Source organism: Lemur catta, chromosome 16 (assembly GCF_020740605.2).
Source record: "Lemur catta isolate mLemCat1 chromosome 16, mLemCat1.pri, whole genome shotgun sequence".
NCBI classification, from domain to species: Eukaryota; Metazoa; Chordata; class Mammalia; order Primates; family Lemuridae; genus Lemur; species Lemur catta.
The window spans coordinates 12,477,893-13,631,325 of NC_059143.1; the positions used below are offsets into that span (position 1 = coordinate 12,477,893).

Sequence of the window (1,153,433 nt, forward strand, 5' to 3'; positions counted from 1 at the left end):
GTTCATTTGTTTTTTGTTTTTTTGAGACAGAGTCTCACTCTGCTGCCTTGGCTAGAGTGCAGTGACATGATCATAGCTCACTGCAACCTCACGCTCCTGGGCTCAAGTGATCCTCCTGCCTTAGCCTCCCGAGTAGCTGGGACTACAGGAACCACCACTGGAATAACTTTCTATTTTCAGTAGAGACGGGGTCTCATTCTTGCCAAAGATGGTCTTGAACTCCTGATCCCAAGTGATCCTCCTGCCTCAGCCTTCTCCCAGCATTCTAGGATTACAGGCACAAGCCACCACAATATTAAGGCCCTTAAATATTTTGACTGATGAGTCCTCTAATTCTTATTTCCCATGCCTGTTTAGTTCTGACAAAGACTGCCTAGAGCTCAAATGGGAACTTGGTTTTTCTTGATTGTGAAAGGTACCTTATTGCATAAATTATGGTCTCCAAAGTTCATACCATAGATTGCATTGGTTCTTTTGCTTAGAGTTCAAAGAAAAGCAAGTTTCAGATGGTTTACAAGTTGGTCCAAAATATTGGCAGCATTTCCTGTCTATAAATTTGATATGAAATGTGAATAAGTAAAGCATAATAACAAACATATGCATATATATGATTTCTAATTAGAATAATTTTAATGTAAATGTTTCCATTCTATAGGCCCTTGCTAATAGTCAGTTTACCAGTAACTAAACAAAAGCCTTGGCTTCTTGGCTTTTTTTGGGAATAGGACAGGAAGCTATCGAAGGATTTTTGAGTAGAGAAGTGACATAATCTGACTTAAATTTTAAAAGGGTCACTCAAGGCTATCGTGTTGAGTGCAGAAGAGAGATGGATGGTGGTAGTTGTGAAGGGATCAGGGAGACCAGTTAGGAACCTCTTGTAATGATCTAGGAAAGAGAGGATGATGGCTTAAACCAAAGTGACAGTAGTAGAGAAGATGAGAAGTGGTTGGATTCTGGATATAATTTGAAAGTAGAGTAGACTGGATTTGCTGATGGATCAGATGCAGGGTGTAAGATAAAGAGAGGAATCCAGAAGGACTCCAGGAAATTTGATCTAAGCAACTAAAAGTGCAAAATTGCTATTTATTGAGGTGGGGAAACCTTTGGGGAGAGCAAATTTGGAGGGAAAAATCAATAACTCATTCTTGGAGATGCTAAGTTTGAGATGTCTATTAGATATCCAAGTGAAGACAGTTCAAGGAAGAGGTCTAGGCTGGAGATGTACCTTTTGGAATCATTAGAGCATAGATGGTAGTTAAAGCCACGAGACTAGGTAAGATTGCTATCTTAGTCTGTTTTGTGCTGCTATAACAGAATACCACAGACTGGGTAATTTATAATGAACAGGAATTTGTTGGCTCACATTTCTGGGAGGTGAGAGGTCCAAGATCCAAGGGTTGCCATATGCTGAGGGCTTTCTTACTGCATCATCCCACAGAAGAAGGGCAAAGAGAGGGTGAGAGCAAGTGAACAAGAGGGGACTGAACTTGTCCTTTTAAGGATCCCACTCCTGTGATAATCTACTCATGCCTCCCAACACCTCTGCATTGGGGATTAAGTTTCCAACACATGAACTTTGGGGGACACATTCAAACCTAGGGAGTGAGGGTGAGGAGAAACAAAAAGAAGTCCAAAGACTTAGGCCTGAGACACTCCTAAATTTGCAGGACAGGGAGATGGGGAAGAACCAGCATCTGAGTGAGGAGGGGCCTGAAAGATGGAGGAAATGCAAGAACGAAATGAAGAAAATATTTCAAGGATCAGGGGTGTCAAATCCTGGCAGGACAAGGAAAACAAGGACTGAGAAGTAACCACTGGCTTCAACCAACTGCCATTGGATTTATTCCCATTAAAGTAAGTTTATTAGTCTACCTTGCTTGGCCATAGTAAGCAGGAAAAATGTTGATACAGCAGAGAGAACACAGTCTGGTTAGAAAGATGAAAAGCTGCAGCAATATATATTCCTTACCAGAGTTTTGTAGAAAAAATTGGAATGAGGCAAACATTTTATGAACAATCGGCTCATCAAGATTGAGACTTTGATTAAATGCACTGGTAGGAGCCAGGATTTAGCTATGATCAAGCAGGAGGTCATTCACCAGTGCACACTGGGTGACTGAGACAGCTGGAACACAGCACACCTAGTCTGGACCTCATTTAAAGAATCATAATCAGCAAGGGTGTGAGAACTTAGAGACCTGTGCTAGAATCCCAGCTCTCCTGCGTTTTCAGCTGTGTGACACTGGGAAAGTTGATTACTTTTCATGACCTTCACTTTTCTCATCTGTGAAATTGGTATACTAGTGTTGTCAAGGAATTAAATGGGAAAATGCCTGCCTTAAAGTAAGTGCTCAATAAATGATATCATTATCATTAGGAGTATTTAAAATATGAAGGAAAGTTCATTATTCATACTACAATTTAATATTTTGAACTATTTAACATTTGGTTAATTTGATTGCTGAGAAAGACTGTTTTACTTTCCCTTTTTATTCATCAAACCAATGTGTCAAAAATATCAAAAATAAAATATAGCTCACGGATGTTTCCTAGTAGCTAGCCAGCGAATAAGCGGGCACTTACTTGAATGTGCTAAACCACATTCCACAGTTAAAATAGGAGCAAAAACAATAGAAGACCTAATCCTTCCTTTAACATGTTATGATTGGGGTGAAGCAATGATCTGCAAATATTTACTAAGATATAAATGATAGGACTTGAATTAATCTATAATTAATCTGTATCTCTCAAAATATCTGGGATGATATTTAATATTTCCCAAAGGATTTGGTGGCTAAGCCAATCGAGAAATGCTGAGTTGAGTGTGTTAACATTGTGGATCTGCAAAGGGCTACATGATGAAGCATTTAAGAAAGTTTTAAACCTCAGAATACATCCCCTCTCCTGGCCTTTTCTGGAAAATCTACAGCAGCAGCCCCAGGGACACCGTGTGGGAAATGCTGATTACCTGATTACCAAAACGCTTCCTGTTCCAGTCCTGAGTCTAAGAACAGAACTATGAAAAGTGGATGGGTTGCAGAAGAAAGAAGTGATAGAATAATGGAGAAGAACTAATTATGCAAGACTTCCTAGAGTAATTAAAATGTTAAACTATGAGTTTAAATAGAAATGGGAAAGATGGAGCATGGAAGAAAATAATCTAAAATTTGTTTAGTGCCTTTCTGTGTCCTAGATGCTTTATACGTATTTCAAAGGACCCGATAGACATTTAATTGGGAAAGAAAATGGAGAAAGCATTCCAGAGAGTGGACAGTGTATATAGGATGCAGAAAATAATGTAATAGGATTTTGGCAGGTTCTTTGAAGCATGGCTTCAGGTTTTTTGGACATAGATATTAAATAAACCACTAAAATATTTATATTTTTTATTCTTTTCTATATACATAATTTTGAATATTAATTTAATCCAACTGTAGTAGGTGCTAGTGCCTAATTTTATTCTTTCCTTTTATATACCAATGAAATTTATGAATCTAATGAAATAGATGAAATTGATGAAGCCTATGAAATCTGCAATAAGTGAATACATGTGTTAGGCTACCCAGAAAGCTCTATGTGGCCCAAGATACATCTCATAGATTTTCTGGAAACAAGGATGAGGAGGTAGATCAGTTGAGAAAGTTTTAGGGGTCTGATTTCCAGTAATGGGGATTAAGGATCTACATAAACATAGGTGGGGCTCTTTATGTGAGTGGGGTGTGCTCAAAGATGCACTTCTGTTGGGGCAGTGAGTATATGTCTGATCTCACTCTTCTAGAAACAAGACCCCACATGAAGGGTTCATCTTGCTAAGCTGATTTCTCACTTAGTGTCTGAGGGAAGGACATGGACAGCGTGTCTCTTGGAAAGGGAAAAGGAAAGCAAGGAAAAAAATTATTTAAAAATTTTATTTGCTCTGTTGAATTTTTAGGTATATCTCAGTATATACATATTTTTTAGTGATTACTCTAAGAATTGCCAAATGTGTCTTTAACTTATCACAATCTACTTTGGATTAATATAAAAGCATTTTACAAATAACACAAGAAATTTACAAAGGTATGCCCTACTTAGCTTACTCTCATCTTTTGTTCTATTATTGTCATACATTTTCTTCTATGTTTGGTATAAATAGCACAATACGTAGTTGGTGTTTTTCTCTTTAAATAACCAATTTTCTATAAAGACGTTAAACACAGTCTTTTATACTTATCCACATAGTGATCACTTCTGCAATTGTCGGTTTCCATCTGGGATCATTTTTATCAGCTTGAAGAACTTTCTTTAGTAATTTTTGAGGTGTGGGGCCATTGGTAATGAATTTTCTGTTTTGGTTTGTCTGAAAAAAGAAAAACATCATTATGTCTTCTTAATTTCTGAAGGATATAGGATTCTAGACTGACTTTTTCCCCCAGTACTTTGAAAATGTCATGCTGGCTTCCATTGTTTCTGATGAGAAGTTTCTGTTACTCTCAAATTACTGTTGAGTCTCTCAGTATGTGTTTTTTTTTCATCTGGCTGCTTTTAAGATTATGTTCACTTTATATTTTATCTCTAGTAGCTTAATTACAAAGTCCTTGGTATGATGTTCTTTATACTTATTCTGACTGATATTTGCTAACATCATGAATCTTTGGGTTGATGATTTTCATAAATTTTGAAATTTTTTCTTGGCTGTAATCGTTTCACATTTCTTCTCTCACATTCTGTCTTCTTCCAATTTCATACCTTACTGTCTCACAAGTCTTTGGTGTTATTGCTTGGTATTACTGGTTTCTAATTATTTTATCTCCCTGTTTTTCAGATTGGGTAATTCTTTTGACCTGCTACAAGTTCACTGATCCTTTATTTTACTATAAGAGTCTATTTTTAAGCCCATCCAATTAATTCTTTATTTTAACTTTTCAATTTTTAATTTCTAGCATTTTCAGTTTGTTTTCTTTAAAGCTTCCATGTCTTTGCTGAAATCACTATCTGATTACCCATTTTGTCCATATTTTTAACTATTTTTTAAAAATATTCATAATAGTTATTTAAAAGTCCAAGTTGGCTGATTCTAACATTTTGACCAACTGTGGATCTGCTTCTATTGCCTTTTCCCCCCTTGATTATGGGGTCATATTTTCAAGCTCCAGTCTGTGTCTCATAATTTTTGATTATATACTGGATATTGTATGTAAAAGTCAGTAAAGCTTGAGCTTTACTGACTAATTTTTTTGCCATAGAGGACATGCCTTTTCCTTTGTCGGGAAGCTAGGGTGAAGGGTTGGTATTTTTGCTTTTGTTAGAATTGAGCTGGCTCTATAGCACAAGAATGGGCTCAGTTAAAGAAAAAAAAAAAAGAATTGAGCTGGGCTAGTGTTAGATTGAAGCTCATATTAATTTCAGATTACCTCTATTTTTAAATATCTTATGGGTGAGTTTAGTTCCACCTGCAAACAGGACTTCATGGCTCAAAAACTAGAAGCACATGGTATCTTTCTCTGCTTTTGAGCCCTGCCCTCAGCTGCTACTTACTCAGCAAGACTGGGAAAGAATCATAGGAGCAGGGAGAGCAGTATTACAAATGGGACTCTTCCAGATTTTATACCATTCCTCGGTCCATGCAGTCATAAAATTTTATTCGGTTTTTCTCCTCGTCCTAGCAAAGACCTGCACATGGCAGATCAGCTTTTCTGCCTGTTTGTATCTCCAGATGAGCTCCCCCAGGTATGAAATCAGCCACCAATCTTTACTCACCTTGAAAAGGATCACTTCCCTCTGGAATAATGCCTTTGATGGCATTAAAGAAAAGCATTCTTTTTAGTTTTTCTCATGTTTTCTTCTTATGGTGGAACAAAGTTATTTTATGACTTTCTATATTCTCAGTGGAATTGTAGAATTTAATTCGATACATTTAATAATAAAAGAGGTGGATAAAAGTCCTCCATTAAAGGCACTTTGACAATACTTTCATCCAGGGTAATGTTCAGAATATTTAAGGCTCTCTGTAGTAGAGGACCAATTAAAACACACATTGGCCAGTACAGCCACTAGCAAGAGGTTTGGCATATTTAAAAATAACACTGTTATGACAAAGAACATGTGTATAAAAAGAGATTGATTACAAAAGTGTCATGAACTACTACCGAATGAGATAGCATTTTAAATTTTGCATTTCAAATAAAAGTTTAACCAATACAGCCCCATTCTGAATGGTATTAGTGGTATCTTCAAAGTAACAGATAATTTTTTTTCTGCATCTATTATTTGTCTAGTATTTGAGAGAAGTCATGCCATAAACCTGTATTTCCTATATTTCTTATCTTTAGATGAGTTACACTCTAATCCAGTTTGAGGGACTTTCATTGTTTTGCCCACTGAAGTTCTGCTCTTGCAAATTCTATAAGTTTTCACTGAGTACAATGAATTCCCTGGTGGAAAAACAGAGGCTTATCCTCCTTTATAGATCTTGTTCTCCACGGGAGGCAGGGGCTGTGAGGCCTGTCCTGCTGGCAGCTCAGTGATATAAATCAGGCTCTTTCACTTCAGTCAGCTTCACCCATGGTGAGTGAAACCTGAGTCTTTAAATAACATATGGCTGGGCTGTGGTTTCATTGCTCTGACAGGCGTGATCTAAGTTGTCCGTTTCTAATCTGAGGAAAGACAGAGAAAATGAGGAGGAAATGACAATAAAGCATTTTGTTCCTTTTGGGAAGAAGGTGGCATATAAAGCCCCAGTAAATAAATGAATAAATAAAATAACTATATTTGGGGCTGATTTTACAGTCCTTGCCAATCTGGCTGTACCTGGAATCCTTGTGGCCCATTGGATTTTCATGTCTTCATCCTAAACTTCCAAATATTCACCAAGGGAATGGAGTACCTTTTTTTTTTTTTTTAAAAAATAAATTTTATGTTTGTGACAATACAGTATATTTCTGAGTCCATGCCTTGAAAAATTATATCTTCAAAAGAAAGACAAACGAGTAACAACTACCGACTACCATTACTACCAACATTAATTGTGCACTTACTAAGTGCCATGCTCTATATTAAACATTTAAGTAGTTCAAGAAAATTCTGGAAATCTAACCCATCTGGACATATTGTGATAAATGGACATAAAAGACAAGAACAAAATTTGTACTATTGGCAAGCAGTAGCAATTAATAGAAAAATCTATACTTTTCAGACTGAAACAGTACCTTTTGTGGAAATGTCTAAGCACTTAGATAAAAGGATCTAAGGATCCAATTCCACAGATAGGCAGATTTTAAATTTCCAAAGGAGATCAAAAAAAGACACTTTTGAGCCAAAGATTCTGATGTGTGTGTGTATGTGTGTGTGTGTGTGTGTGTGTGTGTGTGTGTGTGTGTAAGACATAAATCATAAAACTATCCCTAAATTCTAAAGAATTCTAAAGAATTTTTCTGGCATAATTCCCTAAATGTTCACTTACTATTTTGCTGGGTGTTTCACTTGGTTTGCACTTTTCCTGTCCTTGCTTCCCCCATGTTCTTTCAGATTTCCTGCTGATATGCCAGAGGGACATGGGGTTTATTGATAGCTGTATACTCAGAAATTTAAATGCAAACTCAGGAAGAATTTTTCCTTTGCAAGAGAGAGGTGACGAAAAACATTTTAGACACTGGCAAATGCACTCAGGTAGTCTTTCCTACACAGAGGAACTCAAATGAGTGACTCTGAGCTGGTATCTTCTGTTTTCCTTTCCAGGTCTGCTTTCTCTCTCTCTCCACCCTATTCCCTGCCCTGGGAGGCTGCCTTTGTGGACTACATCACCCAGTTCTCATTGCCTTTGTCTTCAGATGGGCTGGCCAGCGGGGGGCCCTGGTAAAAGACCGGAGGGAGGGAGGAGAGTGCTGACTGGGAAGTCATGTGCCTGGGTTCCTCCCTGTGGTGTTGACTCAGCACCTCTTTACAGAAATGTCTGGTCCTCTCCAGGGCTCTTTCTCTACGTGACTTTCTCTCTCCAGATTCCAGTAACCACAGCCTCCCTCATTCATTCTGACGTAGGGATGGTGACAGGCTACTGCCAGCCCTGGGTGATTCTTCTACACACTGTGGCTCCCCCATAGCAATACCTTTATCCTGAATCGTTTCCTAAATGAACTCTTCTTATATCAGCCTATTGTGAGTGTGCCATCTCTTTCTTGTTGGGACTGTGACTGGTAAGAACTATATCCATCTACAAGAAAGCAAAAGTTATTAAGGATCTGTATGTTCCTGTACATACAGTATTGTTGGATTCACACTGGACCAGTGTTTGTTGCTTAACCTCACACAGAAAAAGAATGGTATCATTTTCTATTACCTAGAAAAATATTCAGTCAAGACTGTCAGCATTTCAAGGACCATGTGATTATCATGCTTTTGTGAACTCATTCTGAAGGAAAATAAAGTTTCGTGTATGCAGTCAACAGCTTGATACTCGAGTACAGTCGTCACCCCTTATCCATGCGGGATATGTTCTAAGACCCCCAGGGGATGCCTGAAACCTTGGGTAATACTGAACCCTATATATACTGTTTTTTCCTACATATACATACATACCTATGTTAAAGTTTAATTTATAAATTAGGCCCAGTAAGAGATCAAAACAATAACTAATAATAAAATAGAACAATTATAACAGTATACTGTAATAAAAGTTACATGACTGTGGCCTCTCTCCCTCTCTCTCTCTCTTCAAATATCTTATTGGAGACTGTTCTTGGAGAGAGGAGGTAAGGTGGCTGACTAGAAGCATCGGTCACCAGATCATCTCAGAATCAAGGATTCAAGGCTGTACTGTACTGTTCCCTCATAGAAAATTTAAACTGATGTGCCACAGTAGATTGAGCAGGTAGTTTGGAAGGTCCTGGAGAATCTTAAATCCACAGAAAATGCTTAGGATTTTCATTTTGCAGTATTTTTTTTGCCATCATTTTGGAGCTTTCTTTTACTATTTGAGATGTATTTATCAAACACTGAGAACCTACTATGTGTGTGCGTGTGTAAGTTAAGAGGGGGAGAATGAAATGTTCCTGCTTTCTCAGAGTGGTGGTGGGTGGTTAGGTCTCAGCAGTAAGATGATGTAAGAAATTGCAAAAGATAGCAGGCAATGGAGAGGAGGAATGGGGAAGACATCACACTGGATGGATAACTCATATGGCGAGTGTGACTTGACAGTGAGTTTGGCCTTTTGTGTATTCCATGGCCACAGTATGCCAAGTGAAGTCTCCAGCCAATGTTGCAGATGCCAGATTTCTCAAGATTATTTCTTAAGATAGTGCTTATAAAAAATGATGTTTAGATGTTGGTATTCGAGAGACATTATTCCAGAAGCTGTTTATAGAGTGAATTATAACTGGAGATGCAAGGCAGTGGTTCCACGAAGGATCTGCTGTTATTTTAGTTGGAAGAATAAGGCTGGGATTGGATATAAAACAAAACAAAAGTTCAAGAGAAGCTGCAGAAATTGGTATGGTGATCAATTAAAAGATGCTGGTTTGTTGTAGAAGAAATGAGGGGAATATAACAATTAATTTGGAGACTGAAATATTTCACATATCATCAGTATTTTCAAATTGAGATGTCCAGAAAGCATTTGGACACAGGGAGAAGACCATCTGGAGATTCGGTTGTCAGTAGCTTGACTGTAGCATCTTTTGCTCGAGAATCATTACCTGGCCTCAAACAGAGGACTACTGTTATGCAGTGGGCATGAGTCAGGAATTCTCTGCATCCTGAAATGCTGCAATGCTTGAGCATGTGTATCTTGAAATTCATCTCATCTCATTAGAAATTATTATTTCTCCTCTATAGTAGTTAGGATATTATATTGATTTTTTAGAAAAGATTATGTACATATAGGTGAGTTATATATTATCTATGGACTTCATTTCAGGATAAGAAGGGGACTTTACAAAATATTTCTTATAAAATTTTACATTCTAATTTTGTTCATCACTGAAGGAAACTAAGAAAGAAATAACAAGTATCAGTTCAAAAGAATATATTGAGATGTGGAGAGACATTTTAAATGTAGGTAAGTCTAAATTTAAACACAATTATTTTTAAGCCTTGAGTTCATCTTATTATCACTAACAGGAATGAATACAGAGCTGGGTGGCAGCCTGAACTAAATTTGAGTTCAGAACACAAGAGCTGTCACCCTGGGTCGGGCCTGGGCCACACAACCTGGAACCCTGTCTCAGAGAGGGGCACAGAGGGGCAGGTTGGAAACAGGCTAAGTGACAAGTCTGACATCCGCCTCGGACATTAGGGTTGTACCACCCCGAGTTTCCCTTAGTAAGCTATGATACATCTGCCACTCATACACTGATTCAGAGTTATTTCTGAATCTATTTATATTTTTGTTCTATACTGCATTTTGGGTGAGTGAATTCTAGAAGTTTACTACCAACTGTCCTAAATGGTATTTCTCAAACCATGAGACAATCTCCCTACAACAAATTTTCCAAAATTTGGTGAGCAGAAATTCACAAGGACCCTGCAAAGCATCCATGGTACAATATGTTATCCAGTGACTCAGTAAAATGGGCTCTGGGGTGAACTGTCCCGGGAATACACTTCCTGCAGGGCCCTTTTCTAGGAGAATCACGGTGCACAGTAGCACATTGAAGATGTGCTGGCAAGTGTGATCTCAAAAGCGCTCTGTGGGTAACCTCACGCCGAGGCAGTGTTTCCCACGCAGCACCGTTCTAGCAGTTTAGGAACAAACCGTTGGAGCATTTTATATTCACATGCTGACCAAGGAGAAGTTGTCAGATGGCGACAAGTATCCCGCATTCTCTTAATCCATTTCTAATATAGATGGTTGACCGAGTGGTGGGACAGGGGCTGTCCATCTCCTGATTCTCCCACCAACATCACAGCAGCCCACAAATGAGGACAGGCCACTCATGGAAAGAACGTGGGGTCTGGATTACAGAACATGAGTCGGGGTCCCTGCTCAATTATTCCTTGAGGCTGTGTGATCCTGGGAGTATCACCTGGTTCTCTGAGTTTCCCCGTGTACACAATGGGGATAATGTAATGGCTACTTATTAACAGAATGATTTTGTGACATATACTTGTAAATGTTTGTGAAAACTTAGCAAAATGTATTTTTTTTAAAAAAATGTTTTAAGTATTTAACAAATTCTAAACGAGAATGAGTCCTTGTGTTCTAATTAGTGAATAGAACTATTAAACATGTAGTAGGTGACTCTTTAGGTTTAACGCTACAATAATCTTAAACGTACCAAGGGAAGAGAAATCCCACCCTTCCCCTGCCAGACGCCCCCGCCCAGCCCACTGAGGTTAATAACCGCCGCAGGTGCGACATCAGCCCATTAGACCAGTAGCTCAGCTGGCCCAATTTAGTGCTCAGCTCTGCCCTGCTGGAACTCCCGGCACAAAGAGTAGCTTCTGGAAAACTGGTTTTAATACCTTGCTGAGATGATATTCCTAAGAATTTAGGTCCACAGATAAACTTCATTTTCATCTTTTCCTTTGACAGCAAATATGATTTCAGTCAGGCTTTTGTTAAAATACCTTCCTACTTTTTGAAAGAAACAAAAAATGGTTATGAACAGAACTCTCTCATTTTTCTCCCCAATTGCAAAAAGGAGACAGAATCTTAGTGCCCTTTCTAGTACTTAAGAGCCAGCTAGAAATAGATGAAGAAATATGTTAGTTTCTTGATACAGATAATTTAAGAACACATTTTCATGTGCTAAATGTATAAAGGACTCGCAATTAAGAACAAGTTCATAGGGCAACATTTCTCAGCAGAAGCTTTGACATTTCAAAACAAAAATGATTTGAATTCACTCTGAGAACATACGTATGTGTATGCGAGGATGCTGCTCAGAGTTGAGAGGTGTGACAACATCAAACAGCTGATGAGTGATGCCGCTCTTGAGGGTGGGCACCTCCTGTTATGAACCATAATCAGGGTATTGTCCTGTAGTTTTAGGCAAAAAACCAAATTTGCCCCTAACATGTGGAAGTTGGATTTGAATTAAATTTGGAGAGTTAAAACTTGGAGAAGACCTTAGGCATTGTGAGTGACTCCCGTAGGGGAAAAGTATCAAGGATAAAAAGAAAGAACAATCCTATTTTGTTTTATTTTCCCTGATGGCAGTGTTGGTGGTGTTTGTGTTGGTGTGTGTGGTGTGTCTGGGTATGTATGAATATGCAAGAAATAGGATAGAAATGTGCTATACCTAAAGCCGTGTCAAGCCTCTTAAAGATTGAAGGAAGAAGTATAGTAGAGCAAGTGTTAACAACTCAAATGTACTTGATACAGCTGGTAAATTAAATAATGAAGAATAAGAATGAGGCTATAACGACCGGTGTGGTATGTAATAAACCCATGTACCACCTGAAAGCATTCAAAGTACATATATATGTAAAAACAGATAGTGTATGCATGTGTGTGTGTGTGTATATAAATAAAATACACCATGCAGACCAAACCAAACAGTTGTATGGGCTTATATCCGTCTCCTGGATCAGTGGCCAATTTGCAATTTCTGGGCAAAAGTTTAAAGAGTGGGGGCTTTGGAGTCAAACTGTCTAGGTTCAGTACCTCTTACACCTGATAAGCTTGGCAAGTTTTTTCACATCTGAAAGCCTCATTTTCCTCACCTCTAAAATGTACATACTAATGGTACTTACCTCTCGGGATTTTTATGAGGACATTTCAAATAATGTACATACACAACATATTTAACAGAATGGCACCTAGTAAGCATTTAATAAATATTAGCTGTGTGTACACACATGCATACACATACATAAGTGAAAGTATATATACAAATGACCATTTTCTCCTTCCAATATCCATCTGGGGAAGCTACATACTTTCATAATGGTGTCTTTGACAATAAATACCCATAATTGTTCATTTGTGTATCTCTCAGTGTGGAAGGGCCAGCAGAGCCTCTGGCGTGTTCTCTTAAATGCAATCCATGGCAACAAATATTTTCTTTCAGAGGGTGGGAGGGGATTTGGGTTTTGGCAAATAGCATAAGGCCTTTGCAGTAAAGACTGACAAATAAGATAAATAATCAAATTGGCTAATACAATTCTGAACAAAAATAAGCTAATAAAAGGGAACAAGAATTTAGGCACATAGGGACGTGCAGAGTGCAGATAGGGAATCGTTCAGAGAGAATGGATCATTTTTTGTTGGGTTTCTAACTACCTGATATTCTTCTTCGTCTTTTTTTTTAAGCACATCTTCTGATGTTTAAATGTTGGAGAACCCTGGGGCTCAGTAATTGAGCTTCTTCTCCATTTATCCTCACTTCCCCAGGTGATCTGATGCATTTTCATGGCTTTAAATACCTTTTATTAGCTTAACTCCTAAATTTATATCTTCAGGTAGAATTTGCCCTCTGGATCTAAACTTACACGTCCACCCACCCAGCTGACATTTCTGCATAGATGTCTAATGAGCTCCTCAAACGTATGTCCAAGTGAAGCTCCTTACTACCCACTTTCCAAATCAGCTTCTCCTGTATTCTTCCTGTCTCAGCTAACGGCCACTCTGTCCCTCCAGTTGTTCAAGGCAAAGACTTCGGTATCATGCTTGATACCTCTCTCTGTCTCATGTCTTGCATCTGGTTCCCCTGCAAATTCCGTCCACTCTACCACTTATCACCCCCGTTCTACCACCCTAGGCCAAACCACCATCCTCTCCCCGCTGGATTATTACGACAGTGCTTCCTGCTTCTATTCTTGTTCTCTTCCTCACCCCAGCGATCCCGTTAGAGTGAAAATCTGGGCATGCTACTCCTCCCAGGCTTCCATCTGACTCAGCTGCCGTCCTTCCCATGACCTGCAAAGCCGGTCTGTAAACTTGTCTCCTGTTCAACCTCTCTGACTTCATCGACTCATCATTCACTCACACCCGCCACCCCGGCTTCCTTGCTGTTCCCTGAACACAGCAGGAGCTGCTCCTCAGAATCTTCACCCCTGCTGTTCCCTCTGTCTATTAGCATAGCTAATTTTCTCACTTCCTGTGAGACGTCTTTACATAAAAGTCACCTTCCCTGGCTACCCTATTTAGAAATTTTTATTTCCTTTCCCTGTACTTTCTTTCTCTGCTTAATTTATTTATTTTTCCTTAGCAAGTTGTTTTTCTGTCTCTTTCTTTAGAAAGTAAGCTCTATGAAGGCAGGAAATTTGTATGTTTTCTTTAACTGTTGTATCCCTTGAATATGCCTGGCCCATAGTAAATGCTCAATAAATATTTGCTGAGTGTATGAATAAATGAATTCATTGCCCTTTCTGTTACCTATTTCAAAATGATGCAGGAACCATGGGTGACAGGCAATGAGTACAGTGGAGAAAGCACTGGACCGGGAATCCAGGCACTTAGATTCTACTTCCAGTGGTTCCACTAAGTAGTATGTAGTTTTGAGCCTGTTGCTTTGTTTCCGCAAGCCTTGATGTCCTCATCTGCAAATGAGGCAGTTAGATGAGATATATAGGCGGTTGCTAGAATCTCATCCATCTCTGGGGTCATATGACTCTAACATAGCAAGGAAGAGTCTTATAACAACAAAGACCTATGCTCTATTTCAGACCAACTTAGAACTTTTTGTGATAGCCAGAAGGGGTATGTTCATGTGTCTCTGTTTTTTAAGGTTAGTTCTAATAGTTTTTGTCTTTGAGGTAGGACCAAAGCCGACAGTGGGAAGGAGAAGAGGTAACTCTCCAGCATGGGTCTTCACCCTCTCACTTATCCTACCGGCTTAACACATTTCCTTCCCAAGTTGGCAACTTATTTTGTATTATTGCAGTCATGCTGTTGCTATAACATCAAGCCAAGTGTCTTCTAAAGTATTTCTACCTGTGTCGATTGGCATCTCAACATCGCAAGTCAAAGCCAGATCCCATAAGAAGTGTTCTCTTTCAGTGATATAGCTCTACCATTAAGATGCGAAAGTCTGCCAGGTGCGGTGGCTCACGCCTGTAATCCTAGCACTCTGGGAGGCTGAGGCGGGTGGATGGCTTGAGGTCAGGAGTTTGAGACCAGCCTGAGCAAGAGTGAGACCCCCGTCTCTACTAAAAATAGAAAGCAATGATTTGGACAGCTAAACATCTATATAGAAAAAATTAGCCGGGCATGGTGGCACATGCCTGTAGTCCCAGCTACTCGGGAGGCTGAGGCAGTAGGATCGCTTGAGCCCAGGAGTTTGAGGTTGCTGTAAACTAGGTTGACGCCACGGCACTCACTCTAGCCAGGGCAACAAAGTGACACTCTGTCTCAAAAAAAAAAAAAAATACTAAAGATGTGAAAGTCAGAACTGGTAGTGTTCTTGCCAAACTATCCAAGTCTGGAGTGGTGGTTATTTAGAAACTCTTATATCGATGTTTCTGCAACTCATGGAGTGCCAGAAATGTCACGAAATTTTATTGGAGGCTTGAAGATTTTCAATGACATAAGGAGTTGAGAGAACAGAGCTTCTTGACTTTGGGCTTTGCAGGAGAAGTACCCTTTTTTGTCTCCACTCAAATCATGTGAAGATAATGGTCCTTCCTGGGCATTTTACCAGAGCAGCAATAGAATTCTGTCTTCTGAATTTTTGGTGAAAAATGGCAAATATGTAGAGCAAAATGTGCTTAATTATTAAGTAACCCAATCTGTTCCTCAACTGAGAGCAGAAACAAGCAATGACAGATGTAAGTATATAGATAATTATAAAGCAATGCAGAATTTTAAAGACAAGAATCCAGAAATCAACTTTGGCTAACTAGGAAGTTTATCACAGCATAGAAAGCATAAATCAAATGCAATGACTTTGATATCCAAGCTCAATATTTACAATATGATTGAGTTCACGGTCAGTTACCTTACTGAGATCAATTGGAATGAAGCCCATCCTGGGTAGATGTGGCTTCTGGTAAGATGGAGCTTAGAGACTGAGGCATACTGCACAGTGTTCCAGGATTCAGTGTGTAAAACTACAGGGCTGAACCCCGTCTCTTTTCCTGGAAAATGATGTCTTTAAAATACTGTAATCTTTGATACAAAGGCTGAATATGTTACATTGAAGAGAAAATTGAGAAAAATGGGGAAGTAGTAGTAGGTATAGTGTACACAGTATCATCTCTCAGTTTTCACCCCGGAGACAGAATGTTTAAGGCAGGAAGTGCCAGGGGCATAGGCATTGTAAGTCTGTTTATTGCTAGACCTCTAATACCATGGAGACTCCTCCTGGCCAGAGAACACAGTAAACCTTCCTCTTGGCCCCAGGACCCCACAGACAATACAGATGTCAGAGCAGAGACTTCTGCTTCTGAAATTCACATCGGAGCTGCCTAGACCAGCAGGCAGATAAAAGCTATTCTGAGAGTTAAGGAGTAAAGCAGGCTACACACATTTTGTAAAGCATATTTGAATGAAACAAAGCTTCAATGTGTATCAACAGGTAAAGAATAACTTTGAATAATTCCATATATGAACACTGATGGTACTGAAAGATAATAGCATTAGTCCTAAGGCAGCATAGCACACAGAGAGTTAGCAGATCTGGAGCTGCCCGGGAAGATGGTCCCAGATGAAGCCTAGGCTGTCCTGTTAGTCACACTAGCTATGTGTGCTTGCCAGTGTACTCAAGAGGACTTGCAAGTCAATTTCAGAAACTCATTGCTTATTACTTATATTTGTACATTTTTTTTTGTCTATGAGTGTGGGTTGAATCATTCCCAGTGATTCTGGCCTACTCATGGTCCTCAAATAAAAGAACCCCTCTAGGGAATGTTATATTTAGATACCTGGACAATGTGGACTCTGGATGTTATTGATACTTGTGGAGATTCTGACATTTAATGAAGGACATATTATCTGGATCAATTTCTGTTTCAGTAGCAATTTATAACTCATCATTCTCTCAGGGATACCGGTTAGAGTCCTTTTTTGTACACATTACTTCTGGAATGGCATGCTTCCAGAATTATAACTTTAAGTTGCATTGTAATCTTTGCTGTACAACAAACAAAATTATATGCGAACATTATTATAAACCTTAATGATGGGCCGGGCGCGGTGGCTCACGCCTGTAATCCTAGCACTCTGGGAGGCTGAGGCAGGCGGATCGTTTGAGCTCAGGAGTTCGAGACCAGCCTGAGCAAGAGCAAGACCCCGTCTCTACTAAAAATAGAAAGAAATTATACGGACAGCTAAAAAATAGATATATAGAAAAATTAGCTGGGCATGGTGGCATATGCCTGTAGTCCCAGCTACTCGGGAGGCTGAGGCAGAAGGATCGCCTGAGCCCAGGAGTTTGAGGTTGCTGTGAGCTAGGCTGATGCCACAGCACTCTAGCCCGGACGACAGAGTGAGACTCTGTCTCAAAAAAAAAAAAAACCAAAAAAAACCTTAATGATGGTTTTCCAAAAGCTATAAGGTATAGATGAATCTATCTCTCCAGCACACACATACACACACGCATGCACACACGCACACACATGCGTGCACACAGGAAAGAAAATAAACTCTTTTTGAAAGGACACCATGGTGACAACCAACCTCATGTGCCAGAGAGCCTATCCACAAATCTCCTTTCTTCCTTATCAAGACCTAACTAGTATTAGGTTTCAGAGTTCTTCTACCCAGCTTCTTATTGCCCAGGCTGTAACACAAATCTAACTATGTTTCTCATCTGCACAAAACCTTCAGTAACTCCTCATCACTGATGGGATCAAACTCAAAGTCCATCATGAACTGTGTAAGACTTCATCTTGTGCCTACCCTGCCTTGCACGTTGTGGCTCTTTGCGCACACCACTCTGGCTATTGCCTCCTTTCCTCGGTTTATGCTCTTTCCTCTGGAATACCTTTTGTCCTCATTTTCTCCCCACTGCTGATGCTAAAGCTTAGTTCAAGTGCCACTTCTTCTTCCTGACTTCCCTCAGGCCTTTTGCTCTTCACTGGTTGGGTGAGGCACCAGTTTTAGCTCTCACTGGACTCAAAGCAAATCACTGCAAAGCACATTTTATTTATTTGTCTGTCTTTTCCAACAGACTCTAAGTTCATTGAAGGTGGGGGCTGTGGATTTCTTACTAATCTTTGTACTTCACATTGTGTAGCTCAGTGATTGGTATATAGAATCTGAAATAAATAGTAACTATTTATTTAATTGAAATAATATTATTATTCAAAAATTGCAAACAATCTTATGAAGCCCAACAGAATTTGTTATAAAAGAATGCAAATTCTAATCCAATTTTGTAGTAGGAATGATAACTTGGATCTGGTTTAATTTCCATTTATGTGGGTTTACTACTAAATTGGCAAACAAGCTGTGCAAAGAAAGCAAAAATAAGGAGTCAGGTGAATGAATGGTAACAAGTCCTCAATATCTCCTTAGCTCTTCAAGGAACTTTGCTCAAAGTTCAGTGGTCAGGCTGGAGAGCAGGGAGCCGGGGGGCTCTGTGCCTTTGATGGCAGGAGGCTGAGAGAGAGGCCACATCAGCACACGAGGGTCTATCTACTACTCCAAATGGCAATTCTTGCTTTGCCATGGACACACATGTTGGGGTTCTATTTGTTAGTGTGTCATCAGGCCAACGGCCTGGCCAAGGTCCAATGATCAATATACATCTTTTCAAGTGCTGGCAGAATGTGGCTTTAGTGTGTCATCACATTCCAGACTAAATAACATCTGAAAAGCAGTAATTATGTCCAAAGTCTTCTGTGGCTGTGAGTCTGCCACAAACCACACATACACATTACTGGAGATTTTCCAGAGCTTTTATCCATGAGACTTACCATGTATGTGCAATTTGCCAGGCTCATGTTCAAGTTGCAAAAAATCTAGAATTAAAATCACCTAGAGTCTAGCAACTAAGAGAACATCATACACAAAAATAAAAATTCCAAGAAAATAATAAAAGTTCAGGTTTGAGATTACAGAGAATTTATTTGTATGCATTGTTAATAGAATCTGTAGAAATATAAAGAAAGATTGATAGATGGAATTTTCCACATGCAACAAGAGAGGGAACATTTTACATCTTAGGAAATGGTATTGTGCACTTGTGTTTTATTTTTTTCAAAAGGTGTGTGCGTGTGTGTGTGTGTGTGTGTGTATGTCTGTGTGTGTGTGTGTGTGTGTATGTGTTGGGAAAGAAAAATGGAATCCTCCAGGTAAAATATGTACTTTTCTTAACATATAAATAATTATTCTTGTGTATTCTTGGAATACACAGGAGTGCACATTCAGATGACGCAGTGTGATCCGTGCTGTCTCATTGGAATTATATAGGTTTTTCCTGTTTTCAGGCATGTACTTGAGGTCTAGCCATTCACTATTCCATTAGTATTTCAAGTTTGAACTTCTAGAAGGTTAGCAAGATTGAACAAAGTTACATGGAGAATTAGGGTACAGGATTTAATGTGTATTTAGAAATCTGTGTCATGGTGTGCTGGATTTTCAAATCTTTCCCCTCTTCCATCCTACCAGTTTTATTTCCTTGCTTGTCCCTAACCAGCATCCTCACATCTGGGCTCCTTCTTATGGTTTTCCCCATTGTCCTGAGACCTCGCTGCACTGATTTCTATCCAGCTTCCTTTGCTCGTGCTCTTTCTCTGTAACTGGGCTGCACTTTCCCTTTCTGCTTTACACATTGAAGGGCTGGGCGTTCTTCAGGCTGCAGCTCAGTTGACCACCTCCTCCGTCAATCTTCTTTAGTTTCTCAGATATGTTCATTTCTTTCTTCCCAAACTGTTATAACACTTGTTTTGTTTATCTTTACCTTATAGAATTATATTATTAACTGTTTCAGGGCTATGTGTTCGCCTTAACAAATCTCCATAGTAACTTCTATCCTTGACCTTCTGACTCTAGATTTTCTCCTTAACCAAATGGTGAGCTCTATAAAGGATGAGATTCATTTTTTGAACCATCTATAATGTTTAGAGTAGTGCAAAGCACATAGGGGCCAAATAACTAAAGTATGAATTGCTGAAAAGAATTGAAATCGAGATTTAAAAAACATAATAAGGCATCTATTTTCCAAGGTGAAGACATAGACAGGTGTTCAGAAGGTGTACAAACCATTTGTGCTGAATTAATAAAATTAACATTGCTATTTAAACTTTCTGCTAATCTATTTACACTTAATGCACATAGAATGAGAAAATGACTTAATGGATTCACAAACTGAATTCTCATCAGCAGCCTATATGGGACACCTAAATTTTAAAAGCTACAGTTTACATTAAACCATAGAACCATGAGACCAAAAATCCTAGTTAGACTAGTTATTGCCCTATCTTTGACTTTGCTTATCTCTTCTTCCGAGGGAATTTATCCAGGAAAGAACAGAAAAGCCACAAGGGCACAAGGGCAAGCTGCAATAAAGAGAGAGCACTACCTGTCATAGAAAATGACACAGGCCCACTATTCATTTCTCCCACTGGAAAGTGACTCTGACATTGCTGACATGTTTGGGGGCAGCAGTCAATGGGCACGTTGGTTCCTCCTCTGAACCACGTCCTTTATTAACCCCACTGCCCCCAGGTAAGCTGCGACTTTTTATTAGAGAAATATAGTCAACTCATTAGCACAGGCTTAGGGCTTAGCTCAGACAATGTGGATCATTCCAAGAATAGTCAGGCCACATGTTAGTTTTTATTATGTATACATGATATGCACATAATCTTTCAATGAGAAACATAATTTCGCCAGTTTGCTTTTTCAGTCCAAGGTCAACTGTCCTCGTGGTTCCCTGTCTGGGTTTTCCTAACATCTTTACTTTCTTTATTACTTCCTGTTTGTGTCTGCCTCCTCCTGCACTGGTAAGTCTCTGGCTCCTCCGTGGGTAAGCTCTGCTTCAGCCACCAGCCGCATCTGCCTCCCCGGGGCTGCCCAACGCTTGGTGGCGCCAGTGACGGGCAGGGGAATTCACCCTCCACAGCGTCAGTGTTCACCAGGGGGAAGCAGGAGGCAGGAGGAAGCCAGCGAGGAAAATGTCCCCTTTTTCCTGCCCATGGGCTTCTTTCTCTAAGCAGAGTGTCTCTGTGCAGAGTGTGTCTGGAGACATCTGAACAGCAGAGCAAATGCTTTGCCAGTGGTGGGCTGTGTCCCTACAGGGTTCCTTGTGAAGCGTCACTTTGTGTTGCTCCCCAGCCCTCCAGCCTGGCTTACAGTTTTCCCTACTCCTGCTCCCCTGGGGCTGTGTGCCCCAGATAAATCTTCGGAGCTCCATCCTGCCTCAGGCTGTTTGTCCAGGGAATCTCAGCAAGACGCTGTAATTAATAATGACTTGTTTATATGCTTGTGCCTTCTGGGAGACTGTAAACCCCTTGAAAGCAGAAATCATGTCATACTTTTTGCTTTACCAACCCTAGTCCCTATCATAAAGTAGGCCAAAGGTCCACGTTCATATGACAGACTTCTACATGACAATACAGGAAACCATACAAAAAACATGCTCTTTGTAATATGGGTACCTTCAAATATAATTATTATACAAGTCTTTAATCTTATTGGCTAATATTTAAAAATCATCTTCTGTGTATTATATGTAATGCACTATGTGAATCATGGAGAAAGTAAGAAAAAGAGAATTTTACTAAGCAGATAGTTAAAAGCCCCAGCGGTATTTTTGCCATTTTGTTATCCCCACCAGTAAAATAATTTTTATTAAGAACGAACCTGGAAAATTCAAAATCTGTGCAATATATTTAAACATTGTAGGAGTTGGCTGTCTCTGAAAGGCAAAGGATAAATAAATATCAAGTAATAAACATCTAAGAACTTTGACAGGAAATAAAGGTAGAGAGCCCATTACTTTCATAAAAACACAAGCCTAAATAAATCCAGATTGGGAATAGAGCAAATCTCAGCACCTTCTGTTGAATTTGCAATAAACCACAGATGCCAAACATTCATCTCATTTAACTCTTAGTTTGGTGCTTAGTTTGAATAGAGTGCTTTAAACATTTCCTAAATTGGACTAATGATGGTGAAAGACATTCTGCAATTACAGATAAGAGGCTGGAGGGAAAATGTAAACCCAGAGTAATTTATGGCTGAGAATATATCTCGATCATGAATGTTTCATGTCTGGGGCTGTAGGATCTATTGTGAGCCCTATGTAACTGCATCAAGTTTGGGCCTGGATTAAATAATGTGCATGTTTTAGGAATTTACACCTCGATTCAAACATTAAATCTACCCTTTTACCTTTTCCACTTTTGTTTCCAAGTATTTGTTTATGTGTGCTTGAAGGAGGGTTCCAGACCAATAGCTAACAGCAATTTTGCACTTAAAGAAAAAATAGCACTTATAGAATGTGTATGGAAAGTGGTCTCAATTTCAGAGTCCTAAGTTTAAACATTTCAGGAAATCTGACCTTTTAAATGAAAATGGAGGTAAGAGAGGTCCAGATGGGAATTAGCAAGAAAGAAAGATATCAATTTTATTGAGCCAGAAGCTGTGTATGTATTATCTCACTTAATTTTGATAACAATGTCTTCTGGAGCAGGTATGATTATTTCCATGCACAGTTTGGGGAAACTGAGGCTCATGCAGTTTCACTGAAGCCAGAACCACTGTCGTATTGGCTGTGTCATGATGGCTGGTAATCACTAACAGTTGGCAGAGTGTAAGGGTCTTTGTTGTTTCATATTAGATGGCCTTGACTTTGCCAGCCTTTTACTTTCTACCATTGGACCTTAGGTTTAGTGTAAACAGGAATGACTCAGAGTATTGGCAAAAAAGAGTGGGACATAGGAATTGGGTGTTATATTAGTCAGGGTTCTCCAGAGAAACAGAACAAAATGAATCATCACAGATACTGTAATCTCTGCCATCACTGGAGGTTGGTTAGTGGACCATCGATGTCTTCAGTACGATCCTGAGTTTAGTAATAAAGCCACTTCCAGCCAGAGAGGAGGATGGTGCTTGAAGGCATGTCTCCCAGTGCTGCCTCTTGTTTTTGCCTTGGTTCTAGATTTGGTACAAATATTCATGTAATTTTTATTTTGATATGGTGTAATGAAAAAGCCCCAGAGATATGTTGCCTGGAAAATCTATTCAATTTTTCTACTTTCTGAATGCTTGTCTTGTAAATGTATTGTTACTGAAATATTCTCCACCAATGGAATGTCCATTCACTGCTTATAAGTAGAATGCTTTGTTTTCTAGGGTGGGAGATGGCTCATATATTGGAAATGGTCTATATCTTGTAATAGTTCACAAGCAAACAAACACTGAGATGCTATTATTAAAAATGTGCGTGTGTGTGTGTGTGTGTATGTGTATAAATGTCTATGACATGGCATCTAAAATCAAAGAATCTTTTGTCCTTTTTATTTTAACATATATTTTCACTCTTTTCATTTCTTTCTGTAGTAACGGCAAATATCATCGTGCAGAAATTTCACTTCTTCAGTTTCCCGAGCTCATAGGTCACATTGCTTTTTCCCTGGAATCTCTACCTGCCTCAGTAACCAAGGCAACAAATCCCTGGTTAATGACTCACAAGAAATTCACTGTGGAGGTGGCTTATTAGTTTTTTTCCTCAAGAACAGGGATAAAAAGCTTGCTCATGATTTTTTTCATCTATTTCTCCTTCCTTTCTTACTTGTGATCCAGACAATCTAAAGTAAATTTAATTAAAATCAATAGACAAAAATATCCAGCACTTTAAAGTACTATTTTGGGACTCACAGTGTATGCATATAAAAATATGAAATATTAATAAGCGTAAGACTATTTTATAACTTTACTTCTTTCAGTCTGCGTGTGGATGAAAAACAAAAATAATTTTAAAATGGTGATTTTAGGCTTAAGCAGTATCCTTGTCCTTTGAAGAATTATTTGGAGAAGGGACCAAGCATGCCTTAAGGGAAAGAAGAGAGGTCAAGTAAAAATCTGACAGAAATCTGAAAGGGAAAAAAGTCAACTTTATGAAAAGGAGTAAATGTGGAAAGAAATTGACAAAAGGCAAATAAACAAAAACAAAAAAATCTTTGGCATTGCTTAAAAATATTCCATAGTGTGCCAAAGTACAGTTTTAAAGATGACACAACCCAGTTATATTTCTGGGAAAAAAATCTTTTTTTCTACTAAAATATTTAAAGGGAAGTAAGAGGGAGAAGAAATGATAGAATGACATTTGACATATTTCTCAAATGTTTACAAGGGAGAAAAAGGCAGTAACACTGGCGAGCATGGTTACCTGGCTTGAAAGTGCTAAAAGGAATGGACCTCTTAAGAAAGGTGTCTAGGAGCAGGGGAGACATTAACCACAGACTTGTGACACGTTCCGCCTGCCATGGGAGCTTCTAGTATCGTGTTAAAAAGGGTAAAAATATCTAAAATTATGAGTCAAGAACTCTTTTTTTTTTTTTTTTTTTGAGACAGAGTCTCGCTCTGTTGCCTGGGCCTAGCTCACAGCAACCTCAAACTCCTGGGCTTAAGCGATCCTACTGCCTCAGCCTCCCGAGTAGCTGGGACTACAGGCATGCGCCACCATGCCCGGCTAATTTTTTCTATATATATTTTAGTTGGCCAGCCAATTTATTTCTATTTTTAGTAGAGACAGGATCTTGCTCTTGCTCAGGCTGGTCTCAAACTCCTGACCTCGAGCGATCCACCCGCCTCGGGCTCCCAGAGTGCTAGGATTACAGGCGTGAGCCACCGTGCCCAGCCAAGAACTCTTAACTCAAGGAAGTAGAGTCCCTATTAAGAATTGGAGACAATTAATAAAAAATATTAGTCTTTATAAATTAATAGGTATTTATCTATGGCATTATAGTTATTCATAATGTCAAAAACAGATAATGAAAAACATTGCATGATATTTTATCTTGAGAGCTTGAGAGGTGCAGACTAAAGGACAGGGGAAGTCTAGCTGCACTATTAGTACATCTGTAATTTTTATGTTACACAAATTTGAAAATTGTTTCTGGAAGAACAAATAAGGATTTTGTTCGATAGTCCTGTAGAATGTATTTGCCACTAGGGAACATCATGAAAGCATATTACAGAAATCTCAGAAGATGACTACTCTTCTGACCAAATTACCATTAGGAGAAATAAGAACAAAACACCTCAAAGTCAAAAGTGGATGCAATAAGTGGCTACGGATTGGTTTTGCCCCTCCTTGTCCGTGTTCCTCTGATCACTACTTTACCTGCAGGCCACTCTGTCTTCCTTCTTAGCCCACAAGCTTTGAGTTGGAGCTATCTCTACCCTGAAATCCAGAGCTGGAGCCTTTGCCCAAGCTCAGCAATCGGTACCTGCCAGCCAGGCCGGTTTCAACCAAGAAGATTCAGCCAAAGACTTGTGTTTGAGTGTTTGTTGGACTCTCCCTCTGGCACTGGACTGTGTGGTAGATACGGGAACCCCACGTTACAGGATCCACTGCAGGGAGCCTGGGACTGGAGTCGACTCCAAGGAAGTAAAGGAAAGAGGGGATATCATCTGAGTCCTGAATAAAGCCATCCCTGAAGTCATGACATCTCGTGTGGACTTTCCATTTCAATAAGTAGTAAATACTTTTTTGTTTAAGCCAGTTTGAGATTTCTTTTTTCCACTTGCAACTAAAAGATTTCTAACAGAGATAGTGCTATTTAACCCATCCACAGGTGCAGAACTTCCAGAGTAGAGCCAGCAGGGGTTGAGTAATTCTGTAACGAAGGCAAAGGTAGTTTGTGGAGGGGATCTGTTTTTGGTTAATAACAGGAATATCAGAAAATAATTTAAAAGCATGCACTATGTCTTCAAGAAACCTGTGTCTTAGTTAAGGAAAAAATAACAGCAACAAAACCAAAGAACGATTAGGTGCTTTGCTCTGCTGTTCTGATTTAGTAAATGCACAAAGGAGGGAGGAAGGCGTGATTCGTCACAAGGGGCTTTGAGAAGGAGACGGCAACATATTAATAATGAATAAGTAGAATAATTGGGTTAAATGTGTACACTATGCATGGGCCAAAATTTAAGGGCTTATTAGAGCAGGCAGTTTGGAAATTTTAAAATTTCCTATAGTTTATTCCACTGAGATTGGCTATATTGGTTAATGTTTTAGTAGAGAATAAATCATGAGGTCATTTATTGATGGCACGTAAACACGTACCAAAAAGAATTGTTTCAGTGCTTGGAACATGATTTGGGAAACAGGGTATTCAACTGAGAAAACTATTTTAAATGCCTCTGTAGCAGCTGTGAACAATATTGTTCATTAACAATGTGATTCTCCTTAAAAGAACAAACATTCTGGCTTTGGCCACTTGAGAATGGCTCTGTGCTTTGCAGACTTTTTCTTCGCCCTGTGAGAGCCTACAGCAGGTCTGCTCACTTGTAAGAAATATTTATTTTCCAAGCACTTTGTTCCTATTGCTGAAAGGTAACATTGGAATAAACTTGAAGGTCACTTAGAAATGACAAATTCTGGTATTTTCATGCATGAAGACAGGTCAAATACTTCCTTGTTTTAAACTGAAAAAGTGAGGCATGGGGAATGTGGTGGGTGACAAAAGGCAGTCAGCAAGTTAATTGGGAATGAATAGGGTCTTCTTATGGAAATACTGAAAGCATAAAGGATCTTGACATTGTTAAGACCTCCAGTGAAAAAGGAGTGGATGGATATTTTTAGGGATGATAAAAAATAAGTGAAACATATACTGAGAGACTATTGGAGGCTTAGTAGAAGAAGTATGATTACAGTTTAAGTGTGAATGCTTGAATCTGGCATGAAAAGGGTTGCAACGAATTTGTAGATTAAACAAATAGAGAAGAGGTAAGGAAAATATATAATGAGGAGCGTAGCATTTTTATCAGAAATGTTAATTTATTGTGAGTTTGTTTTATTCATTTCTCTTGTAAAAAAGAATTCAGAATATGTTGGGTGTTTTAGTTCTTCAGAATACAGCAGACAACTCTGCAAATCAAGTCTGTGTTTGAACTTGCTCTTAAATGGAAATATGACAGGGTAGGAAGGTTCATTGGGCAGGATAGTAAAGTCTGTTTTTTCACAGCTGTCAAAAAAATTGCCCAAATAGTGAAATATTTTCTCTTTCCCCATGAAATAGTCGATCTCAGAAAATAAAAAAGAAATTGATATCATCTCATAGGTTTGTGTTATAAAGCATAAAGCAGTGGTTCTTATAGGTATGTCACAGATAAAGACAAAGCTAACACTGTCAAATTAACTCAATTGCAGAATTATACAACTCTAAAAGCTTTACCAGAAAGATCTTCCTTAAGCCCCAAAGTGGAAACAAATAAGCCATCAAAGCTCTAGAAAGCAGCATAGTAAATTCCAATCTAAGGTAACAAGACTGGAGTAGACTAGAGGCCAGACTGGCCTTTATGATTATTCATGTTATTATATTACACATTTCTGATGATTGAACCTATATGGTTAAACACCCACTGGGTAAGAAATGTTGCTATAAGAATAACAAGAGAATCTCTTCATGGCTTAGGAGTTACATACGTTTCAAAGATACTGCATTTTATGGCAACTTGAAAATCCTGACTGTGAAATAGTTTTAATCAGGGGTAATAAAAATACTGCGCACTGTATTTATTACTCATTTCTTTGCATACTTGCAATCTATTTTTATCTTTGACTGACCTACTACATGGAGTCCTTGCATCTTCGCTTCTAATTCACTTTCCATGTGGCAGCCTGGGTGATCCTTACAAAATGAAGGTGTGCTGTGTCCATTTTCCCTCCCAATACCGGCCTCCAATACCGCTGCTCGAAGGCCCCTCCCAGAGCCCCACCACCCATGCGGGGCGCAATCAATTTAGGCCCCCCCCCTCCGCGGTGCCCTAATATCCATCACTGCTTTGTCACTGAGGCCGAGCTCCCCACGAGGTGCTCCCCACGAAGGGCAGTGTGTGACAGTCGACACTAGGGCAGGCCCTGCCCAGGGGACACGGGGCTCCTCTGATGGGCCGCCTTGGCTCCAGGACTCCCTGGTGGCCTTGCCAAGCCTTCCTGGGACTGCGCCATTGTCTATGCGCTTCCACCCAGCGTGACCAACCATCCGGGTGTGCCTGGGGCTGGCCCAGTGTTAGTCTCAGTGTCAAGAAACCCCTCACTCCCAGGCAAACCCTGCTTCCACCCAACCTTCCTTTCCTCTCTCCTTCGCCAGGGATCGCACTTACCATGGTCAGCCCCCCTGCTGGCCTCCCTCCACCCCGCTTCCTCTCACCCGGGTTCCCCTGATAAACCCCCTGCGTGTTTGATCCCAGCAAAGTGTCTGTTCTCAGAGCACCAGGACTACCACAAAGACCCTCCAAAGCCTTTCTGTCTGTATGAGTTCTCGGAGGCAAAACCAGAAATCTTGATCATCGTGCATAAGGCCCCCAGCCTCTGTGGTCAGAATCTCACTTGACTTCCCCACTCTCTTCACTGAGTGGGTTTTACTGTCCCGCACACACTTAGCACCAAGACCTTTGCCTCACAGCACGTACCGCAGTTGATATGTTATCCTCACTGAATGAATATTTTATTCAATAATATCACTTGGTCTGGACAGTAAGTACTGTAAGGATAGAAAAATTTTTCTTTTCTCTGTATCCCCAGCTTTTAACACAGTGCCTATCACATATAAATAATAGTGAATGCATATTGAAAAATATCTGCTGAATGAGTGAATTCAAACATGTATTGTTCTCAAAAACCTAAAAGGACATCCATTAATCTGAAACATCTTCCTATTGCCAATGTTCATCCTACATGTTAAATGCTAATATTCTCCTCTAAACTTCTGCCTCTTACATTTTTGTTATTCTGAAAGCATCAGGTTAAAGAAGAGCTTTCCAGAGATTGTATTAAGGTGGAATTGGTTCAAAGCATTGGAAAAGATTATTCTTTGCACTATATTCTTTTTTATTTTTTAGTATCAAAGTTAACAGGCATATAGTTGTCAGATAGTTATACAGGGATTATAATGAAGAATAACATTCCCCTACAATTTTGCTCTTTTGTCTTGTTTCCTAGATTTCAATGCTTTTTAGCCTTTTCTTTTTTCATTTTTCTTCATATCTCTAAGTACTCTAAATAACATGATTATACTGCAACTTCTAGGTTTTTCACTTTCAGGCATTATCTATGGACTTCTCACTATAAAAGATTAGGCTTTATATCTCTTTAATCCTTTGATGCTTGTTCTTATTCTGAGCACTGCACTGCACGTTTTCCATGTCCCTCATCCTCCTGATAATTTCACATATTATCATTTTTATATTAATATTTATTATGTACATTACCATGGTTGTATAAATGCTATTTTTGGCTGAGCCCAGTACTACTCTTGGACACTTGCGCAGAGACCCGGTCTTGCCAGCCACACTTTAGAAGGCTTTGTTCTGGCCCTTTCTCATGGGGAGAAGAATTCACAGGGCCAAGGAGGCTCCTTTCCAAGTCTCATGCTGGGTTCAGAGACCCAGAAATTCCCACCCAAATGACTCTGAAACGGCTTCCAAGGCCCATGCAGGTCTCATGTCCTACAGATCCCTGTACCTATGTGGGTACACAAGAGGCAGGTATTTGTGAGGGAGTGGTCAGAGCGTGGACATGTGGGTATGTGTCCATGGGGCTCTTCAGCGTGTGGGACAGACCTTGAGGCTGGAAGGAAAAGGAATGGGCTCTTAGTCTGAGGCCAGTGGCTGTCTCTCCTTCCACTGCCAAGTTCTAGTGGGGAACTTTGAGGAGTCCGAGAATTTTAAATTCTATCCTGGCCTTCCAGGTAGGAGGCTAGAATATATTTTATTTAATACTTAGCTAGTTTGATTTATATTTTAAAAACATGTAGTCATATAATATGTGGGCCTTCATTTATCTTACCCCCACACTACAAATGTTAGAAGTGGGCCTAGGTTAGCCTGAAATTATGATATGATTCTTTTCCTTACTTGCATAGCTTTTAAAATTTCTTTTGTTATAGTTAATAGTCTTGTTTTACATTTGCTTTGTTTTCTATGTATTTATCTCTTAGCCCTAATTTATCTCTCAAAAATGTAAATCTGATTAATCAATAACATCAAGTAATGTTATCTATTTCATCTTTTTTGGAGGTATCTTTACTGGAGCTTATTTTTTTGTTATTTTATTGTGGCAAAATATACATAACATAAAATTTACCATTTTAGCAATGTTTAAGCATTCAGTGGTATTAAGTACATTCGTGTGTAACTATCCCTCTCTAGAACTCTTCCTCTTTCAAAACTGAAACTTTATACCCGTTAAACAACTTCCCATTTCCCTCTTCCCCAGCCCCTGGTAACCACCATTCTTCTTTTTGTCTCTGTGATTTTGACTACTTTAAATATAATACCTTATTTACATTGAATCATACAATATTTGTTTTTTTGTGATTGGCTTATTTCATTTAAATTTCTTTTTATTTAGTGGTCTGTATTTCCTTCAAGTTCTCTTTTTTCTTTTTTTGTTTTACCTCTCCCCTAAAACTTAAATCTTCCAATGTTTATTGGTCCTTTTCTGTGAATTCATATTCAAGTGTCATGCGGTGCGCTAAAGAGCTAATTGCATGTGTGGGGCTTGTTGACTATGGGTTTCACAATATGCTAAGCTGATTAGGCCATTTTATTAGGGATATACTCAAATATCAATGTCTTTAAATTTTTTTGCTTGGGTTAGGGAGATTCTGTCTATTTGCTCTATTAATTATTTCTTTGGCTATGCAGAAGGTTTTTAATTTAATAGAGTCTCATTTATTTATTTTTGTTGTTGCTGTGATTACCATTGGGGTCTTCTTCATAAATTCTTTGCCTAGGCTGATATCTAAAAGAGTTTTCCCAATATTTTCTTCTAGAATTCTTATGGTTACATACCTTGTATCTAAGTCTTTTATCCATCTTTAATGGATGGTTTTATATCTGGGTTCTCTGTTCTGGGTGCTCTCCCAGATTGTCATGTCTAGGACCCCCCAACAGCATTCTCCCATCAGTTCTGTCCACAGGGCTCCCTCGCCACTCAGTTCCAGCTCTCAAACCTCCCCTCCAGGCTGCGTGTCTGGCTCATTAGCGTGTGTCTTGCCGAAACACCGGCAGGCAGGTTGCTCCCAGTTTGGACACCCCTTGTCCATTATCACTCCTCCAGAGAAGAGACATGGGTTCCACTGTGAAGACTTCAACATGGAGCACGCACCCACCAGAACGAAGTAGCTGCTTGCCCAATTCTCAATTCAAACTGCTTTCCTGGTTGTAGTGAGTCGGGGGAGGGGCCACAACTCCCGGTCAGCCTGGGCACGTGAGTGCACAGTGTTTGCTTGCTACGGGTACTGGGGCTGAACTCTCCCCCTCTGGATGACATACCCTAATCCAATATGGCAGTTCTCCTGGGGGGATAGGTGCCCTCCCAGAATACTGCCTTTCAGAACCCCACAGCACTTTCCCTTCTGTTCTATGTGGGCTTTCTCGCTGCCCAAGTCCAGCTCCAAGACCACCCTTGTGTGTCCCCCAGCAACCTGTTCGAGTCCAGGGTGCACTGGGTCCGGCCTGCTAGTCTGACCTGCTGGCGTGCGACTCTGCAAAATGCCAGTGGGCAGAGAGCTCCCAAATCGGCCCTCTGTGACCACTGCAGGTCCCCAACAGGAAACGTGTGGGTCTTACACTCTGTGGGAACCTCAGTCTGTAGCATGTGCCCATTGGGGGAAGGTAGCTGCTCACCAAAATTTGGCTCCATTGGAGTAGATAGGGGAGGGGTGGGGTGGGAGAGGAAACATCTGAATGGGAGAAAACCAGTTCTCTCTGGTCTCTTGTGTCACTATGCTAGGAAGGGAGACCCCCACGGGCTGTCCAGGCTCCTGGAACACACAAGTTCTTCCCACTATTCCATGTTTGCCACTGTACCTGGGCTTGTCGGGGGTGGAAAAGCCTCCAGGAAACTTGGGGCTGCTAGTCACTGAAGGCACAAAGGGGGAAGAACGACCACCCCCCCCTTACCCTTTTTTGCAGGGCTCCCAGCCTCTCTGGGTTTGATCCTCACTGATATCTTCACTTCTTAATCTTCTTCCTTCTCTGCTTCACAACTCTCTTCTGTGAGATTCCTGGCAGTCTCCATCACCTGTCTGTGATCCACCCTTGATCTGTGTCTCTCCTCTCCTCTCCTTTATCTGATATCCTAGTCTCATGCTGGGATGGCCCCGCAAGAGATGTCTCTAGTTGGCCATCTTTCCCTTGACCATAGATTTTATTTCTTAGAGCAGTTTAGGTTCACAGCAAAATTGAATGGAAGGTACAGAGATTTTCCATATATCCCTGCCCCCACATGTGCTTAGTTTCCCCCATTATCCACATCCCCCCACGGAGGCATGTATTTGTTACAATTGATTAACCTACATTGACACATTATTATCACCCAAAGTCCACAGTTTGCATTAGGGTTCGTTCACTCTTGATATTGAACATTCTTTGGGTTTGGACAAACATATAATGACGTGTTTCCATCATTATAATATCATATTGAGTAGTGACACTGCCCTAAAAAGTCCTCTGTGTTCTGTCCATTCATCTCTCCCTCCTCCATAACTTCTGCCATCGTTTTTATCCAAGTCTCTTTGTCCTTGTAAGTTTATGTTTTCTTTAAAAAAAAATCCCCTTCATCATTCTGTCAGTGGGGTTAACAATCTGCCATATAACCAGCTTGAAAAAATATATTTTTTAAAAAAAGCCGTATGCATTTTATTTTGTCTCATAAGTATTATAGTCTAAAAATAACAAATCAATCTATCAAAGTTAAAAGTCAGATTTCAGGACATTTTTACTTTTGTTTGGATTAGACAGTGATACACTTAAGCATTTTCCATTGTCATAAAGAGAAAGTATTAAAAGCTGGACATTATGCCTTCATGCAAAATCAATATAGTTGATGGAACATTTCACCTTTTTTCCCTCAAAAGCACCATTAAAACCTCAACACTTATAAATTATGGAACTTCAAAGTGATCATCTTGTCCAAGTCTTTAATTTACAGGAAATTGAGGCCTGGGGACGAGGTGGCATCTTGAAGCTCTACCTTCTGTTCATGGAAGAACTGGGACCAGAGCCCAGGTCTCTTGAGGAAGAAAGTGGACCACCGTGACAGAAAAGGAAAGGAGGGGGCTTATGGGTTCAAAGAAAAAAATCAGTAAAATGCTGGTCTGAGAGAAAACTGTCTGTTAACTGTGGTATGACCAGTCTGGGTATCTTTCCTGCTCCTTTAAACTCTCTCTTCATCAACAATCTAGTGCTTCCCACTTGCTCATGAGTCGAAAGGCAGCTCCTATAAATCACACACACTTTAATTACATGTACTACTTCTCCTAGAAATATTTACATTTTCAAAGAGGAAAGAGGGATCCTTAGGTTACTCTAATGATGACATTTGAGATGTCCAGATTATTTTATGTAATTATTTTGCAACAATAGTTCTTTACAGATGTTCTTCAATTAATCTTTAATTCTGACTACTTTATGACCCTATCATGGGCACGCCTAAAAGGGGAAATTTCTGAAAATCTTTCTCCTGATTAAATGTTTATCTCTTGTTTGAACCTCATTCTATCTGTTATATCCTTCGGGTTATAATTTTTTTTTTAGCTAACAATGTCTGGAAATCCCTTACAAAACTGACATAATTTCATTTTCCCTCTCAACACAACGGTAAAATCAGGATTAAAAAAAATGAATCAGAAATAATACTAGTAGAAATGATATAGCTACTATAATGTTTTACATACAAACTATTTGAATAGTTATAAAGCCTAAGAGCACAAATTAAATGATTATAATTAATTAGATTTTAGGAAAGGCTGGATATCAATAAATACATAAAAATAAAGACTTATACACTAACAAAAATTAGTTATAAAAATATATTAATACAATAATTTTCTTCATAATAAAAATATAAATAGCCTTAGCAAAAAATGTGTGAAGTATATGAAGAAAATAGATATAATATTTGTTATATTCGACTGAGGCCAAATCAAATCTACATATGAATTTGGGAAGACTTGATATATATAGAAAGAATGAGCATTGTAAAGATATTATTATAGTTTTTCCCAATTTCATATATAGATTTAATTCAATTCCAATTAAATACACTAAGATTTATTTTTGAGTGGAACATTATTTTTCTGACTTTTATATGGAAGAATAAACTGGCAAGATATGCAGGAAAGTTTTAAAAGGAAGACTTGTGTGTAGTACTTACCGTATGTGCCACATATTAGGATATATTATTAAATGATAGTACTTACAAGCATGTTTTTGATGCAAAAAGAGGCAGAAAAACCAATGGAAAAGGTTAGGCCAGAAGCATAATACATATCCAAATTTTGTGCATAATTAAGCATTATCAATAGATACACAATTTATAATTTTTAATAACTCATTAATAAAAATTGGCCAGAAAACTTTATAAATTTAGTTTAGGTTCTTACAATTTTCAAAAGATTTTTAGATCTTTTGAAAATCTTTTTAGTCCTGAAGAGTTAAATTAGAACTATCAAACTATAAAAAGTTAGAAGAATATGTACAGGAATAGCTGTTATCTGTATGTTTAAGAACTTTCTAGGCTTAAAATTGATACACAAAATTACATAGAAAATTTAATAGGTTTTACCTCAAGGAGAAGACCATTTATGTAATAAAAATTAGAGCCCCAAAATAAATGGCAAATAAAAAACTAATAGAATAATGAGCATATATAAACATGTATGTATGATTAAAAGCTAATATCATTATTATATAAAAAGCAATAGAAATCAAATAAGGAAAACTACAAATCTGTTAAAATCAATTGGCAAAGAAAACAGACAATTTAAAAAATACTGAAAGAGGCTGGGCGCGGTGGCTCACGCCTGTAATCCTAGCACTCTGGGAGGCCGAGGCGGGTGGATTGCTCAAGGTCAGGAGTTCGAGACCAGCCTGAGCAAGAGCGAGACCCTGTCTCTACTAAAAATAGAAACAAATTATATGGACAGCTAAAAATATCTATAGAAAAAATTAGCTGGGCATGGTGGCGCATGCCTGTAGCCCCAGCTACTGGGAAGGCTGAGGCAGGAGGATTGCTTGAGCCCAGGAGTTTGAGGTTGCTGTGAGCTAGGCTGATGCCACGGCACTCACTTTAGCCCGGGCAACAGAGCGAGACTCTGTCTCAAAAAAAAAAAAAAAAAAACTGCTGAAAGAAACTGGATAAAAAAATATAACTGGAGAGAAAACATATATACTCTCTAATAGGGGAGTATCAAATGAAATGAGAATGAAAAGCTATTATTTTCTTATTACATTTTCAGAAAATTAAAAAAAATGATAATAATTGGTACTAGAGTAAGGATTTGCCATTGTTTCTGGCAGCATATATATTAGAAACTCGTGCAACTTAGCAATGTTTAACAAGAACTTTAACAATGAAGGCTTTTGATGCAATAAATATTATATAACAATTAAAAGCATTTGCATAGCATTTCTACTAATGTGGAAAATCATCCATGTTATACTGTTAAGGGATTAAAGCAGAATTCAAATTGTGAATGTGATACTTTGACAACTTTATCAGTGCATTTAAAATACAGAAGGAAATGCATTAGAATATTCACCATGTTTGGCTTTTAATTGTGGGATTATGGGCATTATTTTTCTTCTCTTTACAAGTGATGCATTTTTTAAATTTTTTACAAGGGGCATATGGTATTGTAATTGGGAAAAAATAAACCATAAAAACAGTCATAACCCTCTTTTCATGTAAAATTTAACTTGCTTATATTTTATTAATAGTTTCTCTTTGACTTTGTCTCCTTTTTAATAAAAGTTATTTTTCACATAGTTTTACTTTCTCATTACTTCATCAACTGCAGTTTTCTTTCTCCTTCTCAGTCACTTACCTACGTTTTGGATCTGTTTTGTTATTCTTTGTGTCTTTTCATCTTCTCTGTTATGTTCTATCTGGTCCTTTGTTTCCTTTATTATCTCAGGAACATCTCTTCTGGAAGATTCCCATTTTATTGCTTGAAAACTGACTGTCCCATTAGAAGGCCTTTTCTGTAGCTCACATCTGTAAAAAACAAAACCCAAGACCTAATGCAGTGATAAATGCTTGTCTGCAATCTATCTTCTAGAAACATCTCTTTAAAATTCACAATCACATTTCCATCTATTTTCCATCATAATTGGGTATGGCTATAATTTAAACAATATATTATGGGCAGTGGCAAGAGTGATTCTTTCCTCAAATGTTACAGACAATAGCATCAACTTTGTAGAGGGTGCAAACCAAACATTAAATATTAACCAACAAGGGGTTAGGGTATATATTCTCTTTCTGGATTAGTCATTCTTAAAGGACATTTATAGATTTATCTAGAGAGGTGATAGATACATCTTTCTTTTAGACTTAGCCTCCTTCTTTCCTTTGCGTTTTTTTTTTTTTTTAATTTTGTCTCCACAAGGAACTATCCAGTGACCAGAGTTAACTCCCACCAGGCAGTCAGAGCTGGGGAAGAGAGGTTTTATGCCTGTAGGTGGGAGCACTGGGGCAGACAAATAAATGCTGTCTCTGCAGCCCGTGGAGCCCTAGGGTGTTGCCTAGAGTGGAGCCTTCCAAGGACACTGGACCCACTTCACCCACTTCAGCCCGAAGGTGGAAACTCACTCTCACAAGTGGAAACTCACTCTCACATTCGCCTTTTGAAGGTCCTTCAGGGCAGGTCCCTGGGACAGTGCAGGGTTAAATGTTGGTGAAATTAATTTTTTTTTCTCTGTTAACTGGAGGCTGATGAAACAATAGGACATTTTCCAGCTTGATTTTACTGATACAAAGGCTATTTTCCTTATAAGGGTATATAGGTTAGGGAAAAAATAACAACTGAATTTATTTTGCTTCTCATCTGCCAGTTTATAGTTACTGCTGTAAGAGAAGCCTTCGGTAGACAATAGCCAGGAAAAATTCCTATACCTTCAGGCCGAGCTTCCAGCTGGTCTCTTGGGGAGAGCTATTAAGTTCTTAGATGGAGGTGGGGAAGAGAGGATACGTCCCTGTCACATAAAATATTAATTTAAAGGTTGATCAAAGCAGTTCAGTTGAAAACCTGCTCCTTGTCTCTTGAAATGTATGCCTTGGCTGTGGATTTTTTTTTTTTTTTTCAGTTACAGGGAACTACCATGGATATTGAAAGAAACCCTTTTTGTTTATACTCAGCAGGATTTCAGAATTTTAAAGATCTGATCCTTATGTCATCTATACACACCCTCTCAGATACACATCACTACAACATTAAATTAGAAAAGAAAAGGAGCTGACCACTAAAATAACCTGCGATCGCGCAGCCTTTGCAGGGATATGAAAGCTGCCTGGAAATGAGGATTACAACAGTTCTGGAGCTTTCTTCATTCTCAGATCACTTGTGGAGGTGACATGGGCTGGCTGTGAATGTCTGTTTTTCCATCCTTCCTGCCTCAAAAGCTCCCTGATCCCATGGGAGAGTTCAGCTCTAAAAGAAGGAAAATGGTCTTTTTTTTTGTTATCCATCTTTTTCCTTCTCTTTCTTATTTCTGCTTTTTTGCCCTCTTACATGTCTCTCTTCTACACAGAAACACACACCCATGCATAAACAGATTTGGATTTTGGCTGTATGTTAACGACTTTTACGGATGATTTGCATGTTGTTGTGGCATTAATGCAGTAACATTGCTCGGCAATATTTGGTATCATCTGAGAACCCCTACAGGTACACGTCATGCTCCATTTCTTCCAGACCTCTCTAATGCAAACTGCCATTCTCCACTAGCTATTGTAATTAATCATGAAGCAGAACTAAAAAGGGACAGGCACGTGGAAATATGGAAAGATTGAGAGACAACGGCCTGAGTACATAGAGACTCCTTATTTTGTTATGGCTAACGTCCAATATTTACAGTTCTAATTAGTATTTTACTAGTTGTTTCATTATAAAAAACCCATTATAAAAAATGTGTACTGAACTCCATTGCAAAATGGAAGGTATGTGGAATATAAGATCACCTGTGATAGTCAAACTGAGCATTAACTCATCATCACAAATAACATTAATAAAAGAGAACATGAGAAATAAATGTGTTGTTTGCAGTTTATAATAGGAGGTGGTTGAAAAAAAAACTTCCCCTAATAATAACATAAATTATAGATTCCTAAACTATAGGAAAAGGGTATAATGTAATGTCAAAATAAGATAGGTCTAAATATTAATTTCAGAGAAGAAAAACAGTATGTGAAATCCAATGTAAATTTTAGAAGAGCAAGAACTTACTTGGGATCATTGTTGATTTATGTAAATAAACACAACTTTGTAAGTCATCATTTCCTTTTAATTGAATGATAATGGAATGAAGAATAGTTTCCAATTGGAATTAGAAAGATTTTCCCAGATTCTATGAAGAAATAGGTAGTAATGCGTTAACATAATACAAAATTCTCAAAAAAATGTAGTGAATTCTCTTTAAGAAAGAATTGGGTATTTCATACTTATTGAGTTTTTATAGCTTATAAATGTAAAGTTTTCTAAACTTAAAAACATATTACAGGAAGTCTTTTACATTTTCTTTCTGTCTAAAATGCTGTAATACTAGGGTTTAATTTTTATTCTTGGATTGTGCAAAGAAGCTGTTGACCTTGGTTACCAACCCACAGAAATTTTATATAATTTGCAAAATAGAATGATTGTCATTCAAATCACAGTGTTGAGATTATTCTATTTAATCACAGTATTTTCAGAGAAAAAGAAATATTTAGCTATTGGAGATTCAACATTCTAAATGTGACCTTCAATGAGAAGGAGTTCATTCAGCTTCAGTGCATGGAGTCTTTCACTTGCTAGGTTTAGGTAGATTTGAAAAAAATAAAAAGAGAATTATGAAATAACTGAGAATAGATTTTTTCATTATTAATACACAAAACTCTAAAAATCATAAAATTGCAGAAGCCATGAAGAAATGCCTATTCCATATTGAACAGGTTTATCTATACAAGCACAAATGAGAAAATAATTCTTTGTGGTACTCTTTAATTTAATTAACTATGACTGTCTCTGACTCCAAGTCTAGTATTTTGGATTTCTATTGATTCTGTGCTAAATTGTGCAAACCATGTGCACGAATAACGAATACTTTTTGTTATATGATATTGAAAGCAGCCCTTTGCAAAACCCACAAAATGTACTCTTATTTCTCTGGGAGTTCTCTTTCAATTAAGATTTTTAAAAAAGAAAAGATAAAAACTTTCTGCAAAGGCTTTCACTGATTGAAGAGATGTTTGAGGATTGAGGATGAAGATAGTTGGCAAAGCAACTGGCGTAGATATAGGCCACTCATTGAGAAATTAGGAGAGTTCTATCAAATCTCAGTTCTACATTGTGGTCTTAACCTTTCACTGTCTGAGTTGGGGATTATAATGCTGATGTTGGAATGAAGGTGATTTAGCTGTGACATTTACTACTCCACTGATCACCAGAGTTTATTCAGAAGATATGACTGATATGGCAGCTGTTCCCATTTTACTCTGTGTAGGTCTCTCAGGATAGGTTTGCTAGCAAAAAGAATATATAAACCCAAACAGCCAAATCAATCTTAAGCAAAAGGAATAAATCAGGAGGTAGCACATTACCAGACTTCAAACTATACTACAAGGCTATAGTAACCATAACAGCTGGTATTGGCACAAAAATAGAGACATAGACCAATGGAACAGAACAGAAACTCAGATATAAAACCATCCACATACATCCAACTGATCTTTGACAAAGCAGTCAACAATATACACTGGGGAAAAGAATCCCTATTTAATAAATAGTGCTGGGAAAATTGGATAGCCACATTCAGAAGATTGAAACAGGATCCATATCTCTCACCACTCATTAAAATTAATTCAAGATGGATAAAGGACTTAAATGTAAGGCATGAAACCATAAGAATTCTAGAAGAAAATGTTTGAAAAATTCTTCTAGATATCGGCCAAGGCAAAGAATTTATGAAGAAGACACCAATGACAATCACAGCAACAACAAAAATAAATAAATGGAACTTGATCAAATTAAAAAGCTTATGCACAGCAAAGGAAATAATCAACAGAGTAAATAGACAATACACAGAATGAGAGAAAGTATTCGCAAGCTAAACATCCAATAAAGGGCCAATGTCCAGAATCTACAAAGAAGCAAATCAGCAAGAAAAAAAAATCAAACAACCCTGTAAAAAAGTAGTCAAAGACATGAATAGAAGCTTTTCAAAAGAAGATAGACAAATGGCCAATAAACATATGAAAATATGATCAACATCACTAATCATCAGGGAAATGCAAATTAAAACCACAATGAAATTTCATCTTACACCTGTTAGAATGACTTGTATTAAAAAGTCCAAAAACGATACATGCTGGTGTGGATGCAGAGAGAAAGAAACACTTATACACTGTTGATGGGACTGCAAATTAGTATAACCTCTATGGAAAACAACAGCATGGAGATTCCTCTAAGAACTAAACATAGACCTACCATGTGATCCAGCAATCCCACTACTGGGTGTCTACCCAAAGTAAAATAAGTCTTTTTATCAAAAAGATCAAAAAGACACCTACTCTTGAATGTTTATTGCAGCACAATTCACAATTGCAAAGATGTGGAATCAACCTAAGTACCCATCATTTCATGAGTGGGTTAACAAAATGTGGTGTATGTATACCATGGAGTACTACTCAGCCACAAAAAGGAATGAATTAATGTCTTTTGCAGAAATTTGGATGGAACTGGAGACCATTATCCTACGTGAAGTATCTAAAGAATGGAAAAACAGACACCATATGTATTCTCTAATAAGTTGGAACTAACCAATGGGCACACATACATGCAGAGGAAAGTAAAAGTCATTGGAAATCGAGCAGGGGGTACGGGGGAGGAGGTGAGGGGCACAGACCTACCTAGTGGGTACAATGAACACTATCTGGGTGATGGACACAATAATGGCCCTGACTCAAGCATTGTAAAAGCTAACCATGTAACAAAAACATTTGTACCCTTTTAATATTTTAAAATTTAAAAAAGTAAAAAAAAATACTATTTTTTTCTGAACCTAAACATTACTTACTACCTCATATTGTTATATGTCTAATTTTTAAGTAAGAAATGTATCAGCTTTAATGATCAAGGCAATGAAATTTTGCTTTTAGAAAAACATCTAATTTTCAAATGGATTGATGGCAGAAGACTTTTATTATTTTCCAATATTTATGTTAGAAACATTGTCTTGTCAGGAACTTGCTGCTCAACTCTCTTTAGGTTTGGGATAACCTTTTTTATATGGTCTTATCAATTCAACTGATGGATCCCTTCATCAATATTCTCTGTTCATTGGAATGTGTTCAACTATACTTGTTGAATAATTAATGAGTGTATTTTCTTGGAAAAAAGTATATGAAATTGCCAATATTTGACCATTTTTGACCTACAAAAGTTTGTAGAGTTCAGCCTAGAACATGTTAATGATGAGCAAACACCAATCCTATCTGCATCTCTGAGCTTTTCCCTCAGCCTCAATCAAAGGCTACAGTGTCCTTCAGTACCCTGGTTAGCTTTTTACTTTCCTTTTTCCCTCAAACGCCTATGTTTAATGTGTACCTTACCTTAAACCTGCTACCAATACCATTTGTTTCCCTAGGCATACACAGCTATAAATGGAATAATTCATTTACAATCTCACAGTAGAAAAAAGTCAAACCTTTACTTGAAAAATAATATGAATATTTTAAAATTAATGTCCCATGTGCATTTGTAAAGCATCTTGTTTACTGAATTTCTTTTATATGTGTATTTTAACCAATGCTATCTGTCTTAGATTTTACATTCCCTGGGGAAAGATTTTCTTTTATTAACTCAATCTGCATAGTGACTACTACAATTAGCCAAGATCTTTACATGCCTACTGAATACCCAAGAATATCTCAGGGCAGCGTATGCAGAATTGACAGAGAATATGAGTTTCTACGAATCTATTGAAAAGAAGAGAGAGTATTTCTTATATGAAAAACTGGGTCATATTTCAAGGAGAAGGAAGCTCCTGTTGTCCGGTAAACTCACTGGCCACCATCTGGTTCTGTTCATTAAAAAAGTGATCCGAACAGGGAGACCTGCTGGTTGTAGCAAAGGTTGGCACCAGTGGTCTCAGGTGCTTAGCAGGAGGTAAGCAGTCACAGCCCATGTTCCCAGGCACTTGAGGTCAAAGAGGGAGATGTTCTGTCGATATGCTCTAGCAGATGCCCGCAGCCATGGGGGCAGACTAATGCCCTTGGAAGTTGTTGGTTTTCTTATAGAGAATCAAAATTTAAAAGAAGTCTGTGAAGAAACAGCCTTCACTGTGACAGGCAGAAGGTCAATATGAAGCTTGATCTGATGTGAAGAATTTATGGTGTTCTCATTTTTACTACTGTAAAAAGTTTGTAAGAGGGAATTTTACTCGGTTTCTTGCTAGGAGAAATAATATATATAATAACATATAAAAATGTGTGTGGTATATTGGAAACGAAATTTTGTGTTGGATGATGAGCTTGAATTCTAGTTTCATTTCTTAGTAACTCTGCACTTTAGGTGTCAATAAATGTCTCTGAACTTTAGCTTTCTTACACCTTTGAAAGGTTGTATTTACTTCACACAGTTAAGTGAAATCAAAGGAGATATTTATGTGAAAGGATTGCATGGGCAATGAAAGATACAAGTGTTAGTCATTTTCATACAATCTAGGGAATCTTACTAGGGCTTCGTCGAAAGTAGAATCAATTATCTGTTATTGCGCTAAAAAGGAGATGGCAATATTTTTCAGTTATATTGTTATAATTCTTGGTGGTGTGAGAATGAAAATTTAGTTATTGTGGATCTGCTTAACTGGTTCATACTTTGACACTTTGCACTTTCCCTAACAACACCGACTGGAAAATTGTAGTGATAGGGTAAGATATTTTTTATTAGTAATCAGAGCAGCACATGACATTAGTTTGGTTCAAATCAACATTTTTTTTTTTTTTTTTTTAGTTTCTAGTATAGTGTCACAAGTTACATCCTGTGTGAGTTACTGTTTTGAATTGAGACATTGCATATACGAGAGTTTATTATTAAAATTCAAATAATGCAACTTTAGGAGGAATAACAAAATAATCTGTGATCCATAGACAATTAACAATTTACAGAAAAGAAATAAGATTCAGGATGATGTCATCCTTGTAACTTAGAAGCATGTTTACCATCCTATCTAGCGTTTATTAATCTAAACCCTAATATTGAGTTTTGGACTCATTAAAATAGAATGATAATTTGATATTATTCTATTATAATATGATCACTTTGATTGCCAAAAAATGACACAAAATAGCTTAATATAATTTTATCTTAAGAAGTACCAGAGAAAAATGGATCAATAACAGCAACATCTTAGAAGAGATTTTACTAATTATAAAGAAAAAAAGTTTCATTAAAGTTTCTTCAATCCAAAGGTCTAATTCATAAACATTCTGTTGTACTTTTCTCATATATTCTCTTACAGTAATACAATTTTATAAGATCAGAAAGCCTCAGAGCAATGATAATTAAGAATCTGAGGGTGTTAGGAAAACAACCCAAATTAAATTTGGTATGATATTGAGTGAATACGATAAACCAAATTTTTATCAAACACAATAGAATATCATAAGAGAAGTTCCACTTAAAACTTCCTTGTCTGCAAATCTTCTGTTAGCCCTACCTCCATTCTCTCTCTCTCTCTCTCTCTGTCAAAAATACTTAAAAAATTACCCACACTTATTTCTGTCTTCCTCTTCCCTTTTCTCTTCAACCCATTGTAGTTTGGTTACTGGTCCAATTACACTTACATTTATTGAGTCATTCATATTTGCTGGGCACTGTGCTAAGCAGCTTATGTATATTATCATTCATGCCTTAGAGCAATCTATGGATAGATGTTAGGAATTCCATTTTCCTTATACTGAAATTGCTCCAAAAAAGGTCACTTTATTAGTCAGGACTGTTTGGTTATTAATGAGGGAAATGAACTCAAACTGCCTCAAGCAAAGAGAATGTATTAGGTCATACAACTGAAAAGTGCAGGATTTATGGTGGTTTCAGGCAGGTCAGGAACTTCCCTCTCTCTCTCTCTCCTGAGGATGCTCTTTGTGTGCTGTTTTCATTTTCAAACAAGAATTCTCCACTCAGTAGCAAAGATGATATTAAATATAAACTTACATTCTACCAATTTACCAACCTCAATGGAAATAGAGTGCCTAGATTCCAGAAGAGTCCAGACCTGACTTTTATTGGTCAGATTTGGATTATATGCCTATGTGACAGTGGGCTAAGCAATATTTCTTAAATAAGACACCAAAAATGTGATCCACAGGAGAAAAAGACTGACAAATTGGAACTTTTGTTCTTCATTCTACCTTCCATCCATGCAGCATTTAACAGTGATGACAATTGCTACTTTGTTGCGACTTTCTCCTTTTAGCTTACCATTTCAGTTTAAGAACAGTTTTTTTTGGGGGTGCCAGACACTATACTAGATGCTGGATAGACACTAAGTAGCAGAATTATGTCCCACACCCACCAACACTTGGTATAGTCAGTTTTTAAATTTTAGCCATTCTGATAGGTGTGCAGTGGTGTTTCATTGTGGTCCTAGTTTTCCTTTTTCTAATACTAATGATATTAAGCATCTTTTCATGTGCTTACTTGACATTCATATGTGTTCTTTGATAAAGTGTCTATTCCAATTTTTGGCCCATTAAAAAAATTGCATTTTTTTTCCTATTGTATTTTGAGAGTTCTTTATATATTCTAGATACAACTCTTTTGTCAGGTATGTTATTTTCAGATATATTCTTCCAGTTTTTTTTTGTCTTTTTATTTTATTAACAGTGCCTTTGTAAGTTCTATAGTTTTAGGTATTTCATGTAGATCTATAAGCCATTTTGAGTTAATTTTTTTTGTATATATTGCAATGGATGGATTGAAGTTCTTTTTTCCACCCTTTGGCTGTGGATATTCAATTGTTCCAGCACCATTTGTTGAAAAGACCATCCTTTCTCCACTGACCACCATTAAAACTTTGTAAAAAATGTTAATCATTGTTATGGACAGAATTGTGTTCCTCCAAAATTCATATGTTGAAGCCCTAACTCCCAACATGGCTGTATTTGGAGATAGGGTGTTTGAGGAGGTAATTAATGCTAAAAGAGGTCATAAGGTCAGGACTTAGCTAGTAGGACCAATGACCCCATAAGAAGAAGAGAGTGCAGAAAATTCTCTCTCCACTTGAGCACTGAGGAAAAGGCCATGTGAAGACATAGTGAGAAGGCAGCTGTCTGCAGGCCAGGAAGAAAGACCTCACCAGAATCCAACACAGCTGACATCTTGAGCTTGGACTTCTAGCCTTCCAAACTATGGGAAAATAAATGTCTTTTGTTTAAGTCACTCAGCCTGTGGTATCTTGTTATGGTAGCTCAAACTAACTAATGCAATCAGACATGTGTGGGTCTATTTTTGCAGTCTATTCAGTTCTATTGATCTATTTGTCTGTTTTGACACCAATACCACAGTGTCTTGATGACCACAGCTTTATAGCAAGTCTTTAATTTGGGAAGTGTAAGTCTTCCAACTTTGCTATTCTTTTATTTTTTTAATTTTTATTTTTTAGACAGAGTCTTGCTCTGTTGCCCGGGCTAGAGTGCCTTGGCATCAGCCTAGCTCACAGCAACCTCAAACTCTTGGGCTCAAACCATCCTCCTACCTCAGCCTCCCAAGTAGCTGGGACTACAGGTGCTTTGCCACCACGCCTGGCTAATTTTTTGTTTCCATTTTTAGTTGCCTGGCTAATTTTTCTATTTTTAGTGGATTCAGTGTCTCGTTCTTGCTCAGCCTGGTCTCAAACTCCTGAGCTCAAGCAATCTTCCTGCCTCAGCCTCTCAGAGTGCTAGGATTACAGGCGTGAGCCACCGAGCCTGGCCTTTGCTATTCTTTTAAAATATTGTTTCACTATTTTAGTTTCTTTGCATTTCTATATAAATTTGTAACATATGCCTATTTTTATTTATTTATTTATTTATTTTTTTGAGACAGAGTCTCACTCTGTTGCCTGGGCTAGAGTGCCATGGCGTCAGCCTAGCTCACAGCAACCTCAAACTCCTGGGCTTAAGCGAGCCTACTGCCTCAGCCTCCCAAGTAGCTGAGACTACAGGCATGCGCCACCACGCTAGGCTAATTTTTTCTATATATATATTTTAGCTGTCCAAATCATTTCTTTCTATTTTTAGTAGAGACAGAGTCTCGCTCTTGCTCAGGCTGGCCTCGAACTCTTGACCTCGAGCTATCCACCCGCCTCGGCCTCCCAGAGTGCTAGGATTACGGACGTGAGCCACCGCACCCGGCCAACATCTGCCTATTTTTAAAAGAGTGTTTAAATGTAGAAAATTGTTAAGAGGTAATATCTAAATAGTAAGAAACAAAACCAATTTTTAAAAGGAATTTAAAAAACTTAAAATTTCAAGGTAAATTCTTGAAAAATCCAATTTTGATACTATCTTTGTGCTCTTTAAGATAATTCCCAGGCTATTCCATCAATTGAATCAATTCCTTAAAAGTTTATCATTAAGGAAAACTGTTACAGACCTCTGAAATTTCAGCAGTAAAATTTTGACATGTCAATTGCTCTTATTCCTGAGATATTATTTGCTGTCTCTGGTTTTGTGTATAGTTTAGATTGCAAAGTGCATTGTCTTATTAACAGTTTTTGCATTTAATTATGAGCATGTTGCCAAACATGGGTTTGACTACCTACCACCTAGAAAGAGCCATAGGATGGATATTTTAGAGAATTTCAGTAAATATTGTGTTAGAAAAGTAGAAGTGTAACAAGGAGAAATGATGTGTGTGTATTTAGATGAGTGTCTCTCCCTATTGGTAGCCATAAAAGTCATAGTTTCCTTGTCCCTGAATCTCTTTGAGAAGTGAATATTGAGTCAATGGCTTTTGATAATAGATATTTGCTTTCATGAAGGCAAAGCCTAGATTCACAAAGTATCTTGAGTTGTCTTCTGGCTCAATTTCTAAGTGTTAAATGTAGCAAAAAGTGTTAAAAGTCTGTATAAATAAAAGAAAAGAACAGGTGAGTGATTAAGGGCTGGTTCTAGGAAAGAAAAAAATTGGAAACTCAACCTTCATAGAACTGTCTATACTTTCAAGTCTGTGTTTCAGAATTTATTTTGTATTATTACAAAGTTCCAGTAGGGCTTGATGTAAGTTCAGCCCAAGGTTCCTGCATCTATATTTTATTTTTGTAGTTAGGAAATGAAAAGAGTGATAATGACAAGTGAATGAGGTCCAATAGAAGAGTCAGTGACATTTTGGTAGGGCGTGAATGAAATAGAAATGAGGAAAACTATTCTTCTATTAATAATATGAAATACCTTTGTCTGTTTTGTTTGTTTTTTTTTTTTTTGTATCCCAAACACTCAGTGTTCAGAACAGAAGAGATGTGTGTGAACCTGAATAATTCTCTGATTTTTATCCTTCATACAAATCTGACCTTGGAATATGATATTAGAGAATACTTTCTGGTAAAATAAATGTCAAATCTTTCAGTTATAATACCTCCCTCACAAAAGCTATTATTCTCTTTTGTTCTGTTGTTGTATTTTTGCTCTTCCTCTCTTATTAAAGTGGATATTTGGAAGCTCCTTTTGCAATTCATAATAACTATAAATTAATTTAGAATTCCCATTGAGTGCATACTGGTTGGGATATGGATCTTAGGCAACTTCCTGACTCTTGATGCTGAGTTTTTTTTTTTTTTTCTTTTTTGAGACAGGATCTCATTCTGTCAACCAGGCTGCAGTGAAGAGGTGTGATCATAGCTCACTGTAACCTTGAACTCTTGGGCCCAAATGATCCTCCTGCTTTAGCCTCCCGAGTAGCTGGAACTACAGACGTGAGCCACTGTGCCCAGTCTTGACTTTTGATTCTTCATTACACAGAGAAAGCGAGTCTCAGCCTAAAATTCAAGTGAATCTCTGAAATTTTTTTCTATTAAGATGTGGGTGGAGAGAGCAGTTGTGTTCCTGCTACTCTCACTCAGAATTATCACCTAGAACTTTCCATAGCCTCACTGGACCATGAGGAGGATTTTAGGAGGGAAACAGCCCCTTTCCTCCACCGTCCTTCTCCATCTCTGTCAAGTCAGTGGCAAGGAAGATAAAGTTCCTTTAGATGGTGTCCACCAATGGCTATACTCTTTCACTGGTTACTTAAAAATTGTTTTTGTATGTACATTATACTCTTATCTTTCTTAAAGGAAGCAGAAGTTTACGTCCATATATTTCACAATTGCCTTTATTATGTTATCCCTGGAGATATTGCAGGTTTGGTTTCAGACCACCACAATAAAGCGAATATCACAATAAAGTGAGTCATATAAATTTTTTTGGTTTCTCAGTGCATACAAAAGTTATTTTTATACTATAGCCTAAGTGTGCAATAGCATTAGGTCTAAAAAAGTACATACATTAATAAAAATACTTTATTGCTAAAAATGCTAATGATCATCTGAGCCTTCATCAGATGATCTTTTTGTTGGAGGAGGGTTGTGCCTTGATGTTGATGGCTGCTGACTGATGAGGGTGGTGGCTGCTGAAGGTTGGGGTGGTTGTGGCAATTTCTTATAAGACAACAATGAAGTTTGCCACATCAACTGATTCTTCCCTTCAAGACAGATTTCTTTGTGCCATGCCATGCTGTTTTACCCACAGATAACATTTTACCCATAGAACTTCTTTCCAATTGGAATCAATCCTCTCAAACCCTGCCATTGCTTTATCAATTAGGTTTATGTAATAGTCCAAATCCTTTGTTGTCATTTCAATAATGTTCACAGCATCTTCACCAGGAGTAGCTTCCATCTCAAGAAATCACTTTCCTTGCTCATCCATAAGAAAAAACTCCTCTTCTGTTAAAATTTTATCTCAAGATTGCACCAATTCAGTCACATCTTCAGGCTCCACTTCTAATTCCAGTCTTTTGCTGTTTCCACCATCTCTGTAGTTACTTCCTCCACTGAAGTCTTGCACGCCTCAAAGTCATCCACGAAGACTGGAATCAACTTCTTCCAAACTCCTGTTAATGTTGGTATTTTGACCTCCTCCAATGAATTACACATGTTCCTAGTGGCATCTGAAATGATGAATCCTTTCCAGAAAGTTTTCAACTGACTTTGCCCACATTCATCAGAGAAATCACTATCAGTGGCAGCTAGAGCCTTATGAGATGTATTTCTTAAATAATAAGATTTGAAAGTTGAAATTACTCATTGACTCACGGGATGCAAAATGGATGTTGTGTCAGCAGGCATGAAAACAATATTAATCTCCTTGTACATCTCCACCATAGCTCTTAGGTGACTTTGTACACTGTCAATGAGCAGTTATATTTTGAAATGAATTTTTTTTTTTGTCTGAGCAGTAGATCTCAATAGTGGGTTGAAATATTCAGTAAATCATCCTGTAAACAGATGGCCTATCATCCAGGCTTTATTGTTCTATTTCTAGAGCCCAGGCACAGTAAATTTAGCATAATTCTCAAGGACCCTAGGATTTTCAGAATGGTATATGAACATTGGCTTCAACTTAAAGTCACTAGCTACATTAGCCCCTAACAAAAGAGTCAGCCTGTCTGTGAAGCTTTGAAGCTGGGCATTGACTTCTCTTCTCTAGCTATGAAAGTCCTAAATGACATCTTCTTCTAATAGAAGAGTGTTTTATCTACATTGAAAATCTGTAGTTTGGTGTAGCCACCTTCACCTATGATCTTACTTAGATGTTCTGGATAACTTGCTGCAGTTTCTACATCAGCACTTGCTGCTTCATCTTTTATGCTATGGAGATAGCTTCTTTTCTTAAGCCTCAGGAACCAACCTCTTTTAGCTTCAAACTTTTCTTCTGCAGTTTTCTCACCTCTCTTAGACTTCACAGAATTGAAGAGAATTAGGGCCTTGTTCTGGATTAGGGTTTAGTTTAAGGGAACATTGTGGCTGGTTTGATCTTCTACCCAAACCACTCAAACTTTCTCCATATCAGCAATAAGGCTATTTTGCTTTCTTATCATTTATGTGTTCACTGGAGTAGGTAGCACTTTTAATTTCCATCAAGAACTTTTCCTTTGCATTTACAATTGGGTAACTGTTCGGCACAAGAGGCAAGCTTTTGGCCTCTCTCAGCTTTTGACATGCCTTCCTTGCTAAGCTTAATCATTTTTAGCTTTTGATTTTAAATGAGAGACATGCAACTCTTCATTTTCCTTGAACACTTAGAGGCCATTGTAGAGTTATTAATCAGCCTAATTTCAAAACTGGCGTGTCTCAGGGAGTAGGGAGGCCTGAGGAGAGAGAGAAATATGGGAAAAGCCAGGGAGTGAAGCAGCCAGAACACACACAACATTTATTGTGTGTTGTCTTACATGGGCACAGTTCATGGCATCCTAAACAATTACTATAGTAACATCAAAGATCACTGATCATGGACCATAACAGATATAATTATACTGAAAAAGTTGGAAATACTGTGAGAATTACCAAAATGTCACATAGAGACATGAAGTGAACATACGCTGTTGGAAAAAGGGAGCTGATAGACTTTCTTGGCACAGGGTTGCCACAAATCGTCAATTTGTAAAAATGCAGTATCTGTGAATTGCAATAAAGTGAAGCATAATAAAACAAAGTATGCCTGTACATTAAATCTCTTTTGATTTCTGAATTATAAACTGTATGTGATTTAAGTTGGTCACTTAAGTTGTTACCATTAATATAAATTATATTCCTTTTTTAAGATACTTCTAACATGTTGACATTATATACCTTCTAATTTGGGGTAGAGACTATACCTTTTTAAAAGTGAACTCTCTCTCTCTCTCAAGTATAAAGAAGGCTATATCAGAAATGCCCATCCTTGGACATGTGTTATATGTAGAAGGAAGTAGACAGTAACCACAAGGAAATGATCTAGAAGGCTCAGAGCTTGAGAAAATATGTAGTTGGTTAGCCTGGAAGTGTCCTCCTGGAGAGTCATTCTGTTAGGTAATAGCAACTGAGCTAGCTCCTCTGGTGGGCACAGTTTTGTACTAAGGGTTATGGATCTCTATGGAAAATTTAGATCAGAGCTACTCAATGTCTATGAACTCTGTTACAGAAATAAAGAGTAAGCACTTAGAAAATTTTGTAGCAATTTGACATTGCCATGACGTTCAAGCTTGGGGGGGGGCAGCGACCTTGTCTGATCAATTTGTATAGACCAGTTTGTGTGCTGTCAAACTTGCATGTGTGAATTGTGTACCAGATATGCATAGTGGAACTACATGTAGGTCTGTGACAGATTAGAAATAGTCATTAAATAAAACCCAGTTTTCCCCCACAAGTAGCTGGAGAGTAGTGATGTAGATGACATTGTCTCTGCTTTGCAGGACAAACCAAAGCCTTGCAAACATGTGGGAACCCACAGATGAAGTAAGTGGCTTGCAGAATACCTTCAAAGAAACACATCCACAAGTGTTGTTGGTAAACCAGTATGCAGATAGAGTGCTTAGAGGAAATGAGGAAATCTGATTCTCTGCTAAAAAAAAATGACAATAAATCTGGAAGGGAAGGATCATAAAATCTATGCCCCAATTATGAAATTTTATAAATGGTATTTAGTTACTATTTAATATTATAAAATACTTTGAAATTAACACAGGAAGTGCTATACATGATTAATTTCAAGGTCTTTTAGCTAAGAGTATTAACATGGCTCTCTCTAGCACTGGTTAGCAGACAGTATAAGGTAATTAGCTGAGGCCAATTCTTATGGTAGAGTTTCTTGTTTTCTAAGCTGCTTAGCATTTTCCTACCTAGTAAAAGGCACACTGTGGAGATCTTATGAACTGACTGAAGAAATTGTTTACAGTAGTCACCTAGTTTGGTGACCTTGAAACTGAGCATATTTCTCTGACAGAAATGACATAATTGAAACATATCACATTGAAAAATAGTTGAAACAAAGTTTTGACATTCTTAGTAACTAAATTGGAACAATGCAGTAATTGCTTCTCAAGCAAACCCAGAGAAAAGTTTGTGCTTCTCCAGGGCTTGCTTAATCACTTCCTACCATATTAACATACACTGATTGCAGATCTCAAAGTTTTCTATGTTTCTACACACTTTCTGTGTGGAAAACATATTTCTATGTTTTCCTCCTAATATTTCTCTTGCTCAGCACTAGAATATAAACTCATGAACAAATGTTGTATATTTTGCTTCTTGGACTTCATACTTTAAAAAAAAATCACGCTACTAATTATTTACTAGGCACTTAATAAGGGTTTCTTGTGTGGATGGTGTTATCAATGCATCATTAATACAGCATAAAGAGCCCTGGGGTGTAGCTTAGGTTTCCAGGTTCAAGGCTGCCAGTTGCTGGTAATATAATTCTGGACTGTACTTAACCTCCGCTGAACTTTGGTTTTCTCATTATAAAAAGGTATAACAATTCCTGCTTAACAAGGGATTACTTGAATAGCCAAGTTACTTCACATTAAAGTGGTTTTTAAATTTTAAAATATAAAATATAAGGGAATAAAAGTACGGGCAGAAGCTTTTTCAAAATTTCATAATGCCTCACCTAAAATTCTAAATGAACGAGAGCTAAAATTTGAATGTAATTGATAAAAGCAAATATGAACCAAAACAGTCCTGATTAACCTAACCTTTGCTAAACTTCTTTATTCAGAGCTGAATTACTTCAAGAGGTTTTGTTTGTTTGTCTTTTGGTTTTTCTTTTTGAGATAATCCTATAGTAGGCTGCTTGATATTCTGATTTGTTGAAGTATATATTATAAAACCTTCCAGCATGAAAGTAATGAGAAGAAAGCTTATCTTGGATCTTGGTGGGATTAGAACCAACGAGCCCTCTTTGATAGAGAAGCACTGAAATAGAAAGGAATAATATCTTTTTAAACAGACTGGAATAAAATTCTTCCTAGTGTAAATATAGCCTGTATCTCAAGAGGGAGTAGGGAGATTAAAAGATAAACACTGTTTATGAACTAGTCTGGGTTCTTTAGGAAGAGACACTTTATTTAGCAAGTCTACAGTGATAATATACAACTTTTTATAGAGTCATTTTGGCTAAAAATTTGAACTTTGGTATAGCTTACATAAGAAACCAGGAGAAATTATCAAAGTGATAGTTTTAAAATGCCTCTTTTCATTTCTAATCTTGTAAAACTCTAGCACTTCAAGGTAAGACAGAGATTTACATGTGGTTAAAATAAGTATGATGCTATCAAATATAAAAGCAGACTTTTACATTTCTTTAAGGAAGGCATTCAGAAATACCGCCTTCGAAATGTAACTTTATACTTTGCTGTCTAAAGATAAGGAAATGTGCCTTCTGTGGAAATCAGATGATTTGTATATATTAAGAAAAGCCCACACAAAGCAGCATAATAAAAATTGTGTGACAGACAATAAGATCATTATAGGAAGTGGGAATATTTTTACTCCTATCACTATCTGTAACACTAAATGAGCTCATTTTGAAGAAGTTCTTAATTTAGCATCTGCAATAATGGAAAATGATAGAGTCTTTTTTACAACAAAAGCTCTAGCTATTAAAAAATTTATGTGAAAAGAAAGCTCCCACTTCAAGTGTTGAACACAGGAACTTGTTATTCCTTGCTGTGGTCCTCAACCAGTCCGTGGCCTGTTAGGGACCAGGCAGCAGAACCCCCACCCCCTGCCACCCTCCCCCGCCATCCCCTGTCCCCATCCTCCCCTTCCCCCATGCATGGAAAAATTGTCTTTCATGAAACCAGTCCCTGGTGCCAAAGAGATTTGGGACCACTGATTCCTTGGATTTGGGAATAGGGTGTTCTTATTAGTGATTGTTTTTGGTTAAGTAAATTTGAAAATTTGGGCAAACACGGAAGATTAGTCATGCATTTTTGAGAGGCTAAAAGAAAGAGGGAGGGATATGGAAAAGAGAGATTCAGAAAGACTTAACACTTTGCATGAGGTTAGACTTTCAAAGGCTTCTTTTTGACACTCTGGCTTATCCTTGAACAGACCCAGGTTCCATGTCGTATTACAAAGTCACTGCTTCTGGGTTTGTCCTCATCCTGTTGCTTCAGTAGGCCTTGATTCTCCTTTATTCTGCGACTGTTTTATAAAGAATAGGGTATATGGAAAAATTTGGATCGGGTGAGAAATGTGGAATAGGACTGTGAACATACACCATACAGTGCCATATAGAACCTCGAGGAAAATTTATTAATGGGTTTATTTAAACATGGCATAAAGTTTTAATTTTCAGTTCTATTTTTAGGCATAACAGGACACATCATTAAACAAAATGGCACCCAACACACACTAAATTTCTGCAACAAAGATGAGGCAAGTAGGTAAAAATTTGAACTCAAATGAGGTAGATCAGTCATTAGGTCATGAAAATGAAAAACATTTCAAAGGTCTAAAATAAATCTTTAAAACAAACAAACAAATGAACAAAAACCAAATTAAAATTAAACTGTTCTATCTTTCAGAGTCCATGGACAATGAAAATAATTATTGATAAAAACTTTTAAGCTTAATGAAAGTAAAAGAACTCTGTATAAGCAAATGAGGAAACAGTGGGGCAGGATTAGAGGTATTTCAGAATAATCTCTTGAGGTCTCATTAGTGTTGAAAGAGGCTACAATTTTTAGTCTACAGAAATATGTTATGGAGTTTGAAACAGCATAAATGAGTCTAAATAGGTACTATTAAAGCTTTGATAGGATTGTTTTCACTTTCATAGAAAAGTATTAAAAATGTTATATGTGTTTACCTGGACCCAAAGGAGCACTTGCTACCTAATTGGCGTTATCTGTTAAAAGAATGACCCAAAGAAAGAGCTTTATGTTTCATGATTTAGAAATAATCTCACATGTAACGAATTATCTTCTGCATAGTACATAGCATTACCTGGTAGTGGTAAAGGGATCACTACAGCATATGCAAGTGTTTTGAGAAAGACTGCTAAGAATTCATCTGTGGAATGGAGGTGGGAGTCACTTGGTGCCTAGGGTTAGAAATCTCAGGTTGTAAGGAAATAGAGTGTCAACAGAAAAGAGCCCAAACTCTGTAAAATAATTTAAAGAGGTTTTTTGTGATCACACCAAATATGTGTGATCATGGCCTGCAGGGTTATGCCCAAGAAGCCTTGAGCAAGTGATCCCACCATGGTTGGGTCACAGTTTGGTTTTATACATTTTAGGGAGACAGGAATTACACATAAAGTCATCAGTCAATACATGGAAGGTGTACATTGGTTTGGCCCGAAAAGGCAGAACATCTAGAGGCAGGGATTACAGGCGAGTTTAAAGATTCTTTGATTTGTAATTGGTTTAAGAAATGAAGCTTTGTCTAAAGGCTTGGAATGTTTTAAGTTAAGATAAGGAAGTGTGCTATCATAGACAAGTCATGGAACATACACGGGTCAAGACTCGAGTGATCTGTTAAGTAAATTGGTGACCTGCAAGTGTGGTTTAACCTTTGTCTTACATGACTTTATGTTGTTAATGACTTTGTATCTTATTGTTATAAAGAATAACTCCAAGAGGGACAAGGCATAACTAGGTGTGTCTGACCTTCCTTCTCATGGCCGGAAACTCAGCTTTAAGGTTTTTTTTCGAAGGGTGGGGGGTGTCCTCTTGGCCAAGAGGGGGTACATTCAGCTGTCTGGGGGCCTTACGATTTTATTTTAGTTCACGATTGGCTCATCTTGTAGAAGCAGAAGTCCTTCTTGAATGGGAGAGATGATATTTTGAATTTTAGCAGATGCATATCTGTAAACAGCACACATGTACACACTCTTTTTTTTGGGCTAACGCTTTCCTACTATTTCTTTTAAAATTGTGTTGGACCATAGAATCTTTGTTGCTTTCTGGGAGAGAGAGAAAATTCTTTTCTCAAGTATATGATTTTTTGTGTGAGCCAAGACTATTTCCAGACCTTCCGGCAGTCAGGATACAAAGATAAAAACTAGGCTCTCCTGACAATTTTGAAAAGGCTAGGCAGGCTATTAAGTAGCAGGTCTGGGTCCTTGAAAATAATTTCTATTTAAAGTATTGTATAAGAGGAATGCATATTTTTTTCTTCCTTAGTGTTTCTGTATTATATAAAATTACCATCAAAATCAAGCAAAATTAATTTATGGTGCTGTATTAAAATAGCATGCCTTTGTTAAAAAAACCCCTTATTTTAACTTTATAAAATTGTAGGGTCAAGAGAAACAACAGAGAAATTAAATTCTTGAGCAAGTCTGTTTAATTTTTAGGTTTGGTTGTAATACATACACTAAAATTTTTCAATTTTTATTAGTCCTTGCCTCAAGGCTTCTGCTGCATCTAGTTTATCTTGGCTTAGATTCATACATAGAAAATAGGAATGTTTGCTTCCTTTGTTTTTTTTTTTTTCTTTTTAGAGGCAGAAAAATAGTCCATATATAATGTAAATACATTGAAATCCATTACACATTTGTTCAATATAGTCATAAATCTGCCATAAAGTGTTTGATGATTCAAATGCTTAATATTCTGTATAGTCAATAAGTGAATTATATAGGTGCTGTCTACTGTTTTTTTTGCTTTTTAATTTGATCTTGGTCTTTTTTCACTTTGGATTCAATTTCCTTTAGCGTTTTGTAGACTTTTGTAGGAAACTGCTTTAAATATTTCTGTATGGGACTACAATATCTTTACAATGACGTTTATGCTCCAGTTTAAAAGTAATACGTTTCCATCACTTTGAAAAAAATAGAAAACTTTAAAGAAGAAAATTATAATCAGACTTCTTCCACTATCTAGAGATAATCCTTGTTAGCATTTTGCCTTCTGTTTTTTTATTCATGTGTAAAAATATAAACTATGTTTAATATATTTCTCTATTAATAGAAAATATAAAAATATGTATGAATATAATATATCAGAGTTGAGTTTATATTGATATATATACACATATATATGTAAAATCCTTTTTTGTTCACTTAATGTTATATTACTGTGATAGAGTAGAATGGCCACAGTCCTCCCATTGAGAGATGCAATCTCTTTTTCCTTCCCTTGAAATGGGCTGGCCCCGGGACTTGTTTTGACCAATAAAACACAGCAGCAGTAGTGATGCTGCGTAACTTCTGAGACTAGGCCTTACATGATCTGTAACTTCCGTCTTTGCTGCTTAGAACATTTCTTCTTGGATTCCATTCCCTGTTCTCTGAGGAAGTCTAAGGAACCATTTGCAGAGACTCATGCAGGAGAACCCAGGGCCAGACACACGAGAGGGAACATTCTGGACCTTACAGCTGTCCCAGAATGGCAGCCAAAAACATGTGAATCAGGAGAACCATACAGTTTACCCATAGAACTGGGAGAAATAATCAACTGTTATTATTTAAAGGCATTAGGTTTTGGGGTGGTTTGTTATATAGTAACTTGACTGAAACAATCGTAAATGTTTCATGTTATTATCATATCATATAATAATATAACATATATAATTATTATAATTATATATTATATATACAATTAGATGCAATATATTACCCTATTATTTTTATATAACTATGATGGCTCCAAAATATTGCATTAGATATACACACTATACTATTTCCCTGTTGTTAATATTTAAGGAATTCTTATTCTTCTCTGTTATAAATAATGCTATAAAATTATAATTTATGAATAAATTAGAGGATGAAATTAGGAGTATTTCCTTGAACTGGATCTCTGGAAATGGAATTATTGCTTCAAATAATGTCAACATTTATAAGACCATTGGTGCTTTCTAAATTGCTTTCCATAAAGGCTGGGCAAATTAACACTGACTTAACAATCTGCTAGAGTATGTTTTTCACTATACCCTATCAGCACTGAAAACAAGCATTTAAGAAACAAAATCATAGATTTAAAGCAATAACAAAACCAAAATATTTTATTTATTTAATAGGCAAACTGGTATTTTGTTTTAAATTACAATTCTTTCTTAGTGAGGTTAAAAATATTTAATAGTCCTTTCCTATTTCATCATTATTAAATTGTATATTAATATCATTTACCATTAATGTTGTACTATTAGTATTTTTCTCATTAATTTGTAAGAGCATTTTGTTTTTAAGGATATTAATCTTTTATGTTTCTGGAAAATATTTTTTAAGAGTTTTAATTTTGTTTGTTGTGTTTTTTGCTTATGTCAGTTTAAAATTTTTATTTACTTATATTTATTGACTTGATTTTATGGTTCTTTCATTTCCTTTAAATTTAAATGTTTCTCTACCACACATTTTTAATCATTTAGGAAAATATAATTTACAATCCAAGTGGCTGGATGTTTTAAAGCTTCTGCTATTTCTCTCTTTCCTTTTTCTTTCTTTTTTGTTTTTGTATTTTCTACAGGAACTTGTTCTATCCAATTTGTGCTTTGTGCAGTAAGTTGAAGCTTTCTTTGTGGGCTAGTCATGATCCATTTTTGTAAATGTTTGATTTATAGAAGTATTTTCTATTTCTGGGTTACAAAGTTCAGTAGATATTAATGTAACCTTGTTATATAGTTCAAATCTTCTATGCCCTTATTTATTTTTTATTGAATTGATTTGTCATAGATTGATAGTGGTGTGTTAAAATATCTCATGATTGCATAACTGTCATTTCTACTTTCATTTATAACAGTTTTTATTTTATATATTTTGATGTCATGTTATTTAGTGCAAAAGATTCATGTCTTTGTCTCATTCTTTCATTCACCATTTATCAAATGCTAGGGATAAAAGGATAAAAAGCCATGTCACTTCTCTCCAAGAACTCACAGAGTTGTGGGGAAATGCACCAGGGGAGATGATGGCAATACAGTTAGAGAGGGTTGCAAGACAGATGAGGGGTTTGGGGAGGAAGCTAACCCAGGCTGGATGAAAGAGGATAGCAGAGTCTCCTAGAGGAAGTATCACCCGGCGGAGACGTTGCCTTCTTATGAATCGCATCATTTAGTCAAACAAAGTGATTCTCTGGCTTGTTTAACGTTTTCATCTTGAATTCTACTTCATTTCACCATTTTGCCACCACCACATTTCCATTCTTTTGTAAGATGCACACAACTGGATTTTCTAATAAAATTCAATCCTAGATAATGACTTTTAGTAAAACAAATACTAAATTCATTTAACATATGTTGAGTTCCTACTATGTGCCAGGCACTAGGCAAAGCCTGGGGATAAAATGGCAAAGACAGTCCGTGTTCAATGATCTTGTGGCAAATAAATAAACTGACAGAGCACAATGGAACCCAAAGCAGGCGTTCCCAGCCTAGCTGTAGTCTTGAGCCCTGAAAAATAAGTAGGAGTTATCTATTAGATGAGGGAGGCAGGGATGGGTATGTCAGACAGGGCACAGCCAAGAGCTTAGAGAGAGCATGATCCATTCTGGGAACCGTAAATACAGTAGTCCCTCCTTATCCACAAGGAATACATTCTAAGACCTCCATTCAGTGGGTGCCTGAAACCACAGATAGTACTGGACCCTATATATACTATGTATTTTTTATATATACATACCTATGATAAAGTTTATACTATGTATTTTTATATATACATACCTGCGATAAAGTTTAATTTATAAATTAGGCATAGTTAAAGATTAATAATAATGAAATAGAACAATTATAACAATATGCCAGCATTGCTACTCATGTGCTTTGGGGCCAACATTAAGTCAAATAAGCACTGCAATGCCACGACAGTCCATCTGATTGTCCTCTCTAGAGCAGAGCTTCTTTTTGATATCATTAGGATGTCTCACATGGCACTAGACATTCTCGTGCATTTATGGCCTATGACATTCTGGCTCTGTTTCAAATCCTTTGTAAAATCTGTTACTGGCAGCTCACCCTTGTGTTCATGACCCCTTAAGGGACATAGGAGAGAGAGCATTAGAGCATGTGGAATCTCAGGGGATTTTACTGAGAGCTTTTTGAAGGTTAGTGATGATATGGAAACAGACTGTACCCAAACTTAAGCCCAACTAAGGAAACTTATGAAAAATTTATGTTACCTTATCTATGTCAGTAATATCTTATCTCACGTTCTTACAGTTTATCCCCTCTGCCAACTGCATGAGGACTCACATTCCATAGTGAACAGCCACAGGCATTGACAAAAGGGATGGAATGGGAGGACTCTGATGTTTGCCATTTCAGAGGTCTTATGTAGTTATTTTTTCTTCCATCATTACATAAACATTATTTCACCAAATTAGGCAGTTAAATCCATAATGTCACCAACCATTCCAGAATACCCAGGACCTACCATAATGCATTACTCCCTACTGTATATATTGAAGAGCTCAAATTGCCTAAATTTTACATATCAAAAAGGGTCAAATTAAGTCAAGAGGGCCTCAAACCACTGCAGAGGAAAAATGTAAAATTTAGTAAAGAGTGTTATTAGGACACTTATCTGGAAAAATAAAATAAAGTCATTAGGGAAATTAAAGAAAACAACAACAAAAGAAAGACATCCAGTGTTCATGAATTGGAAGCCTTAATATTAAGATATCAACACTACCTGAAGCAAACTAGTTTCAATGTAAACTCTTAAAATTCCATTGATGATTTTGCAAAAATGGAAAAATCCATCCTAAAGTTCATATGGAATCTTAAGGTACTCCAAGTAACCAAAACAATCTTGAAAAAGAAGAGCAAAGTTGGAGGTCTCACATTTCCTGATTTCAAAACTTACTATTAATGCCATGAGATCCAGCAATCAAATCAGCGTGGTACTGGCATAAAGCCAGACTGTGCTGTACTGTGGGGAGCAAGGCTCTTGGCTCCATAAAGCTTTGCTGAAAAATCACTGACATGAGGCAGATTGATTAATAGGAGAAAAGGCATACAAATTTATTTAACATACATATTCAGGAGCGTTCAGAATGAAGACTCAAACTCCCAATGAGGTGTAGAAGTTTATAAAGAATGCGGGCTTGGATTGTGGCAAAAGAAGTTTTGATGGCAAGACAGGTTGTGGGAGGGAGGAAGGAAGAGGCATGGCTTGGCTAGCAAAGGTGGGTGTGCTGTGTAAATGAAACATTACAGGTAGCAGCCCTCAGAGGGAAATACAGGGTAAATGCTTCTTTTCAGACCTTTAAAGGTGCCAGACTCTCAGTTAATCTTTCCTAGATCAGATAAGGAAAGACCAGCTGCATTAATGGAGATTCTCTACAGAGGCAAATTCCACCCCCTCCTCCCCCAAAATCAGTTTTGCAGCATTAGTTCTGTCTGCTAGACCTGTGGCAGTCATCTCAAACTACGTCAAAGAAATATATTTTGGGGTAAAATATTCCAATTTCCTTCAATACCAATGGAATAAAATAGTCTCAAAATAAGCTCTCACATATATAGTAAATGATTTTCAACAAGGGTGTCAAGACCATTCAGTAGGGGAAAAGACAGTCTTTTTAACAAATGATATATGATCCAGCACTTCCATTTCTAGATTTGTACTCAAAAGAATTGAAAGCAAGGACTTGAAGAGTTATTTGTATACCCATGATCATAGCAGCATTATTCACAATAGCCAAAAGATGGAAACAACTCAAGTGACCATCAATAACTGAATGGATAAACAAAATGTGGTATATACACAAAACGGACTATTATTCAGTCTTTAAAGAGGAAGGAAATTCTGACATTTGCTACAACATGGATGAACTTTGAGGGCATCATGCCAAATAAAATACGACAGTCACAAAAGGACAAATACAGCAATGATTCCACCTTATATGAAGTACCTGGAATAATCAAGTTCATAGAGACAGAAAGTAAAATGGTGGCTGCTAGGGCTGAGAGGAGGGGGAAGAGGTAGTTATTGTTTAATGAGTACAGAGTTTTGATTTTGCCAGATGAGAAGAGCTCTGTGGCTGAATGAGGGTGATGGCTGTATAACAATGGGAATGCTACTGAAAAGTACACTTGAAAATGGTTAAGATGGTAAATTTTAAGTTAGTTATATGTTAATACAGTTCTAAAAGAGAAGGTTATTAGACCAAACTCAAGGTCTCTTAGGTTTGGGAAGAATGTTACACCCATGGTTATGACACAGAGAACAAAAGAAAGTGGAAAATTAAATTTTTTGTCATTCTACATAGTTTACACTAAAAATCCACAAAATACAGAACTTTTCTATGATTAACATTAGCCCTTTGCAAAAAAACAACAGACCACATTATGATCAACTAATGGGCAAGTCTGATGTTCAGCCAACGGCTATTCCTCATGGGGTCTTGGGTAAGATCTATCACTTTAGAAAGGGGGATTGTGTATATTAGGCACCAAGACAGGTGTGCTATGGACAGTAAGATCTTTTGGGGGAGATAAAGATGGAAGTTTAAAAGATGTATTTTAGAACAAAACATGTTCAATATGGGTATAATGAAAATATAGGTAAGTGAGCATAGTAATAAGAAAAATTCGCCTTCATTCTCTTCCAGTCACAGAAAGCCTCGATATATACATCCTTTTAGGATACTCTTCTATCCTAAAAGGATATTTTCATTGTTCATCTTTATTTAATAAAAATGTCTTAGTGTACACTTTTAACTTTTAAAAAATGTAGTAATATATTTTGAATATCTTTCCATGTTGGAAAAGAATAATTCTTTAACATCACCATAATTGGTTTGTAGCATTCTACGTGATAGGGATGTAAAATTTATTTAATAAATTTTCCATTATTGTCCTTCTAAGTTGCCTAATCTTTCACTGGTAGAATGATCTGCTTTGCATCTTAGAAAAATCATGCCAGTGGCTTGTAGTCAGTTTAACTCTGCCACTTCCTAGCTAAGCTAACCTTGGTCAAATCACTTATCTTCTCTCAGTCTCATTTTTCTTATTATAAAATAATAATAATTTTAAAGCTATATTTATTGAAAGCTTATTATGCAGTAGGTACAGTGTCTTTTGAACTTTAAACACAGGAAGTAGGTACTACTATTACCATGTTAGAGATGCGGACCCTCAGTTAGTTATCTTACCCAAGGTCATACATCCAGTAAATAGTAGATTGAGGATAATATGTGCTTCAGAGTTTCTGTGAAGACCAAATGGGAAAATGTATGCAAATGTACTTTTAAAAGTAATTATTCTGTCTAAACACTGGGATGACTCCTGAAATTCTCACCGAGGAAATAAAACAGTGGCCTGAGGTTTAGATAGTTTTATTGTTTAAGAACAAAAACTAAATTCTTAAGCACAGTTCACATCACTGCTTTTCTTAAATACTGGGCAATAGTTTCTTGTGGTTGATGGGATTAAATACAACCACCTCACTGGGAATTTATAGATCACCACTGAATCGCTCTGATGATTCAACTCACTCCCTACCCATTCTGCATGCCCCAGCTAACGTGGATTCCCTATACATTTTTTTTTTTTTTTTTGTGCCAGAAACCCAGGACCCTAAACTTCTCTGAATGTACCAATCTTTCCTTCCTCGTTGTCTTGGCACACCTTTTCCCCTGTGTCTGGAGTATTCTCCCCTAGACTCTAACTATTGATATTCTTGAAAATGATCTCAAGGGCCACTGTAGCATGGGAGTGTTTCTGATATTTGCAAATGAATTTAAACTTTCACATTTGTTGTTCTGAATTGACACACTCACTTTACTGTGTCTTTTATTGTGAATATTTGTGTCCTAGTGTGTAGGCTCCTTATGCTCAGGTTTAATGTACCACCTTCTTTTCCATCTTTTTCAGAGCCTGAAATTTAAAGAATTGGATGAAGGTCAATGTGTACATGTGGGAGTGCTGAGGGAGGGATGGATCATTTAGTTAATTTCTTTCAATCAGTACTGAAACAAATTATTAGGCAATCTGTCTTCTGAATTTTGGCTTAGGAATATCATTTTTTTCCACTAGAGAAATTGAAACCAGAAAATACCAAGTCAAACAGGGATGAGAAAGGTTACTGTCACTTAGGTGTAATTAAAATCTAGCACCCCCCAAAAAAAAATCTAGCCCAGTCCAGCATGTCCAACCCAACACAGCCTAGCCAAGCAATCTGACTTGATTTTCACTGATTATCTTTCAATTGGTAACAAATAGGGGTCCTGTAAGGAGAGAAAACTCTTTCAAGTTTATGTCTCTATCCTATTTTGAATGAATGGGCACAGGGTGGACTCATTAAATTAGCACCACATATGGTAGCAAGCTTCTTAATCACTTACAGAGAATGCACAATGCTCCCTTCCTCTTTGGCTTCTAATTTTGCTCAGGAAAATACAGACACATACACTCACACACACACATACTGACCTTTCTTTCTTTTACCTACTTGTCTCAGAAAGCCCTTCTTCAGGGAAATATTTTTCCTGAATTTTGATAATGTGATATATTTTTTTCAGGCCTGAGGATCATTGTAAAAAAGTTTTGTAGCTCTGAGATGGGAAAAGATAAAATCAGATAAAGAAAAAAAGAGATATCAAGCTATAGTAACAAAAACAGCATAGCACTGACATAAAAATAGACATCCCAGATCAATGGAACAAAATAAATAGCCCAGCAATAAAGCCGCATATTGACAGTCAACTGATTTTTGACAAAGCTGACAATAACATGCATTGCAGAAAGGAACCCTCTTTAATAAATGGAACTGGGAAAATTGGGTAGCCATATGCAGAAGAATAAAACCGGACTCCTATCTCACCCTATATACAAAAATCAACTCGAGATGGATTAAAGACTTAAATGTAAGACCTGAAACCATAAAAACACTAAAAGAAAACCTAGAGAAAACTCTTCTGTACATTAGTCTAGGCACAGAATTTATGATTAAGACCTCAAAAACATGGGCAACAACAAAAAAATAAACAAATGAGACTTAAAAAGCTTCTGCACAGCAAAAGAAATAATCAACAGAGTGAACAATTTACTGAATGGGAGAATATATTCTCAAACTATTCATCTGATGGGACTACTATCCAGAATCTATGAGGAACTCAAACAACTCAACAACAACAACACAAACCCCCCAAATAATCCATTAAAAAGTGGGCAAAGGACACAGATATTTTTCAAAAGAAGACATACAAATAACCAATAGGTAAAGGAAAAAAAAAATGCTCAACATCATTAATCATCAGAGAAAGGCAAATCAAGATCACAGTGAGATATCATCATACCCCAGTCAGAATGGTTATTATTAAATATACAAAAAACAACAGATGCTGGGGAGGACACAGAGAAAAGGGAACTCTTATACACTGCTGGTGGGAATGTAAATTAATATAACCTCTATGGAAAGCAGTATGGAGATTTCTCAACAAACTAAAAATAGAATTACCATTAGATCCAGCAATGCCACTACTTGGTATCTACCCAAAGGAAGAGAAATCATTACATCTAAAAAGTGTCTGCACTCATATGTTTATTGCAGTATTATTCTCAATAGTAAAGATATGGAATCAACCTAAGCATTCATTGATGGAAGAATGGATAAAGAAAATGCAATATATACATACGATAGAACACTAGCCATAAAAAAGAATGAAATCATATCTTTTGCAGCAACATGGGTGGAACTGGAGGTCATTATTTTAAGTGAAACAAGCCAGGCACAGAAAGACAAATATCACGTGTTCTCTCTCACAAGTGAGTGGTAAAAAATGTGTTTACATAGACATAAAGTGTGGAATGATAGATAATGGAGACTGGGAAGAGTGAGGACTTGTGGGCGGGGAGGTTGATGAGAAATGATTTAATGAGCACAGTGTTCATTATTTGGGTATGGATACCCTAAAAGCCCTGATTTGACTACTATGCAACTATCTATGTAACAAAATTGCACATGTACCCCATAAATTTGTACAAAAAAAGATGTCAGTCAAAAATTTCTAAAAGTGCACAGAATCAATGTAAGAAATAATAACATTAAATGAAATTGTTTAGTCTTGTCTGCCTCTTTCCCATGTGGATTTTTTAAATATATATTTGGCATACTCTTATACTGAAAATTATTTATTGTTTATCTTAAATTCAACTTTAACTGGGCATTCTGTATTTTATTTGGTGACCTGAGTGTCCTCACAACAGGGCAGTTGGCTTCCCCCAGAGCAGTGATCTGAGAGAGGAAGACAGTGCACCCAAGACAGAAACTATAGTCTTTTTATAACCTAATTTTGGAAGTGCTATGATATGACTCTGTAATATTCTATTCATTAGAAATGAGTCACTAAGTCCAGCCCACACACAGGAGAGAGGAATTAGGTTCTTTCTCTGGAGAGAAGGCATATAAAAGAATCTGTGGATATGCATGTAAAATCACAGCAATGGGAGAGAACATAGAAGGGAATGTAAACACAGTGTCCCACTGCACGAAACACAGTGACTGAGCCAGTAGTGAGCACATGACCTAATTTCCACCACATCAAAGTACTTTTCTGGTATTAATCTTTAAGCATTGAAAAGGAGATATTCTCTTTCCATTGGTTTGGTTAACTTGGGTGGTAGATGTCTAAGCTGTTTTTGGCAAGTTTTCGCATCTATAGTTGAGAGAGAATATCTCCAAAACACAAAGGCAAACACGGTGTCGAGGTGGAACAAAACAACAAGATCTTTGTCAATATTGTTTGATCCCTGGATTTAGTTGTCCCTAGGTTTTGGAGTTACATGTGTTGATAAAGTCCCTTTTGGCAAAAGTCAGTTTGAGTAAGTTTCTGTCAAAAAAGTTGGCTAGTATAGATGTGATCTCTGCCAAAGAAGTTTATAAATCCAATGAGAGTGTAGACATACAATGATGGTCTGACAAGCTCTCTACAGTAAGTGCTATAAAGAAATATACAATGCTGTTAGATATTATCTTATAAGTAGTGGCATCTTATCTTAGTCCATTTTCTCTTGCTTATAACAGAATACCTGAAACCAGGTAATTTATAAAGAAAAGGAATTTATTCCTTTCAGTCATGGAGGCTGAGAAGTCAAAGGTAGAGGGGCTATATCTGGTGAGGGCCTTTTTGCTGGTGGGGACCCTCTGAAGGGTCCTGAGGCAGCACAGGGCATCCCGTGGTGAGAGGGCTGAGTGTGCTAGCTTAGCTGATCTTCCATTTCTTTTAAAGCCACCAGTCCCATTCCTGTGATGGTCCATTAATCCATTAACCCATTAATCCATGAGTGGATTAACCCATTCATGAGGACAGGGCCCTCATGACCCAATCACCTCTTAAAGGCCCCACCTCTCAATACTGCCACATTGAGGATTAAGTTTCAACGTGAGATTTGTAGGGAACAAACATTCAAACCATAGCGCATCTTTCAAAGTTTTAAGGAGGAATGTGAGATGATTAGAAATACGTTTGAGAAAACAAAATCTGGTGGCTATGAGGATGGTTTAAAGGGGAAAGGAATGGAGGCTGTGAGACCCGATGGGCAGCTACTGTCATGGTCTAAGTAAAGAATGCACAAGGCTTAGGCTGCTGCAGTCATGGTGGGGAGAAGTGGACAGATACAGACAGATATACTCTCCACCTCTATTCTCCTCTGTGATCTTAGTTTAGGCCCCCATTTGCTTCTCATCTAGGTTATTGCAGTAGCTTTCTATTAATAATTAGTCTCTTTGATCTTGATACCTTCCCTTTCCTATATTCAAACCAACCTACACATTGCTACCAGAGGGATATTTCTAAGATTCAAGCCTGAATATGACACTCCCCTTTTGAAGTGGTAAAATGACATCCCACCATTTTCGAGATAATGTTTGTGCTCAGTTTAGAATGCAAGTTTCTTTATTACCTGGCCCCTAGTTCTCTAGTTCTGGCCCTTGCCTCATCTTTAGATACATTGAACTTCTAGTAGTGCTGAGATAGAGTCATGCTCTGTCATGCCTTTATGACTTCCCACATGTTCTTCCCTCCATTCAGAATGACTTCCCACCACCTGTTTTCCTAATTAATGTGTTCTCTACCATCAAATCCCTGCTCAATATCACCTCCCTTGAAAGGAATCCTGAGGCCTCCGATCTGATTTACATACCCCTTGCTACCCGAGCAAGGACTAAAATAATTACCTTACCCATCTGCCTATCCCAATAGACTGTGAGATTCTTGAAGTCAGAGACTAGCTTGTTCCAACTTTGTATTGAATGAATTCTTAAGGTTCAATCACCAATGGCTAGGTACTTGATGCTGAACAACTAAAATATCTTAAATACAATTTTAAAATTTTATTATTTGAAAATGGAATTTGTAGGAATAAAAAATAAATAACTAAAAATTTTATTACTCAAGATTAATTGCTTACATGCATTCAAATAAACAAGCCTTTTATTTTTTCAAATGTAGGGCTTTGTTGTTTATGGTTATTTTTAAAGCATTAATTGCCGCCTTTCTTGGTGATCCCTGGTTGCTCAATCCATGTTGTAGATATTGTTCCTTTGGTGATTGAGACATTCTAGCTGTCTGTTGGGAGAAATATGGGGCATCCTGGAAACGGGAACCAATGCTATAAAAACACAGGTTAAATGACCACACTGAGAAATCACCATATTTGCCTCATATGCTGTTGTAAAATTAGTAGCAACTGGGGAACCAAAGTATTGCTTAGTGAATCTTAACCTCCTTGAACAAAAGGTAATTTAGTATAGACTTTTCTTTTACACTGTGACAACAGAGTTTCTATTGTCATTGAGGATCATAGTAATTATAGATATTTCTAATATTATTTATATATTGTATGTTTTTTAATCAAGTAATCTACAACAATTTGGAAAAAAATTTAAATAGTCCTATTAGATTCTTAGGATTATTAGTAGGGTTGTGAGAAGTTAATTTCTGAGTTACAACTTGTTTTTGGTTAGGTGAGAAAAGTGAAATCTCTACTTATAGTCATTTTAACCAGAGTTGCAATAAATGGCATGTAAATGATATATTTATAAATCTTTGGTGGAAAAGCTAAGGAATTAAAAAGGGGAGGACAATTGGGACAATATAAACTGAAAATAGAGAATTTTTGATATGGTAGAATCCCCCCTGCCATTTTGCCAGATGTGTATACTTACCAAATTTCCATGTGAAATAAATGAGAAATATTTTAAATTAATTTCTTCTGTTTAAGTTAAGAAATAACTCACATATCATTGGCAAAAGTGTTCGTATATATCTTTTCCCCATTAAAAAATGAAAAAACATACAGATACCATTTTTAAAAGGTCCTACTGAGAAAAAAAGAGAAATAACATAACATTAATAATATTTATATTTCCAAAAAAAGAATGGAATAAGATAATTTTTGAAAAGAATGAGTATGGTTCTGCTAGGGAAAATAAGAAATTACTGATGTCTTGCTTAACCAGTGGAACTTGAATAACATTAATACTGCTTTATCCTAGGGGTCAATGTATCAGATATCAACCAGTTTATAATCCTAGATGAACCACATTTGGCCAAGTATTGGTAAATGTCTGAAATATTAAAACTAAGACTAAATAATCACTTTTTTAAACACAAAATCCCAACTATATTTTTCCAGTTTTGCACCTTGATTTGATTAGCGAAAAATGATTTGGTCAGCTTTCAAATTAAAGCTTTTAAATATATGTATTTATTTATAGAAGATTAAAAAATATAAAATAGGCACAGTTTATATTACTAGCTAATTGTGATCTGTAAAATGAATCCCAAATAAAGTCTCACCCTAGGAACTGCAGGAAAAAATGGAGAAATCTGATGTTTTAAGATGAGACATAAAATGACATTTTGAATTTGGACAATGAGCATTCATATCCACTGAGATTTTTATTCAGCACTTCTAATAACCTTTGTACTAATTTTTTGCTCACTTGGATAATTAAATCCAGTTGAAAATATTAGTTAAATACTGCATGTATTATAAAAATAATATTCAAGATGCTCTGAGTCATTTACAAGACGTTTGTACCCTGTAAAATCAATAATTAATAAGTTAAAATAAAGAAAATGCTCATAATTTACCATCAATAATGTGATATTAAGTTAGAAATGCAGAGCATGATAAATCAGATCATATTTTATTTAAAAGATTGAGTGATCTTTACATGTAAATAGTTTAGAGATGGAAAATAGCCTACATGCTCTTTTCAAAACTTCTCTCACCTACGGTTGTTGACTTCACAAATTGATTCATAGCAGTCTTCTTACTGGACCTGTACTGAGCCTCATATTTCTTCCAAGAACTCAGGAAATCATTTCCAATCAACTGGATCTGGCACTTGAGATGAAACTTCTTTACCATCCCTGAGATAGACAATCTTTTTTTTAGAAACAGGGATTGAAAGTCAGAGAGATTATGTGATTTAGCTCAAATCACATCACAGCTCTGTGGCTACATCCCAGGTTAGTACCTGTCAGCCTACTGAGTCCTTTGTTCCCTAGTTTATGTTCTTTTACAGGATTTTATTCTTAAGGGGGTTTAGTGTAGAATTCTACATATAGTATTCACTCAACAAATATTTTTGAATGACAGATTCAATACTGAGCACAAAGTAATTTTTATTAGAAACTAAATGAAGCATAATAACTATTGTAGAAATCATTAGATATATCTCTCATACAATTTTGGCTGAGTGCAGATTCTGAGATGCTGATACTTAAGGAAGAAAGGAACACTTTAGTGATGGAGAGAGTACTTACCTTTTACTTTTAGAGAGAGTGAAGTTAATGCAAATCTAGAAAGGGTTTCTGTGAAAGCAAGAATGCACAAAATGGAGAGCCAAGACAGTAAAATTTTAATTCATTTATTCAACTAAAGGTTTATGAAAAAAAGTCATAGCTTCTGTCAAATAGAAATATAATGGAAGGAAAAGCACAACTTGGGAAAAAAAAGTGTTTTTTTCCAATATTTGTTGAGTGGATAAAGTATTGATAAGGGAATTCAATGTAGATTAGTGATCAAGCTGGGATGGGGTTAATTTGGGAAATTTGTGCTTTGGAGTAGAATTTTAGTCTAAGTAATTGTCTTCTTAGGGAACCAACAAGTTATATTCAATGTTCATGGATATGGTTTATTACATTAATTTTCAGATGTTAAACCAGCCTTGCATCTTTGGAATAAATCCCACTTGGTCATGGTGTATACTTCTTTTGATATGTTGCTGGATTTTGTTTGCCAGTATTTTATTGTGGTTTTGTCATCCATATTCATAGATTTTTTTTGTGTGTGGTGTCTTAATCTGGTTTTGGTATGAGAGCAATGCTGGTTTCATAAAATGAATTGAAAAGTGTTTTCTCCTCTTCTATTTTTTGGAAAAGTTCTTGAAGAATGGTATTAATTCTTCTTGAAATGTTTGATAGAATATGGCAGTGAGGCCATCTGGGCCTAGGCTTTTCTTTGTGGGTAGTTTTTTTTTGTTGTTGTTGTTATTGATTCAATCTATTTACTTGTTATGGAACTATTCAGATTGTCTACTTGAGTCAGTTTTGTTAGTTTGTGTCTTCCTATGGATTTGTTAATTTTATCTAAGATATCTAATTTGTTAGTGTACAATTTTTCATAGTATTCTTTTGTATTTTTTAAAAAATTTCTGTAACATCAGTAGTAGTGCCCTCTCTTTTATCTTTTAGTAAGTTGATCCTTTTCTTTTATTTCTTGGTCAATCTAGTTAATGGTTTGTCAATTTTGCTGATCTTTTCAAAGAACCAGCTTTTGGTTTCACTGACTTTTCTTTATTATTTTTCTATTCCCTATTTCATTACTTTAACTCTAATCATTATTATTTTCTTTATTTTGCTTGCTTTGAGTTTAGTTTACTCTTCTTTTTCCAGTGTCTTAAAGTGAGAGGTTATAATATAGAAATTTATGGCTACATATTTTCCTCTAAGCATTGCTTTAGTTGCATCTTGTAAATTTTGATATGTTGTGTCTTCATTTTTATTCATATCAAAGTATTTTTGATCTCCCATTTTATTTCTTTTTCAATCCATTGATTATTTAGGCATTTATTATTTAATTTTCACATACTTGTGAGTTTCCCCAAAGTTTTCCTTTTATTGATTTTTTTCCCTCTGGAATTATTTTATTAAATCATAAATGTACAGCAACTTCTTAACTATACACAAGTGCTTAAATTTTTAAAAGGAAAAATGTTATGTTTTATTACACCATGGTCCTGGCTAATAGCTTTTCAAACCTTTAAGAAAAATCTTAAGAAAGATTTCACATGTCACCTGAAACTTACACGTTTAACGTTATCAAAGAAGGAATGCTTCTACACTTTTACAAAGACCACTTGAAAGAAATAACAATTAAAAAGCTAAGAAACTGTCTCAAAGGCATTTTTTTTACAATCCTTTCTCTACAGTGAGGTAATGTTATCAAATAATACAATCTGTTCACAAAATGGCTCTCTACATCTGCTCTGATGTCTTCTATCACTGCGTATTTATGTATGACTGAGGTAAGAGTTCCGTTAACATTGTTATTCCAGTAACCTGTAGTTGTTCTGTTACCTCTGAGCTCTCATCCTCTCCTATTTATACAGGGAAGCTCACAGCAAATAGAAAGGAGCTCAATATTGGCTCCTCCCATCATAACCCCCACTTGCTTTACTATCTCCTGGACCATAATTTCTTTCACCCTGTGGTCTGCCCATGTTCCTGCTACTACCAAAATTTCCGTTCTTCATTGGACGCTGATATAAGATTGCTACCTATAATTTCCAAAATCACTGCAATTTTCACTTCCAGAGCTGTCATAACCATCTCTCTAGCCCCCACCCTGGTTGCCATATCCAGGTCCTCCACCACCATATCCTACTCCTCCTCCTTGATGATCAGGGCTACCTCCAAAATTGCCACTTAAAAGTCCTCCTCCATACCCATTATAGAGTCAATCACCACCATATAGAGCCATTATAGTGCCATACTCATACTCATATAGAGCTTTTATAGCCATCCCCAAATCCACATCCACCAGATTCTCTTCTAATGTTACTTCTCAGTCCTGGTCCAAAATTTCTACTACTGTGTGAATCCCCCAAACCAAAATTGCCCCCTCTTCCATGCCTACAACTTTGAACTTCCTGCATTTGCCTAGACAAAACATTTCTTACTTCTACGTTATTACTATCGATGGTGTGGCATTTCTGGAATACATTTTTAGCCACAGGATTATGGTCATCAAAAGTAAAAAAGCCAAAGCCTTTTATCTTTCCAAACTACCTATCAGTAATTATTTCAATGGTATCAATTTTTTCCATATTCCTCAAAGTAATTTCTAAGGTGATATTCCTCAGTATCTTCTTTAATTCCACCAAGAAATAATTTCTTCACAGTTACATGAGCCCCTGTTATTCCAGACTTTTCTCTTGCTACAGCTCATTTTGGCTCAAACACTCTCCCATCAATTGAATGACATCTTGCAGCCATGGCAGCATCAACCTCAACCATGGACCGAATGTTCCAAAACCCAATCCTCTTGATGTTTTGCTTGCAGGATCCCTCATTACCACACAGTCTGTAAGTTTTCTCCATTACTCATAGTAGTTTCTCAAACTTTCTTCTGTGGTTTCAAAGCTTAAGCCACTAATAAAGAATTTATGGAACTGTTTCTTTTCTCTCTCCATCATGGACTCAGTTTCTTCAGCACAATTTCCCACAGCACCCAAGTGAGATGACAGAGATCTCTGCACAGACAAATACAAACCAGATTCATACTGGTGCTGTAGTGAGAACTACTGCTGCTCAAGAAACATTTATTTGTTTGTTTGTCTATTTATTTATTTATTTATTTTCTTTCCCTGATTTCTAGTAATGCTAAGAATCTTTTTTGACCAATTGAGTTTATTGACCATTCAGGTTTCTTCAGTGAATTTTCCTATTTGTATTCTTTGCCTATTCTTCTATGGGGTTCTCTATTTCTAATTGATTTATATGTTCTGAATATTAATGCTTTGTGAATTACACAGTTATCTCCATCTCTTTCTTGCCTTTTCCGTATGTTTATGGCATATTTTGCTTTTTGAAATCTTCTGCTGTAATGTAGTTATGTTTCTAAATCTTTCCCTTATGGTTTGTGTTTTTCATTGTTTTGTTAAAGAAATTCCTTCTTATTCCAGTATCAGAAAGATATTCTTGAATATTTTCTCCTAAAAGTTTTATTAAAGTTTCCTTTTTTATATTTGACTTTACGTGGAATTCATTTTGCACATGGTGTCTAATTATATATTTTTTTCCAATATGCATGTCCAATTTCCTCATAAACACGTGAACAGCCTATTTTTAATAGAGTTTATTTTTTATTTATTTATTTTTTTGAGACAGAGTCTCACTCTGTTGCCTGGGCTAGAGTGCCATGGCATCAGTCTAGGCCACAGCAACCTCAAACTCCTGGGGTCAAGCAATCCTTCTGCCTCAGCCTCCTGAGTAGCTGGGACTACAGGCATGTGCCACCATGCCTGGCTAATTTTTTCTGTATATATTTTTAGTTGTCCATATAATTTCTTTCTATTTTTAGTAGAGATGGGGTCTTGCTCTTGCTCAGGCTGGTCTTGAACTCCTGAGCTCAAATGAAGAGTTTATTTTTTAGAGCAGTTTTAGGTTCACAGCAAAATTAAGAGGAAGGTACAGAGATTTGCCATCTACTCCTTGTCCCAACACATACACAGCCTCCCCAAGTAACAATATTCTCTGCCAGAGAGGTACATTTGTTACAATTGATGAACCTACATTGATGCACTATTATCACCCAAAGCCCATAGTTTATATTAGGGTTTACTCTTGTTGTTGGGCATTCTATGAGTTTGGAAAAATGTATAATGACATGTATTCACCATAGTAGTATGATACAGAATAGTCTCATTGCCCTACACATCCTCTGTGCTCTTCCTATTCATCCCTCCTTTGTCCCTAACCCCTGTAACCACTGATCTTTTTACTGTCTCCATAGTTTCGCCTTTTCCACAATGTCATATAATTGAAATCATACAGTCTGTGGCCTTTTCAGATTGGCTTTTTTCACTTAGTATTATTCATGTAAGGTTCCTCCATGATTTTTAATGGCTTGATAGCTCGTTTCTTTCTAGTGCTGAATAATATTCTATTGTTTGGATGTCCCTCAGTTTATTTATCCAGCCACCACGGATACCGAAGGACATCTTGGTTGCTTCCGAGGTTTGAGAATTTTGAATAAAGTTGCTATAAATGTCCGTGTACAGGTTTTTGTGTAAACATAAGTTTTCAAATTATTTGGGTAAATCTCAAGGAGTGTGATTGCTGGATTATATTTCCAAAGTAGCTGGACCATTTTGCATTTCTACCAGCAACGAATGAGAGTTCTTGCTGCTCCACATTCTCCTCAGTTGTCGGTGTTTTGGATTTTGGCTGTTTTAATGAGTGTGTGGTGGTATCTCGTTGTTTAATTTGCATTTCCCTGATGACATATGTTACTGAGCATCTTTTCATACACTTTTTTGCCATTTGTATTTGTTCTTTGGTGAGGCATCTCCTTAGATATTTTGCCCATTTTTTAGTCAAGTTGTTCTTTTTCTTATTGTTGAATTTTAAGAATTCTTTGTATATTTTGGGTAATAGGCCTTTCTCACATGTCTTGTTGAAATATTATCTCCCAGTCTGTGGTTTGTCTTCTTATTGCCTTAACAGTGTCTTTCCAAGAACACAAATAGCGTAATTGGAGTTTTACTTTAAGGCAGCCATAAAATAGAATGAGTTTTCTCACTCTATTTTGCCTCCCAAAGATTGGCATCCTATGTAAGGGAATAAGAAGTACCTGGCAGGTCTTCTCTGAGGAAAAGCTAAGGGAAGAGAAAAGAGTAAGTGATTTGGACTTTTGCCTTTATTTTTTGCCAGTGACTTATATATCTACTATATGGTGAACCCTCAGGTGTTCAGGATTGAGAAAATAGAGTGCAAAGGTCAACAGAATAAGGCACCACCAGGCACTTAGTTCAGTTAGTCCAAACCCAGTACTTATTGTGTGACCTTGAGTAAGTTCATTAATTTTTTTTTTTTTGACACAGAGTCTCACTCTGTTACCTATGTTAGAGTACAGTGGTATCATTATAACTCACTGCAACCTTGAACTCATCAGCTCAAGTGATCCTCCTGCCTCAGCCTCCTGAGTAGCTGGGACTATAGGCACGTGCCACTATGCCTGGCTAATTTTTAAACTTTATTTATTTTTTGTAGACATGAGGTCTCACTATTGCCCAGGCTGGTCTCGAACTTCTGGCCTCAAGTAATCCTCCCTCCTTGGCCTCCCAAAGTGCTGGGATTATAAGAATGGGCCACCATGCCCAGCCTCTTTGAGCCACAACTTCTTTATCTCACCATAGATGCGGCATTACCTGCTTTGCCTGGCTGCTGTGAGGATTAAGTGTCATGCAATGGTGCCTGGCACCATGCGAGACTTGTGATACGTTCTCTCCACATTAGTTGCTGCTCACCTTTCTTCCTTCCTGTAATGCTTCCCTTTGTGGAGGGATTCGAGGTTAAAGAATGAATACATGTTCAAAAAGTTTTGTGAGTGGGGCAATATCAGTTTTAAACATATACAGCAACTCTCAGTATCCATGTGTATTGCGCACTTGTGTGTCTTTACAAGAGAAAAATTCTACCATATGTCACTTCTATTAAATAGAATGTAGGCCAAAAGGCCCATTTGAAGAAAACCAGTGAGGATGCAGCGCCTAGTTTAAATAAAACAAGATTCCAGATGACTAGAAGGCAAAAACCAAACTAATACTTCCAAAGGTCATAATAAATGAAGTAGGAAAGCAATCAAAATGGCTTAGCAAAGCAATGCTGTCATTCTTCACCTTAATGAATCTCTTAAAAAGTAAATAAAAGGAGAAAGATGAAAGTAATTATTGACTGTGTACCTAGTTATTGGAGCTGCTGGTATCTCCAAGGAACACAGTTCATAAAGCCGGGGCTGTAGGTGAATACACATATATATCACGTAGCTGCCTCAGACCCGGGGAACTATACGTCATGTTTACATAGTGGGCGAATAAATACTTAGTTTAATGAAGATGTTATGTAGAACTCTATCCCTCTGTCTGGCCCTGCTGAATTTATAGATGAGTTTCTTGGGTGTTAGGAGGGCTAGAGAGCATATGGCAATAAGTGTCAGAGGCTTGAGTCAACTCTCATTTCTATCATTCCTTACTAGATAGAGCAAACATTAAATTTCCCTGCTTGCCATCAAACAGCAAAAGAGAGGAAACAAATGAAGGAAAAACATACCTTTGGAAAGTGTTCATGAAAAAAGGAGGAATGATCCACAATATTATATTATTGCTCTGAATAATGTAATAAGCATCTTTTCCGTGACTATTGCATTAGAGGTGGTTTTGCTGGTGGGGATTTTCTTTGTGTCAACCCAATAGGACACTATCAGAGCTGGGGAATTCTTGTTTATTTTAATGATGAATAAAGAATAGGCAAATTACCTTGTCATTTTCACTGACATAGCAATTAAGTCATCTTGTTTGGGAAGTTGTAACTCTGATTATATAATAATCATATCATTTTACATGGCGCATGGGGATCAAAGTGGGGAGAGACCATACAACACTTAGGGGCAGGTTGCAGTAAAGTTCTAGATGAAAGGTGGTGTGCCCAGGATGAAGCAAGGCACGAGCCGGCAGCTGAAAGCTACAGAATAGGGAGAAGGGTCTGTCTGGGGCAGTTACCTGGACCCAGCCAAACAGAATTCCAGTTCCAGCCCATGTTACAGGGTGGATACACCCAGGTGGGTTGAGGCTATTGGGGAGCTGGCGGTAGCTTCTCTGGGAGCTCAAAGTGTAGACACTTGACTGATTTCTCTCCTCACTTCCTGGAGAAGGTGAGGTGCTAAATATCATTACAGATTTGGTTAGAATTGACACAAAGACTGAACGTACCTACTTTTTCCAGCGGAAGTTCCTCGGGGCTTGATGCTGAGGAGGGCTAGGGCTCAGGGAGGCTGAGACTGAGATACTCTCTGTGTAAGTGCGATAGAAATGACAGATGTGTGGCCCAACTGCCTTTGGGTTTGCAGATACAAGTGATATTTACAGAGCCTCTTGCTGTCTGCCATTTAGGTTATGTCTAGACAGAAAAGTCAATCCAAAACTGCAGACATTTTGAAAGCACAATTGAATCAACTGCAATCAAATGGATATATGATGTCTCATGCAATCTTAAGATGACCTTCCCCTAAAACAAGATAATCATTCTGAAAAAGGCCAATTCTGTTGCATTGTGTATGGTCAAGGGCTGAAATATTTGCCTCTTAACAATCTTTGCTCCGAAAGAATAATTTTATAGTGATGATAACTAAGAAAATCTGCCTCTTCCTGTTGCTTCCACAAGTGTCAGAACCATTATATTAATACTATGGTAACATGCAGCCCAGGACAGCAAAAGGTTGCCCCATGATTTCTAGGAAACTTTCTAAGCCACGTCCTCTTTAGCCCTCCAGCCCATGGTGAAAGCTACATCCAGTTCATTGATCACTGGGAAAACCATGTCTTTTCCTTAGAATTACCAAAGGCATGGCAATGGAAAAAGCATGAACAATGTTTAATTTTGTTTTCTGATATTTAATAAGCAGGTTAGTCAATATTTATGATCTTTTAATAGCTTTTGTAAAGTGTTCAGAAAATTTGAACAGTTACTACTGCCTTACTAAGGGTGATATATGAAAAACTTTTGTTTCTTTTCCCAAAATGAAAGTTATGGTAGCATAGTAAAGGGAAATATACTACCCATTGGGGGTGCCTGAACTCCAGGAAGTGCAATTTTGGCCAAGATTGTTGGATTTATACTTCTACTTACTTTGCTACTATATTCTGTTTCAGTGTTAAAATCTTTAAGACAAGGGGCAGAAAGAGCAGAAAGAGAATGTGATTATAGTCCATACGCTGTAACAATACATTTGTCATTGTTAAGTAAATTAAATCAGATAGTTAAAAATCATTAGAATTGGGTGATGTAAAACATTCACATGTAGAGTTTCACATTTTTATATCTCAAATCAGTATTGTCAAATTCATATTCTGCAATTTGAAATTGTTTGAAATTATTTAACTTTAAGATACACATAATGAAATTCTGACCATTTTCAGTGGACCCTATAAATTTTCATGTACCTTGATTAGGTATTGCTTTCTGTCTGGTAAGAGCAAGTTTTGGTTTAGTGGAAAGAGTGCTGATCTTGCAGTTGGACTATCTAGGTTTGAATCCAATTGACTCTGTCTATTACATCTGTGAACATGCGTGGGTTAAGTTATTTAATCTTTTCAGGTCTCAGTTTTCTCATCTGTAAAATGGCAACAATAAGAGTTACCTCATCAGGTAATAATGGGACTAGAATTTGAAAGCAGCTGGACTAGTGTGAATACATGGTAGTTACTCTGTGCATATTTCTTTCTTCTTTTGGTTTCTAGAAAGCATAGATAGGATGACCACACAGCAGGGGTGTGGTGGATGGATGGTAACCTCAAAAGTCATACTCACCCTTAGTTTCTCTGACCAATGGGTCATGAATGGTCCTTTGTCACCACACTGCTTTTCATTCAACTCACATTTTACTGGGCATTTATTATGTATCAGTTACCTGCTGTGTCCTTGATGGGTACATGAGGGGGATGTGAGCATATGGGAAGGAAAGCGTTTGCCTCTTTTCTGCCTTGCTTCCTTGCCCCCACAGTGTACTGTCACCTTCTGTCTCATCCAGAGCTGTTTCTTATCTTTGTCTCTGTTGTTCGTGTCCAGCATGTGATGCCTCTTCCTCATTAGGACTCACTCCCCACCTGCTGAAGGAGTACCTAGCTTGGGGGGTGCTGGGAGGTAAATGCATTAAATACATTCAAGCACTTAGATCAGTTTCCTGGCATCCAGTGAGTACTAAATTTTAGTTATTGTTATCTGTCCATCTCCCCTGAGCTGTGCTTTATTCTACTAGGTCAGTCACCTTCTGTTCAGGTTCTTCCTGGGCAGGAAGTTCCCTTACTGCTGTGAGGAACAAGAGAGATCAGAGCGAGGGTAAGAGTCCTGGTATTTAGGTTAAAAACAGCATTGGAAATGACGCTTGTTAGATAAGAAACAACAAAATATTAACAAATATGATATTTACAATTTATCATAGGTTGCATTTTGTCATGTTTTTTACATTTCAAATTTTGCAATCAATTTGTATGCACACATATAAGATATCAAAAACTGAAAACAACTACTGAGAACAAGCCTCCATGCACAGTCACATAACTGATCCACATTCTCTGAACCACTCACTTTACTGCTAACAAGAACATCAGAAAGTTTCTTCCCAAGAAAGACTGACCTTTAAAAGGAAAGACCTGACAACCAGATAAACTACACACCATTTACAGAGGGATTCAGTGGAATTTACTTCATCTATTTTCCTGGCCTCTAGAGGAAATTATTCATTCTAGAAGGGCACAGCTGATTGAGGCAGGAAGACTCTAGGATTGAAAGAGACAATGCTGTGAACTGTGTTTATGGGAAAGAGTCGAGACCTCTGGATTCTCATCTATAGAGGGGACGGTTGGACCAGATTACCTTAAAGGAGCCTTCCTGGTCGAACAGGTCGAGCTCTGCTGTGCTAAGCTACACGTGTCTGTGCCATTTAGGTAGAAATAATAACACAACCACCAGACTGCAAGCACCTAAGCAGATGAGTGCAGGAACTTCAGCTCGCTAGTTCTTGGATCCACAGTGCATAGCCCAGTACCTGGCCAGGCTTCTCTGCTCTATTATACCTGCAGAAAGATTCCTCGGAGGAGGTGTTTTACCTTGCAGGGTATGGAGAGGGTAAGAAAGGTAATGTATTTAGAATACTTAGAGAACTGCAAAGGAGGCTTTTTCTTTTAAATGTAAAATAGAGTTATAAAATAAAGGAATGAAGGAAAGACTGAGGATATTTCATTGATTTTGAGAGTTTTAGAGTTGGAAGAAAATGTAATGATTGCTTAGTGCAACCTACTCATTTATGAGGAAGGGAGCAGGCTGTAGAGACAAAGTGACTACCCGATAAGGTGACTACCCAGTACGGTGACTACCCAGTAAGGTGGCTGACAGATGATACAAAGCAGATGTCATGATTCTGGATTCATGAACCTGCAGCTTTTGATTAGTTAACATTAAAATTTATAAAAGAAGATAAAGCAACATAAAGGAAATGAGGTTACCTGCACTCATAGAACACCCAAGGCCATTGTGATATTTGCCCTTCAACTAAATAAGTAATCGTCATTTAATACAAGGAATCTACAAATCCAACTGTCTTCATAAAACTAAATAAGAGCCTAAATATGGGGATAGTTTTACTCTTATCTTTTAGATGGTGACTTTTGCTTTATCACAGGAGCTTTGGGCAGAAATTGCATTTATTTGCCCTCGTTGAGTTAGTTTGTGTATATATAGCACATGACTTGGTAGTAATGAACTAGGTCTTGATTTGGCAGTAATGAGCTGGGCCCTCCATTTGTCCCATTTTTAATGACTGTGTCTAGCTATTTGCACACCAATGTACCAATGTATATTTTCAGCCCAGTCATTGAGAAGTTTAAGCACATTTACTTTTTATAGATGTGGCTCTTCAGTGAAATGCTTGACAATGTGTCATTCATAGGGCCCAGAAGGGATTCTATGAGTTCAGGAAGATGCAAAAAAGCTGCTCATGTTGTCTGTGGATATGTCTTTAGGATGACTTGGATTTTCCGAATTTACTCACAGGTGATTAGTGTTGCTGTTTGTTGCATCCAAGGAGCCCTTGCAGTGGGGGTGGGGAGTGGGGATGGCAATGTGGCAATTAACAGGTGAGCACTCAGAGGAACCAGACAGAGAAAAATATGAATGGTTAAGCACACTTTTCGCATATATTTTTTAAAAATCATAGTCTATTGTTATACATGTTCACTTAGAGAATTTGGAAGATACCGATAATCACAAAGAAAAATGGGAAAAAATTCCTGCAATCCTACTATTTAGAGATAATACCTATTATCAATTTAGTGTGTAGCACCCTCAGGCTGTATCTAAATTATATGTATAAACAAAAATGAAATCTAATTGTTTTGTAATTAGTCTTTTCTACCTATATACCAAGAATATATTTTCATGTAATTAAATGCAGTACATTCCTTAAATCACATACTGATTTCTTAGGATCATTGGAACCAAATACCACTTATAAAAACTTGATGTGTAAAATACCTTAAACTCTTTAATTCCTATCATGCTCCTACCTTGCGCTGTGCCAGGAACATGAGAGATTTTACAGTGATGATTTCATTGCAATGTGTTGCTAGGAGATAAATTTTTGAGGATAATGGTTGGATTTTTGCTTAGGACTTGTGACTTTAAACTAATAGCACTGGTTCTCAGATATACTTACACTTATAATCTAGAAGGAGCAACCTTCCTCCCAGAAGCATTCCCTTTATTATTTTTCCTTCATAAGCCAAGGATAACTAGGGATTTCAAAACTCCTGGACAATGTATTATATAAGACAGTTTAATAAAGTTAGCTGGATTATGATACATAGGGCATATTGATTAGGGTGTCTAACCTAGCAACTCCTTTGAAATATCTCTTTATTGCTTCAAAGAACTATTACTGAGCTGAACCTGCACCATTAAACACCCTAAAACTCTCCCATATTCAGAATATTGTGATTGAGATAAATCATCATATTTTTATTGAAGGAATTAAATATACAAAAGAAATAAGAGAAACAATATGGCTTTAATTACAATGCACGACACAGAACTAGTTACATTTTTCTCTGAACTGGGAAAAATTTATGAGAATTCTTGTTAAAATAGTGAAAGGAAACAATCATGTAAAAATTCACAATAACTTTTAACATAGTTGGCTCATTCATGCACATGTTCGTTAATTCAAAAATATTTACTTAATGCCTAGTATATATCAGGCTTGGTTCAGTCCTTGAGTATACATATTTTGTAGGGAAATGACCTTTCTGTTACTGCAGGCTTATAACTCTTGTTAGACTCTTGTGTTTACTGTACTATGCTGGAGTACTGTGGCGATTGGGGTGGTAGAGGCAGACAGTCTCATCAGAGGAGTGAAATCTTGCCTGGTGTCAGCTACTGGGGAAAGAGGTTAGTCTCTCAGTTTGGTTATCTGAGCTGACGTGTTCAGCTATCCGGAAGCTCCCAACTTTTCTATGGGTAAAGCCCTGGGTTTCTTCCACTATCCCACACATACTGAGTTTGAATCAATATGAAACCCATTGAGGTAATTCTGGAGAAAATGTCTATTAATTTCTAGTGACTAAGTGGAACTTTGATCAGGAAGGACTTGGGCTAGACCCAGAGAAAGCTATACAGCCTGCCTTGGAGTTGGACGCCTGTGGGTTCCCTGACTGAGCTGGGATACACCGAGAAGCGGTGATCACAGTCCGGCTGAATAAGAGAAAGGGGAACAACAAACTTCTGTTGTTGCTTTTGTGCATTTGGTTTACCTCTCCTAACTGCACCACCCACCACAAACATTTTGGGGTTGAAACAACTGTGACAATTGTTTTTAAATTAGATTGCAAGCTCCTAGAAAAGTAGGGATCATGCTTCTGACCTTTGCAAACTCAAGTGCTGAATTAATGCTTGCTATTTTATGTACAAAGGAATGCCTGAGGAATGCTGTTTTCAGCTCCCAGTAACAATAAACCCCTGAACAGTGTCCAAATAACATAAGGCTGCAAGGTCTCTGGGTGCAAGGCATGTTGAACATGGCCAGGAAGAGCCAAAGCTGAGACAATTGGTGTAACTGATGAATCACTGTCTAGCAGAAAGACATCCTCTCATTCATTTGCAAAGGTTACTTGCATCATGTCTCACTGGAGCCAAAGCCAGAAACCAGGCAAGAAGAGGTGGAGGAGGCAGGGAAGTGTTTATGGAAACAGAGCAAGGGCAGCCTACACTTTTGGAGACCCTTGACTCTGCTGTATATTATTTAATTTAATCCTTGCAATAACTCATTGAAGTAGGCATGGTGTCTATTTTTTTCATTCAAAGACAATGATATTGAGAAATGGTGAGGTTCACTAATTTGCCCAAGGTCATCCTCACATGATTATGGTAGAGTTGAGAGTCCCATCTTCCCTGGTTTGGCTCTTTTGGAGTGGAACTTCCTTTCCCATTGTTAATTGATTCATAAATGAGAACACCATTGGTATTGTGTTCCTGGCCTCTCTATACCTCTGACTTTTCTAGAAGTTATTCATTAATTAGGGAGCAGGACTCCAGCTTTCTCCTTTCTTTCTTTTTTGTGAACTAGTTGTGAAGCAGACTTTCTGGTCTGCCCCTCTCTGACATACCTCCTATAAGGCCAGCACCTAGAACACAGCCTTGTATTGGTGGGTGAATTTGTCATGCTGTGGGGTTCAGTTTTGAGAATCCTATGGCTGGTAGAACCTAAATCATATTCATGAATATCAGTGACATTGGTATTGAAAGTGATATTAATCTATGATTATTCATTTATCTATACTATTTTTCTGATCAGTTTGGTTCAGAAGTAAGTTGGAGACAAAAGGAATTTATGTTTTCATTCCAAACAGTGTTCCTTTTCCTATGTAAAAGCTAAGAAGAAAATTAAACATAAAACAGACAAAAAATAAAAAGAAGACAATAAACAGCAGGCATGAAGTTGAAAAAGAAAAAAAAGCAACAGTTCAGCTGCTGTGAAAAGTTCAGCGGAGGAATAATCACGACCATATATCACAATCCCAGAGTGGGCAGCACAGCACAATAATTAATGTTCATGATGACATTCCTTGATCCATCAAGAAAAATTACATTACGTTCAGCAGACTTTCTTTTCTTTATCTAAGCCAGGGAAGAATGTAGGAAGATTTATTCTTTTGATAAAGGAAACATTGTTTTACTTATATTTGCTGGACTCTCTAAGGAATACCATTGTGAAAATACTTAAAAATAGAAAAGCAAAAGGGATTGCTGAGGACGACTTCTTAAGTTTATGGTATACTTAAAATTAAAGATTCCGCCACAGCATCTGTATTTCCCTGTTCTACTTCAATTTGCCTAATCAGGATTAATTTTTAAAGTTTTACATTAATTGATGAAACCAGCTCTAAGAGCCAGTTTCTAACATGATGAATCAGTTGTATCTTGTTTTTATGCAAAAGATACAAACATCCATTTGGATTTGAATTGAACTGAATCTCAAGGTTTTGCGGGGAGTTAGCTACGCTCCCCGCAAAGGGGTGTTTTTTATCTCTTTCTTTGGATCAGGTCTCTAAGTTGACCACGCTAGTTTGCAGGGAGTTAGCTACGCTCCCAGCAAAGAGGTTTCTTCCGATCAGGTCTCCCAGGCAGGGGTCATCACAAAGGATGAAAAAATAGTAGGAAACAGAAATAATAATAATAATACACAGAGCCAAAGATATAGTTTATAAAGTAAAGGTTTATGAAAATAAATAAAAGCAGGGTATCCGGATGGGGATATTTCCTCCCGCTAGAAAAATCTCCAAAACTGAATATCCACACAGGTATTATATAGGGTAGGTACAGGCTCCCGTTGCCAAGGGCAACGGGATTCACATACTAACAGGCAGTTTGGTTTAGGGTCAAAGTCTTCTAAAGGCTACTACAGATCCTTTACCTAACTCTAACTAAGGGAACAATGAGTTGTAAAATCTTCTTGGGGCAAACTTCTAAGTTTTCTGATAAGGCTATTACTTTAGCAAAAAACAGAGACATCTTGGCTCCGGTGATTGTGTTCTTAGAGACAGAGATGATTTCATAAGTCAACATGAGCTGTGCTTTGTGTTAATTACTTTAACCGCATGGCTCCTTCTGGGCCCGGCTTGGGCATTAGCATATCTCTCTGATCAGCTCTCATCTCCGGGGGTCCTTGCCAGCTCTGGCAACCCATGGCTCTAGGAAGAGGCCTGCCTTGTCTTTCAAAACAGGTGAGAACCATAGACCCAGTTTACAGCTGTCTCTTTGAAGTGCAGCTATTATTGACCAAGGAGACGCCCTCCTGAGACGAGGCAGCTTTTGAACCAACACATTTCTTTTTTCTTTAAGGCAAAGCCTTATGTGACTTCTGAAATCAAATCTTGTCTCCAGAAATACAGGGGGCATTTCTATGACTCAGTATTCTTAGGCCCAACAAGGTTTAAGCTCATCAGATTTGAGTCATAATTAAATAAACCACAATAATGGTTAACAATGCTCGATTCATTCTGGAACACAAATATTTTGGTTGGCATTGTACGTAGGAAAGTGGAAGTTTGTCATCTGGGTGTCTTCAGGAGAAGGTGTGACGTTCTCACTATGAGACCGGTGTGGTAGCATTATCAACTTCAGGTTTTGAAGTTGAGCAGATTGAGAGAGGCTGGCTTTATGCTAATCACTTCCACAAGAGATTAAATATACAAACAGACTGCCAATTTACGAATTCACAATGGAGTAGGGGAAGATGAGGAAGAATATTCATAACTTCATCCAGGGCACCTCTTTGTAGTATCAGCATACTTGGGAGACCAAACTAATAATTTGAACATTGTTTGGTAAGCAAGGAACTAAAATTCAGGGAGGCAGGTAACCTTGAAGACAGCACCCAGCCCACACTAAGGCCTATTGAATTATCCCTGAGCCATAGCAGAGTTAGAATCATGTAGGAAAATATTTACTAATCACTACCCAGGCACATTACAAATGTTTTACTTCTATTAATTCATAAATCCAGCAACCCCACGATGCAGCCTCCTATGAGGTGGCCTCTCCTCTCAGATGAGGAGAAAATGGAGCAACCAGAGTGTAAATCACTCTCCTAAGGTTACAGGGTTGGCGGATTTCAGGGGTGGACTTCAAACCCATGCAGTCAGAGTTCAAAGCTGACAATTCTAACAGCTGCACTGATTTGTCTCTCTAGGGGTAGTTTGTTTTCCCTGGATTTAATGTGTTTTCTCTCAGGACAGTGCTGGATAAACACCACCAAGTTCTCATTTCTTCTGCTTTCCATGTCTAGGTTCCAAACTGTCCAATTTGATTTTGTTCTCAGAGTCTTCCTACACATAAATTATGACCACATGGATTCTTTCTGTTTTATTAACTTACACACACGTTCTAGTTCATTCACTGTGGTGTTTCACCCAGTCCGTTTGGATTGCAAGTGAGGTGTTGGCAAATCCTCTGGTTATCCCATTATCCAATGACTGGATTACGCTCAGAGGGGCTCTCTTGAAACTCCTTCCCATCCATTTTTGTGTGTATTTTACTAGCTTTGCTGCAACCTAATTTGTTACTTTTAAGTTCTTGGGGCATACTTCTAATTATTGTCTTCATGTACCACCGAAAATTAATTGATAAAATATTAATGGAAAATAGTTTCAGAATGGACTACAAAACTATATAACTTTTCAAAAGTGGACACATCCTTAAGAATTCCAAATTACTAGCTAAATCCCAATCTTTTACAATTGTCTTTCTAACTTTGTTGGTCATTTTTAAGAACTAGGACTGGCAAAAAAAAAAAAAAAAGTCTTGCTTGTTGTCTCAATTTGCTTTTAAAAAATTTGCTCTTCTTAGAGATTGTCTAAGAATAGCATGGCAGTGAATTTTATATTTATGGTTTCTAGTATGATCAATTTGCATCATTAATAATGTGAATCATGGCTGTGAAATGAGCTTAACATTTCCACCAATGTATTTTATGTCCTGCAAGTGAAGAGGTAACACTTGACTTGAATACTAATGTTAGGACATATTTCAGATCCTCTGAGCAGTTCCCTGAGATCTTTGGAAGAAAGGTGCTTTATACAGCCTTGCACAAAGAATTTGAGACAGCCACTTGTGAATTACTATGTGGTGACAACTTTATCTGACTGTACCAAAAGACATGGAGTGCATTATGAACCAGCTTGTGGAGACAGCTCAATTTTATGGACTGTCAATCACTTTAAAGACAGGTGAGGTCATATGATAAATACCCTTGCTCCTCCAAAAATCCTGCGTGGATGCTCAGACCTTTTGAAAGCTTCGACTGGATTTTCCTCGCTTGGCAGTAAACTGTCAAATAATCAGCAAAGTCAGCGTGCCACTTGGCAGAGCGGTAGGGCTGGCTGCTGCACTCATACCCACCCGAGGAGCAGAAGGGGATGGGATTTTCTAACCCGCTGTACAGATGTGCATCGTGGATTACCCCTGGTGCTCCATTCAGTCTTTGCAGATGCTTCAATTCATAAATTATCCATGTTGTGTATTGCTGTGCAGGTCATGAGAGAACAGCAGATGATAATTCCAAGATTGTTATTAGAGGAAAGCAATCCTTTGGGAGAAGGGGAGGTGGGATGAGAGACAAAGAGAGGGAATTAGAAATGCATTTAGTCACGAGAAATTGAAGTAATGCTATGATGACAATTATAGTTCGAAAATGTCAGCAGCAGATGGGATCTGCCATCACTTGCCAATTGTAGACTCTTCTGGGTCCCCATAACAAATGCATGTTTCCTGTGGAGCAAAGGGTGATTTCACAAAGCAATAGCAGAAATGTCTAAGGAGTTGGAAACTGCGGAACATCCATTTAGCTATAAACATATCCTATTGGGAGAGATGTGTGAGTGAGCAAGATGCAACAGGGAGAATACGCAGGGGAGCCAGCTAAACTTTAACTGTGTGAGTCTTGCTTAAAACGTCATTTAGCCATGGCCATAAAAAATTATTCTTTTAAGACTTTCTTGGGTTGCCTAACTTGGCATGAAACAATCTGCCTTTTGTATCTGGAAAATCTGTTTTAAAGTAATAGGCTGTAAACTGTTTTCAAAATCAAATGTCAAAAAATAAAATCTTAGTAAAAATAATGTTTTTCCAAATTCAAAATATGTTTTTGAAATATATATTTTTTCATATCACATGATGTACCACCTTTTTATCAGGATAATTTGATGCAAATGCAACCATTCCCTGCTTAATGCTTTCATTTGGTTATCTGGCAGTAAAGGAGTGGTGAGCACAGGCACAATGTAGAAAGGCAACCAGAGAGAAGGCAAAAACACGGCTTGGATCAAAAACATTCTCAGGAAATGCATTATATCTTTTGTACTCCAGTAAATTGCGCTAGGAAAGTGCATTCTCTCTCACTAAATTAAGTGTAAAGAAAAACCAGGCTTTATTTATTGTTTTTTCACTATCTGCCCCTTTCTACACGAGGCCTGAGCTGCGTGGTGCACAGAGTTAAGCTTTTGTTTCTTTTTGTTATTCATAAAAATATTTGTTAATTGGAAAATGGGCATGAATTAGTAATTCACTATTGATATATTCTGACTACTTTGTTAAATAGGACTGATTACCCACATCATATTAAGCAATACCACTACATTTTGTAATCTGATTAGTTTCTAAGGGTATGCATTCTTCTCTTGGACCTAAGTTTGCTTGTAGACCTTTAGTTTATAATCATGTTTCCAATGTTGGGGAAAATACCCTTAAGGCCAAAAAAACCTCTTCATTTTTGGTCAAGATTTAGTGTTTCTTATAAAAGGATGATACCCTGAAGCTCAATTAGAGCTAGTTGAAATTAATAGATTTATATATTTGTATTAATTACTTTTAATATCAGGGAAATGATAAATAATGCGACTTATTTCAGCATTACTGAGAGCCAGAGTGGAGAGGTTCTGGGGACAGGCCCAATATTGACTTTTCCAGATACGTTGTAGAAATTGATGAAGACACTAGCGGAGACTCATATAGCAGGTGTCTGAGGAACATAATGATCTTCTGCCAGGGAGCAGACCAGACGAAACCACGAACTGTGTACTCATTTGTTCTTAGATACGTTGAAGGGATCAAGACAAATTCTGCAGGAGGTCGATAGTGACCTAGCAGGAGAGAAGAGCTCCTCGACGTGTGGCAGAACTTCATGCAGAGGAGTGTGGGATGGGTCCCCAGTGAGGCAGGCAGTTGGTAAAAAGGAGATCTTTCCTTGCAGAAACAAAATACTTAGCTTCTTAGCTGAGGTTCTGGGGCAGAATTGCACAGTCTGGGAGGAATGCTAGTGATTGTCAAGGTCCCATGTCACACAGAGGTAGGAGCCAGAGGGCTGGACACATTCAGGGGAAGGCAGCTCTGAAGAGCCCCATTTTTGTTTGGAGAAGTCCCATTCTCAGCCCATGTGGTTTGGGTGGGCTGATCCCACATTTAGTTGCAGGAATGGGCCCTTATTGGCCTAAGTCCATTAGCACACGTTATTCCTCTGGTCACAACGTTTAGTTTAGGAATGAAAATAGGAATCAAACAATGAGACTTTTTTGAGGTTCTAGGAAGAGAGCTACATTCTTCTGCTAGACTCAAACCAGAGTATGTGAAGAGCTACAGCTGTCTTGCCACCACATAGATTCTGAGCATGAAATCAACACTGAGGACTTTCACACCAAGAGGTGGGAAGAGAGGAATCAGATCCTGCTCACGTTGTTTGAGCTCCAACATCAAGCTTACTGGATGGGTTTTCTAGGACACAGATGTGGAGACATGTAGAAGTACAGAGGTTTGTTGAGGAGTCACACTAGGGAAAGAAAAGAGAAGAAGCAGGTTGGGCTATGAGAACTTTAGGACCGCAATGCAGACCTAACAAAGTCTCTGCAAGCCCACGGGGAGCTCTAGAGAAGAAACCGTCCACTAGAGGAGTCCTCTGCTGCACAGAAACAGTGGGAGCCTTGTACCAATGACTTGTTCAGTCATCGACTGTGGGCTGACTCAGGAAGAGCACCTCTGCTGCAAATGCCTTGCTCAGTCACTGGCCGGGGGCTGCATGGAGAAGAACATGATGGTGGCTCAGAGGCTGATCTTGACCATGCAGGAGCTAACAGCTGGAGCATGTTACCTAACCATCCTCCTCACGGCTGGGCAGGCAGCCCTTTCTCAAAGACTAATCTGAGAGGGGCATCACTGTGTGTGCCACACAAGCTACTCAAAAAGCCAGCCATGTCATTTATGTGGTCCTATATATTCCCTTTAGGCTTGAGATTCTAAAATGCAATAGATAAACTTCTGACTTAGGGAGGGAAACTGGGGTTTCATTCTTGGGTAGCAGATGAGAGCCTGCCTGTGGGGCTGAAGTCCAGGAGCTTGCAGAGCCCGATGCTCAGTGCTGGGCGATGAGGCCAGACCATCGGAGGGAGGAGCTTGGAGGGTCTGTACCCCCTGGACAAGGAACTGGAGAAACAAGCTCATGTATTTCCCATTCCAATCAGGCTAATTTGGTCACCTGTTCACAGTATCCTTTTCTATGCCTACATCTGCGGTGGGTGACTTCAATATTCAAGTGGATGAGCTTTCTGAATCCTAACCTCACATCTTTGTCCTCATCTACCTTCGTGAATTTCCTTCAAATCCACTTTAACAACTTCCCCATTAGCTGTTGCTCTGGACTTCGTCATCAATTAGAAGAACTGCTTTACCTCCCAACCTTAGACTTTAAGAACTCATTTTACAATCGTAACCTCTAATTTCTTCCATCTTTCTCACTCTTTCTATAATCACTGTGACATTCAAACAAATAGAAATATCTAGATTTCCAAATCATTCCTTTTTTTTTATTTCCTTCTCGTTCTAAGTTTTAGGCCACTTTGGCTTCATTTCATTTCCAACGCAGCATGAACCCCACGGTCAGTTACTTAGCTCTGCTTTGCTCCCTCCACTCAGCTTTACACGAGATGTCATCCAGAATTCCACTCTCATTCTGTTTAGTCTTCTTGAGTAATATTATAAGTCCCATGATTTCCATTCCATTTACTCATAGAAGACACTCTTTAGAGCCGGCCCATTATGTCTAGACTAGTATTTCCAATTATCCAACACCAAATTAATGTGCATAGTTTACTGTCTTTGCAAACTCTGTGGGCCCCAGGCAGTTAATTTTCTCTTCATGCTCATCAACCTGTTATTTATTTAGGCTGGGCATGGTGGCTCATGCTTATAATCTTAGCACTTTGGGAGGCTGAGGTGGGAGGATTGCTTGAGGCTAGGAGTTTGAGACCAGCCTGGGTAACAAAGCAAGAACTCATCTCTAACAAAAATAGATAAATTAGTTGAGTGTGGTGTCACATGCCTGTAGTCCCAGCTACTTGGGAGAATGAGGCAGGAGGATTGCTTGAGCTTAGGAGTTTGAGGTTGCAGTGAGCTGTTATCATGCTACTGTACTCTAGCCTGGGTGACCCTGTATATTTTAAATTATGCGATACCAAGTCTATGTCCTATAAGAATTATGGAAAAATCAATGTTGGCTTGAATCACTAACAAATGCCTTCTAGAGGAAATAGGGCTTGAATGATGAGTTATATTTGGATACATAGCAGGGAGGGAAAAAGAGAGGACATTTTGAGCTTGAAAATAAAGACAAAGCCACAGAGGTACATGGGCATTGTTGTAAATATCAGCATAGACTTAAACAAAGGGTACAGGTCATACGTACAAAACCCAAAAGCATAGCTTAATTTATTTCTCGGTTCTTTGAAATGAGTTGATACAGGCTATAGATAAATATATAAATAGTTATATTTTTAAAAAGAAAGCACTTGGCTTCTTTTATTTTGTTTTGCAGTTTCTAACATCATTGTGATGTAAATAGGTCATTTTTTTTTAGCTTCATAAACCCTTTATATTAGCATATCAATTAGGCTATCATTACAAAGTAAGGAAGCTATTGAAAATGTAGGCTAGACATGGGTAAGGGAAGGTCTATGTCAGCATACTTCATGCACTTGGTGGAGGCACGCTATTCTCTTTGACACCTATGGGGGGGATAGCCTTGGAGGAGGTGCCAGGTCACATGGATGGTGATTTCATAATCCCTCTGCAGGAAGGCAGGCCACACGGTCTCTGTCCCAGTTACTTTACTGTTGTAGCAAGAAAGTAGCCGTAGACAATACATAAACATTGAGTACAACTGTGTTGTAATAAATTTATTTCCAAAAGCAGATGGTGGCTAGATTTGTCCCATGGCCATTGTTTGCCACACCCTACTTTAGGCCAAACTCTAAATTGGGCAAGGCTCATCTCTGGTGTCTCTTCTTCTCTTCTTTGCTGGCCTCTTGGCCTGTGCTGGCATCCCCACTACCCAGCACCACTCTAGTGTCCTGTTTCCTCAGAATGATGCTCCTAGGTAGCTGACCTTGTTGGCAAGTCATGAGACAAAGTGTTCTGTGAATCTCAAGAGGTTTATCCTATCAAGGACATGTTTGCCTGTAAGAGGGAATTCTGAAATAAACATAAAAGTCTGGCCTATGAAAAATACAGCTAATTGTATTTCATCTGGTCATAGAAATGATGCATATTGATCACTGAAAACTTGGAAAAGAAAGAAGAACAAAATATCACAAGTTCTACTACAGTCAAAGTTTTGGAGCACTAATAAATTAATTTCCTGTTGGAGTATTTCAGGCTCTCGGGGATGCAGGTGGCATCAATACCTTTCAGACTAGGCTTGCCTTAAGCCTGCCATCATGGCAGCTGTGCCCATTTTTCTAATTTGTGAGGGAAGCTCTATTTCCATATCCTCTAGCCTTTGCTTTCATATTTCTCCTGAGAGACAAATTCTTTGGCAGAAGTATTGAATTATCATATCAACTGAAGAAGGCAGAACTGAGAAAAAAATAACATATGACTTGAGGCAAGTCGCTTATTGTTTGTGGGTCTTGGTTTCCTCTCTTGGCAGAGGAGGGGGTGGACCTAGATGGCGGCCCTCACATTCTGGTATTTTGTGAAAATGATTTTGACTTAATGATTCCAATTTCAAGTTTGTTTTAGAAGGATACAATAAAAGATGAAAGACTAAATGAAACTAGTGTGGAATCGAAAGCAGAACCAATTAAAAGATTTCTGGGGCCCAAGAATATTATAGAAATTACTTGTAAGAGGAAGCCGGAATCAGAGTGAGTGGAAAAAATGAGAAATGAACTGATAATTTATTTGGAGAGAATCAGGTGTTGCAATAGAAGAACTGAAGAAGAATAATTAATTCATTTATTCCAACAGATATATATTGGGAATCCTCTATATATCATGCAGTAGACTTTAGGGATACAAAGTTCTAAGAGTCATCATATTGGTTATTTGAGGAACCAATAATAATTCAGTGGTGGACACACATTAACAAATAGTTACCATTTAGTCTAACATGTGCTTCATTGGAATAGAGGTCACAAATGCTTGGTTCTCACTAGGTCAAGATGATCTTACATTATAAAGTAACTAATTTGTAGAGAAGTTTATATGAAAGCATTCTATTCCAACTCTGCAACTAAGCTTACTCCTTAGTTTCTCTGAGAAGTTATTCACACCCCAAATTTATAAAACATACAAAAATAGAATTTCCATGATTGAATTTATTTACTAATTTAACAATGTATATGCAATGCCAAATTTCCATGTTAGGACCAAACCTCATTTTATTTTTCGAAAAGAGATGGGGGGGATCGAGAATAAGACCCTTAAAAATTAAATCTAGTAATTGCTGGAACGGTCTTCACCAAGCCCAGCCAATAGCTTGTTATACTCTAAATATAACTTGTCATCTTGTGACAAAATCCAATTTTGAGAATAAGTGAAAATCCATTTCAATTTTCGATTGTTTAACGTACTTGAAAACCAAAAATTTACGGCTGGATTTTTCATATTTATTTTGTGTCAGGTGATAGGAAATTATATCCCCCATGTCCCTAGAAGATGTTAAGATTGATGAGTTGTTTATATAGGCAATCAGAATTCAGTTCAAACACTATTAAACAATTTAGAGTCTCAACTCACTTTAGCTTAACATGGTTTCACCCCTTAGTCATTTCTGAATGACACCCACAAAGAAATTTAATTAGTTGATCTTATTCAATTATATATGGTAGTTATGTAGCAGTTAATATACATTTCGTGGCTGGTAATTATTCTTACTGACTTACAGAAATTCTCATGATAATTTATATTTTAGAGGTTAAAATGCAATATTTAATTTGCAATATAAGAAATGAGCAACGTTTAAAGCCTGAGGTGGAGGACAAAAGCATTATGAGGAGAAAAATTAAAAGAACAAAAAGAGGCCGTAACAATGTGGTAACTTTGTTCCAGAAACACTCTCTTATCAACCAATGCTTAGCCACGGATAGCCAAGCAAGATTAAATTACCTCATTGTAGCCAAGTTGATGTGATCAAATTTTCAATTACAAAAATGTAGGTGAATTTAATTTATCCTTGCCAGTTGCCAATTCTTACTAATTATGCCTCCTTTTTTAGATCACAGAAGAAAATGTTTTGAAAAATTCGTCTTTCTTTGACCCTAAATAAATAATTCTGTTTTTCACCAAATAAAACTATTAGTCATATTTGATGATGAGAAGTAAGAATATCTGCTTTTGTAGGATGTGCTTCTGTCTTGAGTTAATAAGGATAATCATATTTGAAAGGCAGGAACAGATAAAATAAATCAGTTCTCAAAATTTTGTCTTTCCTCTTTTATTTTTGCATTAAAAAAATTGAGGTAATTTATATCAAGTACAATGCTCAAATCTCAAGTGTAACCACCAACCAGATCAAGGTGAGATACAGTGCATTTCTCATTGCCCCAGAAGTTCCTTTTTGCTCTTTCTAATCAATAAGACTCTCTCCCAAGAGGCAACATTTTTCTGACTTCTGTCCTGATAAATTAACTTTGTTCTTGAACTTCATATCAATGGATAGTTAAGTTCTCTCATTATCAATTTTTACATCATGTCCACATCATCAATACAAATTTGTTTGGGTGTCATGGTGTACTGGGCTGAACGTTTTAAAGTCGTCATGTTCTCTCTCCAATATTGGATTTCATGTCCGTATCATAATTAAAAGTGGATCACTTGTGCTTCGGTTAAATGATTCAGAATTCAAAAGGAATGAGTATGAAACAGTTAATTTTGGTAGAACAGAGCACCCTGGTGGATGCCAGAGTGCAGAACTAGTCAACAGGTGGGCTGAGGGACTTTCTGCACTTGAGGGACTGTCCCGGGCACAGTTCTGAATCTGGGCCACTGGAACATTAGGGATCTGTTTCCAGAAATGGGGTACATCGTGAAGCCTGCATTGTGGGAATGGGATAAGTGCCCATATTAGGATCAGGGATCCACAGCAAGAATGTGATATGCCTAGAATTAGAGCCTCTAGACCTGTCTGCGTCCATTTCTTCTCCTAACATCAAGGTTAGTCCTTCTGCCTGTGCTGGTTGGTGGCAGCCTGCAGATGGTTTCACTTGGCTCTGGTTCTGGGAGGTGACATAAAGGCACTAGGAAAAAGCAGGGCCCCCTTCCCACAGAACCTGCAAGATCAATGCTGGCTCCCAGACAGGGCAGATTTGCCCCTCATTACCTGCCCTGTACCTTGGCTGCAGGTGCCAGAACTCTACCAGGTGCACCCTGACTCTCAGGTGATTAGAACTCTGTACAAACTGCATCAGCTGCCCGCATGGCCCTTCCTTCTCCTGAATAAATAGCCGCATGGAGACAGTGAGAACGCAAGCTTGAGTGACTGACTTGTCTGGGCTCCCGTCTGAGCTCTGTCTCTTACCAGCCTTGCGGCTCTGGACAACTTGCTTACCGAGTCTCAGTTTCTCAGTTTGTCCAAGAGGAACTTAACAGTCCTTACTTCACGGGGTTAAACGGGATAATCTCTGGAAGTGGTTGGTAACCCTGTTAGTCACCTTTATCACTGGATGGAGAAGGAAAAAAGAGTCTGTTTAAACTATTGGCTTTCAAAACCCAGCTAAAACGTTCTCTATTCAGAGACCCCCCCTGATCTCGCCAGCCTGTTCATGGTGCTTCCCTACCTTTCTTTTTTTTTTTTTTTAAATAAAAAGCAATTTCCTTTCTAACCCCTCCTCTAGGCACTATACTACCTGGGGTAGTGATTGTGTCTTTCGTGTTTACTGTTCTAATACTGCTGTGGTGTCCGCCCATAGAGGGCACCCAGGAAATATTTGTCACATGCATGAATAATGTCTGCTTTCTAGCAATTACATGTTCCACATCATTTGTTTTTGGTAGTTTTCCTTTGGTACAGCATTCACGTTCAAGATTATTTTGTAGGGAGAAGTATGAGTTTCAGCAAATCCTCCAAATTTACCTGTTGTGTTTGCTTAGCTATCTTAAATTGGCTTCACAATCAACACCAACACAAAATTAGTATTTATGAAATGATTCTTTGTTGGAAGGCTCTGCAGTGACACTGTGAAAATAGCTGTAATTTAGCAATCGAGTAGCACTTGCCTCAGTGAAGGAGTTAGTAGGAATAATAACCTTTAGCTCCAACTGGCACTGCAGAAGCCGTGTTTAGACCTCTGGGATGAAGATTTACATAGAAGCCTGGCCATTAATTTCACATTATGCTTTGACAATTTTCATAATATATAAAAGTTAAGGATCTGATTAGAAGCCCTAACACTTGAGAAATGAAACTAGCAAGACAGGAAACACTCCTACCTGCCTGACATGTAACTATGAGATTCCGTTGATATTATTAGATTATTAATATTGTGATCAAAAAAGTTAAAAAGCCTCTGTGTTTGCCTCCCATCAGCCAGGCAAGCAAGCTGAACACCACAGGCAGTTCCTATAATGTTACTAAAAGTCTCCACTGTTCTTCCCGGACTTTCTTAACGTTCCTTCTAACTAAGAAACATACAATGTCTTCTATGTACACCAACAGCCTAAATTCCAAAAGGAACTATAAGGGAAGAAAGGTAATTTTTCTCAACCTTCAAAAATTCTTAGCTGGAATGGCCCCCTGTAACAAAAGACAGATGAAAAACAAGAAGATGTTTATTAACGTTATTCCCTGGGAGACACCCAGGGAATGGGTAGTTCTCAGAGAGGTGGCTTTGAGTTCCAGCTCGTAGGGCATCTTCAACAAAGAAGAGTAAATTTTTAGAGAAGTGACAAGACAAGGAAGAGGACTTCGCATCTCTAGGGGCAGCAACCTGGGGGAAGGTGAGTAACTAGAAGATGAAGACTCATTAGTAAAGTTTATGTAGATTTCTCTGGGGCCATCTGCAGGCCCCAAAGGGTCTAATGTTGGTTAATCTTTATTCTCCCTGGTGTGGGGTGGTGAGATGTCTTTTGTCTTTGTAAATTTATGTCCTGCTTTTAGGCAAATATAGGGAGAGCAGAGAGCTTTCCTGAATTTGCTTCTTAAATACCATCAGCTCAAGGATCTCTGTGCCAAAGAGGCATATTTTGGGGTGGCATATTGTGGTTGCCCACAAAACAAAACAACTCATCCCTAAACCCATAAAACCCCAAGCCAGTGTTAAAGCAGGAAGCCAGTTCTTGAACCTCATGGTGACTACAGCATTATAGAGTTGATATCCTAACCATCTTTGTTCCAAAGTTGTGTTTCCTTCTCTACTTTATTCATGATAAAAACACACTTCAGAATATGCATAATCATCCATGCTTCAGGGGAAATTGGGGGAATCATGATTTAAATAATCATTTCACACTTTTTTTTTGGAGGAAATTTGTTTTTTATTTCATTATCCTAATATTTGGGAGTCAGAAAGCCAAAGTTTATGTTCTAAGAACAAACACAGCTTAAATCTGAGTGGCTTCTTTAATAGACTGTGAGTATCTTAGCAAGCAGTTAGAAGCCTAGAACAAAAGATGACATTAAACCAATAGGCATTTAACTAAATCACAAATTGTAAAAAATAGTGTAATTATTTTTTAAAAATAATTGTATCCTTTTTTTATTTCAAAATATTAAGTGGGTAAAAATGTTTTTGTTACATGGATAACTTTTATAATGCTGAAGTCAGGGCCACCAGTGTGCCCATCACCTGGATAGTGTTCACTGTACCTGTTAGGTAGGTTTTTATCTCTCCCCTCCCCCTTCCAGATTTCCAATAATTTTTACTTCTCTCTGTGCCCATGTTCCAAATTATTAGAGAGTACATGTGGTTTTTGCTTTTCCATTCCTGAGATACTTCACTTAGGACAATGGTCTACAGTTCCATCCAAGTTACTGCAAAAGACATTAATTCATTCCTTTTTATGGCTGAGTAGTACTCTCTGGTATACATATACCAAATTTTGTTAATCCACACACGGATTGATGGGCACTCAGGTTGATTTCATGTCCCTGTGATTGTCATAGTTCAAGCCAGTGCTGGATGATCTTCGTGTGGGGTGGTGGGTTGTTCCTCAGATCATTATTGGAAGTTTGAGTTGGGGCTTGGTGAGACTCTCTGCATGGCGCCTGGCATTGTAGGGGATTGCTCTGCCCGGGGCCTCCCTGCAGAGGTGACAGTGGCAGCTGGGTGAGGCTTTCTAGGCAGCGGTCATGGGTGACAGGGCTGTGGGTGTTTGCTCAAACCAGGTCCAGGTGTAATGGCAGCTCAAAGCTGGGGGGGTCCCTGGCAGGGCACTGGAGCTCAGGACAGTTCCAGGGGCCCAGCAGCAGTGGTGGAGACTCAAGGGTGGAGTCTTGGGGTCCAGGTGCCATGCTGGAATCTTGGGCGTGGTGTTGCAGGCCTGGTGGGAGCCTCGGGCCTGGGCGCAGAGAGAAGCTAAGAGCCGGAAGTAGGGACCGCAGAGCCGCTCAGGCAGGGGGCTGTTGCAGTGGTGGGAGGAGGGCTATGGATGCCGAGCTATTGGGCAGGGGTTGTTCCAGTGGCCCGGGGACCACGGAGGTGGGCTGGGGCCGCTGGACAGCCGGGGTTCTCCCCCAGCCTCGGTCCCACTGAGGCAGTTGCCCAAGCTTCCCAGGTGTCGCCTGTGGCGTCTGAGGCACGGCCTCTGCTCAGATCCTGTGCTGGCGGGGAGGGGTGCTTGGCTCCCAGCCGCAGGGAATGGGGTGGGGGAGCTTCCGCTGTGCCCGCTCCCGCCACGGCCAAGTGCGGGCGATTGGAAGGTGGCGGCCGCAAAGCCGAGTTCCACACAGACCCGGTGCCCTGTACCTGAGTGGCCAGGATGGCGTCAGCTGCAGAAACCCGGGCCTGGCAGCCACCAGATCCCCCCTAACCCCTGCTCTTCAGCGCAGTGTCTCCACACGGGCTCTGCGCAGCGCGCCGGTCAGCCTGCAGGGCTGCGGTGGTAGACGGAGCCCCCGCAGGGCTCAGGCCGCATGGAGCCCCAGTGCTCTGTCCTCCCGACCTTCCCCACGTGCCGACACCCCCGCACAGAGCCCTTCCACCCGCCGAATGAATCGCCCTGTCGCCTCCTCCTTCACGCTGAATGTCCCCCATTGCTTCTCCGGAGTTTTACAATGTTTTTTCCAAGAAAAGCCATCTGTAGGTAGGCATCCACCTGCAGCTTTCAGTCCTCTCCTTGAGAGCGGTCTGCGGGCCGCTTCTAGTCCACCATCTTCCCCTCTCCTTTTTTTTTTTCCCTTTGAGAGACAGGGTCTCACTCTGTTGCCCAGGCTAGAGTGCAGTGGCATGATCACAACAATCTCAAACTCCTGGGCTCAAGTTGCTGAGACTATAGGCCACACCACCATGTCTGGCTAATTTTTATAATTTTTTGTAGAGATGGGGTCTCACTATTGCCTAGGCTGGTCTTGAACTCCTGGCCTCAAGCCATCCTCCCACCTCAGCCTCCCAACCTGCTAGGATTACGGGCCACCTCTCTGGCTTAGTTCACACATTTTTGAGATGACAGTCATCATAGCTCACAATTGTTACCCTGGGGACACAAGATTGGATGGAAAAGAAGAAAGGAACCTATTTAAACTATCTTTAGTTTTTAGGGAGGATATATGAAATTTAGGAGAGATTTTAAAAATTTAATCTTGGTACCAGGATAAAAGCTTTTCTAGAAAAAGATACAGAAATTGAGAAGAGCTTGTGGAATTAAGCAGGCAGTTTCTTTTCTGCCATGCTATGATAAACCATTAAGACTGGTCTATTTTGACTGTAATTATTGAGATTTCCTGGTTGCAGCCAGTCTCTATATTTAAGAACTTCTTAGAATGTCTGCTAATTACCTTTGTTTTTGAAATGACTAGAGATTATGTTTATTAAAGTTTTCTATAGATACATTTTAAAAAGTGCATTCCTTTCCTCATGCGTAATCTTTGCAGTGTTCTGGCAGCTGCTGCACCGGCAGTGGTAATGCTGGCTATAATATTTTGAGCACCTACTGTTAACCAGAAAATTTACATACATTATATTTAGTCTGTTCTTAAAAAGGCTTACAAGAGGGACCTTTCATCCTCACTTTCCAGTTTAGGAACAAGGTGTTCTAAGAAGTTGAGTAACTTGCCTGATGTTAACCATCACTTGGAATTCAGCCCCAGGCTGGCCTGCTCCCCAGGCCTCTGCTTTTCCTGGGAAGAAGAAGGTAGAAAGTCTACCATTTTCTGCTGTGTGGTGGTCTATTAAGGTTGGTGAAAAAGTAATTGTGGTTTTGGACTGTGAATTTTAAACCATTATTACTAGGCTCAAACATATCTTTATTAGTCAAAGTAGGAACCATTACAATCAACACATTTTTGCCAATGAGAAATAAGTTTGTTTATTCCTCTAGCATAAAAATCTGTGCTTCGGAATTCAATGAACTCTTAGAAAGCATTTTCTGCATCCTGCTCATCGTGGAAACATTTTCCCTGCAAAAAGTTGTCGAGATGCTTAAAGAAGTGGTAGTTGGTTGGTGAGAGGTCAGTTGAATATGGCGGATGAGACAAAACTTTGTAGCCCAATTCGTTCAACTTTTGAAGTGTTGGTTGTGCAGCATGTGGTGAAGAATTGGGCCCTTTCTGTTGACCAATACCAGCTGCTGGCGTTGCAGTTTTCAGTGCATCTCATGGATTTGCTGAACAGACTTCTCAGACGTAATGGTTTCGCTGGGATTCAGAAAGCTGTAGTGGATCAGACCGGCAGCAGACCACCAAACAGTGACCATGGCCTTTTTTTTGGTGCAAGTTTGGCTTTGGGAAGTGTTCTGGAGCTTCTTCTCCATCCAACCACTGAGCCGGTCATTGCAGTTGTCATATAATACCCACCTTTCATCGTATGTCACAATCTGATCGAGAAATGGTTCGTTGTTGTTATGTACCATAAGAGAAGATGACACTTCAAAATGATGATTTTTTTAAATTTTTGGTTGGCTCATGAGGCATCTGCTTATCGAGCTTTTTCACCTTTCCAAGTTGCTTCAAATGCCGAATGGCCGTAGAATGGTCGACCCTGACTTCTTTGGCAACTTCTCATGTTGTTGTAAGAGGATCAGCTTCGATGATGGCTCTCAATTGGTCCTTGTCAACTTCCAAAGGCCAGCAGCCACTGTGCCCCTGATCTTCAAGACTCATCTCCTTTGCAAAACATCTTGAACCACCACTGCACTGTATGTGCGTTAGCAGTTCCTGGGCCAAATGCATAGTTGATGTTTCAAGTTGTCTCCGCTGCTTTACAACCCATTTTGAACTCAAATAAGAAAATCGTTTGAATTTGCTTTTTGCCTAATATCATTTCCATAGTCTAAAATAAATATAAAATAAACAGCAAGTAATAAGTCATTAGCAAAGGAACATAAAGCAAGAAATGCACGTTAAAATGATGTATAACATAACCACATTCATTTAAGAATATATTCCAATACCAAATGGCAAATTTCAACAATGCTAAAACTGCAATTACTTTTGTACCAACCTATTATTTGGAAAGAACACACATTATTGAAACACATTGGTCGTGGAGAGGCTTGTTTTACATATTTCTTCTGAAATCCTATTGAATATAGTTATCAGACTAAAGTGCTGCTTCAGTAATGCTTTGAATGTGATGATATTGTTTGGGTCATTCCTCTGCACCTTTTTCTTACCAACTTATTAAAGATTTGGGTTACTTTAGATTGCTTAGCAATCACAACATTGCCATAGGATATTTAAATTCAGTCACTATCCTGCTATAGGTTTCTCAGGAAAAAAAAAAAAGATTTTCTGTAAAAGATCAATTATCTGAAGGCAAGAAACTTGACACATGTCCAAATAAGAGATTCTGAAGGTTGGAAATAAGTGATTACCATTTAACTCTTCCAGGTTTGCATTAAAAGTGATGGGATTTGTTACAGATTCACGTGCTATGTAAACAGTGAGGGAGAAGAATTACATCACACTCCCAAACTGGAGTCTTTTCTATACCTATTTAATTTCTCAAAGAATCAAATGCATCCTGTAATCTTCACATCTCTTGACTTTTCCCTGTACTCTGATTAACTGGGATCAGCAGTACATGTTAATTACATAAGCATGTTAAGCGGACTGTATACCTGATGGCTAAGAATCATTGTGGGTTCCCAGCCTGGCACTACCATTTACCACTGTGTGACTTTAGCAAGATCCTTAATCCCTCTGTGCCTCACTTTCTCCACCTGAAAAGTGGAGCTGGAAAACCACAGCACACATTTCAAAGCTGAGCGGCAAGGTCTAAATGCAGTGAATCAAAAATTGGAACACAGACAAAAATGAATGAATATTAGTAATTATATCTTAGGAGAATCTGCTACAAGTAAAAATGTTTCCATCACTTTATGTAGGGAGAAAAATACATATTTGAATTCTTCTGAGGCACCGAATAAGCTTAAAAAAGACAGTAGGCTATGATAGAAATAAAATCAAATATTTCCAAAATGTGAAAACACTTTAATGAATTTCAGCCCAGAAAGTACTGAATCAATATATTTGATCCATAAACATTTATCATCTATCCAGGTGTATGGGGGGAAACAAATCAAGCCTTTGCTCAGGCAATTACAGTCTGGCTGGGGAAGGCTGACACGTTCCGAGAAAAGATAAATAGACAATTAAGCACCAAAATGAGAGAAAACTTGCAACAGGCGTCTGTAAAGGACGAGAGCAGGTGAGCTGGAGTGAAACAGCCTCAGGAGAAGACAGCTCTGGGCCGGGAGGGTTTGGCTAGTGAAGAAAGGGTGCTTTGGATGAGGGGGCGTCCTTGGACAAATAAGTCAGTGCTTTGCAAACCTCAGTGAACATATGAGTCACCTGGCGGGCTTGTTAAAATGCAGAAGCTGATACCACAGCGTGGAGCAGAGCCTGATTCCGCATTCTTTTTTGAAGAGTATGTATTTGATATTTAACAGTACTGTCTCTGTGGAACTGATGAGTGAATAAAATAATTCCAGTGAATCAAGGAGTTACTTTTTCCCCCTGTCTTAAGAAACTATTATATATCAGATTAACCATAGCTTTCAATCATATCCACATCTGCTCTTGCTGGAAAAACCATCTCAGAAATGTGCACATTTTAGGATGCATATTTCTTTCAGAGCATGCTTATGAATATGAACTATAGTAAATTAGGCAGATTGTCACTTATGACTGAGTGACATTTTTGTGATCTTGGCTACCTTGATCATCCTCAGTAGGAAGACTACAAACAGTAAAGAGCCAAAAGAAAAAACACATTTAGTTCTTTGTAACCAAAAATATAAGTTGGGACATTATATATATACATGTTACAGAAAATTTTGGAATAAAGCCTGGATAACTGATATATGAAACTTCTTTTGCCTTTGACCTGGAAACAAGAATACTCTCTAGTGCATTTTAGTTGGGGTCATCTGAATTGGTTGGTTTATTTCCTTCCCTTTCCATAAGAGGTTGTAACTCTGCTCAAAAAAAAAAAAAAAAAAAAGGATAATTCCATTGTAAATTTAGAATTAAGCAATGATATGAACCTTCAGTCTCTGCTGACATAGCTTATATTCGGGAGGCAGGGAGCAGAGGGTACGGTGGTGAGAATGGTGAGGAGGCGATTTCAGTAGTCTAAGCACAGTGATAGGGCCCCCATTCAGAGAGTGATAGCAGTAACAGAAAGAAAGGCGTAAGAAACTATTCCAAAAAGGAGTGGAAAATACATAACCCTTGGCTAAATGCATAGGGCAAAGGGAGAGGGGCATCAGTGATAATCTTTGGGAGATGAATGATATCATTGGCACAAGTAGGGGAGGTTAAGAAGAGAACTGATTGGGGGCAAAGGGGAGCGATCGGCTTGGTTTTGGGGATGTTGAATTTGATTCAAGGCTGCAGCATTCAAGAGTAATATCCATAGTCCAGGGCTGGAAATGAATGTTTAGAATGGATAGAAGAGACAGCTGAAGATATAAAGAATTCTGGTGTTCTCTACAGGTCAGTGAGGAGTGACAGGAGCAGAATCGAGGACTGCACAGTTGGGGACGTCCCCACCTGGTGAAAAAGAAGAGAGAGATGAACGAGAAGGGGAGGACCTGGGATTACAGAGTCCCCAGAGCTAAAGGAAAGTGCCCTGGAGATTCCTGTTGCTTCATGAAACAAAACATAGCGCAGAAGTTCATCCAGTAAAACCATCCATAACCTTCGGTTTGAGGTTTTTCCATTGAAAAAGCATTATATATTCATAGGAGAAAATTCTGAAATTTAGAAAATACATACACACACACAAATCATACATAATTTTATCACCCAGAGAAACCTTTCTGTCTCTTTTTGTTTAAATGTGTATGTGCACACTCTTTTATGACATACATACATTTTCACAAATTGGAATCATGCTGGCTATATTGTTTTGTATTTGCCTTTAAGATGTGATATATGTTGAACACTTGCCTCTGACATGAGACATTCTAATATATCTTTTCGTGATATTCAGTTTGCCTGGAAAAGTTAGGAAAAGCACCTGAAAAGGCTTTAGGGTTAAGCAAAGATTGTGTTCCATTTAGAATAAGTTTTTGGGCTGAGGGAAAAGAACCCATGGAGTGACTGAAGAGAAATAGTTGTTGAATGAACGAAGGCGAAGGTGGGGACCAGGCAGAGAGAGGAGGGTGATAGGACACCCAGGGCAGCACTGGGAGGCAGCAGGTGTATTTTCAGATGCAAACAGATGTATTTGGAGCTAAAGAATTGCGTTGATGAAGAAAGGAATGCTGGGTAGCCTTGATATCTGCAATAAACTAATGGTTCAAGTCATCTTTTAAGAAATGAGACAAGGGGAAGTTCATTTTAAACAAAGATTCAGATATTGGCATTGTGCCTGAGAGCATAGGCCTAGAGAATTCAAAAGAGACGAGGCCACCATAAAAAAGTGCGTATTGTATTACTGTTGTGTGAACTTAGAGCACTCGGAAATACAAACGATCCCATAGACATTGCTGAGAATTAGTGGGTAGGTAGATTTTATTCAAATGAATTATTCAACTCCGCTTGGTCCTCCTGTTCTCATGCTGTAGGTTCTTAAAATCTTCTGAAAATATACCTGAAGAAGAAATTCTTGATTGACTTGGTATGGTTGTGAGGAAGAAGAGATTAATATGTCTTATTCCTGTGTAATGTTTTATTCGTATTTTTTCCATAGATACGTGACACTGTGGCCTCCTCTCTAGGTGGAGTAATAGGGCTCAGACTTTTCAGACAAATTCTTTCTGTTAGTCAATTCAAGAGTCCTCATTTCTGATTCAGAGATACATAGCAACAGACTTAAATACCAGCTGTTTGGTCTGGTTTTTTTTGGGGGGTTTAGTTGGTGTATAGGAATTATTAATGAACGTTTCTGTATTTCTAGAATAAAAATGTGGGCTGACAAGAAATAAATGATGCATATTTCTATTCTTGTTTCTCTGTGATTTAAAAATTTATTTGTGTGTGTGCTTGTTTTTACTGTAGACTCAGGCTGATGCTATAGTCATGGTAGCAGAATGTTTCCAGAACAATTTATTCTGTAAGTGTCAGTCAAAGCCATCAATTGTGGCCTATCTAGTGCTGATCTGAGACATAGGAGACTCCTGCTGTATTCTGGATTCTGCAACCAAATAGCCCTGTGATTTTGAGAAACTTATTTGTCTTCACTTGCTGCTTTGCCAAATGAAATGGTTTGACTTGATTATTTTTATGGTACCAATCAAGATCCTGATTTCATGTCTGTGTTTAAATCTGCATAGAAATATGTTGGAATATTTAATAATTGTGGTTGTAGACCACCCACCTTGACATTACTGTGTAGAGATTATATAATATCAATGGGTGCAATGGAAAATGACCACTGGAATGAACCTTGAAGTGGCTTCAGGAATAACATTGCTACTGGGGGTGTTGGTGTCTTAGAAAGCCAACCAGTGGTTTTTAAAGGTCACCTAATGCAAAGTTATTCATAGTATAAATACGCTTCTTTCTCTACCAGCTAATCCTCATATGACGCTACTGAAAAAGATCACACAGTACCCAATAATCCTAGGAAATGGTCACGCTGTACTAAAGGAAATTAAGGCAACAAGAGCAATTATTAGAATCACAGCAGTGAGGTGGAGGAGAAAGTTGAAATGACATTTTCAATTTAGAAATTCTATTTATAGTCACTAGAACTTTCCAAGACTGTTCAGCTTTGAACTAACATGTTTTGGATATATTCTCAGCTTCAAAGTAAATTTATCTGAAAAGCCTTACGTAATTCTATTCATTCATTTGAGTTTATGCAGTATGTTAGGGAAAACAAGCTGACATATTTGGGGAAAAACCCAAAGGTATCTTCCTAACATATTAAAGAATAACTAGATGTATAACTTACATATAGTGATTTACAGATAATGTGATTTTGTTTCAAACAGAGATCTTAATGAGGCAACTCTAATTAAGTAATTCTAGAATATGATCTATATTTGAATATATATCTATTTAGAATTTCTCTGGAACAAATGCTATTTCTGCTGTCAGTATGAAAACAGCCATCACTTTTATTCTAGAATGACAGTTTTTCTGAGAAAAAGCACCAGGTGATTAGAATCCTGTTTTCTAATATACCACTGTAACAAGGAAATTCATATAATCAATCAGGGAGATATATTGGCAACTCTAACATCTATTAAGGAGCAGGGGACCAGCTGCATAGTCTCCCAGATTACTTTATAAATACTTAATAACACATTCTATCATCTGGCTATTTGGTTTACAACTAGTTGGTCTGAATCTGAATTGCAATTGTGCCAGGATACCTAAATCACATCTGTCAAAGCAAAGTGCCATTGTCCCATAAAAAAAATAAAAGGTGGCAAGGAATCCACCAGAAATGGACGTTTTACTGTTTTATGATTTTAGGATAATAGGGAACACACTCCTCTGTGAAATTCTTTAGAGGAAATGGAAATGAGATGTAGAGAATAATTTGCTTATCAAGTTATTATTGTATTTGCTTGCTGGAATTCCCATGGCGAATTGTGTAAATAAATGAAAGCAACTAATTTTTTTTTCATTTTGTCAGTATAGCTGCCCTCCCCAGAGGGATGCCCTGAAACTATTCAGCCATCAAGAAATACAAATGGAGCAGAGACAGACAGACCTACAGACCTACTATCCATTTCTACCTACGAGGGATGTGGGCTTTCTTCTTCTTATCAATATTTGATATCTGCAAACTGTGGAAATGCCTGAGCTTTTAAAACCTTACTAAATGAAGCACCAGAAAAACTCACAAAGTCACTATCGTTTGTCTTACAAAATTCTCATTTGATTCTTTGGGTTACAAAGCCCAGTGGAAGCAAAAGTTTCAGAACCTTCTACCCTTCCTGGGATTTAAATAATTTAGCAATCTACAAATTAAATTATTAAACAGTTATATAGGCAGGGTTCCCAGAGTAAATGCTGCATCTTTGTCACTCATTTAGTCTGTCTCATCCAGTTACATTCAACCAATCAGAAAATCCAGACTAAAACAATAAATAATAAAACAGCTGGACTTGAGAGGCGCATCATAAAAACACGTCTCATATATTTTCCTGTGTGGGTCTAACTGCTTGGTGGGCCCTCTCCAACTTTACAAGGAATGTCAAGAGAGAATCTAATTAGTGATCTGTTCCCTAAAGTACCTAGAGAGTCGTTTTGCCAGGAGCAAAAAAGTTCTGCTGCTCATGGGCCGTGTTTGAGGAGCAGTGAGCCAGTGCGCTGCCGAGTGGAATGATCTCCACGTTCTTCCCGAATAGTCACAGGCTGGGGAGCAGAGCATGTGAGGATACGTGGTACATACACACAGTGGAAGTCCAGTAAATCAGGAGTGTTAATATCTAGAGTTTAGTACTTTAAAAAGTTTTTCACTTTTAAGTTCTGCCCCCCTGCTTCTCTCCAATGGTTCTAGTTGGAAATTAAATCCAATTCTTCCTTTTTAATAGAAAGTAAGACTGGTGGTGGAGGGGCTTGTGGCTTGGAATCTTGCACTCCTTCAGCAACAGATCCAAGGTGAAGACTGAAAGACGAAATTTTCCACATTAAGGTGATGAAGAAGGCTGCAGCTTACCATACCTCTAAGTAGCCATGGACTGTACTTGATAATATTTGTTCGTGCAGAAAAGATGGGATGAATGAGGAAATAGTCAGAACCAAGAGTAGAATACACAGGAATGTAGAAATTTCTGATTGTATATCTATTTATGAAAAAAAAATGAACCATCAAAATTGATATCTGAAAAAATTGATTCCTGTCTTATCTGTTCTTACCTTTTCACTTATCTGCTTATTTGTGATATTACATAGTCACTTAAGTTTTTAAAAACATTAATGTTAACATAATCTATCATTTTCCATCCTTTCACTTTTATCCTATTTATGTTTATACATTTAAATGTGATTTTTTTTTTTTTAGAGATGGGGTCTTGCTTTGTTGCCCAGGCTGGTCTACAATTCCTGTTGCCTAAACTGGTCTCAAGCTCCTGGCCTTGAGCAACCATCCCATCTAGGCCCCCAAAAGTGCTGGGATTACAGACATGAGCCACCTGTAATGTGTTTCTTATAGGCAGCAAGTACTTGTGCCTTGCTTTTTAAAATCTAATCTGACAAATTCTGCCTTTTAATTGGCATGTTTAGACCATTTATATTTAATGTGATTATTTATATGATTGGGCTTAAGTCTATCTTGCTACTTGTTTTCTATTCATTCCAGCTGTTTTTTGTTCTCCTTTTCTTCTTTCTCTGCTTTCTTTTGGATTATTTTTTATAATCCAATTTTTTTCCTTCTTTATTGACTTACTAGCTATAATTCTGTAATGATGTTTTATTATTTCAGTGGTTGGTTTAGGTAAATTATTTCAGTGGTTGGTTATAGTAAACGTTTAATTTATCATAGTCTACCTTCAAGTGATATTGTCCCATTTGATGTATATTATATAAAATTTACTATATTATATTTCCCTTTCTCCTTTCCTGACCTTTATGTAATAATATTTGTTGTCATGCAATTTATTATACTTTTAACATGTTATAAACTGCATACTATATTGTCATTATTTCTGTCGTAAAAAGATTTAAATTATAAGAAAAAAACATATATTTACCCAAATAGACATTTTTCATGTCTTACTTCCTTTGTTTAGATTCATATTTTCATTTGGTATTACTTTTACATGAAGAACTTTCTTTACCATATTTTATAGAGTGAGTCTGCGGGTGATGAATTATTTCTGTTACTTGTTTTTGTTTTTGACAGACACATTCCATGCATATCAAATGATAGAGTGACAGGTTTTCTTTGGTACTTTAAAGATGTTGCTCTGTTGTCTTCTTGCCCGTATTGTTTCTGATGGGAAATCTTCTGTCTTCCCTATCTTTGTTCCTCTCTATGTAATGTGTCACTTTTCTCTCGATGCTTTGAAGATTTTCTCTTTATTAATAGTTTTGACTGATCTGATTCTCTTTATAAGTGATTTTGACTGGATGTTGTTTTATTACTGTTTTAATGTTTTTACCTTTTTCATAATGTCATATAGTTGGAATCACACAGCATAGCATGTACCCTTTTCAGATTGACTTTCTTCACTTAGCAATACGCATTTAAGGTTTTTCTTTGTCTTTTCTTGACTTGATGGTGCATTTATTTTTCATGTCAAATAATATTCTAATTGTCTGGATGCACCACAGTTTATGTATCCGTCCAGCCACTGGAGGATGTCTTGTTTGCTTCCAAGCTTTGGCAATTGTGAATAAAGTTGCTATAAACATTCATGTGCAAGTTTTTGTGTGGACATGTGTTCAACTCCTTTGGGTAAATACTGAAGAGTGCAGTTGCTGGATTGTAAGGTAAGAGTTTGTCAAGGTTTGTGAGAAACTGCCAAACTGTCTTTCCAAGTGGCTGTACCATTTTTCATTTCCACCAGCAGTGAATGAGAGCTCCTGTTGCTCCACATTCTCATCAGCATTTAGTGTCAGTGTTTTGGATTTTGGACATTCTAATAGAGGTGTAGTGGTATCTCATTGTTGTTTTAATTTGCATTTGCCTAATGATATATGTTATGGAACATCTTTTAATATGCTTGCCATCTGTATATCTTCTCTAGTGAGGTGTCTGTTAAGGTCTTTGGTCCATTTTTTAATCAGGTTGTTTGTTTTCTTATTGTTGTTTTAATAGTTCAATGTGTATTTGGACAAAAGTCCTTTATCAGATATGTCTTTTTTGACTATTATCTCCTAGTCTCTGGCTTTTCTCTTTAACACAGTAAAAAATTTAAATTTTGATGAAGTCCAACATCAATTATTTCTTTCAATTATTGTAGATTACACTTTTGGTGTTGTATATACTAATAAAAACTCATTGCCAAATCAAAGGTCATCTATATTTTATCCTATGTTATCTTCCAGGAGTTTTAAAGTTTTGCATTTTACATTTAGGTCTGTGATCCATTTTGAGTTAATATTTATGAAAGGTGTAAGGTCTGTGTCTAGATTCATTATTTTGAATAGAGATGAGCACTTGTTCCAGCACCATTTGTTGAAAAGATCATCTTCTCTTCACTGTTATTGCCTTTGCTTCTTTGTCAAAAACAAGTTGACTGTGTTTACGTGGGACTACTTCTGGGTTCTCTATTCTGTTCCATTCATCTATTTGTCTATTTTTTTTTTTTTTACCACTATTACACTGTCTTGATTACTGTAGCTGTATAGTAAATCTTGAAATTAGGTAGTGTCAATCCTCCAACTCTGTTCTTCTCCTTCAATGTTGTGTTGGCTATTCTGGGCCTTTTGTGTAGGACTTTTTTTGTTGATTCTTTTTTTTGTGTTTTCTATGTAGACAATCATGTCATCTGCAAACAAGACAGTTTTATTTCTTCCTTCTCAATAAGCATACTTTTTATTTTTTTATTTTTATTTTAAAAAGTTTAATTTATTTTAATTTTATTGACATAAAATAATTGTACATGTTTATGGAGTACATAGTGATGTTTCAGTACATATAATGTATAGTGGTCAGATTAGGGTAATTAGCATATCCATCATCTCAAGTGTTTATCGTTTCTTTGTGTTGGAAAAATTCAATATTATCTTTTTAGCTATTCAAAACTGTATATTATTGTTAACTTTAGTCACTCTACAGTGGTATAGAACAGCAGTCCCCAATCTTTTTGGCACCAGGGACCGGTTTCAGGGAAGATAATTTTTTCATAGACTGATGGTGGGGTCAGATGGTTTTGGGATGATTCAAGTGCATTACATTTATTGTACACTTTATTTCTATTATTATTACATTGTTACTTGCCAATCACTGATAGGGTTTTTTTTTTTTTTTGAGACAGGGTCTCACTTTGTTGCCCGGGCTAGAGTGAGTGCCGTGGCATCAGCCTAGCTCAGAGCAACCTCAAACTCCTGGGCTTAAGCAATCCTACTGCCTCAGCCTCCCGAGTAGCTGGGACTACAGGCATGCGCCACCATGCCCAGCTAATTTTTTCTATATATATTTTTAGTCATCCAGATAATTTTTATTTCTATTTTTAGTAGAGACAGGGTCTCGTTCAGGCTGGTCTCGAACTCCTGACCTCGAGCAATCCACCCGCCTCGGCCTCCCAGAGGGCTAGGATTACAGGCATGAGCCACCGCACCCGGCCACTGATAGGGTTTTGATATGAGTCTGCAAGCAATTGATTTATTATGGTCTTTGTGCAGTCAAACCTCTCTGCTAATGGTAATCTGCATTTGCAGCCGCTCCCAGGGCTAGGAGGTGGAGCTCAGGCAATGATGCGAGTGACAGGGGCAGCTGTAAATACAGATGAAGCTTCGCTCACTGGCCGCCTGTTCACCTCCCACTGTGCAGCCCAGTTCCTAACGGACCGTGGACTGGCACCGGTCTGCAGCCCAGGGATTGGGGACTGTAGGTATAGAACATAGAATTTATACCTCCTATTTAGCCAGAAGAAAATAATATTTGTTTGCTTTTGTAATAAAGAGATGTAAACCTGAGCAAGAGGGGCTCTGCTCTGGCCCCTGTGCTTTTGAGGGCTCTCCCTCTCACCTTTCTGGTCACATTTCTCTTCAAGGGGAAGGAGTCTATGGGGCAAGATAGCCTGCAAACCGCACCACCCTTGTGTCCTAGGTCCCTAGGGCCTCGGGATCCCCTATTCAAATGGCACTGAGATTGCTTCCTACCTCCACTGACCTCCCAGGGGTACACCCTGAGAAGAGTCCAAGAGCCTGTGGATGGAGCTTGAACTTGAGGCCTGAGGTGACCCTATACATGCAATGGGATGCTCACGGTACTGGTCCTATCACAGGTGGGAAAAGTCAGAGAGCAGGCAAGGCTCTGCTCTTCGCAAAGCACCATGCGAATCTGAGAATTCAAAATTCAAACCTGGCCTGCCCTGTAGTTATAAAAGTATATTTGCATAGATAGGGTGATGAGAGCTATACTGTTGGAAGTTTTGTTTGTGATAATTATAAGATATTTAGACATACTGAAATGAGCCTCCATTTGTATCCTTGCCTTTGGCTCCATAAACATTAGGTACGGCCCTGCTCAGAATAACAAGTGATTTTTCCAGAGCCCCTATCAATAAAGACTTGCAGAGAAGAAGATGGATGGAGCCTCTAGCGCTCTTCTCCTACTGGCCATTAATGAGGGATAAATGTAATTGGCTGGACCTATAGCCCTGAATCCTGATCAGTCACGGTTAGTGATTGAGTAGGTTTTCCTTAGTATTGAGCTTTTCTTTGAGAAGATTTTGTAAAATAAGATTTTAACGTGCTCTGAAAATTGGTCCAATCAATAGATGTCTGATAAATTTTCACTGGAAATGTGAAGGAAGAAGGGGTCTAAGACGAGCAGTGCTGCAGCCAATGAATAACACTATTGGACTATAATAATGCACTTGAGGAGGTTTGATGTGACTTTTTAATGTGTTTGGCCATTTTGGAAAAGACAGCTCTTTTGTTCTGTAACATGATTATGGTAGTTTTTAGCTGTTCTGCATTAAAGTTAGCTTAAAAATTTAGAGCACCTAATAATCTAATGCACAGAAAGATCTGTTAAAATCTACATAAATGTATATGTATAGTTTTTCCCCATTCCAGTGACTTACTGCTTATCATTCTTAGCGCAACATATACCTCCTTACCAAACAACAGGGTCTCATTGCATTTTACCCGCTATCAGAAACTTCAGATGTCTCACCAAATTTTTTCAATTGAAAACTAACAAGCACTATACTCTACAGGCCTAAAAGAATTGGTGATATGAAATCTGATTCATTTCTGAGATTTTGCTCCCAGTTAGCTTCATGTTTCATTGTAATGTAAAAACAAAGCATGATTAATAGTCAGGTTTTGATAACCTTTAAGTACTTAAATAAAAGCATTGTAAAAAATTTTTTTACTGTGGAATTATCGGGGCCTTTCAGGTCAAAGGAACAAGTTTAAAATGGCCATATGGGATTTGGCACTGAAGGACTCAGACCAGGGTCCAGACTTTGCCATTTAGCTTCTCTCTGACCTCAGTTCCTCTCTCTGAGGATGATAAATGCAACCTATCTTGTAGAATTGACTAAAAGATGAAATAAGACAATTGTTTAAAAAGCCTTTGTAAATTCTAAAACTTACATCATATTATACAAGTGTTAAATCCTTAATAATGCCACTCCTTTGGGTGAGGAAAAGAGAAGGAAAGAACTTAAGCACCATCTGTGTGACTATCCTGTGCTTGGCCTATGCCACAACAATCTCAAGAGACAGGGATTGTTTTCCTTATTTTACAGTTGAAGAGATTGAGGGATGAAGCAATCTGCTCAGGATCACAGATTTTGTAAATCTGTCTGACTCCGAAGTCCGTGTGCTCTTCCTCAAAACCACTGGGTAATTTACATTTTCATGTGTTACCTTTGCATGGAACCCATTCAAGAGAAACATTCTTCCTTCTTCCCTTCCTTCCTTCCAATATATGCAGAGTCACAAAAAACCGTTTCAAAGCAGACTGAGTCTTAAAGGATGAATACATTACCAAGCAGACAGAAAGTGAGAGCGAATTTCAATGGGAAGGAAGATCATTTGCAAATTCAGAGACTCAGGGCATGTTGTACTCAAGGGATTGCCAGCAATTTAGTATGATTAGTGCTCACCTTCTGTGCATGTGTGAGGAAGGGGCTGGGAAGCAGAAGAGAGAGTTATAGGAGACGAAGCTTTGAGAGGCAAGTGGGAGCTAGAAAAAGAACAAGAAAGGACTTGTACCCCACATTAAGAATGTAGGAATGATTTCTGGTGGGGATGGGCAGCCCTCGTGCATTCCCCCAATTCTTAGGAAAATATGTAATTACACAACCATGCATTTAAACAAGTATTATTGGGGTGGTGTTAATCACATTTCCACTATTCTCAGAAAATGAATTTACTAAGCTTACTATATCTGACCTAGAAAAAGTGTAGAAAAGGCAATTTACTCTAAATATCTCCATGGTAATGTCCAATGTCCAATGTTAAGATTTCCAGCCTAGTACCCACTGTCTAGTCGCTATTAGACCCTCCCAGCCTCTCTTAGCATTCAGTTGGAACTTTCTGCTGGGAGTTAACCTCAAATTCATTTCCTGACGCCATAGTTCCCTTTTGCAGGCAACTCTCATTTACGTCAGCATTTCTTTGTCTTGTTCATTTCATTGAATTCACACTGGCAAAGACGGATCATTTTGGCATCAAAAAAAAAGTTAGAAATCATCATTGTCTGAGTGGAAATGTATTCTGATCCTTGGAAATACAGGTGGACAGCCTACGAGTCCAGTTGAGCAGGAGATCTGTAGCAGGCCCGAAGGCTCGAGAATATACAGACACACGATAGCCAGACCACATATTAAAATACAACTCTGACCCTCGACCTGCAGCAGCCACCCTGGGGAGCTAAATCACAACCTGCAGCAACGAGTCCAGGAAGCAAAACTGCAACCTCTGTAGCTACTAGCCCCAAACGGCATAGGCATAGACTTGGCCAATAACTGATAGTTTTCTTAATGTTTGTATGCACTTCCAATGTAAGACTATCCAGAGAAAGCCAGGTATGTTCCTTTAACCAATCGTGTAGGACACCCCACTTCTAGTGACCCTGCTCTCAGCTTCCCCATGACAACAGAGTCTACCCAGAATGTATCTGAAGCCTTTCCTTTTTCCAGGATGAAGCTTTTCAATTCCTCTGCCTGCTTTTGAGTCTTTGTCAAATGCAAGTCACAGTGGCTGATTCCCTTGCTACAGCAAGCTCTGAATAAATAGCTTTGCCTATTTTCATTTGGGCAGCCTTCATTTATTTCCGCAAGTTCTTTCAGTAAATGGATATTTGCTGCCCAGGTGGGTGGTTCTCGGCACAGAAATTATCACTGCAATCTCCCTGGTTATTTTGCGCTGGTATCCAAAGGGATTCTTTAAACTTAGGTTTTATAATGGTAGCAAAAAAAGATGAAATGCAAATGAATTTACACTTCGATGTGAACTATGTATGTTAATCAAACAGGTAACAAAAATACATACATATGTATACAAAACTAACTACAGTGAAGACATTCATATACATATGGTATTAACTCCAGTTCTCCTGTACTAGGGAATTAGGGGAATTGATAGATCACTGTCCTATTCTGTCTTGATTCTCTTCCTTCTGTAGCCTGGTCTCTGTTTTTGGCTGAATAACCTTGCTGGATCTTCTCAGATGCTCTCTGGCAAAGTGCTGCTCTGCTGACTTTTACTCAAAAAAGGCTTCTTTGCTTAAGGATAGCAATGGTGATGGGGCTACAGAGACGGAAAAAATCAAATGACAAAAACCTCATTGTTTGCTTTACCTAAAAAAATATCCTCCCCACCGTACAGAAGTCATTGATAGTATCTCTTCTCTGGTCGTATTAACGGGTCATAGAATTCTGGGATTTCTTTTAGCCCTTTTTAAACAAAATGGGTTATAATATGGGCTTCTCTAATTCTAAGGGATCCATATCTTCCTTACACTATTTTGCCTTTTTATGCCCCCCTTTTCCCCATTCTCTCTAGTTCCTCTTTCCACGAGTCTTTTCCTCGTCTTTCCTATAACTACAACATAAGCAGACATGCATATCAGACATTTATACTCTCACCTATGGTGAAGAAGGGTCAGTGTCTGCAATAAGCTGTTATACCTGACCTAAGGCTCACAATTCTGGGACAATTAAAAACTGAAGAAGGCGTTGCCAGAAGTTTAAAATGCTTTCTTATCCTGTACTCTTTTTTTTTTTTTTGAGACAGAGTCTCACTTTGTTGCCCGGGCTAGAGTGAGTGCCGTGGCGTCAGCCTAGCTCACAGCAACCTCAAACTCCTGGACTTCAGCGATCCTCCTGCCTCAGCCTCCCGAGTAGCTGGGACTACAGGCATGTGCCACCATGCCCGGCTGATTTTTTGCTATATATATTTTTAGTTGGCCAGATAATTTCTTTCTATTTTTAGTAGAGACGGGGTCTCACTCAGGCGGGTCTCAAACTCCTGACCTCGAGCGATCCACCCACCTCGGCCTCCCAGAGGGCTAGGATTACAGGCATGAGCCACTGAGCCCAGCCTATCCTGTACTCTTGATAATGAAAATATGGTTGGCACTGTTGGCTATTGAAGAGTTTTTTGGTTTTTAATTTTTTTAAAGGTATTTTCTCTCCTTTTTATGATTAAAGATCCATGAAGGCAAGGATTATGGCCTATAAAATTAAATGTATAGCAGAGGTGCTAGGAATATAGTGGATACATGCTTTGCCTTCTCAACATGTCTTCCTTAGACAAATCATCTTTACCCAGGGTATAGACTCCTTTTGAGATTTTAAAACCAACAACTATCACACTTCCCCTCCCCCACCATAAGGAAAGACACATGACCAGTTTCGACCAATCAGAGTACCCCCGCCCCTCTCAGTAGGGATTGGTCTGGGGCCAACCTGAAGGACAGGTGGAATTGGCGGGCTGCCCGGCCGCTCCCAAGGGCAGGGCCATGCCATGCATTCGCATGTGTGTACACGGTACTTAGCACCGTGCTTGGCCCGGAGTCAGCACCCCAGGAATGTTTAGGGAAGGAGTCTTGGAGATGATCCAGCGCTTGAGGGCATTGAAAGTCTCCCCCCCCATCACGTATTTCTTTCCTTCCTCTTACCCTCCACGTCTTCCTACGATGGCATTTACATCACTCCTTGGAGTTGGCATTTTTTGCTAGAAAGTCTCAGTTTAGAGACAAACACATTGCTTAAGAAAAGATCCACTTTTACATTCTCCTCGCTCTGTTCCTGACCGACTGAAGGGGCCTCCACGGCTGGACTCGGAGCTCTGACTGCCCCTGCGAGCCGGAGCCTCTGCTGTCCGCCCGGCGGTCGGCCGGGGCCCGCGCGTGCTCGCGGGGCAGTCCCGCACCTCCCTCCCGCCCCGCCGGCTGTCAGCGCAGCCCGCGACCCCCAGCCACAGAGCCGGCTAGTGTCCGGGTTCTGCTTCCCCAGTCGCTAATCAAAGCGGAGACAGAATCCACCCGTGGCTACTTTTACTCACATCACAGGTAAAATTTCTTTGAAAATTTAAGAAAAGAACAATTAAAGAGAGAATATTCTTTTAAGATACAAATGTACTTTTGATAAGTTCTTATTAAGTTCCTACTGAGCCCAACTGCAAAACGACCTATTTGAATTTTAACTTGTCTCTCGTGCATTCTGATAGTGATTGCAAGACTGAAAAACAGTCTAGACGCGTGGAGGGCTGAGGAGAGGCGTGTGTGTGCGTGTATGTTATTGGAGAGAAGAATTAATATTGGGGGTCAGAGACTGTTGCCACCCTTCATTTTCACACTAGTGCCTTCCGTAGTGCATAGCATACAGCTGAAGTTCAGTAAGTAAGCTGAATAAATGAGCAAACCTTCTATTGACCAGCTTCTATGCTTTTTCTTTTTAAAAAAAACAGTGCATAATACTGTATTTTTAACTATAGGCATTATGTTGTACAGCAGCATTTATTTGTTTTGTACAACTGTAACTTTATACCCATTGAACGTGTGTGTATATATATATATATATATACACACACATGTATATATATACACACATATGTGTGTGTATATATATATGAATATTAATCAGCCTTAAAAAAGCAGGAAACATTGCCATTTGTGACAACATGTATAGACCTGGAAGACTTTTTGCTAGGTGATATTAGCCAGTCACAGAAGAACAAATGTTGCATGGGTATAAAGGTACAGTTATACAAGCTGGATAAATTCTAGAGATCTGCCAGGCACTTTTTCTTATGTCATCTCTTTTAATTCTCACAACATCTCTTCAAAGGTTTTGTTATTATCCACATTTTGTAGCTGAAGACATCAGAGGTTTGGAGAGGTTAAAACAGGTGCTGTGGAAAGGCTTTGAATTCAGAAAGGCCTGTGTTAGTATCTGAATTCTCTCCTATTCTAGAACTGTAACCTTGAACGAGTGACTTAACCACTTGATTGTTATTTTCCTATTTATAAAATGGGGAAATTACTAGATATTTTGCAGGATTATTGCGAGCATTAGAAATAATAAATGCAAAAGTCCAGCATATGTTAGATAATAACTGGAACTTTTGAGGCCACCCAACCACTAAGTAAAAGTTCTGGAATTCAAACCAGGTTTATCGAGCTCCAAAGCTAAAATAAGGGCATGGACTTTATGGATGCCATAACCTAGTTCATACAGCATTTAAATTTACTTTATAGGGTTCTAGTAGATGAAAATTCTTTGCAGAAATCATAATATTTGTATTTATGCACTTTTTATCTTAGAGGATACTACAGGTAGAGGCAACTCTGTGTTATGTTGGTCTTATAAATCTTTAGATTTCTTATTTAAAACATTTAAGTGTATTTTCTGTACATAGTAGTAAACTAATTAAAAATTAATTGTTTTTAATATAAGCATTAGGGAAGTTAACTTCCTGTTGGCTGTCTATATTCTGTGTCTGAGGTCAGTGTTTCCTTGGCCTTTGCATAGAGAAACTAGGGTCAAGTGGATAGAAAACCAGCTGAATATCTTGCAGATTTGAGAAGAAATAATGACTTTTGCCTTGATAAATATGTACCCATACTCATTGAGATACAAAAAAAGATCTTCTAAGTTGTGCCAGCTACTAATGTAATTGTTTTTCTAAGCAAATTTAATAGATATCTAAAATTGATATCCTTGTTGACTCTGAAAATCTTGCTTGGTGACTTGCGAGGCAGGTCTTTAAAACTGCACAAAACAGTAAAGTTTCCAGTGTTCAGACAAGAAGCTTGTCAGATAACTGCATCATCATACAAAGCAATCATCGTACAGAAATAAACATAAGACAATTTTTAATTATAAAATTAATAATCAGGGAATGGGTTTATTTGTACAAAGCAGAGACTCAGTTTTCACAAATTTTAACCCTCGGTAAATTCCCTTGCTTTGGAAAATATATTCATCCTTTTAAGTTTTTGCTAATTGTGTTCCACAAAATGAGCTTACCTATGTAGTGTGAGTATTGGAGCTTGAAATATACTGCTATTGCTTTTATCTTTATCTCTTGTCCTTTAACCCACAGAAGTTACCTTAGTGGCCAGAAAATTCTGCAGGAATAGGAAAGATTACCTAAGTGGATAAAAAATTGTATATTGCAGCACACCATTTGTTTGACATAAGTTGACGAAATTTTCAGATAAAAATCATGCAACCTTGCCTTCTGGGGCTTGCATCTACCTTCCTCCTCGCTCCCAGGCCTGTCCTTGTTGCCGGGACTCTTTCCTAAGTCTTCATCCTCCCTTGGATACCGCCATCGCCTTCTATTAATAGGTGCACCCTGGCCTCCACTCTTGCTCTCCTTCAGATCTTTCCTCCTCTTCCTTTCTGCCTTCACTGCTGCAAGGACAGTCTTTCAACATGCAAACCTATTTGGAATCTCTTTTGGTGGATTCCCACTGCACGAAGGATCAACGCCAAAATTATGTAAATGACTTTTACGGTGCTTTAGGATCTGCCCCGTCCACTTACCCAGACTCTCTAACTAATCTGGTTATCATTCAACCCCTAAGACTGCCCTACTCTCCCCCAACTCTGGACTATCCACTCACGGTGCTGTTGGTCTCCACTTCCTTCTACCATGTCCTCCCCTGGCTGACTCAGACCAGTCTTCCAAGTCACAGCAGAAACTTGACTTCTGCAGGCAAGTTTTCTGTTCAAGGTTACATCCTTTCTAATTACATGTTCCCATTGTCATTTATAATTTTCATTTCATAGCACTCTATACACTTAATATTATATTCTAAAAAAATTTTTAGGATATATTTTTAGATTTGGGATTTGCCTGGTTTAATAGTTTGAATATTATATAGACCCTTGTCAATGCCAACCAAAGGGTGACAATTATACTCCTGTCAGAAATCCCATATTCTTAGGAGGGTTTTATAAAACTTACATTTGGGCTTGAGATTTTCTTAGATACTCTCTCTTGATTTATATTGAAATCACTTCTTGAATTTGAATGTATATGAGAAGATTGAATATAATATATAGAATTTTATAATATGTTTTCAGAAATTCAGTTTGCAGTTTTTTTCTGTGAAGTAAGCTATGGCTGCCAATATAGTAAGTAGAAATGAAGCATCGATTTTTAACATACATCATGTCAGTTAAAAATCTTTAAAGTTATTTTTCACAGACATAATTTGTCGGTCCTAATCATTGTAAAAATAGAATTTTATAACTTCTTTTTCTATAACTTTTTCATGTTGCTACTCTACTTCCATAAATATAATCATGAAAGACTTCTTCATGTAACATAAGTGGAAATATCATAATGTACTGCCCTATTGCTGAATGTTTAGATTGCTTCTATTTTTTGCTATAGATATTGAAAATTTTGTGTTCTTGATTTCCTAAAAGTGAGATTGCCAGTTCAAAGTGCATGGGTATTTTTATTCCTTTTGATTTATTTTGTCTTCCTAGAAGAGAGCGGGACAGTATCATTGTGGCCAAAAGCCTAGACCATGGAACCAATCGACTTAGATTTAAATCTTGATCCATTAGGCACCAGTAGTGTATGAGAATATAAACTTTTTTGAATTTGTACTAAATTGTGTTTTATTTGAAAAAATTATAAATGAAAAATAATACTCTTTTGCTTTATACTTTTTTAAATTTTTTTTTTTCCTATTAAGAATGTTTTTTAAACCCCACTTAGGGAAAATAAAAATGATTTGGTCCCAAGCATTTGTAATGCTTGTGCTTTGCACCTAAATAAAGGAAGATCTCTGCATTCCCGTGATGAAACCCTTTGTGAGCTGCATGAAAATCAGTTTCCCAGCAGGGAGTATAACGTGCAAAGGAATTTCTACACCCTATTTACAAGTAAGTTGAAAGCAAATCATGTCTTTCTAACCAAGTATTTATAGAATAATGTCTAGGGGAAATTTTGGTAGCTTGGACTTTAATAAATCTCTTAGATCAAAGAGAAGACTTGGAAAGAATGTGAGAAAATGAACAAATGAATGTTGTTTTATTTTGATTTTCATATATGCCCTTAACTTCTCTCATGAATTTGTGCTTTTACCATATTATATTTGTAAGCATTTAAACGGTGAATTAGAAATCAAAGATTCCATTGGGGAGTAGTAGAATCACAGCATGTGGTAGTGGAATTTGTTAGTTGCTGAGGAATAGTCTGGTCTAATGGGCTACCATGAGACAGGGTCGGGGGAAGAATGAATGGGGTCAGAGGTCAGTGGGGGTGGGTGGGGAGATTATGGGGAAATTTTTGCTACAAAATCTCCTCCAATTCTTAGTAAATAGGTAAAAGACATGTTATGTCTTAGTCCATTTGTGCTGCTATAACAAAATACCTGAGACTGGGCAATTTATAGACAATAGAAATTTATTTTCTCACAGTTCTAGAGGCTAGAAGCCTAACGTCAAGGTGCCAACAGGTTTGCTGCCTGGTAGGGGCCCAGTCTCTACTTCTAAGATGGCACCTGTTGCTGTGACCTCCAGGAGGGACAAATGCTGTGTTCTCAAAAGGCAGAGGGGCGGAAGGGCAAACAGGGCCTAGCTGGTTCCCTCCAGCCCTTTATAAGGAACAAATCCCATCCATGAAAGTGAAGATCTCATGGCCTAGTCACCTCCCAAAGGCCCCACCTCTTAATCCTATTGCATTGGGATCATGTTTTAATTTGAATTTTGGAGGTACACAAACATTCACACCACAGCATGTTACCAATTAAAAGTAAATGTTTAGAAGGCAAAAACAGTCTCGTTGTCATAGAAACTTAATGAAAGACCAAAAAAAAAAAAAAAAAAAAAAGCCAGTCACCCTTCATATCATACATCCAAGAAAAGGTGGAGAGAGAATGGATAGAGGGTATCACAGACTTGTAGAATGGTGCTGTCATGAGGCAGTTTCAAATTGTTATCCAACATCTTGTGGAAATTTTGTTTGAAATGCTCTGATCTGTACATTATGGCTGTGGCCCCCAGCCCCAGGGCCACAGACTGATACCAGGCTGTAGCCTGTTAGGAATTGGGCTGCACAGCAGGAGTTGAGCAGCAGGGAGTGAAGGAAGCTTCTGCATTTACAGCTGCTCCCCATCACTGGCATCACCGCTAAGCTCCTCCTCCTATCAGATCAGTGTGGGCACTGGATTCTCATAGGAGCACCAGCCCTACTGTAAACTGCGCATGTGAGGGATCTAGGTTGTGGCTCCTTATGAGAATCTAATGCCTGATGATCTGAGGTGGAGCTGAGGCGGTGATGCTAGTGCTGGGGAGCAGCTGCAAATACAGACTGTCATTAGCAGAGAGGTTTGACTGCACAATAAATGTAATGCGCTTGAATCATCCTGAAACCATCTGCCATCCCCCCACTCCCACCACATCCCCAGTGCCAAAAAGATTGGGGACCGCTACCTTATGGTACATATTATCAATCTGGAAAAAACTCTTACTGAGACAGTTTGTGAGTTTTCTGCTGCTAAGTATTCATTAAGGCAATTTAGGTAAATTTTATGTCCTATGGCATAAAAGCAACTTTAGATATCTGAAGGAGGGATGTTTCAAGGTTTCCTGAGATTAAAATGGAAAACTAGCTCTGTTATTTAAACCCTAAAGAAGCTTTGACTGCTGGGACTAAGATGTTTGCAGAGCTGTTCTTTGTTTTTACTCTGCTGTCACATTGAAGAGAGAGCGTGAGTTGCTAGGAGCTGGGTACCAGTGTCTTTCCAGGCCTGGCAGTGGTGGCAGTGGACGCTGAGCCAGAGAGACAAGGTTAACATGGGAGCGAAAGTTGAGGGGCAAGTTAGGAGTCAGAGCAGGAAAGACACCTATTTGGGAAAAGGCACGGCAACAAGCAATGAAAGAGATTACAAGTGTCGTCCATCAGAGCAGACAACAGATCACAAATTCAGGGCAGATAAGAGAGTCACAGCAAGGGATCAATGGTTCAGTTGTCACAGAACATTTTGATCCCGGGTCTAGGTTCTGATCCAGCTGGAGGCTCCTACACACTTTCTGCCGATTCTAGGGAGAGCTCAAGTGCAGACAGACCTTTCCTCAGGGTATAATTTGAACATTATGTGATGGTCACTGAAAATAGAGGAGCCATTTCCTAAACTCTGCACCATGACAGGTGACCCAGAGGGGCACTCTGAAAAGGAGGAATGGTAGGAAGGGTGCACGTCCTGAAGTTAGAGAGCTGGGACTGCCATGCACCAGCTCTGTGACTTGGAGAGATTAACTATTTACAAAATTGAGATAACAATACATTATACACACATAATATTTTTGAAGGTTGTGTAGGCTGCAATGTTTTATACTAATGTGCTCTAAATGGTAGTTTACAATGCTCAAATTCTGGACTTTGGTGAATAGAAGCTTAATGTATTCAATATAATTTTTGTTCATGTTATTTATAACAGTTACTTAATCAGGTTTAAATGAAGGAGAACATGTATAATTAAGGTAGATTGCCAAACGTAAGGGCAACATCCAGTGATTTAAGGTCAAAGATCAGGGGTCAAGATCTGACTGTCACTTACTAGATTAAGAGGTGTGGCCATAAGCTGATATCTTAATCTTTGAGATTTAACTTTCTTCATCTGAAAATAAAGATAATTATAAATGCTTTATATACTGTAAAGAATTGATGATGGCTTTATATCAAGGATTGATTTACCAATGAGTTATTATGGTAAAGACGGCTCATCCATTCCCAGAAGAATCTAAATTTCCATAAACACAGGTGGGTGATAAATTTCCAGAGTGGATTAACTAATTGGAAAGTGCATAGAACTTCAGCAGCACCAAACATAACAATAACATGTTTAGGTACAAATGGCAGGTGGTAGACTTGATTCTTGTTTGGAAGTTGTAGTAGGGGAGCGCAGCTACTCACATACCCTTGACCAAAGAATGGTCCTCCTCTATTGGGGAAAGTTGTCCTCTTTGACCGAGTGTGCAGCTTTGGGAGGGACGCACATGGAGTGGTGAGGGAAGAGGGGACACCCACTTAGCCAGGCAGATCAGCCGAATCAACCCTGGCGATCAATGGGGTGACATGTCACAGCCAGATCACCCTCATATCCTAGACTTGACTCTTTCTTGGCTGAGAGTGTGCTCCACTCTGTTCTATGCTCTGGGGTATTATTCTGTTTCAGGAAAACCCACAAGTCCTAAACTAAAGTGTGCTTTTGGATAAACTCTTAATTTTTACTTTATTAAAAATCTAACCTCTATATACTGAGTCATGCCTCTTAACTTCTCATGAAGTGGGATTTCTGAAGGTTGTGTATTTTCTAGGGTCATCCCAGGATATGCACTGCTCTTGTTTTAAATAAATGAGAAGTAGAGCCAACATGAGAACTGACAGGAGTGGAGTTTTTCCTTCTGCAGGGTTTAGAGTCTCCAATTCCAATCTATTTGTTCATTCATTATTAGCTTTTCTTGTTTATTATTTGGTTTCCTGGTGGGATTCATAGGGTAGTTCTAGCTCGTTCCCTGTAGGTTTACATTCTCTCTTTAGGAGCATCTCTTTTGTTTTATATAACCTCAAATGATATTTCCAACTCTTCTGATCTGTATTTCTAAAGGAAAGAAATAATGTGCTAACACTAAAGAGACTTTGAAGCAGCAGAGCATTTATAATTTATGCCAAGGAGGGGTTGACAAGACCTTCTCTGGGATCAATAGATTTTAATGTGTTTGAAAAGCTCAGATTTTCATGAGGCAATTGCATAAATGTTATCTTAGATTTGTAAGCTTGATCAGTTTGCTTAGATATTTTTAGATAGGGAAACTTTATAAATATCTTTCATTTCAAACATCAAAACAAACTGGAAAGTGGGAGCATGTTGCTTTGACTTTCCTCTGTTAGTGGAGATCAGAGAGGCAGCTGCAGCGTGCACAGGACTGGTTCCACCCCCTGGCAGGGTCTGTACCAAATCCCACCTCTACCCCTGCATGCTTCGGTCTCTCAGCATAGAGAGCAAAAACAGCCAAGGTTATTTTCACATTCCTGGACCTGTAGCTGTGGGAGAAATGACTGAGAGCAGCGCTGGATTATTTAGGAACTTCTACTTGTATAGAAATTGAGCTGGGAATGAGTGTGAGTATGAGTGAGTGCATGTGTGTGTATGTGTGTGTGTGTGTGTGTGTGTGTGTGTGTGTGTGAAGTGGGTGGGGAGCTAAGCATTTGCTCTCAGATGTCATTTGCACTGAAGATGAAAGAAGTGAGATGGAGGAAGGAACAAACAATTAAAGCGTACCTATTAAGAGGAGGGCACCATGCTTTACATGCACAATTTCACTTGATTCTCATCTGGGAGATGATATTTTTATGTCAAGGGAGCTAAAGTCCAGAGTGGTCGAGTAACTTGCTCATGGTCACACAGCTAGTAAATGGCAGCCCTGGATTCTGGCTCCTGAGTCCCGATCTTTCTGGTATGTTATACCAGGGAGACTCAGAAGCTGCTCTTCTCTCACCCTGTGATTCTTTGTCAAGTTCAAAGACAGGAACTGAATCTCTCAGGCAGAAGAACGGGTCTTCCTCTTCTAGATGTTGCCAAGGTATTGACACCAAACACGCAGCCTCTCGGATGACAGAGCAGGAACCTTGGGTGGATCCAAATTGCCACGACTTGATTGCTACAAACGAACTTGTCCTTCCTTCTTCTGTCCTTTTGGTCTTCTTTGTCACTGGACATCCTGGCATTCCTTTACAATTATTTGCTTATTTTCCCGCCTCCAGTGCTAGCTCCTTGGAGGAGGAATAAAGTCCTTGTCACTGTTGTAGTCCCAGAAACTAAGACAATGCCTGGCACACAGCAGGATCTCACCACCAGTGGGGGAGGTGGATTGAGAACCCACTGTGATCCCAAGCACCCTGAATAATCACAAGATCTAAGTAGAAACAGTGTCCTCCCTATGTGAGCACAGCTTCAAGACAAGTCTCCGAGCTTTTCTTCCTACCAGATGGCCACCCTCAACTCCATGCCTGTGAAATGACACTGTAGTGTCACTCGATAACTACTTGGATGTCCAGAGAGACAGAAGTATGGACTTCACTAATGACAATGCCTGTATTTCTTCCCTCCCCTTTCTTTCTCTTCTCTTTTCTTCTCTCACTTTTTTTAAAAGAGAAAAAGCCAAAAAGAGACAGCAAAGAATTATTGCCTAAGGCTTGTGATTTATGAATTCTAACTTGGAGATTATTTTTTAAAGATTTGAAGACAATAGCAAAAAACAATATTAATTCTAATATCCTAAAATGAATTAAAATACATTTTTATTTGATATAAATGACAGCTTCACTTGAACAGGGATGATAATTATTATCGACAACCGTACCCTCCCCCTGGGCATTGAAAAACACTAATGCTAACAAAATAATTATTAGGAATTTAATTAATTGTGTATTAGAGCAAGAGTCTGTGCTCTGGTTCTAAGTTATTCTAGTTAAGATTCTGGGCACAATTAGGATTCTTGGTCTTGTTAGATGTTATGGCCTTGTCTTCTGGGTACAAATAATAATTCACATAAAAAACATCTTTTTCAATAAAGAAATTGATGAACTCTTAATGTCTGTGCAGCCGAATCCCCCTCACCACCCTAGATTAATTGGTTTTCCTTCCATATATCTTTGATGTTATCTTTCTGTCTTCAACTTTAAACTTGTGAGAAGGTCCTTGTTGTTTCCTTGCTCAGAAAAAGGTGATTTACTTTCTGATAGTAACAAAAATGTAGGAATTAGTGCAAGTAAGGAATAAAAGGAATAGGACATAGAAACATAATCTTTAGACATTGAGATGCTAGAATCTTTGCATAAGAATTGAATAGCTGGAAAAGTCAAAGCCTTAACAGAATGGATGGCTGCAAATGGTTTTTATTACATTGCAGACGCAGTTGACCCTTGAACAAAGTGAGGATGAGGGGTGCTGACTCCTTGTGTAGTTGAAAATCCTCATGTAACTTTTGGCTCCCCCAAAACTTAACTACTTCAGAGCCTACTGTTGATGGGAAGCCTTACCAATTACATAAACAGTTGATTAACACATTTTGTTTGTTAAATGTATTATATAATGTGTTCTTACGATAAAGTAAACCAGAGAAAGAAAATGTTTTTAAGGAAACAATAAGGAAGAGAAAATGTTTTTACTATTCATTAGGTGGAAGTGGGTCATCATAAAGGTCTTCATCCTCATCGTCTTCATGGAGAGTAGGATGGGAGGAGGAGGAAGAGGAGGGGTTGGTCTTGCTGTCTTAGGGGTGGCAGAGGTGGAAGGAAATCCACGTGTAAGTGGAGCCACACAGTTCAAACCTGTGTTGTTCAAGGGTCAACTGTCCTTCCAATCACAGTTTTTATTTTATTTTATTTTATTTTTTCACATTTGTATATATATATTTTTAATATTTTTTATTTCAGCTTATTATGGGGGTACAAAAGTTCAGGTTATATATATTGCCCATGCACCACCTCCATGCCTCCCGAGTCAGAGCTTCAAGGGCCAATCACAGCTTTTATAGCACAGCTTTAGGGCCCTTTAAAAATTATTCTCTGAAATAATCTATAAAAGTATATCTATAATACATACCTAGACAAATAACGTAATATATAAAATTAATATAACATAGCAACACACAAACTTATAAAAATAAATTTTGCATTAAAGAGAATCCCATGAGTAGAGGAACCACAAAAACTCTCTTGTACTATATACTCACCATGAGGAAAGAAAGCTGGGGAAGAGGTCTCTACCTCCAGGACTGCTGGAGGGTCTGAAGAGTCTCTGAGCCATGGTTTCACTTGCTATGGTTTCCTTTTCCACCGCTGCCAGTATTCCTGTCAGACCTATCTGTGGGGATACCAATATCCAAAGGATTAATGTTCAGTAGGCTATGGAGACTGGTGCCATCTGTGTAGGTCTGGGTGTCTCAGTTGGGGCTGCTGTAACAAGGTATCATTTATTGGGTGGTTTATAAACAACAGAAATTTATTTCTCATAGTTCTGGAGGTGGGAAGTCTGAGATTAGTGTGTTGCCTTGGTAGGTTCTGGTGAGGGACTTCTGTGTTGCAGACTGCGTCTTCTCAGTGTACCCTCGCATGGTGGAGAGCACAGAGAGAAAGTGAACTCTCATATCTCTTCTTCTAAGGGCACTGATTCTATGAATGAGAACTCTATCCTCATGACTTAATCACCTCCCCAAAGCTCTACATCTTAATACTATCACACTGGGGGTTAGGATTTCAACATATGAATTTTGTTTATATGAACAATGTTCACATGAAAAGTTTGAACATATGAACAAACATTCAGTTATTGCACTGGGAAAACAGACTTAACCCTTAACCCCAGACATGAAATCATAAGAATTCTAGAAAAAAATATTGGAAAAACTCTTATAGACATTGGCCTAGGCAAATAATTTATGAAGAAGACCTCAAAGCAATCACAACAACAAAAAAAATAAATAAATGGGACCTGATCAAATTAAATAGCTTATGCACATCCAAGGAAACTATCACTAGAGTTAATAGACAACCTACAGAATGGTAGAAAATATTTGCATGCTATACATCCAATAAAGGGCTGATAACTAGAATCTATACAGAACTCAGGAAAATCAGCAAGGAAAAACCCAAACAACCCCATTAAACAGTGGGCAAAGGACATGAACAGAAACTTTTCAGAAGAAGATAGACTTATGGCCAACAAACATAGGAAAAAATGCTCAACATCTCTAACCATCAGGGAAATTCAAATCAAAACCACAATTAGATATCACGTAACTCCAATGAGAACAGCTTTTATGAAAAAGTCCCTAAACAACAAATGTTGGTGTGCATGCAGAGAGATGGGAACACTCTTACACTGCTGGTGGGACTGCAAACTAGTACAACTTCTATGGAAATTAATATGGAGATAAGAACCCCTCAAAGAACTAAAAGTAGAACTACCATTTGATCCAGCAGCCCCACTACTGGCTATCGACCTGAAGGAAAAAAAGACATTCTGTAATAAAGACATCTACATTAGAATGTTTATAGCAGCACAGTTCACAGTTGCAAAGATGTGGAAACAATCCAAGTGCCCATCAATCCATGAGTGGATCAATAAAATGTGGTATATGTATACCATGGAGTACTACTCAGTCATAAAAAATGGTGAACTAACTATTGTATTATCCTGGGTGGAGCTGGAGCCCATTCTTCTAAGTGAAGTATCACAAGAATGGAAAACAAACACCACATGCACTCACCATTAAATTGGTACTAATTGGGCAACACTAATGTGCACATATGGGAAATAACATAGTGTGTCAGGCATGTGGGAGAAGGGAGGAGGGGATGGGTAAATTTACACCTAAAGGATGTGGTGCAAGCTGTCTAGGGGATGGGCATACTTGTAGCTCTGACTCGGGCACTGCAAAGGCAATCAATATTATGAAAATAACTCAAAGATTCCCTCACCGAATTGCTGGAATGAGGGTTTGGGGAGAATTCTTGCTCTTCTGATGGCACCTCCAATAGAGGGGGAAACAGTAGGCAGGTGAATTTGACCAGTGACACTGGTGTTGGGGAGTGAGAGCAGCACTGATGGGCAGTTGCCCCTGGGGGACCAGGAAGGGGCCTTTCTTTTTTAATAGGGAAACACTCTTTATTTAACATCAATTAGAAACAAGCTGTGCATGCAGTTGAATGCAAATTTTATAATATAAGAAACTGCATTCAAATATATATTCATAGAAAAAATTTTGGAAGGAAATACAACAAAATGATAATAATGACTATCTCTATATCATAGAGATATTGGTAATTTATCTTTTTTTACTTTGTCAGTATTTTACTTAAAATACTGACAAAGACCATGAATTGTTTTTATAATTAGTAAGAAAAAACAATATATAATTACAAATTATGAAATAAAGTGAAGCTGCCAGAATATTCTAAGCTTTTAGATCCTAAAATTCCAATTCTGTTTTTGAGTGCACAACTGTTCATTAGTTCTTGGGTACTTGTGCCTATGAGAGAGGCAGACACACACACCTACACATTGTGCAAGACACAATGATACAACATGACACTATACATATTTATGGGCACCTAAATGAAGAAAATAAGCCTAATTATTTTGCATAAATATGCATATCTCAACTTCTGTTTACTGACTTTGTCTAACAGCCTAAATACAGGGCTTGGTTACTGTGGCCCATGGGCTGAATCTGGCCGATGACTTCTTTATACATTGCCTATAATTGCTATTGTACTACAACAGCAGAGTTGAACAGTCACGACAAAAACATCCAGCCCACAAAGCCTAAATATTTACTACATTACCCTTTAGAGAAAATGTTTGCTAACTCCTGGTCTAATAGTCCAACAGATTCATACCTATTTGTAAGTAAACTTAATACTAAATTAGGAAAAAAAACATATTTTCATATGATTTATATTGTATGTACATTAAAATAAAGTTACCAAATACAACAACATGAGAAATATTTGTAGGGTAAGATTATGTTTTTTTATTTTTTAAATTTTTTTGATTTCAAAATATTAAGAGGGTACAAATGTTTTTGGTTACATGGATCACTTTGGCAGTGCTAGGTAATGTAATGGGCTATGAGTGTGCCCATCCTGTGGGGGAGGGGCGCTCCACACGTGCTCTGCGGCTGGGACCCCCACTGCACTCTCTTTTCAGTTCTGCCGGAGCGGACTCCCTTGCCTCCGAAGATTAGTTCACAAATCTCCCATCCGTGCCCCCAAGCAACACGATTGAGTCCTGGGGGTGTGGGATATGGCCTGCGGGCCTGTCCCTGGGTCCCCAGAGATCAATCCATGACTGTGCTAGGGAGAAGCGTGCTGGTCCTGAGTTACCTATGGGGTGCTCAAGCAGGTTTGATGTCCCTCCACTTTGGGGTGTGCCCTGCTCTGATGGAACAGCCAGGTGAGCAGTACCAGGGAGGGCCTGTGAGCACCCCGTAGTCTGCTGCAGGTCTTTAAGAGGAAAGTTTTGAGCTCCGCTCACTATGGTAGCTTCGTTGTACTGGGAGTATCAAGAGAGGGGAAGCAGCCATTCCTAAAAGCCCCAGCTTAACTGCGTCTCTTGGCAGCTGCAGGTGGCGGAGGGGCAGGGGAGGAAAAGTGTCTGAATGTAGGACAGCTGGCACTCTGGTCCTCTCTGTCCCTCTCTCTGGAAGGCAGCCACCCGGAATGTCCAGGCTCTGGGGTCATGCAGATCCCCCGGGATCCACTGGCTCCTGTGGCTCCTGGGCCAAGGTTGGGAAATGTTTGTGTGGGAACGAGTGAGACGAAACCTGAGGGGCCGGAACTCCCTGGGGAGGACAAAGGTGCACAGTGGGTGGAGAAGCAATATGGTGCCTGCCATCTCGGCTGGGGTCTGTGGTGATGGGAAGCAATCCCAAGGGGACTAATAACCTGGTGCTTTGTCCTGAAGAAGCTCCCGGTTCACTGGCAGCAGCAGTTTTTGGGCTCATGAGGATAAAAAGGCTCTCTTGCTGCTCAGGAGCCTGCTGACCGCCAGAGACGTGAGGGAGGGAGAAACAACCCTCTCCACCTGCCATTTTCACCTGGCTCCAAGTCTCCTGGGAATTGATCTCTGCTGGTGTCTTGCTCCTTCTTGTTCTGCCCTACGACTTCTTCCCGTGGAACCTCTGGTAGGTTCTGGCATTTTCCCCTCAGAATTACACCCGATCCATGTTTTTTTCTTTTTTCTTTTTCTTTTCATCTAAAACTTTCCCTTCTTTCTGAGATGATCTGGCAGCTGATGTCTCTGGTCAGCCATCCTGTCTCCCAGGTCCAGGGAGGGGGTCTTAATGAACCACAAAACCATGGATTTTGCATTTGTAAACTTAAAAATGGGTTTTTCCTGCCTTAGATTCAGAACAGAAAAATGACAATGTTAATGGTCAGTTACGAAACTAACACTAACCATATCTTTAGAGATGTGGAGAAATGACATGAAGTTTTGCATGCCATGCAGAAACTCTTAAGATTTGAGTGTCTCAAGACTTCCCCTTAGTACACTACCAATCTTTCAAAACATAGTTTCCTTTCATTGATTTTTGTCAACATATTGGTTTAAATTTTGTCCAGTAAAAGCTTTGGAACTGCAGAACAGGGCCTTTGTTCCTTTTACAACATGTAGCTTTTCATTTTCTGTTATAACATTATCTCTAAATGGTGTGCCTTAAGAGTCGTTCAGAATGCCTGCGCTGATGGATGGCATTCTCCCAGTGTGACTTGGCCTGACACGGCAGGACATCCTATAAAAACTTAGAAGTCAATGCTTTCCTGATTCTCTGCTCAAAATGGGATCATCTGTTGGGGAGTCTGGCTGCTAATTAGAAGCTATGGTGTGGGGTCGGGGTTAGGGATTGACATATACACACGGGTATGACATCCCTGCTCCGTGTTTCTTCTGCCATCTGCCAGGATGGGCTATGTGCTGGGCTCTGGGACAAGTCAGCTGAGCCTATGTTTCCCTGTGGTGATAAATTTTAGTGGCTCACAACATCCAAGGTTTATTTCTTTCTTTCATTTCATGTTCCTTGAGGGTTAGCTGTAGCTTTGCTGTAAGAGTCCCCATTCTAGGACGCCAGCTGATAGCCCCTAACTGGGCCATGCTGGGGTCATGGTGGAGGGAAAGAGGCTGGGGAAACTCATGATGGATTTTAAAGAATCTGCTCAGAAGGGGCCCATGTCACTTCCACTCATATTTCAAAGGCTGAAAGATACTTTGTCAATGTGGGAAGTATAATTCTCCCAGAGAGAAGGGCCTATGGGCCAGCAAAGATTTGCACAATGAAACAAACTACCACAGGCTTTCTGCAGCCTTGGCTCCCATCCCCCTTTCATATACCAGAAATCCTAGTCACTGGCACTTTGTGAGTGCACTGAGTGCCAGTGCCTTTCCCTGCCCAGAATGTCCCCTCTCCCTTGTCATCTGGTGACCACCTCCTCCTTCAAGTGTCACCTCTCCTGGGAGGTCTCTTCTAACCCTTCCAGGAAGTGCGAGGTAATCTTTTCCCTGTCTACCACGGCTCCTGGTCACATTTCTGTGCTACTGTTTTGTGCGTTGGGTACTCAGCATTTTACTGAATGTTAAATAAATGCAATAATGCCAAAACAGATGGAGAAAGCTAGTTTATATCCCAGTCTTTGTTCAGACTAGTGCTTCTCAAACTATCTGTGATGAAGGACTGTGTTTAAAATCTCCAATTTGTTGGAAACCAATACTTTTGTAAAACACAATAAAAATAATGTACTGGAGAAAAGATCAAATGTGTCAAATTGTTACCAAAGTTTCTGAATGCCTACTCTTGATTTCTATATGTATCTCATTGAAGAGCAGGAATAAACACTTTATGGTCGGTTTTGGATAGTGCTATGTTTGATGTATTTATTCATTCGAAGACATTTACTGGGTTCCCTTGTGTTCTGGGCAGGGTTCGAGGGGCAGGGGATTCAGCTGCGAACAAGGCAGACAAATTCCCTGCTCTCCCAGGGCCCACTTGCTAGTGGGACAGGTAGAAAATAAACGACAGACAAATCAATAAATAATGTGACTTTGAATAATGATTAGTGCTATGAGGGAAGGAAAAGAAGGTAATGAGATAGAGAGTGATCGGACAGAGAGGTTATTTATGAGAGAGGTCAGGGAAGCTCTGAGGTGACATTTTAGCAGAAACCTGAACATTCTAAGCAGAAAGCAGAAAATGTTGAAGTGTTGAAAGAGGGACAAGTTTGGAGGAAGTAAAGAACAGAGAGAAGGCCGGGGTGACAGGTGTTTAATAAACAAAGAGGATCATGGAGTCTGAGAGCCAGACCAAGGGCAGATCATACAGGACTGTGTAGGCAATAGTCAGATGTTTTGATTTTATTAAAAGTGATATGGAAGCCAATGAAAGATTATGGCTGGAGATTCATCAGGGTCTGGTTTACATCTAAAGCAAATTACTCTGGCATCAATGTGGTGAATGGATTGTATGGCGAAAAACATCAGTTAGGAGGTTATTTCAGAAGTTCACAAGAGAGATAGGGAAGGCTTAACTCAGCAGGAGGTGCGCAGATGAATAGGAGTTAACAGATTCAGGATGCATTTTGGAGAGAGAGCTGCTGAGACCACTGGTGAGTTAGATATTAGATGTGAAAGAAAAAGAGAAATCAGGATGACTGGCTAGAGTTTCAGCTTGAGTAACCGAATAAATACAGTTGTTAAACTGAGATATGGAAGATGGGAAAAATGCAGTTTAGATAATACTAGGCACTATGCCTGAAAATAAAAGGAATTCATGTAACATTTGCTCATTAAATATGAGAGGACTTCAAAAAGTTTGTGGAAAAATGGAACTAAAAGATAAAAATACAAAAATGCAAACTTTATTTCTCAACTTAAGTACCATCAAGTTCAAGATACTTTTGTAAGCAACGATACCAGCCATTTAGTCCATCATTAAAGAACAGAGAGTCCTGGGTTTTTACATTATTAACTGAAGAAAAGGGGTACCCTTTAAAGAAGATAAGCAAATGGTCAACAAACATATGAAAAAATGTTCAACATTACTAATCACAAGCAAATGCAAGTTTAAACCACAATGAGATACTGCCTTACCCCTATCAGAATGACCATTAATTAAAAAATAAAAAAACAATAGATGTTGGCATGAATGCAATAAAAAAGGAACACTTATACACTGTTGGTGGGACTGCAAATTAGTACAGCCTCTGTGGAAAGCAGTATGGAGATTCCTCAATGAACTAAAAGTAGACCTACCATTTGATCCAGCAATCCTGCTACCCGAAGGAAAAGACACTTGTACCTGAATGTTTATTACAGCAAAATTATACACACAGCCCGCCCCATGGAGTACTAATCAGCCACAGAAAGGAATGAAATGTTGTCATTTACAGCAAGTTAGATGGAACTGGAGAACATTATCCTAAGAGAAGTATCTCAGGAAAAACAAATACCACAAGTTCTCACTAATAAGTGGGAGCTAAACAATGGTACACATGGTCACAAGTGATGTGAAGGACATTGGAAACTAAGAAGTGGGGAGGGTGGGAGAGGGGTGAGGGATAAAGGCTTACCTATTGGGTGCAATGTACACTGTTCTGGTGATGGGCACACTGAAAGCCCTGACTTCAGCATTATACAATTCATCCATATAACAAAAACACTTGTACCCCCTTAATATTTTGAAATTAAAAAAAATTACCAGAATTAATGTTGCTCTGATAGAGGCTCTTATCAAACTGATGTATTATCCCTCTCAGTGTCTCACACTAAATCCTATTGAGACATGTTATAACAAGTTAATACAAATTTATTTTGGTACAAAAAATTTTTAAAATGCATGCATAGTTTTATCATGATATACATTTTCCATTAACTTTTGAAGACCCCTTGTATGTTTGCAGTAGGTTTTTATAATATGACCTTTAACAAATTAAAAAAACTTCTTTCATTTTATTTTTCTGAGTGATTTTAAAAACCATAGATGCTTACTTATGAATTATTATTCTTATTATTAAGTGTTTCTTATGAACTTCCTAAACAAATTATTTTGTTTCTTTTCTTTAGTTCAGAAAAATTTTGTGTTCCCTTGAATGATTTTCTCATGTTGAACCAAAATTGTATTCCATGATAAATCCTATTGGTTATGATATATAATGGCATGCTGTACAAATAATCAGAGGGTATACATTTATGTAAATATACACAGAACTTATTTATGAAAATTGATCTTGTTATAGGTCATAATTTTAAAGCATTACTGTTATACATTTTATGATGACAATGCAATTTGAATTAGAAATAAATGAAAGGATAAGAAAATTCTACTTATGTTTAAAATTAAGAAATGCTTACCAATAATTTAAATGGTTATTAGAATATACTTAGAACAGAAATGAAAGTACTACATATCAACATTTGTGTGATGTGGTTAGATCGACACTTTGAGGAATATTTATAGCCTTAAAGACTCTTATTACAGGTATTAGTTAGCTTGTGGATTTTAGGCCAACTAAACATCAAAGATTCAGGCCTAAAGCACACAGAGGTTATATTGTTTGCCATGGATTTTAGGGAAGCTTTCATTTTATTTATTTGTTTGTTTATTTAACACTCCATGGAGAGTCAGGTCTACATAGAGAATTTTCCTTGCTGTCTGACTCTGGGCTTTATTTCATCTTATTATTTTCCTATTTCACCTTGTCTTTGAGGGAGTGGTCCATTTGAATCCCAGCTTTTTCTGGCATGGTCTCTAACCAGGAGTTTGACCTTTTTAGTCCAAAGGGCCTGATTTGACCACACCAGATAAAGATGGGGTTCAGAAGGACAACTCCCCTTCTACTGAAACTCTAGGTCATAGGGGACATATATATTAATACACGTATACTTCTAAGATAGCCAACAGTTTCAGTGTTTATTTACTTATCTGGACTGATGTTCTGGCTTTGTACCTGGACTCATATTTTTTTCTTTCCTTTCTTGCAAGCTCATCCATTTATTTAAAAAGTTATTTTATTTTCATTATTTTTTTCCAAACATTTAAAAGTGTTACATAACAGCAAGGTTTCAATATTTCTCATTAATCAGACACTTCAATCTATCCCACTATTTTTGATATATACTGCCTTTCAGTTCTAAATATTTTATTTTTCCATTATGACTCCGTCTTTATATTTCATAGTGTGACTGCATTTGTAGCATGTGAGAACTTTTCTCTCTTTTTATTGCATTCTATTTTTATTACATTGTGGAAACACAATTTAGTTTGTATCCAGTAGTCTTTTTGGTATTCATGGAAACTTGGTTTAAGGTGAGTATGCTGTCAATTTTTATAAACATGTAATTATTCACTTAAAAATATCTATTCTCCAATTTTTAAGTATAGGATTATATCCATGTAAAGGTTGTTAATGATGTGCCCAAATTTTTATATCTGTACTAAGTTTTGTGTTTTTAATCTATCAGCTGCACAAAGAGGTGTGTATCAATAATTTCCCTTCATGATTGTGGATGTGTCAATTTCTTCTTGTTAATTCTGCCATGTTTTCATTCACATATTTGAAGCTCTATTTTTAGGTATCCTATTGAAATTTTTTGATAATTTTACTCCAAGGCAGCTGCATCATGAACTCACTTGCTTACTTCTGTCATTCTTTATTTCTTTGAGCTTCAGTTCATACATCTAAAATTATTTTTGCACATTCTGTCTAGTATTTCTAAAAGTTTGAAATGGTAGGGTTTTCAGATTGCCAGGGCCTGAAGTTTACAGATTTCATTTAACCTGTGGGACTGGATGAGATCACATAGGCAGAGAGTGTAAAATGAAGAGAAGTGCAGGGTGGACTGATCCACAGGGAATGCCAATATTTAGAGGGTGAATGAAAATGACCTAAACCCTAATATGGCCTCCTTTTATTCTAGAATCTCTGCAACTCTCTTCCCCTTAGAGAGTTCATAAATGCTCAAGTATAGCAAAAAACAAATGAAACATAAGCAATAAAACAAAGATCGGCCTTCCACAAACATTCATTAATATCTTAACCAAATATAAAGTGTGATAATAAGAACATTGGAAAATATAATGTCTTCAGTGCATGAAGGAAGCTTGTTTTTCTTGTATACAGAGGTGTCAAAATCATTCTTCCTTTTATTGAGTGTTAAGAATAAGGAAAACTTCTATTGCTGTCATATTATAACAGTAATGCGATGTCTACTTTTATTTGTTTTATATTAAACCCTCTGGCAAAAGCCAGTGTAGTCATTGTTTCATGTCAGTCTTCAGATGGGCAGGGGAAAAAGCAGAAGGATTTTGAACTGTTGTTATCTGGGAAAAAACCCTAATAGATAAAAATGGCAAAGACAGATAAAAGATGAGCAGACTTACACTCTCAATAATACGCTAGAGATGAGAAAACATGAAAAGACCCATAGTACAGTGAGATTAGGATAAATCCTGAAAGTTCTGAAAGATTTTAGAAATCTATAAAACTTCCTGAACCAAAAAAAAAAAAAAATTGACCAGAAATGTTATGAAACATTTTCTCTCACATCTCAAATGCTTTTGCAATTCCCAAGATTAATCATCACATTATGCAGACATAGTAGTAAAAACAAAATATTACCTAAGGATATAGAATGAATGTGTTCATTAATAAGTATTTGAACTTTGGAAAGGAATACAGGGGCTATAATGCTGGGATTGATACTTTTTCTAATAGGAAAATACCAAGTTGCTTCAAAAAATGAAGAAACTTCTTTGCCATGGCTGAATTTTCCTATGTGCAAATCAGTTCTCCAACATTCTTAAATACATTAAACCCAATTTGCATATGGTTGTATTAAATAAAATTACTGAATAATACTTAAAACATTTAATTTGGAATTTATGCAAAAAGCAATCAAGGCTAGAAACCAAATAAAAATTCAAAAGTGTATAATTTTACTAGATTATTACAGACAGCCTCTGTAACAGAAAAGTAGTATTTTTTTCAAATTTACTTTTTGAAATTGACATATAACATTTAGTTAATTAACAAATGCATTACCTCACAGAGTTATTTTTGTAGTGAGAACATATCTACTCTCAGCATTTTTCAGAAATACATCATTGTTAACTATAGTCACCATGCTGTATAATAGATCTCTTAGACCTATTTTCCCCATATTGCTGTAAATATGTATTCTTTGACCAACATCTCCCTGACAACCACTCCCACACCTTCGCCCCATCCTCTGGTAACCACTATTCTACTCTCTCCTGTGAGATCAACTTTGTTAGATTCCACATATGAGGGCAATCATGTGGTATTTGTCTTTTTGTGCCTGGCTTATTTTGCTTAACATAATGTTCTCCAGGTTTATCTGTGTTGTCACAAATAACAGGATTGTCTTCTTTTTTATGGCGGTATAGTATTCCATTGTGTATATGTACCACATTCTCTTTATCTATTCATCCATTGATGGCCACTTAGGTTGATTCCATCTCTTGGCTATTGTGAATAGTGATGCAATAAACATGGAAGTGTAGATATCTCTTTGACATACTGATTTCTTTTCCTTTGGATATATACCCTGTAGTGCTACTGTCCCCAACTCCCAGGCTACCACCCTGTACTGGTCTGTGGCCTGTTAGGAAATGGGCTGTGTATCACTGCCTGAGCTCTGCACTCCTTCCTCCCCACACATGATACCCCTGCTTCTTGGTCCATGCAAATATTGTCTTCCATGAAACCAGTTCCTGGTGCCAAAAAGCCTGGGGACTGCTGCTATAGTGGGATTTCTGGATACAGTTCAACAAATTCACAGGGGAATTAGCCTCAAGGACTTCTTGCAGCTTGGGAGTGGGGACTTCTGCTAACAGCTGATATTTTCCCCGTTACTCCCTCTCTGAGGGTTAAACACTCCTCCCCCCTGAATCTGAACTCCACCCACTTGAGCAACACTGTTGCTCCTACTCCCTGAATATTGTGATATCTGGTCGCAAGAGAGGACCTTCTACTGTTTCCTGCTGTTGGGCCCACCTTCCCGTTCCTTGTCCCAATCCTGTGGATGTATATCTTTCTAGGTTGCAGGCTATTTCATTCTGCTTCTTCCTACTGTCAGGTCATGTTTTTTAGATGCAAAGCCTTTGCACATTCTGATCCCTCTGCTAGAATGCTTTTCCAGCCACCTCTCCCACTCAACCAATTATTCCTTTGGATCTAAGCTCAAAGTTATCTTTCCTAGATACTTCACTTGCAGACTAGGTTTGGTTCTTTCTTATTCTATAACAGCAGCCTATATCTTTCCTTCATAGATCTTATCCCCATTTTTATTATACATTCCTTGAATTATCTGATGAATGCTTCTCTTCATCAGTAGATTGCGAGCTCCATAAAGCAAGTGTCTAATACCATTATATCTGTAATGGCTAGCAGCAAAGTTGGCACCTAGTAGGTAAAAACATTAATTGAACAAATTAAATGAAATATGACACTTAGTTTTGGCCATTTGCTTTGGCTCATGTAGGTTTATAATTCTAATCTCTTATTTCCTCTCTGAGACCCCTAGCTCATCTTCTTCCCCCTTTTTTGGTCATTTATCACCCCATTCCAGGATGTCTCCCTAGGTCAGCCACTGCACTATATCCTGACTGAAATATTTCAAAAGTTTGTGTTCATAAGATGGCCTGTAATTTTCTACTGCGAGCTTCTACATAGGCTGTTCCATTCATTTACTCTTCCAAGGCTCTGGAGTGCTTTTTCCCCATAGAATGGATTCATGAAGACATTTTATTAGATTTGATTTTACAAGGGAAAACAGTTCTGTTTGGTTTGCAAGGAAGCCAGTAAGCTCAGGTTGATTAAAAACCTCTTTTACAATATGCAGCAGCAAGAATAGAAAATGTAATAAAGCTGAAAACAGAGACATAACTTTATCCTTACTTTTTAGTATCACTATAATTTCCCTCTTGGAGGCTGCTTCATTGAAGTATAGTTTAATCTACTTTGTATAACGACTGATTCAGGCCAAGATGGCTGCTGCATGCTCACAAGGACTCAGCAGAGACGGAGTGAATTATTGGTGGAAATGAGACCGTTCAGCCTCACTGTGTGGCATGGGCTCGATGACGGACTGGGCTGAGCACCACGTTGACACCAAGGCCTGCAGCCACTACTGAAACAATTAGCTTGTTGGATGACCATAGCCTCTGACAAAGTTTTCATTTGTTCTGTTTGTACATGGAAGAATACCTTAGCTACAGAAGCAGTCAGGAGTACCTATGGCAGCAGAATAGTGGGCTCCCAAAGACACCCATATTCGAATCCCTGTAACCTGTGAATACTACTGACATGGCAAAGAGATTTTGTAGATGTGATTAAGTTAATGGATTTGATATGAAGAGATTATCCTGGATCATTCAAGTGAGGCCATTGTGATCACAAAGGTCCTTAAATATGGAACAGGGAAAACTGGGAGGCAGAAGGATCAGCATCACCATCATGTGATGCGAGAAAGACACAACTGGCCATTGCTGTTTTTTTTGTGCCAAGGAATGCTAGCAGTTGCTGGAAGCTGGAAAAGGCAACAGATTCTTCCCTAAACCTCTGGGAAGGAGCACAGCCCTGCCAGCACCTTGATTTTAGCCAAGGGAGACCCATTTTGGACTTCTGACTTTCAGAACTGTGACATGACACATTTATGTTGTGTGTTAAGCCCCTAAATTTGTGACAGCAGCAATAGGAAACAAATGTGGTGCCCAAGCCTCAGAATGAAAACAATCTGCCATGAAGTCTTTCTGATTGCCCTGCGTTAAATGAAGATTCTCACCCCCGACCCTCTGTGCCTTCTTAGAGGCTCCATCCAAGACTTCATGCTGGCTCAACCTTGACTTCCTAAAATCTGAAGATATAAACACACTAAAGACATTTGAAAAGGAAGAGAACTAAAATCCTTTGATCCCTCTGAGGTCATGTCTGCTGGGGCTTATTGTTTCTAGACAAGGTTGTTGATTAAGGCCAACCTCTGACAACATTACATTATGTTGAGGGTGGAATAAATTCTTATAATTCTTTCACTGATTTGTTCTGGGGTGAAGTTTGTTCTAAAACATTTTAAAGCAGGAAGTTTATTCATACCTTTCTTCTCTAGAGGAGAATAATAAGGTAAAAGTATCTGGACTTATAGATAAAACACATATGTAGTGGCAACTTAGAAATAGTGTTCTGGTGACCTGAAAGCTAATATCATTGTTTATAAAGTAGTTATTTATTAAAGAGTAATATTTATTAAATGATAATGTCCTAAGAAAGTTAATATACGTTCGCATATGCTTGGAGAGCTACCAGGCAGCATCTGGGATCATTTGAATTCAGTACTGAACAAAACTTGTTCAAACAAATATGTAACCCTTCATAAACATGAGTGGATTTCTGCCTTAGTTCCAACCATGCAGTATAAACCTCTTGCATTCTTTTGAAAAGATTTATGTTTCACTAAATTCCTGATTTTTTTGTACCAAAGCCAGTCCTAATGGCAAACTATTATATTATTTTATAACTATGTATCTGTTGGTGTCTTTCCCAACATAGTTAAACTATCCTGGGAGGGCATTCTGATTTTACTAGATTGCTTGATTCTAGTTGCTGCAAGTGGAGAAACATTTATTTTTCCGTGACTGAGCTAGGCCAGACTGCCTTCCTTTGACTCACCTTCCCTCATCCTCTTTCCAGACGGGGACACCAAATTCAGACACCATTTTTGAGGTCACTGGCACGGTAAGAAGTATGCTATTTTCTTTCCTTATGGACAATGTATAGATTTGTGGCCCAGAATTTCTGTGGTCTTAAGGTATTCAGTCTCAGGCAGCTAGATGTTCTCTGATTCCAAATCCCTGTTCTTGTCAAGGACTCCTTAGGTGGCGAGGGAGGAGCAGGGAATTGGATCCAGGGCATGGAAGTGCACAGGAAGCTTTGATTTAGGACTATGAAAACAAAAGGGGCACATTAGTTGGAAAACCTGGTCTAAGATGTTCATCTTTTCACGTACACAGGTATGTGCATGTGGTGGGATTCTCTTCCAGGCAGTTTTGCTTGATGACCAGGCTGGATCGAACGGCTTCTTTTGTGTATCTGGTGCATGTTTCAATGAGCAGTTTACATTTCACAGGCCTGTACCCGCCTCGAGACTCTGCACTCCCTGGGGGCAGAGGCTGTGTTCTCTTCATCTCTGTCTGACCAGTCCCTGGCCCAGTGATGGCTTCCCTGATCTTTGGTTGAGCTGAGCTGTTTAAATGGGTACACGGCACCAGGAAAGACTCTGGTTATCCATACCAATTATGGAAACTAGACAACTAACAAGCAAGTGAAGTGCTGTGAAAAACTGGCTCAATAATGTTTTCTCATTTGTGCTTAATTTTTATTTAGCAGTTCGGAAGAGTGAAATATTAGAAATAGCTCAATGTTAAATATGCTCTAGTGCATCCACTCAATGGAATTTGATGCAGGGATTTTTACCATATCTACCATGCTTAATATGTACAAGGAGCAAAAAAGAAAAATATCATAATATCAATTTATCTGGATGCTGTGACTACATAAAAACATAATGTTGAGGCCTTGAGAAATCTTAGAACTACTTTTCCAAATTATCTAAATGCCTCACTACTATTTTGTGATTAAGAAAAGACAGATTCGGAAAATCATTTTTATGCAGCACAATCATGATTATTGATTTCAAATGTTAATTGTATTGTAAGTTTTATTTCATTATGACACTAATCTGTGTATTTATTCTCAGTCCTCAGTATTATTCACGGAGGATGGTTATCTGCTCATAATTAAAAAGCATCAAAGTTAGTAGTTAATATAAAAGATTATATTTATTTACTTTGGATATGCTGTAGGGGATTGGCTCCTGAGGTCAATCTCAACGGACTTGAGCATCACTGTGGTTTGTGCAGGGCCCCTCTTTGTGACACAGTGACATTGCATAGTGAGGGCTTAGGCTCTGGAATTACACAGGCCCCCAGGCGTATATCCTATATTGTCACTTACAAGTTACACGACCATGGGACACTTCACTTCTCTAAGCCTATTTTTTTAAATTTATAAAATGGGATTAATAATAGTGACTGTCTTATGGTTTTATTGGAGGATTAAATGAAACAATGCATTTAAAGGACTTAGCACAGAGAGAAAAGTACATGTCATCTATGATGATGGGTGAAGATGATTGCATAGGTAATGCTCAGTTATCCAAAATAATTTGAGAAGCATGTGGCAGGAAGGGCTACATGTCTTCCAATATCCATGTCTCCCTTTTAGGCAAATGAGCTCTGGTTTTTAGCTGGCACATTGATGTTAAACACCTCCCAATCTCCTTTGCACAAAAGTATACAGTCTCCTTAAACAAGGGGAGGGAGAAGACGGCCTTTTATTTCCTTTCTGGTGCTGACTTGAAACACATGTGTGATGGCTGGAGTCCCCTCCTCCCCAATATTGGGACATTAGGGCAAGGGCCACACTTGGAGATAGTGGCATAGAGATATGGGAGCAATGTGGACCTTCGACAGCCACAGTGAACTTCCACACCAACCCAGTATCATCTACTCCAGCCTTAGAGTGTTAAATAAACTTCTGGATTATTTATGCCACTATTAGTTTGAGTTTTGTTTTTTTTTTCCTTTAAGTGCATCTGACCTGAGTCACAGAACATTATTACTCTCTAAATAAAAAAGCAGAATTTATTGCTCCAAGACTTTTATCAAAGCTACAGAAACATCTTTGTTATAGAGACAGAAATCAGCTATAGGGGAGGGTTGAAATCAGGGTGGGAATGATATTGAACTAACTGGAAGCAGTACATTTTTTCAGGAAGGCAAATTCAGTTCTAATGACGTGTTTGTGGGGTCCCTCTGCAACTAACACTGGGGAGAGGAGAGGCAAAAGAAGAACGGAGGGGAAAACCTCAAAGGAGCCTGGAGCATGAGGAGGTAGCCACAGACCAGATGCATTTTGTCAGGAACACTCTGTAGAGCACATATCTAGTTAGGGCATATGTCCAGTTAGTGTGGCTTCATGCATTCCTTTTCTTCCTACCATAGCGTGTTTGCCTTTATTTCTGGGGCTTAAGCAAAAGACTAGTATATATGTATTATTAGACTTTGATAAAATAGAATGCCTCCTGTTTATTTTTCCTTCTGTTTATACATTTGTAGCAGCAGCAGCAGCAGCAGCTTATGGTATTGACAAAGGGCGTATTTCTGTTTTTTTTTCAAGTATCTTTAAAGGATCAGGGTGGATGAGCTGCGGGCAACATAATGCAGGCAATGCCACTAACCAGGAACTGGCTGTCAACTCCAGTCTGGTTATTATGGAAATCAATTCCACTGAAAGATCAGAACAACTGTAAAACAGAGACAATGGGAAGATTACTGCTCTAAAATACTGGGTTCTATTTGGTTGGAAGTGGAGTACAGGGAATGAGCGATGTGGAAAGTAGACCAGCTATCGTTTCTATTCTTTTCTGTTTTGTTTATTTTTTTTAAATAATTAGGCCCATAATTTAAACAAAACGAGGAAAAACTGTTGCAATACTGTGGTTCTCTGTCCTTTCTTCCCCATAGGCAAGTCTGTCTCCCTCAGCTGCAATGGCTGAGTCACAGTTTGGGTTTCCTTTGTAGCTACTTTGTAGATGAATAATCAGAGTAATTTCCAGCTTCCAGGAAACAATATATACAGTAAAAATAGAACAATGTGTATTTCCTTCTTTTCCCCATCCCTCTACTGTACTCCTCCCCAAAACCCGATACATGTAGAAATGACATCTCTTCCCACTATGATAACATAGACTGCAGGTCACTCTATTGGCACTTTCTTTCAGAAGTGACTCTTCAGGGGAGCTACAGTCCATACCTGTGCACGTACACTTGAGCAATATTGATGGAGAAATTTAAGCCAGAACACAAGAGGATGTGGTTTTACAAGCTCTCAATGACTGTATATCTTATTCATTTTTTTTTAAAATACAAGGAGTCTGCTTCTTTTTCTTTTAAATTTCCTTACTTTTTGAGTTTCCCCAAGATAATTCCTTTTGTGGTTCCAAGCTTCTTGTTTTCTATTCACTCTACCAAGTTTTTACATGGTGAGTCTCAAGTTCTGGAGTGCTCTGTTAGCATGAACACAGCTTAGAATCTCTGATTTTCTTTCCTTTCTTACAAATAAAACTTTTATGTGGGAATTAAAAAAAATCTCCATATACAGATGTTCCACATCTGGTTCTTTCAGTGCTTTCAGGAGCTGTTCTTCGGGAAGTGGACCCAAGATGCATCGTCTGTTTGGGGAAGTTCCATTTAGAAGCAAGAGTTAATGAGAAGAGGACCAACCAGCTTTGAGGGAAGTCATCCCAGTTGTTACTGTGTGTGAGGATTATTGCAGTGCTTTTATCATCTGTGCTTTTCAAGGTTTAGAACAATCAATATTTTAAAGCATCTTTACAGAAAATGAAACCATGGAACTCCTCACACTGCATCTGAGAGCTGACATGGCATTTTCTAAATAGGCATATGATGTCTAAATTACTTGTAATATAAACTGAAAGCACCTTCAACTTTTATGATGGTTGCACATGATCCAGAATTATAATCATGAATAATGCATTGGCTTTTGTTGTTCTCTCTGATTGCTTACTTTGTTATGCAAGGAGGGATTTCCACGACAATGTCCCAGATTTGAATTGTACAGTTTCTTTTTGTAGCAGCTGCCCCAGAATTATGTGAGCTCACTGGGGATATTTGTAGAAAATAGAAATCCATGCTTCCTATGTTTCATGGAGATGCAGTCTCAGAAGTTTCTCCAAGGATTGGTTCATCAAGTATAATTTCACATGGATTATGATCTGGATCCCCTGGTTTGGATGCACAGAGCATGTCAGAAGACAAATCCTTGTATCCTTGATACTATTGAACATGAAAGAAATATTTTAGTCATCATCTGGAGATGAATAATATTGAATTTTCATAAAAATAAGATAACACATAAAAAAGGCCTGGGTGAATTATATGTGTCACTCAAATATGAGGAGTACAGTGTTTTAGCTTTTCATGTCCTGCAAGAAGCCTGTGTCTCCTGCAGTTTCAACTAGGTTCAGGGCAAGGGTTTGTTTCGAGGACCATGTAAGAAGAGTCTAGACTTTGGAGCCATGATGCTAGGTCAGGTGGTGAGCAACAGTGAGCATAGCTTATGGCATGGCATGGTGCTTTATGTTTCCCCTTTGTTGTGACTGATTTGGTTATAGAATCTGGACCAGGGCCAGCCTGTAGGTAGAATTAGACATGCTCTGTAGGCTGAAGAAACACCAGGCAGGAAGGCAGGCTGGCAGTGGGGTGGTGGTGGCAGTGGTGAATAAATGGCTTTCCCTCCACTTTCAGACCAAGTTTGGACTGATTGGGAGATAGATGCAGGAATCAGGTAGACATAGATCAAAGCATCTACTTTATTACCAGAAACATCTGGGTTGGAAAAACTGGCTTGTATTTGCAGATGAATCAGATTGTTAATGCTCCCTCTCATTAAATTTGGTGTGGGCTGGACATAGAAAGTGAAGGAGAAGGAGGAAGCAAGGATAATTCCTAGGTTTTTGGCTTGGGCAAATGGATAGATACTGGTGGTGTATTAAGATGGAGAAGGAGTGGATTTTGGAGGGTTTGGAGGAATCAGGAATTGTTTGGGCTATGTTAATTTTGAGGTGCCCATAAGACTTCTATGTGGAAATGTCAAGCCAGAAAGTTAGTCTTTGACTTGGCAACATGTGCTGGTTCTTTATGGCTTAGGGAATTTACAAGGTTCAGAGAATAACTGAATTTTGGAACTTGAAAAAATATTAGAAGGCTTAGAGTTCATGTTGTCTAGATTCAGACTGGTGCAGGCATCATTGAGCACAGCCAGTATTGTTAAGATTAAAAACTAGGTTGTCTGACATCTAGATCTGGTGAAGGATTCGATATTTTTCCAGTTGTGAATTTTTAGTAGACACATTTTCTTCCCATCTACCAAATTATTTCCTAATAAGCCATTCCAGTCCCTACTAGAAAGCACAGCAAATAGTGATGTAGGTGTTAGGAGATGGTGTCATAAGACAGCAGGAAGGAGTGTTCCTTTTTAACTCTTATTTCTAAGGTAGTTCCTTCCACCTTCAAGGGACCGTTCCTGAAATTGGAAATAAGGATAAAGAAAATAAGAATATGTGACATTTCTCTTGCTTTTACCTACATGTTCATAGTCACCGTGTGTTCAGTCTATCTCATGAAACCTTTATATTTGAACTATTCCTTTCTATGCAATTAATTAGTCAAATGTTTGCTTGATATTTACTATTTGCAAGATATTGGATTAAATGTATTATTCTTAAAAGCATTCAGATTTTAGTCAGTTGCCTAAGTAAAATTTGAAGAGAGAGAACCATTATGAATCAGCCATAAATGGGGTGTTCTTGCTTGCACCCAGCTGCAGCTGGGAAGACCTTTGCCCCCAGTGAGCTGGATGTTCCCTAAACCCCCTCCCCATCTTGGGCAGCCTTTTTATAGGCAAAAGTTCAGGACAGGCTAGTTGAATAGCAAAAATATTTCTTTCGCAGTAAAGGGAAAATTCTGAGACATTTTAGTGTCAGAATGATGACTGAATTAGAGAAGGATGAGCAATTCAAATGCTCTCCCTCATAAATCTCACTCAGAAGGGAAATACAAGACAGATAGTATCACTTAGAGACAAGACTACACCAATCTTAAGAGACAGGACATATTGATACCAAAGTGACAAATGCAATTTTAGCTGCAAGAATGCTCTGTCATCTGCCAACCGAGCCAATGACTTGGCTAAAATGTGGGAAAGAATAAAGAATTGAAATGAAAGCACTAGCAGAATAAAGGTCTGCAGAACAAAATCTGAAGTCAGCTCAAGCAACAACGTCTTGTACTAGCAGTTTCTCCCTTAATTGCTTCTAACTTCAGTATGGCATCTTGCATTTTATACTGACTTGTTGTCAAATAACTATTTTCATGATAGAATAAGAAATTAAAAAACAGATGGAAAATATAGGAGCGTGTTGTAAAGTTATATTGCTTGCTTCTGCACAGGAATAAAATACATGACATTTAATCTCAACACTAGATCAAGGTCACTGTAGGTCATTTATATCTGTTTTTATCAATAGTACCTGTCTAAGGTTGAAAACTACGTGTCAGAGATTTTGCCTTCTGCCAAATGTGAAACAGTTTTTTCCTCCCATTTCTTCTTTGCCTTCTTTTGGGTGTCAGGTACCTCATTTATTCATTCACTCATAAAACTTTTATGGATTGTGTGTTATGTGCAAGGCACTGTGTTGATGGTTAAGGGAGATGTAATTTGAGTGAGGTAAATGTATGGTAGGTGCATACAGCAAGCGCAGGAAAGCATGAAGGAGAAATAAACCAACCTGCCCATGGTTCTCACAAATTTGGTTTTCCTTTGCACTTTGGTGTAATTCCATTCACTTCTCCCAACAGGTGACAGAAAAACAGTCTCACAAAATGAAGTACAATATAAATTGTTGGAAATGCTGCCAATTGTCTTTCTGATTGTATGTTTTTATGAGAATTCCCAGAAGATATTCTCATCTGCTCTTAATACAAGCAACAGTTGTACTTCTCCTGAATAATTGGTAAGATTTGATCTTATGCATTACTATAACTGACAATGTCTCCTTTTCTATTCAGCAAAAACCAAGTACAGGATATAAGTAATTTTTATATTTGTCTGCCATCTATCTATTTATCCTATCATCCATCTATATCTGTCTCAGTTTTGGCTCACTCAAAACCTACACGTTTGTCTTTTATTTTCACTTAAAGTATAACACATGTAGAAGAGTGCACAAATGGTAAGAATGAAGCTCAATGCATTTTCACAAAGTGATTTTCACAACTGTGTAACCACTTTCAGCTCAGGAAATAGAACCTTACTACACTCAGAGATCTCCCTTATTCTACCTCAGGGTCATTATTGGGCCCCTCCCTGAAGACAACGATGGTTCTGATCAGTATCATTTATCTTTTTAATTTTAGTTATTCTGATGGCTATAGATCAGTATCTAATTGTGCTAATTTGCCTGACAACAAATGATGTTAAGCACATCATACTGTCCACTATATACATGGAAAATAGCTTCTCTTACCCTGTGGATTTGCCTTTTCACTCTTTTAAGGATGACTTTTGATGATCAGGATCTTATAAATTTTATTTATTCTTTTCAACGTGTCAAATTTTTACTTTGATATTGTTCTCTGCTTTATAATTGCTTCCTATTTTATTATTTTATGCTCTTATCTTGTTTATTTTCTTCCTTCTATTTTGTTTGGGTATAAATTTGCTGCTATTTTGAAAATTTTCTTGAGATAGATATTAGATTATTAATTCTTCAGTCTTATTCCTTATGTATTTATTTAAGGTTTACAAATTTACTTTTAAATAAGTTTTAGCAAAATTTTTCAAATTTTGATAGTGTTTTTGATATCATTAATTTAAAAAAGTTTTCTAATTTCCATTGAAATTTTTTCTTCCATACATTTGTTTTTCAGAAATGCTTCATTTCCAAATATTTGGAAATTTTCTGATTAATTTTTGTTGATGATTTTTGGTTTAAATTTATTGTAGTGAGAGAAAATATTTTATATGATTTCAAATTGCTGAAATTTGTTGAGGTTACTTTAAGAATAGTATGTAGTACATTTTGGCAAATAGTATTTTTTTTTTTATTCTTATTTCAGCATATTGTGGGGGTACAAAAGTTTAGGTTACGTATATTGCCCTTGCCCCCCCCAAATCAGAGCTTCAAGTGTGTCCATCCCCCAGATGGTGAGCATCGCACTCATTATGTATGTATGCACCCATCCCCTCCCCACTCCACATCTGCCTGACACCCAGTTAATGTTATTCCTAAATATGCTCTTAGGTGATGATCAGTGAAACCAATTTGATGGTGAGTACATGTGGTGCTTATTTTTCCATTCTTGGGATACTTCACTTAGTAGAATGGGTTCCAACTCTACCCAGGAGAACATAAGAGATTCTATATCACCATTGTTTCTTATAGCTGTTTCTTATACTACTCCATGGTATACGTATACCACATTTTATTAATCCACTCATGTACTTATGGGCACTTGGGTTGTTTCCACATCTTTGCAATTGTGAATTGTGCTGCTATAAATATTCGGGTGCAGATGTCTTTGTAATAGAATGTATTTCATTCTTTTGGTAGATGCCCAATAATGGGATTGCTGGATCAAATGGTAAGTCTACTTGTATCTGTTTAAGGTATCTTCATATTGCTTTCCACAGGGGTTGCACTAGTTTGCAGTCCCACCAGCAGTGTATGAGTGTTGCTATCTCTCCACATCCACGCCAACATTTATTGTTTTGGGACTTTTTGATAAAGGCCATTCTCACTGGAGATAAGTGATATCTCACCGTGGTTTCAATTTGAATTTCCCTAATGATTAGAGATGTTGAGCATTTCTTCATATGTTTGTTAGTCATTCTTCTGTCTTCTTTTGAGAAGTTTCTATTCATGTCCTTTGCCCACTTTTTGATAGGGTTGTTTGATTTTTTCTTGCTGATTTCCCTGAGTTCTAAATAGATTCTTTTATCGGATGCGTAGCTTGTGAAAATTTTTTCCCATTCTGTAAGTTATCTGCTCTTGTGACAGTTTCTCTGGCTGTGCAGAAGCTTTTTAATTTAACCAGGTCCCATTTATTTATTTTTGTTGTTGGTATGATCGCCTTTGGGGTCTTCTTCATAAATTCTTTGCCTAGGCCAAAGTCTGTAAGAGTCTTTCCCACATTTTCTTCTAGAATTCTAATAGTTTCACACTTTAGGTTTAAGTCTGTTATCCACCGTGATTTGATTTTTGTGAGAGGTGAAAGGTGTGGGTCTTGTTTCAGTCTTCTACATATGGCTATCCAGTTTTCCCAGCAATTTAGGTTAATTTTTAATCATTTTATTAAGTCTTCTGTATCCCTGCTAAATCTTTGTCTGCTTTTTCTATTGGATACTGATAGTGGTGTGTTAAAATGTCCCACAATAATTGAGAATTTGTTTGCCCTTTTAATTCTATCAGTTTTGATTTAATAAAATTGTGGATACATTAAGTGCATATAATTTATAATTTTACCAATGGATTGAAACTTTTGTCTTTAGGAAATGATATTCTTAAAATTATTTTTTTTAATGAGAAAAAAACAACTAGTCCAGTTAGGCTATTTGTATAGAGTTCATATAAATGGAATGTAGGAGAAAATACTTGGAAGAATAAAAAAGTTATTGAATATTTTGGTGAGAGGAGCCTTATGAGCAGATGTGAGCTTTAAGAATATTAATATGGGTCAGGCGTGGTAGCTCACATCTGTAATGCTAGCACTCTGGGAGGCTGAGGCAGGAGGATCACTTGAGGTCAGGAGTTCGAGACCAGCCTGAGCAAGAGTGAGACCCCCATCTCTGCAAAAATTAGAAAAATTAGCTGGGCAACTAAAAAAGTTAGAAAGAAATTAGCTGGGTGTGGTGTGTGTGTGTGGTGGTGTGTCCTAGCTACTCAAGAGGCTGAGGCAGGAGGACCACTTGAACCCATGAGTGTGAGGTTGCTGTGAGCTAGGCTGACTCCACAGCACCCTAGTCCAGGCTACAGCGGGAGACCTTGTGTCAAAAAAAAAAAAAAAAAAAAGAAAGAAAAAAAAATCTTAATGTGGCTGGTTGTATCATGTAGAGTGGATTTCATAGGCAACGAATGGAAGCAGAGCAAGTATATTAGAGCCTGTTGTAGTTCAAGGCAGTGTTTCTCAACTGTGGCTAATAAACCACTAGGAGACTTATTGTAAAGGGGGTATTGTAGACTATTTTCATGTATCAATGAAAAACCTATTTGGATTTTTTTCTTTTTTGTGGTCAGTTTGAAAGCCTCCTAGTTTCTATCAACACGTGAGGAAATTAGTGGGGATTAGATGAACATGGTAATGACTCAATTACTCAGAAGATTTATCATTCAGTTTTTAAATTTGTTTTTATTTTTTTAAGTGACAGAGTCTCACTCTGTCACTCAGGCTGGTGTGCAGTGGCACAAGCGTAGCTCACTGTAACCTCGAACTCCTGGGCTCCTGCCTCAGCCTCCTGAGTAGCTGGGACTATAGGCATGTGCCACCATGGCTGGCTAATTTTTAAAATTCTTTGTATAGACAAGGTCTCGCTATGTTGCCCAGGCTTGTCTCGAACTCCTGGCCTTAAGCAATTCTTCTACCTTGGCCTCCCAAAGTGCTGGGATTATAGGCTTGAGCCACCGTGCCTGGTCCTTATTCAGTTTTATTCTTAATCATATACTGTTTAATTCATACCCCAAACTGACCATTGATTAAAATCAGGAAACAAAAAATGTTGACATTGAAATATAACAGTTTAATGAAAGGCACGCAATTATGATATGCAAATTCACTAAAAGATGATTTTCACAAACTGCAATTTGGCAGGCATCTGATCAAAGTTCTTACATAGAATATTAAAATATTTAATTAACAATGTTAGAAGAGAAAATATAGTGATTATTTTATTTCATTTGTTATGTCATTGATTGGGAATAATGATATTTCACTACCTTAACATCTTATTTGCAAGTCCTTGCAAACAGGATGCTGAAACTTTATCTTTCAGTTTGCTATATAGAAACAAAATACAAAAATAAAAATGAACCAGTTGATTATTTTAAATACAAGATTTACAAAAGTGACGTCAGGAAGTGTCTAAAAATCTATTAGTAATATTGTACCACATGGTAAATATCAATGCTCATTTTAGTATAGAATTCATTTTCAAACAAAATATGATCTATGAAGGATTGACTCTAGACTGAGTCAAAGGCCTTTTTGCCAATTATGTCTCTGAACTCAGTTCAATGGCACAAGAACAAAGATCTGGGAATTACGCTGCACGTAAATGTTCTTGGACCAGGATTTGCTGGCCTAGGGAGGGCTGTATTTTGTGTTGGAGTCTATTTTATTCATTAGGGCTTGGAAATTGTGTACAATAGATTGATAATACAGAGGGTGACAAGATGCCCGTGACCAGATCAATGGTCCCTGACACATATCCAGTCAGCTTACAGGCATAATTGTTCTTTTTAAAGCCTTATTTTCCCTAGAGGGGTTAGTTAATCTTTCAAAAGTCTACTGTAACCTTCCCTTCACTCAAATGTGATCATCTACAACCACGTGCTTCCTGGGAAGAATTCTGTTTTAAGGTATGGTGCTGATCCCTCAGCTATAGTATGGAAACGTCTTAGTTTGCCTTTATTTTTTACAGTCTATAATTATAGGTGTATATATATGCTGCCAAGTTATACTGTTTCAGTATTTGAAAGATATTCTTTCATTGTGTACTCACTTCCGTCATTTCTCTTCATCTTTAGTAGTCAGATGTCAACCATATTTTTGCTCTCTTTTTTTTTTTAATGTTTTAGAGATGGAGTCTCACTATGTTGCCTAGGTTGGAGTGCAATGACTGTTCACAGGTGCTATCATCGTGCACTATAGCCTTGCACTTCTGGGCTCAAGCAATCCTCCTGCCTCAGCCTTCTGAGTAGCTGGGACTGCATTACAGTGCCCAGCTGTTCTTTTGAAAGTAATATGCATTTATCATTCCGACTATCTATCAGATTATTTTCAGATTATTTTGTCATTGGATTTTAGCAGTTTTACTCCCAAACTAGGAGTGTTTATCTTATTATTTATCCTGATTGTGGATTACCACACTTGTCTGATGTTTCATCATTTGGGAAAATCTGAGTGTGTTATTTCCTCACATATTGCCTCAGTCACATTATTTATCACAGTTCCCCTCTGAGACCCCTTCACATGTATGCTAGAATTTCTCACAGTGTCCTTTATATATATATTACCCTCTTTTCTGTATTTTGTGTCCTTTTTTTCCTGTACCTCAGTGAGGATATTTTATACTGATGTATCTTTCAGTTTTTTAGTCCTATATTTTACTGGGTCCAATCTGTTGTACAGTCTTCTATTTGGTCTAATACTTAATTTTTCATTTCTATAATTTCAACTGGGTATTCTCATACATTCTTTATCATACGTTTCTTTGAAGATATAAGAATAGTTATTTATTTTTTAATTTTCTTTTAAGTATAAAACACTTTATTGAGGCAGGATTGACCTACAAAAAGCTGTACATATTTCATGTATACAACTTGATGAGTTTGGAGAATTTTACTCCTCCCCACACTTTATATTATTGATATCAGAATATACTTCTTTTTGTATTGTGTATTCACAAAAACATTATTGTGGTTATGGTTCTTCTTAATACTTTTGTCTTTCAACTTTTATACTAGGGTTAACAGTGATGTACGTATTTAACATTATTCTATATTTTTCTCTATATTTAACTTTAGCAGTGAGATTTATACTTTCATATGCTTTTGTGTTGCTTTGTAGTATCCTTTCATTTCAACTTGAAGAACTCCCTTTAGCACTCCTTTTAAGGCAGGTTTAGTGGTGATGAACTCCCTTTTTTATTTATATGGGAAAGTCTTTGTCTCTCCTTCATTGTTGAAGGGCAGTTTTTTTAAGGTATGGTGTTCTTGGTTGTCAGGTTTTTTTCTTTTAACGCTTTGACTATATCATCCGCCTTGCTCCTGGCCTACAAGATTTCTGCTGAGAAATCTGCTGATAGTGTTATGGAGGTACCCTGTATATAATAAGCTGCTTTTCTCTTACTTCTTTCAAAATTGTCTTTGTCTTTGACTTTTGACAATTGGATTATAATGTGTCTCATGTAGACCTCTTTAGGTTCTACCTATCTGAGATCTTTTGAGCTTCATGAATCTAGATGTCCATTTCCTTTCCCAGATTCAGGAAGTTTTGCAATTATTATTTCTTTAAATAAGCTTTTGCTCCTTTCCGTTTTCGTAAACAATTCCATAGCGTGTATACTGGTTCACTTGATGGTGTCCCATAAGTTCTGTAGGCTTTCTTCACTCATTTTCATTCTCTTTTTTTTCTGCTTCTCTGACTGAATAATTTCAGATGACACATCTTTGAGTTCACTGTAGGCTTTCTTCTGATTGATCAAGCATGTTGTTGAAGCTCTCTATTTAATTTTTCAGTTCAGTCATTGTATTCTTCAGCTCTAGGAGTTCTGTTTGATTATTTTTATGGGTTTTATGTCTTTGTTGAACTTCTCATTTTGTTCATGTATCTTTTTTTTTATTCCATTTAGTTGTCCATGTTCTCTTGTAGCTCACTGAACTTCTTTAAGATGATGGTTTTGAATTCTTTTATAGGTAATTCTAGATCTCCATTACTTTATGGTCTATTACTAGAGCTTCATTTTATTGCTCTAGTGGTGCCATGCTTCCCTGATTCTTCATGATTTTTGTAGCCTTGCATTGATATCTGCTCATTTGAGGAAGCAGTCACCTCTTTGAGTCTTTACAGTCTAGTTTTGCCAGGGAAATCCCTTCAAAAGTCAGCCTGGTCAGAGATTCTGAGTGGTCTAGTTGGTGGGGCCTGCATGTGGGCCAGTGGGTGGGATCTGTGGGTAGACCTGGTACCAGAGTCTGTGGGTTGGTAGGTCTGATGCCATGGTCTGTGGGTGGGCGGGCCTGGTGCCAGGGAGTGTAAGCTGTGTGTTGAGATCTGTGCACTGATTTTTGAGAGCTTCCACTCCCTTTCTTTGTTCTTAGCTAACTTCACGTAATCTATTAATGCTGATTCCCTCAATGTGCTGGGTGAGGCACAACAGGAGCAAACCTCTCAGGTAGCACCCCAGAGCTTGGAGAACTTGGATGCTAACTTCACTCTCTCTTTCCCCCTTGGAAACCTTTCAGGTCGAGGGGATCTCTCTTGGCGCTGTGTTGTGCTGGCTTACAGGAGGGGTGACACAGGTAAAGCAACACTGTTCTTCCTACCCTTTTCAATGTGTCTTTTCCCATTTCTACCTATTTTTCAAAATAATCTTGAAGAAGAACAAAGCCAAATGATTTAGACATACCAGATATGATTTATAGTACTATAGCAAATAATGCAGTAGAATATTATTATAGCAGGAGGATAGGCAAATAGCACAATGGAACAGCATAGGATACAGAAACACAATGATGTGTAGATAGTTACTTGATTTTTAACAAAGATCTCTTTAAAAAATGGGAGTACATTTGGGGAAAAGATAATGTTCTCCATAAAAGGTGCTGCATTAATTTGATGAAATGAAAAAACAAAAACAATGTTGATAGTTATGTCATACCATAAACAAAAGTCAATATCAGATAGAGTGATGTAATTTTTACAGGTATAACTATAAAAGTTGTTAAATAAATTGTGTAAAAATTTCTTCATGACTTTGGAATAAGCAATGATTTATTAAGCAGGGCACCAAAAGTGTTAATGGTAAAGGAAAAAACATAATACAATAAATTACATTAAAATAAGGTACCTCTTATATACATCAGAAAATACCAAAAAGGAGATGATATTTGTAATTGATACAGATGGATATTTGTAATGGCAAAACTTATATCTTGAATATAAAGAAATCTTTCAAATCAGTAAGAAAAAGAAGAAATTCAATGAATAAATGGACTTGAATGGGTACTTCAAAAAAAGGACATCCAAATTGCCAACGAACATCTAAAAAGTGCTCTACCTCACTACTCATCTTCAAAATCCACATTAAAATTATGATAACATATCACTGTTCACCCAAGAGGATAAATGAAAAAGAATAAGATAGAAAACATTAAGTGTTAACAAAGATATGAACCCACTAGAATTCTTGAACGCTTCTAGTTGGGGTATAACTGATATAATCACTTGACAAAACTGGTAGTATCTGCTGAAGGTGAATTTTCACATACCTTATAACCAGCAGTTTTGCTTCTAAGTATGTGATGAACAGAAATATGAACATATGTACATCAAAATACTTGCATTAAACTGTTCATAGCAGTGCTATTTCTAATAGCTACAAAGTGGAAACTGTCCAAACGTCCATCAGTAATAGAATAAATAAACTATGATGCATTTATAAAATTATATACCATGCAGAATTGAGAATTCATAAACTCTTGCTATATACCATGATATTGATATATAAAAGTGTTGAATGAAAAAGCCAGATACACACACACAAAAAAACCTACCATATGATTCTATTTAAATAAAATTCAAAAACAGACAATACTAACCTATTGTGTTAGACATCAGAGTAGTGGTTACTTTTGGGATGGTAGTGATTTTGAGGGGACATAAGTAGGGCTTTTGGCTGATAACAGTAGTTCAAATCTTGATTTGGGTGCTAGCTACATGAGCGTCTTCATTTTGTGAGAATTCATTGGGTGATTATGTACTGTTCTTATATATGTTATATTCAAGAAAAGTCTATTTAAACGTAGTTTAGAAAATAAGTGCCATTTAATGGAGAGAAAAAGTATAAATAAAGATTTGACATTTGAGTTGCAATTCGAAGAATGGCTTTGCCTCCTCCAAGCAGATCATTCCAGGCAAGAGAAAATATTGTGGTAGTGCTGCCATACTGTGTTGTTCTTCTTTCTCTTCCCCTTTCTGGATTCCTTCCTGCCATTAAAACTTACCTATTATAGAGTTAATATCTTATTCTAAAAAGTAATCGACCATGGAATCTCTAGGCAGGCAAGTGGGAGATATTTTTTACAAGAACTTCTTTAAAATCACAACATATAGGGCATGGCCAGTTTAGTTCATGTCAAGGATGAATTCCTACAGGGCTTGGCACGTTGCCATACATAAACAGGCACTTTCAAATACTAAAATAGCATTTGCCGTCATTAGTCTTCTCTCCCAAAGGATCTCGACATATTCCTAATGAGTAAATTTTACCTTCAGCATCATCACAATGCTTACTTCACTTGCAATGACTTATTCATAAAATCCAGATTTTCCAAAGATAGTTTAAGGAAATAAAATAATAAAGCATATATATATAGCTCTTGTTTAAAAATAGCAGAGGAGCATTGGCATTAATACAATAAATTCTATTATGGAACCTACTGATGATTCCGAATTTACTTAATTAATGATTTCATTAAGAATTAAGTAATTGAATGGTGAGAAGACAGAAAGGATAGTTTTTCTCTCAGATTACTTTACTAAGTTGGAAATGAGGATATAAGGCAACCAGGTTCATGGTATCAGAATTAAGGAGTCAATACTGATAATGGAGTATTGAAATAACAATCTCTTTAATGAGTGATTCCTTTAAAATAAGCTTCTTTAGGGCCAAGTTTCATTAAATGGAAATTACCTTAAAGTGGGATCCAGAGGTTTGCAATGTGTCTGCTTTTCCGTGCCTATGTACTTGCCACGTTCAGTGTATTTTTCTTCTTGCAAAGAATCTGATTTTGCAGGGTAACTTAACCTGACGGGGGCAGTGTGTGCCCATCAGTCCCAGATGGAGTCTCAGTTCTTACAACGGAGGAAGGTCAGTTGAAGTGAAAAATGCCCTACACTGCTCAGAGAGAGGCTACAGTAGGCCACTGATGACATTACTTGTCCTGAAATGGCAGCTTGCATATGAACAAAATAAAAAAGTTTCAAAGTGAAAACTCAGAGTTTTGGCAAGTTTTCCTCAGTCCAGTCGAAGTGCAGCTTGTCGAAAAGATTATTTTGTAAAGCTCTCTAATAGGCTTTCCAAAGCTGCCGTCGTAATGCAATCAAAACAGAGTAATGAATCTCTGCTTTGAGCACAGCTAATGGATTTTTTAGGCATTCCCCATAGTCATGGTTTACTTAATATAAATATACAGTTTTTTGCACAAGTGCTTATCTTTATCTTACTTCTTTGATTAGAATGTGAGCAGAGAACTAACTCTCTTTTGCATGAACCTGGACACTTTTGCTTTTCTGAGGAGTATCCCCGTCCAGCCGTGGTTATTCTGAGTGTGTGTGTGTGTGTGTGTGTGTGTGTGTGTGTGTGAGAAGCTCTAATGATCGGTCTGGAAAGCTTGTTTTTTTTCCTCTAAGACAAATCTATTTTCTTTCAGCCTCTCAGACACGAGGCATAAAAAAAAATGGACCTTCTTAGGCAGCACCTTCAGATCCCTTTGTGTCCTCACATCCCCTTCCTCCGAAGCCTGCGATGGCTCACATTGGCCAGAACTGCCCGTTTGCAGTCCACTAATTTTATTCTCTGAAACAAAGAGGAGAAGCCATTTACAGGAATGAAATGCTGTCTCCTACTCCAATTCCTGTACACTTTCTGAAGCACTTCCAAATTCAAATGATTAACATGATCAAGACTCATTTGTTTATATTTTGAGTATTTTTTAAAGCATTTTTTGTTGTTGTGAAATAGAACAAATGTGCAGATAAATGCACAATTAAAAGGTATACAGTATAATGGTTAATGGTTTATCACAAAGCAAACAACCAGGTTAAATTAAACAAATGGACATTGTCTGTATCCTGAGAGTCTCCCTCATGCTTCTTCCAAATCACTAACCTGTCCTCCTTCCCTGGGTGTAACCAACACCCTGACTATCATAGCAACCATTTCCTTGCTGTTATTCTAGCTTTACTTCCTAGATTAGTCAGGGTTTTCTAGAGAAACAGAACCAATAGAATATATATAAAATATATATATTTATATGTGTGTGTATATATATAAAAAATAAAAATTAGCTCATGCGATTATGAAGGCTGAGAAGTCCCACCATCTGCCGTCTGCACTGGAGAACCAGGAAAGCCAGTGGTGTATTTCAGTCTGAGTTCAAAGGCCTGAGAAGAAGGGGAGCTGATGGTGTAAGTCCTGGAGGCTGAAAGAACCAGGCGTGTCAATGTCCAAGGACAAGACGAGATAGATGTCTTAGCTCAAAAAGGGAGACTGAATTCTCCCTTCCTTTGCCTTTTTGTTCTATCTGGGCCCTCAGTGGATTGAATAATGCCCACCCGCACTGGTGAGGGCAATGTTTACTTGGTTTATTGAGCCAAATGCTAATCTCTTCTGGAAACACTGTCATAGACACATCCAGAAATTATGTAATACTAGCTACCCGGGCATCCCTCAGCTCAGCAAAGTTGACACATAGATTTACCATAACACTTCCTAAGTGTACTCTCCCAGGGATCCTTGTCCTGTAATTCTTCACAATCTTCTTGCTGTCCAATGCCTCCAAGCAGATATATGTATTTTTTAAAGTCTCCAAGTTTTGTAGCTGTCCTTAATAGAAGGATCAGTTTATATGACAACCAGCCACCATTTGTGGAAGTGAAACCTCATTTATTTTTTAATTCAACAAGTATTTATTGAGTGCCTACCAGCCAGGTACTATGCTAAGAGTTTGGGACACAATGGTGAATAAGACAGGTGCATTACTGTTCTTGGAGAAGATTCTATCCAGCTGAGGGATTCAGACATGTAAACATTGCAATGCTTGTCTTTAAAACTCCTGCATAGCTACAAAGTAACATTAAATAAATGTTGTCATAAAAATAAACATCAGGTAACTCATTAAAATAGTCAGTAAACACTGGTTTTACAAAAATGCTTCCCTTTATAATAAGATTCATAATAGAATTTCTTTACGAGCAAACTGTTTTAGAATTTTAAAATATCCTTCCTACCCACCTGAACACATACCTTTCAGGACTATTCAGAAATACCATTTGCAGGAATTCTAGTTTTATAACCAGGATGGGCTTGGGCTGGAAGGCTCTAGATGCTATGCTTGATGAAAAAATATGGTCAGCTGATTGTAGCTTTCTCTCTTTTAGCCTTGCCATCTCGCTTCCTTCTTTTTGCTTTTTAATTTCAAGCTCCTCAGACTTCCCTGTGTGTCGTTCATTCATTCCTTTCCATCCTTTGCAAATCTGGAAGTAAAGTCTGCATAGGTCTTCAGGCAGCTCTCCTTGCTGTCAATTTCTCTATTTTCATGGTTACCTGGGTCCGGCTTTTGGTGGTTACAAAGAGGTGAAACTTGTCTAATCTCCATGGCAATTGCTTTCTTTCTTACTAAGAGCATTCTTCTTGAGATTATACTCAAATGTTTTCTTTCTTCCACTATATCAATATTTCTTAATTTGGAATGGGTTTAGCATTATGAGAACCCCTTAAAATTGTAAGCAAAATATGATTTCTACTTAAATTGTATTAATTTTCTGGAAAGAATACATATTTTAAAGATTTTTTTTATTGTGGGAGTTTTTTCAAAAAACACCAAAGTACAAACAACATAATAAATTTCCATAGAACCATTATGAACATTTTGCAACTCTTATTTTACCTATCCTTTCACCATTTTTTTTTCTGGAGTATTTTAAAGCAAATCCCTGATATCATGTCATTTCTTCTGTAAAATCATTAATTTACATCTCCAACTGTTAGTTTTTTTTCCTATGTGACCACCATGCCTTATTACATGTAGGAAAAGAGACAATGATTTCCTAACTTAATCCAATTCTCAGTTCATAGTCAAATCTCCCCAGTAGTCCCATATGTGTCATTTTATACTTGGTCTATTAGATTTTATCATTCAATTATTCTAATTAGGGTTTAAACAAAGTTCACTTTTTGGTTAATAAACATATAAAGTTTCTTTTATTGTAACGATCACCTTTCCTTTTTTATGCTATTAAGTTGTTGGAGAAAGTGGATTATTTGTTCCATAAAATATTTCATTATCTGGATTTGGATGACAGCTATCTGATATTGTCACTTAATTACTAATTCTTCTGTCTCTGTATTTCCTGCAAACTACTTGTAAACTGGTGGGTTGTCTCTAGGCTTGATTAGATTCCTGTTTTATGTAGTTGTTACTTTTTAAAAAGAATTTCAAGTTTTTAAAAATCAAATTTGAGAAGTCAAAATTTTGACCCCCAAAAGTTTAAAAAGCACTGTAATAGATGCAACTACTCAAGGGCCAATGTATTTGATGCTCATCATTAAATTCATTCTGTAGTAAGCACAATGTTAACCACATAGTCATGTCTAAGTGAATATGTGAATGAAAGAATAAGATTTTTTGAGTAAGCTAATGAAAAAATAATTGGATTTACAGGTCTTTCCCTTGCCACACTGAATTTATCAATAAAAGTTAAATGTTTTTAGAGTCTAATCAGATTTAGAAATGACAATATAAAGATAAATAAAGTAAATAAGTGCTTGCCCAATTGACCAAATTGAATACTAATTCATTACAGTGTATTTTTCATGTAGTATATTACATTTTGTTCAACAGTTTTGTGGTACTAGGAAGAGGGTGAAGATGTTTACTTATTTATAAAACTGAAATTCATAGGATCATAGAAGTCATGGAGAAGTATGGATATTATGGCTGAAAATCCTGTGGAAGTTTTGATCTGTATTTTCTACAAATGTACAAATCTCTACATTCTCATTGACCTCTGAATATTAAAACTCTAACTGAACACACAAGTGATAGGAAACTCACCACCTTTGCAACATGGTCCATTCTACTTCAGGATGACATTAATTGAATAATCAGCTCTGATTTTGCTCTCTGGAGGGATGGCATCTTAATGTTTACTGAGTGCCTATTAGTGGCTAGGCACTCTTCACAGCTTGCAGTTAATTGTTTTCAAATTATTAATTTACTTATTTAAAGTCTGTCTCCATCAGATGACTATAATCTTCAAGAGGGAATATATCATGTGCGAATTAATCAATGTGTATCCTCGGCAATCAGTTCATATATTTGTTGAGTGAATGAATGAAGAATCAGATAGAAAGAAATTAAGTAATTTGTTATGATAACACAGCAGAGCTGTGAACTCCGGTTTCCAACCCCAAAGCTCTTTAGAGCTGTAAATATACCTATACGTAGACTTAGTATAATTCCACTTTTACATGGAAGCTTTTATTTTCTTTTTTAAGTGTAGTGTAACGAGTCTTGAGCCTTTTCTTTTCAAGATTAGACCTTTAGTTTTCTCACCTGTTACTTACAAGATAGAGTGACTAGAAATTGTCTTATAAATATTACATCCTTAGCATGTCCTTCTTAAGAGTTTGTTGTCAGAAATGAACAAATGGCCTGACATTACACGATGACTATTACTCCTATTTTGATACTATCATTTTATTAATGCAGTTTAAGATGGTATTTTTTTGGTTTCCTAGCAATGTCTTATTATTGACTCATAATTTGCTTGACATCAGCCAAAATCCTCAGTTCTGTCCATATGTTACAGCTGTAGTTTTTGATGACTTTTTGCTGCTCATTTCTTTCTTCCATATTATGCTAGTAGATTATATTGTTTTTAACACAACTGTGGGACATTGGGCTCAATAATGGGTTTTACATCTTTATTAAATGGCATCTTAATTGAATATTGTTGAATATAAATCTTTGCATCCAATTCCAGAAACAAAACAAAAATTAAAACCAAAAACAAAAAATAAAAAAACTATACAAATAAAGGATGGAGGTGATATTATTTAGTAGCGACATGTCGGGAAATGACTTAAGGATGTTAGTAGGCACCCTAAGAGCTAGCATATCAAATGATTGCCAAACATTTATGTCATCTTGGGATGTATTAATATCTACCACGGGGATGACAATTTTATTTCCTCATTAGTGCCAACTGTGATTAGGTGGTAGTAGTGATGGCCTAGAAGTTGCGTTGAGAGGATTTGAAGATGACTCTCATCTCTGCGCCAGGAGTTATTGAGGATATTTGCTGTGGGTGGTAAGAGAGGAGAATATCTGCATGGGGTGTCTGGATCTTTGATTATGAGTTCAAGGGGTGGCAGAACCAGTCTACATTGGGACTGTCCAAATGACTAGATACTAGACTTAAAATGTTTTCATAAGGCAGTGCCCATCATGGTTCCTACCATGATGCTGTCTCTTGTGGAAAGCTTGCAAGAATTGGAACTGTATAGCCCAGGGAAGGAAAGGTTGAATGGCTATCAAGTGAAGAAGGGTTTGGATCTGTTGTTACAGATGAACTTATGGCAAGAGCTGGGTTCTGATGACCTTCATGGATGGAAGCAAAAAGTTGTACATAGATTTCAGCTTCATATAAGTAGGACTTTTCTGTAAGTGGAACTGTTCTAAGATGAGATACAGTAATTGAATGTGATGAGTAACTGCCTTTGGAGGTTTAATAAAAAAGCTCAGCGACTACATGTTGGGGGTTGAGTGTGACCTGGGTGATTTTTATGTCCCTTTAATTTCAGAGATACGGTTCATCCATTCATTTGAAAATACGTACTGAGTGCCTACTCAATGCCAGGCATTGTTCTGGGAAACGGGATACCGGGGTGAATAATAGCTAAAGTCCTTGTTCTCATAGTCTCTTAAGGTCTCATAGGAATGGGGGAGCCAGATAAGTAAAGGAGCAAATTAGCAAGGTAATTTTAGATAAATGCTATAGAGAAAATTAAACAGCTCAAATGGTGGGAGAATGTTGCAGGTGGGAAGGAGGGACACTTTAGGTTGGATGGCCCACAGAAGCTCTTTTGGAGAAGTAGCATTTGGATTGAGAATTAAATTATTAGAAGTAGGCATTTATGCAGAATTCTGAGGGAAACATTTTACACCATTTTATACTAACTAATGAAGTTAGATTTTTGCAATCTTCTCTGAGTAACTCATGCTTGCTCCTTATGGCTATAACTTTCCTTTTCAACTGCATATGCATCTCTGGTTTAATAGAAATTCTAGAATTTTCTTGGAAATTAGTTACTATCTCACGACATTGTACCTCCACAATTTATTTTTTCCCTTGTTTTGAAAATGGCAGCAATCTTTAGCAGTGTTCTTTCCTCTCTCATCTTCCATGACGTGCAGTCAAATCTGCACATGCTTTTAGTATGTGGAATATATGGTACTGTATTTCATTTGGGCTAGAGGCAGAAGCTCCTTTAAAGTAGTTAAATTCTCTTACTCAATTCATTGCTTACGTTGGCTTTAATTCCCTCAGAATTTTTTTTTATATTTCTCAGTTTAAATGAGAGGAATAGAATTTAAGAATTTTAGAGAAAAAGAAAAATGGAGTATTTTGCCTTGTCTCTGCATCTGTTAACATTTGACCATCTGGCCCAAGTACTGGTTCAATTCCTTCCTTGTTTTTCTTCAGTTCTGAACGTAGTGAAACTGCATTTCTTCCTCCTATTGTTTTTAGCAGTTTTTGCAATTTTCTTCTCATTCTGGATTCCTTCTTGAGCATTTTCAAAGATTTTTACTCTTCCCTCATATTTTCCTTGGTAATATTACATTTTCTCCATCGGTTAATTAGAAACTTTCCTCACAAACAACTTGACTGCATTACTTGCCTTTGCCCTTTTCTTCCTCTTCAGGATCATTTGTGACTGTATTGTTAGATTTATAGTTATTGGAACTTCTCGATCCATTTGCATCTTTCTTTTTTTTTAATTTCAGCATATTACGGGGGTACAAATGTTTAGGTTATGCATATTGCCTTTGCCCCACTCAAGTCAGAGGTTCAGGTGTGTCCATCCCCCAGATGGTGCACACCACACTCATTAGGTGTGAATATATCCATCCCCTTTTCCCCCTCTCACCTGCCCCACACCAGATGAATGCTACTACTGTATGTGCACATAAGTGTTGATCAGTTAATACCAATTTGATGGTGAGTACATGTGGTGTTTGTTTTTCCATTCTTGTGATGTTAAATTCCTGTCTTTTTGTACTCTGTGCTCATGGGCGCTTGTTAATCTTTCTGTTGTTATTGATATCTGCACAGCTAATGCATAGAGGGCATGTCTGGTTCTACCATTATTACCTCCTTGGTTTTTCTCAACTCAAAGAAGTCATGGTGACTTTCCTTAAAGGTTCCTACACTACAGAACTGATGTAGAAAATGTAAAATCAGAGCGGTGCTGAGATCTTGAGCCACACCTAAAGGGTCTCCTCTATTTTCTGTGGTGGCTCCTAAAGCCTGTGTGTGGAAACCTGGAGCTCCTTATGCCCACTTCAAAAAACATGGCTTTAGTACCAAGAATTGGCTGAAAAGATCATGAGCCATTTAAAAAACTTCCTTCCCACTGTGTTTGAGACCAAGCATTCTAAGTTCTGCAGTGGGGATGGGGGAGAAGTTATTCAGTACTATGGTTTGAATGTGTTTCCTAGAATTTGTGTGTTGAAAACTTAATCCTCAATGTGACAGTGTTAGGAGGTGGTACCTAATGGGAGGTGTCTAAGTCAAGAAGCCTCTGCCTTCCTGAGTAGATTAATGCCATTATAAGAAGGGCTGGAGGAAGTGGGTTTGCTCTCTGGCTCTCTTGCCCTCCGCCTTCTGCCATGTGAAGACACAACAAGAAGGTCCTCACCAGACCAGACACTGGCTCCTTAATCTTGGCCTCACCAGCCTCCAGAACAGTGAACCAATAAATTTCCATTCATTATAAATTACCCAGTCTTAGGTATTCTGTTATTGTAGCCCCAAATGGACTAAGACATACAATATTTTTTCTAAAGAAAAGGAATGTAAATGGGATATATTTCTAGTGGTGACACTGTCTGGGAAAAAGTGCATTTACTTGGTACCTCACCCCCCCACACACTTTTTTGCCATGCTAACTCTCATCATCGCTTCTAAGTTATTTCTTTTCCACAGGATATTAGATTTCATTTTATTCCAAGCACAAAAGATGTAGCATGTCTTTTTTATTTGCCTTTGATTAAATTCTCAGCAGTTTGGAAGATCTGCAGATAATTATTCAAAGAGTCACAGGTCAGTTCAGAATACTGAAGAAGTACATTCGGACAATACATATGGTATTTCAATTAACTTTCATATGAATTTCTATCAGTTCTTTTTGTGTGTGTGCTATTGTATCTTTGGATAGTTTAACAACTGTATATCATACCCAATTATAGTTGGCTTCTGAGCGGGTAAGGTCACGTGGAAAAGGCCATCTCAAGGGGTCAGACTTGTACTGTGATAGACTCATCTGTTAAAATCAAGCATACTCCTGAATGAGGAATATCATGTTATTTCTGACTTATTTTCAAGTTAAAACGCTATATAGACTTGAGATGCAGTGTGTTATCACAGAAAAGGCCTTGAGAATTCTTATTCAGGCAAAACTCTATGCTGGAGTTTCTGAAGGCCTGGTCCTAGGCTTCCCTGGTCCTAGGATCACCCTAAACCCCCATTTCTTCCCTTTTCTTGCCACCCTGTCCTGTTCCTTTCTTTTCCTTTCTGATCTGCTTCCTGAATGATCCTGTATGTTCCTATAGGCCCCTTTCTTCTCCCAAGATACATATTCCTGATACTTGATTTTATTCATGTATTTGTTTATTCATTTTTACTTTGAAAAATTTGATTTTATTTTCTCAATAAAAAAGAAGCATATTCATGTTAAATTTAGAATGTTTAGCTTTCCAATGATCTCTCAAAATACATTCCAGATATTAATAGTGCTCAGAACTGTTTAAAAGTTAACATCCGATAATATGTTTTAAAGAAAAAAGTTTAAATGTAGGACCTATTTCTAACAAATCATTCTCAAAAGTTGAGGCATTGGAAATTCTACCTTAAAAATAAAAGAATTTTAATTAGTGGAAATTTAAGTAACAATGGTTTCAAGAGCTAAAAACCAGATTTCTTTTAAAACAGAAATGTTTTTAATTTCTGAGGGATTCATTCCTGAAAACAACTCCAATTAAACACAATACTCCACCCAACTCCCAAATTATTAAGTGCATTATTTTACCTTGGAATAGGAAAATTATAAAATGGAGTTTCTAAATTGTAATATATATTAATATACCATTTTAACTGTCATATTTGCTAGCAGAATTATGAAATAAAAAACGAATTCTACACTCAAGGGACAAATGATAAATGCTCTTTCACTGTTTTATGAAGGAGTCCATCCAATTCTTTGTTGTTTTCTACATATTTTAAAATCATGACCAAAGGCCAAGAGTCAATCTCTTTCCCCAAACCAAACAGCCAGTAGGTACTAGTCCCACATGTGTGTCCTTTAATAAGCCCAGTACTCAAAAGGCTGGGGGTATTTATAAGAACATGATTTAGGAACACTTTAGAATAGATTTTATTCTACGTTTTGCCAGTTGGAATAGGGCAACTATGAGCAGGTGGCTTAGCAAATAAGCTACTGGTGTCTGGGTTGGAATTGGGGGTCAGTCAAAGAGACAGGGAGAGTGGAGAGTTTATCTGAGCATGAACAAGCAGAACCCCAGTCCATACTCCAGGGGCAGCCAGGCCTGTGGGGCCAGTGGCCATGGCCAGTGTCCAGGGCCAGCCATGGTGGCTGCCATGACCACACCGGAGGGTTTCACAGGCATGATTTTCACCGTGTTTTTGGCTCTCCAGCATTCTGTGGTTTCTGCTTATTTTCTGAGTCTGTTTCTCTGAACATCTTGGAAGTTCTGTGTGCTGTCCAACATCCATCCAATAAATTTCTTTTCTGCTGAAGTTAGCCAGAGTTAGTTTCTGTTGCTTGTTGATTTCCATAATGCCCAGATTCATGACTTTAGCCCAGACCTCTTTTCTGAGCTTCAAAATCCAAATGCCGACTTACACTTTTTACTTGGATGTCTCACAGTCATCTTGACTTCATGTGTCAGACACTGAACTTATATTCTTCTCCCAGGCCTGATACTTCCTCAGTCTTCCCTGTTCTGTATTCTTGACTCATTCTGCATCTGGAATCATGTCGCGTGGTGGTTGTTGATGTCTCTCAGGCTGCAGGAGGCCAGCAGACCAGCGCATAGCCAGAACAGCTGAGGGGGAGAATAAAGACCCTCTGAGAAGGGCTCAAGGTTAATTTCTCAAAAGAGCTACTTCACTTGTGTCTGAGGGTACATCTGTGGCCATCAGTGTCACCTTGTGACATCCCCACTTTTCCAGCCTGGCCTCATGTCCCCCCATCCTGCCTGACGGTGCTGCAGACACATTGGTCATCTTTTAGTTCCTAGAACATGCCGAGCTCCCTCGCTTATCAGGCTTTTTGCACAGGCACCAACTCCTTCCCATCCTTTAGCTTTAACTAAGTCCCCATCCAGTGAGAAAGTTCTTTTTGAGTGGTAGGAATTGACAATCTGGTAGGTCTTGTGTAGAGTAATCTAGGCCTCTTGCTCCTTTTGCCTTATATGGATACATACAGATACTACTAAGGAGTGCCAGCCTCCCAGGCCCTGGCAGTACTTGGGACTTACCCACAGTGGTACCAAGTTGCCATCTTTCTTACCACCTCTGCTGCTCTTCCCAGGTGCACGTCTAATGTTGCAGGCAGAGCCTCAGTTAAATCAGCTGTGGGTTCCCTCTGCAGCCACCACCTGCCCACCACTTTCATAGCAGACCTTCCTTTTCAGGTTGCAGGACGTTCATTCTTCACCGTAGTAAATGCTTCTGCTGATGTGGATCTTTCCAGAGATGGTAAGGACACCTTACTTATTAGAAGAGGAAAAAATGCTTGTCCATGGTATATACACACCTGGATCTTACCAGCTGAATCTCTTTCTCAGCTCCATAATGGACTTAGAATAAAAACCACCTGTGTCATGGTCATCCTATTTTCTGCTATGGGCTTTTACCTTGACCTCCTGACTCAATTCAGAAGAGCTACCTGTCTGTCTGCAGAGAAACACAGAGTATGGAGTCCCCTTGATTTCTTGGCTCCTGAGCCTTCTCTAAGGGCAGAGACATCATTCCAAATCGTCTCTGGGTGACTGCTCTACAGGAAGCCAAAGTATAAAGCTATTTTTCCCTTTTCCCTTACAGTCTGACCATTCAGAAAGAGGGAAATACTCTTATCTTCTATATTTATTTATTATTTTAAAAATTATTATGGGTACCTGACAGTTGTGTATATTTATGGAGTATATATGATGTTTTGATGCGAGCATTCAATGTGTAACAATCAAATCAAGGTGACTGAGGTATCCATCACCTCAAGAATTTATCATTTCTTTCTAAGGAACATTCCAATTTCACTCTTTTTTAAAGATATACAATAAATTATTGTTAGTTATAGTCACCCTATTCTGCTGCAGAATACTAGATCTTATTCATTCTATCTAACTGTATTTTTGCACCAATTATTATGAATAATGCTGCAATAAACGTGGGAGTGGAGACAATACTGATTTCTCTTCTTTTGGATATATACCCAACACTGGGATTGCTGGGCACATGGTAGTTCTATTTGTAGTTTTTTGGGGAACCTCCATACTGTTCTTCATAGAAGTTGCACTAATTTACATTCCCACTAACAATATACAGGTTTCACCTTTTTCCGCATCTTCGCAAGCATTTGTTATTGCCTGTCTTTTTGATAAAAGCCATTTTAACTGGGCTGAGATGATATCTTATTGTAGTTTTAATTTGCATTTCTCTGTTGATTAGTGATGTTGAGCATTTTTTCATATACCTGTTGCCATTTGCATGTCTTCTTCTGAGAAATGTGTGTTCAGATCTCTTGCTCATTTTTCAATTTTGCAAACTCCCAGAGGCTCTGCCTTGGTGGGCTTAGGTAAGACCAGGGAGAATTCCCTGGATTATTAGGGGAAGTCTCTCTGTCTTCCCTTTCTTTCCCCCAATCAGAAGGACTACCTCTCCATGCTGGGCTGCCCGGAATTTGGAGAGGGTTGATGCAAGCACTCCTGTGGCCACCACAGCTGGCACTATCCTGAGCCACACCTGAAGTCAGCACAGTCCCAGGTCTCACTTAAGGCCTGTGGCGTCTACTGCCTGGCTACTACTGATGTCTATTTAAGGTCTAAGATTCTGTAGTCAGATGGTGATGAATGCTGCCGGGACTGAGTCCATCCCAACAAGGCAGCAGATGCCATTCTGGCTCAGGTTAGGTCTAGAAACACCAGCCAGGAGCTAAGACCTGGAATCAGGGGCTTCAGGTATCTGCTTAGTATTTTATTTTACTGTGGCTGAGATCATACCCAAGTTGTAAGACAGAGTCCTCTGTACGCTTGCCTCTCCTTTTCCCAGGCAGAAGGAATCTCTCTCTGACCTGCACTGCCTGGCGTTGGGGGAGCGGTGATGCAGGCACTCAGCTGGTGTCTCACTGGGTCATGCGTACCCCAAGTCCACTGTTTCTTAGCCGAGCATAGCACCAGGGCTTGCCCAATGACTGCAGTCCTTTTGACCTGATGGGCTTTCAATTTTATTCCAAGCCCCAGGCCACTATAGTCAGCCAGTGGTGGAGCCAGCTGGAACTTGAGTTCCTCCTACTGGGGCTAAGAATCCCCCTCTGGCCAGGGCTGGTCTCAATGCTCCCTCTGTGGGAGCTGGCAGAATCCTGCCCTGTGTGTGCCAGTGAGACAGGGCAGCACTGAGTTCCAATGCAAAGTCCCATAATCACTTCCTCTTCCTCCCCCAGGCCTACTGATTCTCTTTCTGCATTGAACTCCTGGGGGATAAGGAAGGGGCTGTGTAGGCAATGCAAGACTCTCTTTCCTACCTTCCTCCATGACTCTTTGCTTGATACTATGTTAAAACCAGGTACTGTGATCATTCACCTGATTTTGGGGTTCTTATGAAGGTGCTGTTTTGCATGGATAGTTGTTCCATTTGGTGTTCCTGCAGGGGGGATGATTATTGGAGGGTTCTATTGGGACATTTAGCTCCACCTCCTCCCTCTCTTCTATATTCAGCCCTATTTTATGCTCTCAGATTCTCAGGAAAACATGCCAGCTCCCAGAGCCCTTTGTATCATTGCTTCCTCAATCCCCGAACAGTTTTGGAGCATGACTTACCAGTGTGGACAGAGCATTTAATTTCTTAGTTTCTTGGAAGCATCAGTCCTTTGATAACGTAACCCAATAACAGTTCTGTCATTTTTTTTAATATGAGGAAATGAATTTTCTTGTTAATAAATAAATAACTTGTTAGGAACCATTTGAAACTCTGGTAAAGGGTTAGGCTGAAGAGATACATTCTTCTGATTTATTAAGTTTGAAGATTGCTGAAGCAGAGTTTGCTCTGATGATGACACAGCTGTTGGAGTCTTAATCATGCCTCCTTCTTAAAAATCATAGTGCTATACTGTACAATTTAATACTGAAAATGATTTAAATAATTGCCTTGAACAGAGAGCACTTCTGAAGTATGGCTGATTATGAATTCCAAGTCTCGATGCTCTTAGAACTCAAAATATAATTCTAACACATTTTATTCTAACTAATCAATATTTTTATAGGTAGTGTCATTTTTCACTCATTTGGAAGTGTGGTTAAGTCCATAAAATCAGCACTGGTGGGGATGGATAGTAACATGAATTATTTAAAAATCAATGAGATGCTTTCTATCTTGTGATGTAGCAGATCTAACCTATCTATTTATATTCTGCTTGGGCTAACATTAATGTCAATTTATAATCCTTGAACAGATACTGAGTGGTAAGGTAAATGGTGTGTACGTGTCTCGTGCTCTTCTTAACTCTCTCTTCCTGCAGTCTAGCCTCCTACCATTTCCTTGCCCTTCCCAGAAAACTTTGACCTATCAACCATCGTCTCATTGTTATTGCATCTTCAGAGTTCTACTCTCCATTGCCTTTTTCTTCTAAACCTATGGACATAGCCTAATGTCCACAAATCGAAAAAATAGCAGACACACACACACATTCTTCTTTTGAACTTGATTTCTCTTCAAGCTGCCTCAACTCTGTGTTCCTTTGCTACCAAAGAAGATGATGGTATATACAGTAAGCCCTCATTTACTGTTGTCAATAGCGTCTTGAAAACAGCAACTTTAAGTGAAACAACATATAACAAAGTAAGTTTTTCCATCAGTGTTGTAACAAAATGACATTGAATAAAATGACATTATTTGAGGACCTGCTGTACATCATTTTGATTACATCTGCAGTTTCTAAGAACCTGTCAATGATGTTAAATGAGGACTTACTATACTGTCTACCTTTACTTCTTCATATTTTGCTCACTTTCCAAACATGGAAAATTTGTTTTCACCTTCCCTTCTGAATTTGTTTCCTAAGGCCACTGTAAGAAATCACCACAGAGTTGGTGGCTTAAAACAACACAAATTTATTCTCTTACAGTTCTTGGGACCTAGGCTAGGGGCCCCACCTAGAACCCCAAGGTTGTTGATTTTATAATATTTAATAGAGAGTCACATCACACCTTCTGAAAGATCACTTTCCAGGAAGAAGGCTGGAGGCCTTCTGTAGGTAGGTTACCCGAGTGTGCCAGGCCCAGCTCACCTGGCCCAGGGTCACTCCGTCCCTCTCACAGTTATCAACATACCACGTATGACTACAGAGTCCAGGACATACACTGCACTCAGGCGTAAATCTAGTCTACTCTGGCCTGGTCCAGGCACATTTCTGAACCCAATTCAGAGGAACAAAATCAAGAGTAAATTCCTATTCATCTCTAGAAGTCTTGCAGCATCCAGGTTGAGTTCATATATTAGAATGCACATTGAAATTCAACCATCTGTTCCAATATTAAAAACGGATTTTAAAATTGCTTTCATTATTTGAAATTCTTGCCTTTATAAAATGCAACTGGACTATTTTTACCACTTTTGAGTTTTGATTGTAAATAACAAGTGAAAGAGTGACACAATGGGGCTGGAAATAGGCATCATTCCTGATCAATGAAATCATAAAAGCAATATGGGCGAGGGGCCAAGACGGTGGACTAGAAGCAGCCTGCACAACACTGCTGTTGCAAAGACATTGAACGTAGAGAATAGATCACCTTTGGATCAATTGTCTCAGAGAGAGCACAGGGAAACAACTGAGAGGGGTGGGGGTGAAGTGAGGAAGAGAGAAGTGGGACGACCTGCTCAGCAGAACTAGAAGTACTTTGGGAAGGTGCCTACACATAGGGAGGGGACAGAGGAGAGAACCCCGGGCCACCACGCTGCCCCCGAGGATATTGCAGCCCTCCACTGCAGCAGGCCTCCAACCTGATACAGAGACCTGACATGAGGGTGCACAGCTGCATCGCTCTGGAGAGAAGGCACAGATGGCTTGTGAGTCTTGGGTGCTGTGGCTTGTGCCATAGTGACATCCCAGGCCCAGAGTGCTACTTATACCCAGGGGTCAGATCTGTCACTGCAACCTTCCCCTTCCCCCTGCCAGGTGGGGAGGGAGTGGGGAGTCCCAGTGCTTGCGCACGTCTTGTGGGTGGGTAATGTGCATCCTCACCAATACTACTGGGGGACCTGGGCAGAGCCGGAGACCATGGATCTGGCACCTGCTCCTGTGGCCTAGGTGATCCTGCTGTATCACAGCTCCCATGGGACCTGGATGGAGCATGTGTCTGTAGTGCTCAGCACCCACCACCCACTGTCGGGGTGGCAGGACCACCACTGCCACCACCTGAGAGGTCCTAAGTGGGGCCAAAGACAGTGCAACAGTTGCTTTTAGACCTGGGAAAAACACCTGCCATGGACCCATGCTGTCCCACGCAGGCTTTCAGTGTGCTGCACCCATGTGCACCCCACCCCATCTGTGTTCCTGGCACCAGAGCCACCCTGATACACACATGTGCACACTGTACTCCACAGGCCTGCTCCATCCAGCTCATACCTCCTGTCCCACGAGCCAGCCCTGCCTCATGGGTATACCTTGCACCATGAGCCTTCCTGCCACAGTGTCACCTGTGACAGCCACAAGGGACAAGGGAGATACAGCAGAGCAGCAATGCTAAAGGGTCACAGTGCATCTGTCCCTCTCCTGCCTGGTCAAGCTTCTGGAGTAGGTCTTAAGCATGCCATCCAGGGACCCATTTCTATCTTCACTGAGCAACAGAGGTTCCAGCAGAGAAGAACAGATGTACTGTATTTGCTATCTGTTTTGACCTGAGAGAAGAGAACTCAGATGAGAAGGAACCAGCATAAAAACTCTGGCAATATGAAAAAACAGGCTGTCTCAACACCCCCAGAGGACCATAATGGCTCTCCAGTAAAGAACTCCAAACAAAAGGAAATTGTTGAAATGATAGATATGAAATTCAGATTATAGATGGCAAGTAAGATGAATGGGATTGAGGAGATTGTAGAAGGCCATCACAAAGAAACCAAAAAAATAATTCAGAACATGAACAAAAAAAAAAAATCACTAAAGAGATAGATAACATAAGAAAAGAGTAAACCCAGCAGAAGAAAGAATTTCAGAGCTTGAAGACAAGGCTTTTGAGGGGACCCAGTTGGTAAAAATGGAAAGAAAAAAAAGAATAAAGAAAAAGAATAAAGAAGTTTAATCACTGCAAGAAATATAGGATTATTCCAAGGGAGGTACAAGCTAATATAAGAACCATAGGTATCCATGGGGGAGAAGAAGAAAAAGCAAAAAGCATGGAAAACCTACTTGAGAGAATAATTGAGAAACACTTCCCTGGTATCAGTGGAGATTTAGACATCCAGAGACAAGATGTTCATCAAACACCTGGAAGACTCATAACAAATAGGACATCACCAAGACATACAGTCATTATCCTTGCCAAAGTCAAAATGAAGGAGAAAATCCGACAAGCTGTGAGACAAAAGCAACAAATTACTTACAAAGTCAAACCCATCAGACTAATAGCTGACCTCTCAACAGAGAATTTACAAGCCAGAAAGGATTAGGATCTCATTCTTAGTCTTCTTAAACAGAATAATTATCAGCCAAGAATTTTGTATCATGCAAAACTAAGTTTCATAAATGAAGGAGAAACAAAATCTTTCCCAGACAAGCAAACACTGAGGGAATTTGTCAGCACTAGACCTGCCCTAAGGAAATGCATAAAAGTTTTCTATACATGGAATAGAACAATTGATACATATCAGTGTAAAAACACCCAAAAGTTAAAGCTCACAACTCTTAAAAACAGTAACACAAGGGAGTAAACAAAGCCACTAGGTATCATTGAACATGATGGACAGAATAGTATGTCATGTATCAATACTAACATTGAAGGTAAATGTTCCTAATGCTCCACTTAAAGATGTAGACTGGCTGAATGGATGAAAAACACAACGTAAATATGTACTGTCTCCAAGAAACCCACCTAACTCTCAAGGATTCTCATAGACACAAGGTAAATGGATGGAAAAAAATATTCCATGTGAATGGAAACCAAAAGTGAGCAGGAATAGATATTCTCATATCAGATAAAATAGACTTTAAATCAATGATGGTTAAAAAAGACAAAGACGGTCACTATATAATGATAAAGGTGGCAATTCAGCAAGAAGATATAGCAATCTTAAATATATATGCATCTAACACAGTAGCTCTCAGATTCACAAAACAAATTCTACTAGATCTAAGCAAAGAAATAAGCGACAACATCATAATTGCTGGGGACTTCAACACTTCACTGACAGAACTGGACAGATCATCTAAAGCAGACCAACAAAGAAATACTGGACTTAAATGGGACTCTAGAGCAAATGGACCTAACAGATTTACAGAACATTCCACCTTAATACCTGCAGAATATACAGTCTTCTCACCAGCACATCGGATATTTTCAAAGATAGATCACATGTTAGCCCACAAAACAAGTCTCAGCAAATTCAGAAAAATAGAAATCATTCCATGTATCTTCTCAGATCACAGTGGAAGAAAACTAGAAATCAATTCCAAGAGGAACTCTCAAATCTACAGAAAGTCATGGTAATTAACAACCCGCTGCTGAATGATTCTTGGGTCACTGACAAGAAAAAGACAACAATCAAAAGATTTTTTGAACTTAATGATAAACATGACTCAAGCATTTAAAATGTATGAGATATAGCAAAAACAGTGTTAAGAGGGAAGTTCATAGCCTTAATTGCTTCTATCGAAACACAAAAATCAGCAATTAACAACCTAATGTCATGCCTCAATGAACTAGAGAAAGAAGAACAAACCAAACCAAAAACTAGCAGAAGAAAAGAAAGAACAAAGCTCAGAGCAGGACTAAATGAAATAGAAATTAAAAAATCCTCAAAGGATCAACAAATCAAAAAGTTGTTTCTTTGAAAAGATAAACAAAATCAGTAGACCACTAGCTAGATTAACCAGAAATAAAAGAGAAACTACTCAAATAAGCTCAATCAGAAATGAAAAATGAGACATTACAACTGATATTATAGAAATACAAAATATCATCTGTGACTAATATGAAAACCTCTACACACACAAACTAGAAAATCTTGAGGAAACAGACAAATTTTTGGAAATATATAAATTCCTAAGCTTGAAATCAGGAAGATATAGAAATCCTGAACAGACCCATACTGAGTAGCAAGATTGAAACAGTAATAAAAATTTTTCCAGGAAAAAAGAAAAAAAAAAAAAAAAGCTCTGGACCAGATGGATTCATTGTTGAATTCTACCAGGCCTACAAAGAACAATTGGCATCCATTCTACTGAAAAGTGTTCCCTAACATTAAGAACGAGGGAATCCTCCCTAACTCATTCTATGCAGCCAGTATTACCTTGATACCAAAGTCAGGAAAGGACACAACAAAAAAAGAAAACTACAGACTAATATCCTTTATGAAAATAGATGCAAAAATCCTCAACAAAATATTTGCAAACCAAATTTAATAGTAAATTAAGAAGATAATCCATTGTGATCAAATGGGTTTTATCCCAGGGATGCAAGGGTAGTTTAATATATACAAATCAATAAAGGTGATTCACCACATAAACAGAAGTAAAAACAAAGACCATATGATAATCTCAATCCATGCAGAAAAAGCATTTGATAAAAACCAGGACTCCTTCATGATAAAAACTCTCAATAAACTAGGCATAGAAAGAACATACCTCAAAATAATAAAATCTATATATGACAAACCCACAGCCAACATCGTACTGAATGGGAAAAAGTTGAAAGTATTTACTCTAAGAACTGGAACAAGGCAAGGGTGTCCACAGTCACCACTTATTTTAACCATAGTACTGGAAATCTTAGCCAGAGCAATTAGGCAAGAAAAAGAAATAAAGGGCATCCAAATTCTGGAAAGAGGAGGTCAAACTATCCCTGTTTACTGATTATATGATCTCGTGAATGAAATACCCTAAAGACTCCACCAAAAGACTTCTAGAATTGATAAATAAATTCAGCAAAGTCTTAGGCTGCAAAATCAATGTACACAAATCAGTAGCATTTCTATAATACTAATATTAATACTAATAGCAGTCAAGCTGAGAGTCAAATCAAGAACTCAATACTATTTACAGTAGCTACAAAGAAAATAACATACCCAGGAATATACTTAATCAAAGAGATGAAAGATCTCTACAAGAAGAACTACTAAACACTGGTCAAAGAAATCATACATGACACAAACAAAGGGAAAAACATCTCATGATCATGGATTGGAAGAATAAACGTTAAAATGTCCGTACTGCCCAAAATGATTCACAGATTATTTTTATGGCAATTTTTATGTGTTGGTAAGATCTTGCTGCATTATATAAGAATTTTTATTAGATGCTTACCAAATTACAGATTTGTGACAAATTCTTTTGAACTAAATTTGAAGATTTATTAAAATTTCAAGCTCTTCATTATACACTTAAATACTGACATCAACATTTCAAATGCTCTGTGACTGTACCCAATGGGTCCATTATGCATATGAATTACACAACATATGATTAGTTATAAACCAATTTAAAACTGAGTGATAAATTCCTATCCAATCTATTATTTCTACACATATATACTAGACAAACACTAGGAGGCTTTCAAACTGATGCACTTTAAAAGAGAAATACTCAAATAATTAATTAGGTTATTCACTGGGATATGAAAACATACTTCATTACCACCTTCTGGATGAGCTCCTGGTTGTTCTCTGAGCAGCGGTGGTAAATACTGTCCCAGACTGTCCCAACAGACTCCCAGCATATTGATTCTGTGTCCAGCCTCTTCTCCATGCAGTCACATGACATACCCAGCCAACAGCTCCATACACATCAGTTGTCACTCTCCTTTCCAAAAAACCTTCAATAGTTCCCCCTTCATTCTCCCAAACTCCCCCTCCCCCTAATCCTCTCATGTAGAGATTGTGCCCCACTGTAGCTGGTCTACTGGCTTTTTCTCACAGAAATAGTTGAAAATGCACAATCTTTTATTCTTGATTACTTTGTATGAATGCTGTCCTAAACATTGTTTACCTGACCCTCTTCTGTGCATTTGCTTTGCTGGATTCTGTAGTTGAAGTATCTTTTTTCTGGTTATTTTTGCCTTTTTAACACCATGTGCTAAGGCATGAAAGCAAGAAACAAGAGGTACATTTGCAGGACTACAAGTAGGTCAATGTGTAGGGAGAATAGGTGCTTGTGAAGAGGGTACAGTGATGCCAGAATTGCAGACAGGGGTCACAATGGGAAGAGCCTTCACACCATTTGAAGAACTTGTACCAAAAGCTGAGAGCCACCACAGGTTTTTAAACAGAGAAGTGATATGATCTGATATGTACTTTAGAAAAGTCATTTTGGTTGCCTTTGGCAAATAAAACCAGAGTTAAGGAGACCACTTGGGGGGGTCACTTACAGTAGAACAGGAAATGGATAGTAAATATCTGAACCAAGGAGTGGTAGCATGGATGAAGAGAAGGATGGAGTCTAGAAATATCTAGGAGTTGGAATCCTGACACTCAGGAGCAGAGTTCTGACTTGTGAGACTAGAAATGAGGAAGAAGAGCAGGTTAAGGTGGGAAGGCACATTTACATTTGGATGTATCAAACAGACTATATGTATAAATACAGGAATGTGTGGGCTGGACAGTAAAACAGGACGAATCAAGGAAGATGGAGGGAAATATAAAATAAAATATAAAATAAAATAAATCACATGATGTGCAGACTGATGATGTCAATGATGATAATTGAGGAGCATAATTGACACTTAAGTCTCTGAATTCTGGGACTAAAAGGGAAAGAAAAATTAAATTAAATGAAAAGAACAGGCTATTTTGCAGCTGTTCGGTAAACAATGAACAAGCCAGATGCTCCTGAGGAAGTAAGAATTGTTCCTATGGAGCAAATTGGAAATGCTTTGGAAAAACAAAATATATCAACCTTTCTCTCAAAGCTATTTTTGGGATTCCAGTTATCATTATAGAGACATTTACACTTCAGCATATTCATTAAAATTACTATGATGCCCCCTTAGTTGCCACTTTTAGCCCTAACATTGCTTTATAGCTTTAGGTATACATTTAGAGGACATAGTTTCTATATTTAACAACCTGTACATTCCCAACTAGGAGCTAAATGTATATTTGAGATGAGTTTTTCTCTCCAAAATAATCTCTGTGTAATATGTGGATAAGGTCTTTTGAGAATGCTCCATTTCCCTTTATTATTCATTGATTGTTTCCTCCAAGAAGACTTTTTGAACCCCTGGAGTCTGTCAGGATCTCCTGATACACTTCAGTAGAGTTTAGCACCTCTTCTTCTTAGCACTTGAAACAACCACCTTTTATTTTATTGTACAGTCATGTGCCGCATAACAATGTCTCAATCAACAATGGACTGCATATAGGACAGTGGTCCCCTAAGGTTATCATACTGTATTTTTACTGTACCTTTTCTATGTTTAGATGTGTTTAGATACGTAAACACTTACCGTTGTGTTCCAGTTGCCTACAGTATTCAGTACAGTAACATGCTATAAAAGCTTGCAGCCTAGAAGCAATAGGCTATGCCACATAGCCTAGCTGTGCAGGAGGCTCTGTCATCTAAGTTTGTGTAAGTTAGTCCTTCAGTGAAAATGAGCTAACAAAAATTTTAAAAATTAAAAAATAGGTTTGCGTAAGTACACTGTATGATATTCACATAATGACCAAATCTTCTGAGGATTTATTTCTTAGAATGTATCACCATCATTAAGTGATGCGCTACTGTATTTGATTAATACTGTTTCCCCACTAATCTGTAAGCTCCAGAAGGGCAGGAACCATGTCGGTTTTGTTTTTTATTTAATCCTTCAGTGCATAGAACAGTGTCAAGCATGTAGTAGGTATGCAATAAAGAACTGTGAAAACAATGTATAAGACAAAAAAAGAGTGAACAAAAGAAATGCACTATTTAATCTAGGCCTTTGGCTAAGTGGTGCTTTCCTTTTGCTAATAAACAATTGAGTAAGGACCTCCAATTTTCATAGGAGCATTACTTCCTGAGGCCTAACGGAGAATACTAGCTCTCTGCATTGGCAAAGAAGGACGAAATTAAAGAATTATTTGAATTTAAAATATGTTTAAATGCCATATCTTTGCATATTATATTTTGCTGGGAGGTCTGCATTGTGGGATTTTCATAAAGATGAAGGAGGAGTCAGATATAATAGAATAAGCAGTGGCACAGATACAGGACCTCTTCACATTTGGTGAGTGGCAGTAGGAGCCTAGGTAAGTACGGAGGTGAGGGATAAATCTATAAGTTGCATGTGAAATCAAGGTGGAGAGAACCATGAAGACCTCAAGTCTGGTTTTTAATGAGAACATGTTGGTGGAAAAAGGTAGGAAGGGGCACTGAGGATTTTTAATACAAAACTTGCACACATTATAGCTAGACTTTGGAAACCTGATTCTGAAAGCAAAGAATGGCTAAGAATTACAGGGACTAAATCTGTTAGGAGATTATTGATATATTTTGTACCAGAGGCAATTAAGGCCTGAGATAAGGTAGTGGCCAAGACAAAGAAAGAGAAAGACGTTTTGTTATTTTTTTGGAATGCTGCAGTCATTAACTGCAATGCTGATTATGGAGGGAGAAGAGGTTTAGCAGGCTGGGTAATGGATCTGGTCTCCTTGCTAAACCTCAGGGATGTCTGCATCAAAGTTCAGCAAATAGCTAGAAAAGAGAGCTGGAGTCCTAAAGGGGATCTGACCAAGAAATGAAGATCGGGAAGTCATGGATGTGGATGAGATTGCCAAGCAAGGAAGTACAGAAAGCAAGAATAATAAGGTTAAGGAGAGATCATTAAAGAGAGGCTACACGTAGGAGTAAGAGGGAGAAGACAGTGTGATCATGAGAGAAATGGGAGTAATTGCACAGAAGCCAGACGTGAGGGGCGTGTTCAAGAAGGCCAGGCCACTGTTCCATGCTACACAAAGGCTGCACAGAAAAATGATTAGAAATGGCCATTGGGTTTGTGATTAGGAATCTGAAGAACTGATTTCTTGGAAGTTGTGGTAAGCTGAATAATGGCCTCCAAAGATTCCAGGGCTGATTTTGAGATCAGAAGGTCATCTGGGTTATTTGTGTGGGTCCTAAATGCAATCAGAGGTATATTATAGGAAAGAGACAGAGGGAGATTTGACAGGGCACGGAGAAGAGAATGTGATGACCTCAGTAGAGAGCGAGATTTGAAGATGCCACGTGGTGGGCTTTGAAGACAGAGGAAGGGGCCGGGAGCCAAAGAAGACAGGTGATAACTAGGAGCTGAAGAAGGCAAAGAATTCTAGAGGCTGGAAAAACTGAGGAAATACATTCTTCCTTAGAGTCCCCAGAGGGAACGTCGTCCTGCTGACATCTTGGTTTCAGCCCAGCCAACGTGGTTTTGGGATGCCAGTTAGTATCGTGACTGTCCTGACTTCCTTCAGTCTTCTTCCATACAGAAAGCCTGTTTGATTTACCCCTGTGATAGCTGGATCTAAACTTTGTATCAATCTTAGTCTACTGTTGACAGGGCCAATACGGTGGTGGAACATTATGATGTCATTTAAAAACATGTGTACTGAATCATGCTCTCTCTCAAATAATTAATTTACAGAAGTTTGGTAGTGTGTGTTATTAGTTCAATGGTAGGAAATCAAGATTTGCCTTCATATCAAAATTACTTAATGCATTAAAATTGATGTATTCAGTTAAAATTAAAATGCACATTTTTACTTAAAGTAACATATATGCCAAACAAAAATGACGAAAGTAGCTATGGGGGTGGACAGAAATTATTTAGATATGTAAAAGTGTTCATAATTTAAAATGCTGGGACATACTGGCTCAGAGGAAAGGCAGTGCTATTTTGGGGAGGGAAAGGGATACACAGGGGTGAGAGACCTTTTCAACAGTATTAAATCTCAGAAACATTGAAAGAAACATCCAAGGGAAGAGTTCACACTGGTAATTAGTGAGATGAGGCTTCACAATTCTCCTATACATTTTTCATATGGAAACAATGCTAATTGCAAAATTGTCACAGTGTACTCAGCTGGATGCAAACACAAAGATATGCTGTTCTTACAAATTCAATGTGCCTTCTGTCCTAAGTGTGACTTCAATTTCAGGCAATTTGACAGAAAAAACTAGCATTGGTATAATATTCTTGATGTCCATTTAATAAATTATTTGTACTGAGGCTAAATGCACATCTAACCTCCATGCTTTTATCTGCTTTAAAAGAGCATATGAAAATTTGGAAGTTATTTTAAAATAAGAATGAAATGAAGATATCTGTTAACAAAGGAACATCTTGCAAAGCTAAACTTTATTTTTTAGGGCCCCATACATTGGCCATGCATGACAGAAAGATCAGAAAGAGGTAGTTCCACTTCTGTGAGGACTTGAGAGTCTAATCAATAAATGTAACATTTTTGCACTTTTGCTTCACTTAGAACTAGAGATTGTATTTAAAATGCTTTTAGGAAAAGTCTACCCTTCGTGCAGGAAATAATACCTAGCTTGTAGAAAACACTGCAGCTAATGTTCAGTTTTTGAAAGTAAAAACTTTTCACTAAGGACAGTGAAATGAGATGTCTCATAGCTCTTGATAAGCAAAAAGCAAATTTTTAAGTTTAAGACTGGGGAATAGGCAATAGTTCCTGGAAATAGTGGAAAGACGACAGTGGCTAATGACTAAATATTCTGATCACAAAATGTACCTGTCAGAGCTGGGCTGAGAAGTGATAAACCGTATAAAATCCATTAGCCACTCAAAATCAATATCCTTACAAATCTGTGCAAGGGAATAGAAGAGGGGAAAAAAAGCCTAATTTCATCTTTCCAAATAGGATATCAAGTTTTGTAGGGGATTGCGAAGTCACAATCCATCTGGGAACCAACCATGGCTTGTAGTTTCAGGAAAAATGAATAATAAAGAACGTGGAATGTCTGTAATCCCTTCTGAAATTCAGTGGAATGAAATCCATCTTGGCTGGAGAAATACTACATATTGCTTCAAATTATTATTTCATGTTTCTTACTTTTCTTTCTTCCATTCAAAAAGGATGTCTGACCTATTGGTAATGTTCCTATCAGATTTCATAATCCTTTAGCATTTAGAGTAATTTAGACCATTTTATACATTAGATTGCTATAGGACTAATTGGACTTTTGATCAGTATAGCAGATGATCTCACTTGATTCTGACTGCCTACACTAAACACATAAAAATAATGGGTAAAATATTTTAAAACATACATTAAATCAAAGAATATATTGAAAAAAACATAGTGAAGTTTAAAAGCAAGATCGACAGGTGTCTTAAATGAAGCAGGCATTTCACCATCACTAGTGGTGAAAGGAAGTTGAATCTGCATGGTACATGTCACAGATGCTGGAGTAGAATTTTTAAAGGGAATTGGAAATCTTTGCTCACTAGCTTAGCATTATGACTGAATGTCCCCTCCAGGGCAGTAGTGTCAAAAACAAAACAAAACAAAACAAAACAAAAAGAAATCACTTAAACACTAAGGTTTTCATATGTGGAAAAGAGAGCCACATTTGTGAATGTTCTGTCATGGCCCTGCTTTAGGTACTCCAAGTAGATTTGATCTTGCAATCCCAGGGTCAGCTCCATGACATCTTCTAGAAAATTTCATGTTCCCTTTATTCCCTTCTGACTGCTCTAAACTTTTTTTGAAATCGTGCATGTCTATCCCTGTAAAGATCTTTTCTTGGACAACCTGTGGCCATTATCACTTAAAATATTGTTTCTACCCTGTTTTTTTCCCTTTCTGTGCCTCCAGTTATATGTATGTTGGATCTTTTCATCATTTCCCATTTGTCATTTACATGCTTTTTCTGCGTTTTCCATTGCTTTTGCTCTGTTTCTGCTTTTATATTTTTGACTAACCTATATTACAGTTTTAATAATTCTTTCATGTGTCTGATTTACTAGTAGTTATATCCACTGAGTTCTTAAGTTTAGTTGTTAATTTTTTATAAGTTTAGAATTCTTGTTTGATTCTTTTCCCAGTTATTGTGAAAAATTATCCATCTTTTCATTATCTGGAATTAGTAATCACAGATTTATAAAATTCCATCTCTGATAATTCCAACAAATATGTCATCTGTGGCTCTGTTTTTATTGTTTATTTTTTTCTTTGAATTTTGTTTCTCAGTGTGTCTGGTGCTTTTTATTTCTTTTTTATTTTATTTTTTATTTCGCAGTACTAAGGGGGTACAAATGCTTTTGTTACATGGATACTTTTTATAATACTTTAGTCAGGGCTACAAGTGTGCCATCACCAGGATAGTGTTCATTGTACCTGTTAGGTAGGTTTTTACCCTACTCTTCCTTCTCTCTCCTCCCTTCTTGATTTCCAAAAATTTTTACATTTTTGCACCATATGTGTCCATCAATTAGCTCCAAATTATTAGAGAGTACCTTTTATTGAATGTGACGCATTGTAGAGGCTCCAGATAACGTCATCTTCCTCCAGTGAAGATTCTCTTTAAATGGTGGCCAATTATCGTAATATCATCTTAATCTAATCAAGGACTAAGCTAACTACAGACTGGGTTGGAGGGTTTTTTTTTGTTGTTGTTGTTGTTATTGTTTTAAAGTTTTGTCTATGTCTGATTTGTCCTCACTCCTAGAGTTTATCCCACCAGACTCAAATCCTGGTGTATTTGTTAAACACCTTTGAAATCATATTGAATTCTACAGAAAGATCAAAGATCCAATGGAATTTACCCCTGGCAGGAATTTTCTTGTTAGAAGCTACATCTCTCCTCTTTCCATATACTTGTCCCCTTATTCGGGTGTTCCCAATGACCTGTTCTAAGCTTTGACTGCATATTTGAATCAAATGGGCAGCTTTTAAAATTACTCAGGCCCAGGTTACATCTAAGACCAACTAAATCAGAATCTCTTGCAGTAGAATTCAAGCATCAGCATATTTGAAAAGTTCTCCAGGTAACTCCAGAGTGCCACCAAGCTTGGATGTCACCGCTCTGATCTTCCAGAGTAAACATGGTGGAATTGGCTTCTCCTGTGTCATGTGGAACAGAACAACATAGTCACCTACCAAAATTTTTTGTTATGTGTCCTTGAAACTCTTCTATTTGTTTTGTTTTATTCTTTAGGTCTTGCCAATCTTTACTCAGCACTCATTCATGCCAGTACTATGCTACAGGGAATATATATTAAACAAGGTCATTTTTCCTTCAAGTAGCTTACTGTCTGGTGGGTGGAGGTGGACTCACAAGTAGTGAGTTCTCAGTATGAGAAGTGCTGTGACAGGTATAAGCACAGTTCAAGGTGTTTGATTTATAGTCTTAGAAGATGATAGGCTAGAGGAAATCCGATGAAGAAGATGGAACAATTCAGGCAAGAGGCAAGGTGGGAAGGGGGGCAATGGTACAGATAAAGGGAACATACAGGCAAATCCTTGAGGCAAAAAATACAAAAAAAGTAGGGAACAGCAACATCCCATAGTCACTATATATGTTCTTCCCTTTCAGTCATATACCATGTGATTTCTGATTTTGTTGGCTTTTTGTGTCTCATTTGGTCTATGCTGTTTGTGTTTCCCTAGATTTTTATCATCTATCTGGATTCTAAATGAGCCAGTTTCAGCTTTTATTATTATTATTATTATTATTATTATTATTGCATATGTTATTCTGATTTGCCATTTTGATCCACATTTTTATTTCAACCTGTGGTGCCATCTTAGAAGCCTTATCTTGTTCACATGTGGCTGTTTGAAATCATTCCTAATTCATTTGTACAAAAGAAATTGAACAAATGAATCCACTGCTATGCTATGGATGTACTTCTAGGTATGGTGATACAGTAGGGACAAAGTAGTAAACCAAACAGACAAGAATCCCCACTGTCACAAAACTTATACTGATTGAAGATTGAGCTTAACAACTTCTAATCACTGACTATAAGGCATGTTTCTGAATCATTCCATGACGTTATATTCCTACCCTGGTTCAGCATCTCTCATCTTGGCTTTGCATTGCACATGTGTGATCTGTTGCTATATGTGTTCTTGATGAGAAAATCTTTCATATGTTCTAAGTCAGCACTGGCAACATCCAGAACATTATAGGATCAACAAACTACAGCCCACGCAGTTTTTATAGATCAAGTGTTATTGGAACACATCCACGCTCATTTGTTTAGGCATCACCTATGACGGCTTTCAGGCTACACCAGCAGAGTTGAGTAGTTGCAGCAGAGACCATATGACCCACAAGCATAAAATACGCACTATCTCGCCCTTTAGAAAAGTTTTCCAACCCCAATCTACTCTAGATCATTGACTGTTGTCTTTTAACACAGTTCTTTGGAGCTGTCATTATGTGATGCCTCATCTCCCTATTGGTTGTTCTACATATTAGAGGGGAACAGTTATTCCCTGACTCTGCTCTTTCATGAGTGTCAAAGAACCCATAGAGTTGAGAAGCCTGACTCTCCATCTCCTCTCTGCTCCTTCCCCAGGGAATGACTTACCTGAATGGAAGAAGGACCTAGACATATGTGGCCTATCCCCTTTTCTTTCCTTCTTTTGGATCTGCCTGGTGGGGAGAGGGCATTCTTGACTGCTCTTTCACACCATGGGAAGCTTAATGGAGAAGACCCTATAGCATGGGTACGTAAAGTTTGGGGAGTGAGTTTAATTAAACTGGCACATATGCACACACCAAAGGGCATTATGACTATAAAGGAGACATTTTATTCTTATCTTTTTGATATCTTCATGTATCTTTCAATTGGTTCTAAACTTTGGGGGAAAATAAAATTTCATTTATTACATCCTTAAAAACTCAAATTCTGCTGTATCAGCTAATAGCCTTGAGAAATGGATAAGGACTAGAATTTGAGTAACAAAATAAACACACATGGGTCAGTCTCCTGGAGTGGTTCTGAGGGTGGCTTTAAAGACAGGACATGTAGGATTTTAACCGTGCTGGGTTCCAGCCACTTATGGAGGCTTTGTCTGGAACGCAGCTGTTTCTTAACTGTATACATTTTAGTAAACTCTTGTTACAGCCTGTCCCCCAGCAAATTCTGGCCATTAGAAATTTTAGTAAGCATGCAAAATGGAAGCAAAGTTTTAACTAAAGAGCAAATAAGTCTTTCTGTAAAAATAGGCTTTTTGAGTATCAAGATGCTGAACAAATTTTTCTGTTTTTACTCAGTTTTTCGGCAAGGTCTACAGGCCATGCCGTTAAACTGGAAAGCATGACCTGCAGATTATGCTACATCACCTTCCAAATTTGCAGCTGTGACCTTCCTTTGAGGACTGTCTTTGGGTTTCTTGGGCTACTTACCTGGAGGGAGAACTGCCAGTGCCTGGGAGTTGTAGAAGCCCAGCTGCCCGGTTCTCTTGCCTGGAAACCAGATAAACACTAAGGTCCAATTTTTATTTCTAAACTCCCTGAGGGCTCGGGCAGAAGCTGGAACTTTATCTGAAATTGTTATCTTTTCTTGGCTTTTTCCCTATCCTGCTTTCCTATCCCCTCTCTCCTGGGAGTACTTGATTCATAAATGACTTGCATTCAAATACTTTATTCAAATTTTTTTTCCCTGGGAGAGCCTAACCTAAGACAATATGTTATAAAAACAAATTCCTGAGCAAGAAAGAAAAGAGGAGGTAAAAGAAAGAAGGCTCTTGGATCTGTGAGCAATTCTAGCCCACATGTAGTAGAAGGAAGGGGTCATCTAAACAGGAGGTGAAATTGAATCTACCTAGAAGAAGCTGCAGAATAAAGAAGAAAATAAAATACTGTGGTATATCCCATCACTGCAGAAAAACATATCGTAAAGAGAAATACTACATTCATAGTCCAGAACATTCAAGTCCGAGGGAGGCACCGTCTTGAGGATCACATTGCAGAGTTGTGGATCCCCACTGGGCCCCTAGAAGGACTAGATTCAGAAACATCAATAGAAGTTTCAGTTCAGGAATCTCCTGAATGAGATTCTCCAATTGAAGCAAATGTGGGAACAAAGGGGAAACCTCTCCGAAGAGGCATGATGTGTAATCCTAAACATTTCCATAATGAGATGCCAGGGAAGCAGCCAGAGTTGTGCAGAACTGAAAATACCTTTTCAAAAGAGGGAGTGAAGGCTGTGTCACTTGGCAGAACCCATCCCAAATACAGCACCAGAATCGAAGGGGAAATGAGTATTAAGAGGTTTTGAAAGCGACAGATGGAAAGAAATGCATCGCAAATATGACCTGGTGAGCTGGCCTGCTAATATCACAGACGGTTTGCCAAAGGGCAGGGATGTCTCAGAGCAATGGCCTGAGAGAGAAGATGGCGAGCGAAGGCGTGTGTTTCTCCCACGTAAGGAAAGCACAGCACCAACGTAACCTCCTGCTGGCACTTTCTCTGAAGTGAGTTTGTTCTCACTCATGGATTCTAGAAAAGCCCAGCATCCTGGCTAGGCTGAAATGAGAAAATGTTCTCAATCTACTTTCCTACCCTCAGGTACTGGAAGTGTCTGCATTGGATTTTGCAACATCAAAGGTTGGGTTCTGAGCATAGAGTTCTGTCTCAGTTAACTTCACAAGCAGTCAGAAATTGCTTGTATTTTCTAAATGTGGGAGAACAAATAATCTTGTATGTCTACTAACTTTTTGGACTTTGTAAAAAGTGAGGCACCTGAAAAGGTAATTTTAATTCCGAGATCCTGAAGGAGCCACGCATATTCTCATGAAAAATTGTAAGGTTGGCAGTGGCTGCTGAAGAAACATAAATATGTCCGAGTTCAGAATGAGACACCTCTGTCTGATCCTGAGAAGAATAAAAACGTTTGAAATAATGATTACCGGATTTTATTTGAGAACTTTGGACTTTGGTTTCTTTGGGCTTTTATTTACAAGGATGAGAAAATTTTATTTTGTAGTATAATGACTTTGGACATTTAACTATACAAGCAAGGGAATTTGATTTTGTATGAAATTAATTTGGACTTTAAATCCTGTGGATCTGAATTGGATTTCAATTTTGGGACAATAGTGACTCTCTAAAAAATTTACAATGGGAGGTAATTTTTATTCAAATTTATGGTTTCTATATGTGTTGACTTTTTAATGGTGTATCTTAATGTTGTTATTCAATCTCTTTGCAGAACTTCTGATGAGCTAAGCTGGATATGATCAGATAGTTTGAATGAGAAATTTAGACAAAATATGGCCTTAGAGTTAATGCAATTGGTGACTGTTCTGACCCATTTTCAGAACCTTCTGGGAACAAAGTCAATGCTAATATTTACCAGTATTATCACAAAGATCCACAAAACGACCATAGTTAGCATTGGAGGAGAGGACTCATGAAGGTGGTACCCTGATAGATTTCTGATCTTGTGTTAGAAATGAATAGCTATTCTCCTGGGTGACCATTGGACTGTGTGTCACACCCAATGGAGTAACCGAAGAAACAGCTATGCAAGACTGGGGGAAATACTTCTCAACTTTTTAGGTTTCCATCTGGAGCGCACTTTTTAGAGCAACTCTTCTGCCCTTGGGGTGGAGGGAGGTTCCTGGCGAGTGATCCACAATCATCGATTCACATTTCCTGGTTGGGCAGAGCTAATCTGTTATGGGGATTCTGTTCTCTCTTCTTTTCCTTCTACCCCAGACTAGTGGAAAGCAGCCTTCAAGGTCTGCATACCCAAAATTTTCCTTCACTGGTTTTCTCAAGTTCTAGATTCAGGGGCAGAGAGTGTTGGCAAACTGTTTTTGTTCTCAGCCCTAAGACACATTTTCCAAATATTTTTGTCCATAATAAAAGTGACATTTTGATTTGCATTCTGTTGACCTCTCAGTGGGTTCAGAATTGTGCAAGAAAGAAAGGGGTGTTACATATTTGACACACTGAGACCCCCAACCCTGGACTGTGATGGCTGAGCCTTTGTCTTCCAGTTTGATTTCCTAATTTGATCTACTGCCTACAGCTTGATCATTTTTTCTATAGTATATCATGTATTCATAACCTCTGCCAATTGCCCTTGTCAAAAATATAGACATGGTCATAGTCCTTTTATTTGAAATGAAATTTACTAAAAATGGCTTAGGAAATATTAACAGTAAGGTGGCACAATGTATTTGGCTCATGTAAATGGATAAATAAATTTCAATAGGATGGTTCTGAAACCATTAGATATTGTATAGATAAAGCATTCACCTGTTCGGTTTAATTTTTTACCTTTTATCCAAAAGTTTGGAATCATATAAATGTAGGAAAAGAACACTGGATTAAATTCCAACAACTGTGTGGTTGTAAATTCTCATCTCTCTGATTTAAACTGGTCCTAGGAATCTGCCCACATGCTGAGGTGATTGCCTTTTAGTTTGTTCTTGATCAGCTTGTATTACTTAAAAAAAAGTCTGTATCCAAACTTTATAGATTTAGTTCTCATAAAATATATATGGATATAGTTCTTAATGCTGTTTTATAACATCTTGTTTCCTTTCAACCTAGAAAGCAAGTCATTTTTTTTTCATATTGAAGAAAAATCACACCATTAGGTTTTCGTGTTCAAGAGATATTTTAAAGTTGCTAAAAGGCACTTCTGATTCTCTCCCACTCGCTACATACTGGTTTGGGATACTCAGTCTAAGATTTTATCTTTCTTTGAGTATACTTTTTAAGCATCACAATTCAATATGTTTTTACAGTTATATGTTTTCATGATCCCTTATTTGTAATCTATTGCAATTAAAGGAAGGTACAGGAATGATCTTGTATTAATAAACAAAAAACCCATAAATTAATTTGATCCAGGTGGCAGTAATATAAAATAAACTTATATAAAAACTGGTGATCAAATTATAAGTGAGTGTTTTTTGTCTTTTTCCGATTGCTGTTATGGAAACCAGGTACCCCAGTACAGAAATATTTGATTTTCTTTTTATTCTTCACATTTTCAGCAGTGCTTTTTAAAATTTTTTAAATTTTTTAATTTAATGATTTTTATTTCAAAATATTAAAGGGATACAAGTGTTTTTGTTACATGGATGAATTGTATAATGCCACAGTCAGGGCTAGCAGTATTTCTTAAGACAAGGTACAAGTAGTTTTGAAGAGAATTATGCTTTATTAGTCAGCTAACCATAGATCTTTTCCTCTGTTCTTAAAAGAGTGGCAGATAGAGTTGACATCTTTTGAGGTATCTATGCAGGATTTACCTTTAAAGATGGAAGAAATATTTCAAAGGCAAATACCACACAAGAATTGATAAATCTAGTTTTCTACTCAGGGGACTCTAAAAGCTGGATAAATCCTTTGTTAGCTACTAGTTATCAACTGAAAATAAGAAAACAAACACAGATGAAAGCACTGTGGTTTCATGTAAGTCGTGACCAAAGTAATGGTTTATTTGGGGAGCACACTGTCCTTTGTTTAGGGCATGAGCCTTTGTACTGCGTATTTGTCTTTGTGAACACAGTATCAGTGCATCTAAGAAATGATTTTGCATCCACAGTCTCAGATGAACATCACCCTCTTGATTTTCTTCATTTTAATGGGTTTTGAGGTAATCATTGAAAAGTAGATCACAGCTGTAACTTCCAAAATATAATTTGGTCAAAGAAGCTGTATAGCTTTCATTCTACTATAATCAGAGCTGACAATCCAAGAAAAAAAAAAGTTTCCTGTCTGCTGAATGGGTCCTAATAAAAACCACCAACAGAGTTCAAACATCCATTTACTGCATGAGTCCATCTGGAGAACTACTCAAGACCAACTTACCAGGTGGTAGGTTAATGTGGAAGCTTAGGTATACACCCCATCCACACTCACACATTTAAGTGTCTTTCCTACATTTTTTTCCTTTTGAAAAAGTGACAATATTGCACCACTCTTTTGCCTTGCTTTTGGAAACATTTGAAAAGAAAATTGTCTTAGTGTATACACTGAACTCTAAAGTATGATTTAGATAAATCAGTTGAACATGCCAGTTTTCAGCCCTGCATCAGTGTTGGGAGAGACAAGTGTTTAGTTTTAGTAAGCTCTTTCATTTAAATACAGCTCAGTAACAGAAGCGGGGGAAGTCATGGATGACATTTTGAATGGGAGCTGCTGAGACACAGAGTGATATGCCTCTGAAATCAAGCAATCTTATATATATATATATATATATATATATATATATATATATATATATATATATTTAAATAAATACCTTAAGAAATTTAATTGAGTATGGGGTAAATAATGATGGCAAGTATAACACAGAGTTGGCAAGTTGATGCTCTGGTGCCAAACAGATCCGAGTTCAAATCTAGGCTCAAATAGTAGCTGTGTGATCCCTGAATAAGTTACTTAGATTCCTAAACTTTCTTTGTTCATCTATAAAACAAGAATAGAAAACATTTTTCCCCCATTGTGAGGCAAGAATGGAGACACTGTATGTAAACTTTTTAACACTGTACTTGGCATGTAGCAAGAATTCAATGTTAGCTAGAAATGATATCAACGAGACTACCAAAAATGCTGGTAATGGTAAGGGACATGAAAAGGTTGGGAGGAGGACTCTGGTTTTAGGGGGCAGCATGATTTATAGTATTCTGAGATATTAAGATAAGATGCATATAAGTGATTCAGGAGGGTGAAATCTAGCATGGGGAATTTGGGATTGGTTATCTTGGGATCTGGATCTTCACCCTTCATTATCATCCCTAGTGAGGGTGTATCTGATATGGTGACCCGCTTCTGAGAAATTGAAATAGTGGCAGGGATGGGACATAGGGAAGAGTTATGGGGACTTACGTCCTTAACTGACAAGGGAAAAGTGCTTATTCATTTATATCATTTGTTTGTTTATTTATTTATAGATTTAGGGGGTATAAGTGTAGTTTTGTTATGTGGATATAGTGCATAGTGGGTGGAGTCTGGGCGTTTAGTGTAACTATCACCCAAATAGTGTACCTTGTCCCCATCATGTAATTTTTTGTCCCTTCTCTCCTACCCTCTCACCCTCTCACCCTGCCCACTCTCCAGAGCCTAGTACTCCACCCTCTATGTGCATGTGTACACATTATTTTGCTCCCACTTATAAGAGGTTATTTGTTTTTTACCCTTAAACGTCTCAAAGTGATATTTCAAAGAAGAGAATTTAAAAAAATAAATGACAGTCTAGGAAAAAAAGAAATAAAACTGGATTTAAATTTTAGGTTATATGTCAAGTGCATTTATATTATATAAAACATGATAATTTAAAATGTTATACGTGATATTTTAAAAAATTTGGAATATAACCAATAATTGCCTCAGAATTTCCACTAACTGTGGGGGAACTCAGGAATGTGGAGTTTTAAGGGGCACCACAACGATTCTCACTCAGGTGTCCTTCAAGCCACACTCTCAGAAACACCGTCCAAACTTTGCTACTCAACACGTGGTCTGTGGACCCACAACCTCAGCCTCCCCTGAGAGCTTGTTAACAACGCAGAATCGCAGGCCCCATCTCAGACTTGTTGAACCACAGTGTGCATTTTAACAAGAGCCCAGGGGTTTATACACACTGTAAAGTTTGGGGAGCTCTGTTCTAGATGCTTCTCAGTTCCATAGTGACAGTCTGCTGACAGAGGAGCCCCAGTCCTCCAGTGGCAGAGCGTCTGATGGCACCTGTGCAGGGGCAGTGAGCAGTGGGCTCATTTCTTTTTGGAAAGATGAAGGGTTTGATCAATGACCTGAGCCCTTCCAGCTCTGAAAATTCTCAAATTTTTAGAATTGTTCCAACATCAATTTCACCTAATATTGTTTCCTTTCTATTTCTCCTACTTCTCCATTTTCCCTAGCCCTGTTCACTTCTCTGGTCTCATTTTACTTTCAGAACACAACCATTAATAACTTACTTGATACCTTTCACTGAACACTGTAAGAATAAATTCCTTCCTATTTACTCACCCCTCTTGCAGGTCAGAGCTCATTTTGCCTTTGTTTTTCTCTCCCTTCTTCAAATGTTTTCTGTCTTGTTTGCTATTTTATTCCTGTTTTCAAAAACAACAATGTTCATAAATATTTAAAAAACACCAAACAAACAACTCCTAACCATGACTAAACAAACATCTAACAGAGTTTTTCATAATAAAATATAAGAAGAAGGCTAACAGAAGACCCGTGCAACCTCAGCCGTCCCTGTGTGCACGGCACTGAGGCTGGGGATGTCCAGGTACGAGAACACACTCTGCTGACAATCTAGTGGGGATTTCAGATACAGAAACTGTAAAGTTCTTTTGTTATATGAATAATATATAAAAGTAGAAATGCAAATCCTGAAAAGTCAAAGTTCTAAGAAAATCTAACACAATATTCCACCAAGATAATCTTTTTTCATTTTTTTTCTGTTTTTTCTTCTCCTTTCCTTTTCTTTTCTTCCTTTCCTTTCCTCTTTTTTATCTCCACTTTCTTTATTTCTCTGTCTCTTTTTCCTTCTTTGGTTTTCATTTTATCATATTCACTTCTTTCCTTACCAAGTAACAGCAATAGAAGGCAATAGCACAGATGCGATATAAAGCAATTTAGGAATACTTGTATTGTTTTTTTGATATTTTTATCATTCAGCATACTTAAAATCTGAATTGGGTGAAATCAATCCTCTGGGTGTTCCCAACAGAATGAATTTTGCATTTTGTTCTTTTAAGTTCTGTGTATGATACTTCTGAGGATTAAGGGAAATCTCCAAGAGACAACCCATATTTCTGAATTATAGCTGGTTTATCATACTCAAGATTTATATAATATCTGTACTCTTACTAATTTGGCAGCCATTTAAAAAGCTTATCTCAAAGATATTTAAAGAAGTCAAAATATTTATGACACGTGTATGTACTTTATTGTTTTTACAAACCATCCTTTTTGTTCAAAGAACACGTGATTTTTGTAAAGGAATTGAGAATAATTGAAAATATGGCAAACAAACAAAAAAAAAGAGGGCCAATTTCTTCAGGGAAAAGCTGTACGGAATATAAGCAATAGTGGTTCCATCGAAACAGATGTAGCTAAATCTTTGTGTTTTGCAGCCACTGGAAAAACAAATAGAATTCCTGCCTCTCAGCAGGTCAGGTAGTGGACAGATTCCAATCTGGTACATAGGGAAAGTTATCATGTTTCGTTTATTCTAAGACACATTTTTCTCCCACATTTTATCATCTCTAAATTTGGATGCTTCTTAAAACAGAGATCTGATATTGTGTAATTGGCAGTATTTCTCTTCTTTCCTCATGACACATAAGTAATGGTGTGGTTTACAAATGATGGTTACTGAGATTCAGTGAAGTACCGATGTAGTGATTCCTTGTGCACGTTGTAGCCTCCATCCAAAGTATTCTGGGATTGCTGCTGCTTAAGCTGCTGCTGCTGCCTAAAATTTCACTAATAAAACTTATTTGCTTTGTAGACTTTAACCCAGAGTGGGTGCACATTAAATTGTATTGTTCACCTACTTGTTTGAATGGGTTTGGTGGGACTTTCAGTCATAGTGTTCTTTGCTGTTCTCCTTGCTAGCAGCAGTTATTGACATGTGCTAGTTAGTGCATTGATAGTCCTTTATGTTCACCACTGTTTCTCATCATTAATCCTTCAACTTTTGGGAACAGAACTGCGTTTAGCTTTAAGATGCAAGATTCATCTTAGTTAAAAACAAAGCCATTATTTGAAGAATGGAACAATGCCCTATCAACAAACTTTTGCACTTGTCAGAATCAAAAGGTTCTACACCTACACCTACTTCTCTGGCCACAGATTTTACAATTTGTTCTGATCATAAGACTCTTGAGGAGTGCTTATCTACCACACCTGTGACAGTAAGTAGAGAGTTTTGCTTGTCTGTACATCTTAAAGAGCCATGTTGAATGTTGGTGGACCGAATTGTTGCTTTTGTAGATCCTTAATCTCCGTGGCCCCTATGCTGAAAAGTTTATGTCGGAAGGATTCTCTTTTATAGCTTTTCAAACATTCAGGAACTGTGTTGTAGTTTCAACTGGGATGTAGAGGGTATATACTTAGGAGAGAAATTGCTGCATCACTGGTTATGTGTCCATTCCACTTTAGTAGGTATTGCCAAGTTGTTTTCCACTGGAACTGTGATTTTAGCAGCAGTATATGAGAAATTCATTTGTTCCATATCCTGCCTCCATCCTTGCAATTGCCTGTGCTTTTTATTTTAGCTATTTTTAGGGTTGTGGTGGTATCAATTTGCATTTGGGTGATGACTTATGTACCCATTTATATGCTAATTGTTCACTTGGAGATATGTGTGTGTATATATATGTATTTTTTTTCTCCCATTCAAGTCTTTTGCTCACTTTTCATTTTTCTTCTTGGTTACTGTTCTTATTGATTTATAGAAGCTATTTGTAGGAGTTCTTTTTCTGTCTTATATGTTGTTGCAAACATTTTCCCCCACCCTGTGGTTTACCCTTTTACTCTCTTTGTCCAATTTGTCAGTTTCCCCCATTATGTTTAGTACTTTTTGGGTCCTGTTTAGAAAGCTTTTCCCAACATTGGATTCATGAAGATATTCTCTCACATTATCTTGGGAGAGCTTTATAATTTTATATCTTACATTTAGATGATCATTCTACCTTGTTGTGAAAGTTGACCTGTGCCTCCTGGATCTCACCCCATGAGGCCTCCTCCCAGCTGTTAGGAGTCTTGGTGACCCGATAGCTCTCAGCCGAGGCCTTCTTTGGGTTTTCCTTGCCCTCACCCTCACCCTTGCAAGAGAATCACCTTGCTCAAATTTCTGCCACTTCCCAAGAGCAGCCTTCATCCAGTGACTGCTCAATGGATGGTATAAAGGCGTGGCTTTGTTGCCTAAATTCTAGGTAATTTTGAAGGTTCAACCCAGCTACAGAGAAGCTCATATACTTGGCAGAGGCTTTTGTTGAATATGCATTGCAATTCAATCCTCCCTTTGACTAGTCCTTGTTTTTACTCTGTCACAGGTGTTGATCTTGAGAACATGCTCAAATAAATCTCTTGCATACAAATTTCTATTTCTTAAGGGATATGGGTTAAGTCATACCTTGACCTAGTATTTGTGAAAGATGTCAACTAGAATTGTTTCATTTTTTTCTATAGATATCCAGTTGACCTAGTACCACTCATTGAGAAGTTGGTTCTTGCCCACTATATGCAAAAGGATCATAAATGAAGTGGCCATATTTGTCTGAACTCTAAATTCTCTTCCATTGACATGTTTGTCTATTCTTGGGTCAATACTATACTTATTAATTGCTTTAAAATTATGAAGTGTTGAATTAAGCAAACCAAACCCAAAGCCAGCAGAAGAAAAGAAATAACTAAGGTCAGAGCAGAACTAAACAAAATGGAAAACAAACAAACAAAAAATAATATAAAGGATCAATGAAACAAAAATTTGGTTCTTTGAAAAGATAAACAAAATCAATAGATCTCTTGCTAGGTTAATGAGGAACAAAAGATAAAGGACCCAAATAAGCTCAATCAGAAATGAAAAAGGAGATATTACAATTGATACCACAGAAATACAAAATATCATCTGTGAATACTAGGAAAATGTCTATGCACATAAACTCGACAACATAGAGGAAATGGGTGAATTCCTAGAAACACACAACCTTCCAAGATTCAATCAGGAAGAAATAGAACTCCTGAACAGACCAATAATGATCAATGAGATTGAAACAGTAATAGAAAATCCTCCAACAACAACAATAAAAAACCCCTGGACCAGATGTATTTACAGCCAAATTTTACCAGACCTACAAAGAAGAGCTGGTACCCATACTGCAGAAATTATTCCATAACGTCAAGGAGGGAATCCTCCCCAACTCGTTCTAGAAGTTGGTATCACCTTCCTACCAAAACCAGGAAAGGATACAAAAAAGAAAACCACAGACCAATATCCCTTATGAATGTAAATTCAAAAATCCTGAACAAAATACTTGCAAACTGAATTCAACAGCATATCAAAAAAGTAATGCACCATGACCAAGTGGCCTTCATCCCAGGGATACAAGGATAGTTCAACATATGTAAATGAATAAATGTGATTCACCACATTAACAGAAGCAAAAACAAAGACCATGTGATCATCTCAATAGATGCAGAAAAAGCATTTGACAAAATTCAGCATCCATTCATGATAAAAACCCTCAACAAACTAGGCATAGAAGGAACGTATTTCAAGATTATAAAAGCCATATATATACAACAACCCCCTAGCTAACATCATCCTAAATGGGAAAAAGTTGAAAGCATTCTGCCTTAGAGCTTGAACAAGGCAAGGGGGCCCATTGTCACCACTTTATTCAACATGGTGCTGGAAGTCCTAGCCAGAGTAATCAGGCAAGGGAAAGAAATGAAGGGTATCCAAATGGGGAAAGAGGAAGTCAAACTATTGCTTTTTGCTGACCATATAATCTTCTATCTAGAAAACCCCAAATACTTCACCAAGAGACTCCTGGAATTGATAAATAAATTCAGCAAAGTCTCATGTTACAAAATCAGTGTACATAAATAAGTAGTATTTATATACACCAACAACAGTCAAGCTGAGAGTCAAATCAAAGACTCAATACCATTCACAATAGTGATAAAGAAAATAAAATACCTAGGAATATACTTAACCAAGGAGGTGAAAGATCTCTACAAAGAGAACTATGAAACACTGAGGACAGAAATAGCAGATGACACAAATAGGAAAACATACCTTGCTCATGGATCGGTAGAATCAACATTGTTAACATGTCCATCCTACCCAAGGTGACTCACAATTTCAATGCAATCACCACCAAAACACCAATGTCATATTTCACTGATCTAGAAAAATAATCCTACCCTTTGTTTGGTATCAGAAAACAGCCCAAATGACCAAAGCATTCTTAAACAAAAAGAACAAATCTGGAGGGATTACATTACCAGACTTCAAACTATACTACAAGGCTATAGTAACCCAAACAGCATGGTATTGACACAAAAATAGAGACACAGACCAAGGGAATAGAGTAGAGAACCCAGACATAAAACCATCTACCTATAACCAATTGATCTTTGACAAAGGAGATAAGAACCTACACTGGGGCAAAAAGCCCTGATCAATAAATGGTGCTGGGAAAATTGGATGGCCACATGCAGAAGAATGAAACAAGACTCCCACCTCTCACCATTCACAAAAATTAATTCATGATAGATAAGACTTAAATGCAAGACACAAAACCATAAGAATTCTGGAAGAAAATGTAGGGAAAACTCTTCTAGATGTTTGCCTAGGCAAAGAGTTTATGAAGAAGACCTCAATGGCAATCACAGCAACAACAAAAATAAATAAATGGGACTTGATTAAATTAAAAAGCTTCTTCACAGCTAAGAAAATAATCAACAAAGAAAATAGACAACCTACAGAATGGGAGAAAATATTCACAAACTATACATCTGATAAAGGGTTAAAACCAGAATATACAAAGAACTCCAGAAAATTAGCAAGAAAAAAACCAAACAACCCCATTAAAAAGTGGGCAAAAGACATGAACAGAAGCTTCTCAAAAGAAGACAGACTAATGGCCAATAAACATATGAAAAAATGCTCAATGTCACTAATAATCAGGGAAATGCAAATGAAAACCACAATGTGATATTGCTTTACCCTGGTTAGAATGGCTTTTATTAAAAAGTTCAAAAACAATAGATGCTGGCATGGATGTGGAGAGAAAGGAATGCTTATACACTGTTAGTGGGACTGAAAATTAGTACAACCTCTGTGGAAAACAGTATGGAGATTCCCTAAAGAACTACAAGTAGACCTACCATGTGATCCAGCAATCCCACTACTGGGTATTTACTTAAAGGAAAAGAAGTAATTTTATCAAAAAGATGTCTGTACTTGAATGTTTATTGCAGCTCAATTCACAATTGCAAAGATATGGAATAAACCCAAGTGCCCATCAATTCATGAGTGGATCAACAAAATGTGGTATATGTATACTATGGAATATTAATCATGAAGAAGGATGAATTAAGGCCTTTTGAAACAATTTGGATGGAAACGGAGACCACTATCCTAAGTGAAGTTATCTAAAGAATGGAAAAACAAATACCACATGTAGTTGCTATAAAACTGGAACTAAGCAATGAGCACACATGTGCACAGAGGGAGGTAAAACTCAGAGAAAATCAAGCAGAGGGGAGCAGGAAGGGAGGGATGGGCGAAAACCTCCCTAATAGGTACAATGCACACTGTCTGGGTGATAGGCACCCAGTATTGGGTCTTTTAACCTTGCTTGGGTCTTTCAATCTAGACACTTTTCCATTTATTTTAGTCTCCTTAAATTTCTGTCACTAAGATTTTATAATTATCTGCACATCTCCTAGCAGATTTATTCTTAAATATTTCATATTTTAATGTTATTATAAATGTTATATATTTTAAAATTAATTTTATTTTTGTTTGTTGCTGGTACAGTTGATTATCTGTATGTTGCCCTGACATTAATAGATATGCTAAACTCACTCAATAATTTATTATAGATTATTTTGTGGTTTTGATGTACACAATAATTTCACTGTGAATAGTGATGGTTTTATTTCTGATTTTTCCATCATTGTTTTGCTTTGTCTTTGTTCATATCGCTATAATTTAATAGAAGTCATGGTAGCAGTCATCCTTGTCTTGTTCTTGGTCTCAAAAGGAAAGTTTTAACTTCTCACCATTAAGTCTGATGTCTTCTGAGATTTTATTTTTATAGATATCTGTGCTGGATATTTTTTGTTTTGTCCGTTGGTACTTATTCTCCACCCTTCTCTGCTTGCCCCTGTGCCTGAGAGGCTCATTTGTGTGGACGTTATCAACCAGGCCCCTGGATTCCAACCAGATCCAGCCATAGCATGTTGGTATGTTTATTTCTGGGGACCACGCTGCTGGGGACAAATGTCTCCCTCCCTGTTCCAGAGTACAGAGAGACGAGTGTGCTGTGTCCAGGTGACAGGGGTGAAGAGGTCCACCGAAGATGACTTGGTAAGGATGTAACTTTCTGAAATTTATGTTTAAGCTTCTAAAAATCAGTGTGTTGATTTTTTCCTTTTGTATTTACGACATAGTCTGAATATCATAAAGGAGGCAATGGGTCTCTTACCTCTCCAGAAATGAATGAAAACTCTTCTAATAGTATAACTTTAAAAATATTAATTTCTTGCTGGTTAATAGATAAGAAGCTTTGTTTCCTTTTTTTTCTCTATAGCATCTAACTTTTATTTGTTTATGAGACTTTGTTTTATGTATTATAGTTTTTACATACTATTTTTAAAATCTTCCTGGTACCCATCAGCTTCCTGAGGGAGAGTCTTATGTTTTATTTTTCTTTGCATAAGTAGGTATTCAATAAAATATATTATGTTCTTTCCTGAAAGTTACTTTTTGATTGCACAAATAAAATTATAACAATAATAGAAATAACATTCTCTTTACAATTCCATTACACTTAGGAATAAAGTATTTTAATCTTCCATATTTCCTTCAAATCCATATTTATAGGAACACAAATCATAGCATAAACAATTATAAATTCTACTTTTTTAAACTAATCGCTATAGTATCAGTATTTTGCATCATATTCAGTTGATAGACCAATTTTTACTTAGCCATTTCTCTAATATCGAATATTTTGGTATTTTTTTGTATTTTACTTTGGTAAGTCACATTGCAATAAATGAAAATTTTCATGAAGATAAGCTTTTCTTTTTTTTAGGATTATTTCTTAAAAATTAATTCCAGGGTATGTGATTTACATACAATGTATATGAGTATTATTAGAGCTATTGAAATGTTCAATAGTAGCTTCTTTAAATAATGTCTGGCAAAATGATTCTCTTATAATAGATACACAGCAATATTTTATTGCAAGAATGAATGAAACAAATCCCCTCTGTTAGACTTAATTGCTAAAGTTTTTTTTGTTTTTTTTTTTTTTTGAGACAGAGTCTCACTCTGCTGCCTGGGCTAGAGTGGCGTCAGCCTAGCTCACAGCAACCTCAAACTCCTGGGCTTAAGCTGATCCTACTGCCTCAGCCTCCCGAGTAGCTGGGACTACAGGCATGTGCCACCATGCCCGGCTAATTTTTTCTATATATATATTTTTAGTTGGCCAGATAATTTCTTTCTATTTTTAGTAGAGATGGGGGTCTCACTTCTTGCTCAGGCTGGTCTCGAACTCCTGACCTTGAGCAATCCACCCGCCTCGGCCTCCCAGTGCTAGGATTACAGGCGTGAGCCACCGCGCCCGGCCCTAAAGTTTTACTAATAGTCAGTCTCTGAGGTTATCTGACTTCTCTATCACTCCAGGCTTCCTGTGTGTAAAATACAACTACAAGAAAAATTTAAACCTTCATTATAAGTTAGTGTAGAAACATCATAGGAAGAGACAAAATAGAGCCACAGAACTGAAAATAAAAAGTAAACAATGGTTCAAGAAGTGGAAAAAACAAAGTTTGTTGCAGTTATGTTTCCTGAAGCAGACCCTTGAGTTGTTTTCTTTCTTTTTGATATCTGCAAACTGTATCCCTCCAGTGGAGAAGAACTCTCCTGATCCTAAGGGCTGCTTAAGAAGCTATCGTGCTTCCATAAAAATCAGTTCTGATGTAGTATCACTCAAAGGACAGGGAAAATCAGTGAATGAATTTACCACCAAAAGAGTGACAGAGCCTGAGCAACCTACTGAGACCCTGTCTCTATAAAATATAGAAAAATCAACCAGGTATGGTGGTGCATGCCTATGGTCCCTGCTACTCTGGAGGGTGAAGCAGGAGGATCGCTTGAGCCCAGGAGTTTGAGGTTGCTGTGAGCTAGGTTGAACCCACTGCACTCCAGCCTGGCAACAGAGTGAGACTCTGTCTCAAAAAAAAAACCAAAAAAACAAAAAAGAGTGATGGTGAGTTGGAACCCAGTTCCCAGATCCCTGAGGACGGGGTTTCTCGCCAAGTGGGGAATTGCTGTTTCCTTTGTCCCTGCACATGTGGTGGCTTCTTCTGTGCCTCTTTCCTGTAACCACATGCAGTGACTTGCTAAAGAGGAATTATGGAAAGAATGAATGTGGTAACCAGTGTGATGGTGAAATCTCAGAGGCATGTCTTATTTGCTTCAGTGCTTTTGTCTTTAGTATTGTAAGAGTAACAGTCAATGCATTTTGGCTGTTGTCATCACTGCACCACCACTGCCACTGCCACACCGTCATTGTCACTGTTTTATTGTAGAGATGTGAGAGGATTCTATGTGTGCTGTTGTCGATTTACACTTATATGTTGAGCTTGGGAAATGATGCTGGTTATTTTTCCAAATTGCTTCTGTAGGGAGGAGCTAAGGTATCTGACTAAGAATCTGAAGAGGGAAAAATTAACAACCTTGGGCCATACATGATTTGATCATCATTTGCATTCAGGAATGCCAATCAACACTATTCCAGAAAGAGCTGTGAAGCAGGCCCCTCTGTCGTCCTTTAACAGGAAATTTATTAAAGTAACTTATAGTTGGGAAACTGTGTTTGAACCAGGGACGAGGAAGCTGGTGTTGGACACTGGAAAGAACAAAATGTGCAGTGAGGTGGCTCCTGGGCGATTTCCATGAGTGGAGTCTGGAACCTGAACACGAAGGAATGAAACTAAGTTGCCTTTAAGTTGTTCCCCAGTGGTGGAGGAGTCTATGTCCGATTTGGAAAATCTGGGCTTGGTAAGTCTCTCTGCTGTTGTACCAAGATTTTAGGTTTGGGTATTTGGACTCTGTGATGTTGTCTTGTTCATGCTGTTTGTGTTTTCCTTGCTTATTTCTCCTTTGGTTTCTCTTCACTTTTAGCAAAGAGCCGTTAGGAAATATCAACTTGTTCTGGGATGAGGAGAAAGAAAAGGAAAGGGTCTCTGCCTGTACTTGGGAGAGAGAAAAGTAAACCAACAGCTTATTCTGAGGACGAGGTTTGGGCCCAGTGTGAGAACAGGAATCAAAGTCAGAAAATTCCAGTGTGTGTGTGTGGGGGAATCAGTTACTTGGAAAAATGAAAGGGGGCATGTTCTAAAATCGAAAGGACCCTTTGCTGATGGTGTAGGAGGACAGCTTGGGCAACTAGGAGCTGTGATTTGATAGCGGCCCTGGAAGAGTCCCTTCATCACAGGGATTTATTTTGATGGCACCTCTGAAGCACTGGTGTCTGTGCTAGTGCTATCCAGGCACTTAGTCCCACATGGATAGAGTGTGAAAAGAATTGTTTTTGGGAATTACTCTACACAGACGACCTCCTGTGGAATTCACCTCTAGTAAGCCACTTGAAGTGAATCATAACACAGATACATTTTGTGGCACTCAGCTATTCTCCGGAAGAGATTACAAGTGTCTAAAAAGGAATCTTGGTCCCTTTCATAGTACTGCCCATTCCATGAGCTGTGTAGACTCAACTCGCAATTCCCTTTCATAGTGTGAGAATAAAATAAAAGGATCTATTGATGTTTTTCACAAACTTGGCCACGTGGGAGCCATTTTTAAAATTTAGCAGATATTGAGAGACTGTCTATTACGTGCCAGGAGCATTGTTTAGCAGTGGGAAGAGAGGGATGTCTAAGACACAATCTCTTTCCTCAGGAGTTCACGGTCTAGTTTTACCTCTAGGCAACTGTAAGAAAAAATAAGACACTAGGAGCATATAAGGAGCACTTAGTGAAGAGGGGGCATCCTGACATGCAAAGGGCCTGTTAAGGAAAACGTTCGTAAGATGTACGTCATTTCAAGGGACCCTAGAAAGAGTCTGCATCTTTGCCGGATGCTGCCTAGTCTTCTTATGATGCTAACAATCATTTTGTTTGATATTGCATCTATCCCTAGGTGGATTATGCTAATTTCCTGTATACCCAGACCGTGTAATCGGGCTTTATAAATCTCTGTCAAATCAAGTTCCTTTGTATTCTGAGCTACCCATTTCCAATGTAGGGTCTGTATATGTTTTTGATTCTTTTTCAGAGCTGTTTCAGGATCAATGTGTATCTACCTTTAAGCAACAAGCAGTTCTTTTCAAATATCCACAGTTAAAATATGAGAGATGTCTTTAACATTGCTTATAAGGGGTTATTGGGACCATCTGTGTATATTTCAGAGCTTGAAGTCTGCCGATGGACTTTGGCCTTGTTCCTTCCTTAAACATATTTACTTATTGGTACAGTTTTCTCAGAGACACTTCTGCGGCAGCTCTATTAGCCATGGCACTCCTGGCACAGGCTTATGTCTTTGAACTTCAGAGATCTGAAAGCAAGAAAGTTTGTGTGATGCTCAACCAAGAGCTCAGGAATTCTCTTCTGTACGTGCCCAAAAACACATGATACTTTTTTTTTTAATAGCCAGCCTCCTCAAATGTCGGGCAACATGACTGTTTTTCTTGATGCTTTGCACTTCACAATATATTTTTTTTAAAAATGGCTTAAGATGTGAGTTCTTAGATACTTGATGTATTATTCAGAATAAATTCGTTTGAAGGTGCATCAAGACCTGACTATCAGAGCCACTATTTCATGTTTCCTTTGTTTTAGTTCACTCAATGTCTGGATCTTAGAGTCTAGAATTCTTAGTGATGTGCTCACCTTGGTGGGGAAAAACATCTTTTGAAACATCATTCAAAAAAGCAGAAACCTTGCTCTCCGTCCTTTGCAGCCTTCATTTACAGAATGTAGTTAATTGAGCCTGCTCAGAACTCTGTCTTGTGGCCCGAAAACCATGTCTAGACCATTTCACTACTCCCCATACACTTGCGTCATTAAACCATCGCCATAAGCAAGGGAGGCAACAAGCTCTTCAGGATCACAAAATTTTGTCCTTACGCTGAGTAGTGGCGTAAATATCCCAAAAGGGTTAAAGTATTTTATGGGGCTTTTTGTACCAGGAAGTTATTTTCTAATTTGGAAAAACTATACTCAGTAGCAATCTAGAATTTGGAATCCTCTTTGTTTCTCTGTTTTGCAAATTTGGCTAGCAACTGATATGAAATGAAATGAAATGGAGTCAGCATTTGTAAAAGTTCCTGAAAAAGCTGCATTTGACAAAGTGGAAGAATGTAGACTATGCTTCATGCATATCAGAATTGAAGTGTTGTGAAGTCAGACACAAACGACCTTCAAAACGTGTTTTGTTATGGCCCAGCTTGGAGGCAATGCTTTTGACCTTGGCTGTTAGTTTGCAAAATGATACATGCAGAACAGTATGGTAATCAAGAGGAAAAAGCCTCCTTATTGGCTCCTTGCCTGAGAGCACAACCTCAGAGTTATGCTGGCAAATTGAAGCAGCCAGCATGACGTCAGGAACCATGCAAGAGGTGATTGTGAATGGCAATTGTCACCAAGATGGTGACATTAGGTGAAGCCATTATAAGATGACTTCCTGTATGATAAAGAAAAACTGATGTAAACTGGTTCTTTTGCCTTCAATGATGTGCCTGCCACCCACTCAGATCTCTGCTTCCTTATAGTAACACGCATTCAAGATGAGACGTATAAGTTGACTCTGCACCTCATTAAGCTCATCCTCTTGTCTTCTAAGCAGAAGCTTATAAAAACTGGGTAACTGCCTGAAATTATGTCACAGTCCACTGAATAAGTAAATTCACTTTAAAAAATCTTCCTAACAGTACTGGATGAGAAGTTTTATAGGTGAGTTTTGACTTTATTCATAAGGTTTCACTGGTACAACCTGGAAGTAGCAGAGGTCAATTCTTCCCACATTTCTTGTGTGTGTGTGAAAGAGAGAGAGGGAGTGAGGGAGAAGAGTGAGAGAAGTGAGAGAGAGAGTGTGTTAGGATCCCGATATGCCTGGGTGTCATGGAAACATAGCATAATTTGGCTTGTCAATGTTTTCCATTATAGTAGAATTTTAATGAAGGATGCAGTAAAATATTATAGAAAGACTTCTAGGCTGGGCATGGCAGCTCATACCTGTAATCCCAACACTTTGGGAGGCCAAAGTGGGAGGAATGCTTGAGGCCAGGAGTTCAAGACCAACCTGGGCAACATAGTGAGACCCCATCTCTACAAAACAAACAACAAAAAGACTTAGCCAGGTATGGTGGGATGTGCCTGTAGTCCCAGCTACTGGGGAGGCTAAGGAAGCAGGATCACCTGAACCTAGGAGTTTTAGGCTGCAGTGAGCTATGATGATGCTACTGCACTCTAGCCCAGTTGACAGAGCAAGAATTTTTTTTTTTTTAAGAGTTCTAAAGAATTCTAACCTTGGTTTTATCCTTTAACTATTTCGTGAACTTGGATAAGTTACCTGGGTATTCTGATCTGGAATTCAGTTTTCTCATCCATAAAAAGCAGGCTTGGATTAGAGGAAATCTCATTTTCCTGTTAATCCAAAACTCCATCATACTGTGACTTTCCTGTTAAACTGAAGAGGCACAGCCTTGTGGAACAAACATGTGCTTGGGAGTCAGACTCCCCTGGGTTTTAATACCTGTTCTTTTCCTTATTTGCTCTGTAACACTGGCAAACCTTCACTTTTCTGATTTCCTGTATCCTCATTTTTAAAGTTGGAATTCTAGCATTCCTTCAGGATGATTGAGAGGTCTAAAAATAGTATGGCAGGGATGCAGTATGGTCCCTGGCACAGAGTACATATTCAATGTTGATAGTTATAATATTGGTATGATGAGAAAGATTACTGTTTTTTCAGTGTGACGATGAGAATCAGGTGGAAATGAGCTTGCAGCAAGTGGCTGAGGAAGGAGGTCGTGGTTCAATAGGCCAAATGATCCTGGTAACTTTGGTTCATGATGGGGCCGATATTTGCAGAGAATTTGGGATTGGAGACCCTGTGTGTTTTATTTTGTTCTCGATTTACACACCGTCTGGGGGATGGGCATGCTTGAAGCTCTGACTCAGGAGGGGCAAAGGCAATATATGTAACCAAAACATTTGTACCCCCCATAATATGCTGAAATAAAAAAATTTAAATAAGAAAAAGAAGATGTTTCAAACAAAGCCCTTCTGTCTGTCTGCTCTGCTGTTCCCCAGCTGTCACAAAAATAAACTCAGGATTGTAGAGGGGCCAATCAGTCCCCAAAGCCATATAAATTCTACTTATTTACCTCTGTAAGTAGCTCCACTTCTCACAACACCTAAGTCGCAAATTTTGGACAATTATTATTGTTGTATGATTTTACTATTAATAAATGTTTTTCATTTGTTGAGCTGTAACTGCACCAGATTTAGTGCTTTTGCCCAACATAAACAGACTTCTACTTCCGTCCTCACAGTGCCTTTGGGTCCTGCCGTTACTCCTTTTTCCAGCTGCAGAGACTAAGGCTGAGAAATGTTGGGTAGCTACTTACCAAATATTATTTAGCCCAAAAGTAGGAAGAAACTCATGACTGTTTCTGAAATTTGAATTATTCTCACTAATATTTACATCACATAACATCAACCATACAAAATTTTTCTATGTTTTTATGCTTACATTACAAATTAAATTGAAGCAAAGACAGTTTTTCCCAATATTTTGAGAATTTTTAAACTCTGTTACCTCTGCAATATGTAAAGACATCCTGAATAGGATGTCTCCAAAATAGGTTTTACATTTCTGACTGAAATGTTTTGCCAAATCAACTCATTTTTGAGATGAAAGAGTGATATTTTAAGTATCATTCAGGAAAGTAGAGGCTGAATAAGGCACCAATTTTGGACTGTGAGTTTCCCATCTGCTCCTTAATCCCCAAGCTACCTGAGTTCTAAATTTATGTGGAATCTGAACCTATATTTGGTCTTGGAATAAAAATAAGAAAGGAAAAAAAGAGCAGTTTAAATGATGTCAGGGATTAGGACCTTAAATTTTTTTTTAACCTAAAAATGCTTTGAGTCAATTTTATGCCTTCTTTGCCTGAAAATGTAGGTATTTTTCAGCATTCAATTCATGTCTCTACATCATGTATTTTCAATGCTAATCAAATTCTTTATGGTTCTTCACAAATCTTAATAAACCTGACTTGAAAAGTAAATATAAAATGCAGCTATAGTTTATGGGTATCGTTTGAGCTGAGCATTCACATAAAAAGGCTATAATCATGATTATAATTAAATGTATTCAGGAAGAAAGAGATGGCAGATTAGGAACTTAATCATTTCAATTAATAAAAGAAAATGATCAACACCAACCCTGGTAAGTAGCAATGACAATAACCAATCCAAAACATCATAAAATCCCAGTGATTTGTAAAATAGGACCACTCCTTTTTGTAAGAACTACCCTTCTTTATACATATGTCACTGGGCAAAGCACAATGTTCTATAAATCAGAGATTTAGAAAACATACAGCAAGCATGGTGAATGAATTAGGTTCCCACGGCAATAATGCAGCATAAGAAACAACCCCCAAATCTCACTGGCTTAAAATAATAATGATTTATTTCCTTCATTGTGCTGCAGGTCAGCTAGTGGGGTTCTGTCTTAGGCTGTGGGTTGAGCTCTGGTCTGCTTCACAGGTCTTTGGTTCTGAGATCAGTGGCTACCTGTGGCTTGTTCTTCTCACAGAGCGTGGCATAAATTCAGAGGCAAACAGACACATGTGATGCTTATACCTGGGAATCGACACTCTTTCACTTCTACCCACATTCTGTTGTGGAAGGCAAGTCACATAGCTCCAGTCCAACAGCACCGGGGCACAGGAGTATTTGCTATGGCTCACCCCACAGTGAACCATGACAAAAGTATGCAGGGATGAAAACATGGGCAATCTGTCATAAATAATACTGCCTAGCATATGTAGGGACTACGTGTTAAGCTTTCTGAAGACACAAAGAACGTGGAGCCATTAAGTTCATAGCTCCTGAGCTGTACTTAGATCAGTGCTGATTCCTGCCACTCTGGGACTTGGCTGTTGTTTGCTTAGTTCTCTGGATTTCCCCTGGAAAAGGGGAGTAGGGAGGAAGAAGGAGGAGAGGGGACATGCACTGATAAAATTCTAACTGGTAAAGAGACTTACATTTGTGGCAGCAGAGATGCTTTATCGAGGTGTGCTATGGAATCAGGGCAGCCTTGGCATTTCTGGGGCTGTCCCTGACTCTGATGTGACATTTTGCATTAGCATACGCATTTCTCGAGTGCCTCCCAAGTTCATGGCACTGACCTAGGTGTCTTGGAGAACAAGGGAAGTAGTGGGGAAAATTAGGAGAGGATTGAGTGAATCCAGACTGGGGAAGAAAGAGGGCTTCATGAAGAGAAGGTGATGAAGGGAATGGGTGGAGTAGAGAGGACTGGTATTCAGCTGCTGATGTTCCTCAGGAAAAAGGGCAGCGAGAGAATGTCTGTGATGAGAGTGGGAAGACAGTGGTGCAGGATTCAGGAATTCATGTGTTTTGCAAATATTTATGAGCATCTCCCGTGTTCCAAATCAGGAGCTGCATTATGGGTCGAGGACACAAAGGATACGAAGACACAGTCTCTACCCTCAAGTCTCTGAGAGACGGATGGGGGAGTCATACAAGTGAATAGATAATCATTAAAGAGCCTTTTAAGTGCAAAGATAATGGTGAACATAAAGTCCTTCAAGAGTCCAAGGAAGAGTATGTAATTCAGACCTGCGAAGTTAGTAAAGGCTTCTAGGACACTCTGACATTAAGCCAGAAAGACTTGAGGTGAGGATATAGGCTTCAAGATAAGAAACATGTAAGTAATGGCGGAGGAGCAAGGTCTAGAAGTAGCAATGGTGAGCAAGGTGTCTACAGCATTCTGATCCTGATTGGTGAGGGTGGAAGAAGAGACAGTTTCCGTAGAAAAGGGCAGTAATACAGTTAAGGCTTGTGCAACCAAGTCCAGGCTGTACCACTCGCTGCACGACCACCAAAAGTTCCAAAAGGTCGAGAAGCAAGGCACTGGGACAAGAGAAGTGACTTTTATTTCAACAGGCAGCAAACTGAGAAGACGACAGACTAATGCCCTAAAGAACTATCTTAAATTAGCATGAACATTAGACTCCTTTTTATGTTAAGGGAAGGGGGAAGAGGAGTGTTGCAAGAGGTGACCGAGGACCGCAGACATCTGGACATCGGCAAGGGTCTGAGGAAAGAGTAAAATTTCTTTGCTTTTGGTCGGTTAACTTTGGGTGAGTAGGTCAGGTCTTAATGTTCCTGTAAATCTTTAACACAGCTTCACTACTTGTGTACATACTTTCCTTATCTCCCCGGGAATTAGTTTTGGGAAAGGGGTGGTTATCATCTTTCTTCTAGAGTTGAACTATAAAACAAACTAAATTCTTCCTATACTAGCTGGCCCATGTGCAGAGCTAAGCAGAAGCTTTGAATTTTCAGGATATGACTGCAGGGGGTGAGAAGCAAAATGGAGCAAGTCATGTTAAGCCTCCCTTCCACTGTTACCCTTGGAAGTGACAAAATGCTCAGCCAAGAATTTTTTCCAGTATGTCAGTAACTTCAAGGGATGGTGGAACAAACTAATAGGAGATTCAAAGGAAGGGAAAGGTGGGGCTTTGTCAGGTCCTGTGAGTATGGGCTGCTTGTCCTGATGTTCAATCCATTCTTAGACAGCAACAGTAGAAGACTAGAAGTACAGGCCTTGCATGTGCTTATGAGACTTCAGCTGCAGTCTTGTCTGTAGTTCTGGGAGTGTATTAGTCAGGGTCTCCAGAGAAAGAGAACCAGTAGACTGTGCATGTGTTTTGGGCACACATGCACGCATACCCTAGGAGAGCCAGTGGTATATTTCAGTCTGAGTCTGAAGGCCTAAGAACCAGGGGAGTTCATGGTGTAAATCCCAGTGTGAGGCCAGAGAGATGAGATGAGATAGCCCAGCTCAAGCAGGCAGGAAGGGAGCAAAAGTGGTGACTCTCTCCTTCCTCCACCTCTGTTCACGCCCTCAGTAGGTAGGATGATGCCACTTTGGGGAGGGCAATCTACTTTACTGAGTCCACCTGTGCTAACACCCAGAAATAATGTTTAATTTGGACACCCCCAAGTTGACACATAATGTTAGCCATCATAGGAAGCAGTCTTTTAACAATTATGTAGGTGAACTAACTGGAGGAGTTCAGAGGTTAGACTCCTCTTGCCTGGGGCTGGGCATTGGTGGGGGCGGGGAGGGGGTTGTTAGGCTTTGAAAAGTGAGTAGTTCATTTGGACAGAAATACGGAAATAGGAATTCAGTTTTCCTTATCTCCAAATCTTTGCTTATACTGTATTATTCTTCACCAGGGATATTTTTTCTTTGTCCCACTGCTTTGTCCAACTCATCCGACAGAAGTCAGTTGAATGTTATCTCCTCTGTGGAATGTTTTCTGATTGTTCCAGAACATATTCACCATTATTTTCTCAGAGAGGCCACTTGGGTTCTGCCACATTCCTTTTCAGTTTTATTATGTGCTACTTCTTAATTAAGTTGCTGTTTCATGAAGGTGCGCCCTGCCTCTTCAAATACTTCGTCTATTCTTGAAAGACAAGACAGCATGTCACGTATTGCTTTTACCATTGGGTTTGGAACATGGGAATTTAAAGGATATTTAGTGAATAGGAAAAGAAGAGGGTGACAAAAAATTTAGTGAAGATATAATGCATGAAATTAGGGTCTGGTGGAAGTAACCTGTCTTAATATGGCCTTTGATATGACTTTCCTACCAAGACAGAAAAAAATTTCTTCAGTGAATTTCCAGACCTACAATTTAAAGCCTCCATCGTATTAATATTTAACCACTTTCCTTCATGTTTGGGTTGCTTTTACTTCCCTCTGAGTGGGGACTGTTATGACTTCAAGTTTGAAATATTATAAATATTGTGGTTTTAGTGCTTTTAAGTTCTGTAGATATAAGTGTTTTCAGAGTGCTTTTTCATTATGGGATACATTTGTTGGGAATCTTCTAAATGCTTAATCATAGCTCAGGCAACTTAGCTTGGATTTTGAAAAAGAAAAAGAAAAAAGCATAGAATTAAGGATTTTAGGGACCAAAAACAATGAAGGGGGACATTTAATCTCAAATTATTTTGGACAAATTCTAGAATCTTTTCTATACTCAAGCAACAGATATTTTTAATAATAGCATTGTGAACCAGTGCAATTCGACAACATGGCCCTAGAACTTTAGAATGTCTTGTGCCACTGTCTTATTTTAAAATTAGGATACGTAAGAGCAAAGTCACAGAACATATAGTGTCAGGGCTCCAAATTCTTAATCAAATGCTTCTTTTTTTTTTTGGTATACAAATAATGTTATTTGTTCTAGCATAAGCAATTAGGTGAGAGTCATTTGACCTGAGAAATAAATACTCATATTCATCACATATTTTTGTGGGAGCTTTTTGGCAAGTTGCTTCTTGTATGCATGCCTCAATGTCCTTGTCTGTAAAAATTAACATAATATTTGCCTTCTAAAGTCTCTAAAAAGCATTATAAAGATTATTGAGAAAATGCCTCAAAAAATATTGAATTTCTCATCTATAAAATTGGAAGGTTGGTTGAAACAGACGATAGACTACATCATTTCCAGCTCCAAAAGAGACTGACAACTGCTGTATAAGACGAAAACTCTTCTCCCTCACTTTTCCGTGTGGACGTGAGGTGGTCCTTTCAAATTCAGTCCAGTGGAATTGATTTCCTCTCGTCACTCCTGGTTGGGGGCAGGCACAGCTGCTCTGTGCTCCCCAATTACCTATGTATACTGCTAGTGTTTTCCTTACTACACGTGTTAGTCTTGCTCCATTTGAATGAGTTCTTTGCTGTTGGATACTACATTTAATTTCTCTTTGTAACCCAGATGTCTAGCTTACCATCTGGATGGGAGTAGGACCAAAATAAATATTTATCAAATCCATGAAAAATCTAAGATTCTTTTAGCTTCTGAGGATGCTGTAATGATTTGTTACCACTTAGACATAAATGATTAGTGTGTGTGAGGTTCTAGATTAATACGGTAAATTAATATGGTAATTGTGACCTCTCTAATCTTAGAATTATTGCCATCTCATCTCTGGCAAAAAAAGTTTGTGTTTAAATTCACTCACCACACTAATCAATTGTTTATACCTGGAGGTAAATGGAGAATCGTAAAGAGAGGGGACACATGATCAAAGATAACAGAGGAGAAAAGGAGGGTGAGCCCAAGGTAACACTGTTTATAGAAACTAAATTGGCAATCATTACTGCAGTGAATTTCAGGGTAATTATTTGCCATTGGAATGACACTCACATTTCATTTAAATGTTATTGAAATATTCTTTTTTTATGAGTGCAATGAAAACCTATTTATTTTTGAAAATGTATTAATGAAGATCTGAGTAGTACCTATTTTAATCAGTTCACAAATAAGGAAATAAAATACATGCTTACTTGACTTAATTGCATTTCAAAACATTATGTTAAAGATACTTAAAAAAAATAACCCTTAATTAATACCTAATGGATAAAGGAGTTGATGGAATTCCAAGTGGAAATTATGAAGTTTTAAAAATACTGTTTTCTATGGTTCAAATAAAAGAAAGGTGATACTAGCCAATGCACAGCTGAAGATTCAATGTAAATTGTAGATTTGGCTTTTCACCAAATAATTTATTTTCACTGTAAAATAATTTATTAGATTATAGATCAGACTGTACCATGTAGGAAGGAGATTTCAAGGCATCAGGTGGTAGGTACGCGGAATGACCTTTATTTAACCTAGAGATTTTTTAAATGGATGAAAACCCAATAATGAGGAGTGTGCTAATGATACACCATGGTGCCCTCTATTTTCAAGATGGATACTTTAAATGTCAAGATATTGTTTGTTTTCAATTCCTCTAACTTTAATCATAAAAAAAAGTCCATATTACCATTCCTCATTCAAGCTGCTAATGATAGACTCTGAGCTTTTTCCGGGGGTTGGGGAAGGTGGGAAGGCTGAGCCTTTTCGAATTCTTGTTAGGAAGAAGCAATGCAAATAGAAAGAGATTACAAGTCCCCAAAGGCTGCTAAATGACTCCCTCCAACTCTACTGGCTAGTCTCTAGAGGGTAATTAAATTTCCGATGGGGAATATATCTGTGATTTATTTTTAGTAGACTAGGTTGGAGAAAATAAAATATACCTGACCTTTAAGTTTTTAGGTTTGCAGGAGAATTATTAGTAAAGTTGGTTATGACTTTATATTTTCAGTGTGTGATAAGAAATTTCAATCAGTTACAGCCCTGTTTGCTCTAATGGAGTCTTCTTGGCAAATGATAGACATGCAGTAAGAAACAACAGAGCTGAAATTGCAAGAAAAATGTACTATAATAAACACAGATATTTATGACGAAGTGTCCAGAAAATTTGTTGTTGTATGTGCATGTTGGCAAATGGCAAGAGAAAACTGATCAGGATAGAAGAAGACTTTCTAAACTGGGCAAATGGGCAGAGGGGAGTAATCTTTATGGGAACTAGTTTCTACTGTCTTTTTTTAAGTAATTTTACTAAACTTATATTAATGTAATGTTAGTGCATACTTCAGTTGCTCTTTCACAAGAGTTTAAAATGTTTAATATATGTACTTGACATTTTGGCATTTTTTTTTGTCTCCTTTTTAGAATGTAGAAGGGGAAATATTTGGTTAACATACTGGTGTTAGCTCATCTGGTATGAAATCTTTATTACTTTTTCCTTAGGTGTGTGGGAAGATATAATGTAAATTTGGAAGCAAGTTTTTATTTTACTAAATCCGTTAAACTTTTTCTTTATAGGTTGCCTAGGGGATATGAGGAGGGGAGTTAAGAAAACAGGTGTTTACAACAAAGGACACATCTTATAGATAGCAGCTTGTAGAATTTTTAAGTGTGGGTGATGACTTTGTAAGCTTCAGGCTACCAACTCAAATAGTGGGGTTGGGAAAAGGAATTGTAATCTTCTTTTCAGAAAATTCTAAAACTGTTTAGATATATTTGCTATGAGATAGATTAAAAAACTGAGCATTGTTCATTTTGAGTTCAAGAATAACAGAACTCTGCCTGTGAAATTCCATTGGTGAGGAACCTGAGTCCCTTAGATAATTATTGTGGAATGTGAACGATAGAAGGAAGTTAGAGAAAATACCAGTCTCTTAGGTTTTTGTTTTTTGTTTTGTTTTGTGTTTCTTGTAAATAGATAATGGGAATAAGTAAAAATTAACGTTTAATATTTAATGATAGTTGGCCCCAACTCCAGCCCAGCTTAAAAGACTTGCACATTTCTGACCTGAGGTTAACATGTGGAGGGAAGGATACATTTTGAAGATGGTGATCCTGTGGTCCTCCTAATTTAATAGCCAAGTGTTCCTGATGAGGGAAAATTGAAATTGTCAGAAATGTGGTAGAAATGTCAATAGTATACAAAATAAGCTGTGTAAATTGTGAAACATAAGGCGCAGCTCAATTTATTCGGTGGTAGGGTAAAAATTACAAACTTTCCATCCAGCTAATAGGGAGATCTACCTCTATCTCATGAAATTATCAATACCATTTCCTTCCCTGGCAATTATTTTTTTCGAGCTACCTCTGTGTTCCCCTAAGTATGAATGTTGGAATTAAGCCACTGCTGTTGCTATTCCTGCTCTTGCTGCTCTGGCTCCGACAAGGTATCTTGCACTTTCTATGTAAAATGTATGAATTAAAATCTTTACGTGAATTCACTTCTTTGATTCTCACAAAAATCCTATGAAGTTGGTAGTTTCATTAACCTTCGTTCATAAATGAGGAAACTGAGGCTTAGAGGGTTTTGAACCAGGCAGTTTAACTGCTTAACCCACATCTTCACTGCTAGTCCGTAATGTCTCCTAGTAGTTAGGATCCATTTATCTTTAGAGTTTTAGAACTTTAAAAACCCTTCTCTCACCACCATTGTCAAATTATTATTCATTAATTAAACAACTATTTGCATGTTTACTATTGCGTGATAATTTTGGGGCTCCCCAAAATGGATAACACCCATAGAAAGGGTAACCTGCCATGGAGAGGGGGAGGTGGAAGGGACATGAACGTATGTCGGTAACAAAGGTTACCGCTATTGTCCATCTTCCCTTCAAGGACTTTGTTGGCATGATATTTAGACTGTATTTGGCAAGTGTTCTGCTTTAAGCTGTGTATGCTTTCCTGGCTTAACTTTTTTGCTTCCATATATGGCTCTAGCTTGGAATTGTAATCCATTTATTTATTAAATATATGATAACTATATAGGAGTTTTAGGAGACTAATAAATAATACTTATTTTTTTCTCCACTTGTTTTTGGAACCAATTGATATGGAAATTGGGGGTCTGATAGCTGGAAATAAAATATTGTTTTATAATAACTATAAAGTTATTTGGATATTGTGGCTGGGGTCCATCAAGTGAGTTTGTTAATACACCCCCTTCCCCAATGAACTGGCAGCCCTAGAAAACCACAGACCATGGGGCAAGTACCCTGCTACTGCACAGTAAAGACCATATGCACTCTCTCATCTCATTTGCAGATCACGAACAAAAGAGAGTAAGATAGGAGAGCTGGGCATGATTGGTTAATTCTAATTCACCTGCCAGTCAGGACGAGGAGGGTAAGGAGGGGGAGAGAGAGGCTGGAAGTGTCACTCTAACAGAGGTGTCCCCACATGACAATGAAGAGAAAGGCACAAAGCTTCCCTCTGCTGGGGCTCAGAAAACAGTACCCCAAAATGAAGGCCTCAGAAGCAAAAGTTCTTCTCTGACCTTCCCTTGTCCTCTTGCCTCTCAGTCCCATTCTTCCCTGAGGCTAGCCATAGAAACTGGAAACTGGAATCCCTTTTCCCCAAGGCAGGTCATAAAAGCCAGAACCCCCTTCTCCCCCACCCCCCAAAGCTACCTATAAAACCTAAAATTATTCTATGTAAAAGCTAGCCATAAAATAATTATGTGACCTACCTTGTTTGACTGTAAGACCCAGAGAAGGCCCTGCCCCACACCCAGAAAGAAGGAATGCATGCTCAGGAGAGGCCAAGAAGAATCTAGACAGAACTTGCTGAGTTTTCCCACTCAGCCTGTTAACATCGGATCATACTCTTTTTGTCCAATCATATTTGATGATTGGACAACATCATACTTTTGTTTTACATACTGTGTTGAACCTAAGCATAAAAATGGACAATTTCCCCTGTGTCTTTGAATCTTCATTCTGAGTGTTCCCATGTATACACATTAAATATATTTGCAATCCTTTTCTCTTATTAATCAATCTGCTTCATGTCAGTGATTTTTCAGCAAACTTTAAGAGGGCAAGAGCCTTGCTCCCTGCACCTCCAACACATTAAATTAGGTTAAAAGACATGATTAAAAAATCTCATTCAAATGCAAAGCCACATGCAGAAGCAAACAATTCTAATATAGGGAAGTTAGTTTTATAATACAGGTCTGAGTGTATCAGAGATAGAGTCCCAGGGGAGGTGACAATAGCTGACTCTTGAAAGAAGAGTAGGAATTTCTCAGGTAGAATGGGGGCCCTATGAGCATGTTCTAGCAGAGAAATATCACATACATGAGTTCTGAGTCTTGATGTGTTTGGAGAACTACAATTGTTTCGATATTATCAGTTGTAAACTGTCAAAGGTGATATAATATGTCAGAATATGAGGCTAGATGGTAGAGACAGTGGTTGACTTCCTGTCACCTGTTTCTGAGAGTGGCTGTATTTGGGGGCTTTAAATTTGCTTCCCTGAAGCTCTGACGATTGGCCAACCATTGCACTAGCTGGTGAAGAGAATCTCATGGCATCTTTGCTTTATGTGTAGGCAGACTTTCTTCATTTATTTCAGACTCATGGGCCTTGAGATTTTGAGATTTGAGATTTCTTGTACTTCCAGAAAAGTCAGATGTAATTCTAGAAAAGATTGAAAATAGGAAGCAATTCCTAATGTTTTAGGAATATTAGTCTTTGCTAATTTAGGCTCAATTTTTATATTTAAATAGTAGGTTAGAAAATTGCCATTGTTTTGACAATTAACAGTGATCACAGACCCTGGGTCCAGATATGGCTGGCTGTTTACTGCCAATGGACATGAATAAGTTTGCAAGTCAGGTGGATGCTAATATCACAGCTTTTGAGATTCCAAGCCAGGCTACCTCTGAGAATAGAGTGATAGCTTACCTCATCCCCTGAGCATGCTTGCAAACCGTTATCCTGCTCTTGGAGGGGTTCATCCATCACCAAGCCTGTCTGACGGCTTGGCGTGCTTAGCATTTCAAATTCATACAAACTGAAAGCCTTGAAAGACTTGGAGAGCAAGTCCACATTTCTTAGTTTTGTTTGGAACATTAAAATCCTATGCCAGAGCAGCTGAAAGTTATGTTTACCACCTTGATTCATTATGCAGACTTTTTTAAGGAATTAGTTTTCTTGGTAGTCACTTGTATTTATATAGTGTGTAATAGTTTACAAAATATTGTAATGTCTAGACTACAAAAAATATATACAAAAAATTATAAAACGTCTAAATATTAGCTCGTTTATCTTGACAACAAATCAATAAGACAGGGCAATAGTTATTTTCTCCATTTTACGAAAGTGGCAACTGAGGCTTAGAGAAGTTAAATTGCATCTCTTAGACTAGTGCTGTCTGATAGATATATAATGTGAACCACATATGTAATATAAAATTTTATAGTTGGCACATAAAACAAAGTAAAAAGAAATAGGTGAAATTAATTTTAATAATCTATGCTATTTAACCCAATATGTCCAAACGTTATAATGTCTGCATGTTATCAACTTAAAAATTATTGGGACATTCCATATTCTATTTTTCTTACCAAGTCTTCAAATTCCAGGTTTATATCTTAGAAATGAAGGGGCACACTCCATAATCTCAATTTAGGGTGCAAATTCTTTTGCATATGAAAGTTTTATAAATGAAATGAAGATTTTACATCTAATTCTTTTCTAGTATCTTTATTTGCTTTGGTTCTACTATTTTCAGTCTGGATAGGCCACAATTTCATTTTTATTGATTGTTTCATGTGGGTAGAATAGGTAGGTGGACATTTTTATTGACTAAATAAAAGATATGCTTTCATGAGATTCATTTTCTGTTTTCCTGAAATAGCAACTCTACATTTTCCAGGTAGCTAAAACGAAAAATCTCAGCCTCTGTAGACAGTTGCTGCAGAATATTATTTCCGTAGTGGTTCAAAAGTTTGAAAATCTTCCCTCTGTAGGAGCACAGAGCACGTACAGTGTATGCTTGATCCTAGGAGGCGCCAATTTTTCCCGTCAAAAACCAAAACCCAAACCAAACAAACAAAACCCCAAATACTTTTTGTAGAAAAAAACCTCCAGGGAGAGAGTATTTGGAACTTCCAGATAAAATAAGAGTCTTCTATGTTCCTGTCCTTCCAGACTCAGCTCTAAGCTCTGCGATCTCTGAGCATGTTTACACAAGCTGTTCTTTTGTGCTGTCGTCTGCCATCTTTAGTTGCCTGATGAAACTGATTCGTCAAGTGCAAGTCTGTGGTCTTTCACGAAACCTTCTCTAATTTTAATTAACAGTTTCTTCTTCTGGGTTCTCATAATGATTTGTAATTCTATTATAAAAATAATTATATTGTCTTCTATCATATATTAGGTTGAACCAAATGCTTTCTTTTTGGGTAGATAAAAAAGTTGGCTTTCATATGCTTCAAATCTACCATAATTAACTTGTAGAATTCTGAATACACACACACTCTTACATCTGTGAGGTTGAACCTGCTTCTGGTTAACTTCTGAATCTCCTATAGCACCTTGGCCATAGTGACCATTCAGTAATGGTTTGTTGAATTGAACTGAATGAAATAAAAATGGAATTTATGTTGGGGAAGTAGAATCATATAAGTCAACTCTCTTCCCCAGACACGTCACAGATTGCATGTGCCTTGTGCAATAAAGGACTCTGGACAGGAGGTTTTGAATTTTAGCGAAATTGAGAGAATGTCAGCCTGGTGCTCTGATATCTTAATTTAAGTGTCAAGGAAATTTGAGTAATCAAATGTCAGGTTTTAGATATGCTAGTTAAAAGCAAGGAAGCTATGGTATTACCAATGGGCAGTGTGTGTATGTGTATGTGTGTGCTATTTTTGTTTTTTTTAACAGAATAAAATTGAATTAATTCCACCAATTCGGGGTGAAATCTTTAATAATTTGAAAGTAAGACAAAGTCTCTTTGGTTCCAGGACAATTGGTCTGGTTGACTTGGCAGACTGAACTGACAATGGACAATGTTTTGTTTGTTTTTTGGGATTAAGACACAATAGGGAAATCATATAGTATCTTCATGTGCTTTTATATTTTACATTGAAATTTAATAAAATCATGGTGAAAAAGCCAGGCACTTCAAAATCAATAAACTATTCTTTGAATTTGTTAATTTTTCTATTTAGACCTGTTTGGCTGATGCAACTAGATTATGCCTTTAGTATTTTTGTTACACATCTGCCCCAAAGACAATTGCATTAGGAATTCAGAAAGAAGGAGCATTTATGAATTCTATGTATCTGACATGAATTTTGGATATGAAGCTACCTAGTCAGTGTGAAACTCAAAGTCTTTGAATTCTCACTTTAGACCTTGATCTCAAACTGTGGCTAGAAGAGTATGATTCAAATTGTATAAGATAAAGTTCATATTATACTTTGTCTTGGGGCAGCTATGAATCATCCCACGAGGCCATGGAAAGAATATTACATTAAATGTCAAGCGTGGGCTCTGGGATATGCTGCCTCGATTTTCCTTTAGGAAGGAAGGACTTATTCCCCAGCTGCTGCAAGTGGCATGAGCAGTCACAGCTCAGCTCATAGCTCTCTGCAAAGTGCCTTGGCTGAGAAGACCCTTCCTGGCTCAAGATCACGCCCCTTCCTGGAGAAGCCTGCATCCTGCCAATGTCAAGGCAGAAATACAAAGCCTACCCTTCGCTGCCCTACTTTGGACAAGAAGCGTCATCCCACCTTCAGAGTTCCCCAGGGGGTTAGCTGACATGTTTGTTGAAATCAGTTTCTGCCTCTGCCCAATTTTGCTTTGTTCCCTTCCCTTTCCTTGCACAGGTGTTGATCCTAAGACATTTTTCAATAAATTTCTTGTATGCCCATCTCTGTCACGGAGACTATTTTCATGGAGTCCAATATCAAACTAGGAGAGATGTTTTGAACTTGACCAAGATTTAAGACTAAAGAAAATTTGCAAATTATCAAGTCCTTTCATACAATGGATGAAGAGGCCCAGATGATGTAAGTCAGTTGTCCAGAGCTGCCGAATACCACAGCAGGGACTTGAATACATAGGGCCTTATTGTTTTGGTTGCAGAGTGGATTAGAGGTTCTGTCTGTACTTTGTGCTCTTGTTACCTGGCTCCAGTGTGACGTTACCTAAATATCTGACCTATAATTGCTTCAGCAAATCAGTTCAGTTGAGTGATTTCCCAGATGCAGAAAATTCTCCATTGGCCATGTACAAATTTTAGCTTGAATATGTCCTGAAATAATCTGAGTTGGATTGGGGTGGTTGTAGTTTTCTTTGGCTTTTGAAATTTATTGCAAAAGACTTGAAATCCCAGAGTCCTTTCAGAGTGTTCTTGAGAGGATATCTGACTAGGATCAGAATGATATTTGGATCATTTCATGCAGGCTGAGTCCTCTGGGTCCATCTCCAAAGAGATACAATTCCTTGGGCTTGTTTTTGTGGTTTGCTTCAAGATAGTGTAAAATGACTAGACTATTGAAGGGTTTTCATGTCCTGTGCCCTTGAATGACCTCCACATGACATGGAACAAGTGATTCAAAGCTAGTTTTATTCTCAATGCCACAACTCTGTGTGAAAATTCACCTACAAGACCCAAGCTCCCATTTTGAGCTCCTTGTTTTTTTCTTTTTTCTGTGTTTTATTTTGAGTCTTTTATAATTATCTTGGAAGACTCTTAGTTGTTGTTTTGAAAATTAACCCAACTATTTTGAATAGGACTCTGTTCTAGATAATGGGTTCTATCTGATTAACGTGTTCAAGGACAATCGAGGTGTCTACTTATTTGAGATATTTTGCCTTGGATAGAGGACTGGATGGGACAGACTGCTATGGGGGTACTTCCCAGTGCCCACATGTCCTGGTATGTGTAATCCTCTTTCTTTTTGATGCTGAGCTCAGCCATGGGGCTTGCTCTGGCCAATGGTCCCTTAGCAAGCATGACACAGTGGAGGCTTGCTGAGTGCTTGCACACTGAGCTTGCTTCTGAGAACACTCCCTCTTAGAAGCAGGTGGCGTGCTGTAAAGAAGTTTGGGCTGACTGACTACTCAGTGATAGGAGGCCACAGGAGGGAGACAAAGGTCCCAGCTGAATGCAGCCATATGAGTGATTTCAGCCTCACCACAGAAAACAGAAATACAACCCGACTGAGCTCAGAATCATGATAAATAATAAGTTATTATTGTAAGCCACCAAGTTTTGGGGTGGTTTATTATGCAGCAGTACATAATGGACATACTGAATTACATCATCTGTGGGATCCTCCCCAACTCTTTTGCTTTCCAACTAAATTGTAAACAGCAAAACAACTTGAATAAATGGAAAAGCATATGGTTATAAGCCACCCTCTGAGATACTGTGGTTCATTCTTTCGCCTTGGGGAAACGCACATTTAAATTATCTTTACTTAGTGACAATCACAACACGTACATAAATATCTCCCACAAAAGGAACACCTCACCCATCTTCCCTGCCTGACTCATCCTGATTGTCTGGCAAATAGTGCAGATATGGGGGTGATATCCTGGCTCTGAGATGAGAGTGAAGATTTCAAAATCTCCTCCAAACCTTCGTGTTTATGAATCTTTGGCAGATGTTAAACACAATTTAATTAACATTGATTTCTTAACTATTCAATAAGGTTTCCACAGATGTTTAGTGAGAGAAAAGGGAAAATTAGAAAGAATGTAAACCATTGTATACATTTTAAAATAAATTTAATCAGATTTTGTATTTGTCTTACAACTAAAAAAATAGCTATTGTCTATTCTTCTTTCTCAAGAAATGCTTGAGGCTCTGACTCAGGGCGATGGGCGGGACATGGACAATGTATATAACCTGAGCTTTTGTACCCCCATGAAGAGCTGAAATAAAAAAAAAAAAAAAGAAATTCTTGATAATCAAAGTTTATTTTTTGTCTTTTCCACTAGAGTTTCTAACCAGGATTATAAAGAGAAGGCACAGATATTCTTGGATGTGTTTGATTTATTTTGAATGTTGACAAATTCATAGCTCAGGGCAGTAGTTTGATTTCAGCTTAGCCTTTAGGAAATTTTTTATGATGCTGGTATATAAAACCATCATAAGGGTAAAATCAACACACTGCAGTTTCCCTGTATCATTCATCTTCCCTTATTTATTTTTTGGGCTGTAGTGAGAAAATATATTTATTTTTGCTGTGAATTGTTTGCTTAAGGTTGGGTGATTAATGCTTTTCCTAGCTCAGTCCATATTTTGGGGTTTCTTAAAAGTTTTGCCACAAGCTGGCCTTACAAATATGGATGTGAGGAGTGTCTGTGTTTAGGTAACTCATGGCTGATCTGGCCAAGGTCCCGAGGTCAGCGCCATGGACAAGCCAGTGTACACTGTGTCCTGACTTTCAGCTGGGCCCACAGCCCCAACCATCTAGTGCATGAGTGGAATTAGCTCTCTTCCTAAAGGAAACAAAATGAGGAACCAAAGCTATCTCAGGGCATGGTCATCACTCCTTCGGGAAAAGTACCTCAAAACGGAGACCCTGGATCAAAGTTGAAGGGCTCTTCATTAGATAAACTGGAAAAGCACATTACAGCATATCTCATGAAGGGGCTGTGTGGGGACACTTGGGGAAATGGTGACAGGAGGGAGCTGGCTCCTTTTCTCACATGCTAGTGAAGGACAGTGGTGACATTGTCCTGTGCAGCTGACGTTGGCAACAAGAGACTCCCAGGGCTCTTTCACAGAGTAGGGGGCTGTCAGCTGAAGATGCTCAGGACTAATCTGAAACAGGGGCAGGTGGGAAGGAAGCAGCCTCGGCTGAGGTCTCAATCTGCTCTGGGAGGGAAGGGACCAGTGCCACCCTCCCAGGCCCCCTGGTGCTTGGACTCTACTTTACAGCAGCTGTTGCCTTGTCCATACATTCTCACAGAGTTATTTATTCAGGACCGTGAAGAACTGTGTTTCCTATAGTGCCTTTTTTTTTTTTTTTTTTGTAAATAAGCTCACTTCCTCCAACCAAAGTGAGAACCTCATCATCTGTAACAAAGCACCATGGCTCTCATTTTTTTCCCTCCAACCTCTTTCCAGTTGACCAAAAACTTCACCTTGTTTGCCAACTCATTCCTTGTTTAGAGAGTGATAAAGGCAGGGCTTTGTGGTGTCTGTTTAGGGGGTGGGGAACATGAGAGGCAGGAGCCACTATTAGTCGTTATAACGCTGGTCAAAGTTTGGTCAAAGAGATACCAGATGCCGTATTCTTTGCTATCACGTATTATTAAACTCCAGTCGATCTACGTCTGAGGGGAAATGTGCTATTTTAAATGCAGTGCCTGATAAGAAGGAATACTAAAGGAATATTAGGAATGGCTTGAAAAGAATAAAATAGCTAGTATTTATTACCTTCTAGACACTTTACTTTTATCAACTAATTTATTCTTCTAGCAAACATATAAGGTAGATCCTGTTGTCATCCATATTAATAGCTGTGGAATGGAGATGTAGAGAAGTCAGGGGGCTTGTCCAAGGACACTGCGGCAGATTAAAGATGTCCCCAAATCCGTTGACACTCTCTTACTGGGAGGAGTTTCCTCCTCTTGAACCTGGTAGCTCTGGGTCTCTTTGCACTAATAAAATATGGCAGAATTGACACTTTACCAGTTTAGGGGTCCGGACCTTAAGGGCTTGGCAATTTCCACTTCCTGACTCCTGGGACACTCACTCTTGGAGCCCTGAGACCCTCGTGTAGAAGCCAGAGGTCGTCAGGTTGGGAGGAAGCCCAAGGCACCTAGTAGAGGGGCCGGATGCAGAAAGACTGATGCCCTGAGAGCCCCGGTTGTCATAGCTACAGCTTTCAGGTGTTCCAGTCACTCAGCCGAAGCCCCAGACCTCACAGCGCACAGATGAGCATTTTCTGTTTTTCCCTGTCAGAATTCCTATCTCACAGATTCAGAATAGAAGAAATGTTTTAAGGTACAGAGTGTTAGGTAATTTGTTATGCAGCAGTACATAAGCAGAACAGTCACACAGCGACTATCTGAACACGAAAAATTCAACCCAAGTATTCAGGCTCCAGAGTGCATGTGTGTAACAGGTATTCTAGAGAATGCTGTGCCATCTTAGTGCAAATAGCGACTCTCCCACCTCTGCAGCGTGCTCCATGTGGACTTTTCCCTTACCTGCGCTGTGTTCCGCCGAAGCCCCTGTTGCCCTCTGGCATGCTGTAGACCATGTTCACGCTTGTTTGCTGACCCCTTCCCACCCTCCCCTCTTGAATGGACACTACACAAGGGCGGAGCTGTTCACTGCTATGTTCCCAGCGTCTAGAACAGGGTCCAGCATGAGGTCCACCATCTAAAGATTTTTGAGTAAGACAAGAGATGGTAGACATTTTTCATTTTATAGTGAGTAAAACAGAAAGGCCTTTTGCTTCAGTTACTTGAGACATTCCTTGTGGTTATTCTGGTTTACTCTTCAGGGAGAAGAAAAAAATCAGAGAAAGAGAGGGCACTGCAAATAAAATAGATGATATATTAATCTCATAAGACAATTACCTGAGTTTAACCCAGGCCAGCAAAAGCCAGAGAGGCAAATGGTAGAAAAGCAATTGGGATAAGCCACATGTTATTGAAGACAATATTTTTTTTCTGGCCACAAATCTGATAGTGACATCTGCGGTGAGGATGCACAGGGGAGCATGATCCCATAGAAGTGAGCTACTGCCTGGGGAGGGGCCTGGAATGTGGCACAATACCACTTGGGAGAATTTGAGTGATGACTGCATGGACTTCAAGAGTTACGTTGGCTGAAATAACTAAATAGGCCAAAACAAATCACAGAAGAAAAATTATTTTGCAAAGAAGGGCTTCTTCGGATTCTGGTGAAGTATTAAGTAAAATAAATCTATATGATAGTGAGATATAGTATATATTTAGTAAGTTGAACGTATCACATAAAATGAGGTCCAGTTATTATAGCATAATACCCAAAGAGATTTTAAAGGTAAAAAATAGAAATAAACTGTTCGAGAGAGAGATGGTGACAAGTCAGAAAATGCCTCCAAATACAGCCTCTCTTAGTTGAATGTTTGCTGCCTGCTTCATGTGTTATGAGTGCATCCGGCTTCCAGAGGAAAGAGCTAAGCCTGAATGGCGTGACAGATTTCAGTGCTTTAATGAATGACAAAAAGAATAAAAAGTGATGTCTCTGAGAAGTTATCAGCTTCTAAATCAATTGAGGAGGCTGAAGTTAGAGCAAAACAAAATATATTCAGGTAGGTGTACCACAGCAGGAACTGGGAAACTGTCCTCCATGTGGCGTGGGTGAGTGCTCAGCTCCCTCAGGAAATTGAAACAATTCTCTGTGGGTGCATAACTCACGTTTTGTAATGTGCTTTAGAATTGTTTCCCAAAATTGGCAGATAAAATCAAAACTGTAGAGTTAATCCAAAATAAAGGGAAGAGTAACTTCTTCTAAGCACAAATATCCAGTTCAACATTTCCGAGAGAAGAGAAATTGGATCTCATTCATTTGGATGACTGAAAGGCAGAGGGTAATGGCTACTTTTACTTCATGAATTAATTTTTTTTCCTAATCACATATGTTGTGCCAGATATCATGATGTCAATTACGAAGCACCCCTGATAAATAAGAAGCGCCATATGTTTTCTTCATTGTGTGGTGTGGATAAGCTTTGGTAAAATGCGAATGTCAGTGAATTGGATAAAGAATTGGGAATTGATCTAGCAGACAGCCACTTTAGCAATATTTGTTTATTTATTGCCATCAGGGTAGCTTAACAACCCTGATTCTTCTCCATTCATTTCATTTGTTTTATTTAAAGTCCAAAAGACAAAGTCCAATGCAAATAGTTTTTAAATGAAGATAGTGAAATTCTAACATAATTGTAGTGCATATATTTCCATGAATCTTTTAAAGTATTGGTGACTTGTGGTGCTTTCTATTTTGTACCAGGAGAAAAACTGGCATGTAATTGAAGTGACTTTTTCATAATCTTATATTCTATATATTTTACTGATTTGTAGTTGCTACTGCCCAGAAAATAAAACAAAAAAATACACAAAAGCTTTATTTGAAAAGATATCTGTTGCATTTGTATTTCTAGTATGAACAATTATAGCTTAATTCATTGCAGATAATCACTTATTAATCCATTGAATTCTATAGTTTTGGTGGCTGAGTGATGATACTGGTAGCCAACACTGACTGTGTTGGCAATGTTCTGCAGCTTTGCTTGTATTGACTTGTTTGACCCTTGACTTGTTTCACCCCATTTCATAGATGAGAAAACAGAGGTACCTTGGCTGAAGTTAGGAGCTGGTAAGTGGCAGAGCTGGGATTTGAATATAAGCAATCTGACTCCCCAGGCTGTGCTTATAACCAAGTAGGTCATACTGCTTCTCAAACTGCCTGCCATGCAATAATTTTGCATTTTGCTTCCTGGTCCTTTTCAATGATTTAATAGTTCAGAGTTGAAATAGTCCTAGTTTATCTATTAAAAAAGTAAGGTCATTTTCCTTGTGTCAGGCTCTTGAGGCAAAGAACAACAGAATTAAGATGTTATGGCTGAAAAGTTTCTGTTCATGTCCTTTGCCCACTTTTTAATGGGGTTGATTTTTTTTCTTGTTGCTTTCGCTGAGTTCTACATAGATTCTAGTTATCAGCCCTTTATGGGATGTGTAGCACACAAATATTTTCTCCCATTCTGTAGGCTGTCTATTTGCTCTAACGATAGTTTCCTTGGCTGTGCAGAAGTCTTTTAATTTGATCAGGTCTAATTTGTTTATTTTTGTTATTGCTGTGATTGCTTTTGGAATCTTCTTCATAAATTCTTTGCCTAGGCCAATGTTTATGAGTTTTCCCAACATTTTCTTCTAGATTTCTTAAGGTCTCATGCCTTAGGTTTAAGTCTGTTATCTATTGTGAGTTGGTTTTTCTGAGAGGTGAGAGGTAAAGATTCTGGTTCAGTCTTCTACATGTGGCTATCAAATTTTCCCAGTACCATTTATTGAATAGGGATTCTTTTCCCCAGTCTGTATTTTTGTCTGATTTGTCAAAGATCAGATGGCTGTATGAGGATTATTTTATATCTGGCTTCTCAGTTCTGTTCCATTGGTCTATGTCTCTGTTCTTGTGCCAGTACCATACTGTTTTAGTTTCTATAGCCTTGTAGTATAGCTTGAAGTCTGGTAGATTGATGCCTCCCAATTTTTTATTTTTGCTTAAGGTTTCTTTGACTATACGAGGTCTTCTGTGGTTCCATATGAAATGTAGAATTACTTTTTCTAGATCTGTGAAAAATGATGTTGGTATTTTAATAGGGATTGCATTAAATCTGTAGATCACTTTGGGTAGTATAGACACTTTAACAATGTTGATTCTGCCAGTCCATGAGAATGATATGGTTTCTCATCTGTTTAAAAGAAGACAGACTAATGACCAACAAACATGAAAAATTGGGCAACATCTATAATCATCAGGGAAATGCAAATCAAAATAGCAATGAGATAGCACTGAACTCCAGTGAGAATGGCTTTTATCAGAAAGTCCCGAAACAACAAATGTTGGTGTGGATGTGGAGAGATAGGAACACTCATACACTGCTGGTGGGACTGCAAACTAGGACAACCTCTATGGAAAGTAATATGGAGATACCTCAAAGAACCAAAGGTAGAACTACCATTTGATCCAGCAATCCCACTACTGGGCATTTACTCAAAGGAAAAAAAGACATCCTATAATAAAGACATCTTCACTTGAATGTTTATAGCAGCACAATTCACAATTGCAAAGATGTGGAAACAACCCAAGTGCCCATAAACACATGAATAGATTCATAAAATGTGTATATGTATACTATAGAGTACTAGTCAGTCATAAAAAACGGTGAACTAATACCTCTTTTGTTATCCTGGATGGAGCTGGAGCCCATTCTTTGAAGTGAAGTATCACAAGAATGGAAAAACAAGCACCACATGTACTCACCATTAAATTGGTACTAATTGATCAACACTTAAGTGCACATATAGTAATAACATTCATTAGGTGTTGGGCAGGTGGGAGGAGGGAGTAGGGGATGGGTAAAGCCACACCTAACGGGTGTGATGCACACTGTCTGGGAGATGGTCATGCTTGTAGCTCTGACTCGAGTGGTGCAAAGGCAATTTATGTAACCAAAGTGTTTGTCTCCCCAATAATATTCTGAAATTAAAGAAAAAGAAATTAGGAGAAAAGGGAAAATAGATACACAGCAAATAGAAGAAAAACTAATGATAAACATAAATAAATAAGAGAAATAAGAAATGAACAATGAAGAAAAAAATTCAATCAGCTGCTCTTATGTTGAGGAATATTATTTTTTGGATCCTCATCTGATGACTTTCGTCTCATTGTTTTAAAAAAAATGTTAGGGCTGGCTTGGAAGGTGACTTGTAAGAAATGGATTTCTTTAGGTTAATATGAAGTAGAGCTGAGCAGTGGGGTGCGGTGGGCGAGATGGCTTAACCACAGTGGCTTGTGATGGAGAAAATGATTCAATGTGATATTTTAGAGCGTCAAAGTGTAGTTCTTTGTGCTTCTGCTACCTGTAATGAGTGTTAAGGAAGGAGAAATAAGTGGGCCTATTCTGGAGTCCAGGCTATTTTATGAAGCTCTAAGGAGTATGGATAAAATAAAACATTACTGGTATTTCACAGATGGGGAAATTGAGAAGCAGAATTGGCTTCAAAGTGTTAAGAGAAATGAGAGGCTGATGCAGACTGAGAAACAAAAATTTAGAATTATATAAAATTAGCACTGGAGAGATTAGGAGGTTATATAGTGCCCATCCATCTCATTGTACAGATGAGAAAATAAGGATCTGTGTTTTTTACAGGTTTTCTTTCTTTCTTTTGTATGTACGTATGTATTTGTATAGCTATATATGCCTTGCCTTGGTCTCCCAAACCCACAAAAACAAGTACAGTGCAGGAGGACTTTTATAAGTGAAGAATTATGGTGAAGAGAAAATAAAGGTTGGAATAATAAAGTAATAACAGGTAAAGTTAGAATGCAAAATGCATTTTATGAGGAACCCAAATACTGTTAGGAAACTCTAAACTTGGCTCTCAGATTTCTAGCAAGCCAATGCTAAGAAAGAAACATGAGCTGTACTGTCCATGAGATAAAATCACCGATTTTTCAGAATATGCACAATTATTCCTGGTTCTGAGGCCTGAGAAAATTTATCCTCATTGAGGCCTCATGGTCACAAGGACCTCATAGAGAGGGACTTGTTGATAAAATGAACAATATCTTGGACAAATAAATATCACGAGCTTCATAGGACTGTTTTTTTTTACTGTTACTCCATGTAGGCTGTTGGCAGAATAAATCAGCACAGTTTAGCAGAAAAATTATGTGAGGGGGCCAAAACAATGCAGTCCAGATATGAGAGTATCTCATGGTGCTTGTAACTTAAGGATACATCGTCAAATTTTAGAGGGTGAATAGACAACACAGAATTCAGGTAATTGTGTATAATGTATATTTTTGTCTCAACAAAGCTCGTAGTTAGTATTGAGTAATAGTGCATGACATTATCCTCTCCAACTGCTGGGGTTGCAGATGTCTGTGTTTTCTGCTAAAGGCAGAACCATATATCCATAAGCACTGATAGTTCTCTGAGCTCTCGTATTCTTTGCACATACTTGCCCTAGCCTAATATTTATGCTTTGTCTTTTCGATAATGCATTTTTCCATGTAGAATTATGAATTTGCACATGTCAGAGTAGGAGGCCACTCCAACTTCACAGAGGGATGGGCTGAGCAAGTACGGAAGAGTAAGCCACGATTTTCTCTAAAAATAATTTTGAGTTTATTCCAGCATATGAACAGATGGGTGACCAAGGCCCCCAAAGCATGGCCACGAGAATTTTAGTTTGGAACAGTTTCAAAGTGGGTGTTAACAAATGCCCACAATGGCCATAAAAATAAACCTCAGGAAGGGAAGCATAGAACATCTAAACTTTGAGCAATGTAACTTCCTGCAGAACGCTCCAGAACAGAATGATTACAAAATATATATCCTTAATGCCTGAATGAATTGTAACTCTATACAGCCCCGTATGAATCCATACTGGACATACCTATAGCGACCGTATGTCCTGGTTGCACGGAGAGTCCTGGATACTGCCTGTTGTCCTGGCACGATTGTTAATACTACCTCCTTTATTGTCAAAAGTGTTCTGGCTCCTTTAATGCCTTTTGGTAACATGTGTAATTATAGGAGATGTTTACCAAAGATGTTATGTTAATGTGAAGTATTTTTCCAGGAATTTTGCTTCCATGCTAATTGTTCTGCCTCCTATATTTTTGGAGCAACAAGAGTGATCACTAAAATATTCTAAAAGTAACTCAAATTTTAATTTTAACTGGATGTTGAGCATCTTTAATTTGTATGTGTGTATGTGCATGCATGTGTATATATGTGTTGTACACATTTTAAACTTTAGAGGCATTGTCTGTGTTGTAAAGATCCATTGCCTTTTAAAGATCCTGAAATTGTTCATTTTTTTCTGCAGAGGGAATTTAACCAAATAAAGCACTTCTATTGGAAGGCTTATATTGACCTTATAACTATGTGTCAATCCTCTAAATGTTAAATAAATGTATAACTCTGGCATACGCACAAGAAGTGTCCTTGAATGATAAATTAAATGATCACACTACTCTTATTTGATTCTTGTTTTTGGAGTCAATGCCAAGAAGTCAGTTCAAGCTGTATGGATTATTTTTAACAATGTCCATTGGTAAAAAAATGATGCACTACATCTTGTGCAGAATACTGCCCTGAGAAACCAAGGCTCACAACTTATTGATGAAAGCTTGCCACACATTTGAAATGTGTCATTAATTAATGGACAGAAGGTGTGGCTTGTTAAAACAATAAGTAGAGTATTTTCTGGGTACTACTAGATCATGTGAAAATATGGGGAAGAATTTAAGCCCTTCACTTGGAGAGTTCCTTGACTGATTCTGAAGGAAAGAAATCCTGCCCCAAGAGCTTTATATAGATTGTACTTTTAAAAAATAATGAGCTGTATAGTGTGAGGAAGTTGTATCCTGATAGAATCATAGGGCTGGGATTTGCAAAGGCCAGAGCACTTGACCTTGGTTTGCCCATCTGGGACAAGTAAGCAGCTTAAGGATCAACTTGAACCTGACTTCATGACCTTTTCTACCAAATGTTTACCTCCAGTGACTCATTTCACATTAAGCCCTACTGTTGTATTTAGGAGCCCGAGTCAGGCCCTTCCACAAGAATTTATTTACCCAAGTTCTTGCAAGGCAAAGAGCTTTAAAATCACAGAGACTGATCTGATTTCAAGTATTATGGATCAATTTTCTCGTCCAGATGCTAATAGAACTGTTATTGTGGAGGTGCTAAAATGTGAGCCAACGCATGTGAGTTAAACTGTTCTCATCGGTGGAGAAATCACTTGTAATCACGTTTCTAAAGACTCTTAGGACTCCTCCATCCTTAGGTAGAATTGATTAACTTTTCTTTGTGTGTTCACTGCATCTTCTACGTATATCTATTATTTATTTCTGCCACTATCACACATTAAGGCTTTTATTTATGTATACATCTCCCTTCAAGGACTTTGAATTCTCTCATGGGAAGGACTGTGTTTTATTTGCTTTTGCTTTTCTGGTGCCTAGCACACAGTCTGTGATGAATAAATGCAAGAATGTGTTTTATCCACTTATCTGACAATTTTTAAGTAGAAACATTTTTCCAAGAACTGAAGTCCAAAACATTAAGACAGACATCCACCACTCATATTAGCTAAATGTTTTTTCATATTTGCTACAGAGAATTTTATTTTTAAAGAAATAAAACTTAATAGCTTTAGCTAAGGCTCTCCTCTCCATCCCATTACCCTTACTCACTTCCCAGAGAGAAGTATATCCTGCAGTTGGTTGTGCCATTCTTAATGCATTTTCACTACTTAATGCGTATTTCTGTGTATATTTGTAAAAATAGTATTGTTCAAAGTGTTTTCAGATTTTGCATGAGTAATATCCTATAAATCCCCTCTTCTGAAGCTCCTTTAGATCATTCCACTATCCTTTGGATATTAATTTAATATTTTGTTTTTAATATGTCTGTGGATCTATAGACCTGCAGATATCGTTTGTGCATACTATTAATAACTACTCTATACTATCATGTGATTCTACCATGGCTTATTTATCCATTCCATTATTTTTAGACATATGAAGGTTGTTTTCAAATTTTCTCAGCTATGAACAATGAAGCAATAAACATCCTGGTATATATTTTGTTGAGAACTTATGTAAGTTTTTCTAGAAATATAAAAGGCATTTCTGGATGTTAGGCCTATCAATATCTTTAACTCTCCAATGTGGGCTACCTACTTACATCATCACCAGCAGTGTATAACCATTCCTGTTCCGCTATCTCACCAATACTCTGTGTTACCAGGCTAAATTTTTGTCAGTATGACAGGTGTGAAATATCTCATTGTTGTTTTAGTTTGCATTTCCCTGACAACTAGTGAGACTGAAAATCGTTTCATTTGTTTATTGTACATCATGTTTCCTCTTCTGTGAATTGCCTGTTCATGACATTTGCCCATTTGTCTATGGGGTTATTTGTCTTTTATTATTGGGTTTTAAGTATGTTTTTAAAATATATTCTTGATCTGAATCCACTGTCAGTTACAAGAGTTGGAAATATCTTTCCCAGACTGCAGTTTTTATTTTAACTTTAAAAACATCTTTTGTCAGGCAGAGTTTTTAACGTAGCTAAATTTGTCTTCCCCTTTATTTTAAGGTTTTTGTGACTTTATTAAGATATCCTTCACCATTTCAAAGCAGAGAAACACTGAATATTGTCTTTCAGAACTTTAAAAATTTTGCTTTTTCATATTTATACCTTCAATAAACCTGTAACTAACTTTTAGTTTGGTTGGAAGTAAAGACCTAGTTCCCTTTTTTTCATATAGATAGAATTTTTTATGCAGCGCCATAATCCCTCTACAGATTTGAAAGCCACATGTCATTTGCTAAGTTTTTATATAAATGTAGATCTGATTTTTGGTTTATTTGAATATCCTTGCCACAAAGCCTTTCTATTTTTAGTAATTTTAACATTTTAATATGTTATGTTATCTGGTAAGGTAAATTTCCCTCCCTCCTATTCTTAAAATTATCTTGACTGTTCTTGGCCTCTTATTTTTTAATGTGTACTTCAGGATTATCTTTTCAAAATAAATAAAAATCTCCATGGCTTGGATAGGTATCGCATTAACTTTATAACCTAATTTTGGAAGAATTATTACATCAAATCTTCATGTCTATGATCATGGTTTATTTATCCATTTATTTATTTAGTTTTTTTAACTTTAATAAAATATAATTTTATTAAATATATATTTAAATATATATTTATATAATTTATATAAATATATATATAGTTTATATAAATATGTATATTTATATAATTCCATAAAGTTCTGGAATATCTTTTGTGGGATTAATTTGTAACTGCCTTACAATATTTGTTAGTATTGTGAGTGTGAATCCTTAAAAATTATATTTTCTCATTGGTTGTTTCTGATACATAAGAATTCCATTTATTTTGGTATATTGATTTTTTTAAATTGAAATGGAAGTCACATTACATAAAATTAGCCATTGTAAAGTGTAAAATTCAGTTGCATTTTGTACATTCACAACATTGTGCAACTACCATATTTATAAAGTTCTAAAACATTTTCATTGCCCCGAAAGAAAACCCCATTCCATTAAGCAGTCACACTTCCTGTCCCCTAACCTCGGCCCCTGGCAATCACTTTCTGCTTTCTGTCTCTGCATATTCCGGATATTTCATATACATGGAATCATTCAATGTTGTGATCTTTGTGCCTGGCTTTTTTGACTTAGCATGTTCTCCAGATTCATCCACATTGGAGCGTCCGTCAGGACAGCATTTCTTTTTATGGCTGAATAAGATTTCATTGTATGTATTTACCACATTTTGTCTATTCATTTATCCCTCAATGGATATTTGGATTTGGTTCTTGTGACTAATGCTGCTATGTACATTTGACTACAAGTATTCATTTAAGTGCCTGTGTTCAATCCTTTTGGGTATATAACCGGGAGTGAGATTGCCAGGTTATATCGTAATTCTATGTTTGACTTTTTGAGGAACTACCAAACTATTTTCCATGGCAACTTGTAGCATTTTACATTTCCATCAGTGATGTATAAGGATTCCAGTTTTTCTATATCCTCACCAACACTTTTTTTTTTCATTTTTTTGCTTATGGCCATTTTAGGGGGTGTAAAATGGTATTGCAGTATAGTTTTGATTTGCATTTTCCTAATGAGTAATGCTATTGAGCATCTTTTTATGTGCTTGTTGATCATTTCTAGATCATAGTATCAAGTCCTTTGCCTGTTTTAAATTTGGTTGTTTGTCTTTATATATTCTGGATAGTAGACCTTTATCAGATATATGATTTGCAGATTTTTCTCCCATTCTGTGGATTGTCTTTTCACTTTCTCAACTGTGCTCTTTGATGATGCACTAAAGTTTTTAATTTTGATAAAGTCTAGTTTATCTACTATTTTTCTTTTGTCACTTCCACTTTTGGTGTTATATCTGAGAATCCATCACCAAATACAAGATTACCCCTATGTTTTCTTCTAAGAGTTTTATAGTGTTAGCTCTTACACATAGGTCTCTCTCTTTAGGTGTAGATTTCTAAAATTTATTCTACAAATGATTTGATGTGCTTTATCAATGTGATTCTTTTTTAAGTAGTATCTGCTATTTAACATTTATAGTTTTAATTTTAATGACAATGTTCCTTTCTAAAGTTTTTGCATATTTTTTTATACTACATACTTCTTTAGTTATATTTTCTATCCCATCTCTAATACACTTATTTTGCTTTAAATGTATTTTCTAGTGTTTTTCAGATTAGTATATTAAGTCAACTTCTTGCTTTTGCTAATCCTCTTGTTTGTTGTGTCTCTTATAGTAAACCATTTTCTTGAGTACTTTGTAATTTTTGCATTGTGAATTTTTCCAACTGGGATTATTATTTTTCATCAGATCCTGAGGGTTCTTGGTTGTGAAAGTGTTTCTCTTGCTTTAGGTGCGTATACAAGACCCTCACCAGTCCAGGACCATTTTAAAACCACCCATTTCTTGGTTTGAGGACTCTCATACCACTTATTATACCCTCTATGGTGTCATTTCAGATTTGACATCATATGATTTTTTTTTCCTTCTTAGAATGTTGGACAGAGATTCACTTCCATGGGCAATGGGTTTTCTAGTCTCCTCTGAGGCACAAGCCTTTCCAGGATACTGGCTTTTGGTAAAGGATACCAGTCCCAGCTTATTTCATAGCTTTGAGGCAATTGTCTTCTTTTTCTGTGTGGTGTTAAAAACAGCAACTTCTTGCCCTTAGGGCCTAGCCCTATATCATAGTCTGATATCCCTCCCAAGCTATCAGAGTTCCCTCTTACTGTTCTATAATTCTGACTTTAAGTTCATTTCTGGTACTTGGGGTATTATACACTTATTTAATAAATTCTTATAGAATACCTACAATATATCAGGTCCTGTTATAGTACTTGGGTTATATCTATGAATAAATAGACATAGATTTCCATGTTTATGGAGTTTAGATTCCAGCAGACAGATACAAATCAATGTATATAATTAAAACAGTAAATTATGTAAAAATCTTAAAAGATGATAAATGATTTGGGGGTAGGGGGTGGAAGAGCCTGATAAAAGGAGTACGAATGGTGGAGGAGGGGAAACAAGTTGGAGTATAAAGTCATGTTTTCAGGATGAGCTTCATGGAAACGGGAAATTTGAGCAAAGGCTTAAAGGAAATGAAGGTGTGAGCTTCTAGCGAAGGGCTGTTTCAGACATGAAATAGCAGAGTCCGGGCCTGCACGTGTGAGCGTACTTCGTGCTCTGTGCTTTCTTGGAGCAGCACAGAGGCCAGGGTGGCTGGAGCTGTGTGAAATCAAGGAGAGTCCGAGGAGATGAGGCCAAAGAGATGAAGGGAGAGGTCAGATCATGTAGGATTTGAAAGCCATTGTAAGGACTTGGCTTGTAATCTGTGCTTTGAAGAAAGCAATGACATTATCTGACACGTTCTTAAAGCACTGCTTTGGCTACATGCTGATACTAGATCGCAGGCAACAGGGTAGACGTAGACAGGTATGTTGGGAGGACGCTGCAGGAGTCTAGAAGCTGGATGGTGGAACCTAAGAAGCGTGGTAGCCATAGAGGCAGCCAGAAGGCACAGCCAGCATGGTCTCCTGATGGGTTGGCTTTGGCAGAAATAGAAGAGTTAAAGACAACTCTTTTCCTTCTTCCTTTCAGCTGGCTATGCATGTATAATATTTATTATTATTTTCTCAATTCTAGCATTTCTGTCTGATCTTAGGGAGAGGGTCATGTTGCTTTAGCTAACCATATTCTAGGACTGGAAGCTGATGAAACATTTTTAAATGTCATCTTCTGCTTAAATACATCTTTTAAAAAATTTTATCATGGTATGTGCTTAGGAGTTTTAGAAGGTTCAAATTCTTTAAGGCAAGTCGGAGAGCTGAGCAGTTCGAGCTTGCTGAGGAGCTGCTAAGGTTCATTCACTGGGAATGGCTCGGAAACAGCAGCAGGTAGCTGGGTGGTGACGGGGGGTTCTCAGCATCCGGTAGACACCTTCTGGCAAAGAAATAACTGTCTGGAAAAATAGGCAGGCAGGTTTTATTTCAACAATTGACATAATGTGGGATATAGAGCTTTTTCTTTTTCTTTTGTTTTTTTCCAACAAAACAAAAAAGTTCAGAGCACTTAAAAAGGCCTTTCTTTCCACGTGAGAAAAGCAGCAAAGTGTTCCAATGTGATGAGAACTTTTCATATTTATTGTGGTGTAATCTCTTGGTAAACAGTGTCTGAGGAAACCAAGTGGTTTGGATCAAAAGGATCATAACTAAGGCACTACTCAATATGGACCAAAAAAAAAAAATTAAAATCTTTTGTCATATTTGTCTTGAAAAATTCAAGAATATTCATACTCACAACATAAGATCCATAGTATATAACAAGATGATTACTTATTACTTCCACAATATCCACTTCCTTTCTGTTTGAGAGAGCCATTTCTATTGTTGACCAAAAAAAGTTAGCAGAGTAAAATTGCGAGCATGGCGGCAGATAGACACCCTTTATTCATGAGCACGAATGTATAGTGACACCCTTTTCTGTGGCCATTCGGTAAACATTGATTTTGTTACCCACCACTCCCAGGCTTGTCCTCCAGCACCTGACTTCTGCTTCCCTATTGCCCTGGAAAAGGGATCTTCTTTGCCTAAGTGTTGCTTATTGCAAAGGGTTAGCAAATAATACAACACTTACCAAAAATATTCACTCTTCTCAAATGCCTGAGATTCACTAAAACCTATTGGTTGTTTAAAGAAATATTTTGATGCCTATTGCATCTATAAATGTCCTGTTAATACCCTTTTATTTTCTCTTAAGGACAATGGTTCCCAAACTTCATCCTGGGATACCCGCCCACCACCACCGAGTTCCAATTCAGTAGGTTTGGGGTGGGCTCCAGATTTGCATCTCTAACAAGTTCCCAAGTCTTATCTTGGAACCACTCTTTGAGTATCTCAAGGTGATGGTTTTCAAGCTTGACTGCACCTTTAATTACTTGCAGAGCTTTCAGAAATTCCAACCAACTGATGCACCCCAGACCAATTAAATCAGAATTTTAAGGCTGGGACTTGGCATCTGAATTTTTAAAGCTTGCCAGGTGATTCCAACATGTGGCCAGGTTTGAGAGTCTTTACACTTAGGTCTTCTGACTGGCAGTGAGACATACTTGGAAGAATTACTGCCAATAAGCTGCGTGTGCTGGTTTTCACTAAATCTCCATGAACTCTCTGGAAGCAAAGCCTTATTATGTGAAATGAGAAATAAAACACTATGCAAATATAGAACTCTTATCAAACATTTCAGCAGACATCTTGATGCCTACGGGTTTAACAAAGAGTAGAAATTTCTCCATGTGTCACTTAGTGCAAACCTAAACGTTAATTATTGGAGCTGAATTTTGTACACCGGCATAATGAAGAGGGGAAAAATACTCTTATTTTCAAAATTGTCTTTTTGGGTTATGAAACATTATGATATGATTCAGAGCCCCAAAATTCAATTTTTATGAATACGTACACTATTTTGTGGAGAACCTAGTTAGTATGGGCAAACTGATGACTTTATTTAAGCATCAGCTTTATGTTTTTCTCTTTGTCATCTTCGAAGTGACCGGAAGCCTTGTTATCAAAAATACACTTTTGACATTGGCAGACAATTGTTGTTTATAAAATTATAAAAAAATATAGTTAGATGAAACAATAGACCATTCTGGGCATAAATTTGGCAAGGGCTTATACAGGTTTTGATGACACAGGACTTGGGCTTTGAAGGCCTGAGTTTGCCCACCTGCTCTGTGACCGTGGGTGACTCACTTAAACTTTCTAATGTTGTGTTTTTTGATCTCCAAATCAGGGTTAATGACATCTACTTATGGGGATGACTGTGAGGATGCAATGAGGTAATTACAGGAAAATGCTTGCTAAGTTGCAAAGTCCTATAAAATATACAAGTATTTAATGTTCAGGATAAACCACACAAGTAGGATGATTGTTTATTTTTCAGTAATGTTAATCAATTGCACTGCCTATTCACTAGGCTGCAAGACTATTAAGGGTAGGGGTTGTGTTTCATTTATATTTATATCCTCACTGCATTGTGCAGAGCTTGGAACACAAAAGTTCAATCAATGATTGCTGAATAAGTTACCATCTAGACATTTTAGCATTGTCCCCTTTATGACTGCTGTCACAGCTTTATGCGAAAACCGGGTATTTAGCTGGGGAGCAGAGCTTTGCATGTGTGTGAATATAACTGGTCTCTGGAAATTGAAGTTCTACCTTTCCCTAATTAGCACCAGAGTCTAACCTTCTCAGTTAATGGGCTCAGATACAAACCTACATATTCGTAAAGCTACATCTTTCCCTTTTATGCTAGAAACACCCCTAATTTAAAAGTCAAATAGCCAGTAGAGAAAAATAACAGTTTCCTATTATTCGAGGGATTGGCAACTGATAGGTCTCATTATTTCCCATGGCCTTTTGTAATAAATTAGGTCATTGGGTAGTGAATTACTAATCTTTTTGGCTACATGACTGAGAAAATGCAGAGAATGAACATCCAATAATCGACGAGTGATTGATTCTTTGCAAAGCTCTCATTTTCTATAGCACCTGATAAATATTCAGGAACTAGAGAAGCCCCAGGTCGTTATCACCTTGGGTGTTTATCTTTGCTTTGGTGTTGAAAACTAAAGTGTGTGTGGATGGGGGTGGGAGCAGGAGAGCAAGCTGATTCAGATATATCTGGCCAGATATGGGGTAGGGCTGGGTGAATTTATCAAATGAGGAATAAGGAGTCTTGTTCCTAATTTATGGAAGGTCTATTTACCAAATTAGGAACATGGAACCTTAAGAGGAAATAAGCCATGCCAAAAGAAAAGAAAGTGAAGGAGTGTAAAAACTGGATCTAACAATAGTTTATTGGTTATTTGAGGGAATGGGAAAATTCATGTATGATCCATTATATGGTTTTCCTAGTCCAGGCCTGCTATGGACTAAATTGTGCAACCCCTACCCCCACCCCTATTCATATGTTGAAGCCGTAACCCCCAGTGTGACTGTATTTGGAGACAGGGCCTTTAAGGAACTAATTAAGATTAAATGAGGTTAGAAGGGTGAGATCCTCATCCAAAAAAGACTGGTGTCTTTATAAGAAGGAAAAGAGACACCACAGTGCACACTCTCTCTCTCTCTGCTCACGTACATGTAAAGCCCCGTGAGAATACAGCCAGGAGGTGCTATCTGCAAGCTAAAGAGAGGTGCCTTATCAAAAACCAAACCTGTGATCTCTTGATCTTGGATTTACTGAAAATAAATTTGTATTTTTTAAGCCACCCATTGTGTGATACGTTGTTACGCAGCTCTAGCAGACTAATACAAGGCCATATAAGTTTATGATTGGACCCTAGAGAAAAAGGTGTTTTTTTTTTTTTTTTTTTTGTAGAAGAGAAGAAGTGTATTTACAAAAGTCTCTAATAGATGCTAACAGTGAGTAGCACAAAGGTGAGAATGTGAAGAATTGCTCACTTTCTAGTCAGAGCAGCTTCGGACCCAAAATTGACCCTAATGGCATTACAGGGAGAGAGGACTAGGGTCTGCACCAGGGAGCAGGACGGGATCGCATTTCAGCGTGTAAGAATCACCTCGGCGCAGTTGAGCTTTGCACAGTGCATCTTCCATCAGTGCTAGCTGGTGATCAACAAGTTCCAGTGGGGTGACTGCCACGGGGAAGACTTGGTTGTCACTATCAGAGATAGGAACCCAAATCTCATGAATAATTGAGAATTAATTATTCTCCCTGAATACATATAAGACACCTCCTGAAAACTCCCTAAAATAACTAGAAGGTGAAGAAACTTTGAAATGATTCAGAATCCCTGTAATAGTAGGTGTGAGATTATTTCATCAGCTTAATGGAACTATCTCATGGCATGTACAAGATGGGAATATTAACATCAGTGATGCAGAAATAGGCGTCAGACAGAAACTAACCTCTGTAGGGCTCCTGTTAAGTGCTAGGCACCGGGCTATTGTCTGAATTATAGCTCATTTTCTGCAGAATAACTTTGTAAGCTAGTACTATTGCTCCTACTTTTCAAAAGAGGAAATTGGACTGCAGAGAGGTTATGGAATTTGCCTAGGGTCACCTAGCTAGTGCCTTTGGAAACGAATACAAAGTAGATATATTAACTCCAAAATGGACATTTAACACTCTGCTCTTCATAGCTTGATAACAGTTTTGAGCTTTTTGCATGTGTGTATGGAGGAGGAAATACTGAGGATTTTTTTCAAGGCAGTATAAAGATAACTCAATTCCCATGCCCCATTTCTCCTAAACTGTGGAAGGAAGCAGTTTGGCCACTTGTAGCACCGCCATACAGGTATATGAACATTATTATTATTCCTTCTTTCTTGGCATTATTGAGTATGTGTTCCAAGCACTGAAGACACAGTGATAAACAAAATAGACCTAGTCTTTCCCTTATAGAGCTTAGAAATATTAAGTCAATTATGACATCAATAAAATAATTAAGCATGGTGATGATCGCTCTAAAAAAGGTCAGTGAAGCATGAAAGAATAAGAGAGACGAGATTTAGATGGGCTTCTATGCAATATTGACATCTGAGCAAAGCCCTGATGCGTGGATGGGGGTGAATTAGGCAAAGCCGGGGGAACAGCATGCTCCAGGCAGACGGAAGGAGAGCACACGACAAAGCACAAGCAGGGCACAGGCTGCACTTGCTTTGGGACCAGCACAAAGGTCAGGTGCTTGGAGTGTAGAGAGCATGGATAAAAGCTGGGGTCCAGACAGACGCAGGGGTGTGTTATTTGGGGCTGTAGAAGCCCATGTTAAGGATTTCATGCTTTTTTTTTTCCTAAATGAAATAGAAGACATCGGAGGCTTGTGAGCCTGGGAGGTCGATGGAGGCTGTGACCCCTCTGGCTCTTACCTGGAGATGCATTGAAGGGGGTGAAAGAAGAATTGGGCAGCAAATGAGAGAAGTTGTCAAAGGAGACTGAGAAGGAGCTACCTGAAAGGGAAGAAGTAAACACAAGCTAAAGAAGTCAGCTCCTGAAATAGCAGCAGTGGTCTGTGGCTAAAAGGAAGTCATGAAAGGCAAGAAGGCGAAAGAGACTGAAGTGATCTGTGCCGTCCAAGCTGGATGAACAGAAGAACAGAGACTTGGGGGGACTGAGAAGAGAAAGCGAAGGGTTCTTTCCAAGTAGTTGAGGCTGCTGGAGAAGATGCTCTTGAGCAAAAGAGACAGGAAAAAGGAGGCTATGATCACACTGTTGATTTCAGAAGGCCTTTGGTTGTGCTGTGTTCACACTGTGATTTTGGAAGTGGGTTTCTGGGGTGAAGCAGAAGAAAATATATTTGGAAATAAAAAGGTCAAAGAATTGAGGTAAGGACTTTACCAATGTTATCTATGTGGACACTGAGTTGTCTGGGATGATGGAAGGAGGTAAAGTCTTCAGCGAATGAGGGAGCAGTGCCAGGAGCTCAAAACACTGCTTTGAAAACAAAAAAGAGGTGATGTTGCCAAACCATGAGCTCAAAGGAGCAGGGATTTTTGCAGGGTGATGGTCTGGAAGAGGCAATGGTGAGTGAAGGAGACACTGAATCTCCTCCTGACCATGACCATGGTAAGACATAACAGAGAAAACAGCCTTCGTTTCGGAGGATCTAGGGTAGGCAGTGTACTCAGGGGACAACTAAGATTTGATTAAGCCAAGACAATGGTGAAGGAGAGGTGGAAGGTGTAGAGGGGACTGTTGATCGCATGCTAGAGATCAGAAAGGGAGAAAGTCTTGGCTAGAGGAATAGAGATGATGTGAGGAATTGAGGTGACTGTAAAATTGGCTGGTGGTAAGAACCATGCAAGAAGGGGGTTCTGGTGAGTGGGCATGCGAACTGCTCAGAGCTCTGTGCTGGGTTGTCGCACCCAGAGCTTGAGCGAGTGCACCTGTGGGCTCTAACAATAACCCAGTTGTCTCCAGCAGGGCTTTCATGTGTTTGGGAGCTTGAGCAGTCCGGGCGAACTGCTTTCAGTAGCCTCCTGTTTCGAAAAATAATCTAAATCCCTCCTCTGGGACTCAATAGGAAAACTACATTCTATCAAGTTTTCAACATAAAAGGAGCAGAAGATCAATGCAAAAATAACACTATTTTATTCAGAGTGCTTATGGCAAAAAGGAAATCAACTTTTTAAATGGTGAGATAACGCACTAGAGCACTGAGCACATAGAGACGTGGTGAGCCCTCAGTTGCAGTTCTCAAGTTCATTCTGCCAGTTCCTCTGTGTATAATCGTAGAACATTTTGTTTCAGTGTGGGAGACAGCTATTACTGTCATCCCAACAGTATAAAAATGTATATTCCATAAATTGTCTTATATATACACACTTCATTTAATTCAAAAGGAATGTTATAGTTTAAGAAATAATTTTCAGGAATGATTAGAAAATAGTTCCAGGGATACATAAAAACATGTCTAAATAAACTTCAGAGTAATTCAATTAGCATTGTGCTGTTGTGAACATTTTCTCATGAGCTGTTCTTTTATTGCCTAAAATAAAGAAGTTACATGGAAAAATGGAATTGTAATTTTTAAGGCAGAAGAAAATTTACCCCATCTATCACCATACTGCCTTGTAGAGGGATGAGAATTCTAGATGCTTTAGAATAATGGGACAGAGGTAGGAGAATGCATGGTATGTCCAAAGGACTAGAAGTCATTTGTAGGATGACAGCACAAGTTCAAGTTGAGAGGAGGAGGTGGGTGAGAGATTAGGTTGTGTAAGTAGGTGGGTATAGATGATGAAGACAAGGAGATATTTCTTGCTGAGAAGTGTAGATTTATTACCAGGACAATGAGTTACGAATGGTGTCTGCTAGGCAGAGAAGTAGCATGACCAAAAATATGTCATTTAAAAAAAATATTTGGAGACAGATTCTGACTCTGTCACCCAGGCTGGAGTGCAGTGGCACAATGATAGCTCACCGTAACCTTGAACTCCTGGGTTCAAGGGATCCTCCTGCCTCAGCCTCTCAAAGTGCTGGGATTACAGGCATGAACCACTGCACCCAGCCAGAAATAGATGTTAAAAAGATCTGTTGAGTAGCTGAATGGAAGGTAGAGACAGAGACTTGAAGGAAGACCAATGAAGATGCAGTAATTGAGGGGAGAGGTGCTGAGGGCTTAAACAAATCAAGGGAGGCAGGGGATGGACAGGAATTTGAGGGAGATTTAGTCATCAAAGCAAGTGAGTTAGAGAGTCCAGCATGACTTTGAGGAATGTCCCAGCACTTGTCTAAGGGACTCAGGTCAAATGCAGAAGAGGTTTTATCCCTGAGTTTTTCTCTGCTTTCTAGACTCCCCTCTTCTTGTACAGAACCCTGAATATTATATCCTGGTGTTTTTTTGTATTTTTCTAGAAAATTTTTCTTTTACTTGCCCTGGAACACCTATAAATACTATGGCTATTCCCACTGATTTAAAAGAACACTGACGTTAGGCAGGTCAATCGTTGCCTGAAGTTGGGGTGAGATGTTTCTAACTTTGTTGAAACTTTAGGTAATATCCCTGGGAAAGTCTATTAATAAAAATGCTTAATCTATACCTCTCTACTAAGCTCGAAAAAATGTAGGGAAGGATGATAATAACAAGCACTTTACTTTTTTCAGGCTTTAACTATACTGACTCACTTGGTTTTGAGTTGTCACAACAGTCCTATGAAAGAAGTGTTGTGACAAACCTCATTGTACAAATGAGGACACTGAGTCACCGAGAGGTCATGTAAATTATGTAAGGTGACACAGGGGGTAAGTGGCAACTTGTCTAAGGTGAGCTCACAGGCAGCAGAGCCAGGATTTGACTGCAGGCTGTGCGGCTGCAGGGCTGAGGCTTTTAGCTGCTGCATTATGCCACCTCTCCACACTTGCAGCCGACTGTAGCCGCTAGGGAGGCCGCTGGAGAAATTCCCATGGTGTTAATCCACTAGTCAGAGATGAAAACTGTATTTCCACTTCAGGATCTCTGGAGATTGGTAATGTCCTCATTGCCATTATGGGGCGGGGGTGATGAGATAAGTACTATTTTCTATGGTTGCCTTTGTTCCCCTGCTGGAAATCCTCTAAGGTTTCCATCTGGGGCACCTATGTCAGATAAAGTCCCCAATATTGTTGATGGTGATAAACAACCATGATGATCCAATGGTCTCAAGCTGTACAAGAAGGAGATGGCTAATAAGGGGCGGGGTGGGAGAGAGAGTATCTATCTATAGTCTATCCATCCATCCATTTTCTATCTATCTATCATCTATCTATCCATTCATCATCTCCCCATCTGTTATCTATCTATATTTTAAGCATCCATCCATTCCTATGTATTTCCTGGCTTCTGTGAATCATATACTGCATTTGACCCTTTCACATAATTAGATCATTTAATTCTTGAAGGCTGTAATACCTCTATTCTACAGATGAGGAAACTGAATCTAAGGAACAGTATATCTTTTTCAAACTTGAGGTCAAGGTTTGTAGTCGAATTACTCTGACCCCAAAGTATGTACTCTTTCCCTTTACCACATGGCTCTCATGCTGGGTTTTTTACCTTTTGGCTACATGTTTTTGTTAGCCTAGATTATCGCTGTTTTAAAACCTTTACAGATTATTTCTGTAATTATCTCAACAGAATATTTGCAAGTTAATTTTTGTCTTTCCCAATACTGGTTTTGGGAAATATAATACACTAAGAAGAAAATCTATTCAGTATAGGCAAGTATAGGTGCAAAACTTAAGGAAGATGCCAAAGATAAATTTTACTTTTGTTTCAGATGTACTGTATAGTCGAATGCCATTTCTCTAATTCTGTGAGAGTTTTGAGAAAAGCAGTACAGGTAAGACTGGCACAGCAATGCCTATTTTTCCACATGCAACATATGTAGCATATAAAATAATTTTAATGATAATACACTTACTCTACAATCTATTAAAGCTCCATTGCAAAGACTCATCCTATCTTGCCGCTGCCCAGCTTTGTTATGTAGAAAGGCATGAGCTAGGTAAGGCAGCTCACCTTTTTGCCTTATATATTTCCTCTTTACCTGATGTATCTCTCAGAGTGTCTTGTTACTGTGACAACAGAAAATATCAAGATTTCACTTAGGTAAATCGATGCAGAGAAATTATTTATTTGGATATACATAGTTTTTTTCCTTTGAGATCCGTTTTCTGCTCAAGCTGATGATTAAACTAATTTTACCCATAAAACCCAAGATTGGTTGTGTTCTTTATTAATGGTGCCCATGAGTGTAAGTTACTTTGCCAAAACTAAGTAATAATATAAAAGTGAATGAACTCAATAACAATAGGCACCGTACACAAAAGGACCCAACGAACTGAACTGTTTGTTCATTCCTTGCCACATTGATTCCACAGATCCTAGTTGGCGGACTCCAGGTTCTGGATGAGAATGCTCTTTAAAGAACTCTTTTCACATTTTATTGGCTAAAAAAAACAAGGTTCATATAAATAATGCTTTTCTTCCTTTCTTTCTTTTTTTCTGGACGGGGGAGGGGAGAACAAATTTCCCATAAGTTCCATTCAGAACTTATCATGCACTTAGTCTTTAGTAATAGAGGAACTTGATGTCATTAATAGCTATGACCTGTAAATTTTGTTCTAGGCTACGACATTTACTGAAATTAAATTGTTAGTTCCAAATGTGTAAACACATCTCAGCTAGGGCTTTTATATAACTGTTCTCTTGCTCTGCTTGCTTACTGGTATTTATGTTTGCTCACTCCTGCTAATTGGTTAATGTTTGTAAAGTGCTTTTGAGATGAAAAGCTAATGATCCCTGCGGGGAGGAGGGTGTGGGTGGCTGCTGTGACAGCTTGCCAAGGGTGTCTGCTGGGGGGTTTGAGTGCGAGGGCTTGCTTGTGGGCTCAGGGATAATGAGGAATCCCTTAAGACTTCGATGTCTCTGCTTCTCAAAGTTTTTTCCATTCCATTCTCCTGGCTTTGCTAAGTCACTCCTTGGACAAAATAAAAATCATCATTCCTGCAAAGCTGTAAGACTTGTTTACCCACTTACCACTAGGGTTTGCTCTAAGGCAGTTGGACAGTACTTGTATGCCTTTGCAAAAGAAATAATGATGACAGAAATACATAAAGAAGTACAAAAAAGACATTGCTCTTAAAATTTACAGGTATAGTATTATTATATCTTTTTTCTGTACAATAAACTTAATTTTAATTTGTTTATTTTCATGTTTTGTAAGATAGGACGTATCTTTGTTAAAAAGTTGGCTAAGAAAAATGTAACTGTGAACTGGTAAAAATTTTCCACCCATTTCTACAACAAATGCATTAAAAGGGAGAAGAGGCTTTAAAAAGTTATGTAATTTCCCTCCTTTCTTCTTTCTTGCTTTTTCTTTTTTGCTAAAGCTTCTGAATTTTTTGTCACTGTACAGGAATGATACGTAGGGTTTCCATGCATGACATGATTCTCATGCCGTGGCTAGTTTTGTTTTTAAACAATAAGTATTAAATAATATTAAATGATATTACTGATTTTTTGCAGGCCTACATGCCTACTTTCTACAAGATGTCATTTCTTGTATTTCCTGTGTCTATATGTTAGCACTGCTCAGTCACCTGCCTGGGACATAGCCTCTCTGGAGACTCCCCCATGGGGTTTGTACAATCTGTGCTGCAGAGGAAAGTGGTGTCCAGAGGGACCATACCACTGCCTGGATTCCCCAATGGAGACAAAAGATTTTCCAGCTATTTATTTTTCATCAGCTGGTAATCACTGGACTACTTAGAGTTTCAGAAGCATACTCAGAAATACAGAAAAGCTCAGTACAAAGACATTCCTTATATCAATTTTCATAATCAGGAAAAATTAGAAAAACCAAATGCCCCCAAATATGGGCTGACTGGATAAATGATGGCACAATCATTTAGTGGGATGGCATGCCATTGTTAGGACAACACTGGAGAATGCGTATGCCATTATAGTGAGTAAACAAAAGACAGAATAAAAAAGTGATAATAAAATGTTAAAAGAAAAACTTTAGACAAATTAAATGTAACAGTTTAATTGAACAAAGAACAACTGGCAAATTGGGCAGCTGCCCATCCCTCAACCAGTACAGGTTCAGAGCGACTCTGCCCTGCTGCATAGTTGAGAGGATTTATGGACAGAAGAAAGAAAGTGATGCAGCAAATGGAAGTGAGGTACGAAAACAGCCAGACTGGTTACGGCGTGGTGTTTGCCTCATTTGAACTCTGAACAGTTAGGTGGTCACCTTTGATTGCCTGCAACTTGGTAATTGGTACAAGAGTAGGATATAGTCTGTTTACACATCCAGTGAGGTTCTAGTTCACTCTGTGCAGAGAAACCTTCTGGCAGAACTTAAAATATGTTAAGGAGGCAGCCTTAAGCTAAACTTAAATTCACAAAAGTATGTTCATAAAATATGCACAGGAACTGCCTGTAAGGAAATATAATAAAACTTTAAGATTGATCATTTTCTTCTTAATGATTATTTTACATGTTTTGAACTTTTATAATGAGCAAGGGTTTTTCTTTTTCACTCATTTTCTTCTTAAAATAATTACTTAAAACATACAAACAGTACAGAGAATAATAGAAAATAACAGATCTCTGTATCTATATGAGATCTTTGCATGCTAACTTTTGGTCTTATTTGCTTACATATTTTCAGTTTTTTTTTTATTTCAGCATATTACGGGGGTACAAAAGTTTAGGTTACGTATATTGCCCTCCCCTCACCCTGAATCAGAGCTTCAAGCATGTCCATCCCCTAGACGGTGCGCATGGTACTCATTATGTATGTATACAGCCATCCCCTCGATGATTTCTCCGTCTCTTTTCCTGGAGGTAATCACTATTCTGAGGTTTATGCATTTTATATTTTTGCTACATGTGTAATCATCCATAGATGATGTATAGTATCTTATGTATATTTAAGGTTATGCGTAACAATGCTTGTTATACATACCATTCTACAGTTTACTTTGTTCAGTGAACATCTGTTTTTAAGATCTGTTCATGATGCCTTATGTAGAGCCAGCTTATTTTCAAATGCTACCTATAGAATCCCGTTGCGTTAATATACAGTAAGTTATCTGTTCATTTTCCCAGTAATTCTCCAAGCAGGATATCCTTCAAAGTTGTTTTAGATTTTTTGCTCTTGTAAAATTTTGCAATTAATATTCTTACAAGTCTTCTTGTACATATATTTGAGTTTCTTTAGGATATACCTAGAGTAGCATGACTGGGTTGAAAATACTCCCAACAGCAGAACACATGAATTACTATTTCTCATCATTCTTGTGAACACTTAAAATTAAACTTTTAAATATTTGTCAAATGGATAGATATAAAAGAATATCTTTTATGAGTTCCTATGTGCTTTTCCCTGTTTATCAGCTTTTAGGCTTCACTTTGATATAAATCGCCTATTTCTTTGCCCATTATTCTATTAGGTCATTTTTTCCTCTTCCTTTTGGTTTTTAAGCATTTATGATAAAATTGGGACACTAATTCTTTGTCAGTTATATGCATTGCAAATATCTTCTTCCAGTCTGTAGATTGTCTTTGTATTTTAAGAGTTTCTTTTGATGAATAGAAGTTGTAACTTTAATTTTTAAAGTTTTTTTTAAATTCCAGCATATTATGGTGGTACAAATGTTTAGGTTACATATATTGCCTTTGCCCCACTTAAGTCAGAGCTTCAAGTGTGTCCATCCCCCAGATAGTGCTCACCACACCCATTAGGTGTGAACAGGGCACCCGATGAATGTTATTACTGTATGTGCACTTAAGTGTTGATCAGTTAAAACCAATTTGATGGTGAGTACATGTGGTGCTTGTTTTTCTATTCTTTGGATATTTCAATTAGTAGAATGGGTTCCAGTTCTATCCAGGATGATACAAGAGGTGCTAGATCACCATTGTTTTTTGTGGCTGAGTGGTACTCCATGGTATACATATACCACATTTTATTAATCCACTCATGGGTTGATGGGCACTTGGGTTGTTTCCACATCTTTGCAATTGTGAATTGTGCTGTTATAAACATTCTAGTGCAAAAGTTTTAAATTTCAATGTAGTAAAATTTATTAACATTTTCTTTATGTTTCTGTCTTTTCTGTCTTAAGATATGTTTCACCATTCTGAGGTCACAAATACATTCAATATTTTCTTCTAAAATAATTTACTTGTGCATGTTGTGAGGTAGAAGTCTAAGTTTATTTCTTCCTGTTTAGCTAGCTATCCATTATCCTGACACCATTTATTAAATTATCCTTTGCTTTCACACTGACTTAAAATGTTGTCTTCATCTTATGTCAACTTTTCAAATATAAGTGAGGGTTTGTTTCTGGATTCTTTGCTTTATTTTGTTAATTTGGTCATTCTTATTCTACTACAGCACCATCATAATTACTACAGCTTTATAATAGGTTCATATTTGTTAGAGCATGTCTGTCTACCTTATTACATTTTTTTTTTCTTTTTTGAGACAGGGTCTCACTTCTGTTGCCCAGGCCAGAGTGCAGTGGTGTCATCACAGCTCACTGCAACCTCAAACTTCTGGGCTCAAGTGATTTTCCTGCCTCATCCTCCTAAAGAGCTGGGACTATAGGAGTATGCCACTACACCTGGCTAATTTTTCTTTTTTTTTATCTGTAGAGATTGAGTCTTGCTATGTTGCTCAGGCTGGTCTCAAACTCCTGGCCTCAAGGGATCCTCCCACCTTGGCCTTCAAAGTGCTAGGATTACAGGTGTGAGCCACTGCACCCAGCCTATTTTTTTTTTTAATTACTGTCTTGCTGGTACTGGGCATTTTGTTTTTCCATATAGTTTATCATCATCTTTTAAAATTCTTTAAACAATTCTTTTGGAATTTTGATTGGACTTTTATGAAATTTATAAATTAATTTGGGGAGGATTGGCATATTTACTATATTGAGTTTGCCTATATAGGATTGGTTTGTTTCATTACTTAATTAGGTCTTGTGTATATTTAACATTAAAAAAATTTTTTTATTTGAAAATATTAACGGGGTACAAATATTTTTGTTACATGGATAGCTTTATAATGGTTTAGTCAGGGCTATAAGTTTGTCCATCATCTGAATATTGTTCATTGTACAGTTAAGTAGATTTTTACTCCTCCCTTCCCTCCCCTGCTCCCTTTCTTGATTTTCAACAATTTTTACTTCTTTCTGTGCCCATGTGACCGTAAATTAGTTCCACATTATTCGGGAGTACATGTGGTGTTTGTTTTTCCATTCTTGAGACACTTCGCTTAGGATAACAGTCTCCAGTTCCATTCAAATTGCTGCAAAAGATGTTAGCTCATTCCTTTTTATGGCTTAGTAGTACTCCAATCTTTAACATTTTCTAATTCTTTATACATCTTTTATTATATTTCTCTCATATTACTATGTTTGTATATGTGCATAATACTGTTATGAAACTACATTTCCTAAATGAAAGTGTCTGGTCTGTAGGAAAACTATCAATTTTTTCTGTACTAATGCTGTTTTTCATCAACTTTGTTGATCTCTTTTGTTAGTTAAAAGTTTATAATCTTGGGTTTCCTATATAGAAAATCATGTATTTTACAATAACAAATGTATTTCTTCTTTTCCACTTATACTTCTGATGCTTTTTTTTCTTGTTTAGTGGGCTAGCAGAGACTGGTATATACACAATGCATTCATCTCTTCTTTCTTAAAAATGGAGATAGAATATGCCCACTTAAAAAACTACATTTTGTAGCCTCTCTTTCATATAGAGATGGCCTTTGAGATGTATATAGAAGTAGGCGGATTGAACTTTCAAGAAAGTTCTTTAAGGGGAGTGATAACTCCAATTATAAGTGCCTCCTACTGTGTTTGCTCTGTTTTCTTTTTTGATGCTTGCAACATAGATGTGATGTTTGGAGCTCTAGCTTCTATTTTGAGATCATGCAGTACACAGAGAATGGAAGGGAATGTTGAGAATGGTGGAACAGACATAAATAAGAAACCTGGGAACTGATGAATTTACGAAGCTGCAATTTTAGTTCAGCATTGACTCTATCAGGATATTTTTTTTTTTTTTTGAGACACAGTCTCGCTCTGTTGCCCGGGCTAGAGTGAGTGCTGTGACGTCAGCCTAGCTCACAGCAACCTCAAACTCTTGGGCTTAAGCGATCCTCCTGCCTCAGCCTCCCAAGTAGCTGGGACTACAGGCATGCGCCACCATGCCCGGCTAATTTTTTCTATATATGTATATTTTTAGTTGGCCAGATAATTTCTTTCTATTTTTAGTAGAGACGGGGTCTCACTCTTGCTCAGGCTGGTCTCGAACTCCTGACCTTGAGCGATCCACCCGCCTCGGCCTCCCAGAGTGCTAGGATTACGGGCATGAGCCACCACGCCCGGCCAGGATTTCTTTTAGACTAGAAAGTTAACTGACTAACTCCTACCTTGCTCCTACTTTTCTATATTTTTAACTTTTCATATTTGTGAGCATAAAGTTATTCCTTATAGCATTTAATGATGCTTTATTTCTGTTTTCATCTGTCCTCATTTTTATTGCTAGTATTATTTATTTATGTGTGACTCTTTTATGCTGGAAGACATTCTAGAGATTTGTCTATTTTTCTTACTCTTTTTTACAAAACATTTTTTTATTCCATGTCTTTTTTTTTGTTTGCTATTTCATTAAGTTCTGCTAATTTTCTTCTAGTTTTTTAGGGTTTATTTTGTTGTTGTTGTCTGCCTTCTTGAGTTAACTGCTTATTCATTGTTTTTCTAAAATATGCATGTAAGCGATACATCTTATTCTACATACTGCCTTGGCTATGCTCCACAAGTTTGATATACAGTGTTTTCATTCTGATTTAATCCTGAATATATTTCAATTTACATTATGATTTTTCTTTCATCTGGATGTGCTTTTCATTTTGAAGGAATTTTTTGACTTTCAGTATCAATCCATTCTTTGATGTTATTGTTTAATGAATTTTTTATAATGTTAATTTTCTAAATATTTTAAACATTCTTTCTGATTGCTCTATGTATCACATTGTTGATGCTAATCCTTCTCTTTCTTTTTTTTGATGTCTGTTGATACACTCTTGATTGTTCATTTTTCTGTCTCTTTTATACTTTTTTAAAAAAGATTGCAAATGCCTCTTTAGTGTTATTGCTTGTTTAACTGTGGGGGTTTAGTGCATCCTGGCTTATGAAACTGCTTCTTCACAGTATTATTGGCATTGCTTCTGCTAAAATTCCAAGGAATTCTCATTACACTCATGGTAATATTCACGTTACTATCTCAACTTGGGAATCTTATACTACCTAGATAGCTAAATGTATTCCAGTATTCATCTAAGTTGCAGATTTGGAGTTTTGTTTCTGATAATAGAATTGATTTTTCATCAGAGCCCTGAATAGAAGTAGTTTTTCATGTTTACCTGGAGGAAAATTGGTAAAGGGTTTCTAGACCCATGTTTATAGAGGAGTCCCCCATTCTTGGGTCCTGGCTCCCTGTGGGGCTCTCAGTGCCAGCTTCCTGCCTTTCAATACCCCATGGTCAAGCATTCATGCATTTGCCCCCAGGAGTCAGAGACTATTTTAGGACTAATACTTCCAGGGAGTCACAGCACATGTTTATTGCTCTGTCTTTGAATTCCTGTTTTATTTCTGGCACGTAGAGATTTCCTTTTCTTTCTTCTATGTTTGCCTATATATTAAACTTATGTGGTTACATTTTAGTCAGCATTTCTATGTGGTTTAGCTGGAGAGGGTGGAGAGGGAGGAAATAATTCAGGACTATAGAGTTGCTAGACAAGGACCAATGACAGATTGCTCCAGAAAGTCAGTAAACATCTGGCATCTTCTAGGGACCCCTGAGGGCCTGCCTGTCCTATTTGCCCTTTGGTCATGGCACACTAAGAACAGGGCCCCGGGCTGGTGGCCTGATAGGAATGGGCATTTGTTGAGGAGGCTTCTGGAGGTTCCTCAGTTCTATTGTTGAACTCAGTGCCACTTAAGTAGTACCGGATTCTAACAGAAAAGGAATTCATGGTGGGGCTGTTTTGTATGTACTGACACTGAATAGAAGTGAAGTTTTATATATTCTAAAATGCATTGGAAAATGATTAAAATCACAGATAGCCTTCTCTGAATGTGACTGTAGTTTAATATAATTCACATTCACTAAGTGCCTACTAAGAAAGAGAGAGGTATTTGGGACTCTGCAGCTGTCAGCTTAGCAGAGGAGGTGGGTGCACACAGCCAAGTCCCAAACAATGTAAAGCTTATTTTAAAAGTGGTATGAACAGATGCTGTCTGAGCAAAGGCAAAAAAGGAATAAATTGGTTGATTCAAATGAGGGGGAGTGAAATAGCAGGGAAGCCTTCCTAGAGGCAATTTCTGAGCTTTGCCACCACTGGAGGGATTAACAGGATGTTACCTGTGGAGTAAGGGAATGTAACGTGGGTAGAAGAGCACAGACCTCCCTCTGAAGGGTTTCAAACTACTGTTTAGTAATCCACCGGAGCTGGAGAGGAGGATATATTCAGAGTTGATAAGGCTGGGCCCAGATAATAAAAGATCTTGACTGTAATATTTGCCTTCATTTGTTTGCGAGATGTTTTTCCCCTTAAGTTAGAGAAAAATGAAATTTTGCATCAATTCAATAGATGCCTACATTTGGATTATATTTTGATTCCCTTAAAGTCCTTTCCATATACCTAATTTTCCTTTAATAGTTGACTTAGCTAGCAAAATAAGAATTAACTTAATTGGTTTACTCTAATGTAATATTGTTGGGAGAAGTAAGGGGTTTTGAAAGTGTGTTACACAAAAATTACTCAGTAATATTATTGTAGTTATTATCATAAAAATATAATACTAGGAACTTTATTGCTGAATGAAAATAGACTAAGGAAGGGTATATAGTTTTACTATGACAATTTCACATCACATGCTATTTACGTTACTTGTGATTTTCTGAGATACCAGTAAGACTTGCAAATTAACGTGCTTGGCATTTTACACAAAAATAATGATTGTGTTTCTCACCTTTATTTATAATCACTGCAAAGTTAGAAAAAGGAGCAAGGTAGGGAGCATTCATTAAATTGGTGAAGCTTATTAGAGTACTTTCTAGACTAGCATGATGACAGAGTCAAGATACTGGGAAACACGGGCCCAAAGTCTTTTAATATTCATTTGTAATTATGTATATGTTAGACCCCAACATTCACAGAACATTTATTATTTTGATCTTAGTTTTAATTAAAAATCAGAAGAAATATGACCTTCTATTGCTATGCTAGTCAGTTTTACTTAGCCTTTTGTTCCTTTGTTTAATAGATCTATCTTGCTACCTGTCTATTAATATTTATCTAGGTATTTTAGGATCGGCACTTAGTCCTAGTGCTCATTGAACCAAAGTACAATGAAGCACAATACCTGGTTTCTTTGATCAGTGCTTTGCTGTTCTCTCCTTTTGTTTGCCTGGATTTTAGTGCCTATGTCCTCTTTAAGATGGATCATCCCTGGTTTGAATTTGTGAATTGCAAGTGCACTTGGGTAGTCTGATTGTGTGGGGGTATTTCTACAAATGGGAATAAATGGGGATTAACTTCATGCCACCTGGTGCAATAATATCCCTCATAGATTAAAGCTAAATTGCAGAAGTGGATGGGTGATATATGAATATAGCACAATGCTTTTCTCATATCTCTTTGTTTTCAATACTTAGAAACTTGAGTATTTGAGAAAAATGGAAATTGTGAAAAATATTAATAGTTTTTCTCAGACTATTTTTGGTAAACTCGTAAGTTTAAATGGACATTTGTTGAGGTGGCTTCTGGGAGGTTCCTCAGTCCTATTGTTGGACTAAGTACTACTTATTTCAACAAACTCACAGGGTTTAAACCTATGAGTTTACCAAAACTTCAATTGTAAAAACAAATTACAATTAGGAGGAAGAAATCGCAGTTGTTTTGCTGAAGTTGTTAAAGCTTTACAAAAGATCACATATACTAACTAGATGGAATTCAAAGAATTGAAATGTAATTGTTTAATTAAAATGGAAAATCCAAAGAGAGTATTGTGTGGTGGTGCTAAGCTCTGAAAAATGAGCAAAAAGACTCCTTGTCTCACATAAAGTTATTTCATTAAATAGGCCTTTACATTTTAACCAATTTTTGGAAGTAGAACCAGAAAGACATTTTTCAAAAAGTAGGGGAAGAACGATGACTCAGAGGAAGAACAAGGAAAAAAAAATTAGAAGTTATTACCTGAAGGCATTACACATAACAAACTTAGCTGGCATTTGTCACAGTAGTTTCAATGCTGGGTACAAAAGAAAACATATTTAGCTACTGGTTTCAAAACAGAGCAGAATCACCAAATCTAAAAGTAGTAATTCTTAAAATGTTTTCATTCACTCAACCAACACTTATTGATGTGACTATTCATCAGGCACTAAGTAAAGCAATCCTGTTTTAAGAAGCTCATAGAAGTGCTGGGTAGGTGTTAGCAGTCGGGCAGAGCAGTGAATTCGCTCGGGGCGTAGGGTGTCGCAGGTGGGCAGCACAGCTGTCAGAGTTGCTGGTGATGGTGGTAAGAGCTGTATTCACTTGGCTGGTTTCCACTAGTTTGGCCTTTCCAGATCATTTACATTTATTGTTGCCTGCCCATGGCAGGCCGTCGGATTTGGAATGAGGTTTCTTTCAGAGCTAGGTCCAGAGCCGCTGCAGTGCACCTACCTCTGCGAGCACTTGGGAGGGGACAGAGAGCTTGTGCAGGTGCGGTGGGATCGACGCCCGCCTCTGTGCACCGCAGGGCTCCCCTCCGCTATAGGGGAGCAGGCTCTTCCCCGTGGCTCCGGGAGTCTCGCCATTCGCTCCTCCCAGCGCTGGCGATATGCAGATTAGCTAAACCTAAGGGGCTGGTGATTGGCTACGAGAGGGAGGCTGGGCTCTGCTTTCCCGCCGCGTCCACCGCCCCTTCTACGGAGATGCAGATCAGAAAGCTCTGTCTGGTGATACGATCCCCACACTGGGGTTGTCCAACGTCCCGCACTAAATCCTCCGTGGCTCCCACGGAAGAAACATCCCTTGTGACCTGAGCCTTGAAGGACGAGAAGGAGTCAGCCTGGCAGGTCTGGGCCAGGGCAGGAGGGGTAGATAAACTCCAGCAAGCACCAAGGAGCAGCGCATGTTACAGTCTCTTGTAAAGAATTAAAAGAAGCTCAGCACTGACGTCCAGAAAGTGAGAGGGCAGAAGGGGAACGAGGCTGAAGAGGAAAGCAGCTCACGATCATTCAGTATCTTGCATGGAAGCAAGGGTTTGGGGCTCTATTTTGAAAGTGATGGAGAGGCATAGTAGGTTATTAAGTATGAAATGTCCAATATCCCCGAGTGCTAAGTTTGACAGTTGATACCTATGACATTTCACTTTGGTACTTCTTGTTTTATGTTTATTATGAAGGGACATCCTCATTCTTCCAAACGCACGGTTTAGCTTGTGATTATCTGTCAAAAATTTTTTACAGCAATTTTTGGTAAAACCATGGATAAGTCAAAAATTCGTGTTATTTTTGAATTTGAGTTCCATCGTGGAACCAGTGCAGTGCAGACAGCCTGAAATATCAATGAAGTGTTTGGGAAGGATGTGGCTAATAATGCACAGGACACGGATGGTTTGAGAAGTTCTGTTCTGGTGATTTCAATGTTGAAAATGAGCTGCCTGGGAGACCTGAGACCAAGTGGATAATGATGAGCTGAAAGCTGTAGTGGAAGCGAATCTATCTCAACCTACGCATGAATTAGCAGCAAGGTTTGACATGACTATTTCAACAATATTGGACCATTTCAAACAAATCGGCGAGATAAAGAAACTGGGTAGATGGGTTCTGCGTGAATTAAACCAGCGTCAGAAGAGAAATCATCTGGAAGTTTGTCTTTCTTTGCTGTCATGTTATAAAGGCAAACCATTTCTACACCATATTGTTATATGTGATGAAAAATGGATTCTTTTTGGTAATTGCAAGCATTTGGAACAATGGTTGGATAAAGATGAAATGCTGAAACACAGTCCAAAACTGAATATTCATTAAAAAAAAAAAACCCAATGATGTCTGTTTGGTGGTCCAGTGCTGGAATTATCCACTATAGCTTCATGAAACCTGATTAGTTGATTCCAGTGGATGTCTACTGCAACCAATTGGATGAAATGGTGAGGATGCTTATGATTAAGCAGCAGAGATTGGTCAACAGAGACAGGCCAATCCTCTTGCAAGACAATGCTCGACCACATGTCACACAAACAACACTGCTCAAACTACAGAGCCTGGACTTGGAAACTCTCTGTCATCCACTGTATTCCCCAGACCTTGCACCAGCTGACTACCACTTCTTCCAGGCTTTGGACCACTTCTTGCAAGGAAAAATATTCAATTCTCAACAAGCTGTGGAAAACACCTTTCATGATTTCATCTCCACTTGCTCTCCAGGCTTCTTTGCTCCTGGCACAAACAAGCTACTGTTAAGGTGGTAAAACTGTGTCCATAGTTTAGGCACACACTTTGGTTAATTGTACTACTTCTTGTTTGAGATGTAATAAACTAAACTTTTGATTCTAAATCGGACATTTCATATTTAATGACCTAATAGAAGGGTTTTAAGGAAGGAAGTGAGAAAATTGGCTTTGTGTTTTAGAAAGACTGATCTGGAAGAATATGAAGATTAGAGAGAAGTGATTGGGAAGTTACCACAGCCCACAAATGGCAAAGGATGAGAGCAGGGGTGAGGCAGCTGTGTGGGATGGATAGGAAGCGCTAGATGAGGCACATGCTTAGGTGGAGCAACCACAGGACACGATAAGCAAGTAAAAGAGGTCCCTGAAGGAGAGGGGGCTAGCGCCTGTGGGGCTTCTGGCTGGGTGGCTCAATGGGTGGTGGTAGCCTTACTGCAGGAAGAGGATCAGGAATAAGTTTGAGTCCCAATAAGAAAATGAGGTCATTTTTGGCTGTGTCAGGCATGTACTACTGGGGACATCACTGTGCACAGAAGCTTACTGTCATCCTGGAGTCTTAGCTTGAGGCTCGTGTGGATGTGGTCAGCAAAGGATCCTGCAGGGTGGGCATCTCGGGGAGCTGGAGAGACAGACCCAGGATATCAATACTTAGCAGACACTTGGAATAAACAGCCATGAAACACATTTCTACTAAATGAATTCTTTTTTCTTCTTCTTTACATTGCAGTATGGCCTGTTTGAGAGAATCTCGAGCTGAACTCCTTGGGCGTGAGTTGGGATCCATTCCTGGCGGGGTGATTGGGGAAGGCAGCTTCTCTCACCTTCAACGTCTCTTGCAAAAGAAGGAATTAGACTGATTAATATCAAACTTTAGAATTTTATAATTATAGGACTTCTCATGAGGCTGTTGGAGGCAAAGAAACAAGGGAGCCGTGTGTTTCCTTCTTTGTTTTCTGTCATTTTCTACCTCTTGGTTTTCAGAGGTTTTATGCTCATTGACAGTAAATAATAGAAGGAAAGTCACTTAAGGGGCCCAGGAAACTTTCCTCACATCAGGAATAATCTCAAATGTGGAAGAGTATAAAAGTATATTTGTGTGCTTGAACTCAAATCATTTCCTTCCTGTGTTTATATTTGGACTTAATGTGCCTACTCTTTGATACAGGGAAGTGCTTTAAAGTACATTTTCTCTGTGCTCTTAGTATTATTATTTTTTTACATTTTTCTTCTTGGTCTCACTCCCCACCCCTTTTAAATAGACTTTTAAAGAGCAGTTTTAGTTTCACAGAAAACTGAGCAGAAAGTACAAAAATGTCCCAAATACTTCCTGTCCCTGCTCATGCACAGCCTCCCCCACTGTTGCTGTCCCACCCCCGGGTGGTCCATTTGTTATAATCAATGAACCTACATTGACACATCATTATCACCCAAAGATAATAGCTCCCACTGGGGTTCACATTTTGTGTTGTACATTCTATGGGTTTGGACAAATGTGTAATGAGCACATAGTCACCATTAAGGTATCATCCAGGGGAGTAGCTTCCCTGCCCTAAAAATCTTCCCTTCCCCACATAGCATCCCTCCCTCCCCACTATGCTCTTATGTTTTAATTTAAGTCATATCATGTCTGCATGGTTAAAAATATCATGTATGTTACAAATTGGAAAGTGCATTAAAATGTGCAGAGAACATATTAAAAAGCTAAACACATTATATATATTTACCCAGGTTAAAAGTTTTATGATGTAGATTATTATTGTTCATATTATAGTGCTATTTTTAGTAACAAGTTATAGTAGTTGGAGCTTCATTGCTATTGAAAGTTTTCCAGTTTATTTAGGTTAGTCCCTCAAATTTCTTCTGGAGTCTTCAGAAGTAGAGGATCTAAATAAATCCTACTTAATCATTTGTACCCCCATAATATGCTGAAATAAAAAAAAATTAAAAATAATTCTACTTAATCAGGTAAACAGACAAACCTGTATCAGTTTATAGGACAGAATATTTCTGTTTTAGCACAATGATCTCTCTTATTATTTGTCACAATGAGTACTTACCTGGTATCTAGGGCCAAACATCTTTAACTTGAAAGTCACCTCAAGTTGAAATATTTTGTATTGAAATATTTTGGGAGCTCTATGTGTGTGTGCATGTGAGTGTGGATATGTAGGTGTGTATATGTGCATATGCATATATGTGTGTGTATGTGTGAGTGTGTACATGTGTGCCTGTGTATGTGTGCACATGTGCGTATGTGTGAGTGTATGGGTGGGTGTGTGTGCATGTGTGTGTATGAGTGAGCCTGTTTCTCTGTGTATGTGTGCATATGCATAGACATGGATGTTCAGTATATTTCAGCATCTGAGATGGAAATAAGAAAGAAGCAAACCAGCTGGGGAGTGGGCAGGGGAGGACTGCAATGAATTTATGTTTTAATGATAGAAAAAAAAAAGAAGCAGTAGAGAGATGACAGAGACGAATCTGGGAGAGGGAAAATAAGTTAGGTCAAGCAGCAGGTGTAGGAGGAATCAGGTCTTTGTGGAGGAATGTGCAGAAGAGTGGCTAATGGCTAACACAACTTCTTTTCAGTCTAATGAGGACCCGAAGAGCGCAGGGCAGCAGTGGATATTTATGTTGCTGTGACTCGCTGACTTTTCTCCCTAGCCGAGAAATAGAGGGTTCTCTACTCATTACTTTGTTTGGATTTTAAACAAGGCCAGGAATGTGTTACTTGATATAGGTGGTTGAATTTTTCTTAGCTTCGTCTAACCTGATTATAAGGGCCACATTGTTTTCAGCTTAAGTAAATCAGCCCAGGGTTCTTGATTTAGTTATCTTGCTAGGAAAACCTTTGTGAACATTTCCCAGGTGGCAGAGCAGTTTGATGGGTTCAATGTCAGACTGCAGTTTATCCATAGTTTATGGGATAAACTTGTTTTCCACAGTAAACATTCTCTGGGGCCCAAACAAAGTGCATAAGTTATAAGAAACCAACTAGAAGCAAAGCATTAACATTGAACTACAAACCTACTCCATCTTCACATAACGTGTTTTAAAGAATACTCCTATTTCTCATAATAATCAAATTGAATGTTATGAGTCCATTTGCAAAATTATATCACCCACCTTCCTGCTTTACCTGGTTTAGGAAAAAACCTGTTCCAGCAAAGAAGATAATCAGATAATTAGGAGCTATTGCTCTGGTGCTAGCAGCATGATCTCTTTTGAGAGATGAAGGGTGAAAAGATTTCTTAACAATGTATGTGACTGTTCACTTGATATTATTCTTCACCAGACTGTTAGCAACAGGGCTGCTGCCTTGCTTTTTAAAATATTTGATACCTAGGGAAGTGCCTGACACATAGTAGACACGAATATCCTTTCCTGGATGAAAGAGTGACAGGAGCAGAAAAATCTTTGCATCAAAACAGAGAAGGAAATTATAGCAATAATAATGGTAGCGATAAAGATAATAGCTAACGGTATTGAAAGCATGCTATGGGCCTGGCCCTATTCGAGTTATTTTATATGTGTTGACTCATTTAATCCTGGCAATAATTAGGCACTATCATAACACCAACTTTATAGATGAGGAACCAAGACAGTGCTACTAAGCGATCTACACAAGATCTCGCAGCTAAAAAGTGCTGAAACCAGGATGGGTGTCCTACGTGTCCCGCTCAGGAGGTCTCGCTCCTTCACTACCAAGCTAAGCAATCAGCTCAGCACCCCCTCCCCATTTGTTTTAGCTGGTTGTGATACAAGCAAACACTGCTCTTACGGGGAGCCATGGTCAAGTTTGCAGTGGACCTTATGCTGTAAAGATGACATGAACATTGACACATGTAACGTGGTATAGAAAGAACCTCAATCTCGTGGGGCAAGGGAGTCCCTGATGGTGAGGCCAAGCTCCTAGGCCTGTGTGCCTCTCACCTGGCTGATTGTCCCCTGTCATCTGGCTTCACTGGCTGAGAGCCTCTGTGAAGACCTAAGGAGTCAAGAGGGCCATATGAATTCTAATACCCTTAACCCCATATAGTCTTTGCACAATGTCTTTGCTAGTTTGAAAGCAAACTGAAGTAAAAGTCACTTGCAACTGAACTTGAATTATCATTCTCCCCAGTCTTCCAGCTTGTGCCTGTCCTTCATTTCCTCCATTTGTAAAATAGAGATGATAATAATCCCTGCCTTGCAGGACTGTAAAAATTAAACGACTTACTGCATGTGAGCTTTTTAGAAAAGTGCTTTGCGCATAGTAAATGCTCAGAAAATGATTAGCTCTTATGAAACTTTTTATTCATGAAACTTCAATTTAACTGAGTTTCTAGCATTTGGATAATTCCAGTTCAACTAAAGTAAAGGGGGAAACATTGATCTGGAAAGTCACATTATCAGTTTACCCCGACCTGAGCTAGAAAAAGGTAAAGGATTTAAAAAGTGAAGCACTTTATTTTAGAGAGAGAAAAACTGAGGCAGAGTAAGATCGATGGATTTGTTTAGCATCATGCAAATAATCAATGCATGAATACTGATCAAGGCAAACAATGGATCCTTAGGTAGTTACTCTAATTGGGATGAGCTGGTAGTGTGTGCACATCCCATTAGCACTAATGGCAATTAGCCCGGTGAATTCCAGGAGGGTGGACCCTCTGAGAAGGCCATGACCTATTTCAGGGTCCCAAATGGCCAACAGCCCAAATTCTGTCTTTTATCTTTTTCTCTCTTTATGTAGCTAGATGATCAGTACCAACAACAGCCAAATTCTTGTCCAGATTTCACATACAGTTTGTAGCAAAAATCAAGCCCTATTTTCCTTGTGGAATTCACTGGCTAATTGATCACTAACACAATCCTTTCCTATCTGAGGCACAGGAGGAAATGATTTGTGTGACCTGCCCAATTTCTGTCTCTGGAGTGGGTATTTTTATCAACTGAGCTTCTTTTAGAGAAGAAGGAAAAGCTATTTTACCAGAGTTTTGTCTAGGAAAGTACAAGTTTTAAGTGAGAATATCTGCTGCTGGTTCCCATGCAGTGAAAGGATAAGGGCCAGGGAGTCTCTTGGATTCCATGAGGTCTTAGGGGCCACCTGGTTCAAGTGTCACCCTGGACTGTTAAAGGGGCTGGGAGAAGTTGAGGAACTTGTGCAAAGTCACACAGCTGGTGGGCAGAGAGAGGCTGCAACCCCAGCCGCATTTGACTCCAGCTTCCATTGCCCGAACATTTTATGCTGGTGTCTGATAATATTTCCCTATGAGACTGATTGGCAAATTATCCAAATGACATGGCAGTGGTATCTGAGGAGCATCCTGACAGCTATGTGAGATTGAGGACTCTTCATTTCTCATTCCTTACCTTGGAATTTAATACCATTCATTGGCCAAATATTTATATTATTTGACTTTGGAAATTATGAATAATTTTTTTTTAAAAAAACTTCCCCTAAACAGGTAGTTTGAATAGTGGTTGTAGTTTCTAAGGGAGATAATTATATTTTGGACCTTTTAAAATAAGATAAAAAAAGAGCAGCATTAGAACTTCTGTTTCTTATTTGTATATGGTTCAGAAGCGGCAGGCTTCGGCATCTGTGCCACGCATGACACCCAATAATGTTTGAGTAGTTCACCCCTGCAAGGTCTAAGTAAAAACAAATAAACAAACTCCCCCCCCCCAAAGGAAACAAACAAACAAAAAACCAAAAAATACTTGAGTGGAAGGCTAGAGTCCTGGGAGTGTGAATTGGCTTAGGCTTCTTGGGCAATGATAAGGATTTTAGAGTGTTGATTAGGCTTTGGAGACGATGAATAACATGATGTTTGAATGAGGAGAAGGCAAAGCCGCCTTTAGGAAGAATGTTTTAGATTAGTTGGGAATTTAACCCCCGAGATAGGAAAGAGTTGACTCCTCCATGTTGAAACATCGGTTGAAAGTTTGACTGAAATTCTGAGAATACTTTTAGTATCTCATTGGCGTGTGAGATCTGACCGGAAGAGTCAGGCTGGCACGCGGGAGCAGCCAGGGGCAGGATGGCCCAGGGCACCCAGGTTAGACCGGGCAGGGCAGGGCAGAGCACTGGTGGGGTGAATGAAGCAGCGTCCTCTGGGGGGCACCAAAAATGACACCACGGACTCTAGATGAGGGGAAAAAATTTCCCCAAAGCAAGCATGTGGGCCACCTAAGATATGCTCAGTAAAAGGGACATGACTTGGAGCCTTAATGTCTTTACTGGACAGGGCAAAAATATAAAAGTCCATAACTCTTCCCAAAGCTGGTGTGGCCTGGCAAGGCTGGCGTTATCCATGGATGACTCAGTGGGGCAGGAATGGGACGCACCTTGGCCCTGGTGGACACAATACCTCCTTCTAGCTCCGTCCTACTCTCCCTCTTGAAGGGTTGTATGTGAATCCCTTTTTTGGAGCTTGCTCGTCAGAATTTAACATGTCACCCTACCGATAAACTTCAAATTTAAAAAGTGGACTTTTAAATATGTAACAAGTCCCTAACTAAGTGAACAGAGATCGTAGGACATGAAATAGGGTTGACTTATTAGGTCAGATTGCCACCTTTATAAGGTTGCTCTTCAGCTCTTTTCTTTCTTGGTTGAACTCTGAAGTCATTCAGTCATTTATTTTGGGGATTGAACCTTTCCTCGCCCTGACAGGTCTTCCTGTCCCTATCTTATTTCCTTCAAAGTCTCCAGTCTTTCACCCTCTTCATTAGGCTTGTAGATACCTGATAAATACTGAGCATGGAATGAGAACAGTTTCCATCATGGATCCTTTGGGAATTCCTGGCATTTAATTATGTTTTAACTAATATGTGTTTATGAGATTTCTTTTCCTCTTCAAAATTAGAAATAATTGCCCAGTAGTCTTAATATTGTGATTTATATTCATGCAAATTATAGAATTTTAGGGCCAGAGAGAACATAAATACTTGTTATGTTTAAACTTTATCTTAAAATGTTGCTATTTATTGCTATAGTTAATAACTTTTAATAATAGTAAATAATTCATGATTATCTCATTAGAATACATTTTGAAAACCTAATAAACTCTATAATACCAAAAACACTTTGCTGAGCAGAATTCATAAAGAAGGATACTGCAATAAATTCTCAAAATAATGGTATTTTAAAATATGACTTGTCATTGTTAAATTGTGCTTAAAACTACCAGTTATTTGAAAGTCACCACCTTTAAAATCCTTTCTTCTTTAAAAAACTAAGTTAAAATAGAAAGGTTTCCAAAGGTTTAAGAATATTTCTTTTTCATCCAGAGTTCCAGTTTGTTCTCTTCCACCTCTTGTATTCTGAGATCGGACACCTTTGGTCTTACCTCCTGCACACTATAGTCGACTCCTTTCTAGATACCTGACTTGCTCTCTGTGCTCTGCCTGGCTCCAGTATATCCTCATGGATTAGTTCTAGATAAAGTGTTTTTATGTGCAAGTTACAATCATCTCATTCTCGCATTCAATCTTTGAACCTAGATTTGAATCTACTTATTTGTATTGGCCCAGCTTGGCTTCCTTTAGGCAGTATACCAAAGGCATCTCCTAGAAATTATGAACTCAGGTCTACCAGAACACACCATTTCTTTCAGATTTATACCCATAAATCTTTAGTCATGTCAATTTCAAAGTCCTTAGATTCCTACAGATCTGAGTCAAGTTCTGGGTCTGCCTCTTACCAGCTGTGTGACCTGGGGCAAGTTCCTAACACTCTCTGGGCCTCAATTCTATCTTCTTTAATTGTTTTATTTGTGATAGGATTATTTTGAAGATTTAGCAAGATATTTATGTAAAGTGCTCTGTATAGTGTCTCGTACACAAGTCACACAGTAAGTACTCAATAAATGTTAGTAATTATTACTATTTTGTTGCTCTTCTTGTACATAAATGATGTTATGATGATATGACATTGGAGACTAATGATATAAATATTATAACTAGCGAGGTATTGTAGATATTAGCACTATCCACTAATAATTGTTTTTCCTCTTATTCTGGATGTACTGGAGGATTAAAATTCCCTTCCCCCTGGAAGTTAAGCATGATGCTGTGACTTACTTTTGGTTAATGAAACATTTAAGAATTGGTGTATGACTCTTGATTATTCTCACATCTCTTGCTCTCCCTCCCATGGTTCCTGCAGAATCAATTGTTGGTAAGGCTGAGCCAACACATGGAAGACTCTTGTCCTGGAAGGTTTAAGCCATGCGGATTTTGGGATTGTTTATTACCAAAGCATAATTTTCTTACTTTGACCGATTCAAAGTCAATGAAGGGAAGATTGGTTATCATAAGTGACTGTTTCTTAGATGAGCTCGCCTGTGAGAAAAGTTAGAATCTTAGCAGTGGTTAAGAGGAGCTAACTCTAGGGATGGGCAGAGAATGGTTTAAATGTAATATGCTAAGGGCTGTGATGACTTCCTGTTTTGGCTGAGCCGGCTCTGACAGCAGAGAGTAGAGAGGAAAGTAGATAGCAGGAAGTAGAGATAGAGAGGTCCGTTAGGCAGAGCCACCATCACAGTTTTGGGGATATCATTATCCAGTCACTGTGGGTATAAAGAGGTTCACCTTCCAGGAAGGACAAAGTGGCAAGAGGCAACCACCTATAGAAAGGGGTTCAGTGAAGAACTCCAGCCCCAGAGGAGAACCAGAACACATATCAGAAAAATGAGACAGAAACCCAGTTATTGAACCTGGTAAATATGATATAGTTGGAGCAGAGAGCTACAGCTGGATAGAACGGAAATGCTGAATTGTACTACCCTTTAGAATAAGATACTAAAAGTGTTGCATTGTGTTTTAAAAACTCTAGGCTGAAACTGTTAGACAAATGAAACCCAAATTGCCTGAGGAAGTAGTCATAAAATTAGCTTAATTTAGTATGCATTTCACTCCTGAAATTTCATTAGGTCTTGATAAAATTTTAGTAATTTAAAAACACTGTAAGGTTGTAATTAGACATGAAATAGTATAGCTTGAAAGGGAGAAATTTAACCCTGCCAAGAAATAATCATATCACAGAAATTATTAGTCTTATATTACAGCTATGCAGAAAGTTTGAAAAAAAAAGAATCCCTAAGGATTTTCAGTCATCTGTCAGGAAGAATAAATTGATGGAGTGAACCATGCCATTTAAAGATTAAGCTGTAGCAAGAATATTATTAGTAAAGAATGACTATCTGCTATGTGGGAATGCCAGCCTCATTCAAATTTTTCAGAAATTGCTCCAAATACTCGATACCATATATATATGTATGTATGTATGTATGTATGTATTTTCCTTTCTGTGATTCTCTTTGGCCAAATCTGAAAATTATTGTTATAAAGTTTGCTAAAAATTTTACTGCTGCTGCTGCCCATTAATATAATGGCTGAGGTTGTTAGAGATCGATGTTATAGGGCAACTGTAAAGGGTGCATAGAAGAGAAAAATCCCCAAATAACATAGCTTCAACAAGACAGATGTTTATTTCTCTCCCTCCAAAAAGCAATCCAGGGCTGGTACAGTGGCTTCGTGGCCAATAGGGCCCCAGGTTTCCTCAGGCGCTAAGCTCTGTCCTTATAGTCGTTTCCCATCTTCAAGGTCATCTCCTTTGTTGCAGGCCACCAGCTGGAGGAAATGAAGAAGGGAAAAAATATGCTCTTCCCATCCCATCAACTTCCATTAGCGATTTCCCTGGAGCTCCATGCAGCATATCTACGCACCTTTTGTTGCATTAGCTTTAGCCACATGGCCATGCCCAGCTGCAAGGGAAGCTGCGAAATGCAGAACTTAATTACACACAGCATGTAGGATTATCTACTATTAATTCTTTGCTCCTAACGAAGACAGAGAATAGGTATCAGAAAGCAATTAGCTACTTTTGTCATAACCATCAAAGCCACTGGCGCAAGTGCTACCAAAGATTGGATTTCAATGTTCATTGAGGTTTTTTCTAAATCAAAAGAACTTCTTTTATCAAAAATATATGTATTTATTATATATCACAGGTAACATAAAAAGTAATATAAAAAGAACATTAAACTTTTTTGTATAAACTTTTGCACCATCTAGAAGTAACCATTACTGACATTTTGATATACATCTTTTCAGTATTTCATATATATTTATGTATTTATACACTTGCATGTCTAGCTACATAAACTAATAAATATCTACATATGTACAAATGCACATATAAAATATGTATTTAATTTGGAGCATACTGTAATATTTATATATACTTGTTACTAATTAACATTTTTCCATACATTACTTTTTTTGGAAATTATATTTAAATTTTTTATTGTTATGTAGTATTCCATCATATCAAAGGTTTCTATATATATACATGTCTCCAAATAGCCTATAAATATACCTGAGTTCTTAATTTTATACCTTATGTGATGAGGAACATTGTGCCTTTATATGTTTGGGTACATTTGGATTAATTCTTTAGTATAAATTATTAGAAACTATTTTATCAAAGATTCTGTATTTTGAAAACTCAATATTATGTTTATATTCAGATAATTTTACAATTGACAGTGGTTAGTATAACTAAATCTAAATTAAAATTTGTATTAGGCAACACCTTGTGAAACTGAAAGTGTTTATTCAGGCAATTTTTCTTTAATTTTTTATTTTAGAGTATTATAAGGGTAAAAATGCTTTGGTTACATAAATTGCCTTTGCACTGCCCCCAAGTCAGAGCTACAAGCATGCCCATCCCCAAGACAGTGTGCACCACATCCTTTAGGTGTGAATTTACCCATCACCTCCTCCCCCCTTCCCCCTGCCCAACACCTTATGGATGTTACTTCCCATATATGCACATAAGTGTTGCTCAATTGGTACCAATTTAATGGTGAGTACATGTGATGTTTGTTTTTTCCATTCTTATTATACTTTACTTAGAAGAATGGACTTTAGTTCCATCCAAGATAATACAATAGTTAGTTCACCATTTTTTTATGGTTGAGTAGTACTCCATGGTATACATATATCACATTTTATTAATCCACTCATGGATTGATGGGCACTTGGGTTGTTTTCACATCTTTACAATTGTGAATTGTGCTGCCATAAACATTAGACTGCAAATGGCTTTATTGTAGAATGTCTTTTTTTCCTTTTGTAGATGTCCCGTAGTGGGATTGCTGGATCAAATGGCAGTTCTACTTTTAGTTCTTTGAGGTATCTCCATACTACTTTCCACAGGGGTTGTACTAATTTGCAGTCCCACCAGCAGTGTAAGAGTGTTCCTATCTCTCTGCATCCATGCCAACATTTGTTGTTTTGGGACTTTTTGATAAAAGCCATTCTCACTGGAGTTAAGTGATATCTCATTGTAATTTTTTTTTTTTTTTTTTTTTTTAGACAGAGTGTCACTTTGTTGCCCTGGCTAGAGTGAGTACCATGGCATCAACCTAGCTCACAGCAACCTCAAACTCCTGGGCTTAAGCAATCCTACTGCCTCAGCCTCCCGAGTAGCTGGGACTACAGGCATGCGCCACCATGTCTGGCTAATTTTTTCTATATATATTTTAGTTGGTCAGCTAATTTCTTTCTATTTTTAGTGGAGACGGGGGTCTCGCTCTTGCTCAGGCTGGTCTTGAACTCCTGACCTCGAGTGATCCACCCGCCTAGGCCTCCCAGAGTGCTAGGATTACAGGTATGAGCCACCACGGTGGCCCTCATTGTGATTTTAATGTGCATTCCCCTGATGATTAGAGATGTTGAGCATTTTTTTACATTTTTGGCCACAAGTCTGTCTTCTTTTGAAAACTCTCTGTTATGTCCTTCACCCACTTTTTAATGGGTTGTTTGATTTTTTTTTCTTGCTGATTTTCCTGAGTTCTATATAGATTCTAGTTATCAGACCTTTGTCAGATGTGTAGCATGCAAATATTTTCTCCCATTCTGTAGGTTGTTTATTCACTCTAATGATATTAATAGTTTCCTTGGTTGTGCAGAAGCTTTTTAATTTGATCAGGTCCCATTTATTTATTATTATGGTTGCTGTGATTGCTTTTGGGGTCTTCTTCATAAATTATTTGCCTAGGCTGATATCTTTAAGAGTTTTTCCAACATTTTCTTCTAGATTTTTTATGGTTTCTTGCCTTAGGTTTAAGTCTGTTATCCATCGTGAGTTAATTTTTTGTGAGAGGTGAGAGGTGCAGATCCTGTTTCGGTCTTCTACATGTGGCTATCCAGTTTTCCCAGCACCATTTATTGGATATGGGTTCTTTTCCCCAGTGTATGTTTTTGTCCGCTTTGTCAAAGATCAGATGGCTATATGAGGATGGTTTTATATCTGGGTTCCTAGTCCTGTTCTATTGGTCTGTATCTCTGTTCTTGTGCCAATACCATGCTGTTTTAGTTACTATTGCCTTGTGGCATAGCTTGAAGTCTGGTAAATTGGTGCCTCCTAATTTGTTCTTTTTGCTTAAGGTTGCTTTGACTATACAGGGTCTTCTCTTGTTCCATAGGAAGCATAGAATTATTTTGTCTAGATCTCAGGCAATTTTTTTAAAGGCTACCTTACACAGTATTGGGCATTTATAAGTTTGTCTTAACAACGGCACCACACATACACATGCACACTGTGAAAAAAAGATGACATGCTGCAGACACTTAAAATGAATACCATTCATAAAATGTCAGTGAGGTATGAATGCTGTCTTCTTCATGTTTCTTTTTAATGTTAGTCTTGACTGGAACATTTTTTTCTCTTGCACATATAAAGAAAATATTGAGTGAGTTTATGTATGTAGGGCAGGTATAGGGAGGGCTTATTGGAGGAAGACTTGAATATGTCCATGAGTCTTTGATCCCATTGACCTTACAGGAATGGTCACTGACCAGTAATTTAACAGAGATCATGGGATGCAGGTGTACAACTGCTTAGGGAAACAAAGACTCATTTGATAGGCATTGTTCTTAGCGTGTGAGAAGACATCATTTTTCTTTCTTGAATTCAGGCCTATCAGTGTCATTAGCCTCATGCTGATTGAGTGGGGAATGCCAGAGACCAGAATGCTTCATTTATAACAGACTAATTCATGAGACACGTTAGAGCAAGACCAAATTTAGAAAAATCAAGTATTTCAAAGTAGGCTTCTTATAACGATCTTTGGTTTACCTTAAAAATCTTTTTAATTAATGACTTGGAGAATGTTAACCAGCCAGGGGCCCTCAGAATAGCTTAACTGTTCATCGAAAAACAGAAATTCTTTTCAGTATAGTAAAGTTTTCCTACAAAAAGGAATGCTCAACATTTATATTGGACTAACAAAGGCTCAAAAGGTTTTTAAAGATGTGGTTGTTAATATGGACAAGAGAAGAAAAGAATTTGCTCAATAAGTATAATTAGATAGCTGTATTTAGGAAGAAATATTAAAAATTTGCTTTGTAGTCCCTTTGCTTTATCTCATCCCAAATGATCAATTTAATAGATCTCATTCTTGAGAAATTAAACTCATTTTCATGACTTGGAGTACAGAAACTTGACTCCAAGAATAATCTCTTGATGGTTTTCAAACTTTGAATGAATTGGTTTATGGTAAAATTTCTAGTTGGGACATTTGCATTTAAAGACACAGGTTTCTTCTTTTTCTTAAGATGCACTGAGATAGAACAAATGCTATCCATTGAATGCTTATTCTGGATCAAATTCTTCATGTATGTTGCTTCTAATTCTCAGAACAAATTTGTAAGGGACAAATTATTATTAATTCTTTATAAATGAGAACACTGAGTTTCAATTTATTTCAGGTTTGATAGCTACTGAGTGTCAGAGCTAGGACTAGACCCTAGGCCATACGGGGCCAAAGTCATCAGGACAGTTCCCTAATGAAGGCATTGGTTCCAGTATGGAGCAGAAAAAAAAAAAAAAAAAAAGATGCAGCTCATTGAATGAGTCTGTGAAAAGTAGATATGAAGATAAAAAAGCAATACTTCAAAGTATTATCTCTAAGTTTATTTGTTTTTTAAATAAAAATCTGGTAAAAATGGGAAGTTTCAGAATCAAATATTAGTCATTACAAACTATCATGACTTAAAAGAATATTTAACATCTTGCATTTCTGGAAATTTTATATTCTTGGGCATTTATCCTGATTTGATCCATCTGTAAAATAGAGGGAATGATGTTTCGAGTTAACTAATGAAATAAGTGGTTAGTTTTCTTCTGAGGGCCTCATTATCCTTCAAGGTTTAAAGCAGTGTCAGCAGTAGTAGCATCAATTTAACACTTATTTAAGGCTCCAAATGTATTGAATGATAAGTAGATGAAGAACTTAGACAATTTAGGAAGAAATACTTTGAGCAAGATGGGAGCATAAATAGCATCACCTTTTTATGTAGGGCTTTTTATTCATTTGCAATATTCAAATGCTCATTGTATAACTGTTGGGTAAGATAATGTTTCAGGAGCCTGATAAATTTAACTCTTGGGAGGCAATGTAGCTTGGTACTTATGGTCTCCTGAGCAAGATTTCCTGGATGCAAATCCCGAATCAGCAACATACCAGCTATATGTTCTTTATGAATAGTTCAACTCCCCTCGGTCTCAGTTTCCCCATCTTCAAAACGAAGATAATAACAGTACCTTTTTCATAGGGCTGTTCTGAGAACTACATGAGTTAAGCGCCAGTTGTAAAGTATTTAGCATGCTTTCTAATGTATGGTAAGTACTATGTGAGGGTTTGATGCTTGTTTTAGGAAACAACTTACAAAGATGGATACTTGGGTAAACAATAATTCTACCCATAATGTGGAATTTTGAAAGTGCAGTTTAGCAATTTCTTCAATTTTTCTAGTGCCAAGGAGGTGTCAGGACATGTTTCTGTGGTGGTACACTGTGTTAAACAGAAGTTAACTCACTCTGACACGATTTTGGAGAGATTAGCAGTCCGTAAGTTTGTTTGAAGTGGATTTTTCATCTCAGCCTATAGTCCTTAAGTCAGGAAGGATGTTGGATAGAGCAAATATCGGAGAAAAAGAACAAGAGTTGGAACTGCATCTGACTTCTCAACATGTAGATCTTGCACTAGAAGACAGTGAGGCCCTAGTTTCAAAAGCCTGAAGGAAAACAATTTTAACCTAGAATTATATGTCCAACCAATCTTTTAATCAAATGTACATAGGAAAGCAACATTCCCAGATAGTCAAAGGCTCAGGACGTTTACCGATAATACTTCCCAAGGCCTAAGTCTTATGTAGGAAGTTATCTGAAGATGGACTAGAGCAAAATGAAGAGCAAACAACACCAGAATGACATGTGGCAACAAGGAAACAGGTGATCCCACTCAGGAGAGTAATGAAGCACGTTTCCACGGTGACAGCTGGGCAGTTGGGCCTGAGAGCCATTGGTTCAGGCTTGAGCAAGTACATGGAAGATCAGAAAGGAGGAAACTAAGAAAAAAAATTTAAAGAAATTTGGTAATGTTCTTGAGAAACTGGATGAGTTAAGGCAAACTATATAAGGAAAAGGAATGGCAGTTAGTAAAAACTCAAAAAACACATTCAATCCTCAATCAGGCCAAGGGCAACACTGGGTCTTTTTTGTTTCTGTCACTTCTCTCTTGATTATGTTATCAACTGCTATGTGGTACATTCACTGAAATAAACTTCTCTAGCTCCTCCCTTCTGTGCACTGGGAGTGAAGTGAATTATTCATGTTCTCGCTCAGCAAGCCTAGAATAGTTGCATTGACTCTCACGCAAACTGAGATGGGCTATGGTCAGTGGAGCGGCTGCAGCAGCCACTCTGGAAGTGATGCTGTGTCTTGTGTGACCAGCACACACACCCATTTCACGCTGTGATCTTGTTAGCAGTGTGCATTATTTTACAATTGTAGTTTGGTTCAATTTTCTTTATGCTCAGAAATTTGGACCATGTGTGTCAGTATATTTGGGCTGTAAACAGTGATGAAGTATTTCTTCATAAATAAAAAGTAAATCATTATGTTCAAGAACATATTCAGTATAGGGAGCCAAAAGTAGCACTCTCCACACTGGAACTTCTTGGGTTCCAATGATGACTCATCCATTTATTATCAGATAAACAGTAGTATATGATCTATTTGCAATCAGGAAGGTTCAGGGAAGATGGCCAAATCTACATAATCTGGGAATTTTAATTAATGTTTTCTTTGTTGTCCCATAAGTTATTTTATCAAGTGATAATAATTTCTCTCAGAAACTGGATTGAAATCTTTATTTTAAACTTCTAAAGAAAAACGATGTAATAATTCTTATGGATTGTATCAACTCTGACCTTGAGAAGGCCATTTTAAACATGAAAGACAAGCTTCAGCTGACTGGTTCATAAAGAATCTATTGGTTTATCCATTTTCTCTCTTTCAGGGATTTTCATTACTTCTACTTGCTACAGCCTAATAATGCATTTGGAATTATCTTTAAAGAGTTGAGAAGAGATAAATGTTTCAAATCTAAGTTAAAATGAGTAAGAGTTATTTTTCTCTGAGAGAAAAAACTGTTATATTACCTGATAGCCTCATTACTAGAGAAACTTGATCATTAACATAAGCAATGATAATCTTATTTACTAAAGGATTTTTTATTAACAAAAACAGCCCCAATAAAACAAAGAGAAATAAATGCCACACATAAATTGAAAGCTCATAAGAATAGACAAGCTATTAAACTTATCCAACAGAAAATCAATAGCAGTGATTTTTTTTTTTAGGTCAGTGGTCTATCAGTTATAAAGGGATAGGGGATCATAGTTGGTCACCATTTAGCCAAGAATAGAAAGAGCAAATTGGACCATATTGTTCTATATTTATTTTTAAGAACTTGATTTTTCGATGAGAGAAGAGTTTTCTGATTTAAATGACAATTCTGCCTGTGCATAACATGTGGTGTTTTTGTGCCTTCTTAAAATAAATGCAATTAATGTGACAGAGTCCCAATTAGAGGCAAGTGAAGTGAAGTGGAGGCCAAACCTACAGGACCTAGGATACATGGTTGATGAGCATAGAAGAGGTTTGGAAGGATGACATTGACTTTTATAAACATCAATTTAGAGTTTTCTCACTTAAAGAGAGAAACATAGACATATGATAAACTGCAAGCTTCCTTTGGGACTGAGATCACCAACATTTACCTAATCTACTACTAATCTTTGTCCATACTCTTGCTTCAATAGTAGCTCCATTAAATAACATTTTAAGAATCAGATGGTCACTGTTTTCTGCTATTAGTGTAAGTAAGTAATTTATAGTCTGAAACCTATCAGATTACCATCAATTGAAGCTTGGTTTTTCATTTACCCGGCATCAGTGGTGTAATGTTTAAAATATTACACCAACCAGTTTTGGTCCTCCTAAAATGGTTACCATTAAATACAAAAATATATCAAAATATAGCAGTGATATTTTATGGTGTTTTATAGCAATTCATATGATTTTATCAAAATATATCTAAGTTAAAATGTTAGTGCTAGAAGTTCTTTAAAAAATTCTACTTGATCTTCTAATTATTTCATATTTCATGAACCTAGAACTTACATAATAAAATGGATGGCTTTTTAATTTTTGCATTTTATGTTTTCTCCTTTAACTCATTGCACGCTTTTTTTTTTTTGCTTTAAACAGAGCTTTTTATTCATCATTGCATCAGATACTATTGGCAGCATACCCAGCATCCAATTCCTTCTTGACAACCAAATCCTGATTGTCCTAGTCACCAGCTTTTCAGGGAGGAATCTTATCTCTAGATCAAGGTGACCTTTATTAGCCTACTGAAGGTCATCCTATCTCCTTGCCATTGGTTGGTGCAGGGGTGAGGATAGGATCTAGTTTTGGCCAATGAAATATGAAGGGATGTCTTACTGGAGCCTTTTAGGAAAGATTTCCTTGTGGATTCGGGAAATACACCTAGGCAGTAAAAAAGCAATGATGATAGCTGTGCAGTAGGCCCATAAAGCAATTGATTTAAATATGAGTAAGGAGACGGAGGTCCATAGGGGAGGAAACTAAGAAAAAGGGGTTGAAGGAATTTGGTAATACCCTTGAGAGACTGGTTGTGTGAAGGCAAATAACAGAAGAGAGAAAGGCAATTAGAAAGTATGTGCAAAATGTATTCTGTGTTTGATACACTCAAGGGCATCACTGGACATCATTTTTGCATCACACTCCTCTTGATTATATTGTCAAATTCTGTGTGACCCATTCACTGCAATAAAGCTGTCTAGCTCCTCACCATTTCTGACTCATTCATATTCTGAAATAGTGGAAGGGCTGATCTGTTTTTCTCTCCTGCTGTGAGACCAGGAATAGCTGTGACCACCTTGGTAGCCTCTTGAAGCCCCAGCCAATGTGGGGCAGAGCTGGGGCACGAGAACCACAAGGAGGCAGAGGTGAGCGCTGCGGCTCCGCCTGGGACTGCCTTTCTGTTAGGTTCATCGCCGTGTGGGATGAACAGTCACCTCCCCATTTATCCCAGCTTGAGTCTGGGCTTTCTGCTACTTCAGCTAAAGAACGTATTTATAAAATCAAACCCTCATTGAATTTTACAGACCATGTTAATATGATATCTGGACAGGAGAGTTAAAGATATAATGGCCACCATTTAAACATGTGTTGGTCCCATCTCCTCCCTGTTTCTTGAAGTCTTTGGGTTAGTTGGAAATGGGAATCCTCTGTCTGTTTCAACAGCGTTTTCTGAGCTCTCTCCTCAAAATAAATATACTTGTTCCGCAGTACATCCTCTCAGGGCCCAGTCCTTAGATCTCTTATTTTTATAAACTACCTCTACTCTTCAAATAATTTCATCAAATTTTATGATTTTAAATACCAACTACACACTGACAACTTCTAAATTTACAGCTCCAGTCTTTCCATGTATTTGTTTCATAAATGCTTTATAGTTTTTAGTACATAGATCTTTCACTTCCTTGGTTAAATTTGCCCCAAAGTATTTTATTATTTTGATACTATTGTAAATGCGATTGTTTTCTTAATTTCTTTTCAGACAGCTTGTTGGTAGTGTATAGAAACACCACTGATTTTTATAAGTTGACTTTTGTATCCAACAACTTAGTTGAATTCGTTTATCAGGTCTACCAGTTTTTTGTGGAGTCTTTAGGATGTTCTGTATATATCGTCATGTCATTTGCAAACACAGACAGTTTCACTTCATCCTTTCCTATCTGGAGACCTTTTATTTCTTTCTCTTGCCTAATTGCTCTGGCTAACATTTCCAGTATTATGTTGAACAGAAGTGGTGAGAATGGGCTTCCTTGTCTTGTTCCTGATTTTAAAGAAAAAGCTTTCAACTATTGAGTATGATGTTAGATGTGTGCTTGTCATATATGGCCCTTATTGTATTCAAGAACATTCCTTCTAGACTAATTTGTTGAGAGGTTTTGTCATGAAAGGATGCTGAATTTTATCAAATGCTTTTTATGCATCTATTGAGATGATCATATGGTTTTTATACTTCATTCTGTTAATATGGTAAATAGCATGGCAAATAGCATTTATTGACTTGTGTATGCCAAACCAACCTTGTATCCTCATGATAAATCCCACTTGATTGTGCTGAATGATCCTTTTAATGTACTGTTAAATAGTTTGCTAGTGCTCATTTAGCATCATTTGCTTATATCTGTACATAAATTTGACAAGGTATTTTCTTCTTGGTTTCACACAGCTAGCCCTAGAAAATTGGTCTGTGGGGAAAGAATTCTTCCTGATTACATTGTCTATGGCTAAACTTTTGACAAGACTATTACAACACCAGGCCTTCAGGTCATCAGAAGTAATTGCCAGGCATGCAGACTAAAAAGGCAGAAGACTCTCTGGGGCTCTGTCTGAAAGAAGGATTTACACACCTCATGGATCCTATCTTCAGCTTATTTGTGAGCTAGCTTCTGCCATGATATCTAGATTTCTTTACAAAGAATCAAGCCTTTACATAAAGGAAGCATAGGTTAGCTATCTTCAGTCCACTAGCAGATTATCAATGCTTTATGGGATTACTCTGTAAAATCTGAGAATGAAGCTGGTGCCTTTCCCTCACCTTTTTTCCTTTTTTAAAAAATGGAGCTCTCTGAAATATTAGATAGATGAGGGCTAACTAACAGAGATTCTGCCATTCAACAAATGTAAATGAAGAGTAGCTTACAGTCAAAAACTCATACTTGAGATGAGCCCAGTCAAATTAAACCCTCTGACTTGCTGTCTGAGAAGAGAGACAGAAAGACCTTCACTCTAAACAGAATAATCCTAAAATCATGTCTTTGCATTTAAAGGGACACTATTTTGAAAATAGGCTGAGAAAATAGATTTCATTTGCCTAAGAACCACCTATGTGTCTTCTGAGAATTACCATAGAGAAGTTTCAGAAGGTTCATGAACAAGTAATTGTTAAATTGTCTTTGAAGAAAACCCTCTTCCATATCTTGTGGTAGGGACTGTTTATATGGGCTATTCAGTAGGCATTCAGCAATATTTTGTTGAAAGAAGTGACTGAATTAGATATTATGAATAGCATAATGAATGGCATGTTGTATGAAAAGATAGCATCATTCTATTAATTCAAATAAGTTGATGCAAGAAGTCAACTTCCTTTCATTTTTCCAGAGAACTTTGGCCTGTGGCACCACCGGTTTATTTAAGTACCAGGAATTTATCTTTTGAGTAAGTGAAGGATCTTTGTAGGAATAAATAGAGAGAAAATCTTTGCCTGATTAGGCCATACTTTATTTTTATAAGGGATCACAAAACACTACATGTTCTGCTTCATGAAGGTAAATACACACACAAAGATATATATGTGTATATATATATAGAAAGATATATATATATAAACATATAATAGAAGGATAAATTTATAGCCAATAATATTTTATCATTTGCAAATTCTTAAGTCTGAGTCTGCTGACCTTTTTCAATTTTTTGCTATGGCTAGAACTTTTTTGATACCCATTAATTGCAATGAGATGATATTTTACAATATTTAGAGACAAATACAATTAAAAGAGTCTTATATATTTTATAGTCCCTATCAAATTCTAATCCCCCCACCTCCATTTGTAGCTATTACCCATGATGCTTCTAGCCTTCCTTATGCCCAATATGGGACCTAGAGCTGGCATTGCTCTGATATTTTCCAGAAAGTGATGGAAGTGCTTACCAGAAATGCCAGTCGGCAGTCTTCTCTAAAGGAAAGAACTTCCTTGAGAAGGCCTCTAAAACATACATTTTAATACCTTTGAGCTGAAGAGAACAAAGCAAGACCTTCGGCTCCCTGCTTTTGTTTTAAGCTCTGACTACTCTAAATTGATGCAGGATATGGGTCCACAGTGAAACATCTACAAACCCCCTGCTATTTAAGTAACGCATTGAACTCTACAATGTAGAACAGAGTAGAGCTGAGTGATTGTGACTGAGTGTGGTTGGAGGGTTCCACTTACCCCTTGCCACGGCAAAAGTAGCCCTCAGGATACTTCTCCAGTCTTCCCAGTGCTTCATTGACCAAAACTGGAATACCATTGGATTATATGATCCTTTCTAGTCTTAAGATGGGGGACAGCTGATTCATGGACACCTCGTTGGATTTCTGTTTGCCTTGATGTTCTTATTTTTAGCATAACTGATATTTTAGAAAGCAATATAAAATTTAGAAATCCAAGTAGTTGACTTACTCTATGAACATAGGAATCAACCTATTGGAACTTTTTTTTTTGGTGATGGATTAAATTAAAAGCTTTTTCAGAGCAAGTGACTGAGCTGTAGGAAAACTCTTTATTCTACCCAGTTGCTTAATAAGAAGAAGCTTCAGTTGGTAAACTCAACCTAGCAGCCCAGATATATATTGAATTCAATAGTTTATGAGAGCTTGGGCTCTAAGTCAGGAAAGATTATTTCAGTAATATTTTCTCTCTTCCTAATAAAACGTCAGAAAAGTTAATAATGAATTCTTACATACCATGGCAAATCATATGATGTGAAACAAGGTGAAAATTGGAGGCCAATATAGCTGGAATAGATACTGACATTGAAGATGCTGGCAATGGGGTAGACATGTGGCATCATGAAGCTCCCCAACTGCTAATTATTTCGCATATTTTACTATTCTGTTTTGTGTATATTTTATATAGATTTGCATGTGAAGTTACTGTGCCATGAATACTACATTGGAAAGCACTTTATTCATTCATGATATATGGTGGAAAATAATCATTACCACTAGTGATAAACTTATGCCAAGGTCTTCTTTTTTTTTTTGAGACAGAGTCTCACTTTGTTGCCCGGGCTAGAGTGAGTGCCGTGGCGTCAGCCTAGCTCACAGCAACCTCAAACTCCTGGGCTCAAGCGATCCTACTGCCTCAGCCTCCCGAGTAGCTGGGACTACAGGCATGCGCCACCATGCCCGGCTAATTTTTTCTATATATATTTTTAGTTGGCCAGATAATTTCTTTCTATTTTTTTAGTAGAGACGGGGTCTCGCTCTTGCTCAGGCTGGTCTCGAACTCCTGACCTCGAGCGATCCACCCGCCTCGGACTCCCAGAGTGCTAGGATTACAGGCGTGAGCCACCGCGCCCGGCCATGCCAAGGTCTTCATTAAAAATAATATAATAAATGAAAGATCTCACAAATGAGTTTTTCTTTCTTATTCCAAAGCGTTAGCTACTCCAAGGCTTCCATGGAGCTTTCAGGAAAAAGTAATTCTAGTAATAGTTGACTTTGAATTTTCATGAGATTGGCAAGTAACAGTAAAGAATGCTACACAGGTTAAAAGTTCCTTGAATGTTTTTTTTTAAACATGTCAAAGTAATAGTAGCTACATGGAAAAATACAGATCATCCTGAATAATTAATGGTGCAGGAGTAATGGCATCGGATGTATAGATATTACAAAGGGAAAGAGAGCTTGTTGTTGAAACATTTCCACTGACATAAACAACACAGTGTCTGCAAAGATGTGCTAAGTATAAGCATGAGACAACGCACTACTGTCTTTTTTGAAGCAAAATTTGTTTTTGGCAAGTCACAATTTCAATCCAGTTTTCAATTTGCATAATAAAATTTCTTGAATTCTGCAGACCTTTTACCTTTTCTGCACAGGGTCTATGAATATCCCTTAAGTTTGTTGAGGTCTTTATAACCTGAAAAGCACACAAAAAAAGGTTGTTTGTTTTAACACCGCCAGGATAAAGAATGATCTCCACTGTTCCAAATGGTTCCCTTCTGTTTACAAGAAGACGTGCCTCATGCCTTCTAGGGAATGTGGACTTTCCTCTTTGGACATCAAGAGTAGAAAGATACACTGGCAAAAAGATATCTCTGCCTTTTTCTTTACCCATACTCTCTTGAATAAAAAGTGTGTTTTTAAAAGATAATCAATCATGAGAAACTCTTCTTGCAGGCTAGGAGCTTTTTGCTAATTGAGTTGCCATGGGAGTAGCATTGTGAAAATCTAGCAATTTGACATTGGGTAGACTGACCAGTAAATTAATCTAAAATTAGCATTGGCATCTTGACTTTCCTTCTGGGCTGCCTATCCAGAAGTACTCAGAGCTTTATCTATAAATTTTAAATAGTAGATCTAAATAAGCACATTAAAAGAGAATCAAGATCCAGGTAACAATGATGCTGTGGCTCTAAATAGGCTGGCAGAAAACTGAGACAGATGTTCTTGGGGTGGAAGAGGGGGCTGCTAATTACTATTCATAAGCAGATGGGATATGATCAGTTTGTAGAATACTTTTCTAATATTGCATGTGACATCATAAATCCAGATTCCAGAACAAGAATGGGGAATAGGAAAATGGATAGGTGTTTATGTGATGAAGGCTTTCAAGGAGAACATTTTAAAATACAAGAAAAGTGTAAATTCTGCATGTATTTGAATAGAGGCACACGTTCCATTTTCATGAATACATTAGAATGATAACTTACATCTGGAATGAATGTAAAAGTGGAAAAGAAGATACATCTCCCCAGGTGTCCTTGCTTTTATCATTTGGTACTTCCGGAGGTGCAATGCAAATTCTCCAGGCCTTTTGAATTGACACTGGGATCTACAGAAGTAGAAAGGCCAGATATTTAAGGACATTGTAGCAACAATGGAACCTTAGAAGACAGACAGTTTCTTACGTGGACTAGAAAATAGCCAGTTTGCCACATGGAATAGGGCTATACTAGTTTGGGCACCTGCCGAGGGCAGATGCATGCAGGACACAAGCAGCTGCAATCTGGTGAGCTGGAATGGAATGGCCCAGAAGGCAGAGGGGAAACATGTATGGACACAGGGTAACATCATTCCAGACGAAGTTACACAGGGAAATGAAAGCTTCTAACAAAAAAACAAGGCGTGCACCCCTGACACAAGCCAGGTGGCTTCTGGGGACCTTAGCTTCACCCAGAATAAGAAACTACATTCTTTATAACCTCATTGTGAAAACAAGCTGTTGATAAATTAGCACATAAGAGGCCCATAGCAGGAGAAATTATGAAACTGGGTGATTTTATCCAGTGTCCATTCTGACAATTTCAGAGAAGTTCAGTTCTGTAGTCTTTGAGGAGATTCATGTCTGCAGATACAAAAAGTAAACTAGTAGCAGGATGTGCTTATTGAACTAGCATAGACAGCATGAACTAGAGCATCAGACTAGAAGTCACAAACGGGGGTTCGAGTTTTATTTCTTCCATTACCTTGCAGGTAGGCTTGGAGTGAACTGTATCATCTTTATTATCACCGTCATCGTCATCACTTCCATGAATTGCAAATTAGTTTTTCAGTCTCTCTGTTAACACTTGAAACGTTATCCCATTTAATTCTTGAAAATGACATATGTGGTAGTTTTTTAAATTATGATCTCAGTTATGTAAGTGAAAGAATTAAGACTCAGAGAGATTAAATAACTTGCCTGACTTCACTTAGCCAGTAAGTAGCAGAGCTAGCATTTGACTGATTCCAAAAGTCCACAGTCTTAATTACTATACAATACTGTCACACTCCCCCTGTCTGAGCTTCAGTTTATTCACCTGTTAAACTAGAAAGTTGGGCTACACAATCTCTAAACAGCTCCTTTTCAACTCCTAATTCTGACTCTTAAGTTTCTTCGACCTTCCCTACCACCACCCTACAACAGCCCATAGGATATCTCAAATCCTGGAAGTGACCACTGTCCTCCAGTCCACTCTTCCACCCCTGATTCTTTTTATACCAGACATTTTTATTTCCTTGATATATTTTTTAGTGCCCGCTTAGGACTCATTGAAATTCATGTGGCCACCTTCCTACCTCCAAGGAGGTCACAATGAGATTAGGAGATTTAGATAGTGTTAGGGCAGATCCTGGGAGCAAATGGGATTTCTTGGAGGCTGTGAAAGCTAATGTGTTAACCCAGTAAGTAAAAAAAAAAAAAAAAAAAAGGGCCAGTTGGGGCCTGGGAGGGCCAGGGCTGGGGAGATGCTCTGATTTGCAGGCAGGAGGAGCTGATGAGTGGTTCATGATGATTTTGTAATGAAATAAAGACTTTAAAAGAGTAGGTAATGCAAGTACAATGAGCTGAAGTCAAGGAAAGCATTATATGTTAAAGTAATAAATTTAGATATCATATAATTTATCTAAAAATCTTGACTAAGCAATCATTTTTACAATTTTATCATTTTATATTTGTACCTTCATAGCACAAACTTCCTCAATGACACTGAAATGTCATTTTGCTCTATAGACTTTACTTGGGGGTCTGGACAATGTTACTTACATAGTTTATATGTGATTATGCTAAGAAATGGTGGCTTGGAAAATCTCTTATGTGTGTTTCAAATTACCAGCTGTCTTTAAAACATATGGTACTATGTAACTTTCTGATGTTAAAACTGAAAAATAGAGATGTTATAACCTATAAAATTTGCCTGGGAATAATGAACACAAATAATTGTAAATTAAGATTTATTATTAAAAATTATCACACTAGACACTAAATTGAAGATTGATTTCACCAGTGACTTTATAATGGTCTTTACTAATCAGATAAGATTAGCTGACAAGTGGTACCAGACACTTCAGTTTATCTTCTACAATGCCATCCAACAGAAAGTGCTGTGATGACATAAATGGTCCATATCCACCAGCCATACGAGGCTCTCCAGCACTTGATAATGTCACTAAGGAAATGAATTTTAAAATTTACTTAATGATTATTCATTTAAATTAAATAACCACATTTAAATAGCCTATTGGATAGTGTATTGAACAGTGCAGAGCTAGAAAGATGTTCATCTTACATCTATTTCTGAACTGTGGTTTGGCTTCAAGTTGAGAGAGCAATTTATTATTTTATAGGAGAGACAATTTCATAGAAAATATAAATAACAATCTTTAAAACAAACAAAGAAGCAAACAAAGAGGTTTTATGTCTTTCCACAGGTAATTATTTGTTTTTATCTCTTTGCTGTTGTCTTATTTTGATTATTTTCTGCCATATTTTTTGGTTCTCTGATCAAGCATATGTTAGACCTTCTCACTCCACCCTAATCTCTTTTATATTTCCCATATAGTTGCATCTTTGGGCTTCTTTTATGGTACTTTCTTTGTATCTATCTACTAGTTCAATAAATTTTTCTTGAGCTGTATCTAAATTTCTCTTTAATCTGTTAACTTGTAATCTGTTTACATTTCAACTATATTATTTTTCATTTCTAAGTATTATATTTTCCTTCCTTCAAATTTCATTGTTTAATTTCTATATTCTCTTGTCCCTTAATCACAATTTCAATAATTATTTTATTATTTAAACATATGAAAAATACTAATTTATATTTTCTTTCTGATAAATTCCAATATGTAAAATCTTTGCTGGCATTTTTTTTTTGCTGGTTTTCACTAATTTCACCTTAATTGCTCACATAGTTCATGATTTTCTACTCTGACTTCATGTTCTTAGAACTTCAGCTGTGATAATTCTTTGAGTCTTGGATATGATTGTATTTCCCTGGAGAGCATTTTTGTTGGCTTCTGCTAATCACCTTATGGTGTTTCCAATTAGTTACCACTTAAAAAGTCTTTGTTACCACAGAGGTAGATGGAATCCAGGTTGAAAATATAGATTATAAGAGCAAAATTGTGCTTATTAATCAGAGAGCCTTAGAGAGAAGCTTCCTTACTCATCCTTCTATTTAATTCTTATTAACCCTTCAAGATTTTCATGAATGTCATGTAGAGATCTCTTATGAGACCTTCATTTTGGGTAGTCCTTGATTTCATTTCCCATTTCTTATGTTCTGCACTGTCATCAATACAGAAGCTGAAAATTATCATGGTTGAACAGAGGCTTCCCAGGGAAATGTTGGATTCTGGCCTTTTTTCCCTTCCAGGTGTCTTCTTTCTCTCTTGTTCTTAGCTTCTGTGCATTCTTTGCTTTCTTACCCTCAAGAAATTATTTAAAAAGATGTTTTTCAATGCATTATTAAGCATTTTTTGTTTTTATTTTTTCAGGCTATCTGAGCTATTTAGCACTGGAATTAAAATTCCTTCCGAGAATTCTGGGAGAGGTATTCTTCTATGACCAATTGCCTTAGCACTCTGTTGGACTATGAGATGATGAAGACAAAAGACTAACTTATTGACAGATATTCTTGAAAATCAGTTGGGTGGTGTTATAGATTTTTATTTCATTAGAGCAAAAGTACCCTTAAGGAGGACGTTATATGATTGCAAGAATGAGATGTAAATATTTAAATGAGATGACAGCCCCAGTACAAGTTGCTCAATCTAGTTTGTGGGAGAGCACATTTGGCTGGTGTTAATTTTATTTTCATATGAAAAATTATGACAAAATATTCTTTGAATATATGTTTATTTATGGCTTGTTGGAACAAAGATTTAACATGTAGTTTTCAGCTGTGACTGTGCTTATGTAATATTGACAGATTCCCTGGACAATCTTTCCTCTTTATGTAATACTATGGCCCAGGAGAATTTAAGATTTCACTCAGAAAATTCCCAAACTCAAAGCTATACTGCTGTTTTGATACTGTGGTTATTGCTGTGGCGATTTCTGGGTTGTTTTCCAAAAAAACAAAAAGAAAAAAAGAAAAAACCCAGTAAATTTGGAATGGGAAATAGAAATAAGCAGCAGGTGTTTTATGAACTGCAAATATAAAAGATTCTCTTTCAATAGCATTAGACTGTCACTGCTCCCTCATTACCATGGGTCAAATGTTAATGTTTGTGTTTACCAAGGGAAATCTCTTTTGTCCTTGTTCACTCCCTTAGGTTAATTATTTGCATACAGAGAATCTTCAATAGATTTTTTCTGGAGGCTCTGGGGGCCAGACCCAGCTGTGGAAAGAAACACTCCCAGAAAATTGGAAAGCACCTTGGGAGGTGTAGTAGCTTTTTCATAACAGCAGAGTAATGATTAGAGCATTTTCTACATTGAAAACATTGTTTTTTCTATTGTCATAGTCATAGAAATATTCATTAACCTTCCAATTTACATGTGGCATTGTTTGGGATTTTATTATATACTCACCATTGTTATTGTATTATTAATACGTGTAGTGCTCAGATATGCTTTGAAAATGGCAGGATAAAATGTTAAGTAAATATGGATGATTACTATGGAAATGCAATTTCTATTTTATAATAATGTTAAATAATGAAATCTTCTATTTAACTGGAAATATTAATTCCATTAATTGCATGGCATAATTCCAAGACTACTACTTTCTGTGGGTAAATGGGAAACCTGAGACTTGAGAAAATGGGTGAGCAGTATAGAAATACCACTGCAGTAAGAGACAGAACATCTGGGTTCTCATTCTAGCACTGCAATATTTTAATGTTGTGATCCTGAATAAGATCTTGAATTAATCCCTCCACGCTTAGGTTTTTCATCCATAAAAATGGGGATAGTGCTGGTCATGTGGTTATTACAAGCATAAATTTGGGGAAGCTCGACGACATCAGTTTGAGTACTAAATCTGCTACCAATGAACTGTGTAAATGTGAACAAGTTACTTAGCTTTTCTAGGACTCAGTGTTCTCGTCTATAAAATGAAAATAATAGGGTGTCTGGATTATCATTTGAAATAATAATTGATGTATTTCTTTTTTCTTGTGCAAATCCTTTTTTTCACCTCATCATTTTACCTCTTAGGTGTCAGGCTTCCAGTGCCTCTGAGGAGGGTTGTTGCAGCAAAACATCAAAGAAAGAGAGAAAATAATTAATAAAGGTAGTGGTCCTTGCACTTAAATAAATTTGAAAGAAAATTTTCAGAGCCAATATGCTCTACTCTTGTCCCAGAATAGCTACCCATTTCCTGACCCGGGGAAAGCAGGGGCAAGTGGAGAGATGGACCCTGAAGTGACACACTGGTCAGCGTCCCAGAGAGGACCGGGCTCCCACCTGGAGTGGAGTGGAGACCAGGGGAGAACCCAAGGAACAGTTTATTGGGCTGAGATCACACCAGAGTCTTGTGTCACATTCTGAGTGACAGCTTGCAAAAGCAGGTCCCTTCACACAAATAAGCAACTGGGTCAGCGGTGAAGTACTATACATGCATATTATACATGGGTTTGAGCCAAGAGGAAGTCCATTGTTTTTCCTCACATTATATCTTAATTCCTTGAATTTCCCTCAGATTCAACTGATAAGCTGATTCCTGAAGTTATCCCACCAACACATCGGACGGAATGGTCTGATACAAGACCCTTTATATCTCCAATGTTGAGAATTCAGTCTCTGAAGAGTCTGCAGAGGGTCAGACAATGAGGAGATCAGGACTGGGCCCGGGTTGGGACAATACAGGCAGGTGCTGGGGTCTTTCCTGTCGTGGAGCAGCCGGCATGGAGGAGCGAAACTAGCCTGGGGCCAAGCTTGTCTAAACGGCCCTCGTTTTGCTTTAGGCAGGCTTCCTAAAACAGGTTGGTTTAGAAACTACCTATAAGCTGTTGACAAAGAGTATTCACATCTCCAGTGATGTTTCCTGCTTCTACCCTGTGGCCTTCCTACAGGATCGACTTCATGAAGCAGCCAGGGATTCTTTTTAAAAAACATGAAAGATCATGTCATTCCTTTCCTCACAACCCTCTGTTGGCTTCCCATGATTAAGCAAGACTATGTCTTGCTTATTCACTCTGTAAATAATTATGGAGTGTCCACTTTTCTATCATTGGGATACAGCAATGAAGAAATCAGCCCCAGTTTCTGCTCAAATGGGATCTATGCCCAAGGGTTCTTCATATTTATGCCCTATTTCCAGCAGCTTCCATGTTGCTGGCTCACAGAACATACGTATAGGATGTATTTTGAATGAATGGTAAATGAATGAATTTTTCTTAAACCCAAATGGAGTTGGTAAGTCAGGAGATCTGCTCTTCTAAGCTAAGAAAAAGAGGAATGAACTTTATTTACATGAAGGTTAATCTAAGTCATAGCATGAAAAGTGTGAGATGAAATTAACAAGTTCTATTTGCTCCTCCACTTCTTTCTAAATTGAGGATCTACTCCTCATTGGCATAGTCTATGAATAGATAGTCTGTTTGGCGTTTTATGAATGACCAATCCTTACACCACAGGAGACTTATGACTATAAATAAAGATTAACTTCAAAATTACATCAGCAATTCAAGCATCTTATGGTGTACTAAAAAATAGATTAAAGTAATTATCATCGACTTGCCGTTTTAAGCTGTAAGAAAAATGGTCACACTGTCATTTTGATAAATAATGCTGGTAGGAGAGAATGTGCATGTTTTAATTTTATCCTTAGTAGTTGCAAACCCACATCCATTTAAAAGCAGTTTGGAATGATACAGTAGGCTTGTTGTTTGCCAGGGGAAAAATCATTATCATCTCTTTTAATAAAAGTGCTGATGGCCACTGCTCAGTAATCCTTCTTCTTAAGTAACAGATCTGTGGCTTCAACACAGGGTTATAATTGATTATCAGCACTTAACAGTCTTATTAGTCAGAAAGCTGAAAATAGAACCGAGATGTAGGTTTAAGATACATGGGAGACAATGCTTGTCCCCAGTAAAGAGTCCTCATACCAGGAAATACCCCAGGCAAATTTCTTGAAGGCCTTAATGCATCTTTGATCAACACTAAAATAGCTTCTATTTCAAATCATGCATCACTTTTAATATTGACATGAGTTTTTGTCTGAAAAGAACTTTAAGACCTCATTTAGCCTGCTCCCTTATTTCTATAGAGGATAGTGCTCACCACTTTGGTACCAGGAAATTAATTTTGTTTTCAAAGCTTCCAAGAAAAAAAAGATTTCACAGCTTTCTGGATCTATACATTACTGGACTAGGTAAAACAAGATCACCCCGTCTTATACCTGATCCTTGAGAGTTTGGCAGGGTGGGGCCTTTCCCCTTGGCCGGCTCTCCTGCCCCCAGGACAGGGAGGCCACGCTGCCGCTCCCCAGGCCTCTTCCTGCTCTTTGCATCTTCCCCATAGATCACGCTGCTCTTGGCATATTGGATGAGCATAATTGTTCTTGAAAAATAAATAAAATTCACTTCATAGCTCTCCTTCTTGGAACCATGGTTGTCATTCAATAATGTTGTAGCTTAGATTCTTTGAGAAATACCCTCTGAGGCACTGAGATTTGCACGCAGGAAGATCAGTAGGGAGTTTCTTAATCAGGCTTAGTCCCTGTGAGGAGTCAGGAAGGCATGATCTGGCAGAAGGAGAATGTGAACCGCAATGCAGTTGGAAAAGGCATCTTAACTGACTCTATAGGCTGTTTTGGAGTTGGGATGAACCTACAAAGTTGTCCTGAATGCAGACAAGGGGGATGAAACTTTGTACCTATTCATGTACCAATTATCGGATGCTGACTGGTCTTGGAAAGGGAGCAGGTATCAGGAAAGGCAGCTTCCCTCTGCAGAGTTCAATTTCTAGATAGGTCACAACTCTGAGTCATCAGCCGCCAACATTTCTTGAGTCTGAGGGAACGAGTGTGTAGATCCTAAAGGGAGATGAGGTGACATACTACCGCATCTGCTGCAAATAAACACTTGGACCACAGCATCTACTGCAAATAAACATTTGTTGAATGAATTAACTGTTAACAGCTTTTCAAGGTAGGTGCTTCCAATATGATGTGGGAGGCAGTGGGGAAGAAATGATTAAATACTGAAAAAAAGATTGTGGTTGGAAAAGAAGGGTGGAGATAAAGAAGCAGTTTATATGCTACAGAGAGGAGTTTGAATTTTGTGATATCTGTACAATTGACAGCAGAGTAAGAAGCAAGGACTACAGCAAAAAGGGGCAGATAGGAGAAACTTAGAAAACCTCTGTAATATTCCAGACTGACCATGCTGTTGTTCATTTACAAGTTGCAATGATGTGCTTTTGTCTTTCCATCCCCATCTTGGTGCACAACCCGCTTTCTGCCGTCTGTGGTTCTGTATATATACAACATGCACCTTAGCTTCTCCATTTTTGCTCCTGTTACTTCTTTTGTCTACAATGTCTTTCCTATCCCTACAAACTGTCAAACATTTGTTTATCATTAAATCAAGGTTTAGATCAAGGATCTACCCTTTCTTAAACTTTTCCTGCTTATTCTCCTCCTAGTGATGAGTAGAATTTACAGCTTCCTTCTTTATGTGGTCTCCCTAGTGAATATTCTGCAATCATTTCTTCGCTTAATGCTTAACTCTCCTGCTCAGACTATAAACACTTTGAGAGCAGAAAGTCCTATATCTTGATGAGTAACTACCAACTGATATTGTGTCTGGCAAGGATGGTTACCCTGAAACTGTCTTTGGGTTGAGTTAGTAAGTCGCATAATACTTGGGTAGGATTCCAGTGGTTACAGAGGACTCAGACGATACTGTGATTTAGCAGAACATAATACTCAAGGGCAAAGAAAAAGGGATATGTAAAGTAATAAAAAGCAAGACTTTTCTAGCTGGGGCAGAGGCCCATGTAGGCCAAAGGTAAGGTGGACAGGTGTCCAATGGGAGAGGACCTTGAACACCTGGATAAGAACTTCACACTTAGGTATTAATATTTTAATTACTGGTTTTCCAATATGGTCATGTCCCCAAAGTCTCATTTAAAGGTTAATAAGGTGACTCATAGGGTATACAGAAGGGCTGAGTGATCAGTGAGGCAGGCCAGTTAGGTAGTTGTGGCAATTACCTGGTATAAGGCAGAAGGGAACTCATCTCGAACGAGCAGTGTAACAGGTAGTACAACAGACAGGTAACGTAGGCGCTCACTGCTTGTCCAGACAGGACAAACCCTGAGCAGGTCAGCAATGGAGCATGGCAGGATGCAGCAGCCAACAAAAGAAAGTAGCAACTAGTAACAGGAAGAAGGCCGTGTCATCTCCTGGTGAGACACCAACAGGTGATCCCACGCTCCATCATCTGGGAAGCCTGCTTTCAGGTGGGTGGAACAAGACTTCAGAGAACTTGGCAGCAGGTAATAGGTAGAGTCCAGCAAACCAGCTGGCAGTAGAACAATCTGGCAGAAGTAATGAAAAGATAGTGAGATGCCAACCATGATGTCAGGATTTAAGAGAGCGAATCCAGTCTTTGGAAATACTAGAGAGACTAATACAGGGGTCTGTTACTCTAGGACTCTAGTACCAGGTGACGCACCAAGACAGAGAGTCAATTACTGAAATCAGCGTACAAGGTGTGCTGTGGTCACAGTACTAGACAGCGTTAGATGTGTAAGCTCTGTTCTTAGCTGTTGCAAGGAAGGATACTCAGGAACTTCTAGCGATGGGAGTCTTCTTTTAGGGATACACAGACAGTAAAGAAAACAGGAATAAGTACACAGCCCCCAAGAGCTGAGAATGTCACCTGGGAGACAGCTGCAGTTCTACTAGCCTGACAGCAGTGCTGGGCACCCCATGAGGACTCTCACAGTCGTTGCCTCAAGAATGGTTATCACTCATCACAGGAACTTTGTTGGCTGTTCTTTGCCTCTGTTTCTTTTCCTCCCGCTTTTACGGAAGACCACCACTGTATACTTCCGTGCCTTGCTTTTACTTGTGGTTTCTGCTGACTGCCTTTTGTCCGTGTGTCTCTCAGCTTCTGTCTCCCAGGTCGGATTATTAGCTGCTTCTGAGTGTTTCATATTCAAATTTCCCAAGAGGGGCTCCGGTTGGCAGAGCTAGTCAGTATTATTGCAATTTGGCAGAACTGTCTCATAAATACACTTAATGGGCGGCTGACCAGCCTATAACCTGCTACCCTTAGGTCAGATGTCATCTTTGGGCTTGCCAGCTGTGGTCTTGGTGTTTGGATTACGTGGTCAGCTCCCTCTTGCCAAGGGCAGTAAAAGTAGCAGGACTTTAGAACATAATGGAATCCTTTACTCCACTAAAACAGGAGTTGAAGCTCCAGACAGTAGCAACAGGAAGGCCAATGGAATGTTGACTTCGGGTTCCAAAAATCCAAACCCTATGATACATGTGAGAGAAGCACTATGAAGACTTGGCAGGGATTGGCTGATAAGTAATTTGACTGAGTTTTCTCATGTTTTCCCTTCTTCCAGAAAAAAAAATCTGTTAACAAAACCTTTTAAAAAGATTTTTCACATTCTAGAAATGAAAACTAAAAGGAAAATTCTGAGAATTGAGGCATATATACTATCTCTTATTTTCTGTATTACATGAAGGCCACAACCAACAAGAGTTCATAACAAAATAATGATTCCTTGACAGGTTAAGATGGTGACAAATTTGGGGGAAAAACCCAGAAAACATCCACAATCAGTAATATTCCAAACAAAATTCAATATAAGCCAAAAATTAATATAAGCTTTATCCACATAAACCAAGAAAATTTTGAAATGCAAACATTCCACTTTAGAGTGAGCCAAGACAGAAGAGAGCTGTATGTACTTTTTGTACATGAGGGAACTGAGGTAGAGTGAAGTGACTTGCCCAAGGTCATATGGATACTAAGTGGTTAAACCAGAATTTGAATGCAGGACTTCTTTAATTTGATTTACTGGTTTTTCCCCTATACATCCTTTTTGTTCTCAGGAACAGCTAGATGAAAGGAGAAATAAATGATAATATAGCAGACAAGGTTGTTTTTACTTCATTAATGTGTATCAAATTTAATAGTATTCAGGAATTCTCCATAAAGTGAAATTGCATTTCCTTTCACTCCTTGTGCTACACAGCAACTACCTGGTTTCCTGGGACCCTTTCTCAAGAGTACCAGGAATTCCAGCAATGTCATCCAGATTCTAGACTCAGATTATACTCATACAGCAATACTCACACTTTCTTAAAATATTATGTGTATTAATAATTTACAGATTTTTATACACACACCCTTTAAACACAGGCAAGTCCCTTCTTTACCCACACTCTCCTCCTAAATGGCAGCTCTGTTCATGCAAGTGTAAACAAATAGGACAACGCTATGTATACATTCTTAAATGCATTTTAAAGCTTTTCATGGTTACATATTTCATTCAGAGTCAACCTCAGTACTTTCTCTTTGAAATTTTCATATAAAACATACGCACTCAAACTATATTGAGCTTTCAAAAGCGTAAGTTAGAATCATTCTGAATGATGATGATGAGAATGATTCAACATTTACTATGCAGTTACTGAGTGGCTCCCCTATGCTAGCCGCTGTGTGAGGCACCGGGGATGTGCAACAATGAACAAGATGGATATGGCTCTGTCTTCATGGAGCTTACATTCTGCTGGGGAAGTTAGACATCATATGAATAAGTAAAGAAAGAAAGAAAATAGGTTCAGTGCTGTGAATAAAATAAACACATTTGTATAACAGAAAATGAGGAGTTTAACAATAGGTGGTCAGAGGACTTTTCTTTAAGTAGGTATCAGTTGCGCTGGGGTCTGAGAAAAGAAATGTCAAAAATTCTGGGAAAGGAGATTCCAGGCAGAGAGAACAACTAGTACAAGAGCTGGGGAAGGGCCTGGCATGGGGGAACCAAGAGAAACTAGCATGTCAGGCACTTAGTGGGAGTGACCTAGAAGGGGGTCGAGAGACACTCAGAATCTTGTGAGCTGGGATGAAGCATCAGAGTTTTAAGTGGTCTTAGAATCCACTAGAGAATCTGTAGAACAGCAAGCATCATAGCATTCATTCCATCATGAGATGAGCTTCCAAAGGCCCGGGGAATTTCAGAAATGGGTACCGGGCCCTGGACAAAGCACTCCATGGATTCTGTGCAGCCTTCTGACCTTTCAGACTCTTTAGCTAGGTTGCCTGACAGAGACAGGTGTCCAGTCCACAGCCACAACAGGACACCTCTGTGAACCCAAATCCAATGTCCCCTGCTACTCTGGCTGGGCAGTGAGATCAGGACTTGAAGGTCCTTCATTTCTGTGCCAGTGAGGGGACACAGGACAAAAGTCTGGTGCAGAGGCAAATTCAAAATAATAAACACTTTAAAAAATAACTTCCACGCAGAATTTCTCCTTCAAAAAGAAAGAATTTTTGGTGTCACTATAAGCAAAGCAATATTTATATGAGCTTTGTGCAGAGGCAGGGAGTCACCCCTTCCAAATGGAATTAAAAATTATTCCGGTGTTTGTTGAAAGTATTTTTCCTGTGTTAATTTCTAAATTGCCACACATTTCCATTGATATTTTTAATGAGATTTTACTGAGCTATTAAAGGTGGCTTGAGGATGATGGCTGCAGTCAGGACATGCTAACCTTGAAGAAAGACTTTTTTTTCCAGGTACCCATTATGAAGATCCAGAATGGCTCACGATGTATAAACCACGCCGCAAGGACTCCCTTGTGCATCAGTTTATTCTGCACAGCTGAAGTAAAGATTGGTAACTATGGAAACCAAAGTGCAAAAATAATTAGTGTGCTTTTAAAAAAAGTAAGTCAGGCATTAATCATATTGTCTTCAGGTGATTTATACACACAGTCTAACTGGCCAGGAGAAGGGATGGCTTGTTATGGTCTCTGATGAAGGGTTAACTGAACAGAATGACTGTGAATTTTTGTTAATGACCAGGTAGATCCAGAGGTATTGAATACATGTCCAGCTCTTAATAAGGTCTGTCGATAGAGAAATGGAATGACATAGATAAATGAAATAAAAGAAGACTCTATTTTCACTAATAGTTCAAGTTCCGTTACCTCTTGTTAGCTCTTACCATCCTTAAGGCAAAGAACATGAACAAAAAAACCCAAACCTTTTGCCACTCCATAAACCAATTCTAGACTGGCTGATTCAAGTTTTCTTTCCAAGTTGTTTACAAGTGTTTCTCGTAAAGGCTTCACCAGGCAATAATTCATTTAGAAAGAAAAGTAAACAAAGATGAGGGAGGGGGCCAGAGAGGGTGTTACAGTCTCCAAGCGGGCTGTGCTGGCCAGTTTCTGGCATGGTTCCCAGAGATCCCTGCCTCCTGGGAGTCACATCGTTGTGTAAGCCCCTCCCCTTGAGTACAGTCTGGACCTAGTGCCTTGCTTGTAAAAAATAGAACTGGGAAAAAGTAATGAGATGTCACCTGCATGGATGGATCATAAAAAGTGATGACTTCTGTCTACTAGCATTCTTTCTCAATGGACTCCCCCTTGCTCTCTCACTTGTTCCCTTGGATGATGCAGCTGCCATGTTGTGAGATGCTCTCTGGAGAGACCTATGTGGCCAGGAACCAAGGGAGGTCTCTAGCTAATGGTTCCTGAGTAACTGAGCCCTCAATCAAACAATGCACAAAGAACTGATTCCTGCCAACAGTCACTGAAGTGACCTTGGAATCAGATCTTCCCCAATCAAGCCTCTGGGTGAGACTGCAGCCCTGGCTGAAACCTTAACTGTAGCCTTGTAAGAAACTCTGAAGCCGAGAACTCAGCTAAGCTGTGCCCAGATTCACAACCCACAGAAATGATAGTATAACAAATGCATGTTTTTTTTAAGTAGCTAAGTTTGGAAGTAACGTGCTACACAGTAATATATAACTACCATAGGAACTTTTTTAATTACTCTCATAAATGTGCTCACTCCTCACCCTTTATCCTAGTGCTGACAAAAAAAAAAAAAAAAAAAAAAAAAAAAAAAAAATCAAGAGGTTTATAAATTTAGAGAGGAGACCTTATTTCTTATTTCTTATAAAGGGTTACAACCTGCAGGCTCTGGCCGAAACTGGAGGCAGGCACTTCAGAAGAGGAAGAATGAGAAACAGGAATTTAATTCCTGAATGGATTGGCCGAGTATATACATATTCAACAGGGTATAGGAGGAGCTATGAATACTCATGAAGGGGGCCCTAAAGCATGGGCATTGAAGAAACATGCATGTTACATGCAGCCCATGCTCACTTTGGGGTGGAGACTTAACATTTTAGTGTGTTAAAATTAGGTCCCATATGTCAAAAGGTGAAGCAGGGACTTCAGGGAAGATGCTCAGTGTGCAGTCTCTGTAAACCAGCCAGAATCAGCCCATTATCGAGGGTCTCTTATCACCAGGAGAAAGTTACTGAAACTAGTTTCTTATCCAATCAAAGCTGCAGTTATGGCTTGTGGAATGGATGGTCAATTAGTCAGCATCTTGCAGTGGATGAGCTGCAATTGTTTATTATTATTTATCTCACTACCAGAGGTTGTTTAGATGCTGGAGAAAAAGAAAAACCTTGTGGAAGTTAAAAAATAATTTCTTCTTTAAGTGTAGGGGTGCTTGACTTATCCCTCCTCTGGTGTGGCTTTAGATCTTGTTTATAATTTGGTATATTATTGCCACAAAGAGTTCATTCTGTCAATCTCTATTTTAACGTTACTAACTTGGCACAGTACCACAAATTTTGAAACATTTGACTGTATTCCCTAGGAATTCTTGATATAATCACCTCTCCCATCCCTATCCTCTATCCGCTTGAAAGCCAGTGCCTCCTCTTTATACTCAAAAAATAAGTACTTAAATTGACAATTTATAGGGCAGGGAGGGCTCCATGTTTGTGATTTGAATTTTGTGGTTTTAAATGTTCTAGGTATGTGGCATACATGTGTACTCTCTCACAAATATAATAGGAGAACAATAACTTCATAATGGTGGTAGTAGGAGAGGTGCTGAGACAGACCAGTAGGAAGTGGGGAAATAGGGAGAAAAAACTGGCAAAAATAATAAAAAGTGGAAATTTTGGAGTTAGACAACTCAGTGTTTTAGCATAAATTATGCTATGTGTAAGCTTTATTATTTAGGAGGAAATTATTCAACTTTCAAGGCCCTCAATTTTCCTCATTTATATAAATGGAGAAGTAAAATGAATGAGCCCAGGGCTAGGGGGACACACAGTAGGTAACAGATTGTGTCCTTTCTTCCTTGCAGAGGTATAACACAGACACAGGAGTGGGAGAAACTGTCTCTGTGTGTGTTGATGTCCTTTGCTTTAATGATCTCATACCATGCTTTGGTTTTATGTGGAGCCTGAAGCTCAATTCTGGTTTTCACATCTCAGGTTGACATGATCTAGTTAGTAGTCAATGGATTTTGCATTCATTGGGAAGTCTAAATTTAAGCTCTAATGGATGGAAAATATAAACCACATTTGAGAAAGAGGACTCTTTCTTTCCCTTTGCATATCAGATTTATGAGTCTCTATCAAGTTCTTGTCTATATTTTTTATCCCTCCCCCACCATCTCAGGGAAGAGGTGGGATTGTCCAGGTGAAGGAGATCTGGGAAGCTGAACATAAACCCCTCTGAACAAATGTACAGCAAACCAGACACTAAGGGGAAGGCTTGTGTCAGAATTGGAGGAAAGGTTGGAGGAAAGGCAGACATATGGAGGGAGCTAACATAGCCTGGTCTGTTTCAGCTATGCTGGATACTAAAGCCACATGTCTGGAATAAAGCCAAGATTAAGAGCAAGCAAACCTACATGTATTGAGGTGCAAATAGGATTTAGTTTGGATAAAAGAACTTTCTCCCAGTTATGTCTCAATAATTGCGAGCACCAAGTCTAATGAGTAGATTTGAAAATTGTGTGCTCTTCCACGTAATATATTGCCCAAGGCATCTTCTAGCAACATTCAGCATAGGACAGGATGTTATTTTGAAGCTTTTGCAAGGCCTCTCATTTCTATCAGTGAGTAAATCCTCTCACAGAACAGTAAATAGTACAACCAGGATTCTCAGTCAGTTGTTTCACGTTAATTTGGAGAATTTATTTGATGTTGAGATCTTGAGCTTATCCAAAGATCCTTGCATGTTAAGATGACCTACTGTTGAATCATAGGTTCATTAGTCTTCCTTGAGAGACTTTTTTGTCCCAGGACTTGTTCCAGGATCTCCCAAAACTATTACAGTTCTTTTGGGCCAGTATTTTGGTACAACGCTTTCCTTTAGCGTCTGTTTTGCTGTACTTTTGTTCAGAGGGCTGTGTTCAGGTTCCCAGATCTCCTTCACCTGGACGATCCCACCTCTTTCCTGAACACAGGACATCCTGCCTACTCCTAGGCGTGGCAGAGCTGGTCGAAAAGGGAGATAAAACCTTTCCATTCACCAGTTGGCCAACTCAACCAATTCAGCAGGGGAAGAGTTCTTATTGCACATTATTAGACCAAATGATTGTCTGTTTGGCTTTTAAAATGATAATTTATATTTTTAACCTTCCCATCTGGTCTGTAAACTTCTTCGGATCACATCAAATTCATGTTTGTATCTCCCAGAGTGCCCACCAGAGTGTTTAAGTTGTGTAGAGTTTAATATATTTATTTCTTGAGCACCCTCTGGGGAATGGTCATGCTTGAAGGTGCTGACTTGGGGAGGTGGAGGGGGGGAGGGGATGGAGGTATGACTACATGGTGAGTGCCAGGCGCACTGTCTGGAGAATGGACACGCTTGAGGCTCTGACTCAGGGGGATGGGCGGGACATGGACAATGTATATAACCTGAACTTATGTACCCCCATGATGAGCTGAAATAAAAAAAAAAAAAAAAAAGAGTAAGAGAAAGAAAAGGAATCAGCACTTACAGGATTCTGTGGGTTAGTATTTTACATATACTATTTATTCAGTACCAACAAAGACCCTTTTCTCCTGCTTTACGGAGAAAGAAAATTTATCCAAGGCCAGACAGCTAATATGTAACAGAGCAGACATCAGAACCCAAGGCTATCTGATACAAAGCCTGCTTAATTTCTTTTATAGCTCACCATTGTGACTTCACTGCTGCAATCTTGTGACATTTTTCTGGGGCAATTTTTATCATTGAACCCTGTATGGACCTTTCTGATTTTGAGACAATGGAAGTCTGAAGAAAATTGCTGAAAGAATAAAGAGTAGATTTTTAAAAATTGAATTGGTAGAAACAAGTGGGTTGCATTTTGCAAAATACAACTCATTTTGCATCCTTTTAGTCCATGATCCCTTGTTCTCATTGATAAAAAATTCTTTGTCAAGTTTTGGAAATAGCCCTGACAATATACTGGTGTAAATAGGATGAAAAATGTAGTGTTGACTCTGATTATGAGTGTTAATGATCTATACATAATGTCATCATTTATTTTATATTATTTTGTTCTTATGTAAAATAGTAGTATTTAAAGTCTTATTACCGTTTTAGGAAAATCCATTGAAAATAGACATTTTTCCCAATACAAGTGTTAGGTTATATTTTTTTAATGAGGAATGTTGCTTAAATATAAATGAAACATACTAAAAAATGGTAAAAACATTGCTAAATAGTTAAAATTGTCATCACTGGATGAAATGACTTTTAAATGAAAATGTAAAGTAGAAAGTTAAAAAAAAACATTTACATGTTTTATAAATGATAAAAGCACTCCAGGGCACAGAAAAGTTACTAATACATTAACCAGTAGTTGAAAACATTAACTAAAATCTGAAGAGAAAAATATAAAATTCATGAAAACATAGTAAAATGAGCAGAGCATGCATAATTGGTGGAAAATGAATTATAAATTTAAAAACATCTAAAAAGTAAACAAAAAATGTTCAAAGATTCAAAAAACACAGCAAAAAAAAAAAACTTCTGAAAAAATTATAACAGTTGAAAACAAGCTTAGAACTGTAAACAAAATTCAAAGAACACTCTAAGGTACACAAAATTTACCAGACATGAAAAATCCCTGAGGAAAAACAGCCATTTAAAATGCATTGGTTGTTTCGAACACCTGTGGTGGAGAGTTTTGTTCTTTCCATGGACACAAATGCACCTTCCTCTCTTCTCTCTAACCCATGGGTTTTAGTAGAGTGCTTGTGTGTAACTCATCTGAACCTTCATCTTTCAGGTAGACTCATCAGAGTTTCAGGGATCCCGTATTTCAAGTCAGGTTGGAATTACCCCTCCCACTTTTGTTCCCACTAGTCTACTATTTTTTTCACTTTAAGTACTTAAACTCCATTTCAAGGTTGTTTTGATAATATTATCGTGTCCTTCTAATCTTCTAACTAGCTGACGGTTTTGTGCATGCGGATGAAATGCATAGACCTAGAATTAGAACCTTATCTCTATTCTCAGACATATTTCCATGTGACTAGTTAATTTCAATCCTGAAAGTCTTCTTTGTGTTTGACTAACTCCGTACTTTTTGCCCCAGTCTATTTTCTCCTTAAGGAATCTCATAAGCTTTCTCATATCTTTTTGAATAATACCTTATTTGTAGAGCAAGAATCATACAGAGGAAGTCATGGTGACTTCTATCTGATAACTGACCACATCCATTTGCAAACCATGATTTGTCTTAGTACCCCCCAACAGCATGTGACTTTTGTCACTCACAAGGATAAAACTGTTTTTTGAAAAACTGTGGCTGTGTTTTCTGTATTTACTATGATATCCGAATATTATAATATGGATATTTTAAAAAGAAAACTTTTTAAAGTTACTGATTTAAGGTATATGGATTAAAATAAAGGAAATCGAGAGATTTGATAATGATAAACTTCTGGCTAAAACAATTTAGAGATGTAAAATTTAGTGAATAATGTCCCCCAAAACCTCTATTTTGATTCCCATTGTCTCTCATGATGATAATGGAGCCAGGAATTTATTAAAGAACTCACAAGATTTCTTATTGTTAATATTTTTGTGTAAATCTTATTGGAATAGGTACTGAGGAACATTATTAGAGGATGTGTAGGGGAGAGAAAGAATAATTAATCATCCTTACTTAAGAAGAATAATTCATATATAGAGCCTAATCTGCCTGGGAGGGAAAATGGAACTTATTGATGGTGAACGACAATTACATTCCATCCTTTGGTTTAAGTAGTTCATGAGTCAACATCATTCTGCTAATCAGGTTATTAAAATAAGTAACAAAGGAATGAAAAATAGGTCTTTGATTTGTCAAACATAATGCCAACCTGGTTATTATGAGCCTTCAAATAGACGTTGCCTTTCTAGCAATCATTGCAGATATTACATAAATTGGGTTATAACAATTCTTGGGCACTAATTTTTCAGGATTTTTGAAAAAGTATTTAAATAAATATTAATAAGTAGCCATGGGCGGTTAGGTTAAATGTTCCACCCAACCCTTTTTAACATAATCAAATCCCTTACAAAGCAAGTAAGATTAAATAGTGATTTATTAAATAAGCACAATGTAAATTCAATTAGGTAACTCCTCTTTGTTTAATAGAGTATTATTTCTAGAACCTGGAAAATAGTATAGAGAACATGTTGATGTCTGCTGTTTTTAATGGTATCTACCTTGTTCCTGCCTTCTTCCAGTGATAACCACAGTTCTAAGTACATTTTTTGATTGAATACATAACAGCAAAGATTGTTTAATAACTTTCAAGTATAATATACTTAGGTGTCTAACATACAAGTTCAATTTTACCTGGCAAGGAGGGAATGTATTTATTACTTGAAAACTATAATTAATTGAATATATTTTAAATGTATAATATCACATAACTATTTCCTTACAGACTTAAAATGATCTTGGTTGGCACAACTTTATTATTAATAAAATGAAAATTCAAACAATTCATGGTTTATTTTCACTATAGATATCACAAAAGGAAAAAGCTATATATTAATATTTAAATAAAAGAGCTAAATGAAATATATACTGTAGGTGATTCTTAAGAAAAGTTTCAATCAGCAATTAGAGGGTTATCTTGGAAGAGTTACAGAATTTTTCTGGAGATTTATCATGGAGTAAATACTAGTTTGGGTACAAATTTTTCACTTCCCTGATGCCAATACACAAAAGGTATTATTATGTCATAAAATTCAGAGCATTTAGTTTTGTCAGCCTGCACAGGTTAGGTTATGTTGCAGTAAGAAATAACACATACATTCCAGTGGTTTCAGATAACAAGGTTTATTTCTCATGAGTGTTACATGTCTATTGCAGGTTCGGTGAGTATTCTGTTGCCCTTCATTTGCGACATGGGCCAGAACATTGCTGGTCTCTTTGGCAGAGGGACAGAGAACATGGTGACCTGAGCACTGGTTCTTCTTTATATCTTCTATTTATTTCCTGAGATTTTCTATTTTAAAATTTGTTTCAAAAATGTTCATGATTTTGCATTCAAGCACTTTAATAAAAAACTCACCTTAAAGTCTTTGTCAGGTAATTCCAACATCAGTGTCATCTTGGCCTTGACATCTGCTATTATCTTTTTCTGTACGAGTTTTTGAGGATCTCTGCATGCTGAATAATTTTGGATTACATGCTGGACATTTTGAATATTACATTGTAAAACTTGGGCCTTTTTTAAATCCAACAGAGAATGTTAACACTTTTTAATGTTGTAAAAATTACTCGGTTCAGGCCATAAGCTCCAATTTGCCTTCTGTAGGCTGTGGTTCCAATGTCAGTTCAGTTTTCAAAGCCTTCTTACTGCTGTTCAGGTATCTCCAGGCTGTGCCCCACCCCATGGGCAGTCTGTGACCTGGTGGTAATTTATTAGTTCAGTTCCCAAAGTCTTTGGTATGCTAATTAGTATCAGGTCCATCCATGTGTGGGAAGCTCTGAAATGAGCTCTGGAATTTTTAAAAAGCTTTATTTCATTGCTTTCATGAACTCCTCCCTCTCTACTATCTCCCAGCACTTTCTGGCACCCTGGGTCTCCCATTTCAGGATTCTACCCCAAATCATGGGGCTCCAGTTGCCTCCGTTTGCTGAATACTTCTGTATTTGGGCTACTCTGGGCCCAAACCAGAGAAGGAGAAAAAAAAAGCAATGAAGTGGCCCACGTGTTCTGGGTCTCAGCTCCTCCACTTGGAGAGGAAGGGCCCCTCTCTCAGAGATTTCACTCCCGGTAGCTGCCATCTCTGGCCACTGCCACCACCTCAGTGGGATTGCCTGGGTGGGGTTTGGTGGGCGTGGGCAGGGAGTATAAAAGAATGGACAAAAAAAAGAGCCAGGAATAAAGGGAGAGATGTCTATGTTCTTTCTGACTGTTTAAAGTTCCCCTTTTTACTTCTCAGGCCAGAACTAGAGGGCTGCTCCATACTTTATTGACCAGAGGAAGTCAAATGGCCATGCTATTCTCCAAGGAGGAAGGGACATGCAATACCATTAATACTACCTGCCCTGCAGGAGGGTCAGAAATATTTGGTAAAAAGCACCCATGACTACTAGTACAATAGAGTTTGGGGCTCAAGAATGTGGTTTCACCATGCACCAAGCCCAAGCATCAGTTGATTATACCTGAGCTAGAGGAATTACAGTTATCTTGAAGGTGTAAGTTTGGATTTCTGTGCCATTAAAATCTGCAAGTATCTTTGTGGGATTTTCTATATTCAAATCTACTTAAAAGAAGAAACAGTGGTGATATACTCCACTCATATAATCTTGAACCTATACATAGCTACAAGGTAAGATACAAGAATACATTTTCAAAAATTTCAAAGATGGTATCCGTAAGGAAAAAATCTATATGATTGAATATTAATTAGTCAGAAATATAACTGACACAACAAAACAGAATTTAGTAGAAAAAGCATTGAATATGGAATCATATAGATTTATTGACACTCAAAGATTTTACATATATACATATATATACACTGTATGTTAGTATAAGTTGCTAGTATGAGACTATTATGTCCTTTCATCTCTTCTTATCTCTCTTTGAGAAGAAAAATCTGTGGTGTGGAAAGAAGTAAATGTTAAATTTTTTAAAGTGAAAAACCATATGACATTACACCTTTGATCCTGTAGGTAGGTCTATGTTCTTCCAGTTTCCTGTTTATACCTCAGAATATGGTAAACATCATTACAATCAGCTTCTATACTTTTTAAAAAAAAAATTTTGTAATATTTTGGGTCATTTAAATTTGAAACCATAAGAATGATCAGTGCCAAAACATTAACAGCAAGTTATCTGTTCCCTCTCCAGAGTGAATATGGACAAATAAACTCCCAGGAAAGGAGGATGGAAAGGGAAAGAGAAAGGAAGAGGAGGGGGCATGGTGATTGTTACATATGAGTTGTTTTTCCTCTTGGATTATTTCCTTCCTACCCAGTTGTCCTGGGTATCCATGAGGGGATTGTTTCCAGGACATCCCATGGATACCAAAATCCACAGATGCTACAGTCCCTTACATAAAATGGCATAGTGATCACATATAACCACACACATCTGCTCATATACTTTAAATCATCTCTAGATTAATTATAGTACCTAATGCAATATAAATGCTGTATAAATCGTTGTAATACTGTACTGTTTAGGGAATAATGACAAGAACGAAAGTCTTTACATGTTCAGTACAGATGCAATTTTTTCCCTGAATATTTTTGTGCTGTGGTTGGTTGAATCCACAGATGTGGAACACACAGATTCAAAGGGCCAACTGTACTCTGTACTTTGTTGATAATATTTAGCCACTGGAGGTATAAGTAATGTCATCACTACAAATGGTCTGGCTAAGACTTAGGGGGCACAAAAATGAATATGATGGTTCTTGTTCTCAAGAGACTTATGACCTAGTGAAGGATGTTAACCTATAAAGAGAGAATTTAGCATAACATAAAACATGCTAAAATAAAGGCTTGTAGAGGATAATATACAATGCTATAACAGCTAGGGCCTAGCACACTGTCATATAGGAAGAGTTTTATGTACTTTAACTCAATGAATAAGAAAGAAAATACTTTCATATCTACTTTAAAGATGAGGATACTGAAGATCAGAAGAATAAATGACTGATTCACAGATTTAGCGTAGGTCTTCCAACTTAAAATTCTCTTATTTTTCTATGGCACTATGCTAATTTAATGTATATAACCATGTACAATCCATCAACCCTTGACATTTAGTCACATTGATCAATGTTAGAATCTCATTAAAATTGAGTCCAAAACTTTCAAATGAGTCTTGGGGGACAGCTTATCCATGATGGTTCACATCTATCCCACTAAGATTTATTAACTTTCCCTATTTTTCCTCTAAAATACATTTTTTCTCATAAAAGCAGAAATTTCATTTTATTTGACTTTGCACATAGCATTCAGTTTCAAAGTTCCACACCACTAGAAAAACATTTAGAAAAAGCAAGTTGTTATATAATCTCTCAACAGCCCAGAGAAGGTGCAGGGCAAGGACTCAGGCAGACTCAGATCTAGTTTCCAAGTAATACAAAAGGAAACATGGAATTCAGCAAGAAATTCTCAGTGAACTTATAGTAACATGACTCACAACAAGAAAATTGTTCTATCAAATATGCTGAATGGGAAGTGATTCAGTGAAAATATTATTCAGAACATGCAATTACTGAGTGAAGGTATTACCAACAGCAGACAATTACTCAGTGAAAATATTACAGGGAGCTGGCAAATATTCAATCAACCATTTGACAAGGAGAGCAATTATTCAATAAACAATCATATAATTGTACCCAGCGGAGCATGCTTGCCATACGGCATACAAATCATTTACAGACACTCAGGATGAGGTTCTGAATGTTGAAAATGCAGATAATTTATGGTTCTCATTTGTCATTGTTGAGATAATTTCATTTTAGTTTTACTTTCAAGTAAACAGCATTAAAATGTGTACAACCATTCTAAAAATCAATTTTTCAAATAATCCCAGTTCAGTTTTCTTCCCTCCCCTCTCATATTATTTTTTCTCCTTTTTTTCCTTATTTCCTCCTTCTCTGACTGCTTCTCCATCTGTCTCACTATTTACTTCTTTTCCATAAATTGTTTTAAAGGGTAAGACTGAATATTAAAAAGCCCATGTTTATTATTAAATCTTCTCTCCGTAAATTACTCATGAATATGTTTTCTAAGAAGAAGACATCACCAGGTATAATGTGCGATGCTCCACCCAGTCAGAATGTAATGACACCTTCATGGTGACAATCAATGAATCAATAAATGTATACTTCGACCAGCAACTCTTAATCACTGTGTACCAGCTGTCAGTCGGTGCACTGTGAGATACATATGACAATTATTGTTCTTAAGCAATGTGTGGACTAGCAGTAGAGACTGACCCACAAACAAAACATGTTGGCATAGTTTGGTATTTGCTAGGAGAGGTGTGCATAAGCCTTAGATAAACAAAGATGAGTTCAAGAGAAGCCACCTTGAGGTGTGGAGCCTGAGCTAAGTGTGGAAGAAACACAGACATTTAGCCGGGTAAAGAAAGGTGGGAAAGGAGTCACAGGTGATGCGACAGCGTGAGAATAGATTTGGAGGCATGAACCACGTGATAAGTGTGAGGGCTACAAACAGTTCTGTGCCGCAGCATGTGACGTGATCTGGGGACAGTGGCAGGATAGGAGGCTGGCAAAACAGGCACGTACAGGAAGGTCCATAGACTGCAAGTTAATGCTCTTCCTTTTTTTGCATATTTAAAAGGCTCTTGATATATGTAGTTTGGTTTTTCTTTGTTTTCCAATATTAGAAAGACAGTTAAATATAATCAATGCTCCTGGTCCACCCTTAGTCACAGAGGGGATTGAAAAGTGGTGAGTATTCAGGAAAGCAAGTGCTTGCTTCAACATACGAAGAAAAGGAGTTCAAGAGTGGTGAATCACACCCGGTAGGCGTGGAAAGGATATGAAAACATAAGTCTGTAAGAGCAGCGGTGATATGAAAACCGACTGTAGGATACTCCTCCTAGTGAATATGGGCTGCAGGTGCCTCCAGGAATCCCATAACAGTCTAGGAACTGCCATATTTTCTTAGGACCAATGAAGATGCTATTATCAAATTTGCTTGATTATACAAAAAGAGGGTTCTAGCAGGCATTGGCTGTTTTGGCATCTAGTCTTGGTGATTGCATCTCCAGCTCCCTACTGGTATCCACTCTCCCTCAGGGTCATCTGGGTGGTTTGGGTGCACTGACTCGCGTCCCCAGGTCTGGGGCTTAGACAATCAAGTTTTCCACTCTTTCATGGTCTCGATGATTTCTGCCTCCCTTGGGAAGCACACAATCCAATTGGAGGCCACGGGGGCTATTTTCTGAGGCTCTGAGGAAAAAAGGCTTTTGTTCATCTTCCAGGTTGGGTGGGTAATGAAGTGGGACTGGAAATGCTGAGTGTCCTCCCACAAGGGGGTGACTGGGCTGACAAGGAAGCCGACACCGTGTTTCCACACCAAGTCCAAGCATGTGGGTGTGTGGTATAGTTTAATGCCCTAATGGAGCCACTAGGAATCCATCTCTCTGTCCCCTGAGCTTTCTAGACTATACCAGACACTAAGTTTCTTTTTTTCTGCCTAAGCCTCCGTTGGATTTTGTGTTTTTTGATATTTTGATACCAGAAGAATTCTTGTCACAAAGGCCAAAAATTTCAAATAGTTTGTCATGTGGCTGCTACATGTTTGTTTAATTATGTAATAACTAAACTAAATAAATGAATAAAGTAAACTGTCTTTCAATAATGGTAGCTCCTTATCTGTGGATGGCTCTTTATAGTTACAAAGCCTGTCTGGCTTAATATCCATAATAAATATTGAAGTAGATACTATTAACACCTTATATGTTTAAATAATTAAATATTATCAGGGTTATACCAAGCATAAATGTTGTGGGCACAAACTCAACCTTGCTGACTCCAACTTGAAGACTATTCCTAAGACCCTTTTACTTCTTTAACTAGTACCATGTACACTTCAAAAACTCACATTATGTTTTACATTTTTACATTTTTGTAAGTTGTTTTTTCTTTTTGAGACAGAGTCTTCCTCTGTTGCCTGGGCTAGAGTGCCGTAGTGTCAGCCTAGCTCACAGCAACCTCAAACTCCTGGGCTCAAGCGATCCTCCTGCCTCAGCCTCCTGAGTAGCTGGGACTACAGGCATGTAGTGCATGCCACGTCTAATTTTTTCTGTTTTTAGTCATCTGGCTAATTTTTTCTATTTTTTTTAGTAGAAATGTAGTCTTGCTCTTGCTGAGGCTGGTCTCGAACTCTTAACCTCAAGTGATCATCCTGCTTTGGCCTTCCAGAGTGCTAGGCATTTTTGTAGGTTTGTAGAGATGACTAAAGGTGGGTGATAGGAGGGTGTACTTTTAGGCTTCTTATTTATAACTGTGAAATTTAGAAATTGATAGAATAGAATGATTGGTAAGAGGCAATTGCTTTAAAATGCACCTCCCCCACCTATTTTTTTGAGACAGGGTCTTGCTCTCTTGCCTGAGCTAGACTGCAGTGGCATCATCATAGCTCGCTGCAACCTCAAACTCCTGGGGTCAAGCAATCCTCCCGCCTCAGCCTCCTAAGCAGCTGGGACTGCAAGCACACACCACCATTCCCAACTAATTTTTCTATTTTTTGTAGAGACGGGACCTTGCTCTTGCTCAGGCTGATCTCAAATTCCTGGCCTCAAGAGATCCTCCCACCTCCCAAAGTGCTAGGATTACAGACATGACCCACTGTGCCTGATGCCCATGTTTTCTTTAAAGCAAAAATCTCAAAAATTGTCATTTTAAAAGTGACTCTGGCCAATCTTAAAACATAACCTACCTTAAATAGGAATTTCCATTAGTAAATTTCAGATTTATTCTTTCTTTTCACATCTTCAAATGTATCATAACCCTTCATGCTGTCATGGTCAGGATACTTTTTTCCATTGCAGTATTTGACTTTTAATTCCCCAGATATTCTTGATATGGTTCAGTTCCTCAGGGAATCATCACCCTCGTGAGTCCCCTCCTGCCATTCACAGATTCAGCCTCTCCCAGGAAGCTCTGGTGTCTTGGCAGAGCTAGAGGAGTCTGGCCAGGGAACCTCCTCCCCAGACTCTAGGTCTGTTTCTGTTTAATTCGAAACCCTGGAGCAATGGTGCATGAGACTTTCCAGTTAAAAACTAAATATTTCCCTTTTGAATAAAAGTGCAGTTGCTACACATTACTCTATCTTATTTAATCATACCCTTAGGGAGTAGAGAGAGGTTCCTTGAAGGGTCGCTCCTGTCTTATGTCAAGAAATTAATGAGAGAATAAAATACCCTGCAGAAATGAAATAAGAACGACCTCTTTTCTCATTTGAACTTGATCTAAATGTATAAAATTCCAATATAAAATAGTTAACTTGAACATTAATAGTACCCACTATGAAATTTTTGATAATATTTACTCACACTTTGCAATGCCACTTAATTACCCATTTTATGTGTCCTCTCTCCTTCAAATAAATTATGACCTTGTCAAAAGCATAGGTAATGCTTTTAAAAATCTTATTATTTTATGCCTCCCTCCTAGATACATAGGATATTCCACTATATTTTTAGATGTTCAGTATATGTCTGTGACTACCATGGAAGTAGATCTGCACCATGTTGGTCCAGTGCATTTGCAGTTTGTTTTAAAGAGAGGAAATATGAATCCAATTTTAGTGAGATAATGGTGAAACAGGTAAACTCATATATAGCTAATGAAAATTTGACATGATATGAGCCTGTTGGAGAACAATGTATCTGTATCTTTCAGAGCCCATAAAAATATTTAAGCTTTTGGCCATACCATTATTTAAATAAAAATTTTATTCTAAGGAAATAATTCTTCAACCCTGCCAATACCTTGATTTTGGCTCAGTGATACTGATTTTGGACCTCTTGTCTCAAGAGCCATAAAAAGTAAAATTTCTGTTTTTCTAAGCTACCAAGTTCATGGAATTTGTTACAGCAGCCAAAGGAAACTGGTACAAGAAACTATGTCTGTTATCCAGGAAAGAGATGATGGTAGTCTAGACTACAATGATAAAAATGAAGATGGTAAGAAGAATTGCATTTTAAATGGGTCTTAAGTATAGGACAAGTAGGATTTTAAGTCAGATCAGAAATGAGACATAAAATAAAGAGTCTGGCTGTCTCCAAAATTTTTGCCTAAATAACTGAAATGATTTTGCATCAGCTGAGGTTAAAAAAAAAAGTTGCATGTGAAGGTTTTTCAAGGGACATCCAGGAGTTCTGTTTGGGTCATTCTGGGTGTGAGATTTTTTTTTCCAGGTATCTAAATGGAGATTTGATTAGGTAGTTGAATATAAACCTGTGAAGTTTGGGAGACGGATCTTTGGCTGGTGATCCAAATTTGGGAGTTTTTAGCACATATGTGGCATTAAAAGCCATGAGATGAGATGAGATCATGAAGGGAGTAAATATAAATAGAGAAGAGAAGGAAACTAAAGACTGACCCTTTGGAAATCCCACATAATATGTTTTGAGAGAAGCTTTGTGTGTGAACATAACCATTGCAACAATATTTATAAAAATTTGTGGGTAATATTAATATCCAACAATAGGGAACTTCTTATGTCAGTGGAGATGTTCGTTCATTGAAAACAATGATTATAATGACAGTGAATGAATTATGATAAATTACTAAGTAAATGAAATTGGAAGTTGAGATAATACATATCATAATGTAAGGACGAACATGGAAAAGTATTATGTAAATTAAAATAATTATGTTAATTTTCGGTTTCTTACACTAAGCAGTTTTCAACTTATTATTCTATAATGTACGAAATTCCCAATGAGATAACATTGAATCATATCATGGTTGGTTGTTTAGAAATAACACAATGGAAAACACATTGACAATAAGTGAGTTACTTTAATATCATATTTCTTTTAAATCATAGTCATTTTAAAAACATTTTAAAACATGATAAATATAACACAGTTATTTATTTTCAATACCCACGATTTTTATAGATGAAGCAATAGAGAGGATGGCACTTGACCCTGACAAGCACCTCCTCCTTCTTCAGGTTCTCACCAGAATAAAAATGGACAGGAAAACTTCAGTCATTGAGGTCATGATGGAAAGGAAAATCTTTGGTGTTCTGCTTTTAGTTGATGACTCATTCTCAGTTACCTTGAAGTATGAAAATACCTTACCTTTACTAATCAATTTTTAAAATGATTAGTAACAATAAAGAAACTAAGATCCTTTTAAAAAGTTTTCAGTACCAAGTCAATCTCTACTTGAACCCTATTTTCTTCCTTATTGTTTTTAGAGTTTGTACTCTTCCTACACTCAGAACATTTATAAAATTTATAGTTTTTCAATATGAAAACACAAAATTATGTTACAGACATTGGAAAATTTTGTTAACAGAGAAAATGGAATTATTTTTATTAAGATTTAGTTAAAATGCTGAAAGCCTGCCTCAGAAGGATCAGAGTTCAACTTTCTTGACATTTATGTCAGTTTTATACAGATTATTTTTAAAAAGTTGGAGTGCTTTTGTTAAAAAATTCTCTAAACTGGTTCTTTTTTGTTTCTATACTCTTCAGGCAGAGACTCTTATAACGTAATAAAAGCCATTGTATTTGTAGAAAGAGGAAAAGGAAAGAAAAATATAAATGTGACCATTAAATAAAAAATGCAAAGCTATTAGATGTGTGTTTATTAATGAAGATTTTCAAGAGCGATAATCAGATTTTCAAGAAAGATGATCCACTTAGAACTTCTGATTTCTAACCAATATGAATTTAGGCTGTGATAGCTATGAATCAGCTCCTGTTATATGAGCCACATGGTAGAAATTTGATACTATATGGGGACATTTTTGGTGTTTTGAATTTTTACAGTATTAGAATACCCATAAAAGAGAGAAAAAAGGAGTTCCTCAACTGCCTATATATTGTAATGCAAAACTCTCACTTTGCTGATTTTTCACTGATATAATTTCATTAAAAACATTTTAAAAATATCATTGTTTGAATTTTACTTTCCCCACAGCTATTTGTAATATGTGGACATAATCTTGAATTATCCTGAAAAAGTATTTGGAACAAAAATGTTTAGCATCCAAAAAGAAGAAAATTATGTTAAGTTTAGGAAAAACATATTCATGATTCATGACCTCTTTTACTATTATAAAGCATCATCTAGAAACTCAGGAACTTCTGTAAGTTTGAAAGGCAATGATGGGACAATTCTACAATTTGAAAAGCATTTATTTAGTATTTCCATTACTGGCTCTGATGGAGTTGTTTGTGGAAGTCCTGCTGAGATCAACTGGAAAAGCCCAATAAAGTACAAACAATAAAATTTCTTTGAAGGCATCATACAGCTTTTACAATAAGACTTTAAGGAACAAAATCTTTGGGAAGGGTAGGATCTATAAGAAGAAGTGAGTTGATACTCTCTGGCCATTTTTCTTTTAGGGTGTTGCTGATTTTAGGTACAGGCCAGGAGGCTCAGAGTTTAATGAAAGGGCCTGTGCATAGGATTGCTGGTGAAAGACAGAGAAACAATTGGAGATTCTGTCAGGCATATGAAAAAAAGAAAAATCAGAGTCGTGAGATTCTAGGATCTCAAAGAGAAGAGATGGGTAAAGAACTGACACCACTGATTTCTCCCTCAAGATATCTGTGTGATTCTAGAACTGCATGGGGTAGGAGGCTGAGCAGAGCAGGAAGAGAAGCAGAAGGCCCTTGAAACACAGGGAAGAGTTAACAGCAGTCTTGGTGCTGAGAATTTAGGACATTCCATGGGGAGGAGCTCCGGTGACTATCCCACGCTGCCAGTGGGAGATGCTGGAGGGCCACCTCCTCTGAGTAGGAAGTGAAATCAAGATAGTGGCACCAAGACAGCTAAGTCCCCAATAGGATTAATGTGATCCCTCCCACACTATTACCTACCAAAGGAAAAGTTAAACCTTGTCCAGAGGAAGATAACTTTGTCCAAGACATCTATAATTTTATCATATTCTGCATTTAAATTAAAAAGTATCAAGTATCCAAAGTGACACGATCAAATGACTAGAAACAACAAGATATAATAGAAACATGCCCACAGGTGATCCAGATATTGGATAAGGAACTTTACAATTCTTTTTTCTAATATGAAACACTTCATGAATTTGTATGTCATCTTTGCAGAGAAGACATGCTAATCTTCTCTGTATCATTCCAATTTCAGTATATGTGCTGCCAAAGTGAGTGCCGGGAGTTTGCGACATTCCCAACAAAACGGGGCCCAGGCAGGATCATCGCAGATGATTTGGAAATAAAATAGACAGAGACAAAGTGTAGTTTAAAGTGATGGGGAAGTCAGGGGTCCTCCAGTATTCCTGTGAGCCAGGAGGCACTGAGTGAAGTCTCACATCAGTATTTATTGGTACACCAAGTAGTTTTCCTTGGTCATAGATTTATGTATACAGATTATTGGTTTAGATTTCAAGGCCCCTCAAAGGTTTCAAGAGATCCCCTACCTAATTCTATCTATGAGAGTAAATGGTTACAAAATTTTTCCAGGATAAACATTTTAAGCCCTAAGTGTAGAATAGACTTAGCTGAGCATACAAATTAAAGATAAAATTCTTAATTAAGAAATAACGCATAAAACAGGAACAGATAACCTACATACTTTTCTAATCTATTTCTCTATATACTGAGACATGTGGTCAGGAGTGAAACAGGAATAGCCTTGAGGTTTATGATAGTTCCAGCTGCAGGTTGTCTGCTGAGCTGACACCCTTTGATCAGTCTCTTAGCCTTGGACCCCATGCCAAGCTCTACCTTGCACAAGCTCCAGGCGCTGGCTTGCAGGCCTTGAGATTGGCGTGGGCTTGCAGTCGCCCCTGATGGTGGAATGCCCCCCCTTAATGTTAAGCAGCTTCTGGTTTGTGAACTAACATGCCCACAGATTCCTTCAAGGCAAAGCCCTGCAAAACCCCTGAAACTTTCCAGGCCTCTTAACCCTATTTCCCAACAAATGAGCACTTTAAAATTCTTATAAACAATATGTGGAGAGGTAAAGATGAAGAATGCACCGGAGAATTAGTATCTATCTTTTAAAAGAAAGAATCAGTTTGAAATTATAGAAATGGGCACAGACATTATTCCTTGCAATTTATGCAGGTTGCCTTAGGGGAGAATGTTACCTGGCACAGTTCTATTAGAGGATGTATGGTTCGGCATTAAACAGAATACTGATTCTCCCTGCACCAGTGTATGTAGTTCGGGAACTAAACAACTATAGATAATCCCAGGTGATTCTCCAACACAGGCAGACAGAACCTGATTACTGGAAACAGAGGCCTAACACATTCACAGGCCTAGGAGGTCAGGGGGTCTGCAACAGAGATGACATTTAGCACATATTGGCCCTCAGCAAGTGGGTGGGGGCTTGGATAGATGTAATTGTTGCACAGAGCTCAGGTTAACATTTGTGCCTTAATTTCTCTTTCTGAACTTACTTTTCACAAAGTATCAAAACATGCAAAAGATGTACCTAAAAAATAATCCTTAGAATAAACAATGAATGATCTACCTAGAATAATTCTTTTAATATTATTAATAAATGTAAAGTTTCCAGTTTCACACGAAATGTTTTAACCAAAAACCTGCATTGATGTTTCAGATAAATTCTTTCAAATTGTTTATATTTAAGGTGTACAGCATGATGTTTTGGTATACAAATACATAATGAAATGATTTCTTCAGTCAACCAAATTAACATGTCCATCATCTCGCTTAGTTACCTTTTGTGTATGTGTGTATGTCCGGTAAGAGCACCTAAAATCTACTCTCTTAGCAAATTTCTAGTATATAATATAATATAATATTATCAACTATAGTCTTCATATTCAGATAAACTTTATTTTAAAAACACTTGACAACATTTAATTTCATCTTTATAACTACTCTATCTGGTAGGTTCTATTATCCCAGATTTACAGATGGAAAACTTGAGGCCTAAGGAGATTAACTATTTGCTCAAGTTTGAAAGGAATAACTTTCTGACTCACACATTTCAGCCTAAGACTGCTTTCTTCATTTTGAGGGAGTTTTCAAATTAGGCTATAAATCCTCCTGTCTCTTTGTGCTAATAAGCCAAAACACTTGAGTTTTTAAGCTAATTTTAAAAATGTGTGATTGTGCACATATCTTTCATGGTGCATGTGCCTTTTGGCCATCTTCGCCTTCAGGGAGTTCTGCCGGCTGAGAGTTGGCTGGCGTGAGTGAAGTTCTCCAGGTTCATGTCTTCAGGAAGATGATTATACCATTTGACAAATGTGCTATCTGAACTTAGCACCCAGCAGAAACAAGCTTTCACAATGGTAGGACAATTTGAATATTATACAGGTGTTCTTGTGGGTTGCAAGCACTTCATTACCAGCACCAAAATACTAACTTACATAGATGCTGTGTCCTGGCATAAAGTGTACAGAGAAGGTTGAAAAATGGAAGCTTCTTCCATTGCTAACAAATCAAATGTAATGAGGAAAAATTGAGAAAATGAAAAGGGAAATGACTTCCCCTGCAGTGAGCTAAGAAAGTTTCTTTCTCCCTTATTTCTTTCTCAAACTTAATTTTATGGCAGTTTTTCTCTGCATGAACAAAATACTTTTTTCACTTTAAATGCAATTTTTTCCATTGAAACTGCTATTAGAACCCAGAATACTTTCCTTTATAAACATGGTGCAAAGAGACACTAAAAAAAAAAAAAAAATTAGATCACACATCTTTAACATCATTATTTTATTATATTTGTCATTTTTATATGCCTCACTGTATCAGGCAAGAATCATTCAGTTTCAAATGAGAGAAAAGTAAATACAAACTAGTTTAAATTATATGGAAATGTTTTGGCTCACTCCATTGCTGAGACAGGCTTCAGGTATGGTTTGATAAGGGCATTGGTTCCATTTGTCTGCTGCAATTTATTAAGTAGTGTTTTCTATGGTGGCTTTACCCTCAGGCTGGCTTCTTCTCTCTTAGTAGTAAAATGTCCTTACCTTATAGAAACCTTTACTATTCTGTAAAAAGCGAGAGAAATGTATTTTCTGCGTCCAAACATAGGACAAAAGTTTCTGTGTTTCTCTCTGATTAACCTAGGATAATGCATTGTGTTAATTAACCTAGGCCTGAGTATGTTCCTGTTACCGTAACAGGAGGATACATTTACACCTGGGCAGGGTGCATAGCCCCTCCATCCGCACAGCTGCTGTATATATAGGGAGGATGGCTTCCTAAAGCAATTGTCTGCTGTTTGCTGAGACGGAAGAAGAGGAAACAGGTGATGTTTACACAATGACTACATGTCCACTACACCCAATTGACAACACTTTCTAGGGTCAAGACATTGTCTTTCCACTTGGATAAAATACTTTCATGAAAGAGTTCACACAGTGGGTTCGTTTCCAGAATAAAAGGTAAATATTTGGTTTCATAAAGTATTCCTTTGAGCAGAGGATAATCAGGACCTCTGTGCCTCACGTTGCATCAAGTGTAAGCCATGGGCACAGTTGTAAAGAACAGAGCCAGGCAAGGAGAAAGGCCCATTCCTGGACATTGCAGTATTCCACAGCTTCTAATGTCAATCTCCTTCCTGAATCACACTTCTCAAAATGTCTCTAGTTGTTTCTCTTCAACTCACCCACTCCCCAAGTACAGTAACAGCTCTTGTGACCTTTGTTGGATTCTGTTTCCTGGTGCAAGATTGTATCTTCTTTGGCTCCTGAATATTCTAGCACTGACTCTTCATGTCCTTTGACTTGTTTCCCACCTCTATCTCACCTTTATTGAACGCAACAATAGTGTACAAGATGTTGAATATATATGTTCTTGTACAATATAGAATATTTTACGCAGTTATCCCTGGAACTTATAAATTTGATAAGCTATCACTTCTTTGATTCAGTTATATTATATGGTTGATCTTAAGATAAGGAGATTTTCTAGGTGGGCCTGATCTAATCCTTGAAAGCAGAGGGCTTTCTCTGGTGGCAACGAAGAAGGCAGAAGGGAAGTCAGAGGGATTTGAAGCATGATAAGGATTTGACCTACTGTTGTTGGCTTGAAGATGGAGGGCAGAACACATGCAAAGACCAGGGAAAGGGTCTAGAAACTGTGAATAACTCCCGACCAACATCCAGTGAGGAAACAGGGACCTTAGTCCTACCACTGCAAAGAACCTGATTCTGCCAACAAGCTGAATGAGTCTGGAAGTAAATTCCTCCCTAAGTCTCCAGGTAAGAACTCAGCCCGTCTAACACCTTGACATAGGTTTTGTGATACTTTAAGCATAGAACCTAGCCAAGTCCATCCAGACTTCTACCTTCAGACTTGCGAGCTAATAAATGAATGTTGTTTTAAGCCTCCAAGTTTGTGGAAATTTATTATAAATTGTGTGGTTAGACTGAAAACTTCATGTGAATGAAAGCTACGAGTTGCCTCATGATTGTGTATAAGTGAATGGAGTTTTGCTTAAGTTGGCTTGTTTGGTGCCCATATGTGTAGTGACAAAGGACAGAGGGGGTGGTCAAATAACAAAAGCAGATGATGCAAATGACAAATCTGCTTTAGTCACTGAGAATGGTCAGTTTCTTGAGCAGTTAGACACACAGCATCTCTGGGCTTTGATTTCAGAATATTCATTTTATTTACTACTTCCAAGCCAAAGGCATTGTCGTTTACCATCATATATTTTTCCTGATTTGAATGGTCTTCTGAATATGAAGGGCCTGTTGTCTTCCTTTCCAGTGTTTTCCCTGAAGAGTTCCTGGCCCGTAATGCAGGAGCGGTGTTGACCCACTGGGTTTCACACCCAGGTGACTACGACCCCAGCAAATCATTCCAACAGCCTCTTTTTAAGGTTGAATCTAACACTTTTCATGACATACATTATTTTTATTCCATTTCACCTTCTATTAGAGCAGTCCAATTAGCTGCAGCAACGTAATCCCTCAGGAATATTATTTTAATGCCAGCTCTCAGAAACTCCTGACATCTGTAGTTTTAATTCATTTGTAAGTTAACCATCTTGATTACTTTACTCTAAACTCATGAAAACATTTCTTACTAGGAAATTGGAGGAGGTGGTATTTAAAAGTGAAACCTTTCATGTAAAAATTAGACATGAAGAGGAAATTTGAATGAGAATCAGTTAGTACTAAATAGACCAGCATTCATCATGATGCTGAAGCTGTCACAGTAAAAAAAAATACAGAAAAGGTACTTTGCTTTTCCTTCTTATAGCTCTGAGTTTAATGTGCCCTTGCATTTCAACTAGCTGGTGGGAGGACATGTTTCGCTTTTGTATATTCTTGCTTTTGTACTCGTGAGCTTTAAACTCATCTCCCACAAGGGAAGTAGAATTATTTTTTCTAACTTCTTATTTTATATTTGCACTCTTGTCTCCATCCTTGGAGCTCAAGGCATTAGGATGGTAACATAGGATCTGTTATAAGAATAGGAATAGTCACAGGTGAGCACCTTTCAGGAGTTCTTTCTGCATGCAGGAGCAATTTACATTACAATGAGGGGAGAAATTAAATACAGTGGGCAGAAATTTCCTACTGGACCAGTCCTGTGGAGACTGGTACCAGCCTTCACAGCGCCATGTTAGAAGAAGATAAGGAGTATAAATAAGGTCAATGCTTGACAGACAGAAAGGCCAAAATAAAATGAAAACTAAAACCACAAACCAGAGTTCAAACCCTTATTTCAGTCAGGTAGAAGCCTAATTGCTCCTGCATAAAATTAAATTAATGATGTAGAGATCAAGTTGACAGTCTCTCCTAGAATTTACACTGCTACAATGAAATCAGTTTTCGCAATTGAACACCATACTTTCAAGCATTTATTCTAGTATATATGATTCATAAGAAATAAAATCAAAGTCCCCTTTTTCTTATCAGTTCTTAAGATGATTGAGACAACTTAATTTATTCTGACAACTTTAAATCTTTTGGGAATGCAAGTGTTTCCAAGTTGTTTTGTAGAACATCTATGTTTCCATATTATAGTTCATTTGAAAAGAAACGTTAGGACAGTTTACTGATGCTGGGAAACTTCAATCCTAAGCGGAGTGAAATAAAGCCATAAACTTTGCTGAACAATATGAAACCAGTTGTTCCACTTCCAGTTTCACCTCCAACATATAAAACTCTTGGAGTCCATCACTATTGTCTTTACAACAAGAGAAAGCTGGACAAACTAGTAATCAATGACTTTTCCCAGACTCATTAGAGAACTGAGGTTTCAGGGCAAACAATTGCCCCAAATTCTGGAGGGACAGGTGCTTCCAGTGAGACCCAGCTGAGATCTGCTTCTCTTGAGCAGAAGCTGCTCACCCTTGCCTAAGTGGTAGCTCCACTAGTTATCTGGAAAATTGCTGGCAGCTGCGTGTGGACTACTGGGACCAGGGGCGGTGGGGGCAGGGGGTGCCCACTGAAGACCATGTTAGGGAGACCTCACGCTTTCATGCACTCTGCCAACATGATCCCTACCAAGTTCTCAGGATGAGGAGCCAAGAAAAATTCCCTTATGGATCTGGTATAAGGAAAGGAAAAGTAGCCCTGTTGTATAGCCTCACCTAATTTTTCTCTATAACAAAGGCCTATTCAACAGGGAAAATTTCTTCACCAGAGGACAATAGTGAAACCTTACCCCGGCTGGATATGTTTGCAGCCTTCTTGCTTCACCTAAGGAAAACAAACAAACAAACAAACAAAAACCCATAGTCAACAAGAAACAAGGCCTCAAGGTAAGAGATTGGGAATATTGTGGCCAGGGAATGAAGCAATGTGTCAGCTATATTGTAAGAGAAGGGCTAGAAACACTTGAGAAATCCAAATCCTAAAATACAGGCCCACTAAAACACTGAGACTTGATTGGATTATAGAAAACTTCCCTTCCTTCACGCCCTGTCACCGCACAAACAAGCCTCCAGTATAATAACAGTGGATTGTAGCTGAAAGAGCTGCGAGACAGACTCTCTCAGAGGAGCAGAACAAAGCGAAGCCCCACAGCCAATGGAGAAGACAAATAAAATGTCAGCAGAAAATTTCTATTGCCTGTAGTCATAACAAACATCAAATACAACCCAACTCCTGGCTAGATTAACATAAATCCTCAATAAAAGCCCTATTTAACCTCAGTACATATTAAAGATACATGTCTGGCTTTCAATAAAAAATTACAAAATAGTATGAAGAGATAAAATAGCTTCAGATAAGACATAGATGTTGGAATTATCAGGCAAGGAACTTAAAAAATAACTATGATTAATGTGTAAAGAATTCTAATGGGAAAATAGACAAGTTGAGAAACCAAATGGGTAATGATCCACAGAGTGATGGAAATTATAAGAAAGGCTGGGCATGGTGGCTCACGCCTGTAATCCTAGCACTCTGGGAGGCCGAGGCGGGTGGATTGCTTGAGGTCAGGAGTTCGAGACCAGCCTGAGAGAGACCCCCTTCTCTACTAAAAATAGAAGTAGATTGTCTGGACAACTAAAAATATATATAGAAAAAATTAGCTGGGCATGGTGGTGCATGCCTGTAGTCCCAGCTACTCAGGAGGCTGAGGCAGTAGGATTGCTTAAGCCCAGGAGTTTGAGGTTGCTGTGAGCTAGGCTGACACCACGGCACTCACTCTAGCCTGGGCAACAAAGCGAGACTCTGTCTCAAAAAAACAAAAAAACAAAACAACAACAACAACAACAAAAGAAATTATAAGAAAAAAAATAAAAAGAAAACACTAGGTATCAAAACACTGTAACAGAAATGATAAATGCCTTCAATGAGCTCAGCAGTTGACTCAGAAAAGAATAGTGAACTTGAAAATAGGTTAATAGAAACTTCTTAAACTGAAATGCAGAAAAAAAGAGAGAGAGAGGAAGACAGATTGTAGAACATTTAAGAATGGTAGGATAATAACAAAAGTTGTAACAATTCTGGTATCATTGCAATACCAGAAGGAAATGAAAGAGAAAGTGGGCAGAAGAAATATTTGAGGTAATAATGACTGAGACCTTGACAAAATTAATGACACCTACAAGTCCGTAAGCTCAGAGAACAATAAGCAAGATAAGTACCATTAAAAATACCCACAAAATGAACCAAACCCCAAATTCCACAACCAGGCATATCATGTTCAAACTGCAGAGAACCAGATATAAAGAGAAAGCTTTGAAGGAGGCCAGAGGGGAAAAGACACCTTCATCTATAGAGAATGAGAATAATAATTACAGCAGACTTTGCATGAGAAACCATGAAGGTGAGAAGAGAGTACAGTGAACTCTTCAAAATGTCAAAAGAAAAAAAAAAAACCCCAAAACCAAGCTGTCAACCTAGAATTCTATATTCAGTGAAATTATTTTTCAAAAACAGAGGAGAAATACAGTTTCTCAAGCAAACAAATTCATGACCAATAGACCTACCCCATGAGACATGTGTTCTTCAGACAGGAAATGAATGATACAGGTTTGAAATTTGGCTCTATATAAAAAGAAAAAGAGCATTAATGAAGAAATAAATAAAGGTAAAAAATTATTTTATTATTTTAAATTGATCTAAAAGATAACAGTTTTTTAAAAGTGATAGTAATGTGCTGGTGATTATAGCATATGGATAAGTGAAGCAAACAACAGCAATGCCACAAGAGACAGGAGGGAAGAATTGGAAATACTGTGTTTTAAGGTAACTGTGCCACACATGAAGCTATAGAGTGTTCTTTGAAAGTAGACTTAGATTATTTAACTATATATATATATATCATACTATATACTACATAGTAATACTATATGCTACATAGTAATGTAGTAAATTTTATGGCAACCACTAAAAGAATTAAACAAAGAAGTATAAATGATATTCCAAGAGAGCAAATTAAGTGGAATCACAAAATGTGAAACCTGCCCCAACGTTAGAAGAGAGGGCACCAGGAAAACATGGACTAGATGTATTATTAATTTTAAATACTATCACCCATGTGTGTTTTCTATCTAATAAGATAAAGCAATAAAACTAGAAGGAACTAATCATACTCATAGAACAATTGAACATCTTCCACACTACTATAACCACCAAATAGAGAATAAGGAGAAAAGATGAAAACAACGAGAGAAGATAATGGTTAAGGAGGATAAGAAATAGAAGCCCAGGAATGAGTAAATCATATATCCCTGAGAGACAGCTCACAACAATTGGAATAGTTGCAATGTTCAAAGATATAGCATGGTTCTTTGAATCTAAGATGTATATGTAACATTTTAATGTTTCTGATATTTGATTGCATCTTATATTCAATATCCACAGAAATTTGCTAGTCAAGAAAGAGGAATGGGTTCCAATCTAATTGTCATTGCCTTCACAGGTGCCACTTTAACTGTGCAAAGTCCTGATTAAATGACAGTTGGATTATCTGCAATGATAGATCACATATGGTTGAATTTTTAATCAAATTTTATCTTTAATTTTTAAAAAGTCTTTAAAATTATACCAATGAGACTACATTAAAATGAAAAAGCAATACATTGCTAGAAATTTTCTGTCAGATGCTACCCAAATCAATTAAAGTTCATGGATACTACAAAAGCTCTCATAGAATCTTCAAAGGTAGAAGTTGACATGTCCTATTCATACCATATAAGGATTATTAGACAGGTTCACAATATTTATCTGTAAAAATGTCAAAGTACCTTTTAGGAGGTGGTGTTCTCTCTCTCGAAATTAAGAGGAAATAAACAAGAGCAACAACAAAACTGAGTTTCACCAAATGGCAAATGCATGTGAAACTCTAGTAATTTGTAATACTCTTAAATATGTTGCTGTTAGTTCTAAATGTGATGAAGAGGTCATGATATACACATTGAGTTATAAAAACTTTTGTATTCATGCTGCTATGGATAATTATGTTCTACTAAATGATTCAGAAGGTCTGCAGACTGAATACCAAAAAGTCTTAGATTCAAAATCTGACGGAGTTACATCGAGCTGCTAAACATAGTTGGCTCTCTGCCCTCTCGAGCCATGTGAGGAAGCACCTTTGCTCTATAGACAGCATGGTCCAGGGGCTGTGTCATATTTTGGTATTTCTCCAGTTTTGACATCTTTTCTTGCATCAGGGGCCAACTCTTCCAAATTAGGGACATATCCTTTCCTACTATGGGCAAATCACATGGAGTCTGATTTATTTCTTTTATTTTGAGTCAGCTAAAGTCTTTGTAGAAAATCAAGTGAGAGAGAAACCTTTGGGTCTACATATTGGTACTATTGTCATTTATTTTTCTCTCCTTGTACAGCTGATTAGATAGATTGCTTATGCTCCGTGTAGCCAAAATTTTAAAATGATGTTTTAAAATTAATGTATTTGCTGAGTGAGACATCTTTTAAAATTTATTAATAGAGATTGCAGAATTTTATTTAATATTACACATATGTATCACATCCAGGTATGACAGGTGAAAAGTTTTTCTCTAAAAGCATTAAACTGTGCATTCTCAACAGGAACAATATAGTCCCCAATGTGGCAAAAATGTGTTCTTGGGGAAAGACAAAAAATCTTAATCTTTTTATGTATAAAACATAGATATATATGTCATATATAAATGATATACACCATGTTATTTAAAATTTCATGGAGGAGTTTATGATTGGGGGATAGGCCTAAAAATGCTTCATTTTTAGGGGGCTAAAATTGAAAGAAAGATTGGCAAAAAGTGCCTTAAACTTATGCTTTGTCTTTTTCTCCCCCAACCCCATATACGTTATACTTTTTGAATATACAGTAAGCAAAAAGAACCGAAAGTTAATTTAGTTTTATCTGTAATGTAATCTGAATTTACATGTGAACACACTCACATATTTTAAAAAGTGATAAATTTAGCTAATCATCCAGATATTTTAAATTAAAGCAAGAGAATGAGAAGACAAAAAACACAGGCTGGGGAAAAATAGTTGTAAAAGACATATCTGATAATGACTATTATCCAAAATATACCAGGAACTCTTAAAACTGAACAACGGTAAAAGGAAACAATCAAATTAAAAAATGGGTAAAAGACCTGAAGAGACCAAAACAAAAGCATACTCAAAGATGCAAATTAAAACAACAATGAGGTACCACCACACACCTATTTGAGTGATCAGAATCCAAAATACTGACAACACCAAATGTTGGTGACTATGTGAAGCAAGAAGCTAAAATGCAAAATAGTACAGCCACTTTCTGGAAGACAGTTTGGCAGTGTCTTACAAAACTGAACATTCTTACCATACAATTCAGCAGTCATGCTCCTCAGTATTTACCCAGATAAGCTGAAAACATATCTACACAACACCTGCGCACAGATGTTTATAGCAGCATTATTCATAGTCATCTTGGAAGCAACCAAGAAGTCAGTCCTTCAGTAGGTGAATAAATAAGTAGACTGTGGTACATCCGGACAATGGGATGTTATTCAGCACTAAAATGAAATGCGCTATTAAGCCATGGAAAAGCATGGAGGAAATGCAAGTGTATACTAATAAGTAAAAGAAACCATTTGAGAAGGCTACATCATTCCTAACTATATGATTTCAAATATATGACATTCTAGAAAAAGCAAAACTATGGAGGCAGTAAAAAGATCAGTGGTTGCCAGAGGATAAGGGGAACGAGGGCTAAGTAAGCAGAACATAGAGGATTTTTAAGCAGTGAAAATACTCTGTATAATACCGTAATGGTAGATATATGTCATCATACATTTGTGAAAACCCAAAGAATGTACAATATCAAAAGTGAACCCTAATGTAAACTATGGACTTTGGGGGATAATGATGTGTCAATGTAGATTCATCGACCACAACAAATGTAGCACTCTGGTTGGGGAGGCTGTGGGAGAAGGCAGAGGGGTGTATGGGAATTCTGTACTTCAGGTTCAGTTTTCCTGTGAATCTAAAAGTGCTCTTAAAAAATAAAATTTTTAGAAACAAAACAACTATCAGATAGCCAGATATTTGAGTACATTGGATAAAATAGTTTCATGCCTGCCAGAAATTTTATTCTGGGCATTATAATGGTGTGCATTGGAATTCTGTTCCCATAACCTCACAGCTTGACTTGTTTTCCTTTGTGAGTATTTGAGTTCATTGACTCTGCCCCCATGATTCCTGTTGGATGTATTCAATACATCACTTTATAGTTTAAAAGCTTTATGTACACACATCGTGGTTTTCTACTTGGAGAAAGAAGGTTATAAACATGCTTAGAATTTATATCTATCACTATCCTGTCTACTTGCAATTAAGAATTATTCCCAAAGCAAGCTATTTTATTTTTCTGAGACACATTTACTTATTGATTATGGAAAGACTCAGAAAAACAAATGAATACTAATGAACTTTGATTTTTTTTTCTTTTAGCACTTAAAGTTTGCATTTCATGTTTTCAACAATGATTTGAATAACATATCTCAAAAGACAGTGTGAAACACTGCAGAGAATCAGAACTAAAGAACACGACTGCTGAAGCCCAAGCCTGGCAGCTCATCTTATACAGGTTGTGTGCTTTTGGTCAAATCATTGTAACCTTTATAACATAAAAGACATTTCACTCATCTTTCAAAATTATTATCATTTAAAAGATGAGTGAAATATCATGTACTTTTTATTTCTCTCTCTCTCTGCCTCAATACTTGTGTGCCCAAAAAGATGGAGAATATTATATTTTCTACCAAGTGGTATAAGAATTCCTCACAGAAAGAAAATCACCTTGTCGGGAAGATGACTTAAGTTCACTTGGAAGGGTGTGGCTGTGCACGAGGCCAGAGTGCTTGAGGAGGCCTTAAACAAACTGTCGAGATGGTGGGACCTGTGTGGTATGTGGTGGGCTCCTACTCTGGTGCCTATTCACAATCGTGTGTGTGGATAAATGCTAAAATTACCAAACTGAAAATGCTTTATTTACAGGTGTTTATTTTTTATGTAGAAATCAATGAAGACTTGAAGTCTGAAGTGAGCTATGATCGTACCACTGCATTCCAGTCGGGGTGGCAGAGTGAGACCGAATCTCTAAAAACTAAAAAACAAAAAACATAAATAAAATCTAAAAATAGTTCAGATGCAAATATGACAAAATATTAAAAATTGGCTCTGTTTAATGGTGGACATACACATGCATGTTATTTACTATATTCTATTGTAGCATGAAATATGTACTAATATTCATTACATTTAAAAAGAAATTCCTTTTAAAAATAAATTTAATTGTTTATATTTTAGGTTTACAACATGATGTTATAGGATACATACAGATAATGAAATGGTTACTTTATTATGCTTTGCAGATACTGCCTTTTTTGCAAAATGGTTTGTGACAACGCTGAGTTGAGCTAGTTTAGTGGAACCATTTTTCCAAGAGTATGTGCTCACTTTGTGTCTCTATGTCACATTTTGGTAATTCTTGCAATATTTCAAAAGTTTTCACTATTGTTATATCTGTTATAGTGATCTGGGATCAGTGATCATTGATGTTACTATTTTAACTGTTTAGGTTTGCCTCAAAATGGGCCCATGTAAATGGCTAACATGATAACTATTGTGAGGGTTCTGATTGCTCTACTAGTCTGCCATTCTCTGGTCTCTCTCTTTTTCCTCAGGCCTCCCTATTTCTTGAAATTTGGCCAATTAATAACCCAACAATGGCCTCTAAGTGTTTAAGTGAAAGTAAGAATCACACATCTCTCACTTTAAATCAAAAGCTAAAAATGATTAAACTTAGTGAGATAGGCATGTTGGAACTCGAGATAGGCTGAAAACTAGACCTTTTGTGCCAAATACTTAGCTGAGCTGTGAATGCAAAGGAAATGTTCTTGAAAGAAATCAAAAGTGCTATTCCAGTGTACACACAAATGATAAAAAAAAAAAAGCAGCCTTATTGCTGATATGGAGAAAGTTTGAGTGTTCTGGATTGAAGATTAAATGAGCCACAGCATTCCCTTAAGACCAAAGCTAATCCACAGCAAGGTTCTAACTCTCTTCAATTCCATCAAGGCTGAGAGACGTAAGGAAACTGCAGAAAAAATGTTTGACGTTAGCAGAGATTGGTTCATGAAGTTTAAGGAAAGAAGCCATCTCTATAACATAGAAGTGCAAGGTGAAGCAGCAGGTGCTGATGGAGATGTTATCCAAATGGTCTAGCTAAGGTCATTGATGAAAATGACCTCACTGAACAACAGATTTTCAACGTAGATAACACAGCCTTATATTGGAAGAAGATGTCATCTAGAACCTTCATAGCTAGAGAGGAAAATCAATGCCTGACTTCAAAGCTTCAAAGGACAAGATTACTGTCTTATTGGAGGCTAATGCAGCTCATGACTTTAAGTTGGAGCCAATGCTCATTTATCATTCCAAAAATCCTAGGACCCTTAAAAATTATGCTAAATCTACTCCAACTGTGCTCTATAAATGGAACAACGAAGCCTGGATGACAGCACATCTGTTTACAGCATGGTTTACTGAGTATTTTAAGCTCGCTGTTGAGACCCATTGCTCCAAAAAAATATTCCTTTCTAAATATTACTGCTCATTGACAGTGCACCTGGTCACCCAAGAGCTCTGATGGAGATGTGCAAGGAGATTAATGTTGTTTTCATGCCTGCTAACACAACATCTATTCTGAAGCCCATGAATCAAGGAGCAATTTTGACTTTCAAGTCTTATTGTTTAAGAAATACATTTCATAAGCCCATAGCTGCCATAGACAGTGATTCCTCTGATGGATCTGGGCAAAGTCAGTTGAACATCTCTGGAAAGGACTCACCATGTCAGATGCCCTTAAGAACATTTGTGAGTCATGGGAGGAGGTCAAATACCAACAATAACAGGAGTTTGGAAGAAGTTGATTCCATCCCTCATGGATGACTTTGATGGGTTTAAGACATCCATGGATTAAGTAACTGCAGATGTGATAGAAATAGCAGGAGAACTAACATTAGAAGTGGACCTTGAAGATGTGACTGAATTGCAGCAATCTCATGGTAACTTTAACAAATAAGGAGTTGCTTATTATGAGTGAGCAAAGACAGTGGTTTCTTTCTTTTTTTTTTTTTTTTGAGACATAGTCTCACTCTGTTGCCCGGGCTAGAGTGAGTGCCGTGGCGTCAGCCTAGCTCACAGCAACCTCAAATTCCTGGGCTTAAGCGATCCTACTGCCTCAGCCTCCTGAGTAGCTGGGACTACAGGCATGTGCCACCATGCCCGGTTAATTTTTTTCTATATATATTTTTAGTTGTCCAGATAATTTATTTCTGTTTTTAGTAGAGACAGGGTCTCGTTCAGGCTCGTCTCGAACTCCTGACCTCGAGCGATCCACCCGCCTCGGCCTCCCAAAGGGCTAGGATTACAGGCGTGAGCCACCGCACCTGGCTGAAAGTGGTTTCTGTAGATGTACTCTACTCCTGATGAAGATGCTGTGAACATTGTTGAAATGACAACAAGGGATTTAGAATATTACATAAACTTAGTCGATAAATCAATGGTGGCAGGGTTTGAGAGGACTGACCCCAATTTTGAAAGAAGTTCTACTGTGGGTAAAGTATTATCAAACAACATCACATGCTGCAGAGAAATTGGTGATGAAATGAAGAGGCAAGCTTCATTGTTGTCTTATTTTAAGAAATTTCCACAGCCACCCTAACCTTCAGCAACCACCAACCTGATCCGTCAGCAGCCACCAACATCAAGGCAAGACCCTCCACCAGCAAAAGGAACACAACTTGTTGAGGGATCAGATGATCGACAGCAGTTTTTAACAATAAAGTATTTTAACTTAAGGTATGTACTTTTTTTAGACATAATGCTATTGCACACTTAACAAACTACAGTATAGGGTAAATAGGATTTTTATATGCTCTGGGAAACCCAAAAATTCATGTGACCCACTTTATTTTGATATTCGCTTTATATCAGTGGTTTGAAACCAAACCTGCGATATCTGAGTTATGCTTACATAGTGAAGCAAATTACCATATTTATCTTCTCACATGCTACTTTTTTGTGACAAGAACAGTTAAAATGTGCTTCTTTAACAAAACTCTGAAATACAATACAATTTTCTTAACCACAGTGTGCATGTTGTATAATACATTGCATCTCTAGACTTATTCTTTCTACATGTCTGTTAGTTGGTATTTTTTGACTTACATCTCCCCGTTTCCTTACCTCACCCTGTCCCTGGTAACCATTGTTTTATTCTCTGTCTTTTGATATTTGACTTTTCTTTTTAGATTCCATATATAAGTGAGATCATACACTATTTTTCTATCTATGTCTAGCTTATTTCACTTAGCATAATGTCCTCCAGGTTCATCATGTTGTGGCAAATGGCAGGATCTCCTTTTTTTTAAGGCTGAATTATATTCCATTGTACATATATGCCCCATTTTTCTTGTCCTTTTATCCATTGGTGAGCATTTAGTTGTTTTCCATATCTTGGCTATTGTAAATGCTGCTGCAATGAACATGAAAGTGCAGATATCTTTAGGAGGTGATAATTTCAATTCCTTTGTGTATATATCCAGAAAAAGGATTGCTTGGTCATGTGGTAGTTCTATTTTTAATTTCTTTAGGAACCTCTTTATGTTTTCCATAATGGCTGTACCAACCTACATTCCCACCAACAATAAGGGTTCCCTTTTCTTCACACCCTTGCCAACATTTGTTATCTCTTGTCAGTTTGATAACAGCAATCCTAATGGTGTTAGGTGATATCTCATAGTGGTTTTAACTCACATCTCCCTGATAATTTGTGATGTTAAGCACATTTTCATATACCCGCTGGCCATTTTTATGTCTTTGGAGAAATGTCTGTTGAGGTCCTTTGTCCTTTGCCCATTTTTTAATCAGGTTATTTGGTTTTTTGCTATTGAATGGTAAGAGTTCTTTATAGATTTTAGATAATAATCCTTAATCAGATATGTGGTTTGCAAATATTTTTTCCTAGTTCATATGCTGCCTTTTCATTTTGTTTATTGTTTTGTTTGCTGTGCAGATGTGTTTGATATAGTTCCACTTATTTATTTTTGCTTTTGTAGTCTGAGCTTTTTGGTGTGATATCCAGAAAATCACTACCAAGGTCAATGTCGAGGATCTTTTCTCCTATGTTCTCTTTTAGGAGTTTTATGACTTTGGGTCTTAAATTTAGGTCTTTTATCCATCTTGAATTGACAAAAAATAGATTCTTTATCTTATTTTTATCCTTTTTGATTTCCTAGAGTGCTCTTCAACTATCTGAATTTTTCCATGACTCATCTAATATTAAAGTGATAGATTATAGGGACATATCTGCATTCCTGTTCTCTCTTTTTCCTTAACTCTTATAGCTGTCTCTCTCTCTGTATCTCTGACTCTCCATATATATATTATCCTATATATTTTTATGGATATATATCTATCCTATATATTTGTATATATCCTATGTATTTATAATATATAATATATATCCTGTATATTAAATATATGATATATTACAATATATACCATACAATTCATTTGTATATAGTAATATAATATACTATATACATGTAGCAATATGCACTATACTACTATAGCATATTTCCCTCTTATAGAAGATAGTGATTTCCTATTCCAGTAATTTTAAAAACATTTTAATTGTGAAAAATAACATACATAGAGACGTTATATAAAGAACAAATAATCAGCAACAGGGTTGAGCCATTGAGCATCTGTAATATCTCAGAAGCTTCCTGAATGGCCTTTCATAATTACAATCCCTTCCTTAGTTACAAAGGTAACTATTATCCTGACTTTTATGGTATTAATCCCTTCATATTTATTTATATTTTAGCATCTGGTTATGCATAAATTTACATAAATTAACCATAAGCACCATAGTTTTACCTGCTTTTTAACTTTATATAAATAGAAACATACATTTTTGCTCTTTTGAGTATGGCTGTTTTTATTGGAAGTTTCATTTATGCTATTCTACATAGCTATAGTTCATGTATTTTTGTTTAGCAATTTAATTATACTACATAAGTATGCCAAAATTTATTTGAAAATTCTATTGATAGTCATTGCATTTAATGTAGCCCAATATCCCTGCAAATATTTGGCATCTCAGACTTTTACATTTAGTCATTTTGTGATTGTATGAGGTATCTTATTGTGTTGTATATATGTATGTATTTATATTTGAGGTTAAACTTACAATGCACCTTGGTGAACTTTTACATATGTATAAGATCCTGTAAGTACTACCCAGATCAATGTATGTAGAATATATCCAGCACCCCCATAGTACGTTCACAATCCCCACCACATATTGAATTGCCACAATAGATCGTTTTGCTGTGTTTGAACTTCATATTCATATGAATTGAACCATACAGTACACATTTTTTTGTAACTGGCTTCTTTTGTTCAGCATTTTGTCTGTGATAGTAAGCCATGTTTTTGCATGAAGCACTTATTAATTTTCTGTAATTTCTAATGCATGATTTGCTTATCCATTTTACTGTTGATGGGCATTTGAGTTACTTCCAGTTTTTGTCTCATGTACATGACGCTGCTGTGTATTCATTTGGTGAACATCATCACTCATTTATTTCAGTATATTCCCAGGAGTGGAAAGGCTAGGTCATAGGGTGTATATATGTTTAGCTTTAGCAAACACTGATAAATAGTTTTCCAAAGAGGTTTCATCAATTTACACCCTCACCAGCAATATATGAGAGTTCCACTTGCTTCACATCCTTGGAAACACTTGAAATTGTCAGTCTTTATCATTTTAGTCATTCTGGTGGGTGCATGGGGATATCTCTTGCATTCTTAATTTGCATTTCCCTTTTAATATGCTCATTGGCCACTTGTCCATTCTCCTTTGTGCTTCTATAAGAGCCTTTTCAAGTCTTTTGCCCTTTTAAAACATTAGGTGAACAATTAATTTCTTGTATACTAATAGGAGTACTTTGTGTATTTGAAAGTATGAATCCTTTGTCAAAGCAGGAGACTGTAAATACAGTCTGTGGCTTGTGTTTTATTTGTCTAATTTTGTCTTCTGATAAATAAATGTTCTTAATCCTAATAGAGGCCAATTTATTAAATTTTTCCTTTGGTGCTTTTCATTTCTTTGCAGAATATTTGCCTATCCCAAGATCATGAAAGTATTTTCCTGTTTTTTCCTAAAGCTTTACATTTTAGTGTCCACATTTAGACATAGGCAGTTCTATGTATGGTGTAAGGGTTAAGATACATTTTTTCCCCATGTAGATATCCATTTGACCCAGCACCACTTATTGAAAGTCTATCTGTTCCCCAGTAAATTTAAGTGTCACATTTGTGAGAAATCACTGTTACTGACTTAATTACTGTAGCTTTTAATCAATTTTGATATCTTGCAGCATGAGTCCTCCTGTATTGACTTTCTTCTTCAAGATTCCATTGCCTATTTTTGGCCTTTTATTTTTCCATATATCTTTGAATATCAGTCTGCCAATTTCCACAAATATTTTCTGAGATTTAAGTCAAATTTTCCCAAACTATAGATAAATCTGCAGACATTTGCAACTTTACAATATTGTATTTATTAATGCACAAGGATGGCACAATTCTTTATTTCTCTAAGTCTTATTATATTCCTTAATAACATGTTGTAGTTTTCTGTTTAAGATATATTTTTATTAGATTTCTTCCTAAGTGTTTGATATTTTTAATGCTAATATAAAATATTTTATTTTCTCATTGCTATTGCTGGTATAAAGATATAAAATTAACAACTCTATTAATCTTGTATCGAGAGATCTGCCTAAATTATCTTACTAATTCTAATAGTTTGCCTATAGATTCTTTGGGATAACCTATGTACCCAATTGGGACATCTGTAAATAATGATTATTATATGTCTTCTCTTTCAAACCTTATATATGTATTTTTTCTTTTGCCTTGTTTGTTGCAATGGCTAAGACCTTTAGTGCCATATTCAATCAAACTGGTGAGTGTACAAATTTTTCTTATTCCAGATCTCAGGGGTAAAGTATTTACTATTTCAACTATAAGTATAATGTTTGCTACAGGTTTTTTGTAGATACTTTTTATCTATAATATCTACAAATAAGTTATTGCTTTTTTAGCAAGTTTTTAAAATTGTAACTAGGCATTGGATTTGTTATATTTATATTTTCCTACTTCTATGGAGATATTCATATTTTCTCTCTTTTTTCTGTTGCTATGGAAAGTTACATTGATTTTGAATGGTAAAGCTATCTTGCTTTCCTGGAATAAATCCAATTTTATCGTGATGCAGTTTCTTTTTTTATAGATCACTAACTGGATTTGATTTGAAATATTATGTTTAGGATTGTTGCAATTATGTTCCTGAGAGAGATTGGTTGGCCCATAATTTGCCTTTCTTGTGATGTCTTTGTCAGGTTTTGCTATTAAGGTTATAATTGTTTCATAAAATAAGTTTAATTTCTTTTATATAAATTTATTAGAATTACATGGGCTTAGATATTTTTATGAGAAGATCTATATGCATCTAATTTCTTTCAAAGATATTTCAGTGTTTTGAGATTAAACTTTAAGGTCTTAGATCATTAGTTTTAGCCTCTCCTTTTTCTCATATAAGCATTTGTAAATTGTACATTATATTTATAAGTCTTTTGAGCACAGCTTTAACTGTATTCCACAGATTTTGGCATATACATCTCATCACCATTTAGTTTAAAATATTTTCTAATTTTCAACATTATTTTCTTTGATCTATGGGCATTTACAAGGACAGCATTTAATTTCTCAATATTTGGGCATTTTTGATTATATTTTCTTATTGATCCTTACTTTAATATCACTTAATTTTATGCTGTCAGAGCACTTGCATAATTTGAACATTTTGAAATGGTTTTAGACTTTATGATACAGCAGAAGGTCAAGTCAGGTTAAATATTCTGTGAGCAGTTGTAAAGACTTAATTTAAGGTTCATCTAAAAATCAGATTCACAAGACTCAAATAAGCCACATCTGCTTTTCAGAGGAACAGAGCTGGGAAGTTGAGATGAAATTCTCTTGCAAAAGGAAAAGGGATTTGTCAACCTATTTATTTTTCAAGTAGATAAAGTAAGACCTTAGAACACTTTCACTCCATTTACATTCCCATATTTTTCCTACTTTTCTTGTTTTTTAATTGCCTCTTTCTCTTTTTGCATACACACACATTTTAAAATTTTTGATATAATTTCAAACTTACAGAGAAGTATGAGAACTTGCCATACACTACCTTACACAAAATCACCGATTATTTATATTTTTGCTCTGTTCTGTATCGTTTTGTCTCTCTCTCTCTGTCTGTTGCAAGGCTCAATCTACCTATGGCTCTTCTCTGGTGCAGTTCTCCAGGGTTCCCAGCTGAGACCTGTGGGGTTCCTGAAGCCTCCTCCTTGCCGGTTCTGAAGCCACTTGCTGTCTCCCCAGAGCTGTGAAGCTGCTTTCCTACACTTGCTGCTTAGCTTCTTCCAGTCCTGCCCCGGGCAGCTGAATTGGGATATGCCTGTACTGGAAAACAAGTTCCAAGAGTAGATCTGGTTTCGCCTCCCTTTTCTAAAGGATCTTAGCCCCTCAGTCTTTATTTGCCTTAGGAACCCCAGTGGCACTCAAATCTCTGCTGGTTTCTCTACATTTCAGCTGCTACCCTCACTCTGGCCTCTGTATCCCCTTGCTTTGCATTACAAGTGGGTAAATGACCCAAGCAGAAAAGCTGATGCAGGAAACAGAGCTGAGAAAATTTCCTTCTCTCCAGGGTCTGACCCCTCAGGTCTTGGCTGCCTTGGCAGCATTGTGATGCCATTGAACCAATATTTTTGTGTTTTATATAGTTTAAAATTTTTTTTTTCAGTAGCAGTATTGTTCTGGTACATGGCTGGGATCCAAATACCTTATCTTCATATGTTTAACTAACATGCTTAAGGCTGTCACTTATTTTTTAAAAATCATAAATGTAGTCTATTGTTTTCCTATTATGTAAAGGGAAGTTTTATCTTTTACACTTTCCCAACGCAAAAATGTACACACTCTCCCACTCCCAATACTGTCAAAAATGTACGGAACAGTTTTTTTGTTAAATTAAAATTAAATTTTATTATAAATATGTAAATATTTTCTTTTGACCCATATAATGTACTTTGATTACATTTCTTTTTATATACTACCATTTATTTTTCCTGGAATTAATAATTACTTCTACTTACTTTTATTTTCTTTGGTTACTGTTTTAGTCCCCTATGACTACGGTAACGAATCATCACAAATGTGGTGGCTTAAAACAGCATAAATTTATTCTTTTATAGTTCTGGAGTCCAGATGTATATGTAAAGAAAAATAAATCTCAGGACTCTCTCCCGCCAACTCCTTGTGCAAAAGGAAAGGTCAAGCCTGGAGGCTGAGTCATACAACACCAGCTTCCAAATGAATAGCTGTTACTAACATTATTCGCTAGCCAGATCCCCATGGAAAGGTAAAAGGCCTCAGGCATCTACAAGGACTGCCTCCACAGATCATTCAAAGGAAGATTCCATGCTGGCCTGCCATAAGCAAGGACATGAAATTTGTAACTTTGGGTCTGCAGGCTAAGTCTAGCTCCTAAAACTAATGTCTGTCCAATTCCACACTAATAGTGTTGATTACAAGTTTATCTCCCCAGGTGCAGAGCAGAGACAGGACAAGATCAATCATTCTTCCACCTACCCAGGAACATCTACATAATCGATGCTTCCTTTATGCCCTTTTTCTCTTCAAACATGCACCTTATCTCATGTTAAATGTAGATTTCCTGATTCTCACAAGAACCATTTGCCTCACTGCCCACCCCTCTCCTTTTTCTTTCTGTATGCCCTCTCCCCTTTAGATGCTGAAGTTCCCAAATCCCCCTTTGGAAAAACAGTCACAGGTGCATATGTGGTTTGTATTTTTCCCGGACACATCCTCAAACTTTGGCTTAATAAACCTTCATTGTTTGAGATCTTTGCCCTGGCCACTTATTTTGGGTTGTCATATGAAATCAGTTTACCTGGGCCAAAGTCAGGGTGTTGGCAGGGCTGGTTCCTTCTGGAGAATCTGGGAGATAATCCATTTCCCTGATTTTCCAGCTTCTGGAGAACACCCGCATTCCTTGGCTCATGACTCTTTCCTTGTGTCACGCCTGCTTCTTTTGGTGTTACATCTCCTACTTTCTCCTTTGACCTTCTTACCTCCTTCTTGTTAGGACCTTTGTGATTATATTTAGGACTCACCCCAATGATCCAGGATAATCTCCCCATCTCAGGATCCTGAATAAGTAGCATCCACACGTCTCTTTTGCCTTGTGAACTCAAATAAAATCTTAAGCCCCAGCCAACTGAATGGACCCCTTCTTGGCCAAGAGGACCCCAGAAATGCCCTATAGCTGAGTTGCTGGTGATGTGTCACTTCTAGTGCAGAGCATTTAAGAGCCAGTGAAGTCTGCTGACTTCCTTTCATCCACTGTCACAGCTACCCTGGACACCATGGATTAAGATGGTGGAGCCACAGGACTAAACAGTCCATCCTTGAGTCAGTGACTCACTGCTCCTAACGAAGCTGCTCTGGAGAGCTGCCCAACTTGCAGTAGATTTTGCATGATTGAAAAGTAAACCTATGTATTTGACCTCTGAGATTTGGGGGTTGTTTGTTACCACAGAATACTCTAGTCCTAGCCTATCCTAAGTAATATAGGTTGGTATTGAATTTTTGATTGAAAATAATTTTCCTGGAGAATTTTGAAGATATTTCTCCATTGTTTTCTACCTTCCAATGTGCTACTGAGGAGGCCAAAATCATTCAGATTTCTGATTTTTTTTAATAGATATGTTTTTTTTTCTCTTCAAAATCGTTAAGATCTCTTTATCCTCAATGTTCGTAAATGTCATAAGTTGTTGTGAGTCTTTTCATTCAGCTTGTGGGTTTATGGGCTCTTTCATCCCAGAAAATCATTTTTCACTTCTAACAAATTTTATTATATTTGAAGAATATCCTCCCTTCTACTTCCTTTGTTTTCTCTTTCTGGAACTTCATATACTTGGATATTATACCTCCTGAATTAAGCCTTTAATTTTTTTATCAGTACTATCCAATTTCCCATCTCTTAGTGTGTTGTTCTGGGATATTTTATCAACTTGATGTTTCAAATATATCTTTCTGTTTTTAAATTTACCTTTCTGTAGTTTAATTTCCAAGAGCTTTCTTCTTGCTTTCTGAGTATATCTTTTTTATAGCAACCTCTTTTTATTTTGTGGATGCTATGTGTTATTGTATCTTTTTGTAAGTATATTATATAATTTTATAATATTCTGATCTATTCCCTTATACAGTCTCCATTCTCTAATAATTTTTTGTTTATGTCTTGTTTCTTAAAAGTTATTTGCCTTTATATTAAAGCTGCTTGTCAAATATTGGCTGCCCACTTAGATTTATGAGTAAGGCACTGAAGCTAGTAAGAAGTTATTGTGTTTAGGCAGAACCTACCCAGTGGCTGGATTCACCAGAAGTGAAGAAGCAAGGATCTAGACATTTTAAAAGATCCCCAGAAGTCTGTACCTTTGGTATTTTTTTCCTTGGCTGAAAAGTTGGTTTATCCAAAAATAAATTCTATAATTCCCTGCTTTAGTGCTACCAACTGGCTATCAGTTTTCTGAGACCAAAGTATAGGAAGACTCTGGGGCTATTAAATTACTTAATCTTTTTTAGTAAGACATTCAGTGTGTCAAGTATTGCCAAGTCCCTCTAGTTCACCTCTCAGAATGAAAACACAAAGGTTTTTCCTGGTAAGAGGGAAGGAGTAGTTTGCTTGTCCCAGGGAAGAAAGGTTATCTGAGGATTTAACTTCTTAAGCTGACTTTTAACCAATCCTCTTGTTTTGAATCTTATTTGTACTCTTTGGAGATGGCTGAGGCCTCCAATTTCTGAGCATGTTGGGGCTCTGTTGTGAGAGTAAGTTTGCATCTCTTGGCCTCTCCACACTCGGTACTTTGCATTCCTGACATCAAGGTTTGAGAATTCCACTTGGTCCACATCCTCACCAGCATGAATTGTTGTCAGTTTTCTTAATTTTAGCCATAAGTAGGTATGTAGTGCTATATCATTGTGGTTTCATTTGTGTTTCTCTAGTGGCTGGAATTGAATATCTCGTCATGTATTTATTTGCCATCTTTTCTTTGGCAAAGGGTCTGCCAAAATCTTTTGCCCATTTTTTCTTTGAATTGGGTTTTTAAAAATTGTCTTCTTATTCTATAGTTTTTGGGTAACATGTTCTGTAAATGTCTGTTAGGCCCATTTGTTTTAGAGTCCTATTAAGCTCAGTGTTTCTTTGTTGATGTTCTGCCTTGATGATCTGTCTAGTTCTGTCAGTGGAGTGTTAAATTCCCCGGCTACTTTGATGCTGTCATTTATTTCTTTTCTTAGGTCTAGTAGAATTTGCTTTATGAATCTGGGAGGTCCTCTGTGAGGTGCACATCCATTTAGGATTGTTATATCTTCCTGCTGAATTTCTTCCTTTGTCATAATATGATGACCATCCCTGTCTTTTTTAACCATCATTGATTTAATGTCTATTTAATCTTATATGAGCATAGCTATTCCTGTTTGCTTTTGGTTTCCATTTGTGTGAAATATTTTTACCATCCCTTTACCTTGAGTTTCTGAAGGTCCTTGTGAGTTAGATGGGTTTCTTGGACACAGCATATGATTGGGTTGTGTTGTTTCATGCACTCAGCCAATCAATATCTTTTACATGGAGCATTAAGACTGTTTACATTCAATGTTAGTATTGATATGTAGAATATTGTTTTGTTCATCATGTTGAATGAACTTTGTTGTTTTTTTCCCCCTTGTACTACTGTTTTACAATAGCTATGAACTTTAATTTTTAGTTGTTTTTACACTGGTGAGTATTGATTGTTCTGTTCCAAGTACAGAGCACTTTTTAGCATTTCCTGTAGGACAGGTCTAGTGATGACCAATTCCTTCAGTGTTTGCTTGTTTGGAATCTTGGCTGGCAGTATTCTGTTTCAGATGACTAAAAATGGGATCCCAATCCCTTCTGGCTTGTAAGGTCTTTGCTGAGAAGTCTGCAGTTAGTATAATGGGTTTTCCTTTGTAAGTTGTAACTTTAGTCTTGCAGCTTGTGAGATTTTTCTCCTTCACTTTGATTTTCGTCAAACTGATGACTATGTATCTTGGTGATGTCCTATTTGCTATTAATCTTCTAGGTGTTCAATGGCCATTTTGTATCTGGATATCTAAATCTCTGGCAATATCAGGGAGGTTTTCCATGCTTTTTGCCTTTTCTTCTTTTGCCTCAGGTATACCTACGATTATTTAATTGGCTAGTTTTACATAGTCCCATTTTTCTCTGAGTGATTGTTCATTTTTCTTTATTCTTTTTTTGTACATATTTGGCTGATTGGTTTAACTTGAAAGCCTTGTCTTCAATCTGTGAATTATTTTTTTGCTTGGTCTAGTCTGTTGTTAAAGCTTTCTGCTGTATTTTGCAATTCTGTAAATGACTCATTCACTTCTTTAAGTTCAGTTATAACTTTTCTTATCTATCTATTTTGAGAATTTTTCATTCATGTCCTGAATTATATTTTTGGTTCTTTGGTGTTGGTTTTCAACATTATCATCAATCCCATTCATCTTATTTGCCATCCATATTCTGAATTCCATATCTGATGTTTCACCAGTTTCCTTTAGGTTGGAGTCTATTTTTGGAGACCCATTTTGATCCTTTAGGAGTTTTGAAACAGCTTGTGCCTTCATGTTGCCAGTGTTCTTATGTTGGCTCCTTCTCATCTGAAACCTCTTCTCTCAGCTCCAGACAGATAAGTTTGTCATGTGTCTGTCTGTTCTCTTCTGCTGGGCAGTCTCCTACTTAATGCAAAGGAGAGGTCCCTGGATGGCACACTTGTGTTCTTGGAATATCGACCTGGCAGGAGAGGGGCAGATGTACTGAGAGCCTATAATGCATCTTTTCTCCTGCACTGTCCCATTCCCCTATGGTTCTTATAGTCTAAGCTGGTGTTGGGGGATATTCCAGAGTGATGGGTTGGTCCCAGGCTGCTGTTGGAAGCTGGGCATGTCCCTCTTCAAGGAGGTGAGTGGCATGGGAGTTTGCTCAGCCTAGGTCTCCCCAAAGCAGTGGCAATGGTGGCTCAGCAAACCTATTTAGATGATGGCCATGGCTACAAGGGCTATGGACATTCACTTCAACAACACTCATGCTGCAGTAGCAGCGTGCAGCAGGGAGCGGTGTGAGGTGAGTGGCGCCATGGTGGCAGGTGAGGCTGTGGAAGTTCACAGTACAATAGCACTCAAGGAGTGGGACTGTGATGGTACCCAGGGGACAGAGTGGCCAAGGCACATGTTGTGTGGAGGGAAGGGCCATAGGGTCATTCAGCAGGTAGGGCCACTAAAGCATGTGTGCAGGGCTATAGCAGTTTGTCGGAGGCAGGGCTGTGGTGGCTAGGTGGCTTGCAGCTGGAAGGGCCATGGAGAAATGGGTCATGCTGCCAGTGAATTGTAGTAGCTGAGGCTTTCTCTCTGACTAGAACTGGTGGTGGTAGCTACTGCAGTGCTATTCCGGTGCCAGTGGTGGTTGTGCTATCTAGTTGGCAGTGGCAGATGCTAGGGGTCTGGGCACCTGCTCTGCTCAAATATACCTGTAGATGGGGGCTACATGGTGCTTCCATCCCTGCTCCCTCCTTGGCCTGGTAGGGGTGATGGGGAGGTGACTGCAGTGGAGCAAATTCCTGAGTAGACAGGGCACTCCTAGGCTGAGAGCTTAGAATGTCATCAGGTGCAGCAACCTGGGATTGGAAGCCAGTGAGCCCCCTCTTTGCCTGCTCTCCAGTGCGAAAGCAGCTCCCCAGTCAGTCCAAAGGCCTGTCATGGGAGCCCTCTCACATCTCAGGTTGCACTGTCTGCTGGAGAAGTTTGGAGTCCTGGAGTTCTCTCCCATGAACCTTCTGCATGTGCGGGCCTCTTCCCCACGTATCTTCTGATCCTGCCAAGTGGTTCACCCCACTTTCCTCTCCTTCACTTTGGGTGTCTCCAGTTGCTTCTCTAATGATTCACAATGCTCTCTCTAGGACTACATCCGTAGGTGAACATCGACTTGCAACTTTCAATCCTTTCTTTGGAAGCAGCATGTGCAGGCTGTTTTCAGTCTGCCATCTTGGCCCCCTATTTTCAAATAAAAAGTAAGACATCGTTGATAGATTAGAACCCATTCTATAACTCTTTTACCCTATTCCTATTTCTTCTTTTCTAGAGTTAATCATTATCCTGAAGTTGAATACACTTTTGATATTATATATATGTAATCTGTAAATAATATGTAACATTGTTTTTAATATTTTTGAAATTTACATAAATGCTATAATCTGTATGTATTATTTAGGCACTTACTTTCTTTTCTTGACTTTATATTTTTAAGATTTATCCATATTTATATGTGTGGCCCTGGCTCATTCATATTTATTGCTGTAAAGACATTCATTATGTGATTCCATCACAATTTATTCATTTCTTGAATGATAAGAAATTTATCGTATTTATATTTTTTGCTATGATAACCAAGACTTAATAGATATCCCTAGCATGCCCTCTTCTATAATTGTCCAAAAGTTTCTCTAGAGTATGTTTCTAGAAACAGAACTGCTGTATCATTTGTTATGTGCATCACCAACTTTGTTCTATCCACTATTATATGGCTCTTCATTATTATTATATTATATGGCCATTATAGCCATATAGCCATTATCTTTTCCAAAGCGTTTGTATGAGCTTATTCTCCCTAGAGTAGTATAAGCAATGTCTTAGTTCTGCATTTTGTGTCAACACTGGTATGGTCAAGCTTTTAATCTATCAAGCCAACTTGATAGATTTGGTTTTTTCCTTGTTGATTCATAAGACATATCTTTATTGTGGATAATAACCTTTTGATGGTTACATGGTTTTAAAATATCTTTTTTCATTCACTATCTTATAATTGAGCTTTGTTTATTAATATTTAGTCATTAAATTCCATTTAATTAGGGAAAAATCATTTTTGTGCATTATTGTGCATTTTCCATCTTTTTAAATGAGGTTCTTTTTTTTTTACCCTGAGATTCCAAGTTTTAAAGTTTTGCTTTTTCTATTTAAATTATTAATCTCTCTAGAATTTATACTTCTTTATACTAGGTTATGATTCCTATTTTTTTTCATATGGGTGGGCCATTGTTCTAGGCAATTTGGAACAGTTTGTACTTTCTTTTGCTGCTTTGTAATGGTGCTTATAAAATTCTGATAGATGCATAGAGCTTTGTCTGGTCTTTTTTCTGCTCTCATCTCTATGCACCAATACCACATTGATTTTTTTCTGAAATTGCTACATCTTAATAACAACTTTATACTTTTTACTTTTCTTATTCAAAATATTTGTGGCTACTCTTGGCCTTCAGTCTTCTATAAAAATTTCAGAATCAGTTTTCAAGTTTCATGAGCAATCTTTTTGGCATATTGATTAGAATTACATTAATGTCTGGAGAGCCAATAAATATCTTTATGATATTAAATGTTCTATTCATTTTTATTTATTTTAGATAGTGGTCTTTAAGAGTACTATAGTTTTCTCCTTTGTACTTATTCTTTTATACCATAATGAATTGATTTCTCTTTCTTTCTTTCCTTCCTTTTGTCCTTTCTTCTTTCTCTCTCTCTTTCCCTTCCTTCCTTTCTTTATTTCTTTGTAGAATGCTCTTTTATCCCACTTTATAAATTCTAACTGGTTATCATTGGTTTAAAGGAATACTATTGATTTTTACATTCTGACCTTGAATCTAGCAACCCTGCTCAATTGTCTTACTAGTTCTAATAATGCGTCTATATATTTTCTTGAGTTACCTATGTAGATAATAAATAATGACAAATTTCCTTTTTATCACTAATTAAATTTTTTATGGATACATAATAGTTTTACATATTTATGGGGTATGTGTGATACTTTGATATAAGCATACAATGTGTAATGATCAAAATATTCCTTTACTTTCCTTTCCACCTCCTTCAGTGCATGGTAAACTGCTTTTTTTTTTTTTTTTTGAGACAGTCTCATTCTGTCACCTTGTTTAGAGTACAGTGGAGTCATCATAGCTCACCTCAACCTCAAACTCCTGGGCTCAAGCAATCCATCTGCCTCAGCCTCCCAAGTAGCTGGGACTACAGGTGCATGCCATCACACCCGGCTAATGTTTCCATATTTTTGTAAAGACAGGGTCTCATTCTTGCCCTGGCTGGTCTCAAACTGCTGAGCTCAAGCAATCCTCCCACCTTGGCCTCCCAGAGTGCTAGGATAACAGGTGTGAGCCACCATGCCCGGCCTGACTTTTGTAATTTCAAAGTAGTGCAAGTGAAAATGACATTTTGAGATATATGCAACAATTATTATTAGACATTAAAATAGCTGTATTTCCTATTGTTGAAAAAACTCACTGTACTCTAGTTTGTAAACTGTGGAAAGATTGTTACATTTCATTGGAGGTAAATTTTCTTTTACCCATTCAAGTTTGTGGACATCCCTGAATTTTACCCACGGACAACCCAGCATTAAGAGTCCCTGTTTGAACAGCCTGTTTCCCTATAATCGGTTTCCTCTGTTGCCTTGCATCTCCTCTCTGGGATTGAGGAGGAGATAGCACAGAGCTAAGTCACAGGTCTTTAATCAGAAAATCCAGTAGGCTATTTTCAAGCTGGGATTGATACTTCTTCCAGAATTCAAAAGAAAATGATAAAGACATGAAATTATAAATAAAAGGACAAAATTAAAGAACAAAAAACTAAAATACATTTACAAGTAATATTTTTATGTATATGCATTAAAATTGTATACATATTAAAAAGAACAAGAGACCTAAAATAGATATAAATGATATAAAGAAAAGGTGATACAAATAAGCAATGGCCCAATAAATTACGAAGGAAAATTCTAAGCAACTCAAATTTTTACATTGAAAAGACTCCCTAAATAGAGAGCTAAAATAATTAAAACATATTCACAGATTGGCATTTTTACCATCCATTTATCCCCCAGGTTTTAAAAAAGTTTAGAAGAATACAAATGGAAATAAATAGGATCATAAAAATATAAAAACTGAGGCATCATTCCTGTTATAAATATATATACATACATAAATATAGATGTATATTTCCAGATGAAGATGATGTAATGCCTTTTAGAGAAAAAAGATTGTAGCAAAAAATTTCTTGCTACAAAATCAGTGCGTAAGAAAAGATACAGATATCTTTCCTTTTGGAATTTCTGGAAAAAGGCATGCTGGCATCAGTGAACTTTCTAGCAGCTAAAAGCTTCTCGCAGGTGAACAAAAAGTTCTAGTGGGTAAAAGCTTCAGGGTTAGTGAGTAGATCCAGATTTTTGAATTAGGATTTCTTGCTATCTTGTGGGCCTCTACCTTTATTCTTAAAGTATATGTTCACAGGTCTCCTAAGTACATTTTTTTGCCTGAATTTATCAACCAATTCAAGTGGTTGTTTGATTTATCTCACTGTACTACATCCATACACTGTCTAAACATTGTGAATTTCAGCCTAAATTTTCTGTGGAAAACTTATGGTGGCTTGAATTGGCACTGCAGGTAGACTCTTTTGAAATTATGTTCTTAAAGAAAGATTTATGGCTGTGTAGTATATCTCTTCATCTTTTCCACAAATGTTGACAACAATTGCCACACACAGAGACTCTATGCCATTTGTACGAGTTTGGGTGACCTCTGGAGAAAACAATTTGAATCAAGTATTAATATTTACTGGAGAGGTAACTAAAGACTGGTGTAGGGACCAGAAGAAGTAAGGCCAAGGAAGCCAAGGCAGCCAATAAAGGAGACAGTATCATCCTAGCCCCACGGTTGGTAACTGGAGCTTAATGCTGTTGGAGAACTCTGGGAGTCAGTGCACAACACGTGCCTCAGGTTGTGTCCCCATCCTGGAGGCAGGGAGGTAGGATGTTCGTACACCTACCCTTTATCAAGTATGGCTGAAGTTTGTTCCTGGATGTTAGGGGAGGCTTATATTTTCTGGCACTCTTGGCCTACTGTGCCACGGGGGAGAGACCGCGCTACTTTGAGCACAAGTACTCAGGCAGTTGAAAGGACTTTGTGTGAGGCTCAAGGGGCTATAGGCAGGGCCTCAACTGCATTTATTACAATATACTCTTGGTGATTGGTACATGGATATATTAATTAAGTATATTAGTTAGGTACATCCAGCAAAATATGAATGTGAGTGTAAATTTAATGTTTCTATTTAACAGGGGAGAATATTTAAGATACCAAAGACTGTGAGAGGGAAAAAAAAAGATAAAACTATATAGCTACAGCCATGGCATACAAGGCCAAAGCCAGATAACATTTTATTACTCTGGTGGATAAGGCTATCAAAAAGATAATGTTAATTAATAATCAGATAATAATAATAAAATAATTAATAATTAGTTAATAGTCAAAAAGCCACCTGAGCTGAAAACTTTATTTTAGAGGCTTAGGAAAGGGGAGATCAATGTTTTAAAATGAGTCACTTTAATTATCAGGTATATAGAGGAAAAAGAACTTGTAATAGCAAGCGAGCACATAAGGTAAAGTGTGGACAAAATTCTGTCTACTGAAGTTATCATCTCATTCACCAACGGTCAAATGTGGGTAAATGGTGAGAACTACTTGGGAAGTGACAATGTCAAGATGAAACTGTCAGGAATGTCAGCTGAATTGCAATCCTTATAACTTCTTTCATTAAGTTTACAGCTTACTCATTGCAGACTGGAAAAATACCTGACTTCTAATGGATCACTGACAGCTAGTGAAAAAGGTTGGATAATTCCAACAGTGCATCAAAAACTGTGCCTGCCAACTTAATTCAAAGAACTGATGCTGCTATCAGTGCTTTATGAGGGCCACATTTATTAATATGGGGGCCCTAATTAATAGCACCCACTTTATTACTGGTTAAAGAAAGACGTATACCCAAATACAACTCCTTAGAATTTGGGTCACAGATGATTAGAGCCAAGAACATTAATCTTGGACCCGATGAGTGGTGGCGAACATGCATTCACCTTGATTTTGGATAATTTTATTCTGAAGAAAGCAAAATTAAATACTCACATCAGGTAATAAGTAAAACAATAAATTAAGAATGAAGAATCTATAGAGTTAGATATTAAACAAACTCAACCCCAAGCCAAAAATATTACTAATATATACACTAGTAACCAGTGGAAGTATAACTTGTGAATGGTGTTCTCTGAGCTGTTGGAGTAAATGTACCCATGTTTGAAAACTTGGACCTGTGTCGTTTTCAAGCGGAATGTCATTATTTTACTGGATTTACAATTTTGCCAAACAAGATGGACACCCGTGTTGATCTAATGCGGGAATTTAATGTGACACTTCAAGACTATTGATAAGAAGTGGATTCCATTGATAAGAAAAACAAGTGTGAGATGTATCAGGAAGTCCTTGGTGACCCTGCCTCAGTTGGCCAAGACTCTTGACTATGGGCCAGGTGACCTTAATCTAGGAAAATATAGATTTGGTAAATAGTCTCTAATAGAGGTATGCAATTCCACTCAAGGCTTGGGTCATTCCGATTCTTTCTTTCTTTATTTTTATTTTATTTTTGAGACAGAGTCTCTCTGTTGCACAGGCTAGAGTGCTGTGGCACTAAGCTCACAGCAACTCCTGGGTTCAAGTGGTCCTCCTGCCTCAGCCTCGGAAGTAGCTGGGAATACAGGTATGCACCACCACGCCTGGTTAATTTTTTTCTATTTTTAGTTGCCCAGCTAATTTCTTTCTATTTTTAGTACAGATGGGGTCTCACTTTTGCTGAGACTGTCTCAAACTCCTGACCTCAAGTGATCTTCCCACCTCAGCTCTACAGAGTGCTAGGATTACAGGTGTGAGCCACCATGCCCGGCCTCAGTTCTAAGATATAATTTATGTAAAGCAAAGGAATGAAAATATGAAATAGCCTTTAGTCTTTTTATCCACTACTATACAGTGAGAATTTTTGTATACTTGCTACTTTACATTTTAAAAAATTCTGGTGGAGAACTGATATAGTCTTTCAGTACCCCAAATTAGAAAGGAAAATTTGTGACTGGGTGTCATCACTTTGAATTATGAAAGATATAAAAATGGAGAGAGGTAATTTTGAAGAAAGACACAGTGTCCTGAGTGTGGTCCCGAAGGCTGACTGCAGATAGACCTCTTCTGCCCACCCTCTGAAGACACGGTTGTGCTTGCTGGTGTGTGCTGAGGTCTGTAGTTCTGCTCATTTGTGGAACAATTCAGAAAATGAAACCACATAAGCAGAGAACTGAGAAGACAGCATGAATAATATCTGATTTTTAATTAATATTATCTTAAAGAGGACTGTATCAAAACCTTGGTGACTTATGTTTGTCTCTTGGAGTTTTGAGGCTTTTACTCATTCACTGCTTTTCAAAATTAACTAATTAATAAGTATAGGGCTGGAAAGGAGAAGAGCAATCTCCTTCCCTGATTTTTGGCCAAGAATTTTCTCTAAATGATGTGCAATAATAAAACTGTAGTTGTTTCCATGATGTATGCTTATACTTTCATTTTCTCTATTCTCCAATTTGCTGAGAACCTACTTAGAAAATCTTTCACATGAATTATCTTATGCATGTTGTAAAAGCCATTTGAAATAATTTACATAAAATATGGTGATGTACATGAGAAAAACTGAATGATGACATTTTTTAAGATCCCACATTGTTTTTGGGAAAAGCAATCAATCTGTCGATATTTTGAAAATCATGACAAATTGTGAAAGAAAGAGGAGTGTATTTTAAAATAGCAAATCATGCAAATGATCTAACAATTTTACTTGAACCCAGCTATAGACAGAGTACAACAATGAGATGAAATGGATTGCAAATAAGGAAACTATGAAAAAGTAAAGACTAAATTCTAAAATAGTACTTTTTTTCTTAAAAATAAAGGTTGTCTGGGAAATCATTCTGAGCGAAAGTTGAAAAACACTGTATATTTATAGAGAAAAAAGTTACTTTGGGAATCTGATATCATATCCTAAACTGAGAAAAGAAATGCTCAATTCAAAGGCATCCACTAAAGCATGTCTATTGTGGCATTTCCAGATGGAAGCCTAAGGAAGCAGAGTTACACTATGGTGCCACTCATCAGGTGGAATGACCAAAAAGACATTAGAAGATGAAGGGGGACATGTCCCAGATCAGACAGGTTTATTTTACCTGGGCTGATTACCCTGAATGACAATTTGGTAATTGTCCTGATTGTATGACCTGATTGTCATAACTCAGAGGCTGCACTATCATCTGGAGCAGAAGCCGGTACGAAATTCAATGCTCCTATAGGACTCGGTTTCATAGGAATTTGAAAGGGACTTGACCTTTCACCTGGTCAAAGGGACATTCCAATAATGTGGTGACTGGAGGGGACTTAATCAGGTGGGCACTTGATTCTCCCCCTACAGAGGGAAGAACACTCAGTCCATAGGCCCCACACGCCGATACTTCTTACTTTTGCCTTTGCTATGGTTGGCTTTTGCCTGCATGGAGTTATTATTGGTTTCTAAATTCAGTTCAGATCTCCAAGTCTCAGACTTATTCTTTGTCCTCCTTGCAAACTAACACAGGAAACCTGAGGTGACATGGGCAACCTCAGAGGCTGTACGACCTCAGCATGCCTGCTGGCAGGGTCAAAATGCTTGGGAGTGCCAGAAAGCAAGAATTGTCCACACTACTCAAAGTGATCTACAGATTCACCACAATCCCTGCTAAAGTCCAAATGGCATTTTTCACAGAAATAGAAAAAACAATCCTAAAATTTGTATGGAACCACAAAAGACCCCAAATAGCAAAAACAATCTTGAGAAAGAAGAAAGCTGGAGGTATCATACTCCCCAATTTCAAATTATATTACAAAGTTGTTGTAATCAAAATAGCATGGCACTGGCATAAAAACAGACTCATAGCCAACGGAACAGAATAAAGAGCCCAGAAATAAACCCAAACATACATGGCCAACTAGTTTTTGATAAGGGTGTTAAGAGTATACAATGGGGAAGTGATAATTTCTTCAATAAATGATGTTGGGAAAATTGTATATCTGCATGCAAAAGGATAAAATTGGACCCTCATCTTACATCATATACAAAAATTAACTCAGAATGGGTTAAAGACCTAAATGCAAGATCTGAAAACATAAAACTCCTAGGAAAAAAAACAGAGAAGAAAATCTCTTTGACATTGCTCTTGGCAATAATTCTTTGGATACGACACCAAAAGCATAGGCAACAAAAGGAAAGATAAACAAAAGAGACTGTATCAAACTAAACAGTTCCTGCACAGCACAAGAAACAATCAACAAACAAAGACAACCTACGGAATGTGAGAAAATATTGGCAAACCATGGATCTGCTAAGGAGTTAAAATACAAAATATATAAGGAACTCACAAACTCAAAAAAGCCCAAATAACCCGATTAAAAATGATCAAAGGACCTGATTAGACACTTTTCAAAAGAAGACATACAAAAGGCCTATAGATACATGAAAAAGGTGTTCAACATCACTAATCATCAGGGAAATGCAAATTAAAACCACAATGAGATACCACCTCATACCTATAAGAGTGGCTACTGTCAAATAAACAAAAGATAGCAAATGTTGGCCAGGATATGGAGAAAAGGAGATACTTGCACATTCTTGGAAAAGTAGTACAGCCATTATGGAAAGCAGTACAGAGATTCTTCAAAAAATTAAAAATAGAACTACCATATGACTCAGCAATTCTACATCTGAGTATATATTCAAAGAAAATGAAATCAGTATCTCAAAGAGACAGTGTATCTCCATGTTCATTGCAGCATTATTCACAACTGCCAAGCTATGAAATCAACCTAAGTGTCCCTCAATGGATGATTCAGTGAAGAAAATACACTGTGTGTGTGTATATATATATATATATGTATATATATACACATATATGTGTATATATATATATACACACACAGTGAAATATTAATCAGCCATAAAAAAGGAAATCCTGCCATTCGAGACAACATGGGTGAACCTGGAGGACATTATACTAAATAACATAGCCAAGTACAGAAGGACAAGTATTGCGTGATCTAACGTATATGTGGAATCTTACAAAGTCGAACTCGGAAGCAGAGAGTAGAATGGTTGTTGTCGGGGCTGGGGCAGGGGTCGCAGTGTGTGTGAAGGGGGGAGACGCAGAGATCTTAAAGGATAAAAACTTTCAGTTATAAGATGACTAAGTTTGGGGAATCTCATGTACAACACGATGACTATAGTTAATAACGCTGCGTTTCCTTGAAATTTGATAAGAGAGAAGATTTTAAGTGTCCTTATCCCTCTCTCCGCAACGGTAAGTAAGAGTAGTAGTGGAAGTGTTAATTAATTTGATTGTGGTAATCAGTACCCAATATGTATACACATATAGGTATACATAAAATAATCGTGTTCTATACATTGAATATATACAATTATTATTTGTCAGTTTAATATTTTTTTTGAATAAAGGGAAATGAATCCCCCTCTCAAATTCTCTAAAACTCAAAGCCTCTCAAAGATTACTTAGAAGTCTTTCTTTTATTTTGGTCTCCAGTTACAGAAATTCAACACAACCATGCTTAGGGGAAAAAAAAAAAAAGGAGATTTTTTAGAGTGGGAACTGGGAGAGTTTCTGTAATCCAAGCTCCAGGATCCATGTCGGGCGCACACTGGAGAGGAGCTGGAGCGATGTGTGGACCCAGGAGTGGCTGCTGCTTTCCACATCTTGTGTCTCCATCTCTCCCAGTATAGCAGCACATCAGCTCTATTTCACATGTGTACAGTTGACCCTTGAGCAACGTGAGGGTTGGGGCACTGACTCCCCATGCAGACAGAAATGCACGTGTAACTTTTAACTCCCCCGAAACTTAATAACTAATAGCCTTCTGTTGACCAGAAGCCTTACAATAACATAAACAATCGATGAACATATTTTGTATGTTATATGTTTTATATATTGTATTCTTACAATAAAGTAAGCTGGAGAAAAGAAAATGTTTCTAAGAAAATCATAAGGAAGAGAAAACATATTTACTGTTCATTAAGTGAAAGTGGATCTTCATAAAGGTCTTCTTTGTTGTCTTCATGTTGAGCAGGCTCAGGAGGAGGAGAAAGAGGAGGGGCTGCTGTCGCTGTCTCAGAGGCAGAAGAGGGGAGGAGGGGAGGGGAAGTAGGCACACTTGGTGTAACTTTCACTAAAAAAAAATTTACATGTAAGTGAACGGCACAGTTCAAACCCGTGCTGTTCAAGGGTCAATTGTGTAAGTGTGTGCTTTTCATTCATTTTATATCTAATGGATAAAACTGATATGCTGATATATATGTTTAATAAACTTGTCAAACATAAAGAAAATATAGAAAATATTATATCAGACAACTGTATACCCATTGCTACAATTTAGATTATATTAACATTTTGTGGTATTGGTCTAAAGCCCACTCCCATCTTTTTTTACTCTGCATCTCTATGTTAAAATAATCACTATTCTGAAGTTTTTGATATTATTGTAACACACATATCTGTATTTTCCTACATCAACCATTATGGATACTAAATCACATTTGGGAACCTGAAATTTTACATAGACGATATCACAGAGTTCACGTTCTTTTCAATCTTCTTCTTTCTCCCGACTTCTCTTTGCTTTGAGTTTTGCTTATGCAGATAGGCACAGCTATAGTTTATTCATTTTAAATAATATATGTACCTATTTCAGGGATGAACTTTAGCCCATGTTTGGTTGTTTTACTATTTTTTTTGTGTGTTTACAAACATTGTTACTGTATACACCTTTGTGCACCTGTGTGAAGGCATTTTCTAGGGAACATCCTAGAACTGAAACCACAGACTCAGGGTTTGTGCCTCTCATCTTTAGCTCTACTAGGTACTTCTAAATTGTTTTCTAAAATGGTCACATCAATTTACCTTTCCATCAGCAATATTTGAGTTTCTCCATTTTCACATCCCCACGCATACTATATTTTTAGAGGAAATTAGATGGCATCTAGTATTTAATATTCTCCTGCCTGATTTCTAGTGAAGTTGAACATCTTTATACATTCATGAAATAATTTATGGGTTAAATAATGCACCCCACTGGAAACCGGAAAACATCAGAACTATCAACAATGAAACATTACATATTAAAATATGTGGAATTAGTGCTAAAGTACCACAGAAAATTGTCTTTTTTTTTTTGCTTTGGCTCTGGGTGAACAAAGTTCTCCTTTGAGACTTCGATCTGCAGGTGCCTTGTTTGCATTTGGGTTTCAAATGTGTATTTTTCACACGGCCCAGGAACACTGCGGTGGACTAAATGGGGGAGGGAGCGTCATTTGGGGGAGTTTGGGATCTGAACCGATACATCATAAATCTGACTACCCTTATCTTGTGCAAGAGTCAAACACAGATACCCAGCTACCCCCAGAGAGAAAGCTCCAGGGTTTGCAGCTGTGCTGCAAAGCCCCTGTAATCCCATGCCTGCATGTCTCTTGTTGGTGGGGTGAGAAACAGGCAGTTCCCAGAAGAGGAGGAGCTCTGGACACACACAGGAAAAGGTGACCACTGATTATCTGAGTTCAGATTTATTACTTGGGCAGCTACATTTGGTCTTGGATTTAAGAAAAATGGAATGCAAGGGCCAGAAGGGAATTTTATGTATGTAGTCAGAAGAAATTCCTATCATTCTCTTTTTCTGTGCCAGGAAGACTAATAACTTCAAAAAGCAGCATCTCCCTCTTTGTCCACAGATGTCTCCTACCTGTAATGGTTGGTGGTATCTGGGTTAGCACAGAGGAACCCCAAGGCCTATAGACAATATAAAAGGAGCAATGTGCTCCTGTGATATCGTTCTCACTAACAGAAATTCCCTAGGCCCCGGACCCCAAGTTTCTGTAAGTTTTGGTTTGTTCTCTAGCTTCTGAAAACAGCTTGCCCACCTTCTCCCTGACCTGATACACTGTTGCTGCTGAGGTTTTTTTCTCCCTACCTCAGGCTCATTTTAAATCAGAACAAAACTCTTAGAACACTGGTTACAGCCTGCTGTGTCCCTCCAGCTAGTATACAACAACGTTGGCTTTTCAAAGATTGTAACGTTAGCTAAAAAGGCAAGAAAACATACTTGTGTTAAACAAAAAGGAGGAGGTGTAGAATTTTGAACAGTTCCAAGAATGAGAAAGAATAGAATAGATGCACAAGTTTCAGCTTCAATGCCAGAGCAGGGCAATCGATAGTGACTCCTGTCGGGGTGAAAAGAGCACAGTAACTGATTACACGGATCAACACTTGATTGTTGGAGATGACAATGACAATAATCTTAGTGCCATCTATTATGGGCCAGGGATGGCACTTTTTTAATACACCATTTCATTCAATCTTCACCACAATCCTATGATGTAGACACTATTACAAGATGAGGAAACAGAAGTCTACCAAGGTTAAGTAACTTGCTCAACTTCATATGGCAACTTTGCCCTGGATATTAGAGGGAGGGGTGGTAGCACAGATGTCACACATTTGAGCTGATCTTAGGGTTTTAAATTCATTATAAAAGAAGCCATATCATATTGCAGGGGTTGGCAAACTGCAGCCAGTGGGCCAAATATGGCCTGTTACCTCTTTTTGTAAATAAAGTTTTATTGGTACACAGCCACACTCATTAATTTATACATTATCTATAGTTGCTTTCACACTATCAAGGTAGAGACGAGTGGTTGTTAAAAGACCATGTTGTCTGCAAAGCCTAAAATATTTACTATCTAGCTCTTACTGAAAGAGTTTGCCCAGCCCCGCCTAGTTGTACACTACCCTTAGGGCCTTTTGGAGAAATCGTATTTTTATTTTTTCCTCTTTATTCCTTCATGTTGGATTCTAATATCCAGTCTGTAGTTGGAGGTTGAGTATTCTTTCTAGATAATTCTCCAGCCAGTTTTAGAATCTCAGTTCTGCACAAATGATTCGAGTTTGGCAGCTGCTGTCTTTCAATCTGCGTGGTTAAGCTCCTGATACAGCCCAATACTTTCCCCTAAGGCTTCAAGCAGAAGTGTATGTTTTCTCTGTGCTTTCTAACATAGGGTTCTTGTGTGATCCTAGGGCCTCTGAAAGACAAAGGTTTTTTTTAAAAGAATCTGGGTGTCCATGTTATTTTGGGCTTCACTCACGTCATTCTATAGCTCGTCCTCACTTGTTCATTGTGGGGGTTATAGGCAACAGCAACCGGTTCATGAAATCCTGTTTTTATCACCATTTTAAATCTGCCATGTTCAAGTTCATTTTTGTGTCCCCTGACCTTCTGTTTTAACAGATTTAGACAATTTCCCAACCAGAAAAAATGTGAGGAGAATATTCCTCCCAAAGAAGGGTTCACACTATCTCTATGGAGCTTGACTTACAGCTCCATGAGGTCAAGTATTTCAGCCATCTTAGCAGTTAGCAGCCTGGCTCACTAACTGTTGAATGAATGAATGACTATAAAGGAAAAACTCAAGTAATGAGATGATTGAGTTGATTCTTTTTCTATGGTTTCACTAATTTCCATCTCACTGGATTCTAGGACCAATTGACTATCTAGGCAGAAGATATATACAAAGCCCTGGTTCTCTAGTTCTGTAGCTTGGCACTCTCTCAGTTTTGGTTTTACTTTAAAATTTCTAGACCTTTCCCTTGTAACCAGCCACCCCCTGAACCCTCTCACACCACGTTTATAAGAACTGTTATATTTCTATTTGTGTTAGTTTCTCATTGCTGCTGTAGCAAATTACCACAAACTTGGTGGCTTAAAACAATACAACTCATTGTCTTGTAGTTTTAGAGATCAGAAACCCAAAGGGGGCCTCCCTGAGCTAAAATCAATGTGTCAGCAGGGCTGTGTTCCTTCTGCAGGCTCTAGGAGAGACTCTGTTTCCTCGCCTTTTCTAGTCCCTAGAGGCCACTTGTGTTCCTTGGCTCCTGGTCCCCTCCTAGCCAGCAGCCTAGCATGTCTGATCTCCCCTTCTCTGACCTCTGCTTTCTTTGTCACATCTTCTCTGACTCCAAGCCTTTTCTTCCTCTGAAACGGACTCTTGTGGTTACACTGGGCTCACCAGTATAATTGCCTCTTCATCACATCTGCACAGTCCCTTTTGTTCTGGAAGGTCACATATTGACAGGCTCTGGGGGTTGGAAGGGGACATCTGTGAGGAGGTGCTTTTGAGCCTATCACATTATCTCTTCCTCTTCACCTGCATCAGCTTGTATTTCCCTTCCTTTGTCCAAAGTGTCCCAGAGAACAGAGTGCCACAAAAGGAGCCTTTTTAGCTCACTGCAACTTCTCCTGAGGCCTTCATCCATGTTCCTGACCCTGCCTTTTGTCCCTGGCTGAATCTCCTTGTCTCTCTCCCTGGAGTTTTACAAGTTGCTTCTGCTGAGATCTACCCCAGGTACAGGGTGCAGTGTACCATTTTATGTTTAGTCTCTGCACCAGACACTCTCCATCCTTGACCTTGGCAGAGATAGTCAGGGAGCAAGGATTCAGGGACACAGTTGCTACAGAAGCACTTGAGTCAGTCAAATGAGTTCGGAATGAGGATAGCAGAAAACTGTCAAAACTCTCTCTCTCTATCTGATGCAGTCCATGCCTCAACCTCCCCCCTGCCCCCCGTGGTTTTCTCATTGGTGATATGGATAACCTGACTGCCTCCAGCTTTGCTTTACCTCTGCACTTTGGGTTTCTAATTTTTTCCCTCCACCCACGATGTAGTCTCCTAGATCCCAGCTAGAGCACAATTCCCGGAGGTATTCAACCATTACCAACTGGGCTCGGCCACAGTTCCCCTTGCCTCTTTATTCACCCACCTCACTCCAACCCAACCTGGGTTCTAAGAAGAACTGGGGTGATTGTGACAAGGCTTCTGGGGGCCTGAAGTAACTGTATTAGTTACAATTCTCTTCTCTGTGAAATGTTAAAGATAGAAACCAAAAGTAAACAAAAACCTGAAACCAAACTAAAATCTTGAGTACATTTCATTTTAAAGAAAATTATCAGAGAAATCCTTGACAGGAAGATTAACAAGTGAGAATGCTCATTTTAGTCACTAGGAGATAAACAGAGCTTTTTACATCTTGAAAACAAAGACTTGAAAACAAGAACTTATCATGTGTTTGGGTGATTCCTTAGCCAAATGATGCAAAGCTTGACCCATCATTAATTATTTTCTTACTACCTGTTTTTTTTTATTTCAAAGTATGATGGGGGTACAAACATTTTGGTTACATATAATGCCTTTGCCTCGCCCAAGCCAGAGCTACAAGTGTGCCCTTCCTCATACAGTGCATTCCGCATCCATTAGTTGTGAGTTTACACACCCCTACCACCCCTCCCACCTGATTGGCACCCAGTGAATATTATTGCCATGTGAGCACCTTAGTGTTGATCAGTTAGTACCAATTTTATGGCGAGTACATGTGGTGCTTGTTTTTTCATTCTTGTGATACCTCACTTGGAAGGATGGGTTCAAGCTCTATCCAGGATAATATAAGAGATGCTAGTTCACCATTGTTTTTTGTAGTTGAGTGGTATTCCATGGTATGCATATATCACATTTTATTAATCCACTCATGTGTTGATGGGCACTTGGGTTGTTTCCACATCTTTGCAATTGTGAATTTTGCTGCCATAAACATTTGAGTGCAGATGTCTTTATTATAGAATGTCTTTTTTTTTCTTTTGGGTAGATGCCCAGTAGTGGGATTGCTGGATCTAGCTGTTGTTTTTTGACTTTATGTCACTATTTAAAAATATTTCAAAATCCTTGAAACTAATTAAAACGAAGAGGGTTTTGTTGAGGCAACTGAAGCTAATGACCTGAAAGCATGCACCAGGCTTCCTGGAAGAGTGTTTATTAAGGGAAACTCATGGGAAAGGAGTGGATACTCTGCCACTGTTCATTACATTCTAGGAGGTATATGGGGGTCTAGCAGGGCCAGACGTCAGACTTTGAGAGAGGGACCAGGCCAGGGCCTGTAGAGGTTTTAAGCTGCATGATTGGAGAAGCACCAGCCCCAACCTGGTATACTCAGAGGCTGGGTCCAGGCCTGGAGGTCATAAGCCCAGACCACATGCCTTCAACACTTGACTGTAGCAGGTCTGTCTGGATCTCTGCAGGAGGCCAGCTCTGAGATGTCAACATCCAGGAAATCAGAGACTCTATCAGAACATTCCCTGTCAGTGCACTCCCCTGACCTCAAGGAGCACACGGTTCAGGCTGGAAAGTGTCATATTTGGTCATGGGGTTGGCCAGGCAGGGAGCAGCAAAAGAGTGACACTGGTTTGAACCAGGCTGGCATCCACAGCTTCAGCATGAGGCCAAGAAAACACTGAACATGACAGAATTACACAAGACAGGGTCAAGACAAAAACTCTCTCTGTTTTAACTAATTTCAAGGATTTTGAAATATTTTTAGATAGTGACATAAAGTAAAAAAGTGCCTAATAAGAGAATATTAATTAATAAATGAGTCAAACTTTGAATTTTTGGCTCTGATTATCTGGACCACCAAGTGCTAGCCAACAGAGAGCAGCACCTGCAGGGTGGAGTTGCTCTCACTATTTGATGGGTATGTGTTAAGATTATCCAACTGCCTGAGAAAATCTTAGTAGAGGAAATAAAAAGAAGTGTGGAAGAAACCTCTAGGGTGGAGGACATGTCATCAGTTGATTGGATGATATCTGGGCATCCCAGTAGTAAATTTCATGTTCACTCTAATGATCGGGTCATGGACAGGGTGGTAGGACTGGGCAAAGCAGGGGCTACTGTTTTTCAGGCTAGACTATCCGCCCTCTGGGAACTAATCCTTGTGCTCACTGACCACTTTGCTATCTTAATATCATAGGAAGGATGATATACACATCCTTTTGCAACTGGGCTCCTTCTCATCCCGATCTTCTGGGTAGCCTCTAGCTTATGCACTCTGAGGTTTGTGCCATTGTTTCTGTCTCCCCGGTGGTCATGGAGACCACCTCCCATTCCTCTCATTGTAATTTCTTAGCAAAACTGGGGTGGGACATCATCCACCTCACCGCATCTGATTTCTTGTTTGAAAACCTGTGACCATACAGCCTACAAGAGAAGCTTCATCAAGAAGGTGCACAAGATGGTCCTCTGAGGTCCACTTATGCCCCTTTGCTGTTATTTTCTTCCCTTTTCCAGGGCACGTAGGTTGTCACACTGAAAATGTCTCGGTCTTCCCACTCCCTGCTGCATGTGACTGGGGATGCAGTGGCTCTGTGTCATCTTGAACTCGCCATTCGGTCTCCAGAGGAGAGTCAGGAAAATGACCTTGCTTAAATAAGATAATCAAATATTTCTCCTATAAGGAAGTGGTTGGTATGAGTTACTTTTCTATCCTCCTGGGTGACAGTTTATCTTTTCCCTTAGTGAAATCTGCCCCTTCCCTGGCAACTTCCTCCAAGCTTTTCAAGTACCAGGTATATTTTCCCAGATGACAATCTCTTGCCCCACATCCTCCTTCCGCGTCTCCTTTTCATGGTGGATCCCTGAATAGGAGATCCTCCTCAGGAATTTCCTCAAGAGTTGTCTTTTTCTTTCTCTCAGAGGAGCCCTGCTCATCCTGGGTGACTCTCTGTAAAGCCACTGATAACAGCCATGGCATGTAAGTGATCAACAAGAGCAAACGTAGAACTTCGTTGTTACTGGGTCAGGCACCTGCCCACTTGGCCACAGAAGTGATGTTCTGTTTGGGAAATCTGGGGAATAAAGTGTAAAGCTCCTTGGAACATTCACTCTTCACTGTTCTTCCATCTCAAATCCATTTTTAGTGAAGGATATTCAGAAATAACTCTGGTTCTTTGGAGGAGTGTTCTAGGGAATTGGAAGGCAAGTTAATTTGCTTTATTTAATTGTTCTTCAAAGAAATAATTTTTAGTTTATTAATAGTTTTCTTTCTTTATTTCTTTCCTTTTTTTTTTTTTTTTGACTGAAATGAAGTGTCTAGGGAGATAAAATGACTTCCCCAGATCACATACCTCATTAGAAATACAGCTGATGCTAGAATCCAAATCTCACCTTGGACTTACTCTGATTGGAAGGTGACCAGCATGGTGACTGCAGAATTCTACCCCTGATTTGTTATAGAGTGGAAAGAGGACTGAAGTGGAAATTAGAATGCCCTTTTCTCATACTAGCGCTGTAGATAGGAGCCATGCAAGTTTGGCAAGTCACTTAACCATTTGAGATTTCAATTTTTCACTAGCATTTTATATATAAATATTTATATGTATATAAAAAGTTATTTATATATAAAATATTTTACAAATAAAGTATAAAAATATTTGTGGAGTAGTCCATATTTAAAATGTAAGTTGTTATTTGGTGGGGTAATTGGGATCCAAAAGATACTTCCCTTGTCATAATTGCAGTTTCAGCTTTGAATTTATTTGAAAATATAAATTTAAGAAGATCTCAGGAACTTTATCCAAGGGCTGTATAGCTAAGATTCATCATTGTCTTTTCCAAGATTTCTGTTTCTCTTATCTATGAATTTTCTAATAAGCGCTCTCAAAAATGCAAATGAGTCTCTAATGATTTGCCTTGGGCTATATCTTTGTGTATCTCAGGGAAGATGGCAGGTCATTAACAACCTGGATTAGCTAATTTCTTCACGCTAATAAAGCCATAACACATGGGTTTACACACTTGTATGCAAAAGAAGAAAACAGCTGATAGAAACTCAGAGCTCCTATGATCTTCTTGGGTCCCTAAGTACAAAAGAAGCTCTTTTGTGAATATTGAAAAACACATGTATGGTCATCTCACCATAAACATTATGAACTGTGCAGATGAAATTCCTGAAAGAAAGTCTATGGAAAGTTCAGTGTTGACTTCCCCTAACTAAAAAGGGTAAGTTTCTGCTCAACAACTGGTATGTTAACCAGCTCTGCACAGTTTTTCTCCAGTGCCTGAAGACTTGGCCCAGAACCTCTGATCAGTGGCTGAGAGTCAGCTTTGCTCAGTCCCTTGAGATCTTAGCTGCCCTTGAGCTTGAAGGAAACTGAAATATTTCTCCCCAAAATATTGAGGATTGTTAAGTTAAACACACTGAGAACGCAGGGCAACACTCCTCCTCAGCCTCTACATGCCTGACGGCAGGACATAAATCCTTCCTCTTTGGAGACTGAGAAGGCACCAGCACGCACCAGAGGAACCTGGGAACAGGTTTTACTATCTTCACACATTTTCCCACCGTTTAAAAGATTGAAACAGCTCTCTCCTTTGACCTGTCACTACATGGGATTTATGGCTCTTTGTCAAAACGGCATTTAAGCAAGGCCTCTGTGCCACTGCCTTGAGAGGGAAGTTCTTTTGAACGGAGGCTTCTCCTGTGTGATGACAGCTTTCATTCATAAACTTCTGCTTATTTTTCTTTTGTTAATCTGAATTTTGTTTTCAGAAGACTGTCTCCAATAAGAACCTAAAGGAGAAAGAGAAGAAATTTTGTTTTCTCCTGTACAAGTTACTGGTCATAGAAAGAGAGCCCCTTCCTCTCTGGAGGGTGATTTTATTTACACTATAATCATATGCTTTCTTGAGCCAAACATTTTTTTTTTTTGGAAAAAAAAAAAAAAACCTCAGCACATCAATATAAAATGGAAAGCAAAAGAAAAATGAAGTGGCTACAGTTATGAAGACTAAAGTTCAAACATAAGGGAGTCAGATTGAGTATCCGGAAAAATTCAACACGAAAAAGGAGTGAAGTGAACCTGTGTGGTTTGTGGCCTGGGACACAGGCACCATCTGATTTTCTGTCCCTGGGTTGCCCAGCACTGCAGGAAGAACTGCAGTAGGCTTGTGGCTGCGTCCACTCAAATTCATGCAACCTCACTTCACCGTGCTGTTCTCTGTTTCATTTTATTCATCTCACATCCTTTTTGTTTCCTCACAAGTTGTTCCTCATGTTTACCATTAACCTCAAGCCAAGAATTCTACCCCTGTGTCTTCTTAACCTTAGCAGAAGATGTAAAAGCCAGTTTCGTTGAAAAGAGTAAGGCTGACTGACATTGAGTCACTGAACTTCTTTTCTCTCAGCTTCAAAATTTGTGTTCTTACCCACCTTCCCCACTAAGAACATTTTGGTAATTTTCTTTATTTTTAAATCCTTTTTGTTTTTCAAGTCTAGTTCTTCTACCTGTGCTAGATGGTACTCTTTTTTCTATTAAGCTCCTCTGAATTTTGTTTCATAAATTAATTTCCTCTCTTGTTTGCATATATAATAGTTTCCTTTCAACTAGATCTTTCCTCTTTTTAAATGGGCAGTTTTGACTGCCCTAAACAAACATAAAATGAAATAAAACCATCCTAAAATATGTTGCCTTAAAAAAATTCCTTGGCCATTGAAAATCATTTACCTTTTTCCCTCCTTTACTCTTATACATCACAAATTTGTAATCTATATGTACTACTTACGCTCTCTCACTCCGTATCCTACCTAGACTGACTTTCAGCATCTAGACTTTTCTACCGTTTAATCGAACACATCAGCTGTGGGCCTGACAGTGTAAGACCGAACTCACACCCAGAATGAAAGCACCCAACCACATGCTAAAGGAACACTGTAGCTGGAATCTGAATTTTGCAAAATTGACCTCTTCTCCAAAAACACCTCCCTTGATCTCTGCTAGACATTTACCCCTAGTCTCTGTGGCCCATTTTCCATGTTGTTACCTGCACTTAGCTGCATTTTAGGCTCTGAAATCTTCTCTTCTCTTCAGTGTATTTCCCTTCCTCTCCCAGGACCTTGTCCATATCACTTTGGCAGTCTCAGAACCCACGCTGGCTTGGCACGTGTTGCCTGGAGTCCTAGGTTCCCCTCCTCCCAAAGCACAGTCCAGACAAAACTCTTTACTCAACAGTTACCAGTAATCTTCTATTCCTGACCTCCAATGGCTTAGTTTTTCTTTATTTGTCCTTCTTGTCTTCTCTACATCGTGAGCTTTTATTGACTTCTGGCTTCTTGACTTTTGCCTTCTCTGGATTCCATGACAAAGATGTTTCTGTTTTTCTGGCTTCGTCATCATTAAGTTGATCTCAGCCTTCCCACCTCCCTCAAAGTCTTCCCTCAGTTCCCTTCTTTCATCTTCCCTCAGGTTTTCTCTAGGAATTGTCATTTATCTGATGAGCTCTTGCATCACTCCAAAAAAAGAGAAGTTTCTTATTGGGAAAATAGGCTAAGAGACATGAAAGGTTTCAGGAGTTTTGCAGGGCCTTGCCTTGAAGGAATCTGTGGGCATGTTAGTTCACAGACTAGAAGCTGCTCCCAACAGAGGAGGCATTGTCAGAGAATGTCTGCACAGCAGCATTTCTTCGATGCTGCCGGCCATCGCCTTGGGCTTTTATGCAGAGCAAAAGGTCGGTTTGGGCCCTTGGCAGAGGAGCTGATTAAAATGCTTTCTCAGCAGATAACATGCAGCTGGAACTATCTTAAACTTCAAGGCTATTCTCGCTTCACTCCTGACCACATGTCTCTGTATTTAGAGAAACAGATTAGATCAGTACACAGACTCAGTGTTCTTAGTTTATATATTTTTATCTTTAATTTGTATGCTCAGCTAGGTCTGTTTCTGACTTAGGGCTTAACATGTTTATCTTAGAAAAATTTTGTAACCATCTATTCTTGTAGACAGAATTAGGTAAGGGTCCCTTGAAGTTTTGGGGGAGCCTAGAAACCTCTACAAATGAACTATACACATAATTCTTTAACCAAGGACAACTATTTGCTGTAACAATACATACTGACGTGGGATTTTACTTGGGGCCTCACAGCTCACAGGAATGCTGGAGGACCCCTGACTTTCCTGTCACTTTAAACTACACTTTGTCTCTGTCTCTGTTATTTCTTTGTCTCTATTATTTCCAAATCTCTTGTGATGATCCTGCCTGGGGCCTGTTTTGCTGGGAGAGTAGCTAACTCCTGGCAGTTTCTCTTCTCACATTTTCTCATTTTCAGTGTGCAATCTATTTAGCAAGTCCTCTTCAGGCATTTCTTATACCTCATATTCCCCCATCCGTTCTTGTTACTCAGTTTTAGTTAAGAGTCTTCTTAACTCCTCTTTCTAGTGTTTCAATAGCTTCCTAAGGAGTCACATTACTTCTAAGTGTTCTCCTCTTCAATTCATCATGACCCTGCTGCCAAATTAACTTCCCTGGATCAACATTTTGATTCCAGACTCCTTTCCTTAAAAAACAAAATGACTCACTGTTTAACATCAAACTTTCTAAACTTCTATTCAAAACTCCTCATACTCTAACAACTGTCCACTCTACCATACATTGTCTCATAAATCTTCAGCCAGTGGCCCTGTCCACTCCTATTTCTTTGCACTGTGCAGTTTCTTGTAGTGTAAACTAAACTAAACAGTTTCGCCTTGTTTTTGCTGTTGAAGTCCTATCTATTGCCTAAGGCCCAGGCCCAAGGCTTTCTCTTTCATAATACCTTTCATAAGGTATTTTAACTAAAAACAACTCTCCTTTTGAACTCCTATAGTTTTTTGAATTATTAAAGGGTCAGTTATCATACTGAATCTTGAATTACAGCTTTTATGCACATATAAAGTCTCTCTATCAAACTAACTTGGAAATTGTAAGAAATAATAAATGTGTCTTAAATGACTAGTAAGTTCTTATTTTGAAGTGGTTGGGGTCATTCCTTCTCCAGCAGTCAGATGCGGAGGGAGAAACTTAAAACCTTTATTATCATTTTAAAAAGTCATCACTCTTTTAAATTAGCTTTAATTTATACTGGTTACTACACATGCTTTGTATTTGATTGCAATCTAGGATGACAATTAAAACTTGAAATGCCTACATGTCTCTGATACTGCTTACTTTTCCCCTGGCATCCATTTAAACACTTGGTTCCACTTGGGGTCCTTCTTCCCTCCCTTCCTTCCTATCTAGATGCTTTGGGTTGGTGAGGAACTTTCCCCCTTGATACATGCTTAAATTGTATTCTGAAAAATATCCAGGATATGCTTTGGCTTCACTTTGTTTATGAACTCAGAACTTTGCTATCTGCTCACACACTGTGACCTTTGGTTCTGGTAATGAATGGTGTTGGTGTTACAATGTCCTAAAAAGAGCACCCGAAACATTTGCTAATTAAGTCAGTGTTTGGGGAGTTTTTATTATTGTCATATTGTTACAATATAAGCTTAAGAAGCAAAATATTGTAAACCTAAGCTCTCTTGCTCTAAAGTTCAAGTGTTACAAATTCAACAGTAGCTATGTTGGGAACATGCTGAGCTATGTAAGAGTTTCTGTTGATTTCCTTTTTGAACTTTAGTTGACTAATTGTGGCTGTTCTACGATATGCTGCTATGCACAGAATTCAGAACCAGTTCTAGGGAACTAGCATTTACAGCGATAGAAATTATTTTTGGGTAATCACTTTTATAATTCTCATAGAATCTCTCACACAAGCAAGACTCCAGTGTGACTTCTAGTTACAAAAAGTCCCTTGCTGTTTGTATTGCTGTAATTATACTTGTATATGTACACGATAGCAGTTAACTCATAATATGTTGTTAAAAAGTTATTTCATGCCCATGGCTACAAACAGATATCTGGGAGGGAATAAAACAATGTATTTGGCTGTGGGGCAATGATGTCTTAGTGTCTTTATTAGCTTCTCCTCCTTTTTCCTCTTTCTCCCCTCTCCTCCTTCTCCTCTCGTTCTTCCTCCTCCTCCTTCTTCTCCTCTCGTTCTTCCTCCTCCTCCTCTTCCTCTTTTTCTTCTTTTTTCTGTTTGTCTTCTTCCTTCCTCTCTCTTCGTTTCTTCTTCCTCTTCTTCTTCCTCTTCCTCCTCTTCTTTAAAACAAAACACTCTTATTTCCAGCTTTTCTTCAAAAGTTTGTTTCTTTTGCACTGAGAATTTTCAGGACTAAACCATTCTTCTCATCACACAGGCAGATTACTAATGAAACATGTGAGATAAAAAAGTATGTGGGAATCCTGCCCTGTTTTTGTAAATCATATATTTAATGATTATTTTCTATGATTAAAAAATCCTGCTCATTAGAGGAAGTTTTAAAAAAGTATAGATAATGATAAATGAAATAGCAAAATTGCTCATCATTTGCAATCTCAATGCCCATAATTGTCCATATTAATCACTGTTAGTATTTTGTTTATATTACACATATCTATTCCCCAAATTCTCCATGTCCTCCTTAGCCAAGAGATACAAATACGATCATGTTATTAGCTATGCTCTGTGTCTGTGGCATCTCTGTCACCCATACAGCAGCAGGGACCAAGCCCTCTGTCCAGCTGGTCTTCCCTGTCTGGCATTCTGGGGAGTTCCCAGAGCAGGTTCCCTGTGCTCACACAGCAAGAGTGTTACTGCCTTCACTGCTCTTTGTCACTAGTGGGATGTTTGGGGCAATGTTGTCATGGGGCATGGCCTGGAAAGAAAAAAAAAGTGGCAAGGATGTTTTTCGACTCTTTGAAGCTTCCCTCGCTCTTTTTGAGAACTGAAGCCTGCATCCCTGCCTCCAGCCAGTGGTCAGGAGGAGCAGGGAGAATGCCTTTTGTTCTCATCCCAGGTGGCTGCCACCAGCCCCCCAAGTGGGCGGCTGGCTGAGTTCACAGGCTCCTTGTGCCCAACAGCTTCAGCAATTGAAGGTGCCACCCTTCTGGAGGATCTCACAGCTGGGTTCTTTGGGTTGCAATATGATACAAAAGTGAGTTAACCTGCTTTACCTGGGGAGGGGAAAGATCTGATAAATGGCATTTTTTTTTCTAGGGCAATGAGACCAGCAGGTTGCTCCATTGGGAAGAGAATCAATTAACGCCCCTCTCTGAAATCTCTTCAGTCTGGTCTTCAGCTTTCTTATCTAAATCTGATTTTTATGGATTTCCTTTGAAAACTACCTGATATTCTATCCTAGTGATCATAACCTTTATGTTCTGACATTAGTTGCTTGGCTGTGCCTGTGTTTCCACAGGCTAGATGCTAGGTGTTTTGATTATCCATTATGAATTCCTACATAAAGGAGCTCCTAGTGTGAAGGAAGTATGAGAAAGTGGCAACAAGCAAAGGCATAAGGCAATGCTTTCTAAATGTCAAAATTAACAAAATTGTATGTATGCAGCAACTGAGTAAAGCTTTCTGTACTTAGCTTAATTACCACAAACCTTTATGAAGGAGATAGAGACATGTGGCTTGGATGATATTATGTGAGTAGGGGATCGGATTGATTGCATGACTAGGATGCAATGCACGGCCAATTTAGAGGGAAAAGTGTGTTGTACTGAAGGACTCCATCACCTGCTGCATCCTGATTTTGTTCTCATCGAAAATAAAGACACTCAGAAACACTGGTCAAATCTGTGTATGCTGTGAAGCTTTTTTTTTTTTTTTTTCTTTTTTTTTTTTTTTCTTTTAAATCTCATCCATTTTTTTTTTTTTTTTTTTTTTTTTTTATGGGGGTACATAAGTTCAGATCATATACATTGTCCCTGTCCCGCCCATCCCCCTGAGTCAGAGTCCCAAGCGCGTCCGCTCCCACTCTCCAGACAGTGCGCCTGGCACTCGCCATGTATTCATACCTCGATCCCCTCCCCCCCCACCTCCCCGGGTCTGCACCCTCAGGCATGACCATTCCCCAGAGGGTGCGCAATGCACTCGTCATGTAGGCATACACCCATCCCCTCCCCCCACCCCCCCATCCCAGTCTGATATCCAATTGGTATCCTTCCCTGATGTACATTTAGGTGATGATCAGGGAAACCAGTTTTCTGGTGAGTACATGTGATGCTTGTTTTTCCATTCTTTGGATACTTCACTTAGTATAATGGGTTCCAGCTCTCTCCAGGAGAACCAAAGAGATGTCGTATCATCGATGTGGAAACAACCCAAGTGCCCATTGATCCACGAATGGATTAGTAAACTGTGGTATATGTATACCATGGAGTACTACTCAGCTATAAGAAATAACGCTGTGAAGCTTTAATGAGTGGTTTATCCATACCTAAAAGGATGCTGACAAGCATAAATAACTTTCAAAGTCTATTAGGACATCAAATAGGAATAAAGTTTTAAGCCTATACTCTAAAGGGCAGTTTCACAGGCCTGGGTCAGAGAGACATTGTTTGCCAACAAGTTTATTTGTAGAGAAAGCCTGGAGTATTGATTGGCTCAAATGTCTGTAGGGAGTAAAGCGTTTCACCACTTGTCATAAAAATCTCAGGTGCCATCAATGAAAGTGTTTTCAGCTCAAAGGAGATTACAGTCAACTTCGTGCTGGACAGATCAGACCTAGAATATTTTGTTCTGATCTGGGTGCTACGTTTCAGGTAGGACGATGAAAGGTTAAAGTAACCAGGATGACAAACTAGCTCAAAGCCTACAAATATTAGGAAAAAAAAAAAGTGGATGGCGCTGAACCTGAAATAAAAAAAAATAATGAAGACATTATAGCTGTCTTCAAGAATCAATACATGCTGTCTCTACTCTGCATCATTCCTGAGAGAACAGGGACAGAGAGAAATAACATGTACTTACTACCTACCAGGTGCCCAGCCTGAGTTAGGCTTATTTCATGTATACAGATATAATTTGATTATAATTTCATAACAACTTTATGAGGTAGGGGTTATCTTACCTATTTTATAATTGAGAATCCTAATACACAAAGAACTTTAGAAACTTCTTCAAGGTAACATGTGTTAGTTAGGAAATAGAGAGAGTTGTAGAATTTAGATTCTATGGCAAACACCTGTGATTCTCTGGGGACATGACTCCTCTCTCTCTCTCTCTCTCTCTCTCTCTCTCTCTCTCTCTCTCTCTCTCTCTCTCGTCTCTCTCTCTCTCCAGTCCATGTGGTTTGGAGGCTCTGGACTCCCTTCCCAAATGCAAGGATGGGTGAGCATGCTGTCCAGTCCTGCTCAATCAAAACATGGGGTTTCTGGGCCACCATGACTCAATTAATGCATTTGGGATCCATTCTAGGACCCTTGATGGAGACATTAGGGAAGAGTCATTCTTATTTTTCAATGAGATTCTGACAGGCTAAGATGTACGCCTTGAGCTACTGGCAGACATTTTGTCACCATGAGGCAAGAAAAGGTGCTTGACAATGATGCTGAACCAAAGGGAAGGAGAACGTATTGTGCTGAGCAGCTGAAATATACTATTAGATTTAATCTATGCCATGTATATAAGGACGATTTCATTATTATTTTAATTTTGCATGGGATAAAACAGGGTTAGTGACAATGTCAAGTTCACAATGTTATTCCTAGCAGAGCCATAACTCATACTCAGGTTTTTTTTATATTTTTGTGGGTTTTTTTTTTTCCTTTTTTAATTTTGAAATGGGGGCTTGCTATGTTGCCCAGGCTAGAGTAGAGTGGTGCGATCATAGCTCACTGCAACTGCAAACTCCTGAGCCTGGCAATCCTCCTGACTCAGCCTCCCAAGTAGCTGGGACTACAGACATGCACCACCACACCTCAACTACATACCCAGTTTTGTCACATTCCTAAGGTACTCAATGAATACTGTCTCTGTTTTTACTTGAATCTTAAAAATCAAAGTAAAACTGAGTCCATGATTATTTGAAAACTATTTACCTCATCAAATCAGACTCTAATTATAGAATTTCATATTTGGGGGGTAGGTTAATATACTCCCAAATTCAGGTAAGGATGCAAAGTTAAGTATCTCTTCAGAGAAGATTTCTATTAGAGTTCAAAGAGGCCATTTAGATCAACATTTTACTTTTGTTACTTTGGTGTTTCTCCTTGTCTCTGCTGCTGAGAAAGCCAAAGAAAATCCATTTACTACCTGTTTTCACTGACTCTTGCAATGGGATGCATAATGATTGACTTTTTGATTATGATTCATTAGCAATCATATGAACACCTAACAGTTCACAACAGGTGTTGAACCGTTGCAGATTGCTTGGGAGTGGTGAGAACGGGTGCTGATTGCTCATAGATTAAATGACTTTTGAGCTTCTTTTCTAAATCATGGAACTGTAGCTAACACATTACATATTGGAAAGAAAAGTTAAACATCCAGCGACACAGAGCACAGGTCTCTATGCTTTGTACAAAAAAACCATGGTTTTTTAAAGATCAAGCTGCAACTCCTACTTAATGATTATGAGCCTTTAGCTGCTGGCAAAAGGTAAAAATAATGGAGGGCTTTATATAACAAACGAGAAGCATTGTTGACTTTTTTTTTCCATATAGCACTGGAATATAAATATTATTACTTTAGTAGCTTGTGATTTGTCACATTTTACCAAGTCTAGACTCTTTCATTTAAAAAAAAATCAATATATTTTAATACTATGTAGTAGTGAGTGTCCTTTCTGACACTCCTTATATCCATAAGCCATTATCTTTTCTGGCTTATTCAATAGAGCAGTTGAAGTTGAATTCATTTTAAAACATCAATAATGATAGGATGTGAACCTTAAAGATAGCTGGTTTTAAATGTGTTACTTTATTATTCATAAAGCTCTAGGAAAAATATTAATAGAAACACTTTATGCACAGATAGTGGATTTAGAATTGAAATATGGTATAGCTAACCTAGCTTTCATAAGCATTACCTGTAAGTTTCCTTCTCTCCTGCCCTTGCCAAATCCACTGCATCAGGAAGAGGTGTAAATTTCCCAATCGTATTTGAAGTATATTCCTACTTTTTCTAAACCTTTGTTGCCAACACCCAGCAGCGCTAGGCTAGGCTGCTACCACAGTCTTCAAACTAGTCTTTCTCCTTCTCCAGTGGTCATCCTACATTTCAGTCTTCATTTAGCGGTCAGAGTAATGTTTTTTTAAAAATAAATCAGGTTATATCACAATTTTGTTTAAAATCCTCCCTGGTTCTCTATGGCACTTGAGATCCTAAGCCTCTTTCCCCTGCCACTAAGGTCCTATGTGGTCTTTGCTCTTCCTGCCTTTCCAGCCACAAGGCGCACGTTCCTTCCCCTCAGTGTGTTCCAGCTGTTACTGGCTGTTGAACTCCTCGGTTCTTGTCTTCTCACGATGGAAGAACGAAAGCAAGAGACAATTTGAAAGCAGCAAGCAACAAAGTTTACTAAAGCAAAGTTCACTCTTAAAGGGGTTAAGAGTGAGCACGTGTCCAAGCAGACTGTGACCCTGGGGTGTCTTTGGGTTTCCAATCAGCAAGTGGGAGCACACTCCCAAAGGGTCAGGAGTGGGCACACGTGCCAGTGACAGTGCCACTGGGGTCTCTGTGTTATTCCTTTTTCTCTTATCTGGTCTCTCCTCCTTCGTGAGGTTGTCTCTTCTCCTTTTTGTCTTGACCAATGGGGATGTTGTCTCCTTCCTGCCATCGGGCGAGTTTTTCCCCTTATATGACGAGGCCCAGATGTGTTGTGGTGTCCAAAGCCCACTGGGGGCCCGGCGGGGGCAGGGAGACTGAATGGTTAGTGTGCCCTGTGTCATTTCTGTCATGTTTCTTGTGATAGTTGTAGCTACCCTTATGTTGTTATGGTTACAGTATGTTCTCTTACTCAGTATCCCATTTGTTTACGTTGCTCATTTTCATATTTTCTCTGCTCATGTCTAACTTTTCTTATGCTAACATTCTGTGACACTACGGCTTCCCCTGTCTGGTAATGTGTTTTCTTACTTAGTGTCCCGTTTGCTTACACGGCCCATTCCATACTTCTGCTCATGTCTCGCTAACACAGCCATAACCGCCTTCTTTCTGCTTCTCAAACAGACCCAGGTCATTAATGCCTTGGGCATTTCCATCTGCCTCATCTGCCTGGGATGCTCTTTTCTTAGCTCTGTGTCATGTAGGTCACAACGTGGATAGCATCTCATGAGCCACAGCCTTCCTGACTGCCCAACCAAAGCAGCCAGTTCCCGTCCCAGTGTCCTGTTTAATCACAGCAATCATCACTTTGTATGTGTTCTCATTTGTTTATTTGCTTATTGTCTATCTTCTATCACTAGAATGTAGGTTTCCCAACAACTTAGATGAGTGGCTGATCTATGAGCTGTCAACACATGTTTGGAAAGTGGAAGAGTTTAACTACATATTTCAGTTAGGAGAAAAAAAATATTTGGAAATACTACAAATAAAATACTACAAATAAAAGAATAATATAAATATTGTTTATTAGCTCAACTATGTATAGGTATAATGAAAATTGGACTTCATCAAAATTAAAAGCATCTGCTCTTTGAAAGATTAACTGGAAGAAAATATTTACAAAACATATATCTGATAAAGAGCTTGTATCCTGAATTATAAATAGCTCTCCAAACATAATAATAAGAAAATGAATAACCAAATATTGAGCAAAAAGTTTGAACAGTCATTCTCCAAAGATAATATATGAATGGGAAATTAGCATAAAAACACATCATTAGCCTTTACAGAAATGAAAACTAAAACCACACTGAAATACCACTATATTGTAATACTTATTAAATTTAAAATTTAATTATTAAAATGGCTAAAATTTAAAAGATTGATTATGCCAAGTGTCAGTAAGAATGTGGAGCAATTGGAACTCTCATACACTGCTCACAGGAATGTAAAATGGTACAGCCACTTTGGAAAAGAGTTTAGCAGTTTCTTAAAATTTTAGACATAAGCCTGCCATATAATTCAGTCATTATAATCCTGTATATTTACCCCAAAATATCATATCATGTACAATAATGTTCATAGTAGCTTTATTTGTAATAGCTAAAGACTAGACACAACCCAACTGCCTACCAGCAGGTGATTGGCAAACCAAATTGTGATATATCTGCACAATGGAATATTACTCAATAATAAAAAGAAATGAATTATTGATACTGGCAACAACATGGGTGGATCTCAGAATAATTCTCATGAATGAAAGAAGACAGATGAAAAGAATACATAATAATAATACTGATGCCATTTATATAAAACTCTTAAAATTACAAACTAATAGTGATGGAAAGCACATCAGTGGTTGCCTGGTTCTGAGAAGAGGGTAAAGGAGGGTAGGAGGTATCACGAAGGACCAAGAAGAAACTTTTGATGGTGATGGATGTGCTCATTACCTTGATTGTGGTGATGAGTTTACTTGTGTATTCATATGCTACACCCTAGCAAGTTGTGCACTTTAATAAGTACAGTGCATTATATGTAAACTGCACCTTAATAAAACTGTTTAGAAACTAAAAAGAGAAAGAAAGAAAGAAAGGAAGAGAGAGAGAGAAAGGAAGGAAGGAAGGAAGATACTGATGTAATTCTTACCCCTTAATTCAAATTCTAAATACTGTTAATATTTAAAAGTTTCAAAAGTATTTTAATCTTCTTACTTAAAACTCCTACATGAAAACAATCTTTCTAAAAATGGGAACTCAATCTAATGTGAAGGAATCTTCACGATTTTGTGATTGTTTTGTAGAGGCTCCTATCGATACTTTTTGGATGCCTGGGATAGAAATTCAGTCAGGAATCAATTTCTTAGCTTGCTTTGGCTAAAATATCCCAAGACAAATATCATAGCTTCTGGGATTTCCTTCCCAATTGCACTGCTAGATGTCTGCTTTTGCCTTTTTTCCCTGCAATAATATAATCAAATTACTCTCCTTCAAAATATAATATTAATAACATTAGGTATAAGTCATTATACATCATTTTATTTTAACATAATCACAACCATTCAAGACTATGCTTGTCTTGAATATAATTTTATAGTTTTCTATCCTAAAACTTAATATATTTTTATAGAAACAGCCATACACTTTAGAGTATCAATACATCATAGCTAGCATGCATGATGCAGGATATATTATAGCCAGCCTACATCATGTACAGTCTTGCTCACTGTGTTCTCAGACTGTGTCTTGTTCAGTATTTTCTAGCGCGGCTATTAGATGTACAGTATACAATGAGATTTTGGTTAAATCCCTCATTCTTTAGCCAGTTTCTTCTGCTCTTTATTATGTTACAGTGCTAACAAAACAGACCCTCTTTCTGTTTCTTTTTTCTTCTTTTTTCTCCTTCCTTTTCTTGATAGAATGAATGATATACAGAAACATGCACAATTTTACACCATATTTTGTATTTAAAAATGACTTTCATATGATAAAAAGGTAGATGGCTAAACTTTACCACCCAGTGTGTAGGCTTTGAAGCTAATTAAAATCTGGTGGCTTCTGAATTAACTTGTGGGTCCCTACAGTGATGGAAATTGCTTCTTCCCAGTATTATTGACTGACAGATCAGGTGATAACTTGTTTGCGTCCTTTGATCAAGGTTATTAGCTTCCTACGATGGCTGTTTCAGGTAAATACTCCAATATTTAATTAGCAGACTCTCTTTGGTGAGCCTATAAACAATTATAGGACCTTTTCTTTTACGTTTGTGTTAAGGACTCAAATGATTTTCATGGCCAGTCTGACTGATCTTCAGTCAATAGTTGAGAGCCTGACAGCTGCCATTAATAACTAGTAAAGCAACTGCCTAGATATTTTTTCATGATCTAAAAATAAGATCCTGCCAATCATAAAGATTAACCATCTGGGAAGCAAAAATTTTAGGCCTCTTAATCAAAGTCTCCCCGTTAAGACCAATTAGTCTAAATATTCTGTCATTGCCTAATAAATTGAAGCAACATATGAGTGCTGAAAATTCCTATGCCAAGCTCATACAAGTGGAACATTGATGATAACCTGGTACAAATGGACATTCAATGTCAACATATATTGAGTACCTGCCATAAGCTTGTCTCTAAGGATGTGAGCGATACAGTCTTCTGCGTTAAAATAATTTCTAATATAGCAGGAAAAATAAATATTCAACCATATTACATTTTTTAAACTTAATTTTTCCACCCTTATCCAGAGCACAGTTTTTCTGTGGGGAGGGGTGGGCGCTCCCCCAAATGGCCACTCCTTGGAGCCCCACACATTCGATAAAATTGAATTAGTAAATGCTGTAAAGGGTGTGTGAATTGACCTCCTTGTCGGTAGGTGGTGCTTGCCAGAAGGAACAAGCTGCAATGTTGTTTTTGCGTCCTGTGACCAGCTCTAGTCCCTCAGGAAAAGCACTTGATTGCCCCAGGGGTGGGTGGGGCCCTGGAACTTTAGGTGAGTCCTTATTCTTTGCCACAGCAGAGGTGGGTGGGGGAGTGCAGCTGGGTGGGGCTGGGTTGGGTGAGCTTGCCTTCAGGGTCTACAAAAGCTTGCAAGGTAGGTATTTTGGCAGGGGTCAAAGGTTTGCTGCAGGCTTCTGGGCAAAACCACCAGGCAGGGGCTGAAGTGGCCCCATCTGCTTGTGGAGGCAGGGCCTGTCCGAGATCCACAATCTGGGAGTCTGGAGTGGGCCTCACTCCTCTCCCTGCTCCTGTACTCCACAGTGTACACCCAGTGTCTGCTGGTAGGCAGGAGCCCAAGCCAGCTGAGCTCCCCTATGACTGTGCTGCAGCCTGGGAGGTTCCCTGCCCGGGATCCTGACCTGAGCTGAGAGTGCAGCCCTCCTGTGGAGCAAGGGGTGCCCCGTGAGCATGCTGCAGCTAGGACCCACACTGCACTCTGCCCCCAGATCTGCCCACACTGCTCTCTCACCTCCCGAGACCAAGGAGATCCATCCCTAGCCATTCCAGGGAGAAGCACACCGGTCCCAAGTCGCCCATGGGGTGCCTGAGCAGGATTGATGTCCCTCTGCCTCCTCGGGACGTGCCCTGCTCTGATGGAGCTGCTGGGCAATCAAGCTCCAAGGAGGGCCAGCAAGCAGGGAGCTCACAGATTGAGCACCCCTCAGTCCACGCAGGACCCCAGGAGGAAAGACTTGAATCCCACTCTCTGTGGAAGCCTTGGTGTGGTGGCTCAATTGTCTCTCTCAGCAGGTGGGGAAGGGGAAGGGGGGAAAAGAGCCTGCATGGAGCAATGCTAGCACTCTGGTCGTCTCTGACCCTCTCTCCAGGAGGCAGTCTACCCAGACTGTCCAGGCTCTGGAGTCACATAGATCACCGGGGACCCACTGGAGCCCTGTGGCTCCTGCAGTCTGGGCCGGAGTTGGGAAATATCTGTGTGGGAATGAGCAGGATGAAACAAGCCCCTGGGGAGGACAAAGGCGCATGGTGGGTAGAGAAGCAATGTGGTGCCTGCTGTCCTGGCTCAGGTGTGTGGGGTCTGTGTAGACAGAACCCCAGGGGGTCTGGGAGCCTGAAGCCCTGTTGACAAGAAGCTTCCAGCTCACTGGCAGCAGCAGCCTCTGGGCTCGTGTGGGCAGAAGGTCTGCCAGGCAGCTCAGCAACCCACTGAGTGTCAGAGATGCGAGGGGGGGGACAAACAAACTGCTCCACCTACCCTTCTTGCTGGACTCCAAGTCTTTAGGGGTTGATCTTTGCCAATACTTTGCTCCTTCTCGTTCTTCTCTGCAACTTCTTGCCATGGAGTCTCCTGAAGGTTCTGACACTCTTCCTTCAGACCCACATTCAATCTGTTTGTCTCTTTGTTCATTGTTTTCCTCTTTCATCTAAAACTTCTCCTTCTTACTGAGATGTTCTGGCAGCTGGTGTCTCTGGTCAGACATCTTGCCCCTCTCCAAGAAACTTCTTTATGAAGTTGTAGACTGAAATGTGTTTTTTTTTTAACCAATAATCTTAGACCCAAAATTTCCTAGGAAATTATGTCTCTCTCAGACAGAGAAAAGGTCAGTGGTCTTATTGGGAGTTTTATTTGCTCAATCAGCAGCACCTGAATCCCCAGGGACTTGTCAAGTTCTGGGAGATCCTAAAGGCAGCAGGACTGGAAATTATTGGTATGGGTTGTTTGCTACTGGAGCAAAACAAGACTCTGCCAGAGGGCTTTAAAGCAGTCGTCTCCAACTGAATGCCAACATTGGTTAAAACAAATGTATGCAGCAGGCAGGTGCTTTAAGACATAAAACTGTAAAGCACAGGGCCTGCCCCTTAAATAGTTCAGCGACTACTTGGGTTTTGTGGATTATTGCTGCCATACTGAAGCTAGAGCCTAATTTTTGCAATATATTCTAAATTTTAGCTGAAATTAGAAGACATTTTAAATATCTTCTCTCCAGAAGGTGGACTTCTCTCCACCTTTTCTCCAGACTTATGATATAGACAGGGAGGAGCTGTATTGAAATTGAGTCTTGATAATAATGAGCTTGCTCCCATGGCAACTGCAGATAGCTCAATTGCAAAGTTTATTAGAAGAAGCTTTACTCTATATTTCAAGAATGCCATTATTTTAGCATGCTGTGGATAAATCATTATTAGAACCAGCAAAGAATATCTGCGGGTCACATCTTGCAGACAATTAGTACATACAGTCAATCATCGTTATTCACGGATTCCATATTTGCAAATTCATCTAGTTGCTTGATTTTATAACTGCAAAATCAATACTGTGGCACTTTCACTGCTATTTGTGGACATGCAGAGTGGCCAAAAATTTTAGTTGCCTGAAGCATGTCTTCCCAGCTCAGGTTGAACAAGTCAACAGTTTGCTTTCTTGTTTCAATTCTCATGCTATAAATAAGTGTCCTTTTCATGGTCTATTTAGTGCCATGTTTTTCACATTTTTGTGCTTTTTTTTTTTCACAATTTTGCTGTTAAACTGGCTCCCAAGCACAGTGTTTAAATGCTGTTTAGTATTGCTAAGTGCAAGAAGACTGTGATGTGCCTTATGGAGAACATATTTGTGCTTGAGGAGTTTCATTCAGGCAAGACATGAGTTATAGTGCTGTTGTGAGTTCAATGTTGATGAATTAATAATATACATTCAATATGATGTCTTTAAACAGAAACACATATGTTTATATATTGATTGATTTACAAAAATTTTGTGACCAGAAGCTTGCAGAACCCTAACCCTGTACTTTCCCTAGGACCAATGGTATAGTATTTGCTAATTCAGCACTTGTGGGGACTTTTTAGAACACAAATACTCAATTGTAATCTCTTGCTATAGTCATGATTTACTAAACAAAGCTAAAATTCATCAAAAAGTCAGTCACTGTTGGCAAAGCTGGTAGGACTGAGGAATAATGGATCAACAAGTGGAGCTCTGATTCAAGATACCTGGGTGGAAGCGGGGAGCTCTGGGTGACCCAAGTGTCTCGCACAATGGGTCCATGAACAAAGTGGCCATGGTGGCAGCAATGAGGTCTATACACGAATCTACAATATGACTTACTTTTGCTTTGTCTGATTTGGGTGCTGCTACTGCTGAGAGTCTAATCTGCCAACAGTAAATACTAATATTGAGCCACTAAGATGGCACCGTTCCCCACAGGACCAGCCAGCCTCCTGTGGGTGGTTGATTATGTTGACCTTTTCCATTACGGAGGAGGCAGACTTATCCCAACTGGGGCAGACACGAACTCTGCATTGGCACTTGCCTTCCCTGCTCGCACCACCACCCATACATTCACAGAGTACCCCAGCCATTATCATGGTATTCCATATGGTGCCGCTACGCATCAGAGAATTTGTATCATGGCAAAGAAAGTGACTTGGTCATAGTTCTGTTTATAAGGACCACAGAAACAACAGAACTATTATTTGTAGTAGTATTTAATGTATAGAGTGGACAAAAGGTGTATGTAATATGATATCAGCCTGTTTTTAAAGCTCTGCTCTTTTAGGCAGGTAACATCCTTTGTAAATGGTTCATAAAATAATAATCTGAAGATCATGGTATATTCTATGAACCTGATGAAAAAATTTATTTATGGATTTGGAGTGATTTATGTTTTATTAATTAAAAACCTGCCTTCTTATAATCTCTTATAAATTGACTTTTTTTCTGAGATCTGGGTATATTGACTCAGAGTAAATGTGCAAACTAAGGCCCAGAAAGGTTAAGTAATCAGCCTTAATGTCACCCAGCTGGATGGCGGCAGAGGCAGGTTTAGGACTGATTAAGACTCATACAACGAACAAATGTCTTATTACGTCAAATTTCCTGGGCAAACAAAAATAAGGAAAGACATTAAATTTCAGAGTTAGAAAGAATTCTTTTTTTGTCACTTACTTTCTTTATCCTTAAGCAGTTCATTTAACCATTCTGGACTTAATCTCAATTTCCTTATATTCAAAATTAAGCAAACAGTGTCTAGCTACACTATAAATAAAATGTGCCTGGCACTTAAATGGGTACACAGTAGTTGCTGGCTGAGTAAAGAATGTAGAATTTTCAAGGCTTCCATTTGTGATATTATTATCAATTATAGCAGAGAGTATTTCCTATGGAATCAATGAGTTCCTGACTGTCAAGGTCATCTGGCTTGCTGTCCAGCCCTAGGAAATGCCTCATCTGAATCATGACTTTCATATTGTTTTAAGTGTGCTGTTCAGTTCAGAGACAGAGAAAACAACATTAGTTCCAAATATTTGCTTCTCTGATTGGCATATTTTTTTGTGCTGGAAATAATTTTGCCTATAATTGGTGCTGGATTATACTTTGCAACTAAAAGAATAATTCTACTACTACTTGGGAAGCCAACTTCAAGTATCCTCTGTTAGATGTTTCTTTGGAGCTAGATGTAAATGTTTCAATAGATGGTGATACAAAAAGTAGAGTACCAATTTTCTAGATATTTTCTTTATTAAAAGTATACAACCAGCTGGATTACTCAGATGTAGACCTCTGGAAGCCTGAATGGTCTATACTGGTGGTCATTTTATATTGATCAAGTATGTTTTGCCTCCTGCCATCTCCTTGGGTGATGCAGAGACATATTTTGTGCCTTTTAATAGTTATAGATGAAAATGAAAATACAAAAACTATCAATACACAAATTCTGTTCATAGGGACCATAGGGACAAAAGAACTATTATTTGGTAGTAGTATTTAATATATAGAATGGACAAAAGGTATATGTAATATGATATTAGCCTGTTTTTAGAGCTCTGATCTTTTAGGCAGGTAACATCTTTAATTTCTGTGTCTTAGGTTAAATACTTTTATGATTATTGATACAAATGTAAGCACATTTGAGTTTCACTACTTTTCTACTCCTCATCTAAATGTGTGACATAATCTTTAAATATGTGTACTTTTATGCCATTTTGGGGAGACATAAAACATAGTAAGTATAAATATATATAATTAAGTTAAAATCTGTAGAGTATAAACTAAAATCATCTTAGTGAATTGATAAATATAAAATATGATAATTAGCAAAATAAAATTCTATTGAAAAATCAAAATTCTATAATAATATGAATTTTGTTCATGTTTATTTAAAATTACATTTTATATAAAATAAGAAAATCGTTTTCAGGAGATACCTTTCCTACTTGTCAAAGATATTTTAAGGTTTAATGATCTACCATAGTGTGTCTCTGATTTTTTCGCCAACAGAAAAAAGCTTTAGATGTGAAGTTGGAAATTTATTTCTAATTCTGGGGTTATAAAGACACTTGGACAAATAATCTGCTTCAGCCGCATTTTCCTTATTTAAAAGATGAAAGAGCAAGACTTAATATGTTTTAAGGACCCGTTTGGCTCTAAAAACTAAAATGCCTTAATAAAAAATGGATTTAATAGCTATTTACATCAATCTAGGAAAAGTTATTCTTGGGAAACTATTACTTGTTTGCATATCTGTATCCCTCATTGGCTTGTAAATTTCATCAGTGCCAGATTGTGACATATTTATCCTGGTACAGCAGTGACATATGATGTTTAGTATGTATTTGGTGCTCAATAAGTGTGGAATAAATAATTAATATCATCGCAGAAAAATTAAAACCAGAAAATAGTATTCTATTGTGCCTTTTTAAAAGAAAAATCTAGGGAAAACCTGCACACACACACACACACACACACACATTTGAACCTTGTTAAGAAGACTTATAGTATAATGTGAAAAGTTTCAGATGACAATTGTTAAGTTAAATCTTAAACACTGTGACATTATAAGTGGTACAAACATTCAATTAAAACTATAAAACTCAAAATTATAAGATCATGTGTAATTTATTTTAAAAAGCAGTGTCTTCTAGCTTGATGCAGACTCTTCTGAAATTACTAATGAGCTAGACCTTTAAAACCACTTGGCAAGATAGTTTCATTCCTTGCTAATCAGGCTCCACATTTTAAAGCATACACACTCTTATATAAAATAGAAAAACTCAATAACTTTTCAGGTATTTGAAAAACAAAGCTCAGCATTTGCTCAGTTAGTTGATTCTCTTCTTATCCTTCTTATTTCAAGATAGTTTTCCTGCATTTAACATATGTAGCTAACACTGAAAATAAACATTAATCTAATTTTTTCTCAGAGAAATACTTAAATTTGGGCCTTTTATCATTAGTTTATTTAGTCACTTTTCTTAATACTGCAATGCTACTGAACATACACACTTATACTTCCTGTTCTATGGAAAATTGAAACATCAAACTTTATTTATTGGGACCAGTTCAGAATTTGGTATTGTTGTCTTTCAGGGCCCAGCTCCTGTATCATTGCAGGCTGTGGTTTTGCTTGGGATGGGGATGCCAGGTGGGCCTGTCCTTAGGCCCAAGTGGTGGCAGCAATGGGCCTAGCGTGCCTGTTGTTGGGCAGCATACACTGGCACCAGTGTTAGTGGGTGGGTGTCTAGGTGCCTTGTTCAGGTGCTGTTAGTGGCAGTAGTAGGTTGGGCAGGTTGGCAGGTTCTTAGGCCCCTGGGCAAAAGGCATGGTATGGGTGATGGCAGTAGCAATGGTGGGACTAACCACCACCAGGCGGGGCTCCCAAGTGGTCCATGAATGGTGTTTGTGGTGGCTCTGATGGGCTGGGTGGGCCAGTTCCCAGGCCTGCAGGTGGCATGCGTGGGTCGGTGCCAGCTGTAGGCATAGCAGCAGGTTGGGTGGACCTGACTTCAGGCATCCAGGAGGAATACATTGATGGCAACAATGATGCACTGGGCTGAGAGGTCCCCAAGCCCCTGGACAGCATGCTCAGGCACTGTGGGTCCGCCTGGGCTGGGCAGAACTGTTCTCAGTTGCGTGCATGTGCTGGCTGTGGTAGGCAGGGGTGGGATGTTCTCTAGTCCTGAGGTGAAATGCTAGGGAAAGAATGAGAAAGAAGAGGGTGGCAGCAAATGGGCTTGGGTGGCCCTGTCAAGACCAGGGCCAGGCCAGGCAAAGATGGCGCCCTTGAGCCTGGCCTTGCTGGGGGAGGGGAGGAGGGGACAGGCTGGGGACTGGTGATGTCAGAGGTGACCCGGAGTCTACAAAACACCAGGGTGCCAGTTTTAGAAGTACTGACTTAGACTCTTGGAGACAGCTGGTGGAGGCAATAGATAAGTATCAGATATTACCAAGACATCTATAGAAAGAGGCCCAAGCTCAACATAATAATTCTGAATTCACAGACAAGCGAAAGAAAACCATAGGCAAAATTGCAACATGCTTGAAATTACAAAAAAAAAAAAAAAATGCAGTTTTATACTATAGAGTCCCAAGAAGAACTTAAACTGGAGGACCTAAAGAAGCTAGATCCAATTCTAAAGAATATTCTTATATATGATAAAGAATTTCTATTTGACGTTTGGCCTCTCCTGTTAAGAAAAATTTTAGCACCTGGTGAAGCAGAGCATTTGAAATTTGAAGAACATGAAAGACAGGGTGGCGCTAGAGCAGGGTCTCCTGATTCCTTTACCGCCACAGTTCCCCGTACCTTACCCAGGTTGCCATCAGAACCAGGAATGACGTTACTCACTATCAGAATTGAGAAAAACTGGTCTGAAAGACGCTAGACAGTGTATTGATCTCCATATTACAGTTTGTGTAAAGGATCTGAATGACATAGATTTCACTCCTGTCCAAGATACTCCTGTGGCTTCAAGAAAAGAAAATACAATACATGTATTCTTTTTAATGTGAACATTGAGCTCCAGAAGTATGTTGAAAAATTAACCAAAGATGCAGATGTCTTCTCTAAATTCAAACACTGCAAGCCTAAAAAAATATTTACCAGAACCAAGTGTTGAGTGTTATGCTTTCATGACGATGAAGACAAATGAAGTTAAACCTGGGCCAGTTTTAATAGAACTATACAAGAAACCTACTGACTTTAAAAGAAAGAAATAGAAGAGGAAAGAAGGAAGGAACGGAGGGAGGGAGGACAAGAAAACAAGCCCAAACCAAAGATTTTGAAAACATTCCATGACAGAGTCAGAAAGGTGGACAGTGGGAGTTTGGGGTCATGAGCAGGAGAGGCCAGGCGGCACCACCAGGTGAGAGAAACAGAACTGGGGTGAGGGACAAACTTCATTGACAGCACATTCTGCCTGAGCAGCTTTCACAGACAGCTTGGAGTCAAAAACTCAGGGAAAGTAAAATTTTAAGAAGTGGTTCATATTTTCTTGACTTAATACCAACCCAGGAATTTCAACAAATTACTTGTTCTTGCTTTTGTAGAATCCAATTGACATAAAACTATCACTGATGACAGGCAGATGTAGCCAGCAGTTTCCTTGGGTTTAGCTCAAGGATTGCTTTTTGGTTCAGAAGTTCTGGAAATGGACGTAGAGGAACTATCAGACCACAGGTACAATTAGAAAATAAAAGCAACATCTATTAAGGGCAAAAAGTAAAATAAATTGAAAAATGTTACCCCTGCTAGACCCTTTAAATTTGTAAGCTACAAATAAAATCCTAAGCCCCCCAACCACTGAATCGACCCTCTCTTGGGCAAAGGGACCTTAGAGAAACCTTAAAAACTAAGTTCCCGGCCATGATGGGATGGGAGGTCGGACACATCTCATTATACCCTCTTCCTTTTGTGGTTTAGACACAACAACTGATGAACATTAATGTTAAAATAGAGATCATAAGATTGATAGAACAGTCTCTTTGTGGTAATAAGATACCAAATTATAAATAAGACTAAAAGTCATGCCAGGCAAGAGTTAAGTCATGCACCCCTACACTTAAAGAATAGACTATATTCTAACTGCCACAAGGTTTTCCTTTTTCTCTGTTAGCTAACCAAGCACTGGCCTTGAAGTAAGCAATGTCGAAGCAAATGCAGCTCACCACTAGATGCTGACTAACTAAATACCCTGCTCCACAAGCCATAACTACACCTTTGATTAGACAAGAGACTGATTTCAATAACTTTCTCTTAATCAGACCACCAACAATGGACTGATTCCGGCCAGGTTACAGAAGCTGCTCACTTAAGTGCCTTTGCATACCTGCTTCCCCTTTTGACATCTGGGCCTGCTTGTAACATGTAAATGCTAAGTCTCCACCCCAAAGTAAACATCGATTATATGTAACATGCATGGTTATTCAGTATGCATGTGTTAGGACCATCTTCATGAATATTCATAGCTCCCTCTGTAACCTGTTGAATATGTATGCTTGGCCACCCATTCAGCATAAATTCCTGTCTTACCCCTCCCTCCCTCCAAGAGCCTGTTTCCGGGCTCTGCCTGAGTCTATGCTTCCCAGTCCGACAGGATGGTCACCTTGAAGGATATAACCCTTTATAAAAAAATAAATAAATCGTCTCCAAATTTACACACTGTGTGATTTTTAAGTTAACAAAGTGAGCTACTTGAGTTTATCTTGGTCTCTGAGGTAAAAGCTACTTAGGCATGATCTTTTATAGAAATGAATAGCAGACATTTTTTACAGATGCCATTGTGATTTACACATATTCATTTTTACCTTAGAAAAATATTGAGAGAAAGAAATTATGTATGACTAGGGACATTTCAATTTCCAGTAGAGGTTTCTATAAAGCAGGCTCTATAATGTGTAAAGGAATAGGTTTTGTTATAATTTACTGGAGCAAAGATCAATTTTGCCATTTCTATCATGACTAAATAAAGACAGTTGGATTTTCCACCTCAGAGAGACACCATAAAGTCTAATGTGCAGGAGATTTGTGATAACGACCTGGGAAATGAAATGATAACTGTGGGGCTACTGACATTTTTCTTAGATCTACCATTCTACCTCTGACATATCTCCTTAATTGGAAGAGATGAAGAGATTTGCTTTAAAAAATTCCTATGCAATAACTTAGCTATTTCATTGAACTCTTGGGGGTGACCAATTTTTTAAAAAATCTATTATAGTATAATTATTTTTGTTGTGCTTCTATTTCAGCATGCAAAATTTCTAACTTAGTAAGTCATACACATTCTCATCCACAATGTTTTTTATTCTAACTCTGTATTAAAAAACATGAAAAAAAAATAAAGAGAAAGAAAGAAAAAAAAAAAAACAAAGAAAAATCTGCTAAGACAGAATTAGGAAGGAGAAACGTTGGTCAAAGTCAAATTGTGGCCTCTGACCACTCCTTTTGGAAGGAAATTTTGAAGTGATCTTATGTAATTAATTCCTCATTTGTCATTTGCTGTTTAGTTTTGGCTTTTATCAGTTTGAGTACAGTGTGTCTCAGCATGGTCTTCTACATCTTTATCTTGTTTGGTGTTCCTTGAGATCTTAAATTAGTAAATATATGTATCAAAATTGGGAAATTTTTGGCCATTATTTTTTCAAATGTATGTTTTTGGTCCATTTCATCTTTTCTCTTATTATGGAACTCCAATTAATTGTATGTTAGATGCTTTAATATTATCTATAATGGGTCCCCCAGGCTCTGTTCATTTTTCTCTCTGTTGTTTATATCAGATGATTTCTGTTAATCTATCTTAAGATTCACCCACTCTTTCCTCTGTCATCTGTAATTGCTGTTAAGTGGATCCAGTGAAAATTTTATTTAAAAATTGTATTTTAGTTTCCAAAGTTTCATTTCTGAAGTCTTTTAAAAATCACTTATCTTTCACAGAAGATATTGCCTATCTTTTGATTCACCAACAGCCAATTTTTTACATGTCTGAGAATGGTTACAATAGTTTCTTCAAAATTCTGTCTTGCTGATTCTAACATATGGTTCATTTCAGAGTTGGTCTCAGGTTTATTTGCATTTTCTCTTAAGAGTGTATATCATTTTATTGATTTATCAGCTGTCTCATAATTTTCAATTGTATATTGAACACGTTGACAAGTAAGTTGTGAAGGCTCTGGATTCTTTTATTTTTCTGTGACATATGTTATTTCTTTTCTTTTATCAGGTAATTTTATTGATTAGATTTTAACTGCGAACTCTGCTTTTTGAGCAATGGCTCTGATGTGAGTTCTATTCTGTCATTAGCTGGGCAGCTTTGAGTTTCTTCTAGACATTGTTGTTCTGGGATCAGCCATAGATATAGGTAGAATGAATTTGTGACCCCCTTCTGGCCCTATTGAGATTATTCTTTTCTTCAGTGCCCGTGTTTTTCTGTATATATTTTTCTGGAACCCCAAGGAAGTATGACTGTGTTTTTCCACCAGTGCCTGTGTGCTATGCTGATTGTTTTTAGCCTCAGACTAAAAAATAAAACAAAACATAATTGTGAATGGACAACATGGAACTCTCCTATATTTGTGGACATTTCTCCAGAATCTTTAGTGCTGTGTCATCAGGTAGGTTTTTGTTTTATATATAATGTCCAGAATTTATAGCTGTTATATGGAGGAAGATCTTTCCAGGAGAATCTTATCTACTATCAGAAGTAGAACTCCTACAGGTTTTAATATGACTTTTTTTAAAGCAGTATTGTTAAATTACCATGTAATTTCTATTTTGATTTTCTATTTTACCCAATTTTTTGATAATAAAGTTTAATCCCTTCTAAAGTAATTAAATTTTTAAATTCTTTATCCTTTTACTCCCTTTTGTTAATTTCTAATTTATTGTTCTGTTGTCAGAGAACATGTCATGTACTATTCTAAATTTATAATTTATAGAGCTTGTCTGTGTATTCTTTGTGAATAAAATATCAGGTCAATTTCTTGAATTTTTCAAAATACCTGGAAAAAAGTTAATTTTTCTTATCAGTACATATAGGTTGATAATACACAATAATTTCTAATTTTTCTTTCACAATTTTTATATTTTGGTTACTCATACTCTTTTCTGACAGAGATAAGTTAATATTTGTCTTTGTCATAATATTTCTGTGGATTTATCTTGCATTTAGCATAGTTTTTTATTTGAATATTCCATTAATATATCATCTATTGTATACATTAAGAGATTTCAAATCTTTATTTTAATATAAATATTTTTGTTTTAAAATGCCCTTCATTGTCTCACTTATGTATTGATCCTTAATTCAACAATTTCATATGTTAAAATTATTATTTGAAGTATCTTTTAGCTACATTTTCTTAGTATAATTTTTTTTCCATCTTTTTGGGGTTAGGTTGTTTTGTATATTTTTTATACACGCACAGCTTGGAATTTTTTTTTCTTTGCTCAACCTGAGAGTTACAATATATTCTTTAAGTAGTTGAGTTTTTCCATTTATGCTTTTTTTCAATATGTTTTATTTTATATTGCTTTTTATTTTTTATTAATTTCCTCTATATTAGATTGTGTTAGTTTAGCTTCTTCTGGTGATTTAAAGCACTTACGTTTCCTTTTTAATTGTGACAGAGACAAGTGGTTGCCAACCCACATCTGTACTCCCTGATTTTATTCACAAGGGTAATACACACATTTAAGAGACTGCTTTTCCAGTTTACTTTGCAAATAAATATGATTGTATAATTAAATGTGGCTGGGGAAGTGTAATTAGAAGAGAAGTATGGGATTTATAGAAAATTTCTAAAAAAAAAGAGGGCATTTACTTCCTTGGTCATTTCTTCTTTCTGTCACCTAGAATGTCAATAAAATGGCTGGAGCTTGGGAAGTCCTTTTGGACCAAGAGGCAATATATAAAGAAAGCAGAACAACAAAGTGGAAGGAACATATTTCTTGACATCAAGCAATTCCAATTCAACCTCTGAACAATCTGAATTTTATTTACATTGAAGAGAAATAAAATATCATTTTCTTTATGCCTCTGTTATTTTAGATTTATCTACTTTATGTAGTGGAACAAAATCATAACCAATGCATACTATTTTCCCCTTATATATTTGTTTTGGTTTTTTTTATTTTCAGCATATTATAGGGGTGAAAATGTTTAGGTTACTTATATTGCCTTTGACCCGCCAGAGTCAGAGCTTCAAGGGTGTCCATCCTCCAGATGGTACAGACCGCATCAATGAGGTGTATATATACCCATTTTCTCCTCCCCTCTACCTGCCTGACACCAGATTGAAAATTACTACTAAATGTGCACGTAAGTGTTCATCAGTTAATACCAATTTCATGGTGAATACATGTGGTGCTTGTTTTTCCATTCTTGGGATACTTCACTTAGTAGAATGGGCTCCAGCTCTATCCAGAATAATGCAAGAGGTGCTAGATTACCATTGTTTTTTGTGGCTGAGTAGAGCTCCATGGTATACATATACCACATTTTACTAATCCACTTCCCTTATAAAATGTATACTTGACCCTCTATTCTTTTTTTTTCTTTTCCTTTTTACAGAGACAGGGTCTCTCTCTTGCTCAGGCTGGTCTCAAACTCCTAAGCTCAAGTGATCCTCCTGCCTCGGCCTTCCAGGGTGCTAGGATTACAGACATGAGCCAACACACCCAGCCTTCACCCTCTATTCTTTATCAAATTAGAAATAATATATGTTGACTCCAGAAAATGAAAGTTGAAGAAATTATCTCACTTACAAGTTAGTTTTTTCTCATAACCTAGAATTAGTTGACACTGGATATCTTTGTTTATTTCATTAATTGATAAAATTATTTCTTACATTGTGCAGGTTTTCCTTCAAGATTTATCACATTTTTATTATATTCTACAACTTAAATCATTGATATCCCTCCCAAGAAGAGGCTGCTGGTTGCCTAACATTTATTCTCTTATTCTGTATTATTAATAGAATTAAGATTTTTAAAGGAGTGGAGGTAATAACAATGTACCCAACTAACTACAATATTTGCCTGCCTCCTTTGTATTAAGGGATGGCCATGTGATTCAGGTATGTCCAATTAGACATAATTGGAAATCTCCCAATGAGGTCTAGGAAAGTTTTTAATTTTTTATATACAGGCCCTGCCCTTTCCTGGAATGAGGACACGATGGCTGGAGTTGCAGCAGAGTGCCTCATGGAATTATGAGGGAAAGGTCAAAGGAATCACAGAAATATTGGACTTCGCATCTTTTTTCAGCTGAACTAAAGCCAGCAATCACTAACTCTGGATTTACTGTTTCATGAGAAAAAATAAATCTCTATTTTACCTTTCATTAAATGCAATCAGATAACTGGTATGTTCTCACAATAATATAATTTTAAACAAATTAAATACATTTCTTCTAGGCTATTCAGTTTGTTGAGGTACAATTATTCATAGTAGTCTTTTATCATCTTTTTTATATTTGTGGCATCAGTTATAATTAATGTCTCCTTTTTCAATTTCTTATTTTGTTTATGTGATTCTTCTTTCTTTTTTTCTTAGTCTAGCTGTAGGTTTGTCAATTTTGCTTATCTTTTCAAAAACTAAACTTGGTTTTATTGATTTTTTCCTATTATTTTTCTATTCTCTATTTCATTTATTTCTGCTCTAATCTTTATTATTTCCTTTCTTCTGATAACTTTAGCATTAGTTTCTACTTTTTCTAGTAAAGTTCTGTTGTTTGAGATTTTGAGAACTGTAAAACATTGATAAAAGACATTGAAAATAACATAAATAAATGGAAAGATCTCCTGTGTTCATGAATGAGAAGAATTAATATTGTTAAAATGTCCATACTACTCAAAGAGAATTTAATGTAATTCCTATCAAAAATCTAGTGGCAATTTCACAGAAATAGAAAAAACAATCCTAAAATTCATATGAAACCACAGAAGACCACAAATGTCCAAAGGAATCTTGAAAAAAAAAAAAAACCAAAGTTGGTGGCATCACACTTCCTGATTTTAAATTACAGAGCTATAGTTATCAAAACACTATGGTAATGGCATAAAAACAGATATATAGAGCAATGGAACAGAAGAGAAACAGAATAGAATGAAACAGACATATATCCATACATATATGGTCAACTAATCTTTGATAAATGGGGAAAGGATAGTCTCCTCAATCAATGGTGCTTGGAAAACTGTATATCCACATGCAAAAGGATGAAACTGGATGCTTATTTTATACCATAAACAAAATTCAAGTCAAATGGATTAAATAATTTTATAGATGATCTAAAACCATTAAACTCCTGGGAGAAAATATAGTAGAAAAACTCTTTGATATTGGCCTTGAGAATGACTTTTTATATGACATCAAAAATTCACTCTGGGAGGCCGAGGCAGGAGGATCATTTGAGCTTAGGAGTTTGAGACCATCCTGAGCAAGAGCGAGACCCCGTCTGTACTAAAAATAGAAAGAAATTAGCTGGACAACTAAAAATATATATAAAAAATTAGCCAGGCATGGTGGCACATGCCTGTAGTCCTAGCTACTCGGGAGGCTAAGGCAGAAGGATTGCTTGAGCTCAGGAGTTTGAGGTTGCTGTGAGTTAGGCTGACACCATGGCACTCTAGCCCAGGCAACAGAGTGAGACTCTGTCTCAAAGAAATTAAAAAAAAATATTCAAGCAACAATAAATATGTGGGACAACATCAAGCTAAAAAGCTTCAGTACAGCAAAGGAAACAGTCAACAAAATAGAAAAGCAATGTATGAAATGGGAAAAAATATTTTCAAACCATGTATCTGATAAGGGGTTAATATCCAAAATATATATAGAACTCACACAACTCATGAGAAAAAAAAACAAAAAACAAAAAACCAACAAAAAACAAAACCCAAATAACCTCATTAAAAAATGAGCAAAGGACCTGAACAGACATTTCTCTAAAGGAGATACAGAAATGGCCAACTAGTATTTGAAAATGTGCTCCACATCACTAATCATCAGGGAAACGCAAACTGAAACCATAATGAAATATCACCTCACACTTGCTAGGATGGCTGCTATTAAAAAGAAAAGAGATAACAAATATTAGAAAGAGTGTGGAGAAAAGGGAATCCTTATACACTGTGGGAATGTAAATTAGTACAACCATCATGAAAAACAATATGGGCACTCTATGAAAAATTGAAAATAATACTATCATATGACCCAGCAATCTCTTTACTGGGTATATACCCAAAGGAAATGAAATCAGCACCTTGTTGAAGTATCTGAGCTTCCATTTTTCATTGCCATATTTGCAATAGCCAAGATATGGAGACAACCTAAGTGCTCATTAATGGATGAATGGATAAAGAAAATGTGTTATATATACACAATGGGATACTATTCAGGTTTTACAAAGAAGAAAATCTTGTCATTTGTGACAATATGGATAAACCCAGAAGATGTTATGTTAAATGAAATAAGTCAGGCATAGAAACAAAAATACCACATGATCTCACTTATATGTAGAATGTAAAAAAGTCAAAGACATAGAAATGGAGAATAAAATGGTGATTGCCAGGAGAGGGATGGAGAGGATATGAGGCAGATTAGGTCAAAGCATACAAACTCAGTTATGTAGGATGAATGTCTAGATTATTTCATGTACAATATGAAGTCTATAGTTAAAGATACTGTATTGTATATGGAGAGAGTAGATTTTAGGTGCTCTTACCAGATATACAAAAAAATAACTATTTCAGGTGATGTAAATGTTAAGTTGTTTGACAATAGTAAACATTTCAATACACATATGTGTATCAGAACATCATATTGTACACCTAAAATATATACATGGAAATAAACAAATAAATAATAAATACAGAAATTATTAATAGGACAGGATTTACCATTTTGTTAATTTTCTGTTTATTTTATATCTCTTTTGTCTGTCTTTTTTTCTCTGGCTATCTTCCTCTGTATTTTGTGTATTTTTTTTCTTCAATATGCTTGGATTCTTTTTTCTTTTGTGTCGCTTCTATAGGTTTTTCTGGTGGTTATCCTGTGGCTTATATAACATACGTTATAGTTTTAACAGTGTATTTTAAATTGATAACAACCTAACTTCGATTGCATACGATAACTCTATGCTGAAGTTAAAACTTTCCCTCTTGACACTTTATGTTACTGTTGTGACAATTTACATCAATTCATATTGTGTATCTTTTACTATATTTTCAATTGTTGTTTTTAATGATTTTTTATTTTATACTTTTATTTTATACCTTTTATATTAGAATTAAAAGTTATTTACCCACTATCATCACAGTAATACAATTCTGTATTTGTCTATATATACTTACCTTTGCCAATGAATTTCATACTTTCTTATGCTATCATGTTGCTATTTAGCATCTTTTCATTTCAACTTGAAGAATTTGTTTAGTATTTTTTGTAAGCCAGGTCTAATGGTGATGAATTCCATCAGCTTTTATTTGACTGGGAAAATCTTTACCTCTCTTTCATTTCTGAAGAAGCAGTTTTCAAGCTGTAGTATTCTTGGCTGATAGTTTTTTCTTCAAGTGCATTGAATATGTGATCCCATTGTCTTTGGGCTTTCAAGATTTATGCTGAAAATCTACTGATAGTCTCATGGAATTTCCTTTATACTCTTGCTGCTTTCAAAATTATCTCTCATTCTCAGAAATAAACCTATGGATGTATGTTTAACTAATCTTTGATAAGGGTGGTAAGAATACAGAATGGGGAAAGAATAGTCTCTTCAACAAATAGTTCTTGGAAAACTGGATATCCACATACAAAAGGATAAAATTAGACCCCTATCTTCCACCATAACAAAAATCAACTAAAAATGGATTAAGGACTTAAACATAAGACCCAAAATTGTAAAACTCCTGGAAGCAAACATAGGCTAAAAGCTTCTTGATAATGATTTCATGATATAATACCAAAAGCACAGGCAACAAAAACAAAATTACACAAATAGGACTACATCAAATTAAAAAGCCTCTACATAGCAAAAGAAACAATCAACAGAGTGAAAACCTACATAATGGGAGAAAATATTTGTCAACAATATATCTGAGAAGGGGTTAATATCCAAAATATATAAAGAACTCTTATAACTCAATATTTTTTTAAAAAATAACCTGATTAAAATATGAGCTAAGGACTTGAATAGATATTTCTCAAAGAGGACTTACAAATGACCAGTAGGCATATGATAAAACACTCAATATCACTAATCATCAGGGAAATGAAAACCAAAACCACAATGAAATATCACCTCATACCTGTTGGGACGGCTATTATCAACAAAACAAAGGACAACAAGGATATGGAGAAATTGTAATTCTTGCACATTATTTTTGGGGATGTAAAATGGTATAGCAAATATAGAAAACAATGTTTTTCAAAACATTAGAAATAGAACTACCATGTGATCCAGCCATCCCAGTTCTGGGCATTTATGCAAAAGAACTGAAATCAGCATCTCAAAGAGATAGCTATACTCCCATTTTTACAGTAGCATTATTCATAAAAGCCAAAGCATAGGAATAGCCTACATGTCCATATATACATGGATAGATAATGAAAATATGTTATATACATACAATAGAATATTATTCAGCCTTGAAAAAAAGAAAATTTTGCAATGTACAGCAACATGAATGAGCCTTGAGAGCATTATGCTAAATAAAATGAGCCGGTTAGAGAATGATAAATACTGCATTATCCAATTATATAAGGTATCTAAAATAGTCAAATTTATAGAATCAGTGAGTAGAATGGTGGTTACTGGAGATTGGTAAAAAAGGGAAATAGAGAGTTACTAATCAATGGGCATAAAATTCAGCTGATGAATAAGTTCTAGAGATCTGCTGTACAACATTGTTGCATAGTCAACAATGCCAACAATATTGTATTGTGTGCTTAAAATTTTTTTGAGGATAGATTTCATATTAAGTGTTCTTACCACAATAAAATAAAATTAATAAAGTAAAAAGCACAATTGATTACCAGATTAATTTTTTCATCTTTCATGGAACAAATGGTACCTTTGCTATTTAAAAGTTTCAAGAGCACAATTATGCTAATTCTAAACCTAGCATTCTGAATCAGCAATAGAAAAAAGTAATTCCCAAGTGGCTTTATGTAGATTTTCAAAACAAAGGAATTTAGAGTTTAGTAGGAAAGGCAGAAATCGGAAATTAAACAAATAAATACATAGCTACAAATTACAATGAATGCTGTGAAGGAAAAGTTCAACCCATTATCACTCTTGTCCTGGACAATTGTGACACATTCCAAAGACATAACACTCTTGGGCTCTCGCTTGTCACACTTTTGACAAATGCAGATCTGATTTTGCCACTTCTTTGCCTAAAATTCCTCACTGGTTTCTCACTACTGTGATGATAAAAACCTATATTTTTAAATGAATCTTGAAATGGACTTTAAAGGCCTGTATGATCCTGGCCCCTTCCTTATTTCTTCAGCATCACCTTGCCCCTCCCTGTAATCAGCCCCATAAGCAAATTTCAATGACCTCTATGTGGTTTTTATAATCCTCTCCTATAACTAACTACTTGACCTTTTGAGTTGTTTCCCAGAAATAGTGGTGGATTTTCTGCAAGGCAAAGGAGCTGGGATTCTGAAGGCTTCCGGGCAGACTTCCTGATGCCAAGATTCACCATCCCCCACTACCTGCCCCCAAAACAGGTAGCCTCTTGTTAGTTATGCCACTACCTGCCCCAAAGCACATGGCCCCTTCTTTAAAAGCTTGTTATCTCTGTTAGTTGGAGAGATGGATTTGAGGAGGCTTTCCCATTCATTTCTTCCTTGGCAATCCTCATCTCAATAATTGGATCTTTGTGTGAAGAGTAACTGGACCTAAGCCAAAACCCACTTGTGGTTTTGACAACATCCCTAACTCTTCCCTGTGTACCTCAGCCTCCTGGACTCCCTCAGTCCTCCAGCTTCCATGATGTTTAACACAGCTTCCTTATTCCTGGAACATTCTCCATGTCTAGCCTCACCCCCACCCCTCCTGCCCCTTTGCCTGTTCAGCCTACAGATCTCAGCTGTGAGACAGCTCAGATCTCACAGTTTCAGGGAAGCCCTTCTTGATCTAGGCTACTCGATCAGGTTCAATGTTTTACAGCCTCATATCTTCCTGCACTTTTTCTTCAAAGCATCTATTGTAGTTTCATACTATTAATATATATTTTAATGATTATTTGATTAATGTTATCTCTTGCCCTCAATTGAAAACTCCATTAAGACAGGGACAATGCCAATTTTTTTTTTTTCATAACCCTTGAATTCCCAGGACTAGTACAACAGCAGAAACGCAGATAGTGGTAAATATGTCCTTGTAAACACATTCTGGGTTCTCTTCTTTAGGTTGGAGCAGAGGGGTATGTGGGTACTCCTGTTCTGATACCCTCCCTTATACATCCCACTGTGAGTTTAAACAAAGTAACAGCTGTGAAAGAAGGAACTCTGCAAGAAGCCTACTTGGGTCTTAAAGGGTGAATAGAATTCAGAAAGGTAGAAACACAAGGAGTAGAGACTTGCAGTGCAGTGGAAAGTCTAATAAATGAATGAAAACATTGAATCCACCACTCCCTTATGACCAGAGAATGCTCATTGTTTTCTAAGAATAAGGTTCTGTTTATACAGGACAATTTCTTTAAGAGATTGTCTGTAAGAACCTGTATAGACTCTCATTAAGAATTCTCATAAATATACCTCATTTTAATTATAATAGCTATCATTTTTATTCAGCCCTATTTAATACCAGATATTCAGTGCATTTAAAATGTAGTATTGCATTTAACCTCAAGCCCTAGCTGCTACTGTTATTTCCATTTTTATTAAAAAGGATGCTCAATTTGAGACTCCAATTTGATTTCCTAACAGTGGCTCCACTGTTAAGTAGCATCACTCTTAAGCAAGCATTGATGGCCCTACCCTTCAGAACCCCAGTGCTTTCTTGTGTCTTCCTTGAAATTATCTGAAGATCTTATCTGGTGCCTGGGACCTGCTGAGCCAGCAGTGCTGTTTAGGAGGGGACACCTGAGCCTGGTCCAGGACCCACAGAAGGTGGCAGGGGCAGGGGCTGTACCATTTTCACCCATTGTGGCTCGCTTAGGTTCCATCCCAGGGATGGATTAAACCAGATACCTGGAGGGGCTCTAAGCTTTACAGCTGTGGAGTCATTGCCTAATCTAGTGCTAGGAGGTAAATCTCTTGCCCACTGGGCAGGACAGTATCTATTTCCCAGAATTGTGTGATATTGGGCCACAAGCAGGTGCTGGCTCATTTTGGGTGACTCAAACTATTTCTATAGAAAAAGGTCCCAAAACAGAAATTGGCAGGGTATGAGGTGGAGAGTATGAGGTAGGAGTGTGGGGGACACATAATAACCTAGAGGCGACCCAGTTCTTAAGCACCTCGATCAACTGCTTCCTTTAGGTCAATTGTATTGCATTGAATGTGAAGTATACACAAAATAGAAAGAGAAGGAAGAAGGAAAACTTTGACAGTAAAACTTGCAATAGAAATTTCTTTTCTTCTAAAGAATTTAGTAATAAATTAAATTCTTGTTTTGGCTTTTTTTCCCCTCCACATAGCAGAATGATGACTCACATGCTAAATGTCATGAGGCAAAAGTATTCTCTTAAATGGATATAAACGCTGATAACAAAGTCATGTCAATTTATCCAGAAAGATCCTCTTAGAAGATATAAATCACAACATCAAATTCTTCATGAAAAAGTATAATACTTCTTTGGGTTTATATTCTTTATATATAACCTTGTTTATACAATTTTTCCTCACAGAGGTTCCCACATGGATAAAGTGTGAAGGATGACGGGCATTGTCAGAATGCACTGCACTTTTCTCCTAGTTACTTTATATCCCTTAAGAGGATATGCATTCCAATTCTGGATCATCAAATGGAATTTCTGGATCCAATTACCATAAATGTCTAAGATTTCAAAAAGTATCACAAATATTCACAAAAAGGGGAAAACTAAGATACTAAAGTAGCTCTACAGAAAGGGTCGGACAAGCTTCCCTGCTCAGGAAGGCCAGAGATGTTTCCAGGTGCAGAGTGTTTTCTGGTGGTTTTGCCAGAGGTTGAAGCTCCTTTTACCTTCCAGGAACTTGGATCATCCCCGCCCCACCACTGCCACCCCCTACCCCTTCCCTCCCGCACACAAAAATAGAATAATTCTCCAGTTCTTTTGTTTGGTGGAATATTCTTAAATTCTTCTGAACTCAACTGGAATTTCAGAAAGAGAGAGAGAAAGCAATTTCCAGAAAAACCTTGTGGGAAACATAGTTTCATTTCAGTGTAGAAATTGCAAAAATCACCAGCCTGCATTTGTTGGAAATATTTTCCTCCATATACTTAACCATCATGGAAGAATATTTCAATGAGAGTTCTATATTTGCATTCTAGGGTCTATTTGTTTTATATCATCATGTCAATTGCCATAATCTAAAATTAGTGGTTTCACAAGATAAATGAAGAACCTAAAAATGGTTTTATGTAGCAAAAGTTTAATAATCTTGCAACAGCTGCTGAGTAACGAACAAGAGAGTTTCTACACTCCATATCCTGCCTCCCTTTATCCTCAGTCTGCTTGATATGGTCTGATAAGCACTTTTGCACCGTGGATTAACCACACAGCCATGGGATCCCAGCAGTGCACACAAGGAATATTCTGCTCTTTAATGCCTTTATCTTCCCTCATGGGGACATTCAGATGTCAAGGTCTCTATTTTTCGTTTTGTTTTCATTCCTCACAATTTAGTTCTGCCTCAGGCAATCATCTCATGCAAAAACATCCTCTTCCACTCCTTTCCTCATTTCCATTCCCACAAACTTCACTCAAGAGAATATGCACAGACTCCACTCTGTCTCTCTAGCATCTGCGGGGCCTGATCTGGAGACACAGAGGGCCCCACGGGGACCATCTGCATTCTCTAGGCCAGTGCTGTCCCGTAGATCGTTCTGCAGTGATGAACATATTCTTTAATATGTGGCTATTGCTCACTCTGAATAGATTGAAATTTAATTTTTATTAAATTTTATTTAATTTTAATTAATGTAAAGGTAAATTTTAAATTCAGTTTAAATAGCCATATGAGGCCTAACGTCTACTCTGTTGGACAGTGCAGTTTAGGCCATGGTCTATGGTCCTGGAGGGTAGCAGCAGCTGGTCATCAATCCTCTGTCTTCTGTCTTCTCATTCTCTCTTCTAATTTACTGAAGGTCAGTATTGTCTCATTCTTCATACTGATAATTCTGGGAATTGGTAAAGTTAATGTAACAGAGTAGTCATCCCTCCTCCCATAGATATGGAAGAGTATTGAGAGTGGGGAATATGAAACAGAGAGAATGGCCTAGAAAACTTCCCACCCTTTTGGGATCTGCAGCCTGGCTTGCATCCCTGAGGCAGGGTAAGTCTTTTGTTAAAACTCCCAGATGGTTCCAGCCCCCTAGGTGGGCAGCTGGCCGAGCTCACAGGCTTTGTCTTTGGCAGAGATGGGAGGATTAGAATAGTTAACCATGGTAATTGCCTGAAGCCAAGAACCTTCCCTTTCAAAGCTCTGTATTTCTGCCTATGTTCGGGAAATTTGGGATTTTGAGACGAGAAGGTCTACCATATCTCCGCCTTTGCTGGCCAAATAGACTCTCTTTCCTTCCTCCTCAAACCGCTTGTCCTTGTTCTTCTGATTTGGCCTCGTGGACAAGTGGCTGAGCTTTCGGTAACGGTAACATCAGGGTATCACCCAGGTCACTGCCTTTCCTTTTGTCCTCTGAATTTCATCCCCCAAATATTATTAGTATGACATCCACCCAGTTTCAAAACTGAGTTAACTCTCTTTGGAAATTTATATTGGTTTATGTACATATTTATCTCTTCTAAATCATTTTAATCAGCTTAGTATTAAGGAAAACATTCAGACACTCTGATCTTTAGGCTTACAATTTTGGTGGGTTTTTTTTTTTCTGTTGTAGTGAAATGTCTACTTGTCACCCCATCTTCTCCTCTGTTGGAGGGCCTGAGGGCCTTCTGATTGTCATGACTTCTTTTTGTGTTCTCTGAGGCGGTGGCCTGGGTACAACTGGGAATAGCATCAGCATCAGCTGGGTGGTGAGATGTCCCAGATGCAGATGGGTGGTTTTGCTACACAATGCATGACCCGAACTCTCGTCTCCAATTTATAACCTACCAACTGCTGTCAGTGAGACCATTCCTAAAGGGTAAGATTACTAATTTTTATGGGACACTAATAAGTGCAAATATGTGTTTAGTCTCCAAAGTAACCAGTCAGAACATGGTAAAAAGATATTAAATAATATGCAAATAGAGGAGGAAAGCGAGATAACATAAAATGCATGATTAATAATATAACAGGTAAGCAAATAGAGAAAATAGAACAGGTAACACAAACAGAAAAGAAATAGTAGATGGTAAATTTAAACTCCAATATATCAGAAAATATATTAAATTTAAGTAGGCTATTTCTCATTTTTTTTCAAACACCCTATCTGTGTGCTTTAAAAAAATCCAGAAGACTCTACAGATAAACTATTGGAATAAGTGAAATCACTAAGGTCAATATGAAACATCAATTGTATCTTTATATACTGGCCAGAAACATTAACTGAATTTTAAAAAGACCATTTACCATGCTCACAAAGAACTACAAATACTTAGGAATAATAAAATAACTGTAAGATTTTGCCAATGAAAGGTGAAGTTTATGTCTCCTTCCCGTGAATCTGGGCTGGTCTTTGTTACTTGCTTGCCATGGAAGAAAGGCAGTAGAAGTTATGCTCATTGCAAGACTTCTGAGGCTGGGTCAGAAGACCCCTTAGCTTCCACCTGGTTCATTTGGAATCTCTGATTTACAGATGATCCGTAATAGGATGTTTCAGCGAGGGAACCAGCTACCATGCTGTGAGAAGCCCAAGCCACAAGAAAGGCAGTGGTATGTGCCCCAGTCAACAGCCCCAGCTGTGCCCCAATTTTGAGCCTTCCCAGGCCAGGTGGCAGACATGCAATTGAAGGAGCTGTGGATGATTCTAGAGTCTTTCCAGCCGATGTCTCAGATGTACAGGAGCAGAGACAAGCTATCCCCTCTGTGTCCTTTCTGAATTCCTGACCCACAGAATCTATGAGCATAAAAGCATGATTGTTTTATGTCACTAAGTTATGAAGTGGTTTGTTAAGTAGCAGTAGATAACCAGAATAGGTTTCTGAATCAAAATTTATATAATATTATTAGGAGAAGTTAAGACAATGTTGATGGCTTGAAATATAGTAAACGTCATTTCTCCCTATATAGATTAATATAATGAACCAGATTCCTGTAAAAATTCCGAAAATATTTTTATGGAATTTGACAAAATGATTTTAACATTTATATGACATGCAAGGTCCAAGAATAACCAATATCATATTGAGGAAGAAAAAGAAAAAAAAGTAGTTTCCACACTACCATGAATTAAGACCCACTATAAAGACACAGTAAGTAAACAGTGCGGTTTTAGCCATAAAGATAGACAGTCGATGGAATAGATTTAAAGTGTCCACAAAGAGATAATACATATGTAGTCACTTCATTTCTGATAAAGACATGAAGCAGAGCCGCAGAGATAGATGATCATTCAATAGATGGTGTTCATTAGATATCCACATGTGGAAAAAGGGTCTTGATCCTTAACTAATACCAAGCACAACAATCAATTTCAGGTGGATTGTAGATCTAATTATGAAAGGGTTATAGACCGACCAGTACTGTCCCTTGGAACTTTCTACAATGATGAGAATTCTATATGTGTGGCATCTACCATAGCCACTAGCCACATGGAACTACTGGGAACTTGAAATTTGGCTAACAACATTTAAAATTTTATTTCTTTTTCATTAATATAAATTTAAATAGCCATATGTGACTATTGGCTACTGTACTGGACATCACAGTTTAAGAAGATAACATATTAGTATATCTTTATGACCATAGGATAAAGAAAGATTTCTTAAGCAGGACATAAAAGTACTCTAATCATAAAGAAAAAAATTGGTAAAATTTACCAACTGAAATTAAGAATTTGTCATGACAAGATACTGTTAAATTGTTAAGATGTAAGCTTATAGGACAAAATCCTTTGCAAAATACAGAGTACAAAAGACTAATATCCAGAATGTACAAAGTATCCCAACAAATCATTTAGGAAAACACTACCCAATGGGAAAATGTATAAAAGTCTTAAAAAGGTGCTTTATAAAGAAGATATCCAAATAGTCAATGAACGTGTAAAAAGGTATTTTTAGAAGTAGAGAATTACAAAGTAGAACCACAATGTGATAACACTAACTTTACCCACCAGAACAGCTGAAATAGAAAAGACCAGAAATACAGAAACCCTGGGAATCCATTTTGGATGTGTACATGGAATTACTGTTGCACAGGATTTCCTGAAACAAATCCTAATCAAAAATGGCTTTAATACACTTCAAAAATGATGGTGGAAAAAAGCATGTTCTGACTAAAAAAAGTGAGCCTACAGATTTATACTGAAAGAACTTCACAGATTGTTAGTTCAGAGAGAAAAATATAAATAAGGCAAGAAGCATTAAGGAAAACATGTCTATTACAAATGAAAAATAGAAAAATTCAAGAGGAATTTATGCTAATTCACAACTAGTACATGGCAAATAAAATTGATGCAAAATATGTAAAACTGAAGTTGACGCAATTTGAGAGCAAATCAACACCCCCAAAACCATAGTGGGAAATTTTAGGATATGTTTTTCAGTCATTGATAATGAGTCAGACAAATAATTACTAAGGGTATCTGTAACTTGGATAACGCAATTAAGCTTGATATACTGGCAAAATGTAGAGTTGAATGAACTCTAATTAGAGAATCTACATTCCTCTCAAACACACATTAATTAGTTGCCAAAATTAATAACATAGTAAACCACAGGATACATTTCAACATATTTCAATAAATCATATATTATGCACACCATGTTATCTCAACACAATGTAATTAATCAGAGATCAATAATGCAAAGATAACAAAAAAGTCTGCATGAGTTTAGAAATTTACAGACAGGCATAAAAAATAACTGATCAAAGAAGAACTCATCCCGGGAATTAGTAATTTATTTTTTTCATTGTTAATCCTAAATCTATTTGTTTTTTTGTCACATTTCTTAAACGCTTCTGAGGGTTTGCTTTTAAGCTTTGTGAGGACATTTCAGGAGTGGCCTCACCCAGTGCGAGAAGAGAAAATATTAAGATATCCCCGTGAAGATTTCTAGAGCTTTCTCTGTGCAGCTGCCTAATCTCTGGTATGTTTTCCTGTAAATCTAGCTGCTTCAGCCACCCCAAACAGGGACTGAGCTTTCTCTCCCCAGCTCTGCTTGGGGTCTCTGTGCCTGTGTCCCTGCTGGAAAATGTCTCAAGGCTAAAAGCTGGGCTGTCTTTGGTGCAGCTTGCTTCTTTCTCATTGCTGAGAGAACACAACCCCGTGTTGCCTGCGGTATGATGTCTAAAAATAATTGGTTTAAATATTTATATTTATTATCTGTGCATTACATATTTATTTTTTCACATAAAATTATATATATGTTATCCTGTTTTCTAGTAGTTTGTAGTGAGAGTGCTAGTCTGTATGCAGTTACATCCCCGTTTAGGACATTTCACCTCTTCCTTGGTGCTGCTTCGAATCTAGGGGACTCGTTCCCCTTGCTCCCTTCTTGCCCTCACATGCCCTCTTCCCTCTTTCCTCCTGTCATGGGCAAGCTAACATGATCTCTTCAGTGTGCTTAGCCTTTAACAGAAGAGAGAAAGAGCCAAAAGTTATTTCAAACTACTGCTATCAACAAAATTGCTGAGCGAAGATCTCCAAGTGCTTGTGTGTCTGTTTGCACATGTGTACGTGTGGTGGCAGAGGGCTGCTGCAGGGATTTTAAAGGCCATACTGGGAGCCACATAAACTGAGATTTTTAACATATTAAATTGTTTAAGCCACCCAGTTTGTGTGCTTTGTTAGGGGAGCTTTAGGAAACTAATGTCAAAAACACAATGGGGTTTTAGTCTAGGTATGGTTGCTTGTGCCACAAAGATTCAATTATTGAGACAAGGAGGATTGACAAGGAATTTTTTAATAAGACAGATGTCTTGCCAGGAGGACAGGAGAAGCTGTCTCAAATCCATATCCCTGATCAGAGAAATCATATGCTTTTAAAGGAGGGGCAACACGCTTTGGGGGCAGGTCAAGTTGTATCTCAAAAGGGGGCTGCAAGCATTGGGGGCAGGATATTGGGGATGGTGAATTTTGGCTTCAGGAAGTCTGCCTGAGCCTTCAGAATCTTAGCTTCTTTGTCTTGCAGAAATTCCACCGTTTCTGGGAAACAATTCAAAGGTCAAGTAGTTAGTTAAGGGAGAGGAACTGAAATTTGTTCAATGACAAGAGCAGTGTTACACTAACTCAACCAGAATTCAGCAAACCTTGATTTTTGACCTGGCATTTACAACAACTCTGTGATTTGGAAAATGTTGATCAACATCTCTGTGTTTTAGTTTCCTCAGCTTAAAAACAATAAAGGAATGTATGAAATTAGCATTTCTCACAGATAGAGATATACACATGCTTACACACACACACACACACACACACACACACACTTTTACAATCTTAAGAAATACTGAGAAACCCAAAAGCTTCTATTTATGTGGTTTATAGACATCTACTATATATTTGCTGTAATAAAAATTAAACTGAGCTTTAAAAAAATTATTCAATTATTTTTAACTTAAGAGTAGGAGACTCAGTACATGTTAAAAGAAACAACATATTTACAATGTATACTTATGAAGACTATATTTTGCTAAACAAGAAAAAAATGACAACAAAACTTGAGTGGTATTGTTTTACATTTTTGCATATCTCTTCAATGTCTAGCTTGTTATAGCTGGGTTCTAGAATATAGCTGGATTCTTATATCTACTTCTGCATTCAGTCATTAGCAATATGTTATTTTTATTTAAGTATGTAAAGAAAATCCAGACTCACCCACATTTATAGTTGAGGAAGTATTTTAATTGTTTTCCTGTGGAGATATGGATATTTTAAAATTTTTACACCAAAATTCTATGGAGTTTATTATTTTATTTCTTAAAGGTAAGGTGGCCTATAAAATCTGAAATCTTATCGATAAGCTTTTTATTCTTCGTTAATTACAGTCTCCTGGCCTTCTTGTATGTTGAATGGCTTTTTTACCCATGCATAATTTTTTTGTCATAATGTGCTGATCATTTGAAAAATATTGGGTCACTGAGTTATGGAGATTTTTAAATGTTGATACATTTTACTATTTAACATAGAAAATCACATTTGCAAATAAGCTGTTAAGCTCCTAGTTGCAAATACAAGTTTTCCTAAACTCTAATTTTTGTTTGAAAGCTCAAATTTTGTTAATATCAAAAAAAAAAAAAAATTATTCTGAAAGTGACAAGTTCACCTTGTTCATTTTTGAGAAAATGATTGCTAAATTCACAATTCTGAATGACCATACCTTGCCCTTTCAAACTTATCTTCAACAATAAAACTGCTATAAATAAAAATAAAAAAGACTAATTCAGTTCTGACTTAAACAATGGTCCAAGTCACTTTCTTGACAGCCATTGTATTTTAACATGCTCCAGAAGTGCTTTGTGTATATCTCCCATTTTTTCACACAGAATATGAAAAATACATGTGTTCCAGTGTAGACATTTAATAAAATTAATAACTTTCACTGTTTCATCAGGGCATTCTTAAGTGAAACTGACTTTTTTATCTCTGTGAGCAGGTGATAGACCAAAAAAAAAAAAGAATATTAGCACAGTTTGGTGTTTTGATGTATGCCAATTGCCAGTAGTTTTACCCACCATTATTTTTTACATTATCAGCATAAATTTTGATCCAGTGAAAAAGGGCAAATAAAATCCTAATATTAATATAATAATAAAAATAGTTTTTATCTCATGAGCCTCCTGAAAAGATCTTGGGGCTCCTTTAGAAGTCTGCAGACTACACTATTTGAACTGCTGGGCTACATGTTTTGAGGGTCCTTAACATGCATTTCTTTTATGTTTTCCTGTAAAATTTTCCTATGAATCACTTTGTAATATGTAAAACACATTGCACTCACTTGTAATTTATTTATCCAGTAATGGAAATACTTTGTGGACAAGAAGAAAAGCCACTCTCTAACTCCCAGAGGTACTGTGTAGTCCTGGAAGACTCAGGAAGATCTCCGCAATAGTCAATTGGCAGCATATGCGAGTTATATGACTGTTCCCAGCTATTACATAGATCTGCGGTCCCCAACCCCAGGCTGGTGACCCCTACAGTCTAGTCTGCAGCCTGCTGGGAACCATGCTGCACAGCAGGAGGTGAGCTGTGGGTGAGTGAGAAGCCTCATCTATATTTACAGCTGCTCCCCATCACACGCATCACCGCATAAGCTCTGCCTCCTGTCAGATGGGCAGAGCATTAGATTCTCTACTGTAAACTGTGCGTGGGAGGGATGTAGGTTGCATGCTATTAGGAGAGTCTAACGGCTGATGATCTGAGGTGAAGCGAGGCAGTGATGCTAGCACTGGAAGAGTGGCTGCAAATGCAGATTTTCATTAGCAGAGATGTTTGACTGCACAATAAATGCAATGCCCTTGACTCATCCTGACACCATCCCCCCCTGCCCCTGCACCATCTCTTGTGGTCCATGAAAAATTGTCTTCCATGAAACCAGTCCCTGGTGCCAAAAAGGTTGGGGACCGCTGACATACATGGTCAGATGAAATGTTTTACTTTCTCTTGGCAGGAAGGAACCTGAATTGTAGGGGCTAGAGATGATGAAAAAGACAGTTTCAACTCTATGCAAATTTTCTCAGCATAGAGGTCTTCTGTAATTTATGAACCTGAGCCAACATATGTTTTGAATTATATTCTCAACACAAACAGCAAATTTCTTTTGAGAAAACTAATTCCATCTGAATGTTACAAACCTTTTAAAAAATTTTTATATAGTTATTTTTCATAGCTGAATGATCAGTGGTGGTCACAATTTTTCAGCATTAACATTTAACTCAAAGGGGCAAATTACAATTACTGGGAAAACATTTAATGAATATTTTAATAAAAACATTTATACTCCAAGGTGGATGAGAATGGTTTTCAGTCTGACTCATACATTGAGATTTACTAGGCCTGTGCCCTAAAGGACGTAATTGTAAAATTCAATTACCTTGTATCTCTCTATATCCATTGCATCTAGAATCAAAAGACATTTACTGTTGGTAATAAAATAGTTTAATGATGTATATAGAAATTTGTAATGGATGTTTGCTTAGAGAAATAAATTACTATCAAATTCAATAAAATTCAGTTTGGTTTTTGTAGGTAGTATGAATGCTTAGTAGCTTTTGTTCTGAAGTCAAAACTGAAGATAAATAATGAGAAAAACAGAATTGATCCTAAGGAGAACTTGTTTCATAATATTTTGCTTCAGTTTTATTGGTCATTCCGTTGTGCACATTTGACAGAGCACTATGCATTATTGGTGGAACTATTTTTCCAGATTAATGTCTTAAAGGATTGGTAAATAAATATATCATACAGAAGGCACTGCCAAGAAAGACATTGTTAATTTCCCTCACTTGGTCCTCTTCAAAATGAAAAAACTTAATGATATGAAACAGAGGCTTGGATTACTAAGAACATACTATTTTAGAAAGGAATAAAGGAAGAAAATAGAAAAGGGGCAGGGAAGAAGGTATGATTTTAAGAGTAATTGTTTCATATTTCTTCATATCTTTCACAATGTCTAGCGTAGTGCTTTGCACATAGTAGGCATCAGAATGTTCTGGCATCTCTCAGTGGTTCAAAGAAGGTAACAACATATTATGATCCAGCCCATTGGCTACATCTGCAGTTTATTTAAAAGATGTGATCATTATTTATATTTATAATACATCTGCACCACTGACATATAGCTTAGAATCAGAAGACTGATTAGGAATATAGTCAGTGATGGTTATGGAGATAAAAAGTAACTCTCAGAAAGAAAATTAATCAACACAGCAAAGATCGTGAGGGCCAGAGAAACATTCAGCCTCCTTATGCTTTGAGAAAACACAGTGCTCTGCAGGCATCCTGGCATTTAAACAAAAATCTTCAAGCAACTTTGGTATGCTTGGCTTGCAGATTGCAAGAGGCCACAGAGAGCAAGGCAAATAACAGCTCACCTGCTCAGCTTGTTGTACCAACAAGGGACTGAGTGTAAGTGCAATCCTCTATTTACCAGGTGAGGAAGTAACATTAACAACTGAAAATGTGGTGGTGAAGGAACCAACAAAAGGAAAATTGTCAGCTTCCTATACCAACCACGGAGCTAAAGTTTGCTTTTTTTTGTTTCTTTCCTTGTTAATCAAACTTGCCAATATAGACTGTGTGTCCGTAATGATAAACAAGATAAGCATGTCAGTATGTTGAGTCAGATCACCACTTGAGTAAGTGGAATGATTATTATAAGGTAAGAAATATAATAAACAAAATGAGAGATTAAGAAATTCTTAATTGGTATGTTCTGGCCTAGGAAAAAGAAATGCTAAGATTATCTTAGATTGTGTTTAGATAACCATTTTGCATTTCAAAATGCTATCAGAATCATCTCAATTTAGCCTAGATCTAGAATCTAGGTCTAGATCACATTGTAGCCTATAATCTAGAAGGTTTTCATATATATTTTTTCCTATTTTGGGATACTAACAAATATTCTTTGCTTGACCAAACTTTATCCAGGCTCTAGAACCTTCTCCTAGGTCTATCTGTGCACTTCCTTAAAAAATTCAGTTTCAGCAAGAACCCTGTTAAATCAGTTTAACAAGAACTCTCTACTCTTAACAACCTGATTACTTTAATATCTGATTGGGTTTCTCATCCTTCACCATTTCACAAATGATGTCTTGTCACCCTGGCCTGCCTTCAGTAAGGATCATGTTAGGTCAGTTTAGCCAAAATCTCCCTTACTCCTGATGTTTCCTCTTAGCAATTTTCCATTCACTGACTCCTCTATCCTACTCTGTGGCTGTAAGTTCCCACTTGCTCAGGCCTTATTCAGATTTGAGCCCAAGGTCTCTCCCCCACTGCAAAATCCCACCGAAATGGTCCCTCTACCTAACGTGGTGGTCCTAAATAAAGTCTTTCTTATGGTGCTTTAACATGTATCATTGAACAATTTTTTTCTTTAATAATACCAGTGGTTTCTAAGTAATTTTGAACAAGTAACAGTAGGTTGCCTTGAGCGGTGATTTTCAAGGATGGGAGAAGGGTAGCATGTTCCCTTTGGGGGAAGCTTTAGCTTGGATATCCCTAATACTTTTGGACCTATTATACAATAGTACGAATGGAGGCTCACATTTTCTTTGTTTAAAGTATTTTAAAATTATCAAAACATTAACTGTTAAGTAAAATATGCTTTGTTCTCATACACTGACAAATACACTTTCATGATGTATTATAAAAATATTTGTGAAAACCCATGGTTTTAATATAATCAAAAGTCAGGAAAACATCAAAAACCACTGAATGTATTTATTATTGCTTATGCCTGAGGATTCTTTCCATAGAATGGTGATTTGGGAAAAGTAATAAAATAAGGGCACACACAACTCATAAATCATTATAAATGTATTTCCTGAAGTGTTTTCCCTTGACTACATAGCAGCAAAACCATGGCTTATAGAGTTAGAATAAAAATTCTTACATAATTTGTAGTTTATTGATGGAAATGGCACACTATGCAACATTTCTTAAGTTATTGTGGTTCTTAGCTAATTTGTATTAATTTCAATTTGAAGAAACTTTGATCTACTAAGACAGTAGCAACTGGAATTGTCAATATGAAGCCTAAAGCAACACTTTGATTTGGAAATAAATAATGACTTTATTAATATATTCTATGCTCAAAACAGTGACAGAGTCAAATGTTACATATCATCATACCCAAAGAAACAAATACAAATTATTTTAATTTTATCATACACATTTCTATTACATGTATCATGATTTTTGCTATTTGCTACAGCAATAGATAGATCCATAAAATATTCATTAAGTTTGTATTCTTTAAAAAATTTCAATTCTGAGAGATTTTTTTAAAAACAACAAAATACCAATAGACTAAAAAATATTAATAGTAAGGAACATAACTCTGGATAGCATAAACTTATCTAATTTCATTTTTCAGCAAAGACCACACAATATTTTAAAAATTGAGAGCATTTTAATGTTCTGCAAAACTATTCTAATACATCTCACATCTTGTCTAAATAGAATCTAATTGGTTTAATAGCATTTAGTCGAGAAAAATTGTAAGGTTGATTTGATATGTGTTCTGTTAAAGTGTTCTTATTTTCAAAATTGTATTGGCTATTCTTGATCCTTTTAATTAAATATAAATATTTGAATCAGATTGTAAATTTCCATCAAAAAACCATTCAGGAATGTTGATTTTGACTGCATTAAAGCTACTGAACAATTTTGGGAGAATTAATATTTTTATAATCCATAAACAAAGTGTATTTCTCCATTACATTAGGTTTTCCTTGATTTATCTCAATAACTTTATGTAGTTTCCTTGGTAAAAATAATGCACTTCCTTTGTTAGATTTATTCTTAGGTATTTGACTTTTTAAATGCAATTGTAAACAAGATAATTTTAACATTTCTTTTTCTGTTCACTTGTTGCTTGTAAATAAGAATTTAATTTATTTTCATATACTGAACTATTAATAATATCAAACATTCTTCTTAAATTGATCATTAATTCAAATAGTTTGAATAGAAGTCATGGTAGCAAACATCCTTCTGTTCTCTCTGATCACAGGAGAGTGTTTTCAATCTTTCATCAATAGATATATTTTCCATAGATTTTTGGAAGATATTTATTATCAGATTAGGGTTGTGTTATTCTCAATTTATAAATAATTTTAAAAAGTCATCAATGAGTATTGAATTTTAGCATGTTTTCTATATGTATATTAAAATAACCATAAAATTTTTTATCATTTATTTTGTTAATGGCATGAATCACATTGATTTTATGAATGTTAGGGTAACTTTTCAGCCCTGGCCAAGAAAACAAACAAAAAACAAAAACAAACTTGGTCATGATGTATTATCAATTTTGTTTTTCCTATATTCAGTTTGCTAATATTTTAAAGATTTTTTTATTCCGTAGTAATAAAAGTGTCTGGAATGCAATTTCTTTTTCCTTGTAATGTCCTTGTCAGATTTTGGCATCAAGGTGATGCTCTGGCCACATAACCTGAGTTGAGAGGTATTTCTTTTTTTTGAACCATCTAGGAGAGCTTGTATTAGATTGCATGTTTTTTTTTTTCCTTAAATGTTTGGGAGAATTCACCTGTAAAGCCATCTGGGCCTGAAGTTTTCTTTGTGTAAAGTCTAATTATGAATTTAATATCTTTATTGAATACAAAGCTATAAGATAAGACTTTTCGTTTTTTCTAAAGTCACTTAAAATACGTTTTACTAGTTTTTTTGCATTTCATGTAAATTTCCAAATTTATTGATATAATATTTATGAATTCATATATGTGTACAAATACATTATTTAAAAAAATCTATCCAGCATATAGTGATATTGTTCCCTTTTAAAATTTTTGATGTTATTTGTGCCTTCTCTTTTTTTTCCTTGATCAGTCTTGTGGGGGGGGGTTAATAAGCCAATTATTGACTCTGTCAATTTCCATTTTGTTGGTTTCTTTTCTTTCATTTTTCTTTCTTGAATTTCTTTGTATATAATTTTCTATTCTCTTTCTAGATTCTTAAATCCTCAGATAATTGAATTTTAATTTTTCTTCTTTAATGGTATAACATTTTCTCTGTAGACTTGCTGTATTCCATACATGACTTGCTAAATATTAATTATACTTCAGTTCAAATAGTTTTAAATTTCCATTCGATTTCTTCTGTGACCCATGCGCTATTTTGACTAAATGACATAGTTTCCATACATTTGTGGGTTTTTTATTTCCCCTTCTATTAATTTCTAGCTTAATTCCACTGACATCAGATATATTTGTTTTATTTCACTCCCTTGAAATATATTGATACTTGCTTTTAGGTTTGGTATATGAAACATTTTGGTAAATGTGCCATGTGTGCTTGACAGAATTTTAATATATTAAATATATTGTGCAGTTGTTAGCTGCTGTGTTGTGTATGTAAGTTATTTAATATTTAAATATTCTACATCTTCTTGATATTTTTGCCTATTTGTAATATTAGTTACTGAGAGAGATGTGCCAAAATTCTCTTCTATGCTGTGGGTTTATCTTTATTTCCTTTTAACTTTTTGCTCTATGTAGTTTGAGGCTGTGTGTTTAGGGGTGTATAGATGTGTATTTTCCTACTGAATAGACCTGTTTACAAATTTTCTTATCTGTCAAGGTCACACTGGTAGCTGTATCAATCATTAAGTATTTATTAAGCACTGTCTGTGGATGACCTAAACAGATTCAAACCTCCACCAGAAAATGTTTTAGCCTTAAGGAACATCAGTTCAAAATTGAGGGGGCGTCATTTTTGAGAGGAATTTTTCCTACTCCTTATATCAAAGGAAAAAGACAGCCAAGGTTAACTAATCTTAAATAGTAACCATTTAGAGGAGATGAGTTGGAAAAACTGTAATTTAAAAGGTGTGACTTATCAACTTACTGAATGAACCACTTAATGATTATGTTTGCTCTTACTGTAGAAAATTCAGAGTAATCATAAGAAAAGACAGATCTTTGAATAAACAGCTGGACAATATGGATGAACTGTAAATATAGGTTTGCACATTAAATTATGGATAACTGTTTTCCCTATCATAAATTCTTTTACTTATGAAAAGGGTCATTATATATTTAATCCTTTGATATTTGCATAGTGTTTTGTAATGAAGCTTTTAACTACTCATTGAAAATGTATTCAGCACCTACCATGTGTGAAACACTCATTATGGATTTATCCTATGAACCCATTCTTTCCAGGCATAAACAATCCAATTAACCTTATGTTTATTTTAAGGAAACGGAAAGATTTCGGGCTGAATCTTACTGCCACAAAAGATAAAAAGAAAACACCCAGATATTACAAAATTCACTTGGCAAAATCTTCCTTTCCTCAGAGATAAAAATAGTCAAATTCTCATCCCTGATGGAAAAAAAAATGTAAAAAAAAATATACAGAAGGAGAAAAAATAAGTGGCTCCCAATTACATTTAGACTCTTAGCTGCATATAAGAACAGAGCAAAAAATAGATCCAGCAAAGCTAGTTAAAACAGTCGCACTATTAGAAATAGAAGATTTGCTTTTTTAGGAAGTGGCAGAAATATTTAGAAATATGCAAGAATTGCCTACCCAAATGTCTATATTTATTAAAAAATTAGAATCTCTACATCAGCTGACATGACAGCAAATACTGAGTGGAAGTAACACAGGATGGCAATTATTAATCTACAGATGGCCTTATCTCTAGTTGACTGAAACCGCCATGACTTGGGAACAGGAGTGTAATTCCAAATGCCAGACGCCATCCCAGATGGCACAGCAAATCTACAAGAGAATACATTTCAACAATCATTTATATGCAAGAGTAACACTTAAGAATTTGAAATTCACTTTCATTCTCATGCACAGGCATCATTTTCTCATGGGGCATTTACAGGCATATCTAAGAGCTGGGATCTAGGAAAACAAATTCCACTAGATTCTCTCCTTGAAACTAGATATCCAAGCATGAAGGCTTGAAAAGTCATCTATTTAAGACCTGAACTTAAATAAAATGGACAAATATATGCAAAGCACATGTCTAGGCATCTCAAGAGATAAACACGGTTAAAATGCATGGTGCATATTACTATACTCTTGGAGCCAACCATTACTAGAGAAAATCCACATGATGGTACAGATTTATATTTGATTTACATGTGTATAAATTTATGGTTTCCAACCACAATCTGGTACAATATAGCAATCTTTTATAGATTCCTGTTTTGCTTGCTCTTATTCTTTTTTCCCCATGTGGGCAACTTCTGACGCTTAATGATCTTTCAAATGGTTCCAAAACTATTCCTACTCTTCTTATTCTCAGGAAGTGATTTTGCATTCTACTTCATGGAGAAAATAGAGGGTTGCTTCCACATCCCCTAATTAATATATTGTTTATTTTTACAGCATTTCCTTCCTTCTCAGTAGAAACATTTATCTTTCTTCCTATTAAGCTATTCTCTCCACGTGTGTCTTCATTCCTCTAATCTCCTATCCAACTTCAAATTATCTTCTCTTCCCTAAACATTAACCTCTTCTGCACTGTCTCCTTCTCATTTTGCTGTTTTAAAAGTACTCTCCCTTTAGCTGCACTCTTTTCATAGCTGTGCTTACGAAGGGCATCACTGATGTCTACTTCCTCCAGTCCCTCCAACCCACTGACTCCTTCAGCCAACACGTTCCATCTTCTTCCCACGTTATTCTACCAATGCCATCCCTCCCAGTGCTCATTTTCTCTGTCCTCTTTCTCAGGTTTGGACCTGTTGTGCCATCCTTTGTTCTTCAACCTTTCTACTCCCTTGGACTTACCGAGTTTTCTTTCCAATTCCTATTCCTACCCCTTTGTTTCATTCTCCTGTGCAGATTCCTGTTCTTGCCTGTGCCTTTGAGTGATAGCGTTTCTCCAGTGCCAACCTTAACCTTCTTCTCTTAATCGTTACTGGATTACCTCCTCTACATTGGTGGTTTTGAGAGCCAAAGATATATAACTCTGCCCCTTCTTGAGCCCAAATGTATCCAGCCTTCTGGGGAGTTCCAGTGAGTATTCTGTAGACATTTCAAATTCAGTGCTTGAATTCATTATCCCTTATCTGAGCCTCAAAACTCACCCTCCTTCTTTATAATAATATAATAATATCAATTGCTAGAATTTCTTGAGCATTATCCTAAATGCTTTATCACTACCATCTTCATTTCCAGGTATGCAAAATGAGGCAGGAGAACATCAAGTAGTTCACCCAAGATTACGAGGCTAATAAGTGATGATATGGCTCCAGGGCCCCAAGCTCTCTATGATGACATCCATGATACACCAAGGTTCACAGGTCCCTCTCTGCCAATTTTATAGACCAGCTTTGCATTATTTCTTACCTGATCTAGTATAAAACCCTGCAAAATGGCCCTCTTAACGCTAACGTCCCCTTCTTCCATTCTATTTTCTACATAGCTGCAAAGGTTGTCTTTCTAAAAGATAAATATGATCTCATTAAAGTCTTTCAGTGACTTCTTATGATCCATGACAAAGTACTAGGTATTTAACATGGATTACAAGATCCTTCAAAATATGCCACTGACTATTACATCTCGTCTTCAGCTGATGGTCCACTGACTTCTGTTCTACTATTTTGTTCAAGTTGTTCCTATGAGTTGCCCTTCCCCTCGTGTATCCACAGGGAGTGCATTTCCTCATTTTCAAAGACTTTGCTTAAATGTCAACTTCAAGGCCCCTTCCCAGATTATGCATTTCTCTTCATGTGCTCCCATAACACTGTGTACATATTTGTGTTATGGTCTATGTCAAATTGCTAGATTTGTTTACGTGTTTCACTTACTCGAAGCTGTAAAACCCTGATTTGTTTGTGCATATGTTTTCTCAGCACCAAGCATATTGCTTAGCATACAGTAGGCATTTAATGTACTTTTTACGTACATATGCTAAGAAAGAGGGAAGGGAGGAAAGGAGGAAGGAATAAAGGGATGAAGAAACTGAATTCTGGAAATATAAATTGACTTTAATATTGAATCTGACAGAATTTTAAAGCAGGTTATTAAATATATGTTTATAAATAGTTAAAAGCATAAATAATAATTGGAGTACAACATGAATTTATTAACTGCATAAATAAATTAAATAAACATATTAAGATAAATCAGATAACATATGCTGACATTTACTTTTTTGAATGGGTTAACAGTTTCTAGAGCTATGGAATGAGTATAGAGTGAATTGAAATTTCTGTAAGGCATTTGGCCAAGACTATTGTTATATCCTTGCAAGCAAGATAGACAAAGTTGGGTGGAATAATAATGCTGTTAGGTAGATTCATAGCTGATTCAGTTCTCCATAGAAGCCAAATGTGTCAAATTTTTGGAGTGACAAATATTGCAAAGAACTAAGATTTTGGAATCAGATACACCTAGGTTTAAATCTCACTGTGACACGTATTTGCTTTGTATCTTTAGGATCCTTAATCTGAGTGACTCTAGATTTCCCTATCTGGAAAAAGGGAAACAGGGAAACAATATCTAACTCACGGGGATGTTGTGGGCATTCATGAGGTAAGACTTGTAATGCCTGAGAAATTACAGACTCATTAAAATATATCTCTTAATTATTATTAAGGATTATGATTTTAAAGACTCAGAATCTTTAAAAGATGCTCAGTATTGAAACTGATGATATATAATCTATACAGAATAATTGTTAATTTTTATGTTATAGTTTAAATATTACCTGTCCTGCAGTGCTCTAATTTATTAGTTATTTATATAAGATCAGGGCTTTTGAGTCCAAGCTCATTATGAATCACCAATGTGGCATGATTGACATGAAGAAAAATAACAAATTTAATTTTAGCCTATATAAACAGAAATATAGCATATAGAACAATCTGTGGGGAATTTTCTCCTCCCCACCCCATTATATTAGTCAGTTTACAGCTGGCACATTATTCCCTATTCTGGGTGCCAGAGGAGTGTGACTGGAAACCATGTCATGGGGAAACCATTTGAAGATGCTGCTTTAATCCTAGCCAAAGGCTCACTTTAGAAAAAGTATTATAGTTTTCTTGTCATTGTTAAAGGATTGAAATAGGAGCTAAGTACTAATTTTATTTGGTGGGATCTGAGAGTAGAAAAGATAGGCACTTAAGAAAAGAGCACTTTTGTTCCATGTAAATAAAAACTTTCTTATACTTAGGGATTTTCAAGCACTGAATGGGTTATTTTATAACCCAGTGTGATTCCCTGTCACTGTGCCCCCAGGAGTGCTGAGAGATTGGGCAATCACCAGTTAGGCCGCTGTGGAAGAGTTTATTGCATCAAGTTGGAAGTGAAATAGATGAGCTCTAAGGTCTAACATGCTTTGAGAGCCTGCAAATTTTTGAAGCCCTACAGAGCCTGCATATTTTTTTCTTTAACTTGTTTTGTACACTAAAAAAATGCATTAGTATATACATTGCATATCTTTAAGCAATAGTTTTAGGTCAGTAGAGATATTGCCCTGGGTTTATAAGGCTTTGCTTTGATGCCCAGCTCTGTCCCTTGCTAGTTTGTGACCTTGGTCAATTTATTAATTTCTCTGAATCTAGTTTCTCATTTGAAAATAGGAAAAACTTGTGGGATATCTGGCAAGATTAAATATTAATACAATAGAGTATTTCAGTAATATTTTTGGCATACATTATCTCTTAATGAAGATATTTGTTTTGTTTTACTCTAGATAGTGTGGCTGTGAACATTCAATTATGATATTGGAGAAAATTCACTGACAAATGATTCATTGACAGGTGGCAAATCGTTAAGAGTCTGTCACATACATTTTAATAGCAGGTGAGCTTCTGGAGACAGCTCTGTTTTCATGGCTAACACTGTTGATTTGGGCAAAGAATCTGAACTCACAACTTCTTTGGGGACTGGGATACGACTGACATGGCCTGCATACGTTGTGGTCAAAGGCCACATTTTCACGTATCATCCCAGCCTGGAGGGTGAAAACTATAAGTTGGCAGAGTAAGTCAAGGCAAAAGCACTGGAGTGATTTTACAGTGTTGTCGCTCTAATTCAAAGGCAGGTGTTGCTTAGGTAACTGCTCTACCGCTGACATGTGCTATGACAGAGTCCGTGGCAGGAGTAACAACATTTGCAATCTAGGATCTCTGACAGCCTTGAAATGAAGGCATTTGTTTTCCTTTGGAAAGTGCAAGACAATGTGGCTAATAGAGAGACACTATTGAAACCAAGGCTTATGCATTCTTGAGCTCACTCAAAATTATGTGTGATTATAGGGAATTATTTTATTCCCTTCCCACTATTTTTTTCTACTTGTAGAAAAGTGAGTTTGAGCAAGATTGACTTTGGGCAATTGTTGACCCTTCATTTTTTCTGTGTGTAGGTGTCATGAAGTGTATCATCTTCAAAGGTTGAACAGGGGTTGAAAAACTAAAGAATCTTGTGTCATTTTCTTAATAATCAAAAATTAATGATATATTTTTAACGCTCCTAGGGTTCTGCTTAATTTCTGCTAGAGCTTAAGGAGCCTGTTAATTTGTCTGAGTCCTCCTCTTCTTATCTGTGAAATGGAGCTTACGTGGTCTACATCTTAGAGTTGTTATTGTGATTATGAAATAAATTATGAATGCATGAGCACTGCCAGGCTCATATGATTCCTGGCAATCCCTGATCTCAGAAAGGAATACTGTTCCCTGGGGACCTCAAATGATGCTTATTTCTTTTATATTTTCAGTGCATTGAACAGATCCCATATTGTTATTTTCCTGTTTCATTCATTGTCAAGTGTTTTCAAAGAGATAAACCATATGAATTACCTGAGGCCCATTTCCTGTTCAATTGGTTTGTGTTCTATTTTTCTTTCCATATTGAGAGCTGATCTAGGAGGTGACATATACAGCTAATGCAGATCTGTGGAACTATCTCCTACTTCTACTTCATCTCCTTTTGAAATTTTGAACACATACAAATATGGAAAAAATAACAAGCCCATAATATATCGCTGACAGAGCTCTTATGCTCCACTTTTCCCCCTACCTCCTCTGAGAATGCTTTCCCTAAAGGGCTGTGGTTCCCACAATCTAATGTGTTACTACCACTGCCACTTCCTCTACTGCCACCTCTGCCACCGTCTCCTAAACCATCACTGCCAAATCCAGTACTAACCATGACTTGCTTTCTGAAGTCCTAATCTCTGGGAAGATGAATAATTAGAGGAACCAGTGGGGCATGGAAAAGAAAAGAACCAGCATCTCATTTCCTTTGTGCTAATCCAAGGACAGACAGTGGGAATGGATTAAAGACCTATTTAGTGAGCTGTCTCAGCCCAATAACATAAATAGCCCAAAGTTAGGCGTTTTAAATGTTACAATTTCTGTACAGGTAATTGCTGCCTTTTTTAGGGGGTGGGGAACAGTGTCAAAATGTGGATTCTTGATCTTAGTTTATCTTATTTAATTTTTCATCTTTGGATGAGGATTTGGGTAATTGCATTAAGAGCAACTAGTGCCATTCTATTTTAACCAGAAGACTGCTTTTCCCATAATTTCTAATTTAAAAATGACTCAGTTGTAATATTAATGATTTATGTATGGCTTATTCTGTAGAATATAAAAAAAATCACCATTGAAAGTTTCTGAAGTTTTCTTCAAATAATATTAAACACCTATTTAATGGATTTTACTTTGGGATAGTTCTTTAACTTTTTTTTATTTCTTCAATTCTCTCTCATCTCCAGACATAAAATAATGATTTAAAATGTTTCTCCTATTCTCTTTTCACTTATATGCATGTGTATAAATATATATTTGTGTATCTATACATTATATATTAATTTTTAAATTCTTAATTCATAGCAATTCCTAATTTTCTCTACTTTTATAGTCTTAATATTTCATCTCATAAATTATAATCTTTAATTTTAATGTCTCATTTATGTTTTGGATCTTTTATCTCATTGGGATTTAACTTTTACTCTTAAAAAAACCTTTATTGTGGAATAATTTTAGATTCATGGAAAATTTGCAAAGACAGCACAGTTTCCATATTACTTTCATCTAGCTTCCCCTAATGGAAGATATTCCTTAATGATGAAATCTCACATAACCATGGTACATTTGTCTAAACTAAGATCTTAACATTAGTCAGTAATCTTGACTAAACTATGAACTTTATTTGTATTATACCAGGTTTCCCAGTAATGTCTTTCTTTTTGTTGATTTCAGGACCTAATCCAGGATGTCACATTGTATTTAGTTTTCAAGTCTCTTTAGTCTCTTCCAATCTGTGACAGGTTTTCATTCTCTTATTGTTTCTTAAGACATTGACAGTTTTGAAGATTACTGGCCAGATATTTTGTAGAACATCCCTCAGTTTGGTTTTGGCTGATGTTTTCTCATGATACCCTGGACTTATGGATTTCTACAGAAAAGACACAGAGATGAAGCGCCCCCTTACCTCGTTATGTCATGGGCTCCATGACATCCACACGACATCACTGATGCTTAACTCGGTCTCTTAGTTGAGTTGGTGTCTGCTAAGTTTCTCCACCGTAAAATTAAACTCTTTTTCCCTTTCTATACTTTATTCTTAGGAAGTGAGTCACTTAGCCCAACTCCCATTTAAGAAGACATTTAAGCTCCACCTCCTGAAAGGGGTTGTGTCTATATAATATAATATAAAATTATTTTTATGAGGATGATTGCCTGTCTGTCATGTTTTTATTTATTCAATTATTAATATCAGTATGAGCTCATGTATATTTATATTGTAATTTGGATAAGATCTAATATACATTTAAAAAAATGTTCTTGCTCAAATTTTTCTAGTTTTGGCTGTTGGGAGCTCTTTCAGATTGGCTTCTATTTCCTATTGATAACCCTCACCCTTTGTTTCTGGGATACCTAAGAATGTATTTTGAATATGTTGCCTATAAACTTTAGTTTCATATCATAACTTCCATGGGAAACATTTTATCAACTAGGGTGCAGTATACCCACAGTTTCTTTTGGCTTTAGTCTCATGGACTCAATTTCAAAGTTACTTAGGTTAGCATCTTCCTTGGTAATCTTTCAGTTAGATTATTTCATACCTTCATAAAATAGCTAAATATTTTGTCAGTTCTACGTTTTATTCTGGAATCCCTAAACTACTAAATTAAAAATTATTATTTTTTAAATCTGCATGCTTTAGGTTCATTCTATGTGGTGTTTTCATACCACATAGTTCTCTGGGTTTTGACAAATGCAGTGTCATGTATTCATAATTATAGTATCATGCAAAATAGTTTCATAGTTCTAAAAAAGCCACTGTGCTTTTTACATGTAACCCTCTCACTCCACCCTTGAGCCCCTGAAAATCTAAGTTTATCCCTAGAAGTTTTATCATTTTTGCATTTCATATTTAATTCTATCATCTATCTTGGGTTATTTTTTGTGAAAGATATGAGGTCTCTGTCTAGATTATTTTTTTGCATATGGAGGTCCAATTGCTCAGCATCATTTGCTAAGAAGATATTACTTTGTCCATTGAATGGCCTTTATTCTTTTGTCAAAGGTCAATTGATTATAATTGTGTGGGTCTATTTCTGGGCTTTGTATTCTGTTCTATTGACCTACAAGTCTATTCTTTAACCAGTGCCACACTGGCTTGATTATTGTTGCTTTATATTATATTAAGTCTTGAAATCAGGTGGTGTGATTTATTCTTTTTGTTCCAGTATTTTGATAGCTATTCTATGTCTTTTGCCTTTCCATATAAACTTTAGAACAAATTTGTTGATATCTACAAAGATGGTTTCTCGTATTTCGTTTGGAATTGTCTTGAATTTATAGATCAACTTGAAAAGAACTGGTATCTTAAATTTCACTGGACATAGAATTCTAGTTGGCAGCTAGTTATTTGCTTTTTTCTTTCAACACTAAATATTTCACTGTTTACTCTTCTTCCTTGCATAAGTCATTATCAGAAGTCCTCTAATTCTTACCCTTGTTTCTCTGTGCTTTTATCCCCTCTCTGGCTTTTTCAAGATTTCCTCTGTCATTGTTTTTATTTTTATGGTTTGAATAAGATTTTCCCAGATGTAGATTGTTGTGTTATATGTTCCAGCTTGGTACTCTTGGAGTTTAAAGTTGGTGCCATTCAATGAATATAGAGAAAAGCTAAAAGTTTAATTTAAGGCCATTGCAACCCTGTATATAGACAGGACCACCAACATCTGTATCTCCTAAGAATTAAATTTTGTACCACTTTATCAGAAGACCACCAGGAAGCTAAAATGTACTTTGAAGGACAAGGGAATGTGGAGGAGGAAACCTGTTTTAGCTATAGTATCATGACCAGTTGCAGAAATATGAACTCTAGCTTTTCCGTATATTACTTTTCATGGTGAATATTTTTAGAAATATTTTAACTGCTTTAAAATTTTTTTCATCTTCCCATTCCCCATTATTTTGTAAAGAAGGTATTGGTGAGAGATTAGTTTGCAATTTAATTAATCAATTATTAGATACAGATATGTTGCTACAATAAACCTAGGGAAAGAATAGGCACCACCAGGGCACAATCACCAGAGCTGAATGGAGTAACTGACAAAAATTTGTTTTCCCTTGAGATGAAGGTGCAGGGAGTTTTTTGTTGCATGGCCATTTTAACATTACGTTAGGAGAAAGTATTTTTTAAATGTAAGTTGGGGAAAAGGACACCTATACATTTGGGCAGAAAAATAAGTGGACTATGACCCAATATTTGCCTTTTTTGCCTACCCAACTTTCAAATAGTATTCTTATATTTGAAAGTACCAAGGTAGTTGCGGTGATAAAGAGGAGATAGATTTTTCCTCTCCAAATTTCCTCTCAGGTAGCACTTGGGTTTTTAACTGAGACCACTCACATGCTATCACCTATAATCTTACTTTCTAGAGAAAGTAATAAAAAGATGAACAGTTCAAAATTTTGTCTGTGGTGGTAGCAGTAGCATCTGTGATTGGAGGCAGGAGTGCCCGTGGTGGCGCATGATGTACAGTAACAGCAGTGTCGTCAATGACAGTGGCACGGGAACTCTACAGAGGTGGTGGTGGTGGTACAACCCAGTGTCTCATACACACACTGGTGGCAGTCCCACAGCAGTGGTGGCAGCGATTCTAGTGGTAGTGGCAGTGGAATTTTCTCTAGATCTATCCAATGGCATGATTTCAACTGAAGTTTTAGTTACTTGGCTTCCATTATTTTTTGTCCATTTTCAGATTTGTTTCTCAGTCTTCCTAGTGAGTCTGTGAGATTTCTGAGAGTCTTTAGTTACCAAAACAATTTAAGCAGAACTCTGACTGGAACAGATGGAAACAGAATTTCAAAATAAAATCTCACCCAGTAAAATTTTTAGAGCCAACAGGGAGAAAAATGTTTGCAGGTATGTCGGGGTCATTCTTCTAATTGAGTTACCCTATGTTGAGTTTTTAAAGAACTCCTCCGGTGTTAAAGAACACCCCCATACTCTTTATGAAGCTCCAGTAACAGAACATTAAAACTTTCCAATTATCTCTCTAGCCCTGGCCAGGAGCTATGGTGCTCATTCAGCTTCTACAAGCCTGTGTTTGTAGGCTTTTGGATGGACGACATTTAGTATAATATATCTATGAAAAAAATAAAAAAGCAAGATGTCCAGTAAGGTTCCAAGTATAAGTGGAACTTAATAAATATTCACTGTCAAAATCTGTGAGCTAAGAAGAAATAATCAAAACTTTAGAATACCTAGGGCATTTAATGGTGGGAAATTATTTTAGTATAATCTAAATATCCAAAAGGTACTGTTTTATTTTTTTATTATGTCTTCCACTCCTTAAGGTTTATTTCAAACTTCCCTTCAACTTTCTCCAGTGAGTATAATGGTGTGCTTGTTGTCAACCACGTCTTAGTCCTTGTCATTACAGGTTTGGTAGCTGCAAGGGAGAAATGTTTTGACAAATATTGAACGTCATCCATTTTATACTGTGGGTCAGCATGGATGTTTTTTAGCTTTTTCAGCTGGCTCTGCAATGCAGTTATATTTGGAAATTTCCCAGTATGGTGCAAAAGCCTCATAGAGAGAGGAAGTTTATAAACTGCAGTTCTACAAGAAGAAGAGAGGCCAGCTGCTCATCCTGCATGATTCCTCCCTGAGCCTTTGTATTTCCCAGCCAGACCTTTCAAGCTTCCTATTTATAAATTTATCTTGAGTGTACTGGGTGGTGACAAAGATTCGAAATCGGCCAGCATATTTTCACTGTGTAGAGAAAAGCCATTTAAAGACTGAGATAACATTGAAAGGAAACAATAAAACCTGACAATAGGGGAAGACATGAGGAAAGAAGCATCCTTGAATGTGGTTCCGACACCCACAATGTTTTAATCTATTTACTTCTCTGAAAAGGTGTTCTCATGTGTCTGTTTGGCTTGTTAAAAATGTATGGGTTAAAAGATCTGTTGAAAATTTTCCATATCAGTAAAATTATCTGAAAAATTCCTTGGAAAATTACAGTTTTATTCCTCCTGCAGGAAATTAAAAATAAATTATGAAGATCTTTTAAAAAAATCTTTATTCAATTACTTCCAGTGTTATTTTATGACCCAGTTGTACGGCAATAAAATAAAAAGGAAACTTGTATAATTGTTAAAAGTTGTTCATTATTCATATAGAGCAGTCAGCTTTGGGAGGCTACGAATTTAATGGAAAAAGATACTTCAGGTTATTTCTTTAAGTGTAATATTGTAGAGTTTTCTCTTACATTGACAGTTGTAGTGACATTTGCAAACCCTAAGGTTGAATTGTGCCAGTACTGCCTACATATTCGGAATGATCCAAGACAGTGATAGCTCAAGGGTAGTAAATTCTCTTCCCAGGACTGTATGGAATATCATCAGGTGTCATCTCCTATTGAATTTGTTCTCCTAGTCAAAGAGTACATTCATTGTCTAACTTGAAACTAGCTATTTGTGGAATTGAGATATTTTTATAACTTATTTGTTAGGATGGTGAATAGCACTTAACCATTTGCCAGGCATTTCACATATATAACTATATAAACAAAGCATAATATGTCACATATATAATATAACTATATGTGAGTTACATTTATTTAATTCATTTGCTTCTCACAACCAACCCAGGAAATAGGTTCTGTAATTATTCTCACATTACAGATGCAGGTATTGAGAAAAAGAAATGAAGTAACTTGGACAATTTACATGGTAAGTAGCTGAGAGAGGATATGAACCTAGTCTATAACTAAAATCTGTGCTTTTAATCACTAACCCTAAACCTAAACCTAACTCCTAATCCTAGCCATAACCACTAACCCTAGCCCTAGCTCTAATCCTAACCCTAACACTAGGCCCTGACCCTGACCCTAAACCTAACCCTAATGCTTAACCCTAAACCTGGCCCAGGCCCTGATCCCTACCCTGGCCCACCCTAAACGTATCCTTAAACCATACAACTTAACCCTCAACCCTAAGCCCTAACCCTAACCTCCTAATCCCCTACCCTAACCCTAGCCCTAACCTTATCCATACCCCTACCCCTACCCCTAACCCCTTAACACTAATCTCTAACAATAACCCTACCACTCCCTCTAACATCTAAACTTAACTCCAACCTCTAACTACTAACCCTGACCCTAACTCTTATTCTAACCCCTAACCCTAAACCATAACCCTAACCTCTAACCCCTAAACCTAACCCCTAACCTTAACCCTACCCTGACACATACCCCTACCACTAATCCCAATGCCAACCCTAACCCTCTAGCCCTAACCCTGACCTCAACCCCAACTCAAACCCTAAGCCCTAACCCTGACCCTAACACCTGACCCTGACCCTAAACCCTGACCCTGACACTGACAATAAACCTAAACACTACCACAACCCCTAACCTTAACCCTAACTCCTAACTCTAAAGCCTACCCTCTAAAACTAACCCCTAACCCTAAACCTAACTCAAAACCCAACACCAAACCCAACATCAACCCAAACCCTAACCCTAACCCTTACCCTATGCCCTAACCCTCAATCTAAACCTCACACTAACCCTTAGCCTAACCCTAGCCCTATCCTTAACTCCTAATCCCTAACCCTAAACTCTAACTACCTAACCCCAACGTCCTAACAATAAACTCTAACCCTAACCCTTAAACTGAACAAAAAGCCCTAATCCCTAACACTAACCCCAACCCCCAACCCTAACTCCCTAAACCTGATCCTAGCCATGACCCTTACCCTAGCCCTAGCCCTAACTCCAACCTTAATCCTTAAGACATAACCCTAAACCATAACCCCAAACCAATCCTAACTCCAATACCAAAACCAACCCCTAATCCCCCCTTACCCCTAACCTAAACACAGTCTTAGTCCTATCCCTAAACCCTAACCTGACCCTGACAATGACACTGCCCCTAACCTCTGATGCTAAACCTGACCCTAGACCCTAACCTTAATCCCAACCATAACTCTAACCCTAACCCCTAGCCCTAGGCCTAACCCCCTAACACTAACCCTAACTGCCCTCCACTCGTTTTGCTCCCAAGTCCAATATACAAACAGGGCTTGGGAAAATGACATCTCTGATGCCCCACCCTCCAGGAGACACTGAGGATGGCAGCAAAAACACTACTTTCTTAAGCTTCCAGGAAATTGTGGGTACTGCATCCAGTTTCACCTCACTGCCACTGTACCCATGTCAGGAGAGGAGGGTGACATCAAAACACTTCCCTCTACTGCCTATGTGACTCCCGCTTCTATGAAAATGTGGGTATTGCTGTCAGCAGTACCCCTATATCACCAGCTCCCTATCACCAATTCCCTCTTTTCAGGGGACTGCAAGGAACCTGATTGGGCCACACCCACTGCCCCACCATCACTCCAATGAAGGCAGGCACCCTTGACAGACTGCCCTCCCTCCTGGGGATGGTGTGAAACCCTGCAACCACACTTCGCCCCACTGCTCTACAATGGCAGGATGTGATGGGGACACACCCCGTCCACTTTCAGAAGATAGAGGGGACCCCAGCAAACCAAGGGACAATGCTGTCAGCCCACTTGCTGTCAATATGATTCCTAAGAGATAGAGTTGTTGGGTTTTTTTTTTTAATTTTTATTTCAGGAAATTATGGGGGTACAAACATTTTGGTGACATGTTATAACTTTGCCACATCACAACCATAATTTTAGACATCCCCTTTCCCCCTCTACAATGCTCACTATGTCCTTGTCTTTAATAATCCTGAGTGTCTTGCACGAGGCAGTTATTGAGCAAGAAGAAATGTGCTGCTGCCCAGTCACTTTCCAGGTGATCATGGTTAACTTAACCCATATCAAACCCAATCCTAATCCTAACACTAACCATGAACACTACCCTAACCTCAACCTTTAAACCTAAATCTAACCTTGGATGATGAGTAATCTGGACCCAACCTCAAACTTAATCCTAACTCTAATGCCTGCCTCGATGCAACACCTATAACTAATCCCTAACATTAACCCTAAAGTTCATCCTAATTCTCACCCCAATCTAAACCCCAAGTCTAACTCAACTCTAACCCTAAAACTAACCCTAACTCTAACCTTAACCCTCATCCACCTGCCCTGGCTCTAACTGCCTAAATTCCACAAAGTAGGAGGGATACGTCATTCCATCCAAGCTTGGACTCCACAGGCCAACTGCATCTGTCCCAGGTGAAGACCCACTCAACAGCTATTTCCTAATGCATCTGGGGTACTTTTCAGCCTAACCTATGGGGCCTCCTCATACTTCTGCCCCAAGGGAGGCTCCAAGGTGAAAGTTGGTGCCAGGAGAACTGGGTCAGGGACATGAGGCAGAGGTTGCTGATTCTGCGCCAGGCAGGCTAAGGAGCACCAGGGGTCCCAGCTTAGCACGGAGGCTAATTTAGTTCACAGACAACTCGGTTTGTGAGAGGCCAGTGAGCCCAGGCCCTGAAGACCTCTATCCTGGGACTGCTGAGCCTGTATTGTACGAACAGCATGTGGTTTAGGGGTACTTTTTCTTGTTCAAGAGGAACAAATGATGCCAAGTCCATGAAAAACAGACGAACCTAGAGTTGGCAAATTTATTAGAAGTAATGAAGAAAGTACACAAAATCTTTTAAGCTTTTGAGGAAAAACTTAAAAATTGTAAAAGTAGCTAACCCCTAAGAAGGTGATTGTCTTAGGGTTCCCTGTTCTCCTTTGCCTGCAGGTGAGGTGGCAGTGAGGACACGATCCAGGCTGGAAAATGACTTTGTTGTCCCGTCTTTCCTTTGTGAAAAGCTTCTGAGCTACTTCTAAGGGGCCTGGAGACTCCATCTTTGTCATCCACCCCAGAAATAAGGTTGGTCAAAGTAAAAGCCTTATTTGGCAAAGTTAGAAAGGGAAAGAGAGTTCAGTGAGTCCTTTTTCAGTTAAATATTTTCACGGATTCAAGGACAAGGTCTTCCCCTGACCTTGTCCTCATGTGAAAACTTTTAACATGGGCTTCCAGCATCTCTCACGTGCTGGCGCCAGGGAAGCAACCCTCCTGAGAGGTATTCAGGCAGCGGTTCCCACCCACCAATGATGCCACATTTCCATGTTTAATTTGGCTGTTGAGATTTCTCAGGAAGAGGCACTGTGTGATTGATAGAATGCCATGAATTATGCACAGTCCCAGAAATCTGATCCTCCTGAAATTTCTTGCCCAGTTGTACTTTTAGGGCATTCTTTGGCCTCCACATGACCCTGCAGGCTCCTGCCTTAGGGCATTCTTGAGTTGTTTCTGAACTAGGTTCACATTTGAGGTCCTTGAATCATTCCCTGACAGACTTGTCATGTGACTGTCTAGGTCTTTCACAGAGTTAGACCCCAGACCCTTATCTGAAGACCTCTCAGGGTCACTCAAGAGATGATTTTTTGGGCCATTCTCAAGGCTATGTCCCTGATCCTTCCTCACATCCTTCTTTAGCAGAAGCATTTCTGAGCATCTCTCATGGAAGCTTCTGTATTAACTCAACCCAAAATTCCCTGGATCATTACTGTTCTGAGCTCTAAAGAGAGAGATCCTTGAGAGTCCATAATGGCACTTTGACTTGGGTGTCTCAGGAATATCTGTCAGAGGATTCAGTAGTGACACAGACTCATGGGCCCTACGGGACAGGTCCCACCGGTGCTGGATGAGCCTCTTTTGAAAGTGGTGCTCTAGTTTCTTCTGAAGCTCACTGATGCTGAGAGGAAAATCTCCAGGAAGGATAAAGATGAGAACATAAGGCTTAGAGGACTGGCTGACCAGTATAAGCTTGAGAGCTGAAGGACAAAAGTCTTGCTGAGATTTCTTGACCACAGAGTGTAAACCCCACACGATTTCCTGTTCTTTCTTCAATGCATTCTATTCCAGGTGTTGAATTTCAGATGGCAGAAGACACTGGGTCTCATTCTGGGGTTTATGAAGACACACTCCACAGAGCCTAATCTGGGATGGAGGATCAGGTGATAGGATTGGGAGTGGGTATTGAAATTGGACCTGGGACTGAGCTACCTCAAAGGACTTAGGATGATGCACCTGCAGCAACTCTGCTTTGTCTTTGCTGGTCCAAAAAGGAAGGGAAACTGCCAAGTCACGCTTATCATCAATTGACACTGACATTTTTGCTGAAGAATTTAGTTGGTAGTCTGACTTCAGTTGCCTTGGAAGAGATCCCATTTTCTTTTCTTTTTCCATCCACAAGAGAAAAATCCCTCCTCTTTTTAACTTGTCTCTCCAAGAGTTCCAGAACTTCAGTCTTAAATAAAAAGAGGTCACCGGGCTCTACAAGGTTGGCTGCAGAGACTCCCTCAAAAGAAGCCTTGGAAGGGTGGGGGGCAAGAGGCTCTGGCTTGAAATCATATTGTGACAAGCTAGAGGGGAACAAGTCCCTGGCATGCCACAGGGAGAATTCTTCATGATGACGAGCCTGGGAATCAATGGGACCCATCACCTGGGATACATCTGGTGAAGGGTCAGTATCTTGGAGAAGTATGGGATCAAATGCAAAGATGGTCTTTATAGAAAAGTGGGCTCTGGTTGGAGAACAGGCCAGTCCACTGAGGCTTACGTTCCCATCTCTATCCTTCCTGGAGATTTTCCTCTCAGCAGTGAGCTTCAGAAGAAACTAGAGCACCACCTTCAAAAGAGGCTCATCCAGCACCAGTGGGGCCTGCCCCACAGGGCCCGTGAGTCTGTGTCACTGCTGAATCCTCTGACAGATATTCCTGAGACACCCAAGTCAAAGTGCCATTATGGACTCTCATAGATCTCTCTCTTTAGAGCTCAGAACAGTAATGATCCAGAGAATTTTGGATTGAGTCAATCTGGAAGCTTCCGTGAGAGATGCTCAGGAATGCTTTCACTAAAGAAGGATGTGAGGAAGGATCAGGGACATAGCCTGGAGAATGGCCCAAAAGATCATCTCTTGAGTGACCCAGAGAGATCTTCAGATAAGGGTCTGGGGTCTAACTGTGTGATGAGGTGGGAAAGGGGGAAAAGCAAGTGGCTGAGGTGAGGCATCGTCCACTGGTAATTTGAAATCTAAGTGAGAAACAGGCTCTGGCGGCAGAGGGTCATCCAGTAGTGCAGGTGAAAGTAAGTCAGGTAAGGGAGGCATCAGGTCAGGTGAGAGAATGGAGGCAGGAGGCGGAGAAGGCTCAGGCAGGGGAGCTGATATCACTTCTCCTGGAGGGCTTCCTAAGAGGGTGAAAGGCAAAGTGGATGATGAATCTGCCTCAGAAACTGGAGAAGCTAACAGTGACACAGTGGGTGCAGCATCCTCCAGGGACTTCTGGAATAGCACTTTCATGAACTCAGCAGCTGTGCTGTTGCACACATCACAGAGGGGTCTGGACAAAACAGCTCACGAAAGCTTATGGTATCATGATCCTCATCCCAGGTGCTGCAGGAAATGAGATTCAAAGCTTCAGCCACGACCAGAACAAGGAAAGGGGGGCCTGCTAGCCTAGCTGGGGTGGAGCCACCTGAAGCTTGTTACCCGCCCCCCCACCATACCTCCCACCCATGACTTCACAATACACTCTCCAGCCTCTGGCCAAGGCCTACTCACTCACATACCCATTCCCATGGCTACCCTCTTCCATGACTGTGCCAGGGAGCACCGAATCCCTGAAATGAAAGGGGCCAGGAAAGAAGGGGGAAATTAATCACTTTGTCAGTACAGAAATCAGCTTCCTTTCCTCCTCTGTTTTCCTCTGACAAATTCTCCTACCTAGGAAACCAGGAAAGTGAGTTATATGTAAGGAAGGTAAAAGAGTAAGGATTATACAGGAGTACCTGTATGGGAGACCCTTGGGATATCAGACTCTGATAGCCTCAAAAATAAGCAGACAAGGTCAAATGGTCAACAATAATATTAACAAGGTTCACATGTGTATGTGGCTTCATTTATAAAGTACTTTTACAGACATTATCCCACATGATGCTGAAAACCACTACATGAAGCACAGACATCAGTGGTCACCTCAAAGAGGAATCTGAGCACCCAGGAAGTCAATGTATTTATGTAAAGTCAGGAGACAGAAGTCCTGATGCCAAACCAATGGGTAATCTTTCCTCAGCATCTCACATGGCCACCTATTGCCCAGGTCCATCACTCTACTCCTTCATGCCCAATGATGGGCAGAGTAGGGACCCTAGAAGTGTTTCAGGTCCCATTGCCTTTCCATGAGTGCTCCTCTGAGGCCTCTGTTTTCTCAGGGAGACCGTATCTAGCAACTGACATCCCCAGGTATCATGGACCCAGGACCTCATAGAAGGAACAGAAAAGCTCACCCTTGGAAAGCTTGGGTCACACAGACAGAATCTTACCTTTCAATGTTCTACCTCTCCTCCTCTTGCTTCTGCCCAGATGCTGAGAACAAAAAGACAAGAGTAAGAGGCTGGGACTCATTTCTCTCACTCCTTTTCTCTAGGAAGCTCAGACATTCATTATCCATGGATAATATGACTCATTTTAATTAATAGAAATTTTTTCCTTTTATCAATTTTTAAAAATGATAAAATATTTCCAATTTTTCCTTCTTTGAAAAACTCAGAGGAGGATTTTGTCTGTAAAATCCCTACTTGATGTTCTCAGAAGTCCTGTGTTCAAGGAAGACACGGAATCAGAAGCCAACAGTCACATCTCCTCCCTCAGAGGACCCTGTATCCTGGGGCAGAGATTGGAGGCTCTCGACATTGGTCTCCTGATCAGCCCAACACCAAGAAAGGCTTGGGTGAGTGACACCTGACATTCGAATGTGACTCAACATCAAGTGTCAGGAGAGACTGTTCTTCTTCAGAGAACCCAGACTTTCTAAATATGCCAATTCAGGACCATGAAATCACTGTGTTTAGGGTTTTATCTGGGAACTCTCCATCACACCCAGATAGGTAGCCTGAGGTGGAAAACTTCATCCTCCTGAGCCCCAGTCCTGCCCAACCTCTTCCCTTAGAAAAGTGATGTTCTATCAACCTCTAAGCCAACCAAACTCACTTAGAAATGTGCAAATAGAAATGGAAGACGACAATAAAAAATCTCTCTTGGGTGTTCCTTACCTTTTGGACTTATTTTCCCAGGCCGTTGACAAAAGAGATTTCATCACCAAGTACCACAGGTACAGAAAGAGTAACCCCAATCAACACAGAAATAAGAACTGGGGGCCCACATCCAAAACAGTCAAGCTGAAGTGTAGCTGTTCAGAAAATGCATAGTCTCCATGATCTGAAGAGCAGGGCTGCCTAAGGCAACTGAGCGCTGAGGGTGCCCAGGCTTGGCTATAGTCCCAGGCCTGCATCACAGGGCACAGGAGAGTCACAGAGGGTTTTGAGGGCAGGGGGAGGGGACAACAGAAGGAAGGTGTGGCACAGCCCCTCCCCCACCCCCAGTCCAGCAGATCCCTCCACCCCTCTTAGGCTATTGGGGTCCCTCTGCCCTCCCCTGCCATCCCATTTTCCAACTCTACCCTTTCTTCAATCATATATTTGCCTCAGTGAAATTTTCTGTTTGTTTCATCCGTAATCCATATATTACCTGAGTCCCCTGTTACTGTGAGGAGCCCTTGACTTAGACCTTGAAAGTCTGAAATACTACCTGGAATTTCTGCTTGTACCCAGACATTTATACTCTCAGGGTCACGCATATCCTCAAAGACATGTTATCTACAGAATGCTTTTGCCTTCCACTAAGCCAGATATAGAACCTCAAGTTCTTCTACAGTTATTTAGTTTCATGAATGCTGAATAGTAAGTTTTTTGTTTTAAAGTCAGCCTTTACTGTTTTCAATCAGAGGGGCTGACTCACATAATTAAGCCTAATAACTCATTATTCAACATCCACAAAACAAAAGTAAGTATAAAATAATGTATATAATTAAAACTTCTAGTGATCTTGGGGGTAAATTTATAGCACTTATTTTTCTGAAATTAGTGAAGCTTAAATTGTACAAAGACCTTTGGAACATGCTCCATGCACAAACCTATCCTTTGACAAATCAATCCAGTATTTTCAAATCCAGGAATCAATCATTTCCTCATTTCAATTGTTCATTCATTATATTCTCCACACTTTGTCTAACTCTACCTGAAATACAGAGAGTCCCAGACCTCTACATCAATTTTGTAACAGGTATGTGACTCCCCAAGCCATGCATAGGTCACAGTGTGCTAAGCTATTGACTTCCTCAGGCCTTCAGGGCAGGGTAGGACCTAGGATGTCAAAGCCTTAAGGCAGAATCTAGTCTTGAGTGGCCTCACCTGGTTATCCTATGGGTCATGTAAGTGTGATCTTTTCCTAAGAATGCCTTGGCACCAAAAAAAAAAAAAAAAAAAAGAAAGAAAGAAAAGAAAAGAAAAGAAGGAAAGAAAACTTAAAAAGATCTGCTCTATATAATCTCACCTGCAAATGTCCAAATATCAACCACTTGTCACATTTTATTCAGGCTCTTTTGTCAGGTTTAAATAACCCCAATATCCAACCCCCCCACCCCTTTTCCTACACCTTCTTTTCTAAACTCTTTTTCATCATGGCAGCTGTCCTCTGAACTGTCTGCTAACTTCTCATGTCTTTCCTAAACTGTGCAGCCCTTTATTTGACACCCATGGGCCAACGCTGTGACTCAATCTCTTTTGAAGGGGTAAGCAGCCTTCAAGCCTGGCTTGGTTCTTCTTTCAGTGATGCAGGAGCAGGTAACTGGCCTGGAGAATTAAATCTGCCAAGAGGTGCCACTTCCTCCTCTCTGTGATATGCACCCTCAGTCAAGTTTTCATTTAATAAATATTTCCTTCTGGAAACCGGGAGACACAAACATTTACAAGTTGGGGCCTCTGCCCTTGACCTCACAATGCAGTTTTAGCATTAAGTCCTACAGAGTTCATAGTCAAACAAATACAGAACAGAGGCTTCCCTACCCCCAACATGTGCAATCGCCAAGGGGTCTCTGGAACAAATCAGATGCTGTGGATCAGAACTGCTCAGACACATCATGCTCCCTACCAAAGCATCCCTGAATGTCCTCCGTCCCCAGTTCTCTGATATTAATTAATGAATCTTTGATAAGATTGTCAAACAACAGCTCTTCTCTTTTCACATGGCATTCCTTGGCTAGATATCCTGACAAGCAGATAATTGTCCCAACATTCCCAACTAAAGTCCCAACATGCAGGTATATGGGACCAGCTTAGGTCCTAAGAACACCCCTGAAATAATCACTAGTAACCAGAGAATGTGGTTGACCTGTCTAAGTCAGCCCACTCAAAGTGTGATCTGTGGACCAGCACCTGTCCACACATTTTTGTTACTGTCCGTGACAAGGTAAGTATAGAAAGTGCGAATGTAAGAAATGTGTTGTGATGTAACAGGGTAATTGAATCTCATGTAAATAATAAAAAATGGAGGCTAATATTTTGTATGTCTTTGTTTTGTGTGTCAGTGTTTCAGTGACTCATTTTTATTGTATGTTACACAAGTATCAGTACACAGTGGGTGGGGGTGAGGCTTCTGCACCACAGATAGTTTGAGAAACTGTGGTCTAATGTACGTGCTCCATTGTGAAGGCTGGTGTGCTGGTTAATTATATGTGTTAACTTGACTGGATCACGGGGTGCCCACACACAAACACACACACAAACACACACATATTTTTTATATATCTTATTGGTTCTGTTTCTCTGGAGACCCATGATTAACACAGTCGGGGTGAGTCAGCACCCTAGAAGCATAAGCAAGTGGAAACAGATCTGAGATGATAGAGACAGAAAGTTCAGGAAGAAACTGAGTGTTACAGGTGCCTTTTAGAGGATGGTATCTCAACCCTAGTAATGTAGCTCAGTGATTATATCAAGATCCACTCGGTAAAATCAGCTACTATAAACCTGAGGATGTGCAACTATGTGGAGCAGCATAGAGGCTAGACATGTTTTCTCTAACACTGCTTCAAGAGGTCCACAAAAGATCCCCCCCACCCCTGCCGTGGATTGAAGCTAAAACATGAGAAGGGACTCACTCTCCCTCACTCCAAGAATCTATAATTTAGCTTCAAAAGATTATATTCCATGAAATACGTAGCATAGCCACCACACAGTTTTACTGTTCACCATGCAGACATATTGAAAATTTTTGTCTGTTCCTTGTGCTGAAACAATACAACAAGTCATGAATGATGCAGGGTTCAGAGTGATGTTGTCCCATGACTTTCGTGTAGCTTCAAGTTCACTGGCCTTTAATTTCTGCTGCCATGGAAACTGTCCTGAATAGCACAGACTCTCAATGATTTCCTGTAGGCAGAGTGACAACATATCTAAGAAGAGTGATGCTGTCTCTGTTACCATCAATCAATATTTATTGGACTCTGGCAGCCTGTCATGAGGCACGCTGGGAGCTCTGCGCTGAGGTTGGCCCCCAGCCTGTGCTGGTCACCCTGATACCCAAGAGGTCAGATAGGGGAAGGGAAGCAGCTCCAAAGTACGGCCAAGAATTAAGGCTGCAAACCATGTAGAATTAGGGCTTTAGTGATTGAAGCACTAGAGTCTTGGTGAAAATTTAAAAACACTCTAATTGTCCAAGGTATGAACCAAAGGAATTTAGTTTCCATCAGAAAGAATAACACTGGAATTATGTACTTTTAGAGTACTATGTTTGGCAGATTCATTTTTCTTAATGTTCCTTACAGTCTTTTCTACTGTTTGACATTTTAGATTCTTATTCTATGAATAACCTTTTGTATTTTCGGAGCCTTTGTTATTTACCAAGTGTTTTTCAGAACCACTCAGCTTGAAACATCTACGTGTCAGGGTAAAGTTTCTGGATCAACACCTTCTGTTGGGATTCATGTCTTAATTATGAATTACATCTTGATTATGACTCTGTCATAAGTCCTTTCCCCACTTCTTCACCCTCTGTTCCTGTACATGGCCAATTTCCTGGGACAAAGCATCCCCTGGCAGACTCAGATGTGGCCTTTAGTCGTTCCGTAAGGTTTTCCTTTTCTGAACTTATATGTCAGCCCTTGCAGTTCACATCTCTTGGTTCTCTTGCTTTTTCTGCTTCTTTTCCTATGAAAAAATAACAATTAAATGAAAACAACATCAAAACTTAACATCCTATCCTTCCTATACACTGCTCGTCTTGTCTAGAATTTTCTTTGTTTACTAACTTAATCTTCTTGGTCCTGACTTTTCTGATTCTATAAGAAGAGTTAGTTAAATTGCCTCCTCCTCCTTGAAGCTTTACCCCAATTCTTGATATCTAGTTACTTATTCCCTCTTTGTTTCCACTACAGTTTAAAAAAATTGATTGCAGCATTTAATCCATTATATTATACATACTAGTTTAAATGTCTGTCTCTGTATTTCTCTGAGAGTTCCTTCATTGAAGTGGCTACATTCCATTTACCCTGACATCTGCTTTAAGCTCAGTGATTTCTATCATGCATATATATTTACTGAAATGAATGAAACAATAAAATATAAGATTTAACAAAGAAAACAAACCTATTCTCTCTAACCTTACCATTTTCTTCCTTTAGAGTAATGTATACTTTGCATCTGTAATCTTTTAGAGAGGACAGAACTGGAGTTAAAATATCACTGTTGTCAACCCTATATGTTAGTATATAATATATACCCAAGCAATATTAGTTTATATTAGGTCATATTAAGTTAGTTTATAATGTTGAATTAAAATTGTTAACACTCACAAAGTAATTCCTGGATCCACCAAACGGTCCAATGACTCCAATTCTTGGCAGCAAATAGTGACGTTTGCAAAAGCTGTGAAATACCGCTGTTGCATCCAGAAAGCTTGATTACAAATATCACATTGCTGCATTTTAGGTTTTGTGGAGATATGGCAGTTTTGGCAGTGGAGTAGAAGAGTTAATGTTTTGGGGCATTCTGCTAGCGTCTGAATGGCTACAACCTTAGTTACTTTTCATAATAAGTGAGTTTTTAAATCTAGTTCTCTTTTCCACTTTTCAAATGGGGAAATTGAAAAAAAATGGGGCTGTTCATGTATGTGTTCATCTGTGGAAACTGTGTCGATAACATTTTAATGACATTATCACATTCTCTGCTACAATTATTTTGCCAGCATCATCGTCATTTTATTCTGACTATAACAGGAAAGGTGGACAGTTTGAAGATTTTTTTCTCGATGTGAAAATAATATTTTCTTTTAGATTGGGATTGTTTGAACGAGAGAGTCAGAGACAACAGAAGAAAACACCTTCTTCCAAGTAGGTTAACACTTAGCTAGGTGGCGCTGTTTCAAGGGTGGTTTGGGCAGTGTAGTAGAATTTGTTTTTCAGAATATTTTAAATGTCTTGTATGTGGTTTCATCATGTATTGTGAGGTTTTGTAATACTCTAACATAGAACTCATTCAAATGTGAAATCTACAAAATTTCAAAGTTAATATAATGGGAAGTTATTTGCTATTTTGGCTTATTTACACCATTTTTACCCTTCACCTGGGTAAGTTAACATATTAAATAGCTTACTGACAAGAAACAGAGCTCGAACCCCGGGGGCGGGGGGGGGGGGGGAATCAGAACTGATATTAAACCCTGCTTCTAATCCGTTGCTTAGTTACTGAGCCATGCTGTTTCCCTTGTATATTTATGTCCCAATCATTAGCTTTGGCATTTGCATTTGTAGGCTTACCTTTGCTTTGTTCATTTTTCATAATAGTGCTAAAATATGCAGACCATTGCATTATAGTTAAATGGTATCAAAGTAAAAAATTTCATCCTTTGCTTAAAAAAAATCCTAGTCATTCCAAAAAGTATTTTAGCAAAATTTACAAGTAGAGAAATAATATTCCCCATGTTGCATTTCTTAAATCCTATCTGAAACGTAGCATTTAAAATATAGCTATTATTGTTACTTAAAAATGTGTAGTCTTTCAGATCATTATATCCTCCTGTTAAATATCTTCAGGCACTTTGAAACATATGTTTCCTGAATGACCGTATTTTTGAACATATTGAAAGCACTTGTCACCATATTTTAACAATAGGTTCCACTATGTTTTCTTGCCATGAGGACCCAGCTGTTTCTTTCTACAAAACCTGCCAGAACATTCATTATGGAGCCCTTTCTTTTAATGTCCTCACTCCTTTTCTTTCAATCATATAATTCTTTAACATATCATACTTTTGTTGACCCCAGCTGGTGTTAAGAATTTGATGATTTGAACAAAAGATTGTTTTCTCCTCTCCACCCCTCTGCTTTCCATAATGATTGTTGAACAAGAATATTTACTTTGTAGGAAGGAAGAATTCATGAAAAATTAACCACAGAAGCTAAAGGGGAAAATATGACAGCTGCACACAAAAGATACTTAAAGTCCGTTGTCATCTTGCTGTGACTGGTAAGCAGTCAATGTGATTAACAAAAGGGAAGAGGACATATAAAGTAGAAGTTTTCCCATGGTCAGTTTTCAACTATAAAGATAGAAAAAAATAATAAAATCCTATGTAGAACACCTATAGAATCTCAATAAATTGTCATGAATTTTAATATCATAAAAATAATTGCAGCCACAGAAGTTTAAATACATTAATAATCATTCAATCACCAAATTCTCAGAAGGCCTATGTGTCAAGAATTGTCTTAGACATTGAGTATAGAGTGCTGAGTGAATGCACCAAGTCCTTGACCTCATAAGGCTTCCTTAGCGCATAGCTATCTTTGACATATATTGACTTTGGTGCCTCTGTCAGAATTTAGGTTTTCACAGTTGTCGCCATTTCTGAAGACACCTGGAGTCTACGGTGTGGAGGGAACATTGACTTACTTTCAATTTACTTGTCTTTGATTTTTTAAGAATCTCTTGTAATCCCTCTTCCATGACAAGTGAAGTTTTCCTGCATCCTCTTAAGCAGAGTATTTCTTTTGGATTTAAGAAACGATAAAAAAAGAAATTGGGGAAGAAAGAGAAATAAGAAAAGACTAGTCATATTTATATTGAATGATGAGTGTGTTTTCACTGGAATCTGCTTTTAACTCCTGCTGTCACTACCTTTCTGAGACTGAGAAAAAAGGCTTTCTTTCCATGCATTTTTTTGTACCATTCTCCTGCTGCTGTGCAAATTAAGAGATTTATAGCCAAATAAGCTATTATCATAAAAAGAAATGATAATAATACCACACATAAGTATCTGTTAGTCTCCTGATGTTTACTCCTATTATTCAGTAGAATGTTAAAAGAAATGCCTGCCCTAACTGAAGACTGTGCTATGTATGCTATAAAGATAGGGGACTTTCCCCTCCAAGCTGTTCTGTGTCAGTAGAGAAGACAATTAGTGCCAATTACCTTGGGTTACTGTGGTCAGGAAATACCTTATTGAAATGTAACCTGAACCTTAAGGGCTGGATAAAAATTAGTCTGGTGGATCTTTGAGGACAATAAAATTAGGTTAGAAATGGGCATATAAGAATCCACAATGTTTGTCCAAGAGTAGTACAGTTGTCCCTTCTTATTTATGGTTTTGCTTTCTGTGGGTAGGTTCATTTACCAGGAGTCAACTATGGTACAAAAATAGTAAATGTAAAATTCCAGAAATAATTAATAAGTTTTCAATTATGGATGAGTATCAGGATGAAGTCTTCTGCCTTCCCATTGGACATCTCTTGGTCCAGTGTATCCATCCATGCTGTCTACACTGCCTGGCCATTAGTCACTTAGTAGCTGTCTGGTTTATCAGATTGACTGCCATGGTATCACAGTGCTTGTGTTCAGTTCACCTTTATTTAACTTAATAATGGCCCCAAAATGCAAGAGTAGTGATGCTGGCATATTGTGATAATTGTTCTATTTTATTATTAGTTAATGCTGTTAATCTCCTAGTGTGCCTAATTTATAATTTAAACTTTATCATAGGTAAGTACATATAGGAAAAAAGAAAAAACATAGTGTATACAGAGTTCAGTATGATCCATGGTTTCAAGCATCCACTGGGGGTTCTTGGAATGTGTCCCTAGTGATTAAGGGAATAACTACTATAAAAAATGATCTAGTATATGACAGGGTGGTAGGGATTGGAGTGTAAGTGTAGAACTCAATTTATAGGTGCTATTGAACTTAAATTTATAGATAACAGAGAACTGGTGAAAGTTGAGAAGGGAATGATGAATCAAAGTGACTTTAGCTCTATGAGATAAATTAGCATAGAGCTAAAAGGCTAGGGACAAGATAGGAAAATATGACAATAATTGGGTTGGAGTTACTAAATCTAGATGAGGAGTAGGAGGAGGAGAAATAACATATGGGTTTGGGAAACATTAGGAAGAAAACAAAATGACTGGACTTGATGACTCATTTGGTAAAAGATGAGGTTTGAGATGGGTTAGCTGAGAAAATTCAGGGATTTACTCAGTCAACTAGAGGGAAATAGGAAAACTATAACGAACCACTACTTCCTTTTAACAAGTTGCTTTTTTTTACTGGAATAATAGAAATAACATCATGGGATAAGAATTACGTTAATTAACATCTGTTTATTCCCTTTCCTGTTTTCTTTACGTGTTAGTTTCTTTACCACTTGCTTCTTAACACAATAAATAGGAGTTGGTGAGCTCGACCAAGATTAACATCATCATTCTGACCTTAAACTGAACATTGTATTAGAAATGTCTGTTCCAGCCAGTACAATGAGGCAGCCAGACAAACAAATGATCTTTATGTTATTTTTGAAATGGCATACACTCTGGTTTTAAAGAATCATTAATTATCCGTTCTGGAGACAGTCTTGACATTGTCCTCAAAGAAACCACTTGTGTTCTAATTAATATGCACAATGGTTTCTGACATTTGGTAAAAGCTCTATTTAAGTGGACTGTAGTCAGCTGCAACTCAGCCAGGTTGAGACCTACAGGGTTTTATTTGGTCACATTTTAAATCAGACATAAGTTATGAAGATTCAAATGGGGTCTTAAATGGCTGTCATTTTATATCAATCCAAAAATTCATTTTAAAACTCATCATATACTATCAATTAACTTGCTGGGTTATGAGTGGAGGATTCATTTTCTAAAATTCAAATCTAAGTCTTATGGAGGATTTATGCAAGTGTATAGAAAACAGTGCTTGTGTATATAGAATTGCAAAATAAGTAATGTTAATTTTTAAAAAGTTGAGCAACATTTGGTGTGATAGACTTTTACACTGTGAAAGCTTCATTTGTTTAGAAAGAAAATGTCACTGTTTTACTGATAATTAAAACAATGAAATACTTCATTTGCAGAAATGTTGGAAAGCAATTTTCAATGATTGTTAATGAAATTTTCTTCATCATTGCTCTTTCTTATTAAACTTTGATATATGGAAAATATCTATACCTTACCAATATTCAGCTGTGCATCCTGGGGGAGCTTGTCACACATTGGGATTCCATAAATATATGTTAAAAATTAAAATTTTATAATTCTGCATACTATTTTTTTATCATTGGCACTTTCTTTATGAGTAATTATTCTCCTAAACCATGATTTTTGCTGGTTACATAATAGTCAATGGTATGGATGTACAGTTCTCCTAATCTTGGTCATTAGATTTGATTTTGATTTCACAGTTTCTAGTTATATGAATGACATTCATATAATATTTTATAATTTAAGTGCATTTTGTGTATATATATCTATATATATAAAATAGTATATCTCTGTGTGTGTGTGTATATATATGTGTGTGTGTGTGTTAATTAAATCTTAATATAATCCTACCAAGTACAGACTGTTATCTTTTCCCTGTGAAAAAACTGTGTATCCCAAACTTGTGGAATTCTCTCAGCTTGGATAGTAGAGGTGGTGGTTGAACCTATGGGCTCTTATTTGAAAAACTGTGCATATTTCACTAACTATAATACATGCCTCCCCTTATGTGAATGAACAAAAAGCACATCATTATAAATGTAAGGAAGGAATACTGAATGCCTTCAAGGACAGACAGATGATTTGTATAAAGCTATATTCAATTCAGTTGAATACACACACACACACATACTCCCATATAATCCTGCAGTAAAACCTCAGTGGGATGACCTTGTCTTAAGGCACATGCTTGACATACACACATATGTCTCCTGGTTTATTTTGGTCTACTAAAGTAACATAATATAATGAAATTAATATGTTAATTAAATCACTTTTCTCCAACTTTATAACTGGTATAGTTTAAGACTAGAATTTTGTAAAGATACATTGAAAATGTGTTCACAGCATTTTATGAATTACTTTGTACTAAACATTTTTATAATTAGGTCTCAGAAAATTTGTTTGGCAAATCATGTTGTATGTTCTTTATTGTAAAAAAAAACCCCAGTTATATAGCAAAAGTTAGTCTTTTGATCTTCACTCTTAGGAAAATTAGCCCAGTTCAAGATGCAATTGCAGTAATCATTTTAGCTCAACGTCTAGTGGAATCTCCTCCCTCTAATTCTTATACATAATTTATGTTCTTCTCATAAAAATGCTTATGGCCAAATCTTTGTTTTTTAAATAAATAAATACAACACATATTTTAAGCACTGAAAATAAAATTTGATTCATACGATTTTTAAAATTTTTTGATATATAACATTTTATTGTTTTAAGGCCTGCATGTGCTCTAACTTAGTGAATATTTTATTCAAAAAGAATGTGTACTCTGAAAGTGGTGGATTTAGCACATTATACATGACAATCAGGTGAAGTTGGTTGATGTGTTGTTCCACTCTTTTATATATTTACTGATCTTTTGTTTACCTCTTTTATCAATTACTGAGACTTGAGAAAGCCCCTATTAATACTATTGATTTTTGTGTATCTCTTTTTAGTCCTATAAATTTTTGCTATGTATTTTGAAGCTCTGTTATTAATGTATAAAAATGTAAGATTATTACATCTTCCTGATGACTTGATCCCCATACTATTATGAAATGTCCCTATTAATTTCTGACAATTCTGTGAATGTCTCCTTCATCTGTGCTTTTAAGATCCACTATTTTTTATTTTTAGCAATTTGACTGTGGTCTTAAGAGTTGTTTTCCTTATATGCATCTTGTTTGGAAATCCTTGAGCTTATTGTTTCTGTGGGTTGATGTCTTTTATCAATCTGTAAAATTCTTGAACATTAGCTCTTCAAATGTTTCTTCTTTCACACTCTCTTTCTCCTCTCCTCGGGTATTTCAAGTAAATAATATTAGAACATTTGACATTGACCTGCAGATCTTGGACTTTCTGTTTTTATTGTTTCCTTTGTTGGTGCTCTTTTTTGTTCATCTGGATAATTTCGATTGACCTTTCTTCAAGTTCATGGATTATTTCCTCTGCTGTGTCCCATCTGCTATTAATTAATCAATTTACTTTTTTAATTTCTGATATAATTTTTTTCATTTAAAATTTTATTTTGCAGCTGAAATTCTTCATCTATTCACACATGCTGTCCATCTTTTCTAATAGGTGGATTAATAAATTTATCATAGATATCTTAAAGTCCCTATGTCATAATTATAAAATCTGGGGAATCTCTGCCTCTGTTACTGCTGACTCTTTCTTCTATTGACTATTTTCCTGAATCTTTGTGTGTCTCATCATTGTTTAATGTATTACAGACATTGTAAAAAGAAAGAAAAAACCAGTAGAGTATCAAATAAATAATATTTATCCTCAAAAAAATGCACCCTGTTTGTCAACCCACAAGTGTGGTGGGATGTGTCAATTTACTTTATAGTTAAGCTCTGTCTGGGCTTAGCAGACTTAATTGTATTAATTTCACCTCTAGCTTCATATATTTTGAACGTGTGATCAGTACTTCCCTGAGCAGGGATTAGGATCTGAGCATCATTAAACCTCCAGAGATCCCTTAATGTTTTATAGGTCACATGCTACTTTCTGAACCACAAATCATTTATCTTTGCTTTGTAATTGGATGTTATCTTTTTAGATTTCTGGCCCATTCCCTTTGCTCTGCAGTTCTGTTCCTTGCTTTCTATACCTTGGGAACATTCTACCTATTCTGCTGCCCTCTCCCGACATTTAATGTGGCACTAGCAGCTCAACCTAAAGGCTCAGAGTCTCTGAGTGGGGAACTTCTCTGGCCCCTTCTTCCTGACCTTGGCCCCTTAGCAGCCACTGCCTTCCTCCACTTGAATGGTGGGAGCCCCTCCGAGGGATTCCTCTGGGCTATTTTATGCTGTGCCCACATAGGGTAGGCCCATAGGTGAGAGTTGGAGGGTGTGTACAGATTCATTTCATGGCTGGGGCTCCTTAGACTTTAATCCATTATGCCAGCTCACATGGAGCCATCAGAAGTGCTTTTAAAATTTGGCCGGTTTCTCCTCACCCTTGTTGTAGGGGGATGACTACTGATGAAAGGAGCTATAGGTCTCTTTTTCTAGGGATACACTCATCACCGTCTGAACTTAGTTTATTTTGCCTTGTTTGCATCCTAACTTCTAATTAAAGTTTATTTTTATTCTTAATGATAATTCTGTAGCTTATGTAGCTGGACCTCATTGTTATTGTGTGAATGAAAGTCTCTTGGAATTTCTACATCTTATCCAGTAGGAAAACTCTGTCTGGTTATTTTTGATTGCATGTCAGACATAAAGAAAGAAAATTTGTAGTTTGAGATTTTATGTATTTAATATGACCTTATAAATTAATTTGCAAACTCTCTAGCTTCTCCAGCTCATAGCATAATTGTGTATTTCTTTTGGGTTCAATGATTTTCTTTTGCAAATAAACAGTGTTTTCTTCCTTTCCTGCTAAAATCCTATATACTTACTGTAATACACCATGCAGTTTACAGCAAACCAAACAATAGTCCCAAAGCTGCTCTGTTATAATAATACTACAGGTAAAAATTGTAGGAAAACACTATGTGCTATGCTCCCTCTTTGTAGAGTTTCAGTATACCTTAGCATAGAAGTCTCTGAGAAGTCCTATATAAACTAAATTGGTTTACATTTTTTCCAATTTTAACCATATTAGCCATGGTGACATTTTCTCCCCAAATATCTGTTTCATAGTTCTATAGGACTTAAAATACACTGAAAAAAAATACAGATGATTTCAAATTTTATAGTGTAATTCTTATCAAAACTTATAATTGAATTTTTTTAATGTCTGAAGAGACTTTGAGGATTATCCCACTTCTTGAGAGTTTTTACATCTATGTATCACATTTTTATTTGTTTCTACTTTCCTGTTTTATGCTGTTTCTTAAAAAACATGAAGCAAGTTTTTTTTCTATTTTAGCCTTAGGTAATACTAGATTAATCTTTGTAAAAGAAGCTCACAACTTCTTAAGCTTATGAGTTTCACTGTATAATATATTTCTAAATATATTTTATATTCTCCCTGTTTTAGAAGTATGAAGCAATATGAATGGGAAACCATGGAGGCATGTATTATGTTTTCCAGAGGTACTACTATATTAATTTTACTATTCCTACCAGCTATCCCTAAGTTTGAAGAAGAAATAGAAAAAAAATTACTTCTCAGTCTTGGAAAACTTCCCCTAAATCTTGGGCAGATCGTTAGGATTATCAGAAAACTAAAGAACCTTGGACAATATGGCTAAACTACTCAAAGGACATAAAATGCTTCAGTGTGTTAAAAATAAAATCCATTTCAATGTAGATCATCTACTCTGCCAGAGAGAGCCAAGGATCTCGCAAGACAGTAATTGTCAACCTTGGTCGTATTTTATAGTCACCTCTGTGGGTGGGACATTGGCTTTGGCATTTTTAAAAGCTCCTTTGCTGTTTCCATTGTGTGTCCAGGATCAACAACCACAGGTGCGTGTAAGGGCACTGTCTTTGCCCTCTGAATTTCCAGCAGCCTTTGGTAAATTGTTCTCATAACACTTTTCTAAACTTTTATGCTTCACAATCTTTCATAGTAAAATATTATTAATGATGGAGGGAAATGGTTTTAAGCAATAGGCAGCCACTTACTTTACAGTAACTTAGTAAATTTATTACCCCCTGGCCTCTTTGCTTTTCCTCTCCTTGCCTTCTACAAATCCTGCAAACTCTATCTGTGGGTCTGTCTTCAGGTTGGAGCAGCAATCCTAATCAGAGAAAGAAGTGCATCAGGAGATTCAGCAACCCTCTTTGATGAGCAGTGGAAGTAAGCATTGCTGAAAATAGGTCAGGTGTGACAAAGACATGTTCAAGGTGTTTGAGCAGACTTTGAATTTCAAAATTCTCTCAAGTTCAAATACTCAAACTGACAGGTTTGAATAAGCCACGCTTTCGCTAGCCAAGTGAGAACTCTCTTTAATTCCCTACTTAGGAATAGAGCCTTGACGTGAACTCTAACTTTCATGAGAACCCATCCTTCTACCAAGAACTTGACTACCCACTGAGGAAATAAGCCCCAAATCTGCTCCTTTTGACTCTTTCCACCCTGAATCTCTACCCCCAAATCCCAAGCCCACCAGCCCCCAGGGTGCAGGCATACTATTGTCCTTGAATGAAGTGCCTGTGGAATCAGAATGGCTGCTCAACTTCTAGAATTATTGCTGCCTTTTGGATTTCTTTTCTGGCTGGACTCAGCCTGCTGAATCTCATCTCTCTGCAAGGCAACACTTTCTTAAAACACGTCTGTCTGATCTTGCGCTGTTCTTTGAATACTGTGAGTTAATCGGTGCATCTCAGCCTTCAATGTGCATACAAACCACATGATAATTACGTTTGCTAGAACGTGGATTATGATTCCACAAGACCTGGGATGGGGGTGGGGGAGCTGAGATGTTGCATATCTAACGTGCTCAGTTAATAACTGCTGCCTGTCCATGGTCCAGACTAGGAATAGCAACACATTAATTGCCCGACTGCCCATTCCAGCTGAATATCTAGCAACAATCTTAGAAGCCTCCACATTCTCAACCCCTTGGAAATATGGAGCTGAGGACCTGGCCTTGTGGCGATGACAGAATGCACTGCTTTGCCTCATTGTTCCAAGATGCCCACCACGTCTAGCAGGAAGTAGCATTGCTATTGTTATTTTCATTAGGCTGAGAAGAAATTTCTGCAAGATAGGAATCATAACAGTAACCTTATTTATCCTTTTCTTCCTGGCAATGGCCACTCCCAAACTGCCAGATTTTCAAAGGAGCAAGCTGTCACCTGTCGTAGGGTTGGTGGCAGGAACTGGAAGTTCCCTCTTCATGTCTTCCTGCTCCTTCTTTGTGAAAATTATAGCAAGTCATTTGTGTGTCTAAGCACCTGACACTACCCGCACTCAGGGAAAGCAATTGTCACTTTCGCATGAGAGAAGCCCAATCCTCTCCCCGTGGTTGCTAAAGTCTGATATTGGATAGATCGACAGCTTTGTGTGGCTACAGATCAAGGAATGTTCGAGCCCTTCTAGACTGTCAGGGTTCCCAAAACCTACAGATGAGGAACACAGTGCTTACTGGCTTCCCAGCCACTGGTGACTTCAAAATCACAAAAACTGTAAAAAGAAAGTTAGAGAACTTGTGGGTACCCTCCTTCCCACTGGCTTTTATTTCTTTTTCTATTGAAAAGAAATGCACCAGAAAACGAAATTTCTAGCGGATTAAGAAAACACTGGAGGGCAGCAAGCCATGCGACGGCCTCAGTGGATTTTCTTTGTGTGTGTGCACATTCTCTCTTCTCCGCAGCGGTAAGAAAACCACACCGTCTGAAGTAGAGGCTTAGCTGCAGGAGAAAATGCCATCTGAAAACGGAGAATGAGCGTCCCCATTTGAGAGAGATCCTGAGGCCACTGGGAATTAGCCCAGTTAACAGCTCTGAATTTGCAACAGAGTATGAAGATATCAATAGAAACTAAAACTACTTTTTAGCTTTAGAAAAAATACTGCACGGAAAAATTATAATTCTACTTTTTCTAATATTTGGCTTAAAAAAAGTAAAAAATTCCACTGACCATTTTTCTCCATGCTAACCTTAACCTTTCTGCTAACAATCTTGTTGTTCAGCAAAGTATAAATGATGCTTGATATGAAATCTTGTTCTAATTGCCTTTTGCAAACATATATATTCATGTATAACTATTCTTCTATGTCCTCTCCTATTAAAGCTATTCTAAAACTTCAAATTCTTCTTAAGTATTCTTGAATATATTAATATAGCACTGACTAATGACGTTTCTCTTTTACCCTACAGCCGTCTTTCCTCTCTGGGCGTTTATTTGGGCAGCAGAAGTCGGACAGAGCCTATCTTCAGTTTAGATTAACAAATCTCAACCACTTGGTTCATGCAAATCAGCTAATTATTCCTTGAGCATTTATTGTATGCCCTTTACGTTCAGCATTGTGCTAGGGATGAGTGAAGGTAAAGAGAGGAGCACAAAGTAAAAAGTAAATTATTTGACTCCTGACTCTCATGAGCTCACAATCTAGAATGAACAGGCAAGTAACAGCATCGTATAAAGTTTGAGTCTTTGGCATTTCTTGACTATTCTTTTTTATTTCATCAACATCTATTTTCTTCATAGTTTATGTCACCGTTTTATTTCACCACAGTTTGAACACCCTGGACACAATCATCTAGCATTAAAAGTTTTTCTTAACTGTTGGCGAGATCATCTCATGCCCCGCTATCTGTTGCAGTTTAATTCATGACACATACATGCATACTTGTCTTTCAATATAAGAAGCTACTATCATTACGTGATATCATGTGTAATTAGATTTATGCAAACGCTATATCTTATTTCTACTAGAAATTTAACATTAACTTGTATCTGGCATAAATTGTCAACTTTTAATTTAATTAGGTTTGTTATATATAGTTACAGCAACTGCTATAGTGAAGAAAGTAGTGTGTGGGAGGGGCAGGTAGCTTGTTTTCTTAAGAAATCAGGAGTACATATGTGTTTTAAATGAAAGACATAGTGTGAATTAGTATATTCATGTAATGGCTTTTTAATTGAAAATTACTTCATTTTCAAGGTAAGAAAACACCAAAGAGTCTTTGCTTCTAGCTGTATTAGTACCAACAGCGTTGTTTAGAAGTTTTGCAGCGCAAGGAAAGCGTCTACTGTGGAGTTGTATCAATCTTGGCTCATACTGAACCTCTCTGGAGGCCCTGTTTCTTTGCCCATTAAATGTGGACTATAGTGTTTACCTTGCCAAAGTTCTTGTAAAGATTAAGGTGTTGAGGTCTACTAAGGGCTTCTTAGAATGTTGAAAGGTGGTAAGCAGTTGAGATCCTGTAAAATGGGTGGAATGGGCTTATAGTAAGTGATGAGGTGACTGCGGTGCTGTGGTCCTCAGGGTGCTTGCCGGGGGGTGGGTAGAGATTCACATGCACCCTGTGAACTAGAGCCTGGACTCTCAGTCCCATCTGTCCAACCGTCACCCACCATGGGGCTTCTGCTGCCGTTCCATCTCTGAGGGGTGTCCCCACCCAGCCTCTCTGCACTGTGCACCTTTGCGTTTTCATCACAATTTTTACTTAGTATTGCTGATCATTTCCCCCCAATTTATTTCAGTCTCCAATTTCACCTAAGATGTTTTGTTAAACCGTAGTTCATTAACTGATACATCTGCTTTCTAATTCATAATTATCATACTCATGAATCCATACTTAAAAACAGTATATCCATCACACTTGTCAAATGGAAAAGAACTCATTGCAAATTGATGGGGAAAAAATGTGCATTGGTAGAAAAGAAGACATTTGTCATGATGGGAATTTTCTCCTCAGTGACGCCTCCGGGAATGGCTGCTGCAATTGCTTTCTGTAGAACGGCCACCCAGATTCCCACATTCTCTGAGGGCCTTAGATCTATGGCGGCCACAAGGTAACCAGGGAAACCGACCTAGAGTTACCATCTTTTCATAGCCTTCCTGCACCTGCTAAATTGCAGAACTTTCCTCTTCCTCTGGTTTGGGACTAGCTCAACATGAAACGAGCACAGGAAAGGTTTACTATGGCTCCACAGGTTATACTCTCCTTTTTTTTAGGCTACTTCTCACTCCCTGCCTCCTTCCTCACCTTCTTCATTCCTTCCTCTGAAATTGTTATTAAAAATGCCACAATGAAAGTGATATTAGGTCCTTTTCTATCATAAGAAACTATAAAGTGGAAAACAAGCTATTTAAAGAATTGTACAAGCCATGGCTTTACAGAAAAAATAAAATAAAATTCTGTGTTGCCCCTGCATAGAAAAATTAATTACATCAATGTGAAGACATGATGCTTTTGCTTTCTCTCTCCAATCTTCCACAACACCTCTCCCTCCCTCAGACATTTAGAAAGAAAAATATTGGGGGAGATTGATGAGCCAGGCAGTTAGCACAATGTGAGAATTTTTAGAGGTATTGCGATAGGACTCTGACATCACCGGATTCTCATGAAGGAAACCACTGATGAGACTTTTCTCTGACAAGGTGTGGGGGTGGAGCTCAGCTTATTCTAGGCCTCCGGTGTCCTTACGTGGCCCTGTCTGCTCATAAATGGATGGCACCTCAAAGGCAGAGAGGAGAAACCGTCATGTAATACTGGCATCAAGACGTATGACATTTTTAGTAACTAAATAATATTATCTGAGAAATGTGATTTTCAAAACAAGACTATTAAAATTGAAAACAAAATTCTAACTTGAGGTCTGTAAGTAAGTATTAAGGCTAAGTGGTAGGAGCACTTAAATTACGCGTTTGTGGTGTATTCTTAATCTACACAAGAGACCTGGCGAAAAAGCTCATGTCAGAAATTGAATCTACATTAATATTTTAAGAGTCAAACGCAATCATGCATATCTGAAATTAACAAAGCAAAATTTGGGGTCAGATGAGGTAGATTTTAATATAAAGGGAAAACACTTAAAAATCCTGAAAAAATTTAGATATATCTTTTTAAACAAAGAAACCAAAACAAACCTTAAATATTGAACCTCTTTTCATATTGATATAAAGCTTATGTTTATTTATTTGCTTAAGGAAGAGGGAGAGTATTTTTTTAAACCCAGATGAAAGAAATCTTGAAGCCTAGAGGGTTTATAACAATGCAATGCACTTGTAGTACCTGTTGCCATGGATACACATCGTCCTTGATAGGAACTGTAAAAATGGCCCAGTCATGCTGAAAGACTACAGACTGTTACTGACCAGTACTTATACACTGTTTGTAAGTTACATTATTTTCATATACATAATTTGGTTTTAAATAAAAATCCCTTAAATAGTTAGGGGTTTCTACCACTCATGGATTAAAATTGGCTTTTGTAGTATAGAGTCAAAAAATTCCACCAAAAAGAACCTTCAAAGCATATAATTTTTGCTGAACTATTCTTCATTGTGGTCTACCTTTGCTCATAGAATGATGGTTTTAATGTATTTGTTTTCTAAATGACATTTTTACAAGTGAAATGACATCATCCTAAGGTTTGAAATGCTAAGTGTATGATTTAATCTGATACCTTTACAAATCAATAGCATGCCTCGATATAGTGTTGTCTGTACAGTCTTAGCCAAGTTACTAAGCCTTTGAGTCTCCTTTGTACAATAAATAAGGCAGCAATAATAACATTACCTACCTCTTAAATCTTTTGTGAATGTTAAAGGAGATAACCCACGTAAGTGCTTAACACAATCCCTGGCCCACGGTAAAATTCGATAACTGTTAGCTATTGGTGTTTGGGAAGAATCATTGGCAATCAACTTTGTAGTCTTTTAAGGCAAACCGAATAGCAAGCCAAGGAAATTTATCAGTGATTATGCATATGAAATACTGAGTCAGCCTTGGAGGTAGCCAGAGGTGCCTGTGTTTATAGACTTTAATATTTTCCCCACCACAAATCAGTTCATTTTGACTAATTAACCACTCAGTCTCACAAAAATATTTGAAGCAACTGTGAGCAGCACAATTTGAATATACAGACTTCACTTCCTTTTCTTGTGATGTCTGTGACCCAGACTATAGTCACCATGTCTGAAGATTAGAGGGACCAAAAGTTATAGCATGAATTCCTCTGCTGCTAGAGAAGACACAGTGAAAAATGGACCAGGGTCTGCATCCTGGCTCTGCTCGTTCATCTCTGGGTGACCTCAGCCTGGAGACACATCCTTCCTAATTTTCAGTTCACTTTTCTGTACAGTGAAAATAATACATCCTTTCTAGTTGTTGACAAGAAGACATAATGGATACAAAGCTTCTGGTATACAGCAGATAGTTTGTTGAGAAAGCTGGACTTAGTGTTTTCTTTATTTCTCTCTATTGCCTCACATTTTACCCTGATAATATTTGTAACTCACCTTTGCTATTCTTTAACTGTAATTCCTTTATGTAAGAAGGCCTACAGAATCTGATCTCAACCTTTCTGTGGCTGTTGAATGGCCATACATAGTTTTGATTCACTTGTCACTTTTTTTCTTCCCCATAATTTTAAAGGCTCATTTACTTATTTTTCTTTTTTTTAATTGTTTTTCTTAATTTCAGCATATTACGGCGATACAAATGTTTAGGTTACATACATTGCCTTTGCCCCTCCCGAGTCAGAGCTTCAAGTGTGTCCATCCCCCAGATGGTGTGCACCACAGGGATCATTTATTTCTTCCCCAACCACTGTGGATATCTGTACTTTCACTCATATCAATTTTCTAATAGTTCTTAGGGACTACTTCCTCCCCAGAGAAGGGGAAAACATATCGGGATAAGGATTGGATTTGGTGAGTAATGTGTAGATTAGCAAATACTGAGATGTCTTCCCTTGAAGAAGACTATCTCAGATCCTCCCTCCATCTACCTTGGCCACTGAGAATCATTTCTCTTACACAGAAAGAAGTTTAACGAACTTAGACTCATGCTACTGGGAAACTGAAAGGGAGTAAAGTACTGTATTGAGTCTGCTCCCATAGCCGCACAGCACCGAGACTTGAAAATCTCCTATGTCCTGAGCACTGTGCATTCCAGAATCAGGCAGGTAGTGTCTGACACAGGAAGTACTACAGAGAAGGGAAGTTCTTGGGTTAGAGACAAGTGGGAAGTGGTGTGTGACCCTGAAGAAACAGATCCTCATAAGGGAATCAGAGTACTGCTAGAGAACAGAATGATTTGGTAGAAAATTTGTGAAATACTAAGCAACAGTGAAACCTTTAAGGGGGAAAAAGAGAATATGAGACTCTTTACCTTGTAAAATGCACAATCTATTAAACAGGCTGTAGTAAACTGTGAGTAGATAGCCTAGTGAAAAAGCATATGACATGCTTGATATTCATCCACTCATTCATTTATTATTACTATTGTTATTTTATTTATTATTTTGATTCCAGAAGATATGAAGGAAGAAGACATTTTTTACCCTGGAGAAGCTATATAGTTGAAAAGAAATACACAATTAACTTTAGGTTGTGCTATATTTTTTAAGTTAAACGCAGAAAGCAACTTCACAAAGAAGATAATATTTTAATTTGGCTTTGATTTTCATGTTGATTTGATTTGATTTTTTTCAAGTGAACACAGTGAGAAATGTTTTTAGGCCAAGAGAACACCATAATCAAAGATACAAAGGTATTAAATTCCACAGCTCAGGAAACCACAACATTCAAGTGTGGCTGAGGAATAGAATTTATTGGAAAAGATGATGAGAGCTGAGTCTGGACACAAAGGTTGGAGCCAGGTGGTGATAGGAGTTCATATGACAAACAAGGAGTTCAGATTTTGTCTTGTATAATAAGGGAGGCCTTGGAAATTTTATTTATTTTTGTTTTGTTTTGATCCAAATAAAAATATTTTTCTAACATAAGAGTAATAATATATCCATTATGTCCCACAAAGCCACTGTCGATATTGGTTTATATTTCCCAGGGTTATATTAATTTATATATAGACATAGGTAGCTAATAGTAGATCCCAGGTTCTCCTCTCTGAGAAGTGTAGCCTTGTTAGGAATACATGTCCCACAGCTTCCTATTTGCAGTGGAGTAAATGGGGGTAAACTCTTGATCCATGCTAGACCACTCAGATCCTCTCTCCTCATTCTGTAAAAGTTGAGCTCAGGGAATTTAGATATTCTATTCAGTGAACTGAGAAGTAAGATAAATCTAGGGCTAGGTCAGCCAAGCCCTATCATTGATGCACCAAAAACAAACGAACCCTCAACTTTAAAAACGGACTCAACACTTTTACTTCTGGGAAATTACCCTACAGAATTATTTTCAGACTACACAAAGTTATAAAGATGTTCAATGCATCACTGTTTAAAGCAGTAGGAAACTATTAAAACAAACAACCTAAATGTTCATTAGTAGATGATGAATTAAGTAAATTATAACTCATTCATCAAATGAACTACTAGAAAATCTTTACAAACATGAACATAGGCATAGAAAGTTGTTTTTTGATATGTGATTATAATATTATATGTAATTATAATATGATGATCTACATTTAAATGTAGATAATAACTACATAAAATACGTAATATATACATTATTCAATGATTTAGACTTATGCAAAGAATGAAAAAATTACAATTTTAAATTACATGCTACTCATTCTTTGCAAATTACAAAAAATCATATAACATGTACAGGGATATATAAGGTACAACTGTAATGTTGAATGAGAGAGATGCTGGTTCAAGTTAGAGGGGTCAGGGTGAGCTTTGTGGAAAAGGTAGCATAAAAGTATGGACTGATTCATAGATGTACAAATAATTTGTGTAGGACTCTTGCCAATATAAGTTTATTTGCTTCAGTTTCAGTATATGGGCTGATGAAGTGAAGCCTTTGTATGGAATGAATGGTCATGTTTATCCTCTGTAACTGATGTTCTAAAATTTCAGTAAGAAGTATCAAATTGTGCCTATGGGAAACGACTTATGACTTACTCCTTATAATTCACACTTACGCACCAACTAGTACATTCTCACCATTTATGGATGAGGGGTTAGAAATTACTCATTGTTACATGACTCAGTGGCAGGACTAAGCTTAGAATACAGAATTCATTCAAGTATGCCATCCTACCCATTTAGTGACCCCATTAAGGGATTGTAAATCCCATTAAGTACTTAGTAAAAAGGATCCAAATATTTTTAAAGTATAATTTTTCAGGAAGTTAAAAAAACATGATTTTCATATAAATATAACATGCACACATGTCAAAGATTGTATTGAACTCATTAATTTAATGAACCAGTACAATGGTAAAACCAGCCTAAAGAGCATTTCAGAAACTAAGTATTTATAAGTAGACTAATAAAGGAATGTTAAAATAACTGAATTTGATACAAAACTATTCAAAACTGGTTACAACAACTATAATTTTGAAGTTTATCTGTTTCACCACACTGGAAATTATTTGCATCTCTACCAGACACAAATCTGCAAATTAACCTCTGTTCCAAGGCATTTGTAAAATACCTGTCATTATAAAGTTAATCAAAGGTATAAGCCTGGCACTGAGAGAATAATTAGTAATCTCCAATTTTCAAGTTCCAGATAATTTTTCTCACAGTGATTTATAAAGCCCCATAACTTTGATCTCACTTATCATTTCTGAAGATTATATGAATATGTTGATTTCTCTCTAGTAGAGCAAATTTCAAATATAAATAGCCATCATTCTGGAAACAAATAATATTGAAAGGCCACAGGCTTGAGTTTCATTTTCTTGGATCTTAATGCTGTTATAAGAATCACAGCTCTAGCAAAATATGTTTGGGAACTTGTTAAAATAAATTACTTATTCTGAATTTATATTTAGTCATAAAGCTGAAAACAGAATCTCTAACAAACAATATAAGGAATAAAGATGGAAGTGGCTGAGTTTTCTTTAAAAAAAATTATTTTACTGTTTCCCAATGAGCCAAGGAAATGGATGTGAGTTTTTTGCATTGAAAAATGAGTTGTGAAACTCATGTTCCCCTGTATGTTGTTCATTCATTATTAGATTTATCTATTAAACATTTGTAGGAAACTGCTATGTACAAAGCTACTTGCTGTAGAAGTTGTTAAAGGGAGATTTTATCATTCCTTAATGAGAATGTTTCAAAATGGTGGCGAATGGTGTTCACTATGTATTTGACATTGCCAGTGGCATACTTGGTGGCATTTCTGTATTTCAGACTTCCAAACTTTCCTCTGAAGAAGATGAAGCTGTATTCTCCTGCCAGATAACAAGCCACATCAAAATGACTAATGAAATACTTAGAGGTAAGTGTCTGTTTTTGAACTGAAGTGTTGTTCCTTGGTAACTGAGGTTCTAAAATTTAAGCATGAAATTAAGTCTCAAATTCTACCTAAGGAAAGCTACTTATGACTTACACTTTAGAATTTACCATTATACAGCAATGAATGCAATGTCACTACAGTATTCCATTTTGTGTCGCTATAAAGAAATAACCTTTATCAGACCTGCAAAGAAGAACTGGTACCCATACTACAGAAATTATTTCAAAACATCAAGAAGGAAAGAATCCTCCCTAACTCGTTCTACAAAGCCAGTATCACCTTGATACAAAACCCAGAAAGGGATACAAACAAAGAAAACTATGGACGAATATCACTTATGAATATAGATGCAAAAATTCTCAATAAAATTCTAGCAAACCAAATTCAGCAGCACATCAAAAAATAATCCACCATGACCAAGTAGGCTTTATCCCAGGGATGCAAGATGGTTCAACATATGGAAATCAATAAATGCAATCTACCACATAAACAGAAGCAAAAACAAACACCACATGATTATATTGATAGATACAGAAAAAACATTTGACAAAATTCAACACCCATTTATGATAAGAACTGTTAACAAAAATGGGCATAGATGGAACATATCTCAAAATTATAAAAGCCATATATGCTATACAAGGAGCCGACATCATACTGAATGGGGAAGAGTTGAAAACATTCCCACTAAGAAATGGAACTAAACAAGGTTGCCTACTGTCACCATTTTTATTCAACATAGTGCTGGAAGTCCTAGCCAGAGCAATCAGGCAAGAGAAAGAAATTAAGGGTACCAAATGGAGAAAGAAGAGATCAAACTATCTCTCTTTGCTGATGATATGATCATATATCTAGGAAACCCCAGAGATTCTGCCAAGAGACTCCTGGAATTGATAAATAGATTCAGCAAAGTCTCAGTTTACAAAATCAATGAACACAGATCAGTACCATTTCTATACACCAACAACAGTCAAGCTGAGAAACAAATCACAGACTCAATACTTTTCACAATAGCTACAAAGAGTATAAAATATCTATGAATATATTCAACCAAGGAGGTGAAAGACCTCTACAAGAAGAAGTATGAATCACTGAGGAAGGAAATCACAGAGGACAAAAACAAATGGAAAAACATAGCATGTTCATGGATCAGCAGAATTGACATTGTTAAAATGTCTATACTACCTAAAGTTATTTACAGATTAAATGACACTAAAATACCAATGTCATATTTCACAGAACTAGAAAAAATAATTCTATGCTTTATATGGAACCAGAAAAAATCCTTAATAGCCAAAGCAACCTTAAGCAAAAAGAACAAATTGGGAGGCATCACTTTACCAGACTTCAAGCTATACTACAAATCTGTAGTAACCAAAACAGCATGGCACTGGCACAAAAACAGAGACATAGACCAATGGATGAGAACAGAGAACCTAGCTATAAAACCATCCTCATAGTGCCCTCTGATTTTTTGACAAAGCAGAGAACAATATATACTGGGAAAAAGAAACCCTATTCAATAAATGGTGCTGGGAAAATGGGATAGTGTCATGCAGAATGAAACAGGATCCTTGCTTCTCACTACTCACTAAAATTAATTCAAGATGGATAAAAAACTTAAATGTGAGACATAAAACTATAAGAATTCTAGAGGAAAATGTTGGAAAAACTCTTTTATATATCAGCCTAGGCAAAGAATTTATGAGGAAGACCCCAAAGACAATCCCAGCAACAACAAAAATTAATAAATAGGACTTGATCAAATTAAAAAGCTTCTGCACAGCCAAGGAAACAATCAACAGAGTGAATAGACAACATACAGAAAGGGAGAAAATATTTGCATGCTATATATCTGACAAAGGGCTAATAACCAGAATCTATAAAGAACTCAAGCAAATCAGTAAGAAAAACTCAAATAACCCCATTAAAAAGTTGGCAAAAGACATGAATAGAAGCTTCTCAAAAGAAGATAGACTAATAGCCAATAAACATATAAAAAAATGCTCTTTGTCACTGATTATCAGGGAAATGGAAATCAAAACCACAGTGAGATACCATCTAACTCTAGTGAGAATGCCTTTTATCAAAAAGTCCCCAAACAAAAGATGCTGGTGTAAATGCAAAGAGAAAGCAACACTTATACACTATTGGTCAGACTAGAAATTAGTATAACCTCTATGGAAAATAGTATGGATATTTCCTAAAAGAATTAAAAGTAGACCTACCATTTGATCCAGCAATCCCATTACTGGGTATTTACCCAAAGGAAAAAAAAAGACATTTTATAAAAAAGACACTTGCACTTGAGTGTTTCTTACAGCACAACTCACAGTTGCAAATATGTGGAATAAAACCAAGTTCCTATTAGTACATAAGTGGATTAATAAAATGTGGTATATGTGTACCATGGAGTACTACTCAGCCATAAAAATGATGAATTAATACCTTTTGTAACAACCTACCTGGATGGAACTGGAGACCATTCTCCTAAGTGAAGTATTACAAGAATGGAAAAACAAACACCACATGTACTCACTATTGAATTGGAACAAATCAATCAGCACTCATGTGCACACATGGAAGTAAACTCAATGGTATTCAAGCAGGTGGGGGCGGGGGGGGGAGCAAGGGATGGGTGAAATCACACCTAACGTGTATAATGGACACTATCTGGGTGATGGGCACACTTAAAACTTTGACTTATACTGTACAAACGCAATTCATGTAACCAAAACCTTTGTACCCTCATAATATTCTGAAATTAAACAACAGAAATAACCAAAACTAGGTAATTTATATTGAGAAAGAAGTTTATTTGGCTCACAGTTCTGCAGACTGTACAAGAAGTATGGCGCTAGCATCTGCTTCTGGTGAGGGCTTCAGGGAGCTTCCAATCAAGGCAGAAGGTGAAGGAGGAGCAGCTTGTCACATGGTGGGAGAGGAAGCAAGAGAGAGAAGGAGGGGTGCCAGCCTCCTTTAAACAACCAGTTCTCACATGAACCAATAGAGTGAGAACTCACTCATTTCCTTTGGATGACACCAACCCATTCATGAGGGATCTGCCCCATGACCTAAACACCTTCTACTAGGCCCCACCTCTAACACTGGATGAAATTTCAACATGAGATTTGGAGGCTCCAAGCATCCAAACCATATCACTCACTTTTTATAGATAAGGAATTGTAAGTTACTCAGGGTTACATAGGGTATCACAGAACATACTTTGAAAGGGCATTGTTCAAAGAAAGGTATTTAATATAAATCACTAGAATATAAGCCCTACAAGCACATAGATTTGTGTCTGTTTAGGTTCCTGCAGTATCCTTAACACCTGAACACTTAGGCAAGAATTATTTTAACATTTCTCAAATGCCTGGCACAGAGTAAACACACTAAAGATATTTATAAATATAACACATTATATCAAGACCCAGATTCATTCAACATGTGAGATTCAAAATGAAAATAAAGTGGGTCAATATGCAGCCATCCAAAACATAGAATGGTAAATATCCATATAGGCTAGGTCAAAATGGAATATGGATCAGAGAAGCACAGAAGTTTTTTTTTTTTTTTTGTGGGGAGACAACCAAAGGGTGGCTATCCTAATAATTCTAGCAGGAAAGCTTGAATGTAGCAGTGACAAAGGAGAAAGGGGCATAGATTTAACATGTAGTTAGGAGGTTCAGGTAATTAATTTTTGATGATTAGCTGGATATTTAAGATGAGAAAGTAGTTGATGTCATGGATGACTCATTAGCATTAAACTTAGCAACAAGCTTGGTTATGTTCCGTTTACCAAGACAAATATTAACAAAGAGACATATTTTGGGAAGATCATAAAAATCTTTTGTGCATACTTTCAGTTTGATTTGCCTGGAAAAACATCCAAGTGAAGACAGAGCCAACTACATATTTTCTGGAGTCAAGTGCAAAATGAGAATGTGGGGAGCCTTGCTCAAAATCCATTGAGAATTTCAAGACAGTGAACACAAAACACCCAAGTCAGTTTGGGGTCTGATAACTGGTCCTGTCTAAGCCTCATTCACTTGAGGCCAGCAAGGATTGCAGAAGGTTAATGAGAGGCCTGAGCTTGAATACAGATTTGGGATTCCTTGGCAGAATGGAATTATATGAACTTCTACAGGAAAGAATATCATTGAGAAGGAAAGATGGCCTTGGGTTAAGCCTTCAGGAATCTTCGTCCCAAACTTACTACTATATATAGTATTTATGTATCTCTCTGGTATACTATAAATCTATATAGTATACACACACACATAGAGTATATATCCTATGAGTTACTCAGTATCATGTAAGAGATCACAGAACATATTTTGAAAGCACATTGCTCAAGAAAAATTATAAATCACTGGCATATAAGCTCCATGAAGGCATAGATTTGTGTCTATTTGTGTTTTAACACTTAAACACTTAGTCAAGAATTAATTTACTATTTCTCAAATGCCTGGCACATAGTAAACACACTAAAGATGCATATTTTGCATTTCTATATATCTATAGTATATATATATGAGAGAGAGAGAGAGAGAGAGGCAGAAACAGCAAGATAGGAGTGGACTAGGTAGAGACAAATCTCCTTTACAACATAAGAGAAAGAGGTGAAAATGTATGCATTTTTGTGCAGATAATAGTGTGATATGGAGATATTGAGGAACCTACTGAGAGCTTTTTTTTCACTTGTCAAGTTATAGGTAAGAGATTAAAAGAGAAGTGGTAAAAAATATGCAGTTTTGCATGAATGAATGTCAGATAATTCTATAAATATTTGAATACAGGTAGTAAGCAATAAGAATAAATTTTCAGAGACTATCTTTGTATGTGCTTTTAGGAAAAGGAAAGAATATTAAACATAATCTTTTAATTTTAGAATATTTTTAGATTTATAGAAAAATTAGAGAGATAGTACAGAAAGTTCCTACATACTGGACAGCCAATTTCTGCTCTTATTAATATCTTACATTAGTAAGCACATTTGTCACAATTACTGAACCAATATCGATGCACTAATCTTAATTAAAGTCCCTAGTTTATTCAGATTTCTTTTGTTTTTCCCTAATGTCCTTTTTATATTTCAGGACCCCATCCAGGGTATTACATTTAGTCATCATGCCTCCTTAGGCTTCTCTTGGCTATGACAGTTTCTCCTATTTTCCTTGTCCTTGACGTCGTTGGCTGTTTTGAGGGAAAGAAAGTAATTTTTTTAAATGAGCAAGAAGAGTAACAAGAACAAGAAAGAAAATGAATGTGTACATATTTGGCTAGAATAAACAAAATAAAACAAAAAAGCAAACAAGCAACAAAAAACCAATCACCCTTCCCTTGAGTATTCCTTATTTTTGTACCGAGGAGTGGTATACGGATAGTCTAAAAAACTCCCTTGTGTTGCCTTCTATCATAATGCTGGGAATTTTTCCCTTTGTTGTTATTTTCTTTTCTTCATTGTCAGTACTTATAACAAATACAGAGAAATATCAGCCTGGTCTTTGAACTAATATCCAAAAGCCATCCAGTTATTATATGTAAAACATAACTAGATTTCTACACAGAAATGCCCCCCTCTATTGTCAGCTATTGTTGCAATTAAAAATAAAATCAAGTATCGTAGCATTTTTATATTTGCATATATTTTAAAAAACTCATTTACTTTAAAGTGATATCTATGCAATGACCTGTGGAAGATAATGAAAATTCATGTTTGGCTTACTGAGGTAAACAAACATTTCTCAGGCTAAGTCACTAAAACTTTACATTTTGGCCAAACTGTATGGCATGGTTATCTTTTGCTTAAGACCTTGAAGAGTAGCAGAATTTGCCACAACAAAATATACAACTTTGGTATAAGGATTCTTTTGAGCTGAAGGCAATTGAGAAAAAGCAGATACAAAAAAAGCTCTCTACCATCCCACATTTACCTAACAGCAGGGCACAAAGTTACAAAAGTGTCCCTCTTCCCTACCAGGAAGGACAAAAGTTAATCACTGGAGACAGTCTTTAGACACTTAGACACTTAGTCTGGGTGCAGTACCAGAGGAATGCACTAACAAACTTCATTAACTAGTTACCTATGTATTTGCCTTTCTGAAATTTGTAGCCCCTAGAGACACAAGGTCCTTTACCTCAGTCTTATCACTTCTCTAAAACTCATTGTTCTTTGTTGAAGATGCTGTATAAACCAGAGTTCTAAGCCACCACTTTGAGAGTTACTAGTTCCCTGAGTTATCTCCCACTTATACAAAAATATACATGTCAATAAACTGTTTGGTTTTCTATTGCTAATCTGTCTTTTGCTACAGGGGTCCAAAATGGGAACTCAGATGGGTAATGGGAGACTTATTTTTTTTTCCTTCTTTACAGTCTACTGTATATAAAATAACAATGATATAAACATTATTGAGGCTTTTTTCACACTAAAAATCACTTTAGAATTATTTGCCAATTTCCATTCCAGTGTATCAATGCTCCCGTTTCCTTGCAACGTTAACTATTTCATTAATCAATTAACAACAACAAAAAACTTTGCTAATTTGATAAATAAAAATGGACTATTATGAATATTAGTTTTGGGTAAGACGGAGCAAGCAACTTACTCTGTTTTCCACTGACAACAACTGCACAACCTGGGAAAATTGTGTTGATCAACTATATGTAGAGTCTGAAAAGTCAGTATCAGTAGGCAGATCAGGAAGAATGCCAGAATATCATCATTATCAAACCAGTGATAATTGATCATTTTATTTTCCTCCAGCAATCTCTGGTTTGAACACAGCCTTAAATCCAGAAGTAAGGACTGTGGTATAAACCAGAGGGATCCAGGAGAAGCCCTCTAACTCTGGCTTGAGGAACTGAAAAAGAAACTCCTTACAAGCAAAATATGGAAATCTCCAATTTTGTCCCTCCCTCTTTTTTTTCTCCATTGTCTCATGCCATGATCCCTAAGAAATCTTGGAATTGTGCAGTGGAGTGTGGTTACTGCAGCCCCACGTTTCTGGCTAGAGGATGGATAAATGGTATCCCACAGAACAAGAAAATAACAGGGAGGTCACAGAGACGGAGATGCTCAGGAAAGTGACTCTACAAGTTATTTAGAGATTTTAGACCTCAACCTGGAGCCATGCATGCATGGGTCTGCTCCTAATTAGCACAAAAAATTATTAAGAACTAAAATCATGGAGAGACCACTACTTGGTTGCCAGCTGAGCACTAGGCTGCACCAAGGGGACGTATCGAAGGAACTCTAGAAAGGCTTTGAAACTCAATTGACATTGGAATCAGGGCGCACAGAAGAGGGAATGGAACTTGCAGCCTGAACCTAAGTCAGTTGCCTATGGAATCAAAATATCAACATTTTCCATAGTTATTAAATTAGACACAGAATTTCATAACATCATATTAAAACTGTCCAGAATATAATTCAGAATTACCCAGACTACAGAGATCCATGAAGATTTCAATGTGCATGGGAAAATACAATCAACGGACACACAATCCCGGGACTGCCACTTACTACTATGACCCCCAAGGAAGCACCATAACCCATCATTTCCAGTTTGCCTATCAGTAAAATGGAAATAATAGGAAACATTCCAAGGTTGTTTTGACAGTTGAATGAGATAAAACAAGAAAAATATCACAGTTTGTCAAATTGTGTACCTTAAATATGTGGAGTTTATTGTACTCCATTATATCCCAATAAAGTTATAAAACAGTGGAATATCACTATCATTTAACTTTATATTTTTCAAATTTTTAATTATTCATATTTTTATATTAGTGGCAGATAACATAATTCTATAAAAGTTGGAACTCAATCCAGTAAAAAACTGGAGAATGAGTAGATATACATATTTCTCTGAAATAGGTGATGTCATTGTTTGCTCTTAATTCAAATAAGAGATGATCTATTTCCCTTGTTTATTTAAAAACCATTTTAGAAATATTTATCAAGGCATAATTGACAACTGCACGTGTTTGAAATGTACAATTTGCAAAGCTATGACATATGTATACACATGTGAAACCAACACCACAATCAAGATAATGAATATATTTATTGCTCCCAAAATTTTCCTAATACTACTTTTTAATCTCTCTCATCTCTCCACTTCCTATATCCCCTCTCCATCTCTAGGCAACCACAGCTTTCTTATCTGTGTTCTTTCATTGTACTTTGATTGGCATTTCCTAGAATCTTATATAAATAGAATCACACAGTTTGTGCTCTTTTTATCTGACATCTTTCACTCAACATGATTAGGATTCTTCCATGTTGTGTATATCAATGTTTCGTTTCTCTCTCTGAAGCTGGAAGCATCATTCTAACTGACTTCAAAATATTTAATATATTACAAGGATACAATAAACAAAAGAACACGGTATTGGTATAAAGATAGACACGTAGATGAATGGTACACACTAGAGTATCCAGGAATAAATCCACATATGTACAGCCAACTGATTTTGGACAAAGGCACCAAGAACATGCACTAAGGAAAAGACAGCCTCTTCAATAAATGGTGCTGGGAAAATTGGATATTGACATGCAGAAGTGGAAGTTTATTTTTAAGCAAGCAGGACAATTAAATAATATAAGAAAAAAAGATGGGTTAAACACCCTGAGGCAAAGTAGACTTTACCCTAGCATTCCATTGTAAACAATAAATGTCATCCAGGAATGGCATCTTTAAGGGTTGGAAGGTTCGCTGCTCATACACTGAATAGAGTGCTGCTGAATAGACTATGAGTAAGTGAGAGTTACTTAGCATCAATGGGTAAACCTCTATAAACAAAGCTAATGAATCAGGCTAAATGGCCACTGAGTACTTTCCAATGTTTATATCAATAAACTGTATTCTTTATGGTGAGTCTGTTTTGCCCAATCTTTTTAGTATTATCTAATGTCATAAAATGTTTATACTAAAATGTTAGAGGATCTACTGGCTATCTAGTCCCTCATTGAACTTTACCATCTTATATTAAACTACATTGATATTTACCAGTGACTACTCAATAATCTCAGACCTCTATGTCTATGTCTTGGACACATACAATACTTAAAATTGAAATCAGACCATTTCAAATACAGAGTTCTACAAACATGAAATATCTGTAGGCTGGCAGAAAAATAACAAAGGCAAAAACCCCACCTAGAGCCAAACTGACCTTTCCTGTTAGTGATTTAACAAAATATTTCAAAGAAATTCAAAACTGACCTTTTTGCATCACATTCCGTGGCTATGTTTCTGCCCATAGAGCTAATCAGCACAATTCTCACTGTTCCTGGAAGCTGGAAGAGGAAGAGAAGGAAGAAAGTTTTCTTTAGCAAAGAATGAGCAACAACACAGAATAAGAAAAAGCCAGTTTCAGGAGAATAGCTATTGGAAAACAGATATTCTTATTAGAATCATCTTAACATCTAGCTTACCCAAAGTTTCAGATCCTTTTTTTCTCCTTTCAAAGTGATGGAGAGGTTATTTTGGTAAGCTTTTGAAGTCAGAAGAAGATGAATTTATCAAATTTGACAAAGAGGAAGTTTCAGTAAAGTGATTTAGTTAAAAAGTGAATATTAAATAATGTATTTTTGGAAGTGGGAACATTAAACCATTTTAACTCTTTTCATCTGGCTCTCTCTTTTCATTCCCTTCTAATGATTGACAGTAGTAAACAAATAGAATAATTCATTATTCATCATAAATAATGAATATGATCATTCTTTATTTTCCCTTGGCCCTTGTGGTACACCAGAACATGGTGACCACATTTCATCCATCATCTGAATTAATTTAAAGAGGATTAGTTACCTAATAATTCTCACAAACCGTCAAACTTCTGGGACCATCAAAATCCCCTTGTTTTCTTACTTAGCTTCTCTTTGCATCACTGGTAACTACTTTCCTTTTGATTTTACAATTATATTTACTTACATTGATGTATATGCATAATTTTATCACTCCATTTATGTTTCCTGATTATAAATATTAAATGGTTGGATACCTGATGAATAGAAAAATGGTTACTTATGCAATCAAATTGGACCCTGAACATAATTTCATCTGAAAAATTCATAAGCACCCATATAACTACTTCCTTTTTTCAGAGCACAGCGATCTTCTCATTTCAACCTCTTATTACCTTTACTTAACCCTTGTAGAGATTTGGAAACCTATAAGTATATTCTAGCCTGGCACTTTGGTGGTCCACGGGTCAAAGTGATTAATCAATTAATGAAATCATTAAACATACCTATGTGTCAGACATTGTCCCATGTGCTAAGATATATGAAAACAGCAACATATAATTCTTGTCCTTTAGGAAATGTTGGTCTGATATTCAACACTTGAGTTGAGTCTTAATTGTTGAGTCGTTTTTGCCTACCCATGACAGGACAGAGAGATTGGGAGGAGAGGGACAATGTACTCCAAGCAGTATAAGCAACACTAAAAAAGGTATAAATGCCTGCAAGCATTTGGCACTCAGGAACTCAAGTTAAATGTGGCTTATTCTCCAGCCTGGCTGGAGAGTTAGGCAGGAGCCACACAAGAAAGAACCTTTCATAGCATACTAAAGAATTTGGATTCTTATTATTAATAGATAATGAAAAAGGGACATGAATAGAAGGAAATCAATCAGAGTATAATTTAGAAATATTAATACAACATCTTGGGTAAGTGGATATGGGGTGCAGGAAAAGAAAGAGGTGTGAGATACCTCCTAGGTATATGAATCAAAACAATGATGATGTCATTTATGGAATTAGGAATTATAGGAAGAAAAGTTCATTTTCAGGGAAAATTTTGACCTCGGTTTTGAACATATTCAACTTGAGTTTCCTATAAACCTACAAGGGAAACTGCTACACAGATATTTGACACAAAAAATTGATACCCCTGAGTGAAATGCAGCAACTCTTAGATTCAGAGACAGATTAGCAGAATTCTAACTTCTCTATTTCCTAATAGTTGAATAAGTCAGTATTTCTCCCTGGGCTTTGGTTTCTTTTCCTACAGAATAGGGTACAAAATGACCTTTATGTTTCTTCTTCTACTGTTCTATAATTATATAATTAGTCATTGGAAATGATTATATAAAGCTTTTCTTTATACCTTCTTTACGGTGTAAAGTTATATTTATATTATAATATATATTATAGTAAGTTACATTAATCCCATTGTCAAGCTATAAAAACATTAGGCTGATGTTTGTAGTAAGAGACAATGATCGAGGTCACAGATCTACTCTAAGAATAAAAACATGCAAGAACCATGTCATGATCAGGGTTTCAAGACAAAATAACCATTGGTGATCCCAGCTTCTTTGTCTAGAAATGCATTTAATTTGCCAATATCCACTCAATGATTATAATAGAAGCAGGACTTAAAATTAGGTTTTTAGGCTATTGAGATGGCATGACAGGGTATCAACAGTCCCCATGCTCATGGAACAGCACACCATAAGGGTGGCTCTGCCCCTGAAATCTGCTGAGCCAGCTCAGAAGCTCTCATTGTGCCTGGGTCTGAGGCTCTGCCCCTGTAGCTCCAGGGCCCCCATCAGGCCTGAGACTCCATCCCTGAGACTCCTGAATTGTGTATGGTCCTCAAGACTCTACTACTGAGTTGCCACAACTGCTACTGGGTCAGGAGAGCCTCCCCAACATCCAACAATTTACTGAAGATCCCCCAGCCCTGAGCAGCCATCAGTCCTGGACTTGGTCTGAGAGAGCCCCGGGCAAAGGAGAGGAGGTGCCCTGCAATCCTATTAACAGAGAACTGAGAGAAGAGGAGCCAGATGAGAAGAAACCAGCAAAAGAACCTTGGCAACATGAAGAAAAAAAATAGTTTGACACCCCCAAGGGAACACAATGGAGCTACAGTAGTGGATAACAACCACAAGGAAATTGCTAAAATGTCAGAAATGGAATTCAGAATATGGATGGCAAATAAGATGAATGGAATTGAAGAGAAAGTTGAAAATGAACAAAAAGGAGCAAAAAAAAAATATTTCAGGAAATCAATGAAAAAAATGAAAAAGTCACTGGAGAGCTAGACAACATAAGAAAGGATATAACAGCACTTAAAGAAATGAAAGAGTCATTTAGGGAATTTCAAAACACAGCATAAAACTTCAATAACAGGCTAAACCAAGGAGAAGAAAGAATCTCACAGCTTGAATACAAGGCTCTTGAGATAACTAGTCATTCAAAGAGGCAGAGAAGAGTATCAAAAAGTCAGACCAATCACTGGGAGAAATTTGGGACCCTGTAAAGTGAATTAACATTCAAATTATAGGTATCTCTAAGGGAGAAGAGAGACCTAAAACAGTGTAAAACCTATTTGAGGAAATTATGGAGGAAAACTTCCCTGGTATCGCCAGAAAGTCAGACATATAGATACAAGATAGACATCGAACACAGGGAGGATTCACAGCCAATAGCTCATGTCCAAGGCACATAGTGATCAACCTGTCCAAAGTCAAAATGAAGGAGAAAATTCTGCAAGCAGCAATATGAAAGCATCAAGTAACCTGCAAAGGACAACCCAAAAGGCTAACTGCAGACTTCTCAGTGAAAACCTAACAAGACAGAAAGGACTGGGGCCCCATCTTAAATTGACTTAAACCGAACAATTCCCAGCCTAGAATTTTGTATCCTGAAAAACTAAGTTTCACAGCCAACAGAGAAACTAAGATTTTTCCAGACAAGCAAACACTAAAGAAATTTGCCACGGCCAGAACTGCCCTGCACGAAATACTTAGAACAGCACTATAAGCCCGCACCCCAAACAAAACTCACAAGTCCTACAAAACAATAGAACAAGAGGTAAAACAAAGCAACAAGGGCCCACCCAACAGGATGAACAAACCAACATCACATGTATCAATCCTATCTATCAATGTTAATGGGCTGAATGCACCTCTCAAAAGGCATAGGCTGGCTGAACTGATGAAAAAACGCAACCCAAGTACCTGCTATCTCTAAGAAACACACCTATTAATATGTCCTGTTTGTTTTGCATATGGGGAATAAATTTTTGAATTTCTCATTTTTTACATTTTGACTATTGCATCATTCATTGAAAAGAAATACTTCATTTTTATTATTTTTACTCTTAATCATTTCTGCCTTATGGCTTCTATTTTGAGTTTTATTTAAGTCTCCTATGTCCAAAGATATTCTTCTATTTAAGACAATTAGGTCTTTAATCTATATGGAGTCCACTTTTCTATGTGGATGCAGTTTTATTTTTTTTTGTGGGGGGGAGCCTATATTCCCAGTAACTTATACTCGAGATTATTTATTTCCCTATTCATTCAGATATTATTCTTTTCACGTATTGGATTCATATATATTTTTGGAACCTATACTATTCCATGGGAATATTTGTTTTTCCCCAAAATATCAGACAGTTTTATATTACTGTAGCTTTGTAATATGAAGTGATATCTGCCAAGCTCAGTCCTTGACCTTTGACCTTCTTTTTTAGAGTTTGATTAATTGTCCATGGATATTTTTTCTTCCACATTAATGTTAGCATGAGTTTAATAAATTGCTGAAGAAGATCCCGATGTATTTCTCTTTGGAATTACATTTAGCTTTAGCCTGACTTGGGATGACCCAACATTTTATTTTCTTAGGAATCAGATGTAGCCATTCAATATATGGATATAGATCTCCTTTTATTTCTGGAAATGTTTCTTAGCTTTATAATTTTGGATATTAGTTCTATTCTTTTGTTTTGTTTTCCTTCTTCTGGAACAGCAATTATAGGAAAGTTACTGCTTCTTTGCCTGTCTTCAACTTCACCACATTTCTCTGACTATTTTGATTTCTATTTTTATTTCATTATTGTTCTCTTGCTTATTTCCCTACCTTTCTTTAATGTCCTACATTAAATTCAAATTTGAATATATTCTACCTTGGGCAACTCATAATTTAGTCTTCATTATCGAGGTAATATTGTTTTTTTCTTCTCCTTTTTTCCTAGTTCAATGTTATTTCTTCTTATTTCTTCCCAATCTTAGTTTTTGAATTTTCAATTCAAAGTGATTTTGCTGGGAGCAGCAGCATCTGTAATCCCAGCTACTAGGGAAGGTGATGTGGAAGGATGACTGGAACCCAGGAATTTGAGACCAGCTTGGGCTACATAGTGAGACCGTGTCTCAAAACAAACAAACAAACAAACAAACAAAGAAAAACCAAAATGATTTTCCAAAATGCTGAGTGTTTGTTTGAATGTATTTAATTGTCTGTGGTGTCATGTTACATTTTTCTTCAATTTTCTTTATATGTATGTTATTGTGTGGAGAGGGTTAGCTAATCTTATATGTTCTTATGATGTTTTATAAATCTGAAATGTAAATTTTGCACTATTCCATGAAGTGACTGTACATAAAATATTCAATGTTTTGATATATTAATTATTCAAAGGAAAAATATACCTTTATAATCATGAGGAAATGCAAATATGGAGTATTCAGTTCTTCATTTCCAATATGAACTTTTTACATGGGTACACAGAATGAATCTTAAGAAGAATCAGGCAAAATTTGACATTCATTTTATTGCTTTAGGCTTTTAAAATATTATTTATTTGCATTTTAAACTTCTAATTATCAAAATATCCTCATTCTAACATCAAAGTATATACAGTGAGTCATTACTAAGTGACAAGCACTGGAATTTATTAAAAGAATGGGTTCCTTGGGGACCTTCAAGCTGTGTGAAAATAGTAAGTGGTATAAGATCACAGAATACGAACCAAAACATCATTTATTAATATTTTTATGAATTCAAATATATTTATTCTAAGTTTTCCTAACAAATAGCCTCCCCAAATATGTAATGAAATTCACACAGTGAAGTTCCTGTCTCACCACCTAAATCCAAAGCATATATTCCTGGGAGTTGAGTAGCTCTTCCTTCGGGGTAAATTGTAGATGTGGCAGACGTAGCAATAAGCCACCAAAGCAGGGGCTGGGGGTGAAGTTCTTGGGTACGTAGTATCTGAACCCAAAGCCACATCCTCACTGAAATCATATTCTAAGAAGGGGGGAAACAGATTTTGGTGGACAGCTAGACATTTCTCTCTCATCAGATGCTCTATTCTTTTAAAGGTTTTGGATTTTTTTGTTTTTAATTACTTTTGATGGTAGAGACACCTCAGATTCTTCACAAAACCCTTCATTAACAGCTCTCTCTCTCCTTCACACACGCGTGTGCACACACACACACACACACACACACACACTTATAATAGCTGCTAACTTCTTAAGCAAAGTAATAAAATGATGGAACATTTTCCTTTGGAATTGAAAAATGTAATGGTGTTCCTGGTTATCTAAGGCTGTACAAAAAATTACCTCCCCCTAACTAGTAGTATACCATAATCATTTGTTGTGATCATGGGTTCAGTGGGTCAGGAATTCATAAAAGGCACAACGGAAATTTGTTATTTATGGATATCTCAAGCAATTGCAGTTGGAATGGTAGGTGGAGCTTCATCATCTGAAGGTTTCGTAGTGTTTGGAGGATTCACTTCTGAGGTGCCTCACTCTTATGGCTGGTAAGTTGGTATTGGCTATTAGCTGAGGACATCAACTTTTCTCCATCTTGGCCTCCCCATGGGACTGTGTGTGTGTTCTAATGGCCAAGTGGAAGGCTGCTCCCAGCATGACAGATCTAAGAGCCTGAAGTAGAAGCTGCAATGCAATGCCTTTTATAGCTTATCTTGAGAAACTACACATCTTCACTTATTCTATTGGTCGCACAGAGATGACACCAAAACAACATGGCATTTTCAATAGGGGACATTCTGAAACTTGCTACCAGTTGTTGGATGCAACAACTCTCAGAAGTACGGGAACCAATGCGTTTATGACCTTCATTAGTGATGAGGACTCCAGACGTTAACAGAGAGCTTGTTCATAACAAATACTCTTGGCACACCACATGTTGAGAAATATTCTGAGAATCTTGAGAAATGTTACTAAGGCCAACACTGAAATGTCTTTGATATCAACGATATTTTCTTTCTGTAGATAATAAAACTAGATAGTCTCTTGGATGGCTAAGGGGTTATGAATAGTAAGTTCTACTGGCTTGTGCTTATCAAGATTCATGTGGGCATATATTGAAAATTTTTATGACCTTACATATAATATTGGTAATTATGTTAAAATTAGAATAGGTTCACTATCAGATTTTTTCATAAATGTTTAAAATTGATGCTGGTGATGACAAAGATGGTGGTGATGATGGTGATTGTGTGACAGTATGATAGAAATAGTGATGATATCACCTAAGAGCACATTCAGGAATAACATTGGTCGGGTGTCAGGCAGATGTGGGTGGGGAAGGGGATGGGTGTATACATACATAATGAGTGCGATGTGCACTGTCTAGGGGATGGACACGTTTGAAGCTCTGACACCGGGCGGGGTGGGGGGGGGCAAGGGCAATATACATGGCCTAAATTTTTGTACCCCCACAATAGGCTGCAATAATAAAAAGAAAAAGAAAAAAGAAATAAATGCTTATAAAAGCAAAAAAAAAAAGAAAAGAAAAGAAATAGTGATGATAATGGCTTTGATACACCTGCGCAGTATTTTTAGAACAAAAAGTGCTTCTTACTGGTATTGTCTCTTCCCCACATTTTTGTGAGATAGATATTCATCCCCATTTTACATGTGAAAAAGCTGTAGTTCAGAAAGATTAATTCACCCAACATCAAATATTTCTTTTAACTTAAAAAATTAGTTTCTAGCTTTGCAATATACTTATAATGTTTTCCTACTCCCAACATTAAAAGCAGATAAAATAGTACTCCTTCTGTCACTTTACATTTTTTTTTTTTGCTATTGAATTTTTAAAGTCTTTACATTTACAATCTCATTTTGATTGTCAAATAGGAAAAGAGAAATTGGTGTTGTCATCATCTCAGTAGTATAGATGAAGAAACTGAGGCAGAGAATTAAGTCATTGCTTAATGCCACTGAATCTAATAGCACACAAGTATAATTTGGTGTTCTATGAGTTAGTAGCAGCAATAATAATGATAAACAGTTTCACATGCTTGTTCACTGTAAGAATTCAGTCATATTGATATATAACTCAGTGGTTCAATTCCCACAGAGTTCTGCCTCAGATGCTCGCCTACACAAATTTACTACACTGCAATAATTTAGTTTGTGTAACTGAAGAGATTGTTTAATAGCAATTTCCTTACTAATCACTTTCTAATGAAAAATTACTTTAATAAAATAGATTATAATAATCCACTCTCTACCTTAAGCAATGAATAAATTAGTATTTGCATATCCCTTTTGAGTTTGTACTCTTACTTTTTGGTTCAATAAAATTTTGTGTGCCTTGACTTTTGGGAGCATTGTATAATAAAAAATATTCCCAAATGATTTTATCATTTATTGTTCAAAAAAATAGACATTTTACAGCATCAACTTCTTTTCTAGTTGTCAGCATTTTAAATATTCATTGCATCAAGGGATTAGAGAATCAACAACTGTAGGTTGTTAAAATCATAAATCCAAGTGACACATTTTGATTGAGAAGAATAACAGAGACTCTAATGCATGCATTGGCCAAATCCCCCAGTTTTGTAACTAAGGCATTTATTTCTTCAGCTGCAAGTTTGGTTGCTGACAACTCTCAGATTAGCTTCTCTCTTGGAATTGCCCTCTGCCAAGGAAGCTTCCTTGCCCAAGCCTATGCCTTTTCCCAGGACACTCTGCATCCAGTGACTGTTCACCTTGACAGTAAAAAAACCCCAGACACAATCCCAATTTGAGATGTCTCTGAAGGGCCATCCTTGCTTTAGAGTTTGCCATGGAAATTCTGAGGGCCCTGCTGCAACTGCATCACAATTTGACCTCTTCTCTTCTCAAGACCACATCTTAATGAATCTGCACAAAGGACTGATGCATGGATGTATCTTTTCCAGCTGGAGGAATGGTACTGCAGCTCAGCTCCTGCAGGTGTTCTTCCATGTCAGGGAATAATCTGTGAACTCCAAGGCCCCTAGTTGTCTCAAAATCCACATAGATAGATAGAGATTATGTATATATTATATATATATATAATCTCCTAGTGCTTCTGTTTTTTCCAGTAGAACCCTGGCTGATACAGACATTGGGAGTTGTCTGAATTGGTTCTGTATTTTATGGAATTGATTCACTAATCTGATTCAATTTAAAGGCACTAATGATTCTATTTCCAGTGGTAGAGGGCACTGACAGTCCGTGGCATGGTGTGAAATAAATATATACACATCGGACACCTCTAATCACATACTTATACAAGGCAGGTGTATGGGTGACCACGTATTTGACACCGTAGAATATTTCGCCTAATGAGCGTACTGAGATTAGCTGGTTGCTCGCCACTGTTCTGGAGAAAGTGGTGAAATAAAAGGATGCACTCAGGACACCAAATTCCTAGCTCAAGCACTGCATAAATGACCTGCATATTTCTGTGTCTCCTCTGAAAAAAAATCCTTATTTCCTGTTGCCACAGACCTGGGATTTTTGAAGACCAAATTGCAGTCATCCTGTGAGTAGTTGAATTACAATGCAAGTTATATTTCCAATCTTGTGGGAAGTCTTACCTTAAAGTGAAGTCGTTGACTGGGAAGGAATGACATCTGCAAAATTGGAATGGGATATACAATGGAAGAAACTGGGGGTATGAGATCCCTAAATTTTGCTGAGCTTTCCTTTTGGGTATGAGCAGCTGTCGCGCCCCTGTCAGAGGAGGCCAACCCTGCTTTCCTTGAAGAACCTGTAATGGCCTCCGTGAGGGATTTGCCTTGCAAGACACTGCTGATTCTCCTCCGGATCTTCCCTGTCACCTGTCTTTGCTTTGGGCCTTTAACTAGACTTGAGTCCCACAGGCTCCCAAATATGAGGTACAAATTGAAATACCCCTGTGAGGAGATGTGCTACACACCAAAAATCTACACGATTTTCTGAACAAGGGGACCACGTGTGGCACATAAAGCTGAATCAGGCAGAATTTATTGATAGTGTTCCACTATATAGTGATGCAATGCTGTAGGATAAGGGGTTAGAAAGGGCTCTAACAGTTTGATCGGTTGGCTGAAACATGCACAAAAGGGAGACTCACTAAGTGAATTTGAAATGCCCGAACTGCCTTAGCATACTTTAGAGGGAGGTATCCAACCAAAGACTTAAGGACACTGGGATGTTAGGATGGATTTATCATGTTAGATCTGCTCATCCACCCCACAAGAGACCAGAGTACACGCCTTTTACCATGACTCTGAGAAATAAATGTGTGAGGGGAGCCCCTGAAGACCTCTGCGGCCACCCTTCTCTGTAGGTCAGAAATGACAGTGGGAACTGCTGTCACAAAATTAGGATCTCTAAATGCAATGGGGATAACTGGATCTTGGGGTGGCAGGAGACAAGTGGGAGCACCTGGTCATCAAGAACAAGGTGGGCACAGTTACTGTAATGAACAGTGGAGACACAGTAGTTATCAGAATAGTCTGACTCACAGAGACCTGTGGTGTGGGCTGGTTGAACCTGGTGTTTGCAGAAAAGAAATAGATGGCCTGCTAAATTCTTACCTGATCTGTATAAGAGGAGGGTTCTAGGTACAGTGAATATAAGTCTCACTGGAATCGTCAAAACAGAGAGTCACAGCCTCTCAATCAATTCCCAGACGTGAGCTAGTTTATTGATCTGGAATCCTTTAAATAAAAGGGAGTCCAGGTCCCCTGGAGAAAGGACCTTGTTACACCACCAGAATTTTATACTGTTAATTTTTCTCCCAGTCCTCTCAGCAGGGGCCATTTATCAGGGTGATTGTGCATTGGGGAAATAATGATGTTTTGGAGACTACTGGACACTGGCTCTGAAGTGATACTAATTTCAGGAGACACAAAATGATGGCCCAACAGACAGAGCAGGGGCTCATGAAGGAAAGGTAATCCATGTAGTCTTAATTCAGGTTCATTTTACAGTGGTTACAGTGGTTCTTTGAAGCCATCATGTGGTTACTTTTCCATTTCTGGATGCATAGTTAGAATAGACATACTCAGAAACTGGCAGAATTTCCACATAGGTCCCCTGACCTGCAGAGGACAGGCTATTAAGGCAGGAAAGGCCAAATGGAAGCCATTAACTTCTCCTACCTAGGAAAATAGTAAATCAAAAGCAATGTCACATTTCTAGAGGAGTGCAGAGATTAGTTCTGCCATGAAGGAATTGAAAGACTCGGGGGTGGTGATTGCCATCAAGCTCCATTCCACTTGCCTATGTGGCCTGCCCAAAAAACAAATGGATCTTGGAGAATGACAGTGGATTACTGTAAACTTAACTAAGTGTGACTCCGATTGCAGCTGCTATTACAGATGGGGTTTCACTTTTAAATAAATTAGCACTTCCCCTGTACCTGGTTAGCAGCTATCGGTCTAGCAAAAGCATTTTCCTTGGTACTTGTCAGTAAATGCCACCGAACAGTGTGCTTTCACCTGGCAAGGCCAGCAATTCACATTCATTGTCCTATCTCACAGCTATGTGGACTCTCCAGCCCTGTGCCATAATTTAGCTCTCAGGGATCTTGATCATCATTCTCTTCCGTGAGATATCACATTGGCCCATTCCATTGATGACATTATGCGGATTGGAACTAGTAAACAAAAAGAAGCGACTACTCTATATTTGTTGGTAAGACATTATGTGTCAGAGTCTGGGGAATAAAATAAACCAAAAAATCAGGGAACATTCACTTCAGTAAAATTTCTAGGGGTCCATTGGTACAGGCCAGATATCCCTTCCAAAGCAAAGGATAAGTTATTGCATCTGGCCCTTCCTACAACTAAAGCAGATGAACCATGTCTGGTGGCAGGCTTCTTTGAATTTTGGAGGCAACTTATTCCTCATTGGGTGTCCTGCTCTGGCTCATTATCAAGTGGAGCAAAAAGCTACTACTTTTTAAAATTTTTTCAATAGATTTAGGAGGTACAAGTGTTTTTTGGTACATGGATGAATTGCAAAAGCTACTGCTTTTGGGTTGGGTCCCAAACAGGAGAAGGTTGCCACTTGCACCACGTGATCCAGCATGTTGGGTGGTGCTTGAAGCATCAGTGTCAGATGGAGACGCTGTCTGGAGACTTTAGCAGGCCCTTAAGACTGTGGGGCAAATCCCTGCCACTCTCTGAGAACTACACTCCTTTTGAGAGGAAGTTTTTGGCTTGATTCTGGGCCTCAGTAGAGACTGGATGCTTAACAATCAGCCACCACGTTGCCATGCAACCCGGTCTGGGATAACCTCACTCCTGATTTCTTTGCTTTACAATCTGGTTCTTCATGTCTATACTCTGATTTTCCACTATACAGAGCCTGATTGGTTCAATTTTTACAAATATTTTGCTTCTATTCTTTGGGGCTGGGAGAGTCACAATTACCTGGTATCCTAGAATGTGGAGGGGGATCTGAATGTCTCAGCCTTTTACATATGAATTTTGAACCAATTCTATCATTTTTTTAGTCCCTTTCCTGACTTCTTTTTTCATGGGTTCTGAGAAATTTATTCTCATAGAAATTCTTTAGCAAATACTTGGACTTTAACTTTCTCTGCTATGTGATTTTGAAAAAGAACTATTCTACCCATTTTCTTTCTTTTAAAAATTGTTTGTAATTTTCCTATGCTCTTACCTCGTATATCATTGTCTTTGTTCTGGGCATTTGATTTTTCTTTTATTCTTTTATACCATTTTAGTGGGTCTGAGAAAGAAGAGACAATAAATTCATGTAGTCAGCTTCCCTTATTTAACCATGTCTCTGCATTGGTTTTTAAAGTGAGATTCTAGCGCCATTTCTAAAGTTTTCAAAACTTTTAATAATAAGTCAATAAAAGAAGAAATACATTCAGAAGCTATTAGATTTATGTCGTAAGTATAGGCACCAATGATAGCAGTTAAATAGGGAAAGAAAGGAATTTTCAATTTTACCAATGATTTGGAATGAGCAATATAAAAACGAAACAGTCTGAGTATTTTTCTTTGTGCTTTGTAATATTTGGACAACATTTTCTCTTGGAGTTAGGTCTGTTTTGCTTCTTTTGCAGAATGAAAGCCTGATGTTTGCCTTCACCATCAATTCCCCTTCCTTTCAATTTGGAGCTGATAAATCTTTACTGCAAGTGGCAAATGAGATCAAAAGGTGTCCCGGGAGACATGGCTTCAGTCCTACCAGAGGCAATTTGACCCTCAGGAACTCCGTGAGATGGTCATGAAGGAGACAGTGAGGGTATGGTAACTACTTGCTAAAAGTTGTTTGGCTGTTTGGTTTAAGATATTGGTGATTTATCAGGTCCTTGCCAGTTGTGAATCTCCCAGAGTCTAAAAGAATAACCATCTAGAAAGAAGCCCAAATTCAGAGGCTACTTCTAGCCTGGAGGGGAGTTTCTGTTCTACTAAAATATCTGTTTCTGAGATCTTTCCAGTCCTCTATTTTTATGAATAACTAAGGTAAACGTATAGGAGACATGTTCAGGTAACATGGAACTGGAAGCAAAGATTCAATATATTGCAGGAGGAAATCAAAATCCACAGTATCTCAATAAGCTGAATGATGCAAATAATCGAAAAATAACAGACATATGTGCTGTCCTTTAAATTTTCAACATTCAAGTTAATAATAATACTATCTACCATTTATTGACAGTAAAATATTTCCAAAATATCGTGCTAGGCACACACAGAAAGCATGTCTTTTAATCATAGAAATCCATTCAACAATTATTTTTTGAGCACTTACTCTGGGCCCAGCACTGTACTAGGTGCTTCAGATATATCAGTGAACAAAACAGATGAATATCTTGGCCCTTGCACAGGCCAAGAGCTGTGTATTGACACTATTATTCCCACTTTTTGGATGGAGAGACAAGGCAAGAGATATTCTGTAAATCGAAGTTCTAACAGCAAGTGTGCTGACACTAAATGGATTCAATCCATGTTTCTCAGAATCATGGGAGTTAAACAAAACAGTGACATAAAGAAAAGAGGCAACGTAAACAGGTGTGAGATAGACCAATACAATCGACAGCAAATTTCAACATGTGTCAATGCTTTAATGAGACTGCCAAGGAACTAAAAAGGCAGCAATAAAGTAATGATTAAAAGTGTAGGCTTTGAGGTTACACAAACTTGGTTTTACATCTTGTTGTCCTCATTAACTGAGTGACCTTGAGCAAATATTTTGCTTCTCTGGTTTCAGTTTCATTAACTATGAAATAAATCCATATTTTCCACCTCACAAAATCAGTATAAGAATTAAATGAGATAATATGTAACATACTTAGCACAGTTCCAAGCACATTTTAAGTGCATGATAAATGATAGCTATTAATCCTATGTCATATGACATGTATATTATTAAGGAAAGCATGGCTTTAAAACCTCTCTTTTCTATATACTGCTTAAGTGGATCAGAGGTTTTTAATTTAGTTCTGAAATCCACAATTGAAAAGGTCTTAAGATAAATATGAGAAGCCTAAGGAAAAGCCTTATGGTATTGAAGGAATTCAAATCCAGTTATCAATTAGTTATGCAATAATAATAGAATATATTACAAGCACTGTACTCAAGACTGTCACCTGAGAAATACTGCTGAAGTAGCAAAGGATGATAAGACTTGAAGCCCCCTGTGAGTGGATATAATCAATGCCTTCAAACAACTTTTCTAGCTGTCGTGTGAAAGATTTATCCCTTATGATTCTAGGAGCAATAATTAGGTATAAGGCATTGAAACCGCAGGTAAGCAGACAATAGAAGTCTGAATTTCATATCAGTTAAATTGTCTAAGAATGAAAAGTGGTATTACAGGAGCACATCCTATGTGACTTCTTGGAGGGGCAAGGGAATTCAAGCACTAGACATATGGTAGGTATAGACAGATCATGGGGCCTCCTCTGGGTCTGAGATGCTATGATTCTGTGAAACAATAGAAATTTATATAATACATGTGACAGTCTTGCAGTTCAGTACTTCCTGCTCTCACAGCAAGTTATACTTACCCATAACCCTAGTGTTGTTCAATTCTTCTGAGAAGCAGATGCTGACATGGAGTCAGGAGTACAAGAGTTTTATCAGAGAGTGAAGCCTGTGAAAACAATCAAGGCAGAGGAATCAGGATTGAGCAAATAAAACTGGTAGCCAGTAATGCAAATCTGCAAACTATGAAAATAAAAGAAAGGAAAAAAAAATGGTCAGAGAGAGTCTCAGACAGTGAAAATCTGACAAAGACTCAGCCAACCCAAAGGAGAGTTCTAGAGCAAACATTAGAGGAATCTCGTGTTGGGCAGAAAGAGCCAGACCTACTATTCATGAACACCCTAAACCCAGACCCACATGTAGTTGTTGGCTGGGGATTGCTGCAAAGGGTGTGGTGGCTTCAGATTGAGCGAAGGCAGACCCCACAGCCCTTGTAGCTGGAGGATGCAAGGCGTCTGCATTCCTTACTGATGAACAGCACACCTATTCTTGAAGGGGGATACAGATGGCTGACATCTATGTCATCCACATCCCTATTACACCAAATTGGAAATATTCTTTTAACTTTCTATTTTCCTAGATGGGCTATAGGATGGTTGACTGCGCAGACTGTGTTTGAATCTCATTGTCTCTAGCACATATTGCAGTGTTTGAGATGCTCAATAGTGATTGAACTAGTGCATGAATATAGACCATGGTCTTTGGAGAGGTATGAAAGGATTAGAAAACTTGTCATACTAAAAAATAAGAACAAATGAACCTGTTAACCTTAGGAACTTTCTGGTAATGTATACTTTTAACCAAAATTGAGTAAAGTTTTAATAGCCAGGATTTGCTTATACATTTAACAAAGTAATATCTTTTTTCACTCCTAATCTGGAAGAAAGCAGTACCTTAAAGGAAAAAGAAAAGGGGAGGTAAGTGACAATGGAGTCAGGGAATTGATAAAAGATTGGCACTGTGACTGTCAGAGATGATCAGAGGGTAGAATACTCCTGAGCATTGAGGGAGGGTGCAGGATCATAGAATACAGAAAAGATTTGGGCCAGATGTCTTTTTTTTTTTTCCTTTTTATTTCAGCTCATCATGGGGGTACATAAGTTTAGGTTATATACATTTTCCATGTCCCACCCATCCCCCCAAGTCAGAGTCCCAAGCGCGTCTGTTCTCATTCTCCAGACAGTGCGCCTGGCACTCATCATGCAGTCATACCTCCATCCCCTCCCCCCCCACCTCCCCGGGTCTGCACCTTCAAGCATGACCATTCCCCAGAGGTTGTGCAACGCACTCATCATGTAGGCATACACTCACCTCCTCCCCCCACCCCCCATCCCAGTCTGATATCCAATTGGTATCCTTCCCTGATGTACATTTAGGTGATGATCAGGGAAACCAGTTTTCTGGTGAGTACATGTGATGCTTGTTTTTCCATTCTTTGGATACTTCACTTAGTATAATGGGTTCCAGCTCTCTCCAGGAGAACCAAAGAGATGTCGTATCATCGTTATTTCTTATAGCTGAGTAGTATTCCATGGTATACATATACCACAGTTTACTAATCCATTCGTGGATCGATGGGCACTTGGGTTGTTTCCACATCTTTGCGATTGTAAATTGTGCTGCTATGAACATTCGGGTACAGGTGTCTTTGTTAAAGAATGACTTTTGTTCTTCTGGGTATATGCCCAATAATGGGATTGCTGGATCAAATGGTAGGTCTACTTGAATCTGTTGAAGGTATCTCCATATTGCTTTCCATAGGGGTTGCACTAGTTTGCATTCCCACCAGCAGTGTATGAGTGTTCCTGTCTCTCCGCATCCACGCCAACATGTGTTGTTTTGGGATTTTTTGATAAAGGCCATTCTCACCGGAGTTAAGTGGTATCTCATTGTGGTTTTGATTTGCATTTCCCTGATGATTAGGGATGTTGAGCATTTTTTGATACGTTTTTTGGCCATTCTTATGTCTTCTTTTGAAAAATTTCTATTCATGTCCTTTGCCCATTTTTTGATAGGATTGTTTGATTTTTTCTTGCTGATTTTCCTGAGTTCTAAATAGATTCTTGTTATCAGTCTTTTATCTGATGTGTAGTATGCGAAAATTTTTTCCCATTCTGTAGGCTGTCTGTTTATTTTCATGACTGTTTCTTTGGCTGTGCAGAAGCTTTTTAATTTAATCAGGGATTGGAAGAATTAACATCGTTAAAATGTCTATACTGCCCAAAGTAATCTATAGATTCAATGCAATTCCCATTAAAATACCAACATCATTTTTCACAGATTTAGAAAAAATAATTATACACTTTGTATGGAATCAGAGAAGACCCCGGATAGCAAAAGCAATCTTAAGCAATAAAAGCAAAATGGGAGGTATTGATTTGCCAGACTTCAAACTATACTACAAAGCTGTGGTTCTAAAAACTGCTTGGTATTGGCACAAGGGCAGGGACACAGACCAGTGGAACAGAACAGAAAACCCAAATATAAAACCATCCTCATATAACCATCTAATCTTTGACAAAATAGACAAAAACATACTCTGGGGACAAGAGTCCCTATTCAATAAATGGTGCTGGGAAAACTGGATAGCCACATGTAGAAGACTGAAACAGGACCCACAGATTTCACCTCTCACAAAAATCAAATCACGGTGGATAACAGATTTAAACCTTAAATGGGAAACAATTAGAATTCTAGAAGAAAATGTAGGAAAGACTCTTACAGACATTGGTCTAGGCAAAGAATTTATGAAGAAAACCCCTAAGACAATCGCAGCAACAACAAAATAAACGACAGATGTCTTTTTTTTAATCCTTCCAGATCATTCCTCCACTCTGCTCTCTGCCGCAGGAGGATGAGCTGTTTGAATTACAGCCATGAGCTCCTGTGTCCTCTGACGTTGAGTCGGGGAGTGTAAGGGTTATTTTTATGAGTCAACTTGGCAGTGCTGAGGGATACCCATAAAACTGGTAAAACATTAGTTCTGAGTGTGTATATCAGGGTGTTTAGGATAGGAATTAGTATTTGAATCAGTAAAAAAGATCTGCCCTCACCAATGTGGATGGACATCCATCTAATCCCTTGAGGGCCTGAATTGAACAAAGAGATGGAGGAAGGGTGAAAGTACTGTCTTTGCTTGTGCTGAGACATCTGTCTTCTTCTGCTCTCACACGTCAGTGCCCCCAGTTCTCTGGTTTTCAGACTCAGACTGGGACTTACGCTATCGGCCCCTGGTTCTCAGGCCTTCCGCTGCGGACTGAATTCCCCCACAGGCTTTCCTGGTTTTCCAGCTTGCAGATGCCAGATGGTGGGACTTCTTGGCCTCCATAACCACGTGAGCAAATTCCTACAATAAATCTCTTCTTTTAAACATCTACATATTTCCTCTTGGTTGTGTTTCCCTGGAGAACCCTAATACACAGAATCTGGCAGAAAACTAGAGGGAGGGAAGAGAGTTAGGTCGTAGATTCTATTTTCTGTTTCTATCCTTGTGAAACTGCCTTTCTCTCAAGTTGGCCCCCTCTACTTTATTCTTTCTCTTTCTGGGTTCTGATGACTATTTCCTTTCATGTCCATTGAGGCCTTCATTTTAACAACTCTGGTGATGCTAACCCTGGGTTCCAGTCTGGTTCTCCTTCATAAACCCATACCTTCATATTTACTATTATACAATTCTATGACCTGCACTGATACATAGAGTGTGTTGTAGGCTTTTGCCCACACACTGAACCTTCATGCATTTCAATGAGGACTAAAGCAGCTCCAAGGCCTATTGTCTATTCCACCTCTTTGTTCTTGACCTGGGAGATCTTACAGGCCCATCCCTGGGTCACAGGAATTTCTTCCAAATGAGTGAACCTGGTGATCTGTAAGTCAAGAGCTGATTGGTATTAGAGTATAATTGCAGTCTGGAAAAGGTTAGATGGATAAAAGGACTGAGGCCAAGGCTGCACCTCTCCTACATGCTAGATGAGTTCCCAAGGCTCACAATGCAATTACCTTCCCATGACCAAGCTTTCCAGAGTTCAGCATTCATTTTTTGCAGCAATACCCATGATAGAATTTAGTGATAGCTTCTTTTTACAATGTAATTACACATTCCTCCCATTTACATGCATAAAAAGAGAGGTCTAATTTTAGGGGTTAATCTGGAGTTCCACACTCTGACACGTGGTCTTTAAACCCAGTATATTTCCTTTTTTTTACACTAAAACAAGAACACTTTAATTTCCTTACTAGTCATTAAATTTTCAGCATGGCTCAAACTCTTTAAAATCATCTGTGGTCCCTTGTTAATTCAGATGACAGCTCAGCTTAAACTGCTACATAAACGAACAAACAAAAAGACACATGAAGATTACAGTGGATGTACTTTTATTTCCCTGCATCTAGCTTTCTTTTTTGTTATTTCAGATCATACTTATTGCTATGGGGGTCAATACCTTCTGACTTTATCTTTTATGCTTGGGTATATCCTTGCTACCTCCCTAGACTAATTTATAGAGACCATCTGTTAAATTCTGACTGATACTTAAAAGTTAACGATTGAAAAATAAAGCCAACAATTTCAAGTCTCACAGCAATGTGAAATTTCCAATGCTCTCCTAGACTGAATATCAGTAGCAGTGACAGAAATCGTACATTAATGGCCACCCAGTGTCTTCCTGCCCTGAGTGATGCTACAGGCATGTATGATCACCTGAAAAACAATAGAATTCAATAGACAAGTCATCTCAAAACTAAAGCCTCTTTGGTCTGTCAGACTGTTATGTACCTATTATGTTAGAAAACATATTCTTTAACACTCCTTTTCTATTGATCAAATGTCATTGAAAGGATTTCTATAAATTATTCACCAGGGAAGAAAGAACATCTTATTTTTTTTATAAATCATATTTAAAAAGAAATCCTGTAGGAAAGGAAAGAAAATGAAGAGGAAAAAATATTCGTTCTACACAGATACAACCTCTGCTATAATATTTCTGAACAAAGGGCAGTTTAATAGGAAATAATAAAATATTTATTTTCCATCTACTAATCTAGATGTATCATAATATTTCCCAAACTAATTTCCAGACCACAGTGGTCCCAATGTTAGTACTGTGCTCCATCAACTATCTTCAAAGTTTAAAAACCTTAAAGGAACATGGAAAATTGAAAGACATCTGGCTAAAAAGATTTCCAGGCAGAATGTTTAAAGTGTCAAATTCTTCCTCTAGCTGTCTAGGATGAAATATGTGGAAATAAAGATATCCTAAAGAATGAACTATTCAGATTTTAAGCAAAATTTACAGGATATGCAAATGAACTGGGTTGAAAATAAAATAGTTTCTTATCCTTAGACACTTCTGGGACAGAATCTCAAATTTAGAAATGGCCCAGGACACTATCAGTAAAGCATGGCCTCAGAATAAAGATTTCAAGGCTATAGGTAAAAGACTATTTATTGAGACCTCTTGACAATTCAGATCATGCCTATTTGAGCTTCTAAGAATATTAAGTGTGAGCTTCCTACATGCACTATAATAGAGAAGAAGGTGACTATATTTGTATACATTTAAATATATATGTAATGTATATACACATATACATATATACAATATGTAAATACTGCATATACACACATGCATACTATTAATATATATATGCACACATATCCACATATTGAAAACTATTCTTGCTGATATTGCTTTCAGAGGATATATCCGCATAAACTATACTACAAAGCTGTGATTATTAAAACTGCTTGGTATTGGCACAAGTGCAGGGACACAGACCAATGGAACAGAACAGAAAATCCAAATATAAAACCATCCTCATATAGCCATCTAATCTTTGACAAAATAGACAAAAACATACTCTGGGGAAAAGATTCCTTATTTAATAAATGGTGCTGGGAAAACTGGATAGCCACATGTAGAAGACTAAAATAGGACCCACAGCTTTCACCTCTCACAAAAATCAAATCACGGTGGATAACAGACTTAAATCTTAGGGGGGAATCTATTAGAATTCTAGAAGAAAATGTAGGAAAGACTCTTACAGACATTGGTCTAGGCAAAGAATTTATGAAGAAAACCCCTAAGACAATCACAGCAACAACAAAAATAAACAAATGGGACCTGATTAAGTTAAAAATCTTCTGCACAGCCAAAGAAACAGTCATGAAAATAAACAGACAGCCTACAGAATGGGAAAAAATTTTTGCATACTACACATCAGATAAAGGACTGATAGCAAGAATCTATTTAGAACTCAGGAAAATCAGCAAGAAAAAATCAAACAATCCTATCAAAAAGTGGGCAAACGACATGAATAGAAATTTTTCAAAAGAAGATATAAGAATGGCTAACAAACATATGAAAAAATTCTCAACATCCCTAATCATCAGGGAAATGCAAATCAAAACCACAATGAGATATCACTTAACTCCAGTGAGAATGGCCTGTATCAAAAAGTCCCAAAACACATGTTGGCGTGGATGGGGAGAGGCAGGAACGTTCATACACTGCTGGTGGGACTGCAAACTAATGCAACCCCTGTGGAAAGCATTATGGAGATACCTTAAACAGATTCAGGTAGACCTACCATTCGATCCAGCAATCACATTGGGCATCTACCCAGAAGAACAAAAGTCATTCTATAACAAAGACACCTGTACCCGAATGTTTATAGCAGCACAATTCACAATCGCAAAGATGTGGAAACAACCCAAATGCCCATCAATCCACGAATGGATTAGTAAACTGTGGTGTATATATACCATGGAGTATTACTCAGCTATAAGAAATAACGGTGATACGACATCTCTTTGGTTCTCCTGGAGAGAATTGGAACCCATTATATTAAGTGATGTATCCAAAGAATGGAAAACAAGCATCACATGTACTCACCAGAAAATTGGTTTCCCTGATCATCACCTAAATGCACATCGGGGAAGGATACCAATTAGATATCAGATTTAGGCGTGGGGTGGGGGGAGGGGATGGGTGTATGCCTACATGATGAGTGCGTTGTGCACCGTCTGGGGAATGGTCATGCTTGAAGGTGCTGACTCGGGGAGGTGGGAGGTGGGGGGAGGGGATGGAGGTATGACTACATGGTGAGTGCCAGGCACACTGTCTGGAGAATGGACACACTTGAGGCTCTGACTCAGGGGGATGGGCAGGACATGGACAATGTATATAACCTGAACTTATGTACCCTCATGATGAGCTGAAATAAAAAAAAAGAAGAAGAAATTCTTGTAACAACAATTTAGGAAGTGTTCAGAAGGCACACTAATCAAAGATTTCCAGAACTTTTGCTTTGGAAAGTTTTAGGGAACCATCAATCTAAGCACTCTGAGTTCCAGATAAAGGAACTGAGTCCTGATGAGGAAGCAGTTAGCTGAATATCATACAACTCATGGCAACAGAGGATGTACATCAGTGCTGGCACCAATTTGTCTGGGTTTCCAGTTCAGTGTCTTTTTTACCACATCAGTGACCTTTGGTGATACATACAGATAGTCAAGGTAGATTTTTTTTTTTTAGCAGTTACTTAGTATTATCCAAGTGCTTCAATGTGTCTTTAAGAAAAAGAAGGCTTTTCTGGGTAGAGATCCTTTAATACAGTATTTGATGGACCTTCGCATATCGAGTTGGCAATACACTGCATTAACCCTTATTGAATTCTTTGATGTTATTATGTTTCTTCAGCCATTTTTTTCGAAGTTGGTTCTGAATTGCAAATTGAGCCAATGCACCACTGTATGTAGAAAAAGGAAGATATCTTTACTAAATTATTGCAGATATAAATCAAGACTCTAAAGTGATTACGATATTTAGATAACTATTTCCATATCTAAGTGTTCAAGTCTGCAGCGACCCCTTCTAAGCCGTCCCCTCCAGAGACTACATCTTTTCTCTATTCATGTCATTATAGTTAAAGTAAGATTTGGTATTCCTCTTGACCTTTTGGAGCCTGTAGCATATTTTCCTGAATATTCCTGGTGGTGACAAACTTCAATCCTGAGAATAGATAAATCATTTTGCTTTTCTTTCGTAACTGGTCACTCCCAAATTTAGTGGTTAAAAACAATAGCCATCTATTTAATTATGATTCTGTGGGTCAGAAACTTGGGGTGGGCTCAGCTGGCTAGTTATTCTGATCTTGGTTTGGTCTACTTCTACGTCTATAGCAGTGCCTGTGTTGACTGGGATTGTAAAAAGGGGTGTGTGTGTGTGTATGTGTGTGTGTTTTAATGCTGTCTTGACCCAGTTTTGAGGATATTGCTAGAGGCTGCTCAGTTCCATTTCTTGAGCAGCTAATTAAGTCTACACCCCAACAATTTCATCAGGATTCTCATACTTCAGGCCACTATACACCAGGCCTAATTGCCTGAGGGCTGAGTACCAGAAAACTAGGGACAGCCCCTATGTCCTGGAGCCTGTGACATTATTTAAATTAGCCAATCCACCGGGAGCCTGGAAAACCTAGCTAACCTCACTCCATTCACCCTGCATGCACTGGCCCCTACAGCTTCAGTTTGCTCCTAATCTGTCCTTGGGTCCAACCCTCTGGTGGCCCTGCTGGGCAGCCTTCTCTCATGTAGAACATAAGTAAGAAAACAATTCTGCCTTTCATCTGTCTGAATGTCATTGTATCCTGCCTTCAATATCACCTTTAACTCTTACAAAGCAGAGATCTGGCTGGCCCGGAATGGCCACGACCGAGATGGCTTGTCTCTGTTCCATGCAGTCTTACATTTCCAGCAAGCCAACAAGCTTGTGCACATTGTGGTGGCAGGATTCTGAGAGAAAAGGCAATGCTATTGAAACCTAGACTCGAAGCTGGCACACTGCTACTTCCACTACTTTCTGTTGGCTCAAGAAGTCAAAAGACCACCCTAGTATCCAGAGTTTAGGCAGCAGATTCCACTTCTTTGTGGAAGAAGCAGGAAATTCATATTTCAAAGCCCATGAATACCAGAAGAATTGGAGAATTGGGGCATTTTTGTAATCAATCTATAACAGAGGATCTGATTTAGGGAATTATCAAAATGTCATTTAGAGGCACTTGTGATGAATACATTTATCAATTTGGATAGTAGCTTTGTATTAATAAATTAAAAACAAGCAAACCGCCTGTAATTATGGCATATATATTCACCCTCTATTGCCCATAGTGAGACAATTCCAAAATCCAAATCTCAAATGTTTTGAGGCCTAGTTATTTTGGTTTAATGAATAGACTTTCAAGAATCTATTCTACTTATTACTCATGTTTTTCAGGAAATTTTTACAGAAATGAAATGTCATGAGGATATATCTCATTTAAAATTTTAAATTGTATCCAGCAGTCAAATAACAATTGTTAATATATTGATAACCTGCTCTCTGGACTGCATTGGAAGGGAGTTATAGACACTTCAATAATAGATCAACAAATTTTACTAAATGCTTGCTCTTTTAGTGCATTTTACATGCCTTGATAACATTTAACACTTTGTGTAACTAATAGTTTTTTTTTTTGATATGCAGAAGTGGGACTAAGGTGCTTATAATTGAGTGAATCATTATCTTTTCAGGTCACACAGATGTTGCACTCATCTGGGTATTATTTTATTATTTTTCATCCCTTCCTGTAATATAAAAGTAAGAGAGAGAGAGAGAGAGAGAGAGAGTGTGTGTGTGTGTGTAGATAGATGATAGATATTCCTAATGCTTTTCTGACTATATGTTTTAAAATTTATGTAAATGATATCGTAGTGTAAATCCTTTTTTTCCTTTTCATTTTATTTTTTGAGATCTATTCATATTTCTATAGGTAAATTTAACTCAGAATTCTGATAGTTTACCCCCACTGTACATGTACATGTGATGTACAGTCACATGTCTTCTAATAGACTAAAGCAAAACTTTAACATACTTGAGTACACAGGGCCATGATTGATGGATAGTGTGATATATGTGGGGTAACCGTACATCCTGATTTGAGTGGGAGGGTCATGTTCACTTCTACTTTTCATTATTGTCTCTGTCTGCTCAGGCTGCCGTAACAAAATATGGCTTAATCAATAGAAGTTTATATTCTCGCAGGTCTGGGGGTTGGGAAGTCCAAGGTCAAGGAGCCATCAGTGTTGGTGCCCAGTGAGGACACCCCCTTGGGTTGCAGAAGGCCACCTTCTCACTGTGTGCTCGCATGACCTCTTCTTTTGTGCATGAATGGAGAGAGCACACTCTCTTGTGTCCCTTCTTACAAGGACACCAATCCCACTGATTCATGACCCCCCTCATCTGACCTCATTTAACCTTAATTACTTCTTTAGAAGCCTCGTGTTCAAATAAAATCACACTGGGGATTAGGGCTTCAACATATAAATTTTGGGGAGACACAGTCCATAACAACTATTATTATTTTTTTATTATACTTACTTTTCCCTCTATAAAAGTGTTTCTGTTTTGACCATAAGTTATATGGTCATTTTAGATATATGTGTACTTAAATTCTCTAAGTCTTGTTAGACTGCTCTCTAAGCAGACTGTTGGACCACACACTCCTACCTGAGGTGCATGAGGCTCCTTGTTCCTCCACATTTTATAAGGCCTTTTTATTATCTGATTTTCCATTTTTGCCATTCTTATGGGTTATAATAGGCATATTTAGAACTAAATCTTATGTCCATTAATTTATAGCATAGTTCTTTGTGACAATTTCTATTTAGGATAATGTCTATTTAGGACTGAAGAGTAGGGATTATAGTAGTACTAAGAGTTTGTCTTCTCTGATATGAATACAAACCTCACCTGTATTAAGTTGTTAATATACTACACCAACTTAACATTTGATAAATGAAACCCATTATTGTTGTGTAAAACAGAGGAAAGCTGTGTTTCAGTGGAACCAAACTCTTTCAACTATACGATTTTGAGCAAAATTCTTACTCTCTCAAAGCCTGCGATTTTGTACCCATAATGAGGGATATTAACATGTGCCTGGTAGCGAGTGTTAAATGGAGTCATATAGCGCGGGGCCAGTGAGCTGTAGGAAAGGTTGTCCATAACTGTGATTCTCCTCCCTCTGTCTAGAAGGTCTTCTATTGTCTTCTATTGACTTCTCACACGTTGCCTCTGGCTATTGTCTGATTTTCATTTCTAGATTGCCTTTTCTTCCTTGCTAAGAAATTTTATTTTAGTTTTCTGTCTTTGAAAGACATACTTTGATTTTTGTTTATTTTCTTCAATCCCAAGGCAACTTGAGGGGTTTAAGTCACTTACAGTTGGGAGCCGAGAATGTTACAAGAAAACAGCTGCACTGAGGCCCAGGGAGCTGAGTTTCTCCTGGGGGCGAACTCTCTCGGCAGACTCAGAGTTAAACGTTCGTTTGCTGTTTGGGTGATCAGCTAGATCGAGCCTTCTTTTACACTCACTGTCAAACAGACGTGGCTTTCTGGGGAATCACATACAGTTAGTAAAGAAAGGCATTGTGTCCCAGAAGTAATGGACAGCAGGGAAGGACAAGGGGAGCTGGAAGGGACTCAGGGTGTGGAGACGTGGCCGCTGGGAAGGGTTTGCTCAGGTGCTGTCTGTCACATGCACAGAGGCTGTGTGTGGGTCTCTGCAAAGTGCCTGACATCGAGGGTCTGGCAAGATGATCGATGACATCTTACTGTCTCTGCCAAGTGCTTTTCAAGGACCCTGGCACAATTTTCTCCCGTCAATGTTCATCCAAGTAAAGGGCATTTGGAAAGAAAAGGCACGGCTGAAAATTAACAAATGTTGATTTAGATAAATGATCATTTGTAGGAAAAAAAGATTGTTTCCTTATAGATTTGTGCAAGAAACCAAATTTAATAATATGGGCACTAATGGAGATTGGTTTGAAACTGAGGCTTTGCTTGCCTCAGTTTACTCAGTTCGTGTTTAGGACCTGCCACATTGACCACACCAGTGATCAAACCTTGTGACATAAATCCTTTGTCAGCTTCTGAAAATCCAGCGATATAGAAAAATTATAGTTATTTGCGGCAACATGTACATTTGAAGATTTTTTTTTTGTTGTTGTTGTTATTCTGCCAGAATGGAACACACATATAATGTGTGGAATTTAGGCAATGGTTTAATGTATACCAAAAATGTCTTTGTCCATGTTAGATATTTTATAACAATGAATTCATAAAGGGTCACTTAAGTAGTCAAACTGGCATAACAAGGTGGATTGACACTAATTATTTTGGGGACTGATTATAAGGTTACAGTAAGAAGTATATATCTCTTTATGTATTATTACAATATGGGGGTTCTCTGTTTAATTCTGCACACATTTGTTTTAACTGCAAATGAAAGACAGTAATTGGCTTTTAATAATTATAGACACAGAGCTAGACATCATTACCTCGAAAGAAACATTTAATTCAGCTGTCTTATCTTTTCCTCTTTTCCTCTCTATATAGTCCTGGGTTTTGAAAACACTGAATGAATCAGCAGAGGAGAAGTTAAAAATTTGCCATGGCTTTAATTGCTTTCCTCTTTTTTCTTTAACCTGATTCACTGTTTGTTGGAACTGATTGATTTGAATTGATGAGTTTTATTGACTTTTGTCATGCCTGATTTAATTCAATCAAATTGCCTTGTTTCAAGTTGTGCAAATGAGTTTATTTTGTAACACAATTAGGAAAAGATTATACAATGTTGTTCACGTAAGAACTGGGGAATAACAACTAATTGGTTTGCTACTAACTGAAGCAAGAAATATATATATATATATATGTGTGTATATATATATATATATAATCCTCATGGTATAATGCTAAATGACACAAATACCTGTGCCTTAAAGCCTCAGAGTTAATGCTATCTTTAGGGAATGGTGAATCATAACAATGACCAGCCATTAGGGATTTACTCTATTGTGTGGGCTACACATCCGGGTAGTGACTCACGATATGAATCAGCAAGTCTGAGACTCATAGCCATAGCGTCAACCCTAACACTCTCAGTGCTTCCAAAGACACGTCTTGGAGGAAGAGTCTTCCCCACTCCCCCTGTCCTGAACTCTGTACAAATCCCACAAGTCTATTTTACCCTAATTTCACCTATAGAACATGTCAGCTATTACAGTGCTGGTGGGAAACCACTTTATGATAAAATCTATTTCTATATCCCATGTATGTGGCTTTGTCTGGAGATTACAAAAGAGCCTGTCTTTGGTTGATGTCAAATGTTTCAGAATATATGTTTCACATATTTTGGCAGATCCTTGTTGCTGGGTAAAATAGTGACTTCACCATCAAACTTGTCCTGATTCATATGCCATTTTTAGTTAAACCCATACACAAGTATGTTTGATAAAGATAATTTTACAGGGTGTGAAGGCACGTTCGGATAGTAGATCTGTGTAGTTCATGGAAACATACTGGATATAAATATTATTTTATTTAAATGAACGGATCTTTATTATTGTATAATAGCTTTCTCTTCCATTTAATTCTCAATATGAGAGTCCTTAGAAAGAGTTTTAATATCTACTATAGTTGTAGATGTTAAATATATATCTATATAACTTTGATTATAAGCATCTCTTAAAAACTTTTTGAACATTTTTAATCCACTGGAAAATTCCAGGTGATTAAATTGTATATTTTACTAGTAACTGCAGTGATTTCTGCTTAGATCCTAAAATTCTCAGAATTATAGCTAACATTAATTTAAGGTAGAAAATAAAATGATATGAAAGAATAATGGACTGGGTGCAGTGGCTCACGCCTGTAATCCTAGCACTCTGGGAGGCCGAGGTGAGAGGATCGCTCAAGGTCAGGAGTTCAAGACCAGCCTGAGCAAGAGCCAGACCCCATCTCTACTAAAAATAGAAAGAAATTATCTGGACAACTAAAAATACATAGAAAAAATTAGCTGGGCATGGTGGCGCATGCCTGTAGTCCCAGCTACTCGGGAGGGTAAGGCAGAAGGATTGCTTGAGCCCAGGAGTTTGAGGTTGCTGTGAGCGAGGCTGATGCCATGGCACTCTAGCCAGGGCAAAAGAGCAAGACTCTGTCTCAAAAAAGAAGAAAGAAAAAGAAAGAAAGAAAGAAAGAAAGAAAGAAAGAAAGAAAGAAAGAAAGAAAGAAAGAAAGAAAGAAAGAAAGAAAGAAAGAAAGAAAGAAAGAAAGAGAAAGAAAGAATAACCTATTCTTAATAATTTTGTAAATAAAGTGTGTGATATTGTATTATTTTCACATAACTGCCTATATTGCATGACACCAAAAATTGAATCAAACTATATTGCAGTTAAAATACCTAAGTCAAATTTCCAGATTGTCGCACAGCTCTACACTATTAAATTGAAAAATATTATGTAGAGATATTTCTTTCTTTCTCTAAATATCAATGTATCAATAAATTTCTCTGAAATCATTTTCTTAATTGAATCAGAACTACTATATATATATTTTGGTGCACACAAACTATCCAACATAGCTCTGCTCATGTTGGCACCATTCTTTCCCTTTCAGTATATTTCCTCTTGACCAGCTTCTAACTTTCTGCTTATTTCTGAGATGAATTTGTCATTGTCTTTGTTTGATATTCTGAGTTCAATTACTTTTTTCTCTGTTATTTATTTTTCATAATTATAGTAGTTTAATGTTCATACTTCTTCAATTTTTGTCAATAATTAAAACTTTCTTTTAATTAAAACAAATTTCAATAGATTTAGAGGTACAAGTGTTTTTTCATTACACAGATGAATTGTATAGGGTGAAGTCTGGGCTTTTCGTGTACCTGTCACCTGAATAGTGTACATTGTACCCCATAGGTAATTTTTCTTCCCTCACTCCCTCCCACCTTCCCTTCTTCTGAGTCTGCAGTATCCATTATGTCACTCTGTATGACTCTGAATACCCAGAGCTCAGCTCCCACTTTTAAGTGAGAAGGTGTGGTATTTGGTTTTCCATTCCTGACTTACTTCATTTAGGATAATGGCCTCAGGTTCCATCCAAGTTCCTACGAAATACGTTATTACATTCCTTGCTGAGTAGTACTCCACGGGGTGTGCTACCTACACACATAAACACACACATAGATACATACACACATATGTATACACATATATGTATGTATATATGAAATTTTTCTTTTTTTGTTTTTTTATGTTTGTTTTGGGTTTTTTGTATTTATTTATTTTTATAAATATTATTTAAGTATTACAGGGGTACAAACGCTTCGGTTACATAAATTGCCTTTGCACCTCCCAAGTCAGAGCTACAAGTGTGCCCATTCCCCAGACAGTGCACACTGCATGTGTTAGGTGTGAATTTATTCAACTCCTCCTCCCCCCTCCCACCTGCCCGACACCCGGTGAATGTTACTTCCCATATGTTCACATTAGTGTTGATCGATTAGTACCAATTTTTTTTTGCATTGAAAATCTATTTTATTTTATTTATTTCAGCACATTATGAGGGTACAAATGTTTAGGTTACATATATTGCCTTTGGCCCACCCGAGTCAGAGCTTCAGCTCTATCCAGGATAATACAAGGGGTTCTAGATCACCATTATTTTTTGTGGCTGAGTAGAACTCCATGGTATACATATACCACATTTTATCAATCCACTCATGTACTGATGGGCACTTGGGCTGTTTCCTCAAGGAAGATTTTCAAAGGATACCGGAAAATACAAAACATATGGAAAAGAAAGTTTTTTGCATTAAAATTTAAAATTTCTGTACATTATAAGAAGTATTGTGAGTGAAAAGAATCACCTGCACATTGGGAGAAGCTATCTGTACTATAAGATTCCATACATAGACCGCTATTTGTTATGTGTCAGTCATGTTTGGAGTTACGAGGATGCAGCAGTTAATGTAAGAGTCAAAAATTCTTGCCCAGGTGACTTCACTTCCTGGTCTTATGGCTGGTGTGTGGTAAAATCAGAATTTGAATCTATTTATGCTCACTCTAAAGCTCATATTTATACATCATTTTACAAATTGTGATCTTGGTTAATAGGGGTTCATCTTTGACAAATCGATCCACTCTCAGTTTAGTTAGAATCTGAATGTACAAAGATTTCATGCTGTGGTGTATTTTCTAAAATAAAAGTAATCTTGGGAGCACTCAGCCTTGACAGAAGACATTCAATCTCATAATATATAATGATATAAATGCATCAGGATCTCCCGCAAATCAATAAGAAAACAAATTTTAAAAAGCCAATGGGAAAATGTGCAAACTATAGGAACGGGCAATTGATTCATAAAAGAGGAAACAAATAATCTTTAAAAATGTAAAACATGTTTTATCTCATTAGCATTCAGGGAACTTGACAATCAATGCAAAATGAGACACTATTTCATATTTATCCAATTGGCAAAATGTAAAGTCAGCCAATATAAGTTTTGGAGTAGATGTGAACCACTGTGAACTCTTGTACACTGCTGGTGAGAGTACAAATCATACACTGCTCTTGGAAGAGAACAGATTGCTAATATTTAATAAAGCTGAAGCCACCCATACCTTATGATGGAGACATGTACAAAAATGCTTACTGCAACAATATTTCTAATAAAAATATTGATAAAACCCAACTAATTATCCATTAACAGAAAGATGGATATACATATTATAATTTATCCATCTAGTGAATAGTAACAGTGATAATGATGGCCTAGAACTCTATCAACAAAGATGAAGCTCACAAATGTAATTTGGAACAAAATATAAATTTCAAAAGGATGCATATAGGGTCCCTTTTAAAAACATGAAGTCCATACATAATATCGATTCATGTATATGTAGTAAACATATTAAAAAGTATGAGAAAGATAAACTCTAAATTAAAAGTTACTTCTTTGAATGAGGAAGGCAAATTCAATTAAAGAATTGGATTAAAGAAATCTCACATGAAATATGTCACTTCCCAGATTACTACAATAATCATATACTGGAGTATTATTGACATAAAAGTCAATGAGTCAAGTAAGCAAAAAATACAAACTTGTCAATTTTTCTATTTAAAGATGCAAAGCCAATATTATATTTTTGTAATGTGCTGAAATTTTTAACTACAAGAGAAGTTTTAAAGGAAGGTACTGCTGACTATAAAGTCACGAATGTAGAAAAACTCACAAGCTACCTATTCTTACAGTGAAGCTAATATAGGTGGGTATTAATGTTGCCCTTTAAAAATACAAGGTTATCTAATCTAATATTCACTGCCCCCTTTCAGATAAAAACTATTTATCAGAAGGTGAATAGTAGTGATATAGGCTCTGAAAAAATAATTTCATATACATGTTTTTAATTGTAGGTACAAAATCGAATATATGGGAAGCTGTTTCAAAATACTCTTGCCTAAGGCAAAATCCAGATATAAATCCTAATGATGACTATGTCAAAAGACATAGTCTCCAGGCATTTCTAATGTGAACTCCCAATTGTGAACAACTCATTAATGCTATCAATACCCAATTAAGCAAAATTAGATGATCTAATTTTAAATTTAAAATTAACTTTGTGTGTACTTCAGGAGAGATTTTTTGCTAGACTCAACACCATGACTTTGTAAAGGAGCATATCTAGAAAGATGAGGAACCTGTAGAAATTCAACACATTTATACTTTTGTTCTTCTCCCTGCATTCCAGCCCCCTGTGCTTTTACACACCAAATATGTGTAGAACATACTTCTGAGACTATTTCGTGCTAAGAACAAGCATACTTTAGAATTAATTGAAGAGTTCTTTGGCAATTAATATCTCATTATGATAATACAACTATTGATTTATTCAGCTTTTCTTTGTCATTTTTAGTAGTGATTGATGACCTTGTTTTTTAATTTTACAGATTTTAATTTCAGAGTCACTAATAAAGCACTGGTACATAATTTATGGAGAAATAAAGAAATGAGTAACTCCTTTACAAGATGAATACACTTAAGCCTCAAAATATATAGTTCACATTCCCAATTAAGAGAGAAATTAAAGAATAAAAAATATGTTTTACCTTCTGATTAATCATTTAGAATCACCAGAGGGAAGAATACCCCAGCCTTGGGGCCACATGTGGCCTTCTGGATCCTTGACTGCGGCCTTTGGACTGAATCCAAATTTTACAGAACAAATCCCTTTATAATAAAGGGAGAAGTTTGGATTCAGTCAAGGGGCCACACTTGGGATCTGGAGGGCCACATGTGGCCTTGAGGCTGCAGGTTCCCCACCCCTGTGTGAACAGCTACTTAATCAAATTCAGTCCAGACGCAGTTTTCATCCTGAAGGTAAAGATCTAAGGTGATGGAATATTATACCTTATTACACCTCAGCTGAAAAAAAATAGAGTCGTTCCCCACTTTACCCCTATTAAATGTTTTGTGTATCAAATGGCAAAAAAGCTACTTTTTGAAAGTCTCTCTCATCAGTTAATTGTCATTACTGAATGCTTATCTGTTTGAACTGTTTCATTGCATAGTATAATGTAAATAAGACTTTGGAGTGTTGGATGAAAAATGATACAAATGATTGTAACCAATATAGATTAAGGTCTATGTGTCATTTATTCCTCCTAACAACCTTCTACTATAGTTTTTAACGTATTAGCTTTCTGAGGGAGAGATAAGAAAAAAAAAAGTATGCCCAAAACAATACTATCCTTTGAAAGACACAATGTAGGGGAAGGAAGAGAAAGAGTTTTCTGTAAAAACAAAACAAAAACAAAAAGTAGATAAATTGTTAGCAGCAATGAAAGAGAGCTAGGAAAAAGTAAAGACCTAGAAGTCAGAGGACGAAGATCAAGCAAACACGCATTGGGGCTGAGGATGAAATAGCATCTCCCACATGGCTACTGTGTGTCAGGTGCTCTACTGGTATTCCATCAATTAATCATTCTGTTATCTAACTGGCCTGTTGTCTAAGTGGAAGGTAACTTTTTTTCTCAATTTATAGAGGATAAAATTTTAAATGAGGATCTCAAAATCTGTTTAAATAAATAAAATGTGTCATTTCATGTCTTCTCTCCATGCATTTGAGAAAAAAAGGAAAAAACAATCATTAACTTCTGGATTTCCAAAGAAAATTATTTATACCTTGAGAAAAAAAAAGAATATTTATACCTTTGACAAAACAGAGATGTTCACTTAAATATCATTCAGGGTATTATGTTATTAAGTAAAGCAATCAATTGAAATTACACATCTCAGAGTTTAAGGGTTAATTTAATAAGACACAACAATATCAGAAGTCTGTTTTTTTTTTTTACAAAGTTTCATTATTAGATTTAACCTTTTTAAGACTAATTCCTTGATACAGATTAATTTTTTTGCTTTTCTTTAAGAGGTAATATTTTTTCTTACCTTCTATAGCTTCTTTTTTCTTTTGTTTGTTAACCATCAATTAGAAACGCTTACAGTTTCAAAGCTAAGAACTGGAATTTCATTGGTGAGCCAGAGGGAAAAAAGAGGGATGTCTAGGAAACTCAGCTCTTAGGCTGTGGAAGGGAAAAGGTCAGAAATGATAACTAAGAAATGGCAGTTAGAGTATAATGGTTTAGACCTGCATTGCTTTGTATCTGCATTAGTAATTTAAAGTCCAACATCTATAAATATTAGAACTGCTTGGGGACCTATGTCTGCCTGAAGCCAAAACTTAAGCTGGCTCAGTTATTCCTTGGCTTTCACTTCCAAGGAGGTAATCAGTAAGTATATAAAATTTAAGATGAATGAAAAAAAATTAGAAAGGGTCACAAATTTGACACCAGAAAACAATAATAAGGAAAGTATTTAGATTCATAACAAAGAGAAAATAGGAAAAGAGTAAAAACTGTACTTTTACCAGAATGGCAGAATATAATAATTTGAAAATCTATCCACAATCTAAAAAATGCTGGATATCATATAAATATTGATGCATAGCCAAGTTTATAAGAAAGAAAGAAAAACACACAGATGACAGAAATTAATAAGAAATGAAAACAAGAATAGAAAATAAAATGAAATGGTACTGTAATAAATGTGGATTTTATCCAACTTGGGAAACTAAGGGCATGAATATAAACAGCCTTCAGGAACAGATCTTGAGCCCACATGAGATCTGAATCTGGAACTTCCTTCAATACAGGCAGGGCTTTGACAAGCTTTACATGGTAAAAGTATTGACTAGAAGTACATACATACTCTTCAACACAGGGTGACAATAAGACACTTGTCTGTCTCTAGAGGGCTATTGGTGAGAAATATAAGTGTCCCAAGAAATTACAAACTCCAAGTCTATGTCTCATATGAGTTTCAAATCAAATTTCTAATAAGTCAGTAGAGTGGAAACCTCCACATCAAGAGATTAATTTAAAAATTATTCTTGAGTTGCTGACACACACAAAGCCACACTGAAGGAAAATACCCATAACCAAGACTACAAGGAAGTCACAGAGGGAAAAAAAAGTCCACTGAAAATGAACTCTAAAAAAGTGAAAAACCAGTCTATATATGAACATTAGCAGACATCAGGCAAAATAGAATCCAAGAACTTGAAGCACTAAGGGAGCAATGTGAGAAAAGAAAAATTTGTGTTAAAAAACTTCTAAAGAATTGAAATCCTCAGGGATAGGTTATACAAGAAGTAGGAAACCAGCTGAGGAGATATTGATGAACTGGAAAATTCACAAAATGCAGAACAATAAATCAAAAATATTTTTTAAAAAATATATTCAAAAGATTAAAACCCTGGATGGTAGGTATCATATTACAAATAATAGTTTTATAAAGAACAAACTAGAGCCTATGACAGAAAGAGCAAGAGTGAGGGAGAAACATTTGATAAGGAAAAGGCTTTTTTTCCAGAATTGATGAAAGTAAAAAACCTTATATTCAAAGAATATCAATATCAAATAAGATAAAAGTAATGGAAGTGAGGAAAACCAAAGGCAAGAGAAAATTCTTCAAAAGAACCAAATTAAAAGAATAATTTTTCCATAAAGAAAAAATAATTTCATTGCAGACAAAATTCACAGTAGCAAAACAAGGAGAGAAGACAACAGTGCTAAGTGGAAATTGTCTAACAAAACTCGAATATACAGCTAAATCATCATCCAGGAATAAGGGTACATAGACAAATATAGACTGAGATAATTTACCATTTTTGACTCTCACTGAAAGAATAATTGATGGGCAGATTTCATGAAGATGGCATTTGAATAAACGAGAGAAATGCCACAATGGTGAACAAAGAGAATGATTAAAATGTAGGTAGATCTAAGTAAGTATTAACTGTGTGGAAAATAATACTTATTAAAGGATTCATTGTATAATATTACTCTTCTATAACTGAAAATACATTGAGAAATATTCTTAGGATCTAGACAGAGAGAGATCAAAATATCAGTTTTTATTAGCCAATATATTTCTGTATATTGGCATATATGATTTAAGTGTGGAACTGCACTGGTTTAAAAATCTACTTTGCAATAAATTTACTCCCCAAATGGTAGCCACTCTGCAATTTTTAACTGACCAAGACTTACACTTTGCAAGCAGCCTGATGCCAAAGAGAAGAGCAAGGAGCTTACAAATCCATGTTCGGCTTCTCCCAAATTCACTAATTAGATGACTTACCACTTCTCCTTGTAGAAGGTGTATCAGCGAGATTATATAAATTACTGTATTTATATATAACTAATCCAAAAATCTTCATGGCTTACCACAGCAAAGCTTTATTTCTTGCTCTCATAAAGATCACTATTGTTCATCTATGGACTCTGCTGAATGACTTCATTCCTACTCTCATTGCTGGCTGAGGAGAGGTCTCTCTTAGGGGCATGATGGTCTCATGGCTAAGAAGGCAAAACTTGGCAAATAATAGACCCTACTAAAGGACAAATGAATGAGGGAGTAACGCACAAGACACCCCTCTAGTGTCCCTGTCTGTAAAGAAAAAAGGAGCCAGAGAAAGGATCTGCCCCAACTTAATAATGATTAATTTTGTGTGCATATGGGTGTATGCAGAGGCAGGTGTCTATAAAACAAGCTAAGATTAATATTCTAGAAAATAGCATGGGATATGGGAGGAGTGATAAAAATACATAATAGTTTTCAAAGCAAAGTGCTAATTTCAGACATTGGTAAGTTTCATATGCATTTTAAAATTTTAAGTATTGTAGAAGTTCATAGAAATTAAATACAGGAAAATAAAAGGGGGAAGAACTTAAATTTGAGCAAATAAATAGACTCCTGAATGGAGTAGATGGAAGCAGCAAAGGAAAAGCAGGTTAATTCAAAGCACAACATGAGATGGTAGAATTAAATGCAAATGTATTACTAAGCATAAAAATGTAAGTTAAGCAAACTCAGCAGTTAAAATACAGAGATATCCAGACTGGACAAACAAAAAATTCATCTGTAAGTTTTTTTCCTGGAATATACAAGAACATTGAAAGTTTGGAAGTAAAAAAAAAAAAAAATAGAAAAAAAATAATGCCAGGTAAGTGCTTACCCAGGTGACTATAGGAAGCTATGCTAATATTAGACAAAATAGACTTTAAAGACTAAAACTATTATTATGGATAAAGAGCAATACTGACTAGAATCATACATATGTACATAAGTGCTGCACTCTCTCCATAGGACTTGCTGCTTCACCTTGTACTTTTACATTATGGAGCTGGCCTCTTTCCTTAAACCTCATTAGCCAACCTCTGCTAGCTTCAAGCCTGTCTTCTGCAGCTTCCTCACCTCTCTCAGCCTTCACAGAATTGAAGAGAGTTAGAGGCTTGCTCTGGGTTAGGCTTTATCTTAAGGGAATGTTGTGGCTGGTTTGATCTATTCAGACCACTGAAACTTTCTTCATATCAGCAATAAGACTGTTTTGCTTTCTTATCATTCATGTGTTCATTGGGGTAGCACTTTTAATTTCCTTCAAGAACTTTTCCTTTGCATTCACAACTAACTGGCCCAAGAGGTCTAACTTTTGTTCTATCTCAGCTTTTGACATGCCTTCCTCACCAACCTTAATAATTTCTGGTTTTTGATTTTATGTGATTCTTCCTTTCACTTGAACATCTAGAGGCCCAATTGTAGGGCTATTAAGTGGTCCGATTTCAACATCGTTGTGTCTCAGGGAATAGGAAGGCCTGAGCAGAGAGAGCGGGGGCAGTGGCTGGTTGATGGAGCAGTCAGGACACACACATTTATGAAGTTCACTGTGTAATACAGGCACAGTTTGTGATGCCCCAAAACAATTACAGCAGTAACATCAAAGATCACTGTGTTAGTTCATTTTGCATTGCTGTAACGGAAATATATGAAATCGGGAAATTTATAAAGAGGAGGTTTATTTGGGTCATAGTTCTGCAGGCTGTACAAACACAGTGACAACATCTGCTTCTGATGAGGGCTTTAAGGAGCTTCCCATCAAGGCAGAAAGCAAAGTGGGGGCAGGCATGCCACATGGTGAGAGAAGGAGCAGAAGGAGGGAGGAGGTGGTGCCAGGCTCTTTTAAACAACCAACTCTCATGTGAACTAATGAAGTGAGAACGCCCTCATTACCTTGGGGAGGGCACCAAGCCATTCATGAGGGATCTGCCCCAGTGACCCAAACATCTCCCATGGCCCCACCTCCAGCATTGGGGATCAAATTTCAACATGAGATCTGGAAGAGCCAAACATTCAAACATATCAATCACTGATCACAGATCACCATAACAAATATAATAATCATGAAAAATTTGAACTATGGGGAGAATTATCAAAATGTGACACAAAGACATGAATGGAGCATATGCTGTTGAAAAATGGCGCCAATATACTTCATTCTGGCAGGGTTGCCACAAAATTCCAATTTGTAAAAAACACAATATCTGCCACATACAATAAAGTGAAGTGAATATGCCTATATTTTACTTGGAGTCACCATAAAACCAGTTAATAACAAGCCATGTTATTACACAATTCTGCCTCTCTGATTCTAAAGAAGCTGCTCAGTAAGATTAGCAACTTATGTACCTAATCTCATGATCCAACTGAAGAAGCTACTCTTGCATACTCAACATTGTCTGTGTTTAAAAAAACCCTTCAGCATCATGTCTTAGTAGGATACATTCAGAGCTCTGAGTTTCTTATGGAAATTATTCTTTTTATATTTCTTTGAATAGCAATAGGAAAATCAATTGTTATCCTTTCTCAAGGAGCTAAAGGAGGAATACACTTGCAGGTGAAATAAATTGTTTGCTTTCTGTTGAAATGAAACTGTAATCTATGTCCTCAGCAGCATATGTAAATAGCAGATTGAAAGTGGTCACAGAGAATTTTCTGTTCCTGACAATATCTGTTATTCTTGAGAGGTGCTGCCGTACCCACATTACATCAAGTAAAGTGAGACTGCATAGAAAGTAGAAACTCCCGGTGTTTTAGCTTCCTTTCTGAACAAAAACACTATTAACTCAAACACTAGATTCTGGTCTGAATAAACTGCATATAATGTTTATTCCCTTATGGATTAGAGGCTTGTGTGATTTCAATGATTAAAATATCACATTCTTCACTCACTGCTTCCTGACAGACAGGTGGTCTGGTTTACTTAGTCTTACATTTGAGTTCATAACATTTCAAACTGCTTTTCTTTTTTTGTGACTATCAGAAGAGAGAAACAGAATTATAAAAAGTGTGAAATGTTTAATCCCAATCATAAGGACAACATCATAATGCTAATAAATGTGTATGCAAAAACATGAACACCAAATGATTCAAAAGGAAATGCAAATGAAAAGCACATTAGACATTGTTTAATTTTTCTGGTATTGAAATGAATGCAAATTAAAACAAAATCGAGGTATTAATGTAACTTACAAGGCATGCAATTTAGAATGTCATATGTGACCAAATACTAGCGTTAGTTCATTAAATGCATACATACAAATAATGTATACTTATTATATTGAATCTATACCCAAGAATGTTCAAATTCTTGTCTTTATAGAGGGACAATAAAGATAATGATATTTAAGAAATTACCAGAAATAAATTTTAAAAATTCATATAACTTTAATATTTTCTCTATTTCATTTATATATGTCCAACAACAGAAAATTTGATTAATCAATAGAAAGTGAGAATGAAGTAAAAAAGACACAGTAAGAAAATATAATAAATGAAAAATATGAACTAAAATAGCAAGACATTCTAAAATAACAATTTAAATAAATATAAATGGGTTAAACATCAATTTTAAAAAATGCTTCTTTGGTTTGACTTTAAAAACTACCCAAGATGCAATAATACTGATAGGACACATTTAGATCAAAAAAGCATAGTCATGGTAGAAAATTAAATGTTGGAAAATTACACCAGGTAAATATAAACAAAAGACAGCTGGGTTATCAATCTTATATGACAAAGTAAAATATAAAACAAAATATAAGGTTCAAAGAATATTTATATATATATATATACACATACATGTATGATAAGAATAAAATTAGAAATAAATATCATAAAGATATATACTCAAAATAATACAACCTCAAAACATATCAAGCAGCAACTGATATAACTGTAAGGAGAAGTACATGGCATATCAGTAATTGCATCTGAAATTTTAATGTACTCTAGTCTCATAAACTGAAAGTTTAAGAAGATAAAACCTAAGCAGCAATACCAAGCTTCTAAATAACATAATTAATAAGGTTAAACAATATATAATCCCAGTCAAGATTTTAGTTGAATATGATGAGAAACTTGATAAACTTTTTCTAAATTAAAAATAAACATTTATAAGAGGAAACACAGTAAAGCCTTCAGAATTTGGACCATGAGACAGGAATGAAAGACAGAAAATACAAAGAAAAATATATACTTTGTTCCAGCAATTCAACTAATTTAAGTAGGTAACCTACAAGAAAATATATATGGTTTATTTAATTAATTCAGAAGAAAATACATGTATGCAAATGTGTTTATTACAGTGTTATCTATAGTGAGCTTTGGTTTATCCTACCTATATATTAATGTTATTGAATTCAATTCAATAGGAAGTTGTGGAGAACCTAGTGAAAAAAGTAGGTGATTAATTAAAGAAATAAGATTGTTTTCCTGATGAAACTAATAACCTATTACTTACTGAGCACTTAGTATGTGTCGTGTCCTATAAAAATATATTATACATAACATGTTATACTTAAATTATGAAAAAATGAGCACATAGGAGCATGACATATACAGTGAAGAAGAATGGGAATTTATGCATGCCTTTCACACAGCACGCATGGTATTATGTGTTGTTGTGTAAATAACACAAGGAAGTTGAGAACTTGAGTAATGTATTGGCTAATACTGCATCACTGGCTTTTTGCAGTGGTCCTCAACTGGTTGCCATAGAACACTGGTGGACCAAGACCCCTCAGGAGCTGGCTTGTATATTGTTATCAATGTATGTGATTTGTTTTCCTGCAACTGATCATACATACTGTCATTGCAACCAGTCAGATAGATGTTGATTTGAGAAGATTATATGACTTGGTACAGAATAGATCATGGACTTAAAAGAGTATGTGTGAGAGAACTTTGCTTCTTGAAGGAATAAAACTGCATGTGGGCAGTTCTTGTAAAACAGCAAAAACAGGGCTAAAGAGTAATGAAGAAAATTGTTTCTCTAGACACTTGGAAACATTGCTATACTGTAATAATAGTAGAGTGATAATTATTGTTGACCTGCTTAGGTGGTTTTTCCACCCTATTTGTCCCAAAGGGTGCTAGTAGCCTAAGAAGGAGAACAACTGGATTAATGAATACCCTAAATTCATTTTCCTTATAATATAGAACTCTTTGCTGGCTGAAAAAGAGCTAACAACCCAAAATAAAGCCAACAAAAACCACACCAAAAAAATTAATTACTTTTATGAGCTGCAAAGTCTCCTTAATTTTATAATTTACTAAGCCCTAGCCCTATTTTCCCATATTGCTAGAAAAACCATCTGTGTCCTGCCATTCAAGACTTCACAGTAGCTTTCCATGTCTCTAGAAATGTCACTTCACACATATGAACACATGCACACACAGAGCTAGACTGATTAGATAGGCATTTCAAGAAGACCTAGTTAGTAACAGCACAGTTCAAAGCATCTGCAAACCCAGAGGCAGCTCTAGAATTAGTATTAAGTCAGAGCTTCAAGTGAGTAGCTGGATTGGAAAGTTTGGGTAGTTGGATTGCTTTGTAGCTGGTTGGAGTGCCAAAGTACACTTAAATTGTCTGATTATTTCAAGTGGTTTGGGGATGTCTAATGAAGATTGTATAAGGGGCAAAAACTCACTGGTAAAACTGCTGGTTAAAATCTCTTCTGGTGAGTCAGTTGGATGTTAGATGACACTTTCAAGACTTGAGCTCTTAGAAATCATTTTGATTTCATAATAGTTCATATGTCTATTAATTAAAAGTAATAGTAATTTTAAAATATATATTTTTAAGAATATTTTAGTATTAGGAGAGTAGATTTTGGAAGAGATGCTGAAACCTGGAAAATGATACATCCTTGAAAAAGAAAAAGAAAATACAAGAAAGACTCATCTCTGCTACTAAGAGAAATAAAGCCCAAAGTCCCAAAAGACTATTAAAACTTATTACAAAAGCCACAAGATGGGATGTATGCCTAGACATATTCTGAGAAATATAAACATATAGGTCATTCTATTGCCAAGAAATATTTAGATTATCCAGAGCAGAGATCCCAGTGATAATCTAATCACCAGTATAAAGTCATTAAATAATGAATATCACACCTTGTTAATTACATAATAATTATAATTACTGTTTTAACATGAAGGATAAACCACAATTTGACTTTGAGAAATAATTGAACATCTCTGGAAAGTTTCCACGTCTGTTGTAAAAAGTGACTTGATTATATTCTGTTTTAAAATGTCTCTTTTAACAATGTTTATTAAGTATCTTCTTTCTGTCTGGCACTGTGCTAGGTATGAGGGATTCAACAGTGAACAAGATGTAGCCCTTAGGAGAAACTGAGAAGGGAAAAATTATTTATAATTTATAATTATAATGTAGAATAATGAGTGGAAAAGCACAGAACATTAAGAGAATTATAAGGACAAATAATCCAGGCTTAGAGAATATGAAAACAATTTTAAGAGAAAGGAACATCTATCTATATGCCGACAATTAAATGTATGACTCCATCGTTATTAACAACCATTTAAGTCAGGTAATGTGGTCCTTAATTTATAGATAAAATTTAGGTTTAAATAATATACCCCTTATAATATAACATATATGTATATAGAGAGATTTATTTTATAAGAATAGAAAATAAATCATATATTCATATATAATCATACATATATATTAGTTAAAATAACATATGCATGAACAGATGGCTGGAATGGTATTCTCCAAACCTTTATAATGATTCTTTATCTTAGTGGTGTGATTTTAAATGAATTTTAATTTCATCTATTACCTTTCTGCATTTAAAAATTTTGAACATGTATTTTCAAGTGAAGATATTTCAAAACAACATTTTTCTATTCATATAAAAATATATATACACACACATATATGTGATATGTGAATGTTATGTGCTATAAATATGTGTAAGAAATGACATAACATATGGTCATGATATATGTGCATATATGTAACATACCTTTGCAACTGTTTTATTGAAGTATCATTTATATGCACAAATCTCACATTTATGTTTAAGTGAGATTTTACCAATTTATATACCAAAGTAATTATAACCCCAATCAAGGTATGGATGTTTTCAACACCCTAGAAAATTCCTCTTGATCCTTTGAAGTCAGCAGTCCACACTCCTATACCATACAGCTGGGGAAAGAGAAAGGATTTCAAAGACCTCCATCCTCCCTCATCAAAGAGAGACTGGGAATCTGCCCCCTCACATAGCTCACCACTCCTACAGCCTACAAACAACTAGCAACCAAATACACCAACACACTAAGGATATCTATAACCAAGGAATCCATCCAGAACATAGATGGCCATCAAAACACCCAGAAGAAAAGCCAAAAGTTCTTACACAACATATGCTACAAACACACCCATACAAGTGAAGAGAGGGGAAAAAACCCTATCTAAACAAAAGAAAATCCCAAAATAAGAAGTAGCACCTGCTCCAGATGAGACAGAATTAGAAAAATAATTCCAGAAGTATGAAAATCAGAGCAAAAGGACACCCCCCAAATGGAATATCATCTCTCTAGCCATGGATACCAACCAATATGAAAATATTGAAATGACAGAAAAAGAATTTCAGATATGGATTATAAGGAAGCTCAATGAAATCTAAGAGAAAATAGAAAGCCAACTCAAAGAAAGAAGAAAAACAATACAGGAAATGAATGAAAATTCACTAAAGAAATCAACATATTAAAAAAAACAATATAGAACTACTGGAAATGAAAAATTCACTTAAGAAAATACAAAACAGAGTGGAAAGTTTTAAGAGTAGACTAGACCAGGCAGAAGAAAGAATCTCAGAGTTTGAAGACAATGCTTTTGAATCAACTCAGTCAGTCAAAAATGAAGTACAGAGAACTGAGAGGAACAAACAAAGGCTACAAGAAATATGGGATTATGTAAAATGGCCAAATATAAGAATCATAGACATCACTGAGGGTGAAGAAGAAATTGCACAAGGGCTGGTAAACTTATTTGAAGGAATAATTGAGAACAACTTCCCTGGTCTTGCTAGAGATGTAGATATCTAGGTACAAGAAGCTAAATGAGCACATGGGGAGATTCATCATAAAGAGGCAATCACCAAAGCACATAGTTATCAGACTGGCCAAAGTTGAAGAAGGAACTCCTGCAAGCCATAAGGTGACAACATCAAGTAAATTACAAAGGAAAACCCATCAGGCTAACTACAGACTTCTCAACAGAGACCTTACAAGTCAGAAGGGAGTGGGGACCCATCTTTAGTCTTCTTAAACAAAACAACTCCCAGCCTAGAATTTTGTATCCTGAAAAACTAAGTTTCACATATGAAGGAGAAATAAAGAGTTTTCCAGGCAACCAATCACTGAGAGAATTTGTCAAGACCAGACATGCCCTGCAAGACATACTCCACATTGCATTACACGTGGATCAGCACAATAGTCACCATCCAGGGTAAAGCCACCAAAAAGCTAAAGCTCAGAGCTCACATAAAATAAGAGTTCAACAGGTAAAACCAAGAAATAAGGTACTACCCAACAAGATGAACGGGGTAGCATCCCACAAATCAATCCTATCAGTCAATGTGAATGGTTTGAATTGCCCACTCAAGAGACATAGGAATAGCTGAATGGAAAAAAAATACAAGCCAAGTATCTCATGTCCCCAGGAAACACATCCAACCCACAAGGACTCATACAGACTCAAGGGGAAGGGATGGAAAAAAATATTCCATGCACGTGGAAACCACAAGAAAGCAGGTGTAGCTATTCTAATATCAGATAAAATTGACTTTAAATCAACAATAGTAAAGAAAGACAAAGATGGTCTGCCTGCAGGGCAAGTGTGGAGCCCTAGGGATCTCTCCTGACCTTCCCCATATGTGGATGCCTCTGCCAGGTACCTTCCAATCTTACAGAATGGATCTCCCCATCACCTCCTTCACTCTGAGTATCCACTGTCACTCTCTTGGGTTTTACAATGTTCTTTCCGAGAAGAGCCACCTGTAGGTAGGCATCCGCCTACCACTTCAGATCCTCTCCTTGAGAGTAGCACAACTGGGCTGCTTTTAGTCCCCCAATTCTTTTATATATTCACTAACAACTGATATTCTCAGTCATTTTATTATTAGCAATTCCAGTTGTGCTGTTTCTTCTTATCCATATATTTTTAAAATTAATCTTCTAACAGAACTCACTCACATTTCATCATCCAGAACTAGGTTACTATCATCCCTAAATTGAAACTGATGAGGAGAACGGCATATATCATGAGAGGGGTTACTTAAACAAAACCAGGGCTCCTTCAACAAAGAAGAGGTTGCTGTTGGTTAGGCCACTAACTGCATTTTCTACCAAAGATAATTTTAAAGGCTAATAATTATAGAAGACCATAGATTTAGAAGTAAATTTATTCAATACATTTTTAAGGTAGATTGCCACCAGAAACTAACAAAGATAACACACATGTACACACACACACATAGATGCACACTTGTATAGCCCAAACTTCTTGGGTATGTAGGTACAAATTTTAAATAAAATACTATAATTAAATCCGTGTTCCAGTAATCCTTGGTTTGTACCAATTATGGCTATATAAGGAACTATAAAAGTATTTCATTAAAAACATGCTGTAAAATTATCCAGTATAAAACAACATCCTTTACTGATAATGATAATGTTAAAAATAATGGCATGTCTTCTTCAAAGAATAGTATTAATAGGATACTTACATAATATGGTAAGCAATACATATGTGAGCAAATATTTCTAATATTTGATTTTAAAAAAGAGGTCTCCTTATAAAAATCATGAAAAATACAGAGCTCTTTATAATTAAATTTGATTTGGCATGTTTTATCAAACGCAGAAGTAAGGAAAAATAAAACATCATCATATTTAGGCAAATGATTTTGCCTATGCCTAGGTGGTAGACTAATATTCTAAATTATTCATCTTTTTGTGTGTGTCTGTGTATGTGAGTCAGTGTCTATGTGTGTTTCCCCCAAATTACCTTTAAACTCATCAAATCTTCCTCATTCATGTCCCCTAGACACAAATCTGCAATTGACTCTGGGGAGGTTGTCAGATTGGAGCCCAAAACAAAAATGTTACATTTTTCAGTTTTAAACATTTCAAAAGATTTGGTCCACGTAAAAGACAAAAAATATTTGAACCTAGTTTTTTTTTTTTTTCTCTCTCTCCACCATATTAGACAATGACCTTTCAAAGCTGGAGAAGAGAGTGAGGGGTTAACCAGGATATTGAGACGGTGGTGGTGTGGAGATCTGAAAAAGAGCCCTGTTACTTTTATACCCTAAATCTCCTGATAAACACAAGAAGGCAAGTGACAGAATTCACAAATCAGTTTGAGACTCTGAGATTAGAAAGAGCTTTTACTCTGTCATAGAACCTAGAAAAGAGAGAAATATCTTGGAATTACCCCTCTATCTTAACACCAGACAGAATAGTCCTATGGTAGCAAAAGTGATATGGCATGTCTAAGCAAAGATCTGAAGATTTCCCCAGGCAACTTCTGAATGGTGTGGGAAAGAACACTTGGGTGTTTCCAACGGCCCCACTAAGATGGACCCAGGGCTATCCACTGAGAGATCTTTGTGTACATGGATGGGATTTGAGGATTATAATTACTGATGCAGATTCAGGATGAGCAATGGAACTTATGTCCAGAGATCAAGTGGAAACATGTATATCTAAATGGATGCCAGTATGAAGGAATGACCACAGTTTGGGATCAGATTGGGTCATACTTTCCATCAGAGTCAGCATAGAGCAGATGACTAGCCTAAAGACCACATTAGATAACATTCACCTTAGAAGATGCCAGTGTGGACGGATGCCTCATCTCAGTATCATGATACGAAAATTAGAAAATGGGTTAAATGCCACTCTTGGACTAATAAAAGATTTTAGTAGAGTGACCAAATATAACATATTTATATACATATTAAGTTTTTCCATAAAATAACAGTAGCCATCTTCCCATATAACATGAACAATCAGTTAACAACAGAGATAAGGAAAGAAAAAACTCATAAAATACTAAGGAATATTTTAAATTAAAGTCTACATCTTCTCTAAAGAAACCTATAACATTTCACTGACAGCTACAAAAGATGAATACATGATTGTTGAGAAGACTGATAGGACAAAATGCAAATTCCTGACAAATTAAATCATAGATTTAACACATTCTAAATTAACATCATAATGAATAATTTATACCACAATTCTTAAAGTTATGTGGAAAATAAATGAATATAATAAAACAATTATATAAACAAGAGCTGTAATTAGCCCCAACTTTTTAGTTTTAATAATTCAATAAAAATGCATTTAAGTCTATATGGATGAAAAAATGTAACTAAATTGTATCTTAGGAAAAGATGCTTTTATCTAAGAAATTAATTTATGATAAAGGCAGTTAACAGCATGGGTTGCTGGACTAGGGATAAAATATTGAATAAATCCCTTACTATAATGACTTAGTATACTAGAATCCTTTCAGTTTTCAAGTGTCAAAAACTGAATTCAGATTGGTATAAAAAAATCGGAACTTACTAACATATAAATATTAATAGAAAGTGAGAGCTCACTGTAGGCATGACTGAATCCAAGAGTTCAAATTAGGCTCTCAGGACACAGGCACATCTCATTCTCTTTGACTCTCCTTTTCTTTGTTATGATTTTTTTCTCAGTTTGTTTCCCCCATATGATCACAAACATGACCACGAGCAGCTTTGGGCATATGTGTCTGACAAGTAGAGCAACCCCAGAGGAAAGGATAATCTGTTTCCCATTGGTCTGCACAGAAGTATCTGGTTGACTTTCACTGGACTGCCCAAAGGATGGTGCCCATTCATGAATAAACCCAGCGACTCTGTCTGAGTCTGCATACATTGAAAGACTTCTACGCTACTAGCCAAGGAAAAGTGACTCCCCACAAGAAAATCAGGATGCTATTAGCAGAGGAAGAGGGGATTGATTTGGAACAGGGACGAAACAACAGATTTCTGTAAGAGTTAGTCATTTAAAAACAAACATAAGCCAATGAATAATTAAGTTTACTGATGCATTGAAGGGCTAATTAAGAAAAAAAACAAATCATAAGAAATATGAAATAAGATATTTGTTAAATTCACAAAGAAAACAGAATTGTTCTGAGCTCAAAATTGATGGAGAAATCCATGAAGAAAAGACGAATACATAGAGATACAAGTTTATTTTTCCATATTCAAAATGCATGCATCCACGTTTTGTAAAATTTGTTGATGTGGGTTTTTTTCTGATTTTGATATTTCTGTTATATAAAATTTATTGTTTTTATTTAATCAAACAAATAGATTTTTTTGGCTTTCCCCACCGATTTTATACTTATAAAGTCTATCTCAATTCATAATCCAGATTAAATATTTATAACAAATTTTTATAATAAAATATGAAACAATATAAACAGAAAAATTGAGGATGGACTAAAAATATATGATAGATAAGCATGTTATTAGTTATCTATGGAAGATTCATATATTCTTTAGAAATTATTTATTGCATGTCTACTATGTGCTATACACTATTCTAGGCACTGGGTAAAATATATCAGGGCTTAAAATTAATTAAAAAATCCTACTCATGAAGCCAACATCCTAGAGCAAGACACATAATAAAGACATAAACAGAAATAAATATGTAAAGTAAATAATATATTGGATAGTGATAAAATATAGGTATAAAAATAAATGAGGGAATGTGACATCAAGAAAGTGAAATTTGAATAAAAGTCTAAATTAAGTGAAAGGCTGATAACTAGAATCTATATAGAACTCAGAAAAATCTGCAAGAAAAAATTAAACAACCTTGTCAAAAAGTGGGCAAAGGACATGAACAGAAACTTTTCAAAAGTAGATAGACTAATGGCCAAAAAACATGTGAAAAAATGCTTAACATCTCTAATCATCAGGAAAATGCAAATCAAAACCACAATGAGATATCACTTAACTCCAGTGAGAATGGCCTTTATCAAAAAGTCCCCAAACAATAAATGCTGGCGTGGATGTGGAGAGACAGGAACACTCGTACACTACTGGTGGGACTGAAAACTAATACAGCCTCTGTGGAAAGCAATACGGAGATACCTCAAAGAGCTACAAGTAGAACTACCATTTTATCCAGCAATCCCATTACTGAGCATCTACCCAAAAAACAAAAGACATTCTATAAAAAACACATCTGCACTTGAATGTTTATAGCAGCACAATTCACAGTTGCAAAGATGTAGAAACAACCCAAGTGCCCATCAATACCTGAGTGCATTAATAAAATGTGGTATATGTATACCATGGAGTTCTACTCAGCCACAAAACAATGGTAATCTAGCACCTCTTGTATTATCCTGGATAGAGCTGGAGCCCATTCTACTAAGTGAAGTATCACAAGAATGAAAAAGCAAGCACCACATGTACTCACCATCAAATTGGTATTAATTGATCAACACTTAAATGCACACATAGTAATAACATTCATTGAGTGTTGAGCGGTGGGGGGGGGGAGGAATGGGTATATACATACCTAATGGGTGTGGTGTGCACCATCTGGGGGATGGCCCTTGAAGCTCTGACTTGGGTGGAGCAAAGGCAATATATGTAACCTAAACATTTGTACCCCGATAATACACTGAAATAAAAAAATAAAAATAAAAAAACAAATTAATTAGTTAAGTGAAGGAGCAAAGCATAGGACTAGCTAGAGGAAGAGCATTGCAGGCAGAAGAAATTGCAAATGAGTTGTTTGCATGCCTGATACATTTGAAGACAGCAAGCAGAAAAAGTGTATAATAATAAAGCAAAGTGAGAAATCAGTTTTAAAAATTTAGTAAAAAGAGCAGTGTATGTATTTGTACATAGTATACTTTTAATCCTCTTAAATATTATAGGAAATGGCTAGTTAGAAAAACAGAAAATGATTAAAAGTAGAATTAAGGATGATTTTTGTTCAATTTTCACTCTTCTGTAATTTCAATTTTCTTTATCAACCATATTTTCCTTTTACACTAGAATTTGTTTTCTTTTTTTTAACTCATTGAACAGGAGTGGATTGAGCAAGTGGAAGAACTGTCCGATTATGAAATGCTGAATAAAACCACATACCTGCTATTAAATACCAAATTTTCTACATAAAAGCATGCGAAGTTCTCAGTCTTACACAAAAACTGATGAAAAGAGATCGCCATCAGTAAAATATTTTTCATCTTCTTCCCAGAAGAGTTGCTCTGCCACCAAATACCCAGACACACAACTTACTGTCTTATGGTGAGAACATCAGCCTCACGCTTAATTTAATTTATGACTTCATAGCAACTCACCAATTTTGAGATAATATGTGCTCATTCTGTATTAGTTTAGTGAAATATGTATAAAGGCACAGTTGAACCCTTAGCAGATGGCAAGCCTCAGTCTCTGAAATGGAATTATAGCTCCTTCTTGGCCAGGGAGTTGACAGATGGGTGTCATTCACATACCTCCAGGGCAGAGAATGCATGCACAGTGATTACATAGGGACAAATGTGTTTAAAGAGCACATTCTGGTTCTGCCAGCTAAATCAATAAGTGACAACTGAGAGTTGGAATTATCAAGTCACGGTGGGTCTGGAAATTGCTTTTAACCTTTGCCTTCATTTGTTACTGCCAGCTCCTTAGAGGAACATTCAAAATATGAGTGATCAAGTAGCACAGTGGCATTCTGATTAGGCTACTATGTATGTAGATGGGTTACCAGCATTGCTGGACCTAAGCTGAGTCTCTTTCTCTTCACATTGTATCTCCAGCACATTCCGGAGGCCATAAAATGTGTGGTCAGTGTAGTTTTTCTCACATGCTGGATGCCTTCAGGTAGCCACAGACACATCCACAGAGAGAACAGCATACGCTGAGCATTCTAGAAGGTCAGCAGAATGTAAGCGTTCAATTTGCTTTTAGTTTGTGCTGAGCTAGGATTAAACTGAGCTGGTGCCTTTGTCCTCAAGTGAACTCAACCTGGAAGCAGAGGTTCCTGTGATTCAGCTAAACGTTTATTTGCATAAAAATAGCCAATAAATAGCCAATAATTTCTTCTTCCAGTTCTGCTTATTCCTTATTATCATTGGTGATGTGCTCAATATTTTTTTCTTCTTGGTTTGTGTATCAGGGTAACATCAGCTGCCATAACCACCTGTGATTGGTACTAAAAATGTTTATATTGATATTTAGTTCAAGTTTACAGTGCAATATGGTTACACCTAGCCAGTAGCTGGATTTCTTCCACATCATCATTTAAGGATTCAGGCTTCTTTTAAATGGTGGATCCATCATCTGCTAGAGCCCCCAGAGTCCTCTGCATCCAACCTATGAGAGGAAAATAGCAGAATGAAAACGTCCCATCCGATTTTTACAAACTCTAAGTTGAAACTTATTCTTTCTAGTCCCATTTCACAGGTAAAAGCTAGTAATGTGTTCATATGGCACAGGATTCATATGGGACTGGGACATTAGCAGGTGGCTACTTAGCACCTTCTGGAATGTGGAGCATGATTTTTAAAAAATTTTTTTATTTATTCTTTTGTTAGTCATCTATGCCAGAGTGACTCTGATTGGGTTCTTGTTAGTATTTGGCAATCTTTGGAAAATGGCGTGTCAAAGTTCCAGTCCCTTCCCTTCTAGGGTCAGAACTTTGTTGGAGTAAAGAGTTTGGAGGGAGAAGAATGGCTGAAGACTTTCTTCCAACCATCTCAAGTCCCAGAGCATGTGGGTAGTGGACTTGTCACTTATCTACCCACACAACTAGGGAAGGACCTATTGTTGGCTCCCTTGGGCAACATCTACTCAGAGCCAATAAACTCTTGACTGTTGGTAGCCTCCCCCACCATTTTCCTTGATAGATATTTCTTACTAGTAATATTCTTAAATTCTTGAACTGAGGCAGCGTCACACACTAGAAAGAGCGTGGGCTTTGAGCTTAAGCAGGGACAGTAATAGCAACCTGTTTCATTGTTTACCAGTATATGACCTTCAGTGATTAATTGAAACTGAGCCTTGAATTCTTCACCTTCCAACTGATAGCACATCTGATTTGTCATTGATCCTGACACATACTCGTCCCTAAGTGAACAGTGTGTATTCTCTCACCTAGATAGTAGTTACAACAAGTTATTCAGAAGCAGAGCATTAGAGAAGTAAGCTTTGAAGATACTTTTTTTAGTAATGAATATACCTAAAGCCAGTAAGCTTTATAAGGTTCATCATAATCCCAGGAGAAATATTAAGTCTTTGGTTCTTTTTTAAATGGGGAAAAATTCTTTTAAGGTCCATTTTAGCCTGCTTTAAAGTTTTTCTAGGAAATTAATTGAGGGCTAAAAGGATGGATGAATCAAAGGTAAGGATGAGAATAAATATTCCCCAATTATCCTTCCAAGAATAACAGTGATTCTGGAATCTTTTTTCTTCATGGCTGGCAAGATCTCCCCCTTTGGCAGGGTAACTGCTATCAGTTGCACTTTTCCGAGGGCACTGTCCAATTGTTCCAGCTACTATTTCTGTCTCCCAGTCCAGAGGCATGAAGGGCGTTATTTCCAGGCAATCAACTCCCATTCCTCCTTTTAAAGCAGAAGAAGGCAGTAGTATTGAGGCACTTATTATTTCATTCCATCCTAAGCACTGTGTGCTATTGCATGCCAGGTGTTGTGCTTGGTTCTAGGAAGAGCAACTGGAAAAAAGATGTTTCTGTTTTTTTGAACTGTTTATTGCACAACTCTATTTGGATATCCCTCGCATTCAATAGGTCCAAAAGTTAACTCCACACCAAATGGTAGATTGAATTAATAAAGCTCAAGCATTAGCTTCATAAGCACAGGTAACTTCCAACGCCATGGAGTGATGCAGTAACATGTTCACATGGTCTTATGGTTAAAAGGGGGCCTACAAATTTCATAAGCTTCAAGCTCCACAAATCCAAGCTTTATCTTGCTCCTGCCAAGCCTGATCCTCTCTCAGTATCATCTATCTCAGAATATGTCAGTTATTAATACTATGCATTCAGTTGCTTTAGCCAGAAACCTTGACATTTTTCTTCACTACTCTTTCTTTCTCATTCCTTCCAGATAAATCAACAATTTAATTTGCTCTTAATCAACAATACCACTCTTAGCTCCTAAATTCAGTGCAAACTATTCTGTAGTCTCAATAAAACCATCCTATTAGAATCTCCATTTCCTCTTGCCTAGGTTAACACAATATGCATTTTATAACATAATATGCTCCACTCCAGTCCTAATGAATTAGAAACTAGGGTTGGAAGTTAAAGAACATATATCTTTTTAACAAGCAAACTTCATGAGTCAATGCATACTCAAATAGAAAACTACTGGCTACCAAGTGTCTGGCATCCAATAAGCAAACAACAATTTATTAAATTAATGAAAAAATAAATAATATCCTTCATCAGCAATAGTTTTTTAAGATTCCCATACTTTCTTGGAATAAACAGAAGCATGGAAATGTGTGTGTATTTGGAGCTTGCCCCCTGCAATATTTGTAACAAGGATTATAGAAATTTTGTCTGTATTTCTGCACATTACATTGAGTGAGGTCATTGGAAAAACAGAGGACTAATAAATGTAAAAGAAAGTGATAACACCTATAGCCATATGTTTAATGGCCTTTTAAAAATGAGAAAAAAGTTATTCCAATGGAAACAGGCAAAGGCATGAATTGAAATACATAAAAATAAGTAGACATAAATGGTCAAAGAAATGCAAAAGGCTCAATTTCACTGGTATTTCAAGAAATACAAAACAGACTAATAACTAGACATTATTTTCAACTTTCTAAAGGGTACTATTTTTACAAATTTTCTTTATTTTGGTCAATAGTGCATGGAAGTGGGCACTTTCATACATTGCTGCTAGGAGAGTAATTAATTCTTCCAGTTTTTTTAGAGGAAACTTTAAAAATATTCATAAAAATTTTAATAATGTGAAAAATATTTGATCCAATAATTTAATTTTTAGGAATTTAAGAAATAATGAGAAAAATACTCCTGATTTCAGATATAAGGATGCTCATTACCAAGTTATTTGTAAAAAAGAAATTTTAAGGTACCCTAGAAGTCCCCAATGGGATATTGGTTAAATATAAATGGTACTACATCCAGACAGCATACAAAACACTATGGTAGCAAGAGTCACTTCTGGAAAAAGACAAATCATAGTACAAATACCGGGTGCTTACTATATAGCCTTGCACAACTTACTTTCATTTTCTAAATTTCAGTGAGAGTAATAAACTCACCTGGTAGGCTGATATGTGGGAAGTACTATTAAAGCACTCAGTACAATCTCAAGCAGATAAAAATATTCTTCAAGAATATTAGCAATTATGAATACACTGCAACAACTGGAAATTTATTTGATAGCATGAACAGATGTTCACAGACATAGTAAATAAAAAATCAAGTTTCTAAAGAATGTATATAGGATTGCCCTCATTTCCTATTAAAAACTATTACCTCTCTGTCTCTGTCTTTCTCTTTCTCTCTCTATTTGCCAAAATTTTATCAGTGTTTATTTTTGATTACAGGCTTATGAATGATATTTTTCTTCTGTGTTACTTGCTATTTTCTGTAAACAGTGCATATTGCTTTTGTAAGTAGAAGAGAAAAAGAAAGCAAATAGATAGTCCAGAATGTTTACAGTGAGGCCTGGTTTAGGAAACAATATATTACCATCTAGTATAAATGCAAAAGACCTTGGCTACTCAGAAACGACAGTCCCAGATGTGGCCAGATGTGGGCAGTGAGAACATTGATAGCAAGAGCACAATTCTAAAAGAAGTCTTACACTTTGGAAGATACAACATAGCAATTGATAGTGAGAGAGAGAGGGACTCTCAGAACTCCCCATAGGCTCTCATAGAGAGAATTCTCATAGAATCCTCATAGAGATTCACAGGGCCAGCATACTGCAGGCTTCTTGCCCCTCTTTGAGAAATTTTTGTCACTCATGTCAGATGGGCCTGCTTTTAATCTGGCAAGTAACACTTATAGCTCATTAATTTCTCTGCACCTTCTATAACTCATCTGTAAAATGGAGGTCATAAAAGTAGCTATCACATAAGATGGTTTTGAATATAGTACCTGCTATGTAGTATGCACACCTCAAATGTTATTAGTTATTAATGTGCTTTTCCTTTCTATTATAAGAAGGAAATATTTACTTGCTCCTCTCACCTTTCCGAATTAAACAGAGGAAAACATGAGATTATATTGCCTTGGTATATATTGACACTAAATGGGGAAATTGGATATAATATCATTTATTTAAGAAATAAACAATGTGTGACTAGTAATTACTTTCCAATAAAATCTATTCTACTGGGTAAGGGAATATTCACTTTCTGCACACAATGAGTCAATGACCTATAGTATTGATGTCATACCATAAATTTACATTTATTTGATTGAATTTGACAGATTTTCTAGAGTTCACTAAAGATTTAAGCCCTAATTTTAACATATTCATTTTTTCAACAAGCATTTATTATATACCTGATACTATTCTAGATTCCAGTAATACAAAAATAAATAATATGGCTCCTTCTTAAAAAAGAAACCCTTGTCTAGTAGAGATAAAATGTATAAAGAAATTATTTTAATGCAATGGCACATATAATATTTCAGTGGTCCAGGATACAGAAATAGTATAAGAATGATGATTAATTAATTACTTGGTGGTAGTACAATTTAAGGATAGTTTTCTTGGAAGCAATGACACCTGAGCTCAATTTTAAAGAATGAAGAGATATTTGCAGGTGATCAAGAATAAAGTGGAGAACATTCCATGAAGACAGAGTAACAGGGAAAGTGTCATGGAAGTATGAAATTACATGGAGCATTTGGTAAAGTATAAAGTCTGGAATAAATGGAGCATTAGAGTAGGGGGATATTGGAAAATGGGATTATATATGCTGGTGGGACCAAATCAATTTAAGTCTTGAGTGTCATGCTAAAGATTTAAAATTAACCACAGTAGTGAAATGTAGTTACTAATAAAAGTTTCTAAGTCTGGGAATGACATGGTCATATTTGAAGTTTAGCTAAATTATTACTCAAATATGGAGGATGAGTTTGAAGTTCACCTTGAGTAAATGTTTCATTTAGATGATCTACACTTAAGTGGAAGGCATTGTTACTTATTCAGTGGGTGACCTCAGTTTAACCTGCCTGTGCTTTAGTGCCCTTGGCTGTAAATGAAGATATTAAGTCCTGTCTCAGAGAGTCATAGTAAAACTTAAATGGGTTAGTATGCGTAAAATGCCTAGAGTTGTGCCTGGCATGTAGCAAGGGCTCAATAAATAAAAGCTAATAAAAATTAAGTCTAAATGAGTTTATTTCATAATGATCCACAGTTTGAAAAAAAATTAAGATGAAAATAAAGAAAAAAACCCTGAGGCTACTGAAGAACCATTTTCCTAACTAGGATATAAATATATTCATTTAAAAAGTCTATAGTGAATAGTATTATACATTCTATGGCTTTATTTCGTAGTCAGCTGCGTAGACTTTGTGTTTGGCAAGAGGACACAAAAAAGTTCTGCAAACTCTTGCATAGAAAACATAGACAGCTTTTAATCAGAGTGTGACATTCACATTTACTCATTTGCAAGCCAGAGTGCAGTTTCACCTTTACAGAAACACCAGATTACTGTTTGCTCAACAGCTTAGAAGTCACCAGGTAGATGATCAAAGAGTACGTTTTAGACTCAGAGAAACAACGAAAAGGGTAAATGAACTTTGGTTAAATCCTCCGACTCTCATGACACATGACACTTTCTCTGGCCTCCTCCCCAGGATTACTGCCCCAGCAAAAAAAAACCAAACAAACTCTCATACCTCATATACATTGGAATTAATGATGTGCTAAAAGAAAGAAAATTGTTTTAAATAGGGTGAATGATGCAACTATGAAATGTTTTCAAAGTTACACAATTCCAGTAAAGCCTTGATGGATAAACTAATTTTTATGGACTTTCAAAAAAGTAATATTGTATGAATTTGCCATATTTTAAATTCTATGTGTATATATACACAAGCAACTGACAATAAATACATTTAATGTAAATATGAACGTGATTAAATTTCACTATTTTAAAATTAATTTTATTTAAAAGAACACATAATTTAATACTTGGGAAATATGTGGAAAATGACACAGTGATCACTATTTTTAAATATTTTGCAAAGATCTGAAAGACAGTTTTAACTTTTTAACTACAGATGTGTCAAATATTGTGTAAATATGTAAAATGTTAGTTTTTATATGGTGGAATACTTTTACATTTCTCTATTTCACAAAGGAAAACATGATTTGCATTTTAAGAGATCTAATCATAATTTTAAAAATGGAAATGTAATACAAAGAATTATTTAGGGAGAATCTTTTTCTTTAAATCCACAGACTTAAGCCAACTATTACAGGAATTGATTTAAATTCCAGTGAACAAAAGAGATGTCTAAAATTATAAAGAATGACTTCTCTCCCATTTCAATAAGTCAAAAATTTCTAGTAATTGCTTTTTACAGGAATGAAAATTTTCAAAAAAGGAGCATCATGCTGAGAAACTGTGTGAGGAATATCAAATTCTGTTTTCGGAAAATATAACTACATGATGAGTGCGATGAACACTGTCTGGGGAATGGACACGCTTGAAGCTCTGACTCAGGAGATGGGCGGTACATGGGCAATATATATGAACTTTTGTACCCCCATAATAAGCTGAAATTAAAAAAAATCCCTATTTCCATACAATTATTAAAATATGAACAAGCAACAGTTTTTACTTTGTATGTTGTTCTAATTTCTATTTCTGTGTAAAATCACCCCCAAAACTTAATAGCTTAAAATGGCCATTTTATTATGTTTATGGATTTGGGAGGAGTCAGGCATTTAGCAAATTATAACAAGGAGTGTCTCTACTTTGTTTTACAGTCTGCAGCCTTAGCTGGGATGACTGGGAGGATGAATGTATAATAACTGAATGCTTTGTAAATCTGGGCAAAACATTAGAATATAAGTTTCTAATCTGTAAAACTAAGAAAATAATACATACTATTTCTCATGGTTGTGCATAACATGTCTATGTATGGAATGTGTGTACATAAATTCAGATATATGTGTACATACAAATATCTATCTCTTGTCTTTACCTCAACCCACATTTCCTAAAATAAATTGGTCACCTCAATTTATTTGGCAGGAAAATTCTATTTGCTTATTAACATGAATTCACCTACCTCCCAAAACATAAGCAGGTTGTGTTGTCTCCAACATTAATAAATATCGAGAAGCAGTAATATATGTATGTATGTATATATGTATTTACTTTAATATAGCATCCATTTAATTATTTTTGACATTTTGAATAATTGCCATGTGCCAGGGATAGTACGATTTAGTGAGTCAGTGGATGTCAAATTAGCCTAGTCTTTGATGGGATTCTGTTGGTAATTTGCACTCTTATAACTTCTGACCCTTACCAGATAAATTAGTTGAGGTAAGAACAGTAATATGTGCAAAGGGACCATTTCATTTTTAACACTGTGTGAAGCAAGTTAAGATAATGATTCAAAGTATAAGCTCTGTAGCAGAATACTTGGGTTCAAAAGTTGACTCCACAAATTAATGGCTGAAAGTCTGGACAAGTTACTTAACCTGTCTGCACTTCTGCCCTTTAGTTCTTACTCTATAAAATGGACATAATAATAGTACTTAAATTAGAGGTGTGAGAAATAAATGAATTAGTACATGTAGAGTCTTAGAACAGTAAAAGACATATGATAGGCACTCAGTAAATATTAGGTATTATTGATATTATCATTATTAATACAATATTAATAACATACCTTATTAATACAATATAATTTAAGGAGGTAAAAGAAAATTTTACAAGCTGAAATTTTATTTCATAGATGTATTACGCTGTTTAAAATAAAATGTATACGATTATAATGGTAATCCTTGGTTACACGTTTATTTCTCTACACTGTTGAACAATGCTTACAGTGGTTTTCATGGATTTCTTGATAGTCTCCCTGACATAAAGTTGGGGTGGGGAAGGATTGGGATTTCAGATGTTTCTCTTTTCTATGTGTAGATGTCTTTTTGCCTTAATTCTTATACAAATATTTATTGATTACAGGCAATGTTCGAAACACAGTGATAAACCTGGGAGATGTTATGATAAAAACAGTCTATTCGTTCAGTGTAGTCTCAGTTTTGTTGGAGAGTCAGGCATGTGAAAAGATAACAATTCCATGTGGTTATGTCCCATGACTAAGGGATGAGCACAATGCCCCAGGAACAGGAAGCAGGAAGGGATTAGCTGGCTCATTCTCCTCTTCAGTCATGCCTGACTTCTTGCACTTCCTGGCCACACGTTTCTATTTCTTGGCCCTACATAAAGTCATTGTTATTTGCAATGTTTGCTCCTCAGCCTGTTGGAGCAACTCTTATCCCTTCTTTAACGCTTGGCTCATTTATCAACTCTCTTTGTAGAACTCCGACATTCACAAGCAGAGTTAAAGTTTCTTATATTCTTAAGACAAAACTTTTTATATGAGAATGGAGATGAAACTACAAGTATTTATCATCAAATTTAAAGAAAGATTAATGTACAAAACTTACTGAAACATAAAAAGATATCATAATATCTTTTTGCCTCTGTCACAATAAATCTGTAAAGAGTTTTAAAAGGCATGGCAGAGCCACGTGCAGTGACATGTGCCTCTAGTCCCAGAGACTCGGGAGGATCACTTGAGCCCCAGAGTGTTAGGCTGTGGTACTTGGTGATTATACCTGTGAATGGCCACTGCACTCCAGCCTGGACAACACCGCAAGACCCCATCTCTAAAATAAACAAATGAATAAATGGGATGGCAAGAATATCGAGTGTATCATTTTTGAGTGTACCAAGTTTTCAGCCAATGTCAACTGGCTTTCAGATAAAACATTATCATCCCAACAAGGAATATGTTAATATTTTGAAATATAAAAACCAAGTACAGTATTTCTGGCTTACATTTTGGAATTTGTGACCTGATCCTAATTAGTAGCAATTCCTATAGCTATGGCATAGAAACACATGCCTATGTCTTTACCTAACAAATATGCTTGAGTTCTAAATATAATGTTGTCTTCCAAGGAATTTAAATCTTACATTGTAAAATCAATTCATAAACTTGTACCAGTCATGTAGTTCTATTCACAAGCTATGTTAATATGTAAAAACAGTGATCACAGGGCTTATGTATTGAAAGATTTCAGATATATGTGGCTCAATTAATATCATTTGTTTCACATAAAAGCACATATATTTCATGATAATTTATTCTACTTTGCTTCTTTAAAACTTCAATGTAATGACAAGTTTCATAATTTAATCCTCATTTTATTTCTGGGAATTACATAGTAGACTTGAAGGAAAATATTCTGTTTGCATGTATGTATTTATATGCATTTTGTGTGCAAGTCCACAAACACATTCATATGTATACATATACAGAAATCAGAATTGCAATATAAATTATGTAAATTTTGTAGTCCTGTAATTTTTATGCAAATTTCAAGCTTGATGTAATTTCTTGTGTGAATACAGTAAACCTCAGCACAGTTCCAATCACTTCCCTATTCTGATAAATTTTATCTGACACATATCCACAGAGAATGTCTTAAATACTTCATACATCTGAAGTATTCGTGTCTCCCGAAAAGAATTTTCCATAATTTTAGAAACTGAAATACCTATGAATGTTTTAGGAATCCTTTCGTAGAGTGTCTGTTGTAATAGGTGCTGTAAAATAAAGCTCTGTGCGTGTGTGTGTGTGTGTGTGTGTGTGTGTTTTATGGGTACACAGTCTTAGATTGGAATGACAAAAAAGCTCTGGAGATGGATGGTGGTAATGTTTGTATGACAATGTGAATGCATTGAATAGTACTGAATGGTACATTTAAAAATGGTTAAAATGGCCAGTTTTATGTTGCGAATATTTTACTGCAATAAAATTTATAAAAAGTATGTTTTAGCCCTCAATAAGATTTAAAAAATAGAAAACTATAGCACATCTGTGTATATTTCCATAAATTTGTATATATTTTTCATCAATTTTTTTTCAGTCAAAGGCAAACATTCTTTCCTTGTACCTTGAATGATCATTAGTGCTTTATCACAAACTCTAGTGGAGGAGGCATTGTGAAGGGTACAGATAAAGCAATTAGACCTACTGCTAAGGAAACAAGCATAAACATATTAAAATACAGGACAGGGTAAAGTAATTGTTATGATTTATGTATAAAAATAATTTGGGGAGTCAGTAGAGGGAAATATTAATTGTGATTTGTGGAGACTAGGCCAGGTCATATTGCAGAAGTGGTAGTTGAGCATGGATGTAAATAATTGATAGGATTTATAGGCTAACGGCTTTGGAATGGTATTTTAGAGGGAAGGAGCAGAGCTAACAAAGTCACAGAGTCAGGAAAGTGAAACATGAGCTAAGGAGAGCGCATGCTGTGTGCAGTAATGTGTTGAGAAGTCGGAGACAGCCAAATCGTTGAAAGGACTAGATAATTTATAGGATTTTTCTGCTAGTGATAATGTTGCCTGGAAGGATGAGATGAGCCATTATACCTGAGAATTGGTCTGATCACTTACGTTGAACTGATTTTTGTGTTATTAATATATGAACATAGTTAAAAGGAAACTGAAACTTAAAACATTTATCTTGTTATTCACAAGGAGACACGAAGAGCAAGTTGAACATCTATCATGTGCCAGGCACTGTGTTAGGCACTGTAAATATTATGTCATACATGTTAAGATAATTCTAGATTTCAGTTTGGCTGGGCTATTTGTTTAGCAGTCCAATCTCCATGTTATAGTAAGATACATTACAGGAAAAATAAACATTTAGACAGAATTTCCACAGGTTTCAGTTATGGATACCCACTCTCTTATTTTGAAAATAACTATTCAGGTTAACCCACAGGCCTTTAGAAAATATTTAACCTTTTATTCAAAGTTATTCAATCCTAAGAATATAAATCTATAAATCTTATTTTAGAAAGCCCTATTCTTGTGATCATAAATGCTGTAAACGTTGAGTATTGTATTTTATATATATGTATATACACATCTATAACTTCTTCTTCCCTCACTATCACATATTCCAGAATTAAAATTTTCTGATAAAATGACTGCATGTTATATATATTAACATCAAACCCATTTCTGCAATGGATTTATATTATAAATTGGAGACATGTTTCTCTTAAAATACTTAGAAATAAACTTAGACACCAAAGGTCAAAATTATTTCTGTTGAAATGTTTGGTGAATTTAGAGGATAAAATGCCACAAAGAATATCTCTTTTTTTTCCTGCTTTAATGGTGTTTAGATACTTGAGGGTTTCCAGTAAATGCTGAAATAATGCATGCTTTATAATGTCACTGTAAGGGTTTTTCTGCAGAGAGTGACCCTCTTGTCAGGAAAGGGTGCCAGCATTAAAACTACTTTATTGCTAGTTAAAATGCAATTTTCCAGTAGAGGTTTCCTAAAACCAAATAACATTTCTATAATCTCTCTGGCTAAAATGTGAATTTGTTGCTTGATCCATATGACTGTCATGCTGAAAGTACTTCTATTTTCAAACCTGCCGTTCTTCACACTGAACACCTGACATGCGAGAGCTTGGCCAGCAGAGTGGCTAGAAGCCTTGAGAGGGAAAAATAGTTTACCCTCTGCTTTAGAGCAAAATAGGAAACGTCCTGCTGTGAGGCCTCGCTGAGTGTCGTAAACAACACTGGAAGTGCAGTAAGTGACACAGCTGGCCGCACCCCCGCAACATCTCTTTCCACACGATGCCAAACCAGCGATGTGCGACTAGGGCAGTTACATTTGCTAAATTGGCAGGGAGGGCCAGGAATGCCTCCCTTTTGTGCACAGGTGTGAAGGTGCTCATGGTCTGTGTCAGAGTTTCAACAGTGGCTTTACCAAACTCTGAATTGGATCCGTTTTCTCATAATATCCAAGACAAGATGAGGAGAACCATCTGTTGGATTACCAAGGTAGAAATCACATGATAACACGAAAAAACAACCATAAGTTCTGAGTCAGTTGGACCATCGCTGCAGATCTGTCACACAGCAGAAAATAAACTCTGACAAATGTGCACCATCCTCAGGATAGCAGTCGATCTACCTCGGCCCAAATATGTTCACTTCAAGCATATGGACTTAATAAAATTGCTAAGTTCTTTTTATGGCGATGTCTGAAATTATGCAGTGTGAAATTGTCCAGCGTTGGAGCAAGAGTTGCTGTTCATTGTAACTAAGGTACAATGATGTCACCGTGTACTTGATACACCATGAAAATAGAGCCGTAGGTCATCTTAGTCCTGCTTTGGGGGAAAATATGTGCAATGGTCCTGCATCCTAGGTGAGCTTAGATCTACAAACTGATGTCTAAATTAAATAAAGTATGAGTATAGCAAGTAAAAAAGACATAATTTTATGGTACAACATAAGTAAACATAGTATGGATTCCAATGAGTTCTGAAAGAGTGCCATGAATACAGACAGGAAAGATGGACCAAGCCCCATCTCTTTCTTTTCTCCCGGACATATCTCTGCTCCAGCTCCTTGTGCTCGTGGAACTTGCTGAAACATCTACTGTTCTTTTCTGTGCCATTCAAGTCCTGACTATTCGTCTAGGCTTGCCTCACCAACTACAAATGAAGCCTTTGCTGACTGTCTCAGCTGTACTCATTTCTGGCATTCCCAACTTCACCAAATAGAGTTGTCCCTCATTGTCCATGGGGAATTGGGTCCAGGACCCCATGGATACCAAATCCACAGATGCTCAAGTCCCCTGTGTGAAATGGTTCAGTATTTGCATATAACCTACTCATATCCTCCCATATACTTTAAATCAACTCTAGATTACTTATAATACCTAATACAATGTAAATATTATCTAAGTAGTTCTTATACTGTATTGTTTAGGGAATCATGAAAGGAAAAATGTCTGCACATATTCAATACGAACACAACCATCCATTTTTTTTTCTTCCAAATATTTTCAGTCTACAGATGGTTGAATTTACAGGTGCAAAACCAAGAGATATGGAGGACCAACCATATATCATTTCTATATCACAGAAAGTAGCTGTAAATAGTGACCTTTTAAGACATACATTTCTGCATTTGATTATCATGTATAATATATTTTGATTATTGCACACACACTGAAGATTTTTGAAAATGTTCTCTGGCCTATCTCCCTCAAGGATAAGTGTTCCTCCTATGTACTCTCAGAGTTAATTGCGACTATATTTTTTTCTGATAGCACTTTTGACACTGCATTTTACATTGAGTCCCTAAAGGAATGGACTATGCTTTTCTCTTCAGTTTATCCCCAGCATCTAGCAGAGTCTCTGGCACAGATGGCTGCTCCATAAATGTTGGTTGGATGAATGACAACTCCTTTTCTATACTCTAGCAGCTCGTAAGACAAGCAAGGGCAAAAGTGTTGTCAAATAAAAAACAAATCTGGACTTTGAATAAAAAATTTTCAAAAAAGATGTTATGCAAAAGGATTGTTTCCTTAAGGGGAGAGGCACAGTAACAGTAAGGTGAGAGCGATTTTGCAAAAGGAAGAAAGGGTAGGGAGAAGGCATTTATGCTCCGACCATAGGGACCATAAAATCTGTGTCTTAAAGGTCAGGCAGGGAAGGGCTTCTCTTTTATAGGAAGGAGTAAACAAGGCAGGAAAGAGTCTGGGTAAGGAAGTGAGATGAGCAACGGTATCTAACAGTTGATGCTTTTTCCTGAGGTCAGCAGATTGGGGAGGAGCTGTTAGGAAGGGCTTGTTCTGAGATCCAGCACTTGCTTTTTCCAATGCTTGGTCAAGGCTCAAGGGCCCATGGAAAGAAGAAAAGCTCAACTAGAGTTTGGTCAAGCCAAGTTAGCAGGTATTTTGTGCAGACTGATCCATAGACACAAACAATTCAGCTTATGATTTATAAGGCAAAGAGTGGGAATTTGGAGGGTGTGTCTGGTCCCACCATATGTAAGAAAGGGGGGCTTCCAGGTGTTCTAAGTCACATGGGGAAGGGTATTTCTTTGCAGTAAGCATTTCTGGGAACACAAAAGGGCTGGGAGATTTTTTCAACTGTTTCTGCATTCTGGGAGCACTCAGGTGAAGGCTACCATTGTTGGTGTAAAGTGAATATTTGGACGCAAGATTCCAAGAGCTTTTACAACTTTCCAGGCACTGTGCTCATTTCGGAAGATAAGATCGCTGACTTGTCAGGAATCTAAAGGATGGCTTTGATTTAGTTAATCTTAGAATGGAGAGAAAACTGTCCAAGTAGAAGAGAAAGCAAGTGTGAAAGTCTTGAGGAAAGAAATAGCAATGAATCATCTGGGAACTAAAAGAAGTCTAGTCCAATGGAAAATATAAAAAACTAAAAGTATGAGAAAAAATTATATGATCTCAGGGTGAAGAAGATATTTTAAAGATGAAATTGGAAACTGAAAAAAAATTATCAGTTTTGACTATATGAAAACAAGGAGCTTGTAGAAATCAAAGAACAATTGTGGATTCAATCTTTGCTCTTCTCTGCCTTGCTTTGTATGTGAGGAGAATGATCTCTGTTAGTGACAACACTGGGCTTCCACCTCCTTCTGACTTCCGTGGTGAAGGGGAGGCACCATCCAGGGACCAGAGGATCTTTCTCCACGGTTTCAGTCTTTGCTAGGCTATGGTGACATATTTCCTTCTTACTGCTTCTCCAGGCTTAGAGATGGTAAAAGCTTCCTGTTGTCTATAATCCTTGGGTGTTTCATTATCCCTTGTCTGGCCCTTTAACCCTGCCCACAGCTTTGTAAAATCATTAAACTCTTTTAAATGAAATCCTTTGGGTATGCCATCTGTTTTCTGCAGTGATCCAGACTGAAACACCACGACCAAAACAGCAAGTGACAAAATTGGAAAGAAAATGCAACCTGTATGACAGAAGAGCTTATATCAATTTTACAGGTGCCATGTTATACAGAATTCTATAAAGCTGTTACGAAAATATAGAATGAATATCTCAATAAAAGTGAACAAGTAACCAGAATATTTTTAAAATTAGCATTAGTAGATAACTAAGAAGTAAATACCAGGATTCTTAAGTACAGTGGACTTTTATTTATATGAATTACCTGAATTTGCTACAAAAAATAGTTATATAATAAGAAAAATTAACACGTGATATAAAAAGTAAACCTCATACACATATACTTTACACATTTTAATAAGAGAATTCTGAAGCAATGAGGTGACTGATGTGCCCACCTTGGGCAGAGAGCTTTTCTTGAGAAGTGAAGAAAAGGCATGGGGGACACCCAGTGTAGATCATCCTTCTAACCCTTTATAAAGGCTGCCTTGAAAAACTCACTCATAACAGAGTTGATCATTTTCTTCTTACTGAATATATAGCACCTTGGACGTGATTCTTTATAAACTTATTTTTCCCAGTGTAACTGCCTCTCTGTTGTGAAGTTCTTGAGTGTATTTTTCAATAATGTCTGGAACTAAATATGTGTTACTAAATGGTTCTTGAGTGAATAAGTAGATGAACGTAGACAATAAAACAGAGGGGAAAAATGCAGGCCATGCTCTACGGGGGGTCCAGCAGCACTTTAAGTAGTAATTGATTCTGGAAGAAATCTGGAGCCCTGTTGCATACAAGTTAGAAATTCAGAGTCAGAGTCAGATTCACAGAGTAACCAAGGAAATAGGCTTATGAGCAAAACTCAATTTACTAAATTATCGTTATCAGAGTCATTTCTTAGTTAAATTCATTTATATCGTTGACCTTTTATAGCGTGCTGTGGGATAAGAGATTCCTGATGGAATTGGAATTGTCAAAGGAGGTGGGAAAGCGAGTGGTCAGAATGGATCATTGGAGGGTTACAGAAATATCATAGTTTGCTGAGAAAACTGAAGAGCCGAGTCCAGCTGCCTAAGAGGAACTGTGAGGGGGAAGCTCACAGAGGGACCCATGTGCAGTTGTTGCCTCTATGTAGCTAATCCTTGATGGGTCCATGTGTGTGGTGGTGAAACTGACTATTGGTTGGCAGGAAGGTGAGTTAGACAAAAAGCGGAAGAAAGAAAAGACAAGCTGGAACCCTCCAAGAACCTCCATGTCTGTGTGTCACCATCTCTGATCATGGGAACCTTCAGAAAATGATGGCTCTGCTCCACCTCCCTCTTTCCTTTTGGCCAACTCACTCCTGGCCCATAGAAGGAGGGGCATTCATGGAAGGATGAGTAGGGTAGAGTCATTCCTCTCTAGACACAAAGAATGACAGCAGTACAGTTCTCATAGCATACCACCATGGGGCTGCAACTAGGGCATCATACATGTGTGTACTTTGTATTTATAAATGTATGTTATTTATATATCTAACAATTGTTTATTTAAGATAAGTAGTCATCTTGTTTTTTATTAGATGTTTTGCTTTATTTTTATTCTGTTCAGTTTTGAAGTATAATTGACAAAAATTATAACATTTAAGGTATACAAGTGATGATTTGATATACATATAAAATGTATAACGATTATAACAATCAAGTTAACACATCTACCACCTCATATAGTTTTCATTTTTTGTGTGTGGTTGGAACATTTAATATTTAGTCTCTTAGCAGGTTTAATTTTTTGTTTGTTTGTTTGTCTTAGGGACAGGGTCTTTCTCTGTCACTCAGGTTGGAGTGCAGTGGTGTGATCATAGCTCACTCCCCCAGGCCAGGCTGGTCTTGAACTCTTGACCTGAAGCAATCCTCCTGCTTCAGTCTCTGGTAGATTTTATATACAATACAGTATTGTTAGCTATGGTCACTATAGTATACTTTAGATTCCCAGACTTGTCCATCTTATAATTGAAAGTTTGTGTCCTTTGATACATCTCCCCATTTTCCCCAGCCCCTACGCCCTGGCAATCACCACTGTACTCTCTACTTCAGTGATTTTGACTATTTTAGGTTCCATATATAAGTGAGATCATACAGTATTGATTTTTCTGTGTATGGCTTGTTTAACTTAGTATAATGCCCTCCAGTTTTGTCTATATTGTTAGAAGTGGCAGGACTTCCTTCTTTTTTAGTGGCTGAATAATATTCCATTGTATTTATATATATATATATATATATATATAATTATGTTTTCTTTACATCCATTCTTCTGTGTATACACACTTATATTGTTTCCATATTTAGACTATTATTAATAGTGCAGAAATAAACATAGGAGTGCAGATATCTCTTCAAGACACTTATTTCATTTCCTTTGGATATATATACCCAGAAGTGGGACTGGTGAGTTATACAGTGGTGATATTGTTAGTTTTTCAAGGGCCTTATTTTCCATAATACTTATACCAATTTATATTCTCACCAGCAATATACATGTGTTCTCATTTATCCATACCCTTACCAAGACTTATTTTCTGTTTTGTGTATTTTTGATAATAGCCATCCTGACAGGTATGAGGTGATGCCTCATTGTATTATAGCTTTCATTTGCATTTCCCATATGATTAGTGATGTTGAGTATTTTTATATACTTGTTGGATGTTTATATGTCTTCTTTGGAAAAATATCTATTCAAGTCCTTTGCCCATTTTTTAGTTGTGTCAGTGTTTTGGTTTTTTTTTTTGTTGTTGTTGTTTTGCTAGTGAGTTGTAGGATGTATATCCTACAAAAAATATTTTATAGATATATAATATTAACCCTTTATCACATATTAAAAACATTTTCTCCCATTCTGTGGGGAGCCTGTTGATTGTTTCCTTTGTTGAACAGAAGCTTTTTAGTTTGATGTAGTTCCACTTATTTTTGTTTTTGCTGCCTGTGCTTTTGTTGTGATATCCAATAAATTACTGTAAAGACCAACGTCAAGTAGCTTTTCCACTATTTTCTTCTAGGTCTTGGATTGCTTCAGGTCTAACATTTAAGTCTTTAATTCATTTTGAGTTGACTTTTATGTATAGTGTACAGTGTATGGTGTAATTCAGGTCTAATTTCATTCTTTCACTTGTGGATATCTAGTTTTCCCAACAAGAGAAATATCTTTTCCCCGTTATGCATTCTGGGCTCCTGAAAGATTAGCTGACTATATATGTGTAGGTTTATTTCTGTGTTCTCTATTCTTTTTCGTTGGTCTGTGTCTTATTTGTTATGCTAGATGGCAGGATCTTTTAAGTAGAAAACCCTAAAGACTCCTCTCCAAAACTGTTAGAACTAGTAAATTTAGTAAAGTTGCAGGATACAAAATCAATATATAAAAAAAATCAGTTGTATTTCTATACACTAATGATGAACTATCCATAAAAAATTAAGAAAATAATTCTATTTACAATAATAAAGAAAAACGAATAAAATACTTAGGAATAAATTTAGCCAAGGTGATAAAAGATATGTACACTGCAAACTATAAGACATTGATGAAAGAAATTGAAGAAAATATAAATAATGGAATGATATGTCATGTTTCAGGTTTGGAAGAATTAATATTATTAAAATGTACATATTACCCAAAGTGATCTACAATTTCAATGCAATGCCTATCAAAATTCTAATGGTTTTTTTTTCACAGAAAAAAAAAATTCTAAAAGTTACATGGAACCACAATAGACCCCAAGTAACCATAGCAATCTTGAGAAAGAACAAAGCTGAATGAATCACATATCCTGATTTCAAACTGTATTACAAAGCTATAGTAATCAAAACAATATGCTATTGTCATAAGTATTTAATGCTATCTTACTCTTAAATCCTTGATTTCATTGGTTGCTTTCATTGAGTAAGGCTTGGTCAACCCTTTTAAATTCATGTAAAAATCTTTTTCCTTGAGTTTTTCTTTATTTTTAAATAAGAGCTTCGTGTGATATAATTTGCATACCAGAAAATCCACCACTTTAAAGTGTATAATTCTGTGCTTAGTATATTCATAGAATTCTTTAACCATCACCACTATCTAATTTTGGAATATATTCATCACCCCGAAAGGAAACTTGTCAACCTAAAACAACACAGAGAGACAGTCTTTCCAAAGAAAGAGTTTACTTGAGAATAGCAGGGAATTGCAATTTGGGACACTTGTGCTATGCTGGATTATAGGTGGATCTGAGGAGGTTAGAGTAAGGGGAAGCTTTGAAAATCAACAGGGAGAAGCACAGGTAATTTGTTTTGAAACAAAGAAAATATTGGTTACTGGGCCTTATTGCAGGAGTTGACATAAATTTATTAATGGAGACAGTATGTCAAACAAGTATTCTTGTGCAAGAAGCTAGCTGTCCTGGTGCTATTAGTTGTTCTCATCCCCATTTTTAAATTGTTACCCTTTAAAAAAAAAATTTAGTTTTAAGAGCTCTTTGCATATTTTGAATAATAGTCCTTTATCAGCTATATCTTTTGCAAATATGTATACAAATCGGGTGGGTTGTCTTCTCATTCTTTTGCTCTCCTTCACTTTTGAAGGATAATTTTGCTGAATATAGGACTTTTTATTGCTGAGCTTTCTTATTCAGCATTTTAACTATTTCAGTGTTACTCGATTCTTGCTTGCATGGTCTCTGACAAGAAATCTGATGTAGGCCAGGCGCGGTGGCTCACACCTGTAATCCTAGCACTCTGGGAGGCCGAGATGGGCAGATTGTTTGAGCTCAGGAGTTCGAGACCAGCCTGAGCAAGAGTGAGACCCCATCTCTACTAAACATAGAAAGAAATCATATGGACAGCTAAAAATATATATAGAAAAATGAGCCGGGCATGGTGGCGCATGCCTGTAGTCCCAGCTACTTGGGAGGCTGAGGCAAAAGGATTGCTTGAGCCCAGGAGTTTGAGGTTGCTGTGAGCTAGGCTGACGCCATGGCACTCTAGCCTGGGCAACAGAGCAAAACTCTGTCTCAAAAAAAAAAAAAAAAAAAGAAATCTGATGTAGTTCTTATCCTTGTCCTTTTGTAGATAAGGATTTTTTATTTCTTTTTATATTATTTCTTTATAAAAATTATATTATTAATATATCATATAATATATTATTATATGATATTATAATAGTATATAATATATAATATAATATATTATACATTTACAATTAATATATTTATTATTTTATTACTTATTGTTAGTTTGGCTTCTTATTTTCTTTTTCATTTTTGATTTTCTGCAGTTTGAATATGATATGCCCAGGCACAGATTATTTTTTATATTTGTCCTCCGAGTTTCCTGGATTTGTGGTTCGGTGTTTGTTATCAGGTTTGGAAAATTCCCAGCCGTTAGTACTTCAAATATTTCTTCTTCTCGATTCTTTCTTTTCCTTCTGGCATTTCAATTATGCATATTATACCTGTCGATATTGACCTACAGTTCTTGGTTATTCTGGTCTCTTTTTTTCCAATTTCTTTTTGTCTTTGCATTTCAGTTTGGAAAGTTTTTACTGACTCATCTTCAATCTCATTAATTCTTTACTCAGACTAGTCCAGTTTATAGATGTGCCCATCAAAGTCTATTATACTTTTGTTGTTTAGCATTTTATTTTTATTCTCTCTCAGCGTTTCCATCTTCCTGCTTACATTACCCATCTGTTCTTGAATATCTAACTTTTTCCATTAGAGTCGTAACATATTAATCATAGCTAACTGAAATTCCCTTTAGGACATAAATTCCAAAATCTGTGCCATATTTGAGTCTAGCTCTCATGCTTGTTTTGTTTCTTCAACATATGGTTTTTTTATTGCCTTTAGCATGCCTTGTTAATTTGATTGAAAGCTTGACGTGATATATTGGGAACTGAGGCAATAAGCCTACCGTGAAAGGTTACTCTGGTATTCTCATTTTTGTCTCTTTGGCTTAGCCTAAGAACTCCTTTCTTAGTCTATTCTTTGCAATTCTTTTATCTGTAGTCCACTGCTATTTTACTGGGGCATTGCTGACGTGGTGCTAAGGTATGGGGAGATGAAGTTTTCTATAACTGTATGATTCCATCTCAACCTTTTAGTGAGCCTGTGTCCCAAACCTGTGGCATTTACAAGTTCTTCTTAACTCTTTTTCAACACTGTAGGAGAGATAGAAAGGGTAGATAGGCTGTATTCACATAATTAACTTACCTAATTGGATAAGACTCTAACGTCTTTTCTGCTGCAGAGTGGGTCTTTGTAAAGGAGAATTTCATGAGTTTCCCCCAACGTGTTTACTTCTTCTCTCCCTCGGTCAGGAACATGACAGTTTTTCTTTGGCTCTTCACCATGAGAACCTAAAAGGGTTCCTGGAGGTGAAACCCATAAACATGATGGCCCTCAAGATATTGGGCCGTCAATAGCTTTTCATTCTCTTAAGATTCCACACTCGTTCTCCAGATACTCATCAAAATCACCATTTAGGTGTTTCTCTGGTACATGGCTCCAGTGTCTTCTGCTCCAGCTAAGCTGATCTTGGCTGTGATTCCCTGTATTGTTCTCCTGTGTCTCCAGATTTCCAGGTGGCAGGTTGGACTTCGGCTTCGATTCTCTGAATGTATTTTAGACACATATACAAATGAAACTGTCCTCTTAATTTTTTAAAAAAAGCTAATTCCAGCTGACATTAAGAAAACTTAATGATGTCTTTTAAAATTTATCATTCCTAAAACATAGGAATCTACTCACCCAAAATACTTTCTAAGAATGACAACATACAATTTTTAAATTAGTGCTGCATTTTTCTATAATAAGTAAATATGCATTTTCAGACATTACAATGAGTTTTTATTATGCATTAGAAAAATCAGTCTGAATTACTGGTGTAATTTGTCATGTTTAACATATACAAGCCCATGACAAACATTGCTGCCATAACCGTCTCTCAATATGTAAATGAGGATTCCATTGCTTCAAGCCTCATCTGGTAATTACTCAACTGCTTTTAAAGTGTGATTTATCGATCAGCAGTTTGTAAAGATGAAAAGATCTTAGCTTATTTGTCCTTATGGGATATTCCGTTTGCTAGAGTTTGGAAATATGGTTTCTCTTTTTTATAGGTATGTCAGCCATGCAGTGCAATGTGCCATTGGATTCCTCTCTGTGAAATTGCATATGCAATGTCACAGACTCCCAGGTTTCTTTTTCAACAATCACTTATTGAGATGTGCTTATTTTTTAAAAGTAAAAAACCAGACTAAACATCAACAGACAGCATAAAGCTAAAGGTATTGATTGATATAGCTGTATCTTAGGAATTAAAGTAATTACAAAATAATTAGTTTTGTTGATTTCTCTTTTGAAACAAATATGTTTAAAATGTGTGGGCATGTAGAATTTGGGAGCATGTCAGAAGAACTAGAAAAAGCAGATATTTCTGAACATATATAAAAAAGGAATAAGACAAGGAAAAAGCAAAAAAAAAAAAAAAACTGCTTCATAGAAACTGTTGAGGAGATTACAAATATGGTTTCATAGGTTAGTCTTATGCAGCCAATGGGGAGTAAATTTATTTTCACAACCAGTATTATTTGATAAATGAAAGGAAGCTAATCTCTGTCATATGAAAGAGTGATTATTTTCTAACTTCTCAAATGAACTCTCAAACAATAAACTATGTGTTCCTCAATTCTCCCTGAAGAAAAAAATCTTTCATTCAGGTTTGCAGCAACAATAACACAATCCTAAAAATTCAATTGAAAACAAGGTATAATGTTAATATAAAAATGTGAATTGTTTATTCCAGTTGTTCACCTTAAAGGTGTTTTTCTATCTGAGTTTAAGTCCAGAAAATTTTTTAAAATCGCTAAAGAAGTTAGGTAGATTCCTACCACTGTCAATGAAAAATTTTTTTCTTGAAAATAATTTCTTGAAGACATTAGAATAGATTCCATGAAATGTCTTCTAAAGAAAGAAAGGTATGATGAATTTCTTTTCACATATGTAGTTATATGTAAATAATAACTAATTGAAGGCAATAATGATGATAATGAAAAACCAGTAGTATCTGGTACAACCTCTTCTTTGTTTTCCCCTTTTGTTTTAAATGCTTCTGAAAGTAGAACTATCTGTCAATGAGCTGCCAAGCAGCTGGAGGATTTCCACTCACCAAATCTCGCTGAAGCAAGAGGAATATTAACTACTCTTGTAAACGGGAAATTGACCTTATTTCATTATCTTACTATACAGATATAAATTTTTCATTATCCCAGGGGGTAAAGATTCTTACATGCACACACACACATGCACACACATTTATGGGAAGAGTTTTCTCTGATAGACAGTGTCATTGCTTGATCCAGTTTCCCCCATTCATCCATCTTTCGTTAGAGTGACTCCGAGGTTACCAGATCATGCAAGCAACAAAAGGGAGTGAGAGAAAAGTAAAATATATAAAGCATTTTATATTGGAAAATAGATTTTAAAGGGAATGAACTTGAACTAGTTCAAGGGCCTAAGTATTCTAGAAATTGTATGCATTCCTTTGGTAGGGGCTGGTGGGGAGGTCTTGCACAACCTCACTAATTTTGCGTGTTTGTAGCTGACTTTTACCTAGAGAGCTGCAGCAGCTATTGTCACTTTATATTTTAATTTTCAAGGTAGATCCAGATTTTTAGCATCTTGAATATCTTACTTAACCCCTTCACGCATATCAGCCTCTCCCAAAAACACAGTGTCCTTGTGAAACACTTGGAACATCATATATAGCTTTTACAAGAGAAACCATGATTTAATCTTAGTGTTATCAGATGGAAGATGTTGTTGGTTTTACCGGTTTCTATTAGAAAACATGAAAATTTGAAGTTGATCCAGATAGCTGCGTCTGAACAATGGAGTCCTACTGTGATATTACCGTGAGGTTTTATTTAAAGCAAGCTGGGAAAGAGTTCTGGGCTGCAATACACATTTCAACTGCCAAATGCTAGGAAGAAATTAAGTAACAATATGCACAATTGATGTAGCAGAGATTAAAATCAATGCTTGAGGAAAATACATATTTTGACTACTCTGGTTTGATATCAGAACATGATTTTTGTAGCTTTTTAAACTTCTAAATAAACGATTTGAAGTGCTCCCTTCTAGTCCCCATACACATTCATCAGTCATTTATTTTCCATCTTTGTTGTCTTTAGTTTTTATTCTTCCCTCTCTCTCCTTCTCCTATGCAGAAAAATTAAGCTTTTTCTTCTGAGAAAATGTAGCTTGTTGGAATATTTAGCATATTAGGTGTCAGTTAGTCTTAACCAAGTCTAAACTCTAAACTGAATCTTGTCCTTTTTCTTTTTAGAAACACAGTTCCCCAAGAAAGTTTAGAAATATTTATTTATCTTATAAAAATTAAATGATCGCGATGATTTTTATTGGAATTTTTTCCCCAAAAGTATAAAAGAATGGTAAATATCCTGCACTTTGATCATGCTCTAAGGAAAATGGCCACTGATGGAAGCCGGTGATCCTGTGTGACACGCAGCTCAGCTGCAGGCCTCTCCCAGGTGGCTCCAGGCCATCCATCCGTTCCCAGGACAGTCACCGCTTGCACCGCTTTGCCTCCTGGAGTCCAGGTTACAACCATCTTGCTGCTCTTGATGGCTCTGTCACCTCTGACAAATCTCTATACTGAGTTTTTCTCTTCTGGAAAAAAGAAAACATAAATCTCAAGTTTGGGAATCATGTGACATACACAGGGAGGCAGTTCATAAAATGTAATTGTCACGCAGTAAGAAATTATTATTAGGCCACTGTTATTGATGATCAGAATAGGTGTCTGTGACTTGTGAAAAAATTACTAGTCACACCCTTCAAAAAATGCAAAACCACTCTTTCAGAAAATGTTAATTTAATAAAAGATGCAGAGTTAATTTCCTGTGATTAACTCAACTTTGTGAGTCTTTGCTACCACAAACTATTTTTAGCAAAAATAATGCTTAAAAATGAATATTTAGCTTATAAAATGCATGATATAAACTAAGAAAACAACTTATGGCTTAAATTATTTAAATATGCATATCACAAACCGATAATTAAAGTATCAGCTATACTATCAAAACTTCAGAATTTGCCTGACTGCTTGAGTTGAGACATCTGTCTTTTGCCCTCAGACTGGGATTTACACCCTCTGGTTCTCAGGCCTTCGGATTCAGAGTGGAATTACACCACAAGCGTTCCCAGGTCTCCAGCTTGCAGAGGGACCTCTCACCCTCCATAACTGAGCTAATTCCTCATAATAATTTTTTTTATCTATTGTCTCTAAATAGAAACAAGGAGGAGAAAGAGGAAGGGAGGGGAAGGGAGGGGAAGGGAGGGAGAGGGAGAGAACTCTAATGTGGATTAAATTTCACTAATACTAATTCAGAGGACAGAAAATTGACAACTTTCCCACTTTTAGCCCAGATTATAATATTTCACACAATAACTATTTTACTTCCAGGTTTAAGATTAATGAAGAAGAGTTAGGTTAAGGCCTGGTTGTCTTATTTTCTTTTGCCTGCAGTATTGTCTCTAGATTCTGTTTTCCTTTTGTAAGAAAAGAGTAAATTAAGAACACTTTTTGAAATCAGAAGTCATTTTTCTAATCCTACTCTATTATATTCATTTCCTGAATGAACATATTTGGTTATTAAGGTTTTCAATGAATTTGAGCATAAACACATCTGTTAAAGTCAATTTGACATGTGCTACATATGTTTCTTTTAATAATTAAGGAAGATCATTGTGTCATTTAGTATAAAATTGATATAATTCAGATTTCCTTCTTACATTACATTAATATTTTGATTGTAACTATATTAGTATTTTAGTCATTGTATTTTAAAGCAGTGGAAGAATGCCCTCTTCTATTATTTGAATCTAAGCTCTGAAACTACAAGGTCAATGTTTTTCTTGCTCACTTTGTAGCCCTGTGTTACCAAAATACATTGTCGCATAGTAGAAACTAGATAAATATTTGCTTAGCAAATAAATAAGGACACAAACCCTATAAAGATCTAGGCACTGTGCTTAATGTAGATTTTCTGTAATCCTTACAGCAACCTTTCAAGGTGGGTGCAGTTGCCCTATTTAGCAGGTGAGAAAACTGATGCTACTTCCACAAAAGCCATGTAGGCAAGAAGGAATTTTCCCAGTTATCAGTTTCTAGTTTTGTTCATTTATGAGTTTCCCACTCATAGATCAGAGATGCTCCATGAGAAATCTTGTTATCCATATTCTTTACATTGCTCTCACTTTGTGCTTCTCCCCACTTTTGGTATCATTTTACGAACAGTGATGATTTTATTGCCATAATTTACCAATGGCTTTAAGTTCCTATAGTCTGATGGTCTTCATTCATTCAATTGAGTTTCTGCTATAGGCCATGCAATATCCTGAGTACTAGGATATTGTGCAAAATGAGTCAGATTTTGGACTTGTCTTCATAGAACTTATGTTCCAAAGGAATTGATCATACGCAAGGTATTAAAATATCTTTGCATGATTTTCAAGTCATGTTCATCCCACACAAGCTCTTTTTTGGCAGTTTCATTAGCTTTTCCAGGGCAAGGCAGGGTTTTCAGCACAATGAATCTAACAAGTAACTGAAGTAATGAATGTATACTACATAATATACAGTAAATATATGATAATTAATAGTTGCTTAATTCAGTTCTCATCCAGAAAGTTACTTGAATGTAGGAATATAAAATGGCAATGGAACCTAGATATAGGACGGGTAATAAATAGTTAAGCAATAGCTAAAGGCAAAGGAAATGTGTGTGTGTGTGTGTGTGTGTGTGTGTGTCTCAGAAAGAGAGAGAGAGAGAGAATGAGAAAGAGACAGCAACAGAAAGAGAAGAGAGGTGAGTGAGATTTTCTGCCTACTATAATTTTTCATAAATTTTATTGTTTTTAAGCTATTTTTCTCATGCTCAACCTTGGATGCCCCTTCCCACTGCTATTGCATTCAGAGAGCCAGCCAAAACCGTGCAGAATGGACAAATAAAGAAAAGAAAGCCGTTCTTGGCATGATCTTAATGCTGTCGCTAATTTGATGAAGGAAAACAAGTCTAATTAAATTCTAGCATTTTTTTATATTTTATGTTAGCAAAGATGTTTTGTGGATCTATATTTAAACTTAAAGCTAGGATCCTTGTTGTTAACTGTGAGAAATTACAAAGGCACCACTAGTTCTCTGCTATTAGTAAGAAGTACCCGTTCTGATTCAGTCGAACTTGCATGTAAAACAGGGATTCAAAAGGTCCATGAATGAAAGTACCAAGAAAATGAAAAGAAGCGTTAAGAGAATGAAGGCAAAACCCACAACTACTTATCTTTGATGAAGAGATTCAGTAAATTATCAGAGGAGAAGGAAACAATAGAAGCTAGTATCAGAATTATATTAACAACAACAAATATATATGAAATACCTGCTAGGTGCTATTCATTATAGCAGACTTTGCAGAAAGAGCTCAGAACAAGGATTCTGTCTTCATGGAGCTTACAATCTGGTTGTAGTTTGTTGTAAATATGTCTATCTAAAGTAACCTTTTAACAAATCCTATACAGATTATTTCATAGAAGAGATTCAATTATTCTCAATTAATCTCTTTCATTTTTTAAATAAAATTTTCCTTTAGGAATAAATAAAGAAAGCTAACTTATATAATAGATTGCCATGTAATAAACTCCAGCCCCGAATATGTATTAATATGACTTCTCAGCTCAGCAAGACATTATCAATTTACTACTCTCTGGTCTCATTCTGTTAGTTCTTGGAAGAAAAAAAAATCAAATTGTCTCCCTCTCTGTTCACGGGTGTAGCTGGGATCACATAGCATTTGCCCAAGCATCAATCAATGGCTTTGGGAATGATAATCTGCCAAAGAAAGAGGCTATGAGTGAATGGACTATTTTCTGTGACATTCATCAATTTAAATCGTATGTAAAATTCTTACCATTCCAGCATTCTATGGCATAAAATAATTATTACTTTACCTAGTGTTTTAATAAACTTTCATTAATATAATCCTTTATCTTGGCTTATTCGTTATCTTGTATTCCTTTTAAAGCACACTAATAAGATTTTTATTTGTTATATCCTACTCTTCTATATCAAAAGTTTTGGGTTTTTTTGATCCTTTACTTAGTGACATTTTCCATTAAGAAATGGATAATGGAAATATTTCAGCTGTTGAAAGTTCTTTATAGGCTTCAGAACAAAACAATTAATCAGGTGGATGAGGCAATAGATCTGGAAATATTCAAGAATAGGTGAGATCAGATAGAAAAAAAATAAGAAAGATGTAAAGAGCAGTCTCTTGAAAACTCATAAAGTTCTAAGACTTTAAAAGTTCTTTTTGGCCTTTTGCCATTAAATACATCTGAACTTTAAATTTAGTAAAGTAAAAAAAAAAAAACTCTGCTCTTTAGCAGGAACTTAAAGTTGAAAGGATAGCATGAGCGATTTCACAGACACAAAGAAGTTTTTAAAAATGGGTGTTTGAATATATCTTATTCTGTTCTAAACTCAGCAAGTAATATTCAGTCATTCTATTCCATATTTCTAAGTGTTGCAAAATAATTGGATTATGGTGTCTTAAGGTACATAAGTAAAGAAAAAATATGTGTCTAATCTGTTATCAATATTATATATCAAATCCTCTCTCTTCCAAATTCAACTGTTGATTTAATAAGGCAGTCGATAGTTGGCACTAAAAAACTTTAAAACTTCTGAAGTGCTCTTCATACAGCAAAAAGATATCAAAGAAAATGTGTGGAGAAACAATGACCTTTTGTAGTGAAAAAAACAAGAGAATGGCTCAATAAACTAATTTAAAAGGCACATTGTAATTATGATGAAGATATGCAATTACTAGAGTAATACAGTGACTAATCTTCATGTAAGTTCAGATTTATAAAGAGCATTCTTTGATAAAAAGGAAAATTGTTTCATCAAGTCAAGGCTGCACAAAATAGTTCAGGTGTTTTCTCACCTAAATCAAATGTCATCATAGATGATATTTTCATTTATTTCCCCCGTTCTTCCTATTATTTTTAATGCCTTTTTGGTTTCTAGGCAACCATGCTAATACTTCTCTATTTAAAAAGTCTCCTGCACAGGAAGAGTATTCTTTAAAAAGACTGGTGGCCTTCCTAAGAAAATTTAAACTTAGAAATATGCTAATCATAAAATAAGGAAAAAGAGCACAATTATAATAATCAGTTTTGAATGCTATGGTGTAGAAAGTTAAAAAATATGTAGCCTATAAACCATAATGAGCTTAGCACTAACACTAGAAAGAGGAAGAAGTTAAAAGATAAATTTATCTCCAGGAAGAATGCACAAAGAAACTCCGTATGTTAAATTCTGGGTAGATCTTATAACATTCATCTTTATTAAAGATGTGATAAGAGAATGGGGTGGAAGAGGGGCTCATTTGAGAACAACCATGAGTGAAAAAAGCATTTGAAATGGGAAATGGTAGGAGTAGAATGTTTAGCCTGGACAAGAAAAGATCAATACGGTAAAATGATCTATTTGCAAATTTGTATAGCTTATGATGAAAAAGGGATTAAATTTACTTAACATTTCTCCTCCAGAGACAGAATAATAATCATTAGGTGTAAAGTAAAAGTGGGGTAATTTTGGCTTGATTTAATAAAAATTTTTTAACAATTAGGATTGATTGGCCATCAGGGTACTAGATTGCCTCAAAAAGTAACGAAATCTGTGACTATATGTTTAAGCAATGTGACCATCTTTGTGTGCAATTTCATGGTGTACCAACATAATTTCTTGGATGTCCAGTAGGAACCACAAATTTACTATGCCACAAACAAGCTCTGAATTTCCCAGTCTTCTCTTCTTTCTTGACCTTTCTAATCTCAATGGTAATTATTCAGGCTAAATTTGAACAATCATCCATAACTCTTGTCTTTGTTTCTCATGTTTTACATCCAGTACAATAGCAAATCCTGTGGCTTAACACGCATAATAAATGTGGGCTATCTCCCCACATTTCTCCATTGCACATCACTTGCTGTAATAACACTCCATACCTACCTACTATCATCTCTCGCTTAGGTTGTTTCAATGGCCTCTGAATGATTTCCCTTCATTTACATGTGACCTCCAAAACCTGTTCTGTACAGAGCAGACAAGGCAATCTTCAAAAAATGAATCCAATCGTGTCAGTCCTTTGTTCAAATCCCTCTGATAACATACTGTTTCACCTAAAATAAGAGTCAAAGTCTCATTATATCTTAAAACAAAGCCACATGCTGTTGCATGTCTGAGTAACTCTCTGACATCACTTTCTACCACTCTTCCCTTCTTTCATTGTGTTCCAACCCTTCAGATGTCATCGCTATCCTTGTAAGTCACCAATCACAGCCTCAGCACAGGGTCTTTGTCTGCATTGTTCCTTCTGCCTAGAATGTCTTCTCTCAATTATCTGCATGGCATGCTCTCTCATTTCAGTGAAAGCTCTGCTCAAATACCAGCTTATCAAAAAGAACTTCCTTGAAGCCCCTTTATAACATAGTATACCCATTGCTCATCACCTTCTATTTTCTTTCTCTCCACAGTACTACCTAACTTGCTATATTTCATTTGTTTTGCATCTGGCTCCACGACTACACTATAAATTCCATGATCTCTTTTGTTGACTACTCACTCTATTCCCAGACCTAAAAAGGTATTGTCCCAGAGAAGATCGCAAAAAATGATTTTTGGATAAACATTATGGGAAGTATTTTAGCATTAGCAAGAGATTGGAATGCAAGACTTACTAAGGTTCTTTCTAAATCTGTAATTCTGTTATCACTAAGTTGGCTATCATTTGGAAATTAATTTGGATATTGTCTTATCTGTAATTCTTTATAAATATACTTACTCTTCCTATTCCAACACTCCCAAATTTCTCATGAAGTTCATGAATTTTACGGAAAATGTTTACATACTAGGTTGTTGTGTTATAAAATTTTAGGTTCTTTTCACTTCTCCTGGCATTACCATTTTAACCATCTGGCTCTTTTCCTGAGGAGTCTTTCAGGCACAATTATAAGAAAGTTATGACTCCTTAACAAGCAACTTTACTAGCGGAATTGCCACTCAAGACTGTTTGTCACAGCTTTAAGTTTTAACTTAACAGAAATACAAATGCTATCATCATTCTTCCAAGTTCTTACTACAAGGGTTACATAAGACTAGGTTATGTTTGTGAGGTTAACAACTCCCAGATATATGTAAAGCCAAGAAATCTTAGATAGATCTCTAAAAACCAGTGAAACACATTTGTCATATAGATCAGCAAAGCTGCTTTCTAGATAACTAGAAGTGTTACATTATTCACATTGTACTTTTAGAGACCAACATGATCTAAAGATATCAAAATGGCCAAGAATAAACAAGCCAAGCATTGCTAAGTGATACCATTGATTGACTTATCTATTTTATTTATTCATATTCATTATAAATGAACACTTATGGATCACAAATTCCTGATGATACAGTGGTTTTTAAAAAGCTTACAATCTCACTGGGAGACATGCAAATGGGTCAAATGCATTGTGTTTTATGCCGTGATAGTGGTGCCCACAGATTTTATGGGATGATTAACTTCATTTTTCTGTATTGACTTGTAAATAATGTTGCTCTTTCAGGTCTGTTAGAAACATGAAACTATACTGGTTAATAAGTAGGAAGCAAAAAATTAACTATTATATAGAAAAATAGTAACTATAATAAATATAATTCTAAGTTTGAGTCTGGAAATGATGTGCTATTTCCCTGTCACACCGGAAACATATTTTGACCAGTAACCAACGATTTCACACTAGAGTATTGACAACTTGGTCATTGACTCTTACATTTCTGTGTTATTAGTAAAGTTCCAAGAGAGAAATAATCTTAAATGAGGCAATATGGAACAATAAAATGAGAAATGAACATCACATCAGGAGACTTGAGTACCAATTTTAGCTTCATCACTAATTCACCAACCAATAGCTTGTTTACTATCAAATAATAACCTTCCCTGGGACAGCCTATCTTTATCTGGTTGGACAAAATAATCTCCAAGTGAACTCAGGGCTCACGTTTTATTATAAAATATGTTTAAAGGGAAACTAGTGCAAGTGACTCAAAAGCACCTCCATTAATTTCCCTCAGACCTTCCAAAGAAAAGCAAAAATTCTAACCCCAATCTTTTGAAAATTCTGGTCAGTTCTGCCCAAAAAACTTTTCTATAATAATGGAAATGTTCTATATCTGGACTCTTTAATATAGTACACCTTAGACACATTTGGCTATTTTCACTTGAAATGAGGTGAGTGCAACAGAGGAAATAATTTTTAAATATTATTTAATTTTAATTAATTTAAATATAGTTACATGAAGTTAGTGTCTAGCTAATCGGGCAGCACAACTAAATACACTGTGTATAATTAGTATAAAATGGATCTGATAACAAAGCAAATTTCAAAAGAAGGAACAATGTTCATTGGATCTGCTTTTAAATGTTCTGTTCTGTATTTACACTTTAATGAAGCTCTCATTTGCAGAAACGAATTACTAAATGAAACTTGGAATGCTAGTAAAAGAAAAGTATTGAGAGCACATTGTATATAATGGAAATTATTACCCACCAGTGGTATGATTTTTGTCGTGTGCTTTCAATGACTTTTATATCAATTGAAAGGATCATTTCTTTCATTAACCTTTTAAGTAAGGTTTTTTGCTCATTTTTTTTGAACATGCAGGGATGTCATTATAGCTTAAAGTAGGAAAGTACTTTAAAGGTCATGAGATTAGTGTATAAATAGTGTACTTTTCCATTTCTGTATTGGGAATTATATATCCTATTTTTCAGTTTTGATCTACATAGATGTGTATTAAATAAAATAAATTTTGAATAAATAAGTTAAAAATGGCTCCATATTTCAAAAATACGAAAATATTTTTTATGAAGATTTTTCAACAGCTTTAAAAGAAATAGAAATAGTTTTCTGGACAGACAATTATATACTTAATAAATCAGTAAAAATATAAATAAAAATACCTAATACTATTGCATTTGTGATTAAACTGGCTGTTGCCATTTTCTTTTTTGCAAAATTATTGTATATACTTTAATGCTGAGATATATCCTTAGGCTTTAATTCAACAGAAGAGAATAATAACCCTGTAAATGAACATGCAGATTTATAGAATTACCTATAATGGCCATAAGTTTAGAATAATTAACAAATCTAATTGATTAGCTATACTTTTTATTGTTGTTGTTGTTGTTGAGACAAGGTGTTGCTCTGAGACCCAGGCTGGAGTGCAGTGATGCAATCATAGCTCACGATAGCCTCAAACTCCTGGGCTCAGCTAATTCTCCCACCTCAGTCTCCTAAGTAACTGGGACTATAGGTACACAACACAACACTTACTTAATTTTTAGGGTCTTGTTATGTTGCTCAGGCTGGTCTCCAACTCCAGGCCTCAAGCTATCCTCCCACCTTGGCCTCTCAAGTACTAGGTTACAGTCACAATTTCTTGTTCTCTGCTGATCACGTGGAAAATCTAGGCTATGCAACTGGTGACCAGGCTAAACTACGGATCTATACATTAAACAATGTGGACAAACTAGTGGTAGATTCCAGGGAGGTTCTGACTTAAACTAGCACTTCTATTCCCCCAGCTAGCTCACTGAATTCTTAGCATGGCCACAGGCTGGTGCCAGACTTTCAGGTGACCATCTAGCTGTAAGATAACCTTGCCTTACACAGGTTGTATGAGTGTGTACTTACGCTGTATGTGTATATTACACATACTTTTAAAAATTGATGGACTATTTTTAGAACAGTTTTAGGTTTACAGGAAATAGAGCAGGAAGTACAGAGAGTTTTCATATACCCCTACTTCTCCCCCACCGCAGATTTCTATACTATTAATATCTTGTATTAGTGTTGTGCATGTTACAATTGATGAATCAATATTGATACATTATTATTAAATAAAGTCTGTAATTTACATTGGTATACACTCTGCAGTGTGCAGTTCTATGGGTTTTGACAAATGTGTAATGTCATGTAGCCACCATTATGGTACCATACAGAGTAACTGTCTGCTCTGGTTCTGTTGCTTGCTTTGCCTCCTTCGGAGCATTTTTCTTTCATGGCTTGTTATTTTTTGTTGAAAGCTAAATGTGATGTACAGGGTAATAGGAACTGAAATAAATAGGCCTGCAGTGTGAGTTATTACGCTTATCTGGCTAGGTGTTATGTTATGTTTACTGTTTGCTGCAGTGTTAGGTGTCAGAGGCTTCAATTTCCTTGAGATTCCTTGCTTTTGTCTACCCTATTGTCTTTGGGATTCCCTAGAAACTCCTTGTTAAATAGATCTGAGCCTCGCAGTTCTTTCCACTGAAATCCCCTATTACTCTGTAGGATCCCTGTTGATGTGGTGGTAATATGAAGTGGGAAAGGAAAAGTTCTATAGTCCTATTATTAGGTGTCAGTCTTTCAGTGGGACCCTGTGCTTAGCTACAACCTTCACAAATGTCACTCTACCCTTTTCCCCCTTTACATGAGACAAGAAGGCTAGATGGGGCTGGAGTTTGATATGTCTTTTCTCCAACATTGGTTAGATTCTGGTAAAGTAGTTTTGCCTGATGGCATTAAAAGAATATAACATTACTCTGGGCATATTGCAAATGGTTATTTTCTTCCTAGGTGTATTTCGAATTTTTTTTCCTCTTCATTTAATGGAAGCACAAGGCATTTTTTTCTCTATTCTTCCCTATGAGAACCAGGTAGGGTTCATAAAGATAAAACTCACAGAAGTGTGGAATTCCTCTAACACTAGGTCTGCACTCAACCTCCAGTAGATCATTCACTACTGGTTAAGTATTCCTAGTGGTCACTGGCTCCCAGAAGCTTCTATTCTCAGTAAGGTATGATTTCTGTATTCCTATCCTTCTCTTGTTTTGGGGACAGCAGTTTGCTCTATGACTTCGATTCTCTGGTGGTTCTGAAAAGATTTGTTGATTTTCAGTTTGTTCAGCTTTTTCTCTCATTGTGAGGATAACAGGGAGGACTCCTAAGCATTTTGAGTGTTGGAATAGATCATCTCAGTGTTAAGGTGGAAAAATAGAGAGATGCAGGGGTGAAGTAATTTTACCAAAGTCACATAACAAATCTATACTTTTTTATTTGTTATATTTTATACTTTTAAAAAGTTTGAAAAAGCATGCTGATGCTTTAAAGACCATGTCATCTTCCAAGAAAAATTATTACAGTACAATAGACTCGGAGTACCATCCTGGTAAAATTATTGAGCCTGAAGGATAAAGAAATAATTTTTTACATCTTCATGTGGAAAAGTAATTGCACATTCAAAGGGGGTAAGAGTAGATTGGTCTCAGATTTCTCCAAAATCACATTCAAAGATATGACACAATGGAACTTTGTCTACACATTTGTGGGACAAAAGGTAATCCAAGATTATCATACTCAGCCATGATGTCACTCAAATATATGCACAGACATTCTTAACTGTGGAATAATTTAAAGACTAAAATATCATGTACACTGTTCTCTAAAAATATGTTTGATAATGGTATCCACCTAGTACAAAGATGGGTCAAAGTAAAGGGTTAATGAATATAGAAGCTGTGTTAAAATTGCCTGATGTTGAGCTAAGGAATCACCCAAATGTAAATTTAAGACTAAGCACAATGGGAATTATGGCTATAAAAGGGAATGTAATTGCTATAAACTTTGATAATATGAGATAATAATACACCTGACAATAAGAATAGGGAAGAAGAAGAAATATAACCATAATAATCTTCAGTTTTTTCGTATCACTGAGTCAAACAATAGTGCCTCAAGCATTTTCTATGCTGGAATTAGAAAAGGAATTGCAGAAAGTGACTTTATTCTGAATATCTAAAAATAAATATTTTTTATGGGGTAGGGGAAATTGAAATGCAAATTAGAATAGCATAGCAGTATTTGAGCAAGTGTCTAGGCTAAAAAAAGAAATTTCTTTTGGCAATATTAGACTAATAAAATAAAACATAAAGGACTAATACATTTATTAAAGAAGAGTATGTAACTATTAGCAATGCAAAGTAAGTGTCAGCTTTTAACAGAAGGTAAGCCATTTGGAAAATTAAATTATTAGGGAAATAAGTCACCACATTTAAGAAGAGGCAATCGTTTTTTGATGTGCTGTTGGATTCGGTTTGCTAAGATTTTGTTGAGGATCAAAAAGTCCCAAAACAACAAATGCTGGCATGTATGTGGAGAGATTGGAACACTCTTACACTGCTGCTGGGACTGCAAATTGGTACAACCTCTGTGGAAAGTAATTTGGAGATATCTCAAAGAGCTAAAAATAGAAATACCATTTGATCCAGCAATCCCACTACTCGGATCTACCTTTGGTATCTACCCAAAGGAGAACAAGACATTCTATAATAAAGACATCTGCCTTCGAATGTTTATGGCAGCACAATTCACAGTTGCAAAGATGTGGAAACAACCCAAGTGCCCACCAATACATGAGTGGATTAATAAAATGTGGTATGTGGATATCATGGAATATTACTCAACTACAAAAAACAATGGCGGGCCGGGTGCGGTGGCTCATGCCTGTAATCCTAGCACTCTGGGAGGCCGAGGCAGGTGGATCGCTCAAGGTCAGGAGATCGAGACCAGCCTGAGCAAGAGCGAGACCCCGTCTCTACTAAAAATAGAAAGAAATTATCTGGCCAACTAAAAACATATATAGAAAAAAAATTAGCTGGGCATAGTGGTGCATGCCTGTAGTCCCAGCTACTCGGGAGGGTGAGGCAGAAGGATCGCTTAAGCCCAGGAGTTTGAGGTTGCTGTGAGCTAGGCTGACTCCACGGCACTCACTCTAGCCCGGGTAACAGAGTGAGACTCTGTCTCAAAAAAAAAAAAAAAAAAAACAATCTTGAACTAGCACCTCTTACATCATCCTGGATAGAGCCTGAGCCCATCCTTCAAAGTGAGGTACCGCAAGAATGGAAAAACAAGCACCACATGTACTCACTATCAAATTGGTACTAACTAATCAACACTAAGGTGCTCCCATGGTAGTAATATTCATTGGGTGCCAGTCAGGTGGGATGAGCGGTGGGGGTGAGTAAATTCACAACTAATGGATGTGGAGCACACTGTATGGGGGAAGGGCATGCTTATAGCCGCGGCTTGGGCGAGGCAAACCCATTATATGTAACCAAAATGTTTGTACCCCCATAATATTCCGAAATAAAAAAAAGAAGAGGCAATCAAATGTCTATGCATAGGCATGACTTTGTATTTTCATTCAGCAATTTCTTGAGCCTTTTATGTGCTAAATTATTGTGGAACCAAGAACATAAATAAGGGAGTTAACACTTTTATCTCTAAAAAAAGTGACAGTTAATAAAACACAGTATGGAAATACATGTACAATTAACACATTAGTTAAAACAAATGAGCTAATTACCAAAAAAAGCACAAACTCTTATGGGAAAAAGCAAAAAGAGCTTCCCTGACGTCATGTCATTTCAGCTGAAATTAAATTGATGACCATATTAGCCAGATTATTGACTAGCTAGGAAGGAGGCTTTTGTAGTTAGAGAGAGGAACCTGGGTAAAATGTGTCAGAGAGAAAGAAAGATGATGTCCCAAAGGTACAGATAGAATAAGATTTGCATTATAAAAAGATCACCCTGTCAAGGACCATGGGTCTGAGGACCTGAGATGTCCAAAATATAAAGGTATGGAACAGGTGAATGACCTAGAAAAGAAAGTGGGAAGAAAATATCAGAAAAGAAGGATAGAACTGGGACAACATAAAACTATGAGAAAAGCCAAGAGAAGAATATATTTTGATGAATGATGTTCAACTTGGTTAAATCTGCTGAATGCATTTGAGATGTAAATGAGAAAAATAAAGGGCTCGTTAAATTTTCTTATATAGAGGCCATTGTGATGTTTGGAGAGAAAATCAATATATAGGTGGGAACAAAGTATTTGGAGAAGGGAATCAGAGGTAAGAAAGAGGAGAGAGAGCATACAATCAATAGCAGTTGAGAAATTCTGTTAATAGACGTCTTTTCTGCATCCTCTCAGTGGCCCTTTGATTCCAGCCATTGCCATGACCACCGGCTTGTAGAAGAGCATCTCACCTCATGTATGCTCCGTATGTCTTACTTCCTGGCCTGTGAATCTGGAAGTGTGAAGGACTTTATACCCCATGGAGAAATCTTTGATCAATGTAAACCTGGATCTTGGGGATCAATTCTTCCCCTCCTATTCTTTAGGCAGGTAATTCTAAAGTACATTGCAATAGCTCCTCAGAAAGTGCCTAGCACAATGGAGCTTCAGTTCTCACAACAGTGACCAGCTCAACAATGCACCCTTGATTTCGCTTTACTTTTTTTCTGCTTTGCTTTTCCTATTCGTTCTTGCTCCCTAGGGTCATGTCCCAAAATAAACTGCCAGCATGGGAATTCTTATCTCAGGCTTTTATTTTATATTATTTTTTTGAAAAATTAGTGGAAACTCAGGCTACGATAAAGAATACTTTTACAAAGCAACTTGAAAATTGTGATTTCTGTTGAAAACTACAAAACACTGATGCAAAAAGTCAAAGATCTAAATAAATGGAGATAAATATCACGGACGTGGATTAAATGATGCAATATTTTTTTACGATGTCAATTATTCCAATTTGATCTATAGATTCAACTCAGTCCCAATCAACATCATAGCAAGATGTTTTCTCAATATCAACAAGATAATAATAAAATTTAAAAGACAAAATAACTAGAATCCTCAAGATAATTCTGCAAAAAAGAAAACAAAAGTTGGAGGAATCATACTACTCAGTTGTAAGATTTTCTTTAAAGCTTTACTAATCAAGACATAGTCATATTTCTTTAAAGATAGTTGATACATAGTTCAAAGCAGTAGGATAATTTGCCCATAAATAGACTTAAACCAATAAAGTGAACTGAGTTTTCACAAATGTGCAACGTCAATTTAGTGGAGGAAAGATACTTCATTCAATAAATGGTACTGGACAATTGAATTTTCAAATAGAAAACAAACAAAAACAAAAACAACAAACCTTGATACATAGCTCACACCTTTTACAAAAAATGACTCAAAATCAATCATAGATCTACATGCAAAATTTAAAACTATAATAAAGCTAAAAGAATAAAGAAAAATCTGCATAACTTTTGTGTTGGGTGTGATATTTTAGATGCAACTCAGAAACTCAATGCATAAAATATAAATCCTGGTAAATTGGACTTTATCAAAATTAAATACTTTTGCTATGTGAAAGACACTGTCAAAAGAATGAAAAGACAAACCATAGATGGGAAAAATATTTGCAAATTACATATATGATAAAGGACTTTTATCCTGAATATGTAGAAAACCCTTAAGACTCAAAACTAAAAAAATTTCAACAAAGAGGATGTACTGATTGCAAATAAGCATATGAAAAGATTCTCAAGATCATTTCTCATCAGGAAAATGCAAATTAAAATGACAACTTGATACCATTGCATACTTATTAGAATGGGCAAAAAGAAAAAAAAAATACAAAACATTGATAATACCAAGTGATGGCAAGAATATGAATCAAGGGGAACTCTCATTCATTGCAAGTGGAGATACAGAATAGTACAGCCATTCTGGAAGACAATTTGGCAGGCAAATTGTTTATAAAGCTAAGTGTACATTTACAGTCCAATCCAGCAATCCCAATTCTGCACATTTAACCAAGTGAATTAAAATTAAAATTCTGAAAAAATCTTGTATGTAGATTATTGTAGTAGCTTTATTCATAAACTGGAAAGAATCAAGATGCTCATCAAGTGAATGGATAAAAAATATGATATATCCATGCAATAAAATGCTACCTAATGATAAAAAGTAGCAAACTATCAATTCAAGAAACAACATGTATACTGTAACTTTACTGAATTCATTTATTAGTTCTGACAGCATTTTGGTGGAGTCTTTAGGTTTTTATAACTATAAGATCATGTCATCCATGAACAAGGATAATTTGACTTCTTCCTTTCTAATTTGGATGCCCTTCACTTCTTTCTCTTGCCTAATTGCTCTGGCAAGGATTTTCAGTATTGCATTGAATAAAAGTGGTGAAAGCAGGCATCCCTGCTGTGCTACAGATCTCAGAGGAAAGGCTTTAAATTTTTCCCTATTCAGTATGTTGTTAGCTGTGAGTTTGTCATATATGGCCTTTATTGTTTTATGTTCCTTCTCTACCCAGTTTGTTAAGGATTTTTATCATGAAGGATGTTTAATTTTATCAAATGCTTTTTCAGCATCTATTGAAACTTTTTTTTTTGTTCTTGATTCTTTTAATGGGATGCATCACATTTATTGATTTGCATACGTTGAACCATCATCCTTGCATCGCTGGGATGAATCCCACTTGATTATGGTGAACAGTCATTTTAATGTGTTGTTGAATTTGATTTACCAGTATTTTGTTCAGCATTTTTGCATCTATGTTCATAAGGAATATTGGCCTGTAGTTTTCTTTTAGTGTGTGTCCTTCTTTGTTTTTTGTATCAGGGTAATAATTCTGGCCTGGCAGAATGAGTTTTGAAGTATTTTCCTCTCTTCACTTATTTTTGTAATAGTTTGAATGGAACCGGTATTAGTTCTTCTTTAAATGTTTGGTAGAATTCAGCAGGGAAGCCTTTAGTTCCTGGGCTTTTATCTGATGGAAGACTTCTTATTACTGCTTCTATCATATGACTTGTCATTGGTTTGTTGAGGTTTTCTATTTCTTCATAGTTTGATCTTGGTCAGTTGTATATATCCAGGAATTTACCCATTTATTCTAGGTTTTCCAATTTGTTGGTGTATAATTATTCATAATAGTCTTCAATGATCCTTGGTATTACTGTGATCAGTTCTTATGTCTCCTTTTTTTATTTATGATTTTATGTATCTGGGTCTTCTTGCTCTTTTTCCTAGTCAGTCTAGTTAAAGGTTTGTCACTTCTGTTTATCTTTTCAAAAAACCCACTTTCCATTTTCTTAATCTTTTGTATTTTTATGATCTCAATTTATTTCTGTCCTGATATTTTATTTCTTTCTTTCTACTGATTTTAGGTTTAGTTTGTTCTTGCTTTTTTGAATGTCCTTGAGGTACATTGTTGATGTCTTTCTACTTTTTTGATGTACACATTTATTGCTATCAATTTCCTTCCCTCTTAGTATTGATTTTGCTGTATCATATAGATTTTGCTATGTTGTGTTTCCATTTTCATGTGCTTCAAGAAATTTTTAGAATTTTCCTGACCCATTGATCATTCCGGAGCATGTTGCTTAATTTCCACATTTGTATAGTTTCCAAAGTTCCTCTTGTTATCAAATTCTATTTTATTCCATTGTGGTCTTAGAAGATACTTGATTTGATTCCAACTTTTTTTGAATTACTTAAGGCTTGTTTTGTGGCCTCATATATGGTATATTCTGAAGAACTTTCCATGTGCTGAGGAGAAAAATGTGCACTCATAGAAGTTAGGTAAAATGTTCTATAAATGTCAATTAGGTCTGTTTGGTTTAGTGTGTAGTTTAATTCTGATATTTCTTTTATTTTCTTATTTCAAAGTATTATGGGGGTACAAATGTTTCTGGTTACATCAATCACTTTTGTAATGCTTGAGTCAGGGTTAAAAGTGTGCCCGTCACCCAGTGTTCATTGTACCCATTAGGTAGCTTTTCACCATTCTCTCTTGCCTCCTCCCTCAGCTTGATTTCCTTTGAGTTTTGCTTCCCTCTATGCACATGTGTGCTCTTCAGTTAATTCCAATTTAATAGTGAGTACATATGGTGTTTGTTTTTCCATTCTTTAGATACTTCACTTAGGATACTGGTCTCCAGTTACATCAAAATTGTTGCAAAAGGCATTAAGTTATCATTCTTCATAACAGTTATGTGAATATGGTCTCTCTAATTCTATCTTTCTCAAAATATTTTATTGTATTGTACTGGGGATAAATGAAACCAGAAGCATAAAAAACAGAAATAAGGTAGAAGTATTGATGATATTCTTGAAAAATCTAAACAATATATAAACAGAAATCAGAAGAGAGTTTACCAAGGGTTGGTGGAGAAGAAAGTCGTTGACTAAAAGGGGGCCACAATAAAGCTTATAAAGTAATCAAATTGTTCTATATGGACATATGACACTGAATTTGTCAGAACCAATAGTATACATGAAAACTGTGAACTTGAGTGCATGCAAATTAAGATTAACGAGTATGTTGGGGGATTTAAGGATGGAATGAAGACTATAACAAGTGAATCTGACTGTATTACAATTGTATGGCATAACCTTATTGAAGAAGGTATTGAATATAGGCACTATGTTTTGGCTGGATACTGCATTGCTAAACAAAAAAAAATCTATACACAAACACTATTGTTTAGTTGTTAAACTTATTTGTTACAGGGCTATGGGTTAGCAATTCTGAAACAACACTGCGTGTATTTCAGGGCTAAACAAAAAAAGTAAATGAGTTTTAGATAATGAAAGCCAGGTTTCTCACCATCATAGAAAGAAGTTACAACTAAGTATGGGGGAACACTAAAATGAATCCTGTGGTACTGGATTATGGCACCATCCATATGAGCTCATGTACATTCTAATGCTTATACAGGCAGATATGTTATTTTATATATATGTATGTGTATATATATAAAATATTTATACACATATATAATTATAGGTATGTATGTAACATGCATGTTTCCTAGATGAGAAGACCTAGAAGTCGTAGTGCCGTAGATATAAGTGTACTCAGTGACCAGCTCTTGACTTCATCCTTACTATTATTCTCCAGTAAAAGGCAACAGGGATCCTTGGAGATGTGGCTGATTCTAGAGCTAGGATAGAGAAAACATAGAATGAGCCTGGAATATAGTATACTTTCCATATAGAAAGTTAAGAGATGCTAAAACAAACAAACAAACAAACAATGGGTATTTGTCAAAAAAACATAGGAAGTAACCTTAAGGAACTCCCAGTGGTCAAAGCTAGTACAATCTGAACAAAACAATAAATCAATATTACTCTAATAACAAAACTAGACAAACATATCAATACTCCTGATTAACATATAAAAATGTTTAACAAATATTTGTAACCAAGTCCTGAAACTTATAAAAAGGATTATACACCATGATTGATTAGGTATTATCACAGGAATACAAAGTTGAAATCTGAAAATCAATTAATGTAGCACATCACATTAATAGAATAAAGGACAAAAACAACAATCATCTCAGTAGATGGAAAAAACACATGACAAAATCCAACGTTATTCTAAGTCATATCTTTACTGATTTAATTATAATGGGTCTATTATTTCATCATTAAACATTACACTGGTATTTTTATATATATATATCATAAATAAGTAGATAACATATAGATCAATAATATAGAAATAAAAATAGATAACAGTATCTATAAATAGCTGATATATGCTAGATAGACAATATAAAGTATGTACTATTTAAAATCTGGTTAAAAATAATTATCTTTTCTTGTTTCATCACTTTTGAGATAACATGTACATTTTCCTTGTCCTATTCATAAGAAATACTACTTAATTCATAATTTTAAATCCCCCTTGTATTTTGGGATTGAATTCATTTTAATTTTATTTTCATTTTAATATACTGATGAATTATATTAGTTAATATTTGTTTAATATTTTATAACATTTTTAAATGAGCCTGGACTATTACTCTCTTTATTAGATTTTAATATCGGTATTATTTTCCCTTTTTAAAATTTAAAACTGCACTAAGCATGGTATTGGTAAATTTCTGCTTGTTGTATTTATGAATGAATTTATATTTGTAAATGCACCTCTACCTAGCTAAATTTTTTACAGCTCCAGGATCAGAGGAGGATCAATGCATAACATTCTCAGTTTATCCCTTCCATTACTGATATGTTTAAGATTTCTAACTCTTTAAATATTGGTTTTATTTACATATCCTCCTGAAATTAATCTGTTTCATTCTTATTCCCAGATTTATTTTCATATAATTTGGCAAATAATGTCATAAATCTATATAGATAGTTTTATTATTTTCTTTTTCATTTCATAGCTAAGTTGGCTCTATTATCTCAGAAATTGAAGATATTGATCTTCTTGGTCTATTCTATCTTTTATGTAGACATTCTGTACTATATTTTATATACTAGGAAAAACAGTTTTACAAATGAAGCACTATTGATATGATTGATTAAATACCTTCATTGGACAAACTGTCTCGGGAGACCATTGAAAACCATTTTGTAAGAAATTTTTTTTCTGGGTTCTACACAACAGATTTATAGAGAAGGATTAAATACACAATTTCCCCAGATATTTGACAGTTCTTGAACAAAAAATAAAGAAATATTTCAGAATTCCACAGCTTTAATCATTTCCATTTACCAACTTTTATTTTCTGAAATTTTCTGTTTGAAATTCTCTGTTTTGTTTGCCACATTGCTCAAGAAATTTAAGTTCTTTTCTGAGTTCAAGTTGACCAGAAGGAGGAGATGGATATATTGGTGAATAGCACTAGTGACAAGAAGAACAAACATTATCTGATATGGTTCAATGATTAGGCACTTGCTCTGAGCTTTCTAACTACAACGCCAACTATTTTCAGAACTGGAGCATGTCTTTAAATTGTTGTAAATTTCCTTCATTTTACAGATTAGTAAACTAGCATATAGGGTCATTTTGTGGGCATCTCAAAACCACACAAACAGGTCTGGGGCTAACTCACAGTTCTGATACTCAGGCTGGTATCAAACACCATGTAGTAGCTCTAGAAAGTTGGAAAGTGCTCAAGGACCCTTGATATTGCAGGACCTCCACAAAAGAAGGAAGTATCATGCTCAAATCTGTTTATTTGGCAACAAATAGAAGAGGTATTTTTCAAGATGTTTGCTGAAAATGTCTAATCTTAATATAAGAAAATAATTTATTCATGGGAAATCCACACGGGGGAAAGCAAATATAAAATAATTGATGTAGAGTATGAGGGGAAATATTTCTGTGAGAACTACCTTTTCAAAGTAGTGCTCTTAGATAAACAGTCTTGGGGAAGACCCATTTCTGGGAAGCAAATCAAACTTTACTGTGAGGCATTTTGGTGTTGTATATTGTTCACATTTTCCAAAGCTGTCACCCGACAAGTAAATTTATATTATTCTGTATAGCAGAGAATAATTTAGTGCTTTATTGCTCTTGAGCAATGAGTTATTCGTGCCCAAACTATAAATTAATAGTGAGAATTGGGGTAGTCATCAGGATTTCTACCCGTTTTTCCTAAATCTTCTATCAGTTGCTGTATAACTTTCAACCACCCTGTTTATTTCTGTAGCTGTCAATATCCACATTTGTTAAAGTGGCAGAACCCTATCAGCTCTAAGGTTTTACCCTAATTCTAAAATCCTGAGGCTATGACTCTTGCTATATACTTCATACCAATCAGAAACCAAATAAACATCAACCTATTAAAAAAGAACCTCATTAATCTGTTATCCATGATGAAAGGGACCAAGTCTGTCTTGTTTATTATCATTGTATCCCTCATGCTCAGATCAGTGCTTGATACCTAATAGGCACTTCCTCAATATTTGTTAAATAATTTAATTAATAAATGAAATAACACAGTAACTCTCATAACTCAATTGAAAAATGTTGGGAGTAGAGCCAAGTTCTTCTGATTATACACCACATTACTTCATTTTATAGCTGGACAGACTAGAATTGAGCAATTATGATGAACATGTATGAAGATTTAACAAACATTAATATTACTAGAACATAATCTAATGCTGGTAATACACGTATTCCAGAGTGTTGAGATTTTTAATTAATCTGAGTGACATATATTTGGAAGGAACTGTGACAATGAACAGACCACTTCTTTTATATTAAAAATGTCACAGCTAGAGATAATGTAACTGAGCAGCCCTTATTTGACCAAAGAGGAAAATGAAGCAATAAGATTTATACATGTAAAGTCCCTTAATGACAAGTTAGCACACAGGGTCAATTTCCGTGATGCTAAATTCATTGACAAAGGATCATGCTTGTATTCTCAGTCAGAATTAATGTGATCATGATATTGCTGACACATCCTTGTGTCCCATAATGATTTATTTCCAACCTCTCCATAAATTTAGTAACCCTATTGACCATCAACCAACTCTCAAATGCTTAAATGTGACCTCCATTCCAATACAGTAGATTTCTGATAGTTTATTTACTTACAGTAGAGCAACTCCATGTGTAAAATACTGCCAGATATATGATACAATCATCACAATGGCTATTTTAGCAACCAACAATAGTGTATGTTTCAATTCCATATCTCCTAAGTTAAGGGGGAAATGCTGCATATTGCTAGAGCTGTTTAAAGAGAATATTTGTCTTTCCTAAATGGAGGTACAGAATCTGGAGTTAATTCTTGTTCTCAGACCAATACTCTACTTAAAATTGTTATTTTAAACAATTTCATTGTCAATTTTAAAACAAACTACTAATTAGAAAGGCACATATAAAATGCAACAGGATCACTGTTTGACCCTTGTGGTACATCCAAAGAATCCCATGACTTTGTGAAACACAAGTTGAAATGCTCAGTCCTAGGCTTGTCAATAGATAGGAAAGGTATCAATCAGTTAGTATATACAGGGAAAGATTCATTTATTAGTTCATTCATTATACAAGTATTTATTGAATTTTTGCTATGAGCAACACACTATGTTAGAAACTGTAAGTTTGAAAAGATACAAATAAATTTAAGATGTCTGTCCTCACGTAGTTTATACTTGAGCTCATTTGTTTTTCTGTTGTTAGTTTGTTTCGTTAGTTTTCATTGGAGGACCAGACACCTTTCATTTACCCAATGCCAATTTTAAAAGGAGCTCAACATTTTGAGCTCATATGCTTTTTTGTCTTGATTCTCTATTATGTTTTGTAAATCCATCATTACTAGTCATTATGATGAATCAGTTCACACTAGGTAATTATCAGAGTTAATTTAAACATTCTGAAACTGCATGTACTGTTTTGTTGTGTATATTCACTTACATTTTCTGGGGAAAGTAACTTAACTCTCCAAACAGTTAATATCCTGGCTGTAGATCAACAAACATTTTAATGTGTTAATAATTGGCCTAAGGTCAGCTAAATGCAATATATGGAGTGCCTATAAGTAGAATGAACTAAGCTCTGAAGTATTCTTTTTAGGAAAATCACCAAGGAGTACTAACTCATTTTATGTAAGATAAAAATAAAGATTCTTACTTAAGATTCTATTCTCAGATTACAATTTATAGTGTTGAACAATTATATCTAATGTATCTAAAACAGACTTTTTAAAAAAAAAAGTATAATGTACTTTTTAAACACCTTCATCAAAATGTAGTTCATATATTAATATTTTAATTGATTAATGTTGTAGCATGTATCAATAATTCATTCCTTTTTATTGATCAGTAGTATTACATTGTATGGCTATACCAATTTTGTTTATCCCTTCATTTATTTATTGATGGATATTTCAGTTGTTACCACTCATTGGCTATCATGAGTTATAATAGTGTTATGAATAATAATGTAAAAATTTTGTAGAGAAAATATATGTCTTCATTTCTCTTGGGAATGGTAAACCTAAGAGTGGAATTGCTGGGTCATATGGAGACTCTAGGTTTAACATTTTGAAGAACTGCCAATAGTAAGCTACTAAAAAGATTTCACTATTGCAAATTGATTTTAACAACAGTTCATTCCTAGGAGATAATTTATTTTGCCATTCTCTTCTTCATTGGAAATTTCAAATTCTGTCATTACACAAAATTGTGGATTTATGTTCTCTTCTGGTTTACCTTGTGCTGTTGGTTGCATAGGAAATAACTTCTTTATGGTATTTTCATCAGAGTATTGCTTCAGATGGCTTTCTCATTTTCAAAAATCATGAAGGTTCAAACACAGCTTAACTTTGGAGCCTGCTGGATGTGTTTACTGCCCTAGATCCCAAACACCTGTATCTCGAAGGAAGCTGCTGTGCAAGGCACAACCTACTGAGTCATTTTCAAAATACTGAATATAGGGAGCAGGTGTTCAGTTGTCAGTAATGGAAGAAAACAAAGTTACAAACTGGGTTTGTTAGTAATATAAGATGCACAAACTATATTTCCAGACTTGTGGTTCAATTTGTTTCTCTATTTGATTTTCAAAATCTTTATTGGAATGCCCTACTCCCACACCCATTTTTTTTTTAGTTTTTTTAAAAATTTCAAAGTATTACTGGGGTATAAATGTTTTTGGTTACGTGGGTGGCTTTTGTAGTGCTCAAGTAAGGGTTAAAATGCACCTTTCACCCAGATAGTGTTCATTGTACTTGTTAGGTAGGTTTTCCCCTCCCCCCTCGTTCCCCCTCCCCCCTGCATGATTTCCTTTGAGACTTACTTCACTCTATATGCACATGTGTGCTCATCAGTTAGTTTCACTATAACAGTAAGTACATGGGGTGTTTGTTTTCTATTCTTTTTTGTTTGTTTGTTTTCTTTGTTTGTTTTGATTAAAGTTGCTTCCTTGTATTAAGTTGTACTATGAAAATTGCTATTTCATAGGTCAAAATATTGGATATTATAATACCAGTTTTATTTGTTTCAATCTAGTAGTATTTCTTTTTTTTTAATTTCAGCTTATTATGGGGGTACAAAAGTTCAGGTTATATATATTGCCCATGCCTCCCCATCCCCCCGAGTCAGAGCTTCAAGCGTGTCCATTCCCCAGACAGTGCGCATCGCACTCATCAAGTAGATATACACCCATCCCTTCCCCCCAGCCCCCACCTCTGTCCGATACCCAATTGGTGTGTCACCAACCTTTTTGTCACCAGGGACTGTTTTCATGGAAGACAATTTTTCCATAGACCTGGGGGGTGAGGGAGGGTTTTGGGATGATTCAGTGTATTACATTTATTGTGCACTTTATTTCTATTATTATTACCTTGTAGTATATAGTGAAATAATTATACAATGCACTGTAGGTTGGGGACCCCTGCTTTTGACACTTCACTTAGGATAATGGTCTCCAGTATTCATTTTGTCAAAAAGACACCTGCCCTACCTCTTAAAGATGAACCTCACCTGACCATAATAGACATCTCACTTCATATCTGTTAATCTCAACCCATTTCTGATGCATGAAACCATGGCAGGTTACTCATCCTCTCTTTTTCTCTAACATAATTAAGATTCCATAAATATTCATCTTATGAGAAGATGCAGTGTGCTTACTTCATAAATCATGACCTTTGAATACCAGGACCAATGTTCAAAGGAATTTGTAAAAGTAATATGTTTGACTCCACGTAAGCACTAAAAAATAGTAAGAAAGAAAATAAAAGATAAAAATTTAAAAATATTATTTTAATACTACGGTGTGTTATTTTACATCATATTTGACACTCTTCTCAAGAAAGCACAAAGTTCATGAAATTTATGCAAGCCCATGAAACATTATCCATAATAGCTAGCATTTATTGATCATTTCTCTATAATAAGCATGCTGTGGATATGTTAGATGTATAAATTATTTTAATCATTAAAACAATCTTATGAGATAGTAGTATTAGGGTTTGTGTATTTTGCAGGCAAACAATTTTGACTAAAGAATTACATGACTTGCACATGAAATAACAAAGGGCCAGAGCCAGGACCCAAGCCCAAGCAACCAGGTTCCAGAGCCCATTCTTCTAAATTCCACACTATGGTGCTTCTACATAAAACTAAAATATTCATTCTACATGTTCCCTTCAAAAGAAGCAATTGAATGTATATATTTACCTTCTCTTTCTTCCAAAATCCCAATGAAAACACAGTGAAGATGAGCAAAAAGGGAAAAAAAAAATCTGTAACAATACCAAAAAAAAGGCCTTAATGAGCAGATATATTTTTATGAATATCTGGAAAAAGAAATATATGAAAGTACATTGATTATCTGCCAAGGAAAGACCACAGTGCAGAAAACACTGAAGAGTCTGGAATTAAGATGGCAGCTGTATTTTTCAGGAGCAGACAGGCACAATGCTCAGTGTCTGGAGATTTGAGTCAGAGAAAAAGCATTAGGAAAAACGTAAACAGGAAGGAGTTCTGAAGAGCAGCTGTGGGCACACCAGCCTCTTTTGTCTCCTCGAGCTTACAGAGGGTCATGGTTCCCTGTGTAGAAGTGGGATGACATTGACAAAAATGATATGGTATCATTTGGCTGGGGCCATCTTGACTCCTAGGTTGGAGACCACAATTCTAAGATAAAGATGTCCTCATACTGGTATTGAAAGTGAGTGTGGTTTACCTAACATCTCAGTCTGCTTTCCCTAAAGTGAAGGCAACAAGTGCACACTTGCTTCCCTTGCATGCAGAGCCTGTGGTCTGCAGGGGCCAGATGGGTGGTGGGGGAGATGTAAAAATCTACTGGGGAAATCCCAAACAGCCATTGAGGTCATTCAGCATAGTTCTTTATCATTATGACTGAATAAGCAAGATTACCAGACAGCTGAGAAAGCACAAAAGAGAACTGCCAAGGTAAGTTAACTCACAGACTGAGTCTGGAAGAAAAGAGATTATACAAGACACCAGAGAGGAGTTCAGAATATAAAATCGAGCAACAAAGGCATGCAGACTATCAGAGAGAAGTAAAGAGTGGAAGATCAATTCAAAATGCAGCATTCATCAAACAGGAGCTCTACACAAAGAATCCTAAAAAAGTGGAGACACAATAATGAAAGAAATGGCAGTTTATATTTTCCCAATGGTGAAGAAAGACATGTCTTCATTGTCTGGAGGAATGGCAAGAGACACAGAACTAAATGTCTCCTGGTGATATATCAGGACCTCAAAGATAAAAACACTAAAAAGCTTCCTGAGAGAAAACACAAAACACAACAGGGCTCCTAAAAAGGAATGAAGATCAGATAGTATCAGATACCCTGTTAGCAATCCTACAGGATAGAAGAAAATGAATTAAGGCCTTCAACATTTAGAATGAAAATTACTTTGAATCTAAAATTTATATCCAGATATGTAAGCAATTATCATTCAAGTGCAAGGAAGTAGAAATATTTTTTGCAACATGCAAGTACTAAGAAACTGTAATATCATGTACCCTTCTTTTAAAAAATACTTGAATATGTACTTCAGAAAAAAATGAAAAGCCATTCAGAATAAAAAGCTACTTGGATTTTCAATATGTAATTTATGAAAAAAAGTTTGGGAAACAGTTGGTAAAAAGAAGTTGATCAGGAAGCTTTAACATTAATATTTGCAACTCTTAAAAATTATAAAATATAGTATATTAACCAATTAATTGCCTCTTTTTATTTCTAGGGGTTAGCAGGAAGAGTCTACAAGAAATTCTGCAACTGAAGAATATGTATCATGCTCATTGAATTAAAAACTCATATTTTAAGCAGGTTTAGTTTGTAGAGGTAAAAGCGGAAGCATCTAGTGGGTAAAAAAGGATGCTACTTTTCTTGCTGCAAATCTTATGTGTAAGACTAAATTCCTCTCCACTAGCTTGGACTGGCATGCATACAGTACACTGCTCTGCCAATGGCAAAAGATTGACCTTGAAAAGTCCCTGAAACTTTCCAGGCTGCATTTCTCTTTTGAGTGACGACATAAAGTCTTCTTTATTGACCCTGAGTCATTTGACAGACCAGGCTGATTCCACTTGGTCCCACATAAAGAATCAAATAGCTCCTTGGCAGATTTGTCTAAGCATGGGATGGGGGTATTCTGTAGTGCACCAAAAACTGAGAAACTTTCATTGTAATAGAAGTCATAAATCAAAAGCCTTTCAAATGTTACAACATACATTGGATACACATAAACAACACAATGCCATTGTTTAACTTAGTACTTATTCGTAACCATAGTATAAGCTCTCAATAGAAACTTAAGAATACAAATAAAATATGAACAAGTTAAGCCAGTGAATACAGAATTATGTTTGATAAATATACTCCAAGTTACTTACAAAATTTCCTCATGTTTATTTAACAAAGTATTGTTTTATCAAAGAACAAGCAGTTATGTTGACAGCTTATTGATAAAATTTCAATAGATGCCAAGGAACCACAGATACACTGAAGAGAAGTAGAAAACAGGAGTCTTTTTATTTACATTTTAGAGGCATCAAAAGTGCAAACTCATGGGCACTTTAAAAAGTATGCTAAATCTCTGATTGATGCTCTGAAATTATGGAATCAGATGCATTTAGACATAACTTTTTGAGCTCAATGAATTGTGAATTTTTTTCCAACTATGACTCACATAATATAATGCTGGTGACTCAGTCTCTTACTGTTCACTAACCTCAAATCACACCTGTGCATCTATTACTGAATTTAGAAGTGTTAGACCATTATGTACCTAAGAATGTAAAAGTTTCTGGCAAAGAGTACACTTCCCTTACTGAAGGTCACAGCAGGCACTGATGCAGTAAAAGATCACCAGCCATGTCCTTCTTACCTCAAACTCCTGTATGCATCCCAGCTTGCTTTCAAATGAATGAACTTGCCTTATGATTTTAAACGAATCCTTATTGTTACTGTGGAATTCTAAAATCCATCTTACAGATGAATTTTGCAGTTATCTTTGTTCATGAAAGCCAAAGATTTCCTGGAATGGAAATTCCAGTAAAAACCTAATGGGGACAATTGACCTTGAGAGTCTCCTTCATTTTGGCTCCTTGTCAAATTAATATGGATCCATCTACTTTTATCAAGTATTGCCTCTGTCCTAGTGGGCTTTAGTGATGCTATTAGCAAACATCATTACATGAGGGAAATGGAGCATATTAGAAAAACTAATCAGCCCCCAAACAATAAAATTTGAAAGAATGAATTTGAGTATCCTGTTACACTATCTTTTAAAGAAGTCAAGATTCACACCTGTCTTCTAATACATTGAAGGAAATGTGAGCAGTCACTAAGAGTCCAGCATGTGTTTAACAATATGTTCCTTGGCAATTCCTTTATTGTATGAATGTTATTTAAAGAGATAGTAAAGAAAACCAGGAGGGAGCAGAGTGAGATGGCAGATTAGGAACCTCCAGCCATTTTCCCTCCACAAAATCACCAAATTCAACAACCATCCATGCAAGTAAGCACCTTCAGATGAACCAAAAATCAAGTGAACAAGGCCGGGCTCGGTGGCTCACGCCTGTAATCCTAGCACTCTGGGAGGCCGAGGCGGGTGGATTGCTCCAGGTCAAGAGTTCAAGACCAGCCTCCGCAAGAGCAAGACCCTGTCTCTACTAAAAATAGAAAGAAATTATCTGGTCAACTAAAAAATATATATAGAGAAAAAAAAATTAGCCAGGCATGGTGGCGCATGCCTGTAGTCCCAGCTACTGGGGAGGCTGAGGCAGTAGAATTGCTTAAGCCCAGGAGTTTGAGGTTGCTGTGAGCTAAGCTGACGCCAAGGCACTCACTCTAGCCCGGGCAACAGAGTGAGACTCTGTCTCAAAAAAAAAAAAAAAATCAAGCGAACAATCCAACTACCCGGTTTTAACATTATATCAAGGAAAGAGGCACTGGAGAGGACAGAAAAGACAGTCTTGAGTTGCCTACACCAACCCTCCCCCATCCCCACGGTGCTATGCCAGCACACCCAGTGTGAATCTGTGTACCTGGGGGAGAGAGAGTGAAGCAATTGTGGGACTTTGCACTGAAACCTAGGGCCAGCCTGGCACAGGAGAACACAGCACAGGGCAGAATTCTGCTGTTGCCCATGGAGGAAGCATGTAGATCAGCATGGCCAGAGGGAAATCCTTCACCCCAAAACCTGAGTTCAGACCGGCTCACTACCCACTGACAAAAAGCAACCTGGGGGTAGACTAAACTCCTAAGTCAGTCAGGTCATAAAGGCTGCAGTCCTTGGGCAATTCCTGTGGCTGTGCTGGCACAGAGCCAGTGGACTTGAGGTGCAGGAGACCCAGTGAGACACTGGCAGTGATGGCCAGGCCCATACTTGGGGAAAGGAAAAGGAAGATTTCAGAGGACTTTGTTTTGCCATTTGGGTACCAGCTTAGGCACAGTAAAATAAAGCACCAAGTAGACTCCTGAAGCCCTTGGGTCCAGTTCTTAGCTCCTAGATGGCATTTCTGGACCCACACTGGACCAAAAGGAAACAAGCTGCCCTGAAGGGAAGAGCCCTGTAAGAGTGGAAGGCTCACTGGGTGCTCACACTGTGGGTGGAGAAAGATTTCTCATGCAGAGATTAGGATATATAAAGTGAAAAGTTTATATACTTTCCCAAGGAAGAAACAGAAAGAGACAGAGAGTAAAGGAGGGAGTGGCACAGCACACAGAGGAAGAAAGGAAATGTTGAGGCCCAACTCTTAGAGATGATGAGTTAGGCCACAGGTGTTTTAGTTAAACAAAGCAAAGGGGGTAGTTGTGCTGTGAGTTTTCTCTTTAAAGGGGCTATTACGTACTGTGACTTTATTTCCCATACTTTCTGTTAGATAGTTTATTTTCCTCTGTTAGATAGGTTATCAGTAAGGCCACCTTTCATACTTAGCCCTGGCAGGATTCACCATCTGCTGACTTAAGAGCCCTTGGGCTGTGAATAAACATGGTAGGTAGCCAGGCAGCAGTCACCACAGGCTTTGGGTGATACTGGGCTGGATTCAGGTGTGACCTAGTGCTGGAGGCCATGAGGGAGTGCACATATCACTCCTCCCTCAACTCCAGCAGCTCAGCACAGAGAGTGAGGAAAGAGAGTGAGAGACTTTTCCTGGTAATCAAGGGAATTCTCCCATATCTCATCCAATTCCACCAAGGTGGTACCCCCAGGAGTCTGCAAAAGTCACAGCATTACTAGGCTTGGGGCATTTTCAGTGCTAATATATCTGCAGTGACCAAAGACTTAGATCACAACATTCAATTCCCTTTGAATATATGGAAAGTCTTCTCAAGAAGGAGGGCTTCAAATAAGACTGTGAAGATTAAAATAAATACCTAACTTTTCAATCACCAGACTTGACAAACATCCACAAGCATCAAGAACATCCAGGAAAACATGACTTCAAGAAACAAAATAAATAAGGTACCAGTGACCAATCCTGGAGTGGTAGAGATATGTGACCTTTCAGACAAAGAATTCAAAATAACTGTCCTGAGGAAGTTCAATGAACTTTAAGACAGCACAGAAAAGGGATTCAGAAGCCTATCAGAGAAATTTAACAAACAGATTGAAATATTTTTTTAAAAAATCATGCAGAAATTCTAGCACTGAATAATTCAACTGACAAACTAAGAAATGCATCAGAGTCTCTCAACAGCAGAATTGACCAGCAGAAGAAAGAGTTAGTGAACGCGAAGATAGGTTATATAAAAATACACAATCAGAAGAGAAAAAAAGAATAAAAAAGAATGAAGCACACCTATAAGATCTAGAAAATAGCCTCAAAAGGACAAATCTAAGAGTTATTGTCCTTAAAGAGGAGGTAGAAAGAGAGATTGGGGTAGAAAGTTCATTCAAAGAAATAATAAATGAGAAATTTCCAAACTTAGAGAAAGATATCAATATTCAGCTATAAGAAGGTCATAGAATGCCAAGCAAAAAAAAAAAATTGCTGAAGGAAAATAACTTTAACCCTAGAATATTATGTTCTGCAACAATATCCTTCAAACATAAAGGAGAAATAAAGACTTTCCCAGACAAACAAAAGCTGAGGAATTTCATCAACACCAGGCCTGTCCTACAATAAATGCTAAAAGATGTTCTTCTATCTGAAAAAAAAGGATGTTAATGAACAATAAGAAATCATCTGAAGGTATACAACTCACCGGTAACAATAAGTATACAAATATAGAATACTCTATAGCTGTAATCGTGGTGTATAAACAACATACATATTGAGTAGGAAAATAAAAGACAAACCTATCAAAATAATTATAACAAATTTTTGAGAGATAGATAGTAAAAAAGATACGAATGAAAACAATAAAATGTTAAAAGTAGAGGGGCATGGAATTAAAGTCTATGATTCTGTTAGATTTCTCTTTGCTTATTAGTTTGTAAGTAGAGTAGTCATATCTTTAAAATAATTGGTTATAAAATGTTTATTGTAAGCCTCATGGTAACAGAGGACTTTGTTTTGCCATTTGGGTACCAACTTAGGCACAGTAAAATAAAGCACCAAGTAGACTCCTGAAGCCCTTGAGTCCAGTTCTTAGTTCCTAGATGGCATTACTGGACCCACACTGGGCAAGGACTTCTTGAGTAATACCCCCCAAACACAGGCAACTAAAGCTAAATTGGACAAATGGGATGACAGTAAGCTGAAAAGTTTCTGCATAGCAAAAGAAACAATCAATAAAGTGAAGAGAGAACCCACAGAATGGGAGAAAATATTTGTAAACTACCTATTTGATGAGGGATTAATAACCAGACTATATAAGGAGCCCCAACAACTCAATAAAAAAAATCAAATAGTTCAATTAAAATGGGCACAGTATCTGAATAGCCATTTTTCAAAAGAAGACATACAAATGACCAAAAGGCATATGAAAAAATGCTCAACATCATCAGTCATCAGAGAAATGCAAATCTAAACTGCAATGAGATATTATCTCACCCCAATTAAAATGGCTTTTATCAAAAAGACAGGCAATAACGAATGCTGGTGAGGATGTGGAGAAAGGGGAAACCTTATACATTGTCAGTGGGAACATAAATCAGTGCAACCACTATAGAGAACACTATGGAGGCTCTTCAAAAAGCTGAAAATAGAACTACCATGTGACCAGCAATCCCACTGGTAGGTACATATCCAAAGGGAGGAAATTCAGTATATCTAAAAGATATCTACACTCCTATGTTTACTGCAGCACCATTCACAATAGATTTGGAATCAACCTAAGTGCTCATCAGTGGATGAATGGGTAAAGAAATTGTGGCACATGTGCACAACAGAATCATATATAGCCACAGAGAAGAATGAAATCTTGCCATTTGCAACGTCATGGATGGAACTGGAGGATGCGATGTTAAGTGAAATAAACCAAGCACAGAATGACAAATCTCTCATGTTCTCACTCATATGTGGGGGCTAAATATTAAAAACAATTGATCTCATGGAGACAGAGAGTAGAATGATGGTTACCAGAGGTCGGGAAGTGCAGTGGGGAGTGGGGGATAAAGTGGGGATGGATAGTGGGTACAAAAATATAGCTAAATAAATATTATAGAATGAACAATATTTGATAGCACAACAAAGTAACAATAATAAACAAAAAGGGTACACTTTAAAATATCTAAAAAAATGGAACCGTAATGTTCCTAACACAAAGAATTAATAACTTCCTGAGGTGATGGATACCCAAATTACTCTGATTTGATTAATTAATATTGTATACCTATATCAAAACATCACAAGTACCATATAAATATATGCAACTATTATGTACCCATAATAATAAAAAATTAAAAAAAAAGAAATAGTATAGAAAATGTGTTTTATATATATTATGGAGAAAATTATGTTTTTATGTTTTCTTTGGAAGACTGGAAATTAAATAATTTTCTTTAATTAAAGATAAAACACCAAACTGCAAAAATATAAAACCAAGATTCAAATTCTCGCAAATTTAATGAAGCAAATTTTCCAAAATTAATAAGGATACTTTGAGTAATAACTACAGTTGTAAGGGCCTTATATTGTATGTCTTCAGAGTTATTTTGTTTATCTCACAAGGAATTTGAAGCTGCTCACAGCACCTGATGTGAACTATAGTTGCACATAATTTATCCAGATGTTTCTTACCTAGACGATTGCACTTATTCAGGACAAAGTTTAAAACATGAAAATAAGCAAAAGCATCCACTAATAGCCACAATATACATCTCAAAGTTTATTAATTTGCTGATGGAATGACCTTTGAAGCCATATGGAGAATAGTGTGTTTGATTTTATACACAGATTTCACAACCTTTGACTTTTTTTTTTTTTTTTTTTGAAACTGAGTCTCTGTTGCCCCAGCTAGAGTGCGGTGGCATCAATAGCTCACTGCAGCCTCAATCATACTCCTGGGCTCAAGCCATCCTCCTGCCTCAGTTTCCCAAGTATCTGGGACTAGAGGCGCACACCACCACTTTGGCTAATTTTTTTCTATTTTTTGTAGAGACAGGGTCTCGCTCTTGCTCAGGCTGGTCTCAAACTCTTAGGCAAAAGCGATCCTCCCAACTTGACCTCTCAAAGTGCAAGGATGATACGCGTGAGCCACTGTGCCCGGCCACCTTTGACTTTGATGGAAGCAAACTGGCAGCATGAAGAAATGTCAACTGAAACCTGAAATGAACAAGAAAAGTAAATGATATGAAAGACAGCCCAAGAACTCATAAACGCAGAATAATCTGTAGAGCCAACATAAAGGCAAACAAGATTTGAGGTTTTCTCAAGGTGCTTTAGACCACATGTTATAATTATATTTCAAATCTGAGTCATCAAAAGAAGTATAAATTATATTTGATATATACTGCTTAAGGACCTTGAGACTTTTTTCACATTTTTGTGGAAAAGAAAGGTAAGAAAGATAATTAAAACAAAAAATACTTTCCAGAAAATTAATTGTCCAGAACATTCACATTCCAGACTAATGGGGAGCTACAGATTAAGCACAATTAGGAACTCTATAATGTCCATATATATATAAGTATGATCTTTATCCATAAACTGTTAGCTCTTAAAGGAAAGTGATATGTTATCTACTTATTATTAATTTCTCAAAAGTTCTAAAATGGAAAAAAAGAGAGAAAGAACAAAAGACATGTTTAAAAGGCTTTTGGGTGACTTCTGGATTAAGTTTCAACAGGAAAATAGCTTGAAAGTCATCAATCAACTAGGTCTATTATGATAAACATCTACAGAATATTTCAACAGCTAAACATACATTCTTCTCAAGCTCATATGGAACACTCACCAGGGTAGATTACATTATTGACTACAAAAGACAGCTTCACAAATTGAAAGAATAGAAATTATGCAATGTATATTCTGAATGGAACTAACTAGAAGTCAATAACAGAAAAATAACTGGAAAATCCTCTAATATTTGGAAACTTAACAACATACTTCTAAATTTCTAAGTAATATAAAGGTCAAAAATAAGTATTATGGGGAATTTAAATATATTTTGAATTAAATGAACATGAAAATACTTAGCAAAGTTAGTACTTTATACAGTTTTGAGGATACAGCAAAACAATGCCTAAACCTAAATTAATAGCATTAAATGCATATATTAGAAAGGAAATGTGATCTAAAATTAATAACCTAGCCATTCACTTTAGGAAACTAAAAAAAAAATTGGGCAATGTATGCCTAAAACAAGAACAAGTAAAGAACAATAAAATTTAGAGCAGAAATGAATAAAATTGAAAACAAAAAATAGAGAAAATTAATAAGACTAAAAACTGGTTATTTATCAATAAAATAGATACATGTATAGCAAGGCTAACGAGGAGGCAGAGAGAGAGAGAAAGAGAGAAAGAGAGACAGAGTGAAACAGGAGAGATAACTTTTCATCAGAAATGAAAACATAGTTATAACTACTGATCCCATGTACATTAAAAGAATAATAAAGAAATACTATTAATATAATCAACACAGTGTCCACAATTTGAAAGCCATATGAAATGTACCAATTACATGAAATATACAAACTACCAAAACTCAAATGACTATAGATAACCTGAATAGCATTGTATTTATTAAGGAAATTAATAATGATTCCATTAGTGAATTCTAGCAATGACATTCTAGTAACAATGAAAGGAATTTAGATCTCTTTGAAGAAATGGCTCAATCTAGGATTGGAGCCAGGAAAATACAGGATGAACCTGATCCATCTTGTGATGCTAGAAAGTAAAGAAATCCCAAAAAAGAAAAAAAGGAAAAAGAAAAAAAGAAAAATGAAAAGAAAACACAATGATGAGGCCATGTCAAAGGGCCATATATATGTAAAAAAGCTCTCAATGGCCAAAGTTGAAACAATTTGAAGAAATTCAGTAAAGCAATATTGGATTATAATCCAAAACATAAAATAAACACCTGAGTCCATGTGGTATAAACAAATTTTTGAACAAATAAATAAATAAATGGGAAAGATGAAACAAATCTCCCATGCAAAAGAATTCTAAATAATTTATGTAGATATTTCACTCTCAAAGAAGTAGAGTATAATTCCTCATGCCTTAAGTGTGGACTGCGCATAAGGACTTCCTTCTAGAGAGCAGAATGTGGAAACAGGAGGAAAAGTATAATTTTACAGTAGGGAGACCTGACAAACATAACACTGACAACTATAAGTCACGTTGATCTATGTACCCTTGATATGATTTGATGAAAATGACACTTTGCCTTTGTGGTTTTCCTCCCCCAAACCCATGCAAAGATCAGACTGCACTTTTCCTGGGATGAGCAGCCAAACATTGGTCAGTTGCACTTAATCAGCTGCCATATATGAATCCAGTTGTTGATTTAAACTCTATTATTTCTGTGTTTACAAAGCTGGTCCCCCTGAGACCTTATACTCTAACTCCAGTCTCTACCCAGGAATTGTGTTTCTTTCTTTGTCTTCTACTTCTTCTACTGAACAGAAAGTACTTACTTGGTGAGTTTGACCTTCTACCTGTGTAATATACTTGTCTAGAATTTCTGGACACTGGTGTCAGGACTGATGATTTGACTTTAACTCTTCCTATTGCCCTCCCAAAAGTGAAAGTAATTAGCAGAATGTAATTAATCAATCAAATGCCGGCTTGCCATGTGACCTTGAAAATATCCTCGGAGTTCTTATGTATCATTTTCCCCATGTGTAGATGAGGATAAAACTAGTTCATACACTAATTCAAGATTAAAGTGAGGCTTATGGTCTCAAAATACTGCCTGGAACATAGCAAATTTGCAATAAATTTCAGTTATCATTATTAGCAATGTTGTTGCTTCTGGCCACCAAACAGCTCAGAAACCTAACCTGGTCTTGTTTTCTAGATTTGCCAGAAGACACTCACTCGTGACACCAGCTCCAGGCATGAGGATGGCAAGCCTCAGAGTGGTCAGTGCTCCTCCAGAGCCTATCTGCTTCCTTAGCCTCCATCCTGACCTTATCACATCATCCCCATTTCTCTCCTTAAACTTTGCAATAGATACTGGGTTTGTAGTTAAAACCTAGTTATCTGTTAGAAAAGTGCATTATTCATAGTAAATCAGACCTTCACATGTATCATCTTATTCATTCATATAAACTATGATTCAGAAATAGGGTCAAAATAAGGGAGAGTGAGAATCTTCTTGAGTTTGGCATTTCAATATTGATGTCTTTATCCAGGATTAAATGTGCACTTTTTTTAATATAGTGCCAGAATGTGTTAGGTGATTTTCTTTTTATATATGAAAACATATGGCATAACTGTTATGAGTATTTAGGGATTTGGCAGGGTTTTGTGATAGTGGGGTTATTGTCCATGAGGACACATATGCTTTACATCATGTAGACTAAAAGGTGGGCTGGTTGTCAATCTGTATTTTTGTTTTGTTCTTGACATTACATAGTCATATTACATGCTGAAGCAAACACTTTTCTACTCCTTTTTGGGGTACACGTTACAAATATTTCATAACCAGTAGAAAATTGGCACTGACCAATTTGGAAATATATACCACCTGTAGCCTATCAACAAGTGTCACCTGGCCACAAGTGTTTTAAAAATAGAATGCAAAAAGGGAATGACAATGTGCTAACCCAATCCCTGGTGAGACTTTCCTTTCATGAAATCAGTATCACATTGTCAATGGTATAAATGGACTTATGCAAGTGGGTACAAATGGATGAATAACTTGGAAACATGATTAACAGAGTGGGCTTTAATAAAAATGTTGAAAGTGGTCTCCATAGTTATGTCTAGATTCAGCCATCTGTTAGTTTGCTTAAAAAGCAGAATGGTTTGGTTAAAAAAAAATTCAAGGAATCAAATATATTGTGATTAAATTACACAACTTCATTCTCTACTTGATTCAGATGGTCAGTTTCAGTTGCCCACATTTGGGCTGGTTCCTGAGATTGGTAAGAAGTCCATAGAGACCCTGAGTTTTATATTTTAATTCCCCTTGCTCAGATTATATATTCAGATTTTAAAATTATTTTTAATTAACAAATAATTTAATGTATTTATAGGGTACAATGTGATCTTTTGATATATATATATATGAATGATTAAACCAAACTAAATAACATATTTATCATCTCACCTACTTATTTTTTTGTGAGAGCATTTAAAATGTACTCTTTTAGCAATTTTGAAATATACAATATATTATTACTAAGTATGGTCACCATTCCATACAGTAGATAACTAAAATTTATGCCTCCTGTCTAACTGAAACTTTGTATCCTTCAACTCATATCTTCCCTTTCCACATCTCCTACTCCCAGTCTCTGGTAATCACCATTCTATTCTCCTATGAGTTTGACTTTTTTAGATTCCACGTGTCAGTGATATCATGCTGTATTTGTCTTTCTGTGCCTGGCTTATTTAACTTATGTCCTCCAGGTTCATCTATGTTGTTGAAAATGACAGAATTTCCTCCTTTTTAAGGCTGTATAGTATTCCATTGTGTACATACACTACATTTTCTTTATCCATTAATTCATTAATGGAGACTTAGGTTGCTTCCATACCTTGGCTGTTGTGAATAATCCTGCAGTTAACATGGTAGTGCAGATATCTCTTCAACATAATGATTTTAAATTCTTTGTATATATACCCAAAAATGGGATTGCTGGATCATGTGGTCATTCTATTTTTAATCTGTTAAGGAACTTCCATACTTTTTTCCATAATGGCTATACATTATGGAATGTTACATTTCCACCAACACTTTTTCACACTTGATAAAATATTAAAAAGATAAAATGTGATTAAATTACACAACATTGAAATTTATATTTTTTTCCTCATGAAGGTGAACTCTGAATTTCTGTATTTCCATAATAATTTATGGATCCTCTCTTGTAACACACTCTTAATGAACTCCCCTTCTTTAATCATAATTTTTTTTCCACATCAATGGAAACACATTCTCCTCTTCCACAAAAATATGGGCAATAAAGCAATCACAACAAACCCAGAAAACATCTGAGGTCACACCCACATGGCGTTTTAACTGTAAAATTATAGTGCTTAAGTTTTTCCAAATGTTTATGATGTTTTGAGCTCATTCAATGAGAGGAATAATATCTATCTCTGTCAACACACTTTGGTGGTTTCACCTCCTTTCACTGGAATCTCTAAGGGCTTCTAATTAGAAGAATTTACAGGAAATGTCAAACATTCTAAATAACTGATGTGTTGTAATTAAAGTTTCAGTAATTGAGCAAATTAACCTTTACATTTTTATATCAAATTATATGGCAGTTTCCAGAAAGTTTCTAAGTAAGCAATTGAGGGATTTATCAAAACCTAGGAAATGGAGGAGAAAAGATTTTCTGGGTTGTTACTACAGTATTTTAAGTTTGCAATTAAATTGAAAGCAGTGATCTTTCTCTAAGATTAAAAGTAATGAAAAAAAATCCATTGTTAAAATACAGGGCACTAATATAATTCAATTAATGTATAATAAGGTGAAGAAAATGTATATAATTTTAATTGGTAATGCTCTAGCAAAATGTTAAAATGTCAATTTATGCTATGGCATATTAATAAAACATATAAATAAATTATTTTAAATGACAGTAATGTCAGAAATTGAGAAGTTGAACATGAGTTGTAGAATTATTGTTAAATTAATCTTTATTAAAAAAACTTTATATAATCAGACCAGACTAGAAGAAATTCATGATTTTGTGTTTTAGTTTATCTCATTTGATTAACTTAGAAGTCATAATAACACAAAATCACATTTAATTATAAATAAACTGAACAAGTGAAATGACTGATATTAAAACATCAGTAATATACGTAGCTGAATAAGATACATTGACATAACTTTTCTTATGCCTTTAGCTAAATCAAGCAATTGAATAAAATAGCTAAAATAGACTGTTGCAGGTGATAGCCAATAAAGACCTGATTATTTGCATCCAAATTTTCCTGGTTATATGTCTATGATAATAAGATGACCTTAAGTTTTATGTAATTTCAGATGAGTTTAAGATTTTACAGATAATTATTAGAAGTAACTCAAAATAATTCAGAGGGTCTACCTAATTCTCATAACATTCTGTTAGGTTATCTCTGCTCTTAATTGTTTTGAATTTATATAAAAGGCAGGAAAAAATTAAGCAGAATATTACACATGCCTTTTCCCATGTACATACATCTGAGCAGAAATTCAAAGTCCATACTGCTATTGTGAATTTAAGACAAGAAGTTGACAAGGTAACAAAGCTCTCTCAAATGGTGTATATGAAGTGACAGATACACATTTTAAGAGTCCTTTGGCCTAAGCATCAATCTGAAGAAAAAAATATTTTCCCTCTGGTTACTTTTACACAAAACTCTATATACTTTTATATGTATATATCTGTTTATATATATAAAAAGATAAAATGTATCTCTTCTAAAACTAACTTTAAAAATCATAGATTTTTTTCAAAAACCTCAACATTTTAAATTTCAAATATAACCTTGATGGGTAATGTTTTCATGGTCAAAGGTTGTTTGCCATAGCAAACTACAAAAGCATAAGCCATGGTCATCATTCAGCAAAATATAATTTATTATGTTAAATCCAATTTGCCTTTTATCAAACAAATTGGAAATCGTAATTTTTTGTTAGCATTTAGGGAATTGGAATAACATGATATGATGTCAGAACATAGCTGTATCAATTTTTAATTATGATTTGTATTATAGTAGGTTAGTCATGGATTTTCTTGAGTTTCCCTAATGATCATATCATTTGCAAATAGAAATATTTTTCTTCTTCCTTTCCAATTCTTATGCCTTTATTTGCTCTTGTTTAATTTCATTAGATAATTCCTCCAATGTAATGTACATATTAGCAGCAATAGTGGACATTTTTTCATCTTGTTTCTGACTTTATTGGGAGCCAAATTTAGGGAGTTGGAATTCAGTATGAGATGCGCTGGGATTTGTGTGTGTGTGTGTGTGTGTGTGACATTTGTTTTTGTGCCCTAAATTACCTACCATCCCAGCGTAGTGCTGCTGATGGGAAGTCATAGTGTTAGGAAGGTGAAATAGGCTTCCCAGAGTTGTTGACATTAGTAGGCAATAGCAGAGCTGTCATATGAATAACTTGTTTTCTCCACTTGTGAGTTTGTACTTCTTTTTACCTTACTTCAGTTTCCTTATATGGACCCAAAGACTTGCTTGCAATTGCCAAATATAAATTCAAGGGCATTAAATAATAATTTCTGCTAAAACTTGAATTAGTTTAAAATTGATACTAGTCAAACTTATGTATCCTTATGGCATGCAAATGCTTTTCTGTCATATGCCAACTTGTCATTACTTCTTGCTGATTTGAATGCAAATAAATGATACCTTTTATTGATATTTACTTTGACATTGATACTAACAATTTGGACTTTAAGTGACAATACCAATATTGATAGCAGCAACAGAAAGTCAATGGATGTCTTATCATAAAATGTGGATTTAAAATTTATTTTAATTGAAAGCGAAAAGGGAATGTTTGACCTGTGTTCTTTGAGAGATTAAAATAGACAATGGATAAATAATAACAAGCATCCCCAAATGAAATTTTAAAAAAGGTTAAGAGATTTCTAAGGAAGCTTTGTGGAAGGTTATTTTAAATCAAACAGCACCAAACAGAAAACAAAGAATGATTAAAAGGAGGAAAAAGTGGATGAGAAGAAAAAAGATGAGTTGCAGAAGGGAAGCAAAACAGTCTGGAAACTATACTTGATACTATATTTCCTTTTTCATTTGTTAATTTTAAGATCTAAAGGACAAAGAACAGCAAATCTCAGAATGTTTTATGTGATAATAATGGCTCATTTTGTTTTTCTCCTCAACACTAACTGTATCTCTTCATGCTCTTTCTTTCTAGATCTGATAAAATGTTTCCACATTGCACTACTGGAGAGGGGCTGTGTGAAAGATGAGACTTGAGAAAATCCAGTACTTAAAAAAAATAAATACCTAAACTTTACAATGTTTTTATTCCTTAGGAGAGTAGTCAAAGGAGATGCTGTTTCTGTTGGAAGCGTCATGTAAATCATCACTTATAGAAATGTATTTAGAAAACACAGAGCACAGACACCCAGAAAGTATAAAGCTCTGTACTCCATGCCACAAAAATTGTACAGAGTTGAAAGAGGTCCAGGGAGTGCAAAGAAATTATTACATAGGAAATGGATGGGCTCAGGTATGTGGACCCCTTATTCATTGAACAGACTGTTTTAGGACACTATGTTAAGAAGAATAATGCCTCCCGCCAAAGATGTCCACATCCTAATTCCAATCCTGTAATACAATCCCATAGATGGCAAACAGTCTTGGCAGATATGGTTAAGTTAAGGATCTTGAGAGGGGAGATTATATTGGAATGACATAGTTACAAAGACCCTTATAAGTGAAAGAGGCAGAGAAAATTTGAAGAGGCCACACTTCTGACTTTGAAGATGGGGAAGGGGCCACGAACAAAGGAATGCAGGCAGCCTCCAGAAGCTGCACAAAGCAAGGCAAGGGATTCTCCCCTGGAACTTTCAGAAAAATGCTACCCTTCTCACACTGAGTTTTAGCTCCGTCAGATCCATTTCAAACTTCTGATATCCAGAACTAGAATAGTATAAGTCTGAGATGCTTCAAGCTGCTGATGTTGGGATAATTTGTTATAGTAGCAATTGGAACTAACACAGGGACCTATAATGAAATAACCACTGGGGACACAAAGATGAACCCGACACCATCCCTACATTAGGACATCAGTTTGCAATGGTGGAAATGGGGATATAGACAGTCATAATGCAGCATGAAAAATATGCATCATTGTGACATGTATGGTAGCAATAGAATTCTGCAGTGGAAGATGCAATGAAGGAAGCATTTAATTCTGGTTAGGAGAGATGGGGTAGGTTTCCTTACAAGAGACAATGCTCAAGATAAGTCTTTTTCATTTTTTATTGTTTTATTTCAAATTATTAATGCAATACAGATGTTTTTGTTACATGGCTTGAGTCAGGGCTATAAATGTGCCCATCACTGGAATAGTGTTCATTATATCCATTAGGTGGGTTTTTGCCCTTCACCTACTCTCCCTTCCCCCTGCTTGATTTCCAATGAGTTTTACTTTCCTTTGTACACATGTGTGCCCATCAGTTACATTCTAATTTATTAGAAAGTACATGTGGTGTTTGTTTTTCCATTCTTGAGATACCTCACTTAGGATAATGGTCTCCAGTTCCTTCCAAATTCTGCAAAAGGCAGTAATACATCCTTTTTATGGCTGAGTAGTACACCATGGTACACATATACTATATTTTGTTAATGCACTCAACAATTAATGGGCACTTGGGTTGATTCCACATCTTTGCAATTGTGAATTGTGCTGCAATAAACATTCAAGTGCATAATATGACTTCTTTTCCTTTGAGTAGATTACCAGTAGTGGGATGCTGGATTGAATGGTAGGCCTACTTTTAGTTCTTTGACGAATCTCCATACTGTTTTCCATAGAGTTTGTACTAATTTGCAGTCCTACCAACAGTGCATAAATGTTCCTTTTTCTCTGCATCTGCAATGGCATCTATTGTTTTTGGACTTTTTAATAAAAGACATTCTAATGGAAGTAAGGTGATACCTCATTGTGGATTTAATTTGCATCTCCCTGATGATTAGTGAGGGTGAGCATTTTTCCTGTTTGGTGGCCATTTGTCTATCTTCTTTTGAAAAACTTCTGTTCATGTCTTTAGCCCACTTTTTAACAGGATTGTTAATTTTTTTCTTGCTGATTTATTTGAGTTCTTTGTAGATTTTAATTATTAGCCCTTTATTGGATGTGTATAGATTGCGAATATTTTCTCCCATTCTGCAGGTTGTCTACTTGCTCTGTTGATTATTTCCTTAGATGTGGAGAAGCTTTTTAATTTAATCAAGTCACATTTACTTATTTTTGTTGCTGCTGTAATTCCTACTGGGGTCTTAGTCATAAAGTCTTTGCCTAAACTGATGTCTACAAGAGTTTTTCCTACATTTTCTTCTGGAATTCTTATGGTTTCATGCCTAATATTTAAGTCTTTTATCCCTCTTAAATTAATTTTTGTGAGTGATGAGAGATAGGGTCCCTGCTTTATTATTCTGCATGTGGCTATCCAATTTTCCCAGCACCATTTATTGAATAGGTCTTCTTTTCACTTGTGTGTATTGTTGTCTGCTTTGTCAAAGATTAGTTGGCTGTAAGTAGATGGTTCTGTACCTGACTTCTGTATTCTGTTCCATTGGTCTATGTCACTATTTTTGTGCCAATACCATGCTGTATTGGTTATTGGTTACTATAGCCTTGTAGTATAGCTTGAAGTTTGGTAATGTGGTGACTCCAGCTTTGTTCTTTTTGCTTAGGATGGTGTTGGCTATTTGGGCTTTTTTTCTGGTTTCAGATGAAGCATAAATTATTTTTCCTATATCTGTTAAATATGATGTTGGTATTTTTATGTGGATTGGATTGAATCTGTAAATCATTTTGGGTGGTATGGACACTTTAACAATGTTGATTCTATCAATCCATGAGCATGGTGTGTTTCTCCATTTGTTTGTGTCCTCCACAGTTTCTTTCCTCCGTGTTTTGTAGTTCTCCTTGCAAAGATCTTTCACCTCCTTTGTTAAATATATTTCTAAGTATTTTATTATTTTGGAGCTATTGTGAATGGTATTGAGTCTTTGATTTGACTCTCAGCTTGACTGTTATTTGTATATAGAAATGCTACTGATTTGTGTACATTGATTTTATATCCTGAGACTTTGCTGAATTTATCAATTCCAGGAGTCTCTTGGTGGAGTCTTTGGGGTTTTCTAAATACAAGATCATATCATCAGCAAAAGGCAGTACATTTGCCTGCTCTTTCCTGATTTGGATACCCTTTATTCCTTCTCTTGCCTGATTGCTCTGGCTAGGACTTCCAGCACTATGTTGAATACAAGTGATGACAGTGGGCACCTTGTCGCCTTCCAGTTCTTAGGGGGGGATGCTTTCAACTTCTTCCCATTCAGTATGATGTTGGCTGTGGGTTTGTTATATATGGCTTTTATAATCTGGAGATATATTCCTTCAATGCCTAGTTCTTTGAGGGTTTTTATCATGAAAGGATGCTGGATTTTGTCAAATGCTTTTTCTGCATCTATTGAGATGATCATATGGTCTTTGTTTTTGCTTCTGTTTATGTGGTGAGTCACATTTACTGATTTACATATGTTGAACCATCCTTACATCCCTGGGATGAAACTCACCTGGTCATGGCCAATTATTTTTTTTGATGTGGTGTTGAATTCAGTTGGTTAGTATTTTATTGAGGATTTTTTGTATCTATATTCATAAGGGATATTGGTCCATAGTTTTCTTTTTTTTTTTTTTTTTCTTATGTTCTTACCTGGCTTTGGTATCAAGATGATACTGGCTTCATAGAATGATTTGGGGAGGATTCCCTCCTCAATGTTATGAAATAATTTCTGCAGTATGGGTACTAGTTCTTCTTTGTAGGTCTGGTAAAATTCAGCTGTGAATTCATCTGGTCCAGGGGTTATTTTTTTGTTGTAAGTCTTTTTATTACATCTTCAATATCACTGCTTGTTATTGGTCTGTTCGGGAGTTCTGTTTCTTCCCGATTGAGTCTTGGAAGAGTGTGAGTTTCATGGAATTTGTTCATTTCCTCTACATGTTTTGGTTTTTGTGTGTAGAGATTTTCATAGTATTCATGGATGATGTTTTGTATTTCTTTTTCTGTAATTCTTGCTTAGAGTTTATAAATAAGAAGAACTCATAAGAGATTTTGATGGTGAAAGTGAAGAAGAAATTAGTTTTAGGAGGCAGCTACAGCCAGACACCTGGGCAGACAGGAGATCCACAGCAGCTACCCACCCGCTTTGCCACTGTAGACTGCAACAATTGCAGAGATCTTCTAAGAGAGTCTCAAGAAGTGTATCAGCTTCCTAGCAAGTTGGAGAAAACCTCTTGGTTTGGTGCTTCCAGCTGAGATCTTTAGTATCAAGTTCTCTAATTTCTGGAGCAACTTCTCTGATCTCTACTCCTCCAGCATTTCCACAAATCGTTAAACCCCTAATAATATATTTTAAACTCCTTACACCTGGGATACATAGTGTGGCTCCTAATTGAGTGTTTACATAAATTTTATCTGATATTCTTAGCATCCTATGAGATAGGAGCTTTTAAATGAGACAATTGAAGTTATTGGACTCCTAACTGATGAGTTGCAAAACTGTAGATCCCTAATAAGTCTGACTTTGGTCTTTGCTCTTAATGCCTATGTAGTCGCATGTTTCAATGAACTTTTAAAAGAAAAGGTGTATTTTTTTCTTAAGAAAGATGCCAAACAGCATTCAGACACAAGCCTAACCACCCAATTATATGTATTTTATACTCAGGAATTGGCGTTTTTTTGAGGACAGTCTTCTAATACTCATATCCAAACTGTCTGAAAATGGCCTTGTTTTATTAAGATATTGTTTAAGTGACCTTAGCTTCCTATTTAAAAATAAATAAAAAATAAGGCCAGGCATGGTGGCTTACACCTGTAATCCCAGAACTTTGGGAGGCCGACGCAGAAAGATCACTTAAGACCAGGAGTTTGAGATCAGCCTGTGCAACATAGCGAGATCCCCATCTCTAATACAAAAGAATAAAAAAATAGCTGAACATGGTGGCAGGTGTCTGTAGTCCCAGCTACTCAGGAGGAAGAGGCAGAAATTATCCCCTGAGCCCTGGAGTCTGAGGTTGCAGTAAGCTATGATCACACCACTGCAGTCCAGCGTGGGCAACAGGGCAAGACCTTGTCTCTAAAAAAAAATAATAATAATTAATTACATAAAAAATAAAATGTCCTTAGCTTCACATGCTCAAACACACACACACACACACACACACACACACACACACACACACACACACACACACACATTCTTTATGAAGAAAACTGAAGCAATCAGCAAAGCAGCACATATTCTCACGACCTCATCTCTAACTCTCTCCCCTTTGTTACTTTAGCATGGGTACCTATCTAAAGCCACGTCTTCCACTTATCCATGAGATTTCAAACTGCCTGCATTACTTAAAGACAAGGCTATAGAAATTCTCTGCTCTTTTCCCCACTTCATCTTTTTGCCATTCCACCAACATTCAAACCTTCCTTTGATTTTATTTCTCCAACTAATTATAATGATCTGATCATAAGGTTTTTTCCTTTGCTTTTTTAATCCTAAAATGGGGGAATATATATATGAGGATTTATAAGTCATTACACCTTTGCACACCTGGATTAAAAATAACTTGGGCATTACCCATTTTATACGTGACTGGATTTATTATTTTATTATTTTTAAGGACTATGTCATTGTCTTGGGTGAGATTGGCTTTACATAATAAACTGAGTGTTGTTCTTTTTTCTATATCTGGAAAAGTTTGTATGCATTTATAATGATCTTGTCCTTGAAAATTTGGTAGCAGTCACTGTTAAAAATTTAATGGCTTAAAGTATTTTTCTTAGAATTATATTAAACAACATATTTAAGTTTTTTGTTATAGGACCATAGAGATTTTCTATTTATTTTTTAATGTGTTTTTGATAAGTTCTAATTTTCCAGTAATTTGGTCATTATGTTAATATTTTCATTATTGGCTCAGTGCTGTTTAATGCATCCTCTTACATCTTTAATCTCTCATGCCTTTACAATGTTTCTAGGTTCATAGCTTATATATTTGTAACTTATTTATCTTATTCAGGTTTGTCAAATGTTTATCAATTTTAAAAGTTTATTCAAAGAACCATCTTACAGCTTTTGTGATCCTCTATTGGATTTTTGTTTTTTATATCATTACTTCTAACTTTGTGTTTTCCTTCTACTTTCTTTGTGTTTTCCCTCTACTTTCTTTGTGTTTTCTTTGTTCTTTTTCTAACTTTTTAAATCGGATACAATTAATTTTAAACTCTTTTTTAATATTCCAATTAAGGATATAAATGTTTTTTAACATACTACTTCTACTACATTCCAACATTTCAGAAATGTGACATTTTAATTATCTTTCCATTCTAAGATGTTTTTAATTCCCATTTAAATTCTTATTTAATTAGCAGGTCATTTAGAAGCATAGTTTTAAAGTCCAATTTTTTTAAACTTATCTGACTTCTAAATTAATTGCATGAGATCAGAATAATGTGGTAAAAATGACTGTGAAAATTTTGAGATTTACTGTATCATTTGGTATATAGTTCATTTTTGTAAATGTCCCATGTAAGCCTAAAAATAGTCTCAACTCTCTAATAGTTGGATGTTGAATTTTATGTTTCTGACATCTAAATTGTAAAATATAGTTTTTAACACTGTAGCGTAATACAAAATTCTAAGAGGCATATTGAAATATCTCACAATGATCGTACTAGTCAAAATTTCCTTTGAGTTTTTTTAAAACAACTTAATTGAGATATAGTTCATATACTATACATTTCACCAATTTAAAGTGTGCAATTCAATGCTTTTTAGTGTATTCACAGGTATGTAAAATCATTACCACACTCAATTTTAAAATTGATTCAAAAAGACACCTATTACCCTTTAGCTATTACTCCCTATCCCCATCTCTCCCTGCCAGCCCTGAACAACCACTGATCTTTCTGTCTGTCTAGATTTCCCTGTTATGGGCATTTAATGTGAATAGAACCACATACTGTGGGTTTTTCATTTGGCATAATGCTTTCAAGGTTTATCCATGTTGCAGCATGTATCAGTACTTCATTCCTTTTTATGACTGAATAGCACTCCATTGTATGGATATACCACTGCTTTTTAATCCATTTAGCATCGGAAGGACATCTGGGTTGTTCTCACCTGTTGACTATTATGAATAACGCTGCTATAAACATTTGTATACAAGTTTTTGTGTGGACATTTGTTCCATTTCTCTTGAGTATATGCCTAAGAGTGGAATCTCTGGGTCATATGCAACTCTGTTTAATCATTTGAGGAAATATCAGACTGTGTACCAAAGCAGCTATGCCATTTTACATTCCCACCAGCAGTATTTGATGATTCCTGTTTCTTCATATCTTTCCCAACACTTGTAATTGTCTGACTTTTTTATTCTAGCCATCCTAGTGGGTGTGAAGTGCTAGCTTTCTCACTATGGCTTGATTTACATTTCCCTATTGACTAATAACGTCAAGCCTCCTTTCATGCACTTATTGGTTTCTTGTACATCTTTTTTGGAGAATTGACCATTTTTTAATTGGGTTATTTGTGTTTTATGATTATTATAATAGTTCTGTATATATTCTTAAGTTTCTTATCAGATATATAATTTGCAATTTTTTCTCATATTCTGTGGCTTATCATTTCACCTTCTGATGATTTTAAAGCACAAAAGTTTTAAATTTTGAAAAAACTAAGGTGTTTTTTATTTTCTTATTCATGCTTTCAGTGTCATATCCAAAAATTCTTGGCCAAAATCACAAAAATTCTTGAAAGTTTACTCTTATGCTTTCTTCCAAGAGGTTTATAGCTTTTGCCCTTACATTTAGTTCTTCGATCATTTTGAGTTAATTTTTGTATATGGTGTTAGATAAAGGTCTAACTTTATATTTTTGCATGTGCTAAAATATTTTAGGGTTATTTTGTTAGATATTTGCAAGTTTAGAATTTTCATAACTTCTTACTAAACTGGTTTTGATCCATGTAGAGTTACCCTATTTGTCCCTAATGATACCATTTGTTAATACAGACTATATTGTCTGATGCAAATGTGACAATTCATACTTTCTTATATACTTGATATTAATCTGGTGTATTAATTTCAATTTTTCTATGTTTTTGTGTTTTAGTTGTGTCTCTTTTAAATGTCATGTTGCTAGATTTTGCTTTTATCCAATCTGAAAATCTTTATCTTTTAACTTGTCAATTTAGTCCATTTACATTTATTTAATTGTTATTATATTTGGACTTGATTATATTGCTTTCCCTTGCTCTTTTCTATATGTCCTATATTTTCTTTTTCTCATTTCTCCTTTTTTGCCCTTATTTAGGATAAATTTATGTTTTTCTCAGATTTTTAAAAATTAATTCAATTGTATTATCATTATTATTATTATTTGCCCATTCTTATATCATGAAGGTAGGATCTTTGTGTCTCATTTATTAAAATATCTCCAGAACCTCAAACAGTACCTGCTACTTGTTAATTTCAAATAAATATTTACTGACATATTAATTCCAGAAAGCACTTTGCTGGGTAAGATGATTGTTGGTTCAGTTTCTATTTAATGGAAAAAGAGAGTTAGATGCTTTATTTAGTAAGAACTATTTCAAATTCATGTATAAGACCTCACATTTAAAAAGAAGGAAATAAAGAATAAGAATGCATTCTTTTAGGTTTTATGAATTAGTGTCTATATTTTACAGCAGCTATAAAAACACAGGATAATGAAAGCAATAATGATATATTTTAATTATTTTTTTCAGCCCTTTTTACATGTGAGGAAATGGAAACAAAGTGAGGCTATGTAGGACTCTTAAATCATAGCAAATGCTGGGGTTGCTCCCAATTCACAGCTGGGAAATTCAGTATTAGCTTTTTTCTTGGTTAACTAAGCTGTCCTATTTTAATTTAAAAATAAATTAAAAATAAACCAGGGATACTGATCTATGACAATTGTAGGTGATCTGCTCTGTGGGATCACTGGTGAATATCACCTTCCAAAAATTGATTTTTGTGACTGGACTCCAAGCACTCACAATGACAAAGGGTATAGTGTTAGTGAAAGAGAAGGACAAATGAAAATCCCTCCAAAAAGACATAAAACATCTCCCATATAATTTTCTATTTGTGTACTCTTTACTTCATTAAAATTGTATACTGACCCAATTGCTTGGTTTTGTTAATAGCTCCATAGAGGAATAATAGTTGCTAGAGCATGAACACCACAATCCATTTTCTTTGAGTATTGTTTTGCAGTGTTGCTAATTTGACAGCTCCTGCTGAACATGGGCTCATTATTTTGTGTCACTGTTTTGGGAAAAGGAATATCAAATGAGCAGCAAAGCAACTTACAAAGAAGCATGTAACTGATAGGCAAATTGAAATGGTAAGGAATGAACTACTTGACCCCTATAAAACACCTACTTACCTTTCGAGACGCAAATCATAATGAATCAACTCCTCATCCCAACCAAGATTAAGATGTCCACTTTCCCTTGCTCTAGGTACATATTTATATCTATATCAATTGTTATGTCTATATATCCACCTATCTAATATCTAGATATATTTCTAGAATCTCACATATTATATATAACACTCATTTGTTTATGTGTTTGCACCTCTGTTCTAGATTCTGTTTTTTTTTTTTTTATTAATTACTTTTAGGGAAAAACAAATAAACAGCCCCATCTACCATTGTTTAGAAGGCCTTGGAAAATCAGGCCCCTGCCTACCTCTCTGGTCTCCATTTGCTGCTTTCTCCCTTACACTCTACCCATCAGCCACACTGTACCTATAAAAGCTTCTGAAATCTGCCATATTCTCCTCTGTTTAACAGCTCTATAGATGTTTTAACCTCCTCATTCACAGCCAAACAGCTAAATTGACTTCCCTCTACTTCTTCTTCCTTCGTTCCCTCCACCCTCCTTAATTCCTATTTATCATAGATATCAGCTTACAGTCATTTTGTCAGAGAAGCTTTTGCCACATCTGTCCATTTATACAAGATTCAGTCTCCTACAGTATTCTCCTTTACACCATTAATCACATTGTAACTCTGTGTCCAGTGTCTAGTGCTTGCTGGATTCTGGGTCTAGGAGGACAGGTCTGTTTTCTTTGCCACTATATCCCCAGTGACTTTTCAGTGCCTGACGCATAGTGGTCCCCCTGACATCTCTGTTGAATCAATTTGATAACCAGGATGTATTTCCTCTCAACCATATACCTCTATTTTGTCTATTCCCTCTGCTGAAATGGTCTCCTGCATTTTGATTATTTTCTTGTTTTCCAGGATCCAACTTAGGCCTCCCTTCTCCCAGAGGTCTTTTGTAGCCTCCCTTCTCCCCCACCCTCCTTCCTACCTTGGCTTGGGCCCTTCTGTGCCCCCCCCCTGCACACTGCACAAACAGCTCTCCAGAGCCTCTGCCACGCTGGAACGCAGCGCTCAGCTCTGTGTATACCCCTTCGCAGAGCTCTGGCACCTCATGGACAGGGATCGTATTTGCTTTTGCTCCATTCTATGGCCAGAAAAAAATGCAATGCATCATAAACGAACATAGCCCAGATGTCCCAAAATACTGTTGAAAGAATAAAAAGGAGATATTTGGACTTTAATTGAGATTCTGCCACTCAGTATCAAAATTTGTCATAATCATTCATAGAATGGAACTAAGCGAAAAAAGGGAATGTGATGAATAATGTACATTTATAGTAAGGCTGTTATGATCTTTCTGATAAATATTGTGTGGAAGTAGACGAATTTTCCTCCTTTCCCAATATTATGTGCCCATGTGAGCTACCTGGGGATATTTATCCCTATACGTTTTTTTATAAACCATAATTAAAGTTTCCCTCAAGAGTTGTGTGTCTGAAATTAATTTTTTTTTTTTTTTGAGACAGAGTCTCACTTTGTTGCCCAGGCTAGAGTGAGTGCGGTGATGTCAGTCTAGCTCACAGCAACCTCAAACTCCTGGGCTCAAGTGATCCTCATGCCTCAGCCTCCCAAGTAGCTGGGACTACAGGCATGCACCACCATGCCCGGCTAATTTTTTTCTATATATATATTTTAGTTGGCCAGATAATTTCTTTCTATTTTTAGTAGAGACAGGGTCTCGCTCTTGCTCAGGCTGGTCTCAAACTCCTGAGCTCAAATAATCCTCTCGCCTCGGCCTCCCAGAGTGCTAGGATTACAGGCGTGAGCCACCGCACCCGGCCCTGAAATTAATTTTTGAGAAAAAGCAGCTGCCAGTCTTTGTCGCCTGGTAACAGTTGGCTGGATGTAAATATCTCACCTTGTGCTTAACACTTTTCCATCTGCTTTGCCGATGCTTTGCCAGTGCTTTGCCTTAGATGACAGGGTTACCAGGGGATTTGAAAAGCATGAATCCAAAAGTCATTCTCGCTGCCGCTTGCAGAGCTGTTAGCGGCTTTGTTTCCTGTATTCCTTGTACTCAAACATTAGTTTAGGATCTTGAAGGCTTTATATCCATCAGGAGTTGCTCCAATCTAAATGCAGTGGCCAAGCTTTTTTCAACGTTAGATTCTACATGTTTATTTTGGTTTCTAAGATTCTTAATTAATATAACACATAAGGCATAAAAAAATCACTAGATCATATGTGTGTGTATATATATATATTTATATATATGGTGTTGAACAATTTGGTTTGTTTTAAATTTACTTGCCCTCTGAGTTACTCAAATGATTGAAGAGCTTTGAGTTATCATCAAATTCAAATTTTTAAAATCTCATTTTTATGTATTTTATGTAACCCTCTTCGATCAGCAGCTAAACAAGAAAGCTCCCTTATTTGGTATTTTTAGTGGACAAACCAGACAAAGGCACCAATTCCTCGGCCTTTATGAGCAAGATTGGTATCAGGTATAAAAGAAAATCTTGGAAAGGGAATTTTGCCCATTCTTTTCAACTCTTCATTTAAAAAAAGACACGCTAAGTTGAATAAAAAGAAACATCTGGAGAGGAGGCGAGTCGTCCATGAAGAGCAGGGCCCAGGCCAAGCGCAGGACAGTCCCGTGGCCACCGTGGGGTGGAGCTGCGGGCTGGGACACCTGTGGCTGTGCCTGCGTCTCTGCCGTGGGAGAGAAGAGCGCTCTGAGAGAAGGCTGCTCTCTGGGACGAGAGAGCCCGGACCCGAAGGAGGGCAGGGGACACAGGCTCCCTCGCAGCCGATCACCGTCGCGAAGATTCGCCGAGTGACCTCTGAGGTCAGCAGCAGATAATCCTTCCCTGCAGACACTGTGCCTCAGAGGTGACAGTTAGCATCCAATTCTAGGAAGAGGGAGGAAAAAAAATCATTAAATTTGACTGAATGCACCCAAAGGTGAGGAGAATGAAGTTTACATCACACTGAATGAGACCCAAGGGAGAAAGTAAACAAAGAAAAGCAGAGTTAAATTTTTGCGCACCTGTTTCTATAATTTAAAATTCCCATTCACTAAAAAAGGATGACGCCGAGCATAAAAGTACATTCTCACGCCCCTGAAGTAAAACCCATTGGTAACCATGGTACTTCCTGTTAGAGACATTTAGAGAAGCAGAAAAAGGACTGGGACTGATCTTGCCAACATTGAGACGCTGTAGAAAATAGTTAAGCATCCGCAGAGCAGCGAGCGCGTGGGAGGCCAGGGAGGCAGGAGGAAATGCAAGACAGTGTGCTGAGCTGGGGTGTACTTTGTCGTATATAATTTTAATATTATTTTGTTCTATTTCTATCGTTTGATTTATGGTTTCTATATTTCCTATATTATTTTAAAAGAGCTCCATATCTAGAAGTTATAAAAGCATTTTTCTAATTTTCCATTTACATTTTTATAGTTTTACTATTGAAATTAAGGTATTTATGTCATCTGGGATTTATTTCTATATAAGGTGTAAGATAGAGTTTTAAGTCTATATTTTTCCAGATGGAAGCCAAATGTGTCAAACCATTTTTTTAATCAGTAATTTCCATGTGACTAAATTGAAATGCCACATTCATCACCTATTAAATTTCCATACATAAAGGAAGCTTCTTCCGGATCCGAAGGTCCATTGATCCTTTTTATATGCAATTTTGTTAATACATGACTTTTGAATAAACTAGTTTATATTAATAATTATTTTAAAGATCCAGTAATGCAAATCTCCTTCACTATTTTTTTCAAAAATTTTTGGCATTTTCTGCATATAAAAGTCTCATACAAAAACTTTAAAATCAATTTCTCCAGTGTCAAAAAGAAACCTACCAAATTTTAAGTGATTTGGAGTCCCACTAATTATTATGTTAATTTGGAAAAGCAGATTTTTTTTTTAGTGACATTGATTCTTACAATCAGAAACATTGTAGGGTTTACCATTTATTCAGATTATTTCATAGATCTTAATAAAATGCTACAGTTCTATTTATATATAAATTTATATTTTACTTTATAATTTTGTTACTAAGGCAAATTGTGACTATTTAATTTAAATATCCAACAGACTATTACTTAGAGAGCTTTGATTTATATTACTGATGTCTCTCTATTGAGTCTATGCTTATCAAACTTTCAGTATACCATACAATATTACTATATTAACTATAGTCCTTGTGCTGTACATCTGATCTCTAGATTTATCATATATAACTGCAAGTTTGTTTTATTCTTTGTAACAAACCATAAAATGAGAATTATTAAGTAAGATTATCTTCACACATATATGCAAAAAGTATTTGCTTAAAAGTATGATATTTTCTGTTCCTCCAGAAAAATCTAGCCAGAAAGTACATACTTTCTAATATATGAGTTCTCCGTGATAGACTGGAATATTTTTCAATGAATATTCACTTACCTCTTCTTCCCCCTTGAGTAGGAGTATAACTCCTTGCCTCTCTTTGGAATTATACCAACGTGACTTGTTTTGGCCAAAGGACTGTCAATAGAAGGTGACATGAGCAGAGGCTTTAAAATCTGTATAAACAATTTGGTTTGCCCTGTGGCTTCTGCCATTTCTAGTTCATGTCCCAAATAACTACTGATCCTAGAATGATATGTAGCAGATCTAAACCTAACCTTTAATCTGGAGTGAAACCCAACCAGACCACACTGAAGCACAGTTTATCAGCTGCCCCAGCCAAGACTAGCAAAACCTTAGCTGAGCTGCAGACCTATGGGAGTGAGAATACATGCTCTTCAGTGTTAGCCACTCAGTTGTTACATAGCATTATTTTTATAATAGCTAAATGATATAGTACCCAAAACAAATAAACATGGGCAACAATAACAACAAAAAAATGATGAATATTTTTACATCATTTCATTATTTTTAGGTCTTATTTCAGTCTCTCATTTTCCTCTCGAGACATACTTCTGTATGATTTCCAAATATAGTACTAAACAACTAGATAGCTTATCTATATATTATCTTCATTAACAAATTTCACTTTAAGAATTTGGCTCATACACAAAAAACAATGGCGCTATAGCACCTCTTGTATTATCCTGTATAGAGCTGGAACCCATTCTACTAAGTGAAGTATCCCAAGATTGGAAAAATAAGCACCACATGTACTCACCATCAAATTGATTTTAACTGATCAACACTTAAGTGCACAGATAGCAATAACATTCATTGGGTGTAGGGCAGATGGGAGGCGGGAGGAGGGGACGGTTATATACACACATGAGTGCGATGTGCACCATCTAGGGGATGGACACCCTTGAAGTGCTGCTTCGTTGGGGGGAGGGGCAGGGCAAGGGCAATATACATAACCTAAACATTTGTACCCCCATAATATGCTGAAATAAAAAAGAAAAAAAAAAAGAATTTGGCTCATCAAAGGACTGCATTTATTTAAAAAAGAAACATGCTGGAAGAAGATATTTGTTACTCATATAGCCAACAAAGGAATAGTAACTGTAATACATTGAGAACTTCTACAAAGCAATAAGAAAAATAACAACTATCCAAGAGAAAATGGGTAAAAGATAAGAAGATGCAAATACGCAGACAAGGGAACATATGTAACCAACATATATAAACATGTTCAATCTCATTGGGAATCCATAAAATAAAACATTAAATCATTAGATTAGCAAAACTTATATGATCAGACAATACCATATGTTGATGAGTGTATAGGGTAATGAAACTTCTTGTACTTTCCTGATAAGGGTCTTAAATTCTCATAGCTTTGAGAACAATCTGGAACTCTCTGGAAGTTCAAATACAAACAGTTTAGGATTGAACAATTCTACTGGTAAAGTCTAGGGAATCTCTTGCATGTGTACAACTGAAGACATGTTCAACATTTTATAGCATCATTATTTTAAGAAAAAAACATCAGGAGACAACTCAGATGTCACGCAAGAAGTAAAATTTAAAAAATCGTGGCACTCATTAAATGGAATACATCAATATGCAAAATTAAAGAACTAGAGCTCTGCATTTCAGCATGAATAAAACTCATAAAATCTCCAAGCATTTTAAAATGCGTTTTCATTTAATCTGAGATAATTTCCAGATTTTCTGATGCTGGTAGGAGGATCACAAAAAGGCTTTTTCACTTTTCTTTCAACTAGGCTTACAATTCGGCTTTGCCAGTCCTAATAAAATCTAGAACAGTATTTCTTTTAATTGCCTCTTCTGCCTCCTAAGGGTGTAAGATAGGCTGGGGACGTATTGTATCAGATGGACTGTCTTTAGTGAAACTAATGACACTTAGAAGCATTCAATGCAATTGGAATATCTCATTACGTCTACATTTTCCACCTGTGCTAGTTTTGTATTGTGCACCATCTAGGTGTTTGTGGTAAACGCCCACAATTGTGTAACTGCTGTTTCCCTAGTCTTTTGTGCTGAACCATGTGCATCATTCGGCACAAGTGGAACACGCTCTTTCAGCCTTGAGGCGTCTTCTCATAGTCCCATAGATATCTCTCATAATAATTCTATTATAAACCAAAATGTGCTTTTCTTCTTGCTGCTGTGCTATTGATCGGCATCTGGGCGTTTGAGGCAGTTTCTGTTTCCTCTGGTTGTGACTCACCGTCAATTCCCACACTATTCTCTGTTCTGTGTTCTTGTTGTCCTGGTCATTTTTCTCCCTCGTTCCCTGTCTTCAGTTTAAGCTTAGAGTCCGCAGGCCTCCAGGCAAAAGCATTCTTTCCTGACATTGAGGGATACGATCCGCCTCCATGCAAGAAACAGTCTTTCTGTAGTCTTAGGCCACGATTCAATGGATCATTATATTTCATATGGAAATCCTTTGTTTTTCCAAATACTCAACTGTTGGTGATAAAAAGCAATAAGAAGAGCACTGATGCTACCTGTTCTGAAGATAATGCTCTACTTACTTTTAGCATGTTGCCAATTTTTGTATAAAAGAGCAGGAGGAGATAGTTATTGATAGTTTGGATAGATCTCGTTAGCCTCCCCAGTACATGGTGGGTTCATTACCCAGGATAGGAACCCATCATGTGTCCTAGCTACAGCCCTCTTTGTATGTGCCATGTTGGTGAGAGGAACTCCAGGGCATAATTTCCTGGTCACCACATTAAGGAAGAAAGAAAAGTAAAGAAGGACAGTAGCTCTCAGCATGAAACCAATTTGTGGACAGCTCTTGATCAAAGTATTATTGCTGCATATGATTGATTTTTTGCCATCACTAGGCACATATATTTTTAAGGTGATAGATACCAAATAGGATACTATGATGAGAGAGGGTCAGGGAAAGATCTCACCTAGCGAGAATGTGTGATTAATTTGCCTTCTGAATTTATGAGGCGATGCAGTCAAGACAGTTCTAAAATAGCAACAGGGTGATTACACGTGACTGAGTAAACAATGTCATAGCTCTGGGTAGAATTTAACCTCTTCATATGTTCTGCTAAAAATTCCAGTTTTTGAAAGAATTCTGTAAACACAACAAAGGTGCTATTGCCATTAGGGCTACTGCAAAGAAGAATGACCTGGTCCTGAAACACTCACATTTGTTCCATTCGCTCAATTTATATGTCTTGAATTCCTCATATGTATGGATCTTCTCAGGCACTTGGAATGTGAAGTCAAATACTTGATTTCCTCATTTATGAAATTATAAAATATGTAATGAAATTTAAAAAATCAACTAATGCATCTTGTCCTTTTTTGAAGACTTTAAAATACTAACAGTTGCTATTTATTGAACATGTATTATGTGTGTAGGACTTTACATAGATAATTTTGTTTTTAAAAAATGTATATATAGTAGCATTGAGAGGTAGTTACTGATGCTTTGTATAGTTTAAGGATTTGAGAAAAGGCTCCAAGAGGTTAAATAACTTGTTCAAAATCACTTGGCGCTAGTGCTGGAATTTCGATGCGAGTGAATTGCACAGTTTGTTTTCTAAGTGAAGTCCAGGGGCTGTGAGCAAACAAGGGTCTAGGAGTCTATTATAAGTATACATTGGCATTACACAGGACTCAACTTCTGATAAAACATGCCAGTGGCATTATAGAGAAAAGTATACTAGACGGCTGATTTAACATGGCCTGGCTTAGTGGCGGTAGATTCAAGAGAGGTTGCATCGATGTGGTTTATGAACCAAAACAGTATCCTTTAAAGTAAGAATGAATATAATTTTAATTTCTTTCTGATGGTGCGGTGGAAGCAGCCAGAATGGGATTCATGTGCAACCTTGCGCTTGTGATTAACCACTAGGTGGCGCTGAGTTGACAGAGCTAGGAGAATTCTGAGCCAAGCTCCATTGGGTAAGTTGATACGCGGCTTTGTTGGGTGTGAATGAACACCACTTTTCTTGTATATGCCCTCTAATATAAATTTATCACAAATGTTTGATTCTAAATCATACTTCCTACCAGCTTCTATTTATATTATGCTCCAAACCTCCCCCTAGTGGTTCCCTGAGTGACATTTTTGAATTGGACATGGCAGAGTTTGAGTGGATTGTAAAAGAAAATGTTGGCATGTGGATGTGGCCCATGTGTACTGTCCTGCTAATATGACATAGCTAGATATAGTTACTGACACTCCTTCAGGAATAAACTGCATCTGCAATAACTAACTCCTTGATAGAGCTTTATAAATAAGAGACTTGGCTGTCCTACTAAATACAACTGAATTTTGGAATAAAACCCTCTCTTTATTGCTTACACATGTCCATTTGTCAACATTGGATTTTGGATGAAACAATGTTTCTAAGCCAATTAAGTTTTAGTGAAACAGAGTGAATTGCTATGAAGCCAGCCAGCTCTTTCTTTTCCTGCCCAAATACACTACCTAGAGAGACCTTCAAAACAAAGAGAATGTTTATCAAAGTAGGGACATAATATCTCATGTAGGGACATAATATCTCAAACTAGATGTCAGAGCAAAGTTTTAACTTTTCATGGGAAGCTACATGTGTTAGTTAAAATTCTTCAAATATAAATCAGATTGATGGGAATTAAATTTATAATGTAGAAACTAAAGGCCAATTATGAATAGAACATAGCGTTTGCTATTATGAAAGACTAGTTTATTTTCTCAGTACTCTTTCAACATGAGATATGAGTATAGTTGGATACATATTTAATTAATCAAACATTTAAGAAGAACTTACTATTTTTTCCGATAATGCTGTAGTGCAGTAGTAGTGTATTGTGTAGAGCTGATGATGTGGGGCTCATTTTACAGATTCGATACCACAGGGAACAAAATGCAATCATTCATCTAAGTCTTTCAAGACCTTGTCAAGGACAATTCCAAAGAATTCTATAGCTAGCAACTCACTTTACGCTAGCCTTACCTCTTGAGTTTCTCTTCTTGACTCCCTTGCTAGGGTCTAATGACTTCCTGAAGGCAAGCCACTGCTCCCTTTTGCACCCTGAGCCCACCCACCTCAACCTTCCCCCATTCTCCAAGTTTCAACTTGAACAAACCCTAGTACTCATATAGCTACCCTAACGCAGACCTGACTGCCAGCCACTTCAAAAAGGCTGATAAAAATTGTTTAGGATCAACTCTTTTCTATTCCTAATGAAGATCTAGGTTTAGAGTTCCAAAGGGAACACCGAGGCCATAATTCCTTAAATATCTTTAGTGCAATAAAAATGCATTGCAAAAACTTAGGTCCAGAAGTCAAACAAGTCTTAGAAAAATCTACAAATTACATTTCCATATCAGAATTGTATAATATCCTTTAGTATATGAAGGGCTGAAGGCTGGTGTTTACCAAACTTATTTAAACACCACATTTTTCTGTAACTATTTAATAGCAGTTAGGGACACAACACACTTGACAATGACTAAACTAGAAAGCTAACTGATGGTTCCAGGAACATTTTAATGATTGGAATGCAGGGTTTCGTCCTTCAACTACATTGTACTACCTGACCCATGCTGTCCATGAGCCTGTCTCCATTTCTGCTCCAAAAGCTACTCCTGCCTTAAAGGAGGAGGGTTTTTCTCTGCATGCAGTCCCAGAGCTGGCTTATTTGGGTGGGAAACAAGCCAGTTTTTCTTCTCCTAGGGCACATAATTGCAGATGCCCAAGGGCTGCTGACTGGCAAGTTACTAATATTTTATGAAAACTTTTGTCTTTTTTGTGGCATAAGCAAATTAATTAACCTAAAGTAATGATTCCCATGGGAGATAATCATACATGGAACAAAGCATATTTATAACTTACTGTCTTTATCTGTCCCCTACAGATTTAATAATGTTTATCATCTGCTTTAATTATAGCAACAATGCTTTACCATGCTTTAGAAAGTGTAGACATTAAATCTACCATAATGCCAACACCTAGGAACAATCACTACTAATAAAATTAGTGCAGTTCCTTACTAAATATATGTACTTTTAAAAATTTGTCTCACACTGTATAATTTCATATTTTGCAAATTCCATTTACTATGTCATTAGTACTTTCACATATCATTCAATAGCTTTTGAAATTGCTGATTTTAATGGCATGTAATATTCCATTCTAACATAATTTGTTTAACCTTTTTAATATTATTAGAGATTTAACTGATTTCCATGTTTTCATTATAATAATATTCCACATCACCAGTTGTGGATATCCCACACCAGACAATTCTTTCTAGTCAGGAGTGCTTGTTGGAAAGTATGGTAATCATATTATCAATGTAAAAATAGCTAATGTTATTAATAATTGGGTGTGCACTCTGTGCATCCTCTCATTTAATTCTTTCAACAGTACTGTGAAGCAGGTGATTTTACTACACATTATAAAAATGAGTACAGAGAGATTAGGAATTTGGTGCACAAGTAGATACTGATCACCAGTTTTGTTTTGTTTTTTTGTAATTTCATAATATAAAGGGGGTAATCGTTGTAACATGGATGGCTTTTGCAGTGCTTGCATCATGGCTATAAGTGTCCCTACCACCCAAATAGTGTTCACTGCACTCATTAGGTAAGGTTTTGCCCCTCCCTTCTTTACCCCTCCCCGTTCCTTGATTTCCACTTAGTTTTACTTCCCTCTGTGCACATGTGTGCCCATCAGTTAATTCCAACTTATTAGAGAGTACATGGAGTGTTTGTTTTTCCAATATTTAGATACTTCACTTAGGGTAATGGTCTCCAGTTCCATCCAAATTGTTGCAAAAAGCATTAATTCATCCTTTTTATGGATGAGTAGTACTACATGGCATACATATACCACATTTTGTTAATCCACTGGTGGGCACTTGGTTTGATTCCACATCATTGCAATTGTGAATTGTGCTGCAGTAAACATCCAAGTGCAGGTGTCTTTTTGATAAAAAGACTTATTTTCCTTTGAGTAGATAGCCAGTAGTGGGATTGCTGGATTGAATGGTAAGTCTACTTTTAGTTCTTTGAGGAGTCTCCACACTGAGGAATTGCCATAGAGGTTGTACTAATTTGCAGTCACACCAACAGTGTGCAAGTGTTTCTTTCTCTCTGCATCTGTGCCATCGTCTACTGTATTTGGACTTTTTAATAAAGCCATTCTAACTGGGGTAAGGTGATATCTCATTTTGGTTTTGATTTGCATTTCCCTGATGGTTAGTGACATTGAGTGATTTTTCATATGCCTATTGGCCATTTATCTTCTTTTGAAAAGCTTCTGTTCATGTATTTTGCCCACTTTTTAATAGTGTTGTTTGTTTTTTTCTTGCTGATTTCTGATCACCAGTTTTGAATCTTTGCAGTGTTTCTCCACAGTATATTGCTATCGACCATTCATATTCCCATTTAACTATAGGCTGTATATCTTTTCTTTCTGGGAGATTTTTTAATTTGCTCTTTTTTCCCTTCATTCTGAAATCTCAGGGTGATGTGGTTTAGTAGTTGTCTTCTTGCATTCATTGATCCGAGCAAATAATGAACCCTTTATATATTTGGAAATTCCTCTTCTTCCATTATGGAATAGTTTATTTTATCACTTCATATAAAATTACATTGTCTCTGTTTCTTCCCATTCGCACTTTATGGGACTCTCATTATGAAGTTGCCATACTCTCTGGAGAAATATTTAATTTATTTTTACATTTTTCTTCCCATCATCCTTTCTTTATGCTTTTTTTCTACTTTCAGGAGAATTATATTGAAAACTTTCTAATGCTATTTTCTACTGAATTTCTAAAAATTTTGGCTGTCATAATATCAATTTTCATGAGTAGTTTTTTATCATCTCCTATTCTTATTTCATAGATGTGCTACCCATTCAAATGAAGCATATTAACAATAGTTTTCATAAAGTTTGCTTTTGGTTATCTTGAGTTTTGTTCTAAATCATTTTTCCTGTTTATTTTGGGCTTTGGCCTTGCTTTTAGAGGTTTGTTGAAATATCCTGTGACCCTTGTCTTTAAATGCCCATTTGCATGAGGCACTAAAGGCCCCGTGGCAGTTCCAGATGCAGGGCCAGAACTTTCAATCAATAGAAGGCATAGCAAGGTGATCAGGCAGGGACACTTACTTTCTTCGGAGACCTTGATTGTCAGAATATCTCAGAAGTAAGAAATGTCTTTTTTCTAGAGCAGTCTCTCCAGAAAATAATCTTCCCTTTTCTTGCTTTGGTGACTGGCAGGGCATACGCTAGGTGGCCTTTGTTCTTGGAGCAGGGGTGAAGAATGTGTTTGGGAGTCTCATGATGCATATGCAGATTTCCAGTTAATCCCAGTATCTTCAATAAGCCTCAGTCCCACCTTCCATGTGTCTGGAGTGCAACTTCTCCAGAGAATAGACATTTGCTGGGGTGGAAGAAAGAGAGTCACTGGGCTGCTTGCTTGATAAGGATGAGATCTGAGGCTTCCTCTGCACTGTAGACAACCTCCCCCCACTCAGGCTTGAGATTCAAGCCTCAGCCCACCTCACATACCTCTGGATGCACCCACATTTCAAGTTTCTTTGGGACCATTTGGAGTAAATCAGGGCTTTCTCATGATCCTTCTCTGCAGGCATTTCTTTTCTTTGTTTTAGCTTTCTCTGCTGGTTGGGAAAAAAATTTATTGAAAAATGGAACTACTATATAAATTATTTCTTTTTTTTCTAATAGTTGGAGAAAGACATTAAAACTGTGTTTTAAAAACTAATTTATATTCTGAACCATAGAAAAGTTTTGCCCCAAAGTTCATAGGGATTCTACTTATTGCTATATATGCTAGTTGCTAAGGCAACCCCACCCACTCTATCAACCACCTTTTGACCAGATTAATTTTAGGAAAAAAAAGAAAATTTAAATTTTTTTTACTCTGGTGAGAATTAACATTAAAATAATTTTATGGTTGAAAAATAAGAGCAAAATTGACAAATAAAAACTGATACAGGAAAGACACCAGTAATTATAAACTATATTTTTTGTGGCTTTACCTAGTGTCTTTTATAGCTGGGTGCATAGCTGGCCCTGAACAATATTGGAAAATGGTCAAACATTCAACAACCAAGTCTGTTTCCTCTGCTTTCTTCCAGGATGGTTCCAAAGCAGGTACTACAGACTATCAAAGTCGAAAGTTAGCCCTGACCAGCGCTTAGACAAACAAATTTCTTACGGAAACTGTCAACATATCTATCAGCACACTGAGACCGTATAAGGGGGTAGAGAATCCATCTCTACAGAACCATAAAAAGCATTGTTAGGTGTTTTTGTTGCAATGCTTTACTGGCTAGAGCATGTTACATAACAGCATTTCTCTAACATTACACTGAGCTAGCTTTACATCCCTGTAAAGAGCATAGGTTTTGGAATTATAACGTTGTATAAGGAGCCAAATTCTGCTGTCACCTAGAAGTGCCATGAATCTGCATAAATGACAGTTGCTGAGCTTCAGTTTACCTCAGTGGGGTAAATGAGGATAACAACAATTTGCACCATGTCTTCTGATGGTCAGCTCACTCCCCTGTGTCCTCAGCATTTTCCCTGAAAGTCCCCTCCACTTCCTTGCCCTAACTGAATGCTGGCTATCCCCTGAGAACCCAGACTGTCCAGCACAAGGTATTTTCACACATTCTTAAAAGCGCACACACACCTAGCGAGTGGAGTGGGCCCCTTCCTCCTTCCCAGAGGCTCTACACATCCTTACCTCCTCCCCTTGCTTGTAGAAGCCCTTACCACTTTGAGGTCTACACCATTAGCATTGAACACTTTGCTCTTTTGTCATCCCTGGCTCCTTGTCATTTCCCTTCCTTTACTGATGTTTTAAAGATGTGGGTCACCAAGTGCCCATCAATACAGGATTGGATTAGTAAAATGTGGCATATGTATACCAGGAAGTACTACTCAGCTATAAGAAACAGTGGTGATATAGCACCTCCTGTATTTTCCTGGAAAGAGTTGGAACCCATTCTACTAACTGAAGTATCCCAAGAATGGAAAAATAAGCACCACATGTACTCACCATCAGATTGGTTTCACTGATCATCACCTAAAAGCACATTTAGGAATAACACTGATCGGGTGTCAGGCAGATGTGAGTGGGGAAGGGGATTGGTGTATACATACATAATGAGTGTGATGCGCACTGTCTAGGGGATGGACAAATTTGAAGCTCTGACTCTGGGGTGGGGGGAGCAAGGGCAATACATAGCCTAAACTGTTGTACCCCCACAATATGGTGAAATAAGAATTTAAAAAAAAAGAGGGTAAAAAAAAAAAAAAAAGACCTGGGTCACAATCTCTTCTTCATACCCTTCCTGACAGAATTTTAAATTATTTTAATATTTACAAAAACAGCTCCTCAATCCCCTGACTTCTCAACAGTTGAGCCCTGTCTTGCTCCAATACCATTTTGATTAATCTCTCAGGATGCTTTTCTTTTTTAACTGATTAATTTATTTTTTAAATTTCAGAATATTGTGGGGGTACAAATGTATTGGTTACATAAATTGCTTTTGTACCATTTGAGTCAAAGTGTGCCCAACCCCCAGACAGTGTGCATTGTGCCCATTAAGTGTGAATTTACCCATCCTTTCCTCCCTGCTCACCTGCTTGATTTCCGATGAATGTTATTTTCATACGTGCACATAAGTGTTGATTGATTAGTTCCAATTTAATGGTGAGTACATGTGGTGTTTGTTTTTCCATTCTTGTGATACTTCACTTAAAAGAATGATTCCAGTTCCATCCAGGTTAATACAAGAGGTATTAGTTTGCCATTTTTTATAGCTGAGTAGAACTTCATGGTATACATATACCACATTTTATTAATCCACTCATGTATTGATGGGCACTTGGGTTGTTTCCACATCTTTGCAATTGTGAATTGTGCTGCTATAAACATTTGAGTGCAAGTTTTTGTTTTTTTTTTTATAGAATGTCTTTTTCTCCTTTGAGTAAATACCCAGTAGTGGGATTGCTGGATCAAATGGTAGTTCTACTTTTAGTCCTTTGAGGTATCTCCATGCTATTTTCCATAAAGGTTGTACTAGTTTGCAGTTCCACCAGCAGTGTATGAGTGTTCCTATATCTCTGCATCCACGCCAACATTAGTTATTTGGGACGTTTTGATAAAAGCTGTTCTCACTGGAGTTAAGTGATATCTTGCTGTGGTTTTGATTTGCATTTCTCTGATGATAAGAGATGTTGAGCATTTTTTCACATGTTTTTTGGCCATTCTTCTGTCTTCTTTTGAAAACCTTCTGTTCATGTCTTTTGCCCACTTTTTAATGGGATTGTTTGATTTTTTTCTTGCTGATTTGCTTGAGTTCTTTATAGATTCTAGTTATCAGCCCTTTTTCAGATGTATAGCATGTCAGGATGCTTTTAATTTCTCTGAAGCTCAGCCAGCTAGTGCTTGGGGAAACAAGGATGAAAGCCAATGACAGTAACTGCTTTTTGCCAAAATTTTACATGTTAAAGGCAGAGGAAGTTTCCAAAAGTAGAAGTAATTTCAAGTCTATATTGCTTTCCTCAACTACCACTATTCTATTTTTGATAGGTCCTGCAATCTGGAGGCAGGATCGAGAACTGTGTACACGAAAAGCACTGAACCGTGAAACAAAACCTGTATCTTTCCGTGAGTAGAAAACATTTTCTGAGATTTTATGTAGACTCAAATTTATCTCTTGAATTTCTTATGGAACAAAACTATATAGAATATTCTGATATGGAACCAAAAACGTTTATACTGTCTTGTGAATTTCCTATAACAGAATTCAACTCCAAGCTGTAATCAAATCAAACAAAGATAAATAATAAAAAATAAATGCAGTATTCCCTTGGCATCTGTAAATTTAATGTCTCCTGTTTTAGTTCTTTTTAAGCTCCCTATAAGATCCATGATATGTAGTAATTTGGGTGATGGTTAATGACACCTACCACATAGAGCTGTTGTAACAATTAAGTGCGATCATAAACGTAAATGAGTTGTCAATGTTTAATCTGGCATATGCCAAGGTGTTGTTCCAAAGTGGTCTCTTCGGTTGAATGAGCTGAGCAAATCACCAAAAACCACTTCTCAAACACCTCTCGAGAACCTCAGACTTTTTACATTCTACCTTCAAATTCTATCTGAATTCAGCCTCTTTTTCTTACCTCTACCACAGCTGCCCTCATATTAGGAAGAACCTTTATCTCTTGCCTGGACCACAGCAGAAGCTTCTCATTAGCCCACTTCTGCTGTCCACACAAGGTCTTTTCTCTGGATAGCAGCCCTAGTGATCCGTTTATAAATGTAAATCCAATCATGTCATCTCCATCATGGACACACACTCACAAACACTCACATACACATACACTCAACACTTCAAAATTCACCAGTCACATCCCACCACACTAAGGGAAAAATTAAAACTCTATCATGATTTATGAGGCCTGCTACCTGCTCAGACCTCTGGCTTCCTCTCCATCTTTATCACACCTGACACTATATAAAAACATATATTTTATATAAATTTATATATATAAATAAAGTAAAATATCTAGATTTGTCATCCTTCTTATCCATTAGAATGTAAAATCCATTAAACCAGACACCTGTCTGTTTTGTTTACTGCTGTAAACCCATGGCTTAAAACAATGCACAGCGCATAGGAAGCACTCCAAACACAATTGTTGAATGAATTCATCAGTCTCCTGGGTCCATTTCCTTTACTTCACCTCTGCAGTATTCTCTTATAATTACATTTTGGTTCTAGCTATCCCCAGAAACTATCTCACCTCAAAACACAAATGTCTCATTGCTCCTGCTTGTTTTCTCAAATAGTCTCATAGAAACACTATTTCCCCTACTTTAAGACTCAATCCATTGACCCCACCATCTACTTCAGATCTTGCTTCACCTTAATCTACCTTCAATTTAAAGATCCATGAATATAATCACTCCTTTGCATCAACCTTCACATGTTTTATGCTTCTATTACACTTCCAGAAAATCCACAAGCCAAGATCTAAACTTTTATTTTCTTTGTGTCTACATTCACACAGTGAAGTTTTGCAAGAAAAAACTTAAAAATGACCAGGTTTACATCACCAAAAACAAATTCATGATCTTGAACTACAAATGGGCTTGGAATTCTTCTTGGAAATCCTATGTTATTTTTTAAAGAACAAGTATTTTCTTGTTCCCACCAACAGTGTACAAGTGTTCCTTTCTTTCTGCATCCCCACTGGCATCTATTGTTTTGCAATTTTTTAATAAAAGCCTTTCTAACAGGAGTAAGGTGATATCTCATTGTGGTTTTAATTTGCATTTCCCTGACGATTAGTGATGTTGAGTGTTTTTTCAAATGTTTGTAGGCCGTTTGTCTATCTTCTTCTGAAAAGCTTCTGTTCATGTCTTTTGCCCACTTTTTAATAGGGTTGTTAATTTTTGTCTTGGTGATTTGTTTGAGCTCTTTGTAGATCCTAGTTATTAGCCCTATATTAGATGTGTAGATTAAGAATATTTTCTCCTATTCTGTAGGTTGTGCATTTGCTCTGTTGATTATTTCCTTGGCTGTGCAGAAGCTTTTTAATTTAATCAAGTCCCATTTATTTTTTTTGCTGCTGTAATTGCCATTGGTGTTTTAGTCATAAGATTTTTGCCTACACCAATGTTTCGATGAGTTTTTCCCACATTTTCTTCTGGAATTCTTATGGTTTAATGCATTACATTTAAGCATTTTATCCATCTTGAATTAATTCTTGTGAGTGGCAAAAGATAGGAGTCCTGTTTCATTTTTCTCCATGTGGCTATTGAATTTTCCCAGCACCACTTATTGCAGTGGTCCCCAAACATTTTGATACCAGGGACTGGTTTCATGGAAGACAAGTTTTCCATGGACGGGAAGTTGACAGAGTTCAGATGGTGATACGAGTGATGGGGAACAGCTGTAAATACAGATGAAGCTTCACTTGCTCACCCACTGCTCACCTCCTGCTGTGCGTGCCCCTTTCTGCTCCCCATTGCATTCCTAAGTTTCATGGAGGACAATTTTTCCATGGCTGAGAGTGACAGCAGCTCTGGGTTCTCTATTCGGTTCCATTGGTCTATGTCTCTATTTTTGTGCTATTATAATACTGTTTTGGTTACTGTAACCTTGTAATATAGTTTGAAGTGTGGTAATGTGAAGCCTCCAGCTTTGTCTTTTTACTTGGGTTTGCTTTGGCTATTCCGGCTCTTTTCTGACTCCAAACAAATTGTAGAATAATTTTTTCCAGATCTGTGAAATATGCCTTTGGTATTTTGATGGGGACTGCATTGTATCTGTAAATCACTTTGGGCCATATGGACATATTAACAATGATGCTTCTACTGTTCCATGAGCATGGTATGTTTCTCCATTTGTTTATGTCATCCACAGTTTCTTTCCTCAGTGTTCTCTTGATTGATTGCTCTAGTTACAACTTCCAACACTATGTTCAGTAGAAGTGCTAACAATGGGCACCTTCATGTTGTTTCAGTTCTTACTGGGAATGCTTTCAACTTTTCCCTACTCAGTATGATGTTTGCTATGGGTTTGTCATATATGGATTTTATAACCTGGAGATATATTCCTTCTATGCCTAGTTTGTTGAGGATTTTTATCATGAAATATGCTGGATTTTGTCAAATGCTTTTTCTGTATCTATTGAGATGATCATATGGTCTTTGTTTTTCTTCTGTTTATGTGGTGAATCACATTTATTGATTTACATATGCCGAACCATCCTTGCATCCCTGGGAGGAAGCCCACTTGGCCCTGGTTGATTATTTTTTTGATATACTGTTGAATTCAGTTAGCTAATATTTTATTGAGGATTTTTGCATCTATATTCCTAAGGGATATTGGTCTGTAGTTTTCTTTTTTTCTTGTTTCCTTAACTGGCTTTGGTATCAAGATGATACTAGTTTCACAGAATGAGTTGAGAGGATTCCCTCCTTCTCAATATTATGAAATAATTTTGGCAGTTATGGGTACCAGTTCTTCTTTGCAGGTATGGTAGAATTCAGCTGTGAATCCATCTGGTGCAGGGATTTTTTTGTTGTTGTTGACAGTCTTTTTTACTACCGCTTCAATCTCACTGCTTGTTATTGGTCTGTTCAGGAGTTCTATTTCTTCTAGATTGAGTCTTGGAAGGTTGTATGCTTCCAGGAATTTGTCCATTTCCTCTATGTTTTCTACTTTATGTTCATAGAGAGTTTCATAGTATTCATGGATGATGTTTTATATGTATGTGCTATCAGTTGTAATATCGCCTTTTTCATTTCTGATTGAGCTTATTTGGGTCCTTTCTCATCTAATCCTGGTTAATCTAGCAAGAAGTCTATCAAACTTGTTTATCTTTTCAAAGAACCAAAATTTTGTTTCACTGATCTTTTGTATTTTTTGTTTTGTTTTATTTTCCATTTCATTTAGTTCTGCTCTGACATTTGTTATTTGTTTTCTTCTTCTGGCTGTAGGGTTAGTTTGGTCTTCCTTTTCTAGTTCCTTGAGATGTGATATTAGGTTGTTAATTTGTGATCTTTCTGACTTTTGGATGTGGCCATTTAAGGTTACAAATTTTCCCCTAAGGTATGCTTTTGCTGTTTCCTATAGATTTTGACAACTTGTGTCTCCTTTGTCATTCAGTTCAAGAAGTATTTTGATTTCCATTTTAATTTCGTTATTGACTCAACAATTGTTCAGTAGTAGGTTGCTCATTTTCTATGACTTTGTGTAGAACTGTTACTCTTAGAATTGATTTCTAGTTATAATTTACTACAGTCTGCAAAAATACATGGTATGATTTCAATTTTTTTAATTTGCTGAGACATATTTTGTGACCTAAGATAAGATCAATCTTAAAGAATGTCTCATGTGCTGATGAGAAGAATGTATATTCAGTAGTTTTGGGGTAGGATGATCTCTAAATATCTGTTAGGTCCATTTGTTCTATGATACCATTTAAGTCCAGTGTTTATTTTCTGCTTAAATGATCTGTCCAGCTCTGATAGTGGAGCATTGAAGTCCCTGGCAATTGTGATGCTATCATTTATTTCTTTGCTTAGCTATAGTAAAATTTGTGTTATGTATCTGGGAGCTTCTGTGTTAGGTGCACATATATTTAGGATTGTTATGCCTTCTTGTTGAATTGCTTCTTTTACCGTTATATAATGACCATCTTTGCCTTTCTTTACCATTGTTAATTTAAAGTCAATTTTGTCTTATATAAGAATAGCTACACCTGCTGTCTTTTGTTTTCCATTTGTGTGGAATATTTTTTCCATCCTTTCACTTTGGGCCTGTTTTCATCCTGAACGTTTAGATATGTCTCATGGAGACAGCAGATATTGGGTTTGTTGTGTTTTTTCATCCATTCAGCCAGCCTATGTCTTTAAGTGGCAAATTTAAACCAGTAATGCTAACAGATAGAGTCAATATGTGGGGTGCTGTTTGTTCATCATGATGGATATTTCTTGTTGCTTTGTTTTTCTTCATGTGCTATTTTTTTCTGGGAGTTGTGGGCTTTAGCTGTTTTTGGTGATTTTACACTTGTGAGTATCTATTGTGCTGATTCATGTATAATTCAGGTCTGAGTATTTCCTGTAGGGCAGGTCTGGTCATGACAAATTCCTTCAATGTTTGCTTGTCTGGAAAAGACTTTATTTCTCCATCAATTGTGAAACTTAGTTTTGCAGGATACAAAATTCTAGGCTGGCAGTTGTTCTGTTTAAGAAGATTGAAGATGGGGCCCAGCTCTCTTCTGGCTTGTAAAGTTTCCACTGAGAAGTCTGCTGTTATCCTGATGAGTCTTTCCTTGTAGGTCAGTTGTTGCTTATGTCTAGTTGCTTATAGAATCTTGTCTTTCATTTTGCTTTTGTTCAGGTTGATTACAATGTGTCTTCAAGATGTCTTACTTGCTATGAATCTTCCCAGTGTTCAATGACCATCCTGTATCTGAATCTCTGGTGATGCCAGAGAACTTTTCCTCAATAATTCCCTCAAACGATTTTTCATGCCATGAGCTCTTTCTTCTTCTCCCTCAGGGATACCTATAATTCATATGTTAGCTCACTTTGAACAGTCTCATATCTTTCTAAGTGATTTCTCTGCCTTTTTTTCCTCTTCTCTGTCTCTCAAAATGACTTGGTTAGCTTGAGAGCCTTGTCTTCAAGCTCTGAGATTCATTAGTTTGTCTGGTTGTTAGTTTATCTGTTGCTGAAATTTTCTGCTATGTTTTGAAATTCCCTAAATGACTCTTTCATTTCTTTAAGTTCTATTATTTCCTTCCTTATGTTGTCTAGTTCTTTAGTGACTTTTTCATTAATTTCCTGAACTACTATTTTGGCTTCTTTTTGTGGATTTTTAACTTTCTCTTCAATTGCATTCATCTTATTTGCCATCCATATTCATAATTCCATTTCTGTCATTCTGACAATTTCCTTAGAGTTCACTGCTGTAGCTCCATTGTGATCCCTTGGGGGTCTTGGTCTGTTTTGATTTTTCATGTTGCCAGGGTTCTTTTGCTAGTTTCTTCTCATCTGAGAGCTCTTGTCTTGACTCAGGGCTAATAGGTTTGCAGGGCACCTGTCCTTTGCTGGGAACTCTCCTGCTTGATTAGAAGAAGGGGAGATTCTTAGATAGCGCTTTTTTCCTCCCACTCTGAAATGTTGATGGGGAAGAAAAGGGGGGTGTGCACTAGAAGCCTATAATTCAGCTGTTCTGATTTGTTCTGTTCACCTGTGATTGCCTCTGTTCAAGCCTTCAAGCCTGTGCTGGGTGTTAGGTTGTTCACCAGAAAGTTGTAGAATGTTCAGGTTAGGAGCTGGATGATACCCGGTTCACCGAGGCTGCTGTTGTGGGGATTACTCACCCAGGGTTTCCCTGCAGAGGTAACAGAAGCAGCTGGGTGAGGCTATTTAGGCAGTGGCCGTGGGTTCCTGGGCTGTGGGCATTTGTTGAAATCAGGTCATGGTGTACTATTCTGCTGGAAGCTGGAGTGTCCCTGGCAGGGCATTGGACTTTGGAGCCCTGAGGTGGCAGTAAAGGCTCTAGGTGGGCTCTTGGAGTCCAGGTGCAGCACTGGAGTCTTGGGGATGGTGCCCTGGCTTGGCGGGAGTTCTAGAGGCACAGACGTTGATTCTTGGGCTCTGGTGTGAGAGCCTCTGAGCTGGGACTGGGAAGGAGCCAGAAGCAGGGCTTCTGAGCAGAGCCTCTGAACCAGGAGCAGAGTGGTGTGGACAGTGGAGCTCATCTAACCTGGAGCGTGGGTCAAGGCCAAGCAGGCAGGAGGCAGTTTGGGCCTGGATGGTAGAGTCAGGGCCAAGCCAGTGACAATCTATTCTGCAGGCTCAGGGCCTGCCACGTCCCACAGGCAGAGGTCTGTTCTAGTGGCCCAGAGACAACAGATTTCTCCCTACCCCTCACCTAGGACCTGCTGACGCAGTTGCCCAAAGCCTCCCAGGTTGGAGCCTGCTGCACCCTAGTCAATCCCCAAGCTCAGATCTCATTGTGCTAAAGGGGAGGGGCACTTGGCTTCCAGTCACAGGGTGGCTCAGAGGAACCTCCAGTTAGTCCACTCTCTCCCCAGCCCAGTGCCGACCTGGTGCCACACACCCGAAAGCTCAGGATGGCTTTAGCTGCTGCCCAGTTCCAACCAGGCCTGTTGTCTGGTTAATGACTGGGCACAGACTCCAGCCAGGTCCTTGGTCCACCAGGTGGAGGTCTGTGGTGGCGGAGGGAGCCATCTCACAACTCACACAGCGCCAGTGGGGTGAGCACGGCGTCCCAGCACTCTATCCTCCTGTTCTTTCCTGTGCATACTTTGATCTTGTTAAATACATCACTCCATCACCTTTTTATCCACACTGAGTGTTCCATGTCAATTCTCTGTGATTTCACAACGTTAGTTCAGAGAAGAGTGATCCATACGTAGGCAGCTGCCTGCAATTTTCACTTCTGTCCTTGAGAGCGGTGTGCTGGCCAGCTGCTTCTAGTCTGCCATTTTTTATAAGCCTCTCAGGAGTCATTTCTAAATTTATTCTTTTCTTCCCCTATTATAACCAACCAACTATTGTCAACTTGAGCTCTAATCCTTGTCTAAACTCTCTCTCTGTTTCCCTTCTCCACTGCTACCATTCTAGCCAGTTATAATCATCTCTTTCCTGTACAACTGCCCCAGAGCTTCCCATGTCCCTGCTTGTGTCTGCTTCCCATTACCCATTCTCCATACAATAGCCAAAGTGATTTTCTAAAAATACAGATAGAATCATATTACTATTCCTGTGAAAACACCTTTAATTGTATTCCACTGTACTTACAATAAAATTGAGACCCCCTAGCCATGGTACAGGGACCTGTACATAACCTTGCCTGCCTGGTCTCATTATCTTCATCTCACATTACCCTCAGCTCTGCTCACTCTGCCCGGGCCCCATTTGGAGTTCTTTCTGTCTCTTGAAAACTATGCTCATTCCAGCCTTAGGACTTCTGCCCTTGTTGTCCACTCTGCCTGGAATACTCTTTCCCAAATTCTAACATGGCTTGGTTTGTTTTTGTCATTCAGATATCAGCTAAGATATCAACCCCTCAGAGGGTATTTCCTGACCGCCTAAATGTTTTAGTATTAAATCCTAAGAGTTTACAAGAGTCCAGTATAAGAGTCATCATTTGCTTTTTCAATTACTGGCTTATATACTTTTGCCTACAAAATAATATAAGCAGAAATTTTCTCTAGCAGTTTAAAACTCTAAAAGTTCTAAAAGAATTCTGGTTATAATTGCCATTTACTGCTTTACCCATGAGACATAATTGAACCTTGACAATATGATCATAATCAAATGATACACACAAGTTCACATAATTGATACAGCTGAGTGTCCAGCCCTTGTTCACATTCAAGATGTATCGATGACAAAGAACACAAGGTTCTACTGCATCTTGACCAATATTAGGCAAGTGCAAATTAGATGTTTTTTCATCGTTCTTTTGAACAGCTTGCTTCCAATTGTGTTAAAAGTGATCACTGATCACCTGAAGAACTATGATATATTGATAAATTAGTTTTGGCCTGATGTTATTTTGTATGTAAACAGACTAATTTGTAAAACTTTAGACATCACAGATTATGCATGGTGTAGTAGACTAGCTTAATTACCTTTTAAATTATCAGTGAGAAACCCAAGCCAGTATGAAAATAATGGGAAAATAAGAAATGCAATGACAGCAATTAGGATCCAATGGTGAAGTCAGTTATCCCAAGCCTGTTTACCAAACAAGAATGGTTTAAGGGAGGAAGATGATCAAAATAATCACATATAAAGAAAGTGTTCAGACACAAAATACTCAGTGAATCTTTCACTGGCCAAGAGATTGACTAGAGAAGAACCTTATGTAAGCACTATATAATATGGAATCAAGCCAGAGAGAAATGTGAAATATACCTGAAGCTTTGTCATGAGGTTTATTATTGGGTCACTTAGGTAGGAGAGTTTCATTAAATATTTTGTACATCTATATTTGTATCATCCTTCTAAAGAAGCATTAAGTTTTTTTCAATAGTACTAATCAGAGGAAGAAAAATTAAAGATTAAATTAAATAAAGTACAATTTTCTTCCTATTCAACTGGGGAAAAAATTGAGACTATCAAGTGTAATGGAAGACATGATGATATGAGTACTCTCATACACCATTTGTCAGATTGTAAATTGGTTAGACTTTTAAAACTTTAGACTTTAGAATTAAATCTCTCTCTCTTATCCCCTTTTCTCTTTCTCTTTCTCTCTCTCTCTCACACACACACACATATTCCCACATCTAAAAATCTACCATTATAAATACATTCACATGAGCATAAAGACATCTATTCACCACAGTACTGTAGTCATACTACAAAGCTGGAATAGAAATGTGCACCACAATACAATAGTTGAGAATATGGTACATCTAGTGACTGGAATCTTATATTCTCTGTTAAAAAATGACATTTTTTAATGTGGGACAAATGGAGGTCTAAGTAATCCTTATGGTAAGTTCCTATTTGTATAAGAAATAAAACCCCAAAAAAGATCAATGGGTATTTACACGCATTTATATAAAATGTAAGTATTATGTTAATATACGGAAGGATGCTAGAAGGCTGTCCATGAAACAATCTGAGATGAGGATGGGGCAAAGGGAACTTTCACATTTCACTCGATAATAAAATTATTTACATTTATTACTTGGGTTCATTAAAAAATGACAACAAATAAGAATCCACACACCTGTTTTAAAAATAGAGTAAGGCCAGATGTGTAACGAGAGAAAGAATGTTAAACTAGAACACTTAAGTGGAAGCCTTGAGCCACAGACCACACAACTGGGTAGTTACGTGGGTTTGTGAAAGGCATTTATTCACTTGGGTCTCAAATATTGTGGCAGGTGGATCAAGGGCCACCCAAAGATATTAAGGTACTAATCCTGGAAACCTGTAAATATGTTACCTTACCTGCAAAAGGGTTTTTGCAGATCTTGAGATGAGGAGACTGTCCTGGATTTTCTGGGCACTCCTGATAGATTCACAGGGATCCTTATGAGAGGGAGGTAGGAAGGCCAAAGACTGAAGGTGATGTGATGATGGACAAGAGAGAGACAGAAAAAGAGACTGAAGAAATCTGTACATCTAACTTTGAAGATGGAGGAAGAGAACACCAGCTAAGAAATGGATTTGGTCTTTAGAAGCTGGAAAAACCAAGGGCATAGATTCTTCCCTAGAGCCTCCAGAACAAACCAGATCTGCAGAGACCTTGAATTTAGCCTGGTCAGACTAAGTTTGCATTTCTGAGTTCTAGAACTATAAGAGAATACATTTGTGTTGTTTTCATCCACAAAGTTTGTGGCAATTTGTTACAGCAGCATTAGAAAATGAATGCAGATTTTTTTAGCCTATCAATTGAGAAAGTAGAACTGGATTATTAATCATGATAGTAATTAAAATAGGAAACACATAAGAACTTCATATATGTTAGATATTATGCAAAGGGCTTCATACACACATTTCAGGCAGTCCTCATATCAGCTCTGTATGTAGCTATTATTTACATTCTTCATACATGAGAAGTCAAAGTGTAGAGAGGTTTAGTAACTTCCCAGTGAGTGACAAATGCGATATATAAACCGAAGTCCGGTTGATTCCATGACCTGTTTCTTATGGTAGTGACCACATGACCCACTTCTGTGACCCTAAATGGGTCAAGGCTATGATGCTCACTCTTCCATATGGCTTTCAATTTTAGAGCAAATTTTATACAAATGTGTTAAATTTGTTACAGATAAAGTCTACGTCCCCACAGGTGTATGTAAATGTGCATAGGTAATGAGAGAATGGTGCCAGGAAACCAATACATGCTCTATAGTGGAACTTATGTCAAAGATAAATTAAGTTGTGCACTAGTTTAAGTAGTAAGGACAGATTTTATTCAGTAATAATTATTGCAATAGGAAAAGAGTCCAGCATGAAATGAACTCAACTTTGATTTGTGCACAGGTGACCGAGCATTTTAAAGGGAGAGCGAGGGACTAGGAAGTGGGGTGAGCGGGGGCTTAGTGGAGTCAGGGAGGTGAGAAATTGCAAAGGGTTAGTCAGTGTAGATTCAGTTAGGCCGGCCGGCAATTACCGAAGTTGGTATTCTATCCTCCCACAAAGACTGGGAGGTAGAAGCCCTGTGCTCAGGCGTTGGCTGGAACAAAGAGTAAATTCTTTTGGCAGCGGTAAGTTTTCTCAGGCAGCAGCTTTAAGGTGAAGTAGGGTCATCCCAGGGTGTGGCCTTGAGCTGTAAGAGACTGTGTCAGAGTTTGCTCAAGTCTCACACATCCAGGCTGCAGCCTAGTGGCGAAGCCTCATGGGAGCCTGGCTAGAGCTTGATCAAAGAGAGAATCTTTGTCACTTACCAAAATGGATTTCTGTTTGCTGTGATTATATACGACATGCATGGATCTGTGTGATAACAAGACACATGTCAACAAGAACTCCGTTCAATCTCACAGATGCAACCGAGATGTAGAGAAGTCAGGCAGCCTCCTTGTTGCTTGGGGCGGGGCCATGTATTATGTCATTCGTTTGATGACACACATGGTCATCTGGCTGGGGACCACCTGATTCACTGTACAGTGTGCACGAGGGCAGAGCACAGCTGACTTGTTTCCGAAGCAGTTTGGTCTCGTGCTGGGACATTTGGGGACAACAGGACCCAAGGGAATTGAGGAGTTGCTGCGAGGCCACAAGGTGAGAGAGCACTGGGAGCAGACCTGCACTGCTTTGAGCTCTTTTACATGCAGGTCTGTGTCAGGCTCAGTTGGTGAAGGGAAGGTGGGGTTGCGGTACAGGTTTTAGGATGACTCATGTAGAGTTCCTCTGCGAAAATACAGAAGCGTCTCATTCCAGAGCCCGTTCCACAAGGGACTAATATCACAATTTAATTGGATTTCAGTACTTCTGATAAAGACTCTATACCAAAGCCTAGGGATCTTAGGATTGGGGCTTCTTTGGATTGTAGGGTCCCCTCCCAGCTTCCCCCTGCTGGGATCAAAAGTCAGGCAGGCAAACCTTGTTTGATGTTGCCTCTTTCATCTCTGCACAGTCACCACCAGCACTCAAGAACCAAGGTCGTGAAAGTTTGCTAATGAAATAGGGAAAGAAGAGTTGGTTGAATAGTTTTCTTAAATCACAAAAGAATGTTGGTTTTTTGTTAATTAGCTGTTATTAAGTGAGGATCTGTTTATTCAACTGGGAGTTGAAATTCTCAGTAAATATGCCCCAGTGCAACCGCCACCTCTCCCTGCAAAATAAGTAAACAGCCTAGTCAGAAAGAAAAGTTGGTGACATCTGTTTGCCAGGAATAAATAAAACCTCCCATCTGGTGAAAAGGCTTTTGAGTTCCCACTTCCTACTCAGATTGTCGCTAAAGCTGCAGCTGGATGACAGTAACCTGAGTATTACATGCAGCCTGCCCAGATCATTTTAGTGAAGGAGCATCATTCAGTTTCACTGATTAAAAATGGATATTTCTTGCTATGCTAACTGAGATCTAATCATCTTTATTTCACAAGGTGATGATTTACCATAGACCAGATGAATAAATAAAAATACTTTAGGTATGCGCAAGGGACAATCAACTGTCCTTTTTCTAAAACATACTCTATCTTATCTATTCATTATCTACTTTTCCATGAAACAATAATGAAAACTGGTGGTAACAGTCTTCAATGCAGTATGAAAGTGCTCAAAAACAGAATTCGATGTATAAGGGAAAAGTGATACTTTTTTTTCAAGTGTAGTTTCATTAATTAATCAATTTTGTCCACTTTTGCTCTGATGAACTGAATTCTTTTTGGTATGAGATATTCTACCTTGTCTGAACACCTCCTTAGGCAATCCTTAGTTCTAACAGAGTTTCAGGGAAACAGCAGCGTCATCCCCTCCTACAAGATAAATGGGAACTTGTTCGTGTGTCCTTTGATTGAATCAAAGGTTAATTAACTTTGAGGAACAGTTTCACTAATTGGTGGCACACTCCATTTTACTATTTTTCCAGAACTGAGTATTTGAGAAGTAAACAGATTTTAAATGACTGAGCAATCGCTAGATACATGCAACTACAAAAGATTTCCATATATATTTAATCAAATTGACCTTAAGCCGTCCTGTAATGTTTATTTCAACAAATAGCTCACTCTGTGATCACTTCTGGAATATCTGTACGACTTGAAGCATCTTTTAGGTACAATCAGCATTCAAAACATCATTAAACTTTACTGTTTGTGTATCATTAGTGTCTATGAAATATATTACACTGGGAAAATGATAGCAAAGAGATTCATTTCATTTATGTGGTTTCCATCTCACATCGCCAATTACCAATAGACTGCATGAATTATTTATCATCTCATGGTGGCTTATTTCAAATATTTTACCACTTGTATAGATCAAAAATCTAAAGGACAGTTTTATTTTCTGCCTTTCTTGGGCAAAAATATTTGGAGAATGCTGACAAACTTCTTAATTAAACACAAGGCAAAGCTGAGATCAAAAGAAATCATCCCAAAAAGGAGATTATTAGAACTTTCATAAAATGATAGCAGACATTTCAATCCAAATGTTAGAGAGTCTATAGTTCTACTCTAGGTGCAATTAACTGAATAAAATTTAGGGCTTGTATATTTTTGAGAGGTACTTGTTTCATCTTAATACATAACCTGAATTAAATCAGTATAAGCATCTGGGGAAAATTAGCTGGAAATCACCTTGGCCTCAGGACTTTTTAATGGATGAGGAAATAAATCTATAATAGAAAAAGGAAATGACACTGTCCCATGACCTCAATGTGTCTTTCATATCAACTTTATTAATATTTTGTTCTCTTCTGTGGAAATGTGTCCCCTCCATTTTATCCTCCTTAAACATTCTCTTCTACAAATTCATCACTTTGCTGTGAATTAAGAAGTAAATGTAATTCTTAAGTATCTCACTGCATATCAGTTGTTCATACAAAGTAAAAGATTTTCATATAAAATAGGAGGAAAACTTATGTGCATTGGGACAGCATTTGACCCTCTGTCATTCATACATTGATAATCTAGTCTGAATTTTCCTTACCCTTTTTCCCATTTCCTTCTTCCTAAAACAGCTCATTTGATGTCTGCTGGCCTCTTCATTAATTCTTGCCTGTGGCACTCAAATCATATTTTACTGTGCGTAAGAGTGACATGGGAAGCTTTTTAAAAAAATGTGGATTTGTTGGCTCCATCCATCTCCAGACATTTTCATTCAATAAGTTCTGAGTGGAGGCCAAGAATTTGAGTTTTTTTAAATAAGCTTTCCCAAATAATTTTAATGAAAGTAATATGCCATTGAGAAACATTGGAATAAAAAAAAATTTTAAATGCAACTTTGTGTTAATTCCAATTGAAGACTTTCTAGCAAACTTGTAGTAACTCTTGAAAAATAAAGGGTAAACTTCTAATTGAAACTATCAGTTTTAAATGACCTTGGAAACCAGGAAATTCAATGTGCTCAATTACAGATTTTTCAATTTCATTCAAATTTTGTTTAAAATATTACTGGCCTTCAAATTGATACCATTTACTAAAGTTAGGCATAAGGAAATATTTTAGATACAAGGAAGCCATCCAAAATCAAATTTTGTAAAGGAAAGGAACTGAGAATTGATTTTATTCTATACTTTTATATATGTTGTAGGCAAAATTGATTAATAGGCACTATGGAAAAATATGTAAAGGCTACTTAGCATTCTCACATCATTTGTTTGCTTTAAGAAGCACAGGCTCATGAAACAATTTGCTTTCCAGAGTAAAGTCTCAATGCAAAACATTTTTATTTCAATTTTAAAAACGCTGGGGTCTACTGTAGAAACCAGCAAGTGAAGGTTACTTATATGTTTTATTTTCAAGAACAAAGGAAAGGCTTCCAAACTTGTCTTTATCAGTGCAAACTAACTAACTAAATAAATGAAAATCCTCACATATAGACTTATATATGAAATAGGCTTTGTTTCCAAGTTATAAAAAACTAGAGAAAATATAAATTGGGGATTGTCAGAAGATGAGGAAAGTTGTAACCCCAAGCTTCAAGAGATATTTTGTAAGTGTATCCCAGCATTAGGGAGAAGTATAAATAGAAAAGGTAATTTGCAAGACATACTTTGTTGCCTGTCTAATTGTTGTAGAACAAACCCTGCCCAGAGCTTTGTCCTATTATCCAATACCCTAAATTCTCTTTCTTGGCTTCTGCTTCCTCCTCTTATGCACATTTCACATACTGACTTGGTCCCCTCTCTCTCTTTTGCCTAATTATGTACAGAGAAATTTTCTTAGTCATCTAGAAAAGATAACAAAATGTGGTAAATAATAGTCCCTCCCAAAGCACTGAGTATCTTAAGTATTGTAGGACAAAGTTTGGGAATGGCTGTCTCAGTCAGTCAATGAAGTGTTGCAACTGAAATTCAAACCCAGGTGGTCTGATGGCAATGTGCACAATCTTCCCACCTCTTCATCCACCAGCACTGAATATCTCTCCGGGTGTTAGCAAAAGGATTGGTTTTATTACACATTGCCACGAGATACAGGACTGCTTAAGTGACTTCATCTCTTTAATAACTAACTTGCAGTACCCAAAGACTAAGTAGCTTGCTATATAAAAAAGAGTCAAACCAGTTATTTGTCATCAATTAGATCATAAAGTAGGTCGCTTTTACTGAATTTAATTTTCTCTTTTCTTAAATCAACCAAAACATATGATCAATATTAATACATTGCTTAATTAATTGCCTGATAACATGTGAGCTAGCTAAGTATAATTATATTTCTTTACTGATAAAAAACTTATCAGGTAAACCTAGAAGTCCTCAAAAGTAAAATAATAGAAATAATACAACAAAACAATAGCAATAGATAAGATTTATTATGTATGTTTTGTGTGTCCTAAGCGTGGATTAATTCTAAATCTCACAATGCCATGAAGCATATACTATTTGTTATCTCAATTTTGCAGCTGAGGAAACAGAAGTACAGAGCAAGTGAGCACCTGCTCAATGCTATACTGTTGGTAAGGAGTGGAAGCAGATTTGAACATGCCCACTGTCACTCCCTGGGCCACACTCTTCACTACTGGGCCTAACCAGTGGTGCAGTTCTCCCCAGACAAGCTCATCACTGAACCTTCCTCTTGATGAAATCTCCTGCAAATGAGTTAAGAGGTGAAGGGGCTGATATTTTACTGTTAGCTGTGTCAGGAAACAGCCCAGACCCAATTCTGTCATTCACCAACACTTTGAAAAAGGAAAACTCTGGGATTTTGAAGTAAAAAATGCATAATGGTCTGTAAGAACTGCAAATGAGGCTCTGCGGGAGATGCTTTGGAGTCCCCTACTTATGCTGCCATTTGACTGGCACTGCTAACAGTGTCCGAGCAGTCTGAGCAACTGATACACAGAAGGCTCGGAAAAGAATCAAAATGAATAATTTCACAGTTACTCCAAAGCACTGTCATGGTGCTCACATCACACACAATCATGGCTACACCTTATATGTCTAGCATAGGCAGGGAAGATGATTCAAATGCAAGAAATGAGAGGGCGTAAAAGTGTCGGCCCCTTTAATAACAAAATTTTGCAATTAAATCTTAATTAAAATATTTTAGATAGTAATCTGATATTTTCATATACAAATTCTGATATGCATGTGTACATATATATGGTATACATATATGCACACAGATCAGTATTTTCCCCTAAAGTATAATGAATACAAGTTAATATTCTTTAAATAATTTGAGAGTCTTGCCTAATATTGGTTGTTGCATGGTTCTGTAACACAGTGATATTCTCTGTAAGCACTAAAGCATTAGTTTTTTCATCACAGATGCATCAGTTGCTTACTCTGTAGAAGGCACTGAGACAATGAGTATAAAAAAGACATAGGCTTTGCTTTCAAAGAGTTCAGAGATTTGTTGGGGACACAGAAAATTTGCTACATGCTGTAAGAGCTGTGCTCATTCATTCAACACACATTTATTGGACAATTGTTATATACCAGGCAATAGAAAGGATGTTAGGGCTACAAAGGTGATTCGGGCATAATCCTTGTTTCCAAATTGCTCACAAGAAGGTAGAGGGTCCAAGGGGCCCTGGGAATAGAGCAGCTAGCTCCTGAGCTGTCACTGGAAGGATGCTCAGAGGAAGCATTCCCCCAGCACAGCTGGGAAGATAATTAGAAACTTGCTAGTAGGATGAAGCAGAAGCTCACTGGACAGGGAAGGACCTGTATGTCTTAAATCTCAAACTGAAAGTTTGTCAGCCTCACAGACAAAAATCCCATTCTGGCCTTTATTTCTTTCACATTTTCTCTCATTGCTTGTGCTCTGCATGGGGTTTCCCTTCCTAAGATTATGTAGAAAACAGTATACATACATACACTCCTCTGTCTCTACTGTATTTAAACCTGTCGGTAACTGCCCAGTTTTCTACCAAATTTCATAGTCGTAGCAAACAGCTTTTAACCCTGTGGAAAGCATTTCTCAAAATATGCCCTATATAATAACAATAATAATAATATAATAGTTCTTTGAATGCTTGTAGAAGGGGGTTTGGTGCAAATAAATTTAGAAAAAAAAATATGCAAATACCTAAATAATGATAGGGTTAAAAAATTTAACATTTCTAAAGATCAGAGTAACCCGGATAGGATTTTAGAATACAGATCCATGGGGCCTACGTTAGCCTTGCTGAATCAAAATGCTTCTGTAGTAAGTGTGAGAAACATTTATCTTTTTGTCTGCCCTAATGTTTATGATGGTCTGGATTCCAGAACACTATCAAAGGACCGCTATTCTATAAAACTCTCCAACACGATCTTAATGATCACCTAACAACATCCCTGCAGCCTTCTAACCAACTAACAACATTCACAATTCTTCACAATACCATTTGCTGCATTCTTAAGAAAAGTCTGTAATTATTTGGCATATTTACAAAGATGATGGAAATGGGGAAGTGAATGAAGTCCCTCCAGGTGGCCATTTTAGATTTTAATTCTTGACGACTCCTACTCTTACTTGTTTTCTCTCCCAAACCACTCTTCCCTCAATTTAATGTTTGTTTGTGTATCCATGAATTCTCAGAGCTTTCACATTCTTTGTGTACTAATGGGAAGCAAGTGAAAGCACTGTGGACTTCAATGATAATAATCTGTGTGCAGCAAAAATCATTACTACTTTCTTAACACATTCACAAAATGTATTTTAAAACTTTTAAGCTAGTTTATCAAAAAATATGGAAAATTTTTAATTATTTTAGAGCAGTTTGGAGTTTTCATTTTTATCTTCATTTACAAAAGAAATCGTTGGAAGCTGGTTGAAAAGTCAACTAAGCCTAAAATGTAATAGCAAGTAATCAAAACATGAGTTATAATTATAGCCTAGTGCACAATTAACAGCAAAAAAAAAAAAACTGGGACTGGTTAGTGACAGGATGTGACATTAATGAGAAAGAACTAGTATGCAATACAGACTATTTTAACTGAAAATAATATTTGTATAGAATCTCAAGTGCATAATTTCTTAGAAATTGTCAGAAATTCAAGGCAATGAAAAGATTTTTTTAGCTATTTTTGAATGATTTGTTTTCTGCTTTATAAATTTACCCTCAAGAACACTTAGAAACAGCATTTGATAATCTTATGCTTTCTTTCCCACATCTCAATTTTCATCTTTTTAATTAAAGACACATTACATTTTCTCTTGTTATTGTTGTTTAATTGATATGTCCCTAAGATTTAGTACTTTCCCATTTATTTATTGGCTACCTGTATTTCCTTTTCATTGTAATTACAGATTTGACTATGTATACTTGTCTCTGTTTTTGTTTGGTTGTTCTTCACTTTTTAAATTGATTTTTATTTGTTATTTATATAGTATTAATGTTAGAAATCTGTTTCTGTTATATGTTGCAAATATTTCTCCTTCGCTTTATATAAAGAACCAATGGAAAGTATATTCCAGTTAATATGTTCCAGCTCCTGAAATAACTTCTGAGTTTACTGTTATTTTTTCTTTTTGTAGTAAAGAGAAGCCTATCTTCCTGCACAGAGAAAGTGAGAGAAGAAATCTATAAATCAATGTTAACCCTCCTAACTACTTATTTTCTTCCCACCAGCAAGCTCAATTACATGAGCAACTACTGAATCTGAGGGGTTATTTCCCTAAGTAAATCATGCTAGCAGCAATCTTCATCCAACAGTTACCTCCTGTTTTTGACATTTATCAGATTAGCTGCTCTATCATTGTGTAAGGTGTCCCTGGGATAGGTTGGCTCCGGGTTCCGCAGAGGTAATTTTGAACTGCAAATATAACACTCTTGCCCTGAAAAGAACGATACTGATTCTCTAAGTAGATTCTGAAAGTCAGAAACTGAATCCTGCTCATTATAGGACATAAAAAATAAGCAAAATTGTATGAAGAAAATATTAAAATATTTGCTTAGAATAAAAATGTGACATTTGGCATCATTTAAGTTTTTTATCTTTTATTCTACTCATCAAAGTAAACTATGAAATTTGAATATTTTCTTTTTAACAGCTTTATTGAAATATAATTTATATATAATAAACTGTACATATTTACAATATGTAATTTGGTAAGTTTTGGTATATGTATACTCCCTTGAAGTAATCACTATACTTGGTGATAAACACAACTATCACCCCCAAAAGTTTTCTAATGCTTCTGTGTAATTTCCACTCCATGCCCAGGCAACCCCTGACTCTCTACTGAAGTTTCTATTCAAATATTTTGTTCAGTTTTTTGTTAGTGTGTGTGATTTCTTCTTACTAAGTTTTGAGGATGCTTTATAAATTCCAAATACAGGTTCTTTATCAGAGCTATGCTTTGTAAATATTTTCTACCAATTTGTGGCTTATCTTTTCATTTTCTTAATAGCATCTTTCAAAGAGCAGAAACTTTTAATTTTTATGAAGTCCAATTTATCAAATTTCTCCTTTTATATAAGTGTTTTTCATGCCATATTTAAGAAGTAATGATGTATGATGTATGGTGTATGATGCTTTTAATGTCCTGTTGGATTCAGTTTGCTAGAATTTTGCTGAGGATTTTTGTATCCTCAGAGCAAACTTTCAAATTTAGCAGAACACAAAAGGAAGCGGATCCTGCCATGAAAAGAAGCATGCATAAACCATAAAAAATTAGTAGTCCTTCATGGTTTACATATACTATATTTTATTAATCCATTCATAAATTGATGGGCACTTGGATTGATTCCATGTCTTTGCAATTGTGAATTGTGTTGCAATAAGCATTCAAGTGCAGGTGTCTTTTTATTGAAAAGTCTTCTTTTCCTTTGGGTAGATAATCAATAGTGGGATTGCTGGATTAAATGGTAGGTCTACTTTTAGTCCTTTAAGAAATCTCCATACTGTTTTTCATAGGGGTTGTACTAATTTGGCATCCTACCAACCGTGTTTAAGTGATCCTTTCTTTCTGCATCCACACTAGTGTCTATTGTTTTCGGACTTTTAAGAAAAAGCCACTCTAATTGGGGTAAGGTGATATCTGCTTGTGGTTGTAATTTGCATTTCCCTGATAATTAGTGATGCTGAGCATTTTTTTTCATATGTCTGTTGACCATTTATCTGTCTTCTTTTGAAAAGTGACTGTTTATGTCTTTTGCCCACTTTTTAATAGGGTTGCTTGCTATGTGCTTGCTGATTTGCTTGAGTTCTTTGTAATTCTGGATATTAACCCTTCATCAGATGTATAGCTTGTGAATATTTTCTCCCATTCTATACACTATCTATTTGTTCTGCTGATTGCATCCTTAGCTGTACAGAAGCTTTTTAGTTTAATCAAATCCCATATACTAATTTTTGTTGTTGCTATGATTGCCATTGGGGTCCCAGTCATAAATTCTTTGCATAGGCTGATATCTAGTAGACTTTTTCCTAGATTTTCTTCTAGAATTCTTATGTTTTCATGCCTTGGATTTAAGTATTTTCTCCATCTTGAATTAATTTTTCTGAGTGAAAGGTAGAGGTTATATTTCATTCTTGTTCATGTGGCTATCCAATTTTCCCAGGACCATATATTGAATAGGGCTTCTTTTCCCCATTGTGCATTGTTGTCTGCTTTGTCAAAGATCAGTTGGTTGCAGGTAGATGGTTTTATGTCTGGATTCTCTGTTCTGTTGCATTGGTCTATGTTTCTACTTTTGTACCAATACCATGCTGTTTTGTTACTATAGCTTTGTGGTATAGTTTGAAGTCTGGTAATGTGATAACTACAGATTTGTTCTTTTTACTTAAGATTGTTTTGGCTATATGAGCTCTTTTCTGGTTCCAAATGAATCACATAATTATGTGTTCTAGATCTGTGAAGTATAACATTAGTAATTTGATGGGGATTGTACTGAATCTGTAAATCACTTTGGGTAGTATGGACATTTTAATAATGTTGATTCTACTGTTACATGAATATATGTTTTTCCATTTGTTATATCCTCTGCAATTTCTTTCCTAAGAGTTTCATAATTCTCCTTGTAGAGACTTTCACCTCCTTGGTCAAGTATATTTGTGGGTATTTTATTTTCATTGCAGCTATTGTGAATGGTATTGAGTCTTTAATTTAACTCTCAGCTTGATTGTTATCAATGTATAGAAATGCTACTGATTTGTGAACATTAATTTTGTATCCTGAGACTTTGATGAATTTATTTATCAAATCCAGTAGACTCTTGGTGGAATCTATGGGGTTTCCTAGATACAAGATCATATTGTCAGTGAAGAGCAATAGTTTGACCTGCTTTTTCCTGATTTGGATACCCTGTATTTCTTTCTCTTGCCTGATTGCTCTGGCTAGGACTTCCAGTGCTATGTTGAATAAAAATGGTGATACTAGGCATCTTTGTCTTGTTCCTGTTCTTAGTGGGAATGCTTTCAACTTTTCCCCATTCATTATGACATTGGCTATGGGTTTGTCATATATGGCTTTTATTATTCTGAGGTATGTTTCCTCTATGCATAGTTTGTTGAGAATTTTTATTATGCAGTATGCTGAATCTTATCCAGTGTATTTTCTGCATCTATTCAGATGACCATATGTTTTTTGTTTCTAATTCTGTCCATGTGGTGAATCACATTTATTGATGTTTATATGTTAAAACTTCCTTTCATCCCTGAGATGAAACCCACTTGAACGTGGTAAATTATCTTTTTGGTGTGCTGTTGGATTTGGTTTGCTAGCATTTTGTTGAGAATTTTTGCAGCTGTGTTCCTGAAAGATATTGATCTGTAGTTTTCTTTTTTTGTTTTGTTTTGTTCTGTCCTTTCCTGTCTTTGGTATCACAGTGATAATGGCTTCATGGAATGAGTTAGGGAAGATTTCCTCCTCTCCACTTTTTGGAACAGTTTCAGTAGAATTGTTAGAATTTGGCTATGAATCTCTCTCATCCTAGGCTATTTTTGTTGAGAGATTTTTTAATTACATATTCAATGTCACTACTTGTTAGTGTTCTGTTCAAAATTTATATTTCTTTCTGATTCAAACTTGGGGGTTTATATGTTTTCAGGAATTTATCCATTCTATACTCTAGATTTTCTATTTGTGTGCATAGAGGTGTCACATCAGGGAAATTCAAATCAAAACCATAATGAGATACCACCTTACCCCAGCCAGAACAGCTATTATTAAAAAAGGATGAATGTTGGCACAAATGCAGTAAAAAGGGGAATGCTTATACACTGTTGGTGGGAATGTAAACTAGTACAATCTCTATGGAAAACAGTATGTAGATTTCTCAAAGAACTAAAAGTAGGTCTATCATTTGATCCAGCAATCTGACTACTGGGTATCTATCCAAAGGAAAAGAAGTCATTACATCCAAAAGACACCTGCACTCATATGGTTATCACAACACAATTCACAATTGCAAAGATATGGAATCAACCTAAGCTCACATCGACTGATGAGTAGATAAAGAAAATGTGTATATACCATTGAATACTACTAAGCCATAAAAAAGAATGAAATGAAGTCTTTTGCAGCAACATGAATGGACCTGGAGGCCATTATCCTCAGTGAAGTAACTCTGGAGCAGAAAACAAAATACCAAATGTTCTCACTTATAAGTGGGAGCTAAGCTACATGTACACTTGGCCATACAGATTGGTATAATGAACACTGGAGACTTAGAAGGTGAGGGGTGAGAGGGCATGAGGGGTGAAAATTTACTCATCGGGTACAATGCACACTATTTGGGCGATAGGTACAATAAAAGCCCAGACTTTACCACTATGCAATACATCCATGTAACATAAAACCACTTGCACCTCCTCAAACTTGCCTATATTTAATGTATTGTGTTTCTCATAATTGCCTAAGAATCAAAAATGCAGTTTTAGCAGCATCAGCATAATTGTAAAGCAATTTTGGTTTGGCAATTATTTAAATGTATTTTGAATTTTGCCTTCATTAATTTTTATAGTGGGTGGAGTTTACACTTACGAGGGCTATTACTACTGGTAAGAAACCGAAATCATAAACTTTGGATTGAGAAACTATGAAAAAATGCTATATTTAAAATAACAGCCTAAATTGATATTCCTAGTACTTATACATTTTGATGGTTTTAAATTGTAAAAGTAAAGAACAACAATAAAGATGTTTTATAAAATTTTGAGAAAAAATTTTGAACTCTAAAAGTGAGAATAATTAAGGATTTTGTGGTATTATTTGCTCTCTGGAAAGAGAAGAATGTTTTGCAGAACACTTCCTTTTTCTGCTTTACATGTCAACATCTGTACAATTTTAAAAAACTGCATTATGTTTGAAATTAAAGGACTGCCAGAAAAGTTTCATTGTTATACAGACAAATGAGTTAAGTCTTGTTCAGATAACTTGTAAGTCAAATGTCTCTTGAGTTAGCCATCCCAGCTGAAATCCTTCTCTGGCTGCGAAATTGAGAAGTTGGTTTTGGTTTTTATGCCCATACCCAGAGTTTAATCCCATGTTTAATCTGGAGATTTAGGATTTTTTGTTTGTTTGTTTGCTAATTGGTAGGTGACAAACCTCTTCCTTACTGTTTTTGCTATCTAAAGAAAATTTATTCATTTTCTTTTGTGCAACCCAAATATCACCCCTTTGAGAAGCTTCTCAAATGCCACATGAGAATAAGGATGCACCTACCAATATTTTCCCTAACATTTAGGTCATTAGGATATCCCTATTTTCATGTCTATCTCTTCTTCTAAACTAGTTATGTTCAACAGAAAGCAAATAGGAACTACACATGTACTTTTAAATTCTCCAATAGCTACATTAGAAAAGATTAAATAATTTTAATGACACATTTCATTTAATGCAACATACCCAAAATATTATCATCTACCATTTCAACATGTCAATATTCAAATTATTACCAAAATATTTTACATCTTTTTTTTGGTATAAGTCTCTTCAAAGCTCAGTGTGCAGTTTTATACTCACAGCACATCTCAATTTGGACCATCCATATTTCAGGGAGTTCTCAATATCCAAGTGTGGCTAGTAGCTATCATATTGGACAACTCAACTAGCTGTACACTGTGAATTGCTTGGCTTGGATCAAGACTTATTTATCTATATATTTCTTCTTTCCTTTCTTCTTTCCCTTTACATTGTGGAAAATATAAATACTTTGTATTTACCTAGTCTCATTCAGTCTTTATTTAATGGCAAAATACATTTTCTTCATGATTACCTGCTGAATACATCTGCAGAGATCTCCACTAAGAGCGTTATTACTACTGAATCATTGACTGAATACTTTTTATGTGTGAGACATGACATTAATCATTTTTATGCAATATCTAACATTTAATTCTCACAAAATACCATGAAATATATATTATTATCCCACTTTTAAGATGAGAGATCTGAAGCTCAAAGATGTTGAATAACTTTAACATAGTTATTAAGTGCTCAAGCTGGAATTCAATCCTTATCTATGTTGTTCTCCACTACAAACTGGCATATGAAGGAGGAAAAATAGATGATTGACTGGATCCCATGTTATGATAGAGATCTTCCAGACAGTGACTGTAAAAGGGGATTAATGTGAAGTTGTTTGACAAGAGGTGACAGAGAAATGAAAAGAATTCAAAAGATGGAAACATCCAAAGTAACACTGAAAACCATCCCTCCAGATGGAGTGAATCCTCTATTAATTTCCAGGAAGGTTTTTTTTGTTCTTTTTTACAGTTTCCTTCTCAGTGGTCAACAATGAACTTAAATTGTATACTGCAACCTTGAAGTTTTGCTAGTCTTGAATTATTTAGTGTCAAAGTAACTCATAATTCTGTGAATAAATACAAACAATACTAGTAAAATAAACATGATTTTTGTGTGTGATCTGTATAAATTAATGCATATAAATTAGCATGGTCTATAGAAATGAGATTGAAAGCAAAAGTGTTGTAGTTTGTTAATTCATTAATTTTGCTGAAATTTTTGTATTAGAAAAGTACTAACTACAATGTAGGAAAGACTAGGGGAGAAAATCTGTATTTCTACCTAAAAAAAAAGACTGACACCTGTCTTATAATGTTAGTTTCACATAGCTTGCCATTCTAAGTTAAGGTTAGATTACTTATTTTGTTCAGGTTGCTTCTTGATGAAACTCAAGGTGGCAGTGATAACACATATATGAATTTAGCCTTCTAGGCACATACCAAAGATTATAAGATCATGGGCTTTCACAAGGCTGGATATGCACATGTTCTGTAGTAGTTTAAACTTTGTTATTATGGGGGAAAATTTTGATGCCTCACTAATTGATTTTTACACCATTTGAAGAGGTGCTGAAATTGGTAGGCAAGAAAATTCCAGCAGTAGGTGGGAAAAGGATAATTTTGAGAATCACCATATGCTTTGAGAAATTCAGACATAACAACAACACAAGCCCCCCCAAAAGTCAAAACCCAATTTTCCTATTATTATTTTTAAAACACAGACTAATTACAAATGCCATAAAACTACTGAAAATATGCTTGCTAACTAAAAAATCTAAAGTTGTCACTTCACAGTTTTTATTTTTATGGACACAATTCTTTGCCTTGACTATTTGCTGTATGTGATTCCTTCTGACACCTAACATGCATTAAAAGTTGTAGTAACAAACATAAGTTTTCTGCAGTAATCTGTGTACACTTGAGTCAATATTTGTGTAATAAACTGTATTTTTTATACTCATGAAATAGAGAAGCAGGTCAGAAATTTGCTTTAGGGGATAGAAGGTCTTGAATTGGGTTGTTTGACTATTTCATATTTCAGTGTATGGCTTTTTAAAATCATGTGTTTTTGAAAATTGATAAATATAACTTTTGCCAACTCATGGGAAAAATACAGAATTTCACTTCTAATACTAGTAACTAGATAAATATTTCTTCATCTGTTATTATTTTTGACTATGAGAGGTCATTCTGTTCCTGTAATTCTGAAAACTAACTTGTAGTGAATAGAACACATATTATTAAATAGAGGTATGTAACGAGGAATACATAGTATATATATATAGTAAATGTAGTATAGCATATAGTAAATATGAACGTAATTGTGATATTTTTTACATTTAGACAAAAGCATCTGTTCCCTACTCCACTTGGTGACCAATGGATGCATCCATTTGTAATATTTGGAATGTGGTCTGTTAGGATGGAGCTAACCTACCACCTTATCATTCACACTAGGTTCTAGACATCCATGTTAATTGGCTCATCTGCAGTGTTCTAAAATCAGAAATTTGTACTTTAAGTGTAAAGTTCTCATCTCCTCCTCTCCTTCATAGGTAAGAAAATCCAGGTATCTCATACAGGTGTAATAGAAAGGCTTCCTATTTATACCAAAATTCTATGTGTGAGTATATTTAACATCATTATATTTTGTTGCCACATTATAGTTCTGGCAACATTCTAAATTCTCTCTTCCCTTTGGGGTCCAAAGTTATATCATCCATTTTTTGGCCATCAAATCTAACACTCATAATATTGTGTGATCCTTTGTTTGCATACCCATTCAATGCATTCCTAATTATAAATTATATTTATAATTTTCCCTTTGTAATGTTATATTGCTTCCTTTCCATTGCCATTGTTAGCATTTCAGTCCAGATTTGTCACTTTATGTCTATATTATTTTAATAATGTCCTATTAAAATTTATATACCCTTTCTCTCTCCACAACTATCAACCATTCTTTTTGACACCAGTTACTGAAGTTATGCTCCTAAACCCAGAATGGCTCAGATGTTGCTTCCCAGTGGTAAATCCAGGCAATTCTTAGAAACTGTCTCATCCTCTGTGTTGAGAAGAGTTGTAAGAATCTGCATAGAAAAGTGAAGATAAATATAAGAAATATAATACAAAACAAAAAAGGAGGAAAGAAGACCAGATAAAAAACATCTTGAAAAATATCAGTAAAAAATATGGGGACAAAAGTTGTTTTCCTGAGAACATTTGTCATACCATTTTTGAATAATTTCCAAACATCCCTCCTAGAATGCAAGGACCAATATAAAATATTTAAAAATATGTATGTTTTCAGGGTTCCAGGTATGTTACTTGAGAAACTCAAAATATAGTTCCGATTTGTTCACGTAATTAATAAATATTTTTGAACACTGACAGTGTTGCAGGAGCTTAAGGATGGATTAGAAAAGCTGAATTTGCTTATTTTTAACTGAATTGCTCATTTAGTTTTTTGTATACTGACACTCATTTATAAAAGATGCTCATTAAAATTTAAGATATGACCCAATCCTCTTTGCCAAACTCATTCTTTTTAAAAATTTTCTTAATTTTTATTTTTAATTATTATGGGTATATAATAGTTGTATATAGGGTGCATGTGATTTTTTTAAAAAGGCATACAATGTGAATTAATCAAATCAGGGTAATTGGTGTATCCATCACCTCAGGCATTTATCATTTCTTTGTGTTAGGAACATTCCAGTTCCACTCTTATGATTATTTTAAAATATACTCTAACTTATTGTTGATTATAGTCACTTTGTTGTACTGTCAAATATCATTCATTCTATCTAAATATCTAACTATACTTTTGTACCCATTAACAATCCTCACTTTATCTCCCCCTTCCTGGCCTCTGGTAAACATCTCTAGTTCCATGAGATCAATTGTTTTTAATATTTAGCTCCCACAAATGAGTGAGAATATGTGAGATTTGTCTTTCTGTGCTTTGCTTATTTCCCTTATCATAATATTATCTAGTTCCCTCCATGTTCTTGCAAATAGCAGGAGTTCGTTCTTTTTTGTGGCCATATAATATTCCATTCTGCATATGTACCACAATTTCTTTATCCATTTATCCATTGACAGACACTTAGGTTGATAACATATTTTGACTATTGTGAAGAGTGCTGCAATAAACACGGGAGTGCAGATATCTTTTTGATATACTGATTTTCTTTCTTTTGGATATATACCTAGCAGTGGGATCGCTGGTTCATATGGTACTTCTATTTGTACTCTTTTGAGGAACCTCCATAGTGTCCTCCATCATAGTTGCACTAATTTACATTCCCACCAACAGTGTACAAGGGTTCCCCTTTCTCATCCCTGCCAGCATTCGTTATTGCCTGTATTTTTGAGGTGATATCTCATTGCAGTTTTGATTTGTATTTCTCTGATGACTAATGTTGAGCATTTTTTCATATATCTGTTGACCATTTGCATGTCTTCTTTTGAGAAATGTCTATTCAGATGCTTTGCCCATTTTTAAATCAGATTATTTGATTTTTTTCCTATCGAGTTGTTGGAGCTCCTTATATATTCCAGTTATTAATCTCTCAATAGATGGGTAGTTTGCAAATATTTTCTCCCATTCTGTGAGTTTTCTCTTCACTTTGTTGATTGTTTCCTCTGCTGTACAGAAACTGTTTTAGCTTAATGTGATGCCATTTGTCCAATTTAGCTGTGGTTGCCTGTGCTTTCGGGGTATTATTCATGAAGTCCTTGCCCAGACTAAGGTCCTGAAGTGTTCCCCTAATGTTTTGTTTCAGTAGTTTCACAGTTTCAGGTCTTAGATTTAAGTCTTTAATCTATTTTGATTTGATTTTTGTACATGGTGAGAGGCAGGGTCTAGTTTCATTCTTCTGCATATGGATATTCTGTTTTCCCAGCACCATTTATTAAAGAGACTGTCCTCTCCACACTGTATGTTCTTGGCAACTTTATGGAAGATAAGTTCACTATAGATGTGTGGATTTATTTCTGAGTTCTCTATTCTATTCTGTTGGTCTATGTATCTGTTTTTAAGCCAATACCACATTGTTTTGGTTACTACAGCTCTGTAGTATAACTTGAAGTCAGGTAATTTGACTTCTCCAGTTTTGTTCTTTTTGCTCAGGATGGCTTTCCCTATTCTGGGTCTTTTGGGGCTCCACATAAATTTTATGATTATTTTTTCTATTTCTGTGAAGAATTTCATTGGCATTTTGATGGGGATGGATTGCATTGAATCTGTAGATTTCTTTGGGTAGTATGGACATTCTAACAGTATTGATTCTTCCAATGCATGAGCATGGATTATCTTTCCATTTTTTGTGTGTCCTCTTCAACTTCTTTCATCAATGTTTTATACATTTTATTATAGAGGTCTGTCACTTCTTTGGTTAAGTTTATTCCTAGGTATTTTATTTTATTATAGCCATTGTAAATGGGATTATTTCCTTGGTTTCTTGTTCAGATTGTTTACTATTGGTATATAGAAATGCTACTGATTTTTGTATGTTGATTTTGTATCCTGCAACTTTACTGAATTTGTTTATCAGTTCTAATATTTTTTTTGTGGAATCATTAGGTTTCCCTAGATATAAGATCATGTCATCTGTAAAGAAAATTTAACTTCTTCCTTTCCAATTTAGATGCCTTCTTTCTCTTGTCTGGTTGCTCTAGCTAGAACTTCCAGGACTATGTTAAATGACAGTGGTGAAAGTGGGCATCCTTCTCTTGTTCCAGATCTTACTGAAAGGCTTTCAGTTTTTCCACATTCAGTATAATACTAGCTGTGGGTCTGTCATATATGGCTTTTATTGTGTCAAGGTAAGTTCCTTTTATATCTAGTTTTTTTAGAGTTTTTATCATGAAGCTATGTTGAATTTTGTCAAATGCTTTTTCAGCATCAATTGAAATGATTGTATGGTTTTTGTCCTTCATTCTGTTGATATGATGTATCACATTAATTGATTTGTGTATATTGAACCATCTTTGCACCCCTGGGATGAATCCCACTTAATTATGATGAATAATCTTTTTAATGTGTTGTTGAATTCTGTTTGTTAGTATTTTGTTGAGAATTTTTGCATCTATGTTCATCAGAGATATTGGCCTATAGTTTTCTCTTTTTGGTGTGTCTGTCTGATTTTGATATTAGGGTGATACAGGCCTCATAGAATGAGTTTGGGAGTATTCCCTTCTCCTTGAGTTTCTGGAATAGTTTAAGTATGATTGGTATTAGTTCTTCTTTGAATGCTTTGTAGAATTCAGCAGTGAAGCCATTGGCTCCTGGGCTTTTCTTTGATGGGAGATTTTTAATACTGCTTATATTTCATTACTTGTTATTGGTTTAAATAGGTTTTGGATTTCTTCCTTGTTCAATATTCGTAGGTTGTATGTGTCCAGGAATTTATTCATTTCTTCTAGATTTTCCAATTTATTGGCATATAATTGCTCATGGTAGTCTCTAATAATCCTTAGGATTTCTGCAGTATCAGTTGTAATGTCTCCTTTTCCATCCCTGATTTTATTTATTGGCTCCTCTCTCTTTTTTTCTTAGTCTGGCCAAAGGTGTGTTAATTCTATTTACCTTTTCAAAAAACCAACTTTTTGTTGTTTGATCTTTTATATTTTTTCTATCAATTTCATTTATTTCTCCTCAATCTTTATTATTTTTTTCCTACTAATTTCAGGTTTAGTTTACTCTTGTTTTTCAAGTTATTTGAGATGCATCATTAGGTTGTTTATTTGAAGTTTTCTTCTCTTTTGATGTAAGCATTTATTGCTATAAACTTTCCCCTTATTACTGTTTTGCCTGTATCTCATAAGTTTTGATATGTGTTGTTTTCATTTTCATTTGTTTCAAGAAATTTTTAAATTGTTTTCTTATAATTTGATGGTGTTCTCTGTAAAATAAATTGTGTAGTTGATGCATGAACAGCAATTAACTCAATGCTCTGCACACCATGAGTGCCATAAAAATACAGTCCTAACTATATATCTTTTTAAAGACATGGAAAGACATTAGGGCCCCAAGAAGACCTTCAGCAATTAATAATTAACTTAGTACCACAGTTTTATGTATTATTGAAGAATCATTCTTATATTTTAAGAATTTTTTTCATGTTAAAATAGAAATGCCCTCAGAAATTATTACACTACATTTTTAACCTTATTGATCACATTTATTTCACCTCACTATGGATACCTTTATTATATCCTTTTTTAATAACACAATTTAAGGAGCATTCATATTGGAAAAATGAAGTTTCTTGATTCCTTATTGGAAACTAGGGAAGAAGAAAACTTGAAATACCAATAATAAATTAAATATGCTTCAAAAAAAATTGGAAAAGACAGCACTAGTTAACAACACTCAGATCTTAAAATGAGCCTACAGTATATCTAATCTCAGAGAAGAGGAATGTTTATTGGATTCCTGGGACATTTTTAAGTATTTTCATGTTAAGTAGCCAGGAGTACACTTTCAGGTGTTGCTTTCTTCTGTCCTTGCAACTTAATGACCCTGTGAATCACTAGACAGAATGTCAATAACAAAGTTGTTTGCTCAGCGGGGCTACGACATCACAGAGCTTGCAGTCCTGGAGACAGGATGGCCTGAACTCTGGGAGCCAGTGCACTTCCTACACTCCTCCCTGGCAGTTGAGACCCAAACACGTTGCTTGGTGAAGTTCAGCCGTATCTCCCTGCTGGGTGTTCCACTCAGCTCTGCATGGTTCTCCTAGTCTCCGAGGATCCCCTATCTCCAGAATATAGATTTTTTTTGTTGTTCTTTTTTCCCTCATGGACAAAGTTGTCCTAAAAGTACATATCTTCATATTATTTTTAAATCTGAGTCAGAGATTTGGCTCCTTTCTTTCTTTTATTTTACAGAATGTTCTCCTTCTCAAAGAGTACGTGACTGAAGTCTACTGTCTGAAATGGATGGTGGTGGTGGTGATGGGAGACAGTCCCTCACGTACCAGAGAAAAAAATTGGTGGTTACTTACAGATTAATGGTTTATCCCAAACATCTCTGACCTGGAGCTGTCTCTATCCTCTAGTAAACATCTGCCAAAGAATACTGCATAATTGAATAAATTGACATAAACTAATCTGAGGGTTTTTTCTATACAAAATGATAAGATTACTTCCTGTAAAACCCAAAATGTCTTTTAAATGAAATTCTCTTGAAGCCATTTTCAGTTTTAAAACCTTTTCTACAACAGTGAGAAAACAAATTGAGTGTATGTGAATTAGAATAAATTCCAAGTCATAAAATTAAAAGCAAAATGAAAGAAAAGGAAAAGAAAAATCTGTAAAGAGGAACAGATACAGGAAAAAGTCTCTTCATGGATATACTTTGGCATGACGAAAAGCAAATTCATAGCTTCTTTCTGAAATTACAGTAAAAGGGGATCCTAGAAGATTTCACAAAAGTTATCAAAAGAAAATATATTAATACTTCAAGATGCATTAAAAGCTATTGATATGCATTTCGTTTAGTGCACTAACCCATCACACTCAGAATAAATCCAAAGTTGTTAATGTGAAACACAGATCCCAACTGAGAAAGCTCTGACTTTCTCTGACCTCATCGGCTCCCACTCTCAAACTAGATAACTGCTCTAGCCACAGGCTTTTTTGCTGCTCCTCAAATGAACCAAAGCTTTGGCTATGAATCAGTTACTGTTTTGTATCTACTGTTACCTCTTTCTGAACTGCTCTCCCCTCAGATGTATGGATGGCTCGCTTCCTCATTTCATGTAGGTCTCCGCTTAAAAGTTACCTCCTAATAGCAGCCTACCTTGACTGTCCCATCTAAAATAGCACCACCCACCCCTAGTCTGCATTCCTTTACTTTACTTCATACTCTTTATCACTGTTGCCGCCCAGTCAGGTTCATTTGCCCTCTGCCCCAGAGGAAGCCAATGCCCTGAGACAGAAGGATTTGTAGCAGAGTTTATTTTTTTAGTTAAGGTAAAATTCAAATAATATAAAACTAAAACAGTTAAAGTGGGCAATTCAGTGATATTAATTACATTCACAATGTTGTGCAACTATTGTCTATATCAAGCTCCAAAACATTGTCATCACCCCCAAAGAAAACCCTCTACCCGTTAAGCAGTCACTTCTTCCCCCAACACCAAGCAATTGCCAATTCATTTCTGTCTCTATGGGTTTATCTATTCAAGATATTTCATGTAAGTAGAAGCATACGATATGTGACCTCTTGAGTCTGTCTTCTTTCACTTAGCATCTTTTTAACATTCATCCACATTGTAGCATGTATCAGTACTTCATCTTTTGCTATGGCTGAATAATATTCCATTGTATGTACCTATTACATTTTGTTTATACATTCATCAGTTGGCAAATGTTTACATTGTTTCCTCATTTTGGATATTGTGACTAGTGTGAGGTAAAAGTCCAGCTTCGTTCTTCTGCATGTGGATATTCAGTTGTCCTAGCACCATGTTGAAAAGACTCTTCTTCCCCTTTTGAATGATTTTAACACCCTGGCCAAAATCAATTGGCCACAGACACATGGGTTTATTTCTGGACTTACAGTTCTATTCCTTTGGTTATTAGATTTATCTTTACACCAGTTCCACACTATCTAGATTACTATAGCTTTATATTTATAGTAAGTTTTGAACTCAAGAAGAAACCTTAAACTTTGTTCCTCTTTTCCAAAATTGTTTTGGCTTTTTGAGGTCTCTTGCAATTCCATGTGCATTTGAAGACTAACTTTTCCATTTATGCGAAAAAAATTAAATAGGCTCTTCGAATTTTGATAGGAATTGCATTGAATCTGTAAACTGCTTTGGGAAGATGGCCTTAAAAATGTTGTCTTTCAACCCACGAAGACAGGATGTGTTTCCATTTCTTCAGATCTTCTTTCATTTCTATGAGCAATGTTTCATAGTTTTCATTATACAAGCCTCCCATTTGATTCACTACATTGGTTAAATTTGTTCCTAGATATTTTGCTATTTGGGATACTCATATAAATGGAATTTTCTTACTTTCTTTGTGTATTGTTTATTGCTGTGTATATAAATACAACTGTTTACTGTATGTTAATTATCTGGCAACTTTGCAGTATTTTTATTAATTCTATTGTGCATGTGTGTATTTTTTAGAAATATATATATATAAATTCATATCATCTGTGGATATATATAAGTTTTATTTTTTCCTTTCCAATTTGTGTGTCTTCTATTTATCTTTCTTGCCTCATTGCACTGGCTAGAAACTCCAGTATACTGTTGAATAAATGTGGAGAATTCAGACATCATTGTCCTGTTTCTGATATTGGGGGAAGGCTTTCAGTCTTTTATCACTGAGTATAATGTTAATTGTAGGCTTTTCATAAATATCCTTCATCAGATTGAGGAGTTTACTTTTCATTACTATTTTATTGATTTCTTTTATCCTGAAAGTGTGTTGGATTTTGTCAAATTTTTTTTCTGCATCAATTGAGATGATCACGTGGTTTTTGTCCTTCATTCTATTAATGCAGATTATTATATTTGATATAGAATCAGGGACCAGGATCCCACACTGAGATTGCAGGTTGCTGTCTTCAAGTCCACCACCAATCCAGTGTAGAGAAGGGGCAAAGGCAAGCAAAATTGCAACAAAGCTCTTACCATTTTTAAGTTGCCCCTTTTTTTCTTTTTATTTTTTTTTGAGACAGAGTCTCACTCTGTTGCCCGGGCTAGAGTGAGTGCTGTGGCGTCAGCCTAGCTCACAGCAACCTCAAACTCCTGGGCTTAAGCGATCCTCCTGCCTCAGCCTCCCGGGTAGCTGGGACTACAGGCATGCGCCACCATGCCCGGCTAATTTTTTCTGTATATATTTTAGATGGCCAGATAATTTCTTTCTATTTTTAGTAGAGATGGGGTCTCACTCTTGCTCAGGCTGGTCTCGAACTCCTGACCTCAAACGATCCACCCGCCTCAGCCTCCCAGAGTGCTAGGATTACAGGCATGAGCCACCGCGCCCGGCCAGTTGCCCCTTTCTTGAATCAGCATTTTCTTGGTTGCTGCAAACTTTTTACTATTTTCCAGAAAAAGTTGATTCTGACAGTTTTTTCTCCTTTTTTCAGTATTTTTTTTTTTTTGTGGAGTGACAATTTTAACTGACATCCTACCAGATAATTTCCAGTTCTTTGAGTTCAAATTTTCCAAATACAGATGTTCTCTCACAGTGACAATTAGAAGTTGAAAAGAACCACTACACCTTTCTGTATTCCTTATAAGACTTAGAATATTATTGACCTGTTATAGACTCTCAATAAAATACTGAGTAATTGATCAAACTATTTATTATATGTTGTTCCCTTCAAATTATAACCTAGTAAAAAGCAAATTAGTTTGCTTATTTTGTTTGTTTGTTTGTTTGTTTTTTAACACTGGAAGCTGTGGTTTTTTTTTTTTTTCAATCATTGGGCTAAGTCAGGGGTGGGGAACCTGTAGTCTTAAGGCCACATGTGGCCTTCTAGGTCCTTAAGTGTGGCCTTTTTCACTGAATCCAAATTTTACAGAACAAATCCTTTTATTTTTATTAATATATTTTTGTTCATCTTTTATATTTTTATTTTTTAAATGAATGTATTTAAAATAGCAAAGAATAAAATAAATCCCAATGAAATAATCCTCCCAGATTGACCAGCACAATTAGAATGTTAGTAAGCCATAAGGTCTAATTGACAGCTGCTATGCTCATGATTTAGTTTTAACTTCCCCTGCCTGACTGGCACCACTACCTCATGAAGCTGGCTGGTGAGAGTTTATGAGGGTCAAGTGTACCAGTCTGTTATCAGCTTTTGACAACAGTGCACTGTGTTTCTGTCTAATGTGGGATTTATGAATACTTGCACAGCTCAATGGTATATTTTTTAATTCCATCTGCTTAACAGCCCATTACATCAAAGAAGACCAAGAGAACACTAAAGGAAGAAAACATATTTTGTATTGAGGATTGGGAACTGCAATATTATCTTGATTCTGCTAAAGATAAGATAATTTGCTTGCTTTGTGATACTGCAATACCAACATTAAAGAAATTCAGTGCTCATCAGCATTATAATACTCATAAAGACCACAAATATCTTAAATTAGAGGGAGAGGTGTGGAAGGTTGTATTGCAGAAATTAAAAGATGAAAAGCAAAAGCAAAGATAATTCTTTCAAGCATCAATAAGACCTGGAAATAGTCCCACTGAAGCAACTTATAAAGTAGCTTATGTACTCAGGAAAAAAGGGAAGCCATTCAGTGATGTGGAAATTGTGAAAGAATGCATTGTCGAAGTTGTAGGCTGCTTAGATCTTGACGACATTTCAAAGTATAAACAACTTCATCTTTCAAGGAGAACCATAACTGATTGACAGCATGAATTAGTCTTCAACTTAACAGAACAACTTTATGTAGTACTTCAAAAGGAAAATATATATTATTCAATCACTTTGGATGAATTAACTGATACTACTGACTTGGCACAGGTTTTATACTTCATTTGGATCATAACAGATGATTTTCTTTGCTATGAAGAGTTAATAGCTTTAGGCACTGTTGTAAACAGAACATGGGAAATAGATATCTTCAACAACTTTCAAGATGAATGTCATGACGTTGGACTGAATTTGATAAATTTAGTGAATGTATGTATAGAGGGTGCACCTTCCATGACAGGAAAACATGAAGGGTTTGTTGCACAGATAAAAAAAAGTATTAATAGATCCAGATTCTCTCATTTCTTTTCATTGTATTTTGCATCAGCAAAATCTCTGTGCTAAAGCTACAATTTTAAGTGACACTTTGAAACAAGTGATAGTGGTGATTATATTATGCAAATGCAACACAGCATCAACAGTTTTGTAACATACTACAGTTGAACAATGAGGTGTTCAGTGTGGATTTGCCGTATCATTCTAAAGTGTACTGGCTATTGCAGGGGCAGGTGCTAGCCAAAATTTTTATCTCTGTGAGAACAGATAGTTAAATTTTATGAAAAACAGAATCGGCAGTGTGAATTATTGAGAGAAGATTTCTATAGGAATGTAGCATTTTTATGTGAGACCATGTTAAATCAAATCAACTTGAATATTTCTTTGCAAGGTAAAACTAAGTCTATATGCCACAATATGTGGCAAAAAAATCCAAACATTTCAAAAAAAAGCTATCTTTTTTCAAAACACTTCTTCAAAAGGAAATTTCAGATGAACATTTTCCCCAGTTAGCAAAGGTCATTGGTGAGCAGGATGATAGATGTGAATCATTTGAAGAACATGCAGCTGTTATAGACCTATTAATTGGAGAATACAAAGAAAGTTTCACTGACTTTGAGAATCATGACATCACACTCAAATTAGCATTTCAGTCTCACCTAGTTGATACCACCAAGGCACCTAAAGAACTACAGATGGAATTGATTGAGCTCTCAGTATATGACATTTTAAAGTCATTGTTTGATGCTAAGAAAGATCCAATTGAAATATGGAAAAATGCAGTAGAATACCCATGCCTTCAGCAACATGTCTAAAAAAATGCTTTCTTGCTTTTCAGCCACTTATTGCTATGAATCTACATTCTCCTACTTAACCCAAATCAAGACTCCCTTAAGGTCCCAAATTGTGTATTTTAAAATTACGAAAGCAGACTTATTTGATTACAGCTAAATTAATGTGGCCTTCCAACATGAAAATGTTCCCCACCTCTGGTCTAAGTCTTTGAATAATTCCTGTACATTAAGGGTCAGCAAAATATTTTTTAAAGGCCCAAATATTAAATATTTTAAGGCTTTGTAGACTATGTAATCTCTGCCTCAATTACTCAACTTTGCCATTGAAGTGCAAAACCAATTATAAAAAAAAGCATAAATGAATGAGTATGACTTTGCATTTATAAAGCTTTATATATAAACAGATGGTCGACTAAATGTGGCATACTGGCTGTAGTTTGCCAACCCTTGCTATAGCATATAGATACCTAAGTTTCCAGCTCATTTGATGCTTTAGTCCCGATCTACTCTCAACCATGTCAAGTTAAATTTGTAAAAAAAATTCCTTTAATAGAGGAAAAAGAGAAACTTGCAGAAATTCTTCCTCCCTTGTTCTAGTTAGTAATTTTTATGTCAGAGTTGCCTCCTACAATCTGAAAAAGAATTCTAAAATTGGGAGTAAGAGTAAGGGTAGCCATTCACATTTTATAGAATTAAAAAAAAGAAAAAACCCTTGGTTTTTTGACCTAAAAATTATGATGGTGTTTATCTTTTAGAGATATTTACTCTGAAAAACTTCCCCTAAGTTAAGTTGCATAGATGTGAAATTTGAGACTAATTTATCTATAAAAAGCCTATTTATTCAGTAATAATTTAATTTCACAGAAAATGTTTACATGCTTTAAAATGTTCCATTTTTATGTATTTTAAGCACTTTAGCATTATATTTACATAAAAATAAATTCTAATTCCACCTTATCTATTCATACAAATTTCAAAGACAAAATTTCAATGCAAATTAAGCACCACATGTCCTCACCAGCAAACTGGTTTCCCTGATCATCACCTAAGTGCACATTGGGGAATAACAGGAATTGGATATCGGACAGAGGTGGGGGCTGGGGGGAAGGGATGGGTGTATACCTACTTGATGAGTGCGATGCTCACTGTCTGGGGAATGGGCAGGTTTGAAGTTCTGACTGGGGGGATGGGGGGAGGGGATGGGTGCATACCTACGTGATGAGTGCCACGAGCACTGTCTAGGGAATGGACGCGCTTGAAGCTCAGACTTGGGGGGATGGGTGGGTATGGGCAATGTGTATAACCTGAACTTTTGTGCCCCCTATAATGAGCTGAAATAAAAAAAAAAAATTCAATGCAAACATTGTTAAGCATATTTGACTTATACTGTGCTCATAAGGATGAAAAATATGCAGTCTTTTAAAAAATACTTTTTATTTCAGAATATGTTAATTCTAATTAATTAAATAGGGAGGTTCTTAAATAAATACATCATAGAATATTAGAATTAAATTCAAACTAAAATAGACAACTATGCATTGCATTTACACTCATACCTACTGACATCTGCTCAGCTTCCTAGCTTATAACTTCATAGCTTACAGCTTTACAGCTTTTTCTAAGAAGGCAGGTTTCAGGGCATTTACACATTAGTTTCCTACAAATGAATGTTGGAAGTGTAACTTCTTTACCTTTTATTTTTCATTTCTAGGAAATCAGAATGGGAGACTTTTTCTCAGATTAACTCAAAAAAATAAGATATTGCTTCCCTGTCATAACAAATTAGAAGAATGTATATGACATCTAGAGACACACAATGAGACTTAAGGTTAAAGCCTCCAGCAGGACTTCTTATATTAGTACACAAAGCATCATAAGTAAGAGCATGATTTCTCATAGCAACTGTTCTCTGTGATGTGTTTGAAGTTGTACGTGGTGGAAAATGATATTACTGAACTGCAAGCCCTTATTCTATTTTCCCTATTAACAGTGTACCTAGTACCTTCAGATCTCTGCATTTTCCCAACTATCTTGTGAGGTGTCTTTCATCCCATACAAAGAATAGATATGTCAAGAAAAGAAATATTTTCTTCAGGCTTTAATTAGAAAAGCTATAGATTTCACGAAGAGAAATGAAGATAGTTCTTTTCAAATGAATCCGCTTTCTCTTTTGATTTCCAAGTTAAGTCTTCTCCATCAGCCCTGCACAAAGCAGGCTATGACTATGACAACTTGAAATTTTCAATACTTTGATATAACAATGAAAGTGTGTTCTAACACTATTATCTTCATTTAAACAAGGACTTACTCACTGAGTTGCATACGAAAGAATACAACATGCATAGCTTCATTATGAAACAGGGACAACACTAGTCATTTATCTCAGAAACCCTGAAAACTCCTCGTTTGTCCTCCCTCTGGTACCCTTTCTGGTCCCCACATCCCTAGGGTCCTCGGGTAGAACACCTTCTTGATCTGTTCTCATGAAGGAATATCGTCCAACTTTTGGTATTAATGGGGAAACTAAGAAGTACTAAAACAGATGAGAGCTGGTGTTTTGTTTACTTGTTCTCTTAGAGAAAACAATTCAGATGGCTAAATCACGCATTTTACCACCGTACTGGTTTATTAATAATCTCTTGAAAAAGTATTTCTCCTGACTGGGGAGGACGGGATGGGCATATACACACCTAATGGGTGCGGTGCGCAGCGTCTGGGGGATGGACATGCCTGAAGCTCGGACTTGGGTGAGGCAAAGGCCATATATGTAACCTAAACATTTGTACCCCCATAATATACTGAAAGAAAAAAAATATTTCTCCTGCAGAATATTTGTCACTAACACAAATTCAACTTACTCACTTACCAATAGTTTCCAAGATGAAGAGATAATTTAATTGTGAATATTTGTTGGCTACAAATATATGGAAAGAAGAAAGGACATTCTAAGATGGAAAAAATACCACAGGCAAAGAAGTAATCAATGCACAAAGAGCCTAGCATATTGAAACAATGCCTACTATCATTGCTGGGCTATATCCAAAACTGGTTAATGTTCCACAGTGTAATCTACCAGACAGAAATTATTTGCATCTCAACCGCACAAAAATCTACATGTAACTTCATTTAGTCTGAGAACTTAATCAAGACCTTTAATAGTTTCTCCTGCTTTGTTATCACAAGTCATCTGCAACAATTTTTCATGATTCCAATAAACAGGCTGGTCCCATCATGCTTGGCAAGACACTCTTCCTATCAGACTTCAGCGGAAGTACCTGCATATTTTCATGAAAGTTCTTCAGGTACACTAAATGTGCTGTGGTTTCTGACGTGCCAGAAAGTGGCCCCCACTGCAATTTGTGAGACTGGGACCTTAGGAGCCAGCTACAGAGGCCCTTTTCTTAATAGGCCCTCATAGGCATTGGCTCCAGACATACAATCAACCCTTTTGTCTAAATAGTGGGCTAGGCTTGCCATAGCTTATTAAGTGATAATCATTCTTAAATACGATCCTCTGCATATGGCCTCAGTTGCACAATTAGTTTGTCCAGTTATATCTTGGCAAAAAGGAAAATGGGTTCTGACATAAACTATGTAAATAATATATTACATGAAAATTAAGGGAAGTGAATAAAAGTATCTATTCCGAAAATCTGGAGGGGTGACAATGATAATTCTATATCATTAAAATTGTTTCCTTTTATTTTATAAAAACAGAATTTAGTAAAAATGTAAGCTATCTTAAGAAGAAAGAGACAAGGCCATCTCATACATGCAGAATAAATCATTGAAAATAATGTTACTATTTTGAACAAATAACCACAATAAAATTTGTATCATTAGTGAACTCTGTTGTTTCACTCATCCTTATTCTGCTCAATCTCGAGTCAGAAGTCTGCATTCATTAAACGTGTCAGCTTCAGCCATGAGAGGAATCCTGGAGCCCTGACTTCATCTACTGGGGCATTCAGAAAAGTGTTTAAATAATGTAAGCTCTGAGGCTGGTACCTGAGAACCATCCTTACATGTATAAATAGTTCAGCTGGTACAGTCCTTTCTATGAGGCTCTTAAGTTGTACATTTTTGCTAAAAACAAAAAGTCTAACCTGTTGCTGATGGCAGAACCCTCAGACAAGCATCAGAGGGAAGCAGAACCCTGTTTGATGATGAGACTGAATGATCGTAGTTAATTTATTAAGTTTACCAATACGATCCAGGATGGAAGAAATTAAAATTGCCTATAAAGATACAGGATGCAGCTACTTCATAATGGTTTCAGTAGTTCCCCTTAAACCTGTGAGTAGCAAGGGCAAACCTCCATGGCCTTTCTGAAAAGCACATAGTCGCAAAATATTTATCTTAATAATATTGTATGTGGAGATTGATTTAATTTCTAGCTGGCTTGGGAAAGTTTTATCTTCATCCCTGGGGATGCTTGGATATTTGTGGGATTTTTGTTGCTGTTATTGTTTTTTATTCTTAGCCAAGATAAAGGCAGTGGAATTAATACTATGCAGTTTAAGGTTCCAAACTCCCCTGTCACCGCCAGGGTTAGTTTCTTTACTGATGATTTAGAACTGGCCTACATGGTTAGACGAGCCTTACTTGACTACTTAAAAAGTCAGTGAGAGCTTTCCCAATGAGCTCTCCTGAAACCAAGGTGCCTCACGCAGACCTTGGCAATCTGACCCAGACTGAGCCAAAGTCCTGTGTGCTCAAAGAAAGGGCCACAGGGGAACTGGGGCGGCAGGATGTCTCAGGACCTCTGGTGCCTTCTTTCCCTCTCATTGCACCGCTGCACCCTGTTCTTTGCTTCTAAATATAAGGCCCATGTAAATAGACTCAGTGAGTCTGTTAGTATTTTCAAATATTCAAACTGGAGAAAATAATACATTTTGTAAAATATTGTGTCTACACAATCTAATCTCATAGAAAGCTGAACATCTCTTCTGATTTAACTCTTCACATATAGATACCACAATGATGTTGAACCAATTATGAAATATGGAGCACGCCTAGCACACTCTTTTTCTAGGAGCTCTCTTTTAGAAAGTGAAATCTGTCTGATTTTCTGAGGACCCCCTGGGAAATTTCAAAGATATTTTTAGATGTAAAAGACATTACGCATTTCTTTTTCTGATATTAAGGCTCCATCTTGAGAACTCAATAATCAAATGAGATGTTGTTATTTGATTAAAATAGGATCAATATCAGTTACTTATTTTATTAAAGTATAATAAAATATTTAAATTTTAAAACTTAAGATGGTTATTTCATTGTAAAAAGTACTGGCTTTTTAACAACTGAGAATACTTTGTTAAAAATAATTAAAATCTTTCCAAGTCACCTCAAAACACAGAAAAGTATTCTAATGAGATAGAAACTTCTTGTTACCCATATAGATTATACAGAAGATAAAGAATAATAATTCAGTACCTTTTAAGAATCTGAAAACCAACTCAACATTTTAACAAAGAGAAAACAAAATTCTAGTTTTGCATCAATATTTGGTAGTAAAGGTTTTAGGAAACTTTCCTCCCATTCTTAAAACAATATTATCTTGGAATAAGCCCATCAAACTGAGCAAATGTTATCAAAATTTTAACATATTTCCTAGCTGCTCTTTTGATTTAGATATTATAAACCTAAAGCAAATTTGATTCCCTTTCTTCATACCCTTTAAAATGTGGAACAAATACTCAAGTTTTGTCCTTCACCATGATTTTTCATTGTTCTAGAGCAAAATGATAATTTACTTAGGACAAACCTAGTCTCTGATTCCCTGCATAACAAACTCTCATCTGACAACTTGAGAAAATAGATGTAATCTTCTGTTGATATTGCTTGGTCTCAAATACCCACATTAATTATCATTTTTAACCTAAGTAACTGATATTTCACAGAAAAAAACTAAGAGGAAGGAAATTGAAAACTTTCATCCACCAGCATTTTCGTAGACTAGAAAAACTCATGATTTTCTATAGCTATTATACACACATTCCTGTGTTGTTGAAAGTGCAAAGGAGTTTCAGCCTAGGTCCAGTTGCTCATTGCAGAAAGATCCGATTATTGAGACATCAAGGATTACCAAGGAAGAAAGGAATTTTTAATACAAATTCCCAATATCTTGTCAGGAGAATGGGAGAAGCTGCCTCAAATCCGTCTCCCCAACTAAAAGAGGTCATGGGCTTTTAAAGGAGGTGACATGTGCCTCGGGACAGGTTGTGGTGTAACTAACAAGGGGCTAAAAGTACTGGGAGCAGGTTCTGGAGGATGATGAATCTTGGTGACAGAAAGTCTGCCTAGGGGTCTTCAGAATCTCGGCTCCTTTGTCTTGCAGAAAATAGATCATTTCTAGGAAATAACTCAAAGATCAAGTAGTTAGTTAAGGGAGAGGATTATAAAAAAAACCATAGAGCTGTCATTAAAATTTGTTCATAGAGCCAGTTACACCTTTACACATTCTCAAAGTGGCAAAAATGAGCTCATTTGTTGACACACTCAAAAGGTTTATCCACATATAAAAAAAGGGACAAATATATATAAACATTATGCTTAGTAATCAATGCTTCTGTGCTAGAAACATTACTTGGAAACTCTCTAGATAGCAAATGAATAGCCATTAACTCAATTTAATATTATTCCAAGATTTTAAGATATCTAAATGTTTTAGAAATGATTTTCAAGCTAATGTATAGAAAATATAATTACTATTGATACAAAAATTTGTCAGAAGTATCATTCAATTTAGTAAGCACAAATTTATAATTTCATAATTTTAAATGTTTGCAATTGTTAGTTTATTGTGCAAGTAAACTAGTTGAGAAAATTCATCTTAACTAGCCTTTTATGAGAAAATAAACCCAAATATTATTTTTAAAGTAATAAAACAAATTCTTTTAAATATTTTAACTGATAAAAATCAAGAAAAAGACATAAGCATCATTTATTTAACCAAAATTATTATACTGACATAATTTTGCCAGTCATCTTAAATTTATGAAGTTGGATTCTTGTATTAAACCATTCCTGAGCTAGAAATTTCTGTAAGAAAAAAGAATTGAATCTAAAATTTATAAATTATCAGAAGCTCAAAGTATCACTAGACTGGAAAAACAAACACCACATGTACTTACCATTAAATTAAAACTAATGGCTCAACACTTATATGCACATACGGAAATAACACTTGTTGGAAATCAAGTAGATGGGAGGGAGGAAGAGGGGATGGGTAAATTCATACCTAATGGGTATAATAACTTTGACTCAAACTATACAAAAGCAAATTATGTAACCAAAATGTATGTACCCCCATAATATTCTGAAATAAAAAATAAAAATTAAAAATTCCAAAAAATTATCAGAAGCTCAATTTTCTTATTTATTATGGAATTTGGGGATTTTACATTTATATAAGTTACTACTTATCATTGCAAGTCAATCAGAACAATTTTAAATTTGAGAGATGTTAATGTACTAATACTCTGTAGAGGTAGGTATATTGGTTATCTAATACAGCTTAATGAAACATCCCAAAAATTAGCAGCCTCAAACAACAAATATTTATTATATCACACAGTTTCTGAGGGTCAGGAATGCAGAAATGGATGGGTGGCTCTGGCTAGGATCTCTCATGAGGTTCCAGTCAGACTGTTTGCTGTCCAGAGCTGTAATAATCTTAAAGCTCAATAGGGCAGGAACTTCCAAACACACTCACGTAGAGCCTGAGTTCCTCTCTGACTGTGGCCTTCAGTTTCACACCACAGGAGTCTCTTCGTAGTGCTTCTCACAGCATGGCCTTTTCCCAGAGCAAGAGCAGGAGCAAGAAAGCATACCCAAGGTGGAAGCCACTGTCCTTTTCCATAACCTAATCCAAGAGGTCACATATCAGCACATGTGCCATGATCTGTTGGCCACCCAGACCAACCCTGATACAACGTGGAAAAAAACTATAAAAGACTGTGAACACCAGGAGGCAGGGTGACTGGGGTCACCTTGGAGGCTGGAGACCAAGGAAGGAAAACATTTTGTGGTCACACAGCGAGCGAAGTCCTGACTTTGTTAATTACAGACACAAAAACACAGACACAGATGCACTGAGTGCTTTTAGATTCAGTTTTGCATGATCTCCATCCATCGGACAAAAGTAAGCCCAGAAACAGAAACCCACCAGTCAGAATCTCAAGGAGCTGTTACAAATGAAATTCTTAATTTACTGAAAATCACCTATAGACCAAGAGACAGATGGACAAAAAGACCGACTAATCAGATTCTCAGTTATCTCTCACTGAAGGGAGACTAGATCTTTATCATTCATCTAACAGAAACTACAAAATGACAAGGAAAAACAAAATTCTTCACTGCTACTGACAACAAAAGATAATTAATTAGCCATGCATTAACCAGTGACGAAAACAAAACCACCTAATCAGTAGGGGAAAAAAAAATCTAGAGAAAAGAGTTAAAAAGTTAAAATTTACTGCTGTTTGGGATTTACCCTGGGCCAAGGTTAAGCAGCCCATGAGGGATACTTCTCAAGAAAATAGATTTATTGTCTTTCCATCATATTAGTGCACTTGAGCATCTAAGAGGATAACCTCCAAAACTGCTGAAGTATAATTTTTAAAAAGTTTTTAAAACATGGCTCATAAAATATTAATATAAAGTGAACACATATCACATATTCAAGTATGCATTTAAAAGAAATTTAATAAAGGAAAATTAGGGTAACATTGCTACATTAGATACAAAACTGATTAATGTCCTACAGGGAAATAAAGTATAATATTAGATTTAGCTATGCATTTGTCTAGTCTTCATTATGACTAATAAAAAAATCCCGAGAAAGCTGCCTGATGTTGGAAGTACAACAGTTTGAGGTTTAGAAATTGAGTCCAGCTAACTGGCACAAGCCACCCGGAACATATAATAAAGTCTCATCAGAACCACTATTTAACCAACTCAAATAATTTAATTTAGACCAAAAACATGCCAACTTTATGATTGAATTATTAAGTGCAAAGCAACCTAAAACAATAGGAAGGGGGTTAAGGAAATAATTAAAAAGTGACTCCAGTATTTAGTTTCAAAATAAATAAGCATGACAATTATCTCTAAGTACGTCTGAAGGACAGAGAATTGGCTATTACACGAGGTTATGGAAACAGATTGTCATCAAAAATTTTAAGCAAGTGCCCTGTGCATATTTTGTTCAATTAGAAAAACACTTTTAAGATAGATTTGCTGCAACTAAATTGTGTGAATATTAAAAAAAAGTCTTTCAATATAGTACAATTATTGATTCACCATAGAAATACCTGTGGTGAACTGAACTCATGGTTGAATTTTGGCTAGAGAATAAAGGTGCTGGAAGAGGTGATGAGGATAAAGAAACAATGACAAGCATGTCTCACATGCTGATTATAAGAAATCTTAGAACGTATGGTAATTAATGCAGTATTAAATGAAAATAATGTTATAACAGTCCAGATGATAAAAATGTCATCTGGAGCAGAGTATTTACTTAGATCTGTTTAAGCAAGAAGTGAGAGACAGCAAATTTTAACCCAAAAAGCTTCCTTTTAATTCCAACATTCTAGCTAGTATCCTTTTTTGGGCGGAGGGACTATTTTTTTTTTTTTAATTTTATCAAGTAAGAACATTAAAAAAGGAAACAAACTATCAACTGCCACCACCATCATCATTTTGTTAAAGAAAAGACATATTAAGCCTAAGAATGATGAAAAGAATCCAGAATTGAATAGACTTTAACTTAGTGAAAAGAGTTGCTTTACATTTATTTTCCCCATTTCTCCTAGGCCTGGTGAAATCATCCTTAGGGACCGGCACCAGTTTGTTAGTGGGCATGTGGGGACAGCGACAATTGAGGCGCACGACAGAGAGGCATTGGCTGTGGCAGGTGTCGGGAGTCAGCCTCTGGGGTCACAGAAACAGCTCTGGAGATCAGTCGCTCCTGGTTAGATTCCGAGCACCAATAATTTCTCCTGGGCAAGGGACTGAACACTTCTGAGCCTCGATTTCCTTTGAAATGCGCAGATGAGTAGTCCCCTTAGAGAGTTTTTGTGACAATTAAATAAGAAAAGTATGTAAGCATATGGCATCTGATAACTTAATAAGTATTTCTTTTTAGAGACAGGGTCTTGTTGTATCACCCAGGCTGGTCTTGAACTCCTGGGCTCAAGTGATCCTCCCAGCCTCGGCCTCTTGAGTCGCTGGGACTACAGGTATGTGCCACCGTTCCCAGCCTAATACTTAATAAGTATTTAGCAAATAATATGGGTAATATTGAAATGAAATCTTCTTGTTTTTATGTCTTATAAATTTTTTAAATCCTTCCATTCCTCCACCTATCACCACCACCCTAATCAAACTAACATCAGGTGTTACTGTAATAGCTTCCTAACTAGTCTACTAATATTTAGTCAAGTTCTTCCCCTATTCCTTCTCCATACTGTTACCAGAATTGTCTTATTGAGACACACATAACCATTTCACCAGCTCTTCCCACTGCTAAGATTATTTATCCATGTCCCCTTCCTTGGAGGGCATAGTCAAACACTGTTGCCACAGGCTACAGATCCTGGAGCCCCTGCTCTTAACTCTCACTCCAGCTTCATCTGCCAAAGACCCGCCCCTTACTCTCTGTCTTCCAGACACAGTGGTCTTATTTCTTTTTTTTTTTTTTCCTTTTTATTATTCAACCCAGACCATTGGTCTTGTTTCATTTCCCCAAATTACAATAGTGAATCCTGAAAAAGTGCCTCTCCTCAAGCTGTCTGCTATGCTTAGACTACTCCATCTGTATTACTCTCTGAATCCCATGTCACTAACCCCTTCACCTAGTCAACTATTATAATTCCATCAGATTTCAGTTCAATCCTATTTCTTCAGAAGAGCCTTCCTAATTACTTATATTATGTTTTGGCTCTCTTTATATATGTATCCGCCTCACAGTTATCACAGTTGTAATTTTAGATATTAATGTAGACTGTAGGCTCCCTACAGAATTAACATTTTGTCTTTTTTGTTTGTTTTGCTCACCATCACATCACCTGTGCCTAGTAGAACCCATGGCACATAGTAGATGCTCAAGAAATAATTGTCAAATCTATGAATAAATAAATTAAAGAAAAGAACAGAGGTTAAAAAATAGACTTGGGCCCTTGGGTCCAAATTCTCCAGCTATATCTCATCTACTCTGTGAAATAAAAGGTGCCAGGTGTTAGAACTGCTGATCTGTGTAGTTCCTTCCAGTTCTTATATCCTTTAAGTCTGGGAATTTACTAAAGGAAGTACCAGAATAGTACTTACTTAAAAAGAGAATTTTTATGCTATTATTGATACTATGAAATGCAGGACTTCAGAAAATGTTGGTTGGTAACTAAAGTGTCAAAGTACACTTAGCAAGAGTCTTTCTATGGAAGAATAACAAACATTCACTGTGATTGAATTATGGATGATTCCATTTACCGAGGATCATGTTATGCAGAGCATGTGAGCAGAATTATGGTGAACAATCACTCCAAAAACACACCATGCCATTAAGCTATGTTTTACTTCAATTATACCCATCTATGGCATTATTTAAAATATTTTTACATAGTAATAAACAATGCTTTTAAAACTGTGCTAAGCAAAGGGCAAATGACCTTAGGTATTTTTATATTATATTGAGAAGAGTAGCTTTACTTAAAGTCATCCTAAACAAAAGAGTTAAATTTTATCAAACCAAAAATATTTTAGCTGACACACATTATCATTAGCCATATTTATTCTAGAACCATTTTCAATACAAAGAATTAAGGCAGTAGAACATATAAAAGCTTTTCTGTTAGTTCTAATTTAATTTAATGTTCAAGATGCAATGTGATGCTGCAAAATGTTAGAAATGGACTTTGGGTTTACTGCAGTAGAATTATTACTCAAGTGCACACTTAATAAGTAACTACCTGTACTTACAAATATTAATATATAGTTTATTACCTAAACTTATCTATTCTTCTACAAATGCCAAATCACTAAAGGGAAATGAATGGGCTTTTTAAATTAAATTTAATTTTTTTGTGTGTTCTCTAAGTCCTTGATCTATGAAAAGATATTTCTAAGAGGTTTCTCTTAGTCACTGTTGTCGTCCCTGATTTTCCCATTAAGTTTTCAGTATTTCTCACTCCTTTATTCTACTGGAAGGTTTAAGAAACAGCTGAGTCCAGAAGTTTATGGCGGAGAAGAATTCTATTTCTTTTGCTTCTCTTTGATTCTTGCTAGAATATACCCTGGCAGAAATGAATTTCTTAGCATACTACTTTCTTTTATTTTTTAGAGATACACCTACTGAGTTCTTCCTAGGAACACAATATTATTATATGCCATTTTCTTGATTCTTATTTTCTCTGGTTTTCAGTATATACTGTCATTTTGTCACAAATTTGACTTTGTTGACCCTTTTCAAGAATTAAGTTTCCTTTTTCCTCTGGTCACTTCTTTCATGGTGAATATAATTGTATGGTCCTCACAACCTTTTATACACCCAGAAAGTATTTTGAATAAATGCAAATAAGCAAAAGTGATTTTTCTACATAGAGCCACTTTCTTATATAAAGTACACCATTAACTTCATGGATCTTGAAGTTTAATCTAAATTTTTCTTCCAGAACAGAAAGGAGCAGTTAGTAGAAGGATGTAAATAATAACTTAAAAAGCTGAAGACTCCCTTCATCTATATCTATGTCCTTTTTTATCCTATGCCTTTAGGTGGTTTTTTGGATTTCGTGCCACTTAACACAGGACAGAAACCACAGGGGTAGAGAAAAGAAATATGCCCACTCCTACTCTTTGGGGATGACCAGTATTTCAGCTGGAGTCTCTATACTACCCTAAATTCACTTTATCTATGTTTTCTGGCATTTATCTGGAAGACTGGTTTTGAGTATGAACCTTCTACAATGAAGATGGTGTTTGAAATAGAAAGCAAACCTGATTGTGAGGAATTCAGTTTTCTCATTTGTGTTGGACAGCATTGTGCCTGGCATATGTAGGTGAGTAATAAACATTTTTTAAATGGACGGTGGTAGAAATGACCAGAAATTTATCACAATCTTAGTGTGATATTCATAGTAACTTGATTTGAGAGGCACAGAAATATTGCAGTACACATATTGTGATCTTCCCAGTAATCACCCTATTTTCCAAGGATGGTTTCACATCAAATTCTTTTAGACATTTTAAAAAATTATTTAACACCCAAGGATTAAGTCTAATGATATGAAACCATGATAAGAAAAGCAATTAGAAAGTACTTCCAGCTAATATGTGGCAGGAAAGGAGGAGAAAGAAAATTATGCAAATATGAATATAAATGAAAGAATGAGAATCCAGCAATAGGTTTTAATAGAAATGAATGAAAAACTCAAGAGTTGGTTTATTAAAAACAAAATGAAACAATAAAATATCCAAATGTGACAAATCCAATGGAAAAGAAAAATTAACCATGCAAAATTTGGAATGGGAAGAAAATACCAATAGTCAGAAACAAGAAACACTGGAAAGGGGGGAGATCGGTGTCCAGAATGAGTCCAAATATGCTATGTTTTAGTTAGTCGTGCATGTTGTACAGGTACTAATGAGCCCTATGGTCACATATGATAAGGTTTACTGAGAACAACTTACAAGCAAGGGAGCACACAGGATTCCCTGCCTCCATGGTTGTTTCATAGAGAGGCGTGTTTTTCTCCTTGCAGCTGACTGCAATGTAGAACACTCAAGTAAAAGGAACTCTGCCTCCACCCTATGTTAGATATTTACAAGCCAGGCTAAGAGTAGATAAAGATATACAGTTTTCTAGGTAACAAAAAGACTTCTGGCCCAATATATGATCTAAAATATTTCTGGAGCTCAGCTAGTGTTTCCATAGCAGCCTGGCCAGTACCAGCAAAGATCTCACAGTCCTTCCTTGAGCTGGCTTTGTTCAGCCAAACCACTCTGCCAAGCATCTGGGGAAGGAGGGCACATGACCATTAAAGATCAATGTTTGCCTTTCCCCAGCGATTCATAAATGCAGATACAAGAGATAATTTTAAATGGTAATATACAGATCTTGGAAAATAGTGAAAGATCAATTTTATAGGAAAATACAAATTCCCCGAATGGAATTCCAGTCAAGATGTTATATTGAGTAAGCAGGGGCAATTTTTCACTTTCATTCCAAATACATAAAATTACAGAATAAAATATTTACAATGATATGTGAAGTAAGTAACAGAGATTAAAAATCAGAAATACAAATTATGAGGTGTGAAAAAGAGAGAACCAATTAAATACCCAGGGTTAGAAACATACCTTAATTTTTAATGTTCATGTGGGAAAGGGAGTTGTGGTCATAATTTTTATACATAATAGAAATTATAACTGAAGACCCAGAATACAGAGAAGCAAGCATTTTTCTGCAGTCGGGGAAAGGAAGATCTGCATCATCTGGCCTAGACTCAAAGCAGGGTATGAGTCAGCAGCCCAGGTATAAGTAGCTATATAGTCTATGGCAGCCATGAGAATGTGTCTGGTAGACATCTAACTACATGGAGATCTATGTTTGCACAAAGGCAGAACCTTTTGCTGGCTGCTCCTAGCCAATGACTGATGATGGTGAAGATATTAAAGCAGAGATATTCCTGGGAGACTGAAGACTCCTCTGATGTATGATTTGGCTACAAAAAATGTGTCATGCAAAAAGAATAAAGATATCACCCCAAAATAATATTGTCAATGCATTGTTAATTTAATGACCTCAAAGGTAAATTATACAAATATGTGTATTATTAAAAAAGAGAAAGGGCCGGGTGTGGTGGCTCACGCCTGTAATCCTAGCACTCTGGGAGGCCAAGGCGGGTGGATCGCTCGAGGTCAGGAGTTTGAGACCAGCCTCAGCAAGAGCGAGAGCCCGTCTCTACTAAAAAAAATAGAAAGAAATTATCTGGCCATCTAAAATACATATAGAGGAAATTGGCTGGGCATGGTGGCACATGCCTGTAGTCCCAGCTACTTGGGAGGCTGAGGCAGTAGGATCGCTTAAGCCCAGGAGTTTGAGGTTGCTGTGAGCTAGGCTGACGCCATGGCACTCACTCTAGCCAGGGCAACAAAGCGATACTCTGTCTCAAAAAAAAAAAAAAAAAAGAGAGAGAAAGAATATACAAAATAGAACATTGTGTCATGGAGGAAAAAAGAACTGCTACATTTGATGAAAATCCAAATATATATTCTAGAATTTAGAATACATATATATATATGCAAGTGAGTGAGAGAGAGAGAAAGAAAGGTTAAACAGTAAAGAAGGCATAGATGACAAGGGAATTAGTAAACTGGATGAGAGACTTCAATAAATCATACAGGAATTAAACCCATGGGAACCAATATGAATACATTGGAAGTTCCAGAGAAAATAATAGAGACAATGTGAATAAGCCCATTAAATTAATTGTAACTGAAAAAAATTTGGAACTTAGAAACTATAAATACTTTAGCTTCCAAATGTATTATTTAACTCCTCAAGATATCATCAGACAAGCTATTAATAAATAAAAGTTGAATTTATTAAATTTATAGCAGTTAGGGATAACATTACATTAAAAGTCTTAATCAAATGTCACAAAAGGAAAGAAAATGGAGAATATTTATGAGATTTAGAGTCAAGGGTCAAGTGATGTAAGTGATCTTTAAAGATGGATAATTGAAATGGATTGAGCAAAATTTGTGATGTAATAATTTAGTATTGGTGGACATAGCAAGGTAAGGTTCTCGAAGAAAATATTAATAAGTAAAACTGTTTCATAAGAAATCTGTTTGCCCAGGTTAGCAGTATAGTCTGAAATAAATTAATTAGCAGGAATATTCTGAAGCAGATGTTAAATTATTTATTTACAGTCTTGTCTTTCCCATGTAAAGGCTTTCTAGAACAACCAACCAGGTCATATTGATACATATAGACTCAGTTCTTAATTCTAATAGCTCTGTCATGCTGATACAGGTAGTCATGTTCATATTATGAAACAAAAAATAATTGAAACATAAGGAAACATTGTTAAACATACAAGAACAGTAGAAATTTAAATAGAATCCTCTTAGAACTGACAGATTAAACAAACTAATATTCAGCAAGGCTATGGAAGACCTGGACAACATAATTTGCCTTGCTAAGTGCATGATATGAATTATAATAATACTAAGATCAAAACGAAAAGCACTCTTTTCTTTTGGAATGCTCCCCAAATCCTTATATGATTCTAAAACATATAAAATGAAGGGAGGATTTTTTGTTTTGTTTTGTTTTCCAAGATGGTAGATTAGAGACTTTGTTAGCTAGCCTCATCCACTTAGAAAGAGCAAAATAATGTGTAGAGATTAATGCTGTGAGTTTTATTCATGAAGGAATACAAGAATTCACCAGAAAAATGAAGAATACTTTAGATTCCAGGGAAGAAAAGGCGGGCAAGCAGCCTGCATGGTGGCATTCAGCTGAGAAAACTGGCTCTTCTCCAAAAGCACCACCCACTGGCCTGGAGGTTGAACTGCACGACCCAGTACAGAATCTGCTGATACAAGTACGTGGCACTGGGGATGAGATAAGCTTCCTCTGACTTCAGTCATCCCGCTCCTGTGGAGGCATTGACAGCTCACATGCCCAGGCACATTGCTACTAAAACCAGCATTTGAAAAAGCCACCATGCAAAGGCTATTTATAACCAAGGAATCCATACAGAGTCTTTGCCACCGAACATAACCAGAACCAAAGCCAAATGACCCTACACAGCATACACTATAGCCATGTCCTTAGGGGCGGGGAGGGGGGAATTCTGTCCAAATGAAGGTAACTTCAAAAATAATAAGAATAAATAGTTCATCCAAATGAGAAGGAACCAGAGAAACAATTATGGAGGTATTAAAAACAGTTTATAACATCTCCTAAGGATCACACTAACTCTCCAGCAATGGAGCCTAACCAAAATGAAATCTTTGAAATGTCAGATGAAGAATTCAAAATATTGATTTTAGAGATGAAGGGAAACAACAATGGAAAACAAATAAAATACATATTCATGTTTCTGGTTTCCCCCAATCATTCAGTGATGGATTGGGAGTTAGTACTCTGAGAAGATAATCCAGTTCTATTTAAGATACAGAAGCAGAACAATTGTTTATGAAAAATAAATGTAAGGCTGTTTGATCAACAAACAAGAATTTCAAATAACATAATGGAAGATTTTAGGAGGGAGGAATGCAATATAAGATTGGTTTGGACCAGAGGACAGAGACCATATGACGATGACAAACCTGGTGTTGAACAGATGATCATCTTATATTTCTGTCAGTGACAAAGTGAAACAGGAAGATGAGGCATTAGGAGATTAGGGCTAAGAATCACTTCTAGAATGATGGGTATGTGATTTTATTACTGCAAACTCAAAACCTTCAATGTGACATTGCAGCTTCCTGGGTGGCTGATCCTTCTGGCTTTCTATTTAATGTTATCTCCCAAACACTTTGAAAGGATATTTTCACTTCTTGAAATCCAAATCTTTACAGTTCCCTCACCCACTGAAACCAAACATGCTTCTATAAGTATACTCCCAGAAATCACATCTTGGTTTCTCACCAATGCAATGAGCAATTCTCAGTTATATCTGCAAGTGGTTTGCGAGGAGTTTTAGCAAATTGATTCTTTTATATTTATTTTTTGACTTTATGTAGAATGTTACTTAATGCTAATTTAGGGTAAGACTTCTAGTTACTCATTCCAACCAAATATGTAGAGAAAATACATAGCATAGTTCATTTTACTCTCCAGAAAAGAAAATTTAATACACAAAAAATGTGCCTTTCAAAAGATGAGCTTATGTATGACTGTCTGTTTCGAAAGTGGATAATTTGGGTTTATTTTTCATTATACTTTACCCAAAAAGAGAGAGAATAAAACAAATAATTATATTTTCATTCATGTCTGTGTGTGTGTATATATATATATGAAGCCATGCTTATAATTTTTATAATTTCTACTCTGAGATTCAATATAGAAATACCAAATATATGGTTTTCAAAAGCTTTATAATGAAACTGTCTTTTTCTGTACATTTTTTCCTTAAAATAACCTCACAAACCACTGTCAAATGCACATACACTGCTGATGAGTATATAAAGTGATACAACCATTCTGGAAAAGAATTTGACAGCTTCTTAAAATTTCAGCATATGATCCAGCCATTGAACCCTGAGGCAATTATTCTTGATTAATGTAAGGATATGTCCATATAAGATTTGTACACAAATGTTCATAAAAGCTTTATTTGTGATAGTCCAAACCTGGAAACAACACAAATATCCATCACCAATGAATAGATACATATGCAAATAATGAAGTGTCTATGTATCAAAATCCTACTAAGTAATTAAAAACAATTGATTAAAGGACTAAAAGGAACTGTTGTATGATACACACAACAATATGGATGAATCTCAAAATAATTATGCTGAATCAAAATGCCAGACAAAGCAAGAGTAAATATTTTATGTCTATTTTTAAAACTCTTTAAAATGCAAACTAATTCACAGTGAGTAATAGTAGATCAGTGGTTGCCTGAGGATATGGGTGGTTGGAGTGAGGGTCAGAAGGAGAAATAGATTACAAATGAGCATGAGGAAAACTTCGAGAGTGACGGACATATTCATCACCTTGATTTGGTGATGGTTTTCCAGATACAGTCATATGTCAGAACTCATCAAATTGTACACTTTAAATATATATAGTTTAGGAAAATCATATCTTAATAAAGCTGGAGAAAAAGACATGGCTAAAACTTTGCCCATTGCATTGAGTTTCAAATCCCTTATTACTTTTCATTTAGCAATATGTTTGTAAGTTTCTCCATGTCTTTTCAAGGCTTGATAGCTGATTTCTTTTTTTTCTTTTCTTTCTACTTTTTTAAATTATAGTATTAATATAATACACATAATAAAATTACCATCTTCACCATTTTTAAGTATACAGTTCAGTAGTATTAAATATATTCACAACATTGTGCAATCATCACTACCATCTATCTCCATAACTCTTTTCATCTCGTGAAACTGAAACTCTATACCCATAAAATAGTAACACCCATTTTCCTCTTCCTACAGCTCCCGGCAACCACCATTCTACTTTCTGCCTTTATACTTTTGACTATGCTAAGTACCGCATATAAGTGGAATCAAACAGTATTTTCATGTTTGTGACTGGCTTATTTCACTTAGCATAATGTCCTCAAAGTTAATTTATGTTATAGCATATATCAGAATTTCCTTTCTTTTTAAGGCTAAATAATATTCCATTATATATATACACACCACATTTTGTTTATCCATTCATCTGCCAGTGAGCACCTGGGTTGCTTTCCCATTTTACCTATTGTGAATAATGGTGCTAGACTCAGAGTGACTATTTTAAAAAGGAACAAACAATAACAAGTATTGGTTAAGATGTGAAGAAATTGGAACCCTCATACATCATTGGTGGGAATGCAAATGGTACATAACAATTTAAAATGTGGAAAACAGTATAGCAGTTCCTCAAAAAATGAAAAATAGAATTACCATATATAATCAAGCAATTCCACTTCTGCCTATCTACCCAAAAGAAATGAAAGCAGAGTCTTGAAGAGATATATGTACACCCAAGTTCATAGCTGATTGTCTATTCAAAAACTTCTTGGTTGCTTCCAAGTGTTGGCAGTTATGAATAAAACTGCTCAAACATTCATGTTTAGGTTTTTCTGTGGATATAGTTTACAAATCAGTTGGGCAAATACCAAGGAATACAATTGCTAGATCATATGGTAAAAGTAAGTTTAGTTTTGTAATAAACTGTCAAACTGTCTTCCAAAGTGGCTGTACATTTTGCAATCCCACCAAAAATGAATGAGAGTTCCTGTTACTCAACATTCTCACCAACATTTGGTGTTGTCTGTATTCTGGGTTTTGGCCATTCTAAGAGGTTTGTAGTGGTATCTCGTTGTTCTAATTTGCAATTCCCTAATATGGGACAGTGGGCATCCTTTCAGATGGGTATTTTTCATCTATATATCTTCTTTGATGAGGTATCTGCTAAGGTCTTTTACCCCCCATTTTTTAATCTGGTTATTCATTTTCTTATTGTTGAGTTTTAAGAATTCTTTGTATATTTTGTGTACCAGCTCTTTATACAGATAAGTCTTTTGCAAATATATTTTTTCAGTCTGTGGTTTATTTTTATCCTCTTAATAGTGCATTTTGCAGAGAATAAATTTTAATGAAGTCCAATTTATTAACGTTTTCATTTATGGATTGGTCTTTCACATTATAGCTAACAAAGTCATTTCCAATGCACTGTCACTTAGATTTTCTCCTATATTATCTTCTAGAAATTTTAAAGTTTTGTGCTTACATTTAGGTCTGTGATCCATTTTGAGTTAATTTTTATGAAAGGCATAAGGTCTGTTTCTAGATGTTTTTTGTATACAGATTCCTTTTATTACTTTTCAAAAGTCATCTTAAAACATTACATCCAGATTCTGGGAAATAATCTACAATCCTAATCCTAGTCTCCTTTACCATAGATATTTCTCATCTACTTACTGGCAGAGCTTTAATTTTGTTAACCTTCTACTGTAGCTAAAAAGCCAATAAGATTTAACATAAATCCTAAAATAATACTTGATTAACTCAAAAAAAGAATAGTGAAGTAGAGATAAAGATAAGAAAAGAATAATAAAAAATAAGGTAGACTTAAATCAAACTGCATATGTAATTACATTAAATACAAATGGGCTAACCACTCCAAACATAAGGCAGAGATTATCAGATTGGAATAAAAAAACACACATAAGTTTCTACTAGATGGTGTTTATATGAGATACATTTAAAAATTAAGTACCCAAACAGATTGAAAGTAAAATGATTGGGAAAGATATACCATGCAAGTAGTAACTATAAGAAAGTTGCTTCCTAGTTAAAAAAAAAAAGCTGTTAATACAATATCAATCAGACTATATGATAAAGAGTTTTCTAGAGATAATGATTATTTTATAATAATAAAAGTGTAAATTTATGAAAAAATATGTGCAAATCCTGCATGCACATGCATATGCTTTTGAAAACAAGGATTCAAAATATAAAAGGCAAATTCAACAGAATTGAAGGGGGAAATAGAAAATTCCATAACTGTTTTTGGTGATTTTAATTCCTCTCTCTCAGAAGATGATAGAACCGGACTGAAAAATCAGCAAGAAAATTAAAGACCCAAACAACACTATTCACTAACTTGAACCAATTGATATACATGTTCAAGTGTACACAGAACATTCACCAAAATATATGGACCACATGACAATTCTCAATATATTTAAAAGGACTGCATTTATTTAGAATATGTTCTCTGAACATAATATTCTTAAATTACAGATGAATAAGAATAAGATATCTAGAGAATCCCAAAATAAATCACATTCATCAACACATTTTTAAATGACCCATGAGCCAAGGAAGAAATCACATGAAAAACTAGGAACTATTTCAAATTGCATGATAATCAAAATACAATGTATCCAAATGTCTGGTTACTACCACTACATAACAAACCACTTCAAAACTAAGGGGCATAATACAATCATCTTATTATACTCATGGATTCTGTGGTTCAGGAATTCAGACAGGACACCTGGGGATGACATGTCTTTCCTCCACAAAGTCTGGTCATCAGTTGGAAAGACTGGAACAGCTGAGGCAACTCGGTGACTGAGGCTGGAATTGTTGGGTGGCATCTTCACTCGCATGTTCAGGACCTGGGCTTAGGGTGACCACAGGCTCAACTCACTGGGGTCACTGAACAGAACATCTACACATGGCCTCTCCATAGACCCGGAGATTTCTCACAGTATGGAAGCTTCAAGGTAGACAGGCTTTTTTCATGGCCTCTCGGGGCCACAGAAGTGAGTGTGTCCTCTAAATATTGGTAAAGATGCCGGCCAAAGGAATCTCACTGCTGATGGAACAACTGCTATGAAAATTGTCTGGTAGTTTCAAATAAACTTATGTATATTTACAGCAATAGGGATAAATTTCAAAAACATTATATTAAATTAAAGAAGTCAAAGACAAAAGAATATATGTACACATGATTCCATATGTATGAACAGGCAAAATCTAACCTATGGTAACGTAAATCAGAACAGCAGTACCCTATGCTGTGCCACAAAGGGGGCACAAGAGAACTTTCAAAAGAGAAAACATTTCTAAAGTACAGTAAGTAAATTCTGAGAAACTTTGAAATTTATCAACTAGAAAACATTTCCTGAGTAACTCTTATATCAGCATATTTTAATGATTCAAATATTACTACTTATTTTATTATTACATCCAGAAATATCACTATTTAATTTTCATGAGCATTTTCACTATTTCAAAGAGTTATAAATACTTTTAGAAATAAAATTTTAAAGTAAATGAGACAATACAACTAGAGCTGTAGTTTTTAAAATCTTAATCCAAATTATAAGAAATATAAAACTAAAGTAGGAAATTACGAAATTTGTTGAGATTCTTGTAAATAAACTCAGCAAAACTATGACACAAAAGAAAAATATATTTCCCTATAGGGACAAAGACAGTATTTGACAATGTAGAAGGTCCAGACTTGAGCTCAGTGGTGGAAGAATGTGTTTGCCTCCAACTTGTCTAACATGACTAATCCAGGCAATATTTTTATTCACGAAACCAAGGTTGTATATGACAGTTTACTTTTACTATCTAAAATGGCACATAGTTACAATGATATGCATAGTCTTACATGCAAGGTGTTGCAAACACATTCTGCATTTAGACAAATGATATTTAGGAAAGCTTAGGGAAAAGTACCTTTCTGTTATCTCTTGGAAGAATCAACTACATTTTTTTTTATTCATAAAAGTCACATGAAACAAGCAGCCTATATTTCTCATTATGATTCTCTTACCTCTAGCAGCCAAATTTTAGGAGTGAATGAATGTGAAAAAATGATAAAATAATATGGGAGTTTTATTATGTATGAAGTTTAAAATTCAACCTAGAAGTAGGAATCACAATGGAGGTTTTTTGCAAGTCGTGTTATTCCAATCGTTAGATTTTTCTAGGAGACGCTATTTTTCTTCTGTATTGAAATTTCTTCTGATCCCTTGTGGTACTGAAAAAGAAAAATATATCTCCCATGAAAAGATGGATAATTTAAAGACTTACAGAAAATTTTGGGTGAAAGATCAGCTTATTTTTTAATAATAATTAATACCCACTATGATAGCAGAAGTGTGGAGTTCTTCTTGGTTCTCTTCTGCTCATTCCTCCAGTCCAGGCAGCAGATCCAAGGCTTTAAAGGACAGCAAGGAGGAAAACAACAAAGATTTTAAAAAGAAAAAGAGATACAACAAAGACATAATAAACAAATATAATTAAGTTTGAGAAATATTCCATGTACAAGATAAATTGAAGAAAATAAAATGTAAAATAAATTGAATTCATTTGATGAATTTGTTCTCAGTAAATTGGCAGCATTACAGAAAGCAATAAAAGAGCATTTTGAGGTAATAGTTGCATTTAAAGCCAAAACACAAAAACAGTGGTATTTTTTTGTGTGTTTCTTAAATGTTCATTCAACAAAATAATTATATTTTCTCCATTAATTGAAATATTCATTTCCACCATGTTTTTTTTCCATGTTACCTATCAATAAAAATTGAGAGTTTTTTTTTTTTTTTTTTTTTTTGAAGGTGTAAGATAACTTGTTATACCAAGAAAAGCAGAATAAAATGTTTGGGAGACATTGAAAAGGCACCTGTATTTCATTTTCTCCACGTATAAGGAAAGGGATTTAAATTCAGAATTACCTTGAAAATTTCATAATACTGCTTTACAGGCAGCTGCAGGCAGGGTGGAGAGGGATTAAGATGAACAATGACTTGTGATGCGTTTGGGGGAGAGAAATCAAACTCACACAACAGTTGAGAAACAAAGGAAGTAATTCTGAATCACAGAGCAGAGATAAATTATTATGCCCCATGGTCTTTGATTAGTACCTTTAAGAATATAGATGTACATACCATTTTGGCCTCCTTGGAAATGTCTTCTCTTTTATTATTTGAATATAATTTAAAAATCCAGCAATGAGAAGAGAAAACCTTAATTAAAAATTACATTTAAGGCATATAAAGTTCTAAATGCCATCTGTGGTTCATTTTGTGTCAATCTAACCGAAATATCAGAATTACAATATTATGCCTCTTAAACGGAGTTCATCTTAACTATTTTGGATAAAGAAGGGTATTATTAACTCAAAAAGATAAGGCTTAAAAGCAGTAGTGATGGAATTAAGAGATGACATATATATTACAAGATACAATCATAATGTACCTAATCATTTAAAATTTAAATTTATGTGGAGCATTTAAGTAGTGTTCATTTTTAAAGGATTCTGTAATAATGCCTGTAATTGTCTAGCATTATTTATATCATTAGAAGAATTCTTATGACTCTTAAAAGTAATATATCCTCAAAAATTGTCATAATCTGCCAAAGCATTTTCACATCAGAACCATTATGCAAATTTCAGGTCATAAAATCACATTCAAATAAGAAACACGCTTACTTAGGTTTCACGTAGAAAATAAGAAAATGTTAAAATTGATATATGGTCTATCTTTTCGAATAAAGGGGATTATTTTCCTTGTAGGTTATAGAAGAAAGATACATCTCTAAAATATGCTGTTTAGAATTTAAATTCTTCATGATATTACAACTACTTCTTCAGTTTTAATTCTAGTTTAAACATCTACCAATCACTTTTTTCAGGTTTACATCTGAGTCAAATATCAGTAACAGTACAAATGCACAAACTTTACCATTCTGAATTAAGGCTTGACACACTGCCACCTTGTGATAGTTTGAAGAAAGTTCAAACCTTTGGGGAAATGTATGCAGAGCTGAAGGCTCAAGCCCACATTTACTTGAAGGAACCCCGGGCAGGAAGTTAGTACACACTCATTTATCTTTCTGAAAAGCAAGCTGGTTAAAGGTAAGGTGGAAGAGTACATGGTAGTTCAAATCTCTGCTCCACTTACATTTTGACCTTCGGAAAATTATTTCACATCTTTAGCTAAACCTCAGTTTACTTTTCTGTCAAGTGAAAATAATTTGTCATTACTCCAAAGGGTTATTTTAAGAAATGAACAGGATAAGAATCTATTGTTGAGCATAGTATATGGCATATCATAAACTCTGTTAGTAATCACAAAATTATTTTGAAAAGTCATTTTGTAAGTGATTTCATGACTAAGCTCAATTATATTTTTTCTAAATTATTGCTGAAGGCATTCTTGCTCTTTCAGCAAAAAGAAAACATAGATGGTTTACAGTGATAAAAGTGGCATTTATGGTTGCTGCTTCAAACTTCAAAGAATATGTGAAAGCTCTAAATTTGGATTTTATTTCTACCATTTAATAGTTCTATGGTGGAATCAAAATATAGTACTATGTCAAATTTCTATGTGTATTTTCCACCAAATTAATTAGCAGCTGTGATATTGTCTTATATTCAGTTTTATACATCAAGTAGATAATTATAGTGCTTGCACATAGTAGATGCTCAACAAATATTTTGGAAAAATCTGAGTAGCATATTACTGACGTGCTATACTTAGTTCAATGGGCATTGAGTTCTCATTTTAATTCAGTAACTGAAATAATTGATGCATGAAATATGATTCCAAATTAAGAAAGCATAGAGCCATGAATATAACAAACTAGAATCCTAGTGAAAAGTATATGAAAACTACAACAGATTTATAAACAAAGAAACGATCTTGATTTGAGGGGCTTAGAAAAAGTGCACAGAGGGAGGTAAAATAGCAATATAAAAAATAAAGAAAAGCATTCTGTTTCTCTGCTAGACATTTTCTCCCTCACACCCACTAGCAATTCTTATGGTTCATTTGGCAAAAGTAGGGAAGAAGAAAGTGGATTTGCATAAGCACAATTAATGACTTCTTAAAAATTCAGCAGAAATGCAATTAAATCTGAGTGGACCTCCAGTTCCAAAATAGCATTTCTCTTACAGTAAGAAACTACTTGGAAACTTTCACCATAAAAGTGTGCCTTACTCTTCTACATCTTTTTAAAGGAATATTTAAACCTTACGTGTTAAAGAGAAGATGCATTTTTATCAAAGAGCAAGGCAGCTGTTTTTGCATCTTCACACCTAGTAGCATAAAATAAAGAGGCAAAAGGCGGCATGAAAATCTTCTCTTTTTCTACCATATTTATGAAGAGGTCAGTGCCCTGAGTCAACAGATCTGGCCACAAATGGATTTTGATAGTGGAAAGAGGACAGCAGACAAGGAGACAGATGAGGAAATAGTCTAAAGATGTCAGTGAAATTCTCACCATAGCCAAAAAGTATCAAGTAGCTGTCAGAATACATCTTGATTGATGTTATTAAAACCTAGTTGGATCAATAAAGATTGCTTTGAGGTCACAGTGTGGCTCCCAATTCTACAATTCTACTCTTGGATTTGATGTGCTGTAAATTGTATCTAAGTTGAACTTTACTAATTCTTCTTAGATGTCCCGTGATATATAGTGCAAAATTGCTCCTGACGGAGAAACACCAACAACTAGCATGATATATAGTATTTTCAGCAGTGTCTGTCACAAGGCAGAGAAGAGCAGATAGAGAGTAATCCATCATAGACTCTAAAACATCCTTTTGTCAGCACTTTAAATTGGTGATTACCAAAATATGCCCAATTCAGAAGATACATAATTAGGAGGTGTCCATTATATATAAAAATGTGCAATGTTATTGTGGGAGCTGAAAACTTGTAAATATGTATATATCATTATTTGCATTTACCTTTAGTGACAAGAGAAGAAATGTAATGAAACAGAAGGCAATGCAAGGGAAAAATATAAGAAAAACAATGTAAAATAATAACCAGGGCCTTTCTAGGCATTACTGAGAACATTCCCTAAGGAGCAACAGACATGAACAATGAGGGGAGATAAGATTCATGCTTTACTCATTCATTCACTTAAGAAAAATTTATTGAGTGTCTACTTTGTGCCAGCCCTAGAGACATGGTAGGAGCACAACCAAGGTGCTTACATTCTAATGAGAATAGATATAAATATAAAATAAAAGTAGAGACAGGATAATTTCACCAAGTTAAGAGCTCTAAGGAAAACAAGCTTAAATAGGGTGACATGGCTGACCACCACGTGCAGGGAGGGCTATTCATGTTAAAGAATCAAGAAGCAGCTTTCCAAGGAGTTGACACTTGTGTTGAAGCCAGGACGAGAGGGCACCAGCCTTGTGAAAACCCTAGGGAAGAGCATTTCAAGCAGAGAGAAACAGCCAGCATAAGTCCATTGTTGTAGCAGCTCAATGCTTTTCAGGAGCCTGAAGTTGGAGCTGAACCCTATGTACTCTTAGATCTGGTCCAAGAGACAGAAGCTAGGATCTGTCGAACCTTCAAGGCCCTGTTAAAAAGTTTGGATTTTATTCTAAGTGAAAAGAAAAATCATTAGACATTTTTAAGAAAGAGGGTGAAATGATCAAATTGAAAAATAACTTTGGAAATGTATCATGGAGGGCCTGAAATGCCAACTTAAAAGCTTTACGACTTACTTGTTAATAATGAGCCCCTGAGGGCAGTACAAGGGGTTTCTATTATACAAGTGGAATTTTGAAAAAATGGATGAGATACAGAGATAAAGCAGGAGGTTTATAGGAAATACAAAACAAAACACAAACCCCTCCCATTTGGTCGATGGGCACCCCTGGCAACTGGGGGCCTTCATTATTTGACCCCAGCCCGACCTAAGTGTCATCTGGAACATTTACTAAATGTCTTTTCGTCTTACTGAAACGCCTCCCTCTGTCTGAAATCCCCATGACTCCACTTGTTCTTATAGGAAATTTTGCTCATACTTTAAGACAAGTTCACACGTAAACTTTCATGTGAAATCTTTCCTTGTTCAACACTGTTCAGAGTTAATGGCATTTTCTCTCTGCATCTACAGTCTTTGAACGTATCTCTCTCATATCAACTTCATATTGTACTCTAATACTGGCTTTACCCATTTCCCCAGAAGATTTTGCTCTTCAAAGGGTCATACTCACTTTAACATGATCAGTGCGCAGTACGGTGACTGACTCTACATGGACAAACTCAGAAAATATCCGTTGGTTGAATGAGTTGCAACAGACCGAGTGTCAGGGATAAGGTCTGACAATCGAGGGAAGAAGCAAACCACTCCTTCCTCATCTAACATTAACCCTCCTGTATGCTGCGTGTGTAGCAGATAGACTGCCTCTAGCCAGTAACAGTGGTATTATTAGTTGAGTTATTGCCACAGGCTAATCATTTGGGAGTGTGCAGTTGTTATTTTAAGCTTATTGTTAAGCATGAGAAGAAAACTGCATCATGAAACCCTGTAGCTACACACGTTATAAAATCAACTCTTCAAAACAGACATGCAAGTGTGCTGCCTTTTTACTTTCTTTTGCTTATGGTGACATTCTAGAGCATAAACAAAGCTCCAGTGGTACTTGCAAACATTAAATAATATTAAATACTTGTGATAAATTGTTTTAGATAAGCTAGTTAAATAGTAAACAATGGATGATACTCTTTGTGTGGAAAAATGAAGAAAATTCTCCTTTTCCAGTGTGAAAAGGATGATTTTGGTGGGCTGAATATACAAGCTGGCCCAGAATCCCTCCCCATGCAATACATGCCAAACTCTCAGTAGTCACCCCGTGAGTATTACGGGCCATCTCTCTCTTGATTATGTCACATCATGTTGCAAAGATGAAGAGATTTTGTAAATATAACCAAGTTCCCAGACCAGTTGATTTTGTGTTAATCAAAAGAGAGATTATCTTGGTTGGGCCTCACCCAATCAGGTGACCATTTTAAAAAGGGTCTACAGGTAAAAACTGGGGGAAATAGAAATTCTTTCCTATTGCACTTGAAGAAGCAAACTGTCACTGGTTGTGGGTAGGCCACATGGCAGGGGACAGCAGGCAGTCTTTAGGGGCTGAGGCCCCTGGACCTATGCCCCCCAAGAAACTGGATTCTGCCATCAGCCAGTGACCAGGAAAGAAGTCCTCGAGATTCGTGATATTATAGTCCCAGCCCAGACTTCAACTGTAGTCCTGTGAGACCCTGAGAAAAGGACCCAGAAGCTGTGTCCAGACTTCTAACACCCCAAAAATGTTTGTTGTTAAAGCAGCTACATTTATGATTTGTTACGCAGCAATATAAAAGTAATGCATTTATAGTTTTGAGCAATGCCGACTTGGAACAGAGCAACAAGATAGCACTAGTGAATTCTGAGACAGACCCTTTTGGCAACATATATAGAGTCAGAAGAGATCATAACAGTATTAGGAATCTTGCCTTTCCACTTGCTCATTTTATAATAGCAGAAACTGAATCTCAAGAAGGTTAAATAATTTTCCTGCAGGTAGCATAACAACTACGATCTGGAGACTAGGAGCAGGCTTTGGTGGCAGATGTCATCGTGGGTGTGGAAGCACAGGCAGAAGGACAGGGATCCAATGCACATTTTCCCTCCAGTGTGTCTTTGGCAAGTGGCAAAATGACCTTCATATGCAGGAATTACCCTTCTCAACTAATGAATACCTTTGTTCTCCTTCTCCCACCTACCTCTGGGATTTTATCTTTCTTTTTATTAAAAAGAAGGGGGCGTCATTGCTGGGCAGAGGGCTCATTTAACTAACACTAATTAGCACACAGCAGGGTTTTCACACAGTTCATGATGTTCTTGGCCCTGGAATATTGGCCGTTTATGACTCACTTCTCTGGGGTGCTCCCCTTGATCCCACTCAGTAGAAGACTAAGGGGAGTCTCTAATGATATTTGGGGATAAAATTAAACTTTCCCTTTCATCTTTAACTTACAAAATGATTTTTCCATCACAGAGTCTTTAGATAGGGCGTGAGGATTTTCTGAAGTTCTAAATCACCTTCCTAATTTCCCTCCTGCCGGTCACAGAGAAGGTTTGCCTTTTCAAGACACCTTTAATGATCCCAAACAAAGCAAGGTAACAGGTACTAAATCCTTACTTACATTAGTACATGTATATCCTTAAGTATAACCCGGATATAGCTTAAGTTACATATCCTCACTTCTTTAGGGATTTCCCTGACCCAACTCTGACGAAGCATACCTTTTCATCTTCATTTTGCCAGTTTCACAGCCTTTTTTTTTTTTTTTTTTTGCAACCCACAACAGACTTTAATAGCTTCCAATGATGGAATCACAACATAGAAGAATCCATGATAAGGTTCAGCCAGGAAGAGGTTAAGTGAGAGGAAAGATGGACTCGTGAGGATCAAGAGAAGTGCTTCAGTGTTTTGTTTTGTTTTTTTCCTACCTTCTGTTCTGTTCCTCCTTGGAACAAAATAAATGCTTAATAAACATTTTTAAATGAATGAATGAGTAAAGGAAAGAATGAATGAGACATTAATACAATTTACTGGAAACCATACAATTCCATGGGTAGGAACGGTTCTTAGCTGAAATTGGGCATAGATGAGTCAACATGCTAACCCCTTTCTATGGGGATGGATGCTCCTTGCCCCCTGCCTAATAATGTCCAAGGCAATTACTGTATATATTTTACATTGCACGACTTTTTACAATCTTTGGCATAAAACAGGCATTATATTTATAGTCAGGGCATTTTCTAATGGCAATTCAGTGATGATGACAGTTTAATCCTTTTCTCCCTTCTTTTCAGATGTATCTATGACTATATGTTACTTTCAAAGAATTTTTCTAGCAATGATTAGTCTCTAATAGTTCCTCAGACCAAAAAGGTACCTTCACCAGATTTTCACCTTCTACTCGGGTTTCAGACATCTGGAGGATTTCTTTTTATCACAGGTTTAAGGATAACTTCATCCAGGGCTGAAGGATGAGTTCAAGGTCCTTTATAGACATCTCATCCTTATTGTCATAATGATTCTCCTGCAATTAACAGTCCTGTTTCCAAAGCTCACATGCCCCACCTAACACTCCAGTTCCCATGCATGGGCCCCCAAACTGCCCTCCGTGATGAAATTCCAAATATGCAACTTCAGTTGCTCTGTGAAGAAAGTGCTCACCTGAGTCTTTTCTTTCTTTTCAACAGTTGTTCTAAGAAGACCAAATCTTCCCTAGAACCTCAGTCATAGGATTTCATTTTCCTTCCCCACAAACATCAGCCATAAAACCACAGACCTCATTGAGACCTCAACAACAGACAAGAATAATGAAGGGAGTAAACTATGGCTAGGACTAACAAACAAAACTGTGGATTTGGTTTACAATTCAGTAGAGCCCCCTGCTTCCCGCCTGACCATGTTTATGGCCATCAGTCACCAACTTGGGTATTAATTAATGGATGGTAGCCCAGCAGCAGAAATCCCACATCTTTGATAGGGAGGACATCATCATGAGTTAGCCCCCAGGAAAAGAAGTTGCACAGGTTGTCAGGATCTACTTCTCATAGTTGGTCCTAAACCTCAGATCAGAGATGGGCACTCAGCAAAGAACTGAAGTATAAACAAGGGGTCAGGGCAGAACCCTAGTTAAATTGACTGGGAGCACCCTGGGTAAGATAACAGCTTTGTGGTTACACTCCTGAGAGCCTCGGGAGCTAACATAGGGTAAACCAACAACCAAGCTAAGGATAACAGAGCAATCCTTCATACCAAAAAGTGGTCATAGATGTCCTAATAAATCAGTGTATTTAGATTTTATCAACTCAGGCCCTGTAGAGTCAGAATTCAAATGCAGTTCTCCTGATCCATAAGTTTTTTTTTATTATTATTCTGTATAATCAGTAGATACAGAAAAGAAAACATATGTTTATTGCACAAATATTGAAGATATAGTTCTATAATAGGCACTCTTGGACATGAAGACATAAAAAACAAAGTTTCTTCACTAAAACGCCCAGCTTGTGAAGAAGATAGAAAAGTAAAGAAACAATTACAATATAATGAGATAATACATGCAAAAAGTACTATGTGAACGCAGAGGAGAATAATTTTTACGTAAAAGTTTTAACAAAGGAGGTGATACTTGAAGGATTACTGGGAATTAGACAAAGGGATGATGTAGTCACTGTTATTTAAAAAGTCAAAGTAAACTTAGAAGGAAAATTTCTTATTTTGATAAAGAATATCTTCTCCAAAACTACAGCAAAGAAAATCTCCCTTTCATGAAAACTAAGAATTTAGGATGATCATTATTGCGACATTCTACAACATTTTTCTGGAGGACATAAGTAAAATGTAACCAAAGAGACTCTAAAAAGGACAAAATGAACATTCTTAGATGACACAATTTTCATCTTAGGAAACTCTTAGAACAAGTACGTCAGTAAGAAGGTCAAAAACACATGATAAGTAACGAAATAAAAGTTTCAGCAAAGTTAGATCTGAGTCAGGATAAAAGAAAGAATATAGAAAGAGCCTATGTTTTATATGTCAGAGATGATGTTAACCTATGTAAGGGATACTGGGTCAAGAAGACATTTGAAGTAGGTAGAAGGTAGAGGAGAAACAGAAAGAGCCTGCTTTTGAATACATTGTGTCCAAGATGACTAAGGTATGCAAGGGTAGATTTCATTTATGTATTACTAAGGAAAAATTAGGCTCTACTACAATAATAGTTAGCTGTACCAAACAAGATTTATTTCTCACTCACACAAAATCCAGTGCAAGCTGGCAAGGTAGAGACCTTTCTCATCTTGCAGCTCTGGCTATCTAGGAACAGAGAAAGGGAAAACTAAAGTGGCAGGAGATGTTTTTAAGGACAAAATCTAGGTATACCTTACATCACTTTCACCCACAATCCATCCATCAAAACTTTTATCACGTGACTCAACTTAACTGTAAGAAAGGCCAGGAAAAGTAGTCTTTCCATATTTCCAGGAAGAGGAAACAGTGAAGACAGAACAGCTCCTCTGCCAAAAGAGAATCGACAGAAATATAAGCTTTGAGCCTAGGGATGAGATTTTCATTAAATTTATTTGCTAGGTACTTAATGAAATTCTAAATTAGAACTCCAATTTCGTCACAAGGAAATTAAGTATAATAATGTCTGTATTATCTACTTTACAAGGCTGTTATAATAAAATTAAATGCTTACGTGGAAGAACTAAGCTCTAAAATAGTATAGAAAACAAAACAAACACATATTTTAGGTATGTTTTGTTTCTATAAACAAGGTATATGCGGAAGGGACTGCAATTACTCTCTGCTCATTTGGTTCTTGCTTCCTGTGTAGCATGCTTCCTAGATGAAAGTGTATCTGTATAAATTGGTTTGTATGTGTGTGATCCTTACTCATCTTTTCACACTTGAGGGCAGCTAAGAGTATCAGACAATTTCCTCTAACTAGGGGTTGGCTAGTTGGCAAACTAGCCTAACATTTCTGCATTCATGAGAAAGGACTTAGATATTAGAAAGATTTTGATAATGTGTATGTGGTGCCAAAAGGCATTTTCTTAACCCTTCAACACTCTTTAGCCCCAAAGCGATAAATACCTATCATTTTTACTGGGTGAGCAAAAAAATTTTCTCTGGCTCCAGGATGGGAACTGAGACCCATTAATAAAATTATATGGGGACTAATCAGACATGTTTAATGGGAAAATGTTCATAGACGTGATTATCTAGTAAAGATCAAACAGATCTTTGTAATGGAAAACATAAAATAGCCATAAAACTTAAACAAAGGAGAATGAGAAACTGGAAATGTTAAGCCTCTAAGTTAGGCTCAGAGAAATCAATTTATTCCCAAAACTATGTGTTTTGGTTGAGAAATCCTCACGTGCTACTAGCCTTTCTTGGATGAGGGAACATAGTATTTATAATAAACCAATAAAGCAACACTATTTGTAATTTGTGAAGCTCAGGAACTTATAAATAGACTGTTTGTTAACGGTCTCATCTGTATTTTTTTTCAACCCGTAAAACACCCAACTGTCAAAATATTTATTTATGAAATGACTTCATATCTACTATATCTGTTATTAATGTTTTTCTTTCCACTTTCATATTTTATACCACACATTTACACAATCCTCTGTTGCTTTGGGAATGATATAGTAGTCTGCAAAATAGTAAATTCTCTACCAGTTACAATACAAAAGAACATAAAACTTAGCCTTGGCAGAAATTTTTTTTTAAAAAATGGTATTTCTGAGAGATGCCTTTATTATCTTTACAACAGCTGCTAAAAGAAGGTCATGCTCCAAAGACGATGTTATTGGGCTGGGGAAAAAAATCTCTATAGTTGCGATAGCACATGCTCATGCTTTCTGGCTAACAGGTTAATACAATAGAAGCTAATTATTCTGTTGGGTTAGAGGCCACTCACAGTGAAAAGACAGCCTGTGATAGAGGAGGCACCTTTTTCACCTCTCTACTCCTCTATCCATAGGGGGCTGAGGGATGCAAGCTCACTCTGATTATATTAAAACAATGATAAAGGTCATTAAATATGAAATGTCTGATTTCAAATCAAAAGTGTAATTTTTATCTCTCAAACAAGAAGCAGTACAATTAATCAAAGTATGTGCCTAAACTATCAACACAGTTTTGCCATCTTAACGTTAGCTTGTTTATGCCAGCAGTGAAGAAGCCTGAAGAGCAAGTATCAGTGAAATTGTGAAAGGTATTTTCCACAGTTTGTTGGGAATTGAATATTTTTCCTTGCAAGAAGTGGCACAAAGCCTGGAAGAAGTGGTAGTCAGTTGGTGCAAGGTCTGGTGAATATGGTGGATGACAGAGAATTTCCAAGTCCAGGTGTTGTTTAAGTAGTATTGTTTGTGTGACAAGTGGTTGAGGGTTCTCTTGCAAGAGGACTGGCCTGTCTCTATTGACTAACCTCAGCTGCTTAATCGCAAGCATCCTCATCATTTCATCCATCCAGTTGCAGTAGACATCCGCTGTAATCAATTGACCAGGTTTCATGAAGCTGTAATGGATAACCAGCACTGGACCACCAAAGAGATACCATTAGCTTATTTTAATGAATATTGGGTTTTGGACTGTTTCAGCACTTTATCTTTATCCGACCATCATGCCAAATGCTCGTGATTGTAAAAAAAGAATCCATTTTTCATGACACATCACAATGCAGTGTAGAAATGGTTAGCTTTTATGTAGTGACAGCAAAGAAAGGCAAGCTTCCAGACGATTTTCTCTTCCGACAGTCGTTTAATTCATGGAGAACCTATCTATCCAACTTCTTTACCTTGCTGATTTGTTTCAAATGCTCCAATATTGTTGGAATAGTAACATCTCACCTTGCTGCTAATTCACACGCAGGTTAAGATGGATTCACTTCCACTACAGCTTTCAGCTCATCATTATCCACCTTGGTCTCAGGTCACCCACGTGGCTCATTTTCAAGATTAAAATCACCAGAACAGAACTTCTCAAACCATTGACATTCTGTGTGTTCATTAGCCACATCCTTCCAAAACACTTCATTAATATTTCGAGCTGTCTGCTCTGCATTGAATTCACACAACAGAATTCATATTCGAAAATAACGCAATTTTTGACTTATCCATGGTTTCACAAAAATTGCTCTAAAAAAATTTGAAACATAATCACAAGTCACAATGTGCATTTGAAAGACTGAGGATGTACCTTCACAATAAAAATAAAACAAGAAGTGTCAAAGTGAAATGTCAGAGATACCAACTGTGAAACTTAAGTACTTAAGGAAATCGGACATTTTATACTTAATAACCTAATATCTAAAATGGCTTCATACCTCATCAGCATTATCAATGATAGAGTATATCTGGGATTGAAGCTTTGTATATAATTTCTCATTTTCTCATCTTTTATTACTGTCTTCTTCATGCAGCTGCCTATTGATCAACCCCTTGGCAATTGGAGGTCTGGAATCTCACTGGCTAATTACATCTGCTGTGCTTCAGAAACAGACCCATGGCAGTAAGGCACCTGCAAACTTATTGGGCATGTTATGAGCTTAGAAACCTTCTTATTCCCACCTTCACTGGCAGCTTTCTTATAAAATTTAAGTAGAAAATTTTCCTTTAATCTAGTTTATAAAGACCTTTCATTCTTAAATTTAATGTAAACTTGTGATATTATAGTCTATTTGTTATATTTAATGTGTTATTATAAATCTGTTATTTAGAGCTATAAATCCAATGCCTTCAACAAGCATTTATCAATTACCCACCATGTACAAAGCATTTTTATAGGAACAATGGCAGATACAATGAAATGAGCTGTAACAAACTATTAGTAATTGTTGTGATTAGAAAGAACTATACACGGAAGCTTGGATGATAAAGACTGTAACTAAGCTTTAAACAAAATATTCAGGAGTGTCAAAGAATGAAGATTAATGAATTAATTCAATTATGAATCTAGAAAATAATTAAAAATCAAGACTGACCAGAATATCTTCCCTAAAAAATGCTCTTGCTACTCTCATTTTATAGGTTGCCATTCTCGTCATTAACCGTTCAGTGATCCAGACCTGAAGCTGGAAATTGCCTTTGATAATGAATAAGTTTAGAACTTAACAATGAAAAGACCTGGACTCAAGCCATGCCTTCCCAAATTACAAGTGTGTGGCTTTGGGCAAGTCATTTAATCTTTCTAAATCTTAATTTCCTCATGAAAAATGGGGGATAATTATTCTTATTTCTCTCAGCATTGTCGGTGAGGATCAAATAAGAGAAAATGAATGGATGTTGACGTACCCATGTGACTCTTTACAAATGTGAGGTGTTTCCTTTTAACTTTCCTTCTCCCATCATTTATACAATTTAGAAGATATAATCATTGTCATTTTAATTCAGAATTTTTTTTATAATTGAAGACCATAAAGAATGGGGATGACTTAAAAGCAGAGTCAATCTCTGCATCATCTATGGAAAAAATAGTGAAAGAGACAGATTTTTTCTTCAAGATGGGAACATAGCATATGGGAAGAAGAGAAGAGAGAACATAGTTGCCATCCAGACAGGCCTTACTGAGAGGGTGGTAACAAGCATTAGTGCTTAAGAGAGGGAGTGTGTGGGCTCTTTGTCGTGGCTTTTTCAAGAATTTCAGCCAGGATTCTATTATATAAAACCTCCGACAAGTTAGAGTATGAATGCAGCCCTTACTTGGGGACTAAATTATGTCAATTGTACCAGTAATACTTTGATAGCAAGACTTGTTCCTCTGTAAAGAATCCACTCCAGGATCGTGCAGTGCCTTTAGCTGTCTTGTCTCTTGGATCTCCTACATTCTGGGATCGTTTCTCAGCTTTTATCTTTTATGATATTGAAATTTTTAAAGAACACAGGTTGTTTACTTAGAGAATGCCCCTTACTTAGAGTTTGTCTGATATTTCTGCTGATTTGATGCAGTCTATGCATTTTTAGCTGGAATGTTACATAAGTTATATGTCTTCTTAGTGCATCTCATCAGGAGGCAGGTGATGTCAGTTTATCCCATTATGGGTGATATTAACTTCCGTGAAGTTGGTATATGCCATCCATATTCCTCCAATACTTTTCCTTTTGTGATTAATAACTAATCTGTGGTAAAATACTTGATACTATGTAAACGTTCTGGTTCTTATCAACAGTTTGTTTACTATTAGCATCTATTGATGATTTTTCCCTAAATCAGTTACTGGGATGGTTCCAAAACAAAATTTTCTAATTCTACAATTCCTATTATTTTATTAAATGACATTCTGCTGTAGGGAAGATCTTTCTCTTTTCTTCTATTTATCTATTCAGTCATCAGTATTGACTCAAAAATTGTAATAAAACTTAATAGATGAGGCTGGGTGTGGTTCTCCTACCTATAATCCTAGCACTTTGGGAGGCTGAGGCAGGAGGATTGCTTGAGGCCAAGAGTTTGAGACTAGCCTCGGCTATAGGGAGATCCCATCTCTACCAATAAATAAATAAATACTAGCCAGGTGTGATTGTGCATGTCTGTAGTCTCAGCTACTCTGCTAGTCTCAGGTTGAGGCAGGAGAATCTCTTGAACCCAGGAGTGTGAGGCTGCAGTGAGCTATGATGACACCACCACACTCTAGCCCTAGCAACAAAGTGAGACCCTGTCTCAAAAAAAATTTAATAGATTATAATTCATTATGTGATTCAGTTTAATTTTGTCTGTTGTCCCATATTTGGCTAATGGGAGCCCTTCCAATCTGTTGACACCTGCGTCCTATGGACCTGACCCCTTTGGTTTATGTTATAAGCCCTTCCTTAGTCTCTGGCACAATCAGATGTTTTGGGGTTCCAAGCTCCTCTTACACATTGGCATAGATAGATAGGTGGTGATAGACACACATACCTAAGTACAGAGACACAGGTTAAGGATAACAACAAAGTTAACAAAATAGTAATAATTGGTAAATCTGAGCGAAGGGAATGTGAGAGTTCTTTGTACTTCTCTTGCAACTTTTACATAAATTTTTTTCAAACCAAAATGTTTTAAAAAAATAAAGCAAACCAACTCATTTTCTGCCTCACTAGACTTCCTGAACTAGTAATTTCCCTGTGATTTTGCTGCTTCCTGGAAAGATTCTTACTATTAGGAATATGCATGTTTCACTATTCCTTCAGATGGCAATTGTTTTAATTTTCTGGTTCAACTGGAAAACAAATCCAGAAATTCAAAAAACCTCCAAGTGTCATTCTATATGATATATAGGGTCACTTATTTCTCTAGATTACTGTTGTCACAAATCTTCAGGCAAAAGAATGAGAAATTTCATGTGAAAAACTTCTTCTCTATCTGTTCACATTTTTTTTGGTGATATACTGTCACACTTTTATGATCTATACACTGTCAAATCTCAAGTTTAGATCTCTATTTTGAACTTCTTCCCTGAACTGAAGACTTAACATTTTTGGATGCAGATAATAAGTTTCCCTCAATGTTGATTTGTCTAAAAGTTAACTCCTGCCTTTCTCATGACTCATACTGAGAAGACATGCTTTAGCACACCAAATTGGCCATGACTATTCCCATGATCCATGATATCATATGCATGCAGGTGTACATGTGTATATGTTCTCATAATATGATATCTACTTTGTAAGTAGAACAAAGTGATAGAAAAGTTATATTTTTTGGTCCCTTTTTTTCCTTTGAGTTCCAGGGAAGTTACAGCAAATAGAATATTCGCTGTCCCATAAGAAGTGCATTTTAAATAAATACTGATCACGATCGGCCTTCATGCTTGGCCAAGGAAATGTTGTTGTAGCACAAACTTGTCACAGCGCAAAATTTGTCAGTTATTGAGAGTGACTTGATTCTTATGATTCTTACCTTTATTTCTCATTGGACTTCACCCGAATAAAACTCTGGCCCAACTCTTCAACTGTTTCATAACATCCAGACAGTATATAGTTAGAAAAGCTGTTGAGAACTTTACCTGTGGCATAAGGTAAAATAAATGTGAGAAGAGCAGTAAATGCTAAAAAGAGGATTAAATATATTTAGCCAAACAAACTTAAAGATAAATGTATTCAGTGTTCAGTGTTTTGCAATGATGTCCCGGGAATTTTTTTTCTCAAAATAAACAAAAATCATTCTTATACTTTAAAACATGATTTCCTGCTAACATGGAACTGCTCTTTCTAAATGCCTTTTGATAACTTTAACAAAATAAAATCAGGAAACAATGGCATTTGGAAAGCAACTTTAAAAATTAAATTCCAGAATAACAACCCATCAGGGAAGTTCTTGGTCTGTTCTGTTCTTTTTCTTTTCGAAAGCTTCAAAAGAGAGAACCCTTCTAGATCCTCAGGATACAGACACCAACATACTAATAGAGGGCAATATTGTAGACACAGGAGTTATGTACATGCATTGAACCACAGATTTTGATATCTGGCACAATATATATTATTTTTAAAAGAAATCAGCTTTTACCTTTCTAGGAAATGCCACAATTTCCAACTCCACAGCTGGAGTTGAACAAAGGATTTAAAAGAAAAAGGAGCAAGGAGGCACACATAGACATTCTTGAACTTTTCCTAGTAAGCTTTTTTCTTTATAACCCCACACTGGAACCAACAAAAATGCCCATTGATAACAGAAAGGATAAACAAATCAGACCATGTTTATACAATGGAATACTACACAGCAATAATGAAAAATGAACTACTTATAGAAGCTACAACATGGACAAATATAGAAAATATAATGTAGACTTAAAGAAGTAAAAACTAAAAAGAGTACCTAGTATACTTCTCTCTTTAGATGTATTTCAAGGACAGGCCAAACTAATCTATGGTGACCAATGTGAAAACAATAACTAACCCTATTGACCAGACAGAAGGGACGCCAAAAGGGAAATTTCTGGGAGCTATAAATCCTCTATGTCTTTATCTGGGGGGTGGTCACACAGGTGTATAGAATAAAACGTTATAAACTGTGCATTTACAGTTCATGTATTTTGTTGTTTGTTAATTATAATTCAATCACATACATATGTATATGATTATACACATATATGTATAACATATATACACACACATATAATTTACTTACATCATCCTGAAAATGCCCTGAACAACTGGAAAATAACACTGAGACATTAATAGGAGGGAGAAAAAAAATGCACAAATCAATATGACCTACTATGTTTGTTTTTTTAACTCTTGTGTTTTTCTACCCAGTAGTAGAAAGTGGTTAAAAATGGTTCTTTAAAAAACAAATGTATTATATATAAACACAAAGCCACTAGTTTATTATACATTTATTGATAAAGCCTGAGTAGCATACCACTTATAAATAACATAATATAAAATAACACTTATCGCACATTCCCTATTGCCACTTGATTTTCCCTGATGTTTTCGTTGATTTTTTTAAATCTCATTTTTTTCATGCCCAACCCACTTGACATTTATAAATCAATACTTCAATATAAGTTCTTTCATTGGTTTTTGTTGAACTGTTATACCCATAGCTAACCTACTGTTGCACATGAAGAATTAATGTTATTCCAACATAAATACAGTTGAGAATTTCATTTTCATTAATGAGTAAGATGAAAGTGAAGCAATGAAGACACTTGTCAAAACTCTTTCCAAATATTGAAAGAGTAGTTCCTCAATTTTGTGCTATTTTAGAACAAAAGCTACAGATGATACCATACATTTTAAGTTTAACCTGCTTTATTAGCATTTCTCCATCACTTTATTAAATTCAGACAATAAATTACACATAAGGTAATAACAAAATAAATAATAAAGACAATAAAAGAGCATAAATAGAAACAATAAATCAAGTGCTCATTAGTAGCATTTGCATTTTCAAAGTTTCAATCCTCCTGCCACAGTCAAGTTCAAGCTATGGCTGTGACATTACTGAATGTGAAGCTGGGAAAAGATGTGCATTTACCACACCCTTATGTAGTGTTTCCACCATACAGGTATTGGCATGGAAATAGTCTCAAGAGCGTATAGAGTAGTTAAAAGTAGCCAAATAATTAGTAAATGATAAGTTGCAATGAACTATTTTCTTTATCTCTAACAATTTGAGTAAGGTTGTGTACTTTAATTTTTAATAAAGACTGTGTTTAGTGGCCAGTTTTCAAAATTCCTAAAAAATTACCAATCCATTCCTAAAAGCCAGTTTGAAATGGTTCCAGGTCACCACTGTTTCTGCGACCATTCAGGTTTAATATACTATGCACAGTAAAAATATCTTCAGAGCCGATCTTATATCCAAATCCCTCCCACTCAACTCTCTGTATAGAGCTCTTTTTCTCCCTAAGCAATAAGATATTGTGTCCCAGCACTTTTGTAGTGGGAAAGATATCAACACACTCTCTCCTCCACTAGTCTGCAAGCTCCTTGCAGACAGCTCTTCTGCCTCAGGTACCTCTATGCCCTCAAAGTAATGGGCACCAGTAGACAATCAATAAATATAGAAACAGATTTTTTTCAGACTACATTAAAGTTCCACTGTTAACTGATTTATTTGACCAATGCTAAAATTATTAATCATAATTATTATAGTTATAAAAGGTAGAGATCCAATTCAAAAAGGCACAAGCAAAAGTGATCATTGTTGGCACACACAATTGGGAAGGACAGTGGGGGGCTCAACTCAGAATCAAAGAAAGAAATGCAGGAAAACCATGAATTCAGGACCCATGTTTCTAGAATGTCCTTGGTCCATTTCTGATCTCTGTTTGAAAAACATCATCTCTGACACTGTACATAGTGGATGTATTGATTCACACAACAAATATTTATTGAACATCTGCTATACACCTGGGACTGTGCTTCATGTTGTTAATAGCATGGCAAAGAAGACAGGCACAATTCTTATTCTCATAGTTAACCCTCCAACGATGAAGATATTGACAAAGAATTGCATGCAATGTGAAAAGCATTATGTAAGGGGAATTCTAGGGATCTCAGGGGCATATAGGAAGAGCAGAAAAATTAGCCTTAAGAAGTCAGAAAAAGATTCCAGGAGAAATATTATCCAAGCTAGGATCAGAAATATGACTAACAGCCAGGTCTATTTTGTTAAAGATAATTTTTTTTATTAAATCCAATTTTATGTTCTTCATTCTGGGAAAATGTTGCCCATATTTTTAGATTTCCCATGAAACTCCAGACAGGAGAAACTCAAGCAGATCAATATGACTAAACTTGAAAAATGTTAGGCTCATGTTAGCAGGTAGTCAAAGAACTGAATTCACTATTATGGCCTAAGGAAAGTGAGAAATCTTTCGACTTATTTGCCATGAAAGGAAGACATGATAATAAGCACAGTGAAAAGGTCTAGGCAAGTGCTTAAGACATCTCTTCCTCCTGAACATAAAATCAATTTAAAAGAGATGAAGTTGGTAATGATGAAACATAAATTAACAGGCTCATCCCATAAACCATGTTTTTTGGGGAAGCCTGATCAGCATTAAACTATTTTCTAAAAAAAAATTAAATATCTTATATTTTCATTTACTGTAATAAAATACAGTTGAAGAAAAGAACATTTCTTAGAATCTTAACATGGGGGCGGGGATAGTGGGAAAAACATCTTTTATTTTCTTTAGGAACTACGTGCATGGATTTTTGCTCTAAAAAATTAAGTAATTTATTTATGCTCTTCGCACAGCATTCTCATCTTCTAGGTCAGAAAAGGGTTGAAATGTGAGAGAAAAGAATTCTCAGGGAGAGTCTTAGACTTTCTCCAGCTAAGGGAAGATTAGAAATTTGACAGAGTTTGCTCACAAGGAGAATGAAATCCTTATACGGAGGATTAACTTGACATAGCAGCAGTTTCATCAAAACAAGTATAAGATACTTGTGAGAGAAAAGCAAAAACCCAACTGTAATTTAACAAACAGAACAACGAAGATGGATGTTATATATTAAAACTGTGAAAAAGAGCCAGTTTCCCCTGAATTAATGGTATATTGAAACAACCCAAGTGCATTCATTGCCTGATGCAGTCTGCAAATTTATGAACTCATGACAGAAATTGACTACTATATGTCAGGTATGGGGCTAACTTAGCCATCAAAACAATTGTGTGAGAAATATTTTAATTCCCATTTTACAATTAGGAAAAGAGTGATACAGAAGTAACTGGTTCAGTTTTGAAAAAGAATTAGTGCTGTGGATAGGATTTAATTCCATTTGGAAATCCAAAGCCTTTTGCAATTTCCCCGCCACACATGTAATAAAAAAATAGAAAAGATTAATACATACATAATAATTTTTTAAATAAATATTTAAATAATTTTTAAATAAAACTATTTTTTAAATAGTTTTCTATGAGGCACCTCCTTTGAAGAGTATTTTTGTAAATTACCTTCAAGTAATAAGTTTAATGGTATTTTGGCAGGTGGATGAGAAGGCCTTTGTTAATACTCTTAGGAATGTCTAAAGTATATGACTCCCCCTATCACATTAAGAATTTATAATTAATATAAATCAGTATTTAAGACATTCACACATATTACAGGTTAGTTCTATAGTAATAAAGAAGTTCTATGGTAAAATGATAGTTCCTAGGCCATCTCACTTCGAATGACTAGTACATTTCATTACAATTATTAGCTAACATGGTATTCATAGTAGTTCCGTATGTGTTATACTCCTTGTGAGCCAGGCATTTACAGATTCCCAACTAACCTTAAATTTCACCAGTTGCAATACTGTCCTTCTTCCATCCACAAATCCACAAAGGGTGCATATTCATCAGGGTCTGTTGCAAACCTCTTTCTCAGAGATATAGCCCTTGCTCTAGAAAAACACACATGTCATCTTGGAGCTGGGTAGAAACACCCCTTCAGTCCATGCCTAGAGATCTATTAATATTACTTCTCTGACAACTTCCAAGAACCACAGTAGATTTACTTTTTTGCTGACTGCCCAGCCTTATATCTCTACCCTAGAAACCACATTACCAAAATCTGAGTGACAAGAGAAAACAATTCATTCTATTTTCCTAGAGTACTCAGGCTCTCTGTTTTCTGTTTGCTTTTAAACTCTCACGTGATTCCTCTGCACAATAGTGTCATTTTAATTTCCTTAGGGGTCATTTTGTTTCTCAGCCAGGCCTTCAATTCCTGCTTTTTTGCTCCGCTTTCCATTGATATTTTTGAAAAAAGAAGAAACCATACAAGTTAGTTTTTTTCAAACAAATATATCTATACGCACAAAACATGCAAAACTTGATAGATGAGCTTAACAGCAAAATAGAGGTCAGGAGAAAGAGGCAGTGAACTTGAAGATAATATGGTGGAAATTATGTAATCTGAAGAACACACGGCAAAAAAACTTTGTGAAAAATAAACAGAAATTGAGGAACCTGTGTGACAATATTCAGTTGTCTAATATATGTGTAATTTAAATCCTGGAAACACCAAAAAAAAGCATGGTATAGAAAAAAAATATTTAAAATAGAATGACCAAAATTTTCCCCCAATTTAAGCAAAAATATAAATTTTTCAGATTCAGGGAACTCAGTGAATCACAAGGATAATAAATATGAAAAAAAAATCAGGCACAGACCCATAGAGGTAAAACTATGGAGAAAAAAGAGAAAACTTTCAAAGTGGCCAGAGAAAAACATATACATGGAAACAATGATTCAAATAAACAATGACTTCTAATTAGAAACTATGGAGTCTTGATGATAGTAGAAAAATATCCTTAAAGTACAGAACACATAAAACACAGAAAAGTAAACCTCAAATTCTATGCCCAGTGAAAATATTGTTTAACAATAAAATAAAAATAAAAACATTTCAAAAAAGGAATACTAAGAGAATTTGTGACCAGTAGATATGGATTAAAGGAAATACTAAAGGAAGTATTTCTAGTTTAAGGAAAATTTCTTGTGAAATTCATAGGAAATGCTAAATTTCTTAAAAATGCATAGAACTGTTTAAAGCAAATAGTTTAGAATTGCTTTATGGCGCTTTAAATATGTATAAATGTCATACACGTGACAAGCATAGTATCAATGATGGGGGCAGTCAATGAGCCAATATGTTGCAAGGTTTCCTAATTTCATGAGAAGTACAGCAATAAGTATGAGTATGGAAAATTGTGATATATATTTTATATCCCCAGTGAAGTCACTAAAATTTATGCACAAGGATATAGTTTTAAATCCAATGGACAAATTAAAATATAAATCTTTAAAAAGTTCACATTATCCAACAGATGTTAGAAAAGAAGATTGAGAGAAACAAAAAGCAGAAAAACAAAAAAAAAATGGTTGACATAAATCCGAGTATTTCAATAATTACATTGAATGTTAATGCACTAAATAGCTAAAATAAAAGGCAGAGATATTTCATACTGAACAAAGAAAAAAGACCAAACTCTATGCTATCTACAGGAGACACACTTTAAACATAAAGAGGCAGATAGCTTTAAAGTTGGTGAATGGGAAAAAGATATACCATGCCAGTAAACTTAAGAGGAAGGATTGACTATGTCAGTATCAGACAAAATTAACTCCAAAACAAAGAGTATTACCAGAGACAAATGTGGACTTTTCATCCTGAAAAACTGTCAATTTATCAGGAAGATATAAAAGCCATAAATGTATTTTCAAGAAAGTGAAAATGTAAGTATAAGATTTCACTTTACTCGAAAGCTAGTACGCTAGCCTCTAGCAGTTTGATAGGTAACAGCGTAGAACCCAAGGCTTTTGGTTCAGAAATAAATGGAAATTTATTACTCACAGTAGTAACAGTAGACAGAGTGACATCTTATGCCGTTTTCTTGAGTCCCGATTTTACAATGTGATGTGGTGAGGGCCAAGTGTTGCCGTGCAGTGAGATGACTTATAGGAAAGGAAATCTGAGAGAAGGCAGCCAGATCTCTTATGCCTCTTATGGAAGCCTCCATCCCCTCCAAAGAAGAGTGACATTGTCTTTATTTCTATGTAATGTAAGTAAATATGGTCTATGGAAGAAAAAAGACATCCTTATCATTACTATTCTGGAATATAAATAAATCTACTCTGAGAAGAAGGACATCTGTTTCTGTATTTCCTGGAACATAAAAGACATCTCTGTCCTTCCAACTCTGCCTGGTCATACAAACATCCTTGTAAGGATAGTCCCAAGAAAATTGGCTATTAATGCCTAAATGTGCAGAAATGTGAGAGACCCAGCAAAAATTGTCTTCCAACAATTCCACTACTCATTTCTACCTGCTTGGCTTCTAGCAAATCTTCCATGTACATGCTACATTTTTGGCCACTCTGATTAACTTGACTGACAAAGGCTGGGATTGTATCCATTCAACCTGCTTCATGCAGCATTAAATTAAAGCTACTGTCAACAGGATTCTAAACAACAGGATGCAGTCAACCTGTGGTATCGACTCCGTTCAGGATCCCCAGAGACTCAGTTTTAAACAGCTGAAGAAATTCAAAAAATAAGTATGTACCTTACAAATCCAGGTGGCTTTCTCCTTAAATTTCACTAAGGACCCTTCTTCTTAGCCAATGGTATTAATCCAGTTACAGCAGGATGCATTACTAATTGCATAACTCCACACTGGTCCTTGAAGAGGAAGTTTGGGGCAATTCAATCATTTATAACAACCCTGGCCAGTGCGTTGGGGCTGACCCGAAAGCCTCCCAGGGCCAAGGTGCTGCCATGATCACTTTGGCTAAATTCAGGGGCAAATTCTATACCCTGTTCCTTAGTCCATTCAGGTGACTATAATAAAATTCCATAAACAAGGTGACTCATAAGCAACATAAATTTATTTCTCACAGTTCTAGAACCTGAGACATCCAAGATCAAGGTGCCAGCATATTCAGTGTCTGTGAGTGCCCACTTTCTATTAATAGTTCACAGATGGTCGTCTTCTTGCTGTGTCCCCACGTGGCTGGATGGGTAAGGGAGCTGTCTGGGATCTCTTTTAACCACTTAATACCGTTCATGAGGGCTGCACCATTATGACTTAATCAATTTCCAAAGGCCCCACCTCCAAATAACATCACACTGGAGATTAGGTTTCAACATATGAATTTGGCAGGGACAAAAGCATTTAGTGTATAGCCCCACCTTTTCTAATTGAGTGATTCTCTTTGTAAGTTAAACTGACCATAGGGTATGCATGAATAACCAGTTTGTTATCATTCCAGGAAACTCCTCCATATAACCAAGGGCTGTCTCATTTGTAGTTATCCCTGCAGCCATCTGAGGGCTACATGATCTACAGATGTCGTTTCCTTAAACGCTTGAAGATCTCTTATGACTGTACCTAAGGTGCAAGTTAACATGTTTTCAGGAGAATGAAGTTCATGCGTGGCTTCCACACAAGAAGTGCTGTGCTGGTGTGCACACAGTGCTCCTGGAGATGAGGTGAGAATAAATCTACTCTGAGAAGAAGGACATCTATTTCTGTATTTCCTGGAATATAAAAGATCTCTATCCTTCCAACCCTGCCTGGTCATACAAACATCCTTGTAAGGATAGTCCAGAGAAAATTGGACTATATATTTGGGGCTCCCAAGTGAGACCTACATTAGTTGGGGGCCACAGGTTGACAGTGCCTCCCACATTGCCCACAACATGTTCTCTCACATGTGTGTTCAAACACACACACAAAAAATGAATACAAATAAAATTAAATTCAAACATGGAGATGTTAGAGAAGAAATGACTGGAGATACCAAAAACTATTTTGAAAAATATTAGAGAAGTAAATGCAATCATAAACTCTAAAGTAAAAAAAAAATGTGATACCAATAAGCCAAATTAATCATTTTAAATATTTTCAAAATTGAATGTAAAATGCTAGAATTTTAATTATGGTTCTAGTTAAACTATAGATCAAATAAAAGAGAATTAATTGTCAGATTTAGGACATTGGATCCTCCAAATGAGAAACATGGTAAATCAATCAGTTATTTAGGTCTTTATTAATTTCTCTCAATAATATTTTATAGTGTTCTGTATTAGAGTCTTTCATGCTTTTAACTTAAGTCCTAGGTACTCAGAATGTGTTATGCTGCTGTTTTATGTCATTGTAAATGGTGTAATTTATATAAGTTTCACTTTCTTGTGAATTGCCACTGATTACAGGAATAATCTATATATGTTGATGTGTACAGTGATTTTGCTCTGTTAAAATAGTTTGTACATTTTTATGAACTTGATACATTCAAAATACATTGTTAGAAAAGATTTCTTATCCTTCTACCTCTTGTAGAGGGTCTCTCCCTTGTTATTTTGGTTAATATCTCCAATACAGTATTGAATATAAATGGAACTAGTGGACATTTTTGTCTTGTTAACAAAGTCAGATGCAAAACTGTCAACATTTCTTCTTTACAAAACATAATGTTTTTATTGATACCCTTTATTAAATTAAAGAAGTATTTCTATTCCATTCTCAGTTAACTAAGAATTAATAGGAGTTGAATTTTAATAAATGTTTTTCCTGCAACAATTGATATGGTGAAATGATTTCTCTCTTTTATCACTTAATGAATTGAACTCCATTGACTTACATTGAACTACATTAACTGTAGCAGTCAGGAATTCTTCCCTCTTTTTCTATTCTCTGTAAGGATTTGTGTAAGATTGGCACTATTTCTTTCTAATATTTTTGCAAGAACTCACCAATGAGGCCACCTGTGCCTTTGTAGGAATGGTTTTAACTTCAAGCTCAAATTACTTTAGTAGGGAAAGGAGTATTTCTAGTTTTGTTTCTTACTGGGCTAGCTGTAGTAAGTTGTTTTTTTCTAGAAAGTTGTCCATTGTTATTCAAAGTGAATATATTGGTCTAAAGTTAACAAGATTGTCATGCACCTTCCCACCTCTGAGTGGAGGCTTTTCCAAGTTGTTGGTGTTTGTTGGGAAAAGAATTTCAGGACACACCACATAAGCCAAGCAAGAGACAGCTTTTAATTGAAAGCGAAAGTACACTCTCAGGGAGGAGAGCAGGCAGGCTTGACAGAGCAGGTGCCCTGAGAGAAAATGGTTCTAGATCTTTTGTAGTTTTACTAATTGAGGGGAGGAATATTCAAGACCAAAGGGTTGTCTTTTACTAAGAATTTGGGTAGTAATTCCTATAATTAGGTTCCCTCCCATCTTCATACTTTGTATGGTTGTCTTGGAACTGTCGTGGTGGTTTCAAATGTGGAGAAATTTTAAAACCGCAATGTAAACAATATTGTAATTACCCAAAGTTCATGTAAGGTGAGAGAGCTGACAAATCAGTTGAAGCTGGTTCTTGCCTGTGGTTATCAGCCCTTCTAATTAGCTTCTGCTTGAGTTGTTTACTTTAACACCTGCACCCAATGTTCAAGCTCCTGCATCTAGTCTCAGCCCTGTCTCCTGGTCTCCTACTCTAACAATACACTATGTTATTTTAACATCTGTAAGATTTATAATTATGTAACTATTTTCAATCCTGGAATTGGTTTCTTGTAGTTTTTCTCTTTTTGTCTTAATCACGTGTTATAGAGATTTATCAACTTTGTTAACATTTTTAAAGAAGCAATTTTTCCTGTATTTATCTTCTCTGTTGTACATTTTCATTTTGTATCCTTTTTTTCTATTTTTTATTAATTCCACTTTTGGGGGTTCATTTTTCTATTCTTTTCTAACTTATTATAATAAAATGAATACTTAGACTATCTTCAGACTTTCTTATGCTTTCCTTTTAAATTTATAAATTTCCTTCTGGGTACAACTATAACTATTCCACAATATTTGATTTATTATGTCTCATTAATCTACCTAAAATACATCTAATTTATTTTATGACTTTTCTATTTGACTGAAATTTTTTAGATAATGCTGAATTTCAAAAATTGGGGTATTTTTAGTTATCTTGTTGATATTGATTTCTAACTTCTCTGAGATAAGAGATCATATCCTGTATAATTTCAATCCTTTAAAATTGGTTGAAAATTGGATCATTCGTATGGGCAATTTGGGGAAATGTTCTGTGTGCATTTGAAATGAATATGCATTCTGCACTTGTTGGGTGTAGTATTCTATATATGCCAATTAGGTCTATTTTGTTAATTATGTTCTTCAAATATTTTTTATCTTTACTTATTCTCATCTGCTTGTTCTATTAGTTTCCGAAATAATTATGTTTAGATCTTCCACTATGATTAGATCTTCCACTTCCCTATGAGGAATTCTATTGCCAGTTTTTTAGATAATGTTTTCATGCTCATGCTTCAGTTTGCTAATTGAAAGTTTGTATAAGTATCTGTTTAATTTCCTATTATCTCTTTATGAATGAAACTGTTTCTCTTCATCTTTCTATATCCAATGTCTTCTACTGCACCTACAAAGACTTGACATCAATTAGTGACTTACGGCACATAAACACAAGATGGCTAAATTCTCTGCCGCTGCCCCTTTTTCCCCAGGGATCTTGCCGCACAATTGCTTTTCTGAGTGCAAAGGGCATCTCAGTAGAAAATTTAAGAGGTTATTAGAGGATGTACCAAAGAAAAAAATCTGTATCATATGCAGCTCCATGGGAATTCTATCTAAATATAGTCATACAGGATTGAAATGTGGTTGGTACATTGTGGGAATTTGTTTACACTGAAGTTTAGGAAATTAGTGTCTGATTTTCCCTTAATGCCTGGTATCAATGAGATTCCACTCATCTCACAGAAACTACAACCTGAATGCTCACAGAGCTCACACTGGCTCATGTATATAAGAGAAGAAAAGCAAACTTCCTGCATTTGGACAAAGGCCTTAAGAATTATTTTTAATTAATGTTTTAGGGAACTGAAATGATGTCACCTTGCTGGTGGGTATTCACAGTTAATAAGAAGTGGGAAAATAAAGCACCTTCCGTGCCCAAATGGAGCTTTCTGTGACCTTTAGACCACAAAGAAATGCCATTCAATAACTACATCTGGGGAACGTGGGATCTTGAAAAATACATCTTTCATAGTGAATCTTCTGAGGCACAATTGTGCTTCACCTTTGCCTGTTTTTCTGTGGACTCACCATGAGTGAGTGATTAAAACTGTTGTGTCAGCTGCAAAGAAATACTCAAAGTTTTAACATCACATATGGAGGATGACCTGGGGAAGCCTGAACTTGTTAGACTTATAAACTGCTTTCAAGCTTTAAACTTCCCCACAGTATCATGATTTGTACATGATATAAAGACAAAAATGAAATAATTCCTGTTATCCCTGAACACATGAGTAATAACAATGCCAGCTTCAAATGACAAAGCAGATACTTGATTTAATTGAAGCTTGGCAAAGAGGATGATCCCACCCAGCCAGTCTTGAGCGGTAGGGAAGGTAGGAGTGATGTTAGAGTTAAGTGCCTGAGGACCACAGATGTCAGAGTTAATTGCAAAGGTAAGTGGAGCCAAACTAAACACACATAGCTAGAGGTGGGATGGCACAATCTGAAAAGCAACTATGAAAACTGGAAATATAATGGTTCAGCTATATATATATATATATATATATATATATATATATATATATATATATATATATATATATATTTTGAATGTGACTTTTAAGAACCAAAGGGAAAATGATGACAAGCAAAGAAAGAGAAAGAAAATACCGTGATATAAGGAATTAGGTTTACAAGAGAGAGTAATTGGGGAGATACGCTGGGAAGAGCATGAACAGCTTTCTTCAGTGAATGTGGCTGGTTATCTAATTCAGAACAAATATATAAACCCGACCTGTAGTTTATATGGGACAGCTTGAAAGTTTTCTGTCCTAATATACTTATTAAATTTCTATGTATAAGGCAGTGAGCCAAGATCACTGAGTGGGCAAATTATTCAAAGGCTACTCAGACATGGATCCTGCAATCAGGAACTCAAATTTAATGGTGAAATGGATTGAACAAAAACTTTATTTTATTTTAGTGATAACTTTAGAGACTAGTCTCTGACAAAAACCTCACTCAAATGTTGTTATGTTGTTGACTTAACTCTTTTTTTTTTTTTTTGAGACAGAGCTCACTCTGTTGCCTGGGCTAGAGTGCCATGGCATCAGCCTCGCTCACAGCAACCTCAGACTCCTGGCCTCAAGTGATCCTTCTGCCTCAGCCTCCCAAGTAGCTGGGACTACAGGCATGTGCCACCGTGCCCAGCTATTTTATTTTCTTGTATATATTTTAGTTATCCAGCTAATTTCTTTCTATTTTTAGTCTCGCTTTTGCTCAGGCTGGTCTTGAACTCCTGAGCTCAAACGATTCACCCACCTCAGCCTCCCAGAGTGACTGAACTCATTTTTATAAAAATTATAATTGATAATATTCTTTGGGTTTTCTTTTAAATTTTCTCCTGTGGATCACATTCCCAATGGGTGACGTTTTATCCTTGTGGGAAGTCCATTGTGCCTCACTAGCTGCAGGCTTTTTCTGTAGCTTTGCTATAATTCTAATATACTCATGGAAAAATTTAGGATCATAAATGGTATATGAGATATACTCTACAGTTAAAGATAATTATTAGGGCACAGGAAGAAGGGAGGCTTTCCCAGTGGAAGAATCAGAAAAGTCTTCATAGAGCCTTAAATTTAAGATTAAGACTTTAAGATTGAGCAGGTTCAGGGCAAATGAGGAAGGAAGGAGGTGTTCAGAGGACGGAGAAGAGAACTTCAGTCAAGAACGACACACATACAGGTCCTGAAGTGGGAAGAGGAAGAGCGAGCATGAGGGGCCCACAGAGGTCCGTGTGGCCAGAATGCAGACAGAGCTTAGTCCGTGATGAGGCTGAAGGGATAGGCAGGCATCACCCCAAGCCAGGCAGTTTCATTACTTACAGACAGGCAGCAAGGGACAACTGGAGCCTGTGGCCAGCCAGTCCGAGGCTCGGAGCTGCCCACGGTGGACGGAGTCTCCTCTGTGTGACCTGCAGCTGCACCGCAGCTCTCCCTGGGTTTTAGACCCTGAGGCAACAGGACACTCTGGGCTAAAGCACTGAAGAAATCCCATTTTGGTGATTTGGGGGTACTAGAATGGAGGCTGGGCTGTTCTAGCCTGTCTTAAGTTATCTCAGGATGTTACATTTCCAGCATATTCTACAGTTATTCTTGAGAACTACGAGTGAGAAATTGGGGAGAACTGGGTCAGTCCAAGGCTGCCTGAAGAACTATCCTCAAGTTACCAGATTTGTTATTTAAATAATCAATGACAAAGGGTTGGAAGACAATCTTTTCTTCTGTGTCATGTGTAATTTATACTCAAATAGAGTTTGAGTCACATGAACATTAACATTAAACCTATTAGGGTAGTGCAAAAGTAATTACGGTTTCAGCATTGTTGAAATTAGCCCTTTGATATTGGAATACATTTTTAAATAAATGTGATTATATTACACATCATTTTAATGAGCATTTCTCGCTTTATATTTTTTTCCTAATGACTTACTTGCTGTTTATTTTATATTTTAGACTTTGGAAATGATGTTAGACAACAAGCAAATTCAAGCAATTTTCTTATTCAAGTTCAAAATGGGTCATAAAGCAGTGGAGACACCTCACAAAGTCAACAGCGCATTTGGCCCAGGAACTGCTAACGAACGTACAGTGCAATGGTGGTTCAAGAAGTTTTTTAGAGAGTTTCTCAATTTAATTGTGACTCAGCATGAAAATGTAAATAAAAATGGAATGATAAAAATATTATGGAAATACATTTTATAGTGCTTGAATTGTATATTCTTAATATAATAAGTATTATTTAATTGCTGGCCAAATGTGGGATGGGAGCTAAGAATGTGTCTAATGGTGATCACAATTCACTATTTTGTTGTCTTTGTAATCTGGTTTTTCTGCAGAACCCCAAGATATTTAATCCAAGTAGATTTATACAATTTTAGGCTAAGATTTGTATTCTAAATTCAACAAAGATGGTGACTAATACCTGTTCTCTTCTTAGGGCGTCAAGTAAACTATTCCAAGGGTTAGGAAAAGGAAACTTCAGGATGGATGCAGATTAGGAACTAACTCTGGTAGAGCAAACATGAGGGTCTATTTAGTTTCCTTCAGTTTGCCTGAAGTTGAAACACTCATACAAACTCTAATTTGAGAACTCACTGCTGAGAGAGAATCCTCCAGAAGTAAGGGAAGAATATTCTTGACTAAGAGTCATTCAGCCTAAAATACATTTCTTACTGATATCTCTTGGCCCAAATAAGCTCCTTCTCATGTACCTATCTCCTCTTTTTATTTTTTATTCCTTTAAATTCAATAAATATTTATTGAGCACTGTATTTGGCATTCTGGATAAATAAAATGTGATGGAGTGTCTGCCCTTAGTTTTGTGAGTTGTAGTGGAGGCAAGGCAAAGTAACAACCTATTCATGGTCCCAGAAAGATAGCCTTTCCTCGGGCTTCATGATGGTAGACACGACAACAGTGACTAGGAATGAAAATCACATGTTGTGAAATTACCATGTGCTGGATATGATACTTGACTAGCTCCTCTTTTTAAGGATCCAACATTCAAACTGACAGAAAAATAACAAAACTCCCCATATAAAACCTGTAGGCTCCAACACAACTGAGCCCCCTGGATGTGATACCTGTGGACAGCTATCACTGCAGTGGCCTTGCTAAGATGAAACAGAGCCACAATAAAGATTGCAACACAAAGTAACAATCAAGTGAGAATAGGGACTTATCCCTCAGTCTTTATGAAGGATTATTCGTGACAATGTCTATACACACATGAGTATGGACACATTCTTGTTGCAGCTAAACATACCTTTGGCCACAGTGAAACTTTTAGCATCTGCCACATTGGGGTAGCTCAATTGGAGAGTAAGGTAACATAGCAAGCAGTAGAAATCTCTATATTGTTGTTTTGTTTCCTCCACACCCCCCAAAATCACACAGATTATATAGTCATCTGTAGCTACCTAGATTCTGCCAAATACTTCTGTAACTCATTTACTGCTAAAGGAGAGCCAACCTGATTGCAACTCAGGTGACTTGGAAAGGAAAACAAGAGTCAGGCTGCAGCCAGAAGCTGGTAAACAAGATCACAAAAGAGAAACTGAATGATGAGAAAATATATGTATCTTCATGCAAAACAATGCACAAGAACAATAAATCAGCCAGTCCTTTATGGTATACTGGAAGGTACACAGGCTTTGAAGTTAAACTTTAGTTACTTTTGCAAAAATCATATGGTGTCCTGGACTATGCATGTAATTATTAGCTTCAGTAAGAGGCAGGTGAAGGAGCTCCTTTCCCAGGAGATGTTTGTGGTGTTGTTGTTCTGTGTTGTTTGCTTAGGTCTATGTTCATCTCAGGGGCTTAGGGGGAGGGGCGCAGGGGGAAGAGAGGAGAGCAGGAGTGCATGACAGAACATGTGAGGAAGTCTTTGCATTTGAGGAAGATGAGGCAGCCAAAGAAACCTGAGGAAAGAGCAGGTTAGTCACCTTGAATCAAAAACCCCTGCCCTTACAAAACACAGAACATAATAGACGCAGCCATTCCTAGGTTTTCTTCTTCCTTCTCCCCCCATGCATTGGACTTAAATTTCAAACTCTGTCACTGTTTTACCTGCCATGATCCCCACAGACCTTAACATAGCACCACAGCCCCACAGGTGGAGGACCTGCAACACACACTAAACGATGAGTAGAGTGTTCAGTGTTACGGGAAGTTATCATCGCGTAGGTTTCCACTAAAAACAGAAATAACCCAACATCTCTTACAATATCATCCAATCGTGTTTTCTCATTTACTTTTATGGAGAAAAGTTCTCCTCCCTAAAACCTCTTGATGTTATGACTTAATGCAACCTGTTCCCTTGGCTAAGCACAGTAGCTTCCTTTCAAGTTGAAAACACATTTCTAATGGCACAGAATTTATTCTCCCAAAGCCCTTGAAATAGGAAGGGTGGGGGAACAGTCTCTTTGCCGCACTATTGAGGGAACTGCACGTTTTTTGATCAGCCAAAAGAGAGTACAGAATTTATCGATAAATAAAGAGCTAGTTGTAAAGGGCGGTCCTGTCCTCAAGCACTGAAGGTTCTCTGGACTCGGTGTCTTCATATGTTAAATGGGGATAGACTGCAGGATTGATGACAAAGAATGTGTCTGAAGGACAGAGAACCACATAATATGATGAGCATTCAGTAGATGGTGTGGTTGTCATTATTTTCTCTTACATTATTCAACTACAGTTGTATCAGGGAAATGGAAGAAAGATAAGTCTTCCTAACTATGGCTCTTTGCTTCTTCTACTCAGTGATTTTGTGTGTGCTTTTCTGTACATGACAGCTCCCTCTACCCTAATATGACACCCACCTGCAACCCATACACATCTCTTGTTAAAAATTAGCCTTCAGAGCAAAGCGGACAGACTCATTTATCAAGGACAACAGTTCACACTCCAAAGTCAATAGAAGAGTCAAGTCCATATGGTGGAAAGGGAAGGAATGGGGGTTACAGTCTATCTGCTCTGAGCAAGAAAACTTCATATATTAAAAAAAAGAAAGCACTGCATCTACTACACCATGTTAGGGGGAAGATCTAGGTATATTATTTTTCCCATTACACATGTATCTAATCTTTATGGAGCAAATATCAATATGTTTATATAAGGTATTAGTAAAGTGTACTAATATATTATATATGCTAATATATAATATACAAATATATTGCTATTGGTATTAGCCAAGATTCTTGACCCATTTTTCAACTACTGGACAAATTTTTTTAAGGTAATATTCAACTACCTTCCAAGATATCTGCCAAAATATGTTGAGTTCTTCCAGTTAATTGTATAGGCTATAATTATGACCAAACTTAGTTTCACAAGCCTTATTTCATTTCGGGAAAAGCAAAAAGTAAAATTCATATGATTTTATTTTTTAAATGCTTCCACTTATTGATTTACAATATAGTTGCTTTCCGTGTGTTTGTAGAAAATATTTTTCATTACGTATATAGTTCACAAGTTCCATTGCCATTTTTCATTCAGTTTGGATAAGTTGTATGTTTTTTATTCCTCCATGAAATTGACTGGGATCCTCCCACTCTGATGTCCATGATTTATTACTGACTGAAGCAGCTTAGTCTGGTAAGTTCACAAGCTGGTTCTCTTTAATACCCTATCATGCATGCCATCTGGACCTGCTGTTTTCAGTGCATTCCAGTTTTTCAAATATTCCCTCACCTGTCTTGTTTTGTTGTTTCAAGATACACTGCTAGTTTGGTAAGCTCTTCATTAACCTCTGATTATTATTTCTCTGTTTTATTTTCTTTATGATGAAATACGGAGTAAAAAAATAATAAGTTTAAATCAATATCCTGGACATTTGCAAGTATTATCATTAATTTCATTGATTTATGTTTAGGGACCAGTGTATTCTCCATGAAACTACATCTCTACAAATACTTTGAGAGCATATATGGAAATTATCTTCTTATTTTCTTGCTCTAACACAGTAAGAAATAACAAATCATAATTTCTATTCTCTATGTCTAATGCAAACTAATTTTTGCTTATAGTAGGCAAAGGACACAATACTCAGCTCTCATGTGTCAAAAGATTATTATCTCCATTTCTCACACTCTCTTCATTTGTAACTGCAGCTAGCCTATGTTCCTCACAAGAAAACTGAATATATTAATATTCTCACAATGCCCCAGATTAAGTTTTATTTCCAGGGCAGTGAACCATTTCTATTCCTTTCACAGGTACCTTGAAATATAATATAATGCTTCTGAAGCCATGCCCCACATGATAATATAGTCTGAAGACAGTATCAAATTTAAACAATCATAGTCCCCCAAATAAAATTCTACCCTTTATTTGCATCTCAGCAAGCATATATTTTACAGCCATTCTTATTAAAAATTTCCTGACTTTTTGCTTATCTAATACCCCACAGAATGTGCAAGCATCCCACTCTGTTTGCCACACTAGTCTGTCCCACCATCTTGCCTCCTCGGGCCCCTCTTTCCCATGGGCTGTACCTTCTTGCCTAATAACACCCCAAAACATTTAACTACCTTCCCACCTGCACACTTTCATCATGTAGATGTTCCAGTTCAACCTCAAGTCTGAGCAATTATTTCATGAAAATAAAACTCTATTGTCTTTACGCTTTGTATCATCAGAAAATGGGTAAAGTAATGATATCAGTAAGATGGCAGAATAGGACTTTTCATCACTCCTCCCCTTGCAGGCACATCAATTTGAACAACTATCCATGCATGAAAATACCTTCCAAGAGCTAAAAAAAAAAAAAAAAAAAAAAAAGTGGGAAATTACAGCACCTGGGAGTAGCACAGAAATATAGAAAGATACTTTGAAGGTGGTCAAAAGGACAATTTTACATTACACTGATCAACCCTCCCCAAGCACAGACAGCACAGTCCCGAGAGAGATACTTATTCCAGGAGAAAGAAGAGAAAAGTGAACCACAGCACCACATCTGCCCCCGTGAAACCCAGCTCCAGACGGGTTCCTGGCTGGCCCCCATAGACTGAGTGTCTAGGGCCACCACCATGCCAGACCAGGACCTGAACAGACATTTCTCAAAAAAAGACACACAAATGGCCAAAAGGCATATGACAAAATGCTCAACCTCACTGATCATCATGGAAATGCAAATTAAAACCACAATGAGAAATTACCTCACACCTGTCAGAATGGCTATCAAAAAGACAAAAGATAACAAGTGTTGGTGAGGATGTGGAGAAAAGGAACCCCTTTTTCACTGTCAGTGGGAATGTAAATTACTACAGCCATTATGGAAAACAGTATAGAGATTACTCAAAAGATTAAAAGTAGAACTAGCATATGATTCAGCAATGCCATATCTGACTATATATGCAAAGGAAACAAATTCAGTATGTCAAAGAGATACCTGTACTCCCATGATCATTGCAGCATTATTCACAGTAGCTAAGCTATGGAATCAACCTAAGTGTCCATGAACAGATGAATGGATAAAGAAAATGTGACAGAGGGAGAAAGAGAGAGAGAGAGACAGAGAGAGAAATGCTATCCAGCCTTAAAAGAGAAGGAAATCCTATCATTTGCAACAACATGGATGAACCTGAAGGACATTACGCTTAGTTGAAATAAGCCAGGCACAGAAAGACAAATACTGCATGATCTTGTGTGGAATCTAAAGAAGTTGAAATCGTAGCAGCAGAGGGTAGACAGTAGTTACCAGGGACTGGGGTGGGGTTGGGGGGATGAAGAGATGTTGGTCAAAGGGTACAAAGTTTCAGGTAGGCAGGATGAATATGTTCTGGAGATCTATTACAGAATAATCACTATAATTAGTAATAACCACACTACTGTACTATATACTTGAAAATTGTCAATATATTGCATCTTAAATATCTCATGACAAAAAAATAAGTATGTGAGGTGATGGATAAATTAATTTGTTTGATTTAATAATTTCACAATGTATACATATATCAAAACATGTTGTACACTGTAGATATATGCAATTTTTATCTGTCAATTATACCTTAATAAAGCTAGGGAAGAAAAAAGTAAAAATGGGTAAAGAGAAAGTGACTAAGTAGACAATTCCAGAACATCTCATCTCAGAAAGGAGAATGAAAGAGCTATTAAGTTCCATGCATAAATAATGTTTATTCCCTCACATACATAAAAAGGTAAGTGTCCTCATAGGTTCCTGGACACATGCCTAATTTCCCTTAAGGACAGTCAGACTTTACTATGATATTTTTTAACTCCACAATCATATTCATTCTATTCACACATAAAGAGCATAATTGAAGGAGAACATATGTTTTATGGACTACACTAGATTTGAAGTTTATTTGCCTACTAAACATCATAAATGATAGGGATGTTGTCCCAAATGTCCAAGGTGCCAAATAAGGTATGTACAATACTTGGAAAAACTTGAACTATGTGATTATAGCCACCCATGATATCTATCCCGAGATCTGCCTGTGCCTTTTCCCTCTCTGGCCACATCCATGTGATTGGGCTGAAAGAAGAAAGAAAGAGAGAAAGAAAAAGAAAGAGAGAGAGAGAAAGAAAGAGAGAGAGAGAAAGAAAGAAAAGAAAGAAGGAAATAGGGAAAGGAAGGAAGGAAGGAAGGAAGGAAGGAAGGAAGGAAGGAAGGAAGGAAGGAAGGAAGGAGGGAGGGAGGGAGGGAGGGAGGGAGGGAAAGGGAGGGAGGGAGTAAAGAAGGAAGGGAGGAAGGAGAAAGAAAGGCTAACGTGATGGAGGTGTCATGGAAATGGAGAAGGACAAACCCAATTCTTACCTCAGTAAAGGGGAAATATTGATCAGCTAATTAAATGAAACTTCTTTTTAATATCATGGTTGGGGTCATCTTCTTCGCAGTTTCTCACAAGTACTTCCCTAAATCATCCCCAGCTGTTAGATTATGGAATCTGTAAATATGAGGTGAAGTAAACTATCCCATATACTTATTCTAAGAATTTTAAATCATTCAATTTTATTAAGTTAAACATATTTCTTGGGTGCTCACTGTGTGCCAGGGACTCTTGGAGGCATTGGCAGCATAGCAACGAGCGAAACAGGCGAAAGCACCTGCCATCCCAGAGCTTCTATCAGTAAGAAACAGGGCTATGGACTGAATTGTGCCCTTCCCCAAATTCATATGTTGAGGCTCTAACTCAAATGTAACAGTTTGGAGATAGAGTTTTTAGGAAGTAATTAAAAATTAAGATTAAATGAAATCATAAGATTGGGTCCCTAATCTGATATGATTAGTGTCCTTTTAAGAAGAGGCACTGATACGCCAGAGAGGACATAGCAAGGTGGCCATATATAAGAAATTGAATCAGCCAGAAGTGTGATGTTGGACTTTACAGCCTCCGTAACTCTGAGAAAATAAATTTCTATTGTTTAAGGCAGCAGTCCCCAACCTTTTTGGTACTGGGGACCAGTTTCTTGGAAGAAAATTTTTCCATGGACTGGGTGGGGATGCTGGCGGGGGTAGGGGGCAGTGTAGACAGAGCCCAGGTGGTGATGCACAGCCCGGTTCCTAACAGGCCACAAAACAGTCCCAGGCAGCCGCCAGGGGTTGGGGACCACAAGTTTAAGCCACCCAATCCATGATATTTGGTTATGGCCACCCAAGGGGACTAACACAAACAATAAACAAATATATAAGCAAATATCATGTTACATTAGAAGTTGTCAGTTTTTTGAGGAAAAATGTTTAGGAAAGCAGGAATGGGAGGGATAGGAAGTACCAGTGGGAGAGTGATGTGGGAGACCTCTCTGAAAGGGTGGCATTTGATCAAAAAACTGACGGGTGTGGGAGAAGGCTGTCTGGCTTCCTGGGAGAAGTGTTTCCAGGCTCAGGGTTCAGACTGTGCAAAGATGCTGAGGCAGGAATGTCCCTGACATAGTCACAGAAAGCAAGGGGACAGTGTGGCCGGAGCAGAGTGGAGCAGGGAAGAGAAGGAGGAGACCACCTGTTCCTGTCGGCCCTGTGGCTGGTGAGGGACGAAGACCAGGCTGCAGCTTGGACATGAGGACAGAGCAAACAACACCAGAGGTCTGCTTCAAGGGACGGGCCACCCGAGAGATCGGGAAGTTCTCTGTTAATGAGCTGAGACAGGTGAGAGCTAAAATCTGTTGGTTCCCATTTAAACTCTGTTTTCAAAATTAGTTAAAACAAATGAACAGGCTACAAACCAAAATGACGTCAGAGGTTTTAGTCCCTGTTTCTACCACCTATCCTCATACCTGCTGGGTGTTAGAAAGTATCATTAATAGCTTTTAAATCAACCAAGAAATTGAAACTGCACTATTTAAGGGTCTTCAAGACGCTGCAAAGTTCTAAACTATTAAAATTGAATAATGACCATTTTTTTTTATTTTAGTGAAAAAGAAATTTAAGGACTATATGTCTCTCTCAGTTTATTCCATTAATATTTTATCCCGTATATCTTATTTTAGAAACTTTAATATCAGGGAATATCTGCTCACAAGAACTAGCAGCTGAAATATGAATTAATAAGTAGCAAATTAATTTTAATATAAATCCAGAAGTAGTTTAACATACTAAGATGTTCATTCTTTCCCTGGACATGTGTACTTATGAATATGATTTAATGTAATATGCATATAATACAATATAGTTATGCCATCAAATTTGTTCTGGTCCATTTGCCAAAATTAAATATATCAATAATGAAAATGAACTTGCAGAAATTCTAATTCCACAGTTTAGCCTTGAGTTTCAGGTCTCTTATAAGATCAGATTTTCACTGGATTCACTTGATAACATGTACCTAAAACAGAATGTAGCACTTATCAAGATACACAGGAAGAGCATCACAAATCAGAGACAAGATCCCAAACTGAACTTAGGTACCCCGGGCTGAACTGAGGCTCTGTAGATGGTTCTGGGAACTGCTCCAGATCACAAAGGGAAGGGTGGAACCAGCCCCATGGGACACAATAGGAATTGATGATCTCAGTGAGGAAGTAGGTTAACACCCAGCAGGGCATATGGGATTAGGAAAGATCTGGTGCTGTAGGAGATCATTTCCCAAATAGTGCAATAGATGATGCAGAGGACCTTCATGCAAAACCAAAGGCTAAATAGTAGCCCTTTCAAATTAGGTAGGTGACTTGTTTTGGCTTCAGTTTACTCATCAAAATGATGGGATAATTATTAATATATCTTCTATGCCAACAACAAAGGGTTGTCATAAGGATGAAATACGCCAATGGGTTTGGAAATTTTTATATTAGTTCTTACCAAAGTAATAGTAAAAAGAAGAATTATGACTAACACAGAAGGGTAATTAAGCTAGAAAGTAAGGAAGGAATTCTATGTAATGTCATGAATAATTTTTCATGTATTGAATATTTATGTTTGTGTACGTACATTTAAGATTATTTTAGGAATCATTGTCTCTGGCCTCCTGGGGTGTATCACAAGGAGCAAGGGCATTCAGCGGTAGGATTATGATATTTTATTTTCACATATAATCTATACCACTTAAAAAATAGTAAACAGATTTTGTTTTCCTATAACAAAAAGTAGATTAATGACTCTGAAATAAGTTTGTGGGATGATAAAAGGTGACATAAACATCTTTTAAGATGAGCAATGTTACAAAATGAAAAAGAAAACAGTACTAGTGCTTTGTAGGAAGAAAATACCAGGCATTAATAATTTACTTCATTTTGTTTGGTTTAATAACAAAAATATCAAAACGTCAGATCAAAGTAGTATTTGTCAAATCCACCTTCACTTTATACATGGAAAATAATTTATAGGCGAAAGCCAGAATAATTATGAGCTGCATGGATTATTAAAAAGGCACAATATTTCCTCTTTGCTTTTCTGTTCAGAAACAAGAGCATTTTTGGTCTTCAGTCAAAGAGAAGAGGGAAAGAGTGGTTGAAAATGCTATAGCAAAACAAATTTTAAACAAAAATAGAAAAGGTTACAAAAGTTATAAAATAAAATTTATGCCAAGTAAAACTCTTAAAGTGATCTCATTCTCCCGCCTTTGGTTTTATAAAAATTATATAGCCTACATATCTCTGACAGTTCATCAAATGAATAAAAATATGTCTTTTGCAAGTACCATTAGTTTTAGTAGAAGAAAATCCTGAAGAAGTGCATAATAGCATGAATTAGGTAGGTTTATAAGGTCTTTACACTTTAGGAAAAGCCCTTGAACACACAGGATTCCCTCAGTTGGCAGAAAAAGGTAATTCCAGGACCTGTGCATGAAATGGCCTTTCCAATGTTAGCTGGCCTTTTCTCGTTGTTCCTAGATCTAAAATATTTAAATTTGCCTGTTTTACAGTGAAGTTTTGGCTCCATCTCTTCTGGGTCATTTACCCCCTGCTTAGCTGCTACTGTTCTCTTGCTACAGTAATAATATTTATAAAATTTGTAAAAAGAAATCAGGATCACAATTTATAAGATTTAGTTGGTAATTTTCTATCTACTAGTAAGGCTGTATGTTATAAAGGAAAAAGTCTAAATTTAAATTATGGTTATACTATTTATTATCTGCATGAACTTGGGAATTTACTTAAATTCTCTGAATTTCATTTCCACATCTGTAAAGTTATTTGTAAAGTTGCTCTAAGGATTATAAATAGCATATTCAAATTGTCTTATGCAATGCCTAGCACATATTAGGTATAAAACAAATGGTGCAATTATATTCTATTACATTTTTAAAATTAAGTTAAAAACTTATAATTTGAAACTATTAACTCTAAGTAAAATTATGAAATCTTAAAACTTTTTAATATAGCACACTAAAATGATTTCACATTCCTTATCACCATTATTCCTCACCAAAAAAAACTACAAGGTAGACTAGACAGATGTTATTTCATTTTAAGGATGAGAAAATAGGGATTCAATGAGTTATTCAAATAATTTGTATATAGTAGATCAAGTAAGCAAATTGGTCTTATGGCATTGAACATACTATGTTATGTTGTTGAGAACAGCAGAAAACTGAGAGTTTTATGGTCTCTTCAAAAATCTTCCTCATTTCAGTTGATGCCAACTTAGTCCTTCCATTTATCCGAGGTCAAAAATCTTGGGGTCATTCTTTATTTCCTTCTATCATACTATCATATCACACATCTACTCAATTGAGAATTATTTTGGATTAATCGTCAAAATATATCCAGATTTCTACTAATTTTCACCACCACCCCTGGTCATCTTTTTCCCAAATTACTCCCAAGTTTCTAATGGTCCCACCCTGCACCCCTCAGCCATAGTCAATTCCCAACACAGCAGCCAGAATGACTCTTTGATAATGTAAGTAAGATCATGTGACTCTTCTCTCAAAATCCTCCTATGATTCTCAATTTGCCTTGGAGTAAACCCAAAGGCTTTACAATGGTCTACAAGGCTATACTTGACCTGACCCCAGATAATTTTTCATTCCCCCTCTCATTTTCTTCACTACAGTCCATACCAATTAAACTCACTGCCCCTGCCCTCAGGAGAGTTCAGGCCAAGTTCTCTTGGGATGCTTTTCCCCAAATAATCTCATGGTCAACTTTCTCACTTTCTTCAAGTCTTTGTCGAAGTGTCACCTTCTCAGTAAGGCTTATCCCTCACTTCCCAATTCAATATTAGAACTTATCTCTCAGGCACTTTGGATCTTCCTACCCTGAACTATTTACTTTTCTTTCCATAGCATTTTTCTTCTTCCAACACACTGTATAATTTGTTTATGAATTGTGTCAGTTACACTCTGGCTCCCCCTGCCTTTAAAACTTAGGTTCCATGAGGGCAAGGGATTTCTGCCTAATAGGTCCAAAAGTCACAGACAAGTGCCCAGCTCATAAATATGTGTGGCCTAAATGAATCCTGCCTTCTGCCTGCCATCTCACCTTCACAACAAACCCCCCCAAACCACATACACCACACACACAACACACCACACACACCACACACACACTTGATTACTTTTGACTGACCTGCTCTTTCTGAGCGTTACATCATAGCTCAGTTTTCTCAAAATATCTCACGTGTATAATAAGAATAAGAATTACAAAGGATTGTTGTTTAAAAGCATAGATTCCTATCTCCCCCTTGAAATACTAAGTCAGGATTTCTGGGTATGGGTCATGTGAATAGGATCTCTTTGCACACTAACGTTGGAAAACAAGACTACCCTTTTCTCTCTTCCTCTTTTGCTCTCCTCCATCTCAACCACAGCCTTTCTCATTAAAAAAAAAAAAAAAAAATGTGTTAAACCAAACATCCTCTTGAGTGCCACGTGGTGCCATATAGGAAAAGGGGTCTTTGGCTCAAACCAAATGGAAGAGATTTAGAGAGTCTAAAAGTTCCCTAAAGTTATTTGCAAAATGTATTTTTGGTATTTGATATTTTTATGGAAACAGTGTTCTAAGCTGTCCTTAAATTCTCAAAAGTTTCTGAGAATCAAAATAGATTAAAAGCCTCTTTCCTTAGGACAGAAGTTTTAATTAGAATTAATGTCCTCATAAAACATCCTCTTTGTATAAACAAGTATATTCTCTGTTTATAATTCCTTACAAGAGTATGGTAATGTCCTTATCAAGTATCTTTATTTTTGTTCACTGTTAATATCCATCACCACCCCAAGGAGACATGCAGGCATTTTAGCTTGTCCTTTCCATGACTCCCAAGGAGTGCACACCCAGAGACTCCCAATGTCTTTGGACAGGCCATACTGAGCAATGCTTTGGTTTAGAGCCCAGAGTCTACCGTCAAACCCTCAAATGACACCTATCCTAGAACTGGATGAGAAAACATGATACATCATTTTTCAGAATCAAAATTTAACCTACGTATATAAATTCACACTTCAATTAGTAAAGAAAATTTGAGTATTTATTTCCTGTTTGTTTCCTACTAGCACATTAGATTTAAAGTATTTTGGGGTTTACATTAGAATTCAAATATTTTCATCTTAACAGAAATTTACATTTAACTTTACTTTTCCCTTGTTTTAAAGCCAAATACATATTTTCATCATACTTGAACATTTAGAATAAATCCAATAACAAATTATCATTTTTCTTTTTGTTTCATTTATTGACAAATGTTTTTAAAGCTCCTATGTTGTTCAATATATGGTGTGAGTTATTAAGAAACATTAAAAAAATGTAAAGATATATATAATCTCAGTGTTGCCATCCAGAGGCTTTTAATCTTAAAAGATTAATGATATGCACAGGCTAATAGCTACAAAGCGAAGCATTAAAGGCCATAATGTATGTTAGAGACAATAAGTCATATAGGAGTTCAGCGGAGAGAGTGCTCTCTTTGCATTGGGTTGTGTTCATGGAATGTTCTGCCAGTTATTTACATGAAAGACATATGTTAGCTAATTATAATCATAGGGCTAAATATTTAATTTTATCATTCAGTATTGATCAGAATCATTTTGAAAACGGGTAAATTCAATAATATACTCTCAGAATGCATTATGTATAGCATAGCAAATAGATACTAAAGGTTTTCAGTAAAGATTTAGTCAATGAATCCACTCACAGAGTTGAAACATTTACCAGCCCTGTGCTCATCTGGGAACTGAATGTCAGAAGAGGGCCAAGTATTTGACACAGAGCAAGTTTAAATGGTTCAGTGTCCACCTGGAAAAAGAAACAGTTCTAGAAAAAAGGAGAAAGTTTCAAAGTGAATTTCAAACTTAACACAAAGGCAAATAACTTAGAGTTTACATTTCCTAACAGGTACCTGCTGTGATGAGAAAAATTCCAGAGTCCTTGAGTCTCCTCCAAAATGTTAATCATGAATTTTGGGCATGAGATAATGGATTGAATAGCTTCTTCTTCATTTATTAGCCTCAAAGTATTTAATATTAGAAAATTCATGTACTTCTCTCTATATATATGATCTATATTTTATATAGTATATATATTCCGTATATAACTGATATATTAATACATAGTCTTAATTTCTTCATAAAAGTAAAATGCAGTAACTCAATTGTTAGTCCTTTAATATTATTCACAGTATATCTCGAGGTTCCAAAAGGACTATCCTTAGTAAGCTTTTTCTACCTGAAACATAAAGTGTCCACAAATGCATTCAGGCACATGAATTTCTTCCATGTGTTTATCTGAGACAACATTATCTACTAACTTTTTGAGAGTGGAAACCATAAAAAAAATGCTGCATATTTCCACAGACAATTAATTAATTACTTTGTTGATAAAGACTTTTAGACAGTAAGATTGTCTGACATATCCTTTCTTTAGCATGGTTAAGTTTTACATTGATTCCTAGATAAGGAATAGGATACTTGTTCCAATTCTTTTGCTGAGAAATGTTAAGCCCCCAAATCTCAAAGGAATATCAAATATCACACTTTCAACCTAAAACTGAAATAGCCATGAGCATTGTGAGTCAGGAGCTTTGAGAAATCCATTATTATGCAAATTACTCAGTTTTATTCAATTCTGTAAAGGTTAATCTCTTGGTTCAGAAATTTAAATTCCATGAGAAATCTACTGATGGATATTGAATAAAAGTATATCTTGTTTTTTCTGAGAAATTATTTTAGATTTTTAGGTCTCCTACTTTGGGGAATGGAACAAACAGGTTTTATTTGGAAAGTATCCAACCATGTAATACAACTTTAATCAACTTTAACATAAAAATCAGCAAAACTTTAAACCCTAAATAAATGTAAATATTCACGTATTCCAATAAAACAATGTCGTCACCCAAAATAACTTTAGGAATCAGTAATTCCATACAGCAACATTCTTTAAGAAAACCCATAATGAGTAAAATGTACATTTGAATCTTTAGAAATAACTACAAACCTTGAAGCTATCAATTAAATAAGATAAATTAGCAGTACTCCCAAACATGATTTTTCATGTCGTAAGTTTTGCTGTCTAGCTGGTCTATATCTAAACTGTTAGCACTTGTTTCATAACAGGTATGAAACGATAATAAAAATTAGTAGAAACAAACAAGCAAATGTTCCTATAATAATGTAGTTAGTGATACTTGACACATTTTAGTCAATTCTAAAATGCTCTCCTGGAGCATTAAATCAGTATGAAACAGTCATCAGGCAGCCATAATGTTGCTCCTTTAAATTTCCTGCATTCTAGTAATAAGGAATAATCAACCATTACGCCATTATAACTCTATGTGTACTATAGGCACCTTGCCAAATGTTTTAAGGGAAGTTTCAAAACACTCAGTTTTGTGGCTGCTAATAACGGAAATATAACGCTTGCCTGGGTCGACCTTCCTGGCCTGGTGTCCTGTACCTGTGACACCTTCTTGCCTTGCTCACGCTGATCTCTTCAGTAGCCTTGATTAGTACCGATAGTGGTCCTGGGTGACTTTATTCCATCCAATTAAGCCCTTTATCCACTACCATGCCGTGAATTCTCGATGTTAAGGCATATGGAGTAAAATCTTTTATTCTGTGAACTAATGTCACAAAATCCCAGAACATTGTTTTTAGTGTTCCACAGAAACTCTATATCCCATAAAACTTCAGCTGAGTTTTATTAAGAGCTTATAACTGGCCAGGAAATTAGGAAATGATATATGTGCACTTAATCCTTAAAAGAAACCTGTAAGATAAGAGACAATATTGAGACAACTGAAGGTTAAGTACTTTGTCCAAAGTCGCTAGCCAATCAGAAGTGAGATTTAAACATAAACAGTGCGACATTGAAGCCCTTGCATTTAACTACTTATACTGTATTGCCCTTTCATGAATAGAAGGAAAGATTCCATTTGTATTCTTATAAATTGGTTAATACTATAGCCCTGGCAAGAGATTAACAGTGGTCATTGGTATTTAGAAGGCATTTTAGTATTTGCTATGCCCTGAGAAGCCCTGTGGTTTAATTTTTTGGTGGGCTGTATGTCACCTCTCTGCCGGGCATTCATCTGCCCTACGCTCTTCAAGTCTGGCTGGGCCATGAGACGGTTTGACGAATTAAACGTAAGCAGAAGTGCTATGTGTCACTTCTGGACAGAAGCTTTAAGAGCCTGTGGGTGCTGTCCATGTTTACTTCTGCCTTTGTCACAGCAACATACACAGTGGCATACTATGGCTTCTCTGTCCAACCAGTTCCCAAGTCAGGGCAAGAATAGTAACTCAGAGCCGAGGCTGCAGCTGACCCACAATGGACATTTGTGAGTGAGGAATAAGCCTTAAGTGTTTTAAGCCACTAAGATTTACTGGTTATTATCTGGCTTATCCTGGTTAATTTTTTTACCAAATATGTTTTACCTTGGAACCTATTTTTTGCAGAATACCTAATAACATCTAATGAGATACCGAGGTGACACAGAAGATGGCAGGAGAAACTCTCCACCCACGCAGTGTTATTAAAAGATGAAAAGGGAACTGTTTTGGAGACAGTGGGAAAGTCCTGCTCTTGTCACAGCATGACTGGAGCCTGAGGGAAACAATACTTAAACCCAACAACTCTGTTTATTATGTTCAGCAACAACCTCACAAAGCCACCTCTGCCTGATACAGCTGTCCCCCGAGGTTCTGTCCCACTCAAACCTATGAATTAGTTCATTCACTAATTATTTTCTGAATGCTCACTAGGTGCTAGTAGCATCAGATTCCCACCCCACCCCATCCTCGATGTGGTTGTGTCCCTAAAGTGCCCAAGTAGAAAACTCTGGCTTCCCAATCTGACTGATAGATATTAAATATTTTATTAATCTCATTATAAAATCTCATGCTTTTTCGAGAGATCAACTTGGCTAGGATATAGTTCTCAGTCATTCAATGGAATATTTATCTGGGTGTGCTGCAAAGGGATTTTTCTGATGTCATTGGAGTCCTAATCGGTGGACTCTAAGCAAGGGAGATCATATCTCATCTGGTGGGCCTGACTTAATCAGTTGGAAGGCTTTAAGAGAAGGCTGAGCTTTCCCTAAGCGAAAAAAGATTTCCACTGTGGCCTTTGGCCATGATTCAAATGCCACACATTGTTCTGCAATTTATTTCATTCCATATTTTGTGAAAGTTTCTCTATATAATGTAGGTAACTACACTTTAGTTTTTTTCCCTTCAGTGAACTTCCATTATGTGAACATACCACAAATAATTTATCTATTTTCCTATGTATGCACATGTATGTTTTTAGTAATATTGCCTTCACATAAAGAGCTGCCGTAGTGCTCTTATGCATATCTCCATGTGAGCATGTGCAAGCTGTGCTGGAAAGTGCATACCTGGAGGTAGAAGTAGAGCACCAGACGGTGGAAGTTTCTGCAGCTTTACCAGCTACTGCCGGGTCACTCTACACGGTTGTTTAACAAGTTTGGAGAGCCACCAGCAGTGTATAAATGGTACCCTTGTTGCAGACACTCACCAACACTTAGCATTTTCAGGCTTTGTAATCTTGATCAAGTTGATGGGTAGAAAATCAAATCTCATTTTAATTTTCATTTCCTTTATTTCCCCCAGGTTTGAACATCTTATTTTTACTAGACATTTGGATTTCTTCTTCTGTGAATCATCTACTCATTTTTTATGTTCTTTTCTATTGAGTATTTTGTACTTGTCTTACTGATTTTAAAAGTTCTTTATTAATTTATTGTCCATTATGACTGGCTATACTTACTTCTGTATCTGTTTTTTTCTACTTCTTAAAAAGTAATATTTTTTGGAGAAGTTTCTAATTTTAATGTATTCCGAGTTATCACCGGTTTTTTTATAGTTTGCTTCTTGATGTCTGTTCAGCCTTGTTCTCTAGTCTCCTCCCAATTCTATGATCCCTGGATATCCTTTCAATACACGTCCTTTGGTCTTTGGTCAAAAATGGCTAGAGACATTCTCTGTCACTTTCAAACTAACTGACACAACCTTAAAATCATGTCATGATTTTATCTAAATAACAACTAAATTTTAGTCAGAAAAATCATTGTACAATAACACAAAAAGTCTTATTTCCTAATAAATTTCTTATCACCTTTTAAAAATTTGAGATCAGAGATTTACCATAAAACATGGATGAGGCTCACAGTGTATTTATATTTCTGCATTATATGAGCTCGTACATAATCAAAAAGACATCCATGTGGGTAAAGAATATTTGAAAACAATAAATTTTGATTATTAAGTATAGTGTGAAGTGGACAGGTTTTCAAATTACTTCTCATTAACATAGAACTTTCTGCAGGTTTCTGTGCATCCTTGCCTTTTGTGAAATTGACTCTGAGCAAGGCAATTAAGTTCGAATTAAAAGAGAATAAGATATAATGCACAAATTCCAGAGTTATAATTTTCAAGTCATCCTCAAAACTAGACAAACTAAAACCACTTGCAAAATGATTTGAATAACTGTAGGAGTATAAAAATCTTAGAGTTTCGTTGAGAGCCAGAATGTTTTATCCACTAGGATTTGCCCTTAGTCATCTAGCTTTAAAAATAATGATTATTCTTGGAATCTCTCAAGGGTCAAGAGACAAAACCAAAACAGTTTTCTTTCTGAGATGGTTAAGAAATATTAAAGACATATGACCCATGAATTTAAAGTTTCATCTTACTGAAAAGTTTATCTGGAAAGCTACAGAAAAATTAGGCAAGGTGTCTTAAACAGTTGCACTCACAGCCTTGATACTTTTAAGTGAAACTGAAGATTGTTGTCTTTTTTCCAGTCCCAACATACATCAGTACTATGATAACTGATTCTATGAAACTGAATTTCCATGATCTTAACTCCAAGACATGTGCATAGCATCTGTATACCTATCAATGACTATATTAGTCATGTGTGTGAGCGTGTGCATGTGTGTGTGTGTGTGTGTGTAAAACATATATTTAGCCATTACCTTAGTTCAGGATACAATATAAAGAGCAAGAAGTCTCAAGAGAGTGAGAGTGGAGAAAAATGGCAGAATAGAAACCTCCAGTGATTATTTCCTCTGCACAAACACTAAATTCAACAACTCTCCACACATAAAAGGACCTTCAGAAGAACCAAAAATCAGGTGAGCAATAATAGTATCTGGTTTCAAGATTATATCTAGGAAAGAGGCACTGAACAGAGCAGAAAAGACAGTCTTGCATACCCTACGCCACCCCTACCCCTGCAGTGCCACATCAGTATACCAGGTGGAGAAAGAATTTGTGTGCCCAGGGGAGGGAGGGTAAAGTGATTGTGGGAATTGCGTTCAAACTCAGGACCTTCTTATCACATGGGAACACAGCACAGGACAGAATTCTGCTGGGGCCCATGGGGGGAGCATGCAGACCAGCCTGGCCAGAGGGAAATCCTCTGCCTCAGCAGGAGAAATCTGAGTTCCAGTAGCCCCACCACCTCCTGACAAGTAGCCTGGGGCCTGGAATAAATACATAGGCAGTCAGGCCACAAAGACTTAAGACCTTGGACAAGTCCTACAGCTGTGCCAGTTTGCAGCCACTGGACTTGCAGTGCATGTGACCCAGCGAGACATCAGCAGCAGCAGCCAGGCCAGCGCCTGTGTCACCCCTCCACCAGGGGCAGGCATTTTAGCTCAGGGAGAACCTTCTTTCACTTGGGGAAAGGAAAGGGAAGAATTCAGAGGACACTGTTTTGCAACTCGGGTGCCAGCTCAGCCACAATAAAATAAAGTACCCAGCAGACTCCCGAAGCCCCTGTTTCCAGCCTTAGTTCCTGGATGGCATTTCTAGACCCACGCTGGGCCAGAAGGAAACATGCTGCCTTGAAGGGAAAGACCCAGTCCTGGCAGGATTCACCACCTCCTGGCTGAAGAGTCCTTGGGCTTTGAATAAACATCAGAGGTGGCCAGGCTACAGTCACCACAAGCTTTGGGTGAGACTAGGCTGGTTTCAAGTGTGACCTGGTGTAGTCCCATCTGTGGTGGCCATGAAGGAGTGCCCACATCACTCCTCCCCCAACTCTAGCAGCCCAGCACAGAGAGTGAGGGAAGAAAGTGAGAGACTTGCCTGGTAATCTAGGGAATTCTCCTGTATTCTACGAAGTCCACCATGGTAGTGCCACCAGGAGTCTGCTAGAGTCGCAACGTTGCTGGACATGGGACTCCCCCAGTGCTGATAGAGCTGCGGTGACCAAAGGCTTAGATCACAGCATTCAATTCACTTTGAACACCTGGAAAGCCTTCTCAAAAAGGACAGGATCTAACAGGCCCCAATTGCACAAATTAGACTAAATTCCTAACTCGTGGATGCCTGGACTTGACAAACATCCACAAGCATCAAGAACATTCAGGAAAACATGGTCCCGCCAAATGAACTACATAAGGCACCAGTAACCGAACCCAGAGTGATGGGGACGTGGAGAGATGGGGAGGTGGAGTTAAAGTGTAGATTTTTCTTTGCTTCTTTGATAGTTTTCTTGGTTTTTATAAGCAGAGTTAAGTTGACATAATTTAAAATAATTGGTTATAAAATATTTTTTGCAAATCTCATGGTAATCTCAAGTCAAAAAACCTACAACAGATCCACAAAAAACGAAAAGCAAGAAATTAAAACACTCTACCAGAGAAAATCACTTTTATACAAAGGAAGGAAGGAAGCAAGAAGGAAGGAAGAAAAGGAGGACCACACACACACACACACACACACACAAAAACAGATATCAGATAACAACATGGCAGTAAGTAAGTCCTTACCTATCACTAATAGCATTGAATGGAAATGGACTAAAGTATCCAAAGGACATAAAGTGGCTAAATGGATTTTAAAAAAACAAGACCCAACTACTATATATTGTGTACAAGAAACCCACTTAATCTATAAAGACACACATAGACTGAAAATAAAGGGATGGAAAAAGATATTCCATGCCAATGGAAACCAAAAAGAGGAGTAGCTATATTTCTATCAGATAAAATAGATTTCAAAACAAAAACTGTCAAAAGAGACAAAGAAGGTCACTGTATAATGATAAAGTGGCTGCCTATTCAGCAAGAGGACATAACAATTGTAAATATATATGCAACCAACACTGGAGCACCCAGAAATATAAAGCAAATATTATCAGAGCTAGAGAGAGAGATAGACCCCAATACAATAATAGTTAGAGACACTTTCAACATTGGACAGATCATTCAGAGAGAAAATCAATAAAGAAACATTGGACTTAATCTGCACTTAGACCAAATGGACCTAATAGCTATTCACAGAAAGTTTCATTCAACAGCTACAGAATACACATTCTTCTCCTCAGCTCAAGCATCAGTCTCAAGGACAGACCATATGTTAAGTCACAAAACAAGTCTTAAAAAATTCAAAAAAATTGGAATCATATCAAGTATTTTCTCTGACCACAATATAATAAAACCAGAAATCAATAGCAAGAGGAACATTGGAAACGATACAAACACATGGAAATTAAACAATATGCTCCTGAATGACCAGGGGGTCAAGGAAGAGATTAAGAAGGAAACTTAAAAATGAAGATGAAAACACAACATCTCAAAACCTAGATACAGAAATAGCAGTACTAAGAGAAAATTTATAGCAATAAGTGCCTATATCAAATAGTAGAAAAGCTTCAAGTATACAACTTAATGACGTATTTTAAAGAATTAGAAAAATGAGAGCAAACCAAACCCAAAATTAGCAGAAGAAAAGAGATAATAAAGATCAGGGCAAAAATAAATGAAATTGAATTCAAAAAAATAATACAAAAGATTAAGGAAACAAAAAGGTGGCTTTTGTAAAACATAAACAAAAATGGCAAAATTTTAGCCAGGCTAACTAACAAAAAAAAAAGGAAGACCCACATAAATAAAATCAGAAATGAAAAAGGAGACATTACCACTGATACTGTGGAAGCTCAAAGGATCATTAGAGACTACTATGAATAATTATATGCCAATAAATTGGAAAACCTAAAAGAAATGGATTAATTCCTAGACACATACAATTTACCAAGATTGAATCAGCAAGAAATCTAAAACCTGAATAAACCAATAACAACTAATGAGATAGAAGCAGTAATAAAAAGTCTCCCATCTGGTTGCATGTATCAATTTTGTTATGCTTGGGTCAGGGTTTTGAGTGTGCCCATCACCCAAATAGTGTTCATTGTATCCACTGGGCAGATTTTTTACCATCCCCTCCTTGCCCCTCCCTCCTGCTTGATTTCCACTGAGTTTTGTTGCCCTCTGTGCACATGTGTGCTCATCGGTTGGTTCTAGTTTGATGGCGAGTACACGTGTTGTTGTTTTTTTTCATTCTTTAGATGCTTCACTTGGAATAATGGTCTCCAGTTCCACCCAAATTGTTACAAGAGGCCTAAATTCATCCTTATTCGTGGCTGCATAGTATTCCACAGTATGCAAATATTTATTAACACATTTTTAAATAAAATATTTACTTTATTTTGTCAAGGAGTTCCAAAAGCTTAGAATATGTATGAATGGGAAATTTAGGATTTCAAAGGGTGTGTGTAACCTTAGTATTAGTTAGCAATTTAGTGATATATATGCAATTCCTTATCTATATACGCTGACTGTCAAAGGGCCTTCCTTTCTGTTGCTATTGGGTTTGTTCTCTGAGATTTCACATCTGCCTCAGTTGAAGATGCCTACGGTTATATCTCATATTAGTGTCTAGTGCAATTTATCAACCTCTTTCTTCCAAAGCAAATCTTGGTTTTCTCATACACTGGCCTTAGAATAGTAAGCATTTGGAAAATGCTTATGTTGCTATCTCCAGTATCACCCATACATACAGGTGTGCATGTACAAGACTGGGGAAACATCGTTCCCCCGCGTGTCTGCTGGTGACTTGGGTGATCCTTTTTTTCTGTATTGTCAAACTTTTGTAAATCATGACGATGTCTCTTTAAACATGAGAAATAAATATATTTTGCTTTCTTTTTTTTTAAAAAAAAGTCTTCCATGGAAGAAAATCCTAGGAGCCAGTGGATTTGCTGCTGAATTCCACCAAACATTCAAAGAACAATTAAAAAATGTGCAGAAGATCTGAATAGACATATCTCAAAGACATACAAATGGCCAACAGGTATATGAAAAAATGCTTAACATCATTAGTCATCAGAGAAATGCAAATCAAAACTATGATGAGATATCATTTTACCCCAGTTAAAATGGCTTTTATCAAAAAGATAGGTAATAAAGAATGCTAGTGAGGATGTGGAGAAAGGGGAACCCTTGCACACTGTTGGTGGAAATGTACAGATATGAGCCACTGTGCTCAACTTGTTATTGCTTATTGAATGAAGAGAGCTGCAACTTTCACACCTTCCACACCTGGAGCTTTGGATCATGAGTTGCCTAAATTATCAAAGGCCATTCATTCCTTGCTTGGTTCACTTTATTCACTGAGAAAACAAGCCTTTAACATCCACCATATGGTAGTTCTGGCCTATAGTAGAAAGAGACACAGCCCAGACCCCATCCTCAAAGAGCAACACTGTTCAGTGGAGAGCATCAACAAGCAACAGGAAGGATTCGGAAGAAGGAAAAACAGAAGTTACTCAGCGGGAGAAGGAGTGAATAAAGAGGGGCAGTGGTAGGGTCAAAATAATGAGGAGCAATAGGCATCACTAGAGAGAGCATGGAACCCGCAGAGAAGACAAGCACTCCAGTCTGGCTGGAGCTTGGGCTATGCAGCAGAGAATGCTCAAAAATGAAATGTGGACAGGAGCCAGGAGTCAGAGGAGGAAAGGAAAAATTCTGGGGTGAATGTCTATTGAAGTCGATCATCACAACAAGGAAATGAGACTGAAGTGTAGCCAGAAATCATGGAACTCAAAGAAGGTCTTACTTTCATTTTTATTTGTTTTACTCCCTTAAGAAAGTGAAGGAGAATAATCTGAACTTGAAATAAAGACTTAGAATATAGACCACCACTCACACACTCCTTACTCCAAAACAGAAGACGTTATTGGAAGGCTACAGGGAAAGTTACGAACTTGAGGAAAAAAACAGAAGTAAGGTAAAGTCAAGATATAAATGGCAGCAGTCTATGTGGAATTTAATAATTAAAGGAAATTTTTTGTTTGTTCTTGTTGTTTTTGGTACAGTAGGACTCTAGAGGGCATAATGGAAAGAGATGAAACAAAAAATTAGAAAGAATGAGTCATGAAAGGGGAAATGCAGAGTGACACAGAAAAGGTAAGAAACGGTTTGCTGGAGTGACAGTGTCCAAGATCACAGCAGTGAAGGTATTCTGTTCTCACTGACCCCACCATCAGGGTGATGTTCTCCTCACATTACGTGGGGATTGTCAGAACCCAGCTGGAATCCTTCATGGTCAAGGCAGGCATTCCATAGAGTGACTTCTCAAAATTGACAGCATCCATGAAATAGAGCCTTTCTTCATATACGAGGATCATTGGTGCCATAATAAGTTCCAGGGATCAAGGATTAACACCAACTTTCACATCACTAGAATTCACCAGCCTTCCCCAAACTCATCTACATTTTGCTCTAACACCTTTCCTAAGTGACCCCTAACCTAATTTGGATAAAGAACCATTGGTGTATTTAATGCTTTAAAAGTTGGTTACCTGAGTAGTTTTTTGTTCGTGTACATTTTAGAGCAACTAATCCATAAGGAAGAGTCTTTCTCTTATAGCTTTCATTTTTTTCTTGATAGAGTTCCTTTGCATAAAAGAAAGATGACTTTATAGCATCTTTGCTATAAATGTCATCTTAGTCTCATAGGTGGTAGGAATTCTGTAAAAATACTCAATAATAGATAATACCTAATGGATGGTACCTAATATTGTTTTTTATAGCCGGTGTATTTGCTGTTTATAAATAGTAAAAAAGAAAGAACAATATCAACAAAGATGCAAATTAGCCCTCTGACTAATCCTCCAAATCTTTTTATCTGTAATTAATCTGTAGCCAGAACAGGCAGTTGACATAAAGTGAAAAAGATTGTTCTGACAAGATCTCTTAGTTGGGTAAGAGTCTTTTAATTAAAATGAGGGATTTCTGAGTATGCATTGTTGCCAAGCAGTGGGAACTGATGTTAGCATGCAACGTTAACTGCTGAGGAGTCCAAAGGCAAACTGGAAAGAAACAGGAGAAACCGGCAAATGGCTGTCCCTGGCCACTCTCACTCTCTTTGTAAATGTTCTGTCTTACCACAGTGTATTCTGCAACAAACTTCATCTCCACTGGGAACAGTAAAGCCATTAAAACTTTTCAAAACAATTTAATATCAGTTTTTGGTCCTCATATTTTAGAGTCTTTAAAAATAATACATAGATCATTGGTCTAGATATATTAAATAGATTTTTCATTTTTATTTTATAGTTCGCATTTCAGAATAGTTTTAGAAACCCCCAGTGGAAATTCAGGGCTGAATATCTGGCAAAGTAGATATCGCTGCCTCATTACAGCAAACAAACTGACACGTGTGTAAGTCATTTCTAACAGAGCTAGTTACATACATACTTAAGGAAAGAAGGATCTGTTCATTATTTCCTTCCTCAGGGTGGAGCACATCAGGCTTTGCGATCAAGTACAACTATACCGGGACAGCAGAGTGAAATATTTTCACAATAACGGGGATACTAAGCATTTGATTCTTCTTAAGGAAAAGAGAAACCATCCATCCGTGTTGTTAACACAGGGTAGTGATAGCTACATGTATCATTTGTCTTGTGACTTTCAGGAAGTTGCTAACTCTGTCTTTATGAACAGGTTAGCCAGTGCAAACTCAGTCTTTTCGTCATGGCATAATTGCATGCCCCAGAAAAACTCGCCTAATTCCAAACACTGTTTTGGAATAACTAGAACAAATTGGGGTTTTGAGAGGAGTCTGCTAAGGGTAAGGGAAGGTGGGAAGATGCCTGATTAGAGGCATCCAGCGCTCGCCTCCTCCACAAAGAAGGACCAGACAGCGAGTAGATAACCACGCGTCACATACAGCTTTGAAGAGAAAACACTGGAAATCAGCAGGGAAGCGACAGGGAACCTCTGAGGCACAGAAGAGGGAAGTGAAGCAGTCAGCCTGGCCAGGATCAGCTCAGAGCCAGGAGGATCTCACCATTGTGGGGACACGGTGAGCAAGAGACCCCCAGTGGTCCACATTCCCACTTTGGACTCCTGCAGTCCTAGCCACAGGGGAGCCCTCCAGCCCTTGCGGGCCCTGAGACTAGTTGTGAGGAGCTGCCTGGCATTGTTGCAGAGAGGGAGCTGGTGGTGGGCCCCACAACCACCCCCAAGACGCAAGCAGCTGCATTATGGCACCATTTTGAGAGCCCGGCCCCCACCAGACTGCATCCCAGCCTGGGGCCTAACAGCCCCCTACATCTCCACGTCCCTGAAGCCCCACTGACATCCCCCCACGTCCACTCAGAGGGCTGCAGAATCACGATGCCAGCTGGACCCCAGCACTCCAGCCCCCCAGAGTTCTAACCCCTGGGGAACAGACAGTGCAGCACGCCAGGGAGGCTGAACTAAGGACAAAGGGAGCCAAAGCGTGTGCTCCCCAGAGCCTGCCCAAGGCTGCTGCCATTGACACCAACCCCACCCCATCCAGCAGCAGGGTTGCCACACACTTGTACACACCTTCAGGGGCCCTGGGGACTGGACTTCCAGTATGCCATCTCAGGGTGTTAGGACAGGTCTTTCCCAGTGCCACAGGTACCCATGCCACAAGGAGCCTAAGGACAGGCCTGCCTTGCCCACCACCACCAGTGCCCAAGAACATTGTCTGGGGGCTTTGGCAATCAAATTGTCCCTCCAGCCACCACTTGTACCTGCAGTCAAGGGGCATGAAGACAGCTTCACCCTGCCTGCCACTGCCAGAGCCCTTGTGCACTTTCCGGGGCCCTGAAGACAGCTCTTCCCTACTTGTCACTGCTGCCTGTGCACACACACCATCTGGGGCATAAGGACAAGCCCATGCCACCTGTTGCCAGGACCACACATGCCTCCCAGGGACCCGAAGACTGGCTCGCCCAGCCTGCTACCACCACCACCGGTAGCGTCAATGCTCAGATTTTTAAAAAACGCTCTCTAATCAATGACCTAACTAAAAAATTAGAGGAAGATAAGCAAATTTAATTCAAAGTAAGTAGCAGAAAGGAAAAAATAAAGGTAAGCACAAAAATCAGTGAAATAGGAAAGTGAAAAGTAGTATAGAAAATGAGCTAAGACCATCTTGTCATATGAGATAGAAAGAAAGCTACCCAAGTTTACTACGGTGAGGTCAAAATGACTTAGGAGCCAACTTAAAGAGGTACCCACAAAATAATCGAGACAATTTAAGCTCCAATAAGGATAGTAATTAGAACAGATGGAAACAGTAAATATACTTACATCTATGAGTTTATAATGAATTTTTTTAAAAAAACTAACTTTGAAAAATGACAGAGATTCAATTAAGGATCTTGAAAGAATAGAACATTTGTATTAGCTTTTTTTATAGTAACCAGACCACTGTACAAGAAAATAGTAGATGAGGGAAATATCTCTTTGTAAAAGTATTCCAACTAATAAATGAAGACAGAGTGATGAAAATGTCATTTCCAATCCCCAGCGAATTAATAGATCCAGTCATCAGAGCCCAATGGCTACTACCGTCCCCAAAGAGACACTGATGGAAAGCGTCAAGGCCTGTAAAGTTAACTTGCAAAAAAAAAAGAAAAGAAAAGAAAAGAAACCTTAACCAAGCCTTCGGGTATGACTACCAAGTTTCAGGGAATATAGAGGAAGAAGGACACGTGAAACATACCATGGGTACTAAATAGCAACACTCAGACTATGGGAAACCCTACAGTTAAAATTTCCTGATATTTCAAAAAAAAAAAATCATAAATTTTAAGAGAAAGAAACAGATAATAGGAAATAAGAATTAAAATGTGTGTGCAAAGAAAAACTAAAATGTAATGTTTAAGGATTCACGCTTGGGTGATAAAACCATTTTTATTCCATAGAAGCAAAAAACCAATTAGCATAAAAGTCAGATTAGCGGTTTCTTTCAGCATAGAGAGAGGGCATTGGGAGTAGGAAAGCGCATGTTAAGTTTGTGGGTGGGGTTCTTGCACTGGGTAGCTCTCAGGGCTTTTGTTTTATAATGATTTATTAAATTGCAAATTTCTTCAATATAGTTTTCTATATGTTGTAATTTTTTTTCAAAAAAGGCTTTAGACCTGAAAAAGATGTCCAAGCTCTTCTTTCAAAGTATTTAATCTGCATCTTATGGAAACTCTAGGAGAAAAAAACTACAATAAACCCAGTGGATTGGACTAAATAGGCCATGAATCAATCCCTCAAAACTGTTTCCAAATTTACATGTGCTTCCAAAATTGGGAACTATGAACCCAGAAGGGTAATTTCTCCTCACTCCATATTTTTAATGTTTCTGACTTTTTCAGCTCTCCTAGTACAAGGAACAGCTGTTGAAAGTTAAAACCACATGATAAAAAAAAATTACTGTTACAAAATCTAAAACAAAAACTAAAATACAATAAAATTAAGGTTATCCAATTACATCCTTTCTCACCTTTCTCTTGTACTTTTTAACTTTTAGTTCATGCAGGGTTCATAGGCTGACTTTTTCCTATTTGTTAAATTCTTCTTGGATAGTTTATCAATTTTTACATATTTCCCCTTGTTTGTTTTTTTTAATTCTTTAATCAAGGGGAGTTTTCCTTTTATTTACCATACTTAGCTCCTCTTGCCATCTAGCTTATCTCTGCCTCCTGGCAGCTTATACCTTTCCCCAGAAAATGAAAGCATGAGTCAGGACCATGTGTGCTGGAATCATGTGGGCTGCTGGTTAGAAATGCCAGTTCCTGAGCCTGAGGCCCCTATTGCCAATCAATATGGTAGGGCCCTTTGGAATTGTAATTCTAAAGAGCCCCTTGTCCATGAGATGTGAGCCCTAAAACTCTAGAGAGCCATTGCAAAAACATCAGCATTAATACTCCCCTCTTTTTCCTTAGGAAAAAAAAATAATTTTTAACTCCTCTTATTCTTTTTTTTAACAAATAAACCACTGCAAGTTGACTAGTATTAACTGCCTATCTTAAGAGTTTGTTTTTACTTTTAAAAATCAGCTTTACTGAGGTCTAATTAACATACAATAAAATCCACCCATATCAAATGATTGGTTTGTTGCGTCGTGGCAGTTACCACCACAGTCATGACATGGAACATTTCTATCACCCAAAATGTTCCTTCATGCCCTTTGCGTTCAATCCCTCAACCTCTCCCCTGGTCAATGGCAACTACTGATCTACTATCTGTCCCTGTAGTTTTGCCTTTCCTAAAATGTCTTTTTTATTTTTTATTGTGGTAAGAACATTCAACATGAAATTTACCCTCTTAACAAATTTTTAAGTACACAATATAGTAAACTATAGGCACAATGTTGTATATATAGAGCAGATCTCTAGAATTTATTCATCCTGCTTAACTGAAACTTTATAATCTTGAGACAGTAACTCTGTTTCCTCCTGCACTGGCCCTGGTAACCACCTATTCTCTGTTTCCATGAATTTAACTATTTTAGACACACACTGTAAGTGGAATCATGCAGTATTTGTACTTCTGTGACTATGTTAAATGATTATTTCATTTAGCATAATGTCCTTCAGGTTAATCCATGTTGTTGCAAATAGTAGGATTTACTTCCTTTTTTAAGGCTAAATAATATTTCATTGTATGCATATACATTTTCATTATCCATTCATCTGTTGAACATTAGGTTGTTTCTTTAGCTTGGTAATTGTGAATTATGCTGCAATGAGTATGGGAGTACTGATATCTCTTCAAGATTCTGATTTCAATCTTTTTGGATATATACTCAGAAATGGGATTGCTAGATCATATGGTAATAATTTTATTTTTAATTTTTTGAGGAACCTTATTGTTTTCCATAGTGATTGCATCACTTTACATTCCTACCAACATTGTACAAGGGCTCCAATTTCTCCACATCCTGACCAATCCTTATCTTTTTAAAAATAATAATATACAAATGAGGCACATTTCTTAAAATTTAATCATTTACGTAATAGAGCACCTATTTCATAAGAACTCAATGTATATTACAAAACTTACAAATATTCTCTTATCTCTGAGGCATTGGCACTATTGTACCTAGTTAATGGGTTGAGAAGAAAAAAGAAAACTAAACACTATGTAATATGATGTAAAACCGGAGGCTTCCATAGAACTCTTATTTTCTTTTATTCCATTTTGTTAACTTTGTATGAGCAATTTTTAAAAGGTAATGAGTTTTCTTATGATGTTTGCAGTTATTTACGAATAAGAATGGAAGGAAAGCAGGGCAGAACTGAGCACTGGAGCAACATCTGAATAGCTGCCTCTTTAGGTTATAATTCTATTCTGACTTGGAATAAATTCCAGGTTTTGAAAGATGATAAATTACAGAAATTAAATTATGCTTAAAGACAGTTTTACCCACAACAGGGCAATCTCCAAAAATTAGCTGCACAGGGAGTAACCGGAAACACCACACACGGTTTACTGGACGTGAAGGCCTCCAAAAATACCTTGGTTTTCAGAAATGCAATCGCTGCCAAAAGAAGCTCAGCATAGAAATTGGAACTCATTTTTTTTGTTTGTTTTTCTATTAGTATCATGGGAGGGAGGGATAAGGTAGAGTGAGAGGGGATGACTGAAGGTTCTTGCAAATAATTCCTGAATTTGACTTCTTAAATTAATTTCTTCTTATTGTCCATGCCTCGTTGAAGTATTAATACTCTTAACTCTGCAGCTAGAGGATGACAGGAAGGATTTGTTTCTCAGGTGCAGATCAAAAGAAGACAGCATCTGGTAATGATGTTTGATACCTAATTGCTGGTGGATTCTGGAATAAGCAACTTGTCACGTACATTGGCCACGAGCCACAGATGGACCATTAGGTGAGAATGATACCTGAGGTAGCACTATTTTTTAGGGTGGTTGTTAATTTGCTTAAAGTAGTTTTGGGATTTGAAAGTCTTTGGCACAGTCTGGCATAAAGGAAACAGGAATAAGTTTGTCGCCTTTCTGTGTCTTAGTGAGAGCTGCTCTGCGTGGTACAAATTGTTATTTTATCAGGCCAGATTACAGTCTGAATTATGTCCTTTCTCCAATAAACTAGCATATATTCTGAAAAGAACTTTGTAAATATTAATAAAGCCTTTGCCTCCTACTGGCCTATGAGTGTTGCTATGAACAAACAGAAGTGGACTGACTGGAATACTACACTATTAGGAATTATCAGTGTTGAGAAATGACCTCTTATTTTGATTTAGAGGTTTCTGCTAAGATTTCACCTTATTTTTTTATTATAATGTGGTTTTCTTGTATACTATAGTCTAAATTATTTATTAATTGAAGTTGATCCTAACCCCAGTATCATTAATAATTAATTATTCTTTTGGATCTGTGTGCATTGGTGATTAAATGTCTGTTCTTTGGCTTACGGAACCCACAGTCTGCTATTTTGCATTGATTAGAAGGAATACACAAAGAGCAAGTGCCCATTACGGAATCCCCAAAGGATATTCACAATACCATTTTTCTGAATGTATCTAACCTCTGATGCATCATTACATGGGAAGGGAAAAACAAACTCTTCTACCTGCATTTTGCCACATTTCAAAAAGCACATTTATGGTTAGGTAGAGCTCTCTGTCTGCCTGTTCACCATTATTCTTTTAATACTTATTTTTCCCCCAGGAGCAGGGAGATGGGAGAATGGGAGGGATAAACTACATGAAGCATCCTCATCAACATGAAGGAAAATAAAATGACTTTTTAAAAAAAGATTTGCTTTGTACAGAATTTTTAGCTTTACCCAACATAATGGAATTCGTCTTGATAAGCTAGATCACGCTTTAGGAAAAAGCCACCCTGCTCAGAGCTCAGGCACTTAACATAACAAAAGTTTATTTTCCACTCAGGGTTCCTGCCCCATGCAGGGCGCCAACGGCTCTGTCCCACACTGCCTCTGGGAGATAGACTCCTGCTCAGTCTGCAAGCCAGGGAGAGATTGGCTGCAGACCATCTGGGCTTTTTAGTACCTCAGCCTTGAAGTGATGCTTTGCACCCACTCAGAGTTCATTGGCTATCACTAGTTAGAAGGGTGGAAATTGAAGGGAATGGGAAAATCTGGGGGAACATCATTGTCTATGCCCGGGTCTACCCTTCTAGTACCAAATATCCCTGTACTCTCTGGGCCACATTGAATAGCTTCCCAAGAAAGGTCATACAAAAATTCCATCCAATCATAGACTTAGCTGAAAGTCCAGGGTCTCGGGGTGATATGCAGTCATCTACCCAGATACAGCTCCAGCAGCTCTAGGTCCAGAAACCTATGGACTAAAAAGACCTGATATTGCCCCCTCTAATGGACAAACAAGAGAGAAAAATAGGAGACTCACAGTAGTGGCTTCTTTGTACAATTCCCACATCCCACTGAACACATGTTATTAAGGGCACTCTCTCCTGGGATGAGAAATGATCTTGACTCCTTGATCTTGACTCTCCTTGGCCACATTTGAATCAGGCGCTGACAAGTACACCCTTCTTTGGGATTGTGCAACTTTCTGAGCCCAATTCCTGCCCATAGATCATTAGTATCTGGTCATAGTCTCCATTACTGTTCATCGATATCCACTGACACTCTTTGCAAGGGGATCTTATGTCCCCCAATATGCTGATCTCTGAGTTTATCACTGTTTTCACCAAGATGATATGAGCAGTGCCATGTGTTATGTCTGGGGGAGCATGTGTTCTCCATGCTGTCTTTGCCCTCTGCCACATGGATCTGCAGTGTCAGATGGGCACCCAGAGCAAAGGAGACATGGGGCAGAGCCACAGCCGATCTGGGATAGTCACCTGGTGAGAAGGGAAATAAGCTTTGCCTGTTGTGAGCCACTGACATTTTGCAGTTGTTTGTTGCCACAGCATAAACTAACGTAAGCCCTAGGGTCATTTTAAGGCCACATCTCTTTCAGTCCTGTGGCTTCTTTGGCAATATAACTGTTTCAGAAACGTAATAGAGCTTCTTAAATAGTCCATGCCGGTTAGCCTGGTGTGCCAGTAAGTGCTTCTAGCCTTCTCTTTGAGACCTGGTTCTCGTGTAAGAAATGTCTGTTTGCTTTCTTGCCCCTGTAACTCTCACTTTCTCTAAACTTAATGGTGGGTGCCTTGAATCCCTTTGGGTTTCAGTTAAAAAAAAGGCTTTATTCTGGGCTCCTATTCTCAGTTTAATTTTGCCCTTAAGCATTTTAATTATTTGAAAGGCTGTACTGAATGTGTTTCTCAAAAAGCCTTTCTCAAGCCCGTTACTGCCAGGTGTCAAAGCGGTTGACTCTTCTAACAATGAAATGGCTAACTGTCCAAATTCCCTTTTATTAAGCTGTGAATTGACAGTATCTTTGCTGACATCATCTTTTTTTATAACACTTGGCGAACACAACTGAGAAGCAACAAATGCTCTAGGAAGGCTCTGCATTCCAACTTCTTTCCACAGAGCCACGTCAGGTATGCTACATGATCTGCTTCTCAAATTATCACAGGTTCCAGTTTTACAAAATATTTCACCCCTGCAAAAAGAGATTGTTAATACAAATCTAAAAACAGTTCTAAAATTTAAAAGATTATTTAAAATATAGATTTCTATCTTTCTAGCTTGATAGCCAATTCCTCAATGGCCACTAAACCACTGCCCTGTACTTTCAGATTTTGGCTCGATTTTTACAGCAACATAGCTCTCCTGGTGCCATTTTCTGTATTAGTCAGGACAGGCTAGGTGATGCTGAGGTAGCCAGTAATCTCCAAATCCCTGTGGCTTCACATACCAAAGGTGCGTTTCTCAGTCTCAATACATGTCCCCTGCAGATGGGCAGGGCCTCTGCTCTAGACAGCCCTGTGGAGAGGGCCTACTCTCTGGCATTTGCACTGTTTGCATGAGAGCAAGCCTTTATGAAGGCTCAGCCTGGAGGTGACACATAGCATTTCTCCCATCATTTATTGGCCAGAACTGGTCTCCATGACCCCACCTGACTTTAGTAAAGGTGCTAGAAAAATGTAGAGAAGCAGATGGCATCTTTGGTGAGTATTACTACCTCTACAAAAATCACGTAATTTACCAATCAGAAAGAAGTGAGTGACTGTAAATATGAACAAAATGAGAGGAAAGAGAAAAAAGCATAAGCAGGCACAGAAGTTATGCACTAAATAATCAAATTTCTTACATGCCTTTTTGCATGACAGCAAAATAACACAATCATTTCTAAGGTATTCAGAAGGTGACTGTCTAATTTGCATGGTTTATGTTTTATCTCTTCCATCCTCATATTTTTCCTCCTGGCAATTACTATTCCTTCATATAGGATGTGAAACTCAAACTAGGCCATTTTATACCTTACAGTTGCTATGGCAAAAGATACTAACATGTAACCTTAATGTGTATGTATTATCTATACCAGCAGTCCCCAACCTTTTTGGCACCAGGGACTGGCTTCATAGAAGACAATTTTTCCACAGACTAGGGGGTTGGTGGGGTGGTTTGGGGATGATTCAAGTACATTACATTTATTGTGTACTTTATTTCTATTATTATTGTGATGTAATATATAATGAAATAATTATACAACTCACCATAATGCAGAATCAGTGGGAGCCCTGAGCTTGTTTTCCTGCAAGTAGATGGTCCCACCTGGGGGTGATGGGAGACAGTGACACCTGAAGTGTGTTGCTTGTGTCCAGCCTACCCCGTAATCTTGTTTTGGTTGCTGTCACTGCAGAAAACCTTGCTTCACAAACATGGGATGTTGGAAATGGAAGCAGGCTTTTCAGTGCTTTTGTGGCAATCTCAGGATATTCCACCTTGACTTTAATCCAGAACATATGGAGATTTGAAGTTGTCTCAAACATACTCTTAAGGCTACCATCATTTATGATCTCAAGCAGTTGGCCCTCTTCTAGAACAGACAAAGTTGATTCACCTGGCTTATTCACAAATGGGTCATGGAGCCATTCCTTCTGAGTGTGAGGCTCTTTTGTGGTTGGGAAGTAATGCTCAAACTCTTTTGAAAGCTGAGATAGGTGATCATGCACCAGCTGGGAGAAAGAAGGCCCTGGCTCAGTCTCTTTCAAAATCTCTGCTAATGTTTGAAACATGTCAAAAGTCCCAATGTTCACTTGTTGCCTCCATAATTCCAGTTTGGCTTTGAATGAAGCTACTTTATCTGCTGACTTGAACATAGTTGTCATTCTCCCTTGAAGTGACAGATTGAGTTCACCAAGCAGGTTGAATACGTCATACAAGTATGTAAGTTTTGCAACCCATTCTGTGCCACTGAAATGTGCTGCCAGTGGTGACTGTTTCTTTAAAAGAAATCTATGGAGTGGCTCTCATAATTCAAAAACTCTGGCTAGGGATCTACCTTTAGAAAGTCATGTCACTTCTGTGTGTAAGAGAAGATGTGTGCTCCACATCCATCTCACAGAGCTGTGCAAACAGATGGGAGCTAAGGGCATGTACTTTAATGCGGCTGATAATTTTAATCACATCCTGCAAAATGTTGTTTAGTTAAGGTGACATTTTTTGGCTAGCCAGTATTTCTCTATGGATGACATAGTGTGAAGACTCACATTCAGAAGTGACCACTTTGACCCAAGTAGTGGAATCAGAAAGCCATCTAGTCATGGCAGTGACTCTGCCCATGCATGTACCGACACAAAATGGCCAGTTCAGTTTTCCTGATACGTAATCATTCAAAGGTTTGAATAGTTCTGCAGCTGTGGCATTGGTTGGCAACAAAAGTGCACTTAACATATACTCATGCACATCCTTCTGCAAAATATATCACACAAAAACAAGCATTGTTGCCTTGTTGTCGACTTCGGCAGACTTGTCAACCTGGATTGTGTACCACAGTCACTAATCCTCTCTAACAAGTGTGCCTCAATATCCTCAATATCCATCTGTTCATCTAGTTATGGTGCCACCTTTTGAACTGCAGCCTCTCCTAAAAGTTCACGACAAATGTCCTCAGCAACAGGCAGGATCAACTCTTCACCAATAGTAAAGGGCTTCTTAGCTGTAGCAATGGGTTTAGCCACTAAGAATAATGCTCTCAGCGCAGACACATTTGATGAAGTGGTGGCCTTCAATAATTGCTTCTGTTCTTCATGTTCATGTTTTTTTTCCTTTTTGAAAAACTCCAGAGGCTTGTCTTTTAATGCAGGGTACTCGGTCTCCATGTGGCAGAGCAGTTTTGAAGGTTTCATGGCTTCATTGGATAGCCAGTCACCACAAATTATATAAAAAGGGCTTGGAGAATGTGAATTGCCTCTTGCAATGAACCAGTAATTTAAAGTATGACTCTTGGTATTTTCTTTTAAATGCAGCTTTCATTTTGTTGGCAGTCTTAGAGCCTTCTGCTGTCTCATCATTGGGTCCTTCCCCGTTTTCAAAGAAACTCTCCAGCAACTTTTGTTTTTCACTCATTTTTGCCAGGGTTAGCTTGTGGGCTTACCAAAACTGTGGCTGAGGTAAGTGGGAAAGAAGCACGGATGGAAGAGGTAAATAAAATGATGGGTGGGCCACACATGGACTAAAATAAGTGTGAGATTCCTACTTAAAGCCTGCCACCAGATTCAGCTTGTCACTTGCCACTCACTGATAGGGTTTCAATATGAGTCTGCAAGCAATTGATTTATTGGTCTCTGTGTAGTCAAACCTCTTTGCTAATGATAATCTGTATCTGCAGCCTCTCCCCAGTGCTCACCACCTCAGCTCCACCTCAGATCATCAGGCATTAGTTTCTCATAAGGAGCAGCAACCTAGATCCCTCGCACATGCAGTTTGCAGTAGGGTTTGTGCTCCTATGAGAATATAATGTCGCTGCTGATCTGACAGGAGGCAGCGCTCAGGCGGTGGTGGGAGCAATGGGGAGCGGCTGTAAATACAGACGAAGGTTTGCTCCCTTGCCCCAGGCCCCGCTCACCTCCTCCTGTGCAGCCAGTTCCTAACAGGCCACTATGTGTACTGGTCCACAGCCTGGGGATTGGGGACCACAGAACTACACAACTTGCAATCTCAATCGTGCAGTCATATAATTTATAGTCCAAACCATTTTAAGAGTGAAAAGGGGTGAAAAACAACAAATATGGAAACACTAAAAAGATTCCAGAATTTTACATACTTTTAAGAGAATTACAAATCTTAGAAACAATCTATAGTATTCAATTTCTTCTAGTCTGGCCGATGGGCATTTTGTTAGATTTCACCTCTTCCCTTTCATTCCTGAACATGGTGCTTAGTAACTTCAGAGTCTTTTCTGAACCTATCTGCATGATAGGCCTGAGTGTCCCTCATCCCAAAACGTGGAATCAAAACAAGCCAAAGATATCTCCTCCCTGTGTTTCAAGGGAATAAATAATTCATATTCCTATAGTAATCTGGATTTAGTAGGCCCCATTCCCCCAAATTCTACCCTTCAAAGCAATGATTTTCTTTGGCCAATTCCTTGCAGGGACATGTTAAAATAAATGAAATCTTGCATAAAAGCATTTTGATCCTCTTAAGTTTAAACATACTGAACAAGAAGAAGAGCAGGACATTGGAGTTGCCTGGAAACTATTCTTGGGACACCTCGGAGCTCTAGCAGATGGTGGCTCTGTGTCCAGCCTACATCGCCTGGAGAAGACAAAGGGTGTGAAAAATATTCTCGTGTTTTGTAATGGGCCACAGGTATTTTTCTGTAGAAAAATTCTGGGACCCTAAGAGTGTTCAGTTACATAGTGTACTTCCATTTACTGTAGAGGTTAGAGGAGAAATCAATGAATATTTCAGTGACCTTAAAATGTCTTCCCAACCTGAAGTCCTGTGAAAAACGTGCCTGCAGGGAGTGGTAAACCTTCAGTGCTGTCTGAAGGAGCCCAGCATGAGTGTTCATACTTCCTGCTTCCAGAGCTGATGGGCAGCAGAACCAGTCTGTGGAAAGATCCCTTATGGAGCAATCAGGCCTGCCTGACAAGATGCCAGAGCCACTCAGAGTCATAGAACCTCAGAGATGTTGGGGACAGCCCACACAGGCAGCCAGGGAGCACAAATACTGGCATGAGGATCTCAGGGTCAACTGGGCCATGTCCTCAGTGTAGCGTCAAGAGCCAGAAGGTTGACATCCCACAACACAGCAGCTGGAACTTTAGGTTTGGAAATTCTGACCTTCTTTATTTATATATGTACCTACCTGAATAACTTAGGGGGAGTGTTCTAGTAGGATTCTTAATAGATCTGGAGTCCCAGAAATGCTGAATGCTTGGGTGGGGGACCTAAACCTCATTATGTGTACCTAGACTCAGCTCACCGATGGCTGGTCCCTGCACTCCCAAAGGGTCAGTGGCTCTAACTCTTCCCCCAAACCCCTGGCCAATTCACAAGGCTGTAGATACCCTGTAAAATAGTAGCACAGCTTCTCTGTCCCCACCCTCAGCCTTACCATCCTCTGTGAAACCTGTCTTTTCAGCTTCTCTCATCAGACTAGCTCCAAGCTTCCTGGTCTCCAAATTCAACATCATGATAAAATGCTACCAAAAATATTATCCCTAATGATTTACATGCCATAACTCCTTGGAAGGAGGCATCACATCCTAAGTTACACCTAAAATTTTGGAATGTCTCACCCTCACCCTAGCTTCTGTGTTCAGAAGTGGGCATTGGATTCCTTATAAAAGGTAAGCCCGGCAAAAAGGGTTTAGCAATAATTGAAACACAAGTCAGGAAGGAGGAGAAGATACGTAACAACAAGTGTTTAGAAGAGACAGGAAGGCATATTTGAGCCTCTCCGTCTTAAGGACCCATATGTGCTGAACTTTGTAAGATTCTTGGAAGTCTAAACATTCCAAAGGTTGTTATTCTGCTTTCAAATATTAGCAAAAGGGAGAGACAGCTATTGTTTATGTAAGTATGATTCAGGGTCACTACTGAAAATCGTCTTTTATGGATCAAAGGTGTTTGCCCATTTTTGCCATGACCCTCTGGCTAGTTAAGATCCCTGTAAGGCCACAGTGATGCTCCATATTTTTGTTGCAAGTTTATAATCCTTAACTTATTTAGCCCGTGCTTTCAAAGGTCAACTACCCAGCCAAGGTAGTAGAAACAGGAGGAGCTTGCAGCCTCAGCTACAGAAAGTACAGCCACCTAATGTATCCTCTGCATGAACTCTTTTGCCCTTCTTTGTGGCAGAGTGATTGGCAAAGGGTCTCCCTTCCCTGAGTGGAAATTCTCCTCCTTAGGGACCTCAGAGTCCTTTCCAGAAAGTGACCCTCTGTCTGAAGTATTTCATTAACCTCATTGGATCAGGGAAGTTCTAGCATCATTTAACCTCAGAAGGGCAGGCACCATTTCTGCCAAATAGAGATCCATGAGGTACAAGAGCTCACAAACCTCCCTGTGATAAAACTATTAAGACTATTTTACAAGAATGTACCCTATAAATAACACACATGCAAAACACCTCTTAAAATTGAATGGGATACAGATTGCAAAACGTAGTGAACATCTTCTGGTTGGTCTGTTGGATTTTCTTTCAATCTGCATCATTTTTCGTAGGCATTTGGTCGGTCTAGTTCTCTTGACTGTTGTTCAAGTAGGTTCTGGTATATGCAAACACCACCTCAGCTATAGTAGCACTATATTTCATGGTATTTTTATGGCAGTGTTGCATTCCTTATTTGGAATTTTGCATAACAACTAAATATTTTAAATCTGAGAATGCAATATGTCCCTTTCTCTTTTTAAAACTTGATTATAAATGCATTTTGCAAAGATAAAAGACTTATAGAAGCAACATATTCTTTATGATATCTGAATTGTTTTACTCTATAGTAATTGAAACATAAACTAGGGGGAAAAATATGATTTGCCCTCTAGGTGGCATCTAGCTATTATTGAAATCTAAAGTTTCCTGAGATGTTCTGAAACTTTGAGAGCCAACTGCTGCCTTAACTGCCATTGCCCGAGCAATTCTCATACCTGCCACATCTTTACAGAGGTTCACAACCATGATAGCTACACGATCTCCCAATACTGGTATGCCTTGTGGCAAAAGTTAATAGGAAACTACAATAACCCAAATCCAGCAGGACTACTAATGGGCCAGACTCTTCAGCACTGGAGTTTGAGTCACTCCACCAGGTACAGAACCGAGACCACCTGAGGTGCTTGCTGAGGGCAAAGGAAATGTGGAATGAAGAGTGAAAGAACATAGTTAATAAATACCAGCTGTGGCCACATGACCACTTGCAGAAATGAAGGCTATAATTTCTAGGAGTACTTTTCCTTATTTTGGTATGAATATGTTTGTGTATGTGTGTCTGTATACAGAAAACTTTTGTTCTTCTCTCTCTTATTCCTTTCTCATGTAATATAAGGTAAATTAACTTTACATCACAGTATTTTACGTATTGTGAACTTCACATCACAGTACTTAAGTTACAGGATATCAAGGAGAGGGAACATCACCCAAGGACTTTGCATCCTCTTCTGCAGAAAGAATAAATGCATTTTCAGTTATATACAGGATAGCTGTATCATGTGTGGCAGAAATATTACTTTGTTATTGTCTCAATTTGGAGATTAGGTATGGTTTATGGAGATGTCTTTGGGTGTCAAGGTGACAAGCTGTGAACTCTAATGATTAATTTTTTTGTTTCAACTTGGCTAGGTTATGGAGCTCCGGTGTTTGGTCAAACATTAGTCTAGGTGTTGCTGTGAAGGCATTTTTTTTTAGATATGATTAACATTTAAATCGGTTGACTTTATGAAAGTAGATTACTCTCCATAATGTGCCAGGCCTCATTCAATCAGTTGAAAGTCTTGAGAGTAAAGACTGAGGTTTTCCAAAGGAAAAGGAACTCTTCCTCAAGACTGTGAGGAGGCCGGGTGTGGTGGCTCATGCCTGTAATGCCAGCACTTTGGGAGGCCAAGGTGGGAGAATCACTTGAGGCCAGTAGTTCAAAACCAACCTGGGCAACATAGCAAGACCCCATCTGTACAAAAATAAAAAATAAAGAAATTAGCCAGGCGTTGTGGCACATGACTGCAGTCCCAGCTACTTAGGAGGCTGAGCCAAGATTACTTGAGCCTTGGAATTGGAGGTTGCAGTGACCTGTGATCACTCCAGTCTGGGATAGAGCAAGACCTTGACTCAAAAAAAAAAGACTGCAACATAGAAATTCTGCACAAGTTTTCTGCTTGCTAGCCTGCCCTACAGATTTTGAACTCAAGATTGCAATATGAACTCTTTCCTGAATTTCTACCCTGCCAGTCTGTCTTACAGTTTTCAGACTTGCCAAGCCCCATAATTATCATGTGAGCCAACTCCTCAAACGCATCTTCCTTCCTTCTTTCCTTCCTTCCTTCTCTTTCTTTCTTTCCTTTCTCTCTCTCTCTCTCTCTTTCTTCCCCCCCCCAGATACACACAAACACACACACACAAACACACACCCATTTCATATTGTCTCATATTGGTTCCTTTTCTCTGGAGAACTCTGACTAATACATATACTTTTGCTCCACTTCATTTTTTTTATGAGCCTAAAGCTTAAGAAAACATTTAAACCAAACAAAATCAAGAAAGCAAGTCTTCATTTGAAACTTTTGCTTCTGACTTACAATCCAATATAGAAAAAATTTAATAAATCATTGAAATATTCATAACTCACAAAACCAAAGAGTACTCAAAGTGTAATGAATTCAACAATGATTTTTTAAGTAAACTAGGGGAGCCTAATGCAACATTTTCTCCTCTACATACACTAGACCCATCCTTGGAAACAGAGCCCACATAATTTCCAACTGTTCTGGGTGAAAATATAGTGAATTAAAATTCTATATTAAAAATATGTTGGTTGCACAGCTCAGTTCAAATATTTACAAAATGCCTATTATGATCAGGCAAAGTTCTTGCTCTGGAAGAAATTAAAAAGAGAAGGGGCATTGCTTCTGCAACACAATCTACAGCCAAAATGAAATCGGTATTGCTTTTGCACTTTTCTAAATTTTGTGGGTTGGAGTCCTTTCCTCCGTGGTTGAAATTACTTTCTTAACTCAAGCTTCATTGTGCAGCTTGTTCAATACTTTGCTTAAACTTCTAGTTTTCTGGTTATATTCCTTTCTTATTCTTAAAACCTTACCCAAAGTCATTCTTCAAGCAAATAAATTCCTATAGAATAACTAATGTATAGTGAAATATAAGAGAAAAAACAGGTATGGGGAAAGTCCACAGCAGGCTGGGAAACCATTAAATTATGGGATATATGAAAGGACAAGAAATATAAAAGGAAGAAGCCAAGTGACTGCCAAGGTGAATCACACCCAGAGACTCAGCTTTACCGCTGAGCACTCCACCATCTACCTGATCAGAAACTCAGTGGCATCAGTTCACCCAGGGATGGTCAAATTTCAGGGATTATCTACCCAACTCACAAAAGACAATTAGCAAAGGGCCAGCTATTGGGCAAGATGCTAATATTATCACCATATGGTGTGTCAGGCTGACTGGGATAAAAGGCTAAATCAAACCATTATGGGCTAAAAAATTATAGTAACACTGAATGGATCCTCAAGAAAGATACTGGGCCACGGAGACAAAGTCCAGGTAGACAGAAGAGTTGAGGTCAAGAAGAGGGAAAATGCAGTGTCAAGCGTGAAACAGATTCCACTGGATTAAGGAACCTCCAAGGAAGGTTGAAACTGAAAAGGGCACTTGGAGGATCCTCTGTAATGAGTCAGATAGCGCATGGCTCTGGCTCAGCGGTTGTGAAGTCCAGAAGACACTTTGTCTGTGACAGCAACTTGTCTACTTTGAGCCAGCTGCATCTGTAGCCATATGTATTGCTAACACGTGTCTGTCTTCATTTCCTACTGATGCTGTAACAAATTATCATGAACTTTGTGGCTTAAAACAGCACAAGTTTGTTATCTCACAATCTGTAAGTTGGAAGTTTGAGTCTTTGTGCTCCAGGTTTCATAAAGCTGAAACCGAGGTATTGGGCTCTGGGAAGAACCACTCACTCCCAAGCTCATCCAAGTTGTTGACAGAATCCAGTTCCTTGTGGTGGTAGGACTAAAGTCTTTGTCCCCTTGCTGGTTGACAGCTGGAGGCCACCCTTAGCTTTGAGAGGCCTCTTTCTAGTCCTCACACATGGTGCCTACTTCTCAGAGCCAGAAACAATGCAGGGAATTCTACATACTTGGCATCTCTCTGACTTCCCTTTCTTCCACATCTCTTCTCTGCTTCCTCTTCCATGGCATCTTTCTGACTCCAGCCAGACGAAAAAAAATGTTCTGTGCTTTAAGGACTCATGTGATTAGTTCGGTCCCAACCAGATAATCCAGGATTTCTCTCTATTTTGAGATCCTTAACCTTAATACATCTACAAAGTCCCTTTTCCATGTAAGGTAACATGTTCACATATTCTGGGGTGTGATATGAGAATTAGAGCATGGACATTGGGGGGATGGATCAGGCAGCATTCTGCCTACCACAATGCCCGTATTTTATTTATTATTTTGCTGTCCAGATTGCCCATTTTGTAACTTTTATTACTGGAGATTCTTGAGACACTCACAGTTACCTTGTTTCTTAGGAGATACTAAAACTCAGAGGTTTGCTGTGCAAAAATGTGTGATCAGAATACACATAGAAGTTATATAGTCTTCAGGAATATTATCAGTGAGCTATGGTAGTTTGACAAAATAACCTTGTTATACTATAAGTTTATTCCTATGAAGGCTACTAGTACTACTATAAGCCTGTCAGGGCAACCACGTACATTTGTGCAGGTTGCGTGCTGCACAAGGATGCCCAGCAGAGGGGCTGGAATACATCCAGCACTGCACCTACAGCTCTGTGCCCTGGCAGTGCACAGAGAAAGCAGTGCCCACGGCTTCTCTGCAGCCCTGGAACCTTCTCCCCTCAGTCATATTGGGTGACAGTCTGACACATTCTTATTCTCCAACTTTCTCTCTTCTCAGCCTTGGGACACCCATCCCTCTTCTTTTTCTTTTTGTCATTCAATTAGTGCCTTTATCATTTCACCACACAGTTGTAAAATATATCAATTCCTCAGAGCAGAGCATGTTTTTCATTGATTACATTCCAGGTTGGCTTTTTCCTAATGCCATCTAAGTAGACACTGTAACTTTATCAGTAATATTTCTTTACACCACATTTTAGGGTAAATGATTTCTGGGAAGATGTCTTCAAGAGAGTTCCTTTCTTTCATCCTATGAGAATTCCTGCAAAGCTCAATAAAAGAGTGGGGCCATTCCTGTTCGAACTACCTTACCCTTTTCTTTTCCGCACTTTTTTTTTTTTACTGCCTGCCACAGTCCAGCTTAGGCTTCAAAATTATATATTGCTATTGACTATTATTTTAGTTCTCCAGTGTTTATTCATATGATCCCAGGCAATCGTGGATAAGTTCACCTCACATTAACTGGACATTAGGATAAATCCTTTATAAATGCATTGAATATAAATGAAATTAGTAATTCCTCTTCCAGCATTGGCTATTTTATTTTTTATCTTAATTTAAATAGACCATAAGTCTCTTCTTGTTAAATTTTTTTGTGAAATTTTTAAAGGTTAATCATACTTCAGCAAGACTGGAGAAAAAAGATTGACACAATTTTATTTAGTAATTTTGAGATCTAGGTCCTTGAGACTTTTATTTTTTTATTCTTTTTTCAGCATATTGTGGGGGTACAAAAGTTTAGGTTACATATATTTCCCTTGCCCCCCCCCACCCCTGAGTCAGAGCTTCAAATGTGTCCATCCCCCAGACAGTGCATATCGCACTCATTATGTATGTATACACCCATCCCCTCCTCCACCCACATCTGCCCGACACCCGATCAGTGTTACTCCTAAATGTGCTCTTAGGTGATGATCAGTGAAACCAATTTGATGGTGAGTACATGTGGTGCTTATTTTTCCATTCTTGGGATACTTCACTTAGTAGAATGGGTTCCAGCTCTATCCAGGAAAATACAAGAGGTGCTATATCACCATTGCTTCTTATAGCTGAGTAGTACTCCATGGTATACATATACCAACTCTGACTAGTGTACAATTTCATCATTTTCACTCCTCTCCACATCTAAGCCAGTCTTTCCACATGCTACAATTTCTCCATTTGCACATTGGTTTGAGTCATTTCCATCTTTCTAAAGCACATGTTCTCCACCACCCTTTCTTACCTTGTCAACTGTTCACCTCTGTGCTACTGCAATTGCAAATATTCTTTAGGATCAAGACTGTAATACCATTTACACCCTGAAACTTTCCTCACTCACTTCACCTAAAAGCGAGCTCTCCCTCCTCTGGGCTCCTGGAACTTCTTGGTTCTTTCACTTTTATAGTATTTATTGTAGAAGAACTTGTATCATAATTTTCTTTCTGAGGATATTGTATCTGAGTTTCACCAGACAATAGATAGAAATATCTGCAGTGTTTTTTCATGACTACATGAAAGATCTGAAAGACTGTTACTGACAGACCTATATGAGGACATAGATTGCCAGTGGCAGATTTTAATGTGACTACATGGAAAATTGACTTTAGATTACAAATTCTGTAAGGCCTAGGATTAAATCTTTGTGATCATTTTCATGTACAATGGTTATAATATTGTCATTGACTTGGTAGGTGTCCAATGAACACTTGCAAGCAAGTTAACGTGCCCACAGTATATTGCCATTAATAGGAAAAAAATTAGAATTTTGTGCAATGTCCTTAAATGACAGGGGTGATGCTTATTCCACAGTGGGCAGGTGCAAACCTACCCCCAATGTCTGAGGAAGCCGAGAGGCCGAAGAAAGAGGCTGATATATCCAGTTTCTCAGAAAGAAACATTTAGTAGGGACTTACTAATAGAAGCCATGTCTCAGATGGCTATGAGAGAAGACAAGACGGAAGATCTCTGCTCCATTACCCCTCAGACCCAGGATTTATATACCGTAGGAAAGGAGCATGTAGTACAAAAAGTTGACCCTTTAGAGAAAGGCAAGAACACTGTGTGAATCTGCCTAAGGGTAAGATTTATGGTCAAGGTTGTTTTGACCAAAGGGATTTATGATAAAGTAGAAATTTAGAGGCATTCCTGAACAGGGGTTAATCAGAAGTCAAGGTGGCAGATTAGCTTCCAAGATGGAGTTGCTCTAGCCTCCACAATGCCCCGCTATTACTACTCATAACAGTTACAATGGCAGCAAATGCTTATATGGTACATATAATGTGCCAGGCACTGTTCTAAGTGATTTTTATATATCAACTCATTCAACCCTCACACCCGTCTTAGGATGTTGTTATATTTGTTATCATAATCTTTAGAAAACTAAGAAGAGGAGATATTAGGTAACTTACTAGAGGTCACACAGCCAACAAATGGAAGAGCTAGTATTTGAAGCAGGCAATCTGTTTCCACCTACTATGCTCCTAATGACCAGACTATACACAAAGTAGAAATAGTTTTTCTTTCATTTATGGAAAATATCCTGCAGTCTGGAACCAGGGACTGGACCCACATTTAATAATGAGTGTTGGTATTAAAAACAAATTCTGAGTAGCTGAGAGCTTTACATACACAAAGAGTCCTGTGGTGACATTATCCTGGGAAAAACCACACTAAATAAATATTTTTCTCATATACCCTGTGATGAATAGAATACAACTTGACAAACATTGACATATGGCCTAATATAGTTGTTCCCTAAACTGGCTGCCCTCATTTATCTCCCAGGAAGCTAGTAAAGTACACACACACACACATACACACACACACACACACACACACACACACATTTCAGTCTCAGCCAAGAACTATTTCATTTGAACCATGGAGATTGGGTGCTCAATCAATAGGTCCAATTATAGCATTAGATTTCAGAGTCATAACTGGTAAAATTCTAAAGCTTAGGAAAAATTACTGTATATACATTGCTACATGAAACTTTTATAGTTAAAAAAAAACTGACATTTCAAATTGTTAACCTACTGATTTCAGTTATTTCAAAATTCAATTACTTTTTACAGTTATTAGTTCATTGTATTCTGAATATTTCTAATCAGGAACCTAAAATAGTAGTACAAATGAAACCATTTAGAAGAAAACTTATTAAGAGGCAGTACTATATAAAATAAAGCCAATACTTTTGTTAGTATTAGCATATCTATATACAGCCATTTGTAAGTTGTTAGTATTATATATGTGTTATATATCTAATCCCTATAAGATGATAATGCAATCCAATTTTCAGCCTGTCTACTCTCTCTTTGGGTTTTAGAAATAGTAAACATAAGAGAATATTACATGTTGCACATATTTATATTTTAAGAAATTTTTTCTTCTAAAAAGTACATAATACTTTGTAAGCATCAAATATACCACATTAAAATGAACTGGCGATCCTTTCGTTTTAAGGAAATGGAAAAGTTTATTAGCAAAAGCAATCAAAATGCTATTATTGCCCTATTTTTGTGTTCAATTTGCTTGTACACTTGTGGTTGGATCTCATTTCGTCAGGCAGTGAATATAATTTTTCAGTGTTTTTCCACTGCTTCACAAGAGATTTATGATGATATTTTATCAATATTATTGGCAGACCCCTATATGTATGTATCTATATATATAGACTCTAGCCTGGGTTTGTAAATGATTGATTCCAGTTTAGAATCCTCGAGGCACTAAAACATACAGGAAAAATAGTGACCAATTTAATATGGAAAATGTTTAATGTGCTTCATTAAATTCACCCTTTCTAAAAACCTTATCTTTAAAAAGATATCTTACTGGGGTAATTTTTCACAACTTTGGACACATTTTCTAACTCACATTGTCTGTAGGTTTTGACTGCAAGTTTGTTTAAAGAAAGATACAACCCTTATATATTTTTTCTTTTTTCATCTTTCAATATTGTCAATTGACCATCATTTTCTGATCCCTCAGAGGTGTGTGTGTGTGTGTGTGTGTGTGTGCATTTGTGTGTGCACACACATAAAAGCAACTTTGATCTTCTTTTTTAATTGTAACAGGAAAGGGGGAAAAGAACTTCAAAAGACCCACAGGCATTCAGTGGCTGGAAAAACTGCAGTGATTCAGAGTTTATTATTAAATCAGGACTTTGCTTTAGGCTTGAGGGCAGCTTTTGTGCTACGGAGCTCACTTGTCTAAAGACAAAGTGTAAAGAAACCTTCAAGTCAATCATAAAAAAGGCAATAAAGCAGTTGAGAAGAACTATTGGAAATTATATGTAAAGCCTAACATCTCACAGATTCTCTGCGAATAATAAGTCATTGTCTCAAAAGTGTGTCTCGTGCCAAAAGGACATAACCGAGAAAATCAGCTATTCAGTATGACCAAAAGCATGTCTTGTTTATTTTAACCACCCTTTATGTGTTATATAGAACTCCACACATAGTATGTGATCAACACATTTTTGTCTAATTTGATGGTGTCTCCAACCACTCAGTTGCCTATCCTAGAAACTTCAATTAACTAAACTCTTCTCTTTCCCATATCATTTCACACTCAATCAATAAACTAGTGCCATCAGTTTTACTTCCTAATTAGCACTAAGCTAACTCTCCCATTGTATGTTTGCTCGCAGTTTCCTTTGTTTATGCCAAATAATTTATTTTGTGGACTAATTAACATCTGTACTTCAAGTCTTATCTCCAATCCACCTCCTTCACTGCCAAACGAGTTCTTCATCTAAATTACAGAAAAGATGATATGAAGTCCTGCTTTAAACTTTCAATAAGTCTCACAGACTACAGGATTAAACCTCAAATCTTTTCACACTGTACAAGGTCCTCCTTTGCCCATCCCGCCAGCCTCATGTACCTCCCTTCTGCATTCCCCAGATTATACTCAGACCAAACCAGACCTCTCACATCCTCCTAGAAGCACCACAACCCTTGACCTCTGCAGGGGTGAGGGGCAACTTGCCCTTTCCCCTGAAAGTTCCTGAAAGATCAACTCACAATTAAGGCAGATTAATAAGAGGAAGGCTTATTTACCATATACACAGCTAGAATCACAGTGATTACTCATTATCCCAGTGAAGTTCAGATATTTTTATACACACATTTTAGAAGGGAGCAGGGAAATGAGTATCGGTAATTCTGTTTAGGGGGATAATGGTTGCTAGGGAGGATGGATGGATGGAGGAAACAGATTGACTTGTAAATTAACCTGAGACACAGGTATGATGTTTTAAATGGCTTGGGCCAGGTCTGGGGGCATTCTGCAACATACTGAGATAACAGGGAGAGGAAGGGAAGTCAACTGCCCCCTTTGATCTTTTGATCAATCAGTTTATGCAGATAGAGGGAAAGTCCCCTCCAATGCTTAGTTGATCTTGAGGGGCCTGTAATTCAAAATGCTCTTTCTACCAAGCAGTCATATTTTGGGGTGAAGTTTCCTGAGCTCCTTCACCTCTCAGAGCCATTATATATTTTGTTTCCTTTGCTTAAAATGATCCCTCTTCAGCCCTGGTCAGTGTCCTGGAAATAATTTTTATAGTTTTGATGGTTTTAATTTTAGTTAATTATAGAAATATGATTAGAAATCAACTAGAGATCAAAGTCTGTAAAATATTATGAACAGGGCCATTGTGTCTTTAGAAGCCAATTCTCCTCCAGAAGTCTGTTTCCTTCTTCTTCAGAAAAACCAATAATTGTACCTGTGGGTAAAGCTATAAAAAATATAAAATTTTTATTTGTTTATTCTCACTTATTTATTTATTCATTTATGTATCCATTTTATTTGGCCAGACAGTTGCATTAACATGATTCACAATTATACATAATGATGAACTTATTCAATGTCATTGTGATTTTAAAAAACATAATATTTTAAAGCACATAATAAAACATATTAATTATTCTAAAGCAAAGAAAGCAATCTGCATGACTAGTTAGACAGAGAAAGATTAATCTCTCTTTGTTGGATTATTATTTAGAAGAACTTGGTGTTTACTAGACAGTTTGACACAAGCAGGTATTTTACAATAAATGACAGTTCTGTATACTGCAGGTAACAGCCTCCTTTCTCAGAAATATGCCAGGGAAAGTAAACAACACAGGAACACTGGATACATGGATGGATGTGTTGGAGGTGAGAAGAGTCTTGGGAGGAAGACTATGAAGGGCCTTGAGTATCCTGCTGGAGAGCTTGAAATATTAATATATACTCTAGGTGAGAATAGGCTTTTGAAAGATGTGTTTAGAGTGCCTTAAGGAGGTTACTGAACCTTGGACATGGGGAAGAATGGCTTGAATTGGTTGGAACTGGGTGGCAGAAAAATCTCAAAATTAGGACACTAAAATATATCAATATTATCAACAATAATAAGGGTTATTATTGACAGTAATTAAGGCCAGGATGGCTTATTGGAAATATGGAAAAAGCAAATCATGATCAGGCCAGCAGTCTAAGAAAACTGGAGAGAATGCAGCCACTTAGGCCAATTACAATGGCCTTCTCAGCCCAACTGCTACCATTAACACAGTAACTGCCATGTGAGTTATATTTAACTCATGCTAGTTTTGAGCCCAGGGCCTTGTGAAGCATATGTAACTCACACGTCTCTTCACCTTGGGAGCTGCGAGAACTATTTTACAAGTTGCATATAACTCAGGCACAGAAAAAAAATACAAAAAAAACAAATTTTTCATTAAATTAGGAAGGATCATTTTGTTTTCAAAGTTTTTATTCTATTTTCATAATAAAACACCATGGCCCCAAGGAAAATTTTTTTCTTTAGTGTGGCAGTCAATGTGTTAAGCAGGACTGGGGTTTACAGTCGTGGTTCACTCCTCCCAGAGCTGTGTGCGTCACTGTGACCTCAAGTCTGATATCCTCCACCTTTTAGGCTTCATAGACCCATATCTTCTCAATGAAACATTTACATTTTATTTGTAGTACTGAGGCTGTCTCATCAATCTTCAATTCAAAGACTCATCCTTTGTGACGTTGCTTTTATTCACTTTCAAGGCACTTAGATAAAGTCATTGCTGTTGGTTGTATGCCTTAAATGTGGAGGTCAATAGTAAATTTCTACCATCCTAACAATCATTCAAGAAAGAACTGATTGGACTCACTGACTCAGATTCTGTAAATCTTGTCACAGTAACTACATTAGCACAGATAGCTTAATAGACCTTCATACCACAACATAGTGTATTTATTAGTCTTTTCACTGCAAAAGAACACTATGGTTTAAGTTTTAAATTTACACAAAATTTGGTATATATTTTGTAAGGAAAAACAAAGTCACCATTTAGTTTGCAAAAGTTATTTATACCACCTTTGTAAATATGAAAATGAAACAAACTGAGATTAACACAGTAGTAAAATAGACTCTATAGAAAATCATGTCCTTAATGTTTGCTTGAAAGGAATATTGTGCTGCAACTTACATCTTACATATGAATAACCATCAGGTTATGTTTCAAAAACACAAAAATAAACTTTTGATAAATGTGAATAGAAAAAAAGGATGTGATTTTAATATGAAAGATTTGTAAAGTAAAGGCTATAATACGCAATATTTAAAAAGTGATTTCTTTTGCCACTGAAATAATCAATTGGGTGGCTGGGATAAACCAGAAACAACTAACCCAATATAAATCTGTCAGTCAGCTCTTTCAAAATCAGAAGTATACTTAATATGTCATGACAAATTTGCAATCATATTGTGTATGGTACATCATTGGGATTCAATAAAGGTATGTATTTTAAGTGAATGGAGGACTCTGTAGTATAGCTGTAGCAAAAAACAAAACAAACAAAAAAAACAGAACTCCAATTTCATCAATGACTCAGCAAGTACGTATTATGTACCTATCATACGAATCTCTTCTACCAGGCTATGCAAAGTTACAAAATGATAATACTAAATATTTTCAGAGCATCTTAATGTGTGTGAAGTTTTCCTCATATGTGCACATTTTTACCCTCACAGTAAAAGACCTCTAAAGAAATTACTTGGGATTTTAATTTTCAGCAATATGGTGGGAAAATGTGCAGGGAGCCACCTGCTGTTATAGAATACACGCAGAAAACATATTTATAATATATTTTAAAGCCTAGCTAGCTGTGGAGAAAAAATGTAAAAGGCTACAATCAAAATAAAAGAAGCTTCAAAAGGGCTAATAAACCTCCAGTGGAAATGATAGCATTTTTCCCTGGGAAATCTGCCAATCTCTGTTGACATGAAGAGCTTTGGTTTTTTGTAAAATGACAAGCATTGGTCCAAGTAGATTGGGAGGTCTGATGGGAATTTCCCACATAAAGTCAGGACACCCTTGAGAGATGAACTAGAAAAATCACACTTTATGAAGGAAGAAAATAAACATGTTTGGCCGGGCGCGGTGGCTCACGCCTGTAATCCTAGCTCTGGGAGGCCGAGGCGGGTGGATCACTCGAGGTCAGGAGTTCGAGACCAGCCTGAGCAAGAGTGAGACCCTGTCTCTACTAAAAATAGAAAGAAATTATCTGGCCAACTAAAAATATATATACAAAAAAAATTAGCCGGGCATGGTGGCTCATGCCTGTAGTCCCAGCTACTCGGGAGGCTGAGGCAGTAGGATCCCTTAAGCCCAGGAGTCTGAGGTTGCTGTGAGCTAGGCTGATGCCACGGCACTCACTCTAGCCCGGGCAACAAAGTGAGACTCTGTCTCAAAAAAAAAAAAAAAAAAAAAAAAAAAGAAAATAAACATGTTTTTACCTTAGCTTTGCTTTTGGTGGAATTAGTCAGAAAAAATATTACCCTTAGGATTGCCAATCACAAGCTTTCATTCATGCAACCTGGAAAACTTGTGTGTTTCAAACCATTCCCACCTACAGCAAATAATTTAGCTCAATGCTGTTCTAGGTTATAATGCTTCTAAGAGCCTAGAAAGAACAAGTGAAAAATCTAGAACTCCAACAAAGTTCCAAAAAAATAGGAGTTCAAATTTGGGAACAAAAGTACTAAATACCTGAGTAAAGAAGCCAACCTGAGCAAGTATAAGCATGAAGAACAAATGGCAAAATGAGACTCACAGTATCTGTATATACTAAAATTAATAGAAACACAAAGACAAGGTAAGTCTTTTAACATATTAAAAGAAATACAAGTAGAGGACTAATTTGATATAAAGAATCAAGCACTATAAAATTTGATGAGTCAGATTTGGAAAATAGCTATACAGAGCTATTAAAAATTAGCAAATATTATGGGGGTACAAAAGTTTAGGTTACGTATATTGCCCTTTCCCCCTCCCCCCCCAACCAGAGCTTCAAGCATGTCCATCCCCTAGACAGTGCACACCACACTCATTAGGTATATATACACCCATCCCCTCCCCCCACCACATCTGCCAAACACCCAAGTAATGTTATTCCTAAATGTGCTCTTAAGTGATGATCAGTGAAACCAATTTGATGGTGAGTACATGTGGTGCTTATTTTTCCATTCTTGGGATACTTCACTTGGTAGAATGGGTTCCAGCTCTATCCAGGAAAATACAAGAGGTGCTATATCACCATTGTTTGTTATAGCTGAGTAGTACTCCATTGTATACATATACCACATTTTATTAATCCACTCTTGTATTGATGGGCACTTGGGTTGTTTCTTTTGTGTCTTCCTTTCCTTTGGGTAGATGTCCAGTAGTGGGATTGCTGGATCAAATGATAGTTCTACTTTTAGTTCTTTGAGGTATCTCCATACTACTTTCCATAGAGATTGTACTAGTTTGCAGTCCTACCAGCAGTGTATGAGTGTTCCTCTCTCTCCACATCCACGCCAGCATTTGTTGTTTTGGGATTTTTTGATAAAAGCCATTCTCACAGGAGTTCAATGATATCGCATTGTGGTTTTGATTTGCATTTCCCTGATGATTAGGATGTTGAGCATTCTTTCATATGTTTATTGGCCATTACTCTAACTTCCCTTATCCAAGGTCTTAACATAGCACTTGAAAAATTTTTAACTTTTAGAAATTTGCAAAGGTTTTTATATAAAATTTGTTCTTGATTTACAAATAATAATAGATAAATAAGATTTTCATAGATAACTCAAAACACAAAATTAGTAACAGGGCCCAGATCACCAGCACAAATGAAATTGAAACAGACTGATAAGATCACTCCTGATCTCTAGTAAGAAGTCTGAATAGCAGGAACTATTTTCTCATTCTTCTCACTGGAGAGAATAACTGATACCATATAGCTGGAGTTTACAACCAGCTGTGGGTTGCCTGAAATCTAGGAACACAATAAGAAATCTAGGTTACCTACTGCACAGATCTATTGTTTCCTCACATCTTCCCTCCTCCCCTTGCCTGCCTTCAGGTCCTGAAGCTAATAAGCAGTCTAGGCAGAATCATAACCAAGCTCCATGTGTCTAGAGTCTGCATCTGAACCATTATGGTATCATGAGCTGTTTTTCTTCCCAGCACTTCTGACACCAAATGTGTGGGGTTTTCCTCCACCCAACAACCAATTCTCCAGACTCCTATAATTCAATTCAATTCTGACATTAACAACTCAGAGTTAGTGCAGACTACAGGTCAAGGGCCCATTCAGGCAAGACTGCCCCCACTTCAGATGACACTCATAAGTCCCAGGTCTCCACCCAGACTTCTGACCAGTTGGCCATAAACTGAGAATTCCCACTACCTCACCTCAGATTTGATACTTTGCTAGAATGACTCCAGAACTCAGAAAGCATTGTTCTTACTATTACTACTTTATTATAAAGAATACAACTCAGGAGCAGCCAAATGGAAGAAATCCACAGGGCAATGCATTTTACTTTAGTCTATCTGCAGAATTTGTATTTATTTATGTATTTCTTATTTTTTGCCATTAACATTTCACTTGAAAAAAATGAGAAAAACAATTTTTACATAGAATAAAGTTTCACTTGATATTGTCTTCATTAGATACTTTGAAATGAGTTTTCAGTAGAATTATTATACACTAAATGTTTTGTATATTTGATTAAGTGTATTTCTTAAGGAGAGTTCTATAACTTTTAGCTAATTTTCATAAAGGTTATCCATAAAAAGTTAAAACCACATTTCTAGTTTTGATGTTAAAAGTCTTTAGAAAGAATTCCTCTAATAAATGGGAAACAATAAAAGAATTTCAAGCAAAATTCAATTTAGAAAATCATTACCAACAAACATTTCATTCATAGCATATGCATGTTTAAAGAATCATTTGATTCAACTTTCAATTTTTGAGAGTTCTCCAGAAATTCCTTAATCACAACTGATAACACACAATAATGTATTTCAATGTACTTTTTGTAAACCACATAGCTTTCTGCTTAACAAGGTTTTATTTTACTTAAAAATATATGAAACATTTGCCAGTATTTTAAATCTACATGTTTGGTATCTTATAAAGAACTCACAATATTGAAAATGTTTTGGAGTTCTAATTCTTCATCATTAATCCTCACTTTGACAATGTCCAAAGATATGTAGAACAATGTATATGAAAAACTCTGGCTAATTCTTCTTAAATTTTGCTGTCACTCCACTTGGTTTTATTTCTTCCAGCAGTGCTACTTTAATCCAGTATTTTATTAAAACTAAATCGAATTTTTGGCAGTGAACTTCTTTTAATCCCTTTTAAATTGGTACTAAGCATCTCTCCAACATCAATGAAATAATAAAAAACCCTTTTTATTAAAATAGGCTTTGTTATACTCTGAAGGCATATTATATGAATTTTATGGCCAGTTGTCTTATTATTAAGTTGAAGAAACATGATCACAATCACCAGATTCTGTAACATTGAGATCCTTATTATTCCAGTGATTGACTTATGAATTTTCATACAATTATAGGAATCAATTGTAAATGAAAAAGATGAACTATCCTTTCGTTTAGCTTAATCTCAGAGTTCCAACATCAGAAAATTCACAGATGCATAATCGTAGATGTAATAATTTTATTATGCTGTCTATACTGAGAATATTATTTTCTAAGTTATAAAAATATATTCAATGATAAATTTCATATACATTCTCTATCTTTCAACCTATTTCAGTAAGCTGATAATTTTTTTATTAACAATTTTATCACAAATTCAGTATTCTCTCTACAATTTCAATGACTTCAATTGTCATTGAAGGTGCCACATTTTCTTAATTTTCTACCTCCGGAAGCCTCTTCTATGTTACAGAATTTTAATTTATAATATAATTTTTATTGACAGAAAAATTAGCATTACTCATAAAATTTTACATCCTTTGGAACCTTACATTCAACTTGTAGAAGTCTATACATTAGGACTAATAAAAAATCACTAATTGTAACTCCTAGTAATTTAAAGCTAAATTTTGGGTTAGATGTTTTATCCTATCTAAGAAATTTTATAAAGTGAAAAGGGCCTGAGATTAAAGCTGTCCTGCACGTATCATCCTGTATGCCTATCTTGACACTGATGTTAAATTCAGTTGTATAACATTAGAATCTCAATTGATACCATCAGTTGACTCAATTGGCGAAATCTTATAAATATTTGTGAATAATCTTAATATTTGTTTTGATACCAATTTCAAATTATTATAGTTACTAACATATGGGTCACACTAAAACAGATTTTTTAGTAAGCATTAAAGCATGATAAGAAATATATGTAGCACATGTGCAGAGCTATACTTATTGATACATGGCAGAATGTCTGTCAGGCAGATATGGTACTATTAAGGTAACTTGATCAGTTGTGCTTAGCGATGCCATCACTTCACTTCCCTGATAATTTTGTTGTTGTTTTCTACACCAAATTTCAATTCAAAATTTGTTGATAATTGTCAATGAAAATTTTCCATTTTTAAATTGTAGCTGAACAAGAAGAACCATGACTTATGTCCTGTCACTGGATATACTTTTGGAAGATATTATTTTTAGGACAACAACAAATAAAAGGTTTTACCTTCTGGGAAGTTGGGAAGAATTAGAAACCACACCACTACCCACATTATCTCTAATTATTATGCTTGGCCTCTGAATCCCACAGACAAAGAAGGCTATTCTGTGCTCTCCCTAAAACACCAACAACAGTTAAGAATAAACCTCCTGGTATTTTCACTAACTGAACTTCTATATGACTGTCAATATGTTAATTCTACAGCTACTAACAATATAAATACAGTACCATGAGAAAATCTTTTTTTTTTTTTTTAGTTTCCTACCCTATACCTATTATCTAAGAAGATGAAAATGGTTTCTTACCTCTATTCAAATCTCAGGAAAAAAAGATAGATGTCAAATATTTTAGAATGATGTGTGAGTACAGATTCTAAATGGATTCAGTGCCTACTATGGCTAGGTTAAAATAAGGAGCACAAAGACACATGGCTGACCTCATGGAGCCCATAATCTGGTTTCTATGATCTGGACAATTTATGTTCCAGAGTTATCAGATAATGGACACATACATAAAATCAAAATAGATATCTGAAATCATGCAAAATAGGGGAGCCCAAAAATAAAACCAGGCTTAGGTTATCCAGATAGTTGAATGGGGGGAAACATAGATGCCAAATAAACTTAAATGTTGAGTTTAGTAATAATTGCAAGAACAATTCTAAAACAGGTTACTTAAAGAGAGTGGGTGATTTTTAGCCATTTAGGGAAAGTATTCCTAAGTATATAATTTGTTAAACAGCTTGTTGATTTGTAATATACTATTTCTGTTGCATTTTTCTTAAGGGGATGTCTGGGTTGAACTCTCTGGAAGTTTGAAGTCTGTACTACTTCTCTTGGAGCGCTTTGCCAGATGTCCAGTATAGTGTATATAGCAAAACCTAAATTTTAATATAACATAATTAAGCACATAGCCATCAGTGATTTTCTTGTTTTACCATTGAAAGACAGCTACCTGTATACCATTCTCCCCAAATCATTGAATTACATTAATTTTATGAGCCAACGTTTTCTTTTTGTATGCCTTTTTTTTTTTTTTTTTTGAGATGGAGTCTCGCTCTGTCACCTAGGCTAGAGTGCTGTGGCATCAGCCTAGCTCACAGCAACCTCAAACTCCTGGGCTCAAGGGATACTCCTGCCTCAACCTTCTGAGTAGTTGGGATTATAGGCACACACCACTACACCCAGCTAATTTTTCCATTTTTAGTAGAGATGGCGGTCTTGCTCTTGCTTAGGCTGGTCTCAAACTCCTGACCTCAAGCGATCCTCTCTCCTTGGCCTCCCGGAGTGCTAGGATTACAGGTGTGAGCCACTGTGCCCGACCCCTTTTGTATGCTTTTATAGTCCAGATTTAACCCAACAAAGATGATTCTCTCACTCATTGCTTTTTAGCTTCATTCAGGAACAAAGAATTTTCTCACGTGTATCCTCAACATGTAGGTTAAAAGGAACCCTAAATGTTTCAAAGTAAGAGAAACTTGGAGTCCTTCAAATGAAGAGAGGCTAAGGAGATAACAGAATATGATGAGGAGCGAGAAATTGAGAGAAAATGTACCAGAAGGAAAAGTTTTGGAGAGCTAAAGTAAGAAAAATTACCACGATTTTCCCCCAACTACTGGTGTAATCATTTAGCAGTAGCCCAGGAAACAAATGAGGACTGCTCTATTGCCCAAAGGGCAGTAACCCATAGTTAGGCTGAACTGGAAAACCTGGCTTGGATCTAGAGTCAAATTCGGGCTTCCTTCTCCTCCAATTGAATTATTCACATAATTGCAGACAGAATTACAGAACAATTCCTGTTGCCACCCAGCCAGGTTGTGTTGCCCACTGCACAGAGATGATGTACTGAGACAGTCGGGATTGCAGTGGAGAAAGTCTTTATTCTGCATAGCACTGAGCAAGGGGACAGGAGACATTTCGCAAATCCACCTCCCCGAGAATTTGGGAGACAGGGTTTTTAAGGATGTTTTAGCAGGCAGGGGATTAGGTAATTAGGTTCGTTATTTGGGGCAGAATTATAGGGGTGTGGAAATCATCTTCCTGTGTTGCTCCAGTTGCTGGGGTCACAATTCCAGTTGAGTCAGTTTCTTGTTCTGGGCCGCTGGTCTGGGTGGGCCAATCCATCCATGGGAATGCCGGGCCTGGAAGATATCTTGAAAACTACCTTTAAGTTCTGAAAAGGTGATGTTGTCTATGGAGACAGTTAAGAATCTTTATGGACACCAGCTGCGTGGCTCCGGAGTGGCAATTACAGGGGGACAGTTACTAATTATTATCATTATTTTTAGCTAGGCCCTTACCACAGTTCTCGCCTTGCACCCTGGTATTGAAGGGCAGTTTCATTCCAGTTGCTATTCTTCCTGTTTTTGCATGGAGAATACGCAGAGTCCCCAAATCTTACAGATGCCCATGACATGCAATACCAAGAGAAAACATGAGAATTTATTAAGAGAGCAGGCAAACAGAAGATGGGCTGCATTCGTCCCCCCAATTCTGTCCTCTGCTAGAGAGTCCTCCCCTATTATTAAAGTCCTGGAATAATCTTCCAATAATTACTCTCTCCAAAAAAAGACACTTGAGGGAGATTGGAAAATAACTCTAACAAACATTTTAACAAAACAAAAGAAAGGAGAACAAAGAGGAAGGAGGGTGTTTCCAGTATTTCACTTGAATATAAGAAGAAAAGCTGCTACCTGGAAATCTTTAGTATTCTGCTTTCATCTTTTAAGTTAGGGAGTTTGCAAAATAATCCCAATTACTTTGGACTAATCAGGTGAATTAAGCTATACAAAATAGCAACCTCCTCTTGTCCATTCATTCTAGCATTCACAAAAGAGAAATCTTTGTATGGTTTTAATAAATGCAAGAAAGACAATCTCTCAAGAGAGATACCAGAAAACCCTACTTAATCCCTTTATTTCATTGATGATTTAGAAAATGTTTGGTTGATGATTTAATTTGAGAGCAAAAGCAAATATTTCATTGTGCCTTGTGCCTCAAAATGTGGTCCACAGATCAGCAACATCAGCATCCTCTGGGACAGTAACAGAAATGAAAGTTTTCAGCCCCCTGCCCAGACCTACTGAATTCAAACTGGCATTTTAACAAGATAGGATCCCCATATGTGCATTTAAGTCTAAAAGTTTTTCTCTAAATGGGTTTTCAAAAGTGAGTTATGAATGATCCAAGTATATCCTTTGACTTTGATGAAAATATTAGTTTCCAAAGAGTTGCTAGTGTTAGAAATAAAATACTGAGCTTAGTAAAACTCACAATACATTTTGCATTTCTGTATGTATCTATGTCATTCTTCTATCTACATGTTGAATTTAAGTTGACATACCAAATAATGTAAATCATTTTTATTTTATATCTCCCTTTATTCAGATTCTTATAGAAGAATTGAGTGACTCCAATTGAAGACTTGAGAATTCACCAGCACAAGGTGTTCTTAGAGTGCTTTGGTCTTGGTTTGAAAGACCAAATCTCTAAGAGCTCGTATGTTCAGAGATGGCTAACTCCTCCCAAGCTGCCCTGCACTGGTAGCTTAAATAACTGAGACCTGCACTAAGTATGTGTCCAGGATGGGGCAGAGGACTGGGGGAAGATAGACCAAAATTCCAAATTAAGAATTTAGGGCAAATTTTCTGACGAAAACATTGAAGTCATGTGACACCAGGAGCTATGAAGGAAACATAGCTCCTTTTCTCAGAGTAATTAAGAATAAGACCATTATTCAACCCCTATCAATACACTGAGTTATTCCTCCAAGTTTGTATCACCCACCCTCCTCTGCATTGCTCTTAGAGTATGTTTGCATATTTATAATTTATAGGGGATAAGAGATTGTTACCTCCCAGTAGACTGTAATTTTATCTCAATGACAGTACCCAAATATTTTAAAAATGATACTACAACCAATTCAATGTTTAGCTAATATAAAAATATTTCAAAACTGAAACGCAGGCTTTAGTTATCTATGTTACAACAGCTGAAAATGCCTCCCAATCCCATTGAGTTTCTGTGATCTCTACTTTGTTAACTACGAGCCAGAACTGGCTAGTGGTTTGACAACAGCAGCTTTAGGGGAACTGATAGTAAATACATAGCCTTGATTTTTAGCATGTTGGATTTTCCTAAGATCTTAACTGTAGCTCATAGCCCATGGATAATTAATTATCATTTCTGCACTATAAGAGTAAACAGTCCACTTACTTTATAATTAGACTGTTTTAACAAATGATAACTGATAACAAATAAATCTGTATTTATACAAAATAACTACTTTGACATTCAAATTTTTGTTGATATTGTGTACTGTTATGGATTGAATGTTTGTGTCCCCCCAAAATTTATATGTTGAAGCCCTAAAACCCCAATGTGATGGTATTTGGAGATAGGGCTTTTGGGAGGTGATTAGGCTGAGAAGAGGTCATAAGAGTGGAGCCTTAATCTGATGAGATTGGTGTCGTTATAAAAGGAGGAGACATAATAGCTCAGCTGTGCTCACGCACTCTGTCTCTCTCTACCTCCCTCTTCCTCTTTCTCCAAGTGCCCACAAAGAAGAAGTCATGTGAGCAACATAGGAGACAGTGAGGTAGCAGCTGTCCATAAGCCAAGAGGTCTTAGAATGAAACCAACTCTGCCAGCACCTTGATCTTAGATCTTCCAGCCTCCAGAACTGTGAGAAATAAATTTCAGTTGTTTAAATCACCAGTCTATGATATTTTGTAATAGCAGCCTGAACAGACTAATACAAACTGCAAATAATTTATTGGTCCAAATTATTTGGTAGTAGGCATAGACAAAAGAAAGGTCAATTTGAGTATTATATCATAAGATCTCACATATGATCATTATTTAAAAGCAAATATGAGGAAACTGACCTAGAAATGCAATCTACCAAGTGCCAGAGAAATGTGGAATGCTTCCTTTTTTTGGCTTTATTTAATCAAAGAAATATAAAACATAAAAACAATAGTAATGACAAATCATGCCCTGACTTTTGAAAATAGGCAAAGTAAAAATATTATATAGAATTTAATAAATTTATCATATTTAAAAAGTTAAATACATACATGATACATAACAATTATGTTGGCATAAAATTCTAACATCAGCTCCAAATTACTAATAAGCATAAAGAAAAAAGTACATAGATTAAGAGCCAGATACATGCACTGAAGATTATTACATACAATGAAGATTATGTAGCTGAGAATACCTGTACTGGTCTGTTTTGCTTGACTATAAAGGAAATATTGGAGGCTGGGTAATTTATAAAGAAAATAGATTTATTTGGCTCACATTTCTGCGAACTGTACAAGCATGGCACCAGCACCTGCTTCTGGTGGGGGCTTCAGGGGCTTCCAATCAAGGTGGAAGGTGAGGGGGAGCAGGTGTGCCACATGGCAAGAGAAGGAGCAAGAGAGAGAAGGAGGACGTGCCAGGCTCTTTTCAACAATCTGATCTCATGGAAACTATAGAGCGAGAACTCACTCATTACCATGTGGAGGGCAAGCCATTCATTAGGGGTCTGCCTCCATTATCCAAACACTTCCCACCAGGCCCTAACTCCAACACTGGGGACCAAATTTCAACATGAGATTTGGAGAGGCTGAATATCCAAACTATATCACCCCCCATCTGACCCTCCAAATACCATGTCCTTCTCACATTGCAAAATAGAATCACACTCTTCCAACAGTCCCCAAAGGTTGCTGAGAATAAAATCTTCAAATTGCTACCTACAAACCTTTAATGTAACGTACTAGGAAGATCTTTGTAAAAGTCTCTGCACATAACTAATGATTCTATCCTACAAACAGAGTCTTAGAACAAATCTCTCTGTGTGTGTTTCTTCAAGTGATGAATGAAACAATACATTCAGAAAATTACATTTTATACACAAACATAAAATTGTCTTTCTGATATAATTTGTATCATGTATTTTGCTGAAATTCCAGGAAGATATTTCTAATGTATCTACAGAATGCTATGAAAATCATCCAGAACAAAAAGATATTTGATTAAAATCCACATGGGCCAGAATTTTTGTTTGTTTTCATGATTACTGTAATCCTTTTGCCGAGAACATAGCAGTGACTTAATAAATATTTAAGGAGTGAATCAATTAATGAATTGACAGGATTCAGAACATGCTACCCCAGTGCATGGTGCCTTGGCAGATTGAATACTTTAAGCTGAAGGAACTTGAGGAACAGCAGGTGCAGGAAGAACTCTCTGACCTCCCCTTCATAAGACCTTCCTGTGAGAGTTGCCCTTCTTATACTCACAGGAAAGGAACATCCTTAGCTCTGAAGACAGAGTGATGCCAAAAGCAATCTGAAAGTTTCCCCCAGTTTATTACCTTTGGCTTACACTCCTTTGTCCTAGCATATTTTTTGACAACCTTTCACTCTTCATCAAACTCAGTATAAAAACACTGAAATAACTCAGAAACAGAGTCAAATACCGCATGTTCTTTCCTGTAAGTGAGAGCTAAATAAATAAATAATGTGCTCACATAGACATAGAGTGTCGAGTAATAGACATTGGAGACTGGGAAGGGCAGGAAGGTGGGCTGGGGGTGAGAGATGAGAAATTACTTAATGGGTACAGTGTACATTATTTGGGTGATGGCTGCACTAAAATCCCAGCTTTTACCACAATGCAATATATCCATGTAATGAAACTGCATATGTACCCCTTAAATGCATACAAATAATAAAAAGACTCGGGTTTAACCATTTCTTAGGGTCTTCATTTCTTTAAGAAGACTTTCATGTCACATAAAATGTACATGAAATCAATTGGTATGTTTTTCTTTTGTTAGTAAGTCTCTTGTCAGTCTAATTTACAAGGCCTAGGCCAATGAATCTAAGATGGATAGAAGGAAAATATATTTTCCTCCCATACAGAATGAATGAACACTGTTTTAAATTGTAAAGTTATTATCATTAAAACTACCCTGTGGGGCTTGACAAAGTTAATTATAAGTACTTATAAATAATAGAAATGGAGATTAAATAGACAATTAGTGTTATTGTTTAATATACTTGAAAGTTAATGAAGAATGAGATTCCATGGATGTTTTCATAACACCTATCACTATTTTAAACTTTACTTATTTGTATACTAGTTTCTAGTCATTCTACCCATTAGAATGAAAACTCTGTGAGAAAAAAGGCTTTGTTTTATAAACCACTCTATTGATGATGCTGAAAATAGTGCTTGTCAAATAGCAAGTGCTCAAAAAATGTTTGCTAAATGAAGGAAAAAAATCTAAAGCATTGGTACTCAAAGTTTGATGGTGAGGCATCTACAAATCATGTTTTGATATATTTAAAAAATATTGTAACATAAAAATATTAAGCTTAAAAGTATTAAGCTTGTAATTGGATAAAAATTATGGAATACTTCTGGAGTTGTAAATCATAGACAATGTCTGTTAATTTCTTTAAACATTTGGAAGTCCACAATTAATCCATTTTAGTGGCAGCTTACTGGACAGCAGTATTAATAAATAATTTGAGTATGAATAATAATAGAATCTAGCTCCATTTCTAACTCTTCTATTCAAAATTTCAAACATAATAAAGTATGGAGTATCCATCAAATGTCTTGCACATAATATTTGTACTTTAAATATTAATGGGTTTGGATTATAATTGCAAGTCATTTAAACTCAGAGCATCAGCATTGCATATGTAAAATGGATTTGCTATGGTAATGCGTGTCCCTTTTCCATCTTGTGCAATATTAGGACCAATAAAAATATATTTTGAAAAATACCAGCAGATTATTAAAGTTGACACCAATTCTTTCATTAAAATAATGCTATCATCATGTTCTGAATGCGATCATCAGCTTCTAAAATCTAAAGGCCAATTTCAGTACAATGTCTGTACTGTCTTAGTCAGTTTGGTTCCTATAACAGAATACCATGAACTTGGTGGCTTATACAACAGAAATTTATTTCTCACAGTTCTCAAGGCTGGGAAATACAAGATCAAGGCACTGGCAGATTCCCTGTCTGGTGAGGGCCTGCTTCTTGGTTCATAGATGGCTATTTTCTCACTGTGTCTTCACATGGTAGAAGGGGCAAGAGAGCTCTCAGGAATCTTTTATAAGGGCACTAATCCCATTCTTGACAATTCTGCTGCTATGACAAAATCACTTCCCAAAGCTTCCATCTCCAAATGCCATCACATTAGGTGTTAGGATTTCACAATATAAAGTTAAGGAGGACACATTCAGCCTATAACAACTTTAATTCCAAATATTGTGGCATCATAGTATATTTCAGCAATAACCTAAATTGAGAGGAATTGCAAAGAAGAGGTAATATAATATTACATAGTCAGCTATTCTTGGAAAAGTTTAGTATTGAATAAGGATAAATACTTAGGTATTCAAGTTACCTGAGGATTCTATGCATATATGTTAGCCTAGGAAATAGAGAAACTGGCTGGCCAGATAATTACTGAGCAAATAAATATTAGGAAAAAAAATACACATCAACAATATTTTGAGAAATAAGGTAAGGGCGTCAATTTAACATTGCTCAAGGTTTGCCTTAGAATTTTGAAGTGAAGAGAAGAGTTACTTAACTGCCTCAAACGCATTGTTTCTAGAATGCTTTGCCTCTTTTGACAACAACATCTTCATCACTAAAAGTACACCTGAAGCTGGCTAAAGGCTTCAGAGTGTGAGCTCCTTGGAGGTAGCAATAGCATCTGATTATCATTGTAACAGAGATACAATACTTAGTAAACATCTGTAGAGCAAGTAGGAGCTGAATGTGCCAACCATCCACAGTTTTTTGAAATATGCTCCACCATTGTTTGTCATAAACCATTAAAATATCCAGTAATTGCTCTGTGCATCCAAAACCTATCTCGAGGCTGCCCATCACATCTAGGAGAGGCAGAAAATCCATTGTCAGCTCATATTAGAAAAACTGCTAGGAGCGTTCAATTCAATTCACTAAAGATTTGTTAGTCTCCTGCTGTGTGTCTTTTCATTATATTAGATGCTATAAGAAAATAAAAGAAGTAAGTGTCGTGATCCTTGCTCTTAAGAGGGACTTGTCTCTTCCTATCCCCATATATATGTGCCATTAAAACTATTTTCCAAGGAAACATATCCCTCAATCTTTCACAATAAGTCACTGTAGCATTTTTATTAGGAAACTCAAGTAATAAAAAGGGCAGTTCTCATAAATGTGAGGTCTGAACAAACAAGGGACTATAAAGGAACTAGGGGAGTTATAATAATACTAGGTGAGCAAAGGAAGGGTGAAAGCTGGAAGTTAAGTAGCGCCATAACCAAGATAATAGCTAAGAATGAAGCTATCTCCTAGAATACAATAATGGAAAGAAAAACACTGCCTAAGGAAAAAAAAATCATCTTGTGGGTAGTGGGCTCAATTCTTTCTTTCCTTCTAATCTTCGAATATTAATTTAGAAGAAGCCCAATAAAAAGAGACAGAGATAGGGATTATGAAGAAATAAGGTGCTGCTTGTGACTAGTCAGCCAGAAGTTTAGACAATAAACAAGATAAAAGGAAAGATCTCGGTGAGGCCAAAGCATTTGCTCCCATTCCCAATTTTGTTGAACAGTTTGATTAAAAGAGAGAGGAGATTTCATCTAAATTAATGGCTAGTATTTGCATTTTAATGGAACATGTTAGAAGGTGTAATATCCAAAATATTTTAGCTATTTACTCAGGGAAGAAAGTGGGGGCTCAATTCATTTCAAAATTCTAAAGCAAGTAAAAATACAAACCCATTCCCAAAGACCAAACAAAGCAAGTCTTTTGAATGTCTCTGAACAAATCAATTCGATGGCAAATCAACAAATATTTTAAAATGAGAGATTCGTGACATCCTCAATTATTTCATCATAATCCAGAGAGAGAAATTGGACCTAGATTTACAAACAAATCAGGCAGTTTGAACATCTTCAAATGATACCCGGCCACATCCCAAACGGTAACTGATTAGCAGACTTTGGTTTTCATCCCCAAAATTGCATCCAGGGCAGCTGGATCTGCTGATGGATTTAGTGAACTTGTACTTAGCTATTGTGGCTCTGTCATTGCCAATGTGCCAGTTGACTTCTTTTTATTTTTAGGAATGCCCATGACAAAGAGCATTTTTGGTGTTGTTTGTACAACTTCAGATTTACTTCAGTGAAGTAATAAAAAAGGTTTTAAGAAGTATGTTATGCTGAGAGTTAAGCTATTTCTCTTACATATTAATAAATTGCTATTTAACACTAGTGTTTCCTGTTAACTAGTAATTTTCATAAAAAGAAATAATAATAACTTTTTATAGGAAGTCAAGTATTTTGGAAACATGTTATGTATTCTTGTTGTATTTTTTACACAGAAGGAGAGAAGCAAAGGGAAGAAATATATTTATCCCTTGTCCGCTAACTGGGTAAACAATGCATGCAGAAGTCAAATAATCTGTCACATATTCGCAGTGACTCAGGTCTGGACTCATGGAGACTGAAGTGAACAGAGAAGAGATCTACATATAAGATAGCTTATTAGATTGAAGTGAATATACTTTCAATATTAATAAATAAAAGAAAATTTGCATTTCTGTTGGTAGTTTCCACTTGACCAATATCTGTTTTCTCTTAAAATTTTAATGTCAATTCAAATATGTTCTAGAGACAGGAAAAAAAAACTACTTGCAATTATATGGAGCCCTGAGCTCATGGATTTATTATTTATAAAAGCATAAATCTTGGAAAGCAAGTTCATATTTGTCTTCCCTCTTCCCTTTTGCAGGTGAGAGAACTGAAATGCAGATGATGCTTTAGCTATAGGAACTACCAACTATGGAAGGGAGCAAAGTGAAACCCTTAAGCTGGATGATTCATTAGGTAGCTCAGGGCTCTTAGTCCCCTTGAGCTTCCATAATGTCATAGTTTCCTGAAGGTTTGAAACCAATAGAACCTACTCTTAATTGATCCTCAAAGTCCTGGTTGAAGCCAAACCTTGGAGAAAGGGTAGATAGGGACTCCTCTAATGAGCATGGAAGGAAGTGAGTCATGAAAGGACAGAAAGTAGAATGGGAACAAAAAATTTTGATTTTTCTTATGACTCTTTCCTTGCCTTCTTTCTTTTGGAAGACAATTGTGATTTATTGCTTGTTTTCCAACAAGTTGTGGAACTCAATACATTAGCAAAGGTATTACACTGGCATGCCCAAGTTGGGCATCTGTCTCTCCAGACGAGGTCAACAATTATCCCTGGAAAATTCACAGTGACAGGGCAGGTAGCAAATACAGGACTCTCCAAATAATGTAGAGCATAAAACGTTGTTACTGAACATTCTGCAAAGTTCCATTAGAAAGATAGTAAACACAATGTCCTACAACCAGGATATGAGAAAACACTGCTTAAAATTGCAAAAAGCCAAAAGTGCCACCTTCTGCTTATAAACTCAGAGTCAAGATATTGATGAAGCTATTACAGAATTTTTAAAAAATACTGATGCAATTTAAGTGGAACCTCTAACTTCTGAGACTCCCAAATAGGAAGAACAGCCGGGCTAATCTGGTGAGGTGACAGAGGATCTGTCACCGAATCCAATGGCTGTGTTTATGCACACTGTCCCTCAGCGTGCTTGCAAAGGAAGCACTGTTGGCTCTGTAATAACTCAGGAGGAACAAACTGTGCCTACCCTTAACTTGAGGCACTTAATGTCTTGGCTAGGAAAATAACAAGATGAGTGACTTTCCATTGATTATTTTTATAGCACTCAACACCATAGCACATATGCTCGTTAGCCTAATGACCAACACAAATGCTTTGAGGACATGTGGGTGGCTGACAATATATCAGGCTATATACACCCTGCTATGAAGCCACAGAGAAAATGCAGGCAGAGAAAGAAAAAAGGTAACAAACATGCAAAATAAATCTGGCAAAGGAAAGACAAAAACTTTCTGCCATGGTCTTGGGTGAAAGAGGGTAAGAAGGACAAGGACACACTAGTAACCTGAAGTGGCTGTCCTTGGGAAGCCAGAGACATCCCTTGGAAGATTGCACTTCATACTTAGATGGAAATAAATCTTATTAAAATAGTGTTATGAATAGTTGCTGTTTTTACCTGATTTCCTCAATGTTGGCTCCAGGATATTTCCATACACATCATGGAGATTCCACTCATCCCAAATATCAGCATGCAGAAGAGATAGAAGCTTCCAAATTCCTTTCTTCCTTTGGCTGAAGACAGGCAAAGGATTAGTTGAAAATTCCTAAATTCAAATCATGGAATGAATGTTTGATAGTCAGCTTTCCCTATAGGTATCTTAAGTTTAATGACAAACTTCAAAAATTCTAGAATAATGCTCTATAATTCTTATAATTTTAATTTGAACGCTCTCCTCACCATGAAACTCATAAAAACTCATAAATACCCAACTCTTCTAGGACCCAAAGCACATTGTGTTTATCTATTACTCAATAATAGTGTTTCACATAGTATTTTGCATGGAACATTTATCCCTCAAAATACTTAAGATAATATAATTTCATTTCAAAACGACTTAGGAAATCCTTGAACTTACAAAAAGATTCACAATGACAATGAGCATATTAAAAATTCTGAGAAGGCCATCTGGGTGTGGGGGTGCACACCTATAGTCCCAACTATTCTGAAGGCTGAGGTAGGAGGATCAATTGAACCCAGGAATTTGAGGCTGCAGTGAGCTATGAACGTGCCACTGGACTCCATCATGGGTGACAGAGGGAGACCCTGTTTCTAAAAAATGAACAAATAAATAAAACATAAAAGTTCTGGGAAGTCCTGCAATTTAAAAAAACAAAAAGTTTTTACCAAACAAAAAAAATCACAAGAAAAGACAACTACAGACTATTACCTCATATGAATATAGATGCAAAAATCTTCAACAAAATCCAGCAGAAGTGAAACAGTAGGGCAAAGAGGTATCTGCAGTCCCATGTTCACCACAGAATTATTCACAATATCCAAGAAATTAACCCAAGTGTCCATCGACAGCTGAATGGATGAAGAAAACGAAATGCACAAGCACACACACACACACACACACACACACACACTGGAATACAATTCAGTTTTAAAAAGAAGAAAAATCCTGCTATTTGCAACATGGGTGCACCTGGAGGACATCACGCTAAGTGAAATAAACCAAGCACAGAAAGAAAAATAGTGCATGATCTCACTCATATGTGAAATCTAAAAACATTGAATTCATAGAAGCTGTGGGTAGGGTAGAATGGCTGGCGGGGAAGGTGGGGGGTGTTGGGGGAGATGTTACTTAAAAGGTACAAAGTTTCAGTTAGGGTGAATAATTTCTAGAGATATATCGTACAGCATAGTGACTATAGTTAATAATATGTTGTATACTGGAAAATCCCTAAGAAAGTAGATCTTTACATGTTTTCACCACCCACACACAAAATAAGCATATGAGGTGATGAATATGTTACTTAGCTTCATTTAATTATTTCAAATTGTATGCATATATCAAAATATCATGTTGTATACCATAAATGCATATGGTATATTTATGGTACATAATTATATATGGTATGTCAATTATATATAAGTGACAATTTTATTTGTCAATTATACCTTAATAAAGCTTGGATAGGGGTTGGAGGGAATCCAGCAATGTATAAAAAGCATCATACACCATGATAAAGTGGGATTTTTTCCAAAGAACACAAGGTAAATTTAAAATCTGACATCAGTTAATGTAACCATACAACATATGTGCATGAAATGTCCAAAACAGGCAAATCTATAGAGACAGAATGTAGATTAGGGGTTGCCTGAGGCTGAGGCAGGATGGGGAGGATGGCAGGAATGAAGGGACTGCCACAGGGCACAGGGTTTCTTGCAGGGACAGTGAAAACGTTCTAAAATTAATTGTGGTGATGTTTACACAAGTCTGACTATAACAAAAACCATTGAATTGTAGACATTAAACAGGTGAATTGTCTCATATGTGAATTACATCTCAGTAAAGGTGTTACCAAAAATGTTTTCATGGACTTTTTACATATAATACTCACTATCATCACTAGAGTAATAATATTGACAAGAGCTGTTTTCGCCTTTACAAATGCTATTCCTTTTGCCTGGAATGCCAACCCCATTGCCTACCCTTTTTTTCTGTTTAAAAAATTCTATTCCTTTATTAATAATCAGCCAAAATGTCACCACCACTGTAATGCTTTCCATGATTCACTGTATAAAAAGCAAGTATCTTTGAAACATTCTTTTCTTTTAGAGACAGAATCTCGCTCTATCTCCCAGGCTGGAGTGCAGTGGTGCGATCGTACCTCACTACAGCCTGGAACTCCCGGGCTCAAGCAATCTCCTAACATGAACCCTGGATAGATAGATAAGTAGATGAAGAATTTTTGCAAAGCTATATTTGCCCTTACCACACGCAGTTCATGCTAATATTTTCTATTGCATTTTATTCTAGTTTATTTTGTTCTTTAGTGTTTTTCATGACCCTCTGAATTTATTTGGTGACCCCGTAATGAGTAGCTACCTGCATTTTGAAAAATACTATCCAAATTAAATTGAGCCCATATTACATACTTTAATGGAATTATTCCTTTATGTGTCAGTTTGCAACAGTGATTAGTGTTACAGGATGTTATAGTCACTGTCTGTGTTCTGCATTTAGCCCCTTTTTGAATACTGAAGTTCTGCTATTATTTTCTGAGTATTCTAATCCTGAGCTACACAGGTAAGTAATTTTTTATGCCAGGTAATTATTGCTATTTGCATAAAAGACTCAATCTCTTACTTAAAAATGATGCTTAATTCCTCAAGAAAATTGTTTTTCCCTCCAATATGCTCTACACAGGATGGTTGTTTTATTTATTGTTCTGGTAATGGCTTCAGAGCTGTAACTCTCTTTCTGAATTCTGAGTTTTATGTGCTCTAAACAAGCTCCTTTGTGTTCTCCTCTATGTTTTCTTTTTAATGTGAGCGGATTGGAAACAGTGAAGCAATTTCACCCTGAACAGAGATAGGGGTACAAACAGCACTTAGTGTGCAATGCCAATAATTGCATCCTATGAACGTGTACCGCAAGTGATTTTGTCATTGAAATAAGTCATGCCCAGTGACACATAGTCTATTCAAACCACAGTATCTCAGATTTTCATTTTTCCTGTTTTCAAATATACTTATGATTACTTTTAGTATTACCTATATGTCCATTGTAAGACATTACTTCCAGACTTTAAATAAATAATCTGTATGTGGTGAGCGTGATACGAAACAGCTGTAAGAATTTGACAATCACGTATTTCTTTGATACAGGCCTAGAACAATGTCGGACATAGGTACCTGTGAGTTTATTCTACACATGGCATTTGAATTTATTTCTTCTGGAAACCAAAGTTTAGGAAACTCTGCTGTGTGTGTATTTATGCAAGTGTGTGTGTGTGTTTGTGTGTGTGTGTAAAAGAGAGTTTCAAAAGGACCAGAATACATTTATGCATGATATGTCACATAGCATGGGTATCAGTAATCCTCTCCTTCAGGAGGGATTCCAAAGAAGTTATCCAAAAAGAAGCAGTTTACAAAACAATATTAGGCATTGGGCTTTAGAAGGAGTGGCCTTTGTTTAAACACCAGTTTTAACCCCAGTAGTAATCTTCTGTCTGCAAATACTGACTCCATTCTTAAACCTGTGTATCTTATATCTAGATACAGTCTGTGCTGTATTCTCTTGAAGCTAAAATTGCATGTCCCAGAGCATCATATACTTGTTTTTTAAGCATTTTCATGCCTCTATAAGTTACTCACATACCTTCTCAAATGTCTATAAACATCCTATCTTCATTCTACATCCTTGGAATAGGCCTGAAAAATCACAAACTTAAAGAGCACATTGTTGACTTTTATATGTGCTATAGATTCTTTATAAGGTCACTGATCTCAGGAAACATGCAATCCAGTTGCAAAGACAAAATAGTGAGTATTAACCCATAAAGAACAAGAACAAGCATTTGTCGTGCACACCATATGTGCTACAAGAATCTTGAGAAAGCAAAGGGTCCTGAGAGTTCTAACAGTTGAGGGAGGATTCTCTTGGAGGCATGAACTATATATACATGAATAGGTGGAAAACGAGGTATATTCCAAACAAAGAAATACATTTAGCAGGCTATAGTGTAATGGATATGATGGGTTTGGCTTCAAGTCTTAAATGAATCCTTTCTATCTATGTTACTTTTGGGAGGCTAATTAACATACATGAGCTAATAGTAGTCTCACCTCTAGAATTAAGATAAAAGACTTACAGTGCTTGGCAATTAGTAAGCAATCAATGCTTATTATCTTCCTTTTCCAAAATGACACTAATAAAAGTATAGTTGGAAATAAGAAGTGATTATTTTATGAATTTGGGGTAAGAAATATGTTCATTTAGAGAACATATTCCCTATATGAAAACATGGTTCATTGCAACGATGAATCCCATATGACAGGTAACACAGTAACAAGATTGAGAGCATTTTCAAATCGCAAACACCATAGATGTTTATATTGAAATGAAACTACATATGGCAGGATAGTGTTTCTTTCCTCCTTGTTCCTGGTTGCCCACAGCATCCTCATTACTTGTGGGGAGGGGACACATTTGCATAATAAAATTATCAGACTCTTACCATGAAAGGCAATTCATCTCCACTCTGAACAATGTGACCATTCATACTATACAGGAGTTGACAGAAGGTCAGATAGGCTACAGGGAAGAAAGGTAAAAATAAAGGAGGGAGAAAATTCAAGACAAAAAGATCTCACAACTGACCAGGAGGCTACCTGAAAGATGAACAAAGAACGTCTGTACCCTCCTGAGGACTCAGAGTATATTTCTGGTTGCCAGAAGTAATGTTTGGTCCCCTGTGGTGAAGGGTTGAATCTGTGATCCTTCCTGATACTGAGATTGAAGGTAGTTTCCTAAAAATCCAGTGGAAGGTTAAATGGAAATAGTGTGGATTACCCTCCCCACCTCCCATCTTCCTGCCATAACATCAGTGATTTCTGCCTTTTAAGGATTGTGTCAAAAGATCGATATCTAAAGAAAATCTGTGTTGATGTTGAATACAAAGATTCAGCTGGGATGGGCAATGTGGCCTTGACAGGACTTGGAGGACCTGGAGTGTATAGCTCCTTTAGCCCTGTCTATCTTCCTCTGTTCTCTGAGCTTAGCAATTCTGACTTGGTTTTGTGAAGGAACTTTGCATCTAAGAGTTTCCACTGACTTCCTGTATTTTGCTAAGATAAATGCCCAGGAATACAATCCCTGAGTTATATGATACTTCCATGTTTAGTTTTGTTTCTGGTTTGTTTGTTTGTTTGTTTGTTTTAAAAACCTGCCAAACTGTTTACCAGAATGGCTGTAACATTTCACATTCCCACCAGCAATGTATTAGTGTGATTCACTTTCTCTGCATCCTTGCCAGCATTTGGTGTTTTGCTGTTTTTTATTTTAGTCATTCTGGTAGATATATGGGTGATATCTCCTTGTGATTTTAACTTCACTTCCCTAAGGCTAATGATATTGAACATCTTTTCCTGTGCTTCTCTGCTATATGCACATCCTCTTTATGTTTTTTGCACATTTTAATTGGATTATTTGGCTTTTTACTGTTGAGTTTTTGATAGTGCATTGTAAATGATAGATAGTGTTTTGTTGTATATGTGGTTTACAGATACCATTACCCTTTCTATAGCTTGTGTTTTCATCCTCTTAAGATACAGAGCAAAATTTTTAATTTTGATGAAGTCCAACTTACCAATTTTTCCCTTCATGGATTATAATTTTAAGGACATGTCTAAGAAATCTTTGCCTAGACTTAGATCCTGAAGATTTTTCCTTTTTTTTTTTTATAGTTTTATGTTTATACTAAGGCTGTGGTCAATTTGATTTAATCTTTATATAAATTGGGAGATTTAGGTCAAGGTAGCTTTTTGGTTTTTGTTATTTATTTATTTATTTGTCTATGGATGCACAATTCTCCAGAATCATTTGTTGAAAAGGTCATCTTTCCTTCATTAAACTATTTTTGCACCTTTATCAAAAATCAGTTGGGCATATTTATATGAGTCTATTTCTGGGTTCTCTGTTCCACTGATGACTGTGGCTACCCACCTTCCTACAGTCTCAATGACTGCAGCTATATAACTAGTCTCAAAATCAGAATCACTGATTCCTTCCACTTTCTTCCTTTCTCAAAATTGTTTTAGCTATTCAAGTTCATTTCCATATAAAACTCTGAATAATCTCATCTATATCTACAAAAAGTCTTGCTGGGATGTTGATAGACATTGTGTTAAATCTGTATATCAATTTGAGGAGAAGTAGCAACTTTACCACATTGAGTCTTCTTATCTGTGGATATAGTATGTCTCTCCATTTATTTAGATCTTTAATTTCAGATTATCTATTTTGTATTGGTTAAGTTGTGTTTCATTGAGGGATTGGTCCATTTAGTCTAAACTGTGAAATTTATGTGGCACAGTTGTTAATAGTATTCTCTTATAATCCTTTTAATGTCCACAGTGTCTATAATAACATTCTATTTCATTACTGGTATTGGTAATTTATATCTTACTTCTTTTACTTGTCAGTCTTGTTAGTGACTTGTCAATATTGTTTATATTATCAAAGAAAAAGCTCATTGTTTCATTTTTCTTATTTCAACTTTATTAATTTCTACTCTTATCTTTATCATTTCTTTTCCTCCATTTGCATTGAATTTGTTTTCCTATACATTCTTGAGGTAAGGAGCTTAGATTATAAATTTGATATTTTTCCCTCTTTTATAGTATATGCATTATTGCTATAAATTTGCTCTCAGTGCTTCTTTATCTGTATCCCACAAATTGTGATATGTTGTATTTTCATTTCATTCAATATATTTTTAAATGATTTTGAGACTCTTTTTGATCCATGGATTATTGCATTTATATAATAAAGTTATTGAATTATTTGTGAAGCAGTATAATATTATTTGAAAGTAGATTGTGAAAAGTTAAAGATGAATATTATAATCTATGGAGCAATAACTAAAAAATGTATACAAGAAGGTACAACTAAAATGGTCAATTGAAAAGGTAAAATAGTATTCTGCAAAATGCTTGACTCTCCCAAAAAAAGGTAAGAGAGATAGGAAACAAAGGGGACAGATAGAAAACAAATATCAAAAATTAAATTCAAACATACCAATTATTACATTGCATAAAATTAGACTAAATCTACTGTATAAAAGGCAGAGATTGAAGCCTAAATAAAAATACAAGGTCCAAATATATGCTGTTTAAAAGTAACAGACTTTGAAGATGGCTGCAGCTGGAGCGGGCCGTCTCAGGCGGGCGGCTTCGGCCCTGTAGCTCCGGAGCCCGCGCCTGCCGGTCCGGGAGCTGTCAGCTCCGGCTCGGCTCTACCACAAGAAGGTGGTTGATCATTATGAAAATCCTAGAAATGTGGGGTCCCTTGACAAGACATCTAAAAATGTTGGAACTGGATTGGTGGGGGCTCCGGCATGCGGTGATGTAATGAAATTACAGATTCAAGTGGACGAAAAGGGGAAAATTGTGGATGCCAGGTTTAAAACATTCGGCTGTGGCTCCGCGATTGCCTCCAGCTCGTTAGCCACTGAATGGGTGAAAGGGAAAACGGTGGAGGAAGCCTTGACCATCAAGAACACAGACATCGCCAAGGAACTCTGCCTTCCCCCCGTGAAACTGCACTGCTCCATGCTGGCTGAAGGTGCAATCAAGGCCGCCCTGGCTGACTACAAACTGAAACAGGAACCCAAGAAAAGAGAGGCAGAGAAGTGAGCCCTTGCAAAGCCTTCACGTCACGTCCGCTGCTTGTCCACCTGCCTGCAGTCACCTTAGACATTTAGAAGCCCCTGGCACTACATAAAAGAGCTATGAGATACGCACAAGTTTTGCTGTTCACATTGTGACTCTAGTGAAAGCAAAATACACAGTTTAATTGTTCTGAATCCTGCGATTTCTTTCAGCCCATGTTCATCGCCTTAACCCAGTTTATGTATATTTTGAATTGTGTATGTGGCCTCAGAATTGAAATCAATAATGAAGTCTCAAGCTTTGATAGCCTGTGAAGTACATAAATATCTTAATTTTACCTGAATTGATTTTGGGGAAATAACCAGTAGGATGCCTTGGTGTGATTATTTGATAGAACCAGTTATTGTACATAAAACAGATCTGCTTATATATATTATAATAAATAAAAGAGTGCAAGACGGTGGTTTTCTCTAAAAAAAAATAAATAAATAAAAGTAACAAACTTTGATTATAGACATACAGATAAGTTCAAAATAAAAGTGGAAAAACATAGCGTACAAAAATTTAAGAAAGCTAATATGAGTATATTATTATCAGAAAATAAACCTTGAGACTTCAATTTTAATAAGAAGTTAAGTGAGATAAGGAAAGAAATTTCAAAATTATGACAGTAGTTTATAAAGAAGACATATCAATCCTAATCTGTATGGACTTAACAACAAACTTCAAAATATATGATGCAAAGATGTACAGATCTAGAAAGAAAAATATAGAAGTTTCAATGTATTATGATAGTGTAATACCTCTTTCTCTTTGCAACTGATAGAACAAGTACAAACAAATAATTAAGGATAAAAAGATTTGAACAACACTGTAACCCAACTTGGCCTAATCATATTTATAGTACATACACACTCAATAACTAAAGAATATACATTCTTTCATGTTCACATGCAACATTTGTTAAAATAGACGACATGCTGAGCCATAAAATAAGGCTTAAAAAGTTTCAAAGGATTGAAGTCATAAAAAAAAATGCTATCTGACCCTGACAGTATTAAGATAGAAATAAGTAATATGATGTCTTGAAAATCCCCAATTATGTATAAATTAAGCAAGACACCCACGGGTTAAAGATTCAAAATGTTTGAGCTCAAAGATTAAAATTTGTGTGATATAGCTAAAGAAGTCCATAAAAAGAAGATTCCTCAGAGAACTAAAAGTAGACCTATCATTCCACCCAGCAATCCCACTACTGGGTATTTACCCAAAGGAAAAGAAGACATTTTATTAAAAAAGACACCTGAACCCAAATGTTTATAGCCTAATTATTATAGAAATTAAATTTGTAACTAAAAACTCTTCTTCCACAAAGCAAATTTTTAGTCCAAATAGCTTCAGTGATGAATTCTATAAAACAGTTGATAAAGAAATATTACTGATCTTACATAAACTCTTTCATACAAAAGAAAGGAATATATGATTCCAGAACTACTATGCAACCTAAACAAGACAAAGATATAAAAATTTATTGACCAATGTCTCTGAACATATATATTTAAAAATCTTTAATCAAATGTTAGCAAATTGAACCTGGCAATATTAAAAATCAATATATCATGATTAACTGGGGTCTATCCCAGGAATCCAAGACTGATTCAAATCTGAAAGTCAGCAATATAATTTACTATGCTCGCAGAATAAAGGAAACAAGTTATACGAACATCCTAGCAGATGCATCCATTTGTGATAAATACTTTCCATAAACTAGTAAAGGAAAGGAACTTTCATAATCTGATAAAAAGCATCTTTTAAAAATCCTACAAATTCACATGATTTTAATAGAGAAAGATTAAACATGTTCCCTCAAGTCAGCAAAAGCGTCTGCTCTCTCTACATCCACTCACGATTGTACTGGGGGTCCTAATTAGGACATTAAGGCAAGAAAAATAGAGGGAATAAAGACTGGAAAGTAGGAGAAAAATCTGATTTTATGCATATCTGACAGAATGGTTTACATAGAAATCCTAAATATCATATTTTAAAAACAACTGGAATTAAGTCAATTCAGTATGCTAACATTAAGTAGAAAGTCATTTATATTTCTATACCAACAAAAAACAAACTACTGTATATCAGTTTCCTGAGGCTGCTGTAACAATTTTCACAACCTTAGTGGCTTAAAACAACAAAACTTTATTCTCTCTAGGTCTGGAAATGGAAAGTACAAAATCAAGGTGTTGGTAGAAACACACACCCTCCAAAGCCACTAGAAGAGAATCCTCCCTCACCTTGTAGCTCCTGGCAATGTTTGCCTTGTGATAATATAAGTCCAATATCCACTTCCATCTTCAAATCAATTCTTCCCTCTGTATCTCCTCTACTGCCATCTCTTCTAAGTATATATGTCATTGAACTTAGAATCCACACTAAATCCAGGGATGATCTCAACTCACAATCATTAATTACATCTGCAAAGATCCTTTTTAAAAAAATGTCATCTTCATAGGTTTCAAGAACTAGGATGTGAGAATATCTTTTTGAAAGCCATTATTCAACTTACTACAATTGGTAAATGAAACTTTTCAAAAAAATCACAAAAATCTAAAATATTTGTAATATTCTCCCTTGTACATTTTTTAACACAACCTTTCATTTCTAAGATGATATCATCTTTTTTTTCAGTTTCCTTCTTGAATTTTGTCAGTGTCTGCTTTTTTTCCTTTTCTTCTCTGAGGTTTTACAGTTTCGTTCCTTGCGTTATTTCATATTTACAAATGCTTTTAAAATTATTTATAATTCATATTGGGATCGTGTGTTAGAACTTTCCTCCACTTTCTGGTGTGTTTCACCTGCTAGAAAGCTAGAAAGGTTTTTATTTGTTTATTTGTTTTTTTACCACTAGTGCCTTCTTTTCTCCCCAACTCTGTTTAAATCCAGTCTTCCACATTTCAGTAAATTGGCGTTTGTAATCTTCTTTGCCTCCTGAGGATGCTGTAAGTATAGGTTGTGGGGATGTGTACGTGCTCTCTTCTTTACCCATTCGATTTTTACTAGAGAAGGAGGGGAGGGGACATTGAGATCTACAGGGCTACAATTCTCCTACCTTCTCTAGTGCCCCGGGCTGACTTATTTTAAAGTCTTCATCAGAATTTAAAACAACAATAATAGTAATTTCATATGGAGTGAGTCTAATTATTGATTTTGTTAATTATCTTTCTTAACTTTAGATTTATTTCCATATTCTGGAATTTTGGTTTGTAGACTCACAGGTTTTTATGATTTTTTTCTATGCCTTTTTTCCCTATCTCCCCACAAACTGCCACATGTACAGGTCTAGATGTTTTGAGTTTGCCTCCAACCAGATTTTCTTCCAACTCCAGAAGCAGATATTTTTAATGGAACTTTGAGTTTCTTCTCTCCAGTGATTTTGAGAAATTACAGAGCCAGCAGAGACATCGATTCATTTTTTGGTTACAAGGTTGAGCCTATGTCTTCCTACCTCTCTGAGTTTACAGCTTACTGAAAGCTGTGTCCCAGATAGTGGAATATTTTTGATATTCCATCTCCTTTCATTTCTCAGAGGGCCTCATCCTGCCCTCACTCTGGGCTTCAGTCGTAAGCCTAACTTTAGACTTGTCTGAAGTATTTTAATTCTGTTTTACCTATGGAAATAATCCGATTCTGGCTGCCTGTGTTGACTTATAGACCCAGAGACCTGACGGCCAGGACTCCAGCTGGGTTCATCACATTGCGCTGCTGGTCCTCAGCGTGTTTATCTTGCTTTCAAGTCCACCTATGTATCTTTTTGTTTTCATTTTTTATATTTTATCCATTCTTGGTATGTGTCTGGAGCAGACAAAAGCACCAAACCATAATTTGATGGAGGCATTTTGGCCACAGATTTTCAGATGGACTTACTGTAGGAGAAATTGCAGATCTTTAGATTTTTTTTTATAATTACAAAATTTTTATTTTAAATATTCATATGTAATGATAAAAGTATTTTAAAAATTATTTCCTGGCCTAAATTTCTTTCTTTTGCCAGTTAAACCCTTTCTTGTAAAAGTGCTGGAAAGAGTTCCTGTAAACTGAGCACACTAAGTGTTGGGTGCTGGTCACTGAGGATTCACTGTGCTGTAATTAGAGAACTGGCCATCGTGATTGGCTGCAGAGAATTATGGGAACACCAAGTGATGTTGCAACAATTATGCCCCAGCAATTAGCAACCAATAAAGCAGGAGACCTCATTGATATAGCTGTCCTACTTAGTAAAAATATTGGAAAACAAATACCCCGCAAAACAAATAACATATAACCAGCTCTGGCAGAGGAGAGAACATAAACTTGGCTACAGCAGGGAACCTAAGAGCAGCCAGGCCTGGGCTGCAAAGAAGACAGTTGCTGAGAACATGACGACTGTCTTAACAAGCAGGACAGCTAGCTCGTTTTTGAATGCCTCATTTGTGTGAAGTACCATACTAAGCATTTACCAGGCATGTTACTTGGCACGACAACCTATGAGGGAGCTGCCATGTTAGTTCCAAGCTGAGATCCACAGAGATTACACTCCTGTAAGTGGCAGAGCCTTGATTTAAACCAGGACTTGAATTAAACCTAAAGTCTGTCTGCCTAAGACTAGGGTGTTTGACTTTCCTGACCAAGCCCAGTCTGGCTTGAGCCTCTTTGTTTTTTTGTTTGTTTGTTTGTTTTTTGTTTTTTTTATTTCAGCTCATTATGGGGGTACAAAAGTTCAGGTTATATATATTGCCTATACCCTCCCATCCCCCCCCCGAGTCTGAGCTTCAAGCGTGTCCATTCCCTAGACAGTGCTCATCTCACTCATCATGTAGGTATGCACCCATCCCCTCCCCCCATTCCCCCCAGTCAGAACTTCAAGCGTGCCCATTCCCCAGACAGTGCGCATCGCACTCATCAAGTAGGTATACACCCATCCCTTCCCCCCAGCCCCCACCTCTGTCTGATACCCAATTGGTGTTATTCCCAAATGTGCACTTAGGTGATGATCAGGGAAACCAGTTTGCTGGTGAGTACATGTGGTGCTTATTTTTCCATTTTTGGGATACTTCACTTACTAGAATGGGTTCCAACTCTCTCCAGGAGAACCAAAGAGATGCCATATCACCGTTATTTCTTATAGCTGAGTAATATTCCATGGTATACGTATACCACATCTTGCTAATCCATTCATGAATTGATGGGCATTTGGGTTGTTTCCACATCTTTGCAATTGTGAATTGTGCTGCTATAAACATTCAGGTGCAGGTGTCTTTTTTATAGAATGACTTTTGTTCTTCTGAGTAGATGCCCAGTAATGGGATTGCTGGATCAAATGGTAGGTCTACTTGAATCTGTTTAAGGTATCTCCATATTGTTTTCCATAGGGGTTGCACTAGTTTACAGTCCCACCAGCAGTGTATGAGCATTCCTGTCTCTCCACATCCACGCCAACATGTGTTGTTTTGGGACTTTTTGATAAAGGCCATTCTCATTGGAGTTAAGTGATATCTCATTGTAGTTTTGATTTGCATTTCCCTGATGATTAGAGATGTTGAACATTTTTTCATATGTTTGTTAGCCATTGATTTTAAAGTCATACAATCCTTCCTCTAGAGGCTGACAAGCTATCAGCATGCATCAGTATTGGACTTCCTATATGCCCAGAATGATAGTTATTATTTTATATACATTATTATTATTTGTATTTTTGTAAGTGAAGAAATAGAATAGGTAAGTAAATTACCCATGATCCCTCCACCAGTGTGTGACAGAAGTGATAGTAAAACTAGGTTCAGTCTCAGTCCCAAGTGAATACTCTAACCAACATATCAAGCATTTAATGTTTACTTTTTAATATTTAGGGAAAAAGTCTAGGAGAAAGAAAAATGGCCAAGTTCTTCATGGCTAAAGTTTCTGAACTTGCTTTGAAAATCCACAGAGAACTTTTTAAAAATGTTTATAAAATACTTTGAGATCTTCTGATGAAATTGCTATTAGCACAAATCACTTTCCGACACTAATAGAACCAATTGTGCCAGCAGACATTAGTTTCCAGGCAGTCTCAAAGAAGTACAGTTTCAGATATTCTGCTATTTTAACAGTATCTGCTGAGCCTTATAATTTTCTTTATTTGTAGCATCAATAGTGCACATCACCACTCCCCATCAGCTTCCCACTGTCCACTGGCCCAATCTGCTTCCAGCTCTTCAGACACAGAGCGATAGGGGAGCAAAATCAGGATTGATCATCTGGCCCCACTAATCTCAGTCTCACTATGGAACCGAGACTGGCAAAACAGGAAGGAAATTGGCCGATTTAGGAATTTCCTCCTTTCTGATAGCAATGTTTTGCTTCAAGGGGAAGTTTGCCTCATGAGCATCAGCCTCTCACCTTCCGTGGGCTCTTAATGTCACCTACAAATGTGCAGAGTTCTTGGGGGATTAAAAAAAAAGACTCTTTGTAATTTTCATTCCTACAAACGCCTAACTAAATTCTTTAGCCTTTATTTCCTTACAACTGACTCTGTTAAAATCATAGTACTGGGACTCTCGTATAACTGCCTTCTTTTTAAATTTAGTATCTTTTTTTCAGTCCTCATTCTCTTTAACCAGATTCAGTCACCTTGATTCTCCTCCCATCCTCCTGGCCGCTCCATCTCTGTACAATTCAGTGATGTCTTTTTTCCTGCAACCTTGAGCAGCCCCTGAGGTCCACTGTGACGATCGGCTCTTCTTGCTCCACGTCTCTTCCTTGCAGGTCTCCCCTCAGGGATTCAGCTCGTCCTTCTGCAGACGTCTAGGAGATCTCACACAGGTCTTTAGTGCTTCCTCACAGCTCTGCTGAACACCGGGTTGTTTTCTTGCGAGTTCTAGCATCACGCCAACCCCATCGTATCTTGCCTAAAATGAAATGGTGCATCTTCACTCAAAAAAATCACAGCTCTTCCTTCATCCCTGATAGTTTTTCAATCACAGGAAATTGGCTTTACTTTTTAAAAGTAATCAGACTTCAAGTTCCATCTCTTTTTTTTCCCCAAAATCTATTGTGTGTGTTGCTTCTTTCTTCCTACTAATATCATCTTACTTCAGATATTATTACCACAAAAAAAATTATTTCCATAGGCTTTGGCTGGCCTCTGCTTCTAGGCTTTCTCCAGGGCAACAGGAGCTAAAATTTAGTACAGATTTGGCTTCAAACAGCACTGTTTCCCTCGCATGCCATCTTCAAAATTATCAGTGTAACACCACTGTGTCTGTAAGTTTCCACTATGTAATACGACACCAAGGCCTCCACAACCAATATAGACTTGATTCTCACATCATAAGCATTTCATTCATTCAACAAATACATGTGCCAAGCACCAAGGTAAGTGCTTGAGATATGTCAGAGGAAAGTAATAAAGAGAAAAATCTCTCTGCCTTTGTGGAGTTTCATTTCTAGTGAGGGTTGATACAGAATAAACAATAGACATTAACAAAAGCAATAAATTACACAGAATGTTGCAGGGTGAGGAACAACCACCACAAACAGGGCAGATCAGGATGCTGGATGCCATCATAGCTGAGGATGAGTCGCATTTTTATAAAGCATGATCAGAGGAATTTTCATGCAGGAGGTTACAATTTAAGCCAAAATACAGGAAGTAAACCCTTTTCAAGTATGAATGCAGAGAAGTGAGGGAAGCAGGGAGTGGTAGGAGACAGGTGGGAGGTAGCAGATATCAGATCATTCAGGGCCCTTTAGGCCATTGTGGGAGCTTTGGCGGTTCCTCCCAGGGAAATGTGTGGGTGGTTTGGAGTGAGTCTGAAAAGTCATTTAGACATCCCAGTGGCAATATCGGGTGAGCAATTGAATACACATGTCTAAAGTTGAGGACAGAGATCTAGACTAGAAATATATTTTGGGAATTGCCAGCGTTAGGAAACACTATAACTATGATGCAGGAAAGTGACACCCGGTGCTGGAAGCCACTTGAGGTCCAAGTGGGTCCTTGGCTTGGCACAAGAAAGAATTCAGGAGCGAGTCAACAAAATAAAGTGAAAGCGACATTTATTTAGAAACTATAAAAAGTTAGAAAGTCTACTTCACAGACAGAGCAGAGGCAAGTTCTCCCTGCAGGAGAGAACCAGCCCTCTGCAGAAACTCTAGAAAGTGCACTCCACAGCCAGAGTAGAGGCTGGCTCTTCCTGCAGAAGAGAACCGGCCACCTGGTTCCTGTTGCCTTTCCATTTAGGCAACGGGCTAAGGAAGGAGAGGAATATTCATGGAAGAGACGGCGTTCCTCCACCATCTTGGTTCTAACCTGCTAGAACTTGCCCTGCCTTGATCTTGTTTTGATCAGAGCAATTAGAAACTTTTTCTGAGACCTCCTGACTCAGTGAGGCAGTGCTGCAGCAACCCAAAGCAATGATGTGCCCAAAGCAGTACCTGCCAGTTCCCTGTCTCAACTGCACTGATTTACTTACTCTTACCAAAACTCTACTCATTCTTCTCAAATCTGTGTGTTTTCCTTTGTGTTTATACTTTTTTCCTTATTTTTGGTATTCAGTATTTGCTTTCAGCCGCAGCCTGTCTATTCCTGGGCGACTGATTCTTGTGTGATCATCTTTAATTTTATTTACCAAAAGTTACTGAGCACCTGACATGTGCCAAGCACTGCACTGGAAAGTAGAGGTCCAGCAACTAATAAGAGAGATAAGACCCTGTCCCCTTGTAACTTACAGTCTGATGAGGGAAAAAACAATAGGACAGACACATTCGGTACACAAGACCACTCTTTCCCCCTCGATACAGGGTCTTCACCTCGCTATCAGCTTTAAGTTTTTATCTTATCTCGATAGTGTGTCTTTTCCAGTTTCCTTTGCTGGTTCCAGCTCTTCTCCCCACACTCTCAGTATTAGAAAGCCTCGGGGCTTGCTCTTCCTTCCTTTTCTCCCCCTATTCATCCTCACTCTCTTGGTGATTTCGTTAATTCCCATACCTTTAAATGACACTTACAGGCCAATGACTCCCAGACTTTAATCTCCAGCCCAGATCACCTGCCCAAATTCCATACTCCTTTCAAACTACCTATTTGACAACTCCACTTGGATGGTGAAAGTACATCTCACACTTACTATGTCCAAAACTAAACACCGAATCCTCCCCTTCAAGTCTGCCCCTTTAAACAGCCTTCTTCATTTCTGTTGATGGCAAAAATACCTTACTAAGGCCAAAAACATCAGAGTCCCATTTAACTTGTTTCTTTAGCTCATACATCACCTCCAGTCCACTAGAAATACTGCTGCTTGCACCTTCAAATGTATCCAGTATCCCACTAATTCTCACAGGCTTCGCTGCTTGCTGCCTATTCCAACTCCCCATCAAATCATGTCTAGGACTCAGACAGCCTCTGTGCTCAACATCCTGCAATGGTTACCCATTGGCCTCGGAGCCAAAGTCCAAGTCCAACCAAGAGCTGCAAAGCCCTCCACAGCCCCACATGAAGTCCCTCATTACCACTGATCTCATTACTGCCCTCCCTACCCCTCACTGTGCTCCTGGCCTCCCTGACGTCTTGCTCTTCATCACAACCGCCAGGCACTTTCCTGCACAAGAATTTTTGCTCGGGCCATTTTCCATCGCGAATGTTCCTTTTCAGCTATTGGCATAGCAAACCTCTTACCTCCTTCAAGTCTTTGTTCAAATATCACTTGGAACTCCCAGTTCTTTTGCCTTGCTCCTCTTTCCCCTTCTTTAAATATCAACCTTTTTAACGTTTTAATTAATATATTATATAACTTACTCATTTTGGGTTTTTTTAACCATCTATCTCCCCATAAGAGAATATAAGCTTCATGAATACTTTTATCTGATTTGTTTACTTTTAGAACAGTGCCTAGAAAAGTGCCAGGCATGTAATAGGTGCTCAATACGAATTTGCTGAATGAACAAAGGAAGAGTCCAAATGAATGCATTTCAAATGATATCTTTTGACTAGTGCTATTAAAGAAATAAACAAAGCCATGTGATAGAACATAACCCTGGGCCTATTTTATATAGGTAGTTAAGGGAAGGCCCAGCTATAAAGATGATACTTAAGCCAAGATGAGATGGATGAGATGCTAGCAATTAGTGGGGCGGTAGGCAGATGTGAGGGTGGAGAAGGACATTGTAAGTAAAAACAGAGGGAACAGCAAGTGCACAGATGCTGGCTGGAGGGAGTTTAGTATTTTCTAAGAGTGGGAGAAAAAGCACTGGAGCTAGGGAATAGCACATGCAGGGGATATCAGCACAGGACAAAACCAGAGAGACAGGCCATGGATGAGGTAAAGGCTTTCCATCTTATTAAAAGATCAAGGGGGAGTCATTATAGAATTTTAAGAAGAGAAATGACCTAATTTTATTTGTATTTATAAAGGTCATTCTGACTAATGCACATAGAATAGATTATAGGGGAGCAAGAATGGAAACAGAAAGACCAACTACGAGACATCATTGGTCCCAGGGAGAGAGGATGGTAGCCTAGCCTGGCTGGTGGCAGTGAAGTTGGAGAGAAGTAGATGGATAGGAGAAAGGTTTGGAGGTTGAATTGATTGCCTTAAGGTTCAGTGCCATTCATCCTGATTCTACCCTCTAAATGTTAAGACGATTCATTTAAAATGTCTGAAATTGAATCTAAAATAGCAAATAGGTACACATATTCTACCTGTTCAGAATTTACATAGTGGTTTTGGTGTCTGGTCAGAAGAATCAGTCTTACCTCTGTACAGCATTACTGTTTATAACTAGTTAAGTTCTAGAATTTTATCATGAGTTCCATTTTCTACCCTAATATTGTTATAGATGATTTAGAAAATATCCGAGATTAGATTTATCTTTTCTAGTTTTCACATAAAATAGAACCATACAGTAGGTGCTCCTTTGTTTGGCTTCTTTGGATCAAAATAATGTTTTTGACATTTGTTCATATCATTGTATATATTAGATTGTTCCTTTTTACTGCTGAGTAGTATTCTATTGTATAGATACACCTCAATTTATTTATCTATTCAACTGCTGTTGGATATTTGGGTCTTTTCCAATTTTGGACCATTATGAATAAATTTTCTATAAACATTAATGAAAAATCTTTGTGGGGTCATAGGTTATCATTTCTCTTTGGCAAATATCTATGAATTGAATTTGTTGAGTCGTATAGTACAAGTACATTTAATTTTATAAGAAACCATCCAACTGTTTTCTAAAGTGGCTGTATTATTTTACATAATCCCACACAGTGTCTGAGAATGACAGTCAGTCCAGTTATTGTAAATCTACAATAATCAAAACAGTATGGCTTTGGCATAAAGATAGACTAGTAGATCAATGAAACCAAATAAAGTCTGGAAATAGACCCATACACATAAGGTTGAATAGATTTTAACAAAAATACCGAGGTAATTATATGGAGAACAGATAGTCTTTTCAGCAAATGTTGCTGGAATAGAAAAATAAATGCAATCATGTGCTGCATAACAACCTTTCAGTCAACAACAGACCTTAGATATGACAGGGGTCCCACAAGGTTATAATGACACTGAAAACTGTCACGTATGTCAGCTTGTGATCCTGGCCCTCAGTAGGTCTAGGTTAATGTGTGTGTCTGTGTCTTAGTTTTTAACAAACAAAGTTTAAAAAGTTAAAAAAAATAGGAAAAAGCATACAGAATAAGGGTATAAATATAGAAAATATGAAAGAAAATATTTTTGTACAGCTGTATGTTTGTGTTTTAAGCTATGTGCTATTACAAAATAGTCAACTTTTTTTTATATTTTAAACTTTATAAAGTAAAAAAGTTACAGTAAGCTAATGTTAATTTATTTTTGAAGAAAGAAAAGCATTTTTTATAAATTTAGTGTAGCCTAAGTGTACTGTATTTATAAAGTCTATGGTAGTGTATAATAATGTTCTTGACCTTCACATTCACTCACCATTCACTCACTGACTCACTCAGAGTAACTCCCAGTCCTGTGAGCTCCATTTATGGTAAGTGCCCCACATAAGAGTACCTTTTTTTATCTTTCATACCATATTTTTACTACACCTTTTCTATGTTCAGATATGTTTAATTACACATACTTACCATTGTGTTACAATTGCCTACAGTATTCAGTACAGTAACATGCTGTACAGGTTTGTAGCCCAGGAGCCATAGGCTATACCACATAGCCTACGTATACAGTAGGCTGTATCATCTAGGTTTGTGTAAGTACACTCTATGATGCTCACATGTTAACAAAATCACCTAATGACACATTTCTCAGAACGGATCCCATATCATTCAGTGACGCATGACTATAAATCTTTACTCTTGCACCATACATACAAATTAACTCCAAATAGATCATAGGCCTACATGTAAAAGCCATGACTATAAAACTCCTAAAAGAATATAGGAGAAAATATTTGCAACTTTGGAATAGCAAAGATTTGTATATAGAACAAAAAAGTATGAACCATAAAAGAAAAAGTTGATAAATTGTACTTCAAAATTAAAACTTCTGCTTCAAAAGATACCTTAAGAAAATGAAAAGAAAAGCCATCTTCTGGGAGAAAAATTCACCGTATATCTGACAAAGGACTTAACATCATAATATATAAAGAACTTTTATAATTCAACTGTAGGAGAAAAACAACCCAATAAAAATTGGCTAACAGCCTTAAATAGACACATGACAAAAGAAACTATACAAATAGCCAATATGTACATGAAAAAATATTCAACATCTTTAATCACCAGACAAATGCAAATTGAAACCACATTGAGATACTACTGCACATCCACTAGAACTGTTTAAAAAAATAATAAAAACAAACAAACCTGACAATATCAAGTTTCTCTCTTTTGTAATTCAACAAAATGATTATAAAATTGCCACTTACTGTTATTTAAAAAAAAATATTTAGTCTTCAATGGCTTTCTCATCACCTAAAGAAAAAATTTCAAAGTCCATTCACATAAGGACTTTTGCTCCATGATTTTGCCCCATTTTTTCCCACATGTCCCTGCTGTGAATCCTGACATTTAGCCCTAGCTATCCATTCACTGTTACCCAGTCTCACCATACACTCCATGTCTCTGTGTTTTTGAACATGCATTTCATCTGTACATAACCCACTTCCAGTCTTGCCCAATTGTTGAGCCTGTTTTACTTTTAGAAATGAAATCTTTTGCTTTTTCTTACCTCCATTTGATCAATCTTTATTTTTTTTGAAGAAAAAAACTTTTTTTTTTGCAGGCCCGCTGGTCTTCTTTCTGTTTCTTAAACATATTGGTTATGAGCCTATTTCAGGCCTTTGCACAGCCTTCTGGAATGCTCTCCCATCCACCACCCATATCCCCACATCTCCATGACTATCTGCTTCACCTCCTTCAGGTTTTGGTTCAAAGGTCACTTTCTCAATGAGACTCACTCTCACCATCTTATTTAAAAATTCCAACACAACCCCACTCCCCACCCCTGTACTCCCAATCACATTGATTTTACTCTACTCTTTCTTTATTCCCTGAGCATAACCTTCTAACATATCCTATAATTTATTAGTTATTAGCAGTCTGTTTGGGTAGGATCTGGCACAGAGTTGGCCATCACAAAACAAGCATATTCTGGCCTTCACAAGCTAATGCTCCTGACGGACAGCCTCATTTAAGAGTCTCTTTATTTTTCTCTTAGACCCTGTGCTGTATATGTCCATTGAATAGGCTTTCCACCCTTTTCAAGCCCTTTATTTGTCTTTTCTTTCATGTTACTTTGTTAGAAACAAGCAAAAATCAGTCACTGAGATACTAATTCATATCACAAGACATATCTTCATGGGGCCCAATTACTAATGAGTATGGTACTGTGTCACCCAGAGCTTCAGCCCCTGTATGAATAGATAATGAATAGATAAGTGCTTAATAAATATTACATACTTTTGACAATAAAATTGTTAGTATCTTTTACCTTATAATTATCTGGATTTTGGTCCTTTTTCCTCTAGCTAAATGCCATATGAGTCTTCTATAATGACTTTTCCAGAAGTTTTGAATTGCAGTTTTCTACATATTCTAATGAAAAACAATGTCCTGTCTTTTAGTGTCAGTTATTTAGATCTTTACCTTTTTGGAACATACTACATTTTATTTTTTGACTTATAGTAAATGTCAACCTAGCCCATCATTATTTGACTATTCAGATATTGATGTCAATCTTAACTTCATTTGCAATGCTTTACATGCATGAGGCTCATTTAGGAGTTTTAAAAAGAAAACACTTTTTGGCATTTGTTGTCAACTTTTAACTGTCAAGACTCCATCAGAAATGCAATGTTCCTGCAAAACTTTCTTATGTAAATTTCTGCTGAAATGACCTTAATAAAAGGAAATCTTCTAATTAAGATGAAGGACTTGACCACCCACTGGTTGTCTATGATCCTTCAGTACTTGACATTCTGGTGTCTTAGAAGGATGGTGGAGAGTTTTCCAGAATATGATTCAAAATAGCCACAGGATGCTTGGCCGCCTTTACAAGGATCCAGCATAAACAAATCAGGTACTGGGCACAGGGGCAGAAAGGTTGAAATCCCTGTGCCAGTACTTCATATACTTTATTCCTCTTGATTTTCTACTTTCCATACTAGAATATGAGCTGCCCAAACAAGGATTGTCTGTTTTGATTACTGCTGAATCTCTAGGACTGTACACAGTGCATGGCGTTCAGTCAATAAGCCATCAATTGATTGTATGAATGTGTGAAGTCAATGGGAAAAGAACTGGGAGGAGAGTTAAACCTACATTCTAGCACCAGCCCCTGGCATGATCAATAGTGTGCTATAAGAGGACCTCATGTACAAAGAAAAAGGTTTGGATTAGATGATGTTTATGGTTATTGTATGCCACATGGGCCTGTGAGACCTCATTTATTTACAGATTTGGGTACATGGTCAAAAGCCTCCCAAAAGTCAAAGATTCAAGAAAGCAAGGCAATGGAGTAGAACAATCTTTCTCTTCATGATATCCATTCATTTTACAACTAGAAAGTGTCTACAAGATCTTTATTAAGATCAGAATATCACTTTAAACCACTGGCTCTAGTACCAGGAAACCAGGTCAACTATCCTCATTTCTTCACTAATTTCTTTGAGTGAATTGGGCAGGGTTGGAGCCAAGTTTTGTCAGACTTGGAGATTATAAAATTGGGGAAGGGGCAGTTATCACTTAAAAATACAAAATTACAAATATCAAATTGGAGTTTTTAGAAGTAAATATTTATTTAGAATGAGAAAGGAAGTCACAACACATTGCAAATTTTAAGCTCAGAACCACAAATATCACCAAAACGAGAAAAAAAGAGCATAATGTGGTTTATTCATTGACTTACTGACATGCCTTTGTAATACTTTTACCTACACTTTAGCTAGGCACATTTTGATAATCTCTTTATATATGACATTTCATAATATTCTCTATATATGGAATAAAAAAATAATTCAGTATTTCCTCTAGAAATATTTATTAAAGCCTTAAAAATTGATAGTATAGAAGAGCTTCTTTCAACTTCACTATTTATTATCAGTAATATCATACAAATTTTTAGAATGTTAAATTTAGGAAAACCTCTATCAAGTTTCTTGTATATATGAACTCTAAGGTTTCAGAACATTTCAAATTTGCATGTACCACTAATCACATGTATATAATTATATTACATATAAGCATATATGGTTATATAGATAATATATTCTTATTCAATTATTCAGTTATTAATTATTCAGTTATTAGTAAATCAAAAACTTATTAATTTATGTGAAAGTTTTCATTTCTTCCTTATCACTGCTTTGGATATCATCTGAAAATTGTTTTCTTATCATTAATTTCTGGATTCCAGGATAATTTCTATCAATCATTTATCTGAGTTTTCTCTCATATGTTTGATAAATCAATTTTAAAATTACAATTATATACCTCAAAACCTGGAGTGTGTACTTTTCGACTGTTTCTATTGAAATGTTCCAAAAGAGTCCTTTATATTTTCAGTTAAAATGGTTTACTTGACCTTTAACAAGTTTTCAAGTAACTTTGGCATCTCTTTCATATTCAAGTTTCTCTTATGAGTCTTTGAAATTTTATTTTAGAGACCTTGAAAGGTTGTTTTACTCATGACATAAGCTTTGAACAGCCTTAGAATACACAATCTCATTATACTTGAAATATTTAAAGAAAAATCCACATGAACATACATTTAAAGAATTCCATCTGCATGATAAACTTGAAAAGAAACTATGTGACTATTGGAAAATGTTGAATGAGTCAACCACTTGTAGAGTCACCTTTTGTCTTGAATAATGTCAAGGATGAACTGAGTGTGGTACACCTCTATGTTTATTATTCATGTTTATAAAAGGTGCTTGCTGACAGAACTGGCTACATAATTTGCAGGGCCTCTTTTTTAAAGGGTATTAAGAATTCCAAGAAAGTGATGGCAGATAATCCAGCCAGCACAGGACCCTTCTGAGTGCTGGGCACTGTGTAAATCTAGAGGTCGTGTGCCCATGAAGCCAGCACTGCACACAGCCCCTTCCCTTTCCCAATAGCACCATTCTACACCCACCTGACTCTTGTTCAATGTTGTACAGAAAAAAACTTCTAGCCACACAAATACATTCCACTAAATGGCAACTAAGTATTTCCTTGAGTCAATGTTCCTAGAGCCAGACCCCTAACATATCCATTGCCCACTCCAGTGCCCCCTAACAAGAAGGCAAATGTGAGGAAGCAGAAGTTAGACTAGAGAGAGAGAAAAAAAAAAAGGAATCTTAACCAATTTCAGTTTAAATATCTTACATTTGCAAATTTACCAGAACACGTGACCATATAAACACATTTCTAGAGCCTCTACCAGAATCTTAGATTGGGTTCCTGCAAGTCAAGAAGGTTGAGGCAAAAGCTGTAGCTTTATGATAACTCCACATCTGGATGTGGGCTGGGATCACTGTCACACACCAAGATCCCAATGAACACTGGTGTTTCCACTGCAGAAGTGGTCTCCTTACCACCTACTTTGGGGCCACTATTCTTTCTGTACTGCTGCCTGAGGAACCCAATAAGTTAAGTCTCCACCCATTGTTCTTTTAGGAGACAGAAGGAAAGAGACAGAGAAAGAGAGAGAGGGGGATCCAAGTTCACATGCTGAAGCTTCCCCATCTCATCATTTCCAGATCTTCTCTGGAAATCGTTTCTGGAAATCCTCTCTGGAAATCCTCTCTGGAAATTTGTGTCCAGTTATCATGGCAGTTTGCTGGATCTTAATCCAATGGTCAGCTGATCAAGTATAACTGTGTGTCATAGTGAAGTTGCTTAAGTATCTTGCAGCCTGAAATATTTTCAGTAGCTTTCAGAATTACAGTTAGTATGATGAGGTTTTCTTACCACGCACCAGTTGCTTGTCATAGGACTTTTCATAGTATTTGGCATTGAACTTCAGAGGTGTCCATGAGCATGGATGTGCTGGTGGTGAGCATAGATCTGCAAAGGTAATGGTTTACCTTAGAAAACATCAATCATTGATTTCACCCCCATCAAGTCATAACCAAGTTTGGCGTCTCTGATATCACAGGAGCAGAAGGAAGGGGTCTACTTGTAGAAGTCCTGAGAAATACTCTCCCTCCAGTGTTAACCCTCATAATCACATACCCCTTTATGACCTTCTAGCGAAAATAATGAGTGAGAAATGAAAATTGTACAATTTTCTCTTTTCTGCAAAGGCTCAGTCGTGAAGAATAATATTTTGTTTTGTATGTATCAAATCAGATCCTTAATACACTGCTCACATAAACATCAACAAGAACACCTTGTTCACAGAGTTACACCGCTAATAACCAACTGATTTGTTTTTCAATGTGGTGAAAATGAAACATTTTCCTGGAAGTGCTCTGATTACCCAGCCCAATCTCCTACACGTCCTTGGCAAATGACTTTCTCTATAATTCCAATTTGAATGAGATCCCGATTTTTCATCCAAACAAAATACTCAATAAGAAACCCTCTTTTTAACTCCACTAGAGAAAACAATAAAATCTTTGGCTACAACTTTTAAAATATATAATTAACTATATAATATATTTCATCAAGTTGCTGTGCTGAGCTAACTGCAATGGCTTTTTTGGTTCCTAAATTGCAGGCTTCCCTCTCTTTCTGCCACTCATTGTTACCCTTTGTCACCTTATTTGTTCTAGTCAATTTAGCTCATTGATTTTCATTGTAAAGGCTACAATACGGCCAGCAATTTGGAACTTTCACAAGTTAGGCTAATACATGTTAACTGGTATCATTGTCAACTTTATTGTTGAGAATATAAGTTACAACCTTTTTATTCTGGGTATGCCTGTAAAGGAAAGGGCTAGAAGAATGAACAAAAAAGAATGAATGACAAAAGTTTGAGAGCCATGCTATCTGAATGATTTGGCATTCCAGAAATGCGCTATTATTTTTTTTAAAGGCTGTGAAAACATGGGTTTAATTTCAGTATTAAACCAGCATTTGACCAACATATTTTGAGCACCTATTAAGAGCCAGGTCTCTTGCCTAGGAGTTTACAATCAGTGCGGCTGATGTAATACAATTTAAAATAATAAATGTTCAAGTAGAGGTTATGTACAACCCATACCAGTTAAAGCACAAACCAGAACTTAGAATCTGACATTATATTTTTGAGTACTGGTCAATTTCTTATATTTAAAGTACCATTTTTTTCCCTTAAATCTAGTCTTTTTGTGAAAAATTACAAAGTTTTCTTAACAATTCTTAATAATATTTTCTTCATCATAAATTGTATTTAACACCAAAAATTAGTTCTGTTTTCCTGACTTATGGAAATAATGTTTAAGACAAAATGCTTTGAAGCTAATAAGGACACCTTGCTCATGTTTTTTGGAAATGACAATAGAGGGCTATCATAGACACAGTAAAGAAAAATATTGATTTTTATGGATTATTTATTTAAAGATTTTGTTTTGATTAGGGCATTATTCTAACAATTAGCTTCTAGAAAATGGAAATGCAAATATTTCATACTTAACAGAAAAATTTCATTAACTTGTTTCCCCAGAACTTCAGGTCTTTCGAATTTGTTATGAATTCACAAATGAGAGTTGGGGGCTACCTGCTGCCACGGTGCAATTGCCACCTCCTTTTTTGCCACATAAATAACCCCTGAGAGAGATCACAGTTTAATCAACAAAGTTGGAATAGAATCTAGTGAATCTAACTATTAGCATTCCAGAAAACTACTTATTTCTGTCATCAGTGTATCTCATAAAAATAATGATATTGGCACTGTCAGTAATCACCTACCTATCAGGGGAAGGGATTGGCTTATTCATCTTTTTATTTTCAATACTTAGAATGTTATCTGGCACATATTTGGAGCTCAAAAATTTTAATAAATCAAACTGATATAAAGGGACGAAATGGGTTTTGAAGAAAATATAATCATCTTGTATGAGAAGTTGGGATTTAATAATATGGGGAAATTTATTTAACACATATATATTAAATGATTTTTTTATGAGTCTGGCACAATTTTATGTACAGGGGACACAGAAGTGAACAAATTGTATAAAAACCTTGTAATCATGAAACTTTCCAGTAGGAAGAGACTAAAGCTAAATATTTGCTTACATTAAAGCTCAGCAGAATCGGTGAAATGGTGATGCCAGTGATTGCTTCATTCTGTATTCACCAGTCCAGATGTGTACGTATCGTGCCTACTTTGTATTAGACACTAAGCAGTATTCTAGACATTGTCAGCTAGAAGATACAAACCCTCCCCTTAGGGAGTCCCTCAGCTGTTAGGATTGCAGCTATTGCACACGAAGCACAAAAATGATTACAATAAAGCATTTTATCTGTCAAAAATGAAGGTATAGGTACAGTAGAAACCTGGGGAAATCAAGGAAGGTTTAAAAGAGGAGGTTTTTTATAAAGGAAGACTTGCAGAGGGGCTGCGGGGACTGTGGAGGAGCCTGTGAACAAAGGAATGGCAGATACTAAAAGCTAGAGTCATAAGTCATAAGCCATAAGATTGGCTCTGGGAATTCAAATGGGATATAAAAGAGAATCAGAGAGAAAACAGTCAGCCAAACTTGGGCTCAAATCCTAGCAATTCCACTTATAAGTTGGGTGACCTGCAGCAAGTTACTTTACTTCTCTAAAACTCAGTTTCCTCACTTGTAAAATGGACCATATGCCTGTTCACAGGATTGTTGTGAAGATTGAATAAAATACAATATTTCCAATTCTAGAATAGCACCTACAGTATGGTGGTGCTCCATAAATGCTAATTCACTTACCTTTCCCTCATAACACTAAGGAAATCATTGAAGAATTTTTATCATAAAGACCTAGCATCTGACTCTAAGGTAGCATTTTGAGGATTGTTTTGAAAAAAGCAATATTTAGAAGAAGGAGATAGTTTGCATGAAAGAAAATGAAAGTGAAGTTGAAGAGAAGGGGTGGAGATTGCAGGTGTCCAAGAGGTAGAATGGCAGGACATAGTGATAATTGGGAAAGGAAGAGAGGGGAGTGTCCAGAAAGACCTCAAAATCTGCTGCTTAGAAAATTGAATTGATGGCAGGAAACAGAAGTAGCAGGTTTAGAAGATAGACATCATGAGTTCGATCTTGGAAAAGTTGAATTGAGGAGTCTGTGGGATATATACATGGATTCATTACAAACACAGCCAACAGATATTGGTAGCCTACAAAAAGATACCTAGATTTTGCAATTATTGGGCGAAAGTAAAAGACCAAGGCATGGCTAGTATTAAAGGATTCTGAATGTTTTATCTGTTTCCAGCTGCCACAGGTGAAAAGGTATTCCCCTCATGCCTAATTATGTTGAACTTGTTCTGTGATCCTAGTTGAATGCACTATCAATTATTAATAGAAGCATTTACTTAATAAGATCATCCTGTGGTCTGAAGGTTTGTGTCCCCCCAAAATTTGTATGTGGAAATTCTAACCCCCAAGGTGATGATATCAGGAGATTATTGGGTCATGAGGGTGGAGCCCTCATGAATGGGATTAAGACCTGAAAACGCTCATTTGTCCTCCCATCATTAGAGGATACAGTGAGAAGGTGCCATTTATTAAAAAAAAAAAAAAAAAAAAAAAAAAAAAACCCAGACCTCAACCGACACTGAATCTTCCAGCACCTTGATCTTGAATTTTGCAGCCTCCAGCACTGTAAGAAATAAATGTCTGTTGTTTAGAAGCTACCCAGTCAATGGCATTTTGTTGTGGGAGCTTGAACAGACTAAGACAAGTAGGTTAAATTTATTGGCTAAAAGGAAGCTCAGAGCTGCTTTCAGCCCCTCCCTTCCCATACTCACTTTACTCCCAGTCTGTCACCAAGGAGAAATGCTCCCGTGTGTTGGTTAAGAACATTTGATTAATCCACATTTTGGAGGTAGAGGCCAACAGCACATGGGGTGTCCATCCCTCTTACCCTTCAGAGCCCTGGAGGTGCTGGACAGCAGGGCAGCTCATGCAGCCTATGGCTCCTTTCTCTTTGGGGGACACTCGCTTTTCCCTCCTTGTGGATTGAGCTGAAGGCAGCACCTTAAGAAAGGTGTACCCAGTAAGAAAAGCCTGGGCTGGTGGCCAAAGCTGCTCCCTGTCTCCGTTCTGAACTCCCTTCTGCTTTCCACTGATGGGTGTACTCAGGATTGGGGTTGTGTGCGTGAATTGTGTAAGAACAAAGATTTATTTCTGTTTGGACTCAAACTGGAATCAGGCAAGATAGGCATTTTGATTGGCTTTCATTCTGGTACTCTGTCTGCATAGCCTAAGCAAAGGAGTGCTCCCCAGGTGCTGTCATACTCTGTCTGGGTTGGGACAGTGCCCAGTAAACAGCAACATGTACTTTGACTTGCATTTTCCTCTATAAAAACAAGTTGAAGGAAGAATTTGGAGAGTCCCCGGGCTATGGTCCAGTTACAACCCAGTATAGTTGTGGATTATCTGAACAGGAAAGCCATCCAAATCCTCCATTCAAATCTTTACATGTAAAATGTCAGTGGATACTGCTTTTTGTTTGTATATATGGAAAATATATAGTGAGAAACTATGACATCATTCCCCAAGTTCAAGATAGAATTAGTTTAAGAGAAAGCTGCAATTGAGAGAACTGTAATCAGATTGCTACTTTGGACTATGTCAATTATTGCAGCTTCTTCAGGTTCATGTCACAAATCATTATCCTCAGCAAACTAGGACCTAACTTAAAAACAGAAAGTGATTTGTCTATATTGTTACTGTTTTTAATACTAATCCTAGGACTTTATATTGGAGTAAAAGTGAATGTTCAGAATTTAGAGGCAAATTGTGACCTTAGAAACAATTCCAAATGATTGAACATGACATTTGGAAAGCATTTCAGCCTCTATGCCTTTTTCTAGAGTTAGAATAAACAGTCCAACCAGTGGGTAACCTAAAGTTATAGGCCAGATTCTTCTGTCCATATTCTAACAAGACTGTCAAATCTTTATCGTTTCTAACCCTTCACTTTTGGATATTGTTCCCATTCTGTGCTCTGCCATCCCCAACTAACCCAACTAAAGAAGTAGAGAATAATTATAACACCCAAAGTTTTATTCTAAGCATTAATAAATAAAAAGTATTCTCCAAATTGGTATGCAAAAAAAAATATATATATATATGGGTGTGTATATATTATATATATATTTTTAAACTTCCTCTTGGTCTTTCATTGTTATTCCCAACATAAAGAATCAACCTGTGTCCATCAACAGATGAATGGATAAAAAAAGTCATACACACACACACACACACACACACATAATAGATACCATTCAGCCTTAAAAAGGAAATCATATAATTTGCAACAATATGGATGAATCCCAGAAGAAATTTTGACCCGAATTCCAAATTTAATCTCTCATTATACTGTAGTCAATGGGTAGAAATAATGGTCATAGCTAATTGCTAATGTTTGTTGAATGCTACCATATACTAAGCAGTGTTCTAAAGGGCCTGAGTGTGCTATCGAATTTATATTTAACAGCCACATGAGTTATAATCTCCATTTTACAGAGAAGGACATTGGGGCCCAGAGACGTTAAATAAGATACCCATGGTTTACAAAAATGGTCAATGGTTGAGTAGTCTAACACTTGAGGCTAAACTCTTATTATTTTAAGTTATGTATGTATTTTTAAAATACCATAGAGTCAATATAATTTGACCTTATTGAGAATTTGTATTGTTTCTTTGAAAGATAAGTAATGAGGCAGCTTTTCATTGGTTTAAATAATGATCAAAACCTGACAGAGGAGTTATTAAGAAACAATTTATTTTGTGGATTCTAACAATACAAATAGCAAAGTATGTTTTTCCATAACTAGCTCAGAAGTTCTCAAATTTTTTGGTCTCAGAATTCCATTATATTTTTGAAAATCATTGAGGATCCCCAAATGCTTTTATTTATGCAGGCTGTATCTATAAATATTTAGTATATTAAAAAATTAAAACTGAGAAAAGTTTAAAACACAAGCATACACAAGCACAAGTTCCATCAGCAGCTAGAGCAATGTGACTCTGGAAAATTTGGTCTGCTCAGAGCCTTCTTGCTGCATGTTCATGTGGCAGAAGGCAGTTTCAAATTCCACATTGATTCCACTATATGCACATGGAGAAATTAGAGAAAAGGGGGCAAATAACATTTTAGGATTATTGTGAAAAAAAACTTTTGATTTCATTGATCCACTGAAATGACAGCACTTTGAGAAATGCTGATCAAAAAATTATGATTCTTATCCTGACTATTCTCCTCAATGAATGTTTTTAACTTACTGATTAAAAAAATAAACAAAAAATAAATAATTCTAAATACTATTATGTGGGTAATGGGGTTGAAGTTCATCCTCCAATTGCCTTTTGGTCATTCCTTTAAGATACAAATGCCTGACCACAGCAGCTAGCTCAGAATATTTGAGTTCACCACCAAACTTCAGCGAATGCACAGAAGCTATACTTAGGGCTATTCACAAAGGGGTTTAATCTATCACATGGAAGTGCTGAGGTGACATTGACAAATAATGACCTCTCAGAGTTCAACCTCCCTAGGCACCAGGGCTGTATTTGAATCAGAGGTTGAATTCAGAGGACCCAAAACAGGGTGTAATCCTGCCTAATCCTACCGAGTGGGGTCAAACGATGGCAAGAGCCAGAAAATCAAGCCACCATTGACCAAATAAAGCTGAGAACCATATGCTTTGGAGGGAGAAAGTTAACATTAAAATTTAAAAGTTAACTTGAAACTTGAAACATTTTTATATAAAATATATTTAGAATAAATTAAATTAAAATGTAAATTAAAATAAATATTAAAATTTTATATTTAAAATATTTATTTTAATATAAAATATGTTATTTAATATAAAATATTTTACATATAATATAAAATATAAATTAAATGAAATGATTTAAAATATAAATTAAAATAAATATTAAAATATGTATATTTAAGTATATTTAAAATATTTATTTTATCAAAATGTATTACATTTTATTAAAAATTTATATTTAAATATAATAATTAAAATATTTTAAATATAATAAAAAATACTTTAATAAAATAAACACTTTAATATTTATTTTAATCATGTTTATGAATATAATAAAATATTAATTAATTTGAATGATATTATATTTAAATATTGAACATAAAAGCAAATTAGGAACATTCACTTTTACTCCAATTTACAGTCTTAGGATTAGTGCTTAAAACAGTAACAATAGAGTTCATAGTCTAAAGAAGGGTCTAGAGGCAACATTAGGGCTGGGGATAGAAAGCAAAGGTTTGAATTATTTAGAAATATGGTCAGAGAAGGCAAGTCCAAGACAAGTGAGGAAGGTCTAGGGTGTTGGCTGTGAATAACTGCAATGCATCATTGATTGACTTTTTTCAGTTAACAGGTCTGTGCATGGTTGTGACAGACTAGCTTAAAGGGTAGGGTTGTGCTGTGGTTTTAGTGTGTCTGCTCCAAAATTCAGATGCTGCCAATGTGATGGTATTAAGAGGTGGGGTCTTTAAGAGGTGATTAGGCCATAAGGCCTCCTTCCTCCTAAATGGTATTAAGGTCCTTATAAAAGAGGCTTCATACAGGGTTCACCTTCCTTACCCTTCAGCCTTCTGCCATGAAGATGCAGCAAAAGGCTCTCACCAGACTTAATGCCAGTGCCTCGATCTTGGACTTCCCAGCCTCCAGAATGGTGAGAAATAAATTTCCACTTTTTATAAATGACCCAGTCTTAGGTATTCTGTTATACCAGCACAGAGATTAAGACAAGTTGATTTCATAATGTTTAAAGTTCTCATCCTCCTATTAAAAAACAAAGAGAAAAAAAAAAAACCTGATATAATAAGTACTTTCTATTTTGACCAAATCACCTTACCACTTACAACAATTAAAAATAACACCACGACCTGATCAAATTAAAAAGCTCCTGCACAGCCAAGGATACTATCACGAGAGCCAACAGACAACCTACGGAATGGGAGAAAATATTTGCATGCTACACATCCGATAAAGGGCTGATAACTAAAATCTATATAGAACTCAGGAAAATCAGCAAGAAAAAAATCAAACAACCCCATTAAAAAGTGGGCAAAGGACGTGAACAGAAACTTTTCAAAAGAAGATAGACTTATGGCCAACAAACATGAAAAAATGCTGAACATCTCTAATCATCAGGGAAATGCAAATCAAAACCACAATGAGATATCACTTAACTCCAGTGAGAATGGCTTTTATCAAAAGAATCCCAAAACAATAAGTGTTGGCATGGATGAGGAGAGATAAGAACATTCATACACTGCTGGTGGGACTGCAAACTAGTTCAATCTCTATGGAAAGTAATACGGAGATACCTCAAAGAACTAAAAGTAGAACTACCATTTGATCCAGCAATTCCATTACTGGGAGTCTACCCAAAGGAAAAAAAGACATCTGCACTAGAAGGTTTATAGCAGCACAATTCACAATTGCAAAGATGTGGAAACAACCCAAGTGTCCATCAATACATGAATGGATTAATAAAATGTGGTGTATGTATACCATGGAGTTCTACTCAGCCACAAAAAAAACAATGGTGAACTAGCACCTCTTGTATTATCCTGGATAGAGCTGGAGTCCATTCTACTAAGTGAAATCTCACAAAAATGGAAAAACAAGCACCACCTGTACTCACCATCAAATTGGTATTAATTGGTCAATACATGCACATATAGTAGTAACATTCATTGGCTGTCGGGCAGGTGGGAGGGGGGAGGAGGGGATGGGTATATTCACACCTAATGGGTGTGGTGTGCACTGTCTGGGGGACAGATATACTTGAAGTGCTGACTTGGGTGGGGCAAAGGCAATATATGTAACCTAAACATTTGTACCCCCATAATATGCTGAAATTATTTAAATAAATAATAAGTTGCAAAAAAATAACACCAGACAATATTATTTTCACTTCTAACCTATATATACGAAGGGCTCTTATAGAATAAAAAGAGCTTTCATTTTTAAATTGTGTTTTTCTTTAATTCAGACACATACACACAATGAACAAAGGCTAAATAGCTTGGAATTTTTTCAGCAAAGTAAATGCAATGGTCAACTTAACAAGTCTATCATTTCGAAATGAGATTATCTAATTATACTCTTTTTTTTTTCTTTTTCAATAGGTTAAGCTTATGAAACAGGGCAGTACAAAAGAAAAATAAAAGGAATGGCATTGGTGCTTTCCGAGTTTCATTCCCAATTCCACATCAAACGCACGCAGACAAATTCATCTGCCTGCAACCATCATACTCCCCTGTTCTTTCTCAAGCTCTCACCTTTCAGTGAACGAGACTCTGCAGACAAGAATTACGTGACAGCATGACCTTTATGAAACAGCAGAAGCACCGTTATGTTAACAATCAGCAAATCCTAAAACAGCAGCAAACATGTTGATTAGATGTCTGTCATTTCCAAATGCACCATTTGACAGTTTCCTGGAGTTCAGAGACAAAATATCAGGCATCCACCACAATTTTATATTAAAGATTTTACTGCGGCCACCCAGAGGAAGCAATTTCCTACGTAGCAAGTTTTGTCTCTTCTCTCGGACCTCCCTGTAGACGAAAATAGACCAAGAGGTTTGGAAGAGGCCCTGTGGGAATGGATAGGTGCTTTTCAGCTAAGGTCAGGTAGTAATCTCTACCCACTGCAACCCAGGAGTACCTCTGATGGAGGAGACAATATTTCAGAGCATCAACAGGGAGACACTCTGTCTTGTCTTTGATCATACAGGTGAGTTGGTCCCTGAACCTGATCTCCTTGCCAAGATGAGGAGCAGCAATAATTAGTCCTGGATTTACTATAAATACTAAATTACTATTAACCCCAAACTACCACTAAAGTCACTTTGTGTTCCTGTTTTGCCAGATTACATATTCAATACTCCAATAGCTTCAAAACAAAACTGAAAACAAAACAACAAAAACTCCACTGGAAAACATTATATGTTTATTTTCACTGGACTGACAAAAATTTCAATAAATCTATGATTTGCATTGAAAATACCAGAAAAAAAGATACAGGTTTAATTAATATTCTTTCTTATTATCTCTTAGAACACAGCCATATTTTTCATAAAGACAAAAAGCTTTTTTGCTGGTCAGTCTCCTATGGGACAGCTATAAGAGCTACTCAATAGTTTTTTGTTTGTTTGTTTGTTTGTTTGTTTGTTGGGGGTTTTTTTGCTTAGAAAAATATAAATATAATGTATTCACTCTCAGTGAGACTCTGCTGGTGCCTAAAGTTATTTCGTAAAAGTAAGCGTGGGTCATTTAAGTAAAATGTACCATTTTGCATGGACCCAAACATTTTAATTTTCTTGCTAGCAATCGAGTGTCCGTTCTTGAGCACAAAGTGATCTAAAATCCTTGGATATCTTTTTCTTTACTGCTATTAACTCAACAAAGTTTGAGCCCAGCAAAGATTGGGCTGTGTCTAAGGCACTGCTGAGGGGTAAGAATATAAAAATAAATATTTGGTCCTTACCCCTAACAAGCTCATAGTTCAATTTCCTTCTTTATTTTCAAAGGCAGCAATTGTTTATTCAAGCAAATAATCTCCACTAACATAAAAATATAATTTATGTTTTACCAAAACCTCCATACTTTGCATTTCAGTAATAATTTTTAGACATAATTTCTACATTACCTATTGAAAGAAAATTTTGGTTCAGAAACTTCTAAAAAATGTCCTATGGAACACTAACTTGAGCATGTCAATATTTATGGGAAGGGGAAAAATTCTGTACTTAAAGCTAAACATAGTCAAAAGAGTTTCTTGATTATGTAACATCCCAGAGGCTCTACCATGCAAACATGCATTATAAAACAGGAAAATATATTATCTGGCATTCACTGAGCTTATTTTTACAGGGAAATCTTATTTCATGGGGGAAATACACAGAAATCAAGTCCAACATGATATGTTTTCAAAACTCCAAATAAGGTATAATTTAACTGGTTCAGAGATGGGTTAACAAGTAGGCATATCTAACTTACCCTATTGACCAATCTACATTTATTAATTACCTTAGAATTTTCCCTAAAAATTTTGGCTCAACTTACATAAAAAAGACACTTTACATACAATTTGAGTCTGCAAGAAAACTGACATCAGCTTAAATAGATGTCTTCTGCTCTCCTTTTCCTTTGAGAATCCATTTGCAAGATGCCCACCAGTGAAGATAAAAATGTGATAGAGAAAAGAAAGATCAGTGAATGGGGAAAGAGAAAAATGTTTGACAACCACAAACAGTTATGCAGAGATGATTTCAATTTTTCAAGAGGAGAATGTAAAACCCAGCAAGAAATAACCAGAATATTTTTCTCAATAAATAACCATTTCCCAAAAATAAATATCATATGTGAAAATAAAATGATGCACAGAATTCACTGCTTGTTAAAATGCCAGAGGAGAGGTGCTGAAGCCCATGTATCACGGCCTCAGTCTTTTTTCTATAATCTTGGGTAGGTCATTTCAATTTCCTGTGCCTAGATGTCTGCATTCACATGGAAGTTGGATGGATGAGAGAAAGTAAAAGCACTTGAAGATCTAGGTTTTCTTTTCCTATTTCCACAGAAAAATTTACTAAAAACGGATTGAAAAAGTGAAAATCTGCTCTTGATAAGTAGAAAATCTCAATAGATATAAACCAAACATTATTTCTCTAAAAAGTCAACATTTATCATTAAACACTAATCACCATTAGTTTCAGATTTTAGTGTGAACTTAGAAATCGTTCACCTGTACATCTTCTGGAAAGACAATTCAAATGAATTTTATCCCCGATTGATATGATACATTCTCAGAGCATCTAATAAGGAAAGGATTACAATGACATCACACAACTACATTCTGCTTTTAGTCAAACTCTTGGCAATACTCCTATCACATCGAGATTTAAAGCTAAGCCAAGGGGGAAAAATGGCTGCTGCTCAAACATAACCAGACAGAAAACAGATGGGCAAGAGACATAACGCAGAGCCCGACAGCACATTCTTTCTAACAGCACAATTACAAAGGCATCTGTTCTGGAAGTACAGGTTTCCATTGCATCTTCGTTTTACCTGATGGATGAAAGAACAGAAGCATCTTAAATCGTGAGAATGACAAAGCTATAATATGTACTTATATGCAGGAGCTGTTAATTTCATGATGTCATGGACAGGGTTGATTAACAGCATCCTATCCCAAAGGGGTATCTAATCTATAGCTAGAAAAGTCATCTTGCACCTAAATGACTTACTGCCCCAGCTTCGAGGCAGAAGGGCAAAGCTGAAGAGCATCATGATATCCCAGGCCTCTGGGAGGGTGGGGGTGCACAGAGCACCATTTTTCTTATGCCCCTGGCATATTTCTGCCAGTGGCAGAGTGATTTTACTGGCATGAGTCAGAAAGCGTGTGAGTCATCTGTATAATAAATGAGACAACTTTATTTCATTCAGCTTCTGCTCACTTCATTATAGCAACAGAAAGTAAGGAAAATTTCTGTTTTCTGTCAGGTTTTCCCAAAATGATCAGTCACTGATGGCTCACATGTCCCCATCAGAACTGTATGAGATGATGAAGCCACAGCTTGTATTGCCAGCAATCCAGGCAGGAATGTGGTTGCCAAGCACACTGGCTCCTGCCATGATTTACCACTTCCAAATGTTACATTTGACAACAAATCTAAGAAGTGCAGCTTTCTCAGCTAGAAGCTTCCTGAGTTAGATCTGTCACTGCTGCTGGGTTTTGGTCTCCTCATGAAGGACCAGTCAGTTTCACGCATCTCTGTTTGCCAAAGCTGATGCCCATGATTTGGACACTGCACTTCAGGTTGCCTTAATTTTTCATGTTCAACTAAAAGACCCAGTGAAACCGAAGATCTGATTGAATTAACTGGTTGAGTAAACTGGCAAATCAATTCCTTCAGGAGGGAACAGGGGATAGCAAACTTAAAAAATATATATATTTGTTGAATATGAGTGGGACTAAGGTGAAAACCACTTCTTTGAGGATATGGAATGCTATTATTTCTGCAAATTAGTACTTGCTATATGGAAGGGAGAATGTGAGTTTCACATAGCCCAGTTGGAACCAAATCATAACTTTCAAATTGAGAGATAAAATAAAATTTTGTATTTAGAAGTTGTAAAGGAGCTTAGCAACTGTCTACTTCTGTCATCTTTGCAATGCAGAAATAGCCTGCACAATAGCTTCACAGTCTTTGTTTGAATCATTACAGTCACTGGGAACTCACCCACTCTCAAGGCAGCCCATTTCTTTGCCGACCAATTCTGATGACTAAAAGAGATTCTCAGAGTGTGCAGAAATTTGCCCCTCTGACGCCTCCATGTACTAATTCTCATTCTGGCCACTGAACAGAGCTGGCTGAGAGCTTATCTAAAAAATTTGTCTGGTAGTTTATACCCCAGTCCGTTCTGATTCTTGCACTTTAAATCACTCAGATTTGTTTGCAACTGCGATCAGTATCCATCTGGCCCTCATATTCCTGTTCTTGGCTGTGCTCTTCACTCTGTTTGCTCAGCTAGAGGACTCTGTCTTGTTGGTTCAGTTGACTAGCCATTTCCTTGACCACCACCCCTGTTCGGAGAATTAACCCTGTGCAGAGATTTGACAGTGGGCTCCAATGCCCATCTCCTCTTCCTAGGCACTGTTCTGTCCATATCTATCCCCTAAAGAATCTTTGCTGGCCAATGGGCTCTCAGCCCTTAATCTTCCCTCCAGAATGTTCCAACTCACCCAGTAGACTGTGCATACCAATTTGGTTTTTTTCTACCTGGTTGGCCTTAAAAGTTCTCTCCCACTTACCTCTGACTCTTGTGGAAATGAGTTGAAGAAAGACTCTACACAGGCCTGGGAGAGCAATTAGTAAGCAAAGATTTAAAAGCCAGGCAAAAAAAAACTGGTGACAGCCTGAAGTCATGAGCCTGAACTGATGTGGGAGAACAAATGATAGATACGAAAGATATTAAAGCTAGAAATTGCAGAATGCAATAACTGAACTGATGATATGCACCGAGGAGTGTGCAAGTGAGAAGAAGTAATATGAAATTACAAGGCAAAGAGTAGCACCATTCACCAAGATAGATGACACAGAAGAAATCTGGTGGAAAGCAATGATTAATTTTTCAATGTGATTGATTTCAGGTGCCTGTGGGCCTTCCAAATTGAAATATTTGTTAGGCCATTGGAAATATAGGCCGCCCCTAGCAGAGTTCTTGATTAGATTGTAGAATCATCAAAATGTAAAGGAAATTTCGGACAGGGTTTTCTTTAAGATATTGCAGGCATTGTATTTATAATGAGAAACTCAGAGAGATGGAAACAAAGCCTTTTGGAATTATGACTTTGACCCTTAAAGACGGAGCAGATAAAAGACAGTCTTTGAAAGGAATCTAGAATGAATAACTGATGAGATTAGAAGAAGGGGGAAATGAAAAATTAGATCATGAAAATCAAAGGAGGAGATAGTCTCAAGAAGAGGAAAATGGTTAACAATAACAATTGTTCATCAGAGTGTTCGTTGCTTCTGCCAAGTCAGCCCGACTCAAATTCAAATGGCTCTTTAATCCTTAATGACAAATTCATAACAAAATAAAACAATAAATATTCCTTCGTTTGATGCAAATTACTGACTCACACTTTTATCCAAGACGACATAGAGCACAGAGCCATCACTTCTAAAGCTTATTGTGTGTTTGGTGAGCTGGGAGAGATTGTATCCTTGGGCCAGGTGCTCTGAGGCTTCTTGTTTTAAGGACTTAAGCCTTTGTATTTCAGCACAAGAATGATTCTTGACACAAATCCATCTGCCTGTCTTCTTCGGGAAAAAAATGCAAAACTTTCCCATTAAATTGTGAAATGAGTTGATTAATAAAAAATGCACTTTCCCCCATTGGGAATTATGACTTAATGTTGTCTAGTGAAGTTTATTTTGAAATAATTACACAAAATAGTGATGGCAAACCCAGCAGAGATACAGTCTGAATATTAAATTAAGACTAAAGATGAAACAAGCATATGACCTTATTGAATGACTGGTCAATGCAACAAAAGCTAAGATGAACATAGAACACAAAAGCATGCAATGATAATATAAAATTTCATCAGTTTATGAAACCATATCTGAGAAATGAACTGTCAAATATATTTCAAATTCCATGATATTCTATTACCTATTTTAAAATATTCTAGGTATTATTAAATAGTATTGGCTTTTTCCCCTGTCTTTCCCCAGAACTCTAGCCCAGGTCAATAAACAGAATATCACCATCAATACAGAAGACTTCCCATGTCACAGTTCTCCCAAAGATAACCACTATTCTGACTGTAAACATCATAGTTTAATTTTGCCTTTTATTAGACTGTATGTAAATGGAAGTACAGTATGTACTCTTTTGTGTCTGGCTTCTTTGACTCAGCATTATGTTTGTGAATTTCATCCATGTTTTGGACATAATTGTGGTATTAGTTTGTCCATTGTTATGTGAATATACCACATACTATTTATTCATTTTATTATTTTTGGATACTTATATTGTTGTCAGTTTGGGACTGTTATATGTAAAGCTGTTGTCTATATTCTTATACATGCGTTTCAGTGACATATGTAGGCATTTTTATTGGGTAAATACCTGGGAGTGGAATTGTTTGGTATGTATCAATAAACCACCTTCCAAAGTGATTATATAGTTTTTGGCATTTTATAACATCCTCTCCAAAACCTACTACTCTCTTTTTTCTGTCTTTTTCCTCTTAGTCATTCTGGTGTTTGTTTAACCTGCTGTGGTTTTAATTTGCAATTTCCCTGTTATCTAATAATGTTTTGTGTACCAACCATCTGGATATCTACTTTTTGTGAATTCCCTCTTCATGTTTTTTATATATTCTTCTTTGGTTGTTTGTTATTATTTAGTTGCATCAGTTCTCTGCCTTTTCTGTGGCTTACATTTTCACATTTTTAATGGTGTCATTTGAGAAACAGGAATTTGTAATCTTAAAATAGTCTAAATTCTCATTTTTCAAGGATGGTTAGCACATTTAGTGTTCTGTTAAAAAAAATTACTTGTCTACTCCTAAAGCATAAAGATGTTTTCCAATGTCTTTTCCAAAGAGAGGTATTGTTTGCCTTTCCACTTATGCCTGAAGTCTGCTTGTTTGGTTTGTGTGTGTGGGTGTGTGTGATATAAGGAAGGGTTGATGTTCATTTTTTTCATATCAATATTCAATTGACCCAGCACAATGTATTAAAAAGACTATTGCTTCCATGCTGCCTTGCACAATGACTTTGTTAGAAATGAGGTGATGCATATCTTTGCACCAATAACATGCTATCTGAATTACCACAACTTTAGAATACGTCCTCTTATTTGTTAGTATAGGCCGCCCGCTTGGTTCGTCTTCTTAAAATCACCTTGGTTATTTTCGGTCCTTTGTATTTCAAAAGGAATCTTAGAATCAGTTTGTCAATATCCACACAGAAAATTCAGATATTTATTGGTATGCATTGAAGCTATAAACAAACTTGGAGAGAACTTACATTTTTTACAGAAAGAAAAAAATGCCCCAAATTTTTCATCCTTTCTTATAATGATGCTTTTGCAATGAGACTTTGCAATTCATCCTATCAAGACAGAAATTCTATTTTTCTAATGCTTGAATCTGAGATAGCCTTATGACTTGTTTTAGGAGGTAAAATGCAGTTGAAATAACATTGTGTAGTATCATGGTTAGGCTTCAAGAAACATTGTATTTACTCTCTTTTGGAACCTTGTGAAGCCACCATATGAACAAGCTAAGGATAGCCTCCTTGATTATGGGAGACAAATGTCCCTATATCACTATCACCTGTTGCCCCAGTTAAAGTCAATCTGCCCAATATGTGACTAAAGTTATTCTAGATGAACCAGACTCAGGCTGATCCATAGACAACCATAAATGCACATGTGAGACCGGTCAAGATCAGCTGAGCATGACCTAGATTAGCAGAATTTCCCATATGCCTAGTAGACTCATGAGCAATGATAAATGGTTGTTTTTGTAAGTCACTAAACATGGGAGAAGTTTGTTACACAGCAATTTCTAACTGACACAACATGTTCACAATATAGTGCCTTTCAATCCATGAACATGATATATCACTTAATTTTTTTGGTCTTTTAAGGTTTTGTCAATGGTTTTGTATTATTCAGTATAGAGGTTCTTTAATTCCTATCTGCTTGATAATTTTTAATACAAGTAAAAATTACATTTTTTATTTTTCCAGTTATTTGTCTCCAGTTTAAATTATAAAATTGAATTTTACATATTGAATTTGTATCCTATGACTATGCTGAGACTATATAAATTTTAATAATTTGCAGAGTCTTTGTCATTTTTTATTTCACAATTCTATTTTCTGAGAATAATGACAGTTTCAGTCCTATCTTCCCAATTCTTATTCTTTTTCCTTCTTTTACTTGCCTTCTTGCACTGTGTAGAAGATCCAGTACAATGTTGAAAAGAACCAGTGAAATGGGCATTTTTATCACATTCCCAATCTCAGGGTGAAATCTCAACATTTCATTATAAAAAACAATGTCTCTGATAATTTTTTTTTTTTTTTTGAGACAGATTTGCTCCATTGCCTGGGCTAGAGTGCTGTGGCATCAGCCTAGCTCACAGCAGCCTCAAACTCCTGGGCTCAAGCAATCCTCCTGCTTCAGGTTTCCAAGTAGCTGGGACTACAGGCACATACCACCGCACCTGGCTGTTTTTTTCTATTTTTAGTAGAGACAGGGTCTCACTCTTGCTCAGGTTGGTCTCAAACGCCTGACCTCAAGTGATTCTCCTGCTTTGGCCTCCCAGAGTGCTAAGATTACAGGCATAAGCCACCGTGCCCAGCCATGATAATTCTTTATTATGCTAAGAAATTTCTCTTCCTTTTATACTTTGATAGGAGTTGTGGATTTTCTTTTTTTAGTTGATGCTTTCTGATTTATCTAGTGCTGTTATTGAATCTATCAATATGATCATACGATTTTTATTCCTTTTTATGTGAACATAATGAATTAGATTTTCTGTTTTGCAAAGGACAAACCACTCTGGTATGCCTAAAATACATTCCACGTTGATGTGATGTGTTTGCCCTTTAAATATGTTGATTTCTCTTTGTTAATACTGTGTTTACAGTTTTTGTATCTTTGTGCAGATAGGAGACTGATCTGCAAGTTCTCATTGATGTGATGTCCTTGTCAAGTTTTGATACTAAATTTACATGGGTTGATCTTTGTCTATTCTCTGGAAGAGTTTATATTAATATAATATGGGTGTTATCATTTCGTTAAAGGTTTAACCAAATTCATTGTTGAAGTGATTGAGCCTGTTTTCTTTTAAAGGTGTTTTAATAAAGGACACATTTTTGTGAATAGCTACTGGACTATTTAAATGACCTATTCTGTCAGTCTGTGTAAGTTGTATTTTTAAAATATCTATTTCATTTAAATTTTCTACCATTGGCTTATACCTGTTTATCTTTTTGTTATGTTCTTAATTTCTGTAGAATCTGTAGTGATGTCCACTTTTTAATTCCTGATATTAATAACATGTTTTTTTCTTTTTTCTTGATAAAGTTATTTTGAGAGTTTATAAATTTTGTTACTCTTTCACAGTGCCAACTTCTGAATTTGTTAATTTACTGTTAGAAATTTTTTCTATTTTATTAATTTATACTTTTATTTTTATAATATTTTTCTTCTTTTGTCATCTTATTTTGCTTTTCTTTTTCTAGATTCCTTAGGTGAAATATAAGATCACTGATTTTTTTCACCTTTCTTTTCTAATGCATAGAAATCTCACTCTAATCACGGCCTTACCTGCTTCAAAAGTTTTAAAATATTGTATCTTCATTATCAACCAGTTCAAATGTTTCCTAACTGCACTGTGATTTCTTCTTTAACCTATGGACTATTTATATACATATTCTTTAACTTATAACTATTTATAAACTTTTTACTTATCTTTTTTATTACTGATATCTAACTAAATTCTACTGTGGTAGTAGAATATACTATAGCAAACGCTGATATTTGTGAAGGCTTCCCTTATATCTCAGTATATGGCCAATTTTGGTAAATGTCTCATGTGCACCACACTCATCAATTAGGTCAATTTTATTGACTTGTTTTATAGAACTTTTCTGTCATTACAGTATTTGTGGCTCCCTTTTCTATTGGCTATTTAGAGAGAAATCTTAAAGTTTTCTACTACGATTTTGGAGTTATCCGTTTATCCTGTTACTTTGGTCAGTTATGCATTATATATTTTGAAGTTATAATATTGAATGCATAAAAATTTAGAATTGTAATATCTTCATAGTTCATTCTACTAAGTGAAGTATCACTGATGTTTTAAAACCTGCACAATGACAGTATGTATTTTTGTTTGCTTCACTCAATTATTCTACTACTTTCAAAGTTACCTCCAATAACTAACACAAACTATCACTTGTATCAAAAAAATAACATCAGAAACATTTCTATTTACCATTTATCAATGTGCGGTTTCCTCCTGTAGAGATAGAGTGTCTTGTGACAACAATAAAGGTTACGTGCAGCCAGGGTAGTTCCACGTTCTTTTCTGCTGGGTTACATTTGACGTCCTGTGTTCAGCCCTTTGGCCTTTACAAGCCAGTTTTTCATGTAATTGCAAAAGGTTTTGATTGTGGTAATGTTTCCTTCATTATCAAATGAGCTAACAATCAAACATGCGCATAAATGGATGCAATGAAATGTAAGGTTTCGGTACTGCCTACTTTCCCCTCACCTAGCGTGGCCAGGCCTCTTTGCCAAGAGCACTTTTAATTTGTATCTGAGATTATCCTTTGAGCTAAACCAAGACTGTCTCCTCCTCCTCCTTCTCATCTCTCTTCTTGACCTCTCCCTCCTCCTTCTCCTTTTTTCTTTACTCTGCAGTATAATTTTTATTAATAAAATAAATGAAAATATGCACATTCCAAAAAAAATTAAACCTTATCTTTACCAGATGAATGAAAGACAAAAAGAGCAAGAGAGAGGAGAAAATTAAACACTCTCTCTACTCTTCATTTCTCTCCTGCTAGTGTAGACTGTGATGTGCCAACCTAATCCCTTTTTCAGGACTAGGCACTCATTCCTCCAGCTGCTGGTCGTGTTGAGTGCTGAGGACTCACGACCCAGTCCCTTTGCAAGAACTTCCCTTGGTAAAGAGAACTCCTTGCCATATGTTAACCTCTCCCCGTTGCCCCCATGCAATGAATGGGCGGGTACAAAGGCCCAGACTTCTTGCCTCAAGTCAGCATCAGCTTACTTCACTCACTTCTTTCTTTACCAGTGTTGCTTCTGAGGACACACTCACAATAAATTGCCTGCATGCAAATTTTCATTCTATAATCTCTTCCGTAGAGATCCAAAACCATGAGGGTTAATACCAGAAGAGGTACACAGGAAAAGGCTCTTAAGTGGAATTTTGGAACTGGGTCACTCAACAGCTGGCAATGAGGACACTGTCACTGGTGGAAAGAGACGCCTGATAGCACCTGGCTCCCCGTAATAGGTCATTAACTGAGATGACTTGTAGCAGGGCCTCTAAACCAGTGGGGAACTGAATGGAGTCCTGGTAAAAAGACATGCATCTGGGGGGTGAGGACAATTGAGATGCTAGGGGTACAGCGGAGTAGTAATTATTAATACAAGGTCTATGAATTTGGAGGCTTCGCTGCTGCCAGGTATTGAAACATTGGATTAATCACATATTTAGGCCAAGTGTGAAAGCTAGAAGGCCTTCTAGGCAGCATCTGAAGTCTCTCATATTCTATAGCCAGAGGGCAGAAAAAGCTGAGGATCAGAGGAATTACTTAATTACAAGGGTAAAAGAGAAGATTGAATTCTCAACCTCTGCAAGTCAGCTACTCCAGGGACAGAGCACTCACAGGCAGTATCTTTAAAAAAGATTGTTATAAGGCAGCCCTCGAGAAGTAATTTTTTTGTTATAACAAATAAATATTAATTTCTTTTTTTACTTGACTGTAAAACTCTATTTTATGCTAAAGGGAATTTTTCATTCACTTTAACTTCTGAGCACTACAGAGCAAGGTTCTTTCCTAAAAAATAAAAGGAGTTTTTAAAGTTTTAAAAGTGCCTAAATTTTGTTTAGCTTTGCAACTGCACTAACATAAATAAAATAGAAACCTTTTTTTCCCCTGTGAATTGCCTACTCGAATCCTTTGCATGTTTTATCCAGTGATGGAAGAGAAGAACGTATGTTTCTAATACAGGAAAAGTAGATGTTAAAATAACTTACCCAAAAAAGGGCACCTTTTTTTTCTGTTAGTCTTTCTGTTAAAAGACTTGTTTCTGCTCCAGCAAGTATCTTCTACTGTGAAGAGCTACGAAGAAAGGTACATCCCTGTTTCCTCTGGATTATCTAGGTGTGGTTGCTTTACAGAGTATTTACAAAATAAGTTGTAAATAGCAATCACTAAAATAAGGCCTATTTCTTTATAAATTTCATAAAAGACATCAGAAATATGTTCTCTTCAGTGAGCGATGAAAATCTAACTTCTAATTTTAGGTAGCACATAGATACAGGGATATTTTGCCTCATTGCCTGCATTATTGAGTTTTAAGCCATATGTTCCTGGCTTTAGTTCACAATATTTACACCACTGGTGAGATGATAAAATTTGAGCACAGTGTGCCCTGTGCAGACTTCATCCAATAACTCATTTTTGTTTCAGAATATATTCATCACACTAAGTCATATGATTTAAGGAAACTTTTATTAAACCAGGCAGAAATACCATTCTGAGCTAAGATTATAGAAATGAAGTTTCCTCTTTTGTTTGTGTAAAACTGAATTGAAATGATAGTATCGAGAACAGAGGTAACATTTATGTATGAATATATTTTTATCTTTCCTAAAGTGTAGGATTTGAATATATTTCCTATTCTGGGTTTCTGGCATCTGAATTATTTCCTCTCCTCCATGTTTCCATATCCCACGCACATCCTCTACCCCTCATGTTCCCCTTAATTGAAGGGGAGATCGCTTGAGCACCAAATGACATCCCTACGTCAGTGTGCTCCTCTCCTACCGACTCCAGAAAGAGACTCAGCTGCCCTGACAGCCGTCTGGACCAGAGTCTTCTCCATTCATGCCCTGCAATATGGTGGGTGAGCAATTGCTCTGCTTCAGATCACGGAAACTGAATTATCTTTGGAATTAACACATAGCATCACTTCTTCGCCACTCATTTTTCACCCATTACCTAACTTGAAAACTTCTAAAGAAGTAAGCTTGTAGATGACGTTAGCCAGTAAAAACATGAAATCTATAATTTCAATCAATCCACTGTAGTCTGCCTTTTAAAAACCTCAACAAATGTCATGCGTAGCAACAAAAACTCTTTGTCCAAATCTTAGTCAGGCTCCTGAACTGTATCCTAGGTTCATCTTTGCACTTCCTTGTAAAATCTGGTTTTAGCAAGAACCTTGCTACATCAGTTCAGCAAGAACCCTCCCCTGCACCCACACCCCAGCCCCCACCTTGCTATCTGACCAGGTCCCTCATTTTCCACCACTGCCAGGTGATGTCTGGTTGCCCTGGCCTGTCTTTAGGAAGAACCCTATTACATCGGTTTAGCCAGAATCCCCAAGACCCCTGATGTTTCCTCTTAGTAATTTTCCATCCACTGACCCCACCTCCCCACCCAGCTCCTTGGCTGTAAATTCCCACTTGCCCACGTTGTATTCAGAGTTGAGCCCAATCTCTCTCCCCTACTGCAAAATTTACTTGCAATGGTCCTGAATAAAGTCTTCCTTACTATGCTTTAACAGATATCATTGAATAACTTTTTCTTTAACAATAGTTTGATTTTCCTAATACCACCAGAAACCATTTATGAAATCACACTGGCCTTTCTGAGAAGCTTTAAATAAACCAATACTGTTCCCAAGTCAGAGAATTTTAGGTTGGAGATGAAAATGATCACACAAGTTTTGAAAATCAGATTTCAAAAGGAAACTTACCCAATTGGGTATCGGACAGAGGTGGGGGCTGGGGGGGAGGGGATGGGTGTATACCTACATGATGAGTGCGATGCACACTGTCTGGGGGGTGGACACGCTTGAAGCTCAGACTCGGGGGGGATGGGGGAGCATGAGCAATATATATAGCCTGAACTTTTGTACCCCCATAATAAGCTGAAATTAAAAAAAAAAAAAAAGGAAACTTACTTGTCAGGCTACTTGGTAGCTGAAATGAATTCCAATTCAGGAATACTGATTCTTATTCTCGTGTTCTTTCTATTCTACCATGTGGCCTTTTACAAAAACATCTAGAAGGCAAGCCACTTGGAATATGAATCATTAATACCTGTTGATTTTATGTGATTCAATGTTAGTAAGATAGATTTAAAAATCATTAGTAAGTTTTAATAAGTTATTATAAGTCTCATATTAGCTAGCAACTTAAAATCATCTTCTGTGTCATTTTTAGGGATGTCAACTTAATTCATCAGGCTTCTGACCATGTAGTTCTCATCTTTTGTCTGGCACCTGCAAATAAATGACATCAATTTTAAAAAAAGTGAGAATAAAAAGATAAAAAGTAAAAATTTGGGGATAATGGGAGAGATCACATAATAAAGTTATTTATCAAAATCACAAGTTTGGGGGACTAATCAAATCTGTGTTCTAGTCCTGGTTCCCCTATATATTCATTGCACTAGTTTAACCAAATTACTTAACATCTCTGAACTTCAGTTTCCTCATCTCTGATTGAGGGCAATAATGGTACCTACCTCATAGAATTGTTATGACTACTTTAGTTATTTATTTTATTTTTTAAAAAAATTTTTTGAGAGGCAAGGTCTTGCTACGTTGCCCAGGCTGGTCTTGAACTCCTGGACTCAAGTGATCCTGCCACCTCAATGCTGTGACTACCAAATGAGAAAAAGTATGCACTACTTAAAAGTCAGTACCTGACATTCAAGAATGCTCAAGAAAAGTTGGCCAAATCCTAATATTTCTATGGAGAATTTTTAAAAACTATCACATCTTGGAACTATTATGCAACCCCTCCCTCCCCCCTTGTGTATTCCAAAGATAAGCCTTTTGTAGAACAGCCATGAGGAGACTTATGGAGAGCTGCACCAATCGCCCATCCCAGAGGTCATCAGCTCCGAGTGTGTGAATCACCTCTGTGCTTGGTTCAACAGAGAAGAATCTTGGAAAAAGCATTTTCTTCACCACTACAAGTTTGCAATTTGGAAGCAGATTGTGATGTATCCCACAGCTATAGAGGGAAGCCAAGATGGGAAAGTGCTCAATTTGGTTAAGCTTATTTTCTGACTCATCCCTGAACAGTTGTGCTTATATTAAAATTTTATATATGAAATGTACATATAAACGCACACAGATGGGGTAAGCATATGCTATGCACACACACACACACACACAGAGTGTCAACCTTTCTTAATGACAATGGAGAAAATCTAGATATCCCTAGACAAAATAGAAGTGCACTTGACTCTTTGGAATTCACTTCCAGATTTGGGGAGAAAGATTTACTTTCCAAATTATGTTTTCCTTTGGCAAATATTAGCTTCCCCGGGCACACAGTGACTAACAATACAGTGGAATCATGCCAGATAACAGGAAGAAGACAACTGAATAAGGCATTTCGGACAGGCTCTAAACTGGAATGGCAGGGACCAGCTGCTATCACTGTTGCACCTTCACCTAGCACATGACAGGCACCTAGTATGTCATTGTCAAACATTTGTCTTGTAAATGAATAAAGAGAAATAAATTCTCATGTGAAACTCAATATATATTAATTTTAAGGAAGAAAAGCATTATCATCTCTATTGCCCTGAGTCAATATTTTTAACTTCTTTCTTTTGTTCCTCAAAAAAAACCAAATAATTTTCTTCATAACTGAAATGTCTTTGATTTCTGGGCTTTTATAAGCTTAGAAAGTGGCTCAATTCATTCAACAAACATTTATTGAGTTCTTACTAAATGTCAGTGCTGTGTTGGGCACTAGGTATACAAAAATGAGGAGGATGTCATCTTTCCTCATCATTGTTTCTTTCTTCTCACAGCCTAGAATGAGAGTAATATCTGTACAGATATAAGTAAAACACGGTATGAGGAAATGGCATGAAAGTGTGGGTATGAGATTCAACCAGGTTCAAAGTGATTGTACTGGAAACCCTCTCTTCATCCTTCCAGATCTTCTCTCTTCACTTCTCCACCTGCTCTGCACTCCAGGAGCTGGAGGGCGACATCACACAGTCTCCCTTGATCTCCGATTCCAGTTTCATGTGGCCAGTGGGAGGCACGGGCTGGAAATCAAGGGGCAGAAGGGTAGTAAGGTTGGGTATCTAGTACCACAGTTCCTTTTCTTTGGAGCTTGTGCAGCGTGTGCAGGGAGGCCAGATGCCTCTACCAAAGGCTACTGCTCCTGCCTAGTGGCCCTGTCCTCACAGCTACCTTCCTCACACTCCTAAACCTGCCTCTTCAGACCTAGGGATGGTAATAACCTGCCCACACCTATGTAAATAGGATCACAATAACTCTCTTCAAATTACCCAACTTGAATGCACCCTCTGTTTCTTCTCAGGAACCTAGGGAGCAGATAGTTTTTGGTGTCTTAACTGTAAAAGGAAGGGGCACTAGATAATCTCTAAGGGCTGTTTTGACTCTAAAATTTCACACACCAAAAATTCTACCCAAATTTAAAATACCTTGAAATGACCAAAACATTTGTCAGTCATGTTTTTGTTCAGGAAAACAGAAACCACTCTAGGTATTTTGAACAGAAAAGGATTTAATGCTAGGGATTAGAATTTTACAAAAACACTGGAGGGGCTAAGGGAATGAAGGTAAGGGAAAGTTGCCACTGGAATTCAGGAAATTGGGAAATGCAGAAATTTCAATAAAAACACTGCCAATGATCTCCACTGCCTGCAGCACTGAAATAAATTATTTGCTGGTGATGCCCTAAAGCTACTGGCAAAACCTCGTGTTTGCTACAATGTGCCACCGGCACAGGGTAGTAATGGCTTCTACTTCCTCCCATTTTCAGATTCTTACATGAGTTCCTCTCTTGGTCAAATCTAATATCCAACTCTGTGCCAATAGTTCTTGGAAATATACAACCTAGGCAGCTAGTCTCTGCATTAAAAAAAAGTTTAAGGAGGGAGACATATTGCTTAGTTTACAACAATCTGGCATAACACATAAAATTATATTTAGAATTAAACTTGGATTGCAATATTTTATTATAACAGTAATACATGACCATTATTTTAAACATCAAACAGTAAAACGGGGTATGAGCTGATGAGCAATAGTCTTCCAGGTATCTGTAGATGCAGTTCTGAGAAGTATTCATAATTAATTGCTTCATTTTTAGTGTTTCTGAAAGTCTCTTTCATACCTCCAGATACTGTGCTTATGTCTCTACTTCGTCTATCAATCCCAAAAAGTGTCTAAAGCCTCCCTTAATAAAAGATTAAGAAATTAGCTCATCTACTTATTACCTCCACACTCCACTCCCTAAATTTGTCACTTATACTTTTTGGTTCATTAATAACAATTATTCATTATTACATTAAAACTAAGCCTTTGTTTCTTGGCCCCTTAACCTGAGACAATATCTCTTCATCTGACACTATTTAAAGTCATCAGGCAACTATAAGAATGCTCTTCATGGTTTCTCTTCATGATTTCTCTCAATATTGATAAGAAAAATTGCAAAAAAATGTTATATACAATATTATGATTATGTAATACTATTTATTGAGGAATGAGTAGTATAAATGGATCCACAAAGAAGGAAATTAAATATCCAAACTCACCAAATTTGTGCTGATAAAGGGAGAATATACCAAGAAAATTAGCAAATGGATTCTTTTAAACTCTCTCACCAATGTTCAATCATGTCATCATTAAAACATAACTTCATATTTGAACTTTTTAAAAAAGATTTTTGCTTTTGAAGGAATCTGTATTGCCCCCCTCTTTGTTTTGAAAGAATAATGCCTTAATAATGCCTCACTAAGAGAATCCACTGATGAAGTTAGAATATTTATTAATGTGAATCTGCTTTTGATCAGTTAGAAAGAAGTTCAGCTCAATAAAACTGAAAACCGAACAACAGCGTCTTAAACAGACAGGGGTCTATTTGCACCACACAGTAAGTCTTCTGGGGTGCAGTGGCTGCAAGCTGGTGCAGCAGCCTCATGACACTGTCATTTTCCCAGAACTGTTCCACCTTCTCCTCCTCTATTCTCATGATAGCACATCGGCCTCGATGTCTTCCTGGCTCTTATTCACAAGTTGCTAGCCTCTCCTCCTGGTAGGAAGAGAACACATAAAGAAGTAAAGAAATTTTCTTCTAGCAAGACATTGCCTTTTTATTCCAGAAAAAATATTGAATAAATGTATTAATAATTTTGCCTTTTTCTCCTTGGGCAGCATTGTATCTTAGGGTCATTCCTAGAATTGCCTGGGGATAAGGAGAGGCTTCTGGGAATATTTTGGAACAACTAATCCATAATATCGGTTACAATGTTCTTCTAAAGACACATTTTCTCCAATCACTCTGAATTTCAGTTCTGGTTTGCACCAATGCATTATGAAGTTACCCTGTTTAGATTTCTTATTATTACATTCCTGGGTGAGGCTCACTGTTTCCTGCATCTTATTCTTTCTACTTTCTGTATTCCTTTAATATTTTGCCATGGTATATATTCAAGAGCCCTCCTGAGGAAGGTGGAGTAGAGATAAACTTTCTGAGCCCTATTGTATCTAGTAATATCTGAATATTACTCTGACCATTGATTAACACTTTATTTGTTTAACACTTCCTAAAATGCTGGTTTGAAATCTTTTCCCCCCACATAACCTTGTGTTTGATGTTTTCTAGCAACTAGCTTTGTAAATGAGAAGTCTGAAGACAGTAAAATTCTTGTTCCTGTATAAGGAATATTTTCCCTTTCCCCTGTAAATATTAAGAATATTTATCTTTATTGTTCTGACATTTCACTAGTGTATGTCCAGATACAATCACTCCATCAACCACTACTCACTGAGCACCTTCTTACTCTATGTGAGTGTTACTGGGGATTCAGCAGAAAACCATGTAGATCCAGCCCATGGTCTCATTGTATTTGAGCTGGTAAACGGGAATTCAAAAAATATAACAATAATCACGTGAAGAAGTAAGTTCATTTCAAATAGTGATAATGTTATGAAGAAAATAAAACAATATAAAGAGAGAGAAAATGATTAGTGTGAAGGGATCAATCAAAGCTTCATCTCTGGGAATTGATATTTGATCAAAGTCCCGATGGATGAAACACAGACTTGGGAATGCAGTCGTTTAGGAAAAGGCCAGTACAGCAAGAGTATTGCGAATAGTGGGAAAGGGATGTCAGAGTTATGGACCCTGGTAAGTCACTTGGGTTGTATTCTAGGTATGCAAAGAAACCATTGAAGGCTTTTAAGGGGAAATTCAATGCTCCGAATTATGTTTTAAAAACATGTCTCTTAATGCTGTTCAAATTCAACATGGCTAAGGAAAAACACAAAACCATACTAGAGTTTTCATTTTTAATTCATGACCATAAACTCCAAATTCAAGTGGGCCTTAATGCTGCCAACCAATTATATTTCCCTGATCATTCTCTCTCCCACTCTTTTAGATAACTTTCTCCTTTATCCTCAAGTCACTACTCCTACCTCATGCTCACTCTCAGTTGATGTTTTCTCTTTCACCAAGAAAATTGAAGCCATCAGAGGAGAACTTCCACAGATTGTCTTCACCCAGCCTACTCACCTGCCAGCATCTGTGCCCTCTCCCCTATCCCCTCTCTTGTTTTCATAGAGAAGCTGCCCATACACCTTCCTAAAACCGACGATTCACTTGTCCTCTCGATGTTATTTCCTCTCTCTGCTCATAGATGTCATTTATGCGAGTCTACCTCTCTCACATACTCAATGTTTTCTGTCTCTGCTGGAACATCTCCATCAGCACATAAATACGCTGTTAACTCTTCCATCTTAAGAATCCTCTCTCAATCCCACTTCCGCCATCATCTACTAGGCAACCTCTCTGCTTCCTTCTGCAGCAAAGTTCCCCGACAAGATTCACCTGTACTGGCCTTCTCCACTACTCCTCCCAGTCCCTCTGAAATCCATTCCAACTAGGTCTTCATCTACCCACCGCTACTACTCTGAAACTACGTTTTTCAAGGTAATCAGTGGTGTCACCTCACTAAATCCACTGTCAGCTCTCAGTTTTCTTCTTATTTGACCAACCAGCTGCATCTGACACTGTTCATTATGTTCTCCTGCTTGGTTTGGCCTCAAGAACACCACTCCTGCTTTTTTCCCTCCCTCACTGGTCTGCCCTCAGTCTCTTTGGTAGCTTCTCTTCTTCCTTCCAAACTCTTAATGTCAGAACTTTCCAGAGCTCGGTATTTGGCTATCATTTTTTCTTTTCATTGGTCATGTCACCCAGTCTCATAACTTCAGATGCCATTGACATATTTGAACTTATACCTTCAGTTGAGACCTCCCTACTAAATCCCAGACTCCTGTATCACTTCCAGCTTCTTATTTAATCTTTCCACTTGAGTTTCTCAGAGACATCTGGAATTTAAATATCCAAAACTGAATTCCTGATATTCTAAAAAAATCTACACCCTTTTCAGTCTTTCCCATCTCAGCCGATGACCACTCCATCCTCCCAGGTTGTTCAGACCAAACTCATTGGATTCATCTTTGACTTCTCTTCTCTCACCTAATATTCAAGCTGTCACTAAAATACATCCACAAACCCATCCCTTCTCACTGTCTCCAGTTACCACCCTACACGGACCATCATTATTTAGGGGAAATTTTACAGCAATATTTTCCACACTAAGTTTTGGGTTGTTTGGGGTTTTTTGCTTGTTTCTTTGCTTCCACACTTGCCTTCCTGTGGCACCATAGCAGCTAAATTAATGCTTTTCAAATGCAGAGTCTGATCATATCCCTCCTTTGCACAACACCCTGTAGTGGCCCTCCATTTCCCTTGAAGAATAAAGTCACAAGCCTTAAAATTGTCTAGAAGATTTACATATCTGTCCCCGTCACCTCTCTGACTTGTCTTCTACCATCCTCAACCTTCATTCACTCCTTTGCCATCACACTGGCCTCCTTACTGTTCCTCAAATATGCCAGGCACATGAGAACCTTGGGACTGTTGCACTAGCTGTTCTCTCTTTCCCAAATGCTCTGCCCTAGTTACCCACATGGCTAAATCCTCCAACTTATTCCATCTTTGCTTAAAAAGCTCTGGGTGAGGACAGGTGCGGTGGCTCACTCCTATAATCCTAGCACTCTGGGAGGCCGAGGAGGGTGGATCGCTCAAGGTCAGGAGTTCGAGACCAGCCTGAGCAAGAGTGAGACCTCGTCTCTGCTAAAAAATAGAAAGAAATTATCTGGCCAACTAAAGTATATATACAAAAAATTAGCCAGGCATGGTGGCACATGCCTGTAGTCCCAGCTACTTGGGAGGCTGAGACAGTAGGATCCCTTAAGCCCAGGAGTTTGAGGTTGCTGTGAGCTAGGCTGATGCCACGGCACTCACTGTAGCCCGGGCAACAGAGTGAGACTCTGTCTCAAAAAAAAAAAAAGCTCTGGGGTGGTTAATTTTATGTGTCAACTTGTCTGGGCCACGGTGCTTATGTATATGGTCAAACATTAGTCTGGATGTTTCTGAGAGGGTATTTTTAAATGGGATTGAAATTGAAATTAGTGGACTTTCAGTAAAGCAGATTTCCTTCCATAATGTGTGGACTTCGTCCAAACAGTTAAAGGCCTGAATGGAATAAAAGACTGCCCTCTCCCTAGTAAGAGGGAATTCTGCAGTGCTGGCTTGTCCTGGGTTTTCAGGCCACTGGCCCACCCTATGGATATTGGAGTTGCCAGCCTTCATAATGGCTTGAGTCAATTCCTTAAAATAAATCTCTTTATGTATATCCGATTCATTCTATTTCTCTGAAAAACCCTCACTAATACAAGTTCCTTCTCAGATATGCCTACTCTGACAACTCTTTAAATTATAGCTCTCCCCTCAAAGCACTCTCTAGTCCCCATCTTGCTCTATAGTACCATAGCAATTCCTATTTTGCTAAATAATCTGTTATGTTTATTTACTATGAATATATCCCCCCAGTTGAATATAAGTTCAATGAGGGCATGAAGTTTTGTCTGTTTTATTCACTGTGAATCTCTACCATCTACAAATAGGCCTGCCACCCAATGGGCTCAATAAATATTTTATATATTGAGTGACTGAATGAAAATAAAAATGTGCAGGAATCTTAAAAACTTAATATTGCGCTCAAAAAAGTCAAAAGAATATCTAATATATGTTTTAATTTATATAAAGATTAGAAACATACCAAATTTAAAATATTTATAGAAACATTTGTGATAAAACTTTTTAAAAACAAATGCTTTTTATCTGGAAGTGAGAAAGGAGAACCCATTTGGGATCCTCAAGTTAGTTTCCTAAGCCTGATTGTGAGGACACGGGTGGTCATTATTCATTAAACGATGCATAAATATTATATATACCTTTTGGTATATATAAGATCTATCATAATAAAAATTAAGAACAAATAAAACAAATTATATTTCTCATACACTTGAGTTTCTGAGGTGAATTTATACCCTTTACTGCTTTTTGATATAAACAAATACTGCTTTTATGACCTCATTTGATCTTCAAAACCTCCCATTCCCTCTTTATAGGTGAGGCAAGTAGAACTCAGAAGTGAAATGACTTATTCAGCCATAAAGCTAATCACTGGGAGAGTCAGCAATAGAACTTGGGTTTCCTGATTCCGAGATTTGGACTGAAAAGCACAGGGATATTAACACTGGGTTCACATAGGGCATAAAATTTATTTAGTAACTTTGAGACTGTTCAAAGCAACTTGATATTAATTTATGTCTTTAATTAATCATGTTGATTCTTATTGTCCTGAATAAAATATTGGCCCTCACTTTATGTTGACCTGAAGTTAAATTTAAATGTTCAGCCTTGGTATTTAAGAGCCTCCATGATCTGGTTAGAAGCTTCCTCATCTCATTGTCTACATTTTACTCCGGTTTTGCTGGAGTATTTCCCAAGTATGAAAGGTCGTATCATATTACATTTCCCTTGCTGTGATTATACCCTTATCCCAAGACACCATCCCACCTTCTTCTTTGCTTATTGGACAATTGCCTCTCCCGCAAAGCCAGCTTAGGTATGTTCCACCTCCACAGAAGCCATCTCCAATATCCCCATTTAGAAGTAACTGCTACCTTCTTGGTTCAACCATTATATAGTGTCTAGACTTTTAACATATTTTACTGTACCTGATGCTCTACACTAAATTACAAGTTACTCAACAAAATAGAGTCTATCCTATGTGTATTTTTATTTGCCACCAAACAACACCTAATGGCTTAGCATATTCTTTCAACAACTGCTGAAATGAGTCTAATAACACACTCAAATAAATATGAGACTGATGTGCTACCTACTGCATTCATGAGGCACCTGCACTCAAATAAATAGAAAATAAATACTTAATAAGCTTCACAGACATGGAATTTTTCTAATCAGTTTCTCCTAAATTCTTCAGGTTAAATTTAAAAGATAATCTATTATCTATTTTACCTGTTTAAAGTTACAATCAGGTAAATAGCATAGCATTCAATCCTACCATAATCATTATTATTATTATTATCAATAATGATGGTGGTTAAGGGTTTATTTTTGAGTCTACAAAAATCCAAACAAGGGTGTTTGCTAATGGTAGGAGAAATCGACACCTCATCTAATTGTTGCTGGATGAGAGTGTCAGGTCTGGCCAGTAATGCTCTTAATTTAATTCTTCATTTGTTATACAGTATTCCAGGTGTGCGGCTGTTTCTGAGACAGCAAAGAGGTTGTGAATCAAATCTGGTAATCTCATTCTTTGCATGGACAGGCACGTTTTCAGCAGCAGAACAAGAGTCAGCGTAAATGAATCTATTGATCCTTTTTAAAATTCGACCACAAACCAATTTGGAATCAGATTTATTAGACGTCAAGTGCAGCAGTTGTAGCAAGATCAGTGACATAATTAAGGGCACTGTTGAGTATTAGGAAGAAAATGAGAGGGCATTTTTTTCCTGTTAAAGAGTAAGAAATGCTAGTTGAATACCAATAATTTGGTTGCCCATGAAAGTCTGAGTCACATTAATATTTAAGTCTCTCAATGGTCTCTAAATTCTGCCTCTTTGGCACTGACATTATCTGACAGCTTACATAATAAAGCACTCCCAAGGAAACCTTCCTTAAAAATTTTTATTTAAAGATGGTATTCCCACTCTCTTCCATGATATATCATAGATTTTTCACTGCCTTTCTAAATAAAATTTCATGTTAAACATTTCCTCTGGGAGAACATATGAGCTAGAAGTAAACAAAATCGAATTAAATTGATATTTATGAAAACACCTCATTAGAAAAAATAGGTAGTTTATTTATATGGTCAAATTAAAAACAAATGCATGTAGCCTTCCTTTTCTATATACACCAACCCTGTAGTCAGCTGTGCATACAGAATTAGAGTCTGCAATCACTTGCATCTTAACCATTTCAACATTTAAAACATTTTTGTCTTTAAATTTAATAGACAAATGTCAGAATAAGGACTTAGTGATTCATTGACTATTTCAGCTTATTCTAGTGTACTATGAGCTACCATATATTTCAAAAGACAACCGTAAGAACAGAATTCAACTTTTATTTGAATATTCCTACTTTTATTCACCAGCCAGTCTCATTTGCTAAATATAGTACCCTTCCTAGATATATTACATTAAAGATTATCAACCTAATATCTACAATAAAACTCCCCAATCCTGTGTCCTCCAATTTTCTACTTGGCCTCATCAGCCAAACCTCAAAAAATAGTCCCTGCCTCCTGCCTTGTCTACTTCCTCATTTCCCTTTTATTCCTTCCTTACTTCTCCCTTAAATTTACTGTGACTGTAGTCACCTTCATTTACACCATTCCAAAGGACACTAGGCAGTTCTGACACTAGGCATCTCTCAGCCACGTTAAAATGACGTCATGCACTGTGGGCCCCTCCCTCCTTTCTCACAGTCCCCCCTCCTTTGGCTTCCACTGCCCGCTCTTGTGCTCTTTCCCATTCCAGACCAATTCTTTCCACTTCCTTTCACAAACTCTTCCTCAAATATCCCCTGATGGGATGTAAGGAAACTAGTTTATGACACTGCCAGGAATATCCTTAACGGAACTGGTGCCTGTCTTCACTCCGTCCCACTAGATGGAGTGCAGGTGTGATATCTGAAGGTCAAGGATCCACCTTGGCCCCTGAGGTTGACCCATCTGTCGAGGATAGAGAATTAACAAGATAAAAGTCTTCATTGATAATAATGTAGCTGCTCTACTGGCCCTGTATGAATCATGTATTTTATGTTTTATTTTGACTTCTTGGGGGCCTTGCTGGCCAGGGAGAGACTGCCCCTTCCCAGGTCTAGCTAACTCCTAGAAATATGAAAAATCTTGCCTACTAGCATGTCTTTCACATGCAAACCAACCAAGCCTGAGTCCATACCCCCAACCACCTCCTTAATCTAACTCACAACCCAAGCCAGTATCTTCCCTGTCATCAATCAACCCAGGGTCAGATACCAGCACCTATGCCCGAAGCCCCACTGGAATAATTCAAACTGGGTACTTGACTAACTGAAGTAACTCAGGGATGGAAGACCAAATACCACACATTCTTACTTATAAGTGGGAGCTAAGGTACAGGTATGCAGGGGCGTACAGAGGGGTACAAGGGACAGTGGAGATTCAGAAGGGAGAGGGTAGGAGGGAGTGAGGGAAGAAAAACTAGTTCCCCTTCACTGACGACTCTGGTGCTTCCCCGTGTGGCCCCACAGGAACTACAGCAATGAACTTTTCTTTCCATGACACTGACCTCTCCACATAGTCATTGAGACCTGGGCCCAAATCAGTCCTGGACTCTTATCTGTGAACCTTATCAATATGAGAAAGACATAAACTTCTGTCTTGTTTAAATTACTGTTATTTTCAGTTTCCTGTCATTTACAGTCAAATATTCAACTATAGACATACAGCACTGATATATTGCACAAACCCTTCAAATACAGCACGTTCAAATCGTGCTCAGCACTCTGTCCCCTTCAAACCTTTCCTTACTCTTATTCTTTCTTTTTTAGATAATGTTACCATGATCCACAAATAGGAATCCGAACCACAAACCCAAAGGTCAGACTAGAATCCATCTCTGCCTTCGTGTCTGATATCCAACAAATATCTAGGGCTTTTTCATTGTACCCCATTCCCTACGTATTTCTCAAATATTTCCTTCTCTTCTTTGCGTATTAACTGCCTCTGCTTTGCACTTCTTTCCTGTAGTAATAAATAACACTTAGAATAAAATACAAATTTTCTATTATACTGGCATGAACTTACTCTTCCACCTTTACAACCACACTTTTCTCTACTATTTTCTACCCTCCTTACCCTCGAGGCACCATGCCCTCCTTTCTGTTTCTTGAAGATGTCATCAATCTTATTTCCATTTCAGAGCCTTCAGACCAGCTGTGCGCTCTGCTTGGGAGACTAATCCTTTCCCCGGGCCTTTCACATGGCTGGTTCCCCCTTCTCTGGGTATATGTCAGCTCCTCAAAGAGGCTTTCCCTTCCCCCCCTGTTTAAGTCACCCCCTAACACACACACATACACACACACACACACACACACACACACACACACATATACACAGCTCCCCTCTGTCATGTTACTGTGCTTATTTTCTTTAGAGCAGTTACCACATTTGGAATTATCTTCCTTGTAGATTGTTTACTTGTTTCTTGTCCATCTCACTCATGAGATGACAAGCAGATAAAGATAGACGTAATCTATCTCCTTTACATCTACTTTATTTTTTGTCAGGTTGGAAGAGGGAAGTGCTCAAATGTTTGTTCCATAAATGAATGACTGTTCTCTCTACTTGTAATCTGGTTTCCTGTGTTTTGACCTATCCTCCTCACTGGTGCCAGAATGATCTACATAGAACCTAACTATGAAACAATCCTCATAAAAATTTTTCAAGGCTCCACCAGGTGTTCCCAAATGTTAGTGTGGTAGAAAACACCTTGAGGTGTTCAAAACATAGGTGTTCAGACCCACCCTCAAGAGATTGTGATTTGACCCACCTACTTTAGTGTCTGGGCGAATGCATTAAGTGTATTTTTAACAAGCACTGCAGGTGATTCTAAGGCACGTGGTTAATGAAACATGCAGCATAAAATTCACACTCCTTACCCTGCCCTAAAAGGTCTTCTATAACCAGGCATTTACCTGTACCCAGGTCCATTTTCTGCCATGTTCAGTTATGCTGAGATGCTGCAGTTCTTCAAACCCACTTCATCATCCCTTACCCTTGAGCTTTTGTTTCTGTTGGTCTTAATCCCACCATTTCGCCTACCTGCCTCTCTCATTCTACGAGATTCATCTTTTCTAGAAGTATTCACTAAAATCCCAGGAAAGACTCAGCACTGGTATGCAGACAAGGGGCTATAGTTTGTTTGCTTTTCTTCACCCATGTACATCAATTCAGGATAAGACTTGAACATCTAGGATTTATAGTCCCATTTCCAACTATGATAATCCCCTTTGGGTTCAAAAATAGTGGCAGAAATCATTTATTTGCAAAATGTTATAAAAACATATTGACTTTGGAGAACCTGAGATTGTTTATTAAAACCAAATATATAAATAAGCAACATCAGAAGTGGAATTCTTTCTATCTTTTCCCAAGTTTCATTGAAAACAGAGCCTGAAATGAAAGCGTATATGCTAATATTTTACTGGGGGTGCACATTCTCAGAGAAGCCGAAGTGACAGATAGGGCAGAGAGCCAGGGAAGAACGAGAGAGAATTCAATGGGGTGTTTTACCAAGCTGACCACAGCTTCCTAATAAATGCAGCTGATCACTCGATCTCATGAGGCATCCTCAATAGACTGTTTGAATGGCCCCATCTCCTCTGCCCCACAAAGAGTTAACTGCTCCACACTTGCAGGTTGTGTTACCTGGCTTCTCATGCAGCTGCTGCCGTAGTAGCACAACATTTGTGCTTCACACCTGGTAAACGGAGTGGGGTTATGACAGGAACCACCACTTTGCATCCTGCAGGTCTTTGATGTTAGTGCCAATCTCTGCGGTCCTCCCATTGTTGCTCCCAATTACCCATGTTGTCCAGGAGGGAGGAGGACATATTCAAGGGCTTCAACTCACCCATTCTATTACGATGGGCTTCATTCCACAGAGGGACGTATACAAGTCAGAAGTTCCTGCCGGCTGCTGATCGTATCTGTTCCAATTACACATTTAGGATCTTAGGAAATAACTGCAAAATGGGTCCAGAGACAACTATTGTGCTGTGAAATGAACTTGAGCCAAGGTCCCAGTCTACCTGGAAGACAATGATAGTCTCTTGGGTTTTCTAGTACTAACGTCAATTCAGACCCCATAACTAACAATCCTGTTTTCTCGCCACAAAGTTATCCTGGCAAATGGCATCAGGTCTGTTCAAGGAAGGATCAAAGGAGTATTTGCCTCATATACTTCTAATAGCATCACAGGATTCTTCTTCAAGAGGAAGATACCAAACTTTTTTTTTAATTTTGTTTTTTTTTTTTTTTTTTTGAGACAGAGTCTTACTCTGTTGCCTGGGCTAGAGTGAGTGCCGTGACGTCAGCCCAGCTCACAGCAACCTCAAACTCCTGGGCTTTAGCAATCCTTCTGCCTCAGCCTCCCGAGTAGCTGGGAATACAGGCATGCGCCACCATGCCCAGCTAATTTTTCTGTGTATATTTTTAGTTGGCCAGATAATTTCTTTCTATTTTTAGTAGAGACGGGGTCTCGCTCTTGCCCAGGCCTGTCTGGAACTCCTGACCTTGAGCGATCCACCCACCTCGGCCTCCCAAGTAGCTGGGATTACAGAAGTGAACCACTGCGCCCAGATTGACATCAAAGTTCTACCTGTCAGCTTTATTTTTTATTGAATTATACAAACAGAGAAACATCCTAGCTGAGCTTCCCATATATCTTCCTGCTAAAAGCTCCCCCGATCCATTACCTACAATCATAGCTCTCAGTGGTTCAAAGCACTCTGTTCATCACTTCAGCCTTGCTGCTTTCTGTGGTTTTTATGTTAACCTGTCCTCTGACAGTTAAGTACCTCCACCTGGCTTCTGCAAGTTTCCAAGCTAGGAGAATCGAATGATGAGTTATTGTCTAATGGTTGCAGTTTCAGTGTGAGACGATGGAAAGAGTTCTGGAGAGGAATAGTGGTGAGGGTTGCACAACACTGTGACTGTACTTAATGCCACAGAACTACATACTTATACTTGAAAATAGTGAGAATGATACATTTTGCAATGTATATTTTACCACAATAAAAAAGAAGCAATCAAAGACTGTTATCCTTATAATTATCATTGCCTCCCATACCAATAACGTATAATAGCCACATGATATCAAATGTGATTTTCTATGCCTCATGGTGCCTAGTTATATAGCTGCTTTAAAGTCATTGTCTGATAGTTGCCACATGGAATCAGTCTCATGGTTGGGGTGTGCGTGTGGGTGTGTATGTCTCTCTCTCTCTCTCTCTCTCTCTCTCCTCTCTCTCTCTCTCTCTCTCTCTCTCCCCCCCCTCCCCCGCTTTCCCTTGGGAATTGGTCACGTTTTTTTCTGATTCTTTGAATTTTGAGTAATTTTGGATTGTATTTTAAACATCATGAGTGTTAGGCTGCATAGGCTCTGACTCCTGTTATAAATTTCTGAATGTTAATATTTCTATTTTTGAAGGCATTTAACCTGGTTAGGTTCAAACCTTATATTCTGTATCCTTCTGTAGGGGTAGTTTTAATTTCCATTTAGTTTCTTAAACCTCTGCGATACTGGTTTGGGTCCTTCCCACGCATGTGCCATTCAGAAGAATGGTGAGGTGGTTCAAATTTCAGGTAAGTTCCCTAAGCCTTGGTTATGCGTCTTAGTTGTATCCCATGCATGCATAACTCAGGGCTTTGCCTGAGACCAGTTCAGGTTAATACACAGAATTAAAAGAACCCTTTCCTGGCTCTCTTCCATCTAGTATTTTTTCCCCAATCTGTCTAGCCCAAATCTATCTATCTATCTATCTATCTATCTATCTATCTATCTATCTATCTATCTGTCTAACTATCCCTTCTCTGATTTCTCTGGCCAGAAAGATCAAATTGATATCAGTTTTAGTGGTACAAGCCAACGTCCAACTCCATGGCTGGGGCCTGCCCTTTGGGTAAAACTGTGAGAGGAAAAAAAAAATAGTAAGCCTCCTTTCCAAGTGTATGACTTCTCCCAGCCATGACAACCCTGTGCTTTAGTATACTTTTCAGAGACCACATGTTGTTGTTTGTTTATTTTGTTTTGAGTTTCAGGTTGTCATCAGAGGTGGGAAAGCCGGAGTAGGCTTCTGCCACCATAGCAGAATCAGAATGCTCCTCCCTCTTTTCAGTGCATTTGCTGATTTGTCAGCAAGGCCCAGCCAGGAAATGAAAGAACCACTTCCATGTTTTTAAACACAAGGACTATAATTATAAGCAAATTGGCTTATATAATTGGTGATGGAAGGGCTGCAAAACTAAAAAGGAGACAGCAAAACAGCAGAGACTGACAACAGCTGGAAGGTGCTACCAACCCTAGTGTTACAGGAGCAATGAAAGAAGACATTGTTATCAGAAACCAGATGCCAGGCTCTTTGGCAGGAGCTGGGCCATCAGAAGACGCATGGCTGGGACCATAGTGGGTGAAGTTCCATTAGACTTGGAGCTACAGAGGAGATCATTCACAGCCAGAGGTGTTACAAGAGGCAGATTGATTTAGGGTAGAATACCTGGGCTTCTCCCACCATTCCTGCCTTCCAGTCTTCCACCAGTACCTTCCATTGACTAAACCTACTTGGAAGCCATTGTGCAAGAGAACTGAGGAAATGGGGTTCCCAAATATAGCAAGCACAGCTGGGAGTGGTAAGTACTATGGTTTGAATGTGGCACCTCCAAAGTTCAGGTGTTGTCAATGTGATGGTATTAAGAGGTGAAATCTTTCAGAAGTGATTAGCCCAGGAGAGCTCCGCTTCACTCAGTGTTCTACCCTTTTTCCCCTCTGCCTCCTGCCACGAGGTCCACCTTTGGAGGACACAGCAACAGGGCACCACCTTGGAAGCAGAGAGCAGCCCTCATCAGACAACCAATCTGCTGGCACCTTAATCTTGGACTTCCCAGCCTCCAGAACTATAATAAATAAATTTCTGTTCTTTGTGAATCATCCAGTCTGAGGTATTTTGTTAAAGGAGCACAAAGTAAGACAGTAAGAAAATGGATCTGAGTCAAGCATTTGACTGGCACATTGGAGAATTCTCAAACTCCAGACATTTATTATTTTGCCCATAAATAGTGACACTTACATTTATAAGGTGCATGAAAAAATCAAAACTTGTATAAATCGACAAATAAACAAATAGCATCAATTTTCTAGAAGATTGATATCTGTCAGAAATTTCGGAACAGTAGTGTTTGAAATGATCATTTCTCAAGATGCAGTTCGTGTCCTGTAACTGCAATTCTTGGTAAGAGATAGGAGAACCATCCATTGTCCTGTCCACATCTTGGTCTCCAATCAAGATCAAAAGGCACAGACCAGAGTCAAGAACCAAGGGCCAAAAGTAAAGGAAACCCCAGACTCAGACACATGAGGACATACTGAGTAAGGTGGAGAGAAGGGGTTGCCCTTTCTAACTAAAAACCCAGAAAACCCCAATAAATCTAAGAGGTGCAGTTCACAGGGAAATGAGCTCACACTTCCACAACATTGTAACACCTGGCAAAGTGTTGTGTTTTTTTTTTTTAACCCATAGTGATTTCATAGGGAAATAGTTTAGGAGAGCTGTCAATATATGCCCTCCAGAATGCCTCAGATCTTTCTCTCTAAAGGAGAACACAGCTTGAGTTCTTAGAAAACAGGATTCAAAATGAAACTGTCAATTAAAAAAAACTCTCTATAGACACTTTCTTTAAAGTCAGAATCAACCTAAAGTATTTTGTGGTTCTATTTTTATAAGATACTGAAATTTCCCTACTCAAATTCTTATTATTTATAACACAACCAATTTGCATATAACCAATGTCCAAAACCATTTGTTTTAAACATCAGGATTTGTACAGGTAACCTCAACAAGGACTTGATTTTTCTGAAAGAAGAAATGACAATGTAAAATGCCATGGAAGTTTGTGTTTTCATTCTGTTCTCTTCACAAGACTATCAAGAGTAATGTAAATGTTATAAATCAGCCTATAAGTGGAGGTCTATTCCTAAGCTAACACCTCATTTCTTGGGGATAAAAGCTAAATACTTTAACTCATTATCCATATAAGTATCTTTTTATATATAAAGTAAAACAAATACAGGGTAAACCACTATAATTTGTTATAGAGGAGAAAGAATAAGGCTTGACCCAGTTAAGAATATATTTATCTTGAGATAGAATTAGGCTGTAATTTTTGGACCAGTTAACCGCTGAGTAATTAAACTCTCCAAATCTTCCAGTTCTCAAAGCCCCCTATCCCAGTAGAGGTGACATAGGTTCACACAGGTTCACAATCCCATGGTCAGTCCCTGATTGGGCTGCAGAAAGTAGCGTAACGGGAAATAGCTCTCCATTAGCTAGATCTAACTTCACCCTTTATCACAACTGATCTCCCATGACCTGAAGAACAACCTGGGTGAGAAGTATCTAATAGTTTCTCCTTAAAGCATATATTTTCCCTTGGACACAAAAACAGCTATAATGGTCAAACTGAAAACAATGCCTGCATCTCTTCTCTCAATTTTTTATGGCACGGATACACCTGGATAGGCACAAATAGCATAGAAAGCGCTCAGAGCTGACGTTTTAATATTCCCAGGAAAATACATGAACTGGCCTTTGTGCCTTCACAGAATAGTATGGCCAATATAGTGTTTCACACAGGTGTCATTTTTCAGTTTTATCATACATACGAAATGGGCTTGCCAAAAAAAATATTCTTTGGATGTAAAACTATCAAAAAAAAAAACAAAACATCCCATTTGAGAAAAATGAGATCAACAGATAAACTGCAATGGATCCAATAGATTTTTCCCAACCACAGCAGATGGGGTAGAGGGGGAAGAGGAGGAGGGGATTTAAACCGTGTGTTTCTGTTTCCTCACAATCGTACTTCTATTTTATTTTGATATTTCGTACGACTAATTATACAATTATACTACCTTGGTTTCACATGGATCTCATGTTGAAAAATGCAAAGGAGTTTAGAACAGAATGTATTGATGAAGGAATCACCAAGTATATACTTTGCATTGGTTATAGTAGTCAAATGTGGCATGATAAAAATGTCTAATCTTCTGCAGATGCCATTACAATTTAAAATTCTTAAGCATCATTATCAGTAAAATTTGATAAGCTCCTACTTGATTGACAAACTTTAGATTTATCTTGGTTCCATGCCACTCCTTATAGAAATTCTCCTCCATCCTGGGAGAATAAAAAGGACTCCACCTAAAAGGCAAATCAAGCCAAACTTAGACAAGACAAGCCGTAGACACATGGTTACACGGTTTGAATCCTGCCCAAAATATTTGAGTGGCTACTTCACAAAAGATGATACATGGCTACTGAGCATATGAAATATATAACAATGGTATTAGTGTTCAGGGAAATAAAATTAAAACCATAATGAGATACTACTGACACCCCCTGGAATGACTGGAATAAAAAAGACTGTCTATACCCAGGCTGGCAAGGATGGAAGCAGAGGGGACTCTCATGCATTGATGGTGGGAGTGCAAAATAGTGTCAGAGCTGCAGGAGAAACAGTTTGGCCATTTCTTATAACGTGAAACATATTTACCACATTATCCAGCAATTCTGCTCCTTGATCTTTACCCAAGAGAAAGGAAAACGTTTATTTTAAAAAAACTAAAATGCTCATAAACATTTAATTGGGAAAATAAAAGGTGGCACATTCCTAAAAGGGAATGCTGCTGACGAAAAGGGCACCAAACCACTGATGTCCAACACGGATGAATCACAAAAACATCATGCAAAGTGAATTAAACCAGACACAAAACAGTACATAGTATGTGATCCTATTTCTATATAGTCAGAAACTGTAGCGTCAGAAAGCAAATCAATCAACAGTTGCCCAGGGAAAGGGAAGGGCTGGGGGACTCATTCCAAAATAGCATGAGGGAGATTAGAGGGTGAAGGAGATGTTTATCTTGATTGGGTTAGTGGTTAAATGAGTGTACACATTTTCAAAAATTCATCCAAACTGTGAGTTTATCTTATTCTGTGGAAGCTATGCTAGCCTCAAAGTACCATATTTTCAGAATCATTTATTGCATCTTTAATAATTTTGATGATTTGCTGCCATTTGTTGTACACAAAATTTTAGATGTATCATTCCATATAACCCTCACAAGACATGTCCAGATAGGTATTATTGCTGTCCTCTCAAAGATGGAAAAAATGGAGCTCAAAATTCTTACAGAATATATTAGCCTGACATGACATAGCCAGCAAGTTGCTGCACTAAGATTAAACTTAATTCTCTCATAACCATTGTTCTACATTATCTCCCTATACTCCCTTGCACTTTATTTTAACCAGGATGCACAACATAGCACTAGTTTCTGTCTTATATTACTTCATTGATATATTATTTTAGCAGTTGATATAAAAGCTCTCACTCATGACTTCCTTTGAAGCAGAAGAAATTAGTGCAATTATCTTTACCCTGACTTTATTACCTCTGTATTATCTCCTAATTATTGTCTTTAAACTAAACATTTTTAACTAATAAAGTTACAGTGTAGGTAAAATTACTTTAATTCTCCACCAATTATTTGAAAATAAAATACCTTTTGATTTTGTGCCACCTTAATTACCCATGTGTTCCAAATAATATTTAGTCCTGCTTGCTATATTGATTTGAGAATATTCTAAATTTTCTTCTGGTCCCTCAATGACTAACTCTTTTATCATTAATGTTCATAATATTGCGAATGCACTTTCAGAGACACATAAAAAGACTTATTTGATTAGAGCCAGATTCTATTGTCAGGTTTGCACATGGCTCCCATTAAGTTTTATGTTTATTCCTTGTGAAAAGCTCATTGGAAACTTTTCAGTTCACTCTACTTATGGATAAATGTCTGCAGAAATCTACTAACATATTAAGGCACTAAGAAATACATGTTATTAAGTTTTTGTTTTAATAAGGGCCAAGTTTATTTATATTTTGCTTTTTGAAAAAGAATAAAGTGCAAAGTCCCTACTTAGAAGTTTGTTGACAATTCCTAGTTGGTTAAGCTTAAGTTTTATTTTACTGTTTACATTGAGTCAGGTTTTGGGTTTTCTTAGGCAGAAACTCAAGGTGCTGGAGCCATCTTAGCTTAATTGACTCCCACTTAATTATTTTATCAATTCTTCCCTTTCTGTCACCCTCTCATTTATGAGAGATTGACCAAAACTCTGGCGTAAGTTTCACTCTGTCATCATCATGGCTGATTTGTCTTTAAAAAGGTACATTTTCTAAAAAATTAGGATTTGTGTTAAGTGCCAACACTTGAACATCTGACAATTTATGAGCAGGAATCAGAATGTTCAAGTCTTTAAAGTGGTTTTCTTCCATTGTTTCTTTAATAGGTTTTAAATTTCAAAACTTATTCTTTCTAAATATTTTCAGATTTGATATAACTAGCTCAAAAGAAAGAAAACTCTGTTTTTCCTATACACTCCATACTTCTAACACCAAATGTGTGAGTTTTCTATATTGAGCAATTTAGTTCTCCAGCAAACACCTACTGAATGCCCTATGATTTGACTCAATTCAGACACTAACTGTCTGAGTTAGCACAGACCTTACAGATTAAGGACTATGTACCATAAGAATGCCCCTCCCCCCATTTCAGTTGCCAATTGCAAGTCCAGGTTGTCACCTGTGCTTCCAACTGGCTATAAATCAGAGGTTCCCACAATCCTTTCCTAAGGTTGGATAATTTGCTAGAATGGCTCACAGAACTCAAGAAAACAGTATACTTAGTAGATCACCCATTTATGATAAAAAGATACGGTACAAGAACATCTGGATGGAAGAAATACATAGGACAAGGTTTGGGGGAGGGGATTGAAGCTTCTATACCTTCTCTGGATATGCTACCCTCCCAGCACCTCCATGTGTTCACCAACCTGGAAGCTTTCAGAATCCTGTCCTTTTAGGTTTTTTTGTTTGTTTGTTTGTTTGTTTGTTTGTTTTGCTGTTTATTTTTTTATTAGTTTTTTTTTTCCCCAGCATATTACAGGGTACAAATGTTTAGGATACATATATTGCCTTCTCCCCACCCAAGTCAGAGCTTCAAGCATGTCCATCCCCCAGACGGTGTGCACTACACCCTTTAGCTGTGAATATTCCAATCCCCTCCTCCTGCCTCCCACCTGCCCAACACCCAATGAATATCACTACTGTATGTGCACATAAGTGTTGATCAGTTAATACCAATTTGATGGTAAGTACATGTGGTGCTTGTTTTTCCATTCTTGTGATACTTCACTTAGTGGAATGGGCTCCCGATCTATCCAGAATAATACAAGAGGTGCTAGTTCACCATTGTTTTTTGTGGTTGAGTAGAACTCCATGGTATACATATAGGTCTTTTTTTTTAATTGACAGATAAAATTGTATATATTTATTATGTGCTACATGATGTTTTGAGACATATATACGTTACAGGATGGCTAAATCAAGCTAATTAGGGGAGATGATTGATCAAAGGTTATAAAATTTGTTAGGAGGAATAAATTCAAGAGGTCTTCTGTACAACATGGTGACTATAATTAACAACAATATATTGTATTCTTGAAAAATGCTAAGAGAGTAGGTTTTAAGTGTCCCTTTGTGTTCTTATAAAGGATTTATTATGTAGACTTCATTGGTTAAATCATTAGCCATTGGTGAGTAAATCAATCTTGAGGTCCTCTTTCTGCCCCGAAGGTTGAAGAAGGAGCTGAAAGTCCCAATCCTCTAATCACAACCCTGGCAACCAGTCCCCCATCAGTAGGGGCTTTCCAAAAGTTACCTCGCTGACATAATCCAATGCTGTTGAAAGGAACTTGTTATGAATAACAAAAGATTCTCCTTTCACCTTTATGGCACTTATCACCTAGGAAATTCAAAGGGTTTTAGATATGGCCAGGAGCAAGGGACAAAGACCAGACATATTTCTTTATTGTATCACAATATCATACTAGCTTCAAATAATTAGCAAATCAAAGATTACTCATGAAGAGTTGGTTTATTTCAACAGATAAATTTGAAACCCTTGCCTCAGGCAAAGGTAATACCAATAACTATATCACGAACAGGAAGTTTCCTACACTGTAGAATTTATGAATGTTGCTTTTCAGTGCTTCTCAACCCTGGCCCACACGCAATTCAGCTCACATTTGCTTTGATTTATTTCCTCAGGGAAAGCACGCTGCTTCTTCAAAGACTGCAGTCTCGATGGCAAATGCAAGGAAGCTGAGGTGGACCTTCCGGGGTCCAAGCTGAACCACTGTAGCTCAGTCAGAGTCCCAATTATAATGACTCCCATGCAGCCCTGCCCATCCTCACCGGTACATCTCAGCCTCAGAAGCAGTTGAGTGGTGCTGCTTTTATACACCACAGATGTTACAGAACCAGCAGGTGAAAGACAACAGCACTTCCAGCTAAGTAACCAGCTTCAAATACTACAACCATCTGTTCTGTCTTTGGACATTCTTTTCTGGGCTTAAAAATCACCAAATGTGTTCAATCCTTCAACAGCACACCCAAAGCAACCAGCTTTATCCTGGTATATAGTTATCTGTCTTATTCATGAGGGACAATCTCATTCTTTGTTTATACCTTTTGGAAACAGCATCCCTCAGAACATTAGCATGCTCTGGCTTGGTTTGAAATGCCACCTTAGCAGCCTTCACTGGAGCCAGGGCAAAGTCAGTAAAAAAAAAAAAAAAAAAAATTATCATTAAGAGAGGAAGCAAATAAAATTATGTGCATTAAAGATAACACATTCTCTCTGAACACGCTGCAGTAAAAGTCTTCCAAGGCCTTTAAAAGCTGAACTTATAATGTCCCTACATAGCATGGCCAGTGAAAATGTGAGCCCACCCATTAGCCAAATCATGAACACTGTCTTCTTAACCATAATTGAAAATTTGTTAAATATGGCCTTGTACATTGGATGACTCATCAGCATATGGCATTTTGCTAAACCCAGATATGCAACAGTGAGGTGTCATGGCACAATATAAAACCCAGCACAGTAATTGAAACCTGAAGAAGCCATATTGACAACTATATCCTTCCAGAATGTCAAAGGCCAGCTTGAGGGAGCAGGGGAGTGGGCCCAAGGACCCCAAAACTGATGGTGGGATGGGCCACTGGGCTCTGTTCTGCCAGCTGCCGACATGTTGAGGCACCGCAGACAGAAGAATCTTCTCTCTAAGATAGCCAAAACCCAGTTGCTCTCTCTGTAAACTGTGGCTCATGACTAACTGTATTTTATTTGTGGTAGCACTATCATCTTGGGAAAGTAATTTGGGTTGATTATTGGTGAAAAAATGGAAATGGGACTTACGTAACAAGAGTTCATTCCTCTCTGATCTAATTATTAGGTTACTAAGTATGAAATGTCTGATTTCCTTAAGTACTAAGTTTGACAGTTGATATCTCTGACATTTCACCTTGACACTTCTTGTTTTATTTTTATTATGAAGGTACATCCTTGGTCTTTCAAACACATGTTTTGGCTTGTGGTTATCTTTCAAATTTTTTAGAGCAATTTTTGTGAAACCATAGGTAAGTCAAAAATTCGTGTTATTTTTGAACATGAGTTCTGTCATGGAACCAGTGCAATGCAGACAGCTCATAACATCAATGAAGTGTTTGGGAAGGATGTGGCTAATGAACCCACAGTACGCCCATGGTTTGGGAAGTTCTATTCTTGTGATTTTAATCTTAAAATTTAGCCACATTGGTGACCTAAGACCAAGGTGGGTAATGATGAGCTGAAAGCTGAAAGCAAATCCATCTCTACCTCCGTGTGAATGAGCAGTGAGGTTTGACGTTCCTATTCTATACTGCCTCCTCTCCTACCTAACCCTGTGCTTCCAGACAGAGCCTTTCTCTTTTCACCCTCATAACAAAGGCCTATCCCTAGCCTCACAGACTCTCACCATATAGTCCTCCCCCCATTCCTGCTTCTCTCATCCTCAGGCTTTCTCACTGAGGCCCAGATGTACAAGTCCTCTCAGCTCCATTCTATCTGTCACCCATTTCTCTTTTCGTGTGTGTGTGCCCTATCCTTGCAACCCAACTGCAAGCTACTGGAGAGCAGGAGCCTTGTCTTGTGTCTGCTCTCCAGGAACATTTGACAAATTAATACATGAAGATGAGGTGCCAGGGAACTAAGATGATCTACGTTATGTTTTTTAATGAAATGATGTAACCAAATCCTGCCTAAGATAATAATTAAAGATGAGTTCACTGTTTTAGACTACCTGGATATTTTGGCTGCTCTTCCTCCTACCTGAGTCTGGACCAATCATAATCCTGACCTGAGAGAATTAAGAGCCTCATCCAGTATGCAGTATGTCTGTGAATCAGTGAGTCACATCAATGATGTTCTTATCCTCACTTTTTACAGCAGTTTATATAACTGGGTCCTTATTACTACCACTGTGTTTAAGTCCCTCTTCTTTGTCCATGTCGGTCCTATTCAACCCACTCATTTCTGGGACTAAATTCCTAAAATTTTCAAGCCTACACTGTGTCCCTGCTAAATACATCCAGACCTTTGTGACACTACCTGCCAGCTATATCTCTCCCAGTTATCTGGTTTTTCTCCTTTAAGTTCATTAAGATCAGTCACCTTTGATCTAGAGTATCATCAATAATGTACTGATGCATAGCAAATCCCTTCATAGCCAGGAACTTAAAACAGCAATGTGTTATGTCTCCATAAGTCTGTGAGTTGATTAGGCTCAGTGGGATGGTTCTTCTGCTGTTCTCACCTCGGTCACGTATGCATTTTCAATCATCTGTCTGTGACTGGGACTAGAAGGTCTAAACTAACCTCACTTACATGCCCTACTTTTAGGCAGAAAAAAAGGAGAGGGCAGAGAGCTAATTGCTCAAAACTATCCTTATTTCAAAGTGGTATATTTTAGGGTGGCAAATTCTGGTCCCCTCCATTTGTTTAGGTTTTCCACCCTTGAAGGAAGCTTGATGGAGGTGCCACTTTAAGGTTTGTTATATATTTGACTAGTCCAACTTACAATGCCCAAGAAGACCATTAGAATTCAGAAAAGAAGTCCTGTTTCCAAAATAAGCATATTGCCAGGGAAGTCTATAAGTGGTATCTCTTAGGAAGATGATATGGTAGGTAAGGTCAGTGGGAAAACTATAAAATATGGCATAATCAAGAGAACCAGTCAGAATTTGAAGAAATGCAGGAGAACTCCAATTTTTTAATTTATGTGTGTTTATACAAGTAAAATATTTTGCATCAGGAAAGCCTCAAATGACTTAGCTTTTAGCCTTTTTCTTTGCTCTATGATCCAATTATGAATATATTAAACCTCCACTTGTGTCCTCTGTACTTAGAACTAGTACCTTTTATCCAGTTCATAATTCTCCCTCGATATTGGCTATTTTAAGGAGAAGCTTAGTCATCTTAATCACATAGTTTTCAAAGTTAATGATTTCCTAAAGCAAGGGAATAGTCATAAATTAGTCTATATTGCTTTCCTCTAATATCTTTCCTGAGTCTAAATGAGTTTATATACTAATGGGTATTAAAACAAAATTTTCAGAAGCATTTTCAGGACTGGCATCTGACTCAGAGGTTTACATTCCCTTTCAGAAAGGAAGACAGTGAGAAAGGGAAATATACTCTTTTAAAGTAAGTCTCAGTAAATTGACATATTAAACAGGAGTGCTAGTAAAACAATCAATAAAATCATATTTACATTAATTGAACATAGGCAAAACAAATCAAATTCCTTTATCATATTTTTATGTTGACTTTCACATGGAAAACATGGAAGCTGAGCTGATTCTTAACTTGAATACACAAGCAACAACAAAAATAATAAGAGGATAAAAATTTTAGAAGTAAATAAGAATAATATATACTACATGGATTTACAAAATGGAGCCATCTTGAGAGGGAGAAATTTGCTTTGGTAAGGGAAGAAAGATGCAGTAGTATTTTCTCAACCATGACTAAAAGAACAAAATGTTTCAGAGGATTTTTTATATAATCACTTGTTGGATTCCATTTTACTTTTTGGCAGAGGTAGGAGTTAGAAGGAAAAGGTTGTCTAATAGAAAGATCTATGGCCTGTTTCCTTAAAGTTTAAAACATGGAAACATTCAGTATCCTTTTATGATAAGAATGCTTAACAAAATAGGCATAGATGGGACTTACTCAAAATGATAAAAGCCATATATACAAACCCACAGCCAGCATCATACGAATGGGGAAAAATTGAAAGCATTCCCATTTAGAACAGTACCCAGACAAGGTTGCCTTTTATCACCACTTCTATTCAACATAGTGCTGGATGTCCTAGCCAGAGCAATGAGACAAGAGAAGGAAATTAAGGGCATCCAAATGGGGGCAGAAGAGGTCAAACTAATGCTCTTTGCTGATGATATGATCTTATACGTAGAAAACCCCAAAGATCCTGCCAAGAGACTAATGGAACTGATAAATAAGTTCAGCAAAGTTTCAAGTTACAAAATAAGTGTATACAAATCAGTAGCACTCACATATGCCAACAATGGTCAAACTGAGAACCAAATCAAAGACTCAATACCTTTCACAATAGCAACGAGGAAAATAAAATACCTAGGAATATATTTAAGGAGGTGAAAGACCTCTTCTCTACAAGGGGAACTGTTAAACACTAAGGAAGGAAAGAGCAGAGGATGTAAACAGAGAGAAAACCATTCCATGCTCATGGATCAGCAGAATCTACATTGTTAAAATCTCTATACTACCCAAAGTGATCTACAAATTCAACGAAATCCCCTTAAAATACCAACATCATTTTTTGCAAATCTAGAAAAAATAATTCTATGCTTTGTATGGAACCAGAGAAGACCCTGTAGAGCCAAAGCAACCTTAAACAAAAAGAACAAATTGGGAGGTATCAATTTACCAGACTTCAAGCTATACTACAAGGCTATAGTTATTAAAACAGCATGGTACTGGGACATGAACAGAGGCATAGACCAATGGAACAGGACTGAGAACCCAGATATAAAACCATCCTCATATTGCCATCTGATCTTTGGCAAAGCAGACAAAAACATACTCTGGGGAAAAGAATCTCTCTTCAATAAATGGTGCTGTGAAAATTGGATAGCCACATGTAGAAGATGGAAATAAGATCCTCACCTCTCACCACTCACAAAAATCAACTCATGATGGATAACAGACTTAAACCTAAGGCATAAAACTATAAGAATTCTAAAAGAAACTGTTGGAAAAACTCTTATAGACATTGGCCTAGGCAAATAATTTATGAAGAAGACACCAAAAGCAATCATAGCAACAACAAAAATAAATAAATGGGACCTAATCAAATTAAAAAGCATCTCACAGCCAAGGAAACTATCATGAGAGCAAACAGACAACCTACAGAATGGGAGAAAATATTTGCATGCTATACATTTGATAAAGGGCTAATAACTAGAATCTATATAGAACTCAGGAAAATTAGCAAGAAAAAAAATCAAACAATCCCATTAAAAATTGGGCAAAGGACATGAACAGAAACTTTTCAAAAGAAAAAACATATGAAAAAATGCTCAGCATCTCTAATCATCAGGGAAATGCAAATCAAAACCACAATGATATATCACTTAACTGCAGTGAGAATGACTTTTATTGAAAAGTCCCAAAACAACAAATGTTGGCGTGGATGTGGAGAGATAGAAACATTCATACACTGCTGGTGGGACTGCAAATTAGTACAACCTCTATGGAAAGTAGTATGGAGATACCTCAAAGAACTAAAAGTAGAACTAACATTTGATCCAGCAATCTCACTACTGGGTAACTACCCAAAGGAAAAAAAAAGACATTCTATGAAAAAGACATCTGCACCCAAGTGTTTATAGCAGCCCAATCACAATTGCAAAAGTGTGGAAACAACCCAAGTGCCCATCAATACATGGGTGGATTAATAAAATGTGTTATATGTAAACCATGGACTACTACTCAGCCATAAAAAAATGGTGAACTAGCACCTCTTGTATTATCCTGGATGGAGCTGGCACCCTTTCTTCTAAGTGAAGTATCACAAGAATGGAAAAACAACACCATATGTTCTTGCCATCAAATTGGTACTAATTGATCAACACTTATGCACACATTTGGAAGTAACATTCATTGGGTGTTGAGCAGGTGGGAGGCAATGAGGGGACAGGTAAACTCACACCTAATGGGTGCAGTGTGGGCTGTCTGGGGGATGGGCACTATTGTGTCTCTGAGTCAGGTGGTGCAAAGGCAATTTAGGTAACCAAAGCATTTACACCCCTGTAATACCATGAAATCAAAAAATAAGGTGGGGGAGGAGAATTAAGTTTCCTTTCCTGGACAGGACGTATCAAAGAATTTGTGAACATATGTTAACATAACAATAGTAATTAATAAATATTTTGAGAGACTAACAAACAAAAAAAACCCACGTCTCCAATATAATTGAATGCATTAGTGCATAATTATTTGGGCCTTTTACAAACTCTGTGGCTAATTCTGGCCCCCAAACGAACATTTGACTAAATGATTTATATTGTTTGTACTCATTCTGATCAGTTCAAGCTGAGCACAAATAAAAGTCCGGGTCTTTTAAAGAAGCATGTTCTAACAATGTTGAAAATCAATTTCTGTGCAGTTTTGCCATATTATCTCAAAGTCTAAAGATTTTAGAGCACATTTCAGGATTTCAGAAAAAATTGTGACTGAGATAAAAATCTCCTGTTCTCTTTGTTCCCTTGAAATTGCATAATTTTTAAAATGCTCCTAATTAGGGGAGGTAGGTCAGTTGATAATAGACGAGTGAAATAAATATCAAAGGAAGTAGAAAGCAAGAAAAGGTAGCTGTGAAACTTGTAATAACAACTTTGTACTAGGAAAAATAATCTAAAAAGAATAGTTTATGTGAATACAGAACACTTCTGATGAAAGTAAATTAGAAAGCAAGTTGAGCTTCTATTAGCTGAAACTAAGGGTTTTAAGGAAACTCCTAATATCATACTCGATACTTGTGCTCACATCTCACTGACCATAACTCAATTCCACAGCCACATGAAAGGATCAAAGAGGCTGGAAGATGCAGACTGTAAGTGGATGATAATTCATCCAGCAAAAAGCCAGAGTTCTACAACAGACAAAAGGGAGGACGAGTGCTAGGCGTCTCTGCCATGTTCTTATTCCATGGCTCTTCTTGAAATGGTCCTCTCCTCTGAGGGGCTATAGGAGAGAAAAAGTCTTATCTCTTCTTCACCCTTGCTAGGTTCATGGCTGAGAACCCTATAACAAATGGCAGGTTAACAAGAAAGAAAAAGCATACAGATGTATTAATACAAGTTTTATGTGACATAGGAGCCTTCAGAAATGAAGATCCCCCAAAACAGGGAATTACTGTATAATTTTACGGACAATCATGCAGAAGTATGATTGAAGGACAAAAGGGTATGATCATGGTAATACACAGCGGGGAGTTTATCAAGGCCTGTTTGTTCAATGATTCTTGGCATCTTGGTTTGTTCAGAATGAGAACATTCTTCTCCTCCAGGTATATGGAGGGCCCCTCTGGAATGAAGGTCATGTGATCCACCTTCAGGAGGAGTCATCGAGGTCCGCTTCAAGGAAGAAGGAGTGAGAGAAGATCAGAGAGACCTTCCTGCTTCTGTTCTTCTCTCAAAGTACTATATTTCAGAGTAGCATGTCCTGAACCATCGTAGTCCTAATTCCATGTTAACATAGCACACACTGATTTGAGAGAGAACTTCTCCCACAGTATTGCATTTAGCTGCATATGACCCTGTAAAGTAGGCATTATTATCATTACCTCCCAACTCCACTAATAAGAAACAGAAGCTCAGAAAATTATCATAAGTTGTCAAGAAGCAGGACACATATGAATTGCTTTTTGTTTTTGTTTTTCCTTTGTTTTACTCTAGGCCAAATTTGCTCACCATTACACCACAACTTAGGTTCTTCTCCAGCCACTTAGATTATCCTTGCACCATCCACTAAGATAATTTTCAGAACAAAGTAAAATCATAGCTCACATTGAGAAAGACTCTCCTTGGCCAAACTGTAGTCCGTCTCCTCTGAGCACTGTTCTTAACTAGGCCTCGTTTTAGGGCCTTCTCCTCAAGCCTGCCTAGCCCAGTTGTAGCAAAAGTCCTGCTAAGTCAGTTTACAGAGAATCTTTCCATCCTTGATATCTGATCACCCTCAATATCACTATATCTGATCAAATCCCCCACCATCCCCAGGGCATATCTGACCACTCTGGCTTGGATTCTTCAGCAAGAATCCTGTTAGATCAGTTGAGCAAGAATTGTTTCTACCCTTGATGTCTCCTCTTAGTAATTTTCCATCCACCAATATTCCCAACCTGCTCCTTGGCTATAACTAAATCCTCACTTTTCTGTGTTGTATTCAGAGTGGAGCCCAACCTCTCTTCCCTGTTGTGACTCCTATCACAAGAGTCCTGAATCAAGTCTTCCTTATCATCTTAACAAGTGTCAGAATAATTTTTCCTTTAACAACATACAAATATAAACATAAACACATGTTAAAGAATCTCTTTTACTCAAATGATATGAGGGCAAAAGGCAGATGATGTAACGGGTTTAAAAGTCAAAACAGCCCAAGTTTATATAAAGGGATCTTGAGATAAATTGCAAATAAATATAAAACCAGTTTTTCCTTACAAGAGAGAGCCAATTAAAATCACAGGATAGCGTTTACATATCTTATAAGTTACCTACAACTTAGAGTTGCAAAATAGCTCAAAGACAATGGACAAGTCTAGAATCTAATTATCTGGAAGTGTGTGCTATAGAAATGCAGTTTCCCAATGAAACACATATTTTGTTTTCCATACATGTAACTATAGAAAGCCCTTGATCTTTAGTCAATGAACTTGGGCTCATCATCTTCTATAATATTCTCTCAGATAAAATATATGATTTTATGAGTTAAGTGCCCTTTCCTATACTGATAATCTCAAAATACATATTTCCATCCCCTAAAAGCCTCACCCAAAGTTTAGCCCTGTGTTTCAATGTTATACAATGCATCTATATTTGAAAGCTCAAATACTATGTCAAACTTCATGTGTTTAAGATTAATTTCTCTGTGCATTCCATCAAATTAGAAGTGCTTTTCATATACCCACTTCTGTTATTGTTGCAACTTTTTCCCCAGAATCACAGAATTAAATTCTCAGAATCATTTTAAATCTTCTAATTTGTGCTCCCTATCCAATAGTAATTAAGTTCTGCTTATTTTTCCAACAAAATGTTTCTTAGGTATAAGTTTTGTTTTGTTTTTTTGGTTTTTTTTTTGAGACAGAGTCTCACTCTGTTGCCCGGGCTAGAGTGAGTGCCATGGCGTCTGCCTAGCTCACAGCAACCTCAAACTCCTGAGCTCAAGCAATCCCACTGCCTCAGCCTCCCGAGTAGCTGGGACCACAGGCATGCACCACCATGCCCGGCTAATTTTTTCTATATATATTTTTAGTTGTCCAGATAATTTATTTCTATTTTTAGTAGAGATGGGGTCTTGCTCAGATCTGGTCTCGAACTCCTGACCTCGAGCGATCCACCCCACCCACCTCAGCCTCCCAGAGGGCTAGGATTACAGGCGTGAGCCACCGCGCCCGGCCTCTTAGGTACAAGTTTTCCATTCCATTTATCATCAAAGTCCTGAATTGCTTTCTACTCTTTCGTTTCTCATTTCTAGCCCCTATTATCTAATATGTGGCTACCAGATTAATCTCTGTAAAACCCACATTCAGCATGTAGCATAGATATTTTCAAGTATACCACATACAGAATTAAACAGGCATGGCAATTGTATTTTTCAAAGATGGCTAATAACATATCTCCATAGGCTCTTGTTACTCCTCTACAAAGAGGTGGACTCTTTGTCTTCTCCTCTTGAAGCTGATCATTCCTTTGTGACTCCCTCAACCAACAGAGTGCAGTGGAAGTGACACTATGTGACTTCCAAGGCCAGGTCTTAAAAGGTAGTATTGCTTCCACCACCTAGTTCTCTCTTCCTTAGGATGGTCACTCTTGGAACCCAGCCCCAATGCTATAAGGAAGACCAAGCTGCATGGAGAGACTGCATGAAGGTGTTCTGGCCAACAGCCTTAGCTCAGGTCCTATCTGATAACCAGCATTAACCAGTGGACATGTGGATAGAGAAGGCTCAAGATGACTCTAGCCCCAGTCCCATCTGGTAGCCACCACATAAAAGAACCCAAGTGAGGACTACCTAGCTGAAGCCAGGCAACTTCCAGGACCTTGAGAGATAATAACAGTAAAAATTGTTTTTTTAATGCCACTGTATTTGAGATCAGCTGTGAGCAATGAGTAAGCGATAATGTAGGACAGGCTTTGTAATCATAATTTAGGATTTTGTGGGGAAAATAGGCAGTGCAGAGGTTGTAACTTGCTGAATTAATTTTACTAACAGCATTCTGAGCTATGAACTTCTTGAATGTAGTGATCATGTTAATTATCCGAATGCCAATTGTCACAATGTCTGATCCATGGAAAATGCATAAGAAACGGTGTTTAAATTATTAAACAAATAGGGCTAAAGGTGCATTTTACTCAGTTTGGCTTGAGTAGGCCTTCAGACAACAGTAGCTCTTAATTATAACAAGAAACTATAATTTGGGGGTTGTTTCTTTGTTTTGGATTGCATTACTTTACCTTGAAGATCAAAGAATCATTCTTAGAGGTCTCTTTACTACTGGGTTATATCAGAAATCAGCCCATTTAAAAGCCAAGTTTATAACGTAATGAATCCTGGTATAACAATCAGACATTTCGGAATATTTTTCACATTCCCATAGTCATTCACTTTAATTATTAATACCAAATGTCTTGATCATAAAGAAGAAAACATAAAAGAGAAAATTAATTAAAATATTCTATCACCTCCTTCAGGTTTGGATGTTTATGTATATGTCTCAAAATTACATAAATTATACTTAGACCAACATATACTAGTGCAAAGTGTGAAACAATAGCTGTTGTTCCTTTAGCACATTTTTCCAGAAGTATATTTTTATAGTAGAAAACTCTCTTTGTTTAATATTTATAAAATATGTCTTTGAATATTTTGATATATGTATACTTTTTTATAAGTAATAAATCAAATACTTGAATAGATATTCAATTCAAACAATTACAATAATTCTAACAATTGTATATCAATTTCCCTAACAGTTCTGAGGTCTAACCTGAAATTATAATAAGATGTTGGCGGGGTAGATAGCTATTAATTGGAGAGTCACACAAATTTTAGGTAAATTAAGTAGATAATAAAATCCAAATGTTCCAAGTAATTTAATGCATAAAGAACAAGATCAATGTTAAATCTGGCAAAGTTCAAAAAAGAAAAATAGTTTTAGCATAAGCTCAGTGTTCTAGCTAGCAGCAAACAGAAGAGGCATCTTACATGAAACCTCGAAAAAAGACCAGCATTCACATGTGTTACCTTGAATGTCCACCAAGGAGGGGAGTCCAAGACTGAATAGCCATAGCAGGTGGAATAATGAACCTTCAAAGAGGTCCGTATCCCAATGCCTGCAACTTGTGAATCTGTTACATTACATGGCAAGGAGAAATTGTTGTAGTAGATGGAATTAAAGTTACTAATTAGCTGACTTTTAAAAAAGGAGATTATCTTGGATTATTGGTTGAGCCTCATGTAATCCCAAGGGCTTTAAAAGAGGAAGAAGGAGCCAGGAAAGTCAGTGTCAGAGTAATGCAATATGAGAAAGACTCATCTGGCCATTGCTGGCTTTGAAAATGGCCGGGGGCCCTGACTCAAGGAATGTAGGCAACCTCTCAAGTTTGGAAAAGGCAAGGAAAGGGATTTTGTCCTAGAGCTTTCACAAGGAATTGGCTCTGCTGACACCTTAATTTTAGCCTAGAGAGATCCAGTTCACATTTCTGACCTCCAGAACCATAATAAATTTATGTTGTTTTAAGCCACTAAGTTTGTAGTATAGTACGTCCTCACTTAATGTCATTAATATGTTCTTGAAAACTTCAACTTTAAGCAAAACAATGGACAGTAGGTCTGTGAATAATGTTTTGTTCAATGTCATTTCATTATAACAGTGATAAGGAAAAAAAATGGTTTTGTTATACCTCGTTTCACTTAAAGTCACAGTTTCCAAGAACCTACCTATGTTAAGTGAAGACTGACTGCATTTGTTACAGCAGCAATAGGAAACTAACACAAAGACCAAGGTTAGATCTGAAAAGAAAGACACCAAGAGTGGAAAACAATAAATCTTCCAAGTGCTAAAGTGAACAGAATGAAATGACTCCTAAAATATTGATCTTTACTACCTCTGATACGAACTTCAGATCAAACATCTAGTAGTTACTTGGAGTAACAAGTAGATAAAAAAGAGAAGACAGAATAAGTGATTGGTCAGCATTCTTAAGCTATTTATATCTTCTCTTCAAAAATAAATGTAGGACCATACTTCAGAAAAAATAGACTGCATAATTGGTACTTTAAGTAACAAGATACACTGGTTTCCAAAATATGCTGATTCTACTTTCAGAGAATTTCTGAATTTAATTCCAATCTCTGTATTTTTATTTGTAATAAGATATGCATTTCCTCTTTCCTCCTTATAATAATTTCATAAATGGACTATCTCTAAAAAAATAAATAAATGTAGGAATAAGAGAAAGCCTAGTTCCCTTTGAGTTTTATTGTGTTTGAGTTGATGAGAATCTAATGATTCCTTCATGAGCAATAAACTGGAATCTGAAGATAGATGAGACTGTGCCCGCAAAAGTGCTTTTGTGAACACTTACCACTTGGGGTGGTCCAACATCCAAAGTTCCCTTCCTATCAGCACCCTGATCTCCATTTTGCAGAATTCCCTATGCTGTGTTGTCTTAGGAGTTAGTGCTCACCAGAAAGACCTAGAGTCTCTCTCCTGGCAGCAGCAGTGGACCAAAGTGTTGCCGTGGTGGATCTCAGAGGTGATGCCACTGCTCAAACCTCCTAAGTTCTCCTGTTCCTATACATTTTTCAAACCTGGGGCTCCACCTTCCCTACATTCACTGATAGCCTTCCAGTATTTTACCTTCTGTGTAGGGAAATAAATCTGTTCCCACAGCTTTTAACAAAGAACAAAGCAGATATCCATCCATACCAAGGAACAGCTCTAACCTTCAACCACTAAATAGCCCATAAATACCCATAACATAATATTTTATTCTATTTTCAAAATTGCCAGTTGACTGATGAAAGCTATCCCAGTAAGCAATTCTGATTCTAATTGCATGAACAAAAAAAATTTTTTACAGGAATATATTCCCTGCTCTGGAATCAACTAGAAAATTAATTTCTGAAATAAAAAACTATTTTTCAATAATAATATCACAAAGAGAAGACTGACATATTTGACTATCAAAAGCGTTATATGATTTTTAAAAATAAGAAAAATAGAATAAATACTAGAAAAAACACGTTGGGAAAATGCTTAAGTATAAAAAAAAGTATCAGCACCTGTATAAAATAAAGAGCTTACGTAACTGTTCCCAAAACATCCAATATCCTAGAGACAATTCACGCTTGAGAAAACACAAAAAGTTCCAAAAATTTTGAAAAATATTCAGTCTTGGATCAAAGGAATGAAAATCAAAATGGCATTCAGATATAATTTTCTATGTATTAGAATGAAAAAAATGTTTAAATTATTGGCACAATTTTGATGACATGGCAAAAGTAATATATTTATATTTAATTGTGGAACTATAAAAATGTATTTCTGGCTATTCCTGGCTACAAAATGATAATTTTTAAAAGTCATAAAATATTAATTTAATAGAGAAAGAATAGCTGTATAGACAAAGATATTCATTACAGCATTATCAAAATAAAGAAATCAAAAGATAAGATGGTAAGAAATAGTAAAGTAAGTCATGATATAATATACAACAGAATGCTATGTAGTTATTGACAATAATTATGGAAACATTATTATATTATATTCTTATAATATAATATGTTATTATATTTTATTCCTAATATAGGAATCTTAAAAAGAATGCAAAATTACAACCATAAAAGTTTATTTATAAAACAAAGATTAAAAAGTAATATTTTTAGAACATTGTGTTTAGTTATCAAAATTATGAGAAGGTTTTCATTTAAAAATGACTTTAATGTGAACACAGTTTTATAAGAAGAGAAGAAAATAACAGAATTGACAACATTAATGTTAAAATTAGAGATCTCAACAACATAATCAAACTTTTAAAATGTTTGTTTCCTGTGTGATTAATCAGTCAAAATACATTAATTAAAACATAAGAATGAAATAAATCTACCAAGTATATTCTCTTGGAGAATGTTAAACTCAGAGTCTTATATTTTTACTGTTTCCCAAAGAATTCCAAGTTCATGATTACCCCAAATCCAAAAAGTTCACAGTGCGGACTATTATGTTGAAATGAACCAAATATAAAATGAATCATCCTGTCTGCACTATTCAAAAATGCTTATTTACATTATAGTACAAACATAAATCATATACCCTTCACGTAAGAAGGGTTATTATGTCAAAACTTGAAGATGAGACAAAGATATAGAAAAAGAAAAATAGACAAGCAAACATGGAGAATATATATACACAATTGTAACCATCAAGAAGTGGTATTAATACATTCTGTTTTGAGTGACCTTCAGTAACAGCAATCATCACTCTCACAAAGCAGATGCAAGAAAGGAGTCCTAGCATTAGCCATTAGTAAGGAGAATTTAGAGGAGGTTAAAGAATGGGCAGATCTAAGCTGTCATTTGACATGAACATGTGTCAATTGTAAAATGGTGGCCTTTTAAACACACACTAAATGTTCATCTACAAGCTGTCAGGTCACAGATGGAAGATGGATCTCAAAGAGATTATTCATATGTAAATTCTAAATAATTTACTCAAGAACATGGCTTGAGGCTAGAAGATATTACCAGTCATGTCTCTGTATCCATTTTTATGTACCAAGCCTGACAGTCCATCTGTCTGTAGTTCCCTTCCTCACCCCAATAAAATTCTATACATCTCTCAAGCATAAGATTAGTAAGGAAAATCACACAGGCACAGCTAAATTTAAAAAGCCTATTTTTTTCTCACACAGTAGCAGTGATTGACAACAAGACGAAAAATTAATAGCCAGACAGGACAGAGAATATGCTTTCTCACAGGTTGGTTAGACCAAGGTTTGGAGCATGCTGGGTTTGGAACATGCTGATCAGCTAAATGGCCAGTGCAACTAGGTGGCCAATAGAAACACCCGTGTGCACCTGCCATGCATTCCCTTAGGCCTGTGTGGTAACCAAGTTCATGATAGGTGCAAAGCTGAGCTGTGTAATAAGCCCAGAGACCATTAAGAATATCCTTAGGACCTCTGATTTCATATCTTGTTTGACCCATGAGTAATAGGTTCACTGTAGCACAGTATTACATGTTAGAATAATTATTTTTAAATACGTATACAAACCATACTTCCTTTAAAAACCATTTGAGTATATCTTCTGATGCTGACATTTTTTGTTAAGAAGTAGGAAATTCAAATAAAACATTGAGCACTTTTTCATATGTTTATCAGCCATTAGTCTATCTTCTTTTGAAGCGCTTCTGTTCATGTCTTTTCCCCACTTTTTAGTGGGGTTCTTTGATTTTTTTCTTGCTGATTTGCTTGAGTTCTTCATAGGTTCTGGTTATTAGCCCTTTATCAGATTATACCATGTGAATATTTTCTCCCATTCTGTAGGTTGTCTATTTGCTCTGTTGATTGTTTCCTTGGCTGTGCAGAAGCTTTTTAACACATTGACTGCCATGTGAGTTGTATTTAACTCAGGCTAGTTTTGAACCTGGGGCCATGTGAAGCAAAACCCTACAGTTAGTTTATGAAAATCTTACTTGTTGATGTTCTTATTGTTGCAATTAATATTGACAGTTTAATTCTAAAAACGTGGATTGCATCACATATAACTCACGCACAGAAGACAATAAAAAAATAACAAATTAGAAAGGATTGTTTTGTTTTAATAAAACACCGTGACCCCAAGGGAAAATGTTTTTTTCCAGTGTGGCAGTCAATGTGTCAATTTAATGAAGTCCCATTTATTTATTTTTGTTGTTGCTGTGATTGCCCTTGGGGTCTTCTTCATAAATTCTTTCCCTAGGCCGGTATCTAGAAGAGTTTTTCCAACATTTTCTTCTAGAATTCTTATGGTTTCATGTCTTAGATTTAAGTCTGTAATCCATCTTGAATTAATTTTTGTGAGTGATGAAAGAGATCCTGCTTCATTCTTCTGCCTGTAGCTATCCAGTTTTCCCAGTACCATTTATTGAATAGGGATTCTTTTCCCTGGTGTATATTGTTTTCTGCTTTGTCAAAAATCAGATGGTAATATGTAGATGATTTTATATGTGGGTTCTCTGATTTGTTTCATTGGTCTATGTCTCTATTTTTGTGCCAGTACCATACTGTTTTGGTTACTATGGCCTTGTATTAAATAGTATAGCTTAAAGTCTGGTAAAGTGATGCCTCCAGATTTGTTCCTTTTGCTTAAGGTTGTTTTAGCTATTCAGGCTCTTTTCTGGCTCCAACGAAGCATACAATTATTTTTTTTACATCTGCAAAAAGTGCTGTTCGTATTCTGATGGGGATTGCATTGAATCTGTAAATCACTTTGGTTGGTATGGACATTTTAACAATGTTGATTCTGCCAATCCAGGAACATGATATGTTTTCCATTTGTTTACATCATCTGCAATTTCCTTCTCAGTGATTCCTAGTTCTCTTCATAGAGATCTTTCACCTCCTTGATTAAATACAGAAGTTTTTCAAAAGAACATAAACTAATGGCCAAAAAACATATGAAAAAACACTCAACATCACTAATCATCATAGAAATGCAAATTAAAACTACAATGAGATATTCCCTAAGCCCAGTGAAAATGGCTTTTATCAAAAAGTCCCAAAACAATAATAGATGCTGGTGTGGATGTGGAAAGACAGGAACACTTATACACTGTTGATGGGACTACAAACTAGTGCAATATCTATGGAAAACAGTATGGAGATTCCTCAAAGAACTAAAAGTAGACCTGACATTTGACCCAACAATCCTACTGCTGGGTATTTACCCAAAGGAAAAAAAGTCATTTTATGAAAAAGACAGTTGCACTAGAATGTTTATTGTAGCACAATTCACAATCGCAAAGAAGTAAAATCAACCCAAGTGCCCATCAGTTCATGAATCGATTAACAAAATGAGGTATATGTATACTATGGAGTATTACTCAGCCATTAAAAAAAATTAATTAACCCTTTTGCAACAATCTGGATGGAACTGGAGACCATTCTCCTAAGGGAAGTATCACAAGAATGGAAAAATAAACACCACATGTACTCACTATTAAATTGGAACTAACCTATCGGCACTCATGTGCACAGACAGAAGTAAAACTCAATGGAAATCATGTAGGGGGGAGGGGGGAGGAGGGAATGGGTGAAATAATACCTAACAGATACAATGTATACTATCTTGGTGATAGACACACTTACAACTTTGACTCAAGCATTATAAAAGCAATCCATGTAACCAAAACATTTGTAACCCCATAATCTGAAACAAAAAATAAATAATGTATTTTTGTAGGAAAAAAAGCATTGAGCAAAACAAGGAAGTAATTAAATCATTTTATATTAAGGATTTTATATGCCACTGTGTACATCTCAACGTATTTTCACAACTGTTATCTCACTTAACTTTAAAAAAATCTGGGCAAGTGCTGAGGACCTAGATTGTTTTCCCCATTTAATAAGGAGGAATCAGGCACCCAGAGTTGAGAGAAATGCCCAGGATAACAGAAGTAAGGCAAAATACAAGCTCTCATGATTCAAGAATCCCTTCAATTTATACTTTTACATTTATGTCATATTTCTTATATTGAATAATATCTAATGATTATTATTTTATTTTCTTAAGATAGCTAAAGATATTCAGCATCTATCTGCGATGCTAATCAAAGGTATGTTAACCAGTAGGTAACCTCCAAGAGGCAGATAATAATCTGTATTGTCATCAAATCACAGAATCTAGAGTTGAATGGGAATTCACACATAACTTAACCCAACCTCACATCAAAAATATAAATTCCCTTGATAATATACTAGATACAGAAACTTGAAATCTATTTTCCTGAAGTCTAGAAACTTGTTGGACTAGGTTATAACACACTTAGTGAGAATAAGTTAACTTTCTCCCATGGTTTCTCCAGCTTGACTGTTCACTTCTTGTGTGGGTTAGACTTAAGTTCTTCAGAGTATTCCTTTTAATATTTTCTTTTCTTTGTAAACGAAAAAAATAATAGGAAAAATGAGGTGCAAGTTTACTAAACAAACCAAATTTCCATCAAAAGTCTATAGTGTATATAAACTACTAGTTAATGCAAACTAATCTATAGTAACAAAAAGCAGAGCAGTGAACAGAGCAGGGGACAGAGCAGGGGACAGGAGGGAGAAAGGAATTACAAAATGTCACAAGGAAATTTGGAGGATGACATATATGGCCATTATGTTTCATGGGTATGTATACACATTTAGATATGTCAAAACTTACCAAATTGTAAACTTTATGTGCGATTCATTTTATGACGATTATACATTAATAAAACTATTTTAAAAATTGAAATTTTATTAAAATTTTTTAAAGAAAAGGAGATTTCTGTTAAGTTACAGAAAGTGAAAATCTCTCCCTTTTCTGGACCTGATTTTTATACTTTTATCACGGTGGCATCTATATTTTTCATCTGACTTGGCCGTCTTATTTCTTATTCCTTTTAACCTCATCCCTAATACACTATGTAAATAAAACAATATACTAGATGCCACAGAAAGTCATTGGGCATGGGAAGTAACGTTCACAGGGTGTGTGTTGAAAGGTGGGATGGGGAGGAGGGGACCGGTAAATCCACAACTAATGGGTGCAGGGTGCACTGTCTGGGGGATGGGCATGCTTGTAGCTCTGACTTGGGTGGTGCAAAGGCAATTTATGTAACCAAAGCATTGGTAGCCCCCAATACTCTGAAATAAAAATAAATAAATAAATAATAAAAAATACAAAGAAAGTCATGTGGAATAAATAGTTCCTGCTAGCAGGAAATATGATAGCCCTGTGGCAAAGGAGTATCTCCTTTCCTATCAGAATAATAGATACCCACACAACTTGTCTCTTTCTATCTTGGCCTTGAGAGTTAGCCAGTTTAGGGTAGAAGGGATATTTGTTTTTCCCATCCTAAAGTTCTCATAATTAGAAAACTCCACCACCAAAGCAGTAACTTTCTCTTGTGTCTACAAACTCTTACTAACCATTTTCTATGTGAAATTTTCCCGAATAGTAATTCCCAGGATACTGAATTTGGGACTCTGCATACTTGTTTATCACGTATCTTTGCAAGGGCCATGTTTCTTCTAAATTTATTACAGTTCTCTGTTAACACAAATCACTGAATGTAATGAATAACTAGTGTAAAAATGGGACCATATCAGCTTTAATCTCAATTAAGCCTTTTATTAGACATGCTCTGTCTCCTTCTATCACCCACCACAGAAGGGAAAACTATTTAGTCAGGTACTAGAGATATTATAGAAATGCATGCTATCTTTTCAAATTAGTTTTAACCAAAACCAGACTAATTTAACTACAGAACAGGGTTGACTCTTCAGGTAATTATCACAAACTTCAGCAGCAGTGAACAGATGCTTTCCAGCTTTGGAGGCAGACAGGATTTTGTTAACTGCATATACAGTGCTTGTGCTGCTGCCTAGAGAAATGTAAAGGCTCCCATAAATAAGATCCAAAGTGTCCCGACCTTACTAGATCTTACAGCAAAATAATTTTTTTCAGGGAGTTGAGTAAAAGCAGAATTCTTCATAAAACATTCTTTTTAAATTATTTTTATTTGTTTAGTTAGATAGTTTTTGAGACAGGGTCTCACTGTGTCACCCAGGTTAGAGTGCCGTGGCATCAGCCTAGCTCACAGCAACCTCAAACTCCTGGGCTCAAGCGATCCTCCTGCCTCAGCCTCCCGAGTAGCTGGGACTACAGGTGCACACCACCAGGCCTGGCTAATTTTTTTTTCTATTTTTGGTAGAAACGGGGTCTCACTCTTGCTCAGGGTGGTCTCTCCCTCCCCAGTCTCCAAGAGTGCTAGGATTACAGGCGTGAGCCACTGTGCCCAGCCTCATGAAACATTCATATATTATGTCCCAACAGTATAAGAAATGCCTTGAGATTTATTTTGGAGGCATCGAGTGTTCTGGCTTTGAGAACTATATGTAAACATGTATATAGAATTATTGCAGAACTCAAATAAGACATTTATTTCCTTTAGCCTATAAAGGTTGTCAAAGTTTGATCAGGCTACAGTCTTACTAAGGGAACTGTTCCAGCTCAAATCTTTACCTAAAAGGAAAGTAAGATATGTATACTGATTGGCTTGGTCTTTTAAGCTAGCATCACTCTCATTTGGCACCAACATATAAAAATAAAAGCAATAGGAAACAGTTCTAAGAGATAATAAAATCAGAAACAAATAACATCTCCGTAGTACATTACAGTTTGTCAGAGTGTTTTACATTCATTAGGCTCCTCCTCAAAGCAAATCTAAGCTGTGTAATAATGACTATCCACATCTCACAGAAGATGAAACTGAGTTGCAGAACAACTGCTGCTAAATGACTTGACAAGACCTACACTACCAATATTTGAACCTAAATTTTCTGGCTTCAAAAACATTACTCTTTCTTTTCTTTTTCTTTCTTTTTTTTTTTTTTTTTACTTTACAGCAGTTATTGTTTTATTCTGATCATGACAGTAACAGATGACCATTGTAGAAAAACTTGGAAAAGCAGAACAATAGAAAATAGAAAATTAAAATCATCCAAAATCCCATTACCCGAGACAAGCAACAGTAAAATCTGGTGTATTTCTATGGTTACATTTACATATCTACTATCTCTGATCAGATTTTCTATAAAATTGACACTGAGTTGGAGATTTGCATACAGGAGATTTAATGGCTTATTCTCTGGAACAATATCGGTATGAGAGTGAGGGAAGCAGGAGTGTGGAGACAGAAAAGTTGAATTGCAATGCACGTGTGACAGAGGCATCAGTCAATTCCATGGGAGACCTAAATCTTGGACAGACCTTCCGACTGGCACTGAATTGAGATCAGGAGCCCCTCTGTAACCACAAATCGACTTGTCACTGGTTATCAGTTGCCCCTGGGAAGGAGGCTGCCCATCAGACACGGCAGCCCCCATGGGCCAAGGATATGCTAAGAGAGGGACACAGATGTGGGCTGTCAGCAGCCGATCTTCCAGGCAGCTGATGAAATAAGTATCTCTGTCCTGAAGAAGAGACCACAGACTTTACTACAGTCCACCCCTGTGCCACACAGATCCACTTGCCTTGTAAAACAAGTCCGTGCCTTTGTGAGATCAGTTTCCCTGGGATTCTGGCTGGTCTCTTATTTCTGGGGAAATTGTAACAGGAAGGTTAATGAAGTGGACTAAATAGAGCACTACTAGCGCAGCTGGTCTCACAGCCACAACTGACACTCATTGCCTCCGACCTCGACAATCCTTTCTTGATCCCCTTCCCTTGGCTGGCACACCTGCTGATCTACAGCCTCACACCTGAGAGATCAGAGGCCCCTTCTCACGCCTTCAAAGGGCACTTCCCCATTTACCATCAAAATCAGCCAGGGGAATATCGAGACCTCTCTAGGGACAGTCCCCATTGTGTACAGCAGTCCTCTCTCCTGATGATCATCAGGGTTAGTCACCCTCCTACAATGCTGAATCCTTTCCTTGTCCATGTGTCCTTAGCAAGAGGAACCAAAAGTTACCAGGCAACAGTTTATAGGAATTAATCTTAAATGGGACTCCATCACAGTAGAAGACGTTACTCCCTGGGAACCAGGACTTCCAGACACATAGAGCCAAAAGCTGTGAAAACAGTAAGCCCAAATTCCCCAAATGGGTCATTAAGAGTGATGTTAAGTGGGATAACTCTTCCACACCTTGGTTCTCAGACACATCTAGCATCACACAGTGATGGGTGATTTAGAGTGTATATAATGTATCCTGGAAGATGGCATGTCATCCTCACAGAGTATCCTCCGCAAGCTGGTGTTCAGCTTTACATTCAACAAGCCATTCCATTGCTCTATCTGGCCAGAAATTTCTAGGTGGTATCGTGTATGCTAGAACTAGCACATCCCATGGTGATGTACCTGCTAATAACACTTCTTTGTAATGTGGATCCCTTAGTCTAGGGCACTGCTATGCAGGAGTCCCTGTTGGTCAATCAAATACTTTGTAAGCCCTGATAATGTTGCTAGCTAAAATCCAGAAGCAAGAAAAAGTAAATCCATAACCAAAATATATGTTGCTCCTCGTCATCACAAACCATTGACCATCCCAGCATGAGAAGGAGTCCAGATAATCAACTAGCCAAGTAACTAGTTGATTTTTGTGGTTCCTTTTTGAAGAATGATGTTGTATCAAGAAATCATTCTTCAAAATGATGGTGAATTGACAGGTGGACATATGACAGTGGAGTAGCCAGATCAGCCTCAGTGGGTGGGAGCCCAAGCCTCTGGGCTCATGCAAATAGCAAAAAGCCTTTGGGCTCTGCTGCTGTGCTGTTCTATTTGTGAGTCTACTGGGTTAGCCCTGGGGAGGCCAATGACAAAGACTGGTTTGTGTCAACTAGTCAAGTTATTCTGCGTACTTAGTTGTTTAATGTCTCTTCCATGGAGATGCTCTTTGATCTGCATTAATATTTAAAACAAAGTTCTTCACTCTTAGAGCCCATAACCATAAGACAATACATATACTTTTATCACCAATATTACAATTTTCCTCCTGCCAGGCCACTGTCCAAACAGTCAAGTCAAGCCATTTGCCACTGCCAATGAGTCTGCGTATATTGTTGCCTTGGCTACTTCTTTTTCCTGCATGACCAAGTGCACCACTGGAAGCTCCGCCATTGGGAGCATTTCCCCTCATCACTTTCTCTTTGAGAGGCACCCATGAAAAGAGCTACAGTGCAGCCACTTTTCATCTTTTACTTGCACGTACATATCAAACTAACCATTCTGGGAATCAGGCTTGGCCTTTTTCCTTCTCCATCAGCTGGTCACATGGAAACCTCCATGGTGCCATGAAGTATGAACTGAGCGAGAGGCCACAGTGCAACCATAGTAAATGGCATGAGATCTGGATTATCTTCTCATATGCAGTTTCTTGTGCCCTCTGCTCCTAATTGTAGATGTGCAGCTTTTATCTTACAGTAGAGTTATGTTAGGCCTACTCCACCTGACGGCTTGCTGGGACTAAAGGGCCCAGCTCATGATGGTTAGCCCTGGTTACACGGCCCATTCATTCCTACCATGGTCTAGTAGTACACCATGAGCTGATTTTCAAATTGTTACAGTGTTCTGCAAAATCATTAGAGGTCTACATTGTGATTCTCCTATTGAACTGTGCATAAAGTATACGAGACATATTTTCCCACCATAGGTACTGCTAATATTGTAAAGTTTTCCCTGTCATATGGTTGAAGCAGCAGGGATGCTTGCACCATGCCTGGATCTGTTGATTAGTCCTTTCCTGTTATTAGTTTTGGGCTCTCCTCAAAACTGGCAGACTTTCTTGTCACTTAGTAAATGAGCGAGGACATTTCCAAGTGAGCAATATGCTGCCTCTATAAACTCAAGGGGCTTAATATATTAATATATTGTGGTTTGTTTGGGTTTTTTTCCAAGTGGAAAAGAGTATGATATGCAATAATTTATAAGTTATCTTTTTCTTTTGAGAGGATGCCACAGCATGCCCCAGACCACTAGACCCCTAAAAACTCCACTGATATGGTTGGGCCGGCCCTGCGTAATCTTCTATATCCCACTTCTGGAATGTATAGTCTTACTACAGCCTCCAAAGCACTTACCACTACTTGTTCATCTGGAGCAATGAATATGATGTCATTGATACAGTGGATCATGGTCACATTCTGCAGAATGTCCAAATGGCTTAAGTCTCTTTATACCATATTATGAAAGATGTAAAAAGAATTAAATAGCCCTTGGGGAAGACCATAAATGATCATTGAGACAATCCTATGTAAAACCCAAACTACTTCTTATTCTTCTTTCTGATAGGGATGGAAAAGAACTCATTCAGCAGATCACTGGCCATGTCATGTTCCTGAGACTATGTATATCTGCTCTAGCAAAGATAATCACATCTGACATAACATCTGTAATGGGTTGTGTTTGCAGGAGTCTATGCATTTGACTAGAATCTGGGTTTTCTTTAAGTCCAGACTGGCGACTTAAATGAATATATGATGTGAATTGTTACCCCTGCATCCTTTACAGATCTAAGTGTGGCATTAATCTTTCATGACCATGTACGATGCAATAATTTTTTATTTCTTATTTTTGCTGGAAGTATGAGGAAAAAAGGAGGAAAGTTTTAGAAACTCTACTTGAACTTCTCTACTGTGATAATTCTTACTCTACAGGGCAAGAAACCAATGTGTGGGCTCTTCCAGCTACCAAGAATATTCATTCCAATTATACATTCGGCAACTGAAGAGATGACATCAGGTGGGCTGTGGACCCGGTGAAAATACTGTGATTTTAGGTCCCTCAAGTTGCCTTCCTTTGCATCTTTAGCTCATTTCTGATTTTATCACTTTTGCCTAACCCTTGTTAGACTCTCTTTTCAACTTTCGAATCTGTTTTCAGCCCTGAACATTATTTTTCACATATCCTCGCCTCCGTTTCTGTAGCCCAGTAGTAAGACTAACAACCGCCCATGCTCAAGGCCAATTCTCAGACCCCTTAGCCCACAAGGAGGGGCTTAGATGCCCATTTGTTGTTCATCAAGGGAATTTGGAAATCTTCAAACATAGTAGAGTATATACCTGGAGTTAGCACATGGCAAGGTTAAGGGCAAAGTTCTCTGGACTTCCAAGTCTGCCCAAGACTTTTGACCCCAACTGCAAGAAGTTAGTGTTTAACTACAAAATTAGTGGGAAAGGTCCACACAAGATCATTCTCACTTTTGACACCAACTGCAAGTCTGGGGGGTTTCCAAACCCCCCTCAGTTTTAATAATTTGCTAGAAAGACCCACAGAACTCACTGAAACCTGTTATATTCATGGTTATGTTTATTACAAAGAAAGAGTACAAAAAAATGAGCCAAAGGAAGAGATGCATTGGACAAGCTTTCACAGGACACATTATCCTCCTGGTATTGATGTGTGACAATACACACAAAATGATGCCAACCTAAGAAACTTACCAGAACTTCAGTGTTCAGAGTTTTTGTTCAGTCATGATTTATTGATTGATGGCCCATGTATTAATAGTTGAACTAAATCTGTAAATTAAGTGATACCACATGACCCAAAATTCTCATCCTAAATTATATTGTTGATCCTAATGAAATGGGCAGCCCCCTCCCTAAGACTATCCAGTATGGCTGGCCCCACCCTGAGTAATCTCATCATATGTGGTCTGAGGGGCCCATCATGAATAGCAAAGACATTTCTATCTCTCAGGATATTCAAAGAATTTAAGAGGTTACCTCCCAGAATCTGGGGGCAAAGGCTCATAAAATGCTTACTTTTTAAAATACAGTTATCAACATTAAGATACCTCCACATAGGCATCCCCCTCTTTGAAATTTCACCAGCCTGAAGTACCAAACACAGGTGTAAAATATAGATATGTATAGGACCTAGGAAGAAATGTAAAAGAAAAATTCAAAAATTCAAGATTATAGAGATTATATTTATTTTTGTTAAAAACCAAAAGCTGAACCTATGAGGAAAACAATGGTGAATAAAAAAAAAAACTAAAGAATTGTAAGCAGTATGCAGCATGCATTTGAAAAAGTATAAATCACATTGAAGAAAGTCTGTTAACTTGTAAAGTAAATTTGCATGGAGTTTTATTAGCATATAATTGTTAGATTAGAGCATAACTTTTATAGCCTAGCCAATTTCAAATAGAAAGGCAAAAAGCTAACTATATAACTTTTAATGCATTTAAGCATTTCTCACTTAGTAGACAAAATCCTGAATAGGATCTTCTAGAATATAGACTAAGCATGTACTCATAATACTACAGCTTGACTTTTGTCTATGGTGTGCTAGAAAGTTATAATAACATGAAAAGTACAGAAAAGTTATAGAAAAAATAATATCAGTAATTTTAGAGTGTTTTATTAAACCAAAAACAAAATTCTGTAATAATTGCAAATAGTAAGTTTGGTTACCAATCCAGAAAACCTCTTTTACAAGCATTTGACTATCACTGCATAGTAGAGAGCCTGACACATAATGGGCACTCAAGAAAAAATAATAACATGTAGGTATTAAAATAATATCATATATAAGTACTTTTATATGCCAGGCACTATTCTAATCACTTTATATTTATCATATTATTTAATCTTCATGACAAGCCTAAGACATAAAGGATAATTTTTTCATATTATTTTATAGTTCAAAAATTGAGTTTTAGAAAAGATAAAGAAAATCCCAAGGTCATACAGCTAATGAGAGACACTTTTCAAAATTCAAACACAAGAAGTCTGACCCTGGTGCCCAATCTCTTAAGCATTAAGTGTCCATATCTTTGTATCACATGTTAATACCCAGTATAGAGCATCCACAGCAAAGGAAGATCTTAATAACCATCTGAATAGGATGTTAGCTAGCCTTTTTCCACCGCCACTCCATGTTGAAGGAAGCCATTATGGGTTTGCTGTTCCTGTATACAGTGTCTTTGCCTGCATTACTAACTGAAGGCTCATAAAATGCTTACTTTTTAAGATTTTTATAAAGTTCTTAATATCTAAAGAGATAAAATTCAGCTAGACTCTCATCTCTGCTTCTGCATTCAATCTGCTATGAGATCATATGTAGCTTGTGAAAAATGCCACTGTATATTTGAGAGAGACTGGTCTTAGTATTATCACGAAAATTGCTTTGACCTTGTGAAACCACCAAAGGGGTATCAGAAACCCCCAAGGGTCCATCACTACACTTTGAGAACTTCTGCCCTGACCTAAGGCATCATATTTTGGGATTGAGTTACAACAGCCCCTTCTGGTAGCACTATCTATTTTAGCTAGAATAAAAAGTGAATTTTTTAAAATGGGGAGTAGGGAAGGAGCAGAATGACTTCAGCATCTAGCAGAATAGAAGCCGTGGAGCCTCCTCTCCATGAACACACCAATTCAATTCACAAACAAATTCCCTTTGTGAGAAATCCAGAAACTAGTTAAGAGGCTCCTAAACCCTGGGCAAGTGCAAAACCTGCCATAACAATGCTAGCAGGGAAATTCCAGACTCCCTCTTACCAGAATCCCTAGCCCCAGCACAGTGATATATGATCAGAATAAAATCCTTCGGCTCCCAGATTTCCCCTGGGGAGAAAAAGAGTGAGACCATGAGTCCAACACCCCAACTTTTCCAGTGGTACTGTGAAAGGAGTGGCTTCTGTTCTTTCTGGTTTGAAGCATTGATGGAACCTGGCATAATCTAATTATACCTAGGGGTTACTGAAAACAAAGATGGCAGTTTGGACTGGCAGTCACCATAGGCCCTCCCCTCAGCTCAGCACAGAGCTAATGGATGAAAAATGCCAGATCCAAGCTTCTTGGGAAGGGGAAAGTTGGACCATATGTTCAATACCCCAACATTTCTAAACCTTGCCCAAAGGATTGGCTTCTATCTTGCTTGTCCCTGAGGACTGTTGGTATACTCTAACCACATGGGGGCCAGTGAGAACAAAGATAGGGGTTTGATTTAGCATGCAACTGGTTGCTATAACCCCTCCCACTCCCAACCCCAGTTCAGCACAGAGTGAGCAAATAGATAAACAAAGATTCTAGTTTCTCCCTGGGAAGAAAAACAGGTGGATAGAGCATACAATAATCCATGTTTTCTGAATGCTTTCCAAAGAACTGTCATTTTCCTTAGAGTACTGATGGGATCTGCCCTACTCTAGATGCCTCAGAGCCACTAAGAACAAAGAAAGCAGGTTGGGTAAGCACAAAGGTCTGAGAGGTCCCCAGAATTTCTTGCTGAGTTGATTGCTGAGGAATTTCTATTATAAGAGTCCAGTCTGTGAAGACTGGGAGAGATAGTTGTTTTGTCTAGTGTGCAGATACCCACAGAGTCAAGGAAAATGAAGAAACAAGAAAACGTTTTTTTAAAAATAAATAAGATACATCTCTAGAAACCAACTGTAATGAAACAGAGATATGTGATTTACCTGACAGAGTATTCAAAATAATAATCATAAATATGCTCACTAAGATTAGGAGAACAATCCATGAACAAAGTGAGAATACCAAATATATTACAGAGCTGAAGAATACAACAATCAAACTAAAAAATTCACTAGAGGGGTTTAATACCAGACTAGATAAAGCATAAGAAAGGATGGATAGAAAACACAAAGGTCATTGAAAATAGTTGAGTCACAGGAGCAAAAACAAAAAAAGAAGTAAAGAGTAAAGAAAACTTAAGGAATTTGTGAGACACCATCAAGAGGACCAATATATATGTTATGAGAGTCTCAGAAGGAGAAGAAAGGACTAGAAAGCTTATTTGAAGAAATACTGGCAGAAAACGTCTTAAATCTGAGGAAGAAAATGTACACCCAGATCCAGGAATCTCAAAGGATCTCAAATAACATAAACTCAAAGAAATCCACAAAAAGACACATTATAATCAAATTGTCAAAAGTCAAGGACAAAGAGAATTTTGAAAGCAACAAGAAAAAGCAATTTGTCTCATACCAGGAAATCCCATGAGACTATCAGCAGATTTCTCAGCAGAAATCTTGCAGGCCAGGAGACAATGGGACAATATACTCAAAGTGATGAAGGAAAAACACTGCCAACCAAGAATATTGTACCTGGCAAAGCTGTCCTTTAGAAATGAAGGAGGGATAAAGACTATCTTCAACAAGCAAAAGCTGAGAGAGGTCATTATCACTAGATCAGCCTCACAATAAATGCTAAAAGGAGTTCTTCAAGATGAAATGAAAGGATGCAATATAGCAACACAAAAGCATAAGAAAATATAAAACCTGTTTGTAAAGGTAAATATATACACTACTATAGAATATTATATTGCTGTTGTGATAATAAATCACTTTTAATTCTAAGTAACTATAGCCTTAATGTTTAATGGATTTTTAAAAAACGACTATATACTGTCTATAGGAAACACACTGTATTTAAGGACAAAGGTTGAAAAAAGAAATGGAAGAAGATTGTCCATGAAAATTGTAACCCAAAAATGGGAAGGGTGGTTATCCTTATCTCACACAAAATAGACTAAGGCAAAATTGTCACCGGAAACAAAAAGCACATGATGCAATGATAAAAGGGCCAATTCACCAGGAATATGTAACAATTATAAATATGTATGCACCCAATATGAGAGCACCTAAATATATAAAACAAGCATTGGCAATACTGAAGGGAGAAATAGAGAGAAATGCAATAATAGTAGGAAGTTTCAATACTTCAATTTTAATATTGGATGGAAGATCAGAGAGGCAGAAAATTAACAAAGAAATGGTGGACTTAAACAACATTATAAACCAAATGGACTTAACAGACCTATAGAGAACATTCCACTCAACAGCAAAAGAATATACATTCTTCTCAAGTGCCTACAGAATATTCTTCAGTATAGATCATGTTCAGTCACAAAATAAGTTTTAACAAAATTAAAATTTTGAAATCATACCAGTTACCTTTTCAACCACAATGGAATCAAACTAGAAATAAATAACAAAGGAGAACTGGAAAATTTGCAAGTATGTGGAAATTAAACATACACTGTTGGGTTGTTTTGATTGTTTTTAATTTTTTTATTTCAAAATATTATGGGGGTACACTTTGGTTACATAGTTCATTTGCATGGCCTGAGTCAGAGCTACAAGTGTGCCCATCCTCCAGATAGTGTACACTGTACCCACTGGGTGTGAATTAACCCAACCCCTCCTCCCACCTCCCACCTGCTTGATTTCCAATGAACGTTATTTAAATATGTGCACATAAGTGTTAATCAATTAGTTCCGATTTAATGGTGAGTACATGCAGTGCTTATTTTTCTATTCTTGTGATACTTCACTTAGAAGAAATATCTCCAGTTCCATCCAGGTTAATATAAGAGGTATTAGTTCACCATTTTTTTAATGGCTAAGTAGTACTCCATGGTATACATATACCACATTTTATTAATCCACAGTGTATTGATGGGCACTTGGGTTGTTTCCACATCTTTGCAATTGTGACTTGTGCTGCTATAAACATTCAAGTGCAAATGTCTTTATTATAGAATGTATTTTTTTCCTTTGGGTAAATACACAGTAGTGCAATTGCTGGATCAAATGGTAGTTCTACTTTGAGTTATTTGAGGTATCTCCATACTACTTTCCATAGAGGTTGTACTAGTTTGCAGTCCCACCAGCAGTGTATGAGTGTTCCTATCTCTCTGCATCCATGCCAACATTTATTGTTTGGGGACTTTTTGATAAAGGCCATTCTCACTGGAGTTAAGTGATATCTCACTGTAATTTTGATTTGCATTTCCATGATGATTAGAGATGTTGAGCATTTCTTCATATGTTTATTGGCCATAAGTCTATCTTCTTTTGAAGTTTTTGTTCATGTCCTTTGCCCACTTTTTAATGGGGTTGTTTGATTTTTTTCTTGCTGGTTTTCCTGAGTTCTATATAGATTCTAGTTATAAGCCCTTTATGAGATTTGTGGCATGCAAATACTTTCTCCCATTCTGTAGGTTGCCTATTCGTTCTAATGATAGTTTCCTTGGCTCTGCAGAAGCTTTTTAATTTGATCAAGTCCCATTTATTTTTGTTGTTGCTGTAATTGTTTTGGGAGTCTTCTTCATAAATTCTTTGCATAGGCCAATATCTATATGAGTTTTTCCAACAGTTTCTTCTAGAATTCTTATGGTTTCATGCCTTAGGTTTAAGTTCGTTATCCATTGTGAGTTGATTTTTGTGAGGAGTGAGAGGCACAGATCCTGTTTCAGTCTTCTTCATGTGCCTATCCAATTTTCCCAGCACCATTTATTGAATAAGGATTCTTTTCCCCAGTGTATGTTTTTGTCTGCTTTGTCAAAAATCAGATGGCAATATGAGGATGGCTCTATATCTGAGTTCTCAGTACTGTTTGATTGATCTATATCTCTGTTTTTGTGCCAGGCCCATGCTGTTTTAGTTACTATAGCCTTGTAATATAGCTTAAAGTCTTATGAATTGTTGCCTCCCAATTTGTTCTTTTTGTTTAAGATTTCTTTGGCTATATGGGGTCCTTTCTGGTTCCCTATGAAGCATAGAATTATTTTTTCTAGATCTGCAAAAAATGATGTTGGTATTTTAATAGGGATTACATTGAATCTGTAGATCACTTTGGGTAGCACAGATATTTTAACAATGTTGATTCTGCCAGTCCATCAACATGGAATGGTTTTCCCTCTGTTTACGTCCTCTGCTATTTCCTTCCTCAGCGTTTGATAGTTCTCCCTATAGAGGGTTTCACCTCCTTAATTAAATAGATTCCTACATATTTTATTTTTTTGTTGTTGCTATTGTGAAAGGTATTAAGTCTTTGATTTGGTTCTCAGCTTCACTGTTGCTGGCATATATAAATGCTACTGATTTGTGTACATTGATTTTGTAATCTGAGACTTTGCAGGATTTAGTTATCAATTCCAGAAGTCTCTTGCTGGAATCTCTGGGGTTTCCTAGATAGAAAATCATATCATCAGCAAAAAGTGCTAGTTCGACTTCTTCTGCCCCAATTTAGATACCCTTGATTTCCTTCTCTTTGTTTGATTGCTCTGGCTAGGACTTCCAGCAGTATGTTGAATAGAAATGGTGATGGGGGCAACCTTGTCTGGTTCCAGTGCTAAGCTGGAATGCTTTCAATTTTTCCCCTTAGAACAAATAGATCTAGCAGACATTTAGAGAATATTCTACCCAAAAAACACCAAATATACATTCTTCTCATCAGCTCATAAGACATTCTCTGAGATTGATCACATTCTAGGCCACAAAATATGTCTCAACAAATTTTTAAAAAATAGAAATTATTCCATGTATTTTCTCAGACCACAGTGGAATACAATTAAAAGTCAACTCCGAGAGAAACACTCAACTCTGCACAAAGTCATGGAAACTAAACAACTTACTGCTGAATGATAGTCAGGTCAAGGAGGAAATTGAGACGGAAATCAGAAGATTCTTTGAACTAAATGATAAACGGGACACAAATTGTCAAAATCTGTGGGATATAGCTAAGGTAGTCCTGAGAGAAAAATTCATAGCCATAAATGCTTATGTCCAAAGACAGAAAGATCATACAGCTTTCTGAATGCAGCAAAAGCACTACTAAGAGGGAAGTCATGGGATATAGGGTTACATTTAAAAAGAATAAATATCTCAAATAAACAATCTCACTTTACACCTGAAGGAAATAGAAAAAGAACAAACTAAACCCAAAATCAGCAGAGGAAAGGAAATACTAAAGATTAGAGCATAAATAAAGAATAGAAAAACAATAGAAAGAAACAATGAAACTAAGAGTTGGTTTTCCAAAAAGAGAGGTAAAATTGAAAACATTTAGCTAGACTGACCAAGAAAAATAAAGAAACTTCTCACATTAAAAATATCAGAAATAAAACATTGCAACTGATACCACAAAATACAAAGTATCATAAGAGACTACTATGAGGAATTGTACACCAACAAACTGGATAACGTAGAAGAAATGAATAAATTCTCAGAAACATATAATCTACCAAAACTGAATTATGCAAAAATAGAAAGTATGAACAGACCTATAACTCATATGGATATTGAATCAGTAGCCAAATATCTACCCCCCAAAATAAACTCAGGACCAGATACCTCACTGGTGAATTCTACCAAACACTTAAAGAAGAATTAATACTAATTGTTCTCAAACTCTTAAAAAATTGAAGAAGGGGGAACATTTCCAAACTTATTTTAGGAGGCTAGCATTACCCTGATACCAAAGCTATACAAAGCTACCACTACAAAAGAAAACTAAATGTCAATATCCCCAATGAATAGAGATGCAAAAATCATCAACAAAATATTAGCAAATTAAATTCAACAGCACATTAAAAAGATCATTCATTGTAACAACCAAGTAGGATTTTTCCCTGGGATGTAAGGCTGATTCAACATATGCAAGTCAAGAAATGTGATATACCACATTAAAAGAATGAAAGATTTTTTTAAAACCCACATGATTATCTCAACAGACAGAAAAAACATCTGACAGAACTCAACACATTTTCATGATAAAAAAACAACTCTCAACAGACTAGGAATAGAAGGAAAGCCTCTCAATATGATGAAGCCTGTATATGAAAATCCCACAGCTAACATCCTACTCAATGGTGAAAACTTAAAAGCTTTTCCTCTAAGAAAAGGAAAGAGGCAATGATGCCCACCCTCGCCACTTTTATTTAACATAGTACAGGAAGTCCTAGCCAGAACGATTAGGCAAAAAAAGAAATAAAAGTCATCCAAATTGGAAAGGAAGAAGTAAAATTATCTCTATTTGCAGATGACATAATCGTATATATAGAAAACCCTAACAACTCAACAAAAAAAAAAGTAGAGCTAAAACAAATTCATTAAAGTTGCAGGGTACAAAAATCAGTGGCATTTCCATACCCAAATAACAAACTATCCAAAAAAGAAATTAAAAAAGCAATCCCATTTATACTAACAACAAAACAGAATAAAGTATTTCCAAACAAACTTAACCAAAGTGATGAAACATTTGTACACCGAAAATTATAAAACCTTGATGAAGGATTAAAGACAGATAAATGGAAAGACATTCTGTTTTCATGGATCGGAAGAATAAATATTATTAAAATGTCCATACTTTCTATGAAGATCTACAGATTCAGTGTAACCACTATCAAAATCTCAGTGGCAATTTTTTAACAGAAAAAGAAAAAGCAATACTAGAATTCATATGGAACCACAAAAGTCCATGAACAGCCAAAACAATCTTAAGAATGAAAAACAAAGCTGGAGGCATAACACTTTCTGATTTCAACATATATTGCAAACCTACAACAATAAGATTATGGTACAGGCATGAAGATAAACCTAAAGACTAATGGAACATAATAGAAAATTCAGAAATAAACCCATACATACAGGTTTAACTGATCTTCAACAAGGGTGTCAAGAAAGATAGTCTTCAACAAATGGGAGTAGGAAAACTGGATATTCACATGCAAAAAAAAAAAAAAGGAAATGAACCTCATCTTATTCTGTACACAAAAAATCAACTCAAAATGGATTAAAGAATTAAACTTAATATCCAAAAGTATAAAACTTACAGAAAAAAACATAACGGGAAAGCTTCATGACATTGGTCTTGGCAATGATTTCATGGATATGACATGAAAAGCACAAGCACAAAAACAAAAATAGGTAAGTGCGTTTATATTAAACTATTAATAAAAATTTCTACACATCAAATGAAACAATCAACAAAATGAAAAGGCAACCTATAGAATGGGAGAAAATATTTGCAAACCGTATATCTGATAAGGGGTTAATTTTCAAAATATATAAGGAACTCAAACAATGTGACAGCAAAAAACCCAATAAACTGATTATAAAATGGACTAAAGGTTTGAATACACATTTCTCTAAAGAAGACATACAAAGGACCAACAAGTATATGAAAAGATGCTCAATGTTACTAACCATCAGATAAATGCAATCAAAACCACAATGAGATATTACCTCACACCTATCAGGATGGCCACTATTCAAAAAAAAAAAAAGAAAGAAAGAAAGAGTGACATTTGTTCAATTATTGGTGAGAATGTGGAGAAATGGGAACCCTGTTGGTGAGAATGTTAAATGGTACAGTTGCTATGAAAAACAGTATAGAATGTGATGGTTACTATACGTCAACCTTACTGGGCCAAAGTATGTCCAGATAGCTGGTAAAACATTATTTTTGAGTATGTGTTTTTAGAAGTCTATTCAGAGAAGATTAACATTGAATCAGTAGAGTGAATAAAGAAGATTGCCCTCACTAATATGAGTGGGCATCATTCAATCCATTGAAGGCCTGAATAGGACAAAAAAGGTGGAGGAAGGATGAATTTCCTCTCCCTGCTTGAGCTGGGCCACCCACCTTCTGCCCTCAGATCAGCACTCCTTTGGCCCCCAATTCTCCAATTACTTTACCCCCGTTACACCACCAGCTATCCTGTTATCCATCTCGCAGATGGCAGATCCTGAGACTTTTTGGCCTCATAACTGGAGGAGCCAATTCCCATATACACCCCCCACACACACAAATATTCTATCAGTTCTGTTTCTCTGGAGAACCCTGACCAATACACAGAAGTACTTCAAAAAAATTATAAATAGAACCACCATATGATCCAGCAATCCCACTCCTGCTTCAAAAGAAGCAAAATCAGGATCTAAAAGAGACATTATCCTCCTATGTTCATTTCAGCACTATTCACAATAGCCAAGAAGTGGAAACAACTTAAATACCCATGGACAGTTGAATAGATAAAGAAAATGACATATATACATGCAATGCATTATTATTCAGTCTTTAAAAAGAATAAAAATTCTGCAAAATGTGACAACTTACATGAATCTTGAAGACATTACGCTAAGTGTAATAAGCCAGTCACAGAAGGACAAATACTGCATGATTCCACTTATATGAGGTATTGAAAGTAGTTAAACTTATAGACTCAGAAAGTGAAATGCTATTTTCCAGGGGATTGTGGGAAGGGAGAAATGGAGAGTTGCTAATCAACAGGCATAAAGTTTCTGTTATACAAATTGAATATGTTCTAAAGATCTGCTGCACAACATTGTGCCTATAGCTAACAATACTGCACTGTGAGCTTAAAAATTTGTCAAGAGGATAGATCTCTTGACCTAGGATAGATCTAGGTTAAATGTTCTTAGCATAATAAAATATTTTAAAGCCAAAATTAAATGCTTATCACAATGAGGGTTTATTTCTCGCTCCTCCTACATGCACATCATGGCTGGCTAGAGGCTTTAATCCAGGCCTCCATACTCACAGGCTGATGAATAACCATCATTTCAAATTTGCCTGTATGTGACAGAGAGAAAGATAGAAATGGCAAATAAACATAGTCTCTCAAAACTTCTACTTATTGGTGATACAAGTCACTTCTATACACATTCCTTTATCCAGAACAAGTCACACCTAACTCCAAATGGAGGGGTGGCACAGAAGTGCAACCTTATCATGTTCCCAGAAGGTAAAACAGAAATATTTTGTATGACCTTAATAGTTGGCAATAAACTGAATGTTTATGTCCTCCCCAAATTGATACGTTGAAACATACCCCTCAATGTGATGTTATTAAGAGGTGAGTCCTTTGGGAGGTGATTAGGCATGAGGGCGGAGCCCTCATGGATGGAATTAGTGCCCTTATAACAGAGACCCCAGAGCTCCCTCACCCATTCCACCAGATGAGGACAAAAAGAGAAGACCACTGTGTATGAACCAGGAAGCAGGCCCTCACCAGACACTGAATTTACTGGTGCCTTGGTCTTGGACTTCCCAGCCTCCAGAACTGTAAATAATAAATTTATTCTTTATAAGCTATCCAATCTGTGGTATTTTGCTATAGCAACCTGGATGGTTTAAGACAATAGTATTCTTTACTTTAAAAGTATATAGTTCGACCAGTATTGTTAATCTTCTTAAATGAGATTCACAAGTATAATAAGATTTAAATAAATGTAAACATCTAAGGTCAAGGTAGTTATGTCACTCACCACTCTTACAGAATCAGTTGTCAAAATTTAAGACTATAGTGTTGCAGCAGCCCTGCAAGTCTGAAAATCCTTGAAGCCTCTTTGCAAATCCAGGGGCCTCTCTTCCAGGAAGAGAAAGCTCTTGGTTGCCCCAGGCTTTCCAAATTTGGCCACAGGAGATCAGAAACACCATGAACAGGGCTGACTTACTACTTATACAGCTAAGTATGAATAGAAACCCACAGAAAACACTTAATGTAGCACCAAAATTCCCCTTGTTGCCATAACTTTATCTTTCCATTCAGGAGAGTTCAATTTTTCCTTTCACTCATTCATTTATTCCATAAACATTATTGAGTGCCTATGTGCAGGGCATAGTGCTAATAGGTGAAAGAAGAGATAGTTAAACAGTGGAGAAATATTTAACAATTTAATTTCAATTGTGATAAGAAACTCTGAGAAGCTGTGCAAATTAAGAGTGCAGAATCTAGTTTTGGATGATTTTATAAGCTCAGTTTACTCTTTCCTAGCCATATGACCTAGAATAAATTTACAGAAACATCTCTTAGTCTTGATTTCCTCTAAACCAAGAATAGTAGTATCTGCTAATGGAATAAGAATGCCTACATTATAAACTTGTTGTGAGGATTAAGTGAGATAAAATACTTTGCATATGCCTGCTAGAGTTAATGCTTAAAAGATGTTAACTATTGTCATTGTTGCTATTGTTGCTTATTACAAAGAAAAAGTATTGACAGCTATATCATAAAACTAATAAAGTCCCTTTACTAACAATTTCACTAAAATCAGAAAACTAAGAAAAACATGAAAGCTTAAACAAGAAATAAAATAAATTAGCATTAGGAAAGTTAAAAGTTAGCACACTTGATTTAGCGAGAAGGTTATAAGCAAATGCTGGAGTCAATCCTGATAAATATCTTTTCCCTATATTTCACCTCATTTCTGGTCAGCCAAGAATTTATGGAAATAAGGAGGAAATGGCATCATCTCAAATTTTCTTTGATTTTCCAATGAGGCAAATAAGCCTGGCACTATTAGTCTCAATTGCATTGAGGGAAATGACACACAGGAATCCTAAAGCTCTTCCAGGATCAAGTTTTATAGAATTTCTAACCTCCATTTAAATTATCTCTGCCATTAACCTGTTAATCATTGATATATATAGTCCATTTCCATATTTCCTATGAATATACCGGTTAGCAGCAGAAAGATTACTAGTATTTTTATGGATGTTACCAGTCACAAAACACTCTTTGTATAGTATAACATGTTTTCTTTTTAAAGCATGAGAGGTAAGCAGGACAGGTCATTTAAACTACCATTTTTCCAGAGAGAAAACTGATTTCTTTTAATGTAAATGACTTGCCCAAGATCAACTGTGGGTAACAGATTCTGAGTCAATCCAAGCACTCTAACTGAAACATCCAATGCTCATGTTACACCTTGGAACACATATGAATTATTCAGGAAAACACAGACCTCTAGGGAAGGGTACAAAATATAGGTACAATTATAAAAACATGGAGGACATTATTAACAATGGCTTTATCTTTGCCAATTCTCACTTAAATATGTGTTGAAATTAGAAGTTTTTTAATAGCTCTGTAAAATTGCAGTATATTGATATAGTTTATTTTTTTATCTTTTTTCTCCACCCGAACGATAGTGGTTGAATTAATGTGCCTAAATAAAGGTACAGTCCACTTTTGAGTGCATGTTTGCATGGTACATACCAAAAAATGATCCAAATCTGATGCAAGGCTGGGGATACGCTGTCCCAGCCCACATCCCCATTTGCGCACCAGCTGGCACTGGCTGACAAGATGCTACCAGATGGGTCTTCATGAGCCTCCTAAATCAGCAGTGAAATTGAGAGTGGAGTCATCAAATATGCCATTACTGCTGAAAACAAGAAAATGACATTACATACCTATTTGATACTCTGAAACAGCCTTGAATCATGAATTGAGTGTCTCTTAAGAAAACTGAAAGGAGAGGTGAAAATAAGCACTTTAGACTGTAAATCTGTCTCCTACACTCCTGATAAATCTTTTCAGCAGGGAACACTTCTAAAGACAGAAATACCCTTTTCTCCTCGATTTATAAGGACTCTCAAGGCTTTTGCATAAAGGAGAGAGAGATGATGATGTACTAGGCAGAGAAACCTCAAAACAAAATGTAGCAGATCCAGGCAACTGGTAAACAGAGGAAAGCGTACCTAGTGTGGCAGAATAGATGTTTTGCTAAAAAAAAAAACACCCTCTCTGATCCATAATGTCAGAGCATGGCACTCATCACACACCCGCTGTATTGTAACTATTGTTGTACATGTATCATTGTCCTTGCAGTGAAAAGATCTATAATTTAGAACCTGATTAACCAATTTAAATTTGAGATAATTATCTGCATGGCTTTGTGTAATATACTAATTTCTCTAGGCTTTGTTTCCTCATATTAAATAAGGCTGATACATTTGTCCCCAGGTATCCATAGGGGATTTGTTCCAGGATCTCCCTTGAATTCCAAAATTTGTGGATGCTCCAGGCCCTGATATATAATGGTGCAGTATTTGCATATAACCTACCTACATCCTCCTGTATACTTTAAATCTAAATTCCTTGCCATAGACAAGAATATTTGGCCACTGGCTGATCTCTGCAACCATATACTTTCTTACACTTCAAAATAGCTGATGTAATAGTTTATATTTATTTGATTATTATCTGTCTTACCAGCCAGAATGCAAGCTCCATGAGAACAAAGACAATATGTGTTTCATGATTCTATCCCCAGTATCCAGAAGAGCTAGTGCACTAATAGACACTAAATGACCACTTATTGAATGAAAGAATGTGTGAATATATTTCATCCGTAGTCAAAGTCAGATGTATTCATGGGAGATGAAGTCAATGGAAAAAGAACTCCTAGCCGTAGCTGTAAGGAAGACAGAATACAGTTTTCAGTGGCAGGGCCAAAGGAGTCAAAACAGGAAAAAATTAAATGTAGAAACATACATTCAGGCAGTAGTACATTAATTTTCTATTGTTGCATAACAAATTACCACAAACATAGTAGCTTAAAATACCACCAGTTCACTAGCTCTTAGTTCTGTAGGTCACTCCAGGAAGGTTTAAATAAATTCTCTGCTTAGGGTCTTACAAGGCTAAAATCACATTTAATACCCATTGGAGCAGTTCTATGGCAAAAAGGGAAATGAACAAAGTCACCTATTGTCAGTAATACTCATATCACTAATACTCTGTAAGAGAATTTGATTACAAAAGTCCATTCTCATCCACGATTGATTTATTTCTTAACATATAGCTTCCAAACAACTTAAACAAGAAAGAAATACTGTCTTCATACGGAATTACTAAATGACAAAACACACAGTTCTGGCTTTAGGAGCAAACTGATTCGGATACAAGTTTCATAACCATCACTTATTGGCTGTGTGACTAGCAAGTTCATTTAACCTGTCTAAGCCTTACTCTCCTCATCTGTACGTTTGGAGTGAGACTATTACCTACCTCAGAGTGTTCTCATGAGGATGAAATCAATGTTTGTAAAGCACTTCACTTATAGTAAGAAGTAATTAAATACTTGCTATTGTTACTATAGCTTAGTATTAAAGAATATGTCCTATATTTTTCCAGTATTTACTGGCATAAATACTCAGAGTCTTATGCATTAAGATTAGGAAGATTCATAATTATTAAAACAAGGAAGGCAATGTGTGAGAAATTTGTGTTTAAGTTTATATGCTTTTTAAAATGGTATTTAATAAGATTTAATCCCAGAAATAACAAATCAAATTGCTAGGCACTTATATCTGTTTGTAAACATAACTGCCAGAATATACATGAATACATTTAGTGAGCATGTATCACCTAAAACAGTTTCTGCGACAAAAAAAAAAAAAGAGTGGGTGGAAGATGTGGTAGAAAACACTCATTTTTAAGATTAAGTGTGAAATGTGTTGGAAATCACCATGGAGATGTTGTAAATAACCAAATTACCCAAAATCTAGCAAAAGTTTGGAATTAAAATTCTTCTAGATTTTATAAAGAAGGCTATCCTAGTGCCTCAAAGCCTTAATATCTAATAGTGTTTTCAGGGATAATTCTATCTACTTAGATGTTGAAATTAAAATGCCTCAATATATCAAAATTATTAAAACAGTCGTTGGATAAAAGTTTCAGAAGGCTAACGTTAAGTACTACCATTTGCTGTTTTACACCTGATTAACCTGGCAGTCAAAAATGTAAGAGATTTCTTGCAGGTAAACTGGCCACTGCTTCTGCTCCAGAACTTCTCTATTTCTTCTGTAATAATTTTTAGAAGTTATAGGCTATTATAGGTTATAGCCCATAAATTCTCTAGAGAAGCATGCTGCTAATTTTCCTCACAATAATAAAATAATTTCATATTTTTTGTAAATAGAAAATGAGTTTGGCCAATAACGATAGTCTTTAGAAGATTTTTGACGCCCGGGGAACCAGGCATTTAATTCATCTTAAAAGACATCAAAATTTATCATTTTAGATTCAAACCCATCAAGCCAGGCCGGGCACGGTGGCTCATGCCTGTAATCCTAGCACTCTGGGAGGCCGAGGTGGGTGGATCATTTGAGCTCAGGAGTTCAAGACCAGCCTGAGCAAGAGACCCTGTCTCTACTAAAAACAGAAAGAAATTAGCCAAACAATTAAAATATACAGAAAAATTAGCCGGGCATGGTGGTGCATGCCTGTAGTCCCAGCTACTCGGGAGGCTGAGGCAGAAGGATTGCTTGAGCCCAGGAGTTTGAGGTTCCTGTGAGCTAGGCTGATGCCATGGCACTCTAGCCCGGGCAACAGAGTGACACTCTGTCTCAAAAAAAAAAAAAAAAAAAAAATCAAGCCAAATGTGAATGTAGAGAAAAATATGTTACTTCAAAATCCAGAAAGAAAGAGATAGGATATGCCTCAGACTAGAAATAAATGCCCAATTTATCTCTGCAATAACTCAAACATAGATTCCAAAATGACATACAGTAGAAGCTGACACTAGAACTCAATTTTGAAATGTGGACACCCTAATGATCAGTCCATTTCTAACTCTTCAATGTTATGGCCATCTGTGGACACTCCGTGTAAAGCCTCTTTTCACCCATTCATGACTTGATTAGCCATCGAGTCAGAAATCCCCCTCCCTTCTGTAGACCAGAGCCAGGAGATTCCAGTGGAAAAGTCTAGAGCCAATCCTCTCGAAGTTCCCAACTCATCTCCTGCTCCTGTAACTGAAACCCTGGCACACCTGGGGCTACACTGCCCCTCACAGAGATACTGGAAACTCTCAAGTCCCTGTTGGCAGCAACAGCAGCATCACCCAGAGCCCATATCACTTACCAAACAATGTTTTATGGGGGCACTAAAATAGGCACAGGCAAGGTTAAGGGGTGCCAGATAGCGGAGAATAAGGGACATAGATATAATCTTTATTCTAAATAAATTTTCTATCTAGTGGCGCAAGATGGTGACAAGGTAGATGTTTTATCCTTTCACTAAATAGCTAGAAAAAAAGTAAGCACAGGAATCAAGCCAGGAAACACAAATCCAACTCTTTAATGGCTTCCAAAATTTTTGAAATGAGAGGGCTCTGAGGCGCAGTTTATTTTTGGAACAAAACAGGAACCAGTTTGTAAGTAGGCAACAGCCTACCTGGTACAATTTTAATAGGGGGTACTAGATACGTTGCCTTTCCTAAAATACTACCGCTAGGTGTCATTTCACTATTCTTGACCCATTCTTGGGACATAAACCATCCTTTCCATCTTAGGAAAACCCCTTTAAAGTGCAAATAACTTGAAAGCAGATAGTGTTTTACATAAGTAATGGGGACATTTCACTTGCCTTGATGCCCAAATAACAATAATCCAAGTCTGTGATTCTGTATGATCTCTGGAATTCCAGTGTCTCTGGAAGTTGCTAAGGAATGTATATTCTGCAAACACGCACTGTCCCTTGCTGCATCAGCACCCTTCTACGGTCCCTAAGCAGGTCACCTCTCAGCCTCTTTCCTGTTCTGCCAGTACAGAAGCACAGACACAGGTCTTCCCCAAAGCACAGCTAATTAGAAGCTTTAATGTTCAGCACAATGTTACTAAAACCTGTGCATAAAGAAATAGAAAGCACAACTTAACCTACACATTATACTGAGAACCCAGGCCACCAAGAGTCCCCTGATCACTCCCATCCCTTCAGCTACCACTGCGGCTGCCACTGAGTTGAGGGACCAGCTCAGCAGCTCACGGTGGGAGTGACCTTCAAGCCACACTTCTCCACAGTCAGGCTTCTCACACCTGCATGCGGTTTTTTAAAATAGAAATTTTCTCTAAACAAAGGAGCAATCTATTTGTCCCTCAAACAAAAACAGAAACACTATCGGTAATTTTGACATAGCAGCCCCTTTCCACACACTCCTATCCCTAAGCATAAAAGTTGTCAAAAAATAGTGGGCCACTCTCCTGGTTAGAACTGCCTGCAACTTAAGTAGGACCCAATTTAATCCTAACAAGAAACCTATCAAGTGGGTATTATGCCCCTATTTTACACAAGAGGAGCTGGTCTGAGAAAGTCTAGTCGTTTTGCCAGCAGTCCCCCAGGCCTCTCTGGCTCTGATGCCTTGGCAGGCAGAATGTGACCACGGTAATGACAGGAAATGAGGTCCAGCCGGAAGGAAGAGAAGAGACCCAGACAAGGGCCGCAGGAAGACTCCAAAGGTACCGGCAGCCTACAGCCGGGCCTGCGCACTCCGTCCCAGACCTGCTCCCGGGAGAGACGGCACAACCCCTGCAACCAACATCCCCGACTGCCTGGCCGAGTCAACTCCAACATGCCAAGTTCAAGCTGCCTCTGGAGTCATGAATATTTAGCATTCAGGACTTATTCATCTCTCCTAATACACTCATTTTCTGAAATCATTTTTTTATTTTGTTGGTTTGGGTTGAAGTTCAAGTCTGGAGTCAAAGCCCTAAAGTCCTTTACCTTGATATGTGAAGACAACCGATACTACTATCATTTTAGAGCCTAGTTCATGTCTTCTGTCATTGCTGTTGGCATACACTGGTTAGAGTCCCCAAAGGCCACCAGAGATGTAATTTAATCACATTCATTTGGTGCATTTGCAGTGCAGCAGCAACTGGACCCATCCGCAACTCTGACTGTGAACCTCTGCATGGAGTTAACCAAAATTAACATCTCACATAAAGAAGCCGGACTTAAAATTCATGTCACAATTTGATCATACAGAGAGACAAGTAAGAAAAATGCTAGAATTGCCTTTGTACAGAAAACTCCTCTTACAAATGAGTCTCTTGAAAAAAAAGTCCAAATTTCCGATGGTGCATAAAATACCAGTTACAAGCCTGCCTACTCAATATATACCTCTAAACTAAAACTCAGTATTTTGACACTGGTTTGGATTTTATAATGAGGCCATTAAAAACTTCCAAAAGTTCTGGAGATCTATTGTTGAATATATTTAACACTACCGAACTGTATACTTTCAAAAATAGTTAACATGGTACATTTTACATTTTATGTAATGTGTTTTTACCACATATAAAATGGCCAGTTTTCAACAAAAAGTTATGAGAGATGCAGAGAAACAAGAAACTGAATTTTACAAAGAAAAAGGGGCAACAGAGCCTGCCTTTAGGAGGAACTACATGCTAGACTCAGTTCTACACTTACCTCCTAGTTGCTTAGTTGCATTATTTCTACTTTGTCAGAACACACAATGTCAAACACTATTTTTCCAAAGTCCTAGCTCTATAACTAAATATAGTAAATGCTCACTATTTGTCACTTTACTGAAGTTTTCCATGGTTTCTCTAGGCTGGAAGAAACTCATCTGTTAAATCCTCAAGAGGGGCTTGTGGATAATATTGACCTAATTTCCCCCTCATCTTTCCTTCTTCCTCCCTCCCCATCATACCTTCTCTACTCATCTAACTACCCCCAGAAGCGATGTTTCTCTGAGCCTGCCATTTCTGGGGGCTTTTAAATTCCTTCCCTGTAGCTGGTGCTGTGAATTTCCAAGTCCCAGATCACTGTTGAGTGTTTGGCCATTAGTGTTGGACTTTCTTGTTGTGAAGGTGATTTTGTCTCTGCTTCATCCACATCCTCTGTCCCTCTCTCCCCTTTTATTTGTGGACCCCTAAGCCACCTTTCCCCACTTTCTACACCATTGGGTGTATAGCAATAATGTGAGCTCTGCTGGAAGTTGTTGCTTATTTTTCTAGTTACAGGAAATACAGAGGTCATAGTAGCGTCTCCTGCCTAGAAACAGTGAAAGTGTGGCTCATGTGAGATTTTATTTGCTCTCATTGATCTTATGATTTAGGAGAGGATATACGAGAAGAGCTGGATTCGGGTGCCCATCATTATCCTCTAGCCTTTCTGTAATGTTTGATGTAGGTGGTTAGATCATTGATTTTAAGTCTTGCTTTTTTCCTAATGTGTTTCCTTATAAGCACTGCTTTGGTTTCATCCACAAGATGTGATGCTTTCTTTTTAATATCATTTAGTTCAATATATTTCCTAATTAACATTGTGATTTCTTCTTTGATCCATGAATTATTTATAAGTAAATTATTTTTTAATTTCCAGACATATGGTAACTTTCTAGTTGTCTCTGTGTGATTGGCTCCTAGCCTAATTCCAGTATGATCAGAGAACATGTCTTCTGCGTTTTTAATTCTTTGAAATTTGTTGAGACTTTCTTTATGACCCAGCTTATGGGCAATTTGGGTGAATTTTCTATGCATACTATAGTTGTTAGAATCAGTACTCTAAGATATCAATTTTGATAATTGTTTTGTTCAACTATTTTGTAACCTTACTGATTTTTGGTCTGTTTTATCATATCCTGAGAGAGGCTTATAAAAATGCCCCACAGTGATTGCAGATTTCTTTTTTTCTGTATTTCTTCGTTATATATATATCTTCAGGTTATGTTATAAGGCACATTCAAATTTAGAATATTTATATCTTTCTGGTGAACTAAACCGTTTAGCATTGCACAGTCTTATATTATCATTAGTAATATTTTTTGCCTTTAAGTACATTTGATCTAAAAGTAATTTGGCTAAGCCAACTTTCTTTAGCTAATACATGCAATACCTTTTCTATCTTTTTACTTTCAACCTTTCTACATGCTATTTTCACTATCTCTTCTAACCAGCTTATCACTGGACTTGATTTTATTATCCTGTATGACAATATCTGTCCTTTAATTCACATTTAATGCAATTACATTACTTTTTAAAATCCATTATTTAAATCTATTTGTTGTCTATTGGTTCCACATAAATAATTTGTTTCCTTTTCTTACCTTTCTTATAGTAACTGTTACCATCCCTATTGTCTTAGAAGTTATAGTAATCTTTTACCTGTTTTCTTTAAGGTTATAAAATGCATTCTTGACTTATTCAAGTCTAATATATATATTGATAGTTCTATCTCTTCACAATGTAGGAGATCTTTATTTACTTACTCTTTCTACTTACTGTAGATTATTTTAACTCCATATATTTAAAGCCTTACAAAACATCACAGCTTTTGCTTATATGGTCAATTTTAGCTTATATTTATCTACTTATGTCATTCTTCCCAGAATCTTGCAAAAGTGTCTTCTATTGATGACTTCTGTTTGCATTTGTTCCAAAATATATTTATGTCAACATCATTTTTGAAGGTTATCTTAACTGGGTATAAAATATGAACTCAGAAGTTATTTTCTCTCAGTAACCTAAAGAGTCAATTGGTTTCCATTGTTGATTTTGAGAAGAAGCTGTCAGTTTTATTGTTGTCCTTTGATGTTAATATGGTAATATGTCCTTTTCCATTTGGCTGCTTTAATATTTTTTGAGAGGGAGAGGTTGCTCTTTTGCTATGATAATCCTAGGTGTAGCTTTCCTTTTTACTTACTCTGCCAGTTTGTAGGGCTTCAATTTTTAATTTGATGCTCTTGATCATATTTGGAACATTCCCAACCATCAATTTTCCAAATATTGTTCAAACTCTTTTGGGGGCTCTATTCACTATATTTCTTATATCTTTTACACTTTTTTTCATTTATTTTATTCTTTGGTCTCTCCATGCTTCAGACTGATGACTTCTTTATTTTTTCAGCTTTTTACTATTTAGTTCACTAATTCTCTCTCTCCAGTGGCATAAAATCTATTGTTGAACTTATCAACTTAATTCTGAATGTCAGATAATGACTCTTGCAGTTGTAAAACTTCCTTTTGTTCATCTTTACTATTTGCAGTTCTCTGCAAGAGTTCTCCAACTTTTTCTTTTAATTTCAACAAAACCATCTGGCATGGTGTTTTTCAAATCTGAGTATGATAACATTGTTATCTGGACCATCTCTGAATATTTTCCTTTTGTATAATATTTTTGTTTGCTTTTAGCCACATTATCTTACACCTTCATATGCCTGGATATTTTGATGGAATGCCAGACATTTTATATGACAAATTATAGAAATAATTTAAGGCACAATATGATATTTTCTTTCTCCATAGGAAATTTACACTTGGTACTTGTTTTGGCAATCCCAGAGCATCTGCTCAATGCAATAATAGAGATTAAAAACAGAGGTGATTTGGAGCTGGACTTCAGTCCCTATGAATTCTAGTCTGCCTCTGGTTGCCCTTTCAATTATGTGTGGTTTTTCAGGGTCCCAACCCATAAGGGGCTTAAGTAGGGGCCAGTTAATAGAGTTCTTGCTCCATTCCTCTATTCTTGCTTGCCTAGGCACACAAAAGTGTTGTAACATAATCCCATTTTAAAATAAATACTTTAAACTAAATGAACAAACCCTTCCTCTATCTTATCAACATTTTCTACTCCATTTATAGCAAAGCTCCCCCAAAGCATTGTCTATACTAATTTCCTCCATTCCTTGTCATCCCATTTTTTCTTGAACCCACTCTAATCAATCTGTTTTCTCAATACTCTGGCAAACTTTTATAAAGAACCTAGTAACCTCACATTTCCAAATCCAAAAGCCTCCAATCTCAAATGACAGGATGTCATGTTTTTTTATGGCTACATAGTATTCCATTGTGTATATGTACCACATTTTCTTTATACGTTCATCTGTTTTTGGATACCTAGGTTGATTACATATCTTAGCTATTGTGGATAGTATTGTAATAAACATGAGAGTACAGATGTCTCCTCAGTATACTAATTATCATTCCTTTGGATAAATATCCAGTAGTGGATTTGGTGGATTATATGGTAGTTCTATTAGTAGTTTCTTGAAGAATACTGTTCACCATAGTAGCTGTGCTAATTTACATGTCCAACAGTGTATGAGAGTTTCCTTTCCTCTGCATCCTTGCCAATACCTGTTTTTGTCCTTTCAATAATAGCCATCCTAACTAGAGTGAGATGACATCCCATTGTGGTTTTGATTTGCATTTCCCTTATGATGAGTGATGTTGAGTATTTTTGACATATTTCTTGGCCATTTATATATCTTCTTTTGAGAAATGTCTATTCAGATCATTTGATCATTTTTTAATCAAATTGTTTGGTTTTTTTGCTGTTAAGATGCTTCAGTTCCTTGTATATTCTGGATATCAGTCCCCTGTCAGATGAATAGTTTGCAAACATTTTCTCCCATCTATAGGTTGCCTTTTCACTCTGTTAATTGTTTCTTTTGCAATAAAACTGAAGTTTTTCAGTTTGCTACAATCCCATTTGTTTATTTTTGCTTTTGTTTTCTGTGTTTTTGAGGTGTTAGTCAGAAAACCTTTTCCGAGACCATAACTATTTGCTCTATGTTTTCTTCTAGCAGCTTTATCATTTTGGGTCTTAAATTTAGTTCCTTGATCCATTTGGAGCTGATTTTTGTATATAATAAACAGTGGGGGGTCTAGTTTCATTCTTCTGCCATTGGATATCTAGCTTTTCCAGCACCATTTATTGAAGAGACTGTCCTTTCCCTGATGAGCATTCTTAGTGCCTTTGTCAAAAATCAGTTTGTTGTGGATATGTGATTAACTTCTTGAGTTCTCTAAACTATTCCATTGGTCTTTGTCTCTGTTTTTATGCCAGTACCATGCTGTTTTGGTTACTGTAGCCTTATAGTATATTTTGAACTCTAGGGATGTGATGCCTCCACCTTTGTTCTTTTTGTTCAGGATTGCTTTGGATATTCATAGTCTTTTGTGGTTTCATACAAACTATAAGATTCTTTTTCTATTCTTGTGAAGAATGTCATTAGATTTTGATAGAGATTAAACTAAATATGTAGATTGCTTTGGGTAGTATGGGCATTTAAATAATAGTAATTCTTCTGATGAATGACCATGGGATGTCTTTCCATTTGTTTGTATCCTCTTCAATTTCGTTCATCAATGGATCATAGTTTTCCTTGTAGAGGGATTTCACCTCCTTGGTTAAATTTATTCACGGGTATTTTTTTACAGCTATGGTAAATGGTATTGCCAGCTTGATTTTTTTTTTCAGCTAGTTCATTGTTCATGTATAGAAACATCACTGATTTTTGTGTATTGATTTTGTACCTGTAACTTTACTGAGTTTGCTCATCAGTTCTAAGAGTTTTTGGTAGAGTCTTTAAAGTTTTTCTTCATATAAGATCATGTCTTCTGCAAATAGGGAAAATATGACTTCTTCCTTCCCAATTTGGGTGCCTTTTATTTCTTTCTTTTGCCTAATTGTTCTGGCTAGGGCTTCTAATACTATGTTGAATAAGAGAGGTGAGAGTGGTCATCCTTGCCTTGTTACAGTTCTTAGAGGAAAAGCTTTGAGTTTGTCATATATGGCCTTTATTAGGAGAGATACTTTCCTTCTATACCTAATTTATTGAGCATTTTTATCACAAAGGGATGTTAAAATTTTATCAAACACTTTTCCTGCATCTACTGAGATGATCATTTGGTTTTTTGTGCTTCATTTTGTTGATCCAATGCATCACCTTTATTGATTTGTTTATGTTGAACTATCTTTGCATTCCTGGGATAAATTCCATTTGATCATGGTGTGTTATTTTCTTGGTGTGTTGTTGGATTCAGTTTGCTAGTATTTTGTTGAGGATTTTCGTATCTATGTTCATCAGGAACATTGACCTATAGTCTTTTTTTGTGGTTGTTTCCTTCTCTGGTTTTTGTGTCAGGGTTATGCTGGCCTTGTAGAATGAGTTAGAAAAAACTCCCTAACCTTCCATTTTTTTTAATAGTTTGAGAAAAATTGATATTAATTTCTTCTTAAAGGTTTAGTAGAATTCAGTGGTGATGCCATCCACTCCTTGGACTTTTCTTTGTTAAGAGATTTCTTATTAGTGATTCACTCTCATTACTTATTATTTGTCTGTTCAGGTTTTCTATTTCTGTGTTGGTAGGTTCCACATGTTCCGTAATTTATCCATTTCCTCTATGTTTTTGAATTTCATGAAAGAAACTGGAGGATATTATGTTAAGTGAAATAGGCCAGGAACAGAAATTTAAATACTGCATGCTCTCATTCATGTGTGGAAGTTAAAAAATATTAAAATCATAAAAGTACAAAGAAGAACACAAGTCACTGGAAGCTGGGAATGGTAGAGAGAAGAGGGACACAGGGAGAGATTTGTTGAAGGACACAAAATGACGTCTAGATGGGAGGAATAAGTTCTAGTGTTCTATACCACTACAGGATGGCCATAGTGAACAATAGTACATCATATAGTTCCAAATAGCTAAAAGAATGATATTGAATGTTCCCAACACAGAGAAATGATAAATGTTTGAGATGATGGTATGCTAATTACCCTGATCTGATCGCTATATATCATATGTATCGAAACATCACTATGTATCCCATAAATATGTAAAATTATTTTATGTCATTTAAAATTTTAAAAACTTCCAATCTCATCTCACTTGGCTAATCAGAATAAAATCTAAAGCCTTCTCATGGCTTACATGACTAGACTTGCTCTCTTCCCACCTCCCTTTCTCCCTTGTCTCATCCATCACATTTACCCTCCCTAACTCCACTTCAGCCATACTGACCTCTTTGCTAAATCTTCAACAAGACAACGACACACCTGCCTCAGAGCTTTCCACTTGCTGTTCCCACTGTCAGAAGCATTTTCCCCCAGATATCCACATGACTTTCTTCACTTCATTTAGGCTTTAGTTCAAATTACAAGTTATCAAAGAGGACTTTCCAGGTGACCTTATTCAAAAGAGCACACACTGCAGCATTATCTGATCCCATTGCCTTGCTCTATTTTTGTTCTTAGCATTGATCACCTCTTGACATATACGATTAGCTGTTTATTATCTCCCATCCCTAAAATGCACCTCCATGGGAATAGTGGCATGGTCTGTTTTTCTCCAGAGTTGTATGCCCAGCACTTAGAAAAGCACCTGGTGCATGGTAAGCCTCAATAAATACTTATTGAATAAAACTTTTAAAAAACAGAAAAAAATTTGAGCTAGTCATAAGGACCTGGCCAGAAAATTTGCTGATCTCTATTAGTCAAATTTTGTTATACTAAGTAAATTAAAGTAATAGAGTCCATATTAGTTAGCTCTCCACTTCCCCAACTAAACCTTAATAATAAATAAACTGATGAGGAAAAAATCAACTAATTATGACTTAGCAGATTTTGGAAAATGGAACAGTTAAGGAGAGACTGCCGGTGGACACGAGTGTGTAGGAAGAACTGTATAATATGTCTGAGCTTCTCAGAAAGGGTGGGCTGCTGCCGTGCCCACCTGCCTGTTCAGCTAATACTGTGAGCTCCAGTTTGAACCTTCACAATTTATGCGGCAAATAAACTTCAAAAAACAAGTGGTGATGCTGGGGACTGATAGCAGTCAAGTCATGTTCCAAGAGAAGGCAGGTCACACTTATCTCCAAATATATTAAAAGAGACCTCCTTATGGGAATATTTTACGTTGCATGCCAGGGTGAGAAAACAAAAGAATGGTAATTTTCATTTTTCCTTTTCTGTCTATAAAACTCAAATTAGAAAGCCTTTGTTTAAAAGGGAAACCATTTTAGTTTGCTGCAGTTCTACAATTTGATGGCAGCTACTTTTTTGGAGATGATTATAGAAGAACCTGAAGTAACACATACAAAACTGTTCTCTACCCATACAGAGGAATGGGGATTTTGTAAGACAAGAAATACAGGTTAGATTAGATTGGGACCCACATTTATCTTTCCTAAAATACAATTTGCATACTTGGGAATTCATAATGTCTCTGTAATGTCTCAGCCTTATTTATCCAATAAAAAAAGAAAAGTAGTTATTTCTTTTTCTTTCTTTTAAATAACATTCTTAAGAAACCTCCTAACCTCTCTTAATATGAAGCACTAGGTTGACAGCACCTAACAAGGGTATTGGAGAAAGAAGGCATGGGAGGATTGGTTTAGTTATTGAAGAAACTTTTGTCATCCAATTCATTTTATTTTTAAGGAGACTACTGTCTCAATACTTTAATAAATGTTTTAACCGAAATTGTAGGTGTACATATAATTCATTATAGGATGCTGAAAATTTTGGTTAAGCTAGAATTACTCCAAATGCAATAGATATTTACATTTCAGGTGCCTCAATTCTACCAGTAATAAAATGCTCCTAATGGAAACAGAAAATAAATATACTATCAGTATAACAAAGTTCCTAAGTTAAAATATAAAAATATATTTTCTAGCCCTATAAAATTTTCTCTGAGCATTGGGAAAACAGTCAATCACAGATCTCTCTGCATCATGATAACATTTCTCTTAATTATCATCTTAATTGTCAATATCCACATATATCTTCAATAATCTAAATAATGGTTTTGTATATATAACAGAGTGTTATACTCCTCTGAGAACAAACTCTGTTCTTTACTCTGTCATTCTCATGCACTCTTGAAAGGCTCCCAAGAGGCTTCTAACCTTTGTTGGAAAAAAAAATCTATAAGAGATTCCTCAGAGAGAGTCTCAAAACAAAACAGAGAAAAAGAGGGATAAAAGTTGGAAAGATTTCTAAAGCCTGGGGAAAAATAAGTCAGTGTCATAAAATCAATGACCTGACAAGACAAAAAATTTTATTTCTCTCCATTGAGTCCCAATGCTAGGTTAGCTTTTCTATTGTAATTCTTGAGCTATGTGGAAAAGATCCTAGAAATGCTAAAATACAAATATGGTGGTCCCCTCTTTTCTGTGGGGGATATGGTCCAAGACCCCCAGTAAATGCATAAGACTTTGGATAGTACCAAAACCTATCATTCTATAATTCTTCCTATACATACATATCTATGATAAAGTTTAATTTATAAATTAGGTGCAATAAGAGATTAATAATAAAATAGAACAATTATAACAACATACTGTAATAAAAGTTATATGACTATTGTGTCTATCTCTCTCAAAATATCTCATTGTACTGTCCCCACCTTTTGGACCACACTGAAACCACAGAAAGTGAAACTGGGATGAAGGATGACTAAGGGTAACTTCAGAATACTTCATAGGTCCTTCAAACTGAATTTCCTACCTCTAAATTCAAGGTTGGCTTTTCTAGTGTAACAAGAAAATATGCTACACTTCCTAGGAAGAAATGTGAGTTTGTAATACTCACTTTCAAATGAATTTCATTCCACAGAGCTATGCAGCCTTTGTAGCGTCTCCATGTTACTGCTGCAGTTAAAGGACCCAGAGACTTAAAGAGCTTCACATTTTTGGGGACTTCTTTAATCTCAGTTGAGTGAAACCCAATTAGAACTTGGGGAGATTGGGAATGGGGAACATAAACATACGTGGCGTATTTCTGTTTCCTCTTGAAACTTCATCAAAACAATAGTAAATATTTTTTTAAATCAATAAACTCTCAAAGATACCATAAGTGGAAAGAAGACAACACCAAAGATGTCACATTTGTTTCCATGCGTATCCGTGCTAAAAGAAAACTCCTGGTCCATGAGGATATTTTACATAAGAGTTGTCAACACGTTCTGGGCAGAACAAAAGCAGCTAGTGAAGCAGCAATTGATACAGCAGAAGGGAGAAGTCCCTTAAAGAGTTGAAAGTGATTGTCCCTTGGGATCAGGACAGGGAGTGGTGGGTAGGATGTCTGCTTTTCTTAAAAGTCTTTTAGCACCATTTACTTTATAGACATTTATTGCTTCATGCAAGTAAAAATTAATGCACTAAATTAAAATTAAAAGGAGAATTTATAGGAAAGGTAATAGCACTAATTGGGAATGTGAAGGATTGGAAGAAGCAATCTAGGAAGTTTACTGTGACAGTCATTAGTGCTGTGAGATCAATTATTTCCTGGTTGTTCCTAGATCTGGTGGTATGGTGTGTACTTCATGCTCCTCTCGTGGTTACGTGGAGCAATGTAACTACTCCTGGTCCGTGATTTGTGCCTTGGGAGCATGCTCAGTTTCCTCTGCTATGGGGAGCAACAACCTCTGAGACGGGTCTGCTGCATACACCAGGGTCCCTACGTTAGTATGATTAGCAAAGCCCTCCACTGACCCATGACAGATATGAGCATGGACAAGAAATATGCCTGCAGTATTTAAACCACTGTCATTTGGGGGCTGTTAATTACTACCAAACAATGTTGACCATGCTAATACAATCAGGAATATAGCTGGGCCTAAAGGTCAGTCAGAATCAGAGACTCTCTGTCTCCATTCCCATTTCTGCTTTTCTATGAATGTGGGTGTCTTTGCATTTCCCTTCATTTAGTAGCAACATAGTTGCCAACAGCTCCGGGCTTCATATCCCACAGCATCTGTCAGCTGGAGGGCACTGACTTTCTTCCTCATTTTTAGGTCAAAAATCTTGGGGAAGGACTTCGCTTGCCATGGCTATACTCTTGAGCCAATAAAGAGAAGTCAGTTGTTCAGAGTGAGGAACCAGCAGACAAGAGTGTGTAAGAATCATGTAACCACACTGTTGGAAAGAGAGTAGAGCATACCCCAGAAATGGTAGAGGAATGTTTCCAGGACAAAAAACGTTGCTGAGCAAACAAATTAGTGGGCATCCACTCCAAGTCACTGTAAATTTACTACGTATCTCCTTAACATTTTGACGTTCAAATAAAAATATTTAACATCCATGATTTAATTCTTGCTTACTTTTACAGTTTCACCTCCCATCACTCACCAAGCATATCAGTGACCCCACTCTAGATAGCTACATGCAACTATGCATAATTTTCCAATGAGCGATGGTCTTTCATGCTTCTGTCTTTGGTACACCATGGGATCTCCTTACCTCATTGCCCAAGTAATCAAGTCTGCTTATCCCTAGAGACCAAACTCAAGTGTTATTACCTCTGAGAACCTTCCGAGAGACAGTGTGCTTTAGTGGAAACCGTCCAAGCTTTAGACTCAGAAAGATATGAGCTGAACATCCATTGTGCCTTTACTAGCATGTGACCTTGGACAATTTACTAAGCCCTTAGAAATCTAATTTCAACACTAGTAAAATGATAATAATGACAAATTTATAGGGTTTTATGGATTAGAAATAATATATGTATGTGTAGTTCCCAGAGCACAGTATGTAACAGCTTGAAAATACATATTCTATACATCATATGATATAGTACAATTTTCTACATATATTTTTAATCTTCCATACTACTCTGAGAGCTCCTTGAAGACACTGAGCATGATTTACTCATCTTCAGTGGGTAGGTACAGCAGTGTCTAGCGCATTAGAATTGAGGAGTTAAAAAAACAATTCTGATTGTTGATTCATACCCTAGAGATACTGATTTAATTGATCTGAGATGCACCCAGGACATTGGTGTTTCTTAAAAATTTTCCCTGGTGGGGTTAATGTGCAGCCACGATTGACAGTTGCTGTATTAGGTGCTCAAATATTTGTTGAGTGAATGTTGTTTATTCTACAAGGCATTTCTAAGGCTCCACTAAAGATTTCATTTGTATACAACTTTCACCTTTAACTTTAGGGAAAGCCTATAACCTTAGCGAAGGTGGCCATTTAATATGTTCTTCTGCTGTACCTTGGAAGAAGCATATTAACAAGTAATTGACAAAGAGCTCAAGGCTAAACGAGGTTGACTACAGTTGATCATTCCTTTTCTCTCTCATGTAAGTACCACTGTCTTAGAAAAGAAAGATTGAAAAAGTTGAAAGGAAAGGATTCTTAAGACATGTTTGGCTTGTATTTTCTCAAATTTCTATTTATACATTTTAAATATACTAGCTAGCTTGCTAATTATACATTACCTACACTGTAAAAGTATGCTGAATAATGAATGTCCCTTCTGTTTAACAGGGCAGATAATATTTGCTTCTCCCTCCAGACATACCCTGCAATGTGTGGGGACTGGGGGGGGGAAAAAAAAAATATATATATATATATATATATATATATCTCAGCTTCTTCTAGCATTGGGTAATAACATACACTGAATTTGAATTTCTTTTACAGATGCAGTTGGGATTTATGCTGTTTCTTAGTTTGTAATAAAAGTGTGCAATGGATAGTGAAGATTTGCAGCAATTCCAAGTGTTGCTTATAAATAACATTTGTTGTCAAAGGGGTATTTATTTCCATTGTGTTAGTAAAAAAAATGGATTTTAGAAAACTCTAAACTCTATAATGTCTTTCTATTCTTTTCCTTTCTTTCCTTTCCTTTTTACTTTTGCTGTTCTTGAAGCAAGTGACTAATATACTACAATGTCACCATGACTCAAAAAGATTTGAAATTACAAAGAAAATCCAAGAACGACTTCTTAATCCCTTCCAAACTTTGTGTCCCATCTCTAAGAAGCTGCCTCTGAATAATTAGGAGCGTGTGAGTAATACAGTCTGAAAAAAATTAGAATTGTTTCAGAATAGATGATCAAATCTGGATGCTAAATTATATTATTTGAAATACTCAGTTTTATACTAATTTAGGTAATGGTTTTGACAACTCAGTTTAGTAGACTCCCATTTTCTATTTTAAAACATGTAGCTATCCCTAACCGTCATTGCAACCCCAGACTGTCACTTCTTTGGACCTCAGCTTCTTCTTCCAGGGTTGCATGGTGAATAATTATAATAGTTGAATTCCAGATTCCCTTAAATTTCATCAATTCTGTATTTTTAAGAAACACACTGATTAAACAAAAGGCAAAATAAACAAAAAAAAGAGATAAATTATCATCCAATGCCTTTTTCCTCTAATTAAATTGTCAGGCAATTTTGTTTGCTGATGCAAAACCCATAGGCTACTGTTATAGTGAATAGCCATGTTCGTTTCACTTTTTATTAATAATTAGCTATTACTGAGAGAGACCACTGGGGCCCCCAAGACCCTTTGAGAATATACAAGGTCACAATTATATTTATAATAGTCCTAAGCTGCTTTTTGCCTTGTTTACTCTTACTATCTCCCAAGTGTACAGTGGAGTTTTCCGGAGGCTATGTGATGCATGCGATCACAACAGACTAAATGCAGAAGCAGAGATGAGAATCCAGTTGCATCTACTAAGTCAGGGATTTGCAGGAAAAAAAAAAAAACAAAGATACAATGGCACTTTTGATACTGAACATTTTTTGTTTGGAAAATATAGTTGTATTTCATAAGAAGTATGTTAAATATGTGAACATAAATAATGTATAGTGATTTTACTGTTATTTTTAATTAAATAAATATTTTTTTAATTTATCAATTTCATTTCTAGTCTATAAATATCAATAGCTATAACCCCCACAAACAAACGCTTTGTGGGGTTCTCAAAAAAATTTTAAGATTACAAAAGAACCCCGAGGCCAAAAGTTGAGACCTTCTGACTTAAAATATTAGAAATAATTGCAGCTGCTTTAATGCCTTTGTACCTACACATAACATTTTCAAAACAGTTACTCATTTTCTAGTCCCTGCCCTCCACATGCCAAACTTATGTTATCCAGGCTCATCACACCTCCTTCCACAAACATGAACTGCATGGGCAGTGTGTGAACTCCCTGAGGGCAGGAACCATGTCTGTTTCATTAACCATGGAGTCTCACACTGGTATTTATTGAATGAACAAGTAAGTTGATGCTATGCAAATGCAATGTGAAATATATCACTTATGAACTTTTTTTAAGATGATAACTCTAACTATAAAATAATAAATAATTACATAAAAACCCTAACCCTGGTTAAAATCAACTGCTTTCTATGCCACAACCCCTACCCAGACAGCTGACATGGTTGGAGAAAGGCACACAAGGATGCTGACTAGTCTCAGTTAAAATGTATGAGTATTAATTTGAATTGGATCCTTAAGGGAACCTGACAATCACACTCTATTTCTTTAGATAACTATTACATACCTTCTCCTCTTTCTCCAAACATGCCACATTTCCTCCCCAATCCTCACTCTCAGCTAAAGACTTAGTTTCTTATTTCACCACAATTATTATCTGTAAGTTCCTTCTTTTCTCTACTTTTTGTGCCATAGCCGGACTAACTGTACCCCACCTAAGCCAATGCCTGCCCTAGAGCCCATCCCTCTCCCTTACTCGAGGACATCCTCCAAATATTCTGCTCAATCAGATGTCTCTCTCTACCAGAACATTCCTAGCAGCATAAAAATAGGCTGAGATTTCTCCCATTTTAAGTGTTTTCTCTTAGTCTCACCCCTGCCCAGCCATAGCTCCATCTTTCTGTTCCCTGGTATAAGGTAACTTCCTTCAGATTGCCCATATCTATCACTTCTAATTCCTCTCCTCCCATTTTCTCTCAACCTCACTCCAGTCAGGATTTTCCCCCAACTATTTTTTGCCAATGTCACCAATGACCTCCATGTTGCTATATCAAATGGTTAATTCTCAGCTCTCTTTTCACTGGACCTTTCAGACATATTGAACACAATTGATCACTGACTTCTTCCTGAAACACCTTCAACCTTTGCCTTCCAAGACATCTTACTTTTCTGGTTTTGCTTCTGCATCACTGGTCATTTCTCAATTTTACCAAATTCCTAAAAGAGAAATGCTTTAGGGTTCAGACCTTGGACCACCACTCCTTTTCCCTGGTTTACACTCATTCAGTTATTTAGTCTATGGTTTTAAATACCATTTATACCTTAGGACTCTTATAGTTATTACTCTTACCCAGACTATTCACCTGAACTCCACACTGTCATAGCCAACTGCCTCCTCAAATTTCCCACTGTCCCCTCTGGATGCTGCAGAGACATATTAAACTCAACTTATCGAAAACTGACTCTATCTTCCCTCCAAAATCTGTTCCCCACCCACCCACTGCCCACTGTCTTCCATATCTCCGTCAATGGCAACTCCATCCTTCTCAGCATCCAGGTCAAAAACCTCAAGTCATCCTCAACTACTTTCTTTCTCTCTCAACCTATGTCTAATATGTCAGGAAATCCTACTGACATTGCCTTTGATCAGTTTTGGGAGAGGCTCTGACCTAAACAGCATAAGTATGATATAAACTGAAACTTAGAAACAAAGTTAAATAAGGTAGGGATTTTTTGAACCTGTATATCACTTTAGTGCAAATGGCAAAAACCAAGATATTGGCCTTTAAGTATACACCAGTAAAGATGGTATGCAAAAATGCACAGGGAAATGTAAAATATAGGAAAGGTAAAAGGAACTCGTCCTAACCCAAAACCACCCACATATCTAGGGTATTTGAGCCTTCCTTGATCATTATACGTTGACCATTTAATTTGCACACAGACACATGAATAATAATCATCACCAGTATCATTAAAATTTGTTGAACTATCATTATCAATATTAACAATTACAATATAAATTTATACCCCAAAAAAACTCTCTTTCAGGAAGTAAAAAAAAATAGATTTATCTATGGATGTAATATCCTTAGAACATTATTTATTTATTAGATTGCACCAAATCTGCTTTGTTTAAAAACTCCAGGGAGAAAGGGCTGACTGGTCTCAGCATTAAGATTAATTGTGCATCTCCTGAGAAATTTCTTTGATTTTATCTTATGGTCCCTGTGAATTGGGTAACTAACCAGGTTTATTTTTTTTTAATTTGGCTCCTTAGAATCAAATTACAGCTCACTCATTAACAAGTGAGTAGGTTATTAGGTTATGCATATTGTAATCACTATTAGCTCCAATCTATGTCTTATATTGTATTTATTCTTTCATTGTCATTAACTTCTATAATTCTGGTATATTTTCTACATTCTCACAAGCCACCTTTTATTCATTCCAGAAGAAGGTGGGGGTACAAATAAATAGCCACGCCACTAAATAAGTATCTACATACGTGCATATATACACACATACATAAACACAAAAGAGTTAGTTGAAAGGCTGAAAAGGAAAATGTCTAATGGTTAAAGATGGCTCATCTGTGTTTCTGTGTCAGAGAAAACTCTGAGAGAAGGTTGTGAAAATTGCTATCAGTAGGAAACAAGAATGGCATTTATTACTTATGCCAGGACTAGTTCATAAAGAAGGAGGTTCCTCCTTTAAGAGATTTCTGAACGCAAACATATTTGATTGCCTGTCAGAAATTCTTGAAACCAAAGAACTAATATAATATTGTTCAACCAACTAAAATAGAAATAATAATAAATGTACATGATCTTTCTAGTCATGCTAAATTCTGCTCTTCTACCAAGACCTGACTTAGATCTATTAAGCACAAAAGTTATAAAAATTGATTTGGACCAAACAGCAAGACAGAATAACGTGAACATGACTTATTTCACTTTGCTTCACACAGTTATCCAGTCTTTTTGTCTTTTTTATAGGAAAAGATCCACTCTGTCATCAGATAAGCCAGAGGGAGCCAGAAAAAGATTAGACATCTGAAAGACAATTAGTGATAAAACGACTTTCCTACGTGAATTTAGTTTTTAGCACCAGTTGTTTTGGGGACTAGTTTTGTTCTGTTCCGTTAAATGATTATACTGCATGGTTTCCAGTCTGCTCGTGTGTTTTCTGAGGCTTTGGGGTAAATGAAGTACATGAGAGCACATAAAGAGATGAGGAGTGGCAGCTGCCTACCACATCTGATGGCAAGAGCAAATCATTTATATCAAGAACTGAAAACAGGGTTGGAGCCTCTGAATCAAGTTACCCATTCAACAAGCCAAATGTTAGCAAGTGAAGGATTTTCCGTATTTCAGCTGAAGATTCCAGGTCAGAGAACAATGATTCCTGAGCATGACAGGAAACAGACACGATATTTAATCTTCTTTGAAAATCCAATGATTTTAGCTCTCACTTTATATTTCCAAATAAAACAAAACAGAGGCACGATGCCTGTCTTAAAATGTGTATGAAATGGTATCAACTTTATAAAATATATTCCTGTTAACATTTCAGAAATCTTGGGTGAATTTTATCTCTTAAAATGTCATTTGGGACTGATACATGGTGTTTTCCAATCCTTACCATACATCTTCATCACTTAAATGAAAGTTCCATGGAAACAATTGACTGGAGTGGGTTTTATTTTTCCTCTCAGGAATTACCAAATGAAAAATACATTATTAGCATGTAGCCCACAATCATTTGACGACCAGGATAAGAAGTAAAATCATTTTCAAGAAGCAGCTGATAAAGGACTAGACTCATTAAAGGAATGAATTCAAAGGCTCCTAGCTAAGTGGTAAAATATTTCAAAGGATCAAATCTAATAAACTAATAAGAAAGCTCAATGACTGCCATATCTACTGTGAGCCAATTTAATTCAATGTTGCACACATGGTAAACCTCTTAGCCCAGCACTTGACAGAATCATTACCTCATTAAAGGAAGAGTGTAAGCGTAGTGTAAAACGCTTCATGGACTCAGGTTTTCCCAAGGAATAAAAGCTTTATATGATCTATTTTTCATTTGATAAAAGAAAATGTAAGCTTAAAAGCGTCATCAGGTTTTTGGAGGGGATGAAAAGGGACTTTTTTGTGCTAGGAAATAAAAGCACATACGTGGAATTAGAAAAACATGACAATTTATGTTTCATTGGTTTTATTCTCTACTGTATTTATAATGGTAGCACAGTTCTAAGCTTTGCTTTCTTTGCAGAGTACAACATATATTATCATAAAATAGAATAATAGACTCTATTTAAGATTGGAATAGAAGGAAAGATTTCCCAAGAAAGGGATCTTCAACCCCTGTTGCATATTAGAATTACTTGGGAGTCTTTTAAAATTACTTATGGCTGCATCTCATCCCCAAGATTCTGATTTTATATGGTTTGGGGGCAATGTCTAGGCATCAGGATTTTTTAAAAGCTTTCTAGCTTACTGTATTAATTAACCAGAAGCGAGAAATCACTGTTCTAAGTAAGTCACCATACCATGCCCTGGAGCACTTTTGAGAGTAAAAAGGACCCCATTAAAAATTGTACCTGGATTAAAGAGTAAACAGACACTGTGATGGGCAAATCACGAAGTATGGTCAATCTACCACATAGTCCACACTGAACACATCTACAGTGTTTCTGATAAGAGACAGTTCAGTCTACACTTCATTAGCAGCATAATGGGAAAGTTCCTTATCTCACAAGACAACACCGTACATCTTTTGACAATTAGAATACAGTCTCTATTAATTCTGCTCATTGTTTCCTGAGTTCACACATAAGGGTTTAACCCCTCCTTCATAGACAAGATATTTTTGATCTATATTACGCTCCCTCCTTAGCAAGCACATTTTCTCCTCTGAAGCCAATTATTTTCACCTCCAAATGAAATAACCTCCCGTTTTTCAGACTTGTCTCATGTCATAGTTTTGAGTTTTCTCATCATCATGGTTGCTCACATCTGAAGATTTTCAAGTTTGTTTATGCCATCTTATAACATAGATCCAGTGTGGTGATCCCGCCATGATTATTATTTGATATATGCATATATTTGTAAAACTTAAGTAAAGATTTGATATAAGAGTAAAGCCTGTATAATTACCTGAACTGCTCAAACCTCTTCCCCAACAACCGGGAGAATTGTAGGCACCCTAATAAATAGGCCTTATGGCTATGAGGAAGAAAAGGGTTCATGAGTCTGTAACTTGTTTATCCTAAGGGATTCCTAGGGCAATTTTGATCCTTACCACAACTCCTTGCAAATTTTGACTGATGGAATTTACTGCCTAAAGGATGAATGAGAGACCTGAGGGGTTGCATTGTAATGGTTTCTTTTCTAGGACTGCTTTTAGCTAGATATACCTGGTCTGTCTAGATTATTTATTATAAATTATCCTATAATTTATGGGCTTCAGCTGGGATAAATAATGAATATTAGTCATTTGACCAGATAAGGATGTGGGCTTGCAAGACATTAAAAGTAAGAGAGATTCCCAAACTCAACGACTTACTTCCCTCTACCTTGCCTTGTGTGCAGTTAGCATTATTCATCCTAAAACTAAACTGCATCCCAGTACTGGAAAAGGAGTTCAAAGAGCTATGTCTGAGAGAGTCAAGCTTCTTAGATATGCCATTGCTCATGGCTTATTTTCTTTGCTAATCATTAATAAAACTCAGTTCTCAGTAACTTCCTGTGTTTATAACATTTTAGTCTTTGGGATTTTGGTTTTGATCCATTCCTAGGGTCCTTTTTTAGGGCCTTAGTGTTCATTCTGAACAGTGTGCTGTCTTCATCACCTTTGGTTGAGCTCTCTCTGGTTAACCCCTTTAGATTAATATTTCCTTTGAAATAAAACTTGGCTTTTAATTCCAACTTTTTCTGTGGACATGTCTTTTTTTAAAAAAACATGGCTTTATTAAGAATATAATTTACATATTACATTTTACCCATTTAACGTGTACAATTCAATGTCTTTTAGTATGTTCAGAATTGTGGGACCATCACCACAATCTAACATTACAACACTTTATAATCCCCAAAAGAAACTCTGTACCCACTCCTCCAGTACCTATGCACCAATCCCCGCCCCACCTCAACCTAGGCAACCACTAATCTACTTTCAGTTTTTATAGATTTGCCTATTCTAGATCTTCATGTAAATGGAATCATGCAATATGTGGTCTTTTGTGATTTGTTTCTTTCACTTAACATTATGCTTTCAAGATTTATCCATGTTGTATTATAGCACAAGTAAGTTCTTCATTCTTTTTTGTTGCTTAATAGTACTCCATAGCATAGACTTACCACATTTTATTTGTCTATTCATCAGTTGATGGATAAATACTGAGTAGGTGACTAGCAAATCTGTTCTGGACTTTTCTTTTTGAAAATATTCATAATGACATTCAATATCTTTGCTCAGTGAAGAGGCATTCAGATTTTCTATTTCTTCTTTTGTAAGTTTCATTACTTTATGTCTTTCTAAGAATTTGCCTATTTCATTTAAATTAGCTAACTTATTGACGTCCATTTGTTTATAGAATTCCCTTATATTATTTTCATTATTTCTATAAGGTTGGCAGAAATGTCTCCTCTCAATTCATGATTTTACTGATGTGAGTCTTTTCTTTTTTTCTTTGTCAGTTTAGCTAAAGATTTCAAAGTTTTGTTAATTTTTTCAAAGAATCAACTTTTGGTTTCAGTGATTTTTCTCTATTGTTTCTCTCTTTTCTATTGCATTAATTACCATTCTGTAGGTTGTGTGTTTGCTCTAATGTTAGTTTCCTTGGCTGTGCAGAAGCTTTTTAATTTGATCAGGTCCCATTTGTTTATTTTTGTTGTTGCTGTGATAGCTTTTGGGATCTTCTTCATAAATTCTTTGCCTAGGCCAATGTCTATATGAGTCTACTACTATTTCCTTTTTCCTGCATACATGAGGTTAGTTTGTTCTTCTTTTCCCAGTGCCTGAAGATGGAAGGTTGTGTCAATGATTTTTTTTAATGTAGATGTTTACAGGTAAAATTTTCCTTCTTAGCACTGCTTTAGTTACAAAAATGTTATTATGTTTTGTTTTTATTTTTATTAATCTCAAGGAATTTTTAATTCTGTTTGTGATTTCTGATGACCTATTGCTTACTTAAGAGTATATTATTCAATTTCCAAGTATTTGTGGCTTTCCCAAATTTCTTTGATTACTGGTTTCTATTTTATTCAATTGTCTTGGGAGAACACTTTTGTATTATTTCTATTCTTTTAAATTTATTGAGGCTTGTTTTATGGCTTAGCATATGGTCTACACTGGAGGATTTTTCATGCGCTCTTAAGAACAGTGTACATTCTGCTTTGTTGGATGTAGTGTATATAGATGTAGTCTATACATGGGTTTAGCTGTTTTATAGTGTTTTTTCAGTTTTGTATCTTCCTGTTGATCTTCTGCTGTTCTGTTATTTAAAGTGATCTTTGACAAAGCATACAAAACATACACTGAGGATAAGAAACCCTATTCAATAAATGGTTCTGGGAAAATTGGATAGCCACATGCAGAAGACTGAAATAGGATCTACACCTATCACCTCTCACAAAAATCAATTCATGATAGACAACAGACTTAAACCTAAGGCATGAAACCATAAGAATTCTAGAAAAAAATGCTGGAAAGACTCATATAGACATTGGCCTAGGCAAAGAATTTATGAAGAAGATCCCAAAAGCAATCACAGCAACAACAAAAATAAACAAATGAGACCTGATCAAATTAAAAAGCTTCTGCACAGCCAAGGAAACTAACATTAGAGCAAACACACACAACCTACAGAATGGGAGAAAATATTTCCATGCTATACATCCAATAAAGGGCTAATAACTAGAATCTATATAGAACTCAGGAAAATCAGCAAGAAAAAAATTAAGCAACCCTATCAAAAGTGGGCAAAGGGCATGAACAGAAACTTTTCAAAAGAAGATAGACTAATGGACAACAAACATATGAGGAAATGCTCAACATCTCTAATCATCAGGGAAATGCAAATCAAAACCACAGTGAGATATCACTTAACTCCAGTGAGAATGGCTTTCATCAAAAGTCCCAAAACAACAAATGTTGGCATGGATGCAGAGAGATAGGAACACTCAAACATTGTTGATGGGAGTGCAAACTAGTACAATCTCTATGGAAAGTAGTATGGAGATACCTCAAAGAACTAAAAGTAGAACTGCCATTTGATCCAGAAATCCCACTATTGTGTATTTACCCAAAGGAAAAAAACACATTCTATAAAAAAAGACATCTGCACCCAAATGTTTATAACCAGCAAAATTCACAGTTGCAAAGATATGGAAACCACCCAAGTGCTCATCAATACATGAGTGGATTAATAAAATGTGGTATATGTATACCATGGAGTACTACTCAGCCATAAAAAAATAATGGTGAACTACCTCTTGTATTATCCTGGATAGAGCTGGAGCCCATTCTTACAAGTCAAATATCACAAGAATGGAAAAACAAACACCACATGTACTTACCATTAAATTGGTACTAAGCAATCAACACTTATGTGCACATATGGGAAGGAACATTCATCAGGTGCTGGGCAGGTGGAAGGGGTGAAGAGGGGATGGGTAAACTCACACCTAACAGGTGCACTGCACACTGTCTGGGGGCACTCTTATAGCTCTAACTCATGTGGTGTAAAGGCAATTTATGTAACCAAAGCATTTGTACCCCATAATACTCTGAAATTTAAAAAAAAATAAAATTAAATGAAATAAAATAAAGTGAGATAACTGAAGTCTTTAACTACTATTGTTGTATTGTCTATTTCTCCCTTATATTCTGTTAGTTTGTGCTTCATGTATTTGGGGATATGTTGTTTAAGCACATATGTTTATAATTGTTAAATCTTCCTGGTTGTCTGGCACTTCTATCATTTTAATATGTCCCTCTTTGTCTATAGTAACTATTTTTGTCTTTTAAAATCTTTTGTATGGTACTCATATAAACATCCAGCTTTGTCATGATTGCCGTTTGTATGGTATTTCTTCCATACATTTCTTGCTTTGTTACTTCAACATTCTTACCATTTGTAGTTCTTTTCATTTGTTCCTTTGAATTCCAGTTACCATTGGTGTCATTTAATTATTCCAATACAGCTTTGCTCTCAGGCACCTCATTTGTGTTACTTTTTAATACATTACATTTCTATGTGTTATAGGAACAATACAATTATATACATATTCTTTAATATAATTCTGTTTAAATCAGTTAAGAAAAGAAAGAAGAAACTTGCAAATGTATTGTCTTTTATAATTATATACAAATTACCATTATTGGCACTCTATATCATAATGTGGATTTGAATTACTGTCTCGGTTCACTTACGTTTTGTCATAAGAATCTTAATTTATTTTAGGGAAAGTCAGATCACAAAAAAATTCTCTGTTTTTGTTTATCTGAGAATGTTTACATTTCACTTTTATTTTTAAAGTTTGTTTTATTGGATTTAAGAATTTTGGAAAACAGCTTTTTTTTTCCTTTCAATTTCTGTCTTTACTTTGAATATGACATTCCACATCCTCTTTCAACCATTATTTCTGAAGAGAAGTTAGCTGTTATTCTTATTAAGGTTCCCTTGAAGTGACAAGCTGTTTTTCTCTTGCTGTTTTCAAGATTTTCTCTTTGTCCTTGTCTTTCAACATTTGACTATGATGTGCCTGGATAGGATCTTTTACACTAATCCTACTTGAAGTTCCTGAGCTCCTTGGACATGCAAATTAATATTTTTCATCAAATTTAGGAAGTTATCAGCCATTAAATTTTTGAATATATTTTTCTGTCCTTTTCTCTCTCTCCTCTCCTCCTTATACTGCTACTATCCCTATATGTTTGCACTTAATGGTGTTTGACATTTCTCTGAGACTCTGTTCATTCTTATTCTTTCTATTTTTTCTGTTTTTCAACTTCACATTCTCTAATGATCTATCTTCAAGAACACTGATTCTTTCTTCTGCTAGATCAGAAGATTGAGCCCTTTTATCACATTGTTAACTTTGTTTATTGTAGTTTTCAACTTTAGAATTATTTCTGTTTGGGTTTTTTATAATTTTTTTCTCTTTATTGATATTCTTTAGAGGATAAGACATTGTCATCATACCTTTATTAACTCTTTAAGGCATTGTTTCCTTTGGTTCTTTGAACATACTTATTATAGTTGCTTTGAAATATGGTCAACTGAGTCTAGCATGTAGATCCTCCTAAAGGCAAGTTCTGTTGCCTTTTGATATTTCTTTGTGCAATTCAAAGCTTTTTGCTTCTCTGCATCTCTCATAACTTTTGGTTGGATACTGGCTGTTTTATATAATATTGAGCTCTGCATATGTATTCCCCTCTCTTCTTTGAGGCTTGCTATTGTTACTCTTTGGTTGTTTATTTGTTTAGTTACATAGCTGAATTACTTCAGTGAATTCCATTTCCCCAACATTGTGCAATCTCTAGGGTTACTCCTCAAAGGGTGTAATCATGGACATCCACACAGCATCCTAGGATGAAAGTTCTCCATAGTCTGGTCCAATTAAACTTGGGCCCTATTGCCAGAGTAATCTTTGAAGCCAGTCTTTGAGGTCTGTTCCAACCCAAGAAGAACTCTTTCCTGGTTCTTTCTGTTAAACTTCTAATAAGCCTACAGTTTAGCTTCTTGCTCTCAAGGCACTACCAGTCTCCTCTTAATTATTTACCATCTGCATTACCCATGTCTTTTCTTTTCTGTATTCTGATGTTTTGACATCTTGGGGCCTTGCTGCCCCTGGAATGACTGCCCATCCCAGTGTTAATCAATTCCTAGAGACAGGAAACAACTTGCCTAGGAGCACACTTTTCTAATGCAAACCACCCAATCCAGATCCCACACTCCCACCCACCTCTTTTATCAGGCTCTCACAGACTCCACTTCTACCTGCAGTAATCACTCAGGGCCAAGTACCAGAAATCTACCATTTTTTTACAGCCCAGAGATCACTCAAACTATTCAAACTAGCCAATCCCAAGTTTATTTACCCTGCTTCATCCATTCCTTTCCACAGAAAACACAATAAAGCCTTTTGTTCACATTTTCCCCTGCTCCCTTTGGTCTGACCAACTCCGGTGCTTCCTTTGTGGCCCACTTGTGTGCTGGGTGTGCCATGCTTCCTATTTCTAGGGATCTGTGAGTTTTGACAGTCATTTCTTGTGTCTACCTGTCTTGCTATACCTGATTAAAATAAATCCAAGGTACTTTTAAAATACCACCAGAATCTCCTATTTTTTAGTAATACCCTTAAGCTTGAACTATTCCAAATAAAGTCAGTTCCCTGTGGGTGAGCCTTGGAGCTCTTTGATTTTATAGATTCTTTTCCTGAGAAAAATTTCTACAGAACTGCTGCATAGGACAATTTCCAGTCTTTTAATGTTTGGATATTTTTTCCTTCTGTAGTTTTCATCAGTTATGTTTATTTCACCGAGGAAAGGGTTCAGGGCTTTTCATGCACCATTCTGGAAGTTATCTCTCAGGCATAGTCTTAGAGTTTCTTTGGCTCCAAGCTTTGATCTTACAATCTAGTTTGCATCTACTTCCAGCTCATAGAAACCTTTCTAGATCTTTGCCTTCTACTTGTGCAGAAAAACAGCTTGACACTCAGTCTTCCTCAGTCAGCTTGGGGTGCTGTAACAAAATACAACATATTGGGTGGCTTAAACAGCTGACATTTATTTCTTACAGTTTTGGAAGCTGGGAAGTCTAAGATCTAGATGCCAGCAGATTCAGTTCCTGATGACATCCTTCTTCATACCTTGCAAATGTCCACCTTCTCTCTGTGTCCTTACATGGGAGAAAGAGGAAGAGAGAACTCTAGATACTAATTTCATCATGGGGACCCTACCCTCATGACTTTATCTAAACCTAATTACCTCCCAAAGGCCCCACCTCCAGTTATCATCACACTGGAGGTTAGGGCTTCAATATATGAATTAGGCATATGAGGGCACATAAACATCCAGTCCATAACACCTCCAATCATCTTCAATCAGAAGGAGTTACAGTCAAGCCTCCTTATAATACCCTATAACTAAATAATATTCTATTTTGCCTTTTCTTTGGTATTGCTCACAATCAGTGAGATTTGAGAACACTTTAAAGTTATTTTGATACATATACTTCCAATGTTTACTATGCATTTAAGTTTACATTTGAAAATTGCTTACCTGGTTTTTAAAAAATAAATTTTATTAGTCCTGGCATAAACGTGACCACCGATATGGAAGGCTGTGGGCATCCCTACCAGTTCATGGGGTCAAATGCTGGATCCACAAAAATAAAGGCAATGAACCCATTTAGTCCCATATTGTCACATATTAAGAATTATCATGCTCCTAAGGAACCTAATATTATCAAAGACAATCTTACTGAATTATAAAATATGCCATATATAAGAATAGTACTATCTTTGAAGAATGTAAAGTAAACCACTAGGATGCAATCAAAAGAAATGTGTGATGGGGATAAGGACAGTAAAGACACAAATAAATTATAAAAGGAAAGAAGAAAACAAATGCCTGAAGTAGAATTCATTAGTCTTATCTTAGTCTGTCAAATCCTATTTCAGCTCTTAAGGACTGTAATTTTAAAACTGCCTACAGTCCGCAAAACTGAATGAAAATAAAAGATCTCAAACACGTTCATGCTCTTTGTCACCATTTCTTCTATTCCTCATTCCTATATACAGCCAATACACAGGTGCTGCCCCTACTAGCTTGAAAAAGTCAGTGCAGATTCCAAGAATTAGCTTCACACTCACCAACAAATGAATGTCTTCCCATTACCCATGGATCCGTTTTAATGTACCTATGACTGATGGTTGATTTGCTAAGCTCCTGCTATATGTCTATCACTATACAGGGCAGTGTGGAGAATATGGTAAAAGCATAATACAAGGTCTCTAACCTTAAAAGATTTTATGTTCTGTTTGGGAGGATAACTTTAATAAACAAGAATGAAATCACATAATGTAGATTATGAATACATTACAAATTTAGTAATGAAGAGCATTGTATGCCAAGGTGGCTAAGAAATCAAGTCTTAAATTACCCTGCAAATCAGAAAATGTTGCTTTAAATCTGGCCTTCACTACTTACCAGTGGTGTGATTTTAGGAAAGTCACTTCATCTTTCTGACTCTTAATTTCCTCATCTGAAAAAAAGAAATGATAGTACTTAGGTGAATCATTCTTTGGAAAACAAAATGAGATGAGACCCCTGGCCTGACAACATAGGCAAATGATCAGCGTTAGTTGAATTAAAGGAAAAGAGGGATCTGGGCTGGCAAAAATAAAGCAGGATGAGATTTCTAGGAGGAGTAAAAAGTAAAAGTAAAGTATCAAACTTTAACTAGTATATAAATAGTTTGTTTTCTCTTCTTTTTTAGGTTACGGTATATCAAAAACTATGGTAGTTTTGTCAGTTCCAATCACCAGCACATTAATTCTTCAGTTGTATCAGAAATATTTTCTCTGGAAATATTCGCTAAATCTGTGCAAGTTCAGAATATTTTTTGGCAAGAAGGATGGAGACTATTTGACCATTGTATCTATTTCAGATCCTCACTTAGAATTCTGTGAAATGTTACATATTCAAAATGGAAGTCAAAGCATGTAATTATATATCAGCCCATAAGTGATTTTCTGAATCGATTGTCACCTTTCCCTAATTTTGGACTGTGTTTGCTATTTCAAAGTGAAATGTTGGCATGCCTACTATTTTTTTCTTCTTCAAATCTGGATGCCCAACTGTCGAACTTTTATAATTTTACTTCCTACAGCAGAATGAACACGTTTTTAGATACACTTTTAAAATTTTGCTCTAACTTATTTTGCCAAAGCAACAGTCTTTATGACAGAATAGAGATGCTTGCAACAAACAGAGAAAGAAAAATGAATTCCAAACACAGGAATTTTATAAATTACCTAACACATGGAAGGGGTTGTTGAAGCTGCCTTTCCAAGAGCTTACAAATTCCCTTTGGCTTTTTTTAGGTTTCATATTTTAAATTGTGCTGCTGTAAGCTGTGTTTAGAGTCACCGTATTAAAATGCAGCCACGAATAAGATGATTTTTATGAAAGATTCAAATCTATAGCATTTTTAGCTCACAAACAGTTCCTATAGTGGTGTGTAATTGAAAGACTACAAATTCTGGCATTATTTAGATTTAGTTTAAAACCCGGGTCTTCCATTCACTAGCTGTATGGTTTTGAACAAGTCACTTCTCATCCCACAGTCTGTTTCTCAATATGTGAATTAGGATAATAACAATCACACAGTTTATAAGGGTCACAGTAAACAGTAAATGTAAAGGTTGAAGAGAACAAGATAGAGGAGTAGGACTCTCCGGCAGTTGTCCCCCCTGCAGAAACATCAATTTGAACAATTATCCATGCACAAAAATACGTTCACAGAAGCTTAGAAAACCAGGTGAGAGATGCATGGAAGAGGATAGGAAGGGCAGTTTTACATTACCTACATTACTCCTTCCCTAGCCCCAAGCAATACAGCACAGAGACAGATACCATCTGCTTGGGGGGAAAGAAAGGGAAATGAGCACAGGACTCTGCCTTGGATCCCAACACTGGGCATGGCATATCAGCATAAATCCTAACACTGGGAGACCCCTATGGCCCTATATTTTAGGCCAATACCCACGGACTGAGCCTCCAAACCTGCCTTGGCACCAGGTGAGACCACATACCTCTAGGCTTCAGGTTTGCATGGTGAACTTGATCTCTGGCCTGTACCTTCAGCTCCAGACAGCCCTCAGGCACCCCAGTGATGCATCAGTCATAGCTTGTTTGGGCTTTTACCTGCCCCTGGTCTACACCTGCCATAGCAGGTCCCAGGCTCTGACAATACCATGTCAGCAACATCTGCCCCAGCACCACACCTGCCATAGAGGACCCCGGGCTTCTGGCATGCCTCAGTACTACACCTGCTTCAGGGCTTTCCCAGACAGAGCCCATCTGTGAGGACGGGAATAAACATCTATTTTTTCAAATGTGTAGGCATTCATGCATGATCAGAAGGATCAAAAACAATTAGGGAAACATGACGTCACCAAATGGACAAAATAAGGTGCCAGTGACAGACCGTAAATAAATGAAGATGTATGAACTGCCTGACAAAGAATTCAAAATAACTCTTTTAAGGAAGCCCAGTGAACTTCAATAAAATACAGAGAAAAAATTCAACATAATGAGGAAAACAGCAAAAATGAAAAATGTAATAGAGTGATTGAATAATTTTTTAAAAATCAAATAGTTGATAAATGTAAAGTGACAAAAATTAAAAGAGCCCATCAATTATATCTATTATCATTTTTATTAGAGAAAGAAATTGGTCAATATTCAGAGCATATGAAAATTTGCAGGGGAAGGATATTGAGAAAGTGTGGTTGATTTCTTAGAGATCAGAAATATGAAGATTAAAAAATATAGGTGGTTTAACAAAATAATAAATAATAGAGAACTAAATGGATAGGACAGGTACCAGGTCTATAGGAGTAATTGTTCATAATATAGAAACAACAGTGCTTTATTTAGTAAAAATTAGTTATTATCTCATTTTCTCCAGGAAGTTTTCTGTAGAAGCAAATGGCAACAGAAGGGATTCTTTTGCCCATGGGCCATGAGGATATAAATTTGAGAGTCATTTTTGACATTAAAAAGACAAGCCCAGCTTTCAAAGTCTAAACATTCCTTGGTAAATGTATACTGGAGAGATCTCTTACCACTGCCACATTAATTACCCCTCTCCCTACTTTCTTAAGAGCTTTTAAGAAGGCAATCTATATAAGACTCAAAATGACAGATGTGGTTGTCTAAATAATGGCCCTGCAAAGAACTATCTATATCCTAACCCCAGAATTTGTAAATACTAATTGCATGGCAAAACAAACAAAAAGGACTATAAAGGTATAATTGAATTAGCGATATTGAGATGGGAAGATTATCCTTGGTTATCCAGGTGGGCCCTACTGCAATTACCCATATCCTTACAAGAGGAGGCAGAGGGAGATTTGCCACAGGATATAAAAGAACCATGGGATAGGCCGGGCGTGGTGGCTCACGCCTGTAATCCTAGCACTCTGGGAGGCCGAGGAGGGTGGATCGCTCGAGGTCAGGAGTTTGAGACCAGCCTGAGCAAAAGTGAGACCCTGTCTCTACTAAAAATAGAAACAAATTAGCTGGCCAACTAAAATATATGTAGAAAAAATTATCCAGGCATGGTGGCGCATGCCTGTAGTCCCAGCTACTCAGGAGGCTGAGGCAGGAGGATTGCTTAAGCCCAGGAGTTTGAGGTTGCTGTGAGCTAGGCTGATGCCACGGCACTCACTCTAGCCAGGGCAACAAAGTGACACTCTGTCTCAAAAAAAAAAAAAAAAAAAAAAAAGAACCATGGGATAGAAGCAACAGGAGGTAGAGTCAGAGAGAGAAGATGTTTTGTTGCTGCCTTTGAAGATGGAAGAAGGGGCTATGGGCCAAAGAATACAAGAAATGCAGTTTTGGACACTGAAAAGGCCAGGAAGTGAATTCTCACCTTGATCTTCTGCAGGGAGCACAGTCCTGTTGACACCTTGATTTCAGCTCAGTGATCTTGATTTCAGACTTCTGTCCTCCAGATCTGTGAAAGAAAAAATTTTTGTTGTTTTAAGGCACCAAACATCCGGTAAATTGTTCCAGTAGCCACAGGAAACTAATATAGTAGATAAAACATGTGTTTATATCTTTTCTCTGCTAAATCTCATTTCATTAAACATATGAAATTTAAAAGTTATAAAACTACAGCAACTAAAATAGAAAGGAGGGCTATCAGTGGACATGAAATGTCAACATATTTCTGGTAGATGGTAAATGGACAGAAATATTAATATATGCAGAGGAGGCTATATTGTGATGGACAAAGCTGCCAAGAACATAAGAGAAACTCCAGCATCAGAACAGGAAGAAGTGGTGATAGACATAAAGAAGGAGTGACGCACAGACCAGAAGGAGGGATGTTTACTGAAGGTCTCTATGTTGTTCACTTAAGCTCCTCAAGTCCGTCTCCATTTATATTCAGGATGGTCTCCAGCTGGACATTCATATCCAGGTTCCAAAAAGAAACAGTTCTTTTAGAAAATAAAATTGAATAAACTGTCTAGAGAGAACCAGGACAACTTGTTTGGATGTTGGTATCTCTAGAGTAAAGGCTTAGCTTAGGATTTTTAGCATGTTAAGGAAGTTGAGCATAACAACTTCCTGCCCTTCAAGGCAAAAAAAAAAAAAAATTCCACTGTTATTACCAGAAGATAGAGTCAACCATCTATGTTATTTCTCCACTCTTCAGTTTGAACAGGCAAAAAAATTACAATCTTTTAGGTAAAGCCTGCATGAGGAAGTCTAAGAGAAACTGGTCCAAGAAACAAATATTTACCAGGAAACATAGAAAAAAAAAGTTAAATTACAATTATAACTAAAAAAGTATAGATATCTAAGATGTTTCATCCTTAAAGCAAGAAAAGGATGCCATGAATAAGTAACAGCAGAGAAAACAGAACTTAATGATTACAAAAAAAAATTCAGAATTAGAATATAAAAATCAATGAAATCTTACAGAGTATATTAAAAAGGATAAAGACAGAAATATGAAAGGAGAGAAGAAAATAAAATACACAGTTAATATGAAAAATACAGTTCCAACATCAAATTAATAGATATTTTTAAAAGGAAATTAAGACAGGAAGTAAAGAAAATCTTCCAGAGTTAAACAAAGCAGTGTCTTCCACTTTAGAGGCTGACCCAGGACTGATCAAAGTAAATGTACTTAGACATATCATTGTGAAATTTTCTCGCATCAAGTATCCTTAAGGTTTCCAAGGAGAAACATACTTTTTAAAATGTTCTTAAAAAGACAGAACCAAACTGGTGTCAGATTTCCCATTAAAAAAAAATACACCATGCTTGAAGACAACAATGTTCTGAGGGGAATGACTTTCAACCTAGAAGGTTATTCTTAGGGAAACATTCAATCTACTGGGAGAGAAACAAATTGCGCACATTTTCACCATGCAAGGATTTAGAAAATTTACCTCCCACACTCATTTTCCTAGGATGTTACTTGAGGATGTGTTCTAAAAAAAAAGACAGAATACAGGAAAGAGGAAGTCATGAGATTCAGAAACAGTGGCTCAGCACCCAGGGGAAGAGTGAATGGAAGTCTCAGGATTGCAACTGCTTAGCAGATCTAGAAAGTAACCAGTCACTATTGGAGCAGGATGATGCAAAACTCTGCAAGAAAAGCCTCTGGGAAATAAAGAGAACACCATCCAATAATTGTTACTATGAGAGAGAGACTAGAAATACCAAGAATGGGATAAAAACAAAAACGTACAAGAAAAAAAAAGAAAGACTACTCAAATTTCAGGATACAAAAGCCGTGCAAGAAAGCCAGAGTATATTATTAGTCTATATGTAAAGCAAAACATCAAATTACAATAGCAAGTCAATGAAAGTCAAGTAGAATAGGATGGGCTACAGGCAACAGAATAAATATGAATTGGAAAAATATTATGCTTAAGTTTCTTCTACCAACAATGGGGAAAAAACATAATCAGAAATTATAGAAAAACAAATAAAAACTAAAGAAATACATAGTTAAAATATGAAGTAAACAAAAATTATAGCATGATGTTAAGCACGGACTGAGTATGAAAAGAGATTCATCATTTGAATGTGATACTAACAGCTGTCTCCTTTGGATATCCCCAAAAGAGTGAGTGGCATCTACAATAGAAATGTAGGTGGGAACCATAATATCTCCTCAAATAGCACTGTAGCAAGTAACAGATCATCAGACTAATTTAAACACAGTTTATTATTTCAACTTTCTGAATCAACCTACATACAAATCATGAAAGGCTTAATTATGGCTGCAAGAAATAAAAATATTATAAATTTTGATAAGACCAAAGCAGAAATGATAGAAGTTGGGAGGTTGTTGGTGTAGGGAGATATGAAATGGAAGGAAGAGAAGAAAATAATGCCATTATTTTAGAGTCAAGAATTATGACTATAACTAAAGGAATAAATGGAGGTTTAAATACGTTATTTAATGGAGGCTTAATACATTATTGAAAATGAGTTAAAGTAATATTAAAGAAAACAAAAAAGATTATATAATGATATTGGGAGAAAAAGGATTGATGTAACTGAATTAAATTCTAGTCTATCATAGCAAAAAGTCAATATATATTGTCTTAAGTGGATAAAACAAAGAAACTAGTATATTACTTAACAATACACTTCTGTTAATAATATACTAATGTTGGATATTGTTAAATATAGCAATATACTAATGTTGGATATTACCAACAAAAAAGCTTTAAATTTTAATGTTAAAAATTTAAAATAAAGGCTCTGAAGAAGAAAAAGATCTAATGTTAGTTCTCATTGAATCTCAATGGTCAATACACAATCCTTTGCATTTCTCTAGATTAAACACACACACACACACACACATACACACATGATTATGAAGTCAAAAAGACTTAATCAAACACAAATGCCAAAACTGCCTCGCTATGGGCATCTTCAATTCTCTGGACACCAACATCCTAATCTGAAAGGTGGATAATACTATCTATGAAACATCACCGTTGTAAGAATTAAATGAGATTGAATATTTAAAGGGTTCAGTATAGCTTCTGACACCAGCAATATAAATGATCACTTTTTTACAAAGTCCCTTCCCTTGGTGTACAGTTGACAATATATATTAGTAAAAATATTGAGTTTCTGAAGGCCATATAAAAAATCTCAAACTTTGTTTATTATCTAGACTTTATAAAACACAGGAGAAGCTAAGTTTGGACCATCTTAACATAAATTTGTGAAATAACTAAGACAATCATTCAAGGAACCTTTAATCTAAAAAGTACGAACAACTAACCCTTGCTCACCAATGACGTCATAAGTGTATGGTCTGTAATAACCCTTGCTTACTATTTTATAAACTCCATGACTATATAGCATTAGTGCCCATATCAAGCAATTAATAAATCTTTGTTGAACACCTACTAAATTCTGAGTACTACAAAATAATGTTCTCCAGGTCCCTATGATATGGTGGGAATATACACAAAAAGACACACCAGATAGTATGTGATAAATTCCAAATGACCATCTTCAGCCCTAGAGTTGTCCATGAGAATTATAATTAATATCTAGACAACTACAAAGAAGTAGCATGTTGTGATGGAAATAGTACTAGCATTGATGTCAAAAAATCTGGTTTATGAGCCTGTTGAGTGACTGTGTAACATTGCCACTTAATCTCTCTGAGCCTCAAATTGTTCACTAGTAATATACCACCCAGCCTGACTACTTCACATTCTGTTGTGAATGCTAAAATGGGTTGACACGTGAGAAATTGCTCTTGAAGGACATACAGACTCTTGCTGAGAAACTGCTCCCAGCTGAGTCCGAAACAGCTGCTAAATGTTCATCGATTTCCCTGGAACAGATCCTCCAGTTTTCCTGCTTTCATCTCAGACACTGACTTTAATTTTCTTTGCTCTTCCCTATAGCCCTCTCCTCCTACAACAGTTACAGAAAACAAGATCAAATCAGTAGAATGGCCTTTCTTTTCATGGGAACAAAATTATTTTTACTTATCTGTGTCAATGCTTGAAGCCAGGAAAAGGTTGGAAATACAGCTTGGGACTGCTGACTCCCAGCCAGTTACTTTGCAATGTCAAACTGCGTATCTATCTACTCACAGGTGACCAGAGCAGGGTGGAAAGGGTGTTTCCAATTGGAAATTGAACATTGCATTACCCAGCATTGCCACTGCTTTTACTCATGCATTAGTCACTTGCCAAGGGGTCAAAATTATCTGAGTTTTGTTATCTTGCCAATACTGATTTGTCAGGTGCCAAACATCAAGTTTCCCCTATTTTTTCCCTTTCTTCTACTCTGAAATTTTTAATGTCATCGTCTTAAGTCTGTTTTGTGTTGCTACAAAGAAATAACTGAAGCTGCGTAATTTATAAAGAAAAGAAGTTGAGCTCACAGTTCCACAGGCTATACAAGAATCGTGGCTGGCCCTTGTGGTGAAGGCTCAGGCCACTTCCACTCATGGTGGAAGGGGAAGAGGAGCTGGCATGTGCAGAGATCCCATGTTGAGAGAGGAAGTAAGAGACAGTGGGGAAGGTGTCAGGCTCTTTTTAACAATCAGTTCTCATGGTAACTAATGGAGTGAAAACTCACTCACCTCCAAGGGAGAACATTCATTTCTTCATGTGGGATCCATCCCCATGACCTAAACACCTCTCATTAGGTCCCACCTCCAACACTGATCAAATTCCAGCATGAAGTTTGGAGGGGACAAATATCCAAACTATAACAGTCATTATAGAAAGTCTGAAAATATTTATTATTTATCAATAAATACAGAGCAGTTGTTGACCAATATTTTTGTTGACCAATATTATTGGTTTGTTGTAGTTACTTTACATGAAGAATTACTTTCTTTAGCTAATGGCTTATGCTGGTACTACCATGAAACAAGACCAAACTTTGCAAACTCCAAACTATGAAGACCACATTATTGTCTGAAACTCTTCAGAATTGATGCCTTCCAAATCCAGAGAGACAGGCTGAACTTTGCATAGATAATCTTATCAGTACAAACTCATAGCTGCACAAAACTTCACATTTTTGTTTCTAGGCAACCAGAAATACAGAAATATGGCAACTTCATATTTTTAATGCAGAATCCTACTGTCTTCAAGATCATTTATTGTAATAATTTCTGTACTTCATATAAGCTTATAGGCTTAAATTAGACCCTGGTTGATTAAAAAAGAGTGAAGGACTGTAATTTGCTTCGTATTCAATTATTGAGCATTTATATGGTTCTAACTATATGTCAAACACCATTTAAAGGAAAAAAATCAAGGCAAAATCCCTTCCCTAAAAATATCTTAACAATCTAATGGGAAACTCTAACACACTCATAAATATCTAAATCAAACTATTACAATAAGTGTTATAAGATAGGCATTTTTACACATGCTAATTTCTTTCTTTATTATAATTATTATGTGCCTATTTTATGCCAGATGCCATGCTAGGTATGAGGTATTATTTCATGAATAATATGAAAACGTGAGTGAGGTATTATTTCTGCCCTCCAAGCTTACAATATAGTGAAGGAAGCAGATAATAAGAAACTGGTTTTACATCATATGATAAATATGGCAACACCTAAGAATGACAGCTGGCCCCTCTTCTAGATAATTCTCTCTACTTACAATGCATTCTCCATCCCTTACTTTGCACATATGCTCCTTTATAACCCTGGTACTCACTCTAAAGAACTAAGCTCAATGCTACCCTTCTCTGACAGTACTTTTACTACACACCCCAGGCAAATTTAGAAGCTCTATGTCCTAGACACCTATCCCAGCACTTTACAAATAGGAACTCTGTTGCCATTTTTTGAAGGAAGGACTCTGAAGTAAGAAGACTGATACTTCACTGTATCGTTTAGTTTTTCCAAGACCTGTACCCTTCACCTTGAAGAGTCAAGAAATATTGGCTACTGACTGTATGTGGACACTGACATTGAGTAGTTATTAAATTTAATTCTTCACAATTTCTAAACTATATAAATTAAATCTGACATGAGTACAACTTTTTTTCATTTTACTAGGGGACTAGGAGAGCAAGTGGGTACATCTCTTTCGATAGCTGGAGCATAATGCCTGGTGAGTCCCTCAATGAACATCAAGGGCTTATGAGGTTAAAACCAAATGTTTGGCTCTTTCCATTCCGTGAACTTTAAAGAGAGAACCCTCTCCACACTATTATGTTACACATCTGTCAGGCTCACTAACACATAGGTATTTCCCATTTTTCCCATGACTCGATTGTTAACTGTCAAAAAATATCTGCCTCTTCAGAAGTGACATTAAGCATCAGCTGCCTAAAGAAATATTATTGCTAGAGCAATATCCCCTTTGCCAATCCTCCCCTTGTTAAACATTTATTTTATGGAGTCTCTTTTTTCCTTGTCGTTTTCTTTTTAAAAGCCTGGATTTATTACCATTAAGTGATTTTAGTGCATGCAAAGTCTCTGAAATATATTACATTCCCAAATGTACAGCGAAGTTGTTACAGGTCAAAATATTTACTTAAAATATTCAGAAGCATTGTCCCCTCTCTTAGAAAGCCAATCTAGTTGTGAAATACACAGACACACACTTTCATTCAGATTTCCTAAGCTGAGAATTGCATATACAAAACAGAGAGCACTAGAAGTATAAACAAATTTACAAAATTTTAATTTTAAAATATTTTTTTAAGACAGAGTCTGCCTCTGTTGCCTGGGCTAGAGTGCTGTGGCGTCAGCCTAGCTCACAGCAACCTCAAACTCCTGGGCTCAAGCAATCCTCCTGCCTCAGCCTCCCGAGTAGCTGGGACTACAGACATGTGCCACCATGCCCGGCTAATTTTTTCTATACATTTTTAGTTGTCTGGCTAATGTAAAATTTATTTAGAAGCCACAGAATGTTATGCTTAAGAAGGAAATCAAAAAACAAGTAGCTTATATCTGTGCTTTGGTTACCTATTGCTGTGTAATAAAACACCCCAAAATTCAAGGGCTTAAACCAGTACTTTATTATTCTCTCTCAGAGTTCTGTGTGTTAATTGGGTCAATAGGGTGGTTCTCACTAGGGGTCTTTCCTAGGATCTAGTCAAATAGCCACTGGGGCTGGAGCTAAGGTCTAGAAGTCCAAGATAGCAGCTTTGCTCACCTGGCTTCTCCTTGGCTGGGTTGATTGAAATAGCTGGGGAATGTCCTTGAATCTCCATTTCTCCCTTGTGGCCTCGCTGCTTGGCTAGCTTGGGCATTAGCTCACAGCATAGTGACAGCTGGCTTCTTCCAGAGTGCTTGTTCCAAGAGACCCAGATGAAAAACTGCAAGGCATCTTACGACCTTACCTCAGAAATCAAGCAGCATCATGTCCACCATGTTTTCCGGGTTGCAAACAAGGTACAGGGCATCTCAGCTTTAAGGAAAGATCATTACACAAGAATATGAGTACTGAGAGACCTGGCTCAAGTGCGAGCCATGTGTGAAAACCAGCTAATCAAATCTCTAATAGTATTTGTTTACCAATAGTGATCCCTTAATTGAATTCTAAATTTTATGTCAAATGAGTGGCACCCACAGGGTTGGCAGAGAATATAAATGTACAGATCACTCAATAGATTTTATAGGATAATGTCCCACAATGATAACTCATATTAGCAAATGAAAATGTATTTGACTTTTAATTTTCTGTATTCATAAAAAGTTCAAATAAATAAAATTTACAGGTAATTTTTAAATCCTCCTTTCTGTTACTACCAATCACTATTCTGTTAAAAATACTTCTATAAAAAAGTAATAAACAGTATTGGTTGCACACTTCAATAAAAAGATTGCTTTAAGAAAATGCATTTGTATTTTATCTCTTTTGCTTTGGTGCAGATTCTAATAAGTGGCAGGCAGGCAAAAAAGCATTAAACAATAACATGCCTAAAAGATGATATAGAAAACTGAAGAGAGCTGTTCCTTCCTGTGACTACAAGAAATGTAACAAAACAGGCTGAGGCTTAAGGGAGCCATGTACGTCAAAGGAAACAATCTCTCTACCACAACATGAAAAGACATTCTTCAACTCTAAACTTTTATATCTCCCTGCTGAAAAAGCCTCTGTTGCTTACATTTGAGTCAGTATGACTATGCATACTAATAATATGACTTATTCCAGCGCTCACTATTTGGTTAGAATTTATAACTTGATTTGGACCTGACTAGAGATATGATTCTGTTGGCTAATCCACTTCTGTCTTAAAACAAGCAGATTATGTTTGTCAGTTTTTGAATGCTATTAGGTTAATTCAATTTAGGGAAGCTAATTGGTTCAGTGTGTTATTTTTAAGAGGAAACATGATTCCAAACCTAAGCTAGACGGTAGAGATGAGTGCTGTCTCACTCTGCTAGCAATGTGTGAAGTGTTTAGAATCAACAAAGCCCCTCCCGGAAGGGGCTGCATCACAGCCCAGGGCATGAATCGGACAGCCCCCGAGTGTCCACAGTTTTGAAAATGTGATGCAAGAACAGTTTGTGAGTTGCCTGAGAGCAAAGATCGTATTTTTTTTTTCCTGAGATCATGTTAGAATAAGAAAGAATAGCTTCTTAAATAACTAGGTAAGAGGACATGCTTCCAGCTGGTCTAGTTCTTGAGGCCTCCTTAAACCTAAGGATTATTCGTCATGCTATGAGTTTGAATTGCTCTTTACAAAACTTTTCAAGATGTCAGTCTAAACATGCACGTGTGCAGTATTCCAAGAAATGACAGTTTAATAGGCTGTATTGATTCTTCTGTAACTTTCAGGAATTCGTATGCTGCTTGCAGTCACTAATGCCTCAGTGACTAATTTATATCTAAGCTATATGAACACCATTCTCTTATCCCAATAACCAAGTATTGCCCTCCATTGTTTAACATGGGTAGTAGTATTTCAACTGAGGAGATAAACCACAACCCAGATGGTTTATTGCATTATGGTATATTTAATTTTATAAATTATCAGGGACAATAAATGTTTATTTTCTCTTTTTTGACACATCCACTTTCAAATTAAATAACATTGTTCAGATGCTTCTCTATCCATAGTAATAGTCTCCCCTCAACCCATAATCCTTTTTGTTACTGGTTATTTGGGGTTTAAGATATTGGCTAATATTGGTTAGAAAATAAATATTTTGTATCAAAAGAGACAAATGTATCAGGATTCATTTGTTGAAGTAGAATGTATTAAGCCATTGAATTCCAGTGAATATTTCCAAATCTCTATGTTATTCTGGTGGAACAGTTAAAGACTAGAAGATTGCAAAATATTTACTTTCTTGTGACTCCATATGAGGTAAACCAGAAATGAAGTTGGAAATTGACAACGGAGCAGAGAACTCAGCTGACAATAACCTACAGAGCCTAATTACTGGTTGTCCTTGTAACAGCACCACCTCCTCATAATAAGGACGTTATGACGAGCAAAAACTTAAGCAAATGAAGTAACTATGAATTAGAGGTAGAGCAATACACGGTTTTATCAAGAGCTGGCAAATTACTGACAGTGGCCTCTTTATGTGGCCCTTAAGTTAAGAATAGTTTTTACATTTTCAAAGGCATTTTTTAAAGGGTTTTGCCAACATGGTAAGAATATCTAATACCGACAAAGTATATATATGGAACTTGCTTGAAAGTACAATCCGTAGCTAACTAATGTTATAAGGTTGGAAACAGAGTACTCTGACCACTTTAAAATAAATGAAGCATTTTTCGTTTTTACTGTATTTTCTAGCTCCTTGTTTATAAACACAAAATCTGTACCAATTATAAAGTTTTAGCTTTACAGATGTCTCTCTACTCTGGAATTTTAGTAGGAGTGCCATTTTCCTATTTGTCTCATTAGTACCTCTAATCACAGTGACTCAGAGACAACAATTCCCAAAAACAGAAGTGGGCAAGAAGTGGCATCGTTTAATAAGAACACATTTTATCACGGTCAATACATCCCGCTAGCAAAATGCTGGGGGTTGGATATTTCCACATTTAGTTGAATGTCAGAAGTCAGAGACTGTTAACAGTCTTTCAAAGACAACTAGAAAAATCTGATAAGCTAAAATACTAGAGGAGAGGAGAGCATTTCTTAGGTGAGCTTACAATCACCTAGGGGCATTTATCAATTCTGAGGGTGGGCTGAGTATCAGGTTGAGCCAAGGCAAAAATTCTCTGTGGGGAGAGAGAGGGTGGGGATGGGGGAGGGTAAGAAAAGCATAAACCCTTTAGAGGCCATGCAGAGCTGGAATAATAAATTTCAGGCTTGAGGGGCCTCAAACGCACTCTTTTTCCCAGAGAACACTTGCTGGGTTTTGGAGCTATGTTAAAGGGCCCAGGAGTTAGGAAGAACTAGCTTCTGAAGGTCACAGTGAATCACTCTCAGTCTCACAGTACAGAGGAAATACAAATGTATTGGTGAGGGGGCTTTCCTCATTTACACGCCAGTCTCCCCTTCAAGATATTTGTCATTATTGGAAGGTCTCTGGGGCTACAGTCCGGACCTATGGCCTAGGAAAATCAGGACAGACCTTCATCTTTTGAAGACTTTTAAGAATGTAGATACTGACACTTTAAAGGCACTTAATAAAAAGCCAAGGAGTTCACTTGAAGAAATAGAAGTAAACTGAACCTTACTAAAACTGTAACCCTTCCATCCAGCTCAGTTCCTGAAGGGCTTCAGGTGATCAACCCCTAATACTAAATGCCAAGCAGAGGAAAGCGAGATACTTCTCTGGTGAATATAAAGGTCATTTGGAGCCTTTACAATTCACAATGTCTGCATTACAATAAAAATTACTGATATGTGAATGAACAAGAAAAAATATGATGAATCATGAAAATAAACATAGACTACAGGAGTAGATACACTGATAATCCAAATAAGAACTTTAAACTAACTAATTAATAAGTATTTAAAAAATAAAGGAACTCAACTTCCAGGTTCTGGTCTGGGGCATCTAAGAAGCTTGGAAGTTGTCACTCCCATGCACACAACAAGAACAAAGCAGAACACACTGAAAAGTTATATTTTTTCTTAGATTCATCAGAGAATTGAAATCATAGAATAAGCCACTGCCCCAGTAATTGGAGAGACAGACAGGCAAATACAGAGAATCAGAACTTACTAGAGTCCTAACCCAAGAGCACAAACCACCACTGGAACCAGTACTGGAGTAGGAAAACCTAAATTATAATTGAAAAACTGCTAGAGGATTAGGGGGGACAAGTCAGAAAGTTAAAAACCCAGGGTGCCCAGTATTGGTGGAACCCACACTTTTTTGAATTTTACCTCCAGGAGTGCTACCAGGCTTTCCAAGTGAAGATTGGAGAAAAATCCCCACAGGGTTTTGACAGAGGAAGGGGGAAAGTAGCAATTTTGAAATAAGCCCAGAACATTCTGTTCTTCTTAATAACATGTGTACTCAAGGGAAATTATTTCACCAGAGCCTAATTGACTTCGGTTTTACCAAAGTCTAGCCAACCTTGGAGAATGGAAATATCCAGCTATAGCCTTCTCTAGCCTTTCACTTGGGTGAAGCAAAATGCCTGGCTACAGCCCCACTACACTTCTTCTCTCACCTAAGGAAGGGTGGGGACTGAGAAACACTTGTAAATGTGATAGCCCGGAGCAGAGGCTCCCTAAAGGACAGAGACCTAATGTAGGACTATAGAACACTTTCCCTCCCCCAGCACCTTACTGCCATGTCAATAGAACTCCTGAATAATGATAACAGGGGAATGCAACTGAAGAACTGCACATCGGACCTTATTTAAGAAGTCTCTAGGGAACCTCAAAGACAGTAGGGAAGACAAAAACAGGAACACTGGAAGAAATTATAGCCTCTGATACCTGAAGCTATAGCAAACAATAAACACACCCTAATCCCCCAGACAGAACATAAAACTTCACGCAGTAAAGGGCTACTTAGTACAGTTACATTTACCTACTACATCATGCCCAGCTTTCAGCAAAAACATAAAAGGCATACTAAAAGACAAAAAAGCATAGTTTGAAGCGGCAGAGCAAGCCCCAGAACCAGATTCAGAGATGGCAGAGATATTGGAATTATCAGATGGGGAACTTAAAACAACTATGATTAATACGCTAAGAGCTCTAATAGAAAGAGTGGGCAACATGCAAGAACAAATGGGTAATATAACCAAAGAGATAGAAACTCTAAGAAAAATCAAAAGTAAATGCATGAAATCAAAAACACTACAATGGAATTGAAGAGTGCCTGTGATGGCTTCATCAATACACTGGACATGGCCAAAGAAAGAAAGAATAAGCTTGGAGAAATGTCCACAGAAACTTCTAAAATGCAAATGCAAAAAAAAAAAGAATTAAAAAGAAATAACTATGGGACAATCACAAAAGCTGTAACATATAAATAATAGGAATAGTAGAAAAAAAGGAAGGAACAGAAGAAATATCGAAGCAATAATGACTGAAAAATTCGCAAGATAAATGACAGACATCAAACCACAGATCCAGAAACCTCAGAGAATACCAAGAAGAATAAATGCCAAAAAAAAAAAACCATCTAGGCATATCATATTCAACTACAAAAATAAAATTATGTCAGACTTCTCTTTCAAAACTTCATACAAGCAAGAAGTAAGTGGAATGAAATTTTAATATTTAAAAAATGGGCTGGGTGCAGTGGCTCACACCTGTAATCCCAGCACTTTGGGAGGCTAAGGTGGGAGGATTGCTTGAGCCCAGGAGTTCAAGACAAGCCTGAGCAAAAGCAAGACCCCATCTCTACTAAAAAACAGAAAAATTAGCCAGGTGTGGTGGTACCCACCTATAGTCCCAGCTACTCGGGAGGCTGAGGCAAGAGGATCGCTTGAGCCCAGGAGTTTGAGGTTACTGTGAGCTACAATGATGCCACTGCACTCCACCCAGGGTGACAGAGGGATACTCTGTCTCAAAAAAAGAAAAAGTTAAAATAAAAAGCAACAATCCAGAATTATGCATTCAGTGAAATTATCCTTCAAAAATGAAAGAGAAATAAGGACTTTCTCAGACAAACAAAATTGGAGGGAATCTGCCACCAGTACACTAGCCTTGCAAGTAATGTTAAAAGATACCCTTTCAGCTCTCATACAGTGTTGCTGAGAATGTAAACTAGCACAGCTACTATGGAGAACAGTATGGATATTCCTCATAAAACTACAAATAGAACTTCCATATGATCCATCAATTCCACCACTGGGCATTAATCCAAAAGAAAAGAAATACTATATTGAAGAGAAATCTGCCCCCACGTGTTTATTGCAGCACTATTCACAACAACCAAGACAGGGAATCAACATAGCTGTCCAACAACAGATGAATGGATAAAGAAATGTGTATATATACACGATGGAATACTATCTAACCACAAAAAGAATGAGATCCTGTTATCCATGGCAACATGGATGGAACTAGAGAACATTATATTCATTATGTTAAGTGAAATATGTTCTCACTCATACGTGGAGGCAGAAAAAGTTGATATCAGGGAAGTAAAAAGTAGAACAGAGGATACTAGAGGCTGGGAAGAGTAGGGGGAAGGAGAGATAGGGAGAGATTTGTTAAAGGATAAAAATTACAGCTAGATGGGAGGAACAAATTCTAGTGTTCTATAGCACTGTGGGATGACTGTCTTAACTATAATACATTATACAGTTTTGAATAGCTAGAAGGATACTGAATGTTCCCAACACAAAGAAACGATAGATGTGTGAGATGATAGATATACTAATTACCCTGATCTGATCACTATACCTTATATGTACTGAAACATCACTAAGTACTCCATAAACATGTACAAGTATATTTCAATTAAAAATAAAATATAAAGCAAGTATAAAGAAAAACTAAATCCAACTATATGACATTCTGAAAACACACAACTATGGTGACAGGAAAAAGATCAATGGTTGCCAGGGGTTCACGAGAAGGGTGGGAGAGATGAATAGGAGGAGAACGGGATTTTTAGGACACTGGAACAATTCTGTATGATATTATAATAGTGGACACATGACATTACACATTTGTCAAAATCCATAGAACTGTACAACACAAAGACTGACTCCTAATGTAAGCTATGAACTTTAGTTAATAATAATGCATCAATATGAGTTCATCAATTGTAACAATTGTACCCCAGTAATACAAGATATTAATAATAGAGGAACCCATAAGCAGGGGAAGAGAGGACTTACAGAAACTCTCTGTACTGTCTGCTCAATTTTCTGAAAACTTAAAATTTTTCTAAAAATTAAAATCTATTAATTTTTACAAAGTATATCATTCTAAATTAATCTCTGTTGCAAAAAATAGTAATTATTACATATAAATTATGGTGTTCATATAAATCATACCTATAGCTTTTCACATCTACTTGTCCGTTTTTTTCTTAAGTAAATTTCAAAAACTTAAATTCTTGAATATTTATGTGCTAAACTAAGAAACTAATACAGCGTATATAACTCTTGAGGTTTTAGCTAGCAAATATTATATAAGACTAGCTATTTCTCTATTACTGATTCAAAATGAATAACAATTTCTTTCAAAACTGGAAGGTCTTTGAATATATTGGTCAACTTACATAATTTAAATTGTTGCAGTGTATGATTCTGAATAAGAGAAAATTTGGAAAAGAGTTACAGAAACTATTAGAGACATGAAGTAACAAAGTATAAGGAAAATCAAAACTGTCTGGGGAATGGACACACTTGAGGCTCTGACTCGGGGGGATGGGCGGGACATGGGCAATATATATAACCGGAGCTTTTGTACCCCCATAATAAGCTGAAATAAAAATAAATAAATAAATAAAATAAAAAAATATAGATTCTTCATGAGGAGAGGAGAAAAGGTATTTAATTTTCTGTGAGAGAAAATAACTTAAATGACAAAAAAGACATTTTTAATCATTTAACTCAAAGCATCAGTTTTTCATAACTTTAGAAGAATGAAACATAACAGGGCATTTTTTGTTATTCTTTAAATTTTTATGGTTTTTATTCTGAAATGATCTCAAATTCATAGAAGTGTCCAGTAGAGTAAAAAGAAACGTTTTTCTTCAATTGATTAAGAGTAAGTTGCCAACTTGATGATGCCACATCAGCCCAAAACAGTATACACCGCCGACAAACAAGACCTTCTCCTTCACAGCCACAGCACAACTACCGAAAACCAAGAAGTTAACATTGATCTCATACTAACATCCAATCCTCAGAAACCATTCACGTTTCACCAGTGGTCCCACTGATGTCCTTTATAGTAAAAGGATATAGTTCAGAATCATGTGTTGCCTCTACTTGTAGCATCTCTTTACAGTCCATCAATCTGGAACCATTTCTCCATTGTTCCTTGACTTTTATGACTGTGACACTTTAGAAGATCACAGGCTTGTTATTTTGTAGACTATTATTTGATTTGGATTTGCCTGATGTTGTCTCATAATTAAATGTTGATAATACAGTCATGCATCACTTAATGACAGGGATACGTTCTGAGAAATGCATTGTTAGGTGATTTTGTCATTATGCAAACATCTTAGGGTGCACTTACACAAACCTAAATGGTACAGCCTACTACAAACCTAGACTGCATGGTATAGCCTATTGTTCCTAGGCTGCAAAACTATACAACGTGTTACCGTACTGAATACTGGAGACACTTGTAACACAGTGGTAACTATTTGTGTATCTAAATGTATATAAGCATAGAAAAGTTTCAATAAAAATATAGTACAAAAGATTTTTTTAAAAGGGTACACTTGTACAGGGCACTTACCATGAATGGAGCTTGCAGGGCTGGAAGTTGCTTTGGGTGAGTCAGCGAGTGAGTGGTGAGTGACTCTGAAGGCTCAGGGCATTACTGTACACTACTGTAGGCTTTATAAACACCGTACACTTAGAGAGCATTAAATTTTATAAAAGATATTCTTCTTTCTTAAGTTACAAATTAACCTTAGCTTACTGTAACTTATTTTGTTTATAAACTTTTTAATGTTTTCAATTTTTTTGACTCTTTTGTAATACCACGGCTTAAAACACAAACACATCGTATAGCTGTACAAAAATATTTTCTTTCTTTATATCCTTATTCAATACGTTTTTTTTTCTATTTTTAAAATTTTTATTTTTTGTTACTTTGTAAACTTTTTTGTTAAAAACTAAGACACACACACTAGCCTAGGCTGAAACAGGGTCAGGATCACCAATATCATTGTCTTCCACCTTGTCCCATTGGAAGGTGTTCAGGGGCAATCACACACGTGGAGCTGCCATCTCGTATGATAACAATGCCTTCTGGATACCTCCTGAAGGGCCTTCCTGAGGCTATTTCACAATTAACTATTTTATATAAATACAAGGAGTACACTCTAAAATAATGATAAAAAGTATATAGTATAGTCATACATACACCAGTAACATAGTCATTTATTATCCTTACCAAGTATTATGTACTGTATGTAACAGTATGTGCTGGCCTTTCACATGACTGGCAGCACAATGGGTTTGTTTACACGAGCGTCACCACAAACACGTGTGATGCATTGCACTGCAAAATTATGACAGCTGCAATGTCACTAGGCAATAGGAATTTTTCACCTCTATTATAATCTTATGGGACCTCTGACACATATGCAGTCCATCAGTTACTGAAACATCATTGTTATACAGTGCATGACTGTATATCTTTGGCAGAAATATCACAAAAGTGATGTTTTCCTCTCATTGCATGCTATCAGGTGGCACTTGACTTTGATTTACCCCATTACTGGTAACGTTCACTTTAATCATTTGATTAAAGTCATGTCTGCCAGGCTTTTACATTGTAAAAATTTGCTTTTTTTTCCTTTATACTGAGTAGCATTTTATGTGGAAGTGCTTTGAAGCTATGCAAGATTCCTGTTCTCATCAAACTGTTAATGCACTCATTTACATCAGTATGAGTTCATGGTTTTATATTTTATGCAATGAGCTATGATCCATTACCACCATAATTTGTAATCAACTATGTAAAGATATAATTACACATAATAAAATATAGCTGTTTTAAATGTACAGGTGAAGGAGTTTTTAAGAATGTGTGCACCCATATAACTACCACTCCAATCAAGATATGGAAAATTTTCATCTCCTTAGAAAGTTTTCTGGTATCCATTTGCAGTCAACCTAGCCCTACTTAACCACTGATCTGTTTCCTGTTCAAAGTGCATTGATTTTTGCCTTTTCTAAATTTTATATAAATGGAATCATACAGTATATACTCTTGACACATAATGTTTTTGAGTTTCATCCCATGTTGTTGCTTGTATCAGTTGTTTATTCCTTTTCATTGCTGAGTTGTATCCCAATAAATGGATATACCACAATTTATCTATCATCCAGTTGATGGAAATTTTGGGTTTTCCTATTTAAAGGCTGTTTCGAACAAAATTGCTACAAATATTTGTGAACAAGTCTTTGTATGTTTGATTTGATAAATGTTTATTTAACTTTATAAGATACCACTAAACTGTTTTTCCAAAGTAGCTGTAACATTTTTCACTCCCACCAGCAATATATGAGAGTTCCAGTTGTTCCACATCCTTGTGAACAGTTAGAATAGTTCTTTTTATTATTAGCCATTTTAGTGAGTCTGTAGTATATCTCATTGTGATCTTAATGCATTTCACTAATAACTAGCGATGTTGGGCATCTTTTCATGGACATGTTGGCCATGGATACACTTTTTGGAGAGTCCTTATACTTTTTGCCCATTTTTTTATTATAATTGGGTTTTATGCATTCTTGTCACTGTGTTTCAAAAGTTCTTTATATAGTGTAGATATATATGCCATGGTGAATTCATGTGCATGTAAATATAGGATAAATTCTTATGGATTTCCAAGTCAAAGAATATACTTTTTAAACTTTTGATAAGTTTTGATTAATTGCCTTCTACAGAGACTGTACCAATGTATAATTCCTTTGACAGTGAAGGAGGGCAAAATACCAATATTATAAAGCTCAAATTAGTTTTCAAATTAGTTTTCAAATAGATATCATCCCACTTTATTAGATGTGTTTCTAAAAATGTGGATACGATACACTTGGGGTAGAATTCCTTCCACATTTTTTATTACAATATAGGTAAAGTTACTGAAATAAAGGCATGTAGTAAAATATTGGAAAGTTTTCAGAAGAAAATTTATTAACACAGAAACAAAAATTATTATTGCTTTGGCAAGTTTCTGGTATCAAATACATAGTCTAAAATAAAAGTACAAATGAGTTTATAACAAAATATATTACAACAGGCCCTAATAATATGAGCATATGTATTCAACTTACCTGGCTATATATTTGTAAAAGCTTCTCTTTATTCAAACTACTGCTAAAAAAAAATCATTACTATTTAAAAATAATAAATATATTGGAATACCAAAGATACATTTTATAGTAGTGTAAAATAGATTAAGGTGACAATATTGTTCAAAATATAGCTCTTTAATAAGAGCAGAGTTTTAGTTTGGGATGATAAAAAAAAGGTCTAGGCATGGAGAATGGTGATGGTCGCACAACAATATAAATTTACTTAATGCCACTAAACTGTACACTCAAAAATGGTTAAAATGGCAAATTTTATGTTATATATATTTTACCAGAATTAAAAAATACAGAAAAAATATAACTCCTTTTTTGTTTCACTATTCAAGTTTTCAATATCTCTATGTAGATTTAAATGATTTCATATCATGTAAAAGCTTTTTATCTTACTAAAATAAAAACCAACAAAAAGCCGCTTCATTTCCCTAAGCTTCTCCTGCAAGCTTTTGTTTTAATTCTATCAATGTACTTATTTCATATTGCTTCAGATAATATATTATAGCTATTGCTAAAAATCTTTGAAAGCTATTAAGAAGCAATGACTATTATGTAAAGTCATTATCTCATCACCTCCTACCTCAACTAATCTATTTTGAAAAATATACATTTTCATATGTGGAGTTTCTTAAGCAAACACCTGTGTTATTGTTAAAATGTTTTGTCTGAGTACTCTTAAAAGTGGTAATTCAATTTTCAGTTTGTAAACTCCTAAAGTCTTTATCCACAAGGAAGAATCATCATTTTCTAAAGAAAAGGTCACTATATGAAATAGTCATGGTTCTGACTAAATAAAGATTTATAAAGGCATTGCAGGTTTTATTTGCTGCAATTATATTGAAAACTATTTCTCACAGAAAGCAAACAAAGGGATTATCTCCTTGACTAGTATAGCATTAAGCTTTTATCAATAAATAACTGTATTTTACATAACTTCATTTATCAGTGCTAAAGGTTGCAAGGTCCAAATATAAGAGTAATGATAATAATTGCCATCTGTAGGTTTAAGTCTCTGAAGAGTTTCCATATGCATTGCTTCTTCTGATAAAGCAATCCTGTGACAGTCGGAGGGTTTTATTCATATATTTTAGAAATGAGATAACTGAGGTTTACAGAATTTCAACAGATTACCCAAGATCTCATAATGAAAGACCTCCATCTTGAGCCAGGATTCTTTGCACCACCCCCGTGTCTCCCATAGCTATGGTAACAGACTACTTTAACCCCAGCTCGTCACTAATTGCAACTTGTATCATTAGCAGTAAAGAAGGCTGGCAGAAGAGTGTGTGGAATTGTGCAATTTTATCATTGCCAATGAAGGAACATCTCAAAGAATATATCTTCCCAGTAGCCACTGGCATACTTTTTGCACAATAATAAAGACTCACAGAGTTCTCGATAGTTGACCTGCCACTTCTGCATTCATTATCTCATTTGATCCTCACGACATATCTGTGAGGTAGCAGATAAAGCAGATGTTAACATGTCCATGTATTTGGTAAATGGAGAAACCACAGCTCAGGGTAGTCAACAGATTCCCGAAGTTCATACGGTCCAGTGCATGGCACAGTTGGTTTGGGATACAGGGCTACTGGCGCCCAGGTCTTCTCAGTCCAAATCCTGAACTCTTTTACTCCATTAACATGGAAGATGAATAAAAACATAGTGAGTTTTTAACATCATCTAAACTCTCTACTGCCTACTGATGGAATTTCACATTTAATGAATATTTTCCAATCTAAACTTTTTAATTTTCACTTCCAGAAAATACATTTTTGATTTAAAAAATTATACCCAAATAGCTCTGCTTAAGATATTTGAGCCAAATGCAGGAAATCCCTCATTTTCACAGGCAACTTCTGTAATGCCTAAGTTCTACAGCCAGTTAGTGAGTTAGGAACTTGGCGTTTTCCTATTTTGTTTTTTTCTAAGAGACAAAAATGAAGAGTTTTCTCCTGAGAAAAGTGAGACACTGAAATATTTTCTGCCAAAATGAATGTTATTAAAAAGGTGAGGTGTGTGCAACATAATTATGAGGCCCCTTTCTATATAACTAGAGATTGAATTCCCCCCTCGGTAATTACATAAATCATGTTTATGAGATGCTGCTTTTCACAAATGAATACATCATAGTTGCTAAGTGTTGAGTATACCCATGTTCCATGTACAGGTCCTGTGGTCCCTGTTGGAATCTTGTTCTCTGGAACCACACATTCCAGCCCTGGCTGCCAAGTATTTTTATGTCTTCAATAAACTAAACCGAACCAAGCTATTATTACTGAATTGCAGACTATTAGAAGCTGAATGTAGCTGTTGGTGTATTACCATGGGAAATAAAAACTTATTATGTTCATTTTGTGCGTAACCTAGACAGTTGCATTTGCAAGCAATCAGCGTTTGCAAGGGCTGTTTCAGCTCTGGAGAGGTTGCACAGGAGTGCTCATCGTGGTTTCTGTGACTGCCTGGGATTCGTAAGCTACCTGCCGCAGAATTAGTTATGCAGGAACTGAAGGATGAAAGTTGTTCTCCAGGCTGCAATGATGTCTGCTTCAGTTGCTTAAAATAATCTTGTTCTTCATGCATGCAAAAGTGGGCTTTATGTAACAACAACAATACTAATGAAATGAAATAAAGCAAGGAGAATGGGCAAGAACCATCCTAGATGAATTGTGTGAGGTGAAAAGCAACAATGAATTTAATGCTATAGGCATTCCATCACCAAGGAGACTGTAAAAGAAATATAATTTCCAGAGAAACAATGATTGAAGAACATTTTGCTAAACAGAAAGGAAAAAAAAGATTTTTTTCCCAGCACAATATGTGTGGCAAAAGTAGTAGGATTATTAGCTAATATCTCTACCTCCATTAAGTGGAAGCCAGAAGTAGACATAATAACTAATCCCAGATTAGAGCAATTAACTATTTAATTATTGAAGTCTCTCCTAGCCAAGGAGCTACCAAAGCCATAGCTAAGTAACTCATACAGCACAGGGTTCCCAAGCCATATAAAGTGTTTTGAAAGATAACCACACAAAATCAGGATGCTTCCTCAAAAGGAATAAAGGTGTATACCTACATAACGAGTGCGATGGGCACTGTCTGGAGGATGGACATGCTTGAAGCTCTGATTCGGGGGGTGGGGGGGGGACAAGGACAATATACTTAACCTAAACTTTTGTACCCCCATAATATGCTGAAATTAAAAAAAAAAGAAACTAAATTGAAGAAAAAAAAAAACTATGAGTGCTACAGATATTTTAACCACAGAAACAAAATAAAATATATGATAACGCTTGGCATAAAAATACCAATTAAAAGTGTCCTGAAGAGAATTCATTCTGGATAATACAGTTTGTGTGACTGAGAATGTTAATCTTATTAGCCAAAGAAGCTTCCTTAAAACATTTGCATAATAACAGTCAAAAATTGCATAACTTTGATGCCTGTGAGTTTCCAGAAGATTTTATCTCTGTGTCAATTCAGCTGGAATGAGTACTACTCTCAGGACACACCACACATATGTCATTTTAGCTCCATTTCTTCCCACAAAGCCCTATTTGATTTCAGTAAATCTCAAATAATCTTTTGGTACCAGATATAAACCTCAAAGACCTAAGAATGCCAATGCACCTTTTGCTAGCCATTTGATAGAGTCCCAGGGAAATTGAACTTTGAGGTGTTTTTTGATCATCGGGTTTTATTCATACAAACAGGGTAGCTGCAATGAGAGACTGTCAGCAGACAATTAGAAAGATATACATTGTAAAGGTCATTGTTTTCATTGTCTTCGCTGTGATAAAGAGCATGGCATTAAGACACAAGGATTTCAAGCCAGTCTTGCAGGGTCACTGCAAAATATAATTGGATGCCATGAGAGTTGGGGGTGGGGAGAAGCCCCTAGGTCCCTTCTTATTCTACACTATCAACAAATGAACCATGTTAAGGGTGGGAATTGAACACAATAAAGGGATATTTGTTTCCCTTTGCTAGTGAATCTGTATTTTCCTGTGTGCAAGTAGGAAACAAAACATTTCTTACATACTAGAAGACTAATTAGCTTTTCTCTAATGAATAAAGAAATTTCTTCTATAAATCCCAAAGCCTTCACCCTATATAATGAAGCAGGGGCGATTTGGGGGAATGTGCACATATTTGCATTTGGAGACCTTTCTGACTAGTTATCTTGAACTAACAGAGGGAAAGATGGTATTCGCTGATGTTTTTAAACTTTCTCACTTTTACATAGTTTATTTCTCGGGAAAGTGAGTAGTGAGATTAGGAGTGATAGGTCAAGTGTTCCTATCTAGACAAGAACATTTGTGGTCATAAATTATGATTATGGGACATCCGAATGGAATTAGAGTAGCAAGCCAGTGCTTACGTGACCTGGAAACCACTTTCACAAGTCTTTTTCTTCTCAAAGAGGTACCAATGGCAGAATTCCAGGTCTGGAGAAAGGGTGAAGTGCATATATTAGGTTGGTGCAAAACTAATTGTGGTTTTGGACCATGAATTTTAAATCATTATAACTAGGCTCAGACATATCTTTATTAATCAAAATAGGAACCATTATAATCAACACATTTTTGACCATGAGAAATAAGTTTGTTTATTCCTGTAGCATAAAAATCTGTGCTTCGGGATTCCACCAACTCTTGGAAAGCATTTTCTGCACACTGCTAGTTGTGGAAGCATTTTCCCTGCAAAAAGTTGTCGAGATGCTTGAAGAAGTGGTAGTCCGTTGGCAAGAGGTCAGGTGAATATGGCAGATGAGGCAAAATTTCTAGCCCAATTCATTTAACTTTTGAAGCATTGGTTGTGCAATGTGAGGTCAGGCATCATCATGGAGAAGAATTGGGCCCTTTCTGTTGACCAATGCCAACTGCAGGGCTTGTAGTTTTTGGTGTATCTCATCCATTTGCTGAGCAGACTTCTTACATGGAATGGTTTCGCCAGGATTCAGAAAGCTGTAGTGGATCAGACTGGCAGGAGACCCCCAAACAGTGATCATGACCTTTTTTTGGTGCAACTTTGGCTTCGGGAATTGCTTTCAAGCTTCTCTGTCCAACCACTGAGCTGGTCATCACCAGTTGTCACTTTTCATCACACGTCACAATCCTATCGAGAAATGGTTCATTGTTGTTGTGTACAAGAGAAGACGACACTTCCAAACGACGATTTCTTTTTATTTTTGATCAGCTCATGAGGCACCCACTTATCGAGCTTTTTCACCTTTCCAATTTCCTTCCAATGCTGAACGACTGTAGAATAGTCAACATTGAATTCTTCAGCAACTTCTCGTATAGTTGTAAAAGGATCAGCTTCAATGATTGCTCTCAGTTGGTCGTTGTCAACTTCCGATGGCCAGCCACTGTGCTCCTCATCTTCAAGGCTCTCGTCTCCTTTGCAAAACTTCCTGAACCACCACTGCACTGTACATTCACTAGCAGTTCCTGGGCCAAATGCATTATTGATGTGAGTTGCCTCCACTGCTCTACGACCCATTTTGAACCTGAATAAGAAAATTGCTCAAATTTGCTTTTTGTCTAACATCATTTCCATAGTCTAAAATAAATATAAAATAAACAGCAAGTATAACTCATTAGCAAAATGACATAAAGCAAGAAATGTGCATTAAAATGATTTATAACATAACCACATTTATTTAAGAATGTATTCCAATATCAAATGGCAGATGTCAACAATGATAAACCGCAATTACTTTTACATGAACCTAATATGTCAGGAAAGATCTAAGTAAACTCTAAAATCAAAATGAGAAGAGATCAATGAATGTAGCTCAATGGCATCTTTAATTTCAGGAAGAGGATCCTTTTCTATTTGCAAAGCACATATATTTGTGATATTTGCACTGTTTTACAGACTTGGGAGGTAAGATGTTGGGAGGAAAATGTTAGCTAGAACTATTAATAGCTTGCTTTTCTGAGAGGTTGAACTGAGTTTTCAGATATACTTCCTGTGACAAAAACTCAATATTGGGTATACATTTTCTCCTCTGTTCTTTGAATTATGTTTTTTCTCTACTATCCACCACTTATTCTCATGGCATGGAGAGAGGGAGGTTGGTCAGAAGAGTTCCTTCTGGCACTGTGATTCCTCAGCTTCTTGTCTGCTTTCTTTGGATAGACTGAGGCCTGGCACAACCCTTCAGCTTCACTTGGACACAGTATTTCCTTCCTCCTTTGCTGGATGCGGAGTGTGGCAAGGAGGAATAAAAGCAAAACTAAGCTCCATAGTTATATATTTGCTATTGTTTTCACTGTTTAAAAAAAAAAAAAAAGTAAAAGCCCTGCCGTCATTCGAGTTTCTCAAAAATGCCACTTTTCCCTTATCTAGCCCAAGTTCTAAAATATTAAATAGTGAGACTATAAAACTTAACAAAGAAAAAGAGGAGAGAAAGTATTCTTTGTGACAGTACATCAGATCTTAAAGATGAAACTGAAAATCATATCCAAATAGCATGCTTTTCTTTTTTAAATGAGATGACATTTCTCACCTCTTGAGAATTATAAAATGGCATCCCTACTTTGCCATTTCTCCTTCTCCTGTCTTCATTTATATTGTCAGATAAAGTGGTTTTTCATTAATGAATCAGGCAAGAAGAGGATGTCCATCATTTGAGCAGATGTCTGCAAACATCACTGAATCAAGAATTTATCTTTCTTCCAGAGAATCCACAATTCTTGAGTATAAAATACTTTTGAAGTCACAGAATCCACCTAATTACAAGAGGATTCCAGAGCACCATATTCAAGTGTACAGAAAAAGCTTCGTGGGGTAATAGTGATTTTTTTTTAACCACTAAGAGAACAGAAGAGTCAATCATTTCTGTCAATTCAAGATCAACTTGATTTAAACAAGGAAAGTAGAAAGGAAGCCAAAGTTTGGCTATAGATTCAATTACCTTTTCAGGGAATACATTATCCACAGTTGGAAGAGCAAAAATGGGGCTTGGAGGCAAGGGGTGAGGGAGGAGGTAAATTCTATTAAAATACTTACATACTGGTATATAGATAGATATGATATATAGATATATATTTTCTTACCTACATTCTTTGAAAACAAGGATCATGGATTAGTCATTTTTTCACCTGACCTAGTTCCTCTCCCCAGGTGATTTCATCCATTCCCATGACTTTAAATGCCAATTTGGCATTTAAAAGTATAACTTCCAAAGTTGTATCATCACAAGGAGCTTACTTCATTGAGCTCCATGCTAGTGTATCTAACCACTTGACATTTCCATTGGGATGTCTAATAGGAATCTCCAAACTAACATGTCCAAAACAGAATTCCTGATTTTCCCCTGAAAACCTGCTTTACACAGCATTTTCCATTTCTGTACATGGAGCCACTACCCAATTACTGAAATTCCAGATGCAGATGTCGCCCTCGATTCTGCCTTTCCTCTTATATCACCACCCACTTGTTTAGTTCCTCAGCAACTTCTATTGACTCTACCTCCAAATTATTACCTGCATCCATCCACTGTTTTCCAAGTTCACTACTACCACCTTTATCCAAGCACCATCATTTTTTTTTTTTTTTTTTTTTTTTTTTTTGAGACAGAGTGTCACTTTGTTGCCCTGGCTAGAGTGAGTGTCATGGCATCAACCTAGCTCACAGCAACCTCAAACTCCTGGGCTTAAGCAATCCTACTGCCTCAGCCTCCCGAGTAGCTGGGACTACAGGCATGCGCCACCATGCCTGGCTAATTTTTTCTATATATATTTTAGTTGACCAGATAATTTCTTTCTATTTTTAGTAGAGACAGGGTCTTGCTCTTGCTGAGGCTGATCTCGAACTCCTGACCTCGAGCGATCCACCCGTCTCGGCCTCCCAGAGTGCTAGGATTACAGGCGTGAGCCACCGCGCCCAGCCATTTTTTACCTCTTATACTGCAGCAGGACAACTCCTCTCCCAGATTTCACTCTTAATCTGCTACCATCCATTCCAAATATTTACTTAAAATGTAAATCAAATAATATTATTTTGCTAACTTTTGGCTACACAGGGGGAGAAAAATATAAACTCATCACCCTTATCTACAAACCCCTACATAATCAAACCTTGACCAACTCTTCAGGGCCTACCATCAGCAAGGAAGTCCACAAAGGTAGGCTTGCAACACAGGTTGGTGAAGTGAATTCAGTTTTTAAACCTGTAGAGAGGCCTTTAAAAGGATTATCCTGAATTCCTTGTTAGCTATTTCATAGATCGTCAATTCTTCTGGGTCCATTACAGGACCTTTGTTGCTTCCTTTCGGTGGTGTCATAGTTCCCTGAGTTTTCACAATCCTTATGTCTTTATAGTAATGCCTGTGCATTTGCGCATTTGAGGAGAAAGCCATCTCTTCAGCTTTTGCAGGTGTTCTTTGGTGGTTTTAGACCTTTACTACTAAATATCAGAACTTAATCACGGGTCTTCTGTTTCTTCCCATTTGGGGAAGGATTTACAGTGAGCACCAGAACTAAAACACTACACCAGAACTAACTTGTTGCCTTGCCGTTGTTTCCCAGTCTAGGGAAGACTTAAGTGAGCACCATAACTTAATCACCAACCTTTTAGTTTTTTCTGGGTCAGAGGAAGGCTCCACATAAGCACCTGGGCTTTGTGGGAAATCGAGCCAGGGATTTAGGCCTTCCCTTGGATTGTGCCCCCTGTGGCATTATAGCACCAGCCAGTCTCCTCAGCATGACATTCCACTGACCAAAGTGCAGAGCAGCTGCCAAGATCCGCATGCCATTTGCTGCAATCAGCACCCTCACTTTTTGTCCCTCAATTCACCCCAGGTGTTTCAGCCCTTCTGGTACTTCCAACGTTTCCCATGGGGTGGGACCAGAGGGAGTTTCCTGTGAATATTCCGTGACTGGTGGGGAGAGTGAATGCGCAACCCCAATTCCCTCCTTACCCCTCAGAAACCTTGGGTCTAGGGAAATTCTCTGTGAGTGAAATTGTGCTGACTTGAAGGAGGGGGTGGGGCAGTCTGAAATGACTGTTGCTCTTAACAGTTGTGACTTGTCTCAATTCTGTAGGCCCAGGGAATTTCTCTGCTTCTCCCTCAAGTTCTGGTGAATTCAGGGTGGTATTCTTGTCTTTGAATAGTTTCTAGCTGTACTCTTGTTGGGGGGATTGATGCCAGGGGATCTTCTATTCCGCCATCTTACTGACGTCACTTTGAAAGGCGTTCAGTGAGGCAGAATATGCTTAGTGGGAGCAACTGCAGTTGATTATGTTGTTGCGCCCAAACCTACAACACAGTCAACTTTGAGAGGAAAAAAATTCTAAGGGGGTATAAATGAAAAAAGCCAAGCAGCCCAAATTGCAGTTCTTCTCTGGCAGAGAGCATAGGATCATCAGAGGAACTAACCTAGAATTAAGCAACTATCTTGGGACCCTGCAACATACACCCCAATATTCCTTCATTCCAGAATGTTACCCCCAACCTGTGACCATTCCATATTACAACTCTCCTCCTACAAGGATCTTGTAGGAATGACCTGATTCAGTATTTCACTGCTCTGCAGTGTCCCCTAACCTTTACTAGTCACTTTGTATCACACTGAAAATTCACTATACCAGTGTCTTGAAAGCTCTTGCTAGTATCAGCTACACATCCCATGGCCCTTAATGAAATTCTTCAGATGATTTGTTATCTGAACCATATTGAATGTGGCCTAAAACAGACACATTTTTACCAAACCCAGACCAATAGTGGAAAGTTTCTGGATGTGTTTTCTGCGTGCACTTACTCATAATTGCTGGTCTGTTTCTTCTCAGATGTTTCAATGGTAGTTTGAATTTTTCAGGGGTTGCTCTATGATTTTTCCTATATAGTCCTCTATAGCATCACTGATTAGCCACTTTCAAAAGTACAAATAATAGCAAACATCCTTCTTAAAATAGAGAGTGTATTAGTCTGCTAGACCTGCCATAACAAAATACTACAGACTGGACAACTTAAACAATACAAATTTACTTCCTCACAGTTTTGGAGACCAGAAGTCCAAGATCAAAGTGCCAGGAGCGCTGGTTTCTGGTGAGGCCTCTCCTTCTGATTTGTAGACAGCTGCCTTCTCACTGTGTTATTACATAGCCTCTGTGCACACAGAGAGAGCTCTAGTATCTCTTCCTCTTCTTATAAGGCCACTAGTGACTTCACTTATCCTTAATTACCTCCCTAGAGACCCTGTCTCCAAATACAGTCACATGGGGGGGTTAGGGTTTCAATATATGAATTCTGGGAGGACACAATTTCATCCATAACACATAAAGTTGACAATATTAAGAAAGGTGTTCTAACAAAAATGTCCACTTAACACAAAATAATCCAATACAGCTGAACTGTGAACTTACAATGTTGTCACCAATTGGTACCAGTGGGCCTGAAAGCTGAGCTGAGCTATGTAAACAGTATTATAAATCTAGTCAATGCCAGTCAGAACAAAACAAATCACAATTTCAGCTTTATTTGTATTCCTTGCCGCACAGAATGTCAAGCAAACAATTTCAGCTTTAAATAAAAGAATATGTCATTTTTTTTAACAAAATCAACTCTGATCATAAATTAGGTATAAATTAAGTTCACAAGGAGACAAAGTTTGGGTTTTGTTTTCCTAGAGAGAAGGGGGTCATTTAATTCACTGCAGGAGTAAGTTACTAAATAGTACTCCAGCATGTGATTAATTAAAGAGTGACTCTAGTGATGTATTTAAGTGCACAGAGCCCCAAATGTCTCATAAGTCAACAGCACTACATAAACAACACTGTTTTGTGCTGAATTAGGCATGTAGAACATTGAAAAGTTCAAATTCTCTATAGAATAACTGCTGTGTAACCTACACCTCGTTCCAAGCAAGGCTAGGTGGCTTACATTTTTTCTTTGTTGATTCTGTGTCATAACACAACTGTTTAGTCATACAATAATCTTGACAATGTCCAAAACTACCTTATTGAATTTGTGAAAACACTAGAGATTTCCCAAGCCATGTCTCTTTACGTGGAGTAAATAGCTATTTCTTTCACAGTAAGAGTTGCCCACCTACATTCTGTAACCTCATTTGCTTAAAGAATGAGAACAGTATATCACAGTAGATGGAATTTATCTGAAAATTAAAGCAGCAAATGTAACTGAATTTTCTTTCCTAGAGAGCGTTACTTTGGAATCCATAAGGATTAAAAATTCATTGATTATAAAGGAGGTAGTTTAGGTTTCACTAGGGTTTCCAGCATGTGTATTTTTGCATATATCAACGATAAGACCCATACACAAAGTTGGTGAGGAGGCTGTTCACCTGTTATGTAACTTCACTTTCACTCTCCAGGTAATGTTATAGCTGAAAACTGACATGTCTAAAAATGGCTACTAAAATAACCAAAGCACTGCAGTCCCAGCTACTCAGAAGGCTGAGGTGGGAGGATTGCTTGAGCCCAGGAGTTTGAGGTTACCATGAACTATGAAAGCACCATGCGCTCCAGCCTGGACGACAGAGACCCTGTCTCTAAAATAAATAAATAAATAAATAAAATAAAATAACCCGAGCATCAAACAAGAATTTGGAGCTGAAGAGGGTGTAGGGTGTATGTTTATAAAATAGAATGCTAAGAATTTCTAAAAACTAGATAGTCATTTTTCAGTCAGCAGTTTGTTGAGTTTCCCTGGGGTATTTTGTAAGTAAAATTAGGCCTTAGGTGTCTGTGAAATTATGAACCTTTCCACACATTAATTTACATGAGAATAAATAAGTTTCCAAATCTAGACCAGGCTCTGCTGCTCTCCAGTTTATAGTGTCAACTTTACCTTACAGCAGAGTATTTCAGTAGCCACCAGCACAAACACTGAGGCCTCTTATGCACCCAACACAGCTCTAGGTGTTGGCATTGACAACCTAGTGAAGGAAATAGACAATAAGTAAGTAAAAAGTAGATTAAATCATTTCAGAGGGTGACTCAGGCCATGAAAAAAAAATGAAAGGGAGAAATGAGTTAGCAAGTGATGGAGTAGAAGGAAACATGATAAATAGGGTGGTCAGGAAAGCCCTCTCACTCCAGGACATTGAAACTGAGAACTGAAGGAAGCCTTCATGCAAATGCATAGGGGAAGAGTATTCCAGGCTCTTGAATACAACATGGTATTTTTGAGGAACAGCAAGAGGGCCAGTGTGGCTGGAACTCAGAGAACAAGGTAATATTGATCAGAAAAGTTTTGAATTTAGGAAGCTACTTTAATAACTTTGAGTGGCCTAACCCTAATGTTTATAGGTAGGAAGGACATTAGGGAAGGATGCAATTTTTAACTCCCTATCTAGCAATAGGAAGGAGCAAAAATAGAGTTTCAGGTTCGAAGTGGGAATGCTTTCAATTTTTCCCCATTCAGTATGATGGTGGCTGTGGTTTTGTCATATATGGCTTGTATCATTTTTAGATAGGCCTCGTCTATGCCTATTTTGTTAAGTGTTCTTATCATAAAAGGGTGTTGAATTTTGTCAAATGCTTTTTCTGCATCTATTGAGAGGATCATATGATCTTTATTTTTTGCTTCTATTTATGTGGTGAATTACATTTATAGATTTGCGTATGTTAAACCATCCCTGCATCTCTGGGATGAAGCCCACTTGGTCGTGATGGATTATTTTTTTGATAAGCACTTGGATTCGATTTGCTAGGATTTTATTGAGAATTTTTGCATCTATATTCATAAGGGATATTGGTCTGTAGTTTTCTTTTTTTGTTGCATCCTTTCCTGGTTTTGGTATTAAAATTATGTTGGCTTGGTAAAATGTGTTGGGAAGAATTCCATCCTTCTCAATATTGGAGAATAGTTTATGTAGGATGGGCACCAGTTCTTCTTTGTAGGTATCAAACTGGAACCAGACAAGGCTGCCCACTGTCCCCCTTACTTTTCAACATAGTATTCGATGTCCTTGCGAGAGCTATCAGGCAAGAGAGCAGAATCAAGGGAGTCCAAATAGGGAAAGAAGAGATCAAACTCTCACTCTTTGCTGATGATATGATGTTATATCTAGAAAACCCCAAGGATTCAACCAAGAGACTCCTGGAATTGATCAATGAATTCAGTAAAGTCTCGGGATACAAAATCAATACACACAAATCAGAGGCATTCATATATGCCAACAACAGTCAAACGGAGAACCAAATTCAGGACTCAATACCCTTCAAAATAACAACAAAGAAAATAAAATACCTAGGAATATATTTAACTAAGGAGGTAAAGGACCTCTATAGGGAGAACTACGAAACACTGAGGAAGGAAATTGCAGAACATGTAAATAGGTGGAAAACCATACCATGCTCATGGATCGGAAGAATCAACATTGTTAAAATGACTATACTGCCCAAAGTTATCTACAGATTCAATGCAATCCCTATTAAATTACCAACATCATTTTTCACAGATATAGAAAGAATAATTTTATGCTTTGTGTGGAACCAGAGAAGACCCCATTAAGCAAAAGCAATTTTAAGCAAAAAAAACAAAATGGGAGGTATTAATTTGCCAGACTTCAAACTATACTACAAAGCTGTGATTATTAAAACTGCTTGGTATTGGCACAAGTGCAGGGACACAGACCAATGGAACAGAACAGAAAATCCAAATATAAAACCATCCTCATATAGCCATCTAATCTTTGACAAAGCAGACAAAAACATACTCTGGGGAAAAGATTCCTTATTTAATAAATGGTGCTGGGAAAGCTGGATAGCCACATGCAGAAGACTAAAACAGGACCCACACCTTTCACCTCTCACAAAATTCAAATCATGGTGGATAAAAGACTTAAATCTTAGGTGGGAAACTATTAGAATTCTAGAAGGAAATGTAGGAAAGACTCTTACAGACATTGGCCTAGGCAAAGAATTTATGAAGAAGACCCCTAAGGCAATCACAGCAACAACAAAAATGAATAAATGGGACCTGATTAAATTAAAAAGCTTCTGCACAGCCAAAGAAACAGTCACAAGAGTAAACAGACAACCTACAGAATGGGAAAAAATTTTTGCATACTACACATCAGATAAAGGACTGATAACAAGAATATATTTAGAACTCTGGAAAATCAATAAGAGAAAATCAAACAACCCTATCAAAAAGTGGGCAAAGGACATGAATAGAAATTTTTCAAAAGAAGATATAAAAATGGCTAACAAACATATGGAAAAATGTTCAACATCTCTAATCATCAGGGAAATGCAAATCAAAACCACAATGAGATACCACTTAACCCAGTGAGAATGGCCTTTATCAACAAGCCCCAAAACAATACATGTTGGCATAGATGCGGAGAGATAGGAACACTCATACACTGCTGGTGGGACCGTAAACTAGTGAAACCCCTATGGAAAACAATATGGAGATACCTTAAACAGATTCAGGTAGACCTACCATTCGATCCAGCAATCCCATTATTGGGCATCTACCCAGAAGAACAAAAGTCATTCTATAAAAAAGACACCTGCACCCGAATGTTTATAGCAGCACAATTCACAATTGCAAAGATGTGGAAACAACCCAAGTGCCCATCAATTCACGAATGGATTAGTAAATTGTGGTATATGTATACCATGGAGTATTACTCAGCTATAAGAAATAACAGTGATACGACATGTCTTCGGTTCTCCTGGAGAGAGTTGGAACCCATTATATTAAGTGAAGTATCCCAAGAATGGAAAAACAAGCATCACATGTACTCACCAGAAAATTGGTTTCCCTGATCATCACCTAAATGCACATTGGGGAACGATACCAACTGGATATCAGCCTGAGGCAGGGGGTGGGGGGGGATGGGTGTATGCCTACATGATGAGTGCGTTGTGCACCATCTGGGGAATGGTCATGGTTGAAGGTGCTGTCTCGGGGAAGTAGGCGGTGGGGGGAGGGGATGGAGGTATGACTACATGGTAAGAGCCAGGCGCACTGTCTGGGGAATGGACACGCTTGAGGCTCTGACTCAGGGGGATGGACAGGACATGGGCAATATATATAACCTGAGCTTTTGTACCCCCATAATAAGCTGAAATAAAAAAAAAAAAAAGAACACCCTCTGGTGTTGCCCTAATATTATGATTATTTTTCTTTCTAGAGCAGGGGTCAGCAAATTTTTAGATTTTGCAGACCATAAATTCTCTTTTGCAACTATTTAACCCTGTTGTTTTTAACACAAAAGCAGCCATTCATATGTGAATAAGTGAAAGTGACTGTGTTCCAATAAAATTTTATTTACAGAAAGCAGGCAACAGGCTGGATGTGGCCTACAGGGCACAGTTTGCTGACCTGCTATTCTTGAGTCTCTAAAGAATTACATATTTGTGTAGTTCTCCTCTATATCAAAAATATTATCATCCTAATGTAGTGTCTCTTTAAGAATACTGTACTAGGTTATCTTTGTTCTACCTAAGTTCTATGAGAACTGAGAAAGAAATTGTCTTTGAAAGATTTTGTTTCAAAACATTTAATACTTAAGTTAATTTGCATATCCTTAACTGATAAATGGTGTTAAGGAGGGTCCCACACCATGCTTTCATTATCTCACTTTCCCCATCATTCATACTGATGGCCCCTTGGTAATTTTGCCCTTTATATCAGAACTCTTGTTACTAGGCAATAGACCATTAATGCAGTACATACATCTTCCTGAAGCCTAGACAAGGAGACAAGGAGCTTAATGAAGCTACAGGACACAAAATAATTACCCGTAGAATACATTTTTCCTAAACCCATTATGACATTATCAACAATTTAATGGTAGAATATTTCCATATATGCTACATGTTGGGGAAGCATTAATAAAATTGTAGTGTATAAATAATTCATTATATCAGGGAAAGATTATGTGTTTGTTGCAGTCAAAATATATAAAAAGAAATGAAACCTCAGTTTTTAAAAATGATTGAGTCTTGAGCTGTGAATATAGAAAAGTGGGCCACTTCAGGCATGAATATTAGGCCACAATAGATCCATCAAGTGCTGATGTTTCTGGTTCCAACATGCCATTTCTATTCACCCTCTTGTTTTCATTTATCCAGCTTCTGACTTAGATCTGGTCCTCATCTCTAAATGCATGGTCTACAGCTGTCTCTTGGTTTATCTCTAGGTCTCATTTCTAATTTAGCCCATATTACTCATAATCCTTAGGACAATATCTAAATAATATTTTATTTTTTTAAATAGCATTTATTTTTAGTGAAATCATATTGGCTGAGTTATAGTCTATAAAATAATACATAAGAAATGAGAAATAGAAAAGGGCAATGTTTAAGAAATGCAATACCTCAATGGAAAATCTTTGACTAATTCTAATGATTTAGCTCAGATTTTTTAGGAAAAATTTGTCATTATATTTTCTGTTTGATTCAAAGACCTCCTAAGCTATGTGTACTCCAAATGGGTACAAAGGTTTTGTATAATTTTTAGTTATTAGAGTGCCCACAAGGGAGTTTGGATCCAACTACTTGCTCCTTGTGAAAATGGAGCATTGTTTTTTCTTCCATAGTTTGTTGGCATGCACTACAGCCAACTCCATACATCAACTTCTAGGCAAAAATTGATTCCATCACTAGCAACTTTGGTCTCAAAAATTCATGCAATGTGGGCAAGTCAACTTCTTCAAACTGCCAATAGATTCACCAGCAGAAACCAGGATCTTCCAAAGGGAATCAGTGTTTTTTTTAATCTAGATCTAACTAAAGGACTAATTCACTGAAAGAATAAGCATCTATTGCACAGCATAGTGACTACAGTCAATAGTAATATATTGTCTACCTGATATTTGCTAAGAGAGGGAATATTACATGTTCCTACAATGAAAAAAGTATGTGAGGTGATGGATATGTTAATTATCTCGACTTAATCATTTCAAAGTGTATACATATATCAAACAGTATACATTGTAAGTATATATAATTTTTATTTGTAAATTATACCTTAATAAAAAATGTAAATGTCAATGAGTTTATCAACAAATAATGTTTATAAAATTTTTACAGACTGACTTAATGGACATTGGAGACTCAGAGTTGAGAGGGTAGCAGGGGTTATGGTATGAAATTACCCATTGAGTATAATGGACACTAATCAGGGGACAGGTATATTAAAAAGCCTAGACTTCTACACTATGCAATTCAACCATGTAACAAAAAAACCACTTGTACTCCCTAAATCTATTTAAATAAAAATAAATATATAAATAAAAAATTTTAAGAAAGAGTATACCTTTTCTTTAAAAGAACAAAAATCAAGATTTTTAAGTATAAAATAAACTTTCTGAAACATATACCTCATGGATTACACTGGTGCTTCCCAAATATCAAACTTAACATTTTTACTGGTTCAGAGGAAAATTAAAATAATAAAGCCCAAGAGAGGCAACAATTGCTTCCTATTCACAATATCACGTCTAGAACAGAGCAAATCCCTAGTCAAAAATGAAGTCTCTTCTATCCCTGCAAAAGTCAAGTCTCATAAACACTTCTATAATTCTGCCTTTGCTGCTTATCTTAAGCCACTATAGGAATTGTTCTCCTGAGAATAATTAGCCCTAATTAGATCACAAGTACTCAATGTTGAAGTCTTTGGTCAGCACAGACTTAATTATAAGACCAAGAGTGTAGTTCTAATGCTGACACCTCAAGCTATCTGCCCCCGGGATCTCTGAAGATGTCTTCTTCCCTGAGCAGTGCTTTAGGTGTGAGCAGCTCTTTGATTCCCGCTCCCAGCTGACTGTTCCAGTATCAGAGATTAACTCATGTCTTAGATTGACTGTAGAAAAGACATCCAGAAAGAAAATTGCCTGTGGCATAGAAAATACCCACAGACCAACGGTAGTCTATTCATAAAGGACCAATTTATAGGGAAATTACACAGTTTGATGGTAGAATAAAAAAGAACTGGAAGATATTGTTATTATTATTTCATTATTTTCCATCTTATTCCAAACCTGATTTAAAACAACCAGGAGCTGACACTTCATGAATTCTTGCACTGGGTCTTGGTACCTTGTATATTATCTCACTTATCCTGACAACTTATGTTTAATAATAACATCAAGGCTGACTGAGATTACCTTGAGTATTACACAGTAGCAATGTCAGGGCTTAAACTCACGTCTGTTAGAACTCAATCCATTACCCCACGATACATTCAGTTTATCAGCAAACTCTTTGTGTGGGAAAATCTTGGATAAATCTATTTCTGCTGATTTGGATCTGATTCAGGCACCAGAAACATAAGGGACCAAAATGACTTGTTATGAACCCACTCTGGGCAAGGAGAACCTTCTCTGACAATGGTGCAATCACTCCATTGAGTTGGAGTTGGAGCAGTTGTTTTCTTTTTTCTTCTTTTTGTATGCAAATACTTTCAAAGGCAGTGAATACACCACAAACTAAAAGGCTAATCTTACTACTTCACAGTCAAACTTAAGTTTTTTCCTTGTTTTAGTGCCAAGCAATCTAATTCAACTTGAACATACATTTTGCCCCCTAAAAGTTGTCTCTAAATGACTTCTCGCTATTTCTACCTATTCAAGAGAAAATTCCACAGGATATGATTGAAATTACAAGAGAATATCTCTGAAAATGAATAAAATAATATCAATGGAATAAGTAATTAGCATTTTAATATGATTAATTTGAAGGATGACACTTATTTTAAAATAAAGGTTCTGGTGTATTGAGTTTTTTAGACAATATTGTACTATGTGTAATAATATTGTTATATTGATTCCATGACTTTAATGCAAACTTAAATTCAAATGCAAACAATATACTATCTCTTAAGTCTGATGGAATAATAGTACACTTGTAAAGATGACTGGTGGGGGAGAGAGAGAGGGATTGATTTTTTTATTCAGCATAACAAACATTATCCTGGGTTTTGCCTTTGAAATATTTGCTTCCATTCCTAACAAATCTTAACTGTTATTTTACTAAAAGCAAGTATCTGCTACTCATAGACCATAAATAATAACTAAGTATGCATTTATGCCATAATACTTGCAATTTTTGATCCTAATAATATAAGAATTTTAGCTAAAATAGTGGTAATGAAAATGGAGAAAAAGAGAAACCTGAGATGCATATTGTGGTGCAGAGTCTGGATCCCAGAAATACACTCCTTCTTCTGATTCCTAAGAAAGTCATAATTGATCATAGATTTTTTTTTCTCACCTAGTCCACAAGTAGCCTCACAATTATTCTCAACATAGCAACCCCAGCTTGTGCTGTTAACAGATTAAAGTTAGCATTAAAGATGAAGGGCATCTTCTGTTCCAAGAGATGGTATGTGGTTGTCATTTACCATAGAGAAAAAACAGATATCCCAAGGTAATTCAGTTACCAATTTGTACTCCATCTACCAATACTACATGTGAACCGATTCAGAGAGAACATATTCTTAGAGGAAGGCCCAGGGCAGAGTGCCAGCATTTACTGAATGAGAAAAGCTCTTTGAGCTAGAGATTTTTTCTGCATTTTGGCAATGAGGAAAATGAAGTGCCCCAATTTTAAGTAACTTATCTTAAATCACAGAGCCGGTGACTGCTATACCTTCATAAGATTCACCTTAGATCTATTACAAAGATGAAGCATACTGATATATTTTCTAATATAGAACCATCCTCACATTCTATAAATGACCTCTTTTAATTATTGATAACAAGTGAGTTATCTTTACTAATAATTTATTTCATATTTTTACACCAGTATTGTGCTGCATATTGTGTTCTGTGCTTTTTGTTGAGTGTTGATAACAATGTTAAGTGTACTACTTCATAAAATGGATTTAGAACTTTTCTTCATTTAGGCTCTGGAGCAAGTTAAATAGCATTGGATTTTATTCCCTGTGAAACTATCTGAACGGAGTCTGTTATAGAAAATCAGCTCATTGACAACTTTATTTCCTCTATGTTAACTAGTCTTTCAAATTTTTCTCTCCTTTCTTAATCTGTTTTGGTAAATTTTATTCTCCTAGAAAACTATTTTAAAATATTTCAGATACATTTACATGGGGTTTAGAAAACCAGGCTCCTATGATTCATTTAATTTCATCTGCAAGTGTGGTTATTTTCTCTCATTTCTTATTTCATATATGTATTTGTGTTTTTCCCTTTTTTCTTGTACAGTTAGCTGAAATTTATCTCCCACATCATTTATTTTTGAAGCCCCATCTCTTTGAAACACATATAGCTTTACCATTTTTCAGTTTTCTAATTTACTTATTTCTATTTTTACCTTTATTAATCTTGCATTTCTATTTTCCTTTTGGTCTTATTCTATCTCCGTTAGTCATATATTTAAAATCATACTTTATTATTCATTAATACAAGTACATAATGCTATGCTTTATCCTATGACCTTGCTTTCACTGTAAACCCTACCTGTTGGATGTAGTGTTTTCATTAACAGTATGCTCTGTTATTTCATGTTTATGTGTTCTTTAACAGAAAGTTCATAAATATCTATGTAGTGAGACATAAGAAATACAAAGAAAATAAAATATCTAGGAATATACTCAATCAAAGAGGTGAAAGATCTCCACAAAGAGAACTACAAAACACTGAAGAAAGAAACTTCAGATGACACAAATGGAAAAATACATCATGCTCATGGATTGGCAGAATCAACATTGTTAAAATGTCCATACCACCCAAAATGATTTACAGTTTCAACACAATCTCCATCAAAATACCAATATCATATTTCACAGATCTAGAAAAAATAATTCTATGCTTCATTTGGAACCTGAAAAGAGCCCTAATAGCCAAAGAAATCTTAAGCAAAAAGGAAAAATCTGGAGGTGTCGCATACCAGTCTTCAAACTATACTACAAGGCTATAGTAACCCAAACAGCATGGTATTGGTACAAAAATAGAGACATTGACCAATGAATAGACCAGAGAACCCAGATATAAAACCATCTACCTACAACCAACTGATGTTCAACAAAGCAGACAATAATATACACTGGGGAAAAGAAGCCCTATTCAATAAATGGTGTTGGAAAAATTGGATAGCCACATGTGGAAGAATGAAACAGGATCCATATCTCTCACCTCTCACAAAAATTAATTCAATATGAGTAAAAGACTTAAATGTAAGCCATGAAACCAAAAACTTCTAGAAGAAAATGTAGGAAAAACTCTCCTAGATATTGGCCTCAGCAAAGAATTTATAACTAAGACCGCAATGGCAATTACAGCAACAGCAAAATAAAAAAAAATGGGGCTTGATTAAATTAAAAAGCTTATGCACTATCGAGGAAATAATCAACAGAGCAAATAGACAATGTACAGAATGGGGGGAAATATTTGCAAGCTATAGATCCAATAAAGGGCTAATAACCAGAGTCTACAAAGAACTTAAGAAAATCAGCAAGAAAAAAACAACCCCACTAAAGAGTGGGCAAAAGACATGAACAGTAGCTTTCAAAAGAAGATAGACAAATGGCCAATAAGCATATGAAAAAATGCTCAACATCACGGACTATCAGGGAAATGTGAATTAAAACCACAGTGAGATATCACCTTACCCCAGTTAGAATGGTTTTTTGTTTTTATTTCAGCATATTATTGGAGTACAAAAGTTTAGGTTATGTATATTGCCCACGCCCCCCCATCCCACGGAGTCAGAGCTTCAAGCGTGTCCATTCCCCAGACAGTGCGCATCACACTCATTATGTAGTTATACACCCATCCCCTCTCCCCACCCCCCACATCTGTCCAACCCCCAATTGGTGTTATTCCCAAATGTGCACTTAGGTGATGATCAGGGAAACCAATTTGCTGGTGAGTACATGTGGTGCTTATTTTTCCATTCTTGGGATACTTCACTTAGTAGAATGGGTTCCAACTCTCTCCAGGAGAACCAAAGAGATGCCATATCACCGTTATTTCTTATAGCTGAGTAATACTCCATGGTATACATATACCACAATTTACTAATCCATTCATGAATTGATGGGCATTTGGGTTGTTTCCACATCTTTGCAATTGTAAATTGTGCTGCTATAAACATTCGGGTTTTTGTTTAAAAGTCCAAAGACAATAGATGCTGGTGTGGGTGCACAGAGAAAGGAACCCTTATACACTGTTGGTGGGACTGCAAATTAGCACAACCTCTATGGAAAACAGTATGGAGATTCCTCAAAGAACAAAATTAGACCTACCATTTGATCTAGCCATCCCACTTCTGGGTATTTACCCAAAGGAAAATGAGTCATTTTGTGAAAAAGACACCTGCATTCAAATGTTTATTGTAGCACACAATTCACAATTGCAAATTTGTTGACTCAACCCGAGTGCCCATCAATTCATGAGTGTATTAACAAAATGTGTTATATGTATACCATGCAATACTACTAAGCCATAAAAAGAATGAATTAATGCCTTTTGCAAAAATTTGGATGGAACTGGAGACCATTATCCTAAGCAAAATATCTAAAGAATGGAGAAACAAACACCACAGGCACTCACTATTAAATTGGAACCTATGAGCACACATGTGTACATAGGGAAGCAAAACTCAGTCGAAATTAAGTAGTGGGAGGGGGAAGGATGGGATGGGGAACAACCTACCTAACACATACAATGAACACTATTTGGATGATGGGCACACTTATAGCCCTGACTCAAACATTATGAAAGTGATCCATATTACCAAAAACATTTGTACTCTTGTAATATTTTGAAATAAAAAAATAACATAAAGTAAACTGGAAATGCCAAAAAAGAATAGTGCAGACAAAGGCCAATATCAGGAACACATGCTCAGGTGACAGCAGTAGGTAGAACCAAGGATTGACAGGAACAAACAAGGCCATATGTTCATCTTTTAAAGAGGGAAGGGAAGAAAGACAGAGAAACACACAGAAGTGCTAGCAACAATGAAATGCATAATTGTGAGGTCTTAGCAAGCATTGTGAGGTCTTAGCAAAGTTGGAAGTTTTGCCATTATACCTTGGATCTGCTCTCTATGAGGAATGTGTTGTTTACTGTAACCTCTCACTCCACCCTCTAGAAGATTCTTCCTTGCCCATCTCCATGGCCATATCTGAAGTGAGCAGTGGAAAACATGACATCCTTGGAAGCTGCACAGTGGAATAGATGTGTGTTATTTCCATGCCCAGGCAATAGTACCTTCTTGATATACTCCTCCGTGTTCCTTACCCTTTTCTGTGGGCTAGAATGGCAACTATGCAGACCAGGGCAAAGGGTTAATGATAGGATTGATTGAGCACTTAGGTCAGTAGGCTTTGATGGAACAATACATGGGGAAGAGAGGTCCTCATGCATCAACCTGGAACATTTGATGTTGACCATTAGCACAGCAAGAAATAAACTCATTTGTCTTTTGAGCTGTTGCATTTTGAATGTGTTTGTTATAGTAATCTAGCCTTCTTCATTAATTAATATGGAAATAAGCAATAGAAATAGAATAATGCCATAACTCTGACTTAAAATATGTGGCATCAGTTTACTGACTGGATAGCATAGCATAGAGTTATGCTGTGGCAAACCATTTGGAACGCTAACTTCCATCAGACAGAACTGTCACATAGCCACTCCCTAAGTAAGAGAGAAAGTGTCAGCCAGCTCCATGCCCAGGAGTAGGTAGATGGGTTTTCGTAGACAGAAGTCTCTGCCATGCCCTTTCTGTATCAACTTTTCCTGGGATTTGGTGTACCCTCTAAGCTATAGACTTAATGATTTTGGTTATGAAATGTTTTCATAAATCATTAAATGTTCTGCTCCAATATTTCAGTTTTCTTCTTTAGGGACTCCATTTACCCTTATGCTTTATTTGCTTTGAATGTGCTCCATACCGACCTCACACTCAGCCCCACTACTCACTGACATCCTCTATGTCCCTTGTTGTATTTTTTCTAATTTATTTGTCCAGTGGAGTTTTGGGATTTTTTTTTTAAACTTTTTTCCTGCGATCCATACCCTCATATTTCGTCTTCTGTTCCCTCTACTTTATGGTCTAGTTTGTCAAGGAAACTTTTTATTAAATTTATTTTGTAATTCATTTAGCAGCATTTTTCTAGTCAGGTCCTAAATTTCTCTGCTCATTTTCTCTTTTTTCCTGTTTTATCTTCGTTTTGTTTATTTTTTGATCTCTCACTTTTTAATGAGGTGTGTTTTTACTCAACCTGCTACTTCAAAGATGTTCCTGGAGGAAGAGGGCCAGGACCACGGTGACATTTTGGCCTTTATGTCCTACAAACAGGGCTCACCTCTATGGTTCTTCATTAGCCTCTGCCCTGCTGCTCCTCAGAACCAAATTAAATCTAACTTGTGAAGCCGGTACCCAATGCTGTGAATGTAGGAGGTTTTCGGCAATTTAGAGTAACCTCATCGTCTTGGATAAATACATTTTGCAGGCCTTTTCTTAGATTTGGGAACCTGCGTATACTTTTATCAATTTCTCCTGCAAATTTGCTTCATTTGCATTGTTTTTTGAACTCTTTTTTTTTTGGCTGACTCCTAGTTTTGTGGAAAATAGAGTTTCTTTTCTCATTGTTCTTGCTGCTTTCTCATGTTTTCCAGAGGATAAGAGGGAAATGTTGGCTTTACCCCATCATTGTCAAAGAGGCCTTCTAATTAAAAGTTCATACTATCGAATGCCATTCTGGTGTGAGTTTTAACAGTTAGACATAAAAAAGAAAAGTCATAAAGATAACTAATATTTCTGAATCCTGAATTGAATATTTCTGAAATATTACTTAAAAGAGTTGGGGGAAGATTTTTATTAGAACCACACTGTAGAACTGTTTTATAAAATTCTTTTGTAACTGCCTGACCTACAACTAATAGTTATTCCCAGTATGTATACATTTCTGTGGCAATTCTATTTAATATGGGGTAGGAACTCCCTAAGTGACTGAGTCCCATGTGATAAATACCCTTGGTAACACAGATTTTTCCTTTCCTTCCAACACACACACACACACACACACACACACACACACACATATATGCATGCGCATATATGTGTATATATTAATAGTTATTATCACAACCTATTTTGGTCTCCTCATTTGAAAAATCTGCTTGGATCTTGTCAATTTTTCTTTTTTAAAGCAAAGGGAAACCATTGAAGACAACTTTTGAGAAAATTACTGGTTTTGATCTTTTCAAACTCAAATACAGAATAATAGGATGTTAGAACAGAGATGACCCTAAGACTTAACCTCATTTAACATCCTCCGTTTACAAGATAAGGAAGCTGAGGCTCACAACAGGTAAAAGTGCCTCCAAAGGCCGAAACTAGTTAGTAGCAGAGACAGAATTTAAACTCAGACTTCCTGATATAAGATATCTTCTATTATACCAAACTGTATCACTAATAACATTTTAATTTGGCCAAATGGGTTTTAGAAACTTTCCTACAGCATCATTTATTGTAACTAAAATTTAGCCTGTGTGTGCGGTAGAATTTCCCAGAACAAAACACCAACGACTACCTAAGATACAGGAACATAAAGCACCAGCTACATTCCAGCAGGCATATCCACATGGAAGTCTTTTTCAATTACTCGGCTTGTATATGCCCTCACCAAAATGCATAGCTACAGTGATCTCTGGTAAATTTAGGTAAGCAGATTAAATCCTGACCCTAATTAAAATGTCCCTCCTGCCAGTTAGGGAAGAAATTCACATCCATTCTGTCCCCTTCTCAGCACTTGCCTGTTTATACAGAAAGTGCTTAATCGCCTCATTCTGTCTGTCTGTTCCGTCCATTCTCCTTGGTCACTTTCTATCACTCATTCAATGATCTTAATTTTTTCATTCATTCAGTCACTCAATTTTTCCAATTAATAATTCTTGGGAACCTGATTTTATTATGAAGCTAAGCTTGGTGCTGTGAGGAAATACAAAGATACATGACACACAATCCTTGCCCTCCAATCTTTTACTCTAGTGGAGAAGGTGAGAACTGTTCAGAAGTACTAACGATATGCTGAAAAAAGGCGATTGGTACAGAAGATGAGCCATGAGGCAGATGATACAACTTCCAAAAGGGGATAATGGGATGGGAGGTGGGATTGCAGAAATCCAAGAAGGCTCTAGGAAATCTGCCACTGGGACTTGGGGAATAGGACACACTGAGACCATGATGGATGGACTTGCAGAGAGGCCTTTTTCTTTGTTTAACACATACATGTGTATATTATACATGTATATACACACACATACACACACACATACACATACACTCCTTGGCCTTTACTCTCCAAAAGATCCACTCTATTACAAACCCTGATTTTTGCCCTGATATGTGCCTGCTATAGCCAAATGCACTATCTGTTTCCTACAACCAGAGACAGAAAGGAACGTAATCATCTGAGAAAAAAGGCATGGGGCCATCACACACAATCTTGTGTCTACAAATTTCTCCAGCTGCTGATGGTTCCATACCTTTTGAGGTGTGGTCCAACCAGTGGTAATCTGATACGGGTGGCTGAGTTGACCTTTTGGATGTATTTGCTCCTTTTGTCTAAATCCCTCTGAAGTCCCGTCAATAGTTGCCTTCACCTTCCTCTCTGGTTCTTAGTGACCAGAGGAACGCCTCACACACTCAGGACACTCAGTGAATAGAAGCTCCCCATTCTGCAGGACTACCAAACAAGGAATTTTTCTTATAAAACCCCCCTTAAGAAATCATCTGTAGGGTGGTCTGAGGTCCACATTTTGCCTAACCAGATATCTGCCCCCGATCCCTTAGCTGCCTGAACAATAGTGTTGCAGACGCTAAGTACAATGGTGCACAAAGAGGAGTGGTCAGCTCCGTCAGGGACAAGAGTTCAATTAGCAAGAAAGATTCATAAAATAGAGGAAGAAGTAACGCTCCAGGAAAGGGTGAAGATTGACCAAAGAACTTGGCCATGTTCAGAAAACTGCCTGAATTTTGTTATGGCTCAGGGCTCAGGTGACAACGGGAAGGGAGAAGGCTATGCACAGTGAGAGACAAAGCAAGTTGGAGCCTTGAATATTTTAGATTTTATCCAGTAGGCATTTAGGAGCAAGTAAAGGATTTTAATCAAGAGAGTTAGGTGATCAGATTTACTATTTAGCCATATTGTCCTTCAGCAAAATATTAATAGAATGTGTGTTGAAGGGATATTAGAATGACAAGAGAAAATAACTGTGAAGGTTTCTGAAATCTTCATGCTTCGAATTTCTCTTCCTCTGAGAGAATGTCCATGGCCTGAGCTAGGACAGTAGCAGTAGGAAATGGAGAAGAGTGGCCAGAGACTAGAGATGCTAAGACTTGCAGGGATGAGGCCCAGGTAACTGAGAACTCGAGAAAATCGTTCACTGAGACACGGCATATAGGAAAAGGGCCATGATAGAGAACATTCAAATATAAATGTCCAGGAGATAGCTGGTTATATGGGAGTGGTAGTTTTATTCCGTGTAAATTATATTTCCAGGAAGTCCCTCCCCTGTATGAGTCTGGGTTAGGATTGGCCACAGGAAAACTTTGTGTAAGGGTGATACAATTAGCGGCAGTAAAGGGTAGACACAGCAGTGCCAGTGGGTTCTAGTTTGTCTTCGTTTTCTCTGCTCCATGTTCACCTCTTCCTGACTATTTGCTATGCTGAAAAACGGCAAGCCCAGACCCAACACACAGAAGCAGAAGCCATGAGGAGCCAGCAATCCTCCACTGACTTCTGCTCCGATGCCTCCATAGTTCCACTACAGAAGCTGGATGTGCCTTGCTTCCGTAGCCACTACATACAGTCAGTGTCAAAATATAGAGATTTTATCATTATATCTGTTTATTTTTTCTCTTTTCCTTCTCACAACCACTATGCTAGCCTATTATATCTCATCAAAAATACTGCAATAACTTCCCTATGTGTCATTTAACTGCTCTTTTTATTAATAACATACAATTGTTATAGTGGTCTTTGTACAACATAAATCTGATAACATCCCTTCTTCTGCTCAAAACCCTCAGTTGGATTCCACTGCCCAATAGAGGCATCTTCAATGACATACATGCCCACCATGACTTGTTACCTTCCAGCCATCCACCCATGAAGTCTCCTCCATACTTTGTCCTCCAACATTAAATACCCTTCTCTCCCTTCACTGTGCCTCTCACATGCTTGAAATGCCATTCATCTTCCTGGATATCCTCCCATCTTCTTCCCCTGCTGGTCCAACTTACAAATTTCTACTCTTCCTTCAAGTCTCTTGTGACATATTTTTTGTTTATGAACTCCAATACAGATATAAGAGCTACTTTTCCTGAGTTTCCACTATACTTAATATATAGCTAAAATTATGCACTTGCTATTTTGCTTAAAATTTGCATGTCTGCCTCTACATAAGACTGAGTTTTTCTGAAGACAGGGACAATGTATTTCATTGTATTAGGCTTAGAATTTAGCATGGTCCTCAGGCAGAGTAGCTCTCAAACATGTGTTTAATTAAAATTATGACAGACATAAAATCACATAAATCACTATTTATCCTCTCAAGGGATTTATAACCTAGTAGAGAACTATTACATACTATGTTTTTTTAAAATCAACAAAACATCAAAATTGAACAATACAAAAGGGTCACAGTGGGATAAGGAATTAACATTGGAAGAAGAGCATAGGCACAAATGTTATCTGTGCAGAAAATAAAAGAAGTCACTGTAGGTTTTCTGGATGAAGATAATGAGATTTAAACTTGACTTTGAAGATTAGGTAGACCTCAGGTAGACAGAGAGGGAAGGATGCCAGGGCAGCACAGAATCTCCAGTCATTCTCTGTGAGCAGTCTAGAGAAACCACATGCAGCAAGTGAGGTGTGCAAGTTCCAGGATGTTCACAGGCAACGTGCAAAAAAAGGTTATTAAAGGAAAATGTAGTATGAGCCTGCAGCTTCCCCCTGTAGGTTAGAGACAGAAAACCAAGAACCTAGGAGACTTTTACACAACAGTGTTCTTTGAAGTGACATTCTTTACCAAAAATAAATATGAATTTTTTTAAAAAATAAGATACAAAAGGGAAAAAAACTTATTAGGTCAGAGCTCAAATGATCATACTTATTTTTTACTGTGTTGCTATTTATTACTCTCACTTGTCAAAGCCCCAGAGACTATATAGGTGGTAAACAGGCTTTGTTGTCCTCACATCTTTTCAAAGAGCACTGACTGTGCCCAACCAGTGCAACTGTGTGCTGGGTGCTCAATCAGGCAAGTGAAACATGGCCCCTGCTCAGCGTGAGCTGATCTAGCATTCTGGGTAAGCACGCTCTTTATGTGATCCTTTATGCAAAGGAATAGAAACAAGGTTCAGTGACTAAGAAAAAGCTTTGAAATGCAAGGGTGTACCTACAACTTTGGAAATTGTTTCTAAAATCAGAAACTTGAATTTTAGTTGATCTTCACCTGGTTCTCACAACACACTCCCTAGGATACACTTCCACCGATTTCAAGCCTTTCCCTATAGCAAGGACATTCAGAGTCCCCACTGTTTGACTCCAGCCCCAGATACAGATTTCCACGTAAAACAAATGTAACATGATTACACAAAGAAATTCATCATAGAGATTTGCCAGCTTGAAGGAGTAAAAGAGCAGAAAGAGCTTTAGAGAACACAAAGGAAAAAAAGCCCACTAGAACTCAAATTTAACTTCTGAACAACATGGGGATAGGAAAGAGGAGTACCTCCAGGGAAACGCATGGATGGTGTAAGTTCCCCTCCATCCTTTTCAACAAAATCAATAAAAGTTAATTGATATCGTTTTGTTTTGTTTTAGCGTAGGTAAGCAGACCTGTGTTAAAAGACCTATAGACCTGTACTCCATAGATCCACAGAAGCTGACATCAGAAATCATTTACAGGTAAGGCCCCAGAAGACTGGCCAAGAGATTGACAATCAATGGATATTGGTCCAAGTAATCCTAATTCACTAAATAGTGCTCACTCTCAGGTTTTATATGTGGGCAAAGTGAATGAGTTTTTAATTCTGCTGAATATTTATGATCCAAAAACTTAAAGATGGATGTATTTTCTAAAGTGTTTTTTGTCAACTAAATGTCTTAAATTTATTAGGTCAGGAGGAATCAGAATCAATAAATGAGTCTAGAAGGTGCACAATACAATCCACAGCTGCTTCCTTTTCTATATTCATTCTTGTGAATGATGCCTTCTGTGAAAAATTTCATGAATTCTCCAAAATAACTATTTCGTGAAATACTCCTCAATAGCATAGCTCCTTTACCAATGCCTGGGAAAAATCTAAAATCTAGATTATTTATTTATTTAATATATATATTTTTTATTTCAGACCATTATGGGGGTACAAGAAAATATAGATTTATTTAAGGCAACACTGTGTAAGGCTGCAGTCCTCAACCCCCAGGCTGCAGACCGGTACTGGTCCCTGGCCTGTTAGGAACTGGGCTGGGCAGCAGGAGGTGAGAGACAGGTGAGCAAGCAAAGCTTCATCTGTATGTACAGCTGCTCGGGGCTCCCACTGATTCTGTATTATGGTGAGTTGTATAATGATTTCATTACATACTACAATTTAATAATAATAGAAATAAAGTGCACAATGAATGTAATGTGCTTGAATCATCCCAAAACCATCCCCCTTCCCCAATCTGTGGAAAAATTATCTTCCATGAAACCAGTCCCTGGTGCCAAAAAGGTTAGGGACCACTGGGTACATCATTTCCCTGACTTGTCCACTCTGAGAACAAGAATCTTGGCTACAAAAGGTAGTTGGAATAGACCCATAATAATACCAACACCACGTGATATGTCAATAAAAGAGGCATTTGAGAATAATTAAATGACTTCCATGAAAGAAGAACAGATGCAGGTTAAATTACCAAATAAGCAAATATGTATATAAAAATTATGAGTGTTATAGTAGGGATAAGATATTAATTTTCCCACAAACAATTTACTTTTTCTTTAATGAACCAATCAGATCTAACAGAGCAGAGTCTATTCTGGTTTTCTGGATTTTTTTTCCTTTTTGTTAAGTGTCTTACTTTCTCCTATTCCTTTTCTGTGTATCTCCCAAAATATTCTGAGCTGAAATAAGACTTTCATATGCCAGACTCTTTATTATTATTTATGAAAAATATTCGTCCTTTAAATCTATAATTACTCAGCTCGTCTTAAATACCTAGGATTCATTTATTACACAGCTAAAGAAATTGGTTTCACCAAAATGTTCTTTTAAAACACTTGTTGCTTATCATTTATCTTCACAAGAGCAGTTTATGTCTACTTACTTTGTGGAACACACCAAGAGATTCTCTCATTGTGGTTCTTTGTCTTTCACTCTACACTATCATGATAAAAATGGGCTCTATTTTATTTACAGTGGCAGAAATATTAACTTCTAGATGGGGATCTGAGTTCAAACTTCATCCTTCACTTTAGCTGAAACACCATAGTTAGAATATAGGCTGTATCATAACAATAAAAATTCCACCAACTAAAGCAATTCATGGATTTTACTGTTTATCCCTTCCATGTCTACATTCTTTTTTATTATGTATTTTATATACTCTCTTTTCTAAAAATAATAGGATTGTTTTAAATAATCTTGAGGGACCAGGATATTTTTAGTTTTCTACATGGGTACTTTACTGTTTGAATCACCTCCTCTTTGTCCTGTTGGTGAGGGAGGGAATCCCACCATAGGGTTATACAGATGGCCAAACACATGATTCTGACATGGACAGATGAGAGCCACAAATGTTTATATCTCTCAAGTATACCCAAGGCTCAAGGGAGAGGACACTGCACACCATGCAGGGCTACACGGCAGTTGCACTCAGGGGCAGAGTGAACAACTTGTGGCTGTGGGAGGCAGGCTCTCTAGTATCAAGAGGATGGGGTGCCCCAGGTCCCCACAGGAGGGTGTCAGTGGCTTGCTTGAGTTGTTCTGTGGGCTGTCAGGGAGAAGCAGGAAGTGCATTTGGTCTGTCTGATATGGTAAGTGGTTTGGTGAGGAGACCTCATCTGTAGGATCAAAGTGGGAAGGGAAACTTACTGTTAGCCCATGAGGCCTTCCTGATTTCACCAGATGGCAAGGCAGCACATAACATTAATGTCAAGTCTTACCCCATGTTTACCTGTATAAATGTACAGTAGTAACTAAACACAAATTCTATGCATCTGACAGGCATAATTTTATTCACTGTGACCCATGAAATTTCTTAGATGTTATCTATCTTGGGGGAAAACTACTTCCTCTCACCCATTGTACATTGAATGGTAGGGGGATTACTGAGGCCTTACAACCTTGGCAATGACTCAATGGCTTACCACTCTCCTGTGGTACCTAAGACAACAAGCTACTACTTTGTTATCTAGGCACATCACATCAGTCTGGTTGCTAAAGATGGCTTGTATTGCTCAGGTATTATTAATATTTGTGTACTATGTTCATGTAGGCATACACACAGCTTCAGTACAGTTCTGGGATATTCTAAATGAACATCATCAGTTATCATTTCACTCCTATTGTAAGACTTAAAAGCACTTAAACCTCATGCCTCCCAAAAAATAATCTCTGAAATAGTTTCCCATCTGATGTAACAGCAATGAGCACCAACACTACCTTAGGGATGACTATATTGGAAAAAAATGCTTGAAATCCAGGTGTACTTAATAGATAATTTATTCTTAACCAGTAAGTAAATGCTTTGAATATGACTGAAGGGTTTAGTTTCTTTATCAAGGTTAAACATATCCCAACAATATTGATTACATTAGTCTTTTTTCATGATATAAAGGTAAATCTTCCAAAAGATTTCCCTTCCAAATAATCACAAAATCTTAATTCTACAAAGTCTGAATTGATGAGGATTTATTGTAGTTTCAAATTGAAAAAATGGCCTATACAAAGAGCCTGGCTAATAAATGTCCCATAACCTAAGGGCATTTGGCAGAGAATGAAATCACTCTCAAGTACGTTAATAATAGAAGCAAAAAAAAAAAAGCTGTATTTCTGAAGGGCTTCAAGATGGCTGGATAGAGGCATCTGGTAGTCGCCTCCTCCATGTAGAAGAACCAAAATAGCAAATAATCGCACTTCAAATAGATCATCTAAGAGAGAACACTAGAATTCAACAAAGTATCAGGAAACAACTAAAAGAAGGGAGGAGAGGGGAGCGAAGCAGCCTGGTCAGCTGGGAGCCCAAAGAGACTCCCCAACATGGGAAAAGGATAAGTGAGAGATCCCCAGGGGTCCACATTCCCACGATGGACTCCTCCAGTCCTGGCCTGGGAAAGCCCCAAGACTCTTGTGGGCCCTGACACTAACATAGAGCGAGATGCCTGGAGACCATGAAACATCACTGCTCCAGAGAGGGCGTTCATGCTGAGTCCCGCACAACCTCTGAGTCTTAAGCAGCTACAACACAGCAACATTTTGAGAGTTCAGCTTCCATCAGACTGCATCCTGCCATGGGGCCCAACAGCCCCTAAATATTCACATTCCTAGAGCCCCACTGACATGCCCTGCCCACAACCACCGCTGCTGGTGGTTGCTGCCACCTGGGCCAAAGTGCAAGTCACTGGCAGGGACGTCACCCTCCCAGCAGTGAGGCTGCCGTGCACTTTCACAAGCCCTGAGTCCAGGCTACTCCACTGGTAGCTGCTTCTGCTGCTGGCTGCCTCTGCCAGGGCCAAAGCACTATCCACTGATAGCAACCCTGGCCCCCCCGGCCCCCGCCCCCCGCCCAGCAGTGGGGTGGCCACACATTTACAAGTGCCCTGAAGACAGGCTCCGCCACCCACAGCTACCACCTGGGGCTGAAGCACACACTCCCCAACTGCCTGCCCATGGTCGCTGCCCCTGAAAGCAACCCCCCCACCCTGAGCAGTAGGGCAGAAACGCAGCTGCTGCCACCCCCACACGAGCATTCTGCCAGAGGCCTGGGGAATCACTCTGCCCCTGCCCACCACAGCTGGTGCCCATATGCACTACCATGGGACGTGAGGACAGGTCCACCCAGCCTGACTTTGCCCACCCCACCCAGGAAGTGAGCACACTGTCTGGGGGCCTGGGGATTGCTCTGCCCCCATTCTCCACTGTCAGCATATTATGGGGGTACAAATGTTTAGGTTACATATATTGCCTTTGCCCCACCCAAATCAGAGCTTCAAGCGTGTCCATCCCCCAGCTGGTGTGCACCTCACCCATTAGGTGTGTATGTACCTATCCCCTCCTCCCCCCTCCCACCTGCCTGACACCCGATGAATGTTATTACTACACATGCACTTAAGTGTTCATCAGTTAATACCAATTTGATGGTGAGTACATGTGGTGCTTGTTTTTCCATTCTTGTGATACTTCACTTAGTAGAATGGGCTCCGGCTCTATGCAGGATAATACAAGAGGTGCCAGATCACCATTGTTTCTTGTGGCTGAGTAGAACTCAAATGGTGAGATTTTAAGGCTTACAAACTCCATAGAAGTTAGAAATAAATTATATATCCTTGATACATACAACTTTGTTCTTAAATTATTGTGTGAATATATATGAATTGCATTAAAATTTTACAGACATTTTATAATGTGTGCAGTTCTGTAGTCTTCAAAAATTTGCCATTTGTATTGGTGAAGATACGTGGCAGAGGAATGCAGGCTCCCTCCATTTAGGGGCTGTGCAATGGCCCCACTCCTTACCCACTCTGGCCTCAGAGTTCTTTGCTGGACCTTCATCTTCTCCAGTGAAAGGTGGAGGACCATATAAAATGTTTCAAGAGACAGTCCCAGGAGTGGCCAATATCATTTCCCACTCACATTCTGTTGGCAGTTGCAGTGGGAATGGAAAGATAGCTTAAATGTCTGCTCAAGAGGAAGAAGAGAAGGTTTCTGAGCACACAGCCAGCTATCTGCCACTTCATCCATCTTTGTAGAGTCTAGCACTAACATATATGCATTGTGCTTACAAAAATTATAGTTTATGGTTAAACAATACTTCAGTTTTTTATTTAAAAATTTTCATGAGGTAAAATACAAGAGGGAAACAATTAGAGAATTGTTAAAAACTTGGTTTTACTCATTCTTATAAAATTAAATATGCATTTTTTCTCTGAATGTGTCTCTGTGTCTTTCTCTGTGTACATAGATACAGATACATTTATAGATATATAGAGAGATTTCTCATTGTCTTTAATCAAGAGTAAAGAAAACCAAACTTCTGGTTTGAAAGGCTAACTGAGCAAATAGTGAAGTCTTTCCCTTCTACTCAATACTTAGAGAAATTGCAGTCAAAAATAGAAAAATCAGTTTGAGATTACTGGCATATTAAAAGATACCAGAATAAAATAAAATTATATATACACATTATTAGGAGAACAGAATGTCAACCTAGATACCACATTCAATAAAATAATAGTCAAGAGTGAAGGAGAAATAAAAATAATTTCAGATAAAGATGAAATAAATTAGTCCAAATATATCATTCATTACAATAATTATAAACAGGATAAACTTCTATTATGAGTCAGAGACTCTCAGAGCAAACTTTTTTTAAATCTGTCTATATTCTGTTTTACAGAGAAATACATCTAAAATAGTTTAAGATTGAAAATGAAAGGATAGGGAAAAATCCTGTAGCAAATATTTACCAAAAGAAAGCTAGTTTGGCAATATGAATAACAAATAAAATATAATTTTAAAATAATATGTTAACAGGGATAAAAAATGCCATCTCTTTTGCATAGGTATCTTCTTTCTAGGTAGTAACTTAATGTTTTGTGGTCCCGTTGTTAACTGCCCTGGATTTACCAGAAATCATTTATGTATCAAGCTCACATGTGGCTTTATGATTCAGTTTAGCTCTGTATGTTCCAAATGGGCCATCTCTATTTTTTTTTATTTCATCACTACTAGAAGATTTAGAAGCACTTAAACTTCATACTTAAAAACAATATAATCCAAAATATTTTTTCTTCTAATTCAAAAACAAGAAACACCAAAACCACTTGAGTGAGCTATAGACCATGTTGGAAAAATTGCAGAAGTTCTACAAGACTCAAATAAAAATACCAGAAAATTTATCATTAACATGTGAAATAAGTATTTTCAACATTATTGAAGAGTTTTATTTTCCTTTATCTAGGTTAAATGTAGTACAGCAATATTAATCTTTTTAATAATGCTAAGATAAACTTCAGTCCTTTCCAAATGAAAACATATTGCAGAATAATTAAGACCTACACTTAAAGGAATTTATTTGGCCAGGCGCAGTGGCTCACACCTGTAATCCTAGCACTCTTGGAGGCCAAGGCAGGAGCATCGCTTAAGCTCAGAACATACGTCTTCAACAATAAGAAGACAATCCCATTTTTTTAAATGGGCAAAAGGACGACCAAAAGTAGATGATAATTATCACTAGTCATCAGCAAAATGCATATTAAACCACAATGTAATACACCAACCTATTAAAATTCCTAACATTTAAAAACTGAAAATAACAAGTGCTAGGTGAGGATATGAAGTAACTAGAAATCTGAAACCTTGCTGGTGGGAACGTAAAATGGTACAACACTTTTGGACAGAAATAGGGTAGTTCCTTACAAAGAGGACATACAACTCAGCAATTCTCTTCCTAAGTGTTTACCCCCCCAAAATAAAAAACATATATCCACACAAAGACTTGGATGTGAATGTTTATAGTAACTTTATTTATAATAGCCGAAACCTGGAGGCAACCCAAATGCCCATCAACAGAAGAATGAATAAAAAACTGTAATTTATCTATATAACTAAACACTACTTGGCAATAAAAAGAAATGGTTCGGGGGGGGGGGCAGGCGATGGGTATATACCTACATAATGAGTGCAATGTGCACCATCTGGGGAATGGACATGCTTGAAGCTCTGACTGGGGGGGGCGGGGTTGGGGGGCATGGGTAATATATATAACCTAAACTTTTGTACCCCCATAATATGCTGAAATAAAAAAATAAAAATAAATAAATTTAAAAAAAAAACAAAAGAAATGGTTCACTGATAAATGCAATGATGTGGATGAATCTCTAAAACATATGCTAAGAAAAAGAAGTCAGATACAAATCAGTATGTATTGTATGATTCCATCTAGTTGTAGAAAACAAATCTAATCTATAGTTATGGAGAGCAGATTATATATTGCCTGGGAGACCTTGGGGTAGGAACTTGCCAGAGAAAGGACGCACAGAACTTTTGAGGGTATCAGACATGGACTTTTTCTTGATTGTGGTGGTGATGCAGATTCATTTGCCAAAATTCATCAAATTATATGATCAAAGTGGGTGATTATATTTCACTGCACATAAATCATGCCTAATAAAGCTAATTTTTAAAAAATATTTAAGTAGAAAAATATCACAAAATATTTATACTTCTTGGGAAGCTGTGGCAGGAGAATCACTCAAGCCCAGGAGTTTGAGGTTGCAGTGAGCTGTGATGACACCACCACCGCACTCCACCCCAGGCGACAGAGCAAGACTCTGTCTTAAATTAAAATATATATATACACACACACATACTTATACTTCTTAACTCTGAATTTTAAGTGCTGTATCATTCAGGGTCCTAGCAAGAAACATACGGCAACCTCTGTGCGTGAGGAGCCCTTTTCCTGGCTGGGCCCAGCCTAGGTGAGGGCAGGGGGTGTGTCTTACATTGGCAATTTGGGCATGAGAAGCAATCTTGGGAGCCTCGGGGGAGACGCTGGTGCATTCCACTTCCTCTTGATCTCAAAGCACAATGTGGATTTGGGGACCAAGGGTCAGGGACCATTCTGTTCAAGGACTTGTAGTTGGGGAAGTGGTGAGTGCGTGGGTGGAGGTCCCACCTCCCGCAGCAAGCAGCAACCCGTTGTCACTCAGCTTAATTTCCCTTCCCAAACAAGGCAAGCCAGCCACTGGAACCTTGCTGCCAGCCCTTGCCTCAACTCTTCCTGTCCTAGATATAGGGGCCATTTTCTTATACACCCCCAGAGACAGGAGGGACTGTCACATTCGTGCTGAGAGACCCAGGGGCTACTTACTGGGCATCCTTGTTCCTTGCCAGAACCATCCATCCCTGGAAGATCACAGAACCCCGAGGGCTGAGCTGAACCCCTGGTCTTTTTCTGTAGTTCACGGAGGTCTTTTCGCCTAATCCCGGGAAAGGTACAGCAAAGTTAGAATGTGAATTTAACTTTTGTCGACCAATAATGAAGTGCAAGCCCAATGGTGAGAAAAGCGAATTCTCCCAGCTCTGCTTCCTGTTTCCTCCCCTCACGTCCCTCCAGGGAAAACTACTTTACTTCTTAATTTCTGCCTTTTCCCACTCACATATGCACTTTTGGGCCCCTTTTTATAGCTGTACAAAACAAAATACCACCCCACAAACCTGTATTTAAAAACAAATGACCGTGTGAAACTTGCCTGTGTCCAAATATGTCATCGTGTGTGTACAGCCGTCCATTCATCTTTTTATATGGGACTGTTGTCCTATTTTGGTCTGTCTGGTCTTCTCCCTTGTGGGCTTATGCTCGGGATCAAATCTTTCTGGCCTGTTATGATTGTGAACATTTGACTTGAACCACAAGTGAATCTTTTTCCTGGTGACTCAAATAAAAGTATAATTTTTACCTGTGGGGGAAAAAAAAAAGAAAAGAAAAGAAACATATGGCAGCCTCATCTGGAATTTGAAGAAACTTTAATGAAGGGACTATGAAAAGAGGTATTGGCAAAATTAAGAAAGCCAACCAGTATTGAGGCACTGAGGGACTTGTGACAACAGGATACTCTCTCTAGCCCTGGACTTAGCAGGGCAGGGAGAGGGATTGGGGTTACCTGGGTCCAGATGAGCACGAGTCCCCAGCATAACCTTTTCCATCCACCTGAACACAGAAACAAAGGCAAGGAGGTAAGAGAACACAGACACTTGGGTTTCTAAATACTATCAGAGAAGAGGTGCTGGGTAACAGTGACCACAGATGAGGTCTGTGTCAGTCTGTTTTGTGTTGCTGTAAAGCAATTCTTGAGGCTGTGTAATTTATAAGGAAAAGAGGTTTATTTAGCTCACAGTATTGCAAACTGTACAAGAAGCATCATCCCACCAGCATCTGTTTCTGGTGAGGGCTGCAGGGAGCTTCCAGCCAGTCAAGGGAAGGTAGAGGGGGAGCAAGCGTGTCATGTGGCAAGAGAAGGAGGAAGAGAGGGAGGAGGGGGTGCCAGCCTCCTTTAAACAACACATTCCTGCATGAACTAATAAACTGAGAATTCATTCATTATCTCATGTAGGGCATTAAGCCATTCATGAAGGACTTGCCCCCAAGACCAAAATACATCTCACTGCAGTCCAGCTCTAACACTGAGGATCAGATTTCAACTTGAGATTTGAAGGAGACAAACATTCAAACCACATCAAGGCTTAATAGGTTTTTTATTTTTTTTAAGGTGGGGGATGTGGATATTTAGGGCCTCATAAGCTAAAATAAGGAGTTTCGGCTTTCTCCTGAATCCATTTCAGAGTTTCATGTGAAAGAATGCATAAAAATAATTTCACTTTCAAATAATTGCTCTGATTAGTTTCTTAGATTCTAAAAATATAATCACTGCTAGGCATGAGTTTTGTTTTTTTTTTTACTACTCCTTATATTGCATTCTGGATAACAGCAGTAAAATTGTTATTCAGGATAAACTTCTAATGACATATTTTCTAGTTGTTTCTACTATTTTTCCTTGCTTTATTCTTTGTCTTTTAATTTGACTCAAGGTGATTATTTTGAACTATAGTAACTTAATTTGGTCAAAGTATTGAGTATTCATTTTTATGGTTGAATCTGCTTCCCATTTGGAGATGTTTCCCCAATATTTTCTTCTTCATTAGCTTTTCAAAATTTCATCCTTAATTCATCTGAAATTAACTTTAGTCTATGACATAAAATATGTACAATAAAATGATTATAAGTAGAGCAGCAAGAAATTGTTTAGCAGCTCTTACAGTACCCTGTACATCATAGGTGTCAATAATGATTTGTGAAATAAGTTTTGTGAAATAAATTGTGAAATTTGATTATCGGGACCAATGATAATAACATTTTCCCACGTACCTCAATGTCATAGACACAACTATCCTCATTAATTACACTAGAGTATTCACAACACAGTGCTGCAATAACAAGACGCAGTCACCTTTTCATTAAATTTTAAAATTTGCTTATCTATTAATCATGATCAACCAAACTTAAAAATAATGAGTTGACTATCTTAAAAATTTAATTGATTCCTAAGTCATCTGTGAATTTTTAAATGCAACGAGTTTGCTAAACTTAACTTGAGAATAATGAGATGAGTATTTTAAAATTTTAATTGATTCATAAGTCATCAGTGAATTTTTAAATGCAATGAGTGAGTTTAGTTGCACTAAGTGCAGAGAAGCAGCATGCTGCTATGTTTTGAGCACATGCCCTAGAATTTATGTGTCGGAAATTTGGTCACTAGTGTTATGGTGTTGGCAGGTGGAGTTTTAAAGAGGTGATTAGGTCATTAGAAGGGTTTAATGTTGTTCTCATCAGACTTGGCTAATCCTTGTGGGGGTGAGCTCCCACTCTCTCAGGACTGGATTAGTTGCTGGGACAGCAAATTGTTACAAAGTGAGGCCGCCCCTTGTGTTTTCACACTCATCTTCTTCCCCTTCCACATCTCTACCAGGTTATAATGCAGCACAAGGCCCTTACTAGAAGTCAACCAGATGTGGCCACACCCATCCTGAACTTCCCAGACTCCAGAACTGTGAGTCAAAATAAACCTCTTATCTTTACAAATTATCCAACATCAGGTATTCTGTTATAGCAACAGAAAATGGACTAAGACCATGCTACTCTGAATGTGTCCGAATTTATCTGAAAATATATGTTAGACATGCACAAATTATTTGCCGATGCCAATGTCATATCCCTTGTTTTTATAGCCCAGAATCTCTGTCATCTTTTTCTCAAGAACATAGTTTCCGCTGCATCACAGGTACTAAAATAACTACAATGGAAACATTTATAGCAAGGTGACAAAAGAAAGTTATTTCTCCAGAACACCTCTGCTACTCTTTATTGCTCAAAGGTAACAAATACAAATATGAATCAGAGAAGTGCCTAGGAAATCAAATTAAACTAAATGAGAAAATAAACATTTATTTGAATCACCACTGGCTATGTTTTAATTTCTCCTCCAATCTGTCACATCTCTGTACCCTAAAATGTATATTTTTTAATTTCTATCTAGTATAATTGGGAGCTCCTCTCTGTTCCATCTAACAGAGCAAAATCATCCAGGAAGGATCCAGACCAGAGAATCTGGGGAGCGTTTGGATAGATAGAAAAGAAGCTACAATCACTCAACAAGAAAGAAGTTTTCAGAAGGTAAGTCGCTTCACCCTTCTGGGCCTTAATGTCCTAACCTTTAGAATATACACTTTGATTCAGGCAGTCTCTAAGCATTTTGACATTCTACACCTGGGGACTATGATTTTGGGGAAAGAGACAACAAAGATTCTGAGGTATTAAAACAAACCAGTGAATGACCAAGTACAGAATGGAGCAGAAAGATCATGTTTGGAGAATGCGTGTCCAGGAGAGCCAGGCATAACAGTCCCGACACACAGATGGCTCTAGCCTCTCTTGTTTACATGGGCAGTGGGGGCAGTTAAGAAGAGGAAGGGCAATCCTCAGTAGCACCTACACATCCCTTCCAAGAATACGGAAAACGTTTCTGTTGGCAGAGAGGAAGCCCATTTCAATAGATGTCAGGGTTGGACTACCTCAATATCATTTGCAAACACAACACATCTGCATCACGTTTAGTCTCATTAGAAGTAGCTATTTCCAAACAGGGGCACATGCACCCCTTCTCTACAGAAAGGGTTTCAGAATACTGGTGAAGCGATTTCCAAAAACAAAATGATGTTAAAAATGTAATCAATGGATTTCATCTTTGAATGGACAAAACATTCATGCGGTACAAAATGTTAACAATACCAAAGGATATGCAATGCAAATCTCTCCTCTATCCCTACCCCTCATTTCCTTCTCCAAGGAAGCTACAATTACCAATTTCTTGTGCATCCTTCCAGAGGTATTCCAATGTAACAGGAGCATGCACGCACATGCACACACACAAACATATGCACACATGGGCACACACACACAAATAATGGATTTATATATTCTTCTCTTTTCTTCTTTTTGGTACACAAAAATGATAGTATATGTACAGATGAGGAAATTGAAAAATTTCCTCATTTTGCTTCCATCTGCTTAGGATTGCACTGTATGGCTATACCATAGTATATATATATCCAGTTCCTACTGATGAACTTTGGTTGCCAATCTGTTGCTATCACAGTGTTGTAATGGATGTCTATGTACATTCATTACTTTGTACATGTGTGAGTAAATCTGTAGGATAAAACTCTGAAAGTGGAATTTCAGAGTAAAGACACCGTGTATTTGTACTTTTTATTGCAGACCATTTGGAGAACAATAAGAGCTGAGTATAAGCTACTTGCGTATCTTCTAGCCAGATCTCCTGGGTTTACTTTCTAATCCTGCCACCTGATTTCTTTGTGACTGGGCAAATTACTTATCTCTCTAGATCTCAATTTTGTCATCTAAAAGTAAGAATAATAATTGTACTTGCTTTGTAGGATTGTTGTGAAGAATTAGTTAATAAATATATGTAAAACTCTTAGAACAGTGCCTGACACAAACTAAGCACTCAAAAATTGTTAATCATTATCAGTTCTACTATTAACCCATATAACACATAAATTCCAGTTTGCATTATTGAATGTTTTATCTTTGCCAATCTCATAGCATTTTCACCAAACTCACTGTGGTTTTAATTTATTATTCATCTTCCATTTTGAATATACTAATGTATGTCTTCATAAGTTTAAGACTCACTTATAAATTTCTTCCTGTGAACTGTTTATGACTTTTGCTCTTATTTACATTGGATTATTTACTATTTTCTTATTGATGAATAGAACATCTTTATATATTAAAGAATTTAGCTTTTCACCTATGGTACATGTTACAAATATTTCTCTAAATTTCTTGTTAGTATTTTTATTTCATTTATGGTTATTTCTGTCATGCAAATGTTTTACTTTTAGTTAAATTTATGAATCATTTCTTGTATGGCTTCATGGTTTTGTGTGACATTTAGAAATGCTTCCTTTTTCCAAAATTATTTTCTAAATTTTTGCTATGTTTTATTCCAGTACTTTTATGGATTAATTTTTTACTCTAAAATCTTTGCTCCATATGAAATTATGGTAGAAGCCAATTTTATTTTTCTCCAGATGGCTATGTAGTTTTCCCAGAATCATTTATTGAATAATTCATACTTTTTCTACCGATTTTTCAATGCCACATTTAACACATACCAATTTCACAAACACACTGAGCCCATTTCTGGACATTTTACTCTGTCTTATCAAACTATACATTACTTATGTAAGTGCTAGTATCAATCTTGAAATTACTATACTATTATAATATGTTTAATATCCTGTAGTATTAATTACCCATCACCTTGGTGAATAAATTCCAAAAGCAATAACTTTTTATCTATTTTTTTTTAGAATTTTTCTAACAATCAATACAAGTTTAACATAAGAAAACTAGAATTAGTGTATGTAGTTCATTCAAAAATCATCTTATTGAGGAGAATGTTGAACATAGGTTTATTAGAAGAGAATAAACATCAAAATGATATTGAGTTTCCATATCCAAAAACAGGAAATGGGTTCAGGTTCAGGACAGCTGGCTAGAGACATCGGACACCTATCCTCTCTACGAAGAAGAGCCAAAATCACCAGTAGAAAACCATACCTCGAAGAGAACATCAAAGAGAGAACACTGGAGTCCAACAAAGAGATCATGGAAAATAGCTGGGGCACAAAACAGAAGGATGAAAGGGGCCAACTCAGCAAAGATTGGCAGGAGCCCAGAGGGACTCGGTATCACAGGGAAACGGTCAGGGAGAGAGGTTCGGTGGTCCACATCCCTGCTGTAGACTGCTACGATCCCAACCATGGAAGAACTCCTCTACCCACATGAACCACGTCACTCACATTGACAGTCATCTGGACACCTCTGGAAGGCATTGTACCTCTGGAATGCTGGGAACTTGCATTGGTTTGCTGCCCCCCCTCCCCAGACTTGGGTAGTGGTGGCAGCACCATTGTGAGCACACACCATCTCAGACTCCATCCTCCTCCAGGAACCACAGCCCCCATGTCTCCACATCCCAGGAGTTCCCGCTGACATCCCCCAGGGTCCACCTGGAAGGCTGCAGCAGCACAGCACTGGCTGGACCTAGGAGCCCTTTAGGGTCCCCAATGCGCTAGCCCAAAGGACAGCATAATGCACCAAAAAGGTTGTCTTGGAGACAAAGGAAAACAAAGCATGCAATTTCCAGAGACTGAGAGTTCCCTGCCTGGGGCTATGAAAGGTGACTCCACCCCCAGCAAAGACACATACTCTGAGCTCTGCCTCACCAGCAGAGAGCGAAATCCCCTCCCACCTGTGGAGCAGCCTCTGTGCCCCAGATCATGGGTAGAGAAGAGGATCCATTCTCCCGTCTGCACACCATTGCAGAACCAGCTGCTGCTGCTGCTTCCAGGGGATACTGGGGTGCGCAAGCCACAGGGCTGCCTGACTGGAGGTGTGAGTGGCAACTGTGACTCCCCTGGAGGTTTGGCCTCAATGCCTGGGACTCATGGGTGAAGTGTGGAACCCCTCCTGCCCTCTGAGTGGCACTACAACACTGCCACTGCAGAGAACAGGAGAGCCTGAGAGCTGCATGTGTGGGGCTGTGGGTGTCATCCCTGCACTGCAGTCACTGCCAGTACTTGCTGGCACTGCCTGGGACCCAGAGGGTCATCTTGCCACTGCCACTGGAATTTGCTCACTCACCGGGCCCACCACTGCCACTACCTAGACCTGAATAAAAACTACCACCTCCCACGAGGGAGGGTAGGGCTAGCAGTCCTAAACCCAAGCTGTCTGTTGCATCAGGGAGGAACCTACCCTCCCTAGAGGCAAGCCCTTGGCACAGATACACGTCCCCCACCTGAGCATTTCAGCCACAACCCACAGCCAGTGTGGCAGCCCTGCACTGCCTCCACCATCTCTGCTGCAACTAAGCGAGTTAGGAGCTGAGAATCTATATGTTTCTATGCCCTGAGAAATAGAGACCACTGTCACTGCCAAGAGATAGAGGTGTGAGAGGCTTGTGTGTCCCCCAGCTGCCTGTCTCTGTTGATCTAGACAGGAGAGGCCCCCTCTCCTCTCCCAGGCTCACAGTGCATCTGCCTGAGCATTGTTCTGGAGGAAGAGTTCACCAAACCCCTCACTAGCATAGGCAGCGCCTGCACTCAGGCTTGAGGACAAGTTTGCCAGCCTGGTCTCAGCCAGTCTGGTCACCCCAGGCTTTACTTTTGTTGATTCGAAATCTATGTTATCTGATGTGAGAATGGCTATAACAGTTTTCTTCTGGTTTCCATTTGCATGGAATATTATTTTTCATCCCTTCACCTTGAATCTGAATGAGTCCTTATGGTTTAGATATGTTTCCTGGAGACAGTAGATATTTGACTTGAATTTTTTTATCCATTAAGGCAGCCTATGTCTCTTGAGTGGGGAGTCCAGGCCATTCACATTTATTGAAAGAATTGATAAAAGGGGTGGATTTCTGTTCTTCATGTTGAGTAGAACTTTATTTCTCTGTTTTACCTCTTGAGACATTATGGTATCTGGGCTCTGACCTTAATCTTTTGGGTGATTTTACACTGGTGGCTGTCTATTGTGTTGATCCATGTGCAATGCAGTTCTGAGTACTTCTTACAGGGCAGATCTGGTGTTGGCAAATTCCCTTAGTGTTTGCTTGTCTGAGAAGGTCTTTATTTATCCATCATTAAAAAAAAAAAAAAAACTTACTTTTGAAGGATACAAAATTCTAGGCTGGCCGTTATTCCATTTCGGAGCACTGGGAATGGAGCCCCAATCCCTTCTGGTTGTGAGGTCTCAGTTGAGAAATCTGCAGTTAATCAGATAGGTTTTCCTTTGTAAGTTACCTGACTTTTTTGCCTTACTGCTCATAGGAGTGCCTTTTTTGTGTTTTCCTTGGCAAGTCTGATGACAATGTGTCATAATGATTGCCTCTTTGCAATGAATCTCCCATGAACCCTTTGACCTTTTTATATCTGGATATCTAGATTTCTAGCAAGGCCAGAAATATTTTCCTTGATTATTCCTTCAAATAGATTTTTCCAACCCTTGAGTATTTTCTCCTTCACTCTTAAGGATGGCTCTGATTCTTATGTTTTCCATCTTTACATAATCCCACATTTCTTGTAGGCTTTGTTCATTCCTCCTATTTCTCTGTTCTTTCTCTTTGACTAACTTGTTTAGCTCAAAGGTGTTATCTTCAAGCTCTGAGATTCTTTCTTCCACCTGATTTAACCTATTCTTAAGGCTTTCCACTGTGTTTTGTGAATCCTGGAATGAATTTTTCATTTCCAGAATTTCTTTTTGGTTTTTCTTTAATACTCTGATTTCTTTAGAGAATTTTCCATTCATCTTCTGCATTGTTTTTGTGACTTCTTTGTGTTAGATTTCTATTTTCTCTTGGATTTCAATGAGCTTCCTTAAAATCCATGTTTGAAATTCTTCACCTGTCATTTCAATCTTTTCATTTAGGTTGGTATCCATTGTTCAGGAGCTATAATTTTCTTTTGAGTGTGTCCTTTTGCTTTGAATTTTCATATTTCTGGAGTTCTTTCCCTGTTTCTTTCTCATCAGGCCTCTCAATCAAGAGCTGAGTGTGCTAAGGCTAGCTTATGGACCTGTCTTCATGCTCCCAAAGAACGATCCCTGACCATGCCAGAGAGAGGAGTGCTGGCCCTGAGCTGCCTTTGAGGTGCTTTAGCAGGTCTGATGAACCTCTCAGGTTATGCTTCTGTGGCAACTCCGCTGTCAGTGGTGGGCTTAGTCAGGAACACACCCCCACCACAGAGAAACAAGCTTCTCAGCACCAAGCACTCTTGAGGTTGCTATGGGGGAGAGGGGCCGTGGTGTCCCTGTACCACTCTCCTGACCTGGGACCACTGGATCCTGCCCACCTGTCCAAACCACCAGTGAGTGACCCCATAAAGTGCTTCTGCAGCAGGTCCACCCTCAGTGCCAGGCTTGGCAGGGAACATGCCCCCCTCCCAGAGTCACAGCCTTCTCAGCACAGAGCATTCTCGTGGTTGTTATGGGAGGGGAGGGGCTGTGGGCTCCCTGCACTGCTCCTGTGTCCTGGGGGTACCAAGTCCTGTCTGCCTGTCCAAGCCACCAGCAGGCAATCCTGCAAAATGCCACTGCAGTGGCTCCACTCTCAGTGGCAGGCTTGGGCAGGAACACGCCCCACAGGAGAGAAATACCCTTCTCAGCACAAAGCACTCCTGCAGTTGCTATGTGGGGGGAGGGGCCATGGCTACAAGCTGGCTTGAGCCAAAATTACTTTCTGTCGTGCCAGGAATGGAGGAAGTGCAGAGGAGGAGGCATCTAGGTGTAAGAATGTTGGCTCTCTTGTCTTTCATGACACTCTCCCAGGGGGTGAGTGCTTTGTGTCCCACTGCTCTCCAGAGTCACCCACGTGGGGGAAGGGAGCCCCCCTTACCCTTTCATGGGGCCCCTAGTCTCTCTGGATTTGGTCCACACCACTGTCCTCTCTTCTCTCTCTTCCTCTTTCTCAGCTTCGCATCCCTTCTTGGTGGGGTCCTCAGATGTCTGCTGTGTCTCCCTGTGATCCATACCCGAGCTGCAACTTTTTCCTGCTCTCCTCAGTCAACCTTCTACCCTTCAGCCAGGACAGCCTGACAAGCTGTCTCTGGTGATACATCTTCAAGTGCTTTTTTGTTAATAGGACACAATAATTATATTTTTATTATGTTCAGGATATTTTGTTTTAATACAATTGCATCATACTAAGAGTTATCAAAAACTTGATAAATTTCATCAAATGTTTTTGGCTTTAAAGAGATGATCATATATGTGTTTTCTTTTTTTATCTATTAATCTGGTGAGTTATCATAGTACATATTTCAATATTGATCTAGGTACAGATTCCATAACTCAGCAGTAATTCTTACTGGCTCCAGGATTCTATTACCTCATTTTGTTCTATTCTTGAGGTGTTATTGTCTTGGGCAAAAGTTCTCCAAATGCTAAAATGTATTAAAATATCAGTGCATGCGTGGTACAGTGCTTCAAATGGCATAAGCAACATGCCACAACAAGTTAGTCCAGAAGAACAAGAACCATTTCCAGCACATTCTCACAGATCAAGTTAGCACAGTTGACCTAGAACACAGGAGGTGGGGACGAACAGCATTAAATAGTTGGATATGAGAGAAAGAAGACTAAAGCAGAACAGAAAATCTTATCAGTAAAACAAGTAGTGGATTCACTTTTTCCTAGGCATCATTTACCTTGAAACTGAAGTCAAAAAACAAAAACAGAAATATGTTAGGACTCTTGAGTTTGGAGAAAGAAACAAAAATATAAGTTGATGTGGGCTAGTGAACACTAGTAAGTTTACAAAACCCTGTTGTAGAAAAAAAAGTTAAATGAAATCATCAACTTTCTTTAGTATATTAGACTTTTAAAAGGATACCTAGTAGAATTGTGAAAAAGAGTTGTTTCCATGCTTTATAGGACATTATAGTGCTTTGTGACACTAGTCTTCTTGGCCCCTCAGTGATATTCTGGTTGACTATCTGTAACATACATCAGATTCATTCTAAAATGAAACTAAAAATTAAAATAAAACCTGGGAGGGGAGGGGGAGCATATTTTATTTCTTTGCTTACTATTTTTTTCACATTGAGCACATACAAGCAAAAGTTATATCCCTTAATAAAATTAAGGTAGACCCTCTAATGTAGCAATGGAGGACGAACATCTATGGGGAAAGGAATCATTGTGAATCTCCACCTCAAATTTACCTTCCGCTTGGGAATATCTCAACAACCACTTTTATCAGCAGTGCTTAACCTTGGGGATGCTATTTTTGTTCTTAGAAGCTCTGTACCAGAAGATTGGGTAAGACCTCTAATTTTTTTTAATTTCCTAAGCATGAATATGCTAAAACAGAAATGTTCAAACAAAATTTTAATAGAAATTCAAGATTAACAAAAGGCAAATAAAGTTAGGGAGAACATACATCTAGAAATTCTAGGTTATTGGTTATGACATTCTCAGGATCTGTCAGGCTGTATCTCATTTTTTGGGCTACTAGAGGAAAGAGAACACCTCAAGGAGTTTCTATGTCTCAATCTCCAATCCTCATACCCCAAATCCTACTCCCACTTGTTTCTGAATTACTTCCATCTTGAATTATCTCACACCCCAAAGGAGAAGCCCCTCAGTATCACGGTCATTTGGTCACAAGGCCTCTTCCTCATAACAAGGGTACTAGGAAGAGCAAGAACATTTAACAAAAGGCATTTTACAAATGATTTATTTAAAATGTATCTTACAGAAGAATTCTGTTTCATTAATGACCTGAGTTAGTCAAATGATTTCTCTATTTCATTTAAATTGACTTTTCTACTTTCTGGAAATTAAAAACAAAAATTGCACATGGGAAAAACTACAGGGGCTCCATCAGTGTTATAGTAAAGTTGTTTTTACCATACTCTTTGATTCACTCATCAGAATGCAATTCCCACAACCACCTAACTGATGCTACTAACACTGTTGGCAACAATCTATATTACTCGTAAGTCCCCCATGGAGTGGCACCTTAAGTTTAGTAAGTGTTTCAGTTATTCCTCCAACCACTCCCCACAGTCATCAAAACAACTCTTTCCACATTACTCTTCTCCATCTGAGAAAGATCTCAGTATTTCAAGGGAAGCATTTTCTTTCCCATTCAACAGTGTGGCTATGAAGAATAAAATGCAATGATGTGAAGTGTCAGTTCTCAAAAGCAAGTAATCTGTTCTAAAGAACAGTCTAAAAAGAGCAGTGGGACCGAACAAAATAAATCTGGCTTCATTTTTCAAGATTTAGACTGATGTGATCGAATGAGTAGGAAAGAAGTTACAGAAAGGAACAATGTGTGTGATTGAAGGGGGCAGGCATATTACACATGTTAACTGCATTATTCAATCTATGCTTAATATATGATATATTTATATTGCATATTATGTGCAATAGGGCACATATAGGAAATATATACATACACATAATTATACACACTAGGAAATTTAAACAATGACACATAAAATGCCATTAATGGCAAGCCTCTGGCCTCAATGAATATCCAGTAAAGGATCCTCAGCTCTCAGCATACATACAGAAGGAAACAAAAAAATCTATTTCCTTGTTCTGAGCTCAAGAGACAAAATCTGAAAATTCTCACCAGGAGCAAGTACTGCTAAAAGTGAAGTATCTGTGGGTAAATCATACCAAGGGAATTACAGCTATCAGAGATATGCCTGGTTTAGATATTTAAGCTAAAACTACCATTCATCTTCATAGCTTAAATATATCTGACACAAATGCTATTTTATTTGTATCCATTAATCCTTATACTCCAGCTACATTATGTATGAGAAAGTTTTATGGGCTGATCTAGCTGTACTGTGGATTAACATGTCCTTTGGGAAACAATTTGGGACCCTCTTATATGAGTTAGTGCAAAGATAATAACACACTCTGAACTTTATATTTGTGCTTTGCTTTTGTCAAACATGTAAAATAAGAAAAGGGTGTATTATGCTGATTCCACATGTAAATTCAGAAAAATTATGTGAGTTTCCCATGTGCTCATAGAGATTGGGTGATGCTGGGATGCACACTTCAGTTCTATGAATCTAAGTCCAATGTTCTTTGGTATCTGCTGGAACAATGATCAGAATGAGGAAAAGAGATCATCAAGACCTGAAACAATTATGGACAATCCCAAGTAATTTTGGAAGTTAAACTGAAATTTGATCTTATTGAAATGAGTAGACAGAATCAATCCAAAGAAGGAAAAGTGAGGCCTTGGACAAATAGAAAAGAGGTATAATAATCTAATAATCTAAAAGAAAGACTGAGGGGAATGATGGAGGCTCTAGCAAAATTCAAACATAGGTAGCAAATGATGGAGGACTCAGTTTGATAGTATTTTCTTGAAGATTTTTGTGTCTATATTCATCAGAGATATTGGTCTGTTGCTTTCTTTTTTGTTGTGTCCTTTCTGGGCTTTGGTATCAGGGTGATATCAGTTTTATAGAATGAGTTATGAAGAATTCTCTCCTTCTTGATCTTTTGGAACAGTTTCAGTAGGATTAGCACTAGTTCTTTGTACCTCTGGTAGAATTTGGCTGTGAGTCCATCTAGTCCCGAGCTTTTTTTTGTTCCCCCTTAGGCAATTTTCTATTACTGAATCAATCTAACTACTCAGTTTTAATCTACTTAGGAGTACTATATCTTCCTGATTCAAGCACAGAAAGTTGTGTACTTTCAGAAATTCATCTATTTTCTGTAGGTTTTCTAGTTTCTGAGGGTAAAAATGTTCATAATAGTCTCTGATGATTTTTTGTATTTCAACTTTTGTATTACAACTGTGGTATCAGTTGTAATGTGTCCTTTTTCATTTCTGATTGTGTTTATTTGGATCTGCTCTCTTTTCTTAGTCTGGCGAGTGGTTTATCAATTTTGTTTATCTTTTTGATGAAAAAACTTTTCATGTTATCAATACTTTTATTGTTTTCTTGGTCTCTATTTCTTTTAGTTCTGCTCTGATCTTTATTTTTTCTTTTCTTCTATTAACTGTGGGTTTAGTTTGCCCTTTTTTCTAGTTCCTTGAGGTGCAATGTTAGGTCGTTAATTTGTGATCTTTCCACTTTTTTGATGTAGGTGTTTAATGCCATAAACTTCCCTTTTAGCACTGCTTTTATGGTATCAGGTTTTGGTATGTTGTGTTTTCATTTTTCATTTCAAAACATTTTTTAATTTCCATCTTTATTTCTTCAGTGACCCAGTGATCATACAGGAGCATGTTGTTTAATTTCCACATGTTTTCATAGTTTCTGAAGTTGTTCTTCATATTGATTTTTAGCTTTATTCCACTGTGGTCTGAGAAAATCCTTGATATGACATCAATTTCTTTAAATTTTTTAGGATTTGTTTTCTGGCATATCTTGAAAAATGCTCCATGTGCTGATGACAAGAATGTATATTCTATAGTTGTTGTATAGAATGTTTCATAAATATCTGTGAGGTCCAATTTAAGTCCAATGTTTCTTTATGGATTTGCTGTCTTGATGACCTGTCTAGTGCTGGAGTAGGTTGTTGAACTCCCCCATTATTATTATGTTGCTGCCTTATCTCTTTCTTTATGTATAGTAATATTTGTTTTGTGAATGTGGTTGCTCCCACATTGGGTGCAAACACATTTAGGATTGCTATATCCTCTTGCAGAATCAATCCTTTTATCATTATATAATGACCTTCTTTGTCTTTTTTTTTTTTTGCTATTTTTGATTTAAAGTCTGTTTTATCTGATATAAATAAGTATAGCTATTTGTGCTTGTTTGGTTTCTATTTGCATGGAATATCTTTTTCTACCCCTTTACTTTCAGTCTGCATGTGTTTTTAAGGGCAAAGTGAGTTTCCTGTAAGCAGCATGCAATTGGATCATGTTTTTCTTTATTCATTCTGCCACTCTGTTTCTTTTAAGTGGAGCATTTAATCCATTTATGTTCAAGGTTAATATTGATATATAAGGCTTTGTTCTTGTCATATTCTTAGTTAATTTCTAGTTGTTGTATAAATTCTTTTTTTCTTTCTCTTTTTGTCTTTGTTGTTTGCTGAACTTCTGTCATGTTGCCATTTAATTCCTTTCTGTTCTTCCTTTGTGTGATTTTATTATAAGACCCTTGAGCTTTATATTTTTCTGTGTCTTCATGGTGGTGAATACTGACCTTTCATTTCCATACTGAAGACTCCTTTGAGCATTTCCTCTAGGGCTTATCCAGTGATGATGAATTCTTTCAGCATTTGCTTGTCTGGGAAAGACTTTATTCTTCCTTCATTTATGAAGTTTATTCTGGCAGAATATAAAATTCTTGACTAGCATTTTTTTCCTTCAGAACTTTGAATATGCCATCCCATTCTCTTCTGGCCTATAAGGTTTTTACTGAGAGGTCCACTGTTAGTTTGATGGGGTTATCTTTGCAAGTAACTAGATACTTTTCTCTTGCCAATTTTAAAATTCTCTCTTTTACTTCAACTTTAGGCATTATGATTATAACATGCCATGGTGAAGTGTCCTTTTTGCAATTTACTTGCTCAGGGATCATTGGGCCTCCTATATCTAAATGTCTAACTCTTTTGGTAGTCCTATGAAGTTTTCACCAATTATTTCCTTGAGTAGGTTTTCTAAACTTTTGATTTATCTTCCCACTTGGGGAAGTCCCAGACATCTCAAATGCTTTGCCCATTCTTCTTTATTCTTTTTTCCTTATTTTTGCCTGATTGGATTATTTCAAAAGACTGGTCTTAAAGTTCTGTGATTCTTTCTTCTCCTTGGTCTGGTCTGTTTTTGAAACTTTTGAATGTGTTTTGTATTTCCTTTAATGAATTTTTCAGTTTTAGAGTTTCTCTTTGGATTTTTATGTTTTTAAGATATCTATCTCTTTGGTAAATTTCTCATTCATATCCTGGATTGATTTTCTGAATTCTTGGTATTGGTGTTCTGATTTATTTTGCATCTCATTGAGCTTTTTTAGAATCAATATTTGGAATTCTTTATCTGGAATTACAAGGAATTCTTTTCGATTGGGATACATTGATAGGCAATTATTGTGGTCCTTTGGTGATAACATATTTCCTGGCTTTTTCATGTTTCCAGTATCCTTCCACTGATATTGCACATCTGATGTAGCTTGTTCCAAACTTTTAAAATTGCCTTTGAAGGGGAGAAATTTTTCCTGAAGATGTATATATGTTGTTGGTTGAGGAGAACACTTTGGCTTTGATTTTGGGTGGCTACAGTAGTGTGATCTTTGTATGATTTCTTAGGCAATACACAAGGTCAGTGGTATCTGTAATTTCCTTGGTGGCTTAGGGAACAGTTATTAGTTGAGGCTGTGGTGAAGTTTTGCTGGGGACTTGAACACCTCCCAAGCCAGTCTTTGGACCCCAGTGATAGGAACAATGGGCTGAATATACGTGATTTTAGGCTCCAGAGCAGCTTACATTGGCAGTGGTGTTAGTGTGTCCTGGGATGCGAATGCTTGGGCCTTCAGCTGGCTTGCTCAGAAACTAGTAGTTGGAACAGATGGCTGGGTGTGTGGGCAGGTTCTCAGGCCCCTGAGCAGATGGTGTGATTTAGGAGGTGGCAATAGTGGTGTTGGAGCCATCTACTAGGACCCAAGTGATCTGTGCTTGTGTCGCTGGTAGCTAAAATGGATTGAGCAGGCTAGACCCCAGTCCCACTGGTGCCTGCAAACGGGGCATTGGGTATTGCCCTCAGTGTGCTTAGGAAAGCTTGGTCTCCCCTGTCCCTGCCCAGCCATGTGGCAGCTGCAGCCACATCACCTTGAGCTCGGCCCAAGTGCAACCCAGCATTAAACTCTCAAAATGGCACCAGCCGTGGACTTGCAATTAAATAGGGAAGAGCCCCATTCAGGCAAGTGGCATAGCCAAGAAACTGGGGAGTGCAGTCCACTCATGTCTCAGTCTCACAGGAGCTCATAGCAGGGCAGTAGAAACTGTTCTAGGTATGCGTAGGAGAGCCGGGGCTTCCCTGTCCCTCTTCAGCTGGGGAGGGCTACAGCTGAGCCAACCCAAACTCAGCCTGAGGGTGGGACACTTCCTAGCATTAAATTCCCAAACTGGTACCTTGGGCCTGTGACCAGAGAGGGTTGGGCTCTTCTCAGGCAGGGTGCTTAGGCAGGAAACTGGGGAGTGCAGTTCTCTTGAGATGCGGTTTCACAGCAGCTGCCTGCAGGATGGTGGGCACCATCCCAGATGCATCCTGGAAAGCCTGGTTTTCCTGCTCCTCCCCCAGCCAAGTGTGGGCTGCAGCAGTGTCGGCCCAAACTCAGCCCAAGGTGGGGGGGCGGTGCAGCCCAGTGTCACACTCTCAAAAAGTCACCTTGGAGCTGCAACCTGAAAGGCTAAGGCTCCACCCAGGCAAACAGCATGGATGAGAAACTGGAAAATTCTGTCTGCTCACATCTTGTTCTCAACAGTAGCCCACAGCAGGGCAGTGGGGACTTTCCCAGAAGTGAATGGGAGTGCCTGGGCTCCTCTATCCCTCCTCAGGGCTGCTTAGTAGCTGCAGGCACACCTGTGTCTCCCCAGTATAGCTAGGCTCTCAGAATGGTGCCCAGCTCAAGCTGATCTAGGCTCAGATGCCTGTGGGATTTTGCATGGGTTCCCTTTCTTGAGCAATGTCTCTATACAATCTCCAAGCAGCTCCCTATGTTAGGCCTGAGACCTGCATGGATCAGAGGGTTCTCTTGTAGCCACAATTGTAAAAGCTCATTTGAAGAGTAGAGCCCTGGGGACTTCCTCTTACTATTTCCCCACATCCAGGAGCTTCTCCCAGCTGTTAGCCAGCCCTCAGCCAGGCAAGGTGCCCTGAACCCTCCCCTTGCCCACTTTCAGTGCTTCCCATCACTCCCCTGGTGAGTCCTGGCACACTCTCCTTGATGATCTGTTCAAAATGCGAGAATCTGCTTACTATTCTGGTTCCTCTCTGTAGAGGACACACATACTACCTGTGTCTAGTCAGCCATCTTGATCCTATCTCTCCAAAAGTGAAAATTTTTAAAATATTATTTATAATATCAAAACACATGAACTAAGTAGGAATGAATTTAACATATGTGTGAAACTCACACCTTAAAACTGTATAACAATGCTGAGAAAAATGTAGGAAGGGCCAAAGGAATAGGAAATACATAGGATGTTCACAGACTAGAAGACTCAATATTGGTAGATGTCAATTCTCCCCAAAGTGATCTACAAATTTAATGTGATAAAAATGTCTTTATTGATACATTTGGCAAGTTGATTCTAAAATTAATATAGAAATTCAAAGGACCCTGCATAGCCACAATTTTGAAAATGGAAGAATAAAATTGGATATTTTACCCTATTTGGATTCAATGTTTAGTATAAAACCTGTCTAGTAAACAAGACAGTATGGTGTTAGCATAAAGATAGATAACCAGTCTTGGATTGTAATAGTTACACACGTGTAGAGGTTTGTCAAAATGCATCAGACTGAACACTGGAAGTGGATGGATTTATTGTATGTAGCTACATTCAATAGAATTTACTTTTAAAAAGATAATTGTCATTAAGATGTGGACAAAGAAGGATAGTCACTGAAATATATGGGCAAAAAATCATGATGTAGCATTTTTAATATTGCATGAAAAGTCAATAAACAAAATGCTACTAAAATAGACAAACTTGCACAGCTGATAAGCAGTCATAATTTTGTTAAAACTATATAATTGGAAGTAATTCGGTCTATGACATTTTTATTCTCTTTTGCCTAGCTGTGGATTACTATGAACATCAAGGTGTACAAATAAAAGCATTTGCTTTACCTTTCAAGACACCATGAGCTTCAGCTAATCAAAAATTTTAGAGATATCTTGTTTCTGTATAAGCTTAAGATTGTAGATATAAATTTGTCTTTTGAGTGGGGAAAGAGGACAAAAAAGAGATAAATACATTTTTAAAGACAAATATATTTTTGTATAAATGAGTTTTAGAATAAAACTCAAGAACACAGAAGTAAATGTAGAAAAATCTATAAAAGTAAATATTTTCCATTGAAAAAATCCTGACTCTGTCATAATCATCATTAAGGCTAGAAACAATGAATTTTCCATAAACAATACTTAAGGAGAGCCCACGGCAGCCTAAAATTGCCCCCAAAATGAGAGAGAAAATCTATCACTCTTTTATTGTGTTGAAATATTTTTAAAATAAAATATATGTCTTCCTCTTAAATTCTTTTGTTTCTTTAGGTTCCAAGTATTATTTGGTTATATGAGCAATGTAATCTTAATGAAGATATACAGCTTGGGGAAATACATTTAAAGTTGCTCTGAAATGAGGGGAAAACTTTTTGCACTAAGTAGAAGTGTTTTAAAGTGAAATTAATGTTCCTATTATTATTTCTAATAGGTTCAGATACATACAAAATAAAAGCCTCAAATTGTCAAGTTTATTTGGGATACTATATTAAATAAAGTTTCTGGAAAAGAGAAAATACCAAGGCATGAATCTCCAAGGAGTGGCAGCTTGAGAACTATTATAAATACCAATGTGTGTCTGGTTCAAGAAAACAATTTCTACAACTCTATGCGCTTAGAACTTTTATTGTATGAATGATCTGTTTAAAATATAATTAAGGAGGATGATTGTGGAGCTACAGCAGTGGCCCCAGCCCAATTTTTGAATCTCTCAAATCTCATGAATAATTATTATAAGAAAATAAAGAATAAATAATAATATAATGTCCCCTAGAGACAATGAAATCATACCAGAAAGATGTGTTAACAGATAAAAACCATGGGCCAGGCACGGTGGCTCACGCCTATAATCCTAGCACTCTGGGAGGCCGAGGCGGGTGGATCGCTTGAGGTCAGGAGTTTCAGACCAGCCTGAGCAAGAGTGAGACCCCTGTCTCTACTAAAAATAGAAAGAAATTATCTGGCCAACTAAAAATATATATAGAAACAATTAGCTGGACATGGTGGTGCATGCCTGTAGTCCCAGCTACTCGGGAGGCTGAGGCAGTAGGATCGCATAAGCCCAGGAGTTTGAGGTTGCTGTGAGCTAGGCTGACGCCACGGCACTCACTCTAGCCCAGGCAATAGGGCGAGACTCTGTCTCAAAAAAAAAAAAACCATGACTATCTACTTCAAAACTAACTAAAAGTCACTAAGAAAATGATTTAAGACACAAAGTAGAACATACACCAGAACTAAAAAATCTTAGAAATGAATTGAATAGCTCAAGAGAGAAGTGGGAATAAATGAAAACTCATTTTATAAACAAAGGCTAACCTAGAAAGAACATAAGGGTTATCAAACACAACAGATACCACTTTAAAAGAAATATGAGATAAACTGCTAAGTCAAAAATAAATGTAACAGCTTCTTCCCCAAGCCATTGCAGATGCTGAGGGTGAGCTCTCAGGGCTGGGCCTTCCCAGCCCCAGACCAGCCATCCCAAACCCATTCCTAAGTGCACAGGGTACAAGACCTTCATCTGTGATGTGAACACCTATACTCTGGAAGTGCACGCCAAGCTGTACTATGGATACTGCTACAACTAAACTTTGGTGATACGATCATCAAGCAGATCTTTCCCAACACCCCTCACTCCCACCTGCCTTTCCACAGTCACTCTACTGCCCATCACAACCTTAGCACACGGCAAATATTGCCTTTCAGTTTTCATCAATCCATTTCACGACCTCCTGAGCAGGGACACAAAGCACTTCCACACCACCCACTCCAGGGAGGAGCGTCCACCTTGCCAAGGGTACAAGTGGTGTGGCTGTGGCCACAGACGCTCCAGGTGATCAGGAGAGTGTGGTGTTGCTGAAAAAATTGACAACTAGATCAATGGAACAGAATAGAAAGCACAGAAATAGATCCACACAAATATAGTCAACTGATATTTGGCAAAAAGCAAAAAGCCAAATCAGTGAAGAAAGGACAGCCTTTTCAATGAATGATGCTAAAATAACTGGGCATCTACAAGTGCCACAAAAAAAAAATCTACACGCAGAACTTAAACCTTTCACAAAAATTAATTCTCCACATGGATTGAAAACATTCACACCAGTGTTTATGGCAGCTTTATGCATTATTGCCAAAATTGGAAGCACCCAAAATGTCCTTCATTCAGTGAGTATATACACATAAAACAGAGTATTATTCCACAATAAAAAGAAATAAACTATAAAGCCATGAAAAGGCATGGAGGGGCCTTAAATGTATATTGCTAAGTAAAAGAAGTCAGTCTGGGAAAGCCACATAGACACCAAAAGAATTAATGCCATACACATTGAAAGGCTAATAAAGGAATGTTAAGAACAACTGTATGCCACAACTCTGACAGCCTAGATGAAATGGACCAATTCCTTGAAAGACACAATCTGCCAAAACTCACCTGAGAAGAAACAGATAATCTGAATAGGCCTATATCTATTAAAGAAATTGACTCAATACTTAATGCCCTTCCAAAAAAGAAAGCACCAGGCCAAGATGGGTTCACTGGTGAATTCAACTAACTATTTAAGGAAGAAATTCTACCAATTCTCCATAATCGCTTTCAGAAAATAAAAGTAGAGAAAACACTTCCTAACTCACTCTATGAGGCCAGCATTACCCAATTACCAAAATCAGATAAAAACATTACAAGAAAGGAAAATTACAGACCACTATCTCTCATGATAATAGATGCAAAAATCCTCAAGAAAGTATTAGCAAATCAAATCCAGCAATGTCCTTGATAGATAAGTCTTGTTCAACTTTGAAAATCAACTAATGCAATCCATTACATAACAGACTAAAAAATAAAACTGATATGATCATATCAACAGATGCAGAAAGAGTATTTGACAAAACTCAACACGTATTTATGATAAAAACTCTCAGCAAACTATGAATAGAAGGAAACTTTCTCAACTTGATAAAGCACATCTATTAAAAACCTACAACTAACACTCTATTAATGGTGGGAAACTAGATGTTTTCCTGCTAAGATCAGGAACAGGGCAAGGATGTTCTTTCTCACCACTCCTACTCACCATAATATTAGAAGTCCTAGTTAATGCAATAATACAAGAACAGAAAATAAAGGTATACAGACAGTGAAGAAAGAAATAAACTTTTATTATCCTTGGTATATACTCAAATGGATTGAAAACATTTCCACCAAAAGACCTGGACATGACTATTTATAGAAGCTTTATAGTCACCGAAACTTGAAAGCAACTAAGATATACTTCCATAGGTGAATGGATAAACAAACTGTGGTACACCTATTTAGTGAAATAATATTCACCAATAATAATATATGTGCTATCGTGAGATAAAAAGACATAGAGGAATCTTTAAAGTATATTGCTAAAAGAAAGAAGCCAATCTGAAAATGCTACATACTCTATGACATTCTGGAAAAGATAATACTATGGAAAGAGTAAAAAGATCATTGGTTGACATAGGTTTGGTAGGCAGGAGGCAGGAGTGAACAGAGATGAAGCACAAGGGATTTTAGGGCAATGAAATTATTCTGTATAATACTGTAAAGATAAAGACACAACATTACCCATTTGTTATAACTCATACAGTTGCAACACAAAGAGTGAACTCTAATGTAAACTATAGATTTTAGTCAATAATAATATATCAACATTGGTTCATCAATTGTAACAAATGTACCACCTAAAACAAGAAGTTACTTGAAAGAGAAATTTAGGGAGGAGGGGGTATACGGGAGCTCTTTGTACTTTCCATTCAAATTTTTTTGTGAACCTACATTACTACAAAAAAAATTATATCTATTAATATAAGAAAACATCTGAAGAGGGAACTAGAGAAACAAGAAGATGGAAATCAAAATAGAGGTTAAGGCACAGGGAGGACAGAGTGAGAAGATACAATAATCATCTACTTGAATTTCCAGAAAGAGAAGATAATGGAGGAGAAGCAATATCTGATGGTCCAATGGCTGAGAACTTCCCAGAACTGATGAAAGACACCAGTCCACACATTCAAGCCCAGTAAATCCCAGATAGCAAAATAGAAAGAGATCTACCCATGCACACATCTAGTGAAACCACAGTCCACCAAAGGCAAAAAAAAAAAAAAAAAAGTACTTCTTAAAAATACCCATTAAAAAATACAGATTACCTTCAAAGAAAAAATAATTAGACTGACTGCTGATTTTTCAACAGAAACAATGGAAGCCTGAAACCAGGAAAATGATATCTTTAATGCACTGAGAGAAAATAACCATCGACTTAAAATATTATACCTGATGAAAAGATCCCTTACGAACAAGAATGAAATAAAGACATTTTATTAGTCAGGGTTCTCCAGAGAAACAAAACCAATAGAATGTGTGTATATATACATATAGACAGAAAGATTAATATTTTAAGTTACTGGCTCACGTGATTGTGGAGGCTGGCATGTCCAAAATTTGCAGGGTAGGATAGCAGACTCCAGCCCCAGAGAACTGCTACTGTTGCGGTTCCAGTCCTAACACAGCCTGGAGGCAGAATTCCCTCTTCTTCAGGGAAACTCACTCCTTTTTCTTAATGTCATCAACTAACTGGATGAAGCCCACTCACATTATGGAGAGTCATCTGATTTAAAATGTTTGAAAGGATATACTTCAGGGAAAAGGAAAGTTGTCCCCAGAAAACAAAAGTTTTGAGATGTAAGAAGCAGTTTTTGAGCCAACCCATTGCTCCTTTGTCTAAGCAATACAGAAGTTAGACACCTTGGATTTTACCAAACCCTGAAAAGATGTTAAATATTTTTCGGGGGGATGGTCACACTTGAGGCTCTGACTCAGGTGGGGCAAGGGCAATATACGTAACCTAAACATTTATAAACCTAAACCCCATAATATGCTGAAATAAAAAAGAAAAAATAAATTAAAAAAATAAATGGAATGGTAAAGACTTTCCATAAATCAAATGTTTTTCTTTATTTTATTTTATTTTTTTATTTCAGCATATTACAGAGGTACAAATGTTTAGGATACATATATTGCCTTTGCCCCACCCAAGTCAGAGCTGATGTTTTTCTACTTTGGTTTTTGCTCTATTTATTTATACATGTGGCATATTAAAATCCTTTTAAAACATTAAATACTTTTCTGTTTTGCTTCTTATTCATCACAAACTCAAGTAAGTACTTTTCTAACAATCATTTATGAGTATGTTAATTTCCACCTGCTCTCTAATTTTTTGTTGAAAGAGTGGGAGCAGCTGGTTTTACTCCTGGGAAATTAACAGGAAATATTCATGGACAAAATTCCTAAAGCAATTATTGCTGGACTGCCTGGCAGACTAATGGTAGCAATCAATAGCTGTCTTTGTGGACTATATCTCCATGGGCCAAGGAGACAAGGAGTGAATTCTGGCCTAACTCATTCAGTTCTTCGCTGATCTCCATTTTTGGCAGCTGACAGAATTAAAACACTTGGTCCAAAGGGAGAATATGACTATTCCATTCACCAACAAATAGTTGTCCATATTGATAATTTTGGTGAGCAGAAAGTAAGAGATTAGAAATTTTTTCCTTTATTTTTTTAACAAATGTTTATTTAGTATCTGTCTAATGCCAGGCCTTGGCCTGGGTTCTGGAGATATATCATAAAATGAGGCATAATGTCTATGATGCAAAGTTGACATGTCTTAATAGTGGTGGAGACAAAGAAGTAAAGCAGAAACTATGATACACATGAGCATATGAGTGTTCTGAAAAAGAAAACACAGAGTAGTATGGGCGTGTATGGCAGGGGTTGGAGCCACCTGCCACAACCTGGGGCTGTCTGGAAGGCTCCCTGGAAACAGTGGCATCTAAGATGAGACCTGAAGGATAAATAGAAAGTATTCAGACAAATGAGAGGGAAGCAAAAATTCTTCAAGATAGAGATAAGAGTATATGCAAAGGCCCAGGGGTAAGAGAAAATAAGGTGCTTTTCAGCAAGTTATAAAAATAATAATCCCATACAACAGATCTGAAAAGTACAGGAATTGGTAAATTTTTCATTGGCAAAATCTTATTAGAAAAAATAATATAATGGTATTAAATATGTGTTTTAAAACAGTATGTAAGGTATCTCCATATTGCTTTCCACAGAGGTTGCACTGATTTGCAGTCCCACCAGCAGTGTATGAGTGTTCCTGTCTCTCCACATCCACAACATTTGTTGTCTCCGCCAACATTTGTTGTTATGGGACTTTTTGATAAAGGCCATTCTCACTGGAGTTAAGTGATATCTCATTGTGGTTTTGATTTGCATTTCCCTGATGATTAGCGATGTTGAGCATTTTTTCATATGTTTGTTAGCCATTCTTCTGTCTTCTTTTGAGAAATTTCTGTTCATATCCTTTGCCCACTTTTTGATAGGGTTGTTTGATTTTTTTCTTGCTGATTTTCCTGAGTTCTAAATAGATTTTAGTTATCAGTCCTTTATCAGATGTGTAGCATGGAAAAATTTTTTCCCATTCTGTAGGCTGTCTATTTACTCTCGTGACAGTTTCTTTGGCTGTGCAGAAGCTTTTTAATTTAATCAGGTCCCATTTATTCATTTTTGTTGTTGCTATGATTGCCTTTGGGGTCTTCTTCATAAATTCTTTGACTAGGCCAATGTCTATAAGAGTCTTTCCCACATTTTCTTCTAGGATTCTAATAGTTTCACTACTAAGGTTAAAGTCTGTTATCTACCGTGATTTGATTTTTGTGAGAGGTGAAAAGGTGTGGGTCCTGTTTCAGTCTTCTACACGTGGCTATCCAGTTTTCCCAGTACCATTTATTGAATAAGGATTCTTTTCCCCAGAGTATGTTTTTGTCTGCTTTGTCAAAGATTAGATGGCTATATGAAGATGGTTTTATACCTGGATTCTCAGTTCTGTTCCACTGGTCTGTGTCTCTGTTCTTGTGCCAATACCAAGCTGATTTAATAACCACAGCCTTGTAGTATAGTTTGAAGTCTGGAAAATTAATACCTCCCATTTTGTTCTTATTGCTTAAAATTGCTTTTGCTAAATGGGGTCTTCTCTGGTTCCGTACAAAGCATAAAATCATTTTTTCTATATCTGTGAAAAATGATGTTGGTAATTTAATAGGGATTGCCTTGAACCTGTAGATCACTTTGGATAGTATAGACATTTTAACAATGTTGATTCTTCCGATCCATGAGCATGGTATGGTCTAGAAATAAGCCATCATATTCATGACCAATTGATTTTTGACAACGGTGCCAAGACAATCAAGGGTAAAAAGACAGCTGTTGCAACAAATGGTGCTGGAACAATCGGATATTCACATGCAGAAGAATGAAGTTGGACTGCTGCCTAACAACATATATTTTTTTTAAAAACTCAAAATGGATCAACATCCTAAATATAAGAGGTAAAAGTATAAAAGTCTTAGAAAAAAATAGAGGCAAAAATCCTCATGGCCTTAGATTAGGCATTGGTTTCTTAGATATGACATCAAGCAACCAACAAGATGATAAATTGGATTTCATCAAAATTACAAATTTTCATGCTTCAAAGGCACCATCAAGAAAGTGAAAAGATAACCTACAATATACCGAGAAAAGTTTTGCAAAACATATATTGGATATGAACTTGTATTTAGAATACTTAAATAACTATTATAAAAGACAAATACCCCAACGAAAACTGTGCAAAAGATCTGAGTAGACATTTCTCAAAAAAGGGCCAACGCACACTTGCAAAGATGTTCAACATCCCTAACCATCAGGGAAATGCAATCACAATAAGATACTACTGTATGTGCACTAGAGTGGCTATAATAAAAAGATAATGTGTTGTCGATGATGTAAAGAAATTGGAACCTGACTCACACACTGCTGGTGGGAATGTAAAATGATACAGCCACTTTGGAAAATAGTCTGGCAATTCCTCAAAAGTCTAAAGATAGAGTTAACATTCAACCCAGAAATTCCACTCCTAGGTATACACCCAAGAGACACGGAACAAATGTCCACACAATAACATACATATGAATGTTCACAGCAGCATTATTCACAATATTTAAAAAGTGGAAAAATCTAAATGTCTACCAACTAATGAATAAATAAATAAAATGCAATATATACACAAAATGGAATATTATTTGGCAATAAAAAATAATGAAATACTGATACGTGCTATAACATGCATGAACCTTGAAAACATTATCCTATTAAGTAGCCATAACAGGTAAATCTACAGAGATGGAAAGGAGCATAGTGACTTCCTAGAGCTGGAAGGGAATGGAGAGAAAAAAGAATGGGGCATTGGAGAATTTGGGGTGATGAAAAGGTTCTAAAATTGATTGTGGTGATAGTTGCACAACTCTGTGAATATACTAAAAGCCATTGAATTGTACACTATAAATGAGTGAATTATATGGTTTGTGAATTATATTGCAACAAATATAATTTTTGAGAGTTAATTATATTTTAATACTAACAATGAACAACTGGAAAGTAGAATTTTAAAAAACAATACCACCTAAAAGAAGACTGACAGTATCAAGCAGTGGTGATGATATGAAGCAGCTAAAACCCTTGTATATTGCTGCTAGGGGTGTATATTGGTAAAATCACCTTCCAAAACTATTTGGCAAAATCTACTAAAGTTTAATAAATGCCTAGTCTATGAGACTACAATTCCACTCCTACATATATACCCCAGGAAGATTAGTGTTATGTCTACCAACAGCCAAGTACAAGGCTATTCATAGTAGCTTTTCTTATAATGGAAAAAATTGAAAATAATTCATATGCCCATCAAGAGGAGAATGTATAAGTAATTTGTAACTTATTTAAACCTTGAATACTACTCAGCAATTTTAAAAAATGAACTACATCTAGATGCAACACTTGTATAAATTTACTAGATATAATGTTGAGTAAACAAAGCCAAATATAAAAAGAACACACATGTATGGTTCCATTCACAGGGTATTTGAAAAAAGGCTAAACTTAATCTGTGGTGTTAGACGTCAACACAACTATTAAGTGTAAGACTGTCAAGAAGTGCAAGGGAAACTTCTGGAGAGCTGCACATATTTTATAACGTGATCTGAGTGGTTTTGTATAAATACATAAAACTTCATTGAACTGTGCACTTGAGATCTGTACACTTATTCTTCAAGTTTGAAATGTTTAAAGAAAAAGTTATAAGTTAGCACTTAACAAATAATTGATCACTTTCATGAAAGGAGTTTTTACAACGGCAGAGGCAAAAGCCAGGTAGTAGTGAACTGGGGAGTGAACACAGGGGTAAAGTGGAGCCCGTGTGTGTAGACTAATCTTTCAAGATGTTGAACGACAAAAGGAAGGAAAAACATAGGCCTGAGGAGTGGATCTAGGAAAGAAATTGCTATTATTGGTTTAAGGAAGGAGACACTGGACCATGCCTAGAAGTTGGGAGAAAGGATACAATAGAGAGAGATGATGAAAGAACTAGAATTGATTGTTTAGCACCATGCATAGAAGCTCAGGCTGTTATGTCAGTCTTGGGTTTAAGTCCCAACTCTTATCATTTGCTCCTTATAAGACTTTCACGTGCTATTTAACCTCTGAAAAAGCAGATCTTTGTCTGTAAAACAGAAGGAGGTTATTTTAATTTTTTATAGCGCTGCTGTAAGTGTTTTGCTGAATTTGAGCTCAATAAATATCTATTATACCAATTGATGGAGTTTAGAGAAAATAGAATTAAAAACACAGGTAGAGAAATTAAACTGAAATGTCAGGAAAGAAGGAAATAATGAATTTTTTAAGAGAAACTTTCTTTAAGTTTTAAATAGATAGCATGTGAATAGAAAAACTAAAGTTAACAGCAGATTCTTCACTTTTTCACAGTGAAAGTTGTCTTTGACTAAAATAGAGCTGATATAAGGTTTGTTGCTTACATAAGGGATCCTCAAACTCTTTATAAGACTAAAAGAAACATTGAGATTCTGGCTTTCCAGGAACACAATATTAGAATAGAAAGTTCAGTTTTTGCTAGACCTTATTTTCACTATAGCCCTTTTCCTACATGGAAAGTGAAAGGGCTACAATTTGCATTCTAAAAAAAAAGAAATATATGAATATTAATGTCAGCCTGGAATAAAATTATTCCATAAAATAGCTATCTTAAAATATTGGAATTGGTAGTATATACTGATCTAATGTTTTCAAGCACAGAGAAACTACATTGATTATCTTTACATGTGGAAACAATAAAAAACACCTCCCTTAAAAAGCAGAGAAAAAGATAAGTGATAAATATACCAAAAATTGCTTGTCCCTAAAACTTGGATGTTTCCATATGTTGCAATCAAGACAGTTTTTATATTTTAAATGAATAAATTCATCTTTCCTTATTTGAGGGAAGATTTACATCCTTTTACTGGGTGCGAAAAGAAAACAAATCTGGAGTTGTCTTCCTTCAATAAGGCTTTTCTTTCCCCGTTATTTCCAGACCCTGAAGGAGAGGGGGAGTGTGACAAGCTGAGAAATGCAGGTGCAAGTAATTGACTAGGCCAGTGTTCTATTGTCATAGAAGCAAAGCACATCAAATTAATGAGGCCCATGGAGACCTGGAAGGCTGGAACCAATCAGAAGCCTTCCTTGGCATACTTCGGCATGTGCTCTGGGCGACCTGGCAGCCCTTTTGTTTGTATCCCAGACAACCTAAAATTTCTAGGAAAGAGAAATCATCTTTGTATTCTTACTGTTTGCCAAGTTAGGTTTTCAAAGAGCAAATGTTTAAAGCCCAAAAGTCACTATTTGAGCTCTTTGCCAATTGTGGGAAGGAAATGATTTAACTAAAAACCTGTTTACATTTTTCTTGATGACGTTTGTCAGTATAAAGTGTGTTGTTAAAAATGCAAGGAAAAGCCAGGCATGGTGGCATGAACCTATAGTCCCAGTTACTCAGGAGGCTGAGGTGGGAGGATTGCTTGAGCATAGGAGTTCAAGGCCAGCCTGGGAAAAATAGTGAGAATTCTATCTCTTAAAATAAAAAAATGTAATGAAGCACCTATCAGTCAGAAAAATTCCCCTAATTCTTCCATTGGCTACTTTTCCCTTTAGGCAAGTCATATAACCTTTTTGGGCTTCTGTTTCCTCTTCTGTAATAATTAAATAATTGGATGGATGATCTTTTCCTTGTAGCTCCAAAATTCTGTCAACTACAAAATTAATTTTTTAAAATATTATCTAAACTTTATTGAAAAATCAATTGTTCCTTTTTTTAAAAAGGTGAACAAATTTCTCACATCTCCACCTTTTGCCTGAAAAGCCTATGGATCTAAAAGAAATGGTACGGCACAAAGTTTTTTAAAAATTAAAATTTCAATAATGTAAGGATTATTTGCATATGAACAAGAAAAATACAGTAATACACAAAAGTGTAAATAATTTTCACAATGATGGAATATGTGGGCGTTTTTCTTGCAATTGACGTTAGTTACAACAGCCCATTGAAAACACTCTTAAGTCTTTAACTATTAAAAATAAAATGGTGGATCTGGGACCTACATCCCAGTCTTCACTGAGCTTCTGCTTCTGTTGGCCCAAATACACTCCTTGGTAAAGGCTAACGATGCAGCACATACTGGAAATATTGCGGCTACAGGTCAGATCCCAGCTCACCTTGAGCTCTCAGCTTCAAATAGCCAAGGCAACGCTGCAGGGATAACCAGAGAGGGCAGCCACCGTTTCCCAAGGCAAAAAGGAAAATTATACAAAAGCGGAATTTGGAGGGTTATCTTTCCTAGAATGGAAAGGTGAAGTACCCAAGTGAACAAGGACACTAAGAATGGAGCTGATTTGCCAAGGACTTAAAGTGCCAGTAGCGTGGCCCAGTAGATGGATTTGGCGCTTTCAGAAACAAAGTAAAATATAACTAGCCATGATCTTGGTGTTTTGAGCAGCGTGATTTAAGCATATTAATAAAGGATCCCAAGTAAAAACACTTGGTTTGAGGTTTTGGGGAAACCAGTTTCTTAGTAGAGGTGAAATAAGGTAATTAGTTAGAAATTCGGCTCAGAGGCTTTGCTTCCGGCTCCACCCCGGTCCCGGCTGGGAGGCTCTCACGCAGGAGCGCGGTGGGCTCCAAGCTGAAAGGCTTGGGGCGGCGACTTCAGCAGGCCCCCAGAGGATCGTGGAGAGCCCCGCAGTACCTGGGCTGGGGGTGCCAACCTCAGCCCGCCTGACTTAGCATTAGTGGGACCCCTGTGCTTGCAGAGCAGCCAGTGGCTTGGTTGCCCTGACTCTGCACTCTGGGCCTCAATAGCCTCCTGTCTGCTTGGCCCTGACCCTGACCTCCAGGTCAGATTGGCCCGCCATCTACACAGCCCTGCTTTGGGCTCAGAGGCCCTGCTGAGAGGTTCCGCTGATGGCTCCTCCCCAGTCCCAGTTCTAGGCTTTCACGTGGGAGCCTGAAGATCTGCCCCTGTGCCTCCAGAACTCCTGCCAGCCCCAAGACACCATCCCCAAGTCTCCAGCACTGCACCTGGACCCCAAGACCCCACCCCAGAGTCTCCACCACCAAAGCAGGGCTGGAAGAGCTGCTCCAAAATCCACAGGGACCCCCAGCCTCAGGCCACCAGCACACTGCAACCTGCTTTGAGCAAAAACCCACAACCTGGGAACCCACAAAAACCTTATCCAGCTGCTGTGGTTAACTGCAGGGAGACCCGGGGTAGAGCAATCTCCACAATACCAGCCTCAGTGAAGACAACCTCATCCAGCTCTCAACTTGAACGTTCTACAACTATCTGGAGAGTTCCCAACAAGGAACAGGAGTCCTGCAAACTTATTAACCCAGAATTCAGAAAAGAGGGTTCAGATGAGAAGAAACCAGCAAAAGAACCTGGGCAACATGAAAAATCAAAACAGACCAACGCCCCAAGGGATCGCAATAGAGCTACAGAAGTGAATTCCAACTGCAAGGAAATTGTTGAAATGATAGAAATGGAACTGAGAATATGGATGGCAAATAAGATGAATGGAATTGAAGAGAAAGTTGAAAACCAATGAAATGAAGCCCAAAAAATATTTTAGGAAATTAATGAAAAAGCCACTAAAGAGCTTGACAAAGGTAGGAAGGATATAATAAAACTTAAAGAAATGAAAGAGTTATTCTGGGATTTTCAAAATGCAGGAGAAAAATTCAGTAACAGATTAAACCAAGGAGAAGAAAGAATCTCAAGGTTTGAAGACACGGGTCTTGAGCTAAGCCAGTCATTTCAAGAGGCAGAGAAGAGAACAAGTGTAGAGCAATCACTTAGAGAGATACGGGACTATGCAAAGTGAATAAACATATGAATTACAGGTGTCCCTGAGGGAGAACAAGTGGGTGCTAAAAGCATGGAAAATCTATCAGAGGGAATTGTTGTGGAAAACTTCCCCGGTATCACCAGAGATCCAGACATCCAGATACAAGATGGCCATCGAACTCCGGGAAGATTCATAGGAAATAGAACATCTCTAAGACACATAGTATTCAACCTGGCCAAAATCAGAGTGAAAGACATAATTCTACAAGCAGACAGATGTAAGTAACGACTGATCTACAGGGGAAAGGCCATCAGAATAACAGCAGAATTCTCAGCAGAAACCTTACAAGCCAGAAGGGAGTGGGCCCCCATCATCTCCAATCTTCTCAAACAGAACAACCGCCAGCCTAGAATTTTGTATCCTGCAAAACTAGGTTTCACATTTGATGGAAAATTAAGTCTTTTCCAGACAAGCAAATGCTGAGGGAATTCGCCAAGTCCAGACCGGCCCTGCAGGAAGCACTCAGACCTGTGCTACACATGGATCAGCACAATAGATGCCCACCAGTGTAAAAACCCCCAAAAGCTAAAGGTCAGAGCTGAGTCACCACAATGGCTCAAGAGATAAAAGAGAGCAATAAAGTTCTACTCAACAGGAATTTTTCTTCTGATGTATTTCCGCACATGTATACAATTTAAGAATATAAGAAGTTAGCCAATGGAGACAATGAACTTTCCCAATAGAAAATGGTGAATGTTATTAGTACCAACATACAGGTATCTTCTAAGATCTGATTTTGGAACTGTGCACTACTTACTCCCTATCACCAAAATCTGTCACATTGCATCTTGGATAATTTGGTCATTCTTAGCTTTCTCTTAACATTATAGCACAATAATATGACAGTTTATACTACTCATGGTTTAGAAACAACTAAAATACAAACCCTCTAGACTTCCAAAAGTAAGGAAAAATACCACTGCTTGACTTAAAATTCCTCTCCTCTCATATCAAATCTCATTATCGATGAGGATTTTATAAATACATGTTTGTTAATCCAGCATTTTACACTTCAACTTGTAGGGGAATCGTTATGCACATTTGACTAACTAGGATTTACTGGTATCATTTAAAATGAGCCCCCATAGAAATTGCCTGACCGGCTAAGATTAACAGGAAATAATATTGAGGAAAGCAATATAATTGTCATCTATTAATTGTAATCTAAAGACTCACAGTGATCCATACACTAAAACAAGAGTGAGAAAACATTTAAATGTTGGTTTTAGATGTGTGTCAAACTGGTTTTTGTGAAGCCTAATCTGGGCCTAGTACCGAAAAGAGAGAACAGCTTTGGTGACGTATTAATTCCCTCAGGTGTATATGAGACATCTGTTAAATTTTATTGAGAATATTTAGGAACTTCCTCAGAGTATTAAGGTTGCATACAGCCATATTGCAAATATCTATCACCAAAATTAGCCACAGGGACCTGCCCTTTGTTACGTTTACCAGACTTTAATCTCACCGTTTCAGTAAAGAGTCATAGAAGAGCTTGTATTTGACAGGCTTTTTATTGGAGTAATAAAATGACACCAGATGGTTGACTGTCTCTTCCAGGGTGCTCCCTCTAAGTTCATCCTAGGACAACCAGGATATTTCTTGCTTCTTTGCACTAGAACTGATTGGCATAAATCACCTTGAGTTTTGTAAATCAAAATTTGCTCTGTTTAACCTTCTCTTCAGTGGAAAGATGTTGATTAAGTCTAATCATTTCCCCCTTTCTTATAATATACATTTTTTAAATCCTACCCAAAAATGTCCTAATCAAAAAGGAAGATAAATATAATAATTCCTGCACTTATACTATATGGTGCTTTTTCTCAAGCCCCTTAAGTGCTTTACTTATGTTGTCTATGTTGCATGAATTACCTCATTTAATATTCCAAAACAATCATCAGGGATAAGTACTCCTATTTACTTAATTTTTTCTTACATATAAAGAAAGGCCAAGAGACTTATCAAAAGCCACAGAGATAGTAAGTGGTGGAACCAGGATTCTCAAGCGCAGGCCACCCGGCACCCAGCCTGCACTCTTCCTTTGCTGCTCTTCGGAACCCCCAGGATATGTTACCACCACGCGTTTAACTCACACACAGCATGACTAAAGGAAAATCAAACAAACACAAAGATAAATAAAAGAGAAAGAAAACATGAGTATGAGGAATAAATTTTAGAAACGTCTACTATAAAGAATTGCCACAATAAGTGTACATATAAAAATTATTATATATAAAAATGAATTATGCCTTCATGTTACAAAACAAATGTTCACAGAAAGAATGTTCAAAATATTCATTAATATCACTTCATTTCTTAAACTAAATGACTACATTCACTTCTTTCATCCCTCTGTCCATTTAGTAAGGTGCAAAATACAGCGCTAGGAATCAGGGAACCGTGGCACCCCGGTCCTCGTGACATTTACTGCCAGGGTGGAAGTCAGACACCAAACAACTGCAACAAGGCGGAGTGTGGATGACCCAGGAAGGGCGGGAGGCCGATGGAGCACAAAGCGGGGCTCCTAAAATCCATCCCATGTAGTCAGGAAAGACTTCCCAGAGGAAGCAAAGAACAAGCAAGACCTGATGATGAAGATGAGCCGGCCGAGTGAGGAGAAGGGGTTCAGAAACAAGGATGCAGACTTTGCAGAGGCTCAGAGGCAGGACTATTGTACATTCAGAGAAATGAAAAAGTTTCAAAATGGCTGGTCACTGTTACGCATGTATTTTTCTATCCTCATCTATGTCATTTTCCATCTTCAAGGGAGCATAATGTGGGGAAAGAGCTGCAGGTTTGGAGCCAGACGGGTTCAGATTACTATTTTGTTTCTGCCACTTGCAGTCCGATCTCAGACAAATGGTCCCTGCACCCTAAGCTTCAAACTCATTATTGGCAATACAGTAATAGCATCTAAGTTGAATAGTTCTCATTAAAATATATGTGATTGCATTTGGGAAAATGACTGGCATAGAAACATTCAACAAATGATAGTTTCCCTTCCTAGTAAAGGAACATATATAGACTACCTTTGCTCCAAACATTTTGTTAAAATCTGAAGCATTTCTTTGTGTTTATGGTTTTAGATTCATGCAACTTGCATTCTTATTGAATCTACTATTGTTTTTACCAATTGTGTAATTTGGATATGGAACTGGAAGAGATCCCAGAGAATCATCTTCAACTTCCTCAAAGCAGGGCCCTGATAATTGGCATTCGAGGCAGGATAATTCTTCACTCTGTAAGATGACTTGGGCACTGTAAGATGTTTTCCAACCCAGACTGGTAACCCATGAATACCAAGAATATCCCAAGTCATTATGACCAATAAAAATGACCCCACTGTTTTCCAAACACCTCCTTGGGAGTCAGTATCAATTTATTTGAGATCCCAGAGATTATCCCCAGCACACATACACACATCCCTCTTACCAGTGAAAACCCTGAGGATAAAAAGCTGAAGCGATTTGTCCAAGGTCAAAGTTTAGAAGTCTCAAGAAGAGGACTTGATTCTATGTCTCTTGATTTTCATTCTAGGTTTCTTTTGATTCTAATTAGTCCCACATTGTAACATTCCATTAAACTTTTTAAATTCATTTATGAAACTGTGTGTAGTTATATTTCACGTAACAAATGCTGCATGAAGGGATTTCTGAATTAGGGGGGAAGGGAAAGAAAATGGGCCATTTGGTTACTCCATGAAAAGTTCAACAACTTTTCATGCTCAATTTTCCTTTCAGTGCATTCTTTTATAACAAAGAGTTCTATGGAAGGAAACAGAGTGTGAGAACGTTTTGAGTTGCTTTTTCATCAAGAATCAGTGTTATACACAATGTCTGCCCCATCTGGGTCAAGCTATTTTTGGAGGTAAGACTCAATCCAGTGGTGCATCACAGCCTACATGCTAAAATACATTACTACAAATAATATTACTCGTTAGCTACTGTTCAGACAAGCTTTACACACCATAGTTGTATTAACTTTAAGCAATTCTAGTTCACAAAGATAAAACACTTCAGATCTTTCTCCACATGCCACAAGGTGTGGATTTTGTTTCTGTTTTTTGAGGCTTATTTTTTTATGTGGCTTGTATTTTCAGGAAATACATCTTTAGGTCTGTACTGTGGGTGGAAAAGCTTCAATTGGTGTCAACAGAGCTTTATAAACAGAGTATCTGGATATTATGTGTGTGCATTTAATGCACTGAGTATTTGGATATTACATGCATGCATTTACTTCTAATCAGAGGATGGACAGCAGCTGCCTTTCTCCAAATCCCTAAGTCCTGAGAGGCGTGAGTATTCATGAAGGTCAGTGAACTACAGAATCTGCGGAGATTTTTAGGAAGACAGAAGTCAGTGATAAGTTGATGCATTTAGAAAAACGTATCAAACTGTTCCCATTTTCCCTAAAGATTAGAAAAGTGGGGAAGACCTGAGTAACAATGTTAGACAGAAAGAAAGCTTCCCACAATTTGAGTCATAATACACAGGAAAGGGCTATTAAGAGCCCTGTTAGGAAAATTCTACCTTTATCATAAGAGAGACTCTAACTTCTGAATTTCCAGTACAGTATCTCTAGGAGATGTGTGATAGGTGAGATACCTTACTGCTGTCTTCCCCATCTATAACTCCACAAAACTATCTTCAACACAAAGGGAAACCACAAACTATATCTGGTTTATGATGTTATCTTGGTAACATCAAGGTAGCATGATCTGCTTTTAATATACATGCAGATAAAAGATAACTTTAAAGTAAATACCTCCAAGATTTCTGTCTCTCGTTTGGCCTCTGCTCATTCTGTTCTATACAGATCAAGAATGGAATGTGGGATGAAATTACTCTCACAGTCACATTAATTGTTTTCCTCGCAAGTGTCATTCTTATTTAATATTTCCAAATCTGAATAATTAATAAGAAAGCATAGCCCATAGCCACTTTCCATTAGTGCAATTAGCAGAAAATGGGATATTCGAGATATATATCTCATTTTTATAGTTATATTTTAAAGGATTCTTAAAAATTTGATTTTAGGCTTTAAAAAATTGTGAAACGTCAAAGGATGATTATGACCACAGCAAGTGCCACGCAGGCATATTTGGGGAAAGTACAGGAGGTCGTGAACAAAGTGCTGAGCTTTGGTGGTCCACATAAAATGTTAACAATCTTTCTGAAGATATATAACCAAAATTGCCAGGTGTATAATTTTTGAGACACACACACATTTTTCACTTGCCTCACTAAAAAGATCCCTGAGTGTCAGTAGCAGATAAAAAAAAAACTGAATTATGCTGCAGGGGCATAAAAAAGATGTTCTACATATTTTTTCCAATAACTTGTAGCACTTCTGAAAACTATTAAAATCCATATTTCCATATTTCATGTTCAGGCAAAACTTACTTAAAATCATCTCTCTGTCTTATTAGAACATTTTACAATAATTAAAACCACATTACCAAAAGCCTATCATAGTTCTTTTCCTTAATATATTAATATCTCAGTTAAATGTATAAATCCCTATGGCTTGGCAACATGCAAAATCCCCAATTTTTTTTTTAACTTTTTTTTTTTTTTTTTTTTGAGGCAAAGACTCTCTCTGCCTGAGCTAGAGTACTGTGGCGTCAGCCTAGCTCACAGCAACCTAAAACTCCTGCACTCAAGCAATCCTTCTGCCTCAGCCTCCCGAGTAGCTGGGACTACAGGCATGTGCCACCATGCCTGGCTAATCTCAAATTTCTGATACAAAAAATTTATCAGTTTCCTTACTCTGCCATATGCAATGCATCACACATCAGAAACAGATCCCTCCCAATAATAAGAAAGTTTAAAATTATATTTACAGAGTAATTTGATATTAATTAATATTAAAGAATCTATCTAGAAGATATGTCTGAACTAATGTCTTCAACCCAAGTGAGATTACACTCATCTTTTCCTACTTTGTTCTTATTTCCTTCTCTATTCTTACATGTACCTAGATCAAAACACTCAGTTTTGTTTTCCGTATCTAGCCCCAAATCTTCCCCCATGGGCCATTCTAAAATTTTGTTTTTAATTTTGTATAGACCACTGTTGGCACACCATAGATTGGTGCAATCATTATGAAAAACAGTATGGAGGTTTCTAAAGAAATTTAAAATACAACTACCATATGACCCCGCAGTCCCTCTTCTAGGTATATTCCCAAAGGAAATGAGACAACCACCTTCAAGTTTATTGCAAAATTATTCACAATAACCAAGATATAGAAACAACTTAGGTTTCCATCAATGGATGAATGGATAAAGAAACCGTGAGACAGATAGATAGATAGATAGATAGATAGATATGCACACACTTGCACATATATACCCACACATACAAACAATGGAATATTATTATTTTGCCTTACAAAAAAAAGGAAATCCTGCCATTTATCACAACATGGATGGACCTGGAGGAAATTATGCTAAGTGAAATAAGCTTAGCATAGAAAGACACTTATATGTGGAATCTTTAAAAAGCAATAAGTCAAATATACAGAGATAGAGAATAAAACAGGGGTTACTGGGGTTGGGGGGGATGGGAAATAGGGAGATGTGTGTCAAAGGATACAAAGTAGCAAATATGTAGGATGAACAAGTGGAAAGATCTAATGTGCATCATGATGACTATAATTAATTATAATGTATTATATTCAAGATTTTGACTAAATGAGTATATTATAGCTGCTCTTACCACAGAGGAGAGAAAATGGGTAACTATGTGAGATGATGGATGTTATTTTTTTCCCTATGATAACCATTTTATTATACATATGTTTATCATATGTTTTATTATTTATTTACCTTATAACAATTTGTATATACATTTCAGTATAAATATTTGCACTGGAATACTGCTGAAAATAAAAATAGCTTTGATGTTGGAAAAATATTGCTTCGCTCTGGCTCTCAATGTTTTTGTTTTCTTCTGCCCCAGCTCACTTCAACAGACAATCCCCTGACAGTCAACCAAGAGGTAGGTGCCAGAAGGTCAAAGATGAATACAATGTGATCCATGCCTGAAAAAACGCAGAGTTTAGTGAAGATAACAAACAAACAAACAGATCATTTATGCTACTTTAGAAGCAGACAAAAGAGGAATTTCGAGTTTCAGGAAGAAGGTGTAGTTCCTGAAACATAACCAGTCTACTTTTCAAAAGCTTATATAAGAGGAATTCTTTGTTGCATATGGATGTGTGAAGACTCAAGTAGAAAAGTGTTTTATCAATTTGCAAGATTGGTCCTTATTATGCATTTTAACACCCAGTTTGTTCACTTTAGTTTGAATCAGCCCCATCAGTGATGTTGGAGGGGGTTCCGGCAGTACTTTTCATGCTGGGTTATATTAATATAATCACATTCCATATGGAAGAACAGAAAAAATAATATAAAAACAATTGAGGGCACAAACACTCTGTTGATTCAGATGATTTCTCCTCCACTTTTTGAATTTTAAAGATGTTTGCATAGCACATCCATGACATATTATTCAAGAGAAAAAACTTTAAAAGTAGAGTCTATGCATTTTGCTGTATTATTAAGAATTCTAGTAAAAGAAAGAAGATTGAGCTCCTGCTCAGATTAGGAATTTGACTGTCTGTGCCATTCAATTATGCCTTCTGCAATTACCATGAATCGAGGACAGAGACAAGGTCTGGGCATTCTAGTCCTGGATGGGTAGTGGAGTCACCTTAGATGAGCATTTTAAGTTCTCTCAGTCTAAGTTTCGTTATCCAGGAAAGAAAGACAAATTGAACCAGATAATTTCTATCTTCAAGTTTCAAGTTTTCTAAGCATGTATCATGAATAATTAAAAACTTGCCATTATCTCTTCAAATAATTGAAGTACAAACCACTCCTTGTGGCCTGTGAAGAATCCAGTACTTTTCCCTGTGTAAACACCATCAGCAATAACACTTAGTGCAAGTCACTTTGTGTAGAGATACAAAGCTCACAACATAACAGAAAATTTTTAAAAACATAAAAACTTACCTATAAGTACAAGTTGAATCAGACCACTGGCTATCAGAAGACTTGCACTCACTAGTGGTATATGCCAAACCTGAATAGCAATTTGAATCATCAGATATTAAAAAGAAAAAAAAAACAAAACTATGGAATCACAGTATCTCAGCATGGGATCCAGGATTTTTATTTTAATTTCCTCCTGTGATTCTGATGTGTAGTCAAATTTGTGAGCCACTGTTATAAACAATAAATGTTATGAGTTCTGAACACTGAGGGACCTCTGCACTCTAAATTAGTTTGGAAAAGCTAATAATAATGTGTATTATTGAAATTGATTCATAATTTTTCCTTGATCTGCCAGTAATTGTTCAAACAAAACTGACAGTAATAATTCCTTAGGGTATGACAGTCAGCCAAACTTCTTATACAGCAAGTGAATTGCATTCAAATAGACTCATATATTCTCTCTCAAATCTCCCAACAATAATAATTATTACACCTTATGTTTGTATATAGTGTTTTATGAATCACAATGTGCTTGAAGTGAATTCTCATTTGGACCTTTTTTAGTTATATTATCCCCTTCTTAAAAATCAGGAAATTGAAGCTTAGAGATAATTATTCCAGGATCACACAAATAAGTAGCAGCTTGAATATAAACAAAAGTTTTTCTGGCTCCAAATGCTTATCTTCTAATCTTACAAACAATAGAAGTTGTTCTTGACATAAGATACTATCTAACGTCACTAGTATGTTTGTATAACATAAATTTAACTTTAACTTAGGTAAGAAATTTTTATTTTTATAAGACTTTCAAATAATTTTAATTTATATGATTTCTGAGTCAGAAGCACTCTAATGTCAACAGCTGAAATTAATATTTAGACTGATCTTACTTCTAAGCTCTATCTAAAAACCTGAGGAAACCTCCAGGATAGGCATCACAGTAGGTGGAAACTATTTCCCCCACTAGGAAGCAAATAAATCAGAATGTGACAGAAGAAAGGCTAGAAACAAAAACAGAAAATCAAAATGAGAAAATTCAATAGCATCCTTTAACAAAAAGCAGAGTTCCCGAAACAGAGCAGAAAGAACACAGACTTTGGATCAGGTGGATTTGGGTTTAAATGCCGGCTGTGCCCCTGAATAGTCATAGCAGCTTGGGCAAGTCATCTTACAAATGGAGATATACAGGATATATCCTATTGTATTGGTTTTCTGTTACTGCCGTAACAAATTACCACAAACTTAGTGGCTTAAAACAATATAAATTTATCTCACAGTTCTGGAGATCAGAAGTCTAATGTGGATCTCACTAAACTAAAATCAAAGTGTTGTCAGGGCTACATTTCTTCTGGAAGCTCTACGGGAGAATTCATTTCCTTGATCTTTCTAGCTTCTAGAAACTGTGTCTCCTTGTCTTGTGACCCCTTCTGTTAGCCTAGGAGACTAAGAGACAGGGCTGAGACCAGATGCGGGGCATGAGGATCAGGTACAGGTGTTAAAATTAACAACTCTTAAGCAGAAACTGACTAGAGGGACTGATAACTGCAAAAACGGCCTTTGACCAGCTTGTCGGCTATCTCTGCCCCCTTACATGAACTTTGGCTAATTACAATATCATTTACATTGTATTTTAAAATTTCTCTGCCCTTAAAAGCACCGTGACAGTTCCAAGACAGCCATATAAAGTGTGAAAATGGGAGAGAACCCGATTCTAGAAGTTGCTACCCAAATTCCTAGTAAAAGCCAACCCCTTGGCCTTGAATATTCCTCCCCTCAATTAGTAAGACTACAAAGAATCTAAAACCACTTCCTCCCAGTGTAGCTGCTCATTTCGAGCCTGCCGCCTCACCTCCCTGGGAGTTTACTTTTGCTTTCAATAAAAAGCTGTCACTTGCTTGGCTTACGTGGTGCATCCTGAAATTCTTTTCCCAGCAAACACCAAGAACTTGGAAAAAACTCCACTTGGAAGCCAGTGACACTTCCATCTTCAAAGCAAGCAATGATTGGTCAATTCTTTTGTACATTGCATCACCCTGACACTGACTTTCCTCCTCTTCTCTTCCACTTTTAAAGATCTCTTTGATTACATCAGACCCACTCAGATAATCTAGCATAATCTACCTACTTTAAGGTCAGATGATTAGCAACCTTTATTCTATCTGCTACCTTAATTCCCCTCTGCCATGTAAAGTAATATATTCATGTACAAGTTCCAGGAGATACAATTCAGAGGCACAGGGAAAACAGAGAGAGGGCTGAGACACTTTCTGGCTCCCTAGATTCTTCCTGGCTGCTTTCAACATGTGTTCTCTGGCCCAGAATAATAAGTGAGATCTCTAAGGACACTCTACATAATGGGGAGCATTTAAGTCATGAAACATCTTCATTTTATAAACCCAATAGTTATGTAGCATGTCCACCAGAGAGCCATACCTCACAAATCCATACGTTGTTGATTTGCTTACCGTCAGTGATCCTAAGTCAGGGATATCCTACTCCAGGCATCCATAGAATAGGAATATCTTCCTATAAAATATCAGTCTATTTACCTAGAAGTCCATTTTTTTATGTTTACAAGGAGATTATACTGAGTCACTTGCCTTCTCTTTTTCTCCCCAGGAGGGTTCCCCTAGTAATCAGAAAAAACTGAGTCACAGGCCAACTACCCCAACTCCTTTCACCCTAGGAAGGCTATTATGGAATGAGAAAAGATTTATAAAAAGTGCCTAACATGTGTCTTACACATAATAGATGCTCAATATGTGGTAGCCATATGACTATTAATATTACCAATCATCACACTAAAGGAGCATCTGTAACTTGCTTATAATATTCACTGAATCAAATATTTGAGTGGCCACGTATAAGGAAAGGTATTTAAGACATGCTCCTTTCTTTCTGATGCATAGACTCTAACAGAAGTTCTTAAATAATTATAGTTGGCTATAATATGTTTAGCCATATAAGAAATACAAGCTAAAGACATAACAAAAATTGAAAAAATGAAGCAAATGAGGAATGCTTCACAGGACAGTGGTAGAGGCTATGGTAATGGCTGGTGGTAGTGAGCAAGAGGAAAGAGAAAAGCAGAAAGACAGATCTGGATACTGTGGCTTTCTAGAGAAGCATCTAGAAGGATAGGACAGGATAGGTCTATATTGAGAATCCAGAGACCACTCAGGCGAAGTTAGTGCCAGTCTAACCAGTGGAGACTACAATAGTGGACTCACTGAATGTTTTTGACTGACCCATCATGAAATCATATGTTAGGAAGTTTAGTCAGGAAATGATATTTTTGTTTGTTTTTTATTGTTTATTTGTTTTAGTATATATCTAAAGACCCAGTTAGAGGTTTTCCATTTATCCAAAAATGAAATACAGATGATCTCTTTCCTGGTCTGGGTTTTACTGGAAAATGTAAGACATCCTCTAGAGTCTGACAAAGCAGGGTTCTTTTAGGACTGTCACGGGAATCAAAAGGCCTTGGTTTTCATTCCACTTACTAGCAAATACAAAGACAATTTCTCTAAGCATTAATTTCCCAGTCTGGAAAATATAAATAATGACACCTATGCTGCATGCTTACTGTAAGGACAGAAATAATCTCAAGTTTCCTAATACCATTTTCAGCACATATTGGCATACAATAAATGGTAGCCATTATCCTCCCCTATAGAATAGATAATTCTTCCCTTTGAGGCTGTCCCACTTGGCTTCAGTTTTATTGCCTCTATTTAATTTAACCATACTTGAGTTCAGACCCTGTAGGAATAAAGTCTTCCCGTTCTTAGGGGAATAGAAGCCCTCCATTCCTCTGGAGTTACTTTCTGCCCTGAGGAACAGGACAGCAAGTACCACCGACTTTTTAGATGTCAAATAAAAGTGATGATATACCTATGATGTTCTTCCAAACTGAGCTGGTGTTCCTTTTCTAAAGGACTACTCCATGCTCGTTCAAAGACTCTCAGTGTTTCTTTGCTGTCTTGCAGTTTATTTCTCTTGAACAGTAGATGAGCTTAGCAAAATTGCCTTATAATGTCAGGTATAGCCACCATCCTGAGTCCAGTTTCATTCTAAACATATTGCAAAACTAGCCTACCTTGAGACTTCTTTATAGTTTTTCTAGAAATGAACATGATTCTTGCATCTAGAAAACTTGAGTTACTTATCCCAATAATCTTAGCATCTTAGACCCACAACTATTAACAGAGGAAAGAAAAGTCAGTGAGATAGTGAAACAGGTAAATAATATTATATACCAAATTCTCAAATATTAGCAAATGTGAGTAGCTATTTATTATTGTTTTCTGTTCCCCATTTTCTAGTACAGAAATGACTCTCTTAATGGGCCAGACCCTTTGGGTCACTTAACGGTTTGGAGCTGGAATTTGACTAATGATCCAAGTTCCAACATGGCCACTAGCCTGAAGTCTTCGTTGTCATGTACAGAGCCATCAGTCACTGGCAAATAACTGCTCTGGATCTCAAATTCCCAGAAAGAGAATCTGACTATCCATTAGCCAGTGAATGCATTTAGTGACTTTGAATCAGATGTCCATCTTGGTCCAATATTGAGTTCAATAATAAAATTGCAGAGGGATCTAGAAGCCACAAAAAAGGGGAAGCTTTTAGGACTGTAACCCAAAAATTGAATGAATAAACAAGGTTGAATAAAATATATCTTAATAGAAAGTGTAACTCATACATTAAGTACTGTATTGCTTAAAATACAGAGATAGTCAAAGGCCCTTTAATCCTAGTAGACTATGAATGCTTGAAAGAAAAAAAAAAACTGTGACTCTCTGTTCCTAGGTACCGGGCTAAGTCAGAAGTATTTTCTGAAGGAGTTAGTCTTCCATATGATATATCCAGCAAATCTTTTCCTGCCAAAATTACTGGTTTTCCATAAGAATTAAATATTACCCCTCCCATTCCACCGAGTGCATAGACAGAGGACACACCAGACATCAGAGGATAGAGTCCCAAAGACTCTGGCAATGACAAGGACAGCCCCCACCATAAACCTAGAAGGGTGGGTCTAGCAAAGCTCTAGCAGTAAGGACTTGACCCAAAAGAACCCACAGTGAGAATATTAAAGTTCCTACAATTTGCCTATCAACATGAACCACAATTCCATAGGGGCCAGCAGTCAGAGCTCCAGAAGAAAGAGATCAAGACATTGTGGAATGGATTCAGAAATCAGGATAAAGTAGGACCCCAGAGAACTGAGCCAACAAAACAACATGTGCTCCATTAAGGATGACTGTCGGCTTCTAGCCAGTGGAGAGATGCCAAATTTCTAAACGTGGTCTAAAACTCTCACAATGTAAGCAAAAGTCATGTAGATACCTATATCTGCTTCATAAACATTAGTTATTACCCTCCACAAAGTGTGTGAATCAAGCCATTCTCATACAAACCCTTTTGCTAAACGGTACTGTCTTAAGTATCTCGTTAGGTATTGTTGTACATTATGTAGCTAAATCTAAGTGGACCTATCTAAGTGGACCTAACCAACAATACCCTTTCTGTATGGGTGTGCATATAAAACCTGGATAACCCTAATTGGCTCTACCTCTGCTTCCACCTCCTGGGTTTAAAAAGATAGAAGAGTCATCCAAGAAAATGTTTTGTCTCTCTTCCGAGTAACTAAAAAACAGTTACTTACAATTTCTCCTGGTGCTTTTTTTCAGCTGGATTATTTTATTTAACAGTAAATCATTGCTTATTGCTTTACATAATGTATTTCTATGAAATAAAACATCATTTATTATCTTGAATAGAATTTTTTTTTACTGCATAGTGTGTTACCTTCCTAAGAAGCATAACAACACCAAAAACTAGGCCTGGCTGGTGTAATAAAGCAACCATCTCATGAATATATCATGTTTCCATCTCAGCTGTTGCTATTGAGAAACTGTTGATTGTCTACTCTATAATCTGTGTATACTTTTGAAGCAGAACATTTACATGAATTGTTTAAATATTTTCAAATTAATAACTCTATAACACCTGTATCCTAGTACATGCCTCCTCTTGCTTGTTTTATTAACAAGCTTACTTTACAGAATGCCTTTCTATAATATAAATGCAGGCTGAAGGATGAGAGACATGGGGCAGGAAGATGGCACGGAGGATATTGCTAATACCAGCTGAATACATAAATACATTAATCACACAGCCCATGTTCAATTATTCAAGAACTGACATTATACTGTGAGATCAGCTCTCCTGCTCCTGTTGACAGAATACATATTTATTAAGGCCTTACTGTCTACCTAGCACTCTGGCGAGATGCTCAGTGAGCAGGAAGAAGAGAGAGACCACTGCCTTAGATGATATCAGATGTACATATGAAAAACAACTGAAGAACATGAATCAAGTATTGTGTTCTTCCTTCTTTTGACCAGTAATTTTTTAGAGGGGGGTCCATTGTCTCTCATTACTGCTGCCACAAAACTTTCAAGAGAATTGTTACTCAGGCCAGTTGTTTTTCTCCTATTTAATAGATCTGGAAAAAGACTTAATAGGAGAAGAGGGGAAGAGGGTAAAACTACTGGTAAAAAAGTAAGTATGAGGTTACCTACATATGTCATTTTCTATGTTGCAGCATGTTAACATTAGTGTGGAAAATCAAGTAACAACTATTGGGCGCTGTAACATATTGAAACATTATATGTGAAACATGGTGCAGATATACAGATGTTCTGCATATACAAAAGTCACTTTTCAAGGTCCTAGTTTTCTTTAAGAATTCAACCTCTATAGAAATTAATATGGAGATACCTCAAAGAACTCAAAGTAGAACTACCATTTGATCCAGCAATCCCACTACTGGGTATTTACTCAAAGGGAAAAAAGACATTCTATAAAAAAGACACTCAGATGTTCACAGCAGCACAATTCACAATTACAAAGATGTGGAGACAACCCACGTGCCCATCAATACATGAGTGGATTAATAAAATGTGTCATATGTATATCATGAAGTACTACTCAGCCATAAAAACAAATTATGACCTAATAACCCTTGTACTATCCTAGATGGAGGTGGAGCCCATTCTTCTAAGTGAAGTATCACAAGAATGGAAAAACAGGCACCACATGTACTCATCATAAAATTGGCACTAACTGATCAACACTTACGTGCACATATGGAAGTAACATTCATCAGGTGTCGGGCAGGTGGGAGCAGGGAGGAGAGGATGGGTAAATTCACACCTGATGGGTATGGTATGCGCTTTCTAGGGGATGGGAAAGCTTGTATCCCTGATTGGGGTGGTGCAATGGCAATATATGTAACCAAAGTGTTTGTACCCCCATAATATTCTGAAATAATAAAATAAAATAATATAATGTAAAACAAAATAAAATAAAATAAAAATCAATCTGAAGCAGACATTTAGCTTTAGCAAAAGTTTGTAGGGTGTTTCCTCATAGGACTTAGCATGAAACTCTTTTAGAATACTTTTTATTCTTTTTTTAAATTAACTGTGTGCACGTCTGCCTCTTTCACCCTCTGATGGGCTCCAAGAGGCAGACGTTTGAATCTTACATATAACTCCACATTGTTGAATGACTCTATACACATATAAATGAACAAGCGTGTAAGGACAAGGTAACAGTAATTCTGAAACCATCCCTGTGTGAATAAAATGCATTGCCATATAGCAAATGAATGCCTACAAAGTTACTACTTGACCTACAAAAAATGAAATAAAACCTAAATTAAAAATAAAGACATTTTAATATTGAGAAAAATGCTCAGGTTAAAATATTAAGTGGGGAAAAAATACATTTTGTATATCTGGAATCATAGCTATGCTGAATTTTTTAAACTATATATCAAAAATAAAAAGGCAGAAGGAAATACAACAAATATCAATGGTCAAGATCAACCATTGCTTCTTTTTTTTTTTTTTAAATCTTTATCAGTTTGTTAAAAGTCCAAATGAGTATCTATATTACAAATATTTATTCAAATTACTCCCCTGATATTACATCATGTAATACCCTTTAAAAAGTGTTGCTCTTCAAAAAAGTATCTATTATTCTTTGTCCAGAGTATATCCTTGGAAAACAATAGTTCACCTTACTGGTTAGGGTTTCATTATATTGTGTCACTTGTTCATGGTCTCTTCATGGGTGCTGAAATTATGGGAACGATCTTGAAAGTTGACTTTTAAAAACTGTCAGTATTTGATGAGAGGGCATGTCCCTTGATCTGTTTCAGACTCAGTTTTTTCATCTGCAAAATGAGTAAAGTAATATTTATCTCATAGAGGTCATGCAAGATTCAATTCAGTTGAAAGCATTTTGTGATCTTTACAGTTATTATCAGATATAGGCTATTACGTCTGATTTTCTAGATATTTCTTCTGAAAACATAACCACAGCAATACTATATTCTTTTGCCCAGTGTTCCCTAGGTTATGAAACCCTTTTACAGATTTTTCTTTGGAGATATGCAAGTATAGTGCCAGAGAAGGTTTGTTTTGTTTTGCTTTATCTTTATTTTTTTTTTTATTTTTTTTTAAAGGTGCTTCCCGTCTAGTCCTTTATTCTATTTTTTTTTTTTTATTTCAGCTCATCATGGGCGTACATAAGTTTAGGTTATATACATTTTCCATGTCCCACCCATCCCCCCGAGTCAGAGTCCCAAGCGCGTCCGTTCTCATTCTCCAGACAGTGCGCCTGGCACTCATCATGTAGTCATACCTCCATCCCCTCCCCCCCCCACCTCCCCGGGTCTGCACCTTCAAGCATGACCATTCCCCAGAGGGTGTGCAACGCACTCATCATGTAGGCATACACTCACCCCCTCCCCCCACCCCCCATCCCAGTCTGATATCCAATTGGTATCCTTCCCTGATGTACATTTAGGTGATGATCAGGGAAACCAGTTTTCTGGTGAGTACATGTGATGCTTGTTTTTCCATTCTTTGGATACTTCACTTAGTATAATGGGTTCCAGCTCTCTCCAGGAGAACCAAAGAGATGTCGTATCATCGTTATTTCTTATAGCTGAGTAGTACTCCATGGTATACATATACCACAGTTTACTAATCCATTCGTGGATCGATGGGCACTTGGGTTGTTTCCACATCTTTGCGATTGTGAATTGTGCTGCTATAAACATTCGGGTACAGGTGTCTTTGTTAAAGAATGACTTTTGCTTCTTAATAGACACTTTAAACTATTATCTTATTTGTTCTCCCTCCCAATTTGACACTGTTTTTTCTTTCATGGCACTCATTTTCCCTGAACAATCTTCTTCAATCATTCATTCATTCAGCCAATCAATCAACATATATTACTTAAGTGCCTCTGACGTGGCGAGCGTTCTGATAGACACTGGAAACAAAGAGGGGGTCATCCCTGTCCTCACTGTGCTGGGAAGATAAACATGTAAAGAGATGTCTGAGGACCAACAAAGCCCAGCTCAGGGCACAAGGAGACTGCCTGACCTACTCAGGGATGAGGGAAAGCCTCCTGGAAGAAGTAACTTTTAAGCTGAAATACAAAGTACAAGAAGGATTTAACATTGAGAAGAGGAGATGAGGAGGAAATTCAGGAAGAAAAAAACAGATTATTGGCTTCAACTGCCATCTATCTACTAACATGTATCTCTCAGATTTGTACTTCCACCCCAGAAAATTCTTATTATCTTCAAGTTCACATACAGCCTTTCAACCACCTGACAGCCAATGTGTCCAAACTGAGATCTTTTTTGATTTTTGATTTGATTTCCTCTCACTACTCTCAAAAGGCAAAAAATGAGGAAAAAAGGACACACTAATTTCATATTTCCAACCCTTCCGATCACCAAAACAGAAAGCCTATAATATCCTATGTTTCTCTTCTTCTTCCTTCACGTCCTATGAGTCACTAAATGTTATTGCAACTCTCAGTCTCTCTAAAATCTCCCTGTTGCTCAGCCCCACAATCACGGCTCTAACTCAGGTCCCCATCATTTCCTGAAAGGACTATCAAAATAATTGCCCTATCTAACTAATTGGTTTCCCTGCTTCCAGTATCACTTCAACTCCCGATCCATTTCTCACATTTACTGCAGAGTGAAGTTTCAAAAATGCAAACCTGATCATATCCCTCCATGATTCCTTCAAATAGTTTCTTTCACTTTGCTCACAGATAAAAGCCTAAATTCTGCATGGCTTCGGCATCTCTCATCATCTGGCATCTGCCTACTTCTCCGCTGTAACCTGCCACTGCTACACTCCTTATATTCGAGGCTCCCTCCGCACCAAATAATAAGCATAGCTCTAAAGAGTGTGAAGAAAGCTTCTCAAGTGCTCCTCTGCCTGGAGTGTACTGTCCGCTCCCTCAGATTTCCTCAAATCTCCCTTGTTCCTTCTTCGAAAACTAACTCAATGTCTCATCTTCTATAAATCATTTTCTGACTCTCCGACATTGAATTTAGTGTTACTCCTTGTATATTCCCATTGTATTGTCTATTTTCTTCCATTATAAAACAACTGTTCCCTCTGTCTACAATACCCCCCCACAAAAACCCTTACCCCAATATTTTATCCAGTTTCCTCAATCTTCAGATCCCTCCAATCATCACTTCCTTAGCAAGCCTTCTGAGACCCCCTAAGTCAGGCCTTTTTTAATTCTACAACTGTGTTTTTATTTCCTTCTAGAACTTTTCTTAGCTTGCAATTATATATTCATTACAATGATTTCTTTATTCATGTCTCTTTGCCCATGAGACTGTTATACAGAGGTAGTCTTCAGGTCTGCATTTGCTCACCATTGCATAATGAATATCTCATCCCCACAACTTTATGTTATTGTTATTATTCCCAACTTTACAGGTAGATAAACTGAGGTTTTTAAGAGGTCACGTACCTTTCCCAAAGTCAAACATATGTTAGCTTGAGTAAGGATTTAACTACAGACTGGCTGGTTTTGGAGATCAAGCTTTAAAAATCATCATCATATAAATGTTTGTTGAATAAATTATTAAATAAATTATATTTGCCATCAATTGTGTTTAATTCATAAGACTATAAGTGAATTTTTTCTGCTTATACATTTTTGTATTTTCCAAATTCTCTAAAATTATAATGTATCAATTTATGAGAGAAAAGGTAAATTGTGTCCTAAAAGAGCATTTTAGCTCAACTAAATTTTATATAAATATTTTAAGGCATGCTTTGCTATGAAACAAACATATTTGAAGAATAGAGATGTATTAAGATTAAAGTGAGTTATAAGAGAATAACACTTCACACCTATTAGGATGTCTACTATCAAAAAGGAAAAACAAAAATAACAAGTGTTGATGAGGACATGAAGAAATTAGAACCCTTGTGCATTGTTGCTTGAATAGAAAATGGTACAGCTGCTGTGGAAAACAGTATAGCAGTCCCACAGAAAATGAAAAATAGAATTACCATATAATTCAGCAATTCCAAATCTGGATTTATACTCAAAAGAGTTAAAACAAAGACTCAAACAGATATTTGAACACCAATGTTCATAGCAGCATTATTTACAATAGCAAAAGGTAGAAGCAACCCATGTCCATTGATAAATGAATGGATAAATAAAATGCAGTATATACATACAATGGAATACAGTATTATTCTGCCTTTAGAAAGTAGGAAGTTCAGGCCAGGCATAAGGGCTCACACCTGTAAACCTAGCACTCTGGGAGGCCGAGGAGAGGATCGCTCAAAGGTCAGGAGTTCAAGACCAGCCTGAGCAACAGTGAGACCCCGTCTCTACTAAAAATAGAAAGAAATTAGCTGGACAACTAAAAATATATAGAAAAAATTAGCTGGGCTTGGTGGTGCATGCCTGTAGTCCCAGCTACTTGGGAGGCTGAGGCAGTAGGATTGCTTGAGCCCAGGAGTTTGAGGTTGTTGTGAGCTAGGCTGACGCCACAGCACTCTAGCCCAGGCAACAGAGCAAGACTCTGTCTCAAAAAACATAAATAAATAAAATAAATAAATAAATAAAAAGTAGGAAATTCTGACACATCCTAGAAGATGGATGAAGCTTGAAGACACTATGCTGAGTGAACTAAGACAGACACAAAAGGACAAATGTTACAATATCCCACTTATATAAGGTACCTAGAGTACTCAAATTCATAGGGACAGACAGTAGAATGGTGGTTACCAGGGCTTGGAGAGAAGGGGAATGGAGAGTTACTGTTTTATGGGTACAGACCTTCAGTTTTGCAAGATGAAGACATTCTGGAGATGGATGGTGGTGATGGTTGTACAATAGTGTAAAGGTACTTAATGCCACTGAACTGTACATTTTAAAATGGTTAAGCTGGTTAATTTTGTCTTATATATTTTACTACTATTTTTTAAAAAGTGATAGAATAGGAAGTTAACATGGCAATACTTCCAATGGAAAAAGACAGAAGCAAAACAGATGTCAGAGACCCAGGGGAAATTTCTACTAGACAAAAAAAAATAACTTGGAAGGAAACAGTATGTGGCAAACACTGTCAACGCCTGCTCATACCCACCAGTACCTACCTCTACGTGTTGAAGACTGCCTGTAGGAACACCAGTCTCTTGTCTGAGAGTGTTTTTCTAGCCTCCCCTTGGCAGGGCAAAGTGGAGGAGAGTTAATGCCCCAGGAAGCAGTGCTCAGCCACTGTTAGATGAGGACAAACACCCCAGCTTCCTTGCCTCTCTGTGACGATAACTCTCAGGCACGTTCTACATGTGCCCAGACCTTCCCCGTGGGACTGAGTGGCCGTCGCACACCACAGTGACTTGTGTGATAGTACACTGTTGGCTTCCTTCCCTTCTCTGTCTTCCTTCCTCATTCCCCTACCAGTGGTCCCTGGGATCACTGCCCACATAAACTGCTTGCGCTGAAATCCTTGTCTTAGGGTCTCCTTCTGCATAATTTCAAACTAAGAAGCAATAAAAATTCAAGGCTCTCATCAAAATGCCCTCACAAACATTATGGATGGGGAAAGTACCAGGAGGAAAAAATGTTCATTTTAATATCCAAAGGGTTGAGGTTTGGAGAAAAATTAAACAATAACATGACACCAAAGTGGACATACACAAGCTGAATCCTAATGGTTTGCCTACACTTTTAAGTAAACAACATATGAAACTTAGCAAGAGTGCTTTACCGCATCCTTATCTAATAAATAGATGATTGGCTTATCCAAATGCTGAATTTCTAATTCTAATGATGGATCTTCAAAGAAAATCTCTTCTTTGTATGGATTCTTTTTAAATAGCTGTACAATGACATGACACCATTGCAGCTTGCTTTAAAAATCTCCTTACTCTATTTGCCAAAGGTAAAATCTATAGCTTGTTTAGAACTGAAAGCTTACTGAGTAATAGGAAGTACCAACAGTATGTTTGTTGTTAGCCCTGTGTACCCTTTGTGTCAGAGAAAAAAAAAAACCATACTGAGAAAATCATCAGTTAAATGGTGTTTTAAAGGAAAGCACCACACCACTGTAATAAAAGCTCTAACAGGACTCCTATCTTCAGATTAGCAATCAATCCTTATTTCCTTTTTAGTCACTTCAGCATCAGTATTGGACAAGGGCTACACAGGTAATTATCTCCTCTGGTCTGCAATTGAAGTCCCAGTATCCAACCACTTCTGATTTACCACGAAATCCACGAAGTCAGTGCCGATCCCGAGGAGAAGGTGAATACCAGACATGTTGCTTTAAATGGAAGGCTGATGTTTTTTCACTTTTCCCCATCAACCTATTCTCTGCTCTCCCTTGCCCAATTCATCACTTCTGACAATCCCTCTGTGTGGTATACGTAGAGAGGTTCCATATCCACTGGACAAGGGATTTAACCAACTATTGAAGAGCCAAAAGGGGAATGGAACCAGAACAACTGACTCACACATCACAGCTTGAACCACTAGACCAAGCTTCCGCCCTGGGAGGGAGATGAATCAGTCAACAGTGATTCATCTCACCAAAGAAAATGTGTTTTCCCTGGGATGGAGAAGTTCTTAAACATATCAATATAGAAATGTAAAAGTTAATGAGAAGAACAGGCTGCTTGAATTCAACAGCCACATAGACTTTTCAATTACGAAATATAAATATGTACTGTCACGTGGTAGGAAAAAGCAATAAAGTATGAATATTGTTCATGAAACTGTCTGAAAGAACTATGAAAGTTTTTAAAGATTTTAGTTGACAAATGAAAGATTGTATATATTTATAGTATACAATGTGATATTTTGATATATACACATTACAGAATGATTAAAGTTAAATAACATACCCATTACCTTACATTCTTTTTTTATCTTACATTCTTTGATGATGTTAAAAATATCATCAAAAAAGTTTTAAAATGTGCAATTTAACATATCTAAATTGAATAAACCAAGCTCTAAAAACATTTAACATTAAAAATTTAAACTCATTTAAGCAGAAACTTTTAAAGAATAATGGTAACCTTTGACAAGTCACAAAAGAAGAGAGCTTTTATTATAAACAAATTTGGTACAAATAACTGGATGAATTGGTACATTAATAAATGTGAATCTGTTGTTTATTGAATGCTTACTATGTGCCATCTCTAATTTTCATAACAACCCTCAAAACAAATATTGTCCGCATTTTATTAAAGAGGTATCCGAGGTTCAAGGAAGCTTGGTGACTTTTCCAAGGTAAAGTAAGCTTCTGTTCTGAAATTCAAACGAAAGCTATTCTGGTTCCAAAACAACACTGATAATATTCCCTTGTGTCATACTCCCTCTCTCTGAGATATCTGAAGCCTGCTGGCACCTTAAGCAATGGGTTGTATATTATAGGCATTCAAAATAACATCAGTGAATTGTATGCTCTGTATTAGCAAGTAAAGAAAATGATCTCTCTCTCTCTCTCTCTCTCTCTCTCTCTCCCTCTCCATACACACACACACACACACACATACACACACACCCTGCTCCCACAGGCACACATAACTAGTGATTGGAATGTATGAGTTTTAATAGCAAACTTGTTACTAATCCTACCGGACTTATTCAAATACTGTGTTACCCATACAGTAGACTCAAATATGGTTGTTTCAGGTTATTTCCTTACATGATTAAGAAGCAACCAAGCACCAATCAAATTGGTTTCACTGATCATCACCTAAGAGCACATTTAGGAATAACATTCATCGGGTGTTGGGCAGATGTGGGGGGGAAGGGGATATGGGTGTATACATATATAATGAGTGCGATGTGCACCGTCTGGGGGATGGACACGCTTGAAGCTCTGACTCGGGGAGGTGGGGGGGTAAGGGCAACATACATAACCTAAACTTATGTACCCCCATAATATGCTGAAATAATAATAAAAAAGAGAGAATAAAAAATAGAGAAATATCATTGAAATCATTTGTAGGAAGTGTCCAGAGTAGGCAAATCTAGAGAGACAGAAAATAGATTAGAGGTTGCATAGAGTGATGGGGTTGATGGGTTGGTGATAGCTAAAATTACAAGTCTGTACAATTCAACAAGAAGACATAACAATTTTAAATATTAAAGAAAAAGAAGCAACCAAGACTAAAAGAAGCAAATCTGAGATCACTACACACATCCCTAAATTGAAGCTGCCAATCTTATCTTTAGTCACAAAGGATCTAGGCACATTTATACCTCTAGGTGTGCAATGCTAACTTTTAATTTGTATTATAAGGTATTTTTATGGTTACTGCTTTATTATAAAGGGCATCACAAAAGATACCAATGCAGAGATGCATAGAGCAAGGTATGGGGAAGGGGCACAGAGCAGCCATGTCCCCCCAAGGTGTGTCACCCTCCAGCAACCTCCACGTGTTCAGCTGTCCAGAGCTCTCTGATTCTTGTCCTTTTGAGATTTTATGGAGGCTTTACTACAAAGGCACGATTGGTTAAACCATAAGCCATTGGTGATCAAATTAACCTTCAGCCTCTCTCCCCATCTTAGAGGTTGGATGTTGGTCCCAACCTTCTAATCCCACCTTGATCGTTCAGGTGACCACCCCCGACCCTGAAGCTACCTAGGAGCTGCTGGCCATAAGTCAATCATTAGCATACAAAAAGTATCACTTTCGAGATTCCAAGGATTTTAGGAGTTGTATGCCAGGAAACAAGGATGAAGACTAAATACATATTTCACAATATCACAGTCCATCCACCCCTTGGTCTTTATACGCAGATCCCTTACCTCAAAAGAATGTACGACTGAAGAGATACTGCCACATTACCAAAATCCCATGCAATCATTAATAATTAGTCCAGCTCATCATATTGCATGAATATCTCCCAGGGTGAGGCATCCATTCTATTTTGTCAGGTTCCTAAAGCAGGCATGGAGCGATGTAAGAAGTATTAGCCACTAACTTTTGTAAAGCCTTTTATATAAATAAGCCTGTCAGGCTTAAGATAGTCACCAAGATCCTCAGGACCATGTGATGGTGTGGCCAGTTTGAAAAGTTTGATGCAATAAATATGATTATATAATAAATCTCACATACTAGTATAGTAATAGTGATAGATATTAACATTTATTCCTCTCAACAACCCTATAGTGTCAGTACTATTATTACTACCCCCATGTTATAAATAGAGTATGTTTATGATATAGACACTGTGCCTTGGAAAGATTTAATAACTCAGATAACTAAGAAGTAGAGCTGATAGTCAAAGCTAGCAATGCCTGCACTTTTCACTCCCATGATTTACTGCCTCCCAATTTCCATAGACATCTACTAGATATTATCATACTATTCTAGCCCTCAAGGCTAAGCTTAATTTATTCAACAACAAAACTGCACATTAGGTACAAGTTATAGTGTACTGACTGCTGTACTTAAAGAAACATCAACTAGCTCTGACTCGCTTCAAACCCACTTCAGAGTGTTGTACTGTGATATGGCAGTTAGCAAGTCACTGGGCCAAGAACTCCTCCCACTGCCCATACCTGTGTTGCCAGAGGCAACTGTCAGGGCAAACACCTGCACTCAGAGCTGTCTCTGGGAGTTGTCTGTGGTGCTAACTGGAAAAAACTGGCTCGAGTTTACTTTCCCTTATTTCCGCTCAGACTCTGACAGCTAACCAAACCCCAGTCTTCCCTGTTTGTCTCTTCTGCTTACAAACAAGCCTTTATTTATCTTCATCCCTACTACAAGCTTGGTGTGTTCAGATCTCTGCCTACTGAACATGCGTCTTGTCTAAGCCCTAAGCCCCGTCTGTGCTGTCACGATCCTCCCATAGCTTCCTTTTCGCTTGGATTCTCAACAAATCAGCCTACCGCTGTCTGATCTAAGGTACTCTGTAAGAAGGGAAAAATACAAATGAGGTCTTTTAACAAATAGTAAGGATATTATGATTATCCTTGTCATATTCCTTAGGATGTGTACATGGAAGGGGATAGGAAGGGAGATTCCTCTGCTAACCACGAAGCCTGCAGGCAAGTGTTACTTGCAATTTGCTGTAGGAAATGAAGCTGGGAGGTGAGAAGGAAGGAAGTGGCATGCAAGACACTGATGGAATTGACTTGGGTTGGGGTGGGGAGCAGGAGATACTAGGGAAGGATGCCAGAGAAGCTAAGCCTAAACCACACTACTTGTTTTCCAACACATATTGGAAGCTGAGCTTTAGGCCCTAATGAAAATACATAAAAGAGGGAAAATAATAAGTGACTTTCACAAAAGAAAATAAAAATCTAAATATTTTATCTTTGCTTACCATACCTATTTGTAGCTATATCACCTTTATAAATGTAAATTTCCAGGTCTAATTTATTAATAGAATGCTATCTCTCATTAATTTAAAGTGTCTGATATATAAATAACTTTCACAAACTAATTCAAACTAGCAAGTGTATGACACTAGTCTCAGAGATAGTGTGAAGTTTGCTTTAAAAATTGCTGCTGGCTGTCCAATAATTATACACTGTGACATTGCAGCAGCCTGGCCTCCATCTTAAATTAGAAAATGTTAAGCCAGTAAAAAAAAAAATAAAAAAGTGATGTACCAGCATGATATCACCCTAGCAAATGCATAAGTGCATTTAAATTTATTTAACTAATTGCCCCCTTGATAGCCAGGTATTTATAGCTTTAAATTGCTTAAATTTTTTTTCTTACAATATCACTGTGGGACTCATGCTATGGTCATTCTTCTCAAAACACAACAATTTATTGCAGTTACCAAGCTGGGTGTTTTGTTGCAGATGGGTATACCCTAATGGCTGCAGCTCTGTGCCAATAATTAGCATTTTAACAAAAGGTTGGTAGCACTAGTGAATAAATAATGAATAGCAATAACCCGTATTGCTAGCAGAAGTATAAAGATGCAAAAACTAGTGTAGGATATTTGAAGTTCTTAATATAAATTCCAAGAAGCTTGGGGAATTCTCTGAAGAAAATTAGAATTTAAGAGGAAAAGCATTTCATCTTCTGACTAAACCTCAAGGACAATAGGCAAACTCCTCAATGTTATATTACTTAGATGTCAAACCCAAGTCAGGAAACATACTGCCCTCATATTCTTTGTGTTTTCCTGAAGGAGGTCAGAGGTGTTGGTAGCGTCTCCCACCAACACCACCTCCCTTTCTATCTGGAATACATTTATGGAATTTTTCTATGATATTTCCATAATATCTAGAGTAATCTTTCATTTTTCAGATGAGGAGAGAAAGCCCAGACATACCAAATAACTTTTCCAAAGTACATAAGCAAAACTGGAGCCTAACATATCTGACTATAAATAGAATGTTTTTTCCATCATATTGCATTGTTTCATATAGAATTTATATTTTCAGACATCTTTTAGATAAAGATAAAGATTGTTACATAGATCTGACAAAAAAATCTATCATAATTTTGGGTGAATCGATCGCTAAATATTGCATTGAACTTGGACTAAGATACGTGGTTTTCTTTCTCATTTTCTACTGAAGAGGAACACAAATTTTTATAATTCCATTCTTATTTGTATTATTTTTCACATATACTCTACTCCTTAGAACCATCCACAAACTGAAAGCCTAGAAAACTTTTACTTTTTCAGAAAACTAAATGAATTTACAATTTCTATTATGTAAGTAAGAATAATCTATGATCCTTAGACCAATAACCCAATTCTGAACACACAGATATCTATATCTCAGCTACATTTTATTAAATTTTCTAATATATCTTTTACATTTTACCCTGGGTTCCCACCAAAGACTCTTCCTTTTTATAATAAATATCAAAACAGAATTTCACAAAAATATGTACCTAATAGTTTTTAGCAGCAAAAGGATTAGATTTCCAAAACTTTTATGCAAAGCAACAAAGAAGGATAATTAGAAAGGCATAAATTTCAAAAAAAGCACATACAATACTTCAAAAACATGGTTATAATACCAGGTAGAATTTAGAAGGGAAAGTGGGAATTCTAGAAGGCAAAAGTGGGAAATTAGCAAAAGTGAGTGGAGGAAAATCCAGAAAAGGATAAAGAGAAGATTATAGACACTTCAATCATCATAAATTGAGGGGAAATAAATTGTCATAATAATTTTTGGTTATCATTTTATTCATTTCCTACCAGAGGCAAATGAATTGTGTATGCATTAATATTCTATGACATCTCAGCAAAAAAATTTTGCTTCAATATTTGAGACAAGGAAATTACTCAAATAAGAGTAGAAATTGGGGCAGAAATGAACGTTGAGATGGTGTCCACTCAAGCAGATACCATGATCTGGCCAATGCATCTTTGTAGTAAAACTGCATGATTCTCGGACAATAAACGCTTATGATAAGGAAAGAATCCCCCTAGCTGACAAGCAGGTAACTGTCTTACTTCCTGGAGAATTTCAGAATATCCATTCCAGACCCAGGAGCTACAGGCAGAAAAGAGACAGAACATACTAAGTTTCAGCAAGTTAGAGGCAAAGACGGAGAAGACCAACCATGGCCAAGAGAAGATAGCGTAGTCAAAGCAAGAGGAAATCCAAAAACCAAAAAAATCAGAGGCTACAAACAGGATTCCAGGGTAGGATAGCAGGGATCAAAGGATAGTAACCCAGGCAGAAGTCCTTTCCACGGCACACAAGACCCCTCGTAACCTGACCCTCATTTGTCTCTTCAACCGCATGCCTCAGTCATGCTCACACTGTCACAGTTCTGTGGCTCTGATAGGCATGCCCTTTGCCAGCTGATCCACCAAGAAATGTTAACCCTCCTTCAGAACAGAATTCAATATCACCTCTAAGAACATGTGCTCAATAAATATTTAACAAATTAATAAATGAATGAAAACCTCTTCTCTTTCAACTGTTTACATAGACCAAATCAAAGAAGAGTGACATAGACAGGAGTTCCAAAGTGTGCTTTGAATATGGGAGTGACCATGGCCATGTAAGACACATAGCAATTTACTATCAATAGCTGTGTTTCTTCGGTCAAGTGACAATCTCTCTATGCCTTGGTGAGTATCATTAGCCTTAAACTGGGGATAATAGTACTTAGTGTTCTTAATAGTAATAGTGCTGTTGAAGAATAGAAGAGTTTCTACCATCTAGCAAACAGTATCAGTATTTGTTGCTGCTTCTGCTGCTGCTGTTGTGAGAGTTCTCAGCCGGCAAGAAAACTTAAAAATGAGAGAAAGTGAATGATTGTACAGCAAGCAGAGTCAATGTTTCTTCTCTTTACAAAACAAAACAAAGAATTGACCAAAAGAACAAGAGAATCAATCAAAGTCCCAGCCACAAAACTTACCAGCCACCTTTGTTCAAGTCATTTGCCATGCTGTACCTCAGCATCATCTATTTATTTATTCAATAGATGTTTACTGAGCAACTACTATGCAAAACACTAGAGGTACCATGGTGAACATTACAGACATAAAGCTTACAGAGCAGTGAATCCAATTCTCACTCTCAAATGAAAGTGTAAATTCAGACAGTAAAAATAAGAGTACCATTTCCTAAAGACTTTTACAGATTCCTTCCAAAAATCATGCCCACTTCTCTCTGCTACTGGGACCTACTGCATTGAACCACAGTTGCTGATGTGAATACGGCATATTTTCTGAATGTGCTGCAACAGGAAGGGTAGAGAGTCGCTAGATGAGATGTTTTGTGCAATTCATATCCCAGTTTTAGTAACACAACTAAATTCTATCATAAGTTGATTATTCTATCATTGCCCTGAAACCACAGCCTTCACATGCAACTACCAACTCATAAACACGTGTTATTGATCACAAGAAAGATAAAACTAAGAAAACAAATAGAATAATTAAAAAACATCTTTTTTCCTGGCAAAACAATTCAAAGTATCTATCCTTTTCTGAGTGGATGAGTTTTCCCTTCTTCACAAATACATATGCAAAAAAAAATTACAAAGAAAAGTAACCTAATGGTCCATATCACAGAGGAGTCAGATGTACAAAATACAGTGAAAATAACACAAGTCTATGAAAACACAGTAATGGTTTAAGTGGAGCAAAAGATGTTTAGGAACCGGGAACCAATTACATTAGTAAGTCATATGCTAAGAAAAGCCAGAATTGTACTCAGTATAGTGACTGGGGGAAAAGCTATTCAGCTAAGTGATACTCATCAAAATAATCCCACGTGTATGAGAGCTGGGCAGTAAGAACATTCACTCGAGAAAACAATCATGGCCAGGCGTGGTTGCTCATGCCTGTAATCCTAGCACTATGGGAGGCTGAGGCGGGAGGATCGCTCGAGGTCAGGAGTTCGAGACCAGCCTGAGCAAGAGCAAGACCCCGGCTCTACTAAAAATAGAAAGAAATTATCTGGCCAACTAAAAATATATATAGAAAAAATTAGCCGGGCATGGTGGCACATGCCTGTAGTCCCAGGTACTCGGGAGACTGAGGCAGAAGGATTGCTTAAGCCCAGGAGTTTGAGGTTGCTGTGAGCTAGGCTGACATCACGGCACTCTAGCCCAGGCAACAGAGTGAGACTCTGTCTCAAACAAAACAAAAAAAAGAAAACAATAGTTATCAGAAAAAGTAATGTGGGAAAAGACAACCTAAATTTCCAATATATGCACAAAGTGCAGTGAGGCCAAAAGAAAGATCAGGCATTTTTCAAATGATTGATATGATTAAACATAGAACACTGAAAGTCCAGCCATTGAGAAGCAAATAAGTCAACAGAAAGATTACGCAGTTCCATGGATGCTCTGACAAGGGCCTTACAGCTTTTTCTTTGAGAAAAGTGAAATATGCTACCCAATATGCATGTAGGCTCTATTTTACCTCAGAAAAAAACTTGTCTGAAAATAGGATGAAACGTCACTTTCAACATATCTAAAATACCAGCAAATTCTATCATTAATAAGTTTTGCAGAGCCCCTTGATTATACTGATAAAGTAGAGATACAAAATTTCAAAATGGTAGCACTTAAAAACATCAGTATAAATATTAGTACTTCCATCAAGATGAAATGGAGTGAATGAATACCAAAAATCCTTTCTCCCAATTTGCAAAATGTATTTTTAAAAACATGTTCAATGTATATGTGTGTGCATATATATACCCTCATACATAGATACTTCCCAAAATTAATAATAAAAAGTTAATATGGGCCAGAATCATGCACAACTTTCCACAAACTTCCACACTTATTGAAAAAGATTTAGAAAAGGCACTATTGTCTCATCAAAAGACTGCATCCTAAAATAAACTACACAACCAGGAGGTAGGTGAGTAAGGAGCAGCCTCCATCCACTCCTCCGGGGTCCCCAACAAGCAGAGTCATTAGCTGGAGACTGCAAAACCCATCTGCCATTTATTGTCTCACCTCTGGGTCCAGTAACCCACAGAGGACTTGCTGTGAACCAGAGTTCTTCACACATTGCTGATAAAAGTATAAATTAGAAACCCCTTCTAGAAACTTATCTAGCAATGTTTCAAGAGCCTTAAAAAATGTTCTTAGCCTTTCACACAATAAACTGAAATCTGGTTATTTCTACCACAATAAACTGAAATCTGGTTATTTCTACCATAAAGTCTACCTTATGGAATATCATGTGCCCATTTAAAGTAAATGCATGTGTGTGTGTACATGTATAGAGATAGATACACAGACATGGTTATGCTCTACTGTAAGTAAAGTAAGGAAGAGGCAAAATTATTCATAATATATATTTCCAATGTGTAACGACTCCAGCTGTGGAACGGACTGGCTACTCTAAGTCCTCAAATAGCTTATCGAGCTTCTGGAACTAACTAATCCCATAATACATCTCATCCCCATTCACTTTTGTCACCTCCAGAAACCAAACCTCCCAGCCCCGCTATTGTCAACCACCCAGTTGTCTCCATACGACTCTGTAGAGCCCAGTCTGAACCCACATCCCACCTCCGCCTGCCGTTCCAGCCTTTCCCTTCACCTTCCTGTGCCATCCTGCCTTCCTAACCGCCCTCTCCAGTAGCAGCTGCTCTTTGCCTCTCACCACTCATCCCTCAGAACTGAGTGACTGTACTCCATGCTCTCCATTGCCACTTATGTCACACCCTCTGTCCCCTACAAACTGCCCCGTTATCACCAGCAACATCCCACATTAACACCTTATATTTCACGGTGAAAACAGGTGTAAGTAGACGAAATCTATACCTTTCCACCATCAATTCCACTAACTTACCTGTATTCCTACACATCCCACCTTCTCGACCAAGTGGAGCTCAATCCCTCCACTTGGACTCTGCATCCCACCTTGCCTTCTCAAGGACCTTGTTCATATAATTCTCCCCCGCCTCAGTTTCCTCCCCTACTGCACCATTCCCACTGGCACACAAACATGCCTTCATACAAGCTGTTTAAGGATTTAGTGTGGCAAGTCTGTTCCACAGCTGGAGTTGTTACACATTGTGAATATATATTACAAATAATAGATATTATTCATATCAGGCTTTCATCTCCAACATTGCACTGAAATAGGAAGGTCTGCAGTGACTTCTGTCCTGCCGAGACATATCTCAGCAGCACTGGACATTACCGGCTAGCTCCTACTTTTTGAAACACTTTCTGCTTTAGGCTTCTGAACACCACACTGGCCCGATTTCCCACTTTCCTCACTCCTTCTCCAACTCCTTTACAAGCCCCTCGCCTTCGAGCAGACTGCTAACTGTTGGAGTACCCAGGGCCTGTGTGCACAGACTTCTCTACCTACAGCCTCTGCCTGCGGGAGCCCATCCAATGCCATGGCTTTAAATGCCTCATCTGTAAATAGTGTAACTCAACACTTTTGCCCCTAGCCCCCACAATGGTGTTATCTCTATCTACATATTTAGCAGGAATCTCAACTGCAAATGGGTGAGAAGAGAATTGCTGATTCCCACCTCTGTAACCAGCTCCCCACCCCACCCCACCCCCAAACATTTTCCATCTCAGGATAGGGCATTGATGACCATCTAGGTGCTCAGGCCAAAAACCTAGACGTGATCTTGACTCTTCTTTCTACCTCAAGTGCAATTCACTGATAAGTTCTTTCAGACCAACCTCTAAAATGCATGCAAGCTCCCTCAATTTCTCATATCTCCTCTCTTTCTATCCTGGGCCTGGCCACCATTATTCCTCACCTGAGCCACTGAAACAATCTCCCAACTGGTTTCTGTGTCTCTGCTCTTGCTCCCTGCAGCCCATTCACCATGTAACAGCCAGAGCGAACTTTCTAAAGCATATCTATGATCCTATGATTCCCTGCTGACTTCAGGTCACTTAAAGCAGGATAAAACCCAGCCTCTTTACAATGACCTACAAGGAACTTTATGATCTGGTCCTGCTTTCTTTACTTGTTTGGTTTTTTTTCCTCCCCTTTTCTCGCTATGATTCAGACACACTTTTTCTTTCTGTTCCTCGAATCTGCCAAGTTCCTTCCAAGGTCATGGTCTTGGCATTTATTGTTCCTCCAGCTGGGATTGCTCTGCTCTCACAAGTTAATAATAATGATAAAACCTCAAATTTATCGAGATCTAATATGTGCCAAGCCTTATTCTAAGAGCATCGCATGCATTATCTCATTTGTGCTAGTCTGGGTCCTTCAAGAAGTAGATGCCAAGATGGGATCAAACGTGTAAGAAACTTACTGGGGGGAATATCTGTAAGGAAAAGTGGGAAGGGAGCAGGGGGAAGCTTGGAGAGCCAGTCTGCTCCCAGGTGAAGGGAAGAAGGGAGGAAGGGAAGGATGAATACATCTTAAATTGTCACACAGTTCTTTAAAAAGTTGGCCAAGTCTCCTCAAGCCAAAGTAACCTTTGGGGAAGTCCAATGTCCCCCAGGAATGGGTCTACCTTGGTATCCCTGCCACGTTCAGTCATTGGCTGGGAGCACCCCGTGGGAAGTGTTAGCTCAGTGCGAACGCAGTAATGGGCTTCGGAGCGCAGCAGCTGGGGCTGTCAATCAACGGTACTCCCTGCGGTCAGAGATCTGAGAGGCAGGTTCTCGTGGGCCCCGCATCCTTCAGTTCTTCCCAAGAAGGATTTACTAGCCCCATTTACAGACAAAATGACGCACAGACTAGCTTCAACCATTTAGCAAGTAGCAGGGTCAGGATTCGGATCTAGGTGGTCTGGCTCCAGGGACTTTATTTTTAATCATTACTCCCCTCATTATACACCAAAATGTCACCTCCTCAGGCAAAGTAGGTCCTCGAAAAAGCAGGCCTCGCCCTCCACCAAATTATTGCTATATTTTATCTTCCTAGCACTTTTTAGTACCTAAACTTATCTCATTTATTTTGCTTATTAAATTATCTGTTTTCCTAGACAGAGGATAAAGAATGTACTGGTAGATTTGATTCAGTTGAGAGAGGCGGGTGGGGGTTAAGGGAGAGGGAGGAGCCAGGAATGAGTCCCAGATTTCTAACTGCAGTAACTGAGTGGGTAACAAGAAGACTAACTGTCTTCATTCAACAGCCTAAACCAAAACATCATGAAAAATCGTGAGGACGTTCCTACTAAAATCAAGAACAGGTTTAAAACCCCACTCTTACCTCTATCATTTCTGATCCTTCTAGAGGCTACAATACAGTAAAGCCAAAAACTTTCACAAGTAGATCTATTAGAAAGGAGGAGAAAAAGGATCATGATTTGCTGGTGATCTATTATCTATGTAGCAAAATCCAAGAGAATTAAAAAAAGAAAAGAAAAAATAGACAAAGAATTGAGATTTTTCCTAAATATCAACAACAACCATTTAGAAGTACAATGGAGAAAAGATTGCAGTCCCAATACAAACAAACAACAACAACAAATATATATACATATGTGTGAATAAAATAACCGGTAATAAAATTAACCAAAAACTGTAAAACCTCTATGAAGAAGGCTACCGAATTTTACAAAAAAATTTTTAAATGCTATAAAAATACACAGAGAAGCCATGTTCCTGAATAGATACACTTAATACTATAAAGATATAAAGTCTTTTTAAATCAGTTTAGTCTTACCACAATCGCAATATGAACACTAGCAGAAATTGTTTCACAACTTGATAAATGAATTATCAAGTTCTTTGAAAGACTGAATAAGTAAAAATAACTAAGAAATCTTTTTAAAGAAGAGCACTGAGGATGAAGTTGTCCTACCAGATCTGAAAATGTGTCATAAAGCAATAGTAATTCAACCATCAGCAGCAGAGTTCTATAATGAGAACTGACAGTCAAATTAATGAATCACATAAGATAATACAAAAATATCTAGTCAATTTTATAGCATACATAAAATTTTTTTACATGAAAATATGGCCACACAAATTGGCAGAGGAAATCAACAAATAGTATTTATTGGAAAGAGTAAAGGCAGATGGTTTTCTCAGGGCTAACACCCAATAACTTTCAGAAAGATCCAAGTTAAAGAAAAATTATAAAGCAAATAAAAGTAAAAATAATATCTTATCTCATTAAAGAGCAGTACATTTATATTACAGAATACTATAAAGGTATTAAAGTCATCTTCTTGAAAACATATTTTAAAACTTTAGAGAACATTTAAGTGAGCAAAATAAAATTACAAAATAATACAAGGAAAAGTCTTTATTGAATTAACCATTATCTGAGTCTTCATGATTGCAGAGGGAAGGAAAAATCATCAAAATATGAAAATATTCTTTCATTAATTGACCACTTACATAGTAATCAATATTCCTTTCTAGTTAACACTATGTCTGACCATTCTGAAGATATATTTTTGACCAATCACAGCTACTAATCAGATGTTATGTATCAGCTGGAAAAATTAGTCACTAGGAAAATTAGTGAAGCCCTCAAATATTTTACAAGAATAATAATACAGGCATACCTTGGAGATAGTGTAGGTTTGGTTCCAGAACACTGCAAGAAAACAAATATCACAATAAAGTGAGTCACATGGATGTTTTTTTGTTTCCTAGTGCATATAAAAGTGATGTTTACATTATATTGTAGTCTATTAAGTGTGCAATAGCATTATGTCTAAAAAAGTACATACCTTTATTTAAAAATACTTTATTGCTAAAAAATGCTAGCGATTATCTGAGCCTTCAGCGAGTTACAACCTCTTTGTTAGTAGAGGGTCTTGTCTCAGTGAAGACGGCTGCTGACTGACCCGGATGATGGTGGTTGAAGGTTAGAGTCCCTGTGGCAATTTCTTAAAATAAGACAACAATGAAATTTGCTGCATCAATTGACTCTTCCTTTCAAGAAAAGAAGTTTAATAGCATTTTAATAGCATTTTACCCACAATACAACTTCTTTCAAAACTGGAGTCAATCCTCTCAAACCTTGCCACTGGTTAATAAGTTAAGTTTATGTAGTATTCTAAATATTGTATTGTCATTTCAACAACGTTCACAGCATCTTCACCAAGAGTAGACTCCACCTCAGGAAACCACTTTCTGTTGTTGCTGTGGTTGTTGTGTAAAGTTTCTTTTAATTTCAAAATATTAAGGAGGTACAAATGTTTTTGGTTACATGGATTGCTTTTGTAACACCTGAGTCATGGCTATAAGTGTGCCCATCATCTAAATAGTGTTCACTGTACACTTTAGGTACGTTTTTGCCCCTCCCCTTCGCTTCCCTCCCCCCTGCTTGATTTCCACTGAGTTTTACTTCCCTCTGTGCACATGTGTGCTCGTTGGTTAGTTCCAATTTAATAATGAGTACATGTGGTGTTTGTTTTTCCACTGTGGAGATACTTCACTTAGGAGAATGGTCTCCAGTTCCATCCAAATTGTTGCAAAAGGCATTAATTCATCCTTTTTTCATCCACGTATACATATACCACATTTTGTTAATCCACTCATGAATTGATGGGGACTTGGGTTGATTCCACATCTTTGCAATTGTGAATCGTGCTGTGATAAACATTCTAGGCAGGTGTCTTTTTGATAAAATGACATCCATTTCTTTGGGCAGACATCCGGCAGTGGGATTGCTGGATCGAATGGTAGTTCTACTTTTAGTTCTTTGAGGAATCTCCATACTGTTTTCCACAGAGGTTGTGCTAATTCACAGTCCCAACAGCAGTGTATAAGCATTCCTTTCTTTCTGCATCCATGCCAGCATCTGTTGTTTCTGGACTTTTTAATAAAAACCATTCTAACAGGTGTAAGGTGATATTTCATTGTGGTTTTAATTTGCATTTCCCTGATGATTAGTGACATTGAGCATTTTTTCGTATGTTTATTGGCCATTTGTGTATTTTCCTTTGAGAAGCTTCTGTTCATGTCTTTTGCCCACTTTTTAATGGTGTTTTTATTTCTGATTTGCCTAAGTTCTTTGTAGATTCTGGTTATTAGCCTTTTATTGGATATATAGCTTGAAAATATTTTCTCCCATTCTGCAGGTTGCTCTATTGATTGTTTCCTTGGCTGTGCAGAAGCTTTCTAATTTAATCAAATCCCATTTATTTATTTTTATTGTTTCTGTGGTTGCCATTGGGTCTTATTCATAAATTCTTTGCGAAGGCTGATATCCAGAATAGTTTTTCCTACATTTTCCTCTAGAATTCTTATGGTTTCATGCCTTACATTTAAGTCTTTTATTCATCTTGAATTAATTTTTGTGAGTGGTGAGAGATGGGGGCCCTGTTTCATTCTTCTGCATGTGGCTATCCAATTTTCCCAGCACCATTTATTGAATAGGGCTTCTTTTCCTCTGTGTATGTTGTTGTCTGCTTTCTTAAAGATCCGTTGGCTGTAGGTAGGTGGTTTTATATCTGGGTTCTCTATTTTTGTTCCATTGGGCCATGTCTCTATTTTTGTGCCAATACCATGCTGTTTGGGTTACTATAGCCTTGTAGTATAGTTTGAAGTCTGATAATGTGATGCCTCCAGATTTTTTCTTTTTGCTTAAGATTGCTTTGGCTATTCAGCCTCTTTTCTGGTTCCAAATGAAGCATAGAATTATTTTTTCTAGATCTTTGAAGCATGAAGTTGATATTTTGATGGGGATTGCATTCAATATGTAAATAACTTTGGGTAGTATGGACATTTTAACAATGTTTATTCTGCCAATCCATGAGCATGATATGTTTTTCCATTTGTTTGTGTCCTCTGTGATTTCTTTCATCAGTGTTTCATAGTTCTCTTTGTAGAAATATTTCACCTCTTTGGTTAAGTATATTCCTAGGTATTTTATTTTCTTTGTAGCTATTGTGAATGATATTTAGTCTTTTATTTGACTCTCAGCTTGAGTATTATTGGTGTATAGAAATGCTACTGATTTATGTACATTGATTTTGTATCCTGGCCAGGCACAGTGGCTTATGCCTGTAATCCTAGCACTCTGGGCGGCTGAAGTGGGAAGACCACTTGAACTCAGGAGTTCAAGACCAGCCAAAGAAAGAACAAGACCCCTATCTCTACAAAAAAAAAAAAAAAAACACATAGAAAAAATTAGCTGGGTGTGGTGGTGCATGCTACTCAGGAGGCTGAGGCAGGAGGATTGCTTGAGTCTAGGAGTTTGAGATTACAGTGAGCTATGATGATGCCACTGCACTCTAGTCCCATCAACAGAGTGAGACTCTGTCAAAAAAAATAAAGAGTTATTCATAAGAAACTACATTCTTTGCTCGCCCATAAAAGGCAACCCTTCATCCATTCAAGTTTTCTCATAAGATGGCAGCAATTCAGTCACATCTTCAGACTGCACTTCTATTCTATCTCTCTATTTCCACCACATCTGCAGTTACTTCCTCCACCAAAGTCTTGAACCCCTCAAAGTCATCCATGAGGGTTGGAATCAACTTCTTCCAAACTCCTGTTAATTTTGGTATTTTGAATCCATCAATCATGGTGAATCCTTTCCAGAAGGTTTTCAACTTACTTTGCCCAGATCCATCAGAGGAATCAATAGCTATAGCAGCTGTAGCCTTACAAAATGTATTTCTTAAATAATAAAACTTGAAAGTTAAAATTACTCATTGATCCTTGGGCTGCAGAATGAATATAGTATTAGCTGGCATGAAAACAATATTAATCTCCCTGTACATCTCCAACAGAGCTCTTGGGTAAGTAGGTACATTATCAATCAGCAGTAATATTTTGAAAGAAATCTTTTTATCTGAGCAGTAGGTCTCAATAGTGGGCTTAAAATATTCAGTAAACCATGCTGTAAATAGATGTGCTGTAATCTAGGTTGTGTTGTTTCATTTATAGAGCACAGGCAGAGTATATTTAGCATAAATCTTAAGGGCTTTATGATTTTTGGAATGATAAATGAGCATTGGCTTCAACTTAAAGTCGCCAGCTGCATTAGCCCCTAGCAACAGAGTCAGCCTGACCTTTAAAGCTTTGAAGCCAGATGTTGACTTCTCCTTTCTAGCTATGAAAGTCCTAGATGGCAACTTCCTCCAATAGAAGGCTGTTTTATTTACATTGAAAATCTGTAACAACATCATCAGTTATCATATCTATATCTTCTGGATGCTTGCTGCAGCTTCTACATCTGTACTTGCTGCTTTGCCTTGCACTTTTACGTTATAGAGATGGCTTCTTGCCTTAAACCTCATGAACCAACTTCTGCTAGCTTTCAACTTTTCTTATGCAGCTTCTTCACCTCTTTAAATCTTCATAGAGTTGAAGAGAGCTGGGGCCTTGCTCTGGATTAGGCTTTGGCTTGAGGGAATGTTGTGGGTGGTTTGATCTTCTATCCAGACCACTCAAACTTTCTCTATATCAGCAATAAGGCTGTTTCCCTTTCTTATCATTTGTGTATTCACTGGAGTAGTACTTTTAATTTCCTTCACTGACTTTTCTTTTGCATTCACAGCTTGGCTAACTATCTGATGCAAGAGGCCTAGCTTTTAACCTATCTAGGCTTTTGACTTGTCTTTCTTACTCAGCTTACTCATTTCTAGCTTTTGATTTAAAGTGAAAGATATGTGACTCTTCCTTTCACTTGAGCACTTAGAGGCCACTGTAGTGTTAATATTTGGCTAATCTCAATATTTCTGTGTCTCAGGGAATAGAGAGGCCTGAGGAGAGTGAGAGAGATGAGGAAACGGCCAGTTGGTGGTGTAATAAAAACACACACGTTTGTAATTAAGTTTGCAGTCTCATACAGGTGGGGTTTGTGGTGCCCCAAAACAATTACAATACTAACATCAAAGATCATTGATCACAAATCACCATAACAGATATAATAATAAAAAAGATGGAAATATTGGAAGAATTGCCAAAATGTGACACAGAGACACATAGTGAGCACATGCTGTTGGAAAACTGGTGCCAATAAACTTGCTCAACGCAGGGTTGCCACAAACCATCAATTTGTAAAAAATGCAACATCTGCAAAGTGCAGTAAAGCAAAGTGAAATCAAATGAGGTACGCTTATCTTTAAGAAGTAGAAGATGTGATGACAATTGACAACTTTGCTGGAAAACTTAAGCTAACAAAACTAATTAATGTCTTGTTTTTCTTTCTTTTCCTTTTTTTTTAATTTAAAGGATATTAAGTAGTTTATTAAATCTCTAGAAGCCATGGTAAACCAGATTGGAGTCCAGCAGTCAGAAACAATGCCCAAAAGCACACTGCAGAGGTAATCAAAAGAAGGTAATATTGATGCAGCCACTCGACACTAGCTGCTATGTTTGGCACCAAGTACAAAACTTAAACTGTACATTAGATACCACCTCTTACACTGCTGCCACCATGACCACGCCAAAGTGAGCTTTTTTTTTTTTTTTTGGAGAATTTACATTTTGTTTTTGGTTTTTATTTTTTTGTAATTTTTTTTGTATGTCAGCATAGTATAGGGGTACAAATGTTTAGATTATACATATTGCTTTTGCCCCTCCTGAGTCAGAGCTACAAGCATGTCCATGCCCCAGACAGTGCACATCGCACCCATTAGGTGTGAATATATCCATCTCCTCCTCCCCCCCCACCTGCCCAACACTGATGGATGTTACTACTATATGTGCACGTAAGTGTTGATCAATTAATACCAACTTGATGGTGAGTACATGTGGTGCTTGTTTTTCCATTCTTGTGATACTTCACTTAGTAGAATGGACTCCAGCTCTACCCAGGATAATACAAGAGGTGCTAGATCACCATTGTTTTTTGTGGCTGAGTAGAACACCAGGGTATACATATACCACATTTTTAAAATGTCTTGCTTTTCATTAAGAATGAGCTCATAAGTAGAGTTAACATGAATTGTAAAATAATGTTTATAAGTTTGTTTTCATTTTTATTTCAATTTTTAACATTAAATCCCAATCAAACCTTTTTCCCACTGTGGTTGGCAGGATTCTAAGATGGCCCCAGGAATCCTGCCCCCATTGTACTTATCTGTACAATCCCTTCCCCGTGAGTGTCAGAAGGACTTGTGGATGTGATAGGACAGTTCTCCCATGATTATGTTACACCCTATGGCAGAATAATTTTGTGGATGAATTAAGGTCCTAATCATTTGACAATGAGTTAATCAAAAAAGAAATTATCTTGGGTGGGCCTGACTTAATCAGGTGAGCCCTTAAAGAGGTTGGAGAGATTGGAATTGTGAAAGAGATTGTCTAGCTGCCTTGAAAGAGCAAACTGCCATTTTGTAAACAGGGTTGTGTGACAGGAAACAGCAGACAGTTTCTGGAAGTTAAGAATGGCCCCCAGTGGACAGCCAGCAAGAAAGCAAGAACCTCAGTCTTATAATTGCTAGGAATTAGATTTCACCAATAACCAATATGCAGGAAAGAGAACCTCAAGCTCCATGTGAAATCACAGCCCCATCTGACACTTCCAGACCCTGGTGAGACCCTGAGCAGAGAATCCAGCAAAAATATGCCCAGACTCTAGACCCACAGAAACTGAAATGATACATATGTGCTGTTTTAAGTCACTAAGTTGGTGATGATTTGTTACACAAAAATAGAAAACTAATAGCCCCACAATTGACTATGACATTTTAATCCCCATTTTGGGAATATGTTCATATTAGATGTCATTTTTCTGGTACCAGTTACCATGGATAATAACTTATATATTTGAGTGATTATTTGATAATTGTCTGTCTCTCCATGAGATTTCAAGCTCTGTAGGGGGCAGAAACTACATCTGTTTTGCTCACCATTACAGCCTCCGAGGCGGCACATGGTAATTACTCAATACATGTGTTAAATGAATGCTCTCATTAGTTGCTTTCACGTCTCTCATGAGCCCCTGGAAGTATCTGTCACTAGAAAAAAGGGGGGTAAGGAAATATCCTTCCATCCCCTCTTTAAAGAATATGTAGCAAGTCTATGAAAATCTGGAGAATACAGATGCAAAAGACTCATCTGAAATCCTGCAATCAGAGAAATGGTTTGGCCCTCAGAAAGGCACGGAGCCACCTTGGGTGAAGTGGCCAATAAGGCCAGGCTGCAAAAAGCAGCTTCAGCAGGTCACAAAAGTTTTTGCCTGTAGTCCCAGCTACTCAGGAGGCTGAGATGGGAGGATCACTTGAGCCCAGGAGTTTGAGGCCAACATAAAGAAACCTCACCTCTGAAAAATAATAATAATAAATACTTTTAAAGCAGCTTCAGCTATGAGCCTAAAGCCACGTGTTACAGACCTGACAGCCCTGCATCAATTTGTTTCCTGCCTCTCCGGCTCCTCACAGCTGGATATCTGTTCTCAGGTCACAAAGACTCCACCCTGTGTCCCTCTGAGACAATCTGCCCACTTCCAGGCACAACGTCAATTGCCTCAGCCCATTGGTCTGGACGAAGCATGGGATGCTGCTCAGTAAGTGTCCTTTTTTGTCCATTCCTTGCTCCCATAGGGGCCTTTGTGCTGTTCTTGCCTCCCACCTCCACCCTTTCCACAGCAGGACTCCTCCCCACCTCATAGGCTACAGCTCCCGAGCCAGGGTTTTTCCCTCAAGTCCCATGAAGCTGTCTGACGCTGCCATTGCCCGGAGCCCCATCTGCGAACTCTCACCCGGTTGCCTGTCCATCGATTCTGGTGTCCTCCTCCAGCCTGGACTCCAGATCAAAACCCTGTGTCACAGCCGAGCTGCCCACTAGACTCTGCATCTTGCCAGCTGTCAGGTAGGCCTGCACCCCAGCCGGTTCCCACCACTGTGCCATGGAAAATGGGTCTCCTTTTCCCTTCTCATCCACCTCTTTTTGCCAGGAAGAACCAGAAGACTTGCAGACTCCCCATCTCACATCTAGTTCTGGTATCATAAGGCATCCCATAAAGAAAGGAATATTCTTACCTATGGACCTCCATAAAGAATTTGTTTGAGATGCATTTTAAATCTATATTTATTTTACCTAAAATTACAGGGATACTTATTCCCGACCTGCTTTACCTCATTGCCGTATGTCAAATATTGCCTCATAAACACTTTATGTTAGAATGATATTTAAATTTAACATAGATAGAGAGGTAGATATATAGAGATAGATGCTTTCACTTATGCATCTATTTATTATCTTTAAAAATAAAATTCCAGGTTTTATTAAATGTATTTTTAAACATTTTTTCTAAACACATTTAGCCAGCAGTAAGAATAAAAGAAAGTTTAAATAAATCTGTTAGCAAGTTTTTCTGGACACATGTCATGTTCTTTTACATAATAATGTCATTTAGACAAATTGGTTTGTGTGTACATCACATTCACACAGTGAAATATCTAGTTTTATGGCAATTAGTTGCTTTCAATACTGTTAATATTTAATGAATTCAACCTGAGGCATCTTTAGTTAATCAAAATATGAAACTGTTACTCCCTCTATAACTAGTATATATAAATCTCCTTATAAAATATTTATATGAAAGCTATATGTGTAGGTTTTTCCTTCCACGGTCAATTAACCCCCAGTCATCTATTAATTTTCTTTAATGAAACTCACCACAATTTAAAAATAAATTTTAATGGTTTTAAACATAAAAATACCTTTCATATGCATTATTTCAAAATTTTAATGTACTTTTTTTCCTTTCAGTAAACAAAATATTATCCTTGAATATTACTAACTAGATTTGCCTGTGCCTACAGGAATTTCTAAAGACATATATGCACAATGATTCTCAGCCTTACTATACACTAGACTTACCTGGGGAGCTTTTGAAAGACACGAAGTCCAGGCCCACCTCCAGAAACCCTGATCCAAGTGTTCCAAAGCATTGGCATTTCTGAAAACTCCTCTGGTTATTCTAACGTGCAGCCAGAAGGGAGACTGCTGTCACAGTACCGCTACAGGCATCAAGGTGAAGGTTAGGTGGGAGATAGTGCAGGAAGAACACAACAGCCGGAAAAGAGACTCCTTAGGGCAGGCAGGCTGAGGACCAGGCTCCAGTTTCTGCACAGGACACCCTGGGGCACACCCATGGGGGAGATGACAGACGTTTCCTACTCCTGGTGTCACGCTGCTGTCTCCAGGTATAGATGAGGCACCAGGCCCCACTCGCACAAGTTGGGGTGCAGGTTCAAAGACGGTGTTTTAGGTTCTTGAACAGCTTGTCCCACCTAACACGTCATACATCCTACATTTACAACAGGGGGTATGATTTGTTCTGGAGAAGCATTTTCTTAATTTGTTTACACAGTGACATCCTACATCCTACATCCTCTCTCTCTCTTCTCTCTCTCTCTCACACACACACACACACAGACACACTCCCATCACATCTACTTGGTGGAATTTTTTCATTTATTTTTCTGACCAGAGGATACTAGAAATTGCTATATTTGAATATGAATAAGCATATTTATGGAAATGTTCTCAGGGTATCTCATGCTCCCTTTTCGCACTTTCCCCACTATGGCTCCCTTAACTGGCTCCCTTCAAGAACTCGGGGTTCATGCTCTCAGTACCTAACACATTGACTGCCACACTAGAAAAAAAATTTTTTGCCTTGGGGCCATAGTGTTTTATTATGAAAATAGAATTAAAATTTTGAAAACAGGCCGGGCACGGTGGCTCACACCTGTAATCCTAGCATTCTGGGAGGCCGAAGGGGGAGGATCGCTCAAGGTCAGGAGTTCGAGATCAGCCTGAGCAAGAGCGAGACCCCAGCTCTACTAAAAATAAAAACAAATTATCTGGCCAACTAAAAATATATATAGAAAAAATTAGCCAGGCATGGTGGCGCATGCCTGTAGTCCCAGCTACTCGGGAGGCTGAGGCAGGGGGATTGCTTTAGCCCAGGAGTTTGAGGTTGCTGTGAGCTAGGCTGACGCCACAGCACTCACTCTAGCCCAGGCAACAGAGTGAGACTCTGTCTCAAAAAAAAAAAAAAAAACTTTGAAAACAAAATGATCCTTTCGAATTTAATGAAAAATTTGTTATTTTTTATTGTTTTCTGTGTTCTTTCAATATAAAAGTAATATAAAAACTTGAAAATTAGTAGTGTAAAAAAGTAACGTGAAAACTTGAAAAATAGTTCATAATAGTAAAATGCTTTTCTTGACTTGTCAGGCTTAAGTGTAATTTAAAGGTAAACATAAATAGAAAAAAGAAATTTACTGACCTTCATTCATTTAATTCATGTTTTTAGAATTAAATTGTCAATATTAATTGTAACAATAAGAACACCAACAAGTAATGTTTTCACGAACCAACTGCAGGGTTTTGCCCAGGTTTTGCTTCCCAAGGCCCCAGGCTCAAAACTGGCATGAGTTAAATACAACTCACATGGCAGTTAACGTGTTAAGTTAATGTGACTTGATAAAAGTCATTTACCCACTAATGTCCACTGAGTTTGCTATGTTCCCCCTTTAGACTCTCATTGCGGAACTAAGGATTTTTGTCCCTCTTTTAAAATGATCTCCTTTGGATGGGCAGTCCTTCCCAGCATGGTCACAGCACACACAGTAGACAGCTGCTTGGAGGAAAAAAATTAACCTTTAATCTAGTTCAGTTGCTTCCGTCTAGAAAACTGAAGAAGATTCTGGATGTTCTCCTGCCTTCACTTCATGCCACCGCTCCCAGAACCACCTTTCTTCAGTCGCCCAATTAAAAGTAAGTTACACAACGTAGAAAATGAGAGTGTGCGAAGAAAAGACCAAGAGATTATCAAATTTCATTTTCAAATATTTCCCTCCTACAAATATTAGGCTAAAGAAAACCACTTTAATTAGAAAAACACATGGGAAAACGCAAAATAAGCACACTCTGTGACATGGTTTGCAGAGAGATTTTCTCCAGGTGTGGAGCTTCCATGTCAATAAATCAAGACAAAAGAACTTCTGGGATGCATTGCTACTGATTTCTGACCAAAAAATAGGGGATGAGGCACTTTAAAAGGGAAATAGGATCCACTTTTACTAGAACAACAACTTGGGCCAAATGTAATCATATTTAACTGTTTGTCTCCCTTCAAATATTAGCTTATTTTGGTCAAGTAATGTTTTTTTCCCATATGCCATATTGGCCTTCCTTTTTCTATTTTGCCTATTTATTAAAGTTATTTAATAAAGTTATTTAATAAAAAATAAACTTATTTATTAAAGTTCTCCCTCTATACTCCCTCTATGCTCTAAGATAAGCTAGCATCCTGGTAGGGGGTAGCCATGTGGACATTCATTCACTGTCCAGAAGCAAATGCATTCTAAGTGCTTTGTGCATCACCAAGCATGCTACAGCTGATGGATGTCTCCATCCTTAACCTTTGACTTAGAACTTACAAAACTGCTATCGTAAAAGAGAATATTCTTTAAACTCTCGTATGTACTTTGATGACTACATATTTCAAAAGGAAACTGCAAATTGAATTATCTGCCAATTTAAAAGAAATTCTCATCCAAAGCTGTATATGTGTTAAAATATATATATGTGTGTATATGTATATATATATATATAATATTCACACACACTTTTACACTTTTTCTAATTTCTTCCCATCAATTAATATTTATAAGCATATTAATTTAAAAGTCAATCTGAGACAGGGATACGATTTCCAGATAAGACAACACAGATGGTGGCATGCATTCTTGCAGACTATTTTTATATTGACTCTCTTACAGGCAATCTGTTTTTTCAGCTTTCCGATGGGTCCATAGTATAAAGAACTCCAAAAAAGAAAAGTCCACGATTCTAAAAACACTTGGCTGTGAACAGACAGCGAGCATAGCTTCTCCCCTTGCCAAGTCCCTGGGATGTAAAAAACTAAGAATATAGCCCACCCTTTCCTTCCCCATCCTGTTTAAAAACCTTGTTACCGTATTGCTAGATGCTGATGTAGTCACTACCAAACTGACTCTGACAAAGCACATACATGAGCTTTGAGCTAAAAGGATAATGGAAGTTTGTTGCAGGGTGTGATAAAAATGTACTAGGCATAAGAGCTGTGTAATCAAGGAATGAATTAACAAACAAGATGACACAAAACTAGCAGTATCACAGGATCAGGGTTCAGGAACAATCTGGCTGCATATTGTTATCTGGAAATGATCACAGTAGATCAGACACAAAGCCTATTTGTTAATAGTGTATGTAGTAAATAAATATGTAATCACTAGGGTAACATCAAGAGGACAGCCAGCTTCATGTCTAACCATTAATGATTAGTAATAAAAGTGGCAGTGTTTGTTCAGTGGGGTGGGGGGGGGCAGTTTTCTGTTGAGAAAAACACATCACATTTAGTCAAAAGCCATTCATCTGTGCAGGGATGGTGCCAATCTTGCCTAATTCAAAATAAATGAGTCTGGGGCTAAGCTGTGATTTTAGTCATTAAAGAGGACCTATGTCAACATGTCCAGGCTTTGAATTTTGAACCGAGGTAGCACAAAGGCAAAGAAAACACGTGAAATGCAAATATGAAAGCATTACTAGAGATTCTGGGTTACTGTCATTAACCAGAAATAATGCTAGCACTTAAGTTCACAAGCTAACAGTTTTAACGTCACTATTTTCTAGACAAGAAGATTGAGCTCTGTTAAGTAGCTAAATAATTAAAGAAGTTATTAAGAAGCCATTTTGCCATTTAAATAAGTAACTCAATTAGTTGCAAGCGGAGCTCAGTGTAATCATGATATGCACAGGAAATGGAAATGAATTTTATTGGTTGGGGAAAATGTTCAAACTAAATATTAACTCTATGGCTTCTTGAATTTCAACAAATATCTGTAAAAGTGGGAACTTTACAGATACATAATACTGTGCTGTGGTATAATGAAAAAGTCAAATTTTTACAAAAAGTTTAGAAAGGAGTCTGTCCACATAAATTAGTATTTTATTTCAATTATGTAACTGAACCTAATTCTAATAACATTTGCAGGAATTTTTTTAGTTCAAGAAAATTCCCATATACAGTCTAAAATTTCTCATATTAGTGGCAAATTTATGGCACTTGAATTAGATGATCAAGTGCCAGTTGAATTAGATGATCTCGAAACATCCCACCCCAGCTTTCATGATTTAAAATAATATTTCAGTCTGCTCAAATATTTACCTATCCCATTGAACAAACGCTTTCAAGAATAAAAAAATAAATCACTTAACAAATCTTTATTGAACTCTCCGTAAGAGCTGGGTGCTAACTATGTTAATTGCTAGGAAAAACACACCAACTTATTTAGCACTATGCAATCCCAAAGGATGCTGGGTTTTAATTTTAAAGTGTGTGTTTGTGTGTGTGTGAATTTGTGTGTTTGCATGTGTGTTGCAAGACCTATAATTCTTACTTGTTTACATTTTGTAATAAACTGAAATTAGGTATCAGATAAGAGAATTTATTTTATTAATAAAATGTACTACAATGGCACTCTATGCTGTTGGTTCTCACAAATTAGGAACATAATTTAAAAGTATTTCCTATTTTGTTAAAAATGTATCTTAAAATACAGTAAGATTTTATTCTGTAATTTTGAAAACCCAGTCACTTCAGCTTTTAAGTACAAAATTAAATGTGATGTTCCATAGCCAGTGGCTGAAGAAAATATATTGAAATGTTTGTGTTGCTTAAAATAAAAAATGCTCAAATCAACACATAAGACAAAGTGTTATACTATGAAATATATTTTTCAAATAAAATTACAGATATACAAAGCCAATTCTCTGTTCCTTCTATAGTTAGAAGTATAAAAATGTATATGTTTTTGCTATTTTATTTTAGCTCTTAAATTTGTCCAAATCTACAAATCTAAGTTATGATTTAGTCTGAATTATGACCAAAGATTTAGAACAGTTCTGCTGTGGATGAAATCTGTTGACCCATCTCTATTAATAATGTCACCAAACCTGTTTGTTTCCACCTGACTGGGCTCCAAAAGGTGAAGGCAACAGAAAAGTTTGCATCCTACGGTATAATGGAAAGACACGTAAGTAGAGAGCACATTGCATAGAAAAAGGCACAGCATGAATTTACCTGTGCAGCAATTCACCTGTGGAATAAAGTAACCCACAGAAGTAGATTTCCCAAAGTACACTAAAGTTTTATTTAATTTTTTCTCTATGTTTCAGCTTAATCCTCATAAACTATTATATCATAAAATAAAATGAATATGTAAACAATATATATTGTAAAATAATGATATTTTCAAAGGACACTGACTTACACAGAACAGCCCAAAAAGGTGGTTAAAATCTGATTACTAGCTACTCTATTGCTACTCTATGTCATATATTTGTTCCTTTAATCAGTTTCTGTCTTTTAAATCCCTTCTCGCATTTGGGGCCTTTTCATTCTTGACAAGTATTGGCTTTTTAAAACAATTGATCCATAGAGTATAACTAAAAATTATTAAAGATTTCACAGAAGTATTTTTAGAGGAATAGGAGAACATTGCGGATACAGAGATGACTATTTACTATTGATTACAGTTTTTGTCACTTGGGAGAAAGTGCTCATAAAAATTACTGGCCAATGGTAGAGAAATACAGATATTTCCATCATTTTCTATTCTTAGATTATTTAAAATAAAAAAATAGGTTATTCCATTCACTTTAAATCAAAAGCATTTTAAGGCTCAAAATACTCTAAAGTAATATAAAGTGATAACATTGCATTTTTATGAGCATTTATTTTTACATTCAGAACTATAAATATGGACAAAATCAACCAAATCAAACATCACTGCAAGTAAATTAAGTGTTCATCACATAATCTTTTCCAATGTATTCATTATAATTTTAAAGCTGCTTCAATTTCATTTCCAAAGGATCATCAATTGTTTTCTAACATTTCAGCTCTATGCTTTTCTGCTAAGCTGTTAAGTCAAGCAGCTGATGCTCTATAAAATACAGAAATACACAAGAAGGGGCATTACTAAATTAAAACATCTTTTTTCACTGTAAATTATTGTGCCATGTAACTGTTTCATAAACTCTAATTTGAAATTTACTTCAGAATAATAAAACATGAATCAAAATTAATGACACAAAAATAAAGATGTTCTATCTAGAAAGTCATTCTCTTTTTAAGTTGACATTCTATGTTTTTGCTTTGAACTATTACGAGTATTTTGAAGCTTAACTCTCATTACCCAATCTCATTTTCAAGTTCAGGCAACCTCTCATTATGACCCAAGTACAGGCAGATATTTGCCTAAATACGATCAGCAATCATACCAATATAAAAGTATGAATCTCAGGCCAAACATAAAAGCCAAGAAATAAATAGTATACAGATGGTTGTTTTATTTTGATAAAAAGATATGAGACATCAACTATTAGGCACTAAATAACATACCATTAAAATGTATCAAACATAACCTAATATAAATACAAGGAGAAACTGGCAGAATTATAAGTATAATGGGAGACATATTCCTATCAGTCTACAGCATTATAATAAATGCATATGTAAGTATAATTACTAAGATTTTAAACCCATGCACATTATATTTCCTACAAAGAATATAGTGTCCTTTCAAATATCTCTAGAATGTTTATAAAAAGCAAGCAGTATTTTGAAAACTTTGGAAAATTTGTAATTTTTCTAATTCCAGTGGCAATTCAGAGAGAAACTGAATAAATATTTTAAAGAGTAAAGTACACACTCTGACAATAATGCCATAAAATAATGCCATAAAACTAGAAATTAATAATAAAGGTTTTTTGTTTTGTTTTTTCCACTGAGTCCTTGAAGAATTAATAAATTTTTAAAGAAAAGGCTCTGATTACTTTTTAAAAAGCAAAACTATATAACAAATATTTGGTCCAAAAGGAGATAAAGCTAAGAACAATAAATTTCCTCAACCAACATTTATTGGGCTCCTACCATATACCAAGTCCTATTCTTTGAAATCACAAAGAATGAGAAATCATCAATGCCTTCATGGGAATTAAAGTCTAACAAATGAAAAGAAGCATAAAAGAAGCAAGAATAAAGTGTGTCATGCATGCTCTGACAGAATGTATACAGATTATGGTGAGTATCCAAGGCAATGAGGGTTTAATTCTACATTGGCTAGGGAACAAATTTCATGAAGAAAGTAACCTTTGAAATAATTTGCCTTGAAATATGAAGAGTGTTAAGCAGACTGTAGGGCTTAGTGGCTTGAAATGGGAATCCTAAGCAGTGAAAAAAGATACAAACCATTCTGGCAAGTTCAAGAATGATGCAATGTTTACCTGAGTCTTAAAAAATGAGTAGGATATTCAGCAAGTAAACAAAAGAGTAAATATTGAGGGAAGGATATATGTAAAGTCAAAAATTACATGGTTTATTTGAGAAATGCCAGTAAGTTATGATGAGTGAAGCAGCTTTGATGATCTTGTATAGCAAAATTAAAAGTTGAAGTGATAGGAATCAGATGATAAAAAACTCTGGGTATCATATTTAGGAAACTAGACTTCCTCCTGTAGCATGGTGAACATCCCACAACCTGCACAAATCATCAATATCTGTTATTGAATCAATGTATCAGTTATCTGTTGCTGTGTAACTAATTACCCCAAACCTTTGCAGCTTAGCATACCAAACATTCATCATCTCACAGTTTGAGAGGCATGAATCTGGGAGTGGTTAGCTGGGCAGTTACCGCTCAGAGTCTCTCATGAGGTTGTAATTAGGTTGTCTTCCAGTGATGCCATCATCTCAAGGTTTGACTGTGCCTGGAGATTAAGCTTTCGATCTCACTCTTGTAGCTGTTAGCAGGAAGCTTCAGTTTCTCACAACGTGGACCCCTCCACATCGCTGCTCACAATAGGGCGTCCTCCGGAGTAGTGATCTGGGAGGTGGAGGTGGGAAACACCCAAGATGGAAATTGCAGTCATTCTTAACCTCAGAAGAAAGATTACTATTCCTTCAGCCATCAGCCATATGCTGTATACCAAATACAATACAGAATAGGAGAGGACTGCAAAAGAGTGTGAGTATCAGAAGGCAGAGATCACTAGGGATTATTTTGCAATAAATAGTCCCAAGGCAACAACTTCTTCTGGATAGCAGGGATAGGGAGAATGCTGTTGGTTGGAACAAATTAGATCAAAAGTGATTATTGGTTTGCCCTCTGGCCAAGATGGAGGAACCAAATTTATCTTCTCATACAAAAAAAAAAAAAAAACTTTTAAAAAACAGGTAAAATAAATGAATAACAGTTTTCACAAGATCAGGAAAAGGACAATGATTCCTGAAAGATAAGAAATAAATGATAGGAGTTTTAGGATTGCGCAGGTTACTGCCTAGAGAAAGTTTCTTGGGAATGTCACAAAAGGAGGAACCGAGGCAGAGTCCAGCAGTCATTCGGACTTGAGAAGATGGAACTGGGATTTTGGTGAGGCCAAAGTGGCTAGAGTTTGCTGGTCAGAGTAGTGAGAAGGAGAGAACTGCACAGAGATACAGCTTCAGAGATCTGCAGAGGTTCCTTTCTAAAGGAGGTTCCTGTCTGAGTTTTCAGCTAAATACTGATCATGCATGTGAGCAAACTCTCTGAGACTGAGGAAAGAACCACCTGAAAGAATAAGAAGGAACAGTACCTGGACTTCACACAAAACCAGGAATAATTCTTTTTCCCACAAGCCAAAATAGAAAACCTAATCATTTATGAAACATTGAGTAGAATACTTGGAAAGATTTTGCCTCAAATAGTGGATAGAAATTAGGCCAAGACCACACACTGCTCTGATATCACCTAACCACACTTTAAAATAAAGACTGTGTTACTGCCTCCAAGTAACTTAATGGCATCCCAAAACAAAATGCAAGAATATTTATAAGAATACAAAAACATCCAGCATCCAAGATGGTAAAATTCATAATGCTAAAATGCTAATCAAGAACTATGAGGCATTCCAAAAGGGAGAAAATGACCCATAATTATTAATAGGAAGGAAAAAATTAACCAATCAAAACCAGCCCAGAAATCACACAGATGACAGAATTAGTAGACAAGGAAAACAAAAACAAATCAGTAGACAAGGGCATTAAAACAGTTACTTTATGTTCAAAAAGCTTGAAAAACATTCAAGAAGTTAAGTAGAGACATAAAAAATATTTAAAAGATCAAAGTCAAACTTCTAGAAATAAAAAATAAGGTGTCTGAGATTATATATATATATATATGTATGTATATAAATATATATATATATATATATATATACACAAGGTATATATTGGATGGAATTAATGGCAGAATGGGCATTGCAAAAGAAACTACAGTTGGCCCTTGAACAACATGAGTTTGAACTGCACGGGTCCACTTGTACACGGATTTTTTTTCAATAAATGTATTAGAAAATTTTTTGGAGATTTGTGAAAATTTGAAAAATCTCACAGATGAGCTCTGTAGCCTAGAAATATTGAAAAAAGTCAGAAAAATTTAGGTATGTCATAAATGCATAAAATATATGGAGATAATTGTCTGTCTTATCATTTACTACCATAAAATATACACAAATCCATTATAAAAAATTAAAATTTATCAAAACTTACACAACAAACACAAACTACGTAGTGCTACTCGAAGTCAAGAGAAATGTAAAGATGCAGTATTAAATCTTAACTGCATAAAATTAGCTGTAGTACATACTGTACTACTGTAACAATTTTGTAGCCACCTCCTGTTGCTATTGCAGCGAGCTCAAGCTTTGCAAGTATCTGCCTAAAACGTTGTGTTACACTAATCATCTCCATGTGAGCAGTTCCTCTCTAGTAAATTGCATATTGCAGTGAAAAGTGATCTCTCGCATTTTTCCTATACTTTTCATCACGGTTAGTGCAATACCATAAACCTTGAATAAACACCATGGGACCCATATGAAGTGCCACTAATGATGCTGGAAGTGCTCCCAAGTAGTACAGAAAAACTATGACATTACAAGAAAAAGTTGAATTGCTATCACACTTTGCTGTGTTATTTTAATGGTTGCTTTGGTTATTTAACTTAACACAGTCAACCTTCAAGTGATATTATACTATTTCATATTCATATATAAGAATCTTTTAACACTATACTTTCATGTCTTCACTCCTGGCCCTTGTGCTTTTGTGGTCATACATTTAACTTCTACCTATGTTATAAATCCTACAATTTTGCCTTCAATTTTCTGGAAGAGTTTGTGTAGAATTGGTAATATTTCTGTCTTAAATGCTAGTTATTCAACAGAATTCACCAGTGAAGTCACCTGGACCTGGAGTTTTCTTTGTGAGAGATTTTTTTAACTAAAAATTCATTGCTTTAATAGATATAGAGCTATTCAGGTTATCTGTTTCTTCTTTAATGATATTTAGTAGTTTGTGTCTTTCAAGGAATTTGTATATTTTATTTAAGTTGTTGAATGTATAGGCATAAACTTGTACATATTCCCTTATTTCCTTTTAATAAAGCATGTATTTATGTGGGAACTGGCAAATGCTACAAATTAGGCTTTTATTTATTTACTTATTTTTGGTGAGCCAGTTGTTAAACACTTTACTAGCACACGAGGATGAGGCTGTCAGAGGCAAGTCCTGACCTGCTGGGTAATGAGTCCAGGAGCTCCTTACACCCCCAAGTTAACTTATAGTAACAGTTCTGCAAATCTGTAACATTTACAAGTCTCTTAGTCACCAAAAAGATTGGTAATCTGACACGTTATTTTAAAAATAAACAATTTTATAATAACTACAGTAAAATGATAAAATGTACTATATAAGAATTCTAGCAATTAGATTATAAATATGTTTCAAGCTTTTACTGCAAATTTCTGAAATCCTCTTCCAAAAGTCATATTCCCTTAAAACTCTCCAAATCACCAGTCCTTAGTTCTGACTTCCAAATTTAGACAAAGTCTAAGTTCTACAGGTGCTGTTTTATTGAGTGTTTTGGCTGCAGATTCACCACCCGTAAATATTTCAAGAGATTCTGAAAGCACAGTATGCTTCAAAACAACCACCTGGACAAAACTGAACCTTTGCAGAGCCTAAAAGAAATTAGAGAATAGATATAAAAGAAACACAATATTCTCCCTCTTTTCCTTTGGAAATCTATATTGGGGATTGGGAATATACTTACATTCTCTAAAGAATCTGAAGTGAAATGGAATTAATAAGTAGGAACCCCAATTAAAATTGTGATTGCACAAAATTTTCTGAATCAGTTATAGGATTCACAATGTTTAAACTACCAAATTTGAAACACTAACATTTAACAATTTAATGAAATAATCAGTAATATTAACCATATCATTATATTATTTTCAAAATTAAATGTGGAATATAAGATATCTTTTCTAAGACATAAAATCCTATCTACATTATAAGGAGTAAGTCTTTTTCATCAAAAAGAGGCAATACATTTGTTTGAGGTTAAGATTCAACAAATAACAAATAATGATCTGGTTAACAATAGAAAATCATAGTACTGAATCTAAAATATACCTCAGATTTTCAAATAATGGAGAATATAATCATAATACAAAGATAAATTTTCTTTAAATGTCAATGCAACTTGATGCAGACCAATTAATTTTGTGCCCAGAGATCCTTTATTTCTTTTCTGTTTGCAGTAAAAGCAGAGATTACTTTAAATCACATATGTCAATGTGCTATTATTGGATGGATCTGTTTCATCCAAGGAGAGATCGACGATTGATTAAATTTTTAACCATAACAGTATAAGGAACAAAAATAATGAAAAATTAAGAAGGACAAAAGTTTCTCAGAGCAGTCATGCTCTCCCAGGGACCCACCGGAAATAACACTGGTCTGTGACTTGCCAACCTCAGTCGCAAGCAGACCCTGAAACAGTCCTATAACTCAGCTCCAGCCCCTCTCAGCTGCAGCCTCAGAACAGGCTTACCCACCCAGGCTGCTAGCAGTCACACGCATCCATGCCCCGGGAGGCAGGCTTGCCAACCTGGGTCCCACAGAAGATCCCGAAATGGACCTATAACTTGGCTCCAGCCCCTCTCAGCTGAAGTCTGAGAGTATCTGTGCCCACACAGGGACCTGCTGGAAGTCACACCCATCTGAGTCTCAGTAGGTAGGCTTGCCAACCTCAGTCCCACAGAAGATCCTGAAACAGCCCTGTAACTCACCTCCAACCCCATTCAGCTGTGGTCCAGTGGAGGTCCCGCTTGCCCAGGAACTCACCAGGAGGCACAACCATCTGGAGGCCTCTGGAGGCAGAACTGCAGACCTCAGTCTTAGGTCTGGACCCTGAAGCAGCCCCATGTCTCAGTTGATCTTTCTCAGCTTCAGTCAAGGGCCGGTTCCATTTGCCCAAAGGCCTACCTGGTGACCCAGTGGAAACTTTCCTAGACACTCAGAAGGAGCCATATTTGTCTACACACCTAGTAACAGTCTTACCATTAGCAGAACCAACTATAGACCCTGAAGCAGACCCTGGTCTCAGTACCAGCCTTACTGGTCAAGATCCTGTAGGTAGTCCAATATTCTCAGGGACCAAACAGGACCACACCTGCTTGATCCCCTGGTATCATGTAAGGCCTGCCAAACATGAACACTACTGTGGAACCAGTAGCAGCTATGTGACCCAGCTTCAACCCGACTCAACTGTGATCCTAGAGGCAATCTCAACAGCCTGGGCACATTAACAAGAGAAGGTCTTTGGCTGCCAAAATCAGCCTGTGACAACTCAAAGAGATGTTTGCTGCTTCAAGTGCACAGACAACAACACAAGGCTACATGAGTAAGAAGGACCAAGCAAACATGACACCACTGAAGGAAACTAATAAAGCTCCAGTAACTAACCACAAAGAGACGGAAATCTATGAATTTCATGAAAAAAAATTTTAAATAATCATCTTAAAGAAGCTCAATGAGATGCAAGAGAACACAGACAGTCAAAGAATATCAGGAAAGCAATGCATGAACAAAATGAAAAGTTTAATACAGAAATAAAAACCATAAAAAAAGCCAGAAATCCAGGAGCTGGAGTATACAATGACAGAACTAAAAACACACAATAGAGAGCTTCAAAAGCAAACTCAATCATGCAGAAGAAAGAATCAGTGAACTCAAAGACAGGTCATTTAAAATTAGCCAATTAAAAAAACAAAAAGAAAAAGGAGCTCTTGTTATGACAGGGGGCTCATTCATCATCTGTGGCAAATGTATCTTGCTCTTGCTTTATAAACCTATCTTGCTCTTCCTCAATAAATTTTGTTTCATGCTAAAAAGAAAAGGAATAAAAATGAGTAAAGAAAGCATACAAGACCAATGGGATACCATTAAATGAACAAATATATGAATTACAGGAATTTCCAAAGGAGAAAAGAGAAAGAAAGGGGCAGAAAGCTTATTTAAAGAAATAATAGCTTAGAACTTCCCAAATCTGGAAGAGCTATGGACATCTTGATTAATGAAGTGCAAAGGATCCCAAGTAGGATTAACCCAAAGAAAAATACACCAAAACACATTGTAATCAAATTTTCAAAAGTCAAAGACAAAGAGAGTATCTTGACAGCAATAAAAGAGACTCATCACATATAAAGGAACCTCCATAAGGATATCGGCAGACTTCTCAAAAGAAACCTTGCATACCAGGAAAGAATGGGTGGTATATTCAAAATTTTGAAAGAAAAAATAAGCCAACCAAAAATATCATATCCAGCAAAGCTATCATTCAGAAATGAAGGAGAGATAAAGACATTCCCAGATAAACAAAAGCTGAGGGAGGTCATTACCATTAGACCTCCCTTACAAGAAATGCTGAAGGAAGGTCTTAACATTAAAATAAAAACAATGCTAAGTAACAACAAGGAAAGAATAAACAAATGGAAAGATAGAACTCAAAGGTAAAGTTAAATATTTAGGCAAATTCAGAATAATACTGTAATGCTGGTATGTAAATCACTTTTAACTCTAGATTAAAAGAAGACAAAAGTAATAAAGCTAACCATAGCTACAATAATTTGTTAATGGATACCTGATATAAAAATATGTGAAGTGTGACATCAATAGCATAAAATGTGAAGTAAGATTGTTGAGGTTTTTTATATGGTTAAAATTAAGTTGTTATCAACTAAAATATAACATAAAAATATGTTTTATGTAAATCCCATGGTAAAGATAAAAACCTCTAGTAGGTACACAAAAGAGAAAGAAATCAAAGCATATCACTACAAAAACCATCAACAAATCACAAGGAAAGAGAGGAAGAGAGGAAAAAAAATCTACAAAACACTCAGAAAACAATTAACAAAATGGAAATAGTAATTCACTACCTGTCAATAATTAATATAAATATATTAAATTCTTCAATCAAAAAACACAGAATGGTTGAATGGATTAAAAAACAAGATCTAACCATACACTGTCTACAAAAGAGTAATTTTAGCCTTAAGGACACACACAGGCTGAAATTGAAGGGATGGAAAAGATATTCCATGCAAATGGAAACCAAAAGAAAGCAGTATTGGCTATACTTATATCAGACAAAATAGACTTTTAGTCAAAATTAGTCACAAGAGACAAAGAGGTCGATATATAATTATAAAGGGGTCAATGCATCAAGAGAATATGCCAATTGTAAATACATATGCACTCAACAATGGAGCAACTAAATATACAAAGCAAATATTAACAGAACTGAAGGGAGAGGTAGAAGCAATGCAATAATAGGCAATTTCAATACCCCACTTTCAACAATGGATAAATCAACCAGATAGAAAATCTTTAAGGAAATAGAAGACTTGAATAACACCTCAGAACAAATGCACCTAACAAACACAGAACATTCCATCCAACAACAGCATAGTACACATTCTTTTCAAATATACACAGAATGTTCTCCACGATATATCATATATTGGGCCACAAAACAAGTCCTAACAAACTTAAGAAGATTGAAATCATATTCAGTATCTTTTCCAGTCACAGTGGTATAAAACTAGAAATTAATAACAGGAGGGATTTTGGAAAATTCGCAAATATGTGGAAATTAACACATATTAAGCAATCAACAGATCAAAGAAGAAATCAAAAGGGAAATCAAAAAGTATTTTGATACAAACAGAAATGAAAACACAACATACCAAAACTTATGGGATGCAGCAAAAGCAGTTCTAAGATGGAAGTTTATAGTAATAAACGCATACATTAAGTTAAAAAAAAATCTCAAATAAACAACTTAAAAATGAGCAGCCCAAGCCCAGTGCCCCATACCTGTAATCTCAACACTTTGGGAGGCCAAGGCAGCAGGATAACTTGAGGCCAGGAGTTCAAGATCAGCCTGGGCAATGTAGTGAGACCTCATCTCTACAAAAGATGTTAAAAATTGCTGGGCGCAATGACACATGCCTATAATCAGTTAACACAAGAGGCTGAGGTGGAGACACCTCAAAGAACTAAAAGTAGAACTACCTTTTGATCCGGCAATCCCACTACTGAGTATTTACCCAAAGGAAAAAAAGACATTCTATAATAAAGACATCTGCACTCAAATGTTCGTAGCAGCACAATTCACAATTGCAAATATGTGGAAAGAACCCAAGTGCCCATCAATACATGAGTGGATTAATAAAATGTGGTATATGTAACCATGGAGTTCTACTCGGCCACAAAAAACAATGGTGATCTAGCACCTCTTGTATTATTCTGGATAAAGCTGGAGCCCATTCTACTAAACGAAGTATCACAAGAATGGAAAAACAACCACATGTACTCACCATCAAATTGGTATTGACTGATCAACACTTACATGCAATATAGTATTAACATTCATAGGATGACAGGTGGGAGCGGGGAGGACAGGATGGGTATATACACACCTAACGGGCACAATGTGCATTGTCTAGGGGATGGACATGCTTGAAACTCTGACTCGGGTAGAGCAAAGGCAATATATGTAACTTAAACATTTGTATCACCGTAGTATGCTGAAATTTTTTAAAAATTAAATATTAAAAAAATCTTTAAAAACTACAATCTGAATTTCCTTCCAACTCACTAAGCTTGTCCTGTGATTTGGATTAAATGATATCTAAGACAACCTTACAAATATATTTTATGAATTGGGCCTTTAATGTAAAGCTAGGATATAAATACATATTTACAAAATTTAAGCTACAAGATCAAGTAAATGAGAAATGTCCCCTGTAATAATTTGATAATAGTTCCTTGGATGAGCTCAGAGAATATTAAGCCAACACTGACCAGTCTTTGATTGACCACAACCACCTACTGGCTTCATGTCATTTTCAGCATCTCCTTCCCCAGCCAGATGCTGCAGGCACAAAATATGGAACCAAGGAACTGTCCTGAGCTAAGGCAGTGTCCCCTTTTATTTTAAGAACAATTTCTTTTAAGTATTTTATTACCATCTAAAGGCAGGCCAGAAGAACACATTTTCAGCTGTCGCCAAACCTCACCAAGGATTGTACCAAATTTTCCAGGGGCATCTTAACTGATCTTTGCATGGAATGTAAGGGCAAGGCGTCTGTTAGCTCCTTTCATTTCACTTGGCAGTAAAGTATTCGAGGGGCAAGAGAGAAGGATGAGAAGCAATAAGAGACAGCAAAAAAACGATCAGGTTTTAATATGTGGAATTTGGATGACTTGTAGTTTTATATTGCTAGGCTTTAAGAGAATTACCGTATAATGATTGATACTGTGGGGAAATCATCAGGATATGAAATTAATTTCTTAGCCTGGAACTTTAATTTGGCACATGAAGAATTAAGACACAACTAAAATCAAATATCTTTTATTAGCCATAATTCTCCTCAGGAAAAATTACCTTGTGCTCCCACTCCTGTCAGCCAACCCCCATCTCCACTCGGTATTGATTCACAACGCGGTGTCACCACTTGCCTTTATTTTTAAACTGAAAGAATGCCTTAATCAAACCCGATTTCATCTGTCACTCCTACCTACAGAGTCACGTCAAGAATTAAAAATAAGATCAGGGGATTCCCTGCCCTACTAGAGACTTAGTTAAACATATTTTCACTAGGAAGTATCCACTATGATAAAGAAGAAAAGATTTAAGGATACTATCACCAAATTATCAAAGTGTAATTTCAGTCTTCAAGGATAACTTTTCCTGCACAGGATACAGACTTTTATGCCTCCGTGTTTATAGCCAGCTGTCCCCTCAGCCCCAGGACCCCCCATTCTCACCCCCAGTGTCGTTAATCACACATCTCATTCTTTAAAGCCCAGTCCAAAGGCCACCTCCTTCCTGGCAGCGTCCTGTCACCAGATTACAGGTCACTCTAGTTCCCACTCCTGTCCTTCCCTTCACTGGTCATGGCCTAAAGCTAGGGAGTCAACAGAAGTAATTTGAGTGTGATGCCGCTCAGTAAGAGCTTAGGGGAAGATACCTGATATCATAGTACAAGCCAGAGAAGAAAGACAGGTAAAGGCTGCTTTAGCATAATAAAGCCAAGTCATTCCTGAGAAATATTAAGAAGAAATATTTTAAATATTGTAATGTATATTAAGATAATGATTAATGAATATTAAAATATTAATTTTTCATTTAAATGTGGAAGAAAATAAATTTCTGATAAAGAAGCACTGATAATCAGGCAATGGAAAAAGCCAGCCGGCAAAGAGTAGAAACCGCTTTTGATTTCTCTCCCTCCCCTAGGGCTGCCCACATTTATGGGATTGTCCTCGCCCCTCCCCTCTGCAAGGCCAACAGAGCTGAGCCGAAGACAGGGTCCAGCATCCATGGGCAATGCAGGCAGTGAAATCAGCAAAACACTGGGAGATAACATGTGGAATGAGACTCATATATATGAGAGGACTGAAGGGAGACACATGGAACATTCCAAGATAGAGCCAGGACAACAAAAGGGCACTGAAGACACCTACAGGGAAGAAGTCAAAGGGAAAATAAAAGGGGGAAGGAAGAGTTAGGGAACAGCCCTCAAGAGCATGCAGCATCCAGGATGAGGAAGGTTAAAGACCTTCACTGGGGTTATTTAATTGGTCTCCTCCCTAAGGGTCACTGAGCAGCAGGAGTATAAGCCCCAGAAAGGAACTCTACAAGACAACCAGCCAGACTAACTCCCCTACCCCTCCAAACCCCATGCCCCAAAAGGAAAGGGCTCCTCATGGTTTGCACTTCTATTTGATATCCATGACTTTTTGCTGTACTTGTTTATTTTCTTGTCTCTCTCCCCAAACTTACAGAAAACATTTTGTCTTTTCCTCTTGATGTCACACCCAGTCCTTTGCCCATCATAGTTGCCTGCAGTGGACACTGTTTGCTGCCCACCCACGTCCAGTGCCTTCTTCCTCCATCCAAGTGGAAGCCTGACTTTACTCAGGCAACACCCCTTCCCAACTCCAATGGGGCCATCCACTGGGAAAGGATGAACAGGGTGTAGGCAACGGAGGCATGTTGAGAGTTCATCCTTTGGGGCTGAGTTTATATTTAGTACTTTTAATGACTTATGAATTCATCAGTGGTGCTAACTCAGATACTAAAGCCCTAAATTACAGATTTGAAAGTATTTATCACCTCCTCTCCCTGGGAATAAAATTTGATTCTTCCAGCTGTAAGGATAATAGCTCCCCAGACTGAAATGCTCACCAGTGACAAAACTCAACAGTTACCAAATCATACGTACACCTACCTGCAAGCCTGACATGTTCCTTCCATTTGTTTGTCTCTTTCTTTCTTCTCTTTCTGTGCTCTGCTCTATTCTTCTTGAGGGACATTCTCTTCTCCCTCTCTGTCTTCTGCTGCTGTCTCTACTTTGTGATTCATTCTTCCTACTCAATTTTCATTTATTTCTTCTCATTCACCAGAATATCAGAGATAAGTACTTATATAGTTATTTTTGCTAATAAAGCTTTTTTCCTGTTTTTTAAAGCAAGTGAATTGAACATTTTGTCTGTTTTTGAAAATCTGATAAATTGCTTTCTTTTGTCTAAAAGCTTATCAATTGATTTTTTTTTCCCAAGAATCAAGAATACTTCATGAAAAAAAAAATCTTCAAAGGAAACATATCCCTTAGGCTAATATTCAGAATATATAGAAACTCAAATCACTTGATAGCAAAGAAAACAAATAATTCAATTAAAAATGGGCAAAAGACCTTAACAGACATTTCTCTAAAAAGAGGACACACAAATGGCCAATAGGTATATAAAAAAATGTTCAACATCACTAATCATCAGAGAAATGCAAATCAAAACCATAATGATATATCATCTCACTACAGTCAGAATAGTTACTATCAAAAAGACAAAAGATAACAAGTGCTGGCAAGGATGTGCAGAAAAGGCGTCCTTACACACTGTTGGCGGGAATGTAAATTAGTACAGCCATTATGGAAAACAGTATAATAGTTCCTCAAAAAATTAAAAATTGAGCTACTATATGATCCAGCAATCCCACTACTGGAGTGTGTGTGTGTGTGTACAAAATCTCCAAAGGAAATGAAATCAGCATGTCAAAGAGACATCTGCACTCCCATTTTTATTGCAGCAATAGTCACAATAGCCAAGATATGGAATCAACATAAGTAATTATCAATGAATGAAAGGATAAAAAAAATTGTAGAGTGTGTGTATGTGTGTATATATATATACACACACACACAATGGAATACTATTCAGCTATAAACAAGAATGAAATCAATTATTTGCAACAACATGGGTGAACCTGGAAGACATTATGTCAGGTGAAATAAGCCAGGCACAGAAAGACAAATACTGTATGATCTCTGGTTCCCAGAGGCCGGGGAGGATGGGAAGAAGGGGAGAACAGGGAGATATTGGTCAATGGGTACAAAGTTATAGTTAGATAGAAGGAAAATGTTCTTGTAGCCTATTAAACAACAGAGTGACTAGTTAAAATTAATGTATCTTTCAAAATAGCTAAAAGAGAGGACTTTGTTCTCACTAAAAAGAAATGACGTTTGAGTGATGAATATGCTAGTTACTCTGATTTAATCATTACACAGTGTATATACTTATTGAAACATCACACTGTACCCCATAAATGTATAATTATTATGTATATTATTATATATCAATTAAAATTTTTAAAGAAATGCATCACCCTTGGCAGAAGTGCCAGCAATTCCACTGTTATTTTGTATAGACACAAGGTATCCAAGAAAAGTTATCTAATTTATCTAATCTTATTATTAAAAATTCATTTTAAAAGTTAAAAAATACCATGATTTAAACTGTACCAATTCTCCTTTAAAAAACTTCTTTTCCCTGGGATAATCAGGAAGCTCCTCATTTACAACTACAAAGTAGGAGGCCTGGCCCCTGTTCATACACAGAAAACTTTAAAGAAGCTATCAGATGTTTATAATCTAGTCTAAGAGATACATTAGATTTCTATTTTTCCCAAAGTGGCGAAAATAATGTGCATTTATAAACAAGCTACCTGACTCAAAGAGCAATTTTAAGGCATGAAATCTGCAGATTAATGGGCTCCCTTTCTGAGAGGGTAAGACCTCTAGTTACAGATATATTCTCTCCTTGATAAAAATAAGGGCATCTTTCAAAGTAACTAGATTAATTTTTTAATCAGTTTTCCCCATCCAAAACAACCCTTCCTATTCATTTAGGAACAAGAGAACCTAACAAAACTTCACACATGGCTCACTTTGGCCAAAAGCCTAATAAAAGTTAGATTCTTTCTTCCTTTCTCACCCTCCACCAAATCACAAAGATCAGGCTGTGATGGTCATCCCTGACCACACGATGCATACCATGCCAAATTAGGTTGAACAATAATGGCAACTATTTATTGAATGGCAAGCACTTTATATGACTTTTCTGTAACGTCCACAATAATGATGAAAGGTCACTTTATCTCTATTTTATAAATGGCGGCAAAGAAACCTGAAAGGGTACTAAGTTGTTCAAAGATAGAATGCCAGGGGTGAGAGAGCTGGGAATTGAACCCAAGTCTGCTAACTCCAGAATCCATACTCTTTCCCACATGAGGCTGCACTATCAACTTGACCTACCAGAGTTCCATTCTGGTGTAGCTTTGGATCTTACAGTTCTAAGGGTTCTTAAAGTTTTAGTAGTGCCAGCTCCCACCTACTTGTAGTACAAGCTCCTAGTACAGGACAGAGAGGCTGCTAAATCTTGAGGCAGCCAACAAAATATGGCAGAAGGATTTTCTCTGGGAGGCAGTAGTGAAGAGCTCAAGTTCTAGAATCAGACTGCCTAAGTTTGAGTCTTGGCTCTATCAGTGTGTGATCTTAAGCAGATTTCTCTCAAAGCCTCAATCTTCCCCACTTATCTAAAAAGTAGATTAGAGTATCTATTTCATATGGTTATTGTTAAAACTTAAGGAAATAAACTACATAAAATGTCTAGCACAGGGCTGGCACTAGCAAGTGCCAATAAATACTAGCTGTAACTATTACAAAGAGTCAAAATTATCTTCCCTCTAACTGGTACCCATTCATTAACCTTAGTTTGGCTTTCTGGGAAAACACAGGATAATTTTCATATGAAAGTGACACCCTTTGGAATAGTTGTATTTTATTATCTTTCTTCATATGACATTTTTTTTCTTGCTCCCAGGCATTCCTATTTGGTGAGAATAAACCTAGAGGGATCACTATACAGCTAGCTTCTATTAGCTACAGTCAACTCAGATCTTTTTCACATAAATAGATGTCAAGCCAACTCAGTTCGTAATATAGATTTACAACTGCTTTGGAAATTTAAATGCAAACATTTAAAAGCATGTTTGGGCCAGGTATGATGGCTCACACCTCCGATCCCAGCACTTTGGGAGGCCAAGGTAGAAGGATCACTGAGGCCAGGAATTTGAGACCAGGCTGGGCAACATAGTGAAATCCCATCTTTACAAACAAAAAAAGAAGAAGAAAAAGAAAAATTAGCCGGGCATGGTGGCACACAACTATAGTCCCAGCTACTTGGGAGGCTGTGGCAGGAGGATTGCTCAAGCCCAGGAGTTTGCGGGTGAGGTGAGCTATGATCTCAGCACCGCACTCCAGCCTCAGTCACAGAGCAAGACACTGTCTCTAAAAGTAAATAAATAAATAAAAGCATATTTGTTAAATATCACCTTGCTACCCTGAATAGAATAGATTCACAAGGACTTTAAAATTATCCATGTGACTGACTGCATAAAAGTTTCTCTGGACCTAAAAGCTCTCAAAGCAGGTATTCAATGTCTATCAACTGTCCCCTCCACAGAGTTGATTTTGTCTAATACCACAATATCACAATGTCAGCATCTAACGCCACCACAGATGGCAGTGCATACAAATGGAAGAACATGGACCTCTTCAGCTATTATTGGATTCTGTATAATCCACCCTCATGGAGTCTATATACAATCATTTCAGTTCATGTGGAAACGAAGTTCCAAATTGTGTCTGTTTGCTGACATCAAAAAGACAAGCCATTTATAGAAAGAATTCCTCTGAATACAGAACACTCAGAGAGTTTCCTCTTCAGGCGATAATTTGTGACTAACATTTTAACTTTGTGCTTCAACCTTAACTGTGCATTGCTTAGCCAAGAAATATGTATTAATATCAAATGTCACTTTATCTTCCTACATTTGAACTTTAGAAGTATCAGCAAAGTTTGAACTGTATCAGGAGTTCTCAAATTGGCTTCACCTTAGAATCCCCTGGGGCTATTGTTAAAAAACAATAATATCCAGGCCCCACTCCAGTTCAATCCATGAGAATCTCGGTGGGGGGGTTTTATATGCTCCCCAAGTGGTTTTAATTTGAGTTGGGACTAGATAGTCTCTAAATTCCCTTTCAGTCTTTCCTTTACTTTAGAAATATATTACAGATTCCCCTCCTCTGGAGATGTTGTTCATAGCCTTGACCACTCACCTTAAAAGTAAACATCAGCCAGGTGCAGCAGCTCACTCCCATAATCCTAGCACTTTAGAAGGCTCGGGTGGAAGGATCGCTTGAGCTCAAGACGAGCCTAAACAACATAGCAAGACTATATACATATATAGTACACTGTATACATATATAGTATATATATGTATATATATATATACACACACACACACACACACACACACACACACACACACACACATATATATATAAATTACCAGAGCATGGTGGCACACACCTGTAGTCCCACCCGCTCAGGAGGCTAAGGCAGACAAATCACATGATCCCAAGATGTTTGAGGTTGCAGCAAGCTATGTTGACACCACTGCACTCTAGCCTGGGCGACAGAGCAAAAGCCTGTCTCAAAAAAGTAAAACTAATACCCAAAAAGACTCATAGAATTGATAAATTTAGTAAAGTCTCAGGTTATAAAATTAATGTACACAAACCAGTAGTATTTCTATACACTAGTAAAAGCCAAGCTGAGACTCAAATCAAGGACTCAATACCATGTCCAATAGCTGCAGAAAAAATAAAATACCTAGGAATGTACTTAACCAAGGAGACGAAAGATCTCTACAAGGAGAACTACAAAACACTGATGAAAGAAATCAGTGATGACACCAACAAATGGAAAAACATCCCACAGTCATGGAATGGAAGAACGAATATTGTAAAAATTTCATATTGCCCAAAGTGATTTACAGATTGAATCCAATCCCCATGGAAAAATCAATATCATTTTTCACAGAATTAAAAAAATCCTAAATTTCATATGGAATTTAAAAAAAAAAAAAGCCTGAATAGCCAAAGCAGTCCTAAGCAAAAAAGAGAAAAAAAAACAAATCTAGAGGCCTCATATTACCTGACTTCAAATTATACTGCAAGGCTATAGTAACCAAAACAGCATGGTACTGGTATAAAGGTAAACGCATAGATCAATCAACAGGTTAGTGAACCAAGAAATAAAACCATACACTTACAACCAAATGAGCTTCAACAAAGCAGACAAAAACATACACTAAGGAAAGGATCCCCTGTTCAATAAATGGTGCTGAAAAAATTGGATAGCCACATGCAGAAGAATGAAATAAGACCCCCGTATCTCACTATGTACAAAAATTAATTCAAGATGTATTAAAGACTGAAAAGTAAGGCATGAACACATAAAAATTCTAGGAAAAACTCTTCTAGCCATAGGGCTACGCAAAGAATTTATGAAGAATACCCCAAAGGCAATCACAGCAACAACAAAAATAAATAAATGGGACCTGATTAAATTAAAGAGTTTCTGCACAGCCAATGAAACAATCAATAGAGCAAATAGACAGCATACACAGTGGGAGAAAATATTGCATGCTATACATCCAATAAAAAGCTAATATTCAGAATATACAAAGAACTCAAACAAATCAGCAAGAAAAAAAAACAACTCCATCAAAAAGTGCACAAAAGACATGAACAGAATTTTTTCAAAAGAAGATAGACAAATGGCCAATAAATATATGAAAAAAAGTTCAACATCACTAATCATCAGGGAAATGCAAATTAAAATCACAATGAGATACTATTTTACTCCTCTCAGAATGACCATTATTAAAAAGTCAAAAAACAATAGATGCTGGCATGGATGCAGAGAAAAAGGAATGCTGATACACCTTTGGTGGGACTACAAATTAGTACAACCTCTACAGAAAACAGCATGGAGATTCCTCAAAGAAATAAAAGTAGACCTTCCATTTAATCTAGCAATCCCACTACTGGGTATCTACCCAGAAAAAAGCAAGTCATTTTGTCACAAAGACAGCTGCACCCAAATGTTTATTACAGCACAATTCACAATTGCAAAGATACGGAATCAACTGAAGTGCCCATTAATTCATGAATAGATAAAGTCTGCTATATACTAATGGGTACAATGTACACTATCTGAGTGATGGGAACACTTATACATTGACTCAAAGTGTAAAAAAGCTATACATGTAACCAAAACAGTTGCATATATATATATACACACACACACACCATGGAGTACTACTCAGCCATAAAAAGAAATGAAACAATGTCTTTTGCAGCAACTTGGATAGAACTGGAGACCCTTATCCTGCATGAAGCATCTCAGGAACGTAGAAACAAACACCACATGTTCTCACTAATAAGCGGGAGCTAAACAATGGGCACACACAGGCACAAAGAGATGTAAAGGACATGGGAAACCAAGAAGGGGGGAGGGTTGGGGGAGGGATAAAAACATACCTACAGGGTACAATGAACACTATTCTGGTGACAGGCACACCAAAAGCCCTGACTTCAACATTATACAATATATCCATGTAACAAAAAAAAAATTTGAACACTCTAATATTTTGAAATTTTTTAAAAAATAGGCAAAAGACATGAACAGAAATTTTGCAAAAGAAGATATGCAAATGACCAACAAATATATGAAAAAAATTCTTAATATCATTAATCATCAGGGAAATGCAAATTAAAACCACAATGAGATACCCTTTGTCAGAATGGCCATTATTAAAAAGTCAAAAAACAATAGCTATTGGTGCAGATGTGGTGAAAAGGGAATACTTATACACTGTTGGTGGGAATGTAAACTACTATAATCTCTATGGAAAATAGTATGGAGATTTCTCAAAGAACTAAAAGTAGATCTACCATTCAATCCAGCAATCCCACTACTGGAGATCTATCCAAAGGAAAAGAAGTCATTTTATCAAAAAGACACCTGCATCCATATGTTTATCTCAGCCCAATTCACAATTGTAAAGATATGGAACCAGCCTAAGCACCCACCAACAGATGAGTGAATAAAAGAAGTTTGGTACACATATACAATGTAACACTACTCAACCATTTTTTTAAAAAGTGAAATAACGTCCTGCGCAGCAACTTGGCTGGAAGTGCAGGCCATTGTTCTAAGTAAAGTAATCCAGGAACAAAAAACCAAATACCACATATTCCCACTTATAAGTGGGAGCTAAGTAATTGGTATGCATGGTCATACAGTGTGACTTAATGGACATTGGGGACTCTAAAGGGGAAAGGTGGGAGAAGGGTATGGAATGAACAATTACCTATTGGGTACAATGTACACTATTCAGGTGACAAGTATATTAAAAGCCTAGATTTCTCCGCAATTCATCTACGTAACAAAAAAAAAAAAAAAAACACTTGTACCCCCTAAATCTATTTAAATAAAAAATAGGAAAAAAGTTAAAAATCAAGAAAAATTATTCTACTCTCAATAACCTTCTATATATACATTTGTTACGCTTTAACTAAACAACTGCTATTTTCCACAGTTTCCACTCAACAAAATGCGCTTAGCCAGAGCAAACTAGGAATCAAGCTAAGTGTCCATCAACCAATGATAAAGAAAGTGTGATATATATATAGATACACAGACACACACACACACACACACACACACAAATGCACACACACACACACCATGGAGTACTACTCAGTCATGAAAAAGAATGAAATAATGTCTTTTGCAGCAACTTAGATGGAACTGAAGGCCACAATCCTAAGTGAAGTAATGCGGGAAAGGAAAGCCAAATACCACATGTTCTCGCTTATAAGTAGGAGCTAAGCGATGGGTGTGCATGGTCACACAGAGTGACTTAATGGACATTGGAGACTCAGAAGGGGAAGCGTGGGAGGGCAGTGAGGGATGAAAAATTACTTATCAGGTACAATGTATGCTACTTGGGTGACAGATACACAAAAAGCCCAGACTTCACCATTATACAATTCATCCATGTAACAAAAAAAATGCTTGTACCCCCTCAATCTCTTGAAATTTTTTTTAATGTAAAGGTTAAATGAAAGAAGCAGCTCCCTACTTTTTCCTTTTTGAAATTAGAAAATTCATCTTTCCCTGCATTGCAACATCTCATTCTCCTTCGGTCTGAATTCTGAAACCTTCCCACTTCTTCCCTGTGGCACCTACAGGATTCCCACTACTCTTTCAACCCCAAAGGAGAAACAAGCTACAAATCAGGACTGCTTCCTCCCTCGGCTCCTCCCCCTGCAGACTCTCTCAGAAATACACACAGATCTCGCTAACACAGTCATCCACTAAACTTTTCAGAAATCAAGTATATACTAAAGAAAAGACGTACATATTGAGATGGACTGGGATGAAGGGTACTGATGCCTGCAACTTAGTTTGAAATGCGTTGAAAATTAGACTGAGGAATGTAAGATGATGCAGCAAAACGATAGCAATATGGAATCGGGGTGGTTGGTACATATGTGTGTTCACTGCACAATTCTTTCAATGTCTCCATATGTTTTAAATTTCATTAATTAAATATTGAGGGAAAGAGGACAACTTGGATTAATCTCATAAACATAATGATAAATGAAAAAGCCAAACAGCAAAAGAGTACATATTTTATGATTCCAATTACATAAAGGTCAAGAATAATGAAATACTCTACAGGGATAGAAAGCCAAATAGTGGAAACCTTAGGGTAGGAAAATATCCACTGGGAAAGAGCAGGAGGAAGGCTTCTGCAGTGCTGGAAATGTTCTATCTCCTGATTTCTTTCTTATTCCATTTCTTGATACCTGGAGATTAGATAGATAGATAGATAAAAATTTATTGAGCTGTACTCTTAAAATCTGTGCAGTTTAGTATGTTATATCTCAATTTAAAACTTTTAATAACTCACTAAGGAAAATTAGTCATACAAGTTTGCCACATTACTTTCAATAACTCATTCATGTATGTTATCATACACATGAATTACTGTGGCTAATATCACATTATTCATGCGGTATTAACTTGTACTCAGGAGCAAAGAGCCACTTAACCATATACACCATCATAACTCCTACCATTTCTGCCCAGAATTCACATCTCTTTCTAACATGATGGTCTGGGCAGGAGAGTCACAAGCAGACCAACAGGGCTGCCAATCAGTTCCTCTTAAGACCTGAAAACTTTTCTAGAACAACAGTCCTCGTAAAGATAAGCCCAAAGCTAAAGGTAATCCCAATTTAGAAAGACTAAATGCAGGAGGCAAAGAAGGAGAAGATGAAAGGAGAAACAAATACCAGCCACAACCACAATTCCGGCCTGTGGTATTCACTCCGTCATGCTGCTCCTCGTTCATCCTTTGTGGGGAATGTTGTTATTTCCCCCAGTGCTTCCCTTCCTCCTCCAGTTGGCAAAGAGAAACACCATTTCCCATCAGTATTTTTCATGTAAAAATCACAGTGATACAATGTAAAATCCTGAATAGGCAAATCAGATCATTTTTAGTGGCATATCATTCTAAGATTTTTGTAATGATAAAAAAAAAACAAAGCTAGAAACAAAACAAATGTTGGCAGAAAAGTATACGTGACATTAATAACAGCCAGCTTAGAGATATACATCTTGAAAATCTAAAAAAATTGGTTAAACCTATGGTTCCCACCCCCTGGGCTGCAGGCCAGTATTGGTCCATGGCCTGTTAGGAACCGGGTCGCACAGCAGCAGGTGAGCACTGCTGCTGTGCGACCCGGTTCCTAACAGGCCATGGACCAGCGGGCGAGCCAGCAAAGCTTCATCTGCATTTACAGCCAGTCCTCATCACTCACATCACGGCATAAGCTCCGCCTGCTATCAGATCAGCGGTGGCATAAGATTCTCATAAGAGCACAAACCCAACTGTAAACTGCACTTGCGAGGGATCTAGGTTGTGACTCCTTATGACAATCTAATGCCCGATGATCTGAGGTGGAGCTGAGGTGGTGATGCTAGCGCTGGGGAACAGCTGCAAATGCAGATTATCATTAGCAGAGAGGTTTGACTGCATGATAAATGTAATGCGTTTGAATCACGCCAAAACCATGCCTCCCATCCACCACCTCACAGTCTGTGGAAAAATTGTCTTCCATGAAACTGGTCCCTGGGGCCAAAAAGATCGGGGATGGCTGGGTTATACTGCACTGTGTAAATGCCCAAACACTATAAATGAGATTAGTACCACGAGGAGCAGTCAAATATATCTCTTTTTAGTATCTGATAGCCTTCAGAACTCTGTGTAACCTCAAACTGCTTTCATCTAAATCTTAAGCAATTTGAGAATCAGGACATTTTTCCATTTAAAGCAAAACTTCAAATCAATATGCAGGAAAAAAAATTTAACTTTTCCATTCCTTAGGGGAAGAGAGAAGTTAATGAAAATTCTTAATTCTTTGCCTGGATGTGAAAAGATTTTGAAGAGATTTTGATTTGAAGGGGGAAATCCTCTGGAGAGAAATTTGATATTTACACCAAAGGAACAAGATGAATATTGTGCTTTATTCAGCTCTTTACTTTTCAGCACATGAAGTGTGGTCTCAAATTGTCTGCTGTGAAAAGTTCTAAAACATCCCAAGATGATCAGAGTAGTTGTTAGGAGCTGACCTGGCCTGTAGAGAGCTGAGTCGTCAGGTGTCAGAGCAGCTGATCAAGACAAATCCAAATGAAAGTCACAAATTGCGACAGTCTAAGCCAGAGGCTAAACCAGAGAGTGTCGACTCTCCCTGCTCCATTTTCCCCCATGAAACAGCACCAGTCCAAGGTCAAGTAGATCAGTGCAGACATGAGAATCACTTCACTGCCAACGGAGCCCCAAACAAAGAGGCCCTGAAATTTTACAGACCCAAGCGGTAGGGTAAGGCCAGGGGCTGGGGGGAGGTAGAGGTTGAAAAGTACTAAGTAATGAGTCAGAGTGGAGGAAACTGTCTTTAAGGTCTCCTCCTTCCTTTCCCCAATAAGGTAGTGTTGGCTGAACATCCCAGACAAAGAGGCTTCAGAATGGAGGCACCTGGCTAGGGATGGAGCCATGTTTAAGAGCATGGTTGGCTGGGGGGCCTGAGTCCTTGGTTACTGACTCCTTTCACAGACTGCAATGACCTGGCTGTGCACCACGTCTAGGGTGGGGAAGGCAGCTCTCTCCCATGAGGCCTGCCAGGTAAAGCCTTTGTAATTGTCTAAGATTGGGCCTGAAACATCACGCAGAGGTTTTTGGCTGAGAGCTGGACTGCTTGGTAACAACTTTTGGAAATATTCCATTTTGTTCATCTCCCACATTTACATTTGGGTTATAAAAGAAATTTACTGTCACCAAGTCTGGAAAGAGAAATATATGTGGAATATATATATAATATATTGTAAATGTTTGCACAGGGATGTAAAACTTGCATCAAAAATACATAATCTTACAGTATACCAAACCTAAGTTCAAGTGAAGAAATAATGAAGAGCAGAAGTTAATGAAATTAATTTGAATAAAATTTAAAGCAAACATGAAAGGCAGACATTGTCAAAGCCAAAAGCTGGTTCTTTGAAAACATTAATAGTATTGAAAAGCCCCTAAGACTAATTAAAAAAGAAAACTCTAAAAATACAAATTGCTGATTTCAGGAATAAAAAAGTAGCAACATACAGATCCTACAGACATGAAAAAGACAAAAACAATGACAATATTACAACTTTCAGGCCAATGAATTTCACAATTTGGAAAAAAGAAAAATTTCTCAAAAAATACAATTTATCAAGCTGTCAGAAGAAGAGAGACACCTGAATAGTGTAATATACATTAACAAAACTGAATCCATTATTTTAACTTTTTATACACACATAATACCTAGACCTAAATAGTTTTACCAATGAATTTTGCCATTTAAGGAGGAAAATACCAATTTAGCAAAAATTCTTCCAAAGAATAGAAAAATAGGGAACACTTTCTAATTATTTTTATGAAGTCAACAAAACGTTGATTCAAAATTTGAAAAGAATAAAAATAGCAGATCTAAATACAAAAGGTTAAAAAAATAAGTTTTTAGAGGAAACATAGATCATCGTAACCTTAGAGGAAAAGACTTCTCAAAGAAGAAACAAAAAGCACTAAAGCATAAAAGAAAAAATTTATACATTGGAGTATGTAAAACTTGAGGATTTCTATTCATGAAAAAACACCATTAAGAACAAAAAAACCAACCCACACTCTGAGATATTCACAATACATAAAACTGATGACATAACACTCATATTCAGAATATAACATAAAAAACGACTACAAGTTAACAAATGAAAAGCAGACAATCTAACAGATAAAGTTGGCAGAACACTTGAATAGCCACTTCACAAATGAGGGTATTCAACATGGCCTGTGAGCAGATGACAAGATTCCCAGTATCATTAGTCATAAAGGAAAATGCAAACTTAAATCACAATGAGAAAACACTCACAAGAATCAAGAATCTAAAATGATAGAATGAACTAGCACTCACAAAAAAATTAAAAAGGAAAAATATATTGGGATTTTAGAAGATGTAGAGAAATCAGAACTCTGTGGGTGGGAGTTGATGCAATGTCTGTGGAAAACTGGCAATATCCAATAAAGTTGAGCATACACGTTACACATGCAATTTCACCAAGAGGTACGCAATAGAATATGTGTACAGACATCTTTAGGATTAATAGTATGTAAATGTCTGCCAGCAATAGAACTAATAAATAAGTAATGCTACATCCTTACATTGTAATACAAAATGACAATAGGAATGAACAATCACAAATATACTCAACGATGTGGATGAGTCACACAAGCAACAAATTGGGTGGAAGAAGCCAGACACCAAGAATATATACAGTGACTCTATCTATAAAGTATAAAAATATGTGACGCTAATCTAAACTGTTAAAATCAAGGTGGTAGTTTGGTGGGAATGTAAATTAGTGCAACCACTATGGAGAACAGTATGGAGGCTCCTCAAAAACTGAAAATAGAACTACCATATGACCCAGCAATCCCACTGCTGGGTACGTATCCAACGGAAGGGAATTCAGAACTCCTCATCCAAATTGACTGGATAACCATCCAGCACAAATCCATACATTTTGCTAAAACTCAAGGCACAAGTCATCATTGAACTTCATTAGACTTTACCATGAAAACAATTTTGGATCAAGTCAATAACTATTGACAATCATTTCTTGCAATGGAGAGGGTGGCAGGAGGTGCCGGGCTGTTGCTCTGCCACCCTCCTTCCTGACTGTGTCGCACGCTCCTGTGGAACAGCAGATGTGTACACTCAGTATACGCAAACCAGTCAAAGTGGATAAAGGATGTAATCCACCATCCTCCAATTCAATTCTTTTCAAACACAGAATGCACTCATCTCGAATCAGCGGTCCTCTATTCAGAGGACATAAGTGATCTCTGGAAAACTATCAGGACTTAGTGAGAGCAACAAGCACTCAGATTCATGAAAAACAAACTATGTCCGTTCGCTCCTTCTCTACAGAAAAGACAGGAACAATAAAGGAAAAAATTATGTCAACCATCATGGGTATAACATTCTGAGAGCTCTAAATTTGGGGAATATAATGTATATTTCATATACCTTCTAAATTTACCCATTACTCATTTGCTTATCTTGGTAAGGCACATGTGTATTAGGTAAGATGTGCTATATTATTATTCCAGGTTAAGAAATTAACTTGAGCACTCATAAGCTAAAAGTATCCCTTTGAAGCAAACTGCTTGTTCTGACCATTCAAGTATCTTCACCACAGGATGAAATTAGTGGAGAAAAGGAGACATTTACCCAATATTACGTACTTTTGGTGAAATGGAGAGTCAGAGTCAAATTAAAGGCCTAATTGATGTGGAACAAGAAGCTTCCAAACAAAGAAATGGAACGTAGAGTTTAAAATAAAACTGCTGCTCTAACAAGTCATTGGCATAGAATTTTAATAATGTGTCTTTAGTCTTGTGAATGATGCACAGAACATAACATTCTGAAGTACACACAGCACACAGCTGTCCATGCGTAAGCTCCCAGCCTGGTGGATGGATCTATCCTCGACACAGCAATCAGCATGCTGACGCCTAGAGAGCCTTCTCCATCAGACTGGGAGCATTTTGAGGCAAAGATCCTGTTCATCATGGAATTCCAGTGCCTACTATGGAGTAAGCATTCATATACCTGTGTTGCTGAATCATGATTAGATGCATGGAATAAAATCAGTGAGTGACAGACTCTTCCAGCCCTAGCTTGAAAAAGGCTTTGGTGTGAGGCTTTATGTAATCTTATCCTAATGCAGATCTGCTTTCAGTAGTTAGTTCTGTTTAGCTGAATGGTCCTATTTACCATTCCCCAATTAGGTTGACCGTGCTGAACATGCACATAATGGTTCAGTTGATTGTGCCAAGTTCTACAGTCAAAGATTGCAATGTCAATTGACCTGAGCAACACAGATGCACATTTTAGAGTCAACAAAATTTCTTTAAGCTATCAAAAGAAGTTAGACATTTGTTGTGAAAATTCACAATTGAGTATGGATATTAAAAGTGTTTCTCCTTTAATTCATGAGTCATTTATGTCCAAGGCAGGCTCATCACTAACATTCAGAGTGTCCAGGATAAGCGTACAAATGCAGGCCACAGACCATGCATAGAATACATACATGTCATGAATTGAGCTAGCAAACAAATAAAATACATTCTATCCTCATACTTTGAGCAAACACAGCTTCACAATGCTTTTGAAGGCAAGATGAGAAATAGAATTCTCCAGTTCCTTGAAGTTCCTCAGCAGGAAGTGGTACTATAGAGAGAGCCAGGTCCTGGCCCCAAGACAAACCATCGCCAGGCCTTGCCCTGTTCCCATCTCACTCCTGGCTCTGTCCTCCAGGGACCATGAACACAAGCCTGTGGACTTGTCAACCTCCAAGCTCAGCGTACAACACCACCCCCAGGGAAACAGCTGCCGCTTGTCCACCCTTTGGGCCTGGGAGTGCACAGACCAGTGGCAGTCTGAGTACAGGAGGACTGAGGAGAGCTGTGAGGGCTCAGGAAGCACAGCCCCAAATTCCCCAGTCCCTCCTACCTGGAACATGGTTCTAGGAAAAGAAACCGCAGGTTCCTTAGGCCCATGGATTCCTTATCCTCTAGATAGGGATGTGGCCAGAGTTGAACCAGAACAGGGCCCAGAACAAGGACCTCTCTTGCGAAGAACAGACTACTGGTCTAAGGACAAAGAACCTCTCCTGTAAGACCACAGTTTGAAGTCCATATTCATACCACTGTGTTAATCCAGTGTCCTGGGAAGGCTGCTGGTGATTGTTATTGGGGCAAGGCTTTAAGAAACTGCTGTAGGTCAATGACCAAGGAAATGTGTGATTAAAAAAAAAAAAAACACTGCATTTGTTTTGAAAAGCTGTCTTCAATGTCTGGAATTTCCTAATTTTACATGAACCTTTTAAATATTCCAGCCCCTGAAAATGAGAAAGTACAACAAATTTAGAGTTAAAAATGTAGCTGTTATCTTAAAAGTGTACTCATTCTCCAATGTCACATTTTACAGGAGTTTCAAGGAATAGCCAGCAATTTTCTGGAGGAATACTAACTCTGTGGCTAACCTGTCATTTTTTAAAAGAGTAATTTACATAATAAAAGGGAAATATTTCATATTTAAGATTATTATCAGATCCATGTTAAAAGAAAAATAACGAGAGCAAAACAGAGAAGTGGATTCCAAGTCAGCTCATTTCAAGAGTTTTGCAATTACTGGGAGGGGTATTGTCATCTGTGGAACATCAGTTCAAAGACGCCCCCCACTAGCCTGATGATTGCTTTTCAAAGCAAGTGCCAATTTGAAATGTGTAACAGGACAGCGCCTTTCCTAGATGGTAATTTTCCATATCTTACTCCTGTAATCCAAGCTGCTTTTAGAAGCAATAAGAAGAAAAAAATTGAACCAACTCTTTCTAAACTTTATATTGAAATACGAACTCACACACAACTAAGTGCACAAGGAACAAATGTAAAGCTTGATGAATTTTCACAAACAAGCCCCAAACTGAGAAACACATCATTATCAGCACCCCAGGAGTCCCACCCTGTGCTCTCCTCTAGTAACTAGTCCCAAGAAGGGTAGTCACTATCCTGCCCTCTAACGCCTGGCTTTGTTTTGCCTGGTCTTGTATTTTACGCAGGTGACAGTCATCCACATTGTTCATTCTCCTTGCTATACAGTATTGCAGTGTCTGAATACAACACAGTTTACCAAGTCTACGGTTGATGGGCATTTGGGTTGTTCCCTGCTTTGGAGCTATAAGGAACGGTGCTGCTATGAATATATCCTAGCACACGTCTTGTGGTGAGCATATGGACACGTTTCTGTTGTGTATCTAACTAAGTGTGGAAATGAAAAGTCATAGGCACGCATACCTTCAGCTTCAGTAGGTAACGCCAGTTTTCAAAAAACATTGTGCCGATTTATACTCCCACTGCAGTTCCCTCTCGTATCACTTACCTCATTTAGCTAAGTGATCAATGTACACGTGCATCTCCTTGTGTGGCTGACACAAGGATGAAGGAGTGATGGAAAGACACCATCAGATACAGGCAAAGGATAAAAGTTCATCTATTTGTGTGAAATAAAAAAAATATCTGCACGCAGAAGGCTACACAGAACAGGGAACACGGTGCAGCCCCAGGTGGGAGGAGGGAGAGGTAGGCAGGTTTCTACGGCCATGAGTCCCCAGTGAAGCTCCCAGTGGCTAATGATATAACTTGAGATTCTTCCAAGAATTCCATCCACCTACCCATCCTCAGGGAATCTCAGTGCATTCCTGGGTCACAACTATTCTGGAAGTTGTAGGTAAACATCTGTCTGCTCACTTTTGGCTAATAACAAAATCATCTGAATCCCAACACATTCCTGAGTGTTTATTACTACTATGAGAAGGGGGAAAATTGAGTCAATTTCTTGGAAAGAGCCCGCCTGAGATATGTTCTTAGACTTCTCCAATAGGCTGTCAACTCCTCAAGTACAGCATATGTGTTATTCATTTTTTATCCCAAATATTAAGGTACTATACGGAACACAATAGGTACTATACTGAACACAATAGGTGCTCAACAAATAGTTTTTAATCTGAACTGGATAAAGCAATTATTATTATTCCCTCTTTACAGATGAGCAGAGTGCCAGATGCAGAATAAGCCCCCAATTATGATAGCTGCAACTATTATAGATTTTACTCCAAAGCAATGCTCTTTCTACTGCACCACACTGTATTTGACAATATGCTGGAAATCCAATTATGCATATGACCCCAAGAACAGAAGTAGGAAAAGAGATTTTTTTCTTCAATATAAAGAAGAAGAAATATTTCTAATATTTAAAGATGTCTAAATACCATCTGCTTAAGGAGTTACTACTAGTAAAATGGCCACTTATAAAATATTTTCTATGCTTACTCCACATAATATACTTACTGAATAAATATATTATTCAGTTGTTGAGGGTACAAGGAAAAGCAGAAACACAGTCCATAAGTCCATCAAAGTGACATCCAATGTATAGTCACACCAAAAAAAAATGTAAAATTGTAAGTGAGATAGAGATGCATGGTCTATGATATACCAGAAGTGTGAGAAGGAAGTGGAAGTTTAATCTCAAAACCACTCCAAGAAGTGATATTTAGGTTGACATCTAATGACTGGTTAGGAGTTAACCAGGAGAAGATAAAGGAAAGATTGTTTTAAGCAAAGCTCCTCAGCAAGGGGAAGAGTGATGTGTTTGAGGAACAAGAAGGCCAGTGTGGCCGGAACAGGAAGCTAACAGGACAGAGGAACACGGAGCCACTAAGACTCAAGGAAAGACCTTATGAAGGACTTTGGTCCATCCCACCAGGAATAAGTGTGAGGTCACTTGGCATAGCAGCCTGACTTTCTCTAGCAATTTTGGTAGGCAGCAAGCCAAAACAAGGACAAAAACAAGGTTGGTAAAGTAAGCTGAGGAATTTTAGGATTCTGGTGAGGACATTGTTACCAGGGCTAACCACAGGATCGGGGCTCAACAGGAAAACAAACTCAGTCTGAAAGGGCAAGTGATGAGGGGCAGGCAAAAACACCAGACTGTCACCGTGAGCAGAAATGATTCCATCAATAAGAATAAGCAAAGGCTGCTATAGTGGTAAGGAAATGATTACAATAAAAGAAACTTTCAGACTTTAAGGCTCAAGCTTCAGAATATTTTTTATAGAGAAGCTCAAAATGGTCATGAAGGTGACTAGAGATAAGAGCATCAAGAAGATAATATGAAGCCGTGGTTTTAGAAGAGCTGGCCCTGTAGAAGTCAGGGCCACGGGAGAAGACTGAGGAATGAAAGGAGAGGACAACTTCAGACAGATGCTGCAGTTACTGAGTAGCGTGGCAAGAATATCTTCAAGATCAGGAGGTTTACGCGATAAGGGTGAGATGGGAAAAGAGCATTTGAGAATTAACACAAAGTGTTTGAGACATCGATTAGACCTGCTCAAATTAAGTGTTAGCCAATCAATTCACAATGGCAAATAAACAGCTTCTCCTGGAAGAATAATTTTTAAACATTGAGACTGTGATTGTAGTTGGGGGAGCTTTATTTTATTTATTCAATTTTTTCTTTAAGGTCACAGAAATCCAAGATCAGCAAGTTGTTTATTTGTTTTTGGTCACATGTAGGACGTAAAATATAGTTTAAATAAGTACAGGGATTAAATTCCACAACCATCAAGTCATCTAAAGAAATTCCACTAAGCATATTTCATGAAGAGCACGCTCTCTCCCTCTCCCTCCCTCCCTCTCTCCCTCTCTCTCTCCCTCTCTGTCTCTCTCTCTCTCTGTCCCTCTAGTGCATTACAGGCTGCAACAATTTTGACATCAGAGGAATCTTAACATTTTTTCTAAAATGTATGGCAACTTTACTAAGAGCAAAGAAAGAGATGGAGGTGAAAACCCCATCTGAAATGAGACCATTTTAAGATCATCCGACAGTTTGAGAATTGAAAATTCACAAAATTCTTTTAAAATTAGAAATGGTAGGGCAAGTGCAGTGGCGCATGCCTGTAGTCCCAGCTACTCGGGAATCTGAGGCAGGAGGATCGCTCGAGCCCAGGGGTTTGAGGTTACAGTGAGCTATGATCACGCCACTGCACTCTAGCCGGGGCAACAGAGAGAAATTCTGTCTTAGGAAAAAAAAAAATTTAGAAATGGTAAGGAAGGAGATTTCTAGAAAATGATCATCCGTTTACATCCTTTCTTGACCAGATAGAAAGTGTAGGGGGTATTTGGGGGGGGCGGGGTGGAGAAAGCATAGTATGGAAAGCCGAAACATAAGCCTTTAATGGAATATAGACATCATACCCGGGCTGCCAAATAAATGATTATTTGCCACATGACTTAAAAATCGTAAACTGACACATTCTGAAGCACGTCCTGGGAACTGCTCAAAATGCAGGAAGTGTCTACGTCCAGCCAGGCACATTTGTTCCTTGGCTCCAACTCCTAGCATTCCACATTTCCTCTGAGGCCACAGCTTATAAATCAGATGAGACTGGTCATCTTGCAACAAAATAGATTTTTTAAATGTGATTTTGAAGAGACTGGAAAGTGTAATACAACAGGTTTTTCAGTCTTCGGTGCTGAGAAATGATTGTTTTATTGATGGCTCTATTGAGAATGTGATATTACCCCAGAAAGATGTGGGCCTCTAACATTTCCAAGAGGCAGACCATCAGATTTATGATTCCAGGGCCTAAATGGTCAGACATCAATTAGGTGTTTTCCTTCAAAAGACAGAATAATGATGACTTACGAGCTCCAGTCATTGCTTTTATTTCTGAGTTAATCAGGATATTTCTTACAAATCCATGAAGGAAAGCCTTAGTTATGAGTTCCAGTGAAATTTGAATATTCCAATATAGGAATCTGGTTAATTGCAATACAGATAGGTGGCTGACACTTTAAATGTCACTGTTACTACAGAGAAAAATATCCACAATGGTTCTATATTCACCATTCGTAGAAACAATGTATTTCCAGCCTTCACATCAACATACACAAAATAAGGAACAGTTTTAAGGTCAAAATCTTGCCTAATTAATCCATTACTGACTTTCCAGATGTCCAAGCTCTATAGAGCCTTTCACTCTTTACCCTCCACAGCAATCCAGGGCCTGTCCACGGTCCCCATCACCCCTTGCCCCCTGGCTTGCATTAATGACGAAAATTCATGCAAACTGGCTGCTTTTACAGACTCATAAGGAGATGGCTAAATCTGGAACCAGGTGGATGACAGCCAGTTAATTGGATCTTTCTTTTCCAAACACCAGGGGACAGCTGGTTTGCATTGTTGTTCTAATGAGCAACGCTGAAATTGAAGCTGGGCACATTAGTTGGAGCTCTTCTGGTGCTATGTACAGTCTTGGAAATCATGCTTATCACTGTCAGAGGCTTTGATGGTGAAAAGAATATAGTTTCTATACTTTAAAAAAAAAAGGTCATTCGATGTTGGGGGAAGACAGCAGTATTTCTTGGTTCCCCGAATTCAGTCCTCACATTTCTAAGAAGTCATTTCTTTTGCCCATATTCCCTCGTATGGGCATGTATGTCCGATGTGAGCGTGTGTGTTGCATGCCTCGTGCATACACACCTGGCTGGGTAATCCCCTGGGAGAAGGGGTGGGATGAGTTCAGAGTAGGAGAGGCAATATGAGTTTCAGCTTGCAGGCTGGGTAGCAGAGCCAAAGGCCAAAAGCCATTTAAAAAAATAGGAATGAGAATAAAGCACAACTATGGAGTAGCTTTTTAAATCACACTCCTTAAGAGACAGGCCCATGCAGTGTTAACACCTTTCTTAATGATTTCAGAATGAAAGAAGGAGAAATTACTTGGAATATTCCCATTTTAAGTGCAGGATCTACTAAGTGTTAGTAAATTCACAAAAATCGAGATTCATTAGAACACTAGAATCATAGCACTGTCATCCCTTGCAATAACCAGGTCTCTGAGGCCACTCGCTGGTGACGCGGATAAAGCCGTGTGTCGTGAGGCTGTCAGATGTTCAGCCTTTGGCCAACACTGCTGAAATCACTGTAACTGGGTCTGTTTTGATCTTAATTTTTCAGGGAGATATGTCTTTTTTTTTCTAATATGAAATATTGAAATGGCTCCAAACGGTGTCAACATAGAAAAGGTTTCAAAAAGTACTTAAGCTTTGAATACTTTGCTTTTTCCTCCAGGATGGTCAGAGGGCATACAAAGAATCAGGAAGGTTAAGCAACTATAAAAATATTTATGAAACTGAAAAGTTTTCTGGCAATAAATTTTATCAGCGCTCTGGCTCTCATTTCGTTTTCACAAATTTCCTTTTGATTTTCTCTGTACTCTGTGATTTAGGATCTTAACATTTTCTCTGGGAGCATATAAGCCTTCCTCTCGGCTACCTAGAGGAATGAGGTGTTACTCAGCATTAAAATGCGTCATGCTGAAACCATTCCCTTATAAAAGACTCATCTAAATGATAATGAGCATGAAAAATTGATTATCTCCTAGGTTGAACTGGTCTTTGTGTTTTTCGTCTGGCAAACCTAATAGTGCTAGAATAGGTATCAAAACATAAACATGCCAGCAGTTCAATTAATAGAATAGTGAGAGGCAAATCTACAGGATGTTACCTATTTTAGGCAAAAAGCTTCCCAAATAATAGTGATTCATATCATAATTTCAACCGAAAAGGACCACTATGAATTTTTAACTTTCTATTTAAACTTCTATGTGGACTGTTTTCTTCAAATCCTCTTACCCAAGGCAAAAGATGGATTACAGAGAGTTTTCAGGCATAGCAAAATATGAATTACAATGACCCAATTCTCTAATAAAAAAATAACCCGGTAAAAATTTCTGATGAGAAAAGTAGCTCCTACACGAGACCGTATGTTGGGGCTTTCTGCCTCTTCGTCTTCTTTTTGATTTTCTGTCCTCAATTTTTTGTTTGCCCCTTTAAAAAATGTACCCCCTCTAAGATTTCCACTTTCCCTCTCTGTAACACTTTCCAAACTATGGCTCTAGCCTTAATCTCTCTCCAGATCTATAGGTCCACGTGCCCACCAGCAGTCTCCACCTGCTTTGCACACAACCAAAACATGTTCTAATTCAGCATCCACAAACCACCTCCTTCTAATCTCCTCATTTCTATTAATAAAGCCCATTCATTTGACATTAACCTGTGGTTTTCTCCACCATAACATGTTCTGCTATTTGTGAATTTCTGCCTACTTCCATGGGCACCTCTGGATGTTGAGATTTTCAGGATGAAGAACATTTTATCTATACCCCTATAAATTACTTTCCTATATCCTTCTGTATTGTTATTTAATGCTATCAAATGAATAGATGAATATATGGATTTCTCATAGCATTTTATTCTTCCTACAACTACAGGGTATCACATTCAAGTTCAAAAATGAGTATGAAAATTCATATTGGTATTGTTATAAAAAATAAATAGCAGTTGGTAAAATTTGAATCTAGACTGAATAATAACAATAATATCTTAATGTTAACTTTCCTAAATTTTATCAACGTTAAATAGGATGTCGTGTGGTGGTACTGTCAGAATGTTTTTGTTCTTAGGAACTAGGTACTGAAGTATTTAGGAGTGAAAATATTAAGAAACCTAGAAGTCACATAGTGCTGGTCATTATTGTTGATGTTGGAAATAGTGACTTTATTTTTAAAATAAAACTTAAATGTGCTAAATTCAGATGTTGTAGGATCCTATCCTGTGCTAAACCAGGACAATTCTGGAACCTAATTAAGGCTTCTTACTCCTAAAGGAATTCTGCCATAGCTAGTCTCATATCATTCTAATATAATAAATATCTGTCAGCCCCTAAATGAAAATAATCAGGAGTCCAGTGGGTGTTTGAGTAGTTAGATGCAATAATTAAACAAAATCCTGCTTACACAGGCTACACCACATATCATACATTTTTATTAAATATGTGCCTGACTTGCCTACCAGGACTTTGGGTCAAATATGTTAACAAATGTTAAAACCTGTAAATTGATAAATTCAACTTCAAAAACCCATGACCAGAACTTGAAAATTCCATTAAAGGTAAAAAAAAGAAATCTACAGGCAAGAACAACTTTGCATCTTCAAATGGGTTTCAGATGGTCTCCTCTCAAATCTCTACCATGTTTTACCTAAGAACTTACATATATTTCTTATATATGTATATATATTTCTAATATATATCCTGAGCTTTCATCTGTTTTAGGACAGGGAGAGAAATGATAAAAAGAGACAGAAACAAAGAAACAGAGGCAGAAAGAGACAGAGACAGAGACACAGAGAGAGACAGAGAGAGACAGACAGGTAGACAGAAACAGAGAGACAGAGAGACACACCCCATCCTCTATGGCCACAATTCAAAGTCTTCCAGAACTAAAAAGAACGTTAATGATCCCTCTCCCAGAAGTGTTCCAGACTGTGTCCCAGAAATCCCTAAGGACCATTTTGGAAACAAAAGGATAACGTGACCACTCCTTCCACCAGAGCTGCCCTATTTTTATCTGCTTATATATTGGAACTCAGAGTCATAGTTCATTTAATGAAACAGGTTCATCTCATCACAATGCAGATGACAAAACTGAGACCAGAAAAGTTAAGTGACTTGTCAAGGACCACACAGCATCAGAGCGAAGACCGGAACCCAGCTAGCAGACCCTCAAACTTCCCTCCAGTGCTCTTCCCACATCTGCAGGCAGTCCCAGACCTGACTATGTATCTGCATGATGAGCTCATTCAAAGATTCCTGTGCCTCAATCTGACTGATTCTAATTCAGTGGGTCTGAGATGGAGCCTGGAAATCTGTCGCTCACCTGGTGTCCCAAGTGATTCTGATTCAACCAGTCACAGACCAGCATTTGTGAACCACGGCTGCTGCCTCTATTAATGCATGCATTAAATCTTGCAACAAATGCAATTTATATTTAATCAATGTGAGCATGGACCCAGCATCCTGCCACCCAAGATCCTGCCATCAGCTGGTTCAGAAGTTTAGAAGGCTTAAAAGTTAATTTAGCACCAATGAGAGAAGTGATTTATAGCCTAAGTGTGGTGTATTTGCTCCCTAGGGATGGCTCTTGGAGGCTGAGGAAACAGCACGTCCGCCTTGGCCCTAAGGCCTCTTCCAGATGGCTCCTAAATGAGCTGGAGGAATCGGCAGCAGCTTTTCAAAATCCTACTTACTCACCCACATGGTCGAAGCAAAATGAGTACTTTTAAGGAATCTTGGAAATAGGAAACAATCTTCCTGGGTGCAGGAGACAAAGAATTGCACCAACTGTTCCCCACTCCCTCGAAATGAGTCCATGGCAGAAGCTCTCAGGGTGAGATGTAGCTGATCACAGACGCAAGGTGGACAGCCCGTGTTGGCAATGCTAAACCAGCAACATGGTCCCCGGTGGGGAGAAAACTGTAGGAAAATGCCAGCCTCAGCAGCCCCACCTCATGGTAGGAGCCTTAGTCCTATGATCGCATACCTTTCACTGGGTACACATTACCATTGGTCACAAATATCAGGGTCCACTCTCACTCTTGGGAGGTGACTACTCCTCCCAGCCTTTTTGCAGTTAGGCAGGGGCAAGTGACTAATTCTGGCCATCCGAACTCTAAGTAGAGGTACCATGAGTCTCTTCTAGGCAAAGTTGTGTAAAGCTCCTGCACAAACCTCCAGCTCTGTCTTCCCCTGCCTTGGTGGACTGGAATCTACATGTCAAGATAACAGAGAGCTTAAAAAGAAGAGGGTGGGATTCCTAAATCACTGCTTGGGACTGAACTGCTCTATGGAGCATCAGGATAATGGTATGTGATCAAGAAATAATTCCTTGCTGCAACAAGCCATTGAGGTTGCAATGTTAATTCATTGCTGGAGCATAAATTAGCCTATCCTGACTCAGCTCCTCCTCTGCCACACCTACCACTCTCTGCTCCCGACTCTTAGGGCAGGGATCGCTGCCTACCCAGGCATCCAGCCAAGACTGTTACATCAGAAACAGGGGCTCCACTCTCACTGGCCAGCTCCCTCCTAAACCCTCTTAAAGAATTGGGTTCTAAGTATTATTGTATCATCTGCCTTGTGGTGTTATCTACCAAGACATACTTGAGAAAAATTAGAAATAAACACCTGTTTTAATCTGTAGGTTGAAGAAAAGAGAATGCAGAGAAGATGGAGGTCCTTGTGAAGTCCTAAGATTATAATTCTGGATTTAGGGTCTGAAGCAAAAATGATTGTTTAAAAAAAAATAATTCATAGTTCAAGGACCAGAGCAGAGGCTCAGGGGTGCTCCAAATCAACCCAGTTCCCCAGGTGGGTTGAAAATCCTTAATTCTACAGCAGATGCAAATACGAGATTAAGACAATATCAGCTAAGTCCCTTCCTTCACATTAGCAATTGACAGAATGCCCACTGCTTCCCTGAACAAAGGTGAGCTCCCAGACAGACCCATGCCTGCCTTAGGAGTAGCCTCTACAGGACTCAGAAAATAGGGGTTAGATAGGTTGACCTCCTTACAAAACTATACCAACATGGTGACCTTCTGTGCAGCCCAGGGTGTGTGCAGCAATCAGCCCTGCCAAGCAAAGGCTGCTTGGAAGACAGACAACACCCTTGCAGTTGCTGTGTGGCCGTCTAAGTGAAGGAACTACAGTTCCCATAAGCAAGAAAATACTCTCGAGACATACTGAAGCAGGACTTCAAGCACCCCAGCATAACTATGCCTTGACAGACACAGCTGTGGCAGCAGTGCCCAAATAGACGTGGTCCAAGAGGTGAGGAAGCAGGACCTTGGTCAAGGTGGGCTAACAAGCAGCTGCAAGCTGGAATGGACTGAAATCATATATTTTTTAGTCACTTCTCACTCAGACAACATTTGATGCCAACCATGACTCTGAAAACGTCACAGACTATTAACGGAGAACAAACCTGGGCTTGGTCTGTCCTGCCCATCGATGTGGTCTGCATTAGAAGCAATTCCCGAATACTAATCAAAATGCAACTACACAGGAAAGAGGTCAGCAACTCAGAAACCACGCGAGAAACCATCCATCACCAGTGTGGCTCCCAGATCTCCGATCAAACCTGGATGACTCAGTGGGAAGGTCCATTCTCATAGGACAGGGATCCCAGCCTTCCAGAATCAAGCCTTTGGCCCTAAACCAGGACAAGCACAATTCCAATCCCCGGGAGCATCCCTCTAATTTCTCCTCTTCAAAGTAACTAGAAGCTTAATGTGATGACTGAAATTTCATATACTCCTAAGAAAAGACTCAAGAGGAAACACCAGCGTCCCCTTTTAAAATTTGGGATCCAGTGTCCTGTGACTGGAGCTCACTGGCACATTGTGCTACTTTTCATGATTTGAAAAAATATTTTCTGCACATAACTCTTCTCACAGTTAAATACACATAATCTTCTGATTTCTGCTAAGTCATGATGAAATTCAAATCTAAACCACATGCTGAGGGATCATATATCACAAGAGTCTTCAACCAAAGCCCCTTTGCCAGGCTAACTCTGAAAACATCGTTTTAGTTGAATAATTATTTAAATGTGTGCTCATAGGAAATATGATCAAATTATAGTAAATGAACAAATGCAATTAAATAAAACTATGGCTCCTCATGAGCACATAACGATCTGAGATGTTTGGCCCCAGGAAATGCAGTTAGAGTGGACATTAATCTCTGTCGACTGACTCAGGTGTGCACAATAAGCCAAGTTTAATAAATAAACTTAATTTCTGGCTCAGGCCCCATCCTGCAGCATGGTGGGGGATGCCCCTGTCTCCAGGGTCATGTTGAGGTCATCTGTCTTCATAAATATATTGCTGACATACCCACTGTCCCAGATTTACATGGTCTCTTCAGATCTAGAAAATTCTTGTGGTATCTATGCTCTGTCAGAGGTAGAGAGATGTGTGTAAAGCTGAGGCCGAGCCCTCTCCTGTGCACCATGCTGCCGCTCTCTTTGGGATCTGGCTGCCTCCCCAGTGACCACGATGAGGATGGGCCCTGGCCCTCCCTGCTTCTGGACCCACAGGGCCCAGCTGGGAGATCATCTTCCCTTAGGTAGAACCCCATATTTCCCTCCTGCTTCTTCCAAGCCATTCTGATTCTTCCTACAATCCTTCTCCCCTTCTTCCTACTATCTCTGCAAACTGCCTCATCCTCTTATACACTTAGGTTTTTAGAAACCAACACAATGACTTATCACAGGCTATTTTTGTGTTTCATGATCCTACTCAAAGAACAAGAAAACTTAACCCTTGGTTTGAAAACATAAAAGCAAACCCAAATACACAGAGAATCCCCTAATCGGTTGTGGTGTATTTCAATAAATACTATTTTTAGAATCTGCCTACGGAGCACAAAGGAAAAAGGGTAGACCATCAGAAGTAAATTAGAAAATAATATGCACTTTGAGTAACTACACTGCACAGCCTATTTGACTGCCTTCTCTTCACCAATTAGTGTCACTCAATTAAATCAGATGAATTTTCACTTAATCCAGCGGATTCAAGACTCATTAAAACAATTGAACAACTTCCGTCAAGTTTTTTTTCTTTCTGTTCATACACACCCCATCAGATTGACTCACAGCCCACTGAGAGGCTGCCAGCAGCCCCAGATAAACTTGCAGGTACTCTCTTATTTCTGTTCATTCAGCCTCGATTTTTTGGCTTAAAGACAGTATCTCCAAGTGTTCATAAATATGCATGTAGAAGAACTTTTAAAACTTAGAGTTTTTCTTTTTGGCCTTCCAGGAATTTTTGAAGTCATAGATGTCTGGGCTAAGAAGAAATGCAAGCAGTCAATAAACACGTCCCAAATTTACTGGAACTCAAAGAATTGCAAGATCAAACAATGAGATGCCAGCCATGTAGTTGGTGATTTTTTAAGTGCTCAAGAACTGTTGGTGAGACTGAAAGGAACAAGGAGGGGCCCTTGATACACTGTTGGTGGCCCTTGATACACCTTTTTGAAGAACAAGCGAGCTGTATTAGATAAGGAAGCACTAGGTGCTGTAAAAGATGCACCTCTAATGTCAGTGGCTGATCACAATGAGTTATTTCTTACCTAGAGGGGGTGAAGTGTATAATCCTGACAGGTGGCAGGGGCCCCTCATCCTCCCATTGATGGACAGGATGGCAGAGCCTGACTGGCAGCCTCTAGTACCTTCAGTGTGGCTTCCATTGTCACCCCGGACATCAACACTCAGCTGACCAGAGAAGAGGAGGCCATGGAAAAGGCTCACCCACTTTCTAACAACCTTGGCCAGGACGTGGCACACATTACTTCTGCTCAGAGTCCATGGATGAGATTCAGCCACGTGGGCCCCCTGAGATGAAGGGGAGCTGGAACTTCTCTGCAACAAATCTACACCATGGGTGGAGGACATGCGATTGTCTCAGCCAAGGAAGCAAAATTATATACATACATACATGTGTGTATACGTATGTGTACACACATATGTATATATCTTTCAAAATAGTTACACCCTTTGAACAAACAATTCCATTTTTAGAAATTTATCTAAAGGACACAGATATGTGGGCAAAGATATATGCATAAAGATGGTCACTGACATTCTGTTTATAATGGCAAAACAATTAGAAAGAACCTAAAAGAATTATTAAGCAGATCGATTAAATAAATTCTGACATATTCATATAATGGAATACTGTTCATAAAACAAGAATGATGCTATAAATATTTATTGATTGATACGGAATTTATAAACCAGGATATACAGGATGATCCCTTTTGTATAATAAAAGTATCTGAGGAATACAGATTAGTAATTCACCATGCAGAGTCCAGATTCTACAACTTTTATTACAGCTTCTAAAATTCAATCTTATCCATTAACTTAGAAGCCTTCCAGATCTGAGGGATTGACTCTGGCTAAAACATTCTCAAGAGTCTGACAAACTAGCATGTTGATTTGTTCTTTTGCAATGAAATTATACCCCCTACTACTAGAAATGTCTGTTTCCTTTCTCTAAGAGCATCTTCACCCTGTTATCAAGAAACTAGGAAATCAAATTTCTTTATCAGAAGTTGCTTCGTGAGCTCAGTCCTCAAAGGAAAGAGAATTTTATGCTCTTGAGATTTTTTTTTCTGGCCTAGAGAACCAATGCTATTTCAAGCAATCAACTGATATTTAATACACTGCCATTCTGTGACATGAGACCCGCTAGACCCTGAGGACACAAAGGTGAACAGCACAAAATCTGCCACTTGAGAACTCAGAGAAGAGCAAGGGAGACACAGGTGTACGGAGCAATCGTGATCCGAGAGCAGAGCCCGTGATGGATGCCCACACGGTGCTGTGAGTAGCACCGGCCCTTTTTCAGGTATCAAAAAGGACTCAGAGAAGAGACAGCATTTGAGGTAAGTAGAAAAGAATGAGAAAGGCTTCCAAATATGAGCAAAGTGAAAAAGGATCTTCTGAGTAAACGGAAGAGCACACGCAAAAACACTGAGGAATCAAAGATAGAGAACGCTGAACAGATGCAAATAACGTTCCCAAACTAAAATGACATAATGCAAGAAAAACGCCAAACCTGATGCTGGGGACAATGTAGGCACCCAAAGGTCAATTTCCCTTCTCTTCCTCTTCTCAAACTCAGAGTAAATAAAGCAGAATCAAGGGAAGAATTGAGTTTTTGAAGCCTCTATATTTGGGGGAGGAACTCTTTTCAAGAAAAATAATACAAAATTAGGTTCAGAGTCTTAGAGGAGGTTTAATGCAAATGAGGGGCCCAAAGGCTAAGCTTCCCCAGCTGCCGTCCATAAGCCTCTGGAAGAACGTAGGAGAATATTGACAAGGGGCTGGAGGGTGAGCAGGTGTAGTAGGAACACTGTGCTGCTCCGCCCAGGCCCCCCTTCAGGATGAAGAACATACTCCCCGGCCAGTAGGGCAGCTGCCAGGGGAACACCCTCAGCTGCTAGTCCCTACAGGCATTGCCTCCGCTGAGCAAAGCCACTCACCCAAGGCACACACCTCCTTCCTGTGGCATCCTGTGAGGTTGACACAGAAAACTGAATTATCGTCATGACCCCTGTGAGAGCAGAAGCACATAGGAGCAAGAAATAAATGGAGTCCTGACCCAGGCCCAGGTCACAGTGAGCACAGTAGGCCCCCTGACCCACCTGGGGGTCACTTTCCTGGTCCCAAAATGTGTCACTGGAAAGGACACACTTGCTAGTTGGCAGAACCCCTACATTTGCTCCTTGGCCTGTGGAGTGAGAGGTGGAGCGAGGCGGAAGGCCAACGGGTTACCTTTGAAACTTCACACCCCCACCACCAGCAAGGCAGAAAATGCAAAATAAGACCTTCTCCCAGGGATGATGGCAGAGATTAGTGACGTCCTAAAAAAATGAAAAGATGAAGGGCGACGAGGATCACCATCTCATCATCTAGTCATTTAATCAAGCATTCCGGCCCTTGCAAAAACCCAGAGAATGGCACAGATTAGCACAAATTCATCCTAGTAGCCCCAGTTGCAGCTGCTGTGCCACAGGTGAAATCTTTGCTAGAGAAGCTTCAGGTACGTGATACGTGGCCAGCGAGCTGGCAGATACATTTGCTTCATTCCTACCAGAAAAGAAGATCAAAAATAGTCTGCATTCACCTGAAATGAACAATAGTAAATATGTACAGTCTTGCCCCAGAACTATGTTAACTGTCCCCCACCCTCTGCCATAATATAATCCAATGAGACCTTGACTGACTGGACATCTCAGAAAACATCACACTGGCCCACTGTACCGATGACACTATTCCAATCAGAGCAGATAACACGATGGGGTACACTGGGGTACCACTGGGCTGTGGTAAGACCCAAGAACTCCAGAATGTGAGAGATAAACCCTCTGACCATTCAGGGCCCCAACATGTCAGCAAAAATTTTAGCTGTCTAATGGACTGGGACAGCCCAGGACTTCACATCCAAAGTAAAAGACAAATACTATAATTTGCATCTCCCACTGTGAAGAAGGAAGCACGAGGCCTGGTAGGATTCTCTGGGCTCTGAGGGCAGCATAGTCCATACCTGGGAATATTGCTCCAGCACATACGCCAAGTTTCCAGCTTTCAGTGAGGGTCCAGAGCAGGAAAGGTTGTCAGCTTTTCCCTGGGATCAGAGCAGGCACCTACACAGCAGGTCTGGGCTGCAGGTCAAGCAATCCCGTCTATTGGGCCATATATCCCAGCAGGCCCTATGGTAACAGATGTTTCCATAGTGAGAGAGGATGCCATGTGCATTTTACAGCAAGTACCAATAGGAGGATCAAAGCACAGGTCCACAGGGTTCTGGAGCATGCCACCCTTCACAGAGAATTAATTATGCACCTGTGGGAAATGGTACCTGGCGTGTTACTGAGCCGTGGTAGAGAAGGAGTGTCTGACCATGGGACACCAAGCGGCCATCCAGTCAGAACTGCCCCTTGTGAACTGGATGTGGCAGAACCACCATGTCACAGGTTGGACAGGTCCAGCAGTAGCTCTCTGGCACATGAAATGGTACTTATGCGATTAAACATGGTTGGGCCAGAGAGTACAAGCAGGTAGCCTAGACCCACAAGTCATCCACCCCTGTTACTCCAGAGCTGGTCCCTCAGCACACACCTGTGGGCACACGGGCCTTTTGACTACACCTTTCAACCAGCTGATGAGAGAGGGAAAAGCCTGAGCCTCATTCATATTAATAGATGGGTCAGTTCAGTATGTGAGTAAAAAGCAAAAATGGATGGTGGCTACACTACAAGCTTGCTCAGGATTGACCTTGAAACACAGTGGTGAGGGGAGATCCTCAACACAGAGCACTGGGCAGCAGACATGAGCAGCTGCCTAAAGACAGACCATGCATGGGTCGTGGCCAATAGTAAATGGCTTGGCTGAGTGGTCAGGAGCTAGAAGAAGAAAGAGTGGAAGATCAGAGGCTCTAAGCAAAGACATGTGGATGGACGTGTGGATGGGACAAAGTATGAAGGCCTTTATGTCACGTGTCCATGCCCATCAAAGATAATCCGCCACATAAAAGGCACTAAACACCCAGACGTACAGAATGACCTGGCCAGCCTCTGTCAATAGCTACAGCAGACACAATGGACACATGGAAAGAATGGCCATGGTGGCAGGGATGGAGGCTATGCGTGGGTTCAATAGAATGACCTTTCACTTACCAGGGGTGATCCAGCTGCTGTGACTGCTGAATGTCTAACCCTCCAACAGCAGAGGCCGGTGCTCAGTCCCTAGTGTAGCAGCATCCATCAAGGGGCCAACACCTGCTGGGGCCAAGTTGATTACATAGGACCCCTTTCTCCATAGAAGGGGCAGCTATTCATTTTCATAGAAATAGAGATAAATCCTGGGTTTGGGGTTTGCCTTTTCTACCATAGGGCCTCAGCCAGCACTACTGTCCAGAAGCTTACAGAGTATTTAATCCACTGGAAAAGTACCCCACTTAGTATCGTATCAGATTAAGGAACGCACATTGCAGCAAATGAGCTACAGGAGAGGGCAACAGCTGAAGGACATGGGAATAGAATGTCCCAGTCCCTGGCCGTACTCGGAACAACTCTGAGGGTCACCCCAGCTTCAGGACTCCCCACGGAGTGGGTAGAGGCCTCCGCTGAGGTGCCTCACCCGCTGCCGGGTGCTGCTTTCTTCCTTCCCACAGAAGTCGATCACAAGGGCACGCCCTAATCAACCCTGAATGTGCATCTTCCTCGAGTCTGCTTCCAGGAAACCCAACCTATGGCATGCACCAAAATACAAGCACCGTAAATGTGTGTGTTTGTCAGACAAGCTCTCTCCTTGAATGGCACCTGATAAACACCAATGCATTTACCATCCAACCTGCCTGCATCATTATCCATCCATAGACAGGCAAAAAATTGAATTGATCATAGTTTCTCCTCATGAAATATAAATATTGATGAGACATGACTTACTATAAGGGGTCATAATCCCATCTTCCGCAGTGGCCCCAGATGTCCAGAGTTTGATTAGACTTTTTCTTCAAAGATGACTCACTACTAACCTCAGATAAAATCCCTGATTCATTCTTGTTTTGAAAGCAAGAAACTGCCAAAAAGATTAATTATACTTCCAATGGGCTAGCTTTTTGCATGACCAGGTTGCTCCTTGATTTCAGCAGCAGTACTTGAGGTCAGATCGTCGCTTGTGATTGCTGGAACATCCTTGCTCTAAGATCCCATCTCGGCTGTTCCAGGAAAGCAGAAGGCACAGGAGAGTCTATTGCACCTGCTCAGCTCACTCTTTCCTGCCAGGTACTCTCCCGCCACTCAGGCTCGCCTGCAACTCGCTTCCGTGATCTGGAACCCTTTAATTTCTAGGGAAGGGTAAGAAAATGATTGTTTCCTTTTTTTTTAGGTTTTTTTCTTTTAGAAAATAATTTTCTTTAATTTTTCCTTTTTAATTATTATGGATACATAATTGTTTTATATCCTTATAGGATACATGTGATGTTTTGATACAGGCATACAATGTGAATTAATCAAATCAAGGCAATTGGGGTATCCATCACCTCAGGCATTTAACATTTCTTTGAGTTAAGAACATTCTAAATCTACCCTTTTAGTTATTTCAAAGTATACCCTAACTTATTATTGATTATAGTCATTTTGTTGTGGTGTCAAACATTGTTCATTCTATCTAGCTAGAAAATGATTTAACTCCTGTTTCCCTGGCATGGCACTGAGATAGAAAATATTGCTGAGTTTTTCAACTGTAGAATTACATGAATTTATATAAGTAATCCAACTAGATATAAAACTATAAGTTTGTCCAAAATAACAGAATGTTCCAAGGATGACCTGGTCTTTCTACATCAAAATGGTGTTAGGGAGATTAGGTAACTGAGTAACCTTAGGGGAGAAGAGAAGGGAAGACAAATGGATGACTTTGCGTGCTCTACACCACTTATGTCTCAGGGCCTCCAGACGTCATGCTGTTAAAGATCCCTTATTAAGAAAAGGCCCTGTTCATAATCAAAATAATAGTAATAGAAGGCTTCTCTGTTTCCCAAGATTTTTATCCCCCCATATCAAAGAAATTCCTGTATTAAAAACAATTTATAGGGCTGGGCGCGGTGGCTCACGCCTGTAATCCTAGCACTCTGGGAGGCCGAAGTGGGAGGATCACTTGAGGTCAGGAGTTTGAGACCAGCCTCAGCAAGAGTGAGACCCCATCTCTAAAAATTAAAAAAAAAAATACAATTTATGACCATGATATGAAATAACCATAATTAAGGATTTTAGGGTTCTTGGCCCAGCTATGCTTCTAAAGACGAGTCACTTTGATTCTCTGAGGTCTCCTTTTCCTTATCTGTTTACAAAAACAGGGAAGTGCAGGAGAGGTCTAACCTTTCCAAAAACTTCAATGATAAGCATGTGTTACTTTATGGTAGAAATAATAAACATTGTTTTACTATTTGAAAGAATTATTTAAATGTAATTTCTAAGTTTCTATCCAATGCTAAAGTTGTATGAACTTCCATGTGGTCATGTTGAGCTAAATTGCTTTAGCTAGTTCCTCAACCCTCGCCCATATCTCACCAAAATATGGCTTCAATTAACCACCTATACACCAAGAACTCCCAACTTGACATCTTTCACCCAGACCCCTCTGAGCTCCAGACTTGTACACAATTGTCTACTCCGTATATACATTTGGGTGTCTCAAAGCACTTCAAATGCTCATACCAGAACAAGTTTCAGGACTTTCACCCCAAATCTGATTCTCTTCCAGTGACAAGCATCATCACCTAATAAGTACAACAAACCAGGTAACTTGAGTAAGGCTTGACCCCTCCCACCTTCTTCACCTTCTATGTCCAATCTATCAATTTCATCACTTAATAACTCAAACCATCCACTGGTCTCCATCTCTACCTCCACCACCTAATCCAAACTACCCTGACTTCTCACCTGCACTGGACAATAGACTTTGCACTTTCCCCCAAACACCCTTTCTTGCCCCATATCCATTCTCCATACTACAATTAGTGCTGTCTCAAAATACATAAATGATCATGCCACTCCCTGTTGAAGACTCTCAAATGATTTCCCTATTCTCAACATAATCACAAAATCCTAACTCTTATAAGGTCCTGCATGGTCTGGCCCTTGCCTATCTCATCAGCTTCATAATACAGCCCTTTATTCCTCTCTTGGAGCTCCCGCCACACTGGCCTAAGTTCTTTAAATGCACATGCCCCCTCCAACCTCAGGACCTTTGCACATATCATTCCACAGCTGCAGAGTGTTTCATTCCATTTTCTTTGCCTGGTTAGCTCCTACTTTTTCTTCAAGTCTCAGCTCAAAAACCACTTTCTCAGGGAATCCTTCGCTGACCCTAACTCAAGTCTTTCTATGATAATTTCTCATAGCACTTCATACACTTTCCTCATTATACTTTGCAATGATGAATGTGGGTGGTTATTTATTTAATATCTTTCTCACCAGATAAGTTTTATAGGGCTACGACTTCTGTTTGTTCATCATTTTATCCCTGACACCTTGCTTAGTGCTTAGAACATAATAAGTTTTCCGTAAATAGTTCTTTAATGGATGAACAAATGAATGGATGAATAGAAATAGGAAAAAGTAATGCAGCATTTTTCTCATTACTGCTTTTGCTCAAATGCCTACATATTTGCCTCTTATCTTTACTCCCCTTTGATTTTGAAGGTATAATTTGGAACTGCTTCTCAAATTTTAAAGGATAAAGGGTATCTACTTATCAAATCAAATTGTTAAGAATGATCACTTGTTATTTCTCTGACAGTTATACAACGTCAAGTAAAATTAACAGTCTTGATAGGCCTTCTGGGAAAATTATTAGTGGGTCAAGAAAAACAGAAGCTGAGAAATATTTGGAATAGTCTCCAGGAATGAGATATCAGCCCAGTGGAAAAGTTTTGAATTACTATCAGCTTTACTTTTCCAAAACTATTCTAGCCAAGTGTCTCAAATGCTTAAATCTTAGACCTTTAATGAGGTCCCCAAACCACTCTCTAATCTGGAGACTGCTGGAAAGGGAATGAGGAATGGTTCTGGCTACGGTGAGCCAGACAAGTACAGCAGTCTAATGAAAACCAAAGAAAACACATGAACACTGTTGGGGGAGTAGGAGTGAATATTTTCTGGGATTCAGCCTCTCATCAGCTGACCTCCCTATCTCTATCTTTTTGCAAATGAACCTTGTAATGCAATCCCAACTATGAAGATGCATAAGACATGCATTAAGTCTTCAGGACCTTAGGCCCAGGGACTGTTCCCATTTAACTTATCCTTCCACGGCTCCCCTTCAGCCAATTGTGCCTCTAGGGAACAAACCTAACACCAAGATTCTAAGCCAGGTCTTTCATCAGCACCAGATTCAATTTATAAAACCCCCAAGTGTTACCTCCTTCAGTGAAAATGCTCAGGCTGACAATGTTTCAGAGGCAAGTCTTGTCCAAATTGCATGATAAGTCTAACTGAATCCCTGAATTGATTTCCCCTTCCCTCCTGCCTCTGCCACTTCCTTGTATCTCTGAACTAAAGGAGAAAACACAGAAAAGGGACAAGACAGGAATCAGTCACTGAGGCCCATATTCCCTCTTCACATGACCCAGGTCAGCAGCTTCCAGTGTGACTTGAATAAAGGCCTCCTCTTAAGGTGAAGCATCCATCCACCCTAGACTAGACAGAAATTTGCAAAAGGATGCATCAAAAAAGATGCCTCAGAGGCATGCAGTCGGGCACATGAAAACAAGGCCAACCACCTGTGCTCTTTAATATCTCCTCTCCCACCAACCCTTGGGTCCTCGGGGATAAATAGTTCCTATAAGCTTCCAGTACAGAGGGAGGCTCCCAGGAGCACACTTTTGAAATAATTAAGGAAAAGAATGGCTTAGAGTCCCTTTTTGTGAAGTCATCTATGTATGACTGCCCTAACCTACTTAGTTAGTTACACATGTAATTCTCATACACCTCGAACTATCATAGCCCTTTATTTGATATATATAACTCTGTTGTATCACTGGAGCCTGGAACCCCGTTATCGGTCTTTAAACCTCCATTACATGGTACAGTAAGTGTTTGTTGAATGAGTAAGTGAATTAAAAAATGCAAGAATCTGTCAGGATTTGCTAATTAAAACTTTTTCTAATATACTAAGATTGCTCAGCCAATTTATTCCTGTTATTTTTTAATGTTTTTCTGTGTTTAGAAGTAATCGTGTTTAATTATGCAATATTAAATATACACAAAAAGTTATAAAGACTAACACAGTGAATATTTGCTTTCTTAAGAAGCAAAACATTATCAATATAGCTGGAAAGTTCCTTGTACCTTCTCCCTCACCCCGACGTAAGCACTATCCTGAATCTGCTGTCTGTAAAGTAACCATGTTAAGGGAAAACATCAGGTGTTTTGAAATAAAAAATAAGCATCACCGTGTCATTTCTTTAACTTGGCTTGAGTAGAGATTTGCCTTACAGCCGACAGGGGTGCGGAACTTGCAGCCTGGGGCCACATGTGGCCTTCTGGATCCTTGACTGCGGCCTTTTGACTGAATCCAAATTTTACAGAACGAATCCTTTTATTAAAAGGAGCGCAGCAGAGAAAGATGAAGCTTTTCTTGCCTCCTTTGGTGCTTAAAAAAGAACAATCTTGAAGTCAGTGAAAACTTTAGAATATGATTGCATTTATTAGTTAAAATTACACAGGCTTAACAGTGATTTGATATGGAAATCAAAGGAAATATCTCCAGCCAGTCTGCAAACAAGGAATTTTACCTAGCAAGGTCAGAATGTCTTTTGATTCACATGTTACTAGCCCCTAGTAAGCAAATATATCCCTTTTAACCCTTTTGACCCTCCCTCCAGTGTAATACAGATAATAGTAACGGTCGGAGGAGAAAGGCATATTCATAGAGAGTGCACCAGAGACAGGGGCTAAACAAAATGTTCTGAAGCCAGAGGAACAAGATGAAGATAGGTCCACAACTTAGAAAGGAATGGTGAATATTAACAGGTAAAATAAAGAACTATTGCACACTATAGATGAGGATGCTGGTGAAAAAGAAATGATTGCACACAATTCTGGAGGGGAGATGAGAGAGAGAGAAAGAGAGAGAGAGAGAGAGAGAGTCTAGCAGGTCATTTTAAATGAGCTCAAGCCTTTAGAATCAAACAAATTTTACCCCAAGAGGGTGAAAGAATGTCCAGATTTTATCTCTGAACCACTAACACTATCTTCGGAGGAATAATTTTTTTTAAGTGACCGCTGCTGCAATTTACCAAAAAGAGGGAAAAGATGGATCCCAGAAACACCAGAAAAATTTTAGACTAGTTTATTAAACAATAGATTCATGAATATACAGAAAATAACGTGTTGATCTCCAAAACCATTACTAGGTCACTAATGATATTATGGAAAATTATTCTCATTTTCTTTTATAATAAAGTATTTGATGAATTCTCCCATAATGTTTCTGGATAACATGATAAAATAGAAGTTTGATGATAATACATTTATATGGATTTAAGCTAGTGGAACTAGAAAGCAGATCGATTGATAGATCATTCAATAATTAGATGGATACAGATACATATGGAGATCTAAGACCACTCCAAACTCAAACTGATCCATTCTGTTCCTATATTTAGTCAGACATTTCTTTGGTCTCCTGTGGACAGACACTGTTAGTTGCCTACTACATAGCCACATAACCTCTTTTCCTCGGTAACAAAACAATGATTTTGTTTAGGCAGAAATATTTCATTTTCCAGGCAAAGCATCTTGATTGGTCGAGGCCAACCATAACAATCCTAATCCATTTGGTCCAGTGATTGGCCAATGAGATATATAAAGAAAAGTATTCTGGGCACTTCTGGGAAAGATTTTCTCCCTGAAAGAAGACAGACATGCAAGGAAAAAGTTCCTTTTGCTCCTACTCCTTTCATTCCTGCTGAAGACAATTTTTCTAGGAGAACCTGTGCTTGGAGCCGTGGCAGCCATCTTAAAAAACTAAGAAGCCACAAATATAAAGATGAAACTAATCCTCTGAGGATAACAGAGTAGAAAAAAGAAAAGAACCTGGATCCTTAATGACATCATTTATTCACCAAACAAGTCTGAGATTTCATTTCTCCAGGCTTCTTATGAAATAGACAATAAATGTCCTTATGGCTTGAGTCACTATTAGCTGAGGACATCCTGGCTGCTATACTTGTCAACACTCAAGGAAGGAAAAAATGACCTGAGGGTTTTCGGTAGGCCAGAAAAGTTCGGTGAGTCTTCTAAAACAGGAGAAAAAAGTCTTGCACTACAAGACTTTTTTTATGTATTTATATATCACATAATTAATGTACCATTGGGGTACCATAGAGAACAGTAGTCCCACTCTGTTGTCTCTCAGTCCAACCCTATTTATTAATAGTAGGCTTTCTTCAGGCAAGGGAATTCTATTTTAGGAAGCACAGGGAAAAGTCAAGTATAGGTAGTAACTAAAATGATGAGGAACATAAACATGGATATATCTGAAGGGAATGGATGAATTACTTTTAGGCTGTGTAATAAAAGACAAAAAGAATTATGATGGCTAATTCAAGTATCTGAAGGTTTTTAATGCAGTATAGATAAGAGAACAAAATGTTCTGCCACTTTGCCACAAAATTCCTCCTCCTGCATTCTCTATCTTTAGAGTTATACCATTCACCCAATTGCCATGATGTCAGAAAACTGAGTCTTTTTCTATTTGTTTGTTTGTTTGTTTGTTTGTTTGTTTGTTTGTTTGTTGCTAGTCTCTCCCCTCACCTAAACCCTACATCTAATAAATTGCAAAGGTTTTTGGCTCTATTTTATTAGGGTTTTTCAATCTGTACTTCCCTTCATTTCTGACATCACATCTTTGGCCACCATCATTTTTCATCTGAGCTACTGCAATAGCCTCCCCTCCAACCCAGGACAGCTTCCACAACACCTTTCAAATGAGCTCTCTAAAAAAAACAGATTTGACCAAATTTCTCCTCTACTAAAACTCTTTCAGTGCCCTCTTCTTGTGTTCAGAGTAAAATCCAATATTCTTAACCTTTCATAATTTGGCCCATGTCCATTTTTTACACCCTTGTCTCATTACTTTCCCACAAGTACTGTATGCTTATACCAAACTGTTTGCAGTTTCTTTAAAACATTCCAAACTGTGTTTATGTTCTCATTCCATATCCATGAGAAAAACCCCAACACTTCCTTCAAAACCCTGCTCAAAATTCTCCTCCATCTTTGGAGCCCCTAAAGTTCTCCTCTCTCAGACAGAAAGACCCAGGACCCCAGCATACTGATAAATATGTAAAGTACTCCCAAAACCCTGGGCCAGGCAGGAGAATGGGGGCGCATGGGCTGCAGTAAAGAGGACCACCCCAGAGACTGGAGAAACCAGGTCAAAAAGTCAGATAAACACTGTAAATGGGACTTCGCTCTCCTGGAACCAGGCAGATAGATAAAATTTGGGTAAAAATCAACAGGATGGAAATAGGAGAAACCAGGAGAGAATCAACATCTGAAATGGACAGTGGGAGCAGACTATGGACAAATTAGCTGAGCCAATTTGCAGGGGTGGGTGACTATTAACTTGGACATGCATACAGTGAGAGCTATTCCAGGCACCAACCAATGGATACTTCATTTATACCTCTCTTAGTAATTATCTCATTGTAGTGAAATTATGTACTACTCTTTGTTTCCCCCTCTGTTCTATAAGCTTGTCTAGGGAAGAGATCATGTATTATTTACCTGTAACCCATAATTCCCCAAGCCATTCCAGCCTAGAGTAAAAGTAGGATGAAATTAACAGTCAAAGCTAGTATTTCTCTGCCTCAGTCCTTAGACACTCTTTAGAGATCCTCTAAATCCCTTCAAATTCCTTCTAACTCAGGAGCCCGCTGGGGTCACTCAGCTAGTCCTCTTGGCCATGTGCTATCTGCCATTTTCCCTCTTCTGTGATCCTGCCACAGCTCCAGGAATAACACTTTCTGTGGCTAATATGTCCCTTTCCTGATGCTGTAGACAGGACCAGTGCTGTTCACTGAAGCTACGACATAGATTACTGCTAGAATCCTCTGGCATCCACCAAGGGAGCTAATGCCCAGCCTTCAGCAGGCCAGTTATAGATTCCTGCTGACCCAGTCTTCTGCTCAAGCCTCAGCATTTGTTCTGGACTTTGTCCAGTGAGCTCCAAAAGTAAAAATAACTGAACTCTTCATTGCCATTTGCTTTACAGAGGCAGTATTTCTGTAGGCTCATCACTGAAATTTTGGTTAAATGATTCTAAGCCTTATTTGTTGCTCTCTGTCCTCTGAGTGAGAATCAATTCTACGGAAGATTAAACCAGAGACCAAATGAGTGTTAGACATCCTCCCATCCTCAAAATAGACTTTCTCCCTGAAGGCTTCATGGGCCTTGACAATCTGCCTTTAGGATGAAGCCCTTGTGCTTATAGATGCCTGACTACTCCTTCTAGTCTGAAATCTTTTCCATGCCTCTCTGTGTCCCTAGTGTATAAATGTGTGCTCAGTAAATGTTTACTAAATGAATGAACAAGGAAATGTTCCTCAAAATGAAAATTTAAGATAATTGCATTTCTCAAAAAATATATACCAATAGCCAATAAGTACATAAAAAATGCTCAGCATCATCAGCCATTAGGGAAATGCAAATCAAAACCATAATGAAAAACTCTTTCACATTCACTGGAATAGCTATGATTAAAAAGATGAACAATAACAAGTGTTGGAGAGGATGCGGAGAAATCAGAATCCTTAGACATTGTTTGCAGGGATGTAAAATGGTACCCCTGCTGTGGAAAACAGTTTGATAGCTCCTCAAAAAGTTAAACATAGAATTATCATATGATCCATCAATTCAACTCCAAGGTACATACCCAAGAGAATTGAAATTATACATTCACACAAACACTTGTGTAGTACACAAGTAGTCTGTGGCAACATTATTTATAATAGCCAAAAAGTAGAAACAACCCAAATGTTCATTACCTGATGAATGGGTAAGCAAAATGTGGCACATCCATACAATAGAATTATCCATGTACAAAAGACATGAAGTACATGCTATGATAAAGAAATGAAGTACATGCTAAATGCTACATGCTACAACATGGATGAACCTTGAAATCCCATGCTAAATAAAAGAAGCCAGACACACAAGCACATACACTATGTGAGTCCATATATATGAAATGTACAGAATGAGCAAAGCCATAAAGACAGAAAGTAGATTAGTAGTTTTTCAGGGGTTGGGGGAAGGAGAAAGTGGGGAATGACTCCTAATAAGTGCAGAGTTTCTTTTGGGGGGTAAAAAATTAGTAGTGATAGCTGCATAACTCTGTGAATATACTAAAAACCACTAGATTGTATTTTTAAAAGGTGAATTTGTGGTATGTGAATTAGACCTCAATTTTTAAATGCCCCCCCAAAAAACTTAAGACAATTGGGCAGACATTATATCATCATAAATTACAAAGTAGATTTTGGTTCAATTTTTTGTAGCTGTTATTGTTTTATTTTTTTTTCCAAAATATTAAGGGGATAAAAATGTTTTTATTACATGGATACCTTGTAAAATGCCTAAGTCAGAGTTTTTGGTGTGCCCACCGCCAAAATTGTGTTCATTGTACCCACTAGGCAAGTTTTTATCCCACACCCCCTCCACTCTACCCTCTTCTTGGTTTACAATATCCATTATACCTCTTTGTGCCCATGTGTACCCATCAGTTAGCTCCCACTTATTAGTAAGAACATATGGTGCTTGGTTTTCCATTCCTGAGAAACTTCACTTAGGATAATGGTCTCCAGTTCTATCCAAGTTTCTGCAAAAGATAATGAAATATTCGTTTTTATGGCTAAGTAGTACTCCATGGTATACATATACCACATTTTCTTTATCCACTCATGAATTAAAAAGTTTCTGCACAGCAAAGGAAGTAATCAACAGAGTGAATAGACAACCTACAGAATGGGAGAAAATATTTGCAAACTATGCATCCAAGAAAGGACTAATATCCAGAATCTACAAAGAATTCAAACAAATCAGCAAGAAAAAAATAAACAAATCCATCAAAAAGTGAGCAAAAGACATGAACAGAAGTTTTCCAAAAGAAGGTAGATAAATGGCCAACAAACATGAAAAAATACTCAACATCGCTAATCATCAGGGAAATGCAAATTAAAACTATAATGAGATACCACCTTACCCCATCAGAATGGCCATTACTAAAAAGTCAAAAGCCAATAGATGCTAGCACGGATGCAGAGAGAAAAGAACACTTATATACTGTTGGTGGGACTGCAAATTAGTACAGCCCCTATGGAAAACAGTATGGAGATGCCTCAAAGAACTAAAACTAGACCTACCATTCTATCCAGCAATCCCACTACTGGGTATCTACCAAAAGGAAAAGAATTCATTTTATCAAAAAGACACCTGCACTCAAATGTTTATGGCAGCACAATTCACAATTGCAAAGATGTGGAATCAACCGAAGTGCCTATCAATTCACAAGTGGATCAATTTTTAAAAAATCTTTTCTACTTTTAGAAATAGACATGCCCACCTATGAAAATAAATTCCTTATTCAGGCAGTGAGCTGCCTATTTTAGGGACTATTCAACATAGATTCAGCAGAGTTGCTACAGAAGGAATTCCTGTGCTGCACTTGAGATGAGACCGTCTTATAAATTCCATTTCATGCTCGGCATCTTGCCCTATGCAAAGCAGACACTCTATTAATAAATAAATAAATGTCAACAAATCCCTGGTGGATAAGTTAACAAACAAATCTTCACAAAGCATTTATTAAGCCTATCTTTGCACACAAGGCTGAGCTAATCAGCAAATGCCAACCTTTTCACTGAAAGCTTACTGTGGGTGGTAGCCAGTTTGTCCCTGGGAGGTGGCAAAGTGAACCCCACATATTCTGCATTGAGTTTTATCAGCTGTTAGAGAAGTTATTTAGAAGAAAACCAATAATGGCTGATAAATTCCAACTGCCCAGCTGAGTGAATATAAACACTCTGGCCAGCGCTGCTCACAGAGGAGCACCAGTGGCCTCATGTCACCCTGCTGGCTGACAGACAGAGGCTGCTGGAAGAGGACCTGCAGCCCCAGGGGAGGAGGTGGAGGGAGGTCTGTGTTCCTTTTCAAATCATGTGTGAACAGCAGACATTATCAGAAAAACCGCATTCTGCAGACATCAGAATAATGTCAACAAAGTCTGCAGAGGGCACTTTCATTCCAATATTTATGGTACCTAGCTCAGTGCTAGGCAGAGAGTAGGCACTCATTATATTTTTTCTCTCAAAAAAATGTTCTGTTTTTTTTTTTTTACATTCCCTGCCCCTATGTTATGTGTTGAATGTATTCTTCCTAACCCAAGTACCACAGAAGATGACATTATTTTGAGAAAGGTCTTTGCTGATGATCAAGTTAAAATGAGGTAATTAGCATAGGTCCTAATCCAATATGTCTGGTGTCCTGATAAGAGGAAATCTGAACGTGGCGGCGCGCACAGGGGAGAATGTCACGTGACGATAAAGGTAGAGATTGAGATGTGGCAACTACAAGCCCAGGAACACCAAAGATGTTCCCTGCCAGCAGACCACCAGAAGCTAGGAAAGGACCTGGAACAAATGCTCCCTCACAGCCCCAGAAGGAACCAACCCTGCTGAGTCCTTGCTCTCTGACTTCTGGCTTCCAGAACCAGAGATGATAAACTTCTGTTGTTGAAACCACCCCGTATATAGTACTTTGCTGCAGCAGTCGTAGCAGGCTGGTGCACCCTATGCCCGCAACACAGCAGCAGCAGCAGCACTCTCCACCCTTGCTGTCATTGTCATTTTCTGGTCTTGACGTCTTCTTACCAGAAGCTAAGTTTAAAACTCCACTGGAAGTCCAGCCAGTCAGCAGGGAGCGCCCAAACCTACAACGTGCAAGCTCGTGTTCTCTCTGTGAGTACAGTCTGTGTCCTCTAATCATCTACAGCAAATGAAAAGGGCTGGAATGCCATGATTCTGCCCACCCCCATTCTTGTTCATGATATGTCTTTCATCTTTAGCAGAGTGGCAGAAAACTGTCCTTACAATGGCAGTTCCATGAAGTTAAGCATGATTTTGGATAAGTGAGCCCCAAGAGCTCAATAAACAAATAGGAACAGATGTTCCAAATTGGGGAGGAATCTGACAACAGAAGAAGAGGGAATAATGTTGCCAGACTGACATTTCATACCCAAGGCCCTGTCTGAGCGCCGAGTCACCAGTACACCTGCTGCAGGAGCAGCATTTTGATATGATTTAATAGACTCTGTAATGAGTTCAAAAGTGCAGCATGCACATAACTTCATTCTAAGGCCTGTAAATTACAATGATCTTCTAATGAGGAATAATAAGTTGCATTTCCCAGCCTGTGCTTAGGAAGGCACAAGCAGTACAACTCTCTGGCTCAGAGACAAAAGCCCACTCTCTCTCTCCTTCCATGCTAGGAGGCAGCCAGCCAGCCAGAGAATGGCACTCCTAGCCTCACTGCACCCAAGCTCCTGGCCACAGAGCCAGGTATTGTGGGTCTACAGAGGTGAGAGTACTCCAGCCAGTGCCACTGAAATACTACTCTCCCTACACAAAAATCAGCCTCGCTGTCTGCTAAAGGCAGGTGTAGACCAAGACGCTAAACAGAGAATGCAGAACCACATGCCCTAGGGAGAAAAAAAGCCTTGCACCCAACCACATAAAGGATATTTCAGAGAAAACAAATGTAATTCAGGAAGTGCCTTTAGGACAAGAAAATTCTGTTGTGTGCTTCAGCAGAGCTTGGTCAATCTGTTAGATCATCCTTGAGTACCTACTCTGTGCCAAATGTTGTACAAGGCACTGACATAAGGTAGTGGACGAGACAGACACAGCTGCTGCCTGCGGAGACATAGCAGGGGACAAGAGACCAGGCTTGGAGGTCAGACCCTGCCAGAGTCCCTTCTCCGTCTCAATTCTGTCATTTCTAAACTGGGTGATGCTGGAGAGATTGCGTGACCTCGCTGAGCCTCAGCCTCCCCATCTCTAAAACAGAGATGGTGCTATGTCCTATGCCACATTCTAGAAAGTTTCCACTGCTGAGCATAGTAATCACTTGAAAATGGTAGCTATTTTTATTACATGTTAATATGTAAATGCTGATAAACATATCCTAGTAGATTAATCTTTCAGTGTCTTTCATGAGCATATATTCTGCCTTCCCAGCCAGAGGCAAATATTCTTGAGGGCAGAAACCATTTCTTCTTTCTCTTTTGTAACCTCCGACTGCTTGTGGCTAAAGAAAATGCCAGAAAATTATGTCGTCGAGAATTATAGATTATAAAGCTGCTCAGAAAGAATTAATGGGGTGACATTAGAAGCAAGACTTGGGAACTAATGATTGTTGTGATTGTGATGTCTTGCTGCATCCTCAAAACAGAAAGCTGAAGGCTCTGCTCTTCCCCTCCTTAATGAAAACCAACCTAAATTTGGAGCGACACATTCTCTGGCCCCAGAAACAATGAAAAGATTATTAAATTTATAGAATGCCTTGCCATTGTATAAACTCATATCGCATGTGTATGTTCCTACAGAATACTACAGTTTTGAAATCTACAGAGATTCACCCCACTCCTGAATCATATAAACTATTTTTCGAGCAATTTCCTCATCCCGAGATGAGAAAATAAACTGTTTCTTCTGAGAAATCAACAGCCTTCCTACGAAACCAAATGTTCTCCAGGACAAAAATTGTTTGCCTTCCAAAGAGACGCTATTTTCTCTCTTCACCAGCAAGAGCTAGAACCTGCTACGTTTAACTCATAAGGTATGCCTACGCGAAAATGGTTCAAGACTGTTTTCATACATCATCCGGATAAAGAGCCTATAAGAATATATTTTAAAATATAATCAAAGAGTTGTATGGAATATGTTATTCCATGTTTTATCACCCTCAAAAGTGACACAGATGTCTTCTTAAGAAAGAATAGGAATAAATCTGTGTTATAAAATTTAATAAATTCCTCTTTGGCTCAAAAATGAGGTATTTAATGATAAAGGGGAGGTTATATTTGACAAGGGAAAAAAAGATCATTAAATGCTTCCAAGAAAGTCGTTGAACGTAGAAGAGATGGTCACACACATTCAGCCCTTTAAGAGACTCAGAACTCCCCTCAGGTGCTCCTTAAAGAATTGGCGAGGCAGACGATGGCTTTGTTGGAAATAGACCCTCCAGAATCTGGCCACGTTCCTAACTCTTGCTCTGCTCACCGGCCCCCCGCAGCTCTGCTTGCTCAATGGGCAGCTCTGCTTGCTCAATCAGCAGGCCCCTGTACAGACTCACAGGGCCCACGCTTCCCAGACTTCGGCCAGCTTCCTCCTCCCTTGAATGGCTAATGGACCTGCAGTGGCTTGTCCCAGCCTCCCCACACCTGGGCCCTGCCTTCAGGGGCAGCCCTGACAAGGTTGGGCCATGACCCAGAAAGGCTGCTGCAGACGGCCACCTGCTTGTTCTGAATGATTTCATCAGCTCGAGACAACTGGCATGGATGTTACCTTGAGGCTTCCAGTTCTGATTCTAACAATTTATGAATAAATCTTCCCAGGAGAGCTGGATGGAGAAATGACCTATCCACTTAAAACCTAAACCAAGAAAAGACGGCCAGTGGTAACATAATTTAACATCAGTCCAGACCTATTATCAGCAGACCAGCGGGCTGGCGTAGACGTTTCCAAAATGAAAATGCAGGCTTTTTAATGGCATGGATGTGTGATAAATTGGGGGTGGGGGGAGAACGGGATGAGATGAGCATCTTTATCTTAGCATAACTAAGAGCAGATTATCCCTCACCTCTGAGGTTTGAATAAAAGGAAAAGAAAGCTGAGGAAAGCAATTAAGACGGCTTAATAAGGGTCTGAGAAGGTTTTGCTGCGAGCAATAAGAATACAGCTTGGGTAGAGGGAAGCAGGAAGAACGACTCAATCCTATTTAGTACATCTGAAGCCAGATCTGCATGTGGAACTGAACACTGGTCATTTGTATTTGGATAATTCACCAGTTGCCACTAAGAAATTACCCCAGGGAATGCTTTCTGGGAAGGAAATGGGGGAGGGGAGAGCAGAGGACAGGCTGTGTCCTCTCACCTTATTGTTCAGAGCCTGGACTCATTTGCATAGCCCTCTGAGGATGAAGGCTTTTCTGCCATTTGGTAGATTGCCATCAAATTTCAAGTGACATGATGCACAGGAGATTTATGCACCGTGAAGCAGATACTTGCAGGGGCTTGGTGTATTTGTGTTTCATTTCCAGTTAAACAATACACAGGGGGCTGTCACACTAACAAGGTTTATAATGATTGACTTGTTCAGCTGTATCGAGACCTTTACTTCAATAGAGCAGAAGCCTCAATAAACAGGAAATTTATATTTGAACAGATGTCTGTCTAGAGGGGCTGTACCATGTTTCTGCCTGACTCGGTGCAGGGTGAATCACATCCACTCCTCCTCAAAGCACAGGGCATAGCTAAATTCTGGACGATTTGCAGGATCTCTGGGTTACTACTATCTTACTTTTATAAAATCCCATAAAATGTGCGCTTACGTCCTCTGAAAGAACTATCAGGCATAATTCAACACTTGGCTGTGCTCATTTTTAAACATGAATTCATGATTTTGAAAAATGCAAACATCACTCCAGAACAAAAAAAAAAAGCAGTTTTATCTCTGTGATTTGGAGCAACTTAATTCCCTGAGCCTCAATTTTCTCACCTCCAAAGTAGAAATAGTAAAACCCAGCGTTAAGAGATTGTCATGAGAATTCAATGAGAAAATGTCTATAAAAGCCTAGCACAGAGTTGTTGTCTAATATATATTTGTTTAAGAAAACACATACAGATGATATAAATGACCCTCTAGGCCTACCTGATCTCCCCTTTGGCAGATGAATTCATATTATTAATACTTATGACAGCATTAAGGACAGTAAGAGCAATCTGGAATGGAGCAATGCAGGAATGCAGGACACAGGGAGGAGAGAATGCGTCCCTAGAACCTGGTCTATGCAGCAAGCCAGACAGATAGGGCAGGCATGGCCATTGCCAGGGCCTGATGCCCAGAGCAGCCAGATAAAACTTGCTAGGGAGTATTAAGATAGGAAAGCGTTGAAGGAACTCAAAGAGAGCAATTTATTCTTCCCTTGGATTCAAAAATACCTAGATATGTATTGAATGAATGAGTGAATAAATGAACAAATGAACAAACATATCCCTGTATAACCACCTCCAGATGGTCCAGGGTATTTTAATGAACCATTTATGGATTCAGAATATATGACTGAGCCCACACCGTGTGTCAGACTGTGTAGGCACTGCTGAAGAGAGGAGGGAAGGCAGACACTGTCCCTCCTTCCCAGAGCTCACCATCTAGCAGGGAGACAGATGCAAATGACCTTAGCATAAATAAAGGTATGAATCATGATAGGTGCTATGAGGAGGCAGAGAACACTGTGAGAGTATTTGCACCATGGGAGACTACTTTCTGAGAACTAAGGTATGTGTAGAAGTCAGCCAGGGAAAGAGTGTCAGGCAGAGGGAACAGCGGATTCTCAGAACTGGAAGAAGGCTGCAGTGGCTGGAACAGTGTATGCGAAGAAGAGGTTGGCAAGAGTTGTCAGGAACCAAATCTGGCAGAGTCTAATTGGCTGTGTTATTTACTTTGTATTTTACTCTAAATATAATGGGAAACAATAACTTGATCACACTTTTGCTTTTAAAAAAAATCATCCTGGGCCAGGCGCGGTGGTTCACGCCTGTAATCCTAGCACTCTGGGAGGCCAAGACGGGAGGATCGTTTGAGGTCAGGAGTTCGGAGACCAGCCTGAGTAAGAGCAAGACCCCGTCTCTACTAAAAACAGAAAGAAATTATATGGACAGCTAAAAATATATATAGAAAAAATTAGCCAGGCATGGTGGTGCATGCCTGTAGTCCCAGCTACTTGGGAGGCTGAGGCAGGAGGATTGCTTAAGCCCAGGAGTTTGAGGTTGCTGTGAGCTAGGCTGATGCCACGGCACTCACTCTAGCCTGGGCAACAGAGCGAGACTCTGTCTCAAAAAAAAAAAAAAAAATCATTCTGACCACAGTGCACTGAATAAATCAAAAATGTATAAAAGTAGATGTGGGGAGACTATTAGGAAGCTATTGCATCAACCCCAACAAGAGACGATATTGGCTTACCCTGGGGTGTGGAGATGGATTTAATATGTATTTTTGAAGAAGAATTGACAAACTTGAAATTCAAATGTCTGTGGCCGGGGCAACACAACAGAGTTAAACAGTGGTGCTACCTACTGAATGGGCTAGGGAGTGGAGGAGGGGGCAACAGGAAAAGATCAAGATTTTAATTTTGGACAATTCAAGTTTAAAACGTCTGCAACCACCAAAGTGGATGCAACTAGAATGCAGTCATAGATAAATGTCTAGAGCTCAAAAGAGAAGTCAGAGCCAAAAATACAACCTGGGAAGTCGCAGCCATATACACACAGTCAGCAAACCCACCAGAGGGGCTGAGATTGCCCAGGGAAAGTGTAGAGCAGGAAAGGAAGAGGGCTCAGCATTCCCGGGGAGGTCAAGGAGACCTGGGGTCAAAGCTATGGGATGGGAGGAAAACCGATAGTGCTTGGTGCCCAGGAAGTCGAGAGGAGAAATCACTTCAACAAAGGAACGCTGGAGGTTGCTGCAAATGAAGTAAAATGAGAGCTGAAATGAGCCCGTTGGATTTAACACACAAGTAATGTTAGTAAGTACTGATGTAGCGGAGTTGCGAGGACAGAAGCCAGGCTGGAGGGAAGGAAGAACCCAGGGTGTGAGCAGACCAGGCTTTGGTGAGGTGTCACTGTGGAAACACAGTCACAGGAGAAAGACCAGGCTCAAAGGAGGAGGGCGGCCCTGGTTGTCATTTGTCATGGTTATCTATGTTGTTGTTGTCATTGTGATTGCTCTTGGTGGGAGATACTACAACATATTTTACTATTGATCAGACAGACCCAGATAGATGGAAAAGGCTAGAGGAAACGGGATTCCAAACATGCATGGAGCAACTGGCCTTGGAGAAGAGCAGGGGCACGTCCCCATCGTAACTGTTGTGAAAAGAGGGTGTAGACTCAGGCTCTGCGTAGCTCCTGTGAAGGGAACAGCGGGGCATTTCCATCTGAGAGCTTCTACCTCCGCTTTTGATGCAAGGTCATGTTTTGAGATCAAGGGAGAGTGAGGAGTGTTAAGGAGAATGAACAAGGTGTGAAATAGTCCTTGAGGAAAGTAAGCTGGAGATTACATACGGTGTCTGTCATGCCATGGGGAGAAACCAGTCAGGTTTGGTTACCGTGAACACACAGTGCTACCATCTGCCAGGCTGTGTGATATTCTCCAACCACCCCAAGCCATTCAGGAGCAGACCTGGAGAAGGCTGGTGGCTGGGTTCATCCAGAACTGTGGTTTTGTCAGGGGAGCAGGACAGAAAGACAGAAAGACAGACAAACATGAGGGTGTTTGCAACAAAACAATTGTCGTAATGAACAACGAAGTCTAAGCTGGACAATGGGAGCGTGAATGCAAGAGGGGCTGACAGGGAAGGCGGAAGGGTGGGCACACTGGAGACGGAGGTGGGGTCTGAGGAGGGGGGCAGGAAGCGCAGCAGGCGGCTGTCAGGACGTGTGCCGTCCAGAGATGCTGCAGACATGGGAGCCTCCAGTGTGCCAGCCGTCAGAGCCACGGGAGAGGGCTGCTCCACCTAAGAGTAGGGGAGGAGTTCCTTGTAGAGGAAGTGCTCAAAAACTGGGAAGTTGGAATGTCGAATAGATTTAGCTGCAGATAGTCAAGCCAATGAGGCTAAGGACAGACGTTGAAGTGGACAGGAAGATTGAGAGCCAGGTTCTAAAGTCTTTGGTGAGAAAGAGAAAGTACCATGGAGATTTACTTACCAAACAGTAAGAAAATTACAATGAAAAGTGGGAGCAAGGGGACACTGGGATGGGTAGAACCTCAAAGGACAGAGATTTTTATTACAGGAAAGGGCAGTTACATCTAAAAGTGTCATGAGGGAGAAAGGAAGACACCTAGCCCACTGTCCGACCCTTAGACAAATCAAATGTGGGAAAATAACCTCTACTCAAGAGCGCCTCAAGAAGTACAACAATAATGATAATAATAACCACAAATTTCTGAGTGCCAATCCTGTGCCAAGAATATTTTATATGTGACTTTACAAAAGCCGCTATTTTCCCAATTTACAGATGAGGAAACTGAAGCTCAAACAGAGATAAAGTAACTTGCATTAGTTGTATGTCTAGTGAATGGCAGAGCTGAAGCCACAACCTGAAGGACAAATTATAGTAACTGAAATATTCTTGAGAGCTTGTTATACTGACAGGATGTGATGCATCTTTTATATCCAGAGAGATCTTGGAGCAGCCATTATTCCTTGGACTAACAATGGAGTAGTGAAAGTGACTGACACATTCAGATGAAGGTGATCATCTCATTCTGTGTCCCTGAGGAAAGAACTGGGTGTGTTCCCTCCCCTCCCCCCTTCTCCTGCCCATCACTCTCCTCCTACAGTACTGACTCCTGAAAGCTGCATCACATTCATCTTTGTCTACCCTGAGTCTAACGTAGTGCCTGACACATAGCAGCTGCTCAACAGATATTTGTTGGCCAGGTGCAGTGGCTCACGCCTGTAATCCTAGCACTCTGGGAGGCTGAAGCAGGAGGATCACTTGAGGTCAGGAATCTGAGACCAGCCTGAGCAAGAGCGAGACCCCGTCTCTACTAAAAATAGAAAAAATTAGCCAGGCATTGTGGTGTGCACGTGTAGTGCGGCTACTTGGGAGGCTGAGGCAGGAGGATCACTTGAGCCCAGGAGTCTGGGTTGCTGTGAGCTAGGCTGACTCCATGGCACTCTAGCTGGGGCAACAGACTCTGTCTCAAAAAAAAAAAAAAATAGATATTTTTTGAACTGGAACAAGGAAAACATCCGGACTAAACCAGTGAACTGACCTTCCCTCACTTGCTGAGATGAGGACCAGAGAGAAGGGATGAAGTGGAATCTCTTATTCTCATTTTCCTGCCTCTCAGAAATGAGTCAGAAATGTAGTCACTTTATCTTGCATAATAGTAAAGTGACAAAGCAGACACTCTGGCCTCTCAAGGATGGTCTGGGTTTTAAGGGAAACCTCAGGCCTGGAGACAGCGAAGCAACTTCACACTGGCGTGGAATGCTCCAGTTCCAAGGGTTTACTCTTCTCATCTTCCCAGGGCACAAGGACAGGAGAACTGGCTTTCCTTTACTATGAGCTTCTCTCCCACTCTCCCCAATTTTCAATCTTGAAACATCTAGGTATTAAAGATAAAGAAACCTGGAAGGGCTAAGATAAGAGGCCACCACTCAAGCCAGAGCAGCTCAGTCTGAGATGATGTCATGTACCTAAAGCAGTTGACGAAGTCTGAGATTTCCGCCTGGCCAGATTCAGGTTACAAGTGTTGAGTCAGAACATTGCCACGTGTGGGCTAGTCCCTCTGCAGAAAACCGACAGAAAGTCTCCACTTGTCAGGAAAATAACTGTGATTCCAATATTTACATATTCCTCTTAGTCAATTTTCATTCCTTGTTCAACTAATAGGTGCTAGAAGCTACCAAAATCCCATGACTGTGATTGGTGTCACAGTCTGCCAACCTAGGGGGAGCTCTCTGACTGATGTCAATCCTAGAATGAAAGTGGAAGAGCGAAGCTTTCCGCCCACTCAACAGAGGTGGTGAGGTCAGGGCAACGAATCCGTGCAGGCTTGATCCAGGCGTGATGAGGGGAAAGGGAGTGGTCACAGGGAGGGCTCCGATTTCATCCATTGTCACCATGCTGTGTGCCCCCATAACATGCTGATGACCCCACAAATAGGGCAGCCCTAGGGCCCCAAGGCCCAATCTCCACCCTCCAGGAGACTGCAATCTACAGACCCACATCAGCTTTTCTTTAATATGTCACCGAAATGCCTCTTTTTCCTCTTTAATATTAATATCTCATGATTTCAAGGGGAAAGAGGCAGCCACCTTTGCAGTGCTCCGGAGGTTGTCAATAATTCCTCACATCTGATCACTTCCCGAAGGTCAGCCTGTTGTGCTGGTGAGGCCTCAGTTGTGTCCTACAAGAAGGATGCAGGTAAGAGGGTGGTCCGGGCCAAAGACAGAGACCAACTGAGGTCCAAGGGAATGGCTGCAGCAAGAAGACCACGTGATGACTTTCCAGCAGGCATTGGATTCTTCTCCAACATCTTTAGCCATCTGCTCAGACCCTCCTACGGGAGATGCAAGAACACTATGATCCATTCTCCAACTTCTAAACTTTATTGGCTCAGTGCTGTCACCAGGTAATAACACCCATGCTTCCTATGTGCCAGGCACTTTTCCAGATTCTTTAGATGTCTATCTCATATCATTCTTATGAAGGTTTTACCAGATTACTATCCCCATCTTGTATATAAGGAAACTGAGGCACAAAGGTACTGCTAATAAGTGGACAATTCTCAGACTTCATGGCACTGGTGTCTGACCATTCTGCAATGGTGCGTCCCAGAAGATAAAACCTGAAATGTTTAGACATAATGTGGCAGTAGCAGCCCTGTTTGCCAAGACTCAAAACTGACTCTTATTCTTCTCCATCCTCATCTCCCATCTGCAACCCAAACACCACAGGGGACAGAAAAGACAGTGAGTCTGCCAAGCACAGAAGAGAAATGTCAGAAATAAGGTTGCGAGCTTCGACAGAAACATGAGGGTTAAGAACCACTGGGTTGCTTCATCTTCAGGATATGTGAGGAGAGATTTCTCCAGACTCTTAGTGAACTTGATCATGAAACATGGTGGGAAGCTGAAGTCCACAGTCTAAAATTATCACCTGGTGGGCTCCAGCCCACAAAGAGAAAGCACTCCTCCTTCCTGCCACACCTGCCCACCAAGTGGCAGGAAAGCGAAAGACGTGGTGAGTCTGTTTTCTGCCGCAAATCATGACTCCAGAGGCCCACGGACACCTGGGAAGAGAGGATCTCAGGCAGTCGAAAGAGGTGGGTGTCATAGCTTCAACAACGTGAGAAAAAGAAAAACAGATCAGCAGGAGCCTGGCAGAACAGAATGTAAGAAGGACATAAAATGTTCTTGGTTTCAGTCACATATGAACCAGTTGGAATTCATCAGAAATTTTTTGTGGGCCAACTTTTCAGTGAAATGCTTTGCTCAGTCTGGAGAAGTGTGAAGAACTGGCAGCTGACGTAGGATGGCTTGTTTTGAGTTGAAGTCTGGGTTCATCCCAGCAGCTTACACCTCCAGGGACCTCCCGACACCCAGCTGAGTCAGCAGCTGCAATCACAAGCCTCCCCGTGGAGAAGTTTGTCTCCACTGGAGGCATCGCACTCTATTAAACCCTATTGCAGCTTCCAAAGAGAAGCCTTCAATAGTGTGCTGCTCTCTGAGTGCCCACAGGATTACTTCACAAAGCCGCTGGACTCAACCCACGGCTATCTTCCCTGCCTGACCTCCTGGATTTGTACTGGACACTTAGCGAGGGCACCCAGGGTTGGGTGCTGAGAACTCTGCTATCAACTTTCATGAGATGATCTCGTAACACAGAAAGGATAGGAAGATGCGTCCACTGTGGCACGGCTAGGGCAGCTGGCTTGCCAGAGTGAATTGCTGGGATCCAACTCTGCACGACACAGACCACCATCTTCAGCAAGTGCTGCCTTTAGCCCAGAATTACTAAGACATTGGTAAGATCCTTCAGGAACTGACAGTCTACTGGGGTGTGTCTCACCTCATGGGTTTCAAATCCAGATTTTTTTCCTGCTACTTTTGAAAATACTATTTCTACTCCAAAACATTCATTGTCTATATTATTCATTTGGCACTTAGCACAGACTCTCTGGAATGATGTTTATCTTCCTAAGCATATGGGGCATATTTCTACCAGGATTTCAAGGCAAAAGCTACGTCATGAACCTCTTGTTCCTGCACCTGGCACCGTATCCTGCATGTAAAGGGCCGGCTCAGTAGGCCTTTTGTTCCTGTATTGGTGGTGGTGATGCTGATGGGGAGAGTGATTGAGATTGGTACTGAGTAGAGAAGCAAGAATTAGAGAGCATGTGTCCGCCCAGGACCAACAAAAAGGCATGCTTGTGTGGATGTATTACGTGATTAAAACTCATTTAAGGAAACACTACACACTAGTGGCCTATAATTCAAGATATAACATCCAGAGCCAGACTAACGACATTTGAAATCCATTCCCACCATGTATGAGTTCACTGTGTTACCCTAAGCATGTTACTTGATTTCTCTGGACCTCATTGCCTTATCTGTAAAGTGGCAACAATAATAGGGCAAACCCACTCTTGTGAAGATTGTGTGGGTTAAAACAGGTATAGCACTTAGAATAAAGCCTGACACGTATTAAGTGTTCAACAAAAGTTAACTCTTGCTACTATCTTCAGATAATTTTGCTTCGATGCAGTTAGTATATAGTCATAAGATTGGCAGAGACAAATTACAGGGCAACAGACCCTGTTTGTGGATTTATATGAAATAATAACTTCTAAGGGACATCCTCAGTTCAGTATGTGCTTAGTTTAATGCTTTTTTATCTATAGAATAATAATTTAGCCAATAAATATTTATTAAATACCCATCATGTACTAGAAGATACAGACCTAAGATACAGCTTCTTCTCTCAAAGAGCTCAGAGTCTGGGTTGAATTTAGCACAATAAGAACAAGGACAAGGGAAACCCCAGAGTACTATAGAACACAAAGAAGGGACATCCAACCCGTCACAAGGGAATCAAAGGAAGTCTCTTGGCAAGGCCACATCTGTACTGAAATTTGAAGAACAAGTATTTCATAGCAGTGAGCCAGATAAGGGAGCGATGGAGAAAATTATAAAAAGCAATAATTATGTGTATAATTATAATACCATGTCTTTACAATTTACAAAATGTTTTATATCAATGACCTCATTTAATGAAAACTGAATGATAATTGGTCCAAACTGTGGGCACATGAGTTGCACCAAACTAATCAAGGTCCTACCTTGCCTGAGGATTTTTAATTTGAGTGGTGGAAAAGCATGTCTTTATCTGTCTGGTCATAAGCTACAAAGGTGAGAGGAAGGCGCTGCCTGCCACCATGTCCCCAGCTGAGCAGAGAAGCAGCTGGTAAGAGAAAGAAGCTGCTGGGCAGAGAGGCAGAACCGAGAGGGATGGTGTTTGATATGCAGGATCTAGTTGTCCCTAAAGCCAGCTCCCCCTGCCCTTCCACTGGGATTACATGCACTGATGATCACAACGAATACTTACAATAATCATATTGCTAATTAGCATGGATTGAGTGCTTAATATGTACTAAGGGCTGCACCAAGCTCCTCACACTTCCAGTAGCACAAAATTCTTTTGTAAAATGTGGGCAAATACGGATCAGTTGCCAGACAAGGAAGAGATCAGCTACAATAACTGCCTGTTTCTTATCAAATTGAATTAAATCCCCGCTTAGCCAACAGCTAAAAACAGTGTCTCACTTAAGCAGCATCACCAAATAGTGTAGACAATGAAATCTGGTACTTGTTGCTATTTTTTAGATCTCCTGTAAGTCCAAAGATGGCTTTGTACCATGGAAAAGACAACTGTTTAAATATAGCCGGTGTCTGGTCACTTGCAGCCTTGTATGTGGAAGACGAAAGGAGAGCCTGGTTCTATCAAGATCCTTCTCATAGGGGACGCTTCCCGACTTGCTGTCAACCTGCTGCCCCCCAGGGCTCTCTGACACCCCCAAGGCCACCAGCCCCAATCCATCCCACGCTGAACTCATTTTAAAATAAATGCCTGTACGGTACTCTGCCAGCAATAACCCAAGTGTGATTTTTAACTCTGTTCATCTGTACATCTCAAACTGGGTGATACCCTCCAGTAATGTGTTCTGAAGGATCTTTAAAATAGTCCCCCTGTCACTTTCTCTTGCCAGGGGCAAATTCTTCCTTCATCAGCAAAGATAATTCACTCCGGGCCACAGCTCCAAACTGCTAGCATGCTCCTCTCCAACGGTATAAACTCTCCTTTTTCACTGTTCTACTTATTGCTGTTGCCAGAGACAGTTTCCACACTACACAAAGCATTAGAAAAATAACAACCTCACAGTGGTTTGGCTCTTAACCATGTTCTGAGTACGTATGATTCATGCACATAAAGATGTACATATGATAAAAAAAATTACCTAATTTTTTAACACTATAGGAATTCTAAAAGATAAGCTGGACAGATACTTTTATTCCCGTGTTACAGTTAACAGGGAGCACAAACAGCTTGCTCAAGGTTATCAGGCTGAGAGTGACAGAGCCCGACAAGGACTCCACGCCTCTTGCCTCTAACGCTCTAAGAAGAGGGTAGCCATTATAAAGATCTAAATCTCAAACCAATAATAAAAATCATTTATGTTTAAAACCTTGATTGCTTTTTCCTTCACATTCTTTTTGGAATCTATGATCCTTGGCTCTAATGAATACGTATTACATGTGTAGAAAAATCATTTAATATCTATCTCCTTTGAATAAACAGTCCAAAATGCTTCTAAAAATGATTCATTTTCATCGAGGGCTCAATTGGGGGACAGAGGATGAATGGCAGTGGGTCTTATGCAAACCAGTTTTCATCTCATACTTTGAAATGAAAAGACAGAAGCAGCACAAAACTGACAGGTAGAAAATGTTTTTCAAAAATAAGGCCTCCAGAAACCAAGTAGAATGTCTGTGTGTCCCCCACACTTCATATCATTGCATCCTCCCGACAGATAAGTCACAAAACTCCTGAGGAAAATGTTTTCTTCCCAGTTCCTTCCCCAGGAGAGATTGTAAATGTTGATCACTTTCTCATTAGAGAAAAGTGTTCATTTGAAAGGAAGAATTTTGTCATCCTATTCAAAACAATCCCTACTCAACCCAAGAGACTGGAGCAACACAATCATCAAATGGAACCATTTTGGTGGCGTCTCTGGTGCCCTGAGCAGACACAACAGAAGGATGAGATGACAGGATCCTCAAGTAGCAGCAGATAACAGGGGACTGTGCCACGGAACACTTGCTTTCTTTACCTGAAAAGTTAAAAACAATAAAAAGTCATCCCAACAACAGTTCAAGCACTAGCCTCCAGGGGGCGTTGTTAAATTTCATAGCTACTTCTACCAGCAAGTCTCCGAGGAGCCAAGTCAAAAACATTTTTCTCCAGCCAGAACTTTCATAATCTTTGCCAAATATAGACAATACTTAATGATGGAATATTTTGGGACCTTAATATTCCTTGACACTCATGATGAAATCTTGCCATATTAAGAGAAAAAATAAAAAGAATAGAAAGAAAAGTGACATTAAAAATTATATATATATATAATTCCTTGACAAATCGATCATTGCTTTTTGGAAAAATCTTGAATATCATAGCTTTTTACAAAGTTTTCTTTTAATTTCAAGGAGCAAAAAGCCATTTTTTCATAACTCAGAGCTAAGAAATTCACATAACTTGCAGACTTACGAGGCATCCATTAGTAAATACTTATTACTTCTTCTCCTAAAATCATCTATTTCCCATTTCCTTACAGTTTATAAACACATATAAAAGGAAAGATTAATTCTAATTTGGGCAGAAAGAAGGCCCAGAAAACAACTCAATAGAAGGAGCATACTCTATTCATATGTGTGCATATATACATCCATATGTATATGAATAGAATATTCATGCACATAAGAATAGAGTCACATATTACTTAGTCAGTATTCTTACATATGATGTAATAGGCAGGCTGTTAAAATCCCACAGATAGTAATATATTATCTTTAAATTCTCTTAACTTGGCAAGTATGCATAAGTAGCAAAATAATTCAATCTCAGAATTACTAATTACCAAGGACACTTAAGGAACCAAAAACTGAGCATTCATTTTAAACATAAGATTATTTCAATTTATTTCTGGCCCATAATAACTTTTCCCCAACTGTATTCCCTGGTGAAAGAAGTTTAGAAATGCTACAAAACCATTTCCCTCTTTTGCAGAAGCACAATGCACAGAAAGAGAGCTGTTTCATTTTGTTTCTTCAGCCTGGCATTTCTTAATTTATTGAAATTAATTTGAGCACTAAACAAATTCTTCATTGACTACCTTTTCATTTCTCATGAAATGTACTATATAATAAACAATAAAAATAACATTATAAACACAGTTTGAAAAACACTGGCCTAGTGTTTTAGTTAGTACCAAGATGAGTTAAGAATTTTTAAATGTTATATGTAAACATTTATTTTTATTTTCTTCTTGATTTTTGAAGTTTCCTTATTTTTGGAGACTATTTTATTATCCAGAGAATCTGTATCAGTATACATTATAATCCAAGTTTGTCAATTTCATTTCCATATATCATGCTCTAGTGCTATAAAAATGCACATTCATATACTAAGCTTTATCAATTCCACACAATGGTAATAGTTTACATTTCTCCAAAGGAAGCTTGAAGTATACTGCAGGCATTTTGTAACACATTTTTATAACACTACTGTGACACAGGTGGAGATTAATTGTTCCATTTTACAGATGTAGAAAAGGCATCTTAGAGAGAGTGAGTCACAAGCAAAGTTGGAAATAAAACTCACTTATTGAACCTTCACAATGTAATCTTTCATCCAGATGGCAGTGTTCCTGCACAAATTAAAAGTATGATTCTCTCTGTATGTGGCCATTTTCTTGGGAAAAAGTAAAATAAAATAAAAAACAAGTGAAAAGTACTATTGATGAAATCTTCCCTACAATAGAAACGTTTGATCAAGAATCTTTCCCACAAGGACTCTGAATAACAAGCTAAGGGAACAACCTCCTCCTGCCAGGAAGAGAGAGCTCTTGGTGACACAATTCTAACAGTGAGACAAAGAGCTTAGCATCAGTCATCAATTTGCAACTACTTGCTTCCTTTTCAGAGAACTACAACTAGGGTTTGCATAGTCATTTGCCCTAGGCCACAAAATAAAATACAAAACAGCCAAATAAGTTGAAATAATTTTAAATCTCTTAAAATAATTGAATCTTCTGCATTTATTGAACATGCTTAAAAGAGTTAATGATTATTAAATCATAATTATTGTTGCTATTCTCACTTTCAAACAGTTTGGGGGCTGTCATTTAAGGAAAAGCTTCCTAACAGCCTTCCCAGCTGCTTACAGCCTCCTGCGCACACACACACACACACACACACACACACACACACACACACACACACACAATTATTTTCTAGTCCCTGCCAGGAAAAAAGAAAAATCAAAAACAGAAACTATTGAATTTTTTGTAACATTTTTGTTTCAACGTTGAACCTTGTGTTCTGGTACATCTTGCCCAGCAGAAATGCTTCTTTGGACAAAGCCAGTTGTGTCTCCATTCCTAACATGACAGCCCAGCCTGCTGTCCCTGAAGGTTCCATCTCCACACCTAGAACCACTTAGCCCTCAGCTCTAAGCTTAGGCAAATTCTTGGCCAATTCCATTACTATTCAAAGAGAGTTTAAGGATCCATAGGCTAAGGTTTGATGCCGGAATAATGCTCAGTTCCTCCATCATGGGCGCCCTCCTGCCATGGCAAAGCCTCCTAAGAACTCAAGTCTAGTCCCAGGATCTCAGCCAAGGGCTACGTTCCTCTGCTCATGACTACTCAGCTCTTCCAGATGCCACTCACTGTCTTCTTGGTTTCCAACGTGTTTCCATCATCTGTCACCCACCACTCTGTCCCTGAGCTTTGCTGGACCACCCGGATCACTTCCCATTGCTGGCCTCCAGGTACTACAGGCTACTCAAAGACCTGGCCTCCCCAAAGCCATGTCTGTTCTCCAGTCCCCTCCTTGGCCACCTGGACAGTCCATCAAAGTACTACTAAGTTCTAAGCATTTGAGTACAAGCATCCAGAAATGTTCAACTGTTCCAAAGGCACTGGAAGAACCAAAGACTGGAAGTTTCACAAGGACAGTAGATACCTACAGCACCATGTTTAGAGAAGATGTACGTGCGTGCAGAAGGAAGGTCTGAGTGCCTGTCACTACAGATAGACACCTCTCACACTGCCCTCTCCTCCCTCCCTGTGAAACTCACCCCCCAGTCACCAATGAAGAGAAGCTGAATCATCAGATGGAAGTGCGGTGGTCCACAGCACAAACTGTCAATTCAGTTTGCCTTGGTTCTACTCCACGTCCGTCACTTACCAGCTGTATCATCTTTGGAAAGTTACTTGGCATTTCTAAACCTCAATGTTCACACTGGTAAAGTGAGGGAGATAATCACTGGCCTCATTAGGTTTTTGTGAAAACTAAATGAGATGATCCACCTAAAGCATCGAGCAAGCACAAGGCTGTAGTTGACACTAGGGAAATGTTAACGTTAACTGTTAATATTAAGCCCTTTTTCATTAGTTACACCCCAACAGAGGAATAAGAAACAAAATAAAATAACTTGTGCCTAAGGAAGTCAAAAGAGGCAGACTGTGCCTGACTGTTGTATTTTTCCCCAAACTTTCACTTTCATCCTGTTTGCTAGTGACAGCTGGCCCATGACACCATGACAACGAGCAAGTCGACAATTGCATTTCTCAGCAGTTGAATCCACCCTGGCAAGTTTCATGAGCCACTTGAGTTCTCCTCAATATGCTGCTGCAGGGTGAGAGGTGAGCTCCTGCTTGAGGAACTACTAAAAATCCAGGATTACTTTTATCCTTGAATACTCTTCAAGAACTCTTGCCCCAGGTGGGTCAAGCCTTTATTCACTGCCTCGTTGGACTTTGTCCTGTGGTAGTTATTATTCTGCTGGGCCCCAATTCTAAGGCTGAAGTTCTTAGTGCTCCAAAGCAAGCCGGATTTATAGTCTTGACCTCTTTTAGGGAGAGAACGCCACCTTCTTCAGGGTCCTTAGCACTGCTTCACCATGGCTATTTCTCACGATCTGAAAAATCCTGTAGAAGGATGCTTAAATGTGTAGCCCTGTGCAGAGAAATTCTAAAGAATGGCAAAAGTTATCCATGTAAAGGAGTGTTTTTCAAAAATGTGGGCTCTGACCTATTAGAGAGAAATGAAATTTGGTTGATCTCAAGAGACCTGTTTTTAGTAAAATAGAATAAGAATAGAATAGAACAGAATAGAATAGAACAATATCAGACTATGTCCCACTTAGTAAGGGTAAAGTATTGTCATGTTTTAATTACATATATATGTATGTGTGTACTGGATCATAATGTAAAAATGTAATTCTTACTATAGATCAAGATGAAAATTTTTTGGAAGTTGCAGATATAATGGAATGACTGAATCAGTATTGATCTATTCTTTTATACACAATGATAACATTTTAGAGTCTGGAAGAGGTTGAACATTGGAAAAAGACTGCATTGGAATATGCAGCAAAACTTAGCAGCATGTCTAAAAGTCATTCAAACAACTTTAGGGAAAATGAATTCAAGGCACCGCTTACATCCAATGGCTGGAAACCTAAGTAGTAGTTAAAGAACGTAGGTGCAACACCACACCACTGGGGCTCAAATCTGTGGCCCTTGTTGGCTATGTGATCACAGCTCCATACCTTAGCCTCTCCAAACCTAAGATTCCTAGTCTGCGAAATCGGCATAAAAATAGAGTTACTAGGAGAAATGAATTAGTATAATGAATTATTAGAAATGAGTTATACAGCACTTAGCACCAGTGCCTGGCACAAAGTATGCATTTTCACCTATCACTATATTTGCCATTGAAATTGGTAATTAGTATTATTGCTTATTACATCCAAAAATATACTGCTGTCTAAATAACTTTGTCTCAGAAGATAACACCCAGTACACCATAAAGACCAAATAGCTGTTTTCTCTCACTGAAGCCATCCAGCCAATTAAACTAAGAACTCAGAACACCGTATCTACCCGAACAATCCGAAGAGGCCTGGAGCTCCATTTCCAGCCGAAGCTACCCAAGGAGCGGGTGTAGGTTTAGAAAAGTCGGGTTAATCCCATAATATTTTGTTCTGTGTAGTAATGACCAGTGTGGGTTCAAAAATAAACACAAATACTGTGTGTCAGTTGTCATATGAGAAGGAAGTTTTGCCTTTTAATCATTTTTTCATAAAATACCAAAAGGAATTCCAAAGAGCTCTCAATTAATTATTTCACAGCCTTAATAATTCACCTAGACCTAGGGTTTTTTACATAAAAATAAAAAGGTATTTCCCTTACATTTCCACTTCAGCCTTTCAGGACTTTCTTGGTCTCTCACCAGGAACACGTGGCAGAGGACGGTGAGGAGGCTGCAACCTGTAGTGAAGGAGCAGGCAGGGAGGGGCAGGAAGCCAGGGACCTAACTGTGCCTATGCAGTGATAAGAATGGCACTTTCCTGACTGCATTTCCTTTGGTCTATTCAGGGGTGGGGAACGTGGCCTTTTTTTTTCTTTTCTTTTTCGGCTGGGGACTAAAGGTGGAGCTCCGAGATTCTTAAGTGCAGCCTTTTGACTGAATCCAAATTCTACAGAACAAATCCTTTCATTTTTATTAATACATTTTTATTCATCTTTTATACTTTTATTTTATTTTTAAAATGAATATATTTAAAATACCAAAGAATAAAATAAGTTTCAATGAAATAATCCTCCCAGATTGACCAGCACGATTAGAACATTAGGAAGCCATAGGGCTAATTGACAGTTGCTATGCTCTCGATTTAGTTCTAACTTCCCCTCGTGACTGACACCACCACTGTGCAAGGCTGTTGGTGAGAGTTTATAGGGGTCAAATATGCCAGTCTGTTATCAGCTTTTGACAACGGTGCACTGTGTTTCTGTTTGAAGTGGAATTTGTGAATAGTTGCACAGCTCAACGGTATTTTTTAATTGTCTGTTTAACAGCCCAGCACGTCAAGAAGACCAAGAGAACACTCGAGGAAGAAAACAGATTTTTTTAATGAGGATCAGGAATTGCAATATTATCTTGTTTCTGCTAAAGATAAGATGATTTGCTTGCTTTGTGATACTACAATATCAACATTAAAGAAATTCGATGCTCATCAGCATTATAACACTCATAAGGACCACAAATATTTTAAATTAGAGGGAGAGGCAAAAAAGTTTGTATTGCAGAAATTAAAAGATGAAAAGCAAAAGCGAAGAAAGATAATTCTTTCAAGCAGCAATAAGACCTGGAAATAATGCCACTGAAGCAACTTATGTAGCTTATATACTTGGGAAACAAGGGAAGCCATTCAGTGATGAGGAAATTGTGAAAGAATGCATTGTCAAAGTTGTAGATGCTTAGACCCCGACAACATTTCAAACTACAAACAACTGCCTCTTTCAAGGAGAACCATAAGTGATCAGCAGCATGAATTGGCCTTCAACTTAACAGAACAACTTCATGCAATACTTCAAAAGGAAAATATATATTATTCAATTGCTTTAGATGAAACAACATACTACTGACTTGGTGCAGGTTTTATACTTTATTCAGGTCATAACAGAAGATTTTCTTTGCTACAGAGAGTTACTCGCTTTGGGCACTCTTGTGAACAGAACACAGGGAATAGATATCTTCAACAACCTTCAAGAAAAATGTCATAAAGTTGGACTGAATTTGGTACTTTAGTGAGTACAGACAGTGCACCTTCCATGACAGGAAAACAAAGGTTTATTGGACAGACAAAAAAAAGTATTAACAGATCCAGATGCTCTGATTTCTTTTCATTGTATCTTTTATCAGCAAAATCTCTGAGCTAAAGATACTATTTTAAGTGACGCTTTACAACAAGTTATAAGTATTGTTGACTATATTCATCACAATGCAACACAGCATTGTCAGTTTTATAACTTGCTAAAGTTGAATGATGAGGTATTCAGTGTGGATTTGCTGTATCATTCTTAACTGCGTTGGCTCTCTCAGGGACAAGTGTTAGCCAAAATTTTATCTCTTTGAGAACAGATGGCTAAATTTTATTAAGAAGAGTATCAGCAATGTGAATTATTAAAAGAAGATTTCTATAGGAATGCAGCATTTCTGTCTGATATCATGTCAAATCAAAATGACTTGAATATTTCTTTGCAAGGTAAAACTAAGTCTATATATGATATGTGGCAAAAAATCCAAGCACTTCAAAAAAAGCTACCTTTCTTCAAAACACTTCTTCAAAAGGGAATTCTGGATGAACATTTTCCCCAGTTAGCAAAGGTCATCGATGAGTAGGATGATATATGCGAATCATTTGAAGAACATGCAGCTGTTATAGGCCTATTAATTGGAGAACAAAGAAAGGTTCACTGACTTTGAGAATCATGACATTACACTCAAATCAGCATTTCAGCCTCACCTGTTGATATCAGCAAGGCACCTAAAGAACTACAGATGGACTTAATTGAGCTCTCAGTAGAGGACATTTTAAAGTCATTGTTTGATGCTGAGAAAGATCCAGCTGAAATACGGAAAAATGTAGAATACCCATGCCTTCGGCAACCTGCCTGAAAAATGCTTTCTTGCTTTTCAACCACTTAGTGCTGCAAGTCTACATTCTGCTACCTAACCCAAAGCAAGAAGCCCTTAATGTCACAGATGACTGATACCCATCTAGAGGATCAGCTGCTTTAGGGTGGGTTGAATGTGGGAATCTTTAGCGAAGAAGAGGTTTCTCCAAGCCCTGGATTGCTCGAGAAGACTATAAACAAAATTAGGGTAATTTAGACATGGGCATTTTTAAAACTCCACCCTCCTGCTGTGTTGTCTTAATTCTAGCATGCAGTCCACAGAGGCAGGGCTTCAAAAAGGCTGTAAATCACATTTTTCATGTTAACCGTCAACTGAAGATTAGCTTAAACATGTGGGAAAAGGAATTTCTCAGGGCAATGAAAACACAGGTGATTCTAGTTCTGATTAGGATACCCTAATCTTCATCCTATGAAATAAATATGTTTATCCCCAATTTACAGATGATAAAATTGAGGTTGAAACTAGCGAAGTAATTCGTTTGAGGTCACATAACTAACAAATAGCGCAGCCAACTCTGGAAACTGAATCAAAGAGCTCCTCTGTTAACCACAATGGCCCCTCCAGCAACAGTGGGCACCCCGTCTTCACACTCACCTTCACAAATCATCTCACAAACCCCCAACATTAGAGGGAAGGGTCTTGGGGGGAGGTAGGCAGAGCAGAGAAAAAGAAATCCAAGTGGTGACTTTCTAACTGCATTCACAAACACCCTCCCAGATCAGAGTCCATGGTGACAGCAGTAAAGGTTCATCCCAGCTTGGGAAAAAATGTGTCCCCAAGTCTTTTAGCACCAACCCAAGTGAGAGCCACCAAGAGTAGAGCCAGACTTCTCCTGGGAGTAGGTTGACACAGGATAGGCTGGGCATTCTCAGCAGACAGGGAGCCTCAGTCCATTTTAAATAAATAGCACCAAAAATGACAGACCACATTGTTTAAAATACTCTCGATTTGTCAGTGTTTCAATAAACACCACCTCCACTTAAAACAACAGGCTGCAGATATCACAATCACATTATGTTTATGTTTTAGCCATGTTTGAGCTAGAAACAATGTCGTTAAATTTTAATTTTAAAAAATTCTGTAATTCATATGAAATTTCCTAGTTGAAAAATGAATTCTCTATATTCCCACAGAAACACACAGGATGCAGACCATGGTTATTGTTTTAGGAAGCAGACAATCCATATTAACGTTGTCTAAAGAATTCTTTTTCAGTTAAACATTTGCCATAATTCAAGAAAATGTTCACATAACTCAGCATTATTCAAAATCAAAATCCATATACAATCCTATCTGAGATCATTTTCAAAGCCCTGTTCCTATCAGATGTTCAGACAAATGAAGAAATTCCATGTAAAGCCTCTATTCTTAATGAAAAATCCATCTCTCCTTCACGCCGCACCTCTGGCTGATCGTGACAAAAAGAAGCTTTTCCCTAAAAGAAGTGGATGGAGTAGGAAAGTGGAAAGAGACACAGAATGTGTATTCAACCCTCTGCCTGCGCCGCTCCTGGGATTTAACTGGCTTTGAAATATGTATAAGGTGGGGTAACTGTTGTATTATTCATCAAAGATTTATCAAACCTTTAAACCCAATTACACGTAGTGACCATGGGATGCTTTAAAACAACAATAATAATAACAAATGTGTAAAATGGATCTTTTCTTTTAGATACTCTCCAGGAAAAGAAAAATCCAGAGAACATTATTAGTTAAGGTTGATTTCTAGACCTCTAAATAAAAATTATAGCAAGCTTCCCTCATCCCCCAACACTGAGTCTTAACAATAATGATTCAACAAAGAGAAGTAAAGGTCTTAGGAAATCAAGAAGGGGGAAGGGGAGGAGGGGAGGAGTTGGGTACCATGAACACTATTCGGGTGATGGGCACAGTAAAGCCCCCACTTAAGCATTATAAAAAGTATCCATTTAACAAAAACATGTGTACCCCCTTAATATTTTGAAATAAAATAAGAATAACAATAATAACTCAGTCATCAAGTGCCCCTTCCTCAGCTGGGGCCCCTGACAAGCAGAGTTTACTGATAAAGAATCAACACAGGCCGGGCGCGGTGGCTCACGCCTGTAATCCTAGCTCTGGGAGGCCGAGGCGGGTGGATCGCTCGAGGTCAGGAGTTCGAGACCAGCCTGAGCAAGAGTGAGACCCCGTCTCTACTAAAAATAGAAAGAAATTATCTGGCCAACTAAAAATATATATACAAAAAAAATTAGCCGGGCATGGTGGCTCATGCCTGTAGTCCCAGCTACTAGGGAGGCTGAGGCAGTAGGATCGCTTAAGCCCAGGAGTCTGAGGTTGCTGTGAGCTAGGCTGATGCCACGGCACTCACTCTAGCCCGGGCAACAAAGTGAGACTATGTCTCAAAAAAAAAAAAAAAAAAAAAAAAAAAAGAATCAACACCTTCATCCAGGAAGTAAACACTGCAACAAAGCTCTGAAAAAGTCATCATGGCCCAAAAAGTTAAATTATCCTAAAAAAAAAAGAAAGAAAGAAAAGAAAAGAAAAGGAACCAAAAAACTCTACTATTCCTTTCCAATCCTAGCTTTTGTTTTTTTGTTTGATTAAATGCCAGGAAACTTGAAAGACATCTAATGTGACTTTCCAATTGTAGAGACCGGATTGCATGGGTCTCACTGCACAGACCTGAGCCCCAGCGGTGCTGTGACTTGGCCAAACATTGTCATAGCCAGATAATCATATTCATTACTGCATTCAACAAACATTTATTGACTCCCTAATATGTGTTAAACATTACAGTAAACACAGGGTATAGGGATAAATAAAATCATCCTGCCTTTCTGGGGCTGAGTACCAGGGCTGGGCCTCCCCTGACAAGCCACTCCTGGCCCACGTCTCAAGCCCAGTCCGTGAGGAGATTTGCACTTTTTGGAGGCAGATTGTGAAAAATACCATGTAGGTTCCTATGAAGCTGAATGTACTCCATTTTAAAAGATATCCTTTACCCCTAGACTATTTTCATTTTGTTCGGTTAAAATTTCCTTCCTTTTTATGAAATGATGGTGACAAAAGATAGTAGGGACTTTTCCATGTCCTCACATAGAAAACTATTTTTTCTTTCTAAAATCTACTGGTCTGTGGAATCCAAGTCCAGGATGCTCTGCATCACACCACGAGACCCTCTCATGTGGAATTAGCAGACGAAGAGGTCTGCAGATACCATTTCAAGAGCAAAGGCAGGAAGCCCCCAGTGGGTGGTCAGTTAAAGTGGGCTGGGTTTGACAGCTCTTTCTTCCTACATCTGGAAATCCAGCCTTAAAAAAGTGTGTTAATAAAGTTAATCAAGTGGGTGCCTTGGCTCTGTGACTAACTGTTATGGAGATTGGAGAGTTGGGCTGCCAAGACTGAGCCAAAAAAAATCTTTGTTTTATGAAGCGGATTAATGAGTTAATATTTGTGGAGTGCAAAGTGTTATGTTTATGCTGAATACAATCAAGATTCCAGAAAGGTGATTACTAACTGAGGGGAGGATGTATCTGCACAGAAAGCATTTCAAGAAATCCCTAAGCATTACATCGTTAACCTAAACATAAATGAGCAACCCTCTTGTAATTTCTGGGGTATATTTCCCCCTGAGCAAAAGATCAAGAGCTCCCTGAGTAGCTTCTCCCGTCTCTGGATCCAGGCACAGTGACAGCCAGCCCTTATTCCTGTTGCTGGATTTTCCAATTAAGGATCCCAAGTCTGTGCCCTTCTGCCAGAGGAAAGGGAAGCCTAGGAGAAGTGAGGAGCAGATTTATAAATACCTCAGCAGTGAGGAGTGAAGCACAGCTCTTTTTCATCCTCTGTTGCCAAAAACTGCTGCTGAACTCTCCTGTACTCCCAGTGGGAAACAGGCTTATACCCAAAAATTGCATCTTATAAAATTCTCAGAATCATAACAATAGCAACCATTTATTGAGTGTTTACCAAACATCAGGGCTTGTGCCAAGTGCTTTCTACACATTGTGCCATCACATTCCCACAGCAATTTTCACTACGGTAGCGTTTGCCTCAATGTCTAGTTGAAGACATTGAAACCTAAAGAAAATAACTAACCAGAGGGGCTTCAAGACGGCTCACTGGAGGCATCCAGCACTCACCTCCACAAAGAAGAACGAAAATAGCCAGTGGATAGTCACACTTCAAATTACAGCATCTAGGAGAGAACACTGGGATTCTTTTTCTTTTTAGCTTAAGAATAGGCTCCTATTTTTTTCTTAATGTTTTTCTTTTTTTTTTATTTCAGCATATTATAGGGGTACAAAAGTTTAGGTTACATATATTGCCCTTGCTGCCACCACCCGAGTCAGAGCTTCAAGCGTGTCCATCCCCTAGATGGTGCGCATCACACTCATTATATATGTATACACCAATCCCCTCCCCCACCCACATCTGCCCAACACCTGATTAATGTTATTCCTGAATGTGCTCTTAGGTGATGATCAGTGAAACCTATTTGATGGTGAGTACATGTGGTGCTTATTTTTTCATTCTTGGGATACTTCACTTAGTAGAATGGGTTCCAGCTCTACCTAGGATAATACAAGAGATGGTATATTCCCATTATTTCTTATAGCTGAGTAGTACTCCATGGTATACATATACCACATTTTATTAATCCACTCATGCATTGATGGGCACTTAGGTTGTTTCCACATCTTTGCAATGGTGAATTGTGCTGCTATAAACATTCGAGTGTAGATGTCTTTTTTATAGAATGTCTTTTGTTCTTTTGGGTAGATGCCCAATAATGGGATTGCTGGATCAAATGGTAGGTCTACTTGTATCTGTTTAAGGTATCTCCATATTGCTTTCCACAGGGGTTGCACTAGTTTGCAGTCCCACCACCACGGTATGAGTGTTCCTGTCTCTCCACATCCATGCCAACATTTATTGTTTTGGGACTTTTTGATAAAGGTCATTCTCACTGGGGATAAGTGATATCTCATTGTGGTTTTCATTTGCATTTCCCTGATGATTAGAGATGTTGAGCATTTTTCATGTGTTTGTTAGCCATTAATCTATCTTCTTTTGAAAAGTTTCTGTTCATGTCCTTTGCCCACTTTTTAATAGAGTTGTTTGATTTTTTTCTTGCTGATTCTCCTGAGTTCTATATAGATTCTAGTTATTAGCCCTTTATTGGATGTGTAACATATGAATATTTTCTCCCACTCTGTAGGTTATCTGTTTGCTCTCATGATAGTTTCCTTGGCTGTGCAGAAGCTTTTTAATTTAATCAGATCCCATTTATTCATTTTTGTTGTTGCTGTGATTGCCTTTGGGGTCTTCTTCATAAATTCTTTTCCTAGGCCAATGTCTGTAAGAGTTTTTCCAACATTTTCTTCTAGAAATCTTATAGTTTTTTGCCTTAGGTTTAAGTCTGTTCTGTACGTGAGTTGATTTTTGTGAGAGGTGAAAGGTGTGGATCCTGGTTCAGTTTTCTCATGTGGCTGTCCAGTTTTCCCAGTACCATTTATTGAATAAGAATTCTTTTCCCCAGTGTATTTTTTTGTCTGCTTTGTCAAAGATTAGATGGCTATATGAGGATGGTTTTATATCTGTGTTCTCAGTCCTGTTCCATTGGTCTATGTCTGTGTTTTTGTGTCAGTGCTATGCTGCTTTAGTTATTATAGTCTTGTAGTATAGCTTGAAGTCCAGTAAATTGATGTCTCCCAATTTGTTCTTTTTGCTTAAGATTGCTTTTGCTATACAGGGTCTTCTCTGGTTCCATACAAAGCACAGAATCATTTTTTCTAGATCTGTGAAAAATTATGTTGGTATTCTAATAGGGATTGCATTGAATCTGTAGATCACTTTGGGTAGTATAGACATTTTAACAATGTTGATTCTGCCAACCCATGAGCATGGTATGGTTTTCCACCTGTTTACATCCTCTGCTATTTCCTTCCTCAGTGTTTCATAGTTCTCCCTGTAGAGGTCTTTTACCTCCTTAGTTAAATATATTCCTAGGTATGTTACTTTCTTTGTTGCTATTGTGAAAGGTATTGAGTCTTTGATTTGGTTGTCAGTTTGACTGTTGTTGGCGTATAGTAATGCTACTGATTTTTGTACATTGATTTTGTAACCTGAGACTTTGCTGAATTTGTTTATCAGTTCCAGTAGTCTCATGGCAGAATGTTTGGGGTTTTCTAGATATAAGATCATATCATCAGCAAAGAGTGATAGTTTGACCTCTTCTGCCCCCATTTGGATGCCCTTGATTTCCTTCTCTTGTCTGATTGCTCTGGCTAGGACTTCCAGCACTATGTTGAATAAAAGTGGTGATGAGGAGAAATCTTGTCTGGTTGAAGTTCTAAGTGGGAATGCTTTCAATTTTTCTCCTTTTGGAATGATGTTGGCTGTGGGTTTGTCATATATGGCTTGTATCATTTTTAGGTAAGTCCTGTCAATGCATATTTTGTTAAGTGTTCTTATCATAAAATGGTGTTGAATTTTGTCAGATGCTTTTTCTGCATCTATTCTGAGGATCATATGGTCTTTGTTTTTGCTTCTATTTATGTGGTGAATTACATTTATAGATTTGCATATGTTGAACCATCCCTGCATCTCTGGGATGAAGCCCACTTGGTCATGATGGATTATTTCTTTTGATAAGCACCTGAATTAGGTTTGCTAGGATTTTGTTGAGAATTTTTGCATCTATATTCATAAGGGATATTGGTCTGTAGTTTTCTTTTTTTGTTAAGTCCTTTCCTGGCTTTGGTATCAGGGTGATATTGGCTGCATAAAATGTGTAGGGGAGGATTCCTTCCTTCTCGATGTTGTGGAATAATTTCTGCAGGATAGGCACCAGTCCTTCTTTGTAGGTCTGGTAAAATTTGGTTGTGAAACTGTCTGGTCTGGGACTTTTCTTTTTAGGAAGGTTTTTTATTGCTGTTTCAATTTCAGTACTTGATATTGATCTGTTCAGGAATTCTATTTATTCCTGATTGAGCCTAGGGAGGCTGTGTGTTTCTAAGAATTTTTCCATTTCCTCCACATTTTCCAATTTATGTGCATAGAGGTTTTTATAGTATTCATAGATGACATTTTGTATGCCCATGGCATCAGTTGTGATGTCTCCTTTTTCATTCCTGATGGAGCTTATTAGAGTTCTTTATTTTCTGCTTTTCGTTAGTCTAGCCAAAGGTGTGTCAATTTTTTTTTTTTTTCAAAGAACCAACTTTTTGTTTTATTAATCTTCCATATAGTTTTTTTACTTATCACTTTCATTTAGTTCTGGTCTCATCTTTGTTATTTCTTTTCTTCTGCTGGGTTTGGCGTTGGTTTGTTCATCCTTTTCCAGTTCTTTGAGATGATTCATTAGATTGTTTATTTGTGATCTTTCTGCATTTTGGATGTAGGCATTTATGGATATAAATTTTCCTCTTTCTTGCAGAGACACTCTGGCTGGTGGTTTTTCTCATCTGCCATCTTGTCCCAACCTCCAGGCTCCTCAGAACACTGGGATTCAACAGAGAACTGACAGGAAACACCTGAGGCATGGAAAGAGAGGTGAATGAGGCAGTCTGCTCAGTCAGGATTGGTTGGGAGCCCGGAGATGCTTCCCACTGCTGGGAAAGGGTAAGTGAGAGATCCCCAGTTGTCCACATTTCCACTGCAGAATCTTGCAACTCTAGCCACAGGAGAGCCCTTCAACCTCGCAGGCCCTGAGACTACTATAGGGAGCTACCTAGACCACACAACGACATTGCTCCAGAGAGGGAGCTCACACTGGGTCCCACACTCCCCTCAAGTCCTTTGTAGATGTAGTATGGTGCCACATTGAGAGCTCAGCCACCACAAGGCTGCATCTTACCCTGGAGCCCAACATCCCCTGCATCTCCACATCCCTGGAGCCCTGCTGACATTCCCCCATATTCACCCAGAGGGCTGCAACAGTTTGATACTGGTTATGCCCAGCAGAGTGGCCAGGTCCCCAGAACTCTAGCAAACAGAGTGTCTGCACCCCAGAGAACAGGTGGTGCAGTGCACCATGGAGTGTGCCCCTGGAACAAAGGGAGCCAAAGAGTGTGCTCCAAAGAGCCTGAAACCTGCCTGCCTAGGGCCGCTGCCACTGATAGCAACCCCACCACACCAGCAGCAGGGCCACAGTGCACTTGCACATATCCTAAGGATGGGCTCTCCGCACTACCCACAGCCACTGTGCTGCAACCCAAGAACTCCAAGGGGCCTGGGTATCACCTAGTTCTGCACACCATAGCCTGCACCTACGTATACCACCAAGGGACCTGAGGACAGGCCTGCCAGCCTAGCACAACCCCTCCAGCACTCAAGCATGCCACCCAGGGGCCTGGGGATCACTCCACCCTGTCCACCACTGCTGGCATCTGTGCCCTTCTTCTGGGAGCATAAGGATGGTCCCAGCCCATTGCAGCTGGCAGAATGCACCAAGGGATCAGCTGAGGCCTATGTTGCAACCTCATCCCAGTTCATCTTCCTCCTTTGTCTAATCTCATATTGCTCAGTTCTTTCTACATGTCGCTCCTAAGAGCACTCCCCAATAAACCACTTGTGCACACATCTGTCTCAGGGTCTGCTTCCCAGGGAAGCTAGAATACAACATTTATAATAATGTATATTATTATGTAGCATACCACTGTTGTAACAAATGCCACCCTGAAGATTTCTCTATGATAAGGAATTTGTTCTACCAGAAATCTATCACAGAATGTTCCCAATGTCCCTGCCTGGTCTGTCATACTGAAGCATCATATGCTATCAGAGAACTCCTGCCCCTCTTATTGGTTAATATCCTATTATTGATATTCAAGCCATGACTTGAGGACAAGACTTGAGGACAATATCTTTGCTTTGAACGTGGAGGCTGACAAATGGAGGGCTGGACCACAGGGGACAGGAAGGGTCTGAGCCAGTGGAATGAGTCAAGATTTGAGGAAATATGGCAAATTTTATAGAAAAAGACCTCAATTGTTATCATCAACTTGATGATCCTACCTTGTAATGATTAATTTTAGGTGTCAATTTGACTGGAGTAAAGGATGCCTAGATAACTGGTAAAGCATTGTTTCTGGTGTGTCTGTGAGGGTGTCATTGGAGGAGACTGGCCTGTGAATCCATGATCTGAGTGGGAAAGAGCCCCCTTCAGTGGAGCATCACCCAGTGAGCTGGGGCCTCGATGGGACAAAAAAGCAGAGAAAGCTACTGATTCATTCATTCTCTTTCTCTCTCCCTCCACTTTCTCCCCCTCTCTCTTTCTCTGTCTCTCTCCCCTTCTTTCTCTCTCTTTCCTTCCTTCTCTCTCCCACTGTCTGCTTCTCTCTCTCCCCCTCTCCCTGACCCAGAGCTTGGACTCCCTTCTTCTCCTGCCCTTGGACATCAGAACTCCAGGTTCTCCAGCCTTTGGACTCTGGCACTTGTACCAGCACACACACCCCCAGGTTCTCAGGCCTTTGGCCTCAGACTGAGTTACACCATCGGATTCCTTGGTCCTGAGGCCTTCAGACTTGTACTGAACCAGGCTACTGTGTTCCTTGTTCCTTCAGCTTGAAGATGGCCTGTTGTGGGACTTCTCTGCCTCTGTAATCGAGGGAGTCAATTCCCATAATAAATTCCCTTTCATCTCTCTATCTCTCTCTCTCTCTCTCTCTTTCTCTCTGTGTGTATATATATTTATACATATATACACACACATATCCTGTTGGTTCTCTGGAGAATCCTGACTGATACACACCTTACCCTTCTTATCAACTGATCATTGAATCACAAAACTGACAATCTAGAAGAGCATCCACTAGCCAGCCACAGGTGGCTAGTTAAAATTAATTTTAAATTAATTAAATTTTAGAAGTTAAAAATTCATTTTCTCAGTCACTAACCCTATTTCAAATGATCGATATCCACGTGTGGCTAGTGGCCACCACACGGGACAGCGCAGAACGTGAACATGCCCATCATTGCCAAAAAGCTCTGTTGGTTACCACTGGCCTAAAATGAAAAACTCTGGGCCCATATAGACATTGAAAAGCACACTTTTAAACTAATCACTAATGAATGGCCTCCACGCTCCTGTGAAGCAAGAATAGTGTGTTTGATGCTAATTCACATGAGATTCATCTTCACCACTGAGTTAACCAGACCAGAGCCACCAGCTTGTTTATGTTACGCCCAACCCAGAACCCATGGAACACTGTGCAGAAACGAGTTAGCAGAGGCCAGGCACAGTGGCTCACGCCTGTAATCCTAGCACTTTGGGAGGCTGAGGCAGGAGGATGGCTTGAGCTCAGGAGTTCGAGACAAGCCTGAGCAAGAGCAAGACCCCGTCTCTACTAAAAATAGAAAAAATTAGCTGGGCAACTAAAAATAGACACAAAAAATTAGCTGGGCATGGTGGATGAGTGCCTGTAGTCTCAGCTACTCAGGAGGCTGAGGCAGGAGGATTGCTTGAGCCCAACAGTTTGAGGTTGCTGTGAGCTAGACTGGTGCCACAGCACTCTAGAAAAGAAAAGAAGTTAACAGAGCAGGCCTGACTGCTAATCTTTGAAAGACCTGTTTACAATGTTGACCTTCCAGTATAGGAAGGTTTTGGATTTCAAGAAGGTTCTCACCATCCTCAAAACTGAAAAGAATGACTCTTTATGCCTAAATTGTACAAACAATATCATTTATGCTGAATACATGCTTTCCTTCTGTATTCTGGAATTTGGGTACATTAATGCATGTACCAGACCCTTGTAAAACCTTGGGTGCTGACCCCCAATGATCTTCCCTGGTTGGCATTTTTCACATGTGTTGTCACAACTCATCGCTGGGGGAATGCAGGCCAATCCTGTGTAACTCTACCAGGAGAGAACCCTTGGAAACTTGCACCTGGTCTCCCTAGGACTTTGCCCCATGTACCTCTTCCCTTTGCTGATTTTGCTTTGTATTCTTTTACTGTAATAAATCATCACCATAAGCACAACTACATTGAATCCTGTGCATGCTCCTAGTGAATCATCAAACCTGGGGCTCTTGGTGACCCCCAACACAAAAAGTATCTCTCAGAGACAAGTCTCCTAATCAATTCCATCTGAGTGGGAGAAAGGGTTACCGATTTCTCCTCAGAACCAAGCGTAAGGGCCCAGATATGCCCTGCTGCTAGTGCGTGATTTTCTTAGCTCATTTGTGCTTCTCCAAATTAGTAAGGTCAACACTGACATGGTGACTTCTATCACTTACATGCTTGTGAACAGGCATTATATCAAGTCGCTTCTACATCTCCCCAAGGTTCATTAGTTAGGTGGCCACCAGACGTCTGTGTCTGCTGTTTCTTTCCTCCACTCTTAAGAGAAATCCTAAAACAGAACTAAGCAGACAGAAATCATCTGAAGTTTTCACACACAAAAATAAATGAAAAATCATGAAATTGATTAATGGAGAGTGATTAATTATTTGCATTCACTTACTTAAGGTGTTGTAGACACTAGGCAAGTTCAGACAACCTCCAGGGCAACTGTGGCTTATCTAGGCATCTGTAGGGGACCCGGCCCTTTTCCATATGGCAGGAACGAGAAATAGTCCTCTCCTATACCTGGGAATTTTGTCTATACCTGGGAGTTCTCAGGATCCTTTAGAAAGGATTTTCAAAGCTAGATGTGGCCGGGCACTGTGGCTCACGCCTGTAATCCTAGCACTCTGGGAGGCCGAGGTGGGAGGATCACTCGAGGTCAGGAGTTCGAGGCCAGCCTGAGCAAGAGAAAGACCCTGTCTCTACTAAAAAAATAGAAAGAAATGATCTGGACAGCTAAAAATATATAGAAAAAATTAGCCGGGCATGGTGGTGCAGGCCTGTAGTCCCAGCTACTTGGGAGGCTGAGGCAGAAGGATTGCTTGAGCCCAGGGGTTTGAGGTTGCTGTGAGCTGGGCTGACGCCACAGCACTCTAGCCTGGGCAACAGAGTGAGACTCTATCTCAAAAAAAAAAAAAAAAGAAAGCTAGATGTAAGGATAAAAGGAAGCTCAGGCTTATTTTTAAGGACCAACAATGTCTGTTCCTGTAAAGAGAGACGACTTTGACACTCGATAAATATGTTATTGACTTAGCCACATGCCTATTCCATACCTATTAACAGAAGATGAGAGCTCCTGTCAAGACCTAATTTCTTAAACAAAAGTGCTTCTGATGGGACATTGTCAATAGCACAGAAAACTTTATCAACTTCCAATTCCTGATAGCCCATTATGCAATGAAAAGATATTGCTGAATGAACCAATAATAATAGCACCACTTATAGGGTGCTAACTAAATCTTTATGCATATGATCTCATTTAATTCTTACAATAATCCAGTAAGGTTGACATTATTGCTCCCATTTTATAGACACAGAACAAAGTTAGAGAAATAAGGAAACTTACCCCAGGATACAAAGCAAGTAAGTAGAGTAGTCAGGACTTAAATAACTGAGATGGGCTCACTCCAAAGTCAGTACTCTTCACCACTAGAGTAGAAACTGCTCCAATCAACTAGACTTTTGGAGAGAGATTGAAGCCAAAAATTGTGCTTTAGCTATTTATTTAAAGAACTTTGGGCTGCTCCTGAAGATATACCAGATTTTCCTGGTGCATAACCTACTTCTAGGAATAAAGGAGTCTTTTTGACAGAGGATATTAATGTTCTGTGTTACTGGGACATCATTAGGTAATAAACTGCTGCTTTTAAATACACAGTAATCCAGAAAAGATTCCTCCAGCTTTTCAAACTATGAAATTAAAAATGTAAGTGCTCACATGCAAAAAGAACCGAATAGTTTTTGAATAAGAGTTTATAGAAATGCAAGGAGAAACAGGAGTGATCCTAGAAAAATGAACACCTGTAATCTTCCCTTAGCTTCTTGAAGGGCAGGTCATGCTATGAACCATCTGGGATCCAATCATCTGAGGCCAAGGATGGCACCAATGTGGCTGCTGGTGACAGAGTGTCCTCAGAGAAAGAGGGTCACTGGGTGTAGAACAGACTTCAACAAGAGGACTATGATATACAGAATTCTAAGACAATCCCAAAACTCTCCCCCCCTCCCCGCCAATATGCACCTTCTAGGTGCTTCTGTGAAGGGGTTTTGCAGATATAATTAAATTCCTAATCAGTTGACTTAAAATGTGGGAGATTATCCTGGGTGGGTCTAACCTAATCAGGTAAGAATCAAAGCAGCAACAGGCACCTCTTATTGGCCTTGAAGAAGTATACTGCCGTGTTGTGGAGAGGGCCAAGTGGCAGGGAGCAGTAGGCCATCTCTAGAGCCTCAGCTCTACACCTAAAGGAAACTGAATTCTGCCAACAACCAATGAACTTAGAAGAGGACACAGCCTGCAGATGAAAACAGCCTCAATGACACCTTGAGTACAGCCTTGTGAGATCCTAAGCAGAGGACCAGCTAAACCGCACCTAGACTACTAACTCACAGAAACCGTGAGATAGTAAATGGGTGCTGCTTTAAGCCACTCAGTTTGGAGTAATTTGTTAAGCTGCAGTAGTAAACTAATACAGGGCCCACCTCAGAAGCACACAAAACTAGATGCAGTGGGCTGTAGCTCAGGTTTGCAAGGGTCCAAAGCAGTAGCAGTAAGATAGAGAAAAGGTCTCTGAGTTCCCCAGCTCTGAAAATATCCTCTTTCACCCCTACTGGGAGCAGAGAACCCAGGCCAAGAACCACAGTGGACATGTGGGTGTAGGGAGGACAAAGTCACAGAACCACTCCCCCGAGTGTATGTTGAAGCAGATGACTAAACCGTGTTATTTGGCCAGTGATGTGCTTGTCTTATTAACCTTATTAAGCCAAGGAGTTTTCTCCTTCTCCCTCTCAGGGACTGCAAGATGGCATTGGCAGAAGCCCATGAACTGGGCCCAGTGTTATTGATTTCACTTAAACTAGCAGCACTTGGGAAACAAAGCAAAGCAGTATGTGACTTGATGCTCACTGACTCAAGTAATAAAATGCTTCTATTAATAGTTTTATCAAGTAGGTCTCCTCTTCATTTTGTAACTCTTGGGGTAAACCTAAGGTCCAAATTAGGTGTTCCTGGCCTCCAATGCTTTGTTACCATAATTTTTTAAAACTGGCTCTGAGTTTTACAACTTTTCCCCTCTGGATTCATAAAGTACTCCACTTATCTTACCGATTTATCCTCACAACATTAATATTCTTATTCCTGAATTAAAAGTGGGAAACTAAAACCCAGGATGATAGTTAGACTTATTCAGAGCCATAAAGTACATTCCAAATGGACTGGGGTGCTGCAAATTCCCTTTCCTCTAAGCAGTTACATAACTTGTGTGTGTGAGTGTGTACATATATACATATTTTACTTTCTATTTCTTCAGGGGTCATTTCCACAGTCTGGGTTGCCATCTCAATAGCCTCTTGTTCCCTGATGCAATCTACCAAGCTCAAGGTGTACCTAGCACAGTTCGAGCTAATTCCCAGAGGGGTACATAAGGGTGTCATTTGGTGAAGCAGCAATTCACAAGCACCAAAAGGTTTTTGAATTAAACATAAGGACACATCAAGGTTAGACAATGAGGCAGAGCACATAAAAATTAAAGCTGCCCTCCAAACCTAGAATATATGTTTAATACATCTACATATTCATATGTTCAACATCATCAGCAAAGTCTTTGTTGAAGCAAGCCTATGCCTGGAATATAAGTTCAATAAATACCTAGTAACTGAGTGGTTTGTGTAGTTACACACTTGAAAGTAACACAAAGATATCAAACAACCTAAATCCCCGGAGATGAAAAGACTAATGATTACGTATGCAAATAACACTGTCATCATCTATGCATAAAGGGAAATTTCATCCATTCGTTTCCTTGAATTTACTAGGGAAACTATCATTTAGCAAGCACTTCCCATGTGTCTGGAACTAGATTAAGGTCTTTGCCTATATCATTTGACTTATGCCCAATTATAAACCTTCAAGGTAAATATGGCTATTGCCATTTTGCAGATGAGTAAACTGATTCGGGACTGTGAATTAACTTGCCCAAGTGTACATGGCTAATAAGTGCCTC

At 37.3% G+C, this 1,153,433-nt stretch overlaps 1 protein-coding gene, 1 non-coding gene and 2 pseudogenes across 2 annotated transcripts; 2 read left to right on the plus strand and 2 right to left on the minus strand.

The window, feature by feature from the left end:
- Positions 1-72,617: 72,617 nt before the first annotated feature.
- Positions 72,618-73,673, minus strand: LOC123621629 (annotated as a pseudogene).
- Positions 73,674-319,260: 245,587 nt separating this feature from the next.
- On the minus strand, positions 319,261-319,367 carry LOC123621964. Its single transcript, XR_006729344.1, has one exon. It is a non-coding gene; the product is annotated as a U6 spliceosomal RNA (small nuclear RNA).
- Positions 319,368-387,551: 68,184 nt separating this feature from the next.
- On the plus strand, positions 387,552-388,434 carry LOC123621684 (annotated as a pseudogene).
- Positions 388,435-781,283: 392,849 nt separating this feature from the next.
- Positions 781,284-782,218, plus strand: LOC123621536 (iron-sulfur cluster assembly enzyme ISCU, mitochondrial-like). Its single transcript, XM_045527348.1, is given in 1 exon segment — positions 781,284-782,218. A coding segment is annotated over 1 exon segment (501 nt). The 3' UTR covers positions 781,785-782,218.
- Positions 782,219-1,153,433: the final 371,215 nt, after the last annotated feature.